This window comes from Arvicanthis niloticus, chromosome 8 (genome assembly GCF_011762505.2).
Source record: "Arvicanthis niloticus isolate mArvNil1 chromosome 8, mArvNil1.pat.X, whole genome shotgun sequence".
NCBI lineage: Eukaryota > Metazoa > Chordata > Mammalia > Rodentia > Muridae > Arvicanthis > Arvicanthis niloticus.
Window position 1 is genome coordinate 32,571,955 of NC_047665.1, and position 992,500 is coordinate 33,564,454.

Here is a 992,500-nt window from a genome sequence, read left to right on the forward strand (position 1 = left end):
TTTGATGGAGGATATATTTTGGCGTACAGCTTTCTGACCTCCTTATATGTGCCATGTCATACATACAGCTCGAGCATCAAAACAAACAAATATTTTGAAAAATAAAAGATGGCATTTCAAAAATGTACGAGCAATAAAAAAAAAGTACCACAATTTACCAGACAGATTAGAGAAAGAATAAAATAAAACACTAGAGTTAAAAATACAATTACATGAGCTGGGTGGTGGTGGCACATGCCTTTAATCCCAGCACTCAGGAGGCAGAGGCAGGCAGCTGTCTGAGTTTGAGGCCAGCTTGGTCTACAGAAAGAGTTACAGGACAGCCAGGGCTACACAGAGAGAAACCCTGTCTCAAAACCCAAACCAATTAGAAGCAATTACAGAAGGACACAACAACAACAAAAGGCAATTGATGGCTAAATCAACAAATTAAAAATGGCTAAAGAAAAAACAAGTTGGAAACATCTTCTAGGCTGTAGCATAGAGAGAACAGAAGATGAGAAAGGTGAGCCTGTGTTAAAATGTGGTGGCAGAATTGCCATATTTTTCTGTAAAGAGTGAAGGGACATTTATTTTAGGCAAAAACTCTGCTTCTTTGCTTGAATATACTACTAAAGATTCTATAAATGACAATGGCTATGCTTCAATGAAACATTACTTATGGGGCTGGGGCAATGGCTCAGTTGACAAGTGCCACTGTGCAAGCAGGAGAACTTGAGTTTGAATCCCCAGCACCTGTGCAAATAGCCAGTCTAGTAACATTTTTGACATACAACTCTCAAAACAATGATTCATGAAAAAAAATCCAAGTTAGAGATTTTCAACAGTGTTAATGCATTGTTCTGAAGTGGCAAGATTGCAGGTGCTTATTTTACCATTAACCATTAAACTTTACTTTTATGTTACTTATGATCTTTTTATATGTAATATTATTAACAAATTGAGAATATATTTTAAGGTGGATATGATGGTGCTTACCTTTCATCTCTGCACTCAAGAGACAGAAGTCATGGATCTCTGTGAATTGGAGGCCATCCTTGTCTACATGTTCCAGAACAGCCAGGGCTATGTACCCTATAGACAGACAGACAAGCAGGCAGGCAGGCAGACAGACAGACAGACAGATATACACATATGCATATATTTTTAAAAGACAAGGTCTCATGTACTCTCGGCTGGCTTCCAATTTGCTATGTACCTGAGGATGGATGACCTTGGACTTTTGAGAAGTCTCCTGGGAATACAGACATGCACCGGGGAGTACAAAGGATCAAATTTGGGACTTCATTCTTGCTAGACAAGCACTCTACCACCTGAGCTATATTATTAGCCCAAGAATAATTGGCATGAAGTTAAACCCCAAAATAACACAAGGATAAATATAAAAGAATGAAAGCTCTTGACAATTGTTCTTTAGAGGACAAAATGTGATTTCTCATTACGTGAGATGTTGCAGTGTCTTTGTGTGGAATGTAAATGAATTCTAGGAAAATAGCATGGCAAGGATTGAAGGAATCTCCTTTTCTTGCACTGCACAGTAATAAAGGCTTTGAATGATGATATGAAAGAGAAAATTGAGTAAAATTAAGAGAAAGGTAGTGGTTTCAAGTTCAATGTCTTTTTTAAGTCAAGAGTTAAATCAGACATGGAAAACTGAGAAGATGTAATATGAGACACAAAGTTTTAGCCGTTTTTCTGCTCCTGGTCCAGACCCAGCTAATTTGGATCCTTCCCATCACAGCCTTGTTCTAGACTGGCTTGTGGACAAATGCCAATGGGGAAGGCTAGGAGAACAGATAGTACCGACAAACCAGAGCCATGCCAGCAGTGGTCCTGTGAGCCCTTCCCCTTTCTTGGCAGTTCATGAAAGTGTTAGGGAGATTAGTCTCGAAGTCCTTTCTATCTCCCCTCTTTTTTACCGTTCTTCCTCTCATCACCCCAGCTTTCCCAGGAATAAAGCCCATGCTTTGTGGATTCTAAGTACTTCTTTATTACTGAACTTCAACCCCAATTTATTACTCCTTTTTTGATATTATTTTGTTTCATGTGTATGAGTGTTTTGCCTGTGTGCATATATGTGCAGCACATGCAGGCCTGTGGAGATCAGAAGAGGGCACTGGATCCCCTGGACCGAAGTTATGATTGTTATGGATGCTGAGAACTGAACCCATGTTCTCCACAAAAGCAATAAGTGCCCTTACCTGCTATACCATCTCTCCAGGCCACTAATGTATTGCTTTTTCACTATAGATGTTCTATGTTCCTGCCTACTCCATGCATCTGTGATTGCCTTCCCTAATTCTTCCTTTCTTGAGTTGGTATGGATGTACTTAACACTGACAAACCACCTTTATGCAAGTCCATGTCTTTCTTGGTAGCTGGCATTAAGTTAGTGTTTGTATCTTAAATCTTGATATTTCAGTACTGGCCTTCACAACATGTATGTAGGAAGAAGAAGGAGGAGAAGGAGGAGGAGGAGGAGGAGGAGGAGGAGGAGGAGGAGGAGGAGGAGGAGGAGGAGGAGGAGGACAACGAATCCACATTCTTAATCATTACTTCCTTGAATTAGCTACTCAATTCAGTTTAAGATCTTTAGGCCTATGCCCCCCCAAACCATTTGTTGTACTATGCAGGAACATGTCATATAATCTATGTACACCCCTGAGAATGTTGAATGAGGTCCCCTTATTCTTGAGCATTTGAGTGCTTTGTTTCTAGTTGGTAGCCCAGTTTGGGGAGGCTTAGGAGGTATCGCCAGGTTGAAAGGAGTATATCACAAGATATACTCCTGAGGCTTTTAGAGCTTCAAGACCATCCTTTGTTTTAGTTCACACTCTCTGTTTCACGATTACAGTGAGATATGAGCCTGCTCCATTGTCACGTACACTAACCTCCTGGAACCATAAGCTCAAATCAACATTTTTGTAAGTTGTTATGGTCATGGTGTTCCATCACACCAATGGAAAAGAAACTAATACAGCTTCCAATCTTTTCACTAGTTAGCTATTAGTGTGAAGATTATTTTATTCTCTGTGGTGGGATTGTCAATTTCTTCCTCTCCTATCTCTTCAGGCAATTATTTAGCATGCCTGAAATAGATTTGTGGCAATTCTTGGTTGTCAACTTGACTGTGATCAGAATTCTCTAAAACCCAAGCAGCTAAGTATACCTGAGAGGAATTTTTCTTGATAAATCATTTGAGGTGGGAAGACCCACCTTAAATTTGGGCCATGTTCTCTGGTAGCAGCCTGTATAAATGACATAGAAGGAAGTACTTGTTCTTGGCCTGATTGCCTTTACTCTCCCTGGTGAGTTCATTCCCTCACTGTGGTATATATTGAAGACCAGCTGAAATATCCAAGCTAGTGAAATGAAAAACTACTGGATTCTTGGACTTTCCATTGAGAGACAGCCATTGTTGAACTAGCTGGCCACAGATGTAAGTCATTTAATAAATCACACACACACACACACACACACACACACACACACACACATGCACATCAGATCTATTCCTCTAGAGAATGCTGACTAATACAGTACTAATAGTTTAGTGAAATTCTATGTCATTTGTGGAAACCTCTGCGTTTTCATTTGGGGCAAGAAGGTGATTTGACAGAAGAAGTGGAGATTACCCTGTGGTTCTTTCCTGTCTTTGCATGTGCTACCTATAGCTGCCATACCCCCAGTGCTATTGCAGAACACCATAAGAAGATGACATGGGAAGCTTCATCAGTTACAGTGAACCTCTTCTTGTTCCATTTTCAATAATGTAGTGATTGGTTGCATTGTAATGTTCCATGCTTAAACTGTATACAGGATTGATAAAGGAGGCTTCCCAGGATGTTCTGGAAAATTCTACCCACAGTCCTGTTTGTTGAAATGACTTAGATATATAATCACAAAGACCCCTCTCTTGCTTCTGTATCTACTCAACAACTCGCCCTTCATTTTGCCTTCTCAGCTCCACCACACTCCTACCCAACAAGGGCCACTCTTAGGGTAAGCCAACATTGAAGAAAATATACACTTTGAGATGGTCAAAGATGAGTAGTTTAATCTGTGAAGAAAAAATATTCCTAACGGTATTTAGACAACACACTGGAATACTTAGTTGACATCCGATTAGTTACTCTCGAATAGTGAGAGATTGATGACAGGTGTGGAGTGTTTGCTTAGAACTGGAAACAGGAGCTTTAGCATGGAAAGGCTGTCAGAATCAGATGGCATGATAATGTTGTAGAAGCTACAAACTGATTACTTCAGAGTCATTAAAAAATGGAGGATGTTCATCTTTGCTCTAAAAAAAGATCAAGAATTTTGACAAGTGTTTTCTCGATTAATTTATACTCTTGTCATAGAGGGCTGCTAAATAAATTAAACTTCAAAACAAATTAGTAACTCAATTAAGAAATGAAAAACAAAGGTTTCTGAGCTATTACATACATAGGAATATGATTTTATCATCAAACACATCTGTAAGGTACTGTGCATTTGCTAGAGAGAAAACACTAAAGAGTTTTCTAGAACCAACAAGAACACAGAAATGAAAATTCATCACACAATTCAGAGTTAAACAAAAGAAACCAAGGCTCAGAAGATGGTCTAGTAGTTCCTGGCTTTAAGACTCCCAAACTATAATTTTTCTGTAGATTTTTACAGAGAAAATACAGGCTAAACCAGAGAACAACAACAACACAGCGTGATTTAACAAACTATCATTGAGAACGTGTGATAGCTCCATTTATGGTCTAGCTTGCTTGGACCACAGTACCCACACAAGAGACACAACATTACCTTGACTGCTCTGTAAGGGTATTTGGCGATGACATCAACATATAAGTCAGCAGATTGTCAATAAAGCATGTTTTTTTTCCAAACATGAGTGAGCTTCATGTAATCAGATGAAGAAGGTCCAAATAGAACAAAGGCCTTGGAGCTAGAAGAGAGTCTACCTGAAGACATCCTCTATGCTTGAACTGTACCACAATCCCTTTCCAAGAAACTGGGTATTTTAGCTGTGGTTATTATTGCTGGGATGAAACACCATGACCAAAAGCAAGTTGCAGAGGAAAGGGTTTATTTGGCTTATACTTTCACATTGTAGTCCATCATTGAAGGAATGTGGAGACAGGGACTGATGTGGGGGCTATGGAGGAGTGATGCTTACTGGCTTGTCCTTAATAGCTTGCTCAGCCTGCTTTCTTAAAGGACCCAGTGCCACCAGCCCAAGGATGGTACCACCCACAATGGGCTGGGGCCTTCCCCCATCAATCACTAACTAAGAAAATGTCTCACAGATAGACATTTGGAGGTATTTTCTCATTTAGTCAAATTGGCAAACATCTAGCCAGAACACTGGGTCACCAGTTGTGATGGTTTGTACATGCTTAGCTCAGGGAGTGGCACTATTAAGAGGTGTGGCCCTGTTGGAGGAGGTTGGAGGAGGTTGGAGGAGGTTGGAGGAGGTGTGGCCTTGTTGGAGTAGGTGTGTCACTGTGGTCGTGGGCTTAAGACCCTCACCCTAGCTGTCTGGAAGTCAGTCTTCCACTAGCAGCCTTCAGATGAAGATGTAGAACTCTCAGCTCTGCCTGCACGATGTGTGTCTAGAAGTTGCCATGCTTTCACCTTGATGATAATGGACTGAACTCTGAACCTGTAAGCCAGCCCCAATCAAATGTTGTCTTTATAAGAGTTGCCTTGGTCATGGTGTCTGTGCCCAGCAGTAAAACCCTAACTAAGACATATGGCCTTGTTGGAATAGTTGTGTCGCTAAGGGTATGGGCTTTAAGACCCTTATCCTAGCTGCCTGGAAGTCAGTATTCTGCTAGCAGCCTTCAGATGAAGATTTAGAACTCTTGGCTCCTCCTGCACCATGCCTGCCTAGAAGCTGCCATGCTCCTGCCTTGATGATAATGGACTGAACCTCTGAATCTGTAAGCCAGCTCCAATTAAATGTTGTCCTTTATAAGACTTGCCTTGGTCATGGTATCTCTTCACAGCAGTAAAACCCTACCTAAGACACAGGTCTTTTGCTTACATGTTATTTCCAGTTATGTGTTTTTACTGGAGTTCTCTGTGTGTGAGTGTTTGTCTTTGCATCTGCATATTTCTTGTGTCTTGTCTTTGGCTCTTTTCTCTTAGTTTGCTCTATCGTTCTTTTGTTGTTGTGGCTAGTTTGTTTTCTAGTTAGAGAGAGAGGAAGGGTATGGATTTGGGTGTGTGGGAAGGTAGGGAGGATTTTGGAGGAGGGGAAAGCATGATCTCACTATATTGTATGGTAAAAAAAAATATATTAAATATATATAGAAAAAGTCAGTAAAAACCAAATATGGTGGTACATGCCTTTAATCCCAGCACTCAGGAGATGGAGGTAGGCTGATTTCTGTGATTTCAAAGTGAGCCTGATCCACATATCAAGCCCAGTCCAGGCAGAAATATATAGTGAGAACCTGGGTCAAATACAAAACAAAAAACTTCCAACAACCCCCATTCCAAATAGTTGATTTGGGGGTCAATGAGATGGTTCAATGACTTAAGAAAAGCACTTGCCACCAAGCCTCAGTTCAGTCCCTGGAATCTGGCACAGCATAAACTAGGTATGATGTCACATGCCTATAATTGCAGCATTGAAAAAGTGGAGGCAAGAGGTTCACAAGTTCAAGGTCATCCTCGGCTTCTACTTTGATGTCAGTCAGACTCATGAGACCATGTCTTAAAATAGAAATGAAATGTCTTATTTTGACTGAATCCTTTATGTCTAGATCTAAAGGTGTGAATGTTTCCACACCTCACTTTTCAGATGGCCCAGCTTTTATATGAAGCATTACAGATTGTTTCCTTGGTGAAAAATTGAATCTTCTGAGAGACAACCCGAGAGTTTCATGTGGATGGGAAATACGCTGTTTAATATAGAACCACAGTAAATATGAACAGAAAAGAAACAATAGCACAAAGTCAGCCCACACACATCTGAGAAAAAAACATCTACAAAAGAGTCATTTCTGCCAATGCCTGCCCTCCCAGCAATCAGGCAGCAGAGGCAGGAGGATACCTGCATTGGAAAGAAGAGGCAGGCAGCATTGGAAGTTTCCAGGTCAGCCTGGTTATAACCATGACCCTGCCTCAGAGGGACAGAGCAGTTGCTGCTCTTACAGAAGACCTGAGTTCAGTTCGAGTACCTATGCACTGTAACTCAGTTTTGCCTGTAACTCCAGTTCCACAAATCTGACACCCTCTTCTGTCATCCTCTGGTACCAGGCACGCATTTGGTGCACATATGTACATTTTGACAAAGCCCTCGTAGACATAAAGTACAAATAAACATCTTTAAACAAACAAACCAAGTGTGGTGGTGTACCCTTCTAATCCCAGAACTCAGGAGGCAGAACCTGATGGCCCTCTAACTTCAAGGCAAGCTTTGTAACATGGCAAGTTCTAAGCCAGTCAGGGATACACAGTGAGACTGTGTAAAAAACAAAACAAAACAAAAAACAAAGATGGGCAGGGGAGGAGGACACACACACACACACACACACACACAGAGAGAGAGAGAGAAAGAGAGAGAGAGAGAGAGAGAGAGCAGAACAGGACAGCTATCATTGTTCACGATAGGACTTAGTGGTCTCACTAAGGAGACAGGGCTTGCTGTGACTATTGAGAAGACAGTGAATGCTTCTCCAACCCCCCCCCCCCCCATGTGTGTGTAGGGGGATGGAGGGGACACTGACACTGACTGTCATCCTTTTGTTGAGAAAAGGTCAACAGCTACAGTGTGAAAAGCAGTTCTGAAGGGAATGAGGTCCAGGGCAGGCATTTACAAATCTATTATTTAATAGTGCATTCAGGTGTCAATGGCAACCTGAGCTACACAGTGAGAGAACGCTAGTGAAGGAATCTGAAAAGACTTAGTCCATGTATTCATTACAACCCAGTGTGAAGACCAAAGACTTAGTCCATGTATTTATTACAACCCAGTGTGAAAGACCAAGGATGAAAATCAGTCCAGGATGGTATCTAGGTTGCTGGATTTTGACTATCTGAATTGTTACATTATTAATTGAATTTGAAAAGTAAAGGCAGATTTGGTTGCACACACACACACACACACACACACACAGAGAGAGAGAGAGAGAGAGAGAGAGAGAGAGAGAGAGAGAGAGAGAAAACAGAAACCAAAACAAATAAATACCCATTGTTGCTGGAGAGATGGCTCATTGATTAAGAGCGATACTGCTCTTGCAGAGGACCTGAGTTCATTTCCAAGCACCTACACATCAGGTGGCCCACAACTGACTGTAACTCCAGTTCCAGGAGATACTGGTCTTCATGGGCACTGATGGCAATCACACACTCAAACACACAGAGAGACACACATAGTTAAATCATAAAAGCAAGGCCAGGCCTGGTGACATACACCTTTAATCTAGGTACTTAGTAGGCAGAAGCAGGCCAGTTTCAGACCTGTCTGGTCTACATAGCAAGTGCAGGACAGCCAGGGCTACACACCAAGAGACCCTGTTTCAAATAAATAAATTGTTTCTAAAATTTTAAATATTGAAATTTATTTCAGTAGTGCTATGAAGATTTTTTTCAGAAGTAACTTGCCCAAACTCACAGACTACACCAAGTGTTATAATTATCCTAGCAAAGCACTTACTGGGATGCTTGTTACAGTGTTTGTTATCATCTGTTGCTACATAACAAGAGATTCCAAAATATATTGTCTTAAGACAACAGTGAGTCTTTAGACAGCCATGCAATTTCTGCAGTTCAGGAGTTCAGTACCAACTTTTCTCTAGGTAGCTTGATGACTGGGAAGAAGTCCAGGAAGGTGATCTTTGTTGTAGGTAGGCCTGGGGCAGGAAGATTGACTGAAGTTGACACTCTCATATAAACCAAGATGGTGACACAAAGCTTTTGTTCTTCCTCATGGGGACTTTATAGAGCTACTTTAGTGTCCTCATGAACATGGCTGATGGCTTCTTCAGAACAAGTGATCCAAGAGAGAGAAACACAAATGTCAAATAACATAGCCCCTTGTGGTGATTTGAATGAGAATGGCCCCCATCTGTTTATATATTTGAATGTTTGGTCCCTAGTTAGTGGACTGTTTAAGAAGGATTTGGAGGTGTGACCTTGTTGGAGGAGGTGTGTCACTGAGGGTGGGCTTTGAGGTTTTCAAACCCGATCCATTCCCAGTGTCACTCTTTCTCTGCCTGCAACTTGAAGATCAAATGTGAGCTCTCAGCTCCTACTGGCCTGCTGTCATGATTCCAACATGATGATCATGAAATAAGTCCCTGAAACTTTAAGCAAGCCCCCAATTAAATGTTTCCTTTTATATGTTGCCTTGGTCGTGGTGTCTCTTTACGGCAATAGAAATGTGACTGAGACAACATCCACCTCATATACTGTTATTTCTTCTGTATCCCGTAGATGATTGAAGTCAGACATATTTAGCATGGATGGGCGTGAACAAAGCTAAGAATCATCTCATCACCTTGGATACTAGCTGCCCATATAGTCTACTTACATTCTATTGTGATAAAAGTACTCGGACCAAGAGCAACATAGGGGAAGAAAGGATTTATTTGCCTTTCACTTCAGAGTCAAAGTCCACCACCTAGAGAATCCAGGGCAGGATTTTGAAGGAAATATCGAGAGGAACGCTGCTTGATGGCTTGTTCACTCACGCGCATACTCAACTAACTTCCTTATACAAGCTGAGACCAGATTGGTCCACGGTAGACTTAAGTCTTTTACGTCAATCAGCAATCAAGGCAGTCTCTCAGAGGCCTGCACATGGAATAACCTTTCCTCAATTAAGTCTGTATTTAATCTTTACTTTGTTTGAGACAGGGTCTCACTATGGAGTCTTGACTGGCCTGAAACTCATTGTATAAAACAGTCTGGCCTTGAGCTCACAGAGACCTGCTTCTGCCTCCCAATTGCTGGGTTTAACAGTGCTTGCCACCATGCCTGGCAATTGAGACTCTTTTTCAGGTGATTCCAGGCCATGTCAAGTTGACAGTTCATGCAAACTAGGACATATACGTCTCCATCTGACCACATGGGCACTGAGTCACAGAAGCGTCTGGTGTGCACTCTCACTCATCTGACTTTACTCAGCGATAGAGAACAATGCTAGTGAGTATATAAAGGGGATTTCCTGAAAATGTCAATGGATAAATAAGAAAAAAAAAAAACCTGAAAATTTTCTTTTGATTTGTCGTTTTTCAAAGCATCTTTCTTTCTTCTCTAGCACTGGATTATTTTATTCATGTGTTATGCTGCTAAACGTTGACTAATTCCTTGGGGGCGGGGTGAAATGTGATCGCAAAGCTGCAACTTTGATGGTCTCTAAATGTTGGGAAATGATGCTAGCCTTCAGCCTAGAGAAGCATAGCAAGAACTGGGACCACCCTGGAGCCTCCTCCAAGCCAATCTCATGGAGCCTTTTCCTCACAGTCTTACCCACTCTGCCAGCCTAGACTGATCAATTCTGCACGTGCAAACTCCATTCAATGCCCCAAAGATCAAAGAGAACTTGGCCTTCCCAGAATATATTTTTATAGAAGACCTTGACTCCTGGTATCCTAGTCTCAAGAAACACACCAAACCCTTTCTCCAAACTCCTATATTAGATCATGAAAGGAATTTAAGAAAGTGATGTTTCTTCTCTCTCCTTATGCTGTCTATATTAGTTACTTTTCTATTGCTGAGATAAAACACCGTGACCAAGGCAACTGATCCAAGAAAGAGTTTATTTGGGAGTCTAGTTTCAGAGGGTTAGAGTCCTCTTGTGGGGAAGCATGGCAGAAAACCACAAGCATGGAGGCTGGTGCAGGATGCTGAGAGACCATGTCTTGAATAGAAAGCATGAACTAAAGAGCCTGAACTGGAAATGGCCCCAGGCTTTTAATCTTGAAGCCTGCCATTCATGACATACTGTTTTGTACCAAGGCTGTACCTCCTAAACTACCCCAAACAGCACTTCCAACTGGGGACTAAATATTTAAAAATCAGAGCCTATGGGGACATCTCTCATTCAAACCACAATACTTATCACACGGTGTCATTGGAATATTTAATAACCGACTTTCCCAAGTAAGAACATGAAGTTCAGAGAGTTTTAAATGTGTTGACCAAACTCAGCAAATTAGGAAGTGGCTTTTCTAGGACTGGAAGCCAGGGCCAGTTGACTGAAGCCTAGAACTGTCAGTCTTTACTTTGTATCCTAGGAGGCAGAGTGATCAAACACTTATGTAGAAGAAGAGGCTTTTTCAGGAGAAGTGCAGCATTAACACTGGGATAGGATAAGGAGAATAGATCGTAAATAAGAAAATGCAGTAAATGTCACTCATGTCTGCACAGGAAGTATGGGGCCAGGTGAAGCAGCAGAAACAAGACATTAGCGGTTTTAGAAGAAGTATCCCACCCTTGTTTTAGACCAAGTCTGACTTGATGACTACTCTGGCAGTAATTACTAAAGTCTACAAAGTTTTAGGATGCACCCCACTCCTGTGGGATCCTTAGAAAAATCAGTTCTGTGATGTAAAGCTCTTGCTTTGATGACCAGCCGCCCTTCACCTTCCTACTGTAACAGTATCATTTGCTCTGGGAAGCTAAGTGCCTTCAACTTTATTACAGCTGAGTAGCCTAGACAATATTTCATTTGCATTATAAACATGGGCTGTGTAATTCACTTAATTACTCCCCATATCATTTGATTCTATATTTGATAATATGTGGACTTTATATACAATGCTTTATCTACTCAGTTTCTCGTTATTGACAATGGAGAATTAAAATCCTCAGCATAATTTTGAATTTTTAAATTGCGCTTTTTTTTTTTTTTTTTTTTTTTTTTGAGACAGGGTTTCTCTGTGCAGAGCTGGCTGTCCTGGAACTCACTCTGTAGAGCAGGCTGGCATCAAGTTCCAGGACAGCCCAGGCTACACAGAGAAACCCTGCCTCTAAACAACAATAACATTTCCTATGGCCAAAGGGAAACAGAGTGGGTAACCATTGGCCAGAGAGCTCATTGTACCAACTTAGGTTTCCAGGTGGGCTTATGCTGTTTCTTTAACATTTCTGAACCAGACAGCTTCCCGGAGGGTATTTTCCTGTCCAGGTGATTGACAGGTCCATTTGGATTAACTCTTACGGGTGGGGGACAAAGCTATGTCTTTGTTCTTTTCTAGAAATCCTCCAGCTAGATAAGAATCTTAAGATCTCTCAGGAAGTTTAGAATATCCTGTCGCCACCCAGGGCCAGTGATTCCTTCAGTTCCCATTCTTTTGGGTCTGCAGTCTTGATTCTTGCAGCTTGCTACAGGGGCAGGTATGCATCTGTGAGGGTGCGTCCTCTGTGACCTTCAAGGTAATCTAACCAGCAACGTGGTCCTCTCTTCAGTTTCTTTTATCTCTTGTTTTTCAGCTATCTTTGTCCTCAGCACATCCATCAGCCTTCTCTGCTGGCAATGCCACAGGCTGACAGTCAATAGTTTGTAAGCACTCTTGACAGGGAACCAACTGGATGGAGCTAGCTTTAAACACACACACACACACACACACACACACACACACACACACACACACACACACACAATTAATGAGGGTCCAAAGGTGTACCTTTACAGAATTGAGAGGCACAGTGCAACCTGGGGCTATGGGGATGGCTCACTGGGTAATAGTGCCTGCTGTCAGAGAGTTCCTGGGGGCCACTTGGTGAAAGGAAACAACTAACTCCTGAAAGAATCCTCTGGCCTTCACACACACGCCATGGTGTGACCCACATCACTAAAATAAATAAGAATGTAGCCTTCCATTCACAGTATCAGAAGCATAATTTTCTCTTCAATTTTTTCCTACTTCTCTTTCTTCCTGGTTCTTTGTCCTTTCATTCTCTTGGTCGAGCACTCGCTCCCAGCAGTTACATAGAACTCTAAGAGAGTGATCTACTGGCTGTACGTTACAACGTTACAACAGTACCATAATAATGGGAATTTGTGGTAAAATTCACCCACTTTGGTAGTTTGGCCAAGGTGAAAGTAAGCACTTTATTCCAGTTTTAATTAGCAATCTCATCTTTTTTATGACCTATCACACAGTACATAATAAATATATCTATATCGCTACATATGTTTGTGAGTTATAGAATGAATCAAGTGAATGAGTCAACTGTTTTGAAGAGGTTTCAGAAGAAGCCAGAGAAAGACTTATCTCTAGATAAGATAACGATCCAGACCAACACCAGGTGGAAGCTGCCAGTAAAAACTGCTGGTACAGACGAAGAAGTCAGGCTCCAGGCAGAAAAAGTGAACCAGGCTGGAGCAGGAAACAACTGGTCAGGTCCGGAAGGGTGAGTAGGTAGAGGGACAGGTAGTCGAATAGGCTGTGTCACTCGCAGAGAGTCCTTGGGCTTTGATACATGTTAGGTATTAGATATAGGTTAGTGTGGGGCGTGCCATCACAGTGTTAGTGTGTATCACTTTATGGGGTGCAGAGGGAGCTACTCCCCTTTTCTATCCGATATGTTCCATATGTTCTTGGGTCTGATGCCCTTGACAGGATTTTACTATGCCCATGTGGCCTCCAGTTTCAATTCTCTCCAATGAACTCACAGAGTGGCAAGCTTCCGTCCTAGCCCCAGGGAATAGTCATTTATCAGTCTGTGCAGATGTGTGGTGTCTGCCAGTTGGGGCTGTTTCTACGTTTCACTCAGGGGCTGCAACATTCTTCTCCCTCAAAATGGAGTCCAAAGCTGCTTGAAAAAGACCCACCATTTTTAAGCAACATGGAGTGACTTAGGGTAGAGTACAGCCTGACTCAACAGTTGGTCACAACAGGTCCTGTGCTATCCGGAGAAATATTGACTGTCAGACATTCATAGTTGCTCAATGATAAACAGATGCGGAAACTGAAATGTATTCCCAGCTTGCCACTTCCTGTACAGTTTTTGCAAATTCAGTGTTTGTGGGAGCAGGCTGTGGGAGAGTACCTCCTTTTCCAGTGGTTCTTGGTACTTTATTTGATGTTTTCAAATAAAAAACCTTAGGATGTGGAAAATATTCTCATTTACTGCTAACTATCAAAACTTTTTCCCCAAAATCAAATGTAAAGGCCTTTAGATTAAGAAAAATTAATCTCTATTTTTCTTTTTTCTTTTTGGTTTTTCAAGACAGGGTTTCTCTGTGTAGCCCTGGGCTGTCCTGGAACTCACTCTGTAGACCAGGCTGGCCTCAAACTCAGAAATCCGCCTGCCTCTACCTCCCAAGTGCTGGGATTAAAGGTGTGCGCCACCACCACCCGGCTCTATTTTTCAATGAAAATTATTTTATTATTTTGTGTGAATGGATGTTTTGCCTGCATGTATGTCTGTGTGTAGGTACCATGATTATGCAGATTACTGAAGTAGTCTGAAGAAGGTATCAAATCCTTTGGACCCGAAGTTACAGACAGTTGTAAGTCACCATGAGACTCAGTGCTTTTACCTTGGAACCTTCTCTCCAGCCCCCATCAGCAAAACTGATAGGCCACATGATTTTGCTGGAAGTAAAATTACTCCCTGAAGTTGATTTGTTCATATATAATTCTATCTTTTTAGAAGGACACATACCAGTTTATTTAGTTGACTCCTGATAATCTTGGCTAGTGTAGGGAAAACTACAGGGGTTGGCGTTTGAGATATGGGTCAGCAATTGCTAGCAATGGCTGCTCTTCCAGGGGACTCAGGTTTAATTCCTAGCACCCACATGATGGCTCAGAATCTTCTGTAACTCTAGTTCTAGGGGATCTTAATGCCTTCTTCTGGCTTACTTAGACACCAGGCACACATATGGCATACATACATACATACATACATACATACATACATACATGCAGGCAGACACTCATACACATGAAATACAATCTTTAAATGCATAACTAAATTTTACTGGTAGTTATGTGTCATATTTGTAAATATATACCTTGAAAATGGATGTCTAGGCCATTGAGATGGCCCCACTGCTTAAGGCCCCTTTCACTCTGCCGGAGCACCTAAGTTTGATCCCTGGGACACTCACAGTGGAAGGAGAGAACTGACTCCTGAAAGTTGTCCCTGTGGCATGTGCACAAAAGAAATAAGCTAAAATCTAACAAAATTATCTTTTTAAAAACTAGACTCTGAAACGATTCACGGAGTGCCTTTTATTAAACATTTTTTCCCTCCCCTTCTCACTAACATTTGAGAAGTTCTGGAGGGAAATATGAGAACACGATTTTCAAACAAAAGACCTTTTGTTCTCCCTTTATTTTGTCCTTTTTGCTTTTTCTTTTGATCTCTGCTCCTGTTGAGTGGACAGCCTGGGAGAGGGCTTTGCTGATATATGGAATAAATAAATAAGCTGGAATGGAATACTTCCGTGGCCGGTTCTGTAGGTTAGGGAGTGTGTTCTCATGAAACCAGCTGCTGCATGTCCTGCTCTGTTCTCTGAGAGACTTCCTAGCCAGCAAGTCCCTCTCCTGCCTTTGTTATTTCACTGCTCACCCTAAGACTCGCTTGGTGGGGCTGCAAGTCTGAATTTCACCTACAGATTTAGTACTTGTAAAGTGTGTGTGTGTGTCTGTGTGTGTGTGTGTGTGTGTGTGTGTGTGTGTGTGCGTGCGCGCGCGCATGTTTGTGTGTGTGTGTGTGTAGGGGGCATCAAGCCAGTAATGAATATAACTGATAGTGAGAATTTAGTTAATGTGGGGTCTGTGAGTGTGTCTGTGTTTGTTGTTGGTGTGTGTGTGTGTGTGTGTGTGTGGTGTGTCTGTTCTCACAGCAAACAAAAGCTATAAATGCCCTGTGGTTAAAAAATAAAGGAGCTTCCTAAGGATTAAAGCACCAACCAAGGCGTACACATGGAGGGACCCATGGCTCCAGCCACAAATATAGCAGAGGATGGCCTTGTCAGGCATTAATGGGAGGCGAGGCCCTTGGTCCTGTGAAGGCTCCATGCCCCAGTGTAGGGGAATTCAAGGGTGGGGAGGCAGGAGTGGGTGAGTGGAAGAGTGAGTGGGTGAGTGGGTGAGCACCCTCATAGAAGCAGGGGATGGGGGATGGGATAGGAGGTTTCTGGAGGGGAAACCTGGAAAGGAGATAACATTTGAAATGTAAACAAAGAAAATATCCAATAAAATAAAATAGGGGCGCTTAAAGAAATTTATTTTCTTTCCCCTCATCTTCCTGGCAGTGACCAATCACATTCTGGAATTTGGCAGAGAAACACATTTATAATATTCTACATTTCCAGTAGAATATTATAGTTGATAGTCAAACTAACACCTTACTAGAAATCCTTGGTATTTGGTTTTTGTTTAATTTTTAATTTAAATTTTTTTGGTTGTTGTTTTAAAAACATTTTTAAACTTAGATTTTTAAAATGTCACAAATGAAATGTTTTGCTTGTTTATTTGTTTTGTTTTGTTTGCGACAGGGTTTCTTGTAGCTCAGGCTAGCCTCAAACTTCTATATAGCTGAGGATGACCCTGAACTCCTGATCCCCTTACCTCCCAGGTGCTGAGATTATAGGCTTTTGCATCATGCTCTCCCTGCCTCTTGACAGTGTCAGTGTGTGAGATCTGGGGCCTCCTGTATCCTGGGCAAGTACTCTACCATTACCAACTGAACCTCCAGACTGTTTTAAACATTTAAAACATGTTTTAGCTGTTTGTTTGTTTTTGAGAAAGGATCACAGTATGTAGACTTGGTTGGTCTGGAACTCTCTTTGTTCTGGACTCAGAGATCCACTTGCCTTTGCCTCCCAAGTTCTGGAATTAAAGGCATGTGCCTGTAACTTAATGTTTTCAAAACTTATTTTTAATGATGGTTCTGAAATGCTTTAACCTCCCTGTTAGTCCACTACCCACCAGAGGTAATGGGAAAGAAAGGATATGGGGGAAGTGGACCTGCTTAGAAAGGTTCTTGGAGCTACTCCTATCTGTGTTGTCTGGAAATTGGCAGTTCAGTTCACAGGTTAGCAAACAGTGGCAGCTCGATCCACTTGCAAACACCTTATAGATACACTAGCTATCCATTTGGGAGAGTTGGGTTAGCAACAGCAGTGACATCATCTAGCAGAGACAGCCAGGGCTCAGCCTCAGCTCGAGTCAGCAGGAAGGACCAACAGGAACACCTGGAGTTCTCAACTGTGCCTCTATCAAGGAAGGGAAGACTCCAGACCCACAAGTGTTGCACAGCTAGCTGTACCAGCAAGCCAAGCTCTGTGTCTTTCACTCCGTGGGGCTCTATTTATACCCTCCAAACATCATGTGTCCTCTACGTGCTTGCCTCAGCAATGTCTTGTCTCAGCATGGCCCTTTCCTCAGCGCGTGCATCCAATCAGCCCAAGTCCTTGGAAGCGGCAACAAACTGCAGTACACCACCAGACATTTTATTTTTTTGGTGTGTTTCTCTCTATGGAGTCCCGACAAATGCAGCTCAACTACGCAATGTAAGGAGGACCAATACACGCGTGTGTCTCCCCTTTGCACCAGTCCTCTATCTCTGCTGCTGGCTGATGTCCCGTCTCTAGTACCTTTTTACCCTTTGATATAGTTCATTCAAGGTTTACTCCCATCATTCCTTCAGAAACTGCCCATCCAGGCTCTTCATGCTGACGTCTCATGCTCAGCTTCTACTCCCTCCACCTTCAGCATCAGTCCACGCTGCCCGCCCTGCTCAGCATTCTTTCCACACATCTTCAGCATTAATTAATGCTGCCTGCCATCCCCACCTCTGAGTTTTCCCTGGCCTTCCAGGACTCTCCATTCTTGTTTTCCTTCCTTCCTATAGGTTGCCATTTCTTAGACTTCTTTTGTGTCTCTTCCTCTTCTCCCTGACCCAGTCAGTGTTGGCATGCTCCAGGCTCATCCCACAGGTACTCCCATACAGTCCTGGCTTAATATTCTACCCGCATGGCAATGATCCCCAACTCATAGCTTCCTCCTGAATTTTTCAAAGCTTTAGGATCATAAGTCCAAGGTCAAGGATTCACATGGATAGCTAACTGACACTTCTAGTGATACTTCTGGAGCAATGATAGCCAGAAGCAATAGCACACTGCTGCTATCAGAAGCAATAGCATACTGCAGCTCATATTATTAGTTATTTTCTGAAAGATTTATTTATTTGCTTATTTTTAGTTATGTGTGTGAGCATGTATATATTTTTTGTGCATATGTGGATGCAGGAGCCCACGAGGACCAGAAAAGAGGACATCATATCCCCTGGAACTGGCATTCTAGGAAATTGTAACAGCCTCTATAGGAATTATGGGAACATAATCTGGGTCTCTTGCAAGAGCAGTAAATGTTGCTGCTGAGTCATCTCCCATCGCCATGTCTTTCTTCCTTTCCTTTCCTTTCCTTTCCTTTCCTTTCCTTTCCTTTCCTTTCCCTTCCCTTCCTTTCCTTTTTATGTAGAGTGTCACATGACCCAGGATGGTTTCATACTTTATTTGTGGCAGAGTCCGGCCTTAAATTCCTGATCCTTTGTCTCCACCTCCCACATTCTGGAACTATGACTGTGTATCATAGCATTTGGCTTCCTACCTTGGTCTCTAAATAGCACTTTAAACTAATAGGAACTATAGTTCTGTGGACAATAGACGGATTGCAGCGCTGGGGTAGAGAGGTAGATGATGAGCTTTGGCACGTATTGCACTAACAGAAAGATCTATGTCTGTATAATTGAAATGTAGACATGTCCAAAGAACACTGAAGGCAAACCAAAGCTGTAGCCAAATTTGGGATAATTTGAGCAACAAAATAATGCTAACAATGGCTTAGAAGCTATAATATAAAATGAGGAAATCATCCATACTAATATAAATAATTGAATAGATAAATGAGAAGGGAAACCCATTCAATAATCTAAGTAGAAGGAATGATAGAAATGGAAAGTTTCCATTTGGCAAATGCCACACTAATAGTTATTCCCTGCAGGGTCATTTAGAGATGCCGCAAGTAGAGGCAATATCACGCTTTGGAAGAAGATGCTACTATAATCTCAGCATGTCTTCCCTCAAGTCACTCATTAATAACAAAGGGTAGAAGAGTTGTTTCACAGTGGTGAGGCCAAGTGTTCAAAGTACATCACTGTTAATGGGACATGTCACATTCCTGTGCTGAGATAGGCCAAGGAGAAGAGACAGCATTTCTTCTGTGGTATTCCTGCTTCAAATCCATAACTTGGAGGTAGCTATACCAGGCATGGTAGCATACACCTTTAAATCCTAGTACTTGGAGGCAGAAGCCTATGGATCTCTATGTGCTTCAGGAGAGCCAAGGCTACATAGCAAGCTCCTGTGTCAGCAAAGCAAAGCAAAGCAAAGCACAGAAAACAAAACGCATGACTGTAGTTGTGAGAGCATCAGAAGACTGAAATTGAGGGACAGTTTACAAAAAACTGTACCTTTCTTCTTCTAAAGCATCAAGGTTAGGGAAGATAAGAAAACAGAAGACTCTCCCAGGATTAGTACAGTTAGAATGTCGTACTATCTATGATGGTTTCCTGGCTGTGATCACTGTACTTTGGTTGTATGAGATGTTATTATTTGGGGATAAAGATTATACATGTCTCAGTTACAATATTTGGGTAACTTTTTCAGAAGTGTGAAATGAGCTGGGTTTGGTGGCGAATGCCTTTAATAGCATTGGGAGGCAGATGCAGGTCAATCTCTGTGAGTTTGAGGTCAGCCTGGTCAACATGGCAAGTTGCAGGGCAGGCAGGACTATAGAGAGAGACCCTGTTTCAAAAAGAAAACAAAACAAAAAAAAAAGTTTGAAATAGTTCCCAGATAAAAAGGTGTTTTTTTTTTTTTTTTTTTTGGTTTTTCGAGACAGGGTTTCTCTGTGTAGTCCTGGCTGTCCTGGAACTCACTCTGTAGACCAGGCTGGCCTCGAACTCAGAAATCCACCTGCCTCTGCCTCCCAAGTGCTGGGATTAAAGGCGTGCGCCACCACCACCCTGAATGAAAAGTTAAAAAAAATATATAAAAATCTTGGGAGGGAGAAGTGGTACTGAGGGTGTGTAGGGGAGGGTGTGTCTGTGGGAGTGGGGGAGGGTGTGTGTGAGGGAGTGGGGGAGGGTGTGTGTGAGGGAATGGGAGAGGGTGTGTGTGAGAAAGTCGGGGAGGGTGTGTGTGAGGGAGTGGGGAGTGGATTTTGTCAAAGTACAAAATAGGCATATACAAATGAAATTCCCAAACAATAATTAAACATTATATTAGCATGTGTGTGTGTGCACGCACACACACGAATGCCTGCTTGTTGTACTTGTGTAGAGGTCAGAAGTCAAAAATATATGTAGATGCCTAGATATATCTCAAATCATACCATTTAAAGAGAGCAAGGATTATCTATTATCCTCAATTTGAGTGTCTTTAATATTTGGTAGGAAGACTATTAGATTTATGAGATTTCTTAAATGTATACATCTGAGCACTTATTGTAAAATAACTCACCAATTCTGTTGGGGTATGGGGGAGTTGATTCCTTATCTTTCCTTTTTTCTCTCATATTTGCTCTACCTGCAGTCTCCCTTCCCACTCATTTCTATTTATGGTAATGTTACTCTTCTTTCTGGATGGCTTTGAACTCACAATCCACCTGCCTCTGCGTCTGGATTGCTGGGATTAAGGATGTATGCTTGGCTCAGACTTTTCTTAAAGTCCCTTTTCTCTTAGCCTAATCTGACGACTTCTTTTAAAAGTCTCAATCTCTCGGCTAATGAAATGGCTTAATTAGTAAAAGTGCTTGCAGCATATGTCTGGAAATTCAAATTCTGTCCTCAGGACTCTTGTAAAGATGGAAGCAGAGAACTGACTCCACAAAATTGTCTTACATGAAATCTCTCTCTCTCTCTCTCTCTCTCTCTCTGCTTGTGATGCCTGTGTAGAGGAGGTCAGAAGTCAGTATTAGGTATCTTCCTTTCATGTTTTGCATTTTTTATTTAGATCTCACTATGTAGCCTTGGCTACACTGAAACTCACTATATAGACCAGGCTGGCATGGAACTCACAGTAATTTCCTTATCTCTACCTTCTACAAGTGGGATTAAAGCAGAGTGCCACCATGTCTGGCTCCATTTCTTATGGTTTGTCTCTGTCTGCTGTCATATATCTGTTACTCTCTTAAGGAGGTAGAGACATTGCTGTGTTTCATTCCCCGAGCATTTAGAATAGTCCTTAGTATACCGAATCCATGCAGTAAAGATCATGTAACTCAATTCATGTGAACAACAGATCTGTTATTACTGTTAGTGTTTACAACAGTGGATATTCAACCTGGGGCCTTAGGCGTGTGAGAGTCCTAACACTGAGTGGTATTCCTCACAAAACCAAATTTATTCTGTATTGTCATGTACTAGAAGGACAGAGAAAAACATCATGTCTCCTGCTGATACTTATAAACCATGAGAATATTATACAATAGATGTGAGTTATTATTTTAAATCATTAGGAAAATATCTAACAATAAGAATTTTAATATGTTGAGGTTCATGCCTTTTATCCCAGCATTTGAGAAGTGGAGTCAGGGGGATCAGAAATTCTTAGTTACACAGTAGATTTGGGGCTAGTAGTCTGGGGTACTTGAGGGTCTGTGTTAATACAATTAAAAACAAAAACAAAACATCATGATCATCACCATCACTGCCACCACCACCACCACCACCACCATCATCAACAACAGATAGAACTCCTTTGGTTGTATGACATAATGCATATGGATTTTTTTAAAAGAGAAAAATGTAGTGACTTACTTGCAAAATTGTAACAACTTAGAAATAAATTCTGCTCTAGATATGCTGGGTAGCAGGGATCTTTAAATTGTCTTTAGAATTTAGTTTTTTTTTTTTTTTTCATCATTGCTTTCTTTGGCTTTTCCTTTGAAAGAGCCTTGGGCAGGTTCTTTTCTTCTTCCTCGCTCTCTTCTTTTCCTGCCTGCCTGCCTGCCTGTCTGTGTGTCTGTCTGTCTTTGTGTCTTTGTGTCTGTCTGTCTGTCTGTCTTTTTTGTGGAGCCAGCATCAGATTCTCGCTTATGACAAAAGTCCAGGATTCTGGGCCTGGATAGCTTACCTGCTCTACTGCAAGGGAATGTGGTGTTCTCATTGCTCTGGCAAGGGTTACAGGTTTCAGGAGGCTCAAAAGAGAAAATTACTTACAGGCTTAAAGCCACGCCATTTCTGTGAAATGCTAGATAGCTGGTGTCAGAAGTACAGTACTCTGACCTCTAGTGGTTACTTTCTAAGATGCCCTCAGCATGCCTCCAAAGACTGGAGGTGATTTCATGGCCTATTGTCTATGATCATTTAAAAGCTTCTGTGCCTCCCTCTTACCCTACATTCTGAGCCACTCATCCGCTAGAGGCAGCCTTTCTTTTGAATGTTATAGAATTCCTTCTGTTTTCCCTTCGTTCACACTATCACTCTTTTTTGTTGGTTCATTCAACTCTTAGGGGGAAAAAATCTTCCTTTAAAAACACAGTTGAATGGTTTTCAGCCAGGGGAGTTTTATTCTGTCAAGTAATTTCTTATACCTGATCGATCTCAGTCCCTGGATCTAACTTGGATTCTTGTGTGCACCCTTGTGTTGAAATTAGAGCTCGATTTGGTCACAGGCTGTGGAAAGTTAATGTAAATCACAGTACATTTGCCTAATGCCTGATTCCTACACTTCACAAATTAAGGGCACCTACATTTGTCCTGTTTGCCTACGAAATAGACTTCTCTGTCTTACGTCTGCCACTACTGTGTTCATGCAATCTCTGCACAAACAATTCATATGCACTTTTCTAAGAGTGAAATTAAACATGCACATTGTGCCTCACGAAAAGGTTATTGATTGGTTTAAATTCATTAGTACAACTGATAATTGCTAAGGTTATAGACTAAGTCTATTTCTAAATTTTTATAATTTCTGGGCCACAACTATAATCCCAGCAGTAGGAGGTAGATGCAGGCAGGAGTTTGGTGTTAAATGACTTTTGTTATTCAATAGAACAACTTTTTTATTTTTATTATTTCTTATTCTTCTCTATAGAAGTAAAGAAAATTAGCCAGGCATGGTGGTCCATGCTTTTAATCCTAGAATTTTGGAGGTAAGGCAGGCCGATCTGTGAGTTCGAGGCCAGTTCATTCTATAGAATGAGTGCAGGTGCAGTCAAGGTTTTATAGAGAGATGCTGTCTCAAAAGAGATAGAGTAGATAGATAGATAGATAGATAGATAGAATAGAGGAGGAAGAAACTGGCAAAATGTAATGAATGTAATGAAAATGATTTACTCCGGGGGTAGTTATTCTGGTAAGTACTTAAAGTCTCCAGTTCCTTTTTGTGAATAAGGAGTAGTAATAATAAAAGGCGAGATGTTTATGCTAATCTCTTAACTGTGCAAGACAAGTTATAAAGTTATAACTTAGCAGAAGTTAGTTGATAAGCCACTCTGAGAACAGAAGGAGGTAGGAATGTATTTTCGCCTTTGTTTGTAGAAAAGTGTAGTAACAATTATATTTAGAATCAAACGCAAACTTGAAACAATGACGCGTTTTGACCTCTCCCGGCTACCGTCGTGGAGCATGCGCACATAAGCCCGGCGGGACACAAGTGTCATGGCGCGCTCCATCTGAAGTCTGTGCAGTTTCCTGACACTGTCCTGTGGTTTTTCTCTCAGTCTGGACAGGTGAATTTCTGGATTTGTGTATTCTAGGGGCAAATGTACCAATGCTCAGCTACTGTGGGCCGAGCTGCATTTTTGGCGGAGCTTCGTTTCCGCAGGTTTTCCTCTTTGGGCCGAGCGCCCGCTTGTTTTCGCAGTTTGAAAAAGACTTGGCAGCTGGCGTGGGGAATCGGATGCTTTAGCGCTTCCCGGAGAGAGAGGCCGGTGTGGCCGTAGATACTGCTGGCTGGCACAGTCCAGGATTTTCAGTCTGGTCTAGCCTCATTTTCCCCTGTCACTTTTCTCATGAATGTACTTGTGCTACGTGATCAAGCTTTCAGGAAATGAGTGTTTTGCACTGAAGTTGGGCGTAGGGGGCGGTTTGCTTGAGTTTTTGCGCCCCCTTTCCCCCCCTTTCTTTTCTCCTTTGCTTAGAAAACTTAACCATAGCACAAGGGAGCGCTTGTTTCTTAGCTATTTTCATTGTGCTCAGGCGTTACAGTGCAGGGTAGCAGTTTATAAACTGGCTAGATGTGTCTTTTTTTTTTGAAGTTGTAAAGAGGTCTTACGTTGGTTTTATGAACTTATGGGATACTGCATTTTCTAATTAATTTTAATTTTCCAGATTCATCTTTCAAGCGGACTTGAGACCAATTTCAGATAATCAAGGTACTGGTTTATTTTAGTTTTTAAGTATTTGAGGAATCAGTTATGCATTAGAATATAAAGAAAGATGTCACAATTTTTTAGTAATTAGCCACCATCATTTTGTGAAAACTAGATTTCTCTATAACTAAATGAGAGAGACAGTTTTTGTATTTCTTCCTTAGTTTTTCATTTTCATTAAGTAGCAGGGACATTCTCTCTTCCTTTGCCATCTTGTGGCACATCTGTTTTCTTGTTTGGCTGTTGCTTAGTTCCTGCTATATCCTACTTCTCTACCTGGCTGTCAAATATGGCTGTCTCTCCTTCTCTACCTGGCTGTTAAATATGGCTCTCTCTACTTCTCTACCTGGCTGTTAAATATAGCTAGCTTGCTCTCTCTCTCTCTCTCTCTCTCTCTCTCCCTCCCTCTCTCTCTCTCTCTCTCTCTCTCTTTCTTTCTTTCTTTCTTTCTTTCTTTCTTTCTTTCTTAGTATTTATTTATTTTTTTAATTTTATGTGCACTGGGATTTTACCTGCATGTATGTCTTTGTCTCTCTCTCTCCCTCTCTCTCCCTCCCTCCCTCCCTCCCTTCCTTTCTCTTTCTTTCTTTCTTTCTTTCTTTCTTTCTTTCTTTCTTTCTTTCTTAGTATTTATTTATTTTTTTAATTTTATGTGCACTGGGATTTTACCTGCATGTATGTCTTTGTGAGACTGTCAGACCCTGGAGTTATAGACAGTTATGAGTTGCCATGTGGTTGCTGGGAATTGAACCCAGGTCTTCTGGAAGAGCAGTCAGTGTTCTTAACTGCTGAGCCATCTCTCCAACCCAAATATGGCATTCTTGAAAGCTTGTTTCTGTACCTCTTCTAGCTGAGTTATCTTGTTTTCCATTTTTTTTTTTAAATTTCTTGAGACATTGTCTTAATGTATATTCTTTGCTAGCCTGGAACTCAGTATGTAGACCAAACTTGCAAGGGCTAGGATTAAATGTGTGCACCACCATGCGAGGTCTGATTATTGTTTTCTTTCTGTGATTCACTGCTGTTAACATGGTTACTTGTGATTCTAGTTTTCCCAGGGAGTGTGAAGTGGTATATCTTTGTGGGTTTGAATGGCCTTTCCCTCATGGCTGATTTTACTGACAGCTCTCTGTGCTTATCAAATACTTATATATCCTTTTTGGAAATATGTCTGTTTAGATCCCTTTCCCATATTTTAACTTGGGTTGCTTGTATTTTTGAGTTCTTTGTTTACTCAGATAAGAGGCCCTTACTGTGTGATATGAATTACTGATTTCTCCCACCTCGTGCCTTCTCATAGACTTTATGTTGTCTTTGAAGCATGAGAATAATTTTCCTTTTTTCTTTTTTGAGAACAGGTTTTACATAGCCCAGCTTAGCTTCAAATTTGATTTGTATCTGAGGACAGCTTTTAACTCCTGATCCTCCTTCCTTAAGTTTCCAAGTGCTAGAATTGCAAGCACAAGCCACTGCACTTGGATAAAACACTTTAATTTTGATGCAGTCCAACCTGTTGTTTCCTTTTGTACACTTGTACACTTTCTGTCCTAACCAAGAAGCCAGTGTCTAATTGGAAAACTTGATACTTGTGATGGCTGTAAGACTCTCCTAGGAGAAGGTCCTTAAGTTTAGGTCTGTAGTCCCTGTGAGTTAACTTTTGAGTATGATGTGAGATGGGGCTCCAGCTGTGTTTCTTTGTGTGTGGCTATCTGGTTGTTTTGGTGTCATTTTTTGAGAAGACTGTTTTTTCTCCCATTACATCATTTTTATACACGTTACAATCACTTGATTCAGTACCATCTATTTGACATGTCCTTTAAGTCAGTCTTTATGAAATAATAACTCTAGAACAGTGGATATGAAAGTTATTGGAGGGTCTGTTGAACCTGATATCTGTATCTGTGAAATTTCCAGAGAGGTTTAGCTGATGAGGACGTTCGTGCCCTGAATGTGGGCTATGCTTCAAGACTGAATTAAAAAGTGTGTAAATGGAAAAAGCCAGCTGAGCACAGGCATTCATCCCTCCCTTCTGACTGTTGGTACAATGTGATGAGCCACCCAATGCCATCAAACCGGCTTTGCCTGTATGGACTGTTTCTTTTCAAATTATGAGCCAAAATAACTATCTCTTTTTTTCTGGTACTTTGTCACGGCAATGGGAAGAGTAATTCAGTAACTCAGACAGATATAGCCAGGCCTGTATTTTGTTAGACCAGACTGTCTATGGTGAAAAAACAATTACTGAGAAGCTGCAGGGTGTTAGAGTTTTATGCACCTTAGATAGACAATGAGCAAAGTACACAAATATTTTTGCTCTTACTGGGTATATGTTCTAACAGAAGGATAGTAAAGGATATCTGGGCAGGTGATTAAGTGATTCAGTTAAAAAAGAATAAAAAGCCAATGCAAACAACATCAACAACAAAAGCAAGATTAGGGAAGGGTGATAGGAAGTATGGAGATGGTGCAAGGGACCTGTGACTCTTGCAGGTTGTACTCTGAGCTTGAAACAGGTACTGAGGTGCACAACTGTCTGCAGTACCACTCTACTGCTCTGACACATATCATACACACAATAAATAAAATATTTAAAAGTGTTGGCTTGAGTCATGAATATCATGTGTGGGAAAGGTAACAAGCAGAGTCTCAGTATATTTTGGGAGACACCAACAGAATTTTAATGGTGGATTGGATTTAGGGAGAATGCAAAAGGGAGCGAGCGATAATTTTAGGGTTTTGGGTCTAAACATATTGGAATGCCTTTAAAGGAAAAAGGGGAAGCTGTGAGGTGAGCTGACAAGACAAGAGGACAAGGAATTCTGTTTTTGACTTGTGAAGTTTGATTTGTCACTCAAGCAGTGATGTGCAATAGGCAGTTGTACATCTTAGTGTGAGGTTCAGGGGAAGATGGAGCTGGTCATATAAGCACAGGGTTGGGATTTCAAGGCCTTGGAGTGAGGAAAACACCAGGCAGTGACTATAGAGAAGGAGCCATGGGCTATCCCAGGCTTGAGAAGATGCATTGATGAGCATCAAGCCAAAGACATGAGGCCAGAGGGAGGGAGGCTCATGTGGTAAGAGGCCTAGGAGAGTGTGATATCCTGATGCCCATGGGAAATTGCTTCAAAGGGCTGTTTGATTGTGTCACATGCTGCAAATTGTGTAATTGTGTCTCAATAAGGTGATTGAGAATCAATCATGTTATACCATTGTATGCCATTGAAATCAGACAGTTCTGGTTGAGTGATAGTCACAGTCTGAGAATGGAGGTGGGGGATACATGTATAAATACAGATGACTCTCAAAGAAGCTTTTTTTTTTTTTTTTCCCCAAATGAGAGAACTGTATGGAAATTAAGAAGTGGTTTTTTTTTTTTTCCCCTTACAGAGTTATTTTGCTTTTGTCTTCCAAGTGGAAGAAGTAACAAGATACTTGCTTCTAAGTAGTGAATTTTCAGTAAGAGGCAGCTCATGACAATGCATGGTGAAGAGAGCATTGTTGGGACTTCATGCTTGAGCTGGGCAGTAGTAGACTTACTCTAAGACATTGGTCAGTTTACATGGTGACAGATTGGAAGGCAAACACAAGGCAGTGGAGTGGAAGAGGTTGAGGTATGTGTTGGGCCCTTTTTTCAGTCCCACCTCCTTTTTTTTAAGAGTTTGGTAAGAAAATAATTTTTAGAAAACTCCCAAGTCAGTGAATGTACAGTTTCTTGCCTGCATGTCTTCACAGTCCAAGCCTGTGCATTGTAGATCTGTATGAGTCAGAATTTTCTAAATTTGTTCAAACTGTTATTTTTTTCACTGACAGCTATTACATGTAAATGCACCACCCTATGTGGGAAAGGCCGGCCTGTACTTTAATGACGGAGTTGGCAAACCCTTGTGTCTAGGAGCTGAATGCCTAACCCAAAAGATATTAGACTCCAGAGGGAGGTTAGTGGCTCCGATGAGCTGAGTATGGTTGCACCTCAGGTGACCAAATGCAGTCATTATGGCTCTTTGTGTCAGCACCTCCTTCTAGGCTTCATTCTTTAGGTAGGTGGCTTCTTTGGCCTGGTATTAAGTTCACAAATTGGCCTGTTATCCCAAATTCATCCACTTGAGTGAAAAGAGAAGCTGTTTTTACTGTCAGTTTTTGGATAAAGGTCTTTTCTGGCTGGATCGTCTTGTTGTGACTGCCTGACTCTGAACCAATCACTGTCTAGGAAAAGGGAGGATTGACTGACCATGTGATGTACTCCTTACCATAACAGTTTTAAGGATGGGTGCTTGGTTTACTTCTCTTTTCCTTTTACTGATGATAGATATATAGGTGGCTGAGATTTAAATAGAGGTTTAAATTATGATGCATATGCTTTTAAAGTTTTAAAAGAAACATTACAAATTCCAGGCACAAAAATAGGCCTGGTAGGAAGCCACTCTGTTACTTGGATGATGTGAACAGAAAGATAGGAATCCTATAGAAGAACAAAAAGGAAGTTCATCAGACAGGCTTGAAGACAGGTGAATATATGCAGTGTTTTTCAACCTTCCTAATGCTGCAGCCCTTTAATACGGTTTCTCATGTGGTGACTGCCAACTTTAAGATTACTTTCAATGCTACTTTATAACTGTAAATTTGCTATTATTATGGATTGTAATATAAATATCTGTGTTTTTTGATGGCTTTAGGTGACCCCTGTGAAGTTATTTGACTTCCCAACTCCAAAGGGGTCATGACCTACAGGTTGAGAATTGCTGATTTATAGTTCAGATGACCTAATGAGGAAAGTTAATAGGTAATAGATACCAGAGTAATCATGGGCCTAGACTCTTTGCTTACTGCTGAGCTTCAACCCTAATTTATTACTTCTTTCTTTGAGTTTTTAAAAAAATTTTATATATATGAATGTTTTGTCTGCATGTACATATGTGCACTGCATGCATGCCTGGTACCCTTGCGGTTTAGAAGAGGGCATCAGATTTTCTGGAACTCAAGTTATAGTCACCATGTGGGTGCTGGGAACAGAACCCAGGTCCTCTGCAAGAACAATTAGGTCTTCTGCAAGAGTCACAGGCTTTCTGATCTGCTAAAGTGTCTCTCTATTCCCTTCTCTAGGACCTTTATCATGAAGTCATGTTGGATTTTGTCAAAGGCTTTTTGTGCATCTGTGAAGTTATCTTTAAGTTCATTTATGTGATTTTATTACATTTATTGGCTTAATGTATGCTGAACTATCCCTACATTTGTGGGATACAGCTAATTTGATGTTTTTGATATATACCTGTGTTTGGTTTGTAAACATTTTATTCATGATTTTAACATTAGTGTTTGTCAGGGATATTGGCTGATAGTTTTTTTTTTTTTTTTTTTTTTTTTTTTTGTGTGTGTGTGTGTGTGTTTACTTGGTTTTGATATTAGAGAAATACTTTGTAGTTGTTTACCAATATAGTTTTGATTGGCATAGCTGTCCTGTGTGTGTGTATGTGTGTATGTGTGTGTGTGTATGTGTGTGCATGACTCACTATATATATATATATATATATATATATATATATATATAAAATGTGTTTTGTTTGTATGTATGTATGTATTTATGTGCACCAAAAGTGTGCCTGGTGCCCAAGGAGGTGTCAGATCCCCTGAGCTGGACTTAGGATGGTAGTAAGCCTTCATGGGCACTGGAACTGAACCTAGGACTTCTACAAAATCAGTAAGTTCTCTTATCTGATGAACCCCCTCTCCAGCCCTACCAGTCATTCTTAAAGTCAGGCACATCAATTCCTTCTCACAGAACTGGAGGCCTTGGTGGTCATTGTCCCCAGCCACAGTGGCTGATGGGAATTGTTGGCTTTCTGTTTCTGTTCTCTTGAAAAGACCCTGTCCTACTTTCCCTCCATAATATAAGTAAGTTATGATGCTTTCAGTTCAGTCATGGGATGTTCCCTATCTGCAGGACTTGCATGGTTGTTTCTTTGGTTTATTTGCCTATATTTTCTGTGGACTTAGGCTTAACAGAGTTGATAAGATAGATTCAAGGTTGGTGAGAATGTTTACCAATACCATGCTAAGTGGATTTTCATAAACTTATACTATTTGTAACTTTTTTCTGTACTACAAAAGATGCCTTCTGCATCCTGTGATGTACTGCTGGATGACATAGAAGATATCATATCACAGGAAGATTCAAAGCCACAAGACAGACAGTTCTCAAGAAAGCATGTGTTTCCTAAAGTACGAAGACGGAATACTCAAAAATATTTGCAAGAAGAGCCCAGGCCACCAAGTGACAGGTGAGCATTCCCCAGGATTACATTCACTTCCATCCCAGGAGAGTCTGGCACTGTTGGCCTACACCATGTGTACAATAACTCCAGGTTTAGGATCTTTGTATTTCTAATAGGAAACATAGAGGTTCAAAATGAATGGCTTCAAATCTGGTAAGTAATAGGTTAAAAATCTCAGAAATACCAAGGGCATGGGGAATGGATATAAGAGAGGTTGGGGAATGAATATGATCAAATTACATTGAAGAGAATTTTCTAAGAATTAATTAAAAACAAAGCAAAATACCAAATTAAATGTTCTTTGAAAGAAGGTGATAGGACATTAGGAATTGTTTTGATTTGACTATAGTTGCTATAAATCTGTTGTAATTGCAAATTAAAACTTTTGCAGAGATTTGTGATTCCTATTTGGCAGTGGTGTTTTGGACATGTGATTATTCTTAGCATAATGGTGACTGCTTAGGGATCACACAAAGGCACTGGGCACAAAAAAAAATCATTGTCCTGTTTCTACTTTTGTAGTGGGATTCTAGAAAGTAAGAGTCTAATGTGACATTGCAGAAATGGTTGCACAGTTGTACAGTTTTAGCTTTTAATTATTTTTCTAGTAAATTGTGGGCAAGTTTACTGTTTACTTTGTTTAGATTATTGCACTTTTCAAGGCTGTGTATGTAGAATGTCTTTTAATTAGTGGAGTTTGTCACATTTATCCTAAGCATGTCTTTCTTGTCATTTCTGTTTACTTTTAAATTGTTAGGGCAGTCTAAGAGGAAAGTCTTTTTGTCCTTCCTAAATAAATTCTTTAGAAACCTGTGACTGGAGTAACATTAATTATGAAGTTTTCAATTTTGGTTATTTTGAACCTGTAAATTTTAAATGGATAAAGATTGCAACTAGTATTTACGAGTGTGTGAACGGACAGTTCATCAGCCTTTGTTTTTATTCTTCTGTTTTCTGTGTTGTATATGTGTGTAATTGTTTATGTGAGTGTACAGGTACCTGTGTGTGTGTGTGTGTGTGTGTACTTACTACAGGCCAGATTAGGTATCTTATGTGATTGCGTTTCACCTTATTTCTTGGGACAGTGACTGTCACTGAAGCTGGAGCTGTTGATTCTGCTAGGCAGGCTGGCTTATGTGTTCTAGTGATTTTCCATCTTCTCCCTTGACAAGCACTGGAGTTATAGACGCCTGGCTTCTTTCTGGGTGCTGAGTGTCCAGTATCCCAGGTTGTGTCCGCATACTTGTAGGGTAGTATTTTAATGGCTTCACCATCTCAGCCCTTCTTCTTTGGGTGTTATTGCTGCAACTGCCATTTTCTGTGCAACCATGTGTGTATATTTTTCTAAAAATTGCATCAGTCATTAATAGTATAGTTAGTAGGAATTAGAACTACAATCCAGAGAAGAACTTTTTTCTGAGGCAAGATCTCCTGTCGATTGGTCCACAGATGACTCTGAACTTCCTGTTTATCTCTCCTAAGTGCTGGGATTACAGATGGGTGTCACTTGGCTTGAAAGGACATTTTTAAAATTTGTATTTAAAATGTTTGTAAAAAATTTATGTTTTATTTGTTTATTATGTATGAACACATGTGCTGAAGCATCTGAGTGAGGGTCAGAAGTCAACTTGTAGGAATCAGTTCTCTACCATGTGGATCTTGGGACTGAACTCAGGTCATCAGGCTTGGGTGCATGCACCTTTACCTGTTAAGCTTTTTCACGCATTCAAAAGGACATTTATTTACTTTTAATTAAAAATTTTAAACATTATTTTCCCTTTTTATTGAAAATAGATTTTTTAATATAATATATTCTGATTATAATTTCTCCTTCCTCTCCTCCTCCCAGCTCCTTTACTGTCTAAATCCACCCCTTTTCTGTCTCTCTCAGAAAACACACAGAATAAAATATAATGTATTAAGATAAAACCAAAAGTCACTGATCTATGAATATAGCAGAATGTCATTAGGAGTCATTTATTGCCACATTCTTTTAGTAGAACAGTAGTATTTTGTTTTACCCTAGTTTCTGGCCTATCTAATCTCAGGTTTTTGGCCACCCATTGTTGGGGATGGGCACATCTCCTGGAGTGGGTCATAAATCAGGCAGATATTAGCTGGTTTATCCCACAGCCTTGTGCTACTGAAGCACTAGTGCAGTGGTTCTCAGCCTTCCTAATGATACGACCCTTTAATACAGCTCCTTATGTTGTGGTGACCTTCAATTATAGAATTATTACATTGCTACTTCATAACTGTAATTTTGCTATAGTTATGGATTGTACTGTAAATATCCGATATATAGGATATCTGATATGCAACCCCCAAAGGGGTCACGACCAGTGGGTTGAGAAGCACTGCACTAGTGCATTTGGTGTACAGGTTACCAGTGTAGGCTGAAGAGTTTGTAGCTGAGTTAGTATTTACCCTTCTTCTTTGGTGGTATGCAGAGTACATTCCAGTGCTGTGAACATTCAGTCGGTAGGGGTGAAGGCTCTAGGTAGGCAACAACTGGACTTCTCCATGCTCAGTGAGTTGTGTAGGTGTTGTCTTCAGCAATAGGGCCTTGCCATAAGCTTATGGAGAGCAATCTGTAGTACTGTAGTCTTGGCAACAGCCTGGGTTGTTTTGGGGTTCCCATGGTACCCTTTGGCCAACACCTCAATTAGAGGTAACCTATTTCTAGTCCTGGAATTTGGTGACAAGAGTTGCAAGAGGAAATAGTTTAAATACAGAGATTCTTCCTATGATTCCATGGTTATTTTATCTAGATTTTAGTTTTAAAACACTTTACTTATTATTGTGTCTGTCTGCATAATGTGTTTAAGTCTTATGTAGTATTTCTATTATTGCAATGAAACACCATGACCAAAAAGAAAGCTGGGAGGAGAGGGTTTATTCAGCTTACACTTACTTCCACAGCACTTTCATCACTGAAGGAAGTCAGGACAGGAATTCAAACAGGGCAGGATCCTGGAGGCAGGAGCTGATGCAGAAGCCATGGAAGGATGCTGCTTACTGGCTTGTTCCCAGTAGCTTGCTCAGCCTGCTTTCTTATAGAACCCAGTATCACCATCCCAGGGATGGCACCACCCACAATGGGCTGGACCCTCCCCCATCAGTTAATAGTTAGGAAAATGCCTTACAGCAGGTTCTTGTAGAGGCATTTTCTCAATTGAGATTTCCTCCTTTTCAGATAACTATAGCTTGTGTCAAGTAGACATTAGACTAACTAGCACCAAGTGTGACCGTGATCATCATGGTGAGTATGTGAGGTCCGAGAACAACTCTGTGGAGTGGGTTCTCTCCTTTACATGCTTTCCAGGCATCAAGCTCAAGTGGCCAGGTTTATGCAGCATGCACTCTCGGATCTAGCTCACCGACCCTTATTTTAGAGTTTTGTTGTAACAGCAGATTTTAAATAATTTGATGCATTTCGTAACTAGGTTGTGAATTGATTCTAGTTTGTTTTTTTGTGTAATGTGCCCTAAATCATCTAGTGACTTTTGTCTTAAAAATCACAGATATTCACTTTGTTTTACTTGATTACTTAACAGCACTATTCCAGGCATACAGAAAATTTGGATACGAACATGGGGCTGCTCACATAATAATTCAGATGGAGAATACATGGCTGGACAGCTTGCTGCCTATGGCTATAAAATTACAGGTAATGAGATCCATAATGTATTTCATTGATTACATTTCAGAGTTGCAAGTTTTGGAGACAGGTAGTCTAGCCCCGGCAATTTAAGGGAATTTTAGAGTAATTTAATGATTTGAAGGTAGAACACTAATAGCTACGATATATTATTAGCTAACTGGTTACATCTTTCTTGACTTTTATTGTATTTTTGTTTGTTTATATTACATTCTATTTGTGTGCGTAAATACAAGGGCACATATGTGTAGTGGTACACATGTGGCGGTCAGGAGCTCCTCTGTGAGATCCTTGGGGCAGGCTCGAGGACAGGTGCCTGTGCTCACTGAGCCATCTCAGCTGCCTGGTGACTTTAAAAGGACCTGGATTACAACCTTTTGTATTTTGAAGTGAAACTACAGGAAATTAATATAAGGCCAAAAGAGGGCATTAGATCCTCTGAGTTTGGAGTTGATGAGAGCTGCTACAACAGTATCCGGACCTAAACTTGGGCTCTCTGGAAGAGCACCATGGTCTTAAATGTTGAGAAATATATCCAGTTCCATTTTTAGAAATTTTTATTTTTTTAAGATACTATTTATTTTATACATAGCAGTAAAATTTACACATTAAATAACATAGGAGAATGACTATATATACATATGTATATGTGTATATATATGTGTATATGTATAATATATATATGTATATGTACACATGCATATATATATGCATATGTGTATATATATATATATATATATATAAAAATATGTATATTTTGGCAGAGTTTCACTATGTAGCTATGTTGCTCTGTCTGGTCTGGAACTTGTTATGTCAACTGGCTGGCTTTGAATTCACAGCATTGATCCTTCTGCTTCTCTTGGGATTAAGGCACATACCACCATGACCAGTCCAGCTTCACATTTACTGTGTGTATGTGCACTTATGTGGTTTGCGCTTACATGGGTTCTGAAGATCCAGGCTGTTAGCTTGTGTAGGAAGTGCTTTATACCCCGAGACATCTCCACAGCCCTCCTTGTTTTGTAACACTGTGGAGTTCACTGAGTCTTTACCTCTGCTAAACATACCCTTTGTCTTGAGCTATTATTCCCCAGATCTCTGTAGACCTCAAGTTTAGATCTGAAACATAGTTTGCATGGTTTCTGGATTACCGATGTCAGGTGTTTTGATTATTATGGATTAATGAGATTTTATTAAAATTATTAATTTAAATTGTTTTTGTTATGTATGGGCCTAAAATAACAATGAATATAACATAGGTGTAAAATTTAGATTTCATGTACTGAATACAGAAATTATTGGAAAGAAGTCAAGATTTCTTAATAACTACTTGTAGACATTTACTGTTTGGTAAAGAAACATGATTTGGGGTAAGATACTTGAAATTGCTGCTTGTAACCCTGAGTCCCATACATGAATTCTGCAGGAAAGATTTGGAGTGGTTGTCATTTATTTCTTTCTACCATTTTTCATTTTGAAGGAAAAGTTTTATAATTTAAAAACATTGTTTTTGAGATGGATTCAGATTACCCAAGTAGTTGAGGACAGCTTTGCATTTCTGCTCCTCTGTGTGCTTTTGTGCTGGGCCCAGGGCGGGGCCTGGGGCTGGAGCATGCTAGGCAGCCACCCAAGGATAATGGGAGATGATAGAATTAAATCGGCAAGGGAGCAGGTAAGTAAACTTTCCTCATGGGAACCAGTGCTTTTAAAAGGAATGTGGTCTGGCTGGGCTTGCAGGTACACTTGGAAACTGAGGCAGGAGGACTGTGAGTTGTAGCTAGCCTGCTGTGTAGTGGGACACTGGCTCAAAACCAAGTAGAAATGTGATCTGAATGCCTACGTTCCAAGAGCACATTCTTCAAGGAAGCAGTACTGTAGGCTGACCTTTCCCCTCAGAAAGGCTCTGGTTTTTGTTTCTGTTGGAGATCGTCCCAAATAATTTCCAGTGGCTTCATTTGTGGTAAATTGTCACGTCTTCTCACATGAAGTGTTAGAAACAAGCGACCTATGGGCACACTAGTGAACAATGCTGTTTTAGTTAACAGTAGACATTTCATCTTTTATTTTTTTCTTACTCTGTAGCCCAGGCTGGCCTTAAGCCCACAGCAGCACCCCTGCCTAGGCTTCCTTAGTGTAGGATTTTTGGTAGGTACATTTCTGTTTGTCAGAATTGGTTCTGGGGACTCTTGAAGAGGAGCAGCAATTCTTATTTATTTATTTAAACATACTGTCTCACTGTGTCTTTCCTCTGTGAAGGCCAGGCTGGCCTCAGCTTATAGAGCAGCAGTAACTCTTGTGCTTTCTGGGTCTCGTCAAACTCTCTCATAATACATTTTTATCAAAGAATTCATTACAACTGTGTAGTCCTAGTAAAATATGGGCCTGGCTTCCTAGGTGGGTCCTGCATTCAGAACAGTTCCATTACTGTGTAGTTACACCTGCTGCTCATGGGTACTACATGCTCATTATGGTTTGTGGGAAAGCTCACCTCTGGTTGAGGCCTCATCAGCACATGAGGGGACTGTGTGTGTGGACTATCTTATGAAAGTCAGAACTGAGGGTTTATCTCAGGGTGTCCTAGTTTCAGAAAACTTAAACATTGCTGGGCATTACATTCTTGATAGCTTCTTTGTATCTTTGTATGTAGTTTATTCATTTAGTAAGTATGTTGTGAATGTACTGTGTATTCATGGCTAGAGTTCTGGGAACTTGTGGAAATACAAAAGACAGAATCTTTATATTCTTGCTTAAATCTTAGAGGTTATCTTAGGCAATGCTATTTTTAATAGATTCTTTCTCTTTTAATAATAGAGAAAAGTAGGATCTGCTGTAGTTAAACTTTTATAATTTATATTTTAGAAATACTTAGTCATGTCAGAATGTGGCATTTTATGTTTGATTTAAGGAAACTTATGTTTGAAACTAGGTGTTGGGGTGACAGCACAGAAGACTGATTCAAGCGTATAGAGTACTTCTGGGCTTTGGCCACTCAGTGTGAAGTAGCTTTAACTTTTGTGCTTGTGGTCAGTTTCATGTATTTGATTCCTGTGTTGAAATTTTTGTATAAGAAATACATCCAAGGATCACATTACTGATTAGAAGATTATTAAAGTGAAATTTTTAGCTTGTGTTGATGTTGACAGAAGTAATGTTTGTTACATAAAGTTACTTAAAAACAGCAGCGACAGCAAATGTTGCCGGTTATCTCGGTTTCCTTTGCTGGCTTGTGGTGATGTCACTTCACATGAACATACCAACAAACTTACCTAGATAGTAAATTACATTAAGACATAGTGTAAGCACTCCTAAGAGGATTACTGTTTTTTTTTTGTTTTTTTTTTTTAATATTGAAAAGAGGCAGGGTGGATCTCTGAGATCAGCCTGCTTTACATAGTGAGTTCCAGGACAGTCAGGGCTGCATGGAGAGACCCTTTCTCAACCAAACCAAACCAAACCAAACCAAACCAAACCAAACCAAACAACCAAACCAAACCAAACCAAACCAAACCAAACCAAACCAAAAAACAAACCAAAAACCAAAAACCAAAAACCAAAACCAAACCAAAACCAAACCAAACAAAAAAAAAAATGACACACAAAAAAATGGATTGATTGTGTGAAAATCTGTAAAAGCAGAAGACTTCAGCTGGTCCAGTATTTAGTGACATGAAAAACGTGACACATGTTCCCTCTGCCTAGGCTAGTTCTCAGTGAGGATTTTTGCACAGGTTTGTAGGAAAGGGAACTGACCTGCTGAGAAGCTTAGTGCATACAAGATGTTTCCATGTGACTGAAGAAACAAACGATTTTATTGGCATGAGGCTACCTCATGCTTTAGAATAAGATTGAGGCTGGAGAAAGAAGATTCATGGAAACATGAAGACACAGGGAGATGGTAACTACTAGGTAGTTTGCACTAGAGCCCACATTGAGATTTAGGCAGATCTGCACAGCCTTCTGTGTTTGCCTCATGCTGTGTGGTCTCTTTGAGTTGGTGTTTTCAGAGCCAATCAGTATGGAAATCTAATGGCCCTAAGAGTAGTTTGTATCCCCAGTGAGACTCCATTGGGCCAAACAATTTTTTCTTTCTGAGCAGTTATCAGTTGGAGATAGCTTTTGGGCTTGTGGATGGGCTTGTGTCTACTTCCCCTCTCACTGCTGGGACCCCATCTGGCTTAGACCTTTGCAGGACCTGTGAGTGGTGCCAGTGTCCATGAGTTCACATGTGCAGCTTACAGTGTTTAGAATGCCTGCTTCCTTGGTGTTCTCCATCCCCTCTGGCTCTTACAATCTTCTTGCCTCTTCTTCTGCAGGGTTCCCTGAGCCCCGAGGGGAGGGGATTAATGGAGATGCCCGTGGCTGTCTTACTCTATGCTCATTATCCAGTTGTGAGTCTCTATTCTCTGCTGCTGGCTGAGCAAGATGTTGATCTATGAATATAGCGGAATGTCATTGAGTGTCATTTTATTGTTATTATTTATTTTATTGTTATTTTTCTTCAGCAGAACAGTAGTATTTGATTTTTCTCCTATGTCCCTGGTCTATCTAGCCCCAAGTTCTTGACCACATGAGCAGTATGAGAGATAGGTTCCTCTCATGGAGTGGGACTCAGATCTAATCAGACATTACTTGGTTTGTCCTACAAGTCATTGCATTAGCACATTTGCATGTAGATCACCATTGTAGATCAAAGAATTTGTAGGTGAGTTGTCCACCTTCCTTCTTTGGTAGCATGTGGAATGCCTTCTGGTTCTGTGAATTTTAGTCAGTAGGAGTGAAGGCTCTAGGTAGGCACTAGTTGGACTCCTCCATGTTTAGTGAGTTGTTGTCTTCTTCAGCGGTAGGGCCTTACTATAAGCTTGTGCAGAGCAATATATGGTCTTGCCAATAGCTTGCATTGTTTGGGGGTTCCCACAGCCAATAACTAGATTGTATGTGACCCAAAGAATTATTTTTAAAAGAGAAAAATTGCAGTGAACAGATTTAATGTCATAAATAAAACTAAAGACTTTAGTGAAAGTCATTAGAGTGCGTATATATGTGCTTGCGTGTGTGCATATGTGTGTGTGTTTGTTAATAATGACTTCATCATTTGGAAGAATGTGGACCAATGTAGTTGAAAAGCCATTTATATAATAGGGCATCACAATGTTACAATTTGAAAGGCCATTGATATATGTAATTAATTGCTGGATGCTGTGCATAGCTCTCTGCGGTCTCAAGGGACAAATGTACCTTTGAGAAGTATAGCAGCACTGTTTGCCACCAGGACTGGGTGGTACGAAATACTATGGCCAGTATTTTTTCTATTAAAATAAAAATATTAAATGTCTTACATATAATTTACTTTAAGTTTGCCAAAAATTTTGCCTGATTTACTATAAGATCTTGCAAGAAAGTTGTTCAGAAATAAAAAAATGGCTTCTTATAAAGAATTATACTTTATATTATAAAAACTAGTGAGTATTCTGTATTCACATTTCTATAAACTATGGTCTCTGTATTAAATATTTTGTTGAAATCTTGAAGTATTTGGGCTGGAGAAATAACTCACGTACTTGGTAAAGTGCTAGTGCATAGGACCAAAATTTAGCCCTGTTATCTACTTAACCAAACAGAGGCACGAACAAACCCAAAATCCCAGTGAAACAAAACAAAACAAAACAAAACAAAACAAAACAAAACACCCAATGAGGTGTTTGTTGTGCTTTTTTGATCCCAGCTCTGGGGAGGCAGACAGACAGATTCCTGGGTCTCTGGCCAGCTAGCCATGCTTGCTTGGCAAGTTCTAGGCCAGTGAGATACTGTCTTTAAAAGGTGGATGGTACTCAATAAAGAACACCTGAGGCTGTCCACTTGCTTCCACATACATGCTCACACATTGGCATGTGTGTCTGTGCACACATGCATTTGCATGCACACTCATACATGCACACACAAATATTTTGTAGTACCTTATTGGACTATAATTACATTTAGAAGAGTGTTTAAGACTTTGTTGCCGAGGTAGAAAGTGGGCTACATGATGACTTTGTGGCCTCTTTGAAATGGCTGGGATTACAGGCTTAGGCTATGCTTGGATTTGAACTTAGGGCCTCTGGGGTGCTAGGTTGACACTCCTCACAGAGCTGCTTTCGTAATTCCTCAGTTAGTTCTGTTTCTTCTTTATATATACTTTTATTTTTTAGGCAACACAGTATTTAATTATTTTATTTTATTTTTTGTCTAGTTGGCTGAGAAGTTTCCCCATATTTGTCTTCTTTGGAAGCACCCAAACTCGGTTTAGACCAACAGAAGGCTAAGCAGCCCTGATTTGTCCTAGACTCTGTTATCTGTACAAACCAAGCAGTGTGGGCGTTTCTTGTGTCCTTTATACTCTAAGCAGTATTGTCCTTATGTTTAAATAATCTTGAATGACTGAATAGAATGTTTGCTTTCTTGAAGGATTAATTGATCTCGTTTACTTTCCTGAATCTGAATTAGAATCTTCACTTTTTGGTTTTCAAGACAGGGCTTCTCTCTGAATCTTCACTTCTTTTTCAAGAAGTAAGTGAAATCTAGTTCACACTTGTGGATTCTCAAGTTCCTGGTTCTGTGTCCTCATTCTGAAGACGTTCATCTTATGTCTAAAATGAATGAATGGCTAGTAATGGTGAAGCTAGTGAATCATTTTGATACAGATTGAAAAACCTGCTTTCCCAATTTTCCCATTATTAAAATAGTGATACTTTCACCATTCTCCTGTTTCTCTTTGTAAACTTGCAGATTGTTCTTCATCCTGTTAACCTTTGGCCTGACCTTTGAGTCCCATAAACTTCAGCTTTGTGTAGCTTGTGAGTAGAAAAGCCAGCTATATACTGTTTTTGTGGATAAACTTGATTGAATGAGAAACTGTGTCAGGAGACCAAGGCTTTAAAAAAGTTGTGGCCTGTTACACTGTGTTCTACCTACAACATTTTAGGGGTTTTATGAGACAAATAAAACACATATCCATATACTTTCAGAAATATGATACCTACTTAATTGCTTAATAGTTCAGGTTATGCTTAGAGATTTTGTACAGTATTTTTGAGTAAATTATGTAGAAATAGTCTCTGTTCAAGTTATAGTTTTCTTTGTTATGGAAATGAGTAGATGACAAATTACCATGAAAGAGTCATTTAAAAACTTACTTACTTTTTATTTTTTTTGTATTGCCATCTTTAATTTTGGGACTAACAACTTCAGGGACATTAGTAGTTGAGCATGTTCAACAGTCTTTTTGGCCTTCAGAGGGTTTGCATTAAAGACAAGCTGTGTTTTTAGCTCTTGAACAGCAGATGGCAGTATTGCATCGTGTGATCACTTAGTGGCATTATGACCCCTGAACATGAATTTCATGTTACAAATGATCATCTAATAAAATGATTAGAAGTCATTAAGTTACCTAACATTTATTTTTTCTCTGCTTTTTTTTCTATTTTAAACAGTGTTTATATAAGAACTTGGCAAATTGACCTTTTCAGAGGCCATGTGAGCTCTTGTTAATCTGAGATGCAGTGTGCAGGAAAGCAGATGTGTGATTATTCAGTGATGGGCTGACAGCTTCAACTGGTCTTGGTCGCTCTCATTGCTCAGCCTAGCGTCTGGCTGTGGCCATTTTCCATAGGAATATGTTGAGGTGGGGTTTTTGAATCTGAGGAAAAACTATTTGTTACTTTATGACTTCATTACTTTCATACTTACTAAAAACAGTGGCATGGCTCCATCTTGAGTGCCTCATTAATCCTCAGACCTAATTATTAAACAGGCTTAAGAAACGGTAAAGCAGAATGAGCTGAATTCTGCACTTTCTCACATTACATGCTGACTTGACATGGGTTTGAAGGTTGATGTAAAAGGGGCCCAGAATTTTGGTACAGGTCTGTATATACTCTTGTGTATTATATTTATAGCAATTTAAGGGCTTTCTTGGTGGTGGTAATTGTGCCTCCACACAGTTTTCATGAGTCTGGTCATCTCAGCTCCTACCCTCCATAAGCCATAGCGCCGTGGCACCACTGCTGTTTAGTGTATTTCCCCACCTAAGTGGGATTCATCTGTCTTTCCTTTCCTTTTCTTTGGTGAACTCTTTCCATCTTACTCAGCTTGGACATTTTAGAGATACTTGCTCAGCAAATCAGAGCTGAACACCTAACTTTTGACACTGTCACACTGTAAAGTCAGGTAATATCTTCTATTTGCCTAATAGCTGAACAAATGACAATTGTTATGTCAGTGTCAGGATTACTAGAGCAACCCCCCTCCTCTCTGTCTCTGTCTTTATCTCCATCTCTCCCTCTATCTCTGTCAGACAGAATCTTACTGTATAGCCCAGGTTGGTTTTGAATGCATTGTATAGCCCAGGTTAGCTTTAAACTTACAGTGATCCTCCTGTGTTAGTATCCCAAGTCCTGTGATTTGGTGGAATAGAGGATTAAATGAGCTAGCATAAGCAGTGTCCATGTGTGTTTGAATTACTATTGCCATTGCACAGGGATTTTAAAAATGTGCATTATATATAGGTTAGTGATCAAGTATGAATATGATAAATGTTAATAATTATTTTCCAACTTTAACATGGTAAAAAGTGAAAGTATATTGTAACAGTAAACTAAATGGTATGTATGCACATGGATGTCTGGAGCTCTCAGTAGAGTCCTATTTAGGTGCTGTCAAGTCCAGTTGGCTTAGTCTTGACATGTCTGAGATAAGATCGCACGCCATCACTCTTCCTGACACGGACACTTTTACAAATGGTATTGAATCAGAAATCCAGTTTAATCCATTCTTATTAAATTGGAAGCAGTAATTGCTTTCTGTTTAATGGGATGGAATTGACTGTAGCAATCTCGATGGACCTTTAAACTTGATAAAATACGGTTACATATGTTCCTGCTGAATTGTGTACTCATAAGGGTAGGGTTAAGAGTGTTTGTTCCTTGTGTTCAAAAGTTGACTTATTTGCAATGGTAGGTAAAAGGTATAGTAGAAAAGTGGGGATAAGAATGACATTTTCTCATTTCCCCCCCTTTTTATTTCTCAGGGAATAAGACAGAGAAATAAATCTAAGGGCCTTCAGAATGGAATTTTCACCCACCACTCAGAAATAGGGGAAGGAGATTATCTCTAGAGAAGACCTGGCGGGTGCACCGGCCCCTGAGAAGTGAAGGAGAGCTTTGGGGAGTCACTGCCTTCCAACAGTTAGGCTTTTGTTTAGTGATATCTGAGTCTCTCCATTTCCGTGTCTGTTTCTGTTCTGTAGGGTGACAAGGCTTGCCATTGGACTGAAGATGTTTCTGAGGTATTAATAATCTCTGTTGTGATTTGCTTTCACAGAAGAGTAGTGCTCAGTGTAAAAGAGCTTTTTCTGTATCCCAGTTTCTGCAGTGCTGGGTCTGACCCAGGCCTCTGTGCGGAGCAGGTCAGCACTTAGCTAATGCCCTGTGTCCCTAGCCCCAGAGCAGCACTCAGCGCACCCTTTAGTTTCTGGCTTTGATCATTCTTTGTTTTCTGTCGTTGTCTTTCTAACCTTATAAGGTGTCTCCATTTTGATAGCTTTTAGCTGTGATTTAAAAACTTACTTTTGAAGAATATTTGCTGATGGTAATTTGAGTAAAATTGACAATGAATGATTCAAGGACATGGGCAGACGATTGTGATATCTTCAGCTTTCCATGTGAGCCGAATTGTTAGTGGACAGAAATGAAGGAACGAACTCTGAGGGTGTACTAGAGAAGTATGTTGTGATTTCATAAAACTGTGAAATTTACTGAAAAATATCAACAGGGAGGAGAGTGACGGTGGTTTACAGACCTCATCAATCAATTCAAGGCACAAATCATTGAGTGGGCATGCTTGAGGCAACTGCAGTTCACTTTGTAGCATCTTGTGACTTAGGCAAGGTGTAAGGCAGTTGCAGGCTGTAGAGCTGAGTGCTGAGATTCCCTCCTCAATAAGGGAAAGGCCTTTTCAGTTTGCAGTGATGAAGGCCCCCCCCCCCCATTGTCACACATATATAAATGTTATCTTGGATACATGTTTTAATATTCTTGAAATGTAAATACCTTTATGAATGCAGTTAAAGTTTGTATAGTCATGTAATAATTTAAGCATAAAAAGCATCTCCTTGGCACATGTATAATAAAACTCATTGTAAACAGAATAAAACTATCTTTTCAAAATTGTGTATAAAAATGTGTGTGTTACTTATAATAATTATGATTGTGTGGGTATATAGTTATAATGAATTAACGTTGGAATTTGAACACTAGTGTTCTGACCCAGCAGTGGGTCTCTCTAAAAGCTCAGCGGCTTTTAGAGCTCAGTCATTCAAGCCTTCTCAGTTCCTTTAAGAGAGTGGTTCAACCAAATGGAACTGCATGAAAACAAACACGAGGTCAGACAATACACTTAAGAATGTGTACTACAGTTAATATATAGATTGAATGTAAGTTATATAAGTTAAAAACTGGATAGCTTGACTTGCCTTGTCCGCTCTGTTTTCCTTTTATGCATTCAAGGTGTTTCTGTACACCTTCATGCAATTACAAAATAGCCCAAAAGATGGCACTATTGACCCGCGTTAGCAGTTTCCTTTCCCTTTTTTTTTTTTTTTTGAAATGTGTTGGATGTCTTATCTGCAAATGTCTTAAATTGAGGTTATATTTTTTACATTTAATTTTCTGTTTTGTAAATGGATCCTTAATTCATGTAAGGCTTGCTGGGACCAGATTTCATTTTTATTTTGAAATGGTTTGGAAATTTGGTTATTTAACAATCATATTGTAGACATAAACTATATAATCCAATATAATTAATGATAAAACCTTGTCTTAATGTGACAGCTAATGTTTCATGGGAGACATAGTTGCTGTTGTATAGCCAAAACCATTAATTTTTTGAAGTCTCTAAAACAGTCCAGTGATTAAAACATAGCAGGCATAAATAAACAATTTGTGTGCCTTTCAGGTCATACCACCCTGGCTTATCCATTTTGGAAAGTCATTTTATATTAACAGTGCTTTTGAAAATTTAGCAAAACCTTTCACTGTTTCCATGTCCTCTGGCTGTGATGTGATGGAGGAAGGAGAATCTAGCTAGGGTCTTTGAATAGCTTTTCTAGGTGAGAAGTACAAAATTAGATCATGTGCCTCCGGCTCGATGGTAGGCCTCCTTCAACAGTTGTGGTGTGGTTGTATCTGTCATCATGCAGTTGAACACCTTCCGAAGTCATCTTGAAAAAAAGATTTATTTTATATTTAATTGTATGTATGTGTGCACTGTGTGTCGGTCTGTGCATGGTGTGTGTGCGGGTAACGGCAGATGTCAAAGGCTTTAGATACCCTGGAGCTGGGATTATGAACCAGCCTGATGTGAATGCTGGGAATTCAACCCAGGTTCTCTGCAAGGGCAGTGTATGCTTTTAAATGCTGAGCTGTGTCTCCAGCCTCTGATACTCAAACGTGACCCAAGTGTGATTGTACACTTATGTCCAGTCAAAGGTATCTGTGGTTGTTTTCCGCTTGTACACTTGCCAGGGATTTTTACTGGAAGTAAGAAAGCACAGACTACTTATCCAGCTCTTGTGAGATGCGTGGCCCTTGTTTTGGGGGCAAAGTCAGAAGTACAGGACCTTTCAGGTGCCTTTTACCGTCCTTTATTGGAATAGGGAAATTGTTTTGAATCTGCATCAATTTTACATTTCAGCTTTTATGTTTTTCTCCCCAAATCACTTAAAAAAAAAAAAAAAAGGCAGTGTGCCTTAAAAATGAAGATTTTTGTACCTTATTCCATTAGACCCCATTCTTATTACCCTCACAGGATAATCTTACCACCTATGTGTAGTTTCAGGAGTGACGGTGCCTCTGGCTGCGAGAGGTTTGTTTTCATGTTCACGGGAACAGATGTACTTCTCTGTAAACCTTCACTCTTCTTGCTGCCTTTGTTGATGCCAGTAATAGGATGCACATGTGCTGTGCCTGAATTGTTTAACAATGCACAGTTAAGGGAGAGATTGGTTCCTTAGCAGCAGCTCCAGTGGGTACTGACTAACAGCCATCTTGAAATTCTCCTCTAGGATCTGACAGTGGTCTCGTGAGTGGAGAATAGTCTGAGAAATAAAGGGGTTGCATTCTGACGTGGATGCTTTGGAGGGCATGCTCTAGACTTACTGTGCCATGAGCAGTGCTGGAATTAGTGTGATTTTAGCTCATTCATCTCTTGGAGGTGGAAAACTCTGGGCTTGGTAAATAACAAAGGGTTAATTCCTGCATGACTTTATGTTTTTAGACTCTTGTAGGGAAAGTAGAAAACAAAACCAAAAACAAGTGTTTTTTTTTTTTTTTTTTTTTTTTAAACCTTAATTCCTGGACAAATGGACAAAATCAGCTAAGTGTTTAAAGTATGTGCTAACAGATTCTTCCCGTCCATCTCAAGCCGTCTACCCAAGCTGTCTGGATTCAAATTTGTATCTCAGGGTAGCAGTGGAAGTTGTCAAAGGTGGTACTAGACTAGCAGTATTTCCTCAAGTAATAGACTAGCAATATTTCCTCAAGTAATCCAATCAAACAGCATTTTATATTTGTTGTGATTAAAAGATCTGCTGTGCAGATTTTTGCCTGGCTTCTGTAGTTGTCTTGTAATAATGTGCTAATTTATGCTGATGATCTTACCTCATGACCCTTCTGTGTGGCCTAGATATGTTAATATGTTATAGCTTTTTAATTTCAATCATCTGTGTTGGTTGAATCAGCTTGTTAGTGCTTACTACCATTTATACTAGTCTGCATCAAGGCCTGGTAGAGGACAAGAAAAATGTATCTCAGAATCAATTTCTTTAAGCATGCATTAGTAATGGAAGAAATTATAAGATAGACATAATTTTAATAAGACTGTTATGTCTGAACATTCATTGCAAATAGTAAGTACTCTTGCTACCGTCAGCCTTTAATTAAGGAAGGGAGCTGGGTCATCGGCTTTATTAAGCAAAGGCTTATGAACATCTTTTGATATATTTTTTAATGTCAGTGAGAAAGTATCACAAGACAGAAAAGTAGGTATCACAGGCAGTTTTAAAGAAGCTAGTGCCTTGGTTATACTTACATTTCTGTTCCTTGACTGTGAGAATCATGTACTTAAACACCGCACAGTATATCGTGGAGAAATTGAGGACTTTATGTGAGAAAGGGGGAAGCTGGTCAGGGTTTAAATATTTAAATCTGTTACAGTAAGAATTCCATAGGGGAAATTTATAGACCTGAAATACAATTTTTTTATTTTGTTAACAGAATATTTATCTTTATTATAGGAAATATACTTAGGATATTTCCACCATATATATATATATATATATATATATATATGGTAGGAATAGTAATTACTTTAATTCTATCTTAAAACTGTTTCTTCTCCAGCCTTTGGTCAACTATTGCTCTTAAGGATACTGATAAAGTCAAACACTGATAAAATCTGGAGAATGCTGTCATAAAAATGATGCTGGCTTCTCTAGGCCTGTGATTTTTCATGTCGAGAAGGTTGTTGTAATGACTGGTAAGTGGCTGTCAGGCATTAGCTATTATGCTTTAATGAAGAAACTTCCCATCTATGATGTTTTAAACTCCAGCACCTTCCACGCACTCACCATACTAAAGAAATTTGAATCAAACACGTATTAACTGATTTTGATCTATTTAGATGTCTTTTCGTTGTGTATGTTTCTCTCCTGTGTATCTTTGTCTGTGGTGAGTATTAATTAGGAAGTGAGGCAAACTCTGATGGCTTCTTTGGGTAATCAGTGAGTCAGACACCAGTGATTTTTATAAGAGAAATGTGGGATTAGGTGTCGGAGGATATGGGATCTTGTTCCAAAAATGGCTGGTAGTCAGTGAACTTCCTCATCTCTTCTCAGGTTTTTAATTCTCACAAATGAATCATGTTGACTATGGCATAAGTGAGAGGCCGGGTGATGGCTCTTCCCACACGTTGTGTAACTTTGCCTGAGGTGATGAACTTGATTAGAACTGTCAGGTGGGAAGCCCTGTTGGAACTTTTCTTACTTTTCCTGTCCCTGTCCCTTGCAGACCCCACTCAGGTCATTTCTGAACGGTACTCCATCCTCTTTCCCACCTACCAGGCCACACTGCAGTTGACTATGCTTTGCTTCTTACTAGGAAGAGCCCAAGTAAAGACGACTTTTCCTTTTGCTTTCATAGCACCTACCATAGCTTTGCTTAAAATAAGCACTTGATTAGGACTTTTAATGGTTTATATCAATATTCGTGCCATTTTATGGGGAGCAGTTTGTTATATAAATGTTTTCTTTTCTTTGTGCTGTTCTTGATCGTTGTTAGGTACAAAACAAGGAATGACTTGGTACCACCTGAACAAACATGGTTTAGCATCTTTGTAGTTTGTATTTAGTTCTTAAGTTTTTGATACTCTGTATTCGCACAAACAAATAGAATGGCTTTGTTAGTGCTTTTCAGATGTTGTGATTCATAGGCTCTGTAAGTATAGATTTCATGCTCAAGGTGACTCAATAAAAAGGCACATTGTTCTTTGTTACTTTCCTCCGTTGCTTCTTCTCATCTTTCTGTACTTACTGGTGACTCCTTGAGGCGTTGGACCAGTGGTGGGCATTTCTTTCTGACTCACTATTTCTTCTGTACCTGCCAAGCAAATGCTTTTGCTCTGGTCAGGAAAATTTCTAGTGAGTTAGGTTTTATTATTGGTGTAGCCATGACCGCTAGCTACTAGATTGTTTGGTTTGGGGCTGTGCGGTTTTAATCCTACTGATTTTTTGAGTGTGGACATTTTTTTTTTCCTGAATGTAAAACTAACCACCAAATACATTCTTCACCCATACCTGTTTTTGTATGACTCAAGTTTCTCTAAAGAGTGATATATTGAACTTAAATATGTATGTAGGTGGGGAGGGGGGAAATGCAAAAGCATAGTGTTAGATTGTGCAGGAATGGCCAACTTACCTTGTGGTCTTAGTGACACCATCTACTCTTCTAGAACCACAGGTTATTCATAAATAAGATGAACACATGAAGTCCAGTGAGCTCACACTCTTTATAGATTCACTTATTCACTAGATATATATGCATCACAGGCCTGTTAGGCTGCATATTCAGCCAAGGAGACAGATCTGGGCTCACCCTTGCAGGAAGACTTCTATTTCCCCTCTCTCCGTCCACCTGCCCTCTCCCTGCTTGCTTATCTGGTCAGTGGGTAGATAATGAGGAAATAAAGCAATGTGAAGTGATTAATTACAGATTTACAGACTCTGCTCTTATGTACAAAATGGATTGACAATTTTTTTTGTGAGCATAAATGGTCTATAAAGACAATAGCTTATATTTGCTTTAATGTTATTAAAATGAAGTGGATTATCTGGGAGTGGCAAATTAATTAGGTGCTTTTTAAGTGAGAAGATGGAAGACATAGCTGTTTAAGTTTAGGTGTAGTTTCTATAAAACAGGAAAAGGATTTATTCTTCACATTGAAAAACAACTTTATAAAAAAGCCCAGGAACTGGGTATTCATACAGTTGTGGGTGCTGAAGAGCAGAAGTAATTTTATTTTTTGGGAAAAAATACAGTCTTTGATATAAGTCCTAGTTTGAACATTTTACCTTTATTCTGGAGAACTGAAATTTATTATGTTACAAACAGGGAAATTAGTCTGAATGGAGTTAATACTAATGAAAGGAATAAAACACCACTTAGTTGAGAAATAGGCTAAGGTCTCCAAAATGAGAACATGTTTCTTACTTGTACTCAAGATCTAAAAGGAGGCCCAAGTTTGTATATGTTGGTTCAAGAACATTTAACTGTGTTGGCAGAAGCCAGGCTGGCATTGAACAATTTAATTCTCTGACTTCTCTGAAGATACTGATGAAAGCAACTAAATTTATTGGTTATTAGGTGGCAAGAGTAAGTTCAATTTTCTCTATACTTGTGACAATTAGAAGTTGGTTCTAGCATATCTAATGCTCAAGTTTCAAGGCTACCTCTATTTGAGAGCTGTTTTGGGGAGATAACCTTGTACCACATACATTTTAATGAGTGCATTACTTTTACCACCTGCTGAAGCCGACTCGGAGTGACTACTGACCTGAAGTGAATGCCTGTGTTCAATATTAATATGGCATGTCTGAATCCAGACAGCAATCTTTCATTTTGACATGCACATAGTCAAAGTAAATTAATGTTTAAAACCTGAACACTCTAAGTTCAGCCAGTGTGTGCGTTCCATAATAATCCTTCAGACGCAGTTTACATAGAAATGCTGAGTGCTTCCTTAGACTTTATCTATCATATACATGGGTTTGCACGGCTGCATTTGTAACGAGAGTCATTCAGTTCTGTTGTTGTGATTCACATGTTTTGCATTGGCTAACGAGTAATTTCCTTGTTTTTAGATATATTTTTATATTATTTTAGGTAAAGTTAATATTTTTAAAAACATGTTCCCATGCTCTGTAGGACCGACACATTTCAGTTGTGTTATGGTAGTTCCGTACTTTATTTCTGCTCATATTACAGTATTTGGTGACAAAGTCAGACAATGCCAACTCGGTGGAGTCTGGAGCAGGTGTAAGTCTGGGCTGAGAGCACTTTCCTTCCGTGCATACCATTTTGTTTTTGATTTTATTGGTTAAAAACCATCTATGACAGATGTAGTATTAGGGAAATTATATTAACATTTAAGTATTAAATTAGCTAGTAGCCAGAACCTCCTCCTAATATGATGACAGTTCGTAAGTTTGGGATCCTAAGGACCACATTGCTTAACACATTGTTGCACATTTCCTGTTGGCCTGTTTTCCTTTTAAAGCGCGTTAGTTCAAATTTCCGTTATGGATTTTAGTGTTACCATTTTACTTTTCAGTTCTATGGTTGATATTTATGAATTAAGATATATGTATATAGGTGTATCAAATATTAAACTGATAAGAACAGATACTACGTTTGATTTTAGCCACAAGGCCAAGGAGCAATATATTTTAGTAAATTAATAGCCAATTAAAAAAGGATATGTAGAAATGTAATACACACACACACACACACACACACACACATATGACAATGGCCATAATGAGAATTTTGTGGTAACGTCTTTGAATTTCAATTTCAATAGAAAAAAATCTAATGTTATATTGTTAGTAAACGTATTTCAGCTAGAAGGTTTTTCATACTATGAAATGATAGTGGATAGAAGTGAACCTAGTATGAATTCGAAGAAAATATGCTGCTCTTATTTTAATTTACATTAATGTGATGACTTGGACATTGTCTTAGAGTTATGAATGCCACAGTTTCGCTCTGAAAACAAAATTAGATTTTGACTATGTTTCCTAGGATTTGTGTTCAGAAATAAATTCGCTATTTCATTTAGGATACAGACTATCAAATAATACTTAACATTCTTTTATGAGTTTTGGATATCTCTAACATCAGGAAAATATGTGCCTTACCTGTGGTACAGTGGCTTAGATTGGATTTGAAAACACTGTGCAGAGAACACCTATTGTTTCTGCAGAATGCTGTATGCCCCATAGAGGTGACCTCTGACCCACTGCTCTTGTAGTAGTAATGGATTTGCACTGATTGGAGCACAGTCTCCCACTAGCTCCTGCTTTCAGTTCTTATGTGTAATAGCTGCCTAGCACAATCAAACATCTGCTTTGTGGCTGTAGAAGGTAGTGTGACAAGCTGGCTCTAACCAATTCCCATTTGTACTTGGTGATACTGTGCTTTTACTACTGAATTAGTACACTGTGTGTGGATAAATTATCTTTGATGAGTACTCATTCTTGTTTGGCTGCATGGAGTTTTGCCCACATGTAGATTTTATAGAACATTATATTAGCTTAGATTAATTGGGGGATCAGCATTGAACAGCACCTTTTTTCTAGTCAGAGACTTGGTGAATAATTTTCAACGAAAAGTGAGCATGTAAGAGATGCTTTGATTGGGTCTCTTATTACTGATCTGATTCTAATCTGTGTTGATAATCCTTTCAGGGAAAACTCAGTCATATTTGCACCTTAGACAGTAAGAAGTAATTCTAGCTGAGGTAACATGGAGTCCTGAGAAGTTGGACCACTTTGATAGAAGCTATCCCTATGCCTTCCTTCATAAAGACATGACAGGGCAGACATCTTTAGTGTGAAGTGGCTTGTAGCTGATGAGTATTCTCACCACGTGCAGCCTTAAGCACTGACATCAGAGGACTGGTTACTCAGAGCAAAATATGTGCGTGATCACATGTAATCAAAGTTAATGTTTATCAAGGGTCGCCATGTTTTTGCTATGGTCTGACAGTCATGACCTACATTTTAAAGGGCCCTGTGGGTCTGTCTGGTATTTTTCTTGATGTCTGGGTGGTTTATTTCAGATGCTTGTCAGTTTCGTTATGGATTATCATTTGGGGTCCTTGCTGGGTTTTCAGGTGTGCCATACATAGTGTTCTTTGCTGTTAGGTTGTCATGAGGGAGCTGCTGATGTGTAACCAGGCTTTAGTCTTGAAGGGTAAGCAGTTTGGGGGACATTTTCCACCTGGTGTTGTATTGTGTTGTGCTCAGTCGGTAGATTATTTTAGAGTAGAATAGACACTAGCTTTTCAACCAGGATTCCAGATCTGGTTCAAGCAGTTCATCCTTCAGTGAGCTCTTCTTGGGAAAGCAGTTTGGGAATTTCAATTCAAGTACATTTTATTTAAGAAAAGTCCAGAGGGGTGGCTTGTTTCATAGTATAACAACTAAGCAGATTTCATGAGATAGAAATTTGCAAACAGTTCTCTTTTTCTGGTAAAAGGGATGGAGGGTAATGTTTTTTAAAAAGTGTCATTTTGAACACTTTGGCACCACAGAACAAAACTCAGTGCCTGTTAAAATTGTATTTTTTAAAGTCATATTTAATTTTGGCCACATCTATCTTAGTTAGTAGTTTAAAGGATAAACAGTTCAAACAGTAAGGCAAAGGCAGTTTGTATTTTGTCAGTTTTCAACTTTAGATATCAGTAAATCATTGCTGTAGCCTTCTTTATCTTTTGTTTGCACAAAAAACCTGTTAGAATTATGTCTGGGGGACCATCTGCTGTGGTTCCCAGTCTCGTCAGTGTGATAAGGGATAAGCTGTATAAACAGGGCACCACAAAAAAGAAAGAAAAAAAAAAAAAAAAAAAAAAAAAAAGGAAAAGATTGCTTTAGGAGTGGGGGAAAGTGTAAGACAGTTTTAATTTTATAACATAGCCACAGAAAATCATAGGCTTATAATCTATCAGGATGGAGGCTGTGATGTATTTATTCAGAAAGCACAAGACCTAGACAGTGTGTGGTTTATCTTCTCGTGAAGTTACTATTGTCTTTCTTTTTATTATAGTATTACTGCTCTGGAGGCTGAAGCTTTTAGAAGTTCTCCAAGTACACTTAAGCATAGCTCTTGACATTGTGATATTTTCCAGATTGTCTTCTTAGGTTTTGGATTTTTTTTTCTCCTCTAGCCATTAATTTTTCTCTCAGTTGAATCCTCAGAAATCATCCTTTTCCTTTTTTATTTGCAATGAGGTCATGGTGCTTCATGAGGAGCAAGGCAGTCATTTCCATGGTAACAGGCTCTATCAAAACATCACAAGTCTATCTTGCCCCTTACTTTTAACTTAAGTACCAGGAGGAGGAGGAGAAGGAAGTGGGAGAGGGAGAAGGAGGAGGGGGGAGGAGAAGGCACCTAAGAGCACTACTGTTTTTATAGTTTAGGGCTTCAGGGCCAGAGTAAGGGAAGTCGATGTTAAAAATTTGACCTCTAACATCCTTTAAGTTATTTAAGCTGTAGATATAAGGGGACTTATTTTACATTAATCTTCTGCAGCAGAGCGAACATTGATTTCTAATATCATTACCTATGAGAATAGTAAAAGAAAAATGAGCGTGTTACAGTGCAACATGTCTCACCATGGCTCTGAGATGCCCACTGATGCTTTGGTGCCCTGGTTCAGGTTGCCATTTTGCATTAAGGTAATAGAATTTTGTTACTGGAATAGTGGCACTTTGCACTTTGAAATGAGCCCAGAACCGTCTCAGGTGTTTTCCGCCGTTTGCATCTGGTGGTGCTAGTGAGGTGTTGTGAGTTTGTTTATGGACTGTGAGAGCAGCCTGTGGTTGCTCACTGGTAGTCGGGCATTGTGAAGTATAACACGGTCCCCTTGTCCTTGAGGTGCCAGGGATCGAACCCATGTCCCTTGGTGTGCAAAGCCTGCACTTTATCACTAAGCTGCATCCTCTGCACCTCAAATCTTTGTTTTTCTTTTTTGTATTTCCAAAATATCCGAATTTATTGAATAAAATAAATTCTTAAGCGATGTCACTGTCACAGGTCGCAGTTTGCTAAGTAGCCGCAATTCCTTCTGGTAGCTGGCCATTGGCACATACAGGCTCTTTTGTTCCTATTTTAATTACTAGTATTAGCTCTCAAATCACACCTTACACAGTACAGAGTATGAGTGCATGTTATAGAATGACTACAGAAAGGCAAAAGGTCAGTTAATGGCATTCAGTGCCTTACTGGAGACAGACGGAGGACTGGCACCGCTGCACAGAGCCATTGCAAGGGTCCTGAGATAGTAATGAGCCCAGCTGAAATCAGCTCATAACATTTTCATGAGCTTAGGAGATTTTATGGTGAGTTGCTTTTTTTTTTTTTTTTTTTTTTTTTTTTGGCCAGGGTCTTTTTGTGTAGTGCAGGGTCCTCTAACATCAAACCTTCTTTCTTCAGCCTCGTGAGTCTGGACTTGCAGGCCTGTCTCACCTTGCCCAGCTCAGTTATAATTTCATTAACTTGAAATATCTTCAGTATAGCAAGGTAGAACTTTCTGCCCTTGCATTTCTAGGTGGTGCCTGGCCCTCACAGCGGATGCGCTCTGAGTCATCCTTGTCTGATGTTTCTGAGCTCCGCCCACATGACTGCTTCTGCTTTGGCCGAAGCCATGTTGGAGGCGGCAACTGTGGAAGCACCCGGCACTGAGGAGTGAATGCCCTTAGAGAGTAATGGCCAGCAGGCCTGTAGGCAGCTCTAGGAGACCTTTCCCATGGAAGATGCAGATCACTTTTTTCTTGTTTTGTGTATAAAATGAAGTCAAAATAAGTTCTACATACCCATTTTTGTAAACTTTACGCTTTATTGATGTTACTGAGACAAGGACCTGATGTGTAGCTTTGGCTGGCCTGTTGTATACTAGCCTCGTTTGGCCCTTTGTTTGCAGCAGTCCTCCTGCCTCAGCTTCCTGAGTGTTGAGATTAGAAGTATGAGTCAGTGTAGTTGAGTTCTGTGGTGGGCTATCTTCTCACGCTGTTCAGGCCCCGTGTGTGTGTGTGTGTGTGTGTGTGTGTGTGTGTGTGTGTTCTGAGATGATGTTTCTGTGTCTCGGCTCCCCGTTTCTTTTCACCTGTGATGAACTGACGCTGCCACTTCTGTGTGGGAAAGGAAGCTGTCTGTACGGGGAAAAAAGCTGTGTGTGTTGTGGGTGGGGTGGAAAGAGCTTTCAAAGTCTATATACACTCAAATTAAGATTTTATTATGAAATATTTTCTGGAGAAAAACATTAAAAAGCAAGATGCAGAATATATATTGTCTACCCAGCTTTAGAAACAAAACATTCCCATGCGCTAACCCCTCCTTGTGTGTGAGTGTGAATGTGCTTGCAGTACAGTTTCCGATCTTTCTGCCTTGTAGAGAAGCTGCAGCCTTCAAAGGGAATCTTCCCTGCTCTCTGCTGCACAGCACTACCCAGCCTCTGTGTACTATTGAACCTGCCAGTGTGTATTAGTGTGTTACAGCCATCTGTTCAGTTGTCTGTCACCTCCACCAGCCTGAACTTGGGCTTTGTGTTCTCAGCTCGGCACATAATAGCCAGAGTGGAATAGGTGCTGTTGTGTGAAGGAGTGAATGAATGAGTAGGTGCAATTCTCTTCCAACAAATGCCCTGCTAGCATGGGGTTCTGTTTAGCAAATCTGTTTCCTTGTCTGGTCCATAGTTTGAGGGTCTTGCTGCTCTGATTTGAGCAAATTGAATTAAATATAAAGTCCTGTAAAACAGATGCATTTACAAATCCCTCCTCACACAGCTGCTGGGCTGTTTAATAAAATCATTGCTGTTTTGATTGGGTATTCAGTCTTTCTTTCTATTGACTGTGTTAGTATTGTGGTCTAAGCAGAGCTGCAGACTAGAGCAGATGAAGGGAAGAGGGAGCTGGCGCTTCTGGGTGACTGCCGGGATGCCACAGGCCGCAAGGATGGAGGGCAGACCTTTCTTCTGTAGCTGTAGATAGAATATGGACAGATGCAAATATTTGTCCTTCTTGGACCCCAACTTCTAAGTCTTTAACTTAGTACAGAACTTCTCATTTGTTCTTATTTCCTCCCCAGGTTGTGTACTATTTCTACTCTGAAGGATTCTAGTATAAGCTGTGTCTCATTGCCTTTGCTGTTCAGGTTTTGAAAGTTTAGGTAAAATTATCCAACAAAAGGGCTACATTTCAATTTTTTTGCATTATTTGTATGTGTGAGCAAATGTGTTTGTATGCATATAGATGGTATGACATGCATGTATGGAGGTCAGAGGACAACGGTTAGGAGCCAGTTCTCTCCTACCTTGTGGGTCCCAGAGATTGGACTTTGGTCACTAGGTTTTATAGTAATCATCTTACCCACTGCACATCTATCTCATTGGCCCACTTAAAATGATTGACACTTATTTGTTGATATTTGAGACAAAGTCTTGCTGTATAGCCCACACTGTCCTGGAACATACTACATAGTTATAGCTGCTTCTCCTGCCTCAGCTTCCTGCCTGCTGCTGTTGGACCTCTTAAAACTTTAAATGTATATTTTGTTTTATAGGCCCATGTTAGTATCTCTCCAAACAAGGTGAGAAACATTTCCATATTCTAGAAAATATCTTGTCACAGACATACTTCTTTCCAATTCAGAATGGAGAGGGAATAAATATATACATGCAGGTGTGTCTTCCCACCCTAGGTTAACCTACTTAGAAAAATCTCTCACTGCAATGCCCACAGGTGCCAACATAATCTAAGTTTCTCATTGAGAGTCTTCCCCAGTGAGTATAGATCGTGTCTAGTTGATGATTAGAGGTAGCCATCATGGTATGTGTTTGAGGAGGACTGTTGTTTGAATTAGTATCAGCCTACATTCTTGGGCATTAGCTTCAAACTGTGCTCACAGGTGTCACTGTGTTGTCCTTGCAAACTGCTTGTACACTCAGTCCCCCAGGCAGACCAGTCTGGTCAAAGTCTTGACACGCAGTGATGGTCTTAGTGTTTGCCAAGAGGAATCCTTTGTGTCTCATTCTGAGTCTTGTTGCTTCCCTGTGAACTCAGCACAGGGTATTGATGAGCCTAAGTCCTAAGCTAGAAGTACTCCAGGAAAAACCCAGTCTAGATTCTGCTGTGAGGATGGAAGGATTAAGACGGTGTTGGATCCCTTGTAGTTGGAGTTACAGGTGGTAGTGAGCTGCCTGATATGGGGGCTGGGAACCCAACTTAGGCTCTCTGGGAGAGCAGCAAGTGTTCTTAACTCCTGAGCCGTCCTCTCCTTTGACAGTGCTCAGACTTGAATGAATCCTGTATCTGTACTGTTGGCTTTGCTAGCATTTACCTAATAGCTTATTCAGTGACATCTCTGATTTTGCATATGTTAATTCTCAAAACTTTGAGAACTGGAAAAGTTTTCTTTTTTTATTCCACTTTCTACACATGAAAGGACTGAGTCAAAGTCACCAAGATGGTACTGGTGGAGCTGTGTTTGCATCTGGACAGTGGTTTTCTGCCTTGGTGTGTGTTCATCATGCTGTATGCCTGTTTGCCCCCATACCTAACCTACTCCTTGACCCAGGAGATGGCGTTAGTAGAAATTCAGAATATCAAACAGATTTAAGGATTAGAGCTTCTTTATAATGTGTGTACAGTTTACAATACGTGTCTTAGAATGGTATAGTTTTTCTTTGCAAGTGGGGGCAGGATATGTAGGAAGGGCTGGTTTTCAATTTGTACTCTCTGGCCCCAGGAGTCAATAGAAGTACTTTATGCCTCAGCAAACTAGTTGTTAACCAGTTTGGAGTTGTTTCAAGATGTGCTTGAGTGGCAGGAGTCCTTGGAGTAGACTGTGGAGTACACATGTGTGTGAATTGGATGATGGGAGCTAACAGTGCACATTCCTTTTTGGGGTCCTTGTACTTGAAAGGATTGGGCACACCCACAGTAGGTCCTTGACATTGGTGTTTGGTATGTGGGCTTTCAGGGTACCTACGAAGCCCATGACATTTAGTTGTTTGCGATGGAGCGATACCAATTTCATATAATGGATACAAAACAATGGTGCATGCAGGAATGAGCTGTTGAAGGCTGTAGTCTACCCATTTGGCATTTGAGGGAGGAGGATCTTCCAGCAGCTGGACTTTATGCTTATGCAATGACATGATATTATTAGGAATAGAAAGTAATTCTTTTTTTCTTATTTATTTATTTATTTATTTATTTAACATCCTGATCTCAGCCCCCATTCCCTTCTCTTCTTCCTATTTCACCCTTACAAATCCCTCCTCCCATTACCTCTTTCCTTCTCCTCAGAGAAGGAAAAGCCCCTTCTTGTCGATCACCTCATCCCGGGAGATCTAGTTACAGTAGGACTAAGCATCTTCTCTTCCAGTAAGGCCCAACCAGACAGTCCAGTTGGGGGAAGGAGATCCAATGGCGGGCAACAGAGTTAGAGATTGCCCCTGCTCTATTTGTTTGGGGATGTAGAAAGTAACTCTTTAATGGAGGGTAACTTTTTTTTAAAGTACAGTAAACTTGATTTTACCTTGGACTTTAGCTTGGTGGCTGGCCAGTGCTGTCTGCAGAGAAAGTCCGTCAGGGGTCTGTTTTATCCTAGGTTTTTTTCTTCTCTGGCCACCACATGTACTGACTACCCTTCCTTACCACAAGTGTAGTAGCTCTTTGACCCTATTCTTCATTTTCCTGTATCTCTGTTTCATTTCACCTTATTAGAGGTTTTTGATCCCTGAGTCAGAGGACAGATGTTTATCATCCTGATGTTTTCAGTATCGTAAATGTCTATAACTCGCATTCTTAGTGCAAGAGTAGAGGTCTGATGTGTTATTAACATTGAATTGCACTTAGCACACACTGATGTGTGTCTGGAATGCATGTGCCTGTGATTCGTGTTTGAAGATTAAAGCCTTTGTGTGATCTGGGAAGATGAACGACACACAATGTTTGTGTAATAATCTGCAGAACTCAAACTCCTAGTATAGTGGTGTAGGCTGTCTTCAGGGGTCAGCACTTGAATGCGGTGGGGGATAACGGACTTTAGAATGGGAACGCCAAGAGTCAGCGTGGTGTGGGCAGTGCTGTTGTGGTGGATGTGTCCTGAAAGTTGGAGCTCACTGTTGGAAGGAGGAACTTCCTTAAGTAATTTTGGCTACTTATGATGTTTTTTACTTTTCTTTGTTTTTTATATGTTTGTGTGTGCATGATGTATGTGTGTGCACATGTGCCACAGCATGTGTGTGGAGGTCATAGCTTGTGGAGTCAGTCCTCTCCTTCCACGGTGTGGGCACTAGGATGGACCTCAGCCATCAGGCTTGGTGTCGAGCACTTTTATCCATGGTGCTATCTCATCAGCCACTCACCATGTTTCTTAGAAAAAGATTTGTTTTTATCATTGTCAAATTTGGCAGATTTAATAAGCATAGTCTATTGGAGGTTTTTAGAGTTAAGAAAGTTTGATGTTTTTGAACACATCGAAAACATTTTTGGGGTTTGGATTTGAATTTGCCTCCTTAATGAATACCAGAAATCTAAGAAATCAGAACAGGAGTGGTGTTGGTCATATTCTGGCTTCCTTCCCTCCATCCCCAAATGCAACTTTGCATTCATTCACATTTGGTTTGTTTTTGGAATCTTTCCTCTTAGAGTGGACTCAGGAAATTAAATTACATTGTACGTATTTAGTTTCTAATCTCATTCTGTAGACTTTTTTTTTTTAAATAGGAATTTTTGATATTTGTGAGTCTAGGTACCAGAGGGAGCCACATAGAAATCAGATCTAATCACAGTAGGTAAGGTACTGTCTAGAATGTTTAAGGGCAGAATTATATTCTAGAAGCATCAGACCTGACTGGTCTATAATGAGTAAATGGGACAGTTGGAGGTTAGCTGGTTGAAGGCTGGGGTATGTGTGATATGTGAGTGTATGGTGTGTGTGTGTGTGTGTGTGTGTGTGTGTGTTTATATGTGAGAGTGTGAGCCCTGTGTGGAGGTCAGAGTACAGCCTTTGGCCATATGTCCATATGTTTAACTTTTACGTGCGGTTTGAGGATATGTGCTCAGGTTGTCAAGCTTGGTGGTAAGTGCTTTACCCAGTGAGTCATGTCTCTAGCCCAGTTCTGTATTTTTAATGAAATGGATATAATTTCTGTATGTGTAGGCAGGAAATACAGCTCTCCTTCCCAGTAATCAGCAGGACAGTAAGGGAACAGGATGGGATGTGGCTGGTGATGGCTTTGAGCTCCTTCTGTGTGATGCTGAGTATTCACAGCTCAGATCTGACTGGTAAGGCCTATGTTGGTTAAGGCTTAAGCTGAGGTCTCTGGGTATTCAGTCTTTCTATCAATTTATTTGCTCAGTACAACTCTTGAATAATTTAAAGCGTGCAAGCTTGTTAGTGTTAACAACGTAGATGATTACAACAGCCAATTCCTTTGAAAGGCTGTCAATCTAGTGAGGTAGATGGTTGTTTAGAGCCATCAGGAGCAGTGTCTTCCTGCAGCAAATCTGCAGGTCTGATGAGTGTCCTTCATGCATGGACTCTGTGGTCCCTTTGTCATACTCCATAATTGGTCTGCTGAGCTGTTGTGTGAGGTCTTCTCTGCCCTATGCACTTCCCTCCTGGCTTCCAACATTGGCCATTTTTCTTTTTGCTGTTCTTTCCTATTTCTCTAATGATACTGTTTTTTCTTCTGTAAGTCAGGCCCTTTTTATCAAATTCACCAGTGACCTCTTCATGGCCAAGGGCAACTGTCATTCCTTAGCGCTTCTGTCTTCATTTGTCAGCATTCACTGGAGTTGGTCTCTTTCTTTCAGGGGTGGCTGTCTTCTGTCCTGAGCGGAATACCCCTGGCTATTGCTTCTCTAGTATTCTTGGGCTGTTCCTTCATTCTTTGCAGGATGACAGCAAGGTCCTCCTCACTTGATGCCATCTCCAAGGCTGCTGTTTGTACTCAAGTACTTTTCAGTTTTATGGTCCTCTGAGCTTTTGAGTCCCCTCCCTATGTGGATGCCTCCCAGTGGTATATTTCTTTTGCTCTCTTGACTTTCCCTCTTGTTTATCATTTGAATGTGGAGCAATGTTGATTTACCCTGTCCAGAACTCTTCAACTCTCCCAGAGGCTGCTCCTCCAGTCTTTCAGTCTTATTTAGAGGAACACTGGCCTCTTCCAGTTGCTTGGGCCAAAAGAATTGGAGTCAAGAAGAAATATTCTTGTTTTCATGTCACATCACAACTGTTCATACATCCCACTTTGTCCACACTAAGGTATGAATACTTTCAGACTCTGACTTTTTTCCCACTTAACCTATGTCCCCACCTCCCCTTCTGAATAGTAGCTGGATTCTACTCTTGCTTTCCCTTCTACAACTGTTTTTTTTTTTTTTTTATATCCTTGTTAGGAAATGTTTTGAGACACTCAGGTTAGAGATATAGCTTGTAATATAGTACACATTTACCTACATGAGACCCTGGGTTATATTTCTAGCTCAGAGTAGAGGATAGAAAACCAAAGTTAGATTTATTTATTTATTTATTTATTTATTTATTTATTTATTTTTATGGATAGAGTAGCCTCTAACCTGGCATGGCCTAGTTCCTGGTGCAACCAAAGAATTGAGTTTTAAATTCTACTTTTTAAAAATTTAAATGGAGGTAACCACATGAGTGAAGAGCAGAGTTTTGTTGTGTCCCAACATGTTCTGAGCTGAACATCTCTATTGATTCTGTTTCTAATCACCGCAGTCATCTTGTGTGTTACTTTTTTATTGCTGTGAAAGCATTGTCAAAGCACCCCATAGAAGAAAGAGTTTTGTTTGGGTTTGTAGTTCCAGAGGGTTAGAGTCCATGAGAGTGGCTTGAAGGCGTGGCAGGAGGATCAGGAAGTTGAGAGTTCACATCTTGAACCATAAGCACAAAGCAGAGAGTGAACTAGAAATGGCCCAAATCCTTAAATTCTCAAAGCTACTCCTCCAGTGACATAGGTCCTCTAGCAAGGCCACACCCCCTAAATTTACCCAAACAGTGCCACCAACTGTGGACCAAGTATTCATGCCTCAGACAGTGGTAAACATTTCATTCAAATGACCACACCTTGATTTCTTACTGTTCTTTGAACATACCAAACGTGCACCTGAATTTATAATCCTCTTGTGTCTGGAATGTTCTTCTTCCCCATTGTTTACCTGTTTTGTTTGCTCATGTCATGTTTTTGCTCACATGTTATTTTATCAGAGAGGTTTCCCTCAAGTCATGTATAAAAGGCCTTCATCTCTAATTTTCTTCATTTCTTTAGAATAATAATCATCACCTCATGAGTCATGTATTGATTTGCTGTTTTCTTTTCTTCTTTGTCTGTGATATTGCTGTATAAGAATGGTCAGCCTATAGTAGACATTTGATAAGTGTTTATCAATGAGTAGAACTGTCAGCCAAGGTGATTTCTGCTGTTGGTTAATGAATAAAAACTGTCTGTAGAATAATGGATAAGGGCTGGGGAGATGGCTTAGTGGGCAATGTGTCTGCTTCACAAGCATGATGACCTGAGTTTAGATCCCTAGAACCTATGTAAAAATTGGTATATACTTCTAAGTCTAGTGCATCAGTGTGAGAGGCAGGGGGCTCCTGGGAGCTTGTCAGCCAGTCTGGATGAAGCAGCAAGGTAGAGTATGAGACAGACACTGACTCAAATATAAGGTGGACATTATCCATTTCAAACTCAACGTCTGGCCTACATAACTGTGATACCTTATTAAATATAATAATACCTCCATTAAAAACAATGATACCACCATATAAACAATGACATCTCCATACAATGATACTATCTATCTTAGTTGGGTTATTGTTGCTATGATGAAACACCATAACCAAAAGCAAGTTGGGGAGGAAAGGGCTTTTTTTTTTTTTCCGGCTTAAGCTTCTACATTCATAGACCATCACTGAAGGAAGTTAGGACAGGAACTCAAACAGGGCATGAACCTGGAGGCAGGACTGATGCAGAGGCCATAGAGGGATGCTACTTATTGTCTTATTTATTATAGCTTGCTCAGCTTGCTTTCTTATACAACTCAAGACCACCTACCCAGGCACGACACTACCCACAATGGGCTGAGCCCTCCCCCAGTAATCACTAGTTAAGAAAATGGGGACATTTTTTTCAGTAGAGGTTTGCTATTTTCAGATAGCTCTGTCTTGTGTCAAAATAAAACTAGCCAGCACACCTCCATACAAATAATATCTCTCTTTATACAGACAATGCTACCTTCATATAAGCAATGGTACCTCCATACAAACAACATAAGCCTTTAAGAATGAAAGCAAATTTGTCTAATTTTAGTATAAACATTAGAATTACCTCATTTAGTTTAGATGCTTGCTTTGTCCTTATTTAGATAATGCCGATGTTTAGGCAACAAGAATGAATAGATGAGTGCGTATATGGTAGACACCTATATTAGGTCTGGTGATTCTGCAGATAAACGGTTGTAGGAGGTGGATTGCTTGTCTAGCATGAGCAAAACTTTGAGTTTTATTCCAGCACCATGACCCTTGGGGGTGGGGGTGGGTTTTTTTTTTTTTTTTGGAATGTCTGCTCATTAATAGGATGACATAGTGATACCCACTAATAATGAGCGTAGGCTTAGTTTTCCTTAAGTAAGAAATCATTTTTATTTTCTGTGTGGGTGGTTTGCTTCCATGTAAGTCTATGTATCATATGCATGCCTTTTGCCACCAGAGGCTAGAAGAGTATATCATCTCCCAGAACTGGAGTTGCATATAGCTGTGAGCTGTTATGTGGGTGCTAGGAATTGAACTTGGGTCCTCTGCTAGAGAAAGTCCTCTTAGCTGCTGTGCCATCTCACCAGCCCTAGGTTTATTTTATTAGCATATTAAGTGGTGACTTAATGGATAGCCAGTAAGAGACATGAGTAAGAGAACTCTGTCAGTGTGATTTCATCATCACCTCACTGGTGTGTGTCTGATTCTCAGCAGCTGATTGGCTCCAGCTGTTGTCATAGGGATCCAGTTTTCTCCTTTTTCATCTGCATACTCCTTTCTCATTATGGGAAGGGAAATTTGTACAAAGCTGACTGAGATAATAATATTCATTAGTTGTCCATAAGCTTTCAGACACTAAAAATACATATTCTTGGGGCTGGAGAAATGGCTCATTGGTAAAAAGCACTTGCTGTTTTTCCACAGGGCAAGTTCAGTTCCCAGCTCCCAAGTCAGGCAGCTCTCTACCTGTAACTCTAGCTCAAGAGCATCTGACTCTTTTGGCCTCATCAGGTACCTGTACACACATAGCACTCCCACCCCCACATACACACACAACAGTAACAAGTATATATAAAGAATGGATTGAGCTTTTCATTGATAAGGCATGACCTAATGAGGTTTATATGGTGATCTTGGTCTGCTATAGAAGCAGACTTTAATGTCTCTTAAAGGCAAGTAGATGGTGCTTCAGCCTGCCCTGCTGCCACTTCTATAGCATTCCACTGTGCTTCATTGTGGTCTTCTTGCAATGAGATTTTCAGAGAGAATTTTCCTTCCTTGTAGCCCCCAAGTATGTTCTTCAAAGCCACCCTCTGAGCGCCTGCCTCGCCCAATAGCTCGTCTTTCCTCCTTGCTGCCTTTGTTACTCTTATTTCTTTGAGCCCACCTTTGGATTTAGGACTTGTAAAATGATAAACATTTATAAATGTTTGATCTCTATGTCCATGGAACAGCTTTAAAAATCTTCTTTAATCTCTGAGACGAGACAGGCAAGAGTGCGGCATCTTCGATTACAGAATCTCTTTGAAGTTGTCTTGCTACTTCAGTGTTTTCCCTCTAGCGCTTCAACTGCAGCCTAGATGAGGTAGAATTTTTTTTTTTTTTATTAAAGTTCCCCCTCCCTTTTTGCTTAAGTCTATTTGGCAATCTTTCAAAGGTTCATAGGAAAATTAGTGAAATTACACTTTGAACTTTTCTTATTGTTTTCTAATTCTTCTTGTAAGTTGTGTCAGAGGCCACCTTTTAAAGTGTCTAATCTGCTTTGAACATTTTTCTTTTTTTATAAAAGGACTTTTTAATTTTATGTGTGTCTGAGTATATATATATATATATTGTATATATGTGTGTGTATTTATATATGTGCATGTGTGTATATATACATAGATACATACAGACACATATATATGCATCACAGCAAATACATGTAGTGTCTGTGGAGACCAGGAGAGGGCATCAGATCCCCTGGAGCTGGAGCTACAGGCCATTGTAAGGCTCCGGGTGGTGCTGGGCACTGAACCCAGGTCCTCTGGAAGAGCACCGAGTGCTCTTAGCTGTTTAACCACCCTTCCACCTTCTATTTTTGCTGTTGTCACTATCATGGTCCTAAGAATGTGCTTTTATTTCTGTGAGTAATAAATTAATATGTCTCCGCTCTAAATTAGCAGTTATCTGTTTTTATTCTGTAGAGTTATGTACTTAAGTTCAGTTTTGTGAGAGGAAAAAATTGAAATCTGGTAATGTTAGCCTTTTTTCTTTTTCTCTTAGTATAGAAAATGAGTTTATTATAGAGTAATATGAAATACCTATGGGGTGAGAGTGTACCATGCCAAAGAAAACATTGTGCAAAGCTACATGTTTAGGAAAACTATTTACTTTCTTTTGGGGTTTTATGGGAATCATTAAGATATTGCTCTAGACAATATAAAAATTTGACTACAGACTGGAAAGAATCTTGTTTCTTTTTTTTTTTTATTTAAGTAGCTCTTTGAAATTATTAGTGGACTTTTTGATTCCATAGTTGTCTAGAACCATACATGAGAAAATTTCTTTGCTTTTGTTTATTAGAGTAACAGATTGTGAATATTTAGGTTAGATACTATCAATCAGAACCACTAAGATATTTTTGCCATTGTATCATACATATTAATACTGTGTGGTGATGTTGTTACATGTCTGGGAGTGAGAGGGTAGACACTTAGGGCTTTTTTTCTTGAGTTGCCCTGTTATTTGAATGTGATAGTCATAGACCACATAGAGTTGTGAAGGATTGCAGTGGAGAATTTCAGAAACAGAGTAGGGGACTGCATCTGTTTAAATTTTTATGTATGGGAAGAGCTGCAGAAAGCACTCAAAAGCAATTTGGAATCAAGGAAAAGCTGTAACCATCCAAAATAGCTTTTCTTAATGTCACATGCTAATTTTCTTTTCTTTTTTTCCCAGAAGGCAAAGTTGTTTTTAAATGGAAACCTCAGCTTGCTTAGTTTTGTTCTTGAGGCTAATGTACCGCTGACCAAAAGCTACGTTACTGCCAGTTTTGACTAGAGAATGTGTTCCAACATCTACATTAAATGTGACATGTGCTATGTGTCTGACACATGGGACTAAAATCATTCATTAATTACATGACCCCTGTCATTAGCATAGACACATTTAAAATTTATAAGTGGTGGCCTTCTGAGAAATGCCTGTTATGTTTATTAAAACATACATATAAACTTAACAAGCTAGAATCAAATGGAACATTTCAAATAGTTAATTTTTATCAACTTTAATAATTAATTAGCATTTTTTTTTGGTTAGCACTATGAATGAAGGTAATTACAATACATTTGCTCTCTGCTTTAAGATGTCTGCTTCTGGAAAATGAAGGGAACACTTATTTTCACAGATTTAGGTAGTTCTACTTTTGTTCTCTGGAGGCTTTGTGTATAACAAAAGCACTAATGGAGGTTTTATTTTAAAGTTATAATTACATAAGATCTTTAATGCCTTTTGATGTGCCAAATTTAATCGCAATCAACGAGAATGATGAAGTTCCCCCTTTAGTTTCTGTAGCTAATGCAAGTCCTTTCTGCTATTGAGCTGTGTGTGGCCGTATCATTTTATCCTTTCATTTAGTTTTATTGATTCATTATTTAGGTAGTTGGTTGGTATCATCACAAGTTAAAATACTCAAAATGTGAAAAAAATTTCCATGCAAAATTTTTGTTTCTGTCTAAATCTCATGTTTGCTTTGCTTCCATGTCTTTTTATGTAGAAACATATTCCTCAGTTATACAAATGCTGCCAGATGTATTTTAGATTTTCTACCCTTTATTCCACTTTTAAAAGCATAATTTTAAAGACAATAGGTACTTGATAATAATACTAACATTACTTAGACCAGACTCTAGTAATCTTCTACTTGAACATGAATTCATGTGCTTATATTTCTTCACCTGTCAGCCACTCCCAGGATTTCAGCTTGGGTATGTTGTTAGTTTCATCTTGAGAATCGTAAGTTCCTGGAGAAGACAGACTGCTCTTTCTGTATCTGTTTCTGTTTGATCCATCCTATGCAAACTTACTGATGCAAAACTGGGTGCTTTATACAAACACTGCCACCTGTATTATTTATTTGTGTTTCTCAAAAGAGTTTTGTTAAAATTTGCATCTGACTTGGCTCATTTAGCTTTGTGTGTTAAGCCTTCAAATGCTATGGATATGAAAGATTACATTATGTACCAAATAAAAAGGTTCTGTGACAGGCAGTGTTCTTAGGATAACTGTGTCTTAGGTGTTTAAATCTAATTTGCATGTGGAATTTAGACCCATGATTATTAACCCAGCCCCATTTACAGTTGATGAAGATTTGCATAAAATTGGTCTTCTTGATAGCTTAAGGTATAGTGAGCAAAATGTTAACTCCTTCTGTAGCATGTGCAGCTGTGATTGACTGCCACATAAAAGGCTAATCTAACACACTTGGTTTACTGATCGTCTTTTCCAGAAATTAGCTGTGGTATCCTGTCAGGATATCAGAAAGATGTCTGACAGCTTGCCTTTCCTTACTGGAAAAGGGAGCAGCAGTTTGACATTCTAGCAGCAGTGCTATGACATGCTCAGTACATGGGTCTCATCACGGTCGGTGGCTCATTTTAGAAGGCTTGTGATTTGCTTTGTAATTATGAAAAATCATATACTGATTTTAATGCATTTAATGTTGGCTCTTACTTTACTGGAGACTTTATGTTTGACATGATCAGTGAGTTCCTTCCCCACCGTGGTCCTTTTTGTAGTGGTTTGCATTTGGATATATGATTTTTCTTTTTTTCTACTAAAAATTGTGTGAACACATTCATTTGTGTATCTCCTGGGGCAGGCAGCTGATACAAATCTACCTGTTTAGATGGGGTTTCTGGTTATTGACCAGATTACTTCTTAGATCAACGATGGCCTTGGATTGGCAAAGGCATAGAGAGCTCACATCTTGTATTTTCCTCTTTTCCATCTGCTGTTAAGCCTACTGTAACTGCTAGTAGGCATTTCAGTCACTGAACAGGCCCCATGTATAATATTTTGATTATTGCAAGTAAATCTGATTAAAGTCGGAAACAGAATGCCCACTCGCATATTTCTACTATCTCTCTCTGTCATCCATAATCCACCTATTTATCTACCTATCATCCACAATTCATTTGTCTGTCTGTCCGTCTATCTATCTATCTATCTATCTATCTATCTATATCTATCTAATCTACACATATCAATAATATATGAAATAAGTTATTTTTAATAATATTTTTTAAACTATAAATTTTCCATAAATATATGGAGAACTTCATATTTGTGTTCTTTGAAGAATGACCGTATCCACTCAGCCATTTCTTTCTTCCATTTTCCCTGCAGCATGTCCTCCTTCCAACTTACAACATTTATTTTTTTATTCTGAATAATTTTTATTTTTTTATTCATTTTTTATTTCTTGCTAGCAAACACCATTGATACATTTAAGCTTGTATCAGATTCATAAAAGTCATTTTCTGTATGCTATTAGATTAGGATGTACATCACGTGAGTCACATCTGTATAAAACCTAGCATGTTTTCATTCTCAGGTTCTGTGTACTGAATGACAAACACTCCTGCTAGATTGATCACAAATCCCTGAGGGAACTAGCAGTTTCCTTTCTATGGCATTGCTAAGTTCTTCCTGTCTTGCTTTCCCTGCAGCCTGTGTTTAGGTCAGATTACAGAGAAAATTGGTGTTATTGATGAATGTTGGGCAAATGATCATAAAAGCCTCAGTACCTCTGAGAAGGAGCAGAGATACACAATTAAATGCAAATGGTGTCAGTTTGTTTAATTTTGAGTTAATGTGGGTTGATCCAATGCTATTGATCAGTTGTGGGGAGCACTGTGTGTGGTCCATCTAGTAAAGGTGGTAATGATTCTTGTTTTTTTCTTGTAGGTAAATTAGTTTGAGGGGGACATTTTCATTTCAAAATTAGTGCTCAAGTGCTAGGCATGTTACAGATTCTTTTAATCACACTCTTTTAATTTAGAGGGGCTGGAGAGATGACTCAGTGGTTAAGAGCTCTTCCAGAGGTCCTGAGTTTAATTCTCAGCAACCATATGGTGGCTCACAACCATCTGTAATGGGATCTGATTCCCTTTTCTGGTGTGTCTGAAGGGAGTGACAGTGTACTCACATAAAATAAATAAAATAAATCTTTAAAAACATTTAATTTAGAATTGCGTTTGCTTATTATTTATTCTATGGATGTATGTGTGTGTGAATCTGTGGATACTTGCACTTGTGCTTATGTACATAAAAGTCAGAAAACTGCTTGTGGGAGTTTGTTTTCTCCTTTTGTGGGAGTTTGTTTTCTCCTTTTACTGTGTGGATCTTTGGTTTTAAACTCAGGTAGTCAACTTTCATAGCAGGTACCTTAACCCACTGAGCCACCTATCTTTAAATTTTGAGATTTTATTTATTTTTATGTTATGGGTATTTTGCCTTCATGCAAGTCTGTGTACCACATGTGTGCAGAGGTTTTAGGTCCTCTGAAACTGCAGTTATGGATGATTTTTAACCAACATGTGGGCAATGAAAACTGAACTCAGGTCCTCAGGAAGAGGAGTCAGTGCTCTTAGCTGTTGAGCCATCTCTCCAGCCCTTATTTATGAGTTTTTAACAAAAGCCTTGTGAGGGAGGTGGTTGAGTGGTGATTTCAAGGACCTTCTAGGAACTGTTTGATGTCAGTGCTTTGCGGAGGGCAGCCCGTCCGACATGCTTTGGAGGTAGGCTAATGTTTGGTTTAGATAAGGATGATACAAACAGAAATCTGGGAGGACCACATACGAATAGGCTTAAAACTTAAGTCTAAGACATGGTTAGTGTGTTGTGCATTGTAATGGAGGAAAGAAGTCTTGATAGCACTTAACTCAGACTTGTTTACAGCTCAGTAAATGGAGGCTCACATATATGGGAGGCTTGTGCCAAGCCAGCGAATGAGTTACTGGCAGCCTGAAAGCCAGGTCCTATTTATTTAACCAATGCCTCTCACCATATTATTCTTTGCCATGTTTATTACTTATACATAATTGTTATTGGGTTGCCAGATGGTTAAACATGATTAAAAAAGCAGTAGGAATACCTAATGGAAAAGTTGATTTCATAATGCTGCTGAAGACCAGGGCTTCTGACAAGCATTACTGATAGTAGCTAATGTAACACTGAGGACTTGCTTTATAAGAAGCACTGTGCAGGCTTTTACATGTACCTGCATGCAGCCTTCCAAAGATCTGTGGGTTAGATAGCATTATGATGCTATTTTATAGATACAAATGTGAGTGTTAAAAGGAGCTGAAGTCATTTGCTAAAATACTTCCCTGCCTAGTGTGGGAGTGTGTTTGAAATCCTACCATGTCTCCTACTGCCTGCTTGGATCCAACAGCACAGAAGGGGACATGGAACAAATCTAAAGGCCCTTTAGCTACTAATCGGTGACTACTAGAGTTTAGCCTGAAATTTTTTTTAAATTAATGATTTTTAAATTTTCTTTTAGTTTTTTTCCAGTCCAGTCATTATCTCCATCCCTGTCCGCCTTCCAACAGTTCCTCATTCCATGTCTGACCCACTTAGCTATGCATGGTAGGCAGTCTGTTATCAGAGGGAAAAGGTCTACATGAGACCAAGCTTGATCAGGTCTGGATGCCAGTGCTAAGGAGTGAGTCAGACCCTTTGCTGCTTTCTTGCTTTGTTCTGCTTTTGTTCTGCTCACAGCGATGGCTTCCTGAGTTGCTGTCATGACAGTTGACTGAAGAACAGAAGTTTGAGTTTGTTTACAAATGGGTCTGAATGATTTTCTTGTATACTGAGAATTAAATACCACAGCACCGAAGTTCCTCCTCACAAGACTGATCATGACGGACAGTGTGAAAAAAAAAATACCCCCAGTTGGCAGAACTTGTAGCAGTCTAAGTGGTTACCTATTATTTACAGAGAAGATTAGACAGATCAAAATCTATAGTGACAAGTGGACATTTACTGATGTTTTTTCTATATGATCTGAGGATCAGTGACAAGAGAATGTGAAGGAAAGGCGTGAGGAAGAAGGACTGCAGCGCACTGTATCCATGTTGGTCCTCTTCCTCTTCATCTTAGGGCTTGAGCAATGGGCCCACAAGTAAATGGCTGTGTTGGCAGTGGGAAAAGCTATTCATGGCTTCAACAATAAGGACTATTGTTAGTGTTATAATAAGGCTGACCTGGCGATGTTACTGCTGAGTGCCTACTCTGCCAACTGTAGAGTCCCATCATTGAGTCCCTGGTGTGACACCATTCTCTGAGGGAAGCAGCCAGCCATCTGTTGGTGGTTAAATTATATTGGACCTTTTCCATCACAGGGAAGGAAAGACACATTGTTACTGGAATAGTCATCTATTCTGCTATGACTTTTCCTCCTCTACCAGGAATATGTCTGTCAGCACCATTATCTGTGGATTCAGAAATCTTTATCCACTCTTAGGGCACCCTGCATTGTATTTCTTCTGGCCATAGCACAGTGCTAATTGAGAGGTAGTACCATGAAAGGATGTTCTTGCTTCTTCCCAGGATGTAGTGTGCACTGTGAATCAAAGACCATTACATGCATTATCTCCAGTAATCATACTCGTGGCCTTGGAAATCAAGGTAAAAATTAGAGTTGCTTACTGTTTTGCCTAGTGATCCACATTATAATTTGTGTATGCCCTTCCCTCAGTGCTCCTGTACTGAAGACTTGGTCCCTATCCTGTGGCTTTAATTTGGGAGGTTCTGGAAAGTAGGAGGTGGAGACTACCTGAGGAAGTAGATCACTGTGGACATATCTTCAGAGCTGTGTCTTGTCTACCCTGCTGTCTGCCTTTATATTTTTCTGTTTTTTGCCCAGTATAAGAGTGCTCAGCCTCCCGTGTAGTCTTGCCATTGTGATATACTGCCTTATTGCAGGCACGGAAACATGGGGCCAAGTGACCCTGAACTGAAAGTTCTGAGGTTGTGAACAAATAACCTTTCCTCTCCTTAACTGTTTATGTCTGAAACTTTTCACACTGATGGAAGTGTGAGTATCAAACCTGTTTGGCACAACTTCCACTTTCTGCCATGTCGGCACTGACCTCTGCTGTCTGAGAGGTCATGGCCCTGAAAGGGAGACAGTCTTCATGGTGAACACAGTGGTTCCATGTGGTCAGAAGATTGAGGCCACTCCTTTGGCTGGCTGGGTTCTCGCCTCGGTGAATCAGCAATGATCTGCAACAACAGAAGCCTTACACGAATGAATGATCCCGATTGCTGATCAAGGAAGAATTGAGTTTCTGTTCTACAGTGGTGTGAGGGAGATGACATCTAGGCACAGGATCCTCTGGGTGCCTCTTAGCCCTTCCATCTCCAATCTTAAGGTTAACAGAAAATTTGATCATTCAAGAGAGGACCAGCTCACTCTTTTCAGAAATAGAGTTCTCTCTGCCAGCTGAAGAACCAGAAAAACTCAGTTTCATTTCTAGAGCCTCAACTAGGATTGACTCCCATCCTCTTGAATATCTTCTAAGTCTGCACTTAGAAATTCAATGTGTTTAACACACAGTTATAATAATATGCTAGTGTTATTGTCTGAATTATAACATTTGAGTCATTTCTAGGTCACCTGTGTACTGATTTTTTTTGAGATAACATTTCCCTTATTCTGTTATGCATGTTAGATTCAAATCAAGGTAAGTTTTTTTCCTGTAGGTATTTTTGTACTTTTTATGAATATTCTTGAGTTCTGTTCTTGGCTGTAGTTATTTAGAAACATTTGCTTCTCTTGCTTGGAATAGGAGTTTTGCTTAGTCAGGACTGATTATTCCCTTGTACCGAGGTAAGGGCCTTCTGTGTACTACCCAGTGGGCCATGATTCATCAATTTCTTATGTGGCTGACAGAGCAGGTGCCCTGTCTGCGGTCTGCACTGTCACCTCCATTTTCTCTCTGTGTGTCTCAGCATGTTGTGGAGTCCATGGGCTGATGTTAGGTGTTCTCTTTAATTGTTCTTTATTTACTGAGGCAGGGTGTCTCACTGAAACATAAACTTGCCAATATAGCTAGTATAGTCAGTTTACTCTCGGGATTCCCTGTCTCTGTTTCTCAGACTTTGGGATCATGGTAGCTCAGCTTTTATGTGGGTCTGGGGATCCAAACTCTGGACCTCAAGCTTGTACCACAAACCTTTGGTCTACTAGCCTTTTCTTTTCAAGTATCCTCACTGTAGCTCAGTCTGGAAAGAAGTCAAGCTTGGGCATCATGGAACTCATTTGTCATTGTCTTCCATTTCTCAGGTGCTCACTGTCCTTCACTCTGTCAATTTCAGGGTCTTGAAAACCACTCTTACGTTTTGCCTGTTTCTTATTTCTTTTTTAAAATGCTTTTATTTTAATGCAACATCTGAGATTATATATTTAGGCAACCTTTAATAGGCTAAGATCAAACATAGAAAAGATATTTACCTAGGAAGTTGAAACATTTTTGCATAATGAAAACCTATTTATCATTATTTAGTAGCCTATCTTAATTATGTTTTTATGGAAGATTTGTCTCTGTAGATTTCCCTTATAAATAGTAGCACACAAGGAAGGGAAGAACAGGTGAGATCCACCCATATGCAGGTTTGTGGAACTAGAGGAGCTGAGTATGGAGAATTTCAAGGTCAGAGGGAAGTCTGGGACTAGACTCTCAGCTCCAGGGAATCATTTGTAAGTAAATACAGACTGAGAGAAATGCAGACTCCAAAGCTGTGTTTGAAGTTCCTCATTCCTCAGGTCCTGTCTTAAGGATGTATTTCTGTGTTTGTTAAGTATTGATTGGAGATTCTTTGTGCTTGTTAGAAAATTTATCAGGCTGAACATGTTGGTTCTCAGATGCTGCCGAGAGGGAAATGGGAAAGAAAACTAACCTGAAGAGATGTGTCATGAAGTCTAGTTCGATTCAGGGTGAACATTGCACAACTCCATGCTTGACAATGAGGTTTTGATGGCTCTCCTGGTTCCCTGTGAGCTTTAGGAATTTTTGGGCTATTTATTGGGATGTCTTTTGCCTGACCAGATGCCATGGGCTTTACATGTGTCATTTCCTCTTGTCCTTCTGACAAATCCTGCTAGTTTATGGTGGTGATCTCATTTCAAAAGTGAAGACTCTGAGACTGTTCATTGAATTTGGGTAGTGGGCCTTGAATTTGGGTAGTGGGCCTGGTACCTTGACTCCTGGGCACATTCACTGTGTTCTCACACACATGGTTGCCTTTCCTGGAAGTCACAGATAAAGATTCTTGTCCTTGAATGAGACAGCACAAGATGTTCTTAAGTCAGCTCATAGTGGTTAGAGGGGATTGTAGGCTGTGTGTGTTGTCTAGACTTGGGTTCTCATTTCCTGTTGTTCTGCCTGTTGAAATGCCTGCACTTACTTTGTTGAAATGGCCATACATTTCTAACTAAGATTTTCTCATTCTTTTTTTTTTTTTAAAAAGATGTCAGTAAAGTTCTTTTATTTATTTATTTATTTATTTATTTATTTATTTATTTATTGTATATGAGTACACTGTAGCTGTCTTCAGATATACCAGATGAGGGCATTGGATCACATTATGAATGATTGTGAGCCACCATGTAGTTGCTGGGATTTGAATTCAGGACCTTTGGTAGAGTAGTCAGTGCTCTTAACCACTGAGCCATCTCTCTAGCCCGGTTTCATTCTTTTAATGCATATTTTATGCATATTTTATTTAACTATGCTGTCTGGTTAAATGATATGTAGATTACAATAGATTTTTATGTCATAGAATGGCATTGGGAGTTACATTGTTAACATCAGAGAACACCATCTGGCCTGAAGTATAGCTCTATAGAAGTGAGATTCTTATGATAAAGCTGACTGCAGATAATGCTGGGTATTTTCTTTTGCACATTTTCTTTGGTCAGTTTTGTTACAATAAGGTTATGTTGGATACATCTAATGTCTACCTGAATTATTTTTTCAATGGTTTACTGAGATAGCTTTTGTTTTGATAGTTTTACTGTGGAGCCAACCCATGACTCTAATTTCTGCCCCTTATTGATGGAATTATAGACATGTACCACCATGCCCAGCTTCTGAGATAGTATTTGATAAAGAAATAACTCACGGTACTTTAAACCTGAGTATATTTTGTTGTACCTCAAAGAATTAATGTGTGCATAGTTGCTAAAATACCATCATTTGGACAGACAGAATTTTGCTGAAGAAAGAAATTGAGTGTCTGTCTTACGAGCTATATCATTACTTTAAGTAATGTCTGAGGCTTGTAGTCAAGGTGGAGACAGTTCATGAACTAATGGAGATGGGCCCCTCCGGGCTGGAAGCATGAAGTTAGTATGTATGCTTTGTACCTTTACAAGCTGGAAAGGAGCTGAGTATTTATCTGTCTCTGCTTTTCAGTCAGTTCTGGTTCCGTGGTCCTTTCAGCTTATGTAACTGCACTATATTGTTGTGTCCCCATAAAAAAACCAGACACATAAATAAAATCCAGTGTGTTGTAACCTTGACAAGAGCACTGTTTTGTTGCTGACATATGGTTTGTCATTAGTTTTATTCAGTACCAAACCTTCCTCAGTTAATGGCACCATCTGTTAAAACTATGGCTGATACCAGTAGAGAAGAAGCCAATTATCCGTTTGTGAGCATGGGCTAGATGAGAGTATGTCTGAGGTTGCCTGTAGTCAAGTACTTTACAACTGGTCTAGTCAAACAATTGGAGCTGGGGCTGCCTTGGGAAACCAGATCAGGAAAAAAACGTGAGAATGCTTGTCTAGTCTTCATCTACTCTCGGCAAGAGCAGCACATTGTAAAAGTAAATGTCATAATTAAGTTATTAAAAAGGTTTGCATGATACACTTTTTATTTAGTGCTATCAAACTATTGGTGTTCTCGTTACATCAGCCCGATTGAGAGCTGGCAAAGGACTTTTTGCATCTAGGCCAAACCTTTACAAGAATGATGTCTTAAAGGCATCTTTTCTTTTGTGTATGTGTATAGATTTGCGATAATATTATACAAATAAAATGAACACTATGATTGTCAGACATCATTTCCAGAAAAATGGGTGGAATTGTGGATCATTATGTTAAATTAAATAATCCAAACTCAGATACATTTTTGTATGTTTTCTTTCATGCGTGGAACCTAGATTGAAAGACACACATGGATTAGAAGACATAGTGTGTAGGAAGAGGGAGTGGACTAGCAGGGCTTAGGGGACGGAAGAAAAGATAAGGGGTGAAGCGCCTGCTTGAAAATGTCATACATAGTGGGGCCTCAAGAACTGTTAACAGAACTGTTGTTTTCCCAGAGAACCTGGCTTTGATTCTCAGCACCCACATAGCTGCTCCTAATTGTTCATAACTCTAGTTCCAGAGGATCCATGTCCTTTGCAGGCACCAAACACATACATGGTGCACAAACTTACATGCAGGTGAACATTGAACATATAGACAGTAGTGGTGGTGGTGGTAGTAGTAGTACTAGTAATAATAATAATAATATAGTTAAAAAAGAAAATGCCATAATAAAATATTAATTTGTAAAATTAATATAGGCTAATTAATTAAGGTCACAGACAGTGTTCCTATATGGCTTATGATATTATGTTAAAAATGAACACAGATGGGAATGGTGACACTTGCCTGTAATCCCAGAGTCTGAAGCAGGATAATTGATAGGAGTTTGAGGCCAGCCTAGGCTGCATAGTGAATTCTAGGTCACAGAGTGAAATCCTATTTCAAAACAAAAATGCTTTTAGAAAAAAAAAACAAACCAGATGTGTGTATGTGTGTGTGTGTGTGTATGTGTATGTGTGGTGTGTATGTGTATGTAAAAGTGCCTGTGTAAGCCTTGTGTAAACCCTGTTACAGGTGTTTATGACCTGCCAGATGTGGGTGCTGAAGATGGAACTCCGGCCCTCTATAACAGTAGTATGTGATCTTAGCCCTGAACCATCGCTCCAGCCCCGCAGTATTGTCTGTATGCTAGGATGACTGTGTGTTGCCATTAGTGACTTCTGCCCTTGTTCTTATACTTGCTCTGCCATTGCTGTCTTTCTCTTACTGGTTCTGCTTTCCTAGTGAAAGAGCTTTTTTAGTTCCCCTTTGCCCACTCCACAGCAATTTTCCTCCACTCAGAACTGTCAATCATTTTGCTTTAATCAGAGAAAAATCATAGGCAAAGCACATGTTATTTCTTGCTCATCTGCACCTATGTTTTAGTGTGCTGGACAGCTGCTTGGGGGTGCTTTTTTACCAGTCCCAGGGAGAGCAAGATTATTTACATGTGAGCAATGTATTTCACGAGCTAACTGTGTTACTGGGGTCTCTTGAATGCAGAAGGTTTTCCTTGTAACCCAAGACCAACACATGTTACATATTTCAGGCTAAAATTAATAATTTATATACCAAAGACTCTAGTGTTTTAAATTCTACTCTTTTTTTTTTTTTTTAATCAAACTAACACTGGCAATGGAGTTTTCTGAATACATAGTTTCAATACCCAGCAGGCTCAGAGATTTGTTCTAAGTGTGCTGTGTTCCATTGTGTCAGTGAAGCATAGTCTTAACCAATCCTTTCTTTCTTTCTTCTTCCTTTTTAAAAAAGACTTATTCATTTTATGTATATCAGCATATTGTTGCTGACACACAAGAAGAGGGCATTGCATCCAATTACAGGTGGTTGTGAGCCACCATGTGGTTGCTGGGAATTGAACTCAGGACCTCTGGAAGAGCAGCCAGTGCTCTTTTTTTTTTTTTTTTTTTTGGTTTTTCGAGACAGGGTTTCTCTGTATAGTCCTGGCTGTCCTGGAACTCACTCTGTAGACCAGGCTGGCCTTGAACTCAGAGATCCGCCTGCCTCTGCCTCCCAAGTGCTGGGATTAAAGGCGTGTGCCACCACCGCCCGGCTCAGCCAGTGCTCTTAACCACTGAGCTATCTCTCCAGCCCCAATTCTTTCTAGACTTCCTATTTCTTATCTGTTGCAACTACCAGTGATGCTGCAGTGCTTCCTATGTCTGTGTATATAGGTGTAATGTGTGTGTGTCATTTTGCATACATGAAACTGATCTTTGGAGTAAATACCTATAAGTGTAATAACTAGGTTAAATGTGTATAAATTTATAATTTTACTATAGACATGTTGACTCCTGTAATTTATGTTCCTATCATCAATGTATGAGTTTGTTAGTTTCCCCAGAGTCTGGCTAACATACACATTATGAGCGGTTTTGTTCTTTACTAATCTGATGAATGAAAAAATGGTATCTTAGTGTCTTTTGATTTGCATTTCATATGAGAATCATTTTACTTCCTTTTCTGTGACCTATTCTTAGCCTTTTGTTATTGTTTTATTGGATGGTGGTTACTAATTTGTAGGTATTCTCTCAGGGACATTAGCTGGCCACAAGACACTTGTTACTTTTGGTTCCTTTTGTTGTTAAGACACTTACTGTTTCTTACACAGTTGATTTTTTTTTATCAGTTTTTTTTTAAACTCTAGATGACAGCAGTCACCCAGGTTTTGTTCCTGCTAATACGCTAATGCTCTCATTTTCTTACATTTAAATCAGTTACGTGGAATTGTCTCTGATTTACAGGTGATGGATGGACCTGTTCTCATTTTCCCAGATGACTAATCGTTTTTCCTGATACCATTTATTAAGTAATCTGTCATTTCAACTCTAATTTGAAATGCCACTATTATCATACACAAAATTCTAAGTATATTTGTATTCTTTCATCTTTCAGAGCTGATAGTTTATTATGAAAATGTTTAGTTTCTCAAAAGAGGAGGAAGGAACTAGTTCAGAAGTGCCCTGCCCCCCCACTTCAGGAGATTCAGTAATTAAGACCCTTCCTTTAGCTGTTGTTTTGATTTTAGTACTGGATGGTTCTGAGCTCCATCTTTGTGTCTCCTCTGGAAGGTGGGATTCCAGGCTTCTTCTCCATCCCCGACTCTTTGTCATTTATGTTTTTGTTGAAGGATTTGTATGTGTGTATGATGTAAATGTGTGTGAGTGTGGCCTTATGTATACTATGGTATCTGTGTGGTGTCAGTCCTTGTCTCTTATCTTGTTTGAGACAGGTTAGCTGGCCCATGAGTGTGTAGGGATTCTCTGTCTCTATTTCTACCTGCCATAGGTCCAGTGGGACTATAGGAGTGGACTACTCCCTCCGGCTTTGTTTGTTTCTGGGATTCAGAAAATTCAGGTCTGGTAGCCCAGAAAGCACTTTATCTGTTGAACTATCTCTTTTAGCCCTCTGTTGAAAGATTGTAAAGTAATTATAAATATTGTGCCATTACTCACTCTCATCCTTATAGATATTACTTTAAAAATAGGTACGTTTTAAATGATAGCATAGTATTTGTTTTGTTGATCCAAACTACAGAGAAAAATCCCTTTGGGACTAACATTTGGAATGCCTTCCCCTACAAAGCAGCTGTTTCAGAAGATAATACTGTTTTAGCCGTTTAATTGTCTAGTGTTGTGCCATAAAGCTTTCCCCTGAATTCACATGAGGGGAAACCTCTTTACAGACTGTGGCTCTATAACTTGTTAGTGTCCAAGGTGTGCAATGTTTTCAACAAGCCCATGTATGGAGAAGTTTTGAACAGTTGTGAACAGTAGAGTTGTGAGTGATGCCTAAGTATAAGGAAAGATAGTACAGAAACTGTTTCGATGTAGCTTAATCTACTTTTGAGAGTAGAGAAGACTCAATGTTGAAATCAATAACATTTTGATCAAATTTCTGATTGTTTTCTTAAGAATTGGGCTGTCAAGGAATATGATTCATATACAGTACTGAACAGTGCCTTATTTTAATTTTATCAATTTCCAAAGAGGAAAGATATTGCTATAGATATTTTATGTAACCGTATCTTTCAGTTGAAATTCTCTTTGTAAGTCAGAGTCCATGGCTAATATGTTTCTGTTCTATGAGCTGTCCTTACAGTGATGTTATTGCTTGTACTTAGTGTTCATTCAGAGGATCCTCAGATATCTATTGCAAAGGCAGCTTTAGAATGGGTTTGCACATTTTCTTTATTCATGAAAATTTTTTGATATACAAGATTTCATCTGAGTAGTAAGAACAAATGTGCCAGCTCTTTTGTACACGGTGACAATAGTGTTAACTAGTTGTCGCTGTCGTCATCATCATCTGAGACAGGTTTAAAATTCTATAGCCTTGGATGCCTTGCATTGAACTGTGTAAACAAGATCTCATAGAGCTCTGCCTGCCTCTGCCTCCTGATTGCTGCATATCTTTTAATTCGAGAGCTTCACAAAAATATTTTGATTAAATTCACTATTTCCTTGAAGTCGTGCATCTTCCCCTCTGACTCTTACACTCTTTCTGCTCCTTCTTCCAAGAAGATCACTGAGTCTTGCGGTGGTGGGTTGTGATACAGACATCCTGTTTCAGTCTGGGCACTCTACAGTATGTTATTCTCATCGTGCTGACTAGTTGAGATCCCTGTATTAACTGCCATCTACTCCAAGAAGAGGCTTCTCTGATGAGGCTGGAGAAATTTGCTGATCTATGAGTATAGCAATATATTAAGTTCTTAAAGTCAAGAGAAGGGATGTAAGAAGTGTTCTCACTCCAAAACTGATAACTCATAACCATGTGTGGTAAAATATATGGTATATATATATATGTATTAGGGTAACACACAACACACACAGACACACACACAGAGACACACAGAGACACACACACACAGATACACACATACACACACACACACACACACACACACACACACACACACACACACACATCTTCCAAACACTGTATGTGATGAATACATTCTTAAAAATAGAGGGTAATAGAATGAGAAACCCTCTTGCTGAGTAGCCCTGCTTTCAGATGTGTTCCTCCAGTGACTTGGAACAATGTGAAATGAATACAGATTTAGTTTATCATTTATCAAATAAGATTAATGTCTTCCGTCTTTTGGACAAATCTAATGCTTTGACTATCTTCTACCCCTTTTCCCCCTACCCCCAATTGGGGAGTTTATGTGTCTTATTACAGTCTGTTTAAGTCAAGTGAGGTACATAGGTTCTCAGCTGGTTGGCTCTATGAAGATGTATTATTACATTTATCCTCCGCCTCTCTGTATGGAGGGATGTTTGTTATGTTTTTGGCTACCTTATTGGACACTATCCACCTTCCAATCCCCCCACCACTAGATAGGAGAGAAAAATGTTAGAGGGGAAGGGAGTGTAGACCTTCTTAGAGAGGTCTCCTTCTCCTTCTCCTCCTCCTCCTCCTCCTCCTCCTCCTCCTCCTCCTCCTCCTCCTCCTCCTCCTCCTCCTCCTCCTCCTCCCGCTGATTAGGGGCATTGAGTTTCTATGGGAAAGTCCAGTCTTCGTTGTCAGGATATCTCCATCCAGCCACCTGCAACCAGCAACCAGCAGTCCAGCAATCTAGGAAAACCAAAGGAGGAAACACAAGAGCAGGAACCAGCAGCAGCAGGGACCAGCAGCTGCAGTGAGACCAGCAGCAGCAGGGGGAGCAGCAGCTGTCGCGGGCTCTCTTGGGGCTCTCTTGGGGCTCTCGTATTTATTCTCTCTCAAGAGTCCCCAGAATTCCAAATGTAAACTATCTGCAGCTGGCAAAAATCATGTCCCTCCTAGATCATGAGACAATCATAATGACTGTGGACAATCTGAAGTAGCCCCATATCCCACACCTGGGATTAAAACAAAAACGTATTCACATAACATAACTGGATTTTTTAAGAAACCAAAATTCTCACTATATATGTACAAGTGTGGTCATGCATATATGCAGGTGCACCCATATTGTAGCACACGGGTGGAGTCCAAGCAACATACAGATAACAAGATATTTAAAAGATGTTCTATTTGTATAAATTTTATTTTACTTTTTTACTTATTTATATTTGTGTATATGGGTGTTTTGCCTGAATGTTTGTAAGTATACCACTTGTATGTCTGGTGCCCATGGAGGCCAGAAGCGGGTGTTGGATCCCCTAGTATTGAAGTTACTGGTGCTTATGAACTGCCTTGTGGGTGCTGGGACTTGAACCTGGGTCTTCTGCAGGAGCAGCAAGTGCTCCTAACAGATGAGCAGTCACTCCAGATCAGGCTTTTAAAAAAATATACTTAGCATCTCTTTAGAGCTACTGAATTTAGAATTGCTGAAATGCTTATATTTTCTAGCTCCTTCAAGAGTCCTAAAGATTAGAAAGCCTGAGTAGCATTCAGGCTTTTCAATCATCTGACTCCATCCAGACTGTGTTTGCCTTTGTGTTTATTCTTCATGATAGGTACACAGAGTTTACATCATCCACTCAGATAGATGCTACCACTGTGGCTCCAGAGTTCTGTGTCTTGGTGCATGCCTCCCATCTGGGGTATCATCAAGTGAGGACTGGAAGTCACATTGCGGTCCATATGCTATGCTTCTTCTCCTCACTTCCGTATCCCCTGGTAGTCACTACCTTTCTTAAGTATTGTGCCTGCCGATGCCTACTGATTTTATACTTGGTTATTATCCAATAATGGCTTAGTGTATTGCTTTGCATATTCTAGCCTTGACCTCTGGAAGATCTTTCAGTGGCTTCCTGTGTGTCTTTGCCACACTGCTTTCTGGCTCTGTGAGATATGCCAGCCTCATTCTTTTTTGTATTTTACACCCAAGTACTTACTGAGCTCTTTCCAAGAGGAGGTATTTCCTTTCAATAGAAACCAAGTACTGTGGGCTGGAGGGACCAGGTAGTGGGTCATCTTTTCCTGTGGACACTCAATGGCAGATCAAGGACATGTGTCTGTGTGTGCATGTATGTACATTTCTGAACCAGTGTGAACTTGAATTCATTATAGCTTCCACTTGAGTACCTCTGTCCACGTGTGACAGCGTTCTCTCAGCTCTTCTCACCCACAGATCCCTTTTCTGTTGTGTAGTCTAGGACCCAGATTTAGGAGGACTCTGACTACCTTCCCTTGTGTAAGGGAGGGACTCCTTCAGTCCTCGTCTTTTTTTACCCTTCTCGAGTTGTTTGATTTATGTAGGTCTTCTCCTCTGACCCAAAGAAAGTATTCATGGGTAATTGTTTCCTAACTCATATTTGAAATTGTATGTTATTTTTCAATAAATAATTATTGTATCCTATCGACTGAGGAATTGGGAATTTTGTCCATCCAGCTTTTCATTGTTGTTGTTGGGGTTTTATAAAATTTTTATTTTTTTATTTTTTATTTTTTTATGGCTAGTGTAGACAAAGGGGATTAGGACAGCACTGGATTGGTCATACATATATTTTGTTTTTAGTTTAGTTTATTCTGCTTCTAGATGATATTTTTCAAAAGTTTGTCTACTTTGAGTCCATTCATTCCATAGATAACTTGTGTTGTTTTTTGTTGGTGATTTTATTTCTTTGTTTAATTTACTGGGTTTTGAGAAAGACAGAGTTTATGGTTTTATATTCTGCCATTTTTAACTTTGAGGCTTGGAAAAAAAAATCTACCTAAAACCCTTTCTACTCTTATCTGGTGACCTCTCCAGATTTATTATGTCTGTTTAAATATAGCCATAGTGTCTGATTGCTATCTGAGCTGTCATCTAGCATGTCTCTCTTACTTTATAGACGAAGCTACTTAATTGGCTATTATTTGCATTAGAAGTGATTTTTCTAATTTTTTTTCAAAGAAAAAAGAAACTACTTACTGAGTTGTCTTTGCCAGCCTTTTTCATTAAGCTGTTTTTGTTCCTAAAATGTTTAGGGTGAGTAATTATATTGTTTTTATATGGATTTCTACGGCAAGAAGGAATGTATATTAAATGTGTTTTGTTGGTTAGTAAGGTAATAAAATATAAATCTTTTCCAGGGCAAAGCAAGCATTATTCTTCTTTTTTATTTTACTTTATCTTTTTTAGCATTACTCTTCTTTAAACAGATTGTTCTGGTCAAATTTGGTTGTTACAGCAAGTCCACTCAGTTTGAATAAAAATACAAACCTAATTTTATCTGCACGTGATGGCACATACCTTTAATCCATCATGCACATTCGATGCAGGAAGGTCTCTGTGAGTTTGAGGCCAGCATGGTCTCCGTAGTGAGTTTCAGGATAGCTGGCTTTATATATAGACACCCTGTTTCAAAAACAGGCAAACAGCACTCCCTCTAATCCAACACAAAAATAGCTCCACATTTTGGTGCAATATATATTCTTATTTGAAGAAAAGAATATTTTTTGAAAAAATTTGAGATGATCTGTATATAATTTAACTCAAGTCTGTACTTTGGTCCAGTTAGGGATAAGGGTATAGTGTCACGTGACACTCTTCAGTTTAGGACTGTCTTGTTGAACTTCATTCGATGTTAAAAACATTCTTTATAATACACTGTTTTATTTCCACCTTGCTAAAATAAAATTGCACGTTACAGTTCACTGAAGGATTAAAATGTCCAGTGCAAGTTGCTCACTTTGTGTATTTGACAAAGTCAGTCGAGGTGGAGGTAGGTATTTATTAATGGAAGAGTCAGTGGTTTCTCTACCATTTTACTAGTTACTTACTGGTGTTTTGATCAAGTACATGGCCAAAAGCAAATGGTGGCAGAAAGAGTTTATATTGGCTTATGGTGCCAGAGGGATGAATCTGTGGCAGGGAGGAGGTGTGACAAACAGTAGGAATGGTGTTGGGGCAGAAAGCTGAAGAGTTATGTCCTCATCCCCAAATAGGAAGCAGGAAAGAAAACCAGATTATACACTCTCAAAGCCTGCCCCAAGAAAGTTCTTGTCTAACCAGACTGCATTTCCCCAAAATGTTCCCAAACAGCACTATTAACAGGGGACAGAGTGTCTTTTATGGGGACATTTTCTATTCAAACCACCACAGTTGTGGTGCTTGCTTGTACTTGGTTTTTATTATTGATCAATATTGAGATGCTTTAAAGGAATTTCATAAGAGTAGTAAGTCAGCTTGCAGAGCCTCGAGCCAGATTGCCGAGTTCCACCATTTTCTCATTTGTGCTCTTGGCTGCTCAGGTTCCTATGTGAGTGGAGCTCTGAATAAAGGATTATCCAGGGCGTGGGCTGAAGTGTTCACATAGGGAACACAGTCCACGACACAATGGACATGCTCTCTAAGTGCGAGCTTTGTGCGCACTGTCTCGCCTTTAAGGAGCACTAGTTATTCTTCATGTGCATTCTTTGTAAGAAGGGTAAGCCTTTGATAGGAAACCATTGTGGAGTCCCCTTCTCCCTCGAGTTTAAATCTTACAGAACGGGGGTGAACTCCTTACCCCATTCAGTGGGTTTCTTTTTCAAGTCTTAAGTTTTTGGGCATTTGGTAGTTTGTGGTGACAGTGAGGAAGAATGGAAATGGAGAACTGGCTTTATTTATCGCTTTTTTGTCAGCTGATAGAAGTGAGAGCCAAGGCAATGTCACCTCTAACAGTCCATCAGGAACGGAAGCGGATTAGATTCAGTTGTTCCTTTTGCATTTGCTGCAGATACTTCTTACTGTCTTTGACTCTGTCCTGGGGGGTCAGAGTGAAGGTCCTGCTTTGCTTTAACTGGATTCATGCTTCTCCCCACCTTAGTAATTTCTTCACAATTTACCTCCCACTAGATCCTCATACACTCCTGTGAGAATGCTTGGCCTGCTCACTGATTAGATGAGAGGCCTAGAATGAACAGAAACATAAACAAAGGGCATATGGAGAAAACTGAGAAATGAATTTTGAGAAGCATTTCAAACCACAGAGATTGTTCAGTATTTATATTTTATACAAGTTTCTGAATCTAATTCTGCTTAGCATTACATTCCCACAGAATGTGTGGGAGCCCAAGTTTCTGTGCCTGTATCTATCCCATCAGCAGCTGATGCTAGAGTGGGCTGGGCAGTAGCAGTAGCTTCTATAATAATTATTTTGCCAAAAAATAATTCTACCTTTAATGTTTTTATGCTTTTTGGCACAGATGATGAGTATGCCTTATCAAAGATACCTTCTCTTCACCTGCTTTCTGAGTACTAACACTATTTCTTAGAATGCCAACACACCTAATTCAAAACACAATATTTGTTTTCGCTTGCAATATGATAAAACCATGAAACATTTACAGATAGAAATATTACATAAATGAGATCCTAGGGAAAATTATTCTCTTTCCCCTTGTGAAGATAGAGTTTCCTAAGCGAGTGCCATCAGTTAGATAGATGTGGTCTTGTAATTACAACTGTACAGATTCTGCTCCATGTCAGCTGCTGATTTGAATGCGTTATAAAGCTATTGTGTTACTTACCAGAATTCCTTTATCAAATATGAGAACAATTTATTGGTGGAGTCAGGTAAATTATTGTATCAGTATGCACGTATTTTCTCTTTTCTGTGCTACTTCATTGAGGAAGAATCTCAACAGTTGGGGCTAGAGAGATGGCTCAGAGGTTAAGAATACTGACTGCACTTCTAGAAGTCCTGAGTTCAATTCCCAGCAACCATATGGTGGCTTAAAACTATCTGTAATTGGATCCAATACCGTTTTCTGGTGTGTCTAATATACAGTACAATGTACTAATATACATAAAATAAATAAATAAATCTTAAAAAATTGCAACAGTCTGTTAGTCCACACCTACTCCCATAGTGCTAAGAATCCCAATAGTGTGTTAGTCCACACAGATTCTCATAATGCTCACCAGGGAAACACGTGTTCACTATGTTCATTGAATATCTTTTGTGACTTACCACATTTCCTTGAAAAATTGGAGTTTCAGATGAGTCAAGTTATATGGCTTGTTTATAAAAAGTCAATATTTTGCTTTAAGGTTCAGTTTAATAAGCATTTATTCTGTTTGGCTTAAATGTGTTCTGTGTCTTTCAACTCTCTTAAGTGATTTGTAATATTTAGATCGGTTTTCCCTATGGTGTTAGGTACAAGTAAGGTATTTGTAATCGATGAATTGCTTCAGGATAGAGTTCCACACAGAATTTGCTATAGTAAAGATGCCCAAATACTGTCTTAAAAGAAAATGTGGGTTGTTACATAAAAAAAGTTTACATTCTCTACATCTGTAATTAGGAGCCTTAGAAGAGGACTCTTGATCAGTTGTAGCATCTCAGCTTTTATTTCTGGTCTAGGCTTAAAAATAGTATTTTCTGCATGGCCTTCTCTGTTGTGTCTGCCACACCTGCCCTCTGGGGTCTGACTTAGAATTAGTTTTTTATGAGGTAGTTTGCTAAAGAGGGTGGTGTGGGCTTAGAGATATACATGGATAATTTTTTCTATTTTTACTTTGTGATTACTGTATTTCTAACTTTCTTTTTATTGAATACAATTTATTTCCTGCACTCACTGGGTCTTACTTGGGTTTTGGCTGATGCCCGTTAAGGGTGGAATCTAGTTTCATTGCTTTCTAAGTGGTAGCATTTGGTAGAATTCTGTGTCACTTACTTGTTGCTGTGAGAAAGAAAATACCTGATTGATTAGGCAGCTCAAGGGAGGGAGCCATACCTTGACTCAAGTGGCTCACAGTCAGAGAGGAAACGGTCCATGGTGTTGGAACACGTAGTGAACACACGCGTTTCCATGGTGGCAGGAGGGAGGTGGCTAGGGCATTCATGCAGAGGGGGAGCAAAGGGGGAGTACTGGTGCTCTGCGGGCTTTCTGCTCCTTAGGTAGCTAGGTCTCAGACCTAGCCCAGGGGAGCTGCCAGCCACAGTCTCCTCAGTTATGCATGCTCCCATGCTGATTCTCAATCTCTTCAAGGTGACAAGATTAAGTGTCCCAGAGATCCTTTCTCATCTGTCTCATTTTACAAGTAACTTTCCATGTTAGAAGGCAAAATGGCTTTCTAGTTCTAGATATAGAACTTTGAAGGGAATTTAACTCATTCTTTGGCACATAGATATAAAGATGAAATGGTTCTGTTCTTTGTGGATGAAGAGATGGGTCATCAGTTAGGAGCACTTGTTCTTTTAGAGGATCCGAGTTTGATTCCTGGCACCGGCTGCCTCCACAGGATTTGACACTCTCTTCTAGTGCCTGTACATGTATGTATGTATGTGACATAGAGTCATACAGACACATACACATACATAAAAATAAATCTTTTAAAAAAGAAAATGCTTTTATTTTAAAGATTTAAAAAATTTCCCCTTCTGTTTTCTCCTCCTCCTCCTCCTCCCTCTCCTCTCCTCTCCTCTCCTCTCCTCTCCTCTCCTCTCCTCTCCTCTCCTCTCCTCTCCTCTCCTCTCCTCTCCTCTCTCTCCTCTCCTCTCCTCTCCTCTCCTCTTTTCTTTTTTCTTTTTTCTTTTTCAAGACAGGCTTTCTCTGTGTAGCTCTGGCTATCCTAGAATTCACTCTGTAGACCAGGCTAGCTTCAAATTCAGAGATCTGACTGCCTTTACCTTCTGAGTTCTGGGATTAAAGGCATGGGCCAACACACTCTGCTCAATATTAAAAAAATTTTTTTTCTGTATACATGTTTTGCCTACATGTTTGTATATGCATCATATGTATGCCTTGTGCTCCCAGGGGCTAGAATATGGCATTGGATCTTCTGTAATTGCCATGTGGGTACTGAGAGCCAAGCCCAAGATCTCAACAACAGCAGCAAATGCTCTTAACCACTGAGTCATCTCTCCAACCCCATTGGTTTTTATCCTTGAGATTTTGTATTGTACGAGCTTCCTTCAGCCTTAGCCATGTACACAAGTACACTCCCAAGAGTCCAGATTATATGAGGGACATGCTCTGCCATTGAAAGATAACTTGAGATTTCTTTGAAAAGAAGATTTATTAGAAGACCAAGAGCTTGAAAACAGAGTTGTTACAGAAAAGGCTCTTAAGGCTGGGCTGTGATGTAATCCCAGCACTTGGAGGCAGAGGCAGGCGGATTTCTGAGTTCGAGGCCAGCCTGGTCTACAGAGTGAGTTCCAGGACAGCCTGGGCTATACAGAGAAACACTGTGTCGAAAAACCAAGGGAAAAAAAAAAGAAAAGAAAAGACTCTTAAACCACCAGAATATATCTTGGAAGTGCATGGAATGCTGCAGGAGGGTGATAAGAATGGCCCTGTACCAGACACATGGCTGAGTGTCCATTGTGTCCCCTTAACGCTCTGCCCTCTTGTTTAACTGAGCAGAGCTGTAGGAGTATTTTTCCAGCCATGTTTGGTGGTAAAGATGACTGTTTCTTGCACTTGGATTTTAAGGTTTGTTTGTGAGAGTCATTGGAATGTAGGAGTTAGGTTGGCTTTTGATAAGTAGCCAGGAAAACTTTCTGGAGTATTTTGTTCTGTGTGTCATATTTGTTATTCTTGATTTCCTATGTTTTTAAACCTTGTTTTACCAATTTGGATACTATATAACAGTAAGAAAATCCTATTAACTTTTTACTTTGTGGTTGAATATTTGAAAATAAGTGAGTTGCATTATTTGTCAAAACTTGTACCAGAGAACAACATAGGCACAGCAGGGTTCTGCCTGAAGGTTTTTTGTGTGCTTAATGAATCTGAAGGAACCCCCTCCCCCTTGTGAAGAGGGTCATAGTTACCTCTGAAGCAGAATTACCGCCGAAGTTTTGAGTTTTCTAAGAATTTTATAGTAGGCATTTGCAAGTTTTTATAATGAAGAAGAAAGTAAGATTTTTAAAAGTGAGAAAGTTTGGAGGTAGATATCTACCTTTGGTGCCTTAGCTACTCACCCTTGGGTGGGCTGATGCTCTCTAACTTTTGTGGCCTTTTCTTAGTGGTGACAGGATGCCTGCTGCTGCTTGGGGCCTCTCCTTTCTCCATGTGACACATGGATGATGATTGGCTGCATCTCTTTGTTACATCTGGAGGCTGCAGCCTTTCTGAAAGCCATGCAGCACAACGGACTTTTACCAGATTTGTCGCTCAAAACTTTTTTTCAGGAACACTCTAGTCAAGAGGAATACCTCAGAAGTATTGAATTAGCCTTTCCAGATGCAGTTGGAGATGGAGGATCTTGAGTCAGATTCTCAGTTTATGATCAACAATACCTACATAATCTATCTGATGGTTGGCTAACCAGAGTCTAGTTTCTGTATCATTGTTCCTTATAAGTACACTTTACAGGAAATGCAGTCTCTAGTACTCCAAGGGAGTACTCTCTCACCCACCACTGCTAACCTTGTCTCAGTCCACAGTATATAGTTTCTCCATCAGGACTGGCTAGAGCTCCGCTTTCAGAATATCAGCAAAGTAGAGTTGCTAAAACTGTGATAACTCTAACAAATCCTCTTAGAGACAGAGAATTAGAGTTTCAAATAGTTCCTGGTCTAGAGAGGTGCCCTGTGGTGCAGGGTGTGAGAGCTGAAGGCTCCCTGTTCTGCTGTGTGCTCCTCTTTACCTCACTGGGTTGCTGTTCTTGTGTTTGCTCTTGGAGGCTCCACTGCAGCTGCACTTGACTACAAGGTCTGCATTCCTACAGATAAAACATACATCTTTAAAGCTGGCAGAAGGGTTGATTCTACTTGTGTTAACTAGTTTTTGGACTTCTCCATATGGATTTTGAAAGAAATTCACCCCGCTCCACCGGTAGCCTTCTTAAGATTTGACAAGATTTTTGTTTTGTTTTTTGTACTCATTAGCATATTTTGTTAGAGAAAATTTGTGTTTCATTTTTTTTGAAGAAGTGTTATTGTACATTTTTTGCATTTTCCCTTCAATTTGACTTGTTATCAGTGTATTTGTTTGTTTCTGTTTATTGATCTCACTTTGGTTGGGGGTGAATTCCTTTGGATTTATTGCACAGTGGACTATGCCATGTGCAATAGAGTGCCTCGGTCCTGTATGCTTTATGACTAGAATTTCCTGAACTGTGATGAAGATGGATGGTGAGATTTTAGGGAATCAAGTTAAGCATTAAGTTAATTGCACTTGTGACCTGTAGGCAAATCCCTTTGACTCAGAGTGCAGAGAAGAGGCCAGTATAGGTTTTGCTTTCCCTTCCGTGGAAACCCATTGTTCTGTCACCATTACTCAAGAAAACAAACACTCCTGAAGTCCTGCTCACCATGATGTGTCTGGTGCATATTTCTATCTTCTTGGTGACTTTCACCCCATGAATACAACAGTTCTTTCCACCCTAGGTTTTATGGTTTGTCATCTGGGGTGACATCAGGATCAAACTTTTGTGAGCTCTTTCATGTATCTCTGGTTGCTTGTGGCATAGTCTTGTATTCTTCTGTCATAGGGCAGGGAGTTTGGAGTGAGCAGGGCTAATGGTGAACCTTCCTCTTTTTGCCCTTCCTGCAGTCTGTTTCTTTTTGGGGTTGCCCCTTTATTAGCCTTACAGGCTAGAAACCTTCGGCTCTTCCTTTTGTCATAGAGCACATCTAGTTAGTTCCTAATTTCTTTTATTTTTTCCAAACAGCTTTTCCATTTGAGCCTCAGTTTCCTCACAATTAACAGCATACTCCACCACATACTTTATTACCTTCAACTATTGAAATAGCCCCCTCAAGGCAGAATTAGAACCTCTGCTTGCTGGGTCCCGCAGTGGGTCTTTAAGTGAGTCAGACTATAGAGAATGTATGTCCAGAGATTTGTAAAAACCTCTAGATGTACACTTCAGGCCTGGGAAAGAACACCCACCTGCCAAGCCCAAACTCATGGCTAGATCCTCAGAATCTAGGAAGAGCTGATTTCTAGAGCTTGAGTTCTATTTATACAAATGCCGGTACCCTTACATTTAGGTGGAATTCCTGCTACCTTATTGTTAAAGCAGTCTCCTTTTACTTTTGCTCTAGACATACGTGTGTATCAACTTTATATGCATCCCTTAAATCCTGCAAACAGGATTGTTTGGGTGTGTTCTTTTAGTAAGTATACTTTCTTTGTAATTGATACATATATCTTAGGGGAAGAAAGGCTGCCATCTTTGTTCTTTGTTCCTGTTAGAACAAGATGATATCCTGGAAGAGATACCAAGCTGTCCATCGGAGCTGGCCTCAGTATCTTCTGGGATTGTCTCTCTAGTTGCCTTTCTGATTCTGGTGGGCCCATGGCCATTATCTGCTTTTAAAACTGGTATCAATTCTGCAGCCCAAGCTGTCCTGTAATTCACTATATAGCCCATGTTACCCAAGAATTGGTGGCATATCTCCTCCCTCAGCCTCCTGAGTGCTGTAACTTCAGGCATGACTTACCATGCTCAGCTACAACTGTCAGTATAACATCTCTTCCACTACCACAAGAGTGAACTGCAGGTCATCATAGTGTCTCCTGCTCTCTACCTCCTCAGCTCGACAGTCAGCCGTTCATATCCTGCTCTGTGTTTGTATCTCATCTGGACATTTGGCTATGGTTTTGGGCTTTCCTGACTGATGTCTTTGATTGAGCATAGCATTTCAGAATCCACCTGTGTTGTTCTGTCATACCTCATTTTTTATAGTTAGTAATATTTTGTTGTATATTCTGGGTTGTATTTATCCATCCATCAGCTGATGGCTATTTATATTTTCTCTACTTTTTGGCTCTCAGGAATCACTTTGTGAATGTTGACGTACAAGGTTCTGTGTGAGCGTGTTTTCATATCTTTAGGGCAGATGAGCAGAGGACTTGGTGGATTGTGAGTTAATTGTGTTTAATAGTTAAAGGAACCAGCAGGCCATTTTTGCAAAGCAGCTAAACCTTTTCACAGTTGATCTGCAACCCAGGAGTTCCCTAGGTTCTAGTGTTCTCAGAGCTTTGCCAACGCATCTTTAAAACAGTTCTAGAAAGTGTAGTCATCCTAGTAGACGTGAGTCAGTCAGTCCTCTTGTGGTTTTCATTTGCCCTGATGCTATGGGCCATCTTTTCATATTCTTGCTCGCTCTTTCTATATCTTTGAACAAGTGTCTATTTAGCCTCTTACTCATTTTTATATTGGATTATTTGCCATTTTATTATTGAAATCTAATGCTTTACATTCTTTTTCTGATGCAAAATTTGGATCATAAGTCATTGTGTTTTATTTTGTTGTTAGAAAATGTACTAAGGCAAGTCATCAAAATACATTTAAATTTTTTTTTTGTAAAAACTGTTTACTCATGAGCATTTGTGTGAGTTTGTGCACTCGCATGGGCACCTATGGCATCTAGAAAGAGTGTTGGATTTTCTGGCTGGAGTTATAGGCGATTGTGAGTAGCTGGTGTAGGTGTTAGGAAGTGCACTCCAGTCCTCTGCAAGAGTAGCAAGTGCTCTTAACTGCTGAGCCGTCTCTCTAGCTTCCAAAGTAGAATCTGAATCACCCCAAAACTCTAACATTGAAATCTAAGTGGTGCATCTGGAGTTAGGTTTCTTAGTGCCTACTTAGAGGCGTTCCACAGGACATGCTCTGCTTTGGTTATTTTTGTCAGTTTTTTCTTTAGAAAAAAAAACCCAAACTGTAGTCAAAATAATTCTCTCCACCTTCTTAGTGCAAGAAGTTTTTGTGACAAATGTATATGGTCTTCTAAAAAGTTGTCCTTTCCCAAGTAGTATGTTTTATTTTTGGTAAGTTTTGGTTACTTTTTGACAGTGTCTCACTGTGTAGGCAGGACAAGCTACAACTTAACTCTGCTGCTTAGACTGGCTTCAAACTCACTCTCCCGAGTGCTTTGATTATTAGAATGAGGTCCCTAAAGTAGAATTATAATGCAATATTTTACCTTTAAAACAATGGCTATTCACTTTTGTCTCAAATTGATAAAATATGCTTATACTTTTAGCTATCATGATATACATATTTCAGTGATGAATTTCAATTCACTAACAAGCCAATAACAATTAACTTTATCCGTTTGTTTCTTTCTAGGAGTAATTAAAAAATACTTAATGTGGATCTGGCATGACTATTGAGAAATAAAGTAGCCTTAAGCTACTTTATTTCTTTGTGCTCCCCCTCCCCCCTCCTCTATCCCTTCTCCCTTCATTCCCTCTTTGTGTGTATGTGTGTGTGTGTGTGTGTGTGTGTGTGTGTATGCGCGCACGAATAAGTTTGTACATGTGGAAGTCTGAAGACAAACTCCAGTGCTTCTCCTTAGCTGCCTGATTCTACCTTCTTTTTTGAGACAGGGTCTCTTTGGCTCGGGACTTGCCAAAGAGGCTGAGGTGGTTGGCCACAGAGCTCCAGGGAAATGGTTGTTTTGTCTTTTTCATGTTGGGATTAAGGTGCGTGCCACAATTCCTGGTTTTGTTCTATGGATTCTGGGAGATGGAATTTAGGTCTGCATAGTTGGATGGTGAGCATTTTGTTGACTGGGCTATCTCTCAGTCCTGTTTTTCATATTCAGTGTCCTTTTGTTTATCAGATCTTTGATGATATTCCTTTTTTTCATTAGAATCTTTCTTATCTTGACATTTCAAATGGCTAGCACCCCTTCCTCAACTCCTTGTATAGCCAAATTGGTTATTGTTTTGACCCAGTAATCTTGCTAGGTCAAATCCAGAAGTGACCCTTGTATTAACCTTCCCTGTATTCCAGGGTTGTTTCTGATTCTAGAAATATACCATTTTTAGAAGATGACTTGAGTTACTGATTTGTGATAAACAACTGGGGACTGTATACAATCTGACAGAAACCAGATGTTTTTGGCAATTTGCAAGTGAGTGATGGTCTCTGGGTTGTTTAGGTCTTTTGCTAAATAGAAGTTCTTTTGTTATATCACTTTTAGGGTATAGAAGAAAGCTATTTTATGTAGAATATATAAATTTAAAGATCAAATTGTATTTTGGACTTTAATGTATTAAGGCACGGGGTTTGAAGGTTTACTGTGACAGGACAATAGCCTGCAAGGCGGACAGCTAAGGGTGAGCAGTGGCTATGTGCAGAGGCTGATGGTGGCCCAGGCACACTGGCCTTGGTGACCTAATGCAGAGGCTCGGATGCTCTCTTTGGGATTCTTTAGATGCAGTGAGTTCTGAATCATTACGTGTGAGAATCAACATAGCTACTAGGAGTGAGAGAGAATATCAGCAATGCTCATCTCTGCAGCGAGTACATAGCTGTCCTGTGCTCTCACTGTAATTACGACCAGGATACTTGTAGAATGAATTTTCAGTAGTTATTGGCAGAGTTTTGACAGCTCTTACTTATCACTTAAATGAGAAGTTCCTTTTCCTTCTTTGAGTAAATAGAGTTCATGCTGACTTTCAGTTCCCACATCTTATTTCTGTTAAACACTCAATAGAAGTATTTTGAAAGAACAGTCTATTATGGGTGTAACCTGCCAGAGAAGATGCTTGTCCCAGGACCTCTTCCATCTTGCTCTGTGCAGGGACTGTCCATAGTGACCAGCTCTCTGGAGCCGAGGGCCCCTTCCTGCTCAGAATTTGACATGAAGTTTGGGCTCTATCAGCCCTCCAGGGCTCTGTCTTTTTCCATCTTCTCTCCTGATCCTTTTTCCTCATCCTCCTGGTGTCATTGCCATAGTTGGCTAAAGGGAGGCTACTTTCTAATGACTATTTTCATCGTTTTTTAAGAACAGGCTTAGAAAGCAGTTACTCCATGCCGATAGCATAGTTACTCTGTACCATTATATTGGGCACAAAAAGAATAGTAGGTGACCTGTAGAGGAAAAATTAGCTCATGCCCAGCATTTTAAGTTATCTTTTATTGGTCCTAGGAAATTACTGTTTTCAAGATACACCTTAAGGTATGTTTAAATTCTCTTATTAATACATAGTTTACTCTCAAAGTTTTTAGTAGGCTCTCAGTGATTTGTGTTATATAAATAAACTCCATGGCCCTGAGTAAGCTTAATGAACATTTAAACTGTTTGGACTTGACTTTTCCTCCAGAGTTCTGTGGTAAAGAACTCCCCAAAAATGCTTTTGGGGCCAAAACAATCAAACCTTCTTCTCTTCACTCTGTGAACTTGTATTTGCATCAGCCTGGCCGACTTCTGAGTAAATCTGTGAATATATGTGTCTTACTGTCTCTCTCTTCTGCGCCCCCCAGGCCCTCCACCCACCCCCAACCCTCCCCCCCACCCCTCCGCTCCTCTGCTGTCTTTCATTTGGAGCAGTTGTACAAGAAAAGCGCTGTGTTGTGCATGGTGCTGAGTAGAGAGAAGGAACACTGGCAGGGCCACCTGGGCTTCAGACTAACAACTCTCATTTGCTACTCAATCTCCTGTTACTTCTTCCATGCCCACCTTTGATGAAAGCAGACCAAAGCTGGCCCATTCAAAATCTTAGAAATATTGGAAATGGAGGAACAGCTGTGTCTGAAGCCTAGAGACGCTTTGAATGCAATGCTCCAAGGCCAAGTCACAGCACTTGGCATTGTCCTTAGATACACTCTGCGTTATTTTTGGTCATGTTGATTGCCTCAAGTTCCCAGTCTGTGGAGTCAGTTTGTCTGCACTTCTAATCCTTACCCATGCCTTAACTGGTGACTTTCGGAAAGTTGGTTTTCCTTTCTAAGCTTGAGGTTCCTTCTCTGATTATGGGAATAAAATTGAACATTCCTCACACTGGGAGGCTTACATGCAGAGGTGCATGTGGAATGCATGGTTTCCTGTTCGATACAACATGTTTTCAACAGTGTTAATGATGATCATTATTACTGATTGGGGATTTCTTACCATAGGCTTAAAAGTAATTTCTACTGTGTGTAAAGAAATAGTTTAGAAATCAAGCACATTTTGATTAGAACAAATATTTGTCCCTCTTTCCTTATGCTGAGAATGGGTGGTTTGTTGGTGACCATTGTTTTCCTGGCTCAGTGACTATAGCTCTCAGCAGGTAGTATGTATCAGGTCTTTGTTTTCATGCTGGATCACAGTAAGGAGATAGTTCATGTGCTCATCTTAAAGTAAAAAGAAGTCAGAGATGCTATGTACTGTTAAGAAGGAATCAAAGGAGATGAACCAGGTTTACCAATTCAAGAGAAAAAAAAAAAAAAAAGCAATCCATGCTTTCCTAAGTCAGCGAGAAGGCTCAGTGGCCTGGTGCCAAGCAGTCTCCAGAGCCACTCCTTTGAGCTCTCTTTTGACATCTGCATGACCTGTACACATTCATGTGCACATACTTAATAAAGTAATAGAAACCAAATAGGGCCAGTGAGATGGCTTGGTGGATAAGGGTACTTACTGCTAAAGCTTGGTGACCTGAGTTTCATCTCTGGGACTTAATTACATATGTAATAGAAGGAAAGACCTGGAGACATCCCAAGGGTTTCTCTGATCTTCACATGTACACGGTTACACAAGTACCTTACTGCCAACAAACAAATAAACAAATGTACTATTTTTCTTAAAAAAAAAAAAAAATCCTATCAGGGGTCAGAGAGATAGTGCAGCAGCTAAGAGCATGTACTGTTCTTGAAGTGGACCTAATTTGAGTTCCTAGCAACCATGTCAGGAACCACCTATAACTTTAGTTCCAGAAGGATCTGAAACTGTCTTTTGGACTCTGTGTGCATTTGTATTCATGTGGATCCCCCCCCCCATATGTATACACAAAATAAAAAATAAATCTTGAAAACTCAAGTAGTATGGGGGGATATAAATTAAGCATTATTTTGCTCCTAAACACTAAATTAAGAAACCAAACAACATTCACGAAAGCTGAATTAAAAGCAGAGAAAATGGAGTTAGATGTAGGGCCTGCTGAGATGGCTTTGCAGATAGAGGAGCCTAATGTCAAGCTCTGTGACCTCCTTTGATTCCTGGAACCCACATGGTAGGAGAGAGCTGACTCCTACAAATTGTTCTGTGACAGTCATATATGTGCCCAGACATGCAGAGCCACACACACACACACACACACACACACACCCCTGTACAAACAAACAACCAAGATACAACCGAATAGTATATTGAAAGACAAATGCATTTTCATCTCACCTCAGAGCTAAATACCTAGGATACATGTGTCTAGAAATTTTCTTTTGCCTTTAGCTTCTCCTCCTTTTTCTTCTTTGGCATTAAAACACAAATTGGATTTGGATTTACTCTTCGACACCTTGCTCTGTCTCACTTTATATACCAGATCAATACAAGTTATCCCCTGGGGATTTATCTTGCTTTTTAAACATGGTGTTTTAGCTACAGTCTGTGGTCAGTCAGCTTCTTATCACTGTTATGACATACTGGAGAAAATCAACTTCAAGGAGGAAAGGTTTATTTTGACTTTGGGTTCCAGGTCATGGTTGCTTTTCTTTATTGCATTTGGTGCCTGTGCTGAGTAGAGGGACCTACTCAGTTCATGATTGCAAGTTAGTAAAGATGGGGGCGGGGGCTATGTGACTTAGTAACTTCCTCAAGTGTGATCAAATACCTGTTATGAAACACGTTCAGAGAGAAAGGATTTATTTTCACGAATGAATCTGAGAGTACAGTCCATCACTGGGGAAAGGCATGGTGACTCCATGGATGACCAGCTAGCAGGAGAGAGAGAGAGAGAGAGAGAGAGAGAGAGAGAGAGAGAGAGAGACAGAGACAGAGAGACAGAGAGAGACAGAGACAGAGAGAGAGACAGAGAGAGAGAGACAGAGAGAGAGAGACAGAGAGAGACACACAGAGAGAGAGAGAGAGAGAGAGAGAGAGAGACAGAGACAGAGAGGCTGTGTCTGAAGGCAGGGAGCAGTTCTAGCTCTCATGTCTGGACCCTTGGTGGTCTATTTTTTCATCTATGACCCATGTCCCTAAGGTTGCATTACCTTTCCAAATAGTGCCAGTTGGTGTGGACCAAGTGTTCAACCATCTACAGGCTTCACACCCAAATCATAACGCCCTGTATTTTATTTCCTCTTAATTATTCTGCTGTCACTGATAGTGCTGAGTAACAGTGTCCAAGCTGTAGCACATGGTCCTCTGGGGGAATACTGAAGATCTAAACCACTAGTCATATATTTATTTAAGCCATCTTTCTATAACAGATTTACAAGCTTTCTAGTTCTTCTTACCTTGTTAATCATCAATGGAAATTATATGTGTGTGTGTATGCTTGAATTTATATATGTTATATTTTAAATGTGATCCAAGTGTCCCAACGAACATTTAAATGTTTGCTTGCTGGTCCTACTTTGCCTTTCTGGTAGCTTCCTCGGTGTGGATGATAGTGAGGGAGCAAGATTTCCTTATTGCTTTGCTTATGTTAAATGGCATCACATTTAAAATTGTTTCCCAACTTGATAGGAAAGTGTAAACACTTATTTAACTTTACAAATTCAATAATTCATGTGTATAAGTGTAAATGCCTAACATCAGAAATCAAAGTGCAAATTCATGTGCCCATTGGTAGGAACAGGCATGAATGAGGAAAGTGGCCACATAGTTCTAAGTTCTGACTCTTAGTTCTAAGGCCAAATTGGGGGAGAACAAAAGGAGAAAAATTTAATCAACTTGATGCCTCAGAAATAGAAAAATGTCATGAAAATTGACACACACACACACACATACACACACACACTCATACACACACACTCACACACAAGTGAACTGAGAAAAATATTGTGACGCCTGTTCTACATGTTTCATTAATGTGTTTGAAAGTATTAGGTAGTCCAGTAGAACAAATGAAAGGCAGAACAAATAGCAGAACTCCAAAACTAAGCCCAGAAAGCCTTTTAAGTCATGCTAAGAGGAATTTAATTGAACCCATCACTGGTACCCTCTTTTCCACCAGATTGTCAAGAGTTCAAAGGGGTGACAACCCATCTAGTGGGCAAGGTTAGGACAGCACTCACAGGTCCTGTGCATGGGGTGTATAATGATACACCCGTCCAGGGCGATTAACAGTCTGCAAGGACACTGCAAGATTTAGTCTTTGACTCAACAGTCCCACTGTTTATGTTGTTGCTAGAGGAAACCTGGGGAAACAGTCAAAGTCACAAAGAGTTACATACAGTCACACACACACACACACACACACACACACACACACACATGTACACACACGTATACACACACATATTCATTGAAGTGCTGCTGAAATAGTGAACACTTTTAAATATTGTGGGTTTTAAAGTAAAAGTTAAGGCAGAGGCTTCTCTGGCTCTCATGACATTTGCAGGTTTCCAAACCCTATCTGACCAGAGCCCTGGTTGGCAGTGCTGCAACTGTGCCCACGCTGACATTCCTGCTTACCCTGTCCCCAGCATCCCCATGCTGCCTGGGGCATGTGCATGGTTTTGATGTCATTGGATGTGATATTTATCATTGCTTTTTTGTGTGCATTCTTTCCTTTACTAGAAAATGCATCAGATGCAGATCTGTGGCTCCTGAACAGTTGTACTGTGAAAAATCCAGCCGAGGACCACTTTAGAAACTCAATCAAGTAAGTAAGGGTTCCCATTCTTTCTCTTTTAGATAATTAAGGGAAGAACTAGTATCAGCCAATATTTGCTGTGAAGCCTTTACTTAAAACAGAAACAAAAAACAAAAAACAAAAATCCATGTATTTATTTGTGTGTATGTGCCATAGTGTGCACATGGAGGTCAGAGGTTAAGTGCTGGAGTCAGTTCTGTCCTTTTGTTATGAGGGTCCTAAGGATTGAATTCAGGTTGTCAGCCTTGGTGGCAATTACCTCTATCCACTGATCCCTCTTCTGTGTCTCCAAATAAGCCTTTAAAAGATTGCTCATAAAACTCTGATTTCTCTTCAGCTCACATAAATCTTTTTCCTTTTACTACAGGACTCCTAATATTATTAATTATTTAGTATGTATCAAAAAGCATAAATTAGACTTTAAGTAGTTTTTAAAATAAAAATACTCTATTCTATTAACTCAAATAATAGCATCACAACTGGGTCAAGGAAGCCACTGAAGTACTGCCCAGTTGGGCTTCTAAGACCTAAGAATTATCTTAGCATCATTCAAAGATGATGTTGATGTGGATTTATCTGATGAACAGTATTGTACTGTGGAGTTTCATAATGCGATTTGACCATTTGTGAAGTGATTTGTCTGGCTGGAGCTACGTGTTCTTCTCAGAGGAAGCAGGCATGCCTGGTAAAGTTGCTTGCTGGACAGAGCTCTCTTTCCCTCCTGTTAGCCCTTTTCTAGGTGGTGCAGTGTGAGCCAGGGAACTCCAGTAGGTAACTGATGCGTGAATCCTTGCTTGGGTTGTTCCCTCAGTGTGGAAGATGCTTTCTGCACATATGCTTTGAATCTTACTCTACCCGCTTCCTCAGAAACCTCATTCTATAAATTATTTCCTCCTAGGCTTCCAGCCTCTCCAAGTCCACTGGCTCCTTTCCATTGTCATTCAACACATTCAGGTCTGATCAGTCCCAGATGTCCCTGTTACCTATTTTCCCTTGCTTTCCCAGCCAGACCTTTTCATAGCATTACTTCTATTATTTATTTATTAAGTATTTATTTTCAATTTATATGTATGCATGTGTGTGCCTCTGTGTGTGTGTGTGTGATATATGTGCAAACAAGGGTTGAGGGTGGCAGTTTCTTTAACTGAGCAGGAACAGAAAAAATTTGAGTCACAGCAGGAGGTAGGGAGGCTGGCTGGCTGGAGTGGGGATGGAAGGTGAGCTCCAGAAGAACGGTCCTAAGCCACAGCAGGGGATGGTACTGTTCATGTTCAGAAAATTATTTCTTTTCTTTCAGAATGAGAAATCTGCCATATTTATCACATTGTCTATAAGACAGTTAAAAATTATACAAAGACACTTTAGTACTGTTGCTACTCCACCTTACTGCCTATAGACTGTGGTCCTGTGATTACAGATTAATCTACCTGGTAGGTGCACTTCAGATATCACTCAATGGTCAGGCCTGTGTATCTGGAGTCCTGAGTTCAGCTCACAGCATCACCAAAACAACAAACAGCCTGGACCCAAACGAAAAAAGAATGGAAGGGAAAAAGGAAAGAACCGCCTGTCCCTTTTCTTTCTGTGGCTTTGTCACTGAGTATGTAAGCAGTGCTGCTCCTTGGTGAGTGAGCCTCAGTGTCAGTGAGGGCCACGATGCAGCACCACTAACCACAGAAGAAAAGTTGCTTCTTATAGTACAACGATGCTAGGAGTTATAAGCGAGGGTTTCTTTAATGTACTCTCTGCTTCATTGAAGGGCAAATGAAAATGAGTATTATATATGATTAAATATTTTTAATGGCTCTAAAGGCTTTTGGTCTTTATAGCCAGTGGTTACTAAAATAACTCTTCAACTAATCATGTAACATCTAAAAACAATTTACACTGAGACCATGTCAGGTACAAGTGACTTTTATATATGTGAAGACTTTACATACGTGTCATCCTGTAGGGTTAAGTGGGGTCCTAGGTCTGCTCCACCACAGGGCTCCGGCCACTTGGGGAGTTGGGACTCAGGAAGTTTTGACTGCGCTTATCCCATGCTGGCACTGGTGGGTGTAGCCACGGAATACCACTCTGGGGGTAGGGAAGCACAGTCTGAGGTCCTGGGGACAGCCAGAGCTGGCTCAGGGGTCCCTGAGCCTGTACGGAGGCCAGGGGCCATCTGGTTCTCAGGGTCTTGGGCATCCAGGTGCCGCTGGGAGCCCCGGAAGAGCTGAGAATGGAGTGGGGCCCTGCAGGCTGGATCTGACCCAGGGCCAAGGGGAATAAAGAGGGGAGAGCCCCGGCTGGGTCCTGTGGGGATGAGTACTTGGCTTGGTCAGCGGGCAGCTGGCTTGGCTTGGTGGAAGCCCTGGCTGGAAGTGCTGAGAGGTCTTCTGTGGGAGATTAGGCTGACAGCTCTTTAGGCAAAGGCCTGCTCCACTGCTCCCCATGGCAGATCCTGGTAAAAAGAGGCAGTCTGTGGTTTTAAGGCATTTATTGTCATGGTAGAAAGTGGATGAGTAAAACTGTACCCCAGTTTCTCAGGCTGGGCCTGAAGTTAAATACCTTTTGTAGGGAGGGAGGAGTGTCTGGGAAGGAAAGCTTAATTGGCTAAGCCCTTCAGGCCTTTACGTACCTCATTAAGATGGAGATCTATCTTGAGGCTAGTGACCACAGGTCATGTCCTCTACCTGTGGAGGGGTTTGGGGCATTGACCTTACATGACTGATGGCCACAAATCTATAGAGGGCTGCGGCCTCCTGTAAGGAGCCTAGTGTCCAGGCAAACACCTGATGTTCCTCAGGGTCACCTGGGTTTCCAACCTTAGCTCAGCCAGGACTCAGGCTGCCTTTCAGTATCCCACTTCTTGCCATCTCCTAACAGGAAAAGGTAAAGATGACTATATTGTGATCTTTATGTATTAATAATTAATACATTAATTAATAATGTACTTAATATATTATTACATATATGCAACAGTATATAATTACTAAGCTACACATTCATCAGTTGTCATTCTGTGGGTCCAGTCCTTCAGCTTTCATTCTTGTATGTGTTTTGTGTTGCTTTATGCTTTTCTATAGGATGATGTAGCATTTAAATTCACGGAGAATATGATACTATGCTACTTGTTTATTTTATGGTGGCCAATCCTTTCTATTAGAAGATTACAGTCCCCTTTTCTCCCCTGGATTCCTTATCCATAAAAATTGCTTTGCAAAAAATAAGTCCCCTCTAGTTGGGGATAGTACTCTCTACCCTGGAGTTTCCCCTCAGGGCCTGGGGCATGCTGCGCACACATTATGCCCTGCCCTGTCAACTTCTGCTTTGTTCCTTTCCAGAATATTCTTGGTCTTTAGCCTCTGCTTGCTCTTCATTACCCATTGTCAATCACGTCATTTGTTTCTTGCACCATGAGTTAGATCCGCCTCACTGAAACAGGATAGCAGGGACATAGATAAGTGACAGGGGGTTGTTTATCATGTGATTCATACAAGTCTCCTTTAAGATCCAGCAGAGGGTTTGTGTGTGTGTGTGTGTGTGTGTTTATGTGTGTTTATGTGACAAGACAGCTGTGGGTTTTTTTTTTTTTTTTTTTGTGTGTGTGTAAGTGTTCCTGAGGTTTTAATGGTAGATTATTGATCAGATTGAAGAAATCATAGAAGTTTTAAGTAACAAAAGTAGAAGTGAAGCTGACTTTCTGGGCTGGCCTTGAACTTTGAACTCTTGTTATTGGCTGAAGTAGTTTACATAAAAACTGCTAAGGGACCTGTGTTTCATGATGCTGCCTGCCAGATCACTCTGTTTCCTCCTTTGTCAGTACCGGGTTCCTGTTTGATCCATTATTCCAGCGTGGTTTAAACAATATGGGCTTTAACTTGAGAGACTTGAGTAAATGAAAAAGATCAAAAGTTTGAAAAAAATTGCTCTTAATGAGCGCACCAAGTCAGACAAACCTTTGACTTGTGCTTTACAGAAGTGTGGGGTCTTTCTCAAGCCACCTAAGGAGGTCAGGCAGGGGCTGATAAAAATAAACACATCTTGTGTGTTCCATGTAAAGACAGGAAGAGCAGCCAGCATGCTTTGATCATGGACTGATGACCTCTGTTTGACCTTGTACATTATTACCCAAATGGCCACACCAGTAGCAGACAGAAAAGAATCATTTCAGTTTTGAACAGGCCTTGCCCATAGAAATGTATGCTAATGCTGACAGGACTGGTTAGATAGCCAAGGAAAATGATTTGTGAGAATAGTTGAAAATTGGGAGCTGGCCACAGCAGGGATAGGTGGGCCTGATGTGAAGGCTACCTGCTTGGTGTGTTGTCTTTTCTTTACAGGGAGTCCCTAATACAATGCTCTTTTTAGCAGAGAGAAAAAAATGGTTTTACTCTCCATCCTACAGTGGAAATAGTTTGTTTTATGTGGATTTGTCTTTGAGTTCTTCATAAATTGTCAGAGGTACAAGAGTACTATTTCAAGCAGAACACATGAAGTAAATTGCTTTACAAAATAAGCTGAGCCGTTAAGAACAGACAAGAGCTTGTTCTCTCAGTTAGTAATTAATCACCCTGTTTAAAAGAAAGTGAAAAACTAACTGATTATATTGTTAACTAGATTCACTAATAGTTATTAGGTTTTTTAAAAAATGTAATTGCTATGGTTAATTTTAATTTTCATTTAGTTTAAATGAAAAAATTTGCATTAGAAAATAAAACCACACTGGGCCTCATTTGACTTTTTGTAAGAAAAAAGGTTAGCTAATGAAACTTGTTTACACACACACACACACACACACACACACACACACACACACACAAGCAGGAAGGAAAGCAGATAGTGTTGTATGAAGTGTGGGCATGCACAGGCCACAGGCCACAGGCCACAGGCCACAGCGTGCTTGTGGAGGTCAGAGGACAGCCTTCAGTTGTCTGTCCTTGTCTTTCTACATTGTTGGAGACAGGGTGTCCTTACCCTTGCCTAAGTTAGGTTGGCCTCTGAGATGTGCCTGCCTTGAGCCTGTTTCCTATGTCTCAGTAGGACTACAGATGCCTGCACTTCTGCACTTGCTTGGCTTTTGCATGGCTTCTAGGAATCCACACCTAGGTGGTTAGGCCTGAGCAGTAAGCATTTTGCTAACTGAACCTTCTCCCAAGCCCACGTTTAAGGATTTTAGCTTTGTGTTTTCTTGAACATAGATGTTTTACCTCACCTAGTTGTGTGCCTGGCTTGAGTCTCAGTTTTATGTTGTATCCAGTATAAGATGCAGATATAGTGAATCCTTGGCTCTCTTACACTGTAGTCCTGTTGCTTCAGCCGTTGATACACACCAGTCTTTGGAACTTAGTTGGAGTATTGACCTGTGTAGCTTGTGTGTGTATTGTTGTCTACACCCTGTTGACCTTATAAGCCTTTAATCCTTCTGCCTTGGCTTCCTGGAATGCTGGGGACTCTGGGGACTCTTTCTCTATGCTACCCTTGCCATCACTATTTACTGGTATTGTCTGGTGGCATCATTTGGAAATTTTTTTGGTTCCTCTTTCCTTCCTTCCTTCCTGCCTGCCTGCCTGCCTGCCTGCCTGCCCTTCAGCCCATTTCTTTTTTATCCAACCCAGGCCTCTTGGCATTTACCTGCTCTGGTGATCTTTTTGAAACAGCATCAAAACAGCATGCTCCTTTGCTCTACCCAATTATCCGAGCCAGTTGTTAGCCATTTGGATTTATCTGTTCGATCCTGAGCGTCTTCTGCTTTAGTATAATAGTGACCTTTGACACTGTTAACAGAGCTGGCTGTCTTCTTCATCATTTGGCCTCCTTAAAATTCCTTTCATGTCTCTCACCCTGCAGCTACATGATAGAAGACATAATTTCTCAACAGGAAATACTTTTGTTTTTTGCCTACCTTTCCTATTTCCCTTCTGTCATTCTCTCTTTCCTTTAGACTGTAAAATTTTGCAAGCACACAAGATGTCTGCACATACTCCCCTACCTGCGGCCCTCACCACCATTCCAAAGCCTCAACTTTTCCTTCAGATCCAAAGACATGCTGTGTGTCCTCCCACCTCCAACCCATATGCTAATTGTGCTTGGCAAATTGTTTATCTTTGTAGTGCATGTCAAAAGTAATACAGCCTGTGAGATCATTTTCCTTCTAGCCCAGGTTTTTCACAGGTAACTATTTTTTGACTCCAAACAAACATCTATTGGTGCACATCCCATTTCTTTTATTACTTATTTACATATTTAGGTCTTTAGTAGATTATGAGTTTGGAGGTTAATGATTAACTTGAGGTAAATTCATATTCTCTGTGTCATGTGTGTGTGTATGTATGTATGTATGTATGTATGTATGTATGTGTGTGTTTGTACATGCCTATATGTCTGAGGTTAACCTTAGGTATTTCACACAGTTGCTCTCCATCTTGCGTTTTGAGGCAGAGTATGTAATGGAACCTATAGTTTACTGATTTGGCTAGAATGGGTGGCTGTAAGATCCTAGGTATCCTTCTGTCTCTCTTCCCAGTGTTGGATTACAGGCATGTACAGTTTTTAAACAGCAATTCTAAGGATTGAATTCAGGTTCTCAACCATTGCTTCAGCCTAAGAAGGTCTTCTGTGTGGACTCTGACTCTAAGACTGTAGCACGTGATTCTCTTTTTTCCATTTCTAGAGTAAGGTATTTACAGGTTCTTTGAGCATGCTTCCACATTCACAGGTTGCTGTGAGTCCTTGTCAAAGACAGGATGTGTTTTTATAAAGATGAGAGAACATAATAATTTTCAAGTACAGTGTTGAGGTATCTCTTTTAAGAAGTATAGGTTACTTAGAGGCTAGGAAGTAACCTGCATCTCTTGGCCTGAAGAGGTGAAAGCCTGCTAATTGGGGCAGGGGTCGTCACAGTTGGTCTCTAGTTTCTTTCCTGAGGAATGTTATGACCATTAAGAGTACCTGTGCCTGGGAGTCACCTGGCCATGCTGGTAGCTCTGGGTTATGAATGTCAGGACCTTTTTCTGTACCAAACTAAATCAGCCAGGGCACCTTCTGGATTGTACTTCTGGGTCATTTTGAGTCACAGGGAAGGAACTTGAGACATCATGATTATTTCTTCTTATTTATTTATTATTACTTGAGCTTGAGACAGCATGATTATTTCTCACTTCATATATGTTTGTTTAATTTGTCTCAATTCAGTTTTTATTTCTGGGAAGGAGCAAAGTCACTCTTGCTGACACTGTCCCCACAGCTCACTTAGTGTCTTAGACAGGCTATTGTCACTTCTGTGTTTTTGCTGTTAACACCACAGCATTGCCTTTCATTCGAACATCCAACTCATTTATAGTTTCTGTGAGTGAGAAAAAGCCACCAGATGTCTGCAAACAGAAGACAGAAGACTAGTGAGGAAGGAGTTATTTGGGAAAGTTAACCTGGTATATCAGGGGCTAGAGTGAGAGATGACACAGGCTGTAAGGAAAGAGAAACTATCAGTGCGAGGTGTCTTAGCGCTTTATCTTTAGCACATGTGCTGCTAACCTGAACTGATGAAGTCCAGTTTCTCTGTTCTTTGAGTTGTTCATGATTAGCTCTGGTTATCATCCCCTGTGTATGGTTTTGTTTGCATTTATTTATGTGTTTCAGTTCTGTTTTGTCTTTTCTTTGTTGTTTTTGGGACTTTGTTACCTGCTCAAGCCCTGGAGCTGATTTGGAATGGAGGGTACTACTGGTGGAGTGAACTTTCTAAGCACATCAAATGAAACTTACTTTTTAAATTTTTCTTTTGAAAATGAGGGCTGAGAGTGAGGGGCATGTAGGCCATGTGTTACATTGCTTGTCCTGTAAGCACAGAATAGAGATGGAGGAAAGGGTGTAAGACAATTATCTTGTGTGTATTCCAGTGAGAAATTTGATGAAGAGAAAGTAGAAAATGTACTTGAATTCATGGTTGACTTTTTAAAGGTATAGAAACAAAAAGGAACTTACAGTTAGATCAGTCATTAAATTTGCAAATAAGGAACAGAAAAGCACTTGAGAGGGAGCAAATCACTTTAAAATGCAAAACTGAATTGTGTAGTTATCTGAAGCCTTTTTTGAGGATAGTATTTTGCATATTTCATGATTACTGTTGCATCAACAGTTGCTTTGTTTTTGCCATTTTCTGCAAGAGAAGGAGTGAAAGAGGTCAGTGTATCACGAGCTGCAGCAGCTGGCTGATAGCACCGAATACTTACATAATTAAATATATGTGTTGGCCGCTGGCCTAACAGCGCTGTAGGTGGAGGCGCCAGAAGGCATGCAGAAACTTGCTTTAGCAGGATTGGAGAGGAACTCACCATGATCTAAGCCTGTTCGTTGAGTGAGAGTGATTTCCTGTTGTTTTGGTTTGAATGACATTCTCCTAAATCTTGTGTGTTTATAAACAGCCCAGAAAAGACTTTCTCTCTATTGTATTCTGCAAGTATGACAAATGTGATATTTCTTAATTTTTCCATAGAGTTGTTGATAATAGACAAAAAACTCCACATTTCCCCTTAGCACATGCTATCTAAATATGGAATATGTATAGTTTTGGGTGTTCTTTGGGGGCACACTAATGAAGTTGCCTAGATAGTACACTGAGGTATGCATTTCTGTGATTTGAGAAAATTGGCTAGGCTGGCACTAGAGGCAAAATACAATCTTCAGGCACTATGCAGCCCAGCTGGGCTAGTGAACACTCTAGGACTTTGAGAGAATAGCCATGATATGAATTCTCCCCAAAGTTCATGTCCCTTTGTCACATCATGCTGAGGCCCTGCTGCAGATTTGGAGACAAGACAGAAGTTTGATGAATATTAGAAAGAAGTGGTAGGCACTGTCCAGCACAAGTTGGGTGTCTTCCCCTTATCGGAACTCTGTTATAAGATTCTTCTTGCCTGTGTCCTTTCAGCCCTCAGGGACAGCCACTGTGTCAGTGGCTCATACAGTGGAGGATGGTGATCCTTGAACAGATGAATGGACTGACTTGTATATTTGCTGCTCTGGACAGTGACCGTCCTGATCCCCTCTACCCGCCTCCGTCATACAGATGTCTTCCTCTGTGGATTCCTAAGACCCTTTCCTGGAGCTCTTTCTTATTAGATTGTATTACTTTGCTCTTAACGTCAGACAATGTCATATAAAACCTAATAAATAGAGGCTTAAATAAGGTAGGGGGATTTATTTTTCTGATATATTGCCAATTCCACAGTTACCAAGTTGTTAGTTTGGTTTACCAATTGTGGGATCTGAGGGACTGAGGTGTTTGTATTACCAGTGGCCCTTTCCTTATGGTGTCAAACAGTTGTAACTCCCCAGCTACTACACGTGTTTCCCAAAAAGTAGGAAGTAAAAGAGCGTATGCCAGATGATACTGCCTCTTTTTCAAAGGTGCTTTCTAGAAAGTTCTACTCAAAACCAGTGTTTGTCTCTCTTGTCTGGACCCTTAATGAGAGAACCACCTGCATGAGAAAGAGGCCAGGAAACACAGCACTTTTTTTTTTTTTTTTTTTTTCCTTTTGGATGCAGTTCATTGTTGCTCTCAACAGATTTATAACTCTGCAAGAAAAGAGAGACTGTTTATTGGGGGCTGACCTGATATTTCCACTACAAGGTGTAAATACTGCAGTAAGATGCACATTTTATTTATCTCTCTATCATTTACCAGGACCAGAATGTTAGAGTTGTTTTTTAAAGTATTTGCAAGCAGACCTCTTTGCCCTTACCTATATTCAGACTATTTAAGAAATAACATAGTTGATTGGCATTTAAGAACGTTCCCTCATTCTGTTTATCTTTTGTGGTCTCTGATGAATTAATAACAAAATGCACAGAAGAAGTTCATGGCTCTGGTTTTGTATAATTCATTGAAAGAAAACTGGGACTTGTACATATTTTGTACTCTTAACACCTACGGTGGCCATGTCTGAAAAGGATTCTGTAAGGAGAGTGTATGTAACCCCTGAGATCACACTCTCTCATACAAGCATCATAGCCATGGCTTAGAATCTAGAAATTTGAAAAGAATTTAGATGGCAAGAATAGAGTTTATCCTATAGGGAGAACAGGTTATGTGAGAGTTAAATTCATTTTAAATTAAATGTTAGAAAACAGTATCTTGTATAATTGTAAAAATAAGTCACAGCTGAGAACAATGCTTCTTCTGTTCTTAAGATGAAACGTAAGAGTTTAGGTTTGACTTACGCATGGAGAGTTAGGTAAAAGCATTGGAGATCTTCTTCAGGGAGAAGGCTCACTGCCTTCTGCTGCCCTTGGATTGTGTCAGAGGGAAGTTAAGTATATAAATTCTGGTTTTACTGTCACCTTCACAGTTAGCCTTCTTGTCCATGGTGGTGAGCTACTGGGTGTATTCATGTTGGGATGGCTTGAGGTTTTCTTATTCTAGGCTGCTTTTTTCAGTGCTACCACATTAAGAAAAATACTGATAGAATCACATAGAAATTGTTTTGGTAAAAATCACAAATGAAAGTGATGACAAGGACCTCTTTAACTGTATGTTTTAGAAGACAACAGTGCATCCTTTGTGACAACCAGCCACTGTGTGTTTAGGCTTATAATTTTTTTTCTGTAAGAGGGGTCAGTTGAAGAGGGATTATAGTAAAACTGGAAAGTTTAATTTGGTGCTTTCTTAAAGGGCCTGTCAATATTTTATAATAGTCAAGACAAAGACCTGTTTTTCTTTAAATAAAAATATAATTTGTGTCAGTGTATTTATAGTATTTTAGTGATTCATAGTTGAAACTAAGCTACTCTTATAATATTCATTTATGCCCCTTTAATAACATAGGATCATCAAAGTAAAATTTAAAAACCCTAGTTAGCAAATCATAAGAGTAAAGCTGGTGGATATTGCATTGAACAAATTCTTAGAAACTTTAAAATTTTCTCTTTTTTTTTTTTTCTGGGCTGCTAACATTTGTGTCATCATTTCAGCATTAAATAAGGAGACTTTGAAATATGCCACCGTGGTAACCAGCAGTGGGTAATTTGAAGGTTGTAGATTCTAATCAGGACTTTTAGAATCCAGGCTGATTAAGGGCAGTGAGATGTTTGGGTTCCCTTCATTATCCCACTGTTTATGTGACTAAAGGAGGCCAGGTGTCAGAACAGACTTTGAGTCCTGTGAAGAGAGTGCCCTGTGTTGGTTGAGTTGGCAGAGGCCCCATCCTGGTCCTCAGAATGATAGAGGAGAGGGTAAAATCCACGACCATGTGGATGGTCGTGGGGTGGGCTTCTTTGTTATCTGTCCTATAGGCTTGGGGAGTGCTTCTGAACTTCATCAGACATTCAACATTTTATACATTCTTTGTTTTGAAGTATACCTTTAAGAGAAGCCCATGACCCCTGTGATTACTGCCACACACGATCCTGCATCAGTTAGTACATCCTCTAATGTAGAACAAGGGAACAGAAGTAAGACTTGATAATGAGTCATGTCTTTGGAGATAGAAAGTGCTCAGGCAGACTTAATGAAAGGGCCTGTGTACAGAGTTACAGTGAGTGCTGGAGTAATGAGTACAGACCGAGACATGTGTATAACAGCTCACACAGCAAGAACAGCAGCGCTCCAAGGCTCCTCATGCTTTTCCAAATGCATGACACTTCTTAATAAGCCGAGTAACCAGAAGCTGAATGAGAAACACATTGTATGTAAAAATTAAACTGATTCTAATGGGAGATTGTAGTCATGTGAGTGAGACATACAATGTACACAGAACACTTGAGATCCTTTGTGTAGAGAGGCCTGTGCTATGGAACAGTGAGTCCTTGCAGCTCCTAAACAAAATGGCATGTACGTCAGGCAATCAGTATCACAGCTAAGAGAGCAAAGGGATTTTTCTACTTGGTGATTGAAATTTCTATATGGCTTGCAAAAGCTCATATATGATTAAAGCAAATATGAAAAAAAATCAGTACATGCACACAGGTACACTCACACATGTACACACACACACTCATACACATGATTTGTGTGCATATATGCATATATATATATATATGACATTCACTGTAGCTCTGTACACAGCATTTCATTTATGTGTGAACATTCTTACCTTGAGTTATATGTTAGTTATATATTCTTTTATTTTTTCACATATTAATGACATATATGTTTCTAAGAAAAGATAAATGATGTTGAAAAATGATGTTGAAGAGCTGCTTAAATTCAACATCTTATTAAAAAGAAATCCAAATGATATGAACATGCAGTTTTTGGAAGAGGCAGTGCTAGTGGCAAATAAATAAGAAACTTAAAAAAAAAAATTTACCACCACTTGGATTAAAATAAGGCACCTTTTAAATGAAATTCTGACTTTTAACTTCTCCAGAATTTAAGGTCCAGGCTTCTTGAATGTAACGAAGTGTTAGTGGTGACTCATTGCTGGTGGAAGTTTGAACTGCGATCATTTTCTTGGAAAGTGACTTATTGATAAGTAGTATACTATCCAAACCACATGTGCTCCTTCATCTCACCATCCTGTGCTTTCTGACCTTTCCTACACATACTAGAAGCAGCTGCCTGCAAGGATTGGAACACAGTGTTGTTTGTTGCATTATTGTGTATAACATGAAGTGTGTTGTAACACACCTTCCTGGGGAGTGTTTTTGGTGCTTACATCTCAGGCCACAGCCTATTACAGTTCGCAGCAGCTGATCTGAGTCTGCTAACGGCAAGTTGTACAGCTGAGAAGAACCCAGAGGCCCGAGCCACCACTGTACTTCCAAGTACCTTCTTGCTCACTTACTAGTGACTGTGTTGACATTACCCTTTCTTGAACTCTTTCAAATGACAGGAATATGCCCAGATGATGTTTTCGATGTATCTGGAGTCTACATGCTGCTGTTTAAAGATTTAACTAGCTCTCTCTGTCAATTAAGATAGAATCTTCTAGCCTTTTCTTATCACTCCTATAAAATATCATTTGGCTTATCTTTCTATTTTTGGTCCAGCCAAAAGAGACACATTCCAGATACTAACCTTAAGATAGCAGGTCTGGAGTTTTCATCTGAAATAAATGTTTATGTTCCCTGGTCTCCATGTTAAATATGTACGGAATGTCTCCCACATTTGACAGTGAATATCACATTCATTTGACTTCAATTTTCCCTGTTTCTGCTAACAAATCTAAGAGTTTCTAATCGCATTCTTCCTGATTTTTCAAATTAAATGATCTTTGCATCGTACCTAGCCAGCTAATTTTTGCTACATGCTAGAAAAAGTTGATATTAACTTCATGAAAGATTGGATATTTATGTGTTGAAAGCTCTGTCAGCTCAAACACTAATAAGGCACACTACTAAGTTCTTGGAAGGTGGTCTGATAATAAACATATGTGCAGCTAGACAGATGACTCAGCAGTAGTCAAGAGCACTGGCTGCTCTTCTAGAGTACCACAATTCACAGCACCCAACTTGGTGGCTCACAATCATTTGTAACTTCAGCAGGGGATCCAGTGCCCTTTTTGGGCTTCTGCAGACATTGGACATGCAGGTAGTATATAGACACACATACAGAGAAAATACCTATACATATTAAATGTATTGTAAAAGAATACAGATACAACTCGATAATTCTAATACAGTTAGGCAGGCTTAGTAATCCCATCATATAGATAGCTGCCTGCGGTTGGGTATTATTTCTTTAAACTCTTAGGCCCTTTTCAAGTCTCAACTCACATTGGTTCTACATATTTTAGTTTATTGTTGTCTCTGCCAGCAGTAAGGAAAATCTATTATCTCAAGACACAAATGGCTTCAAGGATGGGTAGTTCCACCTTTGATTAATTTAGTGGTTCAAAGATGTTGTCAGGCATCCTGGGTACTGGTACCATCTAACCTTTCTACCTCTATTTCTCTGTCATGCCATGTTCTGTGTACCAGCTTGGTCTTTACTCAGTTTGCCTCGCTTTGTATAGTGGCTGTGTCAGTTTTGGATAGCATGAAGACAGAGAATGTTTCTTTTCTGTGTCCTCTTCTTTGTTAAATTTTAATTTTGACATAATTTCAGATGAAGTGAAATGTTAAAAGGGTAACATACTGAATTTGTGTATAAACCAGGTCCCCCTAGAGCTAAAATTGTGACATTTATTTTTTCATTTTGGTTATGACTAATATAGTTTTATAGCTTAAAATAAAGGTTTACTCTTTTATAGTCTGACACTAACCCTCCTCTGCCCTCACTACAGTCTGGGCAAGCATGCTGCTTCTGTCCTTTCCTCTGTCCTCCCTTATTTTCATCTTATCACTGTGTTGAATAACCTTACGGAAGGTGGACAGATTTAATATTTTTATTAAGTATCATTGGAAGCCTCTATGGCTCAACCACTCTTGTATTTATTCTGTATTTACACAACATTAGCGCCAGCAGGGTCAATGTTAATATACTCTATCTGCAGTCTACGAAAGTCTACTTGGACCATGGCTGCAGTGATATCTGCATGTCTTTCTGGTTGAACATACAGGACAAATACTAGGGAGCAAATCTCTAGGCAACTCTGCATGCATAGGGTAATACTAGGGGTCTTCTTTCTCAAATGCATGCCTTTATAGTTGTTTACACATTTTGTCTTCAGTCCTGAGGTTGGTCCTCCTGATTGCCTAGGTACATTCAAAGCATTTTTCTTATTGTCCTGCTGAAAAGGGTGTGGCTTTTTAAATGGTATTCATCTCTGTACCCTCCTTGGTCATAACTTTAAACATCATTTCCTCCCCCAAAAGCTGTAAATAAATACTTATGTTTTCCTCAGCTCAGAAGCACCCCCGCCCCCCCATGCTGCTGTCCAAATGCTCTGCTGCCATAACAGTTTCCGCTGATGCGAGCGAGTCCATCACCTTAAAGCCTGCCCGTTTCCCACAGAGTGTCAGTGCCCAACAGAGAATACACATTTTTTTTTTTTTTATTATGGCACAACATGCTGGCCTCTAGTTTCTTTTGTGAGCCTTTATGTGAAGCCTCATGCATGCACAGCTCTTGCTGTTCACCTCTTTGCCAGCACTTGGGTCTTCTGAGTGCTCGAGAGCACTGGCTCTGATCTCCACTCATACCATTCTTGTTCTCTATCTGTCTTCTCCAAACTTTCCCCAATTCTCACAATTCCAAAGGCTTAAGGCCAGTGTTAGTTACAGCATTTATCTTCCTTGTAAAGTCACTGTGCATATGGTTTTTTTCATTGCTTGACAAGTTATGAGGTAGACACAATTTAATGTAGAAAATTATATTCCAGGCATGGTTGCTTGGCCTCAAATGGCTGTTTAGAGTTGTGGACATTATAGACTTGGGAGCCTTGGTGGAGACTGTTTCCACCTCACTGTGGAGAGAAAGCAGAGACAGAGATCAGAAGAGACCAAGGACAAGAAACCCTAAAGGATGAGCCCTAGAGACCTGCTTCTTCCATCTATGTTATCACCTCCTGAAGTTCCTAAAGCCTATCAAATAGTGCCAGCCATGGGGTCATGCTAACACATGGGCTTATTAATGACGTATATTTAACATTCAAGTCACACACATTTGTGTCCTAATAATTGCCTACTATAATACTATTAACTACCACATTTTGATGGGACTTTATTTTATGATATACTGTCACCACTTCTATTTAAGTCTTTGCTATACAGTTTTGTGTGTGAACAAACCTGTCAGGATACTGTTGATTAGAAAGTTTTCTGGCTTCTGTTGGTTTCATGAAGTTTATCCTACAGTAGATTTCTCAAGGAAGGATCTTGTATTCTTGTTTTTAAGACCAGTCTTTGTATGGTCTAGATGCTAGAAGGGCATCTCCTTAGCTTCATTGTTCATTTTTACTCTCCCTTTCGCCACACACCTGGAGATGTTTCTCCAGGGCTGGTTTATACTATACTTGGCTTTGTTTTAGGCAACTATGATGCCAGTTAAATATGCCTTTGTTCATTACTTTATTTTTTCTTCATAGAGAGTCTGAACATTTTTTATTTTTGAAACCTTTTAGTAGGGGTGTGTCTTGGAATCGATTGTCCCAGTTAAATTTGCTCATTCTTTCAGCCTGCAGACTTTGTCAAAAGAAAGAAAAATTTCTGTGATGCAGTTATATTGATTATATAGTTTTTTGACAGGTTTTCTTTCTTTTTGCTTTTTTAAAAAACTTTTCTGCTAGGATTCTAATTTTAAGACTGTTTTCCTGCCTTCCTGTCGTATTTGTCTTTGCCTGTTGCTTCTTCCATTGACTTATTATTGACATATTATGAGTGTATCTTCCTGCCTTTGTTGAACACCCACTATTAAATGTTTATTGGTAGTTTGTAATGGTCTTTGTGACAAATGGGGTTATTTTTGGATGGGTCTACTTAGGAGGACTTTTAGGAGGCATGTGTCCAAAGCTAGAGCATAAACAAATTCTCAGAAATTAATTAATAGTCAGTGAAAGAAAAACATCACAGTCTTAGTAGGAAAGCTGTTAAACACAATCTGTGTTCACTGTTCACTGCCCTCCCTAGTGCTACCATTCTGGTCCCTGCCCTCTTCAGGTGAGACCTAGATCACTTCTGGGAGTTTGTTTTCTTTGGAACTGGCTAACAAAGGAGTCCTTATAATTAGCGTCAGTGGACAGAATACATTAAACAGATCGTTTTTCTGTTAGTAATTTGACTTTGTGGGTACGAGCAGCACTATTCCCCATGGCTAGAGGTGCCCTGTGCTTCCCAGTGACTCAAGGGGAAATCCTTTTGTTTGTTCCTTCATCAGGCATCAGTCATCTCAGTGTTGGATAGTCGTTATGGCTGGAGACACACATGGTCCATGCTTCAGCTGTGAATGAACTCTTTTAAGGTTCAGTGGTTTTAGAGAAAGATTCTTGTATAAAACATTGTGTAATGCCTTGCAAGCTGAAGAAATCTACTTTTGAACTGTATTGATAAAATACACTTAAGATTACCATGACATTATCAACAGTGTTGAGTCTTAAAAGCTTTCAGTTCTCTTAGTTGACCCCAAGTGCTGTTAGACCCCAAGTGCTTTGAATGTGTGGCAATACATTTGAGATGAGTTTTCCTCATGAGTGTGCACCAAATGAAGGAAAACTAAGGAAGAATTTCTTACTAAGAACACACTTTGTCAAGAAACTGCTTGATTTCTCATGTTCACTTGCTCAAACCATGAGTATTTCAGTACTGGTTCTTTCTAAGGCTGGCTAAAACTAGGATGGGCCATCACTTGTCTGGAACTGTTCTTTCTATAAGCAAGGTCTTATTAATAGGGGCATGTTGTCTCCCTCTCTCTTTCTTTTGAAAGTACTTTGTTCTGGTTAAAAGGAAATCTTTGCTTTCTGAGCACAGCTTTATATGCACAGCTGGCACCGACAGGGCACTTTTGGATCAAATCTTGGAGCTTTAAAAACATGAAAAAAATACAGCTAACAATGCTTGTTCTGTTCAGCAAGGCGAGGCTGTTTGTAACTGGGCAAAATTTAAACCTGTGTTTCTTGTTTGCTAGCTGCAGAGATGCATCTTGTTTGATCCATCAAAGTTTCCTGACATCAGGATGTAATTTTAAGAAGACAAAATAACAATTCTGACACTAAACATACCAAACCATGGAAGGCCTTAAGTGAACAATTGGTACTTTGTTAACAGTCAAAAGTAGGTTCTGAAGGGCGCAGGGTTTTGATTTGTTTCAACATGTTAGTTAGAGACATGTAGCTAAGCCTCCTCCCTCTCGGTTGGCTTTTGCCTTTGTTGTTTCCTAGGGTTTGAAAGTATTTGCAGTCCCTTTACAAGAAGGTCCATGAGGATGGAGCCCCACAGAGCATGCTATGCTAACTTGCTGCAAGAACTCCTCAAGAGTTTCTGGGTAGCACTAGTCCTAACCGTGCTCCAGCCTTGGAACTACTCACTTCTGGTTGGGTATTCCTTAGTTGGACCCTCCTGTCTGCCTTGTTTCTAGGCCAGCTCAGATGAGGCGCTGTCTGTCTCTGTCTCTGTCTCTGTCTCTGTCTCTGTCTCTGTCTCTGTCTCTGTCTCTGTCTCTGTCTCTCTCTCTCTCTCTCTCTCTCTCTCTCTCTCTCTCTCTCTCACTGTGCTTTGCCAATGAATAGTTTTGCTGTTTTATGCCAGACATTGTGATGGAAGCCCAGGACAAACATGAGAGTAAGGCAGATTCCTGCCTAGTGTTTGGGAGGAAAGACAGTGTGCCAACTCGGCCTTCTGTGCCTTGTTTTCTTTGCTACTAGACCTAGGCTCTGGAACAGTTGTCTTCTGTTAGCAGGTGGCATGGTAGCTTTGTTCTGGGGGTGTGACGGGGACAGTGCACTCATAGCCCCAGCAAAGCCATCTGCTGGTACCGTTTGTCCATTCGCCTACTGCTGGGCATCTTGATTGCAAGGCTTAGCCATTGTGAGTAAATGGACTGAAGCTCATATGCAAAGGTTCCTAAGAAATAGACATTTTTACCTCTAGAGAAGATACCGAGGGGGCTGATTGCAAAAAAGAAAGTCTAGTTTCCCAGCCAAGATGCCCCAAATGACTGCAGCAATGAATGGTGCATAGGCAGCATTGGATTTTCTAGGTTTTGTCCATTGCAAGAGGCATGTATGCAAGAAGCAGCACTGTTCTTCTGTATTTTTTTTTTTTTTTCTAGTAGCACATGGTAAGGAAAGTCTTTTTGTGTTCGTACTTCCCTCCCCATCTCCCTCTAGACAGGGCATGACCCAAACAGGCTTGGAAGTTACTTTGTGGCCCAGGTTGGCTATAAACTCATTGTCTTCCTGCATCTATTTCCCTGGTAGCTGTGATTACAGAACTGCACCAGATTACAGTCTGGCTTTGTGGGATGGTGCTTTTAGAAAGTTCTTTTAAGTTCTATGCATGTATGTGTTTCTGTGTGGGTATATGCGTGTGAAAGCAGGCACCTATAGAGGCCAGGGACATCAAATCCTCTTTGAACTAGCGTTACAAGTGGTTATGAGACACCTGGTGCAGATTTTTGGGATTGAATTTAGGTTCTCTGAAAGAGCAGGACAGTAAGTACTGTTAACTATTGAGCTCTCTCCAGCTAGCTACTGGGTTCGTTGTTGTTTTTTGTCTTTGCCAAGTATTAATTGATTGCAATGAATTTTCCTGCCTCTTTGTTTTGCTCACTGACTTATGTGCCCTTTATTTTGCAAATAGCACACACTCTATTAGACCTTTGGGACTCTTTAAATCATTTTTTTTTCTTTTAAATTTCTTCTTCTTAACTAGTGTATGTGTGTGTATGTTTTTGCATGTGTGCACATGCTCATGCCACTATGTCATAGACTTCTTATGGATGTCAGATGACACTTTCTGGAAGTTGGGTCTGTCCTTCACTTTGGATTCTAGGGATGTAATTCAGGTCACTAAGGGTATGTGGCAAGTGCTTTTATATCTTGCCAACTAGGTATTTTAACTCTCCCTTATTTAGAATCCCTTAGCTGATATCCACAAAACAACATTCTGGGCTTTTGAGCAGAGTTGTGTTAACTACACTGGTCACTTGGGAAGAAGTGACATTTGACAGTATTAATAGTTCCCTGTATTTGTTAAGTTCTTTTTTGATTTCATTCATTACCTTTGAATTCGTCTTTCATAGATTTTTATACAAATTTTGTTATATCTGTACCTAAGATTATCTGGACCTTGTAAAATGGAGAGGTGTGCCCACCAGCGGCTTTGTGGGGCTGGGGATAGTTGCATATGTGTTACAGCACCTGTCAAACATGTATAAAGTCCTAGGTTTGAGCTCTAGCACTACATAAAACAATGGAAGTGGTGGTTTACACCTGTAGTTTCAACACTAGAGAGTTGGAGGCAGGAGGATCAGAAGTTCTGAAGGTCGTCTCTGTATACATAGGAAGTTTGAGGCCTGACAGGGCTTCCTTAAAATCATTTTTTTTTTCACATGCAACTTTGACTGGTCCAGAACTCAACTATTAATAGTCTGTTATTGACCAGAAGCCTTACTGGTTTTACTGTTTGTTAATACATACTGAGTATGAATGAATATGTGTGTGTGTGTGTGTGTGTAAAACATACAAAATCATCAGAGACTGCACAATTCCATAAAGTACACAGTTCACTGGAGAGCAGTGCTACTCGTATGGAGAGGACTCATGTTTCAGTGTCTCAAGTGTTGGTGAGATGTAACCCCATCTTAGCTGTGCTTTCTTATCAGTTACAAATGGTGTGGCACACGGTCTGTGTGTTTCTGTGAACAACACTTGCTATATTGTAACCCTTTATAGTAACTCTGTAGATCTGGAGCTACAGTAGCACTTGCTACTCCTGAAGTGGACCTGAGTTCAGTTTCCAGGATCCCATGTAGTGGCTCAGAATGCTCTGAAGCTCTAACTCTAAGGGATCTGATATCTTCTTCTGGCCTCTGCAGGCACTGTCCCTATACATAATAAAAATTAAAAAAAAATGTTGCATATATTTCTTGGCAGTGTACCATAAGGTATTATCTACATCTGTCTTATTGCTTGTGGCATAACTGGCATTATTGTGTACTTGAATATCTTTTTCATTCCCTCACTTTTGTGTCTTGTATGTGTGCGTCCAAATTAATGAGCACATGTACCCATGAACAAATGGGTGGATTGCAGCTTTTGTTTACTTGTTTTATTGCTGTTTTCTTTTCTTTTTAAAAAATATAACTTTAAACTTGCCTCTTTGCTCAGTCAAGTAGAAGAAAATGACAACTTTCTATTTTAATTTCTCAGTTCCTTTGTTAATGTCCTTCTTTTTCATGCAGGTCTGTATCTCTGGCCTCTATTGTTTTCTTCTCTGTGGAGAACCTCTCACATTTCTCCGAAAGGTGTTCTAATGTCAGTGCAATCCTCAGTTTTTCCTGGAGAATAATCTTGCATTTCTGTGAGTTCAGAGCTTTATGCTCCAGTGAAACACTTCACTAAGGGTTTCTCTTGCTTCTATGGCCTTTGTAGGGAAATCAGCTGTGATTCGTGTCTTTGTTCCCTGGTAGGCGTCCTCCCCTGGTCAGGGCTCTCTCTCTCTGTGACAGCCTTTGCTGCACGTTCCTGTAGTTTGAACAGCTCCTTTGGAGTTGTGCTGCTCAGTGTTAGTTGAGCGCCTTATAGTTGGTTGGTGCCTGACAATGTCAAGGATTTTCTCAGTGGCCAGTCTTTTGTTTGTTTCTTCTGAGTTTTCATCTTCCATATTGCCTCTAGTTTTCTCATTACATGGATGGTACACAGTATTTTTTTATTTTATAACTTCTCATGTTCTAACAATTGTATTATCTAGTTTTTTATTTCCGTTAATTTTGTGTTTTCTGTGGAGATAACCTCAAGGCCAGAATGTGTTTAAGCAGCTCTGTCCCATCTGCTGCTGAGCCCAGGACAAGCATACCTTGCCTGCCACCGCGGCTTCCTGTGTAGTAGTTCCTTTTGTTCTCCCATGTAGTCTGTTTTATCCATTCACTGCATTAGCATATTAATCATTGTTGTTTTATATTCCAGGTTGATTAGCCTAAAATGCCTTCCATATCTGGCTCTGTTTTTAATGTTTGCTTCTTTTCAGATTGTTCCTTTTGCTTTTAATCATACTTTGTGATGTTTTCTTGATATACAAGCATAGTCTACTTGAATAAAGGAACCGCTGTGTAAATCAGCCTTTCGTACTGTAGTGGCCAGGTGCAGGGCACTAGGAGTGCTCTCTGGTTCTGGGAATAGGTCTCTGTGTCTTGGTGGTTTGTGCCTCTGGACTGTGACCTCCTCAGGGATTTCCTTGTCCCCTCTCCCTGGTAGAACTGGAAGGCTGCGGAGGGCTGATCTTGGGTATTTCCTATCCTAGATCAGATAGGTTCCAGTGAAAACCCAGCAGGTTAGGCTGTGGTTAGTTACTTTCTCTTTGGGACATTCCTTATCTAGAGGAACTGAGTGCTGTGGTATGTTTATAAGTGGCTGCTTTTTCTTTGGTCCCGCCAGAAGCTTCCCAGGGGCTTCTGTATCCACTGTGAAAGCCATTAAGGTACTGGAAGTAAAACTAACACTTGACAGAGTCATTGTGTGACATGGAGTTTTAACTTCAAAATTATCCACACAGTGCCTCCAGAAAGCCATCAGTTACAGTTAGGGTTTTTGCAGCACTGCTTTCTGTGGTTTCTGCTTTGGCAAATTCTAATTCTCTTCTACCTAATATTAGGGTAGTAGTGTATCTCATGGCCTTACTTCTCTTATGTATCTGAGAATTGTTGATCATTTCATTTATTTAGATTTTTTACTTGGTAGTAGGGTGAAAGACCAGTTTACAAACTTCTTAAATTCTTGCTTCTGATTGCCAAGTTTCTGTAGTAGTTTTAGGTGTAACAAGATTGCTGGGGAAAAACTGTGGTCTAATTCATGTTTACTGTGTAATTCCTAGTGTGGTTCAGTGGCACTGAGGTTACCATTGATGGGGGGTTCTGAATGTTTATGTTTTAATACAGATTTTCAGTGAAAATTTCAGAATCATTAAAGATCTTATAAGAAAGAATTCTCTATTGAACACAGCTTTTATTTTATGAAGCTGCTTTTTGTGTCAAAAATAATTTTCAGAAATCACACTGGTGACTAATCCATGGAATTTAAAAACTACTTTTTTCCCCAAGTACAAAAACCATTCTAATATAGAATATTTGAAAGATATGATTTAAAAGTTACCTGTATGTGCTGGTTTCTGTGGGTAACATTAGTAATGCTCACCTGGTCTTTTATATATTGGCTTCTCTTCTATACAGATAAAAATTTTATACATAATCATATTAAGTGTCTATTTAAATGACTATATATCTAATTTTATGAATACACCTTTAGTTATAACTTTTTCTTTGAGTGTTTAGATTTTTTTCAGTTCTTCATTTACTGCTGCAAACATAATAGTTAAATAAATGACCATCTTTGGACAGACATCTTTGGCTTTGTTTATTGCTACCATGTTTTGTTTTATGTAGATAGATTCTTGAAGGTGAACATTGAATTGAATTGGACCATTTGAAGAACTAACTCCCCCATTCCCACTGGAGAGCTGGGCTTGCCACTCATCTGCCCTGTGGTAGCTTGAGTGAGGGAAAGATATCCCCCTCCCTCTACCTCAGTAGACAGGAGAGCTGGCCCCAGGTCATGAGAGTGGGAGAGCTAGCCCCAGATAATGAGAGCAGGAGAACTATCCCTGGCCTTCACTCATGAGTGGGACTTTCTCCTCCCCTGGGCAGCATAGTAGAGCTGGCCCTAATGGGGAAGGTGCAGGTGAGTTGGCTCAAATGGTGTGAAACTGCTAGAGCTGGCCTAGCCTTTTGCCTGTTGAGACATTGAGTGAGCTGGCCAGGGCAGTGCAGGAGAGCTCATCCTCATGGTGTAGGTGCAGGAGAGCTGGCGTGCTGACCAACTCAGCTACTATCCAGGCCCAGATCCAGGGTTTTGACTTGTTCCACCCAAATATCTACTCCATCAGTGAACTGCTGTAGCATATAAAAGGGCCAGTCCTGCAGATCCAAAGCTTCAGGATTGCCATGACACAGGGCAACAGCAGGATATCCAAGAGGAGTCCTGGTGAGGATCCAGGATTGATAGTGTAACCGGTCAGAGGCCTTGAGCTAGATCAGTGACTCACTAATGAATGTTGCAAGTAAATATGTGTGGACAAAAGGGAACTGTGGGACACACTGTGACATACTACAGCTTTCATGACAATATTTTTTAAATGTTATGTTTATTTATTTTCTTTTTAGGGGGATGTTGCAAGAGCAGAGGGTGGATACAAAGGGACTGGGGGATGAGTGGGATTGGGGTACAGAAAGTGAAAGTCACAAAGAATTAATAAAAAGTTAAAAAGAGAAATTAACTCACCTAAGAGTAGCCATTTTATTCTTGAGAAAAGGTGAGTGAATAATGCTGTATAGCACTGAAAGAGCTCTTTCTCCCTGGCTGTCTCACTGCGCCCTCCCTGCATCATTCCCTCCCCCCATCCTTCGCTCTTTCCACCGTCCTGGAACGAGAGCTCATTGTTTCACTGCCCTGTCTTTCTTTCCCTCTGTGTCTGCCCCACCTCCTGTAAATGGAGTTGAATATCTTTACAGCTATTGGGATTATTTACCATTATTTTGATTTTGCTACAGAGTTCATACCTCTCAACTATATGCATATGAGCATCTTGGATATTGAGAATTAGCCGTGGAGAATTTTTTCAGTCCTAACTTCTTTACCACATACATTGAAACAGTCATCACTTTAACACTCAAACCTTGAGAAATGGTTATGAACATGTAATGTAGGTTCACTAAGTGATTGTTCTATGTTCCCTCCACCATATGATTAAGTACTTTAATTATTGTAAGAATGACAAAGATTATGATATCACATGTTAATTATTTTGCATGAATGTAGTGATGAATATAGTTTAAAATGAACTGCATTTTGCATGTAGTAAGGCTTATGTAGACTTTTAGAGATAAATGCACACCTGCATTAATAGAATGTAGTGGCTTTGAAGTTCTTCTAGACTGTGGTGCTACCTGACCCTTCCACCAGGAGGTGATATGGCTCACATCTGTAAACTGCCATTTTTTTCTTCTGTGTCTTTTCTTTGGCACTTTCTAGCTTTTCTTTCTAGGTCTTTGGGTAAGTTCCTGCAGGAAATATGAGTTCACAGTGGAGCTCTCTGGGCCTGGGCATCTCTGAGCCAGCAGACCCTGAGCAGTCACTGCCTTTGAGAGCAGGTGTGTGTGCAGATGGCATGGGGTGAGGGGAAGCCTGCCTTCTGCCTAGTGATGCTGGAGAGGGTGATTGATAATAGTGCTTACTCTGAGCAATGGTCTGAGGCCAGGAGAGCCTGAGTACCTGGAGAGGAGGGGTGGAAGTCAGTGGATGGCAGTGTGAATGTAGGTACTTAATTCAGCCAGCAGTTATAGTAAACTTTCCTGTTAGTGCTCTTAACTGGGCCTTGCCATTTGATTCTGTCCTCCTCCCCTTTGCCTATGTCCTCTGAGGGAGAGAGTACTAATGGGTGTGAGGGTGCAGAAGGTGCTTCTGAGCTGGAGGTTTTCAGGCGGCAGAATTTACCTTAGAGTAGTCTCCATGCCGGACTCAGAAGCTTCTCACTGTTTATTTCAAGTTGTCAGTTTGTGTATTAGTCAGGGTCCTCTGAAGAAACAGAACTGATAAAATGAATATATCTAATCTATATAGCATATCATCTGTCTATCACCAATCAATCAATCATTTATCATGTTTGTTTTCAACTAGCTGCTCATAGACTATGCTCTGGATATTCCAACAATGGCTGTCTCATAACTGAATTGCTAGGAATCTGGGAGTTGTTCAGTTCATAAAGCTGGATGTCTTAGCAGTCCAATCTAATGCTGGAGTCCTGGAGGATTCCCAGAACCGCCGAACCTGAATAAGCAGGTTCTGATTCTGATGAGGGAGTGCCAGAGCAGGATCGATGCACTTGCCAGTGAGAGTGAGAGTAAGCAAGGCAACAAAGCAAAGGCTTCCTTCCTTCCTTCATGTCTTTGTATGTGGGCTGCTGCTACAGAGTGGGCCTGATTTAGTCTTCCTACTTCAAATGGTCTAGTCAAAAAAATTCCTCACAGGTGTCCCTGGCTGCTTGGGTTTTGATGGATTCCAGATATGGTCAAATTGATAACAAAAATTACACCTTACAGTCTTTTCTTTCAACTGCCTTCTGAGTGGGCATACATGTCCTTAGGTCAGATAAAGTAATGTATGGGACCAGTTAAAAAGAAAATATTAAAAATTTTCTTGTTGTTTTGTTTTTGTGACAGTTTCATTATTCCATCTGGACATGGTATTCTCCTGTGTCCAACTTAGAGGTTAAAGATCAACCTTGGGTGTTGTTTGCCATCTACCTTGATTTTTAATAAAGGATACCCTGGCCTGGAACACGTCAACTAGACTAGCATGGCTGGCTAGTGTCCTCCAGGAATCTGTTTTCAAGAAGGTAGTTTTTAAAGGTCTAAGGCAGCTAGCTGCTCACCTTTTTTTTTTTTTTTTATCTGCTCTGACTTCCAGTTTAAGTATTTCAAATGTGAATATATTTATTTCCTTTTTTTATTACAGATACCAGTAGTCAGGTTTCTGGAACCTAGAAACCATTTCTGATAATTTGCCAGTTGAAATGAGAGAATTCCTGTTACTTAATTCCAGATCCCTGAAATCCTTCAGTAACTATGTTTTATAAAGTACAAGCCATGGCTGATCATGGTGGCACGGACCCTGAATCCCAGCGCTCAGGAGTGTTGCTCTCCAAATTAAGCAATGCTATCCTGTTTTGTTTTGTTTGTTTTTTGTTTCCTTTTCTCTCCCCCTGACCCCTTTCGGTCACATTTTCCTCCATAAAGAAACAAAAACAAACTTCAAACAATAATCAGTGACAGAATTCTCTTTCCATATGAATTAGTTTCTCTCAGGGACAAGTGTTATGTGTACATTTATTTTCAGTTTGTATAGGTAATGTCAGTGACAACACCCAAACTGTTTCTTTCAGCTTTTTGAAGGTCAGGCCTACAGAGATCCTTGTCTGCTCTTGGCATGTGCAGTCCATGTCCTGGAGATGTTGGGAATCTAATACTAAGAACTTCTCCTAGTGCCTGGACATGTGATGCTCTGGGCCATCTTGATTCACAAAAGCTTCCGGATGAGTTAACAGACCACTGCTGCAAGGCAGGAGTCACCATTGGCATGGGTCTCACCCAGAAGAACCTGCCTTCTGCTTTCATTAGAGTGTCAGGTTTTTAATTTGGATCTGGAGACACCCCTATTATTTCTTTAATAGGAGCATGTAGTCATCAGAGGAACAGAGTGGGGAAGGTTTTAGTTTGGCTTGCACAATGGGGCTGGATAGTTAAGCCATGGCTGTCTGGATCCCAAAGAGACAGAGAACCAGATGGCTGCTTGGTTTGGGAAGCTGATGTCCCCACAGTCTGAATATGGAACTGAAAGCCTGGAAGATTCCTGTGGAATCATTTTCTTAAAGGAAGCTAAAGCAAGTATGATGTCAGCAGTCCCAGCAGCAGCAGTGATAGATGCATTCCTAAAGAACGACACAGCAGAGGTAGGGGCACCAATGGTGCCTTTTCCTAGGACCTCTTTTATATCTGGACAGTAGATACTGTTTACCTTGTGTTACTTGGGAGGCCATTCCCCTCAGTTCATTGTCACTGCAGATACCATCAATGACATGCTCGTAGGTGATTCAAGTCTCACGAATTGACTGTCAAGAACACACATGCAGAGGATTGTACAGCTCCGTGTGCTTCAGGTGCATGCTGTGAAATATGCAGAGGTCCTCCTCCTACAGCAGCGTGTGCTGTCTGTGCCTTTGCTAATGGGGCATTATATCAACAGAAGTCCCCAAATAGACCACGAGCCATGACTATGTTATTCCCAAGTGTACCAAGACTCACAAAGCCTAGATAGAAGACTTTGTGATGTTCTCTTTTGGCTCACTGAAAGAACAGAAAATCTTTTTCAGATTCTGTCATGCAGTGCTACTTTTCCATAGCTAATAACTGGGAAAGATGTAGATATAGTTAACATCTTTTTTTAAAGATTGAAAAAGACATCAGATCATGGCCTTAAGAATTAGTTATTTTCATGCTTCTAAGTAAAATCTGACAGTGATAAGAATATCCAGAGTTATTGCATAAAGAGTTTGGAGGATATTTGGCCCTCCAGACATTGGCCTGTTATGTCCCCTGACCTCATGACGCCTGTGCCTACTACTTCCATTATTTTCTCGTTTTCTGGTTTCTCTGGCCAGGTAAATATTATGTAGTCTCCAGTTCATTTCAACCATATCATGGGTCCAAACCAATATGCATGCACATTGTTAAAATTAAACTTAAACTCAGCAGTTTTCACATTTCTAGGATGCTGGCCAGTGGCAGTGGCTGTAGATCCCTGTCATCCTCATGGTCTGAGCAGAAACATCTTGTGCACCCTGCTTTGTGAGTGCTGTGATGCTATGACATGACATAGCCTACATATATTGAATGCATTTTGAATCGCTCAGGATGAGTTATTAGTTTGTAATCATATCCTGGGTCAGGGAGCATCTGTATTCTGTATTGTATCCAGCTAAGAGCTACTACTGATATATATCAGAAGCTGGTTTCATTATTCCAACTGAAACCCTTCTAGCAATCCTTACTCCTCTCTTCCCTAGTCCCTGGTAACTCCCTATCTGTTCTCTCTTTCTATGAATTTGCCGGTTCCAGGTACCTCATAAATACATCCTCTGATATGTTTAAAGTTCACTTGTAAAAGCCACATTCTCGAGTCCAGGGCTTCAATCACCAGTTAGTTTGCCATTTTTTTTTTCTAGCCATGTCAAGGTATTCCATCTTTAATGTCTGTGAGCAAGGTAGGAAATCATGGAGTGTTCTAAGAAATACCAGGCCTTGTTCCTTTCAATAGGGACAAATCTTTTTTTTTTTTTTTCAAATAGATTTGTATTTCCCATGCTGGGAAATTTCAGGGGACTCCAGCTTTTCCTGGGCTCTAAGGTACTAGAGGTTCAAAGTATAGGACAGAAATATTTTTTAAAGTGTTAGGGGAAGCTAAAGACACCTGAAATATTCAGTGAATGAAATGAAATCTGCCCTTCAATAAACATAGACTTGGGGTCTGGCATGTAGTTTAGTGCTTGATCAGTTCTTGGCTCAGATATATCAGGCCCTGAGTACAAACATAAGTCCCACAAAGTGTCAGTCAAATCAACAGACAAAACTCCCCACAAATTAGAATCTAGATTAACAGTCAGTAAAGGTACTTTCCTTTGATTGCTTCTCTATAGCTAGGTTACAAGGTTAGCTTTTTTTTTGGTACATGTATGTGCTTATGTGAATATCGTTTGAGCACAGATGTGTGTGGATACATACAGACACCAGAGGCCAGCCTCAGGTGTTGTTCCTTAGGTTGTGGCCACCTCATGGGTGTTGGGAATTGAACTCAGGTCCTCTAGAAGAGTGGTCAGTGCTTTTTAACTGCTGAGCCATCTCTTCAGCTTTCACCTTGTTTTTTTCTGATCAAGTCTTTCTTTGACCTGGAACTCACCAAGTAGACTATGCTAACTGGTTAGAAAGCCCCATAAATTCACATCTCCCTGCATCCTCTTATGCCCAGTTTTTACGTGGGTGCTGGTGATCTGAACTCTGGGAACTATGCTTGTATAGAAAGCACTTTGCTGACTGAATCATTTCCCTAGTTCTGTCCTGCGGTATTCTTGTATCTCATTTTGAATGTTTAAATGGTGCAAGTCATTTAATGACTGAAGAAGGGGTCATCTGTTTACAGATATACATCAAGGGGATAAGTACTGATAAACTTCAAAAGCCTCTCAACAAATCAACTTATTTCAAATTCTGAACAAATTATTAATTGAACTTTTCCCTCTCTTATATTTTATTATTTTTCTTTTCTTGTCGTTTTTTTTTAACATGAGGGTTTATATTATTCAAGCTGGATTAACGATATGGAATATTATTTTAAAGCACTTGTCACCAGTGTGGTTTATCCTTTAATTAATGGTAAGATGATTTTGTAGACAGGTGACACATTTTAATTTATTACAGAGACTGTTCTTGCTAGTTATTGATTAGCAATGAATAAATTACTGCCATTTTAATCCTAAGTTTTCTTTTGGGGATAATCAATTTCTGTATTTGTAAGCAGTATGGCACTGTTGTCTTCTGTATTAACAAGAATGAACCTGCCTGCCTCTGCCTCAGGTAAATTTAGGGTAGAGGGAGACAGGTTTTCAGGCTTGTTTTTTGATCTTGACTTTTATTAAGCAGATAGAAGTGTACATGCTTAAAAATGACTTCAAACTGCCTTTCCTGTTGAGTAAGTTTTGTACTACCTGCCTGACAGATGGTGTTGGAAGTCATTACTGAAATCATGTGTTTACCTGCTCATGGACATGTGTTCACCAGATGCACCCTGTTTATCCAAGACTGCTTGTTTCTTAAAGAAATATGCACCTTCTGGTGAGCGTTGCATAGCTTAGGAGAACAAGAGCTCAGCAAGCCAGAGCTTCCGATTCTGTGCCCTGAATTAGCCACAGTCCAAAGACCCGTTTCATTCTTCATGAGAGAGCAGAGTGGCCCAAGAGCTCATCATCAGCCTGGACCTTTGATTCTTTTAATTGTGCTTTAATTCTGCCCAACTGCTGAATTACTTAACAACTGGTCACCCCACCCTGCCTTGGTTCAGTGGCTGCACTAGTGACGAATCAGTCTTTTAAGGCGATGCTTTGATTAATTATATTGGCTGAGTGTTTGGAATATGTTTTACAGACCATTTTCAAAATTGTGTATGCTTCTCTTAATTGTAAGTTTTAATTTTGGAGGTTTGGCATCCAGATGAAGTATTTTCCTTATTTTAGCATTTCATAGGTAATTTTTTTGTTCACCAAGACTGAAGTGACTGCCTGAGTATTTTGGTTGCCACCATCAGACCCTTGTTCAGTATTTTCTTCTGATCACTCTCCCTCCTACTTCTCCTGAAAAGTTTTAGAGCCGAATTGTAGCAGCTCCTTTCTCATCTGCCCTAAGCTCCAGGCTTTGGAACAGAGTGAATCTAACTGTCTGTAAACCTCAGGAAACAAGGGAAGTTACTGTTTGAGAATGGTGACAGGTGCAGAACTGTAAATACTTACAGGTCTGGGCAGAGAATGGGGACAGAAGTTGCACAGCAGCTGGCTGGCCTGAGCTGAGTGAGGAGCCTGAGTCCATGGCAGGCTCAGATTGGTTTCATAGTCTGAGGCTCATCTTCTGCTACAGGAAGAGGCTGCTGATCGAGGCAAGATACCAGCCAAACAGCGAGGAACCTTGATCATTGGGAAAGAGAACTGTCCACTGTGCTGCCTCTGAGATGGCTTCAGGGCCAGCTGGAACCTGTGGGATGTGTTTCAACACTGAGTTACATTCTGGCTGAAGCAAACCACTAAACAGTGAATGTATGCAATGGCTATCACCAAGGTAGCCTGGGCTTTTTATTTTTAAAAAGCTTTCAATGTTACTTATTTTTAAAATAAAGGATATATGTGATTTTGTCAGGAGTGAAGCAACTGTAATTAGGCAGCTCCTTGGGAATGCCTGGTATTTCTCAAGAGAGCTGAGTTAAGAAAGGCATGGCCTGCTGAGTGTAAGGACAAAAAGCTGATGACTGGCTTGTGGGCTGCGTTGTCACTGACTGGTGAAGTGTTTCTACAAATTGCTAGTTTTACATGTAAAAAAATGTATTTCTGGTTTTCTAGGCAAAATCTATTGATACAGTCCTGGAGCAGATTGGAGCTGATGAATACCTGCCCTGCACTTTTAGACACTGGTGTGCTTCTATCCTCCACAGTCTCTGTCACACCTGCACCTCTGTCACCTTCCTCACCATGCTGAGTTAATGTGACACCTGGTCTGTAGGGTGTATGGGTATAGAAGTGATTTTTTTTGTTTGTTTTTTGTTTTGTTTTTTTGTTTGTTTGTTTGTTTTTGTTTTTTGTTTGTTTTTTTGTTTTTGTTTTTTTTTTTTTTTTTTTTTTTTTTTTTGTTTTTGTTTTTGTTTTTCAAGACGGTTTCTCTGTGTAGCCCTGGCTGTCCTGGAACTCACTCTGTAGACCAGGCTGGCCTCAAACTAAAAAAATCCGCCTGCTTTTGCCTCCCAAGTGCTGGGATTAAAGGCGAATGCCACCACTGCCCGGCATTCTCTCCATTTCTGTTAAAATCATATCCCTGAGATCATCATCAAGTGGTACCTGGCCATCCTTACTGCAGAAAACATGAGTTCCTTGGACAGGGATCTTGTAACTCTTTTTGATTCCCTGCCCCACACATTGGCATGCTTTTTTTTGGCCAGTTTTTCTCACTGTATTTAGAGGAAGCCAGCTTTATTAAACAAAAACATACAATGAGGAAAAGGCACGTAGCCTCTCTTTAAGCCCCTGGTGAGTCATGGAGTAATGTCATGGTGGTGACTTAAGGTACAGTAGTGATCTTGAGGTGGTGGAGAGAAGCTACAGGTTAAAAGTTTTCCAGGAAAACAAGTAGAGTGTGCCATTCTCCCTTCTTGTTTCTCTGTCTATACTGTATGGTGCTAACTTTCATGGCCCAGTTGCTCTGCAGTTCAAGTGACTTCTTTTGGTTTTCACATGAGGGACAGAGGAGAGGCTAAGGAGATTTGCTCTAGTCATCTAAAATCTCCCAATTAAATGTAAGACTGTTTCTGTTGCACCTTGTATTTTGAAAGTTGTAAAAGTTAAGGAAAACCATTGCCATATGGTACTTTTGGCATACAGCCTGTTCATAAGCTGGGTTGTTGTGGGCTCAGATAATGTTCTTGGAGGAAATGAGGTGAACTAGAGATCCACCAATTCTAGCCTTCAGAACAAACCTAGCTGGTTGCTTGTTTTTGTTAATAAAGTTTTATTGGAACAGACAAGCTCATTAGCCAATGTGCTTTTCCACTGTTAGGGTAGAGTTTGGAGTTTTATTGAGACGTAGACCATATAGCCCTCAAACTCTAAAACAGTTATCTGCCAGTTGACTGAGAAAAAGGCTGCTATCCTGCCTATTGAAGGTTCTTTCCAAAAATGGGCACAATAGCATCAACTCCAGAGAGCTCCTTTGTGCTCTCCAAGATGGTTTTGTTGGGGGGGGGAGAGAAATTAACCATGTAATTCATTTTCTTTTTTAAAAATTAATTTATTATTTTGTGTGTGCTGGTGTTTTGCCTGCATGTATGTCACCTGTGCACTGTGTATATGTCTGATGATGTGGAGGCCTGAAGAGGGTACCAGTCTCCTGAGACTGGGGTTTCAGATAATTGTGAGTATTCATCTCAATGCTGGCTATCACCCAGCCATCAGTCCAGCCACCAATTTGTTTAACTTATAAGTAGAGAGCTTTTATTCTGGCTCCTGGTTTTGGGAGCCTAGGCTGTGATCAGCTGAGCATACCTTTTGGGTCTCTTGTGAGGATGCTGGGTGGTAATGATAGGGGTCTCTTAGCTTAGTAAACTTGGCCTCATGGCTAAGAAGTGGAAAGTAATTAGTAATGTGTCCTAGCATCACCTAGTGCCTTACAGGACCTTCATGGTGGTTTGAGGAAAATATTTCTCGTAGGCTCCTGTATTTGAACACTTGGTCTCCAGTTGGAGTTGTTATCAGGGAAGGTGATATGGAGCTGCAGCCTTGCTGGATGAAATCATTGAGGGCATACTTCCCTCAGAGAGTTTAAAGCAGTGGTTCTGAACTACTGCTAATGCTTCAACCCTTTAATACAGTTCCTCATGTTGTGGTGATCCCCCCACCCATAAAATTATTTTCATTGCTACTTCAATGCTGTAATCTTGCTAGTGTTATTAGTCATAATTTAAATATCTGGTATGTAGGACATCTGATATGTGACCTCTGGAAAAAGGTTGGTTAACCCTCAAGAGGGCCCTGACCCACGGGTTGAGAACCACTGATTTTAAGCCTTGGACCACATCCAGTTTGTTCTCTGCTTTGTTTTTGTTGTAAAAGATGTGATCTCTCAACTTCCTCATTCTGCTGCCTGATCTGTCCCTCGCTACTGCAATGGACTCTCATCCTTCTGGTACTCTAAGCCTCAACTCCTGCTTTAAGTTTTCTTTGTTATAGAGTTCTGTCACAGCTACAGAAAAGTAATTAATACAACTGCCCAATTAGAATAACCTTGCCCTGAAGTTCCATTCCCTCTCCATAGTAACACCCTTGGAACCAAACTGTTAACACTTACATGTTTGGGAGGACAATCTGCAAGAATCTGCATCTTTTCAAGGCAATTTTACATTCATTTGTTTATTTGCACCATCGTTATTGTCATCATCATTGATGTCATCATCATCATCCTAATCTTTTTTGTGTGTTTATGTATGTGTCTGTCATGTGGAGGTCAGAGGACACTTTGTGAGAGATGGTTCTCTCCTCTTGCCATTTCGGTCCTGGAGATTGAACTCAGGCTGTCTGGATTTGTGACAGATGCTTTTACCCATGAAGCCATCTTGTCATCTCAAAGCTATATTCTTATTGTTAGTTATGTGATTAATCCTCAAAAATCTGTCTTATCTTGTCTGTCTGTCTGTCTGTCTGTCTATCTATCTATTTCTATCTATCTATATCTATCTATTATCTATCTATCTATCTATCTATCTATCTATCTATCTATCTATCTATCTATCTATAATATCTGTCTATCTACTACTAAGTGTGTATTGCATCCTGCAGGGCCTAACTAGGGTGGGGAGGTGATGCAGAAAAGATGAACATACAGGCCCACATACAGAAAAGCTGGGATTGAGTGGTCTGGGCCCTTGGGTGGATAATCCTCAGAGCCCCAGAGGCTTAGTGTGTTTATTATATATGGTTGTACATGGACACAGGGTTATACACAGCAGAACAGGAGGCAGGTTTAACCAATCTTAGTAGGAGTAGGTCCTGTAGAGGTAGTCTTCACAATGTAAAAATCTGAGCCAGAGAGAAAGTTATGGTAGACATTTCCTTCATCCATGTCACTATCCATGCAGGGACCAGAGAAAGGCCTTGCCACTCCTCGGCTTTGTTCCTCTCTTGGGTCTGAGGCCATGTCAACAACACATATTCATGCAGGATTTCACTTATGCTTTCATGTGGGAATGTGTATGTGGATTAGAGTGTCTGTGTGTCCTGAAGCTGGAAGACCTACTCTACCCTATCTGTTTTGTTAAAGAGGAAACTGTTGTTTTGTTGCTTTTGGCTCACACTGTTCAGTAGGTCGCAGTTCATGAGTGTGGAGAGACAGCAGCAATGAAAGCCTCTCATTATGTCTAGTGTAGCATGGAGTGAGCAGGATGTGACTGGGTGACTGGACTTGAGGTGTGCCCTTCAATGAGGCTCTACTTGATTGTAACTTGGGAACTACGAATGCTTTTCTTTTCAGGCCTCTCTGCAGAGGACTCTTCCTTACATAGCACAGTGCTTCTCAGCTGTAATGTAGGTACTTACTTGTGTATTCTATACAGAACAATGAAATATGCGTGGCTGGGTGGTACAGTGGTTATCCTTGAACACAGGGCTCGACTTCTCTCCTAGGATGGGAGTCATCACACCCTAGCATTCCTCCCCATCTCTGCCTCATTGGTCTGCAAGCCTGAGCCTGCTTCCTACTCGTTGTAAGTCTTGGGATCCAGTCCTCATGATGGCACTGCTAACCATGGAATAGTCACTCCAACCCCAGCTACCGCGTTTGCTTTCTTGTATGTTAATATTGAGCAAGGGCATAAAGTTTTTTGGAAAGCCAAAAGAAGATATTAGTAAAATTCAGTTTAAAAAAAAAAGGTCTGTTCTGATGAGAAGACTAAGTGTAGTAAATTAAAGCATGGTATTTAGAGTTGTCAAATGTCCATGTATAGTCCAATATGATAGTAATTTCAATTTTTATTACTGTTAAAAGCTTTAGTGAATGGGGGATAGTTAACTTTTATTTATTGATCAAATTTAAGCAGTATTGAACACTAATAAAGTTATTTTTATTGCTCTTTTAATTTTGAGGGCATTTAATAATAGTAGGCCAGCGAGTGGGAGTTTAGCTAAGCATGAGAGAATGCACTTCATTTATCAAATCCTCCTCATTGTAAACAAGCAGAGAGTCAAAAAGCCAGCGTGGCTGTGTGCTGGAGTTCACTCAACATGAGTACCCAGTATCTCAAGTATTAAGTACTTCCTTAGGTACTGGACCTTCAGTACCAAACAGGACAAAAGACTTTATGAGTGCACATGGAGGGCCATACGTTTCACAGATGTAATTATTTATTGAGCCAAGTTCTAAGGACTTGCTTGTTTGTTGTTTAAAGACCTAGAGATATAGTAGTGAGCACGTTGCGTTTTTTGTTATTGTTGCTGTGTTTTTTTCCCTCTTTTCCATATAACTTACATTGTCACTAAAAGACAAAGTGTTAAGTCGGGTGCTCAATGCTATGAAGAATTGAAAACTAGGTCTTGGAGAGATGGGACATGCATGATTCTTCTGTAGCGGGGTTAAGAAAGACTTCTTTACTGAGATTGTGTTTCATCAAAGACCTGAAGTGCTTAAGAAAGCAGTAGCAGTACAGAAGATGGCGGGCGTGCTAGAAAGCCAAGGCCAGCATTGCTGAGGAGCCAGAGCGAGGGTCTAGGAGCTGTTTATATGTTTCACTGTGTTTAGTGGCCAGGAGCAATAGTACAGGATCAGGAAACATGGGTCTGTGGAACAAGTCTCTAAATCAGGAAAAATACCTCTTTGCTCATTGTACCTCTGACAAAATCCGACTCTCCAGTTCTCTTGGTGACTTAGTCTTTCAGCATGGAATTTTGGCTGACCTTGTTCAATTCCCTGAAGCCATGTTGGTGTTTGAATTTATGCAACACCAGTGTCCACTATAGGCTGGTCATCTGATTAATTTGCAGCAAGGAATATGAATTTTGGAATAAATGGGTCCGAAAACAGGGATGAAAGGAAACTAACACTTCATATTCAATTAAAGTGTGTATAGTTTACAACAGCTTTTCACTATGCTTGGGTAAGGGGGAAAAAGGAAGGATGGTAATTAATAGTTGTAAATTTAAAAGTCAGTCTTCTTCCAAGTGTTAATTTTTCCTATAAGTGTTGTACAAAATGGTCAAGCTCCTGAAATTGGCGAAACACTGATCATGGTGTTTATAATTACAAGGCATGCTGGGTAGCTGGCCTCAAGTGTGAATCAATTAACTTAGGGCTGGTGCAGTACACTTCAGCAGAAGTGATATTTAAAAACAACTGGCTCTTTTCTCATTTCAAATGAGTACTTTCTAACATTTGATTTTGTTTGCTGTCATGCAGTGCATGTTTGTATAGTCATAATTTCAATTCTAAAGCACATACAGGTTGAATAGCCCTATTTAGAAATCACACTGATCTGAAATTAGAAGTACTTTGAGTTCTAACATGACATTCAAAAGTTTCAGATTTTAGAACATTTGGGTTTCAGATTTGCAGATTAGGGATGCTAATCTCTGATGGAAAAGTCTGTGTAATGTTCCAGAAGCTAAAACACTTCCCCAGTTCAACAGTTCTGTCCTAAGTGCTTAGGTAAGGATGTGGGTCAGAGTGAATTTGTTTCACATAAGGTGATAATCAGCTAAGTTTTTCACAGAGTACAAGTTTAGTGAAGAACTGTGTTGCCCACTGTAGTACTGCTCCTCCAGAAGGAGGAGCTCCTTTTGGAGTTTTGGCATGCAGCATTAGTGAGGATTATTATCTGTACAAGGATGAAGTATATTTTAGATACCTAGAGAAGAAATTCACCAGGACAGTGCCACTTAAGAACAAGTTCATCTGAAAAACCACTTGGATTTTACTCAGGAAAAATAACTGTAGTAATTCAGTTGTTAGGTAAACCCAAAATGGGGTATCTGAGTCCATTCCATGAATTTTAGAGGAGTCCACTAGGAGTTCAAGTGGGAGCCTCTAGCTTTTCTTTGGCTTGGTTGCCTGTTTTGGTGGTGCGGCTGTCTCGAATCTCTTTGGGACCAGCTTTCTGTTTCTACCTGTATTGCTAGGTCAAGCTTTATAGAAGAACTGGATCATGGATGAAGGAGTTGGGCCACATGTGACATAGTTACTGACACTACCAAACATTTGTGTCCATCTGTGAATGCCCAGGGCAGCAGGTCTTACCCATAGGTCTCATCAATCATTATCTGATTAATTGTCAGGAACAAGAAGGTCTAAGTGAAGCTAGAGGCATGTTCCTGATAAGGCATGCCTCTACTTTCCTTTAGAGGGAAGTAGGCTGAAACAGTATACAGCCCACACATTCCCTGTAAAGGTTCTGCTTCCTAAATTCTGCTACTCTGTCAAGAGATGCCCAGGCCTTTACTTTTACTAGCCTTTGATAGAGATAGATCAACCTTGGCTGTAGAGATGTTTAGTGGGGACATTGTGAGGGAGGGAGAGAAACAGGGAGAAAACTCACTCAGGGTAACTTATTTTACGTTGCTTCAAGCTTTCCCTCTTTTTTGATGAATTTGATGTACAGCTCTAATTTGGTGGGAGTATGTCCCACCAACCCCCAGCTGATGCCAGAAACCATGGATAGTACTGAAAGCGCACACGCGCGCGCACACACACACACACACACACACACAATGCACATGCGTACGTGTACGTGTTTCTGGTATAAACAGATTTGTGATGTGCTTTAATTCATAAATTAAGCTCAGTCAGATTATCTACTCCTAATAAGAACAACTGAAATGATATATAGGTAATCAAAGTTCTTTTTGAACTTCTGGCCCAGCAATCTTCTACTTACTTTTCATCATTCTTAAACCTTTAGTGAAAATGCTCTTCAGATTCTAAGGACACTGGACACACCTCTCTTCTTCCTCCTTTCATTTCAGGTTTGTAACATTTTACTTTTATTTACTCAAACCAAAGAGCTCGCTTGATTTGGCCTCCAGACTTTATGACCTAGGAAATGAAATACCATTGACTATGTGACTGCACTTGACTCCATCTGTGTTCATGTGTATGGTTTCTCTGTCTGTTATGCAAAGTCATAAATAATCCAGGAGCCCTGCATCTGTCCCACCTGCTGCTGTCTCTATGATGCGAAGTGGTGAGTCACATGAGTAATTGTGCTACTTGTATAAAGAACTTGGAAGACAGCTTCACTTGTGTAAGTCCTGGCTGTATTTCATAAACAAGAAAAGTTTGAGCCATCTGTTACTTAAAAAATGACACTGGTGTACCACCTGGTGTTTAACTAGGCCTCGGGATTTGTTCCAGGCACAGCACTGCTTCACTGAACAAATACTAAGGTGAGGGTGGGGTAAGGCTTGGCAGGTACCTCTGGGTCTTGGGAGGGGCCCTTTTCACTGAGCTCTGAGGAGACTTATTTTTATCATTGATGTTTCCTCTTGTGGTTTGCCTTCCATTAAAGACAGTTTTATCTTAATTTTGAAAATTGGATACCAGGGGTTACATTATACAAAAAGAAAACCCCATACAAATCATGGAGATAATGTCATATGCATGCTGGATGGCTGAATTTGGAGCAGAGGATGGCCACCTGCTAGGACTTTGTTCTTTAGCAGTCTGGTGAGTGGCCCTGTGTTGTGGTTGCTTCCTTGGTTATATGGCTGTTGATATCTGTTTTGGTTATTGCAAACCATTAATCCTGTTGCACAGAACTACTGAATATTTGGCTACTAGGTATTTGAATTAAGGAAACAAGTCCCCTTTAAAGTTACTGCTCTGCAACTAAAGATTACTTTTATCAGTTGATAGAAGTATTGAGGCTTTCCATTTCATCAACTGCTAGCTTATTCTTATCTGCAGCATTGGAAAGAAATGCGTGTAGTATTCGGCAGTATGGTAACCAGCCACCATCAGGCACCTATCTACTTAGCTACTGTGGTGAGCTGTGAGGCATGTGGCTCAGTGACTGCCCTCAAATGGTTCGGAACATGCTAGAAGTAATTAAAAATGGCTAATACTGATGCTGGGCAGAAGGGTAGAGATGGAGATGGCGGTGGGAGTCACAGTAACAAGGCTATGTCTGCCACTGTGTTCTTCAGTTAAGGATAAGTAAGCATTTCTCACGCATAGAAGGCTGATCCTAGAGTTGGCATTTCTTATCTGAATTTTGCTGTTAGTAGAAGGTTGGCCCCAGGGCCCTTTGCTTACCAGGAAAGTACTCTACTGTCGAGCACAAGCCCCAGCTCTAGCTCCAGCCTAGCACTGTATTTTTTTTAAAGTGATACTTAATAAATATATGGAATTTGAATAACATACTTTTAAAAATCTTAAGGTTTTCTGCCACATCTGTTAAAACGTACATTTTTAAAAGAGCTGTGGGTTAAAAATCTTATATATTTTCTTTATAGTCAAACCCAGTCTCATACAGTCCCATAGTGATATTATCCATTGGCCTATGACCTGAACTCTGAAGCCATTTTAATATGTAGAATAGTATAAGGGTAACTTTTACAATTTCAACTTAACAACTGCCTATTGTTTTGTCTCCAATGATTTGAAGTATAGTGTCAAAGGGCACCCAGTTTTCTGGTGCTTCTCTCTTAGGCCTTACTATTTTCCTCCAGTTAGCAGTTCAATGGCTGCTCCCTGATGGCTTACCCTTCTTCCTGAACCATGAAGCCCTGAGTGATCACTTTCCCTCACATGGTCATACACTCTCTCAGAGCTTTCTAAACTGTTGAGACTGAATATTGGAATTATTTTTATGGTATTATTATTATTTTATTCAATGGAACATGCTGCCAAGTGAGCTGCTGTTGATCTCAAGACAATGTTTGGCTGTCCTGGACAGAAAGTATGGCCTAGAAACTTTGGTCTTTTTTTCTTCCTTCTCTCTCTTTCTTTCTTTCTTTCTTTCTTTCTTTCTTTCTTTCTTTCTTTCTTTCTTTCTTTCTTCTCTGAGATGGATTTTTTAGAAAGGTGTTGGGAAAATAAATCTCTGTATCAAGATCCTGTAATTGACACAACATCCCATCTGTCCCTGTGCCCTGGTTCTAATGAGACAAAATGGAAACAGATGCCTTTTCAAACTCTCCAGTTTTCCTTCTTTAAAATTTTAAATTAAAAATTTTATTTTATTTTGAAGATAGAGTGGGTCTCTCTGTGTGTCTGATTTTGCAATTTTTTTTCTCCCTTTACTCTTGGCCTGATCTCTGTGGCTCTTTCTCTTTTAGTCCCCATCCCCCAACCCATTCCTGAGTTTTTCTCCCTGGCTTTTCCCCATTGGAGTGGAAGAATTCACTAAGTCATTTTGTTTATAAGCCTCTAATTGATCATAATGTTCAGATACTGATCATGTAAGAGCTTGCTTGGGTCCTTCATGAGGATGCTTGCTTACTTGTTAGTTAACTCCTTCTTTCTGTCTGAGCTTTGAGGGCAAATATTTTGTTCTGTTTACTTCTAATCCCCAGAGCCTGGAAATGTGTGCTGGGCACCAAACAATTACTTAAGAATACAGTAATGCTTTTTGCTTTGCTGACAGATTACCTGTCATGTATTGTTAAGGGAAAGTCTTGGCATTCCTTTGCTTGGCAGACCCCTGCAAGTTGGCTGGTACTTAATCTGATGGAGAAGAAAGAAAGTCCTTTATTTTTGGAATACTCCAGGCTCATAGTCTCTTATTTCTAGTAATGTTGTCAAGTGCAACTTGATTTCCTGCTTTGTCTGTGATACCTTTCATTCAAGTAACAGAACCCTCACTGAGGAGTCACTCCAGGTGGAGTGTATGGCTCACCCAAGAGTCACTCCTGCTAAGGAGGCAAAGTGTGTGGCTCAAGTGAGCCTTTGGGGCTCCAGAGTGGGTCATTGAGAACTGTAGTGTGGTTAGGGACCCATACTCTTTCCTTTCTCTTGTTATTTTCTCTCTGGATTGGGTAAGAGGCTGGCCTGTCTTTCCATGAAGGACTGAGCAACAGTCTCTTTGTGCATCATTAGTACACATCCTCTTTTGACTCCTTGGCAAAGCTGGTGAAGTAGAGGGGTTGGCTTGGACCAATCATCTCTAGTGAGATGGATGTGTGAACTAGCACACAAAAATCCCATTTGAACTACCCTTTATAGATAACCTCTACAGACTTGATTTCCAGAGCTACAGGATGAGATTTCCCAGTCTGATTGGCTTGATAATGAAAAGGGTATTGGTTGAAATCAACATTATACAATAATTGCTTCATTAAGGAAATTATAGTATTTAAAATAAAAATGCAAGTTCTGTCTTTTTAAATTTAATAAATATGCTACTTAGTGTTGCTTTTATAAAACAGAAAGTGGATACATAAAATCTAGTTGGAACTATGACTCCTTCAGTGTGTTTGAACTGATAACAATTGGTCTGTTAAATTATTCAGATAAAATAGAATCATGTTGACTAGAAGAGTGGAAGAGATAACTGGATAATGGAGCTTATTTCAAAAAATAAAAAGTCGATATTTAGGGCAGTGTACATCTGTCAGCCCAACCTACTAAAAGGTTTTTGGTTTACTTGAACGCAATAATGGATTATTTTTTGTTTGGCCAAGTATCCCCAGTAAATACTTAATAGGCCACTTAGAAGCGGTCTGGTATTGGGAGAAAGCACTGAATTAGGAGTTGGACTCCACGTGCCACTTCTGGTTCTGGCCCTAAGTATCTGTGATTTCTAGTAAAGCTGCCAACCTCTGTGGAGCCCTTCTTCTGTTATCTGTAAAGGCATTCCCCTCTGTTCTAAAAACACAGCTCCGTCTTCATTGGTCATAACCACTCCTTTCCTGGGAACTGCCTGACGTATTGAGCGGTGGTGGCAGCAGTGGTGGTGGTGGTGGTGTGCTATAAAAAGTGAATCAAGATTGTGAGACAGAAATGTGTTCTGCTCTCAGTGTGTGTGCTAAGTATAGGAAATAGCTTGACATATACATGTCAGTTCATTACACAGGAAGTATTTGTAGGTGTAAGCACATTACATTTCCCCCGTGTGTCTGGTTCCTCATTAGTTAAATCTGAGCTTCTAATGACACCTGGCATCTGGATTGGCATTAGACTAATAAATGTGTAAGCAGCAGACAGAAGTGTGGATTCCCTATGTCACCTGCAGTACGAAGGCGCTCTGGATTTAGACTGCTGAGACAGGGTTGGGATCCTACCTAGCAAGCTGGTTGAGCAGGGAGCCTGGTAGCATGCTGGCTTGATGAGCTGGCATTGCAGTCAGGTGGAGGTGGGCATGGATTCAGGCTCATGCCAGAAGTTAATGCTTATTCTGTTTTACTATTTTGTGTTTGTTTTTGAGACAGGGTTTTTCTGTGTAGCCTTATCTGTCCTGGAACTCGCTCTGTAGACCAAGGTGGTCTTGAACTCAGAGATTCACCTGCCTCTGCCTCCTGAGTGCTGGGCCTAAATGCATGCACCTCCTCCACCTGTCTACATTAGTATAGTTCTATGAAAGGAAGCTGAAGCAGCTTGAATAGCTTTGACCATATGCACCAGGAGAATCAACTAAAAGCAGAGCAGAACTCCGAAGGTTTTGTTTTTATTTATTAAAGGGGTGTGTGTTTGTTGGCAAGCACTCATGTGGAGGCCAGAGGACAACGCTGAGGTGTCTGTTCTCTTCTCCTACATTACTACGAGGGTTCTGTGGTGGTAATCAGGTCTTTAGTCTGGACAAGCAGAGATCTTTACCTGCTGAGCCATCTTGCCAGTCCCTTAACATTTTTTTTTTTTTTTTTTTTTTTTTTTTTTTTTTTTTTTTGATCTCTAATAACAAGAAGTTGGGAGACGGGAAATTCTATGTCAGTTAATTCCAGGGTTGAAGTCTTCTGAAACTCAGGGATCTTCTACCTTGAGATTCAATCCTCAGTTTGTTGCTTATGTAGCGGCAATGTTGATGCCTTAGGAACATTTTCATTCGTTGTGTGTAGAGGGAATGATGGCTAGTCAAGACTACGGTCTCCATGATTGTTCATCTAGGGAGGAAAAATGTTTTCCACCACTACGCTGGACTTTATAACCAGGTGAGTCCTGGACTCAGGTCTAAATGAAATATATTAAGATGTCATAATTGACCTAGACTACCTTTTATCTACCTTTGGAATTTGAAGTAGGGCTGTGTGTGTGTGTGTGTGTGTGTGTGTGTGTGCGCGCGCGCGCGCGCGTGTGCGCGCGTGTGTTTGTGTTCTGAGCATAGTCCCTTCTTCAGACTGCTCTGAAGAAATGGATTGGTTTGAGGTATGTCTTTGTTTTCTTGCTACTGCTGTGATAAAGACAATGACCAAGCAACTTGAGCTGGCAAGTTTATTTGTCTTTATACAGTTTGGCTTTATAAGTCATAGTTCACTGAGGGAAGCCACAGCAGGAAATCAAGGCAGGAACCTGGAGGCAGGAGCTGAAGCAGAAGCCATGGAGGAATGTTACTTTTCTTGTTCAGCCTGCTTTCTTATGCATCCTGGACTTGCCCAGTGATGGCACCCTCCACAGTGAGCTCCCCCCACCCCCATCAATCAGTAATCAAGAAATGCCCTACAGATTTGCCTACAGCAATATGTTGAATACATTATATTTTATTTTATTTTTAAATTTCAATTGAGGTTCCTCTTCCCAGGTCACCCTAGTTTATGTTAACTTGACTTAAAACCAGTTACCACAAGAGTAATCTGAGTTGATTGGCATACTGGGCACATTATAGTACTTTAGTATTTAGTAGAACAGGCATTTAAACAAACAGAGTTTCAATAACAGTATGGATCATATCTGCAATGTGGGAATTCACAGAAGCATAGATAGGGAAAACACAAAGGGCAGAATTAAGATCAGAGAAGACTTTTCTAAAAGAAAGTACATCTGATTTATTGCTTGATTAGATGGAAATTAGGCAAGAATAAGCCACATAGCAGTGTGCCCTTCCATTGCCAGAAGAACAGGATACCCAGCTATGCTGGGTCCTAGTTTTCAGGGATGGTTTAAGATAGATTTTGGCTTCAGTACTTGGACTTAAGTTCTATTCTATTAGTTGTTAGGTGTAACAACTAATGTTTTTCCTCCCTCCTACTCCTCTTCCTCCTCCTCTTCTTCCTCCTCCTCTTCCTCCTCTTCCTCTTCCTCCTCTTCCTCCTCTTCCTCCTCCTCCTCTTCCTCCTCTTCCTTCTCTTCCTCTTCCTCTTCCTCCTCTTCCTCTTCCTCCTCTTCCTCCTCCTCCTCTTCCTCTTCTTCCTCCTCCTTTTCCTCTTCTTCCTCCTTCTTTTTTTTTTTTTTTTTTTTTTTTTTTTTTCTTCCCTAGACAGTTTGTGTAGCACTGGCTGTCCTGGAGCTCTCATAGACTAGGCTGGTCCTGAGCTCAGAACTCCATCAGCCTCTGCCTCCTGAGTTCTGGGCTTATAGGTGTGCACCATCACACCCAGTTGTAACAACTAATTTTCAGTGTGATCCTTGTTATTTAAATACAATTGTATAATGTTACAAGTGTTGTCTTATAAATGTGAAACACTGTCTTTGATCTCTGTAACAATTTACGTATCAGTGTGTTAATCATGTGGCTCTTAACTTTTCCAAATAAAGCATTAGTTCTTAACTTAATGCTTGTAATGAGAAAAGTATATATTATAGTAAAAATTAAGGATGCTTTTAGTTACTGAGGGGAGATAGGTAAGGAAGCTAGGCATATCGGTGCACAAGTGTAACTGAGATGGGAAGATCATGAGTTCTAAACTAGCCTGTGCTACATAGTGAAGAAGCATGGTGCCTTGTATGTCTGTTTCATTTCGAGCTTTTGGATGAATTAATTGGTGAATTTTGGTGTAAGAAGTTAGACTAACTCTTAAGTTTTCTTTTTTATGATCCAGAAGTGAATTCACGTTTTGTGTTTACTGACATTCTTTTACTTCCTTTTTCCTGAAGTCTCTGTAGATGCTACTGTGTTCTCCAAGGAATACTTGGTATGGTTGCTTCTCCCCACATCCTTACTGTTCAGGCCAGAGACACTGTGTTGGAGGGCTTTGTTTGCTATTCTAGTCTTCTTTTGTATTTCTTGACTAATTCTTTAGCACATATACTCATGGAGAGTGCTCACAAGGCTAACCAACAGTTTTTAGGTAACAAAAAAAAAATTATGACAAGTGATTATACATTTAAATATTTGATGGACTAAGACTCATCTAAGGTACCACAATTAGGTTTTAATAATTAATCTAATAACTCATGTCAAAATGTTTTTTTCTTGTTAAAATTAAAACAGAATCTTTGCTCAAAATGTAATAATCACAATGGAAATATAAAAAAATCAGTAGATCTATTCTTTAACAAAATTTTAAAATTATATTTATTGTGTATATATCAGATGACAGTTCTCGGAAGGTGTAGTCACATAGAAGGCATCTGGAAAAGTCTTCTTCCTCCTGTTGTGTGGCGATTGAGCTGAGGCTGTCAGTCTGGTAGACATTCCTCAGCTGCTGAGCCGTATTGCAGATTATTTTACAAAGTATAAAATGCTTCATCATAAATCATTATTATTATTTGTTTTTGAGAGACAGCATCTTACTCTGTATTCTAGCTTAGCTTGGAACTTACTATGTAGCCCAAGATAGCCTCATCCTCAGAGGAATCCTCCAACCTCAGCTTTCTGAGGCACAAACTTCCATGCACAGAAATAAATTACTATGAAATATGGGAATTGGGGGTTCCATTATGTTTGGTTTATATAAAACTCAAGTGTGAATGAAAAGCAACTTTACCTTCTGCCTTCCCAGGTTATTGATTACAATTGTACTCTTTGAAAATTATATGTAATGGCAAAGAAAGTGATTTTATGGGTTATTATTTAAGGTTTCTTTGTTTTTTATTTTTCTTTTAAAGAATGTTTTAATGTTCTTAGTGTTTTTTAAACATAACAGGTTTAAACTCAGGTTCCAGGTGCTGTTTTTGTAATAGACAAAAGAAACTTCATATTGGAAAAATTGACAGTATGATAGAGTGTATCATCTTGTTGTAGTATTTTAAACATTTTATTACTTTAAAACTATCCCCTCTCCCCCTCAAAAAACCTCCAACAAACAGATGAAGCTGAGGATGTAGTGGAGAACTTGCCTGGCACACAAAGCCTTCAGTTTCCAGCAGCATCTCAAACTGGGCTCAGTGGTCTAGACCTGTAGTCCCCATACCTAGGAGGATCAGGAGGCTCACCTACACACAGTTCAGTCCAGCCTGGATTATGTGAGCCCATGCATTTAAAAAAAAAAAATCAAGATGAGATGACGGAGAATGTAGAGTCCATGTGTTTAAGTTCATATTCAGTATCCTTGAATTAAGAATTATCATGGAAATACAGTGCTGCTGTGTATCCAAGTGCTTCCAGAATAGATTAACTGAGGAGAGAAATGCCATTCTGAATGTGGGCAGCATGATTCCATGGCCTGGAGAAAATAATGGTTTGCTGCTGCCGCTTCCTGACTCTGGATGTGGACGCAGTTGGATTGCCCACCTGGAGATGCCACCATCATGCCTTTCTCACCATGATGGACTGGACTGTCCTCTCAAATTGGGAGCCAGAACAAACCCATCCTTCCTTAAGCTGCGGTTGTCACGTACATTGTCAAAACAATGAGAAAAGTCATGAATGTAGTAAATGAGAACATTGTCATATGACATTTGAATGGGAGAGGATTTGATCAAGTCAGGCATTTTTGTTGGGCATCTCCAGTGCCCTGTTTTGGCTGTGTGTGTCCCATGATCATTATTTGGAAAGTTTCTCAGCCTTCTGGGTGTGTGTGTTTGTGTGTGTGTGTTTGTGTGTGTGTGTGTGTAAGCAAATAAATATTTAAGAAGCAAATAACAAGTTACTCAATTATAGGAAAAGAAGGCATCCTGGCATTTGGGAGGCTGAGGCAACAAGATGAACAGTCTAAGGACTATTTCACTGTGAGAATTTATTTGAAAACCAGCAGCCAACCAGCCAACTAAACAGCCAAATTAGTAAAAGTATAGTGGGTGATGGAGTCCAAGGTGGCATATTTCATTCATTCCATTCAAGCTCAATCTTCTAAAGGAGACTTGAACAGAGACTGGTGAAATGACCAACCAACCTCCTAAGATCTCGAGAGTGAGGCTGGGAGATTATGGTGCTTATGGCCAGGAAGAATGTCTGAGTTTAGATATTATAGTGGTACCGACAAAGAGAAGGGCTTAGGTTTGGATTCTATTTTAAAGCTTTAGACAGTGACTTTTGTGAGCACATTGAATGTGAAATCTGAGAGAGCAGTCCAGGGCAGTTCCTAATCTGCCTGTCTGCAGGTCTGCTTGCCTGCCTGCCTGCCTGCCTGCCTGCCTGCCTGCCTGCCTGCCTGCCTGCCTGTCTGTCTGTTTCCCTGTCTGCCTGTCTGTTTCCCTGTCTGCCTGTCTGTTTCCCTGCCTGCCTGCCTGCCTGCTTGCCTGCCTGCCTGCCTGCCTGCCTGCCTGCCTGTCTGCCTGTCTGCCTGTCTGCCTGTCTGCCTGTCTGCCTGTCTGCCTGCCTGCCTGCCTGCCTGCCTGCCTGCCTGCCTGCCTGTCTGCCTGTCTGCCTGCCTGCCTGCCTGTCTGCCTGTCTGCCTGCCTGCCTGCCTGTCTGCCTGCCTGCCTGCCTGCCTGTCTGCCTGCCTGTCTGCCTGTCTGCCTGCCTGCCTGCCTGCCTGTCTGCCTGCCTGCCTGCCTGCCTGCCTGCCTGCCTGCCTGCCTGCCTGCCTGCCTGCCTGCCTGCCTGCGCCTGTCTCCCTCCCTCCCTCCCTCCCTCCCTCCCTCCCTCCCTCCCTCCCTCCCTCCCTCCTTTTATTTGTTTCTTTGTGGCAGGGGAGTTGAGTATTGGGTGTGCATTGTTACCACTTGTCTGAAAATAAGTTGCTATTCTCTTTGTTTACATGTGGAGTGGTATGGGAGCAAGACATAAGGATCTGTCTGGAACATGTTGACTTGAGATGCATACTCCATACCTAGGGGGAGGTGTGTGAGTGTGACTGTGTGTATGCTTGTGTGTGTCTGTGTCTCTCTGTGTATATATTCCTTGCTAATGCCAAACTCATTATCTTCTGCCTCAGTCTCTCTAGTATTAGGATTTTGTTTTATATTTTTAAGATGTGGTATTATGTCCATTTATACACTTTTATAGAGACATATTATAGTAGAAAAAAATGCTTGCTAGAAGAAAAGCAGATAATTATAGCAACAGTATGTACTGGAAGGATTGGAATGTACTATGTACAAGAAGCATCTCAGTTTGTGAGGAATAAGGACAGTTGATCTATTTGGGGGGGGGGGCACACATGACATAGCCTGTGTGTGCTAATTGCTAGGTAAGCACTGTCTGTACTAAGTCATAGAAGAACCAGCATTTTGATGTAGAATAGTTTATTAGGTATGCTTGTGTGTAGAAACAGCAGTTTTTTTTTTTTTTTTTTTTTTTTTTTTTTTTTTTTTTCAGTAAAATGAGCTGCAAAACCATTTGCTGAGTCCCCTATGTAGGAGAGGCTATGTTCGATATAAAATGTTTAATTTTTAGAGATAGTGCCTCAGAAATGTGATTTAACCAGCAATAATTGCCTAAATCGATGTAACTGAAGCAAGTAGACCTGGGTTTCACTAAGCCTCACATGGCAGGCATTAGGAATCCACTGTCCTTTGTTTTAGTGAGGGGATTTGAAATCTGGCATCTGTTGTATTTGTGTGGCCTCTTGTTTCTGTCTCTTGCCTGCATCCTGGAAGAGCAGAGTGGAAGCATGCATTTAGTTCTCCGTCTCCTACACCTGGAGCTTCTGGAGACTGAGCACTGTCTGACTTTGTCCCAGGCAGCAAGATATCTCACTCTTGGGCTGATGACTTGGGTACCTTGAGTTTATGGTTCTTGTTTAGAATTTAAGTGAATGGCCATCATTTTGTATCTTTCACAATTCCCTCCAAATCCCCATTTGTAGTGTTTTTTGTGGATGCTTTCAAAGAACTTTTATGACTAATTTAATACCATAGCATTTAGAAAAGAAAATCTAAGGGTGTCACTCATTTCTACAGTATTTCTTTTTAATATTACTAGGCGTTGGTTGTAATTACTGCCTATTAAGGCAGTCGTTTCTTATTACAATTGTAGAGTTTTCTTGACAATATAAACCACATGGTTTAGCAGCTTCCATTTAACCCATGGGAAAACTAGGACAGAGACAAGATCTATCTGCCTTTCTTTCAGTTTGCCACAGAGGCAGAATCTAAATTGAACTCTTGAGCCTGTTAGTTTAGAGCTTCCTTTCAGAACCACGTTTTGTCAGTTAGCAATGACTGGAGACAACTCAGAGAAGAAAGGTATAGTTTGGTCCACAGTCTAGGATTGGTGGCTGAATACTCAGCTGTGGGTTGGTAGGATGTCATAGAAAGAGCATTAGGCAGAGCAGTGGCAGTTACATCAGGGACAGGAGATACCAGGTTCCCAATGTCCACCAAAGGCATGTTAGCACTGAGTTAAAGAACTGCTTCTATCTCAAAGCTAACAATGTGTCCTAGTATTACTACCCTAAGAACCATGCCTCGAACACATGGGCCTCTGGGGAGACTGGCTGTGTATGCTATAGTGCATCCTGCCCCTTAAAGCTTAAAGTTTGGTTTTCACAAAAGGAGTTATGAGGTTGTCCAGACACACCACGTAAGAAACCTGGCACAGGTGTATCCTGGGCACCCACCCTACTCTTAATTTTCTTGTCTTCTCAGTAGTCTAGCTTAGAATTTATTGCCACCAAAATGTAGAAAGCCAACCAATTATTTAATGATGTCTAAAATCCCTTTAATCAAAATTCTTAATTAGTTGGTTTGAAACACTACTTTATTTCTTCTGAGATGATCAGAAAACCAAATACCATATTTTCTCCCCTAAAGCATTCATCAGGGTTCTTCCAGCTAACTGTGACATCCTGTTTGTATGCCTTGGGTTAGAAACCACTTTTATGTGGGTTTTGAGATAAATAGGAAGGTTCAAAGGATGTAGGGACGCTAACCACAGTTTTATTTCTCTTCCCCTTTTTGCCGGGAAATTTCTGCTTATTTATTTTTAATTAAATTATTGGTTTATTTTTAATGTCTATATTGTTAAATACAATATTTTAAACTCACACAGAAATGTCTGGGTCAGTAAATTGCTTAAGTCCAACACCCTTCTCACTATAAGGGTGAAGATCACCAGTCACTTTCAAACTGCTTTTATGCTTTATACATTTGTCCAAGTTACTTTTCTATTGCTACGATGAGATGCCGTGAGCACAGGACTTATAGAATGAAGAGTTTATTGGGATCATCACGGTGGAGAGTATGGCAGAGGCAGACAGACGTGGTAGTGGAGCAATAGCTGAAAGCTTACATCTGTATCCTCAAGTAGGAGGTGGTGATATGGAGGGAGAGTGCACACATACTAACTGGGTACAGCATGGGTTTTGAAAGTGCAGTGCTCTTCACTAGTGATATATCTTCTCCAACAAGGCACCACATATCTCTCTCTCTCTCTCTCTCTCTCTCTCTCTCTCTCTCTCCCTGAATTTTTAAAATTACTTTAGAAAACCTTTTTATTGTTTCTTTTTAAATTTCATATCTTGCACTGCAATTCCATCATCTCCCAGTCTCTCCAAATCTACTCTTGCATCTCCCAAAGAAAACAAACAAGAAACAAAAACAAAACAAAACAAAACAAAACCATATACATACAAAAAAACATCTTGCCATGGAAGCTGTGGTGTTTCACACAGTATGCCCTTTTGCCCACGTAGCTTTTCTTGGACTGTTCATTGCAGTGAGTCATTGGTCTGGCCTCTGGATTTGCTACACTACCAATCCTGGATCCTCACTGGTACTCCTCTTGGATATCCTGTTGTGGCCTTGTGTCATGGAGATCTTGTAGCTTTGGTTCTGTCAGACAGAAGGCCACATTTCTTTATCCTTCCCAAGGCACTGCACCAACTGGGAGCCAAGAGTTCAAATATATGGTCCTTGAGAGCCACTCATTCAAACCATCCCACTGTGGCAGTCACAGCTTGCTCCATCTATCAGTGACCACCATTTTGATGAGTTAGTGATCAGTTTTGTGGGTTCCTTATTATGATTTCCTTCTTTGTTTGTCATTAAACAATAAAGTAAAATTCTGATGATTTTTTTTAAATGTATCTGCATCCTACATTTCTGTTAATCTATAGTTTCCCCCATGTTTTTCTTTCCTTATAATTTATCCATTAACTATTTCAGGCATTTTGACTGTTGGCCTCCTATGGGCCAAGTTTTATTCAAGATTACGGTTCTCCAAGGATGTGCCTCCTTGAAGCATAGTAGAGTTACTGATGCTTTAGGTGTAGTTTTTAGCAGTCTTTTATCAATGGATGAGTCTCTTCTGCTTGCCTTTGAGGAGGTAAAGCTCACAGACCCAAATGTAAGAATTTACACTGGTATGTGTAGAGATGTGCTTGTGGTCTTAACTTGTGAGTACTTCTGGGGGCTGTGACATTAGAGGAATTCATGTCAGCATGTGTTCATCCTCAATGCGAGGTCTGCTTTTTCTCTTCCCTTCCCCTGGCTCTGTGGCTTTTCTTTATAGGTCATGTTTGTAAGAGTTCTACCTAAACAGGCCCATGGTTCGGATTGTTTATGGGTTCTCCTTGCTTGCCTCACCGCTATAGGTTTGCTTTCATGTATATTTTTGTTTTGTCTGTTGGATTGTAGGAACACATTGTGCTATAAGCTTTTATTCCTTCAGTCATCTTAGTCTCTGAGGACTCAGACCATAGTGTTTAAGTTTACATGCTAAAGTTATTTAGAGATTAAATTCATGCCTATTTATTTTTTTAAATGAGGCTGTGATCAAAATATAGTTCATTCCAGTTTTTACTTACTACATAACAATTTTTATATGATAATTCTGAATGGGAGTCTGTCATCTCATTCAGACCTGGTTCTTTTGGTTTTTAGCCTTAAATTAAGAATTTTAAAGTATTTGTATGATCATACAGGTATAATTTTATTTATGTGTTTTGAAAGTACAACTAATATGTAGCTCTTTTCTTACTACTTCCAATGCTAAAAATTTAACATTAGCCCACTGCAATGTTGGCTTTCTCCACTCTCCTCATTCATTTTTATGTGAACACGAGAATGTATATTTGTGCATACTTTGAACACTAATAGAGTGATTGTTATTCACAGTAAGTGACTATTATTCACAGAACAGTCCCCAGAACGAAATGGAGCTATTATTTTGACTCTAGATGTCAATTTACCCTAACATTAGATAATCACCCAAGATTGATACATGCCCACAATCCTACATGTAGGAGGCTGAAGCAGGAGAGTTGCTCTGAATTGAAGACCAACCTAGGCCACAAAGTGAACACCAAGTTTGTTCATATCTTGTAGTAAGATCCTTACTCAGCCAGAAGACAAATAAGCAAAGTATTTTATATGTGCAAGTGGGTAATTATTAACATATTATATAGTTAAGCAAATTCTTTTTATTATTATTGCTAGCATGTAGGTTTAGAAACATATATATGTATGTGTATGTTTATACCTCTGAGACATCATCAGTACCACCTTATCTCAGGTCAATTTTGTTCTAACCAATAGTATATCCAGGGTGGTATTAGGTCTTATGCATGGTAGGCAAACATTCTACCACTGAGCAATTTCTCCAGTGTGTGTGTGTGTGTGTGTGTGTATTCCTTTAAAATTTATTATTAATTGTTTGAGAATTTTACACAATGTAGTCTGATCATATTCATTTTAAACTCCTTCCAGATTCACCTCCACCTCTTGATGCCCCAACTTGTCATGATTTTTAAGTTTAATAATTCATAGGCTCTAATTTGTGCTGCCCATATACTTGTGGGTGTGGGCCACCCCTACAAGCGTCACACTTAGTGTTTAATCAGCATGCCTTAGTTGATTAGCTTAGGGTTTTCCACTTGCTGCAGTGCTGTGTATCATTTTTCATGGATACATATAGACATTTTATTGTAGCTTTCCCTAGGGAGATAACAACAGTGAACTCAATTGAGGCACATTCTGAGTATGTGCTTTTCCAAAGCTAATTGGCGCAGCCTCAGCTCCCATTCCATATGATTCTGCTGAGTTTTACTTTCCTCTGCATAATGGATGGTCGTAATAATGAGGAAACCTGGTTTTAGTTATACATTACAGCATAATTTGGTTTGTTTAAGTCCTGTTGGTAAATGGCAAGTGCTGTTTTCATGGTTGTTTTAGTTGATAATTTGAATTGATGTTAGTGTGAGTTTGTCCATGAGCTAGTATGGAAATAGAAAAACTGACAGCTTAACCCCCAGAGGTGGATACTGTTTTGCCCATTTATATTGTCAAGAGGGCATTTTTATACAGAACAGTGTGTGGTATTTCTGTCTCTGAAACCACTGTTCTTGCTGGGTTTGGAAGTGAATAGTGGCTCCAAGGTTTAGTCTGCTCTATGTATATAGGCCACTGCTATTTTAAAAGGATCCCTCCCCCCACCCCCAGCTAAAAGTTGTATTTAATTACATAGCTTTGTGATGAATGACACCTACACTAAGGTCAAATTAGTTCTATCCAATTGCTATGTTACTTTTCTGAGGTTATGCTTAAGTATAACTTTTGTTGCTTTTAGAGGAGAAATGCAACAAAAAGGAGTTGGGGGTGGCTTACATACTAAGAAAATTCTCTACAGGGTTGTAGTAGCTCTTATGGATTTGAGTTTTATTGGTTTGATTTAAGGATTCATCATAAACTTCAGGTTAGTGATACTATATTTGTGTGTAATTGAATATAAGATGTATTTCTTCTCATTGGATCGTCTGTTTTTTACTTTTTCCATGTATTTATTATTTACAAGTGTTTGCATGTGTGTTTATGTGGATGCTTGTGTGTTTGTGCATGTACACATTTGGAGATCAGAGGACAGTTCTTGGGAGTCAGCACTTGTCTTCCCAGTTTGTTCGGAAGCAGCATCTTCTGGTATTGCGTCATTGTGCTGTGTGTTCCTACTTAACTGGCTTTCAAGCTTTTCAGTCAGTTCACTTGTGTCAGATTTTCTCTTTCCATAGGAATAATAGAATCACATACGCAAAACACTATATGAGGTTTATCATGTGGATTCCGGGGATCTGAACCCAGGTTTTCAGGATTGTGAGGCAAGTGCTTTTACATGCTGAGCCCTTGGGCAGCCTCTCTTTAAGAGTTCTAGTAAGAGCAATGAAGATACATAGAATCAAGTCTTTTTATTTTATAATGTGGAAAATTCAGGTGAAGGCATTGTACACGCTAAATGCATACTAGCCATTAGCTATGCCATACTATGCCACTAGTTATGTGTTACTTTCATATTGGGATTTGGCAACATTACGGAATCAGAGTTTATCATATCCAAATTAACTTTAAAGAAATTATTGCTTGCATGTAGCAGGCTCGTGGATTTTGATCATCTGGCCAGAGTACCTTCTCTTGCTCCTATCACGGGCACGGTCTCCTGTCTACTACATGCCCTGCACATTGCTCACATCCTGTAACACTGTTCCTCTTCAAAAAGCATAAAGTACACAATTACATTCCATTGAGATGCTGAGATTATGCTCCAATTACTTGGAAATTGAATACCCCTATACACCTCTGAATATATCTGTTTGAATCATTATTTTGGGTCTGTAAATCTTAGAGTAGGTTTTAATTTTATTCAAGCTATTGGGAGCTCATGGCCCAACTGTCCAAGTTGTGACAACAGCCTCTTTTAAGTAACATTGGCATTTACGCCAAGTATTTCCTTCTTGACTGCTTTCAGAATAGGGCAGGCACTGTGGCTAATGAACTATACCAGAATTTCTCTTATTTGCTTAGGTGTGTTTCTGTATTTCAAATGGCTGTATGTCTATACATCAACTCATAAAACAGGAGACCCCTCATGAGAACATCTGAATGCAAGAGTCTTTCTTGTAGAGTGTAGAAGTATGCTTGCTTCATACAGAAACACAGTGCCATGACCTTTCTTTTGCTGTCATGAGGAAGAGTTTTACACTTAGAAGTGTAAAACCTAGATATACTGAAGGAATTTATTTTTCACAAAATTTTATTTCTCTAATTGCCATTTATTGTTTTTAAGACTTTTTATTGACTCTTTGTGTGTTTCACATCTTATACCTGAGTCCTACCCATCTCCACCCTTTGCCCTTGCAAGCCCCGACCTCTGGCCAAAACCCACATGCACCCAACAAAACCAAACTAATAAAAACCACAACAAAACAAAAAGCAACGACCAAAACCAAAGCATAGAAAAGATCTCATTGTTGAAGCTGTACTATGTCACCGTGTATCCCACAGTATGTCTCTTTGTCCTCACATCTTCACTTGCAGATGTTCATTGCTTGAGTCATTGGTCAGAGACTCCTCCCATTTATCCTGTTGTTGCCCTGTGTCACAGAGATCCTACAGCTTTAGAGCAGCAGGACTGGCCCTTTCACAAATCTGCACTGTTTGCAGATGATACAGATTTTGGGATGGGCGAATTCAGAGCCCTGCATGTAGGCTTGGGTGATAGCTGAGCTGGTCAGTGTACCGACTGTCTGTAATCTGTACCACCAGGGTGAGTTCTCCTACCCTGCTCCAGTAGGCCATGCAGTGCCACCATTGGCAGGAGACAAGGTCTCCTTTCCTGCTCTCATGGCCTCTCTCAGGGCCTGCTCACAGGCGCCACGCCTCCAGAGTAAGCTCCATGTGCTGCAGCATCAAGGTGCAGAGCCCACTTTCCCACGTGCTGCAGCCTGCAAGGGGCTGGGCCAGCTCTCCTGCTCTCATACTCGCCAGCCTGGCTCACCCTTGCCTTAGCCATCAGGACTAGCTCCACTGTGTTGTCCAGGCTAGGTACTGGCTTGCCCGAATGCTGCAACCAGTGAGAGGATAGGTCTGGTTCTCTCATTGTCATGCCCTTGGGGCCAGTTCTCCAGATGAGTGGTGGGGGATTCATCACCCAGGCCACCTCATGAAGCTCTCTCCCTGGGGACCTGGTCACATGAGAGCCCCACCACAATGGTCAGCTCTGCTGTGCTGCCTACGTGAGGTGCAAGGATGGTTCTCCCTCTCTCAGGACACTAAGATTTCCCAAGGGCCAGAGGTGGTGAGGGGTAGGGTTGGGGGCACAGGGATAGCCTACTGATAGACTGACAAGGACACACAGCAGGACTTTTTAAATAAAAGAAATTTTAGGTGAAGGTTTACACTGCTATGAATATTTTTGTTATTAATACCAATTTTAGAACATGTCTGAGGAATAAGAGAAGTACAGATAGAGAATCCACAGTCTCCCCTGACCTGATACTAGTAGAAAAAGAACTCTGCTTTTCTGCATACACCAGTCAGTCTCGTTTTCTATTAGACCATTATGTTGCTCACTGTTCAAGGGTGAGTAGAAGAGATACCGAATTGAGGTTCTTCCTGGACGGCGCTTGGTGTTACAGCTCGGTACACAACCATGTGTTCTAGAGAAGGGAAGCTTTCTCAGTATTTGTTATTCTGTTCTGGGATGTGGTACTGAAGGATCCAGGCGATTTTGGGCTCACTCTAGCTCTGCCATACTCAGACCGTTTTATCTTTTTGAAACTCAGTTTTCCTATTTTTGATATAAAGGAATGAGACTTCGTCATCATTAGGTGTCCTCATGCTGCTGGGAATCTGAAGCTTCTCCACCAACTGTTGCCTGTTTGCTATTCAGAAGAGGAGGTCGCTGCTTTATTTTTATTTTCTGTGTCACTCAAGTTAATGGTCTATGCAGGTGCATGCCACTAGTCTCATTTGGAGATATGTTTCAAGAATATATGAACCAAAATATTAAATTAACTTTATATTCATTAAATTTTTAATTAACATGCCAGTGCCACCTGAAAGGAAGACATGGTAATTCATACTATTTTAAACTTTTCTTAAGTTATTATTCTTAGCAGCATTCATATTTTGAAGGATAAAAGTTTAAAAAAAATCTGTTAGATATGTATCAAAAGAAAAATAATTTCACCCTGTATTGACAAGAACAAAGCTTAATAAATAAAAAGAACAGACTGTCAGAAAGGAATGCTTAGAAGCGGCCCATTCGGAGACTGCATGTAAAGCTTTGGAGCATTGTTTTGGTCACATGTAAAGTGTGGCATTGGTAGCCCATGGCTGGCCTGAGGTTTCGTTTACATTTTACATCTGCCCTGCCATTTTGAAGCCAAATTCAACTCAGCTTGGAATAGTTCTTAGTAAGTTACTAAGTCAGGCCTTTTCCGAACCTTTGCTCCTAATCTTCTGGTGTTCTTAGTGCTGGGCACATAGCCTGTTCTGCTTGGAGCTGTAGCTAACACTGTTCTGTCCTCCTGGTCTGCACTCTCCTCTTTGTCCGTCCTATAGCAACTGCCTGCAGCTTTCTGTGCTCTTTTTTTCTGCCCTTTTCTTGTTACCTTTGCTGATTAAATGTCTTCGTGAAGGCTTTTTTTGTTTGCATGTTGATCTTCTCTTCAAGACTCCTGCTCTCTTCTTTGATGCTGAGAGCTGTGTGGTTGCTGCCAAGGTGCTTACAGGTTTCTCATATCATCTTTTATTAAATTGTCTGTTGAATTGCAGGCCTGATTCTTCCTCATTTGTATGTTCTCTTAAAATCATTTCATGGGAAACAGGCATTTTCTTAAAAAATTATTTTGATTTATTTTATTATTTTATGTGTATGAGTGTTTTGCCTTCATGAATGTGGGTGTACCATGTGCATACCTGGTGCCTAAGGATGTCGGAAGAAGGTATTGATAATTCTGAGTTTCCATGTGGGTGCTGGGAACTGAACTAGGGTCCTCAGCAAGAGTGTCAAGTGCTCCTAACTGCTGAGCCATCTCTATGGCCCCAGACATTTTCTTGGAGAACAATTATTGGTGATCTTTTGATGCATGGCTGTGATCCTACATGGTATAGTGAAGGGTCTCAGAAAGCACAGTGCTAACTGTTATGTTGAGTTTTGCATGTACTATAAAAGCATATTTGTTTGAAGTGAAGTGCTTATCAATAAAGTGTAATCATATGGCAGAGATAGGTGATGAGTTCCTTTGGATGTACTGTGAGTCACCAAAGTACAAGCTTGGTTTTTTAATGAAATTATTTTAGCAAGTAGGAAAATTTTATCAAAGGGCTCTTAATGAAGCAGAACATTTAGGAAGGCTCTTGAAGTAGGAAATTTGTAGGTTGCACAACCAATCAGGCTGTGGAGCCCAGTCCTAATGGATATATGGACAAAAGGCTCCCACAGCTATGACTCAGGGACCATTGTAGAAGAGGAATTGGAAAGAATGTAAGAGTCAAGGATCAGGGAGTTTGCTGTGAGATTGTGTCTCCTACTGACACCAGAATCTACACTTGTAAATGTTTTTCTTACAACCATCCAAACATGAGCTGAACAAGGATGATGCTAATGAGCAAGTAAAACTGAACAGAGAAAAGCCCTACACAGAGAAGGAGGTGACTGAGAGGTGGTCCTTCCAGGAAAGAGCATGCCAACTGATTGTCCAATGCCAAATGGTCAGGCTTGGAAACATACATTCAAGTAACATTACATGGATAGAACAGGTTATATTTAGAAATATTTATATATATTCAAATATACATTATATATATATATACACACACACATACATACATGCAGAAACATTTAATGAAAAAAGGCTATGAATTTCAAGGAGAGTTGGGTGGGGTGTATGAGAGGGGTTAGACAGAGGAAAGAGAAAGAAGAAATGTTATAATTTAAAATTTCAAACCTAAACAAAAATTAGTAAATTTATATGCACTCATTTATTCATTTAACCCTTCTTGTATTTCCCTGAAGTTTTGATGTGACTTCTAATTGCAAGGACCTAGCTCTACTTGACCCAGGATTTTTCTTCTTGTTACCGTTGGCTTCTAATTCTGAACCTGTGCCCTAGAAAAGTTGTCAAAAAAAAGACAACAAATATATGCAGGGTATGGAGATAAGTCATTGCTTGACATATATTCCAAAGTCAAATCCAGAGCCTCAGCTATAAGCACCTCAGCTTTCTCGGGTGCTAGAGTAGCATGGTCCCAGCCTGATGCACAAACTATGGCACCCATGAATGCAGCAGGGAAACCAGTAATGAACTTCCAAATTGATGCTCTTGAAAAAGAGTCAAAGGCATGCATATCTAATTTTAAAATGAGAGAGGGTATCATTGACCCTAGGAGGTTTAGTCACACACATCTGCTGTGACTAGCATTAAACCAGTGTTGCTGAAGGCAGTGAATGGCTTTTGTGATGCTCACCACAGACATGCCCCTTCACTCCTCAGGAACGAAATGCCTCGTATTGCTTCAAATGCCAGATATGCATCTGAACCAGCTTCAAATTAGAGCTTATGTGGTTGTCAGCTTTTATTGCTGTGGAAAAATATCAGAGGAAATTAATTTATAGGGAAAAAAAACCTTTCTTTTGACTTATGTTGTAAGTTGATTTTGTCAGTGGTCTGTGGGTAACAGTGCAGAACATTATGGTGGAACCCAAAAAAACAAAACCAAAAAAAAAAAAAAAACAAATAAACAAAAAAACACGAAACAAACAAAAAAAGTGCTCATACCTTAGCAGCCAGAAAGTGAGGACGAGGAAGAAACTGAAAGCAGTAAGGTGAAGATCCAGGGACAAGGTCCACTCTTCCTGTTCCCAAGACTTCACTTCCACATCATGTTCCCACATCACTTCCACATAGCCCATTGAATAGTCACTAATGGATTAACCCATCGATGAGACCAGGCTTCGTTAACCAGTCTTTCTCACAGATGAATATGTGTACAAATATGTACATATATGCATATCTGTGAAAACATATATCATCTAGTCATGCTTGCTATGTGGAGGTTGACAACCAGCATAGGAAACCAATAACTATAGGTTGTCTAGGGAGAAGGAATCTGCAGGGAGATTGAGAATTCAATGGTATGAGATATTTTACCTTCTATTTTTCACTCCTGTTGGAATTGTTTTGAACTATACTTTAATTTTATATTGTGTAAAGTTTAAGAAAGATTATATGATGTTTTATGTGCATTCTTACTAACATTTTAAATGCATGACTTGTTTGAAGGCTTAGCTTGTTTATCAGCACATGTTTCATAACAGTGTTGCAAACTTTGTGTGATTGTTTTGTTTGGCAATATGGTGGTAGTGAAAGGCCCTAACAGACAAATGTCTGAGAAACAGGCATATCGTACAGAAGTTTAACAGTGAATGTTTTCTTTAGCCCATTGCCAGAAAATCCTGGTTCATATTAGATGGTCTTCGTAAGTGGAGAACTTAGGTGCACTAACATCAATTTCTAAGGCTGTGTCAGTGAGCCTAGAATTTACAATGATTTTCTTCACTGTTACAGAAAAGCTCAAGAGGAGAATAAGAAAGTTGTCCTCGCTGGCTGTGTTCCCCAAGCCCAGCCTCGTCAGGACTACCTCAAAGGACTGAGCATCATTGGGGTAAGAGTGGGCCCATGGATAAATAGAAGAACTCGCCATGTTGTTAGCTCAGTTTACCTCCTCCTGCTGCTGGATTCCTTATGACTTCTAGACATACTGCCTGCATCTCCTCTGAAACCTTTTCTTCTCTCTCTCTCTCTCTCTCTCTCTCTCTCTCTCTCTCTCTCTCTCTCACACACACACACACACACACACACACACACACACACACACACACACAGATTTTCTCACTAAGACACTAGCATTGTAAAAAGCTACACTATGGGCTTTATGCCTTGCAATGTCCTAGTCTTCACCCACTGTCGTTGCTCTCCACATCATACCAAATCCCCACCTTACTGAGCTCCCTGCCCATCCTCCCCAGTACATAAATGTATGTTTTAAAATGCTCTGTTTGTGTTTTCCTCACCTCCAGGTGTCAGCATCTGGGGAACCATACTATACAGCTCTGTACTGCCACATGGTTCTCCAGCATCCTGTCTATGGGTGCCTTGGCTTCCTGTATCTTTCACTGTGTCTAACTTAACACAGAGTTAGGGTTTTAGGTTTGGAAATATGGTTGTACACTTAAGTGATTTTATTTTTCCACAAAGCCTATGATTCCAATTTAATTTTTTATACCAGGACAAGCTTTTCATCACTTTAACCACTGTGTGTTTCTCCAGCCTTCTCCACTCATGTATACATAAGTGTACCCAGTAAATGTTCACTGATCATTTTGACCAAAGATTTTTCCTTTTGTAGTTTTGTTCTTATACATAACTGTTGGGCAGTCAGATCTGAGAAGTGCAGAGACTGCTTGCCTTAGTCCCCAAAATGACCCAGTGCAAAGCTTCTTGAACTATGGGTTGTGACCCTATGGTCAGGAAAATGAGTGGAATGGGGATGGCCATGAAACATTTGGCAAGTGAGAAATATTTTTGAATGCCTAGCAACCAAAAATAAATTCACATCACCACGTAGCTAATCTTCTGTGTTTCTGACAGTACTTACCTTGCTGTATCATGTGACTTCACTGTAGACTTGTTTCTGAACACATCTCTGCACTTTGTACTGAGCATGCTGTCAGGTCCCACAGCCCCAACGAACACCGCTGCCTGAAATGCCTCAGCTCAGATTCCAGACTACGCATGCGTGCTGTGAGCCACCATGTTTTCAGACTACAGATGTTGTGAACTGCTGAGCATTTCCTGTTCAGATAAAGCTTTCTTCTTCCCCAGAAACGTAATGTTTGAATTACAGAAAACAAAGACATTTGTGATTTTTTTTTTTACAATTATTCTTTAATCTATCAAATCAGTATACATCTTTGGATTGTGCTGTTAGAGACAAGCAAGTCCTTCTATCTCATTGGTATGCAAATTTGCTTTCATTTAAAATGAATGGTGAAATTATATACTGATGAAATATATTCAAATAAATTTCTTATGATTTGTTATCAGCAAATGTTTGATTTATATACTATTTTATAATGGATATCTTTATCCTGAAATCCATATAAAATTTTTCTATGCAAATAGGTGCCACAATGGAAAATGTTTAAGAAGCTTCCCTGAGAGTGTAGTTGTGTTCAGTCAGTATATGCTTACTACATGGTGGCAGTTTTTCCTTCCCACCATTCTACTGAAGATCTGCTCAGGAAGCTCACCAATGATTTTGAAAATAAAGCTTTATTTTATATAAGGTTAGGTGAGGCAGCTCGGTGGATAAGCATGCTTGCTGCCAAGCTTGGTGTCCTGAGTTTGATCCCCAGAATGTTTAGGATTAAAAGTGGTAACTCATGTTCAATACTAGCATGCAACCAGAAAACGAAGACTTTCTTAGATGTTGGCTTCATGATTCTACTACCCATTGGCTTGTCTCACAGGCTGTTTAGGAAAAATACTCTAGATGCTGGCAGTCGAGTAAGTCCTTCTGCCTGGACTCTTGGGGACACCGGCACATGGCCTTGCTTTCTAGCCTAACTGGGAAGCTGTCTTTGTTCAATGTGCTGTGTTCATTGGCTTCTAAGAGCTGGCTTGCAAAGTGACCTGCTGACTTACAATCCCTTAAATCTTCCTCTTCCACATGGCTTAAACATTCGGTGTTTCAGCTGAGTATGTAGTGACCACAGGTGATTTGTAATAGACACAGTGGCTGGCACAGCTGTGAGTAGCTCCAGCTCTGGAGAAAGTTCTACTCTCAACAGTTTGGAGATGTGGGAACAGCACCTTTCACTTGCTTTAGGTGCCAGCATGTCGGCTCGTTTCCTCTATGTTCAGCTGTGACCCTGAAGTCTTTTCTGAGAGCAGGGTAAAATATTTGTATGGGGCCTTTGAAAGTCCCTCACCAGAATGAATCAGTACTGTTATTTATGAATTGTATGGTTACCAAGTCCTTGCTTCCTCATTCAGAACATATGGAGCCAGTAAGAGAACATGCTGCATACTTTGTTTTGTTTTTCCCTGTATATTTATAATCAATTGCCTGAAGGACACAAGATACTGCTTTACGTATTTTGTTTGAATTATATGATGTTGAATAAGCTTTTATGTAACCAGGGCTGCAGTTTATGGTGCTGAGAATAGCTTTCCTTTCTCTTCAGTGGAAATTCAGTCTGTTGTGCCCTCCTCAAGTGGAGTTGGGGTTTGTCTTGCTCTGGCCCCTCCCTCCTCCCACCTGCACTCAACTTGGCCTTCTTCCTCTTCTGCCCAAGACTGTGCTTCCTCCTCCTCCCTGCCTTTTCTCCTTATTTTCTCTACTGTCCTTATCACTGCAAATGGACACAATAGCTTCACAAATTACATAATGAACTTCTTTTCTGCTTCCTTGTAATTAAGTAAAAATAATGGTTTCTTATTTTGTTTTTATGCACACTTCTTCCTGCTCTTTTGTCTTTTATGGATGCAGAGCCCCCAGCTGTCCACTGTTGAATAGAGTTGTGAGTCCTCATGGTCCCTCAGGCTGTGTGCTTTCCTCAGTTGTGCTTTTCTTTAACGACCTTCGCAGTACAACATTCAGCTAATTTCATCTTTTGTTATTGTTGTTTTTAGATGTAATGGCTTTCTTGAGCTACAATTCATACTTCTCACAATACATCCATCTGCAGTGTGTAGTCCTGTGGTTTTTAGTTTATTTAGAGTCGATGACCATCACCACAGACAGTGTCAGAACACTCTTTACTCCTGCCAGAAACACAGGCTCCCTAGTGCACCTGTCTCTTTCCTCTTTGGCCCATCTGTGGACAGTAGTCACTAACTTGCTGCCCCTCTGACTTCTTGTGGACATTTCATCTAATGGGGTTGCACAATGTGAGGACCACTCTGATTTCTTACTGAGCGTAGACATGTAGCATGTCTCATTGCTCCTGTCTCTTTTATGGCGTATGTTTCATTATCAGTTGGTGGATATTTCAGCCTTTGCTCATTATAAATGTTGCTATAAACAGTGTGCACAGGCTTTTTGTGTGTATAAGTTTCATTTCTGTTGTATAGATTTAGAACTGCTGAGTTATATAATAACTGTGTTTAACTGAGGAAATGTCAGACTGTATTGCAAGCATTACCACCACCACCACCACCACCACCACCACCACCACAACCACCACCATTAGCAGCAGCAGCAGCAGCAGTAGCAGCAGATGTCACTCACTGCTTGTGTTACAGCTTTCAAACAGGCCCCATATGCTGGTACTCTCATCTCTCCTTTGGAAGTTTTCATTCTCTCTCTGTCTCTCTATTTATTCTGGTTTCTGTCATAGTGACTTTCTTTAGTGCTTCAGGTCTCTTCCCATTTCTGTTGTTCCTGCTGCCACCAGGGTGGCACGCTCACCACTGACTTTGCCACCGCTGCTGCTTTGCTGCTGCTTCTGCTGGCTTCTATGTTATCACTCAGTCTACTGATGGCAATGGCGAATGTAGGCAAGGGACATAGTGGGCAAAGCCTTTCATGAAGGCTCATTTTCATCTGGGAGCAGCATAAATAGAAGTCTCCTGACCAGCATGAAGGTAGGCTGCTTATATTTCCTGAAGCGATAGGGCAAGAGTGTTTCTACAGTCATGGCACAGTCAGTCACAGAAATTAAGGTTTGTGTTTGTAACCAATCACAGACCTTCATTTGGACATGCAGGGGGAAATGCTAGATGAAAATGGTTGCTAGCTTTGAGCCTTTTGATGGTAAGAAGCTTGGTGCAAGCCAGTTGAACCAGTCATGTCTGGGGACATGCCCTCTGGAGCTGGAGTTGCTTTCGTGGAGCAGATGTGGTTGCTGTGTAAGTGTTGTGCATAGTGGGCAATCCAGCCAGCTGCTTGACGGAAGGATCTAACTTGCCAATTAGTGTCTGGGCCTCAAATTATCTTAGCTTAAATGAAAAACAAACACTGTGCAAGTACTTTAATCAATGCCTAAAATTATTAACATTAATTTAAAAGTAGTTAACAATACTCTAACAGTGGTTACTACCTGCCTCAGTGTCCCAAAGAGAGGTGGATCCTTCTCAAAACCACCATTTAACCCAAGATTCTCGTGGGCTCATGTTTCTGTTTTCTTTACTAGAGTTCATAGTTTAGTTATATGGACATATTGTAACAAGTGTCCACTACCCTACACCATTCCCCACTTCCTTATTCTGTTTGTGTCCTATAAGAGCGAGTGTTGGATTCCCTCTGAACTTTTCTATTTACAAGCATATAGGAATATTATTGTTTCTATTTACAAGCATATAGGAATAGTATTGTTCTGGCCCCGTCACTGAGTTATTTCATATTTTTCTCATTTTTTTCTGCTATCTGTTAATTTCAATTGCTACCTTGGTAATTCATCTTTATACTGTACACAATTTAGCCAAGACCTCTGCCTCCTACCGTGGTCCGAATCCCAGGCAATCCAAGTCACTGTGTGTGTTGTGACTTGCACTTGCACTTACCCAAACTTGCACTTCTTTGGTGCCAACTCCAGTGGGAATCACCTGCGTGCTGTTTCAGCACCTGTTTCTATAAGCAGACACTGGCTGCACTTTTCTTCACAGGTACTGAACAGCTGAGCCCACACTAATTAAAACCTAGATTTCTCCTTTTCACCATTCTTCTTCCCTCCCTTTCTCTAAATAGTGGTTCTGCTTATTCATATGTTTCAGGGTTCATCTGAGCCCCATTGCATACTCCACCATTTTCTTCTCTTTGCCTCTTGTCTGTGCCACAAATCTCTCCAGCTTGCATCTCCCATGTCCTCTGCAGGAGTGCCTGCTCTGCTTGCTGTGCTTCCTCCTCACCCCTTGATTCAGTGGAGGAGACTTTCCATGCTAGTCTTGTTTCTGTCTGTCTCTCCCTTTTCAACCTCCCTCCTCTCCATTTCCCCAGTCCCCTTCTGTTCTCTTGCCTTCCTCCTTTTTCTCTCCAAATGGATGAAACTTCTTGTGACGTTTTCCTCCATGTATACAGCATACTTTGTTCCTAAGAACCTCGTCAGTACCCTCCTTCTCTAATGCTTCCCTCTTCCTTAAGAGTTCGTGGGCTTTAAAAAAAGTTTATATTTTGGCTTTTATGCTGTCAACCTTTTTTTTTTTTTAATTACTTCTCCTATTTCTTTGTTCATTCATTCATTCATTCATTCATTCATTTTACATCCTGATCACATCTTGCCTCCCTCCTCTCTTTCCAGTCCCAACCTCTTACCCAACCTTTATTCACTTTTTTTTAAACCTTCTCTTCTCCTCAGAAAATGGGAGCCTCCCTTCTCCCTGAGTACCAACCATCCTGGCACATTAAATGGCATCAGGTCTAGTGCATCCTCTTCTACTGAGGCCAGACAAGGAAGCCCAGCTGGGGGAAAGGGATCCAAAGGTAGGCAGAAGAGTCTGAGTCAGAGACAGCCACTGTGCCAGTTGTTGGGAGACCCACATGAAGACCAAGCTGCACATCTTCTACAAATATGAAGGGGGTCTTGTGGTGTCCTTGAGCCCTCTTGGCTTCCTTGATTCTTCTCCCGACTCTTCCACAAGACTCCCTGAGTTCCATTTCATGTTTAGTGTGAGTCCATCTGTTTCCATCAGCTGCTCTCAGAAGACAGTTATGCTGGTGCCTGTCCATAACCATAGCAGAGTATCATTAACAGTGTCAGGGGTTAGCTCTCTCATGGCATGGGTCTCAAGTTGGGCCAGTCATTGGTTGGCTTTTTCCTCAATCTCTTCTCCATCTTGATCCCTGCACATCATGTAGACAGGATAAATTTTGGGTCTAAGGTTTTGTGCGTCGTTTGGTGTTCCCTTCCTTTTACTGGAAGTTCTGCCTGGCTATAGGAGGTGGCCACTGTGAATCTCAGATAGGGTCACCCTCATATCCTCCCAGATCTGTGGCTTGTCCCAGAGATGGTCCCCTCTTGCCCCGGTTTTCCTGGCTTAACCATTAAAGGCTAGGCTCACAACCAAAAATGTTTGTCCTATTTTAAACATTTTTCTACCACCTTTCTTCTCTTTGCATTTAAACTGTTAAGAAATAGTTATCTAGACCAAAGTACATAAGTTATTATTGATAGTGAATACAATATCTGTTTCCTTGTTTGTGATTTGTTAGCACTGTACCTACATCTTTTCCTGAGATTTCCAAAGTGCTCCTCCTGGGTTTGATGACCTGCAGTAGTCCACATAGGCTGCTCCTGCCTACGAGCAAGGAGAGACAGCACACGTTTGTGGTTGCACGCCTACCCATTTTTGTGTGTGAGACACTGAGGGTAAAGAAATATTTTTCAGCAATATCATACGTGTTTTTAATGCATCATGTGTAAAAGGTTCTTCTTATCTCAGTCTAGGACAACTGCATCACTGTGGAATGATAGTGCTGTTCTTTTTCTCAGTAGGGTGTAGATGAATGCATGTGGTTCCCTCAGTGAACAGGATGCTAGGCAGCTGGCAAAATGAGCACCATAGACCTAAATGCAACGATGATGTATCCACATACACCTGTCTCTTGGATTTTAACTTGTACATGTGTATAAAAAACTCTGCTGTGGTAAAATGAAAACAGCCGCAGAGAACACATGCATACACTCCAGAATGAATCTTAGGATCTATTTTTCATGAGTTATTTTATTTGTGCAGCAAAAATAGACGGTAAGGCAGGCATGTCAGAGTGTGCTTTTAAATCCAGCACTGGAGGCAGAGGCAGGCAGGTCTCTTTGAGTTTGAGGTTAGTCTTCTCTACAAGTTCAGATCAGCCAGAGCTACTTTCCTGAGGTTAGTGGTATTATGGATTGATTTAGTCACATTTTACTGTGCTTTACATTTCCTGAGCGTTTTGTCTTCTTTTTTTCCCTTTTGTCTTTGTGTGTGTGTGTGTGTGTGTGTGTGTGTGTGACACAGAGAGAGAGAGACAGAAAGAAACAGAGACAGAGAGAGACAGAGAGAGACAGAGAGAGACAGAGAGAGACAGAGAGAAGAGAAGAGAAGAGAAGAGAAGAGAGCGCACAATGATATTGGAGAATTTTTAGATGATCAACTTTGAGCTATTCCAATTAACTTCTCTAACTTCTGAGAACACAATTTTATTTGTTGAACTGCCTTCATTACATTCTAACTTTCTGTATGTCCCTTGGTTTTCCTAGTGTCTTTTCCTGCCTTCATTCAGAAGACTCTTTTGAGTCCCTCACTCCCTTTGATTTCCTTTCTCTATGTTCTTGCTGTACTCTGGGAATTCTTCCCTGGTCACTTGCATGTGGAAAATGACCTTTCCTATTGACCATGGATACCTTGGGTCTGAATATGGTACTCACTACTAGGTATTAACTCACTGAAAGGATTTTAAAAATTGAAATAATGAAGCACAAGATTTCTTCCCATGTATCTCTTTAATATTGGCATATTCTATTGTGTAATCTGCCATTTTATGTCCTATAACTTGAAGCTTTGTAGGAAGACATATTTTGATTAAAATTAAATTTATGATTCATCTTGTGTTGAGTTTATGTGGAAAGCTATTATCTGTCTTTTTCTTGGGAGATAAGAGCAAATGTCTATTCAACCAGTTAAGAGTATGACAATAGATCAAATATATAATTCAACTGATTTTTAGCCTTAGTACACTAGTGAGTTTATTACTTTATTACAGTGGTACTTGACAAAGCAGGGTATCTCCTCACTGAAAATCCAACACCAGTTTGGGGATACCTCACTAAACTACAACTTAAAGTAACCCCATCTCCCCAATTTAACCTTGGGTTAGGAGTCTCATGAATCTTAAAAGTTTGAGCTTTCTCAGTCTTCCTCCTTCTGGGGTAATGGTTCCAGCCCTAGTAACAGTGATGCTAGACGATACACAGCTTATGTCTTACACTGTGCGAGACATCCTTAACTATTTCTCAGGATAGTCCCATAGATTATTTTTGTTTATCTATCTACTTCCTATATATTTATTATCTATTTATCTATCTATCTATCTATCTATCTATCTACCTACCTACCTATCTATCTACCTACCTACCTACCTACCACGTATCATCTATCTGTCATCTGTCTCTCATCTATTATCTATCATTCATCTATTTATTATCTATCACCTATCATCTATTTATCTATCTATCATATATAGTTAATTAGGTAAATGAAGTAAAACATATAAATGGTTCTTTCTGTCTATTTCTATATCATCTATCTAATCTATCTATAGTTTTATGTATGTATATATATATAGTAATTCAAGTAAAACCTATATCACCACTTATATCTTTATCTAATCTATTTTATGTCTATGCATATATATTATTTAATGTAATTTAATTTTAATTTAAATATTACTTATTATGTAATATTAAGTAAATCAAGTAAAACCTACATCAGTGTTCTTTGAAAGTGTACTTTGGCTTCACCAGACATGTTCTGACTTCTCTCTCTCCTTTCCAGGTTCAGCAGATAGATCGTGTGGTAGAAGTTGTGGAGGAAACGATAAAAGGTAATTGTGAAATGTAAGGTGCTCTTTCTGAACTCTAATTTTGGTATACCTTTCAGTTGGCACATATTGAGCATTTTTTTTTTATAAAGGATATCATTGCATGATAAAAATTATGAAGTTTGTCCTTGGACTCACACATTGACTAGGATCTATCTATCTATCTATCTATCTATCTATCTATCTATCTATTCTGATCCCAGTTGAATCAGGGAATTGCTCATAGTTTCTTAAAATTTTTATTTTATTTTTTTTTGTAAAACACTAAAAATGAGCAATGAAGTTATGAAAAAGACACAGAGGGTTTGTGGAGTAAAATAAGGCAATCTTTAATAGTATTAAAATAATTTTAATTCTTAAAAGCCACATGCGATGTGACATTAAGTATATGGCATTCTGGAAGAGGGCAGCTGTAGAAGCAGCAACAGAATATGTGGCTGTCTGTAGTCAGATGTGGAATGTGTCTGTAGGTGATGTGGAATGGCCTCTCACTGATGAGTAGGTTCCCTGGGGAGCCTGTGCTGAGTTTAGTTGTGAGAAACAATAGTAGAGATGAAGTTGATGGAAATTCTCATTGGCTGTTTGGAGGATGAAAAATGTTGAGCTCAAGTGCTAGCAATACCATGAGAGGGTTGGAGACAGAGCCATAGTCCGATAGGTGCACTCAGCAGGGGTGGACACTGGACCCTGTAGAGCTTGAGTGAGTGGCTGTTTGCTTAGTTAAAAGAAATTTGAGATCGAGGCTCTGTCTTCATCTTAATGTGTGAAGACCCATTCTTTACCTTCTGTTTCTGTAGAGAGGAATAATGCACACCACTTCTAACCCTCCACCACCCACCCCACCATAGCACAGCATTGATACATTTGTGATTGCCTTTGGATACATTATTTTTCTGATGCTTAGTGTTCTCAGCTTCAGCTGGAAAGGATTTGCAGGTTTTCCTATAGACTTTTCAGCTACTTTGCTTTTATCTTAATGTCCCAAACAGAACTCTATAACCTCTGCTTGCCTCTTCAGAGGTACTTTCCACATTCATCTGTGTCTGCTCAGGCTGGCATTTATGTGCTAGATTACTTAGTATCCTTGCTCTCTGGTGCCCAGGAGGACCTTCAGTCTGTTGTCCATTAAAACCTGTGTTCTCTGGATCCCAAAAGGATCCTTGCTTTCTAGTGTCTAGTCGAATCCTCAGTCTCTGGAGCCCAGGGGGTACTCACTCTCTGGCATCCGCTAGGCTCCACATTCTTTGGCATCCAGTGATATGTAGCTAACTGGGGGAGGTGGCTCTCTCCTTCCATCATAGGGGTCCTAGGAATTGGACTCAGGATGTCAGATTTGGTGTCAGGTGTATTCACCCACTGGGTCATCTTCCTTCATAAGTTGTGTGTGTGTGTGTTTACACATTTGTTGATGGATAGTATGAATTATGTAACCAGCTATAGGGCCATGAAAACTAATTTTAATGTGGGGGGGGGGAGAGGAACAGACAGACAGATAGACAAACTAGCTTTGTGGGGAGTAAGGGGGGTGGGAGGGTATGGAGAAGAACAAATAGGGACACATATGTATCAAAAAAAATCCCATAATCATAATGAATTTCTTATTTTGTATGGTAACTTAAACACAGATCAGAGTAAATAAATCCTACTGCCTGTTAGAAAAATAGCCCTACCTTTTTCCATTGCTTGAATATTGACTTATCTACTGTCAGGCTGAGCTTACATGCTGACCCCCTTGTAAAACACACTGTCTGCTTATGTGGGAAGATGAGACTGTATGTTTCATTAGTAATCTTAATGACAGGCATGGTGAAATCTGCTACTGTGTATCAGTTTCAGTTCGAATGTCTTTACTGATTATTTATGCTATCTATATGGTATGCTCAGATATGGCAGTTTCTGAGCTCCATGTTCTGATTTCTACAATGTATTGCTTTATATCATATGATAAAGATTGTAAAGTGTCAGTCTCATAACAAATTTGTATTATATAGAAACTTCTTCTTCTTCTTTTTTTTTTTTTTGTTTTGTTTTGTTTTTGTTTTTGTTTTTTCGAGACAGTGTTTCTCTGTGTAGCCTTGGCTGTCCTGGAACTCACTCTGTAGACCAGGCTGGCTTCGAACTCAGAAGTCCGCCTGCCTCTACCTCCCAAGTGCTGGAATTAAAGGCGTGCACCACCACCGCCCGGCTTAGAAACTTCATTTTTTTTTTATTCTCAAAGGACTTGTTTGTAAATTGCAGCAAGTTTTGACTCCATTAACAAACATGTTCACTTAACAAACATAGCTGTAGCATACTTTTTATATACCATGCCTCCCTGAGGATAGAGGGACAATTCAGTCAGCAAAATGCTTCTGTACAAGCCTGGGTGCCTAAGTTGATCCCCAGCACCCAAAGGAAAAATGTTGGCATGGAAGCATGTGCTTGTAAACCAAGCTCAGGGACAGCGGATGGACACATAGATGGATGTCTTGAGATCACTGGTCAGCCAGCCTTGGTGAGTCACTGTTACAAGGTTCAGGCCTATCCATGAACGAGCTTGTTTCCAAAACAAGGAGTGGCATCCGAGCAGCTTCAAACTCTGCTTGCCTTTTGGTTTCCATGTCATACCCAGGATCCTGTCTATGCATGTGTCTCCATACACTGTGTGACCCTGCATACATGAATATGGAGAACATGCATATGTACGTGTGTGTACATGCACACACACACCACACAGAAAGTTTTTTCCCATGTGTTATTTTTACAAAATTAAAAACTGTTAGGCTGGCTGATCATAACCTTGTTAAGCTTGGTGTTGGAGGTTGGCCTTGTTATTCCTCTTCTAGGTTTAGGCACTGAGAGCCGTGGTCATGGTCAGGTGTAATTTACGTTCCTAATATGGATAGCAGCTGGCATTCTCCTAGCTTCCTGCACACATGCTTAGGTTTTTAGGATTCAGTGAAGGTCTTTATCTGCACTTCCTTTCCTTCCTGTCACTGCACGTGAGCGACTTCATAGGCATCACCTTAAATCTATAATACTTTAATTACTTAGGTAACAAATCACTTGCAAAATTGATTTTCATTGTCAGTTTTTATATAAGTGGAAGATTACATTCACTTGTAGTGCATGAAACTTTCCTCACATCATTAGCACTGCAGGTCTTGCTTGGACTGCACTTGCATTAATTACTGTAGCAACTGTAATCAGTAACGTGTCTAGCTCTTCACAGCTAATCTTCTTCATAGACATTAATTCCTTTGCACTCTGCAGGAAGCCTCATTGCACTGCTGCTGCCCTGCTGCTGCATTGGGGCTGCCCTGCTGCTGCACTGGGGCTGCCCTGCTGCTGCACTGAGGCTGCCCTGCTGCTGCGCTGAGGCTGCCTTGGTGCTGCGCTGAGGCTGCCTTGCTGCCGCCCTGCTGCCGCCCTGCTGCTGCACTGCTGCTGTACTGAGGCTGCCCTCCTGCTGCACTGAGGCTGCACTGCTGCTGTACTGATGCTCCACTCCTGTTGCACTGCTGCTGCACTGGGCAGCACCAAGTCTGAAACTTTGCTCTCTCGTTCCAAAGTGCATGTTTCTTCTGTTCTGTGAAGTTGTTTGTAGTGAAGAGAGGAAGGTGAGGACGGAGGACCTGTTGGCTGAATGCCTGTCCCTTCCAGTATAACTTTGCTGCTCACTTTTCCCATTCTCTTCAAATTCTGTCACATGCTTTGTTTTTTCACATTTTTGCTTCTTTTTTCTCTTTGTCTGTGCACATGTTTTTTTTTTTTATTTATTGCTAAGAAATTATTATTGTTATTTTGGCTAGCAGAGAACCTTTTTGGTGTCTGGAAGTTAGTAAAGATTTGTTTCTTTCTTTTTATTTAAATCAGTAAACTGTTTTAATCTTCCTTTGATGTTAAGGTGCTTAAATTAGAGAGTGAGCAAAAAGGTTTCTTCATTGAAAATAGTGATGAAACCTGAGTATCAGCAAGCAGGTAGCGTGGGGTTTCTACAAAGGAAATTCTTTTGTATGTTCATGTGTTAAACTGACTTATAATTTTCCATAAAATGTGCGTTCTGTAGTTTTTATTGTTAGTACTTAGGCCAAGAAAATTGTTGTACATTTTCCTAAGGATATGACCAATCTCGCCGTCCTAAGTACATACTGGAGGCAGGAAACTGTTACTGCCAGAGCCACATGTGCTTAAATGTAGAAACTACAATCCTTAACACTCATCATCATCGTTACAGTTCTGAAAACTAAACACTTAAGAAGACATTTGATTGACTGTTTGATTGTAACCAGTGCCCGACTGCTTTCTCCATTCTTACTTCATAAATGTTATTTAGGGCATTCTTTTTACCAGGCGTGCCTTTTCATCACAGGGTTCCTTCATGGCCAGTCTTAATAAATCTTTTCAGTGAAATGTAGTTGTAGTGATAGGTTTTTTTCCTTGATTGGCTTTAAGGAAAATTAGCAACAAGTTGTAGTTCTAGCAGAGTGTACTATGAAATAGAAGATGTGTTCTGCATATTCAGCGTCCTAGACGACAGGAGGATGACTCTAATGGGTGTCTTTATTACTTTCTGCTGTATTTCCTGAGACAGGGTCTGTCACTGAACCTGGAGCTTGCTGTTGTGGTTTTTGGCTTGGGTGATGATCAGTAAGCCATGGCCATCCTCCTGTCTCTGCCCTTCTCCCAGAGCTGAGGTTAGAGGCTTGGGCTGCCACATCTGGCTTCTTATATGGGTACTGGGGATCCAGACCCAGACTCTCATTCTCATGCAGCAAATTCTCTTACCCACCGAGCCATCTCCCCAGCCCTGTTGGGTTCAGTCTTAAAAGTTAATCTTTGGGGAAGGGGAGATAGATGGGTTGTGTGTTTGGGGGGGGGGGGTGAGGGGAGATGACTGGAAGAGGAGCTATTAGTGGGATGTAAAAGTGAATAAGTAAAAGAAAAATTAAAAGATGAAAACGTTAAAGTTGTCTTACTGGTTCCCAAAGTCACATATTATACTCCTGTCACTTTCTACTAGGAAATGCACACAAGACAGGGACAAAAACACTTATTACTTTGTCATTGGAAATACCACAACCTTACAGCTCTTCAATGAACTTCTAATGGGAAAGTTTGTCCTAGCAAGGCAGGCCATGGTCTGGGAGGCTTCTATTCAGGGTAAGGGATACTACTTGCTCATTCAGGACTATTGATTGTTGATAGTTTGAATGGACATTTGAGTTAGATTACAGACAATTAACATATCACACATATCTCCTATTCTTGTCATAAAAGGCATCTCTGCTTAAGAAGGCATAAGAAGACATACAATTTCATGTGTATTATAATTTACCTGCAGAAGGCATTTCTGTTAGAGCAGGAGGACATGCAGTGTAGGTATACTCTGTCAAAGCAGTCTGTGGTTTAGTCTGACTTAGCTACTGTGAAGTAAGCCTGCACCAGTGTGCGCTGGAGGCAGAGCATCACTGAGAGCCTCCGGTTGTAGCAGTGCTTTCAGTGTCTACACACCAGTTCCCCACTTGATGGTGTAGGGCAAGTGTATTTTTCTGTGCAGCATGAGTTTTGACATAAATTCTTCTTCAGATTTCCAGAGATTTAAACTGTGTTCTCTAATTTTATTGTAGTATCTTACCAGCATCTTATTTTTTCTTTGAGAATATCATACAATTATGCAATGTGTTTTGGTCACAGACTTATCTATCATCCATCCATCTCTTCTCATTTTTATTTTTTAAGCTACCCATTGTGTCTACTAGTGCTGTCTGCATACTCATGAGAATTGGTCGACCCACTGGAGTATGGTCGACCTACCCGGACCACATTTCTTAAAAAAACCTCCCCTTCCCCTAGCAGCCACAGCTACTGTGAGTTCATCAGCCCTGCTATGCCCAGAAGAGACTATTTTGCCTCATTCATCCCTGACCACTTGCTCTTATAGCCATTTACCTTATCTTCCTTGATGGCTTTTGAGCTTTTGGAGGAGAAGCTGTAGTATAGATGTGCCATGTATGACTAAGCACTCCACAGATTCTTGTTCTCTGCATGATCCATTGTGAGTCTTTGTATAAACTGCCATCTCCTGCACTAAGATGCTTCTCTGATTAGCCTTGAAAGCTGCTCTAATGTATAGAGAAACATACCTGTTCAGAGGGCAGTTTGATATATGCAGTAGCAAAATAACAGTGATCGTTTCATTCCCAGTGCCTGTGAATCACCCCCAGCCGTGTATTCTTGGCCAGGCAGACTGTGCCCGAGCTTCCTCCTGTGGAGCATGAAATCCAACCAGAAAGGGGTTGGTTAGCCCCATAACATCTGTGCCATGATGCACCAGTAGGCATATCTTGCTATGCCAGTCACCATTGTAAGTTGTAGCTGCGCTACTGGATAAAACTGTTGCTGCCATGTCTCCCCCAGCAGCTTGATAGCACCTTTTGGTATTATGAAAGCTAGTCATCAGGGAGAAAGCTTTTAGGTCAGTACCACCTTGATTTTTTTCAAATTCTGTGACCAAAGTTTACAGGGTGTTACCAACAGCTTCTAATGGGTAGCCAAGAGTATTGTGTTCTTTATGTTTTGATAAAATCTAGAAATGACTGATCTGAGAGACCACCAGTATGTCTACAGGCACTCTTTTCCAGTGTTGGCTTCTGCTTTGAGTTCTTTCCTTTCAGTATATTAAATTTTTTAATTACATGTATGTGTATAAGTTAGCGTTTGGGTATATACATGATATCCCAGGAAGTCAGAGGCTTTGGATACACTTGGAGCTGGTGTTATAAGCAGTTGTGAGTTGTCTGATGTATGTTTTGGGAACCAGATTCAATCCTCTGCAAGAATGATAAGCACTCTTAACTGCTGAGCCCTCTCACCAGCCCCACCTTAGTATTTCTATAAAGTGCTGCTATCATTAAGTTCTTCTTCTTGAGGAACATGCTGTCTCTTTTAGTGGCTTTATAGCAACATGAGTTGTCTAACCAGTTTTAATAGTACACATTTTTTTCCAGCCTCAACTTGTGAGGAAGCTGCTGCTTCTGATGATTTACTTTATTTTTCATTTCTCAAGATGAAAACTTTTGAAGGAAGGGTCATACTTCTGTTGTGGCTAACTGAACGTGCGTCTTTCCCTGAAAAGTGTTGCAGATGCGCAATTACATTGAGTGGAGTAGAGAACAACTTTGACTACACTGTGCCCTCTGCCCCTGTATCACTTTGGATCGCTTTCCTAGGAAGTTTTCCAGGAGGCTGACCCGGAGCTTAGGATCCAGATCTGCCATTTTAGTGTGTGCTTACTAGGTCTGCATTTGTGCAGAGTTATCAGTCAGCAAGAGATTAAGAAATCAGGAAACAGTGGTCTGGCATGGAAAATAGGTGGGTTGAATGAAGTTTTAAAGGAAATTCGGGCTGTTGACTGTTTTACAAAGCCCTCAGGAAAAAAGAAATGAAAGACAAAAAATATACAAAGGAGTCCCACTTGCCAGATTGTTGATGTTTTTACAACATGTAATGACTTTCCAAGCTAATCTGTGGGAATGAGAAGAGGGAGGAGGTTGGTGTGTAGGGTCACAGTGTAGTTAATAAATACATGTTTTGTGGGTCATCATGTTTCTAACATTCTTTTACTGTATGTGTTGGCTTGTGAATGATCTTTCTGCCTGGCTCACTGGTCAGACACCTGGGTGGCCTTCCTCCTTTCATAAAGACCTTTAGAACTGTTTAGTCAGTTTAGTCAGATTTTGTTCTTGACTAAGTGTTGAAGTAATGAGTATAGTGACTGTTACACAAATCACATACATGGCTTGGCTTTCTTTGACCCAGGTTTAGTGTTATGGAGTGAATTATAAGTAGCTACCTTTTGGGTTCAAAATTCACTAATATGTAGTAATAAAATGGTTTCCTGAAGTTTTTCAGTAGATTAGTTCTAATGTAAAAACCATCATGTAATCAGGGGTTTGAAGATGGTTTATAAATAGCAGCTGAAATCTTTTAGGGTTTATAATTGAATTTAGCTCTTACAATTTGAGTTTTAAGTGATAATTAAAAGTAATAGTTTAGAGAAGTATTTATTAAAGGTGGCTAATCTATTGAGCTATATCTGGCCATTACATAGAGACATGAAGTGGGATTATATTTAAAATGGAAAAGAGAGGACCTGAGAAGTTCACTGCTTTCATGGGTTCCATCATGCATGGGATATCACTTCTCTTTCTTCCTTGTGTTGCAGTCTCTCGGTGCTATTTCATCTTGTTCCTTCTTCATCAGTTTCTCTTCAGTACGAGTGTCAGGACTCAGCTTTGCTGTGCTGAGCATCATTCATTCTGTCTTTTCATTTCTGTAACAAGGAAAATGTACTTTCTATTCCTATTAACCTCTACTGTCTTGGTTTTTATTTCCCTCCTTCTTAGTTCTCATCAGAGAGGTAATAAAATACATGCCAACCTGTCATCTTTTTTTTTTAAATTTCTTTTCTTTCCTGGTAGTATGGGTAACATTCACTTTTTGAGAGAGTCTTATAAAATAGTCTGGGGGTCAGGGGTGGGGGCTTGGGCTGGTGATCCTTCTGCTGAAGCCTCCAAGGTATCTGGGATTACAGGCTCTCACCAGGAGGCTATGCTAGCAGTCATGCATTTGTTATTACAGTGCTAGATACTAGTGGCTTACAAGAAGGGATCAAGCCAAGATAAAGTACATATTCGAGTAGAGTTTTCCCTTCGTAGTCCTTCATATATATATTGAATATATATGTAAATATATTCATTTTTATGATATGTTGCTTAAAGAATCTGCCCATGTCTCATCTCCACTCCCTCAGCATATTTTTCTGTCCCCCTTGTTTCCTCTTAATGTCATACCTTGTTTATGGCATCTCCTTCATGTTTTTCTTTATTTTTTCAAATTTCAATTTTGCTTCAGAAGGCAACAATATTGATAGCTGCACATGAAACAGGAAATAATTTGTAACATGTGTATTCTGACTTTATAGCCTGTGGGTTTGATGAACATTTTGCAATAATTTCCTTTGAAACAAGGCATTAAAGAGAGATAATATATCACAAATAGGAATTTTATCTTGTTAGTCCATTTTAAAGGAAATCACATTGTTTCCTTCCTTTCATCTTTGTCTATATATAACAAACAACTTTTATGCTTTCTATTTTTGTCTTTGGTGCTCTAAACCCAACTAGCCTATTGTTAGATGAGACACTTTTTTAAATGAGTCATTGGATTAGAAAATAACTTTTTGTATCATGGCACGTAGACATGCTTCTTTTCTATTTACATGCAGATAGCGAAGATGAATAATTTATTGAATATTATTAGAGCAGACTGCATATTACAGAGTCCCGGCAGTACATGAAGAAATTTGCCTGGAGCTTATATGAAAATGGCTTTTCTTTTGCATAGTCATTCTTGACCTTTTGAACTTTCTCAAAGAACTGTTGTTTTCTGGCCAATCTCATTCATCTCTTCATTAGTTGGACCTTGATTGACAAGTTCATCTTAGCTTGAACATCTGTAGGATTTAATTAACCAAATACTTGTTAGGCTTTGACTATTCTTAACTGTTAGAACAGACGTTGTCCGAGTAAATGAACATTTCCTATTTAAGTCTTTAGTGCTTCAAGGGCTCTGACTGATGGCTTCCTTGTTTCTGGTCTTGGAAACCTACCTCTTCAGATGTTTAAACAGTCTATCTTTCTGAAATGAAGGGTGATAAAACATATGTGTATCATTGTGTGTGCATTTGAGCTTATGTCAAGAGATTGCTTTGAAAAAGTTACATTTGTTTTACCTTTGGAATGATTATGTGTTTCGACCCACAGAACATCCCCACAAAACAATGATAAAGCTGGACAAATATCCACAGCAAGGCTGCCTTGCTGTGGAAACTCTCCAGAAACTTTTAGCCATGAGTTACAACATTATCATTGTGAACATTACTGAAGTTTAGGTAAGAATAGTTGTGTGTGGCATTTGTGCTTAGGTTTCCATTTGCCTTCTTGATGATGTGGACAGGATTGTTCTACATAGAAAAGCATACTGGGCAACCTGATGTCTCTGTTCCTGTTACAGAGATGGCTCTGTTGCTAACTGTTACTTACAGTGGAGATTTGGATGATCTGTGTGGCTCTGTTGCACTGATGCTATAGGCTAATTTGATACAATCAGGGTCTACCATTGAGTGCACTAGCCCTGGCTTAAACAAGAGTTCCAGTTTCTGAGACAGTGGTGGGAACCTAGAAAAACTCCCCAGATCCTTTGAGTTGGCTAGAAGGTGTGCATACACACTGAAGAGATGGGAGAGGGCCTAACATACCTACTAGTATCTGCTTGTACATGAACTGAGAGAAAGCCAGAATGGACCAATGGGAGCCCAGGTTACAGGAAGTGCAGGGCTCCCATGGAAATGGTCCATACTCTTTTCTCCTTGGTCCATAAGTTGAAAGATCAGTAGATACTAGAACTGTGATTTGCTCTTTACCTTTGGGTAAATGAGTAATCAATTTTGAACAGCAGGAAAATTTGCCTATACCAAGTTGATCCCTATAAAGCCGTGCTTGAAAGAAAAACAAAACAAGCAGCCCCAAGAAGAAGAAAAGGGGGTGGGGGGGAGAAGAAGAAAGAAAGGAAGGAAGGAAGGAAGGAAAGAAGGAAGGAAGAATAGCAGCGATATTAAGAGCTATTCATTGTAGAGAGGGTTGGTTTCATAGATTTAGTTTGAAAGTCATTACATAAAAGTCGTATTTGCGGGGAATCTAAATTTTTATTTGCTACAATAAATTGTATAAAATGCCCCTTATTTCACATTATATAATTATAGGTGCCAAAATACCAAGTATAACCCAATTCACCCCCAAAATTGTTAAATACTGATTTTCCTTAAACACATGGGAATTAAAAGACAAGGATTTCAAAGAACCAAATGGAGCCATGTTAAGAAATATCAAGAAAAAAAAGTGACAATGACTTGAATTCATATTAGAGGATAAAGTTGTGCAAACAAAGAATAGTATTGTCTGCAAGGAAATGAGCATTATCTGAGAGAGGTGCTCATTGGAATGGCTCAAGTCTGGATTTTTCATGGAAAATGGGAGAAATCAGTAAGTTTTATGATAGATTTAGAGGACTGAGTCTATCTGAAGAACAGAGATAGAATGAACAACATTGTGAATGTTGATCTATGGTTATTGACTGGACAAAGGGCACTCAGCTAGTAAAACACTGTTCCTTTTCTGTGCTTGGGATGCTCTGAGTCCATCTTTCCTGCTGTGTGGGGTAGCCCATTTGGTTTTGGTTTTGATTGAAATGGATACAATGGTCATGTTCATTTGTGAGGATGCTTCAGAAATGATTGGCATGTGACATGGGGGATTAAGTTCTAGTATCCACTCTATATTATGGGTATCCTCTAGTTAGCTGGAAACCTGAATTAAACAAAAAAGGTAAAGAAATTCCAATGTTTCTCTGTTTCTAAGATCCGAGACTTATTTTTTGTAGGTGGAGGGAGAGAAGTGAGTACCTGGGGAAGAGATAGAGGCATACAAGTAGACATGCACAAGAGATAGAAGCACACAAGTAGATCTGTACACAGGAGACAGACAGGAGCAGAGCCATGTGGGCTGAGAAAAGGGGTAGGGTTTCAGATAGACAGGGAAAGGAGGAAGATGCTGAGAAAAGAGTGAGTCACAAGAGCAGAGAGAGAGTAATCTGAGATTTATTTATCTCCAGTTCTTAGGCAAGAACTGGAGTTCTTGACCAAGTCCAGATTTTAGGAAAGAATACCTTTGTACCCCTGAGAAAGACAAAGGGATTCTAGGAATAAGACCTAAATGTAAGCCATGAAAGAAATAGTATAATGCCTTTGAACTCCTAGCACTCCTATCATCTGCTTCCTGGGTCTTGGTATTCGATTTCAGCCTGATAATTATATCATCACTTTTCTTAACTCTGACATCTTTTGCTTTGTCTGAACTATACTGTTGACTTCCCATGGGACTGTTCAGCCTCTATAATCAAGTGATTCTGTTTCCTTAAAGTTCTGTGTCTCTGTAGAATCCTGACTAACACAGCTTTAAGTACTTGTTGGACACATATCTGTCATATACTAACAAATGCATGGTGGGAGTTGCAGAAGAATGGATAGAAAAAATGACACAAAAATGTTGAAAAAAAATCCTAGATGAAAATCATTTTTATAAATCCAAAAGATGTTAGTCCCATTTAGGCTACTACAAAAATCTACACCTCAGCCCCAACAAACTGAGGAAAACAAAATGATGTCTGGGAAAGCCTAAGGGATCAGTGAGATTAATAGCTGACATCTGATCATGAACACCACAAATAACTGATATCTATTGTACAGACAGCAGCAGTTTTATATCCAGAACAACTATCCTGTACAAAAGAAGCAAAAATAAAAATGTTCTCAGATAAGCGGAATGTTGCTTTGTTGCTAAGTGAGCTAGTTTTTAAAAAACACTAAGATGTCAAGACGAAAAGTAGCACCTGTGATAAACTGAATTCTAAGGAGCAACAGAAAGTGTCAGAAATAGCATTTTGGTAGATAAATACAAACTATGCTGTAAATATGTATTTTCTTTTAAAAGGATAATTAGAGCACTGCTCTTTTGGCTTTGCATAACTTTTTATGTTAGTATGTGTTTCGAGATTTGCATGTGGATGAATAAGACAAAGAAATGGCACAGTGACCACTGAGTATAATGCGGGATGGTGAACATAGGCCCTTACTACACGAAGAGTAGCAGAGTACACCCTTGACCCAAATGTAAGACATAGAATGATAGAATAGTCAGGAAAAGGAAAGAATACCTTTGTACTCCTGGGAAAGACAAAGGGATCCTAGAAATAACACCAAAACCATAAGCAATGAAGGAAATAGTGTTTAATTTCAAGTTGATTAAACTGACAAACATTTTTCTCCAAATGATACCAACCTGCAAGTTAAAATATAATATACAAAATGGGAAAAATATTCAATAATCTCATGTATAATAAAATTGGGAATATAAAATGGTTACATCTTAGGTAAAATATGAATTTATGAAACAATTCAATAATTTCTATGTTAGGTTCTAAGAGAAGTGCAGACATGGGTACACAAATGTGCAGCTCTTAGAAGTGTTCTTATCCTAGTTGTTGTTTGGAAATAAGGCAGATGGCCATCTCCTGGCCAATGGACTGACAGTATATGCTGCTTATGGCATAGGGGCAGAGATGGGCTGAGCTAAACCCAAAGGAGTAGTTTACAGTAGAGATGGAAAGGCTCCCAAACTTGGCTATTGTTAAGATTGTAAAAGTGTAGATGTTTATTTGAAATCATTCAGTTTTATCTTTTGTGTGCTGTAGAATAGTCAATGGTAAAATTACAAATAACAGTATATCACTATAGAAATTTACTTAAAAATCGTTGCTGTGTATAGCCAAGATGAATGGTTTTTATGGGCTGTATTGCATGGTGTAGTCATAAACACAGCAAGTCTGGGTACAAAGAGTAAACCCTACATGGTAAAATTGTCTCTAGAATCAAAGGGATGTGCAGGTTCTTTGCTCTGCTCTGTGTTTTCCTCATGTCTCAAATACTTCAAAGTTTTTAACGCTGACAACATGTAGATCCTAGAAGTCATCTACTGCATTTTGTACAAGTAAACTTGAAAAGTTTTATTTGAAAATACCTACTCCTAGGTTTTACAGATATATTTCACAGACACACACACACACACACACACACACACACACACACACACATGACATGAAAGTGTGATATTCAGGCTGAGAGGGAAAGAGTCGGAGCAGGTGACTGTTAGAAAATATCAGTTCAGACTGTTTTAACCATCCATATGTCTTAATTTTGTCAGAAAACAGCAGGTAGTCCTAATGCCCTTGTAAGCCCTCTCTGTTGCATTGTGGCATGTGATCAGTATAGATAGTGTTCACTTGTGCGATTATTTTTAAGTATACTGAGCCTTTCACAAATGTGGACATACTGTGAACAAAACATTGAAAGGTATAGTCCGTCCATAAAAGAGATTCTTTTGTGTGTGTGTTCAAATGATCACATCTTCTATAGAATGCTTTTCTCCTTGGAGAAAAACATCAAATGCGATCATGAACATATTTATTGAAAACAGTATATCACAGTGGATTTGTGTGGCATGCTCATGTTTGTCTTGTGCTTGATTCAAAGGTCACTCAGTGAGGCTCCTGGGCCAGAAGAAAGACAACGGGAAGCGGTTGGGTGGAGCGAGATTGGATTTGCCGAAGATTAGAAAGAATCCACTGATAGAAATCATTTCCATCAACACAGGGTGAGCATCTCTCAGAGTGGTTCATGACATAGTGGACTCCCATGAGTTTAGCCTTTATGCTCTTGCACACATGATGCCAGGTGATTGAAATGTTTTTGTTGGGAAGAAAATCACAAATAGCGCTAATGCTTGTGAGTATAGTTTCTTTAAGATGTGTCCTGTCTTTAAATTACATGTATGCTTGAGTCAAAATTTCATATCTTTGATATTGCTTTTCTCGTTTTGGCCAGTACACATGGATTTTATTTCCCAGGTATATACTTTGTTAAAAATCTTTTTAAAAGTTCTTAAATATAATAAAACAGTCTCATGCTCATACCTGCAGTCCAAGACTAAGTCAGTAGGGTCTAGATTGTAAATTCTGTCTGTGCCATATAGGAAGCTCAGGCCAATGTGAGGGAGATCCAGCCTCAGTCCCTCACCATCCTTCCTCAAGCAAAAACAAAAGCATGGAAGAGTTTCAGGAATGGCGGACTCCGCATCCCTGACTGCCTTTACCATGAGATTCTGGGAGAGATTGCTTCAAATACTAACCATAGTTGATCAATAGCTGTCCTTTAGAACAGTTCTTCAAACAACCCATGCATGAATATTAAAGGCACCTACAGTTGCCTCTTGGTCTGAGGCCCTCTCAAACCATGTCCCTTGTCTCTACTACTTCTGCTTTCTTTGCTCACAGTTCTTGGGCTTGGGTTCTTTCAGTTAGGCACCATATTAAATCTTTAGTCTTCCTGGGAAGACTGTGGGCTTATTTTTCTCAGCCCCAAGAGTCCCTCTCCACCCCAGGTTTTACTGTCAGCTGCTATTTTCTTCCTGCCCTCCCCATTGGAGGTCTTCCTTTGTTCTTCTTTAAGCTAGCTCCAGGTACCTGCATTCCTGCTGCATGCTTGTCCACCCCATCACTGGTCAGCACCTTTTCAGTCTTCCCTGTGCCTGTTTCACCCTTCGCACTGCTGCTGTAGACCACAGACGGTAGAAGAGGCTTTTTGGGTTTCATTAACATCCCTCTGGCTGGCAGTTAACCAACTAGGGAGTGTTTTGTGGAATAAATTTTTGGCTTTCAGCATTGAAGGTGCAGAACCCCAAGTAAAGCAGCCTTTGGCAGCGGTGACTGCCTGAGCCTGTTATCACTACAAGGCTCTTTGCTTCCTTCATCTCAGCGATTGCTTTTTCCTCAGATGCAGAATGCCGCCACTCTTGCAATTTCCTCCCCCTCTTCTTCTTCTTCTTCCTCCTCCTCCCCCTCCTCTTTCTGTGTCTGTCTGTCTGTCTGTCTGTCTGCCTGCCTGCCTGCCTGCCTGCCTGTCTGCCTGCCTGTCTGTGTTTGTGTGAGCACACACACATGGCTATATAGGTCAGAGATTAGTGCCTGGTATCTGGATCATTTGCTCTTTACCTTATTTTTTGAGATAGAGTCTGTCATGGCACTTGGGGCTCAGCATTTCAGTTCTACTGACTGGCTGGTGAGTAAGGTCAGAGATCCTCCTGTCTCTGTTATTTCAAAGCTGGGGTCATAAGAGTATACCTTCAGTTTTTCTATAGGAGTTGATCATCAGACATGGATCCTTACACTCACATGTCAAATTCTTTACCTAGTGAACTATCTCCCCAGCCCCTGAATATTTTATTTTAAAGTCATTGCAATTTTGCCATCTATTAGTTATTCTAAAACTGTTAAGTATTGTATTATAATTTTGTTTCAGCTGACATAACTAGCATCTTTTTAAAGTTTCTCTCCTGTGTGATCTGAACTTTTCTCCTATAGACTTAGTTGTTGTGTGATGGGACTGTAATGAATACTGAAGCTCAGCGGGCATTTGCAGTAACTCACAGTCTTGTCTCCTACATCAGTGAATATAGAGTTGACCCTTGGAAGTCAGTAAGCAAGTACATTTTGATGTTAAGTCATTTCATAGTATCTAAAATCGCAGTAGGCCTTGTGAGATGTGACTCACCATCACTTTGCTGAGCCGGTTGCTGTCTTATCGCTTCTCTCACTTGGAAGCCGCCCCACAAGTGTCATTCCATACTATCATCTTGTAACACCTTTGCCTGGATTTCAGTTTTTAACCCTTATTGCCAGTGGAGCAAATTGCTTTTTTTTTTTTTTTTTTTTAAACTTACTTATGGAAATGTTTGTAACTGACCTAGTGACTGAGCTTATCCTGTTGTACATGGCTGTCTAGAAAGCCAGCCTACAAGTGGGGCTTTGCCTGCCCTATGTACAGAGGATGGGTGGGGAAGAGTGAGTTATTTAATTTTAAATGTTATAATAAAGCCAGTGTAGTTGAGACCAAGGAAATGAGAACACAAACTCGATGTCTGGTGCCAGGACTGTTGGACCTCACACCCTGCCTCTGGGTCACCGGGAAGTGACGTAAAGGACGCTGTGTGATCGAGTTCTGGACACTCTTCTGGGATGCGTATCCCTGGACTGTGTATGCTGCACATCTAGTGGGTGGACGCTGACCTGCGAGTTCTCAGTGCTCCTGCATCCTATGGAGTCAGAAGGTCTGACTGTACTTGAGGTTTTCCTGCATTTCTGCTTTTTGAAAATAGAGGTTTGGGCTGAGAGATCTAAAAGCGTGTGCCTGAGTGGGAGGCCAAGTTGGTTCTCTTCAAAGCTGAAAAACAGCTGGAATGTTCAACTTGGTGTCTGGGGAGGATTTTGTGAGCTTCGTGGAGAGGTGCCTCTTCAGCCTGACTCTGTCAGTGTAGGCTGACTTACCTGAAAAAAACCACACCCTGTAGCAGGCTCCAAAATCGCCATCTCAAGCAGGTGTGCAAGCGAACTTTCAATAACTGTTTTCTGCTCGACAGACATGTGAGCAGCTACCCAGAAGTCTCAAGCCAAAAGGGGAGCCTTGCTCCTCTGCAGGTGCCTTACCAACGTGTGCTCTTCTCTTTTCCCATGTCAAAGATTTTGGACAGGATCTTGTACTTGAAAAATGCTATAAATGAGTTGCTAAGAAATAAATTCTGACCTGTGTGGGGGTGGGGGAAACTTACTTGAAAATACTTTTAAATGGTTATGCTTATAATAATCATTCTCCTTATCAAAGTCCAAAACATTCAGCATTTTGTTGCAAATTAAATGTGGTATTAGACCATTCATATAAACGATTCATTTAGGAAGACAGCCCCATTTGGTTCATGATGTGGTGGTTTGCTAGGTTGCCATTTGAATATATACAGTTGTTTCTCTGTTAATGTTAACTTAAAAATTTCAAAACAGGGCTTGTGACATGGCTCAGCAGTTACAAGTTTTCTTCCTAGAACCTGTGTTAGGTGGCTTACACACTTCTATAAATCCAGTTCCAGTATCCGAACCTCCATTCTCCAAGGGCACCTGTACTTATGCCTACACAGATGCACATATGTGTCCGCAATTTAGGAGGATATCAGTGGAGTGTATTAGTTACTTTTTGTCAAGTAACAAGTTAAACATTTGAGGTAAAGTTGAGTTTTTTATAAACTAGGGGGTTATTAACTTGATAATACTATGTACATAATAGCCAAAGTGTTTTAATATTTTCATACATAAAGATCTAGAAAGAATCTTTTATCTAAAATATTTTTTACAATTTCTTTTGTAAGTTTATCTTCAGGGGTTTGTTTCTGTTTATTGTATTAACTGTGTGAGTTTCAGGCCAAGAGATTTTATATGTGTATAAATGTGTGTGTGTGTGTGTGTGTGTGTGTGTGTGTGTGTGTGTATGTATATCCACCAACACAACGAAGCACAATCATATCTGCCTTTTATTTCTCATCTCTCACTCTTTCTACTTTACAACATGATTCCTTCCTCACTTCCAATCCTCATTTGTTTTGATAACCTACCAAGTCCAGTCATTATTGTCCCTATGTGTAAGGATGTGGGGGCATCCACTAAAGCATGTGCTATCTCGCAGTGGTTACACATCCTAAAAAGAATGATTCTTCCTGTCCCAGCAGCTATCAACTGTGATTAGCTCCTTGGTAAGTGATGTGATCTGGAGAGCACTCACCCAATCCATACAGATATTTGGTTAGATCTTGACCAGATGACTATAGCTGGCATGAACTCACGGGCATAATAGCCTGATCAAGCCTGGAAATTAACATTTTACAGTACATTCCCCAATCAGTCTTGCTCTCACATTATTTCTGCCTCTTTATTTGTTATGCTTCCGGAGTTTTGGGCATGAGACATAGTTGTGGTGCTGAGGGTGGAGTGGAAATGATGTCCCAATTAGGGTTGAATACTCAGTCTCTTTGTTTTTTGAACAGTTATGCATCTCAGCATTACCTGCTGCCCATTGGGTAGGCGATTAGCGGAAGCATCTCTGACCAAAGTAGAGAGTAGGCAAGATCTATTGGCATAAAGACTCGTATGTAGAAAGTAATTTGACAACATTACCATTTATCAAAATATTATTAGTAGATTCTACACTAGGACTTTATGACCTCCCCAGCAATAAGTTTTGACCACGATTTCAGTACCTGGCATAAAATTACGTCCTTGTAGCAGACTTTATCCCCAATCAGAATGCAGTTAGTTACCCAAGAAGAGTCATGTCACTGGTGCACCAGCAAGGGAACCTTGTCTGGCAGTTCAGTAATATAGCATGAGGAGTCTAGCTCTAAGTGAGAAAACTGATGTTCTTTTATTTCCCCAGAAGCCTGCAGAACATCTTGCACTGACAGACTGTTAGCAAGGAGAGAATTTTGTGTTCAGTTTCAGTTTGATTTCTGTATTTCTTACAGTCAAATTGTGTGGTTATGTCATTATTTATAGGGTTTTTTCATGTGCCCATGGTGGGTATCTAGGGCAATGGCAATTGGCTGTGTTGATTTAGAGACCTCTGGGCCAGTAATTCATAGGGATGTGTCCCATGTCTGGCCCTGTGATTTTCATTAAATAACCTAATTTCTCTGTGTAAGGCAGTGCTATTTGAATGCTTTTATTGTATTTTTATTGTATTTTATTTTAAAAATATTCCTGTTTTTTTTTTTTTTTTAAAGTGAACTATTTGAGATTAGAAGTCACTTATTCCAATATGGCTAGTATTTGTAGACTGTCTTTCATGTGTCTAAGTTTCTGTATAGAGTACCTCAATATGAATAGGCCCATTCTTGTGTAGTAGGGTAATAAGACAGTACCATGGACACTACCCAGAAATTGCAGTAAGTATTAAGCTAATAATCATTACTAATGCAGATTCGGTGTGCCTTATATGCTAGACATGGGTTATGAAGTCTATATTATTTCCATCATTTATGTTCACAATAGCCTTAAGGTATTTTTTGTACCGATGACAAAGCTAAGAAAATTAGGTCAATTGATTTCATAGAGTTGTCTCCATAGGATGGGACTGGGGTGTGGCCTTGCCCTTAACTCTTCCCAGATGCATTTGTGGATTCAGAGAAATAAGGTTTCATGTCTAATATGGCCATCTGAGATTTCTTTAATCAGACTGGAATAATGAGAAAGGTTTCAGGGGAGAACAAATTTGGACAACTGCATACAAAGATGTATTTGGTTTCACTTGCTGAGCACAAATCTGGCTGCTTAAAGCCTTGTGAACCTATTATTTCATGCTTCTGGAGGGAGGACTTAGTAAGTCAGGCAGTGCTAGCTGGGTGGTTCTAGAGCCTTCAGGTGCTTGGCCACCATGGCCTTTCAGCCTTTGGAGACCCTTCCTGTTCTTATCCTGTGGTTTCCTTGACAACATTCTCTTCTGTGTGTGTCTTCTCTTATCTCCTTCTAACTCTTCGTACTTTTAAGTGGTGACTCTTGGCCCACTAGGGTATTCTAGGACAGTTTGTATTTTAATGTCAGTTCATTGTCCACTTTAATTTCACTGCAATTTAAATCTCATCTGCCTTGCTGTGTTCTATAGGTTAACATGCATATCGGTTGGAGAGACATTTCTGCTCGGTACAGGAAGCATGAAGAGCAGGTATAGGAAGACAGAAAAGATGAAATTTCAAGGGCAGCAGGCAAGTTGTCTGTGACTTGCTCAAGTGTCCAGTTGTCTAGAGAGTCTAGCATACTTCAGAAGGATGAGGTGGATGGTCTTAGGTGTGAAGAGTCTGATTGCCCAGGGGGGAAATGCAAGTCACTTCACTTGCTAGAGTCTTGCCTGAGGGAAACTGCTGAAGTATGGAGCAGCTCTGAGGCAAACACTGAGTTATTTTCTGCCAGCAGTTTGTAATGTGGATTAGTATGGGAGGGTGGAGAGATGCAGGAATAATGCTTAAAAGGAAGGTTGGCAAAGCAGATACTGGAGCCCACCTATAATCCCAGATGTGGGAGGCTGTCGTAGGGTGATTACAATGAGTTCAAGGCAAACAGGGTTCTAGAGTAAGACTGGGGGTGGGGCACTGGAATTTGGGGATGTAACTCAGTTGGTGGACTGCTTTCCTACTATGCCTGGGGCCCTCCTAGTGCTTCTGTGTGCATTCACACAGAGCTCATAGACATATATGAACCATTTCCATACTCTGTGAAAATGAGAGACCTCTTTAGAAATCAGTAAGGTTTGCTATGGGAGAGTATTCATCTGTGTAGTAAGAGGCAGTCTATAGGGAATAGAAGATCTCCCTGTCTTTCTCTTCCTTTCTTGCTCTTGTTCTTGCCTTTGTTCCTTTGAATCTGAGCTTGTTTAGAAGCAGAGGTTCAGGTTTTCAAGATGATGGCATGGCAGGTGTATTTGGTATCATGAGCATTAATGGACAGTCAGCCCTGGTAAGGAAGGACACTTGTGTTTTCCAGAAACAAGAGGTAAGAAGGATGAAGCCTCTGAAATCCCAGTTGTTTTTTTCTATCAGTTTCTTTGCTGCCTTGGATCAGAGAAGGCAGGTGTGGTGCTTCATGTAATCAGGGCAAGTGAAGGACAGAATATGCTAGTTGGGCTTGGGTAGAGTTATTATAAGTAAGCACAGTCTCTATTTTCAAATATTTTATTAACATATGTTAGTTATATATAATAATGGACATATTATAACATGCTTATATATGTGTATATATATTCATGCCTTTTAACCTTGTCTTGTTCTGCTGTCCTCATTATTCGTTTCCCAATTAGCCTCTACATTCATGCCGTGTGTGTGTGTGTACTTGTGCGTGTGCGAGTGCATGCATAAGTTTCATTAGAGTCTTTTACAGGAAGTGTGAGAATCTTGTTCTCAGGGGCACCCTATCAGTGGCTCCCCCTACTGTAAACATGATCCTCCAAGAATAACCGCCATCATTTTCATCACAACAGCTGTGGACACTTGCAAGAGACCCTTGAGATTGAAGCGTTGGTTAATATTCTCTCATAGAAAGTGCATAGGGGAGGGTCATTCCAACTACAGTTCAGGGCTCTCTCCTTCCCAGTCTGCCGTATGTAATTCTTTCCTAATTGCATGTGGCCCCGAGGTGCTAACAATATAGAAGGGGAAGGATAACTGAACGTGGGGATTCTGTGTGGCCATAGAGAAGTTGCCTTCCATGCTGAGTATAGTATAGTTGGTTTGGTGTTACCCATGTTCCTATAAGTGAACCCTCTACCATGCTCTAAGTGAGCCTAAAGCTCATAGTTCCTCAAGCTGTACTTCGTTTTGGTATTGGTTCTCTACAAGGAGGCAGAAGTCATTTCTCCTATGTTCCCACGGAAGGGATGCCACAGAATTTTGTTAGGGGTCCCTTGAGTGATACCTTTGCTTTTCCTAGCAGTGGGAGTGGAGTGCAGGCAAGGATAGTAGGGCGTGTTGTGGTGGTCATAAAGAAAGAAGTTGGACATTGGGAAATGGAGACAATCTGTGTTCTGCTCATTATTTTTTGGATTGTTAAAGTTGTCATCTTTGGCAGTCTTCATCTTCTGAAGCCAGGAGTTGTCTGCTGCCTCAGCACCAGTGAAGATAGTGCAATCTGCAGAACTGTCAGATTATCCCAGGCTGAAGGCTCCAAGCCTCCTTCTGCTAAATACATCTCAGAACATGCTACTTGGTCTCCCGGTGCCTGTTGCTTTTTTTTTTTTTTTTTTTTTCTTCATTATTTATCTTGTCTCTTGGTGTTTTTCATCAGTCAGGTATAGAAGGGTGGTGGTTGGAGACTGTTAAAGGGAATTTAATTTCTTTGAGATTACATAATTGGAGTTATTATCATTTTAAAAAAGTGTCTGTTACTCCCCATTTCTCCCACTGTAAACAGCTGAGCTTCAAGAATATATTCTTACTTAGATGTTTTCACTTTCTGGAATGTCTGCCACATATCAGGCTCTTTCATACTCCTTGATACCGAGCCTCTCTATAAATACATGAATGAAAGGCACTGATTACAAACTTATCCTACATAACTGAAATTAATTGTACAGAAGAAGTAACTACGAGTGCTTCTGAGTCTGTTTAAAACATATACGTTATTAGTGGTTATAATCACAGTATACTTGAAAATATAATTATTTTGTGCTTATGACATCAGATTGTAGAATACAGAGATAAACTACTCCCAAGTCATGTATAAAACTGACATCATGGAAGTATACAAAGTAGAGATATCGAAGATTCTGTATTTGGGGGAAATGCCTCAACTGTCTTCCATATGCTGAGGGCACAAGCAATGACTCCTCAGGTCTCTGACTTTGAGGGTTCATTGGATTTTCAGAAGTCCTCTTACTGTCCTTCTCTGCCACATGCAGAAGCATCAAAGACTAATAGAATGGGCGGTATCTCCCTGACCTCTGTCCTCAAACACGTTTGTCGTCAGCACTGTACAATACAAAGCCCCATTGCTGTCTTTTTATGTTAATTGAGGCTTTTGCCAAATAACATTGTATACATAGAGTGTTTTTGAATTTTGTTAGAAATATTGTAGCCATGTGTGATGACTACCTCTAATTAAAGCAATTGGCAGGCGGATCATTGTGAGATTAAAGCCAGTCTAGTATACACAGTTTCAGGTCAGTGAGACTACATAATAAAACTGTATCTTAAGAACAAAAAACAAACCCAAAAAGAAACCCCCAAACAAAAACCAACCAACCAAAAAATCCACAAATAATGTTAAAGGTGGGGAGGGAAGAGTAACATTCTGCCTATGATGGTGGGTCATGCATGTAATCACAACACTTGGGCTGAGGCAGGACGAATGTGTTTGAAGCCAACCAGTCTGCAAAATGAGACCTTGTCTTAAAACATGTCTACACTCACCTTCCAGAGACTTCTTACAGCAGTCTTATTCACACTTGATTCACACTTGATTCATTTTACAAATTTGGGGAAAGTGTATGTGCTGTTTAGATCATCATCAGTTTGACACAAGCTAGTGTCATCTGGGAAGAGGAAACCTCAAGGAATTGCCTTTGTCAAATTGGCGTATAGGCAAGCCTGTGGGCATGTTCTTGATTATTGATTGAAACAGCAGGGCACAGTTCATCGTAGGCAGTACCATTGCTGAGCCAGCCATCTTAGGTTGTATAAGAAAGCGAGCTGAGATATCTATCTATTTTTGAGGAAACCTGTAAACAGGGTTCGTTTATGGCCTTCGTTTATGGCCTATCAATTCTTGCCTCCAGGCTCTTTCCTTTTGTTTCTCCTTTGGATTCCTTGCCTAGGCTTCCCTAGGTGATGCACTATGACATAGAAGTAAGGAAGAGAAATCCTTTTGTACACAACTATACATTTTAGTATATTCAAGTGAACTTCTTGGTTACTTACTTTATATCAAGCATGCTGTTAAGAACCAAAAATACTTAACATGGTATCAACAACCAAAGATTATTCATTTTATTCATGTTAGACCATTGTGTATATATTTTGATTAAATGAATCAAGCCTTACTTGGAATCTGATTTCTTTACGTCTCTGTGCTTGCTCTGAGGCAACTCTTTGAAGATCTTGCTACCTTTATCTAAAGGGGCAATCCCTCCAGACCAAATTATTGACAAAAAGTGCTCAGTAATTTCAGAGTTACTCAGCAATGTAAGTAACATGGCTAAATGTTTCCTGTTTAAGAAAGTGGAAATACCGGTGCTGTATTTACATCATTTCTACCACTTGTGCTACTTCTCCAGCTGCTCCTGTATCCCACCCCCTTTCAAATTCATGACTGCCTCTTTGTAAATCATTGTTGTTACAAATATAAATATGACTCAAAATGTTGCCAGTTTTTAACAGTACATTGAGCACTGATGGTTGAAATTTAACCTGAGCTAATTATTTCATGTTCATTCCCTCCCTCCCTCCCTCCTTCCTTCCCTCCCTCCCTCCCTCCCTCCCTCTCTCCCTCCCTCCATCCCTCTGTTTTTCCCTCTGTCCCCCTTTCCTTCCTCCATCCTTCTTACCTTCTTAACTCATTCTTTCCTCTTTCTGTCCTTACCTTCTGTGTTCCTTTCTCTTCTCCCTTTTTTCCTCTCTTTTGCCCCATCTCCAACTCTCTTTCTTCTCTCATTTCAGCTGTCAGGTTATACTGAGAACAAGTCCCAGAGCAGACTGTGCAGTGAGACCATCCCTGGGTTGGCACTGTCCAGCTGTTATTGTAACTGTAATGAGGCCCTCCCCTTGTCTCATTTGGTATGACTGAGTCAAACCTTGCAGGAAATGATCACTTGAGCTAGGCAAGTCAGTATAGGATGTAAGGACAATATGACCTTCAGCAAAACCAGTTCAGGCATGGTCATTTCCTCAAAGGTCCTAGCTTATGCCTCTCATTCTGTGGACCAGTAACTAACCTTAACTATTTACTGCTGGCCTATGACACATGGTGAACTTCAGAGCTGGCATCTTTGAAATTTGTTACGGGGTTTTACTCCAGTTTAACTGAAGGAACTGATTCTCACATTATTTTATACAAATCTTAGTTTACAAAAGGTTGGCAATAAATCATCCATGGTTGATCACCATAGATGCTTTAAGAAGAATGATGTAGGCATCTGTGTTTTAACTTCTTTTTCTCTTAGTTTGGAAATTATTTCAGTCAGTACAGTCAGTGATCTTGATTTCTCCCAATGAAGTGTTATTTCTTATCTTTTTATGTTGCTATATAGCTAGAGTGGATAGTAGTTCTGTTGGCTTATATGTTGCTCTGACAAATAACTGAAACACTTCAAAAAGGAGATGGAATTATCTTGGTTACCAGACTCTGAGCTTTTAACCCATGCTTGCCTCGATACACTGTTGAGTGTGAGGGAGCCAGGACATGCAGAGGCAGAGAGCACAGCTATGCCTGCCCAATTACCTTCTCATCCTCTTCTGTTCCATCTGGTCCCATTGTGTTTAGGTGTTCCACCTCATTCAGGGTGCATCTTCCCCTGTGTTAAATCCCTTGTATGTATTGTCTGTGGAGACACCCGCACAGCCACATACCCTAATGTGCTTTGTTCATCCCGTATGTGTCTGAATCCAGTCAAATTGACAATGGAGATTAAATGTCATAGTAGTTTGCTTTATTTTCAAAAATGAAAACTTAGTTTGCTAATTGTCAAAGACTCAGATGTTGACCAGAGCTCAAGGGTGGTTAAAATATTTGCAGTCATTTCTGCAGGGATTGACTTTTTTGCTCAAACATAGGCTGAGGAGCTTGATTGCTCTTAGAATGATAGCTTAAAGCAGATCCCAGTTTGTATTTGCTCTGTGCTGAGATGTTTTTCCCTACAGGAGATCTGTAGCTATTCTAAGATGGCCTGGGAAATCTAGCTGCTAAACACTGTAACTGTAAATTGTCACCCTGAAAGCTGAGGCAGAGCTGTTGTTCCTCATGTTGTGTATTTTATGCAGTGCACTCAGTGTGCTGGATGGGATGTGACACCTGTCTTTCTGGAGAAGGCCACCGAGTTCAACGTGATGAGTCCTGGTTGGAGTTTGGGGTTTCTGACCCCATTGTTTGCTAGCTCAGGACTCAGGTGAAGTAATTGCTTCTCAGTGCACATTTCTTTTCTCTGCAGAACTTTGAATCACACTATTGGCCCATACCTGTGATGTAATTATCCGTAAACTTCAGAACTTCCAATGCTGGTTTAATAGTGTCCTCAAAGTCAGTCAGTCAGATAACTAAGATTATGCACTATTAGGAGAGGTTTAATATTAAATTTTGTAAATATTTCTTTATATAATCATTATTTCATGTTAACTTCGTAATGAATCTCTATCTATCTATCTATCTATCTATAACTAGCACATATAAATATATGACTTTTAAAAATTATTTTAAATCCTAGCATGTTATAGGATTCTCTTGCCCTAAGTAAAAAAATTATACCTTGCTTATTTCTAACTTGTCTGCTGAGCAGAACTATTTAGTTTGAAGATGGGAGAATAGTTTTGAATTTGGGTTTAAGAAAAATCAAAAGTAAAGATACTCAGGCTCACCATTATAGACATGAATCTACATTAAGTTGAGTGGAATGATTGACAGTTTGTCCAGGCTGTTTCATAGATTTATGGTGTAAACATACATCAATATAACAACTTAGTGATGCCTCTATAATTTGGGAAGTTAATTAACTTTTGATTTGAAGCATCAACTTACTGGGGGCTTGAGAGATCATTTAGCCTTAAGAACATTCTCTGTTCTTGCATAAAATCAAGTTACAGTTCTCAGCATCCATGTGGATGCTCAAAACTGTCACTGAGAAAAGGGTAATCTCATACCCTTTTCTGTCCATCATTGGCACTACAAAGAAACATGTTGTATATACATGCAGGAAACATCTTTATATATAAAATATTCTCAAGAGAATATCAGCTTATTCTATGCTCATTCATCAAGAAAATAGAAGACTTTGCATCTGGATATCTATTTATTTTGTATTATTTATTACCTTTGTTCCAAAGTGATTGATAATTTCCTATGTATTATAAATAACAGGAGTTTATTTATGTCTCCCCTGAGAACGCTACAGTAAAAGGCAAAGATAGAAACAGAAAGCAGTGCTATAACATAACACTGTGCACTGCCACAGTATAGAAGTGGACAAAATCACCTCAGGGTCATAGTGCATTGTTGGGATATGTTGGAAAGGGCTTCCATGCAATGGGATATGGAGGGTCTGTTTTGATGGCTTCCGAGGCAATCAAACAAGGTTAAACATCAAAGCAAATCCATGAGCAGTAGCACTGACTTGAAGGCCAGGCCTTGTGTGTAGAATGGTAAGGAGTTCTGTGTGCTGGGTTTTTACATAAGAGGATAGTGGGAGAAGGATCCAAGAGTTTGACAGTCTTGTGTGGTAGCGAATATCTGTGGTCCCAGTACTTGGGAAGCTGAGATGGGCGATTTACCACTTTCCGATTTACCACTTTCAGGCCTGCTTAGACTACCCAGTGAAACTCTTGCTTTTTTTTTTTTTTTTTTTTTTTTTTGGTTCTTGGGATTTTGGAACCATCATTCCATCAATTACTATATGGTATTGAATACATTATTCAACCCTCTTGTCAGTCTCAATTTTTATATCCCTCTTCTTAAAGTGTGTATGTATGGTGTGATAACAGTGCTGCAATAATGGAGATGCTGTGTTTGTATATAGCCTAGCACAAACACTGTCCCAAAGCATCTGCTCAGATGTTACTAGGTTTCTCATTACAGCACTGGCCTCAAGACAAGACAAGTCTCTAGATTTCAGTTTTCTTAGGGTGACAGCAATATCAAGTAGCAAAGTCACTATGGGACCATGCATGTGACTGGTTCTGTCCTAATATATTTCAACTCAATGGTTTCTAGCTTGCTTTTTCCTTTAGGTTTTTACTGCAGTTCTAGAGGGAAAGACAGAGGTAACGTCTGAAACTAATCACAGGATAGTCTATGAAATCTGAGGAGGAAACTGGACACCAGAGTCTTTCAAAAGAGAATAAAGATAGGGTAACAGTGACCTGTTCAAGTGGAGGCTAGCCTGGAGAACTTGTGGCACTTCTTAATGTGTGTTCAGTTGACCAGTGGAAGGAAATTGTGATTTTAGAGGATGTTTGAATGATGAGACTTCTAAATCATACTTTTTGTTGTTGTTGTTGTTGTTGTTGTTGTTGATGATGGAACTCAGTGTCCTGGCCCTTGTTGCTGTCTTATTTTTCCGTTCAAGCTTCTACTTGCATTGTGGTCCACGTAACTGGGTTCTGTGTGCAAGGAATCAGTAAACGTGGTTGGATATTTCAAGGCCCTCCGTAAACAGTTCTGTTGCTTAAAGAAAACTCTTATTCCAGTTTGGTCAAATTTGGTAGGACCAAATTTGTGTAGCCCGACCAAAATTATGTGTAATTGGATACACAAGTAACGTTTGGTGGGCCTGTCAGCTCTCTCCAACACTAGAATAATACAAATCCTATATTTACTTTTAAAACTACTTTGCTTTCATTTTACTACGGTTTCAGCATGGTAGCCTCAGTTGGTTTATTTTTTCTAACCCTGACAAAGTACAATGTTTTATTTGGCTTTTTAAAAAGGCAATAGTGCATGTAGTTGAGACCTCATTTACTTTATCTGATGAAATAGTCTCTGGGGAATGTGTGTTTTCCCTATAAGTCCACTGAGAAAGTTGGTTTTACAATAAGGTCATTTGTAAGAATTCCTGGTTTCAGTTTTAAAACAACATATGTGAACTAGTGATTTGTAATGTATATCTTTGTGACTTCTAAAGGCTAACCTAAATTAAGTATTAGTTATGAGATAATAAGACTTCATATAAAAGTTTTTTTTGTTGTTGTTCATTTGTACCTTGTAAAATGTCTTTTATGTGTACTTCTGTCTGGTGATATTTTTATCTATTTTTTCTTCCTTTTCTCTTTTATTTTCCCACACATGCATATAAATTTGTGAAACTTTTGTTCAAGAATACACAAATGTACTTATTTCTTTAGGGCTGTGTAACTGGAAGATACCCCAGGCACACTGACAGAATGTTACTCATTGATTTGCACATCCATTTAATTATTATTTTTTTGTTCCTTTGTTCACTCAGTTACTGTTCAAAGTGTTTGGTAGCTATCAGATACTTTGTACATCGAACAAAACAAGACCTACCCCGAAGTCACCTCTCTGAAGGGGCTTGACCCTGTGTCTTAGCTAACTGGTAAACAACTTTGGTTTTACTCTGTCCTTTGTGATAATATTGCTGTGTATGTATGTATATGTGGCTTAGTGCTGCCTTCCTTGAAATTACTACATGTGTCCAGAATGAGTAATAGGGTTCTTACAATAGCAGATGGCTGAACTGGGCCTGGGAGGTAGTAGCGCCCAGTGCCCTGCTTTCTAATGGCACCCTCTTTGATGATGAGCCACTGGTGAGAATCCCAGTCTCACTGTCACATATTCCTCTTACTCCAAAATGTGGATGACTAATTATCTTTTCAGTGTTCCCTACGCTTATTGTTTTTGAATAACCCCTTGATGTCACTTCCAAAGTGGGAGAATGTTAAAGCTCTTTTCTGTCTTTCTTGTCTGTATTTATGCTCAGAGTGATTTCTTCATTTTTACCTTCCTACCATAATTCTCACTTAAGTGTAGAGGAAGAGTCAGGGCAACAGAAGGATAGCCTGCCATTGAGCAGTGATGGAGCTGCTTGTCTGTAACAAATGCCCACGAGGAAAGAGGGCCCTGGGGCTCCTGTGCTGGGGATCGAGCTCACTTGTACTTCTGGGGTGTTGAAAGGTGCCGGTGATGGCACAGCGGAGGGCAGTGTGTGCAAATGGACATCAAGTTCCATATTTTGTTTCTCAGTTAATTTTCAAATGATTAATTTTTTGAGTTGGACTGGTGCACTGTGGCTCATGTATTCTATTTGGAGTGTAACTAATGTATCTAGGACTGACATACATTAGCTGAGAGTTAACACTGAATTGAAGAATGACCTGGAGAAGACAATAATGACTGCTTTTCTGAGTTTGCTCCTTTTTTAATTTGACCACTGCCATGCTACCTTCTCCACACAGCACAGCTGTGTGCAGGACTCAGCCATGCAGAGGTTTCCGTGTACTTCACACATGCTTATTTGAAGCAGCATCAGATGCATTGTCTAATTACCTAATATTTTTCTTTTTGCCAGCATTTTCCTTTCTCTGTAATCATTTGCCTTTCCATATGTACATTTTCTGTTCTTTTTCTCTTTTTTAAAGGTTTATTTTTTAATCTTCTACCTTTGCATATTCTGCATTTCCAGTCTTTCTTTCCTTTTGAATTCATGGCTGTTATATAGCCATATCTTATTAAATGCCTCCTTGTTTGGTGTAGCAGATGAGAAAGAACTACTTGAATTCATGGACTTCTACTGTAAATATGTAGAGTTTTTTGTTCTTTCTTTGGAAGTGTTGGGTTGGGTAAGAGAATAATGCAATAATTCACATAATGCTCAGTTGTGTGACTTAAGCTATTTATTAATGGGTTATCTGCTTAAGATCTTTAGCCAATTAATGAGATTGCTCTAAGGCCTTTTATTAGAAGCAAAAAAAAAAAAAAAAAAAACCCTCCTTTGAATTAGGGATAAGATTTTACAAAATATTTAATAAGTCCCTTTATTATTTGTAGGCTTATGGCCAAATACCAAGTGCCCATACACTTCTGTAATATGAATCTGTTCTTGGATAATTACAAATCCTTTTGGAAAATGCATATATCCATAAACTTTTAGAGGCAGAAAAGATTGTAGAAATTTAAAACTTCCACACAGACAATCAAGCTGAAAGGGTCCTCGTTTCAGTGAAAATGTCCTAGGTTACTTCAGTGCTTAGTGTCCTCGCTTTTAAGAGTGTAAAGTTTATAAGAAATAGAAGTTGGTGTTAGCAATGGTGCACCTTAATGTTTAGAGATTTAAGGATTAATGGTGGTTTGCAAGGTCTTATGGTCTGTATGACATTATAAAACCTATATTTTATGTTACTTACATTGAAGTGGAGTTCAAAATACACGAAAGCATCACTGTGGTCATTAATTTTTGATAGTTAAAGAGGCAGATGGCCAGATGAGCCTTTTCTGTCTAAAATAGTGTTTTCATTTATCCTTTGATAATTTCATATGATGTAGTTGATTATATTTATCTCCCCCTTTTCAGCTCCTCCCACCCCCTCCATACATAATCTTTCATATTCTCTTTTGATTAAAAAGAAAACAAAATATCAATCAGCCCTTAATAATTCTGCATCACTAAGGTCTGTCAGATGATTCTGGGCCAGAAGGCTGAAGATTTGATGCTCCAACGTTTGGTAGTATAGGGGCTTTCCGGGTGTTCAGCAGTCTCTATAAATTGGCTAAGTTTTAGAAGGTATGCTTAGTGCTTCCCATAATTTCAGTTAACTCAGTCATTCTGTATTTCTGACAGAGCTGAAGACCTATAGTCTCATAGCCAATCCTGGCTATTTACTTTGAGAGAAAAGATCTGAGTGGATGATTTTCAGCTGACATTCATTCTAAAGCCAAGAAAAAAGCCAGGTTCAAAACTAAGTGTTTTAGTTAGGAGAGATGACAGAGGTTCTGGTTGGTCAACAAAATGATGGACTGGGTATTAGGACTATCTTGTACCTCACTGGTACAATAGGAATAATTATGCTCTAATTGTGTTTTGAGAGAAAAGTTTTATTATTTATTATTATTTATTTAAAAACTGAATTAGGAAAGAAGATATCTGAGACATCTTTTCATTGTTTGAGCATCTTCCCAAGAACTATTGTCTTTGACTGTTTTGACTGTTCCTCTTCTGTTCACTCACCAATGCTTTTCTCACCCGCATTTCATGGTAGTACAGTTTCTTTCTGTAGCAGCTGTACTTATCAGCACATTGGTGCTCTAAATGAAACCAGTTTCCTGGCTGAATCTCCAGATCTCACGGTGTGCTTTCATTCCACAGACTGTCCTTATGCTTCTGGAGTGCTACCTCTGTATTCCAGCCTTTGTCAGTTTTTATTTTCTGGGAGAAGAGAAGTGACACCTGAGTGAATCCCTTAAGACTCATTGTTGTGGATTAATTGCCTTTTGGTGATCTGGAATGAGCTGTGAATTATGTTTGGTAGAACTGAAAATTAGTTACTTAGATTGATTACCTTTGGCACCTCATTCTCTTAGAACATAGGTTTGAGAAAAACTGACTTACTCACTTCATCAGATAGCTTTGAAGATGAATTAAATGTTAGTTTTTTTCAGAAACACCATAAATGGTTGTCTTTACTTTAAACTTACTTCTTTTAGATGTTTTGAGTTCGTAGATTGAATTTTTAGTAAGAACTCTTACTAAGTTGGGCATAGTAAACTGAGTGTACTCTTTGAAATGGAGCATGAACAATGTATATGCTTGATCTTGGAGCTGTGTTTGCCACTTGAACTGGTCATTGAATGGTGAAGTGGTCATTGAATGGTGAAGTGGTCATTGAATGGTGAACTGGTCATTGAATGGTGAGCTGGTCATTGAATGGTAAACTGGTCATTGAATGGTGAAGTGATCATTGTACAAATTTGCATAGGAGCTTTCTTGGTCCACAGCAATACAAGTTCAAAGGGCAAAGAATAAATAGAGGAGTTGGCAGAGTGAATGTGATTTGCTGCGAGCTGACTGCTATATCTGACACAAAAGAGTCTACCTTCTATTCAGGTATGGTACCTGAGGCTTGTCACTGCCTCAATTTCTTATTCCCAAAACATTCGAATCAGATATGTAAGAACAGTTTCATGCAATTTGAGAAATGGAAGGGGAGTGATTCTGGGGCAGATGGGAGATTGGGGGGGAGTGGAGGGCATGGAGAAATGGAGCGAGGGGAAACTGTGGTCCGGATGTGCTGTATGAGAGAATTTTTTTTTTTTTTTTTTTAAAGCCAGTGTAGAGCTCAGCCCTCTATGCTGAGCTACAGGCAGTTAGTGGCTTCTGAGAGACTCTCCTTATAGTTTCTTCACTCCCAAGTTGGCAGCCCCAAAGACATATATACACAATGAACAACACTAGGGGACTCAGCCTCCTGAATTTATAAATTTATATCTATGTTCATATATAACCACAATTAAGGATGAGAAGCCATTAATTTGAGAGGGAATTGAGGAGGGGAGTTGAAGGAGGAGACGGAAGGGAAATGATGTAAATACTGTAGTCATGCATGAAGTGCTGGAAAAGAAACTTTACTTTAGCTGCATTCTAATTGCAATAAGCTGGAAACGGCTCCTGTGTCCTCTGTGGGATCACTGGGTAAACGACCTTCTTTCAAACTGAGTACTGTCGAGCCACAAACTAGAATGAGGGCTAGTGTTATTGCCTTCTGCATTGATCTTGAAAGCCTTGTAAAGAGGAAGCCCATCGAGTATCTCGATGACAATCTCAAGGACCACACTGTTAGCAGAGAAGTGGTCAGTGGTTTCCGGTCATTGGAAGTGTATCAGGGAAGGGCAGCACCTATAACTATTAACAGACTGTGTGGACTAGGACATGTTGGAGTGAAGGGACTCTTCAGTATCTTTATTTTGTTATTAGTTTTATGCATCTGTATCTGTGATGAGTTCATTCAACTGTACACCTGTCAAAATATCGGTATTCCCAGTAAGGATTTCAAAACATTAATTGATCTGCACCGTCCTCTCTCCCCCCAGTGACCTGAAAAGAAAGGAAATTTTTGTCCTCAATTCACTTGGGGAGGCTGGTACCTGAGCTGAGGGAGGAGAGTCTGGTCTGAGTGTTGGGGCTGAGCTGAGAGTTGGACCAGTTGCCGAGTGTATGTGAGCCTTATCTGATGCTTTCTCACTGATGAACAGAGTATTGCCTCCTCTGGACAGAATGAGATCAGGACTGTGTCATCCCAGGGACATGATGGGGCAAGACTGGCATCTGATTAGAAGGGGATATGTTACAGAGGGGTGTCCCTTGAGTCATATGTGTCACTGATCCTTTCATGTTTCCTTCTATGTTTTGCAGGGAGAAATTTTATTAATTTGTACTTTATTTTAAGCCTGCAACTATAGCTAACTGTGCTGTGTGGAATCACTTCTTTAAATTTAACCTCTGTGTGTCTGAGAAACTTCTCAAAATGTCAAGTCCTGGCTTCTTGAATTCTTTTGCTATTTAATAGAAATTTTTATGTATTATCATTGCGTTATCTTTTGGTGTTAGCTTTTTCCCTAAACTAATTTCATATTTTCATCCATTCTTGTGGCATTTTTTATAGAATATGGAGGGCAGATAAATCAGAATGGTGATGAACATATCTGTAAGGTAGGAGAGAGTGGTGCACTACACATCTCGCTGATCACAGTCCACTGGAGAATCCCACCTCCAACCCCAGGTTGTGCGCATACACATCCAGGTTATACATCCAGGCCTCCTAAGTAGATCAGAGCACATGCTAGGCACTTCAGGTAACACAGAAACTGCTGGAGGCTGGAGGGCCTTGTTTGCCTGGTGAGAAGGCATCCTGGCTGGTGCACATCTGCCTCTTTGAGGCTGCTAATTCTTTATATTTTGTTTGACTGTCAACTGTAAAGGGGACTGAAAGTCGGGCAGTGCTCCCGTCCCCAGTGTACCCCTTCATGCCCAGGCTTTACTATGCACAAATACTACCACCAGCATGGGCCAAGTCATCAAGTCCGTGAATCTGTGGAAGACATTTCAAACTGGATCCATAACACTGTATATTCCTTGGCCACTTGCCTCTAATCTGCTACTTTCACATATTTAACTGATTGTTTCTACCACTGACATTCAGAATTCAGACTAATGATCTTGAATGCTTGCTATGGATGCAGAGAAAATTAGAGCCAGTATGGCCATTTGCCTTCCCAGGTAATTTAGCTCACCTGCTTTATCAGCATCTTACTGATGTCATCTCCTCAACACCGTGTTGTTAATGTGCCTACATATGCAATTGCCTTTTCAATTAATGATTTATTCAATTTGTTTTTAATTTTTGAGAACTGCTACAAATTCTTTCCTTTCTCTCCCTTTACTACCCCCTACCATAACAGTGAAATTAAAATATTTCTGTGTATTTTGATTTAGGTTGCAGAATCTTTGAAACTCACATGTACTCTTAGTTATTCGGAGACTCATTAAACACTTGTGTTCTAAGAAGTGATATTTATGATTTCCTTCCTTCTCTGCCCGGACGCTTCTTAGTCTCCTCAGCCAGAGTTTAAGCATGGGGCTTACTTTACTCCTTTGGGATCTGGACGGGCTTCCCTGTATACAGTTAGTACAATTTTTTTGATTTTCATCATTAATCACCACAGGGAAAATGTGTGGACCTCCATCATTTGACGGGGATGCTCATGTCTTTTTTCCATATCCCAGAAAGCATCGGGTTTTCAATGTAGCAGAAATGTTAATGGAAAATCCTAGTAGGGCATCTTCCAAAATCAGAGCCAGGGAGAGTTGACTAGATAGCGTGGCCATTGGATGTCAGTATGATGATTCTTGAAAATGGATGCAGGATCCAGATCCCCAGAGCCAGAGGCAATGGATGCAGTTTATTTTTCATCCTTCAAGATGAAGGCAATGGATGGGACTTCTTTTGCATCTTTCAAGATGAACCTTCAGGTTTGCATTATGACAGTGTAACAATTGTTGAATTTTTTTCTAAATGTTGAGAAAATTTTCAAGCAGTAATGGAGAAAGAATTTTCAGTGGACACTATATATCCACACCATGAAGATTCTGTCATTTATATTTATTGTCCTGGGTCTGTTGATCCAATTGTTTCTGCATGTCTCTCAGTGCATGTTGTTCTTTTGAATTATATTTCGGTTGTAGACACCATGACTCTTTGCCCTAAGTACTTCATCAGATATGACAGCACTACTTAGGCTTCAATATATTTTTTTCAAATTTTATGAAATTTCTAGAATTTCATAAAATTCTAGATGTGTGTTGTTCTTATAGTTGCATCCATCTGCAAAATCCATGTAAGCTAGCTTCTGCTCCTGTAATACTCGGTGTGCAAATACTGTAACTCCTCGGCATGCCAGGAAAGGTTGGTGTGTTCTGTATTTGCTTATTTGAGAGAAGGAAGTGTACTCCCTTCTCTGATCTCCCACGCCATCTCCTCATGGAATTATGTAGATCATAGATGACTTTAGCCAGTTTTTTATACATATTAAATATTTCCAACATATTATTTCCAACACATTATATAACATACTTGATAAAATATTGTCTTCAAAGCTGTACTGGTGTATTCACTATTGACCTTAAAAATGTGTCATCAAGTTACTTTTGACAAATGATTTCTATCGAACTTTCTGAAACCCTAGAAATATAACATTGTCTATACCCATTCTCTGTACAAAGAAGGAAAAATAAAAGTGTGATAACTCCTTAACTATTCTTTTAAAGTAATTCCACCTTAAGTTTCATTTAACTAGTCAAATAAAAAATCATTATGGTCTGTCTATCTTTCCTGAGAAGTAAGCATTTTTATCAGTTAAGTGATTACAAAGGAATACTACAAAGTAAGGCTTCTAGTTAATTTTAAAATACCTTGAGGGGTTGTGAGATAGATTAGTTGGTAAAATGCCTGCCATATATGCATGAAGACATGAGGTCAGTCCCCAGAATTTACTTATAAAGCAAAGTAGGCAGAGATAGGCAGCTGGAGCAGCTGGAGAGTCAGCAAAACCAAACTAGCCAACTGCAGGCCACTGAGGGATTCTGTGTCCAAGAACAAAATTGGTTGGACCATTCCTAAGGTTGACCTTAGGCCTGCACTACATTTGTATACATGGGCATATACACTTATGTGCACATGCACACATACATAAATATTTAAAGATGGTCCAATGAGATTTGCTATTTACTTTTTATTTTTGTATGTGTGGTAGCTGTATGCCTATGTATGTTGAGGTCAGTCTTATTTGGGTTTGAATTGCTCTGAAGAGAAACCATTGACCAAGGCAATGCTTAGAAAGGCAAACTTTTAATTGGGGCTGGCTTAACAGTTTCAGAAGTTCAGTCCATTATTATCATGGCAGGAAGCAAGCAGGATGCAGGCAGACATGGTGCTGGGGGAGTGACAGTTCTATATCTTGATTAGCAGGCAGCAGATGGGACTGCCTTCCTCTGGCAGCCGGGAGGAGGCTCTGATTCCACACTGGGTTGATCTTGAGCACAGGAGACCTCAAAGCCTGTCTATGCAATGATTCCTTTCTTCAACAAGGCTACACCTCTGAATAGAGCCACTCCCTATGACCAAGCTGAAATACAGCAGTCTATGGGGGCCGGGGCCAAACTATTCAAACCACTACAAGGTTCTGTGTCAACATCACAAATCTTCTTATATTACTCTTCATCTTTCTTTTTTGTTTGTTTGTTTTTTTTTTGTTTTGTTTTGTTTTTGTTTTTGAAAGTCTCTGATTGAACCCTTACTGATTTGCTAGACTGGCCAGCAAGTTTAGGGATCCACCTGTCTCTGTAACCCTAAAACTCTGATTACAGAATTGGGCTACCATACCTGACTTTTCTAAATACCTGAAAGTATTAAAAATTGTATTATAGGTTTAGTATCACTTCTTAAAATTGTTTGGAGTTAGGAATATTTTGAATGTAACTAGTTAAGAAATTTTACTCAGTGTTTTTTAGTATTTTTTTTTTTTTTGATGATGCAACTTTCCTGTATAGAATTCTTTATTTCTGGTATTGTGTTAACATTTAAGAAGTTTTGAATTTTGGACTAGAATGCTCAGGACATATAACAGAGGGGTGTGTGTGTGTGTGTGTGTGTTTGTGTGTAGAGGCGGGGGGGGCGGAGAGGGATGTGGGTATGTGTCTGGTGTGGTGTGGTCGGTGTATATATACATATATGTGTGTAGGAGTTGAAGCCAGAGGAGCATGTTGGGTGTCCTGCATTATTATGCTCCACCTTATTTTCCTGAGAACCCAGACTCGCTATTTTGGCTAGACTGACAGTCTAGCCTCCTTTATCTGTCTTCCTTAACGCTGCATGTGGAAGCCGTGACTAGTGTTATGCGTGGGTGCTGGGTATCTGAATCACAGTTCTTCTGCTTGTGCACAAAGTGCCATGACCCATGAAGCCATCTTCCAGACAGTTAGCTGAAACATCTTGTGTGCATACTGTGTGGCAGCCAGAGTAGAAATGTGATGGATGGAGTGATGACAGGAAGAGTTCTGAACTTTAAAAGCTCGGGAGGGAAACAGTGGCAGTGTGACTTCTGTCAAGGATAGTCAACAGAGTGGGGGTGTAACTGGGACTAAGGCATCACAGGACATGCATGTGAGGATTGGCAAACCACGCCCTGTAGTTTTAGTATGGATTCTGCCTTTCTATTGCTTATAATCTCTGAAAGAATTTGATGTGTTTCAATAACCAAGGAAAGATTTCAAAGAATAGTTTGAGACACATGAAGATTATATAAAAATTAAAGTCTAATCTTGATGTAGTTGTGTGAGGAAGCAGGCACCTGGACTGAAATTCTGGTCCTCTGTGTTTGCAGTTGTGTCCTGTGTCAGTGGAGCATTATGATGTAGAATGTGTGTGGTTCTCCACAGAAAACACTTGGCAGAACATGTCTGAAAGTGCCAGGGTTAGAGGGGATGGCAGTGGGCTACATCCTTGGTAGCTTGTGGGAATGCAGCTTGTAGAAATGTCTGTGAGGTTGATAAAACTGTTTTACCTCCTTGGTATTGAACATGGGCTTTTCTTCAGGGATGCTGTCAATTTGACCGATAAAGCTGAAATACAATCTCTTGACTATTGAGTGGGCTGTCTTGGGCATAAATATTGCATGCATGTGTCTGCTGGGGAAAGAGTTAGTTCTTTGGGGTCATCTCTGAGACAAAATTGAAAGCTCATGCACGTGCTGCTCCAGGGTTCACCTCTATGTTTTTCTCTAGCTGATTGCTGTAATAGATGATTGTCATGTGCACAACTGTCTCCCAGCACTGTGTTCTTGTGCTGATCTGCTGACCATGTGTTTGATGTCAGGACCCCTGGAACTGGAGCTTGGTGTGTGTGCATTCTTGCTCTGCATACTACATGCACATTGCAGCTCTTCGTATGTCAGTGATTTGTGTGGATGCATCTCACTGTCTTTATTTCTCTGTTTATCATTGCCACAGACTACTCACTATACCAGAATGAAGATGAGCAGAGTGTGGATCTCACTGTGAATTATTTCTTAGTTATAAGGGAATTAAGAAAGCACAAATTTAGCTAAGCAGAGGCAGAAGTTGCTAAGACTGTTCCTTTGGTGGGCATAAAAGTGTACATGTTAAAAGTCTTAGATTCACAAATCCATGGCATGTAGGTGTGACACTGTATACGCAGGCACTATATTTGAATGGACAGTCGGTTTTTCTCGTATTTGTATTCAAGTGTTATTCATAAGTAGGTACTGGCATAAGAGTTGAGCCTTTCATGTACTTTGAACCAGTAGTATCATTGCTAAACCTCACTTGCTTTTCAGAGACTAAGCTGTGGTTGGTTCCATGAAATTTTCTAAGAAATAAAGCAGGGTAATTGCATATTACCCCAGAGGATAGTTGCTGGATAGTTCAGCAGTGTCACAGTGCTACTGGCATTGATTTGTTTGCTTATTTTGTTGTTGGTGAGGACAGAATCTCTACAACCCAGAGAGTCCTGTGACTACTATCCTCTTTCTTCTGCCTTCTGAGGATTACAGGTTTATGCCCCCACACGTTATGTGGCTTTTTAAAAAGTATATATTTTTGAGATCAGGTGCAAAATTCAAAGTTTCTTATAGAATAAAGCTACCTTCAACTGTTGTTTCTGAACACTAAATAAGCCAAGAAATTGAATTTTGCCAAAAGCTTATCAGCATTTCTTATTGTAAATGATCTAAAATTGAGAGGCAAAGTGACAATTACACATAGAATTTATACAGCAGTCAAATCGTTGTGATAACAACATCCACAATGTTGTAATGTTTAGCAGCCCAGTGCTCTGAGGGCATCACACCCTAAACCATGGCCTTGCTTCTTGCCCAGACTTGCAGCAGAGCCACGATTCAAGGATTCAAGTGGTGCCTCAAATCCCAGCAGCCTTTCTTCCTTCCATCTCATTGCCAGAACAAAGGCAGTTTCTACAGTTCAGAGGTGATATAGGTGTGCAGTGAGGAACTGCCGCTTCCATAGAACCGGCATTGGAAACAATTAACCAACATTATAAACGACATCTTGACACACATATATATATATGGAGAGCAGAATTCCTCAAGGGCTTCCTACTGATGGATTTGCTCAAGTAAGGCTTGTGGAATGAATGCCATCTGTGTTTACAGTTACCTATCCATGTGAGGACATTCTTAAAAGACGGAATACCTAAGATTTTGATATAGTAGCATAACAGAGATATATATGTAAGTGATTTGGATGTTAAGGGATATTACCTTCATATTTAAGTTAAACATTTATTATTCCATAAAGAAGTTCTGTTGTTCTTAATAGGCATGCATTATAAAACTTGCATTTTTATTTGTGTTGCTATATTTTGAATTTTTCAAGAAGACCTTTACTCTGTGAGTACCCTTGCAATGACCTGGTTCCTGCCTTTTAACTTGGAAAGCCTGGTGTGGAAATTATTCACTGATTCTTTACAGAACAACAGCTGATGGGGAGGATGTCTAAAAAGGGGAGCGCCTGTGTCTGTAGTCGCTGGTGGGCACAGTGTTGTAGAGCCTGTCTTCTAGACATGAGAGCTGTTCTCGTACCAAGGAGCTGCCATTTCTTAGAGACCCTAGGACTGCATTTCTCATTGAGCAAGGCTTGGGAGGGGCCCTCCTCTGATGTGTCAGTAGTTCTCTCTTTTACTTTCTGGTTGTGTGTGTGTGCGTGCATGCTTGTGTGCGTGCGTGAGAGCATGTGTGTGTTATGTGACCCCTGTTCCTAGAGCTGTCTAAGAATCTTGACTGTGGAAGACTAAGTGAAGGAGACTCCATGTACCCATCTGTGAGGTAGACCTCCTTCATACTGGGTGAGGTGTTTTGCTCAGTAGATTGCATGGCTTTTCTGGGTCACCTGTGCTCCTGTAAGTGATTCCTCACTTATGATCAGGAAACACAGTAATCTCATTGGACCTGCAAGTCTGGCTTTGGTGGAATCCTACTTGGGTTTGTTAGTGTGCTCTGTAAGGAACGGAGTTTGGGGGGGCGGGGTTCTGTCTTCTCAGGGATGGTGTTCCCACAACAGACAGCACAGCACTGTTCTATATGTGTTGGTTTCAGGAAAGCAAGAGGTTGGACAATGAGGAGCCAGTTGAACTTTGGACCTGTGTTTGAGATGCTTTGGGGAGATTTTTCAGCTGTAAATTGACAATTTATGTCTTGCTAATGTTTGCTTGTCTGTTGTCATGGTAAAACACTGACCAAAAGCAACTTGGCGAGGGAAGGATTTATTTTGGCTTATGAGTTATAGTCTATCAGCAAGGGAAGCTCAGGCAGGAACTGAAGTGGAATCATGATGGAGTGCTACATACTGGCTTGCTCTCCATGACTTTCTCAGATTGTTTTATTATACTACCCTGGACCATGTTCCCACTAGAGACATTGCCCACAGTGAGCTGAGTCTTCCCACTTCAATCATTAATCAAGAAAATACTGCATGGGCTTAACCACAGGATAATCTTATGGAGGCAGTTCTTCAGTTGAGACTCCTGCTTTTCTGATGACTCTAAATTGTATCAGATTGAAAAACACCAACCCAGCACAGCACAGGTCTGGAGCCAGATTTCAGAGAGAAATGGGGTTGCAGGATTGTCATTGTATCAGATGACAATAGAATCCACTGCATGGTCCTTAGTTGTTCTGTGTTCCTTAGAAGGGAATCACTTATTTCTGTGCTTTCTGTTATGAAACACTCCTGAAATAGACACCCATCCTTTATAAGCTAGGCTATCTTTTGGCTTTATCCAGAGAGGAGCATGTCACTTTTTTCTGTTGACTACGTAATTCTTTCACTGTATATATGTTTGCCCCTCAGCTATACTACTTGAAGTAGAATCCAGAACTTTTTTTGAAGGCAAAGAACATCCATGAATTTTGGCTTCAGGAATGTTGCTTGCAAAAACCACAGTGTTTATCAGAGGGAAAGCAAACACTCATTTACAGTGTAGAGTATAACGAAATCTGTGATCTTTTTGCCTGAGGACTCTTTCCAAAACAACATCCAGGCCAGCGTTTCCCAACTGAGAGTGTTCGGCTGCAGCTCCCATCTGGGCCGTCGCTCAGGGTGGGCCTTCCCTATTTTAGTTCAGGCTGTTTGTTACTCAGCATTCAGAGGCCTTTCTTGTTTTTATCTTTAACCATAGGGCTCTTAAAAAGTGAACAATTTTCTTTAAAGTTCTAATACTTTTTGGGGAAAGGGAGTTCTTATAAATGGGATAAAATTGCTTTAGCTTACAGATATTCATTAATGTTCCGTATAATTGTTTTTCATGTGTTAACACTATATCGTACCATTTTGCTTAAGAAGTCTAATTTTGTTAAAGTTTGCTTCTGATTGCCTGTGCAGTCATGTTGTATGTGTGTGTAATTCTACTTTCTTCTCAATGCTCCTATGCCTCGAGATTTTTTTTTAGTTACTTTTCTGGCTGGGCTGTCCTCCATAGTGTGACCCTGAGGCTTGAGAGAAGACACCTTAATCTACTTTATCAGGTAGAAGGGATTGGTCATTCATCTTTGAATGTGATGTTAGTTTTGTGTAGTAAAGGAAGTTTGCTTCTGTTCTGAGTTTGTTAAAATTTTTTATCATGAAAGGATGCTCACTTTTGTCAAATGCTTCCTCACATTCATTGGGACTATCCCTTGACTTTTGGTTCAGCCATTACTGTGAGGAATTACGTGGATGGCTTGTTGTTTGCTGAACCACCACTGTTTTACTGATGTTGAACTGTAATTGGTGATGTTGCATTGTTATTCATATATTTTAGGATTCAGTAGGTTAACATTTGCCACACATTATTTTGGGGGGGGGAGACATCTTGGAAATTGACATGTATCCCCATACCAGTATTTACGCCAGCTTATTTTAAGTTCTATTTGTGATGTCATATTTAGTCCTTGTAAATGCAAGAAGCATGTTTATTAGCCATAGACTTCTCAGGAGTTATCAAAATAGCCTTCTGTTGTGTTTTTTTTTTTTTTTTTTTTTTAATTCTCTATTCCTCGGAAGCTATGATTTCAACTTATCTAAGTCTTGAGAAACTTGTTTTGCTCGGAATATAATGTGTTTTGGTGAATATTCCATGGCACTTGATAAGAATATCAGTTAGATCAAGTTGTTAGCAGTGTTGTTCTGGTTCGTTTGATGTTACTTATTTTCTTCCTTTCTCTTCCATAAGGAAGAGTTGTCTGTTTAAGTTTGGGAGTGTAACTGGCCTTTCCAGTGCCGCCTTCTTTCAATTCTAGTAATCTCTATGTACTTACAGCTATAATTTTACACGATGCAAAGTTAGGATTCTTACTGCCGTTAGATAAATCTACTCATGCGCATTATGAAGAGGCCCTGTCCAGCTCTGATTATATCTGCAGCTCTCTTTTCTCCGTTGATAGAGTCACTCTAAATCTCTGTAGCATGGTCTGAGTCTGACATGCCCTTTCCTATCATTTTAATTTGAACTGTATGCCTATATGTGATGGTGCATTTTGGTTTGTTTTTTCATTTGTTTGTTTTATTGTATCCAGTCTGACAGTATCTATTTTTTTATTCTTTAATTGAGATGTTTAGGTTCTACAATTTCATGTATTCAAACTGTCTTCAGTATTATCCTGCTGTGTCATCTTTTCATCTCATGTAATTTTGGCTTTAGCTTCCTTCTTGCCTTTTATTAAACATGGATTGTCATTCTGCTGCTTCCTCATTGTCTTAGTTGTTCCTCTCTGGTTTTAAGGACATATTTAACTTACTGTAATTTTCCTATCATCTGCTTTATTTATTCAAATTTTTGCCCCATATTTTATACTAGTAAACTGGCCACATGTCCATATAATGCTTTCTTTGGACAGAAGAATATTTATTAAAAAGGTTCTTTCAGGAGAACTACGTCATTTCTCTTAATTTCCATTCTTAATCAGTTCTGGTGCTTTCCTTTCCTTTCTGTATGTTCAGATTCCTGTCTAGGTCACTTTTCTCTGTGAACCTTTAACATGTCCATAGTCTAGTCTGCTTTCTCTTATGTTTTTCAGATCATAAATAGTATTTCTGTCACTCTGATTCTTAAATAATATTTTCCATGCAGTTAATACTCCAAAATTTTGAATACTTTCATCATTTTCAATGTGTTCTCAATAGCCTTTATCTTTTAAAACTTTGAGAATGTCCTGTATTCTTTATACTGCTCATTGTTTCTTACCAGAGATCATCTGTCCTTTAATTTTATTTTACAAAAGAATAACACATTTTTAATTTTCTTTTGGGAGCTTTACAGCTTTATTGGTGTTTTGGGGCATTATAATAGTGACATATCTTGTGGTTTCCTGTGCTGTTTCTATATTGTTTTTCTTAAGCCTCTCGGTCTCTGTGGGTTTAGATATTCCATCTTGTCTTGAGAAGTTGAGCATTGTTTTCTGTAAGGATGCTTCCTGCCACTTCACTCTATTGCAACTGTTGGTCTACTTCATGTCCCTAGCTTAGCTGTATTCTGTTATTCACTTGTTAATCTTTCTCTGCATTTCATTAGGGCCAGTTTCTATTTTGGGCTTCAGGCTTACTCATCCCTCTATTTTTCTTCTTTACTATTCTATTTTTAACTGCTAGATGTTTGACTTGAATCTTTTTTTAAATACACACATATATTTTTACATCAGTTCATATCCTCATTTTGCTCATAGATTCCTCTACCACTTTGAGCACGTGGGATTTGTTTGACTGTTTAAACTCTGGTCTACTAATTTTATCATCTGTGTCATTTTTCATTCTGTTCCTACTGACTTATTTTTCTCCTCATCGTGGGTCATGTTTTCCTACTTCTTCTCATGTCTAGAAATTGGTTATTAATATCCAGACTGTAAATTTTATGTTGTTAGGTGCTGACTTATTTTCTTTTCTCTCAAATATTTTTGAATTGTGTTCTTGGTCCCAGTTTCGTTACTTGGAAACACTTGGGTCTTTTCTGGACTTTCTCTTAATTGATGTTAGCAGGTCAAGGGTAGCTGCTAGTGGAGGTCTAGCTTTCCTCAAGGCAAATAAATATGCTTTTGAAGAGTCTGCTTAGTGTCTTATGTGTTGGAATGGCTTTCTCTTCTTACTGATAAGGAACTCCTCATTGGGTACAGGCTGGTCAGGCCATAAGAGACTTGGTGTAGTCTCCGTAGCTCTTTAAAGCTCTCTTCCCCTACAAGGAGCAGCTTGCAGATTCTTATGCATTTAGAATTGGTACCCAACTCTTCTCTATCAGAGCTGCCTCCTCTCCTGGGGATACATCTAAATAAATACACTCAGATGGAGAATGTGTATTCATCGAGCACATGCAAGAATTGGAAAGCTAGTCCTTCTTAGTTCTCTTTACTTTCTCAATGCCATGTCTTGTTTGTTTGTTTATTCATTGATTATTATTTATTTTGTGTAATATCTGAAAATGACTCTGCACAGGTTTTTTTATTGTTGTTCTTTTTATTTATTGTGGAAGCAAATATCAATTCCCTCTCATTCTTTCTTTGTCCAGAACCCAAATCTATTTGCTAATGTTTTACTTAGTATTTTTATATTGATGTTCCTGAAAATGGAGATGTTGCACCCTCCTCCTTTCCCACAGGTTTCTTTGTCAGAATTTTGAATCTGACAGAAAAAGAAAGGTTTGGAGTATGTTTTTGGTTTTTCTGTTTTTAGGAATTATTTATGTAACCACTATATCATTCAGTCTTTTAGGATTCCATAGAAGAAATGTTTAGCATTTAACTATGGTAACTTAAGTTTTAGATTTTTTTTTTTTTGGTCTTTTTCTGGGAATAGATATGGTAATTTGCATTTTCCATGAAATTATGTACTTTATCTGGATTTTCAAAATCATCTACAAAAGATTGTGTAATATCTTATTTTACCAAAAATGAGTGTTTTGATAGACATTTATTTATTTCTTGCCCTTTCTATTTTTGCATGGTTTTATTTATGCCTTGCTTCCTGATTAACTTAACTCTGTTCAATTTTTTTTTATGGAGTCATCTTCATTGACTTTTGTTCTGATTATGAAAGTAAACATGTTTGTTGAGAAAAGGTTTATAAATTTGGAGAGAGCACAAACAGTAGAATAAAAATCAGCTGGTTTTTTATTCAGAGATAATCTCTGTTCCCAGCTTAGTAACTCCTCATATGCTAGTGTGCATGCAACTACATATTCATTGTAACACCACTAAGATCAGTGCACATTCTTGTGTTACTGTCCATGGCCAGTGAAAACAAAGAATCTCAAGCTGGGTTGCTGAGAATGGACACTCCTAGGAGTTTTAGAGCCTGGTAACTCCAAATAAAGATGTAGTGTTGCTATGCTTCCTGTGCTTCCTGTAGTGTCCGAGTTGTCCTTTCCTCTCCTCAACTCTGATGGGCGCTTCCCCTACCTGGCCTTGGATAGCTTAACTCTTTATTCCCATGTTCCTTGGCCTTTGGATAGATTAACTCTTTGTGCAAATCTTCCTTGGCCTCATTTTCTGTGCCCCTGTACAGATTCTTCATTCTTGAAAAACAAACCAAAACAAAACAAAACAAAACAAAACAAAACAAAACAAAACAAAACCAAAAACAAACACCCCCCAAAACCAAAACCCATCATTGGAGTAGGACCTACTTTATTCCAGAATGACCTCACCTCAAGTAGATTCTGTCCACAATGGCAGTACTTCCAAATAAGGGTCCAAGTAGATATGGATTTGGGAGAAGCACTAGTCACTCCAGTACAGTATTGTTTTGCCATTTTTCATTCTGTCTTTTTCAAGAATTTTGTGTATGTTTGTTTCTGAAAGTGAACTTAGGTCAAAACCAGTAGATTACCTCAGCACCGTTCTGTGTGAGTATTGTTGTGTGATAGTGCCAGCTGTACTTATGGTTTACTTAGTAACACAGATACCTGTCTGCAACTATAAAGCACCATCCTCAAAATAAACCAAAGCCCACCAAACTTTCTTACCGCTTACATCTTCATCAGTTTTAGAAAACTCCATGTTCTGCCATCCGTTAAAATTATTTGAGTTCCATGTTTCTGTGAGTAAAATGAATGCAATTCTTTTCCAACTCAAAACTTACAAATCATAAAAAGCAAATAGTCAAAATTGAATTGTGTCAGAACACTCTACACACTACCACCTTGAGCCTTGTTTACCTGTTCAGCCAGTCCTGTGTGCTTGTCCTCCTTCACTTAAACTGCACGTCCTTAGTGAAGCCCTGGTTTCTTGAGCACCTCCAGTGCTAGTTTTGAAAGAGTCAATGGCTGTTTTTTATTACAAGGATTCATTGTTCAATGTTGGGCCAGTGCTTCGAAGGTTTATTAACCTAGATAGAAGAGTGTGAGGGCTGGGGGCCAGCAGGGAATCAGAATTACACACAGTGGCATGTTACATGTGGACTTTTCATTAACTCTTAAAGCTTAATGAATTTATTAAGAAATGGAGACAAAAATGAAAGGACAGTTAGTTACTGATAGTTATTGGCATAGTTTGACTTCGAGTTTAGGTTATAGCTTCCTGATTTTGCTTCCTTATAGTTTCATGATGGAGATAAATATAAACATCATCTATAAAGTCTTCTATCTATGAACTCACTTCTTAACATTTAAATAGGAGTCTTCTTAGTTTTATTGCTTTTAAGTCAATTCTCATTCATGTACTATCTATTCATAATAAATTATAGTTTTAAATTTTTCCTTACTTTTCAGATTAAGAAAAATATATTTTATATTTTTGCAACTATTTATATTGTATGGTATTAAATGTGTTGAGGATATTTAGATACACACACACACACACACACACACACACACACACACACACTTCAACTAAATAGTTGACACATGCCTGTCAACCAGCACTTAATAAAGTATCAGGATTAAGAGATTTAAGGCCAATATGGGTTCCATAACAAGTTTCAGCACAGTCTGGACCTTCCTCAGGAGGCCCTGTCTCCACATAGTGCCGCTAGAGCAGATGTTGAATGGCATGTGAAGGAGGTAGAGACTTGTCCTACACCCCAAACTAACTAACTCGTCATCTGCACTGTTTGCACAGCCAGATGATATGACCAATACAGTGGAGATGCACTGTTTGTTTCTGAGGATTCTTAAGATTTGATTCAGTAAGTAAGTTTTGTTTAGTTTGTTTGCTTGTTTTTTAGATAGAATTCCTGTTATGTAACCTTGGCCAAACTGATTGAATATCCATCCTCTTACATCTGACTCCCATGTCTTGACATTGCACAAATGCTCATTGCATAAATCTCTCTCTGTGTGTGTGTGTGTGTGTATGTGTGCGCACACACACTTTGTATGTACTTTGTGTGGTTCTGTGCTATACTTCATCAACATGGTTCATAACTCTCAAGTAAGCTTCTTGCTGGTAGTGTGGGACTGGGCTCTGATGGTGTTCTCCTGGTATTACTGAGTCATTTCTGAGCGATTGATCACTTCATAGCTTTCCCTATCTCTTGTTTGGTTTGTGGGACCAAACATTGAAGTATCACAATCAAGAATTAGATTACCATCTCTTGCCAGCATATCTCAAATCAGTTGTTAGCTTGTTCTCCTGAGACATATTTCAGAATTGAATTCCGGAAAGTATATGATGGGTGGAATGGTAGGGCCCACCTCTTTTCTGCAGTTTGAGTACTGGGCACCAGGGTCTAGATAGTGTACTCTCAGATGCTATTTTAAAGGGCAGCTCAATCTCTCACAGAAGTCAGTTGTTAAAACTGTGGATCTGCATCACTACCACTGAAGTCAGAGTTTGTCTAAAGTCATTCATGACTATGGCTTTATAAGGCATCCTTTAGAGTGAGAACAGGCTTCAGTAGAACACAGATTAAAGTTAGGGAAATGTTCAAGAATTCCTATAAACTCATATAAGTCAATTTTTATGAACATGTCTTGTCAAAATAGTGGGGTTTTGTGTGTGCTTCTGTGTGTGTGCATGTGCATGCACAAAACCCTGCTACTCTGAGGGCACATTGAGAAGCGGTAGCCCAGGGCTCAGTGAGAGAGGCTCTCCGATTCTCCTATTGTGGCACGGTTTGAGTATTCATATGGTCAGGATTTAGGCTGTATAAAGATTTTTAAAATCTTGTATTCTCTGTGTGTTTTTAATAGATGGAGCAGTTGTGTTGTTTTAGTTGTAGGTGATGAGTCCCTGGTTAGTTTCTGGTTTAAATTAACACAGTCATTTCATTGAACTAGAGTTCCTTGGGCTTCACTAGCTACTTGCTCTGTGTGCATATTCACAACAGCTTCTGCGAATACCATTTCACTTGCTCTTCTCTGTTTGCCCCAGACCTCAGACACTTGATTGTCAATTTTTGTCTACATGTATGCTATTTTATGCCTCCCTCCCCCATTTTTTAAGTGTCAATGGTTATCTAAATTATATATTTTAACTTCTATTAGTAAACAGTTTCAACTAATGTAAGTGTCGTCTGGGCTGTCCTAAAAATTCCAAGTGACTGAACCAAATGCTTCTCCATCTATAATACAGATGATAGCTAGTGTATTTTAAAAACACTTTTGTACAGTATTTTCTTGTAAATTTCTTGTGAAGATATAACAACTTTCAGTTTTTAAAAAGATGTAGTTGAGTTACCCATTGCATTGGCACGTGTATTCTTGGTTTTGTTCACTTGCAGCTCTGCTTTCTATTTATTCCCTTGATGGCTGAACTGGGCCTCATTCTTGCTCCACATCTCCCTAGCCAGCTTTCAGTTTTCAGTTGTTCAGCTCTGAAATGATCTAAACACTATTATATACATCAATCTTGTATTATATTAAAATGTTAATTAGTAAACAAATAAGGCTGTTGTCTGTACTTGAAAATGAGTGCAAAAGGGAAAGCTATTTCTAATGTGTATGACTTTTTAATTCTTTCAAGTAAATTTTTATTATAGAGGTATAACACTATATCTACTGCCAAAAACCTTAGGTAAAATTTTTTGAATCATTCCAAAAGACAACACACACACCATTTCCTTAGCCAGAAGGCTTGGTTGTGGCACCAGCCCCTGTCAGTGGTGCCACAAATAGATCCTGACACTACTCAGAAACTCTTGTTGACCCTATAGCAAGAAGAGGCTCTTTTTACCTGGGTCTCCCTTCTGCCCATGACCAAAGTCTGCTCTGTGGCCTGCTGTGGGAGTTGTAGATACCTGCCAAGAGTGTGTCCTATATGCTGATGCTCTGTAGAATCCCCAGAGCAAAGGGTTGTAGGCCTAGCAAAGTGTAGGTGGTTTGGTTCTCTCCCACACAGAACTGTTGAGGGCCTGACATGGAAAGGATGTGGGACTCTGATCACTTGTCCTGTCTCATTAGCACTTCAACACTGGTACCTAAACTAGTTTGACTCAAGTTTTCTTGCCTCAAAGTTTTTTGATTTCTTTAAGTATCGTGGTCTCCCAGTGACCATTTACCTTTTTCTAAGGAAATTTACAGACATTAGCTTAGCTGTTGTCTGTGCGGTGAAGGCTTAGTATTATTCCAAGTGTATAGATGAGGCAGATTTCAATTAAATAGCTTATTTGCTAACTCTCACAAAGCATTGTAAGATACCAGGCAGATGTTCTTAGTCAGCAGGCAAATCTGGTGGTAAGATACTTTAGTCTTAACTCCAGGCAGCTTTATTAAAGAGCTTTCTCCAGTTGAGTGGGGCCATGCCTCACTAGGTTATTGACGAGGTATGTGGTCTAGTTTCTAACCATCTTCAGCTGAATATTTGCTTGGCCACTTTCTGGTCCTGTGACACTGGGAATGCTTTCTATCTTTTTTTGTGAAAAAAATTCCGCTATCCCCATTCATTTGAATTTTTTTCATAAATTTTATTCCTTTTTGTTAAAGAGTGTCCTGTCCTTTAATTACGTGAAAACTTCACTCAGAAATGCTTATTCAGGCTTTTCTGTATGGGAAGCATTAGATACTGTGCTGTGAATGAGGCCCTCATCTTCATGCAGTGCAGGTTCCAGAGACAGACTAATGAGCAGACAACTGCTCTCTAAGAACATAAGGCAATTGGAAGTGTGAAGTAGAGCGGTCTGAGGAACTGTGAACCAAGGGCTTGAACCATTGTGGACAGAGAAGTTTTAAAAATGGTCTTGGAGGGAGTCATTTATGTGAGGTGGGAAGGAACTGTGCTGGTGGTGGTAGTGATGGTGGAGGTCATAATGCTGGCCATGTCTGAACTATAGAGCCTCCAGTCAAACCAAAGTCATGGTGAGCTGCTTGATACAGAATAGCAAGGAGGCCACTGTGTAGGAGTGATGAACAGGGGTAGGAAAGCAATTGGGAGTCACTGATACTCCGGGTTTTATTCACCCTATACTGGGAATCAATGTGGCAGAGGCACAGTGGCTGCTGTGTGGAGCAGGTAATAGATTCAAAATGGGAGAAGCAAGAGTTGCCTGACTGGGTAGTAGTGCAGGTGAGATGGAGTGCAGGTGTTGTCCTAGAGTAGGCCTGTTTTGGAGGAGCGCCACTGGAATATCTTCCCCTCTGGTCCAGGCCTAACTCCCTCTTTGCTGGCACTCCCAGGTCTGTTTCTTCTTTTCTGCACAGCCCTGTCGTGGCACCAGTGTATCGCTTTATTAATTATGTGGATTACTCACAGACATAGCTCCCCAAGGGCAGGGGCATTTCTTTCTCTCCCTTCGGTATATTGAGCAGAGCCAGGTACAGTGTGGGCATGCACATGAGTGGCTTGAGGCTGTGGAGGAGGACAAGCCTTGGACAGAAGAGGCATTCTGAAGACAAAACAGACAGGGCTTTCTTTTGTATGTTTTTCTCATCTACTTTCTGGATGTTGTTAAGTTGGCAGTAATAAACTTAGTTTAGTGCCTTGTATAAGGCACAACTTCTGGTAAGATATGGGTGTAATTATATCCTGGCGAGGCCCCTTTTACTCTTTTATGGGAAAGGAAATTAGTGGAGTGAAATACAGATGAGAGGTCAGCAAACTAGCCCATGGGCAGAGCCAGTCCAGCTTCTTTTCCCCATAGGTTTTACATACCTCATGGCTGTGCTCACCCAGTTCTGCGTTGTCATCGGCTGCATCTGCCTTTCAAGAGAATTCAGTACTTGTACAGAGTCTCTAGCCCTTAAAATCCGATATTCTGGTACTTTACAGTAATGTATATTAGATCTCATTCAGAGCATTACTCTAAAATTATACTGTATTACATTTTATAGTGTAGACCTGGTCTGTGACAAGTTGTTCCAATGAAGTTAGGTTAGCACAATTTGAATAATAAGGATACATCTGTTCATGGATTAATACACTTATTTCCACTGAGTTATTTATTTTCTTCAAAAAGCAGAATTGGAAGGAAAGTTGTACACATAATCATGTTGAAATGTCACTGAGCATTTTAGGCTCACATTCTAGCCCACTCTTTGCGATCATGACAGGCCACACTGTGAGTCTCACCCTGAGGATGTGTCCCAAATATCAGTTCCAGAATCAGCAACATCAGGCCACATGGCAGACAGTACCATTTTCTCTGACCCAGCATGTTTAAACTCTTTATAGTCATCTGGTAATCTAAGCACACACTTCTCAGCCAGCCAACCATTCAGTCTTTTCTGTAGCCTGACTGACTAATAACTCCTGCTACCACACCTACTGCCCTTTCTCTTTGTGTTTCTCTTCTTCACTCCTCCCCTTAGACTGCATACTGGTAGTTAGTTCTTGTTCCAGAAGTATGTTTTTCCTCATCCTCTCCATCCCTATGTCCATTTGTGAAAAGCCACATTCTGTTGCCTGTGACAGGGCTGCCTCCTTCCAGGATGCTGCCTGTCTTCTAATTATGCTGTATCCGACCTGCTTTGCCCATCCTGTGCCCCTGTCCATTCTCCTGTATATGTTACCTGTGCACTTGTCAGATTCCTCTCTTCTGACCCCATTAACAAATGGCACAATGTTTTGTGGGAAGTGAAATGTCAGTGGTTCTAGAATTGCTATGAATTGCTATAGCACATAGTTAGGTGACATGCATTGCATTCTGAACTTTTCTTGTGTACTAGAACACCAAGTAAGAACTGCCGATCACCACTTGAAACATTGGTACACTGAACATTGAAAATTGATGTATTTTGTGGTTGGTCATGATGGATTTCCAATACTATAAACATTGAGACTAAAAGTGATTCAAAGCTCAGGTAAAGTAAGTGTGAGCTGACCTTCCAAGGGTAAGTTCCTCCTTGCTTCTCATTGTCTTTCTACAAGCATCCTGTGCTTTGTCTAGGCCATAGTGAGGCTTAGAATCTGGGAAGCTTCTTGAACCTTTGCCAGAAGAAACACATTTCCATGACAATCTAGTGTTCTTAGAAGTGGATTGTTGTAACATTTCTGAAGGTCTGCATTTTTTCCTTTTCTTGCTTTTGTTACATTTAAAGTTTTAAAAATTTATTATTTAGTATATTTTGATTATATCTTTCGACTCCCCCAAATCCTCCTTTTCCCCCAACGTTTGTATCAAACTTCGTGTTCTTTTTCTCTCTCTCAATAAACAAACAAAAAAGTTACAACAAAACAAAACAAAAAAGAAAACCACCAAGCCAGACCCAAACAACAGCAACACCACTTACACATAATCACATGGAGTCTTTTTATGTTGGTCAACTATACCTGAGGATGAGGCCTACCCTGGAGTGAGGTTACCCTTCACAGTGGCACCCCATTGGAGTAAACTGATTTTCCCATTCCTATCAGATATCAATTGCAAATACCTTATTGGTCAGAGCTGAGACTTTATGCCCAGGTACTTTTCTCAGTGCTAAGATTTTGTTGGTTTGAACCTGTTTAAGTCATGTGCCTCCTGTCAGTCTTTGTTGAGTTTATATGTACATCAGTCCTGTTACTCTGTTTTTTTGGAATTGTATACCATCTTTGGCTCTTTCAATTTTCTCCCTCCACTCCTCTTCAGCACATGTCTGTGAGCCCTGAAGGGAGAGGTTTGATAGGGATATGATATCCCATTTACAGCTGAGTGCTCCAAGGTCTCTTCTCTGTGTGTACATTGTCAACATGCATGTTAATCACCATCTGCTGTAAAATGAAGCTTCTCTCATCAGAAGCCTGGCATTATTTATTGATATATAATGTTTCCCAAATGTGGCTGCTCACAGAACATTTGTTTGGCTGTATCTATGAGTCAGGTGTCTGGGTGCTGTACTCCTCGGCCAGCATGCAGAGTACATGTTTGCAGTAGCTGCCCTATCATTTGAAGTCCCTTGTAACTGGGGAGGAGACTTTCCCAGGTTTTGTGTGTTTTGTAACATGCAGTTCATTATAGGCTGTTGTGTCAAGGTCACTGGTGTCCGATTGGAGCTCCACTGGAGGATGCTCCTAGTTCTGTGCAGTGCTGTTCTTACACTGTGACATCTTGCTCACTCAAAGCCAGCAAAGGAGTGCTTCCTTGGTGGGCAGAAGTTATGGAATCATGCAAAGGACCTCTTACCACTTTGAAACACTGTAGTGGTCTGAAGTGGTCTTCTGATCCTGCCAACACTGTAGAGAAAGGTTCACACATGGTAGACATTCACAGGCAGGAAATTAGAGGCCATGCACTCTCTCATGAGAGGCTGATACACATAGATTGTCTAGCAGCAATGCCATGGCCCAGTAAGTTCTGTTTAATAAATACTCAGTGAAGTGTTACTTTGCGGTAATAAAAAAAAGTAAGACATTTTAACTCTTCTACCTGCAACTTGTGGTTAATTACTGAATCTGGTTGGATATATACTTAGATTTCTGCTAGTCCCCAAACAGCCCCCTCCCTCAACCCCTGTCCCATGCTATCCACCTTTCTTCTGATGAGGCTGGAGAGAAAAATTTCTCAAATGTGAGCTCTTGGTGGCATTTGAGACTGTTGTTGAGTTTCCAGTATTAATCCTTTCTTCTGAGTCTTCTTCTCCACGGTTTCTCTCGATTCCTTTCTTGTGGAATCTTTACTCTTCAAACTTCATAATTTAGTCACTTTTTTATTTCCCACAGATAGATTAAATGTTCAATAAATCCATATGGAATTAATGATTTTATGGGCTGTTGAGGCCCAAGCTCGAGTCCCTGTTCGGGCGCCAAAATAATGTTGTGGTCCACACTAGCCCCATGTTGGGGCGGTCAAAATAAATGTTGCAGCCCAGGCAAAATGTTGAGTCCTGGGCTGACCCACGTTTGGGCGGGCACTGTATCTTGGCCCAAGCTGCTGCTCCGGTCTGCGGGTCAAGGTTCAGCAAGAGCGAGGGTGAGGACAGACTCAAAGAATGGAGACCAGACAGGGTGTGATTCAATCCCGTTTATTCTTCAGTCTCTCTTCCTCTAAGTGTCTCCTGTCTGATTCTCCCTCTATAGTCTCCCTAATGTCTGATTTTGCCTTCTATAGTCTGATTTCTGATCTGTTCTGTCTCTGCCTTTTGTATGTCTCACTTCTAAGCCACGCCTCTAAATTACACCTTTAATCATGCCCTTAGGTCTTGTCTCTAACTCTGATCTCTATACTTCTAAGTCATACTCTTAAGTCACACACCTTTAATCTCACACACCTTTAATCTCAAGGTATCTAAACCAAGATTATCGGAGTGTTCTCAGCTGTTGTAGGCTATTATAATACAAGTCTCATGTCAGGGTATATGGCTCAAGATGGCTGCAAAGCTGATAGCCGCTTTCTGCTAAAAGTCAGCCCCCAACAATGGGCAGGGTAGATTTGTACATGATTATAACAAATTTTTAAACCAAGCCCCTCTGAGACTTGGGCTCTTATTAAGGGGTGTAGGTGGGTAAGGCTGAAGTTAGTATGGTTGCTGTGTGGTGTAAAATAGTTACTGGCCTAAGAATATTCAGATGGTTTTGTAGGGTTTTGCTTCTCTCTCTCTCTCTCTCTCTCTCTCTCTCTCTCTCTGTCTCTGTCTCTCTGTCTCTGTCTCTCTCTCTCTCTCTCCCTCCCTCCCTCTCTCTCTCTGTGTGTGTGTGTCTCTGTCTCTGTCTCTCTCTCTCTCTCTCAGACACACACACACACACACACACACACACACACACACACACACACACACAGCGATGACACCATGTATCCTTGTTGCTTTCAACTACTATTCTGAATATATGAAACATGTCCCTGTTCCTCTGATAGTTCTGTGCCGGCATGTATATCACTCAGTGACAGGCTGTATTTACTTTAAAACTGGTGCTATGGCTGGAGAGATGACTCAGGTGTTTGGGGCACTTGTTGCTTTCACAGAGAGCTAGAATCAATTCTCAGCATCCACATGATAGTTCATAACTGTCTTAATTCCAGTTTTTGGGGATCCAACATCCTTTTCTGATCTCCATCAGTGTGCACAGAGTTAACATACATACATTCAGGCAAAACATCCGTACATATAAAACAAAATCAATCTAAAAAAATTACAAATGTTGCTGATGATAATAGTACAATTAATGGATCACAAATGGCTCCAGTTTGTTGCTATTAGTACTAGCTAGCTATAGCTGTGAGTCAACGGGACACTGTTAAATATGCCTTGGTAAGGATCCATCACAGGCCCCAGCCTTGTGCACTTACTTTCATGGCAGCTTTGTTGGGTTAGGTTTTCTTTTTTTTTTGGTGAGGTGGTGAATACTTTATAGGACATTTTGAGAACAAAAGCCTCTTTGTCTTTCCTAACAGCTGGGACCTCTGCTGTTATTGGGTCTGCAAGTGTTATTGCTCTGGGTCATGATTTCACAATCTTTCAAACAGAATCAGTGTTTGAGTGGATGTATCTGTGTAGCCTTTCTCCTCCATGAAGGAAGCTGGTCTAGGTTGTCTTCACCATACCTGTGGACCCAGCCTATAGAGCTAAAGGCAGGAAGGGGTGACTACACTTTACACTGAGCTGTTAACAGGGACAGAGGCCTCATCACTGAAGCCAATGTGACAGACATCTCTGGATTTCGTTCTTCAGATTCAGTACATCTTACTGGGACTCTGACTTACAAAGTGGCCTTTAGTTTTCCTTCTGAGTTGTCTTGTGAGCTTTGCTGTTTTCAGGTGTTTTGAAATGTTGTGGATGTTATAAACAGCATTATGTGTCTCAGAGGTCAGCATGGAGTCATCACTCATCATGTGCTTCCCCGCCCTTTTATTTTTAACCAGCACACGAGTGTCTGACTTTCACGTGGTCTTCCTTGCTTGTGGGCTGCTGCCAGACCCAGTGTCTTGTTTTGAAGAGATAAATGTCTGGTGGATTTTGTTTTGCTGTGAGATGCATGAGTCACACTTAGCATGAACTCTGTGCTTCCTCCCGGCCTCTAATTATTTTCAGTAGTCTACCTACACCTCAACACTGTGCAGCTGATGTGCTGAAAGTTTTCATCATGTGCCAGTTTGTGAAAGTTCTGATTAGTCACCTGCTCTTTTATAGCCTCCAAAGATAATATTTTTATTTCTTTACTGTGCCAGGTACCAATCTCATAGCCTTCGTTATTATATTCATATACTGATCGTGAAATTAGAAAGAAAATGAAGTTTCTTTTTTTCTCTTTCGTTTAAAGTTGGTCCTAGCCTCCCAATTTTGCCTCAGCCTCAGTGCTGGATGACATGTACTTCTGTGCTTGCCTTTTTGCAAAAGATTTTTGCGAGTTGCCCTTTATAATTTTTGTTAAATATTTTCCTAATAGTAATGAAATTGACCAAAAATTTAGGCTTCAGTTATGTCTTTAACCCTACAAGACACATAAACTTTTAGGAAAGTGGTTTAAAGTTAAAAACAAAAGTAAAATAAAACTGGGATCAGCAAGACAACTGAAATATTTTCTCTTATGCTCCCATTAAAGAGCTTGCTAAGCATTATCAAACTTATCTTTATTTCCAATATGTTATGACATGTAGCGTGTGTAATGGTCGAGGCTGTGTAGTGGAGCCAGACTGTCTGGTTCACCTACTTAACCAGCTGTGTAATGTTTGCGATATTTGTCAGATTATTTATGTTTCTATGTCTGTTTCATCTTTGGAGAGAATGCCAGTGACAGCCACTTCATGGGGGTGCTTCTCAGGGTTTGCATAGTGTGTCTAAAGAGAGAGCCTGGAACAGTGAGTGCTGTTGGTGCTCCACATACCATTGTCTATCTGTGATTGTACAGCTTTACACATTTAAAATTTGTTTATATTTATTTATGTGGTGTGTGTGTGTGTGTGTGTGTGTGTGTGTGTGTGTGTGTACATGTGTACCAATATGTAAGGAGTTTAGAAGAGAGCATCAGATTCCCTGAATCTGGAATTTCAGGTGATTGTGAGCTACTCACCATTGGTGCTGGGAACCAAATTCAGATCCTGTGCAGAAGCAGGAGGAGCTCTTAATTGATGAGCTATGTCCCCAGTCTTTACAAATAAACACACACACTCTCACACACATATGTACATATACATATTTCTTAATATTTAAGTAAAAAAAAATCTCTATGAGATTTCAGGTAAATGATAGGATTTAAATTTCAAAAACTAAATATTCCATGTAGAAGTCAGCTTTCTGTAACACCAAAGAAGTGAGAGACTAGGATGGAACAGTCGTTATCAGCTGGTAGACTTCTGGCCTAGCTTGCCTGAGGCCTGGGTTCTACTCCCTTTGTGTAGCAGCATATGCTTGTATTCCCAGCTGTGTGGAGATAGAGACAGGAGATAGCAGCTCAGAGTCCTGGAGGTGGAAAGAATAATGAAAGGTATCCAGATTTCTGAGACCAAAGTCTTAATTTCATTGTGTGGCCTAGTGCAGAGCTCTCTTTGTTGGTCAGTCTCCTTGAGCATCTAGATGAAATCTGGAATTCCAGAGACACAGTCCTGAGCTCAACACAGGGGAAAGATCCACTGTGAATTTGGAGGTACTATCTCGTGGGCTGGGGTTGTGGGCTGCATATAAAGGAGAGAGTGGGTGGGCACCAGAATTCCCTTTCTGTTTTCTGACTGTGCATGTAAAGTGACCATCCACTTCACTCTCCTGTCCTCAGAAGCTAAAACTTCTCTGTTCACCATGCTTTTCTATTATGATGGATTGTGCCCTCAAACCATGACTCCCTTTCTTTATTTAAAAAAAAAGTTGTAAATAAAAAAAGGTCAGCCTGAACTATGAGATCCTGTCTCAAAAAAACAAAACAAAAGTTTCTGCCTGCCTTCTTCCCAGCACTGTGGTATTCTGCAAGCATTTGCAGTCCGTGTTGCAGACTAGGTGTCTTGTAGTACCTTGTCACATCCCACTGGAGGTTGAGTAGAGTCACCTCAGCTGTTCCTTCGACTGCTGATGCACTTACATACCATTGTTTTTGTTGTCTTTTATTGGGAACATTTCCTTGAACATTTTCTTTGAGTATCAAAAGACGTTTTGTCTGTGGTTGGAAAAAATGTCTCTGGCCTGCCAACCAAACTTGAAATTGCATAAGAAAATGGGTGTTGATGCTGAGAAATGGTGTGTAGGCAACAACACTCTTGTTCTGTACAAAACAGTCAGTGATGAAATAACAACAACACATGTGGAGTCGCTCTTCCTGTATGTTTGTTTAGAAAGAGCTCTGGGAAGAAAGAGACATTTCATTATATTTAGGGATGGGATTTGTTTGGCAGTCACTAAAGGGACAACATAGAACAAATTATGTACAAAGCTTCTTGGGTCCTTTTTCTTTGTGGTTGTGTTGGAATATAACACCCATGAATGACTTTTAGGAAACAGGTCACAGTCTTTAGATTATCCGTGAACTCCTGAAGTTATCTATAGAATTTCATTCTACTTGTACAACTGTTATTTTCCAGTGTTATTAAGTAGTCCAGTGTCTGTGTGTTTCTCCAGGTGTCTGTGTGTCTGTCTTTCCCTCCTCCCTTTCTCTTTCCCTTTCTTCCTCCCATTCCCCTCTTCCCCCCACCTCTGAGTGTGTGTGTGTGTGTGTGTGTGTGTGTGTTTTGCTTAGAGGTCAATCACACATAATTCTTTTTGAGAGATGTCTCTGAGTGGTCTGGGACTTCAGTTGTCTAGTCAAGTGTTTTTATCAAGTAAGCTGTCTTCCCAGTCTCTTAATTAGTCTATGTGTTTTAAACCACACATGGTGACTCATACTTATACCTCCAGTACTCATGAGGTAAAGGTAGAAGGATCACAGAGAGTTTGAGTCTAACCTGGACTACATTACTAAGTGGCTATCCTGGGTTAGAGAGGGAGACCTTTTCTCCTTACTTCAGATTACACACACACACACACACACACACACACACACACACACACACACCCTAAAATTGAGCATTTTACTTCTCTTGGTTATGCAGTTTGGGAGCACTTAGCTCAATCTTTATGTTTATTGGGAGACCCTCCCCACTATTGGACTCCAGAGTCTTTCTATTTCCCCAACCTTAGATTGTGTTCATTAAACAACAGCATCCCTGCTTCCTCTCATCTTTATCCCTGGCACATAACCACTTTCTGCATCTGAATTTTACTACACTATTTGCCTTTCAGTTGGAATCACGTATTTTTTCCTTTGGTCATTCGCTTTTTACACTCAGTGTTGTACATTTATCGTTCTCCTGAGGTATAGCATGTAGCAGATTTCATTTTTCAAGGCCAGATACTATTCTAGTCTATGTACCTACCAGATTTACTTTGTATATTCTAATTCTGATGAATATTGTGTTTCTTTAGCACTTTTGCTATGAGGGCAATATTTACTGTAAACATTGTTGAATAAATTTGTATGTATGTATGCCTTTGTAGTTCTTTTGTGTCTGTAGAGTTTCTGGAACATATCATATTTTTTCTCTGTCTTTGTATGGAACTATCAAGTTGTTTTCTATAACCACCGGGTTACTTCCCATCTCTACAACTTGTAGAATTTTGTGTCCTCTTTTCTTCAGAGTCAGTCAACAGACATCCTCAAAACAAAACAAAAATCTTCCATTCTTGTATATGGTCAACAAAAGGTTTATCTTAATTTCTCCATATGCAAAATTTCTCCCTAATATTATAGCTGCTCATTATATTAGGTCTGTGTGGCTCTGTTTTCTTTATACCATAGTTTTTGTTTGGGTAGGTTTCAGCTCTCAACCTTGATCATAAGAGTTTAACATAAAAAGATCACCTCAGAAGTACATAGAATCTTGTGTGTGGGGATCTGGGAAAAAATTTTAAGGTCCCCAAAGAATAAAATAAAGAAAACAAGTATAGGACTTGCTAGATGTTTAAAACCCTCTCCCCCATCCTACTCTAAAGCATGAAAGTGCACTGGCAGACACAGTTTTCATTTCTCTGAGTGAGGCTAAGACCTGTAGTAGGCCTGCCAGTACTGCTGTGTGTCATCACGTACTTTGATCAGTTATTTTCATTAAAATTTTTTTAGATTTATTTATTTTATTTTATGCCTCTGATTGTTTTGCCTCTGTGTATGTCTGTGCACTATTTGTGGGAATGGTCCCCTTTGAGTTCAGCAAGAGCATCTGATGGAAATAAAGTTAGGGATGATTGTGAACTGCCATGTGGATGTTGGGAACCACCAAACTGGGTCTTTGGAAGACCAAACAGGCTCTAAATTATGGAACCATCTCTTCAGCTCCTGGTGCATTATTTTCAGTGTGAATTGCTTTTCAACTTATAACAACAACAACAACAAAATATCATTAACAGAAATAAGTTGATAATAGACTAGAGAGATATCTCAGAAGTTACAAGCACCTGATGCTCTTATAGAGGACCATAGTTAGTTCCCCAGCACCATGTTAGGTGGCTCACAAGCATGTGTAACTCTAGCTCTAGAAGATTTTAATATTTCTTCTGGCCTCCATGAATACCTACACACATAGTGATGTATATTCACACATAAATAGATAGATAGGTAGGTAGATAGATAAAATAATTGGAAGAAATCTTTTTTTTTTCCCTAAAAAATGAGTTGATAATAGTGGTATGTCTCCTTTTTTTTTTTTTTTTTTTTTTTTTTATTTCTCTGAATAAATAAAAGTGAGTCAATCATGAGGGAAAACACGGAATCTGTTGGTCATTGGCTCTGACGTACTTCCACTGGTTTCTGAAGGTGGTAACGACAGGACTGAGATGCTGTGGAGATTTTGCTCTTCATGTTCTGCTTACAAAGCCAGTGCATTTATATGGTGTGATTCATGAAGATTGAGTTTAAATTAATGAATTTTAGGAACATTTGAGACCAGTTTTTAAAATATGATATACATAACCATTTAAAGTAAAAACTACTCAACCAAAAGGAATTGTCTGGCAATGCTTCCACTCTGCTCTCCTTCTATGCTTCTCCATCCTTCTGGAGGCTTACTGGTTCTCAGGAGACGGGTGCATATGCTAATGCTGTCTTTAGCAAGGAAGAAAGCTGTATTTTCAATCCCTGTTTTCTTCTTGGGTTCTATTAGCAAAATTGAGTTGTATTTCTTTTTTAACTGTACAATTAGAAGATGACCTTGATGAGTATTATGCTTGAAGCTTTGTATTTCTATCTTTTTGTTTGATTTTTCCACAAATTCAGGAACGTAAACTGTTCTCTACACAGACCCTTCTACAAGGCCTTTGTAGTATGCCTGCTCTGTAATATTTTTGTATCTTGATGCATAGACTGTATCAAATGGTCCTGTTGACAAGCTTGCTACAAATCTCTAGAAGAAAAATGCTTTATTTTAAGTATAAAGCAGTATCTCCTAGGAATGTTTAGTACATTCATACATATATCATGGTAGCTGGACTTGCTTCTTGCTTATCTGTTACTTTGCTGTTTAATAAACACCTCCAGAAAACAGTTTCTAGGGTGGTGGGTGTAAGATCACTTCCCATAAGAAAGCTGTGAGATATAGATAGAACACATGGACAGTTGACCTGCAGTTATCCCCGCCACATATGTGTGATATTCATTCTACACTCCATCAGCTGATATATTCACTAACTAGTGCAATACTTAGTTGAACAAAGATGTTTTCTTGCCATTTTTTGGTATGTTTTAAATTCTGAGGAGTTTTCTAGACTTATAAGGAAAACTTGGGGATATAATAAGGAATGGCACATGCGTATAGGTTCCAGAGATTCAATGGTTTTTTCTAGTCTCCGGAGCGAGAACTAAGAAATGCAAGTAAAATATGAGTTTTGTGAAACTGTATTTATATGCTTGTTTTTTTAAAATAGTAACAGTGTGTCTGTATCCCCCCTGATGAATGTAGTGCTCATTCAGCATCACTAGAAAGTTCTTTTCACTACAGAGTGTTATAGAAAGCCACAATGTTCAAAACACAGTTGTGGAGCTCAGTCCGCTATAGAGCTCCTGCACCTTTAAGACTCAGTAATCATTGCAGAAACAGGAGTGGAAAGATTGCAAGAGTCTGGAAGAACAGGGAGTTTCTGGTGAGATTGTGTCTCCTAGGAATGTCAGAAGCCAGACCCATGTCTCACCAACACAACTACATAAACAAGAGCGGAAACGGACGACAATAGCAAACATGCTGATGAGGTTGGGGGAAAGCCAATGAGACTTGAAGCCTACACAAGAAACTGCAGGCAATTAGGAAAAGCTGAGACAGGAGAAATAGCTTTCTCTAGGGAAGAACGTACCAACTTGGATATCCAATACCAATGGTTGGTCAGCCCTGCAAGCATACATACAAACAACATTATATAGACTGAGCAGCTGTACTTATGCCTTTAAAAATGTGGTGCTGTGTGTGTGTGTGTGTGTGTGAACAGTTAATGACAAGGAGGCCATTGATTTAAAACCAACAAGGAAGGGTAGGTATATGGGTATATGGGAGCGTTCAGAGGGACGAAAGGGAAGGGAAAATGGCACAATCTCAAAAATAAAAAATAACGTAAAAACTACTACTGTCAATACAAGATAGTTTAACTTTAGAGAAAGTTCTGGTTGCTAGTCATGATGTCTTCTCTTTCCCCGTGTGTGTTTTGCTGAGGACCTCCCTGCATAGCATGCCTCCTAACTATACTAAGCTATGGTTTGATAGCTTGTCTAGTCCATTGTGAGATCTCCAGTAGCACCAAATATTTGTTGGTGTTTTAGTGGACTACAAGCACTGTCTTAAAATTGTGGCACAGTAACAATTGTATGCTTATGAAGGCAGTTTTGTAGGTATATGAAAGTAGTGTATATAAACACTGGGGCATATGGAAAGGCCAGAGCACTGTGCCTTACTTTATGTGTCTCTTTCTTATTCCTTTGAGTTAGTGTCCCTCATTGAACCTGGAGCTAGGCTGGTAGCCCAAACACTTCAGCAGTCTTCCTGTCTCCATCCAGCCACACTGTGTAGTTTATAGTTGTGTGGGTAGCTATATCTAGCTTTTTACAGGAGTGTTACAGATTTGAACTTTTAAATCCCCACTGTTGTACAGCAAGGGCTCTTACTCAGCAAGGCACCTCACCAGTCACAGTTATAATCAGTCTGTATTCTCACAGAGTTAGTTTTTGTGTTATTAGAGCAATGCAGAATTCAATTTGTGCTGTGGGAATTTCAGATAAGATGGATTGGGTCTAGGGCTGGGGTTATAATAGCAGAAGGTTAACGTGCTTAAGCTCCTGGGTGTGGCTCCAGTATCACATAAAGAAAAGAAGGAAGAAATTGAGTCCGACTTGGCTCTGTGTACCTTTGGGCACATTTTATAATCCTTTTGAGCTTCAGTTTCCTTTATGAAAGATCCAGGTAATGCTGCTTGCATCTTTATTATGTAAGATGCCTAACTGTATCAGGCAAGCATGCAGCCATCTTCTGTTATTATTAGCTGCCATTCCTACCAAATAATTTTAAAGGTCTTGAGTTTTATGGGGATCGATGGGTGCTGGCCATAAGAGTGATCCTTAAAGGTAAAGGGAATGAAGATGAAATTCACAGAAGTGAAAACCCATTAATGCAGCCTTTTGAAATAGAGAATGAAGCTCATAGGCATGGAATAAGGGGGATAGAGGTGCAGTCAGTATAATGTAATTTTTAACACACAGGAGACAAAAGTCCGAAAGTGCATAGTGGAAGACAGTACTGAGTTATCAGGGAAACTCTGGTGTTTGGAGGGAATTGGTAGTCAGTGATGAGGGTGCAGGGGAGAATCCCGCATCTTTTTCTCATTCCGGAGCCTCACTTCTGCTGTCTTTCTGGTGCTCCGTTTTTCTTTGCTTAGAGTTTCACCCTCGGCAGCAGACATCTCCTTATTACATGAAGTGTTCATCGGTCTGCTGATAAGGTCTCCTATATTTGTTTAGTAGTTCTAACATTTGGTCCATTTTTTGGAGAAGTCCTTTAACGTGCTGATGATGAGGCACAGTAAGTTCTACTTAACAGTCAGGTCTGCCTCAACCTTTATCCTGTGGAAGTTGTTTCTTGGTTTTTCATTTTTCCTTTGCATGATACCTTGGTATAGAAGAACACAGGCAGGTCACAGTGTAGCTTTTCCAAGACTTAGCTCTAAGAGCTTAGTATTTTGTCACACTTGAATCTCCTAAATATTTTTATACTTACAGCAACTGATTCTAAAGAAAGTAAGGATTAAAGTATATGAAGGCACCACACTGTTTCAGTAATTTATACTTCACTGTTAATGCTTTATTCTCGGGTGTGTTTGCATATTCAAATGTATTCTCAACCAAGAATCAAGGAAAAATAGGAGCCTCGGTCGCACGAGGCTTCTCACTGCCCCTCTCCACTAAAACAGATAATACGAGTTATGTTTTGGAGTGGAATTATGGTTTTCAAATTATTCTCGAATTTACAGTACCAAATTACAGTTTTTTTTAAAAAAACTCTCTGCTAAGGGGGTTTGTTTTTATGTGCTTCATATGGTCAGCTATTGCATCAGTATATTCTTCTGTTCCAGTCTTTTGGAACTCATGATTTTTGAACCACCTTGTTATTTCATTTGTTTGCCCTCTGGAGTTTAAAAGTGCTGCCCCGAATGTGCTCTCACAGACTTTAGGCCGCACCGATGAGTCCAGCCTCATCTCTCCTTGCTCCTGAGCTGGTTACTGTTTCTTGGCCAATGGCCAGCTCACAAGTTATGTAGGTGTGCTGATTGTTCTCTTCTGTCATGACAGCCTGGGTAGCTGGAGGGTTTTCTGCATTTTTGCAGTTCAGTGGCTACCTCAGTTTGGTTTTGGCTTTCCGTGGTGAGCCTTCAAAGATCTTTTGTTTTCTGACTGTTAAAGAAACTGGCTCAGTCTTACTCTTGGACAGATACTTAATTGCTTATGGACAATTAGAACTGTCTATTATGAATTCCCTTATTTTAGAGTGTTGAAATTGTTGGTCAACACAGTTCCTGGTGACTGCAAAAAAAATATTGTTTAGAAACATCACAAAGCTCATTCTTTAGTGCTTTGGTGCTGTAATTTTCCTCTGTATTATAACAGACCCCTCCTAGTTAGAAGTTAGACATGAGACTTACTTCTTGAGTTAGTCCTGTTGTGACATGTTTACAGAAGTGTGCACTTTAGAATTGTTGAGTTTAAGGTTGCTAACAATAGCAAGGTTTGTTTTTTTTTTTTGACAGATAAGAATGAATCTATCTTATTCAATGGAAATTTAGAATTCAAAATATCTCAACAATGTGTGGAAGAGTGGTTGAGTGAAGAATATTTTGAATTCCTAATGTAGTATTTATATTTTCTGGCTTTATATTAGGAATGTTTTAGAATATCACTCATTTACCTTTTTAGTACATTTTTACAAGCAGTTTTTCATGGAGTGGCTGCACTTCTGTTATTGAATAAGACAGTAGGGAACTGTTGATTGGTTTCTACACCTACTTTTAAACTAAGCTGTCCTCAGTAAACGTGCTCCACAGGGTTGGACATACAGTACGAGTGCTCCACAGGGTTGGACATACAGTACGAGTGCTCCACAGAGTTGGACATACAGTTCATATGTTCCACACAGTTGGGCATACTTGTCACATGACAGTGCACAAACACCAAATGACTGCTATGTAAAATTTACCCACTGTAAAAAGCTTTTCTACAGTTTACATTACTTCTTCCACTTTCCTTCTGCTCATTATTCTTTCCACACCCTTTCTTTTGGTATGGTGTCTTTTAAGAAGCAACTCCAGTCAGAAGTGTTAGTGGCTTCTCTCAAGATTTTCCCTGGACTTGTCATTGCCCTTCATCGGGATGGGACAAAGACGAAAGCAGGATCCCTGAAGTAGCATTAGAGCCCGATGTGGCAACTTGCCTAGAATAGTGCTGACTTCAGTGAATGCCATTCCGAGGGAAATCCCAGGTCCATGAGAACACTTGCGGAAGAGTCAGAGAGCACACTGGTCTCCCAGTGTACCCAGCACAGTACTGAGAATTGAGTCCCAGAATTTGAAACAAAACAAGTCATTATGAGGTGACATAGCAAGAAGATGAGACAGAGAACAGATGACTGACAGTGGACATGCAGACACAGGCAGAGAGGCCAGTGCGGACAGGAAACCTGGCTCTCAGACTGAGGGAGAGATGCATAGATTATAAATGAATGGCCTTATGTAGGAGAATAAGCGCTGTCAAATATATGCTGCTTTACCTTAGCTCCTGGGGGACGAGCACCTCTGTCTTCATTTGGACACAGCTAGGATGATTTCTGTTGTTTTGGGTGTTTGTTTTGTTTTTATGTTTCTTACATATCATACTGGAAATGCTGGAAATCAAACCCAGAGCCTTACTTCTACTAAACACAGGCTGTAGCAATCAACCCCGAGGATGCTTGATTCATATTTATTCTAGGGGCTTGTTCAGAAGATCCATACAGTTGGAATATAGTGGGCATTGTTGTTAATACGCTCTGCTGCTCTCCCCATCATCACCACACAAATGAGGCCAAAGGAGAGCCCGTAACCAAACTTAACAGTTGTTTTCCTTAGTGAGGAGGAAACAGAAGGGCTATATCATCTGTGAGCAGCACAGCCAAGCATCGCACAGAAGGTCCTCAGTGTTTTCAATTAAATAGAAATTGCTTGGAAGGACAGTGTTGCCAGTTATCAATCAATCTTAGCTAAATGGTAAAAAACTTTTTAAAATGTACATGTTACTGTTCCTTGGAGTTATATGCAAACCTGTAAGACATTAGACGTTGGTGGTTTGCCTACTAAGGTCAGTAATTCATATATACCTCACAGTTATATACCAGTAAAATCATGATGTTAAGGTTCATTTGTCAAATTCTGCTTTTCCATTGTGAAAATGTAAAACCTTTGTGTAACAGTGGTCTTTTGAGGGCCTTACTCCTCACAGTGGATACTGAACATACAGAGGATAGACAACTCTGCTCCCTCCAGTGTTTTTATACTTCACCTTTTTATATATTAAAAACTGTTTTTTTGTTTTTTTTTTTTTTTTTTAGTTTCTAATATATTGATTTAAATTTACTTTTAAACAAATCAATATTGTAGTTTGGAAAAAGTAACTTTGAACCTTGGGTGAAGCTTACCGGGACCTGAGTCAGTTTTTACATTCCGCACAGCTTGCCTTCCATCTTGTCTGTTTCTCTGGCTCATGGAAGTCACAGGCACATCTTAAAAGTTCCCTCATGGAATAAAAAAATAATCTGAAATTTTCTAAAAGTTTCTAATTTTGTGAGGCTGCTGTTGCCTATTCATTTATTTTTAAATCCTTAGCTAAAGATTCAATGAATATGCTTTAAAATTCCTAATAAAAAGCCACATATAAGCAATACTAAAATTTTTCTAATTATTTGATGACCAAAGAAATTTTTGGTGGTTTACTAATTTTTTTTTTAAAAACTGATGGTTTGAATTTTATTTGATTAATCATGAAGTTTATAAACTTGGGTCCTGAAAACATGTATGTGTTTAATCATAAAGTACTTACAAACTTTGCTCTTTGTAGAGTTGTGTGTTTTAGGATGATCTGTGGCTTTCTATGATCATTCTCTCATAGTTAAAAGTCACAAGGATTACCAACTCTGTTCTTCATGGAAAGTAAATGTGAATCATTTAGATAATTATTTTTGTATCTCATATAAATTAAGCAAATGTTACTAAAATGTCACTGCACTGTTTGTTCTGCCTGCTAGTTTATGTATGTCTTTAAGTTTTTGAGCCTTATTTATTGCTTCTGTTTAAACAGGTGTCTCAATGCTTGTACCTACTGCAAAACTAAACATGCCAGAGGAAACTTGGCCAGCTATCCCATTGATGAACTTGTGGAGAGAGCCAAGCAGTCCTTTCAAGGTAAGAGTTTCTAGAATTATATATGAAGTCGTCTTCTTAATAAGTCATATTCATCTCCTAAATAATACTTCCCAATAAATGTTCCAGTTTCTTTAGCTGTCTGGCGTGTGTGTATGTGTGTGTGTGTGTGTGTGTGTGTGTGTGTGTGTGTGTGTGTTTGCTCAGCTACCAGAGCATAGTATCTGAAATAAATGCTCAAGCTGTGTTTCTATTGGTTATGGACTTGTACCATTTTTCCATCTAACCACTCACATAAACAACACATTGCAGATCACCCATGTCTAGATATCATGGAAAAGGAAAACAGGGTGAATGAGTGAAACAAGGAAAGAATGAATGAAAGAAAGGAAGGAGAAAGAAAGAAAGAGAGAAAGAAAGAAAGAAAGAAAGATAGATAGATAGATAGATAGATAGATAGATAGATAGATAGATAGATAGATAGATTGATTCACAATAAATGCCCACAGGTGAGAATGACTTGGGATATGTAGTGTGTAGAGTTTGGGGCCGGGGAAGAGCTGTTCTGGTGGGGTCCTGAGAGGAGCGTTCTGCCCGGGCTGCTTACTGCGGCCTGAATCACTGGCTCCTGCTCTCAGCAAACAGCACAGCTTATCTTTAACATGAGTCATGGTTGTTTTGACAAATAACTGCTTAAGCCATGAACTTCCTCTTTTGTCTTTGTTTTAATCTGTGTATATAACAGCGGTATGTTTTTATACCCAACATGCGGATTGCCTATTGTCACCTCTTCTTGTGGGTTAATAGTTACTAGCAATGTACTTTTCCTCTTAGCAAGGTAACTTGGAAAACTGCATTCAGGACTTAAACCCTAAATGTCACAATGTTTGTATTCCAAACACATTTCTTTATTTGATTTATCTAAAGCTTTTATCAATATGAATTTGGAATGTTTCATGTAATAAAAAATAGAGAAAAAATGACATTTATTTTATGTCATTTATTGACATATAACCACTTTTAAAAATCATTTCTTTTTAACTTATTTCTTTGCCATGTTCACATTTAGCAGGCACTGATGTTCTTGTTGGCTCTTAGTAACACTCTGTTTTTATTACTAGGTTTTATGTGTTCTGGGAAACTCTGAGAGATTGTCTTTTTTTGTATGATTCCTGAAGGCCCTTTTCAGAAGGCGCAGCAGTTTGGATAGAAACCTACTCTATGCACCTGGCCCTGTTGGTTGGCACTTTTGACTGGGGCTCATTTTTCCATGTATCTGTCTGATAATGAACGTACTAAGTCTAACTGATTTATGTGTCATCCTCTACAAGTATAGGGAGCATATTTTTCAACATTATGAAATTGCATAGAAATTTAAAAACCTATCTCATTTCACTTGGAAAAATTGAAAACTATAAAGATATAAGGTAACTATCTTAGAAGTGAAGAATTTTCTTTATGACTTCATAATTGAACCATACTTTTGACGGGTGTGCACCATGACTTTATATGGACCAACTCATGTCTCATACAAGACTGAAGAGAAAGAGAATATGGATTTTATAAATTGGTTGAAGAACTTTTGTAAGTGTTTTTACCTCAGCAGTCTTATTTCTCTTCTGAGCAGCATGCAGTTTCTTCTGGGGTTAGTTGGTAGTGTCAGCTGTGCAGTGTTAGGCTATTGATGATGACTGACTCAGGCTTATCACAGGCCAGCAACACTTAGTGACTGCTTTTGTAGAAAGTTCCAGAAGATCATAACATTATTGTCATTAGTGATTTGTGTGTTATTTTCATTTGAACTGAGTGTTGGCATTGGAAGGTTGAAACTTCTTGTTATCTGTATCTTAGAGTTGGTACTGAGACACTGGTTCTTGGACTACTGCAGGCTCATTTGATTGGCATGTGGCTTTGTTGCTGAAGCACTGAGGTCATACCTTGTTAGGAGACCGATGTGTGCAGGAGGGTTGCTGTAAGCAGTGTGGGTTTGGAACACTGCTCTGTTGCTCACTGCCAGGTGACCTGATCTGGCTGTCTGGCCTCTCCAAGCTATAGTTTGTCCTCACTGCTCATTTAGCATTATCTGTTGTAAGAATTCTAGATAGTGTATCTATGATAGTGGCTGAGTGAAGGGGAAGGAAGTAGATAATGTTTTATACAGTGTAAACGTATTGTAAATGTATCAAGGAGGGAAAACCTCATTTGCATAGAACATTGTAGTGTTTGTAACAGACATAGATGACTGGGATCCAATCACAGGGCTTACTTTTGCTTTAAAATATGGTTTATGAGAAAATTCTCTAGATGAGCTAGTTAATATGACAGTCACTTTTCATTTCTGATGATAGGAAATACCATTTTGTAAGCTCCCACTATAAACACTCTGAATGAGTAGCATTGTCTCTGTTTCTACAAAGGACCTCGAGACTTTAAGGATCTTAATGAGTTTTAAAGTTTGCATTATCAAATCACAAAAGATAATTTTATAGGTTACATAATAGGAGAAATGTTCCATTTTCCTATTTTAAACTTTTCTTTATTCTTTAATAATTCATGTACCTTTAATCCAAAACCATTATTTAGACGGCTGGCTACATTATGAGTAAGAAACATGGCTCTGTCTGTGAAGAGTTCCTTAAAGATGGAGTGTAAGTATGTTATCAATAAATTACTTTATTAGTACAGATAAAAATCTTTCCTTAAAATGCCCCTGTCTTCTTCCCTCCCTAACTCTCCCTTTTCCTTTTCTGTGTGTGTGTGTTTTTTTTTTTAAGGTAAGATTTTCCTGTTTGGGACATTGAACTTGTTATGTGAACCAGGGCGGACTCAAACCTGAACAATCTTCTTGCTTCTCCCTTCAGAATGCTAGAATTTTATGTGCCACTACACACTGTTTCGGTGGCATTTTTTCTTTCCTTTTCTTATTTTGGTTACTAGCTTCTGTGTGCCAGTAATATAAATGATTTTTTAAAAATTAAACGTGGATAGATTAGGATTAGAAGCCAGGTTTCTGTCATGTAATAGAATATACAATAACTATGTAATTTCTTCCTCAGTAGCATATCCTTGAAATGTTTTGTTTATAAAAAAAAAATCTTCTGTCTGTCTAGTGAATGTGTGAACTAAAGGCTGAGTGAAAGGAAAGCAGCATGCAGAAGAGGATGTAAACCAGTCAGAAAATCATTAGGAATAAAATGGCCTCCTGAAGTGTTGAATCTGCTGCCTCTACATTCACCTTCCAAAAGTGTGCTTATGAACTTTTGAATGGGCAGCATTGAAGTCAGGATTATAGTTTATAAAGAGAAACCTTAATTTCTCTTATCCATGAAGCATGTACATATTTAGTTGGTTTCTTAGCTGCTTTCCATGTTTTTATCTCACTCTAGTCCTCTGGGCATTTCCCATTGACTTTCTACTTTCTCAGTGTTTTTCAGTTCAGGGGCATATCTACATTTGTATGAAGGGAAAGCATCTTCCCTGCCTCCTTCTCTTTGCTGAGTCAGGATTTTTTCCCCTTTAATGAAATCATAGGGATTAACTGTGTTCCCTGGGCTAAGATTGCTGGGTTCTGTGTAGCTGCATTTTTAGATATCTAGAAGAACATGTCAAGCAGTGACTAGGACTTTGTCGGAGCCAGAATGAATTCACAGGCTGGTGTTTTCTAGGATATTTGTATTGATTTTTCTCTAGCAGCTAATCAATCAGCTTCAGTTGTGTTCTCAATGGAGCAAACCTTTGTGTGTGTGCAGGGGGAGTGGTGTGGAAATAGCACCTTCCATTGCTGTCTTTGAATCAAAACGTGGAGATGATGGATGGGCCGTTTGCACAGCTATTGTGTGCTTTTCTAGATCTTGTGTGTGTGTTGTTTCCACTGCCCCTCTCCCACAACCCACACACCTTTTTCTGCCCTCATCAATCTGAGAAGCCCTTGCAAGAGATGTGACATTAATCAGTTACAGAATAAAATGTAAATTATGGATGAAATATTCAGAATATAAAGATAATTTTTGATGCCTGATTTCAATATTAGTGCTGAAATTTTAATAATCAAGTTTGAATCTCCAGGCCGGCAAAGAGCACTGTCTGTTATGGCTAAGATTAATTGTGAAAAACAATGAGATGAAGAACATTGCTTCCTGCTATATGTTGGGTAGTTAAGGCTAGGAGCAATATTGGATTTTCTGTTGTATTACCCAGATTGCTCAGTTGTGATGCTGATATAAAGCCCCCATTTGACTATCACCTCTAGTGATGATTACTGTATAATGATTTTGCTCCAAGATAAAAAAAAAGAGACCAATAATGGCATCCTATTAATTTGTATGGCAGTTAAATGTCTAATTTCCTTGTCTTTTTATTTGCACAATATTCAAATAAAATTACCAAGTAAATGTCTCTTATAGATCACTTTCATATGCATGTTTGCTATATATTGTCAACTCTAGAAGAGATTTAAGCACCACACATTAAATAATTATATGTAATGGACTATGAAAATGAAAGCTGCATAAAGCTATGCCTACTTGGAAATTGAGAAGATAATTTTATTAACCTGGGAATCCTTACAATTGAAAAAAGTCGGGAAAGAGTAAGTCTCATAATTTCATGAGCAAATATGTAGTGTACTGTGAGACGTCTACATGCTTGTAGAGTTGGAAGACTAGAAGGCTCATTTATCATCATGCAGGTAGGATCGAAGACACAGCTGACAGTTATGGAGTACTTACTTTGCAAAGTGTAGGAGTTAAAAAGATTAAAACCACAGGGCCTGTGTTTTAAGGCACTCCTCTCTGTTTAGGAAAGCAGGTACCAAGTGGGAGTAATAACAATGTTTCACCTAGCCCTTGCTAGCCTACAACTTGCTAATGGGTGAGAATAACCTTGTACTTCTGAACCCCCTGCCTCTGCCTTCAAAATGCTGGCATTAAGGGCATGCATTACCATACCTGTTTTTGGAATGATGAAATGTTAAGTATATAGAACCATGAAACAAGTCTTAGGCTATAAGAGCTCATTGACCTTTTAAAAATTTAAATAAGCATGTTTGGAGTTTAAAAACATTCCCAAGTCTCAATAGTGGCGTCGCTCCTTGGCAGCCCTTACGTCTCTCTCCACCTCCCCTAACACTGACTGACATTCCTTGCTTGTCGGCCTACTCATCAATGGTCTCAGTCTAGAGTCTTGCTGCCCGTTGGCCCTCAGTGATCAGCCATGGTCACCTCCAATGACCCTTAAGATTCAAGATACCAATCGGAATATTGGAGTGTTTGTTTTGCTAGAGGCCTGTGATGTGCCCCTGAGTTAATGTGACCATTGGAACTATATGGCTATTGTTCACTCAGTAGATATTTCTTGAACATTTGTTGGGAGAAGCTTATATTCTGCCAATTGGCTTGAGCTGTAGATGGCTGTGATTTCAGTATATGCCATTATTGGTCCAGGGCAGCTTTTATAGAAGACATTAGGTTGAAGCATGTGTGGTGGTATGTATGGGTCTGCCAGTCTTCAGTAGTTGTTGGGTGAGTGGCTAACATAGAAATGATCAAGCCTCATGTAGTTCCACGTGTTTGTTGGGACCTGTAAGGAGAAAGTGGCGTGGGAAATCCATGTTTTGGAAATGAACAGGAAATCCTACTTGGCTTCCTGTGTTCCTCTAGTGCAGTTAATTGAACACAGACTGGATTATATGACACAGATATTTAGTGGTGATGGTTATCCTATATTTTCAGCTGAGAAATAACTGGAGATTTATTTGCTGCCAGTGCACAGGTATCTACTGCTTTATGGATCGGGTATGTGCACTTAGCTCAACATTAATGACTGGTACATAAATATGCATTTGCTTTGTTATTTTGCATTCTTAGCAGCATTCTGCAAATTACTCTGGGTGACAGTGCGACACAAGTGGCCCCAAGGGTGTGTTTTCAGAGTTCGAATTGAGGCTGATCTGTTTCTGGGGTGGGGTGGTTTTGGTGAACTTCGAAAGTTGTAAGTTAGTATGGAAGGTTGCTTGGGGGATTTTTCCCGCCCTGGAAGGATGTGGAAGCGGTACTGTTACCTGGTGGTTTCTGGACCTGACCTTCCTGGGCTGTTTTCTGGGAAGAAGCACTACTCTGTGGTGCCAGCAGCTTGTGCTCATTCTGCAGAGTCTGCAGTTTCTCACACTGGCTGTCAGTTCATTTCATTTGAAAACTTATTAAATTTCTTCTCCTGCTCCCGTGGATATTAAATTGCCGTAAACACCCTTACACAATGTCACGTATGGTGAGCACAATTTTCTGCATGAAAAACAGTGTTTGTTAGTGGGACCTTGGCTGTCTGCAGAGGTTATAAATTCCTGTATTTCTTGTTATTTGTTGCCCTCCATCTGCTCTTTATATCTCTTGGTCAGTTCTAACACATTTCTTACTGCTTGTGATATCAGAAAAAAAGTTTTGATTTAGGTTGCTGACTTTGAAATGCATGTCATTTAATGTATCATTTGTGATAGTGTTAACAAGAGCAGGATGAAAGCCAGAGGCTAGAAAATCCAACAGTAACGATGCAGTTGAGTAAAAGGAAGTTGATGATTAAATGAATAATTGAGTGATAAAGGAAATGAGTGATTAAATAATTACATGTGTGTGCATGTGTGTATGTATATGTGTGTGTGTGTGTGTGTGTGTGTGTGAGAGAGAGAGAGAGAGAGAGAGAGAGAGAGAGAGAGAGAGAGAGTAGGTGACAGTGGAGATCCACCCCAGACCTCTGCCCCAACTCTACATCTTTACAATTAGTTCTTCTAAAAAATATACTATTGATCCTTGAGAATGTCATACAGTATATTCTGATCATATTTACCACTGCTTCATCTTCTCCCAGACCCGATCTCCCTTTCCTGTTCTCTAACTACAATTCGACAAGAAATCAGCAGGTACAATTTGTGCAGCCCATATATTCTTGAGTGTGGGCTATATGCTGGAATGCATTCAACCTACCAGGGCCATCCCTTAAAGAAAAGGGGTTCTTCTCTCCCAGCATCTATAAATTGCCAATAGTTCTATAGATAGGAGTAGGATTTTATACCCCCTCCCTCTCCATGCTGGGATTTTTGTTTAGCTTGTGATTGCACAGTGCTGTGCATGCTGTCACAAGCATTGCAAGTTCACACGTGGAATTGCTCTGTTGTGTCTGGAAAGCAGTTTTATTGTGATCTTTTACTGCTTCCAGCACTTACCATCTTTCCATGTCTTTTCTCAGCAATGCTGTGTCTGGGGACGAGGGGATTTCATATAGATTCCCCATTTAGGGTTGACCACTCTGTAGCCTCTTACTTTCTTCCCCTCAACCTTTAAATTAATCACCATTTACTGCTAAGATTAACTTCTCAGTAAGGGTTTTGAGAGGCACTAATCTGTAGGCATAGTGATAAGTCATTAGGAGTTGTTTAATACTATGCCCCTTAGCAGAATAATAGAAGTAGGAGTTCCCCACGGCCTAGGACCTACTTTGCCACAGGTTCTTGGCTCCCATCAGAGTGCTAAGTATGGTTTTCGTCTTCTGGAGCAGGTCTCAGTAAAAGAAGAAAAATCTGTATGACATTTGTGGCACTACTGAACCAGTGAGCATGAAGACAGCTTTTCTCCTCTGCTCTGGTAGTGTGTATAGCACCTTCAAAACTATGAAAGCTAGCCTAATCTTATTAATATGTCAATTTTCTAGTCAAGGAAACTGAGTATTGCTAAGGTGTAACTATAGACGTGAGCTTTAAACTCAGGAAGAGTCTGGTTTCTAGACCATTGGCTGAAATGTAAATATGTGGCGAAATTCTTGATTCAGTAACTTTGTCATAAATCTGGTATTATGCATTTTTTCCTATGTGTGGTAACAAAAATCTTCCCTGAATTTTTCCATGTAATAAGTCTGTGTATCAGCTCTATCATTTTTAAGTTAAAACTTCTGCATTCTCATATTTGTGCTTCTATAATAAAACACAGACTGGACTGGAACTGGATATCTGGATGTCTGTGTGTGCAGGTGGCTGATGAGGGGGGTTGCTTGAATTCCAGAGTTTAAGACTAGCCTGAATACACAGTAAAACACCACCACAAAAACAAACCGGCAGGGAGTAGTGGGACATACCTTTAATTCCAGCACTCCACAGTACGTCTGTGAGTTCAAGGCCAGCCTGATCTTTACAGTGAGTTCCAGGCCAACCAGGGTCACATAGTAAGATCCTGTTTCATAAACAGCAAAATGACACAGCCCTGGTAGTTTACAAAGAACAGAAAGTTATGTACTCATATTTCTGAAAATGGTCAGTCTAGGATTTGCTGACAGTCTGGTAGGGGCCCAGTCTCTGTTTCCAGTGGCAGCTTGTTGCTCTGTGCTCTGGAGTTAATAATGGGAAGGAAAGGAGCCCCTAAGGCCTTCCCTGCTCCTAAACACCCTGCCGTTTAATAGTGCTGAAGCTTCAATTTGAACTTTGTGTTGGATGCAGATGATGCTTACAAAGTACCAGCATCCATTGTTTAAAGAAGCTTTTAGAATACAGATCCCACAAATCTACCCCCAAAAAGTTTCTGATAGTTCACCAGGAGCTTCCTATGGTCTGAATGGTTGTCAACTTCTAGAATCTCTAAGTTCCTATTAAATCCCTCAGTGATGCTATTAGGGGGTTGATTTGGAGGTACCTAGCATGTGAGCCCAGACAGTTAGGATGCCATTGTAAGTGAGGTCTGGAGAAAACTCTGCGTTCTTCACCCTCTGAGGATACTTGCTTTCTGCACCCATTCATCTGTGAGAATGCAGCCAGAAGCCCCATCCTTGAAGCAGAGCATGAATCTGCCTGGATTTTCTGCCAGAAAGCACTCCAGCCTCTGGAGCTGTGGTAACAAATACATGCTGTTTATAAATTACTTACTCCAAGATATTTAGTAGTAGCTCTCTGAATAGACTATGGGAGTTATATGTTAGGAAATATTTATTTTAGAAACTCCATAATTTTGGGAATCAATTGCCTAGATATTTCCTGGGCCTAGTTTTTAATTTTACTAAAATTTTTTTCTTAAATATAATGTATTTTGATGAGAATGACTTGATTCTTTGAAAGCAGAATTTCTTATAATTAGCAGAATCAAGAGACCTTTAACTCCTTTTAAACATGTTTTATAAAACAAACATGCCTTATATTATGGAAATAATCCGTTGATCGGTGCTAATGAACTAATTAGACTTGTATTAATTGCTTTTCTATCGCTATAATAAGACACCGTGTCTAAGGCAACTTATAGAGGTAAAAATTTCTTTTGTCCATCATAGTGAGCAGGAGCAGGAAGCTGAGAAATCACATCTTCAACTGCAAACAAAGCAGAGAGAGAACTGGAAGTGGAGCCAGGTTATGAATTCTCAAAGCTCACCTCCACTGATGCTCTTTCTCCAATGCTACCTCCCCAAGCAGCGCCACCAGCTGGAGAGCAAGGGTACACATATTTTAGCCTAGCGAGGACATTCTCATTTGAACCACCACAAACCTTTTGTTTACATAAACACTGAAGTAATGTGTTGCTGTTTGTCATTTTGTGTATATTTTTTGAAGAATAAATTTAAGAAAATTTAAATTTTTATTTTTGTAGAAATCTACATCTCTACTAGATTAGAAAACATCAAACTTGATTCATCTGCACAGTAGAAGATAACCCAGTTGAGAATAGTAGATATAATTTGGGGAAAGGAAGGCTGTGAGCTGGAAGATAAAAGCAGTGACCTCTTAGGAGAGAGGCCAAAGGGAGTGCTCTGCACCAGGAGGAGCACTGAGGCTTGGACTTGAGTGCAGGCTGCACTTGGCACCCGCGGGCTGATAGCCTCTGGCTCCATCCTCTGCTCATACTGACTTCAGCACTCACACTGGCTCCATCCTGCTCTCCCCATACACTGAACCTAGCTCTTCTCTTACTTTGTCTTTTTTTGGTGTGTAGGTGCCTGCATATGTATAGAGTTCAGAGGTTATCTTCTACCCATTTTTTTGTGATGGGTCTTTCATTGATCCTGGAGGGAGCTTACTGATTTGTCTAGGCTGTCTGGACAATGAGTTCCAAGGATTTTCTTATCCCCATCTCCCTGGTCTTGGGTTATAGGTTCACACTGTCCAGCACAGTTTTTCTATTACGTGTGTGCTGGGGATCCAAACTCTGCTCTTCATGGTTATGCTATAGGCACTTTACTGGCCAGTGTGTCTCTTGCCTCTTACTTCTTTTCTATGACAGGGTTCTTAGTGGCTTTTGCATGACTATTTGGGGAAATGCCAAATTAGCTGGCTTGCCTGTAGTCCCATCACTCAGGAGGATGAGTCGGAGGATGGCAGGTTTCAGATCATCATGAGATACTTAGAGAAACCTTGTCATGTGTATATGCATGCAATAATATTTAATGAAAATGAGGCCATGATTTTTAGGGAGATCAAGGAGGGTATATAGGAGGTCTTGGAGGGAAGAAACGGACAGGAATTTTGTACTTACATTGTAATCTCAATAAAAAGAATATCACTCTCTTGCAAGGTGGTTCTTTGTTCTTTCTTTTGGAGAATGCAGGATCCTGTTCTCCTTTCTGAAATTCACTACTCCAAAAAGCAGCACACTACACTAAGAAAAGTGCCATGAGAGCCTATTAACTAATAGATTGGCATTTTACTCATATGTTCCTCCAGCAAATAGTTATTGTGGACCAAATATATATATATAATTTGTCATGGTAAATTCTTAGAATTCAGTACTGAATTCTACAGATGTTCTCCCTAGCTTAACAGCAAAAGAACAATTAATAAAGAAAAAGGATACAAAGTATAAATTGTATGTACTTTAGAGGAATCAATGAAATAATATAGGATAACAATTGTAAAGAAGGCAGCCTGCATTGGCAGTGGCTTGTTGGCCCTGGACCTTCCTCTTTCTCACCCTCCATTTTTATCACTAGTAACAGGAAGAAACCATTTGGTGAGCATCTTTCAAGCTCCACAGACACAGCTCTGCACAGGCAGCTTCCACACTGCATATCTACTAGGTAGGCTTTGCTTCTAGTTTGCAGATGGGAAAACTGAGGAGGAAAGAGAATAAATGGTTTTCTTAAAGTCACAGAGCCAACAGCTGTGGACACACAATAGCACCTATCCTGTTCTTGATCAAAATAACAAAGTACTGTATAGTAATTCAATCCTGCTTATCAGTAAGCTATGTACTGCAAGCTTAGAACCACTGGTTGTGAGTTTGGGCTTTTTCTACGCTTCATGGTCCTAATGATAGACAGCAATTCTTAAAACAATAATCCCAATCTTACTACATTCTTACACAGTGGAAAACATACTTTGGTTTATCTGACTAAAACTCAAAAGAAGTGAACAAAGAAAAAGAACCTGAGAAAACAGGGTGTGGCCTGAGAATTACACTGTGCTCCTCAGAGTGTGGTTTTAAGGCCTGTATGTGTAGATACTCATGCCTGGCCTCACATGTCTGTGCCTGGGTAACCTTTTCAGAAGAAACACTGGATTTCAAGCAGGTTTGCCATATTGCAAAGTATGTGTAGATTGCCTGGGAATATTGCTGTCCTGGTTAGTTGGGTAGAGCCTGGGAGTCTACATTGTTAAACTTGCAGGTCATCCTGATTCAAGGTGTTTTAGGTCATAGTGGGTAGAAAGATCCTAGAGAATGACATAATTTGCATGGCCCTTCATATTTTGGTCTAATAGCTATTTTTTTTTTTTTTTTTAGCAGCATAGTCTGGCCCCAATCATAGAGAATTCTTTGTTTCTCTGTGGTGACAGAGCTTGCTAGATGCAGAGTGGTCTACTTATGCCTTCCAGTTGACCACCTCGGCAGTGGGGACTGCCCAGTGCTCACTTCTCCCCACGTTTCAATTAATGTTCAGTAAATGCGTTTTAAATGAGGGCACGTTGTGTGCTGTGATGATTCTCATAATTAGATTGGAAGCCGTAGCAGCCTCTGTAGGCAATGTTCTCAGAAGGAACTTTACACATGTGTAGATCCTCAAGTTAGAAGGAATCGCCATTCTAGTACCGTTGATTGGCAATGAAGGATGGATTGTTCATAGACATGAGGTCATTTGGGAGAACAGCATAGATTGGGTACACGTGAATATTAGTGTATACCTATCTATATTACATAAATAAAGAATAGCAAGCTAAAGAATATTTGAAACAAAGACAATCTTTTACATAAAAATTGTTAAAGAAAATGATTGAAGTAGCAAAGGTCAGTTTTCTTTGTGGAAAGATGGGGTTGATATAAACTTTACCAAGTGAATTCGTTTCCATTTTATATCTATATTTGTTCGCTGTAGTAACATCTGGGCTTTATTTTTCAGACTTGAAATAACTTACATTCGGGGGTCTGACCTTTAGTTATGATTGCACTGACTTTCAGCTGTAATTCACTATGTAATTAGTTTATGTAAAAAAGAGGGGGGCAATGGGAGGAGCTTGGCTCAGTGTTAAGTGGAGAATAAATTGAATAAAGATTTTTAAATAACTTCTCTAACATGATTAGTTCAATATTTGAATGTATCCAGCAATATTTTTGGAACTAGATTTTCAAGTAATGTATGCTTTTTGTAAATTCATAAATATTTTAGTCATGTGAAAAATAGCTTTCTGTGTTAATTTTGAAAACCTGTGTTATTTCTCAGGTTGCCTAACATTTTGCATTTTATTGCATGTTTCTTGACTTAAATTGATGACCTTTAAAATAGCTTACGTTGGATAAATACAAGAGAATCGTGATTTTTTTTTTAATGGCACATTAGCTGAGGTCAGTGTGGATGTTATTCTTCATTGTTTCTAGTATTAGTTTATTTAAGAATATTGTTCAAATACTCCTAAGTAGCAGATCTGTGATATGAAGACAGTGCTATTGATATTTTGCATTTTTTTCTGATGAATGCTGGAACATGAGAACCAACAATGGCTAATTTCTAAATTTGTCATTTAGAAATTTAGAAAAAAACAGGGTGGTTTTTTTTTTTTAAGTAAAACATTAGAATATTAAATCATATGGCCTTCCAGAATAGTTTGTGTGTTACCCAGGATGCTATAGACAAAGAGAAAACTTAATGAAAGCTCGGCAGTATATACTCTGGGTGAAACCAGATCTTTCTTTAATGGAGGATCATCTAATTCCTGATATCATATGTGTTCAACTGTGGTACTGGTGAGTTTTCTTAAACATGGATTCCAGGAATCAAAACTACTAATCTGGGGCTGGATAGAAAGCTCACCAGTTCAGGGTGAGTACTGCTCTTGCAAAAGACCAGAGTTTGATCCCCACCACCTGTGCCAGGCTGTTGGGGACCACCTGTAACTCTGGCTCCATAGGAACCAGTATTCACACAAACCAAGACTTACATGTGTATACAGAAATAAAAGCAATAAAATTAATCTTTAAAATCTCCACAAAACTGCTAACAGAAATAAAGCCTTATTTCATAAGTCAGATTGAATCCTGTACATCTTGATATCTCTGATTTTATTCTGTTTTTTCTTTTTTTCCATTTGCACTGTGATGACTGTTTTGATGACTGCTGTGTGCTTTTGACTATAACTGACATACTATGCTGCTTTATCACACTTTATGTTGACTGTGAATTGAGTACCAGCTAATCTTTGTACTTTTCCCTTCTCTGGCCTTTCATCCCATCCTTCTGTTAGCTTAGACTCCTGGCTGATGGTGCAGCTATCCCTGCTTGCTGTTGGAGGAAGAGTTTAAACTCTTCACTCAGGAGCCAGTGTGCCGCCTTGTCTTTGGCTGCCTCTTGGGAAAGTGCTGTGTTTGGATACTGGATGCTGCAAATGCATTGGCGCTGCAATGCAGTTAACTGCATTGTAATAACTTGGTCATTTCATCAGTTGATAGCAATTTAAGTAAAGCCCTTCATAGATTTGCAGTCACAGTGTTCTGCGAGGATGTCCTCAAGCTTTTCCTGTGTCTTCAGCTTTGTGATCCTAGGCTGTTTTCTAAGATTCGATACCTAATAAAAGAACTCTGAGCTTCAGACCCAAGGTGTAATTTCTGTCCCTGGACTTTACTGTATTGAGCTCTGTTAGTAATACTCCAGAGTGGGGCGCACAGTGAGACCTGTCTGCAACAGCAGCAGCAGAAGCAACAGGAAGACTTTAAAAGGGAACTATTTCATATTTCATAGTGTGGAAGTCTATGTACGGTGGCTACAGTAATGATGTTAATGGTGCAGAAAGCTTAATTCTGCCATGTGTACCCAGCAACTTGAAGCTTGGCAGCCATGAAGATACTTGAAATCTCCAGTGTCCTCATTGGGGTAGCCCCAGTGCTTTAAATCTACATTCTCTGCCTGCTGCAGACTTGCGTTAAATGAACTGTGACTTTTAATTTGAAATGTATTTGCAAACCAATTTCTATAAAGAATGGATTTACAGCTTGAAAACGGGTACCTCCGAAGCGCCTGGTAAATCCGGTCCATCTTCAGGGGTAGCTGTGCCTGTTTCCGATTTTAGGCAATTGCATTTCTGCTGTGCTTGTATTTCGCTTCAGTTTGTGAGAACTGAGGCTCCCTAGAAAGAAAAAATAAACTCACTTTTGTTCCTAGTTTATTTGCAAACCAGGTCAGACTCCCTTGATTAGCTCTCAGTTGGAGGATAATTTGAACCCAAACTGCAGGGGTCTTCTAGTATGGTCAGTAGATAGCAAAATAAAAGAAAAGCCAGTTCCAGTTCACAGGCCGTACAACAGGACTGAATAGATGTGCTATGGTTAATGAGTGGTTGCTTCAAATATTTACGAAAGGCCCAAGGAAGAAAGAACAAGCTAGCATCTTAGGCAGCTGTTTGTAAGGGAAACCTATTAAAAATAAACATGCTGGATAAGGCTGCAGGGCTAATAGAGCTGTCAGATACCAAGTACCCTCGAAGAACCGTCTCACAGCACAGACATCATAAAGACCCACTTGGACAAGAGAGTTGCCTTGCTTTTTATTTTATACAACAAATTGTTTTCTTTCATTTTTTGAATTTGTTTTAATTCTTCAACTATTCATACAGATATTATTTAACATTTTCTAGACTATCAGGTCTGGTTTCTAGGGTGAGTTCACTTAAGTTGCGTCTATTAGGATGAAATTGGGTTGATGACTTGCATCCAGCCTCACACATCATCTGGACTTGTACATGAAGTTAGTTGGCACTGTATGGCAATTCATATTATGTGGTGGTTTGTATATGACAATAACAGCATTTTGCTGTGATGACAATATCTCTGGGAAGTTCTGTACTGACATGGTAAGTGGTGCAGTGAGGGTTTGGGCTCCAGGCTTAGGATGCTTTTTAGTGTCCCTAGTGGAGCATCTACTTCTTTGATGCACTACACCACTTTAGAATTTAGCTGAAATAAAAGCAGATTGTACTTGTACTATGTGGATGGTTGACATTCATATCTCGGTATTCTCATTTTTAACTATTTTTTAATTCCTCAAAAAGAAAGAGTAATTTTAATTTCCCTAGGCTTGAATTTACATCTGAATAGCTTTGCACAAAGACTTACTTGGAGGGTCAAGTCACAGGGATCTTGGTATTGAATCCACTGCCTGCTTTCAGGCCAGTTTGCCAACTAAGGCATGGGTGTGGCCATCCTCATTCCACTTTTCTAGAAAAGATAAATGTGATTGCAGAGACCGGGCAGAGACTGACAGAAAAACCATGACTTTATAATCTGACCTTGGCCTGTTGTTTCTGCTATGTTCTGTCCATAGTAGCAAAGCTCCTCAGGATGCTTCAGGGGTGTTTGCAGGCATATTTTCTCCATCCTTATCCAAACTCCTATGATCAGAAGCTCTGTAATTACCTGTCACCTGGAATAGTGTTTAATCACCCTGAATTCACCGAGGTTCACTAATGTAGGAAGAGAAAATGCCCGAAGAGCAGGCAGTGATGCTTATAGGGGCCTGCTTGAGTAACCCAGGAAGAAAACTAGCCAGTCTCTTTCAGCCAAGTATGGCTTATGTGTGGTCATCGAGGCTGTTTTGATTTGGCCGGTTATTAATGCAAACGGGCACATGCACATTGCCCCATAAATGAGGGCATTGTATTCTGATCTGTACATGCAAGAAGGTCAGTGTCAGCACCACTGATAGATTTCAGTGAGGACTTCTTCCTCCTGTGTGGAAATGGGTCTCAATATCTCCCACAATAGTAACTGCAACGGTGGTGAAATCTGCAAGTCTCTCTTCCTTATTTATTGGATCTGGACTCCACTGATAACACTAAATTTTTGCCCCACTCTGCAGTTATATTAGACCCTTAAACTTAGACTCTTTGTACTTCATCATTGTAATTTACACACTGGGCTGGGACATTCCCTTCAAGACAGTTTGTCTTGTGCCTCCAGCTGCTCCCCAATAGCCATTGTGCTGAATAAGCACTTAGTTCAGTATGTCCTTGATACAATTAATGCAGGCATCTGCAGAAGCGGCCTCCGCAGCAGCAGCTGCACTGCCTTATGGAAGCCAACTTCTGCTTAGCATTGTGATAAAAGAAATAGTTTTGAGCTGAAGCTAATGTTGGCTTATTTTTAGCATAAAGAGAGTTGCACCTGCCAGGGCTAGGAGAGGCCTGAGGTTTGTTGATTACAAGTTCTTGTTAGTGCCATTGTTTTTGGTAAAATGGGCATGATGTCATCCTCATGAAATGGAATTGGCACCCCGTCGAGTGACAAATAATTTACTCTCTGTGGCTTTAGCAGCATGGGCCTTGTTTTCTGAAGTCTGGAGTGGGGAGTTTTCACAGTTGAGTGCTGGGGACTGCAGAGGTGTGGACAGTGAGAGGAATTGATACTCAATCAGCATGCATAGTAATGGCCAAGGTGCAATGAAACAGAAGTGCACAGTTAGGGTACCAGGTGGGGCCCTGGGGCTTTGCATGCACTGCAACCACAGTGAGGAGCCCAGCAGCACCATGTGGCAGATTCTCATTTTCTCATTAATCCTTCTGTCCCCTAAGTCAGGGCAACATTGACTTTAAACAGCACTTCATCTGTTCAGTGTCTCCTCTCAGCAGTGGATTGAGGTGATGTCATTCATGATCTCGGCTGTCTGCAATATATTAAAATAAATCATCAATCTGATTTTGTTTGGGAGTGATGCTAGTCATCCTTAATGGCAGTCACATGACTAGCAAGTCTAAACTGCTTACCATTGCAAAAGTTATTTTAATAAAGCAGAGCAGCTGCTTATTTAAATTAGCCAAGTGATCTTTGGCCTTTGAAACAACTTACAAATTAAAGTATGATATATATGTAAAAGAATTAATAGTACTAAAATGTATTTTCTTTGATTACTTTAAAACTGTATTGTATTTGTAGAAGCTGAAGCAGCTTTTGCTTTACACATCACTAAAGATTCTCTTTCAGTCAAGCTTCTATGAGAGACCAGTGAAGGAAGTTTGACTCATGAGTGCCACTGAGCTGCACACTGAAGAACGGTTGAGACAGTAGAAGAGGAAGAGTGTCCCAGGTCTGTTGCAGGGGAAGTGGTGTGTTTAGAACTTGCTGAAGTACTTAACTAGCATTAGGGAAGGGCTACAGGGAGCTCACATCTGGCTGCTTTGGTTGTGATTGGAAGGCACTGCATCTATTTGGTAGAGCACAAGCAGCATTAGTAAAGACTTTTCCCATCACTGAGTTTTCTAGGCTGTATCTACTATAACAAAGTGCAGTATCTCAGGATACTTTAGGTTGAATTCTAGAGCCATGACTGTATCTGAGTACCATCAGGTTAGTGACTTTACCCACAGAAGAAATCCTCTTGGATTTTGTCCTGTGATATTCTGAATGCTCTGAAAATGGAAAATGGCCTGCACCAATGCCAGTGACGTGCTGAGGACGGGAATGCTCTCCTGCTGCTGTCATAGCTGCTGTCTCTTTCCCCACTGGACTCTCACCTCGTGCCCAGACACATTTAAAATGCCCAACTGATTTTCCCACATTTGTTTTGAATATGCTTACTAGGAGGTGAATTCACCTTGGTCTGACTCTTTTGTTCCTATATATTCATGTAGGTCTGGAAGTCCCCTGTTATTGCCTGTGGAAGTACATAAAAATAGTATGGTGGTCAATCAAAAACACACCAGGAGCTCTTTCTATATCTCCTGAAGTTTGTTCATTTGTGTTGAGATCCCAGCAGATATATCCCAGGGGAATATTTCTATTCATCAGCAAGAATTTGCTAGATCCCATTGCCAGGCAGGCAGGCTGTGAGGTCAGGCCATGACCACTTGCATTGTAGATATGGTTCTGAGCAAGCACCTATTCAACAAGCAGCAGTCTTCTCGTCTGAAACTTGAAGTAGCAGTTCTTGGTGCTCCCATGGAGCAGGTGACTGCTGTGGGTCATGCTTACTGACCAATTCTGTGGCACATAGATGGTTCAAAGCCCATGCTTAGCTTACCTTCAAAGATATTACTACACAGGAAAAGTGGAAGAAAGCCACCATCATGTTTCTTAACATTTCTCCTTTTTTAAGTGCAATGATGACCATGTACCCACAAGTTGTAAACCAGAAATTTCAGGTGACTGAAAGGAATTAGCCAATTGCATGGATATCTGGGCTCTCTTGGTGATTATTTTTAAACCTGTGGTATAAAATTCATAGGATTAAAGGAAAATATTATCAATACAAAGACTATCTTCATGACATAGCTTCTTTACTTCTACATTAAGTACAAAATATATCTGGTTCTAATATATTCATATATTTAAAGCAGTAGATGATACTTCAGATAATCTGGAATGAGTATAGCATGATATGAAAGAATATTTAATCTCTTGTAGGAAAAATATTACAGATACTTTGAGTACATATAAAAGCTTGTTACCTGTGTTCTGAACTGTAGAATTTCAGTAAGTGGTAACAGAAAACTGGATGCTTTTTCCAATCCAAGTTCAGGTTCTTTCTCAACTATATACATGCAGGATTTCCTGTTGGTATACAGGCAACTCACTTCTACCTTTCTTAGTGAAGAAGACACAGTTATTACCAATGACAGAAAACTGACTTGTCAACTGATTTCGCACCATCAAGAAAGCACGTCCTGGTAATGGATAGAATTGCTCCAGAGTGCTTGCTCTGTTGGTAAGCAGGATCAGACCAGCAGGCTTCTGTTGTCCTGGCTCTTGCCTGCGACTCCTTCTTGGGGGTCATCCTTCATTGCTACCTGTGTTAGACATTTCTGAATCATGTGACAAAATCTGTAAGAGGATTTGACGTGAAGAGGAAAACTTTATTGTATTCACTGCTTCCCAGGTTTCCTTCAGTGATGCTTGACCTAGTTGAAGCCATCAGTCAGCTGATGTGACCACTTGAGTGGAAGAGAAAGCTGCTAAGACTTTTGCTAATTGGAAGGATATGGGGCTGAGGTCCCAATATCCTTTGAGAGCATGCCCCGAACTAACTAACTTTCCCCTTCAGGCCTCACCTCTTTAGGTTTCCAACCCCTCAAAATAACCACCACAAGCTGAGGATCAATCCTTCAACTCATGGACATTTGTAGGACATTTAAGGTGTCAGTTGTAACACTGCATCTGCTAGTAGTCTCCTTTAGGAGATTAACTATAGTTCATAAATTAATGCTAAATCCTTTCTTGTTATGGCTTGCTAGGCGCTGGTTTGCTGCTGACACTCCAGACATTGGGTCTAGGTTCTAAGTGTTCCTTTCTTTGTTGTTGCTGTGGAAAACCTGACAGAAGCAACATACAGAAGGATTTATTCTGCCTCACAGTTGGAAGAGACAACATACAGCACAACAAAGTGCTACATGTTCCTGGCAGGCAAGGAAGGCATGGCGGCACAAGGGCAAGGCCTTGCAGAGCTGGTCACATGGTGTCTGCTCAAGAGAGAGAGTGAGGAAGGCTGGTGCTTAGCGAGCTTTCTTCTTTCACTCAGTCTGGGACCTCAGCCCATGACTCATCACACCTCAGCAAAAACATTATAGGTCCTAAAATACACTCTGAGCGTGCACACACACACACACACACACACACACACATACACACACACAAATAAATATGTCCATAGCGATTTCAAATCCATGTAGATTGATCAAGAAGATTAAGCCTCACAGGTCTCAAACTTAATGTTTTATTTGATCCAGAACTCTAATTTTCAGGAAATTGATACAAATTCCCCGTTCAATTTAAGCATCACTATACTACTACATTTAATTATTTAGTAACAAAATAATTGTTCCTTCACTGTGAATTAAGAATGCTTAAGGGCACCATAGGCTCAGAGTTCACAAATGGTTTGGTTTTAGCGTGCATAGATATTTAGACTAAAATCTTGTTTTTGATTTTTTACAATCAAATCCAAGGTCCTGGACATGGTGGGCGAGCCCTGTCCCATTGAGCTATATATAGCCTCGGCTCCTCCTTTGCTTGAGACACAGGGCTAGTGAAAAGACAAGCTTATCCCTTACATAGGAGTATATTTGTGTAGTTTAGGCATTTTATTTGTAGACATGAATAGCCACAAAACTATATCATGTGTCTCAAAATATATTGTAGAGTTTTTATTATTTAATATATTTTAATTTAAGATATGTATTTTAGAATAGGATCTGTTTTATTGTTTTGAAAAGGCTTGCTTTTTCAAATGTGTGTTTTCTTCATTTTCTCTTCAGAAGATAAATTCAGTATTATAGTTTTGATTACTAACATTGTTTTCAGAGTTAACAAAAATCATACCATACCAAAATCTTGGCTTTGAGGTTAGTGGCGGATTAAAAAGGAGTTTCAAAGAGCCCTTCGGGAGAGTCCTGGTGAATGTGATTCTTGCCTTTAGAAAATTGGCCTGAAAAGCCTGATTTTCTTCCTGTCCCTTGTGCCTTATAAGCATTCTTAGATGCTTCCACCTGTGAAAAACAGGCTTGCATCAGACGCTGAATCATCCAGTGCCTTGCTCTTGAGAACAGTAAACTGTGCTGTTTTATAAGTTACTCAGCCAGAGCTTTTCTGTTATTGACACCTGAATAGACTAGCACAACTTCTGAGTCTTTCTGCTCTAGCAGTTTATAGGTGTTCCCTCAAAACTGTCACCTGAAGCTTCATTGCGAGGTCCTGGAATGCAGACATTATAGCAGACTGCTCAAGAGGTCGAAGAACAGATAGCTTAAAGTACATGGCTTAAGTTTAGAGAACAATTAGATAACCTGTCCTCAAACTTTAGAATACATAAAAAATAAAGCAAAGAAAAAAACCGTTGAAGCCTATTACAGTTTTAGGAAATTGATTTTTTTGTTTTTTTTTTTTTAAACCATATATCCCTAGCTTTAAAGAAAAATGAGAAAACTACATCTGTTTGTCTATCATCTATCTATCTATCTATCTATCTATCTATCTATCTATCTATCTGAGAGTTGCTTTATTATAATGCCAGGCACTGTTCTGTTTGATAACATTCATACTCACCATCTCATAGGCACCTATCAGATATGTACTGTAATTTACATGTTTTATAGATGAGAAACTGAATGAAAAACAGGTTCAGTAACCTTCTCAATGACACACAGCCAAGCAATGGTGGACCAGAGCCCAGTATCTTAATTGCTCTTTCTCCCAGTGAGTTAGTAGCTTATGGCAAAGGGGATCTGTTGACCTGAGCCACACCCACCAGGGTTAGCATCCTATTTGCTTCTGTGGATGTCTTAAACTCCTTTGTATAGTGTTGTAATTTCTCAACATTGTCTTCGCCTTGTTAGTTTTTCAGTGTTCTTTCAATCTAAAGATATGTTCATGGCCAGGCCTTTGTTGATGTCTGGGAGACTGTGGTGAGGAATCGAAGTGCTAGGATTGTAGAGATAGAGGTTGAAAGGGAGTCAGAGAAATCAAAGAAGCCCAATTTCAGTGATTGAGCAATAGTATTGGCAAGTCCAGGATTTTGTGTTGAAGGGGTCTGGGGTCTGGGGTCTGGGGTCTGGGGTCTGGAGTCTGGGGTCTGGGGTCTGGGGTCTGGGGTCTGGGGTCTGGGGTCTGGGTTTGACCATCCTGGATGGAATTTGTGCTTTGATGTTATGTACAGTTGTATCTAAACTGGATTGAAGGTTGCTAGGCTTTGGGTAGAGGTTAATAACAGGCTAGAGGCAGTTTCCGGGCACATCACTAAAGCTTCTAGAAACTAGCTTTGGGTATCCCCAAATAGTTAAAGAATTGGTATCACACACTAGAAAATAAAATTGTATAGAAGAAAGATGTTTTAGGTTTAATTTTGTTCCAGTGTGAGCTGCTTTGTTTCTTAATGAAACAGAACAAGGAAGTAGAAAGCAAGATTTGAATTACTGGAGAGCAACATCTTTGTTGAAGGGAGAATGATTTCAGAGGAGATGGAACACTCTGATAAGCTTAGCCAAGCAGGGTCCAGGAACATGACCGACCTATCTTGGTATGACAGGAAAAAGAGCTGAGGCAGCGGTGATGGTGGGGGTGGGGTGGTGTGGTGTGGTGTAAAAAATACCCTGAGAAATTGGCATGGCAGTTTGACTTTGAAAATCAATGCTCCCTAGCTCTCTCAGTAAGTGAGAGATTCATGGAAAATCATTCTGACTTGTTAACTCTGTGTGTGTGTGTGTGTGTGTCTGTGTGTGTGTGTCTGTGTGTGTGTGTGTCTGTGTGTGTGTATCTCTGTGTGTGTGTTTCTGTGTGTGTGCGCGTGCGCCCACGCATGCAAACACATTTGAATTAATAAAAATAAATGTTAAAAAATCAGGAAAATTTTGAGCCTGTTCCAGTGTTAAATTCCATGAGCTCAGTTTCGCTGTTGTTCCTGGGTGGTGAGGAGGGGGTAGGATCACCGGCTCCAGGAGAGGGCAGCAGCGCTGCACGAGCCTTTGAGCTTGGCCCACTCTTTCTCTGTGCACTTGGCTATTCAAAATTAAGTAAGTAATTTGGTATTTTGGTCACCATTGCCTTAAGTGATGAAAAAAGTGGGGTCTCTGGAGATATTTAATAATCTTACAATTTATTAAACTTGTAGTCTCACCAAAATGGCAGGGCTGGAGAATAAAAATGCACCAAGCATGCCTTGCCTGAAAGGGTTCTGTTGGAAACATTTTGGTACAATTTAGGCCTAATTTTGCTCCAACTTTGCCTGTGATTTGTGTAATAAGACATCCAGAAAAGGCTCGCCAGCTAAATAGCTTATAAAATACAAACTGTGGGAATATAGGCCTAATTGGGCTTATTGAAAGAATTTTTAATGTATAAACATTAATTTTTTATTGAGCATTGACCAAATAGAAAAAAGGCTAAACTAAATGTTAAAATAATCTGACATCTTCACTGCCTATCCAAAATTTCTGAAAATGTAAATAAATTAAATGTAGGCTATGTTCTACCATCTGTAATGAATTAGCAGTCCGTTTTACCAGCTGCTGCTGGGGCTTGGAACTGACTCGGGATCAGAGCACACCGGTGGGCTGCTGCTAAATTTGAGAACCTGGGGTTTAAAACTGGCAGAGTTAGACTGGCGATTAGAAAAGTCTCTGCCATTATGAGTAGCAGATCTTTCCACTTGGGACAGGAAATATGTGTCAACTTTTTGTACAGATGTTGTCAGACAAATGAGGAGGCCAAGCCGCTGCTCCTTACTACCAACATGGCAGGCAGATGGCTCAGGAGCCCACTGCTACCTGAGGGTAGAGTTGCCCTGGAAGGGAAGGACAAACAACAGAAAACTGTAGCAGTCGTTTCTTAGACTTAAGGAAAAAAAGTTTTATGTGTGTGCCGGTGTACAGCATGTGTGCCTGTTGTCCTTTGAGGTCACGAGAAACCATTGGATCCCAGTAACTGCAATTATAGTTCTGGGAATGAAACCCCATTCTTCTGCAACTGCAGTTATTACCTAACTGCTGAGTTGTCCAGCCCAGAATTTTTTTAATATATACATATTTATTTTAGTGTGTGTAGTGTATGTGGGTGTGTAGGGGGTATGTGTAGGGGGCTGTATGTGACTTGTGGGGTGTGAAGGTTGTGTGTGGGCTTGTGGACATGTATGGTAGGTGGGGGGAGGGTGGGGTGTGTGTGTTTGTGAGGGGGTCTTGGGGGCTTTCGGGGGAGGATGTTGTGGTATGTGTGCGTGTGTGCTGGCACAGGTATACTCATATGGAGGTCAGAGGAATCTTGTCTTTCTTTGCACCATGTGGTCCTAGGAATGGGACTTGGGCTGCAAGCTCTGCCAGCGTTCTCCCACATCCATTGAGCTACCTCAAAGGCCTGTAATGGAAATAATCTCTTAAGTAACAGAAATGTTTCAGAAAAAAATGGAAATGTTTATATATTGGTGAAAAATCTCATGCTTCTAATTAAGCTTATTGATGTTGCTTCATTTTTTGTGTTTTATTTTGAGCCTGTAGAAAATAGGTCTCTAAAAAGAATAAATATACATGTGTATGTCTCCCTGTGGAACTAAGGCTGATCTCAAACAGTCCTGTCTTGACATCCTAGGTGCTAGGATTACAGGTATGTGCCACATATGCCTGGATAAAACTACATTTTGGAGTCAGGCAGGTCTGGTTCAAATTTAAATTATGTTGCTTCTTGGGCTCATGGTCTTGTAAAATCCCTTCCATTTTCTGAGCTTCAGTTTCCTCATCTGTGTAGAATGTCAGTAATAACTTTTACCCTTTGAAGTTGTTTCATTGGCTGGGTCTGTCCCTGAAAGCTGAAAGTGCATTACAGGAAAAGAGTGGGCATGGCCTGTTAGTGCCACACCTCTGTCATTGCGCTGCTCCGGGGAATGGAGCAGAACTTCCCAGTGATATGCAATATTCTGATGCTTCAAATACAAACAGTGGATATGAGGATTTAGCATTTTACACACCACCCTGGACATTTCTGGTCTCTTCTTTGTGGAAATGTGCCTAAATTGTAGTATCCCTGCCTTTAGTTTGCCTTTTTTGTTTCTTCTTGGCCTAGATTTAGTGAAAGCACAAACTCTGGCTGGAAGTTATTTGCTTGCTTCAGAACTGAACATGGTCATATCTGAAATACCCATGTTACCATTGCTTCACAAGCAGCATTTGTTCCCATTCTAAAAGTGTCACTGAGAGCTGTGTGATGGCCAATCTCAGTTATCAGCTTGACACATCTAAGATCGAACCTAAGTTGTGGAGTTGCTATTACCAGATTGGCCTATGGATATGTATGGGTTCTTTTCCTGATAGCTAATTTATGTAAGAGGGCTGAGCCCATGTAAGTGGTATCAAGCCCATTGTTGGTGTTAGCATCCCCTGGGCTCTATAGGAAAAGTAGCAGAATCTGAGCCCGGGAGCAAGACAATTAGCATCATTTCTCATGGTTTCTCCTTCAGTTCTGGCTTAAACTCCCGCCTGGCTTAAACTTTGGTAATGATGGATTGTCATTGAAGTGGAAGCCAAAACCATAGCCAAATAAACCCTTTTGTCCCCAAGCTACTTTTGGTCGGTGTTTTAGCACAGGAACAGAAAGCAAACTAGAGCAGTATGCTAGCCCTATGAGTTTAAGCTCTATGAGTTAAGTTCAATGCACTCAGGTCAGTGAACACATTTACTTAGCATAGGACCTGTGCAAGGTACTGGGGACAAGGGGGTGAACTATAAATTACCCTCCTACAGCCTATGTTCAGAACATGAGGGTGTGGCTGCTGTGAATACCACAGAATCAAGTGTACCTATGGCCTGAGCAGCCATGTAATCAGACCAGTGCAGCTAGTCAAGCTATACTGCACGCTATGTTGTTAAATGTAGAGAAAAAATGGGTTCTCAAGCAATTTGTAAGTGAGAGGTATAAAGATACTCTCAATGTTTCAATAAGGTAGTGATTCTAACCCTGACAAAACCGAGTCATATCCACAGCTCTGCTCTAAAACCTGATAAGACTTGGGGAATTTTTTGCCTGCTGCCTTAAAGGTATGTCTGAGCCTTTCTGGAATCTTCCGTTACCTGTTACTTTTACTCTCTTATTCCCATTGTTCCAGAATCCTCAGGTAGCCTAGGGGTCAACTGGCTGTACTGGATCTATCTAGCCAGGATGCAGGCCAGCTTGAACTGGCTGCCCTAGGGCTGACACCTGTGTCATAGACTCACTGTGCCATACCCAGGCTGGCCCTGATCCTGCTTCTTCAGCTATATCTTAGTATGAACCCAGAGCACCTGTTTATGACTCTCAATTACTTCTGTGTTCATTACTTAGTGTTCCCTGTCTACACATGAGTCATGACTTGGTCCTTGTTTTAAGCCTATATATTGAGATCACTCTTGATTGAGCCATTTTTTCTTTTAGAATCTGAATCTATCACTTGCCTTGTTTTGACTTGTTCCTCATACAGTCTACTGCATCTGCAGTTGGCTTCGTGTGGCTGTAACCTAGTCCCTCAGGCTGGGAAGTTACCCATGTGCTCTCCATTTCCAACCTTGGACTTGACTGCCCCATTTTGTGCTGTTCTGTCAAGGTCATCTATTTTGGTTTTCCCTACCAAGATCGGAGTCTTTGCTGACCTGGTGTCCTTCATTCACACTAAGCTCAAACTGCTATAACAGTTGTGGGATCGGTTCTGATTGCCTTGCTAGAAGCACCCCTTTCCCTGCACAGTGCGGTACATTTCCTCTTCCTGTGTTGCATTGTAGTTATGGGTGCTACATTTTATCACTTCAACTAGACTGTAAGGTATTTCTTATGTATCTCATGTCATGAATTTTGTTAGTGGAATGGTGTAGGGATTCAGGCTTAGACAATAAAGCAACAGGGCCACATGTTTTGCTTATCTGCTTATCTAGTGAGCTTCTCCCTGGTTCCCTCAAAGCTTTCATCTGGGACAGTTTCTCATTGCTCACCTGTACAGATTCTTGTGCCTCCAGACAGCACTACAGTTCTCAACTCTCTACTTAAATACTTTGACCTTTAGAGCTCACTATCATTTGTCAGCCTGCATGTGACAAATATGGAGATGCTGTTGCACAAGCTTAGAACTGAACTCAAATGGTACTGTTTGTTTCTGTGGCTCAGAGCCTCTATCCACCCTCAAAGCCATGTTCCCTAAGACGGGGAAAGAAACTTTTGTCATATAAGGAAGAATTGGTCTTCTCTGATCATAAGTAGAGTTCACCTCTTGAGTTCCAAACTACTCTGATATGGTTTAGAAGAAGTCAAGTAAATAATTTACCCTGCATGCTATGCATCAGCTACTTTAACAGCTTCTGTACCATTCCACTTTAAAAACAACCATTTCAGTAACCTTTGTTCACACTTGACAGATGAAGAACTAGAGATTCAAAGAATATCCACAAGACAAGATGCTTATCTCTAGGCTTCCTTGCCTCTCTCACTTGGTGGTATAGAGACGTTTAACCCTTCTTTGTCTTTGACACTTGATCGCAGCAAATACCACTTCTCCTTCTGGATTTCCCAGCCCTCTCAGCATGCCCCTCTTCTAGACCTTTCCTAACGTCTGGCTTCTTGGCTAGCCAGTGCATGACCTTTCCCCTGGAGTACTTCTAAGTCCCAGAACCTGATGCATTTAAACAGAACCTTGACCATGTTTGTTTTTATTGTAAATGGCCTTTTGTTACTGTCAGTGAAGGATTTATCCTGACTGGTGGGTTTTCATCTGACAGGGCAGAGTTCCGAGAGTCCATTTTCTCTGCAAGCTTTCTGCCTTCTCTCTCTGTGGGTCACCTTCCCCTCCCTCATTTCTGTGCCACTCTGGGTGCTGGAAGAGAATGGCCTGACTTGATTTTGCCTGTTCATCTTGTTAGAAAACCATGTTTTATTGTGTTTAAGTGCCTTAGAATTTGGGGCTTTAACTACTCAATGATCAACAAAATTTTGTATAAATAACTTGTGTTTTCTATGCCACAGAAATAAGAGCAAACATTTGGGTTTTTGTTTTTTTTTGTTTTTGTCTTTTAATGGCATTTCTGTAAGAAATTCTCTTAGGAATCGACATGAGAAGTTGACAAGGGCTCCAGAACATGCAGACTGTGAATATGAGGTAATAGCATGTCATCCTATATATTTTATGCTAATGATTTTTTTTTATTTTTCTTGATATTGGGTTTCTCTTTGAACCCCAGCTGCTCTTGAGCTCAGTGTGTAGCTCAGGTAGGCTCCAAGCTCTCAGGCAGTCCTTCTGCCCTTGTCTAGTTCTGGGATTACACATGAGTACCACTCTTTGAGTTTTCATGATGTTTAGGCATGAATCAAATTTCACAACATGCTACCACACTTGTTTTATAAATAGGAATATATTTTATGTGATTCTTTAATTATTTGTATTTTTATAAATTATGTCTTATTTATAATTTATTTCTTGAATTTGTGTATAGTTTGGGTTTGAAAGCATATTTGGAAGTGGATTATCTAAAATTCAATTAATCAGTTTTTGTATTTTAAAGGGAAGAAACTTTATACAATAGTTCAGTAAGGGAGGAGTAATGTTTCTCATTATTGTTTTCATGCACATTTGCATATTCACTAGGTACAAGAAAAATGGCAGGAAATCTTTTGGGCAAGTTGTGGGACTTCCTCATCAGGGGAGTGAGGATGAGAGCAGTCACCAGGGTGGTATCTTTTTTTCCACAGCTCTCATTGTATTTAACTTATTGTCACCCAGAGTTTACTTTAGGATGAGGGTGTAGAACAGTAGGACAAGCAATTGCATATCTAGTGTGTTTTCCTTATGCCACGACTGTTTGTAAGCACATGAGTGACTCTGAGAGGGATGATCGCCAGCTAGATCTTAGTTCCTAAGTATCCCAGTCATCATGTGTTATAGAAGAAATATACTGGGACCATTCCCAGGCTTCTGTGCCAAAGGCTCTGGAGTATAACTCGAGACTTTGCATTTCTTTCAGGTTCTAAGATGATACTGACCTGTTGGTCCAGTATGACATTTCATGATGCAGCATAGTTTATGGTATCAAGAAACATGTATTTCTTGTATTTGATATATCAATGCATAGACTTTTTATTTGTATACTGAATTCTGTGCACTTGACATTGAACCTATTTTCAGCTCACCTGTGATCCACTTCTTATATTTTCTAGCTTGATCATTTATAAATGGGAAAGCTATTGATTTTGCTATACTTGTCTAGAACTTGATTGCACTTTTTAATTAATTATTAACCTAGTGGCTTTTTAGTTGCTTCTTTGGGGTCTTGCTGGTAAACAGTTATCTTATTTCAAATTTTCTCTTTGGACTCCATTATCCCTGAAATTCCTGGGTATAAAGTATCTTTTGTCCTTCTTCCCTCCCTTTCTCTCTTCCTTTCTCCCTCCTTCCCTTCCTTCCTTCCTCTTTCCTGTTTGTATTTTTTGGATATAGTTTTAATTTCTTAAGTTCATTTTTAAAGTTCACTTTTATATACTTTCAAATTCCTTGCTTCTAGAAGTCTTCAAGTGAGTTCAATCATTTATATTCACACATTAAAATATGTTGTTTTTGGACACTGTAGCTGCAAATATAGCCCAGGTCCAGAGCAGTTGCCTGGGCTCTAAAATGCATTCTTGTTCCCTGATGCCTCTGTCTTCTAATGCAAGTCCTGGCGGGCAGGGACTGCTTCTCTGTACTGGTGTTTGTCTTTCCTAGATGGCATATGAATGGAATTATTCAGTATGGAGCCTGATGAGATTACAAATGTGCTATCCCCAAGTGTGATACCTGAAGATACCTTTATTTTAGACTAAAGGAATTTGGGAAATGGCCATTGTGCCTTCACACAGAGTGTCATCTAAGATATGCCCTCCATGTACCCAATGGAACCCTTTGTCCTCATCTTCAGTGACAGAGGGCTTCCTGGCAGAGTCGATGAGGACAGGCCTGCCTAGCTTCCCACAGTTCATTGTCTTCAGCTCAACCAAGCCCCTTTGTCATATTTTCTCACAGGTTTCATTCTTCACCAAACCTGGCATAGGCACACGCAGGCTGAACCAGCTCTATATTTAGTATTTTCTCATGAAGACCCCTGGCTTTATAAGGAAATCCTCTTGTGGTACACTAAATGCATTTGCGTGTATTTCTTTTTCATTTCTTATTTCATCAGTCTCATTTATAGGGCCCAACATGAAAATCCAAGACAAGAGCAGAAATGATCTTCTTTCCCTCTGCTATGAGCCCTTTTCTTGATTTCTTTCTCTCAGCATAGTGTGATTGAGCTTCTCTAATATCACTGCTTGTTGATTTCTTTTCATTTTTGAGTGGTATTCAATTTTAGTGAAGGGCTTAGGGTGGTTGTTTGTGGGTGCTTTTTTGGTGTTTATGAGTAAAGCTATTAGGACAACCCTCATGTTTGTAGACATCCACATGTCTACTTGGCCTATTTTTTTTCATTTTCCTGTTTCTTTTCTTTATTGTCATCTGATGTCTTTCAATCAGGGTTCCATTTAATTCCTTGGAGCCATTGTTTTTCATCCTTTGATAATTACGTGTTTTTAAGGCACAGTTTGGTGTTTCAGTGCATGTATGCAGTATTTAATGATTAAATATTAGTATCCATGTCTGTGTGTTTTTAAGGATATAATTATTAAAAATGAATAATATTCAAAAACTTGGAAAAATAATTCTTCTTTAACAAAATCACATCTAACATTATTGAGAATTGGTCTCTGAGGTTTCAAAGTATAGTCTCTTTTCTGCTGAAGCTTTTCTACGGTAGAGGTAAAATGAGGGTCAAGTATGTGGCTACTCTCCCACCACACACTGGAAGTTTTCTGTCCTTAATATAGACTTAGGTGGGCCCTTGTGGAAGGCGTGTAGGTGGAGTTAACTCAGAGTCCTAGTACCTATATTGAATCTCACCGAAGGTCTACAAGTGTCTATAGCTATCTCTCATATGTCAGACTGAAAATAAGGACTTTAAAGATACAAGGTTTATTACATTACTATTCATAAATGTCCCTTAGTAGATGTGGGATAACTGGATTTTCACTCTTTTATATTGTGTATATGACACAATGTGGCTTCTCTGTTGAACAGCTTGATCATGTTGAATGTTGGAGCCAGTTCTCTACAGGATTAGGAATGAGGTGCGAAATGAGGCTCACAGCCCCAGTGTGCAGGCTGTCCTTCCTGCTTCTCACCACTGTCTATCACCAGTCATTCTGCCCCTTCTCCTTTTCTGTTTTAGTTTTAGCTTGGGTTAAGACAGGTTGACTTTGAACTTGGAATTCTCCTAGATTAGCCTTCTTGTTGTTATGGTCATAAGGCATCTATGATTTTGAGCAAAACAGGACTCAGAAGATTTTGGCTTGAGCTACATCAAGGTCACTCATTAGTGTGTAGACATGTTGTTACCTAACCAGAGACAAGAGACCTACCTATATTATGTGGCGTGCTGGCTTTCTTCTCTCTTTGTGCCAACTCTTCTGTAGTCTACCATGCCCATTTCTTCTGTACATACATGGTTCTTATCCTTTGCCAAAGTTTTTTTTCCTGTTTTAAATTTACTCCCAAGATTATTTTCCCTCTCAGAGTTGCTGCAGCATCCTCAGAGATGCTGTGACTTTTTGTCTCCACCTCTTTAGCACTAGAGTTACCTGTGGCTAGGTTTTGTGCATCTCTAAAACTAATGTGTCCAAGCTCTGAAGGAACTCTAGCAAGAAATTAATCTGGACTTTTATTAAAGTTCTGTGAAAGTCATGCAGTGTGCTAAATCACACTCTGAAGCTGTGGTCAGCCAAATCCCTTCTAGAGAGCCTGGTGCTTGTTCTTCCACAGAGAAGCAGATGGAGAGCATCTAGGAGGGAGGTTCTAAAGGAAGGAGGGGCCTTACAGATAAAAGAGACTTAAAACAATGCACTAAGTGGCTCAGCAAGGAAAGACACTTGCTATCAAATTTGAGTTTCATCCTTTTGTGCACACACACACACACACAATGCAATAATTTTTTAAAAAGAGATGTAGATCTATGACATGTGCACAGCTACAAAGAAGAACACTGATGTTTTATATATCTATTTTAAACCTATAGATGTGGCACAAGGATATTTATGGGTGAAAAGACATAGCTGCTTAGAACTGTAATAGAAAACAGTTTAGACAGAGAAGGTCTGTAGCTCAGTGGCACAGCACTTGTCAGCCATGGGAGCCCTGGCTTCAATTCCAGTGGCACAGAGGCATTGAACTGTATGTTTGTCATCCTAGGCTGTCTGCACAGAACTCCAGGCTCCACAGAGCAGTACTCACTTTAAAATCAACTTTTTTTCTGAGGAATTTGTGGCTGGTATTTCTAAGGTTTTTTATTTTTTTTTATTATTTTTTTATTTGGAGGGTCTTTCATTATACAACTTGTGTGTGTGTGTGCATATGTGTACATATACACACAGGATCTTCTACTTTCTATATAGTCTAATCTACCTTTGAGCTCTCAATCCTGCTACCTTACCTTTCCCAGTGCTAGGATTTCAGATTGTGCCCCCAAAAGTGTTTTTGAGGATTTTTTTTCCCTCTCTCTTTAACTTCAAGCTGACTCTCTACTTCCCCTTGACTTGGTAAAGTTTTGCTGCAGTGCTCACTGTCAGGGCTTTCCTGGAGGAGTCCAACTTTGTTGCAGTGATGGCCCTAAGCACCTGTGAGTGGAGTTCTGTAAGATTGCTTAAATTGAGTGAATTAAACTGAAGCAAAGTCAAGTGGATGAGAGAGGCCTGGTCTTCCCCTGACCATCTGCTCCTGTGACAGGCTGACAAAGGTCACGTTTGCTGAGGACCTGGGCTGGATCAGAGGGAGCAGGTGCAGAGTCGTGGGCTCCTTTTGTGCTGCACCTGTCTCTCCACAGGTAAGTAGAAACAGCTGCTGCAGGCAGAGTGGCATTGCCCTGTAGGTGGGTCTGGAATGAGCCCAAATATGTAGCTGTCTTTGCTGCCCCATTTTTGATCGTTGATAGTTTTGACTTGGCATCACAAAAGAAGTGCATCAGGGCATCTTAATAAAAACCAAATTCTTTGGGATCCTGACCAGAGTCGATCAGATAATTGTGATTCATTGAAGCTGCAGCAACGACTGCATTTGGAGCCAGCAGTTGTCATGAAATACTCTCTGGCTTTCTGCTTGTCTCAGAGCAAGAGAATGGTAGAGCTCAGTGAGTTGCCCACTCTATCACTAAGTGTTTATTGGTGTATTTAGTTTAGATCTGATACCCACAGCAAGTAAGTGTTCTCTAACAGCTGGGATAAAGCATAGGGGATGAATTCTATGAGAAGTGCTGTAAATTTAAAGCATATTTGCTTTGTCTTATTACATTATTATTTTTTGTTATTCTAGGCATAATCCCACTTAGCTGTTCATAAGGCTTTCTGCCTGTGTGGTTTATGTAGTATACTGGCTTCATTGTCAGTTGAAATATTTCTCCTGTCTGTGGTATCTACCTGACTTGGGACAAGACATTTCACATCTGTATATTTTTTGCTGTTCTGCAAAATGAAGCTTACAACAGAGCTAGCTTCATTGAATGGTTGGTGGGAGTAGGTAAATTATGAAATCTGCACAATGTGCTGATCGCTGGGTTAGACAGGAACTCAGCACCTGACAACTTGCTATGGCTGTTATTACTACTGGTGATATACTAATGAGGGAACAGCAGATAGGTTGCACTAGCTTGGATGTTCCTCCTTGGAGCAGCAGTTAGCTCTTTAGCTTTATGTCCTGCTAGTGCAATGGTCTTTGTTGAGGCATTTGAGAGCTGTGACTGAACACACAGAGAAGGAATAGACTGTAAGGTTTGGACCTGTTGCTGAATACTAAGTGTTTTAGTGAGTGTGAGAGTGGAGTTAGTGATGCTAGCAGTTAGTTCTCAGGCTCTGTCTGCAGTAAGCATCTGAAACGGTATGGGGAAGCAGTGATGCATTTGCTCAGTAGTGCACACTTTCCTCAGTTGGTGATTCTTTAAAAAATATATAACTATTTTCAGTCAGCTGGGTTTTTAAATTAGAGTATTTAAGTAAATGTAGATTTTCTAACATACAATTAAGAGTAGTCATTATAAAAGGACACTTGCTTATACATTTAGGAACACATGGCTCATCGGTGGAGGTCAGAGTACAACTTAGAGCAGTTGGCTTTCCCCTTCCCCCTTGTGTGCCTGAAGGCTGGCACTAAGGTTGTCAGTCTTGATGAGAAGAGCCTTTCTTTACCCACTGAGCCCTCCTTCCAGCCCTCTTCCGTCCTGGGTTTTCAAACATATACCACATAATTCTTCCTGTGACTCAGGAGAAAGAACATGTTAACACAGGACAGCTTCTGAATTTATAAAATTATCTTATAGAATTTATAAAATTATCTTATGGATGGAAGTTGAAGTCACCCTCTTGGTGAGGACTGCCCTTCTCCAGAGAAATTCCATGTGGAGACGTGTGAGGAAAGTCTTCCCTTTTAGGCTCTATGGGCATAACAACTGTCCGATATCCATAGTGGTTAACATTACTTCATTTTTATGCTGAACCATACACTTGCCACTTTAGCTTAGGGTAAGTAAAAATTACTGCCAGATTTTCTAGCTAATTAATACATTTTAATTTTATCATAATTTTTGGATTCCTTCAAAAAATAGATTCCAGATAAAGTCTAAGTTCCTTAGCCATTTGCCCTACTTCTGGAACCAACTGCTCTCAGGAATTTGATGTGCTTACCTGCTTACCTTCTCAGTTCAGGAGAGCTTATGGACTATAAGTTTATAGTATTTTTTAGGTTTTCTCTTCTTTTTTCAAAAACGTTTGTTTGTTTGTTTGTGTGTATATGTGTATGCAAATGTGTAAGCTATCATAGTATTGTGTGACAGGCTCCTGGAGAGATGAGATATGCACGTCTTCTCATCCCAGAAAGAGAGCCTCATACACACCAAAGTATGGACACCACCGAAATTTCCCTTGTTGAACAAATGCGTTTTATTGGGGCCACTTGCAGGAATATGGGTGATGGGTTTACTTGTTGGGGCAAAAATGATTCAGACAGATGCATCACCATTCCACTCTATAGGGCTTTTCAGGAACCAGATAAATCAAGTGAGACAGAAGGAGGCTGTTTTCTTAAAGCCAGGCGAAATGTGGGATGCTGGCTGTGATGGGAAAGAGCAGACTTCTATGCAAAGTTGGCAAATGTGTCAAGCTTCATACAGGGGAGGTTGTGCAGTCCCTGATCTAGACCATGTTGTTGTGCAGTGAACATGCAGGTTCTTCAGATAACATGTACCTGTGTTACACACCACACAGACAGGCAATGAAAAGCCCTTCCAAAAAAATAGCTCTTTCTACTTGATACTCAACTTTAAATTCAGATAAGTCTATTTTCTTAGTCAAGGACCAGGATAACTATGCAAGTGCATAAGTTATCAATCAGTTCTTTGTATATGTATACATAAAATTATTATTAAAATACCCAAACTTCATTTTATTTTTATATTCAAAGGCTTTTAGAAATTATAAGTGTCCTTTTGTTTTCTGCACTGATCATGAGTTAGCTTTCTTTTCCAAACCATAAGTAATTTAAACATATTTAATTATTAAATGTAGTTAATCATTAAAATGCCTTATTTCTTTTACTCTGTCTCTACAGGTAGCCTTCGTACTTGATTGTGTAGCATTGGTCTTTTGTTCCCTTCCTCTCTCCTTTCTCTCCTCTTCTACCTCCTTCCTCTTATATTACTATTATCCCCATTGCTTATGCATTCCACAGCCTCTCATTCTCATAATATTGAGGACTTCTTTCTGTTCCCAATGACTCTTTCGATGTCTCTGGTTAAGATGCTCCGAATTGGATTTTTAGGCACATTGGACAATAATAAACGTGTTTCCTAAGTATAAGCACCTTTCTGAGAGTGGAATCTTACTTGGGCTTTCCCTAAGGTCTTCTTAACAGCAGCCTAAGTTTTATAACTCTAAAGTGACCTACTTTTGTTCATATGACTGATTTCTTTGGCATCTGAAATCAGAAAGCTTGAAACTCAGTCCTTCTTCCTCAATCTAGTGAGCACTCTACCACACCTTGCAAAAGTATGGCTAAATCAAATATGATCTCACAATGAAGATGACTGAATAGAAAGCATTTCATAAAGTCAATTATATGTGTCTCATTTTCATTTGCAGTATAACTAATTCTTTAAGATAATCTTACTAAGATGCAACTTTTAAAAAATATTTTATATTCTGTTTATGGGTGTTTTGGGGAGCCTGTTTATCTGTGTACCACACTGAGGCCAGAAGATGGTGGCAGATCCCCTGAACTAGAGTTATAGACAGTTGTGAGCCCCCATGTGGGCATTGGGATTTGAACCCTTCCCTATTGGAAGAACAGCCAGTGCTCTTACCTGCCAAGGACCAGTCTCTGCTTGGATAGGACTTCTGAAAGAAGGGGTGCCTAGGAGCACAAAAATAAATGACTCAAAGTCAAACCATGGGTCCAAGCTGGCAGCCTATGTTTCAGCTCAAGGTCGCTTCCTAGACAACTCTCTGTACATAGCTCTTAGCTCTGTTCAACACAGCTTGTTAGACTGCTCTGTGTGTTCTGCTTGAGACAGCCTTTTCTTACTATTCTCAAAAACTCTGTGGTTGAGACAGCTAGCTTTGTGCTTGAGACAGCTCTCCCTGCTAGTAAAAATTCTAAAAGCTCTCTAGATAGCTAATTGGGTTTTCTGACTTTGGCCAGAAATTCTTGAATCTTCTAACCAAGTTAGAAATCCTGTTAGAAAAATTCTAAAAGTAATTCTGGGTGATCTGATCAAAATCAGAAGGGCAGATAAAATTAAAAAAGAACTGTGTTCGCTATTCAGACAGCCTTCTCTGGATAGCTGCTAGAAAACATTCTAAAATAGCTGTGTTTGCTCTCTAAGCAATTTTAAAAAATTCTAAAACAGCTATGGAAAAAAAAAATCTAGAAGAGTTGTGTTTACTCTCCGTGGATTTTTCCCACCAAAATCAGAAATTCTGTTAGAAAAATTTTTTAAGAACTGTGTTCACTCTCCAGAGATCTTCAGACAGCCCTAGAAAAAATTTCCTAGCTAGAGAAAAATTCTAAAACAAGAACTGCTGTTGCTTTCTTATAGCTCTTCTCATGCAGACCAAAAGCCTAGTTTTTTTTTATTTACATAGCAGTTCAGTCATTTAATCCAGGTTCCCTTTTGATGATCCCATGAATCAATATTTCCTGACCTTAGCCCCTTGACTCTTAGGAAGAGACAGTAAGCACAAGTGCAGACAGTAAGATATCTGGGCAGTACCCCGCCCTAGAGTTACCTTTCTGACCATGCCTAGAACTAAATTTGCTCTGTCCCAGGGTGACATTAAACTCAGGAATCTGTCTTCATTTATATCTGCCTGTCATTGTATCTTTCTGACAAGCTAGTTCATAGTACAGCTGCCTCTGTTCCTTTAGATCTGTGAAGCTCCTTATAAAATTCATATTGCATCCTTACATTTTTGCATAGTTGAGAAATTATATATTTTTGAACTCATGTTTTCAGTGTTTTCCCACAGCCTTAGGCCTGTCCTGAAGGTCACAGTGTTCTACCATTTTGCTGAGACATAGACATGCCTTTGCTTCCAGGACTCATGATGTCTCTGATTATCATGGAGTCATTAACCTTAGGAGACAGGGCATTCCTTGAAGGAGGTACATGAAAATATATACACTATTATACAAATAAGCCTACAGCAACCTTTGCCATGCTGGCTCTATTCCAGAGGCAGGAAATCATGTCATACTGTATCTTATATGGCCATGTTGGACTCAACACTTAACTATTGAGCCATTTCTCCAGCCCAGAATATTTTTTAAAGCAGTTTTCTTTGAATTTATGTTGTTGTTTTTTTTTTTTTTACCAGCCTATAGTAACGGTGCACTCAACTATGCACAGAATATAACTTCTAAAGAATGTCTTAAAAACTATCTTATAAAATTTTGTATTTTATTTCTATAAAACTTGAGAGATGGGCTCTCTATAACTTTCTGAATACTCTAACTATGGATATTTCCATTAACTTTTGGGGAGTCATTCTGACAACTGTTCCTTTAGATCGTCTTCTGTACAAGCACCAGGTACTTAAACAGATCTAGATTGTGTTGCTTACTGGCCAGCAGGCTATATGTATAAATGCTATCATGGGCACTATTCATTTTTTGGAAATTTCATCTTTGGGTGCTAAGCTGCTGCATTGGTAAGCACAACTTTAGCATTGGTAAACATGCTACCTAACTTCAGCACTGGTGAGCACAATGTGTAACTCCAGCTTTGTTTAACACACTAAATAACTGTGGCTTTGGTGTTTATGGTGAGCCCAGTGCATAGCTTTGGTATTTGATGTATATGGTGAGCACAGTGAGTTGACTGTGATATTGGTGTGCATGGTGAGGACAGTGTATAGTTGTGAAATTGTTGTATATGGTGAATACACTTCAGCACAGATGTGGCTCCAGGAGTCTTGGATTTCTAGTTCTTTAGTCGCTGCTCTGTTATGTTAACTGAGCATTATTTTCTCCCTTTTAAAATTATTTATTTTTGTGTGTACATGAGATGTGTATACATGTGTATGCATGTGTGTGAACATGTGTACATCTCAGTGTTTATATATGTGTGTGTGGAGGAGCTTTTGGTCAGAGGAAGCATACAAGACTAGGTTCTTTCTGTGCACCCTGTAGATTTCAGTAGTCAAATTTAGCTCATTAGGCTTGATTTAGCACCTTTAGTTGGTGAACCATCTTGTTAGCCCATGTGTTATCTAGATCTCAGTATATGCGGGTCTTGCTTCTATGAATCTTGTGGAAAATGCAGTGTTGCTTGGTGATGTGGCAGCAGAATACTTACCAAGCACAGTTTGCAGTGACTTCTATTATTATCAATTCTGTTTTTATTTTCACAATATTCTGTGAAATTGCTATTATTTTTGTGTGACTTGAGAAAGAAATGAGACGAAGAGGGTGTGAGACACTTGATGAAGACAGCATTGTTCTGATCACATTGTATTAGCTTTAGACAGTGACCAGATGCAAAGTGCCTGGAGTTCTCTGGAGAGAGCTAGTACGGTTGTTAATCCTATAGTCTTTACATGGAGTCTATTATTCAGAAAATGTTTGACGTTAATAGCCATCTCCACTCCCCTTAAATATACACCTTTGTAGAATTTATCTCCTACGCCTTCCTGAGTAGATGTTGAGCATCTACTCTAATCCTCTGTGAAAGTGGAGGGAAGCATGTGCTAGATTTATAGTGAAGCCAACTGCCAAGTGAGGTGACCACTTGCAAACCATCTTCGATGGCTCCTACAATTGACTAGCTACTATAAAAAAAAGTCCCCCACTGCTAAAATTTTGGTCCCTGAAGTAGCGGTGAGCAAGGAAAGACCTCTTCCCTGATCAGCACTGTCAATGTGGCCTACTGTTGTCACTTCAAATGTTGCATGCTCTGGTGCAGTATGCAGATGAAAGCAGTGGCAGCTTCCAGAGCTGCTGCTGGTGGCACATCATGTCTGGGCTGCCCGAGTGAGAAGGCTTAATGATGAGGCAGAGCATCATTAGCTGTGTTACTCAAGGGGTTCCCCTCAACATCTGCTCCCTTGTCAGAACTGTCACTCTGCAACACCTGTAGGGCGGAGTCTTTTCCAACTTTCTCTTCACTGAATCATCTTGCTTTCTGCTAATAGATTTCTTGATAATGGATGAAAATGCAAACTTTTTCTAAACCATACTGTGATGTTTCTGCCTAAATAATATGCTGTAAATGAAAGATAATGGACAGCATTCCTGAACGAAATTGGAGGTGAACATGCAATAGAATGTATAATCATTTGTATAATTCTTCCTGGAAGTTAAATATTAAAACTGAATGAGAAGTCATTATCTGGAATGGTTTGTGTGAGCTATAATAGTTTCTGTTGCAATCATGTACTGAAAATCAATGGGACACATCCTCTTTCATATTTATGATGAGATAATGTCTATTGGAGCTCATGTATTAAAAGATGAGCCTTTGTGTTCTGTTTGAAATCCAGATGACAGCTTCACGGCTGCTCACAGTATGTGAGAGAGAGGGAGAAGGGAATGGCATGGGAGTGGAGCTGGATCTGAGACAGATGCGCACTGGAGCCCTTTCCACGATGCTCCTGTGTGGAGAGAATATTTCTCACGGTTTCCTTTGTTTGCAGAATCCATTGGTTTTTCTTCTCACAGTTTTTGTTTCATATTTTTATTTAAGAATAGCATATATACAGACAAATCCCTGTGCTTCAACGTACACTTTGATAATTTCTCAGCTTTCACAGTTATTTTACAGGCACCTGAACTAAGAGTCAGAACATTCTAGCAACTTAGAAAGCTGTCTGTCTTCCCTTAGCCACCTACCTAGAGTACCCACTATCTCGACTTCTAACACCATGGCTTAGTCTCACTTTTGTACGTGTTCAGATTAGGGATTTTGAGCTTTATCCCAAACAATGGGAAGTTATCAGAAGGTTTCAGGCTGTGGGATGACATGGTCTGATTTGCATTTCTAAGAGATCCATAACTACAGAATGGTGAGTGAATTGTTGGGATCAGTGTAGAGAGTCCTGGCAGAAGCTTTGTGGAGAAATCATGTAGTTTGAACATCATGGCAGCAGAGACAGAAAGAGATGAACAGATTCAACACACACATACACACACACATGCACATACACACACACATACACTCACACATACTCACACACTTGTATGTGCAAATTCACAGCTTAGTTATTTTGTCAAATACAGTGAAGTTAGATATGACATATGACTACAGCAACTAAGGTTTAAAAAGCACTCACTGTATGTGGAAAGGTGAACGGGAATTAGCAACACATAGGTTGTAGTTAAGATTGTGCTATTGATGAAATCTATGATTCAGTATAAAATTGTAATAGTACTTTAAACAGCATGGCATTAAGTAGAGAGGAGATGTGCAAAAGGAACAGAAAAATGGTTCATTGGACTGGCTATACAGATAGTGAATAGATACAGATAGTGAATAGAGGATATATTTTGGCCACCCTTCTCCAGAATGTAGCTGTATGTTCAATGGCAAAGGTAAGGCTTGTATAAGTAGTCATTTCTCCTTCTTTCCTCAGTGTTGGCTGCCACGATATTCTATTATTTATGGCGTGTTGTGTGTATGATTATATGTTGGTGTGTCTGAAGTATAAGTGTGTGTTCATATGTGAATTCAGCCATAAGCATGGTGTGGTGTAAGTGCAGAGAACACAGGACAGCCTTAGGTATGTTTCTTGCCTTATGCCTTGCTTACACCAATGTCTTTTGTTGTTTGCATTCAGCAGACACTGGCCCAGGAAACTCCAGGGATGCTCTCTTCTCTCTTTCATCTCACCACGGGTGCACTGGCATTACAGATATGTGCTTCCATGTCTGGTTTTATGTGGGTTCTGGGATCCAAACTTAGGTCCTTGTACTTATGTTGAAAGCGTATTACCATTTCCCCAGTTACAAACACATTCATTTTGAAACAGTTTAGCTGCCAAGCTCATTTGCCAAGGTCTGTGCCAGATTTCCCTATTTGACTAGACAGGCTAAAACAGTGGTTCTCAACCTGTGGGTCTTGACCCACACAGAGGTCGCATATCAGATATCTTGCATTATCAGATATTAAGAGTAGCAAAATTATAGTTATAAAGTAGCAATGGAGTAATTTTATAGTTGGGGGTCACTATAACATGAGAAACTGTATTAAAGGGTCAAAGCCTTAGGAAGGCTGAGAACCACTGCCCTAAGGAAACTTCCCTCTTTCCTTATCCACCCTTATACATGGACCTATGCCCATACCCACACACATTTAATCCTGAATGTCTTACTCTGATTTCAAAGCCTTTCTGAGGATGTCAATCTTTGAAACATTCTGTGCTTTCATCTTCTGAAGCATCATTATTGGGAGATGCGTTCCTGAATGAGGTAGGGCCAGAATTGGTAAATGCATGGTCTTCACTTTCCTCTGCCCGAGTGCCTTTGAGATTTCATAATTGAACATTAGTGATCTGCATCATTCAGTAGTCTTCCGAGATCGATCTTGTTGTCCTCTTTAGTGATGCCGCTTTTACACAGGTCCTCACATATTTATTGAAGAAGCTGGCGCGGGGCTGTGCTTCTACATATTTTCCTTTGATTGCTCGATCATAACGACTTTTCATAAATGGAGCATAGTAATTGAGAAAAAGGAATAATTCTGGCAATGGAATCCTGCTTCTATGTATAGCATGTCTTTGTTTGAAAACACTTGGTACCAATACTTTAATAAAGTGAAATTGAGAACCTCCTCATATGTGTATCCCAGGGAAGAGTTGAGCTTGTTTTAGTTTATCAGGACAGACACAGATCTTTTTAGGGTTAGTAATTATAGCCTAGGAAGTGAGTGTGAAGAGAATTCTAGGAAGATGGCAGGACAGAAAAGATTTAGAATCTTGCTGATGGAGCCTGTTTGGTGATCATTTGTAGTTATCTTGAAATTCTGGAATTTATTTGAAGGTTTACAACTTTCAAGAGAATTCTTTGATAGTAAATTGGAGTTACTTTAAGCTAATTTTAATTCTTAGCATAGTAGCAACTACTCTCAGCTATCATCCTTGCAACCGTGTTAGCTGGGTTATGGTGCATAGAGTTTGCAGAAGCTGGGATGGGCAGAGAATGAATATTCTGCCTTCTGAGTATCAGAAACCTGTGCTCTGACTGCTTATTGAAAATTCATGGAGTTGAAGACCAAGAAATGTCCAACTCCCCTATTGGTGTACTTCCTCCCACTGTCACAAGGCTCCCTCTTCTGCAACTCATGTGAACTCCAGGGAACTTAGACATCTTATCTTTTATTTCTTTCATTAGAAAAAAATTATTTTGGGAGCCAGATACTAAAAAAAAAAAAAAAAAAAAAAAAAAAAAAAAAAAAAACCAGGGTGTTTAAAACAGTTACACATAAGGGAAGTTAGAAAGTCACTGCCTATGGGCAGAGAAAGTTGCAGACCCAGAAAAGAAGTACCCCAGGGTTATTGTTGATGTGGAGGCAACCTACAGCGACCAGAAGAAAACACATGCACCAGTCACCTCCATGGAAGCTGTGTTCAGATTCTTCTCTAGGATGGTGCTATTTGATTTTGGTTGTGGAACCTTTGAGAGGTGGAGCCATCAGGCTTCTAACATCTGTCTCAGTCTCTGAGTGCTGAGGTTATGGGTGTGCACAGCAGGCCGGGCTCGTCTCCTCCAATGTTAAGTGTATTGTCCAGTCATATTGAAAGGACACTCAACTTGCTATTCAGTCTTTTCTACCCCTTTCTTGCCACTGCCTTTTCTTCTCCTCAAACTGAGACCCCACATGCATCAAATAACAATGCCCTGCTCTCCCCCAGACACTGTCATTTTGCTATTTTGTTCTAATCATGGTAAACTCCTTTTGTTCATTTCACACCTGGCCCTTCATTTTTGTGCTTGGGTGTTGAGGAGGTGGGGAGGAAATGTTTAGATTTCATTCTTTTTTTTCTCTGTAAGTAATTATAGGGCAGCTTCTTTGTGGTAACATTTAATTGTAACACTAGTTTGTCTTGACATCTTAATGTCAGTAGCACACAACACTCTACCCAGCTAAATCTGTCTTCCATCTTTTAGATACTTATATCACCAGGTTACATCTTCACTCATCATGGATCTAAAATAAAAACTCATATTTACATATGTGATTCTCTTCAGCTATATACATTATTATTATTAATAATAATAATAATAATAGCCTTAGACTAATTTCTTTGTAATATTAGCTTCAGAGGTCCCTCCTCCTAGTTAGCATCCTTGTCAATTTGGCAGGCGTACAACTACCTGAGAGAAGTCTCAATCTGGGGATTGTCTGATCAATTGACTTGTAGGCTTGTTATGGAGATATTTTCCTGTTTGCTTATTGGTTAGGAGGGCCCAGCTCATGGCGGGCAGTTCCATCTCTATGTAGGGCTATAGGCTGTGTAAGAATGATGAGGAGCAAGCCAATGAGTAGTGTTCCTTCATTGTTTCTGCTTTAGTCCTGCGTATAGGTTTCTGGCTTTGAGGGTCTGCTCTGACTTCCCTAAATGTTGGGTTTTGACATTGGAGTTTTAAGCTGAAATAAATCTTCCTTTCTGAATTTGTTGTTGTTGTTGTGTGGTGGTAGTGTTTATCACAACAAGAAGCAAAATAGGATACTCTCCTGACATACTGATACATACGTACTGATACATATGATGTACTGATACATGCAACAGCAGAGATGAACCTTGAAGATATGGTTCCAAGTGAAATCAATCAGTCTAAAAGAGTACTGCATGGTTTCACATACATGAGTGCTCAGGGTGATAAAACTCACTGTAAGGAGAATGGTCCTTGCCTGAGTCTGTGAAGAAGCTGGGGAAAGCAGGGCATTGTTGTTTGATGCATTGAGTCTTAGTTTGAGGAGAGGAAAAGGCTCTGGTGATGAATGGATAGTAGTGGTTGAGTGACAGTGTATCTTTTCAATACAACTGGACAACACACTTAAAGTTGGTGCAGATGAGCCAGGCCTGCTGTGCACACCCATAATATCAGCACACAGAGACAGGGTGTTAAAAGGGCCAGGGTACCTGGGATGATTTCACCTGTTAGCCATAGGATTGGTCAAGGGAAGCCATTACTGGTAATGGGTGTTATGACAGAAACAGACCTTTCATTGCATAGCAAGATTTGAGGAAGTGGGGTCCAGCCATCATTGGAGTGATTTAGAACTTCAGCAAGGCCAGCCACAAAGGTGGACAGTGAAGAAAAACGCTGTGGAGGACTTTGAATCACTGTGCCTCTGTGGGTTGTTGCCAAGCATGTGCTGGTGTGTATCTGGCTGGCTTTGGTCAACATGGGCAACTGGGATGGAAGAGCTAGACATAGAATGGATGTCAGGATGTATATGCTGCACCCTTCAGCATCTCTGCATCTCCTGTCACATCTTCTAACCACAGAGGTGACTTCCATACTTGTTGGCTACTGCATCTCTTCTGTGCCTTTCTTGAGCTGCTTCACAGACTATAGTCATCCCAGAAGCACATAGGACAACCCCCTAGGAATCAAAGGCTGGCTCTTTGACAAAACCACCCTCCACAGTATGGGAGCCTCCGTAAGCTTCTGCAGATGGATTGAATTTTCTCTGCCATTTCAGATTTTAGAATTAGTAAATGGGGATAAGAGAAAAAAGAATGTATTTTCACCAAAGGCAATTGATACTCTTCAGTATGTAAAATTAATAGAATGGCGTTATGTCACATTTAAATTGGCCTTCATGGATTTATTTGAACACTTCTACTATTGATTAAAAATTTAATACTTTATTCTAAATAAAACTTATAGGTACAAATGTAATTAATCAAGCACAACAAATTGCCTCCTGGTTCATATTTGTAGGCAAATGATTTTGATGACACATGATCTAGGTTATCTAGATTTTAATATTGGCTCTGTTATTTTACATAAATTTTTTTGTTTCTCACTATGAAAATTAAAAGAAATAACATATACAGAAATTCTGCAGTATTACACAATCCTCAGTCATTTTATGTCTTTAGGGAAACTGTTTCCTACAACTGACAAGAGGCTGACTTATACATAAACATTTTTACCCTGAGTAACAATCTCCAAATGATTAGATGGCCTACATTGTATGTTCTCTGGTTTCATTGTGGTTTGCTTATATCTATTGTAAACTGAATATTCTTATTTACCATGAAGTAAATTTATTTTGTGTTATTTTGTGATTATTTGTTTAACAGGTATCTTCCTGCATAATTTTAGTAGAAGTACTGGTGTTCCTTTATCATAAGAATATAATTTTTATCACAGTATTTGTATCTTTGTCATTGTGTTAATCAAGCTTCTCAAAAGGAACAGAACTGATAGAGTAAGTATGTGCACCGAAGTACATATGGGATTTATTAAACTGGCTTTCAGCTGGTGATCCAGGTCCACAATGGCAGCTCAGGATGGAAAGGCTGAGAATCTGGTAGTTGTTCAGTCCACCATGCTGAATCTCTCAGCAGCCCCACTCTGGGGCTCTAGTCCTGGAAGGTAACTGGTTTTCAGTATATATTGGAATCTTGAAGAATTGGGTTCTAATTCAGATGAATAAATGCCTCAACAACAGGATAGATGAATTTGCTAGTGAGAGTGAGGGCAAGAAGGCAAAAACGGAACGTTTTCATCTTCCATGTCTTTTATATGGGCTGACACCAGCTTCAAGTAATCTGATTAAGAAAACCCCACAGAGGAGTACCCAGCAGTTTGCATTTTAGTTGATTACTGAGGTAGTCAAGGCAACAGCCCATGTTGGCCATCGTCGCAACGGCCGTGCTACCATATATTTGAATGACCACTGGTACTGCCATTAGATCCGCGTTCATAGTTCTTAAAGTTTCTGGTTCTTCTGTGTCTTTGTTGCATCCTTTATTCTGATAAACAATATAAATTCAGATCCTAAAGCTACAGAATGGTGGACATTGCATGTGAGCGACAACCCTAGGAAGAGATCCGTGTCTATAGACAGAGCACATACCCTCTGGGATGGAGTTAACTCATCTAGAGCTCAGAAAATTTCAAACATCTAGCTCAGTAAGTAATTAGGAGGAGGTAATCAGAATTGAGGACAGGACCACAAATGGCTCAGGCTGTTTGAAGAAGATGTATCTTTCAAGGTCAGTCATTTTGAGGTCGTCTGTATGAAGTGATGACACTGCTTTAAATGGTTACGAGTCCTATGTACACTGCCACCGAATCTGCCCAATGAAGCTCATTCCCAAGAGTCACCATGAGTCACACCTGAGTACCCTGTTAGTGCTCCACTAACTGTGGCTTTGCTTGCTGTTTTATTTTTCATATGTTGGAAGCATATTTCAGTATGTGGAGCTACAGTGAGACCACCCACAAACCATGCACAGTTCTGCACTCACTGTGGCCACTTGTAGGGAGGAGGAGAATTTTGGGCTGGGAACACCCTCCAAGGCAGACCTCTGGTAGCATCAAAGATGCAGTGCAGGAGGGGCCCAGAAGCTGGTCCTCTTCCCACTCACTGCGTATCCTCCATCCCAGTGTAAGCAGAAGTTGACATGTGTACACCTGCTGCATGAAGGAGCCTGTTACCTCAGCAGGGGTCAGCCTTGCTATTCTCACCTGGTTTGTTTCCTGTGTTCTCCTGATCTACACTGTTCTACAGAGGCACTTGGGACTCCAGTGGGAAGTTCTAAGCATTGGTTTCTCCACCTTCTAGGTTTTTATTGTTCTTTCTCTTTGTTTAACCCAGTTTGTCCACTGTCTGAAAACATTGTTTCTTTACATCCCAGCACACAGCCTTTCAGACCTCTCCTATGAAGGTAACAGTATGAGTGTCTGGCCAGGAGCCTGGGGCTTTGCACAACAGGTTCCACTGGTAATTAGCCTTCCCCTGAGAATTCTGTTGTGCATTGCCACCCACCTGTGGGTAGGTAGCCAACTTTAGCCAATAAAATCATAGGAGGCTCTGTGAAGCATATTTCTACTGAAAATGATTATTTATTTGAAATTGGAGGTTAACTGGGTGTTCTATCTGGCAGTTGATGTGGAGAAGATAGGTGCGTGCTGCAGAAGCAATGGGTCAGACTGCAGTCTGGTCTGGAGTGAGTGCTGGCAGGGACTTAGTTCTCTCAGATTTGAGATTTCGGTTTAGCTTCCAACATTCTGGGTGTGTCCTGGCTTCTTGGCTTTTTTAAAACAGTGTGGGTTTATAAGGAGTATTTTGTTTCTTTGTTATTTTAAAGTTGTAAACCCAACCACCTCAGAGTGTGACCTGATTTAGAGGCAGGACTTGTTATCATGTTAACTAAGCAGCTAGTAGAGAGTTCTTGGAGTCAACCATCCCTGTAGACACCTATCTTCCTAGAGGGGATTTTCTTCTTAAAGCCTCTGAGTTGTCAGACCTCACTAAAAATCTGAGCTGATAGAGCAAGCCATTGGACAGCATGTAAATATGGAATATAGTCTAGCAGATGGGACTACCATGGACATACATAGCATCATAGGACTGCTGTTTAAATAGAATATAGCCTAGTAGTTATGTAGTTAGTTTTCCTTTTTGTTTTTTTTTTTTTTTTTTTTTTTTTTTTTTTTTTTTTTTGCCAAATGCCTGATGAGAAACAGTTTAAGGGAGGGTTGCTTTGGGCTCATGTTTTCAGGGCGAGGAACATGATGGTAGGTACATCTTCAGGCCGAAGGACCTGATGTCACTTGCTCACATCTGGGCAGATCAGGACGCAGAAAGTCTCATGCTAATAATACTCAATTGCTTTTCTCTCTTTTCCATTTTTTATTGAGTTTAGACCTTGGGATGGTGTTTCTCACATTCGCAGTCCACCCCTGTCCCCAGCCATCATTTTCTTAGCTCTGGAAGCACATGCAGACTTGCCAGGTTGCCAAGATGTGTACCTCACTAAGTTGATCGTGTTAACTTGATCAACTGAGAGTTCCAGTTTCCCATCGTGGTAATAATTGCTTTTGTAGAGTAGTTGTTACATACCAGGCATTTTAATATATTATTTGATTTTAAGCTTTACAATAACTGGCAAATTGGGAACCACATCTAGTTCATTTTCTTTTCTTTTATAGTGGAATATACATACCATTTGGGTAACTTGGAAACTCTCGCAGTCTCATTGTGCTGAGAAGCTTAGCATTGACAGTTGATATCTGCTGAGGAGAAAGCAAGGTGGAGCTACATCTGTGACCCTCAGGACCTGTTCACCTCTTAAAGTCCTGTCCCACTCTTTAACATGGCAGTGGCTGTTAACACAATAATTTTAGGTGACTCTGTCAAACCATGCCCATGCCCTTACTCCATTTTCCATGTGAAAACTGCAGTTTGGTAGGAGGTCTGGTGATTTGGAAAGAGTGCTGACATGGTGCTGAATCCAAGTTAGGGCCAAGTCCACAGGTTAACCACCTTTCTCAGCCTTGAGAGCCCTACTCAGTACACAGCCCTCAAAGGACCCAACAGGGACAGGTCTCTGCCTTCCGATGGGTTGGTCAGGTTTAAACACGGCTGTTTGCTGCTTCTGTGTGAGGACATTCCTCAGATGAAGAACACTGGAGCTGGGGTGAGGGAAGGGACATACTCTTTGTCATCAGATGGACAGCCCTGGGGCCTGGGGTGAGGGAAGGGACTCCTTCTCAGCTGCCTTGTTTTCCTCTTTCTTTGCAATTATTTTCATATGCTCCCATTCCACATGTGCACACAAATCACTGACCTTTTCTGTGGGGAAGGTCATTCTAAATGCTTTTGCTCATGAATTTTTACCAGGAATGACAGAATTTGATACCTTACACTGAATTTTTTGTGTTACAGATGTGTTTAAGTTCCATTAGTGTGGCACTTAGAACTGGAAAAACAGTTAAAATTTCACTTCCAGGTTTTATATTTTTGTTTGTATCTCATGGTTTCCTTAAAGGTTGGTGGCAGGAAGTTCCTTCTGACCTAGGGTTTGCTACTGATCTCTCTTCTCTTCCCTCTCGTATGTCTTGCTCAGGCTCTGAGATCTGCTTCTGGTCCTCTGAGTTTTCACTGAATTACATCTTGTCTAGCATCTTAACAGTTAATATTGCCTGGGTGCACTGGAACGGGGATTTTTCACCAGAGGTGATTCTGGCCTACAGATTGTGTGGCTTTGGAGATTTGTTATTTTTATGGGGTGGAGAAGTTTCTCTGGGCTATTTCTGTGAATGAGAGATCAAAGTCAGATGACTCTGACAAGGTTCCTCTCAGGAGGACCACCACAGTTTGATAGTTCTTGGATTTTTCTACTGCATAGTGATTAATGGACCCAGGGTCTACTACTATTTTGTTTTGAATGAAAGTATACAAAGATGCCCCGTTTCTGCTGTTGATTTTTATCAGGCAGTTTTATTATTGTTTAATTCAAATTCACAAAAATGTGGAGTGTTAATTCCCGCTAATCCCTGCCCCAAAGTTTTCTGTTTTGCTATCATTTGTTTTTTATTCTTTCATCTGAAGTGGAGTTCAATCAAATGTGTTTGATTTTCCCTGTTTGGATGGGACGTTGGAGGCACTGTTGGGCTGGGCCCTTGGGATAGAGGGTAAAGCCTCTCTTGAGGTAAAGCTGGTCTCTAGGGTTTCTGGAGATGACAACTTTTATGAACAATACAGTTAGTGTGTTGATCAAACCTTCCTGAAATCAGTTCCTGAGTGCGGGTGAAGCACATGATCAGCTGGACAAATGAGATTCAGAGGTACTTGAATGATGGCTGCCGGAGTCTGTGAGGTTTGAAGAACTGGATGACAGTATATAGTCCAGGAAGCAGGAGCCAAGAGTTGAAGGCACAAATAGTGCAGCTGATGATCAGCCTGGCTAGAGAAAATTCTGAGTGTCTCTTTTCCTAACCATCACTTGTGAGAGTCCATGTTATACCTTCCCAGGGAGATCTTCCCTGTGTAAGTTAGCACATGCTGCTACCCACATTCCCATCCTTTACTCTTTGACCTAGTTTTTCTTTTCTTACTAGGGATTTGCCAAGCTCTGAGCTACTTTATTGTTTGTTTGTTTTAGTTTTCCCATGTTACCCCACCCCACTATTTGTAAATTTGATGTGCATTCACATGGGTGTTTTTTGTTGTTATTATTATTTTTTGTTTGTTTTTTGGGGGTTTTGTTTGGTTGGTTTTTTTTGGTTTTTTGAGACAGGGTTTCTCTGTGTAGTCCTGGCTGTCCTGGACTCACTCTGTAGACCAGGTTGGCCTCAAACTCAGAAATCTTCCTGCCTTTGCCTTCCAAGTGCTGGGATTAAAGGCGTGTGCCACCACTGCCAGACTTCATGGAATTTTTTAAAGAATTTGCTATCACTAGAGACTCGGCTATATCCTGAACATAAGAGGAACATTCATTGTGTTGGAAGATCATCTTGGTGCAGAGATGCCAATGTTACATTGTTGTGCTTTCATGGTCTTCCCCTCCTCCTCCCCTCTCTATTCCTTTTCTTTCTTCCTACCCTTCCTAGTCACTGTGTAGTCCAGGCTGGCCTTGAACTTATGACAACCCTCTTGCCACCATGCTTGGCCCTTGCACTGCTTTACTAAACCACCAGAGCAGAATTTGAAAAAAATAAAACACCTCCACTACTATGCAGGGTACCATAGTTTTCTGTGGTGCACACAGACCTCTAAACAGGTTTTTCGTGCTAAGCATATGAAATAATCTACTTTTTAAATGTATAGATTTGTTTTAATATGTCTACTACCACACTGACAAAATGAACGCTCTTTGTATCACTGAGGGATGGCTGACATCCACACTCAAGGAGTGCTTGCTTGTGTGCCTGCATAGTTGACTGTGGTGGGTGTAAAACTGAATGCATGGCTGTTAATTTTCATTCCTTGTTGCATAATTCGCATAATATAACAATAATGGAATTTGCAGTAGGATATTTCCAGAATTTCAATCTTCATCACTGGCAAATATGTCATAACTTGATTTACAGTTTTGTCTATATGTATATAAATATATATATAGAGAGAAGGGAAATTTAAAGGTGGTAAATGTAGATGCCCTTGCCTATTCCTTAGTCATGCAATGCTCTAGTTAGTGAGCTGCTGCAAAGAAAACAAACCAATTCAGTGATGTGTGTGTGTGTGTGTGTGTGTGTGTGTTATAGTCAGAAATTAAAATTTAAAAAAGTAAAATTTAAAAATTAAAATTGGCTCTTAGAGTTAGAAACTGGCAAGCCTGAAATTCTCTGAATGTGCTGAGACAGGTTGGGGGATTCAGCAGTGAACAGTGTAGATTTATTAAGTCTGAAGGCAAAAATTTTTCCAATTTTGAGGACTATAATCTTTTTAGTATAGATCTTTTAACTTATTTAAAGAAGTCTGCTCACATTGTGGAGAGTTATTTAGTATTTTAGATGTTGCTCATTTCAGAAACATACCCTCACTGCAATAGCTTGACTGGGGTCCAACCTAACAATTGAGTACCACAGTGGTCCACAGACAAAGCATAGTGGTTGCCCCTTGGAGTTTCTGTTCCTGGAAACACCTGTGGAACTTCTGCTCGCCTAAAGCCTATGCATGAAGGTTCATAGCAACTTTATTAGTAACAGACCCAAACTATAGACAACCCATGTATTTTTTTTATTAATCATTTTATTTATTTGCATTTCAAATGATACCCCCATTCCCGGTTATCCCTCCACCAACTCTCCTATTCCATTTCCCCCTCCCCTTTACCTCTTCGAGGGTGCTCTGCCACCCATTCACCCACTCCCACCTCACCTCTCTAGCATCTCCCTACACTGGGGCATCAAGCTTCCTTCCCCTCCCATTGATGTCAGAGAAGGCCATCCACTGCTACATGTGTATCTGGAGTCCTGGCTTCCTCTATGTGTACTCTTTGGTTGGTAGTTTAGTCCCTGGGATCTTGGGTGGTCCAGTTAGTTGATTCTTCTTATGGAGTTACAAACTCTTTCAGCTCTTTCAGTTTTTTTAGTAGCTCTTCCATTGGGTTCCCCAGGCTCAGTTGGTTGGCTGTAAGTATCTACATCTATATTGGTCAGGTGCTGGTAGAACAACCATGTATTTTTAAGAATGTGAATTGATAAGCAAACTGTTGTATGGCCATATCATGAAATTCTACTCAGCAATAAATAGGAACATTCATTAATTAATGTAGCCATAGGATTAGATTTCAGGAGTATTTGAGTTTTACGGAAGTGAATCTCAAATGATATGTTTGTATTCCTAAAGTGACAGTTATATAGGTAGACATTGGTCACAATGAAGGTATAGCATGGGAGAGTTTAGTGTGAATGGTTGAACAGTTCTGTGTACCAGTTGCTGTGGCCATTCAATTAATTGACAATAAATACAGTAAAAGTCTATAGAAATCTACCTGTTCTGCTAAAAGAACAAACAAGGTCTGTGATTGAACTAGAATGTAACAGTCGGCGTTGTTGTCTGGCCGTTGGTGGTGTGCTAGGATTATATCATCAAGGGAAACCTGCATGAAGGCTGCAAGGGAGCCTAAGCATTATGATGCAAACTCATTCAACACTGGTGATTTTCAGTGTGACTAGAGAAATGAAGGATCCACCCAGATTGGAGAAGTCACTAGTAAACAACCAAGGGCAGGCAGAAGACAAAGCAGCAAGGAGAGCCTGCATGAGGTTTTGGATTGAGCAGCTGAGAGGAGGCTTAGGAAAGAGGATTCTAAGCTTCCTGTAGACAGGTTGCTGGGTGGAGAAGGTGTGGTCTCTTTGGAGACCTCAGCTCCATTTCCTAGACCTTCAGCATGAAAATCGGAAACTCAGTGAAAGAGTGCACTTCCAAAGGACATTGAGGTTTTAGGCAGAGAGCAAAGCAAAAAGAAGCTCCCAAGGCTGGGCCTAATCTCTGGTGCACTCTCATGTTAGTCCATCTGCATGTACTAGGCATGTTTCTGTCCTTTAACAGAACATTGCATGGGCATGGTAAAAGTCTCCTTTGAAAGAAGGGCTTCTTTTCTAATTAATAGAAAGGCAAATGAGTAATCAGTACCATCAAATGCCTTTCAAGCCGTATGCCTGTTGGCCATGAATTTCTTTGAACTAATGTGTCAGTGGAGTGCACGGTATACCTGTGCTATGTGAGGCCCTAGATTACAGTGTTCCCATGCACATTTTAAGAGATTGAATTACTTCCTAGTCTGTGAGTTATTTGTGTCCTTCTGGAATCCATATGGGCAAACCTAATCCCCAAGATAATATGAAAAGAGGGGCCTTTGAGAAGTGCAGAGATCATGAACTCCTGCCATGCACTGTGTTAGTAGTGCCCTTATAAAAAGGCTTGAGGGAGTTTTAGCCCTGTCCTTATTCTACCACAGGAGGGACATGCATAATTGTTTCATCTGAGAAAAGGGCCATCACCAGTATCACGTCTGTGGCCACTTTGATCTTTGATTTCTCAGCCTTTAAGAAAGTGCAGAATAAGTTCCTGACAGTTATGTATAACTCTCTAAGTATTTGGTTCTAGAAGCCTGAACGTAGGCAGACGATACCATCTGAACTGTGTGAGCTTTACCTGATATAAAACTCTTCTCCAATAAATACGCTAAGGAAAAGAAGTTTTTAAAAACAAAATGAGCTGCATAATTAATCTTGACTTTAACTTTGCCACAAGTTGTGCTGTTACTGCTGACTGTATCTGCAGACAATTCCAGGAAGCCAGTTGCTCTGCTTTCTTCCTGACTGAGTGGTGTGGTGCAAGCTTCTTGTGCACCCCACAAAAAAGGCCAGACTGACAAAGTTTGTGTGTTCTATATGCTGGTGCTGTGAAATTCTGTGTGTCCACTGTCATTTTCCAGGCATATGAAAGCAATTTGCTTGCTTTGCCTGGAAGTCATTTTTCAGTGTCTTTGCTTCTTGTATTTACAGCTCTTTATGTAGCTTGCACTTGGGAGCTACCTAAGGTGTTATTTTGGGAAGGAGCATTAGCAAGCTGATCTATGTATCTTCATTGCATTTATCCATGTAAGATACTGAGATAAGCACCAGTACTTAGCACCCACCACCGTTTCTACCCTCTGGTATTGGCTAGTAGCACTATTGTGCTTACTTTAACCTTGATTTTATTTTTACTGTGAAGTAATCGAACTAAAAGTCCAGTAGTCATGAGTTACTCCTGGAGAGAGGAAACGAGTTGTTTGTCTCTTCAGTAGCCATGATTTCCCATTGGCCCTCAGCTCTCACAGTGGGACACAGTGAGACTCCGCTCTCTTATTTCTGTGAGTGCTCACTGGTAGCAGCACTTATAGTCCTTACAGTTGGCAGCAGTAGCGTCTTCTGGCTCCTCAGCATTATTTGAATATTCTTCTATAATGTGGGGGATTTCCAGCCTTATGAAAATGACTTCATCATGAGAGAACTCAGAGAACTGGTGTTCCAGTGGCCCAAGAATGTGACCTGGATTCCAACAGCAACAACAACAGAAAGTTCAGAAATAAACAGTGAGAAGAAGATAGGGTTCCACTCAGAATCCCCCCCCCCATTTTTTTTTCTTATCCACACTGGGTGCTTGTGCCAGTCAGCTCTCAAGGTGTCAGTTTTACAGAGCTGAATGTTTTGTTCACCAGAGCCATTGGCAGTTTTCTCATTACCCCCATGTTGTACTGTATCAGGCCTCATTCCTGCAAGGTTCCTTTTGGACTCTGTTCTCAGGTTCCTTTTACTAATTAGTGGCTAGCTCACAACAATCATCTTAAAAAGTAAACAGTTCTTGGTTGCCACAGTGAAGCAGCTTACTTAGGTGTCCCAACTAGATTTGTTCCAACTGTTGTAGTGGCAAGACAGGCAAAGGCCAGACCTGGACACATCTGGTTTGATGTTCTTTCTAGGAGTAGACTTGGAGATAGAAGCATAGGAATAAAGGGTGGAAAGTCAGTCGGATACCTGTTTGAAGAGGAGCAAGGGCACAGTGGATTGAAGCAACCAGAGTTCCCAGTGAGCAGATTAAGTTCATCCTTGACTGACAAGTGTCTCAACACTAGAAGGTCTTAGATTCCTCTTCCATTCCTTGATTCTGACTCTTATCATATTTACAAGATTATAAATCTCTAAATAGTTTCAAAGAATCACATTCTTTTCCTGTGGAATGTGGAAAAAACTAAACAATTATTATTCGTGCTTGTTACCCATACTTCCACTGAGTATTAAAATGATTCTCATTTTTAATTGTTAAGGGACTGTATGTTCAAGATACTGCTTACCATAGAAAGAGTGCCTTAGATATGTGCACTTAGAAGTCTTCTATCACTTGATTACTGTTTAGTAGACAGGTATATGTTGGGGGCCGACTTTTAGCAGAAAGCGGCTATCAGCTTTGCAGCCATCTTGAGCCATATACCCTGACATGAGACTTGGATTACAATAGCCTACAACAGCTGAGCACACTCCGATAATCTTGGTTTAGATACCTTGGGTGTGTGAGATTAAAGGTGTGTGAGATTAAAGGTGTGTGAGATTAAAGGTGTGTAACTTAAGAGTGTGACTTAGAAGTGTAGAGATCAGATTTAGAGACAAGACCTAAGGGCATGATTAAAGGTGTGACCAAAAGGCATGGCTTAGAAGTGAGACATATAAAAGGCAGAGGCAGACAGGAGAGAATCAGACACTTTTAGGAGACACAGGAAGAGAGACTGAAGAATAAACGGGATTGAAACACACTCTGTCTGGTCTCCATTCTTCGAGTCCGCCCTCACTCTCTCTCTTGCTGAACCCCTAACCGCGGACTAGAGCGGCAGCTTGGACCGGGATACAGTGGCCGCCAAACGTGGGGCAGCCCGGGCCTCAACATTTTGCTCGGGCTGTGACATTTTTTGCCCACCTGAACTAGTGCAGTCCTCAACAAGTATATATGTTGAGAGTTTGTTAAACCCTATCTGTACTAATCTGTAATAATATGGGAATATGGCCACCAAGAGGTAGGAGTACGTTCAGAGCATGGTCAAACTGCCAGTGGCCTGTCTTGAGATTGGATGAGTGTTCGCCTAGCTACTCTCCTCTCTTAGATATGGAGCCTCAGTGTCCCGGTGCTTTTGGTCATGTGGAAGTGCATTTCTTGTCAGTGTGTGAGAAGAGATGACAGGCTGTCATGCAGAAAGGGTGATGATGCTACCCAGGCTGCCGAATTTCCTGTGGATTGCTTCAGTCTGAGGCTTTAATTCTTTTGACTACTTTTAGTTTTCACACAGAGCTGTAGTTGGGGGAATCTGACTGGGATGAGAAAGTTGAATTTTGGGGGCCGTGTGTGTGTGTGTCCGTCTGTCTGTCTGTTCATGTACTACATAATACACAGTTTTCCATGAATTGCTAATGTTTTAGCTGCATCTGTATATCTTTTAAGTTAATTTATTGAGATAACTAATTGCATAGCTTCTGCTGAAGGCACATGTGTTAACGTGACTTAAACACTGGGTATAACGTTATTTATCAGGTGTGTGATCTTAGATTACGGAACACTTCCAGAGAAATTAACATTATAGAAAATAACAGGAATTCAAAATCTGTGTATAACTGCTTAGATGCCTAAGGTGTTCACAGTTCTCCTGGAGAACACTGGAGTGCTGGTTTGCAGGTAGACTGACTTGCTCTATCTCCAGAGTTCTGGTTGATTGGTTGAGTGCCTGTCAGTGTTTTCCAAGATGTGCTCATTATAAAGCACACTGTTACAGAGCCACCTTTGCTACATTTTAAGGTATACTTCCTTTGAAATTTACATCTAAATGTGACTATATTGTGGATTGTGTAGGAACATCCTCTCATACTATTTGTTTATATTAACTTTAAAGTGTATATTGTGTTCTTTGAGTCTTACATCCTTAAAATGCTATAATCATCTAAATCGACTTACTTGCCATCAGTATTAATGACAGCAGAGGAACAGAACCAACGCCAGAAATACGGACTAGAATGGGTTTGCTGTCCCTCGGAGCGCCTCTCTCAAGTTTGATGGACTCTTAGCCTGATTAGAATGAAGGGGGAAAATTGTCAACTATGTGGGTGTCATGGAAAACCTTGTTGAGCTTCAGCATACTTTTCTTTTGAAAATTTTGGGGTTCAGACATGGTGATTGGTTCATGCCTTTAGTCCCAGCCCAGAGGAGACAGTGATAGATTCCTATGAGTTCTGAGACAGCCTGGTCTCTTTAGTGAGTTTCAAACCAGCCAAGGCTACATAGAGAGCCCTGTATCAGAAAACAAATAAAATGTAGTTTTAGTAAGATGAGTCCCTGTATATTTGGGGATGTTTAGAGAGTTCTACTAACTACTCAAGGATGGTTTTTTGACAGATATATAAGCCTGGAACAACATTGCATTTTATTTAGTAAGTAGAATGAGAAATATGTGAAGTTTATTGGTGTGTGACATCAGCAGAAGAGAAATTCTTGGCATCAAGAGAAAGAAGGAACGTTAGTTAGCTGTGGATGGCTTGGTTGGAGCCATTGGTGGCTATATGGTAAGCCGGATCAGAGAGTTGTTTAAGTCTTAAGGATCGGGGCTTGGCACTCACCCAGTGAGAAGTAGAATCTGGGCAGCACACTTGTGCTATGGCAAGAGTATGTTATTCTTGTAAGAATAAACTTTACTTTGGGGTCTACTACCTAAGCACTGAGAAATTATTTTATTGCCCTCTGGAGAAATTCAGTGGAATAGGTCAGGCAAAGAGACCTTTGAGAGAAATTAAAAGAAGATGAAATTGTTTGAATTGGATGGGAAAACCAAGAGATTGGGGTTTATGAGGGAAAGAGGCACCAGCTGTTGTCTCTTACTGCAAGTTAAAGACTAAGCAGATATTCTGGAGAAGAGAAAGCAGGAAGCTTGGGTATCACAGTAGATCTACAAAAGAAAGAGAGTAGTATCTGAGAAATTATGAATGTGGCATTCATTGCTTCTGATAATCACTATATGGACTTGGTTGCTTAATATGGAGGTCTTCTGGAAGAATGTTCAATATTAAATGTTGATGAATGCTTGAATATAAGAAACTGATTTGTTTTGTTTTATAGATAGGTTTTCTCTGTGTAGCCATGGCTGTTCTGGAATTCAGTCTATACTTAAACTCAGAGATCCACCTTCCTCTTCCTCCAAAGTGCTGGGATTAAAAGTATGTGCCACCACCTCAGCAAATACAAGAAACCAAACCAGCCTTATCTGGCTTTATGACCTCTATGAACATGGGCAGCAAGCTGGAATTTCTGAAGACTGGAACCTTTGTCATGTCTTCTCAATGGGGTGTGTTCCAAGATATAGACATGGTTGGTTTTGTTTTTGTTTTGTTTTTTTTTGCTCTGTGCTGTGCCCATGGCTGTTATATGGAGAACAGAGACACTATGCAAGGAGACCCTCTCAAGATCAGGCTTATTAACATTGTCTTCTAGACGGAGACCTGCGGAGAGGACATTCTACCCTCACCTGAGATCCAATGCTTTTACTGCCCCTGCCCTAACTCCCAGCTGCCTGTCATCCTGCCTCAGCTGGACATGATCTTGGGCTATGCCAGATTATGTAGGGGATGGAAGGTTGTATGGGCAGGGGATGTCAAGGATACAGCTTTTCCTAGTTGCTACCTAGACCACGGTGGGTTTTCCTTAATGAAGCTGTCTGAATCACTGTGCTCTTGCAGGAAGCTCCCATGAATTAATTGGTTCATCCGGATCCACTTGGGTAGAATCATTTCTTTAGCTTGTGAATGGCCTATCTGGAAGGAATAGACTCCCCAAGCTCGACCAAGAATAGAGTTAGTCACTCTTTGGTGTCAATTAAGCTGACCTTCCTGTCTATTGTCTTTTGAATATTTTTTTAAGAAATGTCAAGAGAAGTGAGATAAAGTAATGCTGCTTGTATTTTCCTTGTCATTATTTACAGTGTATTCTGTATACAGTGTAATCCCTCAGCCAACTTTAATTTCATAGCTATTTATTGTGTTTAAACAGCACCTTTCTTATATTAAATATTTATGGTTGTCTTTGGGGAGAATACATTAAAATAGCATATGGGGGTCATTTGAAACATTTCTTCAACTGAAGGCAGGATATCTTCTTGTGAATTTTTCGTCTGCTTTCAAAGAAAGTTCACAGTGTCTGCTAAGAACCAAAGGAAGCAACAATTCCACCAGTTTCCCAGCCATGCTTTCCAAAATCCTCATCTGCCGGAAGGCTGAGTGCTCCATCACCTCCTATTCTGAACCCATTTGCAAGGGCAGTGGACAGTGTTAACCCAAACATGCACAGTTGTATTGCTAATTATCAACGGGAGGAACATAGCTCATTTGCATTGGTACTGCCTTTTGATCAAATTTTAACCACAGTAGTAAAGATGAGGGGAAATTTTGACCTGTGTTGGGTGGCAAGATGTGCCTTAGAGCCTGGAGTTTGCGAGCATGAAAGGTATTTTGAGAATTGGGTTCTAGGTTTCTTTGAACATTAAAACTTACATGTTTCTCTCTGTTTATCCTGTTTCATTTTTGTTTATCAACTTCTGTTTTTCCTTATCTGTGTTGTCCTATTTGTTATTGTAACTAATAAAGGGGAATCAAGGAATGATGGTGATGTTCCCTTACAGAGTTGTCTTGTTCCAACTTCAACTGAGAAGTGTGCGTCTCTAATTGTAACTTCCTTGAATAAAAATATGTATCTGTGCATTTTAATTACAATCTTAAAGAGCATTTATTTTCTTGTATCATTTGTTAACAGGTCAGTGTCTAGCTAGTCTTACCTGGATTTTTGAGCAGGCAACTTGCATTTGATATAGATGGGAAAGTTTTGTTTCTGAAGATCTTAAATTAGCTTTAACCATTGGGTTCATGAAGTGTTTCCTGAGAGTTTTGTAGGTCTCAGGTTATGGAAATCCTAATTTTAATAATGATCAGGACACTTTCCAATCAGTATTTCCCACCTTCACTGTACCTGCTGTTGTTTTGGGTTTGTTGTTGTTGTTGTTGTTTTGGGTTTTTTTTGTTTGTTTGTTTGGTTGTTTGGTTGGTTTTTTTTTCGAGACAGGGTTTCTATGTATAGCCCTGGCTGTCCTGGAATTCACTCTGTAGACCAGGCTGGCCTCGAACTCAGAAATCTGCCTGCCTCTGCCTCCCAAGTGCTGGGATTAAAGGCGTGCCTGGCCACTGTACTTGTTTTATAAGCATGCAGAATGTATGACTGCAGGAGGATGGGCAGGCCAGTAATGAATCGGAACATTTTCCTAATAATTGTTTACCATTTATTTAGTGGTGACAAGAAGAAACTGAATTAAAAATAACAAAAATTGTATACTTTTATACCTTCATTTTACAAACTGGTTTATGAGGCACACTTATAAGGCCACATTTTAATTTCTAGTCCAGAAGTGTAGGGCAGTGGGCTGTGAGAAGCAGCTGGGTGTTTGGTTGAGCATGAGTTTTGAACCCTGGAACCTTTATCGGAAGGCAGGAGTTCAGCTCTGCTCCCAGTCCCTGGTTCTTTTCACTTAGCTTTAGTCCTCCAACAACCCCTCCCACAGAGAGGTTTATGACTATCAGTCCCGAGGAAAGGTCCCACAGGCTCTCCCACATGCAGATGAGGTATCTCCAAGCTCTCAGGTCAAGCTAATAGCCATTATCTGCTGTCAGACCCTAACCCACCCCAAATCTGTATATAAGGGCTCTATCTAGGGGAAGTAAAGCGCGCTGGAGAATCATCCTGGTGTCCAAGAGTTTTTGTCACAAGAGCTGTTGTAACACTTGGGGAGAGCTCTGCTCTCCCCAAACCTGCCTGGGACACCAAGCCGCCTCCTTGCCAGCTAGCCGGCTCCTTATTGGCTCAGCCCGGGTCTGGACCCGGCTCAGTGTGGAGAGACAGGTGCAGCACCTGGGAGAGACACTGGTCAGCCACAGGGGTGGTGAGCTGGTAGAGGCAGCAGTGGGGGCAGGCAATCTCCCCTCCTGCTCGCACTCTGTGTTCTTTGGCCTCGACCTCCCGCATCAGGCCGGGCCAGAGATCTACAGACAGTGGAGACACAGGCCAGAGGCAGTGCGGAGAAAGTAGTGAGCCCTCCCTGCTCTCACCCTGTCCCCAGTCAGGAGATCCTGGTGGGACACCCTCCAGAACAAGGGACCCACACAGAAGTCTCTCCTAGTTGTTTTTCCAGTGAGCTGTAAACTACCTCAAACCAAATGAAAGCTGTGATTTCCATTTTCCAAGGAAGTGTCTACACCAAGGCACTTAAACTAAGTGCACTTGAAGCTTCTTTCTTTCCAGATAAACTGATACCTGACAGAATATAGTGGGCTTATTTAAATAAAGTTAGGCAATATTGGAAGAGCTAGAATTAAAACATTTTATTTTGTTTACTGTCTCTGAGGTTTCCTTTTTTTTCTTCATAAACTAGATATCAAAAAACGGGTTATGGAAAATTTTTCAGTAATTTTCTGTTCCACTTAGACTGTATGTGATCCTGAGTTCCTGCTATCCACTATTCTTGGATGCTGTCTTCAGATCCATCTAAGTCTCAGGAGAATTACTTTGAAACCAGGCAATAGTCATTATATCTTTAAGTACTAATATCACCTCACCCGGACTGAACTTTCTAATGTCAGTGTATGCTTGCCTTCTGGTACTCCTGAGTTTCTGGTAGGCATTGCATGCTTGAAACCACCCCTCTCCCTGTCCAGTACAACATTTAGTGGGTGTGACTTTTACACAGTCAGTCGTTTGTCAACCTTTTGTTTTGTGGGGTACTTGGGGTCTGTTCTAGGAGGGTACAGGGGTAACCTATTCTCCCTAGCCACATAGGCTAACTGTGGAGATGTGAGCAGCCATCAGTGTAGGAAGACACTAGAGAGCAAACTAAATCTGCCATAGTGAAGTGAGAGTTGTGTGGCAGTAACAGTGGAGCTCAGTGGAAAGCGGACTGGTCATTTCCTGTTTAATAACGGCCTGCAACATTTGGATTTTACTTTTACCTTATATTTGGCTTTTTATTTAAGTTCACAATCATCAAAATGGGCAGTGCTAGTTTTTGAGAGTAGCATAGATGCAGGCTGATGTACATTTCTTTGGCTTTTGCCACCCACCTACCTCCCGCCAGTGGCGGTGTTCCTTCTCTTTGCAGCATCTGAGATGGCCGTTCTCATTGCTCATCATCAAGTTTGACTCAGTGAAATCTTCCCACCCCACTCTGAACAGAGAGCGAAGGTGATGGTCAAGTGCTTTGGCTGATTTATGATCTCATTACTTGCTCAGATGTTCTGAGGCTTTTCCTTTTGTTTTAACCTGTCTCAGCAAACATGGTTTGGTGTTGCATGTCCTCACCCATTGACTGTAGTTCTTTGGATCCAAAGGGTAAGTGATCTCTGGGACCATTTGCTTGACCAAAAAGTTCCAAGGGAAACTGTGTTAAAACAACAAATCTAATTTTGAAAACACTTAACAAGTTAAAAGATTCAAACCAAACTAATGAAAGCTATTTAAGAGAAGTCAGTTGTAGTGGTTTTAAAGCATTTATTTCATTGCTTTTTTAACTTCTTGACTGTTAACACCATAAATGTGAATTTGAAAAAAAATTAACTTGGATTTGAACTCTATAAAAAGTATTTTTTTTCTTTTAATTAACTTTATTGTTTTTACTGCCGTACATCGAGTCTCATTTCTGCGCTTGGGTAGTTCCCATTTGCAAATAGCATGATTTCTGCATATAGGTCTGAATAGGCTAGGCCACAATTATCTCTTTTGTGTAACTTTACTGACAAAAGAGTAGCTTGCTTCTCCAAATGGAAATTCCAGGGTAGCTCAAATGCTTTAGCAAATACTTTGATTTTTTTCTCTCTTCCCCCACCCCCTCATAGCAATGGCCCTTGGCCCATCAAAGAAAGCTCATGTTGAAACATGGGATGGGTCTGTAACCAGTACTGCTCTTCTGTTGTTTTACATGGGCCAGGGAGAATAGGAAGTGCTTTCTGTCTGTAAATTATGTCATTTATTAATTGTATGAAACCCTGAGGTGTTAGAATTTTTTGGATATCATGTCTTGGGAAACTTAGTTAAGGCAAATTCTAGAGTCCTTCAGTGGTACTGCCAGAGTTGTCACTCAGGCTACCACAAAACCCTTCATAGTGTGGCTCACTCTCCTCTAGGACATAAGGGTGTAGGCCTTGATTGACATCTGTGCACTGTTTGTCTTGAAGTTATTTATCTTCGAAGAATTACTGTATCCTCTTGGCCTTGTGCCAAGTTTCAAGTCCCAGGCTGAACTTTTGTTGGTAAATTAACTGTTAATCTAACAAGCCAATGTCACTGTGGCCACAAAACCATAGGAGATACTAATGTGTTCCTCCCTGTGCCTGATGAGAGAGAACCACAGGAGGTGCTCAAACAAAACTACCTTGTTGTTCCTGTGAACTAGTCAACCAGTTCCAAATGATACTGTTGGATGTTGATGAAGCATATGGTTATAACCCGACTTCTGATTACCTAGTAATGTTCATTTCCTAACCACAGAAACCTTGGGAGTTTTGAAAAAACATTTTTGCTGATCATACTTTTTGAGAAACAACATCTAGGGTGTAGCTGTCATAGAGAGGGGAGCATTGGTAGTATATATTATGTTCAGATATTTCAATACGCATCTCAAATTTTAAGGGATTTTTTTTTCTTCTGTGCTTTACAAAGTGCCTACTCAAAACCATTAAATCCTGTCTGATATCATTCCTGTCTCTCTCTGTCTTGTTTCTTCAAATGTAGCTTTATTTACACACCATGAAAATGTGTGAAATATTTCTAAGCTACTTACAACAGTCCAGAGCTTTTATTTTCTTAGAAGTCAATAATCAGGGAGGAGATCTTCGTGTAAATGGCAGCTCGACTCAAGAGGGAAACTTCTAAAGGTTTTTTTTTTTTTTTTTTTTTATAGGAGTTAGAATAACCTTTCTTCCAGGGGACTGAGGGGAAATCACCTTACTGATACAGGGATATTTACAACCAGAAACTTAACACTACCTTCTGAAACATGACAGGACTGTCACAGTTGTTAAGTATTACTTGCTAAGCCTTGCCATCAAACTCCTGGTGAAACTTCCCAAGGCGTGTATGCCAAAGCATAAGAGATGGAATTAAAGGAAATGTGGGAATAGGGACCCTAGACATTTCAGTTTTGTCTATATTTAAGTTAAGCAGAAGGACCTTGGACTTAGGCAGAGACTGAAAGATGACAGTCTCCTGATGACGTGTGAGACCTACCTATGAGCAGGCTCTTGGGAATTCTCTCAGTGGAAATGACAGAAGACCCACGGGCCCAAGACTTGCCTTCCTCAGTAGAAAGGAGTTACCTCTGTTGGTTCTAAACAGCAATATGGCCAAACTTTACTACCAAATTCTGGAGTTCTAAAAAACTGACTTTTAAGAAAAGGTACCAAAGATGTTTCCTTATATATTTTCTTCTTAGTTTCTGGGAGGTTTGTGTTTCTGTGGGTTTGTACAGTCTTTGTAGGTTCCACCAGAACTGTGGGGCAGAGAGTGCATGCATATACATACATACATACATACATACATACATACATACACATGCACACACATTTGTGTACTTTCCATGAGCCAGACTCTTTGCTAGGTGTGTCTTGTGCTGATGAGTTTCATTGTGTGGCCGAAGCCTGCAGGCAAATGGGATGGTAATTAACCCTCTGGTCCGTTAAGTAATTTCTTAGCCACACTGAGCATGAGTTGCCAAAGGAACATGGAGTCAACACCTTGTGGGCTGGATTTTGAAGTTGTGTGCCTTTTATACCAAATACAAGAAAAATGGAAGGTGCTATCTTTCCGTCTGTTTTACGAATTCCATCTTGGGAGACCATTGCCTTCTCAGAGGGCAGAGTTGAATGACACGGAAACTTGGGTTAGCCTTGGCAGAGAAAGAGACCACCTTCATTCTGAACATCTAGCTTAACCTTGGGTGCGGAGGACTTGTGGTCTTTGCTCTGAAGCAATAAGGTAAGGTTGGGGTTTTTCACTTTAGGTTCTCAAGGACTTAAGTAAACAGGTACTGTGTGTCAACAGCATCACCGAGGCAGCTGTGATGCCATGGGTTTGCAATCTGTCTGGATGGTAGTTGATTCTTGAAAAGGAATGAGATAATCAGGAGCTAAAACTGGAAACCTAAAATTAAGAATGTCTCTACACTGTAACGTTAGCACATGTGCCCGAATGCAATAATGTATTCACTGTAAAGTCTAGAAGCCTTATAAATACATGACTGGCAGTTGCCTCCGGCAGAAATCTTTTACTGATGCAATGAGATAAAAGTAATTGAGCTGCATGGAGACGGATGGGTAATTAAATCCATGTGAAGCATTTTCTAACTAATTGCTATGTTCTAATCACAGATTGCTTTCTCTTTGTCAAGGTAAGTGTATATAATTACACAGTCCTTATTTTCTTTAATCTGAAATCATCCCAGTTGGGTGAATATTTTTAAGCACTGTGAATCTTAGAATATTTGGTACATTTCTGGCATGAAGATAATTTACATATTGGTAATTTGAGGTCCTCTATAGTAAAATAACTTTGAGTGTCATTGAAAGCAATTTTGTGGTCAGTAGAGATTTCTTCAGTCTGAGTTCATTTGTTATTTAGCCTTTTTTGTTGTTTTTTAAGTAAAAGGTAGTTTGTTATTTGAGGTAATGCTTTCAACAGGTAATGTTGAAAGCATCCTATGAACCATTATCCTGATTTCAGAAGTTAGAAAAAAGAGAAAAAAATAATAATAAAAGAAAGTCAGGAAGTGACTGTTAATTGATTCAGGAGCTAAAATGAGCTTCTTTTAGGGTTGGAGAGTCTTCATATGAGGGTGCAGGATAGCCCAGGCCCTGCATGCAGCTTTTTGGCTTTAAGGAGACAGAAAGCACCTCTGGGCTGAAGGGAAGAACACAGATGGCATCTCTTAGTGGAGTGGCATCTTGCTTTCAGATGATCAACATCCAGGTGTTGGTACTTCACATTGTTGATGTGCCACACTAAGCAGGGGATTTGGTACAAGATGGGGATGTGTCTTACTCACCTCGTGCTGTTAATGTGATGCTCAGGATATGGGATGTGCCTGTTTGTGAAATCAACTGCAGCCACTGATTAAGATGTTGGTTGATTAGGGAATTGGGTCCTTCTCTAAGATTTTTCTTCCTGGCTATTCAATCCCCCCCCCCCGACCCTTCCCCCCCCCCCCCCCCCCCCGTGTGTGTGTGTGTGTGTGTGTGTGTGTGTGTGTTTTCATTGGATAAAGATGCTTTCTAATAGTCTAGCATAGCAAGCTATTTCGCAGGGGAAAGACCCTATGCATTTAATTTTCCTCTACACTCTGTTTTATTAAATCAAGCATTTCAATCTAGGCTTGTGATGCCACCATTTGGGAGGGTGAGGCTGGGAAGATTGCCTTGACTTAAGACTCTAACCTGAGTTACAATGTGAGATCCTATATCATTAGGTGGGGCTTGCCCCCTGATGATGTAAGCCCAGTGGCCTGATTTTAATCCTCTTGACCTCATAAATGTGGGAGGAGAGAGTAGACTTCACCAGAAGTCCTCTGACCATTATGGGAGCACCCCCCCCCCCCAAAAAAAAAACCAAGAAAATCAAAGTACTGTTCCACAGATGTACATGCAGATACAAATTAATAAAAATGGATTAAAAATCTTAAAACATTGTTTCTCCTTTTTTTTTTTTTTTTTTTTTTGCCATGACTTCCTACAGCCTTGCAGTTCTTATTTGGGTGCATTTAGGGTCTCTCTGTCCTAAGTGGTAGTTACTGGACAGTGCCTGGCTATCTGTAATTTGGGGGGTGGGGGGCACGATTGGTTTTGTCTTCATCTTTTCCACTGTTGCTCTGATTCTTACAGGTGTACTGGGTAGTATGCAAAATTGCAGTTTTCTTCTGCTGGCCGCAGAGCAGAGCTGCTTCCCAGCTTCTGGTACAGGAGTGGTTTGCCAACTTGGTAATGAGCAGGTTTTCCTTTCCTTTTGCTTTAAGTTTTTATACAATAAGTTTTGATCATGTCCCCCAACCCCAACTGCTCCAAGGTCCTTTCCACTTCCTACTCACCCAATGTCATGTTCTCTCTCTTCTCTGTCCCCACTCCCCTCAAGTAAATTGAATTAAACAGCCAAAACACACAAAAAATACTAAAGTCAATCAATTTCATAGAAAAGACAACATCGAGATCCTGTTTGTTTGGCCATCTGGGCATGGAGCCTGGCCTGAAGTGTGGCCGGTACACTCAGTGACACACTATTGGATAAAACTGATTCCCTGTTGCTGGAGGGTATTGTTTGCAAATAGCTCCTGGGTTAAGGTTGGAGGCTCTTGTTCACTTCTCCCTCTTAGTGCTGGGACCTGTGGCTAGAGCCTGTGATGATCCTGTGTGTGCTGCCACAGTCTCTGAATTCATATGTGCCTCAGCCCTGATGTGTCTGTTTCCTTGGAGTCACCCACCACCTCCAGCTGTCCCAACCTCTCTGCCTCCTCTTCTGCATGGGTCCTGGAGCCCTGAGGAGAGGCTCTTTTTTCTAATGTGAAAACTCTCAGTTCCTTCCTACCTCTGTACTTTGTTCCATTTCTCTTGGGTTGATCATAGTAAGTAATGATTTAATACATCTTATATTTCTTTATATTTAATACACTTATCCTCATTGTATCTAAGTTTAATGCCTCAAAAGCTGAGTTACCTGTTCTTTCCAGTGCTTCCCAACATCATGTCTGTATCCTTGCACTCCACTCATTATAGTTGTACTAACTTACTTAAGTCCACCTAAGAATTTTCTTTAATTTTGTGTCATAAATTTGTCATATGCCCTGGGATGTTTTACATGGGCCTTCTTAGCAACTACTTAGTATTTGCTAATGGTACTGTGACATGTTTTGGAAGGCAGAAAAACATGTTGATACAAACTTGGAAAATTTCCTGTATACTGTGTAAGATACTAATTAAGTGAAGAAGAATGGGTTTGATACTTCAAATAGATGGTGATGTTTGGAAGCATCCTACTGGTAGCTATGGAAATCAAGGTTTGATCTGGTATTAGAGTGACAGGCTGTGAGCACCCTTGCTCCCTCCCTTCATCCTTTCCTCACTGTTTTTCTTCTTTGTGGAACTGAACCCAGCATCCTTTGTGTTTGGTTGCTTGTTTGTTTGAGACTGGGTCTTGGTAACCCAGGCTAGCCTCACAATTGCTGTGTTACCATACTTCTGTCTCAGCTTCCTGAGTTTTGCAGATGTGTGCCCACCATACCCAGCTTGAAGTAGGTTCTTGATTTGAATTAAACAAAGGCTGTGCTGGGACTCTGTACTTAAAATTTACCTGATGCATGTGGAATAGAAGTTCTGAGCTGAGGAGGTTTCTTGTCTTTATAACTCTTTACCCTACAAACCAATACATATTATATATAAATTTGAAAGGCTACAGAAATAAATATATATTGTATATTTATTATGTTAAATATATAATAAATATATTATATATTTATTTCTGTAGCCTTTCAAATTTGCTTGTGTAATGTAAAAAGGACAGATTTACAAAGTGCTCCAAAATAGTTCAGATAGCCAAATGTGGCTGAAATAGGAAGATTAGGAGTTTGAAACCAGCCTGGGCTACATCGTGAGTTGGAGGTCAACCTTGACTCCATGGTGAGGCCTTTGCTCAATAAGTGGAGTCTTTTCACCCAGCTTCCTTAAATGTTATACCTTTGATGAATTTGGTATAGCAATCCAGAGCCCAGATTTGACATTAACTAAGTTATTAGTACATCATTCACACATCTATGAAAATGCCCCCCATTTCTCCAGTAGCATCACTTTCCTGGTCTGGGCCTGGTCTGGAGTTACATCCTCCCTAAACTACTGTCTCCCTCACCCCATTGCCTCTAGTCTTGGTCTGGTGTTCTGCCTTTCTTAGTGTTCTATGGTGTTGGTATTTGAGGATCACACTGTCTAGTTGTCTTATAGAACCCCCCTTTCTCCCTCCTTCCCTCCCTCCCTCCTTCTCTCTTCCTCCCTCTCCCTCCCTCTCTCCCTCCCTGTATGCTTCTTGGCATTTCCACACAACTCAGGCTAGGAATTTGGGGCTAGAATACCATTGAAGTGATGTGCTCAGGCCTTCAAGATCTGCCTTTGCAGTGTGTCAGTGCGGTGAGCTTCATGGTCCTCAAGTGGATGAGGTGGCACCAGTTTTCTCTATGTTGAAGTTAGTATTTTCTCTTTCTTTTAATAAATATTCATGACCAGCCAAACATCCTCCTTCTCGATTGTGCCTCCTACTAAGTGCTCTTTCTTGTCCTACCAGTGAAGTACTGTGGTGCTTGCCTGGTTAATAGGCTTTTATGCTTTTAGAATTTGAGTTACATTTGATGAGAAAACTGAGCCCTGTCACACTTTTTGCAAATATTTATTTCTGTAAATGTGGGCTCTTGGACATCATTTTAAATGTTATAGCTATTGGTGTTGTGATTTATCATACTGCTCTGATTGTACCAGGCGAGTCACTGGGAGTCTTCAAGGTGACTCTCAGGTTCTTTTTGATGGGGCCCTATTGTTTCCAAGCACTTTCTTGTCTCTCTCTGGAGCTCTTGCTATGCTCATGGTTGGACATGGCATTTAGAAGCTAAGAGCCCATTCACTTGATAGTATCTAGGTCTCTTCTCAGCTTGGTCTTAAGTTTCAAGTGTGACACATTCTATTGGAACTGAAAGCAATCAGGATGCCTATATGGATATTGGAGGTCTTTAGTGACTCCCTAGTTCAGCTCTGTCTTTTTTCTTATTAAAATAAAATTCCCTTTCTTTTCACTTTATACAGGAAAAGTAATTTGTGTGTAGAGTATTGTCAATTTTCTATATTTTAAGCTACATTTCTTAACTCCATGGTAACTCCACATTTATCTGGGTGCATGAAAGAGATAATATAGAATATAAGTAGGAAACAAGGATATTGATTAAATAGAATCTGTATTTTCAGTTCTTCCTTTTGTAAGTTTGTCCATCTGTCCTTCTTTTGTTCCTGGAACAGGGTCTCACTGTGTAGCCCTGGCTGGCCTGGAATTAGCTATGTAAACCAGGCCAGCTTCACACTCATAGAGAGCTGCCTGCCTCTGCCTCCCAAGTGTTGGGGTTAAAGGCATGTGCCAATGGCTTCAAACATTTCTTAATATGGCTGTAAGTTTTAAATTACTTGCAGGGCTCATACATAGTGTTCATTTCTTTTCCTATTGTGGTGATAAAATGCCCTGATAAAAGCAAAAGGAGAAACAATTTATTTGACTCATGGCTCCAAGTTATAGAGCATTATTGCAGGACAGTCAAGGCAGCAGACACTTGAAGCATCCAGTCCCAGCCACACTGAAGTCAAAGAGCAAGAGTGTTGCATGCTGGTGCTCAGCTGGCTTCTCCTTTAGTCACTTCAAAGTGGAGTTGGGCCATGATGTTGCACACCTCTAATCTAAGCTCAGGAGGCAAAGGCACGCTGATCTCTGTGAGTTCAATCCCAGCCCGGTCTGCAGAGTTCCAGGACAGCCAGGAATACAGAGAAACCCTGTCTTGAAAAAACAGTACAAAAGCTTTTTAAGATTATTATATAATTGCAACATTTCTTTCTTCTATTTCTTTCCATAAAACCCTTTCATATACCCCTCCTTGCTCTCTTTCAAATTAATGATAAAACCTTTTATCATTTTTATTGCATGTATGTACGTGTGTGTGTGTGTGTGTGTGTGTGTGTATAGTGTAGTGTAGTGTGTATAGGATCTATTCCTAAACAGAACCTGCTCAGCCTGCATAATGTTACTTGTGCATATGTTTTCAGGGCTGACTGTTTGGTATTGGATAACTAGTTGGTGTGTGTGTCTTAGTAATTCTGAGTGTGGGATTGAGGCATTTTAGGCTTTTCTTCTTCTATTTTGTCATGTCCATTGGTGGTGGTCTTGCTCAATTCACATTTGGGCAGTCATGTTGGTGAGATAGGTGTAGCTTCTGACATAACTAGGAAACACAATTTAACACCAAGCTCCTTGATCCTCTGGGTCTTAGAATCTACACACACACACACACACCACACACCACACCCCTTCCTACCTACCTCTTTTACAACATTCCCTGAGTTTTAGATTGAAAAGTGTTTTGTAGATAATCCATTGAAACTGAAATCCAAAACTCTGCATTTGATTGGTTGTCTTCATTTGTTGCAAGGAGAAAATTTCCAAGCCAGTATACCAGACCCTGGGAATGGTGTTGCCCACAGTGGGTGGGTTTTCTTGCATTAGTTAGTGCAGTCAACTCAGTACTGCACACAAGTACACATACCCAGTGGCTCTTCTAGGAGATTCTAAGTTGTGTCAAGTTGACAATTTAGCTACCATAAATGTTTCTATTGTAAAACTCTATTATGAACTGTAGGCCTAATGAAAAAATTGACAATCAATTGTAATTTATTTTTATATACTGTTCTGTGTTTTCCCTTTCTAATGTATGCATTCTATGTATTTTCTGGTATGCTTTTTATTTGAGTGAGAATAGATTTATATTCTTTGCTATTTTACAGTATTGTTACTTTTACGTATTTTGGTCATGTAACACATCTCAAAAGTGACATTGTGGCCCCTTACTCTTGTTCCACATTTTCTCATCCCAAGTCATTGCCCTGGCCTTCCTCACACCTTCATGCATTTCTCTTGATTTTATTCATTTGTTCATTTAACCAAATACAATGGATTTTCCCAGGCACTGTTTTTGGCAGGAGGTAAATCTGTGAACAAAACTGTGTGCAACCTCCATCTTTCTGTATCTTTCATTCAGTTGATGCTGAGGTAAAGAAACAATACATACTGAACATGGGAGACATGAGTTACAGAGAAGGCTGCGAGGTTTCTCTTTGTCATCCATCTAATACTGCTAGGGATTGTTAGATGATCAATTACAACCTCTCCAGGATCTTCAACTTCAGTCTCACTTCAGTTGAAGCCACATGGAATAAAACACAGCAGCTGATGAGCAGAGTACAAAAGGAAGCTTTTCACTCCTCTTCTGCGAGGATATTTATAGACTATTTAGGTGAATTCAAGTTTGAAGTAATGAAATAAAATTTATTAGAAAAGGTTTGAGACTTAATAGAAGCAAATAAATCATTCAGAAAAAATAACCAAAAAAAATTGCTTTTGCTATAGTTGGCTAATTTTTGGCCAGAGCAAGCAATTATCATAAGCACTCTATTTTGTTTACAAATTATAGTTAATGCCACTGTAATATTGTGGCTACAGAAACAGAAGGAAACATGGTGCATTTCTGCATAATGTTTTATGGAAGGGGATTGAGAGATTATAAATATTCATGTACATTAAGTTAATTTTGTTACTTTGTTAATACCATTTCATTATGTTTCCTTGAAAGAAATGAGTTAAAGATAATGCACAATAGGATTATTGTAGAGTTAGGAATTTGTGAGTGTTTATTTTTTATTAGTAATATAATTTTGAGAATTTCAATAAACGATGTCAAAACAAAGACCAAGAAAAATGATGTGTAGGGCCTCACGATCACAAGGCTATGGAAATTTCCATTTCTGTTTGTTAAGTATTTAAAAGAAAATGCCATTTGTTACTAGCTACCTCATGGTGTGACTGAAATTTCTGTCAAGTGTCACAGCGCTTCACTGTAGGCAGTTCTGAGTTCTAAGTGTTTTCAACAAAAGTATGATAGCCACCTATGTAATTGAAAATGCTCTAATGGCCATCTCATGGGAAGTTGAAGAATACAGATTGGATGTATGTGAATCAGGAATTTGAATTAGCTTGATATTTCTAACTTGTAATCATTTAAACCTGCAGTTGATATTAGAAAGTCTTAAATATTTTGCATCTTTAGTTTCCTCCTAAATCTTTCTACACCATTGTACTTTGATGAAGCCACCTCTGTGGCCCATCTGGCCTGCTATGCTCAGCCGCTCCTATGGCTGGAGTCTGCGGACAGTGCCAGCTTAGCTGCTTACAATTTCATGCTATTGAAATGTTTGGGTTTTCTTCACTGTTCCTAATTTTAACATTACTAAAGCTTTCCTCTCATGTTCTAGTTGCTATTTATTCTATTGCAGTGGTTACGGCTAAAGTTTTGTAGATGCTCTTCTGGAATCACTAAAATGACCCCTCCTCCTGTGAGTAAAGTCCGTTGGAGTATTTTCTTGAAAGTAAAGAGATTAAATCTAATCAAGGCTCCACTTCTGGTTACTGTACATACAGCCTTAGGACGACCTTTCTGATCTTGGGGTGAAAATCAACTAAAATCTTTTTGTATTTATTACCTAGGTAGTACTGATTTTTTAAATCAATCATTTTTTTTAAAAAAAATTTCACGCACATTGACTAATAACCAGGGACTATTACACACAGTATTAAAAATAGAATGGGGTGGGTGGTTTTAGTAAGCCTGACAATAGACTGTGAGGAGAGATGGTACTCACACTCACACACAGTGCCTGTGAACTTGACATCTTCTTGGCTCCACTTCCCAAGTGCTGGGATGACAGCCGTGTGCCTAAAACCTTGACTTATTGATGATGGGAAGTGATCATTTTTGTTTCTTCTGAGGTGATAGTTTTAAAATGTCATTCTGGTTTCCATCCTTGGGCTAGAGAAGCATTACCATTCTATTTTAAAATACTGAATATTAGCTCTCTAAATTAGCTTCATATAGATGATATTTAATAAGAAATTAATAAGAAGGATTTAATAAAGGTCACTTGCTCCTAATTATGCTTACAGAGCCCTAAGTGTTTTATAAAATAGAAAAAAGATGAACTTCAACAAAGTTTGTTTGGTCAGATCATTGTCATTAAAATTGTAAGACTTGTTTACAGTGTGATAAAATCTAAATTAGCACAGTTAAAAAATACCACATGTATCACATCTTAACGTTTTATCACATTTACTTCAAATTGTTTTAAAAGAAACATGGAAAGATGTTTGTGGCACCTGCTTATGAATTCCTCCTCTCCTACTCCCACTCCTGCCTATTAGATGAGGCTTGCTATGGCCCTGTCATGTCTCCTTCCTTCTGTCCATTTTGCCCTTATTTTAAAAAGCAGTGTGTTAGGATTTCATTTTATTTTCACTTTTGCCTTGCTAGCAATACCTATTTGTTTTATTCTTTGATTGGCAGCTTCCTTAGGGCTTAACTAACACCCATAACTTATCAAAGTCTTTTTTTCAGTAGTACATTGTTCTGGTTACAGACTTTAATTGTAACTCTGTGTAATCACATATTTCCATTGCTTTCTCTCATGAGTTATTCCTGCCACCGTCATATGTTCGCTTTTTTTGTTCCCTGAGTGGAGTGCAGACTGCACAGTACGTAGCTTTAGCACACCTTCGTTGTCAAGAGCTAAAAATTAACATATACTTTACGTGAATGCCCACACACTTAGCACTCCTGCCTCTCATCTGCCTTCTTTCTTTTGTTCATGGTTTTTCTTCAGCTTAAGGTCTTTGCTGATGGTGCTGGTGATGATGCAGTTACAGGTCTACATCTGGGTGGTTGGTCTAAGTAGCCTTGCTTTTTTTCTACCTCCTGTGTTACATTGAATAATTCCTTTTCCAGGCTTTTTTCTTCTCTAACTTTGCATCTCTCTCCCATTATATTCTGGCCCACATGGACTCTGAGAAGACTTTGATTTTCATCTTTGTGTCTGTATGCAGTTACTTTTTTATTTCTCCATGTGTTTGTGTATTTCCTCCCTCTGTTCCTCATCCTTTTTTATTTGCTTCCTTCCTGCTTTTTTGCCATTTTTCTTGCCTTCCTCATTTCGTTGTTCTGACATCCCTATTTCTTTAGAAAGATCTTTCCATGTTATGTGAACATCAGAGTCATGATCCTTGTGTCCCAGAGTCTCTGAATGCCAAAAGTATGGTGAACCACCTTCATGGTGTGCATATCTGTGAAAGTATGGTGAACCACCTTCATGGTGTGCATATCTGTGAAAGTATGGTGAACCACCTTCATGGTGTGCATATCTGTGAAAGTATGGTGAACCATCTTTCATGGTGTGCATATCTGTGAAAGTATGGTGAACCATCTTTCATGGTGTGCATATCTGTGAAAGTATGGTGAACCATCTTTCATGGTGTGCATATCTGTGAAAGTATGGTGAACCATCTTTTATGGTGTGCATATCTGTGAAAGTATGGTGAACCACCTTTCATGGTGGGCATATCTGTGAAAGTATGGGCCATGTTGACAGTAGCTCTTTTCCTGTCTTCCTGGGAGTCTATCATCTGCCACACTATTATTACTGATTGGTTATAACCAGACAAAAACTCATCGTCATTATTTTGTTTCTAGTTTACATGTGTGGTATTTCTGTGGGTGCTAGACATTTTGGATTGTGTATTATTGAGCATTGAGTCTGCTACCTATTTATCTATTTATCTATTTATCTATCTATCTATCTATCTATCTATCTATCTATCTTCATTCTGCCATATAGTTAAGGTCTTTGAAATCAGTTTAACTGTTTTAAGGTCTCTTAATATAAGTCCAGAGCAGTATTTCTTGTGTGCTTCAGAAGGTTTTTTTATAATTTTTTTTCTGTTTAATTCTATATAATTACTTATAAAAACTCAGTTTGATGACCCATGACAGTCTTGTTGCTTGTGGGGACCTTAGCTATTCCTGGTCCTCTGTGGTGTTCTAGAAATTTAGCCTACCGCTTTCTCATATTTGTTTTTCTCACATTGGGATTGATTATCCTCCTGCACATGCTTAGACCATCTTTCTGGTGGAGAGTGGTGCCAAGAATTTGCTGCACTTTAAGTCCGGGTGTCTCCATGGCTCTCTGCAAGTACTCAATGCTGGGAGTGTTAACTTTGTAACCTCCTTTCTCTGTAAGTGAGCTGAGGTATCAGGCTCTGTTGCGTCTGTTCCTTTCTGAACTGGCAGATACCTCTAGGTCAGCTAAGAACTCATAGGCTCCTGTGTTTCTCTCAGTTGCTGTCCTGCCCTGGAAGATGTACTTTTCCTATGGATTGGGAGCCCATATGCATCATCAGGTCTCCTAGTTTGAAGTTTTAAGATAATTTTATCTAAGTTTTAATGAAAACTTCAGGGCAGTGAAAGGCCTGCTACAATATTTCCTTTTAGTTATATTTTGTGTTGTCATTATTGTGGCGTAAGCCAACAATTTGCCCAGGATTTCAGAGGTCCCACATTTATCATCATGTGCATCTGCTGAGTGACTAGCCTGGCCTTGAGCATGTCCCTATCTTTCCAACCTCACAGGGGTTTGTTTATCAGTAATTGTCCCTGCAGAGACAGCTTAGAAGGTGCAGTTTTGATTTGCAGAACCATGGACAAGCTGCAGCTGTCACCATCTGGAAGACAGTATAAATATTTTACTACTTGGGGAATCCTTTGATAGACTATACAAGCATAGTGTAGTTCTTTTTTAGTTTAGTTCATAGATGGGGGGAGGCTGGTAAAAATATAATGTAGGCATATCATTAGAGAACTAGGTAAACAGTTTGTATTTTGTGTTTATGTTGATCTATGAGTTAGATTATCATGAAGAATGCATCATTTATATAAAACGCCATGCAGCAGTCAAGGCAGTGGTAGCTCATCAACTTGGGACTGAACTTGGCCTGATACACAACATAAACAGAATTTCCAACAAAGCACTTAGCAACTTGAGACTCCTACTAGCCTTGAATATAAGCACAAGGTAGCAGTGAGTCACACTGACCTACTTTGGCCTAGCAATTCTCGGGTACTTCACCTATCTTGCCATATACATCCTGAAGCATATTCTGGATATACTGATGTCATTGTATTGGTCTAGTCTGGACTGGCTTGGGGGTGCTGGTAAAGTAAGACAAAGTAATTCTTCCCAATGAACTTTTAGGGAAAATTCTTTAATTGTCAACTTACGCCTTTGCTTAATTGGGCATGCATATGGTTAAAATCATATGTAACAAGAGAAAGCCATGTACTTGGAATAAAGACTTACATTAACCAAGCCTGTCAAGATCACACCTCTGCCCAAAGGAACAAGTTCTGCTCATAGACCCATAAACAGAAGGCTGGGACAGGGACTGAGGCCCCTGGAATCAACCTTACTTGGAGCCTGCAGCTCTCTTACAGGCTACTTCATTGGCACTTTGCTACCTGTGTGAGTTTCTATAGTTCATTGAAAAAAGCATGAAACTCAGAAACACCCAGCCTGGAGACCATTAATAACAGAAGCAGTGGCCAGATGTGCCATACACCTATAATATCAGTGTTCAGAAGGCTTAGGATAGAGAATACTGAGTTTGTGGGCAGCCTGAGCTGCATACTTAGATTTTGCTTCCAAAACTGAAGGTCTGGGGATATAGCATATGCTAGGCTAGTCTTACTATGATGTTCTCCTCAAATAAGATAATTTACCCCATCCCCAATCTATAACAAAGATATGGACTTTTGGATGTCAGTACAGGATCTGAAATGTCTATTTAAATGAGTGGGTTGAGTGGGGTGCACCGTCCATGTCATTACTAATGACCCTTCAGGTGCTTAAGCAACAGTCAATTTATTTGTGAACTTTCCAAGGTAAATTTTATAAAAGAGTTAATAAAATCTAATATGCACAGCAATCCATACAGCAGAAAGAGGCAAGATCAAATCTATACAGCAGGAAGAGGCAAGATCAGGTAACGTAATGCACAGTATATAAATAGAACAAAATCCATGTGTGGTTTATTGCTAGAAGAAGTCTAGAATGGAAAAGTGAGGAAGCAATCAGATGTCACCAGTGAGAAGAAGGGCAAGTCAAAAAGACAGGAATGGAAGGCAAGCCCAAGAGATGGGAGAGCAAGAGAAGTAGAGCAGATTTCGAGATGATAGGCTTAACTTTAAACTGATGTAGCTTTCTGTGCCATCCAGTGCACACGCAAAGCATCCATATTGTATTGACATTATACTTTACTGCCTTTTTACCAGGAGACCCATAATCACTGTTTTATGTTATAGCTTTTGAGATGAGTATACTTACCTCCTGTGTTTGAATGTATGGACACATGCGTGTTTGGGGCACACATACGTGTTGAAGAGAGACTAGGGAGTTAGCATCTAATTCTATAACCTTCTGCCTCTTCCCTTCTGGCACCGTGTCTCCTTGTACCTGGGACACATGATTTCTGGGCCAGTATAGAAGCAGGACATCTTGGAAATCCTCCTGTCTTCACTCCTCGAGTGTTGGGAGCTAAACCCCAGCTCTCAGGGGTGTTCAGCAAGTGCTGTTAGTTTCTGTAATCTTTGGTTTTGAAGTTTTTCTAACAATAGAATAATTGAAACCACTTTTCGTGGAACTTTTCCCCAATGATAAAACGAGATCTATTAAAAAAGTCTCACTTTTGAAACAAGAAATTGATCTGCATCTGTGTTTTAATTTTTGTAGTGGCAGTCATACAGAGATGTGAACTCGATCGGAGTTGAGTTTTGACAAATTCTGATTTTTCTTTTGAACAGGATTTTTTGTTGTAAAAATATTTTATTGAGGATATGATCATTCTTTTATTAACCCTTTATGCCTCTGTGTTTTCCATCTTCTGTCATCTCAGTTTACTGTGAAGCAGAGTTGGGAACCCAGCTGTTAGCATTGTCTTTACTTGGAAAGAAGGAGTCAGTGTCGGAGGTGTAGCCTCATGAGTTTTTGCTCAGTTGGGAAAGATGATACTCGGTTTGATGGCTAAATTGTTACAGAGGGGGATTTTCCTGCAAAGTGCAACTCACCCCTCCCTCACCTCAGGATGTTTATCAAGGCAGTCTGCAGGATTGCCATGCTCTAATGAGCCTGCTGCACTTCAGAATGGCAGGTGGACAAAACAGTTTGGAGAAATGAATGGAACTTGGAGGGTAGAATCAGTTAGGAAAATGTGAACTTTTTGGAAAAACATGCTAGTTTGTATGGTTTTGTTCATATTTATTTTTGCAGGCATGGGAGTTGCTAGTAATGCAGTTGTTTCTCTTAGTCATTCATGCTTCTGTTTTTCATTTTATATTCTTAGTTTTCAAAGTTGAAGTTAAGTTCCAGTGCAGCTGGATTTATCTCCTTGGGGCTGGCATCGTAGGGTCTCAGGCCAGCCCTGCTCCTCCCCAAGAAGTGAACAGAAAGTTTCACGTATCTGGCCCACTGCCCCTGACAGTGCCTCTGTGATAGGCAATCTTAGAATACAGAAGCTGCATCATGATTGGTATCAGCTATGGGCACACATTAGGCAAGGATAAATAAAGTCCTGAAGGACTGAAGCTGTTCAGGCAAGCACTGCTGTCTGTAAGTGTGGCCAATTAAGTTAGCAGAAATGAACAGGTGTGTACCGCAGTGCAAGTCCATTTTTGGTGGCTGCAGCCCCAGTTTCCCCATCACATTCATGCACAAGCTTAGTCTGACAGGGACTGTTTGCAATACACATAATAATGAGACTCAGGGAACACCGAACAGGAGACTGGGGATTCCACCTTGCTTTACTTTCATTTCGTAATAGCTTCTTAGTGGTAAAAATGTGAGACATCCCCTCTTACTATTATGAATGACTGGAAGATAGCCTACAATGTCTGAAGCTTGTTAATTCATAGCAGGTCTTTGACATACTTTAGGATTGATGTGGCAGGGCAGAGCTGTCAAGGCCAGGGTTTACCATTCATGTAGTCTCCTTGGCCTGAGTACTGTAGCAGTCTCTGTCTTAGGGACATAGAAACTGCTGCTTCTGTTGTGGTGATTTAGTTTTACAGATGCTTACCCCTGTGTGATATAATTTGAGGTTGTAGCCCCAGGGGCTGTTGCTCCCCACGTTTGCAGTTGTGGGAGCAGACCACTGTTTCCTCCAGTGGATGTTATTTCCACTCTGTCCAGAGTGTTTTCCCCTCTAGATTCATCTAGAAACAAAGAGGCCACTGTTCCAGGAGCTTGCTTTTTCTACATAAGGCATACGTGGAACCATTTGGATGGAAAAATTATAAATTAAGATTATTTTCATTTAAAAATGTTCACATTGTGTTGATCAAATGCCAGTAACTGGAAAATCACAGTTAATGTCCTGTTTTTATAACCTCTCTCAGAATGTTTTAAAATGTGTTTACGTTGTTACTTGGCCATCTTTCTTCTTGAACCTTTTCTATTTTTTAAATTACAGGGTTTTTGTTTTGTTTTGTTTTTTGTTTTTTTTGTTTGTTTGTTTTTTGTTTTTTTTAAGCAGGTTGTATTAATCCTGGCTTGGTAGTTCAGTCCCATTATCTGGGGCCTGAGACAAGGGTTTGCAGCCAGCCTCAGCTACAGAGTATACTCTAGACCAAGCTATGGTATATTAAACCCTGTCATTAAAAAGAGCTAGGTTTTCATGAGTGCAGTGTCTGGTGACATACATAATTTTAACATAGTTAATTGAAACACTTTTGAGTTTCCTTTTGTTTTTGAAATTTCATACATGTATATACATCATAGCTTGATCATATATTAAGACACACATTGATGGTTCTGTTTTCAGACTTATTGACTAGCAGGGGCACTCACCACCCCTTTCCCATAGCTTGTCTGACAACTCAGAGTTAGAAAGTTACAGGTGGTCTGCTTCATGACAGTGCTCAGAATTGGAAAAAAAGAGCAGAATCAAGCTTCAGGTTGTTCATAGGGTGAGAGTTTTTGTCCTAAGCTACAGAGAGGGGGTGTTTGGGAGAGGTGCAAGTCTTGACCTAACAAAAAGAGGAGGGGATTTTAAAACCACTGCACCAAATCTATATGACAGCCATTTTTCTTTTCTCAATACTGTGTCCCTTTCTGTAGAATTATATATAAAAGACCACTTCATTTATGCTAGCTTTTTGAATTTGTGATTATTGTATTTCCAATACTACCTGTGTCAAACTCCCTTCTTTCTCCCCTAGCCAAGCTACCTACTGTCCTTATGTTCTCTTCTCTTTTGAGTGTGCAACCCAGTGTGTTGCCTGCTTGAGTGCTGACTGGTCTCGGCTTGTGCAGGCGACCTCAGAAGGCCACTCTTCTTTTCTCGTGGGGTTTGGAGGGCTTTTATTGCAAGCTGTAACTATCTGTTTATCTAGTTTTACTTTCTCAGACAAGGGCTTGCTCTATAGTCCAGACTAACCTGGAACTTTGAAACCTCGATTGGCCTTATACTTGGGATAGTCCTCCTGCCTCAGCTTCCTGAGAGCTAAGATCACTGGCATATGCTGCCCATCCAAACTCAACCACAGCATTTGAAGATAGGGTTCCTTTTAACAATGAAGATAGATAAATAAGTAATCTTTCCTGAGGTCTGAACCAGTGTGTGTAGGAAGGTTTCCAAGGCAGCCACTTAGTTTAAGCACAATCATTTTTTTTAAATATGAAAACAAAGTGAACACTATTTTAATTGAATAAAGGAGAGAAATTAAAATAGTTACTATGGGGAAAATGGGTTTCTTATAATTAATAGTTTTTGAGTTAATCATTAACTGCGGTTGACATTGGGTGGTGTGGTAGTAACAGGCTGACTAACAAGTTAACTGTTCCCAGTTTCTATTCTGTGGAGGAACTGTCTCCATTCCAGGTTTATGCTGTTCAGTGAGTGTTCTCTGAGTGGGTCTAAAGCTCTAGCTTTGATCAGAGTGCTTTGGAGAAGCATTCTTGAACTGATTGGCTGTGAAAGTTAATGACTTCATAGGGCACACTGGTAATTTATGACATTGTTGAAACTCTCTGGTGTTCATAAAATGAACTTAATAACCCACTGCCACAGAGGGATAAGCTGCTTTCTCTCTGCAATTGAATGCCCATCCTGCCCGCATAATAGTGTTGAAAAATATTGCATTAAAAAGGGTGAGCAGCTGTATGGTGAAGGATTGTTAATTATCCTCTTTAATTCACAGAGGGTGTTTGTGAGATATGGCTGACCAGCGAGGACACCGGGGCTTATGGCAGAGACATTGGCACAGATCTCCCCACACTCCTGTGGAAATTGGTGGAAGTGATTCCTGAGGGAGCCATGCTGAGGCTGGGCATGACAAATCCACCATATATTTTAGAGCATCTGGAGGTAAGGGAAAATCACATTGACATGCTGACACAGATGTCCCAGCACAGACCATGTGATAGCCTCAGGATCATCATACAAGCTTCATTTCGAACCCTTGTCACCTGTGTCTGTGGTCTCACAGTCCCAAGAGAGAATGAGACTTGCAAAGCTCCTCTTTCTATCATTCTATCCCATTGAAGTTTGTGTACTTCCTCAGTATTTGATTAATGTGTGTGAGCATATATGTGTACATACATGCATGCCTGTGTGTGCAAGTGTGTATCTGGCTTGCCTGAAACTTGTTGGTCTCTAACTCAGAGATCTGCCTTCCCTCTGCTCCTGAGTGCTGGGGTTAAAGGTTTGAGCTACCACACTTTACAATTTACTTTCACTTTAATGTTTTAATATATGTCTGCATTAGTGTATGCCACTTGTACAGGGCTTCCCAAGGAGGGCAGAAGAGGGTGTTCTCTTCCTGGAGCTAGACTTACAGGCGGTTGTAGTTGCTAGGAAGCAAACTTAGATCCTTTGCAATAGTATCAAATGCTTTAGCTATTGAGCCATCTCTCCAGTCCTTCTTATAGTCACTTTATGTTGCTTAAGTGATTTAGTCCCTAGCACCTTGCCATGGGTCTTTGTTGCTTTTCTTCTTTCTTTCTTTCTTTCTTTCTTTCTTTCTTTCTTTCTTTCTTTCTTTCTTTCTTCCTTCCTTCCTTCCTTCCTTCCTTCCTTCCTTCCTTCCTTCCTTTCTTTCTTTCTTTATTTCTTTCTTTCTTTCTTTCTTTCTGTCTTTTAGTTAGTTTCTCTACAGTTAAATATTTTGGTTCCCCCAGTTTGAGACCTTGCCTAGATGAAAATTACAAATATATTGGACTAATTTTGCAAGCAAGAGTCAATATTTATGTTGACTGCTTTAACCATTTGTAAAGATGCTATGTCTTAAGTTGGAGATAACTTCACAGTTTTATCTTTTTTTCTGGAAACAGTGATCAAGTAGAATCAAAGGAGTATAGGAATTAAAACTTTGGGATTCATCTGTAAGCAAAGGAAGAAACATAGTTTGGAGACTTCTATACATCAGAATTTGACCTTTAGATTAGGTATCCAAATGTCAAACTAGAAAAAATTAGGCACGTGTCCAAGGATCTATGGTATCTGATGACAGATAGCACATAAAGCCAAGCAAAGAACGTGGACAAAGGAGCAATTGTTTCAAAGAAAAAGAACATTCTAGGACCCACAACTATTATTTGAGAAATATTACTGTAGATCCAGAGTCTGGGACCCAAGCCCAAGTTAGTCACATGTACAGTAAAAAAAACAAGTTTTGTTTTTCATTAAGGGTGTTCTTTGTACTATGTGTATGTATAGAAAAGTTATGTTTCAAAAAGCTAAAAGCAAGCATAGTTGCTAAATTTTACTGCCTAAATGCCAATAGTTATTTAAACATTAACAATATTACTTGGGAGAGGGTATGGGGATCTGCAGAGATGTCTCAGAAATTAAAACACTACTCCTCCAGAGCTGCTTTATACCACCCACACGATGTGGCTCATAACAGCATGTAATTACAGTTCCAGTGTATTCCATGATGCCCTCTTCTGTCCTCAGACCCCTCACATGTACACACACACACACACACACACACACACACACACACCCCGCAGACACTCATACAATAATTAAAAATTATTTCAGTGAGCTAGTTGAGAGTTTTGTTATTATAGCAACCTTAATATCAGTAGCATATTTTCGAAATCTTTCCAAGGGTTGATGACAAACTGGTAATGTAATATATAAAGGAGATATGTTTCAGATTTGTTCTTCACATTTTCCTAGCTCAGTCTTCTGTAGACATGTGATTTAGAGAATGACTTTCATGCCTCATACAGTGTCGGCTGATTATAATTTGCTATTTTAAAATGAGTCACAAGCATGTCAACTTCTACTTAACACTTTGACTTAACACTTGAGAAAAGCAAGTGCTCTCAGTTAACGCGGAACTGTGGCAGTCTCACTGTGCTTGCAGGAAGTGTGAGGCAGGCATGGCAGAGGCCCGACAATGTGCTAGATGTGGCTTGGTATGAAGGGGGTTGGGCTTTACTGATACACAGCTGATGATAACATGCCAATTCCTTTGGATTGGAAAGAAAAGTTGATCCAGATTAAAGTAGTTTTGACAAAATTCAGGTAGGGAGTAATCACAAAGAAAAAAAAGATTACGCAAAGGTATCAGGCAAGTCTCTCTTGGAATGAATCCAACATTTTAATTGGTGGCAGGATTGTAGCCGCAGATACCGTCTTCATAGCACATGCCAGTACAGACCATATATACCAGTGATTGACTTGTTGGCCTCCCAAAGGTGTTCTGGAAGACCTTACAGCAATCACAGTGTTGTTCACTGTAACTTTGCTGTATCTGGCAACCACTAAATGGTTAGTTCATGAATTCTAAAAATGTAAAAAAGTCCTGACTCTTTTCTTGTTTTTACTTTGTGTGGTGCTGGCAAGGCCCCAGGAATGCTGGTTATGTGCCTTCAACTCTGCTCCATCCCCAGCTCAACATGACAAGAAATTCTAATTGTTATGATGGTGTACTCTCTTATTCTTTGCTTTAAAATAGTCTTGGCCTTTCCTCACTCACTGCCATTTTCTTAATCAAGAGTGCTCAGTATGTAAGTATAAAAGATTGAGTAAAGGAAGAGTCGTCTTCATAAAAGAAACTGTAGGGCATAGAATAACAAACTTTGAAGTCATGACATTGTGACCAATACGGATAGCAAAGGATGATGATGTAAATGAGTTTCTAGAATAAGAACATGCCCTGTAGAAAGTCGTGGTTTCATGTTACTAAGAGTAGTGATGCAGATAAATGGACGTTTCTGAGAATAGGTTTCTAACCCAACACAAGGAACAAAGGTAGGCATAAAATGGAAAAGTCCAGGACCTAAGAGCTATTAAACTCTTAGCATTTTGACAAGATCTTCACACCTTGATGGTACATCCATCCTCCTTCATTACAGATCCATGTTGTGGTTGACAAATATATACCCTGTGTGACACAAAAGTTACCCTGTGTTCAAGAATCCAAAGGGCTTCAGAAAGAAGACCAACTGAAGATTGTCAGCCTGTTGCCCAGCAGTGCCCCTCCCTTCTTCACTGTCTCTCACTGGGCCTATGCCACTCAACAGAAAGTACTGAACTTACCTAACATGCTGGGAAGCCACCAAGAAAAATTTAAAAAGGGGCGGAGCAAGGTGCTAAGGTGGGCAACATGATGAAAATGAAAAACAGGAGCAGACCAGATAGTGGTGGGACACCTTTAATTGGGAGGCAGAGGCAGGTGGATATCTGTGAGTTCAAAACAAAATCAAAACAAAAGAACAACAGCAAAGGGAAGGGGATGAAAGCTGAAACTATTGAACCTACTGTTGAAATATCAGCTCTGAGCTTAGTGTCCCAGAAAGGAAGATATGAGATAGATTTGTACAACATGGCCTTTTGTGATCCAGGGAGATGCTTCACACAAGAGACTTTAATTGAGGAGAATTCTGGTTTTTTTTTGTTTTGTTTTGTTTTGTTTTGTTTTTTTTACATCCATGTGACTTGCTTGATTTCTTTTTTCTTTTCTTTCTTTTTTTTTTTGATATTATGAAATAGGTTTTTAATTCATTTTACATCTCAATATCAGCTCCTCCTCCTTCTACTACCTTCCCACATTACTCCGTCCCCTTCTTCTTTGAGAAAGGAGAGCCCCTTTCCCCCCAGGTCACACTCCCCCTAACTTCCCCACTCATACAGATTACAAATCTGTTACAGATGTGTGCTCAGTAAGACACATGGCACCACAAGGTTAATGCAAACAGAGATACTTTCAATGTTCCCTATGTTTTTGTTTGCAAATATTTTAGTTACTAAAGCTATCAGGCTTGTGTCTAGCTAAGTGACCTTGTCCTTTAACCTAATTGTGCACTTACTAGAACTCATGTGTCTGACAAAAGACAATGGGTAGCTGTGAAGGACTCTGGGTGTATGGTAATTTGTGAACATTAATAATAGGTTTGGCTTGGCAGACTGTTTAAAATGCCTCATAATGTCAATATAATGGCAGACTCAGGACCTATTGTGCTTGAGTTTTATCAAAGTGGTTCAGAATTTCCAGACTGACCAGTTCAAATGGGATTTTTACAACATCTCCTCCCCACCCAGGATTGATACTTTCAAAAACAATAGAAAAATATGTAAATAGGTTCTGAACTGTTCTATGCTAAATATTTTCTGGGTTTTGACAAAGAAAAATGTGTGTTGGATGGTTTTAAGAAAAAAATGGAAGAGAAAGGAAAAGAGAGAGAGACAAAGAAAGAAAGTTAGTTTTGTATTTCTTTTTTGTTAATTTTTTCCATATTTTAATAAAATAATTTGTATTAATGTGATAGTATGTAAAGTTTTGATACATGTATACATTATGTTTAAGTCAGATCACAGGTTTATCTTTATGCTTAAAGGACTCAAAATTCTAGCTTCATAAAGTAATAGTTTTTTAATGTTAATCAAAGGCTTAATAAGTTTGGAAATGCTCAATATCAAGATGCCCATACAGTCAGAAGTGTAACCCAATACCCAACCTAGATATATCTTTGACTGGCGGAGACATGTGAACATCCGCCTCCATGTTTCCCCCCTCTCTTGTCACCTATCTCCTCCTTCTCCTCCTCTTTTCCTTACTCCTTTTTTCCTTTCCTTACTCCTCCCACCTTAGCTCCTCCTACATATCATCCTTCCTGTTAAAATAAAACTTTTCTCTCAAAATACAATTAGAGCATAACTATACCAATTTGTGTCAGTAAGGTACAAGATAGACCTAATACCCAGTCATCATTTTGTTGACTAACCAGAACCTCTGTCATCTCTCCTAAGTAAAACACTTAGTTCTGAACCTGGCTTTTTTCTTGGCTTTAGAATGAATGTCAGCTGAAAACCATCCTCTCAAATCTTTTCTCTCAAAGTAAATAGCCAGGATTGGCTATGAGACTATAAGTTTTCAACCCCATCAGAAATCTAGAATGACTGAGTTAACTGAAATTATGGGAAGCACAAAGCATAGCTTCTAAAACTTAGCCAATTTATAGAGACCACTGAACACCTGGACAGTCCCAATACTAGTTGGAGCATCTGATCTTCAGCCTTCTGGCCCAGGATCATCTGACAGACCTAGTGATGCAGAATTATAAGGGCTGATTACTCTGTCTTAGCAGATATAGTCAGTCGACTATCCCGCAAGTGTGGACTTTTCTGGACAGTAATTTGTCTGTAGATGAAATGAGGCAATTTGTTTGTTATTAGAGATGGAATTATCTTTGTGTGGCTATCTTCTTTTGGATTTGTTGGAAGAGAATTATTTTCTTGCTCTTTCTAGGGTATATTTTCCCTCCTTGTATTGGAGCTTTCCTGCTATTATCCTTTGTAATGCTTGATTTGTGGATAGATGTTGTGTAAATTTGGTTTTGTTGTGAAATATCTTGGTTTCTCCATTTATGGTTATTGAGAATTTTGCTGGGTATAGTAGCCTGGGCTGGCATTTGTGTTCTTTTAGGATCTGTATGACATCTGTTCAGCATCTTGTAGCTTTTATAATATCTGATGAGAAGTCTGGTGTAATTCTTATAGGTCTGCCTTTATATATTACGTGGCCTTTTTCCCTTACTGCATTTAATATTCTTTCTTAGTTTTGTGCACTTGGTGTTTTGATTATTATGTGACGGGAGGTATTTCTTTTCTGGTCTAGTATATTTGGCGTTCTATAGGCTTCTTGTATGTTTTTGGGCATCTCGTTCTTTAGATTAGGGAAGATTTCTTCTATAATTTTGTTGAAGATATTTATTGGCCCTTTAAGTTGGGAATCTTCACTCTCATCTATACCTATTATCCTTAGGTTTGGTCTTCTCATTGTGTCCTGGATTTCCTGGATGTTTGTGTTAAGAACTTTTTGCATTTTGCATTTTCTTTGACAGTTGTGTCAATATTTTCTATGGTATCTTCTGCACCTGAGATTCTCTCTTCTATTTTTTTTATTCCTTTGGTGATGCTTGCATCTATGACTCCTGATTTCTTTCCTAGGTTTTCTATCTCCAGGATAATCTCCCTTTGTGATTTCTTGATTGTTTCTACGTCCATTTTTATGTCCTGGATGGTTTTTGTTCAATTCCTTCACCTGTTTGGTTGTATTCTCTTGTAATTCTTTAAGGGATTTTTGTGTTTCCTCTTTAAGGCCTTCTACCTGTTTACCTGTGTTCTCTTCAAATTCTTTGAGAGTGTTATTTATGTCCTTAAAGTCCTCTATCATCATCATTAGAAGTGATTTTAAATTTGAATCTTACTTTCCTAGTGATATGGGGAATTCAGGACTTTCTTGTGTGGGAGAACTAGGTTCTGATGATGCCAAGTACCCTGGGTTGCTGATGCTTATGTTCTTGCGCTTGCCTTTTGCCATCTGGATCTCCTTAGTGTTACCTGCCCTGTCTCTGACTGGAGCCTGTCTTTCCTATTATCTTGGTTGTATCAAGGCCCAGAACTGTGTGGGGTGGGTGTTACAACTGGGGTTAGAACTGGGGTCAAGATCTGCTCAGTGCTCAGGCCCAGACTGGAAGGAACCAGTGCTCTGGGCCAGGAGTGAATTCCTGGGTCCTAGTGGGTCTCAGTTACTCCCTGTTTGGGGCGGGTGTTGCTGTCTCCTTACCTAAGATACTGTCTGGGTTAGAGCTCCTGGGAAGCCTGCTTCCTCTGAGTTCTGTGAGATTGGGAGTAGAGCTGCCGCCTGGGGTCTGCTCACTGCTCAGGCCCAGACCAGAAGCTAGTTTTCTATTTCTGTCGTCATACATGTGCGGTTCCAACTGACTGCTGGAGCCTTATCTGTTGCTCTTGCTGCTCAGCAGTGCGAATTCATTTTACTTTAGCATCTGCATGTCAACATCAGGTTAATACAGTCTCTAAAGATGGGCGGAGAGGGATAGTTTATGTCCATTTGAAAATTGTGAGGAAGAGGAAGGAAGGAAGAAAATTAATCAAGAAAGTTGATGCTCACATATACATAAATACATATACACATACAAGTATGTGTATTTCTGTGTCTGTCTGTCTGTCTGTCTGTCTGACTGCCTGCTTGCCTGTATGTATGTCTGTGTCTCTGTGTATATGTGTCCTGGTTAGTTGTTTATTTGTTGTTGTGTTTGTTTGTTTGTTTTTGCCAAAGCCAGAGTCATTTGAGAAAAGTAATCTTAATTGAGAAAATGTCTCCACTCTTGGCCTTTTGTACAGGTCTATGGGGGCATTTTCTTGATTAATGGTGAACACTATATACTGCCACCCCTTGATAGGTGGTCTTGGAGTATATAAAAAAGTAGGCTAAGTAAGCCAAGGGGAACAAATCTGGAAGCTGCATTCCTCTGTGGTCTCCATTTCAGGTCCTGCATCTAGTTTCCTGCCTTAGTTCATGCCCTGTCAGAATGTAAACTATAAGATGAAATAAATCCTTTGCTTTCCAAATTGCTTTTAATCATGATGTTTATCACAGCAAAAGAAAGCAAGCTAGTATAGTGTGTGTGTGTGTGTGTGTGTGTGTGTGTGTGTGTGTGTACCAGTACCAGAAGGGACTATCTTGAATGGGAAGAAAGAGATTATTAAAATATAAAGAAGAATCATGGGGAATGGTAGTATGACACCTATAAGGAAATACATACATAGAAATGTCATAATGGCAATCACACACAGCACCCATATGGTAGCTGACAACCATCTGTGACTCCAGTTCTAAGGGATCCCATACCCTCTTCTGGATTCTTTGGGCACCAAGTACAAATTCAGTACTTATACATACTTGAAGGCAAAGTATTTGTATACATACATAGCAATAAATTAATTTTTAAAAAAAGAAAATGCCATAATGAAACCCAGAACTTTTATACACTAACTAAAATAAAAGAGCAAGTTTATCAGGTTTTATTAGAAACCTGATTCTTAGCACTTGTAGGAAGAGAAGATATGTGTAGGAGAGAGGACCAGCCTGACTTACTGATGGTTTGACTACTGATAGAAGAGGAGACTTGTTGTTCCTCATCAGCAAGGCTTCATCTAGTGTTCTGCTCTGATTCCTACTAGGATCTGGGCTGGCCAATTCTGCAGCCTCAGTCAAGCCTTCCATTGAAGCACGTGGCATCTTCACTATTCTTATATCTCAGCCTCATTGTTCAGAGAATGCCTACTTGTACCCTGGTCCAGCCTCTAATGCCAAACTAACCCAAGATGTCCAAGCAGTTTTCAATGCCAAGCAAGTCATTTATTGCCTCTTGAGCTTCAGTTTCTAGCATCAAATCTGCATGATAGACCTCCAAACTGCATGAGACTGAAGGATGTTCACATGAACATCCAGACTAGATTTCAGGATAGATTACTCTGTTGTCTAATTGTCTTTGTTATTCATTTCCTCCATGAATGCCCTTATATTTTATAAAACGCTATTTTATATTTATCTTCTGGATATGTTTTCAGAGGAAAGTGAACTATTTTGTGGATGAAACTCCTAAGAGTGGAAACAATTTTGGATATCTCTGTCTTCCTGGGGAGAACAATAGAAAAATGCCATGTCTAAAAATTTGTTTTATGCCCGTCAGCCTTCATAGAGAAATCCCTGCTCTGCAGGCTTCACTACAACTTCAATTCCAGTTTCTAAATTATAAATATATTCATAGGAGTTCAGACCCAGTGTGTGCAAATCACTCTTGGTTACCCTAAGGTACCTCCAGCTATGCTGGGATGGATGCTTCTTAGCTCCTTCTCTATTGGCACAGTTCTTTGTCTCTTCCCTGTGCCTGAATGACTGAATATGGGTCATGAAGTACAGTGGTATGTGACTGTTACCCAGAGGAAATGGCTGTTTTTCTTAGAGAAAAAGAAGAACATATGAGTAAAAGTGGAAAGCCTTAGCAGGCTGTTGACAATGATTATATGAAATATGGAGGTCAGACTCCAATGTCTTGAGCCATATCCCTCTGTGTAAATGATACACACACACACACACACACACACGCTCACACACACACAGGCGCACACACACATACAGACACAGGTACAGACACGGGGGGGAGGGAGAGATGGAGAGAGAGAGAGAAAGAGAGAGAGAGAGAGAGAGAGAGAGAGAGAGAGAGAGAGAGAGAGAGAGAGATTAAATGTATACAGGCATTTGAGTAGTTTTCTTTTTTCTAGGAATTTGAGATACCTTGGAATTTGCATTGTTCTTTTACAGCCTCCATTTTTTTTTTGCTTCGTCTTTAGTGTTCTGGTGTGCATTTATAAAAGAGGGCCTAAGATACATATATGACTTCATTTTTATTTTCATTAGAAAAAGGTTTGCCAATTTGCCAAATACATTATATTTTTCAGAGTAGCTGAGGAAGCTTTCTCAGCTGTTAAACTTATTACAGTTCAAAGAGTAGGATGCACCATGCCTGCTAGTTTTATTCTCTGGCCATTAAGAAAAGTGGCCATTGACTTCTAACTCATAGGCTTGCTAACACACAGGCAGTCAGTATTCAACAGTTTTTCTGATAGCCTCCTAAAAGGCCACCTTAGGAATTAGCTAATTAACCACTTAATAAAATGAAAATCCCATATATTATATCAGGTAGGTAATAGATTTCTCCTGTGATTCATGGTATAGAACAGAAAATCTGGCAATGAACTTAATGGTTTATAGAATTGTTGAAGGATACTTGCCAATCTGTCAGAAAATGAACTCTATTTATATAGTCTGTGTCTGTCTGTCATCTATAGAGTTATCTGTTCACATTTTGCATATATATATATATATATATATATATATATATATATATGTGTGTGTATATGCACACATACACGCGCATATGCCTTTCTGCTTACCTCACTATCTGTTTTTCCTGCTACAGAAGTAACACATGTGGAAACGTTAAGCTTTTTCAGTTCTGGTCCAAAAATTTTAAATGTCACTTAACAATAAATAACAACTGTCTCCTAAACTGAAAACATTGGAGTTATTTTTACTGCCGAGAACACCTTCATTTACAGGTGCCATAGCCAAAGTAAAATAAATGAGAACAGACACAAAGGTCTACATGGAATAAATAGTGATTTTTTTTTTTTTAGCAAGGGGGGGGATATGAAATATGGACCCAATAAAAAATCAGTCTGTTTAGAACAATATGGAAAGATTGTAAATTGTTCATCAATTTGAGAGGTTAGTTGTCTGTTTCTATAATTAAACACCATGGATAGGAAAGGGTCTATTTCAGTTACATATCCCTCACTCTCATAGTCTATCATTGAGTCAAATCAGAATTCAGGGCAGGAACTAAAACAGAAGCTGAGCAAGAGTGTTGCTTATTGGCTTGCTCAGACTATTTTCTTAATGCCCAAGACTCCCTCCCTGCCTAGGGTATGACACCACCCACAGTGGAGACAAATCTGCTGGAGGCATTTTCTCTAGTGAGAGTCCCTCTTCTCCAGTGACTCTACTTTGTATAAAGATGTACAACTGATCTGTACAAGGGAGAATCTGATTATTTTTATAAAATATTATTGTGCTCTTAAAATTACTATGAGAAGTTTGCCTAAAAGGGGAAAACGTTTTGGATAAATGTGGCTCTAACAGTTGGCAACAAAGAAGTAATCTCGCTTAAAGTGTTAGCATATACAAGAGTCTGAGGCAGGAGGATTGCCATCAGTTTAAGGCCAGTTGGGGCTGTATAAAGGGATTTTGTCTCTAAATAAAGAAGAAAAAAAGAAATCCTCATAGTTTATGTGTTAAGATATATCAAAAACAAGCGAATCTCTGCCTATGTTCTGGTCAGTTTAAATGTTAGATATTCTACTTGGCGTTGATTTAGCTACTGTATTTCACTCTTAATAATTTTACATTTTTCAACTTCTTCCTCGGTGCTTTTATATTTAGCTGCTATAAAGAAGTACCATAAACTAGGTTGCTAGTAACAGAAACTAGGTCTGGTTTCATTGAACTGGTAGAAAAAGCCTTGGGTCCCCAGTGTTACATACCCATAATCCCACCATTCAGGAGACTGAAGCAGAGGATGAGAAGTTCACAGTCATCTTCAACTATATAACAATTTGGATCCTTTGGAGATGGAGTTATAGATGAGTTTGAGGCATCTGATAGGGCCTTGGGAAATGAAATTGAGTCCTCTGGAGGAGAACAGCAGGCACTCTTAACCACTGAGCCATCTCTCCTGCTTCTGCCAGAAAATTATAAAATGGCCTGATTTCCATACCATCCTGGGCCACATGAGGTCATGTCTTAAAAGCAAAACAAAATAAAATAATCCAGAAACAAATTTTTTTAATTCTGGAGGTTGAATTTCCAACTGAAGGTGTTAACAGGGTTAGTTCCTGTGAAGGCCTACGGGAGAGCTAGCTCAGTCCTGATTTCTGCTTGCTGCTGGACTCTTGGCATAGATCAACCTAGTCTAGTCTGAGTCTATATACATGGTTTCCTCTCTAGCTCTGTGACACAATGCCTTCTTCTTTCTTTTTTTGAAATTTAAATTATTTTATTTATTTACATTCTAGCAGTTGGCCCCTTCAGTTCCCCCTCCCACAGGTCCTATTTCTTCTCCCCCTCCCCAGCAGGCCTCCCCCTATTTTAAGTACCAGTTCCTGGGCCACTGGCATTTAATTCAGCGCGACTCTATTTTCACTTGATTACATCCACACCATCGTCTTGAAGAGCACCACATTAGCTTAGAACTTCTTTTCCAAGTTCCATTTCAATGCACAGCATACTCCTCTCATGGCCCATGTTGTCCAGTGTACTGTTTCTCCCCTTGCTGTTTTTGCTACATGGACAGATGTTTTAAGTGACTCCTTTAGGGATTAGTGTCTTTATTTGCACTGATCTAGTTTGGATTTAGGTCAGCTTGGCTATAATAACTTATTCAGCATGCTGGTAAGGCCTTCTCTTCACTCACGTTTCATATTGCCACTCTGAATGATACACTCCCAAGTCCCTGCACACTTACAGTCTTCATAACCATGGCGTGATCTCCATCACTGCTTTTTATTTCTTCAAGGAGATTGGAGGGTTTCCCCAGTGTTCTTTCCTTTCCATGTAAATGCCCTCATTTCGTATTACTAGACAGGTAGGTGTGCCTGCAGATCTGTTAGTCTCTGTTTATCTAGGAATATCTTACTTCCTTCATATTTGAGGGATTGCTTCTCAGGACATAGAGGTTCTGCTTTATCATCTTTTTCTTTTATCCTAGTGACTTGGGGCTTCTACTTTCTTTTGATTTAAAAAAAAAAAAAAACCATCAATATTATTGAAAACATCTGCACATGCTAAACTGATTCTGCTGATTCTCTCAGTACTTTGTCTGCTTTGACCTTCAGTGCTTTGCTTATGACATATGGAGGTCTAGCTCCTGCTTAGAGGTAGAGATTCCACAATGTTCTCCTTCAATAAGAAGGTGTTGGTATCATCTGTTTTGCTCTTCTTTCTCCTCCTCTTTCCTCTTCTTCTGAAACACCTCCATTGTATGCGTGTCAGTGCACTTGTTGGCCAGTGATGTTACCTCATGGAAAGTACATCTTCCTTTTTCTTCATGTTTTTCTTCTCTGTGTCCCGTGGGCGTCAGGTAACCTGCTGCTGAGCTTACTGATTCGTCTGCCTGTTCACACCTCCTGAAAATTTGAAGTGAACTTTGTTTGAGCTCATAAACATTTCACAACAGAAGTTTAGTATGTGTGTGTGTGTGTGTGTGTGTGTGTGTATTTTTGTATCATTCATGGTATGTTTTATTTAGGGAGACATTGTTCTCCTGCTTTCATTTAGTTCTGTAGGAATGTTTCTTTGATTGTATTTTAAATGATTGAAAGGCTTAATTTCTGGCCTTTCTCAGTCTCTTTCTATTTAGTAACTTGCCTTGAGTATAAGCTGGATTTGCAAAGGGAGACTTTGGTTGCTGTTTATGAAAGCTGGACATTATAAACAGCATGCGGAAAACAGATTGGTAGCATTTTTGAGGCTAGTATGATTGTTTTTGCTTATTGATGCCTTTACAGAATTAATTTTGTAATGTCTGTAATCTAGATCTTGTTTGATGTCTTCACCTATTTTGGTTAGTAATCAACTGATGTTTTAAAAAAAACAGGTTTTTTTTTTTTTTTTTTTAAAGATTTATTTATTGAATGTATGTGAGTGCACTATAGCTGTCTTCAGACACATCAGCAGAGGGCATCAGATCCCATTTACAGATGGTTATGATCCACCATGAGGTTGCTGGGAATTGAACTCAGGACACCTGGCAGAGCAGTCAGTGCTCTTAACCGCTGAGCCATCTTTTTAGCCCCTAAAAGACAATTTTTAAAAATGTACAGAGCCCATACATTTCTTGGCTTTTGCATAGGGGTTCTACATGCCTCCATTGATTGGTTAGTGAAGCAGTTTAATTGCACCCTTGCCTTCACTTCCTCTTTGTGGAATGTTTTAAATTTAGAGAAACGTGAAAACTTAGCACCTCTTCATGTCTTTGCTGAACATGTACATAACCTAAAAAAAAAGTGAACACAACACAAACAGACAGACAGACAGACAGAAGACTGAGACAGCAAGAGAAAGACTGAGACAAAGGGAGACTCTACATGTTTGTGGTCCTGTAGAGTTTCATGTGTATATCTGTGCTGTCTCAAGTCCCCCATAGATACCACATCCTCTACTTTGCCCTTTAAGCCTCTTGCTTTGCTTTTGTTTGCCCCAACTGTTTTTCAGAGCCTCAGGCAGCCATGATGTTAAACACTTGGCAACTGATTATTTCCGACAAATGCCCCTGGCCAAAAGGCTCTTCTCACTGGGTGAATGCCAGGTCACGTTAAACAATTGCATGCACACAGGCCAGGCCAAATAATGGCTGTTTTCTGAGAATGAGACTTTGAAGTTGCTGCAGTGGCTCACAGGCTGTTGTTGGTGTACACTGATAGAAGGCCATTGCTTTTCATGGGGACATGGAGCCAAGAAGGGGGATGTGTGAGAAGTGTAGGTTGCAAACATATAGATAGCATAGTGTTCTTACCATAGTTCATGTATGGCATTTCATTGCTGAAAGCCTCACCTTAGTTTCCTGAGTTTTAAAACAAATGATTATCTGTTACCTTTTGACACCAACTTTATTGTTGGATGGAAGTATTTTCAGAGATCTTTACCCCCACCATCCCTTACATACTTGGAGCCCTAGATACCACACAAAAAGTAACACTCATACATAACCTACATATTGCCTCTGACATTTATCTATTTTCCTCATTAAACTGATAACTTTTGTGAAAAACCTCATTGTATATTTTGTTCCTGTTCTGATACGTGCTTGTGTTTATGATTTCTGTATTTTGCGTTGTTGATGCTGATGTTAGTCTGCATGCATAGTGAGTTGTAGATTGCTAGATGGTTGACATGCCCTTTCTAGAGCATCTTCTTCATCTTCGCACATCACTTATTTAGATGATTGCTCATTGGAAAGATGCTTGTTGTTGACATCTCTTTACTAAATTGAAAGGATATCAAACTAGAAATGCTGTAAACTCCACAGTTTGTAGTAAGGTATGGTTTAGGAAGAAGCTCTCCTCGAGGAGAAAGTATGATTTTACCATCATTGGAATAAATGTGATTCACTTCTATTCCCAGTGCGTTTCTTACATTTTTACGGTGTGTTTATTTTATTGTCCTTTTAAATGACTATTAATTGTGATTCGAAGTAGAAGCTTTGAATCAGAATTAGGTTGTCACACATCTGAGACATTAATTGAATCATGGTCAGTCCATTCACATCTGACATTTTTAGAGAAAGAAACACCAGTTTAAAGGATCATGATAGCATAGACCTTATTGTGAGCCTTCTAAAATTTCTTCAAACTTATTTTACTTGACATAACTCGGAACATGAAGACAAAAAGGCCTTTCAGAGATCTGTCATGTCTTCTCATCGAGCATTGTGGATTAATCATCTCAATGCCACGGTGACAGCTGTGCATCATGTATGTCTAAGGCTGTGTCAAGGAGGCCGGGATGGAACTCCCAGCTCTTGGTCTATCCTAAGTGAGACCTCCTCTAGGGCATTTCTTCTGTGTAAGTCTTATTCCATTCCCTTTCTTGCAAGTGTTTTCTATTTCTATGCTACAGATGATCCAATTCGAACACTCAGTTCATACACACACACCACAGATCTCTGTTGTTAAAGAGCCATTGACTCATGAACAGACTCCTGCTCCTCAGGGATGGCTCTGTAGGAGACTGGATCATTTTGATGGTGGGTCCATGTGGACTCTCACACAACCCTCTGGCAATACTCTGCCCTTTGGAAGTTCTTCGGAGCATCAACTAGTCTTTCTTTATTCATTCTTGGTGTGATCATTAAAAGTTTGTCCATTTGTTGTTAGGTTTCTTTTTGCCCCAGTTCTTTCAATTTCTTAAATAATTTTTAAAAAAGAAAGTTGGATAAATAAGTTGGACAGAGTGGCTCATGCCAGGAGGCTGAGGCTGACCTGCAGAGTGAGACTTTGTCTCAGAAAAAGATTTGATGGATATTGATCTGAAAGTGTAAGCTAAACCTACCCGCCACTCCACACACCACCACCCCTTCAAAAAAGAGAAAAAATGCAGTAACCTCTTTGTATTTCCCCCTTTACCTCTTCTATTCTGGCTCCCTTGTTTGTTTTCACTCCATCAGTTTCAGCTACAGTCCCTATATATGGGTTATCAGTGAGTGAATCCAGCTGTCCTCATCTTCCTCTGGACCTGCCTCACCTTTGCAGACACACTGGGGTTTAGAATTCAAAATAAACCTAAGAAGACAGGACTGTGTGTGATTGGCTAGTGCCAGGGCCGGTGTTCAGGACAGCCCTGGGTATGTTGCAGATCAATGTGAATGTTCACATTTGCGTAGGACTTGGTGTCTACATATATTAATGGTGCTTTTAAGCAGTCACTTAGCCTTTACAGAGAATATTAGGTAATACTTTGTAATGCCCTAGAAATGTAAGAGCAGGCATGTATGGTAGAATTTCCCATCTTTTCCTATATAAAGCAATCTTTTAATAAGGCATTTTCAGTTTTTATTCATTTCTCACTAGGAAAGGCATGAATGATGAGGCAGACCCAAGTCCCCGACAGAAAAGAAGAAGCCAGTCTGTGAGGCCAAATGGGTCTTCTCTCATAGCTAGTGACACTGATATATTTTTAAAGAAATTACAATAGAAGATATGTAGTATTTTGTCAAATGTGCTTTCTTTTAAGTTCTTAAACTCTGCAGTCATTAACCAAGAACATTTCCTGAGGAAGGTTGTCTTTGTTGTCTGTCACTATAACAAGGAACTGGGGTAATCTGATTTAAAGACCAAAAGACCTACCTCTCAAAGTTTGAGAGGCCTATTCCTGATTGACTCTGTTGCCTCCAGGCCTTTGGGTTCATTCTAACAACTTAAAAGTCACATGACAGACTGCAGTGAACACATGATATTAATTTGGTAGTATTTATTGCTTTCGTTTGTCCTTTGAAGTGGACTATGTAGGTTAGAATCAATTGTGTCTTGGAAATAAGGCATTTAGATTATGAGTCAAACTCAGCTGTTTTATGTATCCTGCTAACTCTTAATTTGTGCATCCTGCCTCAAAACTAGGACATTTGTTTAGAGTTGGAGGACACTGGGATGGAAATACACAATTAGAACTGTGTGCATGCTTGTGCCTACTGATAACTCTGTCTCCATCATCTCCAGGTCAGGATTCCTCTTTGTGGATTCAGGGCTATAGCTGGTCAGACTCAGTTGCAAACTGAACACCCCCTCCCCCAACTCTAGCACTCCTACCATGTTGTCTTCTCACCTCCGTGCACTAGCCAGTCCCTCCTCAAAGTGTGATACATTCTGAGAAAGAATTTGTGTTGCTGCTGCTTACATATAATGGAATGGCAGGAAAAGATGAAAAACCTGTTTTCTATAATTAAACTATTATATTCTATAAGAACAGGAGGCTATTCTGCTCATACAGGAGAAACATTGCAGTTCATAACATACAGTTAGTCGCAAAGCTCAGCTGGGTGTTTGGGCTTTGTGTGGTGTGGTAGCATTTGCAATGTGCAGGTGCATGTTTTGCATTCAAGACCAAGGCCTCAGTGATGTCACACAATGCCACATTGCAGGCACTGCTGAATAGTTTTGCCCATGATAAGATACTTGTTGTTGAAGTAATTTTTGAGAACTTTTTACTGCTATCAGGTTTTGCACAATCCTCATTGAGTTCTGCAACCTCATTTTAAGAAGTCAAGGTATAGAAGATACCTGCTTAGTACATCAGGGCATTTTGTCTGCAAAGTGTGAAAGTGACTATTATCAGTCTAGAGGTAGTCCTCTAGGCTTGGTGTTTCATGAGCTGGGTGCTGGGGTGTGTGTGTGTGTGTGTGTGTGTGTGTGTGTGTGTGAGAGAGAGAGAGAGAGAGAGAGAGAGAGAGAGAGAGAGAGAGAGAGAGAGAGAATAGACTAAATGTATGTGAAACAAGTGCTTCCCATGCAAAAGAAGCACTTTAAGATCAAAATCATTCAAATTGTGTATGACCCAAACAGAAAATACCCAATACGTGTATCTGATTCTCATTCTGAGTTGGTCTGCTGTGGGGATTCCTGCAGCTGGTATCCTGTATAGCATTGTCTGAGGAAGGTTCCCTGTTAGAATATGTTCTCTGGGTTTTGGCAGCAGCCTAATGGAATGTATTTAGACTACAGCATCACGACAAGAGCATCACTGTCCCAACTGTCCCTAACCCCAGCCCTACTGATGTGTTTATTCTCTCCATAGTTTTGGATTTCCCACAGAATTATTTTGTTGGAATCATAGTAAACTATACACTGGTATCTTTTAATTAGTAATCATGTACAGTTCCTGTGTATTTTCTTGGCTAGGTAGCTTTTTTTCTGTGTCTAAATAGTGTTTCATTGTTTGAAACATTACAGTTTAGCCCTACAGTAGAATTTTTATACTTACAATCTGTCAAGCACTGGAGTTGTGGCTTAGTGGGCAGCTCTTGTTCCTGCAGAGGACCTGAGTTTAGCTTCCAGCACACAGGTTAGATGGCTGACACTTGCTTGTAACTTTGCTCTAGGTGAGCCAGCAGGCTTTTCTGGCTTCTGTAGCACTTGTATTCATATGCCCAAACCAACCCACAGCACACATATACCTATAATAAAATCTTTAAACATTTATCAAATATTAATAAAATTTGTTCCGAAGTAAAGTGTTATTTATGAAAGGGGGTATGTAGTACAAAGCAGGAAACCTTCCTGAAGTGATAGGTCCATGTTTTCCTTCATCAACCAGAGTTGCTGAGTCACACCCAGAGCTCATGTGTGGCATAGCCATTCCCTGCTCCTCTTGCCCCCCTCCCTTTTCACTGTGGCATAACAGATACAATGGAGTATGGTAACCCCCCAGCCCTTCTTCATTGGATGTTTGTGCCAAGTGCAGCATGAAAAGACATAGGACATTTCTAACGTGATTTCCCCCCACATCTATTTCCCATCAATACCTCCTAAAGGCAGCTATTGCTCTGAATGAAGAAATTCTGTCACTGGCACATCTCCATTTTCTGAATACAATATAAGTAGACTTGTGTTTAGTTTACTTTCTCCACAAAGTTTTTTTGAGTTCTTCCTGTCATGTGTCTTGATAATTTGTTTCTGGTTTATTGTGAAGTTTTGTATAATAAATGCCAACAGTTTGTTTACCAATTTTCTTATTCAATATTATATTAATTTCTAGATTGTGTCTATTAAAAATAATCTTTCTAGTGAATATTTTATAAAGTCTTCTAAAGGGTAATATACAATCTCTTTTTTTAGTGAAATTGCAGAGTCCTGGGGTACACATGATTGGTTGTCTTACCCCTGTACTTCACACAGAAAAAGCTACCATTGCTTTTTTAGGTAGACCTTCCTAAAAGTTGAGGGTTTTGTTTTTTTTTTTTTTTTTTTTTTTTAGACAGGGTTTCTCTGTGTAGCCCTGGCTGTCCTGGAACTCACTCTGTAGACCAGGCTGGCCTTGAACTCAGAAATCCACCTACCTCTGCCTCCCAAGTGCTGGGATTAAAGGTGTGCGCCACCACCGCCCGGCAAAAGTTGAGTTTATTAAGAAAAAGTTTTAACTTGGGACATTTGGAGAGAGATAAGTAAGGAAAACGCAGAACACATCCAAGACATGGCTGCTGGCTTCTCACAAGAGTCATCTTGCATAGATTCTTTTGTGGGGATGATTAAGTGAAGTGCCCTTCAGCATGCTCAGATACAGTAATTCCCTCCAAATGGTGAAGTGTTAGGGTCCGGCATATTTAACAGTGGATAGTAAATATAATGCATATTTAAAATAATTAAATTCAGAACATAATATTTTTGTTAGATATGGTGGTAGACTGAATAATTGAACCATGTATATTCTATTAGCTTGGATACAAATTAGCTTAGTCTCCATTATAAAGGTACATATTGTCTTCAATAGACACTGTTGTGAAACTGAGGACATTGTTTCTAGTTCTGTTTATAGCATTCTGTTACAGTGGAGGCAAGTTATATCACCAGGTCTGATCCTTATTTCTTTGTCAGGTAGTAGAAGTGGTAGGAGGGAATTGTCTCTTGGGTCTTTCCTCATTCTATGAGGAAAAAACATCATTTAAAGTGACATGTTTTACTTCCTTGTTTGTCTAATTGATAAGTTAATAATCTAATCAATTATATTCTACTTCTTCAACTGCCTCGAAGTTACAAAAGTCAATCTAAAATTTTAGAGTACTAAGATGCCACAGACTCTACTAATCCAAAATGCTACATTTTTTTCAAAATGGCTGCTTTTTGGTTTTGTACAGTGACACAGATGCAGCTTGTGCTTTTCTGCTTTTCATAGAAATCTTCAAGAACATAGTGCATGTGGCGTTGCCCAGGCTCTGCTTCTTGTAGCAGTTTCCTGAAATCCACTGGATAGACACCTCCAGCCAGTGGCTCTTGGGCTTTTTTGATGGAGCCTCACGAGTGGCTGATGTTCTACCTGACATCGTTAGTGAATGCCTTGTAGTAGGAACAAGGACTGCAAACTGGTTCTGGCCGGGGTTGTTGGGGGGGACTTCCTTTCACCACCCTTCCACTTCCCATTTGGTCTGTGGTATGACAGACACCTCAGCCAGATAATGGTGCATATGTAGAACCCATAGTACTCCAGGGGGAAGAGTGTGGCCGTATACAGCAATATCCAGTCTGCAAATAGGTCATGTGGAAGCGGAAACCAGGCAGACACTACAAAGCTGTGCTGCAGTAGGAAATACATAGTCTCCTAAGAGATCAAGAGCTTGTTATTGAGAGATGAAGTGGGCTGTGTCCTCTTTACATGGATGCTCCTCAGGTTGCATATTTCAGTGTTTGGTGAAAACAAATGAATTAAATTATTGATTCCTTACTATTTTAGAGGCATAGATAGTGAAATGGCACAAAATGAGATGGTTAATGAGTCTGATATGTTGGAGTTTTGTTCAGTTAGAGACTCTCTATTGGGTGGGATGTTTATGAAAAGCACAGTATCCAAGTTGCCACTACTATTCCCTGAGCTGTCCTGTTAAGTGAGTTCCTTGCTTCTTTCTTTTCAGAAGATATTTGTAAGCTCCAGAAATTTGGCAATATTCATAATTAGTGTTTTATATTTATAAAAGATGATGTTGTTCTTAGGTAATGTCTTATAAAATAGTAGTATAAACTCGTGTTGGATATTGCTGAAATTTGAGAGCGAACTATCTATCTACAGTTGAGGTTTATTAATACCTGGTGCTGGGAAGAGTCAAGATATAACTTATGTGTCTGCAGATACTGACTTTGCTGTCTGGGTTGCTCAGTCTTAGAAACATGGTGCTGCTGATGGCCATGGCAGTTCAGTCATCACAAGGGTTGTGTCTTAAGTGGCGTGGGTGGGAGGGGGTGGATTGCTGAGGCGGGCAGCCAAATGGGAAATAACACACAGTGGTCTCTGCCTGGAAAAAAGCGTAGGAGTGGAAATGATCTGTACTTTGTGTGGTGAGAATCCACAGGAGGAGGGGTTATTGATTCCTGAGGTGGGCAGTTGGAGTCTAGGCTGAGGTAACATTTATAGAGACATGAATAGTCTATAGGATATTTTGGGAAAGGCAATGGACCACTTTTGTTAGGAATAGGCTATAGGGCAAGGGGTGCTGTGTGCATGAAAGAGGATGGGCAATGTGTCAGAAGCAGCAGTGGGAGGTGACAGTGGACGTGCCTAGTCCTAGTCACCGACATCAGGAGTTTTCACTGCTCTCTGGGCCAGTGACAGTTTCTTGGTGCATTACCTCCCAACAGGTGCTCTCATCTTTCTGAGAGCCCAAATTTGTGCTACGATTTCTTGGTTTCTTATGCCATTGCTATTACAAAATTCCTGGCAAAAGCTGGCTAAGGAAGGAGGGCTTTATTTTGACTGATAGTTTCTGGGTACAGTCGACCATGGCAGTAAAGTCAAGGTTTGCTGGCCAACCAGTCTGGCCCAGCTGATAAACTACAGGTTCACTGAGAGATCGTGTCTCCTAACACAAGATGGAGTGTCAAAGTAAACATCCCACAACAAGCTCTGGTACACACACACACACACACACACACACACACACACAATTTGATTTTTTGCTAGGAATCAACTTAATGTTCTGAAGCTGCCTGCTGATCTCTATCTATGGAGTTTGCTGTGCTTAAAGAGAAGCAGATTAGAATCTGAGAAAATAGGCTGACACAGTGTTCATAGACTCAGTGCCGACTCAGCTGCTTTTTCCTTCAGTTCCAGTGAAAGCACTGACGGAGGAGGGCAGCAGACCAGATTGAAGCAGTGTGCAAAAGGCAGAGTGCATGGTCCTCTTGTCAGCCTTGTTGAAATATATGCTGGTTTACTAATTTGTGCTTTAAGTCCATAGAGTATGTGTGTCCCCAAGGGTCCCTGGGTTGAAATTGTTGAAATTGTTGAAATTGTATCTCTATCCTAACATACTAATAAGAGTCTGCTCATCTGGATTTTTGCAGGTGGGCCTTTGGGAGGTAAGGAGGTGCAGTACCTTGGATAAAACCTGGTTATGTGGAGGAGGAGGAGGAGGAGGAGGAGGAAGAGGAAGAGACAGGACACATGGCCACTCTGTTTCTTTTATTTTAGTGCTTTCAATCCTGGTTGCTACACTGTAAGACCCTGTCTTCACAACTAAGCAACCAATTCATTAATGGCTTGTCTCCATCCTGGTTCCCTTTGGGATATTATATATTTGGTTGTACTTTGCAGAGTTTCTTTTTTCCTTTTTATATTCCCACCATAAAGTCCTCACCAGGTGTGAGCTCTTCTTTATAAGTAACCTGGCATCAAATAAAATTGCTGTACTAATGCAAAATAAATGAATTCATCAGAGGAAAGGGTTGCAAACTATAAAATTAAAATTGCCTTTATGCATATGTTACATATGTTATGTATATGACTATAAATAAACATAAATATATAATTTCTGATTTATACTAGATTAAGATTATTCTTTATAGAGATATAAAATTAGAATTTGAATTTTGTTCTTTTTCTAAGTACATGACAAATGATACTCACTTGGGTTGCTAGGTAGAGACAGTGAGTCAAAATTTTAGTTAGTCTATGACCTCAAGGGACAAGAGTACTCCAGAGCATGGTGTTGCTAACCTGTAAACATAGGCAGATTGATAAGTGCAATTTTTCCTTCAGCTATCACTGTGAGGCCAAGGGCACATCCCACCTGGAGTCAAGGAGCAACTCTACCCTTGTCTTTGCTCTCTCTGACATTGCCTTCTTCCCCGCCTCCCAGACATGTTTTATGTTATTTTTAAAATTCACTTATTTTTTGTGTGTATGTGTGTCTGGCTGAGTATACATATGTGTACCATATATGTACTTAGTGCCCATGGAAGCCTGAAGAGGATAAGTCCCTGGACCTGGAGTCACAGTTGTGTGTGCTGGGAATGAGTTCTCTGCAAGAGCAACAAGTGCTCTTAACCATTGAGCCCTCCCTCCATCCCCCAGATGTGATTCATTATTAATAATTTTGTATAATTTTTGCTTGGCTGTTCCACAGGAAATACCTCAGGGTACAGGGATAATGTTACTGGGATTTCTCTTACTTTTCTTCTACCTCCCAACCTTGTGATCTCAGGCACATGAATTCAGATGAGACACACAGAGTACGACAGGCAGAAAGTTTATGACATTATAACAGGAGGCATCCTCAGGTTGGAGGGCAGTGGCCCAAGGCCCATTGCAAAAAACAGCCAGATAGTTGGCAGAGACCATTATTGTGACATATTTTTAAGTTGTATATGTGTTTATGTCTCTGTGTACCTGTGTCTGTATGTGTGTTTCCTGAAGATTGAAGTTTGGACTGTGTGCATGCTCTACCATATCTAGAACAGAGAGCTTTCCTGGGGAATTTTTATCTGTTTGTGAGATTGGCAGGTCCAATTGAACTAACTCTTTTTTTGTTTGTTTGTTTGTTTGTTTGTTTGTTTTTGAGACAGGATTTCTCTGATAGAACTGGCTATCCTAGCACTGATTATGTAGACTAAGATGGTTGCAAACTGACAGACATCTGCCTTCTTCTACCTATAAAGTGCTCAGATTAAAGGTGTGCAACAACACACCAGACCTGGATTAAATTTTAAGTGAAGGTATAGCAGTGTCTTTATTTTAGGACCTAAGAATACTGTGTTTCTTCCTTAGCTAGAGACCGAACTTAGATCTCATGCCTTTGAATAGCATTGAACAGTGTCAGTATCAGCTTCTGGATTGTACTGAGTATACAGGAGGGGTAATCCTCTATGATCTTCCAGCCTGGGAACAGCTGACTGGCAATGCACTGATAGGCCAACACACTGTCGTACTATATGCTCTGAGTCTTAGATTCAGTAAAGGAAAAATCCTGCTTAGTCTTGTGTGGCTCAGAAAATTGCACTTGGGTATTGCTTTGTCAGAAGTAAGGGGACAGACACAGCTCCACACTGTCACCCTCAGCAGCCTTAGGAGTTCATTTTCTAGACTTTTAAGGATGTCAGCTTAGACCATCAAACTGGAATTCTGAATAGCTTCAGTGCTAGAAAAAATTTCAGGACTGTTTGGTAAAGTGAAGCAGAGTGGGATTTTATTAAAGATAAAACTTAAATGCAAGCATTGAGAAAGAGCTATACTCAAAAGAAAGGACGATGGACCCAAGAGGGTGCGTACGGTTAGTATGACCACCTCATGTGAAGGGTTGCTGAACCCTTGAGGCGGGGTGGGGGGGATTCTGCTCCTCAGAATCTAAGGAACATACAAAGTATGGTGAGGGTCCTCAAGAGAGAGTAAGCACTTCTGCCTTAGCATTAGCCAGAGATACCATTTTAGTGACTCAAGTCTAATTTCAAACCTAAAACCCTTTTTTCTTGTCCCTCCCTCTCTCTTTTCATAAAAGAGAGACATGAAGTGGTTCCCAAGATGCTTTGTGTGGAATTATAGTCTGATAGGATGAAAGTGGAAGTCACTAGAATTGCACAAGGGGTATAGTACGTGTCATGGGTCTCTGTTGAGTCTTAAAAAAGGAGCTAGCTTAATTGGGGGAGGAAGAAGGCCTCCAGCAGATGCTAAACTGTGCTGGAATTCTTGTTCTGTTGCTTGCTCCTGGTGAGGGAGCTCCTCACCCAGATTTTCCCTGCCTTCCTCTTGGGCTTCAGTTTGAATTTGCTCCTCAGACTACCTCTCTTGAAGCTGAGTCTCATGTGACAGGCAGCATTAACTGGTAGGCCCGTGGTGGGTGATAGAGCCCTTCCAAAGCTGCCCACTCAGAATCCAAGGAACATCTGCCTGGAGATGGGTATTGAGTCTGGTTCATAGTCTTTTCTCTAGTGACCAGCTTTCTCTGGTTATTACAATCTAAGGGCGGGAGACCAAAGCAGAATTCTTTGCGAAGAATTCCCCTCTGCCAGATAAAGGAACTTTAGAATGAGTCCCTATGGCTTCAGGCTGGGAATCACCTTACTCTTCAGGCAGCCTAAAAACTTCCTTTAAGCAAAGTTCACTGCTGGCCTAAGTGACATACTCTGACTGAGATCATGGTTTTCTGGGCCCCAACATCCCTAACTATTTGTAATTTGGAAAAGACTGGCAAATGTCCTTGTTCCTCTGAATCAAGGCAGTCAAGGGCTTCTCCTGGTGCCTGTTTATAAGACTTTCCGGAATATTATTGGCCTTTTCTCCTCTCCATTTTTACTTTTTTGCTTGTAAGGTCTTTTCTGTCATTTTTTTTCCCTTTTATATTAGTTTTTGCAGTTGTTGTATTGTAGCTCCAGGAATTATTGCTGTAATAGTATAACTTCACAAATCTGAGTCACCCCTGTTGTTTGTATAGTCAGATAGTTATTTGCATATTCAAATTTCTCTGGCTATGCTAATATGGGAACTTCACACATACCTGTAGTGATAGTGCTTGACTGAGGAGGGCCAAATACGGTCGAGTTTGTTGTAAGGTAACCAAAACCTTTTAAGACATGGTCTCACTATATAGTGCTGTCTAGCCTGGACTTTAGTATGTAAGCATGGCTTGGGATGGAAACCTAGCTTGCTTCAAACTCACCCTGCATCTACAGTGCTAGGATTAAAGGCATGTACCCCCATGTTCTACAACAATATCTTTAACCTTTTATTTTGGTTCTTAAAAATTATTTCACTTTTCCTAATCCTAGTAGGTAGTGTCAGAAAAAATAATTTATATTAGCAGTTTCAAGATGAATTGAAATTCTCTTTCATTTTGAGAGAATTGAAGTTGTCTTTTATTAAGAATTATGCCAATCACAGTGGCACACACCTGTCATCCTAGCATGTGGAGGCAAGAAGATCCAAAGATCAAGACCAGACCAGCTTACAGGGCATGCACCCCTACCCCACAGGGAGGTGGCAGTTGCTAATTTGTCTTTTATTTTTTTCATTTTCCTAGATTTTTAATGTAAAAAGGTGTTACATTTATAATAGAGAAAGTTACTGTTAGGGGACCTTTCCACTGTTATGTGCACTAATTATCTTATTGATGTGTCTTTTATTTTCCTAAACAGTGTAGCAGATTTAATCCACAATGTACTATAAATCAACGATAAAGTGAACAATCCTCTTTAGAATTATTTTGATACAAAACAAGCAATCAGTTTATGGACTACAGTAATAAATAGGCTGACTTTTGCATTCCTCCAGCTGGACTTCTATATCCTAGTTTTCATAATGATTCTCACTGTGTTGTCCAGAGTGGCTTGGACTTGAGATCTTGCTGTAATGTCCTCCCAAGTGCTGGTATTACAGGGCAGTGCCATCCAACTAGGACCCAAATAATCTGAGTAATCTTCGACAAAAAGAAAAGAACTGACCTGCCCTATTCATGGACTGCTTTACAGGAAGTATAGCTTTGTATTTTAACACCCTGAGGTATGTATGCCCAAAATAAACTTCTAAAATTTTTTTTTATATGTTTTAAAAAAAAGAAAGTGTCTATGATGATTTTTAAGGGAAAATATGTAAGTGGATTTATTATACCCAGTTGTTTTAATTTCACTGAATTATGGCAGTAAAGACGACAACCTAGGTTAGACTTTTGTGTTTGGGATTGCCAGGTTTTAGAGGGCACCAGCATGACCTTAGGGTCATTTAAAGATGGCTGACTTTGAGTTTGTAAACTGCGGCCTCCACTTGTATTTTACTCGAACATTTCTTCTGGTAGTTTAATTAGAAAATTTTTTATTTATCATCCAAAAGTGAATATTCCATGGTATGAAAACTTTTGCATCCAATTGAACAGAGTTAATATTTTTTATTTTATATCTGGAAGCAGTCAGTGGGCCACTGGGATGGCTAAGTCAATGTAAGAACAAGAGAGGATAACAGGATGGTGGTAGCATGCATATCTGAACACATATCTCATAAAGAAACCTATCATGTACAGTTACCACATGCTAGTGAAAACAATAACTGTGTCCTTCATTGTACTGTCATGAACAGTGATACACTTGCTCTTCCAGATAGCCAACTACTCTTAATTGTAGACATACTATTCTAGAGATTTCTAAATGCTAGGCTATTTTATCCATAAAATATGCATGTTGTTGACTCATAAAGTGGCTTATCCAGAATTTTTCAGAGAAAAAAGGGCTATTGTATGTGTGTTCAAACACATGCATGTAGTATAACACAAGCAGGACAGGTAGATGTTTACCAGGGATTTGGCTGTCAAAATTTATGGATGCCTAGACAACTGCCACTGGTGTCTGCTCAGGTGTCCAAAGGCTTGAGAGCAGGGGCTCCTCCACCGGAGGGAAGGACATAGAAACCTCAGCTCTCAAGAAGAGTCTATGTTTCTGCTTCTGCAGTGGGTTCAGTGTGGGTCATTAGTAGATTAGATGATCCATGCCAATTGACGAATATGAACTACTGTTCCTCTGGTGATTGAAATATGTTCTTCTTCTGGAACGACTCCCACAAGTACACACAGAAATCCTATTTTGTCAAGTCACCTTTTTAAAAAAAAAAATCTGTAAAGGTATATTTTGCCAATTTTGTTGTTGTTTGTATGTGTGGAGGAGTATCTTTTAACCTGGTCAAGCTGCCTGTTAACATCAGCTCTCACAGCCTGGAAAGATAACACACAGAATGAATGTTTACAAGGAATGAACAGCTAAATTCCAGTAACTACCAAGGAAACTTGTCCCTGCTGTTGCTGTGTAATAATGTTGAATGGCATGCTTTGAGCTTTCAGTAGGACACTTGTGAGCTGTGTGGCACTTGTGCCATCAGACAGAATGAATCAGACCACTAGCCTCCCTACCTTTCAAGATTCAGAGGCAGTTGTCTATGACAACCACCTGTCCTGCTTGTGTTATACTACATACATGTATTTGAACATACATACAATAGCCCTTTTTTCTCTGAAAAATTCTGGATAAGCCACTTTAAGGGTGAACAACATACATATTTTATGGATAAAATAGCCTAGCATTTAGAAATCTCTAGACTAGTATGTCTAGGCATAATCAGGGCACCACTGTACCCATTTCTGAAATGCAGAGAGCACCACTGTCTGCCTGGCTAATCCTGGAACATAACCTGATATTGAATAAGTACTGGTTTAGTGCCATCATTTCCATAGCTTGTAACTAATGCAGCTAAGTTACTAGACTAAAGTACATGTTTTGCCTAAAGTATGAAACAAATGATATGTAAGGTAAGCTTCAAATTGGATAATCAGACAAGAGATAAATGATGTAAATATTTTAAAATAAATCTCTAGCTTGTGCCTTTGCATTAGATTTCTTAATTATTTATGTAATGTTTAATAGAAACCAATCGAGCTGTCTCAGCTAAATGCTGAATTTAACTGGCTTTCCCTTTACCCATTAAATGGAACAGTTATTGATTTGTTTATGGTGTGTTTCATTGCCTGGATCTTTTCAAAACTACAAAAAGGAAAATTACAAGAGGCTTATTCAGAAGTATTATCTGTTCCGTCATATAAAGTGTTTGATTAAAAACACATTTTTCTGTTAGGCATTTTATTTTATTTTATTTTATTTTGTTTTGTTTTGTTTTAAAACTAATAAAGTGAAATTAACTGATGGTTTGTGTTCAATACTATGATTTTAAATATACATAAAGATTTATGCAACCATTGCCATAATTGGGATGGTAGAACTTACTTTTGATTTTTTATTCTTTGAGACTTTATAATTTATTCAATTGATTTTTGACCATACTCACCCTCATTTCTTCTCCTAGCTTTTCCCAGATCCACCACCCCACTTTCCTATCACCATCCCACTTTTGATTTCTTAAGGGAGCAGAGAAATAACTTGAACATATTGTAAACACTAACGATATCAGTTGAAAATGAGTGTGTTTGTGTATGTACACGTGTACACATGTGCATGCACACGAATCTTCAGCTTTTAATGTTTTGACATTAGTATGAAAATGCACATTTTTATCTTTGTAATATAACATGTGGTCTTGGCCCTGACACTGAGATGCAGGAAGATGAAGAAGATGAGCTGAGGTCCTTGAGTGTTTCTGTAGAAGCTAATTAGGACAGACATTTTCCTCAACCTATTTTAGCTCAAATTCTGAAAACATTAACTCTTTATAGTTTAAAATCCAACATCCTGTTTCAATGAAGCTATAGTTCATATATAAATTAGAAATCGTTCCCAATATCCAGTTCTTTCCATTTGGGACATTGAGACTGGGGATTTCCCCTGTTCACACTCTCCTTCACTTTCTGATGCTATTATGGTGATTGATTGCTCTCTTGCTGAGAGGAAATGTGGGCACTGCTGATTGACTCAATGCTGCTCTGATGGTATTAATGAAGCCATGGATGAAATATGTTCCTGGTTGTCTTCTGTGGGGGCATGCATGACTTTGCCAGTGTTGAAGGTGACTCCAGAATGGGATCATCTAGCTCTGGGGCACTGCTCTTTTGAATATTGTCTTGCAATTGTTGCAGTACTCACTGGAAAGAATCATGTAAACAGGTTGTGTGGCCACTTATTTTTATGATCAAATATATTGTAACTTTCCCTTTATCCATTTTGATACTTAGTTGTGATATAATTTAGAGATCAAGGAAATAGAGAAATAAAATGGTATTTACATTTATAGCCTTTGGGTAGGAGGATATATGGTATAATTGCAGGGTAGGAAAAACTGTGCCTGGAATCTGAATGATGCCCTCTGACATGACAGTAGAGCCACCAGCCACCTAAAAGCAAGAAAAGATAAATATATAAATTGCTATAGAAATGGACCTTGGAAGATTCAGCAAAATAAAATTTGCTGATAACAGTCACAGACTGTGTGATTCCATGTATATGGGATGCTTGGAGTCCTCAGAGTTGTAGACCCAAAGAGGAAAGGTGTTTCCCTGAGCCCACGGAGAAGGGAATGCAGTGTTGACCTTGAATGCTCAGTTTTAGTTTTGAAAGATAAAACTTTTGAGGCTGTAGATAACATTCGACAGTTGTATGACTTTGTGGCTGTACTAGATGACACTGAATTGTATGCATAATGAAAATGGCTAATATATGTATCACCACAGGAAAACAGCAGGTTCGCCTCTGCTCTACTCACAATAGCTAGGTTATGGAAACAGCATAGATGTCTGTCAGCTGATGAATAGATAATAAAATGTGGCATTTATACACAATGGCATTTTCTTCATCTCTAGAGGAAAATGAAATTATTAAACTTGCAGGGAAATGGATGGAAGTGAAGTAACTCAGTGTGGTAGTGCAGACAAAGAAGGATGCATGCCACATTTTCTCATTCATAGATAGCTTTACACTTCAAGAGATTTATTTAATTTTTAATGATATATCTGGGTATGTTATGTGCACACAAGTGCACATCCAGTAGAGTTCAGAGCAGGGAACTTGTGATGTACCACCTAGGAACTGACCTTAGATCCTGTGGGAAACAGGTATGTACCCTTAAGTGCTGAGCTGGTTTTCCAGCTCCTATCTTATTTGCATACTCAAACATGAGTGGGTCGCATATATATTCAAAACTAGGTAGCCACTGGTGTCTTCAGTGTAACAAAAATGAAACTTAACTGTTGTTTGAAAATGTGCTCACGAGATTGCCCATTAAGTTCGAGCCTTTTGCATTCAGCTCATTGCTGTTTCTTGATATTTTGAGTTCAGAAATAAACAATAAACATGGATGTAATTTCCATTGTCTAAGAAGACAGCTCCATATAACAGCACAAGACAGAAATCCTGGCTTATTGATCTGGTTAGCCGTTCTTTACTTCCTGCCTGTCAAATAGTTGCCATCTATATTGTGATCAGCCTTGGCATATCAACTCTTAAATTATAAATTACCTCATGTTGAAATAGTATTTTCATCCTATTTGCTACCTGAGCTCTTCAAAGCGCAAAGGCATTCATATACATTGTGTGTGTGTGTGTGTGTGTGTGTGTGTGTGTATGTGTGTGTGTGTAACTATACCCCTCATATTTCTGTGCCTTTATTTAAACTCACCCCAGCTACACATAGAACTATACCAGAACCAAATTCTCCTTTGGCCTCTGGTAAATTTAAGCTGTATGCATTGGACTGAAAGTTCCATTGGTGAACCTAGGCCCCATGCCTGGCTGTGCATTTCTTTGGGGAGCCTGAGCACATTGGGTGGACTGTAGATTCCTTCCATTGGGTTGTATATTATGATTAAGATCTGAACGTCTAGGGGCAATTTTTGCAGTCTTGGGTTTTAATTTTGTACACATTCACATATAATTCCCCTCATCCCAAAAATTAAAGCAAGCTGATGCCTGTGGGTCTGCTTTTGTCAGTCTGATTCAATATTAATCAAAATTCTGTCTTTCTATCAAATGTAGATATATTGTGTTTTAATTTCATTATTATGCAAGCATGCTTCATAACATCACATTCTATCCCATTATTATACGCTGTCCATATATGTGTTTATGTATATGTTCATAGAATATGTGTCCATAAAACAGCTATTTGCAAATGCAAAATATGTATGTGTTTTATTAGATATTTGTGTGTGTGTGTGTGTGTGTGTGTGTGTGTGTGTGTGTGCATGTGTTTAGATCAGACACATTTAGATTTAGAGACGCATTTGTTGCCTTCCACAATCTGAGTCTCAGGGACTTGAACTGAGATCTGAGATTGTCAGTCTTGGAGCAAGCACATTTACCATCTCAGCAATGCTATGGCTTTATATTTCAATGACTCTAAGAATTGTTAGTGTCATAGGAACTCTTATTGGCATATATAGACAGGGACAGAGGTAATTCCTGCCCTTGTGTAGCTTTCACTCTTTGATTCCTTGACTTGGATAACACTGGGGTCTGGTTTCTGGGAGACCAGAATGGAGGAAGTATTTGAAAAGGGAAGAAGCACAGGTTGTCCTTCAACAAGAGCATCAAGGGAAAAAAAAATAGAAGAAAAACAGAAAATGTGGTTGCACTGATCTGCATTGTTGGGGATTCTTGTGACGTGGCAGAACTCAGGCATTGCTGAGCATCTTCCTGTTATCTCATGGAGCTGGAGAAGGACTTTGAGATTTCTGTGTATCTGAGGGTGGCCTTGGATTTAGACCCCCCTGCCTCTGCCTCTGGAATGCTGGATTTGCAGACCTGGAGCATCTTACCTGTTTTTATGTGGTGTTGGGGCTGGAACCCAGGGCTTCGTGTGTCCTAGGCAAGCAGTTCCCTCACTGTGCTGCTTCCTCAGTTCATGAAACACAGGCTTTAATGGGTAGGGGTGCTGGCTGTTTTGATTTAGTGCCCCATTGCCTAACATTCCAAAATGTGAAGTGTGTACTATCAAGCAGAGGATGCCTGCTAGCCGGGAAGCTTATTTTGAGAATAGAGAAAGAAACAAGCCACCATGTTTCTTCTTCCCTTCTGATGACTCTTTTGTCAGCTGGTACATGTTTAGGACCAAGTCATGCCCAGAGCTGTGCCCTCTTCACAGTCTGTGGCCCCCATGTGCTTTCAGGAAGTACATTTTCTTCTGTCCTGGTGGACAGCCTTAGACTGTATTGTACAGCTCAGTATGTAGTGTTCTCTCTATGTGGACTGTTCTCACTGTTTAAGCATATCTGGATTATTTACTGCCTTTTAATACTAGCCCCGTGGCTCTGTGCTGTCACCAGTCCCATCTCACAGATGAGGAATTCCAGAAACAGAAACTGCAAAAGTAACTATATTTTGCAACCATTATGTGTGTTCAGATACCTTCTTTCTCACCACAATAGATGTGTCCAAGAATATCTAAGTCCTGCCCCTTAGGAAAAAGGTCTTCAGGATCTTTCTCTCAAGCTTTGGGTATATACGATCTTCTGGTATAGAGAAACCAGGAAGGTAGGAATCATAGCTGAGGGCCAACATTTTCAGTGCAGAGCAAATAAGTTGTGGTCCCAGAGACTCCTGACCATGGCGCTGCATCTGGCTAATTTGCTACTTCATTAGAAACTCCAGCTCTTGGCAATGTATCTACAACCAGGTGTGTACTTCCTAATTCCTAGGAGAAGCCCTGCAGAGAAATGGTAGTTACAAGTAAGTTTATTTGGTAATCTGCGCTTCCTGGTGAAAGTGGCTTTTCAAAAAAAAATTATAATAACTACTCTTCTACTAAGAAGGTGGCTGGCTGGAGCTCACCTCTCTGTGCTTTGATGAGATGGTAATGTTCAGCCTGGAGAAGGGAATGGGCAGCACGGAGCAGGGCTGGTGTTCCTGTGACTGAGAGTGACTGAACAGCCACTGTGACGACAGCCACTGGGAGGCCTTAGCTGTTTGTTTGACCCCATAAGATCCTTCAAAACATTGTTGTAAGGATGAACAGAGAGAGGATGAGGAGAAAAGGGTGAGAAAGGGAGATCGTGTCTGCTGCAAAGATCAAGAAAGCAAACCTGAGGGGAACAAATTGGGCAAACCTAGTTTAAACCTCTTCTAAGAAGACAGGGGAGAATCAGAAAGAATGAAAAGTCCTGAAAAGATATCCAAAAGGTGCTGTACTGTTGTGTACTGGAGAAGCCGACACCACTATGCACACACATGCTGGTAAGGAGCAGTGCAGACTGTCCCCGTCCTCATCTCTTTCTCTTCATCCTCCCCCTCCACCTCTTCTTGTCTTTTGAACTCTGCCTTTTACTCTCACACATGCAGCAGGAAACTGGCTCTGTTTCTTGTCTGCCCATGTGTCTTTCCCACTGTAAATGCTTGAAACATATCAGTAACTAAACTGAATTTAAAAAAAAAAAAAAAAAAAACAAACTTTTTTAAAGGAAAGAACTCTCCTCCTCTTCTCTTCAGTATTGAGAAAGTGAACTTTGAACTTAAATATGAAACTTTCTGTGTTAAAGTAGACAAAATCATGAGATCTTAGCTCCTTAACCACTGAGGTTTCTGCTACTAATGTCACCAAGTAGAGGACAAAACTTCTTTGTAAGGAAGAAGGAATGCTGGTTAACTTTGAAGCACTCAAAAATACCTTTCCTTTGGCTTTATCTGATTTCACATTTTTTTTATCCTGCAAAGAGACAGTGAACAAGTAGGTAATTCTCCCATGGAATCCTCTGAAAGCTATACCAGACACCCACTATCACCCTGGAACAGTGCCAGCTGAAGCTGCCTTAAGAGTCATAACAAGCAGGCCATTTTTTGGAGTGTTTCTTCTCCAGCACTTACATGTGTCGTTCTGAAGGAAAGCACTGCCTCAGATTTTTAAAATGATGAACATTCCTCTTATCATCTCTCTCAGGAAATGGCAAAAATCCTCAGCCACCCCAGAGTCTACGCTTTTCTCCACATCCCAGTACAGTCTGCCTCTGACAGTGTGCTCATGGACATGAAGAGAGAATACTGCGTGGCTGACTTCAAAAGAGTTGTGGATTTTCTCAAGGAGAAGTAAGTCTGCTAACACTTAGGAAAATAGCCCTTTCATTCTTTCTTCCTGAGGTGTGTGGCGGCAGAACACTTACCCTACCCTCCAAGTTAAGGTCCATGGCAGAGGGCGACTCCGGAAGCTCTCAGAGCCTCCAGTTTCCTTGGGTCCCTTGATGTGGTTTCTTCTCTCCCCTTCCGTGAGTGTTTGGTGCTCTGGTGATTTGTGTAAGCTTGCCCGCCTTCCTAAGGCAGGTCGAATTGTGATGATTTTCATACCTGACCTGCTGGCTGAGAACTACCTTCCCTTCTGTAGCCTTTATGTCTCCTTTCATGTGGCCTTTGTAAGTTGTGAGCTGTTCCTCTCACATGGAGGAAGGGACCGAGTCTGTCACCGCAGAGTGGATCATTTTCCCCTGACTAGGGTTTTTGCAGCTTCTGGAATGTCTTTGCTCTGACGCACTAATCCCTCTAGTTAGCTTGTCCTTGCAGTTTACAGCAAGGCTTGAGAATTGTATTTTCTTAAGTTCAGATTGATGTTGACCAAAATTAAGGCATATTTACACAATCTCAGACATGAATGATAATTTTGCTTCCACAGAAAAACACTTGCAGTCCATAATTATGTTCTTCAGACTCTGTCTTCCAAACATGAAATGCATTCTGTGATTAGACAAGGCAGGAAACAGAGGTGCTGGCCACGGTCACCTAGACCCTCCTCAGATCTAGGGCACCATCATCACCTCTGGGAATATGTCATTTCTCTTGGCACATTTGTGCTGTGGTCCTCTCTGCTGTCTGTAATTGATGTTTTACCCCCACTGCCGTTGTTTCCATCTCGTTATTCATAATTACGTGCTCTTACGCCACATCGCTGTCCTACATGGTATGATTGCTTTATACAAATTGTAAGCAATTATTTTTTCCACTGTTAATTGCTCACTAATTTTTATGGCATACACCATTTCCTATCTTCTCCCCTTTCCTCTTCTCATCTTTCTTAACGTGTCTTTCAGGTTTTTTCCACCTTTAGGCAGGCCTTGATTATTTTAATCAGCAAGAATAAAGACATTTAAGGTACATTCAAACAAATATGGCTAATTGTTCATATAATCAAATCAGGAATAGGAAGTGTATTTACTCCAGGATTGTGTAATTGAAGCATTAAGTGTATGCAGTCTTCAAAGTAACACAGAGTCATTGAAAATCCTTTCTATCTCCTACACTCTTGGGTCTTGAGTAGAACTGGCCCAAGCTAAAGAATGTGCATTGGCATATTCTTTCATTGCATTGTTGGCTGCTTTTTAGGTAAACGTGTCTCATGCAGTAAAATCCTTCCAAACACTATGGCAGTGGAGAAGGTTTCCAAAGTATCAAGTTAATTATTATTCTTGTGGAATTTCTTACCTTTCATGTTGCAGTGGCAAAAAAAAGAGTATGCACATTTTTTATACAATATTCTGCTAGTGCAGGCAAACCTCCCCTTGTACTGAATAGACCAGAATCCCTTTCAAGTACTTCTGGGTTCCTGTGCTGGAATGAGACTAAGGCCTCAACACCCCTACTCTACCTAGGTTGTGTAAGTGGTGACCCAGTTGTTTGGGGGACTTCCTGTGGTGACTAAACTGGGCAATAGTGTCACAGCAAATTCTAGCCTTTCATGTTGCTCTGAAGACAGACCTGTTGAATGTGTGGCATCTTGCACATTTTCAGTAGCCTCCATGAGCTATATAAAGGTCAGATAAGAGTCACATTAGGATGTTAGAAAGTCATCCCTTGCCATTTTCCACAGAAGAAATTCTGAGACTTTTCTTTGTAGTCTCAGTATCTGTGGCATTTATGTACTTTTCCAAGGCTAATCTGAATAGCTAGAGATATTAGAACCAAAAGCTCTAATAGGGTCCTTTAGTTTTTCCAGCATCACAGACCCCATAGATCCTTAGCAAATCTAAAGATGCCTGGAGAATATACTCCATCCCACACATGTGCTTAATTTCATAATTCCAGTTTCTGTGGCTACAAGTAAGAAGTATGATGGTAGCCAATCTGCATCTGCAGGGGAGTTCACAATTCACTAAGCATTGCCCTCACACAGCAAGGAAGAAGTGAACCTGTATAGTGAAGTTCTCCGTTAGCTAACGGTAGAATACAGTGGGAAACGGGACAGCTGAGAAGACCTTAAGTACCCTATAAAGTCTCTCATGAAGGCAATACATAGGAGCTCTGTTCTCTTGTGAAGGCAATTTGTCCAGCCCCTTTGAGGAACCTCATCCATCCAATCAATAATCCTCAGTTATTATGGGCAGTTGGAAATAGATGGAATAGTACACTGGTTACTACTCTTCATTGGTTGTGACATTAAAAACTAGCATGTCTTTATGCAAGATAAATTTGCACTTATTCTAAGACTACTGAAGTCCCAGAGTTACTCTAAGACTGAAGATATTGTTTAGCCCAGTATTTATTAATGTTTACTGTGACACTGCCATTTTTAGAAAGGTTCACCCATTCTGATTTGATCACTAAATCATCCTGATAGAAACTGCTTTATTTGATGGATCTGTATCTTTTCCTTGCTTTCTTTCCCTTATATTTATTGATTAACTATTATTTGACAATTCCGTGCATGTATATAAGTGTATTTCTTTCCCTATATATCTCATTTTTCCTAACATCTTTGGAGCCTTTTGTAATGAGTCTTTAATGCGTGGATGCTACCTACTTCTTCCTTCAGCGTTGTGAGGCTCTCAGATCTTTGTGCTGTGAATGAGGGATGAGGCATTTCCCAATCTGTCTCCTCACAAAGCCAGCCTTTACCACAACCTATAGCATTAGGTTTGGAATACATAGATATAATGAGTTTACCTGAAGCTTCAGGCTTTTAAGCTACAAATGCAAAGGTTTGCCGGGCAGTGGTGGTGCACGCCTATAATCCCAGCACTTGGGAGGCAAAGGCAGGCAGATTTCTGAGTTCGAGGCCAGCCTGGTCTACAGAGTGAGTTCCAGGACAGCCAGGGCTACACAGAGAAACCCTGTCTCAAAAAAAAAAAAAAAAAAAGCAAAGGTCTTTATTGAGCCCTGTTTCTCACACATTGGACAGGAGGTAAACTCTTTTTAATTAATTTTCTTTTACAGTTGAAAATGGCCCACATTTTAGCTGGGAGCAATCTAAGTTTACCTGTGAGCCAGCTCATAGCTTATTCATTATTCTCTTCAGTTGTTTGAAAGTTGGCAGCTATTATCATAACAGCAGCTGCACTGAAGATAACCTGGTAGGCTTGGCACATGTTGAGGCATATGGGAATTTATTAAATCATGCAGCCTTTCAAAAAAAAAAAAAAAAAAAAACAGTGTCTAAATTACTTAACATACTCATTTAAAACAGCTGGCCACAAGCAGAGAGTCATATGACTTGAAGTCTACTCAGATGTCTGAACCCAACGGACACTTTTATTTAAATGAATTGATGGTTTCTTGACACGCATAGTGGGTCTTGTAAGAACTTGAAAGAGAACTGTTGAACAAAGCAATAAACTCAATTTTTTAAAAAAGTCTGCCTTTATATTTAGTAAGTGTACCTATATTTCACTTCATAGTATGTTCCTGAAATATTAAAAATATGAATCATTCCTTTTTTTCCTGTGCAATTTTGTATTTTCCCCAATTGAGGAAATTTAGGTTTGTTGTTGTTGTTGTTGTTGTGTTGTTGTTGTTTTACTATGTTACTGTTACTAGGATTCCCTGACTTTGGGGCCTGTTATAAAGGATGTCAGGTGGATCCCCTCCTCAGTCCCAGTCTCTGAGTAAGAATCATACTAACCCAGCCACAAACTGAATTACATTTCTTTCCTGTCATCAGGGCAGGTTACCCAAGTGTCCATTACCAGAACATGCTAGGAAAAAAAGAAGTGTTTACACTTATGTGTTTTCTTTCCACTTTGTTCCATCTAGTGGTGTTCCTAGTGGCCTAGAACTAAAAGTGGTGGTTGCATATAGTAATTCATGCCTGTAATCTCAGTGTGTACAAGGATGATTCCCACAATTTCACCTGCAGTCATCTTTTTCTGCTTCCCGACTGTGGACTCATTGTGACCAACTTCTTCACTTTCTTGTCATAATGCTTTCACTTACCATGATGAACTGTGACCTCAAACTATGAGTCACCATAAACCCTTCTTCCCACCTGTTGCCCCTTGTTAGACTCAGCTATGATGATGACAGAAGTCACAGACAGAGGTAGACTGGTGAGCTGGATTGCACCATGGTTAGTGTTGTCAACTTGATGCAATCTAGAATCTGGCACATGGGCCTGTGAGCATCTGGATTGCCTTAATTGAGGGGGGAAGACCTACTCACTGTGGTTAGTGCCATTTTTGGCTGTGACTAGATTTTAAATAGAGAAAGGAGTGAAGCAGCAGCTGGCTCCATGTGCAGTGTGACCAATAAAATGCACCATGACCTGTGAGCCAGAATAAACTTTCTCCCTGAAATTGCTTTTGTTAACATATCAATACAACAGAAAAGACACTCAGATGGGAATTGGTACCAAGAACTGGAGCCACTGGGATGATTAACTTGACTGTGGTTCTTAGGCCACTAGAACTGTTTTGTGGGCCAAATGTAGAAGAGTTTGTTTAAAAGCCTTAATCTTGGAAGAAGAGCTTAAAGGGCCAATCTTGTGGGAGCTTGGAAGCCATGAATGCTGAAAGAAACATGGACCATGTGGTCGGATTCAGAAAGTTTCATAGAGGAACAAGGACTGTATTTGGAGCTGGGCTAGGTACTGTTCATGTGACATTTTTGTCAGGAATCTGGTGGCTTCCTTCTGCGCATATACAGAGAAATTGAGTAAAGATGAGGTTTGTGTACCAGTTTGCTTTCAGAGGAAGTTGGAAGACAGGACAATGTTCAGGCTGGTGCTGAGAAACTGCAAAGGTGTCTGGGGCCAAAATCCTTATCGTCTGTGTTGTAATGATCCAAATATATTTAATGGAAGAAAGCATAAGCTGAAGGGGTTCTCTGCTTCTAGAAAGCAATGCCCAGGAAGACATTTCCCAGGGCGAGTGCATAGAAGCTGATATAGCTGTGGGCAAAAGAGGACTGGCTCCATCCTGAGCTGGGATCAGGGTGTGGCAATGCCATGTGACAGGCTGTGGGAACTGTGGGTCAAGAGGTAGATGAGGTACATAGGTCTGGAGGGGAGCATTTGAACTGCAGATACAGTGCAGTGTATATTAGAAAAGGGCAGAGAGAAAGGGAGGATTAATCAGGTTTCTCTAGAGGAACAGAACTTACAGAAGGAATATTATTATTACGTTTATTAGAATGACTTATAGACTACCATTTGGCTAGTCCCAACAGTGTCTCTCTCCTGATGAAAAGGCCAAGAATCTGATGGCTGTTCAGCCCTTGAGACTGGCTGTCTCAGCTGATCTTCACAATATGTTGGAATTTTAAAGATTCAGGCTCTAATACCAGAGAAGAAGTGCCTTAGCAGCAGAATAGATGAACTTGCCAGGGAGAGTGAGGGTGACCAGGCAAAAAGGGAAAGCTGTTTTCTTCCATGTCCTTTTATGTGGGCTTCCACTGAAAGGTGTGGCCCAGAATCAGGGTGGGCCTTCCTACCTCAAATGATCCAATCAAGAACAATCCCTTACAGGCATGCCCTGGTGCCCGGTTTTTTGGTTGATTCTGGGTGTGGCCAAGTTGAAAATCAAGACTAGCTATCACAAGAGAGTCAGGAAGATCTAACCCTGAAGAAGCCAAGGTTTATTGCAGTTATGGAAAGGGAGGAGGTCAGGGCGAAATGTCAGCCCAAGTGCCCACCTATAAACAAGCTGGTTGCTATAGGATTCATGAGAAAAATTAATATTGCTGTATTTCTATCTTTTCCAAATCTGTTTTCCATTTGTTCAAGCTGTTGCCATATACAAGTATCTAAGCGGAAAGCTCTTCATGGCCTTATGTTGATAACTGCCCCAGGTCCCTGCATGGTGCTGCGTATGTGCTCAGAGAGAACCTGCACATGCGTGTGTGCGCATCTGTTGCATACAGCAGCGAGGGCTTACAGTCAGGAAGTGGGAATAACCAGTGTTTGATAAGTGGGGCAGCCTCACTTTGGAACCCCTTAAGAAGGAAGCTTGGAGTGGTATCCTCAGTCTGCTGTAGTTAAAGCTTTCTTCCTACAGGAAAAAAAATTTACTGATCTTTTTTGTGAAAATGGACAGATTCCTTTTCATAGAATGGAATACTCAGCCTTTGTAGAAGTTCGTAGAGGTTCTGTGCTCTGGAGGTACCGACCGGCTTATTGCTAGAAGTGGTAGCCAAGTAGAATTTGCTTACCTGAATGTTTATGCATCAGTTTATTGAATTTCCACAGTGGCACATACTAGAAAGAAGTTACTTTCCCCATTTTAGAGGGTAGGACGTGAAGGCATAGGGAGGTTAAGTGACCAGTTCCAGAGTTCCTGACTGAGCTCAGATTAGAGCAATTAGGAATGGCAGTTTGTCAATCAAGACTAGGCTATGCAATTAAACAAAATGTTTAAAATGGCACAAGCCTTCACCAGATACATACAACCTTTTCTTGCCATCAACATCTCTTCCCTTAGGGGGTCACTTGCAGTTCAGGCTGAGGGACACATGATTAGAGGATAATGACCTGTGTATGAATGTGACCACAAGGAGAAGCTGAAAGCTCTTTGTCAGCACCAGAGTGTTCAGTGAATGAAAGTGTTCCTAAATACTTATGCATGTACATATCTTCAAATAAGGTTCAGTACCAAGGGTTTTCATGTCTTTTATTGTATTTTTAAAAAAATCATATGAATCATTGTGCCTTAGTTTAAGTGTGTCCACATGACTGCAGATGTCCTTAGATGACAGAGGTACTGGATGTGCTGGTGCTGGAGCTATAGGCAGTTGTGAGCCACTCGATGCAGGTGCTGGGAACTGCACTCTGGTTCATGCATTCTTGCATTCTGCAAGAATGGTATGCAGTCTTAACCACTGAGCCATCTCTACGTTCAAGTTCTCCTTGTAACAATTGTAGCAATGTTTTCTTGTAGAACCTATGTAGTGACAATTTTAAATTAAGTCAGTTTCTCCTCCCATGTACTTCCTGCTCCTAGAGCAAGGAACTTGGAACATGAGACACAAGTCTTTGCTGCTCACAGCCTGGGTTCCTAACCATAGACACCCTGCCTTCTATGCAGATGCCAGGCAGGTGAGGTCCAAGTTCCTTCTACTCTGCTTCTTTAGCTTTGTGCTTAGCGTCATTCTGTGTTCACATCCTTGGGCTTCATCATTTAAATGGTCTGCTCTGTAACAGGGTTTCTCCAGAAGCTGTGTAGCAGTGAAGGAGGATGTGCACAGGGCAATTAACACGTGTGTGTGTGTGTGTGTGTGTGTGTGTGTGTGTGTGTGTGTGTATTCTTTGTGTACAGGGCTAAGAACCCAATGCAAAAACTAGTCCAGAAGCAAGTAGGAGGGGAATCATGGGCCAGTGTGTTTACATTTGGGAAGCAAAAATCACCGAGAACTAATGTTAATTAAAAAAAAAAAAAAATCCAAGCAGAGTGTGATAGCATGGATCTGTTATCCCAGGACTGAGAAGATTGAGGCAAGCCATTTATCAGTTCGAGGTCAGCCTGACTACATAGCTAAAAAGACCTAAACAGAAAGAAAATGCTTATGTTCCGCTCTGGTCTTCTGCCAGTTAGGAGTGGAACTTCACGATGCAAAGAAAGCTGTGTTTTAAGGGTTGATGCTTATACCTTGTGGCTAATATACAAGTGCCTGTAGCCACAATGTTAGGTTCACTATAATGAAATCTGTTAATTCCATAAAGAGGAAGGACACGAATGGTTGGTTTTGATGTTATTTTTGTTTTGTGTTGTGTTGTGTTGTTTTTCTGTCAGTAATACCTAAACACAGGTTTTATATTAAAATGCATTCTTTAGTGAAAAATATAATTTGTTTGACTTTGTTTGTAATGGTACATAATCCCACCAGGATTGAGAAAGGTGTTAACTAGATAACACTGGGGTGTGTGTGTGCGTGTGTGTCCCTGTTATTATGCATGTTAAAGTTACAGTCTGACTTATTTCCAAGTGAGAGAAATAAAAGTGACAGAAGAAAGAAGGTGGAGGCTGATCTTTGAGCATCAGTGAAGATCAGAGCTGAGCAGAGGGAGCATGAAGAGCCGCAGGGTTACAGGATAGACCTTAGCTCCCATGGCCCAGGATAGCTTTGATGTTCAGCTATCATTAGCAGGACTCTCTATCTCAAGGCTCACAGTGACTAATTCAAAGCTAACCCTTAAGTCTTTATTCCAGACACCAAGAGAGAGAAAGCATGCAAAAGACACTGTGTGGAAGGTTGTATTAATATGTGAGCCCTTGTATTTTCTTTGAGTAGAACATGGTCATGCCTAAGCACAAAGGAAGTTGCAAAATACATCATTTATTCCAGGCATCTATATATCCAGGATGCCCCTAAAAAGAAATGATTTTATAATCATTATTCCTGGTTATCATGCCTAGTTTTGCACATGATATCAACAATATTTGTATTGTTGGTGAAAATCATTTTCTCAAAAATCCAGATGTAATGGCACAGGTTTATGATAGGATCACAATGAGACAAAGCCTAGCTTGAGACACAGAGTGAGACTGTATCAGAAACATATGGGGGAGGTGTCCCATATGAAGGCCTGGAGAACTTCCTGCCTACATTTCAGAAGCTCTTTTTGGTAGCCCCCATTGTGAGCAGCTGTAGTGATGTTGGATACTTTTGGGGTTCTTAACTCTGAGAGACCCTTTCTGGCTTGAAATTGAACAGTTGTACTTCCAGTGATTGTTTTCTGTATTGTTGCCCTACTTTTCTTGGGAAAATGAGGAGCAACTCTGGTCCTTCCTTTACAACCCTTTTAGGGAAGTGATAGGTTTGCATGGTCTACCTTGTGTGTCATCTGCGGCATCTTCCATCATCCTCATTTGTAACATAGTTTTTCTTTCTTGTTTTAATTAATTGGATTCAATGTCTAAGCCATTAAATTACTGTTTTTCATCTAGGGCATCGCTGCCTTAGTTCTATGAGGATTTATTCCTATATGAGCCCATTTGTTACAGTACTGCAAGCTTCCTATATATTTTGTAATTTAGATTTCTGTCATAATCTTCCTACCGTTATGTCAGGTGCTGGGTGTAGAATTAGAGTTCCTACAGGACTTTCATTTAATATTAAAAAATAGACTGGAGGCCATCTAGCATACATACTAGGGCCTTGGGTCCATGAAATGCAAAGCATTATTTTTGCCAAAAGCTGTAGGCAGCCCCTCAGTGTCATAGAGGCCCACGGGCCCCGCTGCTGTCAATAATTAAGCACACTGCCTGTCTGGGCATTATAGTGATTGAGAATATTTCCTAATAACTGGATGTGTACAGGAGGCATTATCTCTGTAGTGACAGGCAGCATGTGACCTCCTCATTCAGGTTCCTCCCTCAGAATGTGTATGTATAACCACTAACAGGCCAGCAGGAGATTCTAAGTCATAAGTAGGAACATTTAATTTTCTTATTTTGTCAGGCCATAGGGAGAGAATGCTAAAAGTTGCTCTTAATTTAATTTGTAAATTGGTTCCTTTTTTAGATCACTATATTAATATGGTCAACACTATCTTTCCCAGACCACGTTCTTTACCAATTAACACTTTAGTCCAGAGAGGTGTACTTAACACCAATTTCTTAAATGTTTATTGATTTGTTTGTGCTTTTATGAGACAAGTTCTAATGTCGTGTAAGAGTAGCCTTGAACTTCTGAAACTCCTGCCTGCATCTTTGAGGTTTCAGCCCTCATCATCATCCAGGCAGTGATCCTGTTTATTAGTCTAAACATTGTAGTGCTAGAAATATTTCTTATTCTTTCTCTTGTTCCTCTAGAATAGCAGTTCTCATCCTCTGGGTCACGGCCATCAGAAAACACATATTCCTGATGGGCTTAGGAACTGAGACACTGCTCAGTAGCAAAATTATATTTATGAAGTAGCAATAAAAATAACTTTATAGTTTGGGTCACCACAACATGAGGAACTGTATTAAAGAGTTTCAGCATTAGGAAGGTTGAGAACTCCTGCTTTTGAATAGAAATGTAAAGAAAAAACCCTAAGGCGTGCATGGTTTGGGGCAGTGTAATTAACATGATCATGAGCATGTGATGTTGGAAGGTGCTTTCGATGTCACCATGTGTGTTCAGCTGAAGGCCCGATGAATTGATTCAAACGTTCATATATTCTTGTATTTTCTCCTGCCTTCCTGAGCACTTCACACCCTGCTTTCTCCTTTCCTCTTTTTCTTCCACTCTCCTTTTGACTAGGGAAGTCTATTGATTTTCTTTTTTTTTTCTCTGTATGTGTGTGTGCTCATACATGTGCATGAGTGGATACATATTTGGCATCTATATGTACATAGGGCAGGTGTATGTGCATGCGTGCCTCTGGAAGCCTGAGGTCTCCTTGGGTGTCCTTCCTCAGGTGTTGTCCATTTGCTTTCCCCTTCTCCATCATGTGATGTAGCCAGCGGTCCCTTGCTGGGATGCCAATGCCATGCTGTTTTCAGCCACCAAAGCCATGAGCCAAGTAAACCTCAACTTAATATGTCAACTTCTAGTATTTTGTTGCAGCAACAGAAAAAGATCTCATTTAACAAGATAGATTTGTTCAGAAATTGCTGCACCTGTGGTCCCTGAGCGGATGGATGTTTTTGGAATGGACTCAGTCAGTTGTAGGAAAGCTACTAAGCTATGGAATAGTGGTGACCCAGGTAACATTGCCTTCTCTCTGGTGGCACTCTGGGAATACTAATCTGTAGATTGTGTCTACCGTTATCTGGCCCTCCTGTTAGTATAGAAATAAACAAAAAGAAAGCAGTGTTCTAGAGGTTTATGCCAAGTTCCAGAGTGAATTTTGAGCAAAATTTGCTGCGGGTGAATTATCTTCAGGACACTCTTGGCTTGGCCGTTGTCCAGAGCCCTAAGAGATGTAATCAGTTTCAGTTAATTCCAAGCAACAGATTGTGGCAGGAACCTGGCTAAGCTGTGGGTGACTGCTCCCACACTGTTGATTTAAGTTGTCAAAGGAGTTTGACGCATACTCAGACCTGATACCAGTGTGGGTCAGCTGGCTGAGCTGTAACCCATTGCCAGTAAACCCTGCCACTCTGTGTGGAAGGCGCGGCCCCTATCCAGCTCAATCCCTGTCTCACTAAACACACTGCTGCCTCACTCCAGGGCCCTTCATAACTTGCTGGGGCAGACAGAGTTCAGCCTCTGCAGAGCCCTCAGGCCCATGCTGGTCATCTAGCCTCTCATCCCTGCCGGAACTGCTCATGGACTGTGGCTTGGTGTCAAACCTATTTATTTCTAGCTTGTTTGGTGATGGTTAGGAAGAAATACTTCACTGGTTGGTTTCATGGCCCATGTCTATATGTTTTGCTCCTGATAGTTTCATTAGGAAGCTGTCCGGTATGGTTTAGGCTCAGGCAAGGCAAGATTACATCCCTTCATCATTAATCGTCTTTGGTTACATTCTGATTAGATCATTCAGCGTAAATACTGACTGGAAAAGTGATATAAGGCTGAAAGCATGAGGAAAAATACAAGGAAGACAGCAGTTTGTTTTAAGGAAGTTTTCTTTTTAAAGTCTGGAGATAAATTATGATTTAATTTGTTTTTGCCATTGACCTTTGAACATTAGTAATAGCAAATATTATCAATTGTACATGCACACACTGATGGAAACTTGTTAGGTTTCTGGAAGTGATGTCTATACTTTACTCTTAGGTGATATAAAGTCTTTGTAAAGTACATTTGTTCAGTTTCATCAGACAAAAAGGATGTCCTTCCTGGGAAGGACCAAGTCACAAGGGGAAAGTGATGCAGGGTGATTATTAACTTACCCTCTCCAGAACTTAGCAGCAGTATTTTGATAGGAATAACCATTGTGTTTTTTCTGTAAATGAACGTATGTTCGAAAGCCAGAATGCCAAAGTCCTGAAGCACATAAATCAAATGATTCTCTCTTCCATACGCTTATCAAATTCAACTCTTCTTGTCTCGTAAACTTTAGTCTCTAAAGCTTCTGGCTAATTGGCTCCTTATTTGTACATACCTCTATTTTCTGCTAACCAAAATTTTGTTCTCCAAATAGTATTTGCCCAAAATATTCTTGATTTGTGTTTTACTTTGTAGTTAGGCTTTCATTTATGCTACAGTGGTGTGTAGATTTTCACACAGAGTAGAAACCATACACAGGGTGGCTCTTGGTGTTTGATGTAGCATTGATCACACCTGCTTAGCTTCTGTGTGGCATAAATGGCAGCACATCCACTTTGGTCTCATCATTTTTCACAGTCGCCATTCTTGTGAGGTGTATAGAGTCCTCACACAAGGGAGCCATCAGCTAAAGAAAGGTTTAAGATCATTAATATATGACTTCTCTTTCTTACTGATTGCTAAACGAAGGTGATAAAGTTAATAAAATAACAAGTTTGGCAGTTATATTTTAACTAAGGAAATAAATAAATTTTCCTATATTTGCATTGCTAGTGTATACTTCACAATTATGTGATGTAGAATAACATTGGAAAGAAGTCAATAAAACATCCAAACAGATGAAGCAATTTTCTTGTCTGGGATAGACTCTAAAATAGCCTGAGAGGTGGCATTAGACTGTGCAGCTCTGTCAGACTCATTTAGTAATTGAGGCAGTTTCCAGAAAATTGTGAGCTATAGGATTCTATCTTCGCTATTTAGTTAGGTCGGTAGTTTCTGAGTTCTGAGTGTGGGAAAGGAGTTAATTATGAGAGCATTTTTGACTCAGGGTCATCTGTGTCACCAAAAGTGATCTCTTCCCTTTAACGCTGTCTTATGGCTCAGTGGGGCTTTTCATACAGTGATCACTATTTACAAGTTATATAACATTGTATCAGTTCACTCCTTTGCTTAGTCATTCCTCATGAGGAAACACTTGGATTCTTTCCAGTTTGCTAGCAGCTTGTAAGGGTTCTGCATGAGGGTTTGTTTTTTTTTCTTTTTCTTTTCTTTTCTTTTTCTCCTTTGAGGTGGAGGCCGTAGCCACAGGTTACAGTTTATAATTATATAGAAGTGTATTTATGCTATTATTATAGCTAATATATAAATGTTAGATAATATAAAACAATGATTGGCTATATTTGTATTTTACTGTTTTGTGGGTTCACTGTACATCTCTATTTGGTTAAAATACAGCAGTTTTAGCTCATGTGGGCTAATTCCTTTGAAGTAGGCTGTGACAGCTTTCCAGTTAAAGGCAAGAAATAAGCCTAACTGTTAGATTTGATCTGAGATAAACTAATTTCTCTAGCCTCAATGTGAGCCTCACCTTTTGAGTGACAGGACTTGAACAAACTCAGAGCTCTCCTTCATTCTAACACGCTCCCCTGTTCCCCTTAATGACTTGGACGCTGCTGTTTCTGTTTCCCATGATTGTGTGGGTTATTGTTTTATCTTTGCTTTTATGGTATAGTTGTGGTCTTATCACAGTTTATTCCATGCTGAGTCACAGACAGGAGAGCAGCAGTCCATGTTTTTATTTTTCCTGTGAGAAAAGGCAGACTTTCATGATGCATTTTCCAGGAATTCATTGTGGAGAAAAACTGAGACAGCCAGTGTATAAAACCAGACACATACACAGTCTTAACGAAGATGTTGTCAGAGAAAATTGTTTCCTTTCCAGACACTCCGGGTTGTTTGGGTGTCTTTATCTGTTATTGGACATAACCTCATGAATTATGTTGTCCATTTACGATAGTCACTAATCCCAGTGGTGCTCAGAGCCTTCTTGGCATGCATCAGCTCTCTCCTGTTCTTTCCTGTTCATCCTTTTCCTGACCCTTCACTCTCTGGTCTTCGGCTTCCATGAAGCCTGGACCACTTACTTACTAGGGGACTCAGTGGTACCTCCTACAACAGGTGTGTTTCTTGTCCATTTGTCCTCCAATGGCCCTATGCCACCTGCATTTCCTCTGTGGCTGAGACTTGCTGAAGATGCTGAACACTTTGGTCCGCTAGCACTGTCTTCATTGTTCCTCAGTCTCTCTTCTTTTGATGCTATTCCTGCATCTTCACATTAGCCACATCAAATCTTTCCCATGCAGTTTATGTACAATCCTCTAAGTACCAAAGCAAAATCCTCAGCAACAAGATGGGACTTTGTCCACCCTCCTCCCATGGCTCTCACTTAAGCATTAGCTTTTCACTGTCCTTCCCACCCCAAGTGTTAGGGCACAATCAAATAGATCTTGATGGGCACCTGGGGAGAGGAATGATAATGACTGATCTGGAGACTCTCATGTCTCCATGACACGTGTCTTCATGAAAGTAGTCCTATGAAGGAGGACCTGTGTGGAGCTGCTGAGGGTTTTGGCCTACGAGTCTGATTTAGAACCTGCTACATACTCAGAGGGTACTAAGCAGAAATGGAGAGGGAGAAATAAGGCTAGGTCCAGGAATGCAACAGGCCAGAACAGGAGCTAGGAAGCTGAAGGAAGCTGTGGTGCAGTAGGGTCAGTGGACAGAGTACAGTCACCCTGGTAAAGGAAGCATCCTTTCTAGACTGTTGAAACAACCTCCTGTTGGTCATCTTTTCTAACCTCGGCAGTAATAATCTGTACCATGTCAGGGTCCATTCTCTGCCAGGCCAGGTTTTAGAACTGAGTAGGCATTATCTCTTTTGATCTTCCCAGCATTCAAGAGGCATTTATTAGTTGGCTTCCGTTGTCATAACAAAGTACCACACACTGAGTGGCTTAAACCACAAAAATTTGTTTTCTTAAAGTTCTAATGGCTGAAAGTAGAAGAACCAGGTGTCAGTAGATTCTGTCTCTTGGTGAGGGCTCTTGCCCTAACTTGTAGATGGCTGCCTTCTCTCCATATCTTCTATGTATATGAGACCAGAGGGAGAGCTTGCTGACTGCCTCACTCTGAGGTCAGCAGCCCTTCAGGGCTTTATTTACCACAGGTATTCCAGTTATGGGCAAGGCACCACCTATAATGTCAGGGGATGGAGGTCCATTTCATTGTATAACAACTGGTTAGGGATTATCCTCCATATGTACATTAACAACAGAAACATAAAGAGCTCAGAATCCCAAATCGAGTTAACAGGATCTCCTGTGGTCCAGGTGCTGAGCTGGATGATGCCTGTGGTTCTGCTCGTTCTTGTAACCATCATCCAACTAATATCATGAGTTCTTTATCTTGAAGTATTAATTACTATCAAAATTAGGGGGGTGGGAGGAAAGGAGGAGGGAGGGATTCTATAGAGTTTCCCTCTTGAAGGGCTTGGCCTTCATGTTGGGGAGAGTAAGATACTTGTTACTTTCCCTAAAGTCAAAGTCATGTGAAAATAAGCAGAGTTTTCTATCATTTAGCTAATTTTGATGTTTTTAAATTCACCTGCTCTTTTGTTTTATGATGAAATTTATTTTCAGTAACATTTCCTTTTTAAGAAAAAACAATTTATTGTTTTCATTAATGTTTTGGTCAGCAACCAAAGACTAGGAAGACATCCTAGGAGAAGGAAGGGGATGGAGCAAGAGTGGGAGGTGGATTCAGTTAATGTGTATGTTAGGAAGGAAGGGGCTGGTTTGAGGATTAGAAGGGGACAGCAGAGGGGAGGGAGGGAAGAGAGAGGGCAGCAAAAAAGAGTAAAGTATAAAGCTGGGTAAATGTAAAAATGTCACAGAAGATCTATCCTATTTTATACAAGAGAGTCTTATTTTCATTGGAAAACAAAAAAAGTGTTGTTGTTTTTGTTGTTGTTGGTTTTGTTGTTGTTTTTAACAGGTACTTTCATAAGTAAGCCTCTCGCCCAGCTTGGTAGTACTTGTCAGCACTTGGGAGGTAGTGAGGCAATTTCAGAGCCAACTCCATTTACATAGCAAGTGTGAGGTCAACCTTAGCTACATAAGCTCCTGCCACAAAAACAAACAAGATAGAGTTGTTCTCTGTTTTCTTTTTTTTCCAACAAAGTAAGTCTTCCAGTCTGTCTGTCTCTGGGGAAGCTTGCTGGAGGACTGATTTAGTCACCCTTGTGACCCATTTTCTGTCCATTGAACCTGACAGGGCTGCCCCATTTCACTCTGAGAATTTGTTTGCCCTTGCTATATATAACAAATGACCTCAAATTTAATGACTTGGACTGACATAAATATATTCTCTAAATTTCTATAGATAGAAATTCGTCATAGTTACTTCTTGTCCTAGTTACAGTTACTATTGCTGTGATGAAACAGCATGGCTAAAAGCAAGTTGGTGAGGAAAGGGTTATTCGCCTTATTTTTAGACATAGTAGACCATCACTGAAGGAAGTCAGGGCAAGAACTCAAACAGGACAGGAACCTGGAGGCAGGAGCTGATACAGAGGCCATGGAGGAGTGCTGCTTACTGGCTTGCTCCTCGTGTTTTTCTCAGCTTGATTTCTTATAGAAACTAGGACCACCAGCCCAGGGCAGTACTACCCACAATGGGCTGGGTCTTCCCACATCAATCACCAATGAAGAAAATGACCTACAGGCTTGCCTACAGCCCAATCTTACAGAGACATTTTCTCAGTTGAGGCTCTCCTCTCTGATGACTGTAGTTTGTTCGGACTTGACATAAAACTAGACAGAACATTCTTCTTTTCAGCTTTTCATGAGTGTAAGATCAATATGGTCAGGGCTGAGTTCTCAGCAGGACCTTAGGAGCCCCTTACACAATGTCTGAGGATGGATGTAGCTCAGTATCTTGTGTTTTTTTAATTGTTCCTGCTGGCTTATTGGCTAGGACCAATCTCAGATCCTAGAGGTTACTCACAGCTCCTCACCACTGCCCCACAGAGACTTTACAACATGAATATTTGTTGTCTTTCAGGCCAGCCTTGGCATGTTCTCGGACTTCCTTCTGCTAACAATCATTGGAAATATGCTGCATTTTACCTACAGGCTCACGCTATTGTTCCAGGCCCATGGAAACATTAGTTTTCTTTGTGATGCTCACAGATCTGGGTTCTTAATTACATTTGTAGGATCCCTCATCATCATCTCCTAGCTTTGTATTTAGTTGAGGGGGGGGGGAACTGTCTTTTCAATAGGGATTGGTTTGGGAACTGTCTTTGAGTTCTGTCTGGAATGCTCTGTCTTGGACTATGAGAGCTTGACTAACCTCAAATATAAGGTAGAAATAGCATCTTAAAGACTAGAAGTCGCCAGGCGGTGGTGACGCACGCCTTTAATCCCAGCATTTGGGAGGCAGAGGGAGGCGGATTTCTGAGTTCGAGGCCAGCCTGGTCTACAGAGTGAGTTCCAGGGCAGCCAAGGCAACACAGAGAAACCCTGTCTCGGGAAAAAAACAAAAACAAAAACAAACAAACAAAAAAACCTCCAAAGACTAGAAGTCAAGACTTGTGGGAAGTAGAACTAGATGGAGTTGGGGTTTTCCTAGATGTAATTGGTTTGTGTGTCTGTTCTTTAGTTTAGATATCAACGACATATTCTGCTTCTTTGCTTTTTGTGTTTATAGCAACCCAGTGTCTTGTAGTGTATTGTTTACATGAACTTGAATATTATTCAGGAAATTCTTGGCTGTTATCAAAAGTCTTAGGTGGAGTCTTTCTTTCAAAGGTTAAGTATGGTAGGCTGTAGTAGTCACTTTCTGTATTTATAAGCTGCCTTTCTTAAAAAGAAGATCTCTGTATAGACAATGTCTTTTGAATTTGGCTAGAGGAGAAAAAGCCACAGTTCAAATGAGGGCTCACACACGTCTACTAGATAGTGGACAGCAGGTACATTTGCTGGTGACTTCTAAACTCATTAGACTTAGAAGAAAATACAGCTGAGAGCTTGTGAAACAGCAGGGAGGGTAACTAATGGTTAGCAAAGGAGTACTATGCTGATATGTTCTTCCTAGAGGACGGTGGCTCCGAGCATGGCGACAGCATGATCAGACTGTCACCTAGGTCATAATAGACTTGAAGTATCTTCATACATACGATAACACTTCCTTGCCTTTTGTCTCGTTTTAGTTTGTTGCTGCTAGTTTGCAGTGTTGGGGATTGAACCCACAATTCACATATCAGAGCTCTACCTCTGAGCTAATTCCTGAGCCTTTTATCTCTTCACTGGAGCTTGACTAGGTATAAAGAATAAAACACTGGACTTAAAGCTGATCCAGGAAATTTCTGTGTGGGTGACCAGAAACCACTCATGTTTTGGGGGGTGGGGGGAAGATAAAGGAGAAAAGAAAAGGCTGAGAGGTGGGAGGGACATCAAAGGCATCTGCTGAGGCACGCAAGGTTTAGGAAGAAAACACCTGGAACAGTTTACCATTCACCAAGGGACTGAACTAAGGAAAGACTTTTGCAGGAAGAACCTAGTGCCCAGGATACCTGCTGAATCTGCCTTACCCCCTCCCCCTGCCAACCAAGTTTACCTGTGGACTGTGGGTCCTGTAAAGGCAAATTTCCTAGCTCTAGAACCCAAACATGGGCATGTGCTTGTCAAGCAAATAGAAATAGACAGTCAGTCATATCAAGTGGAATATATATGTCGTCAAGTGGAGCTAGAACAGAAAATAACATTTAAGGAGTTGCCTGTTGTGAGGTCAGAATTTCATCAGCACTTTGGGGCAGGAGCCACATTGTAGAGGATTTACCAGTGAGTGAGTGGTGGGAGTAAAAAGTAGGGTGTAGTCTGTTCGTGCAGACGTCTGGAAGGTGACTGCTTGGAACCGGTTAGGGAGATGGGATGAAGGAGCTAGGCAACACGTACAGAGTTGATTTGTTTCTTAATTGCTAGAGAAGAGTGCCAACGATTGCAAGGGAGACTCCGGGAGTGTTTCATTGCAAGGGGAAAGTGCTTACAGCAAAAGAGAAACTTAGGTTAGAGAGCTGAGTCTGAGGATGCTACAGAGAGGAGCAAGGCAAGAAAAATGTCCACCATGGGACTGGGGCCCACCTACGCAAAACAGTAAAAGATAGAAAATATATTTCAGAGCATCTGGGAGGGAAAATACACAAAATTAAGTCAAAGATTTGTGCCTGAAGATAAAATGGTGGCATGGCCAGACAGTTTCTCTGTCTGGTTACGAAGCTGATGGTGTATCTGGTAAATGCTCTCTGGCGTCCTTTTATTGGCACAAGTTTCTCCTTATCTCAGAGCCTTCATTGTTCTATCATGAGAGAGTTTGGCATCTTTTAACTTAAGTACTAATAAAAGATTTACATAAAATAAAAATCAGTATTCAAAATTATATTTGTTTAGGTTCAAGTCAGTGTCCAACTGAAGCGGTTCATCGCTGAGCTAACCAGAAAGGTTTTATTTTATAGGGACACATGCAGCCCGATATCAAGAGTAGTCCTACCTAATGAAGCTAGCCAAGTCACCTAGGAAAACACCTGTTTTGTTATCAGGCCAACACAAACTGCCTACAAGTTCAGTGCATGAAAGACTCATTCATATGAACATACGGTTGGTTTGGGACAGCTGTTCATTCATCCAAGAAAAAAAGGGAAAACCTAATCTCAAAAAATATTGTTGCTGCTGTTATTTAAAAAAAAAAAAAAATAACCAATCTCGGTTCAAGTTGATAAACCCAGAGAAATCAAATATGAGCAGTTCACGTATGACATTTTCACTATCTAGAAAAAAGGCCACGAGGGTACAAAAATTCATTTTAGGATGCTTATTTGTGAATTGTAAACTCAATTACTTTTTAAATCTTTTAATCTGTAAATTTTACAGTGTGGCAGATTGTCCACACATGACATACAAAGAGATTATGCCTAGTAGGGGCTATTCTGATGCAATAGAACAAAACTGAAACAGCAGGTTAGGAACCTATCCTATTGAAATGCTTATTCTGTGAGTGTTTGGGTGTGTTAATATTTGTAATTGAAGTTCACTATAGATTTTATTTTAGCATCGATCCTCTTATCAGCAGCCATCTCTAGCAATACATGAGAATGTGTTATTGGCTATCGCATAATTTCTCAGCTGAGCGGGTGATACAAATCTATAATATAACTGTGGTGCTTGGGTGGTAGGGACAGAGGAGTGAGAATTCAAAGCCAGTACAAGCTGTATGGTTAATTCAAGATCATCTTGTGTTCCATAGACAGATCCTACCATTAAAGATTTTATTTTTAATACTAAGTTAAATCTTTTAAAGTTTTTATTTATTTTTATTTTATGTGCATTGGTGTTTTGCCTGCATATATGTCTGTGAGTTACAGAGGGTGTGAGTTGCCATGTGGATGCTAGGAATCTAACCTGGGTCCTCTGGAAGGGCAGGTAGTGCTCTTCACTGCTGTGCCATCTCTTCACCTCCCTAAGTTAAATCTTTAGCTTCTCAATTACCAGTAAATTCTGCATCCCATGACTGGAATCTAGGACCAGTTACAGTCTATTCAGACACATTGTCATGTAGGGAATTCTCAAAACAGGAAAATTCATATTTTCTTTATACGGTTGTTCAAAATAGACCACAGACAATTGCTAAAACAAGGCCTAGTATCTTATGTGTCCCCTTAGTGTTTTGTTTTGGGATAAGTTCTTGATGGTTGCTCAAACAGGTTTTCAACCCATAATCTTCCTATGTCTGCCTCCTAGAATTAAAGACAAGCATGCACCGTCATGCCTAGGTCCAATATATAAGTTTTGTTTGGAGCCTTATTCATATTTGAGCAGGAGGCTGTGCTCTTGAGTGAGGAATCCTCCATGTTCATGCACTGTTCTCCTGAGGGAGGACTATTTCATACTCATGCACTGTTCTCCTGAGGGAGGGCTAACTTCATGCTCATGTACTGTGCTCTTGAATGAAAAATGACTTTGTGCTCATGGATTCAGCTTCAATCACTTCAGTGCATTGCTCTCAGGGACAAAGCAGAGCAGTGGCCTCCATCAGAACTTGTTCTGTGGTGTACATGTTCTGAACCTGTGCTGTCAGACATGGCAGCAACTGACCGACCACACTTGGCAGTCAAGAGACTCGAAAGGCAGCCCGCACAGCTGGTAACCGTACTCTTCGTGCTACTTGCTTTTGGTTTGTTGTCATCTAAATAGTCACGAGTAGCTTGCTCCTAGTGTAGGAGCTCATTTCTAGGTGCATTCTTGCTCAGACTAGTTCACTGTCCAACCATTCTGCCTTACTCTGGGTGTCTCTTGCCTTAAATGAGTACTATTCAACATATATTTATCTTAGAGGTTTTCTTAAGTGCATTGCACTAAATTCAGTTTTACCTAAAGTTAAGAGTCAAGTCTAGATTGAATGCTATGTGTGAGATCAGTTTTTCCTCCTTCAAAGGGAAACTGTTAAGTCTTTAACAAACTTGTAACATGATTCAGCACCTCTTTTATCCAGGCACTGAGCTCAGTGTATGAGAAACGTTACACCATACATGGCAGACATAGACACACTGTCTTTAAAGAACTTACTCATCTGAGTGGCAGAACAGACAAGGAACAGGTAGAAAGGTAGGAAAGACACTGGGCTCAACAACATGAAAGACACACTGAGAGATGATGTCAGTTCAAGGAAGAGTTCCAAGAGTAACACCCTTGAATGTCAGGTGAAGAACTTAGCTCTCTCAGTGCTAGAGGAGGGAGGAGCAATCAGACGTATGTGACACTCTCTGAACAGGATAGCCACGTGAAGGGAATGGGCTTTCATTGAGCTGGACTCTAAAGTGAGAGAGGTGGAGCTGTGTGTAGAGGGCCAGCCTGTGCACACAGCATGGCAGAGCAGGTGGCAGTGACTACAGCTGGGTACAAAATAATCATATAATTTTCTAGATGACAGATGAAGTTCTAATACGAATTAAAAATCTTGCAATCCTGTTACTGGGCCTTTATTACTATTCCTTGGTTAAGTAGCCCAAACTTCAGAGAACTTTCTATCATCAGTAAAATGCAGCGTCAGTTGATGTTTTTCAAGGACTGGGTGTCCTCTAGAATAGCTGTTTCCTTCTGCCTTTCTGAGCCCTCTGTCCTGAATCTACCTAAAATCCTTTTTGATGTGGTCATCTCTACTTTCTTAAATTGCCCCAACAAAACAACAAAGAGTGAATTGAGAAGACAGGCGCCATAGAAAGTGTTTCCTTGGCCTTTTGTTTAAACTTGTTTTAATCGGTGATTAAAGAAAATATCTGGTAGGCTCAGTCAGGGTTTGGGTAATAGCATAATCTGGGAATGAATAATCCAGAATCAGTAACTTGTATTCTCAAAGTATGCGGTCTCTGCTCAGATTTGAGTCAACAGATGTACACATGTGGATGAAGTGATGGGCTTAGTAGGTGATGCTCTTACCAGGAGATTCATTCAGCCATTTGTTTTCTTGTTCTTTCCCCTTAACCTAACTGAGAATGTGCAGGTAACAGTGGCTCCCACTACCTCAGCCATTCCTGACAGTGACAAGAGAATGGGTATAAACCATCTTCTCTTATGCCACATTCCCACAAGTTTAATTCCTCACTGATTACTGATGAACTTTATAGTTGTTTTTTTTTTTTATTTGATAGATTTTTTTTAAACTTTTAGCTTATCTAGAAGATATAAAATCATGACATTACAATGTCTGGAGAACCCACAGGCAAAATTTTTAGAGAACCTCCAAATATGGTTAAAAATGGAGGACTGACCCTTATAAATAGGTGTCAGTCAGCAGACACACCCTGTAGTTTTCTGTACTTTGATGACTACTCTCCCTTTTTCTTCCCATACATGTCAATCTGAATGTTTTATGTGGAAGAATTATTTAAAAACAAAAGCAAATAAACAAACAAACAGTATAGTTTCTGACTTTGTGTAGCAAACATGAAGTCGGTTCCAATGAACAGCTCCCAAGTCCAACCCTTAAGAAACAAACTTTATTTTTAGCAATGACCTTTTGTAATTCAAGCCTTGATCCTTGGAGATGCTGTTCACTTTTGATGCATCTCCAAATCCCCCTTTTTATGCATTTTAAATCAACACACACTTGCTCTGAATTAATGCTTGTGGATAGACGGAGATGTAATTTAAACACATCTGTTCAAATATGCATTTCAGATCAACGCGGTGCCGCTTCTCATAATATGATGGAGTTTTTGACGGATATTATATCCCTAAAGTACACAGCAGATGGTATTTATTAGAGAATGAATAGAAATGAAGTTTAAGGATGTTGAGCTTTTTGTCTTAAGTCACTCATTTTTTAGTCATAAAACAATAACCGTCTGAAGTTCTGTGTCGCTGTGATGAGGCTTTGTGTGAAATATGCAGTCTGAGTTCAGTGTCAGCCAAGTTGAGATTAAATGTATGTTTTTTTCTGAGTAGTCGGTGTGACTGAGAAAAGCTAGGTGACAGAGATCTAGAATAAGTAATAGCCTGATAATAGTCAGTAGCTACAACCAATACTTCATATTGCCTAATTTATGGATTTAAATAAATTGAATAACTTGACTAAATCTTCATTTACTTGGCAAATGTCAGTGAACAGCTTCAAATTTATAAAAATATTATATTTTAAGATTATTATTTCAACATCTAAAATAAGCATATTAATCTTCAATGCTACCTTCCACTCCCTCAAATAGAAATAGATGACGTATTACATATCATATGTGGATCTGGAATTAATACACAGAAATTCATTGCCTGTCACATTTACCAGCTTCAATCAAAAGCTGAATGTACATAACTGTTGTGTCAATAAATAAAGAAAAAATGACATAAATGTTTATGCCACTTTCCCTGGATCCTCACACCGCCTCAATTTCAGGCACAGCATTCTCTCTGTCCTCTGTGCTCATATCTGAAGCAGAAACACTATTGTCTTCAAGTCATGCTATATCTTGCCTAGAGACCAGGAAGGTGACAGAGTCTGTAGAGTCACAGTTACCAGCTTTTGGTATTGTTTTTTTCCTCTCCAGAATTTGTGACAGTTGACATATCCGGTCCCAAGGGGCAGGCTGATCCCAGTCAGGAAGCAGAGTCTACCTAGGCTTACCTTTCTTTCATTTCATTTGGAACTGTGTTCTCCCATCTGGATTAGGTACAACTGCACAAGACTGAGGACCTATGAGCTGTTACTCGCATGCCCAGCACCACAGACATGTCTTTCCCTTGTCGATTTAGACACAGTGCAAAGGGAAAGCAGTGATTACGAGGTAACCTGTGGTTATGTTAGGTAGTCAGAGAAAACATTTTAAAATATTTGAAATAATATAATTGCTTTGCAGTGGGAGCACGTACATGAATAAAAGATGTTAGTGGGTGTCCTGCAAGCGTGGAATCTCATGCTGTTGTATTTATTGGAAATATGCACACCATTACCGGGTTTAAATTTACAAAAAAGTCATGAAAACAGAAGGTTTGCATTTAAAAAGTTTCAGGTTTAAAATCATGTTACGCTTTTAAACTGAATTTCCAATTGAATAATGTGTAGTTTTAATATCAATTTCCTTTTTAACTTTGTTGTCATTGTTACTATAAAATGTATTTTCATATCATTCTTAATATATACAACATACAATATTTGGCCATCACATTTGATATTAGATAATCTAACAGATTTTTTGGTAGAGGCTCTATGTTTTAATGAATATGGACTTAATGTTTAGTTAACCCCAAGGCTACAGTGTATGGATAGAAGTCTACAATTTGCCAAACTGCATTATTGCAGTCAGAGGACAGAAATGTTTCCAATATGGAAGTTGATTTTTATGATTGCATGACAGCAAGTAGTTTAAGCTGTCTGGTTTTTGTTTTGGAGGTTTTGTTTAGTTGGTTGGTTAATTGGTTTGGTTTGGTTTTTGTTTTGTTTGTTTGTTTGTTTGTCTGTCTGTCTTCAAATCTTTTAAAGTGCTGGAGATCAAACCCAGAGAATTTTGCATGTCCAGCCAGCTCTCTACCACCAAACCTCAAACCAAAGGCCTTAATTGTTAAAGCCATGGTCTAAAATTAGAGGAACTTTTACATTTTTATTTATTTATTTGTGTACACATGTGTGTGTGCATGTTTGTGCGTGTATGTGCATGTGCACACAGTGTCCTGTGTGGAGGTCAGAGGACAACGTCTGTGAGTCAGTATTTTCCTTCTCCTGTGTGGGTCCTGGTGATTGAACTTAAGGTCAGCAGGCTTGGTGGTAAGCACTTTGACTTGCTGTGCTTTCTTTGCAGCCTTAGCGGAGTTTGATGTATGTTCTGAATCTGGGGAAATGGTCCAGAATGTCACACACTTTCCAATGAAGTCCTTGTTTCTGCCATGCTATTTCCATTTTCTCTCCATTTTAAATGGGAAATTGTATCATAGTTCTCAATCTTAATCTACTGCGCGTCGGCTGCAGCTTCTGTCCCATCATCTCTGATAAGTTCAATGAATTGATTCCATTTATCTGTCATCTAGCTTGTCTTTCAGCTTCATGTTCCTTGTGTGTCCCTTCCAGACATACTTTAGACATTTACAGTGCATTGCAGGCCAGGAAAGGAAACTTGATGTGCCTGGTCCCCAGCCTTACTGCACTACATCTCATCTCTTCCGTGACTGTCACTTCTCTGATGGCTCTGGGTTCTCTGGTACTTGTGAGGACCCCTCATTCTGGCTGGTTTCCCCTGCCAGTGCCATAGCTGAGGTCATCACTCTGTTCCAGCATCATGTTCTTCTCACAGGTACAGAAGCACCAGCACCACTGGCACACTGTGAAGGTGCCACTCCCCACAAAGCTTTTGGCTGATGCTTTCTGCAAACATCTTCACACCAGTCCTGACTCTGCAGCTGAAATGCCTGCTCACCCGTTGCTTTGCCTCACATCCCACATCATGCTTGCTGCTTTGTACATGAGTGCACATGCTCTCCCTGTCCCTCCAATTGAGTGTGCATTCCATTTTTCTGTCTACCTGTGCTAACAGGTGCCATGGCCACCTGTGTCTTTTGAACATGTGGAATGTGGCAAGTTGAATTGTTCTATAAATAGGAAGCACATGCTAAAATTCTGTCTTAGTACTGAAAAAAAGTGAATGTGTTATATTTTATTAGATTTTATACTGACAATTAATTGAAATAACCATTTCTGCTTGGCAAAAGGTCACCAATAACAAGTCTTACACACACACACACACACACACAACTGTAGTTTTTGTTCATTTAATTGTCATTTAAAATCAGATGGCTTTTTACATTGTGTAGTGACTAGATGTGCTGGGCTCTCCCACCCCTATCTACACCCCACCCCCATCCCTCAGTTTCTCCTGCCTTATTCTGTCCATCTCCAGGTTAAGTCTGTGCTCACAGCTTCATGAAGGCTTCCTACACCCCCATCATATCTGTGTTTTGTATTTGAGGATTTGTTTTATAATGCTCATTATACAAATGTGTTTACTACTCCTGAGTTCTGTTGTTTGGCCAGGAGATACTAAAGTTATCATACAAAGGGCTTAGGCTTTGTAACAAAACCAAAAGGACCAAGATCACAGCTCTTACCTTTACTTAATTTCTAACCTGAAAGAAGCCAAGTGATCTCTCTGAGTATTCACACAATACTTTTACAACTTAAAGAGAATTTAGAATATTATAATATTCTGTGTGAATATTGGAGAATCAAGTGTAATAAACTCAGTGCATGCCATGTCTGTTTGCCACGAGTGCTGTCATTGCTAAGGTTGTAGCTATTTCAACTGCTTTTGGTGAGCACCTGGCATCTGAGTTTTTCCCAGAAGCTGTAGCATCTGGCTCAGCACATGGTTCAGTGTTAGGGCATAAATATCCTCCTCCTTTGACACTGATTAAATCAATTATCCATTCAATTGCTAGCATTGACTAAGGTGGCTTTTCCTAGAGAGGTTATCAGAGCCCTAATTAGCTCTTCTGCCCACATTTTCAGAAGCTGACCCTGGTGTAGAGGACCTACATGATGCTACTGTCCCTCCTGACCCCACATATGTGATTTTGCTGCTTCATTCCATTATTTCCAGGCTCCTACATGAAGCCTCTTTGAGTCACTTAGGAATATGTGTCTTCACTTTTGGGCCATCAAAGAGTATTTCATTCTTCTCTCTTCTAGGGACAGTTCATGCCTCGGCAGTTTGTTCAGCCATTTATTTCTAATTTCTGTTGTATTCAGCTTATTTATGTAGCCATCTTATAAAAGTATCATCACATATTAAGAACAGATTTTCTAAGCGAGCTAGCGGTGGCGCACGGCTTTGGCACCCGCCGCCAGAGGGTGGACTGTGCCCAACTCTCCCAGTTCGAATCCCGTGTTCCCGTGTGACTCACTCTGCGTCTCAGGGGGGGGGGGTGCGGGGCGGGGGAAAAACAGCTTTTCTAGAATGCTAAGTGGGACATGTGACCATCTCTTTGAGAAAAGAGGGTATGCTCTATGAAGCAAATTAGGTGTATTTTACTACTTAAGGTGTATACACACACACACATATTTGGTCAGAAATCATTGGTATTCGCTGTAAGTTTAGTTACACCATAGATGGAGGTACAATGGAGACTCTTGAAGTGACAAACTTGAAGTTAGTTGGAGCACTTCTCCTACACTGGGAGGTGGCCCAACCACCAATCTCTGCAGCTTTTCCTGTGTCTTTACTTTATTCAGTGTCACTGTCTAAGGCTCCTGACTGGATGTGTTCTCTGTGCCTTCATGTTCCATCTTCTCCCTTACCTTGTTTCATTTCTGGGACTGCTGGTCACATCCCCCTTCTCCTTGTTGCTGGTGGAAGATGCTGCGCCGCTCTCCTGTACTTGCCTTCCGCCTCCTTGCTCCTCCTTGTAGGGAGCCCAGCGTCCTTAGTTAGACTGAAGCCACTTGATCTCCATTCTGAAGCCTAGCTGGCAGTGTGGAACACTTGTACACTTGCTGGGCACACTGCTACACATCGGCACTTCACACATAGAAATTCATTTCCATAATTATTATATTATAATTTATCATCAACCTTTATGGTTAATAAAAGTATTAGTTATTATTCAATATAATTCACAAGGATTCCATCAGGTGGTTAAGAAAAGACCTATCAACTTCTCACTTTTCTGCGCATGTCAGTCACTTTTTGATGTATGTCTGTGGGGGAGGGGGTTCATGCACACGTGGAGGCCAGAGGTCACCATTAGGTGGCTTTCCCTATTGTTCTCCACCTTACAGTTTTGAGACAGGATTTCTGTCTGAACCTGGAACTTACCAATTGGGTAGACTGCCTGGCCATTAAAGCCAAGGTATCTTCTTATGTCTGCCTCCCTGGCACTGGGGTGCATGGTCCATCACCACAACCAGGTTTTTACATGGGTACTGCAAATTCACACTCAGATCCTGGTATAACAACACACTGCTGACTGAGTCATCTTCCTTCCTCCTTTTACCTGTTTGTGTCTCAGAATGTTGTTTTTGTATCTTAGTCTCTTAGATGATTCCCCTGCTTAAGACAATAACTATAACTAGGTGATTTATACAGCTCCAGAAGCTGAAGATCCACAGTTTGGGCACCTGTAGGTTCAGTGCCTGGTGGGGTCTCATTATTCATAGATGGAGCCACCTTGGAGTTCCCACACAAAAGACAAAACTAGACAGGATACTCTTTCACATTCGACCATAAGGAGAGAATGCTAGTCCCTACAGACTCTGTCACCATCAAAGCACTGAAGCATCGGGGTTATGTTTCCTAGTGAAGTTTGGAGGAGAGACTAAGTCAAAGCGTAGCACAAAGTACCTTTGTTTGTGTACCGGGCTTCAGAAAGGCAGGGTGTCCCAAGCTATAGTACTCACCACAAGGTACTTCAACTCTATTACTAACAGTGATGTCATCAGTGCTGTTGTCTAGACCATGGAGGATTTTGGACATGATGTCAGGTATGTAAGACTGCTTCTCTAGTAGCAGCTAAAATGGCTGGACCCTGTGGGGTTCCATGGGACTGGGAAGCCTGTCCACAGAAGATCATGTGGCTGTGGAAGTTAAACACTCATCACAGTAAAAGGCCAGCCCAACATGGCTGGGGACAAAACAGACTAGAGCTTCCAAGGTAAGAATTCAGGCCAAGTGAGTATCCATGAGGTCGTGCCACAAGACACAGGCTCAGTATCTAAACTATGGCTTCCATTTGAGTGTCACCTGGGACAGGCTGGTGGTCCCTTGCTATCTCTGGGCCCTGTCAGATATACAGAGGGAGCCTGTGGAGAGGTACTGTCAGTAAGGAAATAATATTACAGTGATAGGACTTGTCCCTTTCAGGTCACAAAAGGGGGCTCTGTGACCTGGAGTCAGTATCTAGAGGCCTCTACATATACCTGAACACTTGTCTTTGTTTCCAGGACTCTGTGTTGCACCCTCTACCCCAAAATTTTGACGAAAATTTGTACATAATATGATCTACATGTATATAATACCATGAGCATTGACCAAGCCTTACCCTGGCAGTCATTTCTAGAAGTAGCAATTGAGAATGAGAGGGCTCTCAGTTAACCATGCACTTTTAAACAAAGTGCTCACTTGAGACAGGATGCCATCATCATCCACAGTGCAGTAAAGTGTATATTTCCCCCAAGAGAAGTAAGTCATTTACAGAGTCCTGTGAATCTCCACTTCCCCCTCCCTGCCATGGTTACATTCTGACTTTAAAATACTAAGACTAGTTTTAGTCAACACAGGGATTAACCATTGAATCATTGTTAACAGTAAGTCTGTTACTGTATTGTATCCACTGATTGATCTCCTTGTCTGTTCCCCAACTTTCCTGAGCACTTCACATAGGGTCTGGGGCTCCAAAAAGCACCTCATCCCCCATAACCTGTAAGGCTTCTGCCTCGTTTAGACTATAGGCTACTCATGGCCCATTAGGAGATAAAAGCATGTTAGACCCTATAGCTGAGATTTAAAACAAACAAACATAAAAATGTTCCCAAAATGGTAGGTCACAGAGGAGAATCTGGCTAGGGGCCAGGATTGAGCTGTGGGTTTGCTCACACATGAACTTGCAGAGAGCATTGTCTTCAGTTCCTCAACAGTGTCCCTCAAAGCACTTAGCAAACACCAGGGAGATGATAACTGGTTGTAGCTCTAGAGACCCTGTGTTCTGTGTTGGAGCGGACATGATCTCAGCTCAACTCCTGCAGAGTAAGCTGCTCTAAACAACACGTAGATGGATGAGTATTCCAGGGCTCAATAAAACTTTATTGATAAAGCAAGCAACCAGAAGATTTGGCACTTGGGTGTAGTCTGCCAACCTGGAGCTGATCAAGATGAAGTCAGTAAAGGTAGCAGTAAAATCACTTCAACTGTTTAGGAATGAAATAATTGCAAATCTGCTTTGATTTGGTGGATTGTTTGATTTCTGTTATACAGGTATATCTTCTTGTCTGCCTGTTTCCATCCTTCCCTCCTCCCCTTCCTCTATCTCTCTGTCCCTCCCTTCCTCTCTCCACCTTTTTTTTCTCTTTTTTTTTACTCTCATGTAGTCAAGGATGACCTTGGTACGCCCACCTTTACCTATCTGGTAAACTGGTGCACCATCATGCACAGTTTATATGGTACTGAATTGAACCAGATGTTTCTTACATGCTTGGCAAGTAATCTATTCACTGAATCTACAACTCCTAACCTCCGGATACCAATTTTTAATAATAACATATACATGAAAAAGATTAATTAGCCTGATTGGTTGTTGATACTGGACTATATATTAGAAATATTGTATTATGACCATATAAATTTATAAATTATTTTCAAGACTCAGCGTTTATCACCCTTCTGATAATGCTTCCCATTAGAGAATCCTGTGATCCAGGGTTGAGTTTCTAAAATTTCAATAAGTGTTTTTTTTTTTTTTCTCACAGTCTAATTTTAAAAGGTTTAAGAACTTGCCCAACTTTGTAGTTTGCACCCTGTCTTGATATTCGTTTAATTGGTTCTGCTAATGTGAATGCCCTTTCAAATATGAAAAAATAAAGCAAGAGGGAAAAGTTGATTATTTCTGTAATTGGATTTTCTCTTGAATAAAATGATTTCACCTACTTTATCTTTCTGACTTAAGGGATGGGGGTGGGGGCTAGCTTTTTCTCCATTGTAGTTAGCAGCCGACAGGCGAAGGTATAGTCACTTCCAAGGTATCAGAGTGGCAGAGTGGTTTGGGCTGTAATTAATTAGCGATGCTGAACGTACTCGGCCATGCTTTCCTTTCCAAATCTCAATTTCTACTGTGTGCAAAATAATTCCATCCGGGAAGAATTCTAATTACTTTAGTAATTATCGTCTTATCTCTAAATGGAATTCAGACATTCGCTGCAGTTTATGAATGTTAGGACTGTTTCATTTCCCTTTCACCTTGAATAACAGAAAAATACACATCACCAAATCCGGCTTCATTGAGCCTTATAATTCATGTTACCATAGAAACAGAAAAACTCATATAAGAATCATGTTAACAGTACCATAGATAGTAAATACCTTCACTCCAACCCGCAGTGTCATAAAATGATTTTAATAACAGATGTGTGAGAATCTTGTGAAATTTAATATGGCTCCTTTTAAATATTATAACAGTATTATTCAGTATGCTTACTTTTAATTTTTAAAGCAATATCTGTGGCCTTATGTATGGCTTTGTGCTTATTCCAAAATATTTGCAGTGCCGTGCAAGAACTGTGTCATAGGATAAAAATCTCACTTAGCATGGTGTTTATTTAATTTTTACTTAACAGTCATGTTTTATTTCGCTTTTTTTTCTTGAAGCAAAACAGCGTCTTTTAGGTTCGTACCAGATTTGGAACTCTAATAAATGCCATTAAATTCTTCAGTGTTGTCAACTAAGATTGTCTCCATGCTTCCCCCATCCCCACCCCCACCTCTACACCTTGTCTGTTTTATAACCATTCTTCTTTCTAGGTTGCAAAAACAACCCCCTCCATTTTCTCCCCCATTTGTATACTCCCTCATTTTCACTACTGATATTAAGGTCATTTGTTTTGTAGTTGTAAATTCTGATATCCCGACATAGCTTCAATATGTTCTCAGTGATTTGCATCTTTCCCTTGCCTGTGTCAGATAGATTACTTTTTAACTTAATAACAAAATTATATCAAATTTAACTAAATGACTTTAGATTTTTCTAGTTCAATGAAAGTTTTACTACTTTCAGTAGAGATTAATACCCTGTATCTATAAATGTTCTTCTGTGTTTAATAAATAATCAAGTGATATATATATATATATATATATATATATATATATATATATATCAAAGAGTTATTTCAAAATAAATATTTTAATTTTGCTCATTTTCTGTATTCATTACATCTGGCACTAGGCTCTCAAAGAACATTTCCATACATGTATGTGTTTTACATCAAGCTTATCTCCCTCATGATAAAACTAAGACTTTTAAAAACCCCAGTACTTGTGGTCCTTGTGTATTTGCACTCACTCCTGTGGCCTGATGTCAGTTTTGGCCATTGCAAATTATTTTTGCAAAACCAACAAACAGGAACTAATTAGTAAACCATTCCCCAAAGAGAGGCTTAATAGTTCCTATCATGTCAGCATCAGATTCCACCTCCTGTTTGAGGCATCTTTGATGCTGAAATGTTGAAAATGTTGTCACACACAAAGGTTGAACTGCTCTTTAGGTGCTATACATTCTAATGGCTGTTTCTTTTGTGGAAAAGTTTCCATTTGTTGATTTATAGAATTCTGTGCTTGCATTTGGCACAAGGCCTGAGTCTGTAACCCAGGCTTGCCTCTAGGAATATAATTGTGTTCTTGCTTATTGTATTGAGTTTTCAGGCAGAAGGGGTTTGGTGTCTTTCTTTTTTATGATTAATTGTTATCTGACTCTGAAACAGTATGACTCCACACAGGGTCTTATTAAGTAGCAGGATTGGATCCTTGTGCATTCCATGGTCTGGTCTGGATTGTGCTAGGAAAAAATTCATGTTCATATTTTAAACTGAGGGTACTTAATATAGAAACTAGTTGGGTAGATGGGTAGACAGTCACATGCATGCATAGATTCTAAACCATGAATGCTGCAGTCGATGAGAACCTTAGATGAATCGACAGACTGTCTGAAAGATAACTATCCATTTGAGCAGATTTTTCAAAATCAAAACGTTTTTGAAGCCATGCTATTTTGACTTTTCTATCTTTTAAAAAAAGATTTATCTCTTTACGTGTCTGAATGTTTTGTCTGCACATATATATTTGTGCACCATTTGTGTGTCTGGTGCTTAAGGACCACTGAAGAGGGAGTCATCTCCAGCAACTAGTAACTGATGGCTGTGACATACCACATACAGTCTGGGTCCTGGGCTATTGCAATAAGTGCTTTTAACCCACTGAGCCATCTCTCCATCCCCCTAAGCTGGTAACTTTAAAAAAAAAAACTTTGACTTAGTTAAGATTGTTTTTAGTTTTCAAACATTATAGACTTGTTTTTGTTTGCAATCATTGTGAACATCACAAGCATTCAGAGACAATGTCATGATGATGAAATCCCTTCAGTAGACATTTTAAGGCTCTTGTCACTACAGCCAGAAGGTTGTTCAGATCTAGTGTTTTAAATTTTCTTAAAATTTACTCATAAATCAGCTCAACAAATTTTCATGTTTTCCAATCTTAGTTAATATAATGTGTGATAAAGAAACCTGAAATGATGACTTGTGTTATGTAAAGTCTCCTTAGATGGCCTTTATATTCTGACCCTGTTCTCCTATAGTTTCCTAAAACTTACCTGGGACCATCTGACAAGAAACATAAACAGTAGCATTCTGTGGAAGTGATAGAAAGGAAATTTGGTGTCCAAGTGTGCTCCCTGCCTAAGTCTCTTATGGAGATTAAAAGGAAGTGGGTATCAGTTTAGTACCTATTGTATACCAGCTGCCATTTGAAATGTCTAATACTCAATGCTACCCAGGAAGGGTTGTGTTGTGATCCCATCATGTGGAAGACAGGGCTAAAGCAGGGATGTTTCAAGTAACTTTTGGTAGCAAGGCTGTTAATGAAGAGCCTAAGTTATGATTTCTTTCCTCTGACACTGTTGCTACTGTTTCTCCCTGAGCCATCTGTATAGAGGAACATTTGTTTTTAGAAGAATAATGATAATAATAAAGGCAACAATAAGGTCTTAGAAAGAATAAATGTAGCCTGGAGCCATTTAGTTTTAAATTGCCTCTCCGTTCAGTGTGAGTAGTAGAAAGGGCACTGAGAAGGTTGGGAGATTCAGGTTTAAATTCTGATTGTACCAGCAATAGCCTGGTGACCTTCGACAAATCTCTTAACCTATAAACAGAGTATAGATATCTTTGCTCTAAAATACTACTGCAAAAATACAAGCAGGTTTTAACATTGCAGTAAATTAATGTAGAAAAACTATTATTAATAATAAGTTTTGTTCCCAGTGAACTTACGATCTCCTAGTGCTTCTAGCACAGTCATGCAATAAACACTTGTGGACACAGGTCAGAGGGAAGACAGCCTTCAGTAGTGATTAAAAACTGCAGATCAGGGCCCTCATTTGATATGCCCTAATTGTGTAGCTGTGTGTAATTCACCTCCTTGAATCTTATTCCACTAATGATATTTTCCCCATTTGTCATGGAGGCTTACAAGAAATTGCCTTAAGCAAAATATAAATTTTAGCACATTGCCTGGCCCTCAGTGCTTATAATTCTCTGACAAGGTTGCAGTAAGGGTGGGTAATGCATGTGGACCTTGTTCAGCAGGTGCCCTTTTGAGCACCCTATCCACTTGAGTAAACTTATCAGAGGATGCTTTTACTAGGAACAAAGCAAAGGCATCAAAGGCCAAATAACTTACCCTGGGCCTGCTGCAGTAGTTCACACCCTTAGCAATAAGCCACCTAATAGCAAATGAAAATCTGGAGATTAAAGTATGCATTTGAAGTAAAATTTCAAATGGTCAGAGCCAGGTTGGTGATAGGTACTCACAACTCCAGCACTTGAAGAGATGAGGGTTGGAGGAATTTGAGGCCAGGTTTTAGCTAAATGACTATTTTTAAGGCTAGCCTAGATTGTATAAAACTCTTCTTAGGAAATCAAAATGTAGCGTGTATATGTGTATTTTTTAATTTAAGGCAAAATCTTGTCTGGTGTTGTTCTTTATACCACAAAACTGATTTATGTGGTGCCAGAGAGCAAACCCAGGGCATTCATGCTAGGTAAGCATTCTGTCAACTGAGCTACCTCCCCTAACCTCATAAGCCCCAACCTAGCGCTAGCAGATACTATGTAGTCATTACAAGTTCCTGATAGACTTTTGTAATGAACATAGCTGTTCCTGACATGTCAGGTGTGCAATTAGGATACCCCTTATTCTGTTCCCAAGTTATTGACTAAACCTACTTTTACTTTGGCAGTAAATGTAACAGAGAAAATGGTGACTCAGAAGTTTTCTCTTATCGCACCTCTTCAAATATTTTTATTTTATCCTTTTAGAATTACTTCCTAAAACTACTAGGAAAACATAAATATTAAAAGGTTTTAAAATTCAAGAACGTAGTAGTTAGTGATTGCATATCTTGTACTCACAACTTCAATAAATTGGTGAAAATGAAATTTTTTTTAAAAAATTGGAATTTTGAAAATTCGATGTATCAAAGGCAATGTTTGCCCAGGATTAGCATTTAAATATTTGTAATAATATTCTATTTCACACCCTCATCATTTCCTCTTACTTAAATCACAAGATACAAAATTAGAATTTGTCTCACTTCAAACTTCTTTGATTTTCTCATACTGAGAATTATTTCCTAGGCAAATTAACAATGTAAATGAGATTTTAGTTAGTTCACCTAAAGGATCAAATTATTTTCAAGAATGTAAGTGGCAACATTTGCATATTTTAAATTAATGTATAGATGAGCCTTGTCTGATAGTAAGGTACAGACACCACATTTATGGTATAAATAATTAACTTATACTCTTACATACTTTGAGAAAATTAAACTGCTTCTAGCTCTAAATTGAAATGTCATCAATTCATAGTGGTCTGTCTTCAGTATTACCAGTCCAGTTATTTAGTTGATTGTCTATTTACGTTCACATTTGAACATCCCAGTCTTTTAACATTTATAGTGGCTCCTTTCTTTAAATGTGGTCACAACCCTACCACCACCACCAAGAAAGCCAAAGTAAGCAGGTATTGGCCAGTACTGAGCACAGCTGATGGATGGAGAAAGGGGGGGGGGCAATCAGAAAGGGACTTTCCTTTGGGAATACCCGGCAGCTATTGCCACATTCATTCTCATTCAGAAATTAGGACAAAAGACCAATTGTCTTCGTCTCTTGCCATGTTTCACAGGCAGTTTCTAAGATATTTTTAATTTCCTGAGAGAAATGGACTCTCTGTCATCTGTTATCTTTTGCCTCAATTTTTAGCTGTGTATTTCTTTTGACCATGAGTAGTTAGAAGGCAAGTGAAAAACTAGCTGATTGAAAATTGTTTACACACTTTTCTCTGTTCATGTACTTCGTCTAGAAAATGTTTTTATTTACATCTTGCTATGGAAGTGTATCTTTCTATGGTTTTTTCAAATGTGATTTTGATTGTCCTTAAAGGTGGAAGAAATGGATTTATGTCACATTAGACCATTTCTTTTGTTCTTTATGAGAATTGTCCCTCATGTTTATCATTATAAAAAAAAAATCCTTGAATTACTTTGCAAGTTTTAATCCATCCAAATTAATGACTATATGAGGCAAAGTAGAAATGGGAAGAGAATGTTTTCTGCAATAAATGTGTCATGTTTCCTTCAAATAGACATAAAATGCTGTGCAAAGGGGGTTTGGAAAGCTTCTGTTTTCAAGAATTTGTTAGGAGTCCACATCTTGAGCCTTCTCTTTTTCTTATAACATCAGACTGCTGTGCTCATCCATGAAGAACAATGTGTGACAGGAACATAGGGGTGGTACGATATGGATTTTGCTCCCTAATGTTTACGAAGTCCTTCACCATTTTAGAGTATTGTTAATGTCATTCTCTTACCATTACATAGTTAAAGTATAGGAGAATTTTGTAGCCAACCTGATAGAAACTGGAAGGCCTTAGAGAAAGTGGCACCACATCCAGCATTTCAGCCTACTGAACACTAAGGCAGTTCACTCTCTAATCGCTCTATGATTAAAAGTCTGCAGGTTCTGGAGGGCTGGAGAGATTGCTTAGCAGTCAGGAACACTGGCTGCCATTGCAGAACACTTCAGTTTAATTCCCTGACTGTCTGTAACTTCAGTCCCAGGTGTATCTGCTGCCTCTTCTGACCCTTGTGGGTACCAGGGATGCGGCACACAGACGTACATGAATGGAAAATGCTCATGCACATAACACAAAATAAAATGTCTTAAAAATATTTGCAGTGCTTTGTTCTTTAATACCAAAAGGACAGTGAAAATGACTGTTGTTAATGAAAATTCTCAGACGAAAGGAAACAGGAACAAAGGCCATGTGCAGAGACAGCAAGACAGATTTAACATTTTAAGAAAAGATGTGGTATCTCTAAAACTAAAATCATGGTGTTCTGTAATAGAAAACTGAAGATGGAGAAAGAGCTCTGAGAAACTGAAACATATCAAATTACTGCATATATATATAAAATTAAAGACTGGAAAACATGCTCAAGTCAATTTTCTGGAAGATAGAATAAAACACATATAGAAAATGAGAGAAAAAAATAAAGATTAAGTTGTTAGTTTCAACATTCAAAAGAAGAGTCCCTAAGAGAAAGTGTTACACATACTTGCATATATATGACATTTCCTAGAGAAATTACTAAAGAAATAATGCAAGACAATTTTCTAGAGAAATTATTAAAGGAATAGTATGAGCAAATTAGATTCCTGGATTGAAAGACTTTTAATCTATAGCCTGTGCCTTGTATAAATATTTTTAAAATATAGTAAAAAGCTTATCAGGATGAAATTTAAAATGATCAAAAATAATCTTACACCCTATAAAAGACAGTGATATGTGTAAAGGAATATGTATGGTTGGAGTGTGGGTCAGTCCTAGAGCACTTGACCTGGCTGACAGAGGCCCCAGGTTTACTGTCTGGCACTGGAAAAGTGTGAGCATACACAGGAGTGGCCCCAATGCCTTCAGCATCTATCAGCATTTTTAAAAAGGAACAGTATAAAATTCTGGTGGATAATCCTTTTTAACTCAGATTGTTATATACTACTATACAGCCAATCAGTTGTGTGTTCAGACATCCAGAGACCTAAGCACAGTGTCATGTAATACAGGGTGAAGGAAATCATTGAGAATTAGCAAGACCTAGGGCTCATACAACAAAGCTGAGGGAGAAAAGAGCACGGAACTGCAGTCAAGGGTAGTAAGCATCAGTTCATTGCAGGAGCAGCACGTGCTGTAAGAAAGTAGCTGTGGCCCTTTCAAAAACAAGAGACATGATTGTAGAACAATCTATTATGTCGACCATTTAGAAACTTTGATCTTGTTTTCCCTGACCCATGCCAGGCATTGAACCCAGGACACTGCACATGGTTGGCAGTCTCCCTGCCACTCAACAGCTCATTCTGTTGCTGATTTTTGGTAGGTCTGATGGAGCCTTAAGAAAATGTAAGCTTAGAAACATACAAATGTTAACCACACTTTTCAAAGAGGCACTTACTACCCTTTAAAAAACTATTGTTGAACTATTGAGAAACAGGTATGTCTACCAGTTGTCTTTGCAGCACAGAAGTACTATGAATACAACATTAAGGATCATAGGTGGGAGTAGTTTACAGCTAGTTCATTTTACCACAATATAAAAGTCCTAAATACTTTAAAAAAAAAAAAAACATAAAAAACCCAAAAACAACAACAACAAAAAAAAAAGAAAACAAAACCCCAACACATCCAGAAGATACTGAGGAGAAAATAAAACAAAAACTGTTTAAAAGCATTAAAACTGTGTACATCTGACAATGACCAGGGGCCACTACTCATTGTATTTCTTAGTATTGAGGGCTTTTCAAAACTATCTGCAAATGCTTTGTCCTTAAAAAATAAACTAATTTTTTTAAAATGTCTTGTAACATATCAAGGAAAGAATAATTCTGGCTTACAGTCAACTTTTTTTTTTTTTTTTTTAACATTTTTGTCTGTTTTTCTTCTCCAGGGTTCCTGGAATAACGATTGCTACAGATATTATCTGTGGTTTTCCTGGAGAAACCGATCAGGATTTTCAAGAAACAGTGAAACTTGTTGAAGAGTACAAATTTCCAAGCCTTTTCATCAACCAGTTCTATCCAAGACCTGGAACTCCCGCCGCAAAAGCTGAGCAGGTTCCAGCACATGTGGTAAGAGTCTGCTTATAGGAGCCTTAGCCTGTGCCAGTAGTACCACAGACAAACCTGTGTTGTCTTCCCAGTGCCACTGGCTTATCCCTAACCCTTATGTTGCAAAATATGAGAACATTTCCAAGCTTGGCACAGGATGGAGTTAAATGGCCATACACAATGAGAGGCCAACAGTATCATCTTCTCTATTGAGGAGGAAGATCGAATTGTTAAAAACTTTTAAAACTACCATTTTATATTTACTTGTATGTACATTATAATCTTGGGATGTTTTGAAATCAGGCAACATTTAAGTCCATGGGAGTAGGGGCTGGGATGTGGCCCAGCGGCAGAGCACTTGCTTAACATCCGTGAGCCTCTCGTTTCCATCCTTAGCACTTGAAAGCAAACAAGTAAATAAAATAAAAACTAAATAAGTAAATAGGCTTCATACCTTCCTATTGATAAAAGAGCATTTTAATTATTTATTTGTTGAAAATTTTGTGGTTTTTCTTACTTGATTCCTAAACATGTATCACCTGTCTACTCTTCCATCCATCTAGCTAACATCTCTATCTGCTCATCTGTCTTCTTTCTGTTTATCCATCTATCCTCTAGCTGCCCATCCATCTTCTACTTATCCATCAACTCATCCCTCCAGACAAATATGCCTGTACTCTCAGTGCAGATATGTAAACTGTTCAATTCTCTTTCTCATTGACCAAAAAAAAAAAAAAAAAAGCCAAACTTCAATGCCACAGATAATTAACTTTATACAGACATGAAAATAAGCTAATTCATTATCTTTTCTATTTAAGCTATTCTTTATTGAGGTCTGATTTTTTTTTTTTTTAACTGGAAGTGCTTGTGTAGCTCACAACATCTGGTGGTGAGCATCTCCTCACTTGCTCCCCCTCCTCACATGGGTTCCCTTGGGTGGGGCGTTTGCTTTTGCCTATTTGGAATATGTTCTTTGCTTTCTTAATGCCAAGTTTTTATCTTTGTAATTTTGAGATGATAGTCCTTCAGATACGTGGGTCTCGCAGAGATATTCTCTGAGTCTTGACTTGAGTCACAATCACTTTTCACCATGTCTTTATTAAACTTCCTCATGTGTTTCTACCTTGGCTGTCACAACAAGCAGGACACAGTGATGTGGATGGCAGGAATATGTGTCTGCACATTTCTGAAAGCTGGGGGTGGAGAGGCAGGCCCTGCTAACTCACGTGTGCAGGACTCTTTCCTGGCTTCTGGGGATTGCTGACTAGCTGAGGTCTCCTTTGCCATCGTGTCGCTTAAGTCTCTGCCTTCATTGTCACCATACACTTCTGTGTGTGCCCCTCTCCTGGAGAGTTCTTCCCACCCTCATCTTAACTGCTTTCATCTACAGCATGATTTCTAACATTTCAAGGTGATTAGGACTTCAAAATAAAAGTTTTGGTGACACAATCTGATGTCTCTTACATTTTAGTAATTACGCTCTGTACAAGAACCATTTCATGAAGTTCTAGCTTTATAGACCGCAGAATCATAAATCCAGAGAATTAGACATTAATATTGAAACTTTAGAGATTTACTGGCAGAGAATAGATTCGTAGTATACACTGTGTCTTCTTTTACCTCCAACATTTACCACAAATTAATAATTGTTTACCCTGCCTGTTGCAGGTAGTTTATGAAAAAGCTTATTGCAACAGTCACTAAAATACAAGAATGTGGGATATGAGCAATAAATATTATTCCTCATCCCCTTGCCAAGACAAATTAATAATGAAAGTGAATCTAGTGAAGGACTAGCACCTTCCAGTTCTTCTCCAATAATGGCTTTCTCTTCTGCTGTGGAAATCACTCTCTCTAAGAAAGGCTTCTTTTTTGACCTGTATTTCATTTCTCTTCCACACTCCCCATATGTTCTTCCCTCACAAATGATATCAAATGAACTTCAGTTTCCCCTTTTCCTAAGCATTTTTATTTCCACAATAATGTTAGTATAAGTAAATCTTGGTGGTTTAATGGGTTATGTTAATGCTCTGATAAATGATCTGAATTAGGTCTGTTTCTTAACCATGCAAATCACAGATGAGGTCACACTACTGGATGGTCAAGTTTGCAAAGGCAAAGGGTAAGTTCTTTACTATGGCTATTAAAAGGAAACAGAACAGTTTAGAGTTTATAATGAAAATCAGATGATATATTGTCATGAAAAGCTAAACTACAATTTATGCATTAGCTATTGCAAGGATACTTATGCAGAAGATTTACAACCAAATGAGAGTGACCTTGGAGTACTGGTGAAAGGTCAAATTTACATGTTTATTTTCTCTACTGCATTCTATCTTTCTTCCTTAGTCTTTATTTATTTTAATTCTAGCAATATTTTTAATTGTGGCTGTGCTTCTCAGACTGCTGGGGAAAAGGTCACTTAGGTTTTTTAAAGAAAAAACTTTTGATTCTTAGCTATCACTTCTAGACTGACTTCTGAGAAACATTTAATGAAAACTAATGAAATTGTGCCGTGGTCTTTATTTGAATACCTATGTCACTTGGAGGAATATCCCTTAGCTAGCAAGAATGGCTGTGGGGACATTTATACTAGATGACACTGTCAGTTATGATATTAAACCCAGCTTAACCCTAAAGTAAAAGTAATGTCTTTAAATATATTAGTAAAAAAGAATCACTGCTCACTCACCAGAAGTTTCTAGATTGTTTTACCCTTAGCCTAAGGAAGCCACTGTGGACACTTCTTGCCTGAGCCCCAAGGGCTGTGTGTTGTGAGAAATGAAGAGAACGTCTGGAGGGATGCCCTCTACATAGACAGAGGCAGGTTTTCTAGTTTTCATGTTGGTGAGTCCATCCTTGCCATACATGTTTACGTCAAGGTGACCTGGCCGCTTAGATGTAGAATACAGAAGGTTGTTAAATCCATTATCATGGCTCTCCCAGATCTTACTGCCTACTGGGTCAGGAGATATTGTATTTAAAAATATATGCCACTCCTATTTCCACGTGTACACATGTCTGAAAGACTTCTAATATTCTGTCCATAGAATATTTAAAAAACAACCCTCCCCCCACAAAAAAACCCAAACCTTCATTTCTGAATATGATCTAAGGATTAGATTAAAAGGTACCATAGTTCAATGAATCTTGATACTTTCAGCCTAGTTCACAACATCATAACACCAGTGCATTTATATACACAGTCTCAAGTGTTCACATCAAGTGCTTTTCTATGGAGCAGAGGAACAGGGGGACTCATATTCTAGACCATTCAGAATATTTAATTAGGAATTGATTCCCAAGCACAACCTCATGGATACCCATCTATCTCGGCATTCTTGTCAATTGTATGTGACCCCTTCTGGTTATCCCTTTCCTGAACAGAAGTGATTGTGGATTCCTGTGATCCCAGCTAGTGGGAAGACAGAGACAGATAGAACATAGGCTCAGGACTAGCCTAGACAGTTTAGCAAGACCCTTTCTCAAAACTGGAAGATAGAAAGGAAGGAGGAATATAGGGAGGGAAGAGGGGAGGAGTTGGGGATGAATATATTCCAGGGTTTAAATCCTTTCCTAACATTTGAAGCTTTCAGAAAGTAACTCTGGGGTATGAGAAGTATTTTCTCTTTTCCGGATACAATTTTTCTTTGTACTTGGTGTTAATCAGATGTCTGGCCTGCCCATCATTTTGTTGAATCTTTGTTTCAACAGATTAGTAGCAGAGTTTTTCAGATGACTGTATGGTAATAGTGGGGAATTATGAATGGCCATAGGATCTGAGATGTTTGGCACCTGCTATCTGAGTATGCCGTTGATGCTCACGTAAGAAGAGGAAGGTAGAATGTAATGATCTCCATGCCCCCTTGGCATGCTTAGTGACACTTGATTTTCTATTGTATGGTTTTAGGTTCACCTTTTCACCTTATAGTGGAAAGGTTTGGGTGTGTTTGCTTTTCCTAGCTGATTGTTATCTCAGGTACTATCTGTCTCATCATCTATTTTTTTTTAATGAGTATGACAGTTTGTCCAAGCAATTGATTGACTCTTTTCTTGAATCTAAGCTGGCATAGTAGTTATTAGTGTCCTTGCAGGGTCAGATGGCAGCAGTGACTAATGGTGGGGTAAAGAACGGACCCCAAAAATGTCCACATCCTAACGTTTAAAAATGGAACGTGTTAGCCTATACAGGGACCAGGGCTTTGCAGATGTTATCTGCTTGATACAAAAAAATTACCCATGGAGTACAGGGTAACATTTTAACACAGTATGCTGATCTGATCATAGTTTTTAACATGGCCATCACCAGTTGAAACCTTTGTCATTTCTTAATGCTGGTTCTTTAAAATCTTCTATAATAGCTGTTTTGAAACATACAATGAAGTGCCAACCACAATTACCAAACTACTATAGAGGCATGGAAGTCTTGTTTCTATGTAACCCAGTATCCACCGACCATCCTTCTCTTTCCTGCCCCTTCCACCTCAGGTGTGCATTTACTTGTCAACTTCTGGGTGACCATTTATATCATCTATCCCATGTTCTGTTTGTCTCTTGATAGGTGACTTGTGTCTCGCAGTGCCACTCCTGCAGATATACATGTAAGAGTTTCTTTATATGACCACATAATATTCCACTGCCTAATATGCTGCACTTTCTTCATTGCTCTGTTGAAGAACACTTAGGCTGCTTTTGTAGTGACTGTTGAATTGTGCTACAGTAAACCTGGGTGTGTAGCTGTCTCCCTGACTTACTGATTTCCTTTCCAGCAGAATACACATGCTCAGCAGAGAACCTCTGATGAAGTGTCTAAGATTCTCCAGATTGGGGGATGGTTGAGTTATCTGGGACAGGGGCAACTCATAGTAACCACAAAGTCCTTCTCAGAGAGAGGAAAGGGTATCAATCTGAGGACACAAAATTAGAAACAGCAGTGCAACTGGGGTGCTTTGAAGGTCGAGGGTGTCTGCGGTGAATCCCGGGGTCATCCTCTAAGCTAGAAAAGGGCAAGAACAGTTTTCCTTAGAACACTGAGAAGGTCATCTGAAAACCTTCATTTTGTCTCAAGACAGTTCAGATGCTGCAAAGTGAGAATGGGTTGTTTTAGAACGCTAAAGGTAAGCAGGGCATAGTAGTTCATGCCTGTAGTCCCACCATTGGGAAGGCTAAGGCATCCTGCTTTACATAATTATGAGTTTGAGGCCAACCTGAACTACATAAGGAGAGCCTGTCTAAACAACACACACAGACTCCATTCATGTTACTATAATGTCTAAGAGGAAATCAGACAGAGTGGGACTTTTTGCCTTCTAGTGAAAGCTGTATTCATTGATTGTTCATATTTTTTTCTAACTAAGGCTTGTTATCCCAGTAGATGCCTCATAATTATTTGAATTAATTTTTTATCACTGTATATTCAGAGATCTTTTTGCCATTGCTGGATTTTTCTCAAACACCATTCAGTTATGTGAGCCTACAGCATCGCAGAGCTTACAAAGCTGCAGTTGACACCATGACCTTGGTCAGGACATGTGGGCCTTGTCTGTGTTTCTGGGCTTTGAGGAATTTGGAGGCAGTCTTCCTATCCCTGTCGACCCCAGCACATTCCTGGCAAGTGGCAGGAAGGCATCACAGGTAGACTTCATAAACGCTATTAATTGAATCATGAAGACTGAGTTACTGTCCACCATCACAAAAAGACAGTGCCTGTCTGGGATCAAGATTGTTTTCCAGTTACAGCAAGCACAAAGGAACCATACAACATTTAATAAGTTTAAAATTCTTTCTCTTGGTGCTGGCTAGATGGGTCCTGATTCATTTCTTTGGGGTTGGGTGATAGGTAACATACAGGAGGAGTAGCTTACTGTCAATATCTGAGTCAAGAACTGTAGGCAAAGCTTAGGTTCAGATGGCATATTTACAGGACATGTTAAATAGCTTTCTGCTGACCTGGGACTGGTGTGGAGCTTCCAATAGCAGTGCTTGTCTGTAGCAATCTCATTTTAGAGAGGAAGTACAGAGGGAGAGAGTCATCAGAAAGCCCATTAGGAGATTTTGCAAGAGTGGATTTGGAAACAAGTTAATGTGTCTAGGCATGTCTGTGACTAGCTCCTGAAGCATCCCACAGTCTCTTTCAGGTTTGATGATTCTAAGTCCTAGACATAGAGCCATGTCAGCAAAGCTATTTGGTGTTCAATGGAGAATACTAGCTGTTCTACAAAGGTCATCTTCATCTTTTGTGCACTTCAGATGCCACCACTACATATTCTAGGGATGCCTGAACATTTCAATGTCAACTGCTTTCTACTTGACTTAGTCTGGTATTACTGATGGTTAAATCCTAGTGGTTCTGAGAGTGTCCTGACCAGCTCTGAAATAGAAATGCCAACTCTTCAAACACCATCCTGTCTTTTCCCTCATACCCCAACTTGATTTTCTCTGCTTAAACTGTCTCTACTCTACAGTTCTAGGACTGACTTTTCATCATTACTTCTTCTTTGTGTTTTTATTCTCCTAAGTACCACATAAACTTGTAAAGTCGGTGTTTTGTAACCTGAAGAAACATCAGTCTGGAGCACATTTGAAAAAGACTTGGCTTTTCTTTTCTTTCTCTTCTTTTTCTTTCTTTTCTTTTCCTTTCTTTTCTTTATTTTCTTTTCCTTTCTTTTCTTTTCTTTCTTTCTTTCTTCCTTCCTTTCTTTCTTTTAAAAAATACTCTATTAAATTGGGCACTTCTTTTTAATCTTCTGTCTACCTTTATTCCAAACTTAAGGAAAAGATAATAATGTTGAACTTTGAAGGATATAAAAATAACAAACATTGTTGTTAAGCCTCAGCTGTGGAAAGGAAGGCTTGCTCATACTGCTCACAGGGGAGCCTCAGCAGCCCTGACAGGCACTAGGTTATCTACCATGTTGGATTTGAGTCTTCATCTAGGATGGGCTATAGTATATAAAGCGGATTTGAGTCTTCATCTTGGATGGGCTATAGTATATAAAGCTCCCGTGAAGGAAAGGGCTGTTGGTAAAGGAGGGGAATCTCCAGGATTGCAGACCCAGTAGACACTTCGGGTAGAGCAGTACACCATTTCCCCTCAGGCAGCAAATGCTCACCAGAGAGGTGTTACCTGGGAGATGATTGTATTGAAGAGTGACTTCCTGGGGCTGGAGAGATAGCTCCACAGTTAAGTGCACTCTTGCAGAGGACCTGGATTGCATTACCAGCACACACATGGGAGCTTCAGTTTCAGGGGATCTAACTCTCTCTTCTGGCCTCTATAGGCAATAAGAACACATGAGGTACACAGACACACATGCAGGGAAAAACTCATATATATAACATAATTTTTAGAAGCATAAGCTCCTGATTTTTCTCAGTCAGAACCATATTTTCCAAATACCAACACTTCTCCTGAGTATGCTCATTGTTACCACCTCATCTGTTGTACTTGACTCTTACCCATCTTCCCAAACTTTGGTTAGGTCCTGATGTGAGTGGATGAACCTCCTCACTTGGGCCCTTATCCTTGTTAACCTTCTTGAGTTCAGTGGATTGCATCCTAAGTATTCTGTACTTTTGGGTTGTGGCTGATATCCACTTATCAGTTACTATATACCATGTGTGTCCTTTTGAGTCCGAGTTACCTCACTCAAGATGATATTTTCTAGTTCCATCTATTTGCCTGCAAAACTCATGATATCCTCGTTCTTAGTAGCTGAATAGTATTCCATTGTGTAAATGAACCACATTTTCTGTGTCCATTCTTTGTTTATAGGACATCTGGGTTATTTTCAGCCTTTGGCTATTACAAATAAGGCCACTATGAATATAGTGGAACACATTACCCTATAGTATTGTGGGGCATCTTTTGGGTATATTCCTAAGAATGGTATATATATATATATATATATATATATATATATATATATATATATATATATATATTTATATTTATATTCAGGTAAATCTATTTCCAATTTTTGCAGGAACCTCCAGATTGATTTCCAGAGTCATTGTACCATCTTGCAATCCACCCAGCAACGGAGTAGTGTTCCTCTTTCTCCATATCCTAGCCAACATGTGCTGTCACCTGAGTTTTTGATCTCAAGCCATTCTGATTGGTGTAAAGTGGGATCTCAGGGTCATCTTGATTTGCATTTCTCTGATCACTAAAGACTTTGAACATTTCTTTAGTACTTCTCGGCCATTCAAGATTCCTCTGTTGTGAATTCTCTGTTTATTTCTAAACTCTATTTTTTTTTAATTGGGTTGTTTGGTTTTTTGGAGATTGGCTTCTTGAGTTCTTTATATATTTTGGATATTGGCTGTCTATCAGATGTGGCATTAGTGAAGATTCTTTTCCCCCAATATGTAGGTTGCAGGTTTGTCCAATTGACTGTGTCCTTTTGCCTTATAGAAGCTTTTCAGTTTCATGAGGTCCCATTTATCAATTCTTGGTCTTAGAACCTGAGCCATTGGTGTTCTGTTTATGAAATCTCCCACCCTCACTCCCCGCCTTGTGCCAATGAGTTTGAGGCTCTTTCCCACTTTCTCTTCTATTAGATTCAGTGTATCTGGTTTTATGTTGAAGTCCTTGATCCACTTGGACTTGAGCTTTGTGTAAGGTGACAAATATGGATCTATTTTTATTCTTCTACATACAGGCTGCCAATTAAACCAGCACCATTTATTGAAGATAATTTTTTTCTCCATTGTATATTTTTGGCTTCTTTGTCAAAGATCAAGTAACCGTAAGTGTTTTGGGTTTATTTCTGAGTCTTCAGCTCTATTCCACTGATTGACCTGACTGTCTCTGTACCAATACTATGCAGTTTTTTACCACTGTTGTAAAACTCCATAGTATAGCTTGAGGTCCGGGAATAGTGATTCCCCGAGAAGTTCTTTTATTGTTAAGAAATGTTTTTGCTATTTGGGGTTTTTTGTTTTTTTCGTGTGGTATTGAGAAATGCTCTTTTCATGTCTTTGAAGAATTGTGTTGGTATTTTAATTGGAATTGTGTTGAATTTGTAGATTGCTTTTGGAAGGATGGCCATTTTTACTATGTTAATCCTACAGATCCATGAGCATGGGAGATCTCTCTGTTTTCTGAGGTCTTTGATTTCTTTCTTGAGAGACTTGAAGTTTTTGTCATACAGTTTTCACTTGTTTGGTTAGAGTTACACCAAGATATTTTATATTATTTTTGACTATTGTGAAGGGTGTTGTTTCCCTACTTTCTTTCTCAGCCCATTTATCATTTGTATAAAGGAAAACTACTGATTTGTTTGAGTTGATTTTATATCCAGCCACTTTTATTGGTAAGGATGTTAAAGAAAACCTACATTATATGCTCAATTTATTTCTTCAAACTTTGTTTTTATTTTGGCATTAACTTTTATCCTGCTTTTAGGAATTTTTAATTACCATGTCTTTGATAAAATATGTGATTACATGTGTGTTTTGTATGTTAGGCAGCATGGTGGAAGGTGTTATAACTGAGAAAGACTGACTGCATTTATATGGAGAATATAAATTCTGTCCTTTCAAAAGTCATTTTTATCATATTTCCATCTAGAGTTTTTGAGTTTTTTCTTTCAGTTTGATTATGTGCCTTGTTTTGTATAAGTTCCAGAAAAATTACAAGGGTCTATATATTCTTCTGTGTCTTTTATGAACATGATTTATTAAAATTATAATATTCAATTTGAACTCGTTTTTATTGCCTTAATACTGGCTTTAGAAGAGATGAGACTCTGGACTAACTTCTAAGGAAAAGGAGCTTATGGTGCTGTCTTATGGTTTTGATCTTGTATTTTTTCCTTGTGATAAGTATGGTTCAATAATAATTCTGTATTTCTCCTCTTTCAGGGGAATTAGATGTATAGTTTCAAGAATTAGAGCTGATGTTAAATGTATGTTCAGGGCAACAGAATCAATTTGCTAATGTATCATGAAGCTCATTTCTCACTCTCGCTCCTTAGAATTGTGTTTATTTCATAATTAAGGGCAAGAGAATCAAACCAAGTGGTAATCGTTCAAATGGATAAAAGTGTATGTTGTGATTCTGTTCCATCTGAGTCTTCTCACCTTGGCTATGTGTCCTGACTCTTTTTTTTGCTCTTCACAGTAGTGCACCCTAGAACAGTGCATTCTATAACAGCAAGTCAGGAGGGATGAGGGGATGTGTGCACTGTGAGATTATCAGTGTGTGACAGCCAGCCATGGGCTCTGCTTCATGTGTGTCCTGCCTCTCATCATCTTTGCAGGAACTTTACATTTCTGCTTGGCAGAGCAGCTAGCTGGACTCAGTGTCACCAAGTTGGTTTGCCTCACAGTGAGGTGGAAAGCTGGGACCGCAGCTGTATTCTTTCTGCTGTCTTGTGGCATGCTGTTATAAAAAGCAAGTGAAATATTCATTCCAGAAATTTACAAAAATTTTAGAAAACAAAATGCTGACATTTAAATTATGTCCTCTTAAGGCAAATTTTTAAAAATGCTTTCAACTTATTTTTTTTTAACACTTTGTGATTTTTCTTTGGTGTGCATGGATGTCTGTGTATGTGCACACATATGTGTGAGCATGAAGGTGAGGGTCCGAGGACAACTCACGAGGTGTTCTGTCCATCCACTACATGGGTTCCAGAGACAGAGCCCAGGCTGTTGGACTTAGATGCAAGCACTGTTCCCTGACCCCATTTTTAACTGCCTAAAATATTTTTAGATGTTCAGAAAAGACTTAGGTATATGGACTCCAGTCACTTTCCCAAGATTCATCAGTTTTGCTATTTCAACATTCTGCTATGCTTGTTCTCACATGTCCACTTTTGCATGTGTTTGCACACAAACATCTTTCTTCTGAAACTTTCACATGTCCTTCCCTCCTAAGAGAGAACAATCTGCAAGAGACACAGCCTTACTTTTTCCCTGAACAATCTGTATAGACAACAGATAACTCTATTCTGTAATAATTAGTGTATATTCCCTAAGGTGGGGAGCCTTAGGTAATTATATTTTAATAGAATTCGGGAACTTTAGCACTGACTGTGATCGTTTTATCTAATCAACAGTTCATTCTCTGGTTCCATCACAAATCTCAACAGTGTCTGCAGCAGTGTCTCCTGGCCATGTGTTATACATGGTTACAACTTGTTGTCTCCTTCAACCCAGGTCCTTCCTAAGCTTTGTCTTTCTCGGTTTGATCCTGAGTTCCCTTCACTGTTAGGCTAAGGCTATAGCTTCTCAGCTTCTAGGCTTTTATGTTTATGTGTTTTATATGCTTGGGCTTGACCAAGTAAAGGTAAATATCTACCCTCACACTGGTACCTCTGGAGGCTGTCATGTGCTTCTGCCCCTCGTTAGTGACTTTAAATTGGCCACCTGGTTAGCAGCACTGTCTGGATTCTCTGCCTCACATCTGCTGTGTTTGGATAAAAGCTTTAATCCTAAGTATGTCACAGAAGACAGAGTGATAAGGCTCCAAAAAACAAATTATCTCAATGACCTACCTCCCATTTCCGATTTCTGGCTACTGAAATGGCTACAGTCATGGAATTTAAGATGTTTTTCACTTTAGTTTTAATCCATTTCAAACTTCTGGATTATTTTTAACAGTTCTTAAGCCTGAGCCTATCTTTAAAAAAATAAAATTAAATGTCTCAAATTTAGACTCGGGGCAGAGAAGGAAGCTAAAGTCAGAAAAGGCAGAGTATACCTCACTGAAGTGCCTGTTCATTTCCTTGGCAGTGGATAATACATGTAGAACCTTCCTCCTCAAAACTGTGCAGATCAAAAGCGTATGTGGGCTGAGAGAGGCTGGGTAGATTTATGGATGATAAAAATCTCCGCTTGAAGGAGAATTTACAGGTCATGTCTGAAGCGTTTCTCCTCATGTTCAGTGAGACTCGCCACCAACTCTGGCTGCATGGAAATTGGTGTCGGCTGCAAGCTGCTGGAGTCAGAAATACTTCTCTTCCATCTTTAATTTCTTTCCTGCCCTTCCTCTCAACCTCTGGTATCTGTGCAATCACAAAGTATCCTCTCAAGTGACTTTGTAGTGCTTTGAACTTGTTATTTTAGGGAAAAGTAATATAAAGAAATGGAAGGAACATTCTCATATAAGATCCAGCTAGTTCTGGAATCAAGAATAAAAAGATATTCTACTGTCAGGATGCACTTTTACTGATAGACAGTATTCCTTGTAGGTTCTGAGCTTGATTCTTCTGCAGTCTGCAGACTAAAGTATACAAACAAGAGGATTTTTAGCCTCATCCTTAGTTTCCTCAGGCTGTTGTTGTTATTTTTCCTGGATTCTCATTTTGTTTTATATTGTATATGTTTAAAGGAATTCATGAGTTTGCTGTATGTATATGAACTATAGTGCTTTAAAACATCTCCTAAGGATTCTACAATGAATAAAAAGAGATCTGATTTTATGCTTTTATAAAAATCTATCAGAACTACAGAGTAAGGTTTATTTCATATATTATTAACCCATAAAGATAAGTTAGAGTTAGGAGCACTGTGATAGCTGGAAAGCAGATGAGCACTTGACTGCAGAGTGGACTGGCCCAGAGAAACTAAGATACCAGTTCATCACCAGTGCTGGAGATTATTCAAGTGGGTAGGGAATTATCTGGCTTTTCTGTAAGAGAAAATGAGGCAGGAAGAGAAAACACTATGGTAAGAAAAACTGTATAAACTATAAAGGAGTTAGATTCTTTTTTCCTCTTACATCCATCTCTGGATTCTAAGTGACATCCCTCCCCCCGTCCCAGATGAAACCTGGTGGCTTGTGCATTCACAGGAGGTGACAGTAGAAATTCTATGGGTGGAGGGACACTAGATATGGTTGAGAGCAAGCCAATTCCAGTCAGCATCTAAACCTAGAATGCTGATTTTGTTAAGCAAGTAGAACACTTTCAGTAACATATGACGTTGCCTTCCTGTGAAGAGTTTAAACATGTCTCTTTGGGAAAGCCGGCCAGCCCAATACTAAGAAACACTGTCTACAGAAGTTCTAGACTAAAATTGTCTAGGTAGACCACTGCATAGAGATCTTCACACCAAGCTCAAGCGTGGCCTTGGGAATGCCATTCACCTTACTTTTGAGCATGAATACCATTCGTGGACTGTCAGACATCAGAAAAGGCTGTCAGAAAAGTTAATAGCTGATATGAAGCAAAAGACTAGTGACAACAGACCAAGTGGTTAGGAAGAGAAAACAAATGGGACTTTGAGTGAAGGAAAAAACTCAAGAACTACCATCAATATTAAACTCACTAAACAAGATCAGGGCACCATTTAAATAATGCTCTAGAAGATAAAGGGGAGCTCTTAAAAAATGCAAACATCGTAACAAAAGGAGAAAAATACCATGGAGTTGAGGCAAAGTAGAGCATGTACCTAGAAAATGGAATAAAATAAAATCAGGTAGAAAGTATTGTTACAATATTCAACGTTCAAATAACAGGAATTCTAAACAGACTGAAGCGAAAAATAATAAAATAATTCAAAAGTAATTCTAATGACTGAAAGTGGCCACCACAGGCCTGCATGAATCATGAATCCGTAGTAGACTTAAACCACGATAAGGGAGAAGAACCAGTTCATGCTGAAAGGCTCATGGATCAGAGTGGCTCAGACTTCTGGACAGCACCCCAAGAACGTTCAATGACCAGTGCTAAAGAAAAATGCTTCCCAGTCTATGATTCTGTGTAGTTATCAGAAAGCTTTTAAAGACAGCCTGGGCATCATCAAATAAGAGAGTGGGTGAAGGAAGAGGACACAGGAGAAAGGAAGCATCCAGCTTAGCACAGATAAGAGGTGAGCAGACCTCCAGTATGCTAAAGGAGACAGCTGTGTGCCAGACCTTAAGAGCAGACAGATCAAATAAAACAAGCCAGAGAGCTTTGAAAGAATCTTCTTCCAAAAGATAAAAAGGAAGGGCTGGGGTTGTAGCTCACTTGTAATGTGCTTGCCCAGCATGTCCAAGGTCTAGGAGACCATATCCAGCTCCAACTCCATTTAGAAAAATTGTATTTCACAAGTCTAACATTATATTGCTATCTAAATCATGAAAAGTAAACCATGGTCTGTTAGCATTGTTCTGAGAATCTTTAGTTAAATATCGCCAAGCCAAATTCAAAGCATATTACAACGACTGTACATCATGACCCAGTGGAACTTGTCCGGGGCATGCAAAGCTGAATTAATAGTTGTAACTTAGTAATTATGATACATGCAGCAGTGAAAAAAATACAGAAAGAATCATGATCATCTCAGATGACAAAAGACATTGTACAAGTTCATGTTTTTTTCTTGATTAGCAAGAGCTACTACAAACTACCAGCAATTTATGAGTTAAAAAATATCCTCAATATAATGAAGGTTACTTATCAAAAACAAACAACAAAACCACCAAAAAAGGGGGGCAGATATTATAACAGAAAAAAACTAAAAGCCTTTTCCTCAATATCTGCTGCATGACAAAAATGGCTTCTGTCATTTTCTGTGTTATTGAAAATGCTAATGAATGATCAGACAAAAAAAAAATGATCAGACAAGAAAAATAAAGACATAAAAGAAGACACCAAACAAGTCTTTGTTTAAGGATGATGTGACCCTATGTGTGGAATGCAGTTATAAATCTACAAAATGAATTCACTCAAGTCGATAACCCACTTGCAGTGCCATATGAAAATGCTGACCAAGTTGGAAAAAATAATCAAGATAAGTCTCTTTTTATAATAGTATCAGAAACAGTCAAGAATAAGCTTAGACAACAAAGTGAAAGATGTTGGTAGGACAAAACTATTTAAAACTTCAATAGAAGAAACTGAAGAAGATACAAGAATCCAAAGTTCATGAGCCAAAATAATTAATATTATTAAAATGACAATATTCTCCAAAGGTTCAAAGCTATCAGACACAAATTCAGCACAGCCCTTGTTAAAATCCTCATGGTATTCTTTACAAAAATGGAAAAACTCATTAAATAATTTATGTGGAATCACGAAGACCCTGAATAGCCAAAGCAATTCTGAGAAAGAGGCACCACATAGTCTGTTTTAAAATTGTATTATGAAGTTTTATTAATAGCAACACTCTCATGTTGGCTTAAAAGCTGATTCATAGATGAATCAGACAGAAGAGAGTTGAAAGATAATTCCATGCATATGGTGAACTCCTTTTCAACCTTGGCACCAGAAGACAAAATGGGAAAAGGGTAATCTGTCTAATAAGTAGCTGTAAGAAAACTAGATTTCCACATGAAAAGGGATCTGACTGAAACTATATCTCACCTAACCCCAAGTACCTGCAAAGAGTGAGGTGGTCAGGATTCAGCCACAAGCTCCAGATGAACCAGAGGGCAGAGGCTTCCTCATAAAATCTTGGCAATTTTTTTTTTTTTAATATCACATGGAAGCTTGGGCTTCAAAACTAAAAAGAAATAGTGCAGTTCTGAGCAATATGGTCTGCACAGCCAGAGAATATCATCAACATAATGACAGCTACACTGGGCAACATGTACAACTTATGTCCGAGAATGGATTGACAGCTAAAGTAGGAACAGATTTCATATAACATTTAAATGATAACATAAAGAGATTTTAAACAATGACACACAAAGTCAGAAAATAATCAACAAATGTTTTTGAACTATTAAGGTAAGTAGTTCCTGAAACCAAGTAATATATACAAAATAGTGCTAAAGCAGCCTCTTCAACCTGCAGTGTGGGTTAGACTCACTGTGGTTTAGTGGTGGTTTGAACACGCCCTCTAAGGATCCCTGTAATGGGGACTTGGCAGTTAGTTTGCTGGTGCTGAAGTGGTAGAGCTATTAAAAGATGAGCCCAATAGGGTAGGTTCGAAAGTGAAGTGCTTGTTAGCATGTGTTAGACCCTAGGCTCAATCTCAGCAATACAGCAAGAGGTGTGACCTAGTGGGAGCTCCTAGCCTCGCCCCTTCCAATCTGTCTTCCTGTCTGTGTGGTGAAGCCTTCTCAGTCTTATGCCCTCTATCCCCCAAAAACTCTGATTAAAATTCACGCTCTTCAGGCATTTTGTTATAGTAAGGGATGATGGACATGAGGATAGCAAACTGGAAAGATGCTGGGTTGAGTATGCTGTGGAACACCTAGCTTCTCTACTATTAATGGCTTGGTTACAAATGGCTCTCTACATTCTTCTGCTCCAAATAGAAATCACAGGTGGGCAAGGAGCAACTCAGACTTAAGAACTGAGCTTCCAGATTCCAAGGCTTAAAATCCTAAGCCTTGAGAACCGGAGGCCAAGGCACAATGCTCTAAGCTTCATTTACCAGCACCCAACAGCTAGTATTAACAGTGAGCTCTCATAGTTCCATGGGACTCGTTGGTCTTTAACTTCCTTTCCCTACCCTCATCACACACACATATACCTGAGCCCTTACTTCTCTTAGCTGCAGGTCTGCATGGCGAAGGTCAGCCTTAGAATTTGCATCCAGTGAACCTTTATGTAGGAGCCCTGCTCCACAACATGAAAAAGCATCGACTGATTTCTGAATTGACATAAAAACAAGACAATGGAGCAGGCTGAGCTGTCTATTAAATTGTCCTCTGGTTATCAAATAAAGACCCCTTTGTCATAAAGGCCAAAGATAAAAGAAAATGTGTGTTTAATATATAGAACAAAAATAACTCTATTTTTTGACATAGTACTTGAAGAGAAGATAGGTCAAAAAGCCTAGCCACCCCTGAAATGAATTTTAGACTCCATATTATTGGTGTGATCGGTCTGAGGGAGAGATCAGTGATGGCTGCATTACTGATAGAAAGGATTTTTTACAGTAGGTGCTAAATTAGATGTAGAAAGTAGGAGAGTTATCAAGCCTCCGTGGTCATGTCTGACCCTCTAGGTCGCAGCCGTGGGATCATAATAAAAATGAGTCTTGGGCTTATCGAGAGAGGCAGCAATAACTGGCTCAGAACAGTTTTCAAGCTTCTCCACAAATAGGATGACACCAGAGCTTATTTGGGGTCACGGAGGAGGTGCAATGGTTTTGATCAGTTTTAGAACCATACAGCAGCTTATCCATGGGTCAGAGAAATTTAGTTTTCTTCATTCTTTTTTCACCCCACCCCCACTCCTCTTAGGCTCTGTGCAGATTGGCCTCTGGAAGCTGGTACAAGGCTGCAGATGTAAACAGGGCTTGGGCAGATCCAAATCCCATGTCTACAACATTGACTCCAAGCCTTGCTGATGGACAGGACATCAGCAAATGGGAACCTAAGTACGATAGCCATAAAAGAAAATGCACATAACGCCAGGGTGCTAATAGCAAAAGTCACCCTGCACTGCTGTTGTCTACTTCCAGAGTGTTACCTTACACTTACATCTCCAGCTGGACTCCTGTCCTTTTTGGCTTAGTTGTAAATAATTCTTTTTAAAACAATTCATGGCCACCAAGCATTGTTATTAAGCAAGTAGGGAAAAGTTAAATAAATCCAATTGGCCTTCTTTAACTATTAAAAAAAATGTGAAGTTTATAAAGACAAAGATAACAACAGTGTAGTATACAGGCTGCACACTAGTTGTTCCATGTTACCTGTCGGGTTGTTAACATGGTGTAGATAGATATTGGAGTTTTTACACTGTCACTACAGATTGTTTTCAAATGTCTCTGGGAGAAAAGTCTTGTGTACTAAAGGACTGTTTTAAAGTCTAGAAATAATAGGAATATCTTCCTGACAGTGAAGCTTCTGTCCATGGGTTATTTCCCTTCCCTGAAATATTTTTGACCAGAAGAATTTCACGTTTCAGGGGATTTTTTGATGGGGTATTGTTTACATAGACTTGAGACTAAGTGAACATCTTTACCCAAGACTCTAAGACTTGAAACACTCCTAAGGATGTCAGGTGCTTGGATTAAGATGCTGAGCCAGCAATAAGTGGCACTGAAAAGAAGCCCTATTTCCTTTGCTTTGTCTAGCAAATTAGTTTCTAAGTGATGAAGGACCTGGGAGCCTTGGTGGGTGTGCTGGCTAGTTTTATTTCAACTGGACACAGGCTAGAATTATTTGTAAGGAGGGAAGCTCAACTGACAACCACACCAGATTGGCTTATAGGCAAGCTTGTGCTGTATTTTCTTGATTGGTGATTGATGGGGGGGCAGGGGTGCCAGTCCTGGGCTGGTGGTCGTAGGTGCTATAAAAAGGCAGTCTGAGCAAGCTATGAGGAACAATCCAGTAGCCCACATTCTTCCATGGCCTTTGCTATACAGTTCCTGCCTCTTGGTTCCTGCCTTGAGTTCCTCCTTTGATTTCTCTAGCTGATGCACTGTAAACTATAAGCTGGAGTAAACCCTTTCCTCTCCTTTGTTGCTTTTGGTCGTGGTGTTTATCACAGCCATAGAAACCAAACTGAGACAGTGCAATGCAGCATTCTTGTATTCTCTGCTGTGAAACCTGGTATCTTAGACCATGTAAATGTCTGGCCATGTCCTGAATGGTTATTGATTGTTTTCCTTAGTCTTTATGTAAGAAGAAGCAACAGTATACCTGTTGGTTTTGTGCATCATGATATTCTTCATTCCCACAGAAGCTCCTAAACATTGTTATTCCTGTATCCTACATAAGATCTGTCATTAGAGAAAGAAGCTTGATAAAAATGCAAACATAATTTAAAATGTTTTCCTTGAGTATAAATTGAATCATGGGAAAAATTCATGGGAGACAAATTTAAAACTTTGACTTGTTTACCATGATAGTTCTAAAGTCCTGAAGCATCGTTCATAGCTGTAATAGTGCCATCCAGACTCGTGATTGGCATGGGATTTAACAATCTGCTTAAGGGTCATGAATTGGAAATCCATTCTGTGGAGACACTCTTATTAAGCAGAGTCATACCAGACATTGCCATCCAGAACATTTGGAATTCATTTTGCCAACATGTCAGCACTTACTGTGTGCTTAGATGCTACTTAGGCATGTACAAGTCTTGGCTTTTCCTCCTCGTGAGTTCATGAGCCCTGCTAAGTCAATAATGTTGCTTTCAGATGCACTAGTATGGTGCCTGCAGAATGATGGTTATGTAGAAAGTGGATTATTGGAGTCAGATCTCAGAGAATAGATTGTATGTGAAGGAGGTAATCATGGAAGCAGGACAGTGGGTCAGGAGGCTCGTAGGAAAAAGAGAAGGAGAAGAACATCCACATGATAGAAGGCTCCTTCAAAGAATTGAGTGGGTATATGGTTGGGGGATTAATTTGACTCTGAAAGGGAATAAAGGACAAAAGAATTCGGAATCTACGTTTACTGACTAGAAATAGGCTGGAGTGCAGTGTCATAAGTTGAAGTGTTAGAAGAAAAGATGCCCAGGTATTTAGGGGACCCAGAAGGCTCAGTAAAGGTAAAGTAACATTGTAGGAGCTGGGGAGGAGAATGGGTGAGCCTTCTGAACATCTCCCTTATGCAGTCTTTATAGTAGTGTTAGGGAAACCGTGTTACATAGTGACCAGATCATGACTTTTTCCTCAAAGAGGCATTGACACTTGACAGTAATTAGGAAGGAGCTCTGTACAGAGAGGATTTCTGTAGGGGTGGACAGTGACAGCTTGGAAAAGATGATTTTAAAATTAATTATTTGCCTGCACGTATATGTATGTACCAGGTGCATGCCTGGTACCTACAGTGGCCAGAAGTGGACATCAGGTCCAGTCACCTGAGACTAGAGTTACAGATGGTTGTAAGCCACCCTGTGGATACTGAGAAATCAAACCAGAAAGGAAGCTCCTAATTGCTGAATCATCTCTCCAGCCCAGAAGAAAGTATTTTGAATGAAACTTGTGGGATGAATCCAATACCTGAAGATGGCAGCTGGGCCCTTCCAGGCAGCAGGAGTAGCTAAGGAGATGTGAGTTAGGAGAGACAGGTGCTACCTACAGAGGGAGTAAAGCCACCTGGATCCTAGTGTCTCCTACATACAAGTTACATTTTGTGTGATGTTCAAGACATTGAAACTATAGAGACAAGCTTCACAGTATAAAAACGGTCATTCATCCATCCATCCATTTGGCTCACAGGTCATGTAATGGGAGACTGAACTTACAGAGTGAAGAAAGGAAACAGTGAGATAACTGTAAATAGGAGTGGACCTTCCCCTCTGTGGTCGCCAGTCAGGATGGCAGAGGGAAGACTGACGATACTGTGTGGCTAGGTGTAGAGCCCCCTGTGATCTTGCTCATTCTCAGTGCCCAGAAGTGACCACACGGAGGATGTTCGAATGAGCCGTTGTAAAGAATCTGCTACTCAGTATACATGGACTTTGTCCTATTGCTGGTCACGGCTGCTCATTTGGGCAGCAATTGTGACAAAAATGAGTCTTCTATTCTCAACATACCTTTGTTGTCATAGAGTGACTTTTCCTTGTGCATAAATGTTCTCTGTAGAAAAGAGTGTGTGGTACTCAGGCATGGCTGCCCCCTTCCACTTCAGCACTGTTGCCATCTCCCTGCTGGGCAGGCTTTCCTGGTTATTGCCCATTGAGGACCCAGTGGTTGGTCAGTACAGTTCTTCGTTATCTGAGGTGTTTCCCTCTGATGCTCTCTATGCTTTCCAATCAGCTGCACATTGCACATCTGCCCAATTTGATGTGTGTACTGTTGTGCCAGGGTGACTGGACTCAGCAACTCCCTAATTCTTCCCTTAGCACTGCCATCTCATCCTATGGGAAATGCTTACACTGTTCACCTAGCCACTCAGTGGTATGAAGAATTACCTTTGTTAGTTTTCAGCTCTTACTAGAGACTAACGAGTAAAGTCTTCCTGGGGCTTACAAGTGTGTTTTGTTTTCCCTATTGTCACAGAAGAGACCTCTTACAGAACAGTAAGAAAACATTCCTATGCCTCAGAAAAAGCAGAGGAACTGGCTAGGGATGTGGCTCAATAGCAGAATATATTTTATTTGATTTGATTATTTTATTTGTAGTTATTTGTTTGTTGGCTGCTTGCTTGCTTGCTTGCTTGTGTAAGGCTCTGAGTTCCATCCTCAGCAACGTGAGTAACAATAAGGTTAGCAGGTAAGATTAGAAGGCCTTTTGTGTTTTTTCATGTACTAGAGGGTGCACACCAGCCATTCCACATCAGTTTTCCAACTGGTTTCTGAAATTTTGAGGTTTGCAATTTATATTCCAGGGACCCTTTTTCTTCCTCCTTCCTGGGCTTTCATGGATGATTTCTGTCTCAGGACCACCATTGACAGACTGGCAATAGGAGCATGAGATTGTTGACTGACCCCTGGTATTGTCAGTGCTTTTAATTAAGCTTCTGATGCTTTCCACACATGGCATAGTAACATGCTAGGCTTATTAAATGAGTTTTCCCTTTCTTATCCAAAGCATTCACCAACTTAGGTATGTAGTATCAGCCTGCTCTGCAGCCCAAGCTCAGTGTGGCCCAGGGGCTTCATGGAGAGAGAAGCTATGTTGTAAGTAAGGGAAGAGGTTAGGAAGCAAGGCAAAGCTGAAGGCATAGTGTAGAGCTGAAGATGCAAAGTTCCTGATGATGGCAAGAACTGAAGGATGTTAGGGAACTGGCCTAGTAGCATAGAAGTCAGAAGCCAGCTTAAGGAGCATCCTGGATCTCAAATTTAACCATGCCTTGAAAACAGCCAGCTTTCTAAAGTCCCACAAGACTAATTAAATCGGAGACACTAGGGAGGGCAGAAGCATCAGACATTCTTGCCTGCAGCAAGGGGCGGATACCGCTGGCATATTCCAACCACCTCTTGGCCTTAGGAAGCTCTGAGCAGACAGCTAGCCAGCCAGGGTCAGTAGACACATCTCTCCTCCCTCTCTCCATTATCTTCATATGTGATTTCATGCCAGTCCTGCTTCAAATGGCACCAGCATGCTCAGAGCCCCCAAGCCTGTGGCCCACATGCTCTCTGCTGAGCACCAACTTCTTCTCATTACTTTCCAGATGGCTCCCAGCCAATTCTTTTCCCTCCTCCAGCCTGCTTGTTCATGCCTATTCTTCATTCCATGGAAGAGCTGAAGCCAGCCTCTTGGAATCTCTGTTGTTTCTTCTCTGATATACTGTGAGTTAGTTACTAGCTGCCAGCCATCCTGCCTCTCAGCTTGGATAATCCAGCTCACCCTTTCACCTCGCCCAAGTTTTCCCTTGAGTATTATCATTTGATTGGGATGGTTTCAGTAGCATGGATAGTTTCTCACTCTACCTTGGGAGGGATTGATCTTGGTCTGGCTGGGCTCCATCTTTAATATCTCTAGGGACTTCTTTCTGAATCCCAAGTTTGTCCATTTGTTGCTATGGCAGTGCATATCATGTCTTTTGCTCATTTAACCTTTCCTTTTTACAAACCAACTGTAGGGGTGATATTTAGAAAGCAGTGCCCGGTCCAGTTTGTTCCCTGGCAGCCTCCATGTTCCCACTGCTCCTCGGCTCTAACCAGAGCTCTGGCTAGCTAGATCCACAGGCCCTGGCACCCATGAGCCGCCAACGTGGGGGATGGCTCTGCCAATCCACCACACTGTATCCACAAAGCTCGGCTGAACCCCAGACAATATCTGCCATCCTCGCAGTACCCAGTAGAAATGAGACTCTTAAAGCTTAATGATTATCCAAAGGATTTATGTATTTAGAAATGCTTAATCAACAAGGTGCCCACACAATTAGAGTTGTTACCCAATATCTAACCTTTTGATAGAAGTTGTTACCCAGGACAGCTTTCAACCCATCCGTGGTTCTCCATGGCTGACAGCCTCCTTCTTCCCCTCCCCTTCCTTTATTTCTTTCCCCCCCTTCCTCTGTTTCTCCCCTTCCATTCCTCTCTTTCTCTCCCAGCTCCACTTCTACTGCCTAATCACCCAGTTCCACTGCGAATACAATGTAGCAGAATAAGTATCCTGCTACAACCAACTCTGTCTGTTTTGTATGTGTGCCTATACTCAGTCTGTTTCCTCACCATCTGTAAATGACACCACTGCCTGTCAACTCAGTTTTGTGGAAGCCTAAGCTGCCAAGCAAGCGGTACTCTGTTCCTTCAACCCAATGCTGTCACATTGCAGAGGGAACTTAATGGCCCCACTGTTGTCTGTGTCCTAGCAGCAAAGAGTAAGAATTAGACTTCCTGTAGAGGAAACAAGCTAGAAGATCACCTCATACATGAAACCTCAAGTATGTCTCTCATACTATACCCTGAGTGCCTCCTATCTTGTCCTTGACTTGGAGGCCATTTCTTCTAAGACAGTGGTTCTCAATCTGTGAGACATGACCTCTTTGGGGGCTGTATATCAGATATTTACATTATAATTCATAACAGTAGCAAAATTACAGTTATGAAGTAGCAGTGAACTAATTTAAGGTTGGGGGTCAGCACAACATGAAGAACTGTATTAAAGGGTCTCAGCATCAGAAAGGTTGAGAAGCAGTATAAGACCTGGTCCTTGCTGTTCCTCTCAGATCCTACCTTCCCCATTAGCCACTATGGCCCTCACTTGTTCGTTTATATATCTTTAAGTAATCCTGTCTGTGTGTGTGTGTGTGTGTGTGTGTGTGCGCGCGCGCGCGCGCGCGCGTGCACACAGACAGACTAGAGGATAACCGTGCACTTTAGTTCTCTCCTTCCACCCTTACGTGGGTTCTTCAGATAGGTCTAGATCACCAAGCTACCTAGAAAACACCTCTACCCACTGAGCCATCTTTCTGGTCCCCATCTGTTTACATCTGAAACGTCTTGGTTATTATGGCCCTGTTAACTTAGAATGTGCTTCTGACTTTCCTCCTGAGGGTCTGTCCCTATCCGTTACTCCTAATTCTCCTTTATTCTCCTGTGACATTATTTTCAGGCATAGATAGCTCTCTTAGTGCTTTGCAGGCTGTAACTGTCATGTTCCCTCAGTCATCCCTATGTGGCCTAGAAGTCAGCTACTCAGAACACGGTAATCTAGTTTGTAGTATCTAGGCCCCGTATCGTCCTCTCTTGTCTTTCTGCTGTGGTCTTCCAGTTGCTCAGTTAACTACTCCTTATACTCCCTACCAGCAAAGGAGCCAGGAAAAAAAAGAGTCTGTTGAAACTCAAGCTTGCCCCTTTCAGCTCCGTTCCACACAGCTTGTTGTGTTATGTATGAGGCAGTACTCTGCAATCCCTTGTCATTCCTCAGTATCCATAGGTAGAAGTGAAGTCCTGTGTTCTTATAGCAGGTTTATTCAAGAAGTTCAGATATAGAGTAAGGTACTGAAACAATTTGACTTAGACAGTAGAGAAGAAAAGCAAGAGCACTGGACATTGCCCCAACTCACGTGAAGCATGTCCCCTGCCCACTGGGAGCTTCACAATGTGTGTTCTGTTACGTACTCCTTTTTTTTTTTTTTTTTTTTTTTTTTTTTTTTTTGCATTTTCAAGACAGGGTTTCTTTGTGTAGCCTTGGCTGCCCTGGAACAAGCTCTGTAGACCAGGGTAGGCTGGCGTCTCGAACTCACAGAGGTCACTGGCCTCTGCCTCCTGAGTGCTGGGACTAAATGTGTGCTACATCACTACCCAGTTGCATAGTCTTGATAGAAGTTGAAATTGTTACAACATCAGCAACATGCTCTGTTCAAAAGCAGGGCTTAAGCTTCGTTTGTTTTTTTTTTTTTGTTTTGTTTTTTTTTCTAAAAAAGAGTTGTGCATAAATATAGAGCTGTTTCTGACCTTAGGGAGAGAATACTAATTAAGTTTGTGAAGGGAGATAGAAGGGAAAGTGTGGATCTCCTTTATAAAAAATAAACCATTACTTAGTAAAGTAAACAAACCTTAATGAAAAGAAGTGGAAGAAAAGGAATCCAATGTAGCTGTTCTGACACACTTGCACACTGCCTTGTTTTGGAAGCCAGCCACAGCCGGTAGACAGCGGAGCTCTGCATTCTCTAGCGCTGCCATCCATGCACGGGATCTATGATGAAGATACCTTGATAGTACCTTGGAAGATTCTGAGAGAAACGTTTGCCAAGCCACGCTGGTTACAAGTCTATCTCGTGGCATGTTCTACGTGTTTACTTTTTAAATGCTTGGAGGATTCGCAGGTGGCTGCAGGACTGAGATGTTTATTTGAACAGGCTGAAAAGCAGGAGGTTGTTTCGACCTGTGCTCTGATGCAATAGGAAAATGCCTAATTATTCCACTTGGGGCTCAGCTTTTGGTCTTGATTAAAGCTGCTCAGAGCATAGCTCAGTAATTCCTGTTTGAGAAGCATGCTTGCTACCAATGACGGCCACATCTTCATCATTCACATGTACAACACTTGAGGCTTCAGGCCCAACACTTAGTAAAAGATTTCTTCTTGAAGTTTCTGTGATGTACAGTCACAGGATACATCTAGAAAGGCTATGAAAACCCCAGATCTATTTCAGCCTGCTCCAGAACCTGACTGGCAGTATTCTCTGACTTCCTCTAGAATGCTCTGGAAGATCAGTCATTAAAAAAAAAAAAGAGAGAGAGAGAGAGAGAGAGACAGCTGGTTGTTGTCCTCACTGGTTCATTGTTATGCATCAGGATACAGGCCATGATTGCTGTCATCCATCTTCAGACAACAGGTAGAAGGAGCAGGGCATCTTTCTGGAAAGCTGTTTACTTGATTTTCAGTCCAGCGGATGCCTAGCTGGTATGTTAGGGAGAAAGACACTAAACCCAAGTGACTGACTTTTTTCTGCAAAGAGCCAGATAGTAAACACCTTATGGTTTGTAGGAATCACATTCTCTGTTGGGACCACTCAGCTCTGCTTTTGGAGCATGAAAGCATTCACAAATGAATGAGTGTGGCTATGTTTCAATAAAACTTTATTTATTTGACTGTATGTGTGAGGGAATCTGACTGCATATGCGGGGTTATGTGTGTGTAGGCCACAGGCAAACCTCGGAAACCATTCCTTAGGAGTCATCTTATATTTTGAGACCTTCTCTCTCATTAGCTTGGAGCTTGAGGATTAGGCTAGTCTATTTGGTCAGAAAACTTTAAGAATGTGCTTATTCGCACCTCAACAGAGCCAGCATTACAGGCATGTGACATTATGTTGGCCTTTTACCTAATTTCTAGGAACTGGACTGAGGTCCTCAGGCTTTAATGGCAAGCACTTCACCAACTGAACTATCTCCCCAGGCCTCAACAAAACTCACTTATGAGAACAGGAGTTAGCCTAGATTGGGCCCATGACCATAACTTAACTGTGGGGAGCTGACAGAAGGCGGCTATCATCCTTGCAGCCATCTTGAGCCATATACCCTGATAAGAGATTTGATTACAATAGCCTACAACAGCTGACCACACTCTGATAACATCTTGCATTAGATACCCAGGATCTTCCCTTGAGTGTGTAAGACTTAAAGCTGTGATTCAGAGCGGAGACTTAAGGGCGTGACTTAGAGATCAGATTTAGAGACAAGGCCTAAGGGCATGACTTAAAGGCGTGACTTAGAGGAGTGGCTTAGAAGTGAGACATATAAAAGGCGAGAGGCAGACAGAAGAGTTCAGTACAACTTGGAACTAGGAATTAGGTTAGACAGTACAACTTGGAGTTAGTTATTAGACATTAGGAGTACAACTTGGAGTAGGAATTAGGCATTGAGGGAGAAGACACTTGGACTAGAGAACTCGGAAGAAGGATTATTAGGTATTAGGCACTTAGCACTTGGAACTAGAAACTTGGAATTTGGAGTCACTAGGGACTAGAAACTAGGGACTAGGAACTCAAGACTTGGGATTTGGACTAGGAAGAGAAACTGAAGAATAAACGGGATTGAATCACACTCAGCGTAGTCTCCATTCCTCACTCACTCTCTTGCTGAACCCAGACCCTAGGACTAGAACAGCTTGGGACAGTGCGGGCTAACAAGTTAGTCCCCAAGGCTTTTGGCGGTACGGGTTTCAACATTGACAGAGCAGTCCGAGACATTTTGGCCCCCAAACGTGGGGTAGTGCAGTTCTCAACATTTCTGGCCCCCAAGCGTGGGGCAGCTCGGGCTGCAACAACTTACCACCCTTTGCTATGCATTTCAGAAATGCATCATTGGCTATATAACTGATTTCAAGGGAGGGATATCTCTGACATGCAGATAGCACTGTTGATGCATTTATTTTTATGACCATAGCCAGAACGCTACTAAATGTATGCATAATTTGTTGGTTGTCAGAAGTAGAGTTCTATTTCTTTCCTGGGTTTTCCCCCCTCTTTGAGGGGATCTAAATACCATTATTTAATTACCTTTATCTCCTTTCTTTCCCAAATCACTTGAATTAGTTTATCACAGAAGGTATGTGTAGGCCGGGGTTGGGAGGGTGCAACTCAGTGGAAGAACTTATGTTTAACTTGCATTAAGTCCTAGTCTTCTTCACAGTGAAATAAAAAGAAATCAAAATCAAGTTAAAAGGTGCACGTGGGTTTGGGCTATCCAAACACACATTAGAAAGAAAGCCACACAAAACAACCCTTGTCATTTCTTACTCGCCTGCCAGCTCCTGCTGGTAAGAGGCCCATTTGTGAGGCTGCTCAGCCTTCAGGCACTTCCTAAGTTGATTGTTGGTGTGGTTCCCATCTTATCTTCACTAGCATAATTTCCTTTCAAGGGAAAAAAAAAATGCCTCAATGTGTTACATCAAGTCTCCCACTAAAGGAAGTGTTGGTCTCTCTCTCTCTCTCTCTCTCTCTCTCTCTCTCTCTCTCTCTCTCTCTCTCTCTTTCTCTCTTTTCTTTTGACTGAAGTGTAGCCAAGAACCATTCCACCAAGTAAGTAGGTGTAAAGGAAGGAAAGAGAAAATCATAAGCTAATGAAAACTTTGGTGGACAAGTGACAGTTCTAAATAGACTCTGAGGCTCATAGGACAAACGTTTCATTAACCAAGGGAACTGGTTTCTATTTCCTTAAAGACATATCTCTGCTGTGCAGGCAGAAAGAAATTGGGAGTTATATCGGAAGCATTGCTTAAGAGGGAGCAGAAGAGGCAGGAACTTCAGCAGAAAAAGATGTCTATCAGTGGGCATCAGAATGTGTGACAAACAAGGCCAACTGATTGGAAATGATGCCTATGGAATTCTTCCTCTCAAGATAATTTTCCTACAGAGCTATTCCATTTCACAACTTTGAGAGTGTATAAATGACTTTCATATGCGACCATAATTATGATCAGACCCAAGTCAGATCCTGGCAGTCAGGAGGTATGTGGTGAACATATAACATGAAGACTCTGGAGCAGGTAGCAAATATCTCCCTAGGCCTCCTGGATAATCAGCAAGCGTTCATTCAAACGGAAGCACTTCTGTTGCTTGTTAGTTGGCTATCACAGATGTTATGGGTCACTTGCATGACAGAATTTTAAGATATAGCAGAGGTTGATTCCATGATGAAAAGAGATAAATATCATGAATCTTCAGTAAGCAGAGAAAGTATTGTGTGTCTGTTCTACAAGACACATACATAGTTATGCAAGTTTAGAAAAAAAAATCTAACTTAAATGGAGAAGAAAACACCTGCAGAGTGCCTGTCTCAAGTTGTGATCCCTCCTTCAATCCTGGTGCAAAGGCAAACTGAAAGGAACAGCACCGGGGGCATGCAGTTTTGCCATGCCGGAGTTATACGCATGCATACAATTTGATCCTGAAACTAGACATGCACAATTTATTTCTTAAAATGATATAAACTTTCAGGCTTATAGAAATGTTTATGCAAAGATTGCCCTTGTATCAAAACTTGATACAAGGTTAGCCTGGTGTAGTGGAGCATACCTTCAATCCCAGCACTCACGAGGCTGGACCAGTAGGATAGTAAGTTACATGCGACCCTTGAGTATGTAGTGATGCCTTGTCTCATAAAATAAGCAAACAAAAAAAAATGATTTGCCAGAAAGATTTGGATTTCTAAAGCTTTGGAGTTTCAGAGCGCCTGTGAGTGAATGAGAGTCTGTGTACACATGCAAGTTAAGTTTGGCGATGAGGAAGTATGAACTAGAAAGCAGATGTCACTAGTGTCAAACAGCCTTCTACCTCTGACATCCCATCTGTGTATGTGAGTTCCATGTGTACACGCTTGTGCACAAAATTGATATGGACTCATATAAGCATATAGTGGCAAGCAAATAAGCCTCTTTTCAATTTGACTGTGATAAAAGAACCTTGTATTTATCCTTGTCACAGCCTGGGGAGCAAGCTTGAGAAGTCCTGCATAGAGTCCAGGTTTAGCTTGAGAAGAGCGCATCATTAGAAATGAAGGGCCTTGTCTCTTTATAGCTGCCTGTGAGGCTTATGATAGTTATATGCTTCTCTGCCTCAAGTATGTCATTGATTCATTAAGCCATTATTTGTTGAGTACATACTGTGTATAGGATACATCACGCTGGGTACCAGGCTGTAGAATAGTGTGGTAATGAAGGTGCCCTCCCACCCCCAGCTGCAGGCTCAAGCAGACAAACTCAAGATGTTTCAGGCAACCTGGTGCAGCAATGTCACTCAAGTCAATGGTAATGCTTGAGGATCAGTTGGTGGCATTAAAATGGAGTTGAAAACATCCCATAAAAATGAGCTAACGTTCCTTTCTCTTCACTGTAGGTAGTTTCTAGCTGTGTTCTTAGAAACGGTTTGAGATGGTAGTGAGTTTTAATTACAAACCTTCTATATCCACAGTTGTCAACCTATTGGCTGTGACCCCTTTGGCAAAACTCTATCTTCAAAAATACTTACATTATGGTGCATAACAGTAGCAAAATTATATTTGTGAGTTAGCAATGAAATAACTTTATGGTTGGGGGTCACCGCAACATAAGGAACTGTATTGAAGGGTTGCAGCATTAGGAAGGTTGTGAACCTTTGTTCTAGGAAGAGGTAGCCTGCCTGCTACATGACAGTTGAGCTATATAACTATCAGTTGATTGGTGTCTGCTTGCACCAAGCTATAGTCTATCTATAGGCAGATAGAAAAATATATAGACATATATTTTTTGCTACCCGTCAACTGAAATATTTGTGGTTTTTCTTCTACAGAAAAAACAAAGGACAAAAGATCTTTCTCGGGTGTTTCATTCCTACAATCCTTATGATCACAAGGTAAGCAAAGCAGGTGATTAGTATGTTTGGGATTAGAGTGTTCAATCGCAATCCCTGTTCTAAACATGTAGTGGGAGTGCTTAGCTGTGATGGCTCCAGGCCTAGAGCTTCCTAAATAGATGGCACAGGTTTCATGAATATGTCATGATTTTTAAATACATTACCAATCATACTTGTATTTCTGTTTTTGAAACGTCTTATAAGTTGAATAGAAAATGTCTGTTTTTGAACTGAATAGCCTGCAGTTTTTTCATGTTGGAATGTAGTTACAGGGGGGCTGGAGTTGTTCTGTGGAAGCTCTTACCCAACATGCATGAAGCCACTGGCTCACTCCCCAGCTCTGCCCCAAACCAAACCAAGTTTAGCTATACAGTATTCGTGAAGTGTTGAAAATGTGGGTATTCTCTTGATGGAGGTGGTGATTACTATTTTAGTTGATCAATGTTTTCTTTTGAAAGACTATGATGAGTTAACCAGGCTTTGCAATTGGTAGAGACAAGTGAAACTTTTACTATCAAATCTTGAGTCTCTGTTCTTCTGATGCTTACTATGCTAGGCAAATAATATGTACAAGAAGCAGCACACAGCCTGACATCTGAACTGCCCTTACCAAGACTAACAAGGTGGAAGATCAAGATGTAAGGCCCCCTGTGTTCCCTCCTACTGCTCAGTAAAGCCCACAGCCCTTCCCATACAGTTTATGCCCAAACTTTCTACCCCATGTATTTGCACAACTTCCATGTATATTTACCTATAAGCACTCCCCCACATATTTGTCAAGGACAAGGACTCCTTTAAAAAGTTCAGAAATCAGGGATTGGAGAGATGTCTCAGAAGTTAAGAGTATTGGTTCCTCTTCTAGAAGACTCTGGTCCAATTCCCTGTGCACACATAGTGACTCACAACCATCTATTTCTCCTCTCCCAGGACATTCAGAGTCCTCATCTCACCTCCACAGACACTGCCCATGGGTGATGTGCAAACATGCATGCAGGCAAAATGCCTATATACCTAAAATATATATACTTTTTAAGCTCAAAAATCATGTGCTGAAGGCCAACATTAGAACTCCTAACACTCCACATGGTGAAACACATCACAGGTTTTATGAGGTTTGTATGAAATCTCTATGCCATGAAATGTTCCAATAAATTTGTTAATTTGAGGTGATTTCAGAAGCAAACAAAAAAATTTACACAGTTAAAATTCTACTATAAATGTGAATCTTTACCTGTGAACTTGCTGGCAGACATAGTGGGAAGTTTTCAACCAGCAAAAATAAGTAATGTGAAAATCCCATTTCTCATTGAGCATAATAGAGAGATATCTAGATTCAAGAGACAAAATGAATGTGCCAATAGTTGATGGAACTTCAAAGAACTTAGAGTTTCTAGTGTGTAACGTGGGACTAATTGACTTTATTTCCAGAAAATTTTAACAGAAGTGTTTATGCTTTGTGGAGATGTGTGATACTAAAAACTATCATTTCATGGTAATTTTTTTTTCCAACCTCAGTCAGTTACTTTGCTGAAAGGAGGGATTCATTTGAAAAAGACTGGGAATCAGTGACATAATAGTCATGTGACATCATTGGCCCAAGACTGGCAGACTGGCCAAACTGCTGTGAGGAGTGTTGTTTACCCTGCATGAGACCATTTAATTAGCATAAGTCCGATAACAAATAAGGTTAGCACTTAACAACAAATTTTCAAAAGCTTTGACAAATCAAAGGTTTTGCTTGAGTTGTCTGAATTTTTCCTACTTTTATCATTTTTAAAATTCACAGATGAGGGAAATTCTTTATTCTTTTACTAGAACTCTTAATGGAGCCTACCCATCTGTAGCTCCTACTAGCTTTCTCGTCATATCCTTTGTGGCATTGTATCAGAGTTACCCAGAAGATTCTGGCTTCGTCTTGTGAGGGAGGACTTTGTTCTCCTACAAATTAGTCATTGGCAGTGAAGAAATGAGTAGAAATGTTAGATGGCATTCCTTTTGATATCTACGCTCAGATCGGTAGTAAATTATTATGAGGAGCTAGCCTGCTACATGAGTGAATTTGAGCCTATAAAAGTTGGTCTGTCTTTTATTCTATATGTTTGTAGAGAAGGGGAAGGCAGGTGTAGGCAACTCCAGGGTCCCTTAGTAACCTCCTCCCATTTTTCTAAGCTCTGTGCATGCAAGTATTAACCAAACTATTCTTACTTCATCGTTGATTGTAATGTTCACAAAGACTAGAGCCATAGGAAGACATGAGCATGTACTGTCTTCCCCATTTATAGTGTGTCTTTCCCCTTACCATAAATAGAATAATAGTGTGTATTTCACACTACTTTGTCATTTTAATTATCCAATTACAGTCAGGCAAAACCATTTTCCAGATAGATGGGTTTGAGTATAAAATGTTTTACAAGATGTGGTTAAAGTTGATTCAAACATCTCATGTGCAGTAAGATTTCTGGAGTGATCTTTAGAAAAATATACATGTGTATTGTAAATGAAAGCTTACATAAAATAAAACATCACTTGTCTGGAACTGCTTTAAAAAATTCCAAGAAAGAGTAGATACTGTACATGAAGTAAGCTGAGCCATGTGTTGACAATTATGGAACCTGAATGACAGCTTTGTGGGGGTTTGTTCTTCTGTGTATTTTACTATATGATTGAAACTTTCCATAATACCAGAGATGGGAGACTAAAATAAACGTAGGCTTGGGCTTGAGTGAATGTCCTCATATTCATCTCTCCCTGGCTATGTTTGTAATGTGAATTTTTTTCTTAATGTTCTTGAAGAAGGAAAACTCAGCATTTCAGTGGTGGGTTCAGGATGCCGAGTGAGCTCAGAAATGGAACTACTGTGCTTCAGCTGGAGCAGCTTCCTGCGATTTCATCCCAGTTTACAGTGGTCAGTGAAATGATAGACACTCTCACTGCTAAGTGCTAAAATGCTTGTCATTCCAGAGGTAGTGAGTGTTCCTTGTCTCAGGGGTCAGGTGTGTTCCCTCTGTCACCCACCCCCTTCACCACAGCCAGGCCAGTTCCTGCCTAAGCCCAGACTAGGAAAGTCACCAGGCTAAACAAACATGCTGCTCCAGTGAGACTGGTTCATTTCGTGATCACATCCTAAAGCTTTTGTGTAGGTAGCAAATGGTCACTTGCTTTTCTCTTAAACGCTATTGGAAAAAGCAAGCAAAGCTGAACAGCAAAGTGTGCACCTGAACAGATGCTGGGAAACATTGCTTAGCTTGGAAATGGGGCTGAGGATACTTGAAAATGAAGAGCTTTGTTTTGGATGGTTGTCTCTCCATTAAAAAAAAAAAAAATGTTGCCAAGAATTTTTACAATAATAACTTTTTTAAAGGCCATATAAATTTATTTGACCAATGCATGTTTTCTTTTATCCATTCTAATTGAAGGGAACATCAGGAGACACAGCCCAAAATAGCAGGGAATCTGGTTATATTTTATCCAATTTTGCTCTTTGCTATTTTAATATCTAAAACTTATAATTTCTGAAAATAGCACAGTAACTGTCAGGAGAGGTTACCTACCTGCAGGTCTTCCAGGGCACAAGGTGTCAATCCAGAACTGAGTTTTCCTTTCTGTAAGTCACGGGTAAGTCAGGGCAGGATATAATTAGAATAGCCATATTAAAGGCATGCCAACTAACATGTTGTGTGGAGTATCTTTATCCTGAAGGAAATATTATGCACATAAAAGATGCATCTTTTTCTTTCTCTTTGTCTTTCTTTTTCTTGTTAGATTTTTATCAGAACCTATGTGCTCAGGGGAAATCTAAGTTTATTAGCTGAACATAGATGTTTATAATCTGCTAATGTAGAAAAATTGTTATGAAATATGAAACCGCTTTGAAAGGAAAAAGTTAGAAACTGCAGGTCTGCAGCAGCTTTTAATATCTGCAAAGCTGAGTAAGTTCTAAACCAGTTAATTTAAATGAATGAACCCGTTTCTCCCACCAAGGGCATCCCTAGTGGGCTATCACTGTCACACTCTCTAGGTTTTGTGAGACCTGCTTCATGTTTCCTATAGCAGCCAGCTGTATTAAGAATTTTTCTCTATACATTGATATAAGCAAGTGGACATGCTTCAAGGAAAAAGTCAGTATGCGTCTTCTGCATTTGTTGAAGTGGGCTTTGTCTTTTGATGATGACTACTATTTAACATATATTTCATCAAATTGCAAACGTTCACATGTCTCAGAAAGTAGCAGTGTATGAATGCACTTGACAGCTTTACCTCTAAAGAGAAAGAAAGTGAACACCAGTGCTTGCCTCAGCACATGATCTTACTTATGCAGTGATCTGGTTAACTCAAAATATAACTCAGAATTGTCCAGAGAGCCAACCTAGCCCAGAGTCCTCAGAGGACTGTGTAAATCCCTCACCCCACCTCATCCACCAACAGTCTATTCTTTTATTTAAATCCACTCTTATACCAATATACCTATCTGCTTGCCCAAACCACATAGTCAGCCCCAGCAGCAATTTAGAAACAGGTAGTTACTGCTTTAAGAGTCCAGAGCTCTGGGAAGAAGTGGCAGCCTTACACAGGAAAGAAGAACTGCTATAAAGACAGAGCCCCTGAAGTGCCACTGCCAGGACCATTTAATTTAGACCCCAAGACCCAGATACCCTAATGCATTTTAAGAACCCCAGGGCTAATCATTAGGATTAGTTTACATCATGAAACACATGATTGAAAACAGTAAAGATGTATATATTCTATCTTTGGAAACATTGGTGTTCTAGGGGGAAAATATACTTGTCTTAAAGGTGTTTGGGATCAGCTCATTCCTGGAAGAGGTTTGAGTAGATGAAGTATTACCATAGAGTTGGACATGTGTGAATGAATGGTCAGGTGCAGGGACAGCAAAGGTGAGTGAACGTATGAGCTGAAGCATGTCGACCAGCATGGCCCACACTAAGTATTTATTAATCAGCTTCTGTGAAGTATATGCTTTTTTAAATTATGATGTTTTCATCTTACGGATAGTTTGAGAGTGATAGATAGATAACTCAGCTGCTAAAACCGTTGCCATGAAAGCACAAGGATCTGAGTTCAATCCCCAAAATCCAGAGGAAAAAAACTATACCTAGTATGTAGCACACACTTTTAATCTCAATTCTTGGGCTTAGTAGCCCATCAACTAGCATATTTGGTGACCTCTAGGCCAGTGAGAGACTAATCTCATAAATCAATAAAGGTAGACATCTCTGGCAGCTAAAGATGACCTTGCGCTTCCACAAGCACATGCACCCATGCTTCCACAGCTACTACCCACAGGTACAGGCATACAAACATGGGTCTGTGTGCACACATATATACATATGGGAAGATTGTTTCAGTGACTCGGTAGCTACCTCAGTAGTACAGTTCTTTCCTAGTGTGCATAGGCCATTATCTTGTTCCTGGAATCATGGCTGCTTCTCCCCACCCCCCAAAACCAAAAGATTACTGTAGACCTAACATGACATAATTGTTATGATGTATTAGTATATTTTAGCTGTGTGTCTGTGTATACATGTTTTCATGTGTATGGGCACATGTAGCAATGTTCAAACATGCATGCACATGTGTGAACAAGCAAAGTTGACGGCATCTTCCTCTCCATTTTATGCATTGACTCCCTCAGTGGATCTCTCACTGAACCTAAAGCTGGCCAATTCCAGTTAGTCTGGCCAGTTAGCTCACCTGGGGACCCAATGATGTCTGTATTTCAAGGGGTCATGTCACCATATCTCCCAAGCTTTATGTGGGTTCTAGGGATTCCTCCAGCCCTCACACTTGTATGGCAAGCACTTTATTTACTGAGCCTAGCGGAGGCACAACTTCATCTTATTATTTTACTTTATGTGTACATATGTTTTGCCTGAATGTATGTTTGTATATGGTATGTACACAATGACTATGGAATCCAGAAGAGGACAAGTAATTCCCTGGGAACTAGAGTTACAGACAGTTGTGAGCCACCATGTGGGTGCTGGGAATTGAACCCAGGAGATCAACTAGAGCTCTTAACAACTGAGCAATTTCTCAGTACACTCTAGTTTTTTATTATAATGCCAGACATACAAAAAGAGTTTATTTCAGTAATCCATACTTCCTAAGACTACCTTAAGAACTACTTATACAGACATGTCTGGGAATGTTTGGGAACTTATACAGACATATCTAGTAGTGGTCAGTGAAATTTTATACAGTAAAAAAATGTGAGGTGAAGTTTCATCAGCTCTGCTTTGGTCGGCTTGGGCTATGCTACTGTCCTTTCTTACCCAAGATGTTAGGTATTTTGGTGACACCAGTTTCATAAATACTTGCATCATATTTATAAGCAAAATGTACAGTCTCATCTCAGAAGCAATATATTGATGTCCATTAATCAGACTGTGTAGAGATACAAAGCAGCAACAGTTCTTTTACCTAGCTGTGGTACCCAGCTCCTGCTGTTTGAAGAATGATGGCTGCCGCCTTCAATCTGGAGGCTGCCACTGTGTTATCAAGCCCTCAACCCCCTCCTCCATACTCCCACATAACACAGCATCAGAGTACTATGAGCTGTGCTGAGAGAGAGAGAGAGAGAGAGAGAGAGAGAGAGAGAGAGAGAGAGAGAGAGAGAGAGAGAGAGAGGAGATGGGATTTGGATCCCTGCCTGCTGGCCCTACAGAGCCTTGAGCTATCTGCTGTCTGGAAATAGCAAATTCAGTTTTTAATTGATCCGGCACTCTATGGTAGCCAGATTTCTCATGGCATGTGCAGATAAAGAAACAAGTTATTGATCTGGCGTGTTGATGCCATGCTTAAAACAGTTCTGTAGCAGATTGCCCAAAGTCATTTGTGCATGTGACTCTATTTTCCATTTTTGGCAACGACGAAAAATGCTTTTAAAGTAATTTTAAGGATGTTGCTAAATATCAGGAGATTTTGATAAATGTCTAGTTGATGGCATTTCCTTACTGTTACATTGACACACATCCTTATACAAGTTACACTCCAGTTGTAGCCTCAGAATATAGGGATGTGAAACTGCAAGAAAAGATTAAATTCATTCCCTCAATTCCCATCTAAAGACAAACAAATGACCTAGAGTCAGAATAAAGCACACATGAACAGCCCTTTGAATATAAAACCTGCTTCCATTTATTAAAATGCCTTCCTTCTGGAGATGGCCATATGATTGTTACCATGGTTGTAGCCAGCTGTTTCTTTCTTTCCCAGACTGTCTAGCCTGTGCTAACCTAAACCAAAAGCTTTGGCCTCCTTTTATCTCTATCATATCTAAGTAGCAGGTCATGTTTCCCTGAGCCTAACTTTGATATTATATGTATATATTTTCCTTTAAATGGGATATTAACATTCAACATTATATTTTACATACTAGTCTAGTTTACAGTTTGCTACTGTAGCTGCAGGAATGGGGAGGTAAAAATAGCACACAGGGCAGTGATCCTCATGCTGTTAATATGATGAATATGATGCACCCTGAGACCCACAGGTACCAGAATTCTGCTCTGTGGGCTAGACAAAGAATGTACAATGATAGTAAAAGTCAAAGAGATCTTTATTATGGCCATGGGTTATAAAAAAACGTAACCATTAAAAGCCTACCATGTACCTTGCACCTCTCTTAGAACTTTGCATACACATAACTTATTAACCTTTACACTAGCTCTTGAAAGTGAGTACCCTTGAGCCAGTGGGATGGGTAGGATGGGTGGGGTAGGGTGCTTGCTGCATAGCCCTGGTGCCCCAGTTCAATTCCCAGAACCCATGTAAAGGTAAAAGGAGAGAACTGATTCCACAATGTTGTTCTTTAACATTCATATACATTCTGGGGCATATGTGCCTACATATGTACTGCACATGATAGATAGATAGATAGATAGATAGATAGATAGATAGATAGATAATCATACTATAAACAATAGACAGAGAAATGATAGATGGATAGATAGAAACAATAGAGAAAAATGATAGATCGATAGATATCACACATACTATAAACAATAGACAGAGAAATGATAGATGGATAGATAGGTTGATAGGTGGGTAGATAATCATACATACTATAAACAATAGACAGAAATGATAGATTGATGGATATCACACATACTATAAGCAGTAGACAGAAATGATAGATAGATAGATAGATAGATAGATAGATAGATAGATAGATAGATAGATAGATGACAGATAGATCACACATACTATAAACAATAGTTAGATAATTTTAAGGTTAGGCGTCCTGTACCCTGCCCTACCTATGAGGAATCTGAAATACAGAGAGGTTAAGAAACTGAATAGGTTGCACAGCTAAATTTTCAAAGAAGTCTTGCTCCAGAGTATATGCCCATTACTTCTGTGACACGAATAACTGGAAATTAAGAGTAACCATTGTTCTGATAATAGGTAGATTGGCAAACACAGCTTCTACTCAGGGCTGACATGGGCCTTCTTCCCTTCTGTCTCCTTAACTACAAATTACAGTATACATGTAAATATGAATAGAAATAAGAGACAGAACAGGTTCCCCAGCCTGATTAATTCAAAATTCAGCCTAGGAAGAAGAAACATACTTAAGCTGGGTATTGGGACTGTTTCATTACAGAAGCTAGCCAAGGGCTCTTGGCCATTGCTGGGCATCCAGATCCTCACAGTACATTGTCCAATTCCTTCTTTGAACCTCCTCATAGGGCTTATGGAAATCAAGTGGCAGAGTGGTCTCAGACCCAAAACACAGGCGCTAGCCAAGCAGAGAAATGGGCAGGGCCAGAACTCAAGAACCTAAAACACTGAGAAAAGCTGAGGAGAGTCATGATTCATGGATCTTGGAAGTGACAGCAGGGCAGTGTAGGAGCAGAGAAAAAAATCTGCCCTGTCCCTTACACACACACACACACACACACACACACACACACACAATGCAGGTTCTATTTGCAACAACTTGTGAGTAGAAAATACTTCCATAGGCCAACAATTGATTCTTGGGGTTTTTTATGCTATTAAGACATAATCTCAGTCAGTATTCTGAGCACTGTTGAAGTGTGTATGAGAACACCATCCTCTAGAGAGTGGCAAGAGAGTTTTGCATATGTGAGAAAATGAAAGCTCCCCCTGACTTCCTTTTATGGGTATTTCTAAGGAGTACCAGTAATAGAGGAAAACCAATCACAATCAAAGCAATGATTCTAAAAATTGATTGAGATGTTAGTTCCTATGTTTCAAATTATTTATCAACACTGAAAGCATCTGTGTCTCCTGTCACTGGTGATTTACTGTTTCTGCTGCTTCTGGTATCCTGTGGAGAGGGCTTGCCTTAGGCCCAGCACCAGGGTCTGGCTGCTCATCCCTGTTCATCTCCTTCTGCTCAGGTCACTAGAGCTTACCCTCTGCTGTGGCTCCCTGTCTCCAGTCAGTCTGGGTAGCTATGATTTTTCTCTCTTCATGATACCATGGTCTCAATACATACCCTACCCCTTGAACCTTTTTTTCCATGTCTCCCCAGCCTTATCTAATTATACTCATGAACCTTACTCATTCCCAGGCAAATGACAGATGTGGTCACCCCAGTGCTGTGGTAGGCTCAGAGTTGTATGCAGGGTTCCCAGAGTCTGCAAATTAGAACACGAGGCACCCAACTTAATCATAATTCCAGGTCAAAGTGGCCACTTTTTAACATAAGTGTAATTGCATGTGCCCCATGTATTGCATTGTTTTGTAGTTGCACTAAAACATGTATTCATTGTTCTTTCTGAAATAGATATCAAGCTGTACATTCTTGTCTTCGTTTGCCAACATGCATTCCACATGGATTATACACTTCATTTGGGCAGGTGGAGTCAAAACATTAAAATGGGAAACATTTAACATAGTGGAGTAAAATAAAACTGATTTTCAGGGCCTGGCTCTTGCATCAAATTCACTTGGTGATCTTGCTATGTCTTGGGTTCTGTTCATAGCACTCACACTGGGCAGCTTACAACTATGTGAACTCCAGCTCTAGGCACTCCAGTGTTCTCTCTCTCCAAGTCTCCACAGATACATGCAACCTCCCACATCTGTACATAGTTAAATAAACAAACAAACAAACAAAAAATTTTCAGACCTTCCCTTCATTCATTTTCTGCCTAGAGGACCAAGTGACAGCTAACAAATGTCACACAAAGCTTATCAAGCATTTATTTGCATTTTTTAAAAAGAGAAAACAACTTACTAAAATCAGACTCTCATAAAGTTTAGGAAAATATTAACCTGGGAAGTCTTTTTAAAATGTTTTTTGAAGTTATAAGGAGAAATTAAATTAAAACATGCTGATATCATATCTTCAAGAAAGGTGCATTTTAACCACCTCCCCTAGACTTTGCTTCTCAAAAGTGCAGCTTGCCATAAAATAAAATTAATGACTTATTTTTAGCTGTTTATTTTATTGAGATATGCTGAAAATCCCTGATAGTGACATGTCACAGGCGTGCACTGGAAAAGTCAGGGCTCTTGCCAGTGCTTTTAGTGACATGTCACAGGTGTGCACTGGAGAAGTCAGGGCTCTTGCCAGTGCTTTTAGTGACATGTCACAGGCGTGCACTGGAGAAGTCAGGGCTCTTGCCAGTGCTTTTAGTGACATGTCACAGGCGTGCACTGGAGAAGTCAGGGCTCCTGCCAGTGCTTTTAGTGACATGTCACAGGCGTGCACTGGAGAAGTCGGGGCTCCTGCCAGTGCTTTTAGTGACATGTCACAGGTGTGCACTGGAGAAGTCAGGGCTCTTGCCAGTGCTTTTAGTGACATGTCACAGGCGTGCACTGGAGAAGTCAGGGCTCTTGCCAGTGCTTTTAGTGACATGTCACAGGCGTGCACTGGGGAAGTCGGGGCTCCTGCCAGTGCTTTTAGTGACATGTCACAGGCGTGCACTGGGGAAGTCGGGGCTCTTGCCAGTGCTTTTAGTGACATGTCACAGGCGTGCACTGGAGAAGTCGGGGCTCTTGCCAGTGCTTTTAGTGACATGTCACAGGCGTGCACTGGAGAAGTCGGGGCTCTTGCCAGTGCTTTTAGTGACATGTCACAGGTGTGCACTGGAGAAGTCGGGGCTCCTGCCAGTGCTTTTAGTGACATGTCACGGGTGTGCACTGGAGAAGTCGGGGCTCTTGCCAGTGCTTTTAGTGACATGTCACAGGCATGCACTGGAGAAGTCAGGGCTCCTGCTGCTGCCTTGGCTTCCACTCGTCTGCTGCCATTCTGAGGCTGCTGAGAGTCCTGTAATTTCTGGTGTCTGGGTTGATACTCTTGGGGGAGGGACTCCCCAGGCCTGGTTCCTCTTTTTCAGCAAATTATTAAGTGACTGAAAGGCCCCAATATTTAAATGATTGCCACTTTTTTTGAGGTTAGATTCTGAGTTGCATGAAGCAATTGCCAAAATTCTGACTAGAGATAATAGTGAATAGAAAGTATTTCCCTGGGCCAATCACCTGGTCCCTTTGGGGTTTGTTTGTTTTACAATATTAGGAAGACATAATTATAGAATGCCTTTCTGGCACTTTTGAAAATGTGTATGTTAATCCTCTTTTGGAAGGTATAGGAGAAGTGAAAACAAGAGTCTCACTCTGTAGCCCAGCATGGTCTGGAACTCCTGGCAATCCTCCTGCCTTAACCTCACAAGTACTGGGCTTACACTATTCACAGCTTCCATTGTCTTCTCTTGACATTGGAAAACTAGTTTCAACATCTGAGAAGAATATACATTCCAAACTGCTGCTAATGATGGTAAAGGTGTTCTAGTTCAACATTTGGTCTTAAGGTGCCTTTTAACGCTTAAATGTATCTCTTTTTAAAAATATTTTTATTGAAAACATTTTCATGCAAAATGCTTTGATCAAACCTCTAGATGTATCTTAAGTGCAAATAAAAGTACAAGAACTGTAAAGACTCAAGTTCTTTGTGTATAAGTGTATTCCATTTTAATAATTGGAAAGTAGAATAATCTAGTGATTTTATAGGAAATAAAATTCTCTAATTTGGGCTTTTAAAGCTACTTATTTGTCCTTATTATTGTATTTGTCATTATAATGTAATATAAAATGAGAATTTTAAGTGAGACAGCAGAGGTTTGGAGTCCATGTTGCCCACCCTTTTTTCCCATTAGTAACTCCAGTCTCCTTCTGTTTTCTGTTGTCTCATGTTCTTTTGCCCTGCAGGCTGCTTCTCTTTCCCTGTCCATAACTCAGATTCCTGTTTTATTAGTATTTCCCCACACAGATGCTTAGATGGTCTGGCTTATTGCTTTCCTTTGTATTCCAGCTGGGGGTGTCATTTGTGAGCTCTGCAGCACAGTGCATCATAGCCTTGATTTCTGCTCTACTGGAGAGGGTACCAGAGCATTCAGCAGTACATGTGTCCATTTTCACTGGTAAGAGCAGACTGATGAGGCCATTGGATTCACATGTCTGCTGTTTAGTAAAGAATGGATATTCTCAGCCTGTTAAATTCTTACTAATCCTTCAAGACCCAGCTTAATTCTACCTCATTCACCTCTTGTCTAATATACATGGAAGGTTTTCTTCTGGAACTTGTGTGTACCTTTGTTATCTTTAGAGATCAGATGTGATGCTTGCAATCCAATGGGACATGGGGGGAGATGGTAGCAAGCATCACTTTGTATTTATTGTGCTTTGTCACTTACTCACTTGCTGATGTCATAGTTTACCTTACTCTCCTGGGAACATCTTGAGATAGGGCCCGAAGCTTGCATTTCTTCCCCTTTCACCATGGAAGACCTTGAATTGAGGGTACAACTTTGATATTTTATTTCTTCCTATGAAAGAATGCTAAGATATTTTATTCATATCTTAGCAAGGTAGGGTGGTTGCTCATCATCCCACAGCAGATGCAGGGCTGGAATTGAGTCTTCTCATTCTAGTTTGATGCTTTGTGTGGGAGGACATAGCAGGGATGTGGTAATAGCCCCAGAGTATGAGTCATAGCACATACTCCCCAGCTGTGGAGAGCATACTAAGATAGTTTTTCATTTTCAATTATAAAACAGGTAATTTCTCGACACCATATTCAAAGAAAGTCTTCCTGCTGGCCTTGTCCCGCAGACTCCCAGGCCCCTCTCCAAAGGCAACAGTTGTTTCTGGTTTTGTATGCATGCTTTTAGAGTTATTTTACACATATTGGTACATGCTTTTTCAAATTCAAACACTAAAGCACCGTGCATTCTTTTATTTCTTTCTTTTTACTTTACTGTGTATCTTGGAGATTGCTCCAATCATTACCTAAAGAGCTGCCACATTTCTTTTTCAAAATACCCCAGAACAGGTGTTGACCATATTTGTTTAAGTAGATTCTTATCTCCAGATCTTGGAGTGGTCTCTGGTCTTTTGATCTTACAGTGTCGTACCATATAATCTTATAAATATGCCATTGAGTGCTGGTTCATCCATTACCTGTAAGAAAGCTCTAGAAGACTGTCTGGGTGTTAGACGTATGTGTTTTAAGTCATTGCTGGTATCTTCGGGGGCCCACATTACCACACATTTCCAGCAGTGCTTTCTGATGGTACTTCTTTCTCCACACTCAACATACTGTCTCAACTAACTTTTCAAATCTTTTTTGTAAAGGAGAAAATATATGCCTTATTGTTTTAAATTTTTCATGTGAGGGTATTTTCTCAATTATTATAAAGAACTCTAAAAATATTATTTAGTCTTCATAAATAGCAACCTCCACAGTTCAAGCCTCTGATTTTTGCACATACCAGCTATGTGATATTGGCAAGAGGTGTATGCTTTACCTAAGTTTCTTCCTCTATAAAATCACACTACCATGCCATCTATTTCAATGTCACCATTAATTTATATAATGCTGTGAAAGAAAAAGACACTGTTCATTAGAGTGGTGCACATAAAAATGAGATTCTAACACATATAGGGGAAAACTTATCTTTGGGTTTCATGGTTTGAATGCTTAGTCCCCAGTTGGTGGAACAGTTTGGAAAGATTCAGTAGCTGGGGTCTTGGAGACAGTGTGTCTCTGAGAATGGACTTTGGGTTTTCAAAAGCCTGTGTTACTCCCAGTCAGCTCTCTCTCTCTGCTTTGTGCCTGTGAATCAGGATGGAAGCTTTCGGCTACTGCTCTAAAGCCATGTCTGCCTGCCTGCTGCTATGATCCCTGCCATGATGGTCAGAGACTCTAAGCATTTGGAGCTTTGAACTCTGATAAACATTTTCTTTTATAAGTTTTCTTGGTGTTGGTCATGTCTTAATTACAGCAATAGCCAAGTAACTAAGACATTGAGTCCATGAAGTTTACCTGTTTATGGGATTGTCGAGAGGATAAAATGCAATAGTGCCCAGTATATAACAGCTGCTCAGCAAATAGCTATTACTACAGTGAACATGCAGTTGCAAGGATGCTTACCCACCACTGTCATTTACCACACAGTACATTGTCAATAAGTATGCACTGTCAATAAGTATGATTGCTAGTCTAATATTATAGTTAACAGAATGTGAGCAGTGATTGTATCCCTGCTCATTCCTCATATGTAACATGGTGGCAGATGGGAAGTGCTGTGCTGTGTGAATATGAACTGACTGAAGGAATCTGTTTCTTCCAGAACTTAAGCAGAGTGTTCCAGTGTTGCACCCATAGAGTTTGAGGCTCTGTGGTCTTATTCCACTCTGCCCCCCTCTTCTACATACAAAACCTTGTTGACCTTGCCACGAAATGCTTGATTTCATTTTCACAATGAACTAGTCCTCTGGAGTCAAGGTTAAACACTTAAGAATCTTTACTCACAAAACAAAACAAACAAACAAACAAAAAAAAAACCTTACACTGAAAGGGTTCATAAAAATATAGTTTATAAGAAATTTTTTCCAAAGGTCCCAATGTATTCTATGTATGGAATCCTACTAAGAATTGAACAGGATTCATATGCACCCTACCTTTGGGTATTTACATTTTTATTATAATTTTTACAATATATGTATTCTTGAACTGTTGTTGAGTATATTTCCACTATGGGGAAGCTAGAGGAAGAAAGGTGGGGTTTTTGTTGGTTGTTGTTGTTGTTGTTTGCTGTGAATTGTCTACTTGAACTTAGACTTTTGTGGAGTTGTCATCTTCTTCCAGGCTGGCAGGATGTGACCTAAAGAGTATGCCCTTTACAGCATGGGCTCTGCTCCTTTAAGCTGTGTTTGAGTTGAACATTCTCTCACTGCCATCTGCCATAGTCTTCATTTAACTTGATGACATGTATTTCAGTATTTCCATGTGACACAGGTCTCTCTTTCATCTTTTTGAAATTTTATAAAGTAACTGATATAGTTACTTTAAGAAGAGGAGACATGGAATGAAAATGTGGAGTATTTTTATAAACATTAATAAGTAGGACTACATGAGAGAAGATTGGCAGATGTGTGGATGTACATAATATAGTAACATGCTAAAGGCAACATGAACTCAGCTAATGAGAGAATTAGCTGTGCTAACTCAACTCTCTTGAAAGCTCATGTCATCTGGCTGTATTATTTTCCCCCACCTTGTCAGTGGTGGTAAAATTCTCAACTGCTTAGAGTATACTCAGATGTAAACCCAGTATCACTGCCTTAAGCATAGTCAAAGGTACCAGAGTTGTCTGAACCTGTCCATCCTAGCACAGCCTGTCTTCTCTCGGGCCTTTATGGGAAGGACCCCCCCCCCCATCCTCTCCCTTGTCATGAGTGCTGAACACGGCTGGAGTTCACTGGGTGCATCACAGACCACTTTTACCACAGATCCATTTGCCAGTGTGTGTATCTGACTTTACAATCACCTTTTACTTTCTTGAAAAGATCAAAAAGGTCGAAACCTGAAAGTTTGCTCTGAAAAGTTGAGGTGAAGCTAGAGACTCCTGTTAAAACAGCACCTGATTCTGCAGTGAGGCATAGGGCAGCAGATTAAAATTGTTCCTCATCCATCACCAAATGAGTGCCCCAGAGGTCAGTAGCCATTCGTACTCGAGGTACAGGAGAGCTAGCTCTCAGACTGACTATTAATTTACTTTTTACTTTTTCAGTACTGGAGAAGTTTGAACCTAAATTCAGCAGTTGTGATTCAATGTATTCATTTTCATATACAGCCAAATGCTCTTTATTCTTGAATGAAAGATCTTTTCCAACCTGTGTTTTCGTAATGACGTCTGAATCTATAAGAGACTTGTCCTTAAAACTTCTCTCAAGGTGGCAGAATACTTACCTAAGTCTGTAAGTTTCCTGGCATTCAGAAGATATATTCCTAACACATAACCACCAGAGTTCCTTCCATTTTCTCTCTTCTCTTTAGATTTCTCTTCATTGGAGTCTCCCTCGGATGCTGCTGGCCATTACCAGCCATGTTGGCTCCCGTACATCCCAACATGCATACAGCAGACTTCACAGCATCTCTCCTTAAATGGTGCCTCTGCCCGGGGCTGTGCCTGAGCTCCTCAGGGCCTCCCTACCTGCCCTGTGACAAAGGCTCACATGTGTGCTGTGTACCACCTTGCCAAAGAGCTACAGGGCGACCCAGCTTCTCAGCCACAAGCAGAAAACCAGTCTGAGCTTTTCTCTGTCCCAGATGTGACCTCATCCTCTCTGTGGCCCTTACCTTTGTGCCAGCCTTTGACAGTATTCATGTGAGCTTCTTCTTCTCTTTCACACTAGTATTTCCATTTCTATTCTCAGTGACCTCTTCCAAACCCAACCATTCCACTACATTGCCAGGCAGAGACTTGTGACCTACTGTCTTGTCTAGACCTTGTTTGACCTCATTGCAACAAACCTCCTGGCCCTGGGTCATTTCTAGAACAAAGCCCCAGCAAGGTACCCTAAGCCTCTCTGTAGCTAGTAGCTTCTTTTTTTTAAATTATAAGAAAAAAAATTATACTTCTTGTTTGTGTGTATGTACCTGTTTGAGTTTATGTGCACCATGCATTTGCAGGAGCATGTTGAGGCTACAAGAGGGAATCAGACCCCCTTAAAGGCATTATAAATGTTTGTGAGCTAATACATGGTGACTGGAAACCAAACTTGGGTCCTCTGCAAGCAGCAGCATACACTCTTAACCACTGAGCCATGTCTCTGGCCCTATGGGAGCTTCTTACCTCCTATCTTCTATGCCTCCCTTGCTAAATTATGTCTTTCCTTCATACTCAACCATCTTCCACATCTGAATATGCACCACTGCCTATTCTAGAAGGTTCTGTTGACACAGTCTGTTTCATCTTTCAGAGTGCAGTCGGCCCCTCCTTCTGAAAGTTGCCCCATTTTTCCTCTACTCTCACCTCCTCCCAGGATTCTAGCTGCTCTTCTTGTTTTCCCCCAGGCCATTTCCTGACCTCATAGAGAGAGGACTGAGGATAGGACTTATGTTGGAAAGATCCCTGCTGGATTCATGTAGAGACTGACTCAGTGTGAGTGAGAATGATGGCTTCCAGGGCAGGAGTATGGTTCAGGACAGAGCATAATGTTTTTTAAAGGTCTGGTTCTTACATGGCTATTACTGCTATATTATCTGAGACATACATTTCACTTTTGCTAACTACTTTTGTGATCCATGCATATACAAGACATTCAAAGGTTTGTAATTCTATATTCTAAATTTAAATTCTATCTTTTCTATTCCCTTTTTATATATAAAATAATGTAGAATGACTATAAGCTCTCTTTGTTCTCCTTTGCAGCTATGTGGTGGGCATACAGGCTCCTTACAGTGGCAGGATGCTCCCTGCACACCAAGAGTTCTCAGCCTTGATAGCTCATTAGAATCCTCCCGGGTGCTTTATGATGCTCAGGTCCTACACATGTATATAGCGTTGTTTTGCTTCTGAATGTTCTAAATAAGGAATTGATGCAAATTGCCTCATTATAAAGTTATCCATCCCCATCTCTGCTAAACACTCCAGCTTGAACATCTCCTGCATCTGCAGCTCACTCCTTTGCGGCTGCCCTGGCACTTGTCCTAAATCTCCTTGCTTTCCTTAGTTTTCCTGCCTCACTGCTGTGCATGTAGCGCCTTCTCCCTGCCCCACAAGTACAACTGATCTGAATTGATACTGTTCACACAGCAGTCTGCGTGTACCCTTTGGATCTCTTATTTTGCCATCACCCTACTCATTCTGATGATGTCACTCTTCCCTAGGGATCTTAATCGGTTTATAGAATGTTTTATTTATGCCTACATTGTGAACAACTCAACATATGCCCTGATTGTTAGTACAACAGCTATTCTCTGGCTCAGCTCCTTGGAGAGAGCACAGTGGCTATTGCTGATCCTTACTTATCAAAAATGAGGAAGAGGGAATATCTCTGTTCTAGAAAAGCCAATTGAAATTTTGTTATACACAATTGACTTAGACTTAGAAATATGTGTTTCCCTGAATTGGGCCTGACCCAGTCAAGGTTTTCATCCCAAGATCTGGGAGTGCAATATTCCTTCACATTGCAGTGGCAGAGGTATGAGAGATAAAATGTTAGTGAGTTCTTGGAGAAAGGACAAAGAAGGCAGAAAGAGAGGAGAAATATTCACAGTGTTGCACATGATCATAACATGATATTTATATTTAACGGCTTCACTAATCTCTGAACAGTGTTTATTTAATTTCAAATGTTATACACATAGAGTAGAAATGTTTGGTCATATTGTACTAGTTTGAATTTATACTGAAAATCTAGGGAATAGTATTATAAGGACATTTAAATTATATATAATTTGAGATGCCATAGATATATATTTAACTGTTTGATGTTACTGAACCATTTGAGTTTCTACTAAAAATTCTGGGGAATCCTGTGTGTGTGTGTGTGTGTGTGTGTGTGTGTGTGTGTGTGTGTGTGTGCGCGTGTGTGCGCGTGCGTGCGCGCGCGCATGCCTGTGTGTATTTGTATCATATACTGTTTTATAAATAATATAGGAAACTGGTGTTATTGAATTTATGAGCTATATTTTATACAGACATTATCACTTCATTGACATTCTAGAAGACTTGTAGAATGGAATCTAAAAAACTAGTTATACTTTGCTACATACCAACTAGACAACTCTGAGAAAGGAGTTTGTCTTCTGATAACCAGCTTCATGCTAAATAAAGATGACTCACAGAATTTCCGAGAGTATATTAAAGCAAACTTTCCATTTGACAAGTCAGAGTTTAATGTTACTTTTGATGTTCACTATCTCATGAAGTTTACCTAGCTACAAAAATATCATTATAATTAAAAAATAATTCTGTTTGGTCAATATATTATTTTTAATACTTAAAATATTTTCATTATTATACAAAGAAACTTTAAACATTTGTACACTAAAAGTCTACAATAGATTAATAGGCTGGAGGTAAAGAGCTTGCCTCACCCAAAGTAGATGTAGCGGGACACTCAGAATATGGAGGCATTAGGATCAGAAGATCAAGGTCATCTTCAGATCATACTGAGTCTTAAGTCAGGCTGGACATGCGAGACACTGTAATAATAATAATAGCTGCGTTGCTAACAACACAGCTATTATTAGTCCTGGCTGAGTCCTGGCTACTGTTGTGAATAAATGCACAGGCTTATGGGAAGCAAAGGCAGATGACTAAGGGCACGGCTCTACGCTGTGCTAATGGAAAGTGCATCACTTGGGGGTGATGGCTGTTCCTCGGAGTGAGTCTCCTAAACAGACTACAAACTAGTCTTCTGTGAGAGCACCCCAAACAGCATAATGGATACTCACTCCATCAGAAAATCCACATTAGTAAGATCCAAAGCTGTTTTGCATGGTAGCAGTGCCGTGTGCCCAGGGTTTGAACCTCCTGTGTACAACATGCATAATTTGCCTTCTCTAGGCTTAGTTTTCTTTTCTCTAAAATGGAACAAAAAAGTAGTACCTACCCCATAGGGTAATTATAAAGATAAAATAAGAGACTGTCTGTTGAAGAGAGAAGCACAGAGCTTAGAAAGCAATCAAGGCTCCATAAGTATTCCTTGTTATAGTAATTAGTATTGTAAAGTCTGTCAATAAACATTTATTGCTATAATTAATTATCTTGAAAAGAATATTAGCATTGAGATAATGGCATTGTTATGAAAAGAAGCATGTGACTGAAAACTCAGGAAACATCATCAGGGTCTTTAAAGTAGATTTTTAAAAATCCAGCCATCTGGAAATCTCATGAAGAAAAATGAAAATATTGTTCTGGTTCTCTGTGAGCCAATCAAAATTTTCTGGTGCTTTTGAAAGCAAGACAGTTGAGAGTAGCACTGTGACTGTTCCAAGATCCCACAGTTCAGAAAGCCTGTGGTTTTACCCAATCCATGATTACCTAGTTTTAAATGATGATCTGTTGATGGTAGGTGGCTTATTAAACATAATAAAAAGAACAGGGTGTGTATTTGAAGTCATTACACATTGGCCCTGATGTATTAGGGGATCCGTGTAATACAGTCCCATCACTTTTCTTGCTATGTGATGTATGTATAGAAACAGAGGCCACAGGCTTCATAATGGTAAATCTATACTGTAAATTCAGATTAGCTGACACCTAGTTTGGTGTGGTTTTCACCACACACACAGTGTTTATTTTTTGTAAGTAGTTTTTTTTTTTTAAATTTCCTGTTGTTATTTATTTTTGTTTCTAGATCTTGGGGCTTTCCAATATTTGCATTCTGAAGAGCAGCGTGAGCTTTAGTTACTGTGGAGCCTACAACACTGGCACACCCCACCTTTTAATGAGCAAGACTGAACATTTTAACAAGGCCCTTGATTTTATTCAACTAAATGTGGGTATCTAGCTCCCTTGGCTTTGATGCAAGGCCAGCCATCCTCTCTGCAGAAGTTATAGTGGCCAGAATAGTGCATGGCTGTACTTGTGGTGTAGAGACCATAGCTCCATCAACTGGGCTTGCCTAACTGACAATGGAGCTTAAGAAAAAGTGGAAACAATGAAAAATGTTGAGGACTAGAGAAGGCTCAGGAGGTAAAGTACATGCTGCACAGGGGCCTGAGTCTGGATTGTCAGAGCCCATGTAAAAAGCTAGGTGTGACAGTAAACACATGTGACCCCCAACTCGACAGAGGAAAGGAACAAGAGAATTCCCGAGGCTTACTGGCCAGCCAGTCTAGCTGAAAGGTATGTTAACTGCTCTCCTCAGCCTTTATCCCATAGGTAATGGTTCAAGTATAAAAACCAATAACTTTTAATATTTTCCTACTATCATTCCTCAGCAAATAAGTGTCAAGTTCAGCATAACTTGATTGTATCATGTTACACTGTTTGATTTCATATCATTCAGTTCTGAAAAAGGTTGAGGATACTCTACATCCTGCAGCAGCAATCAGACAAGATTTAATTCTTTATGCCAAAATAAATAAACACACTCTTCTTGTTATTATGCAAATGTGTCTTCAGCCTTAATGGAAAGTAAAATGTATACCAAATACTGTCTCTAAATATCTTTATGATTTATCCTCAGTAAGTATCATATTACTTTATCTATCTTAAGTACTTATATACCTGGAGTCATGTTGACAATTGCTTATGAAAAATATGGCCAGTGGAACAAGTGTAAGAAGCCCTGCTCCAGAGCTGCATGGTCTTGGGTTGGAGGCAGCCTCAGTAACCTGCCTCTCTTTTCTACTGGCAGAAAGCCCAGAGTTGACTGGATTAGTAGTAGTCCCTGCCTTGTGACAGCCTCGCCACTGCCCACTGTCACCACGGAAGCATTATTGCAAGGCCCAGGACGATTGAGGCAGCAGTGTGAGTGTGTGGCCAGGTAACAGTGCTATAAAAACTCTTAGTTCTAGCTTTTTTCTGTACTACCTCCCATGATAGTATTAGAAGAAATGCAATCCCCAAACCCAGCAAGATGGCTCATGTAGGAGAAATGTTTGTGGGCAACCTTGATGACCCAAGTTAGGATTAGAACTCCGGGATCCACATAGTAGAAGGGAAGCTACCTCTCACAAGTTGTCCTCTGACCTCCACATGGCTCACCCTGGCAGGCAAGTGCACATGCGCCCTCCTCCCCCCCCACACACACACACAATTTTTTTCTGAAGAAAAAACAATGTGATCCCTAGGATTACTTATGATTTAGGGAAATGCATAAACTATTCCAAAGTCCAGAAGTCCCAAGCCAGGTACAGTGCTAACATACCTGTAGAGGTAGAATCTGTGTAAACTCTGAGCCAGCCTAGTCTGTACACCAAGTTCCAGGCTAAACCAGATACCTACAAGATAGATAGACACATACATACATACATACATACATACATCATATATAATACATACGTATGGACATGAATAAAAGGCTGTATCTCAATGATAGCATACTTCTCTGGCAACACAAGGGGCAGTGTATTCATTGTGAATGCCAATCTAATGGAGGGATCCTTTTTTTGCAGTATCATTCTCTATAGGGAAGATTAGAAGTAGTAAATACCACATGAAAAGACTGTGACTTTGTCAGAGAAGATTTGAATATCTTTACTCATGTATTGCCTATTTGTTTTTTTCATTCTTAGCATAAACATTGCCATGTTTTGGAAATCCCAATTGTGTGTGGTAGTAACTTCCTGTCAGGTGGTTCGCCTTAGTTACCCTAGCTTCTAAATCATATGCTGTATCTGAACTGGTGTGATCTTTTGATGGAGTCACTTGGTCTTCTCTTAAACATTGTAATGTAGCTACTGTTCTTTCCTTTCTTGCCATGTGTCTTCCTTACCTGTGAGGTCTTCATTGAAATACAAAAACAAGTCTCCAAAAATAAGTCAGAAGCATTAGATGCTAACTGCACAAGTTTTGGTAGCCAGGAAACAAAGACTTATTCCTTGGGGTGAATATATGCATTTCTGGTTGTGGTCACATACACATGAGTTCAGGTGCTCTTGGAAGCCAGAAAAATACATTGGATCGCCTTGAATTGTAGTAATAGGAGATCAGCATGGGTGCTGGGAATGGAACTCTGCTCCTTTGCATGAGCAGCAAGCTTCCCAAGACTGCTAAGCCATTTTGCCAGCCCCATGTTGTGATCATTTGAATGGATAGGCAGCATATTTTTACTAAGATATCCAAAAACATAAAATGGAAATGTGTAGCCAAGGAAAAATTCCTAACCCAGCTGATAGTTAAAACAACATAAATTTAAATAGCTATAAATTATTGTTCACCTTGTAATGTTTAAAATAGATTTTTCAGTTGACACTACAGTATATGATGAGAATACTAATTTCAAAGGAGCCTTAAAGTCACATGAGTTAGCAGAATAATTCGGCTTCTGAAAAATTTACCCTAAGGAAATAATCTTCAAGACAAAAATACGCCTCTCTGATGTATTATTAGGAGAAAAGGAGGAAGGGAGGCAGAGAAACCATAAACGTTTGCCTTTAAAGAAACTACTTATACCACTCTGGGTCATTTGGCTAAGATTGCATCCAGAGATCAGTTCCATAAGTGTGGCCCAATAACACCTAACCAAGAACTATGTGTCTATGTGGGATCTGTACCAATGCTCATATGAAGATGCTTCCATAACAGGAGAAGGTGGTTGGAAAATATCTTACATTAGTTGTAAATTCTGTCCTGTTTCAAAACTAGTGAATGAAAACAGAAAGAAATGTTGTTTTTAACTCTCCCCTCCAGTATAGCTGCTTAAAATATAATTTTTATCTTACAGGGAACATATCTTTATATAACACATTCAAGCTTTCACTTTTTTAACCTTTATGCTTATGACTTTTAAAACACCATTTAAGTATCTCAACATTTTTGCCACAGAACCCTTCTGAAGAAGTTGTATTTGTTTGAATTTCTCTTTGCTTCTGCATGTCTCTCTACCTAAAAACTAGAATTCCAGTGGCTATTACAAGGCAGTCCTGTATATTTATTTTCATTTTTTGTGAGGTCCTACAGTGCATAGGGATCATTCAACATTTTCTAAGTACACATGATCCATTTACCAAGACAAAGCACCTTGTGTTTCTATAGTTGGTTTTATGTAAAGCTATTAAAGGAACAGGAAATGTCCTTCGGCTGCCTTTCTCCCTACAGCTGCCCCAGAAGTAGTCATTAGTATTAAACACAACAGTCTCAAACTGTTTCCCATAGATCCATGGAAAAAGACTGCAAAGTCACACTGGAGCATTTGGGGTTATTTATAATAAAGCCCATCCAAAAGAAGTGAGATGCCAGTTTAATGTCGGACGGGTGGTGGCAGCTGCTTTGTTACTGTGTGGCACTGCCCCATCCTAAATCAGATGGGAGATGGGTGCTGTTTGACAGAATCTGTCATCAGCATTAACTTTATTAAAATAATTTAAAAGCTGCTGCTTCCTTTTTTAAGCTTAAGGGTGGGCTGTTGGTTTGTCCAGGCCTCACTGGCTCTGGTTCTGAGGACTCCAGGCTCAATATTCCCACACCAGATTTTCTATCCAGCCAGGCCTCAGCTACCAGTTTTTATCCCAGTGGGACAGTGCAGCTATGTTCCTGGCGTTTTCTGCCTATTACCAGTTCAGGTCTGTGAACAGAATCTCCATTTGTGAGAACCTCATTGTGGATAGCACGCAGTGGTCTTTTCATTTTGATTGATGCCTCTGGTTCTGCACCATCTGGCTTCTGATAGGCTGCATTAATCATATCCCGAACTAAGAAAGTGTAGACATGTCTGCTTAATATGTACCCATACATAATGTAACATTAGTTATTCATTCAGCTTGCAAGGCAGAGTCATAATATACGCAAGGTCTTTATATAGTAAAGCATAAATATTAATATGAGAGCCATTAATGCTGTTTTTACTTGTACTAACCTCCCCCTCATACATTTGTTTATGAAGATTGAGGAATTAAGAAAAAGACCATGTACACAATTTGCATGACCACACCACATTCTGCTAGCACCTCATTTAGATTTAGAGTGATGCATGCCCATCACCCCAGACCATGAGTTTACTGTCTTCTCTGGTTGCCTTGAAATATAGGTTAAATGCAAGTGGCAAACGGATAGCTTTTCTATCATATGAACTCTGTGCACCAAATGTCAGCATCTGTTTACAGGGGTCGCTGGGAGCAACTGTGGCCCTGTTCTTTTGTGCTGCCTCTGGCTAGCCCCACTCTTGACAAGCTCTGTCCCCTGCTGTGTAATAATGTTAAGAAAGAAGAAGGACCAGGAGAAGCAGGATAGGAATTCACAAATCAAAAAGAGTAGACTCTAAATTTAGGGCCTCCATCCTTATCAGTAGTTCAAATTTGGTTTTAGACATTTGCTAGGGCTTTTTCCAGGAGGAGAGATTTAGTGAGTATTAATCATAATCCCTTCAGTATGGAGAGGAGGGGGGGAAATGGGTTTAGCTCTCCTGGGAAGTTACCTCGCTCAGCCAGCATTGTAGGAGCATATTTTTTGCAGCAGCAAATTAAAACCATAACTTCAAAAAACACATTTTATGTTTTATTAATTGTGTTTTGTCATAACAATACCATATTCCTATGTGGTTACATCTTCTTATATGTGTGCCAAACTCAAAGTATGTGTTTTAATGAATTATACCATTGAAGTGTGAGCGAAGATTAATGCTTGTATGCTGCAGAATGCAAAATACAGCACACAGTATAATAGTGATCAATCATGGAATAAAGCCTGGGAAGGAAGGCGCCTACTCAGAGTTTGTGCTGAGAAATAAGCACACTGCAGCTTCTGTTTGAAATGTAATTTCATGAGGTTTAATTAGTTGCCTAAGCACCAGGAGCAATAGCCATAGAACGTATGTCAGATAGTACCTGCTCAGAAACTGTCATCTTAGACTTGTCATACTAAAATGTCACATGGAGAGCTGGGAAAAATCATTCCAGGGGTAAAATCCATCACTTAATATTCACTTCATCTGTTTCTTGTTTTAAAATTCATTTTTATGTTTCTTCCAATAATTTAGAATTCATTACGCTTAATTCACTTTATTAATTGATTTTTCAATGCACTAACAGTTAGCAGCACTGCACAGACAAATGAGAAAGCAGAACCTCCAGAATCAGGCTCCGGCTGTGGTGACGCTCGTGTAGCCCAGAATGTAGGCAGAGTGCTGACTTTGCCAGAGAACATAGGAATGGTGTCTTGGCTGTGTATCTCCTTACATGATCTAAAAATAGCTGTCAACTAGCTAGGCTGTTTCCAAGTTAACCCCATTTTAAGAGATTTAACATCTTTGTGTGCTTGCTTTGTTACAAAATAAGTAAGGAAAACTTTAGTGACCTCAAGCCTGAAAAGAGAGGTCATTCCTACTCTGGTTCTACTTCATAGTTTGTAAGATGCATTCAGTAAAAGTCCTGTGCAAAGGTGCATGGTAATTTATAGTTCCTGTATTGTATCTATCACATGTGTACGTACACACACTGGGATCCAGTCTCCTCCTATGCTCCAGTCACTATGAATGATGAATATGACTGCTTCCTGCAGCCTGAATTCTGCTTCTTGCATGAGTTCCCCTGAGGGTTTCTGGCTCAAGCTAAAAACTATCCTTAACCTATCAGAGGCCGAGCACTGGTGAACTGAAACATGATTTCATTTCTTTCTTTGAGCAACATGTAAGCTGTACTACTGTGCTTCTGGAAATTAGGAGCACTCATTGTGAAGGCCAGGCAGGTATGACGAGAGGTCTTTTAAACCAAATCATCTTGAAGCCAGGGCAGGCAGCTTTCAAGAGGCCAGAGCTTCTCTGCCTCAGGACAGGGCTTGGACAAACATGTCAGAAAGCTGAGATCTTTCTCCTTCCTCCACAATCCTTGGAGTTTGATTGAATATGCAACAGCTTTGTAAATACTCCCCCTATAATTTATAAATGCCAAACACTCGTGCCTTTTGTATTTGTAACTTTGCTTGTGTATGACACTCATGTATAGATGCATGTATGCCCATATAAAAACCAAGTATCAACTGCGAGCTCACTTTTCCAGCCCTGTCCACTTGCTTTTCTGAGGCAGCGTGTCTCATTAGCCTGGAACTCCTCATCTGGGCTCTCTTGCGGCCAGCTGGCCCAGGGATGCTCCCTGTCTACACGTACAGACCTGTGCCACAATGCTTGCTGTTTTCACTTGGATTCCAATGATTGGACTTACATTGTCATGCGTGTGCAGCAAGCACTTCTTCTGTTGGACTATCTGCCCGGACCTTCTTTGTAACTACTTCTTTTTCAAAAATATTTTAATTTAAAAAAAAATTTATATCATTTTCTCCATTCCTTTCTTCCCTCCAACCCTTCTCACATATCCTCTCTTCGTCTCCCTCAAACTCATGGCCTTTATTTCTTTAATTTTTATTACAGAAACAAATGTCTTCCTAAATGTAGAACTACAAACTGCTTGTTCTGTATAATTTTACTTATATCTATATGCTTTCAGGGCTAACCACTTGTTATTGGATTAATACCATATTTTTGCTTTATCAAAAAACATAGGGATACACTTTTCCTCATTGTCTTATTTTATAGTTTTTAATGTTGCCATATTGTCAAGCAACAACCAGACATATGTGTAGCTCTCCAAACTAGAGAATAGTGCGTCCATTACAGGCTATGCGTTCTGTTCCCATGGCCATTAGCTGAAGTCGGGTGTCCTCTGACAGCTTGTGTTCAGTGTCACAGGGTAGACCAGTGTCAGCGTGCGGACAGTCTGTCTTTGTAAGTGTGACTCAGTAGTCATTCTATGGCATGGTATAAGCTCACATTTGTTGCTTCTATCACTGCATGTGAGGCTCTGGAGATAGAAACAGTGAGGCTCTGTCTGTGTGCCCTGGTCTTCACACACTGTCAGTGTGTTGTAAAGATGGAGTAAACAGCTCTTTAAACTCCGCTATTCATACATAATACCAGGAGCGCCACTCTTGTTAGCTGCCAGTAGTATTAATAACAATGTTTACATGTATTTTTGCAGGAGTCACACTGTGAAAGCTTAGCCAGGGGTTCTTGGAGCTTTGAAAGAATGAAGAATTCACATGGAGTGTCGGTCGGTCCTGAAAAGTGTTGGCAGAACTATGACTCATTGCTCTGACCAAAAAAATGTCGTCTTCTTCTTCCCTAAGACCTAAGGGAATGGCTTGATGGTGAGCTTTTGCCACTGTCTCCCCGAATTTAGAGGATGGTCATACTGAAGAATTACTTGCTAGCTAGCTGATACTGCAATCAATTGTTTTCACCTGGTCTAGAAGCCTCCAAGGCTATTGGTGGCTCACAACAATGGTCACCATTGTCATTCCCAAGCCCCATCTCTTACTAATATGGGCCCACATCCTCAAGAATATGGACCAAAAAAAAAAACCCTGCAGACATCATGAGCAGAAGGGGACAGTAATACAACAACAATCAGTCAGCATGTGCAGCAGCTGAAGGCCACCAGGACTCAGCTGGCTTACAATCTGTCCTGATAGCATTCTTTGCTTTCAGGAAGTCTTTATTGTATACTGTATATTGCAATTATTGGGGTCCAAGTGGAAGATACTGCTCTTAGAAAAAAAAATTGTGATCATATATTACTAATTATGAGTATTTCCATACTGATGATTTGTTCATGACCCTCACTGCCAAAGACAGATTTATCACATAAATGAAAGAAGCTACTCTCATTGTTTTCACAGTGTATTTAAGCTCTCAGAAGGTAAAGCAATGGAAAGTCATAAAACAACAGGCTAAAGCCATGTTCTGTATAGACAGGATAGTTAGATACTTGTCTTTTGAGAGGAATGTCTTTGGAGTCTTTTGAAGCAAAACACTTTGAGAACATAATTTTTTCATAAAGCCAATAATTTCATTAGAATGATTGGTTAAAGAGCCTATGGGTAGTATAAATTAAGTGTGATTGCTCTTTGAATTCATAGGATCAGATGTCAGAGATGCAAACTAATAAAAGGGCCTGCCCCTAAAACAGTTAATATAAGTAAACAGGGAGGAGAAGCTACTCGTCAAAGCAGCCATGGCAGCCATGATTTCCTTGGGAATGGCATAAAGCTTACCGTGAAGCCGTTCATCTTCCTGTTACAAACACTGGCTGGGACTGCTGAGACCACTCTGTACGGCCCACAAGCTCGTGTGCCAGAACCTGGCCTTGCTTCTCTTGGACTTTTCTCAGTTTTAGTCTTGCTGTTTTGTTATCTTCCTAGTCTTTCTCCTTCTGTCCTCCCCTCCCTTCCCCTGTTTTCCCTTCTCCTCTCCTCCTGTCCCTTTCATCATTCAGTCCTTCTTTTTATCTTTTTTTACCCTTTCTTTCCTTTTTTTTCTTTGGATGGTGGTAGGGGCTGAACTCAGTACCTTGTATGTCCTGAACGAGCACTCTAACAAGGACTATGTCCCCAACCCTTTTTTTACTTTACTTTGTATGTTTCTTCTTCCACATTAAGCATTGACTTCTATATGAATGACTACAGTCTCACTTTTGTTTCAAGTGCAAGTGTGAATAGATGGTTTATTGCCATCTGCATTTTGTCATGTAAAATTCAGTGACTTGCCCATAATAGTCTTCATTCTCCCCCTCCTCTCTTTCCCTTTCTCTCTCTCTCTCCCTCTCTCTCTCTCTCTCTCCCCCCCCCCCGTCTCCTCCTTCTCTTCCTCCCTCCTCTCTCTCCACCTTTCCTTTTCTCTCTCCTCCCCCTTTCTTGGAAAACATTCTGTTGTCATTTCATTCGCAGATAACCACAACCCAAAGCTTTTAAAGTCTCTAACATTTAACAGACATGATTTCATTTCTAACATTTTTGTAATCCAAATTTGCTAAAACCCTAGGCAGCATCTGTAGATTGGAAAAAACAAGTGCTTCCATCCAACTGGCCCTGGCCAGTACATACACACTCTCACTCACTACTTAGGGGAACTTTGGGTACATTTCCTAAACCTTCTGACCCACACATTTGTCATCTGTGAAAGAAGGAAAATATACTGTTTTCTTCTTGTGGCAACTGAAGGTGCAAACAATTGATTTATAGAAATAACTCAGAAAATCTCCTGTCCATTTCCTTTCCCTTCTTGCTAGGTAATTTCTATGTAATACATCCAGTCTAGATATTGGAAAAACTGAATTATTAAATATAAAAATATATTTTATGTCTTACTTCTTACATCTTTCCATGCATCAGCTCAGCTGATCCTACAAAGTGCAAAACCAGACCCAGTCCTGGGGATACCTGAAGTCACAGTCACTGCAGGGCAGTGAGTGTCTCTTTACTGCTGCATATCCTTTTCCATGCTGAGAGCCTCAGCTACTTCTCATTCCTAGTCACCCACAGACATACCTGCTTCCAGGACAAGACAATGATCTTAGCTACTTTTGGGTGTAAATTATTAAGGAGCTTGAGCAGGAGAGACTCCTAGTTATGTTCAATTTGAAAAGAGAAAGGTATTTAAGTTAACATCCAAAGTAGTAGTTGTTGGTACTCGGTAATAGCAAACCTTCCTGTTTTGTACCAGACTTTCTGCAATGTGTCCTCATGGCCTGCCTGAAAAACTACCCATTTTAAATTGCTCCCCCCCCCCCCCCCGCCAATAGACATTACTTTTTATGTCTTGTGACCTGATCAAGGAGATCCATACATCACTGGAAACTGCTTCCTTCAGACAGAAGCCTGTCACTCCCAGAAAGCCTGGTACCAGTGACTGGGGAGGTTGGGGGGAGCGCCAGAGAAGGTACCCAGCAGTGAACATAGAATGGCATCTGCTAGATGCCATTACTGGAGATCTTCAACATGCCCCAACAAAAATATAAACTGAAGAAGAAAGCCAGCTCCAACCTCAGTGCAACTCTCATGATGCCTTCCTTTAACATCTGTGCTTGTAGAAAGTGCAGGGCACAACAACAAACCTCGTTAATCATGAAGATACCCATTACAGGCAAGAATGTAACTTTCCCCTCAGGTAAACTGAGATGTCATTTTCTCCACAGTCTCTAATAAGGGAAAGACCGGGTTGCTGGCATCATAGCTTTCTGCTGACTGTGTTTCTTTGTTGTTCTCTTCTGATAGAAGAGTTAAGCTAAATGTGAAAGATCAAGGGGAGGAACAGAGAAGAATCCACTTAATGGCTAAACGTACCCATGTAGCATATGAATAATACTGTCAAATGCTGGGTTGTATATGGCCTTGTGTTTTTATTTAATTATACCTTGGCTGCTAGAATATAAATTTCTCCAGATTAGGGACCATGTCTTCTTCTCTCAAGTGCCCCTCAAGGAACAGAGAAAAGGAGCTGATGTTTAAAAGGTTGTAAGTAAATGCTTGTTGACTAGGACTGAATTTATGGTCATATTGCATATAAATTATTTATACTAAAACCATACAAAAACACTAAGAGGAGTTTGATGTAGTTTTCAGTGGACACATTGTGGTCCTGTGACATACCTTAGGATAATACTTTCCTTCAGGCCAACCAGTGCTCTTCTCCCTGACCAATTCATCTACATACATTAGGATTTTACCCAGGGCTAATAATCACTCTCTCAATTGGGTATATAGGAGGAAGGGGCATATCATTTGTAATGATGCTACTGGCATTTGGTGCCCAAGGACCAAGGATGCTAAACATCTTGAATGTTGCCATCTGTCACAGAAGAACAAAAAACAACAACAAAAAAAACAAAAACAAAAACACAAAAACCCAGCCGCTAGCACCTGTTAATAACAAGCTGGATTTCTTAAAATTTGTATTCAGAACTATGTTTGAGTTTTATTCTTTTGCCCCTCTGCCTGCACTCTGTGTAGGCTTTGCTGAATTGCTTCATCTTTATCAAACCACTCTGTCTCTCACACATCTCTCAATATTCCATCCTCCCATGCTACTTTCTCCTCCACCGAGGGCATTGAAGCCTTCTGGACTTAGCTCAGCTGTAAGCTTCTCAGTGAAGCCTTTGCTGATTTCACATCCAGCATGGGATAGGTGGCTCTTTGACATTCTAAACCCTCAGTTGATTGTGACCTTTTGTTTCTCCCACTAGACTAAAAGAAAGTCTCAGCAATTCATTCACTGCCTATCATATCCTAGTTACTTGTTAAATAAGCTTTTATTAAATGAATCCATTGGTGACATTGTCAGGTAGGAAGTAGTTTATCTAGAGAACATTTAATGTTCTCTCATCCTGATTAGGAAGAACTCAGTACTGAGTATGCCAGGATACCAGCAACCCTGGCAATACAAATAGGGAACCGTTCAGAATAAATAAATAAATAAAAGCCAATCCTTTGTCCTTGGGCTAGCTAAGGCCTGAAGACCAGGACAGAATACATCCAAGTGGGAAGCTGGGCTGGCCCTCAGGTACTAATCTATGATCCTTAGAACTAGCCTGTCCACAGAAATAATGACCTGAAACTTAGAATGTAGAATGAGTATTTAGGAGTTTGGTGATAATTTCCTGCTTTTAAATCTAACAAGAAGACCTGCCTTTAATTCCATCTTCTGGCCATTCATTTTCATCGTGTTTTATAAATAAATTGGCTTCTTTGAACTTTGTTTCAAAGAAGGAAGATCTTGCAGTTGGCCGCCATTTGACAGCAGATACCTAGCTTGGTGCTGAGGAAGCAGACCTTGCCTGTTAAGCTCTTCTTCCTGTCCCTGTGGCCCACTGTTGTGACCAGGATGAATGCAGCTAGAGTCATCCCTCTCTGACCACCTAGAGCTCAGCTAGGGAAGGCTAAGGCACCTCACCAGTGCCTCCATGACACCCAGAAACCCAGGGCTCCTCGTGAGAGTCAGGTTGCTCTGTGAAGAGAATCAGACTGCTATGTGAGGAACCAGAGCTCCACAGAAGTGAGTGCCCTGGTTCCACTCCACACGAGCATGTGTGCTCACTGCTAAGCCATCACCTTCCTTCTGGGGAGCCATCTGAAGATGAGCTGCTGAGAACTGAGTAAAGCCACTGAAGTCAGACATTGTGACCCCTAAACCTTGTGGGCAGGAGAGAAGCAGAGATAAGACTGTGACAGACAGGCCTAGGCCAAGGGTGTGCCCTGGCCTGGTCAATGGCGGGATAAGCATTGCTCCTTTCACTGCAAAACGATAAGAAATTGTGAAATGGTTTTGCAGGGTTTGTTTGGTTGGTTGGTTAGTTAGTTGGTTGGCTTTTTGTTGTTCTTGTTTTTGTTTGTTTGGGTTGTTTGTTTGTTTGGTTGGTTGGTTGTTGTTGTTGTTGTTGTGTGTAACCCAGTGATACAGCTCTCCAGTGTGGATATTGTAGATGATAACATCATGTCACAAGGTCAAGATGTCAGACAACACCTAAGAGGAAAGGGAACTGCAAAGTATGCTACTACAACTCTAAAAAGTACATACGAACTACTCTATGAGCAAAATACAGCAAAGAAATGCTGCTTTCACTAAGTTCCTAGAAGACAGGGGATAGTAATGGCAGCCACATGTTTATTGACTTGTGTATTCAGCAGTGCAACACTCATAAAGATGGCTATGTGGAGCAGAGCTGCCATGCCTGCTAATAAAACTCACCAGCTTCACTTACAGGAGTTCTAACTAGGGCGGGGGGGGAGGGGTAGAATCTTTCCAGACAGCATGTCTGCTTTGTTTGGAAGAGAAGCATAAATAATTTGCCTTGTAACAGAGTGGTATGCGTAATCCACCAGCATGTAGTCATATCTTCATGTCATCTGGCTCAGAGTGCAGGGACAGAATTCATCTACTCACCCTGGTCCTCACTCTCAGATGGCAAAATGAAAACATCCAGATACATATTCCATGTAGTCACAGTTCATTTCTTAGAAGTTAAAACACAATTTTGCCTGAAGAAGAAATCTAACTAACTACATCCCGAATGAAGCCAGGGCCCACCATGATAAATTTCCAAGTGGTATCCCATCAAAGCAAGCGAGTCTGCCATGATAAGTGTCTTTTGAGTATGAGGTGGGCCATAAAGATCTTACTGTCTGCGTTTTCTCACCTGGGTTCTACATAGTTCCCTCTTGAAGAAAAAGGAATGTTTGAAGAGCCACAAGCAACAGCTTAGGTTTTTAGTCTGAATAACAACTGGCTTGATAACATGTAAACAAGAGGCTAGCATTTTTGGATTTAAATTTGTCACTTTTAGTGTTGAGCTGCCTAACACTGGACTTGTTTCTATTTCTAGGTGTATTTGTGCTATACAAAGGCAAATGCATGACAGGACCCACTCTGCTCTCATACAGAGTATGCAGCTACAGGGTGACTGTCTGATGTTGTCTTCTTTCCACATTAAGTTAACCTGAGAAACTGTTGATTGCACCAGACACCAGCCATATTTTCAGCCCTCTGTCAAGAGGGACCCAACTTGGGAGGTTAATTATGTATGTTTTTGCTTCCTGTTGAAAGGCCAGTGACAGCCTATCTAGAGCAATTCAATGTCAAATGCCAAACTGCCTGCTGTTGTGGCCTGAAGTGGGCTAGGTGAAGAGAGAATCTAATGCCAAATGTTTTAGAAAGTCAGACATGGTAGCAGGAATCTGTAATCCATGTTGGAAAGACAAGCCAGATCCCTAAATTTGCTGGCCAGCCAGCCTAGACTATTTGGTAAACTCCAGGCCAGTGAGAGAAATTATCTGAAAACAAACAAACAAACAAATAGATAGTCCTTAAGGAAGAATACCTGCAGTTGACCTCTGACCCCAAGGGTACACATGTGTACCTGCACACATGTACACCTCCCACATACTGATACACATAGGAACATAATATGCTCCCTACACACAGAGATCACATTAATCACTCTAATTGGCATAGTGCTCTATAGGATGAATCATCTCTATATGAAATCTTGTACTCACAAACAGGTTTCTTCCTATCCTTTCTTGATTCTTCAATTTCTGATCTATCTGTAAAGTGGGCAGAAAATTGCAAGCAATGCTCTTAACCTCACAGAACTGTAAAGGAAAAATTACACAGAGCTTTGAAGTTATGTAAATTAATAGGTGTTTCTGTTATTGTTTTTGAGACTATAATGTGTTTATTTCACTTGATCCCTTTCCCCCTCTAACCTCTCTCCTGTACCACTCCCCATTCTTGTTTATAAAGCAAGAGCCACAAGCTAAGTGGCAGGCAGTGAGTGTGCATCCCACTGACAGATCACACCAGTTCTTAAGAACCCAGTGAGTTTCACTTAGTAAAGTGCCTGCTGCACAAGGACCCGAGTTGAGATCCCAGCTCCCCTTCAAATGCTAGACACAGTGGTGCACATCTGCAACCCTGCTGCTCCAAAGGGAGAGTGATGGGAAAGGCTTGGATCCCCAGGGCCAACTGGCCAACCAGTCTCTTCCGTCAGTGAGTTCTGGGCTCACTGAGAGACACTGCCTCAAACAAATAAGGTGAAGAGACAGAGGAGACACAGTTAGCATCATCCTCTAGCCTCTAAACACAAGTATGTGTGCACTAGCAAGTGTATGTGCTGTACATACATACCCATGTGTGTCACAGAATAAAACAGTTTTAAATAAAAGTCTCAAGGAAATTGGACCAAGTGAGCAGGATGGAAGTGTGGGTTCTGAGCATGAGGTAAGGGGAATGCCAGACACCACTGATCCAAAACCCTTCTGTTGGAAGTGTTCTCATTTGCCCACTATCTGGAGTTCTCAAAGAGCCTTTAACTTCATCATGTGTTCAAAGCCAGTTCTGTTTTCCTGGGCTTGAGCCCCAGGTTGTCAAGTCACCTTAGGTGACCTGAGCCTTTAGGAGTTTAATGTGTTACACATGCTCTCTGTGGACTGCACAGTAAAGTGTCAGGAGCCCTGCAGCCAGCCTCGGTTCACAGCCTGCATTTCCAGGAAGTCACTTCATCCTTGGAACTGTTGAGAATGTGCAGACTTTCATCTTGGCTCCCAGTGACAGAAACCAGAAAGTCTATAAAAATTTTAGACTATGCCACTAACATAAATATCCTTGTTTACTGAACAGATCCTTCCTTATTTAGAGTAAATAACTTCACAATGACTCCTCAACACCACCAGCTCTGTAAAAGTACTATGAAAAGAGATTATTTTCCCTCCTTTGGAATTGTCTGCAAAGTCCTAGAATACCAGAATTCTCTTTCAGTCCCCTCGCCCCAAACATTCATTTCAGCATGCAGCTCCTTTAGTCCAGCTTACTAATATAACAAGGTGGTTGATCCTTAGCTCACACCACACCTCATGGTTTGGTTGGAGAGTTATCCAAGCCCTCCACCCCTGATCTGAATCCCCTGTGTACCAGGCAAGCCCTTCTTTTTAAGAAACAGTGATTTGTTGATCTGGCCAAAAAAATAGTCAGATTTGCAATTTATGAATTAGAGACAGGGAAATGAGATAATTTTAAATTTTGAATCATAGGAATCACCACCTTATCAAATCATAACACAGGCCAGAAGTGCTCAGTCTCCGTCTGACATCCCTCAGCTAGTCTGTGGCCAAGTCTATAGTTTGATACCATTTGTTGCCAGTGGGCAACCAAAGAGATGTATTTCTGAAAGGTGAAGTGGACTGGAGTGGAACACGTTTTATGAAAAATAAATACATGTGAAACTGACTGGGCAGGGTACGAACTTCTCAGCTATAGCTATCCAGCATGGTAGCATTCTGCCATATTAGTGGTCAGACTGTGTGTTGTAGAAGTACCTAGCGAGAAAAAAAACTCATTAAATATTGCTTTGGGTATCAGAGTGCAGTATCTGTTTGAACTCCAACATGTGTTTCCTGGGTCTTGAGTTTTTTTAACTAAAATCAGAAGAATAATGTGGCTGATGTGGCCAATCATCTCTAAAGATTGGGGGAGGTGAGGGGGGAGGAAGAGGGTGAGGGGGAGAGGGGGAGAGGGAGAGGTAGTATTAGGTGAAGTTCATCTTCCACATGCCACAGAGAATGTGAATGCATGTGTCATTTCACCCCGACCTTCCCAGTCTATACTGCCAACCACAGTCATGCTCAGCTCAGAATATGGAAAAGTCCTGCTACCGTTCTGCTGGTTGTTGTGAGTTGTGATGTAGAAACATATATGTAGTGTCATTTGTAGACCCCTGCAGTGTTGTTTGAGTGGTAGACTGTCTTCTCTGATCCTCTGTGACCTGATTACCTACCCAGGGTTCTTACTGCCCTAAACTCCCCTGCGCTAGATGTGGGTCAATCAGCAGAGCGCTTGCTGAGCAAACATAAAGCTCTTGATTCTTACCATCACCACTTAGATCAGGAAAGGTGGCACACACCGCGGCCACAGCCCTGAGGAGCCTAAGGCGGGGTCAGAGCCATCCTTGACTGTGTAGTGAAAACCAAGACTACATGGGAACCTGTCCCCAAAAAAGAAAAACAAGCCTCCTGCTCTCTGCTATACCTCTTTCATCTGAGTCCAAGCTCAAAGCTGTACTTTTGGAAGCTTGTGGGTCTATCAGCATGTCATGTTTACAGAAACCATGAGCAAGGGTGGAAAACACAGGCAGAGGGTGTGTAGGAGACATGCCTGTCCCTGTCAGTGCCACAGAGCCTGCTGTCTAACAAGCACAGCTTTGCTGTGTAAAACATAAAATCCAGTGGCATTTTTACACATTAGGTCATTTGATTCCAGTGGTTTTTGACATACAACAAAAGAAAAACTTCCTTCACTGCAGAGAAAGCCAACAGGTAGAAGCATGGGAAACTGGATCTGTGACTCTGTATATAAGCTTTTATCTTTAAAAACATTTTTAAAAGTTTGGTCATCCAAAATGCATCGCCATTGTGTGTAATTAACATTTTTACTGACATAGCTAGTTGAGGAACTCGGACATGATAGCCAGGGGGTGGTCAGGCTGTCACTCAAAGGCTTTGATGTACGAACGGAATGGTAAGAGCAGCAGAGGCCATCCTGTTACCAGCCCTCAAGAACCTGGGGAGAAAGCACAGCCCTCCAGTCAGAGCTCCAACCAAGGCCATTCGCTCTCCTTTGCCATGTCAAACGTCTGACTGACCTGAGAAGAAGCTAATTTTTGCAAAGAATGATTAGTAATCACTTCTGTTTGGTAGACTATAATCTGTGGAGGTAGTAACATTTGAGGGGGGTGCTTTTTCTACTATATAAACTAACATGAAGAAAAGGGGTGGGGAGCTGTATAATCTGTTTGTAACAAGCTATGAGATGATGTACTTAGTCTTTAATAATTAAACAGAGACACTTTTATCCCCATGATGTTGCAATCACATTGCTAATACAGCTTAGTGCTTATTTTTTAACTGATTCATTTTCTTGCTTATGACAATCTAGAAAGGTTTATTAAATCTAATGACTGCTTAGGCTTAAGTAGGGGAAAAGCATGTTCTAATTACAGGGATGGATAAAAGCAAACTAATTAACCAAAAATGTGCATTTCCTTCCTCCCAGATGTCTGGTCAGCCATGTCGGAGAGGAACTTGAGTTACCTAGCTCCTGAGTTTTTAATCATGTTTTTAGATTGCATTTTTTACACCATCTGTAGCATTAACCTGACTGTAATTTCTGTCACAGTTGGAAGCTTTGGTTAATAAATGTTTTGTTTTTTTGTTTTTTTGTTTTTTTTTTTAAGGGGGATGAGAAAGCAGGCAGGAATCTGTGAGGGTTTGTGAATGGATCAAAGAAATGGAACTGAGGAGCCACAGAGTAAATCTCTGACTTTTATGACTGTGAATTTGGCTTTCCTTCTCTGCCTCACTTCATAGCTACATTTGCTTGGGAAAATACTCTTAATTCAGCTTTAAGCAAAAAAGGTGAATAAATAAATAAAATCTAATGGATGCTGCTAAACCACCAGCTTTGCAAAAACTTTAATGACTGGGGCTGGGGAAGTGGCCCCGTCAGTCAGTGCTTGCCACACAAGCATGAGAACCTGTGTGTGAGCCCCATCATCCAGGTAGAAAGCCAAGTGTATGCTTATATCCCAGTGCTGGGGAGGCAAGACAGGAAGAGCCCTAGGACTCATTAGCCAGCCTGCTGTGCCTAATCCATAAGTCCCGGGCCCCAGTGAAAGACCCTATCTCAAAAAGCAAGGTGAATGGCTTCTGGCCTCCCCATGCACATACATGCATATACACTTGCTTCCAAGAGGATAGCGTCTTGTTTGTTTGCAGTAGTTTGTGTGTGAATTTCTTTGGACCTTGCATCTCAAAGCCTTCATAGATCCTCAGATTCTCCCAACATCTTCATTAGAGTTAGGGCTCTGTAGCACATACATGCACATACAAATCCACAGTATATTCAGACACATGGAGAAAATCTAATTTTATTCATGTCAGACAGACTATAGATACAAAAGAATACATGATTATTTTATAAAATAAAGAAGCATTTATTTTTAATGCTTTATATATCCTGAATAAAACATAGACTCAAAGTACTATTGAGTTCTAGATAGATTTTATACTGTTTTTATTATAAATCTTATGTATTTGTTACTAGTAATAATTGCCACATACCTTTCAAAGAAACTGATAGTGCTTCAAAATTAAAGATATGAGAATTTTAAAGTGTCAAAAATAATGTTAAAGAATAATATGTTGATTAAAAATTCCATGATAACAGATAATAAAATATGGGAGGGAAGGGTAGTCAAGACACATTGTGAATTGCAGACTTATTGAAAGGAAAATAAGTACAAATACTTGTGTGTGTGAAATTTTTATCATTGATTGGTGGCTAAAAATAATAAACAGGGTGGAGGCCAAATATTCAACTAAGTCCTAGAATAGAAGTTTTGCATATTGAAGCATGGGCACACTGTCTTTATTGCTAACAGTGAAACATCAGTAGGAATTGTATGTTTATAGGTGCAAGGGGCTTAAAATGCAAATGAAGAAGAGACTGGCAGTGTGTGGACAGTTGGAGGACTGAGAGTTACAACAAGGTAGAAAGTGTAGTGCTTTAAACACACACACACACACACACACACACACACACACACACACACAACTATATCAGTAGACCATGAGGATAGTGTCTTGTTTGTTTGCAGTAGTTTGTGTGTGAATTTCTTTGGACCTTGCATCTCAAAGCCTTCATAGATCCTCAGATTCTCCCAACATCTTCATTAGAGTTAGGGCTCTGTAGCACACCTTGGGTAGCAGAGTGGGCCCTTTCCATATGGCAGCTCATTGAACATCTGAAGTTCTGCCTTTCTGAAGGTGACTATCCTGGACAATCAAGAAGCCACCTGAGATGCAAATGCTGACCATAGCTGCTCATCAGGTGAGTCATGCATTCCTGATCTGGAAGTGGTCAGAGACGTACAAACTACCTATCAGTGGAATGACACAGTAAATACATGACCTGAGACTAGTCACACCAGAAGCTGTGGGACCAAAGATGTCCTCCAGCCACTGTAGAACCGTTTCAGGAACAAGAAAAGAGAAGGTATTCTATTTACAAGCACAATACATAGCTATTCCTTATTTGCCTTGCTTTAAAATAAAAAGTCAAACTCCTAGACCATATTTTCCAGCAATGTGTTCTAATTCTGTTGTAAACAAAACTCCTTTACTAATGAGAGCACTTTGGGTGTAAAATTTGCTAAATGGAGATTTTCCCTATGATAACTAAATGTTAACTCTTAAAACCTTAAGAGGCTAGGCGAGGACTCAGTAGAGCAAGTGATTACCCTGGTGTTGATAAAGCCTACTTCTCTTCCCAGCATTGCATAGACCATCCATCGTAGCACACACCTATTATCTCAGCATTTGAGAGGTGAAGACAGGAGGATCATAAATCCAAGCTCATCCTTCAATGCATAGCACGTTCCAGACCTGACACCCTCCCCACCCACCCAACTGCAGAAAAATCCTAGCTGAGATACTGAAGGCGAGTCCTGTAAAGGCTGCCATAATGTCTGTGTGCAATTTGTACTTAGGCTGTCAGATAGCTGCATACTCTTATCAATAAGGCTGGTGACCTTAGAATTGATCAGATTATGCAGTTCATTCAACTTACTGTTTAAAATGCTTTCATATAATTGCCACATGGTCTTATTAAATGCAGCAGCCCAATTTCAAGGTTGTCCTGTCGGCCTCATCCTAGCAGGCTGTGCGTGTGCCCATCACAGGCTTTCCAACTTCCTCCTTACCAGACTGAAATCAGAGTAATGAAAACAGTAAAACTGCTCATAAAATGTCACATGGCTCTAAGAGCACATATTATTTCCACAGATATTTTCTGTCAGTCAGTAGATCACTACTCAAGTGACAGCCATGCCTGGCTGAGGCGTGCTGCAAAAATGACAGTCCCATGCTGCAGGAGACTACTGGCGCAGTAAAACTTACTGCTCTGTCCCTTTGATCTCAGCCTACAAAAGACACAAAATGTTACTCGGGAATAAATAAAACATTTATAGAAAAGGGGAGAAAAGGTTATATGCTTCATTTTGCTTATCAATGTCATTTCCAAGCCAACAGTTTTATTAGGGGTAGGGGTATGGTGACAAGCTATTTTTAGTTTGTGGGGGAGAAATGTGACATTTAAAACAAATGTCATAGCATTTCTTCACTAAAATCCATGCTGTCAGCTGCCTAGCTAGCTCTGGAGACTTACAGGAAAGCTGGGTGGACTCAACACAGGAGCAGGGTGGCTTGAGTGTGTTGCCCTCCCTCTCAGACCTCCTCAGGGGGCACAGACAGCGGAAACTGTCTCTATGCCCCACATTTTACCTGCTAGCAAAAAGGCCATTTAAAAACAAAAATCTAAGCAGTCTACCTAAAAAAATGATCCTAGGCTCAATCAAAAACCCCTGGCTTCTTTTGTTCAACAAATCCTCTGGACCCCAACTTGTCCCACAGCCAGACAACTCTGCTGTCACCCTCATCGTGGAAAACAGAAAATGACTTCATATTAAAAAGGATCAGAAACAGTGGAGAAGACCTTTGGTAGACCTCTCTCTCTCTCTTTGCATATATTTACATTCTACTGTGAAATATCTCAGAGTTGGTATGTTTTGTGGATAGGAGCCATATCTTACCTTTCTCTGAATCTCCCAAAGTGCCTAGCACAGTTCTTGATAAAAACTGTGGAACAATTAAAACCTTGTCTTGAAAAGCATAGTTTCTATCAAAACTGCTCTGACTTTGCTAGCTCTGCACAACCTGCCACTTTCCCACTACAGAGTGATTCTCTGCCGTTTTCAAAGCTCTAATCTTACTTTCTCCATATTCTGTTGAGTTGAGCAACTGTAGCAACCTTTACTGGAGATGATCTATTCACTCTCTTAACATAATTACCATCTCACATGCCTTTGATCCCTGCAGAGACAGACACAGGCAGATGTCTGTGAATTCAAGGGCAGCCTGGTCTACATAGCAAATCCAAGACCAACAAGGGCTAGAGAGTAAGAAGACCAGCTTCAAAAACAAAAAGAAGGAAAGGCACCTGTACCCTTTCCCTTCTTTCCTTTGCTCACTCCTAACTCAGTGCTCCAACCTTGACTCCCTGGCATTCTATTGCAGAATGTCTTTTCTTTAACCAGGTTCCTCTTTACCATCATCTGTGTCAGGCCCTGGCTGGACCTCTGCCAGTTGCCCCCAGGAGTCTATATGTCTTACACCTTGCCCTTTGCTTTCAGGTGGCAGAGTTTAGTCATAGTCTCAATTTAGCCTGCTGTCTTCTAATTGTCATTAATTTGCTAGCCGTGAATTGGCCACTCAGTAGGTACAGGCATGGAGCCAAAGAGTGAGAGGCAACTCCAGAGTTTGTTCTCCTAACTAGCTCTCAGCTGCCAAAACTACTTAGGAGGTATCCTGTTCTGTTTATTACCTCAACAAATATTCATTCACTCGGCAAACATTTACCAAGTCAAGGTCAGGGACCACCTACTACAATGGCAGTCTTCACTTTTCCTTAATAAGCTGATATTTTATTTCAGTTTGGAAAATCTAGGAATCAAGCCCAGAACCTCTACTTACTAGGCAGGTACTGAGCTAGCTAGGTCCCCTGCTTGGAAGTCCCAGCTCTCACAACAGACAAAGTACTTACTTTCCCTACAGCCTATACAAATTGTAACTCTCATTCTGAACATTTACTTATGTACTTCCCCAAATCATAAAGCATGTTCTGTGAGTGTCTGTAGTATACTTAGTGTCCTCCTGCAATCACCACAGAATTGTTTTGTGTGCATGTGCATGTGAGTGTGTGTGTCTGTGTATGTGTGTGTGTGTGTGCGCGCGCGCGCGCGTGTGTGTGTGTGTGTGTGTGTGTGTGTGTGTGTGTGTGTGTGTGTGTAGGACAGAAGTTGATATCAGGGGTCTTCCTCAGTCCTCTCCATCTTATTCATTAAGAACTTTCATGAAGTGCAATTTGGCTGCTATAGCTAGCCAGCTTGCCCTAGGAATTTCGTCTGTCTTCTGAGCACTGGGATGGCAGCCAGTCTCCACACCTGCTTGCCTAGCCTTTAGTGGGAACTGGGGATCTGAACTCTTGATTCTTGTGCTTTCATGGTAAGCACGTTCACCCCTGAGTGTTTCTCTCATGAGCCCCACTGCAAAATCATTTTGAAAGTAAAGACTGTTTTTCAATAAACGATCCCCCTGAATTTTTTCTGACCATTGCTAAAAAGTATCCCCAAACCCAGGCCTCTTTATATGCATGCGCACAGCCCTACTCGTGCACACTGGGACTCACTTGACGTAGGAAGTCAGCAATTTGAGAGCTGGTTTTCCCATTTTAAATTTTATTCTTGAGTCTTTTCTTCTTTTGAATCCTCCTACTATATAAAGCCATGTGAATAATTCATATGCACTGGTTCAGATGTAGGTGATGTTTTGAAATTTCACATTTGTCTGAATTAGATATATATGATTTAGTAATTTGTGTATGCCCCCAATTATATTGTTAACCTGTTTTTTCTAATAGTGTTTTGACACTTGTCATCTATATTGACAGCCTCATTGGCAGGGATGGAGGTATATGAATTTTTTGTCATTAAGCATTGTCATTTCTAACCATGGATTCTGAAATACAAAGAAAAATAATTCCTTACATGTGGATTTATTTAAGACTTTAATGAATTAATTTAATGTCATTTGAACTTTGCTTTTGCCTCCATTCTGGTGTGAGTGTAGCTCAGCTCTGTTCTATTGTAGCAGCTGATTAGTCTTCAGCAGCAGTGCTTTCTATTACCCATGTCATGCTGCATGCCCATTGTGCATGGGCACACTTCTCCTAGCTAGCAGCAGAATTCTACCTAGAACTGGAATTGGCTTTTCTTAGAACATAGTCCTAATAAACAGTTCAGTGCACAGTTAGAACCTGAGGCCACCAGAAGGAAGCAGACTGTGAAAGACAGATCTAACTGCTCTACAATATGATTTTTTTTAAAAGTAAAGATTTTTGTGTCCTTATCATAAATAAGAAAAAGAGCAGGGCTGGAGAGATGGCCCAGAGGTTGAGAGCACTTGTTCTTGCAGAGGGCCCAGGTTCGATTCCAAGCACCTATATGGTGATTCACCACTATCCCTAACACCAGTGCTAGGGGATCTGAGGCTCTCTTCTCACCTCTGTGGGTGGGCACATACATGTGTGCAAAAAAAAAAAAAAAAAAACCTATTCATAGATAAAAAGAAATTAATAAATCCAATTTTAAAATTTTTAATAAGAAAGAAGGGGAAGGATGAAGATTAGCCAATATTTAGCTTTAGGTGTTTTGAGGTTTGGATTTGTTTGTTTGTTTGTTCCCTGTGTATATTTAATCATAGGACTTAAATCATAAGAGCAAAAATTAGGGACAAGATAGGACCAAGATGATCTAGGTTCTCTAGATATTGAAAATCATTTAAGGAAGGGAACTTGTTTCTTCTCCATAGGGCAAGGTGGGAGGGTTGAGCCTATCCCTGTGCAGTCCTGGACAGCTGAGGTCCATGATGCCACTGCCTGCCTTCACTCCTCAGTCCTGACTCTGACTGACTGTGGGCCAGACATTCTGCTGCTCTGTGCCTCAGCTTCCTCTTCTCCAACCTAGAAATAATGAGGTACTTTTTCTTACTGGTTTTTCTTGGTAATTAAATACTAGTAAATACTAGTAAAAATTGAACATGTTTTATATACATCCACTTGGTGGATAATTGAATATATATATTTCTGTATAAATAGAAATATCCATATGATAGAACTTACTTAAAGGAAAACACATGTTCCTTCTTCAAGATAGGTTTTCCATATACAGCCAGCCTGACCGCTCCCTCTTCCTGTCTATACTTAACATTGTACTTGGATTGCAAGGCATGCTTCATCATACCCACCTTGATTTACAGCTAAATATAAAGAAAAATGCATCAAAACTCATTATCAGGGGATAAAACTGGCTCAGTATTCCCTATTTCTACCAACCTCGTTTCTTATGTAAGATATCCAGTATGTATTCTAAACAAATAAATTAATTTATTTTTAATTAGTTCATTGCTTATATGCCCATTTTGTTTTGTTTTGTTTTGTTTTGTTTTGTTTTGTTTTGTTTTTCTGGCTCTGTCTGGGTCACCTTGAATTTACAAAGACCAAAATTTTATGAATGTCTTGATGTATTTTCTGATCCCTCTGCACTTGCTCTTATAAGGAAGGTGTGTGGCTTCTTCTCCAACCATGCTACAGCCAGGCCTCCTTAGACAGAGGGAAGCCTCTGTCCATTTGCCTATAGTGTACAAAAGCCAATCATTCTGTAAAAGTGGTTAACCTTCAGTGGTGGTCAAGTGCCACACTGTGTAAAATAGTAAAATACAAGGGTGATGAAGTTAATTTAGAATATAATAGCTGGTTTTGATTGTTTCCATTTAAAAAAATAAGTCATTCTCTTCTGCCAGTTTTGAAATTAAAATTAATCATGGAAAATATTATATTCCAATACTCATAAGCTAGAAAACACTGAATATCAGATTTAAAAAAAAATACTTAGTTAACCTTTCTCTAAATGGTTGGGTTTTAAAAAACAAACAACAACAACAAAAAAAACAAAACCTAATTCTCTTCCCAAATTGTTCCCTTTGTAATCAGTGTTTGTGTTACTCAGGCAGCAGTTTGAAGAAATTTATCATTCAATAGCGATTCTTTTTCTAGGTAGGAGGAGAACTTTGAAATGAAAGATTGTTTTATTTCAGCTCAAGCTAGAAATAGCAAACGTGGGGATTGGAGGGTCTGGTGGCCAGAAGGGTAAGAAAGGGCCAGCAGAGCCCAGCTGGACTGTCCTCCTGTCGCACCCCCCCCCCAACACACACACACACCCCACTGGTGCTCCTTCCTCCTGCACAAGCTATGGTCATCCTTTCCTGGAGACAGTAAGAGCTCTCAGAGCAGGGAACAGCCTGCCTGCTGTATCCCCCATCCCTAGCACGTATAGAAGAAGGTTAATGAGGATTTGTTAAATGTATTAGTTAATTCACTTATAAGTCATTGTGCAATTTGGTAATTATTCATTATGTTCAAGAGACCCATTTCCCATGCATTAGTAATTAGTCTGCTAGAAAAGAGATTTCATAAACTGTAAGAAGGGCAAATCAAAGCTAGCCAAATGTGCTAAGGAATATATTATAAAGTAAGTCTTGGCCAAGTAAACATGAATCTGCAGGATGTTCATCACAGAACTGTTGATAAGAATCGAATGTGAGTACCAGCCTAAATGGTCAGTAGTAGGTGATAAGTTAAATATACCACTTTTGTAAAATACAGGGCTAGGTGGTCAATTAATCATGTCATAATGATAAGGAATTTTTATTGATTTGTCAAAAATTGAACTGTTATATCCTGTATGTGTGATAACAATTTTATCAAAATAATAGTATATATTTACTTAGATTAACCAAGACTGGTAAATAATATAGCATGATGTTAGTATAAGTTATGTATAAACACAGTTGATCTTGCTTTCTTTTTTATCCCTTTGAAATTTTGTGTCTTTGAAATTTTTTTTCCTTTGGGTTTCTCCCTGTCTCCTTCGAGAGGGTGGAGAAACACCCCTCCTAGGGTATCCCCCCACACTGGTGCATCAAGTCTCTGCAGGTTTAGGCACATCCTCTCCCACTGAGGCCAGACAAGGCAGCTCAGTTGAGGAACAGACTCCATAGGCAAGCCACAGCTTAAGGGACAGCCCCTGCTACACATGGAGACTGAGCTGCACATCTACTTCATATGTGCTGGGGCCTCAGTCTCTGAGAACTCCTAGGGTCTAGGTTAGTTGATTCTTTTGGTCTTCTTGTGGAGTTCCTATTCCCTTCAGGGCCTTCAATCTTTTCTCCAACTCTTCCATAAGAGGCCCGGAGCTCCATCCAATGTTAGGAATGTGGGTTCTGCATCTGTTTCAATTAGCTGCTGGGTGGAGCCTCTCAGAAAATAGTTATGCTAGGCTCTTGTCTGCAAGCATAACAAAGTATCATCCATCATTGATGATGTCAGGGACTGGTGCTTGCCTATGGGATGAGTCTCAAGTGGGGCCTGTTATTGGTTGGCCATTCCCTCAGTCTCTGCTCCATCTTTGTCCCTGCATTTCTCGTAGACAGGACAAATTTGGGGTTGAAAGTTTTGTGTGTGGGTTGGTATCTTTATCCCTCCAATGGAGATCCTGTGTGGCTACAGGAGGTGATCACTTCAAGATCCATATCTCCACTGCTGTTTGTCTCAGCTAAGGTCACTCACATTGACTCCTGGGAGCCTCCCCCATCCCAGGTCTCTGACACTTTCTAGAGATATCCCCACCCCCTGGCAGCTGCATTTATCCATTTAGGTATTCATTCATTCTCCTGGCCCTCTGGCCCTCCCAATACCTGTTTCTATGCCAATACCACCATGCATTTTTTATACTATTGCTCTGTAGTGGAATCTCTTGTTTTGATTTGCATGTCCCTGATGACTAAGGAAGTTAAACATTTCTTTAAGTACTTCTTAGCCATTCGAGATTCCTCTGTTGGGAATTCTCTGTTTGGCTCTTTATCTCATTTTTAAATTGGGTTATTTGATTTATTGAAGTCTTCTTATGTCCTTTATATGTTTTAGATATCAGCCCTCTGTCAGATATAGTGTTAGTGAGGGTCTTTTCCCAATCTGTAGGCTATCATTTTGTCCTATTAATGGTGTTCTTTGTTTTTCAGAAGCCTTTTAGTTTCATGAAGTCCCATTGTCAATTGTTGATCTTAGTGCCTTGAGCCACTGGTGTTCTGTTTCGGAAACTGTCTCCTGTACCAATGTGTTTAAGGCTATTTCCCACTTTCTCTTCTACTAGGTTTAGTGCATCAGGTTTTATGTTGAGGTCTTTGAGCCACTTGGACTTGAGTTTTGTGCAGGGTGATAAATATAGATCTATCTGCATTCTTCTACCTGCAGACATCCAGTAAGACCAGCACCATTTGTTGAAGATCCTTTTTGTTGTTGTTGTTTTTGTTTTTCATTTTATGATTTTTGGCTTCTTTGTCAAAAATCAACTGTCCATAGGTGTGATGGTTTATTTTTAGGTCTTTGATTCAGTTATATTGATCAATCTCTCTGTTTCTATACCAGTACCATGCATTTTGTTTTGCTTTGTTTTGTTTCTTTAGTCACTGTTGCTCTGTAGTACAGCTTGAGGTCAGAGATGGTGATTCTTCCAGAAGTTCTTTCATTGTTCCGGATTGTTTTACCTATCCTGGGTTTTTTATTCTTCCACATGAAGTTGAGAATTCCTCTTTCAAGGTCTGTAAAAATATTGTAGTGGAATTTGATGGGAATTGTATTGACCCTGTAGACTGCTTTTGGTAAGATGGCCATTTACACTATGTTAATCATACTGATCCGTGAGCATGGGAGATCTCTCCATCTTCGGATCGCTTTTTCAGTTTCTTTCTTCAGGGACTTGAAGTTCTTGTCATACAGATCTTTCACTTGCTTGCTTAGAGTTATACCAAGATATTTTATATTATTTGTGGCTATTGTGAAGGGTGTTGTTTCCCTAATTTCTTTCTCAGTCCATTTATCATTTGTATAAATGTGGGCTACTGATTTCTTTGAGTGAATTTTGTATCCAGCCACCTTAATAAATAAATGCTGAAGGTATTTATCAGCTATAGGGGTTCTCTGGTAGAATTTTGGGGACACTTAGTTCTATCATATCCATAAATCATGATACTTTGACTTCCTTTCCTTTCCAACTTGTATCCCTTTGATCTCCTTTCATTGTCTTATTGCTCTAGCTAGAGCTCCAAGTACTATATTTAATAGGTAGGTAGAAGTTGGCAGCCTTGTCTTGTCTGATTTTAGTAGGACTGCTTTAAGTTTCTCTCCATTTAATTTGATGTTATGGATTGGCTTGCTGTATATTGCTTTTATTATGTTTAGGTATGCACCTTGTAACCCTGATCTCTCTAAGACTTTTAACATGAAGGGGTGTTAGATTTTGTCAAAGGCTTTTTCAGCATCTAATGATATAATCGTGTGATTCTTTTTCTATCAGTTTGTATATAGGGTGGATTACATTGACCGATTTTTGTATATGGAACCATCCCTGCATCTCTGGGATAAAACCTACTTGATCAGGTTAATGATGTTTTGGATATGTTCATGGATTCAGTTTGTGAGAATTTTATTGAGTATTTTAGCATTGATGTTCGTAAAAGAAATTAGTCTGAAATTCTCTTTGTTAAGTCTTTGTGTGGTTTAGGTGTCAGGGTGACTGTGGCCTCATAGAATGAGTTTAGCAGTGCTCCTTCTGTGTCTATCTTGTGGAATAGTTTGAGGAGTGTTGGTATTAGCTCTTTTTTGAAGGTCTGGTAGAATTTTGGGCTAAAACCATCTGGTCCTTGGCTTTTTTTTGGGGGGAGGGAGGGGGTTGGAAGACTTTTAATGATTGCTTCTGTTTTCCTTAAGGTTATAGGACTGTTAAGATAGTTTACCTGATCTTGATTTAACTTTGGTAATTGGTGTCTGTCTAGAGAATCATCCATTTCATTTAGATTTTCCAATTTTGTAGCTTCTGAAATAAGACCTAATTTTGTTTTTAGTTTCCTCAGATTTTGTTGTTATGTCTCCCTTTTCAGTCCTGATTTTGTTAATTTAGATACTGTCTCTGTGCCTTACAGTTAGTTTGGCTAAAAGTTTGTCTATCTTGTTGATTTTCTCAAAGAACCAGCTCTTAGTGAAAATTTTTAAAGTGAACATTAATTCCTTCTGTAAAAAGAGAACAGAGGAAAGCTTCTTGATGCCCTTTTGTGGGGCAGAGGGCTCAGAACTAGGCCATGTGGAAAGCAGAAGTGTTCAAACGAGAGGACAGCACAGGTTGGCTGGTTTTAGTCACGGCCACCAAGCATTTTTAAGGTTTGATACTTAGGTGCCGGTAGTCCCAGCTCACCTGGGAACAAGGCAGGTATGTGTACTGTTGGCCTTGTTCTGTAAGGAGTTCTTTCAGGAATTATAGTAGTATAAACTCACAAGATCACAGGCTGCTGTAGAGACCTTGTTTGCATTGTGATTGTTTCTAGGGGTGTGCTTTCTGTTTGTTCCTGGGGGAATAGTCTTAAGTAATAGAAATAGGTGAGTCAAAAACACCACCAGGAAAAGCAAACTGCTTCTTTGGATCAGGTGTATTACTTATGTTTGCTGATGTTAATCTGTCACCTAAACTGGCCTTATGGAAATCGGTCCCTGAGAAAGGCAAGCACATTGGCCACCATCATTGTAGAAAATTGGCCAAGCACCTGGATGTACCCAGAGGGACGGCGATTTCACTTCTCACTCCATAAGCAATATCCTTCTGTTGTGAATTAAATCTTCACAGTCAAAATCTGTGTCTGCATGTGCTTGTTCATGTGGGAAGGCAATGTTCATGTGTAGCAGTGACAAGTGATGTGATACTAAGCAAGCTTAATATTGGTCATTTGCTCTGTCATCTTAGACTCTAAGGGTTCATTTTTCCTTTTGGTTTATCATCATGTATTGTCAGGCCAGGAGACCAGTTATATGTTATACATATGTGTAAGCATTATGTGTGACATGTGTTTGTAAGAGGTATGCACCCTACACAAAGCCTTTGTGTAAATCCCATGTATACCTTAGGTTATATGTGTGACTGACTGAACTGGATCCTTCATGTGCACAGGAGGGCTCTGTTTCCAGTTTCATACATCCCTGCCTGCCTCAGTCAGGACAGGAAGTTCTCTCATCTTCCTTATTTCTCATCCCAAGCTAAGTTTGGTATCTGGCAGTACTTACAGACCCAGTGCAGTAAGCCATGCTGCTACTACTTCTGTTTATTTGAGCCTGTTCTATTCTCCCCCTCCAGTGGCAGGATATCAAAGCCCTTGTTGCCACTGCCTTCAGCTTGCAGCCTCTGCAGAGAACCAGTCTGCTAACACTTTACCTAGGAATGGAAGCAACTCAAACAAGCTTTTATGAAAGACTGTGAGCCAGATAATGGAGCAGGCACTAGTCAGCATCCTCGCTAAAACTTGACATGGTGGGTTTATACCCTGCTGTGTTACTCCCTAAGCCGCAGAAAGGCATTCTGTGTTATGAATAGCTTTAGTTTCTTGTACATATCCATTTCTCTACTCTTGAGTATCCACAAGCCTAGCATTGTGTGATGGTTTCCACAGAACTTCAGCCTAAACACAACAGCTTCCTGTTGATTTCATCAGTGCCAACAAGCAAGTGTTCGCTAATCTGAGAAATTTAATTGAGATAAATAGAGATACTTCATCCTTTAAAATTCATCCTGGAATAACTAAACATTTGCATAAAATTACTACTTATTGTTTTCAATTTCTGTCATTTTTTTCAGTTGGATACGTATGAACTAATTATGTATTTTTAGTTTTATATATTTGTAATTATATACCTAATTATACATGGTGTGGCTTTCCATTATCAGATTTGTTATGACAACTGATGTATCAAATATATTTGCTTTGATCATTGCCAGCACACTTGATAATTGTTTACTTAAAGGTTTAATCTATGTCTTGTAACTACTTTTTTCTTAATTTTTAAAAAATATTTTTAAGTAACCTCTATATCTTATCATAAAGTTCATTTCTGAAGTATTATTGGAAATGAGTATGGTAGAATTAAGAGATAATAAATGCATTTCGAGATACAATCCAACTTCTTGTTCACGTGAAAAGAAATTTACCATAGTGAAAAGCTCCTGGTGGATACAGGCCAGGCAGTATTTGTGACCTCCTGATAGGTCCCCGTGCTGTCCCTTCTTGTTCCCCTTTTCCCCTCTTGTATCAGCTGCTTTTCCTGTCATCATGACCAAGTGCCAGACAGTAGGCCATTTGAAGAGGTTTATTTTATCTTATGGTTTCCAGAAATAAAGACCATCCAACTAGGGAAGGCCTGGCAGCAGGTACCTCTTTGGTGACGAAAGTATGTGGCAGCCGCCTGCTCACATCTCTGGAGACTAGTAATGAAAAGAAGGCAAATGCCAGCTCTCAATTGGCTTTTTACTCACTGCAGAACTTTTGGGATGGTAATACCAAATAAATGGCATCACACATACGCGCGCGCGCGCGCGCACACACACACACACACACACACACACACACGCATAAGCACACATGCATGCATACGCGCACACACACGCCTACCACCCCCAGTTAATCCTTTCTGGAAATATCTTTACAGACATGCCGAAAGCTCTGTTCCCCAGGCATCAGTTCTCAGACTGCTTAGTGGGTAACTGTTCCCCAGCCAGGAACTTCTTCTTACCTGTAAGCAAGCACCTTTAGTCCCCAGGTGCTATTGACAGCCAGCCTCTGCCTGAAAGGCTCTTCCTGCCTGGTGACTTCTAGTCACCATTAGGCTTCCTCAGAGAACCTTTCCCTGACCTTTCTGTCCCGTCCAGATAGCACACGGTGCACTCTTCCTAACTGTCACAATCCTCAGTGCACAGCTGCTTGTGTCCTTCTACTTTCCATCCCTCACTATGATGAAACTGTGAGAAAAGAAGGGAGGTTGTTTCCATAGTTTAAGAGACATCTGTGTGGTGATTTACCCTGGTTACTTTCAGCTCTGTGGCAAAGCAGTCATGGCAGAAAAGTGTGGTAAAGCACTGCTCAACTCACAGTGGCCAGGAAGAGGAGGGGTTCAGTTCCCAATGTACCTTTCCAGGGTGGGCCAGTGTCCTACCCCCTTTAACTATGCCCTGTCCCACCTACTAAAATCCGCAAAATCTCCCAGTAATGCCATTGGCTGGCTTTTAACATGAGAATTAGAAATATTTAGAATCCAATGTATAATACTATTTAAGATTTACATACTGATTTGATAGGACAGAGACCATGCCTAACGTGCAGTAGCTGCACAGGGCAAGTGGTGGAATAGCGCAGTGGGTCGTTATATGTGGAAGTTGTTTTGTTTCTATGAAAACAAAAGATTAAATGAAGAGAACTGAGTCTGTATGATGTTTGGTTTTCTGAAAGCATGTCCTCAATTACCCTGGGTCACATAGATAGCCACTAAGAGGGATACCTACTTGACCTGATTGCTACTTTGTTGAGATGGCATCTCCTGTCCTTGGTTTGTCCTTGAGACATGGCTTTCATATGTAAACTCCTATTTCAGAGCAGGTTTGAGAGTCCTACCTTCCCCCTACTTCCATCATAGATCAAGTTTAAGACGTATCTTTCTAAAGAGGCCAGAGGAAACCAGACATGGAGGATCACATCTTTAATCCTAACACTTGGGAGACTGAGGTAGTATGTGAGGCCAGTCGTCTTTGCTCCAGGCCAGTTCAGGGTACAAGTGGACCTTTTCCAAAAACACCAAAAGGCAAGGGAAGATTGTGGCTTCCTAACTCTTGAGGAAGATCTTGACAGTGCAGCCTAATGGGTTTCATATGTTGTATGTAGAGAAGACATGCATGCCAGTCCACACTGTCCTGTGCCTATGGCGTGCTTTCCTGATCTTGGATTGCCAATCTTTAGTCTTGCTGTTATTAAAAGTCCTGCAAGTAGTTTTCCAGCTCCTCTTAGAACCCAGTATAGAAATCTTAAGTTTCAGCGACAGAACCCTCTTAGGCTCGCTGGTGCTCCTGGCAGCCAGCTGCCCTGTTTTCATTATAACTGCACTTGACAAGGAGGGAAATGATGTAGTCTGTCCTAACAGTGGCTAGCCCCGTCAGGATTAGGCTGGGGTGTGATATAACTCAGTGGTGGAGCACCTGCTTGTGTAACATGCAGGAGGCCTTAGGTTGAACCTTCAGTACAAGAAAGGAAGGGAAGGAGGAGGAAAGAAGAAAGGGAGAGGAGGATGAACGGAAGGTGACTCTGAAGCAGTTTTAAAATGTAAGTTAAAGAAAACCTAAAAGTTATTTTAAAAACTAAAATTTCTATGTGACAGTGAGAGAGGGGTGTTGGGATCAAGAAAGATGATCTCCAGGGACAAGCACTCTGCACAAGCATGTCACTGGTCTTCCTGGTCAAACACATGACAAAAACCTGCCTCCCCTCTGTTCCACACAGGGCTTCCTTGCTCTTCCCATTGAAAATATTGCATAAGATTAACACTGTCACAGTAAAAGCAAAATTCCTGCTCCCTATTTGAAAGCAGCAGCATGAAAACATCACTGCTTATCACTAAATCACCTGTGCTCTGTTGACAATGTTAAACTTATAGTTCTCACAGGTACAATGTATCCACCAAAGAATGAACTTAGGAATGCTCCAGTTCTGAGAAAAACCACATTGTATCTATTAAGAGAATTTATGCACAGGATATGTTTATAGCAGTGACCTACACTTCAGACGTATAATGCTTTAATATATATATTTTAAATATGAACATAAAATTTTAATTTCAAAAAAAGATTGTCAAAATCCACTCTTCTGTAAAGCTAACATAAAAAACTCCGACTCTGCACTGCTCCCCTGATGTGCTCAAAGTAATTAAGCAGACATAACATAGAAAGGAATTTATTAGGCTTTTATTAAGGCTTGATAATTCGGGTTTCAGAATTTAAATCTCAGAGGGCTCGTAATTGTTGTCATTTCCTATTGAGAGACACGTTTGGAAAGACGTTCAGTCTCTGAGCAAAGGAAAAGCAGATTCAGATGGAAAATCCAAAGGGCTGGCCGTTTTATTCACCTGGAGCTGACAGCAGGCGTCAGTGCTCCTAGCATGAGGCTTTGGGAGGAGCGCAGACTGCTTACTGCTGCAGTTCATCTGTGCCAGTATTTCCCTGAGACCATGTTCCTTGCAGGAGGTCGCGGCTCAAGGCTGAGCTGTGCCTTAATATGAACGGAAGAGATTTCGTCGAACTCTAGAATCATGAGTGACTCTAATTCACGAAGGCAATTTGAGCCTCACTTTAAGATTCAGTCTAACTCCTATCACATGAAATACACTGGGGCCAGTCCAGGGCTCCGTAGAGACCCTAGAGTGGCTTGTAATGCTGAACAGCTGTCTTCTGCTTACACTGGATTGTCATGGTTTTAGCTTTTTTTTTTTTTTCTCCAAGTGTTTTCCAAAACATTGGTGAAGACATCTTTTATTGTTTGGATCTTTTTTCTGAACTTGTTTAGCGATAACATTACTAACCGCACTAAATTCTTTGAATTATCCGCTATTAAAAAAAAAAATCCTGGACTAGGGCTCGTCAGAGTTCTTGCCCACAAAAAAAAAAAAAAAAAAGCAGTTATTTGTACAGGTGTTGCCTTAACTCCATTGCTAGGATGCTGAGACAGGAGAGTGTCTGAGGATTATAGCCAGCCAGTCTGACTGGTGAGTCAGTGAACTCTGTCTCACAAGTTAAGGTAGGGGGCTGAGGAGATGGTTCAAAGGGAAGTGCACTAGGAACCAAGTTTGGAACTCTAGCACCACATTAAAGCCAGACTGGCATGGCAGCCCGCCTGCAATCCTAGCACTGGGAAGATGGAGACAGAACTCCCCAAGGCTAACAGGGTAGCTAGAACATCCGATCGATCGGCAAGCTCTAGGCCCCATGCTAGACCCTGCCTCGGTGTATAAAGAAGAGTAATAGAGGAGGAAGCCTAGCCCCTGGCCTGCATGTGTGTTTGCATGTGTGTGTATTCACTTACCTAAGCACCCGTCAGACACATGGTATTTCTAAATTAATTAACCAGTGAAGTAGAATGTAGCAAAGGACACTTGGCCTCTCCCTCTGGCTCCACAGATACACACATATACATACACAAATTTTGAGCCTAGTTTTGTTGGTTTTTTCCCCCAAATCTGGAGAACAGTTGTGTGGCTGTCAGGACAACAGATTGGATATATGTTAGTCTATTCTGTGCTATTCCAAAATACCCTACATTGGTTAATTCATTAAAAAGAAAAAGTAAGGTTGATTTCTTACAATGTTCAAGGGTGGAAAGCCCAGGGTCAGAAGGTCCCCTTTAAGTAAGTGTGCTGTATGTTGTGTCACCTTATGGTAAATGGCGAAAGGGCAAGAATGCAAGAGGACAAATGCACAGCTCTAGCCCTTCTGTAATAGGCACCAGTGCTTTGTGAGGGTGGAGCTTCGGAACCAAAACACCTCCCACCTTCCTGCACTGGGGATTAAGCTTCCAAAACAAACTTTACTGGGGACATATAGAGACCAGAAATATGGCTGGCACCTCCTTTCTTGTTGAATCCTTATTTCCCATAAAGCCGTAATTTCTAAAATTTCATAAAAATGAGTGTTTCCCTAATGGAGGCAGCAGAAGCCACCTGGTATGGTCAGCCTCAGCATCCCTGTCCTATGTCCCTGGGTCTTGCTTACTCTGAGGAACCTGTTTCTAATATCTGTACCATACCTAACCCCTTGCATGACAGTCTGCCTTGGGATTGTTGTCACATACACACAGCAAGGCCACTGGGACGGGATGACAATAGAGTGTCTGTTTCCCAACACACGGTCTGACCTTTACTTCACACCCATGTCTGAGGCTGGTAACTGCCCTTTCTGCCTCTTGCAAAGGCCCAGGTCAATCCTGCTTTTTGAAACAGTGGCTGGGATAGATAGACACGCCATAGATGAGGCAGCTACTCCTAGGCCCTTCTTCCTCAGCCCCCTGAGACTGCTTTACACTGGCTCTGCCTGGCTCTCAGCAATGCAGGCGCCTCACATCTATTGCTGCTCAGTTTAGCTCAAACCTCTCAGTCTCTGCATCAGATCCTGCTAATGCCAGGTCTGAGCCACTGTGGCTTGGAGAGAATAGCCTAGAGCAGTGGTTCTCACAACCCCTTTGGGGTCACATATCAGATATCCTATATTTCAGATATTTACATTACTATTCATAACAGTAGCAAAATTACAGTTATAAAGTAGCAACAAAATAATTTTATGGTTGGGGTCACCACAGTATGAGGAGGAACTGAATTATAGAGTTGCAACGTTAGGAAGGTTAGGAGCCAGTGGCCTGGAAAGTCTTCAAGTCACTTGTTCTTTGTCTTCCCAGTTTTTCTTTTTCTCCCTAGTGACTTCTATTCGTCCTCAAGGTTCTCTTGCTAACTGCCCAAAATTCCTAATTCTGCGAATACTCCTGAACTATAGATAGTTATTTGTTAAGTAAAAAAACCAGGAAGATGTGTGTGGAATTGAGTCCTCATATGCTATGTGCCCTTAAAATGATGCTGTTACCCTCATTATTAACTGGATCCCTACCCCTAGAATTGTCCTTCCAGCTCTGGCTTTATTATGGCCCCAGAATGATTTATTCCCTTGTTCCTAATTACTGCTCTATTGAATGATAGTCCCGAAGGATGTTTTTGCCAGTCTGCATAATTTAAAACACATACTCCCCCACACAGGTAAATACACACATATACACACTACAATATAGTCAGTTTAAATTGATTCTTTAATAGGGTTTTCTAACTAGGCACGGTAGCCCAGGCTTGTAATACCAGCACTTGGGAGGTAGAGACAAGATCAGAAATTCAAGACTACCTTCTTTTACTACATAACAATTTAAAAACTAGCTTTGGCTACATTGGACCCTGTCAGACAGACAGACAGACAGACAGACAGACAGCTGGTGGTTGAATGGATAGATGATAGATAGATAGATAGATAGATAGATAGATAGATAGATCATCAAAATCTCTATGGCATGATTGTGGCACTAGACCCTAAATATTTTTAATTGTTCTTGTTCATGAAATGAAAAGTGGAATCCTTACAGAAGAACCCAATTTTGGAACATTCTTTCTTTAGGTTTAGTCATGTTAAGAATCTAAAAGATTAGGAGGCTTAAATTGAGCCAGAACAGAGTTTAGTCTGACCAGCATCCACCCTTAACACCCCACTGTAGCCACGCTGATCTACAGCAAGTTAGAGCCTCAGCTTAGCACACAAAGGCTTCTCCTGGCTCCGTTTTTCCTCTTTACCAGTGTCTCCCAGCACTCACTTTTCTAACACTAAGTTGGCTTGAACAAATTTATGCCTGAAACTGCTCAGGAAGGAGAAAGCCATCAGTGATATCATCATGTAAACCCAGAAACTTGGCATTGTAAAAGGGAGACCAAAACTCGCCCACACTGAAGGTGAGGTTGAGTGCCCTCTGCCTTCCGGAGCTTTTCCTTGGGGGAGACATTTGTCTGGACTGTAAAGAAAGTCACTGTTACTAGCTTGACTTTTATCCTCACCGTCACCTGGTGTCTCTCCAACCCATGCCTATGTGACTGTAAAGAAGCTTTTGGCTTTATGTTTCTCGCTGTCACTATGCCTTGAAGCACCATAGCGAAGATCAGTTTTTCTCATCATCATGGGTTCAGAACACACTTTAGCATGTTTATTTTTAATTTTGTGTTCATGTGCATATTGATGTGTGAATACAACTATACATACCTGTGGGGGGTGTGCACTTGTGCACCTGTGGAGGCCATAAGACAGCCTTGGATGTCATGCTTCTTCAGACATTATTCACCTGATAATGGATTGGAATCTCTCATTGGGGAGTGGGGGTGGGGGTGCCAGACTGGCTGCCCAGTGAGTTGAAGAGCCATCTGGCTTTGCCTCTCCAGTGCTGGGATCAAGAATGCTGATCTGTTCATAGTATATGTTATAGTATAGTATATATCATATACTATATATGTCATATACATAGTATATGAATATGAATTATATACTATGAATTCTAGAGATTGAACTCAGGTCCCAATCCTTATAAGCCAAGCATGTTCCACCTCAGTTATCCTCTCAGCCCCTGAAGATTGCTTTTGAAACAGAAATGCACAGACAGGTAGGATGTGAGTAGGAGATGTGGAAGCAAGACCACCACCACCCCTTTTTCCTCCTTTCTCAGGTGTCTACAGGAACAGACTTCATTCCTGGCTAATTCCCTGTTGCAAAGTGACTGAGCTAGCCTTTGACAGCATGAGGTTAACCTCACATGGACTTCTATAGTCCTTTACTTACATGCCCTGTTCAGGAGAAAAAACTGTCTTAGCTTATTGAAATTACTGCACTCTAAGAATTTCCACCCAACCATGCCACTCATGATGTCACCAGTGTCTGTACTGCTCAGCTTTCCTAAGTGTGACATGAGAATTTTTATGCCATAGTATAAAAAGAAAACTGAGATTTTTTTTTCTCAGCTATAAAGAACAGTATGTCATTTGCTGAGGAATAGATACAACTGGAGATCATCAGTGAGAGAATTAAGTCACTCACACAAGTGGGCTTCCTGTCATTTGCAGTCCTTATATGTTGTACAGATGCATACACAGTTATGTATGTGTATATTCATGAAAGTGGAAGTGAAGTGAGGGGGCTAAGGGAAGTAGGCAGTGTAAGAAGAGAAGATAAACTATAGCCATGTGATGTGTCTATATGTGCATGTGCCACACACAGTGAACATACACTGATCAAAACTGGGAAAGGAAAGTAACAAAAGAAAGAACACTGTGGCAAGCTCTACGTTGAGATTGTAAAGAATCAAGAAACACTTGATAGCTAATAGAAATATAGCATTATTTTTATTACCGAGAGCAGATCTACTAAGCTACTACAAATATGAATCATCATTTTCTTTGTTTTGCTTTGAGATGGGGGAAATATTAAACAGATCCATTGAAGATTTCTGAGCAGAAGCTAGCACAGTGAGTGACTGCAGGCATTGGTGCTTTTCTTTGAAAGACTCTTTTCATTTCACTGCACTAGAAGTCCTGGCCGTATCCTGAGCATAGAGGACATGCTGAGGTCCCAAGCCCATAGCCACTGCTCTCCTCTGTCATCAGAGCCTGTAGGGAAGCTGTACTGGCTGGTTTTGTGTCAACTTGACACAAGCTGGAGTTATCACAGAGAAAGGAGCTTTACTTGAGGAAATGCCTCCATGAGATCCAGCTGTAAGGCGTTTTCTCAATTAGTGATCGAGGGGGGAGGGCCCCTTGTGTGTGGTGCCATCCCTGGACTGGCAGTCTTGGGTTCTATAAGAAAGCAAACTGAGCAAGTCAAGGGAAGCAAGCCAGTAAGTAACATCCCTCCGTGGCCTCTGCATCAGCTCCTGCTTCCTGACCTGCTTGAGTTCCAGTCCTGACTTTCTTTGGTGATGAACAGCAATGTGGAAGTATAAGCTGAATAAACTCTTTCCTCTCCAGCTTGCTTCTTGGTCATGATGTTTGTGCAGGAATAGAAACCCTGACTAAGACAGAAGCCATGCTGGATGGTGGCAGAAGAGCACCCAGCATGCTGAGTGTGCTGAAAAGAGGGAGTGTCTGACCTTTAGAATTAGGGTTTGCTAGGGAACTAAGCCATCCATGCCCTGACAGTGTGGGTCTTCAGGTGGAAGATGAGCATAGGAGACCCCTGCATTCATCCACTGGCCCTTCCATTTACTTTGTAGCCATTGAGAAGTAAGTTAACTCTTCTGTGCTCATGGTTCCATACCCTGAAACAGATGATAGAAGAGGTGCTTAGTGTCCTTGTGTTGTGAGCCTCACACATGTTCAGTTCCCTGTATTACATATGATCTCTGTTGGACAGTCCTCAGTAGAGTCTACTTCCTCCATTAGCTTGTTTTCCTTGTGTTTTTAAGACAAATTCTCACTGTAGACTAGACTGACCTCTGAATTGCTATATAGCTGAGGCTAGCCTCCGACTCCTAATGATTCTCCTGCAGCCCCTCCTGAGTGCTAGGAATACGGATGTGTGCCAGCATGCCCAGATCTCATTTGCTCTGTTATTTGGAATCGAGCTGATACATTAGATGGAATGGTCCTACATGTGAGGAATAGTTGTATGAGGGTCGAGAACTCCATGTGCTTCTGTATTGTCTGAAGGGAGATATCACATATAAGATTACAGAGTTGTCAGGAATGTAGGGACCTATGATGGTTGGACTTCACTGTGTAGACAAAGGGGACCAATAAAGGCTTCCAGAGTATTAGATTCAGACTTTATAAAGAAAATGTTCTTGCCAGTCTTAATGCTATAAAAGGGAAATGTGGGGAGAGATTGAGCAAAACAGAGTTCCTATCTAACATGCTAAGCATAATGGTATAGCCCTTGCAGAATAGCATCTTCTACATGTGGCACAGCCATGACAGTCATGTGCTAATAGGAGTGTTGTTACTGACACAGTGCTAGCAGAGACTGGCCCTATAAACAATCAGGATGGACGTGGGAGTGTTCTCGGGGTACATTCTACCTGTAGCCATCGATGGTGGTTGCCTGCAGGAAGCACAAAGTACAAAATTAAAACAGTCTTGTAGAGCCAGGCAGTGGTGGCACACGCCTTTAATCCCAGCACTTAGAAGGCAGAGGCAGGCGGATTTCTGAGTTCGAGGCCAGCCTGGTCTACAGAGTAAGTTCCAGATCAGCCAGGGCTACACAGAGAAACCCTGTCTTGAAAAACCAAAAAAAAGAAAAACAGTCTTGTAGATCAGTGTAACCACAGTGAAATGGATGTAATCATACCAGCCCTTCTTTATGAGAGAGTGGAGGCCATCTAATTAACACCAGGCTTCTCATCTCTTCCTCCCCGTGCCTGAATGACCAAGTACTATGGCTATTTCATCCCTTTGGCTCAAAAAGGGAATTTGAGATCAGATTGAGATGGAATATGGAATAGTTATAAGGGCTGTCTTAGTTACAGTTGTATTGCTGTGAAGAGACACCATGACCAGGGCAGCTTAAAATGAAAGCATTTAATTAGGGGCTTTCAGAGGCTGAGTCCATGACCATCATGGTCAGAAACATGGCAACAGGCATGACACTGCAGAAATAGCTGAAAGCTTACATCTGATACACAAGCAGTAGGTAAAGCAAGAGGCAGACAGAGACAGACAGACAGACAGACAGACAGACAGACAGACAGGGCCTGACATGGGCTTTTAACACCTCTAAACACACCACCATCAACACACTTCTTCCAACAAGACCAAATGTCCTAATCCTAAACACTCCTGGGAATCAAGTATTCAAATATATGAGCTTATGGGGACCATGACCATTGAAAACACCACAAAGGTTCTATAGACAGCCTAGAACGATGACCAACATGGGCAAAGGTTGACAGGTAAGATCAGTTTTGGTTCTTTAGTGGGATTGCCTTTAATGCCAGCTGACACCCACAGAGGAGGACAGATTTTGTGTGGAATTACTCCCTTAGACTCAGAACTATTGTCTTCCAAACCATCATGCAAAGCAGCTCAGTTTGAAAAATTTAGAAGGGGCAATTTCAAAATAAAAGCACACCATATGTTTCTAAGGACTAACAGGCTTATTTTTAAAATTAGTGTAGTCTCAAAGAACTGTAAAAACAATGTCTAATGTACTACGGTACTCAGACCGTGTAAATAGCAGACTTTTATCAGTTCTCTTTCAGGTAAAATATTAATCTTAAAACCAACAGAAGTTGATATTCATGTGTTCTCCCTCCCTCCTCTATCCTTGCTTCTCTTTCTCTCACTTTCCCCTTGTCCTATTTCTAAATATCTTTTTTTTTTTTATCAAAATAGATATTAAGTATGCTCTTTTCTGCCCAAGACAAGAGCTAACTTAATTTGGGTGTACCTATTAGACTACAAGACAAAGTCTGTGCTAGGGAAGACTTTTGGAAAAACTCAGTGAGAAGCAAAGAAGAGGGGGGTTATTTAGAGAAACTAGACCTGCTCGGGTGGTTTTTATCTAGACAAAGGCAATGTGGCAGAGGCAAACAAGATGGTCTACCAGTTGGACATTAAAGAGAGAATAGAATTAGACCATTGTGCAATGTCCTCCTCATGAAAATAATTACCATGTATGGACAGACCTACTGAGCACTTTCATCACTTCAAATCTAGTCAGAACTCTCTTCACCAGTACGTTGTTTCTCTCACTGGTAGGCATAAATCATAAACTTGGGGGCTTTAAACAAAAATACTTTCCCTTTATTCTATCAGAATGGCAACAATCCTACTGATGGTTATGCTTGTCTAATAAATGTGTGTGTGTGTGTTGGGGATATGTGTATGTGTTTATGTATGTGTGTAGAGACAAGAAGATGCACTACAGGAGAATCTGCCTGCTGCAGTACACAGGATGAAAAGTAGACTTGTTAGGATTAGGGTTGGTAGAGTTATTTGTTTCCATGTGATTGTTATAGATTTTAAAATGCTTTCAGGCTTTGGAAGGAGACAGAGTCACTCTGTAGTTAAGGCTAGCCTAGAACTCACTCTGGAGCCCACCAACCCTGAAACTCGAGATAAGGCATCTGTCTCCACCTCCTGAGATCACAAGGAAGATCCATATCTGTCTTTGGTTACTTTGTTTATATCATTAATTGGGACCTGTTATTATTCTTTACATTCTTTTCTTCTTTACAAAATTTAAAAGGAAATTTCTGAATCAATATTTTAAATGTCTTCCCTCCCCGCAACCCCGCACCAAAAACAAAAACAATGGGCTGGCAAGAGTAAAGCCACTGGCTGCCAAGCCTGATGGCCTGAGTTTGATCCTTGGAACCCACATGATGGAAGTAGAGAACTGACTCCTTCAAATTGCTCCCCAGCCTATACACACACACACCCTTTACGGTACGTACATGCATGTATGTGTGTGTACACATACATATATACCTCACAGATAAGTATTTAAAAGTTATTGTTTATTGGCTCGATATGCAATAAGCTCTGTGCTCTGTATTAAGAAAGTTGGCAGGGAAGATGTGGGAATAGTTTTTCTCTTGAAACTTTAATCTAATATAGTTTACAGATATGAACATAAACAATTACAGGAAGTCCAGGAAAATTCATTGTAAAACAAGCATGATCCAGACACAAGATCCCTTTAGAGTAAAAAATAATTGAAAGGTTAATCTAAATAAAAGAAGTGGAGAAGATCAGGTGCGTTTAAGGTAACAGGGCCCTAACAATAAATGTGGTAACGATCTCATCCCTAAGTAAGCAGATACTCTAGAAATATGTCAAAAATAAATAGGTGGCAACAAGCCAGACGACCCAAGTTCAACCTTAGAAATCCTCATGGTGGGAGGAGAAAATGTACTCCCCCAAGTTGCCTCAACATGTATGCCACGGCTCTCACACACATGACCTTCACACATATGCACCCACACACATCCACAGCCACACTAAAATGAATGTAGATGAGAGAAAGAGAAATATGCAAGAGAATGATGAAAGGTGATAATTATCTGAAAATTTAAATGAAATTATAAAGCATAAGTCTACTCCTGGATAAGACAGTATATTATGATAATATCAACATCCCTACATGATTTTGTAGACTTGATAGTCTACATCAAAAAGCCAATAGGGCTTTTGGTAAACTTTAGTGCAAAATAGTACAGACTTGATGAAAGAAATAACAGAATGTAATTAGAGACAAACAGCAAAGGAGGAACTCAGTCATCGTAACTCAGTAGAAAAATAGGCAAAGTCAAAATGCACAAAATCACAACAAATGCTTGACTTTTTATGTCAGCAAAGATTGTGGTTGTGTGGGGGACTGTGGTATTTTTGAAATTGATACTCTAACACTGTTGATGTAAAAAAAGAAAGTGCCTGTAAACTCTCTAGGAAAGAATAAATTGGCACAGCCGCTGTAGAAAACAGTTATACTGAAATACTTTCCTCCTGATAATTTCCCATCTAGATAAATGTTCACCCACAAATCCAAAGAGGCATGCGTTGTTATTGCTAATAGCCAAAAACTGGCAGCAAGCCAGGTGCCTTTTAATAGGAAAGTTGTTAAATAAATGATAACGTCTTCATTATCTGACCTCATGTGCACTCATATGAAAACTAAGTAGGGACTATGTGGCAGCATAAAGTGCTGGACTTTCTTCTGTGCGCACAGGGAGCCATTGCGGGGCTTTAAGTAGAAGCGTGACATGGCCAGACTTGAGCTTTGAAAATATCTTCTTGGATGGATTATGGAAAACAGATCAGAGAGACGTAAACGAGAATAGAGAATCCCATTAGGAGAGTGTTAATCCAGTTGACCATTAATGATGGTCCCCTGAGATGGCAGCTACAATGCTGTTACCAGCCAGAAACACTTAGAAGTAGCAATATATTTTAGTGTTCTGTTTTGACACATCTTGGGCAATTCTTCACACAAAATGCTTACCGAGGCAGAGATGATAAAATAGGTCTGCTGACATAATCATCAGCTGACGAAATTATTTAGAATTATAAGTTAATTTTCCTCACTCATTGGCCTTCCATGTCCTTGTTGAAGGATGGAGCCTATCGATGTGATATTGAGGTTCTTCTTCAGGAGCTTGGAGCTCTGAGGCACACGCCATGTTCGATTGCATGGGCCTAGCTTAGGGTTAGGTCTAAACCAGGTTAATAGTATAGTTAGCTTCTGCTTTTTCTCTACAGATTTCGTCTTCTTCTTCTTTTTTTTCCCCCATTTTCAAGGGCTACATGGTGTGTGTGCTTTTTATTGTGTGCCAGCTTATCCACCTTTTGAGACCAGGCAGATTTAAATTACTAACAAATGAATGAAGTATAAAAGTCACCATCTTAGCCATGCTGTGGCTTTGATCCCTTGGTGGCTGTCAAGGTGTCACTTGATATTTATCTCTTAACATGAATATTTCATATTGGTTTAGAAAAGGTCATCTAATAATAAAAAAAAAATTGTTTTAAGTTCTCACCAGCTATTTGTAGTGATCAGGTTCCCAGAATTAATTACTCATTTGCAATGTTTCTTTATTACTATAACTTGACTTTAAACTTGAGGATGTAGCAGCTCAGACTCTAAAATTGGACTATAGGGTGAGAGGTGAATATAGTTGTCACCTGCCAGCTACGGGAGCGGGGAGACACTGTGGGACTCTGTCTTTGGGCCTCCAGGTTGAACTAGTGTTGAGCACCAAACTTAATCATATTTCTCTTCTGTCTCACTCTGATGTCTCTGTCTCTTACACACACACACACACACACACACACACACACACACCACAGACAGACAGACAGACAGACTCACATGTGTTAGTGAAACTGGTTCTCTATGCATTTGATATGAGAGTCTAAAGCCCAGCCCAGCAGGACTTGCACCTAGCCTAACTCTGCTCAGGTCACATGTTGCTTATGCCATATCAGGGTATATTTCCAGCAGGGTAGCAGTACTGGGAATGGTTCCAGCCCACTGTGAGTCTTCTTGATCCCTGAACAAGACAGCATGATTTCACAGGCACATTTGTCAGGAGGGTTGTCATAGCCTAAGGAGCATAGAATACTTATCTCTTTTCTCTGAGGCCTAGGTGAAGGATATTCTGACTAGGAAGTACATCATGGCAAAGAAGGCATATTAAAAAAGCAATCCACACTATAGCCAGCAAGGCACTAGTGGTCTTGTTTTCATCTCGCTAGACTTTCTGAAATCTCTCCACCTAGTTCATTCACTAAGTTCCCACTGGCTGGTCACTGCCATGCCAGCCCCATGCTTCCAAATTCTCACAGCCTTTTGGGGTGCATTTCTCACAAACCCAAGCTTTGCCAATGTACCTTTCTCTCTGGAACCCAGTTGAGTTGCAGCATGAAAGAAAACAACACACAAACTTAGTTCAGAATCAACAGGTAACTCAATCACCGGATGCAGCAACTAGCATTCTAATCTTGTAAGCCATTCTAAGTTAAATCCTCTGGTGGCAAATCCTGGCGGATCTGCCATCCCAAAGCAAGACACCTCTCCCTGCTTCTCATGGTAATCTCTCTGACCCAGAAGTTCCACCTGCTTCTTGCACAGTGATTGGTTCCTAGAAATCCTTATTCATTAGGGGAAGGGTCACAGGAAGTTGTCTGGGTACCTGATTCATTCCTTGTCCCAGGCAGCCCCTCTTGGGGACTCGGAATTAGCATCAAAATACAAACGGGGGGGGGGGGGGGGGGGGCCGCTATCCACCACAAGGTAGGACAGCAGGAACATGAGGCTGCTTGTATACATCTTGGCAGACCAAGAGAAAGAACAGGTTAGAAAGGAAGCAGAATGGGATCATAAACTACTATGACATACTGCCCAGCAACCCACCTCCTTCAACTGAGCCCCACTTCCCAATACTTCCCTAGCCTCCCTAAACAGCACTGAGTATTCAAACACATAGGCCTGTGAGTGAGTGGTGGTTAACATTTACACAGAACTGTCTCTTTGCCTGTCCAGGGCAGCTTATCCACCTAGATTTTAGATGTCAAGGTATCCAGAACTGTAAGAAAAATTTAAAGTAAGTTAACCAGTCTCAGATTCTTCATGATAAAATCACAGATTGAGAAGGAGATCTCACTGAAATAATTTCCCTAGTCAGCATTTTGACATGTGCCATTCTTTATTTGATACTGTAAACTAACCCAAAGTACAGAACTATACATAACTCTTTAATAAGCTATTTTAATTACTTTTCTTGGCTAATTAGGGAATGATGTTGGAATTTCTTCTTTCATTTCTCATCATTTTAGGTTTGCCTGAACTGATAAGATGTGTGCCACTAGTGATTATTATAGTGTCTTTGTTCTTGTCTTTTGTGTTGCCCTAGACGCATATGCAGAGAGAGAGAGAGACAGAGACAGAGACAGAGACAGAGAGAGAGAGCCAGCCATATTGGATGCTGAAAGCATTTGCAGAGGACTGGGTGCCTGGGTGAAGTCTCTCAAATAGTAACCTTCAGCAAAGATGCTTAGAGTCTCTGTTTCTGTGAGGGGCAAGCAGCAACGGGTGATGTGAATCTGAAACCTCGAGAGCTCCATGGATAAGACTGTTACTGCACCTTCTCTCTATCATAGGTACTAACGGAAGGATGGGCATTTTCTAAGGCCCTTACGGAAAGTTATAGAAGTAAACCCTCTAGGGAAAAAAATACACCACTGGGTAGAGTCCAAGTTAAAGACTTTTCAGAATATTAATGTTCCGTGGTACAGCTTCAGACAGAACCATATACCAACTAAAGGCTGATTCACCATTCAGGAAAAAACTAAGAATTATTATGATGGGGGCACTGTTTCAAACACTGGACAAAAAGAAAAAAAAATATAGTTGTGTGGATGTTTATTTCTCTCAAAAATGCTCAAGGTAGGGCCAGCAGGATGACTCAGAAGGTAAAGGCACTTGTTGCCAAGCCCAGCAGCCAGAGTTCACTCCAGCGAGAGACCCACGTGGTGAAGGAAAGACCAGTTCCCCACATTCACATCAGTGTGAGATGATGGGCTGAGTAGCTTGCTTAAGTCATATGGGCTATTTTTCCTGCCTTGAGACCACTGCATGCACTGCTCTTAAACTTCATGCTGTCAGGTGTACCGTTCAGAAACAGAGAACTGTTGATTATTATGGTTTTGGTTTGTTAATGAAGAAGTACTCATTTGCAAATAACTGTTTAATCTGTAATTAAAACCTGGCAGCACTCTTTAAAAAAGACAGTTAAAATGCATCGTCACTGACATGCTGTATTGAATATGCAATGGCAAGCATCAGACAAGGCCTATCTATTTATCACTTTTAATGAAGCTTTCACCCTGGGCCCACTTTAAGGCCTCGCTGATGCTCCTGTCACCCAGTCCATATGCTTCTAACAGCATTAACCATCCCTGGGCCTGGGCATGGCTTAGAATAAAATCAAAACCTCTAGGTTTTGATCACATATAAGCGGGTCAGGGGAAAAAAAATCATTATCATTACCATATCCTCATTAAGATGATGGGTCCTAGCCATATCTGCATGTTTGCTCGGCCATCTGAAATTCATGCGTGCAGAGGAAATTTTTCTTATCCTTTTGAAAGAAGAATAATAAATATTTATATTGTACACACAGCCTTAACTCTCTTTCAGGCAGGCACTGAATTGTGTTTTAGAAATGACAGGAATTGCTTCTGGAATTTTTTTTTCCTCCCCAGCATAATTTATTTTACCAGTAATTCCTTTAAAATGAATTACAGATTTATCAATATTGGAAATACTGTCTTTTTTTTTTCCACCCTCACCCCATTAAAAATCTTTTGCCTTACTTTTTGGCAGTCTTTCTGAGCCATGGCTTCTAACTGGGGTAAACTCTTACCTTTTCATAGGAGGTCCTCAGCAGGACACAGTGTGCATACCCAAGATGCTGATCTGTCCGTCACATCCAAGAGCCTAATCCTCCCTGGAGCCCTCCACTCTGCAAGCATGTTGGGATATAATCTAAAGTCACATATTCATATGATGCTAAAAACAAATAAATAAGCAAAGTCATAAGAAAGCTGCGTCTCATGTAGTCCAGACTGGCCTCTAACTTGCTCTGTAGTTGAAGATGGCCTTGAACTGATGACCCTCCTGTCACTTCTGCAAGAGTGTTCGAATTGCAGGCATGCGCCACAATCAGTTTTATGTGGTCCTGTGTATCAAAGACAGGTTCCTGTTCATCTACTACATATGTGTCTATATGTACTAGACAAATATTTTACCTATATCCCAGTTCATCATGTGAGTACATGCACCTGTATTGAGGTGCACACATCTCTGTGAGGCCAGAGTCTTTCTCATTTAATGTTCACCTTGGTGTTTTTCTTGAGATTGGGTCTCTCACTTACCTGAAGCTCGCTGATTGGCTAGATTGGCTAACCAGCAAATCCCAGGGATCTTCCTGTCTCTGCTAACCCTGAGAGTTACAAAGTTGTTCCACTGGCTTTTTGTGGGGTTGCTGGGGATTGGAACTGAGGTCCTTACCATTACCCACTGAGCCATCTCCCTAGTCACATATCCCCTTCTCCCACGTTGCTTTCTCAAACTTTCTCCCATCCTGAGGCAGGAAATGGAAAGAGCCCCAATGCACTTATCTACTTAGAACAATCTCATGACTTATTTTGTAAAGATATCCAGCAATAACATAGATACCGTACGTATGTTATAGCTGGCACTTTAGTGTGTAATACACCTGTAGTCACATCACTTGGGAAGTTAAGACAGGAAGAACAGAAGTTCAAAAACTTCCTCAGCTACACAGCAAGATTACAGCCTACCTGAGCTACATGAAACCTTTTTTTCAAATTCAGAGACAGACAGACAGACAAACAGACAGACAGACAGAGAATACTGCTATAAATGTTTCTGTTCACAGAGCTGCATTTACATAGTAAATGAAAAGTTTGAATTTGGTTAAATACTCACATGAAATTTTTGAGGTTCTCTCTTTCACTTACATAAAGTCTATAGCTGTGGTGCTGCCTACAGGCAGCACAGTGCTATCAGCTCTATTGCGATAGACTAGTTCCTCCATCACACGTCAGCCTATTAATGTGAAAGCAACTCAAGACACATAGTACATAATTATTCTAATAATATAGTTCAGAAAGTAAAAGTTTCTTCTGTTCATTCTGTCATTATCCTTTTATTATAGTAGCAGTGGGGGACAGTTAGGGGAAAGCTGTTATCTTTTGGTCAAAAGAATAGAGTCTACATCTGGGAGGAGACATGCCCTCTTCTCCTCCCTTAAGAGTTAATCCAGTTGAGCCAGTCCATCACCTAAGAAAGGGACTGCCTCAGAAAGCCTGTTCACCTTAAGCCATGCTAAAGAGACAGGGGGAATAATCATCCCTTTACTAAAATCAAGTACTCTTCCTGCCCAGAATCCTTGTTCTGTGTGCAGTAACAAAAGAGACATTGTGAATTCTGTTAGGTCTGTCCACCTTTCTAAGTCCTAACTCAGAACGACAAAACTCTTTTTTTCTTCTTTTCTGTATGCTGTCTGTCTGTCTGTCTGTCTGCTGGCTAGAGCCTGCATATGCTTTCTCTGGTCCTTTGGTCTTTTCTGCTCCTTCTCTGGAGCCCTGCTGTCTCCAGTGTGCATGTTCCCCATGTGTCTGCTTACAAAGGCCATGGCTTTGTCTCTTCCTCTTCAACGCCTTTCTCCTCTAGGCAGCTGCCGATACTTGCAGCTTGTGTACCTGAAAGTTTTTCTTTTAAATTCCGATAAAAGTATCCTCAAGCTTTCTTCTAAATCTGGTCTTAAATTATAAATGAGACTGAGAATCCCAAGAGGGGTTCCCAGGCAACACGTGGGACCAACTCTGTTGCTACATGTTGCCTGGAATAAGAGAGGGCTGCTAACATGTTGGCTGCAAGGAGACAGAAATGGTCTCCAACATTGTCCTTTGAGATGGCTTCAGAAATCTCTGTACAGTCCCTGTAGGCAATTTCAGCTTTATCATTGAAGTCAAGGTTCTGGCTCTTAGACAAAGTCCACAGTAAAAGACTTTTTCCCTTCTGTGGCTCCTTAGGTTCTTCTGTTCGTCCCTCCCCATCAAGGTCAGAGTTCACATGAGAGTTCCAAACACAACTTATAAATGTGTTGTGAATGGACGTTAAAATAAGAACATGCAGGGATGGAGAGATGGCTCAGAGGTTACGAGCACTGCTCCTCTTCCAGAGGTCCTGAGTTCAATTCCCAGCAACCACATGGTGGATCACAACCATCTGTAATGAGATCCGATGCCCTCTTCTGGTGTGTCTGAAGACAGCTACAGTGTACCCACATACATGAAATAAATAAATCTTAAAAAAAAAAATAAGAACACGCTACCACTCATAATATGTTATTGCATATTTGAGTCAAAACTTTAAATCACCATGTAAATAAACATATTTCCATGATAATGTTGATCTCTGTAACAGAATTGAGAGTCATTGGGGAATTAACAAATTTTTTTGTTGTGACCCCAGTGACTAGCCTGACACATGAGAATAACACAGCAGTGCTAGTCTCGGTCTGCAAAGGAGGCTGGCACATGTCATTCTCTTGTACAGGAGTTAATAGGATGATAACATCTCAAGACGTGACTAGACCTCCAAGCAGGAGGCAGTGCATTGGATGGAAAGGATATAATATTTGGTGGTCCAACAAGATAGGACCTCAAAGCAAAAAAAAAGGGGGGGGGGCTTCCTTTTAAAACCTGGAGAGGAACTTCATCAAGGGTTGGAGAACTTCATTAAGAAGGTTGGAACTTCATTAAGAGAAGGCAGGGATAGCCACCATGAGAGGAATGGTGGGCGGAGGCTGATGGATCTCTTCAGAAAGTAGTGTTTATATGCAGACCCCAAGCAGCATCCCTGAAGAGTCTCAGACCAGTCACTAGGAAAAAGGAAAGGTCTGACTTTCTGTAACTTTAGGGTGGCAGGAACTTTCATATCGCCTGATGTGCTTGAGCATAGTTACATGACAGGAAGCATGGATGGACCTAGTACTGGTTAGGACCATAAATCAGGGACTGCTTTTATGCCACAGGCCAGTGTTCTAGCACAGCTCTTGAATCCCGAGCCCTTCACCACATATAGAAGGCCTTTTAGTATTTAATTGCTCTCCAAAGGTTATTTTAACTGTGTACTGTCCCACACAATGTGTCCCACACAATTGTGTCCCACACAATTATAGCATTAAAATGTCTAGCCCAACTTTCAGCCTGGCTTCAGTGGTCCCAGCATCTCCTGGTGCCTGCCATACAGTAGTCTTAGAGGAGTTTGGAAAACCCAGACATATGCATAGGTTTTCCCAGCCAGGCCAGCCAGTTGGCTGGTTTCCCCCATGCCCGTGCCCGTGCCCATTCTGGGAGCTGTAGCAGAGGTTCCTGTCGGCATCTGTGATAAACAGCTTTCCTAGAGCGGCCACAGACCTGGCTAGATTTGGCCTCAGTCCACAGTGCAATATTGTGTTTGGCAGCTGAAGCCATTATGGAAAAGAAAAAAAAAAAAAAATCAAAGAACCCTCGCACCAAACTTACTTTTCAAAAGGGCATTACTGATCAAAAAGTAGTGCTCAGAGCTGGAAATTGCTTAGATTAAATGACTTGTCATCTTTTTATTCATCTCCCAACTCAGTCCTTACCCCAGAATAGATGAATATTAGAATTCATTGAGACTTGTTTTTCTTAGCAATCACTTTAGAGAAATAAGTTTGTTTGCTTATTTGGCTAGGTGAGATCTTTTATTCTTGGTTTAAATGTGTGCAAAAAAGTCTCCTGCCCACAAGCCCTGTCTCCCTATGTTGAATTTCATGTATTTTCACACTTGTCTGTCATCCAAAGGAAGCACAGAGACTAGGTCTGAACTACTCTCATTTAAATTGCATGATGTGTGCATGTACATGTGCACCCAGCTAATTACAGGTTGCAATAGAATTTGGTGGGATTTCAATTTCGATTCATTATGTCTCAGACAGGGACTAGCATTGAAAAGGAATAACCAGAAAGGGGGTAAAAGAAACACATAGGTGGAATTTTCTTTCAATACAGACCTTTAAGGGGGATACGGTTTAGTTTGGCCTCTTGTTTTGTTGTTAGGTCAACGAGAACATCTCTGGGTAGTCTTCCTATTAGATGGATAGCAGGAATTGTTTGTGCTTGAAAAAGATCCATTACCCCAGCAGAGAAGACTGAGAGATGCAGGTGTCTGGTCCTGCAAGTGGGATTTTCCTCCTGCTGCCTGATGGATGCGTGGCTAACAAAGCAGAGGCTCTCCAGCTCAGGTCTCTGGGTCTCCAGGAGCTAAGCCTAGAAGCAAGGAAAAGGAAGGATCGCTGGAGAGAATAATTGCTATTCAGTCTTCTTTAATGAGATGTATGGCCCGCTGCTGAAAGACTGTGGCTGTGTCTTTTGTTATGCTAATTAGACACCATTAGAGCTTGGCAGTCTTTGATTTCTGCTTAATCCTTTCTGCTTCCTCAGCCTCAGTCCTGACTGGCAAATGGTTGGCAGATCGTGGGCTGTGTCTCACCACACTTGTTATTTATCACTCCTGTATACTCTGAATTCTTTGGTAGAAAGATGGATAATAAAAGATTTATTTTACCAGAGGCAGTATTTATTTCAGGCATTCATTTTTTGGCTTAAAGTTTTTTTAATTTGAAAATGACCATCCTCTCCCTCTTAAGTTCTTCTGCCATTGCTGTGTTTCTGTGGTCACTCTTTCAGTTATGAAGAATAGGTGACAATTTGGATCATCTCTCTTCTGGTCCCAGGATCTCCCTAAAATCTCTGTGTAATTCTCAAGTTGATTACACCCTAAAATGTTAGGGAAGCTACAATTTGGAGGGGTTGGGAAGAAGCAAGAATAATTTAATGGCCCAAACAACCATTTAGCCTGACTTTACAATTTACAGATACACCTGCCTTCTTTCCTAAGACTAAAGCATTAGATTTATGGGATCACCACAATTAAGAGTATTTGTGGTGAGTTTTTAACAACAACATTTTTTGAGAAATAGTACAGGGGTGGTGTGACCTGTGAGAGTCTCTGACAGCATCACAGTGTTCTAGAGCAACCATGTGCAGGAAAAACTCAGGGTAAACTACAGGGTTTTTTTTTACATTTCTTGCAAACCATATTTTTAAAAATGTGCTCACTTGCGGACCCCCCCCCGTGTGTGTGTGTGTGTGTGTGTGTGTGTGTGTGTGTGTGTTCCTAAATTCATGAATATAGCCTGTTGTTATATATAATGTTACTTGTGTCTGTGTGTGTTTTCAGGGCTAACCATTTGGTGCTGAATAACTCATCCATCCCTGTTCTGCTCATGTTGAGGCAGTCATATTTATGAGACTTAACGGATATAGCTTATGACACTTCTAGGGAGGAGTCTCTCGGCAAACTCCCTGTCTGGCTCTTATAATCTTCCTGTCCCCTCTTCTCCAATGATCCTGAATCTTAAGTGTGGAAGTCGTGCTATAGATATCAGTTGGGACTAGGCTCCACAACTCTACATACCAATTGGTGTGGTTTTTCATAATGATTTTCCCCTCTATTGCAAAGAGATATTTCCTTGGTAGGGATGAGAACTACACCTATCCAGATAGACCTGGAGGAGGATCTCCAGTACTACATTTTAAAAGTGAAAAGAAACTGGTACACTTAGACTTAATCATATATATGGTTTAAGTCAGTATACCAAAAGTGGTGTTTTAACAACAAAACCGTCTAACATGAGTGCAGAATTTTACATAATTTTCTTCATATTAACTTTTTGTTTTAAATAAAAGGCTCAATTATACAGGTTAGCATCACTCCCCTGTAGCCAAGCATGACCTCAAACTTTTGATCCTCCTGCCTCCATGTTCCAAGTTCTGGGATTACAAGCATGTGCTAGCACACCCCTTTAGATGGTGCTAGGAATACACCCATACAACCGTGAAGCTACTGTGTGGGAGTCAAGCTTTCTACCAACTGAGTGAGCCACATCTGCAGCCTCATGCTGAGGGTTTTGTGTGTTTGTTTGTAACCAGTGGGTACTTTACTTACAGCACCATTCAGTTTGGATTTGTTACCTGTGCCATGGTTGGTGGCGTTATGTAACTAGAGGTCACTGTATTGAACAGAGGCCGTTTAGGGTAATTGTTCGATTTACCACCTGACTAGTATACCTGTCAGGAGCTAACCCACATTTAACTTAATGGATTAAATATTATCAGCTTTATGACCTGACCAAGTCACATTCTCTAAGGGACCTTGTTTTTCTCTTCTGGGTCTCAGCTAAATGATTTATTTATTCTTCTCTTTCATCTATGCCACTAAATCTGAACTTGGAAAACTCCATGCTAGGCAGCCAGCTTAGCTTCTGATTGAGGATTTGAAAAGCAACTCCCTGCACCACAGTTGGAAAATGTCCAGTGCACCAAGCATGCCTACCCCTGCTTCCCTCCAAACACCCAGATCCTCTGGATCCCCCTGGAGAGTCTGCAGTGTTACAAGTCTGGAGCCGGTCTATCTTAGGTGATCTTTTGTGCCCTTGTTAGCTATTTATTACCCCCTCTGTATGTGGCCGAACACCTTTGTGACCATTAAGTAAATCCTTTGAAATATAGAAACAAAACCCATGTTTTCACGAATCAAAAGTCTGAGGATGTCCTTAGGTAGTATCTGAGGCCTGTAGCTGAGATCTCCCTACTTTGCTTTAAACCCCTCCCTAATGCACCCACCAGTGGATTTGAAAGGTGCCTTGATTTGTGATGTTTTTTATTCTCTTACTGTAAAACTTTATCAAACTAGTACTGAGCTGTATCGTGGGATTTAGGGCACCCTGAATCTGTGTTCCTGGACATGGTTTCCCATATTGCCTCTACAATAAATTATCTTTATCTCCTTTGAAGGGAGAACTATATATTTTATCACTTCTATAATAAAATTTAATTTATAAATAAAGTACACTAAGAGATTAATAATAATGATGTTAGTAATAACTGCTAATAAAATTATAACAGTGTGACACAATAAATGGTATGTGAGTGGTATTACCCAGACATACCTTATTGTGCTGTGGGTACTAGTAGACAAATGGTCTATACTGTGCAGCTCCTGAACAATGAAGGGTTGTGTCCTGGTTGGAACATAGCAGGAAGTCACCAAACATGATAATGCTAGTCAGAGTTCTTTGGAATCTCAAGCAAGATTTTCAGACTGAAGTTGGCGAAGTGTCACTGAACCTGGGGAAAAGAAAAACACAGACAAGAGGGAACCACTGTACGTTCACTTCTCAAAATTGGCTTTTAAAACTGGCAGCGTGGCTCAAGCCTGATGGCCTGAACTTTATACTCTACAAAATCCACATGGTGGAAGGAGAGAACCAACTCCCACAAGTTCCTACATACACAGCGCACATTCTCACAGGCAAACAGACAAACAATTAATTAGTTAATTAAAATTTAAATACATAGCTAAAGACATCTCATGGACATACAACAGTTACAACAAAATGTTTTATGAAAAAATTAAATTTTGAATCATTTTACAGGGTTTTTTTTTACCTTTCTCGTATATAGTTGATAAACAAAATTATATATGGTCGAAGTGTGTAGTGAATTTGTCTACCTTTATAAGATGCTTATTAAAGAAATTTGGCCTAGACTTGCCAAATAATGACCAAAGGGAACCACTGGGGAAGATTAGTGGGGTAAAGTGAGTCAAGAGTTAAGGTTTTAGGACTGGGCTTTGGGGAACAGGGCTATGCAGAGATGATGACTCCGTGGTTATGAACATGTCCTGCTCTTCCAGACGACCAAAGTTCTGTTCCTGGCACCAATGTCAGATGGTCTAGAAGTACCTGTGGCACCAGTTCCAGGGTATCTTAGGCCTTTAACCTCCACAGCCACCAATACAGACATACACACACCCTATACCCACCCCCACCCCCCAAACACATACATTATTAAAAATACAAAACAAAAATAAATCTTAAAAGGAGTAGGGAACTCTATCCATATATCTCACTTGAGGCCACATAATCACATTAATAAGATTCCATGGGTAGCTGTTACTGCCAATATCTACCCGAACAAGTCAGTTAGCTTTGAATGCTAAGCATGTTTTTATACTGCCTGACCTGAGCAGAGTAGAGCTTACCGTGTGCTAGGAAAAATAGAATGAACGTACTTGTGCCAGATCTGATAAGGGGGAAGGATTTGTGTTCGTTTATTGACAGCATATGTCTCACACTGTCCACCAATATCGCAATTAATTACACACATACTTGCACATAATTACACACATACTCACACACATACACTCATACACACACACACACACACACTTCTACTAAAGCACTGTAGGCCACATCCTGAAATGTTCTCTAGTACCAAGCAGGTAGTTATGCCTGTAAAGGTCTTTGACTTCCAAGTCTCCTCAGGCTAGGTGTAGGCTTACTGTGGAGCAGTCTTGTCTCAGATGGTCACTGCCAAGCAGCTGGGTACAGCTGCTTTGGCTCTGTGAATAGGTGAAAACAGGTCTGGAAGGAAGCTTGGCCTCCAGCTGGGAAGAAACTACCAGGATTTACCCTTGTGGCTAGGGTGGTCACAGGGCTAGAAAGAATGATCCAGCCATTGTAGGGAAAGGGTCTAGGGCCTCTGCACAGTGGCTTCAATCAGCCGGAACTGTCTGGAGTCTAGTTTCTGTGTCTGTGTCATTTTGGAAGGACATGATTTTCAGAATTTCCTTCTATTTAGGTAATTTCTAAGTGAAAGGAAGAAGTAAGAGATACAGTGAGGCCCTCATAGCATTTAATCTCTATGCAAATATAGATGACTTTAAAGGCACAAACACTCTGCTTCAAAGGAGGGTTTTTTTTCCCCTCTTGAATAAAATTAGTCCCATTAATAAGCATGGCTAAGCAGTGTTTTTCCACGTGGAGAGAAATGTCTTTCTAAAAACTAAAATGGTTTTTTCATTGTTCCATAATTAGACACAAGTTCCCTTAAATATAAGTGTCACCATCTCTTATGAGCCCTCAAGCAGCCCAGGCAGCTTCGAGCTGACTTTGTGCCTGCTGGTCTGAGACTCACTGCTTGTCTTCTGCGGCCTCACCTTTTCTGACACACATTCCTGTGTTACATCCCTCTTTCATTATGGAATGGGCAGAACTGTACAGTGAGACTGGTGTTAAAGTTCAGTGTTATTGCTATTATCACTGTTGGCTGTCATTAGTATGCCTGCGCCTTGGTCTTTAATTCCTGCGCCTGGCACACAAGAACACAGAAGTGTGCATGAACAGTCAGGAAAGAGAGTAGTACCTGGAGCTCCAGCGTCACACGCTCTGCCTGTTGTGAGTGATGAGTCAAAATGGAAAGGTTATCATTTTCATTAGCAGAGAACAAGACCATGCTTTTCTCCCAGTGTAATTACAGTGGTTCACTGGCAACAGCACAGTACAGTAATTGGTCTAAAGGTGTGTGTAAGGGCAGGCTTCTCTGCACAGACACTAGAAATATTATTCCACAGTTTAAGGTCACAGCCTTGTGTTTAACATGTTCCAGGCAGCTTAGGGAAGAGAAAAAAAAATCCAAACTTAATTTGACTGAAGCTAATGAAAGACATTTGACATTTCCCAGAGTCATGCATTCAGAAGTTAGTCAGGTAGAAAAATTGTATTTTATTATCTACAATGAAAAAGAAAATTTAGCTATAGTAGTAGCAGTCATAATATTTTGTAGGGCAAACAGAGATAAAACTCAAGTTAATCAGGGCTGTGGTATAAATGATTATAAGCACACACAGCTTAATCTCCCTCCTTTTTTAGAAATAAGTATGGATAGAAAAACTAACTTTGTCTTGTTTTTGAGACACTATAGCCTAAGCTGGCCTGGAACTTGTGTGTAGCCATATGGCTTCAAACCTCTGATGAACCTCCTGCCTCAGCCCCACAAGTACTAGAAGCTCAGGAGGCAGACCCAAACTCAACATAAAAAAAGCAACCGTTAGACTCTTCTGGAGAAGATCATTTCTTTTCCACCTACAGCTTTTTCAGCAATAGATGTTTCTCTCACAGGTGTGTGTGTGTGTGTGTGTGTGTGTGTGTGTGTGTGTGTGTATGCGTGTGTATGCGTGTGTGTGTGAGTGAATGTTTATAAATATCCAGATATTGTGGGGGAGGTTGTGGACATTTTTTTTTTGTTCTACTTGTCAGTCACATTGAAATATTAAAACTTGTTATAATGCAGAATTTGAAAATAGAAATTACATTGATATTATTTTCCAAATCTACATTTTGGGTTTTCAATGGGAAAAAAAAGTACCTGTTGTGTTGAGGTAAAGCCTCACATGAGTTTAGAGACCCTATTTGCTTTTTCTAATACAAAGTGAGGTTATATAGTTCGTTCTCTGACTGAAATAAAAGCATTCACCCAGATACCCCAAGTTAGTCTTGAGTTTAAGTAGCCGCCTTTCTTCTAACAGTTACTTTCAGTATAGTATTGCAGGGTGTTATTTGAAAAGAAATGAGAGAATAGAGTGGTTCTGACTGAACATGCAGTCAGCAGCCAGATTCTGTGGGAAAGCATTGCTTTCTTAATGTGCCGTGTGTTTACACATGTTCCCCAGCCATGAGGTTAGAACTGACCTCCCTCTCAACTTCAGCACTTGGGAAATCTGAAGCTGAGATTTGACGCCAGTGACAACCTCTGATGATGTAACAGTCTCAAAGCCTGCACAGGAGCCGAAGTTGAAAATTGTTCTTTTCTGTTTGTCCTCAATGCTGTTTCCATACTCAGAAGTCAAATAGAGTAGAATAAGGTCCGTAAAGCTGCGTGGTCAGCTTCAGTTGAATAGGAGTTGGCTGGGTCCAGAGGCCTCTTCCTCATGGCTGCTAATGTTGTGAGATTCACCCTGTCTTGGAGATTCTGGATCCCTCTTTAGTTTCTGTTTTTTGTTGTACTTGCAGGATGGAGGGGAACCAGATGGGCGGGGGGGCAGGGGGAGGGAGGGGTGGATAGAGAATACTGAGATTGATTCTCTCACCTCATCTCTCTAAGGCCTGGACCACTGGACCACGCTGATGACATAGGCAAAGACTGTGTTTCCCAGCAGCTCTTGGGATGGGGGCAGAGGGGTTCCCTTCACTCAGGGTCTTGAGAGAATTTCTGCATACTTGTTCTTATCTGGTCACCCAGTCTATTAAGCAGATGGTTTTACAGGGTATTTAATAATTCATCTTTTACAGAGTAACCTTTCAAAGTTAGGTTAAGATAGGTTAAATGAAGTTTTGTACATCCTGGGAAAAATCACTTTCTCTGCTGACATTTGATGAATAAATGACAAAGGATACTTAGTGAATGCCAAGACCAGGAGCCACCCTGGAAAGCCCAGAGAGCTGAATTAAAACAAGCACAGAGTCACGTTGTCCCTTGCTTCCAAGTCAGAATCGGTGTGTTTTCCTGGCAGATGTGCTGAATATCAAACCTTTGTAAAGGGAAACTGAGCAAAATTCTTCAGCTCCAAGGTGTTAAATAAACAAACATTTTTTTTAACTGACTGTAAAATTACATACTTACAAAACAAAAAGGCAAGAAGCATCTTTCTGAGGGTTTTTTTAAAAGTGGGGTTAGTTAAAATTTTCAGTAGCCATTGGGTCATGAGTAGCCTTTTGAGAAACTTGTGAGTGCCCTTTGGCGGCCATTAAAGACGTAGTTGTTCGTGCAGAGGAACGGCTGTTGTTTTCAGGCACTTTCTGTATATGCTTACTGTGAGAAAAGAACAGCCTCCACTACACGACTTCCTTTGCCAGATTCCCATGAAGCCTTGTGTTCATGTCAGTTCCTAACTACAGATCTAGAGTATAAATGAATATGATAATAATACTAATAGTAGTAATAATAATAAAAATTTTAGTATGAAAAGTCTTGTTTGAGATTTATATGTATTTACTCTGTGTGTGTGTGTGTGTGTGTGTGTGTGTGTGTGTGTGTTCCTGATGAGTTCAGGAGAGGCGTCAGATTCTCGAGAACTGGAGTTACAGGTAATTGTGAGCCACTTGATGTAAGCTCTAGAAACCAAATTCCCAGGGATTTAAGTATTGTCTTTTTCTTCTCAGTGCTTTCCACGCTACCAACTTTCCATGGGGAAGTGAAGGTCAAAGCATAGTCAGGTCTCTTTCATCTTGGAAATAATCTGCTGGCAGACACCCTGTAGCTTGCTCTGCTCTCCTACCCACATACATAGCATCCAATGTGCTTTTAAATTAGGTGATATGGAATTTGGGGGTTTTGAGGGTTTTTTCCCATTTCCCTTGGGGGCTGCTAGGTCACATACTCCTTCTGTGGCCCACTCTGCCTTTCTTCCTATCCTAGAATCTCTAGGTTGCTTGGAAGCCACCTGTAGAGCATTCTGTAGCCAGTGGCAGCTTACCTTTTTTCTGCTGAATATGATATTGTGCTGCCACTGGAAGATTTGTGAAAACCATGTTTTCCAGCCCAGGATTTTGTTTGATCACTTTTCAGAGTGACATGACCTTGCATTCCTGTGGTGGCTCCAACCTTTGGCAGAGTTTTTGTCACTGAAGGAAGATAGATTCAGAAGGCCAAATCTTAGCAGAATGTCAGATGAGGAGACTTGTGGCCTGGTGCTGGCTAAGGCCCAGTGCATGCTCTATCATTCTGTAAGATAAGCGCTGGTCTCTTCTCATGGATCAACCCTGCTGCTAGCAAAGTAGATGGGAGGGATGGATGGGCTGATGCCTGTGGAGGCCTGCGGCTTGACCCTTCTGCCAGATGCCCTCTTTTTATCTCTGGTGTGGGGCCTTCTCACTCTGCTGGCAGAAGCACTCACGATAAGGCATGTCATGCTGCCCACTGGAAATCTTGATGGATGAGTCTTTAATGGAGGTGGGAATGGGGAATCACATTTAGAAAACATAAAAAATAAATGTTTCCTCTAAAATGAGGTTTGATGACTGGGGTGTAACTCAGTGGCAGAGTACTTACCAGACCTGTGCTAGGCCCTGAATTCTATGCCCAGCATTGAAAGCTCAATTTTAAAACTATAAAAGACATGAGGCTTACAATTTGCAAATCTATCAGGTGTTTATTGTTCCCCAAGCCAAGTGCTTCTTGGAAATGCCTTTCCTCAACATCTTATGTCTTCTAAGAAGACTTGAAGCAGCCAGTTCTCTTCATGGTTTTGATTGACAGCCAGTCCAAGTCTCCGTGCATAGACATCACAAAGGGGAGCCTAGTCTTCTTACAGTAGCTTTTACAGGTGGGGACCAGTTGCAGCAGGGCTGATCACAGCCGCTTTTTTCTTCTCTCTTTTGCTTGGTTTCCTCTGGGAATTGTAAGAGCTCCACCAGTGACCCAAGGTCCATAGCTGAGAAAGGTGTCTGTCCATGTCCATCTCCACACACTATGTTCCGAGCCCCTTTGGCAAATGACAGCTAAATACTCACCTTAAATAGTTCTGACTTGTTAAAATCCCAGCTGCCTACATGAGAGTGCAAAGTTTTGTTGGTCTGGTTGGTTGGCTGATTGTTTTGCCCGTCATCATGGTTTATATCTCCACATGAAACAGAACAGCCCAGAAAAACAGAGAGCAGCACACACCTTCAGTGTTCTTCCAGTGTCAGTGCTAGCTGAAGTATAATTGCAGATTATCTTAAGAACCATTGACAGGTACTCATCCTACGTCATAAGCAACTCACACAGTGAGCTGTGTGCAAACATCCTGGCTTTCTCCAGAAGAGTAAACACCCATGAAACCTACTATTTACCAGTCTTTTTTGATAAATGGTGCTTTGGAAGCTCACCATAAAAACTGGGTCTGTTTGGATCACTTTTAGAGAGACGTCTTATAGGAGTGGGCATTGCTTTTTGGGGAGTAAGATGAGTGTTTTGTTTTTGTTGTTTTGGTTTTTGGGTTTTTTTTAAAAAGTCTTCAGAGACCTCATAGCCTTTGGCTACGGAGACTACATGTGGCAAGCTAGATGGCACATTGGGGTATACTTAGGTATTGGCAATGTAAGGGGGAGTGGGGAGTTTACTCTGGTTTTTTTTTTTAATTGTTAGGTGGTCTGTTCAGTGCAGCTGTGTTTATGGTTCCGAAATGATAAGTGCCTGAACACAGTGACAAGTCCCCACAAATGAGAGTAGGACTTGAAAAAAGAAAAAATTCATCCTGCCAGTATGGGGTGTGTATTTACCAAGCAGCAGCAAGAGTAATTCCAGGCAGTTTTATAGCTGGTTTGATGGAGCAGACATTTTTGACAGTGTTGGGTTTTGTTTTGTTTTTTTAAGTAATTGATCCTTTAAAGGATACATTTCAGAGTGGAATAAACTTGGAAATGACAATTGGGAGGGAGCACAGTCACTTTTCTTTAACCATTGTTTGGCAGATGTAACCTGTGGTTATTAAAAATGACTGCATAAATTTAGAATATATATAGACCTAACAGACCCATTGGTTACTTTTTAAAATATATTTTTCTTAATTCTTTGAGAATTTTATATAGTTTATTATATTCATCCCATATTTCTTTCCCTAACTCTTCAGAGATCCACCCTACCTCCCTACCCTTTCCCATCTCTGTGCTCGTTCGTTCTCTCTCTGTCTCTGTCTCTCTCTCTCTCTCTCTCTCTCCCTCTCTCTCTCTCTCTCTCTCTCTCTCTCTCTCTCTCTCTCTTTCTCTCTCTCTCTCTCTCTCTGTGTGTGTGTGTGTGTGTGTGTGTGTGTGTGTGTGTCTCAAACTACCCACTTTATGCTGCCTACATATTCATGGGTATATGACCATACTGGAGTATGTTTTTTGTAGTATTTATCTACTTCATGTATGTTAGTGCTCTGTATGTATGCACATCTACATGCCAGAAGAAGGCATTAGGTCCATTCTAGATGGTTGTGAGCTACCACATGGCTGAACTCAGGGCCTCCAGAAGAGCAGCCAGTGCTCTTAATAGCTGAGCTGTCCCTTCATCCCTCAGGGACTACACTACTCTTAAAGAAAATGGACTCTCCTTACCCCCATAAGGAATCAATTGTCAATAGCGCCTCAGAGATGGAGGTTTGTGAACCTCTCCCCTTCTCCACACTAGAATGTTAATAGGCTTGATCTTGTACCAGTCTTATGCAGACAAGCATGGTTGCTGTGAGTTCATGAGGTCAGCATTCTGGACATGTCCAGAGGACAGTTCTGCACCTATCCTCCCTTACATCTGGCTCTTACAGTTTTCCCATCCCTTCTACTTTATTGTGCCATGAGCCTGGGGCTGAGCTCTCCACTGACACTAATTCTCTATTTGTTAACCACCATTTACAGCACACACACACAAAAAATCATCCCTGATGATATCTGAGAGCTGCACTATGATTATAAAGATATTAATCTGGTCCTATGACCGAAGTATGTCATTTAACAATAGAGTTTTTACCATCAAAATCAAGTTGGGTAGCCAACGGCAATGGCCAGTATTGTTTTGGAAGTCTCCAGACATCTCTCAAGTGGAGGTATCCCATATCTGGCACTGAGCTCTTTATTTGGCAAAATGTGGCTTCTAGGAGTGTCTTAGGGTTTTTACTGCTGTGATAAAACACCATGGCCAGAAGCAACTTGAGGAGGAAAAGGTTTATTTCATTTGTACAACTTGTAAGTACATCATCCATGAAAGTCGGGACAGTAACTCAAAGCCTTAAGCTGCAGGAAGGAACTGATACAGAGGCCTTGGAGGAATACTGCTCACTGGCTTGCTCCCCATGGTTTGCTCAGCCCGCTTCTTATACACCCAGCACCACCTCTTCAGGGGTGGCACCACCCACAGTGAGGTAGGCCCATGCACACCAATTATTAATCAAGAAAATGCCCCACATACTTTTCTGCAAACTAGTCTGGTGGGGGCATTTTCTCAATTGAGGTTACTTCTTCCCAAGTGACACTAGCTTCTGTCAAGTTGCCACAAAACTATCCATCACAGGAAGGAACATTATCCCCTCTGTAGGGTAACTCCAATTAAACTCCCTTATTAAACATATATGTGTATGTGTGTGTATGTGTGTGTATGTGTGTGTATATATGTGTGTGTATGTATGTGTATATGTGTGTGTATGTGTGTGTGTATGTGTATATGTGTGTGTGGGTGTATGAAGCTTATAAATATATATGGCTTTTTCAGACATCTTTAGTATTAGTCATCCATCCCTCCTTTGCTCTGCCCTCCCATCCCTCTCTCCACCTAAGCCTCCCTCCCTTTATTTCCCTTTTCCCCTTCATATCATCAGTGTTCTACTATCCTTCTTACTCAAGGTCCTTCTCCCCTCTCTCTACCAATGGCTCTCTGGTTTCCTGAACTTGACAGGTACTCCCGATGAAACACACACATTAAAGATCCCACTTAAGAGTAGTACGTATGACATTTGTCTTTCTGGGTCTAATATTGGTTACCTCACTCAGTATAATGTTTTCTAGTTCCATCCATTGATCTTCAAATTACATAATTTCATGTTTGCTCTTTAAAAAGTGACAGCAACATGGAGTTGTTGCTATAATAAGACACTTGCCTATAATAATAAGTAAATACTTATGCAAATTAGTCATAATTTTAGAATTGTATGGAAGAAGTGTAACACTGAAATGTGAAGGCCTAAGAACTAGTTCAGTTTTCTAAATTATGTGTATGGTTTTAAAATTAATATGCGGGGGGTGGGGGGGGCTATGTGCACATAAGTAAGTTCAGGTACTCCTGAAGACAGAAGAGGAAATCAGATCCTTAAGAACTGAAGGTATAGGCAGTTGTAAGCCATCCAATATGGGTGCCAGACTCATACCTGGGTCTTCTGGAGAAGCTGTGTGCACACTTCATCACAGTAGTCTCTGCAGCCCCTAATGACTAGTTTTGGGTGCATTTTCTTTAGTGTTAGATCCTTTATAACTCAAATTAATGTTTATTACTATTCTCCTATATTGCCAAAATATTTTCTTGCGCTTGGATTAGAAGCAGCTTGTTCTGGCTTGTTGTGCAACTTTGTTGCAAGAAACAAAGTGCTACTTGGATTTTGGTGCATTTTAGAAGCTTTTGTTGTATCTTATGTAGAAGAAAGGAATCTGATTGAGTTTTTTCATAGTCCTGTAAAAAAATAATAAGGGTTTGTGTTATGATTATTTTACATTCCTGAATAGTTAATGTTTTTCAGGAGATTTGAATGAGTTATGCACAGTGTTGTCTGTTAAACAACTGACCATCTGTAGTCTACTTTAAATTCACGAAGCGGTAGCTATGGTCCAGGAATATATGGGCTGCTATTTATTTTCGGATTATTGCTTCTTTATCCTTGTCTTTTCTTCTCCCTACAGATTGGCGAAAGACAACAAGTGCTAGTCACAGAGGAGTCTTTTGACTCCAAGTTTTATGTTGCACATAACCGATTCTATGAGCAGGTAAGAACCACATTTCCATGTCTTTTTCTTCAAAGTGAGACAAGCTCTGAACGTTTGAGCAAAAGGAACAAGAAGAAAGGATTGTATGACTGAAGGGAACCAGACTAGCAGGGTGGACCTTCACAGAGGGTGTAAATGTCACTGCATGTACTGGAGGCCTTGTAAGTCCAGGACAGGACAGCCTCAGGCTTCTAGGAGTTGGGACTCAGAAGCTACCACAGAGTAAATGGAGAGAAAAATCCTGTTGAGAAGGCAGGAAGTGTGTATACCGAGCACATCAGCATGAATTGTAGTGGTTCTCTTACTCACTTGCAGGTAAGGTAAAGAAGACTGGCAAGAAGGGCAACCCTAGGTGGCCTCTAAACCTCCAAGGGAACAAGGCCTCCACAGTGGTTCATCACTCTGAGGGGAATCCAGAGGATAGACCCTTTCTCATTTGTTCCCAGCCTTTTAGCAAAGTAGAGTTTTTAAAAATGTACAAAATCTAAATGAACCAAAATCCCAGTAACCAAACAGAGCCACTGTTGAATGCTTTTTAGACCTGACTTCTGTCAGCACTTGGGTCTCAGCTCCCCAGCAGGTGAGAGAATGTCAGAAGTTTCTCACAGAGTGGTTCCCTCCAGGAAGAACCCTGAAAGGTCCAAGCAGGACACGTGACCAGGAGACACAGTGGCGTGAGATGGCCACAGATGGTTCTGAGCCATATTAATTTTCCTTAATGTCAGATGGGGTTTCCTATCCTTATGTTCTTTCTCATCAGATGAGAAGTGGAGTTTTTTTTCTCTCTCTCTAGGTCATGACTAGAATTGGAATTTGGGGATTTTTAGGTATTACATGGGCACTTCAGATGAAACTGGGCTGGGGAAAGGACAATTTGGGTAAGAAAGCAATGAAGAGGCTGCACTACGCTTATGCACATGAATTACTATCTAGCCAGGCAGTAGTTCCTAGATAGGAGCTTTCCAAACCAAGTAGACCACTTGCTGGGTATCCAGGGAAGACTGCAGCTGAGAAAGGAGCTCCCGTGCCTCACCTTAAAGCCCAACGGTCTTCCTGTTCCGTCTCAGGAAGAACCATTCTCCTCTGCTGCCCAAGCCTCTGCTCAGCCCTGAGGAGAACCCTGGTGTATTTTGGTCATTTCTTTCCTCTCCTCTCTCTGGCCATCTGGGGTTGTGCCTCGGCAGGGAACCTTTTCCTTTCATTTTAAATGCACTGGCATGCCTCATTAGCTGATTTCTCCCGTAGAAGGCAGTTGGGCTTTTTCCAATTATTCAAACCCAAGGGTGGGGAACAACACGAAACACCGAACCCTTCGTTCAGGTCAAGGCAGCACATCAAGACGACTTATATTCCCAGGAATAGCACCAGTATTTCTAGGTATAGCTTCAACTAGGGATTTTCTTACTTTATGACATGATTTTAAAAGGGCCTGTTACTAATGCTCCTTTAGTTGGCCTGCTTGCCATGTGGCAGCCACCCTCCAGGTGACCTTTATCCCTACCCTTTGATGAAGCTGTGTGTGCTGTGTGCAGTGATCATAAAAACTAACCTCAGAAAGACCAACACCCAGTGTGGCTTCTCAGGGACTGTGCAACTGCAGGCTCTTCCCTGACACCCCCCTCCCTTTCTCTGTCTCTATAACCAAGTCTTTGAACAACACCATAGCTTTTGTTTTTCTTAATAAGATTGTAAGAAAATATCAAACTATTGATGGTTTGGAACTGGTCTGTGTGCATTGGACCCCGACTTGAAGAGGTCCACAAGTAGCTACAGTACTAAAACTAACACGTGAGGGGATAGAGTGAATACAAACTACCTGTAAGTCCCCAGCAAGAGGAGACGCTTGCTGAGGTAAACATATACCTGTATCATTTTATCTGCATGCTCTAACAGAAAGAGCCATTTGACAGTTCCCTGTGAGCCAGGCAAATAGCCTTCAGAGTGGCTGCTTCTGAAGCAGAGGTTGGCTCAGGAGAATAACAGATACATCCCTTTCCTAACAACAGCAGCCATGAATGGCAGCCTTCAGCCAGAGGAGGCATTTAGGCAAACCAATGTGCTGTGTTACTGAGAGTTGTTTTGAAATGCCATTCCTCTTATCCTTTTGCACACATAAGCACACATGAATGTGCGTGTGTGTGCGCGCGCGCGCGCCCGCCTTCATTTGAAGCAACAGCTAACTTGAAGCTATTGTGAGTGTGAGGCTTCCATAATTTTCTAATTAGTTTCCTTCATTGCGCAGGACAGACAAGGCCCAGGTATTGAAGGCCTGTCCAGAAGTAGTTGGCTGGCTATTGGGAATCCCCCAGGCTTCCTGTCACTGTCCTTCATTCAGGATTGTTGACATCCTGGGTCTTTAGCCTTTTGACTCCTCTCAGAAAAGCCTTCCCACTCCCCAGGACTCCAAATCCTCCAGCAGCCAGGCAGTGCTCTGCAGTGGGATCCCAGCAGCCAGGCAGTGCTCTGCAGTGGGATCCCAGAGCCTCTGAATGAAGTATGGACTTAGTTGTTAGTGGCATACCATTTGTCATTATTCATGATGGCAAACACACCACGCTGATGTAAGATGTTAATGATGGGTGGGCAGAGTGATGTGGGGAGCAAGAAGCCTTCCTACATCATTGTTCTGGAACCTAGAACTACTGTTAAATAAGGCCATGTTAACAATTTCTAATGTCTGAAAATTCATTTTAAGGTTTTAGTGCCAAAGAACCCTGCATTCATGGGGAAAATGGTTGAAGTCGACATTTATGAATCAGGAAAACATTTTTTGAAAGGACAGCCAGTATCAGAAACCAGAGTCTATACACCATCCATCAGCAAGCCGCTGGCCAAGGGAGAAGTCTCAGGTTTGACAAAGGTAAGTTCCAAGTTCCTTCCCTCCAGGCTGCTGATGCCATGGCAGCTTGGGAAGCTCAGTGCCCCTGCCCCTGCCCCTGCCCCTGCCCCTGCCCCTGCCCCTGCCCCTGCCCCTGCATCTGCGATCACTCACCATCCCCCTTTTTAAAGAGGCACACGGCTTTGCTCCTTCCTTTCTGACATATGGAGATCTGGATGTGCAGGGGTATCTTTGCTGATGGCTAGACTTTTGCTTCTTCGCCAATAAAGGGAATAAACTGCTTCCTTTTCCAGGGTAGAAGCAGAAGGCAAAAAAGCCATGTTTGTAGGTAAGAGATTCAACACCAAGATCCAGTGTGGTTCTGTCTCATTGATCCTGAAGGGAGGGTGAAGAGGACCCAATGTTTCCCTGCTGACAAAGCTGTTTATAACACAGTCAAAGCCTACAGGTGAACAGACACTAAGCTGTGGCATACGTGTGGTTGCGGTGCCTCTTGCTAGTGTGAGCTGCATATATACTTGAGCCCTATGGAGTGAAAATTAAACATTTTTTTCATTCCATAGAAAAAGTAACCTGGCCCCTGTAAATATGGCTGTTTGCCAGCGTCTCTCACACATCTCATTGAGCTACAGTTGTAAAAGCTGATGGAGTGTGAAATGAAAATGTGTATCACATTTCTAAGCATCATTTGATATCCTTTCTTCAACACAATTGTTAAACATCCCCCTCCAATAAAAGCATATAGCAGTGACTTAACATATGGAAAAAAGATAACAGATACTTATCTCCCATGCAATCCCTAGATCATTTTACTCTGTAATTCTTACTTCAAATGAATGGTAAAGATATCTTAATTAAAACAACAGAAGTACAGCTTTACTTCAAGGATGGTGGCAAGCCTGTTACCTCTACCTGTCTTCACTGATGATGCTAAACTCAAATCCAGCAAGAGTGGTACCTCTTCTGTGCTTGGCTGTTGCATAGGAGGGTACCCATATATGATATCTGACCCACAGCCAAGGAGCATGGATTAGCATGTGTCAGAACCATGCCTTCTTCCTTCTTTTGTGTGTGCTCACTTTATTGCCATTATTATTGTTATCATTACTATCATTCAGTGTGTGTGTGTGTGTATGTGTGTGTGTGTTTAGGTGAACATGTGGAGGTCAGAGGACAACTATGGGGAATTGATTCTTTCCTTCCACTGTGAGATCCAGGAATTAAACTCAGGTTGTCAGGGTTATACAGCGAAACTTTCATCCACTGATCTATCTTATACCAGTATTTTATTTTGTTTTATTTTATTTTTCAGACAGGGTCTCATGTGCACTAGTCTAGGCTTGAACTCATTTTGTAGGTGACGTTGAGCTTGACCTCCTAGTCCTTCTCCCTCTGCCCTCCACGTGCTAGGATTACAGGCATGTACCACTAAACCCAGTGTGAGGCTGCCATGTTGTTAAAACTTGACAAACAAAATTACTTATGTCTGTTTGGAGTTTGGGAGGTATTTTAGCTTTTGTTTTTGTTGTTATTTTAATCTTATTTGGAATTTGGTGAGAGTAGCCTTGAAGCAACAGTAGCCTAGTATTGAAATTAGATGGCTAGAAATTCAGCTGGATTATATCAGCTTTTCTTGGCATATGTTTCAAGAAAATAGCTAAACTATAGAGTGTGCTATAAGAGAGTTTTTTTCTTTATCCAACATTCTGAGGCTTAGACTCATGTCCTCACATGTGCTAGTAAAATGCTCTATCACTATGCTGGTTTTCCAGGCCCAGGAAGTTGATTTTCAGTGGAAAGAATTTAACAGCAAATGAAAGACATATTTTAAAGACCCTGTCTGGCTTGGTTCTCACACATGCATCTCTTGTTAAGCGCTAGAGTTCTAAAACCTTCTTGTTTGGTAACAATCCCTGAACAAGGGAGAGCAGCCCCTTCTGCTGTTCTTGCATACCTTGTGCTTTCTAAAAGTGCACCCCACTCGTCTCCTCTCTGCTCTCTCCCTTCTTCCAGCGTAGGAAATAGTGTTCCCACCAGCCCACCTTTACACATGACAGCACAGAGGGCCAGGTATGATGAGATCACGTGGCTCCTGGCTTCCCTGGGCTTACAGAAATGGATTCTTCTACATTCGTGAAACTGCAAGTAAGGACTCTAGTGAGGGTTGTGTTAAGCTCTGTCTTACATGGTTATTCCTCTTTTACTGTTATTTGTGCATATACCCAGCATGCCAGGATCAGAAGGCTTTGCCAGTGAATTTCTTCTGTTATTACACTGTATTCTTTAGGAGTGCCAAAGCAAGCAGGAAGAAGCATAGTAGTTTCAGGCTTTTCAAGCAGGCAGTAGAGGTAATAACCATCTCAGGCATGTTGAGCTCTGACAGCAGGAAAGGTTCTGGAATTTGTTTTGGATACACCTAGCTCTGTGTACTTGGAGTTTGCATAGGGACCTGGGTTTGCACCTGGGTCTAAACTGCTCAGAGCTTTAGTTCTGCCTGTTCTGTGGGAGTGAAATATCCACCTCGCAGTGTCAAGTCCTGCTGCTGAACAAAGTTTAGCTGGCACGTTGCCTTACCCAAATTACATATGGTCTTTATCTTCTCCCCAAACCTTGCTGTATTCAAGAAAAGTAGCGTGAAGAGACTTCAGGAAAAACATCTCCATTTTGTTGTTATTGATTATTTTAGCCATAATAGTGGGTTCTCATTGTCTTTGGCAAGGATGGTAGTTCTGTTAGGATGAAGCCACAGAGCTGATCCCATCAGAATTTGTAACTATCTGAACTTCCTAGGTTTCTGCTTAATTTTTTTTTCCCCTAGAGTAATCCCTTCCTACACACTTTGTAAAGAAATCTAAATGGAACAGGAATAGCATGATGCCTGCAATCTCAGCACTGGGGTGGGGCAGCAAAAGGACCAGGAGTTCAAGGGCATCCTTGGCTGCATGGCTAAGACCCCCATCTCAGAAAGGAGAAGGTCTGGGGAGAGAAACCCAAAGCACAGGAAGGAAGTTACTCTGCCAAAAGTTATTTTCAATAATAAATGCCTCTCCCTAATTGTTGATTTCATGGCGTTCTGGTGAATTGTTTATTGTTTTTTATTCATATACATGTGAGTGCCTGCATGAGTTCATGTGCAAGTGAATGCAGGTGCCTGAAGAGGCCCAGCATGAGCACTGGACACCCTGGATCTGGAGTGAAAAGTAGTTGTGAGCTACCCAATGTGTGTCCTAGCAGCCAAACTCAAGTCTTCTGAAAAAGCAAGTTTTCTTATCTGATAAGCCATCTCTCTAGATATTTAGCCCTGGGCTTTGGGCTTACTCCATTTCATGTCAGGGCCTGCAGACATCCTTTAATGGAGCTGGTAAGAGAGACCGCTGATTAGGGAAGCCGTCTAGGCAAGGGGATAAGGAGTCTGCGCTATATTTTGTCTCTTTAATTGACTTGTTAGCCTGTAAATCACCAGCCCCCCTAAACCCTGGTTGTCTCACATACAACATGGTTGTGCATAGTGAGCACTGAAGAAACTTCTGTCTCTACAGTTCAATGATTGAAAAATCTCACTTGACAGAGTATACTCAATGCTGCTCTGTGGAAGAACTTAGAGTTCCATAAATACAAATAAAATCAAGAATTGTTATTTTAAATGATGACTAGATCAACGGAGCATGGTGGAAAGAACTATAGTAAAGTAGAGTTGCTGTATATCTAAGAAATACATCTTCATAGAAAAAGACAAAGAGAAACCTTTTTCTCCTCTTCTTTTTTGAAGTACTGTAAACTAGACCCAGGGCCTCCCACATATGATGCAAAGTTTCTACCATGTAATTTCTACCTTTTATTTTCAGACAGGGTCCAGCCTGTCCTCATTCTGCTTCATTTCCCTCAGAAGCTAGGCGCATAGGTGTGCACAAATGAGACAGTTAGAAATATCATAGGCTGTTTGTCGAGTCTCCTTTCTCTAGCTTTATTAGAGATGTGGAGGGTTTCTTGCATGAGCAGAAGTAGGAACTATTTATTTGAGCAGCGACAACCAACTTACTAAGGAATACGACTCCACCAGCCCCCTATGCTTTTTAAGAAGAGATGAGGCCTAGTGAGCCTTCTTCATAAATAATGAAGTACTGACTGGCCAGTCTTGTATAAACAGCCACTACTGCTGTGAGTTCTTCAGTGCAACGTGCCATGTCCAAGAGACAGAGTCACAGCCTTCTTCTGCTTTCTCTTCAGTGATACTCTCTGAGCCTTGGAGGGCATGATAAAGACACTCTATTTAAGGCTGTGTACTCAACAGTCATTTATTCCCAACCCTCTGACCAGTTGTGAGCCTCTGCATTAACCATCACTCATTATAAACAGAAACTTCTCTGACCAAAGCTGAGAATAACACTAATGTCTGGATATAAATATAAATGTTTAGAAGGCAGTTGGATACCATATTCATTTAGCAAAACAACCATGATAGGTCATCCCCCTGTCCTCTGAGGCCTATGACCTCCCAAGCCATGGGTGTTTTTTAAGACATGAATTTTTTTCCTGCCTGGAATCCAGTCATAATTTGTTGGTGACTGCCTCTCCGTCATGCCACTACTGCAGCAGTGGACTCATCCTGCCTGGTTGTTTGGTGTGGTAGCTCACAGGGCTCAGAGCCAGCCAAGGCCATTAATGACTTTTCTCCCCCAGCAGTATGCATTGCACCTTCCAGCACTACGGAAGTTGCCAGCATGGAAGGTCCTTCCTGTCCAGTTTCAGCCCCATTTCTCTACAGCCTAAAACCGAAGTACAAGGTGTCTTTAGCAGTGGGTCTTACCTAGTTTCAGTAGGTAATCAAGAGCAGTGGCTAAAGTCTGTATTGTTTGGGGGTGTTTGGGTCCATTCTGATCAACAACTCAACTCATAGGATAATATCTCACACCTGGCACTGGATATGAGAGTAACATTACACACCCCATAAGGCATCTCCCTTCAAAGTATTTTTATTATATTTTTTAAAATAGAATAGCTTACAAAAGAGTAGGTTTGCATATGGCTTTTTCATGTACCTTTAATTTTGGCTACACCCTCTTCTCCTTTTCCCTCATCTTCTACTTCATCTCCTCTTAACCCTTTTCACCCCAGTGGTCCTTCCTCCTACATTCATACCATTTATGTTCTACCTTCATAATCTGTTTTCCTTTGTTTTTGCTTTCTGGTGACACTCATACTCATTCATACTCATTTATAATTCAAGACCTACTTCTCAAGCTAGTGAGGAGTATCTGATACCAATAAGAAGCAATTATAACATTTTAATGTAATTATGCACAGCTTTCCTTACATCAGTGTAGGAACTTCAGGTGGATATCAAAAGGAAACCTATGGGCATGGTGGCATCCACTTGTAATCCCAACAGTTGGTACTTTTGAAGATGACACAGGAGGATCACTATAAGTTCAAGGCCAGCCTGGGCTACACAAGGAGATCCTGACTCAAACAACAAGAAAAAAGAAAACCTATGGGTACACAGGCATAGTGAGGTGTACACATCTATAACCATTCAATAGAGTGAAAACTTGTCTGTGACTCATCATCCAGGAGCGTCAGGTTTTACCTTAATAACACAGTCTTCCAAGAGGGAGCTTGGAGCACCTCAAACAGTAGTAGCAGAGCATCATCATCCCACATGCTCATGATTACCCACCTCGAACAGTTGTCACCTCATAGCCAATCTTACATCATCTGTAGTCTTAATTATTATGTTACACATAAATATATGCCTACCTATCTCCTACCCAAATTATTTGTATGGGAATTCTATTTATCATTTTATCTAGAAACATATCAGTCAATAACCTTTAAAAAGGTTATTTTTAGGATCTTTCTTTTGTCATTCTGGGACAGAGTCTGTTGTAGCCCAGGTGGCAACTGGCCAAGGCTAAGCATGAGCTCTGAGTCCTGATCCCTCAGATTCCACCTATGGAGTATTGGAATTTCAGTCATGTGTGCCTTCAGCAGCCCATTTTAAGTAGTGCTAGGAATTGAATTCAGAGACTCTGGTACTCTAGCCCCTCAATCCACTAAGTTACATCCCCAGCACTGAAAAAAAATCCTTTTAAAGCCATAATCATATTCCATTACCAAATATCAAAATAATGATCCATCTTTTTCATTGGTTAAATTCTCCAATCCTTCTGCTGCAGTCTCAAACCAGCGTGTATTTAGGGAGTGATTACCATGGACCAAGTGGCATGCTAGGTAACATGCATTCATATTATCCTCATGATAGCCTACTGTTAACCATCCAGATTTCACAGATAAGAAACCAAAACATCAGTAGACTAATAAATAACTTACTCAGAGTCATGAAAAAAGAGGAACCAGGTAGAGACAAACAGGAGCCACTTTTTACATCCAGGTCTTACCAATTTCAAGACCAACATAAGATCTGTGGGACTAGAGAGATGGCACGGTGGCTAAAAGCACTGGCTGGTTTTTGAGAGAACCTATTCCAGAGGGTTGATTCCTAGCGCCATATAATAGATCACCATCAGTAACTACAGTACCAGGAGGTCTAATCACCTCTTCTGTCCTCCGTGAGTATCATGCATATACTTAATGCATGGGCATATGTACAGGCAAAACACCATACACATAAATATATGTTTGTTTGGTTTCTTTAATTTGAAGTTTGCCCAGGCCTAGTGGCACAGGCTTGTAATCCCAGCAACTCAGGAGGTTGAGATAAGAGGATCATAAGTTCAAGGCCTGCCTGGGCTATGTAATATGTTCAGGGCTAGCCTGGACATCTTAGTAAGGCCCTATCTCAAAAAATAAAAATAAGGTAGCTCTGTGGTAGAGCCTTTTCCTGTTATACAGGAGACCCTGGTTTTAGTATCCAGCAATGGATAGATGGATGGATGGATGGATGGATGGATGGATGGATGGATGGATGGATGAATGGATGGATATAAGAAAGGAAGGAGGAAAAGAAAGCAGGAAGGAGAAAGTATGAATATGAATAATTTTTCAATTGTAACCATTTTAATGGTGTTGTTGTTCAGCAAGTAGTCTCCGGGACTCTTGCTAATGTTATAAAAACTATAACTCTGTACTTATTAAACAGTAACTCCCTTTCTACTTCTCTGTTACTCCCTGAGAACTTATGATCTCTTTGTCCATGACTCTACCTACTGGAGGTGACTGATGAAAGTGGCGTTGTACTGCCTTTGCCTTTTTGTGATTTGCATGATGTCCTCAAACTTCATCCATATTGTGCCTTCCCCAAAGGCTGGGCGACATTTCATTGTGTCATTACATGCTGAGTAGTACTCCATGACACTTTCTCTGCTCAGTCTTTCATCTGAACACATTTGAAGTTCTGTCACCAAGTGCTTCCTGGCAACATGGTGGCCCGATGTCTGCTTAAGTCCCTGCTCTAGATCCCATAGTAACTCAGTTTCTGTTTTTTTGAGGAGTGGGTGTGCTGCTTTCTATGGCAGCTGTGCCATCAGTGATGTTCCAGGTCACTCAACCATGTCATCTCCTGGCTTTGCTATAGGTCATTCAGGTGTGGCAGCCAAGTTAAAGCCCAGCTCCACTCTTTACATTGCAAGAGTCTCCCTCATTTGATAACTTTTGGTCAGAAATTCCTCTTTATATAGCAGACTTTGGTTCACTGGATCCAAGAAGAGAAAGAAGGAAGAGGCAGAAAATGATGAGGAAGTAGATGGGACTGATCACCTTCTGTGTATTTGGTCACAGCAGCATTAGGCCCTGTGCTATAAGAGAAGCAGAGCTGCTGATGGTCCTCCCCTTGGAGGCTTGTGTGACTCATCCTATTCAATGCGCTTGCTCTGACCAGTTCTCTCATCAGTAAGAAGTCAGCTGGGCTATGCCTAGCAGAAACATTTTCTCCCGAATTTTAAGATGTCAAATATTTGGTTTTATTGCAAAGATGTATTCTTTTGCTGTGTTCTTTCCTGGTGGTAGAATTTGTTTAAGAAAGAAGTGAGCCACTTGTGAAAGACCAGGAGAGCTTGTGGTCTGGCAGGTTTGGGTCAAATTACAGGGGCAGTTCCTGCAATACTGCACCGCTCACTTTCTTGAACCACAGTGTCTTTAGAGAGTGTAGTTATTACCTCATTCAGGGAGGATTAAAGTAATAGTGTAGACATGGACATAGTAGATATATGAGTTTAGTAAGCATAACAGAACTTTCCTGGCCTTTATTTTGACAATAGACTTCTTTATAGTAATTTACTTACATTGGCTTCTGATATACAATACAGTATAGCAATTCAGAGCATGCGTTTAGGATTCTGATAACCTGGGTTTGCACCTGCATTCTACCCCTTACAAACACTATGAACTTGAAAAAAGTCACCAGCCCAGGTCTCTGCTTAAGAGACCTACAGGAACACCTGTTTTACAGGATGTAACAGAAGAGGCTCAGCACAGTAAATATTGCCACATTACTAGCAGCAGTACCAGCAGCCTTATTGTGATTTACTCCAAGGCATGATCTTACTGTAACTGACAGTAGAAATTACACACTAGTCTATAGTTTCTAATGTACCCATTAACCATTGACTTCCTACAAACTGGCAGAGGAAAGCAGGTCACCCTAAGAGACTATAATGTGAATGACATTAACGCAAACCACAGGAGGGCCTGTGAGACAGCTCACTGAATAAAAGCACCCAAGTTAGATCCCTAAGACACACATGATGGATGGAGAGAACCAATGCCTGCAAGTTGTCCTCTGACCGCTACACACAACACTATGGCATGTGTGGCTCACTTGAGTAAGCGGGGCAGCTCCACTTCAATCCTGCAGCCACTCTTGGTAAGAAAGCAAGCATTTTAGGGTGTCGTGCTTGCTTCATTACCTGACAAAGGGCCAACAAGACCATCAGATGAACTGAATTTTGTGTACAAACTCTGCTGTGTTTTCAGAGCTTTGACCCTTAGACAAACACTGTTTAAATGCTTTTCTTCCCAGCTAACATTCATTTCCAAAACCACTGAAGTGAAAGGGGCTATTAGTTCAGGGCCAGATTTGAAAGCACATGAAAACTTTGTTCATGAGGTTAAGAAATGGCTTAATAATTAAGTTAAAACAGTTGAAAGTGGATCTAATTTCAAACAGATCAGCTAACCGTGTTAGGAGCAAATGAGGGTGTGTTCCTTCCTATTCTCCTTCCACTCCAAGATGTTGCCTACAATCCCAGGACATTTTCCAGTTCGTTTTCTTTTTCTTTTCTTTTCTCTTCTTTTTTTTTTCCACTTTAAACCATGCAAGACTGCATTCTTTATTGCTGGAGTGTTAAATTGGTGTCACAGACAATTAAGACCATAGCACATGTAATATCATGTGCACTGCTGTCTTCCAGGGTGCATCTCGCCTGTTTCTTTTGCAGATCAGTTAGGACACATTTGAGTTGCACAGTCTGGGTGGATAGCTATTACTTCATACTTCCTTCCAGGCTGTGTTAAGTTGGACACTGCTGAACTAGTATGGATCTTGTCAGTGGAAACTGTGTAGAATATGTTTACGATGCCTTTCGTGTACCAATCTGAGTACCATTCAAGCATCATCAGCCAAGATGATGCTGAACAATTAGCTTTCATTTCACTTGAACCCCTAATTGTGCAATCAGCAATGATAATTTTCCTCCTCCCGAGGGTTGGAACTGGGCATACAGAGGAGAATTGCATGCATCAAGGGACTAATTGTGCCTTAATAATGATAATAGCAGCTACCATTTCATGAGCCTCTACTATGTGCCTAGCTTGTAGGCTTGCAATGCCTTGTGTTGTTACTGTAGCCTGGGGGAAGGCACCTGAGTGCCATGAAAAGTGTTCTCAGCATTTCTGTGCACAATGACAAGGAGGTGCTTACAAGGGAAATTGAATGCACATCTCATGTGCTCACACTGGAGCAGGGGAGAAAGAGAAGTGAAGTTGAGACAAAAGCAATGACAGATACCCAGAGCTAGGGAGGCTGATGAGTTCCAGAGCAAAGAGTCAGGCTCTGGAGGCTGAAGTGTTAATACACACAGCATGCAGTTGCCTGCTGACTGCTTGTTCCCATCCTCACTGAATATAGTATCTGGGCACTGAACTTGATATTGGAGATGAAAGCCCTGAAAGTCGCCTGGACCTGTAAGGAGGTTTCAGGCTGGCTGCTGTGGTTGTTCTGATATTCTGTTGTGACTCTGGTGAGCAGGACATAGCCCTGTCTGTTAGATACCTCCAGATATAGAGGCTGAGTCTTGTGTTTGCCCCTGGGGACAAGATACCTGAGAAGGGTTTGTGAGCAAGTGTATGACACTGACAGGTAGAATTGACATTGGGAACTGTCAATATAGAAAGGATGTTCCATTCCACTTGGAGTGTTTCACAGATGTGAGATTAGAGCTGGGTTTGGAAGGTGAGAAGGACTCAGGCAGGTGAAGAATGAAAGTCTCGGTGTGAAAGGGTCATAAGTGGACGCAGAATGCATGGGCCTTTGTCGGCTGTTCTTTCATACTCAAAGCAATTGTGGGCCGTGGGAAGTCACAGGGAAGTAATGTGCGGTACAAAGACTGAGAACTCTGGATTTTGGAAGCTAAATGTTTACACTAAACCTGTTAGACAAAGAATGTGGCTTCCTCAAGAATCCATTATGCTGTACTGCAGCACAGGTTAACCCTGACATCTCAGTCTTCCTGCACAGGAGCAGCCACGTCCTGCACACAGTAAGTGGTCCCAGTGGAGTCATATTGTCTATCCTATACAATCACTTGGTGACTGAGTCCTCATGACAAGGCAAGAGACATGCAAGGAAGAAATGCTGGAACCCTATATGAGGGCAGCTCACAAGAGCAGGGCCATCCTACCCAGGCTGTGCCCATCCCACCTCCAGAGCATAGTGCCATGGCCACTCCAGTTAGTCCCCAGTCCATATGTGCTGAATGTGCTTGGCTTTCAGTGATCTGCACTGTGAGATGGATAAGTCCTCTGAGCAGAGCAGTTGGTGTATACAATACACTTGTGCGTATCACTCAAGATGTTAATGTGTTCTTTGAGCAGGGACTCTCAAGCAAGCTTCTCAGTCTGCTCCTTGAAGTCCTTTGACATCATGATAAGCAGATTGCAAAAGCTCCTTTGAAACAGATAATGATCTTGTAAAGTTAAGTTCCTTTCATGGAAACTAGAAGAATGAGTCCTTTAGAGCAAGAGCTTGCTCGCTACGTGAATTCTGGCTTCTCCCCCACCCCCACCTCTTTACACTTAGTGAAAAACAGCCTATGTCCCCTGTCATACTCAGCATAGGCTTTGCATTGTGTGTAAAATAATAAACACACTTCTAACGTGGTTTGCAATGTTTTAGGTTTCCAAGGAAGAGCTTTCAGGAAGCAAATTTCTTCTTTCTGCCTATCTCCCAAATGAAATGCAGTTCTGTAAAACTACCGAGGAACATAAATATTCAGGCCATGCATCAGGTCGGTTATCTTGGACAGTTATCTGGTAAGATGCCAACCTGCAAAACTGGGAACCAGTGCATTTCAGATTTGCCACCTCTTGAGAGAGGAGTCTAAAGAACACTAGCAGCAAAGCACTACTGCAGACCTTATCAGGAGGAGCCCTTCCTCCCACAGGCCCCTGGCTCATCAGGCTTTTTTCTTGCAAGCATCCATTTAAAAAGAATAAAGCAGCCCTCATGCCCATGAGCTTGGGGCCAGCGTGGCTTTGGCGTTGTGGCCTCACCCTTTCAGATTGTGCCATCATCCTTTGGGCATTTGCCCTCTCTCGGTAGCTTGCTCAGCTATGATTTAGGAGTGATAAAGCCTGATTTATAGTTTTTAACAATAGACCGAGATAAGGCTTGGGGAGTGCTCAGAGCAGTGCATGGATCACAGTAAGCAGTCCATACATATCCTGTGGAATTGAAGGTTTGTTTGGGGGCTAATATCTCTTTTGTTGTTTGAAGACTTTGTCTCATATCACATATGCTCAGTGAGAACAGAATGTGGTCATCAGTATTTAGCTGGGTGCTTACGCAGAACTAGCATTTGTAAAGGATAATTACCAAAAGCAAATCATCTTGATGGCAATTGTAAGTCCTCCACCCTTCCTTTGACTTCAGGTGACTTTTTCTCCTGTGACTCTTCATCCAGGGTCACTAGTTCTGAATAACCTGAACGCATCTGTATTATCCATGAGTCTTTTTCAAGCATTCTCCTGCAAAGTAACTTCCCCTACTTCACAGCTATCCTACATACAGTATTGCCGTTTGTCTGACAGTCTCCCTGTCTAAGGCTGATTGTGCCCTCCTTGTCAGAGCCATCCAGAGGTACACAGGACCCCAAAATTTCATTCTTTTTTCCTATACCCAAAACAACCAAAAGTAGACTCAGACTCCATTATTCATGCTGAGATCATTTACTAAAACAAGGAGCAGGCCAGCCACCTCCCAGTGCACAGATGTATGGACAAACACCATGTGGTATGTGGGGTAATAGAACCTCATTCAACCATGAAAAGCAATGAATTTCTCATGTATGTGATAGCACATACATGAGTTTGAGGTGAAGTAGGACAGAACAAAGTGTGACAAACATTGTGTGGGATAGGCAAGGGGAAGGTCATTCAGCCCTCCGTGAGGTGGGCAGCCAGGATGTTGACAGAGCTTCTGTGTGAGATGACGAGCCGTTAGAAACAGTAACAACTGCACAACGAAGCAAACCCAGGAAATAGACAAGTGTTATGGAACTCTGCATTTAAAATGGCTGCAGTTGTCAGTTTTATTGTACAGTAAAAAATTTAAAATAGGAAAAAAACAACCTTTGGGTTTCAGGTTGAAAGCCAACAGCATCCCACAAGTCTGAGACCTTGATTTGTCTCCCCTTATGAACACTGGTCTAGCCACAGCGGCCTGCCTGCTGCTCTTTGACATGAAAGCATCTCAAGTGCCCCTTTGAGAGGGCTTGTGCACCTGCCTGTCCCTCTGCTGGTAGTGTGTTTCTCATTAGAGGAGTCTGCCATCTTGTATCACTCAGTCTCTGCTGAAACACTGCCTTATCAGTGACCCCACCCACCACCTATAACAATGTCGGTTACTATTTTCCTTTATAATGTAGTTCACCACTGCGTACGTCAGATACCTTATGTCAGGTTCCAGTCCCTAGAAACTCATGAGTTCTAGGACTTTGCTTCATTTGCATTTATATTCTTGATAACTAGATACCTGTCATAGAGTATCTGCTGCTTAATGTAGGCGTTCAAGAGATACATGTATAACCCTTATTCAAAACACTGCTGGACCAAATATATGGACACTGTCTATCAACAGCTCTCCATTGCTACAGTAAATGCCCCCTCCCAAACAACCTCAAACCTCAGGAAGGCACAACTGGTCTCTGCAGGGCTCACACATGTATTCATATCAATGACAGGGTAGTGAAATGTAGGTTTTCAACCCTTAGTAGGTCTCTGGTGACACGTCTGGAGGTTTTAGTAGCTCAGCTAAACCAACTTGGATGAATCAACTTGGTTCTCCAAGTCTTAACCCTACAGATGACCACGGAAACATTCAGATAGCAAAGGCTGAGGAACAAGAACATCGAGCGGGAATGCACAGTGACCTTGGGCTTCTGCCTACATATTTGATAACATCTCATTGGATTGGCCAAGTAAGTCACGTGGTCAATAGACTACACTGCAGCGTGACACCAGAAGGCAGATGTACAGAAAATGAAGAGTAAAAACATTTCATCATGTATTCAATCTACCAAAGCTCTGAACCTGGGCATCTGTGATCCACTCTACGTCCTCTTTCTGTATTCCCATAAGAAAACATATTCTGCTCCAGCCTTAGATACAATACTTAGTCTGGTTCTGTAATGCCTTGTTTCCAGGTATCAATACAGCTAGAAAGGTTGGGCTTCAAAAGCAGTCAGAACACTAATAGAAGAAGGAGCCTTCTTACTGTTTTTGAAGTGTTTTAATCCAGTTAGATAGATTGTGATTATTTGTTACCAAATTAGCACTGGGAAACTAATATAGGGGTAGTCCTTAACCTAGGGCAGTGGGTCTCAATCTTCTCAATGCTGCGACCCTTTAGTACAGTTCCTCATGTTAGGGTGAACCCCCCCACAACCATACAACTATTCTTTTTGCTACTTCATAACTGTAATTTTGCTATTGTTATGAATCATAATATAAATACCTGTGTTTTTGATGGTCCTAGGCAACCCTTATGAAAGGGTCCTTCAACTCACAAAGGGGTTACAGCCCACAGGTTGAGAAGCACCGCTCTAGGGAGTCTACATAACATGTGAAAAGTTGTGAGTGGGCACCCAAAGGGATGTTTACTTCTGTTTTCAACATTGGTCAGCCACTTTTTAACTGTATTTTCACTGTTGCCCTGTGGTGGACAGGATAGCATTCCTACAGTTATCCCCACTGTGCTGGTTAGTCCTATGCCAACTTGACACAAGCTAGAGTCGTCTGAAAGGAGGGAGCCTCACCTGAGAAAAAACTTCCATGAAATCTACCATAAGGCATTTTTTAAATGATTGATGGGGGAGGGCCCAGCCCATTTCGGTTTTGGCCATTCCTGGGCTGGTGTTCCTGGGGCCTAAAAGAAAGCAGGCTGAATAAATCATGGGAAGCAAGCCCAGTAAGCAGCAACCTGCTGTGGCCTCTGTGTCAGCTCCTGCCTTGTTTGAGTTCCTGTCCTGACTTTCTTCAATGATGAACATCTATATGGAAATGTAAGCTAAGTAGACCTCCCTTTTGATCATAGTGTTTTGTCACATCAATAGAAATCCTAAAGACACCATCCTAAACTTCAAATTTGTGACTGTGTTAGGTTACACGGCAACAATCAAATTTGCTTTAAAGTGAGTTTCTTGAATAAACCTAATATAATCACAAGGGTTTTAAAAAGTGAGTGGCAAGAAGGAGAGTCATGGGTCAAGGTGATGGGGAACCTGACTGGCAAGCTGGATGCAGGCCCTGAGCCTAGGGACAGAAAGTGGAAGGGGTAGGGAAATGATTTCCCTCTAAATTTTCCAGAAAGATGCAGAAAGCATCAAGACCCATTTGTGGCATATGAGTTCCACCTTTTTAAACTGGGAGTTAGACAGGGAACAATTTGGGAGCTGAAGGCAGCAAAAGGAAGTGTTGGAGAAGATGGGGTTTATTCACTGGAGCCAAGGAAGAGAAAGAAGCATGTTAAGGGGAACGGAGAGTTGGTGTTCGCAGGAAGTCTGACTCTGCTTGCCTTGGGTACCAATTCCTGGGGCTATTTCTGCCTTTGACCACTCTATTCTATAGCCCACACCCTGCTGGAGCTTGTAACTCATGTCACAGGGAAGGGGAGATTGACACTTTCTACATAGCTTCCTGTGGAATGCAGAGTGCACAGGAGTGGCACTGTCTCATGGTCCTGCACTCACTTCCTCTTCACTGGACATCACTGCGTGCTTCCTAACATGCCCATTGGAGTGTAGAGCATGTCCAGGCCCCTCCACTCTCACTCATGTTTGATTTGCTTAGACTCACTTTAAAATTTATTTTATTTTTGTCTATATTAGTGTTTTGCCTTCATGTGTACTACAAGAAGATCAAGCTACACAACCATAACATATAAACAGGGGATCTAGTGCAGACCCATGCAGGTTCTCTGATAATGATTATGCGAGACTCCTATCTATGAATATAGTAGAATATCATTAGGAATCATGTCTTTGACACATTTGTTTTAGTTTTTGTCAGTCGTGTTTGGTTCTATCCTAGGTGTCTATACTATCCTGCCTCTGGTCCCTAGCCTTCCTGACAGTATTAGGGGTGGGCTCCCTCCAGAGGCATGGGTCTCAAGCTGGCCACTTCTACAATTTCTGTACCAGCTTTACCCAAATACATGTTGGCTGTAAGGGATAATCATGCTGTAGTCCACAGACCCAGAGAGGCTAAGTAACAAGGAAGGCTTGGGGCTGGGGGGCAGGGCACATGGATCTTCCTATGGAAGGAAACTAGAGTAAATATTGAAGGTAGATTGGGGGCCAAGTAGGGACAGGAACGGAAGGGATCAGGTGCAGGGAGGATGGAGGAAGAGAGTACTGGGAGAGACAACTGGAATTGGGGACCATCTTGAGGATCAGCTAGAAACCCAGTGTAATGGAAACTCCCAGGAGTCTGTGATGGTGACTGTAGCTAAGACTCCCAGCAGTGGGGGATAAGGAACCTGAATGGCCCATCTCCTGTAACCAGGCAAGACAAGGGATTGACACATCAACCCAGCTACAAAACCTTTGACCTACAATTTGTCCAGCTTGCAGGGTAAAAGTAGCACAGAAATTGTCTTTCTTATTAGATGATCAGATTCAAATTCCCTGTCTCCAGCCCCGTGTGTGGAGCAGCTTTAACTTGTATTAATACTACTCCAATTTAGAATAAATGACCTCAGATTTCTGCTACTATCCTAGTCACTGATTATAGATGCTAGATCAAAGTGCGGCCCTTTGTTCCTTCTTTATGCCGAGACCTGCCTGTGTGTCAAAGATGGATGAGCAATTTGCATTAATGGCACTTACTGCAAGAGGTGGGTCTTGAAGCTTATATTTGAAAAATTAAGATGCAGTTATGGTAGAGATCACTTTTGACACAAAATATTTTTATATTCAAAGCAAAAACTTAGCGCTTGAGATGCTTTTCTGGATGCTTTCTGCCTTGCACTGGGTGTGTGCTGGAGCTCAGCGGGCTTTCTGCTGAGCGCGCGCACATCAGGCCCTTAGGAGACAAGGATGATAGAAGTCTTACTTATCCTGAGACAGGGGCATCCAGCATCATATCCTCCGTCCTTGTTAGTTTGTGCTTCAAGCTGTTAACTGTGCTTCTGAGTGAGACAGGAAACGAATTTACACAGAAGAAATGTCTTCAGTCTTGTATAAGAAGTTCAGAGCTTGGAAGTTTTTTTCATGTCTCTTGAGTCAGATGAAATGCAGACTCCCCAGGAGTCACAGTGAGGTGACAGGCAGATGCTGGGCTTTGGTTTGTTTCACTGGGCACAGTCCATGTCCAAGGGGTAGGCAACCTGAGAGATGGGGGGGTCACCAAGGCCATGCAGGGACACATCACATCTATTCCTTTGGTGGATGTCAAGGCAAAATTATTCAGAATATATCTGAAATTCCTTTGATCATATAGTCAATAGTTTAATAATTTATGTTCAATCTTATTAGTAAACACAAGCCTTTGCTATCAGCAAAATAAGATTTAAAAAAAAAAACAGGATCCTAAGATTAGAGTGAGATTTTGTGTCATGCTCATGTTTAAATTTTTTTCCTTGCAATTTTAATGACCTGATAGCAATTAAGCATTTCGGGTGGGGGCAGGAATATCTGATGTTGAATCACTCATGCCTGAAAGTGTTACAGAGAAGCTGATAGTGTATTCTCATCACGTGACTGTGTGTCAGGTTTTCAAATGAAAAGGCCCAATTAATTCTTAACTGCAGTCTGTTTGCCATGTGTACTCCACAGTGCCTACTAAGCCGATGGGCTCTGTACATAACATTTTGAACTTAGACATCAAGAACTAGAAGAATCCTTGGCTTGCAGATAATCAAGGACTCCTATGACAGTAGCATGTTCCCAGGTTAGGAGAATCAACAGCTCTTATGACAGTAGCATGTTCCCAGGTTAGGAGATGTCTAGGAGAATAATTGAGATAGTTTGTTACCCTTGGTCAATGTATGTCCTATTATCTCTTAATGGCATGAATCACTGAATCATGGGGAATGACATTGTCTGCCAATCTGAGAGAAAGAGCTGGCACTAGAATGTAATTGCAGGGCCCTGACAACACCTGCAGGTGTCAGGGACAGAAGAACTCATTTAGAAGCTGCTGTACAAGCTGGGAAGGCAGGTGGTGACTCCCTTACAGGGCTGTCTTTCATTTGAGCAGAACCAGACCAACTGTTCCTCATTAAAATGCACTTTGCAGCAATGTTCTAATATGAGCATGTCAATTGTGTATGTATGCATGCACATGTGTACGTGTGTGCTCTGAGAAAATCCAGCTATACACTCCTTGCACAGATACCGTCTCAGTGTGGCTCAGCACTGTAGGACATGCAGTTTGAAACTGCTTATGTATGACCTAGGCTGGCTTTCCTAGGATGGCCTTCTATAGAGAAAGAGGAGTTAAAAGTAGTGCCTCAGAGGGTACAGCATCAGGGAGGGTGCATAAAGCCTATTTTCTGGAAGCCTGGGTTCATCTCAGTCAGTTTGATAGGCATGAGGTACCTGACAGCACTCTCTTATTTACAGCTGACCATATCAATGTCTCTGAAGTATGCATTGTAGAGCTAAAGCCTAGCCTCTCTTCCCTACTTATCATACTACAGAGTTAAGTTCTACCTACTCCTTCCCTGGGTAGTTTTAAGAACAACAACAACAACAAAAGTGTAAAGTATGAGAGGCCTACTATACAGATGGCAAGCTTCCAGAAACACTGCTACTATTGTTTTTCTCTGGTTCTACACCCTACTCCATAGGAGTAAGAGGCAGGGCTTCAAGGAAGTCAACAAATGATCTGACCTCCTTCCATTGGAGACTAAATCCCCACAGCTCCCAAGGAAAGGATACTGTGATTGCTGACACAGTAAATGCAGATAATAGAGAACCAAGTAGGATGCAGTATCCACTCAGCAAACAGCAGCTGACTGTCTCCCAGAAGCTCTTCCCTGGGGTCCTGCCTCTGGTGGCTGCAAGCTCCTTAAGTAGAACAACTCAGGACAACTCATGTAGTTCTAGAGGCCTCACAGTGAGCAGAGTCAGGTCTGTGCTAGCTGGAAGGAAAAGGTTTAGCAGAGGCTAGGCCCTGAGGGTCTTCTGGTTTCTTGCCCTAGGAGGCTTCATGGCTTAGCAAAGGCTGAGCCCTGGAGGACCCCTGTTTTTCTTCCCTAGGGGGCTTCATGTTCAGCCAGCCACATAGCTACCTTCAGTTGCTCTGCCATGTGTGTGCACTGCAGTTCTGTTGGAGTGTACTCTCTTGTGCTGAGAAGTTGGTTCAACTCTGCCAGAGCTGAGCACACATACTAGTGGGTAAAGAGCCTGAGGGATTGTGCAGCAGTGAACATAGTAGATCCACATCTTAGTCCCTGAAACTTGCACATAGAATGCCTATCCTAGAAAGAAGGACTTTGCCAGCATGGCTAAGGAAGGATCTCAAGATGAGATTACTCTGGATTGTCCGAGGATAATCCTTGTGATATAAGTCACCGTCTCTGTGCTTCCAGCTTTGTAAAGGAGGCCATGGGCTAGGAGAGGCAAGCAGCCACTTAGCCACCTAGAAAAGGCAAAGATTGAGTTCTTTCCCAGAGCCTCTGCAAGGAATTAGTTCATCCCTACCTACAGCAAAATCCTAGAACATGTGATCTCCAGAATTCTAACAATAGTTGTGTATTGTTTGATATTCTAGAGTTAGCACAGTTTGTTAAAGTTATATTAGAAAACTAATCTCCAACATGTATAAATTATTTCTCTCATGGCTGTAATAAAATACCTGACATAACCAACTTAATGAAGGAAGTGGTCTTGGATCATGGTTTGAAAGGCAAATAGAGTTTGTTATGGCAGGAGAGACAGGCATGGTGGCAGGCACATGGAGCTGCTAGTCCATGCTAGTTGTATCTGGAGTCAGGAAGCAGAGAGATCCATCCTGGCTCTCTCCTGGCTTCCTCCATTTTCCTCATTTTATTCAGTTCAGGACCTCAACCCAAGGGATAGCAACCCCCCTTATTTAAGGTGGTAATACCCTCACAGATATATCCAGCTGTGTCTCCCAAGTGATCCTAGAGCTAGCTGAAAATAGAGATTAACCTTCACATGGTGCTATTTCCTCACTAGTGAGCTTGTCCCCTGTACCTGATGCTCTAATAAGAAAGACAGCAGGCAAATGACATTTTCCATGGCAAGAGTATTTATATAAAATGTGAATATGTGGAACTAAGAAATAGGTGGAAATCTTAGTGTCCATTCTGCTGGCTCTGCTTCCTCCTTGGTGCCAGACCCTGAACATCTATTGGGAAATTAAGGAGGTCTGCTCAGGGGTGCCCCATAGGACTGGGAGAGCAAGCAGACTTACCCTCAGAGCACAGAATATGCAGAGAGGTGATAGCTGGCAGTGTGTTCCTAAGCCAAGTCCTGCCTTCAGTTCAAAACTGAGAAAATAATAAGAAGAGGCAAGGGGTGGGGCGTCCTTAGTTAAGAGCTTTTCCCAAAGACTCACTCCACAAGTGCCTAGCAGGGAGCCTTACTGCTCAGCTCTCATGAGAAGTGCTGAGTGTGCTGAGTGTAGCTTCCTTCTCAGGGGTTAATGTCTGTGAGGACATTACTAAGGACAGTTGTCATTATCTTGGAACTGCTGCTAAGTATCAGAAGTCTTCACTTCTCCATGCCACATCCCTGTATACAACAGCAACCTTTCTAATGTGTCCAGAGCCCAGGCTGAATCCCTGGCCTATCTTCTAACTTAACACCATTTTACAGCAGAGGTTAGAATTCTTGCATCACAGCAGTAGTAATTATGCTTGGATCCCATTGCCAGCTAAACTTGGACCTGCAGTCATTCATCATACTGCATGCCTCCTGCTGCTATTTTGTAATAAACTAAAATACTATGAGCGGATTAATCATATCTGGAAAGCGAATAAAACGGTGACTTTGTAATTTTACAAGAACGTTTGAGGTCATTTGCATAGTCCATTAGAACCCCAGAGTAGCATGGGATGCATTGATCTCAGTGAGTCTTAAATGCTAAGTTCTTTATGTATGTCTCACTCAGTCCTCACAATGACCAGGGATGCACAGGTGCTCTAAGCACCACAACTTTGTGGCGGGGAAATTTCTGTCAAGAGAGAAGAACGTGTCTGAGAACCTCAAGGGAAGCTGGGAGTGGAGCCCAGAATTGGCACTCCCAGCTCCTAGAACCATGCTTCCAGGAGCACGCGAAAGCTAAAGACCCCTCGTTCTGTCCCCACCAAAACAGGCATCATTGCTAGAAAAGGAGGCAACCAAAGCCAACAGGGCTACCACTCCAACTGCCTTCATCTGTAACTGCTTGAATTCTTGACTTCATCCTTGGGCTTCTGAACTTAAAAGCTTATTGTTGTTTGGTTGATTTGGAGCATATATATATTCATATTCATATATATATATTCACTTCTGCTTTTAGGAGATTTGTTGCTTTGTTGGGATTTGATATACTTTAGAAAATTTAAGTAGATAAATTTCACCTATAATCTCAGCACTGAAAAGCTGAGGGAGAATCCTGACTTCTGACTTCTGGGTCATCCTGGGCTACATGGAAAGACCCTGTGTCAAGATACCATGAAAATCTAGCAAATAAGTAGGCATAGCAATGAGATTTTTGGGGAGAGAGAAGTGCTTTCATCAAAGTTACCAGGTGCATGGTGGAAACTGTCAATGTTAAGTGTTTACATTGTGAGTTCAAGTGAATTTTTTTTTTTTGATTGAACAAATATCAGCCCCTGCCTTGTTTCACATTGTTTTGGGAAAAAATGTTTCTAAGAAATCAAGTGCTTAAAAAATTATAAATATCAGAATTGATTGTTTTGATAAGCATTAAATTTTCTTAAATTGGGCATTTTAAAGAGATACCTCGAATTTTAGGAATAAATGACTTTCAGTAGCTAAAAGATTTAGGGGGAGTCTGGGCCTTCCTTACTGGTACTATTTTTTTTCTAGTACTATTGGCCACAGCTATATTTTTCTCTAAAGCACATATATTCACTGTTCTATTGTGTCAACTTTTACCTTTTTTGTCATTTATAGTCATTTCCCCTATATTACACTCTGTATTATTGGAATGCTTTGTTGGCTGGGAGATGCTAAATGAAAAAAGCACTTACCACACAAACATGAGGACCGGAGCTCGGATGCCCAGAACCCACATAAAAAAGGTGGATAGGCATGGTAGCCACCCCAGGGCTTGGAAGGTGGAGGCAGGGGATCCCTGGAACATGCTGGGTAGCTAGACTAGCTGAGTCTGTGAGCTCTGGATTCAGCAAGAGACTGTATCTCAGTAAATAAAGAGTAGAGCAATTGATGAAGGTACCCAGCATCAATTCCCTGGTCCCTACATGTATACATACATGCGCCCAAATACATGTGAACATGTATACTCATATGCACACCATACATCCACTTGCAAAACAAAAGCTTCATTGTTTTCTGATCATGATTCCTACTTCCAACTTCATTGATGTCAGACATCAACCTAGAAGTGGGGCTAGACAGGCAGTAGCTCTGGATTTGATTGTGAGGATCCTCTACCCTGGTCACTATAGCAGGCACACTAATTCCCATGTGTAACAGTGGTGTTAAAGGAATTCCCTTTTCTATGCATCCTCACCAGCATCTTTATTTGGATATTTGGTTATAGCTGTCAGTTAGTTTTAGATGGTATTTTTACATACATTCTAGAGTCAGCTGATATCTCTTTGTAGTTTTTGCCTTGCATTTCCTTCATGGTTAATGATACTAGATTTTTTTTCATGTATTTGCCATTTGTATTTCCTGAGAACAGTCCATTCAGATCTTCAGCCCACTCGCTGTTTTTGTTTTAAGTATGTGGGTTTCTTTACATGCTCTCACACTAACCCTGTGTGCAGTGAGCAGCTAGCACAGGTTTCTTCTCATTCTGTGCATTGGGGCTTCACTTTGTTGTTTGTTTTCTTCACTGTACAAAACACTCTTAGCTGGATGCCATGCTGTTTGTCAGTTTGGGCTTTGTGTCCTATGATCCAGAGGCCTTACCCTGAAAATCATTCTTCACACCGCTGCAGATACATCTAATTGTTACCACTGGTTTCCTCAAGTACTTTTAGTTTCAGGTCTTACTTTCAGGTCTTTGATTCATTTTGAGTTGGGTTTTATTATTTGCTTACTTGGTGTTTTTGTTCATTTTGGTTTGGTTGTTTGGTTTTTGTTTCTGTATTAAATGAGAGATTGTGGTTACATTTCAGTGTTTCTCATGTGGGTGTCCATTTTCCCAGAACCATTGATTAAAGATGCTATCTTTTCTCCAATGGACAGTTTTGGAAATTTAGTCAATGTGTCTGCCAGTAATGTGCTATTTTGATGACTGTGACTCTGCAGTATGTTTTGAAATCAGGAAATTATGCTTCTAAATCTGTTCTTATTTGTTCAATATAAATTTGGCAATTTAGAGTCTTTTGTGTTCCAAAGAAACTATAGGATTATTTTATGCAGTCTTATGAAGAAAGTTGTGAGTTCTGACTGTGGTTTTACTGTCTCAATATTCTTTCTCAATATTCTTTTTGATAGTGTGGTCATTTAGCAACATTAATTTTTCCAACTTAAAACCTGGGAAGTTGTGTGCATATATGTCTCCTTATTTCTTTTATCCTTTTAATAATTTGGTAATTTTCACTTCAGAGCTTTTTCACATCCTTGGATCCGTTTACTCCTGCATATTTTGTAAGTATTTCAGAATGGGATTGCTTTGTGGATTTCATTATCATCAAACTCATTATTGACAAATTAAAAGACCAGATCCTGCTCCTTCACTGAGTATACCAGTTTTAGCAGTTTCTTGATGGCGTCTTCAGGTTTTTCTTTTGTATAGAACCACATCACCTGCTTACAGGATCAACCTGACATTTTCCACTCCTAGTTTTCTTCCTTTACTGTGAGTGTGCATACATGTGTGTGCCACTACACACAGGTAGAGGACAGAGAGCTTAGAAGTGCATTTCTCTCCTTCTCTGTGTGGGTCCTGGAGATCAGCCTAGGTCACTAGGCTTTCCTTTTGCACTATCTTCTGTGCATTTCATTTCTTTCCTCTCTGATCTTTCTACTCATTTTATAGAAGGCCCCGAGTCACTTTTTATCCGTGTTCTTCTAATCTCTTTGTCTGGCACATCTTTCTTCCATTCCAGTTTCCTTGGCATCTAGTCTATGTTTGGAGAGGCCATGTTACCTTGTGTTTCTACTTTTAAATTTGCTCATCCTATAGATTAGGTGGCTATGAATCTTGACTAAGGCAGCTTTTGAGTGCGCATCTCTCTCCTAATGATACTTCTTGAGTGTTGGTTTATTGCATGGGTTTTGGTTCTCATGGAGCAGTGTTATATTGGTACAGCCTCTGTACCAATGGTAGTAAACAGGGCTGTGGAGTCACTTGGGACTACCTCACCACACTCCTCATCTGTGCCACTTTTGAAGGGTTTATACCTCTGTCTCTTCAGCTGAAAGAGCTTGCCGTGTGTATGCTGCCTTTGCTTCTGTTTTGAGCTACTCTGAGTCAGTGTGTAGGTCTCTTAGATTCAACCATTGAGAGTTTCATTGCACCCCAGAGTCTGTACCCAGCAACTCTGTTGCTGTCACCGTGCTGCCAAATGAGTAAACTAAATTATTCTCTAAGCACTAACAACACTATTCAGGTTATCTTGAGAAAAAGAGAAAAAAGTTAGCAAAAAATAAGGAGGAAGAAGAGGGAGAGAGAGAGAGAGAGAGAGAGAGAGAGAGAGAGAGAGAGAGAGAGAGAGAGAGAGACAAACAGGCAGGCGTGGTGACTCATGGCCATAAACCCAGCAGCACTTATGAGGACAGGGGAGAGGATCAGGAGTTCAATGCAAAATGGGACTACACGAGAACTTGTCTCAAAAACAAGCAAACAACAACCCAAATGTTGAGAGACTTATGAACACTTGGAGGGACTGGGGCAAGATTAGTTTTCTCTGTGGTAGAAATTAGGATGCAGGTCAAGCAAGAGACTCCACAGCAACAATGCGGCTCACTTCTTGACAGGGGAAAGGGACTTTTCAACATGATTCAATGGAAATGAAAAGAGAAGGCAGAAAGTTGGTGCCTAGAAAGAAATGAAAGCATTAAAACATATTCTAACAGAGAAGAGGAAGAAAAGAAGGCTTGGGATTAGATGTCGAGGAAAGTCTGCCTTGTGGGTGCCAACATTAGAATAAAACCCACGTATGAAAAGCTCATCAGTCTGAGAGCCACCTTGTCCTTGCCAGTGCTTGGTATAAAGTAGAATAAGTCATCTCCAGTATATACCTCTGAGCATAATTACCAAAGGCACTGTTATGGGTAGGAAGGTTATGAATTGAGTCACATGACACATGGAAGCAGGGTTACTTGATGGACATATGCCCACATTACCAACAGTACTGAAGTTGGTGGACACATTAATGCAGTCTTCCAGGTTTGGTGGCAGTTTTATGTAAGTAACTCGTAATGATTATTAAATACTACAAACCCGCCAGGTGGTGGTGGCGCACGCCTTTAATCCCAGCACTTGGGAGGCAGAGGCAGGAGGATTTCTGAGTTCGAGGCCAGCCTGGTCTACAGAGTGAGTTCCAGGACAGCCAGGGCTATACAGAGAAACCCTGTCTCAAACAAACAAACAAACAAACAAAAAACTATAAACCCATCATGAGCACATTCAGTCAACTGAAGTAGAAGCTTGTAGCAGATACCACACAAGCCAGCCCCACAAAAGAGCTGTCTCCTGGAGACTGTGACAAGTTAGGTTCAGCACTGCCCCACTCCTGCTGTGGAACGCTGACTCCATTCTACCCTGCTGTGTGGCCCCCTGTTAGACTCCCAGTGCACAGAGTCCAGCAGAGCAGTGTGGGCCCAAATGCCTAAGAAGTACAGAGGCAAAGGTTTGACTCTAGTTGGGGTTGAGAAAGATACCCTGCTAGCCAACAGCTAAGTCCCAGTCAATCTCCTATGATGAAAGCAAGGGTTCTTCCACATGGGTCAGGTATAAATGTAAGTCTGGACATCAGGTCATTAAACATTGCCTTTGTTTCTATATTTCTGTTCCATTTTAAAGTGTGTGTGTGTGTGTGTGTGTGTGTGTGTGTGTATTTATGTGAGGTTTGCACACATGAGTGCAGTGATCTCTGAGTCCAGAAGGGGGTGTCAGATCCTGTGGTGCTGGAGTTACAGGTGGTTGTGAGCTGTCTGATGTGGGTGCTGAGACCTGAACCCTGGGTTCTCTGTAAAAGCAGTCTGAGCTGTGTTCAGACTCCAGATTTCTGTACCTTATACTCAACTCATCTTGTATGTAAACCCCATTGCATCTGGTTTTAGTTTTGCCATTAAGTGTTATTCAGTTCTTTCTGTACTCCTGCCCTTGTCCTAACTAAAGGTCTTTGGGTCTTTAGTATCTCCCACTTCTGTTGTCAGCATGCTCCTCTGCGACTGTCCACATTCCTGCTCGGGCACTAGGCAGTGTTTGCAGTGGGGAGGCATTGCTTCCACACAGGAGACAGAGGTGTTCAGGCCTGTCAGAGTGCTCAGGGAGGCACAAGACCGTCGATGCTCTCAAGGACAACCATGTTGCTGCCTCTGCCGAGCCTCTCCTTCATCGTCTCTGATCGTCCCATCCACACATCCTGTTGGCTCTAGCAGGGATGGTCAGACTGTGAAACATCTCATGTAATTAAGAAAACAGGTGCTTTGAAAATTAAAACTGCCATGAGTGTAGCAATGTTTTTCCTTCAAGTCACCTCATGGCAGGCTAGAAGCCTTGCTGAGTGGATACCTCCCAAGAAGCAGGGCAGTGGTATTCACTCACCCTGTACTCTCCTCAAGTGGTGTTCTCCAGGCTTTCCTGTGTCTGTCACAGCAAGGTGAATGGAGGGAACTCTGGACTGGGCCCCTCTGGTCACTCAAACTCTTATAGGCCCACCTGGAGGTGGGCTTATACTTCCTCCTATGGCAGACAAACCACCTTGTAATATCTGCCTTCAAGAGTCCATTTGATGAACAAAATGTCTTCCATGTAGTCTAAAAACAAACATAACAAAATAAAAAACAAAATAAAAACATGACTGTGTTCTAATCTTCAAAAAAAGAAACAGACTTATCCATACCGACCGTGGGGCTACCTAGATGCAGGGCATCCAAATGTTTCTATATTGAAAGGAACTGTGGGAGATAGCTGCAGGAATTTTTTTTTTCTGAAAATTGCTTTTCTTACCTATTTCTGTCTTTATAGGAATTCAGAAATAGGCTTGGGAATCATCTGAATTCAACTTCAGACACCTGTCCTGTGACTCGACATGATTCGGCATATTCCATAATGGCGCTGCAGATGTCCCAGTATGACTGTGCACTGAAGGTGGCTGCAGGCCTGGCTCTCGTCGCTCTCCTTTTGCATTTCTGGCCAGAGTCTATACTTATGATGTAACTAAGTAAAGCACCCATAAGGAGTAAGTTTCTAATTAAAATCATCAATGAACAGGAGAGCAACAACCCCGGTTCTCAAGAGACAGTCATCTGAACTGGACACACTGCCTTGTCCGGATCCCTTAATGCACTCACACTGAGCTGAGCCATTCGACCTCAGACCAGATCACTGCTTCTGAACATGTCTTTTTCATCAAACTCCTTTTGACGTTTTTTTTTTTTTTTTAAACAACAAATGCAAGTGGTTGTGGGGTTGTTCTTTTTTTTTTTTTTTTTTTTTTTTTTGGACTCCAGTCATTGACTCCAGTCATTAAGTCCCAGCCTAAGTGGTGCACAGTGGCTCTGCCCATTCCATCCATGGCTCTGGCTATCCTGTCCTTGTGTGTAAGAACATTAGCCTGTAATAAACATTCTCTGGGTTGTGTTTGGAATCCCCATGCTGCAAACATCTTTTTCACAACAGATGTGTTTCTAAAAAGTTTACATAGAAACCTATTTTGAGAACTTGGACCCAAGTCTGCCACTTAAAGGACTCTTCCTGGCGTTCTAGAAAATGCGAAGATTCCATACTTGTGGCACCCACAAACTTTCAAACAAACCATGATCCTTTCCTGACACAGCAACCAGACATGCTACATTTATTATTTTGACCCAACACCATCAACAATCTTTACTAACTAAATGACTTCTTTCACAATAAACAGAATTGGTGCAATAAGAGAACACTGTGTTTACTGGCCTTTAAATGAGTTATTTGGATTGGGTAGGTAAAGGAAAACCAAGCAAGTGCCTTTAGACACCATAGGGATATTTGCATCTCTAGACCCATCCCCTGTCAGGTCTTCCTTACATGCATCCCCTAAAGAGCCCATCTCAAAATAGAATGTGATTAGTTGGAGAAAATGCACATATGCAAATATGCACACATGAACACTCATTGCTAACATAAGTCCCCTGACCCTGCACTGTGCTTCTAGAAGGAACTTGCATTGTATTGAGGGGAGCTGCAAGCCCGGCCCTGACTACTCCTTTTTTTTTTTTTTTTTAGTCAAAGTCTATGTTATGATGTAATTAAATGAAGCATCTGTAAGAGATAAGTTTCTTATTAAAACCTTCAATGAAAGGGAAAGCAACGAGCCATTTCTCAAAGGGCAGCCAAAGATCAGGGCTGGGGAAGTGGATTAGTGGGTAAAGTACTTGCTGTGCAAGTATGAAAACCTGAGTCCGGATTCCAGAACCCACAGAAAACCAGATGTGAGATTGCACACATCTGTAATCCCAACTCCCATGGCAGTAGAAGGCAGAGGCAGGAGAATTCCCAGAAACTCACAGGTCAACCAACCTCCTGTGCATCAGCGAACAAGAGACCCTGTTTCAAGCATAATAGAAGGCAAGGACTACCACCTGAGGTTGTCCTCTGACCTCCACACACATGCTTGAAATGTGTGCACAGACATCATGTGCCCTCTGAGCACTGCAGAGCGACTTGGGAGCATGCCTCAGTGGTCACAGTAATCAGGAGATGTAGCAACAGGGCAGGAACCTGCCACTGACTGTCTTTCTTGAGCAGGCATAGCCATTGCTTTGTGGATAAACAGTGAACTCCAGCGCGGTACTTCTTTAATAATAACCCAGCAGACATCAGAACACTTGCCCAAACCTAGAGCCACAGTATATGGTGCAGAAGAATTTTTCACCTACAGCTTGTTGGAGGCACTCCTTCCATTTCTCACCCCATCTCTTCCTCTCTCATCCTCATCCCCTCCCTCTTCTCAAGCCCTCTGCTTTCCTCTCTTCTAGCCTTTCTCCCTTTTCCTGCCTGTGAGAGGATGACACACCCAGGTGTCCAACAGCCTCACTGATGCAGTAACAACCCTCAAAGGCTGGTTCCCTGTTCAGGACTCTCCACAACTGTGACTCTGGTGTACTCTTTGGTCCACAGAAGGAGCAGTCATGTCCAGTAGTAGAGACCTGTCACACACAATGTCCATCAGTCTGTTGGTGACTAGCTTGCACAGGGGATATCAATGACCTGGAAATCTAGTTTGCTCTTTTTTGTTACCTCCTGCTGGAGGAGGGGAGGAGAGAAGACTGTCTCATTCTACATTTGAGTCATGAGAGGGTGTAGAAACACAGTTCTTGGGGACAAGTCTGAGTGTGGCTAAAGCAGGTGTGGCTTTCAGTGGCACTGTGGCCTCTCCATCTTGCCTCTCTCCTGTCCAGTGTGGCTCCAACTGCTTTTCCTTTGAAGCCAAGCATGTCTGTATGTGGGTTTTTAGCAGTGAATATACGTGCAGAAGTGCTGTCTTTGTGCAGCTGGGTTGAAAACTAAGTGGTGAACAGTTGGTTCTTCCCACCATTGTGGTAAAGGTACGCTTTTGTGGCTGAATGAAATTCTCTTTATCCTGGGTCCATACCAGGTCCAGTGACACATGCATCAATCCAAGAGCTCCTGCCACATCCAGCTACATGTACTTCCTCAAGAAGTGTATTGCAGTATAAGCTACTAGGTCTTAAGGCTGTGTCCATCATGACCTGATTCATCAACAGTCTGCCCAGATAGGACATGATTTGTGGGTTCTATCACTCCTCTTTTAAGAGAGTAAAAATTGATGTAAGCAATTTTAACTGGGAAGGATTTCCACAAAATGAGTTACATTTTAAGCCAGCATCTGGAGGCCACTCAAACAATGTCCCACCCATTAACACAAACACAGAAAAAAACAACCACCATCCATATCTCTAACACTGACCGTTTAAGGCATTTGTATAAACACAGCCAAGCTTTTTCATGTCTACTTTCTTTTGCTCAGCATTGTGAAATCCATTCCATCTGTCACAGTGACTTGTTGACATTTATTGTGGAATAGTATTCTATCCAAAAATACCTTGTGTTTACCCATTCTATATTTGTTGCTGACCTGTTGCATTTTGAGACATGCTACTCTAAAGATGGCTTGGCACAAAGAAATAAGAGTGTTCTGAGTGTATACTAAGGAGTGGAATTACCCTACATTTAATCATAGATACTGACGGGTTTGTACCTATTCCCAACCCACAAGCAGGTGGTGGGAAGGTGGCCATTCTCCTGTATTCTCTCATTGTACCTTTGAGGTCTTCACCAGGCCCCTCCATGCCATCTGCTTGCAGTGGGGCCTAGCCCTATTGTAATAATAAGGATTTGGATAGCACTCACTATCATGATGTGCTAGACAAGAAGTACATTTTGTTTTGTTTTTCGAGACAGGGTTTCTCTGTGTAGCCCTGGCTGTCCTGGAACTTACTCTGTAGACCAGGCTGGCCTTGAACTCAGAAATCCACCTGCCTCTGCCTCCCAAGTGCTGGGATTAAAGGCGTGCACCACCGCTGCCCAGCTCAAGAAGTACATTTTATCAGTGCTATTCAGTCCTGAAGCAACAAACCAAGAAAGGTATTAATACCACCTAACTGAGAAGAAAGAACTCACAGACTGCCTTGCTCAAGAGCACAGAGCTCCTAAGAGAAGAGGTGAAACTGGAACACAGTTCAGATACAAATCCTGTATACTAGTACTGGGCCATCCTGTGCCCTCAGCTCATCTTTGACCTCAACTTGACCTGTGCTAACATATGTTACCCAGGACTGACCATGCTTGGGTCTTAGGCGAGCTTAGCATCCATTGTGTGACCTCCTACTCCAGAACTTCGAGTACACATTAAAAGGTTACCTGTGGAGATTTGTTTTCTGTGCTCCTCTTGTCCCGTCCTCTTATTCCCTGCTTTGCCAGACATGAAGTGGCTCATCTGAGAATGTGAAGATTTAGTCAAGCCCGTGCTCTATGTTGGGAAAATGTGTGAAGAGATGTCTAGCACACGTTTCCGTCAACACCCCTGCTCTCTCTGGTGAGTCCACTCCAGCCAGAGTTTCCGTGTGCATGCAGTGCCACAGAGGGAAAGTTCAAATTACAAGTGAAATTTGGAGAGGTTTAACAAAACAAATAGTTTAAAATGAAGAATGGGAGGGGGCGAAGGGAACTGAGGGCAGGAAAACAGGGGAAAAGACGTTCTTCAGGCCTGAGCAGAGGTGAAATTGTAATGTGAGAGGTCTCGGTGGGCTTGTCTGGAGAAACCATTCCAAATCACTACAGGCATATCTGAAGTGGATGCAATAGAAATGAATATGCATATCAAGAAGGCTCGCTTGATTTCCAGAGCACCCTAGGAATCTCAGGGAGCTCACAGAAGTGCCTCAGGTAGTCTCAGGTTCTTGAAGGAGACAGCATTTATCAAATGCCATATAAACTGCAGGCTCACAACAGTTCCATTTTGGGGCCAGCAAGATGGTTCAGCGAGTAAAGACATTTGCCACCAAGCCAAAGAACCTCAGTTTCTCCAGGACTCATGGAGAAGGAGCAACCAGACTTCCCAAAGTCACTTCCTGACCTCCACATGCAGTGTGCTACACATACCCCACACGTACATACAAATTAAGAAAAATTCCATTTTAACATTAACTTATGTGATATTTGATATTTCTGATGATACTCTATCTTTGTAAGAGCAGATTTTTGTTCACTAACGTGATTAAAAGCAAATATTAAATGAGAATCAAGGCAGAGATGGAAGGGAAGGCACACAGGGCCTCTTCAATGCTAAAGGTGTGGCGTGCTGGCCAGCAGATGCACACCTCCAGAGCTAAGTCATGTCACGGGATCACTTTCCTTCCACTGTGATGATTTTAACATGAAGTAAATATTTTGTTATGGTACATGCTTAAAAATAGTTCTCATGACATAGTAGAATGTGAGCATGTGTTACGATCTACCAACTAAATAGACCCCTTGACTACACTTGTTTCCTCTCTCTCTCTCTCTCTCTCTCTCTCTCTCTCTTTCTCTCTCTCTCTCTTTCTCTCTTTAATTTTTTTTTAATTCTTAAGATAAGGTTTAACTTTTTACAAACAAACCAAAACACCCCCCCAAAACAAACTAAAACAATAACAACAACCAAACAGGGTCTATGTTCATAGCTCTGGATGTCCTAGAATTCAAAAGATCCACCTGCCTCTGTCTGTCTCCCAAGTTAAGGGAGTTAAGGACTTGTGCTATTATGCCCAACCAGGAATAGACTTGTTCTTAGCCTAGCATACAGTTTGACTTATACAGTGATAAAGGTATAAAGGATATAAAGGATGCACAGGTCCCTGTGCTTCTCAGTACACATATAAGGCAAATAATATAAAGAAAAGGCCTAAGAGACCACCATCAGCAAACCTTGGGTTTAACCACGCCACTCTCTCTCTTTGAGACTGTTATAGAAAATTTAAAAAAAAAAAAAGATTTTATTGCAGGGTGTTGAGACATATATTGCAGGATATTATGTATATAAATACTATGTCCCTAAGTAGATATGATAGTACAGGCATTAACTCCCAGGACACAGGAGGTAGATGCTGCCTGATCTCTAGCCAGAGCCACACAGGGAGACTTTGTCTAAAATAAAAATACACAATGCCCTTACATACATCAGTTCCTCTCCTTGCATAACGTTAGCCATTGCAGAGGCAAAAAATAGTTGGTGCTCCAAAGGAAATATGAGATAGTTGATTCCAAGTCTAATTGGATTGACTTTAGAATGCAAATACAGATACAAATGGTCCCAAATGACATGTTCCACCACGGAAGTGGCTTCTATGAAATTTTATAGTCTCAGACTAAAAGGTAGCACTAAATTATTGTTTTTAACAAATAGCTTTTCAACACATTGGTAGGGACAGCAGATAGGCAAGGTTTAGAAAAACGGAAATTTCTGCTATAACCTAATGAAAGATGATTAATAGGGGCTGATTTTCAAGGTTTTACTGAGTCTCATATAAGGACAGTAATAAGGAGACCAAAAGTAGACCAATCAATCCATCTCTCCAGCATGGGTATAGCAGGCAGAACATCAGAGAACTTCACATCATTTAGGGGTGAAAGCCAATTTTATAAGTAAAGTCAATTTTGGATTCTGATACCAGCACATGAGAACTCAAAAGAATTATATGGGGAATAAAAAGAGGCCTGCCTCAAGGGACTTTGGGTCTGATTCTAACAAATTCAGCAAAGGAAGGGAAATTCAAAGAAAATGGATTGCAGCTGCATTTCAAGAGATCAAATTAATGCATAAGTTCAAGTGCGGATTTGAAAGGCTGATCTAAGATCAAGGAGGAGACTTTCTGTGGCCAAAGATGAAAAGGGCATCTAGATTAAAAGAGAGGCCTGGTAAGCCATGCCCAATGCCCACCCCCACCCCCCAACTCGTGGGCAGGAGAAGGCAGAATCGGTGACTTGTTCTGTCCTCCCAGTACTGTTTCCTGGAGTTCTAACTTTACGAACATCTCAATGGGCGAGAAGGTGAAGTGCAGGAATGGATCTCTATTTGCCTAGCTTCTGAGCATCTAAAGCCACCAGTCCTGATGAGACACATACATGAAGAAAACAGCAGAGGAAGAGACGTCCTTGTGCCAAAATGAAGGAAATGTGCAGTCCAGAAAAGCCTGTTTACGGGGATTTCAGCTCTTGGTATCTAATCTGCCATTCGACAGCCAATGTATCATAACTATGTACGGACTGCTTCCAGAGAAAGCCATAAAGCCTGTGGCTTTTCACAGACCTAAGGTCTTCCAAATAGGAAGCATACTGTTTACTGAGGACATTTTAAGTTTTCGGCACACATATAACATACTATGCACATAATAGATACACAATTCATAATTTCAATTACACAACTAACTTTGGAGTTAAGTGTTAATTTCCCTCAAAAAGGCATTCTGATGACAATCTCAGCCCTGAAAGTCATTCCTGCACTACCTCAAGGAGAGGAAATAGTGTACGCTTGCACAATAATTTATTTTAAAATAGCGAGAAGTAATACAAACATCTGGCAGATGAAGCTTCATTTTGTACTCTACATGTAACTGAGGGACTCTGGGAAATTCTTCCCAGAGCTTAGAGCTCTTGAGAAGATGCTTTATAGCAATACTTTCTTCCTTTAATACTAGACTTCTCTAGGCAGCGAGACAGGAGCATTATACTGCAATGAAAAATTCCAGGCAGAGTAGCTACCCAAAGGAACTTGATACCAGAGTCAGGTAAAGCCATGATGAGAAAAGATATATACAAATCAGATTCCTTATAAATATACAGATGGAAAGATTATCAACATAAATATTAACACACTGAACCCAGCAGCATATTAAAAGGAGTATTTACATTAGTGATGACTAAATGGAATTTATCCTAGAAACTTAAGGGTGGCTCAACGTAAGAAAAATTAACATACTACATCATGACAAGAATAAAAAGTAAGGAACACGTGGTCATCTCAGTCGACACAGAAAAGGCATTTGATAAAATTCAACAGGCTCACAGGATGAACACATGAGACATAGAAAACAGGAAACAGAAGGTAAATTCCTCAACATAATAAATCGTATTTAAGAGAAACATGACTGCCTACCAATGCACTCAGTGTTGAAAGGCTCCAAGTCTTCTCCCTAAAATCACAAAGAAGTCAGGAATGCTCTGCCTACCACTGCTGTTTGGTGTTAGACCAGAAGTTCGAGCACTATCACACACCAGAAGGAAGGGAAGGGACTGGAAAGGAAGATGGAGACTGTCTGAAGATGACATGATCCTGCCTGTGGAGAACCCTGTAGAAATTCCCAAGGAAGCTACTGATGCTAACAAATAAACTCAGTAAAGATGTAAATAACAAGGCCAAAAGAAGACAATCAAGCGTCTATACATCAACAACAAATAATCAAAAAACAAAATTAGAACAGTAGCTATACTTACAATTGTATCTTAAAAATACTTAATCTTTAATGAATTCCTTAGGAGTTACTATAACCAAGGAAGTTAAAGTTCTGTATGCTGAAGACTGCAAAAGATTGCAGATATAGATATGTAAGAATGAAATCATGGAAAGTTGCCCCAGGTTCATGAATAGGAAGACTCAACATTGTTAAGAGTTAGTACCACTCCAGATATCAAGAAAAAAAATGTGTGGTCGGGTGGGGTGGCATACATCATTAATCCCAGCACTCAGGAGGCAGAGGCACACAGATCTCTTGAGTTCAAGACCAACCTGGTCTACCGAGTGAGTTCTAGGACAGGTAAAGCTACACAGAAAAAGAAACCCTGTCTTAAAAAAAAATATATTAAAAATATGTGCAATATTCAGTAATAACAGCAGCTTGGTATGGGCATAAGGACCCAACATGCAGACCAATGGAATAAGACGGCAAGCCCCAAAGTAGATTCTTGCATATAAAGTTAATTGTTTTTTTAAAACAATGCTTTAATTAATTCTTTGAAAATTTCATAGAATGCATTTTAAATACATTCACCTACTACCCCATTTGAGTTGTGTTTCCCTAATGACTAGAAGGAGAAAGAGGAGGAAGAGGATTTAAAGTTCAATGGGAAGAGATGGGAGGGTGGGTATTACACAATAATACAATGGGCTGTTATTGTTCCATGCTTGTTAACCTCATCAAAAGAACAGGAAGTAATGAATGTGGGTGATGGTGAGGAGAAGTCGGAACCCCCAAACTTCAGTGGAAATGTCAAATGATGATGCAAGCTACTAGAAACTAGGGTGTTGATTCCTCGAGCAATCCGACTCCTTGCTACACACCCAAATGCCTTACAAATATAAGCGAAGAAAGTCTAAACACAAGCTTTCACAGTAATGTTACTCACAGCCATCGAACATGGAAACTACCCCAAACACAAACAAAATGTGAAGACAGAAAATAGAGTACTATTCAACCCTGAAAATGAATGAAATTCTGATATGTTACAACACAGATGAGCCCCCATTCACTCACTGATTTGTTTGCACTGAGGGCTGAACCCAGAGCTTTGCACATGCTCAGCATGTGCCCAACCACTGAGCTATGTCTTCAGCCTCAGGAACCTTATTGAAATAAACCAGATACAGATGAACAAATATTCTATGAGTCAGCTCATCTGAGCTTCCTAGAATAGAGATTAGCATTGGGGGATAAAGGAGAATTACAGCTATGAACATTCAGAGTTTCTGTCAGGGTTGTAGAACAGTGTTACCTATGAGACAGGACTAGAAAAATTAGACTGAGAAACAATCTCAGACTGTGGTATGAAGAATTCTGAGGCCAAGGATTTAACTTAGTTGGTAGAGTGTTCACCGAGCATTCACAGAGACCTGGGTTTGAACCCCAGCCCTGCACAAACTGGGCATGGTTGACTCCTTGAATACTATCATTCAGGAGGTGGAGGCATTATGATCAGAAGTACAAGATCATTTCTGGCTACATATCAAACCAAGGTCTGAGCTATGTGAAAACTTGTAGAACAAGGCTGTTGAAATGGCTCAGCCAGTAAGGGCATCCGCTACCAAACCTAACAACCTGAGTTCAAATCCCAGGAAGAACTGACTTCTGCAAATTGTCTTCTGACTTCCACATGGATGGCATTGTACATGTGTGCTTCCCCTTCCCCCAAAATGCCCAAAATAAATATGATGTAATATTTTTAAAGGTCAGCAAAACAAAACAGCAAGAGTAAAATCAACAACAAAACCCCAGAACTTTAATGCTGTGCTAAAAAATTTAGACTTTATGCAATAGCCAAGGAAGAGCCTGTGTTTGCTTTAGAATAACTTTCTTAATCTTGCAGGCTACAAAGAGGTCCACATTCAGTAAGATACACAGTGACCATATGAAAATGGCGGCCTCTCTTATTTATACTAGGGGTTGGCGAACATCCCTCACTTTACCTTTGATACTTCTGGAAACACAACAAAGTATTGCTTTCTTGAGAACCTTGAAGCAAGGCCACAAAAGAGATAAATCCCTACCTTTGGTTTTCCCAATGCAGCCACTTTCAGAAGTGATACAGGTGGGCCTCACCTTAGCCAGGGGTTAGTGGTTCCTGTTGTTACTGTAAAGGCTGACATTAATGTCACTGCTTACTCTCTGGTTCCGTCTGTCTTGGGATTGTTACTGTAATGCAGAATCAGATCTGAATGTGTGGATCCCATCATTCTTTTAATTAAGAAAGTGCCAGAGTGAGACACAAGCCTTTGGTGTTCAGCATCTCTAACCCCTACCTACTTTTCTCTTTAGCACTCCCACATCATTCTAGGAACCTAGCAACTCTTCATCCCTCTAGCATCTGCTACCTTCTCCATGCATCTGCAGTGATATAAAGGATTGACTCCATCATTCTGCACCTCATATTGTTACCATACCTGTTCTGTTAAGAATGTAAGTTCTCTGTCCTTAATAATCAGAAATGAGTGCTTACCAAAAAGTCATCTGTGGTAACTTCTTTGGGATATGATTATAGCAAGCAGATGTTCTTGGTTTTTTGTTTCTGAGGTATCTCTGTGTTAATGTGTGTGGTGCATGTGGTTTGTGTGTGTGTGTGTGTGTGTGTGTGTCCATATGTGGGTGTGGATGCATGTGTGTGCTCACACATGTGGAGGCCAGAAGTCAACCTCAGGTGTCATTCTCCAGGAGCTAGCCACTGTTTTTTGAGACAAGGCCTCTCACTGGGTCCTAGGGCTGGCTGATACTAGGCTGACTGTTTGGTACCCCCACCCTCACCCAAGGGATCCTTCTGTCTTCATCTCTTCAGTACTAGATCACACCTAATTTTTTTACATGGTTACTGGAGAACAAACTCAGGGCTTCAAGCAATCAACCATCTCTGTTGGTCAAAATTCTATTTTTATTTATTTATTTATTTATTTATTATTTTGGTTTTTTGAGACAGGGTTTCTCTGTGTAGCCCTGGCTGTCCTGGAACTCACTTTGTAAACCAGGCTGGCCTTGAACTCAGAAATCCGCCTGCCTCTGCCTCTGCCTCCCAAGTGCTGGGATTAAAGACATGTGCCACCACCGCCTGGCAAAATTCTATTTTTTAATATTCAGGATAGATGGTGTCCTAGTCAGGGCTTCTAGTGCAATGATGAAACACCATGACCAAAACCAACTTGGAGAGGAAAGAGTTTATTTCACTTACATATCCTAAATCATTCCCCATTGAGGGAAACCAAAACAAGAAAAATATGGCTCCATATTTTTTTAAGACAGTGTCTCTCACTGAACCTGGGGCTTGCCCAATTTCACTAGGCTGGCTGGCCAACAAGTTCTGGGAATCCTCCAGTCTCCACCTCCCCAGTGCTAGAATGACATGCACATGCTGCCATGTGGGCACTGGGGATCAGACTCAGGTCCTCCTGTTTGGCACCTTGGATTGAGCCATCCCCTCCCCAGCCCATTTTTATTTTCCTTTACAGCCCAAACACTTCTTCCTTCCCTTTAACCTTCCTTCACTTCCATTGTTAAGAAAACATCGAATCTTCTACCAACTAGAGGTATTGGTTTTCTTGGGAGGAGGCCGTGCCAGCTGACCTCAGTGAGAGTTAAAACATATCAAAGAATTGGAAATTTAGAGTTGCAGACCTCCTCTGCCACAAGAACTGAAACTAGGCAGGAATGTTGAGGCAGAAGCTGATAAAGAGGCCACGGAGGGGGTTGCTGCTTTTGCTTGCTCAGCCTGCTTTATTATAGAACCCAGGGCCACCAGCTCAGGGAGATACTACCCACAGTGGGCCGGGTCCTCCCACATCAATCACTAAATAGAGTCTTTCCTACAGCTGGATCTTTTCTCCTCTCAGATGACTGTCGCTTGTGTCAGCTTGTCATAAACTAGCCAGAACACATGTGAGGCCTTGAGTACTGTATTAAAAGGACACATTCCCCACAAAGGAAGGTCCCCAGGATTGTGCCTGTCACTGTCCCATCTTCCCGCGTGTTTGTTTGTTTTGAATCTCCAATTCTCCAGTACTTTTCTTCTCATACACTTCTCCCAAATATAAAGTCTCTGACCCTATCCATGCAAGATAAATCCCTAAGCCTTAGATTAAGATCCCTTTCCTTCCTTCCTTCCTTCCTTCCTTCCTTCCTTCCTTCCTTTTTTTCTTCTTCCTTTCCTTTTTTTTCTTCTCTCTCTTAACCACACCCTCCAAGGCTTTTGAAGCCAGGGTGGTCGAATGTTGCAGCTGGACACGGGTCTGAGGCATTCAATCTTATCCAGCTGACTAGATAGCCTCGGGCTATGACAATGATAAGCAGCAAGAAAATGGAGTGGCTCCAACTGGTGCAGGTTCAGGTAGAAGAGTGTTTTCAATGCTGTTGACCTCCAAATCAAAAAGAAAGTGGGGGAGGAGAAGGCAATTTAACAGTAACTTTCCCTCGTGCTGTGTGGCAAAGCCAAGCTGCCTATCCGCAGAACCTTTGCAACTCCAATTACTATTAAAAGCAAAGCCTAAGGTAACTGAGCACTGGAAACACTGATGCAAAGCTGTAAAACCTCACTGTCTCCCGGGAATCAGTCTTAGCCTCTGTTGCTCTGTAATGTGTCAGGAAACTCAAACTTCTCTGCAGTAATGTTTGAAATTTCAGTTGAGATTTGAGTTGACTGCAAGGCAATTGCTCCTCCTTGGTGCTTGAAGAAAAAAAAGAGAGAGAGAAGCGTCCATGCCCCTTGGCATCAGCTAGAACCTGATGTTTCTTGGGAAAGTCGGGGTGGAGAACCCACAGGTCATCAAAGAGTGACGGAGTATGCTTTTCTAGCATGTATGAGGGCACAGGTTCAACTCCTACACTGAAGAGAGGAGGGTGGGAAAGGGGAGAGAGTGTGGGAAACAGAATTTTAAATTTTCTTCTAACTAAAACCAATCATTAAAAATATTCTGTTCATTTGGAGAGAAAGAACCTGGATGCCCACATGCCAAAGGATGAAATTTGACCCATATCTAACACTTTGCACAAAAATTAAGTCCAAATGGACCAAAAACCTCAATGTGAAATCTGAAATGTTGAAGCTGCTGGAGGCAATGTAGTCCGCACCCTGTAAGATGTAAGTATCGGAAAGGACTTTCCGAACAGGACTCCATTTGTCCAAGAATTAAGGCCAACAATGGACAAGTCTCACATCATAAAACTAAAGTTAAGGAAAAAAACCCAAGAGGCTAAAGAGGAAGCCCACAAAGTAGGAGCAAATCTTTGTCGGCTGTATATCTGACAAAGGATGAGTTTCCACAATATATAAGGAACTCAAGAAACAGTCAAAAACAAACACAAAACCAAGTGACTTATTTTTAAAATGGGCTATGGATCTGAACAGTTCTTTAGTTCTTTTAAAGGAGAAATAAAAATGGCTATGAAACATCTCAAAAAGAATTCACCTTTGAGATTTTCTCCAACCTCAGTCAGAATGGCCCAAAGTAAACAAGACAGTTGACCACAAATGTGGCGGAGGACATGGGGGCAATCCTCATTCATTGCTGCTATGACAGCAACTTGGTGCGGGAACTCTGGGAATCAGTGTGCAGACTTCTCAAAAGGCTCAGAGCTAAATGATGAAACCCACAGGCAAATGGATGGAACTAGAAACTATTAGACTGAGTGAGGTAACCCAAATCTCAGAAGACAGATACTTCATGTGCACACTCCTGTGTGGTTCCTAGCTCCACATCATCAGATGTGAGTACAGAATCTGGAGTAACCACAGAACCCAGGGAAGGAAAAAGATCCAATGGGGAGCACCAGAGAGGAGATGAATAGGGTATGAGTGACCTATAGGGAGAAATGGGAAAATAGGGAAGAGGACTTTGGGAAAAGGGAGAGATGTCAAAACCAAAAAGGTGAAGGTAGGAGAAATAAATAACACTTTGGAAAACCTTAAGGAAAGATTTTTTTTATGTTTCCTAACATTGCATATAACATGTATAAGTACATGTGAATACATATTTCTCTTAAATGAAGTTATGCCACTCAGGCTGGCAATGCAATTCCCAAGAACCATAGACCATCAGACAACAACAGCAAACAGCTCCAGGCATGAGAAACTTTTAGTGTTGTTGGTAAGGGAAGTATAATCAACTTCAATACAGGCTGTTGCTGTTGCCCGTGGTTGCCCCACACTCCAGATGTTGATGGTAAGTACCTATAGCTGAAGACACCTGTACTTAAGGCACAGGACTTGAAAGATGTACGTCTGATCTGACTTATGGCCTGTTCACAGGAGGGGCATCATGCCTGGTACTAAAACCTTAGCCAATTGTCCAGGGTTAGTGAGGTCATGAATCTTACAGGAGTAGCAACTGCTACTGGTTTACAAGACCAACATAGTTTCTAACTGCATTCTAAGTACTTATATCTGTATTGCCCATTGTCATAGGGTTTCTATTGCAGTGAAGACACGATGGCCATGGCAACTCTTATGAAGAAAAACTTAATTGGGGGTGGCTTATAGTTTCAAAGGTTTGGTCCATTATCATCATGTCAGGAATTAAGGCAGCACACAGTCAGACATGGTGTTGGAGGAAGAGCTGAGAGTTCTATATCCAGATATGCAAGTATCAAGAAGAGAATGCCATCCTGGGCCTGGCCTGAGCATCTGAAACCTCAAAGCACATCCCCCAGTGACCCACTTCCTCCAACACCACACCTACTCCAGCAAGGCCAAGCCTCTGAGTAGTGCCACGCCCTATGAGCCTAAGGGAGCCATTTTCTTTCAAACCACTACACCCATAGATAAGTATAGCCCTCAACCCTCATCGGAGAAACTTCACTTTGCAGCAGACAGAGGCCATCACAGAATTCCACAACTGATCAAAATACAGAGAATAACTGATCCTGGGGTGGCAGTCTCAATACATCTACAAGAGAACTCCTGCACCCAAGGCTCAGGGAACACTATGACAGAGGGGGAAGAAAGATTGTATGGGCCAGAGGGACACACATCTATAGAGATTGTGTCTCCTAGAAAGGACACTCACCATACCACAACAATATGGCTGCCAAAATGAGACCTAATAATGATGACACTACTAAGCACACTAGCAGCAGAGGGACAAACCTCAGGAGCTCCACCCTGAGACAAAGAGCTATAGGCAGCTAACACTGCTGAGAAAGGCAGAATTAGTCTTCTCCAGGTGTGAGCCCCCGACAAGGTTATTCAATACCCACAGGTCAGCTCTAAAGTCACACATATATAAAAGCAACACTAAACAAACCCAGTAAGTTGTATTTATATATTTACAAACATATGTAACAACAACAATAATAAATGAAGCCATGAATTTGAGAGGGATTAAGGCAGGACTTGGGAAAGGTTGGAAAAGGGGGCCAATGTTATAATAATATTTTAATTAAAATTCTAAAAATTATTTTAATAAACTAGGCTGAAGATATGTATAGGTCCTTCTTAAACAAAGGCCCCCGAATGGCCAAGAAATGTAACAGACTTAGAAATCAAGACCAGAATGAGACAATACCTCACTCTAGCTAGAACCTAGGGCACAGTGAATGACAGTAAATAGGCAATGCCGCAGAGTGAATATTTTTTGTAAAACAGAAAAATATATTTAAAGGGGTGGGACGATGTCTCAGAGGTCAAGAGCACTTGCTGAACAAGCATAATGAACTGAGTTCAAATCTCTGTACAGATTTAAAAAGCTAGGCATAGCTATAAAAGCCTGTAACCCCTTGGTTTAGGGGACAGGGTCTGATGGGTCACTGAGAGCTCACTGGCCAGCCAGCCTAGTTGATACGGCACTGCTTCTGTTTTGATACAATAGCCTGTCTGGAGGCAGTAAGACAGGGATAGAAGAAGATGCTGGCCATTCTGGTCTGGTGTCTGCATGAGAGTGGTGATGTGTATACTCACACTAAAACTAAAAGGAATGGATAAAAGAAGATATATGTAGCCCCTTCTCTCTCTTTCAGTCCTTTAGGAGAAGAATGAAATGACGTAGCTCTGGCCAACACTTCCCCTATCTCTAGAAGGTGACAGGTTCCAGGTCCTCTTCCCACTGCAGTTAACTCCCAGTCTGTAAGTGTTCTGGGATCGGCCACGGTGGCTGTAGGCTCTCCTTTCTCCAGCCCTAGCTTGGGAACAATCTCTCAAGACAGTTTAACTTCAATAACAGGTAATTTTAATCCACTGTGGGCATCAAGCTGACATGAACATGTTATCTTCATTATTGTAATTACTCTTCAAAAACTATTTTTTTTTTTTGCCCAACACTTTGCAAGAGTCATTGACTAGAAATTGTCAAATTTCATCTTATCATGGCTTCGTAGTGACATCATTTAGCTGCACACCTAAAGTCATGAAATTTGTTTGTGAAACTCTTTATCTTAAACTAGTGCGAAGGAAAAAGTTCCCTTTTTGATGGGAAGTCACCCACCTCTGTCACGCGGCTGTCTGTGCCCTTCTGAACAGCTGACAGTTTCTGTTAATTTACTTTCACTCCCCAGCTCAGCTTCCCGTCTGGAAAGCCGGAGTGATTTTTGAATAACAGCAAGTCATATCTGATGTGGCAGCAACTGGCAACTCTGACATTGAGCTTGGCTGTGGCCATCACCCAGGATTCTTCACTTCTCCTTGAGAAGCAATTACAATTTCACAGGCTGGAATTAAATCTCCCTGTGGTATGAGTTGAGTAACTGACGATGTCAAAGTGATTTCGAGCTGCTAATCTCTTGCTGGAGTATGAGGGAAACTGGAGGCCCTCCTTGTGGCGGAGAAGGCCTGCAACTCTGAGGCTCCGACTCTTTGATATGTTTTAACTCACACTGAGGTCAGCTGGCACGGCCTCCTCCCAAGAAAACCAATACCTCTAGTTGGTAGAAGATTCGATGTTTTCTTAACAATGGAAGCGAAGGAAGAAGTGTTTGGGCTGGAAAGGAAGATAAAAATGGGCTGGGGAAGGGATGGCTCAATCCAAGGTGCCAGACAGGAGGACCTGAGTCTGATCCCCAGTGCCTACATGGCAGCATGTGCATGTCATCCCAGCACTGGGGAGGTGGAGACTGGAGGATTCCCGGAACTTGTTGGCCAACCATCCTAGTGAAATTGGTCAAGCCCCAGGTTCAGTGAGAGATACTGTCTTAAAAAATATGGAGCCAGGCTTGGTGACCCATGCCTTTAATCCCAGTACTTGGGAAACGGAGGGAGGTAGATCTCTGAGTTCCAGGGCAGCCTGGTCTACATATTAAGTGAGCTAGAGCTACATAATAAAAACCCTGTCTCAAAGAAACCCAAACCAAAAAAAAATCGATTTTTCCCAAAGAACACCTAAGGCTGACCCCAGATCGCATGTGTACATGTATACGCATGTAAGTTCACCTGTGCACATAAGTGTACCATCATACAAGTCAATTAATGCTTTAAAAAGAAGCCTAGAAAGATGTCTCAGTCTATAAAAGCACTCTTTCTGTAAGCCTGGGGTCCCCAGTCATCCCAGGACCCACAGCAGAAAGATAGAACCAACTGCTGAAAGTTGTCCTCTGACCTCCACATATGCACAATGACACACACATTCTTACACACATACACACACATCATACACACATATATATTACACACACATCATAGACAGACACACCACACTCACATACATCATACATATATATCATACACATACCACAGATATACATATTTCATATACATACACATCACACACATATATCATACACATACATCACACATACATACTTCATAGACATATTAAACACACACATACATACATCACACACATATACAGACACAATAATAATAAAAAATATAGTTGTAAGGTGGGGTTTTAAGTAGCCTATTCTGGCCTCAAACTCACTCTGTAGCTGAGGCTAACCTAAACTCTTCATCTTCCTTCCTCTGCCTCCAAGTGCTGGGATTTCAGGTATCCTTATAGGCCCAGCCTTGGAGTCACTTTTTATAGAGAGTCATCATTTAATATAGTGTCATGTGTCATAGACCAGTGGGTCTATTGCCTGTAGGTGTAGGCCAATTTCTATGCTTCTTATCTGGTTTGGGTTTTACATCAAGACTTCTACATCTTTTTGGCCTGAGGAAGGCATTTGTGCTGACAAGTTTTGCCACCCCTGTTCACCCCATCTGCCATGTGTAATTGTTAAGTGGGATGGATGGTGTTGTCAGTGGTAATCTATAATATATTAAAATTCAGTCTGGTTCTGTGCATTTTATTTAATTAGGCATCAACAATGTGTTTTTCCTGAGTAAGGACTCTAGACCTGGCAATATAATTACTTAAACAAACAAGCAAGCACCAAGGAACCAAAGAAGCTAACTTAGCTAAAACATGATAGGCTCTTATGAAAGGCAACGTCTATCAGCTCAGCCATTGTTACATTTCCCCTTATTCATACACCATTCCAATGGTCAGAGACCAGACAGAGGTGTGGACCCTCATACAAGTTCGCAAGGGTGGTGCTGTGAGGTACCCCAACATCATCCCCTAACCCAGTCCTTCATCCTAATGGTTTGATTACCAGCTCTCATTTTTAAACATGGTTAACTTCACACAACACATGCCCTTCAGTGACGCTCTGTGCATTCCCAGATGCCTCAGGGCCAGGCCTCAGCCTTCGCTCTAACCTTCATTTTAAGGATTTTGGATCTATGGATTTGTTCATTCTAAATATCTCAGATAACTGAAATGATATGGTGCATTTCTTATATTTGGCTTATTTTACTTGGTGTACTATTGTCAAGCTTCATCATATGTATACATACACACACACACACACACACACACACTCATGTGGGTGACAATACTCATGTGGGCATTTTGTTCATCCGTTTGTGTGTTGATACACATCTGAGCCACCCCACCGTTTGGCTATGGCGAACAGTGTTATTTTCTATATGCATATATTTGTTAAGTACCCGTTTGTAGCTCTTGCATGTATAGCTAGAAATGCAATTTCTAGGTCATGAAGTAGGACTGTGTTTAACTTTCTAAGGATCTCCCAAACTGTTTTCCTAGAATTGACATGTCATTCTGTGGGATTATGTATTTCCATTTCCTTAGATATGTTCAGCAATTTCTTCTGAACTATTTTAAACTTATAAAAAGCTCGAGAGTGAAGCAAGCCTCATGTGCCAGCTACGCACCTCCCAGGATTGTCCTGTTTCCCATACTCTCCCTCTCACTCAACCCAGACACTGCTCTGGTATTCTATATTTTTGCTGTAGAATATATATTTAAATTATTTATTTGTTTGTGTATTTGTTTGTTTAGTGTGTGTTTAGTGGGAAGGATGATAGTGACACACCACAGTGTATACATGGAGGTTAGAGGAAAACTTGAGTCTCCTCGATTCCTTCATGGAAGCCAAACTCAAGTTGTCAGGCTCAGGGTCAAGATGGAGCCATCTTGCTGACCCAGCTAGAATTTTAAAGCAAATACCAGATATCATGCAATTCCCATCCCTTCTCAACTTAAGACATCCAAAATAGGAAGGACTATCCCTTTTGCATAAATCATCATAATAAAATTAACACAAATTCTTCAATACCAATCAGTATGTAATCAAGATTTACTTTTTTCCTGAGTTTTAAAATATGGTCTCAAATTTGATTGTTTGGCATATAAAAATCCAAGCAAGGTCCATTTTATTTAATTGGTTTATATGTGTTTTCTTAGGAGAGTGCTGGGTCTAAAGCCAGCATGGTCTAGATCAAGCCTACACCCACTCAACTGTTCCTCAGCCCTTAGTGTCCTATAGGTTGGCTCTAATCTCTTTCCCTTTTATCTATACCAGTGACTCTCAACCTGTGGGTCCCAAAACTTACAAGGGTTGCATATCAGATATCCTGCGTATCACATATTTACATTATAATTCATAACAGTAGCAAAATTAGGTATGAAGTAGCAATGAAATAACTTTATTGGTCAGAGTCACCACAACATAAGGAATTATATTAAAGGGTCTCAGCATTGGGAAGTTTGAGAACAACTGTTCTATGCTATTGTTTTCTGAGAAGAAAAAAAAACAAGGTCAGAGAGATTGTGGAATGGTGATACAACGTTCACCATAGGATATCTCCTTCCTTCTCTCCCTTCCTCTCTCCCTCCCTTTCCCCCTCCTTGCCTCTCTCCCTTCTCCTCCTCCCTCTTTCCCTGCCTCCTTCCCTTCTCTTCCTTCCTCTCCTTTGACAAGGCTTTGGTGTATAACTTGGTCTAGCCTTGGACTTGCAGTCCCCCTTTCTCAGGCTCCTAGGGACTGGGATTACAAGTCTATCTTCTCTTACCTTGCTGTACATTCTCTTAAACACTTTGGTTTTGCCAAAGTGACACATACTCTATACATTTCTATAGCTCTCACGCTCAAGCCTTAACATCCCCAGTGGGAATCACCCGAAATATTTTTCAATTAAAAACTACAGATTTCTGGCCTTACTGCCTCTCACTACATACTCAGAACCCAGAAGGGCTCATGTGGAGATACAGCTGGCAGTACAGACATCTGCAACTTTAGTGAGGACCATAAGCAAAATGGAGCAGGCAGTCCCCTGTGAAGGAAGCATCACCTTGTAGAGATGGAGTTTGTCAGGTCATCTTGCACTCTGACTAAAGAAACAGCCCTGTCTGTGAAAGGATTCCAATGGTGTCAAGATGACCCAGAGAAGACAGGACCCAATACCACCATCTTCACGATTTAGCCACGTCAGCAGAGACCATTTGAAGGATGTGTTAAGGCCATCATGCTAGGATGAAGATTCTCTTTGGAATGAGTTCATGACACATTGGCCACACTTGAGAGGCTAGAGGCATGGGGTATAGATACCAGTTGTATGAGACTCTTCTGTACAGAAAACAGACCTCTTCTCCTTTGCTTTCCTATTTCCTCGTTCAGTATTATTTGCATCAATACTGCCTTGCAGGTACTAATCCAATATCATTCTCCTACTTCCACCCCCCACCCTCTCAAATTATTCCAGCCCTGGCCATTGGAAGATCATTTACTTGGCTCTGGAGTGGTGTCCTATTGATACACGCCATCAGTTGGTAATCTGTTTGGTCATAATCACTTCTTCTGGCACTGCAGGATACCCCAGCACATCTGTACTTTCTGTCCCAGAATGAACCACTTCTCCTAGGATCCTGACTCCTTCTATTACACAATGGTTTTATAAACCAAGATCTGTTTGCCAGGGTGCTTGTTGCTTTTGAAGTGCCAATGCTTTTTGTCTCTCAGCAGACTGTGCCAGGAAATATGTGTATATTATGATAGTAGGTCTTCATGGTCAACTTGACGAGATTCATCCATCATGGGAACACTCCTGTGAGTGTTATCTATGAGGATGCTTTCAGAAAAGGTGAACTAAGTGAAGACACACCCTGAACATGGCTGGCAGCATCCCTGGAGCTCAGGTCCCAATCTGAGGACTAACAAAGGAAATGTGGTCTGAATGCTATCCTTCATTCTTCTCTGCTTCCTGACCGATGATGGTGACAACAACAATGATAATGATGATGATAACAATAACAATAATAATAGTTTTCTCAGTCATAGAAACCAGCTTCTTGGTTGTTTGGAACTATGATGTGAGGAACTGTGGTATATCTTCCTGTGACTTTTAAGAATGCTTACTTTTGTGCTATCTTACTTTCAGAGTTATAACAGAGAATAGAATGAGTTTTGCCTAAAACTGTCTCTGTGACTTATCTACTTAACCATCTCATCTTCATTTTCTGCATTCCTGGAAACCACCCAGCTATCCATCCTTATAGAGTTCTATCTAGAATGCTATAGGGTAGGAATCGTACAGCAGGTGGCATTTTTAGATTGACCTTTTCCCATTTGGCAATGCATATGTATTTATTTATTTTAATGATTTTTAGTTGTGTGTATATGTGTGTGGGTATATGCATGTGGGTGCAGGTGCCAGTGGAGGCCAGATGAGGGTATGGGATGCCCCAGAGCTAGAGTCATAGGTAGTTGTGTGCTATCTGGCATGGGTACTAGGACTTGCATTTAGGTCCTCTGTAAGAGCAGCTCATGCTTCTGTTGGGTCTTCACTCCAGCCACCACAAGAATGCATTTGAAAATTCATTCATGCCTCTTGTGGGTCATTTTTTTTTAAATCACTGAATAATATTCCACAGTTTGGGCAAGCCACAGTTTATTTATCCTTTATCTATAGAATACCATTTGGTTGCTTTCATAGTAAAGCAATTACTTAGAAAGCTACTACAAAGTTCTCAACTTATCTGGGTGAACATTGGGGAAGAAGATGGCTGATTTCTTTTTGTTAAGAGTAACCTCAGTTGCTTCTGTAGCAATCTGCCAAATGGTCTTCCAGTGGGGCCAGCCCACTCTGTGTTCCCTCCAGTGATGAAAAGCATTGTTTCCTGTCCTCACCAGCAGTTGTTATGAACAGGGGACTTTTGGTTACTAATATTTCAGTCATTCAGACAGTGTATAGAAGTGCTTGGTTGTTGCTTAATATATTGTCTTTCTTGTAGCCAGGCATGGTGGTGCACACCTTTAATTAAGGCCAGCCTTCAGGAATTAGAAGCAGGCAGATCTCTGAGTTCAAGGCCAGTCTGATCTACAAAGCAAGTTCTAGGAAAGCCAGGACTACACAGAGAAACTTTGCCTTGGGGTGAAAAAGCACACAGACATAAACAAATAAACAAACAAAAAAACCAAACTGGTTTTCTGTGGGCACACAACAAACCACAAGCTCTAGAAACTTCATCATGAATGACCCACCACCCAGCCACCTTCTCTCACCTCTCATAGCCCAAACACAAAGAACTGGCCTCTTGTAGCCAAGGAATGCTTATTATTGAAATGGTTAAGGCCTCAATGGCACACCCATCATACAAAGACATCTAAACAGCTGTGGTGGCAACTCAGTCACTCAAGGGCTTGCCTTACAGTCTAAGAGTACACAGAACATGAGATGATCTGCAGGACCTGCATCCAGAGTCCCCACATTTATATACCTCTAGATAAGTGCACCTCTCCGATCCTCATCAAAGGATCTCCTTTTTACAGTGGATAAGGCTCACAACTGACCAAGGTGCAGAGACTAAGAGACCACAGAATGCTTAACCTTAAATGGCATATATATCATACAAACTCCAAGGTTCAGAGAATGTCAGGATAGCTCAGGTAGAAAGACTGTAAGAGCCAGAGGCTGCAGGTAAGTACAATGGAAGTTTTCAAGACACAACAGGGCATTTGCACAGATGAGCCCCACAGTGGTCCTGACAGGATACACAAGGCCTACACAAGCTCAAATCAAACAAAATCCCAGCATGGAGACGGAAGTGGGTGCCAGAGTTAAGGAGCAATCGATAGCTGCTGAGAGGGCGAGTCCATTTCTTTAACGTTGATTTGCCTGGTAGATTAACCAGGCTCCGATGAATGACCCCACACCCTCTTGGGAAGCACAAATCAGACCTGATGGTTTTCTTTTCCTTTTCTTTATTTTTTAATGAGGACACAAAGTTTGGACACAGGTGGGGATGGATCTGGGAAGAGTTGAATGAAAGGACTGGATATGATAAAAAAAATACATTGCATTGTAATGTAGTATAATGTCATACATTATATGACATTCTCAAAGAATGAAAATATATATTTAGGTCAAGGTGTTTCCCTCTCCAAGAGGCTAACTCCTGCCCTGCTCAGGAACATGGCAACTTGGAAGAAAAGCTGGGGTGACTGCCTCAGGTTTTTGTGGAGCAAGCAATGATTATTTCTTTTGCCCGCCTTTGGCTGTCTACATATATGGTTTTAAAATTGATAAACATACTTATTTGTGAAATGCTAGATTTTGATTCACTCACACTTCAAGTTGTCACAATTTTATTATTCAATGAAATGACTATATTGGAGCCAGCAAGATGGTAAAGGTGTCTGCTGCCATCATGGTAGACTGCATGTCATCCTTGGGCACACATGATGGGAAGAAAGAACCAACTCCTGAAAGTTGTTCTCTGGTCCCCATAGGCGCGCGCGCGCACACACACATGTAGCATTATATAGATTGTGCCAACTATATTTAGACTATATATGTATATAGTCATTTATATATGCACATAACAATAATGAATGAAAATAGAGGCCATAAAATTGAAAAAGAGCAAGGAGGAATACATGGGCAGGGCTGGAGAGAGAAAAGGGAAGGGGGAAATGATATATTGTAATCTCAAAAATTAAGAAAGAAAAAAATGACTAAGCAGATTCCTGATTGAGACTCTCAAAACACTGATACCCTCAGCCTTGGGAAAAGCAGGGCAGGCCTGAGAGAGCCAGTCCACCTCCTTAGAATAGTACCTCTCCTGTAGCTATTCTACAGGTGCATTACAAGACATCCCCACCCAGTGGGTGCCTGGAACTCAGAACACTACCAAACACCATGTGTACCATCTTTCTCCTGTACCTCTCAGTATTGCCACATGACACCAGCTTCATCTCTTTCCTGGTTTTCTGCCTTTTCTCACAAGGGCACTTTGAATGATTGTTAAGTAAATTAAGTGTTATATGAACACGGTTCTGGGATGTTTTCTAGACCACTGGCCTCATAATCAAGTGGGAACTTGGGTGATTGGTGGGTAGGTTGCGTAAAAGTTGTAATTATGCTGGACAAATGGGCTACTCATGCTTGTGGGCCGGAAGGAGCACATGGCGCAAATTTTTATCACATCACTCGGAGCAATGTACAAGTCAAAAGGTGACTTCTGTTTGTCTATGGAATTTTTCATTTACTAGTTTTGGATGAGGGCTGACAATGGGTAACAGAAACAGTAAAGCTGTAGGTTAAAGACTTTAATTTGCTCCATCATGTTTTCCTACATGATGATGTGAAATAGGCCAGAAAGCACTGGGGAAGATGTTAGTCAGCATCTGACAGAAAGAGTTCGCTCACTTCTACTCTCTCCTCATATTAAGATAAACACCAGACCAGAGACATGCTGTGCCAGTCGATGTGGACATCAAACACTATTTTAGGGATGTCAATATAGAGCCTATGTTTCCTGCTGCATGTTTGTAACTAACAATTACAAATGTTCGATGGTTTGGGGGAATTTAATATTTTTTTTCTGTGTGACTTGATAGGAAGATTGTTGCCATTGTAATGTATTATTCCACAGATTATTCCAAGTGTCTAAATCAACCACATCTATCATGGTGAAATAGTACTGACTGCCTAGCAGGAGCTAGCTAGCTAACTCTCTCTCTCTCTCTCTCTCTCTCTCTCTCTCTCTCTCTCCCTTTTTCTCTCTCTAGTATCTCATTCATTCATTAATTCATTATTTGTTTATGGTCATACCCATGCCATGGCATGTGACTGAAGGTCAGAGGGCAACTAGTAGTCTTGAGTCTTTTCTTTCACCATGTGGATTCTGGAGCTGAAGCCCAGGTCATCAGATTTAGCAGTGTGGTGGTTTGAAGGAGAATGGCCTTCATAAGCTCATATGTTTAAATGTCTGGTTTCCAGTTTGGGAAGAATTTAGAGGTGTGGCTTTGTTGGAGAAGGTGTGTCACTGGGGGTGGGCTTTGAAGTTTCAAATGCCAAGGCCAGGTCTAGTCTTGCTTTCTTTCTGCCTTCATCCCATGGATCAGATGTAAGCTCTTGGTGGCTGTGTCAGCGTCATGCCTGCCTGCCACCATGCTTCCTGACATGATGATCACAGACTAACCTTATAAAACTGTAAGAAAGCCCCAATTAAATACCTTCTTATACAAGCTGTCTTGATCATGGTGTCTCTTCATAGCAATATAACACTGCCTTAGACAGGCAGCAAGGGACTTTACCCACTAAGCCATCTCAACAGCCCCTAGTCTTTCCTTAATTTGTGAACCCACTCCCTTATCCAGGGTTGCTCAAATAATTGTACTCAATAAGCACTAATCTGATAATTCATCTTCTGTGACTATCTAAAATTTTAAAGTAGCTTTGGGGCTAACTAATGGATATTTGTTTTGAATGGCTTGATTTACTTTTCTGTACAGACCATTTATTTTTATAAATTCTTAAATTTAATCATATTCTCTTGGTTTCCTTACAGATCAGTATTTGTAGTTTACAGTTTAACTCCTGTCTTGGCATTTGTCATTATCACGAAACTGGATTTAAAGGAAGAACAATCTGGAAACTTTAAGGGTTCTTTGGAAAGTCTGTTGGATGGTGTTTTGCTGGGGCAAACACATGAAGGAACATTTCATTAAAGTGGACACAGGTGTGAAAGGCTAAGGCCGACTCCTGAAGGAACGTTTTGCTGAAGCAGACACAGGAGAGACACAAGCACGTGAGAAGACACATGATGAAGGATTCTTTGCTAACGACATGCATGTATTGATCTGCCTTACATTGTGTTGTAGTTGAGCTGCATTTTTTCGAGAAAGAAATGCACCAAAAAATTTCTGGTGCTGTGCTGTCATTTCTTGCAGCTTCTGACTTGGGCTGATTGAATACACGTGCTGAGGCAAGACACATGCTGGGGCACGTGGAGGATACATGATGTTTGGAGGGTATAAATAGGATTCCATGGAGTGACAGAAACAGAGCCTGGCTTTTAGATACAGCTACCTGTGCAATGCTTGTGGGTATACATATATATACATATACACACACATACACACAGTCACACACACATGCATATATATACATATATTCAGATTATCAGAGAAGTTTGAGAATATCAAAGAGGTAGAAAGTGTATTCAGAGATTATTAAAACCCCCACTCCCAAACTTAAGGGATATCCTAGTATATGAGAACCAAAAGGTCACCAGGCAGAAGTTTCTTTTTTAACTCAATCAAGTATAGTGCAGTACCCAAGCACAGGCAAAATATAAGGAAGTTCTCAGGGTGATAAGAGGAAATAAATAACACAAGGGTGACTTAATTCTGACAACTGGCTTCTCAGGGGGAAAAAAGATCCATATTGATCAGAAGAGAGTGACATGAGACTTTCAGTACTCAGGGAAAGAAACTGTTAATTAGCAATGACTTTTCAGGTGGCATCTGAGACCCAGATGACGAGAGCCACAACAGCCTGAAGAAGTGATTCCACCTAAGCCGAGCTTAGTGAACAAATATATTAGGGTTACTTACTAGAGCAGCGTGAGGTGGTACTTCTAGGAGTGGGGGTGACTCAAAGGCAGCTGCACCACTGAAATATCCACTCCAGTATGGGTGACACTTGTGACACTTACTACAGTTAACTGTCTACTTCCTGTTCACTTCCATACCTGCTATGACCATGTGCACCTAAGGCAGGACTCTACACAGCTAGGGGGAGGCAGGAGGCAGAGAATGGCTAGAATCTCAGCTGAGGGTCTGATGATATTTATCTTCTTCTAGGCCTGATACTGGGCACTGGGGGGGGGGGGTTGTGTGTGTTATCAAAGCTGTTCAGATTCAAGAAGTAACTGTTATCCCCAGGGGACAGATTTCCATACTAATCAAGAATACTATTTCCAGCTAAACTATCCTTTAGAAATGGACAGATAAAAGGGACATTCCTAGTCAACTGAAAGCTGAGAGACTATATACCTTCACATGTCCTATACAAAATGCTAAAGGGAGCTCTGCAAACTGAAAGGCAGTAATGAGTAAGACAAAAACACCATAAGATTTAAAATGCAGTTGTAGTGAGAGCAATGGTTCAGGGGTAAATGCACCAACTGTCTAGCCTGATGACTTGAGAGCCATCCCCAGCATCCACATGGTGGAAGAAGAGAACCAACACCTGCAAACATCTCCATACAGTGGCATGCATACAAGAGAGAATAGGGAGGAAAATATATACTATATATTTATATAATATATGGTATATATTTTTTATTTTATATATTTTATTTTATATAATTATATACTATTTAAGTATATAGTATAAGAATATGTAGCATATATAAGATCTTAATGGTTTATTATATACTGTATATATAGTATATAATAAGACCTTAATATATAGTACATAAGACCATAAGTATAGAAATAATATTATATACTATATATACATATATATTATATACTACATTTAAATGTGTGCTAGAGAGAGGGAGGAAAGAAGGGAGAGAAGAATGTAGAAAATAAATTAAGAAACAAGTCACAAAGTGGTTTTATTTTATTTTAAAGGTCTTATTATATACTATGTGCAGTGTATATTATATATAATAATACCAATTATAATATCAATAATTAACTTAAATGTCAATTAAATTATTCAGATAAAAAGTAGACTAAATTTGTAAAAACAAAACAATCACCAAAATAACAAGACCCGACAATATGTTGCTGACAAGAAGGCAACTTGTAAGCAACAAGAGCAAGTTTAGGCCAAGAGTAGAGGATTAGATGAGGTATCCTATGAATGTGATTCTTAAAAAGGAAGAAGTACCACAGTGGACATCAGGTAAAACATACACTATGTCAAACAGTAAAAAAGATATAAAAGGTTGTTATGAGTCATTACTAGTAAGCAAGAGAAAGAATAATCCTAATATATATGCATATAATGTCTGAGCACTCATATAAAGCAAGAATTAGTAGTTCGGAGGAAAATAAAGACTTCATTGCAATACTAGTTGGGGACTTTCAGCAATAGAAAGGCCAACAAAAGTATGGCAAAGCTGAGTGCTATCTAGGCCAAACACACGTAACATAGACACCCATGAAGCATCACCCAACAGCTGCAGAACACACATGGAACAGTCTCCCAGACAGATCATATGACAGGCCACAAAGAAGAGCTCAACAAATTTGAAAAAATTGAAACCATATCAAGTAACTTTTCTCACCACAGTACAATAAAACTAGGAATACATAACAACAGAATGTTGGGAATTATGAAAATATACTGATATACATGAAAATAATACTGCTGAGTAATCAATGAGATCAAGAAATGAATTAGGAATTCTTATTCCTAATTTAAAAACTTTTACATTTTTTTCTTCAAATGAACATAGATATAAACCATATAAACACCAATGATGCCGAAATACATAAAATACAAACTTAAAGACTAAAGAAGACCTGGCTATTCCAAAATATAAGCAGAACTGTGAAACCCTCAGCCAGATCAAGAGAAAGGGAGACTGGAGATACAGCTCAGCTGTAGAGCAAGTGTGAGGACTCAGTTAATACTGGGGTGCAGGGTGGGGACAGGGCTGGGATGAGGATAAAAAATTTGAGGTGAAAATAGAGACGTTACAATTGATGCTACAGAAATGCAGAGAATGGCTAGAGATTATTTATTAAAAACAATTCTATTCCACAAAACATAATAATCTAGAAGAAACAGATAAATTCATAGATACATGCAACTTAACCAATATTAAATCATTAAGAAGCTAATAACTAGTAACAGGTAATGAGCCTGGATTAGTAATTTAAAAACTGCCACCCATCCAAAACAGCTGTACTGTTGAGTGTGATGCCAATCTCAAATTATTAGAAAAAAAAAAACTTGAAGGAAGAACATATTCTTTGAAACCAACAAAAAAAAAAAAAAAAAAAAAAAAAAAAAAAAAAACTCTGACAGATAAGGTTACCAAAAGAAAGCAAATGACAAACCATTATCTTCAACAAATACAGAGACAAGCATGTCAATGACATACTACCAAGCTGAGTCCAACAGCACATTAAAAGGATGATTGTGATCAACATAGGCAAATCAATAAATATGATATAACATATGACCACAATGTAGGACAAAAGTCAGAGGAACATCTAGATAGATAGAGAAGATGCAACTCACCATCACCTTCATGATAGAAAATGCTGAGCAGATTAGGATTAGAAAAGTCAGCCCTCCGTGTGAGAAAGGCCATGCACACCATGTCAAGAGCTAGCAATATAACTCACCCACCCAGCAGTGAAATTCTGGCAACTGGTATTGTCCATCCTCAACTAGGACATGAGTGGCAGCATTCACTGCTTTTAGTCACTTTGGTACTGAAAGTCTTTGGCAAAGCAACCAGACAAAGAAGAAAGAATTATCCAAGCAGAAAAGGAAGCTAAGTTGTTTGTGCGTGAAGTAATCTTTCTTGAGACAGGTTCTTCCTATGTAGCCCTGGCTAGCCTCTAACTCACAGAGAGCTGCCTGCCTCTGCCTCCAGAGTGCTGGAGATTCCAGGCATGTGACATCATGCCTGGTTACATGATGCGATCTTCTGTTAGAAAAACCCAGAGACACCCACCAAGAAACTATTAGAGCAAAGTGAGTTGAGCAAAGCTTCAGGATACAAAGTCAACACAACATGGAGACCCTTGAGGACTCTGGGACTTGCAACGCTGTTTACCTGAGAATCTCTAAAGTACAGAAAACAAAACAAAGACACACAAATAGAGTCCATTAAAATGTTGTATATCTTCAAAACAAGGAAAAGTATCATCAGAAGGAAGAAACAACTTACTAATGGGAGGAGAAAATTGCAATGTACGCATCTCAGGAGGAGCGAATATTCAGACTATATGAAGAATTTAAAAGTCTTAATAGATAAACAAATAATCTAAGAATGGCCAACAGATATTTCCCAAAATAAGGTATGCAGAGGACCAGTGGATAGACAGAAAACAAAACAAAACAAAACAAAACCACTCAGCACCACTAGTCGTTAGGAAAATGCAAATCAAAGCCACAGTAGGAACCAGGTGCACTGGCTCACACTAAGAGCAGTGAGGTAGGTAGTCACAGGAGGATCACAGGGCTAGCATGAGCTACATGAGAGACCCTGCCTCAAAATAAACAAAGTAACAAACAAAACCCACACAGTGACATATCACCTCACTGCAGCAAGACAGAGTCCTTTTACAAAGTCAAAGGAAAGCCCAGGATGTCCCAGCAGGTCATGTTGCTTGTTCCCAACCCTGGTAACCTCAGTTTGATCCCTGGGTCCCACCTGGTAGAAGGAGAAAGTCAATTCCTGCAAGTCCTCTTAGCTTCCCTTGCACTTATCTACAGAAAATATATAAATAAATGTTTTTGGCTTTGTTTTCAGGTCAGAAGCTTTTGTAGATGTGGAGCAAAGGTTCCTCAGCACACTGACAGTTTAAGAGGAAATCTGTTCAGTGATGTGGATTCCCAGGGCTTTGCCCATGCTAGCACTCTACCACTGAGCCAGAGATCCTGCCCCCTCTCCTTTAAAACAAAAAACAAAAACAGGATTTACAATATGATTCAGCAATACCGCTGCTGGGCACATACCAAACATATGTGAATGAATGAATGAATGAATGAATGAAGTCAGAATGTCAAAATAGCATCCAGTCTCCAAGTTTATTACAGCACAATTTATAATAGCCAAGATATGGAAACTACCGAAAAATTCGTTAGCTTACAAACGGGTGAAGAAATCCTAATGGGTATGTGCACAACAGAATGTTGTTCATCAAAAACAAGGAATGGATTCTGCTCCATGTCAACATAGGTGAGCTATATATTGATGGTTATGAGTTGTGAGGTTACTCAGGCCCAGAACAAGAGCCATACAGTTACTCTCTCGGATATCAAAGGGAGAATGGTAGTTAATTGACGTTGAAGAAGGTGGTGGAGGAATGGAGAAAAGTTGGCCAATGGGTTTAAACTTTCACTTAGCTAGGAGCAAGGAGATATCGTATGCTGTTGCCCAGTGGTAGGTGGCAGGTGACAGTGAGGATGGGACAGGAGAAAAGATTTGAATGTTTGGGTTTTGGGTTTTGTGGGGTTTGTTTGGTTTTGGTGTTTTGGTTTTGCCATAAAGAGGGGAGAAACAATTGAGATGTGTTAAACTTGACTACACACACACACACACACACACACACACAGACACACACCTGGACAACTGTGTGTGTGTCAATGTATCACATAGTGTGTAATTGATGTATATTAATGACATAGTGTGTCATTAATATATATTTTTGTGTCTTTATGTCTTGACTAAAATATAAATTTAATTTAGGAAAAGATTTTCCCATTAAAATTACCATCACTCTCAGGAAAGGGTCCCTGCTGCCCTCCTAACACATTCATTCTTAGCCCCCATCTTACCATTAAGTGGTTTTAATGGTGTTCAGCTCTTCCAGGTACTGAGGAAGTCAATAACAGTCACGGCCACTTGCTGCTCACGGCTGCTTAGCGGTCTTTAATAAGAAGGAAGCTGGGCAAACAAAATGCTCTTAGGATTAGAGAAAACAAGATACTAGAAAAACGGTGGCTCTGCTTGTTCACCAGTTTCACATTTGTGGATGTGTAAGTATGAAATAAGTGCACAGCTAGTGTTAGAATCTCAAAGATCAAGAAACAACTGGATTCAAGATGTTTTTAAGAGCCATGGGCCTAACAGATGGCCCCTGAGAAGTAATAATAGCATTAGTATTAAGACAGTTAATCCCTTGAATACAAATGTTATCCATACCATAACGTTTGTCTCTCACCTTTTGGCTCTTAAATTTCAATTTAAAAAATCTTTGTCTATGCATGAGTGGTGTGCGGTTCACGTGTATGTGCTCTGTGTGGTGTTGAGGCCACTGGGTGGTATCTGGTGTCCCATTCCACTCTGCTTTATTCCCTGGAGACGAGTTTCTCAGCAAACCTGGAGCTAGGTTGGTGGCCAGCAAGCTCTGGCTACCCTCCTTTCTCTGACCGTCACAGTGCATGCTCACAGGCATAGAAAACCACATGCCTGGCAGTTAATGTGCTCTCTGAGGATTCGAACTTACGTTTGCTGGCTTACCTAGTGCTCTTGCATGCTAAGCATCTCCCTAGTCCTCACTTTTGTTTCTTGTTTTGTTTTGTTTGAGCCTTGGCCAATCTAGAATTCAGTATGTAGACCAGGCTGGCCAGATAAACCCTGCTCTGCCTCTTGAGTGCTGGGTTTAAAGGCGTGTGCTACCAGGTCTGGCTCATGTTGGTTTTAATTCTTATTTTCTTCCCTGACCTCCCTGTTAAATTTTCAGCGAATACCAGCCTTCTATTTGTTTTGTCTTCTTCCTTCCTTCATTACAAGGTTTAGCGTCTTCTACAGCTGTATGTGGGTAGAAAGTTTAAACAAACTGAGAGTCATGTGTTGGTGAACACCAGTAATCCCATCATTTGGGGTGGGGGCAGGGTTAAAGAGCAGACGTATCAGTCTCAGCCATGTAGTAAATTCAAGGTTACTCCAGGCTATTGGAATCCTTGTCTGAAACAACAAGGAAAACAACAGATAAGTCCTCTCACAGCTGGGCTGGCTTGTCAACCCCTTGTCACTGTCAGAGCCCACATTTTCCTAACCATCTGCCCAACATTCTAAGCGCTTCTATTGGTTGTAAAGGATTCAGATGACCTCTCATGTCACGTTTCACACAAGAAAAAGACAGCTAATGCCAAGAGTTCATTTAGCCTTGGGGCCTTCTTCTTTAAGAGCTTTTGAGCTTCCCCACCTTCACTCGGAATAAACCACACCCAAGTCTATCAGCTGCTGAAGGCAAGCTAGGAAATAAAGTTTTCAGGAGAGCAGTATCAATCAGAACAGTATTGGTGAAGAGTGAGTTTTAGAGATATATTGTATAAGTATTAGATAAAATGCCAACAGAGTGTCCACCTCAAAGAGAAAGTCCTCCAGCCACTGCTTTTCCTGTTTCCTTCAATCTTGTGTTATTTCATGGTTCAGGGCTGCTCCCAGGGCAGCACCTCACCAAGAGATGCTTTCAGGAATCTTTATCATCTCTATTCGGTAGGTTTGCATCAGCATCAGTAACATACTGGAAGGGTAGGGATGCCTGGGTACCTACCCTGGAGAGGAGAATATAATCGGTCTGGGGTTGAGCCTGGGCTTCGGGAGTTTTAGAAGTTCTCTAAATGATTCTGGTTTGGGAGGTGGCAGAGATGCTTGTTGACACCTGCCAAGCTGGTGCCTCCCACCGCATCTGGCTTTCTTCAAATGATCCTCACATGTGGTAAGGGTCCCGAACCACTGTATCAGACAGAGCTGACCCACCACCAATAGTTGTTACCATTTCCCAGACAATCCCAATGCACAGTCAAGGCCACAGAGAAGTATCACAGATACTGGGTGGGAACCAAGCATGATCTTACCACCCAGGGCTTTGACTTCCATCATGTTTGGGTCCACTGACAGACAGGAGACAGAAAAAACTTCCCAAAGACAAAGATGGAGGTTAATTTAGCCTCTATGAACTTGTAAAACATTGATCATTGGGATGTAAGTTTGCAAAGATTTATGTGATAAGTTTTTCAGCTGCTGGCATATTTACTTCCTCTCTTCACTGAAGGAGTTTGATCAACAAACAAGTGGATTTTGATATTTTAATGGTGGGGTGTAGGAGAATGAGGACATTGTGGGCAGGGTGGCATGACAGCTTCTCCACCTGGGGATAGCCTGTGGATAGTTCACTTTCTTGTTAGGAGATTTATATGCGGTAAATTCTTTAGAATTTTGTGCCTTTGGGTTTGATGTCTTGTTTTGTTTCAGACAAGGTTTTGTTGTGGCACCCACACAGACCTGGTTCTCTTCATCTCTCTGCTTCACTAGGCTGAGATTACAGGTGTTCACCATCATGCCCCATGAACTCGTGCTTATGTTTGTACTGCCTTCACAGCTCTGGATGGCTGATAGTAAGCTGCATTCACAACCCAACTGCTTTCAACTTAAAAAGAAGCTAGAAGTAACCTGAAATTATGTTTTTCACTTATTTATAATTAACGACACTGAATAATTCAATATTATTGCTTTGCTTTGAGCAAGATTACTTTACCTATGACAAAACGTATTTCCTTAAAAACAAAAACCAGAAAAATTTGCGATTGGTTGAAAAACTTTTTCCAGGGGCTGAGCATGCATGCCTTTAGTCTCTGCACTCAGAAGTGTACACTGACAGATTTTTGTGAGTTCAAGCCCAGCCTAATATATGTAGCAATTTCCATGCCAGACAGAGCTACACAATAAAACTCTTACCATCAAACAAAGTCCCAACATTTTCACAACTTAAACATAGGCCCCAAAACCTGTTTCAGGGATAAACTAAGCGGAGGCCACTGAGAGGAGAGTCAGATCTACAGCAGAATAGAAGAGCTGTCCTGAGACTCACCGTGGGGTAGGGTGGGAGGAAGTGTTGACTTCCACAGCACAGATCTAGAGAACAACATACGTGGAAGGTGTTTCCTGGGGCACACCTTAAAATGTCAGCCTTGTGCACTCCTCCTTGGAATTTATCCAAAGGTCTAGAGACCTCAGACCTTGGGGGCATCAGAAGAAGATTCCGATAACAATAGGTACTGTTGCAGTTTAGGTAGAAAGTGTCCCCTATAGGTTCCTGTGTTTGAACACTTGGTCCTCAGCTGGGATTGCTGTTTGGGGGAGGATGGGAGACCTTTAGGAGGTGGAATCTCACCAGAGGAAGTGTGTCTCTAGGGGATGGGCCTTGAGGTTTATAGTTTGGCCCCATTTTGTGTCCCATCTGTTTCCTAGTCTTCCCAGATGTGAGGCGTCCCAGGCAAATACTACTGCCTCCACAGAACCGCCTGCTAGTTCACAGTGATGGTGTTACATCCTCTTAACTGTAAATCCTCCCTCCCTGACCTATGATGAAGAGACAGGTAATTGGGTTGACTGAGCCATGACTTTACACTGCTAAGGCCCCTATTCAGTGCCTTACTTTATCATTAAGTCAAGCTGTACAAGAAAACAATGAGACTCAGAAAAGTAGAGTAATCTGACTGAGCAATTTGACATTGAGTGATTTGACCTATTTAGTGAACGACAGAGCCGGGGTTTGAAAGCAAGTCTTCCCTCAAGGGGTTTCCTGAATTGTAAACGTGTAAAGACGGACAAGGGGGAAGAAATAAAAGTCTAAAAAAAGATGGCAGGCATGTAACAGCTGAACCACCTGTACGTATTTTTCTAAAAATATCTCAGTCTGACGATGTCCCCAGCACACTCTCATTTCTAGGCATACGGGACTCAGTATTTCAACCATGGTTAAGGGTGGGGAGTCATTCTCACCCCTCACCAAGTGGGAAATGAGGAAGGAATGTGGTTTATGCTCAGTTTCCTCAGATCTAAGGTAAGGCGGAGTCAGACAGAACGTTCCTGTTAGACCCTAGGGAGCGGCAGCAACACGTATCAAACAGCCCGCATTCGGTTTTCATAATCACAACGACAGCATAGACAACCTGGAAACACAAAGATGTGTTTTTATTCTGTTTGAGACAGAATCTCACATGGCCCAGACTGACCTCAAACTCACTAAGCAACTGAGGCTGACCCTGAACTTCTGATCCTCCTTCCTCCACCTCTCCAGAGCTGGGATCACAGGCCTGTGCTGAAACCTCTGGTTCATGGAGAGCTGGGGCTCGAACGTGCTAAGTAATCACCCTTCCAAGTGGAGATGAGCTACAACTCCAGCCCCAACGTTGATCTGTTAGATAGGAGTTCATTTCTGCTTTCATCATAGTGAAGCCTGTGTCCGTAACCACAGCACTGTTTTCTAGCCCAAAGCCTCTTTGCACTTTTATTGAGTAGGACATTAGTCACTACCTTGTGCGATCTCAGTGCTTTTCCTACGTACTGTAAGCATAACTCCCAAGAGGGAGAGTTTAGCTTAACTTTTTTTTTTTTTTTCCTATTTTTAAAATTCTTAAAGCTAAAGGAAGTGGTTCCCACCTGGTGGTGCACAGTAGGCGGAAGCCATATGCATAGTCTGGTTCAGGTGAGAAAAAACAAGGTGTGGAGAAGAAAGCGGTGCTGGTGGGGTCAAAGGTACCTAAGCATGTGATTGCGAGTGGAAACATAGGGGACAGGATCAGGTATTGGCAGTTTCTCCCCATTCATTTGTGTGTGGATTTTTAATATAAGTGCAAGATGTAAAGCATGCATGCAAGCAAAACGTTTCAGTGAACACATGTTAAATAAACCTATTAAAATTTTCTGGACAATGCCAGCATTTGGATTTTTAAAAAAAAAATAAGTAAATTTCTTATTGACAGTAAAAAAAAAAAAAAAAAGAAAGAAAGAAAATAAAAAAGAAAAGAAAGAAAAAGAAGCGGTGCTGGGCTTCAAAAGCTGGCTGAGGCAGGCAGAGCCTGAGCGCTTTGTCCAAGTAGAGGGTCCTGAGGCCCAAAGAGGGGCCATGCGGCTTACCCAGGACCCGTGTGCAGAACAGCAGAGGGAAGAACAGGACAGGGAAGAGGGATGAAGACATGAACCCAAACAAGGCCAGCCCATAGCCACCGCTCACAATGGTGCTCTGTTCAGGAAGGTTAGCAGTGTGCGTGAGGAGGAGCGTCCCTGTTCACGCCACACTGCTGTCTCTTCAACTACAGGGTCGGTTTGCTGTCCTCTGCAGGAAAATGGTGAGGAGAAAACAGTAACTCCCCCTTCTTTCTGGCTCCGTTTCAACCACTTTCAATTAACCAATCAATGTCTGCGGATGTTGCATGAAAAATTCCAGGTGTAAGCAATTCAAGAGTTTTAAACTTGTACAGCGTTCTTAGCAGTATTCGGGATTGCATCTTTTTCCTGATTTGTTCCATTTGGGATGTGCATCACTCCTTTTTTTCTTTTTTCTGAGTTTCCATGCTGTATACACCACCAACCTGTTAGTAACTTATCCCCTGGGATATACAGGCTACTGTTGAAATTTGAAAATACCACACTTTTGTTCAAGAAACCCTAATTTTGTTCAATAATGTTCCTAGCTCACAAGAATAATAGTCCTGGAAATTCAGAGGCACCACAGAGAAGCTACAGCATTGAAGTGAAAATGTAGTTTAGGGAAGAAAAAGACCCTCATATGCTGAAGTTGTTGTGGTCTATACTATCATAAGGTATCCTAAGCTAGCTACTGTGGCTTACACCTGAAATTCCAGTACTTTGGAGGAAGAAGCAAAAGGATTTCGGTGAGTTCAAAGCCAGCCATGGCTACAGAGATCTTACATTAGAAAATAAAACAACAAAGACTCTTCCCAAACCAGAAAAGTAAAATTTAAAATATATGTCTCGAGAACTTGAGGGTGATCACAAACACCAAGTATAATAAATTAATTGTTCCATTTTATTGGTTATTGTTAATACTTTACTGTGTCTGCTTTATAAATTAGAATTGAACATAAGTATGTACACATGGGCAAAAGAACAAAACCAAAAACCAGTCTACAGAGGGTTTAATACTGTCTGCTATTTCAGACTGGGGTCTGAGGACAGGTCTTTCTACCCCAGAAAAAGGCAGAGTCCTGAAGTCATTCTGCAAAAGACATTCTGAGAAGATATATCGGCAGCTTCCTACAGTCATTCTCGGAGTGGCAAAGGCTGGTCAGAAAAACCATGGTGTCCTTGGGAGATGGAAGCTAAGGGTTGGGATAGATGGAACATAGGCTGCTCAGGTCTATAGCTCTGTGTGTCACCATGGGCAAGAGTCATCCTGATTAAAGATACTCAGCAGGGAAACGTCCAGAGAAGCAGGACTCATCAGAGAATCAGAACAAGTCACTTGTGACATGTTGTGGTGTACCTGACAAGTATCTGGGCCAGATTCAACCTTTGTCTGAATTTGAGAAGGATTTTCTGACTTCACAGGACATGGCACAGGATGCTCCAACATTAGAAGAGTCATAGACCCTGGGAATAGAAGGCGCTCTGATGCAACACCTGATTCAACAGCTAGAAAAGACAAAGATCAAGAGTGATTCCCTCTAGACTTGCAGCTTGACTGTACCTTCTGAAAGGCCATGCATCTATACAGCTGTTCTGCAGTGACACTCAGAAAATCACTGTCGTCATTTTCAAAAGATGTCAGGCTTCCTACATGGGAACATAAACCTCTGATTTACAACCAAGCCTCTTCCCCGTGCTGAGTCTTTTGGTTTGCTTCTGGTTCTCTTTGGGCTACTAAACCTTTTGGATCCCTGTAGTGTGAAGGAAGTGTTAAATGATACTGTTAATGGAAGTCGGCTGTGCTAAATTGGATAGCTGCAAGCAGCTTTATGATCCATAAAAGTCAAAAGGCTGTTTATGTAAAAGATAAGGTCAGGCCAGGCTCTGGGCATCCCTTGCCGATCCATGGGAGGGTCTGGCAGGAAGGAAGCATAAAGGAGTGAAAAGAAGTGATCAGGGAAGGAAGCAAGAAGCCTATGGAAGCAGGCACATTCATTCCACTGGGATCCCATTTGGCTCACCAATTTGGGGACCAGCCATAAGGTGTGAGCCAGTGAAGAAATTCCATCCGATCTCTGCACCCTGTCTGGGGTCAGAGGCGGCTCCCTCTTTAGCTGCAGTTTGTTTTACACATTGGTACCATTAAATGCTCAAGTAAAAATGTAAAAACAATGCCATTCTTAAGCTATATATACTTTGGGGTCCTCTAGATCCTTCTAAGTCCTGAGTGGTTCAGCCTTGCTCCTACTTCTCTGCAGGCTGCCAGTGTGTGTGTGTGTGTGTGTGTGTGTGTGTGTGTGTGTGTGTATGGGTGTTCTTATGTGTGCGCGTGTTGTGCAGGGGGTGAGGGTAACATGGGGGTGGGGTGGGTGTGTGATATATAGGGTGGTGGTGTATGTGTGTGTCTGTGTATATCTGTGTGTGTATGTGGTGTCAGGGGTGGGGTGGGAGTGATGTATGTGTGTGGTATAGGGTGTGGGGAGGTATGTGTGTATGTAGTGTGCTGTGAGGTGTAAATGTGTGTGTGTATGTATCTGTGTGGTGTGTGGTGCATAGTGTGTAGTATGTGTGTATATGTGTGTGGTATGTAGGGGGTGGGAGTATGTGTGTTGTGTGGTGTGTGTATGGGGTGTAGAGGTATGTGGGCGGTGGGGTATGTGCGTGTGTGGGTGTGTGTTGGGGGTTCATGGTACATTCACATACAGAGAAAATTCAGTCTTCCCTGTTACTGATCTGCTGATTGAACTGCTTCGATTACAGAAAGCTGAGCATGTGTGGGTATGTCTTTAAGCGTCTTTAGCTGCCCATTAGTGATCATAACACAGTTTTCGCTATTAACTCTTTACTGGAAACTAAGAAACTGAGGCATAGAATGATTATGTGGTGAAGCAGGGGTATTTGACAGAGTGATGGGCAGGGAGTGGGCATTCTTGAATGACATGAGTAAGTAAGCCTTCATTTTTGCATACGCACACATACGCATTTGGTCTTTGTTAAGGCAGTAAATATTAGCCTCAAACTCACAATTTCCTGTCTTTGTCTCCAGCCCGCTAGGATTACAGGTATGTGCCATCATACTAGGCTCCTTTGCTTTTCTGAATGATATCTGGAAAGGTTTAGACATAGTGACAGAGTCAAAGGCTGGTCCCCATACCCGCATCATGGCCTCTGTGTTCTTCCTGTTGGCTCATGTGGTATGAAATGCTCCTTGGCCTGAACTCATTTGTCTGACAAACACAACAGGCTTTAGCCTTTAAAGAGAAATGAACTATTTTTAGAAATCAAATGACAGGTAAGCTTGTGCACAGGAGTCCTACTGGACACATCAGGGGAAGAGTGTGGGCTCTTAAGTCTCTTCTTCAGGCCTAAGGGAAGCAGCAGAGGCACGCATTATGACAAGATGAAGAAGGCAGCTTTCCTCATATAATGTCACTCAGAATCCACAGGGATAATCTAGATGTCAGAAGTTCTGGGGACAATGTCTTAAAACACTAGTGTCTACTTTGGATTATAAATATCTAAAATAAAAGACAGAAATCAGCTCATTTCTGGTGCATGAATAACACCACCTTTTGGCAAAAAAAGGCAGAGACTGTATTTATTCTTAAGGACCAAACAGGAAAGCAGATGTGGAAAATATCAATGTACTAAGGGGGTTTCTTCAAAAGGGGCTTTACACAAGGAGGGTAGCAGGGGACCTCATGAACAGAGTTGATTCATGACCCTGGGAAGCTCTTTGAGGTTATCAATAACTAATAATCATATAGTATATTTTAGTTCTGAATGATATAAGCATAAGAACTCCGCTGATGAAAGAGTGAAATATTCATCTCACATGCACACACATGTTTGCAGCAGCCTTATTTATAACAGCTAAGAGGTAGGTGGTATACACGCCTTTAATCCCAGCACTCGGAAGGCAGAGGCAGTCAGATCTCTGTGAGTTCCAGGCCAAAATGGTCTATGGAGAGAGAGTTCCAAAACATCCAGGGCTACACTGTGAAACCCTGTCTGGAAAAAACAAAACCAAACATACAAACACCAAAACCAATAAAACAAACGAACAAACAAACAAACAAACCAGAAACAGAAGTAAAAGCGGTCCAGGTATCCTTTAGACAAATGGATGAACATGTTGTGTTCTATCCTTAAGATGTAGCTGAGAGGAAGGAAGCAAAGAAAGGATGAGAAAGAAATTCTAACATGCACGGCAAGGTGAACCCCAAAGATCACGAGATCAGTATACCAGTGTGATGGTTTGTATATGCTTGGCCCAGGGAGTGGCACAATTAGGAGGTGTGGCCTTGTTGGAGTAGGTGTGTCACTGTGGGTATGGGCTTTAATAACCTAGTCCTAGCCACCTGGAAATGAATATTCTACTATCAGCCTTCAAATGAAGATGTAGAACTCTCAGCTCCTCCTGTACCATGCCTGCCTGGATGCTGCCATGTTCCTGCCTTGATGATACCGGACTGAATCTCTGAACCTGTAAGCCAGCCTCAATTAAAAGTTGTCCTTATTAGTCTTGCCTTGGTCATGGTGTCTGTTCACAGCAGTAAAACCCTAAGTAAGACAACCAGTCACAGACACATTGTGGCTGATTCCACTGTCTCAAGTGTCCAAGGTAGAGTGATAGCCTACAGACATTTTCAAGCTTTTGAGATTGCAACAATGACATCACTTCTTTTTCTACAAAGTTCCCACCTGAGAACCTGTGATCAAGTTACAAAAATAAAACTCATAGAAAAGTCTCATAATGTTTTAAGTTAGCAAGTAGGGCTGTGCTACCCAACCTCAAGGCCCACCCCCAGGAAACCTTCTTTTTTACTGAGGCTCCACTTCCTAAGGTTTCAAGACTTTAATAAATAGCTAACCCAGCTGGGGAACAAGTGTTCAAACACAAGAGCCCGTGGAGGACACAGGTCACATTGAAACTACAACACCTCCCATGCTGCCTGGGAAATAGTCCCTCCTGTCTTCGTGTGACTATCAACATCATCTGTCATTGGATTTGAGGTCCATAGTTACTGTGTCTGAAAGAGCTTTAGGTGCATGTGTGAACATCAGTTTTCTAAATAAGCCCACACTCATGGTGATTCTTGTAGTCTTTGAGAGCTCATTAAAGGGAAGCACTCGAAGTTTAAACTTCAGAAAGATGGAAAGTGAGAATCTAAGATGCTTAGGGGAAGCACTGGTTAAGTGTTTCCACCACCCCAGCCCTAAGCCTACCAAGACACCAAGTCACACCGTCCCTTCTCTCCACAGCCCAACCTACCACCCTGTTAAACACACAGACATGGAGAAGTTAAGTGTTCTTTGTACTCCTGTGAGTTACAGAGGCAGGGTAAGGGCTGAATTCTTGATCTCAAACGCAGCATCTTTTTTCAAAGAGCTATTTTAAAATCACATCGCTGTGCTCGTGCGGCATAGGAGATAGGACTGGGGGACCAGAGCATGAAGCCTCGAATTCCTGGCAGCCCTCACAGGCTGTTTCCAAAGAAACTTATCAGCCTGTCAACATTCTCCCCAGCCCCTTGCCTTCCCAGTGTCACAGGCCCGACAAAGTGCAGACAAATGTGCTCTCACAAGCCCTCCGCCAGGACTGGGCTAGGCAATTTTTCATGTCTCCTGTCCAAAGCATATGATAGCAGTGACTTCCAGACAGCTGAGCCACCGCTCTACTTCTGTGAACTATGTTGTCAATTTCTATTTTAATTCTTTTTTATTCAGTTTGATTTCCTATAGGTTTGGCCTTACTTCCTATTCAAACGCCAGCGCTACAGTCCTCTTAATACAAGAACTAAGCCATCATTACTAAAAAGAAGAAAATTAGCCCATGGACTCTCACACATAGTTGGGCTTCTATGTTTACTCTTTTTTTTTTTTTTTTGAGACATGATCTTTCTACATATCCCTGACTTCCCTCAAACTCAAAAAGATCCACCTGCCTCTGCTTCTTCAGTACTGGATTAAAGAAGTCCACCCAGCTCAGCTACCAGCCTTAAAAAGGCAATGGAGGATTACACCTTTGCTTGCTTACTTTTATTGTGTATTTTGTGTCTTTAGGCTTACCTTACACTCACTATGTAGCAGAGAAGGACCTTGAACTCCTGATCCTGCAGCCTGTGCCTCTGCAGTGCTGTAATTACAGACGTGTACCACGCTACCAGGCTTATGTATGTTGGAGATCAAACCCAGGCCTCGGTGCCTACTAGGCAAACATTCTACCAACTGACCACATCTTCCAACTGTCCATCTTTACTTTCCATCCCCCAGCGTGACACTGGTTTGGAAATCTCCTGTTTCCTCCTCTTATCCAATCTGTTTTCATTGCAGAACTCTGAATCAGTTAGTACTCAAGACCTAGGAGAAACTTCCAGCTGCAAGTTTTAATGTGATTGTCTGTTAGCTGAATGTTAGAAAGCTGTTTAGCATCCCCGGGAGCCTGGAAGGATGATGGGTCACTGTGGATAAGAGCTCTGAAAAATCTCCTTATTACCTGTTTTGTTGTTGCTGCTGCTGCTTCAACAGAAACCCCCACCCTGGGTGATCTGTAGGGAAAGTGGCTCAGTTAACTTACTGTTTTGGTCATCCGTGGACATAATGCTGGCAGATGAGCGTCTCTGGAGAGGCCTTAGGGCAGAAAAGGAAGCACCTAGTGCAGAATTCACACAGGAAAGAGTCAGGACAGCAGCAGCTCCCACAGGAAAGCTGAACTCTCTGTAACACGGGGCCTCAAGGAAAACCAATCCGCCCCTTGAGCTCACTCCCATGTGAAACGCATTCAGCTTTCCTAAGGAAGTAATCACTGGCTAAAAGATCCACCAAGCCTCAACTCTGTTTCAGATGATCTCTGATGTGGGTTTTGGGGATGACCCCTAGCAAGTCTACCTAAGTTCAGAGAGTGATGGGACTTTGTGATCTACAACCTTGGCTCCCCTTTCCGAGTCCTCCTTTTATGTTGAAGTGTTTGAATGTCTGACAAATGCTCAACCTCATATGCATTTCCTTCTTCATTCCACTCACGTGCTTGGTGCTCATCACTGCTATTTCAGCAAGTATTTCTGACATATAGTCTGTTATTAGGAGGAGCTAATGCCAACACCGTGTACTGCACCTGCTAAATACAACTCCATAGCATCCTAGCTGAAGGGGACCTGGCAAATTGGCTGCCACTGGCTTTAGCCTGGGCTTGGCAGATGTTTTCTATAAACAGCTAGATAGTAAATATTTTAGCCTTTACAGGTTGTATAGGCTCTCTTAAAGCTATTAAAATCTGTTCTTTGGGAGTGTGTAAGCCACTGTGGAGAATAAGCAGGCACTCCTGTGTCCCGATGAAGCTTTGTTTATAAAGCCATATTGGAGAGTGCCATCCTCTGTTTCAGACCTAGCATGGCCTGTTTCTAAGAGCTGGAGACTCTGTGGTTCTGTAGGAAGAGCATAAGAGATAGCTCCTGATGGTGGGAATCGTCTCTTGGGGATGAGAACTGCTCCCTCCCAGAGCCACTCCTAGAGCTCGTGGCTGATTATAGAAACTGTGCACGCACGTTTGTGTGTTGGGGGCCAGAGATGACAGATGCCCCTGCAGCTGGAGCTACAGACAGTTGTGAGCTAGGAACCAAACTCAGATCCCCTGTAAGAGCAAGTCTTAACTGCTGAACCATTTCTGTTACCTCACCACTTTTTGTTTGCTTGTTTGTTTATTTGTTTCGAAGAGAGCCTGGAGCTTCCCGCCATGACTAGACTGACTAATTAGCAAGCCCCTGTCTCCGCCTTCCCAGTAAGTTTCTTGTGGATGTCACCATGCTCAGCTTTTGTGGGTACTGAGGATGCAAGCTCAGGTCCCCATGCTTGTGTGACAGTCACTTTACCGATTGAGCCATCTCTCCAGCCCGCCTCTGGAATGAACAGTGCAGATAAATATCCCCACACATCCAATGTATGTTGTTTGTTACTGACCAATCCCTCTGGCCAGAGATTTTTGTGGCAGGAAAGCTCCATAAATACTAAAAGCCACCAAATGATACACATTCACACTGGAGTTCTGGCTCTCGGATCTTGACAGAAGAGTAAGACTGCACTAGCTAGAGGGAGCTGAAGGCCAGAGCACCTGCTCTGGGGTGTATGTTAATTTGTTTGGAAATATTTATCTATGCACACATAGACTGTGCACTTGATGAGAGGCTATATTTGGGCTGCACTTACATGATTTTTTTTTTCTGCCTTTAATGCAATCAGCGCACATTATAGAGGCATGAATATGCAAATGTTGAATAAAGCTTGAATTTTTTAATTAAAAAAGCTAAATCAGGGGAATTATAAGAACCCAATTTAACATTTTAAATATGATGTGAAACACTCTGCTTCGTTCCCGCTCACTGCCATCGAGTCTGTTGATATTCTGCATGGAACTTGAGTGTTTGATCTTCATCCTGTGAAGGAACTGATGTGGGTTTTGGTGAGATCCAGGGAAGTGAAGGGGGTTGGGGTGGGGGAAAACGGGGCAGAAAATGTCTAAAGGGTGACTTTTTTTCCTCTTTCTGGTGGATGCCCTTGGTGTACAAAGCAGTTTATTGCTTGTGTTCTTATGGAGGGTGGGGGCCTACAAACGCTTATTTGGAAATTAAATTTCCAAAAGAAAACCTTTCCCCTACTTTTAAGTTGATGTCATACAGCAGCATGACTTACTGCATTATTTTCACTCAGGAATAAAGGCGGGCCTCTCAACTCCCCGTTCAAACTTGTAAACAAAACGTTCTCTCTTTGGACTCGACTCTTTCCAAAGAGAAAAGCAAGCCTCTGTCTTCTGGCTTGGGATTAAACAGTGTTTCTGCAATCCCCTGATTATTTATTAAACACTTCCTCCAGTGGGACAAAGTGCCACCCATAATTAATTACAAAGACCCTGGCGCTTTAGTTTCTAGACTCTTCCATGGCTTAAGCAGCCAGTGATCCCAGCCCAAAACCTGGTAAGGTATAATTACTGTTGATATCAAGAGCTGCCTCTGTCTGGGCCAGTGGATCCTTGTTTAATTTAAAACCCACTCCTGGGCCTCAGGGGGTGGATGAGGGAGCCCATCTCTAAGTCTCTAATGGAAGATAAGTATGAGTTCCATGGAAGTCTTTTAAGTGGAGGGTAGGGGAAGTTAGACTGATAACACTTGTACTGAATGTCACCCCGACTGTGTGCTAGCGTGAACAGGCAGTAGAGGATCCAGTGTGTAATGGTGAGATCATGTATACTTCATCTTTCTTAGTGGCTCTCGGTATTATAGTTGAGGTTTGGTCTTTTTCTATATATTATAATGCTAAATACTGGTCCCCAAAGCCTGGTTGCCCCAGGGACAAGAGAATCCTCATGAATCTGTGAGAGACACACACACACCAAATAATCTTATGCCACCTTGCCTTTTAATTTAAAACTATTGGTTGATAAATGATGCTAACAGCCTATAGCTGGGCAGAAGAGAGGTGGGTGGACTTTCAGTTCATAGGCTTGGGGTCTGAGAAGATGAAGAGAGGAGGAGACACCATGAGGTAGGCTAGTCATGAAATTATGGCCATCAGGGCTTGCCAATTAGAGTTTAAAACTGCCCAAATGGAACATGGCAAGTTATAACTCAGGGTTATTGGTGAAACAGTCAATTCTTATAGCTTAGAGGGTAGGTATCTTCCCAGCTCTAGTGCTTTAAAGGCTTATTATGAATATAAAGGTTTTGTGTCTTTTATCTGGGAACTAAATGATCAAAGGCAGAGGTGGAAACCCCCAAGTGAGATTAAATAATTAATATATTATAGATCTTTGTACATTGTTTTCCTGGCCTGGTCACTTTACAAGGGAAATGCCTTCTGGATTTGATCTTAACTTCTTAACTTCATATCTTGCACCACTGACTACACTCATAGCACAAAGGTACTCTAGCATCCTCTCCAGATTACCTGAGACTTTCTACCCAACAACAGACTGAGCTCCCTAAGTTAATGTCAAAGGGAGGATTCCCATGGACTCAGAGTCAATATACCACAGAGATACCCACACATCTGTCTTCATTACTGTATTATTTACAATAACCAGGAAATGGAACCAGTCTGTATGTCCACCAACAGATAAATGGATGAAGAAAATGTGGCACAGATACACCATGGTGTCTTATGCAGCTATAACAATCAAAGGAAATCATTACATTTGCAGGAAAATGGACAGAACTGGAAACCATTATGTTCAGTGAAATAGACCAGATGGAGAAACAAACGTACTGCATGTTTTCCCCGTAAGGGAGGAAGCTAGACTGAGAATTACATATGTGTCAGTGTATATAATACACGAATAGATTCACATTTAATTCATAGCTACCTCAGAATTTTAATCCGTGTTTCTATCCTCTTCTGTTTAATGAGATCAAAGGGCCAACAAGAGGTTATGTGTTATAACTCTTGGTTTAAATTAAATACTGCTTTTGTTACATCTAAGTAAGAGAAAGATGTAAAAATTTTTGCGATGCTTTTATTTGAGACAATTTATTTTTTTTTTCTTTTTAATTATTAGTGTCTGTGTGTATTTGAGTGTGGGAGGTCAGAGGAGGGTGTTGGATTCCCTGGGACTGGAGTTACAAGCAGTTGTAAACTGCCTGGTATAGGTGCTGAGGACTGAATGGAGGTCTTATGTAAGAACAGCAGGCTCTCCTCACCCTGAGCTGCCCCTGCATCCCTGAGACAGATGCTGGCTCTTTAGCCCAGGTTAGCCTTGGACTTGTTTGTTTTCCTGCCCCAGGTTCTTGACTGACAGAGATTACATGTGAATACCACACTACTCCACTTTGGTATTTTTGTTTTTAAAGTTTGCTTTATTTTGGAAGAATATAGGTTTGTGGAAGAATTGGAAAGATCACTCAGCTGTCTCTTTTCCCCTCACCCAGTGGAGTTCTTTCGTACATTTGCCCAGTCTCCACTGCTGGGATCATCTTACATTATGGTGGCATGCTTGTGGAATCTATGAGCTCAACAAGGATACATTACTATTAACTGAAATTCAAGGAATTTAAGCCCTTTTGTGTTTGTGTAGCAGAGCTAGCTCAGACACTTTGTTTTCTACCAACTCAAACTTATTAAGTGAATGTTAGTGACACACAGTGATATATTAGTAAACTTATTCAGATTTCTTTAGAGGGTTACTTGTAAGAATTATATTATTATTGTCGTTGTTGTTACTACTACTATTATCATCACCATTATTATTTTGTTTTTTTGAGACAAGATTTCTCTAGGTAACCCTGGCTATCCTAGAACTCACTCTGTAGACCAAGGATGGCCTTGAACTCAGAGATCTGCCTGTCTCTGTCTCCCAAGTACTGGGATTAAAGGTGTGCGCCACCATGCCTGGAGAATTTTGTACATGATGTTTGATCATTTTATCCCTCCCTCAACTCCTCCCAGCCTTACCCCCTCTCCCTTACCCTTTGAACTTTTTACTTATTGATTGATTGATTGATTGATTAGTGAGGGCACGTGTGCCGTACTATACATGTAGAAGTAGAGACCAACTTGCAGAAATGGGTTCTTTCTTTCCACCATATGGGTCTCAGGAATCAAACTCAAGGCCTCAAACTCGCAGGCAAGCATCTTTACGGACTGAGCCATTTCACATACTCCTTTTGTTTCTTCTAGCGATGGGAATGGTACCTGGAGCCTTGTATATGCCAGGCAAGTACTCACTTTTGAGCTGCACCCCTCAACCTTCAGGAATGCTACTTTAAAATAAATTCTGTTTTTATAACATGAGGCAATAAGCTCTTTGCAGAATCTACAGGGCCAAGGTGTCTTTAGTAGAACAACACAGTTTACATAGATACCTATTCAAGGGACTGGGGCTATATGTAGCTCAGTCCATAAAGCACACCCATCTGGCAGGTGTGAGGGCCTAGGGCCAATTCTTAATGTTGCAGAGATCGCACCACACTTGTATTGACTTGAAATGAGTCCCTTATGTTGCCACGTACAGGAAGAACATTTACCGGTCGCTCATTGCAGAATGGGTATGAGGATTGTGTGTGAAAGAGAGAGTTGGGAGGGAGGACTAGGGGTTCCATTTCTATCTGCAGACTCCACAATGGTGAAAGGAGTGCCTGGGTTTTCCTAAAAGTGAGCATTTCATTGCGGCCAGCCTTGCAGTTGTCAGTTAACGCCAGGGTACATGCAAGGTGATGGGATTCTACATGTCAACGCAGCAAGAAGCACCAAACACGCTCTGTCACCACGCATCACCGTTAGTCTAGCTACAGCTGATGCCTTAGAGTCATCTCCCAGAGAATCAGGGCAGCCCAAATACGGTTCTCGCTCGCAGTACAGATGGAGGCCAGGAAACCGAGCAGATGCAGTGGGGTTAATCAGGCTAGAGACACAGCAGGGTAACTCAAAGCTAGGCTTCACATGCTTTCGTGAGCCTTAATTAAAGAGCTTGGTGCCTCCTTTTGTTTTATCTGTTGCCAGTGTTTGGTCTCCTATTGTGACAGTTGTTGTTGTATTTTTTTTTTTTTTAAGTAACTATCAATTTGCTGTGGTAATCTAATGGAAAAGAGACAACAGTTCTTGTCTGGGAAAGAGTGGAGGTGGTTGCAGCTGGCAAAGAGTTAAGTTGCTACTTTTCTCACAGTTGCAACCCCACCCATGGTAAGAGCCATGCATGGGGAGGCAGGAGAAGGGACAGGAGGGAATCCGCGAGCATCCCACAGTGTCTTATATCATGGCTAACAGACATCAAGTGTCTTTTTAAGGGAGAGTGGGCTCAAGGATGGAGCAAGCTTTTAACAGCAGGCAAGTAGGGAAGAGATCTGCAAATTGTGCTTCACACCCCAAGTAATAAATACAGTGTAAGGAGGAGAAATCTGTCCCAGCAAGCAGCCAGGACTTTGGGAATACAGGCAGGCTGCTATCGGGCTCCTCCAACAATGATGAACAGGGATTGGAAGCAAAGGTTACTGGCTGGATCCAACACCCAGCTCTTCTGTGAGAGTTGGAGGGGCACTGGGTGTGAGGAGATAAGGAAGCTCATAAACAGCCAGGCTTCCTGCAGCTGGGGGATTAACCCGACAGCAGTGCCTGAGCTGCCAAGGAAACTGGTCTCTGTGGAGAGTGAATTACACACACAGCTCCATGCCCAGTTCCAGTTTTGCAACTTTTATGGATGGATGATGGTGCTGATTGTGCAGTGTGAGTGCACGTACTGTCATCAAAGGGCAGAACAAAATGGCTGAGGCGTACACCGTCATGTGTCGTTCACTGCGAGTGGAAGTTAGTATCTAAGCAGAGGGCTGAAGTGAAAGGGGTGAACAAGCTTCCCGAGAGCAAGAAGCTTCTCTTATTTGCCTTTCTCTGGTCCCTTGAAAAGTCCTTGGTGCACAATACTCAAATCAGTATACTTGACCTTGACGGATGTTTCTTCTGCTGTGTGTGTATATATGTGTGTGCGTGCGAGTGTCTGCTGCCAATGTGTGGAGATCTGCTATAGGTTACCTTGCTGTTTTAGAAAGGGTCTCTCTGTGGTCTGGAACTCACCATTTTGGCTGGCTGGCTGGTCAGAGTACACTAGGGACCTCTTGTCTCTGCCTTTCTAGCACTTGGATTATAAGCACACATCACTATGCATGAACTGCCTTTTTGTACATGGATTCTGGGGGTTGAAGCCAGGGCCTCGTGTACACATGACAAGTGTTTTACCAACTTAGAATCTCCCAGATCCCCCTAGTGTTTAATTTATAAGATTTAATTTATAAGTGTGCTGAGAGACAATGGAAAAAGGCATCTCTGCCCGTGTTAGACTTTGCATCACTGTGACTAATACCTAGATAAATTATTTAAAAGGAGGGAAGATTCATTTGCCTCATGGTTTCAGTCCGTGGTTGGCTAATTCATTGTTGTGGGCCTGAGGCAAGGCTGGACATCATGGAAGACATCTCATGGTAAAGCACAACCTCCATCCTAGTTAGCTTTCTGTCGCCATGATAGACACCATGACCAAAAGCCACTTGGGGAGGAAATGTTGTTTTCCTTGATACACTTTACAGTTCACCATCCAGGGAATCCAAAGGATGAGCTCAAAACAGGAACCTGAAGGCAGGATGTTGATTCAGAGACCATAGAGAGATGCTGCCTACTGGCTTGCTCAATTTCCTCTTTTCTTTCTTTCTTTCTTTCTTTCTTTCTTTCTTTCTTTCTTTCTTTCTTTCTTCCTTTCCTTCCTTCCTTCCTTCCTTCCTTTCTTTCTTCTTTTTTTTTCTTTTCATTTCTTTTTGAGTTTTCAAGACTGAGTTTCTCTGTGTAGTCCTGGTTACCCTGGAACTTGCTGGTCTCAAACTCAGAGATCCACCTGCCTTTGCCTCCTGTGTGTTGAGATTAAAAGTGTGCACCACCACCATTCACACCTTTCTTACACAACCCAGGACTACCTGCCCAGGTTTTGTACTACCCACAGTAGCCTGGGTCTCCCCATGTCAATCAGGAATAAAGAAAACACTCCCTCAGACACTCCCACAAAGCAGTCTGATTGAGGCAATTTCTCAGATGAGGGTCTTTCTACCCATGGTGACTCTAGTTTGGGTCAAGTTCACCAAAACTCACCACCGCAGCTCGTCACCTGTGGCAGACTATGGACCAGGCAGACACCTGTTCCATGCCTGGGCTGTGGAACTTTCTCCTTTCCTTCCTGTATCTCTATCTCAATCTTCAGCCTATGAGATGGTGCCACCCACAATTGCAGTAGACCTGTCTGAGCCCCTTTACAAACTAGAATATGCTTTACTACCCTCCCAGGTAGATCGCAAGCCAATCAAGTTGGCAGTTGGCAATTGAGGTTCATTGCCACGCAACCCAATAACATGCAGGAAAAGATAGTTGGGTAAACTAAAGATGTTTAGAAAAGAAGATACTTAGATAAGCTGGGCCTATCATATCTAGTGAATGTGACGTCAGCTCTGTTTTAAAATCCCATAATTGGGCAACCTGATTCTGGCTCTCCAGGACTGTGTTCACTCCTGTGTCAATAAGAGCGTGCAATCACAGTAGCTCAAGCTTGTGACCTCAGTCACTCATTCTGCCATGCCTGCTTGACTTGAAGCTCCCACTTCTGTCCCCCTGGCTCTCAGACCATCTGGCTTCATCTTCTGGATTGTAATACTGACCTTGGGTGTGTCATGTTTTGGTGACCTGTTGGACTCTTCCCTGCATGTTTCTCAGGAGAACACAATGGAACCAGAACGGTGACAGAAATGAGTCCTGACATGTGAGAGCTGACCCCTGGTGTTCAGTCAATTACAATTAGCAAGTCATTAAGTTGGGCCAGAAGCAGAAGCATAGATCAGCCCCCATTGTATCTCACATCTACCAGAGACCAGCTGACAAGCCTCGAGGAGTTGCACAGCCCACTTTTTTTCAGGGAAAGCCCCATCCATTTGCCTCTGGGTAAAGAAGTCTGGGGAAGTTATAACCCCATGCCTTTGCTGATAGGTGGTTCTGTGAAGTAAGAGCAAGGCAGCCCTCCGTACCAGCAGGTTCACTCCTGTGGATTCAACCAACTGTGGGTCCAAACTATTAGGAAATTATGCCAATACTAAACAATGAACGGAGTTTTCCTGCCCTTGTTCCTTGAATAGTCTGGAATAACACTCCGCTTGCTCTTACCTCTTACTAGGTCCTGTAAGCAGCAAGGGATGGTTTTCAAAGTATACAGTGGCTCGTGCTATTCTACATAAGGAACTTGGGTATCCTCCAATGCGGGTATCCATGAACAATTCAGGTGGTACAAGTGGGCAACTGTGTAGTTTCTCAGAAAGTACAAGGTACTGACAATCCTTGGCTTTGTTACTTTGGAGCCAAAATAAAAGGGCTCACAAAGGAATTATTGACATTGAATACATGGGATTAGTTGAAGACATCTTAATTTTCTTTTAAATTAAATCTCAAAATAATTTAGTTTTCTAGATTTTAAAACCTATATTATATGTATATTGTAAATACTAAAACAGTGGAAAGTATCGATGTGCACTGTCTATTTCAACTGGAGATACCACCTAGCTTGCCTGGATAGTCCTTGGATTCTGGAAATCTGGCATGTTAATTTAGGTTTATTTTGAAAATATTTCTTCAACTTTGCTGAAGTGGACTATGGGTATCAGAATACAGGCTTGGGCTTATGTTTCTTATAGCCCTGTACACAGTCTTAGTTGTATCTCTATAAGGCTGGTGGCCTGCTTAGTGGTTCTCAGGAGACCATCTCGGAGAAATAGCTGTCTTCATGCATTTTCTGTAGCTCTAACAGAACGCCAGCATCTTACAAAGGAAAGCTTTCTTATAAAGGGGTTACTTCTACTCATGGTTCTGGGGGCTGGAGGTTACATGGTCAAGTGACCATACCACATTACTTCATCAATTCATAGCATAGAACATAAAACCAACAAGGGCAGAAAGATGAGAGGGGCCTGTGGTAGCTGACCTACTCATGAGAAAAGCATTCATACAATCAAAATTTGCTCTTATAACCTAAGCCATCTCCGTGTGTGTGTGTGTGTGTGTGTGTGTGTGTGTGTGTGTGTGTGTGTATGTGCAGATACCATAGACCCTATTGTGGCAGTTGTGAGTGTTGGGATCTGAACTCTGGTCCTCATGACAGAGCAGCAGGCACTCTTAAACTACTGAACTATTTTTCCAAGCCTCTCTAACACACAGCCTAAGCTACATCATCAAACCATGGCAACAAACTTGTAGATATCTTTATCAAATCTTTAATGTATTTTCTTATTTCTTCACTTGTTTTTGGTTATATATATATATATATATATATATAGGTGTGTATATATATGTATGTATATACATATATATACATACATGTATATATGTATATACATACATATATATGTGTGTGTATATACATGCTATACATACATATACACATACACACAAATATATACATATTGTATATATATGTACATATATATATGTATATATTTGTTTTTGGTTTTCACACTTGTACAAGCATTTTACCCACTAAGCCATTTCCCCAGTCCATGATAGTTTGTTTTTAAGACAAGGTCTTTCTATATAGCCCAGGTTTGCTTTGAACTCACTATGTAGCTTAGGTTGGCCTTAAACATATGGTGATTTTCCTATTTCTACCTCTCAAATGGTAGTGTGTGTCACCAGACTCTGCTTCTAACAGTGTTTCTTCCTCCTTACATTTGTTTGTGTGTGCACGTGGAAGTCAGAGGATGACTCTCAAAAGTCATTTCTCTCCTCCTACCATGTAGGTTAAAGGGATTGAACTCAGATGTCAGTCTTCGGGCAAGTACCTGTGCTCACTGAGGCATCTAACTGACTGCCTAGTGGCATCATCTAACTGACTGCCTAGTGGCATCATCTAACTGACTGCCTAGTGGCATCATCTAACTGACTGCCTAGTGGCATCATCTGACTGCCTAGTGGCATTTTCTATGCTGATTAGGATCATTTAATGACAGTTCATCCTTTTGAGGCCAAGTGAGAATTCTGAGCTTGTGCTAGAGCACAGAAAGTTCTAGAGTGAGAGTATTCATATAGCCTTCTTACCCTTCCAAAGACCAATATTGGTCTCCTATTGCCTAGAAGTTGACCACCATGCTAGAAACAGGAACAGCTATGCATCTATGAGACCACAGTTCATAGTCAATATGAATGACAGAGAGTGTAAGTGACATCAGAAAGTTGACACACCTGCCACCAGCTATCTTGGCACCCTGGTGCACTACTCAGAAGTCACCGTTGCAGCAAGGTGCGGCAGGTGTCACGCTACCCGCTTCTGAGGCACATGCTGTGCTATGCTCCACTTGTAACTCTTGTCTATCTGAATCACCTTCCAGATCCATAAGACAGTTTTCAAAGCTACTGAGTCAGATTTTAGCTGTGATTTCAGTTTCTCCAACAAAAAAAGCAACTTAGAGGAGGAAGGGTCTATTTTAGCTCACAAGTCCCGGTCACGGTCTATCACAGCAGGAAAGACAAGGCAGGAGGAACTTAACACAGCTACTTACATCATATCACAGTCAAGAGCAGAGAGAATGAATGCTTGCATGTTTACTGCTCAGGGTATGTCCTCTATCCTTAGAGTCCAAGACCCAAACATAGGTCACCGGATTTGCCCCGCTGTCCCTTACATTTTACCGACAGCTCTTGGGTGTTCATGTGCCAGTTACTTTCTCTCCTATGCAACCAAATACCTGTGTAGGGGAGGAAGGGTTTGCTTTAGCTCATTACTTCATGGCAGGGAGGGCAATAGCAGGTGGGGCTCTGGTCTTGGAATAGAGCTTGCTGGTTAGTCACATTTATGCAGAAGACAAGAAATAAAGGCTCTGTTGGAGCAAGGACAAGCTATAATCCATGAATCCATCCCTAGTGATCCTGCTTCCACCAGCCAGGCTTCACGTCTTACAGGTATTTCTGAGAGGGACCTCAGCACATTTGTAGATGCCACCTTGTGAAAAGAATGGATGCCCATGTAAAATTCCATAACCTCAAACAGCATCACTAGCTGGTAATCAAGTGTCCAAACACATGAGCCTTTGGGGGATGTTTTACATTCAATACAAAACACTTCAAAATTCCTATGTATATGTATCTTGAATTAAGGCTCTCTTGAGACATTCTAGGTATTTAAAAGCATCGCAGGGGTCAAGTCATCAGAAGTTGGGTTAGTTATTAGAACTGGTGAAACAAGTTAGTTTTGAAATGGAAGGCACTGGATGCCTGGAGATGTCACAAGTTCCTCCACTGTAGAAGTTAAAGCAGAAGCCAGTGAGATGCCGCAGGTAGACACTATAGGTGTCAGGCAACCGTTAAAATGCCCACAGATAGCCCTGCTTCCTGGTACCCATATCCTTGTTGAGCATCCTCCTCTCAGGAGAGATGCTTTCACTAGGACAGATCTGCAGAAGAGTGAGACAGCTGTGTTGTTCCACTTCCCCTGGTTGGTTTTCTGTTCCTTCACTTACTGGTAGAAGCCAGCTCTTCTGTGGTGAGAGGATTGCATGACAAAAAACAGAGGGAAGTCCTTGGCTGTTGGGAGCTGACTTTAGTAGAAAGCGGCTAGATCAACTTTGCAGCCATCTGGAACCATATACCCTGATGAAAGACTTGGTTGGCAAAAGCCTATAACAGCTGAAGCACACTCTGATAAATATATTGTTTATCCCACATAGCTTGTTTTGCTGTTTAGTGACCTCAGCTGTATGGTGCACGTGGTAAAAATGTTTTCACCTGTGTTCTCCTGCTTGTGTATATAAATACCTCAGAATTCCCTTCAATAAGGGAGACATGAGAAAATAGAAGAGAGACTTGATCAGAATCTCTGTCTTGTCTCCATTCTTCGCGTCTCTTCCCCTTTATCCCCACTCTCTCTCTTGCTAGACCCTGACCCTCGGACCAGAACGGGCAGTACGGGCTGCAACAGTTTGGCGTCCAACATCGGGCTCCAGTAAGCGCAACACTTGGCCAGGGAACTCAGTCCTACAGCCCAGAGTGTAGGCTTAGATTTTTCAAAACGTACTTTAATAAGGGTGCTCTGGCCCCTCTTCTAGCCCACCACCCAAAGGCAGGAGAGAAAAGATGACAAATAGAATAAGGGGATATGGACCTGTTTAGAAGTAGTTCTTTGGTGATGATTCCAAACTCCATTTATCAGGATATTAGCAGCCCAGTTCAGTACTGTCAGGATACAAGCAGTCTAGTCCAGTAGTGTCAGGACACTAGCAGCCCAGTTCAGTAGTGTCAAGATACCAAACAAAGCAGCATCAGTGGCGTGGTCCAGCAGAAACAGCCAGGCCTCTGCTGAATAGGCCCAAGTCAGCAGGAGCAACCAGAAGTTCCCTGCCATGCCTCTTTTGATGAAGTGGAGATCAGTGAAGATGGGAGACCAACAAAATGTCGTAAGGCTAGTTATGCAAGCTCCACATCTCTGTCCATTGAGTCCCATTTATACTCTCTCCAGATATCACGCGTTGCCTCGGCAAGACACCATGTGAGTCTGTATCACCTGACACAAACAGTAACTTCCACTTCACAGGAGGAGCTGACTCTTGCCAGCCAGCTAGTGACTGGCTGGTTGGCTTTTTCTTCAGAGCCAAGCCAGCAACATGCTATGCTCCATGTACCTCATCATGAGCAAGAGCCCAAAGCAGAAAAGCCAGGTGAGACATGCAGAGGGAAAGTAGGAATAAGAATTATATTGTTTCAAGAGACTTAGCTTAAACCTGTCATGTAGCGATAATGAGTAAGTGGAACATGTTGAACAGTTGCCTTCCTTTGTCCATCTCAGGTTGAGGGTTCTGACCTGTCTGAGAAAGTAAGCTAATTCAAGCACGAGCCTTTGGAAGCAGTAGGAAGTCCAGGGAGGAGAAGAAAGATGCCATCTGGCTGTGAAGACAGTGCGCTTTGCATGTGAAATAAGAGTGATCACAGCTCAAATCAGCAGTCTGGAGGTGTCATTGATTGCTCTGGGTCTCAGTAGTTCTTGATAATCCAGCCCATTATTTTCCCTGTTAGCACCAGGGCCCATCAGAGCTGGGACTGAATGGTTCCTTCAGTCATCTATTTGAAGAGCCGACACCATGGCTTCCTTCATAGATGTATCTGTGACTTAAATGTTCTTGGTTCAATAAAAGAATTGCAATGCTTTATTGTCATGGGAGGAAGTCCAGGCAGGCTTTGCCACTGCTGTTTCCAAGGATATGTTTCCTTGCAAGCTCAAACTACATAGTTAATGTTCTATGTGGAGATTTCCAGTCTTCATGGCTGAAAGCAGAGAGACAGTGACACACTAGGGCTTAGTGCTGTTGAAGCAAACACAAGATGCAGTTTGAGGTGCAAGTTATTTAAATAAATGTGAAGTCTCAGCATATGAGGCAAACCATCTTTCATTCTCCCCCCTCCCCCGAGGCAGACTTCATTCACAAGGTTTGAACAACAATGAATTTTAAGCCACTGGAATAGCCTAGAAGAGGGAGCACTCCAAGGAAATCAACCCTGTGAAAACTCTTTAGTGTCCCCAGCCCATTGTGCATTGTTCCCCAAATGCAAATTAGTTGTTTCTTTCGTGGTGTGTGTGTGTGTGTGTGTGTGTATAATTAGCACATATTAATTGAACAAATGCATGGGGTTCATCATAAGCTTTTAACACATGTATATAATGTACTTTGATGGTATTCACGCCTCCAATAGACTCTCATGGCATGCCCCTCTTCCTTTCCCCTTCCACATTATCTGTCTGTCTGTCTGTCTAACTTTTTATTGGTTCTTTATGAATTTCACATCATGCACCCCAATTCCAATCATCATCCCCTCCCTTCCTACCTGTACCTGCCCTCCTCCCTTGTAACCTCCCCCCACAAGACAGGAAAACAAATCTCATATGGAAGCTGTAGCGTGTCATAGTGTGTCCCACAGTATACCCTTCTGTCCACGTTTCTCTGCTTGAAAATGTTCATTGCAATGACTCGTTGGTCTGGTACGAGGCCTCTGGCATCTGCAACTCTATCCGTGCTAGAACATCACTGGGACTCCTCTGGGATATCCTGTTGTTGTCCTGTGTCATGGAGATCCTGTAGTTCTGGATCTGTAGGATCAGCCCCTTCATGGCCTCTCGCAGTTCATTGATTGGGTAAATGTTGGGGTAGGTCCATCCAAAGCCCTGGACCTGGGCCTGAGAGGTATCTGAGCTAGTCAGCTCACTGGCGTTCCCATTCTCATGACCTTGGGGCTGTTCTCTAGCAATTCCTGCTACCAAGACCAGCTCCATCCTGCTGCCCAGGCGAGGTGCAGGGACTGCTCTCCCAAGTGGTGCAGCAGGTGAGGGCCAACTCTTCACTCTGATGACCTCAGGGCCAGCTCTTCTGCCTGCCATAGGTGACAAGGGACAAGGGGGATGTCATCTCTCCCTAGCCCCATGTCACTGCTTGGAGGTCAACTGACAGGGCCAGCTCTCCCATGCACACCCACCTCAGGGCTGGCTTGCCTGCACCCCTGCCACCAGGATCACCTCTACTGTGCTGCCCAGGAGAGATGTAAGGCCCACTCTCTCAAGTGCTGCAGCTGGTGAGGAGCAGGGACAGCTCTCCTGTTCTCATGCTGCTGGGCCAGGTCTTTTGCCTGCTGCAGGACCTGAAGGGGGACGGGGAGGAGCATATTTCTCCCTTGTCCATACCACTGCACTGGAGATGAGTGCAGGGTCAGGTCTTCCAAGCTCATATATCTGCTGGGGCCAGCTCACCCACACCTCCCACAATGTATGGAGCTGCTTGCTGTCCTGTGTACTGCAGCTGGCAAGGGGAAGAGGTAGCTCTCCTGCTCTCATGTTCCCAGGGCCAGTTCTCCCTGGTTGCCCAGGTAAGATGTGGGGCCAATTCTGCACACCCTCACACATTAACATGTCTCTAGGTAGCAGCCCAGACCAGGGATATTCACCTGGCCTTTTGTAGTGACAGACCCCTGCTGCTGCAAGGCCATGGACCCAGACGGGCCCCTGGTAGCAGAATAGGCCAGGACCCCACCATGGTCTCAAGTGGCATTACTAGCTACTCACATCAGGCTGTTCCTCGCTACTCTCGAGTCTTCAGTTCTGCCTCTCTTCATTGTGCCCACATCCTTCTGTTTCTTTTTTTTTTCTTCCATTTCTCCACCACTTGTTCTTTCAGAGGCATCCAGCCCCTCTGAGTGTCTGGGGTCATCTAAGGACTGCTATGCCCTGCTCTTGCATTATGGCACCAGACAGAGGTCATCTTGGGTATGTCCCCCCTTGCCTGTGCAAGGGCTTGGGTGGGAGTGAGCCCGAGACAGACAACCCTAACATGGGACACTCATGAAAGCTGGGTAAGGAGCTAGCCTGAGATGACCACCAGTCAGATACTGCACAGGCAAGGGGGCACATAGCCAGAAGCTCTCTCCAATCAATAAGTGCCTGCAAATGAAAAGTTAGTTTTCTCCAAAGGAGTCTTTTACTAAAGATACAAACCACACTCTTAAGGGCAGGCCCATGCCCAACAATAGACGGCCAACACAAATGAACTCAATGGCCTCCATGAAGGTTCTTTACCTCATAAAGTTTTGTCAGGCTCTCTCTTGTGTTCTCTCTCTCTCTCTCTTCCCCCCCCCCACCATCTCTCTTATTTTCACAGGTCTTTTGCTTATATAATATGTCTTCAGGCTTCGTGTTTTTTAAGGGATTCTTATGTCTGTGAATGTGTGTGTCTTTGTGTCTTACATGTGTTTCTTGTGCTTTTTCTTTGGCTCTGCTTCTGTTGTTTTGTCTATTATGATTTGTTTGGTTTTGTTTTGTCTAATTTTATTATTATTCTTTAGATGCCTGTTTGTTTTCAAACAAGAGACAGAGAGGGTGTGGATCCAGGGTGTGTGAGAGGGGAGGTAGGGGAGAATCTTGGAGGATTTGGGGGAGGGGAAATTGTAATCAGAATATGATGTCTGAAGAACACCTATTTTCAGTAAGAGAAAAGTGAGAAGAAGAAAAACAAAACAAAAAACACTGGACCCTACTGAAAGTGAAAACCTGATGAAATCTCAAAGCTGAATGCGAAGGGGTGGGAGATGGCAAAGAAGTTGAGGGAGGGGTGAATACATTCAAAATTCATTGTATGAAACTCTCAAAGAGTTAATAAAATATTGTTAAAATTATGGTAAAAATACATGTAAAAGGATCAGTCCCTTTGTCATCATCTAATTCTAGAATTTTCCATTACCCCACAAGGAAGTTCCATGCCTACTAAGCTCTCCTTCTCTAGTTCCCTCCCCCAGCTCTTGGCAACCACTCTTCCTCTTCTGTCTCTTTGGGTTGTCTCTTTGTACACTTCATAAACATGAAACCAGATACCATGTACTCTTTAGGTTAGTTGTATTTTGTTGCTTTGTTTTATTTGTGATGGGGTTCTTCCATACAGCATGCCATTCGTCAGCATTTCGTTCTTTTATATAGCTGAATAATATTCCATGAGACGACTATACATGTTTTAACTAGCATCTCGTCAGTTGATACATGAGGGCTATGTGCGTTTCTGTATTGCTTCAAGACAGGATCTCCTGTAATCTAGGAAGGCCTTAGACCTCTGATCTTCACGTTTCCCCCTGTGAGTGATTAGATTACAGCTGCGGGCTACAATGCCTGGTTTAATGTAGTGCTCGTGATAGAACTCAGTGCTCTGTGCATACGAGGCAAGCACTGTACCAACGAATGCAACAACCTCAGTGCATACACCCTTTTAAAAATATCTACTTATGGATGAGATCTCTGTCATCAGTGTTGGCTCTACATCCCTGGCTTCAAGTGGTCATCTTGCCATTACATCCCAGGTTAAGTTATTTTTTTTTTATTAAATATTAATCAATAAAATAGTATTAAATTAAGAGTACCATATATCGATAAGTATTGGTAGATATGCAGATTACTAATGACAATGTATGGTTACCCTTCAGAAACAGAGTCCTTTCTTGTTTGTTTGTCTAGCAAACTGGCCTCAGGAAGGGAGAGCCAAGTTCATGACTCAACTATACCTTCTAAAACGCTGAGACAAGCATAAGGGGAAATGTTTGGAAGCCGGTTCCCTAGTATGGTGATTTGGGAAAAAATGGCCCCAATAAGCTCATAGGGAGACGCACAAGTCTGCGTTGAAGGACGTGTGTCACTGGGGGGGGGGGGGGGCAGATTTTGAGATTCCAAGTACTCAAGCCAGGCCCAATGTCACTCTCTTTTCTAGCTGCCTGCAGATCCAGACACAGAACTCCCAGCTGCCTCTTCAGCACCACATTTGTCTACACACCACCATGCTTCCTGCTAAGACAACAATGGACTAAACCTCTGAACTGTAAGGCAGCCCCAGTTAAATGCTTTCTTTCTAAGGGTTGCTGTGGTCATGATGGCTCTTCACAGCAATAGAAACCCTCACTAAGACAGCGAGAGAAAAGGGACCTTCAGCCCCTGTCAGTTATGTCTGTTGTTCTGACACTGGCAAGCTGGGGTTACTAGAGGGAGCCTTGGTTCCAGCATGATAGCTAAGTCTCTCAGAGCAGTTCTAGAGAGCGACCCTCTCAGCTGACAAGTGTCTGGAGGCCCCATCCCTACCATCAATTCTGGATATTGCTTGTCGATGTACAGGCATGGCTCTATTTCAGCCATTCAAATGATCACCGTTTCCCTGTGACGTTGGGATTTCCATGACTCTAGTATGTCACCATTTCTCTGAGTAGCACTATTGCACCAGGGCCATGTTGAACTTGGAGAATGGAAGGAGTCTAGGATGGGAGAACCTATAATTATAAAGCCTGGCAGTCGATCTGACAAAGGGAGGCTGGGAGGAGAGAGGTACTCCTGACCTTTGTTCTCACATAGATAACAGTATGCTGCCGTGTGTGTGTGTGTGTGTGTGTGTGTGTGTGTGTGTGTGTGTCTACATATGTACATATATCCATTTACTATACTATATACTTGGTGTGGGATCTTGAGAGAATACATATGTATTAATTTTTTGCATATTAATTTTTTGCATGTCTTTAGTGTGTGTGTATAAGTTCTTACAAAAGTCAGAAGACAAGTGACTATAAAATCACTTTTTTTTTTCTTTTCACATACAGGTTCCAGGGATCTAACTCAGGTAGTTAGATTTGGCAGTTAGAACCTTTACCTACTGAGTCATATGTATGTGTGTGTATGTGTCTGTCTGTCTGTTTGTCTGTCTGTATGCATTTTTGGCAAAGGTTTATGCTATATAACCCAGGTAGGTGACAAACGTATCCTGATGCCTTGTCTCAGCCTCCTGAGTACTAGGATTCAGGAATATTTTGCTTGAGAAGAGCTAACCAAAAACCCACGAAGGCAAGCTGGTACAGACAAGAAGAACGGGGCATCCAGACTGAATATTTCTTATAGTTTATATAGGTGGATAGTTTTAGTTAAGTTCATTTTGTATTTGGAGGCTTTTACATCATTTTTTTTTTTTTGACATCCTTTTCAGAAATTGTCAGTTATATCAGAACAGAAAAAACAGCTAGTGTCTTAGCCTGGGGAGGTGGGAACATAAGCATTAAAGTATGGTTTTCAGACTATCTGTACATCTTATTTTTAAAAAACCACATGGATTCTGTTGTTGATTTGTTTTTTAATAAATTCTTTGATGTTTTTCATAAGAGAAGACATTACACTAGAGATAGTTAGCAATCACTGTCCCTTTAGGAGAGCAGGTGCCGTGCATGTAGTCCTGCATCTGTTCCCATGATCCATGTTAGAAAGTCTAAATGAGTCATGCTGAACCATCATGCCCTGGGTCATCCACCTGTGTAGGTCCCAGGTGTGATCGGCCACTTCAACCCTGATTGCTGGCAATGGGAATGTCTTAACCTACCCCTGCAGCACCCATGATTAAAGGTTACCCATGCCTTTAAGTCTTAAATGCACATTGTAGATATGAGTCCAGGTGATTCCAGTGCAGGAGTATAGTTCATTCACCTATGTCAGATGAGTTTTTTTTTTAATTGGATATTTTATTTACATTTCAGGTGTTGTCCTCTTTCCCCATTCCACCCCCCCTGAATCCCCATCCCATCTGCCCTCCTCCTGCTTCTATGAGGATGTGCCCCCACCTCCCCACCCACTCCCACCTCCCCACCCTTGATTTCCCCAATGCTGGGGCATCCAGCCTTCACATAACCAAGGATCTCCTCTCCCACCTATGCCAGACAAGGCCATCCTCCCCTACATATACAGATGGAGCGATAGGCCCCTCCCTATGTTCTCTCAGGCTGTTGGTTTAGACCCTGGGAGCTCTGGTGGGTTGGTATTATTGCTCTCCCCATGGGGCCACAAACCCTTTCAGCTCCTTCAGTCTTCTCTCTAACTTCTCCATTGGGAACCCCATGATCAGTTCAATGGTTAGCTGTGAGCATCTGCCTCTGAATATGTCAGACTCTGGCAGACCTCTAAGGAGACAGCTATATCAGGCTCTTGTCAGCATGCACTTCCTGACATACACAACAGCGTCTACCTTTGGTGACTGCACATGGCATGGATACCCAGGTGGAACAGTCTCCAGATGGTTCCTCCTTCAGTTTCTGTCCCACACTTTGTCTCCATATTTGCTCCTGTAAGTATTTTGTTACTCCTTCTAAGTTACACCCACACTTTAGTCTTCGTTCTTCATGAGCTTCATGTGGTCTGTGAGTTGTATGTTGGGTATTTCAAGCTTTTGGGCTAATATCCACTTATCAGTGAGTAAATACCATGTGTGTTCTTTTGTGATTGGGTTACCTCACTCAGGATGATATTTTCTAGTTCCATCCATTTACCTAAGAATTTCTCGAATTCATTGTTTTTAATAGCTGAGTAATACTCCATTGTGGAAATGTACCACATTTTCTGTATCCATTCCTCTGTTGAAGGACATCTGGGTTCTTTCAGCTTCTGGCTATTATAAATAAGGCTGCTATGAACATAGTGGAGCATATGTCTTTGTTATATGTTGGAGCATCTTCTGGGTATATGCCCAGAAGTGGTATAGCTGGGTCCTCAGGTAATGTTATGTCCAATTTTCTAAGGAACCGCCAGACTGATTTCCAGAGTGGTTGTACCAGCTTGCAGTCCCACCAACAATGGAGGAGTGTTCCTCTTTCTCCACATCCTCGTCAGTATCTACTGTCACCTGAGGTTTTTATCTTAGCCATTCTGATCAGTGTGAGGTGGAATCTCAGGGTTGTTTTGATTTGCATCTCCCTGATAACTAAGGATGTTGAACATTTCTTTAGGTGCTTCTCAGCCATTTGAGTTTCCTCAGTTGAGAATTCTTTGTTTAGCTCTGTACCCCATTTTTCATAGGGTTATTTGGTTGTCTGGAGTCCAATTTCTTGAGTTCTTTGTATATATTGGATATTAGCCCTCTATCAGATATAGGATTGGTAAAGATCTTTTCCCAATCTGTTGGTTGCCGTTTTGTCCTATTGACGGTGTTCTTTGCTTTACAGAAGCTTTGCAATTTATGAGGTCCCATTTGTTAATTATTGATCTTAGAGCATAAGCCATTGGTGTTCTGTTCAGGAACTTTTCCCCTGTGCCTATGTGTTTGAGGCTTTTTTCCCATTTTCTCTTCTATTAGTTTCAGTGTGTCTGGTTTTATGTGAAGGTCCTTTATCCACTTGGACTTGAGCTTTGTACAAGGGGATAAGAATGGGTTGATTTGCATTCTTCTACATGTTGACCTCCAGTTGAACCAGCACCATTTGTTGAAAATGCTGTCTTTTTTTTCCACTGGATGGTTTTAGCTCCTTTGTCGAAGATCAAGTGACCATAGGTGTTGTGGCCTTTACTCGCTTGGGGGCCAAAGTGTTGGGACCCGCCCCACACTTGGCAGCCACTGTGTCCTGGCCCAAGCTGCTGCTCTGGTCCAAGGGTCAGGGTCTAGAGAGAGAGAGAGAGAGAGAGAGAGGAAGAGACTCGAAGAATGGAGACAAGACAGAGGCTCTGATCAAGTCTCAAGTCTCAAGTCTCAAGTCTCCTTTATTGAAGGGAATTCTGAGGTATTTATACACTTTTGCCACATGCCTTGTAGGTGTTGATATGACATAAGCCTTACAGGCGTCTATATAGTGGATAGCACATGCACTGTGTGCCTTGCAGGCTTGGATACCACGTGCGCCTTACAAGCATATATGGCCTGGATAGCATGTGGACAGCACGTGAACTGCATGCCTTGCAGGCGTGGCTACCACGTGCGCCTTGCAGCTGGGGGCAGTAAACAGCAACACAAAATATGTGGGATATCAGAGTGTGCTTCAGCTGTTGTAGGCTATTGAAAACCAAATCTCTTATCAGGGTATATGGTTCCAGATGGCTGCAAAGATAATCTAGCCTCTTTCTGCTAAAAGTCGGCTCCCAACACATAGGTGTGTACGTTCATTTCTGGGTCTTCAATTCTATTGATTTTTCTGCCTGTCTCTGTACCAAATACCATGCAGTTTTTATCACTACTGCTCTGTGGTACAGCTTGAGGTCAGGGATGGTGATTTCCCCAGAAGTTCTTTTATTGTTGAGCATAGTTTTTGCTATCCTGGGTTTTTTTGTTATTCCAAATGAATTTGAGAATTGCTCTTTCTATCTTTGTGAAGAATTGAGTTAGAATTTTGATGGGGATTGCTGGCCATTTTTACTATATTAATCCTGCCAATCCACGAGCATGGGAGATCTTTCCATCTTCTGAGATATGCTTCAGTTTCTTTCTTCAGGGACTTGAAGTTCTTGTCATACAGATCTTTTACTTCCTTGGTTAGATTCACACCAATGTATTTTATATTATTTGTGACTATTGTGAAGGGTATCATTTTCTTAATTTCTTTCTCAGCCTGTTTATCCTTTAAGTAGAGGAAGGCTACTGATTTGTTTGAGTTAATTTTATATCCAGCCACGTTGCTGAAGTTATTTATCAGGTTTAGGAGTTCTCTGGTGGAACTTCTGGGGTCACTTAAGTATACTATCATATCATGTCAGATGAGATTTTTAAAGAAAGCCACACTATTTGTCTAGGTTGCTATAGTTCCTACATCATGAGCAAAGACACATGACCAAATAAATATCACTTAAAAGCATAACATTAATCTGGAACATAGTAGCTGTTCGGTTCATCATCCTTCGTTAAATTATTTTATTTTTAACTGTGTTATATGTCTGTAAGGGAGCACGTGTGTGTTAAAGAAGGTTCTCAGGCAGGTGAGAAGAGGGTACTGGCTCTCTTGGAGCTGGAGTGACAGGTGGTTGAGTCATCTGATGTGGGTCCTGGAAACCAAACTTAGATCCTCCCCAGGAATAGCAAGTGCTCTTAACTGCTGAGCTAGCTCTCCTTTGTCTTGGAAGCATTGGGAACACTCTCTGTCACAGAGCCCAGTGTATTTCCCAATACATCACAAGGGCTTGGGAGGGGGGTTAAGGACTCTGGCATGTACTGACTTTTATGTCATAGCTTCCTAAGTACTTGCATTTTTATTTAAGACATGTCCAGAAAGGTTTAGTCTGAGCCCACAAGGGTTCTCTCTGCTTCCTTTGGACCAAGGCACAGACTAGGGTGACATACCCATGGGTTCTTCTAGAGTGTAGTGTGTTATGGAGAAGGCTAAATTCATTAGCATTTCTGCTGTGCTGGCCGGGAGCTAGCAGGAAGCTCACTACTCCAACATATGAAAATGAAGCATTTCTTCTGTTGTATTTATGCACAGGAAACTCAACAGCTGTCATTATTTATCATAATTCCCAAGCAGATTGGCTACATGGTAAGTTAGTTACATTCACTCAAGTATTGGAGCCAAGTTGTCCATAGTCTTTTTTGGTAGGGGTGCCATAGCTGAGCACTGGAGATTGGGTGGCTGAGGGTTCTGGGGAGTGTGTGTGCTTGACGTACACCAGCCTCTGCTCCTGGTGCCACATGTCTCCTAGATTCATGTGCCTGTGCTTTTTCTCTCCTTCAATCACAGAGAATTAATGGCCCACAGAATTTCAGTATGACCTTGTTCTGACCTCACTAACAAAATCTGCAGTGACCCCATTTCTAAACAGTGTCACATGTGGCGATGTTGAGAGTTAGAAAATTTCATCATATCTTTTGTAACTCAGTTCACCCAATAAAACTCACTTGATTTGTATTTCTTTGCCCAGAAACTGAACTCAGCCTTGGCTAAATCCCTAAGAGGAAAACATCTCAAGTATTGTTTGGGACTCAGGAGCTGCAAGTCTGGCCCCTCATCTCATTACACACAGAAGGATTAGAGAAAGTTTCACAAAAGGATACAGTATCATTGATAAAATGATCACTCCCTGAGTGGGGAGGCTGTGACCAGTGTGCTGATTTATCTCCTGATTTCTTAGCTCTCGTTTGGTGAGTTTGAGTTGCTGTGGCACTGTGTGTCTCAGCCCTTTCAAACACTAACAACACCATCTTGCTTCATCTCTGTATCTTCACCCACTAAGCTGAATTCTGCTTTCAGTTGTTTTAGTTAATAATCATGAAATCAATTCTGTACGGTTTTGCCAGCCACACATCCTCAACACTGGCATTCTTATGCCATCTTCTGAGAGCGGGTGTGCTCTTCCCCAGAACCACTGTGGAGTTTAGGAGGTGTGAGCTCAGAGAGTTTGGTGTAAGAGGCACACACAAGCCTTTCTCTGCACCTGCCAGAACATTCCATCTCACGTCTGAGGGCAAGGGCTCCTCCATGAATTCAGTTATTAAGGCTACAACTCTGCGACAGATGGCCAGAATGGGAGGAGAGATGAAGGCACCTTAGTCATCTCAGATGACTATCTAGACAATGTCTGGAGGTGCTGCTCCCATATCTGGATTGCCAGAGTTGCAGTTTCATGGCAGGGTTCCTTGTCTTTAGGTGCAGTGGAAAGATGATCCCTTATACGGGCTCATCTAGCTTACTTAATATCTCTAAATACTCGAGATGCCAACAGCTCCACCTTCCTTATTTATAAAACAAAACAGAAACACAGCTAACTGCTGAGAGCCAGTGGCTATCTATTTACAGTTGGAGCATTCTGCCCATGATCCGTGTACATTATGGATAAAGAACACTAGAATTCACTCATAAATGTATACACTCCCATATTGGATCTTGTGTTGCTTATAATATTTTATAACATTTTCTCCTTAGCTTTAGTGTTTTCTTAGGGTGCTAATTGGTCTTCTTAAATCGTTTAAAATAACCATCATATATCATTTTAATATATGGCTGTTAATAATTATTCTAATAGAATTGTTAGACATTGGGCCTGTGTCCAGTTTTTCTGTAATAAGTAATGCTTTCTTCTGTGCAACTGATAGTATGCATTCTTCCCAGGTCTGGCTTTTTTGTGTTCTTTCCCCTTACTTTTGCTTGATACATTGTATTCACTCAGCAACAGCAGTTTTTGGTTGTTCCACTGAACTATGTTAAGCGCTTAGATTCTTTGTTCTCATCCATGAAATATTTTCAGTATTAAAGCAACTTCTTTAAAAAGAAAAAACAAACTTGGAAAGCAATTTACTCACTGATAAGTGTATATTAGCCCAAAGGCTTGAAATAGCCAAGATTCAACTCACAGACCACATGAAGCTCATGAAGAAGGAAGACCAAGTGTGGATGCATTGGTCCTACTTAGAAAGAGTAACAAAATACTCAAGGGAGAAATATGAAGACAAAGTGTGGGACAGAAACTCAAGGAGGGGTTGTCTGAAGACCATTCTACCTTGGTATCCATCCCAGGTGCAGTCACCAAAGATAGACACTGATATGAATGTCAGGAAGTGCATGCTGACAGGAGCCTGATATAGCTGTCTCCTCAGAGGTCTACCAGAGTCTGACATATCCAGAGGCAGATGCTCACAGCTAACCATTGATCTGATCAAGGGTTCCCAAAGGAGAATTAGAAGACTGAAGGAGCTGAAAGGGTTTGTGACCCCATGAGGAGAGCAACAATACCAACCAACCAGAGCTCCCCAGGATCTAAACCACCAGCCTGGGATCACATAGGGAGGGACCCATGACTCCAGCTATATATGTAGGGGAGGATGGCCTTGTTTGGCATAAGTGGGAGAGGAGATCCTTGGTCCCATGAAGGCTGAACACCAATCAGAAAGGAATTCGAGGGTGGGGAGGTGGGAGTGGGGGGCAGGTGGGGGCACACCCTCATAGAAGCAGGAGGAGGGGGGATGGGATAAGGGGTTCCTGGGTGGAGGGGGGAATGAGGTAAGGAGATAAAATCTGAAATATAAATATAATGTAAATCTGTACTTTCTTCTTCTTTCTCCTCCTCTTCTTCCTCTTCCTCCTCCTCCTCCCCCCTCCCCTCTCCCTGTTTCTAACAATAAATATTTTGCATGTAGAAACTGAAGTTTTCTTTAGTGGTCTCTTTTCTTTTAGTGGTAAGTAGATCGACTCGTTACATGGTCATATAGCACTTAGGGAAGCACTGTCCACATTTAAAATACACATTTGGCCAGTTCTGTGATGATAAACTTGTCACCTGTCTGAGAGACAGTGTTGTTCACCCTTTCTTAAACATTGCCTTGAGTTAGTGGGAAAAGACCAGTACCTCAGTTGACAGGTACATACATGCAAAGTAGCCTCTCCCTACCTTTTCAAAGCACATACCAGTGGTGTCACTGTTTCACACTTTCTATACCCATGGCAGAGAAAGTGCTTCCATTTCAGTTCCCAAAGGCACCAACATCTGCGATCTGACATGAGATTTCCACCATAGCATGGTAGCAGCCAACAGGAGAAACAGGCTATGTTAAAAGGATTTTTACAGCCAACCAAACAATATGATTTGAGAACCACAAACTCAATGTGTCTGACTCGATTTCAGCAGCCCAAAGCTGCAAAGGTTGCAGAGACTAACAAAAGCAGCTGTTTTTCTTGACACATTTGCTGAGGGCTGGCCCTGCAGATGGGCAAGGGCCAGGACACGTCACTGCCAGCATATTGAAAAGGTTTGAAAGTCAAAATTGCATTTCAAGGTCCAGAGAGTAGCTTCTCAGGATGCTTCAGAAATGGTTGATGAGGAGGGCTTCTTTTTCTTTCACTAGTCCTGCTTAGAATGCATACTTGGTTGGATCTATGAATGGATCTCTCTCTCTCTCTCTCTCTCTCTCTCTCTCTCTCTCTCTCTCTCTCTCTCTGTGTGTGTGTGTGTGTGTGTGTGTGTATGTGTGTATGTGTAAGTGTTTACCTGTATGTACATGTGTGTGGAGGCCAGAAACTATCAGATCCAAATGAAACTCAGGACGAATGGCTAACTGTGGTGCCTATTAGCATGTCAAAGCACATGCTGGCCTCTCAGCATCCAAAATACCTGTTACTGAGTCTGTGGCATCCTCGCTTACCCAGCCCCCTACCATAAAACTTTCATGAGCCTCCCTTTCTCCAGCTTTGTATTTCTATGTAACTCTGCTTCTTCAACCATGTGCCCTCTTGGTCTTCTTGTCCCCCCCCCCCTCATATCTTCCTCTCTTGGTCTTGCTTCCTTCTCTCTCTCTCTTCTCATGGCCTGGTACAGGTCTGCAGGCCATATTAGTCTACCACTTTCCCTCCCTGCTCTGGACTCTTCCAGATGCCTCTGGCTGTTTTCTCCCTTGAATCCACAATAAAAACCTTTCCGTGAACCATACCTCAGAGCACCCATGCCCTCACATTCTGTAGAGACAATCTCACCAAGTAGATTTGGCTGGCTGTGCAGTGAGCCGCAGGGTTCTGCCTGTCTAACCTCTCTAGGGATGGGATGGTAAGTATGTGCCAGCATGCCATACCGGAAGTGCTGCTGATCCACCTCAGGTCCTCATGCTTGCAAGGCAAACACTTTACCAGCAGGGTCACCTCCACAGGCCTGGGTTCCTTTTCTTGCCAAGATAGTGTCACTAGGAAGGATATAAACAATATTCAAATTAAATAAATAAATAAATAAATAAATAAATAAATAAATGTGACCAAAGGCTCTCCATTGCTTAGTAAAGTAACATTTATTTCTTTACAGAGGAGAAGGGACAAACTCCTTCAGCTTGTTTAGAAGTAAGAACAACTGGTAAAAGCTGCGCTTTAGCAGGAGAACGCTAACTTCTTTGTAAGCCAGGAGGAATCTATGGTGACAGCGGTCTCCAGCCTGACAGTGTTTTTAATTCTCGTTATCTACAATGGTTATTTTCCTCTCTGAGACCTTTCATAAGGTCTTCCACTTTGTGAGAATGTCAAAATCCCCTTTCACTTATATTTAGGGTTTACTTTACAGTTGAATGTTACTGGCACATGAATGTTTTTATCACCCCTGAAATGTATTTTCTCTGCAGGCTAGTGATGGGTACTTGGCTGACCTCAAACCAGGGCTTACAATGTCACTCAGGAGGAGTTGAGTCCTAGCCTCTGGTGTCTCTGGAAACCATGACTTCGATAATCATACTGGTCTTCTAAGAATAAATAGACAAACAAGTTAAAAATGCTTCCAAGGAAAATGTTTGTGTATGTGTACGTGAATGAACACACACATACATACACACATGTACACACACACATATATACATGTACACACACACAACTTCATCTATAATATCTGGGTCTTGAACATTTTCACAAGAACATGGACTTAAAAGGAAAACTGCAAATCTATGGGCTTGATTTCAGATCATCCACAGTATGGATTAACGTGTTTCTCCATTAAGGAGATAGGGAAAGACCTGGCTAGTGTGCTCAGACCTAGGCCAGACATGTGGGAGAGAAAAGAAGCTCCAAGTGTCTTGTGGGGAGAGACATCAAGGGTCTGAAGGCAAGGTGCTCACATGGGCATTCGGTTTTGCTCGCAATTACTTTAGAGACTCCCTTTGGCTTGTTTTATTTTTAACTGTGTGGAGTTGTGTGTGTCTGTGTAGGGGTGTGTACTGTGAGTGCAGGTGCTCATGGAGAACAGAGCCATGGGATCTCCCTGGAGTTGGAGTCACCCGCTGTTGTGAGCTGAAGGATAAAATTCAGGTCTCCCGCAGGAGCAGAGCATCCTCTTATTTGCTGCCACCTCCAGCCCCTGCTTCTGTAGCTCTTACTGGTGTAACTGGGGGAAGGGTGTCATTCCCTGAAACACCCCACTTCCTTATCTGTCTAATTAAGGGAGATGAGTAAGCTCTGAAAAATTTTAGTTTGAGAATCTGTCATTGCAGGTTGCCTCTTTTAGTGCCTGTTGGCTCCTAAAGACCACACTTGGGCTGCACATAGTGTGGGGGCAGTGCAGGGAAATCCAGAGCACAGGCTCATTGGGTGCTGGCCACCCTGAAAGGAGACAGGTCCTGTGACATCTTCAGCCTGTTCTGAGTACAGAACAGTTTTCTCCCAAGTCAGTGCTTAGCATAAGCCCCACTTTTCTGCTGTCCTTTCCTCTACCTTTGTGAGTTCTTAGTAATTGACCGAACACTGGGTCCGAAGCTTGGGATTTTTGTACACCTCCCTGCATTTGCTTCCTCTGAGACACAAGTTTCTGGGCTCCAATTTATTTCATTTGGCTCTTCTGGATGCACTTGGTATCTAGGCAATGAATTGGGCAGCTGGAATCATGGAATAACAGATCCCGTTATCCTGGGCACCTGGCTCCTCCATCTATCTACATTCCACTATGGTGCATGAGAGAGAGATAGAGAGATAGATAGAGAGATGTTGGAGAGAGAGAAGAGAGAGAGGAGAGAGAGAGAGAGGAAGGGACAGAGGGAAGGTGAGGGAGGAGGACAGAGAAACAGATACATAAACAGACAGCAGACAGACAGACAGACAGACACACACACCACACACCCCAGTTATTATTTTAAGGTCTTGAGTGCCTGAGAATGCCCATCTCTTCATAGGAACTAGACAGGGATAAGAAGTGACTTCTCAAGGGAAAGCTAGCTTAGGGTGATGGGAAGTGTGAAGGGAACACAGAGACATGGGTGTCTGAATTTGCATTCATCTTCCATTTCCGTTGTTTCTAATTTGAGCTTTCGAGAGCCTCTGTTGACTGTCATCCAACTACCCCAAAGAACAGATAACTTTCACGCTGAAGTCTTCTGGGTTGAGAAGGGAGATTTTCTGGGAAACTGTTGGTCTTCATTTTCAACAAATGGAGTGGGAGATGGCGTCAGTACATTAGATGGAAATTCTCAAATTATCCTCCCAGCTTCCTCAGATGCTCCTTTTCCAGGAAAGATCACATACAAATGTCATGCATCGTTTCTGTCATAGATGACAGGAACGTAATCACTACATAATTCCCTCCAGAGGCTCCTCAGAGTTGAGTGTTTCCATGTGGTTGCCTTCTGATCGAGGTCAGGATGAGCCGGCACCACCCTGCACATCACAGAAAGGAGATTGAGGTTCACTGAGGCAGGAGCTCAGAAGTGAGTCAGGAGACTTTTGTTCACCATCCCCTCTGGGCTACAGCTTTAATTAGGTGGAACTGATAAGCTTGATAAAGTTTGAACTATTGCTTTCTGTTTGCCAATAACAAAGTCTTACTGTGTAAGGTGTTGGCTGTTTTCCACATCAAGCCCCTTCTATTTTCCTGAAGATGCTACTTGCTTCCATTTCAATGGGTCTTTTGTGTACAGAAAATTTTTTTTTTCCTTTTCTGGGTTTTTCTTTTCTTTTTTTTCTTTTCTTTTCTTTTTTTTTTTTTTACAGTACCTTGGTGACTAACTTAATGGGTAGCTTCTTTAGATTTTCTTCTGAACCCCATTCTTTAGACTTTCTTCCATGCAGGGCTCACATAGTTTCTTTGTTAGTAATAAGATGAAGCAAACAACTCAGAAACAGGTGACTTCTTTGAGCCTCTCACTTAGCATTTCTTAGGGTTTTTTTTTTTTTTTTCTTTAAGTTTCTGCCTGGCTTCCTTCCCTACCTCCTTCTCTCCTTCCTCTCCCCACCCTTCTTTACCTCTTTTTCTCCTTTTCTCTCTCCTTCCCTTCCTCTTCCCCCTCCTCTGACCTTCTTATACAGACCTCCTTATCAACAATGTCATAACTACAGACATTAGATTCATATTTTAAATGCCAGGAAGCTAGGAGCTATTTTTAGAAACCTCAGACCAGCAGCAATAATAACAGTGAGACATAGAAAACAAATATATATTTAGTGACAAAGGAATTAAATACATAGGTTTGTACATAGACTTAAACAGATGTGACATGTTGGAATATTTTCTTTGTGATGTCCTGAAACCATAATTATTATATCTTAGTGAAATGTTCAGTCAAGATTTGTCAGACCCACAAATAATGATTTTATAAAATTTTGAGGAATGAAAACTGAGATGTCTAAGAATTCTATGAACTATCCCAGAGGTGAGTATTTTGAATATAGAAGGGTTTCTTTCTAGTTTGATATTGACAACAGATTTAAGTCCGAGTTCATTTGTTGTACCTAGGAAATGTCTTTTTGTTAATCCTTTTATTTAAAATACAAGAAAAGACTATTCCAAGTAATGGCAACGTTGGAAATACATCTACTACTCAGAGGCACAGGAAGCAGCAACTGTCAGTGAAACGCAGCAGAGGAAGTGACTGAAGCAAGTCAGCAACTGTTCAAAGATGAGGTTGGCGTGAAGCGCCCCAAAAGCAGAGGTGTGAGCCCTGCTTCCTCTTTAACGTTAGACAGGAAGCTGCTTTCCAGGAAGATGCTTCGAAAGAAAGATGGTGCTTGGCAGCTTTCCAGGAAAGTTCCTTCTGCTATTTAGACAGAAACCTTGCTCAGGAGAAGTCCATCTTTTCAGGGCGTTTTCCTGTGGCTGGGCTGGGCTTTCCAGGAAGGAAATGAGGAGGTTGAGGTATTGAATTTGTGGGAGAGAAAATAAAGCTAAGGGTTGGATGGGGAGTACGTGGGTAAATATAGAAGATTGTATAAATTTATCTTAAAGTTGTATAAAGGAATAATTACAGTTGGTGGGACACACATAACATGTATGTGCACAGTGCATATGATGATGATGGCACAGGAAGAGGGCAGAAATGGAGTTTCTAGAAAAACTGCTGTGTTTTACCAGAAGGAAGTAAATTGCAATGTTTTAAACCTAGGGAGCTTGCTCTATATGATCTCTGTGTGAGCTCTACATGGGGATAGTGGCACACACCTGTAATCCCAGTACTCAGGAGGTAGGGACAGAAGAGAAGGGTCAGAACTTTAGTGTTGGCTACATAGAGAGTTCAAGGTCCATTGGACTATATGAAACCCTGTTGCTGGGAACAACATCCTCAAAAATGCTCACAGCACTATAAAACAACCATGTAAAAATAACAGTTGAAACAAAATAACAGATAGAAAAGATGCAGCACTGGGGAAACTTACAAAGGATGGATTGGAAACAGAAATGGCTTGAGATATGGGAAATACATTTCAAAAGGCAGGCATACATTCAACTAAACTAATGATTGTGCCAAATCATTAAATGTAAACAGACTAAATAATCCAAAGGCAGCAGTTTCCAGAATGGATGAAAAATGAAGATCTAGCAATATTCTATCTACAACAAAGACAAACTGATTTGTTGTAAAAATTGTAGGAAAAAGATACACTATGCAGCTAGCAACCATGAAAAATATTGAGCTGCTACATCATTAGATAAAATAATATATAAATAAAATAATATTAGAGACCCAGCAAGCCTACTTCTGAATTCATGTCCAGAGGAAGTAAAATCTGCATGAAAGAGAGTAACCAGTGGTCTTGTCTGGAGTGGGTGTTTCCAGATTTTTGCCCCCTTATCCAAAGCATTGGGAAAGTACATACAAATTGAAAAGCAGTTTAAAGAGACAGCAAAGGATATGTTGCAAAGAAACCACAGAGTGCTGAGGGCATTTTTTATTGTTTGTAGCTTCCTTTCTAGGCCTCTAGGAAGAAGATAAATTGGTTGTGAGATACAATAACAAGACATGTCCACCTCTGCAATACTGGCACAAAGGTCATGGGAATAGCCAAACATTATCTGATTGGATTAAGGCTTGCTTCACAAATTGAAACCCCACCTGATACCACATATTTCTGTTAAGTTTCTGTCTGAATGAGAAAGAGGGAAGTACTGAAGGCATCCGCTCTAACTGTATGAGGGTCAGTGTCTGATTTTAGCTGTAGTAGTGATTCTTTTATGAAGTTGGATGTACTTGTGTTTAGTGTATAAATGTTTAGAATTATAGTATCTTCTTGGTAGATTTTTTTCCTTAATGAATATGTAGTGCACCCCCCCTCGTCTGTTCTGATTGGTTTTACTTTGAAGTCTTTTTTGTCAGATTAAAATAGCTATGCCTGTTGCTTCTCAATTCCATGTGTTTAGAATACCTTTTTCAATTCTTTTCCTTTAAGAAGGTGTCTGTCCTTGATGATGAGGTGTGTTTATTTAGGTGCAACCGAAAGATGGATCCCATTTTTTAATCTAGTAGGTTAGTCTGTGTCTTTTTATTAGTTAAGTTGAGACCTTAGTATTAAGGGTTATAATTTAGCAGTGTTTATTAGTCTTTGTTATTTTGTTGCAGCAGTGTGGGGTTTCCCTTGTCTTTTGATTAACTATCCTGGGATTATTTACTCTTTGCCCTTTCAGGTGTAGTTAACTCTTTCCCCAGAATGAAGTTGTCTTGTAATGCTTTTTGTACAGCTAGCTTGGTGAGCAGACATTGCTCAAATTTGTTTGTATCACCACAGGCTCTTAAGAAGTTCTAGATAAATGAGCGTATATTTTATGTTTATGAATGGGAATAGTCAATATTGTCTCCTGATAAATCTATAAGCTGACTATTATCTCTTGGAGACCCCAGCAGGATTATAACTTTTTGGTGAAGATTAATTAACATGTTGCTTTTAAAATGTTCTGAAAATGCACAGAGTTAGTATTGACAAAGTGAGTTTCGAAGAAAGGACAAAGTTGAATGATTTCCAATTCCCAAACTCTTTGCTTACTCTAAACTGAAAACACAGCAGCTGAGACTGTAGGATCAGCATAGGCTAGACATATGGAGCCAAGAACAAAAGCTAAGGTCCCCAAATTAACTCTTATATTGATGGTCTACTGGCTTTTTAATCATAGCAAAAAACAAGTCAGTGGGAGAAAGACCAGTCTTTTCAACAAATAGTACCAGGAAAATTAGCAATTTTCTCCATAAAAAACAAACAAACAAACAAAAGAATTAACTTTATCTGAACTTTACATCATACACAAAATTCAGCTCAAACTGGATCATGGTCTTAAACACAACAATTAACATTCTAAAATCTTTGAAGAAAATATAGAAGACTCTCTTTGTGAACATAGGTTAGTCAATGATTTTGTGAATGAACACCAAAGCTACAATCTACTTTTTAAAAACTCTAAATTGCATTTCATTAAAATTAAAAGCTCTTGGTCTTCAAAAAACAACATTAAGACAATAAATATGGCCGGGCAGTCATGGTGGACACCTTTAATCCCAGCACTTGGGAGGCAGAGGCAGGTGGATTTCTGAGTTCAAGACCAGCCTGGTCTATAGAATGAATTCCAGGACAGCCAGAACAACACAGAGAAACCCTGTCTCAAAAAAAAAAAAAATCAAAACAAAAACCAACCAAACAAAAAGGCAATGAAGATGATCCACAGGATAAGAAAAATGTTTGTAAATCTAATAGTTTGTACTCATAATAAAAATGTATAAGTTTTCTACCTACTGTCTATTTTCCCTCTTATCTATCTTCTATCTAATGCATTATCTGTTATTTATATCATCTATTATCATCTACCTAATCATATATTTGAATGCATTTACTATACTTATATAGTATAGAGGCTATATACATAGAATGCATTTAAACACACACTCTTCCAGAGCCTTGAGATGGTCCATTGAGTAAGAGCACTTGCTGGACAAGCCTGATAACCTGAGTTCAATCCCTAGAACTCCCAGTAAAAGAGAGCACTGATTTGAAAAGCAATCCTCTGACTTCCACACATGTACCCAACCCCCATATATATTATTAAGAAGAAAAAAAACTCTTTCAAATAAATAATATAACCATTCAATTGAAAAAATTGATAAGATTTAAGGAATTACTTCACCAAAGAATATGTACAAATGTCTAGTAGATATTTGAAAAGATAAGCCATAGTACTAGGTACCGTTCTCAGTAATGAAGATCACACCAAAGCAATACTACCCACATACTAGTGTAACTGGAATAGAAACTTCTCACAATCCCCTGTTGAGGAGGATGTGAAGAAACTTAATATGTTGGTGGGTGTGGAAAAGGATGTCATTTCTTGAGGAAATAATTTAGCATCCTCTTAGAAGGTTAAACATAGAATTTACAGGCAACTTAATGACCATACTCTCATGAACTCACCCAAGAGAAGTAAAAACTTATATCCACAAATATTTGAATGTAGACATTTGTCACATCATTATTTATAAATGTCCCCACTAGAAAGTGTGCAAATGTCCATCAGGTGATTAATGAGTATACAAATTATAGTATATTCATGAAATTAAATCCTTTTAACAACTTAAAAGTGAATTGTTGATACACATAACAATATGCACGATCCCTGATTCTTTATGTTTGATACACATAACAATATGCACGATCCCTAATTCTTTATGTTAAGTGGAGATGAAGCAAGAAAGAAAGATGACCTGATTAGGTGATCACCATATGAAGTGTCCAGGAAAGACAATTTTAAACAGACAGAACAGGTGAGTGAGTGTCTGCCACTGGAGCAGGGACTGAAGACTCACTGTAGCAGCACTGGGAATGTAATGGAAGAGTTCTAGAATTTCATCATGATGGTGATATGATTTACACAACCACATGCATTTCCCAGAAAATATTGTGGAAGCAAAAGTGGTTTTGAAATTTGTTATCACTTGGTAGCCCAAATTTGTTCTCGAACTCATGGCAATTTATATATATATAAAATTTTCATGCATGTGTCTGTGTGAATGAATACTGGGGGAGGCAGTACCTAAGGAGGCCTGAAAAAGACATCAGATAATCCAGGGCTGGAGTCACAGGTGTTTGTAGGCTGCTATATTTGAGTACTGGAAACTGCACTTAGATTCTCTGAAAGATCAGCAAGCCCTTTTAACCTCTGGGCTGTTTCTCTAACACTTGATAATTTTGCCCCTGTCTCCTGAATTCTGGGACTACAGGTATGAGCCATCCTGCCTACTTTGAGTTTTATATTCACAGTGAGTGAACTTTTTTTGTAAATGAATACCTGCAATAATACAAGTGAAGACATCCTAAGTCTAGATAGTCAGAGAGATGCTACTTTGGTAGAGCTATCAATAGAGTTTCTAATTTTCTTTGCCTCACAGTATAATTTTTTTAATGCTTGCTATAGCTGAGATTTGTTCTGGCCTTGTCCTTTATGTTCCAGTAGGTGGTACAGCTGGCCAACAGGGTTTCAAAACAGATTGTATAATTGAGTAATCATGCAGATGCTGATGAAACTTGTTTGAGTCTGAGAGTAAATTTTGTTAGCAAGTGTTTGTCAACTAATCCCAATATTTAATTACTAATTTTTATAAATGATTTTTTGTAATTCTGTAGGTAAGTATATTTAATAAATAATAAAAGGATCTGACCTGCAAATAGTGACAATTAGCTTATAAAAAAGATCTGACCTGTGGATAGTGACTATTAGCTTGTAGAAGGATCTGACCTGTGGATAGTGACTATTAGCTTGTAGAAGGATCTGACCTGTGAAGTGTGACTATTAGCTTGTAGAAGGATCTGACCTGTGGATAGTGACTATTAGCTTGTAGAAGGATCTGAACCGTGAAGTGTGACTATTAGCTTGTCCTCTTATGTGGCTGAAGCCATTGTAGACTAGCTAGGGAAAAAAGATTTTTCTGAAACAAAGTATCTTGCTTTCCTCTGTGACTGTTTAATGGATTCTCATAACAGTGTGCATTAGTGTATCCAAAGTACTGTCATCTTCTTGAATACTGAAAGTTCAGAAACTGAGCCAAAGAAATATTATCATTCCCTTTATACTTACGAACATGAAACCTAACATGATAGCTGGTGACGATGTGTCTGGCTTACAAGCATCCATAACATTTTATTTGGCCCATAATCTCAAGAATGAGATTCTAAAGCATTCGGTTAGAACCTTGGCAATGTCTGTACTGTAGAACACGTGGTACTCTCTGTCTGCCATCTCCATCACTCGGTGAACACAAACACATTCAACGATATGAAATCACAACTCCCAGTTTTTTGCAGGTGTATATGATTTGTGCATGTGTTTCATGTGCATATGTGTTCACCTACATGGGGCACATGTTGAGGATTGATGTTGACACTGGGCGTTTTCCTCCATTACTCTCCCTTTTATTAATACAGGCAGAGTCTGTCACTTAACCTAGAGCTTGCAGATGCCACTAGTCTAGCTAATCATCTTACTCTAAGGATCCCATCTCTGGCTCCCAGGTGTTAGGATTACACTAGATAACCACACCTGCCTGGTTTTTATGTAGGTCCTGAGGATCAGAGCGCTAGTCCTTGAATGTGTATGGCAAGCTTTTCATTTATCCACTAAGACATTTCCCAGTCTTTAAATCTGACTTTTAAGAAATACACATGCTAGAAATTAATGTCCCAATGGCTTCCATTTCTTCACTCTCTGAGACAGTGAACTTATTAAAAAATAATGTTGCTCAAATGTTCCTGTTGCTCAAACACGTTTTGATTAAAAAAAAAAAAACATGTTGTCATAATTTGTCTCAGACTCTTTAAAAGTATGAAATTGACAAATCTTTTCCCTTAGAGCTTTGGTTTGACGTTTGGAAACGGTTGAGACTGTTCCCAGGGCCAAATGTGATGATTAAACTGGTTTATCAGACTGGAAGATGTAATTTTTAATTAAAAACAGAATATCTCCTATCAGCATTAATATATTTACTTATTGGGTTAATAAACTGTTTTAAGAGATGCTGGCATCTGTGGATATTACTAGTATAGTATTGCTTTCCTATTTAAAAGTAATAGAGATGGCTTGCTGGGGAATCAGAAAGAGGACATCTTTTAACTTAGTGTTTGGTGAGCCAGCCTTAATTACTGAGCTGTAAGTTCAGACAATGTGATGTCTGCTGTCTCTAGCATTGGGGTGGGCAGAGGCTCTCATTTGCACTGGGACAAAGCTGTGGCTTTTTCCATTTGTTCCCAAGAGTGATGTTTTAAAACAAGCCTGTGTCTTTTCACTTCGAATTTTCCAGCAGTTCCCTCAGATCTAAAATCTTGTGCCTGGTGGTCCTCCAAGCCACAGATGTGTTCGTTCACATAATCTTACAACCCATGATCCTCTTATCTGAAGTCATAAATGAGCTTACTTTTATGAGCGTCCTGTCTTCAGTCTTCACACATCTCCTGCAGAGAGGGAGTACTGTACATGGAAGCAATTCCTCACTTCCTCTCTCTCCCTTCACCTACCTACAGCCGTCTCCTTTCACCTCCCTGTCCCTGTTGATACTTTAGAGCTCAAAGAATCATGTGTAGAACTCTGCCTCCTTTCTTTTGTAGCAAGGGGGACAATCCTTCCCCACCGGTCAAATAGATTTTACAACTCCCTTTCCTCTAGCTGGACATGTCTGTGTCTTTCCAAAGAAGGCCTGCAGTCGAGGAACCAGCCTTAGTGACACTTGTATCCCACTTCCTGTGAGTCCTTTCTTTTTCCATGGCATATGAATACTTTGGGACAGGTGGAGTTGGGGTGTGGATCTGGATCCTACACTGACTTACACACACACACACACACACACACACACACACACCTTTTTTGAGACAAGGTCTCAGGTAGCCCAGGGGACACCTCGAGGACACGAGAATTTCTCACTATGCCATAACCCCTTGAAGGTCCCATCATCTCCTAATCATACTACCATGGAGTCCAAGCTGTTACTATGAAGTTGAGAGGGGCACTCGCATACCAGGACAGAGGGGAAAAGAGAGGTTTAGTGTGACATCCGGCTTATGTCACTTATGCTAATACTGCCATTTATTGACCTGTGGGCTGCTGTAGCCATGTGCAGTGTATCTTTGGGAAGGAAAGGAAACTCCCATTAATGTGCATCCCACTGCTCGCCACACATTCTCGGCTGCTCCACTCTTCTCTCCTGTCTAATTTCTGGCCGCCATCACTAATCTTCATCCTCAGCCTGATGGGAGTTAGAATCACCATGGAAGCGTGTCTCTGGGTGTGCCTTAACTGGACTACGCAGTGAGACCTTGTGTCTCAAAAACAAAGAAAAAAAACAAACCCAAAGGGTGAGCAGGCAAAAAATAACCACCAAATGAACCAATCATAGGGAAGGGGAACTATTTGAAAGGAAGTCATCCTGTAAGTGTTTCTTAACTTATATGTTTCCAGAAAGGTTAAACAGAATGGAGAAGAGCCCCCCAAAATATGTACAACACCATTATTCCATGGGTTCAAATCCTGAACTTAATAAGCATGAGAAAGTGATCTGAATCCCACAGTTCATCTCTCTGTTCCTGATTGCAGGTTCGATGTGCTCACCTTCCTTCTGCTCCTGTCACTGTGCCTTCTCTACTGTGTTCTTTTAAACTGTAAGCCAGAATAACCCCTCCTTCCTTAAGCTTCCTGTCAGGTCTCATATCAGTGAGAACAAATACACTAGTTTGTTTGTTTGTTTGTTTGTTTGTTTGTTTTTGACAAGTTTAGCTCAGAGATGTCCCCTCAGGCTGCATCCAGTCTGATGTGGTCCTGGAAAGTGACTTGGTGAGATAAGAGACTGAAGAATGGACAGACAGACTGACATGTGTACAGAAAAGCTGGAGATCAAGAATGAGCACTGATGAAGCCGGGCACTCAGGAGGCAGAGGCAGGCAGATCTCTGTGAGTCTGAGGCCAGTCTGGTCTACAGAGTGAGTTCTATAGCAGCCAGGGCTACACAGAGAAATCTTGTCTTGCAAAAAAAAACCAAACTAACAAAAAAACAAAAAACCAAAACCAAACAAACAAACAAAAAAACGAAGGGTGTGGGAGGAAGAGTAGCACCAACTGCACACATCCTGACTCAGTGTGTTTGCTACATATAGCACAGAAGGGAGGAAGTTAGCTAGTCTCTGGAGGAGGTCTCTGGGGAACAATCGTGGGTTGTAGTCATCAGGGAGGAAGGCACTGCAGCTGCTAGTTTTTGCACATGCATCTCAATTGTTTACAAACGCTTGTACTGGGACAAGAGGAAGCCTTTGCCACTCCACCAAGCCTTACCCAGAGGAAGCCTTTGCCAATTCCCACGGGTCTGAGACAGTGGTGTCCTTGGCATGGCTGTTTCCATATCAACAATATGGATTCACTTGGGACTTCCTCCCCTCCTTACACTTTCATTCCAGACTTTCTCCCTGTGCCCTCCAAGATGTTTCATAAGCCAGATTCCAAAGCTGTTCCTCCGCCACACTTCTCCACAACTTCTGCTGATGGGCAAGTGCTCCCAGCCTGTTTCCACTTCTGTCTAGCTTCTCTGTTTCTCTCCTCAGACCTCAAAGGAGGGGGCATGGTGGCTTCTGCATCGCCACATTCCAGGGCCACCAAGAGTGCTGAAATGCAAAGGAAGCTATGGGGGAAGTTTTAGTGGCCACAACCAGCCCTCCACTGCCACGTGGCAATGACGAATTTGATGGTTAGAGAGCTTTCCACTTGCACTGTTTCCCTGTGCCCTGTGGCTCAGCCTTCCAAGTTCTATTATGCCGGCTGGAGGACACATTTCCAGCAGTGGCATCTGAGGGGTTGGAATGACTTAAGGCAAGCAGTGGTAATGGTCACACATCAGATTTGAATGCTTTAAAAGCTTGGTTGTCTTTGTGTTGGCTATATTGGTGTAGAAGGTTTTTGAACGAATCTGACTCAACCCTATTGAGATTTTCAAGCATACTATCTTCACTTGTACTCACAAGCAAAGTAGCGCAACATACAATGTAAGAAGTGCTTCCAGGACTCCATTTCAACAGTCTACTTCATGCTGGTTCACGCTTAGTTGGTTTGGTGGATTTTGTTTCTTTTCTTCTTCCTTCTTTTCTCTCTCTCTCTTTCTTTCTTTCTTCCTTTTTTTCTTTCTTTCTTCCCTCCCTCCCTCCCTCCCTCCCTCCCTCCCTCCCTCCCTCCCTCCCTTCTTTCTTTCTTTCTTTCTTTCTTTCTTTCTTTCTTTCTGTAGCCTAGCCTAGAATGAAACTTTAAATCCTCCTGCCTCACTGTCCAGAGCCATACAAGGCTCAAATAATGTATCTCTTGATTTCCTCTGATTTGTCAGGTGCTGTAGCTTACCTGAGACGACTCTGACGGTAGGACAGCCCACTTTTCTCTTGGCCAGCACCGTTTCACAGGGAACAGGGAGTGAGTGAGCCCACAGAGCCACCCCTGGAGTGGCTGAGCTGATGGGAACTCCAGGCTAGAGAATCTCCTTCCTCATCTCTGGAGAGGTGATCAGACCTTGCTAGACACATCAGTGATGTACACCAGGATGTACCAAATGCCACACTTGTGTGTCTTGGTGCTTTCTCCTTCCTTTCACCTTTTCTACGTCTGTTGTTCCGTCATCTTCCCTCCTCCAGACCTCTCACCTCCTTTCCCTCTGTTTCCTTTGTGTCTCTCCTCTGTCGTTAGAAAATACAACTAGTACTACTATAAATATAAGGTATGCCCTACCATGTGTATGAAGCTTGAACATATATCAAAATTATATATAATTATAGTGTGCATATATGTATGTGTGTATACATATGTGTATATGCATATGTGTGTATATGTGGTATATTTATATGTGTGTATGCATGTGTATATATGTACTGTGTATGATACAAATGTGTATATATATATATGTGTGTTTCTATGTCTTTATATTTGTGTTTATATGTGTACATATATGTGTATTTATATGTATGTATACATATGTGTGTATATATGTGTGTGTTTTTATGTGTACATATATATGTGTGTGTATATATGTGTGTTCATATGTATTTATACATATGTCTGTGTTTCTATGTCTTTTCATGTATGTGTTCACATGTGTATATATATGTGTTTATATGTATGTATATATGTGCATACATACACGTGTGTATATATGTGCGTATGTGTCTATATGTGTGTATACACACACTGATTGATTGATTGATTGTATGGCATGACGTTTCTCAGTTTTGGTGAGTTAACTTTATTTTATTTTTTCACTGTTGGAAGATTTAACCCAGGGCCCTACAGGAGTTACGCATTTATCTCTCATTCCCTATCCACTCCTTATCACTTTTTGTTCTTTCTTGGAATGAGTCCTACTCTGTCTGTCTCCTTTGCACCCCTGGCATTCCTGCTTCATTCAGGCAAGCTTCTGGAAGGGAAGTGAATGGCTAGGGAAGGCCGCAGCCTGGTACAGATAATTGACTTCTAGGGAGCAGTATCCTCTGCACCTTTGCACTGAAGCTTCAGCCTGGTGTTTCCCCCAGCAACTCCCAAAGCCATCTACCCTCCTCCAGAGGGCCTCTGCTCTCAGCCACAGCCTCATTTTTCTGAGGCAGCAGAGTTGCCAGCTCAGGGCATAGCATGGAGGGCCTGCTTGGGCTCTGCTTTGTCTCTTTTGTCACTGTAAATGAACCAGAAAATTCTCTGAAGGGCCAGGCCCCGGCAGATAGAGGCTTGATTTCTTTTGTGTGCATATGTGTGTTGTGTCTAAGAAATCATTATCTAGCCTCGGATGGGGTCATTTTCTTCTCTCTTTCAGGACAGCGCTATAAATTTAATTATTTGGTCACTGCCACTTTAATTAAAAAAACCTCTCCCTAGAGGCTTCCTTTGGAAATGTCCAGGAGATTAGGATTATCCACCGCATGTCAGCATTTTTTTATATCCATATACTATATGGTTCCTATAATAATATAAAAATGAAATACTGAGATATGAGAAGCTAATCATAGCCTACATTTCTCTCCTAATAATCCCAGATTACATTAATCATAAATGTCAGCCGCGTCTCTAGATGACTTCTTGACTTTTGACAAAAAGCCTTCATTTTGGCCCTTTAAATTCCAAAGTCAAGGAGAATGTAACATTCGGAATAATTATTAGCATTATTTTCCTTTGACATTTCACCCCTGCCTCTAGTTTAACATTCCACCCAGGCAGGGAAGATGAATGTCATCTTCCGATTCACTGGAGGGAATTGCCCCAATTAAACCTGACTTAAAGGCTATTGGAAATGCTGTATTAATTTGCCGTTCTTCTTTAACATAGAAAATATCTCATGAAGGAGAAGAATTTTCATTAAAACCATTAAGGATTTACCATGACATGAACAAGCAGTTTTTGAATTGACTTTTTCTCCTCCTCGGGCGAGCATAATAATCAGTGTGTGCTTGGCCAGACCAGGGTCTCCCTGCTGGCACACAGCCCATCAGGACTTGTCTCCTTCTTGTCCTTGCAGCTCAAAGGTCATCGTTATGGTTTTGTCCCTTCTAAAATGATTAGAAGTGTCTTTCAGAAAGCCCGGCCTTCCCAGGGAGCAGAGCTGCCTAAGGGAATGATTCCTGGATTCTCTGGTCCCACATTTGGTATTTAAGATGGAGGGATGATCTGGCTTCGAAAATACATGAACAGTGAACACTCATCTAAACACTATCTGTTAGTGTCTTAGTGTGTCTCCAGCGCCTCCTAACAATGAAGTTAGATTGACCCTCATAATTCATCCTCATAATGAAAAGAGACCTAGGCTGTGAGTGCTGGAACCAAAGAGCTGAGGTTTGATCTCAGCTTTGCTGCTGTCCACTCCCTCTGTTGGGCAACTCTCTCCTGAGCTCTCCCTTCTGTGAGTATCCTGCAGTGAACGTTCTTCCAGAACCTAAAGAGCAAAGGAACAATATAGCCTGGGCTACCTGGCAGGCTATGTGCCCTTTCCAAGCCTCGGTTTCTTCATCTGTGAAGTGGGTGCAATACCATCACACTGATGGAAGTATTAAATGAAATGGTAAGTGTTTGAGCTCTGGATCCAGGCCTGACTATTGTGTCTTTCCAACTACTCAGAAGTGGACCAGAGCAAACCCACTGACCTCCTACTTGGTGCTGTCTTTTGCAGGGAAAGCCGTGAACACGTAGTTCCCTGTGAGTTTGGGCTGCAGCTGGGTCTTGGTTGTTGTCATCAGTGGGGAAGCTGTAGAAACATGGCTTTTTCTTTAGAAACCAGACAGAATTCCTAGCCTCGTCTTGCTTGAGCCAGTTGGTGGTTCTATTCCGTCAACTCATCCTGACTTGCCCCTTGGATGTCTGTCTGTTTGGATGGCATTTCTGGACCTGGATAACCTGTATTGCACTGACACTTATGTTGCAGCTTTGCCTTTTCTGTTGACCTTGGCAGTGTCTCTTCAACTTGTGTTGTCCTCTTTGCCTGTATCAACATGCCTCACTGTCCCATTCCTGTGGCTACTAGCTGGATGTGGAATCCATCCATCCCCATGCAGTCTAGGCTGGTTCTTGATTCAACTCTCACAAATAAGTCCTCTCTCACTAACACCTGCCTCTCAGTGCTTCTTGATATCTTTACCAGAAGGAACATAATATTGCTTTGCATCTGGGCATGTCTGAACACCTTGTCTCCATCATAGAAGGAACACAGCTTTCCTATTGCTACATTCTCAGATAAGTAAAATATTAAAATATTTCAGACATAGAAAAAAATTAGAGGATAAGTTGAGAGCTGTCATAATTGTGGCTATAGTCTGTCTGTGTCCCCTTAAGTTAACGTGCTATAACCTTGATCCTCAGATTTACATATTAAGGGGACCTTTGAGTGTGATTTAAGATTAGATGTTGTTTATAATTTTTCCAGGGGGGGATTCAAACAAATATCTGTGTATTTGTTTGTAGGCACTGATGATGAATCAGAGAAAGAATTCCAACCAAGTCTAGCTTAGCTTGATAAAGCAGAGAGTTTCCTGAAGTTATTTTCAGGGGTGACTCAGGTAGATGTGTCACTGAAAAGCCCACATGCATACATGATGATTCACAGAAGTTGCATCTCTGAAGCTTCCTGCCCATTTCGAAGGCAGCTTTACTATAGAGTCTCCACTCCAAGGAATTATTGACTACTTTTGTATCCCGGGGGGAGGGGAGGATGTCATGTGAATTTCCCAACTTTCATGAACTTCCTGAGCCTTGGATGTTTTCTTTGCTTCCTGAGTCTTGTGGGTCTCTTTCCAGGAAAGAATGCTTAGTTTGGAGGAAAGAGCTACACAATTGATCCAGTCATAAAGGTAAAGCCCTTGAAGGCTTTGATAGCTCTGTAAGGTAGGGAAGAGAGGCCTGAGCTAGCATGCATGTTCTGTCCCAACATGTGATGCCCACTCCGTGATATTATGACGCAGCATGAGGGCCCGTAGTACCTTGGGTTATGATCTTATTTGGGAAGAGTATATTGCTGTAATTAGTTAGACCTTATACTAACACACAGCAGATACAGTGCTATGGTTTACTTCCCAGCCTCCAGGACCAGGAGCCAGATTACCTTCTAATTGGCCATGAGCATCAGTTATAGCAGCAGAAAATGGAGTACAACAGATACTTACAATCTGAACACTTAGCTGTGTTTTGTCACATTTTTAAATAATTGAATGCTAAGTTGGATGTACTTTATGTCTCCCTCCTGTTCTTCCTCTGGAGGGAGGTCTTGTCCTGAAGCTGTTTTTCTTCTCACACATGTTTTGCACATTTACTATGCATTTACATGTCCATAAATACTATGTGGCATTGCTTTCTATTTACAATGTCATGCAATTTAAGATGTATGTTTTCTACACTATGTGTCTATTATGGGTTGAATTGTGTCATCTTCCCTCCCTGAAGCACAAAGTACCTTGTGTGATGACCTTATTTGGGAAAAAGTACATTGCAGCTGTAATTAGTTAAGCTGATACTACCACACAGCAGTAGGGCAAGTCTCTGTAGCTGGTAGCCTTACAGAATGAATGCCATGTGAAGAGACAGGGATTTCCAGAGGGAAAGATTTCCAGCATGAAGATACAGACTGGAGATATTATATGACTTTTTCCTGGGGAAATTAAAAAAAAAAAAAAAAAAAAAAAAAAACCACACACACACACATCTGCCACCAGGTAGAGAGAGCACCAACAGACCAAAGGATTTCTTGATGAGCTAATGTGTTTGCTAAAGTTATCTATGGGAATATGAGTGACTCACTGGCAGCTACAATCACCAAGAAATCCCCTGTGTGACAAATGGGTAGCAACACCACTGAGAAGTCCCACCACAGGGAACTGTTTACCTCTTACATAGAGGAACTGGAATCTCTGGGAAAGGGGTGGGGAGAGCGGTGGCTGTGTAAGGATCTCCTGAGGGACTCTCCTTCTACATGGAATGTCAATAGTCCTGGTCAAAGTCAGCTGTTGTGCAGACAGTGAACCAGGGCAGTCCTACAGGGTGTTTCCTTTGCCTTAGGGTTGTAAGTTTTAAATTTTGTCATGTTGCAGGTAGCAGATGACCATCCCGTTTCAACTGGCACCAGTAGGATTAGAAGCATTTTGCAGAGCATGTGTCACACAGCTCAGTGAAAGGACACTGAGTACCTACTCTTTGCAGGAGAGGAAACAGTGAGTAAGGCAATTGGCTACAAATGAGAAGCATGACCCTAACTCACCAGAGGGCAATGGACAGTGTGGCACAAGGGCTAAGACGTGGCTTCTAGAGAGGAAGGATTGTGCAGAATCATCATGATCTTGGTGGGAAGTTGATTGCCCCATCACAATGCTTCTCACCTGTCAGCTGGTATCTGAGCTCCTGGAACAATTACCTGAATGCATATTAGTAAGATCCTCTCTTAAGTGTTCTGATTCTCCAAGTGTGGGGTTGAGAGTATGTATTTCTAGTAAGTTCCTGGTAACCTAGGGGATGTAATAAGAACCTCTTCTCTGCTGCAGTTGTTAGCTGGGCTGTTGTTGTTGTTGTTGGTCTTCTTCTTCTTCTTCTTCTTCTTCTTCTTCTTCTTCTTCTTCTTCTTCCTCTTCTTCTTCTTCTTCTTCCTCATACAGGATCTCATGTAGCCTAGGCTAGCTTAGGTTGATCATAAATTTATGACTAGCTTCCCAAGTGCTGGACTCATGAGCATTTGTCACAGAAGCTGGTCTTGTCTTTGTGTTTTTACTTCATTGCTGTTTTCTATCTTTCTTTCTTTTTTTAGTTTTGACAAGTTCTCACTATACAGCTCAGACTGGCCTCGAACTCATGATTCTCCTGTCTCAGTTCCCTGGGTGCTGGCATCACAGGGTGTTTGCCACCATGTTTAGCTTTGTATTGCTTGTTCTATTATGTGCCCGCAGCCTAGAGTACATGCAGCCCAAGCTATATATTTTTAGTATGGGTTAATTTTCAGTGGGATTGAAAAAACATCTTCATCATTGCCTGTATTTACATTTTTCCCTCTGATGATGTTTTTGGTTTTCATTTTCTGGTGGGGGACTTACAGTGCCAGGGTCTTGAGCCAGCATTGCAGGTCGGTTTCTTAAGCACACTTGCTATACTGTGAAGGAAGGAGAGGCTCCAAGCTCACATTTGTACCTACAAAGCTCAGACTGCAGAGTTTCCCCTCTCATGTAAGGCCACTGGTACGGCATAATTTTTTTCATTTTCAAATGCCTACTGTAGGCCTTTGTGTAGGGGTCTTCTTGGCCCCTGTTTCACAATAACTTGGGTCCTCCCCAAGATTTATATGTTGAGGCCCTAATTAACTCCCAATGTCTTTGTAAAGTGACTATGGTTTGGAAGGGACACTAAAGTGCTACCCTATAAGACTGAGGTCCTGTTATGAAGAGGAGGATAACTCTGCCATCTATGTATAGAGAAGGTCACGTGAAAGTCACGTGGGCATCAGTCAGAGCAGTACTATTTCAAGATGGCAGGCATGTGCAAGCCAAGGAAAGGCCACAGGAGAAGCCCACCTTGCTCAGCCTCCAGATCTCTGAGTACATACGTTTCTGCCATTTGCACTACCTGGTCTGTGGTATCTTTTCATCACAGCTCTTGAAAACCAGCAGTCTTGCAAAGCCAGCAGATAATACCATCATTGTATTATCATCAGTGTCCTCCTCTTCCTCCTAATGCAATGCTGGGGAGCGACGCCAGGGCTTAGGCATGCCAGGCGAGTATTCCACCATTGAGTCACACCCCAGCAGGCAGATCTTTTTTAGTGCCACAGGAGTTCTATGTCCAGGACTTCACCCTCTCTCCATCCTCTCTAGGTTAGAATGCTACATCTTCCGAGGATTGGACACTCTCATGCTGAAGCTGGGTGGTCCAGAAACCCAGAGAAAAGCCAGGGTCTGCTTCTCTCCACTCTTCCGGCTTCAATTCCCTTTGTTTCCAGCCTCTGTGATCCTTAATTTGGCTTCAAGTTTAGTTCTTTCTAGAAGTCCTGTTTTATCATCTAACTGGTATCTTTGTAGTTAGAGGGATCCAGTTCATCTCAGACTCAAACATCCTGTTGCTTGGGGTTAGTGTTCATTTTCAAATCTGTTTAGTACTTTTCCTGCCTCCGATTTGATTTCACATTCCTCCCATGATTTTTTTTTTTATTATAAAGGACAGCATTTAATTGGGGCTGTCTTACAGTTTTAAAGGTTCAGTCCATTATCATCATGGTAGGAAGCATGCAGGCAGACATGGTGTTGGAGAAGGAGCTAAGAGTTCTACATCTTGATCCGAAGGTAGGCAGAAGGTGACTGTCTTCTGGTAGGCACCCAGAAGGAAGATCTCTTCTCTCCTCCCGTGATTTTTAAAGGCAGTATCACCACAGTCAAACTCCCAACTTAAACAACAACAACAAAAACCAAAGCTTGGGTATTTAAATAATTCCTGTGGTGACCTTGGAATGCATCCTCCTGGTAAACCCCAGAGCTACAGGTTATTACAACTCAAGTGCCCTGAGAACAATTCTAGAAGGGCCATGAGCAATACTCCAGCTTTATAGACCCAAGAGAAAGCAATGAGAATACAGTGGCTTGTGCTTGAAAACCCCCAATTCAATGAAGGGAATTGAAGCCAGAAGAGTGGAGAGAAGCAGCCCCTGGCTTTTGTCTGGGTTTCTGGACCACGCAGCTGCAGCAAGAAGATGCTCCATCCTGGGGAGAGATATAGCGTTCTGACTTAGAGAGGATGAAGACAGGGTGAATACTGGACATAGAAATCCCGTGGCATTATAAAGAGCTGTTGGCTAGAGTATGGCTCAGTGGTAGCCTTTCATGCTTTAGACCTGGAGTCTTTCCCCAGCACTGTGTAAGGAGGAAGAGGAAGACAGAGACGACAGAGTAGTGCCGCCTTCCAAGTCAAGCAGCCAGTGCTGCCCGGAACACTGCCTTTGGCTGTTTTCTTTCTGTGGCTCTAAAAGTGAGCCCGATTTTCATCTCTTCATGCCTGGCATGAAGCAGACATTCTTTCTAATTTTTGTTCTAGTAGAGTCTTCTGACAGCATCCAAAGAATTTTCCTCATTAGCAGATAATCCTGGAACCCTATAAAATGCAGTGCCTAGCACAAGAGGAAACCAACAGAAATGTTAGCTGATCCACTGGACACTGATCTTAGGTGTTTGGCTTTGAAATCGCTTTGAAGGTGAGTTTTCCTTGTACCCAGACCGGCTTAGTAGTGTCCGAGGAAGTTTCCTTCATTCACACACCTATTGCCTGTGACCTGACTTTGAACTCACTTTCCACTAGATACTATGAAATCGATGTTGATTACAATTTCTCTTGTAATTTCCCCCCTTTACTGGATACATAGTATCCAGTAGTGCATTTGTGTCACATACAGTGTGACAGTTTGGTACACATATATAGTATGAAATGATCAATGCAACATTTCTTAGAACTGGAGAGACCAGTCTGTTACAGGATATTTGGTCACATTGTGAACTCTCTAGATTGTCTTATTTACTGGAAAAAAAAAATCTGTTTCTAGTTGTGGTGTGGCTCAGCCTTTAATCCCTCTGGCTAGAATACAGACATGCCTTTAGTACTCACACTTAATCCCAAACTATGAAGGAAAAGTCAGTTTGGTAGAAAGAAGCACCCATATTTGAAACTAATGTCCAATTGAATGGCAGACAGAGTGGCAACTCAGAGAACGATTTGATAGAATAGGATATACCCAACTGTCATGAGAAGAGAGAACAAAGGGAAGCTACTCAAGAGAGGAGTGCCGACAGAAAGGAAGGAGAGAGAGGAAGCAGTTTTACAGAGTTTGAAAGAGACGGGTTGAAGAGAGAACATGCCAGACACAGGTGAAGATAGAATGAGTCAGAGGATGAGAAGAAGCCAGAAGACTAGAACATAGTGCCAAAGTTAGTATGAGGCCAAGCAGAGCAAACAAGAAGCAGAGAGAAGAAGCCAGTTTGAATCAGTCAGCTAGGAGAGGAGTTTGAGCCAGAACAGCTGAGTTGAACCAGCCATTCTGAGCTCAAAAAGAACTAAAAAGGGTGAGCTTATTTGGCATTAAGTCTCAGAAGCTGAATAGATTCTAGGTCTAGATAAGATGGTACAGACACTAGAAGCTTTCAGGCCTAGGCCTAGGTTATCAAATGGATGCAAGTAAGCCTTTGAGATAACATTTACTTTAGGTAAATACGAGTTAGATTTACATATCTCAGTTGGTAAAAATGCTTGTTACACTACTCAGGAACTGAGTTCAGATATCCAGCAGCCATATAAAAGCTGGACACTAGCCTGTGCGTGTGTGTGTGTGTGTGTGTGTGTGTGTGTGTGTATCTCAGTATTGGTAAGGTGAAAGCAGGAGGAGCCCCAGGGTTAGCAGGCTAACTAATCTGACTAGTCTGTTCAGTAGTTGAGCTCGAGGTTCAGTAAGAGATGCTGTCTCAAAGAGTAAGGTGAAGAACAAGAAAAACATCTAACATCAACTTCTGGTCTCCAGGCATATGGACATGCGCACACACACACACATACACACACACACACTCACTCACTCATACACATCCAGATACCCTTCCCCCCATCAACACCATTTCAAATGTTGACACTAACACAGTGTTTGGAGCCTTTGAACTCTCTCACCCCTAAGCTTGGGACAAGTAAATTGCATACCCTCTTTGCATCTGCGAACTCTAAAAGGATGCTCAAATTTCCTTTTGATTCTTGCATTGGGAGCCAACTGTTCTCATTCCCCTCCAGCTCTTTTGGTCTTAATCCCTCACACACCTCTTGTCTCCACTCTTCACTCGCAGGCCTGCCTGAAACTCATTTTCTGCAGGGTCTCAAGAGGGTTCAGGAGATTAACTTTTGATTCCTGTAACTGCCTCTGCTTCTCTTTTCACACTGGCTGTTGAAGGGCCGCCAGAGACATCTGCAGCTCAGCTCCTGCAATCTACTGGACCTTAACACGTGTGTTTATGGGCTAATCTTACGAGCTTCATTCTGCTATGAGTCCCTTACTTGCTATCCAAAAGGACTGTTTCGTTGGTAGGCAGAATGCTCCCAAATTAGAAGCCTTCCATAAAGAATAGCAAGATGGGGTCTGGAGAGATGGTTCAATGGGTCAAAGGCACCTGTCACCAAGCTTGAGGACCTGAGTTTGATCCCCGAAACTCACACCATAGAAGGAGAAAATTGACTCCTCCGACCTCTACATATTCTATGGTGTATGTGTGTGTAATAAACAAGCAAGCAAACAAACAAACAAATAAATGGAATTAAAAATAAAGACTAGCAAAACTCATGATACTATGATTTGATTCTGTTTGTTCTTTGTTTTGTTCTTTTTTGTTTTTTGTTTTTCCTTTTAGACGGTCTTTCTATCTTGCCCAGGATGGTCTTGGATTCATGGCAAACCTCCTACCTCACCTCCTTATTGATGAGGCTATATGTGTCACCATGCACAGGTTTAGTCTTTATTTAGTGTAATTAATTTCAGTAGTCAATACACAAACTTGTTATGAATAAAAACTTGTTAACAGTAAGCTGTTTCATGGATATTGAGTTTGTTTTTTCTAGGGAGACGGCTCAGTCAGTAAACTGTTTATCTTACAAGCTTGAGTTTCATTCTCAGAATACACGTAAAAAAGCACATACACACACACAAAACACACACACACATGGTGTGGGACAAGACGTACACAAAAATTAGAAGAAGAAGGAGAAGGAGGAGACAGGAGGAAGAGGGAGAGGAGGGGGACGAGGAGGTGGAGAAGAAGAAGGAGAAGCAGAAGACAGCAGTAGTGTAGATACTGGTTGCATAGCAATATGGATATAATTACTACTGTTGACTTGTGCACTTTTCAAAGGCTATCTATGATGGAGTGAGCCTGGTGAGACAGGTCTGTAATCCAAGCTGCTCAAGACGCTAAGACAGGAGCATCACAAGCCTGTTGCACTCCAGAGTAAGTTTGAGACTATTTTGGGTGACTTAGTGAGACCCTGTCTCAAAATTTAAGAACTAAAGACTCCTGGAGACACAGCTCAGCACAGTCACTTGCCTGCTCCGTGCAAGGCCCTGGTTCAATCTCCAGACCAGAAAAAGAAAGAAATCAAAGGCCAGGGGAATTGTATGTATATATTTTGTTTTATATGTATTTTAATTTTAATTGACAAAACAAGTTAACAACTTGATTTAAATTTTATACATTGCCGTAGGCCGCTCAGATCTTTCTTGGAGCCTGACTACTCTCGATACATCTAACCCTTTCGTGTGCCCACTGACACTGACATAAAAAAGCCCATCGTTACTTCTAACACACATAATTATTTACAGATGTAGAGATAAAAATAACAGTTTTCTTCCCCCTTTTTAAAGACAGAAGAATTCTTTCAGCCTGCATGCATCTTGACGTTTCTTCTTCATTGACCTTCAGCTGCTCCCAAGTTACCTGTCCAGGCAGCTGCCTAGGAGAGGGGCGGAGCGTCTGTGCTCGGCGCTTCAGGGTTATCAGATTACCGCGGTCCTTCTCTGGAACAAGGCACACAGAAGAGGACTGACCCGTGACAAAGACTATTTATGTCTTTGAAGCAATGTCTTCTACTTCTGTTTCTTGCAAATGTTTTAAATGTGCGGGGAAAAAAAGAGTTGGGGTCAGGGCTCACGTGAGCTAGCCGGCACAAAAGGAAACATCTCGCTGAGGAGAAATGGTGGGGCTTATCAAAGCAGGCTTGTGTTGTGGTGTCTTTTAGAGGAAAAAGAACCTTCTTCACACCTGCTGAGCGCCGCCTCCGGTTCCCCTGCCTCTCACAGGTTAGCCAGGAAGGCAGGCAGAGGGCCGGGCCACATACTAGAGGGGTTTAATTGTTAACGCTTCTCTGGAGAATCTGTGATTATTTCAAATGGCAGGAATTTCTTTTACCGCGGTTGGGAAGATGAAAAATAAAAATAAAAAAAAAATAAAAACATCAGAAGCACAACAACACTTGGATCATTTTTTGAAGTGCATCTATTTTTGTTTTCTGTTTGAGACTGAAATGCTTCTGGCAAAGTCAAGTTCTATAATGGTAACTATCTTAAGTCACAGGGTCCTGAAGGACACAAGCCTAGGTCTCAGTGCAGCAAGAAGAAAACAAGAACAGAAAGGGCCACATTAAGACATCTCCCTGGGACCACCTAGATAAGGCTTAACTTTCTTCACACAGAAAAACAAAAAACAAAGAACCCTGCCACCCTAGGTATTTATTGGGACCCAGTGTCCCAAATAGCAGCTTTGCAGGTGTAGACAACGTTGCCAAGGTTTCTGCATCTGCTAATTATATGCTCTTTAAATTCTTTGCCCAAGCAGCAAAACAACTAGCTGAGGTAGCTCCTGCTTTCCGTGTCAGCACTTCAGGCCGAGAGCAGGAGGGCTGCTTCAAATTCAAGGCAATCCTGGGCTACATAGAGAGTTTCAGGCCACCCTGGGCCTGGGAGTAAGGTCTCCTCTAAAGGCACAAAGGCTGGAAACTTTATCTGTGTGGTTTCTCTGCAGGAGTTCAGCATTACAGCTCAGCAGTGAATCTGTCTAGTGCTGAGACTGGTTCTCTTTCCCTCTCTGCCTATTGAGGGGGATCAGCAGGAGAAGCCACTGTACTCAGTCGTTGTATTTTTTTTTCTCCCAATCTGATTTCTCATCTATTGTCTTTGTTTTTCTGCATCTGTCATCTTCTCGATTCATCTGGAGTTTCTGCTACCTAGATGTTTTTGGCAACATCTGAATCCCTAAAGTTACTTGGATAAACCTTCAGAGTTAGGGGGTAGTTTTTCTATGTGCTAATATTATTATTGTTATTATTATTATTATCATTATCATATTATTGTTGTTGTTTGAGAATTTTATATATGCATATAATGTGTTTTGCTCAACCCTCTTCTTCTCTTTAATTCTTCCCTAACCTTCACCCATTTCTTTTACCTCCCAACTTAATGTACTTAAAAAAGAAAATACCTCACTGAGAGTACTTAGTGCTGTTGGTGTGTGCATGGATACAGGGCCATCAACTGGAACATGGGTAACCTCATCAGGAACCAAAGAAAATGACTCTCCCTGCCCTATCAGCAATCAATTCCAATAGCTTCTTAAATAGGGGTGGGACTGTACGACCCTCTCTACCATCCGTGCTGGGATTTTGCCTGGCTTAGCTTTGTCAGTCATAGCTGCTGTGAGTTCACATATGCAATGGCTTTGTCCTGTGTGGATACAACCTTCACTCAAGTCATCCACTACTCTGGCGCTTACAAACTACCTCTTCCATGAACATGGTTAGCTTCTTAAACTCTGTTGCGTCACGTGATAATTTTTTGGAACCTGTTTTGTGCAAGGGCATTTGATGTTTTGCTGAGAACAGACACTTGAGAGGGTATGTGATGGTTTAGAAAGAACATAACTAGAACCCCACAAACCATGAGAGCACGCTCTTTGCATTGCTAAGCTGTGCAGCGCTTCTCTGTCTTTGCTGGTCTTCACTTCCTAGAGAGAAACCCACCAAATAACTTCTTGTGGTATTCTGGCTGATTCTGGCCGCTTCTGCTGACTTGCGTGGAATTGGCAGAGCCTTACTGTTTCTGTTGGATAGAGCCACTGCTACTGATTCCTGTTTGGTGTTTGCTATTGGACTTGACTGCTGGTATCTTGAAATTGTCCCAAGAAGTACTTCTAAACAGATCCACACTTCCCTTTCCCTATTAACCTTCTTTCTCCCATAGCTCTGGTTGGTGGGTTAGAAGGGAGGTTGAAGCATTTAAGAACCCTAATTAAAGTAGGTTTTGAAAAAACTCTAAGCCTACACTTTCATGATGATCCATCCCTGAGCCTTGAGAGGAAGTGATGTGATTGATATTGATGACCTATTTATGGCTGAATGCACCGTAGTCTCCTGTTCTCTATTCATTGACTAGTTGTGGGTGTTGGTATTAATCAACACCTACTGCAAAAAGAAACTTCTTTGAGGAGGATTGGAACAGGCACTAACCTGGAGGCATGAACAGAAGTCCTGGGGAGGGTTAGTGCTGTAGCTACTTAACAGGATAGTAGCAGTAGGCTCTCTCCTAGGGCCACTGATCTACCCAAACCATATGTTCTTGGCTCAGGCATGAGTTCCGTCTTGAGAAACAGACCTTAAATCCAAACAGAGAGTGGTTGGTTACTCCTATAACATTCACTCCACTGTTGTACCCGTGGGTGTATCTTGATCAATATCAAATTGCTCAACCCATTTTGCATCCTCGGGTATGAAACAAGGATCACAGTGGGAAACAAATCAACACACATTGTCTTCCTGTAGGTAGCTGTGACATCATCTACAGGGAAGCAAGAAGGAGCAGAGAAGAGGGGAAAAAGTACCTCAGTGTTTTATTGCTCGTGGGTGGAAGGCCAGGAGGAGCATACAGGCCTCACCTTATCCAACGTGACTGGGCTCACTATTGGTGTCTGTTTATCGACATGCTCACAGACAAACAGAAAAAACCCTCTTATTTGTAGTAGAAGCATCTGATCCTCAAGAATCAAAGCTCCTGGCCTAAAACCCCTTTGGGAACACCACTGCCTCCCAAACTTGCTGACAATGAATTCCCTGCTTCCAGGGACTGCCAGGTGCCAGGCCCAGCTATGCACCTCTGTGCCTCCAGAAGGGATAACTAAAGCCTTCAGAAATGCCCCACTGGGCCTGTGAAGCCTTCCAGGGCAAGCTGACCACTTAGGCACCCACCTTCACTTGTTACTTGTGCAGCTGCTGCTGCCATGGCTCCCTTGTGACAGAGATGAGACCTTATGCCTCATCAACACTGAGCCACCACAGTTAGGAATTGGCATGGAGGTCAGTTGTTTGCATTTAGGAAGAGTAGCCCCCAAATACAGCATCCTGGTCTCTGTGAAAGAACACCAGTAGGAAGAATTTTCAGACCTTTGCTCCCTTGACGTAGGCCGTGACTGAATGAGCTGACCTTTGTCTGAAGCCGATCGTGAGACCCTGAGTAAGAGGTAATTTTCCTATACACAGAGGACTGGATGCCCTATCTCTGAAGGGATTCAGGGTTCAATCCACCAAGCCTTGCTAAGTTCTTCTGGCTTCTTACCACTGGTCCATACCTACTTTGACTAAACATTTCTCTGTGACCACTCACTCTGCACCAAAGCCAAGCATAAATGCAAAGATTTCCTTGTTCCTTGAAGTCTTTATTTCTCAAACTCCCGTGCCATTTAAAATATTAAATGACTGTGTATGCCTTTCTCTTGTACTGTTTCAACACTGGTGAGAAAGGAAATAAATCCTTTGCCCTTGCATCAGCTTAGGCAGGTAAATACACAACCATAGGAACAGGGACCAGCTAAGGGGATGGGACAAGGTGATAGCTCTTGGGGACTCCTGAGGATACTGTTTTTGGTTGACAACTTTGACTGCCTGAAAATAACACTTATATTAGGGAGGAGTAGCTAAATGTCTGACAGACCCACTTTCCCAACCCAGGTGCTCCTGAGAAAGGGAATTTATTTTCAAAATAATAAGGAATTGGATGATTGTCCAGGTGGCTTTTAGTTGATAGTTAGTCCAAAATAGAGTTTGCATTGAACCGACCAAAGACACCCACCAGAAGTCATGGTAGGCCACTCTGAACCAGGTTTAAGGAGGACAACATGTGTGGCCAGTTCCACGATTACCTTGGCCTTCACCCTTTGGGAACTGCCCTTGAGGTGTTCATGCTGGGTCTTAAGGCAATGCTTCTGTTTTTTTTTTGTTTGTTTGTTTGTTTTTTTTTTTGTTTTGTTTTGTTTTGTTTTGTTTGTTTGTTTTGTTTTTTTGGAATGGCCTTGGCTCTACCTGATGTCTACCAACACCAAAGTGCTTAAAATGAGCTTGGCATAGAAGTTCATGCCTGAAATACCAATACTTAGGAAGCTGAGGCAGAAGGATCACCACAAATCCCAGATCAGCCTGAGTTATAAGTTGAGATCCCATCTTTAAAATGAATCTTTCAATCCTACCAATGAATTGAGCTCTCACTTCTTCAAGTCTGAGTGTATGGAGGTTTGTTGGAGTACATACTGGTTATTATTCCTGGTTGTCAACTTGACTATATCTGGAATGAACTACAATCCAGAATTGAAAAGCTCACCTGTGATCCAGATCTTGAGACCGGGATCTTGGCATGGAGATCTTGAGACATATGGCCAGGAGACTAAGGCAAGGAGATCTCTGAGTTCAAGATCATCTGGGACAAATCAAGTTCCAGATCCAGGCATGGTGGTACACACCTTTAAATTAGTGGGTCACACCATAGGGACATTGGAAGAAAGAACATTTGTTCTTCTTCACCTGCTTGCCATGTGGGATTGAGCAACTACTAGATCCTTGGACTTCCATTCACGGCTGACCATTGTTGAACTACAGACTGTAAGTCATCGTAACAAATTCCCTTACTATATAGAGACTACCCATAAGTCCTGTGCCTCTAGAGAACCCTGACTAATACAGAGCAGTTTCTATGAAAAGTGTCAACAACTACATAAAAAGAGGATCGTGGTGAAACATAGGAAGACCAGAGGAGTGTGCTTTTTGCTTTCTAAAAATTCAGTTTTTGTTGTATGTTTGTTGGGTAGTTGGAAGGGTGGCTACTGTGGGGTGGTCCTTCCTTTTAAAGCTTTTTTTTTTTTTTTTTTTAATTGATACTGTCCAGTTCCTTTTCCACTGAGAGAAAAACCTCATACTCTTTCCTCTGCCATTATGGAAAGAACTGCTCTGAGGGTGTGAGTGAGCATGTGGGGGCCTCACTTGCAGTGCAAGGCATCGAAGCAGCAAATGACCCTCTTCATCACCGGCCTGCCAGCTCCTGGTTCTGCCCAGGTGGATGGGCACCTTCATCATTTCTGCCCAGGCCTGACATGCTCACTGCACCTTCTGTTTCTGGAGGGTTCTCTTTGGGCTTCAGACAGAATGATTAATGGCCCTTTAGGCCAACCTGAAAAGACCAGGGAGACAAATATACCTCATTCATAGAGAAACAAGCCTCAGGACATACATTATCTAGGAAAAATGGGGTGGCCAGTGAACTAGTCCATGGAGGTAGTTAGCACTTTTATTGTAGACTGAGTGTGTGTATAGACATGCATGCGTATAATCAGAGTCCTCAAATATGTGTATGTACTTATATATGTGTTTACACAAACAATATATATTCATGGTTTTCATAGAAATGCTTTCTTGATTTTTATTTCAAAAGTATACAAAGTGATAAAACTAAAGGCAAGTTTTTTTATTTTTTATTTAAGTTCATACAAACTTTAATGCCTAAGTCATTAGATATGTACTAGAAATTTAAAGCACGAAACCTGCATAATGCATTGGTGTTCTACTTTGCAGATGTGAAGTCCTTAGCAGTTCAAGTCTCTCTAGTGCTCAGATTCAGTTAGGACAAGAATATGTAAAATCTATGCATTATGGTTATCTTGGTACTTGTATAGAATGCTCGTCAAAAACAAAGAGAAACCAGTAGATTTTGTACAACGTTTAGAGGAGAGGTTTGTTTACATTCTTTACACACACACACACACACACACACACACACACACACACACATATGTATGTATATACATACACATACATGCTACATACACACACATATCATATATATACATATATACTTGTGTTTTTAACCATTGTGTGCCTGTGTGTGAGTACATCTGAGTACAGGTGTAAGTGTACATGTGTGCATGTGTGTGTGTGGAGGCCAGAGGTTGGCATCGGATCCCTTCTGCAATCATCACTTTCCATTTTATTTACAGAGGCAGGGGCTCTCCGTGAAGCAGAGCTGGCCAGTTCTTCTAGTCAACCACATTGTTCCTGGGCTCCCCTGTCTGCGCCTAAGCACTGTGACGACACGTGGGCAGCCATGCCCAGCCAACTTTGACATCCTCATGCTTGCATGACGAGCACTTGAACCACTGAGCCTTGTTAACCCATATTTTATTGAGTGTTCGTGTTTGCCAGTCACAATTACAGGCAGAAATAACTGCAGTAACAGTTCCTCTGGGCACTTGCCCTGGTGGAGTTTATGGAGAGAAATAATGAAACGAGTTCACCGAGTTCAGCATAAAGTAAATTCAAATCTTCAGGACACATGCTGAAAAGATGCTCAGCTGTTGAGATGGTAATGAAAATGCAGATGATAGCAAGGATAAAATGCCACTTATAACCCATCAGCTCTACAAACAAGAACGAGTGAATAGGCAGTAAAAGAGCCTTGCACAAGAAACCCTTCTCTACTTTCAGTGTATGGCATCCATGCTGGCGTCTTAAAGGGAACCATAGATACAGCCCTTTAGGAAAGGAATCGATTCACATTAAAACAATAGAAAACACACTTTTACTCAGTATTCCCTGGAATAAACTCCAGGGAATTTATTCCATATAGAAATAATGTCTTAAAGGCATACATTCAATGTTGTTTGTTGTAAAGCTTCACTCACGGTGGTAAAATACTAGAAGCAAGGCCAGAGGGATGGCTCTTCATGGAAAGGACCTTGTTGCCAAGTCTGATGGCCTGATTGTAATCCCTGAGACCCACATGGTGGAAGGAAAGGACACATTCTTGCAAGTTGTCCTTTGATCTTCACATACAAGCTGTGGCACACATGCTGTCGTTCCCAATACCAATAAATAAATGTCATTTAAACATTTTAAACTAGAAACAAAGAACTCAAATGAAGAGCTGAGGCTGGAGTTACAGGCAGTTGTGAGACACCATGAGGGTGCTGGGAATTGAACCCAAATTCCCTGGAAGAGCTGCCAGTTCTCTTAACTACTGACACATCTCTCCAGCACAAATCATAAAGAGTTTTAATAGAACATATCAAATACTCCAGGGAAAGTGGAGGGTATTTGTGTTTAAGAAGTTCTAAGCAGAAACTCTCTACTTTCAATGTGCAGTATCCTTAGCCTGCACCAAAGGGGCCTTTAAAAGCATAGATAACAGGGAGCTGGGGGATGGCTCCATGGATGATGCATTTGCAGTGTGCACAGGAAGATTCAAGTTCGGCTTCCCATGTGTTGACCTATATAAAAGCTGGTGTGGGCTTAGTGACCTGCTTTTCATCTCAGCACTTGGGAGGCAGAGTCAGGATCCCAAGAGCAGAACGGCCAGCTAGACTAGCCAAATCAGAAGCTCTGAGTTCAGTGAGAGACCCAGCCTCAGCAAACAACATGGCGAATGATCAAGAAAGATATTTGACATCCACCTCTGGCCTCCATATGCACACACATGTGTGAGCATGCATACACACACACACACACACACCCATGCCACATATACACAGCAATGACCAGTTATTGTTCTTAGTGTAAAATATTACTTAAATATATTATATGTTGGCAAGAAAGGGAATTAACTTTCAATTCTGGAACATTCTGCTCTCTGGCCTTGCAGTTTTTCATCCGTGTGATGGGAGCTTTTCCTTCGTTTGCCTCAGTGTTGGTCAGTCAGTAAGGATCATGGGAGACAGACAGAGCAGAATGCCTTGTGTGGAGTCTGGCATGATGTAAATACCCAGGCATGTCACTTGTTCTTTACACTCAGCTTTTCAGTTGTCATAAAAGACAAATGGGGAGCGTGAGGGGGTGCTTTAGGATGTTGCAGATGAAGTGCTAACATGAGACTGCTGAGAGAGCCAGCGACAGCACTGGCGAGAAGCCTTTGGGGTCAACACTCACATCCGCTCTCAAACATCCCCACTGCACACGATTGCTGCCGAAAGTCTCACCAAGTTCAAGAAACTGTTGGCTCATCTAATGGCCAGGATGAGGCACAGGATGAGGTGAATTGCTCCAAAGGAATGTCTGGCACAGAGTCTCTGTTTCCAGAACTTTCCAGCACTGGCAGGTGTGAGATTCTGCAGTTACTGGGGGCCTGCCAAGGAGACTCAATGCTAACTGCCGAACACGAAGGGGAAAGTCCCCTGATGGGCATGTATGCTGTTAAAGGCAAGTTACAAAAGAGGGTATATAAAAAAAATTGTCAGTTCCTAGAACACTTTGCAGGCACTGATACTTGGCCCAAGACAGCCCATGTGCTGGCCAGCTCTTATGTGTAGAGAAAAACATGACGAGACAAGGCTTATCAACTAGCATTCTTTTCATACTGGTCTCTATAGCCAGTCTGTCACAGTTCACATTGAAAAGACTGGAAAAGGAAAGAAGTGAAAGTTTATATTCACAAAGCGAAAGCCTTTGGCTATTGTCTTTGCTCCCGTATCTGTTGCAGCAGTAAGAGCCGACACTCGGAAGCTACTTTTGCTGGAGAATACAGACTCCTCACTTGGGACACCAAGGTAATTAAAGTGAGGAGGATAAAAGCCTGAGATTTCCACCTTTATGGTGAGTCTGTCTTCTTTTCTCTTTTTCTTTGGCTCAGATTTCTGCTTGATTCCATCTACCTCAGGCCTGTCAAGGATGAAGGCACAGGCATGAATAACCATCTTTACCGTTTCCTCCTGAGTCGCCTTGAATTTCAGGGACAGACGGACCTATCCATCAACATTTTTGTGACAAGGAGCTAAAGCTACCTCCGAGCAATGATGAGCCAGCAGGACAGTTCACCCCCAGTTCACCCCTCCCCCCTCATGAAAATGATCATCTATAGTGGAAATGTCTACCCCGGTCTAGATCTCGTGGGGAATAGATTGTCCCTACATCTTGGGCCATGCCTGTGATTAAGAGATTAATAATATATTACATCATCTTGAAGAACTGGAGCTAAGACAATGATAAAGAACACTACACCACAATCGGGACTATTTAATAAAGCATCTTTCTTGCCTCCTGCCCATCCTTCCTATGCTTAAACCTAAATCTCATGTTGGCGCCCCGAATAGGAAGTTGCAGTCACTGGACCCCGTTGTTTTCTCCTGCTTTCACCCTGGGTTTGAAATCTTCCTCCAATCCATAGTCCTAATTCTTCTTACAGAAGAAATAGAGCAAGTATGATGGGTGGAGGCTCCCCCTGGAGCTAGGGTCTGCAGGAAGGCCAAGGCATAGCGCAGAAGATGTGGCTGCATGTAGACATGTACAGTTTGGGTTTGAGCCTCGAGATGGAAATCTGTTCCCAGTTTCTTCTCAACCCTATCTAATCCTCCCTCACTTAATGAAAGCTCTATGGCTCAATCTTGGTAAATAATTGACAGCAAATCAAATCACCTCCCCCCCCCACCCCTGCATCCCATGGCCTGTCAGCAGAGGTGGCCATTGATAGCCCTTATTAACTTTATGGGAATTGCTAATTTCATTGACTACCAACACACAGAAGCTGTGGTGTAAACACTGCAGGCACTAATGAGTCTGATAGTCTGCTGGGTTTGGGAGAATAAATATTCAGAAAAAAAAAAAGCTTGACAATAGCGTGTATTAAATAGCTTTTTAAAAAAAAACCTCAGTCACAGGGCTGGAGAGATGGTGCCATCATTAAGAACTCACACTGCTTCCATGCTTATTCACTATGGTAAAAGACCATGACTAAAGCAACTTATGGAAGAAAGACTTTATTTTGACTTATGGTTCTAGAGGGATAAGAGTCCATAATGGCAGGGAAAGTGTGGCAGTGGGTGCCTGGAGAAGGAAGTTTCCTGAGAGATGAAGTTTCCAACTGCATGCAGAAAGCTGAGAGAGTAGACAGGAAGGATGCTGAAGTTATACATTTCAAACTTGATCCTTGGTGACATACTTCCTCCAGTAAACCTCCACATTCTAAAGGTCCCATAACCTCCCAAACAGCTAAGTGTTCCTATTGAGGGCTAGGTATTCAAGTACTTGAGCCTATGAGGGACATTTCTCACTCAAATTACTGTCTTGTTCTAGCAGATGATCTGAGTTCAGTTCTCAATACTTATCTCAGGAGGCTCATGGTTGCCTGTAACTCTAGCTGCAGGGTTTCCAATGCCTCTGGCCTCTGAGGGCACCTGAGGTCTTCTGCACATACCAAAGCCAAGACTACATAAACTACGTATGGTGCTACACACCTATAATCTCATTACTTGGGAGGCAGAAGAAGGCCATCAAAAATTCAAGGACACTCTCAGCTACACAGCAAGTTTGAGTACAGGTGAAACTATAGTTACAAATCACACTTTGGTAGAAAGAATCTCTGCTCGGATTCCAGGCTCAGGTCTGTTTCTGGGGACACCAGCCAAAGCTTTGCCTTGACAGGTCTCTCTTTGCTCATGTGTAAAGACAGGAGGCTGAATTAGATTTCCATAGTTCTTTTAAAAAGAAAAAAAAAAAAAAAAGAAGAAGAAAAGAAAAGGGATTCTGGAGAGTGAAAGGAAGCATCACCATAGGGACGGTGCCCCAGGCCAGAAATACAGGAAGTGTGACAGGAAGTTAGGAATACAGTTTACTTTTAAAAAACTAGAAATACTGGTTTTGTAGAAACAGCATTAGGTATAAAGCATTTAAGAAGTTAAGACATAGAATTTTCCTTCATTTTTTTTTTTTGCTGTGTTTCATTTATGAGAATTTTCTGACATGCTTATGTTATGCTAAATAACATGTTTTAGTGATGATTTTTAAAAAGAGAAATTCTTGAGGAGTGGGTTTTAGAGGAGGTAAAAGCTTTAGCCCTTCATGGTCTGGGGAATTTAGAGGACTGTGACAGAAACTGGACTGAAATAATCTCTACTGTGATTGCCTAATTCTTTGGGCCATGATGAGCCAACCCAATGGAGGGTTGACTCTACCCGTATCCCTCTGGCCCAACAGAGAGCTGCTCACACACTGTTCATGTCACGTGGTACCCACAGTTAGAGGTAGTCGAATCTCCCTCTGCCCATCTCTGTCTCCTGCTTTGACCTTGGCTGTCTGCTAGCTGTCCGTCTCTTGGCCCTTGGCCGGCAGCACCGCCTCTGACCTTGTAGGTGTCCCAAGTGCTGTTGGTTATATTAGGCTGTCTTTGTTCCCCAGATGTGGCTGCAGTCTTTCCTGGTTAGCTCACATTTAGGCCCCTGTCTGTGAGGTTGTCTGTGAAATGGAAGCTTCTGGTTAGAAGCCATCCGTCCTTACGGTTCAGTCTGTTACAATTAGCTGCATTAAAAGCTGGAATAGAGAAAGGACAATGGTGCCTCGCATGCACTCCTCAAGGGCTTTCAGGGAAGCCAGCTGGCCTGCTGTCACTGGCCCAGAGCCCTGGTTTTTTCTTATCTGTCTAGCTTGGTTACCTCATACCCAGCCATAGGCGCTCCTAGTCATCCTCCTCACTGCTTCAGACTCTGCCATTTTAATCCCAAACCTTTCCCTTAACTCCAGTCTCTGTCTAACTACAAAGTATACAGGCAATTTACAGTTGTTAGCATGGGTCCCTGCCCCGCCCTGCCCCCGCCCCCACCACCTCATCACACCCCATAATGGTCTACTGGAGAGCCAGCTCATATCACAGTAGCATGCCTGCCCAGCAGGCATTAAGTGTTTGGTTCCCAGTGCTGCAAAAACGAACAAGTAAATATCAGACAAATAGGTCTAGAATAAATCTAGTGTATTAACTCGCATCTCTAATCCCAGCACTCAGGAGGCTGAGGCAGGAGGATTTTCAGGTTGAAGTTACTTGGGCCTATTTCCAAACAAACATACAAAAGAGAAAGAAAGAAAAACCTATGGTTACATGGTATCAGGGGCCTTCTAAACTGTTGTATATGGCCATCGTACAACAGTTACAATACTGTTAAGAGGAGATCGGCTACCCTGGGCTCTGCCCCAAGCAGAGTCAGAAGAAAAGGAGAGCTCTTACTGTGCAGTCCTCTACACCCATTGCAGAGCACAACAACCCCCCCCCCCCCCACACACACACACTGTCCTAGCTCTGTGCAAACAGTGTAAACTGAATTCCGTCTGTCCTTTTAGGTAGTCCTCAGTTGTTGAATTGTTTCTGAACTCCCAGGCCAGCCCACAGGAGACAGCAAACTCTGCAGGTGCTCACAGTCCCTCTTTGTGAAGTGGCCTGGTATTTGTATATAAATGACACAGATCCTTGAACATTCTTTAAATCATGCATAGGTTACTCAGAATGTAATACAGATGTGGACAGACAGCCCTCGAGCTGCAGTCTTTAGGGAACTTCGAGAAAAAGCCCATACTTGGTCGGCAGAGGTTCAGTTATTTGTTTTGTTTTTCAAGTATTTTTAACCTGCCTTTAGTTGACTTTGTGAAAGTGAAGCCTGTGGATTTGGAGGGCTTACAATGATCTGGTTTCATTTTTAATCAGAATTTTAAAAAATAATTCCAAGAGATAATTCTTTTTTTCCTGTGGAGTTAAGTCCAACATATGATAAAGGACATAGACCACTCTCCACTATAGCATCTTGGGTGCATTGTGGACTAGAAAAAAAAAATTGAGGGTGCTGTGTTTTTCTCTTCCTGAAAACTAGACAGCATTGAGAAGCAGAAACAGAGAGAAAATTAAAAAAAAAAAAAAAAAAAAAAAAAAAAATAACAAAAATGAAGGCTCATAATATGTTTTAAAAAATTTTTTTGTTTGTTTTTGGGTTTTTTTTTTTTCTTTTGTGTGTGTGCCTTTGGTTGTTTGCCTAATTTTTATAAAAATAACCCAAATGAAAGAGAATGTTCTGTTAGCTCCATCATACAAGTAAGAAACTTGGCCTAGTGACCTACTAACACGTGTACCTAGTGAAATCCCGCACAGTTCAGCCACTTAGTGAGTAGAGAGGTTTATTTACATCACCTGGCTGGTCAGTGGAAGAACCAGGGTAGAATCCCTGGCCTTTGATTACAGTTACCTGCTCTTGCATTGTTCCACCCTTGGTGTTGAAGAACCCTTCCAAGAGGCCCTATTGGAGCCCTTCAGGAAGAAGGCTCTGATTCTTCTGGTGCCTTGGGAAGAATGGTAGTCTGCCTATATCTCCACAGACAGGCCCCCTTCCTCCTGTTTTCCCTCAGCTCTCCTGTAAGTCACAGCACAGAGGCACGTGGAACAGGCTGCTGAGCCGAAGCAGCCTGGTTGCCATTAACTCAGCAGACAGAAGATTGTTCAAAGCCTGGACATTCCCCCCAAATCCCTGCTTGCTTCCTGTCCCAGCATGACTGGGCTGTGTGTAGCTCAGACTGCTCAGGGGGTAGTCAGAGAAAAGCTTGCCTTTCAGACAGCCGCCACAGGACTTAGCAACCCCCAGAAAAGGCTGGGAAAAAAAAATTTGTACAGGCTCTCCTCTTCTGTCCCAGATACGGCGATACACGCCACATGTGTGAGACTAGGGCAGCCTTAATATCTACTGGTTAGTCTCTAGCTGCGTAGCCTAGGCTGGATCAGGCCTGGACTGTTTGAGCTGGAGCTAGGAAACTGGCCCAGACTCTGATGCTTGCTCATCTCTGCGAGCTTCACTGAAGCACCAAGGAAAGATACTTCCGGGCACATCTACCAGGATGTTTGTAGAAAGGTTTAAGGGAAGAAGGAAGACCTACCCGGCATGTGGATAACAAGGAGTTCTGGACTGATTCAAACCGAGAAAGTAGGCGGAGCTGTGGATACAATGTGTTTACTCGTTGTCTCTCACTCCTGTGAGCGATATGCCCCTCAAACCACGAGCTCAAATACACCCTTAAGGATTTTGTTTTGTTTGTTTGGGGTGTGTTTGTTTGTTTGTTTGTTTGTTAGGGGGTTAATTACTTTGACATTGAAATGAAAAACAATAACAACAACAACAACAAAAAAAAAACAAATAGAGACTCACATATTTGCATTCCGTTCTGAAAATGATTCGTGTCGGGGCTGTGAATGCTAAATAGTGTCATTATCTTTTGCATGGATAGATAGCTCAAAATGTATTTCAACTGAATTTGAATAAATGTGACACCAATTTTTCATCTTATCTAGTTTAATTTTTATGTAATTATTGAGCTCCTGGAAAGTAAATACTTTGCACCCGCCTGTATTGCCTGTTGTGTCTAATATGAGTATGTTTTCATTTATACTAGAAATATCTGTTTACTCACTGACGTTGGGCAAGTGATTAAGGAAGCACATGCTAGCTGCGGTTATCAAGATAGAGTCTTGGTTTGTTCTTCCATTCTGCTAAAGATGAAATTTGTCTTTGCTTTTTTTTTTTTTTCTTCTATTATTAAACCTTCATTGGCCAAACCTTCCTAAAAAGCAACCCCCTCAGCTTGCCTCCCGGTCCCTGTCTTCTCCTAGCTGTAGACAAACAACATGTATTAGCATAATCGAGATAATTAAGGCCAATGCCAGGTACTGTTCTCCTCCAGGCTTCTGTAGTTCAGGGACTGCCAATTTCCTCTCCCTCCTAACAGCCTGGAGGCGTGGAGATTAACACCTACAAAGTGTGGTGGCTTGAATATAGATGAGGGGAGAGACAGGCTGCTGCCTTTGATTAAAACATTAGAAGAATAATTATTACAATAGCAGAATGGCTTTGGCCTTCTGCTGGGATTCTTTTTTTTCTTCTCCCGGTTTACTATGTATCTCTGAAACTTTTCCCTCAAACCTTCACAAAACAAATAACTGTCTCTGAACATCTTACACTCCAAGTTGAGAATACTGTGTTACATCCAGTAACAGAATACTGTATTACATACAGAATTACCCCCACCGTCACCTCCACATTGGGGTAATTTTCATTGCTGCTGAAGAGAGGCAAAATATTACTTCTGGAAACCCAGCAGGCATTTTATTAAACAACTGTACCAGCTGGAAACAAATGATTGCCTTTCTTGATACTTCCTTTCAGAATTGGATGTTTTCATTTCAGCTGGAAGGGCCAGTTAGGGTTCTTTGCAGGGTGGGTTTCTTAGGAAGCCACCCAGACCCAAATCATAACCAGCTCTCAAGGCCATTGGCTGCTGTTTCCACACCCAGGTGGTGATTAAGCTTGGGAACTAATTTCTCCATCTCCTTGTCTTCTGTTGCAGACTCTGGATTATTTATGGAGGCACAGAGGGAGAGAGACACACAACTGAACAAAATTCAAATGCTATATATGTATACGCCCCTTCTTGGGCTGTGATTTGTGCAAAGCTGCATCCAGGCTACAGCCACAGCCCCTAGGCTCATCTCTGGTATGAGGTACAAGAAGTCGGCAACACACTTTTCACACAGGACAAGGCCAAGCTGGTTGTTGATTCTAAAGGCCCCATCATCCAGAATCTTGTTCTGTTAGTGGAAAAAACCCATGAGACTGGCCAAAAGCAGCTCAGGTCACATTATCAGGTAATATCTCCATTCTGTATATTTAGTTGGAAAATAAAGTATATCAGGACAGTGTAATTTAGAAGGGTGGAGTGAGCCACATAATTTCCAGGGCAGGGGAAAAGAGCGCTGTTTGGGGTATTTTGAGTGGAACTGATCGGCCCTGGCAGTAATTTCCAGCTTCTCCCTGCACCAACACCCCCACCCCTGCCGCTTTAATAACGGAAAAATACAGCCCAAGACCCTGACCTTCCAAAAGTGATTGCTGGGAACCCTGCCTGTTGATTGCTTATTAGAACTTGTTTACTGCTTAGCGTCTTTTGAGATCCGTGTTTGTTAGAAAAATCAAACACCTCCCTGTAGCAATCTTAACTAAGCTAGGCTTGTTCAAATACCAGAAGAAGTGTATTTTGGTCATTCCATCCCTTCAAAATCCGCTATGCTTTCTGACCCAGTTGCTTAAAAAACATAAAAAAAAAAAAAAAAAAAAAAAAAGAAAAAAGAAAAACAGGAAAAGCCCTGTATGTAATTGTGTGAGTCGGGAACCCAGAACCCACCCCGAGCTTGTGGATGCAGAAAGGAGACAGAAGGGGTATGAAGCTGAGGTAACATTTCAGTGTTGCTCCTGAGGAAGTGGGAAGAAGGCAGGCACATGTTAGAATACAACAGACTCTGTCACCATGAGCGTTTCCACCATCTTGAGCACCATAAAGGGACAGAGGGGTGATTTTTCTCTGTGAAACACAAGTTCTCAGTAAAAGTGAGAGGCCCCATGGCATGCTAGTGGATCTTTATTGCCAACTCACATGGATTTAGCATCACCATGGAAACACACCTCTGGATGTGTCAGTGAGGGTTTTTTTCCAGGGAAGTTTAACATAGTAGGGAAGACCCACCCTAAGTGTGGGTAGCACCATCCCATGGGGTTCCTGACCAAACAAAAGAGAGCAATGGGCACCAGCATTGTCCAGCTCTCTCTGTTTCTTGATTGTGGACACAGTGTCACCAGCTGCCACAAGATCCTGCCCCCATGCCTGATCTGCCATGACTGACTGTGACCCTACACTGTTGAGACAGAATAAACATTTCTTAATCAAGTCACTTATGTCATTTTGTCATAGCAACATGAAAGTAACTGACTTCTCCATTTACTCCAGCTGCTTGATGGGACTCCTTTTCTCCTCACTCATTCTTCCTTCCTACCCCAACAGTTCTCCATCATGACCCCTAGAGACACACCTCCAGAACCATTACACAGGTCCCAGTGGTGGGTCTGGAGGAAGGTCTTCATATTTAAGGTACAGAACTGCAGAAGCACAAGACTTCTTCATTAAATTGAATCCGAATCCCTTGGGGGTCAGCCAGGTTCTAGATCCTTACATGCCTGTGAGTTTGTGGACAGTACCCGTGGGTTTGGTGATGAAGGTGAGGTGAAAGCCTCACTTAATCTGTAAGCCTCAACTGTGGACTCCAATCTTGTTTTGTCGAAGAAGCCATTGTTAGAGTTTGGGAACGCTTGTGTCACCAGTAATATGAATTTTCATTGACAAGCAGATGATGGTACTATTTCCTGAGCATCCTTACTGTGAAGTCCTGTAGGGAGGTGAAATATTCATAATTAGGCACAGACATCCCTGGGTTCCCAGTCATAATGCCTCCAAAACATTACCAAAAGGTCTCTCCAGAAGCTTTTTGATTGACTCCAATAAAATAGCCTGCACTTGACATCATAAAAAGAAGTGTTTCTTCATGAAATATGAACTTCAACCAAACTGTATGTTGCATCGCAGCCAGAGACCGTGTCCTCCACTGAAGAAGTTATTAGAGAAAAAGGCCAATCTTCCATTTGGACTGTGACCAATCAGATTAGCAATTCCTCTTAGAAGGCAAAAAGCAGAGGCAGTTAAGTGCGGAGAGTTTGTCTGAACTCAGGCCTGGGATGTGACAGGTCCTGTCAGTTGTCACTTCACTGGGTCGAGGCCTGGTCAGAACCCATGCTCTATCTAATCCAGGGCTTCAGGTTGGTATTTCTTCCCTGAATGACCTCTCTGTAGTTTGTGGTTTTGCTCAGTGAAAGGTTTTCCAGAAGCCAATCCGAGAAGCATGAGTTCTAAGAGCGTCTTTGATGAGAACCTTAAAGTAAGCTGGCACCCAAAATGTTTGGAAAACTTATCAGACTTTAATCCCTACTTGGGGATTCATAACAAACACAGAAGGCCTTCTTAAGCTCGGGTCATGTGGAGTTTCTCAAATGCATGTGACTCCAGAATGTCTTCTTCATACCAACTACATGGAGACAGATGTGTTCTGGAAAACACTGGCATAACAGCAAACGCAGGATCCAAAGAGGCTGTGTCTGTGTTTCCACTATGACTTTCTGACTGATCCTATCAGGAAGACATCAACGAGTCTCCATTATCTACATATAGAATAAGTCTACACAACACTGGCTCTATCTGTCTGCCATGCAGTAGGAAATAAATGTCAATGCCAATGCCTCTAAGATAATGACTGGGGCCAGTGAGATGGCACAGCACATAAATGCTTGCCACACAAGCCTAATGATCTCAGCTTGGTCCGTGGGACCTAAAGAAATCTGACTCTTTAGATCTGTCTTACACCATCCCCACGTGTCTATTCTCAAATCACAAATCATACACACAATAATAATTAATAAACAACATAATGGGCTATTAAAATATTAATCTGTATATGTCTATACCATAGATATCAGGAGCCAGCTGACTACAGCCTATTCAGTAAATCTGGCCCAAGACTTTGTTTTATAAATAAAGTTTTATTAGAACACAGCTATGCTCATTTATTTACACATCATCTATGCCTGAGGATGTGATTACAGTGGCAGAACTGAACAACTGAGGCAGAGAAACAATTCCTCTCAGGAACGTGAAAGGAAAAGGCAGTTGTAACTGGCAAGGAACAAAATATGCTTCTTCTTGTGTGGCTTTCAGAGACCCCAAAGTGTTTGCTATTTGACTCTTCACTGGAAAACAGAAAAGAAAACAAAGATGTGTTGACCCCTGACTTGTAATAAAGGATAATATATATTCAGGGACATGTAGTATGGATGGAAGGAAGAGTGACAGCGATGACTCTGTTCCACAAGTGCACAGTCGTGTTGTACAAATGGATGAAGCCCTGGCCTGATCCTTGGCTGGGGATAACTAGGTGGCTCCATCCTGCTCACCCAGGAGAGTAGCAGGAAAGTGGTGAAGGTGCTGCACATACTTTTTCCAGATGATAACTTGGATCATTAACATGCCTGGGTACTTGTCACAAATTCTGGAAGGTTTTCCAGTCCACCATAATTAAAAGGAAGAGTCAAAGAACGTGCAACTTCAGGTGTTTAGAAGGAGCTTTGTGGCAGTTTAATGTAAATGCACCATTGCAAGTTACAGCTGAAAGGCTCATGTCTCTATGAGTTTCTTGAAAACGTTAGGGAACAGGCTGGTGAGGTTGCTCAATGGGTAGAGGCAATTGCCATTGAGCCTAATGACCTGAGTTCAATTCCCAGGACCCCCAATAGTTATTCTGTGACAAAAGAGAGAGAGAGAGAGAGAGAGGGAGAGAGAGAGAGAGAGAGAGAGAGAGAGAGAGAGAGAGAGAGAGAGAGACCCTAGGGACCAGAAACAGATAATCATACACCAAACCAATTGTTGAAAGGTGAAAAACAAATACAGAAAATCACAGTGACATTTGCAAACGTTTCACCCTTGGGTTTTCTACTAGAGGGTCACAATAGTCAAAATATCCAGACCAGCGTTTCAACAGTCATTTTACTAATTTTCTAGAGCTTAGTAGCATAAACTCAACTGGCTTGGTTCACACTCACAGCCTGAGAATGCAGACAGCAAGAACCAGAAGGCATCTGTCCTGGAGAGAGGATGCTCTCACCGAGACTTTGATGGGGCTTGGGATAAGAGCCTGGAAGCTCTAGCTGGATTAATGTGTGTTGCTACGGTGCCTATTCCTGGTTCTCAGGTCACGAGCTGCTAACAGCATCTGGTGTCCATATAGCTCTCCACAGAGGAATGCTTGCTGAGCTATTTGGAGAGTGCATCTCTAAGTGAGCACTTAAGACATCTCATGCTTTTCTAGGCTTCTCCCCACTTGGCTTGGGTGTGAAGGCTGATTATGTTTATAACAGCAAAGGCTGACATGCTTCAGTCACAATGACATTTCAGTGTCCTTTCTCTCCTAAGAATTGTTCTTGCAAGTGAAAACTTACCTCTTGGCCTGCAAAAGTTTAAAAACTCATAGAAACAAGAGAGTAAAGATCATGACTTGGGATCAGACTAGCTAATTGATACCCTGCCTATTCAATCCTGCAGAGCTATAGATATCCCGTATTAATGTAGAGACAAATGGCCTGGTCTTCTGCATAGATTTCAAGCCTTTCCAACATTTCACACACATGTATTATACTGTCCTCTATGCATTGGGTCCATGTCCTCTTATCGAACCCATCCTGTGCTTCCATGTGTCCCTGCAAGACTGCTGTCATGAACCTTCCTGATATCGCAAAGCCTTTTCTCTGAGTGTGAGAAAAGTAACTAATGTGCCCCACTTTTGCAGGGTATATCACCGAGGCTTCTGAGGGGACTTAACACTGTGAAGGAACAAAGAAAATGTTCAAAGTTGGCCTGAATTCTTTAGGAGCTGACAAGTCTCTGTTCAGGTCTACGAAGACACTTAGAAGGTCATGAGCACCTAAGCCAGAACTCACATAAGAAGCCAGGCATGGTGGTGCATGTTTGTAGTGCCAGCAGTGGAAAGGCATAGGTGAGTAGTTCCTTGGACCTTATTGATCAGCCATCCTAACCTACTGGCCAAGTGACATACCAGTGAGAGACTCTGTCTTTAAAAACAAAAGAATCACCTGAGGAAGAACACGCAAGGTTGACTCCTGACCTCTATACATATATGTGTGCATATGTACCCACACACGAACTGAATGTCCACAGAAGCTGTGTGGGTATTATAGGACATAGTTATTTACTGAGACTTAATCATTAAACCATGTTATCCCCTAAAGATGTCCCCAGCAGCCACAAATCTCCTAGCATAAAATATATCATGGCAATAAAAGTGACTTGTGACAGGTAAGCTGCCACTGAAGTGTGTAAAAAACATTTTTAAAAACTGGGTTAAAACAGTAGGACGCATGATTGTCTACCAGAGATAAATGACAGTTGGAGGTTGTCAAATATAGATAGTTTCCCACTCCTGGATGGTCAATGAACTATTATTTTTAGTTCTCTCTCTCTCTTTCTCTTTCTCTCTCTCTCTCTCTCTCTCTCTCTCTCATCTGTCTATCTGTCTCTCTCTCTCTCATCTGTCTGTCTGTCTGTCTGTCTCTCTCTCTCTCTGTCTCTCTCTCTCATCTGTCTGTCTGTCTCTCTGTGTGTGTATGTGTGCATGTATGTATGTATCAAACTTCTTAATAGTGACCCCTTGACTCCATAGCTTGCCCAGAATTTCTTTGTATTCGAACCTAATGTTTAGTAAAGAGATCAGGAATGGGTGGGTTGATATGTTGACCCAACAAAATGGATTATGAATAACTGATAGGGCTGAAGCAAGGAAGGAGAAAACTCTGAGGAAATAAAGCATACTTCCACAGTCTTATAGAACTCCTTGCTGTGTGAAATTGGCTCTAACTCTAGCCTAATATCGGCTAGTCACAATTAATAATAATATCAACTCTTGAGTAGCCTGATAATGTACACGACAGCATGCTGGAGGCTCTGTCTCATTAACCACTCAATTAATCACACCTTCTCCCTGGGAGAGGTGTTAGCACTCTCTGTTTTATAGATGAGGAGCATGAGACTCAAAGACTCAGCCCAACCACAGAGGACAGTGGGGGCTGGCAACATCATTGTGCACAGAGCTGGCAGCAATGTCAAGTGTCTTCCATATTCCTGGGCTCCTCGGTTCTTCCCTATCAATTTGACTCTGACCCAAGGATATTCGGTGGTTTCAAATCCTTAGTTGTGTGCTGGAGCCCATTGGGATGGCCTCAACAGACAGCAAGTCCTATGGAAATCTGGAGACCAGCAAACTAGATCAGCATGCTGGCTGGACCAGTCTGTGCAATAGACTCAGTGTCTTCCTTGGCCTTGGCTTCCCATCTCATGTGTGATGCTATGCTTGGTGGCCAATTCCAGGGATGTGAGGGTACAGGGTGGCACCCAGCTTTGCTTAGACCAAGGATCTTATGTGTTGAGCCAGGACAGCCTGTGGGGCATGCAAACACTAGATGCAATCTCTAAAATGGAGCGCCTATTCCCTGAGAGGCCTGTTAGCCTGCTGTACTGGCTAGTTTTCTGTCTACTTGACCCAAGGTAGAATCATCAGAGAGGACGGAGCCTTAATTGAGAAAATGCACCCATAAGATTTAGTCTCTAGGCACGCCTGTAGGGCTTTTTCTTAATTAGTAATTGATGGGGAGGGCCCAGCCCATTATGGGTGGTATCATCCCTGGGCTGATGGCCATGGATTCTATTAGAAAGCAGGCCGAGCAAGCCACGTGGAGCAGGCCAGTATGCAGCACTCCACCACAGCCTCTGCATCAGCTCCTGTGTCCAGGTTCCTGCCCTGTTGAGTTCCTATCGTGACACCCTTTGATGTTTATCTGTCATGTGGAAGCATAAGCTGAACGAACCCTTTCCTCTCCAAGTTGCTTTGGTCATGATGTGTCATCACCGAAGTAGTAACCCTAACTAAGACGCGTGTGTAGTTCTTCATTCTGCAACCCATTTTAATTGTGTTGGAGGAAGAGAAAGTGGCAGTGTGACACATATCCAGCAGGAGGGAGTGCTTTACGACCATGCTACATCCCCAGGCCACCATGAGTGTCTTGAAATAATTCACAGAAACAGGTAAGGGCAGACCAGTAAGATGGCTCATTGAGTGAAAGCACCTGAGGATCTGAATTTGTTCCCTGAGACCAACATGCTAGAACTCTGAGGAGTGATCCTCTGACCACAAAAGCATGCAATGGCAATCACGCACCCCACCCCAAAAGTAAAATAAAATAACACACCGGGGAAAGGTGCAAAAGATGGTTGTTAAGTAACTTCACATCACACCTCCTTACCGTCAGAGGCTAGCTGTCAGTGTGCAGTGGTTTAGGACAGTTTGCAATAGACATCCCTAAATAACCTGCTTATTCTGATTCTTCTGATGCTCAGAAAAAGGTTTCAATTTGTCTCTTGGGAGCTGTGGGGCTTTTCACCTCCCTGGGATTAGCAAGCAAGGTTCAGGTATTATGAATGCAACACATGAGACTATTACGGCTATTTGGACAATGCAGAATAGAAAAGGAGCTGAGAAACTCCATGCTGCTCCAGCCAAACATAACAGGTTTTGAAATCGAACTCCACAAAGTTAAATAGTTTGACTGAGCTTTATTTTTAAGACAGAAAGCAAAAACAAGGAAGTATCATAGCCTTAAGTCTGCTAAAATTCCTCGTGGAAAGACAGCTGGAAAGATGAATTTTCAGTCTTCCATGATCACTTTAAGTTAGTCATTATCCTAAAAAGGAAAACCTGCCTCTCCAGGAACTTAAGTGCCAACAGCACTTGGTGTCTTTTGGATACTGTATCCAAAAAAATATCCCATTTTCTGACTTCAATGTTGTCAGTGGGATTTGGGGGAGGAGGGAGTATGAAATAAATAGCTGTGCTCTCCTCAAAATGACTACAGCTTTGCTACATATGATCTCCCTGAGAAATTGCTTTAGAAAAAGAGTTCCATCTTTGGAAGCATTTAAGAACGAAGACCTCTTCCAGTTGCTCAGTAGGAAAGCCAGCAATAGCTGCTGGGCTCAAGTGTTCATGGTGTGGCTGTCCCCACTTGGTCAGTCCCAAAGTACATATCAGCTGGGTTGGTTTGCTTTGGAACTGAGATTATTTTAAAAGAATACCGAGAATCCAATAATAATAATAATAATAATAATAATAATAATAATAAAAGAAGCAGGGAGATGGTTCTCTTTTAAAACAATACTTGTAACTCAGTGCCTTCCATCTTGATGCAATCAAAATGTAAAAGTGCACGTGGTGCCAGACACCTAGCTCCAGGTGCTGCAGACACATTATCAGTAGATGTTTGCTGGCTAACTTTTATACACAAGCCAATCACCTACATCATGTCATAGAAGTGGCCCCTGATGGTTTGTCTAAAGGTCAAAACTGCTGGCTGCCGCATTGGATGAGCTACCTAGGGCTGGAGAGCTCACCCTGGTGACTTAGGTGTGGCTGCAGGAGACCCGGCAGGCTAACCAACTCAGCTACCACCCAGTCCCAGATCCGGAATGTTGAGTTGCCCACCTCAACATCTACTTCATCTATGACCTGCTGGAGTGCGTGAAGGGGCCGGCCTACAGAACCAGAACTGCAGGATCTTGATGACACAGGGCAACAACAGGATATCGGGAAGGTACCCCATTGAGGATCCAGTACTGATAGTGTAGTGGAAGCCAGAGGCCTCAAACCAGACCAAAGACTCATTGCAATGAACGTTTTCAAGCAAAGAAGTGTGGACATGAGGGTGCACTGTGGGTCACACTGTGACACACTACGGCTTCCACAAGGAGTTTTTTTTTTTTTTTTCTTTTTTTCAGGGAGGTTGCAAGTATGGAGGACGGTGGGTACAGGGGTATAGGAAAATGAGTGCAATTGGGTACATGCTGTGAAATTTACACACACACACACACACACACACACACACAATACAAGTTGTTACACCATCTCCCTTCACTATGACCTACCTACCTGTGTCTGAGTCTTTCACAAGTCTTTTAAACACATGTAATCCATCCCTGTCTTAGGGTTTCATTGCTGTGAAGAGACACCATGACCAAGGCAACTCTTATGAGGGCAAACATTTAATTGGGGCTGACTTACAGTTTCAGAGGTTTAGTCCGTTATCATCATGGTGGGAAGCATGGCAGTGTGCAGGCGGACATGGTACTGGAGGAGCCCAGAGATCTACATCTTGATCAGCAGGCAGCCAGGAGGAGACTCAATGTGTTTTACAATAGACAGAGCTTAAGCATATACACAACCTCAAAGTCAAACCTCCACAGTGACACACTTCCTCTAACAAGGCCACACCTCCTCCAGAAGGCCACACCTCCTAAGTACCACTCCCTATGGCTAATCCAGCACATGAATCGCTGGGGACCATTCCTATTCAAACCACCACAATTTCCTATTTGTACCTAGCACCAAGTTCCTGCTTTCTGTGTAGTGCCTGCCCTACATGGAAGTATGTGTTTCAAAATCTTTAGCTCAGCTTTTTATAAACTGACTTTTCAAGTTAAAGTCAAGGGAGGAGGAATTTTAACATTATGATTCTTATGTCCTCCCCACTTCAGATTGGAAACCAATGGGATGGGTCGGAGTTTGGGGCCAGGTGATGCCAATGTAAGGTGAAACAAAGTGAGGATCACTGTTGAGTAGACTATGTGCTGGGTCCTGTTTGGGTTTAACCTGTACTTCTCTTTAATTGACTTCTGTTGGGCTTGCCTTGAATTGACTCCCTGCGCTTGGGTTCCAACCTTCAAAAATGGTCTTATCTACAGATTCCCATTCTATTCCTTGCTCAGCCTCTGAAGTCTGCATTTCTCTTCAATATTTTATTACAGCTTTCCCTGAAGAAAACTTCACAGTAAAAGACATTTTAGTGTACACTTTCTGTCTAGTGACTGGGACTTGATTTTCTGGGTCCATCGGCAGTCTGGAGATAAGACATTGAGCTCTCTGCTCAACTGGATCACATCCTCAAGGACATGGTGACATGTCCTGGGTTTCTTGTTATCACAGCTCTAGAGCTCTAGACCAAAGTAGAAGCCAGAAGGAGTTTGTGTGTGTGTGTAAGAGAGAGAGAGAGAGAGAGAGAGAGAGAGAGAGAGAGAGAGACAGACAGACAGACAGACAGACAGACAGAGATAGGGTCTTTGGCTTCATCAGCTGAGCCTTGGCATGGCTTTTAACACTTGTTACATATCTCACAAGGATTGACAGATGGGGTGGCCAATGTCCACACTGTGCCTAAGGGCATAGTGGCTCCTGTGTGCTGTCTGCCCTTCCCTGTCATGTCATGATTGAGGATAAAAAGACAGTATGTGGTTTCTGGAAACCACATCTAGAAACAAGGTGGTGCTCTCAGACTCACAAATACCTTTCCTGTGCTGTGCCTATTATTCCGAGGCCCAGGCTCTGTAAGGGTGGCAGTCAAAAAATAAATGTGAGAACTTTCCACATCTCAACAGCTTTGATTAAAACCCCTGGGGATCCTGGTCTCTCATAAGTGAGAGTTTTAAAAAGTAGTTTAGGAGTTGAAAACTCCTCCTTTGAAATTCTAATTTGCCTTTGAACATATTTCTTTGCCTTTATGAGGACCACTGTGCCCTTTCTTCTAAAACCAAGACAGAGAGGGAAAGGTGATCAGATCTATAAAGCAATCTGTCATTATCCTTTCCAAGGATGACTTCCTCTTCTTCCATAAACAATTTTCTGATTAGAATGATGGCTTCCAGAGCTCAGATTCCAGTGGTCAGATGTATTACTTCTGGGTTATACTCCTGACATACACTGTATACGCACATACGTGTGTGTGTGTGTGTGTGTGTGTGTGTGTGTGTGCTTGTGTGCATAGTTGTACATGTGCATATGGAAGCCAGAGGACAACCTTGGGTGTCACTCTTTAGAAGACATTGATCTTGAATTTTGAGACAAGGTCTCTTCTTGGGCCCTAAGACCTTTTGACTAGACTTGGGTTGACTGGCCAGCAAGCTGAGCCCTTGTGATCTGTCTGTCTCTGCCTCCCCAGCACTAGGATTATAAGCACCACCATGGTGGCTTTTCTTCCTGAGTTTCTGGGAATTGAACTCAGGTCCCTATGCTTGTAAGATAAACTGTCTTGTGCTGTCTACTCAGCCTTAGAAATACAGCCTTTAAAATCCAGATAGCTATGAAGACAAAAACAACGAAACATACCCAACTCTCAAATAAACTAAGTGAAGTCACCTTTAGCAGTTACCAAGTCAAGTACTTTCGAAATTAAATAAAAATATTGTTTAAAGTTTTTTGCCTTTTTCTCTTTCTTTCTTTCTTTCTTTCTTTCTTTTCTTTCTCTTCCTTCCTTCCTCTCTTTTTTTCTGTTGTTCTGTTTGTTTTGTTCCAAGCACAGAACCCAGAGCCTTGGGGATGCTAGACAGGTGCCCTACAGTGAGCTACACCCTAGCCCTAAATCAGTGTTCGGTAGTAGATGACCCTCTGTTCATTGTGTGAAGGACGTGTAAGACTTAACAATAGTTTTCTAGTCTTGGCGCCTTTCTATTTACTGGTAGTGGTGCTAATTTTTCAAGAAATTAGTGGTATGGAGTTAGGCTGTCTAGCAGAATTCAATGGAATCGATGGGAGGCTCCGAGCCCTGCATACTTAGCACTGACACTAAGGGAGTGCCCACATACATATATTTCCCAGTAATGAAACTTCACAGTGTGCGTCTTAATGGAAGATGATCAACCGCAATGCAAATTTAATGAACTCCGGGGTGGAATTGCAAACCAAGTCCAATATCCCATGGAAAATTAACCTAATCAATAATCTCATTTGATGCTGTAAGCTTACGAACAACTTGCTGCACTGACCAAGCCTTCCCTTTTAGATGTCACCGCATGGAGGTGGCCAATCCGTTTTAGGCTTTACCACCTGTCCTGGTAGATGAAAGTACTGGCAAAACTGCACTCACTGTTGTTTTGTAACGAGGATACTATCAAGTTCATTGGAGTGGTCCAAGTAATGTTGGCCTCCAGAAGACTTTGTAGGAAGGGGCGAAAATACAAAACAAACAAGCAAAATAATCTAAACTCAGGTAAAAGCAGATAGGGGCTTATCCTCCTGAGCCACAAAGCTTTGTTTAGGCATGGACTCACAGACCTGCTTCTCTCCCTTCACTTGGGCCCTGACATCAAGCCTCGGGCAGTTCTTTCTTTGAATCATAAAGACACTCCCTGGCTGTTTTCATTACAGTGTATGTACTTACCAAGTATCTCCACAGCGAAATATAGTTTTCTACTTAAATATAAATATAAGGTAATTTGTGCATATATGATATATACAGATATACACACATATATGTGTGTGTGTGTGTGTATGTGTGTGTATGTGTAATACAGATCCATGGTTAGAATTTTCTTTGACCCTTTTGCCTCAGAAAGTGGGTGAGTTTGCCCTGAGTTTACCCTTCCAGGTAGGACTTTCTTGTGTGGCACCATGGCCCCTTAACTTTCCTTCCAAGGTCTGCAGAGAAAGGAAACATTGCACTAATTACCTTTGTCCAGTTTTGATCAAAATATCTGAAGAAATATCTGAAGGAAGCAAGGAAGTGGAAAGAAAATGCTCTGCCACCCTGCTGGCTCTCTCTCTCTCTCTCTCTTTTGCCTTTTTATTTCATGTAGGCTGCTGGGCCATGAGATGGTGCTGCCCATACCCAGGGCACGTCTTCTCCCCTCAGGTAATACTCTCTGGAAACACCCTATTATGTCCTGTACAGAGGTATGCCTCACCCATCTCCTAGGTGATTTCTCAATTTAGTAGGTTTGGCAATGAAAACTGACCATCAGAACATCTATCAGACTAGGACTCACTGTGGTTTTGGGGTACCACCTCTAACCATGCTTTTTAAAAAGGATGTTCTGCAATCTGTAGACACATTTTGTTTTCCTGGTATTTGTGTGTGTGTGTGTGTGTGTGTGTGTGCAGGTGCATGTGTACATATGTGGGTACAGAAGCCAGAGGGCAACCTCAGGTATTGTTTCTCAGGTACCACCCTCCTTGACTTTTGAGGGAGTATCTCTCATCTCTTACTGTAGATTAGAGTAGGCTGGCTGGCCAGTGAGTCCCAGATGTCTGCCTGTCTCTGATTCCTCAGTGCTGGGAGTGAAGGTGAGCAGCGGCATAGTCTGCTAATTTTAAGACAGCATTTATTATTATTCTGTGTGCATATGATGTGCATATATGGTGAGGGGAGCAGACAGGCAACTTGAGTCATCATGTTTGTGCAGAATGGAGCTGTTAGCTCAACTCTTAGCAGAGGAACAGAGTGTCGTTAAGGATGTGGAGAGTGAGAACAACACATTTCCATCCCAAAGACTTAGGAAGATGTGGACAGACTTCATGGAGGGGGTTGGGGTGAGGGGAGAATATGAATCATACCATGCCAGGATGCACAGAAGAAAAAAAAAAAAAGATGTGGTACCTTCTGTGTAGCTTTCCCGAGTTAACGAGCAATAGAGATCACAAAGCCTTTAGAAGAGTGTTTTGGAGGCAAATGAAGCCTTCTGGAACATGCAATCTATAAAGATGTATAGACTCTGTTCTTACCAACTGTAGCTAGAGCAACTGCATAAGGGAAACAAAGACTTAGAAGTGTGGTCTAGAAACAGCAAGGGGCCACCATCACACAATTGGAGTGTTTGTGGTTCAGAAGACACATGCTGTGTGGATGGTGAGATCCAAGCTTTCAGTGGTTATTTCCTAAGCCTTCTAGTGAAATGAAGTAGTCCCTACTTCCCAGATATTAAGAAACAGGCTGGACGCACTTGTCGGTACCCACCGAGTGGAGCTGGGGAAGTAGCTAAGTAGGTAAAGAGCCTGCTATGCTTACATGCTCATGAGGACCTGAATTTCTCATGTAACTGTTAAACATGGCAGCAGGTACGTGTAGCTTCAGCATTGAGGAGCAGAGACAGGAGGATCCCTGGAACTTGCTGACTTGGCAGTATAGCTGAATCAATGAACTGCAGATTCACCAAGAGACTCTATCTCAAAAGTTACGATGGAGAACAATGGAAAAAGACACAAGAAATTGGACTCTGGCCTCTACACCTGTGCACACATGCATACATTTGTACACACATATAAGCACACATACACACACATGCACGTGTACACACACATATTTGTGTATGTATATATAATATATATTTATATACATATCATACATATATACACATGTGTGTATATACACATACATATTTATATACATATCACACACACACATATATCACAATACTAGGTTGGGACTGGAATGCACAGTTTTCTTAGGAATTGTCGATGGGTGTTCAAAGCATAGGTCTGAAGAACATGCTCATATTTATTCCTCTGAAATAATAAAGAGATTTTAATTTCAGGAAACAATGCTGACATTTCACTAGATTTTAAATTATGTGAAATCAATTTAGGCAACCAAGATGGTTCATTACAGACAAGCAATAAAAAAATATTATCCATCAGTGGCAGGTTTAATCCTGTGGAAGATTCCCTATGATGTACATGACTCCTGGCTCATTTCATTTTGTGCATCTCTGTGGTTTCATTGCAGTATCTATCTATCTATCTATCTATCTATCTATCTATCTATCTATTGATCATCTATCTATTAACCTATCATCTATTTATTAATCTACCATCTATCTATCATTTATCTACTTATTTATTTGTTTGTTTGGGTGGTTGATTGGCAATCTGAAGTCCTCAATATTCTGTTCTAGTCTGAAGAATAATTTTTCCCTGACTGAGGCCAGTTCCTGTTAATTGCTTGTCTTTTTCAATTTGACATTAATTTTAACATAATTCAGCTAACTAGTTCAGTACCGGAGTCTAGATTCTGTAGTGGTCCAGGGGAGGGGCTTGGATCCAGGCAGAATCAGGGCAAACCCCAGGAACCACTCCCAGCTAGTTAAAATATTATTTCCATATGAGCTAAGACTGTTTCTATAGCTCTTCATGGAAACAGTTTACTGTTATCTAGTAACATCTGGAATCAATCTCTCTCTCTCTCTCTCTCTCTCTCTCTCTCTCTCTCTCTGTGTGTGTGTGTGTGTGTGTGTGTGTGTGTGTGTGTGTGTGAGAGAGAGAGAGAGAGAGAGAGAGAGAGAGAGAGATCATAACCCTATGGAGAATTTTCAGCCCTGTACATGTGGATATTTGTGTATACTTACCTGTGTGCACAGATGAGTTTGTACATGTAAAAATTTAACAGACTGAGGAGAAACAAGGCCTCTTTCAGAAGTGCAGACTTTCCTACCCTTCAATCTGTGTAGCTCATAGCTATTTTTATAGCAGCACTAGATTCTGGAGTTCTGGGTGGAAGCCAAATGTCTTGGGTGTGTCTATACAGAGAGGCCGGTTTGGTGAGGGGCGGCAGAAGGAGCAAAAGAAAACAATTCTTCTCCTTCTGGCTTCTAAGCATGTGCATTCAGCAGCAGCATACGTGTGGCATGCTAAGTTGTTTCACAGGGAAGTACCAAGTGTATTTTAATATTCTCTGTAATCTCACTTTTCCATCCTCCCTGGCCTCTTTATTCTACTGCCAAAACATTGCCCTGTCTAACCTCTGCTGGAGGGATAAACCCTGACCTTCATGGAAATTCCACCCTCTCCGTAAAGGAAAACTTCAGCTCCAGCCAGCCCTCCAACCCTTCCACGCAGGGAAGCTGTAATGAGATTTTAATTGGAGTAAGTCACTGTCCAGTTGTTTACTCAACATGAACATTTAAAATAATGTCTTTGTTCAAAAATAATTGTTTCCAGCGTTATTGTTTTGAAATGTAGTTTTGGATGGTATCTGGGATTGGGCTACAAAAACATATTAAAATGATGAAAACTCATGTTTTCTCATAGGCCACTGATCCTAACTTTAAATCCTACCATTTTATAAGAATTAATAGGGCTTGTGATAATACTAATATTAAAAGCTGCCTCATGAATTATTTAGCCATTCCTTTTTCTGCATACTTGTATTCTTGACTCTGAACGACATTCTCAGCCACCAAACATATTGTGATATTGCTTTTTCCAGCTCTAATTTCACAGGCTAGGGAAGTTTATTAAGATGGCATGATTCCAAGTACTATAAAAAAAAAAGGATTATTTTCCCCCTTTTTGAACAACATTAAGCCTTACCACTGTACTTACATATCCAAGTCTTATTTGGTACCTGCAAGAGAATTTGCATATCAGTTTACAAAAAGGAAATCTAAGGAGGTTCAATGTAAATCCTAGGTCATGATCACACAAGATCATGGATCCATCTCACGAAGGAGCAGATTGGACTGTGTGTCCAATTCCATCGCCTGTGGGATTCTAGAATATGCAGTAGAAATCACATCAAGTAGCTAATCAAATAAAATGAAGGACAGAAAACAGAATGCTACTAACTCACATACTGGGCTTCAGAATCCATTTTTGCTCCATCTAAATAAAATAAGAGAAACAATCAAATAAGCATGTATGATGAATAGTTATACTTGAAGAAACATGCTTCAAGAAGAGGAAGACTGGGTCTCTGCCTTGCTGCCCATCCTTGCTGGACACTGGAACTCAAATTCTAGCCAAGAGATTTTCGTCTTTTAGTAAGACTAATCAGCACACATTTCCATCACAGCGATCACAATCTCCTGAGAACCACCTGCACATGACCTTGAAGACTCTGAGTTAATTACTATGATTCAGACGCAGGAATTTGCATTTCCACAGAGACCCATGGTCTATAGATGCAACTGAAAAAAAAAAACTGGCCTTCCTCTTAAAGAAAATTCTAGAAGCTAAGGAGATGACTCAATGAATAGGGTGCTGACCACACAAGCACGGGCACTGGAGTTTGGATCTCCAACACCCAGATAAATGCCAAAGGCGTGGGAACTTTCCTATAATTCCATTGCTTGGGTGTGGGGCAGGCAGAGGACCCCAGAACAAGCTTGGTAGTTAGATTAACCAAATAACTGAGATCTGGGTTTAAATTAGAGACTCTGCCTCAATATATAGGATGGAGAACAATAAAAAGAGACATCCAACATCAACCTCTGGTTTTCACGTAAACATGCACGCGTACGTGCACACACACACACACACACACACGCACATGCACACACACATGCACATCACACATGCACTTGCAAAATATATTTAAAAGAGAGGGTACATGCAAATAAGTAGACATCAATATAAATATATATAAAAGGAGACGCAGCAAGATGGCTTGGTTGTCCTCTGATTTGCACACCCATGCCATGGTACATGTGTGTGACAACTCCAAGTAATAAATATAAAAGGAAAGTTCTAGGCAGGAAAGACCAGCTAAGATTAGCTTAGAAAAAAAATGCCTGAGGAATAACCTTTGAGAGTCTAATGGGCTTAAGTGTGTGTGTGTGTGTGTGTGTGTGTGTGTGTGTGTGTGTAAAATTATGTGTCTGTGAGTGTGAACATGAGTGTGTGCCTATGCACAGACATAAGAATGTTAGTCATGATACCTTGACTGATAACTTTTGTCTTCAAGATGATGCAGCTGTATCTGTGCCACTATGGACCATAAGTCTCTGTAGAAATGCATATTTTTTTTCAGTTTCTGTGCAGTATTCATAAATTACCTGATATACTGAACACTTAGTTATGAAACAGATTTTGAGTGAGACAGTCAGTGGATAGCATAGGCTGTGCTCTAAGGGAATCTGGAATAGGCCAGGCTAAGCTGAGGCATTTGGTGGACTGGGTGTATTCAATGCACTATGCACTTACAGTATTTTTCATCTGTAGTTGTTGTATTGAGATGTAACCCTGTCCTAACTTAAGCAGCATCTGTATAAATGAAAGTTGGAAAATACTAATGCCTTTTGGGAAATTGCCATGTGCAAATCATTTGGGGGGAAATATAAAGGGCCTGCTTCTTAAACTCCATTAGATGGGTTCTAAGAAAATCACTCAAATCTGTCTGGAGACTTCTTGTGTCAGAAATCTTTCTGGAGCCTCTGGTGATAGCTCAAGGGGTAAAATCACTTGCTGCAGAGCATAGGGACCTGAGTTTAGAACTTGATGACAAAGCAAAAATCTGAGTACCACTATGGGTGTCTTCCTCTCTAATGTGGAAGAGTGGGGACATGGAAATTCTCAGAACTCACTGGCTAGCAAGTCTAGCTATTCAGTGAACTCCAGGTTCAATGAGAGACCCTGTCTCAAAAAAATCACCTGACACTAACCTCTGGCCTCTACCTCCACTGCTTCCCCCCATACACACATACACACATGCACACATGCATATATAATCCCTCTGTCACACATCCATAAGGAAGTTCTATGCATGGCACAGTATATCTATTGAATGTATGTAAGGAAGTGGAGAAGGAGCTTTGTGGAGTCCTTAACTCCTCCATCAAGGTGTGAAGTGGGACCCCTAGACTTAAATGTGGGAGGAAGTTTAAACTCCTAAGAGAAACAGGCCATCACCATCCCATCTTGAATGTACTGATGCTTCTGTGTTCAAATTTTTGAAGTGACATAGGTTTGAAGGGACAGCTAACTAGAGAAGGTGGAATCTGACTAGAACCTGGTAACATAACTCAGATGGAGTATGGCTTTGTGTACAGAATGAATGAAATCCCTGCTTTTCAAGATGTCCCCATATCATCCCCTCTTCCCATGATCCCTACACAGTTGTCAGAAGTCACAAGCTCCTTAGAAGGCAGCATCTTCCTATAAAACTCCTGAACGCTCAGCCAGTGGACTAAAATTAGAATTTGTAATAAGCAAGAAAGCTTTTCCTGATCATCTCATTCTCTGGGGCTGGGTGAAGCCAGGATTCTCAAGCACCCGAGGGGGTCTGATGAAGAAATATTCCAGTATAGACTAAGACAGTTCTATCTGAACATCTGCAGGCCTGCGGTTGGAAGCTTTCCAGAGAAGAGAGGACTCCTCAGAGGAGGCCCATGGGTCCTGGAGAAGGGTAAGGATATTAAACTTGGAACATAAGGCCATTTCCTTATCATTTCCCTCAAGATTATCCTTCAATAACTCTCTGCACTAGGCATGTGCCTAAAAAGTAGAAGCAAGTCTTAAGGGGGCGGGGCTTAAGTCAATGAATGGTGGTGTGAGTGATAAGCATGCCTCAGTCCCTGGTTTGAGCCCAAGCATGACATTTTGAAAGTATCTTCACTTTCTCTAAAGTCCAGCCATGGATAAGATCATGGGTTCAGACTGCTTCTTAGCAAGAACAAGACCTGTGGATGACAGTAGTAACTGGTGCTCTGGTGATTGGAGCATGCCCAGAGTGCACGCCTCCAAGGACCACCAGAGTTCACCCCTTTTCTCCCTCATTCTTCACCAAGGGTGTGTGCATGCTTGAAGCTCATCTAGAAGAAGACGGCAAACTGAGCGTCTGCTGAGAAAGATGCTTGGCATGAAGTTTATCTTCAGTAGGCCTTCCAGAAGCTGTGAGGTGAAAGTAGGGTGGATGGATTTGGGCTGTTCTTGGGTTGGAAGGCAACACCTTGCTTGTAAAGATTAAGTCTCAAGAGGAACAGAGGGAGAGAAAAGGGCCACCCAGGAGAAGATGCTGGATGCTTTTGAGAAAAAGAGAGGGGGAATTTTAAAACAGGAGCAGAAGTGGGGGAGCTCCCATCAGGGGATCCTGGTTCTGGAAGTCCTTCACTTTGCTAGCATCTCTGTTAGACATGGATAGATAGTCACAAGCCTTGAGTAGCTGATCAGCGGTCAAGCCAAGCCCAAGGGCATTGCTGTTACTTTTACTCCTACCACTTAAAGCTAGAGGTAAGTAAGTTAGCCAATAAGCCCAGGGTAGCTTAATCTGCATGCACAGTCTCTATCTGTACACAGCTTACTTAAGAGGACATTTGATTATATGCTTGTAATCAAAGTTAGTTGCCAAATAAGAAAAAGTGGGAAAGACAAATAAACTTTCCTTTTGATAAAGATTAGTATGTTCTGGAAATGAACTTCTCTGTTCACTGAAATAATCACCAGGATAAATAAAGCTGACTTGCATTGTCTCAGTGTGGACGGAACAGGAATTACAAGGTTGAATCTTAGAAAGTTGGAGACTTGAGGAGACTTAAAGTCTTCAATGCAAGATTGGAGAGATTTTCAAATCTCAGCCATGAGTTTTGTAGATGATGGCACAGAGAAGTAGTATGTAAGTCAGAACTGCCCCTGGTCCCACTGCTCCATCAACTGGATCTGTTTTCACTAAGCCAAAGCCAGAGGCTTAGAAATGAGGGATGGGGAAGACATGAGACAGGATGCTCAGGCCACTGTACTTCAATAGACAAAGGAACATGGGTTGAAGAATGTTTGAAAGAAGAAGGACTTGCCATCAGCTGGAACAACTATGAAAAAGGTGAGTTTCAGCAGGGAACTTGTGGCTGTGTACTAGGAAGCAGCTGTGTTGGAGAGGAAATTATGTGCCGGGGCATGGGACGTAGCTCAGTTGGTAGAGTGCAACCCTAGCATGCACAAAGTCCCGGGTTCCACATAAAACTCTGCAGAAAGTGGATACTGTGGCAATGCCTAGAATCCTAGCACTTGGGAGGTGGAGGCAGAAGGACCAGAAATTAAAGGTCATCCTTGGCTACACAGAGAGTTTGGAATTAGCATTGTCTGCTGCGTGACTAGAGTAAAAGAGACATGAAAGCCAAACAGGAAGCATGGGAAGGCACTAAAAGTATCCCCAAATGCTATAGGAATACTGAAGGTGCTTCTGATCACTCATTATTGAAGATAAATCCTGAGACAGGCAAGGCCCAGGCATAGGGCTAAACGTGCCTCAATATGTGTTGTGGATAAATTTGAAAAGGTAAATAAACTAGTTTTCCCTGATCGCATTCCTTTTCTGAAGTCTCAGTTATTTTTGTTCAATCATATGGAAAAATTCAAAAAATAACAAAATTGTCAGTTTTCAGTGGTACACAGCACTGTTCTGATTACTGTGAAGTAGTCTAACTCCACCTGGTTCTCTCTCTACTGGGATGTAAACAAACTGTTTCTTCAATCAGTGTGTAGGCAGTATATACAGGACCCACCCTGTGACCATCTCAGTTATTATAGTCACCATCACAATACCTCGGTCCTTGTGCAAAGGACTCTTTCTCAACTGGATATTAGCTCAAATTATAGTGGTTCAAAGCAGATGCTATAGCAGAAAACTTGCAAAGGTGGAAAAACTCTGGTGCAGTGTGAAAGACACATGGGGAAAAGAAGAGTAAGTCTGTGTAGGATTCAGTACTATGTATGGTTTTAGCTGCTACTGGGGATCTTGGCACCCACAGGTAAGAGGGGGCTGCTGTGCTATGATCGAGCTTGTGTTTTCCAGAGATGGATCTGGAAGCAGCAGAGAGGATGGACCCATGCAAAGTAAGAATGGAAGAGTGAAGAACAGTGAGGGGTTCTTCCTCTTTCCTCCATCATGGTGTCCTTGGTGTTTTTCCTCTGTGACACATGTCACATGCTGTAATGTTGTATGCTCATGTTGTTTTGCTGATGAGATATTCCCTTACTAGGTGGTGAGTATGATAGGCATTGTATCTAGCCTATCTCAAACCCCAGTATGTGATATGTCTCTCCACATACAGGAGGAGCCTGCAAATTTTCCATGGACTGAATGATTTGAAACACCGTTCAGCCATCTGGGCATGGGAAAGGAGAAGTGTTGATTGCATAGGAAAAGAGAGTTGAGGTAGATAAAGACTATTAGGAAAACAGATCAAGTTGGAAGTGACAGAATCACAGCCCAGAAGAATAATGTGGACTACACCAGGGAGGTCCTTACAGTAACTGGAGGGATGGATATTCTGAGCAAGAAAATTGTGAGTTGAATCTCTTTCACAATAAAGAGTAGAGAATTTTATTAACTCTAAGTGTATACACAAACCCACCATAATTATAAATATACTGACTAACATAAAAGTACTCAAAAATCAGCTATATGTGGGCTCATTCCACAATGCTTATATTAGGGAGGTTGAGGTAAGAAGAATGCTGTGGGTTTGAAACCAGCCTGGGCTACAGAGAGAAGACCTGCTTTAACAAACAAACAAACAAACCAAACAAAAAACCAACCAACCAAACAAACAAATATCCAAAGAAAAGAGATGCAAAGAATGATTGGGATGGTTGATATCATCTGTCTATCTATCTTTATCTATATATCTATCTATCTATCTATCTATCTATCACCTATCTATCTATCGTGTGTGTGTGTGTGCATGTAAACATATGTGCATACATATGGAGGCCAAAAGAACATCAAGTCTCTTCCTCAGTTATTTTACTATCTTGTTTTTTGAAGCAGGATCTCTCTAAACCTGGCTTACCAATTGGCTAGACTGGCTAGGCAATACACTCCAGAGATTTGTGTATATGTATGTGGGTATGGATGGGCCGAATCCCATCAAACTGTAAGCTAGAATAAACCCGTCCTCCTTTTAGTGGCTTTTGTCCGCTATTTAGTTATAGCAATAAGAAAAGTAACTGTGTTTATCTTTTATGTGTATTCTCTCAGCAATTGAGAGTTATCAGGACAAAGAACTCACAACATCCCACTGTGGACAGAAGTAGACATTGAGTACCTGCTCAGAATCAGCCCCTGACCACTGCACATGTTCTCACTATTCCTCACAGTAGCCCTCATGGTAAGAATGTCTCTGAGGTTTGGACAGCAAGCAAAGTGGCAAGAGCAGCCACACAGCCCTGGTGTCTTCTTCAGACCTGACTCTTTCCACATCATTAAATTGTCACTGAGTACATAGGCTTCCACATTTAAAATCGCTGCTATTAATAAGGCAACAGCCATGAAGCGGTTGTAGAGAGATCTCAAAATACAGGCAACCCCTTAGGTTCTCAGGTCTGTGTGCTCATGGGAGATAGCTTGTTGGCCCATCATCAATAATTGTCTCCTGATTATTTGAATTCTACCCAAAATCTTTTCTCATGTAATTTTTTTAAAGACCTTGTGAAACATATCTATATTGGTTTCCTTCCTTCTTGTTGTGACAAAGGCACTTTAAGAGAGGGGTGGATACCGTCCATCATTGTGACAAAGGCACAACGGTCTAAGTTTGAGGCAGCTTATCACATTCAATCCCCTCACAGGAAGCAGAGAGCAGACAGGAAGTGGGCCAGGTTGTAAAACCTTAAAGGTCTCCCTCAATGACCAACTTCCTCTGCAAGGCTCCACCTCCAAAAGACTTCACAGCCTTCCAAAATAGCACCACTACTTGGGGCGGTGTTGAAACACACCAGCCTATGAGGGACATTTCCCATTCAAACCATGAAGACACTTGGTCAGTCAACTGGAAACTCCCACAAGCAAACCACAAACTGAGCCCCCAAGTCACTCTGTCTCTTCTTTGCAAATGCTGGTGCCTGCATTTTGCAAACTGGATACAAGGTGTTGACCTCCAAGCCATTAAAGTGAGAGCTATAATTTTTCCCCCCTGCTATACCCAATTTTAGTTTCTGTTTTTGTATTAGAACCGGTAGGGTGCAACCTTTGGGTGGAGTTTTGTTAACAGTTGGGCTTGGGAGCTGGGAAGGAAAAAGTCAGATCAAAGAGAAGCAGTGTGAGGAAGTGTAAATGTTGGGGCTAGTGGCCAGATGCCGGGGAACGAGCAGGGCGGTAGATAGCTGGTATTTTCATGACCTGCTCCATGTAAATAGTCAAGCAAATGGATTATTTTTGCAAAAGCTGAGTTCAGAAAAAAAAATTTCTTGCTAATATTCAATTCCACTTGCTTTGCTTTCCTATTGATGTCTGTCTCCCAGCATAATCCAGGGCACTTCTGACGCATCTCTGGCCAGGAAACTGTTCAAAATCAGCTTCATTTAGGCTAAGGAAATATGGTTCCATTAAAAAAACTGCTAGGGTATGTTTTAATCTCCAAAAACATATATCAAAAAAAATTCAGTGATGTTCTGGAGTCTTTTTGCTTTTTTTTTTTTTTATTTTTTCCCCCTTTTTCTTTTTCTGGCTTTTTCTGAGTCCCTAGCAATCAGCAACAAAAATATTGACATACTGGGACTAGGGAGGTACCTGAGCTGGAGAAGGACTTGCCTTGCAAACACAAGGGACTGAGTTCACTTCCTAGAACCCACATAATAAGCTAGGTGTGTGAGCAACACTCTTGCAATCCTAGTGGTGGTTAGGCAGAGACAGGGGCAGTAAGCCCAGCCTACTTAGCAGCTCTCCACCACTGAGAGAACCTGTCTCAATACAACAACAAAGATGGATGGCCCCTGAGGGACAACAGCTGAGGGTGTTGTCTGGACTTCAGAAGCACATACATGTGCACATCTGCTCACATGAACATACACACAGAAGGAGAGGAGGGGTGAGATGTTAGTCTTTATGGATACAACGCAGACTAGCTGTTCTTAGCTGGCAGACGTTGAAGTTTCAGTTCTGAAAGCATTACTAGTACTTTTGCCTGTCTCCGTAGGACTCTTAGGCAGGAGCATGGATTCCAGATTCAAAAATGTCATGAATACAGAAAGATGGTTCTGACAGGCGCAATGCACCCAACTCTTCTCTTCCTTAGACCTGAACTGTGTGAGAAATGAGCTAGCCTGGTGCCAATAACAGGTGGTGGACAGAGCTTTTCTGACAGGAAACAAAAGGAAAATAGGCCATTTTGCTATTTATCCTAGGAACATCTCACACATGTGTCTGTATGAACAAAGCTGTCATGACAACTGTAGAAAACCAACCTTCAAGTGGCCAGCTCTCCTGTTCATAATGAACATGCCCTGTTTACAGATCCTAAGAGTCTCTTCTCCTCCTATGCCTCCTCCTCCTCCTCCTCCTCTTCCTCCTCTTCCTTCTTCTCCTTCTCCTACTCCTCCTTCTCCTTCTCCTACTCCTCCTTCTCCTTCTCCTTCTCCTCCTCCTCCTCTTCCTCCTCTTCCTTCTCCTTTTCTTCTTCCTCCTCCTCCTCCTCCTTCTCCTTCTCCTCCTCCTCCTCTTCCTCCTCTTCCTTCTCCTTTTCTTCTTCCTCCTCCTCCTCCTCCTTCTCCTTCTCCTCCTCCTCCTTCTCCTCTTCCTCATCTTCTTCCTCTTCCTCCTCTTCCTCCTCCTCCTCCTTCTTCTTCTCCTTCTCTTCCTCCTCCTCCTCCTTCTCCTTCTCCTCCTCTTCCTCCTCTTCCTCCTTCTCTTCCTTCTCCTCCTCTTCCTCCTCTTCCTCCTCTTCCTCCTCTTCCTCCTTCTCCTCCTTCTCCTCCTTCTCCTCCTCTTCCTCCTCCTCCTCCTGCTCTTCCTCCTCCTCCTCCTCCTTCTCCTCTTCCTCCTCCTCCTCCTTCTTCTCTATGTCTTTCTTTAGTTAGCATTCAAGGAGATGTTTCACTCTGACACTTTCATACAGACACACCAGTGCCCTTTGTTCTTGTGTACCCCTTCCTGTCTTCTCCTAATCCCCCTCCTCCTCAGACTCACTCCCTACCTTCTTACCAGATCCTTCCTTTTGTTTTCATGACACATATGTATACGAATAAAACGAGGACATCTTCACAGAAGATGGAGGGATCTGTAGTTTATCCTGTTAAGCAAGATAAGCCAGACTCAGAAAGGGAAATGTCTGTTTTCTCTTCTATGCAGAATCTAGATTTAAAGTTACATGTGTGCATATACATGTATATATGTATATGGGGGATTATCCTAAGGAAGGAAGAGGTCTAAAGGAGTGACGGAGGAAAGAGTAACATACAGAACTTTTATTACATGTAATTGCTTATTCTATGTATTTGTGGGGGCACACATATACCATGTGTGTATGTATGTAGGTCAGAGGAAACCTTGTGGGAATTGGTTCTTTCCTTGTACCGTGGATCTCCTTCTGCCCAGGGATTAATTGAACCTGGCTCATCAGCTGTGGTGCCAGGTGTCTTTACCTGCTGAGCCATCTTGCTGGCCTGGCCATTGGGTTTTTAAGGAACATTAACTTGCTAAGGCTGCAGTAACAAAGTCCCACATACCATGTGGCTAAATTGTTGTCTCCTGGTTCTGGAGGAGAAAGGGCTGAGACTCAAGCATCACAGAGTTGGTTCCTGCTGAGTGTGTGGAAAAGGCTGGTACATACCTCAGCCCTTGCTCTGACGGCTTGCTGCCAACCTTCAGTGTTTGACAGGGGGAGCACTGCTTGATCTCTGCCTTCATCTTCACTACATTCTCCCGGTGTGCCCGTGTTTCTGCTCTCTCTCTTTGTGAGGATACCAGTCAGGTTGCATTAGGGATTGCTCCAGTGACCCCTTTTAAAGCAGAGTATCTTTTCAACTGAACTCCAAATAAGGCGAAATTCTGAGGGATTTGGGCTTAAGGCTTCAAAGTATAGATTTGGTTGATGGTGTGGCCACACAATGTAGCCTCTAAAATTGAAACTTGCTTATAGATTAGATAGACTCTGACTCTTTCTATAATCCATTACTGCTCATTTTGTTAGGACAGGAGGCAAGTAAACAGGGGTAAATGAAGTTCTAGGCTATTTACTTCATCCTTATAAGTTTTGGTATCAGGCTGTGGTAGTGATTGTGGTGTCAACCTGAGGTTTTCAGTTCATGGTGTATCAAAATGGCTTCTTACCACAACCAGAGATTGGGTGAGTTGCCAAGTTAAGTCTAGTGAAGACTAACATTGAGGAAGGTGGAATATGGCTTGGAGGCTTCCCTTCCCTTTTCCCCGTCTCTGATTCTTACTTAGTTGTTTATTATTATTATTATTATTATTATTATTATTATTATTATTATTATTAATTATTATTATTATTATTATCACTATTACTGTGTGTGTGTCAGGGGTAAGGGAGTTGTGGGCACATACAGGGCCATGGTACATTGTAGACATCAGAGAACAACTTTCAGCAGTTTTCTCCTACCTTGTTGAGGCTATGTCTCTCTAATGATTTCTGCTGCACTTCACATTCCAGGCTGGATGGCAGTCAAACTTGCAGGAACTTCTGCCTCAGCCTCCCCTCCTATCCCACAACAGGGCTGTGGGATTAAAGGCTCACACCTTCAAACTATCTTTTGATGGAGGTTCTGGAGCTGTAGCTATGTCCTCAGGCTTGTACAGCAACTGTTGAGCCATCCGGGAAGTCCCTGTTTAGGGAGGAGACAGGGTTGAGACAGGGTCTTAATCTATAGCCCAGGCCTATGCCGTCATGTGATTTGGTCCGTTGACAGTCTCACGGCTTGTGTGTGGTAGACTGGTTCTTTCACTGACTATGAGATTAGAGAAATGAGGACCTCAGGGAGGTGGCATTCCATCCCTACCTAGAGGTGTATAGTACAGGCTAGTATTGATATGCTATCTGGTCTGGGTACAGAGCAAAGCACCCAGCCCACAAACACTCCTGGCAGGTGAACTAGGTCTCCATAAGCAACTCCTTCCAGTCCACCAACCCTTCATTTTCCCTTCTAACATACCCCCAAGATCCCACTCCTGAGATCCTGTCTCCTGTTCAGTTTTCATCCCATGAACTTCTTTTTATGGAAATAGTTTTAACAGCTTTCTCCTAGGGAAACTATTCTGAAATTCCAACCACCAGAGTTTTTCCAGAACATTCGAAAACTCAGCAGTTCACTTCCTAAGGTATCCAGGGGCAGGCGTTTAGAAAATGAAATTTCATTTTACTAATTGCCACGCTGCCTGGTTTCTTCTTTCCGAGGGCTGCGGTTTGGATTACGGGAGAGAGGCACCAGCATGGGTTACAACACACAGCTGACCTTTCGCCACTCTGCTGCAGCTTGAAAAACAAAACCAAATCCCATCTCACTAACCATACCTGCGTCTTTTCTGGGAATTACCCCAGAATACAGTTTGTTTGTTTTTAAAGATGGTTTTCCTTGCCTGGGAGAACAATCCTGAGACTTAAGTCAACAGAGTTCTCACACTACAGAAGCATTTCGAGTCCTCCAGTTGGGCTCCAGGCCTTTCCTTCTCAAACATACACAATCAAGTACCTAAGAGCTCAGCTTGTCCCCAGCAAGTTACGCAATCTTAATCTTATAAATATTAAAATAAAAGGCATAATTAGAGCTAAAACAGGACACTTTATTTTTAAATCTGAGAAAGCAAAAGCAAGAGAGAAGAAAAGGATCTAATTAGTGTCTCTGGGGCATGGAGGGCAGGGGACAGGGGTTGGGGACAAAAGTGCCTTTTCCTAGGTTTCCTTCATCCCACAACCTTCTGGAGCCTCCTTTGTTTTCTACTGAGCTCCAGTTTTATAATTCTTCCTATAGGGGTGGCAGGTGAGAAGGATCAGACAAGTTCTCACTATGTATTCCTGGCCTGCAATGCCTGATATTCTGGTGGCTTCCTCCTTGGTGCTGGGCTGTAAGTGTGTACCACCATGCTTGGCTTTTTAGCGTTCACATTTCTTTCTCATTTTCTTCCAATAGCGCAGCTTTCAGAACAATTGTAATGTCTGGCTAACAATGCACTTGCCTCTACCAAAAGTGAAAGGGAGCTTCGGCAATGGGCCAATCTCTGTCCCGTTGGAGACACCCTGATGGTGTCTGTTAAGATGGCCCTAAGGGTGTCAGCAGTCTCTGATGGTATGGATGCTTCTGAAGATAATGGCTAAGATTTATTTTGCAGTTATCATGTACCTCTTCAGTATTTTATAACAACTCCAAACAAAATGGCCTCATTTGACAAGGGAGAGATTTGAGTGTATAAAGGGATGGAGTAACTCAGCGCCGGGACTGGGCAAGTTTGGCAGAGTTGGTATGGAAAGCTAGGATTCTCCAAACATTAACCACGCCCATGTACCTGAAATAATGGCAGAAATATCTGGAGAAGAAGGAAGCTTAAATCTTTAGTGAACTTGAGAACAGATTTGTGTAGGATGCTGGAGATGGAGGTAACCACCAAGTTACAATATTTGCCACGTCAAAGACACATGTGAGTCTGGCAGTAGGTGAAACCCAGAAAGGGCGAAGATAATACTTCAAATATGTGCATAAAATGAAATACTTCTCAACCGTCAGAAAAGAGGAGGTCCTCTTGTCTATAGTGGCTCAAATGAGGACAGTGTGTTCAGTGATAAAATCCTGTCACCATAGGGAAAAAAAAAAAAAACCTACAGGATTCCATTTATTGAGGAATCTAATCTAGTCAGATTCATAGAAACAGGGAGCAGAATGATGATTACCTGAGATGCTGAGGGGAGGGGACACAAGGAGTTGACCGCCCTGTTTAGCCTTGTGTCCATACTATATTAACTCTGAAGAATTCTTACCACAGTATCAGAACAGTCCTCAAGTGTTAAGTATATCAGAGACAACTGAGAAAACAAGGGGCGTCTATCTTCCAGCAATTGAATAGCTGGGAGGGGCATGGAAAGCCGCAGGTCAGATGGCACTGTAGAGGTGGAAGAAGGAGGAGCAGGCCAGATAGGCAGCTGTAGGGATGGGCCACCCAGAGGTAGAAGAGGAGGGACGAAGGGCTTGCTGTATCGAATAAGGTCAGCCCCCTCATTTGCTAGCTGTCTCTGAGAGCCACCGTAGTTTCTACTTTTAGTTATTGTGCCTATTTCCAAGAAAGACAACAATATTAGGTATGCTGTTCCCTTTATAGGGCAAACACTCTCAAGGGCGCACTGCCTTTTGCCTATGTCTCTTTGGCCAGAATTATGACTCATGGCCACCCAAGGCTAAAAGGGAGGCTGGGCAAACAAGTTAGTCATCTGGGAGAAAGAAGAGGATGGGCAAGGAAGCCACCAATCCAGGAGCAGCATCTGTGTAGCTATCACCTTTATCCATGCCTCAGTTAAGTGGCTCGCAAGATTGCTTCTCACCTAAGTCAAGGATGCTGCAAGGAAGGATGTTTAAATGGGAATCTAGGACAGAGACAGAGAAGAGTGAGGAGTGGGACCATCTCCATGTCTGTTGTGCTTCAAGGAAACAGGCTTGTGCAGAGTCCAAAGTGCATGATCATTGTGCAAACAGAAATTAGCCTGGCAGCTGCAGGGGCCAGGTGAGGCAGAGCCAGGCCTAAGCCAGGAACACCGAGAGTAGAAACACATGACAGGAACAAAGACCTGGTTCACTGTGTCCTCTCCCAGCATTAGCAGCTTCTCCTGTGTACCAATCACAAAAGATTCCCCATACTGTTTTTCCCCCTCAACCTCCACAGAGACTTGCCTTAAAAACGTCACTCTTGGGATGCTGTCCAAGAGATGAAGCAGACCAGTAGCAGTCACAGTCCTGCCAAGGCTGCAGGTGGAAGGGCCTTGGGAAAGGGCCCTCCTGGTTGAGGTCACTGTGGCCCCTGGGAGTCATCCTGGCTGTCGCTTGAGCTGTGTGGCTTTAGAGGGATGAGCTGGGTGATATTCTAGACGCTGCCTTCCCTGACCTCCAGATGACCAGGGCCGGTCCTGAATTTAGAAAAGCAAAAGCAAGTCATGAGTTAGCTTAGCAGAAAGAGCTGACATGAGGGAAGGAGGTCATGAGTCATCCCATCTCATTTCTGCCCTCTTATTTTTTTCCTCCATTTCATTTTGCTTTAATTTCATTTTCGAAGGCTGTTTTTGGCTATGAAGGAATGAGATTTTCCCACGGTGAGGTCAGGACTTAGGACTTCAGAGGATCCGTTACGGTTGTGGTTCCCTAGATGGGAAGAGCTGCTGGCAGCTGGGACAGCTGAGAGGGACTCTTTGTGGACACCAAATGGGCAACCTTCTCTCCTGTGACTGGACAAAGGTCCTGGATGGAGCTGGGGAGCAGTCACCACCTTCCGGTGGCCTTGGGTTCCCCGGGGCGCAGGGGAGGATCTCATCTTTTAGCACAGCTTGTGCTACTTCCAGCCCCAGAGTGTTGTGGCCTGTACTCCGCCTCAACGCTTCTGCCTCAACGCTTTGGGGCTAAGTGCTTTGGTCAAGAGAGAGTGTGGGGCTGCTGGGGCAAGCGACACGAAGAATGGAGACGAGACAGGGTGTGATCAAGTCTCTTCTATTGAAGGGAATTCTGAGGTATTTATATACACAAGCAGGAGAACACAGGTGAAAACACATTACCACGTGCACCATACAGCTGAGGTCACTAAACAGCAAAACAAGCTATGTGGGATAAACAATATATTTATCAGAGTGTGCTTCAGCTGTTATAGGCTTTTGACAACCAGGTCTTTCATCAGGGTATATGGTTCCAGATGGCTGCAAAGTTGATCTAGCCACTTTCTACTAAAGTCGGCTCCCAACACCAGAGCCAGGCTTGGAACCGCTGAAGATGCTTTGAAAACCTTACTTTAAGGAGACCCCGTTGCTTTCACCAGCTAGTGTTATTGCTGCCGGTTTCCTGCATGCAACAGGAATGACTTATGAAAATGCTACTGTCATCTGAAGCTGCAACTCATGACCCTGGATACAGTTTTGGTTTGTGCCTTCAACGAAATTGTAATGAAGTCTGTTTACATGAACTAACCTGTTGCCTCCTTTAAAATGAAGCTTCTCTCTTGATGGCGGGGGTTTTTGTACCTGAACGCTTGGTAGCATAGCCACCTAAGATGCACCTAAAGAAGCACAAGCAAAGCAGCTTCCCTTTCCTTACCAGTGTGTGGTGCTGCACACTGAACCAAGGCCTCGCACATGCTGGGTGAACTGTCTGCCACAAAGCTCTAGTCCCCTTCCTTATTAGTTTTATTCTATTTGAGACAGGGTCTACTTTATAGCCAAGGCTGGTCTGGAATTCCCTGTTGCTCAGGGTGGTCTTGAACTTACAGCAATTCTCCTGCCTCACCACAACCAGATTCCTAAAATGGTTTGAAGTCCAAATCTACTTTTATGTGGAGAAAGTGGAATAATATTTCTGTTACTTTAGAACTCAGGTATTGAAATGAGACTGATATACAAAGTTACCTTAAATTAAGTAGTTTTCTTAATTGCCAAAATGTGTTTCACGAAGTCCCAATGATAGAATGCTGTGTTATGCTTTTCTTTATGGAAAAAAAATCTTGATTTTCTTGGAAATAGTTTTCTATTTTTTTTATCATTTGTTTGCTTATTATGTATGTATGTATGTATGTATGTATGTATGTATGAAGCTCAGAGGGCATCTGTAGGGAGTGTGTTCTCTCAAGGGTCAGATTCAGGTCAACGGGGGGCATGACAAGTACCTTTATTTGCTGTGCCATCTCACTGTCTGTGATGGTTTGTATATGCTTGGTCTGCGGAGTAGCACTATCGGAAGGTGTGGCCCTGTTGGAATAGGTGTGTCACTGTGGGCATGGGCTTAAGACCTTTACCCTAGCTGCCTGGAGGTCTGTATTTGGCTAGCAGCCTTCAGATGAAGACGTAGAACTCTCAGCTCCTCCTGATCCATGCCAGTCTGGGTGCTGCCATGTTTCTGCCTTAATGATAATGGACTGAACCTCTGAACCTGTAAGCCAGCCCCAATTAAATGTTGTCCTAATAAGAGTTGCCTTGGTCATGATGTCTGTTCACAGCAGTCAATCCCTAACTAAGACACTGCTCCTGGAAGTAGTTTCCAATCTAGGCAATAAGTTAATAAATAAATTGAAGGTAATTTAAATTTTCCATGTAGCCTTGGCTGTTTCTACATTTTTCTTTCCTTCCTCTGTAATCTCAGAGGCTTTGGAGATGCCACCAAAAGATACAGTAGGCACTACAGTGAATTTAAACTACCCATTTGTCTCTTCTAGTAACTAGTAAGACAAAAAATCATTTTGGATGTCTGAGAGTGGAGAAAGAAGTGCAAGTGAGCACAGTCATGTGTTGAAACAGTCTCCAGGACATGATCAGATTAGAAATGCTGAGACACAGGCAGAGAACACATGATAAGAGACAGACGTAGTGGCCAGGCCTGCTGTCCTCCCTTTGGTAGTGGAAGACAGTGAGAATGTACACGAGCATCTCCCTTTCAGATCATCAGTATCTGCACCTCTATTCAGCTCAGAGAGGTATGTCCACCATTGCTCAGTGGACTCCATGGTACCAGCTCCTACTTGAATATCTCTGAAGACCAAATAGTCCTGTCCTCCAGACTTCTGATTCATATGAAGACCTTCGAGAGTGTGGTGTGAGGAGGAATAGATCACGACGAGAGCTCTCAAAACCAGGATATGTGCCCTGTGAAAGGGATCCTTGAAGAGCTGGAGAAATGGCTCAGTGGGTAAGGGTACTTACTGTGTAAGCCTGAGGCCCTGAGTTCCAATCACCAGTACCCAAGTCAAGTGCTGAGAGTGTCTGCATGAGTGACCTGAGGAGGATCCCTGCCTGACCTTTGTTGGCTGTCACTCTAGCTCCAGGCTCAGTGGAGACTCTGTCTCAAAGGTGTGAGGTAGAGACTTATAGAGCAGGACACCTGATGTCCATCTCTGGCCACTGTGCACATACAAAGGCACATTCGTATACAAATGTCCACTCCACATACACACCATACCAGGAAGGCATACCAGAATCTTAGTGACGTCTCAAATGTTTTCCACCACACGAGGACACAGAAGGCTCCTATTAGCCAGAAAGTGACCCTCAGCAGATACCACATCTAACTTGAAATTAAACTTCTCCATCTCCAGAATTTGGAGAGAGAATTCTGTTCATTTCTAAGATGCCCAGTTGATGATATTCAGTTACAGCAATCGTGGTGAATGAACTAAGACTCTAACCCTTCCCCTCACATAACTTTCCAAATGACAAGTCTTTCCCTCATACGATGACAAGTCTGATGGTGTCATCCATCATGACAAACCATCCAATGCTTCACCATTGTCTTGAAAGAAGAAAAAAGCCAAACATCTCAACCAGACCCAATGGCTGAATTCCCCCATCACCACCAAACCCAGGATGTAAATCTGTGGTCCTTGAACTTTCTCTGTTGGTCCACTACTTTCTGTGAACTCTCTTCTCTCTTTGTTGTCCTGGAAACCCCTTCCCTAGCCTTCTAAACCCAACTCAGTGTTAAATCTCTAGAGGATCCTTCCTCCCCTTTCTTTCCTGCTTTGTGACTGACATGGCCTGCCTCTGTTGTATCCTCTCTTCCTCTAGTGTTAATCTTTCCCTCACAGGACTACTCAGGGGTAGAGGAAGAGGGTCTAGTTCATTCCTGTGCCTTCAGGATCCTAGCACTATGTGGTACCATGGATTAGGTGCCTAATCTGTGTCCATGAGAGGGAGTGTGTGAAGAAATGAATGTATACTTTAGTGAGGAGAGAGGATATTGTAAGGCATTTTCAGCTGGGAGGGGATGTGGGGTCAGGGAGCCATGGGAGAGAGGAAGTAGGCCTGGAGCAAGCAGTGTGAGGTCAAAGGGTGTCCAAACCCTGGAAATCTCATCCAGAGAACAGCTTGAGTAGGATGGCTGCCCCCTGTCCCAGGCCCGCATGACCCCATGTAGCCATGTCCCCCACCTTTGCCCCACCTTAGGGACTTCCTTTCCCCTTATAAGGTCATGTCCAGTAACACCTGGAATTCCTCTTCATGCAAATGAGGCATCCCCAGCACTCTGCCCCCCGCCCCAATGACTTATACTCATCCCCATAGCCCCTATCCACCTCCCAAAAGGTTTAAATAGCTTCCCCTCCAATAAACTACAGTTCTCCAAAGCTGTTCCCAGGTGTGTGCTCTTTGCCAGTGCACTAACTGCTGAGCAAGATCCTGCCTGCATCTACCAGCAACTGGCTAAGCACCCACCATGCAACAGGCCTGCCTGCCTGTTCCACAGAGAAGCAGACCTGAGACCTGAGACGGCAGGAGGAGGGGCTGAGGGCAGTAGAAGGGCCTTGAGTTGGTAAGTGTATGTGGGCTTAAGTTCCAAGCATCATTTATTTTTTTTTCCAACCTTACAGTGGTGGGTCTGTGAGTAGACTCTCCAGACCAACTATGTTACTGCCACTTAGGAAACTTCCAGAACTGTGAATTCTCCAGTTTCATTCCAAATTCACCCAGGTAGAGCTCCTGGTTTTGGTGGTTTGGGGGTTGGGCAGCAAGCTGTGTTTGAAGAAGCCTGGCAGAGATTCAGAGGCAGCTCCAATTTGGAAGCTGGGCCCTGGGGACAAGGAAGTCAGGATTTGATAACGTGTTCTATCCTGGCTTGAGCTGCGTGCAGGTGGATGAGTTTACACAGGCTCATCCGAAAGAAGACATCCCTTAGTCGAAAGAAGACATCCCTTAGAGAAGCTGACTTGGTTTTCTTTAGTATCTTAGACCTGTACCTCTTCCTGTCAACTGACTCCTTCCTCAGACTGACTTTCCACACTCTGCTTATGGCCAGATAGCCAGCTCTAGAGGACAGAGCTAGAGCTTAGATGACTGTGAAGCGTCTTGTGGAATGAAAAAGATCCAGTTTGTGTTGGAATGGAGCCACATACCGGAGCTTTTCTGTCCTTGCTAGAGAGAGGAAGAAGACAGTGGCCAAGACTGGAGAGATTACCTTGAAGTTGGGGAAGTTCAACTATTGCATAAAACAAAGTTGGATTTAAACCTTATTTGTCTGTGATCTACAGTTTAGCAAAGCCTGGAGTAGAAGCAAATTGGTGTGTGTGTGTGTGCGTGTGTGTGTGTGTGTTTTGGTGTGTGTGTGTGCCTGCCTGTGCACGTGCACACGTGTGCTGTGTAGAGGTCAGAGGATAACCTCTGATGGTGTTCTTCAGGTGCTGCTCCATTTGTTGTTTTTGTTGGGTTTCTGTTGTCAATGTTGTTTGAGGCATGAAGGCCTCTCACTGACCTTGAACCTCACCAAGACTAAACTGGCTGCTCAGTGAGCCCCAGGAACTAGCCAGTCTCCACTTCCTCAGTGCTGGCTGTTTACATTACAGACACACAGGGTTTAGTTTAGTTTCGTTTGTTTTTGTTTTGTAAACATGTGTTCTGGAGCTGGAACTCAGGTCCCTGCGGCTGCAAAGCAAGCACTTTTCAGCCTGAGCTCCTCCCAACCCCCTAAGCCTCAAGATCTCCCTTAGAGTTAAATCAAGATCATTTTTGATGAGACCATACCAGGCACACTTGGCAGAGGGTCTCAGCACTGCTGCATCAAGAAGTCATTTAATTGACTAGGAGACTAGAGGCAGTGGGGGTAACAAAGAGAGGGGGGCCCTTCATTATGGTTGATGCTTCCATATAAGCAGGAAGCAGAGAAGCCTTGCTTCCCACCCAGGTCTCCCTGGAAGTGGAGTTTGGTCATTGTCCCATTCCCACGTACTAGCTGCAAAAGTTGAGCTCTGGTAAGGTATTCAAAAACAACAACCACGCCCCGTTGTCCTCACCAGGGATTTGTAGAGCAAGGAAGCTTTGCTTAATGTAGCAAGCAAGTTGGCTCTTTAGAGTATTTGCTTACTTTCACCCCTTTGAAACTGTTTAGCAGCTGAATTATTTAAACCAGAAAGAGGTGAGGGAGTTAGAAGGGAGGGCTGCTGGCCCCGGGCACAGCCAGGAGAGGGTGCTAAATGTGGTTATCAAGAGATCAAAGAGCCCAGGGAAGGCCTTTGATCTGATGCTTGTCAGAGTTGCAATTAGAGCTTTGAGAGGCTCCCTCCCTTCTTCCAAGTTTCTTCTTTATTCTGGACACCTGGAAGGGGTAGAGGACTAAGGAGGCGTGCCCTGGAAAAAGCCCCTGTGCCTTCCGCTGAGGGGAATCAAGTGTGCCTTAGGACTTGAAAGACATCATGTTTCCTGGAGGAAAACCCCTTTTATGTAGATACAGTTGACCTCATTTGTCATTTTCCCCTTTCTATGTGTATGTGCATATACATGTGTGTATGACTGTTTGCATGTGCGCGTGTGTGTGGATGTAGAGGCCCGAGGTTGACGGCCAGTCTAGGGTCTTCTTTGGTTGCTTTCTACCTTATTCCCTGAGACAAGAGTCTCAGTTGAACCTGATACAGGATTGTCTCGTGAATCAACTTGCTCCACAGATCCCCTGTCTCTGCCTCCCATGTGCTGGGCTTTCAGGTGGGCAGCCATGTCCACTCATTTAGACTAGGCATTTATGTGGGTGCTGAAGATCCAAAGTCCAGCCCTCACATTTTTGCCACTGGACTTTGCCCACGGAGCCCTTTCTTCAGTACTATTTATTGGTTTTGAGGAATAAAAAGAGAAATGCGGACCTCATTCTCATCTCCTATACTTGCAAATGCATGCCCCCGGGTGTGAGCTGGCATGCATCACCCTGTGGGTTTTTTTTATGCAAGTCCTTTGACACAAATAGGAAAGGTATCTATCAATCGAGAGGTAATAGAGTTGGTTTTGGTTGCCCAGATTTTCCATGTGCCTGTTGGCTATAAGAAGACCCAGTGGAGACTGTCAAGCCTGAGTGGTTGGTTTTGTCACCAAGTCAAATTGTACCCCAGGTGTGATTTCTTTTTCTTTTTCTTTTTTTTTTTTTTTTCTTTCTAAACCACACCGCACAACTGAACATAGAAACTTATTTTGTTTTCCTGAGAGCCAGAAAAGCTGTCTACATGTCTATAAGATCCTGTTTACAGCTGTAAGGCGCCTCAGACTGAGTCTGTGAGCATCCCTTAAGACAACTTTCACAGCTCCAAAAGCACAAGAGTAATGGGGCTGGTATCTGCAGCCAAGCCATTCGGTGTCAGTCGCTGTGTGACACAGAATGTCTCGTGGTTTTTAGGTCTGTTGCCCCAAACAGGCAGGATGTGATATGTTAGTTTCCTAACCATAAGGGAGTAAAATACTGGTTCTCATCTCCCATGGCCTTCTGGGAATGGAGCCAGCCTATCTCCATCTCCCAGCTCTGAATTAGGGTGGCTCCCTGCTGACCTAGCCTGTGAGGACCAGCATGAGGTTATATTTGTTCTAGAGGCTGAGGGGGATGCAAAGCCCTGTGAGGTAGCTTGGTGGCCTCATTTCTTCTTGATGCACAGAGGAGGCCATTCCCAACATTTCTTAGCCTGTGCTATAACATGTTTAACCCCATCTCTTTTGCTCCTTTTTGTCTGTCTCATTTTAATGTATACAAGCTATCCCATGGAAAGAAGAAAAGAAATTACAGCTGAAGATTTGTTTGAACTTCCGAACGGAACTGTGTGAAATACAGAAGATACTTGTTAATAAAAAAAAAAAAAATACTAGAGATTTACTTGTGGAGTGAGGGACCTTAGCAAAAACCTCTTAGGCTCCCCATAGCAATTCAAAAAGGCCTAATAACATGTGTCCTAATAACATGTGACACAGAAATTCAGGCTCTAGTTTTTGAATTTCCATTTAGGGACTAGTCTGCCCCCTACTTCAAATTTTTCCCCCTTGAGACAGTGTTTCCTGTAGCTCAGACTGGCCTCAAATTCACTATGTTTAGGTATGAGTGACCTTGAACTTGTAACCTTCCTGCCTCCACTGCCCAAGTGCTGGGACTATAGGTTCATGCTACCACACACGGTTTTCCCTGTGCTGGGGATTAAATTCAGGGCGTCATTCTTTTTTTTGTTTGTTTGTTTGTTTTGGTTTGGTTTTTTGTTTTGTTTTGTTTTTTCAAGACAGGGTTTCTCTGTGTAGCCCTGGCTGTCCTGGAACTCACTCTGTAGACCAGGCTGGCCTCGAACTCAGAAATCTACCTGCCTCTGCCTCCCAAATGCTGGGATTAAAGGCGTGCGCCACCACTGCCCGGCTCAGGGCTTCATTCGTGCTAAGCAAGCATTCTACCAACAGAGCTACATCCCCACACAATTCCTATACCTTAAACTCTTTAATGTTGGGAGGAAAATGACATTTGGGGAAAGCTGTAAGTTTTGACAGTGGGAAGGATACTGGATTGGCTCTCAGCCCTGCCTTCTTCTCTGTAATCCCCCATTATGCTGGCTTTCTGAAAGGAGCAAGTGACTATGGAATTGATAGCTTCCTCTCTGCAAAATCAGGATGAAATGATCCTTGTGATGTCTTCTAGCTGCTACTTCCCCAAGTGATTAGGGTCCTACACTGGATACAAATGAAAGGCTATGGTTTGTTTTGGGGCGTGATTGTTGTTATTGTTTGTTTGTTTTGTCGGAGCATCCAGAGATTGACAGGGTATCAAATTCCTCTCTAAATTATCTAGATTATTAGTGCTGTCAATAAACACCCTTGAAGAAAACCCTTGCTCTTCTGATGTGTTTCCTAACTCCTGAGTGACAGCTAGCACCCTTACCACTGCCTTCTGCCCACTCACATCCAGTTCAGAACACTCCTCTTCTGGGATGAAGCCATTACTGCCCAATCTCTGGACTCAGTGGGCCTTCAGAGGAGGGTGCTGACATGTCTTCCAGGCCCACAGTTCTTGCTTTTCAGTTCTCACTCCTCAGTTCTCCCCATCCTCCCAGGCCTGTCCTATCCTCTGTCTGGGAGATTTGTAGGTTTGACCACATCTTTTACCATAGTCCATCTCTGTCCTTCTAAGTGGAGCCAGTGTAGTATTCACAGACTTCCTCTAAAGGTCACTGGGGACGATGCACTCAGAATCGATTAAGGAAGTTTTAGTGAGGAGCTGAGTTAGTTCTTGAGAGAGGATCTATCTATGATCTATCACCTAGTACCTCTGCCCTCCCATCTTTCTATCCAGTCAGCCATCTCAGAGGAAGGCTGAAATGAGACTGTTGTCACTCGGCACATACGGAGCTGAACAAGCTAGTCATATCCCTTTGCCTTGCCTTCCTGTCTTATCACATGATTTGTTCCACTTCAATAGGCTCCTGTCATGGTGATGTCATCTGCCATGTGGTCCTTTTCATAGCTGAAATGATTCTGGTGCCAACTCCTGGCATTTTCAAAATGTTAAGGTAAAAAAAAAAAATCTCTCCTCTTTAAATACCCAGCCTCTGCTGTTATAATAGTGGCATAAAAGCTTATGAGTGTAACCAATCAATATCTGATTGGATTTAAGGCTCACTCCAGGAGATGGAACTCAGGCTCAATACAACTTGGGTAGCCAAGAAGCTTCTTGAGTCTAGATAGGCCATGGATCTAACCAGGGGCTGGGGGATCTATTTTAAGGGAATGTAGCAATGAAATGACTCCAAACAACATTCTGCTGAACTCATAGATCAGTGTCTTTTGCTCAGCTATCATCAGTAAAGCCTCCTGACATGAATGGGATCTAATACAGAGACCCACAACAAGACAGTGTGCTGAGAGGGAAAGACTTTGGAATACTCAGTCCAAAGTGGAAGGTCTTCATCAAACCCCTCCCCTTCAGGGTTCAAGGAGTTATTCGGAAAAGGAGGCAGAAAGAGTGTAAGAGCCAGAGGAGGGGGTGGGGTGATGATACTAAGGACACTAAGGACCTTCTAAATACAGCAGGACTGACACACATATGAACTCACAGAGATTGACACAGCACGCACAGGGCCTGCACAAGTCCAAGCCATCCATTCCAGATGAAAAGTCCCAGTGCTAAAACAGAAGGCAGACATAAGGTCTCATCCTTAACCCAGAAGCTATCACCAAATGTCAACTACTCACAAAGGAAAAATTAGTTTTCCCCAATGGAGTCTTACAGGTGATACAAACCACAATTAAGGCAGACCCCATGCCCAGCAGTAGGTGGCCAACTCAAATGGACTGAACAGTACGTTGGGAAAGTTTTAGTTTCATAATGCTTTATTTGGGCATTTTTACCTTAAGGCTTATATATTATGGTTGCCCATTTTGTGTTTTTATGGATTGCATGTGTGTGTGTGTATGTGTGTGTGTGTGTGTGTGTGTGCATGTGTATAAGAGAGGGAGAGACAGAGACAGAGACAGAGAGAGACACACACAGAGTCTATCTCTGAGAATGTATATGTTTCTTATGTTTTTTCTTTTCTTTTTTATTTGCTTATTGTTTTATTCTGCCTTGTTTGTTTTTTAATTTGTCTGTTTTTTAAAAAGAGAGAGAGAGAGAGAAAGAAGGCATGGAGTTGGCTGTGTAAGGATGTGGGGAAGATCTGGGAAGAGATGAGGAAGGGGAAACTATATATTGCATAATATGTATGAAAATTCCTTTCAATCAATGAATAAATGCCCAGCCTCAGATATTTTGTTATCATGATAGAGAACAAACTATTACAACCAGTCTACTCAAGTCATCCACTGAATAGTCCAGAGGAGGCTTTCAACATTTACTGTCTCCAGGATGAGTAGTTTCACTCAAACTATGTTCATTAAAAACTATAAATTATCAAATTCTGATTACAAATAGGAGATAGGAAGACAAAAAAGGCAGAAACAAGGAACTGTTGCTCTCAGAAATGAATCCTCCATCTGTCATCGTTCCATTAGACAGATACAGTCTCTGCCTAGATATAATATTAAGGAACTGGTGATTCAGATGATCTGGGGGCATTTTCTGTTGTCTGTGGAGAGGGAAGGCTTCTGTCTTTAAGACCCAAAGGATTAGTATTAGTCACTACTGACTACTCAGTGATCTCCATCCACATGTGATCACCACACTCAGTGAAGACTCCTTCCTGTTTCTGTGTCCTGAGTGATAAGGAAGTCATCCTTCGGCTACTGTCAAGGAGGACTGGGAGACAGTTGATCCCACAACATCACTGGAGTGATCCAGAATTTCAAAGAGAAAGTGGCTTTTGCAAGGCAGCAGTGTGAAAACAAGACCGAGTAACAGATAAGAAGGAGCCTCACGGACTGCCAGTGATGTGGTTGACGTAAGGCACAGGTGTGGTTGACGTAAGGCACAGACGTAGTTTCTTGCTCTCACTGAGTTCAGTGTGAATGTTAACCAGTATTCATTCCTTAACAGAAGCACTGCTGCAATAGCATGAAGTTCAAGAACATTCTCTTCTCTTCATAATTGAGTGGAGAAGTTGTAGGGATGGAGCTGGAAGATAGTCCAGATCTGGATAAATTCTGATATTTAGGGGAATGTATGTGAAGGTGGCAGTGCACCTGCATCTGTGTGTATGCATAGGGACAACCCAGGTGTTATTCTTCAGGAGACACAGACATTGTTTTCTGAAACAAAGATATTTGACTGGACAGGAACTCACCAATTAGGCTAAGCTAGCTGGCCAGTGAGTCACAGAGATCTGCCTGTCTCTGAATCTTTAGCACTGAGCTTCCAAGTGGTGGGTACCAGTACATCTCGCCAGGGATCTAAGCCCTGTCTTTGTGCTTGTATGCCAGGCACCACTTTACCAACAGATCTCTCTCTCTCTCTCTCTCTCTCTCTCTCTCTCTCTCTCTCTCTCTCTCTCTCTCTGTGTGTGTGTGTGTGTGTGTGTGTAAATAGATTGATAGATGGATTACAATTGCTACATAGCTCTGGTCAACCTTGGAAATGGAAGTATTTAGGTTTTACTAAGAAATCTATACTTTGTATTAAAGCTGGAAAGGAAGCATCTTCCACCTTGTTCTATCTCTTGATTCATTTTTGGGTTTGCCTTTCTTTTTATTTTGAGAGTGGGTTTCACTGTGTAGACTTCACTCAATATGCAGCCCGGAGTGAGCTCATACTCCTGGGAAATCCACCTGCCTCAGCCTCCCAAATAAACCTTGTCACTTTCTAAAAGTGAGTTTTTCGGCTATCAGGAGCCTGGTTTTGCTTTTAATCATCCTGTGTGCCAGACAATTATAGAAATAAATTCCAGGAGAAAGATTTCAAGCCTTCAGGCTGAAAAAGCATGATACTCACAACTGGTGGTTCAGGACCTACCTCCCGTCTACTGTCAATCCTGGAGGCTGACTTGCTGATTCTTGGTTTCATCATTAGAAGTTTACTGGAACAAGCCAAGTGAAGAGAAAGGGTACATTTTTATAACTTGTGGTTGCTATAATTAATGTTATTAGTTAAGGAAGGGCTATTACTCCCGGCAAAACAATCAGAAGGAAGTTTTAGCAATTAAGTCAAATACACTGTGGTGGTGAGGGTTCCCCCCCACCCCACCCACCCTGGTTCCTTTTAGAAAACAACCTCAGGCGAGTGTTCTGTACTTCACAAAGAGCATGGTGACTCTGCTGAGGCTGGAGAGCAAACAGTGAACAGTGAACTGTGCTGTTGACTCTATCAGTAGGTTAATTAAGAAAGCTGTTAGTGATGAGAAAAAAAGCCGGATCATTCTCAGTTCCTATTGACAAAATCCACGACATCGGCAGAACCGCTGTTTGTTCGATACTGAGAAAGACATGCTGGAGGCATTTAGGGGAAAAGGCTGACGAAGGAATCTCAAAGTCCAGCACAGAGTGTCCCAATCACTGCCACAGTGCTGACAACCTGAAACATCATGTGCCTTTTCCTTTACTAAAACTACATGAGAAGAGATATCTGGGTCCTCAGATCTGCTCTGAAAAACCTAGTTGACTGGACACAGAGTGATTACAAAAGATATCTGGCTCAGGATTGGAGATACTGGCATCCTAGACCTGTAAATAGCGTGCTATGTGACAGGAACAGAGTTTGACCCTTTGGGGTTCCATTTTAAGACTGTCTGTATGGTCTAGCCTTGGGAGCTCACGCAGCTGATCTTTCCCCTGGACATCACCCCTGAGCTGCTTCCTCCCCAGTGGGTGTGCTAAGGGATATTGAATTCCATCCATTACTAGAAATCTGGGCTATGGGTGACAAGAGCCGAGAGGACACAGAGTTGGAATTGTCCTGCTTACACAGGGCCTGGAGCAAAAAGGACCTAGCTAAGCTTTATTTCACTGCCTTTGACTTTGGCCTTCCCTGATTCTCCCCCCACACCCACACCCCCCCACTCCCCAGCCATTGCTCAGTCAGATCCCTGCAGGGTTGGTCTCTCTTAGGACCACCAAAAACCCTTCCTAATGCTGTGGACAAACATACCAGGCCTGGAGAAATGGTTGAGAATGAAGCAGAAGGCTCACCACAGTGCGAGCAGACCTGTACCCCTCCCCCGTTCCTCCATGAGGGCACCATGGTTCATTCCCAGTTGTTGGTGGTCGATCAAGGACAAAGCCAAAGGGAAGGTATCTGTCTCTGGAGGACGGAAGGCTGCTGTGGTTGAAGAGTTCATTGTAAGTTAGAATGGTTATCTCTGGTTCATAGGCGCAAGGATGAAGGGTCTAGATTGAAAAGCCTACAAGTGAATGAAGAGGAGGGAGACCCTGTATATTTCCAGGAAGAATCTTAGGACACACTTGGGGGATAACTGATTAGCAATAACATAAGGGGAGATGACACAAACCTTGCTGGAGACACTAGCTAGGCTTAGAAAGGTTAGGGAGAAAAACATGAAATCTCATTTTGCAGAAACTAGGTCTATCTAGACATAAATTAGGTGGGTGTGTAGCACACACCTCTCAGGAGGCAGAGGCAGGCTGATCTCTGTGAGTTAGAGCCCAGCCTAGTCTACAGTGAGTAGCTGGACAGCCAGGGCTGTTTAAAGAGAACTGTGTCCTAAATAAATAGCTTTAAAAGGACAAATATGAGCCACCATGCTCAAAGAAACAAAAAAAAACAACAAACAAACAAACAAACACTAGATCAAAACACAATCCAAGACCAAGATTCCAGGACAGAGTCACAGAAAGTGACACTGACTTTTACTAACTTGGGCCAGGCTCAGTAGCATGCAGCGTACTGGAGGGTGAAGCATCACCCTCAGGCTGCGAGTTTGAACACTTGGTTGTCAGCTGCTTTGGTAGTTTTTAGAACTACCAGAGGTGGTGCCAAGCTGGAGGAAGTGAGTCACTGTGGCAAGGACCTTATGCTTCTGTTCTGGCTCTGTTCTCATCCAGTCTCTGCCTCGTCATTCACCTAACTCTGAGCAAGCATCCTCACGGCCTGCTATCATGCCTTCCCACCATGATGGACCAAACCCTGAAACCATTAGCCACAATGAACCCCTCTCTTAAGTTCCTTCTTGGTCAGTGTCAAGAAAAGGAACTAATATAAGGTACTGTTTGTGACAGAGGTCCGCTTTGCCTGACTTAAGCCTCAGTTTGCTCTGAATGATGTCCAGGTTGGTTGACTTCACCAAGTATCAGAGACAAGGACAGAAGAGGACTCTATAAGAAATAAAGAGAAAGGAGAGCAAGGGAACACTTAGCAGCATGGCTTACAGGGTAACGTCTGGGCATTCCCCACTTTCTCTGCTTTTTCCTTTCTATCTTCTTCCTGGCTCACTATCTAAGTAGTTCCCTTTGCCATTGAGTCCCTCCCATTGCTGTCTGGGACTCCCATAAGGCCCAAAGCAATGGGGTTGCCTAAATTCTAAATCTTTTCTCTTTATATGTTAATTGCCTCGGAGATGATAGATAGATAGATAGACATAATAATAGATATAATGTGTGTATATTTTATAGTAATGAGGCAATATATATATATATATATATATATATATATATATATATATAAATTAGAGGGCAACTTAAAGGACTCACAGCTCTTCTTCTAGCATGGAGTTCTAGGAATTGATTTCATGTAATCAGGACTATCAAAAATGCCCTTGGCTGCTGGGCCATCTCACCATCTTTTCATATAGTCTTTTTCAAAACAATGACGTCACCCACTGGTCTCTCACCCATGCCTCATCAAGAATAGAGAGCCATTGAATCTTCATCATGTCTTATTTATTTTATGTCTTGTTTATGTCATGTCTTGCTTATTTATTTTGATTTAAAATTTCCCTATGCAGAAAACTTCAGAGACTAATATCATAAATGCTGCATCCACCGGCATTCTGATGCTGTGTGGTCATTTGCCACTGCTGGTTTCCAAAGCTTTCAATGAGATAACATTCCAGACAGAGTGCTTGCTGCTCTCCTTCATCCTTTTCTCTCCCTCCCCCTCAAAGGGAACCACTCCCCTGAAATTAGTGTGTCTTTCTGTCTGTGCTTTCCTACCATGTTAGGAAAGACATCTCTGTAAAGAATAAATGGCATAGCTTTGTGGAGTTGTCATAGTGTGTAGCCCTGGCCTAGATTCATACTCTCGGCCACTACTCATCAGAGTCCAAATCATCTGAGCTTTCTAAACCTGTTTCCTCAGTCATAAAATTATAGTAATAAAACTTGACTTCTGAATTTTTATAATTTAAGATAAAATAAAGAAAACTTTCAATTCTGTCTAGTGCCTGCAAATTGTTAGGATGAGCAATTGTTGGGATGCTGATGGTGCCAAGGGCTTCCCAGCATACAGGGCATCATCCCACCTTCACGACTGTATCACACGAGACTTATCCACACAGGCACATATGGATCTGTTTTGTTTTGTTTTGTTTTGTTTTGTTTTTTAATTACTTTTTAGTGCATCATGTTTTGAATGTTGCCATCCAAACTTCTGGATCTTAGCTATTAAAAAACAGAACAAGGGGCTAAAAAGGTGGTTGATAGTTAAGAACACTGGCTGCTCTTATAGAAGACCTGGTTCCAATTCCCAGCACCTACCTGGTGGCTAACAACCATTTGTAACTTCAAGTCCAGGGGATCAGATGCCCTCATACGGCCCCCAAAGCAGGTGGCATTTTTAAAAATGGAAAATAGATTTTTTCATAAATATATTCTGATTATAGTTCCTCTCCTTCTGCTCTTCCCAGTTTCTTGACACCTTCCCTTCCCTCCAGATCTACTCCCTTTCTGTCTCTGGTTAGAAAACAAATAGGTGGGGCTGGAGAAATGGCTCAGAGGTTAAGAGCACTGGCTGCTCTTCCAGAGGTCCTGAGTTCAATTCCCAGCAACCACATGGTGGCTCATAACCATCTTTAATGACATCTGGTGCCCTCTTCTGGTCTTCAGTCATATGTGTAGGAGACTGCTGTATACATAATAAATCAATAAATCTTTAAAAGAAAAGGAAAAAGAAAATAGGCATCTAAGGAATAAATACAATAAGATGAATGAAAAACAAGCAAATCAGAACATGACAGAACAACAAAACAAGAAAAAAAAGAATAGACACACATGTTTGTACAATCAGGAAACCCATAAAAAACCCCAAACTCAAAACCATAATATATATGCAAAGGAAGAAAAAACAATAATAAAACCCAACAACTCTCTCTGAGTCAACATAACGGGATAAAGAATCTCCCAAGATGCCTTGAGTGAGTTAGCTATCTACTACTGGGAAGGTGGCCTACCCTTAAGAGTGGCTTGTTTCCCCAGTGAGACTCCCTTGGAAAAAACTAATTTTTCATATGCTAGTGGTGATAGCTTCTGAGTTAGGGATTCGAGTGTGTGTCCACTTCCCCTTTCAGCTCTAGAATCCGCTTGTCTGGATCCTGGGCCGCCTGGACCCATGCAGGCCCTGTTTTGCTACCTCAGTCTGTGAGTTCATATGTGTGTCAGCCCTGTTGCGGTTAGAAAGCCTTCTTTGGTGTCCTCCAGTCCCTCTGGCTCTTATACTCTTTCTGACTCCTCTTGTGCAAGCTCCCTGAGCTCTGAGGGAAGGGATTTGGTGGAGACATCCCAGTTAGGACTGAGTGTTCCAAGGTCTACTGCTCTCTGACCATTGTCTAGCAGTGGGTTTTTGTATTTGGTCCTGTTGCTGCAGGATGTCTCTGATGATGGCTGAGAGAGACCTTGATCTATGAGGATAGCAGAATGTTCTTAGGAGTCATTTTATTGTGATGCTCCTCTAGCGGAAAACTAATTTTTGGTTTTTCCCTAGGTCCCTGATGGTATGGGATCCATCTCATGGGGTGGGCCTTAACTCAGATCAGATAACGGTTGAGTATCTGATTTGTATCCCACAAGATTTGTGTATCTTGCAGGCAAGTCACTCTTGTATATCGAAGGGCTTATAGCTGGGTTGTTGTTTATGTTTCTCTTTTGGTAACATGTTAAGCACCTTCCAATACAATGAATATTGGTCCATAGAGGTTAAGCCTCCATAGAGGAGTAGGCACCCGCTCAACTTCTCTCCGGGCAATGGGTTGTATAGGTGTTGTCTTCATCAACAGAGCATTAGGTTAGTTTGTGGAGAGCTACTGATGACTGCCTTTGCAATACCCAACAACTTTACTAGATATAACTCATCCCCAGTACTAAAAGCTTGACTTGGTGACAAGAGATGTCCAACTGGTGCTCCATCTCCCCCAATATTTCATCTAGGTCACCTTCATATATGTCTATGTGTTATGAATTCTACTATATTAAGTTTACATGTGACCCCTCCAATGGCTCTCAAGTTTCACTGTCCTTTTCCATATTCCCCCCTCATTTTCTTCTCTCATTCTCTCCTTTGATCCTCTGATTCCGGCCCCTACCCTGTTCATTCATAACTAATTCCGGCCCCTACCCTGTTCATTCATAACTAATTCCGGCCCCTACCCTGTTCATTCATAACTAATTCCGGCCCCTACCCTGTTCATTCATAACTAATTCCGGCCCCTACCCTGTTCATTCATAACTAATTCCGGCCCCTACCCTGTTCATTCATAACTATTTATTCTATTTCTCCTTCCTAGGGAGAGCCATCTCTACACCCCAGTCTCTTAATCAGTCTCTTAACATCTGTGGTTGTATGGATTGTTGCTTGCTTGTCCATGACTTAAAAACTGACATCCACATAGAAGTGAATGCCCACCATATTTATCTTTCTGGGTCTGAGTTGCCTCACTCAGGATGATTTTTTTACAGTTCTATCCAATTACATGCAAATTTCACAATTTCATTTTTTTTAATGATAAGTAATATTTCATTGTATAAATGTGCCACATTTTCTTTATCCATCCAGCCACTGACAGACATCTAGGTTGTTTTCAGCTTCTGACCATTACGAGTAGAGATCAGCAATGAACATGGTTGAGCAAGAGTCTCTGTAGTAGGATGAAGAATCCTTTGAGTACATGCCCAAAAGCTATATAACCAGATCGTGATGTAGATCGGTAGCCATTTTTCTGAAGAACTGACACCCTGATTTCCATAGTGGCTATATAAACATAGATATGTATGCCAACCAGCAATGAATGAGTGCTCACCTTACTCCACATCTTCACCGGCATGAGCTCTCTTCTGTTTTATTGATCCTAGCAACCCTGATGGGTGTAAGATGAAATCTCAAAGTAGTTTTGACTTGCATTTTCCTGATGACTAAGGGTGCTGAATATTTTTTTAAGCGATTCTTAGCCATTTGAATTTCCTCTTTTGAGAATTCTCTGTTTAGATCTGTACCCAATTTTTAATTAGGTCATCTTAATCTTTGGGTGTTTTGGTTGTTTGCTTGTTTGTTTCTTTGTTTGTTTAGTTTGTCTTAACTCTTTATATATTTTGGATATTATCCCTCTATCTAATGTATAGTTGGTAGAAATCTTTTCCCATTCTGTAACTTACTGCTTTGTCTAAATGGTGGTGCCCTTTGTGGTGGAGAAGTTTTCAGTTTCATGGGTTCCATTTATTAATGATTATTCATAGTGCCTGTGCTACAGGTCTTCTGTTCAAGATGTCACTTCCTGTGCCAGTGAACTCAAGACTATTCCTCACTTTCCCTTATAGCAGACTCGGTGTATCTGGTTTTATGTTGAGATCTTTGATCCATTTGGACTTGGGTTTTGTGTTAGATGGTAAGTATGGACCTGTTTGCATTCTTCTAGATCAAGACTGGACAAGACAAACCAATAGGAGGAAAAGGGACCCACAGGAGGCAAAAGAGTCAGAGACAGTCCTCCGGCTCTCACTGTTAGGAATCCCATAAGAACACCAAGCTATCCAGCCATCACATAAATGCAGAAGACCTAGGCCAGACCCCTACAGGCTCCTTGATCTCTGCTAGCCCCTGAGAGTCCCAGACATTTGATACTGAGAGTGGTGTTCCCGTGGTGTCCCAAACCCCTCTGGTCCCTCCCATCCTTCCTTCCCTTCTTCTGCAGGACTCCCTGAGCTCTGCCTAATGTTTGGCTGTGGGACTCTGCATCTGCTCCCAGCAGTTGCTAGATGAAGTCTCTCTGGTCTCTGATGATGATTACATTAGGCTCTCATCAAAGAACATGCTGCAGGCAGGACAAACTGTAACTAGATTGGTTTCCCAGTCCCTCCACTTGAGGCCTTGCCTGGTTACAGAAGATGGTCTTTCAGGCTCTGTGTTCCTCATTACGAGGAGTTTTTGCTAGGATTACTTTTGTAGATTTCATGGAGTTTCCGTTGCACTAGGGTTCTACCTCGCCCCTGAAATTCCAGTTGTCCAGTCACCCACAACCCCAATTTCCATCCTCATTCCTAGTATTCTCTCCCTCCATCCTCCCACCTGACCCCTCCAGATCCCATCCCCCAAGTCTCTCCTCCTCACCTCCTCTCGTCCCCAGATCCACCTTCCCCTCCTTCCCTCAGAAAAGAGCAAAGAACAATAGGACAAAATGGCAGCTCACAGATTGGGAAAAGATGTTTGCAAACTCCACCTCTGACAGAGGGATAATATCCAAAATATACTCAAACAACTAGACATCAACAAGCCAAATAATCCAATTAAAAATTGGGGTATGAATCTAAACAGAGACTTCTCAACAGAGCAATCTCAAATGGCTGAAAAACACTTAAGGAAATGTTCAACATCCTTGGCCATTAGGGAAATGCAAATCAAAACAACTTTGAGATTCCATCTTACACCTGTCAGAATGGCCAAGATCAAAAACACAAGTGACAGCTCATGTTGGCAAGGATGTGTAACAAGGGGAACACTCCTCCATTGGAGGTAGGAGTGCAACCTTGTACAGCCATTTTGGAAATCAATCTGGTGCTTTCTCAAAAAATTGGGAATTGATCTATCCCAAGACCCAGCTATACCACTCCTGGGCATTATATCCAAAATATGTTCCATCCTTACTCAGTTGAGGAAATGCCTCCATGAGATCTAGCTCTAGTTCATTTTCTCAAAGAGTGGAAAAGGGCTCAGCCCATTGTGGGTGGTGTCAACTCTATGCTGGTAGTACTAGTTCTATAAGAAGGCTGGCTGAGCAAGCCAGGAACAAGCCAGAAAGAGGTAGTACTCTCTATGGCCACTGTACCAGCTCCTGCCTCCAGATTCTAGCCCTGTTTGAGTTCCTGCCCTGACTCCAGTGATGAACTAGTATCTTGAAAGCATAAGCTGCCAAATAAACCCTTTACTTCTCAACTTGCTTTTTGGCCATAACGTTTTACCACAGCAATAGAAACCCTAAATAGGACAAATTGGTACCAACATATGGGGTATTGCTGCAGCAGCCCTGACCATGTTTTTGGGAGGACTGTGGAAGGGCTTTGGAACTTTGGGTTACAAGAGTCACTGGGTGTTAAAGAGCTCTGTGGGATGTTCTGTAGGCGTTTGGAAGGTAAGAATGTTGGGAGCAGTGCAGAAGATGGAGGCCTGGCTTGTGACATTTCAGATGAAAGATTAGATTCTATCCAGCCATTTGCTATATTGATTTAAGATTCTGTGGTTCTGGTCAGCTAGGGCTGAAGAATCAGCTATGGTTAACAAGATACCGGAACTACTAAAGCAAAAACTTTGCATTTTGGGGACAATTAATGCTGGCTAGCTAGAGCTAAGAAATTAGTGGTGACTAAGAGACCAGCTTCACTGAGGCAAAATCTTCTGGGAAGTGTTTTCTGAGAGCACAAGGAAGTTGTGATCCAGAGGCAGCCAAGGTTGTGCCTCAGGCTGGCAGATGGACTTGGTAATGTGTAAGAGTCACCCAGATGAAACTGGTTTTGAAGGCATTAAGGGGTCATGGAGAGCAGCTGGGGCTTGGCAATGTGAGCGAACAGGAGGGTTCATCTGTAAAGTTTAGCCCCATTGACAGTTTAAGGTCTAGGACTAAAGGGGTTATGTAAAGAAATTGAGGCTTGGCACCAAGAAGAAAGCCTATGAGAGGCTATCAGTGAAAGTGTAGCCCAGTTGCATCAAAAGAAAAGCATTTTGGAGATGCCACTACCATGGATTGACCACCAAGAACAGCAGCAGCAGTGGAGTGGAGCCAGCCTAGAAGACAAGCTGTGTGTGCTACAGAGGACAGAGCTGGATAAGTGACCCAGGCCTTTGAAGGAGTCCAGAAGATTCTGAGTGGATTCCACACACTGGACAGTTAGAGTTTGATTGTGACTGTGCCCTGACTTTTTTTCCCCTCTTGAGGAGCCCACAGATAAGAGGCTTTGAATAAAAAAAAAATGTTTTGGATTTTAAAAAAGATTGGCTACTTTAAAGAGACTAAACATTTAATGTATTTGAATTTGTAGACTGTGGGACTTTTAAAGTTATTTAGATCTTGGGGATGAATAAGAAAGTAAGTGTTGTGGCTTAATAGTGATGTGTCTGTGTGTCAAGCTGATAAGGGGTCAGTTGTGCTGGCTGGTTTTTATGTGTCAACTTGACACAAGCTAGAGTCATCACAGAGAGAGGAGCCTCAGCTGGAAAAATGCCTCCATGAGATCCAGCTGTAGGGCATTTTCTCAATTAGTAATCAATTTGGGGGAGAGCCCAGCCCATTGTGGGTGGTGCCATTCCTAGGGAGGTAGTACTAGGTTCTATAAGAAGGCAAATTGAGCAAGCCAGGAAGCAGCACCCTCCTTGGCCCCACTGCATCAGCTCCTACCTCCAGGTCCCTGCCCTGCCTGAGTTCCCGTCCTGACTGCCTGCAAAGATGTGTAAGCCGCTGAATGAACCCTTTCCTCCCCAACTTGCTTTTATTGTTTTTATGTGTCTTTTGTTTTTTTTCTCTATTATTTATTCAGTTTACAGCCAGATTTCAACCTCTCCTCTCCTTCCAGTTTCCTCCCGACCCCTTCTCTTTCTCCTCCAAGAAGGGCGAGTCCTCCCTTACCTACCCCAGCCCACCCTAGCACATCCTTTCCCACTGAGACCGGACAAGGCAGCCCAGTTAGAACAGGATTTATAGTCAAACAACAGATTCAGGGACAGCCCCCCTACCCTGCCCCACTCCAGTTTTGGAGGGGTATCCACATAAAGACCAGCTGCACATCTGCTACATAATTTGTTTAGCCCATGCATGTTCTTTGGTTGGTGGTTCAGTCTCTTGGAGTCCCCAGTGGTCCAGGTTAGTTGACTCTGTTGGTCTATCCTCTCTGTCCACTCTCAGTCCTTCAATCCTCCCCCAACTCTTCCACAAGACTCCCGGAGCTCTTTCCAATATTGAGAGACATCTGGGTTGTTCCCAGTTTCCAGCTATTATGAATAAGACGGCCATGAACATAGTGAAACATGTTTCTGTGTAGTTTGCTGGAGCAAACTTTTGGGTATATGCCCAGGAGTAGTATAGCTGGGTCTTGGGATAGATCAATTCCCAATTTTTTGAGAAAGCACCAGATTGATTTCCAAAATGGCTGTACAAGGTTGCACTCCTACCTCCAATGGAGGAGTGTTCCCCTTGTTACACATCCTTGCCAACATGAGCTGTCACTTGTGTTTTTGATCTTGGCCATTCTGACAGGTGTAAGATGGAATCTCAAAGTTGTTTTGATTTGCATTTCCCTAATGGCCAAGGATGTTGAACATTTCCTTAAGTGTTTTTCAGCCATTTGAGATTGCTCTGTTGAGAAGTCTCTGTTTAGATTCATACCCCAATTTTTAATTGGATTATTTGGCTTGTTGATGTCTAGTTGTTTGACTTGTTTATATATTTTGAATATTAGCCCTCCGTCAGATGTAAGGTTGGTGAAGATCTTTTCCCAATCTGTAGGTTGCTATTTTGTCCTTTGCCTTACAGAAGCTTTTCAGTTTCATAAGGTCCCATTTAGTAATTGTTGATCTTAATGTCTAAGCCATTGGTGTTTTGTTTGTAAGTTGTCTCCTGTGCCAATGCACTCAAGGTTATTCACCACTTTCTCTTCTGCTAGATTTAGTGTTTCCAGTTTTATGTTGAGGTCTTTGACTCACTTGGACTTGAGTTTTGTGCAGAGTGATAGATATGAATCTATTTGCATTCTTCTACATGCAGACGTCCTGTTGGACCACCCAACTAGCTTTTTCTGGTCATGGTGTTTGCTCATAGCAACAGAAACCCTAACTAAGACAGGTGTTATTTCAAGTTTCTTGTATCTGTTGATATTTTCTTAGAGTCTAAGTATGTGTTAATCTTGAACAAAGTTCCATGAGGTGCTGAGAAGTCATTTTCTTTGATGTTTGGGTAAAATGTTCTGTAAATATTTTTTAGCCACACTTGGTTTATTAAATCATTTAGCTCCAGCACTTCTTTGGTTTTTGTCTGTAATTTCCTGTGTATTGACTAGAGTGGGTTATTGAAGTCTCCTAATATCAGTGTGTGAGGGTCAAATATGTGATTTTAGCTGTAGCAGTATTTTGTTTGTTTTTACAAACTTGAGTAACCTTGTGTTTGGTTCATAGATATTAAGAAATGCAATATCCTCTTAGTGGGTTTTTCTTTTGATGAGTATGAAGTGTCCTTCCCTATCTCTTCTGGTAGTTAGCTTAAAATCTATTTTGTCAGATATAAAAATGGCTATACTGGCTGGCTTTTTAGTCCCATTTGCTTGGAATATTTTTCTATGATTTTGCCTGGATGGTGAGGTGTGTTCCTTGGATGCAGCTAAAGGATGGATCCAGGTTTTGCATCCATTCTGTTAGTCTGTGTATTTCTATTGGTGAATTGAGGTCATTGATGCGTTTGTCATAGTGTAGATATCCCCTGCCCCCTTGATTTCATTTGCTGGTCTGATATTATTTTGTGTGTTTTCTTGGGTGTGGTTGACTTTTTTCCTTCTAGGGCCACTGTAGTACTCGATTTGTGGATAAATATTATTTAGATTTGGTCTTATTATTGAATGTCTTCGTTTATCCATCTACTGTGATCGAAAGTTTTGCTGGGTATAGTAGTGTGGCTTTCTCTTAGTTTCTAAGGTCCAGAAGTTTCTTCCAGCCTTACTTTATCGAATAATAATTTCAATAGCTGACAAACTGCAGGTGGCAGTGCTCTCTGGTTTGCAAGTGGCTAGTTTAGTCTTCTCTCTCTCTCTCTCTCTCTCTCTCTCTCTCTCTGGGTGGCAGTTTGGAAGGTGTCCTCAAGGTCACTGATTTATTCTATTACATCATCTGCTAATAAGGCTGTTAGTAAGCCTATTCAGGAATCTTTGGGTCTGGATTACTTTTCAGATGCAGTATTTTTCTTTGCTTGGTAGGTAGGTAGGTAGAGAAATAGAGACAGATAGTTAAATACAGACAATAGACATATAGATTGATACAAATAGATTCCTACATAGAAATAGGTGATAGATAACAAATAGATACCTACATAGAAATAGACGATAGCTATAAATATATATAGAGAGGCATATTTTAGATGATAGATAGATGATAACTTGATAGATTAGATAGATCAGATACATACCTATAGATACCAGTGATAGAGATAGGTGACAGATATAGATGTGGGCTACATATATTCTTGATTTCACTGAGGTTTCTCTTTGTATGTTTACCGTTCTGACACACGTGTTTAGCAGGTGCTTTAAAATCTTGGTTTCTAATCTGAACCCCTGGATTGTCTCAGCATTGGTTTTTTTTGTCTTCCATTCAATATGAATCTAAGTATTTATTTCTTTATAGTAATCTTTTATCACGTGCTAGATATTGTAGATGACTTGTCATAGGGAGAATCAATTACATTGTCTTCCTTAAAGTATGCTGAGTTTTGCTCTGGCTGGTTCTTGTATAATCAGCCTATGCTCTTGATCATCTAGCCTTTGCTTCAGGCTTTATGGAAGGCAGGGAACTACGTATAACTGCTCCCAAGAAATAAGAGTAAGGATTTTTCCATTTGAACCCTGGGCCAAATGTGATTCTATGAAACTTGCTGCTGGGCCCTAAGATATTTCCCCTTGTTCTTGATGAAGCTTATATTCATATGGTAGAGTTTTATGAATATTTCCACCTGGTCACTACATTATCTTTTTAACACTTTTTTTCTGGCTAGGTTTTATCCGAATGTCTCTAATCCCTATGGTCCCTAGTATCTCTGTGTATGGATTCTCTGGTTTGGGCCCAGGATTTATGGGGAATCTTCTGTGTTCTTTATGGTAGAACTCTGTGTGGCTCTGTGCAGTTTCCTCCATCCATTGCCAGGCTATCACCAATTCTAGCTGCCTCTATTTTTTTTTTTTTTTTTTTTAAAGTAACAGTGTCTTACTTAGGGTTTTACTGATGTAAACAGACACCATGACCAAGGCAGCTCTTGTAAGGACAACATTTAATTGGAGTTGGTTTACAGGTTCAGAAGTTCAGTCTAGTATCATTAAGGCAGGAACATGGCAACATCTAGGTAGGCATGGTGCATGAGAAGCTGAAAGTTCTACATCTTCATCTGAAGGCTGCTAGGGGAAGACTGGCTTCCAGGCAGTTAAGACTAGGGTATTAAAGCCCATGTCCATAGTGACACACCTACTCCAACAAGGCCACACCTCTTAATAGTGCCACTCCTTGGGCCAAACATATTTAAACCATCACAAGTAGTGATCTTGGACAGTTCAATCTAGTTTCTGATTTTGATGGAAATTTCTACAGTGCTTTATTATTATTTGTTGTTTATGAATCTGAAGAATTGTTTTCTATCTTATTTAAGACTTTCTGAAGAGCTTAGAGATATAGCTCAAAGCAGCTTTGGCTGAGTTCAGTTTCCAGAATTTAAGTGAGTGTGTATGAGTGCATGTGTGTATATCACACACACACATACACACACACACACCCGAGAGAGAGAGAGAGACAGAGACAGACACAGAGAGAGAATTTCTTCTCTTGCTTGGCTTAAAGATTTTCCTGTAAATACTTACTGGATTTTATCATATATTGGTATATTTCTACATTTTCACTCCTTAATTTACTAATACACATTGATACAATTCCTAAAACTTAGTTATGCTTGCACTTTATAATATTTTTATGTACTATTAGCTATAATTTTCAAATTTTAGATCCTCCTTAATATTCAAGCAACTAAAACAATAATAATTGTCTTTAAAGTAGTGGCTTTAAAAAGTAGTAAACTTTCAAAAGTAAGTGGGTTAATGTGAATTTTATTCTACATTTCTCTACTCAGTGCTTCCAAGATGAGTCATAGTCAAAACTGAGTTACTATTTGTGAAATGGAGAGAATTTAATATCCTAGCTGCCAGCCTGGGAATCCAGGGCCCTTGGTCAGTCTGTACATTCTTTGCATTTCAGTTGTGTTGTTTGTAAGATGAAGAGAAAGATTGTATTCATACTCCAAGGTTCCTGTGAGCATCAAATGTGGGAATGGGCATGTTTTCTATAAATAGCTAGTCCCTGGACAATGGTCATGCTCTGTTACCAGTCATATCTGAGGACTACACAGCTAGTGACACAGATCATTCTCTCTGTCGAAATGCATTATGGGAAGACCTCTTTGACTCTTGCATCACTGTCTACTGTTGCATTCATCAACATGGATGCTAGGACTTCCTTGAGAGGGCATGTTTGAGGAGACAAGAAAGGAAAGAAATGGCATGTTCTCAATTCCAGGGAGAAAGGGAAAAAAAAAAAAAAAAAAAAAAAAACAAACCTAAACATCTGTCTGTCTAAATGGTGGTGTACTTTGGAAACCCAGTACAGAGGAGGCAAACACATGTGGATTCCTAGGGTTCTCTGGCAACCAGTATAACCTACTAGGAAAGATCTAGGTCAGTGAGAGCCTTTGTCTAAAAAATAAAAAATAAAAAATAAAAAAAAAAAAGAAGAAAAGAAAAAATAAACAAAAACAAAACAAAACAAAAAACCAACCCAACAACAACATGGTGCCCTGGTTGAGTTTGTCCTCTGGCTTCCACATGCATGAGCATACATGTTTATGTATATCAGCATGCGTGCTGACACACACACACACACACACACACACACACACACCTCTGTACACATATATACACAGAGAGATAAACAAACCCTACAGGAACAGAAAGAATCCAACTAAATCTGTTCCTGACTAAGTAGCCCAATTTTTCATGTTTCTAGACATAATTACTAAACACGTGTGTACATGCCTCAATCCAAGGGTCTGGGTGATCGATTTCAAGGACCTATGCAAGTCACTTTTGATGGTGGTCAGTGAGACCTTTTTCCTTTTCTCTCTTTAAACTTAGGACCTTGTTCACCTAGGTTCTTATATATTCTGGAAGATCTGATTTGCCTGAAATAGAGGCAAAGGGTAGCCCCTTATTACCCAAAACAAAACCTGTTCAGTAGTGAGTAGCACAATGTGGGGCAGTTAGGGTACTCTCTGCTTTTCCCATCTTTTTGGTTTTTTTAATTGTATTTTATGTGCATTGGTATTTTGTGTGAATACATATTTGTGAGGGTGTCAGATCTTGGAGTTATAGTCAGTTGTGAGCTGCCATGTAGGTGCTAGGAATTGAACCTGGGTCCTCTGGGAGAATAGTCAGTGCTCTTAACCACCGAGCCATCTCTTCATCCTCTTCTTTTCTCTTTTTTTTTAAGACTGTAACTTTCATTGGTGTCCTGTTTTGTGGCTTTTCCAGGAAGACAGCCGCAAACGTATCAGTACGCCTCAGCTTTGCTGTTCTTGTGACCCCCCACAGTCTCTGAAGTGCGCTAGCCTGCTTCTTCACATCTCTCTTAGGAGCTTCAGCGTCGGTATGTTAAGGTACATTAGTGTGGCTTGATGTAGGAAAATCAAACATAATTCAAAAATAGTGTTGGAAAAGGAATAAAAAGCAAAGCACCAAGCTGGCATGAGAAAAAAAAACAAAAAAACAAAAACCAAGGCAGAAGGAAAAACGATGCAGAGGATGAGTGTTTAAACCGAGACTGTCACAGGCTGGAAAACATTGGGAAATTGAAATTAATGACCTGGAAAGGAGACTCAGATTAAGAAATGTCAGGTTGGAGAGGAATCCTGACGAGGCGGAAGTAAGAAAAACGCTGACCTTTCCTCCCCTCTTCCCACATACCATGTTGCAATACTGCTTTGGATAGATACGTTTTAATTCTTTCCACAAACACATCATCATTTCCTCAAAGCTTGATGCAACCATAGCTGTCCACGCTCTACATGTGGGAAGCAAACTTCTTGCAGGGAAAAGGCAAATACCTTCATTTCCTCTGGCCTCCTGGGACTGGTTCTTTGAAGAAGCTGACAGAGCCACCCACTGTGACCTGTTACCTAGACTCTAGGGCTTCAAACAGAGTTAAAAGTGCTAAGCACAGGTCTCTAGCTTACAGAGCTGACTTTTAGCATCATATTAAAAAAATTCAATCAAGGGGCTTGGGGAGGCAGCTCAGAACATAATGTACTCGCCCTATCAATCAACATAAAGTCCTGCGTTCTGATTCCTAGTACTCATGTAGAAAGCCAGGGATGCTGATATTCCAGAGTTAGGGAGGCAGAGACAAGAGGGCCCCAGCGGCTCAGAGGCCAGTTAGTCTTGCGGACATGTTAAGCTCCAGGTTCAGTGAGTGAACCTCTCTCAAAGTAATTGTGAAATGCAGCCAGTATTGGCCTATAGGACCCCCAAGCAGATGCACACATGCGAACATACACTTACACCAATATATGAAACACACACAATAAATAAAATAAATAAACACACTTTTAATGTTAAACAGCCAATTGAGTGGACTCTTTCCACGATAATCTTTTCAAAGCTGTGCCAAGTGGGAAAAGTTTTTGCATACTGAAAGAAAAAGCGTTTTAGGGAGAAAGCAAGGTGCCGAAGCTTTTCTGCCTTTCTGAGCTGGCCGAGAGAGTCTGTGGTCAGTGGGCAAGTCACATTTTATGAATGTGAGGAGACATGGCACACCACACAGTCTAGAAACAGCAGATAAGCATTTAGTCCACACCAGAGACTTCTCTGTGCTCTCTAGTCTAAATCCAGTTAAGCTTCGCTCGAATTGAAAAGAGACATGGTGGCCTCACTTAAAACATGGGCGTGACGAGCTTGAGAAGGGTTAGGTCTTTGCCCGAGGTCACACAGGTATTTTGGGGAGAGGCCGGATTTGTGTCTGGGCTAGTCAGCCTCCAGAATCCACACTTCCAACCACAGTGCTGAGGTTCTGTACTAGATATAGGCATGGAGAATTTAAAAATAACTTGTTTCTGTCCATTTTTGGAAAAATATATTCACAGACTACAGCAGTGGTTATTTTAGCAAGAGTAACTTCTTTTTCCAGCCACCCATTCATTTTGTAAGACAAGTTTAAATACACAACAAGCTAGAGTCATCACGCTGTCCACGCTGTAGAGTAAAGAGTGGGCTGAAAACCAAAAGGATGGCTCTGTGTATGACCTTTGTCACCTTTGTGTGACCTCCCTGGCTTGAAAGGGAAGATAGTCCTTTTAACATTGTGGGACTGGAAAGATCACTCAGGTGGACCTGAGTTCAATCAGAATCCATGTTAAAAAACAAAAGAGCAAAACCAGAAAACAGAGCAAAGTATCTCACTTGTTTGGTTTTTGTTGTTGGTGGTGGTATTTTTATTCACTTTACATCCCAATCGCAGCCCTGTTCCTTCTTCTCCTCCAAATCACACCCCCTTCCCTCCAAGAAGGGGAAGCATCACCATGGGGACCAACCCACCCTGGCACATCAAGTTGAAGCAAGACTAAGCATATCTCCCACTGAGGCCAGACAAGGCAGCCTAGCTAGAGGAAGGAGATCCAAAGGCAGGCAACTGAGTCAAAGGCAGCCCCCCAGCTCCAATTGTTAGAGGACCCATATGAAGACCAAGCTTCATATCTGCTACATGTGTGCAGGGGTCCTAGGTCCAGTCCATGCTTGCTCTTTGGTTGATGGTTTGGTTTCTGTGATCCCCCTGGGCCCAGGTTAATTGACTCTGTAGGTCTTCTTGTGGTGTCCTTGACTCCTCCAGCTCCCTCAATCCTTCCCTAGACTCTTCCACAAGTCTCTCTGAGCTCTGCCTAAGGTTTGGCTATGTGTCTCTGCATCTGTTTCCAGTGGCTGCTAGATGAAGCCTCTCAAGTGACAGTTATGCTAGGCTCCTATCTGCAATCATAGCAAAGTATCATTAATAGTGTCAGAGGTTGGCTCTCTCCCATGGGGTGGGTCTCAAGTTGGGCCAGTCATTGGTTAGCCCTCCATCTCTGCTCCATCTTTATCTGCACATCTTGTATAGGCAGGACAAATTTCAGGCCGAAGGTTTTGTAGGTAGGTTGGTGCCCACTCCTTCCCCCAGGAAGTCCCACCTGGCTACAGGAGGTGGCCACTTCAGTCTCCATATCTCCAGAACAACTCTCAACTTCATACGGAAAAATAAGAATCCCACTCTTCCTGCAGGCAGCCAGAGGTGACCTGTGAAGATGGTTCACTGTTCTCTTGACCCAGAAAACCCCACAAAATCATGCTAATCAAGAGGTTCAAATCCTTATGTTCACATCAACAACACCCAGGAGACTGCTCAGGACATCAACGGTAGGCATAGCCACAAAGCCACAAAGTATATGAAGGATGTCACTTAAAAGTGATGTGTGTCATTTCAGCAATGTAATGGTGGAGTTGGTAGGTACACTGAGGCCAAACAGTGGGGCTGGACACAGGGATGATAGCCAAAAATGAGTGCTGAATTTTTGCTACACATGCTTAAAAACGCTGAGAGTAATGCTGAGCGTACGGGTTTATATGTAGATTCTCTGGTCGTTGAACACATCCAGGTGAACAAGGCATCTATGTACACTGATGAGCCTACAGAGCTCAAGGCTAGATTAACCCATACGTGAGCTCCCCGCCTGCCATATTGAGATGGTCCTCACAGAGAAGGAACAGACTGTCCCAAAGCCAGAAGAGGAGGCTGCACAGAAGAAAAAGATATCCCAGAAGAAACTGAAGAAACAAGAACTCATGGCACGAGAATAAATTCAGCATAAAATAAATGCAGATAAAAGTTAAATAAATAGATAGAGAACCCAGGATACAATCCTGTATAATAAAAGAATTTCTGGAGGTACCACCATCCTTGATTCCAACATGTACTAGTGATCCCAGTTTTAAAAAGCTGGATGTGGTGGCATGTGCTTGTAATCTCAGTTCTAGGGAGATGGAGACAGGCAGATTTCCTGGTGCTTGCTAGCCAGTCAGCCTACCCTACTCAGTGAGTTCCAAGCCTTTGAGAATATTCCAGGGGTAAAATATCCTACTCAAAACAACTTGAAGTAGGAAAGGTTTATTCAGCTTACAATTGCAGATATAGTTCATAATTGCCAGGAGCCACAGAGGCAGGAGTGTGTAGACCTATGCTGCCTGCTTGCTGGTTTTTTAACTCATAATTTCAGGCCCAGCCTAAGGAATGGTGCTGCCCACATTTAGAGTGGATCATCCCACCTAAATTAATAAGCAAGACAAACCCCCCGCAGACTTGCTCACAGGCAAAACTGATTTAGGTAGTTCCTCAATTGAGGCCCCTTTATCATGTGGCTCTGGGTTTTTGCAAGTTGGCAGTTAAAATCAGCAAAAAAAGAACTTGTCTTGAAAAACAAGATGAAGAATGATTAAGGAACAATGCATAAGGGTGTTTTCTGACCTACATATGTGCACATGTGCACATACGCAAAAGCGTGCCTTACCCCCCCAAAGAACCCAGATGTATATGTGTATAAAAACAATATATCTATATACTTACATCTATATATATGAAATTTGATAAACCTAACAGAAATAGCCATGAATCTTGGGGCTATTATTTAGCATAAGTCCATGGTTAGATTGTTATTTTCCATTTTGATGATAGAAAAAATGGTATGCATTTTCTTTTCATAAAATATTCTTGCTACAGGGAAAAAAATCCTGAAAATTATGTGTGATAAGAGACAGTTTAAATAACATTGGTAGTTATTTCTTTTTCAAGGAGTTGATGCCCTTGCAATTTCATTAATTATATTTGTCATATCATATGCTAAAGCTATCTTTGGTGACCATGAATAGACAGTTCAGATTTGATGCTTAAAAATACAGGCAAAGCAGAAACAAAAGTCTCTTCACAGTTATTATCTGCTTATAAAATGGGGACAACACCTCTAGAAGCTTTTTGGAAGTGGGGAGTAATGAGAGAATGGTGTTCAGTAGTCATTTAGCACCTACACGGCACCAGGTGCAACAGCTAGCAGGTGCCATAGCATACAAGGCATTGCATCACTGCTGATCTCTGACATTATGTAATTAGGTGTAGCATCTCTTGCAGACTGCACAAGATGCTTCCCACAGGCCTTCTACTTCATGCTGTAATGTGAAAGTATGAGCACCTTTATATACTTCCAAAGAAAGAGTGTACATCTTCTCAGGTTTCACCTGAGACATGAGACTTCCACAGTCCTAATATAACTAGGAAGCCAATTACACTTGGACTGGGCAATTGAGATTCTGCTCATGATTTGTATGGTTTTTTCTTAGACAGCATATTCTGTTTCTATCTCCCAAACTTTAAAAGCTTTATGATTTTAGCATAAAGTTGCTATTCATGTTAGGGGTGCGTGTGTGCATGCTTGTGTGTGTGCGTGTGTGTGTGTGTGCTCAGATGCATGTGTATGGTTGTAGAGGAGGGAGACATTTACCGTGAGCGGTTGGATCACATGGTCTTGGAGGGTAAGGAGTTCCATAATCTGTCATTTGCACAATTGGAGTCTCAGGAGAGGTAGACTTGACCTCTCTGCACAAGTCTGAAAACCAAAGACCCAGGGACTCTTGGGAGATTGATGCCCAGCTCAAGGCACAGCAGAGAGGAGTAAAGCAGCGTTCCTTCTCTTTGGACTTAGTCCAGCTTTCCACAGTCTGCATGCTACCCAGAGTCAGGATGTCCATCCACACTGGTTCCCTCCTGGGTGTTGGGGGCTGACTTTTAGCAGAAAGCGGCTATCAGCTTTGCAGCCATCTTGAGCCATATACCCTGACATGAGATTTAAATTACAATAGCCTATAACAGCTGAGAACACTCGGATAATCTTGGTTTAGATACCTTGAGATTAAAGGTGTGTGAGATTATAGAGATCAGAGTTAGAGACAAGACCTAAGGGCATGATTAAAGGTGTAACTTAGAGGCATGGCTTAGAAGTGAGACATATAAAAGGCAGAGACAGAACAGATCAGAATTGAGACGATAGAAGACATTAGTCAGACTATAGAAGACAGAACCAGAGATCAGAGAATATAGACGGAGATCAGAGACTATAGAGGGATCATCAGAGACGAATCTCAGACATTACGTAGAATCTGCCGTCACCCTCGCTCTTGCTGAAACCCTGACCTGAAGACAGGAGCGTCAGCTTGGGCCGGGATACAGTGGCCGCCCAAACGTGGGTCGGCCCGGGCCTCAACATTTTGCTCAGGCCGAGACATTTTTTGGCCACCCCAACGTGGGACTAGTGCGGTCCCCAACACCTGGGAACTCCTGGTCATGTACAATTGGCTCTCCATAGCTTTTCGTTTGGGAGATGTATGGTCATTTAAAAGGGATAATGGCAGAGCAACCTGTGCCCAACTGGATATGGTGGTATAATTTTAATCTCAGTGCCTGGGATGTTGGGACAGGTAGATCCCTGGGGTCTCAATGATCAGTCACTGTAGCCTAATTGGCAGGCCCAAGCCAAGTGACAACTGTTTAAAAAAAAAAAAAAAAAAACAGGTAGACATAATGTAAGAAACACTTGAAGTTGAACCAAGTCACACATGAACACACTTGCACATGCATGAACATGTACACACACACACACACACACACGAGATGAAGAATGAGAAAGGAACACAACGTAATACTCTTCACTTCATCTTAGCCAAAAGACTGTGACCATATCATCTCACAGACCATGAGACCGGCTAGCTATATGAGTCTCTATGCCATTTCTAAGATGTTGATTTTACAATCACAGACCTGATGACCTTAATTTCTCCTAAGGGGGTCCTCTCCATCACCTTCCAGGAGAATTTCTTTTCCATGGGCTCCTACCTCCCAGAATTACTTTCTCTATGCAACCCATTTAAAAAAAAAAATATCACTCCATCTCTTGTCACAAGACAAAAATGTACCTCATATGCAGATCAATCTCATGGGACAGTTTGTCCATTAAGCTCTACCTCCCTGGCATTGCTTTTGAAGCTGGGATTAGATGCATTGGGTGGGCCCCACCTCCTGTCCAGCAAGCTTGCTGATTTCTCTGGAGGAGCTTCTGTGCTGCCCCATGCCGACAGACCCTTGTTTTAGCACTGGCTAATCACTAACATGCTCTGTTAAGTGGGACTCGTAGATGTTGATTGCATTTATTGCATAAATTACTTCATTATTAAAATCAGGTCATTTGAGCCCCCCAACCATTACCATGAAAGCTATTAACATAATTTCATAAGCTAATAAATCAAGCAAAGGAAGAGAATTAAAGGATTCTTGGTGATAAGTGTTTCTTCAGAGATTAAGGAACACAATTTTCCCGTGCATATTTTAACATTTCATGAGTGGATTCACACAAGAACAGAATCTCCTCTCTGCAAATGTAGCTTACTTCATCTCCTCCATCCCTCAGCCTTTAGAGTTTATTTCAAAATTAAGGATTCCCACCCCTTCAAATAACTAAAGCAAATTTCAACTAAGCCTGTCAGTTCTATGTGATATGCTGCCTGCCGACAACATTCCTATTTTCCCCCCTAGAGCACAAAGGCTTTGAGATAGGGAGCAACATTGAGGTAAGGAGAGAAAATACCATGGGTTGGTCGTAGATAATGTGATTTTCATCTAGGTGAATTCCAAACATTTCCGAGTCTTACGAGGTTCCTGCGCAGTTCTAATTATCACTCTAATTACAGCACGTACTGAGGTTAAGTGTTCTTATCAAATGGTGCATTTAAAATGGTTTTTATTCCCAGGATGAATGTAATAGCTGTGATACTGGCCTGCACACACAGAATGGTTCCCTCCGTTCATTTCACTAGCCAGATTGTGGAAGACGCTGAGGGTCAGAGCCATCATCTTCCTGGGCGATGACGTTGCCTGGAAACGGAGATAGGTTCCAGCGTAAATTAGACTCTAACAACTTCATCCTGTGTGTGATTTGGATAATGTTTTTAGCAAATAGCAATGGATAGATCAGAACTGAAATCTGGAATGCTGTGGGGTGAGCACATTGTGTTTTATAGGTGAGCCTAGACGATGGGCACTCCCTGTGTGAACGAGGAGTGACCACACCTAGCCTGCCTACTGTCTCAGAGACTTCCAGGACTTTCCCCATGCTCCAGCCTCTCCTGTCTGCCTCCTTAAAACTCTTCACCTGAGTCTTGACACCCTTAAAATAAAACACATAGAAAGACACTTCTCACCATGGTGTGGAAAACTCCGTGGACCAATCTGTTCTTATCTCAGGATTTCTTTACGGTTCTTTAATAGCACCATTTCCGTCCTGTGACTCTGACACTCTGCTCTGTTCTCTGAATACATAAACTTCCTTCTTTCTTCAGCTCTTACCCTAGAGCCATTTCCTTCAGGAAGGCTTCCATGACATCACTGATAAGATCAAAGCTTTCTGACCTGTGTTGAAGCCATGTTTGTCTCCTTTGTGTATTTTCCACAGTTACCATTTTAAATTCCAAAGTGTGGTTATATAAAAATCATGATCATGTTTCCAAAGTTAAATATATATATATATATATGCATATATATACACACACATATATACACACATATATGTGTGTATGTGTGTATATGTGTATATGATATATATATGATGTATATATGAATATGTGTATAATGTGTGTGTGTATGTGTATATGTGTATATGTGTATATATGTACATGACAAAAACTAGTAGACAATCTTCATACATATATGAAGCAGAAAATCTGAGTTAACTAATTTTTCGACTTTTTTTGTCCCATTTCTTCTTCCTTTGGAGGTAAATATTGTTTTCCACTTTCAGAACCACCACCCCCTTCCCACTGGTCACACATAAGGTAACGCAGTACACACTCTAGATCATGATTCTACCCCACTTTAACTCTGGAGCACCATCTACATCAAAACATAAAGATTCTTCCCTCCTTTTGGTAGCTGAGTTATAGTCCACTGTGCATCGGCACTGTTTGTGAAGCCAGCTTTGTATACCAGCTGTTAGTTTGCTTTTGGTCTTTTACTGTGAAAAAACATAGATACATGTGTGCGTGCATGCGTGCGTGCGTTCGTGTGTGAGTGTGTGTGTGTGTGAGTGTGCGTGTGTGTGCGTGTGTGTGTCTGTGTGTCTGTGTGTCTGTGTGTGTGTGTTTCTGTGATACAGCAACTGAGAAAAAACAAGTCAGGAAAGAAAGGGTCTATTTTGGTTTAGTGCTCCAGAGAGGTAGAGTCCATCATGGTGGAAAGAACATGACCCTGGCTGGAGTGACTGATCACATCTCATCACCATACTGGAAGGAGGGGATGGGAAGAGGAGAGAGAACAGTGAGCCATGCTAGAAACCCTCAAAGCCTGTCCCCAATGGTGTACGATGGTGTACTACCTTCATCAAGGCTAAAGTTTTTATAACCTTCCTTTCTTGGGGTTTTATTTGCTGTCATAAATACCACACCAAAGGTAACTTGGGGAGGAAGGGGTTTATTTCATCTTACAACTCTCAGGTCACATCCATCACTGGGGGAAGTCTAGGCAGTATCCTGGAGGCAGGAACTAAAGCAGAAGCCAAGGAAAGTTACTTGTTGTTCCCCATGGCTTCCAAAGCCTGCCTGCTTATCCCATCCAGGACCATGAGACCAGGCAGGGAACTACTCCCCATGGGCTAGGCCCTCCTTCATCAGTCATTAACAAAGAAAGTGGCCAACACCAGAAGGCGAAAGAACAGATGCTCCAATGTCTTGTAGTAGAGGTAGTGTCCAGGTGTTCAGAGGTCTCTATAAATTGGCTAAGGTTTAGAAGCTATGCTTTGTGCTTCTCACAATTATAGTTAACTCAGTCATTCTGGATTTCTGACGGGGTTGAAAACTTGTAGTCTCATAGCCAATCCTGGCTATTTACCTCGAGAGAAAAGATTTGAGTGGTTGGTTTTCAGCTGACATTCATTCTAAAGCCAAGGAAAAAGCCAGGTTCAGAACTAAGTGTTTTAGTTAGGACAGATGACAGAGGTTCTGGTTAGTCAACAAAATGATGGACTGGGTATTAGTACTATCTTGTACCTCACTGGTACAAATAGGCATAATTATGCTCTAAATGTATTTTGAGAGAAAAGTTTTATTTTAACAGGAAGGGTGCTATGTAGGAGGAGCTAAGGTGGGAGGAGTACTGAGAGGAAGAGAAGGAGTAAGAAGAGGAGGAGAAGAAGGAGAGAAGAATCTGGGTGATGAGAGAAAGAGGGGCAAGACAGGGAGGCAGATGTTCACATATCTTCACCAGTCAAAGACAGTTGATATATCTAGGTTGGGTAGTGAGTTACACCTCTGATTGAGCATTATCAAACTTAAAAAGCCTTTGATTAACATTTTTTAAAAAGTGTATAAATGCAAAAAGGAAAAGGGGGCATGGGATAGGGGCTTTCTAGGGGGGAGAATGGGGAAAGGGAATGGCATCTGAAGTATAAATAAAATATCCAACAAAAAAAAGAAAATCAAAAAAAAAAAAAAAAAAAAAAAAAAAGAAAGGAAATGGCCAACAAAAATTTCTCTATGGGCCAATACGATGGTGACTCTTTATTGAGATTCCTCTTCCCAGATAACTCTAACTTGTGTCAAGTTGACAAAAACTAGCCAAGGCACTTCCATCTGGGATTAGTGTTCAAATACATGACATGAACCAATGAGTAACATTCTTCATTTAAATCACACAACAGTATGTGTTTACCCATATGTCCATACACATCCATGTTGTTCTGCAAATATGCATTCTACATGTAGACAATATATGCATTACTAGGATTGATTTGCAGGGTCAAAAGATATATACATCATAAAATATGACATAAATTTTTAAATGATAACTACATTAGACTCTGACATTTTACTTTCTCTGTCACTGTAATCATGGCATTGCCACCAGAACAACATAAGAGTTGAGATTCATTTGGGCTCACAGTCCAGAAGGTTTTAATCTATCACAGCAGGGTAGGTCTGGTAGAGCAGTTCATGGTGGCAGGAGCATAGGATGGGGACTGTTCACATCGGAGCAGATAAGAAATTAGAGGGTGGGAGGAAGAGAGAGAACACAACCACAGTGAGTGTAGCATTCAAAAGCCTCCCCCAAGTGTGTCAGCTTAAGCCCCCAACTCCTAATAGTTCCACAGTTTTCTGAATAGCACGTCCATCTGGGAGCAAATGTTCAAAACAGGAGCCTAGGAAAGATACTTCAGATTCAAAGCAGAGTATGTTTTTCTTGGAAAGGGTGTGCAAAGCCTTCAGTCTCCCATAGTAAGATATCTTTGAAGAAAGAAATGTACTAGTTTTTTGTTTTGTTTTCTAATCCTGAGTGTTCTTCAGGAGGTCATTTCTAAGGCATCTATGGAATTCATGAGAAATTTTTATTTTAATTTAATTTGTAAAAGGCTCCTAGGAGGTTGGCAAGTTGTCTAAAATATGTAAGAATCAGTGCCATGTGACATTGTATTTTTACCTTCATGAAAACATCTACGTACGCTTCTAAATGGGCACAATTGAGTGTATGTATGTGTCTGCATGTGCACACACGTGCACATGCCATCACATGCTGCTGTCAAAAGAGAGGCAAAGTGGTCAAAACTGAATGATGAGGCGTTAAGGACCCCTCTCCTTCATCAAGCCGGTTACTCAACAGCTTCGACACTGGTGGCTTCGAAGTTAGCACTAAAGATTGACTGAAGATGGGACCACCATGCATCTGGAAGCTATGACAAGCAGGATAGTACCACCAACAGCAGGGTGAGCTGGGAGGACCACAAAAGCATCAGTGAAGGCAGAATGTAACAAACAGGCAATCCGAATCCAGACTAGCTAGACTTAGACCATATAAAAAGTGGACTTGAGTAGCCAAGGCTCATGGTTTCTCTACCAAGGAATTAATTGTTGATGGCAATGCACATACTAAATGTTGGGGGATATTTGCTCACATTGTGAAGCCCGCAATTGTGTTGTTTACCAAAAAAACCTGTTTTTGTATGTGGTGTGGCTCAGTCTTAGTACATTCCCTCTAGCTAGAATACAGACTAACCCTTAGTACTCACGTTTAATCCCAAATCATGAAGGTAAAGTTAGCTTGTAGAAGGAAGCATCCATGTTTGAAAGTGATGTCTAGTTGAGTGGCAGACAAAATGACAAATCAGAGAAAGATTTGACAGGATAGGGTACACCCAACTCTCAGGAAAACAGAGAGAAAAGAGGGGCTACTTAAGAGAGTAGCACTGAAGAGGAGACAGTTTTACTGGGACAGTTGTAGAGAGACAGGCTGCAAAGAGAGGAAGAATGGGTGAAACATTAAGAGGAAGTCAGAACATTAGAACAGATTAATAGAGTTGGTTTGAGACCAAGCAGAGCAAAGAGTCAGAGGCTGAGGGAAGCCAGATTGAATCAGTCATCTTGAACAGAAGTTTGAGCCAGAACAAATGAGTTGGATCAGCCAGCCAGAGATCAGAAAGAACTAGGAAGGGGTGAGCTTATTCAGCATCAAGTCTCAGAGGCCGAAAACATTCTAGACCTGGATAAGATTGTATGGAAGTCCTAGCTTCCAGTACTAGGCCTAGGTTAGCAGATGGATGCAGTAAGCCTCAGAGGTGACAATTACATCTCGAGAATGAAAGTTACTTTTACATTAAAATAACTGTGGCAACAATCTCTCCTTATTTGAGCTATCCCAATCTGGCATTACCCCACAAAGCAAACTACCCAAGAAGACTCTTTCTAAACTGCATCACCTGGGCATTGCACACTGGTGAAAAGACAGAAGTCCAACTAGGACAGGGATTTGTGCAAACAACCCAAGCAGTCACTTTGACAACTCTTTCTCTTCAGTGTCTTGTTTTACCTGCCCACCTAGTCTGCTCCCTAGCAGAAAAGCTGGTTGTGTGTGGAAAATGGGCTCTTGTGAATGGAATATCTGTCTTTACCATGAGCTCTGTGATACAGGAAATTCGTGGGAGAAATTAAACTATCAAATTTTCAGCAAAGAAAGCAACAGAAACAAAACTTCTTCCAAGGCTGTGTGGCTCTGGTTGTGAAAGGCAAGATTCTGTACGAGGTTCTTTGTTTAAAGACATAGCAGTGTATCTACAGTGCCCTGCTAGATAGAGTGGGGCTACAGGCTAACATCTTGGTGGTACTAATGATGGTTCCCCAAAGCACGGAGTTCTTCCATTCCTTTCTATGAAAGCTTTCTGTGTCCTCTTTCCTGTGTGCAGTTATGAATCTTATACAACAGAGTGGGCCACTGCCCCCCCCCCCTTTCCCTAGGTCTCTTTTCTCACCTGCTTATGGAAATCACCTATCTCAAAATCTCAGATTTTTACTTGTATATGTAAGTAATCCAATCTCCTCATTTGCAAATGAGAAAAGTCGAGGTTTTAGGATAAGATTGTTGCCCACAGTCATGGCCAGCTGAGGTTTTATGAAGTACCTTCGATCCACTTATGTGTTGGTGGAGGAGATTAAAGAGAGCAATTTTCTTTCCCCTCTCTCATGTCCCCAGATTATTCCAGATGAGGCCTCTTTGAATGGTGAACACAGTACGGACAAGTACGAAGAAGTACAGCTGTATCCAACTTATCAGACAGTGGTTTTGGCTTTTTGTTGGTTTGGGTTTTTTTTTTTTTTTTCTCTTTCCTTTCCTGTCTCATCATTATTCATTCTTTCTCACTTTACCTGTCGGCTTTTGGTGCCTGGGCTGAACTGGTCGTTCTTTACACTGGGTGTGTGTATGTGAAAATGTCATGTGTTAACAGTTAATTAGTAGAGTTTCAAGAAGCTAGCCTTGGTAATGCACCCAAGCCTCTGTGTGTCAGCCATGTTGGAAGCCACTGCTGCTACATGATTGGGAGCACTGGGAGAAGGGTTCTGAAAAAGAAGCTAGCATCATTGCTCTGGAACTGCCAAGTTACTGGGTTGGTGTGGGGGCTGATCAGGTTACACTGCTGAAGGTGCTTGGATACTCAGGATACCTCTATGGATACCTACATGGGACAAACTGATGGCCTTTGAAAGGACAGAAAAAAAAAAAAAAAAAGCAGTGGGCTAAGACAAAGAGGCTGACCTTGTGGCACTTAAAATCATATATAGTTAAACTTTTGGTCCTTGGAATTACCAAATAGCTTGGGGTTTTTTTAGGGGGAGAAGGCAAATATCAAAAGCATGATTAATAAAACAGAGAGGTTATAAAATCCATGTATTCTGGTTTGATTTAGTTGGTTAGTTCATTGGTTGATTTTTTTTTTCTTTTGAGACAGGATTTTAAGTAGCTCAGGCTGGCCTCAGACTTGCTATGTACCCAAGGCTAAGCATGAGCTCTTAACTGTCTTGGCTCACCTCTCAAGTGCTCCAATTGTACATGGGCCCCACTATAGCCAGCGTTAAAATCCACATCTTCTGTACTTAATTTTTCTATCCAGCCAGTGTCAGGATAACATGCAAATAAAAACAATGTTTTATGAGAGAATTCTCAGGAAATGTGTATTTCATCTTCATTGAAATTGGTTATGATAGAGGATTTTTCAACTATAGATTTAGGAAATTTAGAATAGGAAGTGAGCTTGACTACCTAGCTTCAATTTCCATGAGGAAAAGAAACTCGGTGCATTTCAAGTATTTAGCTCCAGCTCAATATGCACAGGCTTGTGCTTAGAGATGTTGGGATTAATGCTTGGGCCTGTGATTCCTGGGGTACAGCTTAGGGCTCAAACAGTTTATACAAATGTTTCACTGAGCACCTATTCTGGACCAAGAAAATCAAGCCCTTCTTACATTCCTCTTTAGAAATTGCCCCTGGGTCCCTACCACTTTTATTCCAATAGAGAAATGTCTAAGCTCTTGTCTCTCGTGTTTAATGGAAGCTAATGGACACTGATTGTCATGCAGAATGCAAAGAATATAATTAGTTCCGCGATTACTCAGTGCTCCTGAAAGACAAACCAGAGGGACCTCTAACTAACCATAGCAAATTCAAAAAATGATTACACCTCCAATTCCTCTCAGTGGCATCCTAAGACTTGGCAGAAAAGTGGAAAAGTACACGAGTCAGAACTACAAGGGAAAGAGGAAGCAAAAGCATACCAGAGGCTAAATACCAGGCAGATGGGCAATGTCTGACTTAGTAGATAGAAGGCTAACATGGGAAGAGTCTGAAAACCAAAAAAGCCAAAAAGCCAAGCTGAATGAAATGACTGAGCTCTGGAATGCTTCAGCAGTGGAGGCACCAGACTCCTTAGCAGGGTGTGGAAAGAAGAGAAAATGAGAAGATAGAAGCTGTCTTAGGAGTAGTTTGATCTTCAGTTCCTGCCCCGCCCCCCAATACACCCATGATATCTGGCAACACTGGGGACTCTCCCTTCCCTGCTTGGCACAGGACTGGAGGCTTATTCTCAAAAGAGGTTGACTGACCAGCAAAGTCACAAGCTTGGAAACATTGGACAGAGCTTAGGGCATTTGAAAATAAGGGCACTGAAGAAGCAGTGGCAGAGCAAAGAGCCTCCATCTCCTCTTGCTTTTGGGATGCTAGCAGCTAGGATGAAGCATGCAACTGTGAGAGGAGAGGGGTGCCTGGAGAGTTCCACTGTGTGAATGTAAATTGTCTCCCTTAGACTCCTGTGTTTAAACACTTTGTCTCTAGATGACGGCTGTGTTTGTAGAGACTGTGAGATCTTTAGGAAGTAGACTTCCCTGGACGAAGTGGGTCACTAAGAGGTAGGCCTTGGCACTTACAACCTGGCTGTACTTCCTGGCCCACTGAGATGTGAGCAAGCAGCTTTCTGTTCTCACTGCCATTTCTATCAGCAAATCTCATTGCATGTCTTCTTCATTGTGGTAAACTGTACTCTCATACTGAAGCCAAAATAAACCCTCCCTTTCTTAAGTTGCTTCTTACCAGGTGATTGGTCACACTGACACAGAGTAAACACATACCCACAGTGAGGTACACGTGTGAGTATACCCCTGAGGATGTTTCTAGAGAGGTATTCAGTAGATGGAGTGTGTGGAGTGATTCCATGCTGATGATGGATGGCACCATCCCATAGTGTAGGGGTCAAAACAAAACAAAGGGTGCAAGAGAAAGCCCACTAAGTACCAGCTTTCTTCTTCCTCCTGCTCTCTGGCTATCATGACACCAAGGGCCTAACATCCTCCTCACCATGATGAAACAAACCATCTGAAGGTGCTCACTAAAATAAATCCTTCCATCTTATGTTTTTTTCTTTAAGGTATCTTGTCACAGAAGCATGAAAAGTAGCCCGTATAGAAAACCAGTAGCCGAGGAGTGGGAGTCATTGCCGTGACTAAGCCCCATCAGGTGGTTCTTAGGCCTCCGGAATCAGAAAAGTGGAGGAGTTTGGTGATACAGGCTAGAAAACCCCACAAGTCTGGAAGCTCTGATTAATGGAAATTCTAGTGGATGCTTAGAAGGCAAGATTGATGGTAGAAATGCAGATGATGACAGAGGCTCAGGTGGGAACAAGGATTCTACAGGGAATTGGACAGGAGGTTGTTCATGTTGCCCTTTGGCAAAGAATTTACCTACACTTTGTATATTTCTTGGTGTCCAGCTGAGTTTAAAAGTGGTGGACTAATTAATGCAACAGAGGGCATTTCAAGACAGTGCGCTGAAGCTTTGGCATGGTTATTATTGCCTGCTTCTACCCAGGTTTACAGTAAGAATGAGGAGTAAAAATCAAAGCAAAGAAGATGGAAGAAGACAAACAGGATGACCACAAAAGGGAGGAACTGGAAGCTGTGAACAAGTTCAGTGTCATTGTTGAAGGTATTAGGGCCACTGAAGAGAAGTGAAGCACTTTCTGCTGGGGGAGTAAGAAAATAGCTAGAAACCAATTATCGCAGGGCACGGGATAAAATTTACACGAAAGATGTCCAGTGAGAAGAGAGAGCCATGAGGACATCCTGGTTGCACAGATCTGCCTATGGAAATATTTCCTGGGTTTAGACACCCAGCCACTCAGAGATCCTTTACAGCCATGGTCCATGGGGTTCTGACTACCACTCAAGCTGGTAGAAGACTTTGGCATCCATAATCCATGGAGTGCTGATTTTACAGACATTCAGAATGCAAGAGTCACAGGATTATGAAGATTTCCACTCATATTTTAAGGAAGGGCCTGGAGACTATGACATTTGTAGAAGAGACAGTCTCTCTTTGAGAAACTGTAACTAAGAGATTTAAAAAGCTGAAAAGTGAAGCCTACGCCACAGTAAAGATCAAAGGAAATTGGAGACACTAGGAACATGGATTGTCTGCCAATAAGAGAGAGCTTCAGGCAATGAATGCAGCCAGCTCAACTAAGAGGCAATATAGGCTACAAGTGTCCAGGCCATAAGGTAAAGATAGTCAACTCAATTGGAGCTCCTGTCACAATACCACATGTCACAGACACTGGATATGGAGTTACAGAACTAAATGTTTGCTCTGCTGGGATTTGTCTTACTTTGAATTAACCATTCCTTGCTGTTCTCCTGATTGTTCCTTAAGAGATGAGAATACAGGCTTCAGTGGATGGCCCCCACATCCGTGAGTATATGGGCAGTGCAAACCAAACTTGGTGGGATATGTGAGGTATAAAGAGGGAGGGGGAGGGGGAGAGAGGCAGAGACAGAGACAGAAACAGAGATAAAGACAGAGACAGACAAACAGAGAGAAGGAAAGAGAATGTGAAGTTGTGAGGGAGTAGAACAGTAGAAGTGGATCATGGAGAAGTCAGGAGGAGTAGTTAAGGGTAAATATTATTAAGTATATCATATGCATGCATGAAATTCTAAAAGAATTAACAAAATACTGTATTTAGATGTGTATATGTGTTAAGCAGGGGTATAGAAGAACAAAGTTTTAAAACCTAAAAACAAAACAAAACATAACAAAAAAAAAAAAAAAACAGTTTTAAGGAAAAGTTATAAAAGTATAGTACCCATAAAGAATATTCAAGAGGTCGCCGGGCAGTGGTGGCGCACGCCTTTAATCCCAGCACTTGGGAGGCAGAGGCAGGCGGATTTCTGAGTTCAAGGCCAGCCTGGTCTACAGAGTGAGTTCCAGGACAGCCAGGACTACACAGAGAAACCCTGTCTCGAAAAACCAAAAAAAAAAAAAAAAAAAAAAAAAAGAATATTCAAGAAGAGTCTCAGAACAGAGTATAAAACCTAAAATATTGGGAGAGTGTGTGTACTACAGCATGAAGACCTTTACTACAACACTGTTGTGTTTGTTTTCATAACTGCAGTAATAACCATGCAATTCTGAAACATCTAGAGAAGATAATCTGATTCCCTGCAAAGGATCAGGTCTCTTGGTGACCCTAGAGGCCTTGCAAAAGCACTGACATTCCTACCTAAGAAGTCCCAGGCCAGCCATCAAGCAAGTATGCAAGTGGAACGAGCATCTGCAGACACCCTCAAATGAACAGGTCTAAAAAATCCCTCCTATGCAAAATTTTCTGGAAGGGGTGGTCATCCACCATGAGAAGGAAAGGGTGCCGTGAGCTAAGAAGCAGGACCATGCACATAAATGAGAACAAGGAAAGACATCTTTGGAGTGCCAGTGTGGGGTGGCCAAACAGTAAGGTCATAATGAGGACAGGATGATCTAAGGTAGCTGCTGTGTGTGGTGGGGGAGCACTATGATCACTCACCAAATATCCATGCTCTTAAGAGAGCTAATAACGGCTCAGCGGGCCTGAGCACTGGCTGCACAAGCATGAGGACCTGAGTTCAAATCCCTAGAACCCATATAGAAAACCCAGTGTGCTTATACACATACCTGTGACCCCAGTGTGGCGGGTGGGTGGAAACAGGAGGATTTCTGGGACTTGCTGGCCAATAGCCTAGCTCCAGGGTCAATGAGAACCCTGTCTCAAGAGAATAAGGTGAAAAGTGATGGAACAGGATGCATGATATCTTCTTCAAGTCTGCATGTACTCTCAGAGACCTTTCTTCTTCTCCATCTCCCTCTCCCACCCCCCTGTGTGTGCATGTCTACTCTTCTAACCTTTCCTGTCTGTCTGTCTGTCTGTCTGTCTGTGTGTGTGTCTGTCTCTATATCTCTCTCTCTACAACACACACACACACACACACACACACACACACACACAGTATTTACTGCAGAGCGTGGAGCTCTCTGGCTTTTACAAAAAGCCAAGAAACAGAGAACTTAGAACAATTATTTACTTTGGCAACTGAAGCAGAAATCTTTATATAGGAGAAAATAACAATTGTAGTCATTTTGAAGCCCAACAATAAGCTAACATTTATGACTGTAGCCGGGAAAATACTGACTTGGCTCATATGGTGATGAGGTACTCCAGCTGTGTGGACAGGATGGCGGTAGGGAAGCACAGTGTGTGTCGTCAGTCACCCGGGCCCTCCACACTGCAGTCAAGTACTTTGGATCAAAAATATTATTTTAGTTACATCTGTGCTAAATGATTACAACTGCTTCTCCCCTCCCCCCATTAATACAATATAACAACTTTTAAGTAACATTTACATTGTGTTAGATATCAAAGGAGTGAAAAGGTGACTTATGTATTCATCAGAGACCAGCACGTTGACTCAGATGACCTCAATTCAATTCTCAGAACCTACATGGGGTGAAAGGAGAAAACCAACTCCTGCAAGTTGTCCTCTGACCTTTACATACATGACATAGTGTACACATGTTCCCATGCACATACACAAAGAATATATAAAATGTTAAAAAATTAAGTAAAGTATCCATTAAGGTATGCATAGATTACATGGAAATTGCATGTGTTTTGTATGAGAAACTTGGCATGCCTTGATTTGGGGACTTAGGAGCAACCTAGAACTAATCCCTCCTAGATCTTGAAGGACAGTGTGTGTGTGTGTCCGTGGTGGTGTGATAGATTACAAAAGCAGCCATGATTCTGTGTCCTTTGCAATGATACCTGACAGCATCTCCTGTCAAGAGATGGAATGTAGTTTTTATTCCCTGTTTTTGGCCACAGAAGGGATGCATCTGAGGCCAGCCCTCAAGAACCTGTACAAATTTCCGCTTCCATCTTGTAACCTTACCATCCTGTGAGTGAGCAGGCCTAGCAGAGTCCATGGCAGGATGAAAGGACACAAGAGGTAGGAATGAGTCACCCCAGCTGGAGCTACTTAGGCCAGCCAGACTTGAGCCAACCCAGTAACCTCACAGCTGCACAAATGCAATGCGCTCAGCCAAGACCAGAAAAATCATCCTGCCCAGCCAAGCTCAAACTGCTGATCAGCAGGATTGTGGGTAAATAAATGGTCCCCTTAAGCCAATAAGTATTGAAGTGGATTGTTACACAGAAAACACCAATTGATACTGAACGTGTGTGTGTGTGTGTGTGTGTGTGTGTGTGTGTGTGTGAAGATGCTGAGTTAGTAAAGCTAAGCTCTTGTGTTTTGCAGTGAAAACTATATCTAAGTCAGAAGACATGTGACAAGGTAAAGGCCAAAGCAGTGACACGATTTTCTAGTGGATGATCCCAAGAGTCATGAACCCAGAGCTGGGAGGGACAGAATTATGGACTGTTCTTTGTGATTAGAGGTCCTGTAGCCATGTCCATTAAGGAAACAAACAAACAAACAAACAAACAAACCCAACATACATGCTTCATTTTGATGTAGCAGAAAATTAAGTAGAAATCAAAAGAAAAACTAACTAAATGCCCAAACAATCATAGGAAGCCAGTGCTCAGCAGATGACACTGCCAGGAGCAGTCATGTGGCCAACACATGCCCCAGGGCCAGAGGAATTTCCAGCTCAGACATTGCCACAACTAACCCAGATTTCCCTTTTGATTAGTATTCAGACTTCACGCTTGCATGCTTTGCAGTTGGTGCACAGTGAAGGGAACTGAAAAAGGGGTGCATGGAAAACTTGGATGCAGAGGGTCAGACACTGCAGGTGTTCTGCACGTTGGTAGTCTCAACTCAGCAGTCCAGTGAGGACCACAGGCATCCAAAACCGTAATGGAAAGCTGGCTGCACCCAGTGAGGAATTGGAAAAAGCAGTCATTAAAAATGATTCTATGGCAACATTATTGAGTTGGCATTGAAGAAAAGTGGGGCAAACCAGCAGACTGAAAGTAGTGAAGGACACTGGGAAGACGAAACAGACAACACACACACAGAGGGGGTGAGAGGGAGGGAGGGAGGGAGGGGGAGAGAGAGAGAGAGAGAGAGAGAGAGAGAGAGAGAGAGAGAGAGAGAGAGAGGAACAAAACAGACAGTGAATGACAAAGACAGTCAACCTGACTATCCTCTGGGCTGATAAAATGGCTCAGCAGGTAGAGACACCTGCCTCCAAGCTAGAGGACCCAAGTTCAATCCCCATGCTCCACATGGTGGAGAAAGAAAACCAACTTCTCTTGTTCCATGCTACAAGCATGTGTGCAGACATGTATGCAGTCGATAAATAAACTAAAAGTTCATTAAATAACTGTTGTCACTCTCATGTCCCCAATACCACTCTCTATGCTTTAAGTTTAAATGTGTTTTCTCTCTGAAATGATTAGTTTTCAGTAATTATTTGCTTATATTTTAGGTTCCCTCTCCCATCTTAGATGAGAAATGAATTTGGGACATGGTACAGAAAACAAAACATGGTACTGTCTCGTTAGTCAGAATAGACTAGGGTGTGCCACTGTAGGGAAAACTTGAAAACCTTTAGGACTTCAAATCCCAGGCCTGGGATACAGTGGGCCTGCAAAGCGCCTTTAATTATCCAGGTGCCTCAAGGATTCAGGCTGCTTTGTGCTGTCATTACCAGTTTTCTCAAAGGGGCTCAAGGTGGCATGCATTCCTTCTGTTTGTACTTCAATAGTGAAACCCGGTCTAAATTCACGAGGCTGGGAGGTGTTATCTGACCACAGACTCAGAAGGAATCTAGTATAACCTAACTCAGTAGTCTCTCTGTTCTTCAAACAGAGCATTCTTAGACTTATCTTTGCCCTGAGTAAGCTTTTCCTACAGGTTTTACCTCACAAATTTATTATGCTTTAAAGGCGAGGGGTGAATCTGGGTAGAGCAGGAGAGGCTGGGAGGTTATATGAGGTCCTAACGTTATGTAAAGTAGTGTGTGTGGCTTTGGGGGTTTTTTTCCTCCTGTGGTTGAGCAGCACAGCACAGTATTTGCAGAGCAATCCTGGTTTTCCTTAAGTGGTTTCTATAACGAGGTCATTTTCATTCACCAATCACCAGCCAATTTATTTCTGCTTACAAGTGGTCTTATGTGTGCCTGAATTTTGAAAGTTGAGAGTTTAGGGAAACTCCACCTTCTGGGTGTTGAAGCAGGGACCCTAGCTGCCCTGGAAATAAACTGGGTGCAGGTGCTTTCTTTTCAGAATCCCAAATGAGCAGTTGCACCTTAAATGGGGAGAAGGCATAGAGATGTAAATGGGTGGAGGAGGGCAGGAGGCTTCCACCTGTTGGGGACTGAATCCAGTTCTTGGCAGGGGACTTCAGTGACAAGAGCTTCACTCCCCCTTTGAACATAGAGAACAAACAGAAGAGAGCCCCAGATGTTCATCCAGAGTGCCCAAACTCTCATCCACCACCCCTAACTTCTCAGGGTATCACATCCAAATATAGTTATTACATTCTTTCTAAAGTGCAAAGAGCCAGGAAAGCTGAGCTCCTGAGGACTGTGTCACTGTGGAATAAGGCAAAGCTCGTGGCTAGTGAACCCACTGAAACCAAGCACATTTTCAAAAGCGAAGCAATTACTGGGTTAGGGCTAATTTTGTCCCTTTTTTTTTCTTCGTAATTTTTTCTTCTTGTGTTGGAGTGTGTGTGTATGAGAGAGAGAGAGAGAGAGAGAGAGAGAGAGAGAGAGAGAGAGAGAGAGAGAGAGAGAGAGAGAGAGACCCAAGACATGGAGAGAGACCTCTTGCACAAGGCGCTCATGTATGCATGGGTGGAGACCTGAGGATAGCCTTAGGCGTTTTCCTCAGGGCACTGCCACCTCCTTTGAAACAGGATTTTTCATTGGCTTAGAACTCACCAATTAGAGTAGACCACTTAAGTCCCAGGGATTGGCCTGTCTCTGCTTCTGCATGACGGAAGTTGCAAGTTCATGCCACAAGTTCGCAGATGTTGTTTTGCTCCTTTGACATGGTTTCTAGGGCTTGAATTCAGGTCCCCATACTCCTTAGACAAGCCCTTTACCAACTGTTTGTCTCACCTGTTCTCTTCCAATTGTTAACTTCCCGAAATGACAGGAAACACTCAGGCACAAACTTTGTTGCGATGAGCCACTTACCCTTTTTTTTTTTTTTTTTTTTTTTTCATTTTGAACCCTAGAATGTTTATCATGGAACTAACCAACCAATCTTTATAAATAGCAAAGTCTTTCATCTAGGATTGATGTGGTTTGCCGTGAACATGTGTCGTGGCTCGTCCGATCCACAAGCATGCGTCTCAGACTACAAACCGTCTATTAGGGGCCTGGAGAATACCCCAAGCTCTCCCCCATCAGCATCTGAAAGAGTGTCTGAGCCAGGCTTTTCTGTATGCTCTTCTTTGCTTCCATGTTGCTTTTTCCCACACCACAACTGGGATGCATCTGATGTCAAGCGCTTTATATTTCAAATAACAGTGTCTGTACTGACTACCACATCACGCACGCCGCATCACGTAAGGGGAAATTTCAAGGCTTGTCCAACGTCGAGCGCTTAAAAAAAAATTCTTAAAACTTATTTTTACTTTGTGTTTTGTGTTTGTGGTCATGAGCACCACAATGCTCACGTGGAGGTCAGAGGACAATTTTCAGAAGTCAGTTCTGTCCTTTTGCCAGGTGGGTCCTCAGGATTGAATTTGGGTTGTCAGGCTTGGTGGTAGGTGGCCTTACCTGCTGAACTGTCTCATCAACCTGAAGCTTTTAATGCTGATTTAATGGTGATTTCTCTAGACTGGGGTTTCTGAGTTTCGGCACTATGGAGGAAGGCTGCCCTGGGCATTGAAAGGCATATGGATCTATGTTTTGAACCTCTGCCACCTAGACACTAGAATCACCTATTCCTCTCTATTGTTTCCTGAACTTGCACGACCATCCAGCTCCTTTGGGATTTGGGGGACTTCTGTGAGACTAAATGGAGAGAAGATAGAGAAAATAAAAATAAACAAAAACTTGATGAAGGGCTGTGAGAAGCAGAATACTTCCAACCAGGAACTCAAAGCAATATGGAAGTGTGTCAGATGGTTGACTTCTAGATATCTGTGTCTGAGGTGGTATCCATCTAAAAGAGCCCTCCTTCACATAGTCATCTGTTTTATTACTGGGTATAATTGTCACATATGCTTAAAACCTCAAGAGTAAGTTTGATGATCTACGATTTGGGGGTGCTTGTGGCCTACTCTCTTATTTAAGAGGGTATGTGATGGGGGAGACAGGAGGTCCTCTGTGTTTCCCTTGTGAGTCTGTCTCCAGATCAGGAAGATGTCCAGTCCTGGCGACATCTCTGACATAAACAAGATTCAGGGAAAAGAACTTTGAACTGAAAGTCAAGGCAGTTAGATTTGATTCTGTCTGTTATTGGAGATCTGTCTTTAGCCAAGTCATTTATCCTGGCAATCAGTTTTGTACCTGCAAAACGGATTTTATAAGCAATAACTCTTACTTTGTGTCTTTGGGAAATGTGATTTCAAATGTATTTAGGCTGCAGAGAACACATTCATTAAAGCTGTTATGATTATTCACTGGAACATAAAACAGAAGATCAAACACCTCAATATTTTTTCTCAAATATATTTGGACAGGCTCATTCATTGTCAGAAGCCCCTTCCTGTTGTCCCTACAAGGAATCATCCTAATATTCAGTTTGATGGAAATATTATTGCAAAATAATAAAAAATAAAGTGGAGAGGCACACAAATACTCACTGTCCCTTTGTCCTCAATTAAACTCTCGAATTAACATAAAATTAGCCCCATTAATGTACTTATTATTTCTTGGTATATTTTCATGTCTTTTTTATTCAGATTTTATATTTTATATCTAATTTTATATTTTATATTTAATACACAGAAATATAGAACACTTAAAGCACTCTTTTGTTAATATTTTCTAAATGATAGGGCCAATTACAAAGAGATTATAGTTAATAAGTAAGGATTAAAACATGGCTAGTTAGAATTAATCTGCATATGTAAACTTAATGTTTTTATTCAGATTGAGTAATTTGCATAAAATTTGAGACAAATTTACTTTATGGTGTGTTTTCATTTTCCTAAAGCTCTAATGCTTTATAGCCATCACAAAAGTTTAAAACAGTTATTATTTGGAGATTAATCAGCCTGAATGTGGTGATAAATTTATTTCATGGATAGCCATTATTATATAATCCATCAAGCCTATTTATTTTGACTCCAGAGATAAAGAGAAAAAAAAAAACAAAACACATACTTAACTATTTATAGAAAATCTAAATCTAGAGAGATGGAAGGTCATGAATTAATTCAGAGATCCAGAGGCTACCTATGACTGACTGCCGTGTGTGTGTGTGTGTGTACATGTGTCCTTGCAGGTATGCATGGAAGTCAGAGGTCGATGGTGGGTATCTTCTTCTTATATCATTTCTTTATTTTTTCTAGATAGGATCTCACTCTGTAGCTCCAGCTGTCCTGAAATTAGCTGTGTTGTGTAGACCAGGCTAGCCTCAAACTCACAGAGATCTACCTACCTCTGCCTTCTGAGTGCCAGGATTAAAGGCATGAGCCACCATTCCTGGATTCTACCTTACTTTTGCAGCAGAACTGAACCTGGAGCAAAACCACATCAGGCTGAGCAATCCTATAGTCTCTACCTTCCCAGTGCTGGGGTTACAAGCACGTGTTACCACTCTCGACTCTTGCATGGGTGCTGAAGCCTGAACTCAGGTCTTCAAACTTTTATGGCAAACCCTTTACCAATGACACTATCTTCCCAGATCCTCTGGGTTTTATAAAATAGCAGACACATGGAAACCATCTCAAATAGAAGCTGGTACCAGATGTCTCTTATCCCTATTTCTTTCTCTAAATTTCTGTGAAGTCAGAACTTAGGGAACCAATGGAGCTTTCTGGCCTGGTTGCATCACCATTTGGGGTTACCTCACTCAAGATGATATTTTCTAGTTCCATCCATTTGCTTGCAAAATTCATGATGTCCTCGCTTTAACAGCCGAATAGTATTCCATTGTATAAATGTACCACATTTTCTGTATCCATTCTTCAGTTGAGGGTTGTTTCCAGCTTCTGGCTATTATAAATAAGGCTGCTACGAACATAGTGGGGCATGTGTCCTTGTGGTATGGAGCATCTTTTGGGTACATGTCCAGGAACACACACACACACACACACACACATATGCTGGGTCTTCAGGGAGAATTATTTCCAGTTTTCTGAGAAGTACCAAATTGATTCCAAGAATGGTTTACCAATTTGCATTCCCCCCCCCCCCACAGTGGAAGAATGGTCCTCTTTCTCTACATCCTCACCAGCATATGCTGTCACTTAAATTTTTGATCTTAGTCATTCTAATTGGTATGAGGTGGAATATCAAGGTCGTTTTGAATTGCATTTCCCTGATGACTAAGGATGTTGAACATTTCTTTAAGTGCTTCTCAGCCATTCAAGATTCCTCTGTTAAGAATTCTCTGTTTAACTCTGTACCCCATTTTTAAATTGGGTTATTTGGGTTTTTTGGAGTCTAACTTCTTAAGTTCTTTACATATTTTGGATATTAGCTCTCTATGGGATGTAGACTTTGTGCAACTATTTTCCCAATCTGTAGGTTGCTGTTTTGTTCTATTGACAGAGTTCTTGCCTTACAAAAGCTAGTCAGTTACAAAAGGTCCATTTATCAATTGTTGACTTTAGAGCCCTAACCATTGGTGTTCTTTTCAGGAAGTTTTCCCCTGAAATAATTTTTTAAAGAAATGTGAGTACACTGTTGGGTTCCATTACAAATGGTTGTGAGCCACCATGTGGTTGCTGGGAATTGAACTCAGGACCTCTAGAAGAGCAGTCAGTGCTCTAAATTGCTGAACCATGTCTCTAGCACACCTGGAGCACCTTTCTAATTCAGTGTTCTACATGGTCGTTATGATCTTAGTCTTGTTGCACATAGAACCCTCTTATATCCACTTTGTACTTAAAGTTAAACAGCGCATAATGTTAGTACGATAGATTCTGGCCCTCTGTAAACTGAGCTGTTCAGAAAATGACAGGGTTATACACTTTGCATATGCTAAACACTGAACCCTCCCCTTGGTTTTCTGGCCTCCTCTCGCTCTGTCATTCCAGAGCCAGAGATGCTACTCCCTTTATTTCCTTCATGTGATTGATACTGGAATAGAAATAGCCTGGCCTTTACTCATGGCAGCCCAAGGCTGAAGCCAGGAAACAAATTTTCAAGGTTGAACTGTGTGTAGAGAAAAAGAGATTGAAAGAGAGAGTTTCACATGTTGCATCACTAGTCCATTGTCTTCTTTCCGTGTGCATGTGTGTGTGTATGTGTGTGTGTGTGTGCATGCGTGTGTCTCATATACACACATGTGGAGGCCAGAGGTCCATGCCAAGTGTCTTCCTCTTTTGCTTTCCACTTTAACTTTTGACTCAGTCTCTTGCCGAACCTGGGGCTTGTCAATTCAGTTACACTGGCTTGCCAATCCATTTCAGGGATCCTGTCTCCCCTGCCTAGCACTCAGATTCCAGAGGCGGGGCAGCCTAAGACTCAAGGCCCACTGCTACTGCCCTAACAGCTACTAGCTAGGCCCCATGTCCAAACGATTCTCCAGATTCCAAAAACAGCACCCCTAGCTGGGTGACACCTACCCTAATAGGTGAGCCTATGGGGACACTTGAGAGTCAAACCACATCTCTTCTACCTCACTAGCCTCAGGTCAAATTTGCAGAACTTGCTTCTTTGGCTCATAGGAAAGACCCTATCTCAAAGGACTAAGGCAGCTAATGATAGAACAGGATATACCACATCCTCCTGTGACCTGCACAAATACATGAAAGCATGCATGCCTGTGTGTGTGTGTGTGCGCACACGCATGTGCGCATGTGCCACTATAAATCATAATTCACAGAAGCAGAATAATACAAAATTAATCATCACAGGGGCCAGTTCAAGGGACACTTTCTCCCTCAGTTCCTTGATTTGTGTATTGCACATCTGCTTTCCTGTTGGCCACATGGTAATTAAGAGGCGATAATAGTCTGAATCCTCCCTCATCAAAGCCATTAACACATTATTATTGTCTTGAGGCAGCTTGCTACTGCTTGGTCATGGTCAGGCTGCCTGAAGCGAAGAGTCTTTATTGTTCTACAGGGATTTCTACTGTGAAGAAAAAAATAATGGTTTGGGGATGGATTAGCAGGTCACATTTCCTGTGATTCTGTGTTGATTTATTTACTGAAGCATTACAGACTCCTGGGAACCTCTAAAGGGGGCCATACTGACTCTACGCTTGTCCTACTACATGAGCTCTTTCTAGATCAAGACCCCAAAATGGAGCAACTGTGCTTCCAAATGTGCTTGAAGACTTAGCTAGACACCTTCCTAGACCTGTGCACAGTGCTCTCTCAGTTAAAACTGAGACCTGGATAAACACCAGACCAGAAACACCAGGTTCTTCCAACACCATTATGTTTTCAAGTTCTGGTTAGCAAGTGCTACCAGGTGCAAATACACTCAGACAACAGGAAAGGTTGTGTAACTAGTCTCTCAGGCAACTTAGAAAAACCTACGAGTATCTGTTTATATAGCTTAAATATATCTACAAACTAGAATGGCAAATGGATTTGGCGTGGTTTGGAGATCTCCAAGGCTCTGTTATAAAGTTATATCATTTGCTTGTATGTATGTTTAAGTTGTATGGCCCTTGAGGGTAGAACTGCATCTAATTGTTGATCATGAGTCTTCAAAATCATCGGAGCATGGCGGTTTAAAGTTTGAATACATTTACACATTTTAATGTATACATTTTTAAGAACCACGCATGTTTAAAGGTCTTTTTAAAGAGGACCAGAGAGAAAGCTCTGCAGGTAAAAGCACTTGCCATGCAAGCCTTATGACCCAAGTTCTGTCCGTCCAGCGACCATGAAGAGCTGGCTGTGGAGATGTGGACCAGTAATTCTAGCACTCCTTCTGAGAGACGGGAGGTAAACATGGGCCCTGCCCTGACACCCACAGGCCAGCAGCCTTGAGTACACGCACAGCAGCAGAACAACAGAGACCCTGTGTCACCCAGGTGGAAGGGGAGAACTAAGCCCCAAATGGTTTGACCTTTAGATGCCATGCACTCACGCATGTGTGCGCACACGCATGCGCACACACAAAAACAAACAAATATTTAAGAAACAAGAGGAAATGAATAGTGAAATGCTCTATGACTACCTTCATCACTCTTCTGCTTCTCAGAAAGCTGCAATTTTAAATTTTGGATATTTCTTATACTTATTTCTGAATTTATGAGTAATACATATATGCTATGTGTCCTGTAATTTCTCTATTTACCTCCTGCTATAGTTGGTGACAATTTAAATCTCCAACCCTACAATACCCTCTTCTTGTGTTCTTCTTTTGGGTTGAATCAATATCTGGGGTTTATATTATTATAACTTTGTAAACAGCATTCTCCGCTGAGCTAACACTACACTATTATTACTTTTTTTTTTCTTGTTGAACTTTTTGTTTTTCTTGGAGTTAATAATTGATTGCCTTGTTTTGTCACTGGGTTGATTTTGTATGTTTCTATCCCCAAGTGCCAAAATGTCCAGTATTTCCCCATAAAACTTTCCACACAGTAATGTATAACAGAATCCTTCCATGTCTCAAGACCTCCTTGATGAGTCCCCACACCCTTTGTAATTTTTCCATCTTGGAATGATTGTTTTCAGGGCAGGGGTAAAATCTACACGGCCGTCCTCCCCGTCCTTGTGTCTAAGTAGACCTCTTCATTTCCTTCGAGGGTTGGAGCCTCTCTTGCCTGGTTCTTTTGTGTTCCTCCTTTAGATCTGTGCCCTCATTTCAGTGGCACACCCTTCCTGAGGAAGAGTGCATGTCAGGTAAGTTTACTGGGAACTTTCCTGTCTGAAAATATCTTTATTCTACCTTAGCATTAATTTTTTAGTTTGGCTATGAATTGAATATTAAAAATAAGCCTTATTTTGAATTTAAAGGCATTCATCTTCTAGCTTCCCATGCTTCTCTTGACAGGTCCACTGTCCTTTGGTTCATAGTCATGTAAGCTGTTTATTCTGCTGTTCTGAAGTTTCAAAATGATAGGCTTGACTTGGGTTTTGCCAGATTGTGTTGGGCACAATGGCTGTGTGCTATGAAGTTTTATTTTGCTATTTCTTCTATAACCTCTTTTCTCTTGTCCTGCCTGGGATTTACTTTTCCTTTTGTTTTGTTTTTATTTGTTTGGTTTAGTTTTGGAAATAACAGTCATTACTATATAATCTAAGTTAGCCTCAAAGTGACAAATACTCCTGCCCCACTTTCCTAAGTGGTAGGCTTATACCACTTTAACCAGCTCCATTCTGTCTTTGTGTGTGTGTGTGTGTGTGTGTGTGTCTGTATGTGTGTGTGTCTGTGTGTGTGTCTGTGTGTGCCTGTGTGTGTGTTTGTATGCACATGTGCGCACATGAGTCAGAAGACAACCTTGGGTATTATTTCTCAGGTACCATTCACTTTTTTAGACATTCTCTGACTGGCCTGGACCTCACATAGTTGACTGGGTTTGCTGGCCAGCAAGCCCCAGGGATCTTCCTCTCTCTCCCTCACCAATACTGAGATTAAAGATACACACACTGTTATGCCCATTTTTTTTAGTTTTTAAAATATGGGTTCTAGGAACCAACCTCATGCCTTCCTGCTTTAAGTAAATAAATAAATGGGCAAGTAAGCAAATAGGCAAATAAATAAATAAATAAATAAATAAATAAATAAATAAATAAATGAAATTTAAAGGTACTTTACTGGTTGGGCTACCTCCCAAACCCTCTTGTCATGATTTCTTTCATCAGATTTTCATTGGCTATTGATCCTTCTGGATCAGTCTCACATATTTCTGTTGTTTCTCTCCTAATGCCTGCTGCTCTGTGTTTTTGCTCTACCTTCTGAAAGAGTTCATCCTCTTTATTTCTTAAACTTTATATTGATTTTTGTTTACTTATTAGCTTGTTTTGTAAGGGAGCATCATGCTGTGTAAGCCTAGAATTATGTAGCTGAGAGTTTTTAGCAATCCTAAAATCCTAATTCCAACTTCAGCCTCCCCGGTACTGAGATGACATGTGGATTTGTTATTGCCAGGGTGCTTAGTTTTAATTTCTAGGAAATGTTTCATGTTTTATGATTAGTCTACCTTATTGTGCCTCTTCTTGTTTTATGGATGTAATATTTTTAAATCTTGTAGCAATTAACTACCCTCCATTGGCTGTAATCCCTACGTTGTTTATTTTTCCCCTACTGGTTTCCTTATCTACTGTTTCCTTATTTTATCTCCCTCTTTCATCTCTGATGCTGTCCGAAGATCTGGTGGTCCATGGATCTTAAGGAATGGCATGTTTCATGATGTTCATTGACTGTTGACTATAAGACTCATGGAAGGTATACTGAGCCATCAGGTCTCACTTGGCATCCTTGACTTCTTCAGATCTTTTCCTTTAAGCCCCTCAATGTCTCTTCAGAAGAATGTTTTAAACATCTTCTTTGGTTGACAAGCAAAGGGGGGGCTTTGAGGATGGTAGATGGAGGGAGTAGGCTGTAAGACTCTGATGGCCAGGCTAATGGCTCCAGTTTCCCTTTCATCTATGCCTTGGGTGCAGGTCTGTTCCTGAGTTGAGTCTGTCTGCCTCACTATTTAGAAAGAATAAACCACCTATGCCTGGGAGTGTAAAGTGTCTCATATTGACTTTACTCCACCCTACACTTCATATTGGTCCCTCCTTCAGATCCCATGTGCTTACACAGCTTGGTCCTGGAACTCTACCTGGAAATAGAATGAAGAAAGGACAGACATACGTACTTAAAAGCTAGAATCTTGTAGGTTGTGCTTGTTCTGCTGGAGAAACACCCACTAAGAAACACATCCTGGAAGCTCAGAGCTTTTGTTATGCACGGGACAAGGGGAGGAGTTAACTAGTCTCCAGTAGGAGGTCTCTTGTAGGAAGCAGTCTCTGGTCAATTGTTCATAAGCATTCGTACTTGCACACACTCTCAATATTTGCACTCCAACCAGAGGAGGCTTTGCCATCTGTCTGAGCTTCAATTGAAGGAAGGCTTTGAAAAAAAAAAAAAAAAAAAGGAAGGCTTTGCCACTCCCATGGGTCTGAGGCATTGAAGTCCCTGACATGGCCCTGCACATGTAAGCAATACACACTCACTGAAGACTTTTTCCACTGCCCACACCCATGCTTAAAGTCCCCTTGCCTTTCCCAAGTCCTATTTACGAATGACTAGCCTATGTGGCTCATGGCAACCTTCTCTATTGTGTTTAACTTGTTCCCACTCTTTTAATAGCTTTCCACCCAGTAGATATTTGCTGACATTTTTGGCCACTGATGTTCTTTCTTTCCCTGTGCTGCTCAGTTCAGGCCTAAGGATTTTTATTTTGCATGTCTTTATTGACACTTAAATGTGTTTCCAGGACGGAGTAGAGATAAATATGTATGTAGGTCAAAGCAAGCATGGGTGCGAGGATGCACATGTGCATGTGTGGTCAGCATCCCACATTTAAGAGCCGATAAGTTCTCTAATTTTGTTAATGACTGTTTCTGAGAGACAGACTGTTTTTAGTAAATGTTACACCTGGACAGATTGATGAGTGAAGTCAGTGTACAAAGTTACATGCCCTGTCTTCACATCATTTACTTCAGTGTTATAACTTGGGAAGGCTGGGTTTTCCTTTGCAAATGAAGGCATTAATGTGTAAAAGTAGGAGTTGTGGCCTTGTTGGAGAAGATGTGTCACTGGGGTGGGCTTTAAGGCTTCAAAAGATTCTAGGCATTTCAAATTAGCCACCTGCTTCCTGCTTGTGGTCTGAGGTGTGGACTCTCAGCTGTTGCTCTAACAGGATGCTTGCCTGCCTGATGCTCCTGCTTCCCACTGCGATGGCAACTGACTCATATCCTTCTAAACCATGAGCTCCAAATAAAACTTTCCTTCTAGAAGTTGCCTTTGTCACGGTGTTTTATTATAGTACTAGAAAAGCAACTTGCTTTTCTGCTGTTTGTGCTGGAGGGTAGAAGATAATCTTGAGAACTTTGAAGTCTAGCAAAGAAGCTTGCTTAAAAAAAAAAAAACAAATAATTATGCAACATAATTTATCTTAGTGTGGAAATGTCTATATAAAGCAACAGAGGCATCAATGAAAAGGCAAGTCATTTTCTCTTAGTGGTCCTCATGTTGGAAGCAGAAGAAACCAAAGCTCTGACTACTGGTAGGGTTGGAAAGAAGTTGGTGGAGCTGTGACATCTCAGCAGTGCTATCTCCTAAAGGGCATAGATGACATAGATGTCAAAGACAGTAAGAGGCATTAACTACACATACTTCTCCCAAGAGATGCTAAGAGACTCCCCAATTTTTGTCCTTTAGAATTGATCCAGGAACACGTTGCTCTGTATGCCTTCTAGAGAAGATCCAACCCTGAGAAGACCCCACAAGCATTTATCCCTAACTGAATAAAAGGAAGAAAGCTAGCTGAGCACAGGCAAAGCATTTGTCTGTCTGTCTGTCTGTCTGTCTGTCTGTCTCTCTCTCTCTCTCTCTCTCTCTCTCTCTCTCTGCTTCCTGACTACAGATGCAATGGGACAAGCCCCCTTGTGATCTTGCTGTTGTGCCTTCCCAACCATAGAAGACTCAACTCCTATACTGTGAGCCATAATAAGCCTTCCTTCTGCAAGTTGTCATCATTGGGTATTCGATCATAGAAGTGAGAAAAGGAAGCCACTGTACATAGAGCTAAGGAACATTAGTACATTTGTGTAAGTACTTCAGACCCAGCTATGAGGATGTCCGTTGTAGTTGACCATATGGCAATTGTTTCCCTTGATAAGAGAGGTTTTGACTATGAGGCTCTGAAAATAAATTGAAATGTGGGAGGAGACAGCCTATATGCTGTCTATATGCTTTGACCTGTGTGCTTTTACCCATGGAGTTGCAGCATTGTGGTTTCTAGTCATGTCATTCAGTCACTGTTGCCGAGATAATGAATGGCTAAGCCATCCTTCTCTGTTGTCATAGTTAGGGTTACTATTTCTATGATGCAACTCAGTGACCAAAGCAACTTGGAAGGTGTGGTGGTTTGAAAAGGAATGGCCCCCATTGACTTGTGTGTTTGAATTCTTGGTCCAAAGGGAGTGGCAGTACCAAAGAGGTGTGGCCTTGCTGGAGTAGGTGTAGCCTTGTTGAAGGAACTGTGTCACTGTAGGGGTGGGCCTTGAAGTCTCATATATGCTCAAGCTAGGCCTAGTGTAGCTCAGTCTTTCTCCCGCTGCCTGCGGATCAAGATGTAGAACTCTCAGCTCTTTTTCCAGTATCACATCTGCCTGCATGATGCCATGCTTCCCACCAGGATGATAATGGACTAAACGTCTAAACGGTAAGGCAGACTCGGTTAAATGTTCCCTTTTATAAGAGTTTCTGTGGTCATGGTGTCTCTTCACAGCAATAAAACCTAATTAAGACAGAGGGGAAAGGGTTTATTTGGCTTATACTTCCATGTCACTGTTCATTCTCAAAAGAAGTCAAGACAGGGACTCAAATAGGGTAGGAACCTGAAGGAGCTGATGCAGAGGCCATGGAGTGCTGTTTACTGGCTTGTTCCACAAGGCAGACTCAGCCGGCTTTCTTATAGAACCCACCAGCGGAAGATGGCCCCACCCACAATAGGATCAGTTCTTTCACATAAATCATTGATTGAGAAAATGCCCTATGGCCCAATATTATGGAGACATTTTTTCAGTTGAGGGTCCCTCCTCTCTGATGGCTCTAGCTTGTATTGAGTAGACACAAACCTAGCCAGGGCAATCATCATGTAGCTTAAGAAGTTATGTTTTACAAGGCTGTGCTTGGCATGTGGTGCCTGGAAGGGACCCACACTTCTCTGTTAGAGTTTACTGAGCGCTCTATAACACTTGACTGTTTAAAAATACCTTGTTGAATTAAACTCTCTGATGAGAACTACACTGAGTTTATGTATTTGAGTCTCCTCTGCCTTCTCCAATATCATTCCTTGATCATTTCTTTTGTCCAATGTTTTACTGTCTCCAGGGAAACTCACGTCTCCTCCTAGGACTCTGCTTACCACTTTTATGCTCATGGACAATCAATCTTGTAAATGTCACTTTTATTTCCTCAGATGAAGGGATGACATGAGAGCTGTACCCAATAGACCCAATTGGCTGAGCCCAGAGCATTTCCTTCTCTGTTCTAACTATCCCTAGGCCTAGGCCTGAATGCTTCTAGCCTCTGTCCAATCTAATCTTCCAAGCTGACTGATTCAATCTGGCTTCTCTCAGCTTCTGCCTGAATTGCTTTGCTTGGCCTCATACTAACTCTGGCAATATATTCTAATCTTCTGGCTTCTTATTCTCTGACTTGTTTTGTCTTCACCTGTATATATCTTGTGCTCTATCTTGTCAACCTGTTTGGGTAAAATGGCCATATACACACCACCCTTTTCTCTCTTTCATTACTCTTAAGTAGCCTCTTTTTTCCTGTCTATTCTCATGAGAGTTGGCTGTATTCTATCTCTGAATCATTCTGTCAACTTTTTTTCTGATTCATCACTTTGTCTGACCCTCAATTAGACATGACTTTCAAATTAACCTTGACTTCATTGTTAGAGATTAATGGTGTATACTAAGGTCATGTCTATATTCCAACCAGATCACACTATAATCCAGGGTATGTCTGTATATAGACCTAGAAAATCTTTGACTATGATTCTCTCACCAGACCAGCCATGTTGCTGGATTAAAATTTCTCTATACAATCTGTATAAATTATTTCCATTTCCCAGTATATTCAGAATCAAAATACCTAAAAGAATATATATATATATATACATATATATGTGTGTGTATGTGTACATATACATATATATGTATATATGCACATATGTATGTGTATATATACATATATATGTTGAATTTTTAATGAATGTTTGTATTTTCTAAGAATTCTATGCATGAGTGTACTATATTTACATAATTTCCACCCCTTCTTTTTGCCTTCCCAATTCTTCTGCCCACTCACTCCCTCTTATGACTTTTCTTATACTTATTATTGTTACATACACAAATATTATTGTTATTAAGTCCATGTAGGGTTGGCCACATCATAGTAGATAACCCATCACAGTCTTATCCTTGGAGAAAACTAGTCTCCCTCCTTTAGCAACCATTGATTGCCTATAACTTTATTTATTATCTAGGGACAGGGCCTAATGAGCTTTTTTCCAACCTCATTCATATGTAGACTGATGTGATCTTTATGCAGGTCTCAACAAACTTCCTATTTTTGGCTTAAACCAATTTTCCTCTTTTTTTATTGAAATTTGTACTATTCTATTTTCTTTCTGTATGTGTCTGTCTGTCTGTCTCTCTCTCTCTCTCTCTGTCTCTCTCTCTCTCTGTGTCTCTCTCTCTTTCTCCCTCCCTCTCTCTTCCCTCTCCCTCTCTTTGCTAGGGATCACCTCAGGCTCTACTATTGAGCTCCAGGTCCAGTCTTCTCTTGGCTTTGAATTCATGGTGAACATCTCTAAAAAAAAAAAAAAAAAAAAAAAAAAAAAAAAAAAAAAAACAAACCCTCACACTGAGACTGGTGAGGTGGCTCTGTGAGTATGCGCTTACTGCGTAAGCCTGGAGACCTGAGTCCAGTCTCTAGAACCTATGTAAAGGTAGAAGGAGAGCTCTGTCTCCACAAAGTTGTCCTCTGCCCTCTACATGTAAGCTGTGACACACATACCACACACACATCATTCATATAGATAATTGTAAAAGCAAACCCTAAATTTGTAATGTCAAGGATCCAAAACACTTTGAGCCTTGGCATAATACCACAAGTAGAAAAAGGCCACACATAAAGCTGTCTCTCCCCCTCTCTTCCATTTGTGACTATAGGAATGAATAAACTGTACTTCAAAACTATTTAACATTTTAGATTATAAAGTCATTTAAAATGTTATATAAAATTACTCTCGGGGTATATAAACCATGTGCACCTGTGGAACTCTGTCCTCTGTCCTCTGTCCTCTGCTATGTTGGCAACAGAGAAGCCATGATTACCCTCATGAGACCCACACAAGACTGAGCCGCATAGCATCCCTCTTAGAAGGTCAAGAAATGCACAAAAAGTGACACACAAAAAGATAGGTGAGAGCTTATGCCTTATCTGTAAAACGGAGGCAGAAAGGGAACTAGCCTGGTGTAAGCTTTTAAAACCTCAAAGGTCACCCCTAGTGTCACACCCACTCCAACAAGGCCACACCTCTTAATCCTTCTTCCACAGTCCACCAAGTAGAAGCTAAACATTCAAATATATGAGCCTCTAGAGCTCATTAAAATTCAAACCACCACACTGTATTTACATTTCTTTATATGTTCATCCCCATAGTCCCCTTATTTGACCTATGTAAATGCTACTGAGTGTCTGATGACCTATATTAATTCAGTGTTCATGCCTTTACATATAAATAAGTTTGGGTAGGAGACGAGGATTCTTTCTACTCCATAAGAACTAGCAAGTACTACATGTGTACATTTGCATATGTGTATTCATGTGTGTGCATGTATAAGTGTGTCTGTGTTCTCCAGAGGCAATTACTAGGCTCCAGATAAAAGGAATTTCAAGTGACATTTCAAATACACAAGTATATGACATTTTAATGCAGATTTTATAAGAAAAATCATCCGCCCGCTGTGACTGTCTCAGCCCTCCTAGGGTGTCAAATTAGTTAAAGGTTGGATTTTTTTTTTTTCAGCCATCTAGTGTTGAGATTAGAAAAACTTTATACATTTATGGAATGTGAATTAAATTACCTTCTTCAGAGCAGTTTCAAGGAATTCCCGTTTTCAGTATTTGCTGGAGATTTCTGTGTGGCCGCTGAAACTCCAGCATAAAAGAGGAATTTGTCTTTTAAGAGCAAGAGTCATGCCCTTCTGTTATCGTGAGCTCCTGGTGGGTAAGGCCAAGGAATGCATCATCTCCAGCAGGTGCTGTCAGTGCCCTGCCTGATAAGAGGGGAGGCAGCCTTGCAGGGCGAGGCAGGGTTCACTGCAGAGGTCATAGATACTATAGAACCTTCCCAGTCACTCCCTCCCTGCTGCCTGCAATTCTTCACCCCATGCTTTGGGTTTTCCAGTGGTTTTATAGACCCAGACATCCCACTGTGCAAACCATTCTGCATGATGGAATCACAGGTTACCACTCCAAATCGGAGTCTGCTTTCTGTTTAGAACGGACCTTACATTTCCAATCATGGTGCCATTTCTCCGGAAGACACTTGAAAGGGGGACTGGGAAATGGACAGTTCGATTCATATCATGGTAATGGTATTTTCAAACGGTGGCTGATGGTATTTGAGAAAGCCGTTAGATGGCGGGACTTTCTGCTGACAGTCCTCCGCTTGCTTATCCAGCTAGGGATAGCCGACTGTATGTCTGTGCCTTGGCCGCTGAGATGCTTTGGTTTCTTTGAGCCCTGTTATTGCAGATTGCTCTGCATTTTCAAAGGACGTGTATAATAGATGACATCGCCAGCCCTGCTACAAGGCTAACCTGGAGCTTTCTGTTCTTGTTTTGCACTCAGTAATCTGCTGCTTATTTTGGAAAGCCTGCTAGAGACTGCCTTTCATCTGGCTCAGGAAAGGAGCCACCTTTCAGGAAGCACTGAGTGTTGGAAGTGACTGTAGTTCTTCCACAAACCTTGGCTCCTGGAGTCCATGTACCCAATGCAGATTTCTGGGTTATCTGAGCTCTGTTTATGCCGGCAGGTTTGGGTAGGCTGTTTTTAGACCTGTACACCCTTGGCATGCTCTTAATCTCCTCTTATCATAGGCATTGATATTCGAAATGCTACGATATCTCCATGGAAGTATGTATGTAATGTGTGTATGTGTCTGTGCACGTGTGTAGAGACCAAGTCTGAAGCTTTCTGATTTGGATAAACCAGCTGGCCAACAGGTCCTGGATGTCCTGGTGTCTCTGCTTCCCCAGAGCAGGATTACAAATGATGTTTCTAAGATCACTAGGTGCAGATTAGGCTCTCTAAGATCTCGTTTTAAGTCAGAATCTAGAGACAAACTTTCCTCTTTGTGGTCCTGAACTAGAAGGAAAGAGAAGAGCATCATTGTCGGGCAGTGTTTCTGAAGGCTGTTCTAGCTGACAGTAACGAGGCCAGATGGCTAAAGAGAAAGGCTGACGGACTTATAGATCTTTTGAGTTGTTACTGCAGAGCGCAGCTCCCTGCCTCTCTGAGACTCCTGCTGTCTGTAACTAGACATAATTAAAAGATTAAAGAAACATTTGGCAATGGGAAGCTGGTCACTTTTTAATCAGGGAGATTGATTTTCCAATCTCGATGTGAAGGTGGAATTCTGAATAATTTATAGGGTAGAAATCAGTGGCTTGTCACAACTTGGTTCAAGGAATAAAGGCTAGCAAAAAAGAAGGCCTGCTTTCTCCCGTCTCTCAGGGGCCTTGCGGAGAGGAGTGTATAAAGTTGGGGGCAGTGACTGAATTGTTATGGACGAGACCTTCTCCAGCCTGTACCAGGAGGATGAAGATGAGTTCCACTCCACCCAGCCCTTCTACGTCTCTACCTCAGCCTAGATGCCTAGATATATTCTCTTCACTGCTTGGCAATACTGCTCTTTTATCTAGTGGGTAGCAGCTGGGTTCCAATGCTCTGCAGTTAGTCAAGCTTCCACTTAGCCAAGGAGACACATTCCAGGGAACACACTATCAAAAAGTCTAGAATCCCAGCCAGTGATTTTATATCCCACCACAAAAGCTTCTGGAACGCTGGAGAAAGGTTTTCCTGGTATGAATGGCAAAGCTGCCCAACATTGACACCAACTCCAGTAATACCTGTGAAAAAATACAATACATACCCAGAAGTCATATTGCTAAGGAGATGAATCCGTTGGCCAGCAGAAGGCAGAGCAGAGCCTGGGAGGAGAGGATTACCAACTGAGATTATGCTTGTGGTGGGTGGGGACTGAAGACATTTCTTAAATCCCTGCTGAGATTTCTAGTGAATTCACCAAGTTAGTGGATCCTCCCTGGGCCAAGATGTGGTTGAGTGAAGAACTGGCTATTCTGTTCTTCTTTGCATCTTTGATGTCAAGCAGATGAATTTTTAAGAGTGAAGCGGAGAGCTGGGAATGTGGCTCCGCTGGTAGAGTGCTTGCCTAACACACATGGAACCCTAGGTTCAATCCCCAGCATCGTGTAAACAGAGCATGTATGTATGCCTGAGATCCCAGCACTGGGGAAACAAGACAGGAGTAGATCAATATCACAGCAAATTTGAGGCCAGACTGGATTTCATGAGCCTCTGGAGGAGGAGGAGGAGGAGGAGGAGGAGGAGGAGGAGGAGGAGGAGGAGGAGGAGGAGGAAGATCTAGACAGAGGAAAAATTTCAGGCAGTCTGTCTTCACACATAATCTCTTTCACCCCTTCTTGTATGCAGGGCTTTGTAACACTAGAGGAAGGAAGGAATAGTGAAAGCCCTTCTCCCACAAGCCCTCTGTAAGGGTGGGTGACTTGCCATCAATTTGCACTAAGCAACAAACAGAAGCAGCCAATGAGGGGACCCTTTTCGACCAGCTCTTAATTGCTTAATGTGCTATTTGGAGTGGAAATGTCTAGACAAAGAAGACAGACAATGGCTAAAGATTGTGCCTTGTGGAATGGGCATGTAGAAAGAATTATCATCCCTCAGAGGGAAATGACATACTGAAGGTGTCAGCAGAAAATATGGCTCTCTGTGGCCAGTGTCTGACATTCAATTAGCTGGGACACTTAGAAGCTGAGAAGCAAGACGTTTTTAACACTTATAGGATACATCACCTGAACAATCTATTTATAGGGGACCTTTTTCAGAAGGACTTGCTGGTGAAGGATGTCATTACAGTGGGCTCCATGGAATTGGCTAAGACTCCTAGCCTTTTGGCTACTGAGGTGGTTGGTTAAATGGATCAAATGGAACAAACTCTTATCCTCCCAACAGCCAACTATGGGGTTAAACATGATGGTGAATTTCTGGAGGTTAGCATCACTGGGGTGAGACATATTTTATGTCCATGATTTTAATGCATTCACTGGTATTCCTGAGTCAAGCATGACTGGACATCACTGTGCTCTAATTAGGACATATTTCCAAGCCTAACCACTTGTTTGTAGCCCTGGGACAGGGTTTGTTCACTGTGGCAGAGTTGAATCTTGGGGCTGGATAATTCTTTAAGGAGAGAGATTGTCCTATGTGTTGTAAAATGTTTGATCACACTCCTGGCCTCTACACACTCAATGCAAGTAGAACCTTCCCCCCCTGAAGTTCCCTGTTATGACAACCCAAAGCATCTCCAGATATTTCTAATAGCCTCTGGGAGAGAAGGGCAAAATTTCCCACAGCTGAAAAGCACTGTCTTCAACCTATAATTTGTACTGAATTAGCAAAGCCAATTACAGATCGGGTGGAATCTGTACTCATTTATTCAGCTTTCATATAAACAAATAATAAGACCACATTAGACATGAGCTTGTGGGTTTGAGCCATACTGGAATCATTCCCTCTTAATTGTTACCTACTCTGTTTGCACCAGGACGGCAATACAGTTTTATTATAAACTGCGGCCCCCACAGTTTTATGCCACCACCTGTCTGTCAACTCCTCTCTGTTACTCTCTCTATGCTGTGCCTGCTTCCCACCTTCCTGGCCAACAGGTTGACTTAACATGAGGCCCTTTGGAAGAATGTTTTTCACCCAGTGCTAAAAGTGAAGAAATGGCTCTCTGCTGGTCACGGGCAGCAGGGCTCTGGATGTCCGGGAGAGGTTTCTGCATAGAGACTCTGCCAGGCAGCATAAATAACTCCAAGCAGAGGCCACCCAGTCCTTGTATTTACATGGCCAGCTGTGGGGGTGGGGATCCTATCAGTGAGTTTAACCACTGACAGAAACTGCTCAGCGTTTGTTTTGGTTTTGCTGATTCCAAGAAGAGATGGACCTCCCCTTTAAAGAGTATGAAAGCATTTTGCCCCAGGAAAGGAACAAAAGCAATCAGTGGTTCCTGGGAAGCTTTCTTTACAAGTCAAGAAATTAAAGTGTTACCATTAGTCTAATTTTAACAGGTTCCACTGCCTGTGGGATCTCTGGGTCAAGAGTGGAGAGAATCTGGGGAAAACTTATGACCAACACACCAATCCACAGTAGGATATCTCTGAAAAACTTTACCTGGGAACTCTGTGAAACCAGGCGACAAAATTTCTTTTCTGCATGGCTCTGGAGTTGCAAATGAATGTTTGGTTCTCAAGTGATAGAGGGAACTGATGTGTTTATAAAAAGATAAAGAGATAAGGGGGATGTTCTATGGGGGTGTGGTGAGGTATGGGGAAAGGAGATGTCTCAGCGGGCCCATGTGGAGGCATCCCTTCCCCCTGAGGGACCAGCCACGGGATGATATAGTATAGAATAAAGTTTATTCAGGGCATGGGGAGGGGATGTAAGAGGGTAGTAGAGGCAGAGAAAGGCAGAGAGAGCGAGAGAATAGAGAAGTAGAGGCGGGCCATGAGCACATGGAAAGAGGGGGAGGGGAAGGGAATGGGAAAGGGAGAGCAAGAGCAAGAGGGAAGCAAGATGCAAGAGATCAAGAAGGGAAGAGGGGAGGACAAGCAGCCCCTTTTATAGTGGGTCAGGCCTTCCTGGCTGTTGCCAGGTAAACTGTGGGGTGGAGTTTAGACAGACTGCTAACAGGGACTCTTATTCTAAGGGTCTTTTAGGACTTCTGCAGCTAGGTAGGAGAGTGTGGGCACCAGGGCTGCCAATCCACAGTTATAGCTAGACACCCAAGGTTGTCTCTTAGTAATTAGTCTCTTCTACTCGTTGTCGTCGTACAAATAAAAAGAAAAAAATTTAATGGTCTTATTGTTTTACAGTTCTATCCTGTGTGTGTTAATGCTTTTTGGCATGTCTTATTAAAACTACAAGTGTTTATTTAGAAAAAATAAAATTATATGAAACACACGGTTAAACTCACAGGAGGCCCAAGCTTCTGGATGTCATGGGCTGGCATGCAGTTCTTCTTACATCCTCAGTTTACATGGGATCTGTAGAGTAGATGAGGCCATGTGACAAGCAAGCTGTGATCAATGGCTGTCATGATACCCCTTCTAAACCAGCTGGGATCTGTCTGAGGAGGACACTATCTTTATTATCTGTACATTCATGTTGAGTTTCTTTATTGAACCATTTTGAGATATCTTAGTGAAAACTGGATCTGGGTATAAATACTTGTTGAGTTTCCATGCTCTATTATGGCTTTTCTCTCTCCCCCACATAAATGATCTCTTATCATTGGTATGGTCTGGGTTCTTAGTTGACTTTCAGATATGGTGTGACTCACTTATGGATGAGGTCATCCATGTCACCGCTTAAAAGCTACCTCGTTCCTGATGCTTCCCTAGTCCAGTTATCCGAGCTTCTGCTCCTAATTCAGTGTCCCCAGCAACAGGTTTCTCAAGGCTACCAGGCTGAGATATTCATGGCTGATCCCATTCAGCGGACCTGTTCTCCCTGAGGTTATTCTCAACTTGACCAATGGCAACTCCATTCTTCCCTCCAATCAGGCCCAAACCCTTGGTCTCATGATCACATCTTTTATTATTCGCTTGCAATCCAAATAGTCTGCCCCACTTTCAAGAGCATCCATCCAGTGTCTAGCTGCCTCTTGTTGCTGCTGTTTCCACACCTCCACCGGCCCTGTGCCCCTCTCACCCTCTTTTAAAAGAATTTATTTTAAAATTTTTCATATGTATCTGCACTTGTCATGAGCGCATGTGTGGGTGGGGGGCTAGAGTAGACATCAGTGTCTTCCTTGGTTGCTCTCAACCTTACGCTTTGAGACATGGACTGGAGTTTATTAGTTCAGCTAGACTGGCCCCAGGGATATTTCTGTCACCACCTCCAAATGTTGGGATTATAAGCTCTCAGCCCCCATGCTTGGCTTTTTACATGAGTGCTGGGGATCTGAACTCGGGTTCTTATGCTCACACCGCCATGTCTCCAGCCCCCTCCCTGGTCTTTTTTGTTAAATGCACCATCTTCTTGGCTCACGTTCCCACTTCCTTGGTTGTTTCCTTAGCATCCACTTTCTGATCCCAGCAACAAGAAGGATGCTTTAAAACTGCATCTTCAGAGCAGACAGCTGTTTCATGCCTATCAGTCCCAGCACTTGGCAGGCTGAGGCAGAAGGATGTCTGTGAGTTTGTGGCCAGCCTAGGCTACATAGTGAGTTTCAAGTCAGCTTAGAACAGAGTAAGATCCTGTCTAATTAATAATAATGGTGGTGGTGGTGATCGTGTGTGGATAAGGTGGCTGGAAACGCAGAAAGTTCCTCCAGGTGGGAAGTTAGGCATGGCGGCTGCTGCTACAGCGGCTCCTTAAAGGCCTTCTCCACTGGTCTTCACAGCGCGGGCCCCAATGACACAAGAAAGTCCATGAGTTTCACAGGCTTTATTGGAATGACGAATGATGGTTGAATCTGGATGTGCACCCCCCCACCCCCACCCCACCCCCCACCCCCCCACCCCGAATCTCAGGGCAGACCTGAGTAAAAATAGGGATGAGAGAGAGAGAGAGAGAGAGGGGAAAGCTGGGGAAGAATGCTTAATTGGCCCCGCCCTCTAGCCTTCAGGCATCTCATTAGTATGTAAATGTCCCTAGGGCCTGAGGCCAGTAGTCTCACCCTCTATCTGTGCTCTTTGGGTGGGGCTGCATTGCCCTGAATATGACTGAACAGTGCAGGTCCATGGAGTTCCACGCCACAGCGTTAGGAGCTTGGATTCTGGGAGAGCAGCAGAATAGATGCCTGTCCCTTACAGGTAATGGCCACCTGTTGGGTCTGCGGGCTTTCCAGCCAGCACTTTGACCAAAACCAGCCATCCTATCACAGTCCTACAGTGGTGGTGGTGGTTTTTAAAATAAAATTGCTCCTCTGCTTAGAAAATTATCTAAAGTCACTACATCTGGGTGTCACCTTCCCATGGGTGAAAAGAGAGCGTGTGGTGCTCCTCAAGCATGTTCCACCCACCTTTCTTGGGCTCAAGGCACTCCAGGCCAACTGTCCCTGCTATTAATATTCTGAACCCACTCAGAGTCCCATACATCTGAGTCTTTGCACCTTCTCTTATGTCCCTAGACTGCTGTTGCTCCTGGCTTGGATTGCAAAGATTTGTTTTGTTGACCATATTTCCCAATCAGTTGAAGGCATACTTATCCATGGTACCTTTGGGGCTTTATTTAGGATATGTACTGTATCAAACAGGATCAGTCAATTGTGATCTTTAAATTTCCATGTGTATTTTAATAGCCACGCTCTATTACCATCACTTCTTAATAGTGAATCCACAACATTTTCTAGTCTCTGAACATTTTGGGGTTCTTTTTTTCCAGCGGGTGCTGTTCTGTTTGGTCTGCTCAGTGTTTTCTGGGATGAAAACATCGGGGATAAAAGATTGAACCTGGGGGTGGGGTGGGGCTGATAACCATCCAGCAGACCATGAAAGAAGCATGACCCATGAAAGGTCCTGTTTCTCAACCTCAGAATCTTTTTGAAGCTTAAAAAATATTTTCTGGAGACATACTAAAGAAGAGTTCTATTTCTGTATACATTGGACACAGAGAAGTGGCTGACCCGGTGAGAAAGTAAACAGCTGTAGGGGCTAGACCAAGATACAGACAACAAGTCAATAACAGGCCTCTGAGAGGAAGCTGGCAGAGGACTTCACATCCAGGCAATTATCACCTTGTCCCACAAGATGCCCCTGCTCCGGGGCAGGCCAAGGCTGCCTGGGTCTGGGCGGGCCCTGTGGTGAGTTACTGATGCCTCTCCCATTAATCTACTTCGCTGGCTTCTCCTGAGAAATCTTCCTGGAATTGCAACCAGCTTCAGGGTTCCAGAAACTTAATTTTATACACAGTAAATGAGTTTGCCCTGAGGTTGAACCTGAATGTTTTCTTGACTTTTTGCAGATTTCAGAACTTAAAGGTAAAGCCACTGAAACCAACAAACAGCTTTGCTTGGTCCCAACGAGAGATTCAGATTTTTGAAGGAAGCAAAAATATAGTGTCTTCCTTTTCTTCTTTCTTTCTTTCTTTCTTTCTTTCTTTCTTTCTTTCTTTCTTTCTTGTCTTTCTCTTTATCAGTTAATTGTCTTGGAGCATTTGAGAATTAACTGACTAGTTTGAAAGCCTTTTATATGTCTGAGTTCCACACACCAGAAACTTGCATTTCTCTTCTGCTCTCACCCTATCTGGTGATTTTCATTTTAGATTTCATAATGATTTATAATCTGGGGTTGGGGCAGCATAGAGTATTCTTTAAGTTCAGCCTGCTTGTAACATCTCCGTGTCACAGTCTAAAACTGATTTGGCCCCAAACACTATACTGGCCACTGGATTCACAGTAATACACATAGTTTGAGCCAAGACATGGGTCCCTGGAATAAATCAGTGAGCGGAAGAATACGATGGGCTGCATGGAGATCATTTCCACCAATGTGACAAAGCTGATTTCCACAGGTTTATGCCTCTAACAATGGGGAATTAGAAACACTTGTGAGAGTTTTGTACTTCTGAAATTGAAGACATGCTGGAGGTTTTTTAACTTAGTGAAATTTAGTGTAAAAGTGAAAATGCCATCAAGGTTTTTGGGAACTTGGGAGAGACTATTGATCCGAAGCAGGAGGTGTTCAGATAAAGCGATCACATTAAATACGGATTCAATGCAAGGGCAATGGCTCTGTAAGCGCACGTATTATCCTCAAGGAACGAACCTATTCTCAACACACTTTCTGAAGATGAAGAAAGAACACCTTTTTTTTGCTTCCATCTTAGCTAACGTTTATGTGAGGGACCTGAACTCCGGGGAAGGATATCACTCATGTATCACACTGTTCACCCTTTTTAAACTTCTAAGAATTTTTATTATTTGTTTATATTTCTCATATGTGTGCTTTGTATTCTGACCACTCTCATGCCCTCCCCCTCCCCCCCCTTTGTCCATTCTCCCCTCTCACCAATCTCAAGTCAGTTCGCCCTTTTCAACTATACAGCGCAGCGGCTTTCAGTGTGATTGTGAGATTGTATATCCATCACCACCCTCCAGTCTCAGAGCATCTCCTCAGTCCAAAAAACCCTGGACTCATTCACAGTCACTCCACATTCTCTTTCTTCTTAGATGTTGGCAGCTACTTATTCACTCCTTTTCATGAGTCTATCTATTTAATTTAAAGGCAGCTACAAGATCTGTGACCTTTTTGTATTTGGCTTTTAAAATGTAGCACATTTTCAAGGCTCCTGTATGGAGTTAACATGTACTAATAGTTAGTTCCTGTGTCGGGCTACATAATATTCCATTGGATAAATATCCCTTTTAATGTACAGAGTTTGTAAAGTCACACAGAATTAATATGAACATACATTTTGTATAAACATTTGCTAGCTGATAGATTGCTCTCATTACTGGGTTAATACAAATAATACTATATATGACAATCAAAAGTTTGTCATGACTAAATTCATAGAAAGATCAATGTGTTGCCATCCTATATCACATCTGGAATGCATTAATTATTAATTGCTATCATTCCTGAGCTCCTACCTCACATTTAGGAACATTCTTTTTCTTTTCAATAGCAGGGTAATACCGGTATTTTATCATTAAAAAGACTTAGCAGAGGAGTTTGTAATATATGTTCAATAGAAGGTGGTAGGTAAGTTGAAATTATAGTCACAGTTCAACACAAAAAGAAACAAAATATTTGGAGGACATTTCCAATGCTCTCTAGATTGTCATACATACACAAAAACTAAAGCAAAGCAAATGTTTCATTTCTGAGCTAAACAAAGCCTTCATTTCCAAGATTGCTATGAGAAAGTGCCATAAAAACAAACTCAGAGACTGATATTGGTCTCATCTAAGGAAAGTAAGAAAAAAATGTTCCTAACCTCTCTCTTTGGATAATGGTATCTGAAGATAAGCCTAATGGGAGATTATTAGTGTTTGATAAAGTCATGAAGGTAAGACCCTCATGATGGGATCTCTTTTGCATTCTTCCTCCCCTTCCACACCTGAGAACAAAGAAGTAGGCTCATTGTAAGTCAGGAAGGAAACTCCCACAAAGGAACAGACCAACAAAGGCACTGGTAATGGCCTTGCCAGCTTCCGGAAGTGTAAAAAGGGAATTTGCTATGCTACCTTGGTGTATGATATTGTGATGACAGCCTACCCTGACCCACACAATTTCACTACCCCTTTGTGGGTTCGTGTATTTCAGTGCTCAGGTTTCTCCCCTTTATAAAGATACCCATCACACGGGGCGAGGAGCCGCGTGAGGGCTTCATTAGGGCTCAACTAGTTCTGTAAAGACCTGCTCTCCTAATAGGGTCACATGCTGAGGTACTGGGCATGAAGATCCCGTGTGTGTGTGTGTGTGTGTGTGTGTGTGTTTGACAGAGAATAGTGAAAAACCACAGCAGCAAAGGATGACAAATGCAAAGAGACCATCTTGAAAGACACTCAGAGCAAAGAAACAAAACAGAAAGGGAGCAGGTAGAAGACCACAAAGACCAAGAAGTGAAGGAGATCCAGAGCTGCGATGGGTGGGGTAGCAGACACAACTTGAGTGTGCTTGGGTGAAACATGGGAGAACATGACCTATATTCTCATGGTATCCTACTAAAGTGGGAGCCATAGGCTGGTTTAGTTATATGAGAGCCTGCTTTCATTAAGGTCAAGCAATACTCCATCTCTGTCTTAACATTCTTAATACTTTAATCTTTGGAGTTACATTTTTAGATGAAGTCTTATAGGATAGTAACTGTCACTTGAGTAACGATGATATCAATGATTTGTGTTTCCCATCATTCCTTGCTGAATGGGTCATGTTTGGACACTTCTCAAGTTATAACAGGGCTGGACTCAACTTATAATGAGGTTGCATTCAGATAAATTTATTATAAATTGAACATCTTCTCAGCTGAGAAATATGCTCAATGCTTATAATCCTATACACACCATCGTTAAGCACACTAGAGTGACAGTGGCTTTGCCTTGTGACAACTGAACATAATGGCTTCTCACCATTAGTTCAGCACTGTGAGATGGGACCCAACCAATACCATCAGCAGTAGGAAAGATCCAAAATCAAAATTTGAAGTTCAGTTTTTACTGAATGTACATTACTCCTACATGGTTGTAAATGTTGGAACATGGTTAAGTCAAACCATCCCATGCAGGGGACCATCTGTCCTGGGTGCAATGACCCTCCATCACAAAACTACCAAGGCACTGGCAAGTGTGGTGTGGAGCAAGAGCCAATGTAAGTACAAAGGAAGTGAGTTTTTGTCTGTGAGTAACCAAGCAAGGCTTTAAAGGCCCTAAGGCCATCTGTCCCTTCTGATCAGAACTTGCCTCAAATGCAAAAAGGTGTCAGAGTCTTCCCAGAAGCATGAGTGACTAAAGAATACTACACCATCCTTACTTACACTTGTCCCTTATGTTATCCAACCACATAGGCCGAAAATGCTGTCACAGAGAATGGCAAAGCTTGGGGCCTGGAGTGATGACTCAGCAGGTAAAATACTTATACAACTCTTACAGAGGACCAGAGTTCAGCTCCCAGCACCTGTGTCATGCAACTGACACCTGCCTGTCAGGATTTGCATAAGCACATACCACATATGTCCATAATTAAACACAAGCTAAGTCTGCAAAGCCAGAGTTGCTGCAGCTCTGCTCTGTTTTCCTGGCTTCCCTGTGGGATGAGAAGAATACCAAGACAGCACCAAGGGAAGTCAGGTGAAACAAAGTGTGTGCGGTTCCAACATGATTAAGCTATAAAGCCAAAGTGTATATCTGTGGTTATTCCACAGACAAGTTGAATGTCCTTTAAATGTCATTTGTCATTGTTTTGCATCAAGATTAATGGCACAATTAATTGGGGCTATGGGTTTATGTCAGTTGAAGAGTGGCATGTGCAAAACCCGGGGTTTAGTCTCTAGCACTGCAAGGGGTCTGGGGAGAGGAAGAAGAGGAGAAGGAGGAGGAGGATAAGAGGGAAGAGGAAGAGAGAGGAGGAAGAGAACAAAAGGAGAAGGGGGAAGAAAAAAAGGAGGAGAGGAAGAAGAGGAAGAGGAAAAGGAGAAGAGGAGGAGGAAGAGGAGGAGGAGGACTGTCCTATAAAGGGTCTAGTGCAAAACTCCTCCCACATCTTCCCCACTCACCAAATCCATTCCCTTTTCCATTCTTGTTAGAATACTGGCAGATATTAATAATAACAATAACAACAACAACAACAACAAACCAGAATTGGGCCAAAGAAATAGAAACAAAAAATGGCCAAAGAAAAAGCACAAGAAGCACATACAGACACTGAGACATATATGTTTGAACACACAGAAAACATAAAAACAGAATTAGAAACCATGATATATAAACAACAGATCTGTAAAATAAACAAAGCAAACCAAGTAAAGCCCAGACAAAGCATTGTGAGACAGGCTGGAGAGACTAGCAGTTCAGAGCATTGGCTGTTCTTCCAAAGGACCTAGGTTCAATTCCCAGCACCCTCGTGGCAGCTCACAACTGTCTGCAATTCCAGTTCCAAGGGATCTGACATCCTCACACTGACATATGTGCAGGCGGCAATATACATAAATAAAAATAAATGAATTAATTTTTAGAAGAAGCATTGTGAGACCAAACAGACAAAAACGAACAAAACCCAAACCCAAACACAACAACAACAACAACAAAAAACCTCCAAAATACCATTGAGTTTGGTTTGGGTTGTCGATCTACCTCTGAGTTTAAGTGAGGCTCAATTTGAGAAAACTGATCTGTGTGTGCACGCTAGAGGCAGGTGTGTGTGCATGTGAGTGCAGGTGCCTGCAGAATCCAGAAGACGGGTAACTCCTCCTGCAGCTGGAGTTACAGGAGGTTTTTATAAGCAGCCAGCATGGCTGCTTATAAGAACCAAACCTGGGTTCTCTGGGTTCTTCTGGCCCCAGAAGTTATTTCTTCTCATGCAGAAATGAAGCCAGCAGTTAACTTCAAACTAATGCACTCATTCTGAAGTTCAGATGTATATGACAAGCCAGTGAGTGAAGTGAAGCCAGTGAGTGAAGTCCTTTGGAGAAGACAAATTTCTGTCAACTCTCTAGTCATCATATGTGAAAAACTAACTGCTTTCACAGAGAACCCGAACCAGGGGAGATGAGAGGCCCTCAACTTGGCAGGAAAGATGTACAGGGGACTTTCAGAAAGCACCACAAGAAACTTCCAGGTGGCTTGCTTTCTAACAGCAAACTTAGTATTCTTTGGAAATGAAAGACAAAGATTAGTGCCTTCTGGGAATTGACTTCAACTGACTGATACACAGTTGCTAACTTCAATTAGGGGAGCAAGCAGGGGGTTAGTGGGTGTTACCTTAGGGAGATTTGTCAAATGGATATTTCTGAAAAGTCATTCCTTTCGGGCTCCGGAGTCATTAACTCCTCCTGCAACCGACTGCGAGGGCTATGTTTGAGCTTGTCCTGAAAATTACTTCAAGACAGGAGAGAACGAGGAGGCTGCCTCACTGCCAGGGTGTTCACACATCTTAAGAGAGAAGCTGTTGCTTCTTGGGACTTGTTTGGAACACTTGCTGGGGCTCCTCTGTGATCCTCAGAAGTGTCCATCTGTAAGAGTCAGCTACAGTTGGGCCCCACTCAACAGTGGATATCAGTTCTAAGGTAACTAACTCATCTCTTTAACTTTTTATCCAGAAAGGCAGGATTCAAATGTTCCTCCTTGCATCCCTCATCCATTGAGAAGCACAACTCAAAAGGCGGTCTTTCAGGAAAAGCTCACTCTGTACTTTGTTCAGCCTGTCCCACCACTGCCTATTGGGATGAGCAGGGGAGGGAGAAGGAATCCCAGGTGCCATAGTGTCAGGAGTGTATTAGCTCTCCAGCGCTGCTATAACAAAGTGCCGCAAATGGGTGGCTTACATAACAGAAATCCATTGTCCCACACTTCTAGAAATTAGATGTTTAAGTTCTAGGTGGTGAGTACAGTGGGTTCCCTCTGTGGCCTGTGAGAGAAGGCCTGTCCAGACTCAACTTCTAGATTTCTGCAGAGTCCTCTGTCACATTTTGTTACAATACTTAGGATTGAGCCCAGGGCCTTGTGCATCCTAAGTAGGTTCTGTGCCGCTGTGCATCCCTGACCCTGACCTCATTATAAACAGCCCTGGTCAAGATCCTTTCTTCAAGCAAATCCAAAATATCAAGACCTCAACATATGCATTTTAGGAGGGCAAAATTTAACTCATAGTGTCAGGAGAAGGTGCCATTTAGTGTAAATTCGAGTAAGAAGTCGCAAACACTGTAGAGATACTGGTGCATGCTGGCCTCTGTATTGGTTATCTTTTGTATTGCTGTCACAAAGTTCCTGACAGAAACCACTTAAAGGAAGAAAGACTCATTTTACCTCATAATCTTGTGTGGGTTTCATCATGGAAGGGAAGGGGCCATCCTTTGCAGCCAGGCTCTGTGGAAGAGCCCTTCACATCTCGGTAACAGAGAATTTGGCCCAGAAACAGAAGAAGACAGTGCCCTCAAAGTCCATCCCTAGTGATCTAATTCTGCCAATAAGGCTTTCATCTCTTAACAGCTCCAGAACCTCCCAAAAGAGCTCCAAAAACTGAGGACCAAGAGTTTGAACACACGACCCTACAGAGGACATTCCACAGACTGCATGATTCAACACAGCAGTGAATGTTTCCTGGGTAATGAACAAGCCTTCTAGAAGTAGTTGATTAAATCCACTGTGGTCTATCCTCAGACACACAAATGTATCCAGTATCCCTTTGGAATATTTTCATCCTGAAGGGGTAATCCTTTGAAAGCTTGATGTCCGAAGGACCATCCTGTTAGTGATCAGATATTAGCTTCCATTCTAAATAATTGAATTCCCACCCTAAAAGCTGTACTACAGGTCTTCAGGGTTAAGTAATTAAAGGCAATTCTGGTAAGATGATTTGCTAATCTCACACTTTGGAGAATGGCTCAGTGGATAAAGTACTCACTGTGCAAGCAGGAGGATCTGAGTTCAAATCCTTACCACCTGCACATAAAGGTGAGCTGAGTAGCTTAATCCTGTTGCCTCAGTGCAGGCAGGCAGAGACAAGAGGATCCTCAGAGCCTACCAGCTCCCCAGTCTAGCCAGGAAGTGAGTTCCAGAGTCACTGAGAGGCCTTGTCTCAGAAAACAAGTTGGGGGTGGGGGGGTGGACTGGGCTCAGCAGTTAAAAGCACTGGCTGCTTTTTCCAGAGGTCCTGAGTTCAATTCCCAGCAACCACATGGTGGCTGACAACCATCTGTAATGAGATCTGATGCCCTCTTCTGGTGTGTCTGAAGACAGTGACAAGTGTACTCACATACATTAAATAAATAAATACATCTTTTTAAAAAGAAAGGAAGAAAAAACAAGATGGAAACCATTTGAGGAAGATATCTGACATCAATATGCCTTCCTTATGAACGTGCACAAATGGATGTGCATGCACACATCTGAACATATGTACATGCATAGGAAACACACCCACACAAGTGTGGGAGGTGCAGTGCTTTGATAACTGATACTTTTGTTTCTTCCAGTCTGTATTACTTTGGACATACCACTTAGCTTCCCTTTCCTTCTCTGTAAAATGGCAGGTGATGCCTGCCTCATTGACTTGGTCTGTTTTCCTATGGTTGTGATAAAATACCCTCACAAAAACAACCTAAGGGAGAAAAAGTTATTGTGGCTCACAGTGTGAGACTGGCTCTACAGTCATGGCAGAAAAGTCACCACGGCAGGAGCCAGACACCTTTGGTCATATTGCATCTGCTATTCAGAAGCAGGGCTGGATGCAGGCTAGCTTTCTCCATTTTATAAAGTGTAGAATTCTCTGCCTAGGGAGTGGTCCTACTCACAAGTAAGGTGGGTTTGCCCACATTAACCTAGTTAATGTAATCCCCCAAAGGCATGCTCAAAGACCCTTCTCCCAAGTGATTCTATATTCTGTCAAGTTGAAAATGTGCAGTAAAGATCACAGAGACAATGTAAGCCAATAGAGTCTTGGCACACAGTAGCTGTTAAATAAATGGTAGATGTTCCTCTCATGTTATATTTTGTAGCCTTGTATAACAAGATCAGGAGGTGTTCTTCATGATGGATAGCAAGAAGGGCCACTTCATACAGGTGTACACTGATCCTGACAGAGGCGATAGAAGCCAGGGACAACTGAGCTGAGTGAAATTGCTGCCAACTGTGATGGGACCGGCAGTCCCACCTCTGTACCTCATAGATAAGCTGTGTAAGTCAGTGTCATTAGTAGTGACTGCATTTCTTATGAAAGGAGCTTGACAGAAATCTGGTGTGGAAAGGAGTGTCAATAAGAAGTCTGAAGGGAGCAAAGGCAGACGCATCCATTAGCAAAGAAGGCCAGTCATCATGGGAGGTAGATCCTTTATCCCCACGAGTAACCGAATATGCAAGGAAGTGAACACCGGGTTCTTTATGACAGCGTATGTGGCCTGATACAGATGCGGAAAGCTCTCTTCAACCCGATCTGTTGGGGGCTGACATTACTCAACCTTGCTTAATGATCAACTGTCCTTCCTAATGATGATTTTCTTGGCTTTGTTTCAGTTCTCTTGAATAATGGATACATTCTCATCTTACAAAACTCCTCCCCTGAAACTTATTCTCATACATGTATATCATGTTACCTATGCATTCTTTTCTCGAATGCCATCATTTCTTACCCCTGTAGTCATGAATCACGAAGGCTCCTCTCCCGAGTTCCCATTTCCCATATTGCTTTGACTCCCCAGAATGATGCCATTTCCTTCCTCTGGGTAGTTCTCTCACACATCATCAACTAGACTCTCCAAATTCCACCTTCTCCCCACTCCCACCCCTAACCCTCTGAGAATGAACAGTCCCACTGAGTCTTTCTAAATATGGTCTCCAGCACTAAATACCTGTGGGCATTCCTTTCCATAAACCACATGGTAAGACTGCAGCTTGCCTCCTGACTCATGGCGTGCCTGACACAAGAGAGCTCAATTTGTGCTTTAATGACAGATGAAGAAGTGAATGAAAGTGACTGACTAGTAGTGGGGAAAATCCAAGACATCAAATAATCTATATTTGTGTCTGGAATGCATTTTATACATTTCAAGAACATCAAACAAGAACTTCAAACAAAGTAATGAAGCCAGCCCGTGCAGGTCCCAGTTGGGTGGGGTGGCTTGGAAAAAAGGTGGGGATTCTAACAGGAAGGGAGGGACCTCTCAGCAGCCAACTACCCTTCCCTATCCTCAGTGGCTAGTCTAGAAATCAGACTCAAAATGGCTCAGGGCTCAGAGCCCAGAGCTAGATAATAAAAGGTTGTAATGCCTGGTAATGTAAGTGCTTTGGAAATGTGTAGCCATAAGAATACAGAAATAATGATCGTCCATTATGTGTGGAACTGGGAAGGACATAGTCTTCTTAATTGAAATTGGGTTCAAGAAACAGCAATAAGTTGGAGGCAGAACCGCACCGAATATCACACAAAGCCACTGGCATTCCGAGTGCAATTACAGTGACCGTCCACCCTGAAAACAAATTATAGCAGCTAATGACAAGCAACGGCAATCAGGAGGGTTTTTAGAAAATTGCCTGCAAACAGCATTGTCAACAAGGACCACTGGAAGATGGCTGTAAACAGCTTAAATAACAGCAAAGTGCAGTGACCTCTACCCCCTGGGATGTGAAGACACTGTTAAACATTCAGGGTCTCCTGAGAGACAGCTGGGCAGTCTTTAACCTCTGTCTCTCTGGATGATTGTAAATGTGGTTGAGATTCCAGTGCCCTTGAACATTTTGCTGTTTGGTCAGTTTTGTTTACTCCTGTGCTCTGGATAAGCCCCCCCTCCCCCTTTCCCTCTTCTTTGCCTGTTTTGTTATCTTTGCATTCGCTCTTTTTTTAGACATGGGCCTCACTTGGAAGGGACCCATGAACACAAACAACTTGAAAAGTTTCCAAACAGTCCCGACCACTGTGATAGGCTGGTATCTCCCAGTGCTCACCGAGCTCCCAGAGATGGGAGCCGGAGAGTTTCTTGTTAACTGTAATAGAAACTGACACTTTCATATCTCCACTTTAAAGCCCAAGAGACTGGTGCAGCTCCAGACTGTGATAAAGCAGGCAGTCGGTGGGTGGGTGGGTGAGTTGGTGGGTGGGGGTAATAAAAGGGAAAGTGATGGGAGCAGTGGGGGTGGGGAGGGTGACTGGGAAAGGGGACTTATGGGATTGAAAGCATTCTCAGAATGATTTGTTAGCAATGCAGTGAAGAAGGTGGCTTCTCCCAACTAATAAAGTGCCACCCTTTCATTGCCTGTTATGAGGAAGCAAGCAGTCCCTGGAAGTTATGTGGGATTAGTTTGTCTTTAGAAATACAAGTACCCAGGATACTTTGAGGAAAACATGCTAGGTGGAATCATTTTCTAGAATGTGTATTCTACATGCTTCTTTGTGTAGGCGAGTGTTCCAAGCAGGGCAGCTTCTTTGATGTTGAAGATTCCAGTGTCATCATTAAAGACATTATCACATGATGTCCTGTAATCTAGTCAGGCCCAACATGACTTCTAACAAGAAGTCATTTTTGAAATGTGTAGTCCATTTTGAAATACTTTTCTCTACCTCTGCACAGTAGTTTTTTAGGCCAGCAAATGTCACTTTTGCAGCTTCATCCATTCGCCAATTTCTTGTTTCTCACTCACTATGGCTTAGATAGTCTAGCCTCTTAGAGTCCTGGGTGGTAAACCGGTCTTGGTGAGAGGCTAGGGCAAGTATTGGCATTGATGTTCCCTTTGCCTACTGGAAGAACCCTTTGACCTTTCTCCAGGTCTTGACCACTTTGCAGAGAGTTGAGCCAACTAGCAAATGGGTACCACTGAAGGTGGTGAACTGATGGCGTAGAATTTAGGCATGTGAGGGGGCTCAGTGGATAAACGCGCTCACTTCACAAGCCTGGTCGCCTGAGTTTGATCCCTAAAGCCTGAGGAAAGGTGGAAGGACAGAACTGATCTCTGAAAGTTGTCCTCGACCTCCACATGTCCCATGTGTACAATCTCTCATACATACAAACATATATACATACATACACACACAACTTAAAATAATAAACTAAACTTCTTTAAATATTATTTAAATATTAATTTAATATATTTAATATTTATTTAAATATATTTAAATATTTATATTTATTTATATTTAATATATTTAAATATTATTTAAATATTAGGTATATGAGAGACACTCATGAAGATATATATATATATATATATATATATATATATATATATATATATATATTACCTTGGTTCTTTGGCTTAAATTTTAGTAAGCTTGGAGTGATTCAGTGAGTTAAAATTGTATTTCTTTTTAAGCTTATTCTTACTAGAATGAATCTAATTCTGTTATAGAGAAAAGATACACGCCACAAATCCACATTCCTCTCCCACTGATGCCATGCCCCGTTGTTTTGTACTTCTTCTGTAGAAGCTTGTACCATCCATCTGAAATACACCCTCTTATAATTATATATCACGTTAGTCTCATGTCTTTGAGTCCTCTTAATGTCTATCGGTTATTCCAATGAGTCATGAATCAGTGAGTCATCTCCTATCAGACCTTCAGATTATCTCCAAGTTCTGACTTTTTACTGCTGACCATGCCATGAGCTGACTCCTAGGGACAGCCTCTGTCTGCTTCTGTAGCCCTGTGTCCTGAAGAGTGACAGAGGTAGAGTTGTATATCAAGAGATTCTGATGGTGTCAAGTCGGGTCTATTACAAGAGAGATTTCTCAGTGGTTCTTGATAGTTCTCAATCCTTAAGTATATGTCTTGTTTAATGGAAAGAGAACAAAGAAGTTAATTTAAAAGTCTAGGACTAGAGGATAGCTCAGTAGGTGACATATGTGTCCTATGAGCACAAGAACATTCAGATCCCCAGCACCCATGTAAAAAAGCTGGAGATTGAGTGAAGGCCTGTACTCCAGAACTGGGAAGGTGAAGAAAACCGAGAGGAGTCATAGAGTTTGCTGGCCAGCCAGCCTAGTCAAATAAGAGCTCCAGGTTCACCTCTTGCCTCTGTATACATGTGCATACATGAACACCTACAGGCACATGTGTACACACAGGACACAAACCCAAGCCAGATGTGATTTGCACATTGTCTGTCATCCCAGCTCAAGGGAAGTGGCAGTAGGAGAATTAGGAATTCAAGGTTATCCTCAGCTACTTAGCCAGTTCAAGGCCAGCCTGAGCTATAGAAGATTGTCTCAAAACAAAAACAAGACAAACAACAACAAACAAGCAAATCTAAAAGAACTGTGACCCTAAATCTGTGAGTAGGGAACAAAGGACCACTAGGTATAAAAGACTTTAGGTCTAGAGCAGTAATCCTTAACCTTCTTAAGGCTGCGACCCTTTAATAAAGTTCTTCATGCTGTGGTGGCTCCCCTCAATCATAATTATTTTTGTTGCTACTTTATAGCTATAAGTTTGCTACTCTAATTAATCATACTGTAAATATCGGATATGCAGAATATCCAATATGTGATCTCTGTAAAGGAATTGTTTGACCCCCAAAGGGGTTCAGACCCACAGATTAAAAACCACTGGTTTAGAGAACCATCTGTCTTCCCTGAGCCCTCTGGAAGGGAAGAAGCTACAATAAAAATAGTAAAATTACTTTATTCACCACATTAGGAGAGAACTTAAGTCTTCTGTAGTGGTGCAAGAGGGAAGAGATTCTTAGCCTTAGAATGGGAAGAAGAGAGTTGGGTAGGATGCGGAATTAGAAGCAAGAGGATGCCAGGAAAGCCTATCCTTGAAGATTGCAAAGAGGCTGGGCTCTTGGGAGAGAGATGGCTATACTTGGGTTCAAGTCATTGTATTAATATTTAATACACAAGACTCAGGAAAGGTTACTACTTCTAAGAACTTGCAGGAGAATATAGTGCATGGACCACTGACTGGTCCTGGGAAGTGGGGAGTGGAGGATAAAGCAGCCATGGGGAACAAGAAGGCAGGATACACTAACCACGGAAACCAGAATAAAAGATGATCAAAAAACTACAAGGCTCCTAAGAATCCTGAGAGGAATGCTGAAGTCATCATATATTATATGGCTGTGCTTCAAGCTTAGACTGATATTTAATGAAATGAGAACTCAAAAGGTTGGTGAACCTGGCCCTTAGACAACCAGCCTAGGAGGAACAGTGAAACAAACTATTAGGTTAAAACCTAGATATTCTCAAGACAAAAACTAAACTCTTAGACCAAAGGTAAAAACTTTAGTAGCTTTTCCAGAAACGCCAGAATTTGTAAAGAATCAATATGGTTTTTTTAACCCAGGCTTCAATCTAGTTTTTTTCAGGGTCCAGCTATATAACCAAGACTGGGCTCAAACTCAAGAATCCGCTTGCCTTGGTTTCCTGAGTATCTAGAATTGCTTTCACCTATCACCAGTCCCAGGCTTGAATTAGAACTTTACACGTCTAGTGTGCGTACTTTCTCCAATTTATCTATTTGTTTTCATAGAAGGCATGCTGATCCTGCTTCAGTGTCTCTCTTGGTGACCATGGAAAGGATCCTAGACTCTAGGAGGCCTGGCAAGAATACGTTACAGAAAACGGAAGTGGATTCTGTTCTCTAAGTATCGGTCAATCGAAGTGGTGGCTTTAGTGTTTGGATTAGTTATTTTCACTCAATGCAGCATGCTCTCTCAGGTAGGACAATAGATAAAATGTGTACGTACAGGCACATTCACATGTACACACATATGAACACACACACAGGAAACCACACAGCCATAGACAGAGCCTGAAATCTTGAGCAGGAAGCTATATCCTGTAGCTAGACCCTCCCCTACTCACAGCCAACAGGGGCTCTGTGATGTGTTGAAAAACTTGTGGATTATCATGTTATGTGACATGTACCTAGAGAAATGTGTATTATGGTTCCCAATGCCAAGGGCTGCCTAAGAGGGTGAGTGACAAAGGGAATGTTATTCACTATCTACACATTAACTCAGGGACATGAAAGCATGGTCACCTGTTCTGGTGCCCTTTCTGTTACTGTGATGAATACTAAAAGCACCTTACAGAGGGAAAGGTTTATTTCAGTGGTTTTCAATCTTACTTCAAAACACATAATTCAGATTTTAAAACCATATGACAGTTTTTAAAACTTCAACTCATTTGAGTTTCTACAGTTAACAAATTACAAATGTGACTCGATTCTCTCTGAAAACCAAAGCTGACACTTTCTCTATGGCATTTGTTTTCTTGGTGTGTGTGTGGTCCACTGGCCCTTTGCAGAGATCAATACAAGTTACAAAAATAAATTTGCCATAAAAATGTAAATGCACATAGAGAATGCCTTAGTTGGAGTTTCTATCAATTGCATCAAAGAAATACCAAGACCAAAGAGCAAGTTGGGGAGAAAAAAGTTTTATTTGGCTTATACTTATATTGCTATTCTATTATTGAAGGAAGTCAGGACAGGAATTCAAACAGGACAGGAACCTGGAACCTGGAACCTGGAGCTGATGCAGAGGTCATGGAAGAGTGTTGCTTGCTCCTCCTGGCTTGTTCAGCTTGCTTTCTTCTAGAACCCAGGTCCATCAGTCACCATGGCACCACCCACCATGGGATGGGCCCTTCCACACTGATCATTAATATGACTTACAGCTGGATCTCATAGAGGCATATCCTCAACAGAAGCTCCTTCCTCTCTGATGATTCTAATTTGTATCAAGTTGTCACAAAACCAGCCAGTACAGAGGGGAAACTACATAATCTTTTGAGAGTATTTCCAGCCTTCCCCAGACTTCATTTTATATACCTATATCATCCATACCTACCTTATGCCAAGGAAGGATGACTGCATTGTTCTGTGTTCTTGAAGATAAATATGTTTGTTTTTTTTTTTTTTTTTGTTTTGTTTTGTTTTGAGAGCAGGTCTGTGTATCCCTGGTTGTTAGTGACAGTTTTGTAAATGTTGTATTTTTGTCTTAACACAGCTAGCTCCCAAATGATTGAGACATGAAATAAATAAAATGATTTATTTAACAAGCTTTAGGGGCACAGCAACTGAACAGTATCACTGCTGCTCTCTCTCCCCACTGAATCCCCACTTCCTCTCTCTCTTCCCCCCTCCCCTGGCTGGCAGGGAATCCAGCCCTATTCTCTCCCCCATTCAGTCATTAGCTAATCAGCTTCTTTATTGACCAATTAGGGAATAATTGGGGAGCAACCACATATGGTAGTACAGAAATCAGGATAATACAAGGATAATCTTTACTCAGTGCACAATAATATTATACCTACACCTGGCTGTCCTAGAGATTGCTGTGAAGACCAGGTTGTCCTCAAACTCACAGAGATGCTCCTGCCTCAGTCTCCTGAGTGCTGGAATTAAAGGTGTGTGTCACTGTATCTAGGCCCCTCGGGTTTTTTTTTTTTTTTTTTCATTGAATCTTTAGGACCTCTATCTATCAAACTGATTTCTTGAAATAACTTATTTTTTCCTTGACTTAGAAGGAAGTAATTTTCATTCCTTGTATCCAATAGGAGAGTTTTAAAAAAAGATTTAAGCTTTCTCTTCTGTGTTGGGGGGGGGGGGGCACTTGCATATGCACATGTGTGAGAGCAAGAAGACAACCTGCAGGATCAGTTCTCTCCTTTCACCATGTAAATCCCAATCCCTGCTGAGCCATCTTGTGAGCCCAGAGGTTTTTAGTTAGGATTCTCTAGAGGAAGAGAAGGAAGGAGGAAAAATAATTATATATATATTTTCTACTCCTCACAATCTCACTACATTCTTAACTAGGTTTTGTGTGTGTGTGTTCTATTTGTGTGTGTATATATGTATATGTGTGTATGTGAGTGCATGTGTTATATATGTATATGATAGACATATCATTTATTAAATGAGGTTTAAAATAGTAACAATTGCCAAATTGCCAAACAGTCAGTGTAGTTCCAGTATAGTGGATCTCTCCAGTTTGACAATCAGTAGTTACTCGGTCCACAAACGGAGGGGGGGAGGAGGGGGACTGAATAACCCCACTCTGTAACCCAACTCTGGCACTGGAGACCTGGAGATCCATCTGCTTCTCGCTATTCCATGAAGAAAACTTGGAAACAATGTTTCTGGAGTCAGCAAAGGAATCATAGCAACAACCAGAGAGAGCAACTCAGCAACCAGATAGGCGGCCAAGCACACGAGCATCAATATAGATGCTCTTCCTTCTGGCACACCCTTTTTAAATCTGGGGGTGGGTCTTCCTAAAGGTCTTTAGATGAGGCTTCCTACTCAGATGATTCTAATTTGTGGCAAATTGACCTCAATACCAACTATAATAGTGACAACATGCTACTTACCGCAGCATCCTCTGCCATGGCTCCGCTTCTAGGAAAATCTTGTCAAGATTGTGGCAGGACTTCAGTCTGTTCTTTCTGAGCATGGGAACAGGCTGGGGGCTCTGCTTCTAGGAATATCTTGTTAAGAGTGTTGGGGGTGTAGGGTTGCAATCTACTTTTCTGTGCATGTGAGCATGTCAGAGGGAGGGCATGCTCATCCCTATACACTGCACTCACCTGTGTGTGGGGGGAGGAGTCTAAAAACAACCTTCGGGTGTCTGTCTTCGCCTTCTACTGTGTTTTGAGAGAAAGTCTCCTTGTTGCTTCATGTAAGTCAGGCTAGATGACCTGAAGGCACACTGGAATTGCAAACACTCAGGCTACTGAGTCTGGCTTTACTGAATCTTGCTTTTATGCACATTCTGCAGATCCAAACTCTGGTCATCAAACTCGCACGGCCCTGAACCATCCCCACAGCCAGGATCTCAGTCTTATGCAGACAGACCCCCACCCCCAAGCTGATGTATTGTCTCTCTTTATGCCACCTGTGAAGACAGTAGGAATTTCACATCTCCACTTTTGTATCTCATCCTGGACTCCTCTGCTTTGCAAGATCCTCTGCACTCATTCCGGGCCTCTCTTTTGATCCTCGGTCCAGACTGTGTCTAAAATTTGGATGGGGCTCTGTTAGTCAGTACTTGGTTTAGAATGCTATTTTTCTTACATGAGACAAAAATAGCATTAAATATTTTGTTTCAGTTTAAACTGGATTTAGACAAAACATACAGTTTTCTCCTAAATGCCAATGGCTCCAAAGGGTATTTTTAAAGTTTCTATTTGGAGGCTTATAAGTCAGAAATCTGTAAAATTGTGTGCAACTGTTGTAAAGCATACTTCACTGTAAACCAATTTGGCCATTATAGAATGTTAGGGAAATTACAGCAATATACCAAGAAGAACACAAAATCCATTGCAATCTTACTGTTTGGAAATAATACTATATAACTTAACTTATAGAAGACAGAATGTCTATCTGAACTTCTTGTGGGGGTGGGGATGTATGGGGTGGGGTGGGATTGTGTGGAGAAACGTGTATATGTGGTATGTGTGTATAAGTGTGTGTGTGTATCTCTATGTAGGGTGTGTGTAAGGTGTGTATATGTGTGGTGTGACATGGGTGGTGAGTAGGTATGTAGGGGGTAGAGTATGTGGTATGTTGTGTGTTGTATGTCTTTGTGTATGTTGTGTGTGAGTGTGTTATGGTGGTATCTGTGTACTTAACATGACAAGTTTCTGCATTCTTTTCCCAGACAAACTCTGGTATCATATTTATTGGCTTTTTCTTTAAGAGGTAAATAAAAACCACAATGACAAGAATATTAAATGATACCTAATACGAGTTTATAGCAACACATTTGATAATCTTAGACGCAGATAAACGAGATTGTTAGATCTGCACTTTGAAGCTTTTTATATAATAAAAACAACATAAAAAATGACAACTCCTTTATACTGTTTTGACAATGTTTTCCCCACTTTGAATCATATGACCACATGCTCTAGGAGCTTGGAAGAAAAAAATGAAATAACTTTTATGAGAGTCAGGTCACAAGAAAAACAAACAAAGAATTCTACAATCATCTGTCATATTTCACACTGTCATGCTTACAGCTCCGCCACAAATCTGGGGGCAGGGGGTGATCTGTGCTGTCTCCAGATGGAGAATGTGCTGAGTCCAAAGACTCCACCGGTTTAATTCTCAAATAGAGGTGCCTTGTAATAGAACCTGAGGTGAAAAGGGGGCTCAACCACCATCAGGGGATAGGTAAGGGAGAGAAAGGCAGGGTTTTCTTTGTCTCCTAGAAAGTATAGCTGTTCAACTGAGATTAAACATTTTTGCAAAAGACCGTTTCTCCGAGGACAAAAGGGAAGCTATAAAAATCTTCACTTAAAAATTATATAGTCATATGTTGTATACTATAGAATGCATTAATTAATACCGTGGTGGACATATTATTTTACTAACAGGTGCACGGCTTTGGAGGGGTTAATAAACATTTATGTCTATATGTGTTAATGAAATGTTCATGCACACATGCTCACTGGAAGCCAGTCTCAAGGGAGGAATGTACAGGCCAATCTCTGGGAATGTTATCTGAATGCCTTCTCTCAAAATCACTTCTTCACCGGAATGCTACTAGGAATTTTATCAAGTGGCAGAGAATCATAGTCTCCCTGGAAAACATACTTTTCAATTGCTTGCTCTGCGTACCTGTCTCTGTGACAGTGAAGCTAATTGCAGAGTGAGGCCTGGAGAAGAAGGAGGAACCCATTTTCAATGACACGCTACTTCTCTCATTCATCATGCAGGAGTATTGTTCTGAGGACTGGGATGGGAACAGAGATCATTAAGACATGGCCTAGGGCTGGAAATCAAGCTCACTGGTAGAGCGCTTCCCTCTTGCTCACAGGGACAAGGCTCTGGGTTTAATCCCAAGACTCAAAACAAAACAAAACAAAAAACATGGCACAGATGATAATTAATAATTCAAGGACAAGTGAGCCAGTACTGCAAGGGAGAGCCAAGTGCTGCAGGAGTGGAGAGGAAGTGGCTGGCAAACTTAACCACAGATGCCAAGGAGACTTGGGTGATATGCAGAGATGTCCTCAGGTAAGATGATAATGGATAGTTCAGGAGGAAGAGCCAGATATGGCTGTAGAAGTGTGTGAAGTATTTTCTCGGTCATAAAAAAGCAAATTATTCTAATTGGTAGGGTCCTGTCAGCTCACACTGATAGACAGAAGTGCAGGTGAGTGGGTCTAAAGTTGACCAACGACATTCCGGGATATGATGCTAAGAGAGTAACTCCCACTTCCTATTTGATCCATGAAGAAATTGAGGCATGGAGAAGTCTAAACTTGCAATGCATTTCCAGCCTCTGGTGCATCACCTTGTTTTTACTACGTCGTCCAAATACAGAAACAAAACTTCGAGGCTGGCCGGTGTAGCTCAGCTGTTGAAAGCACTTGTCACATACCTGAGCAGACTAGTTTAGATCCCCAGATCCCACTTAAAAATCTAAGCAGTGTTGTGTGCCTAGAAGGACTATACTAGGGAGGTAGGGATAGGAGGATCCCCGAAAGCTTACAGGCCAGCCAGAGTGGCCTATGTGGTCAAGTTCCAAACCAAAGCCAAAGGAAGACCCTGTCTCATCTGAAGGCTGACACTAAAGATTAGGCAAGTCTGCTCATACATACACATATACACCATTTTTTTTCAACATAGTATTTTTATTGATTCTCTGGGAATTTCACATCATGCACCCTGCTCATACTCACTTCCCAGTCCTTCCAGGTCTGCCCTCCTCTATGACATCTCTCCCCAAAAAAGTAAAAATTTAAATAAAAAAAAGAAATCCCAGATGTATTATCTGTATACTCACTGGAGCATGGTCAAACTCTCGGTGGCCTGTCCCTTAAATAGAACTGAGTCCTTCCCCTCCCTCATCCCCACCAGAAGCCATCAGTTGTAAAGAATGATATGAGCATCCCCATCATACTTTTTTTTAAGAGTTCTCTTCGGTGGCTTCTTGTCTATGTTATTACATATTTAGGGTGGTGGGATTGGGGTAGGGGTTATCACAGAAGCCTTCCATGTCTCTCTCCCTGTCAGCTCACAGGTTACTTTTAAGATACAGTCTGTAGTATTTGATTTTTAAATTATATTTATTTAGTGTGTGTTTGTGAGTGACATAGTGCACATGTCATCATAGGACAGCTTGCAGGAGTCCGTGCCCTCCTTCCACTGTGAATATGGATGATCAAATCCATGCTCAGATGTCTTTGTGTGCTGAGCCATCTTGCTGGCCTCTTACAATGCGTTTCTCTATGGTCATGTGTGTGAAGAAGAGTTATACTAAAGCACCTGTAAGACTTAGTGGTGTTGTTGCTGGTTCTTTAACAACTTGAAAACTTGCTCTGGGGCTCACACTGGCAGCTGCACCTGCATTGTAACAGGCCCCGAAGTTTGTGTGCCTCAAGTCCCTGGAGCTGGCCCTGGGTCCTCCAGCAATGCAAAGGAAATTAAGCCTACTCTGTTCGTGTTAGGGTAAAAAGGCCTGTGAACGTTGGATAATGATCTTAGTGGGTCAGAAATGAAGATTCAAGTTCAAATCTTGATTCTATACTAATTCATTTTGTTTTGGTGTTGGCAGTTCAACCCAGGGCCTCCAAGCTAAGTATACATACTGCCATTGAGAGCCCCACCTGGTTCTACACTTGTTTGTTAATCCTGGCTAAAGCTTAAGTTAACCCTGGGAAACTTTGATAAGTTTCAACTTTATCATCTAAGCATAGAAATATTAATACTGCCTGGCAAGGTTGCTGGGATGGATTAGAGCTAAACTACAAATAAAGTCCTTGCCTCAGAGTTGGTACCCAGGATGGCTACTAGTACGACTCTCTATGTTAGTTTCTAATCTGTGTTATCCTTTATTTTTTTTATCAGTTTACTGAGGATTTCTTTTTTGTTTTGTTTTGTTTTTTCAAGACAGAGTTTCTCTGTGTAGCCCTGGCTGTCCTGGAACTCACTCTGTAGACCAGGCTGGCCTCGAACTCAGAAATCCGCCTGCCTCTGCCTCCCAAGTGCTGGGATTAAAGGCATGCGCCACCATTGCCTGGCAAGGATTTCTACCATATGCTTTGGTTCCCCTCCTCTCCTCCAACTCTCCCCAAATCTATAATTATGTTGTTAGATAGGTTTTCTAGCATGTGAAAACTTTGCATATGTCCTATAGCATGTAACTTTCTCAAGCTGTAAACAGTAAAACTGTAGAGCCGTGCTGTAGATACAGACAACTTCATGTCAGCTGACTTCTATCCATAGAAACAGCAACATGTATTTAAAAACAGATGTCAGAATGGGGTTAAAGCAATCTATTGCACAGTAGTGCAACTGGGTTTGAATAAATCTCTTTGCATTTGATTCTCTTCACTTTCTTATAGAATGAACAGTTTTATTAGAAAATAATCAGCAAGTGTTTTTTTTTCCCTAAGCATTTTCTCTATCTCTATTGCCCAGGCCCCCAGAATCTCAATGATCCTTATGGAGGTCTTAGCAGACTGCACTGAATTTTATGTGTAGTTGTTACTGCATTCTTTACCTGTGGGGAAATTGATCTGATAGAACAATAGATTTTGAGTACAACCTGTGGAGGGTTATAGAAACAAAAACAAAACCCAGATAACTTGTCAAAGCAAACAGTATCTTTAGAGAAGTTATTGCTTCCTCTTTAGACAGGGCCAGCTGTTGTTCTTTGAGACTGTTACACACTCAGTGGAGAACGCTGCTATGTGTCTTTGTAAAAATGGATGCTCGTGAGCTTTTAAAAGCATCTACATGCCCTGAACATCCTGCCCCATCTCCATTCCCCAGTGATCTTCTCATTAGAGGTTTGAGACAAGTGAGTTAATGGGGTTCGTGATCCCCATTCTGGTTTTCTTCCACACGGGTCTCCTAAGACTATTAATTTGTGCATTCTATTTCAATAGAGACTTAAACATGAAAAATGTCAAGTTGTTACCCACATGATTTTTGTCACTTATTAGAGACATCTCGGTGGTCAAGTCCCCCTTCCCTTGCAAGGCTGGCACCTGACGAGTTCTGACTTCTTCTTAGGGGGATCCCCAATGGAAATTCAAGGCTTGGGAATTTCTCCTTGCAAATCTCAACCTGATTGTAAAAGCTACCTTTAAACCTCAATTGAGACAAGTTTCATCCTGTCTGGTTATAAACATCAGTTAAAGCCAATTTGTCTGGCTTTGTATCAGACATACAATGTCCCAAGATGATTGGGATGAATTGTTTCTTTAATAAGAGAGGGGGCAAAAATCTTCAGTCCTTTCCAGAATAAACTTGAGGCTTGCTGGACTGCATTCACTCTCAGAACACAACCAGGATGGAAGGACTGAGAACCAATTGACCCATTCCTTGCTCTACTACCCCAGCAACTGCAAACCAAGTGGAAGCCCTGGAGAATCTACATCAGAACTTAGATTAGAGGCCTGGAGAATGATTCTGTTGCCGAGACATTGTCTACTGCCGATCCTGAGACTTGGGCATGTCCTTGCTCAAGCACCTTCTCTCTTTTGTGCTTTCTGGAGTCTCCTCATGCTGGTGGTCCTCTGGCCATTTGTTCAAATATATCCCCCTGGGGTGCCCTCTTTCTGACTCAAGTTGGAAGATGGAAGAATGGATACTTAGTTTAGGCAGGGGTCTAAACTAGTTTGTTGCCATTAAAAACAAAAACAAAACAAAAACAAAATAAAACCCTCCTCGTTGATATTTTCTTGAGTGGGCAACATGACTCCCCTCTGAGTTTGAGTCTCCCTCAGGAGTGGGTATTGAAAACTCCTCTCTCTATTGGGGGTGATTGTTGTCTACTGGAGGCAAAGGTGGGAGGCCCTCAAACTAAAGAAAATTTGTAGCGCTATTAATTTGTTCAAAGGGATCTCTCTTTCCTCTGCTCTGCCCCAGCCGCCCTATATTTTCTCATCCCTTGTGGTTTGAACAAACTATCAGCCACAGGCTTAGGTGTTTCATCATTTGCCCCCAGCTGCCGGCCTGTTTGGGGAGGATATGGAATGTTTGGGAGGTAGGGGCCTGGCTGGAGGAAGTGAGTCACGTAGGTTTATAGCCAGGCCTGCTTGCTGTCTCATATCTGTTTCCCCTTCTACTCTCCAACCCTTCTCGCTCCCACACTCCCGGCCCTGACTCCCTCCAGCCTGTCATAGTGACTCCTTCCTCTCTGTGATGGTCTATATCCACCTGTGAACCAAAAATACATCCATCCTCCCTCAAGTTGCTTCACCAGCCATTTGGCCAGAGTACCAAGAAAAGTAACAGATAGGAAACCTCAGTGTGAAAAGTCTCTTCCAGAGCTTCACAGGCAGCTTCCTGCATCTGCACACTTCTCTCCACCATTCAGGAAAGCACAGTGTTAGTTCTCTTCTCTTTTCTAAGCATGCTCACTGGCTGACACTTTGGTTTAAGGGTCCATTCCTGACCATGCAGATGTCTGTCCGTGTGTCTGACCTCCATGCTCGCTCAACTCAACTGCCCTGGCCATTTTTGTCTCTTCCCATCCTCTCCCTCTGGGCAGCCGATGAAGTTTACAGCTTGCCTGCCCTGGGGTTTTTCTTTTAAACTCAAATAAAATTGTCCTTGGGCTTCTGATTTTGGCCATTCCTAAACTCATTTATTAAGGAGACTAAGGTCCCCAGAAAGGGCCCTGATGTTTCAATACTAGCTATGTAACATGCATCTAGCTGAATGGCTTTTCTCTGTGAAACATCTCCATACGTAGGAAGCCAGCTGCCTGGCTTCCATCAGGCATGATTCCTTTGGGAAGCCATCCAAGTTACGTGCATCTCAATATTCTGTGTTCGTTTGTTAAATCTCAGTTAAGAAGAAATGAGAGGTAAGTGGTGCACTTTGTGGTGGACCTTGGGTCCTCTTCTGGACCTCTTCTGGGCCTCCCCTATCTTTTCTACTTGGTGCCAGCCTCATGCCTCCACATGTCCCTCCACAGTGGCCAGCATGCTCCTGCCTACAGACTTTAAATGTGTTCTCTGCTCTGTCTGGAAGGCTATTTGGCATATGCCTGCACTGTTCTCCCACAGCCTTCTTCATGTCTTCGATACATTCTGAAGGGAAGCTATCACTGATTCCCTCCCCGCTCCCCATAACATCTCTCAGTCTCCCTACACTCTTCCCCTCTTCTCAGCTTTATATTTTAACACTCATTACCATCTAATGTGGTGTTAGAACAAAGTAAACAGGCAAGCCTGAGGCTGTCTCACATTTTAGTGCAGAATTAGCAAACTGCATTCTAGCTCGGCATGTAGACAAGCTAACACCTAACTTAGTATTGGTGTTTTGTTTTGTTTTATTTTGTTTTGTGGAGCCTTGTGTTTTAGCCAATCACAGACACCATATAATCATACATACCCCCTACACACCTACACAGAGAGAGAAAGAGAGAGAGACATACCCGCTATACATAGACACAGACACACAGACACACACAAGAGGGGGGTACAGATGAGATCAGAATTAAAACCAAATAGAAATTTCTAATAACTCTTGTCTCCCCTCAACCCTGTGTACTTGAAGGGTATCCCCCTCAATTTATTCCTAGCCACATTCTTCTATGCTAGCCTTGCCAAGATACCTGCCAGTCCCTCTTGAGGAAGGTCTCACACTCACTGCCTGACCTGCTGCTCTCCTCTGCTGTGTGAGAAGTCTGTCTATAAGGATTAAGGGAAGAAAGAAGCATGCTTGGTTTCTGTTTAGTACTCAGAGCTGCTGCTGGGCCCATGCCTACACTCTGTGACTGTAGTTTATATACCCAACTGCTAAGTAGAGAGCTTGCAGTGTGTCTTTACTCCTCCATTCCCCACTATCCTTCCAAGTGCTCATGGGAAATCACCCCTTGACCCCTCCTGTGCCCAACACAGAAGCAAACGCTCAGACTGTCTGGACATGCCACCTTGTGCCAGAAGTTTCTATTTTCTGTCCTTGAAGTTGACCTTGTAACTCATCTTCATTCTCTTTTCAGGGTTTCTTGATGCATAGCCCAGTGTCTTATTTCAGATAGTAAGTTCATTCTCAGCTTAACAAGAAATTTTCTTACTTTCTTCCTTACTCTATTTGGAAAATAAGAGCTGTACAAGCAGGCTACACACACACACACACACACACACACACACACACACACACCTGTCTGATGTTTACTTAGAAACAACACCATCTGTACAGAGGACTGCAGTCTGTCCTTAATTCATTTACCTAGGGACCTGCAAGTAGGACCCAGAGCCTGCTGAAGTTCTCTACAAAATAATAATACCCTATTCCTTAAGTCAAAGCTCACAGTCCTTCTAAATAAATGTTTTCTGGAAAGAGAGAGAGAGAGAGAGAGAGAGAGAGAGAGAGAGAGAGAGAGAGACCAAGACCCCTAAGGTTGCTGCTCTAAGAATCTGTTTTTACTGGAAATGTGACTGTTTTGCTTATCAAATATCATTTAGCCTTGAGATTTGCAACCAAGTTTTACCAAGAGTTGAAAATGTTACAAAAGTTTTAAACCTGCATGTTCAGCAATTTAATAAATGAGAAAGTCAAACTTGTCATTAAGGCTCAAATGAGCAGTAACCTTCAGCAGCTGACACAGATTCGACTTGGTCATTTGTTCCTCTTGGAATAAGCACAATGCCCATTGTGTCTTGACGAGAACCAGTTTGGGAGTAAAGGAAATGCATTTTGAAAGGCGATGGGCATTGCCGATTGGGACTTTTATTAGCAGCAGATGTGCGGCTGTGGTTTTTTGTACTAGACACGCTGTTACTGAAACAAGTCAGATGACAGAGGACCAGAATATCTTTGTTTTTAGGAAAGAGAAAATTGAGCAAACTGAATTCATAATCTCTTTCTGTAAGGGATTACCTAATCAAAACAAACTCCAAGATACTTATGGTTATGTTGAGTAGTATACAGGGAAACTGGGGCAGAGATTTAGGAAGGAATTATTCTTTACAGACACAAATTACCTTAAAACTGCACTGCTAATGACTATTATTTGTTTACAACTGCTTTCTTTGAACAGATATGTTTTTCCTCTTAGAGTTAATGACCCTAACACCAAGCTTGTCCTTGTGTTAGCAATGCTGTAAGGAAATACCTGGGAAAAGCAACTAAGGAGGGCAGGGTTTATTGTGGCTTGCAGTTTGAGAGAGCAGAGTCCATCACAGTGGGGAAGCAATGGTGGCAGAAGCAGGAGGTGGCTGGTTACACTGCATCCCTAAGTGAGGAAATGAGAGAGAGAGAGAGAGAGAGAGAGAGAGAGAGAGATATTCTAATATTCATCTTATTTATTCTGTTTTATTCAGCCCAGCCCCCGACCCATGAGTTGGTACCAATCACATTCAGCATGGAGAATTAATTAATCTTCCATTAATCCCCTCTAGAAATGCCTTTGAAGACACACCTAGAGATGCGTCCTTGGCAGTTCCAAACCTCGTCAAGATGAACCATCACAAGGCTGCAGATGCCAAGGCCATTTTCCTCTGCCTTTAAGGACAGTGTGAACCTTGAGGACAACTCACTTTCTTGGGCTGGGCCAACTATGGTGAGAATTTCAGACATTCTATATAATTCCCTTCTCCCTCTGACACGCACTTTTGTTCCAAATCCTTTATAAAGAGTTCTTTCCTTATGGAACCCACCCACCCCCAGAAGTTTCTAGTGACTTTTGTAGTCATGTACTGTTAGTCAGAGCCCACCTGACAGCACCTTTGAAAGAGGCTGGGGCATAGATTATTCTCAGTGGCTATTGGGACTCAATTCTGCAGATGAGGAAATAGTGTTAGTAAGGTGCTGCCAGGCTCCCACCTGACGCTGTCCTGTCCACAGGGAGTCGGCTCCATAGCTTCTTAGTATTGTCTGACATAGACCTTTACCAATCTGAGTGATTTACTTATTTCTGAAGTTTTCATGTTCATTTCTTGTTTTCCTTCCCATTCTACTTCTAATATATAAGCATAATGTATACTTGATATATATCTCTTTTTACTGCTTAATTTGTAGAAGTGATTGAGTACCTATCTATTCCTCCAAGCACCTGTGTTTTCAGGGCTTCTGTGAGTTGGTATCTGTGCATCTATTGTGTTGTGTCTTTCTGCCATATACAATGCTGGGATACGGATGCGTTCTACTATGTGGTGATTGACAGTCAGGCTATCTCTGACTCTCTAACATCATTAGGTCTGACAGCAAGTCTGTCTAATAAATATTATCACTTCAGATTTAGAGATAAGGAATTGAGATTTAGAGAAGTTAAAGAATTTGCCCCAGGTTGTATGGTTGGGAAAAAAGAAAGAAACCCAGGAAACACGAACTTGAAAGTGGAATTGAATATCTGACATTCTACAAATTCTAGTTTACTCTCCTATTCTGAGTGTCTCCTCCCTCCACCTCTGACAGTGCTTCCAAGTTAAAAGTAGAGATTCTTGGGGGAGGGGCTATAGCTCGGTAGAAGGGCACTTACCCAACAGCTGTGCAGTCCTAGGTGTGATTCTACTGCCTCTGAAGGAAAAAAAAATAGTTGAGATTCTTTGACTAAGGCTTCTCATTATGGAAGAATAGGAATATATACAAAACAAAATGTCCTCTAGCCAAACTCATGACAAGACGGAATCCTTTGTAACAACAGAGATGGAACTACAGGGTATTTCATTAAGTAAAATAAACCAGGCAGAAAAAAAGCAAAGGATATATATTCTCACCAAAACGTGAAAGCTGAGAAAAGTTCATTTCATTGAACAGAGGAGAACAGTGAGTGCTGGAGGAAGGGAAATGGGAGTTGGGGGGGTGGGTGGAGAGAAAGGCTGGACAATGGGTATCAAACTATGCTTATTAACAGTTAGGACAAATAGATGCTAGTATGTTTTCTTAAGATTTATTCATTTTATTTATATGAGTACACTGTAGCTGTCTTTAGAAGAGGGCATCGGATCCCATTACAGATGGTTATCACCTACAATGTGGTTGCTGGGAATTGAACTCAGGACTATCAGAGGATTAGTCAGTGCTCTTAACCGCTGAGCCATCTCTCCAGCTAGATGCTAGTATTTTTAAGTACCACGAGGCAGCTATATATTTGCTTCTTTTTATATTTAAGGCAACTAACCATTTATTATGTATTTGGTAAGGAACTAGAGAAATTCAGTTTCCCAATGTACCTGGACATGGTGGTGTACAACTTGTAATCTATTTTGCACTGAGAACCTGAGGCTAGAGGAATACCATGAGTTTGAGAGTAACTTCAGATACACAGTAAATTTAAGTGCATCTTGAGCTAGAGTGCAATCCTGTCTTAATTCTCTATCTCCCTGAAAGGTTTACCAACACAAATGATGAATGTTGCATCAGAGACAGCACAGTCATTACAAGTATGATGACTTGAACTTGACCCCCAGAACCCATGGAAAAATGTGGGGTGTGATGGCCTAGACTTGTAATTCTGATGCTGGGGTGGTGGAGAGAGGAGAATCCCTGTGACATTCTGGCCAGCCAGGGTAACCTAATTGGTGAATTCCTAGCCAATAAGAATCTCTGTCTCAGAGGAAATGGACAATGTTCCAGAGAATGACACCCAAGGTTGTTCTTCCACACATATGTGTACACTCAAGAACATACGTGTACATACACACATGCACACTCTAAACACAAACATACAGACATATATACAAACATGCATTTTAAACATGGTAAACATTTGAGAAAGAAATGCCCCCATCTGACCATTACACATTAAATACATGTATTAAATGATCACAGTACTTCACATACATATGTTCAATCAAATTAAGTTAAAAAGGAAACATAATTAAATTCCACTGTAAACAAAACCAGAGATTCTTTTCTATGATGTAATGATTATTTTCTGTCAAGATCCAAACAGAGAGTCAACTTTATTGAGTATTTATACCTTGTGATCCAATGAGTTCTTAGTCCCCTTTTAGAGCTGAGAGATTGGCTTCACTGAGTAGCTATTAAGTGTTATCTCAGGGCAGTCTATCTGAGAAATCACATACTATACAAGGGGTTATAACAATGCTGTCTCCAATAGGTAGATGAACCTCACTGGGATTTGAATCAGCACCATCTGGGTCTAGAACATTAGGTTTTATGCTCCATCCAGGACTTCCTGAATCTAGAGTCCTGTGAATGACTACAAATGTCCACTCAAGTCTGAGAGCCACAAGACTATTCTCTATTATGAGAGATCCTGACTATGGCGGCAAGGCTGGTCCCCACAGCAATAGCCAAGGCAAAAGAGGACCCTAGTTCTTTCTGTGTCCCTCTCAGGCATGTTTAGCCATGCCTGAGCTTTTACCTTTGCAATGAGATGTACTTACTATAGATACATCTTCATTCCACCACAAAAATAGGTGGATCCAGACTACATTGTTCCAAAATTGAAAACCCTTTCTAGATACCCTCTACTTAAGATCCTGTGGTAGTCAGAGTCACACAGCCATGCCAAGGAGCAGCAGAATACACAGAGGCAAGTATGTGATAACTTTCATACTGTCTGTCATTTTCTTGTTTTTATCAGTGTTTTGTAGTTATGACAAAATGCTTGAGACAGCCAACCCATAAAGAGAAAGAATACATGCATTGATTTAAGTTTAAATAAATTTAAATTATTTTGGTTCACAGTTTTTGATCGGTTCTTGATTTGATTGACTCTTACTGAATGACATCAAAGCCACTCCCAGTACAGTTCAGGAAGGGAAAAAAAGGTAAAAACGGAGCAGGGTCCTATAATCTAATCCTCTTTTGGGATCACCCACAGTGACCCGGGGACCCACACATGAAGACCATTGACTAATCATTCACCCCTTTCTGAAACCAAACCGAGACCACATGCCTTTTGGGGGGAGGGATCGGTTAGCAGACCTGTAGCATTCTTATACCTTCAAAGTGGGCTTCTAATTAATTCTACAAGGGACACAGAAGAGTGACGTCACGCAATAGCAGGTCAGCAATTCTGCCATTCGTACTTACAAGCAGAGATGGGAGAACCAAGGCAATGGGCTGGTTTATCGTTCTTCTGGAGGCTGGCTTTAACACAGAAAGAGAGCTGGCAATGCTTTGTAGCCTGCACCTCAGCAGAGATTGTTACTTCACCTATGCACACTGCTGTCATTTGAATGTGTGGCCCTCAGTTCCCTTTTGTGCTTGGAGTTCAAGAAACACTGCATAATTGACAGCTACTAAGCCTAGCTTCTCCAGAGCTGAGGCTGTATTCCATCCTGTGAAAGCCACAGCCCAGCTTTGTTCCAAGACTAAGACAGGCTGGTTTGTAGGACTTTTTTTTTTTCTTTGTACACACTCCCCCAGCCTAGAAGGGGCAGCTTTTATTTTTGTTTCTCAGTCTTGATCCCTTGTGGTCTCTCCACCCCCAATATCTTTGCCTGTTGATTTACCCTTCAACTCAGGGTTATTCCCCCTCCCCTCTACTTCCTAGGGGTGCTTGGGACTAGGCTCCTGGATAGAAAGAAAACGTGTATCTTTTCTTTAGACCTCCAAGGGCTGCATGGTAAATAAGAAAAGCCAAAGGTCTCAAGCCCACTCATTTTTGTCAGTGAGGGGGCACGTGTGCTACCCCCAACCTTCTGGCTAAGAAGGGCGGGTGGCTGCTCTTTTCCCCAGACCTTTCATGTTCTCTTGCTCCTAAAGTGGGGTATGCCCGTCAACACTACAGGTGGGTCCACAGCTAGCGCCAAGCGAGCAGCTGCACAGCCCTGGGACTTTGAGCTGTTAGCAGCTAGCTCCTGGCTTTGTACCCCTGCCAACTCACACACACCTGGGATTTCAACAGCTGCCGGCCTACCACCACCCCCTTCCCACCATGTGACCTAATCTTCATTCCACCTGTTCCTCTTTGGGTGCAGCCAGGCCATCCCCACCTGGCCTAAAGAGGCCTGGGGAGGTTTCTTAGGTCCCCCTCACTCGTGCCTGAAATAGCCAACTCCTATTAATTTCATGGCAAATTATGAAAGATTAAGGTTTACTATGGAGTAAAACCAGACTTGACAATTAATCAGCTTGGTCATTTGGGGATCAAATTAAATTGGACCTGATGTCTCCTGGATGCTAAAATGAAATCAAAGTCTCTCTTCTCGAATGGTCTGGGCAACAGCTGAGAATACAAACAGCCTGTCCCCATTTTCCTCTTTGCATACAGATGCCAATTTATCATTTTAAAACAGAGCAAGAAAGAAAGGTGTAGGCTAACATTCGGGCCTCTAGTGTAATTGCAGGACTTCTGCTTGACTCAAGAGACACCAATTTTGTTCTTCGTTAGTCTAAGAATCCTCTCAGGAGCAGGGGATCAAAAACTCTATACAAGACCAGATCTCTATTGTTTTCTATTAAGATTTGAGTTATTTTATAAAGAAGTGGGCTTCTGTGTACATGTGTTCAGTGTGACATATGCAAGTATATGCATATATGTGGGGTGCACTTGTGCCTGTGTGGCTGGGTGAAGGTCAGAGGTCAATGCTGGATGCCTCCCTCTATCTCCTCACACCTTACTTTTCATCTGAGACAATGCCAGTCACCAAACCCATAGTTCTTTATTTCAGTTGGATGGCCTGGCTGCTGAGATATGGAGAACCATCTGTTTCTACCCTCCAGTGCCAGAGAAATGGGTGCATGCTGCCATTCCTGGCTTTTATGTTCTTTCTGGGGATCTAAACTTAGGTCCTCAAGCTTGCACACTGAGGACCATTGTGCAAGCCAGGCCATTGTGACATTTTCATGCATATGTATCACTGTACCTAAATCTTATTCATCCTCTCCCCCACTCCTTTCTCCCATCTCTGATATCGATATCTGTTCTTGCCACTACCATCTCTTCTCCTAAATAGTGCCCTGATCCTATTTCACAGAATCCAGTAAAGAGGATAGATAGGCAAGCTATTAATGTAAATGATAATTAATTCTGAATGGACCTTAGTAAGTTTGTAGAATATGTGATGGTTAGTTTTAAGGGTGAGCTTGACACAATCTACAGTCACTTGAAAAAAGAGTCTCAATGAGAGATGGTCTAGATCAGGTTGACCTGTAGGCATGAATGATTACCTTGATTACATTAATTGAAGTTGGAAAACCCACCCACCATGGGTGGCACCATTCCCTAGGCAGGGCATCTTGGACTATATAAGAATGAAGAAAGCAAGCTTGAACACTAACTGGCTTGCATTAATTCCTTGTTCTCTGCTCATGACTGTGGATATAATGTTATTAGCTGCTTCATGTTCCTGTTGCCATAACAGACTACATCCGAGTGGTACATTTGTGCTTTCCCTGTTGGGACAGGCACTATGGAGTAACTACAGTAGGCTATTGCCTCTAACCGTGCTGAGCATTGTTTTGCCCTATATCTGTGCCAAACATTCTGGGCAGGAATAGAGTCCAAGGCTAAAGATGGCAATCACCTTTGGAAACTGCCAACAGACATAAATAACTCTGCTGGGTCTAGCTTTTCCCAGGGAAGTAATAAAAGCACTCTGGTGGTTAATGGCAATATACAGAAAAACCCTTTTTCTGGCTCTGTCATGGCCTTGTGACTTTGGATATGAAATATAATCATGAATCCATTGACTTCTTAAATGTAGTTCCTTTGTGATGGTTTCCTGCATTGGTAAGTGCTAAGCACTTAGTACATGCTTGGTGGGAGTCAGTGACACTTTTCTGAGTCATAACACTGCAAAAATGTTGAAAACTAGGGAAGAGAAAGCAGGGTGGGTGTAGTATAGAACCACAACTCTCTTTTCAAAGGGGCATCATTTGTAAATATTACTGGATTGGCCATCAAAGTTTTTGTGCGGTTTACAAATTTGACGATTCTGATAGCACTTGATTAGAAATGTCCCCTCCAAGTAGACGGAGAGCCACCAATGCTCTCACTTGTCATTGGCCTTTTAGAAGTTCAAGGGATTACATTACTTTAGCTCCTTGCATTCATATCAGGCCATAGGGTTGGACTTTACCAATCAAATGGGAGGAGAATTGAATTTCCTATCTACCTCAAGCATCTAATCACTCCAGTTCAGCTAGACCTCTTTTTCTTCCTGCCTCAGCACAAAAAAAAAAAAAAAAAAAAAAAAAAAAAAGGCTGCACTATCCCAAGGGGGAAACCTTCCCTGGAAAGTCAAAGGGGTCTGAAGTGGTCATTGCTTGTCATTGCTTGAAGAATGGTAATGGACTTTTGGTTGCTCTAAAAGCTACTGGCTATGTGATAAAAAAATATCCTAAAGAACCTTCAGTTCCACAAAGAATTTATAATCAGTCTTAAAGCAAACAATGGATCATTTTTTTAAAGTTATATACCTCAGCATTTTAAAGAAGACTCATTTTATTTTATGCATATAAGTGTTTTGCTTGCATATGTGCATACCTGTTGCTTACAGAGACTCTGGCATAGGACCTCAATAATAACAGACTTTTGGTTGCTCCTAAAGCTACTGGGATGTGAAGGTGGAAGTTACTGCAGAATAATGTGGCCTGTCCTAAAGGATGGGTTACTGCACATGCTCACTGACCAGGAGGAAATGTGTAATATGTCTGTGACTGGAGAGAATCAATACATCTTGTTCTGGGTGCATTGACACACCAGTCACCTCAAGGCGTTTGGTACGTGCTCAGGCAGCTTACGGACAGGGCATCTAGGACACTTCATACAAAACATCTCATTGGTTATGTGACTCACTTTCCACATTTCACAAGAGATATATAGAGCTCAAGTGACTTACCCAGCATCACATACAAGTAGACACCATGCTACCAAAGCCCAGGGGTCTTCTTTAAACTAAGTGCCTCCCAGAAAGCTGATGGAATGTTCCTTCCTGCTGATACAAGTTCACATATACTCACGTGAGGCCCAAGCTAGCATTTGGTACTCCTTCACTTCAGTACTTCTAACCTTAATCAGGACTGGTTTCTAAATCAATCCAGAATTTCCCTTCAGTGTCAAAGAAACCATCCAAAGGATGGAGAGGGAAATATTAATCCTATTGTGTGGGAAAAACTATCCAGACATGAGCAAGATTTTTTTGTTGTTGTTGTTTATTTTGTTTGAGGGTCTCGTGTGGCTCCATCAGGTTTCAAACTCACTAGTGGAAGCTGACTGTCAACCTCTGATCTTTTCTCCCTCTGTCCAAGTGCTGGGATCCAGGCACAGCTACCATTCCTGGTTTATACAGTGCTGAGACTCGAATCCAAAGCCATGTGTGTACTAGGCAAGAACTCTCCCAACTAAGCTGCATGCCCATGGCAAGAATCTATATAAAATGCAATGCATTGTTAGGTTGTCGATTTGATTGGATAAGAAACACCTTGGGCATTTCTGAGGTACACCTTTGGGTGTGTCTATGAGATATTTCTAGAGAGGACTGATGGGAGAAGACCCACCCTGAATGTGGGTGGCACCCACATTCTTGTACCCTGTGGCAGTGTTTTTAATACTCAGGCAAACTCTACAGAAACAAAGCAATTGACTATTTTTGATCATGGAAAATTGTGGGGTTTGCTTTTAGGAATTGCTTGGTGTAGAGGAGAGATGGAGACATGGCTCAGTGGTGAAGGGCACTAGATGGTGCTTCAGAGGACCCAGGTTTGGTTCCAAGCACCCATATGGGTCACTCATTACTGTCTATAATTCCAGTTCCAGGGGATCCTATGCCAGAGCCTCTGCAAGCTTGCACATATGCAAGCAAAACACTTATATACATAAAATAAATCTTTTTTTTAAAACACTGAGTTAGATATAAAAGTGATCCATTGTTTGAGACTGATTATAAATTCTTTGGGGACTGGGAGTTGTTTAGAAGATTCTTGTTTGTTTTTAAAGGATAGGTTTTTACTACATAGCTAGGCCAGACTAGCCTCAACTTCGTGGCAGTTCTGTCTCAGCTTCCCATGTGCTAGGATTACAAAAGAGAGCCGGGCAGTGGTGGTGCACACCTTTAATCCCAGCACTTGGGAGGCAGAGGCAGGTGGATTTCTGAGTTCAAGGCCATCCTGATCTACAGAGTGAGTTCCAGGATAGCTAGGGCTATACAGAGAAATCCTGTCTTGAAAAAAGAAAGAAAGAAAGAAAGAAAGAAAGAAAGAAAGAAAGAAGGGATGGAGGGAGGGAGGGAAGGAGGGAGCGACCGATGGAATGAAAGAAAGAAAGAAAGAAAGAAAGAAAGAAAGAAAGAAAGAAAGAAAGAAAGAAAGAAAGAAAGAAAGAGGGAGGGAGGGGAGCTGTCACAGCCAGCTCTATACTTCTGCAAAATTATCACAAGTTTGCAGCAATGTTGGAGCTACTGTACAGACAGCTCTTGATTAGTCGATTAGGACCATCTGGGAGTGTTTGTGTGTGTGTGTGTGTGTGTGTGTGTGTGTGTGTGTGTGTCATATGGATGCAGGAGGGAAGACTAAACCCTTCTGAGTCAAGGCATCACCATACCCAACACCTTTCTTCTGAGCAACCAGTGGCTCGGCCTTACTCGGTGAGCCTGAGTGAGCAGAGCAGAAGTGACTCTCCCCCACCCACCGTGCCTTCCCCATTTGGCTAGACATCACAGGTAGAAACAGCCCGCAAGGGCTGCTGTTCATCTTCTACCTTTCCGTGACCAGTTACTTCATTTTGTACCCTCAGGTGATAATCACATTCATTTCCAAAGTGAGGGTTCAACCAGGCACAGTTACTCGTCCCCTCTCCTCCGTGACCTAAGTATTTGGAGGTGAAATCCCTTAAGTACTCAGATTTCTCATGTTGTTTATTCTTTTTGTAAAGATTTATATCCCCTGTATTATTGGCTAGGTTAGACTATCTATGAAATAATATATCACAATGCTCAAACTGGTGTGGCTTTGGTCAGGTGAGAGCCTTTCAGGCTGGCTTCCCTGCTCTTCCCATGACCCTAGCATTCCATGGCCTTTCCTTAGCCTCTTGTACACATATGCTTTCTGAGATGATCTCCAAAGAAGGTGGACAGAACCTTAGAGAAAACCAAACTCAACTATCTCATTTAATTTAGCAGCTATTTAGTTTCTTTTGTAGTGGAGGCAGGGGAGTAGGAGTGGAAGACAAAGTTTCACACTGTAGTCCAGGCTGGCCTGGAACTCATTATGTATCCCAGACTGGCTTCAAACTTAACAAGAATCCTTCTGCCTCACCCTCCTGAGAATCAGGATGATAGATACAGCTTTAACATGTCTGGTTTAAGAATGTCATTTCCAAGGATAATTTTGCTTGCTAAGAGAAATTGAGTTTATTTGTTTAGTGTACATGTGCGTGTGCGTGTGCGTGTGCATGTGCGTGTGTGTGTATGTGTGTACCAGAGGAGACTAGAAGAGTTGGAGTTACAGGTGTTATGAGCCATGCAACACAAGTGCTGGGAACAAAACTATCTGAAAGAACAGTAAGCACTCAGATTTGTGTTGAGTTCTAAATCTCATTAATATATGTATGTGTGTGTATATATATATATATATATATATATATATATATATATATATATATATATTTGCAGAACTTGATAGAAAGAAACACCTTCTTATCCATAGAAGATCCATGCTGACCCGAAATATCATAGTCAAGCATTTGCTAAGTGGCCAATGGCTACTAATGTACATTCTCTGTCCCATTCAGTGTTTTCATTTCTCCTTCTGCAAGTTTACTGACATGAAGAAACTATAACTCAATAACTATTGAGTCTTCCTGTTTTAATGTCTTCAATGACCACACAGAGATGTAACCACACACACCTGCATACAATGTATACCCACGAATACACGAACATACATGCACATACATCACATATACACATGCAACGACAGCAATAAAAAAATGGGAACAGATAGCCTTGGGATCCAGTCTCTTGTTGTTTCCTTGAGATTGGGCACTGATACTACCACTTCAAGCAGGCCAGGTGCCATATCTGTACTTGATAAAGGAAAGAGAAAGTAGTAGAGTCAGCCAGACCAGTCATCGTCAGTCACATGAATCCATAGCCCCGCCTCTCATCAACCTCAGAAGCTACTGAACAATGAGTACTTTTAATTTTCTTCTCCTTAGAACGTGAAGATTTAATGTTTCCAGCACCTATAGTAGAGGCAGGAAAGAAAAAGCAATTAGGAGCCAGTGTCAGCATATTCGTGGTTATCTGCCACAGATTGGTCAACTGATAGTCCTTTCATTAGGAATATAGTCCTTTCATTAGGAATATAGTCCTTTCATTAGGCCATATGAAAACCCTCCTGAAGGCTCAGATCAGGCTACTCACTTTTCTGAATCTGGAGAGATTTGAGAAGAGAAGCACCCTCTTGCTTTAGAGATATAGAGACTTGGTTGCCTCTGAAGCCTGAAGACCACTCAGTAATTTCATTAAGTAGGTGATTATTTGATTCACTAATTCAAAGCTCTCCATTCTTAATCTCTCAAAGAACCATACAGTACAATAAACATAGGGTAGAGCCAGTGAGATGGCTCAGCAGGGAGGTGTGCTTGCTGCCAAGCCTGACTACTTGAGTTCAATCCCGGGACCCATGTGGTAGAAAGAACAAGTTTTCATAACTTATCGTTTGATCCCTACATATGTGCTAGGGCATTTACACCCACACAACATAGACACACACACACCAAATAGATAGATAGATAGATAGATAGATAGATAGATAGATAGATAGATAAAGGTTAGATAGATGAATGTAATAAAAATATGCAAGATTATGGGCTATGAATACAGCTCAGTTGGTAGAATGCTTGTTTAGTGTGCATGAAGCCCTGATTTCTGTCCTCAGCTCCACATAAGCATGGTAATGCATGCCTATAATCCTAGCACTTGGCAGGTAGAAGATTAAGGTCATTTTTGACTACATAGTAAGTTCAAGAGTAGGAAACCTGAAACCATATCACCAAAATATTCTATGTACACAGTACACATACACATACACACACACACACACACACACACACACACACAAAGAATCATTGACCATGCCCCATTCCAGTCTTCACCAGAAACCTGTTTTCTTTGTCTCCCCAGTTCTAGGAAGAATGTCATGCATCTTATTCACAATTTGTTTTAGGTAGGTTGAGGGAAAAAAAAGACTCAATAAATAAGTGGGGAGCAAAATATCAGTAACTGATTATTCATTCACTTTACCAAAAAACCCATTTGGATCATCTATCTTTAAATCGATCTGAGATCCTACTAGGTTGGTGTGACAGAATCACTCGAATGTGCTGTGGGCATTTCACAATACAGCCACAAAACGTCCCTAGACAGAATATGCCACCAGATTATAGGTTGTGCTTATTTTTAGAAACACATTTACAAAGCACTTGGAAAGTATGTGGAGACAATCTGGTTTCTTTCTGCCTCCCACTGCAACATAGACTTCCTATACCCGGATCCATAATGGCAGTGGCTCAGTGATCCCAGACAAGCCCCCATGCAGTGTGGTGAAGTTGCACAAGGCATGTATATGTGCTATGATGCTGTACACCAGCGACCTGAACTACATAAACCCTCCAAGGCCCAGGTCATGGATATGTTAACTAGTGTATAAGAGAATGACAGGGAGAGGGCCCATTTCTATACCATATTTAAAGCCAATCTAAGGACACTTTTCTCCACTACAGTCTTTTATGTGACTCAGGACTTGTTTCATAATAACAAATAATTTCTTTCACACACTTACATTTTCAAAGTTCTTTTAGAGCTGGAGAGATGGCTCAGTAGTTAATAGAATTGACTGCTCTTCTAGAAGCCCCACTTTCAATCCCCAGCACCCACATGGCAGCTCACAGCTGTCTGTAACTCCAGCTTCAGGGTTTCTGACATCCTAACATAATCATACATGCAGGCAAAACGCCAATAGATGTTAAGTAAAAATAAATTACATTTGAAAAGTTCTTTTAAAATTATGTTTATTATTATTTACTTAGTATGAGTGTATGCCTGTGTGTCAGTATGAGAAAGAAAGGAAGAGAGAAAGAAGGAAAGAAAGAGCAAAAGCATGTGTTATGGCATCCATGTGTTGTGTATGTATATATGACTTTTTACAAGAGTCAGTCGTCTCCTTCCATCACGTGGTTCTAGTGATCAAACTCCAGGGTCCATCTTGGTTACAAGTACCTTTTCCCACCATCTTGCCAGTCCATTTTATGTTTTTGTTTTATCTAGGTTTTTGTTGTTTGTTTGTTTTTTGAGACAGGATTTCTCTGAGTATCCCTGGCCATCCTGGAACTCACTCTATAAAAGACCAAACTGGCCTTGAACTCAGAGATCTGCCTGCCTCTGCCTCCTAATTGCTGAGATTAAAGGCATGTGCCACCATCCAGAAATTGCCTCACCTGGGGATCCATCCCATATACAGACACCAAACCCAGACACTATTGCAGATTCCGGGAAGTGCTTGCAGACAGGAGCCTGATATAGCTGTCCCCTGAGAGGCTGTGCCAGAGCCTGACAAATACAGAGACAGATTCTCACAGCCAACCACTGGACTGAGCACAGGGTCCCCAATGGAGGAGTTGGAGAAGGGACTGAAGGAGCTGAGGGGGTTTGCAACCCATGGGAAGAACAACAGCATCAACTAACCAGACCTGCCAGAGCTCCTAGGAACTAAACCACCAACCAAAGAGTACACATGGAAGGCCCCATGGCTCCAGCTGTATATGTAGCACAGGATGGCCTTGTCCAGCATCAACAGGAGGAGAGACCCTTGATCCTGTGAAGGCTTGATGCCCTAGTGTAGGGAAATGCCAGGGCGGGGAGGCAGGAGTGAGTGGGTAGAGGGGGAGCACCCTCAAAGAAGCAAGGGGAGGAGGGATGGGATAGGGGGTTTCTAGAGGTGAAACTGGGAAAGCAGATAACAATTTAAATGTAAATAAATAAAATATCCTATTTAAAAAAAAAAAAGGCATGTGCCACCATCACCCAGCTGCTTCCCTCACACCTTCCTTTTTTTTTTCATGTTTTTTTCTTAAATTTTTCTAATTTTATAAAAATTACATTTATTTATTTATTGGCAGGGGTGGGGCTAATATGGGCCACAACATGAATACAGAGGACAACTTACAGAACTTTCTAGAACTGGTTCTCTCCTTCTACCATGAGGCTTCTAGAGATGGGAGTCAGGTCATCAGGGTTAATGTCAAGCACCTTTACCTGCTGAGCCATCTTTCCAGTCTTATTTTATTTCTCCATCTTGCACTCCTAGATTCATGGAGGGAACACAATATTGTTTCCGTGGAGTTTTTGGCAGCTAGCAACTCCTGTCAGCCCACACCAGGCTCTGTGTCACACACCATCAATAGTCTTTAGCTCTTTTCATACAGCCAACAGATTTTTATTGAGCATTTACTTAGGAGCTGATGTTCTACATATTGGAATATTGGAAGATTGTATTATGGTGAAACGTCCCCACATTACAATATAGCTGCTATAGTTATATACGTGTGCGTGTGCGTGTGCGTGTGCGTGTGCGTGTGTGTGTGTGTGTGTGTGTGAATGCTTGCATGAGAACATCTGGATAGAATGCATTTGGAGGCCAGAGATCAAAATTGGATATTATTCCTTAGGTAGGGTCTACCTTTTTTTTTTTTTTTTTTTAAAGACAGGGTCTGTCATTGGTCTTGAACTTGTGAAGTAGGCTACAGTGTGGTCAGAATACCTCTATCTCTGCTTCAGCTGAGATCACAGTCACATTCTGCTGTGCCCAGCTTTTTTCACATGGGTTCTGAGCATTGAACTCAGATCCTCACGCTTGCTTCATGAGCATTTTACTGACTGAACCATCTCTCCCACCTTTAGCTACATTTTTTAAAATTAAGAAATAAGACCCAGAGGCAGCAAACAAGTGGCATCCTGGAATCACCCAGCTCATCTGCAAAGCTGAGTGGGACTCCAAATGCTGTGGCATTTGCTAATATCTTGCTACTGCCCTCCTGGTAGGTGACCTTATCAGAAAGATCCATCTTGGGTACTGAGTGACATCTTTTTTGACACTATGATTCATGAACATCTGTGAAAATATTGCTAATTCTGGCTTGTTTGCTCCTTGTAAGTCTAATGAAATGTAGACAGAATGCTTAAAACAAAGGGAGATGAGGTGTCCTGTCCCCTCCTTCCACACTGTCCGATAACAAGTGAAGTCACTCAGTAGATGATGCTTGATTCTGAGGTGGATGCCCAGTGGTAGGGTACTTGTCTGTCATAGAACAGCCCAGGCTTTGATCCCCAAAACTGAGAAACAGAACAAGAGTGACAGTGACTGGGTGCCTAAGATGACCACAGGGGACAAGGACTGACAGATTCAACAAATGTGCACGCTCCTTGGCTTCAGGGATAGTTCCTATGGCAGAGCAATTAAGATACTCTGCTAGGGGCTGGAGAGATGGCTCAGCGGAAGATGACTACTCTTCCAAAGGCCCTGAGTTCAATTCCCAGCAACCACATGGTGGCTCACAACCATCTGTAGTTGGGTCTAATGCCCTCTTCTGGTGTGTCTGAAGACAGTGACAGTGTACTCATATATGCATTAAATAAATCTTTAAAAAAAAAAAAAAAAAGATACTCTGCTAATTATCACAAGTGGCCCTGAGAGATGTGTCCAGCTTAGACTGAAGGATTTTTACAAAGAAAGCCACCGTCTTCTTGCCAATGCTGGTCCACCAGGACAAGAAATAAATAGAAGCAGAGAATAGCAATTTTTAGGACTTCTCTAGAAGAATCCAGCAAGACAAGAATGAGGCCATCACTCCAGACAGCAGAGGAGCCTAGAAAGGTGGGAAAAAGAACACTGTGGGAGCAGAGGGGAAGACAAGAACCTCGTGTCACCTAGGTCCTACCTATGGTGAGGGCACAGGGTGAGGGAATGCTGGAGAATAAGACCGGAGGCCAGATGTTGGGTTCCGTGCTCCTGAAGCATTCACAGGCTCGTGAAAACCAGGATTGTTTCTAGAAGGTTCCAAGTTTAAATGATTTTATTTTTCCCAGAATCCCTCTGAGATGAGTCTCAATATGATCTGCTGCTTAGAAAAGAAGAAGTTAAGGCACTGATGGAAGTTAAGGCACTTTGCCAAGTTCAAACACCTGACCACTGAGCACAAAATGGGTTAGTGTCCTAAAGCTACTGAGACATCACTAAGGGCTGGGAGATGGGTTCTGAGATGAGACTCACCTTTGTGTATTCTAGTACCTATTTTCACCCTTCTAGAGGATTCCCTGACAAGATGCATAACTGATAAATATCCGTCTCTTTCTCATGTGGAAATTTATATTGTTTGTTTACCCACTTAATGATTACCTCCTCAGCGTATCAATAAAGCAATCAAATAATTGAAATCTTCTGTGATGAAATAGATTATAAATGAAAATTTGTACTTAATGGACAATTATACTTAATGATCAATTAGCTTGGCTAATTTTGCTCTCCCACCTTTCCCCAATAACATTTTGTCAGAGATAAATAGAAGTACCACAGACCTGAAAAATACAAATACAGAGAATGATACCCACAGAAAATCTTGGGTCATTCTGAGTCTTAAGTTCATTCTGTTTGCAGGAAGTTGTCCTGCAACATCATCACATGCAGGTTTGGTACCCGGTCTGTTTTCTACTTTGAGTTTTTGTCTTCCATCCCTCTGAGTTATAGAAAACAGCCCATATATAAGCTTAGGTAAAATAGGTCTCAGTTGACTTCTATGCACATATGGTCACAGCCAAAGCCTCTGCTGATCTCATATGTCCTTGCTCCATGGGAGTCCAGGGCCTTTCAAGGCATCCTCAATTGTGCAGACTCTACCAAGCATCTTCAGTCTCCCACCTTGTTTTATCCCTTAGGCTTTGTTATCCCAGCCTCATGAAGAACCACATTTTCTTTTGCTATCTCCAAAAATCCCAGACTCCCTGCAAGTTTCAAAGTCTCCATCATCTCCATCCTGCCTGTGAGTTCCAACTGGCTGCACTTTCTATCACTCACCTTCTCAGAGACATGCTTTTGATAACAGAGCCTGTTGCCTTGTCTCAGGGACCAAGGCATCCAGAAGGGTGGATCTAAATCTGCACCGGAGCCCTTGGAAAGTACAGGGAAGAAAGACATCTGTGGTTTTAGAACAAATCTACAGCCTGCAAATCAGGCAATTTAGTCTCAAAATATTCTCAGTATTGCACACTAATATTCGAATAAGTCACCAGACTACACCTATAATAATGAACAATAGAGAAACTTAATGTCCTACTAGAGGGAGTATCCATTGGGACAATATACACCCATTAAAGATCAATTAAAAAAAGTTTTAGAGTTTAAGAAGCATACCCTTCTTTCAGAAGGCTTTTCCACATTTTTTTTAGTTTGCTTGGAGGGGAGTATGTGCCATGTGGAGTATGTGGAGTTCAGAGGACAATTAAAATTTAGTATATCAAGGTTATGTGTTAGGGATACCTCAGTCACAGAGTGCTTACCTGACATGCACAAGGCCCTGGGTTCAATCCTTAGCACTGCCAAAAAACAAAAGTAAAAGTCAACCTTCCCTTCCACTGTAGGGAGCAAGTGAAGCTCTGAGAGGTCTGTGTTGTTGGACCAAGGACACAGCCATGCCAAGGACCACAATGCCTTAGCACCTGCCCCCTTGTTCAGCTGTGTGTAATACCTACTGGTTCAACTGGATGTAAAAAACACATTGCGCTTTCCAAGCTGCTGTGGTTTCTCCAGCAGAGTCTGGTCCATTTGATCCCATTGCTTCTTTCTGTGTGTTTATTTTATCTTTACTCCCTCACCACTGCAGTCAGGGTAAACCCTAGGAGCTGTGCAAGAACAGAGCACACTATTATGTGGGTCCCGGAAATCCAACTCAGTTTGTGAGGCTGGAGACAGTGCCTTTACATGCTGAGCCATCTCACCAGGCCCATCTTTACACATACACACACACACTTCTTATTACTTATGTAGTGTGTGTGTGCACACATGCAGGCAAGTATGTCACTGTCTTTATATGGAGGTCAGAACAGTTTTGTTTGTATGTGTGTGCACATACATAGATACATATGTGAGCATGTGTTTATATGCGTGGTGTTTATATGTGCACATGTAATCACATATCACTTGCACTTTCTCCAAAACAGTTAACACACAAGGAAAATAATGACTGTGACCTGTTTTCACAGACTTACTGGTGGAGAACTTAAAAATAAACTTGAGGGCTGAATCAACAGGTTGGTAGGCAAGAGCAATTCCCAGCCCCCACACTGTGCAGCTCCCAACCCCCTATAACCACAGCTTCAGGGAGACTCTCATCTTCTTCTCATCGCCTCAGGTGGCAGAACTCACAGTTACACACTCACAGACAGATGAACATAATTACAATAAAAACAAATCTTAAATAATGAAATTGAAAAGCCTGTAAAATCATAACATAGAGGAAATGCAGAATACAGGAGGTAACACACACACACACAATCAGTATTTACCGGTATACCAAGCACCGTGTTATCTTTTTTTTTTTTTTTTTAAGTTTTTTGGTTTTCCTTTAGAGACATAGCAAATCACATAAATCTGCATTTTGACCAAAATCAGATCTTGGGCAATGTGCAATTTTCAAAAATTTCCCAAGGTTTGGATGTCTCTGTCACATTGTAAATAGTTCACTAATCTGCTATGTATTTGGGAGCACTTTGATAACTTCTCTGGACTTTAGTTTCTCAGACTTGTAGTTTTGTTATTTTCACCCAGCACCTGCCGGACATTCTCTCGTTTCACAAAATATTTACTTAGTGAGAGTTTACTTCTTCCCTATGAGGAAGACACTGTTAATCTTTCCTGTAAGGTCCGGAGAAGCAAAGAGGGTCCTCACTATGGCTATGTCATACTTTCAGAGTAGAGTAATGTGTAAAGAAATGATGCTGATTCGCCCCATGGATCCGGAAGTCCGAGAGCAGGGTGTCAGCATGTACTTGGCTTCAGGCAAGGATCTCACAATGTCTGCAGAGATGATGGCCAGGGCAAAGTTGCCACTTTGCTCCATCACCACCCACCTAGGCCATTCCCATGACCACTAACTAATCCAGCCTCACAAGAAAGACATTCATCTCTCCCAACACCAGCTTTCAACATGTGGTCCAGCCATAAAGACAGGAAGCAGCAGGGTCAGCATTCAGGCCCACGTTGTCTGGCTCCAGACTCCATTATATCAGCCATTGTGGTATTTGGGTCATCTTCCATTCAGACCCACACAGGCACACCTCAGTGCATGTGAAATACTTTCATAGTCTTAGCACATCACTTCCCTGTATTTCCTAAATCATCTCCTCCTTGTATCACTTGAATTGTCTTTTGAAAAGCCAACTGGGGAAATTACTCTCAGTTGTATTTTATGAAGGAATGGCCATCCTTCCATTGAGTATGAATTCCTTAACTTCTGTCTTCCAAGCTCAAGCTCATCTGTTTAGTGCTGAATGTATTCAGTACAGGGTAAGGGAGAGTGTGTCCTTAGATAGCTCAACACACGGGCTCCTGAGTTTCCCCTTCTGTGTGCTGATGCTAGCCATTGTCTTTCCAATTCATCATACTGCTGGACTGGGTTTTACATCAATTATAAAACCAAGTCGGCTTTTTTGATTCTCCAGTAGAAAGAAAGAGGGAAGGCAGTAATTATTTTAATTCATTAAGACAGACAGGAATAGAACATGGAACGTTCAGAGTTTAGTATTTTGTAACCTTCAAAAACTTTATAGACCGTAGACCTCACCTATCAAATAGGCTGTCTAGATTTCTCTTCCCGGTCAATATTAGAATGAGGGATTTTTGCCCTCCAGTTTAAAACTGCAGGTTCCTGAAGGTTGCACCAGCCATTGATGGTATATATTAGAGGTACTTTGTGCCAATGTGCTTAAAAAAAAAAAAAAAACTCTGTTCTGATCCAAATTTGCTTAAAGGAGAGCACTGAAAACTGTAAACTTTGAATCTAGCTAAACATCTCAGCAGGCATATCCTTAGGGATATGTATTGATGTCTGCAACTTACTTTGAAATGCATCCAAAAATGAAGAGACTGATGGATGAACAGGGGGTGGTGAAGTACATAGATGCAGAGTAAAAGCAACAAAGTGTATTTATAGACTCTGATGTGTGCATAGCTATTCATACCTTTGTGCTCTTTGTGTGTGAGGTTTATCATAATGCAATAAAGGAAAAAGTTTTACTATAGAAAACAAGTTATTTAAAAAGAAAAATCACTCTATAGACACAAGATGCAAACCTCAGGCCTGGGAGGATAGTTCAGTCAGCAGATAAGAACATATACTTCTCTTGCAGAGGACCCAAGCACAGTTCCCAGCACAAAGTGGGTATCACACAACCGTCTGTAACTCCAGTACCAGGGAATCTGACATGCTCATTTGACCTCCAACAGTACCTGCACTCACATGTACATCCCACCCCATCATAGGCACATATGCCTAAAAAGAATTTAATTTTTCTTTATCTTAAGATGCCAACTTCTTTTGACTTTACCATTGTCAAAAACCGCTCACCAGAGAATGAAAGTATTGTCTTTACCTGCTTCTTACTTGTCCCTGCCTTTTTCTCCCTCCAAGTTTAACACTGCACAAAAATAGGTATTTGGTAAAGGCATTTTTCACTACTATTCATTTAAAACTCAGGGAATATACTGTGCTGTTGTTCTTGTAAAAATAATTCAATTAGAGAGATCCAGCCATGAAGCTTGATGATGAATATCCAGTCTGATGATCTGTGAAATGCATCCACACAGCTTCTCTAAGGAGCTCACAGATGCTCAGTGCACACTAATATATTCTCTGTGAGGAATTTCAGTTCAGTTGAATTTGGGTTTCTGCTCCAAGCTGGACTTTAATAATGAGATAGACTGTGGTATACACTCATGAAAAGATGTCCAACATAACCAAGTTAACAAAGCGACAAAATTTACATGTTCTGTCTTAGAGTGTGAGTCACTTCCATTTCTGTAACTTTTATGAATGAGTTTCTAGGGGATTGCTTTAAACCTTCAGTCATTCTTTCTAACTGTAGTTGAGTCTCTGGAGTATTGGGACCTTGCAAATATGGAGGCACGGCATCATTGGCATCTGTTTTATGCTCATAAAAATCCACAACACTTAAAAAAAAAAAACCGGAAATACACAGTGGAGCCATTTAGGTTTGACCTAAATTAATCTCTGCTCACAAATGTGTCCAGTGCCTCCTTGTTTGCAGTTGTGTGCAGTTATAAAGTTGCCCCATTATCTCTCACGCAGTCGCTGCATCTAGAGCACTGTGAGAAGTATCTATGAGAGTGACAAGATGTCAGTCGTGCATTAAAAAATACACGCGGAACTAATGTGTTTTTAAGAATGCTCACTTATTCGTAATCACTGTGGTAAGTTTGTGAAGAAAATTTTGACTTCAAAGAAGCAGTGGTATCTAAAATCTTTAAGGGACTTTGCAGTCCCATGTTCCTAGAGGCAAAGCAAACGAAGTGCTATTATTGGCAAGCACCAGCCTACTGTAGGAAGTCTTACAGATATTATATATTAAACACTTATATTCTTGTACCTGCAGCCTAAAGAAACCGAACACACCCTCATTTCCCAAGGTTCTGATGTCTAACGAACTCCTCTCATCATTAAAAGATAAGCTATTCTTACCCAATAACTGAGATTGGTTTGTTATGGGTCTCCCCAAATGACAAGCCTGATTTCCAGTTATTCTTGGATAATTTGAAGGTACTTGTATTTGTTAAATATTGGACAGAAAAGCCAATTGGCTCACTCCATGGTTATCCTGTTCAAACTCCGGCTCTTCAAAAGATTTAAGGTGTCAGAAGTTAAAGCGCTTGCTGATAAGCAAAGCTACATTTTAATTACAGAAAAGGGAAGGAGAATCTGGCATAGGCAGAGTGTGGACTTTCACATACCCTGACGTCCCGCATAGCAGAGCCTCTTTCTGGATGGAGCAGGTACCTAAAGAAACATTGTGGTAACAGAAGTGATAGCCAGTGAACTGCTTTCAGATTTTAAGCAAAGTTCCTTACATTAAAACTGTTTCCCTCCTTTCCTTTAAACACTATTAAAGCCTTGGATGCACTCAGTCAGAAAGAGAAAAGAAAGCGGGGGCAGGGGGTGGAGGGGACCTACAATATTTAAGTCATGCTTCAAAATGCCGCATTTTAACAAGTGCTCAGAAAACAGAGAAACAGAGTTATAATGGGAAGAAAAGGCAACATCAACGTACATTCCCACTAACATCACACAATAAGGACCATTCATGCTTATTATATAAATGATAGAAGTACAACTTACCTTTTGACAAGGTAGGGGCAGGTAGGGGGATCATATAGCGTTGGTAAGCCAGGCAAATGAATTACCAAGGAACATATCAGGGCTGAGTCTCAAGCACAATCCCAAGGATTTAAGAGAGGGATTTGGGGACCTTCTTCTCAAATGGCTGTCATACATACCTCCGGTCCCACCCTGAAATATTCAAATGCTGACTGGCATGAACACACACTGTCTCCATGCTATAAGGACAATTCCAGAAACCCCGGTGTCTGCTAAATGTTCCGCTCTGAGAGGATGGATATCCCGTGCCACTTCCTCAGAATGGCACAGTCGCCCCAAGATGAATAGGGCACTCTGCCAGACAGAAAGTTCTCTTTAGCACAGACTTCTGTGCACTGAGCAGGCACAAACACAGCCCATGCAACCTAAAAGCCTTGATGCATCAAGGAATCAGGCACACAGCCTTTCTGAAAGAGCTACATGGAGTGGCTGCAGGCTGTGTTTCCTAAGATTCACAATCGAAGAGGTTCTTCATATACCACAGGGATCACAATTCCAGGAAAAGAATTTCATATGGAGGAAACATACAACACACACACACACACACACACACACACACACACACACACTCCCAGCTGGCTTGTTAAACCTTTCTCCCAGCACTGAATCTATCCTTTTCTCAAATAGACGCATGCTTGTATATTTTAGCATATAAAAAATGTATAAATTAACAAGTCATGGCTGTTCTATAGCAAAGACAGGCTTGCCATTTTCTATCAAAAGAAATTTAGCGCAAAGCATTAGGAAAAAAATAAAAATATAAAATACAAAGATGAAAAGCCAATGAAAGAGACATTGTAACTTAGAAGAACACTCTCCCCCCAGACTGTGTGAACCAAGGTAGCACACACACCACACCACTTTTGTTCTATCTTGAGAGAGATCCATGGACAGGGCACCAGCAACACACAATGGGTATTTAAGCCAGTCAGTCTTAGCAAATTAGGTAAATTAGAGATCATTCGATGGCATTCTATTGTTGCTATTGTAATCACAGTCATTTTCCCTGGTAATGGTGCTTCCTGATGAAGTGCAGTCCTCAGAGCGTAATTGTGAAAGATACTGAAAGATTCGGGGATGCGACATCTGCTTTTAAAAGCTCTTCAGATTCAAATTGGCATTTTACTTTATCTTGAAAATTTATTAGAGATTCAGCTCATGCCCGGTTTAAATGGGAAGGTGAAGGCAGGGTAGTTTCCATCTATGAATTATTCAATCTCTGCCTGGCAAGATTGCCATCCATGAACGGATGCTCTGACAGTCCCTCCGCACAGCCTCCATTACGCTTGTCATTTTTATTTCTTTATCTACGATCTCTTTCTCAGTTACCCGGCTACTCCCTTAGGGCTTGGCTTCACAAACCCAGTATTTCAAATTGGCAATAACCACATTGTGCTGCTCTCTCAAATCGGCGTCTCCACAGGCTGTCATTTTTCTTTCTCTTTTTCTTTTTCTCCCGCAAATCATTAAAAGCCACATCCATGATATCTCTTAGGCTCTTTGGTTTGATGAATTTCACACACACACACAAACACACACACACACACAGAGAGAGAGAGAGAGAGAGAGAGAGAGAGAGAGAGAGAGAGAGAGAGAATCACTGCAAAAAGAATTATGTTCTTCTAGCATCACAAGAGAAGTCAAGCGTCCTTCTTTGTTGTCAGAGTGACCCATCCTAGGAGCTAGCACAGCATCACACAGGAGGGAGCCAAGGCTAATGCAGGCTTGCTGGCACCCTGATTTGCAGCCCAACTGGATGAAGGCTGCAAGGCAGAAAGACTAATCCAGACCACTGTGTGCTTAGCAAGCACAATTAGTTAGGAAAATAAGAAGTCATTAGATGACCAAAATTAGGCTGTCACTCTTCCTGGCTCCACCTGCACACAGACCGAAGTCCCAATGATTCTCCACTTGATGGCTGGTTGTGTCCCTGCTAGCCGACAGCCGTCCTGCATCCAGACAGGAACTAGGATTGAGTTAGGCCAATAAATCTGGCTTCTCCTTTAAAGCATGATCTAACTGAGGAGTGGTGGGGGTTACGCCAGTCCCGTGACCAGCCTGAAATGGGAGCTGGGGAGTCCCACAGTGCCAGTACGAAGAGTTACCCAGGACTGAGTCAGACAAATCATGCCAAGCATCATCTCCTGAGGGTACAATAGCATGGCACAAGAACCCACCCACCCCCCCAAACTACTCCCATACAAGGTGGGAGAGCAGTTGAGTTCCATCATAGCCAGTTTGCTTAGCAAACTCCGAGCAGTACCTGCCCAGCTGAGATTTCATTCTGCCACTTCAGAAGCCACCGTGCACATTCAGACTGCATCTCAGCTCCTGGCTACACAGAGGTAGTGTTCTTCGTATGTGAGACAGTAGGCAGCAGCAGGGAAATCAAAGTTTACAACTCGATTGCTTTGTGCCTAGCTGTCTGCCTCTGCTTTGCCGCATCTCAACTGGCAATCTGCAGGAGCGGGAGCTGGCATCTGCAGGAATGCAGTATGACACAGCAGTCAGCTGACTTGCAGGGTGTTATCATTCAATGTCCTGTACAGAATCAGGACAGTTTCTAAGGTGGCACCAGGCACATGACCCTGGACATCAACAGGGTCCTGGAGATGGCTGCAGGACTGCAGGCTACGACTGTCCAGCTGGCAATCACTTCTTCGATGTGTTTGTGCCAATGCAGTTTTAACTCAAGACTGAAAGAATTATTTCCATCCTGCTTTTTTAGCTCACAGGCCATTCCTGAAATGACTATTCCATGAAGAAACAGGTTAAAACCATCACCATCCATGTGGCTTGGGTTTCTTGCAATGTGTGCGGAACAATTCTTGCAGGGGTTTCCGTTTTTAAAAACTCTCTCCTTCCTCCCTCACCCCCTCTATTCTCCTCCCTCTTCTTCTGTCCTTAAATCAGGTAGATATTGTCTTACGATACATGGGTGCTGTCATGAACTCATGAATTGTACCTAGCACAATGGTAAATGCAACGGCGAAAACTCAAAGGTAAATTAGTCTGGCAGAAGCCCTTAATAATGGTCAGTGCTCTGAAGCAGCGTATTTGCTTCTGCTGTGAGACTCCATGTGCGTCTCAATTAATGGGACAATGAAGCCAAAAGCTTTATATGGGCACTACCCCGGCGGTTTGAGGAACTGCTAAAACAAGCAAGCTGCCGTTACCAGCATTTGTTTAACGACTGAAATCCTACTGCATTAATTTAACTTGCTGCGATATTTAACAGAACGTCAATTATAAATTTGAGCTAAAAGAATAGCAATAGGAGAATCTGCATGGCGCCGTTCTCTAAGGGCATAGCCTCGAAAGAGAACTTCCTGTCCTCATCATTTAACAGCGCTCTGCATGGGCTCTCTGCTCTATTAGAACAACCCATGAGCAGCTCTCCCAGGTCAGGCACTGGGATGCTGAGTAGAATGGCATATACCTATTTTAGGAAGTGCATACAGGTGAGCGAGTGCATACCCTTTGTTTTGTAAGGGGTTTTAGTGATCTTTTCTCCACTTCTCACTTATGAATTTTAGTTTCCTGTTTGCTTCTCGAGACACAAATCTCACTCAAAGGAAAACGTTTCCAGACAGCAAGCAGAGTAGTCAAAACTAGACAAACAAACATCTCCGTGTAATTATAGTATTAAATGATATCTGGATCTCACTTTTGTGGTTTATGGAGAAGCGCTGAGAAGTGTTACCTAGAGAGAGCCATAACTGGACTCAGTTGCCCTTTTCAGCTCATATTAATAGAGCTGAATGGCCATTCATTCAGATGCACCTTGCTACCTCAGTTGGCAGAGGGATTACCTTACTTGAACCAAGCCCTGGGTTTGATCCTCAGGACCCCATAAAACCAGATCTGATGGTACACACCTGTACTCGCAGCATCCAGGAAGTAGAGGAAGGAAAACCAACAAGTCAAGGTCATCTGCAGTTATATAAGAAACTTGAAGGGTGACCTTGAGCCTTAGCCATCTCAGACAGTGCCACAAAACAAACAGGCAAATCACCAAAAGATAACCCATTGGCAGCAAGCAAACCCTACATGGTAACAATCCATGACTGTTGGCTGACTCCTCAGTAGTTACTTGAATTTTTCTAAAAGAAAATTCAACTTCTTTACAGGTGGGGGGTCTCTGATGGTGAAATCCAACGAAGCATCTTCAGGTAGGAAACCATAACTGAGGGGCTCAGGGTTGTTGATTCTCCTGCTTTATCCTATGGAAACTTTTGTGCCTGAGGTCTTGACCTGCTGGTGGCCACAGGGAAGACTGGACCTGAAGCAAAAGTCAGGCAGCGTAGGTCCTTGCAGCAGCGGCCACCCTAATGGCTCTCACCTTCCGTGATGACCTCTTATCCATTTTGTGATTTGTTTTGCCCTTAAGCCCTTGTCCAGCAGAGAACCCAAGCATTGGTGTTGTTACAAACCTTTCTTCAGTTTGATGTTTCCTCATCATTGAAGCTTTTCAGTTTTTATATTTGTGTATACAAGTGTGTGTGTGTGCATGCATAAGTGAACGTGTGTGTGTGTGTGTGTGTGTGTGTGTAAACCAGTATCCACTTTGTGATTTGTTTTGCCCTTAAGCCCTTGTCCAGCAGAGAACCCAAGCATTGGTGTTGTTACAAACCTTTCTTCAGTTTGATGTTTCCTCATCATTGAAGCTTTTCAGTTTTTATATTTGTGTATACAAGTGTGTGCATGCATAAGTGAACGTGTGTGTGTGTGTGTGTAAACCAGAGGTGGATGTCCAGTGTTTCCACCTTATTTTCATTGTTTAGTTTTTTCCTTAGAACTTGTTTTAAAACTAAAAATTTCATACAATAGATTCTGATCATGGATCCCCTGCCTCATGTCTCCTCACATCCTCCCTACCTCCCTTCTCACCCAACTCCATGCCTTCTTTCTCTCTGTGCCTCAGGAAACAAACTAAAAAATAAAAGGAAACAACAACAACAACAAAAAAGCACAAAAAAGCCCCATACATACTCAGACACATACTACTTACACAAGCACATGCGTATGTACACACACACACACACACACATACATACCACAAAATCAGAAACCATAATATATCAGCAGAAGATCAGTAATGCCCAAAGAAAGCAGGAGGAGACAAAAATAAAGAAAAATAACAATAAAGAAAAAAATCTCTGAAAATATCATTGAATTTGTTTTGTGTTGATCTACTGTAGAGCATAGCTCCCTCAAATGTGGTCTTCGTAATGTCATGGTTTCAATATGCTTGGCCCTGGGAGTGGCACTGTTAAGAGGTGTGGCCTTGTTGGAAGAAGTGTGTCACTGTGGAGGTGGTCTTTGATACCCTCCTCATAGCTGCCTAGAAACAGCCTTCTGTTTGCCTTCAGAACAAGATGTAGAACTCTGACTTCCTCAAGCACAATGCCTGCCTGGACACTGCCAGGCTTCCTGCCTTGATGATAATGGACTGAACCTCTGAAACTGTAAGCCAGCCCCAATTAGATGCTGTCCTTACAAGAGTTCCCTTGGTCATGATATCTGTTCACAGCAATGGAACCCCTAACTAAGACACATACCCAGTGAGAATCCTTTGGAGGAAAGTAATTTTGTGTGTGTGTGAGTGATGGTCAACTGCCGATAGCATCTTGATAAGGGATGGGAGTTCGTATTCACTTCTCCCTTTTGGTGCTGGGCCTCTGTATGGCTTGGCTCATGTGCCCTGTACATGCTTACTTCAGTCTCTGTGAGTTCATATGTACATCAGTCCTGCTGTGTCTATAAGGTGAGGGCATACATTTTTCTCAACTTACTTTAATAAACATTCAACCTCTCCTCTAGCCCACCACCCACCACAGGGAGTAGAAGACAAAAGTTATTAGGATATGGGGGAAGAGATCCTGTTTAGCAAAAGTTTGGGGGGGGGGAGTGAGTCCGGTTTTTGTTATCAGGATATCAGTAGTTCAGTCTCATAGAAAACATCAAATGTGAATCGACAACTACACTCCAGTCCTGAAGAAACTACAAGGCTTGCCAATGTGCTGAGGCCACGGGAAAAGCAAGAAGCCACAGGAACCTCACAAGAAGTTCTTTGGCAAGTCTCTCTCTATGGCGGGACTCAGCAACACAAAGTAAGGTGAACCAATATATGCGTGCCATTAACAGAGAATAACGGGGTAGAGCAAAGCAAACCAATACTCTAGCACATACTGTCTATGGAGTCATGTTACTATTCCTTCATCACACATCCTTTCACATGTCTGCTTTAGCAAAACAGCCTTTGACCTGTGTTAACCAGTAAAACATCATGTGGCATACCTGACCTTCCAAAGAAACCAGGAGTTTCCACTTCAAGAAGGCCTTGTTTTCTTGGTGCCCTGCATCCTCTCTGGCTCTTCCAATTTTTCTGCCTCCTTTTCTGAAGAGTTCTCTGAGCTCTGAGGGGGGGGATTTGATGGAGACGCACCATTTAGGATTGAGTGTTCCAAGGTCTGTTGTTCTCTGCATATTGTTCAGTTGTGGGATCCTCCTGTACGCAGGAAGGAGCTGCTCTGATAAGGACATTCATCTATGGGTATAACACAATGTCATTAGTGATCGTTTTATTGCTACATTCTTTTAGTCAAACAAGAGTATTCCGTTTCCCCTTAGGTCTCTGGTCTATCTAGTCTCAAGCTTTTGGCCACTTAAGCAGTATCAGGCATGGATTCCATCTCATGGAATGGGCCATAAATCCAATCAGATAGTAGTTGATTGCTCCTAAAACATTCGTGTTGCTATTACACCAGCGCCTCCTGCAAGCAGATCACTGTTGTAGATCACAGGGTTTGTAGCTGGGTTGGTGTTTACTTTTCTCCTCTATCAGCATGCAGACAGAGTACCTTCCTGTGCCATGCACACTAGTAAGGAGAGATGAAGGAAGGCTCTAGTCAGGCATCAATCAACTCAACCTTATTTTTTTAGGACAGGGTTTCTTACTGATCCTAGAACTCTCTGATTTAGCTAAGCTGGCTGGCCAGCAAGCCCCAGGAACTGTCTGCATCTGCCTTGCAAGCCCAGGAATTACAAGTCCATACCACCGCCACACTGGGATTTTTACGTGGGTACTGGTGATCACAGCAAGCAGTTTAGAATTGAGTAACTTGCTCAGTCTCTCTGGGGTATTGCTTGTTTATTGTTTTTAAATACAGGATCAAATGTAGCCCAAGCTGGAGTCAAATTCTCATAAGCTGAGAAGAACCTTGAATCCTGTCTCTGCTTTTCAAATAACATGGGCCACCACACCCAATTCCACATAAGGGTTATTCATCATTTGTTTGCTTATAAAGTCTTCCTTTTTTTCTTTTTTTTCCTTCCTTCTTTCTTTGTTTCTTTCTTTCACATATGAATTTGTAGTTAGTTACAAATTAAAACACATTTATGTATATCATAATTTAAAACATGTATGGAAAGTGAAAATAATCCTCAAACTTGCCTTTCTTTATCTTTATTATTCAAATGCTACATAAATCAATAGACGTTGAAATGAACTAGGAAAATCAACATCTGTGGTATATCCATATGTCCCTGAACATGGGGACAGACTGACAACATGTAAGCACCCATCCACAGTTCCTTGTATCCTTCTTCTCCGGCAGTGCTGTCATGGAGACCTTTTGTTCAATCCCGTGTCCTTGTGTGATTCAGGAGCGCTCTGAGAGTGGGTTCCCAGGACTGTGGTACACTTAACTCCATGGCTCTCTACCTTCATTCTGTCTGCTCACACTTGGTGCACATGACAGGATGGAGGCTCAGTGAATTCTTCCTTATGTTACTGAAGATAGCAGGGACATCCATGTTTCCAATGTGAGAACATGATGAATTTCTTCCATTGCAGGTCATCCTGAAATTACATGCTTCCCAAGAGCTGAAGGATGCTGGTCTTGTACTGGAAACGTTGACCTAAAAATCACAGAAAACATAGAAAGAGAGAAGAAGCTGGTAGTAGTAGATCACGCTACAATCCTAGCATATGGCTGACATAGGAGGTTTGTCATGTGTTTGAGGCCAGCCTTGAGTTCCAGGAATTCCTGGGGTCCAGAGTGAGGCCCAAAGTGTTGAAAGAGAGAGAGGGACACTGATCACTCAATGAAAGTTAAAGGAAACAATGTTAATTAAAGCCTAATGCAGTTAATAAATATCAGTTAATTCTAGATATTATTCAGGAAAAAAGGAGGTAAATGTTTTAATTTTTTTGTATTTTGGAAAAATAGACCAATGGAAATGTGACTCTCCCCGACTGTTAAACTTCGGGTCTTAAGTATTTTTGGTGTTTTAAGTATCATGTAGTAAAGGTTTGGTTTCAGCCTGTGGTACTCTTAGGAGACAATAGGTCCTTCAGGAAGGAGGTTGAGCCTAGTTGATGATGTTGGGTCATTAGGGATGTACCCTTTAGAGTATCTTGATGCTGCAATCTGTGCCCTTCTCTCTCATCTTCTGGCAGCTTTGCTCCATCCCACTGTCCCACCATGACCTCCCTCCTCAACACAGACTCAGAAAGAAGCAGGGTGAAGCAATCAGGAATCACAACCTCTGAACCCGTGTGTAGATCATCCTCTCTTTGAAGTGGTTTAATCTCAGGTGCTGTGTCACTCTTTCTCACTCCTCTGCAAGTCCTCTCCAATTCTTCATTCTGCTTCCTCCTCTTCTTCCTCCTTATTTTTTTTTCTTACCACGTTCATTCTGGAAGTCCTAAAAAGTCTATAGATCACTTCTCAATAATATTCTTCAATGTACATGCAATATAACACACAGAATTACTGAAAATATAAATTGTATTATATATCTCACTTAAGAACTACTATGATTGGGCTGGAGAGATGGCTCAGCATTTAAGAGCACTGACTGCTCTGCCAGGTGTCCTGAGTTCAATTCCCAGCAACCACATGGTGGCTCACAACTATCTGTAATGAGATCTGATGCCATCTTCTATTCTGTCTAAAGACAGCTGTCACGTACTCATATACATAAAATAAATAAATCTTTAAGAAAGAAAGAAAGAAAGAAAGAAAGAAAGAAAGAAAGAAAGAAAGAAAGAAAGAACTACTACAATTAATTGCAGGGTGAGTCTTATTGTCTGTGCTCCAGGGATTATTCAGTAACGAAGAAATTTCAAGAAAACCCTCGGTAAGATCCAGAGCAGAAAGAGGAATAGAAGCCCATATTTGAGGCTGGAGGGATGAGGTGACTCACATCATGTGGCTCAGAACCACCTGTAACTACAGCTACGAAGATTGACGCTTCTGCCCTAAATACATGTGCAAATATACACACATATCCATAGATTAAAAAGTAAAATGAATCTTTTAAAAAGACTGTACATATTGAACTTTATTAAATTTAAAAGTAAATGTATCTTTCTAAAATGACCTTGTTCAGGGTATTAGTAGATTCCCAATTTTTGCATTAAAAAGAATTACTATATTTTCCAAACTGATTAAGTCACACCACACAGACCTTCCGAAGTTCTGGGGCTCTTTGGCATGAAGTGTTCAGGATATTAGGATAAGTGCTTCTTTTGGCTTCACTCGTGTAGCAAAGAGGCCATAGAGAACAAGACCGTAGTCCTCAAGACCTCCAACTCCCTCCTATGAGAGACTCATAAAGCCACTGGGATATTGATGTCAGTTGGCAATTTTTAAATATTTAGGACTTTTACTCAGCGATAAACCATTCTTGGATTAAAATCAACCATGGAACGAATATTTATACCACAGAAACAGGCAAATGTGCAACTTGCAGCTGTTTTTCTCTGCACATCTGGTTTACATTCTGTAATATTTAATTATGCCAAGTTGTCTCACAATCCTTTACTTTAGCTCTGGAATCCAGAATGGTAAAAACATAATCACATGTCTGAATGTGCTGTTCTCAGGACAGAGAGCCAGTCTTGGATCCTGTCTACGCCACTGATTATCTGTGAGCTTGAGCAAATGAATTCACTGAGACTGAACCTCCTCTGTGTCAACCAGAACTAGTAGCCATGTGCATCCTGGATTTGAGTTCATGTTATATAAGTGCCTATCACCCACTTAACATAGGTGCTCACACTTATACAACTCCCAACAGCTACTAGCCAAGATTATTTTCCTCTTTTTCCTCTCTCTTTTCCTTCAATTGGGCATCATATTTGATTGACATTTCAGGAGATTAAAGAGAAATCAGATCAATATTATAGATAGTCATCCCTCTATATCCACACGTTCTGAATCTCAGACTCCATGAACCCTGAGTCAAAAATACTCAGAAAATAATCCATCCATATTGAACCCCCTTGCAAAAACAATAGTGTATAGCAATTATTCACATAGGATTTAAACTTCCTTAGGTATTATACACAATGCAGAGATGACTTAAAGAATTCATGAAGATATGGGAAGAGACAGAAGGCTGTAGCGCCAGTTTATGTTTGGACAATATGACACTGCTGGAACACTCACAGAACAGGCCCCAGGTTTTGTCCCATCCTTTCAGTGTCTCTGCAGTGAGCATTTCTGAAAATGAGTTTGCCACCAAAGCATGAGAGAGGAGAAGCTACTAAAGGGTGGTAAATACAGATTCCCTTCCTTCCACTCATCCTGGTCTAACCACTAAAGAGTAAACTATGTGAATACCGTGGTACCCAACTCAAAGACAGTTCCTGGAAATAAAACAGAGAATGCTGTCTGTGTCATTATTAGAGGCTGAGCGTGATTGGGCCATAATTTCTATAAGCTGAGAGAAAGTAAAAGATGTTCAATTCTGCATACTTCCCTTTTTGATGAAGCAGCACATTGATTTCTTCTTATTAGAGGTGGTATTATTGTAAAACATCCAATCGGATAGCCTCCTCTTTCTGTGGGTTTCCCAATCTGCTCTCTCTCCCTACCTTGCCTCCTTCTGCAGTCTCTTGGACCACCCAGTACAGCCTTAGACATTAACACAGCTTACCAATTTCCCATCAAACTGGCATCAGGTTTGATGACAGTTTTTGGCCAGGCTGTGGCCCAAAACACATCAATTTCATAGCCCCTGTGGAAGGTGGTTTTCTAAATAAAATTCTAATAACAGCACTCCTACAAGAACCGAAACATGTACCATTTACTGTCTACAATGCACAGGACACATGTGATAATCTTAATCTTCCCCTATCTTAAAAGCAATAGTCAATGATGCATCATAGGGATTTTTTTAATTTTACATATGAGAAACAAAACCTATGGAGCTAACAATGTGACTCACTGGCAGAGAGCGTCCCTAGCATGCATAAAGCTCTGTGTTCAGTCCCCAGTAGAGTAAAAAGAAAAAAAGAGTATATGCTTATATTATACAGGACGCTGTTTGTAACTTCATGTACACCGTAGAATGATCACCACTTCAGCAGGGCTTATTTAAGTCCCATCATCTCCAATGACAATTATTCAGGCTTTCCAAGAGCTTTATATGAAGGACCATTATTATTCCCATGGGGGAATTAGTTGGATGTTATTGTACTCCTCTAAACAACAACAACAACAACACACATCCAAAAATAGGTAAGAGCCCTGTCTACACTTATCATCAACCTGGTAAAATAGGCTGGTAAATTAAAACCCAGATATTTAATATAGTTTTTAAATGCTTGTCTTGTGTGTGGGGGTGAGGGGGTGTATCTCTATGTAGTCCTGACTGTCTTGGAACTCATGATGTAGACCAGGCTGTCCTGGAACTCATAGAGGTCCTTCTGCCTCTGCCTCATGAGTGCCACCTTTCCCAGCACCCTTGCCCTCTTAACCGTAATACTCAACATGTATTTTCTAAATATTGATGCTTACTTGAGATAGTATCTTGGCAGGATGAGAGAACATAGAGAAGAAAGAAAACCAGAAATCAGGTCTAAGTGTTTTGGAAGGCAAAGAGATCCTTGTCATGGCTGCCTGTATCCACATGTAAATGCATGTATCATGGCCGCATCAAGATTCTAAGGTCTTACAAACCAGTTGGAGTTGAATTCACCAGATAACCATTTCAGCTAATATTGCATACAATATTCTTCATTTTCTAGAAGCCATACCACTTTGTCATACCCGAACAGTCAAACCTTTTGTATTAGTAGGTTCTCAATCTGCATTCAACTAACTACAGATCAAAAGTATAAGGGGGAAAATGTGTCTGCACAGGACATATCTAGACCATTATTCTTGTCGTAAGCCCAAACAATTCAATAGAATGGCCACTTACTTATAGCATCTGTGTCACAATGAGCCAGGTATTTTAAGTAAGCTAGAGACAATAGGGTATGTGTACGTAACACCAAAACATACCATTGCAGCATGTGTGAAAGACTTGAGCCATCTCCAGATTTTACCAGGGGAGTTTTACAGAGACATGTTGAAAAGAGAACAAGTTAGACATAGGTGAAGACAGAATGAGCCAGAGAATAAGAAAGAGCCAGGAAATTAGGACAGATTGCTGGAGTTAGTTTGAAGCCAATCAGGGCAATTCAGAAGAAGCCAAGGGAAGTGAGATTGAATCAGTCATCTTGGAGAGGAGTTTAGAGCCTGAACAGCTGAGTTTACCAGCCTGCTAGGGCATAGAAAGAATGAGTATGTATTCAGTAGTAAGTGTCATAGGCTGAAAACATTCTAGGCCTAGATAAGATTGTATGGAAGCTATGGGCTTCCAGGACTAGGCCTAGGTTAGCAGACTGAGGTAGTAAGCCTCAGAGACAACAGTTAACAAAGGAGAACAAACATTACTTTAACAACATTCCATAGATTAAGCATGTATGGTATTTTGAGTCTCTCCATTCCCAATAGCCATGTAACTGTAACGCATCCTGGGAATACCTGTTCATCATCAGGTCATGGCATAAATTCAGTCATGGCAAATTAAATGGCAATTATCTTTTAAAAAGCCCTATAACACTAAAGATAATCACTATATTTTATGTAATATTTTTAGATCTTTAAAGGTACTAATTCATAAAGCACATAGTACCAAATGAATAATTGCATAGCAAGGGGCTGTAAGGTAATTGGGAAATAATGGTATGCTATTTGATCCTTCCATGAAAACATGTCTAATAGGACAGTTCCCTAAAGTGTTTCTTTAAGCCATGGACTATTTTAAGGTCACTCTCCCTTCACTCTGTTTAACAGCTTTAACTTTCACACATGATATTATTTGGTAAAACATATTTGCCTTAGTTAGGTTTCTATTGTTATGATGAAGATCATGGCCAAAAGCAATTTGAGGACCAAGGGTTTATTTGGCTTAGCAGTTACCGTCTATCATCAAGGAAAGCCAAGGCAGGAACCTGACATAAGGAACTGAAGCAGAAACCGTGGAGGAACACTGCTTCTTGGCTTGCTCCTCCTGGCTTGTTCAGCCTGCTTTCTTATGTGTCCCAGGACCTCCTGCCCAGGGGTGGCAACACCCACAACATACTGGGCCCTCTTAGACCAATTATTAATCAAGAAAAGGTCTCTAAAGACTTTCCCGCAGGCCGATCTAGTGAGACCATTTTCATGATTCATATTCCCTCTTTCCAAATGACCCCTGCCTGTGTCAAGTTGAATAAAATCAATCAGTATAATGCTAAAGCAGAAGCATGTAAAAACCTATGCATGGTGCTATTTTCTGTGTTATGTAAAAGTTTCTAGCTTTTCAACACTGTCTAATAGATGCTGTGTCTTTGGAAAGATATAGTGGTGTGGAACTTTTTTTAAATGTAAAGTTCTTCCTAGCATCTTGATGCTCCTGGAAAATGTTTCCCAGGTATGATTAAGTCCACTAACTCTGATGACAAGTACGTCTGTTTTCCTTCTTCTCTCTCTTGTTTCCTCCTTCCCTCTTCTCTTAATTATGGGTAGCTGGAGATTGAATTATAAGTGTATGTATATAAGAGTAGATTCGTGAACGAGGAGATAGTGGACCCTGAGCAAATCATTTACTACTGAGGGCTTATAAAGTTTCAGGTGGAAATGAAAACATTGTATGGGTAAGGACAGAACCAAAACACTTCTTAATCGTTGTTCTATTGCTGTGAAGAGACACTATGAGCAAGGCAATGCTTATTAAAAACACCTTCAATAGGGGCTTGTTTATAGTGTCAAAGAATTAGTCCATAATCACCATAGCAGGAAACTTGGAACTGAGAGTCACAGGCAGGCAAGCAAAGAGATTCTGGCCCTGGTAAGGGCTTTTAAAACCTCAAAGTCTACCAACAGTGACACACGTCCTCCAAGAAGGTCACACTTACTCCTTCCCAAAGAATTCTACTAACTGGGGACCAAGCTGTCAAACTTGTGAGCCTATGGGATATTCTCTTTAAATCCACCACAGGCACAGAAACACATCATGTATGTAAATGCTTTTAAACATTTGAAACAGGGCTAGAGAGATGGCTCAATGGTTAAAGACCACTGTCTGCTCCTCCAGAGGTCCTGAGTTCAATTCCTAGCAACCACATGGTGGCTCACAACCATCTGTAATGAGATCTGATGCCCTCTTCTGGTGTGTCTGAAGACAGCAACAGCGTACTCACATGCATAAAATAAATCTTTAAGAAAAAAGTTTGAAACAGCTATTTAATAACCTAACATTTTAAAACATTTCTATATTAATTAGGTTTCTATTACTGTGATAAAACAAGAGGAAGGGTTTTATTTTAGTTTACAGTTTTAGTCTACAATGAAGGAAGTCAGAGCAGGCACACCAGGCTAGACACAGGAACCTGGATGCAGAAACCGAAGCAGAGGGATGAAAAGATACTGCTTATTGCTTTACTAAGTATGCTTTCTTATACATCCCAAGACCACCTACCCAGGGATGACACTGCCCACAGCAGGCTAGACCCTTCTGTATCAATTATCAATCAATAAAATGCCCCACCAGCTTGCCTACAAGCTGATCTGATGGGGACTCTTTTTTTCCCTCTTCTCAGATGACTCTAGCGTATTTCAATTTGACAGAAAGCTAACCAGACAGTTTCTAAAATGATCTCATCTCTGCTGCTACTCACCCTCTGTCTCCATTGCTCCTGAATCCTGCCTCTCATTCCAATATCTCATTGTAATCATGCTCAGAAAATGGCTGAGAAGTGAAGAGCTAAAAATACACAAGTATCCTTGGAAATATTAGTCTTCCTTTCATAACAAGGTATTTGAGTGACTAGTATCTCCCGTCTGCCTTTGGGATCCTTCTCTAAGGATACTGTTTACCCTAATCACTGCACCAGAAGTGACCCAAAGAGTTCAAATTAGCAATAATTAGTTTTCAGCTCCACTAGTGTACCTAATACAGTTTTGATGGGGATGGGTGGAAGTGTGATTATACTTGCCAGTGATACTTATGACTTTCATTGATTTTGTGAAATTGTCTATTCCCAAAGTGCTTCACCAAAGCAACTCAGGTGTGTTCCATTTTCAGAGGGGGAAATGCTGACAAATGCCAATCAAAGTACAGATTCAGAGTGACAATGGATTTTCTGTGCTTGGTTCTTTCCTGTCATTAATGCTTATGCCTCTGATCACTCAAAATGGGACCAGCCACTCTTCATTCACCCTGTCACTCAGCATAGCACTGACTGTGTGACACCTAGTTAAATACTATTACAGCCTCCAGAATTACTGTCTGCATTTAAAAGAACAGAAATAGCTTTCTTGTGGTAAGAATCATGCTAGGAGATAAACAGTGGAGACAGGATAAAAATCATGCAGAGTTGAAGGTCACCCTTTGATAGTGAATTATAAGTAATGTTGATTTAGCAGGAGAGCACATTTGTAAGAACCAGACTTCTAACTAGATTCATGAATGGTTTCTGTATGCACATTAGATAAATGAACACACCTTAAGATACAAGCATCTAGTTTGTTAACATCTTAGACTATGAAAGATAGGAGGGACGGGGTCTTGCAATCACAGGGGTTACTCAATACCTTGGGAAATCAAGAAGGGTTTATTGAGAGATTAGAGTTGATACAAGGCTGGAGAAATGGCTCAGTAAAGAGCTTCTCATAAAAGCCTAAGAACAGGAGTATAATCCCCAGAACCCATGTAAGAAAGGCAGACACTGTGATCCACATTTGTCATCCCAGTGCTGGGGAGACAGAGACAGGCAGATCCCTTAGGCTTACTGGCTAGTCAGCCATGCCTGCTTGGAAGTAAAAGATGAATTATGTCTCAAAACATAGGATGGATGGTGTCTAAGAAAGATACCCAAGGTTGATCTCTGGCCTCCATATCTCCATGCACTTGAACAGGCATGTACCCACACAACTACCCACCTGTACAGAGAGATAAATACATACATAAAATTTTTAGAAGGTGAGTACAGCACACACTAAATATTGTTTGGATTTTGTTTTTATTTTGAGACAGGATCTCTTGGAACAACCTTGCCTGTTATGAAACTTACTACATAGACCAGCCTAGCCTCTAACTCACAGAGATCCCTCTCTCTCCTAAATGCTGGAATTAGAGGTGTGTGCCACCATGCCTGGTGGTTAATTATACTTCTTTTAAGAAGTATAATTTAAGAAGTATAATTAACAAGGGCTCAATAGAAGTAGTATTTTACAAGGTATACATTTATGCAAATGAACTTTTATTAGATTATTTATTTATCATCTTTTCTGGAAAAAATTTATGGCTGAAGAAAATTCAAATATGATACATTGAAGATATTGAAGACAAATATGTCACTGGATGGAATTCCAAAGGAGACAGGAGATGAAGCCAAAGGCAAGGCAGAGGAGTTTGCCTGGAGCCTTTCTTTCAGCCAGAAGACTAAGGTGACTCTTCTGTAGGAAGCAGTTTGTAGATCCTGTGTCTGACATGGGATCTGGTCAGAAAAGACAGAGGCTAGCATTGTATTCGGTACTTGTCCTTATGGCTATGACAAAATACTGGACAAAAGGTAAGGTTTATTTTGGCTTTCAGTTCAGGGACACAGTCCACCATTTCTGAAGATATGGTAGCAGGGGTGTGAGGCATTTGGTCACATTGTGTCTACAGCTGGGAAGCAGAAAAAGATGAACACTGCTTCTCAGCTAGGCTCCTTCTTCTTTTCCATTTTACTTAATAAGATTATCCAGCCCATGGGATTGCACTCTCCACATTTAAGGTAGGTCTTCTCTTCCTCAGTTAAGTCTCTCTGAAAATAACTTCATGCCTAGCAAAGTGTTTCCTATGTGATTCTAAATCCAGTTGAGATAACAGTGAAGATGAGCCCTCAGTACCATTCTTTAAGAAGAAAAAAAGAGATTTATTTATTTTTATGAGTACAGTGTCACTGTCTTCAGACACACCAGAAGAAGGCATCAGATCTCATTACAGATGGTTGTGAGCCATCATGTGACTGTTGGGAATTGAACTTAGGACCTCTGAAAGAGCAATCAGTGTTCTTAACCGCTGAGTCATCTCTCCAGCCCTCACAATCATTCTTCTAGACACTGATATTGTGATGATTTTAATGCAGTCTGAAACTAAGTTGGCTTCTGTCAGTCAACACACACCTCTCTTTGCAAAGTACTACAATGTATAGGAAAATTATAAGGGGTCTTGGCATTGGAATCAAACTTTCATCAACTCACTGGCCAAAGTTCTTAGGTCAAACTAATTAGAATGCTTAATTTTCTAAAGCATAAGACAAAGATTATAGTAATAACCTACCTCAGAGAATTACTATCAGAAATAAATGGGGCAACTGCACATTCAATACATATTCACTATTAATTTAGTTTCATTTGTTCTTTGACATAAAGTCTTACATAGCCCAGGATAGCCTCAAATCCCTATATAGCTGAGGCTGACTTGAACTTCTGATCCTCCAGTCTCTATCTCCCAAGTGCTGTGGTTGTAGGCTTGTACCACTATGCCCAACTCTAGATGTTGTTTTTATTGCTTACAGTACTCTCATGGTAAACAAAATTTTAAATGTTATTTAGGTGTTGTTCGTGAGCACTCTTCACTATCTGTGGAGAGCTGATGCTTTAGCCCCAGGGGTAAGACTTTATATTTGACCTTCTTGAATTCTATACATGAGATTTGTTTTACTCTTTTATATTCCTGAGATCCCTTTGAGTTCTAAACTCAATGCACATTGGTCACCCTCATAAAAGTCTTCTGAGAACCATAGCCAATTTCATACCAATTCTACTTCCACTTCTTCTTGAGTGAAAATCACTGGTTTGGTTGTAGCAGCAGAATAAATTGAAGTTCTTTCTCTGCCAGTATCACTTGCACCTAAGAGTGGTCATGTGATACAGTTCTAGCCAATGTGGTAAAAGCAACAGTCTTTAGGTGGGCTTTTGGGTAAGTTAATTAAAGAGGCTCTAGCCATGAAAATGGAAACCAGAGTCTAACAATAATAAAGAATAAAGCACAATAACAAATGCTCTCTGTCTATGTGCTCCAGCTACTATCTCTAGAGGTCTCAAAATATTTGGAGAGGGTTTATAAGATGATTCAGCAGGAAAGGGTTCTTGAAATTAGGCCTGCTGACCTAAGTTAAATCCCCAGTACCCACGAAATGGAAGTAGAGAATATATTGCCACAAACTGTCCTCTTTCTTCCACATGTATACTGTGGCATGAACACATGCGTACATCACACACACACACACACACACACACACTAAATAAAATGTAAAAACAATATAACTAAAAAATAACTAAGAAACAAAGAATTTGGAGGGTGGCTGGGAAGATGTCTCAGTCAGCAAAGTGCTTGCTATGCAAGCAGGAAGACCTGTATTTGGACTGCCCACACCATATAAAAAGTCAGGCATGTGAGCACATGCCTGTAATCCTAACAGTGTATAAGCATAAACAGGAGCTCCTGCATACCCAACATAGTTGAAATGGTAAACTCCAGATTCAATGAGAGACACTATCTCAAAAAGAATAAGGTGGACTGAAGTGGAAATTTCTGGTTTCTTTGGAGACTCAGTTGTATCATGTGATGTTTTTTTCTGGAAACTCCTATGAGAGGATGTTTTGAGGCAAACACACCTGGAAAAGGAGCATATGATGTTTTTCTAGAGTGGACGCTTGAGAGGACATGTGACATTTGGAAAGGGTGTAAGTATTACCCATCAGACAGTGGACAATGCTGTGGCATTGGTTCACCTTGCCACTCTTTGCTGGTCTTCATTGGGCTTTGCTGATGTTGGTCTTCACAGATAATGCTGTGGCATTGATTCACCTTGCCTTCTTCACAAATCATCATTTGTCCTGACTTCATAGAGAGAAATGCACCAAAGAACTTCTTGTGATATACCAACAACTTCTTGCCACTTTTTCTTCTGGATTGAACTGGTGGTGATTCGTGACTGGTGTTCATGAGAGGATCAAGTTACTGCTGCTGATTCATATGAACTGAATTGATGATATCCAAATGATAAAAATTGGAATCGCCCCAAAGAACTATTTCTAAATAGGTTCACATCCCCCTTTGCCTTATTAACTTTTCCTTTCTACTGCCTCTGGTGGGTGATGGTCTACAAGGGAGGTTAGAGTATTTAAGAACCCTTATTAAAGTAGGTTTTGAAAAATCTAAGCATGGATCCCACCCCTTTGTCTCAGTTGCTCAACACCCAAGACATACTCTCTCTCAAAATCTGCTGGCCACACAGGTCAGAGAATCGAGTAGATAAAGTTCACTCTCCTTCCCATAATTAAATTCCAATTCCCAAGTACTATCTCCAGTATTGGAGTAGACCACCTGCAAGGGCCTGTCATCCCTGTGTGCCTCCATTCCATGGGAACTCCACAGATCCTCATAGCAGAATCAGCTTTCCTCCTTCCTGTGGATCTTCTCAGCCTCACCTTACTCTTCTCTTCTAATGCATCCCCACACATGTCAGTGAATGTGAAGTTCTACCCAAGATGCTTGGCAGGGACTCATAATTACTCCTGAACAGGCAACCCACTTCTACTACATGCTTCTAAGACGCAGAGAAGGCCACAGAAACACACCCAACAAACACAAGAACAGATATCAGCACTTAGGATTCAAATCATCTGAAGCCCAGATGCCTATACTCCAACATAAAAACACAATAATAACATGCAGGACCTTATAGTGAAGACTAGAACTCAGTAACACTACTATAGTAGACCCCCAGAAATAGAATTTTGCTGATGCACAAGATAGGACTTAGAAATAACTATTATGAATATGTTTAAGAACATTAAAGAGACTATGAATAAATCCATTAATAAAATACATGAAAACACAAAAACACCAGTGGAATGAAGTACAGAAAATTGTCCAAGACATGAAAGTGGAAATGGAATCACTAAAGAAAACCCAAACTGAAGTAAAACTGGAAATCAAAAAATCTAGGAACTCAAACAGGAACCTCAGAGGAAAACCTCACCAACAGAATACAAGAGATAGAGAGTCTCAGGCATAAAATATATATATATATATATATATATATATATATATATATATATATATATATGAAATAGATACATCAATCAAGAAAATATGAAATCTAAAAAAAAATCCAGACTAAAAGCATCCAAAAATCTGAGACATTATGCAAATCTCAAATCTAAGAATAATATGATTAGAGGAAGAAGAATAAACCCAGGCCAAAAGCACCGAAAACATTTTTTAAAATCATAATAAAAAAGTTTCCTATTCTAAAAGCATGCCTATCAACGTGTAAGAAGTATACAGAACCCCAAACGGATTGGGCCAAAAAAGAAACTTGCATGACCCATAATCAAAATACTAAACACACAGGTCATCATTACCAGCAACAACAACAAATGCTAAAAGTTTCAAAGGAAAAATACAAAGAAAGTAAGATATAAAGGCAGACCTATTAGATAGAATAAGACATGACTTCTCAATGGAAACTCTAAAAACAAGAAGAGCCTGAACAGATGTTCTACAAATTCTAAGAAACCACACATGCCAACCTAGACTACTATACCCAGCAAAACTTTCATCACAATAGATGGATAAAGACAATCCATGATAAAAACCAAATGTCAGCAATCTCTATCTAGAAACCAGCCCTACAGAAAAAAAATAGCTCAATCTGAAGAGGTTAAGCATATCCAAAAAACACAAAGAATAAATAATATCGGACCAAGAAATCAAAGTGAGAGGGAGACAACAAAATAACAGGAATCATCAAAGACTGCTCATTGTACCGCTCAATATCAAAGGTCTTAATTCCCCAGTATAAGGACATAGACTGATAGACTGTGTCAAAAACAGAATCTATTCTTCTGCTGCATCTAAGAAACACAACTTAATATCAAGAATAGACACCATCTCAGGGTAGAAAGATAGAAAAAGATATTCTAAACGAATGGACCTAAGATAGAAACCTGTGATGAAGCTATTTTAGTATCTGACAAAATAGACTTCAACCCAAAACTAATCAGAAGAGATAGGGGAAAAACATTATATACTCCTTAAAGGAAGAAAAATATATGAAGAGATCATGGTGGGTGCCTTGAATAAGAATGGCCCCAATAGGCTTATATATTTAAATGTTGGGTATCAGGAAATGGCACTGCTTGAGAAGGACTGTGTAGTGTGGCCTTCTTGGAGGAAAGATGTCACTGAGGGTGGGCTTTCAGGTTTCAAAAGGTCAAGCCAGGCTTCTAGAATTGCATGAAAAGAAATACATAATATACCAAAATGTGTGAGACACAATAAAGGCTATTCTAAGAGGAAAATTCATAGTACTAAGTGCCTACAATAAATAAATAAGGAGATATCTCATACTAGTAACCTAGCATACCTGAAAGTTCTAAATCAAAAAGAAGAAATTGCAAGCAAAAGGAGTAGATGACAAAAAAAAAAAAAAATCATCAAACTGATGGCTTAAATAAATAAAATATAAACAAAAACAACAAAGAATAATCAATGAAACAAAGCATTTAAGAGAAAACTAATTAAGATTGACAAAACTTTATCCAAGTTAACTAAAAGGCAGAGGGGGGGACAAAACAGATACCAAGGAAATTTAGAGAATATAAGGACCTCCTTTAAAAACTTGACTACATCAAACTGAAAAATCTAAAATAAATGGATAATTTTGTTGATATATGCCACTTACCAAAGTTAAATCCAGATCAGATGAACAACTTAACTAAACCTATAAATCCCAGTGAAATATAATTGGTAATTTAAAAACTACCAATCAAACCAAAACAAAACAAAAAATCCAGGGCCAGATGGCTTTAGTGCAGAATTCTACCAGATTTTCAAAGAATTAAAACCAATATACCTCAAATTATTCCACAAAATAAAAGCAGAAGGACCACTGCCCAAATATTTTTATGAGGCCATGGTTACCCTAATACCTGAACCATATAAAGACCCAACAAAGAAAGAGAATTACAGAAATATTTCCGTTATGAACATAGATAAAAATTCTCAATAAACTACTTGCAAACTAAATCCAAAAGCACATCAAACATCCACCTTTGTCAAGTAGACTTCATTCCAGATATTCAGGAATGGTTTCAGTATACATAAATCAACAAATATAATCTACCAAATAAGCAGACTGAAACACAAAATCTCCACTATCGCCTCATTAGATAGAGAAAAGGACTTTGTCAAAATCCAACACTCCTTCATGATAAACATCCTGGAAAAACTACGGATACAGGGGACATCCCTCAACATAATAAAGACAATTTACACCAAGCCTACAGCTAACCTCAACCTAAGTGGAGAGAAACTTAAGGCAATTACACTAAAATCAGGAAGAAGTCAAGGTTATCCATTCTCTTCCATACCTATTCAATACAGTACTTGAAGTCTTAGCTAGAACAATAAGACAACTGAATGAAATAAAATAAAAATAGGAAGGGATGAAGTCAAATATCTTTATTAAGAGATATGATTGTATGTACACATAAGTGAGCCTAAAAATTCCACCAGGCAACTCTTACAACTGATAAACATGTTCAGCAAAGTAGCAGGACACAAAATTGGCACACAAAAATCAGTAGCCTTCCTATGTACAGATGACAAATGGACTAAGAAAAAAATTAGGGAAATAATACCTTTCACAATAGCTTCAGAAACCATAAAATATCTTGACGTAACTCTAACCAAGCAAGTAAAGACTTGTATGATAAACATTTTAACGCATTTGAGGAAAAAAATTGAAGAAGATATCAGAAAATGGAAATATTTCCAGAACATGCTCATGGACTGGTAGGATTAGTATAGTAAAAATGTCCATCCTACCAAAAACAGTCTAGAGATTCAATACATTCCCCATTAAAATTCCAACACAATTCTTCACAGAAATTGAAAGAATAATTTTCAGCTTCACATGAAAGCCCCAAAAAATCCTGATTGATAAAATAACTGCTGGAGGTATCACCATCCCCAACATCACATTGTACTACAAAACTATAGTAATAAAAATGTTATTGCCACAAAAACAGACATATCCATATATAATTTATTTATGCATATAGTATATATTATATAATAACATATTATTTAAAATATATTAATTAAAAGTCAGAAATACACTAGAAAAAAGATAGCATCTTCAACATATGATTCTGGTAAAACTGGGTTGCATATAGTGATTACAAATAGATCCATACTTATCACCCTGTACAAAACTCATCTCCAAATGAACCAAAGACCTCAACGTAAAACACTGAATCTGATAGAAGAGAATAGTTTTGAGACAATTTCTTCAACAGAAGACCAAAAGTACAGGGACTAAGATCAACAATTAATAAATAGGACCTCATGAAACTGAAAATGTTCTGTGTGTCAAAGGACACTGTCGTTGGACAAAGCAACCTACAGAATGAAAAAATATGTTTTCTGTTTTATTGTTTTTCTTCTTTTTCTGTTTGTGTGGTTTTTGTTTGTTTTGTTTTGTTTTGTTTTGTTTTGTTTGAGATAGGGTTTCTCTATGTAGCCCTGGCTGTCCTGGAACTAGTTCATTCATTGGACCAGGCTGGCCTTGAACTCATGGAGATCCTCCTGTCTCTGCTGAGTGCTGGAATTAAAGGCATGTGCCACCTTCATCCAGCTAGGACATTTCTTTTTACCAACTACACATCTGATAGAGGATTAATATCTAAAATATATTAAGAACTCAAAAATGTGGACATCAAAAAGCAGGTAACCCAATGAAAAATGGGATACAAATCTAATTGGAGAGTTCTCAAGGAAAACCACAAATAGAAATGTTCAACATTCTTAGTTGAAGGTTGTTGGACATCAAGGAAATAGAAATTAAAACTACTCTGAGATTTCATCTTACACCTGTAAGAATGGCTAAGAAAAATAAAATAAATGACACCTCAGGCTAGTGAGGATTTAGAACAAGGGGGGCACTTGTCCATTGCTAGTGAGAGTACACGCTTATTTGGCCACTATCTAAATTAATATGGCAGTTCCTTGGGAAGCTGAGAGTAGATTTACCTCAAGATCCAACTATATTACTCTTACACATATAACCAAAAGACTATATACATCCTACTATAGAGACACGTGCTCAACCAAGACACACGGTCAAGCGTGTTCATTGCTGCTCTATTCATAAAAGCCAGAAATTGGAAACAGACTATGTGTCCATCAACTGATGAATGGATAAAGAAAATGGGCTATTACCCTCTGTATTTTTTTTAAAAAAAGAAATGAAATCCACAGGTGAACAAATGAAGCTAGGAAAAAATAAATCACCCTGAGTGACATAACCCAGACTAAAAAAGGTAAGTATGACATATATTTGCTTATAGGTAAGTCTTCAATAAGCAGGCTATAATCCATGTAACCAGAGGTTAAGTATAGAAAAAGGGATTAGGAGTGAGGGTTATATCTCCCTAGGAAGGAAAAACAGAATACCTTGTTATAAATCAATGGGGGTTAGAAGGACTGGAATAGGAAGATCAAACAGGGAAGGGGAGCCAAGAGTGTGGTGAGGGAGGAAACATGGGGAAGACAGCTAAAACTGAGAGTCATTTGAGAGGTCATATTGCAATCTAAGACATTAGAAGCTTACCAAAAAAGTTGTGTGTGTGTGTGTGTGTGTGTGTGTGTGTGTGTGTGTGTGTGTGTGTGTGATCTAAATGGACTCAACAAATAACAGGGGAGACAGACATCTTTCATCACCAAATAAACCCTCCACTTCTGAAAATGGTTTATACCTAATCTAGTTGTTGGTGAAGGGAATCCTTGGGAACTCAAAAAAAAAAATGTAAGTTATCACCAAGATTACCAGTGGCTTTCCACAAACGGATGGCAAAGCCCTATTGCTGAATATAACACTTACACAACTCACTGAATACAGACAAGTCAAGCTGTTGCCTACCTAAAACCGTCACCCCTATTGACTAGTGTTCGTGGTACTAGAAGGTACTCTTTATGCTACCAGAGAAAAAAAAGGTAAACACCAACCCAGATGTAAATCTTGACCTTCAATGGTGACCTGCTGGCAATAGTGGCACAAAGCTTGTGGAGTAACCAATGTCAGGTTTGAGTCAAGGCCCAAATCATGAGTTAGAACCTATGCCCAACATTGCTCAGGTGGCAAGAAACATGAGACTAGATAGACCTGGAACCTAGGAGAAAATCACATTCTACTGTTTTTCTAAAGGAACAGAAAAATAAATTTACCCCTCACAGTCTATTATACTCATAGATTAGTGCCTTGTATTGCAGGGTATTTGATCACACTGTGAAACCCTAAGATTGTGGTTTTCTTTTTTTTTGTTTGTTTGTTTTTTACTGACTTTGTTTTTACTGAAAAAAAAGAAAATTGTTTCTATTTGTGGTGTGACTCAGCCTTAGCACATCTTTAATCCCTCTGACTGGAATACAGACATGCCCCTTAGTACATACCTTTAAATCCCAAACTATAAAGTCAGTTGGTTGAAGGAAGCACCCATGTTTGAAAGTGCTGTCTAATTGAATGGCAGACAAAGTGAGGAATCAGAGAAAGATTTGACAGAATGGGATACACACAACTTTCATAAAACCAGGGAGGAAAGGGAAGTACTTAAGGAGCAGTGTAGAGAAAGAGAAAAGGAGGAGAGAAGGCAGTTTTACCAGGACAGTTGTACAGAGACAGTACAAGCTAGACACAAGTGAAGACAGAATGAGCCCAAGAATGAGAAGGTGCCAGAAGATTAGAATACATTGCCAAAGTTAGTTTAAGGCCAAGCAGAGCAATTCAGTGAGAGACTGAGAGAAACCAGATTGAATCAGTCAGCTTGGAGAAAAGTTTGAGCCAGAATAGCTGAGTTAAACCAGCCAACAGAGTTCAGAAAGAACTAAAAAGAGTGAGCTTATTCAGGAGTAAATCCCAGAGACTGAAAACATTCTAGACCTAGATTAGATTGTATGGAGGCTAGAAGCCTCCAGAACTAGGCCTAGGTTAGCAGACAGAGGCAGTAAGCCTCCAAGATGACAATTACATCAGGAGACTAAAAAGGATATTTACACCCTTGGTTAGCCATCATCAGAGAAGTTTCCTCTTGCAGTGGATGGAAACAAATACAGAGACCCACAACTGGACAATGTGGAGAGAGTGAAAGGCTTTATAATACTCAGTCCTATTTGTCTGTATCAAACTCCTTCCCTCATGGCTCCAGGAACCCTCTGGAAGAGGAAGTGGAAAACTGTAAGATCGAGAAGGGATGGAAGACACCAAGGAAACAGACCTAAGCACAGCAGGTCTGAAACACATGTGAATTCAGGGAGACTGAGGCAGCAAGCACAGGGCCTGCGTGGGTCTGTACCAGATGGGGTCCCAGCACTGAGAAGGAAAGTGGACACAAGCCCACATACCCAACTCAGAGGCTATCTCCAGTTGGTTAGTACTTATTAATTTTCTCCAATGGAGTCTCACAGGGTATACAAACCCACACTTAAGGCCAGACCCCATGCAGTAAATGACCAACACAAACCATATTCCATGGAATTTTTTGGAGATTCTTTGTCACATAATGCTATTGGGGGGCTTTTTTTTTAACCTTATAGGTCCTTTAAGTATATATATTAGTGGGGGGCATGGGGTGAGGGAATAAAATCTGAAATGTATTTTAAAAAATAAAAAAAGAAAAGAAAAAGTATATATATTATAGTTTGTTTCTTTACAGGATGTTCGTGTGTGTAAACGTGTGTGTCACTGTGTGTGTTTCTTGAGATTTCTCTTTGATTCTTTTTCTTCTGCCTGTTAGTTTGTCTTGTCCTAGTCTGGTTTGTCCATTTTTATTTTATTTTCTATATTATTATTTTTTTGATGCCTGTCTATTCTAATGAGAGAAAAAATAAGTGTGGATTTGGGTCTGTGGTGAAGTGAGGAGGATCTGAGAAGAATTGGGGGGATCTGAGAAGAATTAGGGGGCAGATTTAAGAATATTTTGTGTGAAAAATCTATTTTCAATAAAAAAGGAAAAGAAAAAAAACAAAAATCAAAAAAAAAACAAAAGATGGAGAATGACTGAAGAAACTGATGTCAACTCAGTCTCTCCGGAGATGTGCATTCACACACATGCACATTCACACACATGCACACACACAAACATGAACACACACAGTAAATAAAAGGACTTGGAGGAAGAAAACCTTGAGCAAGACTGGAGTAAAGACTGAACTCTGTGACATGTGACCTGAATCACTGTCCTGCTCTTTGCCTACTAGACCATATGAAGGATGTCCCACTTCCTGTACAGCAGACGTACTGCTGACCCTTTTTCTCAGAGGATGGTGTGCAGTCAGTGTATGTTAGGAAAACTGGGAGTGATGTTGGAAGTGTCTTCTCACAGCACCAATAAAGAGATAAAGACGCTGGAGCTCAGGGGCCGTCCCATGCAAGCAGCCAGTAAGTCCCAGAACTTACTCGTTCCTGTCCTCAGGTCCTTCTGCCCGACACAGAACAACTGACACAGACACTCTTTTTGTGTTGCATTCTTCTGTTTGAGTTCTCACTGAACTTGACCCCAGATTTCACTCATCACCTTTTTAATCTCCTTGGCCACAGATTAAAAAAAAAAAAAAAGTTTGTTGTTGTTGTTTGTTTTCAGATGGGGCAATTTTCAAATGACTGTGCTTTGCCTCTGAGTCTCCTGCTCACAGTCACAAGGAACTGGGGGGAGTGCACAAAAAGGAACTTCAAAGCTTCTGCAATGGTCACAGTGCTAAAAGGAAAACAGACTGTTCGTAAGGGTTCCAATTTCCCTGTTGGATCTTTGAAAGGGTCACTTCAGTGTGCCCTTGATACCGGGATCCTGGTATGCATGGATTTTTCTGAGACTTTCTCCACACAGAAAACAGTTAGTAAAATGTTCTTACTTCTCTAGTTTGGGACAGTAGTGGCATAAACATTTCCTTGGTATTTAATGACTCTAACTCCCTCCAACTGCTGCAGCTGCTGTAAGGCAGACGCAAGCAGAGATTAGATACAGGATATGCACCTGGCTGGCCATAAATGCTTCTTAGTTGTTGGTAAAGGTTAACAGGCCCAGTTCTCTTTTCTCCTCAGACCCAGAATGCGGGGACATGAAAGGGAGCTGTAATTATTTATAAACAATAAAAACTTCTGTGTGAAGCTTGCAATGAATGGATGGGTGTATCTGCCCACTTCAAGTGAAGTAGGCAGCTTTTGCTGTCTGTTGTGAATAGAAATGCACTTCCCTCTTCCTACATTTCCCCTGCCTTCTCCTCCTCTTGCCCCTCCTCCTCCAAATGGTCCTGGACTATATGGGGTTAGACTGTGTTTTTTGTTTCCTTCAGAGTGACTGGGAAATCTGTGCTGGTGTGCTTCCTGCCCTGGGATGATCTGGGCAGGTCCTCCTTTGGTTCTTACTGATGCATCTGCTCCTAGCTGGCCTCTTTTCTTATCACTCTGGTTTTCCTGTCCCAGCCACCATCCCGAAGTGGAAGAAATATCGCCCAACACGGTTGATAGGGCCAAGCTGGACAAGCTGCATTGAGTCCTTTCCTGAGCCTGTGACTCCCGACTGACTGGACTCTCCATTCTGACCAGTGCAGCTGTCTGCCATGCACTCAACTTCAGTGTGGTCCTTGGAGCACGCATTCGGTTTTTGAAAGCTGCTCTAAGACTCCACCTCGGCAAATCACTCGAACATGCACACTCTTACCCACAGCCCTTCAAGCCCTAACACACTACACTCCTGTGACCAGTATATGTAAGTACAAGCCCTTCCTAATATCTCTCTGATTCTGTAGACGTCAGAGGCACACAGGAACTTCACATTGAAACTTGTCATGTTGTTACCAATTCTCTCTCAGTTTCTAGCAAGTTTTCGATCTCTCTCTCTGGAGTATGAGAATCTACTATTTGACATGATAACATTTGTCTCTGAATTGGGAATACCAAAAGCTACCATGAAAACAGATGTTGTCAATCACTGTAGTGACTGCTACAGCAAAAAGAGGCACACATAGTGTATGCATTAGTCTACAGGTAGATAAAAATGCAGAGAATCGTTCTATGTTAGTTATTCTCCCTTGAAACTCGATATAAACCTGAGGGCTCCTTAAAATTACTCAAAGGAGTAACTTTCCAGTTTAAAGCTCAATGAGACAGTGGCTATTGTAGAAAGTATTTACTTATTTATTGATTTACTTATTTATTTTAAGGATTGATTTTGCTAGGCAATGGTGGCATACACCTTTAATCCCAGCAGTCAGGAGGCAGAGACAAGCAAATATTTGAGATCAAGGCCAGCCTGGTTTACAGTGAGTTCCAAGACAGTCAGGTGTACACAGAGAAATCTTGTCTCAAAAACAAAAACAAACAAACTACAGATTGATATCATTTTTAATATGTATGAGGGGATGGGACTGTGAATACTTGGGTCTCCCTGTTACTGGAGTTTCGGAAGGTTGGGAGGCAACCTGCAGTGTTGGGAACCAAACTCAGGTGTTCTGTACAAGCAGCAAGTGCTCTTAAGCTCTGAGCCACCTCCCCAGCCTCCTGTCCAAGGCCTTTAAAAGGGTGACATCTGTTCAAATCATCTTGCAAAACTGGTAGAATAAGACCTATAAGTCCCTTGGAAGGAAGGAAGAGGAAGCTAGGAAACCGGCTCTGGAGATTTCTGGCAACAACTTTAGCTGTTATGCTTTGGTAGTATAGCCAGTATATGGACACTTTGTTGTTAAATTTTATTTTATGTGTAAGGGTGCTTTGCCTGCACATCTGTCTGTGCACCACAGGCATACCTGATGTCCTCAGAGACCAGAAGAGGGCATAGGATCCCCTGGGACTAGAGTTACAGATGCCCGTAATCTGACATGTAGGTGTTGGGTATCAAACCCCAGTCCTCAGGAAGAGTAGCTAATGTTCTTAACTGTGCGCCATCTCTCCAGCCCCTGGACACTATTTTATTTTACTTTTTAAATGGAACATCGTAATTAGATAAAATTTCTAACCAGCTCAGTTTTTTCCTTCTTACAGTGTGTAACACTTCGTCAACATAATGACTGCATTAGCAGTCATGAACCACTCTTGAAAAATCCCTATTTAGTAAAACCACATTAAGGGAAATACAGAGTGTCTGATGAGCACCCTGATTTAATTTTTACACAGGATTAACATACTGAGCTATCATCTCTAATTTTCAAATCGTGTCCTCTCTATTTAGACCTGTAAAATAATCCTCAGGTAATTGGATATGCTTTATAAGATGCTTCTAGCTTCATTTCCTCTTTGATTTGGGCAAGCAATGGGTCCTAAATGATTCTCCGATTCACATTCTAAAACACCAAGCCCAACCCTGGAGAAATTACAGTTCTTTTTTTTTCTTTCTTTCTTTTTTCTCTCTTTCTCTCTAAAAAGTTGGATCGCAGAGCACACTGCATCTTCCTTTCCCTGTAATTCCCCACTCTTTATTTCCTCCTCGGAGTTTACTCTGCCCAGTGAAACTGTGTTAGTTCACATCCTAAAGAACAGTACTTTACTGGGGGAGAAGAAACAGAGGGACCAGCCTCCCATTCAAACTATTTCCAGAACAATCTCATCTAGATAGTGAGCACCAGAGCAGGCAAACATGAACTGCCTGAAAGTAACTTCTCGGCACACCTAAGAATACTCAGGTTACAGCCATTCTCAACCGGTGGGTCCCGGCCCCCACAGGGGTCACATATCAGCTATCCGGCATATCAGATATTTCCATTACAATTTATAACAGTAGCTAAATTACATTTATAAAGTAGCAACAAAATAATTTTATGGTTGAGGGTCACCACATGAGGAACTGTATTAAAGGGTCCCAGCATTAGCAAGGTTGAGAACCACTCACTGCTCCCGGAAGTCACTGGGTGCTGTTGAGAAACACATTCTCAAGCAGACTTTACTCCAGTTTACTCAGTGACTCCAAAGAGCCTGCGGGGAACCTGATAACCTCTCCTAATGGAGCTGCCCAGGGAGATGTGGAGGAGGGAAACACCTCCGTGACTGACAGAACAGACAAACAATACACACTTGACTGCCAGCATCCAACAGCTATACACATACGCAGATCTTCACCACAGACAAAAATCAAGGCTTCTCCAAATCCTGTTTTGAGCACCAGGTTACATTCTTCATATAATGTAACACCATGCAGCTGAGCTCTCCCCTCTCTGGAGCCCGCCTCTGAGCAAAGGCTTCCTGGATTTGCATCCAGGTGCAGCCTCAGAGTATAGGAGTCCTTCATCCAAATGCAAATGCTTTCTGCAAGATCAAAATTCTTTTGCTATGGAACTATAGAGGCCGGTCTCTAGAAAAATTTGCATGTTGGCTTTTAAAACAGGCCAAGCCTTGCTATAGAAATGAAGGGACAAAGAGATCATTACGAAATCAAATCAACAAACAAATGCAATGCAAATATACTCTATTAACTGTCTACAGATCTTTTTTTTAAATAGGCAGAGACCGGGAATTTGGAGTGCAGGAAATGTTTCCAATGGGAAAAAAAGATACAAAAAAGGAAATGAAGAGGATTTTTAATGAATTACAACCAGCTTGGTAATTACCGTGCAGCCTGAGCGTGCACAGCCCAGCCTGGCTCTACTAAGTCACCTCCTGATAATCTGTGCCAGGAAATGACTCTGTTCCAAAATAGGAACTCTATGAAGGCTGCGGTTTAAGATCTATAGCTGCAGTTACATAGCTGCTGGTTAGTTATACGGGAGAGTCGTTTTGGAAGAGGGAACCTCAATTGAGAAGTTGTCCCCATCAGATTGACCTACGGCCAAGCCTGTGCTCCATTTTCTTGATTGATGACTGATAAGGGAGCTCCCAGCCCATTGTGGGTAGTGTCACCCCTAGGCTGATGGCCCTGGGTTCTCTAAGAAAGCAGGCAAGGTAAGCCATGGCAAGCAAGACAGTAAACAGCCAATCCAACTGTGGCCTCAACATCAGTTTCTGCCTCCAGGTTCCTGCCCTTCATGAATTCCTGCCCTGATTCTCCTCAATGGTGGACTGTTACCAGGTTCCTTCTCAATCTGATTTTGGTCTTGGTGTTTTGTCACAGAAATAGAAAACCTAAACTAACCATGACAGCCACGTGATATTAGGAAAAAAAAAAAAAAATCTCCAAGCAAGTATTTTCAAATTACTTGCTCAGGTAACACATGAAAATATTTTCTAGGTTATTAAAACAACAACTGAGCATGATGGTGGGTGGTATATTCCACTCTGTGGGAGGCTGGAACAGGGGATTATAAATTCAAAGGAAATCTGTACTGCACAGCAAACCAAATCTTGTCTCAAAAAAACAGGAGTGAAGAGAGAGAAGGAGAGAGGAAGAAGAAGGGAGGGGAAGGGATGGAGGAGGAGGGAGGGAGGGAGGGGGAAGGAAGGGAGGGAGGGAAAAAAAACTAGAGCTAGTAAGATGGCTCAGGTAATAAAGTGTTTGTTGGTGGCCTGTAATCCTTGTGTTATACAAAGACTGGAACACCCCTGGGGTTCACTGGCCAGCCAGCCTGATGGAAAGTTCCAGATTCAGTGAGAGACCCTGCCTCAGAAAGTAAGGTGGATGGGATAGAAGAAGGCACCAACATCTGCCTCTGGTCTACATACACATGTAAACACATACATATCCTACATACACACACTCAAACACGTATACACATATACAGCACACGTACAAAGTAAAACGTTTAAATACCCCGTGCTCATGATGAGTGATTCAGCCTGTGGGTCATTTCGTTGACATTCAGGTGGGGTAGTATGTTTTGTACCATAGTGAGGTTCAGCAATATAGTTCCGAGGCTAAAAGAGGAGACCCAGAATAGCCTCAGGCAAGTTACTCATGTGACTTTCCTCACTGGTAAAAGTGACACAGTTGCAGTGTCTGTTTCCTAGAGTGGTTATAGGAAATACGGGAGGTGGGTCACGTGGGGTGCTCAGTCCTAACTGACACATTTTTACTGATCACACTGTCTCAATGACAATTATGGATTTGTGTGTGTGTGTGTGTGTATGGGTGGGGGGGACCACTCAGGTTCTTTTTTTTTTTTTTTTTTTTTTTGGTTTTTTGAGACAGGGTTTCTCTGTGTAGCCCTGGCTGTCCTGGAACTCACTCTGTAGACCAGGCTGGCCTCGAACTCAGAAATCCGCCTGCCTCTGTCTCCCAAATGCTGGGATTAAAGGCATGCGCCACTACCACCCGGCAACCACTCAGGTTCTAAAGTCTACAGGTACATTTAGAGTATCCCTGAATTCTTTTAAATTACGGGCAAAATTAGGTAATTTGTCTAGTTTTAGCATTTTCATCACATTTCCAAAGTGGAGATGAGGCAAAGAAAAGCTTCAGACGGAGTGAACTTAGTGAACACACAGGACAGAAATTTCCCCTCAGCAGCTTCACAGTCTAACAGGGGCAATGAAAACATAAAAAGTTACTTTTTTAAAAAATGTGATATCAGTTATAAAGGAATGAGCCCAAGATGCAACAGGACCCAGAGAATGCCCATCAGTGGACGGTGGTGTGCTTCACAAAACTTCCTAGAGGAGCTCACATCTCAGAGGAGTCTAGATCATGAACAGGACACAGAGGAGTGACGGTATCCCAGGTAAGAGGGGACTGTGAGTACTAAGCACCTTAACTACACCCCCTTCCTCCCCAGCACCACCGCCCCCTTACCGCCTTCAGGGAGAATCAGGAAAGGGGACGTAGGGGGATAAATGTCAGAGTCGGAAGATATGACATAGCCTTTGCTTTCATCAGCTCACAGTAGATCAAGGATCCAAACTCCCAGTATGAATGGAGAACTCTTGAGGCCCCTGCCCCTTACCGTGGAACTGTTGGCTATCGATAGCTGCTGGGAGACTCATTCTCCTTTAAGAGTATGGCTACTATGGGCTATCCCATGCTCCTGTGGAGGGCCCCACTTGTGCACATATAAGGAGCACAAATTAGACATGGAGGGTCTTAGAGAAGAAAACAGAGAGGAAGAAGGAGGAGAAGAAGAAATAATGAAGTTGGGATGCAGTGGGTGGGATTTCAGTTAAGTTCAAGGTGGGAAATGGAGGGTGAATATGGCCATATTTCATTGTATGCACATATGGAATTCTCTAGGAATAATTTAAAAGAGTACTCTAGGTCATATTCAGAGGGGCATATGCTGAGGGGCATATGCAGAAAAATGAGAGCATACAGTCTGTCTAAATATGTTCAATATGAGTGAAACACGAGTGTTGCCTCGTGGCTTGAGCACTGAAGGTTTATTACTACCAGAACTCTTGACTTAACTATTGCGGCTCTGGAAAGGCATGGAAACCCTTCCTTGACAGACATGAGCGTATTAGGCAGGGTATGGATAGCACTCTAGGAACAGTGTCACCATTATCCAAGAAGAGAGAGTGCTGTGGGCAGGAAGAAGCCTCTACATCAGCTATAGACTGAATCACTCAATGCTCAGGCAGTGGCCTGCGGTAGGGGGCAGTAGGAACCTTAAGTCCTGTCCCTCCCTTCCTCCTTCCTTGGAAGATATACTGTAAAGATGACTGGAAAAAACTTGAGTCAATGAGATCTGCCCCTGGTCCTCAATAGAAAGGACAGACAGTTGTGTCTTCCAGAGTTTTCCTGAATGTTAACAACCTATGAAGTTCAGGCATCGGTATTATCCAACAATAAAAATGAACTGACCGAGAAAAACAGCACAAAGATGCTCCAGTCGGTGTTGTCCAGGAGGGACCTTCCTATGATAACAGAAATGTGCCAGTCTCTGTACTGTTCAGTGTATCGTCAACTAGTAACCATACGGGAGCACTTCATTTTCTCCCTTCCTTCTCCCTTGCTCCTCCTTCTCCTGTGTGTGTGTGTGTGTGTGTGTGTGTGTGTGTGTGTGTGTTTCAGGGGGAGGGGGAAGGAAGGGATATAACCCAGAGTTTTATACAAGCTAGGCAAGCACTCTAACTAACCCAGCTCAACGAGTCCTTTCTTATCCATAAAGGGTTTGTGATTTCTGCCACTACAAGGACATGTATTTCCCAATATAATGGAAGCCATGATCCAAAAATACCAACTACAGTCATTGGCTCATGTGGTAGAATTTGGGATATCTATTAGAAAGAGAAAAGGAGACAAGTATGAAAGCTAACATGTCTATTAAAAAAAAAATGCGTTCCAAGTGGATTATACTTGGCTCAGCAGCCCAGCTGAAATGATCTTGTGTGTCCTTCACACATGTAACATAAAGGGCATCTGTGGTCATTTCGGCACTAGGGACTGCTTTCTACACTTTTTGAAACTAAAGCTAATCGATTCTGTACCTTCCTAATGGTCCGCCCTGGGGAGTTATTATTTCTGATGGCAATTAATCAAAATTAAAGCAGACTGTACAGAATGAAGCAAATTCTAGTGCTCAGACTGAGTCGGGAACATCTGCACATTGAGATTAATCATGGCCCTGCTTTGGTGTGACGGCTATATCAATATCAGAGAGAAAAGAGAAAGAACATTTGCAAGGAGTTCCAAGCCTATTCCAAGAAGCAAAGGTTCTGAGCCTGTGTCTTGGTGGAACAAAACCACCTGACACAGCCACCCGCGGTTACCTATGACACTGGAAATAAAACTGTTTCCTTATAAAAAAAAAAAAAAAAAAAAAAAAAAAAAAAAAGTGTAGGGTATTGAGACAAGCATGGACTGTCCCTGTGGAAGCCCCAAAGAGGCAGGACTGTGAAATGGCCCCCAAAAGTTTCGAGTCATGGTTGTCTTCTTCTTTCTCATCTTCCTCCTCCTTTTACTCCTCTTCCTTCTCCTTCTCCTCCCTCACACCTTCTCCCTCATTTTCCTCATCCTCCCTCTTCAAGACCTGGGTTTCTCTGTGCAGCCCTGGCTGTCCAAAACTTGCTCTGCAGACCAGGCTGGCTTTGAACTCACAGAAACCTGCTGGCCTCCACTTCCTAAGTGCTAGGACTAAAGCACTATATACCACCACTGCCTGGCAGGAGTTTATTTCTAAGCTATTCATAAATATAAAATTAAAATTTAATATTATGGGTTTTTTTCAAAACTTTTTATTCTATGCTAAGTATGGTTTCATCAAACCAAACCACTCTCCTGTGGAAACAGAGACCTGGTACAGAACTGTAATGTGGTAACTCTTAGGTGATGCCTGGGGGCTGGAGTGATGGCTCAGTGACTCAGAGCACTGGCTAGGTTTTTTTAGAATGCAGAGATTCAATTTGCAGTACCCACATGGTGGCTCACATTCACCTGTAACTACAATTTCAGGGGACCTAACACCTCTGGCTTCTGAGAACATATGTATACACACATGCAGAGCTATGCATATACACACATAATTAAAAAATGAAAACAAGCACAATTGAAAAAAATTTAAATAAAAAAAATGGACCCTTGCATATAATCAGTTACTCTATTTGTAAGTTAGGGTGGCCACAGCTCCCACAGTAGTGTTATAAAAAAATGAGATATTATCAATGTGTGTTTTCTAACAGACATGATAGTAACAACAATGGTGATGTTGACCTAGTGCCTTGTACAGATTGATCTCTTTGTATCCGTAGCACGCATGTGCCAACATAGCTGGCTTTAATTACAATGCTCTGTATAACTGAAATTGCTAAGAGAGGCCGATGAACTCAGCAGGTAACAGTGCTTGCTAAGGAACCTGAGGACCTGAGTTCAACCCTCCAAATCCACAGGGTAGAATAAATAACAAGCTTCCCAAAGTTGTCTCTAGCCTCTGAATACACCCTCTCACAGGTCATGTACCCTCCCCTAACACACAATTAAAAATAATACATAAATGCATAACTAAAATTGCCAAGAGGGCAGGCTTGGAGTATTCTAATCAAGTAAGAATGATTAACATACAGGATAGTGCATATAGTAATTAGCCTGATTTAATAATTCCACAATGTATACCTATACTGAAACACGTTTTGTATCATAAACATACTTTTTTATGTCAACAGAAAAACATATAAGACCAAGGAGCCTTTTAAAACGTAAAACAAGCCAGGCAGTAGTGGCACATGCCGTTATTCTCAGCACTTGAAAGGCAGAGACAGTTGGATCGATATGAGTTCCAAGTCAGCCTGGTCTACAGAGAGGAGTTCCAGGACACCCAGGGCTACACAGAGAAACTCAGTCTCAAAAAACAAACCACCACCACCAACAACAACAACAACAAAAACCCAAAGAAAGTAAAACAATAAAATAAAATTGGAGATTGTGAATTGGAGACATGGTTCAGCAATGTAGAGGGCTTCTTGCTTTTCCAGAGGACCCCAGTTCGATTCCCAGCTCCCACATCAGGTGCCTCCCAGCTGTCTGTAACTCCAGATACCAATACCCTCAGCTGGCTTCTACGAGCACCCACATACATGTGGTATACACTCAAGCAGGCAAATGTGCCTAAACATAAAAATAAATAAACATTTTTAAGGAAGAATTTGGAGGTTATAAGCTACACTGCTTTACAGACGTCTTTTTGTATCTTTAACAGGGATAAAATTGCACATTAAAGTTTATCTGTGTGTGTGTGTGTGTGTGTGTGTGCATGTACATGTATGTATGCCACATATGAGTGGAAGCCTCTGTTATTCAAAAAAAGGGACATCAAATCCCCTGGTGCTGGAGTTACAGGTTGTAACGCATAGGACATTGGTGCTGGGAACCAAATTCAAGTCCCCCGGAGGAGCAGCAAGCATTCTTACCAGTGAGCCATCTCTCTAGCCACACATTAAAGTTTAAACAAAGTTAGGTCTGCCCCCTCACCCCACCCCACCCCAGCCACCACCGTCTGGTGAACTTATATGTACTAATGAGGTCACTACTCAATATTTATTTTAAAAGTTCTTTTAATTAGAGCGAGAGAGCAAACACAGGTTAAACTGCAAATGTGTTTCTGCGAAGGGTTTTGTTTTTGTTTTTTAAGAAACAGGTCAGTGAGTAAGACAGGAGACAACAGTTAACCTTCATTTGTGTAACAAATATTTGTTGAGTTTCTATTTTGTACCCTATGTTAAGTTATAGGATAGAAATACCACTGGGAAGGGAAGAGAAGGGAAGCGGGAAGGAGGAAGGGGAAGGAAGGAAGGAAAGAGGAGAATATAGGAGAAAGAAGAGGGAAGAGGGGGAAAAGGAAGGAAGAAGCGGGTACGGATAGGAGAAGAAAAGGAGAGGGAAGGAAAAGAGAGGAGAGAGAGGAGGGAAGGAAAGAGAGGAGGGATGGGGAAATTCCTGGTCCTTCAGAAGTACAATTTGCTATTCAGTGAGAAAGACATCTGAGTGAACAGTCAACAGAGGCACAAGAGAGGAAGGTAAAAGGGAAAGAGACAGCCTGTCCCTTTTATAAGCCCCATAGAACAGAAAGAGGATGGAGCTCTCACAGGGGCTTCACAGGTAAACTGAGACCTGAAAGCTTAGGGGGTGGTAACAGGATTACATTTGCATATTCAAATGACTCCTCGAGGAGAAGAAAGTCCCAAAGGCAAAGTTCACTAAAGGGAGGTAGGCAGGATGTGTTAGATAGATATGGGTAGGGGAGAGAGGCTGAGGCAGAGGCCTGCAGCCTGCAAATGGAGAATTCATAGAAGTTGGTAACTGGGTGGAAGAAAGCAAGTGAAAAGGAATACTGTCTGTCTTGCTTTGGTTCTCCAAGACAGAGACCCCAAGGCAAGAATTCAAGTCCAAGTAGTTCATTTGGAAAGAATGGGGAATTTTGGAACACTGGTAAGAATGTGAAGATGTGTCAGAAAGAAAGACAGCAAGCTGAGTGTGTCATCAAGCTCTGTAGACTGAGAATGTCTGCAGTATATCCCATGAAGAAATCCTGCACATGGAAAAAAAAAATGCCTCAGAGCTGCTTCAGCCTTGAGACTGGAACTGGAAACATCACACATTCCCATGAGTCACTGATGGGCTTAAAGTTTCAATATTTCCAGTTTGCCTTCTTGCTTACTAAAAGACCAAAAAAAAAAAAATGAATTAGACAGATAGATGACAGTTAGATAGATAAAACAGAGAGTTTTCAGATAATAGATGATATACAATAGGCAGATGAAAGATGGACAGTAAACGGATAATTCACAGTTGGTTAACAGAATTGGATCTATTCAAGTTTGAGTTGCAATGAAAGAGTAAAATAAATGTTAGCCGGCTTTCCCTTGTGATAACAAAACATGAGAGATAATTAACTCATAAAGAGAAAACACTGGAGATGGCTCAGTTGGTAGAGTACTAACCAACAAGCATGAAGATCTGTGCTCAGTCGCCAGCACTGCATAAACTGGCCACGGTGCATCTCGTCCTTAGTACCTGGACTTAGAAGATAAAGGCAGAAAGATCAGAGCATCAAGGTCATCCTCAGGCTGCATAGTAAATTCAAGGCCAGTCTTAACTACCCAGGAATCTATCAGAGATGAGGGGGTGGTATCAAAAAAGATGAGGGGAGAGGGACAGAGAGGAAGAAATATTTTGTCTGTCGGTTTTAGGGTCTGGTTCTGTATCAGCTTATTGGTTTGAGCCCATAGCAAAACATAAGTGGTACTAGAATCAAATGGCAACATAACCCACTGACATCATTAGTTAGAAATAGAACATGGAAAGGAGCAGAGACTGGACAGGATCCCTAGTGACCTTTCAACTAGTCCCAACCTCTCAAAGCTTCCACACTTCCTAATAACATTGCTTTACTGCACCATTATAGAAATGCTACAGAAACCCACAAATGACAACTCACAGCAGCTGGAATTCTGGAAGTTTCTGCATGACTTGCAGGCAGTTCAACAGATTGAAGAGTCTCTTTCAGGTGCCTTGACTAGCTAGTTTGAGTCTCTGCAGAGTCCTTACTACAGCCACAGGAAGGTCAGACCTTGTGCAGCTGGTCAGTTTCAGGAGCTTCCTAAGACTTATGAATTGTTTACTTCCTGAGTCCTCATAAATCGTCCTTTAGAACTTCCTAAGTGTTAAGGAGCTTCTTTCCAGGATGGAGCTCTTCAAGTCAGAGAAAACTGCTACCCAACAGCTACCATCTCCAGCCCTCCATACATGGAAACAGAGTCTAATTACAGTTAGATATAATCATTTAAGTACATTCTAGCCCAATGTAACTGGTGCTTTTATAAAAGAAAGGGACAGATAAAACAGACTATCCTGTGTGCCAGTCAAGGCAGAGATGAGAGTGGTACGTATCCCATGGAGGCTAATTAGCAGCACCAGGTTAGAAAAGAGGATACAAGCAAGGCACCTTAACCCAGGACATCTTCATTTTAGACTTCTAACAACTAGAGTTGCAAAAGAATAGATTTGTACTGTTGAAGGCACCCAGTCTGAACATTTTGTTAGGCAGTCCTAAGATTAATATACTCTCTGTTGTTACACATGACTTGGCCTGCATTGTAAGTGCATGTCATGGGACTCACTCATTGTCATGGGACAGCAGCTGGACACTGCAGTCAATTCTGGAGCAATTTATGATCTCTAAGGGGACATTTTAATCCTCTCTATGGGTTTGTTTTTTTAATTCTCATTCAGCAGGAAGAGAACTTAAAATTTAGTTCCTAGAATTTGATAGTATGAGCCCAATGCCATGGTTCAGTGGATTAAGGCATCTGCCACCAAGGCTGATGACGTAAGTTGATCCCTGGGACACACAAGGTAGGAGAGAAGTGACTGCAGTGATTGTCCTCTGACTTCCACAGACACACAACATGGTAGGTGTGCACCCAAACACATGAAATAACTCAAATCATTACAGGTGACTATCTGGTGTTTACTGTTCAGATTGAAGTCATTCTATCTAGTGATGGGTCATACCCACTCAGTGCTTATGGTGCTGTTGACATATTATGGTTTAATGTCCCATCTCCACAATCCATTTGTGTGCCAATTAACAAGGCACACAAACCCTTCTAATTAATAAGGCATATCTATCTACATGAGCCCTTCCCTACACAATGAATAGAAAATTAAGAAATTTTTCTGGTCTTCACATTTTGTTTTTGTTTTTTTTTGTTTTGTTTTGTTTTGTTTTACTTTTCACAAATTAAGACTTAAATGAACCCGCAGTTTAGAGAAGTCAGGGAACAAGCATGACTTCCCTCAAGGGCTGGGAAAGTCATGAAAATAAGAAGATGGCCAGATTGTATTCTCAGACATCTTTGCTTACACATTAAGCATGCAGCTTCACTTCCACCAAGGAATGTGTGGTGTTCTGCTTTTCTCAAAATACAGAGCTCTCTTGTGCTGGTCTTCTCTCGTTTTCATAGGACATGACTGTACACAGGTCTCCAGGTATGTTTTTATTCTGAAAAAGACAACAGGGCAAGCACCTAAGTATCAAGCCGTCAGTGGAGGGAGGAAGACATCCAGATCCTATCTCAAAGTGGCAGACCGCCTTGACGCAGTTGACCCAGGCCAATTTGGAATGTGAGTTCAAAGTTACTAATCATTCCATTTTGCAAAAGGAATTTCTTATGCAAAATTCCCAGATCTTTAAATGTTGCAAACTATCCAGACAAAGTGACTCACGTTTGTAAGCCCAGAACTTAGGCAGTAGGATTGTTTCAAGTTGGAGACCAGCCTCAGCCACACAGCAATATCCTGTCTTGATGATGATGAGGATGATGATGATGATGAGGAGGAGGATGGTGATGGTGATGGTACATGTTTTCTTTATATTTCTTCTTTCATTTTTTTTCCTTTTTAAAATTAGGGCGGGGTCTCACTAAGTAGCCAAAGTTGGCCTTGAACTCAACGATCCTCCTGAATCATCTCAAGGGGATTAGAAATATGTGCCACCACAATCAGATTCTTCTGTAAATACATTCACAGCCAGAATGGTGATTCCAAACAAAACATTATCTGTGGGCATATGAGCCCTGTGGTCTGCTAGTTTTAAAGCAGTGTTTAGCCTTTGCCTAAATACTATTTTAAAAATTGTACCAAATATACACAAATTACAAACATTGGCATTTTCAGGTCGGTGAGGCAATTCGGCAGGTAAAGGTGCTTGCTGCAGAGCCTGGTGACCCTGCATTCCATCCCTGGGACTCAAGTGAAGACCTAAGCAGAGAACCAATTCCACATGGTTCAACTCACAATGTTGTTCTCTGGCTTTCATAGGTGAATGCACAGGGATGATGGTGGTGGTGGTGGTGGTGGTGGTGGTGGTGGTGGTGGTGGTGGTGGTGGTGGTGGTAATAATAGATTAAACTACTTCTTAATTTACCATTTGCTATGGTCTATGTGGGATGTCCCATCAGAATTCTTATGCTGAACTCTAATCACCAGTGAGATAGTCTAGAAGGTGTAACCTTTGGAAGCCATGACATCAGGATTCCTTTGAGGGGAGGGGTTCAAGACAGGGTTTCTCTGTGTAGCTGGTTGTCCTGGAACTCACTCTATAGATCAGGCTGTTCTCAAGCTCACAGAGATCTGCCTGTTTCTGCCTCCTCAGTGCTGGAATTGAAGGTGTGCACCACCACAGCCCAGTTCATTCCTTTTTTCTTTAATTGAAAAACTTCTTTTTCATATATTTTGATCATGTTTTCCTTCTCGCCTGATTCCTCTCAGATCCTCCTTTACCTCCCCATCCAAAACTTCAGGTTCTTCTTTCTCTCAATACTAATAGTAATGGGGGGGGGGGGGGGGGAGACGGAGAGAGGGGGCGAAGGGGACGGGGGAAGAGGAGAGAGGGGAGGGGTCAGAGGAGAGAGAGGAGGAGGGGAAGAGGAAGAGGAAAATGAGAAGGAGGAAGAGGAGGGAGAGGAGGAGGAAGAGGAGAGAGGAGGAGGGGAAGAGGAAGAGGAAAATGAGGAGGAGGAAGAGAAGGGGGAGGAGGAGGATGGAGAGGGAAGGAGGAGGGGGAAGAGGAGGGGAAAAGGAAGGGGGAAGGAAGAAGCATTGGAGAAGTGAAACAATAACAGTAACAAAACAAGAAACGAACAAACAAATCTATAAACGCACAAAGGAAAATCAAAACAAATAAGCAAAAGACCAATAAGGCCAAAAAGCCAAATATAAAGCAAAACTAAAGAAAAAGTCAAAAAAAAAAAATTGTTGCTGAGTTTGTTTGCATTGACCAACAATTCCCCTGGTATGGTTGTGATGCCAGTGAGACTACATAGGAAAAAAACTGATTTTCTCTTTGCCAGTGGGCATCAACTGTAGATGAACTTGGTTAAAGGTGGCACTCCATGCATACACCCCGCTTCCAGAGTGCTAGAGCCCTGTGTGGCTTGAACCTGTGCAAGTCTTACCATGCTACCACAGTCTTATGTGGATCAGTCCTGTAGTCGGAAAGACATGCTTTCTGGAGCCATCCGTCCCTCTGGCTCTCACAGTCTCCCTGCCTCCTCATCTACATAGATCCCTGAGTCTCCAGGGGAGGGGTTTGATGAAGAAATTCAGTTTAAGACTGTAGACCACTACCTTTGGAATCTTCCATCAGATGGAGATAAACAGAAAAGGTAGGAAACTGATCTTCAACAGACACTGAATCTGCTACTAGATGACCTTCAGAACAGTGAGAAATCCATTTCTATTGTTTGTTTGTTTTTTATTGTTTGTTTGTTGCTTGTTTTGTTGGTTTGGGGTGAATGAGTTTGCGTGTGAATATGTGTTTGGCTTTTGAGTAAGTATGAACATGTATTTATGTATGTTGAGGCTTAGGATCAATGTAATTGGGCACTCTCCACCCTGTTGTTGTGATTGTTTTGGGTTGGGTTTTGGTTTTAGTTTAGAGACATGGTCTCTCATTGGCCTGCAACTCAAATAGGCTAAGTAGCCTAGTCATGTGAACGAAGGGTCTGCCTGTCTCCAACACACTAGCACTGAGATTCCAAGCACACACTGCTATGCCTGGCTCTTTTTTTTTAAAAAAAAAAAAAAAAAAAAAAAAAAAAAACACATGTTCTGGGAATGCTTGTGTGGCAAGCACTGGACCAACTCAGCCATCATCCCAACCCCACATTTCCATCATTTATAAACCACTCAGAGTATGTATTCATCGCAGCAGGCAGAGCAAAGGAAGTCCCACTCTGACTACTTTCAGTGTGCAATGTGCTGTCCTTTACGACTAGTATTAGGCAATCTCCACCACCATCAGATTCCAGAATCTTTCCATCATCCCCAGGAAAGCTCTGAGTATATTAATTTATAGTTTATTCTCATTATCAATGTGTGTGTGTGTGTGTGTGTGTGTGTGTAAAGGTCTCACTATATAATCCTGGCTTGCCTAGAACTTACTCTTTAGACCAGGCTGGCCTCAAACTCATAGATATCCACCACCCTCAGCATCTTAAGTGCTGAAATTTGTTAACAACAAAAATGAAAAGACAGCTTTACATTGAAAATACCTTCCCCTAAAGCTATTTATTGTCGAAAGGGCAAAACCTTTCAGACATCAGTGTTAGGCAATCTGTGCCCCTTCTTCCAAAAGCCATGAGGGGCCGTTTGAGTCCTCTGCCAGAAATCCCTTTCCTGTCAGCTCTCAGATCAACTCACTACATCCACCACCCACTCAGCTCTGGTACTTTGAGATGTAAAGACTCTCTCCTCTTGTAAAAGCTTCTTCTCCTTTGACACCCACACCACCCAAACTGGGTTACACTTTCCTCTTCCTGCTGCTGTCAACAGCCTCTGCCTCTCTTGTGTGCCTGAGATTTTGGCACCTGGATGTCAGTCTTCCAGTCCCCCTCAAGTGCTGTCATCTGTAGTGGCCCATCATGAACAGATAGGAAGCTGTTACTCTGGACCCCAGCAATCTAAAAAATGGCAAAATGCTCAAAGCTGTGTGACTCACACTCCTACTCTTCCACCATCTTGCACCTCCTTGGGACCTCTGGGGCACAACCCCACACTTTCTCATGCACCTCTGATGCTTTAGGCACTAAGTAGAAGTCCCTTTGTACAAATTCTGTGCAAACACCATAGTAATCATCTTGTTCTTTCCCCACTGGCAAACATACCAAACTCCAACCCTAGATGAACCCAACCATCTGGCCTCCCAGTGCCCTAGCTCCAGCGGGAGAAAACACACAGCTGAACTGATTGGTATCATTGAAAAGTCAACATCCCCAACCCACTGTTGCTTGGCAACCTAATTATGCCTCTCCAGTGAACTTGGTTGATCTGTTTCCTGAATGATTACTTGGTACATCCCCACTCATATCAAGTCTTCCTTTGCTTATCTGCCCAAAGGAGTCCATCACCGAGTTCTATAAAATTTACCTCCAAACTGCATCTCTCAACTACCAACTTCTCTCCTCTGCTACTCAAATGTCAATCATCTCTGGGCTGACTGGCCTGGCAGTCTCCTAAGAATTCCCCCTACCCTAGTACTGCCCTCTCTTCTCAGCACAGAGGCTGGAGTGGCTTTTAAATATACTACATTTCATTTCTTTATTTTGTGTATATGTGCTTACGTGTGTGCTTATATATGTGTATGGAGATACTCATCCATGCAAGGCACTCAGGTGGTCAGAGGACAACTCTCAGGAGTCAGCTCTCTCCTTCCACCATGTGAGTTGTGGGTATTGAAGGCAGGCTGTCGGGCACCCTTATTCACTGAGCATCATACTGGAACCCGGAGTGGTATTTTAGAAGCAGTAAACAGGTCATAGCATTTACCTGTTTTAAAATAAAGTCATGACTACCCCTTCCTCAAATATCTTAAAGAAACCAAATGCCCATCTGGTCTGGGCTCTGGGTACCATTTGATTTTAATTCATGTCTCTGTTTCATTGCTTTCTAGCGTGAGGAGCTTCACATGCCAAGCTTTCCTTTCTTCGGCCCTGGCTCATTCTCCTTCCTAGGTTTGGTTTGTTCCCTGGCCTCTCCACATCCCCTACCAGTTGTCACCTAGATAACTTCTATTAATCTTTTGGTCTCACAGTTAATAGTTCAGTCTTGGGGAAGTCTGCGTTGACTAACCCCATCTTTAAATTCATGAGTATTTTGGACTGATTATTGGTATTTTTTTTTTTTTTTACCAAAACTCCAAACATAACTTACAATCAGCACTTTAAACCAGTCACAGAGGCCAAGCACGGCTACACATGCCTGCACACTCAGCATTTGGGAGGCAGGAAGATCAAGAGTTCAAGGTCATTCTTTGACACTGAATTTGAGATCAGCCTGGACTATAGAAGATCCTTTAAGGAAAAGCAAATAACAACTACACTGTAATTGGACTGAAGAGATCTTACCACTGCCACATATAATAACTCTATTTTCTTATTTTAATTAAATACAGGATAATGCCTTTGCTAAGGTTTTAAAGCAAGAGGAGATGATCTACCTATATTTTGTGAATGTCATGTATTGGAACACAATTATAGCCATTCATTTATATGTGTAGCATATGGCTAATTTTATACTACAGGGGTCCAGTTAAGAGACTGTGGTGAAAGTATGGCTTGCAAATGTTAAGACTGATGACAAAGGCATATGCAGGAAATGTTGACTGGCTTCTGCTTTGCAGTATTGAAATAGGAGTCTCTTGGATCCTTGGCGTAGCAAGAGTGTATCCCCAAAGCTTGTACACTGGAAACTTGGCCCACCCTATGGCACTGTCAAAGGGTGGTGGGATTGTTGGAAGTAACACTTTGTTGAAAGTGATGAGGCCATTGGTTTCATGTAAACCTCATGAGACCCTCAGTAGATGGAGAGAGAGAGAGAGAGAGAGAGAGAGAGAGAGAGAGAGAGAGAGAGGCATGGATCTACAGTACTCTGGCTTCTTGTCTCACCATGGGACTGCTTTAGCATTATCTCCCTCACTGTAAGGTTTCCACCAAAGGCTGAAAAGAGACTTCTTTGTTTTATGATTTTTCCAGCTGCAGATGTTTTGTTACAGCAACAGATGATGAACTAATACTTACAAAAAATCTTTGTCATTTTCTGATCTATCTTTTTGTTGAGGTACATGTACACTAAAGACATAAATAGTAGTCCTGATGTTTAGTATATCATTTGGTAAAGTTTTACAGACATATACAACATGCAAGCATTTCTAGTACACTGTCCTGTAACCTGTCTTAGTCAACTGTAGGAAGCAGAAGAATTATCTACATACCCTCTGTCACTTATACACTATACAATCAAGACTTTTCTCCTTGCTGTAACAAATATCTAACAAAAGAAAGGGTTAATTCGCCAGGCAGTGGTCTGCACGCCTTTAATCCCAGCACTTGGGAGACAGAGGCAAGTGGATTTCTGAGTTCGAGGCCAGCCTAGTCTACAGAGTGAGTTCCAGGACAGCCAGAACTACACAGAGAAACCCTGTCTCGGAAAAAAAAAAAAAAAAAAAAAAAAAAAAAAAAAAAGGAAAGGGTTAATTCTGTCTCATGAGTTAAGAGAACAGACTGGTAGAACTCTGTACTAAAATCATCTGGCCCTGAGCATTGGCAGCTTCTTCCTCCTCCTCCTTCCTCCTCTTCCTCTCTCCTCCCTTCTTCCTCCTCCCTCACTCTTCCCTCCTCTCTTCTTCTTTTCCTCCTCCTCCATCTTCTCCCCCCCCTTCTTTTTTGGTTGAGAAATTTTTACTTACTTCTATTTCACTTGGGCTTATAGGTCTGTTTAAATTGCTTATCTGATCTTGGTTTATCTTTAGTAAGTGAGATTCATACACACACACACACACACACACACACACACACACACACACAAAGACAATTATCCATTTCTTCTAGATTTTCCAGTTTGGTGGCATACAGGTTTTTAAAGCATGTCCTCATGGTTCTGTGCATTTCCTCAGTGTCTGTTATGTGCCTTCACATAACATTTCATTTCTACTTTTGTTAATTTAGATATTCTCTCTCTGCCTTTTAGTTATTTTGGGTAAGGGTTATCAATCTTACTGATTCTATCAAAGACACAACCCACTGATTCTTTTCATTTTTGTTTGTATTTTACTGATTTCATCCCTGAGTTTGGTTACTTCTTGCCATCTACTTCTTTTGGGTGTGCTTTCTATTTATCTAGTGTTTTCAGGGATGCTATCAAGTTATTATTATGAGGTCATTCTAATTTTTTTATGTAGTCACTTAGTACTATGAAATTGCCTGTTGGAACAGCCTTTCTTGTGTCCCATATATGTGGCTATGTTACGGATTCATTTTCATTAAATTCTAGAAAGTCTTTCATTTCTTTCTTAATTTCTGTCTTGACACGTTTCATTTGGTAGTGAGTTTTTCAGTTTCCACAAGTTTGTAAGCTTCTTGTTGTTGATGATATCCAGCTTTAATCCATGAGTGTCAGATCAAACTTGTAGGACCCAGGATGTCATTTCGATTTTCTTTTATCTGTTGCTTTATGTCAAAGTATAAGGTTAGTTCTGGAGAAAGTTCCATGAGGTACTGAGAAGAGGGTATACTTTGTATTTGGGTGAAATGTTCTATAAATATGTTAGGTCCATTTGGTTTATAACATCACTTTTAGCTCCAGCATTTCTGTTTAGGTTTTGTCTAGAAGACCTGTTTATTGGCAAGAGTTGGGTATTGAAGTCTCCCGTTACCAATGTGTGAGGGTCAACATGTGCTTTTAGTTGTAGAAGTGTTTCTTTTATTAACTTGGGTGTTCTTATGTTTGATCTTAAGAATTGCAGTGTCCTCTTGGTGGATCTCTCCTTTGATGAATATATAGTGTTTCTCTCTCTCTCTCTCTCTCTCTCTCTCTCTCTCTCTCTCTCTCTCCCTCCCTCCCTCCCTCCCTCTCTCTCTCTCTCTTTCTCCTCTCTCTCTCTCTCTCTCTTTCTCTCCTGACCAGTTTGGATTTTAAGGTCTATTTTGATAGATACTAAAATGGCTTCTCAGGCTTCCTTTTCAGATTAATTTGCTTTAAATAGCTTTTTCCATCCTATTACCTTGAGGTGATGTCTATCCTTGATGTTAAGGTATGTTTCTGGCATGCAGCCAACAGGATGGATCCTGTTTTTAATACAATATGTCCATCTATGTCTTTTATTGATTTCTGTTATTTTGTTATGGGGGGTAGTGAATGTTTGCCCTCTTTTGATTTGAAGGTCTCAGATGATTTGTTCCTTCTGTGTGGATAATCACTTTACATTAGAGTTTTCCTTCTGGAACCTTCTGTAAGACTGGACTTGAAGATATATATTGTTTAAATTGGTTATGTCATAGAATGTCTTATTTTATCTATATTATGCTGAATGTTTTGCTTCTAGAACCTTTAGTAAGACTGATCTTGGAGATATATATATATATTGTTTAAATTGATTTTGTCATATAATGTCTTATTTTCTCCAACTATTGATTGAAAGCTTTGCTGGAGCTGGGCAATGGTGGCGTATGCCTTTAATCCCAGCACTTGGGAGGCAGAGGCAGGTGAATTTTTGAGTTCAAGGCCAGCCTGGTCTACAGAGTGAGTTCTAGGACAGCCAGGGCTACACAGAGAAACCCTGTCTCAAAAAAGAAAAGTTTTGCTGGGTATAGTAGTCTAGGCTGTCGTCTGTAGTTTTTGAGTCTGTAGACCATCTGTCCAGGACCTTCTGGCTTTTAACATGTTACTCTAATAGGTCTGCTTTCATGTTACTTGGTCTTTTTTCCTTGCAGCTTTTAATATCCTTTCTTTGTTCTGTTCAATTTGTTTTTATTATTATGTACCAATGAACCTTTCTTTTCTACTTCAGTCTATTCTGGTGATTTGCTTGCTTCTTGTTCCTTGATAGGTGCCTCCATCTTTAGGTTTGGGCAATTTTCCATTGTAATTTTACTGAAAATGTTTTCTGTGCCTTTGACCTGGGTTTCTTCTTTCTTTATTCCTATTAGTCTTAGATTTGATCTGTTCATAGTATCTCAGATTTCCTAAATGTTTTATGCTAGAAATATTTCAGATTAATATTTTCTTTGACCAAGGTATTCGTTTCTTCTGCCATGCCTTCAGTGCCTGAGATTCTCTCCCCATCTCTTGTATTCTGTTGGTAAGGTTTGCCTCTAAGGTTCTAGTTGGAGTTCTTAGATTTGTTCATTTCCAATTTTACCTCAGTTTGTGTTTTCTTTTCTTTTATTTCTACTTTCAAGTCTTGAACTGTTGGTTTTGTTTTTGTTTTTTTCCCATGTTATTTTCATAGGTTTATTTAAAGAATTTATTCATTTCTTCCTTAAGGACCTCTATCATAAAGGCTATTTTAAGATTGTGTGTGAGTGTGTGTGTGTGTGTTTCAGCTGTGTTGCGGTACCCAGGGACTGCTGTGGTAGGGTTGCTGGACTCTAGTGGAGATATCTTATCCTGGCTGTTGATCGTGATTTTACTCTGGAATCTAGGCATATGGAATTGGGAAGACTGTAATTCTAGGTGCTGATCTCTGGTCCTGTCTTTGTTGGGTGGGTGTTTTGTTCCTTGGTTTCTGTTTCCTAACTGCTTCTTAGAAGTGTGTGGTAGTTGTATATTGCTGGTAGGAAATTATTTTGGGATCCTGATAGGCGTGGGCACTGGGGGTTCCTAGTAAAAAGTGTCTCGAGGTATTAGGAGCTGACAGTTAGAAATGGGGATGGGATAGGTGTGGAGGCTGGAAGGTCCAAAGGAGGGAAGAAAGCAATGTGTTCCACCAGGATTTGCTTAGTTCCCTGGGTATGGGAGCAGAGCGTGAGGAGAGACCACAGCAGAAGATCTGCTACAGAGATGAGGATGAGACTGGGAGATTGGACTTGGAGAAGCAGAAGAAAAGGTAATTGAAGACCTGCAATTATCCTACCTGCTTTCCTGCCTAGAGTGGGCTGCAGATTCCCAGATATTGTTTGCCCACATTAGGGTCTGGGATAAAACAGTGACTAGGGGAGAGAGGTTAGGAGGTGAAAGTCTATATGGTCTACTGGAGATGGGGAGAGGAAAGGGAGACTTCAGCAGATGGTCTGCTGCAGAGCTGGGAGTGAGACTGGGAGACTGGATTTAGAGAAGCAGAGAAAGAAGTGAAGATCTGCACTTAGCCCACCTGCTTCCCTATCTGGTATGCAATGGGAAGGCTTTCATATTACAAATTCCATTAATTTAATATACAGAATCATTTATCAAGTTGTTAGTTTGTTGATAGACAACAGCTTCTTATACTTTTCTCATTGTGAGCACGTGCATTCATGTGCATGTGTGTGTGGTGTGTCTGTGTGTGCACGCATGTGTGTATGCATGCATGGTACACTTGTGTATGCTTATTAATGAAAACAAACTAGCCTTGGGTGTTGTTTCTCAGTCACCATCCACCTTATTTTTCTGAGAGTCTCTCACTGGCCTGGAACTTGCCAAGTAGACTATACTGGCTAGCCAGCAAGCCCCTGTCTGTTTGTCTGTCTGTCTCCATCTCCCCATCACTGGAATTACAGGCATGTACCACCAGGCCTGGGGTTTCATATGTGAGCTCTGAGGATGAAACTTTGGTTCTCAGAATTATTCCACAGGTGCTTGCCTGACTGTGCTATCTCTGCTGCTCCCCATTTTCTCAGGGGTGTTTTTTTTGTTGTTGTTGGTTTTTTTGTTGTTATCTGTATAATCTTTTTGCATATACACATGGTTATTGCTCATGGTATGGCTTCTTTTTTTTTTTTTTTTCTTTGAATTAGTCTTGCCAGGAGTATAAATCACTTCTAAGAAGTAACTTCTCTTTCTCTGTAGCACATCTGCTCCCTGCTTCGTTGATTTCCGCCCTTATCTTTGTAATTGCTCTGCCTTTTACTTTCACTGGCTTTAATTTACTTCAACTGCAGCTGAGGTGCAAGTGTGAGCTCACACAGAAGGGTGAGTTCTTTAAAAGCATGTCGATCGGGTTTTAACCACATTAGGATATTCCAGAGGATATTCAAATAACCTTTTTATCGATGATTTTTCACTTAATCTTACTGTTATTAGTGACATATTCTGTGACGAGCTACTGTTTTGAAACTTACTGAAACTTGACTTAAGACAAACATTTCAAAACGGCTGTTTATCTGCAGTATTACCCACATTAATAGGTATTCCAAATTGCTTGCAAGTTAAGATTTTCTTCTGCCTTCTAGCTCTCTATTCCAGACTCCCATCTTGGGCATGGCTTCTTATACATTATTATTGTTACTGCTTTATTATTATTATTATTATTATTATTATTATTATTATTATTATTATTATTATTATTATTATTACTTTGCAGTGTAAGAAATCAAACCCAGGGTCTCTTTCATGCTACACAAGTATTCTACTACACTTCTAGCTTCTTCCTGTATTTTTATTCTAGGTATGAAGTATTCTTCCTGAACAGATAATCTGTTCAGGAAGAATACTTGCCTGGTGCATGCCTGGTGCCCTCTAAAGCCTGTGGAAAGTGTCAGATAGTCTGAACAGTTGTGAGCCACCACATAGGTGCTGGGAACTGAACCCAGGTCCTCTGTAAGAGCAGCAATGCTCTTAGCTGCTGGGCCTTCTCTTTAGTCTCATCCATTTCTGTACTTCTGATGGAGAGTTCAGGAAGTCTTTGGCTTTTATTCTTCTACCCTGAAAGTTCTGCCCTTCATTCAGAGTTGGATACTTGCTCTTTAGCTTCCCCCATCATCCAGGTTCAAAAATTATTGAAAATATTTTGAATGAGAAAGATTTGTATGTGTATGTGAGAGAGGGGGTCAGGGAGGAGAGATTGGATAACAAGGGCCTAGGGAAGGGGCTGCTTTGTTTTATGTGTCCCTTATGCTAGCAGAACTTGTTCTGTTCGTAATATCCTGGTCACACCTATTACCTTTATGTATTGTACTAGCAATCTCCAAATGTCCTGTAGGGGGTAACAGTTGTTCATCTAGTGATCTTGTAGATTGCCATTTGGCAATACCAACCCACACATAGCTTCTTCATTTTTCCGTATTAAGGTTGCCTGCTCTCAATGAAAACTTGTACCCAGATAGAGCACGTGCACCTGGCAAGAACGTGATCAGCAATCTCAACAGAGTTCTTCCTAACCTTCATTTCCTCTCCTGTCTTGGATAAGGTGTGGTCTAGTTGATCATTGTCTTGTTCTGGTTCTGCAAGATGGCCAGAGGAAGTCCTATCACAGTTATTGCTTGAGGAGATCCCTCAGCTTCCTAGAAGATTACTTTCTCTGTGGGGTGCAGCCTCAGAACCATGGATAATTGCTCTCTTAAGGGTGAGGAAAGGTCAAGGTGTGGCCCGGCCCATCATTGTCTCAGCTGATACATTGTTAATCTGTTAGTCAATGTGCTAATTACTGTCATGGCTCAAGGGAAAAGGAGCCTGGTACCTACAAGATGAACTGATCCAAGGTCTCTCACCTCAGATAACTGACCTCAGCCTGAGGTGGCCTCTCCTATAGCTAACAGCTCCTTGGGGGATCTTTCAGGCCATGTCCCTTGTCACAAAGATGTTCTGGATCATTCCTATACCTGGAAGCCAAGATGACTCTAGAGCATTGGTTTTCAACCAGTGGGGTCGCAGCCCCTTTGGGGGTCTACTGACCCTCTCACAGGCATTGCCTAAGACCATCGAAAACATGGATATTTATATTACAATTCACAACACTAGCAAATTATAGTTATGAACTAGCAATGAAAATAATTTCATGGTTGGGAGTCACCATGACATGTGGAACTGTATTAAAGGGTTACAGCATCAGGAAGGTTGAGAACCACTGCTCTAGAGAAAAGGGAAAAAAAACAATGGCATATCTCTGTGCCTTCAGCTTAGAAGTGGGATGAGCTGGGTTAAGCACAGTACAGGATTTCACCATTTTCCCCCTTGTAGGCCTGAGTGAGAAGTCTGTGACTTTGGTGATGTCTATCTTCTGCTTACAGCTCTTTGCTATGACAATGTCATATGCATAACCAGAAAGGTTTGCATCTCTAGTGATTTACAACCAATAGACTAATGTAGTCAAGTTAAAAAAAATTACTGACAGAACATAAAATTAATTTTAATGTTGCAACTAAATGGTCAAAGGTAATTACTTAAAAATAAATGTAAAAATAAATGTTATTGATTATTTAGGTAATATGGAACAACTATCTTATATTCACTTATACACACTTTTATTCTCTCCTGAAATTGAAGAGCAAGCCATATCTCTAAGCCTTTTGGGCCAGACCATGAATCTAATTATAACCAATAGGCTATGAACACTAGTGATAAATGTCATTTCTGGGGACAGTGGGGGTGGGGTGGGGGCACTAGAGAGTAAGTGGAGGTCAGTGATAGAGTGCATGCTTCATATGCATGACACACTAGGTTCAATTCCCAGTGCTGAAAAAGAAGGCGGAGGAGGAGAAGGGAGAAGAAGAGGAGGAGGGAGAGGAGGAGGGAGAAGAGGAGGAAGAGGGAGAGGAGGAGGGAGAGGAGAAGGAGAAAAGGGAGCTGGAGTTCAGTGGTGCAGCCAGTGCTTACCAACATCCAGGCAGCCCTAAGGCTTATCCTCAGTCTGTCTCAGTCATAGCAATAAAGCATACCACAGGCCCAGCTACAGGACCATTCAGCCTGAGACATCACCAAGGCAGGGAGTTTCCCAGACTTAGAAAAGGACTTTAATGGGGCTGGGAAAATAGCTTAGTTGGTTAAAACCCTTGCCACACAAGTATAAGGACCTTAGATGATCCCCAGAACCTGCTCTAGAAAGCCGGTTGTGGTGGTATGCACTTGTAATCCCCTTACTAAGGAGGCAGATCTCTGAGCCTCAAGGGCTAGCCACTCTAGCACTAACCACTCTAGCCTACTTGGCAAACTCAAGGGCAGTGAGAAACCCTGTCTCAAAAGGCAAAGTTGGCAGGCACCCAATGAACAAGACTGAAATTGTCTTCTTACCTATATGTACATATGCACATAGTCCCACAAACACTTAAATGTGTGTGTGTGTCTGTGTACACACACCAAAATCTAAAGAAAGAAAGAAAGAGAGAGAGAGAGAGAGAGAGAGAGAGAGAGAGAGAGAGAGAGAAAACTTTAATGAGTTGAGTCACTGCTGCTGTCTCAGGACAGGCCTGTAGCTCAGCACTGTCAATCCTGTCCCAGGCAAATGCAGGGAGAAGCAGCTAATGAACACAAAGACATAACACCGGCTGTAGTTTACTGTTCTCTCTCTCTCTCTCTCTCTCTCTCTCTCTCTCTCTCTCTCTCTCTCTCTCTCTGTGTGTGTGTGTGTGTTTATGGATGGATGGATGGATGGATGGATGGATGGATGGATAAATGGATGGCTTTTTAAGACAAGATATCTCTATGTTGTCTTGGTTGTCCGGGAACTTGCTATGTAGACCAGGCTGGCCTCCAACTCACAGAGATCCACTTGCCTCTACCTCCTGAGTGCTGGGATTAAAGGCCTGTTCCACTACCCCAAACATACTGCTTTATTTTTAAAGCTCCAAATTTTAGAAGCTAGAAACTTCTATTTGGACTGTGAGTTACAATAGGCAAGTGTGACTGAAATGAACTCTAAAGGAAGGGGAGTGAAGAGCACCCTTCAATTACAAGGTGGGAAGTTTCCTTAGGAAGCAAGTCTCCCCCACCTTATTTCCCCTTGAGGCACATACATGAAAAAGAAAGCTGTAACTATTCTGAGTTAAGCTATAACATACCTTAAGCTCTAAATAATCTTTGTGATACTATCTTGTGTGTTAATATCAGGGACTTTCCAGTCCCAAGAAGTTAAAGCAGCATGCTTAAAATGGGTAGCAAATATTAACCTTCTATCTTAACACACTGTTTAACTGAGAGCTAGGTGTTCAAACCATCCCTTCTCAGAGTGATGTCTCCTCCCCTCTCCCCTAATTCCTTATGTGCATGTTCAAGACTACTCTCGAACATATAGGAAAAGCCATAAGGAACATTGACTAGGTGGATAAGGCATTTGCTGTGTGCACAAGTGTGAAGATCAGTTCAAATCCCCAGCAGCCATGTAAAAGCCACATAGGCATGGTAACCACTTATAATTACATAATTCCAGAGCTTTGAAAGCAATGACAGGAGACCCATAAAACAAGCTAGCTAGCAAGACACCCAATATCAGCTTCATGTCTACCTACACACACACACACACACACACACACACACACACACACTTAAACGTCACCAGCAGCCATAATGCTTAGTAGCTCAAGAGAATGCTTTGTTGGATAACATTTATTTTACTTACATAATATATGTTTTATTCTAAGAGATAAATTTAATTATTTGAGTTTTATGTTCTAAGCATTTGAGGGGTGGGGCTGGAGAGATGGCTCAGCAGTTAAGAGCACTAACTGCTCTTCCAGAGGTCCTGAGTTCAATTCCCGGCATCCACATGGTGGCTCACAACCATTTGCAATGGGATCTGATATCTTCTTCTGGTGTGTCTGAAGACAGCTACAGTGTACTCATATACATTAAATAAATATATTTTTAAAAAAATTAGTTTGAGGGGTAAAACTTAAGAAGGAAGGGCTGGGGAGAGCAACAGCTGGAATGTAAATAAATTAATTTTTAATAAAAGAAACTTAAAAATTGAATTTATGTATATACAATATGAAAAAGAAAGAAAAGGGCTGAGGATCCTCTCATTGTTCCATCAGCATACCTTCTCTGGCTAGCTATGTCTTCAGCCAATACACAAAAGCCATCCTTGAGTACAACTATGTCTGTAAAATGGGACTGCTGGTAACTGTGATGGTTAATTTTATTTGTCAGCCTCACTGGGCCATTAGATATTCCAAATATTTGTTGGAACATTCTGGAAGTATCTACGAGCATATTTGGGGCTGAGTTTAATATTTCAATTTATGGGATGAATAAAACAGATTGTCCTCCCTAATGTGGGTGAAAAGGCTGAAAAGAATTAAGTAGCTGATCCCCTCCCATATCTATAACTTCCTTTGTGCAACTGTCTGGAGGCTAGATGTTGTTTTTACCTTGCTTTTTTTGGTCTTCCTCTGTCTTATATCTACAAAGTGCTTGTGTGCTGGCTAATCTTTTATCAACCTGACACACAAACTAGAATTATCTAAAAGGAAGGAACCTTAATTGGGAAAAGGCCTTCATAAGAGCCTGCTGTAAAGCATTTTCTTAATTTGTGATTGCTAGGGGGAGGGCCCAGCTCATTGTGGGTGGTGCCATCTCTGGGCTGATGGTCTTGGGTTCTATAAGAAAGCAGGCTGAGCAAGCCAGTGAGCAGCATCCCTCCACAGCCATCCGTATCAGCTCCTGTCTCCAGGATCCTGTCCTGCTTTCAGTTCCTGTCCTGACTTTGAAGATAAACAGCAATCTGGAAGTGTAAGCTGAATAAACCCTCTCCTCCCCAACTTGTTTTTTGGTCATGGTGTTTCATCACAGCAAGAGACCCTAACTATGACAGTATGTCTTGGGAATTATCAGCCTCCATAATCAGGAACAAAATTCCTTATAGTAACTCACTAGTGTTCCAATGGTCAAAGGAAGTTAGTGACCAAATCCAGAGTCAGCGGTGGAAAGGTCTTACACATAGGTACCATTGCCAGGAGGTTGGATTATCAAGACTCCAACACACTGGCTGCCAACGTGGTAGCCCTGATTGGCACCTGCCTGGTAACGATAGTGCAAATTTCAAATCTAGATGGTAGAACAGACAATTTTGGGATTTGTGGACAGTTTGGGTGTCCCAGTAAAACATAACCTTACTATGCACATTTTTTTTTAACTTTTAAAAATACATTTGCTTCATGTGCGTGCATGCACATGTGTTGGCATGTGTGCCACAGGTGTAGGCATGATAGTCAGAAGTCAGTATTAGGGAGTCAGCTCTCATAAAGGGTCTCTGATGGTTTTCCTGTTGTGCTTAGTACCATGGGTTAGATAGCCCTCCCACTCACAACCACTCAGAAGTCTCCTGTCTCTGCTGACATCCCAGGTGTGTATACCCAGCTCTCTTATGTAGGTCCTGGGGATTAAACTCAAGTCATCAACCTTGTTGTAGCAAGTGATTTTACCCACTCAGTTGTCTTGACATTCCGGTTGTTATTTGTTTGATTGGTTGGTTGGGCTTTTTGTTTTGAGATAGGATCTAACTAGGTAACTTAGGCTAGCCTGAACTTACTATATAGCCCAGGCTGACCTCCAACTCAGTGCTCACCATACTTCAGCCTCCCAGATGCTGGGATTATAAGCATGAGCCATCATGAGTAGCACCACACATATTTGAAATGTATGGCTTTTATTATACACTATATAGATTTTAACACATGCTACACTGGAAACTATGTAGATTTTTAAAATACATAAATAGTAGGTAATGTCACACACAAATTTTCTTTCACTTAAAGTTACATAACACAATGCATGGTGGCACAAGCCTTTAATCCCAGTTCTTAGGAGCTGGAAGTAAAAGAATCCAGAGTCCTAAAGTCATTCTAACTGCTCAGATAGTTCAAGGCCAGCCTGGGTTGCATTAGAACTTGTTTTAATAAACAAGTGACTAGACATTTGTATAACATAGTGATGTTTCAGATGATGTTGTGAAGTTTAGTTAAATTTGAGTGTTGTAAGGATGAGCCTTCAGTTATTTGTCCTGACAGCTTACTTATGTAACTAACTTAATGCAGTCTGCCTTGGTAAGCCCCAGCTGGCCTTCAACTTGTGTTACCACAACCTCTTGCTTCAACCAAGTACTGAGATTTAGGGGTGTGAACCACTTGAAATTATTTTTCATTTGGGCTGTGTGGGACAAACGGCCCAAGGAGTCTTATGCTTCAGGGACCTATAAGAAAAAGAAAATCATAAACTGCTAATCTAGGTTACTCGGCCAGACATCTCCTTCCTCTTGCCTTCAAATTCGTCTCTTTTACAAAGGCTATTTTGCTTGTGCCTTGCGGTTCAGTATGAATTTATTTTACAGCATATACAAGGTTCTCTTGTAGCTCGCAGAACAGATGATGTGGTTCCTAAGAACTGAAACCTGAAGGCTGGCTCTGAAGCTGACCAGGGACACACAGTAGGGCACTCACAACTTTGATTGGCAGTTAAAGTGGCAGTTGGTGTGGAGCTGTCGCTGCCACGGGTGCTCTTATCTTTCCAGGCCACACCCCTGGGCCTAGGAGGCAGCTCTGAACAGATGGTGAGTCTCCGGTGCCAGGTGTGCAGCACGCCCTACGCTGTGTGCGGCACAGGGCTCTTTGGTCCTTGCCGCACCCCGCCCATCCCATGCCCGCGAGCGCCCCCAGCGCAATGTGTGCCTCCGTGCTGTCCGCACGCGCGGTTAGCCGAACGTGAAAGGCTGGGAAAGAAGAACCCTAGTGCCAGGCAGAGCCCGCCACCCGGCCAGCTGCTCGTGGCGCGCACGTTCCTCCCCCTCCTCTGACTCCCATCACTTGGCAGCCACCCCAATCGCCTGCTCGCCCCTCTGCTGTAGCGCACGCGCCTTCGCTCTTGCTCCCTTCCTCTTTTCTGACACTTCGTGGCTTCCATGGACCACTCTCCAGGGGGATGCCCTCGGTTCCCGCCCGTCTCTCAGCCTTCAGGGCAGCTCTCCTCTTTCCCTATATTTGGGGGAACTCTACTTTAGGTGGTTCTTTCCATAATCGTAATCATTTGCTTGCCTCCTGGGACTCCAAACTGTAATTGCTTTTATGTCGCTATGGGCTCGGGAGAAGGAATCCGCTGGGAGATGGTTTCGGGGTGCTGGGGTGGGGAGAGGATACACGGATACACGGATTCCGGGTACCGTTTGTGGCTGGGGGCCGCAAGGGGGAAAGTGGACTCAACCTTTCGGTTATCCACCTTCCCTGTCGCCCCCAGCAAGGGCTACTGGCATTCTGGGGCGCCATCGAGGTCCTCTGTGGACACACAAACACCTCAACCTTCCTGATCGGGCTAGGGCCTGGGGGTGGGGAACTAACTAGCCGGTTCCTTCATTCTGCCCCCGGGAAAAAGCCCCTCCCGCAGTCACGGTGAGAGCTGAAGCTTGAGTCCCGGGACCGATGCAGATGTCACGCTATTTGGTCCAGGGAAGGCTCACAGAGGGCGAGGGGCTGCTGGGCACCCAAGTGCACCCAGGGACCAAATGGCTATCGGTTCCGGTCAGTGGCGGAACTGGGCCCCAGTGGCTAGGTCCTGGCTGGAATTGGGGGGGAGGGGCGCAGTGGGGGAGGGGCTGGGCAAGATCCCCCCACACCCCTCCCCCTTCCGGAGTAGCTGCTAGAGCTGCCACTTGAAAGGAGGCCCCGGAGCTGGACCGGGTTGGAAGGCGTCGCCAGCCCCTGCCCGACTGTGAACCTCCTCGGAAGACTGCAAGCATCGCCCGAGCCACGTTTACAGTAGGAAAGACTTTCCTCCGAAAAGCACCACCCAAGCCGATTGCAATTTAGCTCCTCCCAGTCACGGAAAGGCAAGGCGAGGCCGGTGCACCGGGAGTCCCAGGCGAGCTCGGGCAGGACCCCTGTTGCTGAGCTCTGCGAGGCGTGCCGGGCCACGGAAACCATTTCTTTTCAGGAGCAGGGGTGGCCTTTGGGACTCCTTTGGTCATGCGCCGTGTATCTCGGCCGCCGCCGAAGCAGAGCGCTCAGCTGGCGGAGAAACCGCATTCTCGCTCCTACCCGCCCGAGGGAGATGACCCGTGACCTCCCGAGTGAGGTTACCAGATCCGCAACGGGGCATCTCGGTTTCCCCAGCCATTGGGGGGTTTCCTACGAGCAAACAGGGGGGTAGCAGTTGCTTACCCTAAACTTTGTCTTACAGGAGGGTGGGGGGAATGCCTAAAATTCACCAGCACACCTTGTTTCCAACTGGTCCTTTAAACCGCTACCCCGGGGGAAGTGTTGGGGGTTCACTGGTTCAGGAGACCAGGAAGAAGCGGTTGGATCTCCTCCCCCGTCCCCCCCCCCCCCACGTTTTCCCACGTCGCTGCAGGCTCAGGCAGGCTCAGCACTGCCACCTGGCGGCTGCCTCTCCTGGATTGGAAGGAGCTGTCTGCACGCACCAGTTCCACAGATCTTGGAGGGTGTGCCAGGCCTCTGTCTGGGGAAACAGAGCAGAAGCTCCAGTTAATGCTTCGTATCTATATGGCCCGTGCAGAACACTCGTTTTCTGCTTGTTCTCAAGAGTAAAGGGAAAATGTGTTGGCATTGAACAGCGTGGGTATGAAGAGCTGACTTGAGCCTGCTGGTTATGAAGGATGAGAAAGTGGTGAAATTATTAGAAATAAATGTTTCTTATCTCTGTGTAGCCTAACAGTGAATATAAATGACAGCTTTCATTTATCCCGCTTAATATTTTTCGAATAAGAATTCAATATATTGGCCTGGAGAGATAACTTGGCCCTTGTTAAAGGCTAAGGCTCACAACCAAAGCCTAAGAATTACTGTTTCCATAGAGCTGCCTTCTCCTAGTCCAGTTTCAATACAACTTCCTCAGCAACGAGGATGGAGTGCAAGGGGTTGGGGGGAGCAAAATTAGCCCCAGTGAAGGGTGGAATTGAAAACAGGGCTGACGGCATTCAGTTTCCCAGAGCACTTTCCAGTCAACAAAATTAACAAGGCTACCCCACCTCTGTTTATTTGAACTGAATGCTCAAAGCCAGAGGGGCTCATACAATCGGTTTCTACAGCCAAAGCAAAGCACGAATGTTGGGAAAGAGTGCCAAGCCAGATTCTCGAAACTAATTTCCATTCAGGGTTTCCTCCCTCTGTGCTATAGGAACACATTAAGAAGTGGAGGTAAATCTTTTCATCCATACCCCATACATACCATTTTGTAGATGTGAGGTTTTTATGTTGTGCAGGTGTGTAGGAGCAGGAGAAACACATTAACAGATATTACACTCTCATGCCGAGTGGATTGCATTTAATGGAATAAAATAAATATCTGCCTTAATTCAAAATGTGAAAGGTCTAATATCATTTCCAATAAAGACCATTAGTTGATTGTTCTAAGGCAGGACTTGTTTGCAAAACAATCCTGGCTCTCTGTTCATACAACTACAAGGGAAGCCGAGGGAAGGAACACTGAGTACTGACTTACTAGGGGCCACCAAATAGCTGATATCTTGGGGGTAGGGGGTGAGGTCAGTGATGGAGAACTGATTACAAAGCTTAGGACATTAGGTAATGAGACCCAGAAACCTTTCTCCCATTATTCGGTATTAAGTCCAATACATTCTGGTGTATGCCTACTTTACTGGTGGAAGGATGACTTTAATTAAAAGCTGTTTGTCACATGTTTTGTCACGTTTACATGCTCTAAAAACTAAAACAGTCACACTTCAATAAGTCCAAGCAGTCAAGTATATACTCACAGAGTTAAATTGTACAATGGTGTAATTAGGTCAATGGATGTAACCAACCCATATTTCACCAGTTCTAAGAGAAACATAGACACAGGGGGTGGGTGCATCTCATAGTCAAGGGGATGGGAAGACCTTTTACAGTGGGTGAGTTGGTTCAGTTGGTAGACTCCTCTGCCAAACCTGACAATCTGAGTTCAATTCCCAGTACCTAGATAGTGGAAAGAGAGCACTGACCCCAGCAAGTTGCCCTCTGACCTCCATTTATGCACAGTGCCAAGCAGTTGACTCGCATACGCAAATTAATTAACTTAAAATGTTTTATCCCCTTTTCCTTAAAGCCTTAAAGGCCTTTTGTCCTTTGATGGCATATACTATAACAGTACATCTTTAAAAATTTGTTGGGTTTTCTGAAATGCATCTAACAAAAGACTCAGGCTGGGAACTACTTTTTTTGATAGGCTTTTAAAATAAAATCTGCGCATTAAGCATGAGTGTAACCATGACGGCTGATTTATACCATTGGAATTACCACCAATTACACCAACACTGGTCTTTACCAAACCATCCCACATTATTTAGTACAGATTCTACAGGGAATGCATCTACTCTGTCTTTGTCATAATAAAAATATTGATTTCGTAGACAATGGACCTTTTAAGATAACCCAGATGCCAGGTTGGTGGCAGCTTAAGGATATACATCTGTGGGTATCAGGAAAAAAACACATATGTCTTGCCTTTGTTGTGCAAAATACTTTTCTTGGTAGAGGTTTTTGTTTGTTTGTTTGTTTTTGTTTTTGTTTTTGAGGGGGTGCATGTTATTTTAGGATTTCCTCCTCTGGGAATTTAAAAAGGGCTGTGATGGGTAGCAAATGGTCAAAAAAAAGATTACTTGCTTTTACCCACAAAAACATTCTTGCCTGCGGTTGAACTTAGAGTCCCAATCAGCTGTCTCCATAGGGTATTCTTTCCAGTAAATGTCTAACTCTTGACACCCTAGGCCTCTTTCCAGCCTGTGTACTCTGAAAGTGTGACAAGATAAATGGAAAGACACCACCCAGCACTACTGTGCTGTGAATCCAGAGCTGACTCTAACTTGGACTCCTCTGTCACTAGCCTGATGAAAATCAGTTCATTGTCATTTTAAGAAAGGTCAGTTTTTACTAGAATCCCAATGTTCAGATCTTGGGGAAAGGGTGATTGTGTGACCAAGTTATTCTGCATTCTAAATACTCTCTGCCATGTGTTTGCTCTTTGAGACAAGGTCTCCTGTAGCTGGGGCTGTCCTGGAATTCTTAAGTAGCAGTGGATGACCTTGAACTCCTGATCTTCCTGATGGCACCTCCCAAGTGCTGAGATAACAAACAGGGACCACCAATTGGGCGTTTGATGACATTTCACCATCAGTGACCACCCTTCCATCTTAGTCTTTTGAGCATCAAGCTGCTTTTACTAGAAGTGGCATTTGCATTAGGAAGGAACTCCTGTTAGAATTCACAGAGGGCTCAGGACACACATCAGTGGTTTATAATCACACACCCACCTGCCATTAACACAAGCCCTCTATAAAGACGCTCATGGGCTTCCCAAAGCACAGAAGAGCACAGGTGAACAACTGAAACCCAGAAAGAAATATCAGGGGAGGGGCTTGAGATGGATCCAGCAGCCCCACTCTCCTTTGCCATCCCCTTTCTCTCCTCCTTGGTCTTTTAGGCCCATTTGCTTCAAGTAGCACAGACACAGGAGAAAATGGGTAAGAAACGGGGGGGGGGGGACTTCGGGGGGGAAGGAGAGCAGATAATGAACCCATCTATCCTTTGGAAATTGTGGAAAACAAACATTTAGAAAGTGAAGTCAATCCCATCCTGTATTCACCATGATCGCCCTATACAAAAATCACACAAAGTCTCTTATTGAGGTAATTATGGACCACTGCCTTAGCGTTCCACAGAAAATCTTGTTTGGCCTACCCAGGATTTATAGGGGAGCTGAAATCATTAAATAACTAGTTAACCCCTGTTTGGCAGAAAGAGTAAGCAATTACTGAAAAAGGAAAAAGAAACTGCCTTTCACAAACAGCACAGATAGCATCCTGAAGGGATTTACACAATACACCAACGTCTGTTCTGTACCTAGAGTTGTTAAAATAATTGTGATGACAGGTGTCTAGGTACCACTTTCTTAATGGTTTTCAATATCCATTGATTTATTATTGTGGCTCCCCCCACTTACATCTCTAGCTTTAAGAAGGAGCTAAGAAAAGAGATTTTGCACCAAAGGCTGATTCTTTATTCCTGGGCTGAAAAGAACTAATAAAAATAATCACTCGGCTTTTAAGCAGAAAGCTTCCATTTACAGTATTTCACCCTCACCCCCCCCTCCAAGCCCCTTGTTATCTAACATAATGGCTAGAATACATTTCCGTCTCTCCCCTTAATAACTTCATGCATTAACATCCTCTTCACATGAGCGCGCGCGCGCACACACACACACACACACACACACACACACGCACACGCGCACGCACCCAGCAAAAGGAGGGGGGAAAGAGGCAGCAGAAATCTCAGCTGTACTTCTAGCCCTTTTAAAAAGTTTGCTCTGTAAATTGGAATGAGGTCAGATTTGGAGCTTCTCATTGCACGCGGAGATTATTATTGCATCGGGTTCCAAGCCAATGGGAAGGACGGGGGAGGGGCTTGGCACGAGGAAGCGTTAGTTACAGCGGCTGATTGGCTGTCTGCGAAGGGATAAAGAAGCGCGAGGCGGAATTGGGGTCTGCTCTAAGCTGCAGCCCGAGAAACAGAGTGAGGGAAAGAGGGCCCGTCTCCCTCCCGGTTTCCAGTTCTTGCAAGCTGTTTCTTAGAGAGTCTGCAGTGGGGGAACTCTGCCGGCAACCAGCTCCCCTTCTTGCAGGAGGGAGGGAGAAACATACATTTATTCATGCCGGTCTGTTGCATGCAAGCTTCTTGGCTTCTTACCTTGCAACAAAATAATTGCACCAACTCCTCAGCGCCGATTCCGCCCACAGAGAGTCCCGGAGCCAGAGTCGCTTTGGCTTTGCACTGCAGGAAAGGGACTTAGACGCTAGAGACGATGTCTCTTTCCTGAGCTACCGCGAGCTCTCGTGAACTGCAATCGACTGCTTCAGGGAAAGGGGTGGGAGAAAGACTTGCCCCGGAGGCGGCGAGAAACTTGCGTTTGGAAGATACTCCGGCTACCAACGTTTGGAGAAACTCCTCGCCGCGGCCGACTCCAGCCTCGGTGCCCGCAGGGAGCACTTCAGCGGTGAGGGAGGACGGAGGGCCTCGGGGACTCTAGGTTGGCGGCGGGAGGCGGCTGCCCCTGGCCCGCGCGCCGCTCAGGGGACCCTGGTCTCCGCCCCGGGGAGCCCGCAGGGCCCGGCGACCGCGCCGCGAGCGTGTGAGCGCGCGTGGGCGCCCGGCAAGCCGGGGCCATGGTACAACAGACCAACAACGCGGAGAACACGGAGGCTCTGCTGGCCGGGGAGAGCTCGGACTCGGGCGCCGGCCTGGAGCTGGGCATCGCGTCCTCCCCGACGCCCGGCTCCACCGCGTCCACGGGCGGCAAGGCGGACGACCCCAGCTGGTGCAAGACGCCCAGTGGCCACATCAAGCGGCCCATGAACGCCTTTATGGTGTGGTCGCAGATCGAGCGGCGCAAGATCATGGAGCAGTCGCCCGATATGCACAACGCTGAGATCTCCAAGCGGCTGGGCAAACGCTGGAAGCTGCTCAAGGACAGCGACAAGATCCCGTTCATCCAGGAGGCGGAGCGGCTGCGCCTCAAGCACATGGCTGACTACCCTGACTACAAGTACCGGCCCCGAAAGAAGGTGAAGTCGGGCAACGCGGGCGCGGGATCGGCGGCCACAGCCAAGCCTGGGGAGAAGGGCGACAAGGTCGCGGGCAGCAGCGGCCACGCGGGCAGCGGCCACGCGGGGGGTGGCGCGGGCGGCAGCTCCAAGCCCGCGCCCAAGAAGAGCTGCGGCCCCAAGGTGGCGGGCAACTCGGTCGGCAAGCCCCACGCCAAGCTCGTCCCGGCGGGCGGCGGCAAGGCGGCTGCATCGTTCTCTCCCGAGCAGGCCGCCCTGCTGCCCCTGGGGGAGCCCGCGACCGTCTACAAGGTGCGGACTCCCAGCTCGGCCACCCCGGCTGCCTCCTCGTCACCGTCCAGCGCGCTGGCCACCCCCGCCAAACACCCTACCGACAAGAAAGTGAAGCGCGTATACCTCTTCGGAAGCCTGGGCGCTTCGGCGTCGCCGGTTGGGGGCCTGGGAACGAGCGCCGACCCCAGCGATCCACTGGGGCTGTACGAAGATGGGGGCCCGGGATGCTCGCCCGATGGCCGGAGTCTGAGCGGCCGCAGCAGCGCAGCATCATCGCCCGCCGCCAGCCGATCGCCCGCTGACCACCGCGGCTATGCCAGCCTACGCGCAGCCTCGCCCGCCCCGTCCAGCGCGCCCTCGCACGCGTCCTCATCGCTGTCCTCGTCCTCTTCTTCCTCCTCGGGCTCTTCGTCGTCCGACGACGAGTTCGAAGACGACCTGCTCGACCTGAACCCCAGTTCAAACTTTGAGAGCATGTCCCTGGGCAGTTTCAGCTCCTCATCGGCGCTCGATCGGGACCTGGATTTTAACTTCGAACCCGGCTCAGGCTCCCACTTCGAGTTCCCGGACTATTGCACGCCCGAGGTGAGCGAAATGATCTCGGGAGATTGGCTGGAGTCCAGCATCTCCAACCTGGTCTTCACCTACTGAAGGGAGCGCGGCCCGGGAAGAAGGAGAGTCAAGAGGGAGGAGAGGAGAGAGGAAAACAAAACAAAAAAAAACAAAACAAAACAAAAAAATTTAAAAAAAAAAGAAAGAAGGAAGGAAAGAAAGAAAGAAAAAAGAGGAAAAAAAGAATAGATGGAGAGTGGAAGGAGAAAGGGGAAAAGAAAAGGAAGAAAAAGTGCATAGGGCTGGCCTAGACCACGTCCCACCGTTGGAAAAGGAGCACGGGGGCGTAGTGAACTCGTGCTCCCATCCCCCACTCTCAGGGCTGGGGGCTCCAGGAGGCGGAGAGTAGGCGGGGGGGGGGGGGCGAGCTTTTTTTTGTTGTTTTTATTGATGTTGGTGGTGGCTAAAAAAGCTACTTCGAGTTTCCTCCCCAATTTTGCTTGAAGAGACTCCCCCCCTCCCCTTCCAACGAGCTTCCGGACTTGGTTGCACCCCCAGCAAGAAAAGAAGCCAAGCAAAGCTTCTAAAGACCGAAGGAATCTTGCCCCCCCTCTCGCCTCGGTGATTTCTTGCTTGATTTTATTTTGCCTCTTGGTCAAGAAAGGAAAGGAGGGGGGAAATCCAGCGCGCCCCATCTCCTACCCACCCCCTCTTTTGTATTCTCTTCGTATTTTTCCCTTTTTAAATTTTCTTTTTCTGCAATGAAGATAGAAGGCTCCGGGGTGATGTGTTTGGCCAAGGCATGGTATTGGGCTTAGGGGAGCATTGGCATGGAGAAACTCCACGCTGGCGAAGTCCCGGGCTGGCTTTCTTTCTTTCCCCTCCCCCCTCCCCCCCTTCCTTGTCCCTGCAGCTGGAGGAGATGTGCAGGGAGCAGCAGGCCAGCCTCGGAAATGGACATGGGGACCGCGTGGAAGCCACAGCAGCCTGGTTGGGGACGCAGAAGGACCCGGAGCACAGAGGGCGTTGGAGTCCCCGGGCCTCCGCCTGGGGTCTGTGCAAAAATAAAGAATTAAAAAAAAAAAAATTCAGAGAGGTGAGGCTACCCAGAGCCGGCGGGAGGATAGGAGACTGTGGGATGTGGTCCAGGGGCCGCGGAGTGGTTTTGGGGGGGGAAAGAAATTTTTTCTTCTCTTAATGGGAATCGTGATGGTGTTGAGTTATTTCACTGGTGGGGTTAATATAGCATGTTATCCTGTCTATCTTTGAAGATTTCTGTATAAGACTGTTGAGCAGTTTTTAAAATAGTGTAGGATAATATAAGAAGCCGATAGATGGCGCTATGTTTGATTCCTACAACGAACCGATCACCAGCTCCTTTTCATTCTTAACTCTTTAAAAGGATTCAAACGCAACTCAAATCTGTGCTGGACTTTTGAAAAACCACAATTCAGGACCAAATTTTTTCTCCGTGTGTGTTTATTCTTTATAGGTGTAATTGAGAAGACCCGTTTATTTTTACCCCCTCACGGACGCTCCATCTTTGTATTTTTTTTCCCTTGTAAATGTAATCAGATGCCATTTTATATGTGGACGTATTTATACTGGCCAAACAGTTTTCTTATTTTTGTCCCCCCTTTTTTCCCTTTTCTTTTGCTTTCTTGTCTTTTGACCTCGTTTCTTTATCTTCCTTTTTATTTTCTTTCTTTTTCTTCGGTTTTTTTTTTTTCTAGTGTTGTTACCCACGCCATTTTACGTCTCCTTCACTGAAGGGCTAGAGTTTTAACTTTTAATTTTTTATATTTAAATGTAGACTTTTGACACTTTTAAAAAACAAAAAAAGACAAGAGAGATGAAAACGTTTGATTATTTTCTCAGTGTATTTTTGTAAAAAATATATAAAGGGGGTGTTAATCGGTGTAAATCGCTGTTTGGATTTCCTGATTTTATAATAGGGTGGCTGGTTAATATCTCACACAGTTTGAAAAATCAGCCCCTGGTTTCTCCATGTTTACACTTCAATCTGCAGGCTTCTTAAAGTGACAGTATCCCTTAACCTGCCACTGGTTTCCACCTTTTAACCCCCGGTCTTCTAAGGGGAGGAGAGTTCAGCCCAGCACCATAATGCTTTAAAGAAAACAGATTTTTTAAACGAATTGCTGTTCTGTCCAGAGGTTTTTAAACTGGTGCATTCACAGCAAAAAGGGATTCTGTAGCTTTAACTTGTAAACCACATCTTTTTTGCACTTTTTTTATAAAGCAAAAACGTGCCGTTTAAACCACTGGATCTATCTAAATGCCGATTTGAGTTTGCGACACTATGTACTGCGTTTTCATTCTTGTATTTGACTATTTAATCCTTTCTACTTGTCGCTAAATATAATTGTTTTAGTCTTATGGCATGGTGATAGCATATGTGTTCAGGTTTATAGCTGTTGTGTTTAAAGATTGAAAAAAAGTGGAAAACATCTTTGTACATTTAAGTCTGTATTATAATAAGCAAAAAGATTGTGTGTATGTATGTTTAATATAACATGACAGGCACGAGGACGCCTGCCTTTTAAGAGGCAGTTCCGTTAAGGGTTTTTGTTTTTAAACTCTTTTTTTTTTTTTTTCCTTTCTTTTTTTTTTTCTTTTTTTTTTAACCATCCATCCTGTGCAATATGCCGTGTAGAATATTTGTCTTAAAATTCAAGGCCACAAAAAGAAAAAAAAAAGCAATGTTTGGGGGAAAGAGAAAAAGAAAAAAGAAAAAAAAAATTCATGCCAGCTAATCCTGTCCGTCACTGCCTGTCAGGTTGTTGCTATATACCTTCTGTAAATAACTTTTTTTGAGAAGGAAATAAAATCAGCTGGAACTGAACCCTAAATCTTGACTTTTGTCATCCTTATTCCTGAGATTCCCTCCTGTCACTGCAGACTGCTGTTTTGTGGTGGCTTGGGAGCTAGTGCTGATACGGTTAAGCCATCTTAACGGCAAACACTAAGTTCTTCTTGGCCAGATTTGGCATGCCTGACCCCAGTGATGGCATCAGCCACGTGTGTGTCAACCCTCTGCGCGCCTTCGAGGAATTCTCTGCATCTACTGTACATCAGCAGGCACCCTTTGTCTGGAAATTTCTAAGGAGGGAGGGGCAGGCTCCTCCGCTCAACCCAGCTGACTGAACTTTTTAAATTTATTTTTTGCTTTGTGTTTCTAAGCCACCATTCCCTTTACACACCAGGAACAAATGAGCCTGTTAAATTATTAGGTCTTGTAGGAGAAAGGGCTTCAATAGTTACAACTTAGGCTTGCTTTGTTAGGTATGGGAGTGGGGGGGGGTTGTCCCCTCAAATATAAAGGTCAGTAGGGTGTGGTGTAATCCAACAACTTGAGAGGCAGGCCAGGCCAAAGAAGGATCCTGAGTCTAAGGCCTGAGTGGACTACTTAAGACCCTGTTTACAGAACAAAAGTTACTAAGGCCCTAAGCTCCTCATTTGTGCCACGCCCAACATGGGTGTCACTGTAAGTAAAATATAGTCTACCTGCTCACAACTGGAATAGCACCCCAAGAAGGAGAGTGTATAGATTTTATAAGCACCAGACACAGCATTAGTGAGGCCTGCATGCAGCTGGTCAGAATTTCCTGTTTATTTTAGTAGATCAACAGTCTCCATGGGCAAATAGAAGTCATCTTCCCTTCCAGAAGCTCATTTTCACAAATGTGTGTGTGCTTTCCTAGTCTTTTTCACAAATGTGTGCTTTCCTAGTCTTTCAGCCCTGGAGAGAAAGGGTTAACATGCAGCATTTGGAAACAGTCCATTCTAGGCAAGATCCTGGCATCCTGGGATCACAACAGAAAGAAGACTTAAAGACCCGTACTGCAAGCATTTTTGCACAGTGAAAAGCCATTTGCTGGGGGTTGGCTGTGATCAACAGACACTACATACTTAAATGAAGCATTCAAGGGAGAAAAAAAAAAAAAACCTAAAAAAGCAACTCCCTCTCTAATAATATTGTTCTAATATCATTTCTCTCCGACAGGCAGGATTTAGTTTCTCCCCTTTTCTCATGTAAGCTTCTATATGTTGAGTTTTAATTTACTGACTTTCCTATTAGGGTACTACCTTGTGTGAGTGTAGTGCGTTTGTGGTACTGGGGGTTAAGTCTAGGCCCTTGTGGGTGCCAGGCAAGCACTCTACCACTGAGCTATAGATCCTAAAATACCATTCTACCCTACACAGGGACCTTGAAACAATATGGCATTGTAATTTTTTCCTTTTTTAAAAGAATTTTAGGAAAGAGTTAATCTCCTTGTTTAATGGTGGATCATTAAGATGAAGAGAGTAGCTCAGGGTCTTGGAGGAGAAAACCCTTCAATAGTTACAAGATGGAAAAAAAAAATACTTAGGCTTGCTTTGTTAAATTTGGGGTAGGGGTTTCTCCCAAATACAAAGGTCAGTAGGGTGTGGTATAATCCAAGCTCGTGAGACAGGCCAGGCTGAAGGATCCTCTAAGTGATCCTCTAAGGCCTTAAGTGATGCATATTTTTGAATATGTTTGTATTTTCGTAGGCTTTTCTGCTACAACCTTGTTTATTTTTCCCTGACTTGGCATGGAGGAGCAAGCAGATGCTTTCAAATATTTTCTTTAAGAATCTCAAGGTTCAGGGGGAAAGTGTAGCAGAGCACTTAACTAGCATGCTGGAGGCCCTGGGTTCCAGTCCCAGGCCCCTGAAGAAAACAAGGAATGCTGGTACATCAATCACTCTTTTCTCTTTAAAGTAATAATACTGTGTGCTTCCTAGCAGGGGTGTGGCAGATGTAAACCACTTGAACCCTGCATTTAGAAAGGATACTTACGTGCCAGACTGTGCAAGGCAAAATAGATCTAGAAAACCACTTTACGGTGACTTTCAGATGCTGCTGCTCAGCAGAAAAGAGTAAGCTCCAGCTGGCTCTCCTCTGTTCTCGAGACACAGCTTCAGGCCCTCTGCTCAATCAGCAGTGTGGATTCAGGACACTTGTCACCGTGTCAGTTCCTAGCTGAATGCCCTGAAGTGCCATGAAAAATAATAAATAAATAAATAAATAAATAGCCTTCAGACTTCTCTGGTGGGATGAGGGCCTGCAGAGGACTAGTGTTTCTGCTAACACTGGTCTAAGTGGGTATCCTGAGGAAAAGAGCAGAGTTGGAAGGTCAACAACTCAGTTTATCTGATGTATAGAGTCAGAGTGCTTCATCATAAATCGTTTGTTTGTTGTTTGTTTGTTTGTTTGTTTGTTATTGGTTTTTCAGGCAGGGTTTCTCTGTTTGGCTCTGGCTGTCCTGGAACTGCCTTGAATTCAAGGGTCTTCCTGTCTCTGGAAGTGAGTGCTGGGCCTAAAGGTGCACACCCACTATCACACCCTCTCATCACAGATCTTAGCCACTGAGGGATGACACAGAAGGCTTGGAAAGCAAAGCATGGCTGTGCTGTCCATTTAAAAAAGAAAACTTCCAGAAAACCTAAGAACCCAAATCTGTTAGATTTCTCAGGGTGGAAGTTTTCTTTTTTTTTTTTTCTTTTTTATGGGTACTTTGAGGGTTTTTTGTTTGTTTGTTTTGTTTTTTTTTTTAAGATTGATTTTATGGAAGTGTCTGTGTGTGGTGTGCCCATGTGCATACAAGGGGCCCCACAATAGTAAGGTGTCCTATTGTCTGGAGCTGCAGTCACGAGCAGGTGAGCCACCAAACTCCATACCAGGAACTAAGTTCAGGTTCCCTGGAAGAACAGGAAGCAGTCTCAACTGCTGGAGCCTCTCTGGCTTTCCTGTTGATTGTGGTTCACAGCCGTGGCCCTAGGACTATAAATACACCTCTGGCCTCTGATCTCTTGCATTTACTCCAGCCTCTCTGATTCATCCTAGAAAACAATCTGAAAATCCATGTCGTTTTTTTCACTCTGCCCACCCCTTGAAGCTGGGGTGGCCAGCTTGTCTGTCTGTACTTTCACCCTGCCCACCATTTGGAAGCTGAGTCGGCAGCTCCTGTGGGTGGTGTGAGCATCTTTTGACTTCTGCATGGTGTTTCAGACTGCACTAACCATCATTATTACCCTTTGTCTAAGGTGAGGTAGTCAGTACACATACAGCTTGTCAGGGCCCTGCCCAAAATGGTGGTGGCTCACTTCCTTCTGTCTCCACAACCCACCACTGTGGCGTGAAGCCTTTACCATAAACTTTCAGGATGGTGGAGCACACTTTAATCCCAGCACTCCGGAGGCAGAGGCAGGTGGGTCTCTGTGAATTCACAGTCAGCCTGTTTCACATAATGAATTCCAAGATAGCTCCAACAACCTAGAGTAGGATTGACCCTTTAATGCCTGTTTCTCCACATTTACTTTCCAGTGAGTTCTTTCACAAAACCTGTTCTTCAAGCTTTTGGAATATATCCATCTCCCAAAATATTTGCATTTTGTGCTGTGTGTAGCAAGTAGTTTTGAATTTAGTGAAAAATCTATGTCTGAATACTGGCTCTGAGGTCAGCCGCCTGGAGGACGGTGGTCAAGTTTCTTAGTCCTTTCAAGCCTCAGCTCTGAATCATTCCGTAGAAGGCTACCTGACAGAGAAAGCTGTTGTGAGGATTGAGTGTGTCCCCACATGTGGAACACACACAGCACAATGCCTGGCAACAATTTTTGCTCATGAAGTACCAGCCTTTTACCTCGTGGCTGATTCTAAAAAGGTAAAGTCTGTGCAAGCCAACCACAGTACCAGCAATAGAGAAATTAGACAGCACTACAGAACAATAAATATGCTGTCTGCTACTCAGATCCTCCATATTAGTATGACTTGAGGACAAGGCTAGGACTGGAGCCCAGTTGTTAAGTGCTTGTGAAGCACACAGGAGGCCATGAGTCCCTGGATTGGCCTCCCAGTATCACAACAAGACAGACCTGTTGATGCCATGCCAGTACTGGGGGAAGTAGAGGCAGGAGAACCAAAAGCTCAAGGCTATCTTTGGTTAAATAGTAGGTCCGGGGCCAGCCTAGCCTATTATGTGAGATCCTGTCTCAAAACAAAAAGAATGGTTTCGGAGTGTGAACGTGTGTGTGTGTGTGTGTGTGTGTGTGTGTGTGTGAGAGAGAGAGATAGAGAGAGAGAGAGAGAGAGAGAGAGAGAGAGAGAGAGAGAGAGAGAGAGAGAGAGAGAGAGAGAGTGGGGATTGAACCCTGAGTCTGGGGCATGCTAGGTAATTTCTCTTCCATGGATCTAAGTCCAGTCCAGAATTCTTTTAATTTCTTTAATAGATTTTTAAATTATTGTTAGTGAATTTCATGCAAATATTCAATGCAGGTTTTGATCAAATCCATCCCCTATACTCTTTCCTTGGCCAGGACTCTTTTAAAGAGCAGAACAAGACCACAGTCTAAGTTCTCCATATATTCTCAGTGCAAACCAAAGTGAAAATGACTACCCTCACAGTCTGTTAGCATGATCTCAATAGGTATACAGGCAAAAGATTGATACCACCCTTTTTACAAGGAGACATGGAGATGATTCAGTAATAAGCCTGAGATCATAGAGTCAGAAGGGAAAGAAGGGTGGGGCTGTGGTAGAATGCTTGCCCTAGCATGTATGAGACCCTGGGTTGGAGCCCCAGCACCCAACTTAACCAGAAAAAAAGAGAGCAGGGGCACTGGAATCCTATTTCCTGAGTCCAAGAATGAACTTAGATCCAGTTTCTCCCCAAGTATGGTGGCACATTATTCAAAAGACGAAAACAGAAAGATTGCTTGGAGATCAAGTTTGAGGCCAGGTTGGCCTACAAAGTGTATTCCAGGACAGTTAGGACTATTACGTAGTGAGACTCTGTCTCTAGAAAACAAAAGCAAGCCAGGAAGGAGCTGGTAGGCCACACATGCCTTAATTCGCAGCACTTGGGAAGCAGAGACAGGTAAATCTCTGAGTTCGAAGCTAGTCTGGTCTACAGAGTGAGTGCCAGAATAGCCAAGGCTACACAGAGAAACCCTGTCTTGAAAACCAAACCAAACCAAACAAACAACCAAAAAGAAAAGAAAGAAAGGAAGGAAAGGAAAATGAAACAAAAATGAAAATTAATAAAAATTAAAAAACAACAAAAACAATCAAAATATGTATCCCCATTTGAGTTACAGAGAAACATAGGTTGGAGGCCTTGAGGTAAAGATTGGAGGTCATCTCATCCCCCACATCCTTCCTTCAGCTTTGATCCATTTCCCCAAGGATGTCTTTGTACCATCTCAGTTGGAAATGCAAGCTTAAGTAATTCATGTATGTGTATATGAGTGTGTTTACATATTAGTTCAACAAATGTGTGTTAAAATATGAATGCACAGTCTTAATTTCAGGAGTCAGCATAGCAGAAAAGAAGAGAAATGATCTAAATATCAGGAGTGGATCTTCTGTTCTGTCATCCAAAAGGTGGGGTCAGTGTCCAGGCTGCAAGTTATTCAGAATACCTTTACGCAGAGGCTCTAGACTACCCATCCTATCCTAAAGAGATTGGCCGTTGCTACAGTTAACTTGAAGGGTTTTATGGTTTCCTGCATGTGTTGTTTTCCTGCTTAATGTTAAAAAGAAGAAGAAGAAAAACCTCACATCACTAAACTGAATTTCCCAGGGGGCTTTTGTATCTTCTGCAGTCTGGTTTATGCCTTAGTTATGAGGTACCTCTATGTGTGGATATCCATAGGTACAGGTGATAACAAATTTAGCCCATCTTCTTTTCTTCTGACAGTTTCCATTCAAGACAATTGGTTTAATGGAGGCCTGCCAACATGCCAGGCACAAGTCGAGTCGGGGCATGAGCTTTGCAGCAGGGGCCTGTCCTTCAACCTGCAGACTTTGTGGTGAAAGCCAAAGTTACAGTTCATTCATACACCAGCTTACTGTGCTCTGCACCTAAGGCTCTCCAGCGACATCAACATCTGATTGGAAGGTTTGGGGTTTTATTTTTAGTGACTCGAACAGAAGAAACAAATGAAATATCATCTACTTAGCCCGCTTGCTTTTTTAGTTATTTTCAATACAATTAATTCCGCTATTTCCTGCTCCAGCATGCAGTTTGGAGGGAGGGAGGGAAAGGAGGAGAGGGAGGGAGGGAAGGAGGGAAATGGAAACCCTGTCTGTCAGCTTTAGTAGGCTCCTTCTGTAGTGAATGCACAGCATGTGGTGATGGCGTCCAAGTAAGGAGCAGGCAACTGCTTTCCGAAGAGCCAAGCAGGCAGTGCGGGCTTAACGCATCAATTAAGTCCTGTTGTCTGTGTGCTTAATTGTCACCTTCTTACCAGTGGCTGTCCTAACTCCCTCAGTTCTGGCACCTAAAACCTGTGAAAATAGTTTCCTGCAACTCTTCATCATCCCCGGGCCTCTCTCACTTTCTCACCCCCCTCCCTTTCCCACACTCCCTAGTGGGCCTTTTATCTCTCCTGTTTGCCATTCCCCGGAGAAGGCAGACTTTGAATAATTTATCTAAAGTTCCTGGGAAGTTGTGGGGCCTGTAGTCTCAAAACACACAGCACTTTGTTCCTCCCCCAGACAGAAGGGCCAGAAGTCTGTCTTTGACCTATCCCCTCCTCAGTGAATCCAGAAAGTGAAGTAGCCCTGGAAAGTTCTCTGTGTTTCTCAAATAGTTTAGCCAAAAGAGCATTCCCAAATAGTTTCTTTTAAGGTATTGGGGGCTGGGGGTTGGGGGGTTGGGGGCCACAGGGCTGCAGATGGTAGCACTGCCTGCAATCCTAACACTCAGAACATGGAAGTAGGACTGAGTTCAAGGTCAGCCTCTGCTACATAGGGAATTTGAGGCTTAGCTGGACTACAAGACAGTTTGTCTTTAAAAGATGAAAAACAAGGCCTAAAGAGTACTTGCTGCTCTTTCAGAGACTGGAGTTCAGTTTCCTATATTCACATGGTGTGGTTCACAACTGCCACAGTTACTTCTGTTAACTCCAGGCCCAAGGCACCAGTGTGCTCTTTGGGCCTCTGTAAATACCTGCACATACATAGCACACACACACACACAAAGATACACATAAGTTTTTAAAAAAAAAAAAAACTGATTTTTTTTTTTAAGCCAAGAAAGAAAAATCATGAAGGAAGAGGGAAGAGAATAACTGGAAGTGAACATTATCAAAATATCAGTGTGCGGGACAATGTCATCATAACCATTATTTTATATAATTTATACTAGAAACAAGATATCAAGCCAAGTATAGTGGTGCATACTTTTAATGCTAGCACTTCAGAAGCTTGTAAATCTCTGTGAGTTTAAGGCCAGCCTGGTCTACATAGTAAGTTCCAGGATAACCAGAGCTCAGAGGGGAAAAAAAAATACTGACTGTTTTCTTGTAAATAAACGTAAGATGGATAAGTCAAAGAAACACTAGCTGAAAAGACTTCCGGCTTCTACTGTTATGATGATGTCATTTTATACTGATCTTTTTAAAGGTACAAGAATCTCTTTTTCTCTTCAGCCACTTTGGGAAGTGGAGAGTTGCTAGATCTCAGAATTACAGATGCAGATCTTAGACCACTTTCCACCCTGAAGATTTCCAGGTGCTAACAAAACGCATGCTGAGGATAAAAATGGGAGCCTTGCCTCAATGACCTATAGTTAAAAGTTAAACCAAATTTGTGCCTGCCTAGTTAACTCACCCATCACTTGCCTGGTAATGAACTAGCTTCTTCGGGTGGATTTACTGCCCACTCCCAGACCAACCATGGGTGTCTACCCTCCAATTAGTTGAATACATTCTTTACTTCCCCCATTATTGCTTTTGCTTTTGGAGTCCGATGGTCCCCACTGTGTTTTCATTCTTTCTTTGGTCTCCATATAGTAAGGAGACCTGAGACCCTGGAGGCAGCCTTGTTTCCTCTTGTGCTACCCACAGTGTACCGTCTTCAAACACAGTAGCTGTCTCTTTGTTGGATGAACTTATCCTTTTTCCTGAGGCCCTACGTTTGGCACCAAGGTCTTGAGATAAACAGCAGGAATAAATATACTACATTCTAACAGAAATTGCCAATGCTTTAAAGATGAACATTGTACTAGATCATCCAGGATACAACATCCAACCACAAGCAGGATTTGCTTTGTTAATTCTTCCCCAGTTCAAGTAAACCTAAGACTAGACCAAGGGTGAGTGCTGGGGGCTGAGTTCAGGAGTCCCAGGGTGAGCCCATGGTCCTTTGCTGACATCAACTGATCAGAGCTTCTGGAGGGAACCCTGCAAGACAGCAGTTCATAAAGATTGGCATCCACAAGAAGAGGTGCTAGTGTTCGGAGCCAGTCATCTGCTCAGGAAGCTGCACTGTTCTGCTTGGGGTGTTGGGGAAGGGGAAGTCAGCTGAGAGGGAGGTTGTAGATAGCCTTTGACTGTTAAATACAAGTCTCAGTGGATCAAGAGCAACTTGGTAAAAATCTAAGATACACTGGAAGGCTGTGGAGGAGAAGTGTGGGGTACAGACATCAGAATGGCAAGAAGGGATTCAATATGGAATCTTCTGAGAAAGAATGAAGCTCTCAGAATGACCCACACAGGTGACTTGAGAAGACCACGTATCAGTGGCCAGTAGGTGTCTGTTGACTCAATCCACAGTGACAGCCAGAACTGAATTAAGTTGAGAGATAACTGTGCTGCCTGCTCCCTCCTTGCCTTCTGGAAACACAATGGATAAGTTAAGCTTTGGAATTGGGTGGGAGAGGATGTCATTTCCCTCCAAGCAACTGAAATTGACTTAGGAAGAAAGTCACATTTGAAAGTTCATTCTCTCTCTCTCTCTCTCTCTCTCTCTCTCTCTCTCTCTCGCTCTTCTTCTCTTTTCTTTCTCTTTTCCCTCCATCCCCAATATATGTGTTAGTGAAAACTAAACCCAGGATAAGGGTTGGTTTATTTTTTATAAATGAAACAATGTTTTTGTTTTGTGCATATGGACATTTTGCCTGCATATGTGTCTGCTTACTACATTCATGGTATGCTTGAAGACTCTAGAAAAGAACATTAGATTCCCCAGAACTGGAGTTTCAGATGATTGTTAGCTACCCTGTGGTGCTGGGAACTCGACCCAGGTCCTCCGAAAGAACAGCAAATGCTTTTAACCACAGATTCCCCTCTCTCCTTTCCTCCCAGTCCACCCCACCCATTGTTTTTAATAACTAAATGGCAGTAAAAAGTTATAGTCTCATATTAATGTGCACTTCACTGGTTTTCCTCCCATACTGTGATGTCAGCCTGACCACGCCGTTTTCCATTTTCTACCATGTGGTAAATTGGCAAAAGGTATTTTGGGCTAGACTTAAAGAATACTATGTCTCAAAATAAGAGGGCCCCACCACCACCACCAGGAGACAGAGTCTCATCATGTAACTGTGGCTGCCCTAAGGCTAACCATGTAGACCAGGCTGGCCTCAAACTCGCAGAGCTTTGCCTGCCTTTGCCTCCCCAGTGCTGGGATTATAAAGGTGTGGCCACCATGTCAAGCTAGGAAGCCACTTTTATATAGGCACCTCAGTAACCAAGATACAGCACTTATAAACAGAGGCTAATTACTAAAGGCTTTCCAACCCTTGCTGTAACTAGCGAAGGCCTCATAATTATTGGAACCATTAAAACAAAGTAAGCCTGATAAAAGACCCTGAAGATCTGCACTCTTGTATGTCCTGGACATAAGCAGCCTGTGGTAGGTATCTAGCTCTGCATGCATGCAGAAACCTCTAGGCCTTTCCTTCCTTTTGGTTCACACATGGTTCTGTGTTTTTGGAAGAGAACAAGTTTCCTCCTATCTCTGTGCCATCTCTGATTCAAGCTAGTCCTTCTGGGAGTAATATTACCCAAGTGTTTATACCCTGAGCCCAGCTCTCCACAAGTGACTGCATGTTTCCTGAAACCAACCATTGGCAGCTGTTACACAGACATTTTCTCCTTTTTAGATACCTATAATTACACCAATTATGCCAATCATTGATGTTTATAAAGGATTTAAAATTTTACACACCCAGAAGAGCCTGTCAGAAAGCTGCATCCAAGCAGAAGACACCCCACAGAGGGGCCTACTCGACCATCACAATTGCTTTAGAGAGTCCCTAAATTGAGAGTGAGCCCGGAGAGTGAGGCTTCTTGTTGGCCTGTATGTCTCAGAAGAGCTAATGCTGTCACTGAGGTAAAAATCTGTTTGGTTACCAACCACAGAACTCAATTTGACTTTTCAAAGGGAAGAATAATGGGTTTAATTCAATGAAATAAGTCTTCTGAGTTTAAACCCTCTTCACTGCAACACCAGATAAGAAGGGAGATTGTTCTGCTGTCTTAGTCTCTGCCTTCCAACAGAATGAAGGACAAAGAGCATCCAGTTAGCGTGCCATTCTGGACCTGGAGAAACTAGCCTCCCTGACAGTGCCTCCTACCTGTAATGGCAAAAGAAAACTCCATTTTGGTATATTTGCCTTTATTTAAAGGTTTTGTTCACCATGTATTTTTTTAACCATGTAATTTTTTTTAATGCAATAATCTTGATGATTAAAAAAAATGACTCCATGGAGGCTAGGGATGTAAGTTAGTTGGCAGAGTGCTTACACGAAGCCCTAAGTTATAGATCCACAGCGCTGCATATAGTGAGACGTGTCTATAATCCTCAGGAAGGGAAGGCAGGAGGATTAGGAAATCAAGATCACCCTGAGCTACATATGAAGCCAGGCTGGGATGCATGAGGTCCTGTCTCGAGACAAAATAAATTTGCCAGAGTATAGTGACATGTTCCTATAATCCCAGTACTTGGGAGGCTGAGGCAGAAAGACTGCTGGCCACCTCAAAAAAAAAAAAAAAAAAAAAAAAAAAAAAAAAAAAATCCATGAGGCTGGGGCTATAGCTCTGTGTAGAGCTATAGCTTAGCCTGTCTCTAAACTCTTGAGTCTAATTCTCCACAGAGCTGGGTAGGTTGATTTGCATCTGTACACCCAACACTCAGGAGCCTGAAGCAGGAAGTTTGCCCTAAGTTTGAGGGCTACATAGGGGTTCTGGGCCAGCCAAGGATACGTAACAAGATCCTCTCCAAAAAGTCAAAGCAAACACACACAGACATACACAGACATGCATGCACATGAACAGTCTACTGGGCAGAGCAGTTGTTTTTAATTAATGTACATAAGTTATAGATCATCTGGGCTTCTTGTAAAGCATGTACATGCTCAGTCCCCATGCCTAGAAATTCAGATTTACCGTGCCGACATGAAATTCAGACCCCTGCATGGCTAACACCTCCTCATGACCTTAGTTAAGCAAACATGTTTCTAATGCAGGCAAAACACATGTCAGAAATTTATTATCAATGTGTTTGAAGGCCTTTGCTTCAGAGGAGGCTTGTGTTGTGGGTTATACCCTGTCCCATTAGGGGCAGAGGAAGTTCCAGAGAAATGGTAAGTGCCTAGGTATAGCCACCAAAAGATAGAATTAATGGAATTATTCTCTGTGCTAGTCCTGAGAGAAGGAGAGGGGGAGAAGAAGAAGAAGAAGGGAGAAAGACAGAGAGACAGAGAGACAGAGAGATGCTTCATTTCCAGTCTGCAGCAGAATTTCCAGATAATTGTGTAGTGTTTAAAACAGCACGTTTAAACACTCGATGTTTTTGCAGACAGCTCACAAATTCAAGGAGTTATTATTACAGATCTAGTCAGTGTTTTTACAGACATTTAATGTCCCTCGGAACATTACATTCCTTTACAAATCCCCCTTCTGTCAAATTCTCTAATTTAATAGGATTATCCCCTAATGGAATGCTTTAACAATATTTCTCAAGTTAAGGTCTGAGAACCATCTATTTATTATGCAATCCACAAACCATATGCCGACCTTTCCTGAAAATGTTATCTGAAGCTGCCCAGAATGCTCATGTACAGCTTCAGGCACTTGTGCACAGTTGTAGGATTATCTACACCAAGATGGCAGAACTTAATAACAGAAGCTTGCGTTCATAGTTCATGTAGGCAAGTTCTGGGCATCGTATAGATTCCCTGCTTAGTTTGACTCTAGTCAGATCATGTGCAAATTTATCCAAGGTCATGGAAGCCAGTAAGCAACTGGAGAATGTGACCTCCTTCATTAGTAGAAACCAAGGACAGCATAGAAACAGTGTGTTGTGCCCGGTGGTAACTGGCACTCAGTGAACTCCTGGGAGCTTAAAGCTTCTCTTCAGATAACTTCCCAGCCAGCTTCACCAGTGCTTTTCCTGGGGACAGGGTGTCAAGCAACCCTCCAACTATAAGCTTCATCATTCAATGAAGAACCCTTGATGACATTAAGGCTTTACTTAGCTCAGCTGGGAGAGTACTTACCTACCATGCCCAAAGCCTTAGGTTCAATCCCAGTACCCTGTAAAGTTTATGCAGGGGCTGTACACACCTGTCTCAGTACCAAGTTCGAGATCATCCTTGGATACTCAAGTGAGTTCGAGGCCAACTTGGATATACAAAATAATGTCTCAAAATAAACTAACTAATTCCTAATCAGAATAGGTGAGGTGGCTCCGAGTATGTAAAGGGGCCGGCTCCCAAGCCAAATGACTTATGTTGGATTCTTGGGACCTCCATGTGGTGGAGGAAGAGAAGTGACACTCCAAAATTGTCTTCTGATCTCTATATATGGACTGTGGCATTTGTGTGGAACCTCTGCCCCCCCCCCCCAACACAAGTGCGCGCGCGCGCGCGCGCACACACACACACACACACACAAATAAATAAGATATAACTTAAAAAAAAAAAAAACCCTACACAATCCATGTGTCTCACAACCCCCATATCTTTCCAAAGTCTCAAAATCTTCTTGGAAGTTGGCCATGCTTAGATCTATCTGTCCACCACTCTGTGGACCACTTTTTTGTGGGTATAAAAGCCCCCCAAACCCTTACCTAATGTTTGTGGAACTCATTATTTGGTAGAGGTTTTGGCTGGCACCAGAAACAGGATGATTCTGATCCTGTTTCTTCAGAGTGCATAACCATTGGCCAACTGTCCAGCTCAAGTTCATTTCATTGACACACTTGGCTAAGAGAAAGGCTTGACTTGTGTTTGGGATTCTCTTATCTATGTCAAAGATAACTGGTCTGGGTGGCGGGTTAAGCCAGTCCTATGCACAAAGAGAGAAGGGGACTGAACCATATGGGTCCTTTAAAGTTAGGGAGCAAAAAAGAATGTTGTCCTTGTTTTCTTGCCCCCTGATGTAAAGAGGAGTCTTCACCTTTGACCACTCTCTATCTGCTTTGCTTCTCAGTAGTTGGATGTCTTTATCCCACCCCCTTCCTCTTTTTTTTTTAATTGGTTAATAGAGAGGAGGGAGGTGGAGTTGAGGGGTCAAGGAGAGAGACCCAAGTCCTGCAATTAGCAGGAAGGTGATGGTGCAGTTTTTACTTTGTAAGTTGGAAAAAGTTAAGATGCAAATTGTGTTTTTCCTTATACACATTACACACACACACCTCAGTTCCTCCCCCTCCTCCCTTTCCTTGGGGTGTTTTGGCCCAGTTGGAAGTTGATATTTAAGACATTTGATCTGCCTAATGGAAGCGGAAGAGAACAGGGATGAGATCAAGGGGATTTCTGAGAAAGAAATTCTGAAACACAAGGGACAAAAGAATGAGTCACCAACGCAGTCCTGAGAACCTGGCCTGCTCAGGCCTCAAACAGCTTGTTGTTGTTGTCTTGATTTTGTCTGTGTTGTTCTTGTTTTTTGAAGAGATATTGACAATGACTTGTTCTGGAACATTTGGGGGTGGGGACATCGGGCACCTCTGGTCAGTCTTCACTCCTGAGACTGCACATGGTGGTAGGAGTGGTATTTGGGGATTGGTTCCTGAAATAAACCTTTGGAAAGGAACTACCAAGGTAAAATGCCGAGGCAGAGGCTAGTCTGCGTCCTTCTCACCCCTGTGACAGAGAGGGGTAAATTCTCTTTTCAGACTCCTGGTCTTCCAGGAGTGTCTGAGTAGCCAAGAGATGACCTAGGGCAAGTCTAGAGTGTGTAAGCAAGGGGGTGGGGGTGACTGGGCAATTTTCCTGCTGGACAATGGGGGAGAGGCCATTGATGAGCAGCCAATTCCTGTTTCCTTCCTGTTTTGTGGGATCTGGAGCAGCTGGGGTCAGGAGGGAAAGGCCACCAAGAGGCTGACTACAGCCTGACATTCTAAGGGAGGACACAGAGGTTCAAAACAACAACACCCATGGGCCCGTACAACTCTTGTCTCACATGTGGAAGACTCTGGTGTCCATCCCAGGTCTTGAAAAACCAAAACAGAGATTGATTCTTTTTTATTTAAAACAGAGTCTCCTATAGCCCAGAGGTTCCTACATGCTGGGCAAGCAAGCAATGTACCATTGAATTTTTTATCATGTGGGAAGAAGGGACAGATTTGTATGGTTTCAGCTACTTTTAGTCACGTAATCTGTTACCTGTAAACAAATTCTCACCTGACAGTGACAGAAAATCTTCACTCTGGTTGTTGACTGTTTTATTCTGAGATTACTTCCCAACTTTATCACCACTGAAATCAGCAACAGCACTGATTAAGCACTTATTATAGATTTACAATGTGTGTGCAGGTGTGTGTGACTGTGTGTGTGTGAGTATGTCTGAATGGGTATGTTTGTGTGAGTGCTGTTACTGTTGTTTTGAAATAGGGTTTTATGTAGACAAGGCTGGCTTTGAACTCCTCATCCCTCTGCCTCCAGCTCCTGAGCTCCTGAGTACTGGGGTTATCAGTGTGCATAGCAATGTACACCTTCTTTCATTTAATACCAGCCCCATGAGACAATTATTGTTAACCACACTTTGTGGATAGGAAAATAAAGTATAGAGAAACAAAGTAATATGTCTCAGGTAATAGCTGTAACTGAAGCTGAATCTAAGCTGTCTGACTTTATCATGCAAGAATCCCATGTTTAAAGTGTGGTTCATCTTCTGAGGTAATCATTTTTTCAAACCAGGAAATAGCATCAGTTGTTGGAACACAATGCTTTCTCAACCACCATAACTACACTGAACAGTGTAACTACACTGGACGGTGTGATTGCTCTATGAATATCTTGAATAGTGCTTATTATAGTCAGATGTGTCAGACTTCCCAATTGATGAAGGAATGAGAGCAGATCAAAGGGAAAGTCACAAGAGAAAAAAATGAAGGTGGAGCTGGGGAGAACCTGCTAATCGGCAAGCATGAGGTTCAATCCCTAGCCCTGCTCTCAGAACACACACACACACTTACACATACAAACATTTACACACACATAGATACACATAAACCATGTACACACAAACACAGATACACTCGCGCGCACACACACACCATGCATACACACAGATATGCACACAAACACACACTCACATAGACACTATGCATACACAGATACACACAGAGAGAGAGAGAGAGAGAGAGAGAGAGCATGTCTGAAGAATCTGCAGATCTTGAGTTTCAAAGTAGAAATAGAGAATGCCATGAGAATCTATGAGTTGGTTTATTAAACGAGATTTGCCTTGGATTGAGAAGGCCCGTTTGTAATGAAGAGCACAAAACACAGTTTTACTGAGTATGGTCGTTCTCCATGTTATTTCAGACTTACTTTTTCAGTGACCACAGTGGGTTCAGTAGGATAAAAATCGTGAATATTTCTGGAATTTACTGTGAAGCCCTGTAGTCTGTCCTTCTGTTGGTGTCAGTCTGTCTGCTCACTTGGACATAGTCCTACAGGGACTCAGGGTCAAAGCTGGGCAGACTCAGGGCCACTTCACAGCTCATACCTTCAGGTTCCTTTCCTGGAGGAGATCTTGGGGTTGAGACTGAATGATCACAAGGACATAACTGTTCTGCTTTTTCCTAAACTAAGCCTGGGCAGGCCTATTACAGGCCTGTCACTTTCTGCAGTTTTATTTCTTGGCCTGGGGCATGCTTTAAAGCCCCCCCCCCCCCCCTGCCCCCAAGCGCATGGCTCTGAATTGGGTTCAGGTTGTGTAACCTTTTTCCCCATACTTGGTGGATCCCTGTTTTTGTTTGTTTGTTTGTTTACACTTTTAGCCTTTTAAAAACCTCACTCTGACAAGGCTTCTCCCTCAGATTCCTTTGCTTTGTCTTCATGGCTCCTTCTAAAGGCTGATTCTGTTGTTTTGGTTTTGTTTGGATTTTTTTGGTTTTGTTTTTCTTGTTCTGGGGGTGGGGGCATTGTTTGTTGGTTTGTTTGTTATTGATACAGTGTTTCCCTCTATCCCAAGCCAGCCTTGAACTCATCATCCTATTCCTGCCTTTGCTTTCAGGGTGCTGGAATTACAGGCTTGCACCTGGCTCCAGGCAAATTCTAATAATTCAGTCCCAAGGGATTCTGGTAGGAGAGTCCTCTGATCTCCTGTGCCTTTCTCATTTTCCAGGCTCTGCTCCTCTCATTGTTCTCAGACTATCTGAAATCTGCTTCCCAATCCCAGGCAGCGTGCACAGGACTCTACCTGCCTTCGACTTCCTTATTGGAATAATGATGATTCCAGGAGTCTCCCTCCCACCTGCTTCCTGAGTTTCTTATCCTGTCTGTTCTACTGAAGAATCCTTTTCCAGACAAGCCACAAGAAACACACAAGAAACAATCACCTTTCACTTCATAAGGGAAACTCACTTACTTTAAAATGAAATTGAAAACTCACTTAATTTAAAATGAAATTGAAAATTTCTGGGTGGATGAATATATGTATATATACATCTATGTGTTTGTATGTGTGTATATGTATATATGTATGCTTGTGTGCAAATATGTGTGTGTATATGTGCGTGTTTGAGAGGTCCTCAAAACCACTCTGTTTTGTTTTCTCCTCCTGGGCCATTAAGCAGAGTTAGTTTATGAGGTCAAATCTCTATAACACACCCTGAGCATAATCATATCTCTTTCCTGTTCTATGGTCCAGTCCCATAAAGCTCTCAACCCACACAGACCCTTTTATAAAATATAACATGGCTTTTATTGTACCTTTGTCTTAAGCATATTTTCATTTCATTTAGAACTTTGAATTTTATTTTTAGAATAAAACCCAATGCTAAATGTGGGTTTTATCATAAGGATCACTATTGTACCTACAAGAAGCCACTGTGTGGTTTCTAGTTGCCCTAGAATCCCCCCAGGTTCTTCCCTCTTTCTTTCCACCCTTATCAAGATGCAATGAGAGCTCTACCACCTCGGCCTCTGTATTCTCACAAAGCAGTCAAGTGTGAGGGGAGGACGGACAGTTTTCTCTTGTCTGCTCTTCATCTTTGTGTCTAATTAGGAAAAAAAAAATGTCCCTGAAATCCTCAGTCCATGCCTGAATATACCTTTTATGCCCTGGATGCATATGCTTATATTATTATTAAAATGTACAAACAGGCGAGAATTAGAACATTTGTCAATTGACAATTTCCTTGTCCTCATCATTCACAAAGTTAGATTGTTGACTGGAGGAAGAAGAAGTCTTTGTGTAAGAGAGGAATATCTTAGCCAGGTGTGCTGATACAATGCCTTTGATCTCAGCACTCAGGGAGGCAGTAGGCAGATTTTCTATAGAGTGAGTTCCAGGACAGCCAGGGCTATACAGAGAAACCCTGTCTCAACTAACACCAAAAGAGAGGGGGGTTGGAGTAAGACCATACAACCATGCTTTCAATATGATTTTTCTGAAAGGAAACGCTAGAAATATAAACTAATAAAGTATTGACTGTACCTTAGAGGTTAATTCTAACTTCTAGCATCCACATTTTAAAAAGACAAGCAAGGCAGGGCTTAATGGTAGGTATTCACTTTTAATCTAGCACTTGGGAAGCAGAGGCAGGCAGACATATGTGAATTCAAGGCCAGCCGGGTCTGAATAGTGAACTCTAGGCCAGCCGGGACTATGTAGAGACCCTGTTTTGGGGAAAGAAGAAGAAGAAGAGGAAGAGGAAGAGGAAGGGGGAGGAGGGAGAGGAGGAAAAGGGGAAGGAGGAGGAGGAGGAAGATAAAAACAACTAATGACAAACAAACAAAAAGTTAATTAGAATTGTCAATCTCAGGACTAAGGTGGAGGCAGCTAGATCTCTAGGCCATCCAAGCTAGTGAGACCCTGTCAAAAATGAAAGATACCCTCCCCCCATACAACAGTTATTTATATTGATCTACATGTAGAAGATAGAACATTTCTGTAGTTCATGACTCTCTGACATTGAACTCTGGCAGCCACTTCTTAAATCCTTTTGTTCTCTGTTCTCACCTCCTGCTTGAATCGCTCCAGTGAGGAAGAGCATTCGACTAGTGTGCCCTTATTCACTTCCATTGTTTTGTAAGAATGACTCAGAAGCTGTGGGCTCCTGTGATCTAATAATTTTGTGTAATTTATGACTTGCAAAGTGATCACTGTGTCTGCCAATTATCAGAACGGGAATCATGTTCTAAATTTCTCCTAATCATAGTCCATAACGGATTGTGTTAGCTGGTTTAACAACTAATTCTGTGTGTAAGCCCAGCTTTAACCCCAGGCCTCAGTAAACCCAGTTTATAGGTAAGGCTGTTTGCATGTAAGAATTAAGAGAAGGGAAGACAGACTTGACAGCACACCCTTGTAATTACAGCACCTTGGAGGCAAAGTCAGAAGTTCGAAGCCTGCTTGGGCTATATAGTGATTTCCAGGCCAGCGTAAAATGAAGAGTAAGATCCTGACTCAAAACAGAACAGGACAGGACAGGACAGGACAGGACAGGACAGGACAGGACAGGACAGGACAGAACAGTACAGAACTATTTGGGGCTGGGGTAGAACATGTATAAATACTTTTCTTATATACTTGTCAACTAATGAAAAGTGTAAATTTTCAAACTGGGCAAAGTCTCTAGCCATAAGAATTACGATGCTTTCTCTATCTCATTTGGGAAATGCAGATGAGAACTTTCTTCAGGCGTCCCTTCCCACAGTCATCTGACCCAGCCTCTGCCGAGCTCCATGGTATTGTTTCTATGACTAAGCCCACTGTGTTTTTGTGTCAATAGCCCTGTGAACTACTCCATTAGGTAGTGTTGATCTTGTCCCCCTGCTTGATTGGCTCCGATTCCATGACACTGAGCTCTCTTACTTTTTTCCTGCTTCTCTTAGATTCTCTGACAGCCACTCCTTAAATATCAGTACCCCTTGGTTCTCTCTTTTCACCACTTTCCATGAGGAAGAGCATGCAACTAGGATATACTCATTCACTTCCATTGCTTTTTAAATGACACAAGAGCAGTAGACTCCTGTGATCTGCAACAGAGTGACCTTAGCTCCCTCCTGAACACTAGAACTACCAGGGCTTTTCAGACATCTCAAGTGGGTCCCAAACTTGAAAATCCAAAACAAACTCCTCCAGGCTGCCAGACCACACTAATATACTTGCACACTTTTTTCTTTTTAATGGCATTGATAATTAAACTTAGGGTTTCATTCATGTTAGACCTGCACTCTGTCACCAAACCTCATTACTACCTAGCTCTGATTTCCCTTTTCTGATGAATGACGCCGTTATTAATTCGCAGGATAGGTTATGATAAGGTGCCATTCTAGACTATCCCTCAGCTCTCCTTGCCACCAAGTGCACAGATTCATGACATTCATTTACTTCCTCAAACTCCATTTCTTCTGTGAAGGTAGAAGCCCCTGGGCATTCCTACCTAAGATGCTGTGGCAGTCATCCTTCTGGTTGGTCCCTTTTGTTGGAGAAGGCCTTATGTATCTATGTTGTTCAAGCTGACCTTGAACTCTTGATCCTCCTTTCTCCACCTCCAAGTACAGGGGTTACAAAAGTATCTCATCACAGCCAGAGGTCCTGTAATGTTCTGCCCCCATTCATTCACCACACTGTCTCTTCAAGGATCTATTTAGAATACATGAAAGGTCTTCCCACTCTCTCTTGCCCCAACTCCTTCTCTTGTGGCCCTGGAACTCTGAATAGTGAAACCCTTCCTTCACAGCTGCCTGCTTGCCTGCCTTTTCCACTTACCATTGAGCTTGAAGGAGATAGCTATGGCTTTTTGGTTCCTGTAGACTCCTTCCTTGTCTAGCACTATTTACATGTGCTCATAGAATATTCTACTTAAGGAAATGCCTTATTAGACAGAAAATAAGATGGGCAAATTTAGAGAAAGAAAAAAAAGACATATTTTCTCTTACTGTTCTTCATGTTCTTCTTTGAATGAAGAATTCTAACACTGTTGTTGTTTGTTTGGTTGGTTGGTTTTGAGGCAGGATCTCCCTCTGGAACTCACTGGGTACATCAGACTGGCTTCAAAATCACAGGAATCCACCTGCCTCTACAACCCAAGAGCTAGGACTAAAGACGTTTGCTATCCCACAACTGGCCTAGCAATTCCCTTTTTTGAAGCATGTGGTAGTTTGAATGAGAAATGTCTCTCACAAGCTTGCCTATTTGGGCATTTGCTTCTCACTTAGTGGTACTGTTTGTGGAATTTAGGTATACAACCTTGCTGAAGGAGTTACATCACCAGCAGCAGGCTTGGAGATTGGATGATTTCACCCTACTTTCAGTTTGCTGTCTCTGCCTAGTGCTTATGTGTGAGACATGAGCTCTCAGCTTCTTGCTCTGGCCACCATGGCTGCTTGCTGATGCTGGTCTGCCACGATTGACACCTATGACTCTGTAGCAGTAATCCCAATGAACCTTCTATAAATTGCTTTGGTCATGATATTTAACCTAGTAACAGGAAAGTAACTAATGCAAGGTGAAATAGCCCAGATGTTGGTGACCCCGGATCTGTTTTTAAGCATCAGTCAATGTCCTCTATTGATTGGTTCTTCAATGAGCATTTATTTGCTCTGCAGAAACTCATTGTCCTCATCTGTTGAATGAGGACTGTAGTCAGCTTTGTAGTGTGCTGTGAAGGTTAATAGAGACCTTTGAATCTAGTAAATATTAATAAACATTATCTTTTTCTTCTTGAGCTAGCCTAATGGCCCGAACCCTTAATATATTACGTAATTATCACGTGAGGGACACATTATTTGCCATTCACAATACAGATTATGGAATTCAGACATCTAAAAATTGGATTAATTTTTTAAAACTATATATATTCTTTAAATACACACACACACACACACACACACACACACACACACACACACACACACACAGGAGACACCAGGATCTCAACTACTCTAGACTGGCCTTGAATTCACTATGTAGCTAAGGAAGGCCATGAACTTCTGATCCCTCTTGCCTTTGCAACCCGATTATATTTAATCCTTTAATTAAGGTAGCTTTGTAAATTGTAGAATAAACCCCATTTTATACTAATTAATATTATACAAATTATTTTATCAGTATCCTAGTATAGGAGAATTATCTACAATTTTCTTGATTATTATAATAACTAGCTGATTAGACTGGCTAGCACATTAATAAGAGTGGCCTAATTTATGCCCTTCTTGAAAGCATTCTAAGTACATTAAATAATGTGTGCGTGAATAGAGTTAAATACATCCAGATGATAATGTATATATTGAGAATTATTATGTGCAAAGTCGGACACTTTCTAATATTTCTTGGGTATAGCAAACAAACATAAAGCATTGCCGATAACTCTGGAAAGTCAATGACATTAATGTGGGAACCTGGATTAAGAAGGAGATTAAAATTCAGGTGTTATTAAAAAAATATTTTGAGACAAATAAGTCAATCCAAGTAGCAAATTAGACAATTTAAATGTAAAACTTTTTTTTTACATTGTTATAGGAATCCTAGTCCCCTCTTCTGAGCTATACTCAGCTCCCAAGTGGTCTCCAAACATTTTTGTTTTATTTTGTGTTTGAGACAGGCTCTCTCAATATAGCCCTGACTGTCCGAGAACTCATCACGTACACCAGGCTGGTTTCAGACTCCTAGAGATCCACCTGCCTCTGCCTCCCAAGTGCTGGGATTAAATGAATGCACATTTTGTTTTTTCAAAGACAGGAGCTCATTGATCTCCGTCTGACCTTAACCTTGAGAATGACCTTAAACTTCTAATCCTGCTTCAGCCTCTGAATGCTAGGATTACAAGTGGATACCACCATACTGGGTGGAACCCAGGGCTTCATACATGGCTCATTGGTGCTTCAACTGAGCCACATCCCCAGCCCCAGCTCTGTCCTTCTTTGGAGTAAATAATTGTTTGACTTGAAAGCCTTGGCAAACGCAGTAAGCTTATTCCCCAAGTCTCTCTCCCTTTATGAGCTCCTTCACCCACGGATCCTCGGCAGGTTAAACAGGCTATACTTTGGCTCCTTTTCACAAGATATGACTAATTACTTTAAATTGCTCTGGTTTATTAAGTGAAATCCAGAGCAGCTTCTGTGCTTACCTGACATTTAGTTAATGAGCACAGTGGTACCTCCAGGAGGTTGGTGGACCTTTGATAAAGGGGTAGTTTAATAGGCAAAATAGCATATCTGGATTTCATTGGGGAAAGTGTGAGATAATCCATATATTTGAATGCAATTTAATGTAATTATATAGTAATTTTGGTTATTGCCAAAAGAAGGTGTGTCGTTTCAAGTGAGAACGGGAGGCTAACTACTTCTACATGCAATTAAAATCTGTCAACAGATATTAATTGAATCCTTACTATGCTCAAAATTCAGGGGTATTAGAACAGATACAAAGAGACACAGGACTTAGACACTCTTCTCAAACAATGTGCACCGGCATGAGGAACTGAATGGGAAATGTTATATGTGTTACCTTCTTAGGCGTGTCCATGTATTTTGATCTTATACTTTAGTAATCAAACTTTTATTGATCTTGATGTGTAGGATGGTGTACTGGTGAGACAAAGAGAGATTAGAGCTGCTGTTATTTCACTTCAAATTCTTTACAGGACATAAGAGCATTGAAGTAAAAGCAAGTTAAAGACAGGGAATGATGGAGTCAAGTAACCTTCCTCTATATTAGCAAAGCACTTTAAAAAGGCTTTCCTAGGCCACATCTGTATGTCTGGTTAGCATAGGCAAGCTAGTGAGTAGTGCTAATAAAAAGGCATTTCTACCTGTCCAACACTGAGACTCTTTTGCCTGGCCTTGTTTCCCGTTAAGCTTTAGACGCACCATTTGCAGTGACAGTGGTTGAGATGGCTCAAAAGGTTGATCTATACTTATGTCCCCAGCACTTCACCTTTCTTTAACCTTGGCATCCACTGTAATACTATTTTGCCCAGCTACCCTTCTCAAGTTTTTTTTTTTTTTTTTTTTTTCCATTAGCCAAAGTTATGGCTCCCTTCAGTTTTCTTCCCACCACATCTCTGTCATGAGCTCAGAAACTGGTCTTTTATTCTGAATTCTCTAAACCACTCTCTACTGCTCCCTTTCCTTCTTGAAGGATGTAAGAAACTTCCTGAGGTATTATGTCTACCTCTGCTGCCCCTGAGATGCTGACATGACTTTCTGTGGAATACAGCCTTACACAGAAACAGGCTTGAAGGCTGAAGGTGACATCCAAGGCTAAGAGCAAGAAGGACGGGGGCTACAAAAACTTCAGATAAATAAGGGTCCGCAGCTATAATTTTGGTAGATTGTTGTGTGCCATGTCCTAGGATCAGTGCCCAGTACTTCACGGCCATCTCTGCTAGCCAGAGAGAAAATAAGAATGGGAAACGGAAGGGTGAGGTCTCTCAGTGGCTGGTTCCTTTGCAACCATTTTCTTCTGCCAGAATGAAAATTTCTCCTCCATGGTAGCTTTGAGAATCTACATCCTCAGCAGCCCAAGGTCCAGGAGGCTTAAGAAGGTTTAAGGTTTATGTGGTATAAAGCTTGGAATTAGGTGGCTGGCCTTAGGTTTCTTTTACTCAGCAACCACCAAAAGACCAGGTTCAAGAGCCTGAGACAGAAGGAGGCTGGAGAGATGGCTCAGCAGTTAGGTTTGTTAGGTATCGTCAATGCTCTCTCAAAAGCTCTGGGTTAGGTTTCCTGCACTCACATTCCAGAGCTCACAACCTCCTTCAACTCCCACCCTGTAACTCCAGTTCCAGTGCATCTGACACTCTCTTTTGGCTTCCATGGGTACTTGAAAGCGCATGGTGCCCATGAACCAATGCAGGTACATAAATAGATCTTAAAACAAATAATACCCTGGCTCTGAAGCTGGTATCTAGCCTTGTGTTTAAATTTAGCTCTGCTTTTCTGAGAGGCTAGGAGTCTTTCCTGTTTCTTCTCCTTTACCCTGAGCCTTCCTGCATGAATGAGCAGGTTCAGAAAACTCTGCCTTCACATCCATCCTTTGCTTGGTATGAAGTACTTCGGTTCTTATCCCGGCCATTATCCCTTCTGGCTGAACCATTACAGATGGTCCTCAACTTCCCATTGACCAATGTCAGGATCAAGCCTTAGTAATCTGGAGCTCTGCTAAGTAGAAAGTGGCCAGGATCCCCATAAGCTCTGGACCTTCAGTGCTCAGCAGTGCCTTAACAGTAGTGCTGGTGGTTTCCCCCTCTTCATGGCTGGGACTGAGAACTGCATCTGCTTACCGCCAATGCCGAGCACTGCATTGAAGTGCATAGAAGACTAGATTATATATTGCTTGCCCAGGAAAAGGCCCAAGGCCAAAGTTCAAATTATAGTTTCTACTGAGTTGAATTTGATTTCATATAACTGTAATGTCACACTAAAACACATCAGTGAGTGTAATTGTTTTACGTTGGGGAAGTTTCACATGCTCACTTTCCTTTTGGCCCCCTCTTGTATACTTTATACTTCAGGTGGTATCTAGACAGGTTTTCATTTTTATTTGAATGTTGAAACTTGAACCAAGGCTTCATGAATGCTAAGCTCACGCTCACATTTTACACTGAGTTACACCCCAGCCTTAGAAGGATGTGTGTGTGTGTGTGTGTGTGTGTGTGTATTAACAAAATCAGACTATGTTACTCCTTAATTAAAGTCCTCTAAATGTTTTCCATCACTGAGCATCAGTTCTTGCATCCATCGCTACATGGCTTTGGGTACAATACACTCCAGCTGGAGTATTCTTTTTTAGTGCCAGCAGATTCGGCCCATTGTTTCTGCAACAAGTTGGACTTGTCCTTGCTCACTGGAGAGCTGGCTCTGTGGTTGGGAGCACTGGCTGCTCTAGCAGGGGACTGGGTTTGGTTGTCAGCACCCATCTGGTAGCTTGCAATTGTCTATGACTCCAGGTTCACGGAGTCCACCACCCTCTTCTTACCTCCTTGGGCACCTGGCATGTACATGGCACACATACATGCAGGCAAATCAGTCAGATACATACGATTAAAATACAACTGATTTATTTTCATTAAAAAGGACCTCCGTTCAAATGTTCCTTCTAAGCTAGGACTTGATCTATCACCCCATGACCTCCCAGCATGCCACAAACAGAAATTACCATGCTGATTTCCTCACTTCTCAGTCACAGGCGGTTTATTTATCTCTGTCATCCATCCCAGTGCCTGGAAGGAGCCTGACATTTGGTGCAGAGTCAGCAAATATTTGTTGACTGTTGATGGAATTAGGTTGCTAAATCTTTTTGAACACTGGTTTCCACTGGGAGAGTGAGAGTTCTTGTATATATAAACATTATAGATTCTCATTTACTATATAAAAGTGTATTATATAAATATATAAATTATGAAATATATTTAATAATTGCATTTAGTATATAATCATATTACATAATTTTATATTAAATATATTTATAGATATTATATTATTATATAATATGTAATTTTTTCATATAAAATATATTAACTATATTATATATAATATGTATCATATATATCACATATAAATAAATTTAATGTAATATATAAACACATATAAATATATTAAATATAATTAAACATTTAAATATAAATTTAAAAATATATATATTTTAATATATGTTGGTCAAATTAAAGACATAAAATATTCACTATGCAGGCCAGACATATATATTTATATATTTGTAATTATTTTTATCCCTACTTTGAGAATTTGATACATATATATACAATGTAGTTTAACCTCCACTGTCTCCCAACTCCTCCTAGACTCCAGTAAATGCATATATTCGCATATGTTTTCTGCATATTCCTACACACATGTATATTACACATGTATAGCTCATGGATCAATGTCATAGGTATATGTGTGACATTTAGGGAAGTACCCATATTAGCCAATATTCAAACTGCAGTAAATGGTCCCAGTGCAGGTGTTTGTCAACTTGACATACCTGTAAAGAGGGACGTTGGACTGAAGACTTGCCTAGCTCAAATTGTCCTGTGGGCGTGTCTATGGGGCACAGACTGTAAACTGCATCAACCCTCTCCTCTCCAAGTTGGTCCAGTCAATGTTATCATAACAACAGAGACGCAAGCTAGGACAACAGCTGCTGTGTTTCTCATCCTGCTGGCAAGCTTGGATGCTTCCATCCATTCAGCTAACTTTGCTTATTAGTGTTTTTGTTTTGTTTCTTTTCATTTTGTTTTCTTCAGTAATTTTTTTGAAGAATTTGCTGAAAATAGTTTTAAAATTATGCTGCAGCCACTTGACTAAAAAAAAAAAAAAAAAAGGCTTGTAAGCATTGTTCTCAAACTAGAAAGCAGTGATGTAGGGAAGGGAAACCCACTTTTTTTTTTTTTGTTTTGTTTTGTTTTTTTGTTTGTTTTTTTTTGAGGCAGGGTTTCTCTGTGTAGCTCTGGCTGTCCTGGAACTCACTCTGTAGACAAGGGTAGCCTCAAACTCAGAAATCCACCTGCCTCTGCCTCCCAAGTGCTGGGATTAAAGGCATGCGCCACCACTGCCCGGCTTAGTAACCCACTTTAACTGTGTGTTACAGGGCAACCTAACCAGTTCAGAAGACCCAGGAGTTCACCGCTGAAGACCACCGGGAAAAGAAAATTCATTTAACAGATTCTTAAGGCAGTCTGACTAGGGATTAATTCTCAGGATCCCATCTTTCCCTCCAAGGCCATCACTTATCTTTTGGGTTTTTCATCCGATTTTGTCTTGGATTAGCAGCACTTAGTTACGTATCTGCTTTCAGGAGGCTGAGATCCACCTGTGTGTGCCTTCCAAGTGCTGAGATCAAGAGTCACAGCTTTAGGAAGGTTGAGAACCTCCGCTATAGAAGTTTAAAACATACTGATTTCTGAAGTAACAACCTGGTGGACTGGAAACAGTCCACTGAGTGGCAGGTTGGCCCCTGCACCTGACTGTGAGTACCAGAGAAAGGACACAGGCTGGAGGGAGAGCCAGACCGATGAGGTGGGACTCAGGTGGGATATTCCTTTGTATCTGCTTTCCATTTCTGCTTCCTCAAGGTCAGACCTTTCTTGATGAGTCCAGTATAAGGATATAAGTGAATTCTTTGTTTCTTTGTTTGAGGCAGGGTCTCTGGTAGCTGAGGCTAGGCTTCAATTCACAATGTAGCCAAGGATGACCCTGAACTTGTGATATTCCTGCTTCCTGCTAGGATAACAGGCAAGGTTCCCCAAACCTGGTTTACATAGGGTTCAGGCTCAAACTCAGGGCTTCCTGCATGCTAGGTAAGTCACCAAACTGAGCTGTACCTCCAGTCCTAAATTATTTGCTTATCAAGTTGCAAAACAAACAAACAAACACAAAACAAACAGATATGTAAGCAAATAGCAAAACAAGGCCCACAAAGTCTGACTGAGGTACTACCTATCAGCTCTTTGTCCTGTATATGGCTCAAAGTCTCTTAGAAAATGAATCTGAAAAAGCTTGGTTTTTTGACTTTAGTATCAAAAAAATTCTCTTCCTAAAAATCAATATGCTTCCTCTTATTTCTTTAATCAAAACAATGAGTGTTTCATAACACATCCTGTTGTACAGCTCATGGTTTGGTGGTGGGAAAAACGGGGACAGATTTGTTCACAGCAGTTATATTGGTGTTTGGGGTGTCAGTTTTGTCTCCCCCACCCCCATATTTTGCACTTTGAGTAGGAAACAGCCTTTGGAAAAGCAAAGCTATAATTGCTTTTTAAAAAAATATTGTTTTTATCCAAGTAGCAGAGGCAATCCTTCTTGGATCTTAAGAAGGTTCTAGAACTGGGTTGGGACTATAGCTCACTGGTAGAGCTCTTGCTCAGCTTGGGTGAAGCCAGGAACTCAGCACTACAAAGCAGCAAATTGATGCGCAATGAACAGAAAATAGTCTCTTCCAATTTCCTATCTGATATTCCTGATGTCTTCTAAAACTTTGGAATAAATAAAGGATATAAAAATAGAAATGTAAGGGGGTGAAGATGGGGCCTGTGTAGATTCTAATGACACTGAACTTGAGACTGAGATGGTTAACAAGGCTCATTCAGAGACGGTTCTGTGTGTTCTTTCTGGCCATGGTTGGTAGAGTATTGGAAATGGACCTAAATTTGTTCAGGATATGAAATAGTCATGACTCATCTCACTGTTTTGAAAGGGTTGTCTGTCCCAGTTCCCGGAGAGATGCTATTGTCTGCCTGTTCTACCAGAGAGGAAAGCTGACACAGAATGGATTGTGTGAGAGGCCCTGATTTCTGGTCATAGAGAAGGAGTAGAAACCACAATGTCACCTCAGAGGCATCCAAGAAAAAGTAGGGTGGAGCTGGGACTCGAAAATACCAGGAAGCACAGTCCTTGCCTGAGGCTGGCTCAAACCTGTCTTCCTCCAGGCACATGCCTCTTAGGTTTGGTTTTGTTTCCTTAAGGAGTGTAATGACCTCACCTTCATGAGAAGTCCAGTGCGCTGTTCTCTGAGTAACTGCTGCCCATCTAGCCAGGTGGTCTGGGAGGATCCCGGTGCCTGAAGGTGAGGAGAGAGGTGAGGACGTGAGAGCCTAGGGCGCCCTGCTCACTTGGTAAGGCAAAGAGCACAGTGACATAGCACAACCTGGTTGCAGTGTGGAGTTTATTGCAAATTGAGCTGATGTTTGGACTTGCAAGCCGACCCGAACTCTCTGAGTCTGGAGTGAAATCACAGTCATCTGTGGAGAGAGGCTGAGTGGGGAAAGGCATTCCTGAAATACTTACCTGGATGAAGTTTTGGCCGCTTGCTCATCTATAAAAATACGAGTGGGAATGCACTTTCGACGTACATATTAAAGTTACTTTCGGGGCTTGTTTGTGAACTCTTCCCACACAGACTGGCGATTTTACTAAAAAGAACTTCAAAACGCAGCTGATGGTGCTGATGTGTGGCTGTTGTCTCTGTAAGAGGTCTAGGAAGAAGGATTGCTGGGAATTTGAGGCTAGCCTGAGCTACAAGATAAGTTCTGGCCACCCTGCAGTACTTTGAGTAAAGCTCTGTCTCATATTTGGGGAATAGTGAGTTTGAAGCCAGCTTAGGATATGTGAAGCCTTGTCTCTAAACAAAACAAACACAGATGACTGAAGTCAATCAAGTATGAAGAAATTACTGGTCCACATGTAACTAATGAGGAAAAATGAGATCATGTCTATTAGCTTCCTTCAATGGGAGAAATCCCTGCTCTTTTAGTGATTTCTGGAATTCATCTGCAATGGTGTAACAAGATGTCCTGGCTGTTAGACTAAGCATTCTGGCTTATTACACACACACACACCCACACCCACACACACACTCATGACAGGACTAGGACTTGCACTGGCAAGATGGCTCAGTGAATAAAGGTGTTTGTTAGCAAGTCTGAGGACCCGAGTTCAATCCCAGAAGCCCACAAGGTAGAAGAGGAGAATTGACCCCCACAACTGATCCTCTGACCGCCACATGGACACTGTGACCCTGATGTGTATGTGCATACATAGGGCAAGTAGATGAATCTATAAGGAAATAAGTGTAATTTTACATTTTAAAAGTATATGGTAAAGGCTGTGGGTTCACTGAAGTAGCAATGCTGCTTCTTGTAAAGAAAATAAAATATCCACAAAACCCTGGCACAGAGGTAACATGTGAACAGAGTTTGTCCTCACTATATCAGTAAGAAGCTGTAATTAACAGGAACACATCTGTGGGGCAAGAGTATTCTTTATGTTTTGGAAATAAATTTTAAATTAATACAAGTGAATATTTGGCCGTAACTCTAAAATGTTTGTATTTCAGAAAACTGCCAAGTATATTGGTTAGGCCAAAGTTGACAATTCTACTATTACAGTTGAATTTCTTAAAAATATATATAAAGAAATAAGTGCACATATTGAAAGAGTTAAAAAATTTTAAACCTTCCACAGATGGAGTCAAGAGTGCAGATCAGTTTGTTCTATGCTCTAGGTCTTAGGAAACTAGCTATCCACAAGACAGAATAAATAAGATAAGAGTTCAGAGCTGGGAGTTCAGGACAGCGTGACCAAGCACTATGGGTACCAGGAACTAAAAACTGACCATAAGATAGATTGAATAGGGTTTGAGCTGGGAGTTCAAGTTAGCATGCCTGTGCACCCTGGATACCAGGAACCTGGCTGACCACAAGATAGATGGCTGATTACGTATAGGCTCTTAGAGAATAGCCTCTTCCCTGTACCCTGTCACCAACTGAATAATGGGCTGGGACTTTCCACAGGTGCTCTCCAATAGCCCTCCCTTACTCCCCCTGGGGGGTGATTCCTCCCTGAGTTGTGGTTTTGGGCTTTAAATTCTGTCTCCAAAGCCCCGGGGTCAGACCCCATTGCCCCTGTGTGGGCTACAGGTCTTAACCTCAGCATACTGATTAAAATATGCCTCTTGCTGATTACATCAAGTTTGGTGTCTTGCAGTTAATGGGTGGCTGAGAATTCCTGAGGCTTGGGTGAGGTCCTCCATTCGTGGGGGCCTTACAATATGTATTTAAGCCTCTTTTTTTTTTTTTTTTTTTTTTTTTTTGGTTTTTCGAGACAGTGTTTCTCTGTTAGCCTTGGCTGTCCTGGAACTCACTCTGTAGACCAGGCTGGCCTTGAACTCAGAAATCTGCCTGCCTCTGCCTCCCAAGTGCTGGGATTAAAGGCGTGCGCCACCACTGCCTGGCCACAATATGTATTTAAATATGCACACATTTTGAAGCCAGGCATGGTGGTATATACTTGTAACTCTCCCATTTAGGAAACAAAGGCAAAAGGTTCAGGAGTTTAAAACCAGCCTTAGTTACAGGAGACCCTAACCTAAAAAGAAAAGGAAAATAAAATGTCATTTGATATGAGAACACTTGTAAAGCATGCATCATATATATATGATCTGGATAGTAAAAGTAGCAAAATGATAATTGTCCATTCTGGCCATAATATGAATTATCATATTAATAACTTTAAACCTCTCTCTCTCTCTCTGCCTACAACTCAACTTCTGCCTTAGTTATTGTTCTATTGCTGTGACGAAACACCTGGTGCTTGTTTACAGCTTCAGAGGGTTATCATCAAGGTACAGAGTACATCGGCAGGTAGGCAGGCAGGCAAGCAGGCAGGCAGGCAGGCAGGCAGGCAGGCAGGCAGGCAGGCAGGCAGGTATGGTGCTGGAGTAATCTATAAGAGCTTTACATCTAATCCACAAGTTCCAAACCAAGAGAGAAACATTAGGCCTGGTGTGGACTTTGAAACCTCAAAGCCCAACCATGGCAGTATATCTCCTCAAACAAGGCCATACCTCCTAATCTTTCCCAAATAGTTCCAGTTAACTGGGAACCGAATATTCAAACATATGAGTCTATGGGAACCATTCTCATTTAAATGAGTGTATGCACGCGCGCGTGCACACACACATATAACATCCAAGTTTAAGCATCAATTTAAGATTGTTTATTTTTGCATGTGCGGCATATATGTATGTATGAGTATGTGCAAGTACATGTACATACAGAAGCTAGATAAAGATGTCCTTCTTCATTCTCTTGTGACCTTATTTTTTGAGGCACAAAATCTCTCTCTGAGCCTGGAACTCATGTCAGACTTTTTGTATGGATGCTGGACAGCCACATCTCCAGCCTGAGAATTTAATAATATTTTATATTTGAGTTAATTTATACCTTGGCATTAGTTTGACTGTTTAAGTATTTTGGTATAAAATACTAATTCAGTGAGAAATTATGAGTTCCCAGAGAAATTGTTTTCCTTTTATGTTCTTTCCTCTCTGGACAGTTTCCCACTTGGGTGAAATATTTCAAAAGCAGAGGAGAAAAATAAGAACTTTCTCTACCAATGAATTCTAGTGTTTCCAGTAAATCTTCTCAAACATTTGTCAGAACTTTTCTTTCTTGTTTCAGTGTTGCCTAGCAACCACGGAATGTCTATGGCCAATCCACCTCATCAATAGGAATCACATGGCAAAGCCTCAGTGTGTGTGTGTGTGTGTGTGTGTGTGTGTGTGTGTGTGTGTGTGCCCCCGTGCTCCTGAACAGTAAAGGTTTTCACATCTGCTTCGCAGTTGACCCTGTCCTATGTCACACTTGTTTGCCTGATGCCCATGAAGGGTGTTGGATGCCATGGAACTGGAGTGAGTTATAGATGACTGTAAGCCACGACTTGAGTGCTGTAAATCAAACACAGGTCCCCTGAAAGAGCATCTGGGGTTCTGAAATACAGAGACATCTCTCCAGCCCTGAAGATTATGTTCTAGACACATTTTCTACCATAGCTTTATTATTTTCCAGACCCTTAATAGCTTTATATAATTGCTTAATTCTGTAGTCCCTGACCCTTGTGAGTATAATGTACCAAATGTCTGTAACTTCTCAGTGGATTTATTGTACTGAGATCGATCTCTTCCACCCTCTTTCTCTCTCTTTTTCTCCCTTCCTCCCTCCCTTCCTCCCTCCCTTCCTCCCTCCCTTTCTCTCTCCCTTCCTCCCTCCCTCTCTCCCTTCCCTTTCTTCCCTTCCTCCCTCCTTCTTTCCCTCCCCCTTCCCTTCCTCCCTCTCTCTCTTCCCCCTTCCTCCCTCTCTGTATCTTTCTTTGAGACACGGTCTCATGTAACCAAGGTTGGCCCTATTAACTTAACTTGTGTTTTATTGCTGTTGTTTCGTTTTGTTTTTCTTCTTAAGACAGGGTTTCTCCGTGTGGCTCTGACTGTCCTGGAACTCACTTTGTAGACCAGGCTGGTCTCAAACTCAGAAATCTACCTGCCTCTGTCTAAAGATATTTGGGTTAGAGGTGTGAGCCACCATGTCTTACATCAACTTTTTATACATACTTGAGAATGACCTAACACTTCTGTTCCTCTTTCTTTTACTTCTCAAGTTCTGGTATTAAAGGCTCGAACCTCCAGCCGGGTTCCATGTGACCCTGCGTTTATGTGTACATTTTTTGCAAGCCAAGCAAGCACCCAGCCAACTAGGCTACATCTTTTCCTTTTTTAAATGAGTGTTTTGACAGGGTCTTATGTAGCCCAGGTTGACCTTGGCTTTAACATTTAGGCTTGGTTGACCTTGGAGTCCTGATTCACAGCTGGGACTGGCAATGAGTGTCTCTACCCTTCTCTGCCTTGGATTATCCATTGTTGCATTTTGTTTTTGGTTTTGTTTACATTCCTTTTAATAATATATGTATGTGTGTCTCTGTGTGTGGATATGACACGTGTCTGTAAGGACTGATAGAGGTCAGAAGTTTCAGATGCCCTGAAGTCTTGCTGCCAAGAGTCAAACTCAGTCCTCTGAAAGAGTAATATGCACTTTCTACCCATGAGTCATCTTCCCAGCCCCCACTGGTGTGTTTGTTCCTGACTGGCATCTCAGTGAACCAGGGTGTGTACTTGGAAGTCTTAGGTTTTACAACCATAGACCTCATTCATCATGAAATTCAAGTGTCTTCAAAGAGAATGCTAACATCTGGCCTGAGATCACTTGGGTTTTTGGAAATGAGTTCTTGTCAGCAGCAGAGAATTGCCCTTCACCTTTCTGCTTCTTGGGCCCACATACTGTTTCTCTGATATAAAATACCTTCTAAGGCCTGTGGGGTGCCCATCAGCAGTACCAACAATTTAGAGGCAGGAGAAGTACTTGATGCCAGGAGTTCAAGGCCAGCCTCAGCTCAGCATCATAGAATCTATCTAAACAACAATAATGATATTGATAAAAAAAATTTTTACTAATTTGTTTTTGAAAGGGTCTCACTGTATAGCCCTGGAAGGAATTTGCTGTAACACTGGCTGGCATGGAACTTGCTATGTAGACCAGGCTGGCCTGGATGGAACACACAGAGGCCTCCTGAGTTCCGGGATTAAAAGGTATGTGCTACCATTCCCTGAAAGAGTTAAGCCATCTGTGCTGGGAAGAGGGAACCTCAATTGAAAAAAATGCCTCCAAAATGTTGGCCTGTGGGATAGTCTGTAGGGCATTTTCTTAATTAATGGTTGTTGGGGGAGAGTCCAGCCCATTGTGGGCAGTGCTGCCTCCAGGCAGGTCGCCCTAGGTTGTTTATAAAGCAGGTTGAGCAAGCCAGGAGGAGCAAGTTGGTAGGCAGCATTCCTCCACAGTCTCTCATTTAGGTTCTGACATCAGACTTCTGCCTCTATTTCTCTTCTGGATGGACTGTAAGCTGAAACAAACCTTTCCCTCGTCAAGTTGCTTTTGGTTGGTGTTTTATAATAGCAAGAGAAAAGAAACTAAGATACCACCTTTATTTGTTTTTTCAATATTCATCTGTCCATGCCCTCACCTTCTCACTAGTAATTGAGCAATAGTTTCCCAATCAAAGACCATTCCTTTACCGTCATTCTACTTCCTGACTTAACAATAGCAGGCACAGAAATGAGACTCCATGCCCTCTGACTTATTTCTTTTCTTCATTGTTGCAGGTCTGACAGCCACTCCAATGCTGATAAGAACCTGTACCTCATCTTTTTCCTGATAATCAAGGAAAAGAAAATAATCCATTTTTCTAGTTTGTTTTGTCATGTCTTTTTTTTTTTTTTTTTTTTTTTTTTTTTAATGTACATTGATGTGAGGGTATTGGAGCTACTGGAACTGCAAATACAAACAATTGTGAGCTGCCTGGTGGGTACTGGAAATTGAACCCAGGTCCTTTAGAAGAGTAGCCAGTACTCTTAACTGCTGAGCCATCTCTCCAGCCCTGTCTTAAGTCTTATTAAGGGGGAAATCCATTCATAATTTGCCAAGTTGTTTGTTTTAGCATGAATAGATCTCAAATTTGAATAATTGCTTTCCTGAAGTCATTAAAAAGGAGATGATTGGGAGGGATCCCCTTTACATAGTAATTGATCAAATCCCTTAGGTTTTTTTTTTTCCCCCCTTTCTAGTACTAGATGGTTCTGTGTCTCCTTGGGGTATGCTGTATTTCTTTATAACTTATGACATTCTAAAATACAATGATAAATTAACCTTTAGAGTTTTTCATTAGGGTTTTTAGAACTCTGTTGATAAAGAAGATTAAACTACAATTTTTTCCTGAAATGGTCCTTTATCAGTTAGGATATTAGGACCATATCATGTTGCAAAAGGCAGTGGGGACCCACTCACAGTCTCCAGTTGTGCAGTAGTTTGTGAAAGGCAGAGCTTATCTTTTTTTCCTCTTTCTTCCACTTAGAAAAAACTCACTGTAAAGTTGTCTGTCTCCAGGACTGGAGATTTGGCTCAGCAGTTAAAACCCCCTACTGCTCCTGCAGAGGACCTGAATGAGAGCACCCATGATGGGTGGCTCATACTTACCTGGAACTCCAGCTCCAGAGATGGTTGAAGCCTCTGGGCTCTGTGTGGCCTGGACTCAAACACACAAACCCATAGGCATAACTAAAAAACAAAGAAACAGGGCTGAAAAGATGGCTCAGGAGTTAAGAGTAGTGACTGCTCTTCTAGAGGTCCCAGGTTCAATTCCCAGCACCCACATGGCAGCTCACAACTGTGTATAACTCCAGTTCCAGGGGATTCATAATCCTCACACAGACAAACATGCAGGTAACCATCAATACAAATAAAGTAGATAGAAATAAATTATTAAAAACACAGATAAAAATCTTTTTAAAAATCATATGATTCTAATATCTTTGTGTCTGCCTGTGCGTGTGTGCATGTGTATGGTTTGGGCACAGGCAAGTTCATATTATTTTTTCTTCTTCAACCAGTTTGATGAATTTTCAAATGGTTTTTGGTTTCATAGTTTCAGATTCACTGACATAAGATCGTGCCCCATATTTTTCTCATGATTAAATAAGAACCATTGTGACACACGTCACTTCCTGTCTCCTCAGAATCAGGACTGGATCGATCTCTCTAGTTGAGTGTCCAACAGTGTCTGTTTTCAGTTGCATTCATTCCCCATTTCCACTAAAACTGGATAAGCTGTGCTGGCACTATTTGTTCTCATGACTTTTCTGCCCTATTTAATTCTGACACGCTGGTCAAAAATCAAATGGCCATTTAAGTGGGAGTTTTGACTTGTTTCATCCATCTGTTTACATTAATACCACATAAATTATATTTTATTTGTACTGAGGGTTGAACCCAGAGCTTCCCTTTAAGCAAGCACTCTACCAATGAGCCAGCCCCAGCCCTGGTCTTCTTTTTACTTTTTATTTTGATATAAAGTCTCAGTAAAATTTCCAGGCTGACATACAATCCTCCTGCCTCAGCCTCTGGAGTGTATGGGATTATAGACCTTGGGTATAGCCTCAATATCATAAAAGAAGAGAGGAAGAGAAAGAAGAGAGGTGGATGATAAAGTAAGGACATGGCCCCCTCCATGGTGTGGCTGAGGGGACAGTTCTTACTGTACATATGAGGAAGAGTACAGCTGAGGTCAGAGCAGGGAGAGAAAGCAGTAGACTGAACCAGGCCAGGAGAGTCTTCAGAGGAGGCGATGGGAGTGAGAGAAGAATAGGAGAGAGAGAGAGAGAGAGAGAGAGAGAGAGAGAGAGAGAGAGAGAGAGAGAGAGAGAGAGAGCGAGAGAGAAAGTCAAGAGAACAAAGAGATTGTATGACCAAAATGGCAGGGTTATATAAGAATAAGAAGCCCATGAGCTGGAGAAGCTGAAGGTAGGGGGTGCATGAGAAGAGTTGAGAGGAGGCAGGAAGCCAGTGCCACTCAGTAACAGGTACTTGTCTCCCTCAGAGCTGGGAGGCCAGCATGCTTTTTGGTATGCTAATAGGCATCGCAGTTAGCCATTTGTCCTTGGGACCTGATCAGAAGGAGGAAGGAAGAGGAAGGAAAACAGGATAAAGAGGATGATGAGGAAGCAATCTCTAGGGTTTTTTCCCTAACATAATATTGTCATTGATCACCTGGGAATATCACATCATGCACCTCATCACTTTCACTTTTCACTCCTTCTATGTCTGCTCCCTTCCCTTTTGACCTCCCCCCCCCCCCAAAAAAAAAAGGAATAAAAAAGGGAAACAAAACCGAGTCCATTGTGTGCTGTCCAAATACTTGCTGGAGCATGGTCAAACTCCCAGTGGCCAGTCCCATACTGAACACTGGGTCCTCCACTTGCACCCCTCTTAACATGAGCGTGAGTGCACACGCACACGCACACGCACGCACGCACGCACGCACCCACGCACCCACGCACGCGCATGCGCACGCGCGCGCGGAAAAAAAACAAAACTTGAGCTAGGTATGGTGGCACATTCCTGTAATCCCAGAATTTGTAAAGTGGAGGCTGGAGAATCAGGAGTTCAAGGCCATGGCTAGAAAGTGAGTTCAAGACCAATCGAAGGGATGTGAGTCGCTGCGTTGGCTAATATTATGACCTCTTGACACAAGCTAGAAAGAAGAGAACCTCAATTGAGAAAATGCCTCCATAAGATCCAGCTGGAAGGTATTTTTTTTAACTTAGTGATTGATGGGGGAAAGCCCAGCCATTGTGAGTGGTGCCATCCCTGGGGAGGTAGTCCCGGATTCTATCAGAAAGCAAGCCATGGGGAGCAAGCTAGTAAGCAGCACCCCTCCATGGCCTCTGAGTCAGGTCTTGCCTGCAGTGCCCGCCATGTGTGAGTTCCTGTCCAGATGTCCTTCGATGATGAGAACTGATACTGAAGTGTAAGCCAAATAAACCCTTTCCTCCCCGTGTTGCTTTAGTTATGGTGCTTTGGTGCTTTTGTCACAGCAATAGAAACCCTAACTAATACTATCTCAGGACACGAGAGAAAAAAGGGCTGGGCCAAGGGAGAAGAACCAAAACTCACGGTTTTTCTAACATATTTTTAAAAATTTTTTTTCTAGTATAAAATAGAGTTTATTTGGAGACATGGGAAGGGTGGTTGAGAGGGAGAAGAGTCAGAGAAAGAGAAGGGACAGAGAAGGAGAGAGAGAGAAAGAGAGAGAGAGAGAGAAAGAAAGGAGGCTGGGAATGTGGGGGTGGGGTGGGGAGGAAGAAAGGGATCAGAGAAAGAAAAAAGAGAGTTGGAGAGCATTTTTTAATTTTTAAATTATGTTTATTTACTATGTATTTACTCTGTGGGGCATATGTGTAGGGGGTACATTCATGCCACAACATGTATACATGCCACAGCATGTATGTGGATGTCAAGGACAACCTTCAGAAGTTAATTTTCTTGTTCCATCATAAGGATTCCAAGCTCTGAACTCAGATCCACAGGCTTGGCTTGGCAGGTGGCATCTTTACCGTTTGAATCATTTTTCTATCCCATTTTAACATATCTCATATTTCATGTTATGTATGATGTGTATGTATGTGTGTATATATGTATATTAATATATTTTTTCTATGTTTTCCAGTATATATAAATTATGATTATATTGCTTATCCAGAAAATGTCAGGTTCTAGAACATCTCATTAAAAAATCTGTTATAAGTCTGGTGATGTTGTGGTGCAAGTCTATAGTCCCAGCACTTAAAAGGATGAGGCAGGAGGATTGTAGCCTGGTAACATAGTAAATTTAGTTCATCCACAGGTACAAAGTGAAACTGGGTCTCAAAAGCAGAATCATCAATATCATTATCACCACCACCAACACCACCATCATCAATATCTCTGTCCTGAACTCTGGAGATACAAGGATTATTTAACCTATAATCTACAAGCCACATGCTGGCCATCCTGGAGTAAGTCTGGAAGGGAATCAAGGCAGGATATAAAGGACTAACAAGCAGCACCCCTCCTTTGGATGGGGTACCACACAGGCTAGCATCACCAGGAGTGGAACGCAAATGAATTTTTCAACTTATTTCTGAATAATCAGAATTATAATTAATTATAGCAAAATACCCCTCAGCATTCAGAGAGGCATTCCACGAGGGAAGTATGGATTACAGATCGTGGCTTCATACTTAAAACTAGTGATTTTAGTGTAAAACTTAAAAAAAACAGCAACTCAAGCAAGTTCATTTGTGTTTGAATTCTAGAGGTCTTGTTTTTGTTTTTTTTATTTCTTTTGTTTTTAAAACAGGCTCTTATGTAGCTCAGGCTTGCCTGGGACTCACTGTGGAGCCCAGATTGACCTTGACCTCATAATTCTCCTGCCTCATTTGAGTCTCATGTATTCCAGGGCCAACCTCAAACTTGCTTAGGAAGTGGTAGCTAAGGATGGTCTTGAACTTCTGATCTACCATACTCACCTCCCAAATACTGGTGTACCCCACCATACCAGGTTTATGGGGTGCTTTAAATTCAACTTCAGCTTTCCTATATGTGGGGTGAGCCCTCCTAAGGGAGGAAAGATGTTTCTCTAACTTTATTTCGACCAAATCTTTCATAGATAGCGAACCTCTGTCAGGCCAGGCTACACAAGAGTAAGCACCACAGGTTCTCAGGGAGATCTTACTCATTTCCTGGGATTGATTTATATCCTTTTAATGTATTAACCTTCGTAAATGAACTTGTGTTTCAAGCGAGTTTGTATTGATTTACCTAGACTGTTTCACTCTGTCCTCTGTGTGACCCAGACCATGTACATTTCAGAGTGGACAGGACAGAGTACAAAGACAGAGACTTACTAGGGAGCAAGCAGGTACAGGGCTAGCCTGGGGTGCTGGGAGTCAAGCCTGTGATATAAGGATGTTACCTGGCCAAGCTTACTGACAACTGAGGTTTGAGGTCAGAGGCTACATCATCATGTGCCCCTCAAAACGTCAAAGCAAGCAGACTTATTTGCTAAGGCGAATTCTTTTTTTTAAATATAGCAGCATAGGAAAACAATAAGATATTAACCAAATAAAGAGCATTCTCCTCTTTTGTCTTTTCCCCCCTCTTCCTATTTCCTTTTCCCCTTCCTCTCCCTTAATTTCCCCTTCCACTTCCTCTCCCCTGCCCTCTTCTGTAAATCTGCTTATACGTCTTTATCCATTCTTCCTATGGCCCGTTCCACTGAGAGACATCATTAACCTTGTCTATAAAAAATTACTATGCACAGATGATAACCATGTATTTCTTCTAACAATCTCAAAAGTGTTTCCACCTCTGTCTTCCTGACCACAGAAGCCAGGAAGCATCTTCCCTCAATGTCACAAGTTCAAGGAATTCAGGTTCATTCTGAGGGGAGGCAGAGCTGCAACCTGGGATTTCTGGATCCAGTCAGAGTTCAAAGCCTTGGATTCTAGGATCTATATTTTGCTGTTTGGATGGTGTGACACCCAAAGCTGGAGAAGGTGGAAAGAGAGTTATTCATGGTTATTCATGTGGGTATTTGCTTTCACTGAAAATGGACAGGTAGGTATGACAGCCATTTGGAGTGAGATTTTTACCTGCTATCCAAAGGTGTCAGTGCTTTATATATGAATAAACCTTAGGTTAAAACATTGCTAGAAGCCATGTATAGCAGCTTACATCTGTCACCTGGAAAACCAGGACAGGGGTATCATCATGAATTTGAAGCCAGCCTCAGCTACACAATGAGACTCTGTCTCAAAAGTCCTAGAAAGTAAAATATATCCTGCATTCAGGAGTGTAGCTCTTCGATGGAGTAACTTACGCAGCACGTGGGTAAACTTAGATTTTTTTAGGTTCATTTTTTCACAACTTGAAAGTGGTAAATCGTACGCTTAGCACATGTGAAGCCCTGAGTTCAATCCCAGAACAATAACATTCTAGACACAATTCTCCAGACTCTCATTGGGGTGACCTGTCAGAAAGCATGTTTACCTGAGCTTCTAAAGGCTCGTTTTTCTTTGTTAGGTAAGGAGCCTGAAAATCAACTATGCATTGATACCTGCCAAGTATTTTCCATAGAACAACAGAGGAACAGTTCTTGAAAGCGCCTGTTGGACAGGAAGTGAGTGTGGAAAAGCCCCAAGGATGAGACTCCTGCTCACAGGCTATTTCCCTTCCCTCCATGCAGAGGTGTGCATGCAGAGCAGCAGACTCAGCTCCGCGTTTCAGAGAACAAAGTGAAGTGGGAACCTGCTCAATTACTACATTTATCCATAAGATTAAAGCCAAGCTATAAATGAAATACTTTTTGATCCAAAAAAACCTGTGAAATTGTTCTCCTGTAGCGACTTATAAAGAGGACATGGCTTGATATTGTAAAAACAGCCCTTGGCCACATCACACTAATAGACACAAAAAAACAGCTTTCAAGTCTCTGGTTCTTTGATATCTTTGAGTAAAGACCAAGGGCAAAAGACCAAGGTATGCTCTACAAGGGGCCAGAGAACCTGTGTTCACAGGTCCCTAAGTCCATGTCAGGAAATACAATAGAACTATAGTACCAGTTGAGCTGAAACATAATTCAAATATATCTATAATGCTTAGAACTTCTATGGAAACCTTGTCAAACTTCAGGCAGATAAAGATCAAATCTTGGGATAGTGCAAAGCTGCTTTAAAATTTTTTAAAGGCTTGGAATGGTGGCACACACTGCTAATCCCAGCACTCAGGAGACAGAGGCAGGTGAATCTCTGGGAGGTCAAGGCTGGCTCAATCTACCCAGTGAGCTCCATGACAGCTGATGTGCACAGTGAGACCCTATCTTTAAAAAAAAAAAAAAAAAAAAAAAAAAAAAAAAAAAAAGTTGCCGGGTGAGATGGGTCAGTAGCTAAAAGCACTGGCTGGTCTTTTTAGAGCCCTCGAGTTCTGGCTCCAACACCCACACAGCTGTTCGAAGCCATCTGTAACTCCAGTTCTATGGGATCCAACACTGGCTTCCACGGATACTACACATGTGGTGTACAGACATGAATGCAGTCAAAACATCTATACAGCTAAAATAATCTAATAAAAAATGAATATGAATTTTGTGTGCATGAGTGTGGAGCATGGACCTTCCAGGGAATGCATGTGGAGGGAACTCGGAGGACACCTTTGGGGAGTCAGTTCTGACCTTCTGCACCACTGAGATACGGTCTCTTTTGTTGTCTACTTGGAGGTGTGCACTCCAAACTATTGAGCTCAGGAGCTTGGGGCCAATTCTTCTGCCTCTTCTGTCCATCTCACCATATGTATGTTGGGACTCCAAATTCATGCCACTACTTCTGGCCTTTAAAAACAAAACAAGCCGGGCAGTGGTGGTAAATGCCTTTAATCCCAGCACTTGGGAGGCAGAGGCAAGCAGATTTCTGAGTTTGAGGCCAGCTTGATGTACAGAGTGAGTTCCAGGACAGCCAGGGCTACACAGAGAAACCCTGTCTCAAAAAACCAAAACCAAAACCAAACCAAACCAAACCAAACCAAACCAAACCAAACCAACCAACCAAAAAGAACAGGGTCTCATCTTGCTATATAGCCTTGGCTGTCCTGGAACTTGCTATGTAAATCTAACAGACATCAAACTCATAGCAATCTACCTGCCTCTGCCTCTAGAGTGCTCATACTAAAGTCCTTTGCCACCACACCAGCCACTTCTGTTTTTTTATGTAGACTTTAGAGGTCAGTTCTGCCTGTCAGGTTTGAGGAGTGAAGGAATACTTTTACTGATTGAACTATCTCCCTAACAGTAAAGCAAAGCTTCTTGGATTGTGACCCCCATATGGGTTCTTGTAATTGAATGCAGGAATCTCAAACTAATTGTCAATAATAAAAGGGTTCTGAACACTGGATAACCAAAAATTAATTCTAAAACAAATGCTTAATGAGTCTGAGGTGTGTCTAGTTGGCAGGCACTCGAGGAGTCGCACTGTGTGAATGTGTTGTGAATAGACAACACACACACTTCTCACTGTGTATGCACCCACACTAAGCAACACCAAAGAATGATTCCTGGAACACCTCTACCTGGACTTGGGGCCATTGTAGGTTGTGGATTGCTGTTTTGTTTTTTTGTTTCGTTTTGTTTTGTTTTCTCATGTATTCTAAGCTGGGCTCAAATTTACCATGTAGCTGAGAAAGGCCTTGGACGTCTCATCTCCTTCCCTCCACCTCCTGAGTTCTGCTGGGATTCCAAATGTGGACCACCACATTTGCTTTCAGTGGTACTAAGCATCAAATCCAGGACTTTGCACATGCTAGGCAATCACTCTGCCAACTGAGCTACATCCCCAGATCAGGAAATAAAAGACTTTCATTATTTTTTTTTGACATCATTTTTCAATGTGTAACAACTTAGTATATCTTTGTATTGTATTTCATTAAGTGACTAAGCACTTCCTTCTTTGTTGAATGTATGTGTGCTTTCATCTTTAATAACTTGTAAAATAACCATATATAAGAATTGATTGATTTTTTACAGATTTCATTTATTTTTAATTATTTGTCTGTATGTGTACATGTGTGCACGCATGTGCACGCACATATGAATGCAAGTGCTGACAAGGCAGGAGGTAACAGATATCTCTGGGTAGCTGGAGTTACAGGTTTGTGTGAGCCTCCTGATATGAGTGCTTGGAACAAAACAGAGGCAAGAACAGTGAATGCTCTTAACGGCTGAGACATCACCTCTTGTCCTTAAAATTCAATTGTTTCTTTATAGCTTATTATCAGCAAATGATCAATTTTGTATGTCCATTTAACATATACCTGGGGTCCCGTAGAGACTTCTCTGGTGAAAAGGAATCACGGATAGAAAGTTCAAGAACAGCAGGTGAGCAGTTACCTCTAACATATGGAATGATGGGGGATGTTCTTATGCCCAGGGTTGTCCTAAGTGGATGCAGTTTAAAGGAAAAGGTTATAACGAGTTGAGTGGCAATGGAGCTCAGGAGTCAGTAAATGGGAGAAGGGAGTGTAGTTACAGAATGAATAGACACCAAGTAAAGGGGCCTTTTCTGGTCCTGTCTCAGTACTCTGACCTTTATGAAAGAAGTTAGTTGAAGGTGGACCTTTTCATTAACTCTAAGTGAATCTTAAAGAAAATCTCTACAGACTGGAATGAAAGAGGTAACTTTAAATAAAATTTTTAAAAAATCAAGAGGAACTGGTGAGATGGCTCATCAGGTAAAGGCTCATGGGCTGCTTTCCACTGCATAGCCCAAGGCAGGAGAGAACAGATTCTAAAAACTGTAAAATAATCATACCCAAGAATTGATTTTTTTTTGAAATTTCATTTATTTTTAATTATGTGTGTGTGTGTGTGTGTGTGTGTGTGTGTGTGTGAGAGAGAGAGAGAGAGAGAGAGAGAGAGAGAGAGAGAGAGAGAAAGAGGAGAAAACCTTACACATATTCCATGGTGAATTCACCCACCGACACATGCTTTCATGTGTATTGATGTACACACACACACCATACATTTTTAAAAGATCAACAATTCACAGAGTCAAAAGGAGAATAAACATATTTCTCTTCTTTCTGTTTTTGTTTTGTTTTGTTTTTGAGAGAGGAGCAGAATCTCACTTTGTAACGTAGACTGACTTTGAACCCAGGCTCTTCCTGCCTCAGTCTCCCCAGTGCTGGGCTTGCAGGCGTATACCATCATACTACATTTAGATCCCGTGTTTTGAGACAGTAGAGGAGGAGGAGGAGGTCCTGTTGCTGCTTCCCTGGCCGTTTGATGTCCCTTTACTCAAGTAAACAAATGCTGGGTGCCTACCGAAGGCCAGACACTGGCTTCAGTACTAGAAATGCAACCTAGTATGAAAGATGTGGAGAAGAAACGCCAGAGTACAGGGAGTTAGAGGCTAGGTGTTTGGGCAGCTGTGATTCTCTGAAGAAGCAGAGCAGGTGGGAACCAGGAAGTAGGACTCTAATTACCCCTCACCTGGTCACTGGAGGAATGGGAGCAAGGGAGATGGGGAGGGAGAACACCAGAGGGGGAGGAACATAATTGAGCTCTGGAGGCTTAGCATGAATAGAGGAGAGATACAGGAAATGACGTGGCCAAGGCTACTCATAGAGAGAAAGCTGTCTGGACTTTGGCATTGGATGGAAGTATGCAGAGACTTTTTCCTTATGAATAAGCATAAGCAACAACGCAATTCAAAAGTTCTTCTAAGCTGGGCAGTGGTGGCACATGCCTTTAATTCCAGCACTTGGGAGGCAGAGGCCAGCCTGGTCTACAGAGTGAGTTCCAGGACAGCCAGGGCTATACAGAGAAACCCTGTCTTGAAATAAATAAATAAATAAATAAATAATAAAAATAAATAAAACCCCAAAACAAAACACCCCACAGAAGTTCTTCTAGTTACTATTTTGTGTATGCTAAGGTCCGAAGTCAATTTACAGGAGTCCTCGCCTTCAACCTGGGAATTCCAGGGATCAGACTCAGCTCCCAGGTGCCTTTCTCCCCTAGCCATCTCACTAGCTTCCACACAGCGCTGTTATCATGATCGCTCCTGAGATGGTCTTCAAACACTTGGACTTTGTACAGTGAGCGTGGAAGAGGAGGCTGTATGGAAGTGGCCAGTTCACTTTCAAACATGGAGTAGCGTCAGGCACAGATCTGGGAAGTCTCCAGTCAAGGTGTGATGTGGTCAGTCTTTAATTTGACTTCCTGGTGTGCCCATGGCTTTTTCCTGAGAAGGGTAAAGAAGGTGGGGAAGAGAGAAAGAAAGAGGAAGGTATAAGGGGGAGAGAGAGAGACAGAGGACACAGGCAGAGAGAGACAGAGACAGACACAGAGAGAGAGAGCGCCATTTCTTTCCCTTTTCTTTTTGAGACAGACACTTTCTACACAGTCCTAGCCATCCTCTTCCTCACTATGTAGACCAGGCTGTCCTTGAAGTGACAGAGAGCCATCAGCCTCTGTTTCTTTAGAGTTAGAACTAAAGGTGTTCGCCACCACACCCTGCCCTGCCTTGTTTATCTTTTTTGAGTATGTTTTTTTTTCCCGTTCGCTCCCCCATTGTTCTTTTTAATTTTTTAAAGTTATTTTATGCGTGTTTTGCCTGAATGCATCTCTGTGTACCACTTGTGTGCTTGGTGCCTGCAGACCCCAGAAGAGGGCATTGGACCTGCTTGAACTGGGTTTAGACATGGTTGTGAGACAACACGTGTGTGCTAGGAATAGAACTCAGGTCCTCTGGACAGCAAATGCTCTAACCACTGGTCAATCTCTCCAGCTGAACTTCTGCATCAGTTCTTAAAGGACCCAAATCCTGAGAATCAAAGCCCCACCCCTTATTACATCTTAAACCTTGATTACTTCCTTGGAGGCCCTAAACTCCCTATAGAGCCTAATTAGAATAGGAAGTCAGGGCTTCAGCATCTGAATTGCAGGGTGTGGCAAACCCTTCTACCACAGAGGGACTGCAGATGTTAAGGATGCTAAGGATGAAAGGGCCTGGTCTTTACGCTGTTTAAGCCTAGAAGATTTAAGCACATGGTATGCCCCACCCCCACCTCAGGTGGTAGTGTTGTTTCATTTCTGAGACAGATGGTTTGCCTGAGAAAAAGGAGGATTGATTGACTGTTGATTGATTGGTTGATTATGAGGAGAAAACTGATAAAATTAGTTTAAGATGTGCTAAGGTTAGATGCATGTAGGAGGTATCATGGAAATTTCCAGGGGCAAGATGCTCTTCAAGTGGGGGGGGGGGGGGGTGTGGACAGATAGGGACCTGGGCTAGAGAAGCAGGAAGGGGAACCAGAGTACTGAGTAGGGTGCACGGGCAGATGTGGAATAACAAGGGAACAGGACCAAGGAATGGCAAGGGGAGAAAGCAGTCCTGGAGATCTGAGGGAAACCTCCCATTACCCACAGGCCTCTAATCCCAGCACTGGGAATTGGGAGTTCCAGGTCATTCACTACAGAGCAAATGGACCAGCCTGATGTCCTGTCTCAAAAACGAAAATTAAGACAACAAATAAATAAAAACAACAAAACAAATAGAAACACCTCTCTAACTCTTGCTAAAGGTCATACTGCTTCCTTCAAACCCTGGGGATAAAAATCTAGGAAACTGTTTGGTTTAGTCATTTGTATTTTTCCAAGGCTCATCTTCTCAATTTTAATAGTTTTGTCTGAACACATCCCCACTTTTATTGCAGTTCAAAGTGATATTTTGGCTGATAAATGAAAGACTCCTCCGGAAGGTGCCGGAACAAGCTGAGGGCTGTGCTCCGCTGTGGATTTAACCTCTGTAACTCCAGCTGCAGAATGCAGTGGTTTATAACCGGGGAAGGAGACAGAGGTAGGTGCTTCTTCGGCCTACTATAAGTAGGATGATGGCTCTCCTGTGGGTCCCCGAGGAGGTGGGAACATCCCGAGAAGGATCCTGGTGGCTTTTTATGGGCTCTCTATGATCTAGGTCAGGAAGGGCTGCTATGGAGTTCCTGTCGGCTGTGGACAGAGACTCATCTCCAGCTCCTTTTTATGACAGCCAAGACTGCCAGCAAATAAAAGCAAACTAAATAAGTAATGAGAGAGACAGGGTGGGGGAGGGGTGGAAGAAAGAAATCGCTAATGAGAGGAAAAGTGAGCGCTGAGCCTGAGCAGGCTGCTGAGCAGGTGGGAACCCGACAGAGGCTAAATTTGTCTGTTCCAAATTCATGAGGAATGAGCAGGTGGCAGGAGAGGATTTGGTGACACTGCTTGTGCTCCCAACTACCCCTTGGGCAGAAGCAGGAGCGTGATTGGTGGCCTGAGCAACACAATATTGGGTTGTTGTTGTTGTTGTTATTATTATTATTATTATTGAGACACTGTTTTTCTGAGTAGCCTTGGGTATCCTGGAACTTGCTCTGTACACCAAGCTGGCCTTCAATTCAGAGAAATCCGCCTGCCTTTGCCCCCTGAGTGCTGGGATTAAAGGTGTACACCATCACCCCCTGAAGGGTGGCTGTTTAGAAAATTAAAAATAAATAAAGTAAGAAAACAGGTGTGTGGGGGGAAAGGCTACCTTATTTATCTCTTGTGGTTTTTGCTGTTCTGTTTTTTGATATAGCCCAGGCTAGACTGTGACTTGTTGGATAGCCAAAGCCAACCCTGAAAATCCTCTCCTTCTTCTGTCTTCTGAGTGATGGCAATACAGGTGTGTAATACTTCTTGTGTATTTATTTAGCAATACTGGGGTCTCTACTGCATGCTACACAAGGGCTCTCTACCCTTGAGCTCAATTCCCCACTGCACCCCTCCTCCCAAGGTATGTATTTAACCCTGTCTACCTAGAACTTATTTGGATCAGGCTAATCTCCAACTCATAGAGAGCCTCTTACGTTTGCCTGCATTCTGGTTAAAGGTGTAAGCCACCACTCAGCCCCCTTCTCATGCTTTTTAATTATGTCTACTTATAAAGCTACAGTAAGACCACCTCCCTGAGAAACTTCTCTGACAGAGATGACCACTACGGTTTTCCTGGGGTTGGTTGGTTTTTTTAGCCTGGAGGAAAATATCCTTTATAAAATATCTCTCTATAAAACAACAGATTCATCAGTTCTGGCCTTGTTTAAGCTGTATCATCTCAAGTACTTTCATAGAAACGAAAAAAGGCATGGGGAAAAACTGGAAAACACAAATATTGCAAAACTGAAAGCAAACAGGTGAGGCTGTTTCCTCCTCTGGAGTTGCCTTTGGGTTAAAGATTGTATCTGGTAGATAGGAGGGCTGAATGTTATGAAACTGCAAGCCTGGAATTAAGAGCTCTATAATTACACCATCTGACACAGACCAGGATCTGGGTTCTTTCTCCTCTCCAGCAACACATGACCAGGTGAGTACCTGAGAGCAGGGTTTATCATCAAAAGTGTAATAGACTTTTTACTGGCAAAGGTCCAGCTCATCCAGAGAACTCAGAAGCTCTACGGGAAGCCATGGATCAGAGAGAAGCCTGCTTCTGTATGAAATGGTGTGGGTTCCTGTGGCGCAGACCTAGGGACTGTGAGATGGTGGGAAGCAGGAGGCGAAATCAGGGTGTGTAGAGGTGTGCTGGGCCGGGGAGTTGGGGGTGGTAAGCACAGGCTAGGAAGGAAACACTTCAGTCTGTGTTTAAAGAGATGGGGCTGCTCTGAGACTTTCTAATGGAATGGCAATGACTCTTCTTGGTTCAAATGCTAAGGAGGCCAGAAGTCTTAAGGCACCAGAAATGGCTACCCGAGTTCAGGGAGATTGGGAGAGGTTGTCTTAGATAGGTGGAATTTGCTGGATCTCTTTTTTTTTTTTCTTAATATAGAAATGTGTTGCTGTCACTCGTAAGACAATCTGATGACAAAGTAGTTATAACAATCTGTCCCTAACTGTGAGGTAAGACACATCCTCCATCTGTGTATCTTCAGAAAATGGGGTTGGAACTGCTCACTTTGCTTTCTAGTTTACTGCCCAAGTTAGTAGTATATTTTAGGATCACAAGAGGTAAATCAAAATACAAACTTATACAGAAGAGGAGTCTACCTTACACAAAAATCCTTATGATCTAATCTCACAATGTACTCCAAACAACAAATTATATGGTGGAAGCCTGTGAACCAATCTATTTTAGGGTGTGTATAGGAGTCATCTAGCTGAATAATCAAAGGAGGCTAGCAAGACTCCTTGGCCTCTGTAAGTTCAAGGCCTGCTCTGTATCACAATAAAAAAAGTAACAAAACCAAACAGAAACAAAGAACTGTATTGAGAACTGGAGCCATGAGGATCCTTGGCCACATATTGAGTCAAGCAAGGTTAACCTAAGTGTGATGGTTTGTATATGCTTGGCCCAGGGAATGGCACTATTAGTGGGTGTGGCCACGTTGGAGTAGTTGTGTGTCATTGTGAGTGTGGGCTTTAATACCCTTGTCCTAGCTGCCTGGAAGTCAGTCTTCTCTTTGCCATGCCAACAAGATGTAGAACTCTCAGCTCCTCCTACACCAGGCCTGCCTACATGTTCCCGCCTTGATGATAATGGACCGAACTTCGGAACCTGTAGGCCAGCCCCAATTAAATGTTGTCCTTATAAGAGTTTCTGATGTTATTTCTTCTTCCTCCTCCTCCTTTTTTTTGGGGGGGGCACCTTTAAATATAGAGCTGTATAGCCAGTGATGACTGTGAACTGCAGATCATCCTGTTTCCATCTCCCAAATGCTGGGACAGATGTCTGACAGCACACCTAGTTCATGTGATGCTGGAGACTGAACCGAGGGCTTTCAACACAGGTAGGCAAGCATTCTCCCAATTGTACTTCATTTCTAGACCCTGCTCAGTGCCTCACAGAGTGTTTGACCACTGAGCTATGTCCAGCTCCTTTAACAAGTTTGGGTAACGTTTGTCTTCCATTCCCATCATCTGTAATGGCAGTCCTTCCTATAACTCCAGGCTTTATGACTGAGAGTCGAAGTAAAACCTCACTATTTCCTACTTTGCTTACTTTAACTTCTTTTTCATCTACTGGAAATAATTGACAGTCTGTAGCCGTCAGCTGTTTTTATTTCTTATTAGCCTGACATGCTAAGCACTTTCCATTTTGATGACATTACTGCTGGCAATCCTACCACACAGCTCATTATAAATCACAACAGAAGATCAGAAAGGTGGAGGAGCTTGACCTCAGGTGTAGGGAGGGAGGGGCAGAGCCAGGGTTCTGGGGCGACAAGAGAGTAATTTCTTCTAAAAATTTTCTAGGCCCATTTGCTATTTTGATACTCAAGTATGAGTCTGTGCGAGTTTATGTGCACTATGTGAGCAAAGAGGGCACCAGATCCTCTGGAAATGCACTAGGATGGTTGTGAGCTGCCTGATGTCAGTGCTGGGTTTGCACCTGAGTCTACTGCGAGAGCAGAGTGAGCACTGAAACCACTAGGTCTTTTTTTGTTTTAGTTTTTTGTTTGTTTGTTTGTTTTTTGTTTGGTCAGTTTTGGTTTTTTTGGAGCATTGTCACTGTGAGTTTGAGGAGACCAGCCTAGACCACAGAGGAAGACCTTATCTTAAAAGAAAAACAAACAAACAAACAAACAAACAAACAAAAACCAAAAACCATACCTCCTAATATTCAGGATCCCTTCTGTTGCAGCTTCCCCCCTTCCCCCACCCCAGCATAGCTGTAGCCATTTTGTTCTGTCCAGCAGCTATTTCATGTTGTTGCTGTACTATGCCTGTCAGTCATTGGTGACTCAGAGCAGGGTCATGCTGACCACATACTCTGTTATGTTCTGAGTCTTACGAGGTTTGTTAATTTTAAGAAATTCTACAACCATAAGCTTCACATAGGACCCATCAAAGTAAACGCCAGTATGACCTTTTATATCTAATATGACTTGAGTCAGGGCCAGCCACCAGGCAGCACTTCCAGCACCTGTGGATGAACTCATTGTGGTTTTTGCCTTTATAAGCTGGCCCTGAGACCGGCTCACGGCATCGAGCTCTTCTTGTGCCTGAGCTGTTGCCCTGGATGATCAGACTTTAAGTGTAGGTTCAATAAACCATTCCTGTCTGACTGAGATTGGTGTTCTTGTGGTTTGTGGGGAGGGTCCTGGACCCCTTTCCTGATAAAATTCCTCTGAGAATAAGGTATAGTAGAAATATTCATTTAAGGATCATGTATGACAAGCCTGGAGCCAGACTCTACTTACCTCTCCTCTTAAGATACAGAACAAGACACCAGTGTTCAGTGTCAGCACTTCCACTGGACACAGTGTAGGATGTCTCAGCCAGAGGGACTGTGAATAAATAAATGAACGGGGAAGCTTTAGAGAGAGGAGGAACAGGCAGAGTTGTTTCTTTGCAGATGTTCTGATCTTATACATAAAATCCCAAAGGACTTATAGCAACAACAAAAGGCTCCGAGAACTAATACCTAACTTTAATGCAGGGGTAAAATACAGAATCAATATAGAAATACCAGATGTTGGTATTTTGTTCTTATTTTAAAAACCTCTACTTTCCGAAAAGGTTGAGATTTGATCTGGGGTGGTAAGGAAGAGACGGAGTGCTAATGGATTTGCAAGGAGGAAAGCATTCCTTTAAAGTCTCTTCAAACCTTCTTCCTACAATGGTGGCTTTAGGATGGTGGCCTAATGCTGCAACCCTTTAATACAGTTCCTCACGTTGTGGTGACCCTGGTCATCAAACTGTTTTCACTGCCTCTTCACAACTATGCGTTTGGTTTGGTGCTGTCATAATGTCAGTACCTGATATGCAGGACATCTAATATGGGACTGACTCCCAAAGGGGTCACAAGGTACAGGTTGAGAACTGCTGCTTTAGGAGGACCTGGGTATAAGTAGGAATTGGGGGTGGAGGGTGGGGAGACAGAGAGAGAGGTGAGATAATTACCTTCAGCTAGAATAGCATGCTTGCCTGACAAGGCACGGCTACCACCAGCTGAGCGTGTTCTGTGAGCACAGGCATTCAGAACAGATGGGGAAGGAAGACAGAGAGGAAAGACAGGGCCTCATGCTATGAGCTTGCCTTTTGCCCTAGACTAAAGAAATAATCATAACGGAGACAGGAACCATACAGAGGTAGATAGAAGCTAACAATCTGTAGGTTTTCATAACAAAAGAGGACTTGGAGTTTTCAGATATCATATGGGGAAGGGAAAAGATAGGTTGTTTAATTAAAAAATATGTATATATAGTACATATATAATTATATATAAAAATTTCAGCCAGGCATTGGTTGCTCACACCTTTATACCAGGACTCTGGAAGCAGAGGCATCTCTGAGTTCAAGGCTAGCCTGCTGTACAGGGAAGTTCTATGATAGCCAGGGCTACATGGAGAAACTCTGCCTTGAATCTCCCCTCCAAATATTTTAAAAATATTTCTGCAATAAGACAACCATTGGGAATTAAGAAGATGAGAACAGTTCTGTAATAAGGAATGCTGTTAAGCTGTGGTTCTGACCACAGGGAAGTTGGTCAGCAACAATGAAGCATTTGAAGTTGAATGTTGCTGTTATGGGCAGCTTCTAGATTAAGCACTTTAATTTAGTATCTAATTTAATGTCCATAATAACCCCATGAAGTAGGTAATGACTTCTTAGTTTATTAGGTAAATAAAACCAGTGACTTTCCTGAAGAAATCCAGAAAACAAACAAACAAACAAACAAATAAGAAAGACAAAGTAAAATATAAAGTTAGGCATAGGTGTCCATGTTTATAATCTCCTCCAGGTGGACTGCAGAAGGTCAGGGGTTCAAGGCCAGTCTTTCGGACATATGAAATAGGAGACCAGTGTGGTTTACATAAGACTCTAACTCAGTGGTTCTCAATCTGTGGGTCACAACCCCTTTTGGGGACGAATGATTCTTTTACAAGGGTGGCATATCAGATATTTACATTATGATTCATAACAATAGTAAAATTACAGTTATGAAGTAGCAAGGACAATAATTTTATGGTTGGGGTCACCATATAATGAGAAATTGTATTAAAGGGTCAAGGCAGAAGGTTGAAAACCACTGCCCCAACTAAACAAAAACAAAGACCTGCTAAGATAAAGATGAACTGAGCTCACAGTGCTGTTTAAAAGGGCCTCCAAGTCTGTAAGTCGATACTAAACACTGAGAAGACCTGATTCTTGCTTTCTTTGGGCTGTTGTAAAAATGAAGTATATCATACCTTGTAAGGTCCTGCCTCCATTTTAGTAATTGGTCTTCTCTCTCTCTCCTCTCGCCCCTCTCCTTCTCTCTTCTTTCTTTCTTGAATGGCGCTATCAAATCATAAAGTAAACAATTGAGGGGCTGAAGAGATGACTCAGCAGTTAAGAGCACTGGCTGCTCTTCCAGAGGACCTGGGTTTGATTTCCAGCAACCACATGGTGGCTCACAGTGGGTCCTGTCCACTTCTGGTCTCTCTGGGTACCAGGCATGCTCATGGTATACAGACATACATACAGGCAAAACATCCATAGGAATAAAATGAAATAGTGATAATGGTCTAGAAGAAAACCAAGTTTAGGGCTTGTTCAGTGTGTAAAGATGATTGGTTGGAAGCCTGGCAGCCTGGCTTAGATCCCTGGGTCCCACATGGTAGAAACAGAGAATCAGCTCCTGCACATTCCCCTCTGACCTTCCTATGCATGCTATGGTGCACATATGCTCGCCCAACACACTCACATAAAAGTGAAAGAATTCAACCAGCCCAACATATACCATTGAATCTGATGTCAGGCTAGAAAATAGTTAAAAGAATTTATTTGAACTTTGTGTATGTTTTAAAAGATGAACTGGGCAGAAACAGAAGAGACTGCCTCAAAACATGGTGGAAGGTAAACTCCATCTCCTCACTGTCCTCTCCTCTCCACATGAGCACCGTGGCATGAATGCTTGAGTATGTGTGCACACGTGCATGTGTACACCCACACACCAAACACAATCAAATCCCATAGATTCACTTCACTCAAAGGAGGTGTGTAACGTTTCTGTTCTGTGCTGAGTGAGAACTTCAGGAAAACAGAAGTGGAAGGATCTAGTCTAGGGTAGACAAAATGCCAGAGCTAGGGACAGCATTAGTATCTTAAAATTATGTGATCATTTCTAACTAGCTCATTATGGTGGCATGATGAAAATGAGACCTGTGTGTTATCCCATACGCTATGGTGTTCCTGAACCTTGAGAAGTTTGCTGAGAGGTTATAGGTCTCAGTCCTAACTGCCTCTTAGCTCTTTCACCATAGTCTGAATCTCCATCAAAACCAACTTCTTCCTCCTCCTGCTTTTTTCCTCTCCTTCTTCCTCATCCCCCCATCTTCCACATCTTAGTCCTCCTTTTCTTCCTCTTCCTTCTCCTTTTCTTCCTTCTCTGCCTCATCTTCCTCTTCCTTCTGTTCCCCCTCCTCCTTTGTCATTGGGGATTAAACTCAGGACCTTGTACATGCTAGGCATTTGCTGTATCTCTCTGTCTCTGCCCTTTTTGTTACTTTGAATTCAATTTATTTTACTTTTCTTTTTTGATGAACAAGGTAATTTTGAAAAAGATTTATTTACTTATTTTATGTACATTGGTGTTTTGCATATACTTATACACATATATGCATACACATACATACATATTCATGTATGTCTGTGTGAGGGTGTTGGATTCCTTGGAACTTAAGTTATAGACAATTGTGAGATATCATGTGGGTGCTGGGAATCGAACCCAGGTCCTCTGGAAGAGCAGCCAATGCTCTTAACTGCTGATCCATCTCCCCAGCCCCTTGAATTCACTTTTCAAAAGAGAGCTTTCTAGTTAGTATTTCTGATTGCCTTGCTGGCTGCTGTCATTAGAGAAAGGAACTCGATATGACCATTATGAACCTGTGTATATAACTCTCACAGGTAATATATGATTCTATTTATTCCTACTTCTGTCTCAGTGAGCACAGTATAACTGATCTTAAACTACTGCATAGCTAATTAAGTACAGTCCCTAAACATTTGTTATTACTGAAATGAATTCTCTTGTAGGGAAAATGTAATCTGCTACCTTCCGTCTCCAAACAGAATGTGTTCTTTCCTCTAGAAGGACTACATGCAAAAGGTTTCTTATGTTGAATTCCCTAGGAAGCTATGAGGGTAGGACTTAGGTACTGTAGTCTGTTTGGGATGTGACTCTAGAAGGACCAGGAGAGAAGAGCGCAAGCAGGTAAGCAGGACAGAGGAGAAGGAGAGAGAGAAGGAAGGAAAAGAGATGGAAGAGAAAGCTATAGGGTTGGCTCCCTAAGAGATGACTTGTGGGTAACTAAGGCTTAACATTGGGGACAGCAAGGAGACTAGAATAGTTTAACATAGTTTCACACCCACCCACCCCCAGTGAGGGAGCTGGAGTGTGTCTAACATCTTCTGTGTACAGCTACTCTGAAAGGCTGCCTGGCACCAACTGCTTGCCCCTCTGTACCAACCAGAGTGGTCTTTAAAGCTCAAAGAAGGCAATGACCACAGAAGTCAAAAGAGAAAGTCATGTAGCCAAGTGTCATTGTCAGTTGTCTTGAATCAAGCTTGGCATGGTAGTAGACTCCTTTAATTCCAGCATTTGGGAGGCAGAGGCAGGTGTATCTCTGTGATTAAAGTCAGCCTGCATAGTGAGTTTCATAGGCAATCGAGGGATATGTAACAAGACCCTGTCTCAACTACGACAACGACAACAACAACAACAACAACAACGTTTCATGGCAGCAATAGCCATACTAACTGATAGCAACGGCTTCCTTTTAAAACATAGCAGTGAACAACTTGACACAGACTAGCTAAGGAGATAGAGGACTTCTGAGATTCTTCATGAGTTGTCTGGGTAAGAGATATTTTCAAGGAATCTTTTGATCCTAAAAAAAAAATATATTTATTTAATTTAAACACAGGAGCTCACTATGTAGTCCAAGCTAGCCTTGAATTCACAGTCATTTTATATCCTCAGCATCTAAAAGATTGGTATTATGGGGCTGTGCCACCAGGAAGGATTGGCAGTGTCATACATTGTAAGGATAACTGGAGAACTGGATACTATTTAGGAGTGAGAAACGACATAGAGTGACTCGATCTACAAATTAGAGTATTTTCCAGAAGCAGCTGTATGAAATCATTGCCACTGGCTTTTCATGACTTTTAACGTAGATATGTGAGAAGGGAAGGGAAATGCTTATCTGCAGGAGGGTATGCTTCTTTTAAGAAAATTCTGGAGATCATCATAACTAAACAAAGAGGAGAATGTGCCAGACAGGAGTGGGTGGGGGCGTTTCCTCTTTGGTTGTGATGCTTTTAAGATTCCTATCCTAAAAAGAGGCTTTTGAACATCCAGGTGGCAAGGGACAACTCCAGGATGTTGCGCAGGTGTCACCACCAGGTGAGGGTCCCAGCGGACCCCTAGTCCGTGGCCACGTGCTGCTGGGATCCAAGGCGTGATCGCTGACGCAGAATTTTGAAGGGACCCGCGCATGCATGCGCCCCACTGCTAGTGCGCCCTGGGCCTCCCTCTAGGAAGCCCTTGAGCCACTGCCCTCGCCCTTTCCTGTGGATTCTTTATTATTTTGTTACATTTTTCAGTGGCTGCTTCTACCTGTTCTTCCCCCCCCCTCCCCCGCCATTCCAGACCCAGCAGGGTCCCCAATTTAAGAAACTGCTTTTAAAGGACTAACGGACGAGTGCGCTCTGCTTGCCTTTGCGTAGAGGGCAGCCCAGCACTTGGGCGGGATCCAGCACCTAGCAAGGTTAGAGGAACGACTGTGGGGAGGGCATCTGATTCTGAGATGCAATTGTCCGGGTTTCTCCTGGCCAGCGATCTTGAGCTCTAACTCTGGGGGAAGTTGGTTACAAAGTTTCAGAAAGCTAGCAGAGTGCGCTCTGGCAGCGGAACACAGGGCCCAGTGCAGACCCCAGGAGGTCAGGACGGAAACCCTCTCACAGAGTCTTTGTTCTGCCCTAGGGAAGAGACTTGGCAAGCACTGGAAAGGTGCTTGTTGTGATCCACACCCATGACATTCCAGACTCAGCAAGGTTCCCTTCCTACCCCTCTTCACATCCTTCATCCTAGCCAGAAATATAGCTCCCAAAGCCCCCTTTCACCCCATCTCTTTACCCTCAAATTTAACAACTCACTGAGACTTCCATGTCTAGATTTGGGGAAAGAAAGAGTATATAAGGTGTGCGGACACCAGCAGGAGGTTGGATATTTGCTTTGGAATGTTTGGGTGTCTTTTTTTTTTTTTTTAACCCCCTTTGCCCTGAAGACTGACTTATTATAAAAGGCTGCTTCTCCCTCTACCTTCTCCCACCTTCCTGCTTTTTTTTCTCCCATTGTGGTGAGATCTAGAAAGGAAATTGGCATTGCTTTGAGCTCTTTAGTGAGTCAGCCATGTTGAGATGAGAGCTGAGTGCTGGGGAGTTGTAAAGATGGGGGCCCCAGTTCTGGAACTGATGGACAGTTTGCAGAGGGCTCAAGGAAAGGTTGAGAGACTCCCAGACACCTGGCTTGAACAGGATCAGAAGGTGCTGGAGGGGATTCAGGGCTGTAACACACCAGTTTCGGGCGGGGCAGGGGCAGGGGAGAATGGGGAGTTAGGTGAAGGAGGAAGACCCTGTAGCTGTGAAAGGAAGGGAACCAGGGAGGAACGGTAGGTATGGGGGTGGGAAGGAGCCATGTTAGCCTGAGAGTGTTGTTAATATAGTTGTAATATAGTTAGAGATGAGAGGAAGCTCTCTGAGACCTGGGGACCCCCGCCCCATGAGTGGCATAGTGCCAGCAGCAACAGGTAACCTACAAGGGTAAGGTTTGGGCTCCTTTGGGACACTTAGTGGCCTCTGCCATGCAGATTTGAAGATTTTTCCCTAGGGTCATGTGTGGGCACTGATGAGGGAGAAGAGACTTTTCCATCACTTAGAACTTACTTGAATTCTTCCAGGCTGTTGGGTGGAGGAGGGTGAATAGGATGGAGGGTCATGGATGGAAAGGCTTCTGTGAGCCCCACCTATGATTGTACCTCTTATCTTAAAGGGTTGACGGGGTCCTTCATATTATGTCTCTTGGGATGCTGAGAAATGGCAGAAACTCTTTGCCAAAGTGGACCGCTCCTCTCCCTGATTGGCAGAGAAAGTGCAAACAAAGAGGTGCATCTCCCGGAAACAATGAGTTTAGAGATTTCCCCCGGGCGTGAGAGCGCGGACTAAAGGCTGGGTGTTCAAAGGGTGTGTGGGAAGGGACCAAGACCCGCATCTTCTGGGCAAAGTTTTCTGGGAGATGAAAGGAGAGAGGGTCGGGACTGAGTTGCTGGTGCTTGGGGACAGAGCAGCCAGAGCAGCGCACCAAGGCTTAGAGTCGGGCGGGAGATGCGGGGAGAGGGAGGGGGCGGGGAGGGAGGGGAGGGAGAGAGGAGGAAGGGGTGAGAGGGAGAAACCTGCCGCGGCTCTCCGCCTCTTTGTCTGCTCTGGGACTTGGAACAAAAGGGGGAACTCTGATGAACTCCTTCTCCCGCTCCCTGGACGCCCGGGTATCTCTTTCTTGCAACTTTGTCAACGCGACTTTCTCCGCTGTCAGGCTGCGCAAAAGTATCCCAGCGCCTCGCAGGCTGCAACAATGGAAACAATGTCCCTTCAAAGTGCCACGAAGTGGAGGAAGAAGGTGAGTGACTTGTCCTGTTTATCCTGCCTTCCCTCAGGTCCCCCTGCTCCCAGCCCTTTCGAGGGCAAAGTCATAGATCCAGCAGCCAAGTTTGACTGTTTCTTTCTTTTTTCTTGTCTTAAAAAAATTGTATCTCTTTTCCCGGTTCTCCTTTTCTTTTGTTCTTTAAAACTCTCACACAGATTGTTTTGTTTATTGTAGACGCGTTCATCTCATGGTGCTTCTTTAGGGGTGGTGAGGGACTGGGAAGAAGGGCATCCAAACTGGACACTGCCTTGCTTTTCCCCAGTTGTGTGTAGATTGGAGGAAAACATTCTGATAAGGATGGAAATTAGATCAGGCTCACCCACACATAAGCCCTGACTTTGATCACAAAAAAGGAAGAGATGCAGAGGTGGGGGTCATTTCCTCACGCGTTTTCAAACTTCACTGTCTATGGAGCGCTCTGGAGACACGAAGCTTGCAACAATAGAATGCAGACAGGGTTTGGGTGGTAAGGAGGTTCCAGTAAATTAATAGAGTTCGGGAAGTTTTCTTGGGGGCTGGGGTCCAGTTGAGGAAGCCACAGGTTCCAGACTGTCAAGAGTTGCGCAGATGAAGCTGATGGGGCCTGGACCACTAGTTAAGAGTCCGCTCCCCTCACCTCCCTGATTTGCTTCAGTTTAATGACCCACCCAGAATGACCTATTACTGTCCTCCTTGGGATCCATCCTCTCTTTGGTATTGGCGACCCCCAGCCTATCTCAGCCAGTCAGAATAGGAAGGCAACCACGAGCCTTCCGAGCTCCCCTGACCTAGTCCTCCGCCCCGCCTTTTGTGTTTTAACCTTTTGTTTCTATCGGCCACACCCGCCCAAAAGAGCGGCGGCTTTTTCGTCTCTGCTCTGCTGGGGAAGCAGCGCGCGTTTCCCTCCAGTTAGCGGTGAAGGGCGGCTTCCTAACTTTGTTTCCCAAGTCCTCTAAGTTCGGAAAGCTTCTGCGTTGGTTCTTGCTCAGTAAGTCAACATCTTCACTTTATATGAAATTTCTTTTGCTGCTTTTCTACTTCGTTCCAAAAGTTGTTTATCTCTACCAGCCACTTGCGTACATAAAAAAGATAACTTAGAGACCTAAGTTAGGGTTTGTCCAAAGGACAGGGGTTGGCTTTATCTGTCGGATGCCTTTAAATATGACTTTGTCTTGATTCCGCAACACAAAACCAGGCCCATGGTCTTCAGGTATGTTTTGTGGGCTCCGTCCAAATACCAAGGTAATTTATCACCTTCTCCACCCTCTTCCGTGTTTCCAAATGCTGGAGCTGTTCTTCAAGCTCCCGGAGACACATTTCAACAAGACAAGTGAAACGTGGAACCCATTCTAGTGCTGGGGACTCCAGGAAGCATCCAGACAATGCAGTAACTTCTGAGAGTTAGCATTCTGCAAGGTGCCAGGGCTGTGGAGCTTTGAATCTTCACATCAAAGACCAAAATGAATTAAGAGGACAGTTATTCTTTTTGGAAGGGAGTGTATAGACTGTCCCAGCAACTAACCTTAATAAATTCTAATTGTTTAGGTGTCATTACCAGCGGCTCCAAGTGTCGTGTCAAGCACTTAGCAGGAGTACTTCCTACTGAAATGCCTTCAAATTATTCTTATTGGATTTATACATAACTACCAGCCACTAGCATGGAGATGCCAGCACTGCAGCAAGTTAGCAGCGGATGAAATACCATCAACTTCTTCATTTAGAGTTTCTTCAGTTAAATTGTTGGGATTTTTGACAAGGCTTTCCTTATGTGGATTATTGGAGTGTGATACCCGGGAATTCTCTACTTACAGAAGGTACGTTTCTTAGACATCCACAAGCACTTCCTTTTGGGCCTGATACTTAATGCCACCGGAGAACTGTCTCCTTGTTTTGAGTTGTTGCCTGACCAAGTGATTTGAGACTTTATGTTTCCTTCTTGGGGACTGTGTTTTGTAGATAGTTTCTCAAGTGGAATGATGATTTGGGAGTGTCTGATGAAAGTTTATTGATTTTTTTTACCACGTGTCTATCAATATCTGCACATATAACGAATGTTGATTTATGTAGATTTATATATATTTTATGTCAGTAATGGGTCCAGTATGTTCAACAGTCCATACCTTATTTTATTTGTGGTTGATTTTCTCCTTAGATACCACAGTGGATATTTTATTTTAACAGAAAAGGTTTGCATTATGTTGTTGTTCTTATTATTATTTTGCATTTTGATAGTTCATTTTGTAAACAATCCAGGAGTGACCCCCAAATAAATACGTTTCTAATGGTAGGATGTCCATACAAAATGCAATGGGTTCTCTTAGAATGGAAACTTTGTCCGTGCCATAACCAAAGGGCATGAGGATTTGTTTAACCTTCATGGCAGATTCCGAAGATTTTATATTCCCTTTTGAATACCTTAGAGTTAATTTCTGTTCATTTCTGGGGATGCAACTAAAAAGTCTCATCATCTCAATGGAAACATAAAGAGTTGGTTTCTTACAGTGTTTCCTGCCCTTGTTGAAGCAGTTTGCTCTGGAAACTCAGTTTGGTCCAAAAAATAAATAATTAAATAATTGGAAAAAACTTTTACCTCATTATGAGTAAAATAGAGCAATTTTGGGATTTGTGTAAAACTAGACTCTGGAACCCCTCCATGCTTCCTTTTTATCACCTGTATAACAAAGGTTTAAATGAAATCCTTCATCTTGAAGATGCTCAGCTTTGTCCACTGTTTCTGTAACTTTGATCCGTTTGTTATGAAGCTTATTTTCTAGTTGTTAAACAAGAGAGGGCTGGCCTTGGAGTCTCATTCTCGTTGCTATGCTTCCCTGCTGCAGAAGATACTTTCAGCGAAGTGTGCTAGACAGAGGTGCCAGTGTTTCCTGTGTCTCACTGAAAGTCGATCTGCTAGAGTATTTTTCTCACACAGAGATGACAGTGTGACTCTTAAGAGTATTATCCTTCTGAAGTTACTATATCGGAATTTGGCTTAATAGCTACCCAGTGTTGGGCTCAAAAGTTTAGACTCAGGCTTTGATATGAGTCCCAGCCCAGGCAATTAGTCTCTGTGACTTCTTGCCCCAGTTGCTTGATTTCCTTGAATCTTACTTAGTTTTGTCATTTGTAAAGTAGGTACCCTAACATCTGTCTCATAGGCTTGTAAAAAGCATATGTGTAGGGCTGGGGATGCCCCTCAGTTGTACAGCTCTTTCCTAGCATACATGAGACCCTGGGTTCAATTGCTAGCACTATAAATCACAAAAAGTGAATAGTTTTGTTGGACATGGCTTAGATTCTGTAAATCAGTTAAGAGAGTTTGAGGCATCCAAACATCACTGATTGACGAAATTAATGGTAATATTAAGTTTATTAATGCTTAGCCCCTGTTACATTGTATCAGACGTATATGCTTTGTGGGTGCACATGTTTGAACATGCCTTCCTCTAAGAAGGTACTCTGTCCAGGTCTGTTGGCCACTCAATGGCAGGTTAATTTGCTTCAGCAAATATCAGCTAAGCATATCTGTGAGCTAGCCTGCTGCCTGCTGCTGAGGGGCCTGGCTTCACCCTTGGATGTGTGGCTCTTCATTCCCAGGTAGAATGTCCGTCAGCTGAGATGAGTTTCAGAATTTGTTTACTCAGATCCTCTCTTTTGATCTTACACTTATTTGTTTATTTATTTTCTGTTGGAGCAGGCGTGTGTGTGTGTGCCAGTCGGAAAACTTCTTGCAGGAGCCCTTTTTTTTTTTTTTTTTTCCTTTCACCTTGTAGTTGTCTGGGGATAGAACTCAAGCCATTAGGTTTAGTGATAAGTGAGAGCCTTTATCGGGTGAGCCACCCCACCTGCTTGGTTGTCTACTTTGAAAGCTGTTAATGATGAGTGGTCTTGGCTATAGCTTTAAAATTTGGGGTGATGGAGGATGTAACTCAGTTCATACAGTGCTTGCCTAGAGCTATGTGAATCTTGTTTATTGAGTCAGGTCTGTAATCCCAACACTCACCTGGAGGACTGGAAGTTCAAGGGCATCTTTCCCTATCAGTTTGAGTTTGAGGCCAGCCCAAGCTACATAAAGAAACAATTACTTATTCATTAGCCAGCTAAAATGTAAAAGCAGTGGCTTCACATGTTATCAACCTGGAAAATCTGGAACTGTCACATACCTTCTGATTGTAATTTTTTTCTGAACTGTATTTAAATAGAAATTAGGGTTTGTAGAAAGTGTGCTCAGTGGAAAGGCAGTTCTTTCCAAAATGAAGATGTGCTTCAACTTCATTTGCTACATCTGTGCTTCAGTAGGCTGTGGTGCCTTCTGCATGTAGCTTTTTACCCGAAGGTAGATTACATTCCCTTTTTAATTTTCCTTTAGAAAGTTTGGATAGAAATACCAAAGTATGGCTTCTTCTCATTTACTATCAGCTAGTTGCCTAGTAATGACAATATTAAAGTATAATACAGAATATGAAATATGAATATTAAAGTAGGAAAATATCTTCAAAAAAGTTTTATTCAAAACTATTGTTAACATTTGTTTAGTCCCCTGAACACCAGCTGCCAATAGCTGGAAATGATGTTATAAAATTTGTCTGTGTGTTGGTCATTGAAATTATTACCAGGTTTACTTACCACCTTTAAAGTAGCAGGAATTTTCCACTTTTGATGTCTAGCATGGCTAGGTCTGCATCTGCTTGGCTTATGAGAATTCCCCAGGGTGGTCCCAATAAACTCCTCTAGGAAGCAAGTCTGACTGTTCACCTATGTTGTCTACAAATGGTGACTTCCAAGACCTTATAAGTAAATGGAAAAGCATTTGCTCAACTTTGGTTATAAAGTCTGGGAGGTCAGTAGCCTGAGCACTGAGCTGGGCCACGAGTCTCTGTGAGAACTGAGCTGGGTCATGAGTCTCTGTGAGCACTGAGCTGGGCAAGGAGTCTCAGCTCTGCTTTCTTATTTGCTCCAAGTATCTCTAGGAACCTGCTTGTATTCCCAAAATTACTTTGATTTCTTCTTTATTAAATAATTATTTTTTAAAATTACATTTATTTGTTTATCGTGTATGTAATGTGTGCATGTGCCAAGACAGCTTGTGAAGTTGGTTCTTTCCTTCCTAAGTGTAGTTTCCAGGGACCAAATTAGATTGTCAGACTTGGTAGCTGGTGCCTTTACTCTCTGGATTATCTTCCTGGCCCTGATTTCTTTTTTATGGTTTCAGATCTGCTGACTTTTTAAGTGGAATTTTATATTTTAAGACTTTTAAAAATCTGTCTCTGTCTCTCTCTCTCTCTCTCTCTCTCTCTCTCTCTCTCTCTCTCTCTCTCTCTCTGTGTGTGTGTGTGTGTGTGTGTGTGTGTTAATGGATGCCTGAGGGGATGTTGGGTCACTGGATCCCTTGGAGAAGGGGTTACACGTGGTTTAATTCGCCTCCCATGTGGGTGCTGGGAACTGGACTTGACATCCCTGTAAGAATAGAAAGCTTTCCTTACCAGTGAGCCATCTCTCCAGCACCAGATTTGCTGACTTCTAAAATGCTACTATCTATTTCTAAGAACTTGTGTGTCATTTCTGCTTATTGTTTGGACTGGAATTAATCCTAGGGCCTGGCATTGGCTGGGCTGAGCCACCTGTTCAATATCATCAAAGATACAGATGTTCAGAGGTATATTGTGAATCTAGGAGGCCTATGTTGTTCTTCTAACCTTTCCTCATACCTTCTGTTACCTATCATGAGTGCATTCTGTGTGCAATGGGACAAACTTTCAGGGCCTAGATGAAGAACATCAGTAACATTCTGTCCTGCTAAAGCTTCTACTAGTGTCGGTGAAATATAAACTCACAGGTCGAAGTTAGTATTGAAAAGCATGGAGCAGGAAGGAAGATGGGAGCGAGAAGGGAGAGGTTGCTGGTTTCTATAGGCTGGTCAGGCACGACCTTTTCAGGGAGGTAACCTTGAGGCTGGATAGGAAGGGAGGAGAGGAAAGAGTTTCTGCTATCAGGGTGGAGAGCATCCAGGCCGAGGCAGGGGCAAGAGCCTGAGTTATCACAGCAAACCCCTAGGAGTGATGAGCCAGTAGTGAGATGTGGGAGGAATCGGGAATGTGGGCAGATAGCAAGTGTCCTCGAAGGACAGAGGAGTGCAGTTTATACCAAGGGACGGTATGGCATTGAAGAGTTTCAGATAGTGGATGACCTGACATAACTAATGTTGCCACAGAGTGACTCTGGTTGGAGAGTTGAGGCGAGAGCAAAGATGGAACCAGGGAGACTCCTAAGAGCTACTGTACTTACCCCATTGCCAGGATGGTGCCTGGGACAGTAAGGCAGAGAGAGCCTAAAGGGGATGGGGAAGAACCAAATCCTTAGTATATGTTAGAGCAAAGATCGGAGGGGTTTCCTGGGAAGGTGGATGGGAAATAGAGGGAGAGAGGAGATGCAGCCTGAGGCCAAGAGGAGATGGAAAGCCTCTAACCAGGATGAAGATGAACTTGCAGGAAGGTGACCAGTATCTCAGGTGGAAAACATGAGGATCCAGGTGTGTGCCTGTTATGTGTGTGTGCACGCTCGTGTGTGCACCACTTACACCTATGCCTGCATAGAGGCCAGAAGAGGACATCTTGTACTCTGTTTATCATCCCTTAACTCTTTTAAGACAGGCTCTCTCACTAAACCTAGAGCTACACTGACAGCCATGCACACAGTCGTGTCTGGCTTCTTACATGTGTCCTGGGGATTCAGACTCAGGTTCTCACACTTTTGAACACTCTTACCCAGTAAGCCATCTTCCTAGGCCGAGATGTAGCTACCTTTAAATCAGCTAAGCACTTTAAGACACAAATCATTTCCAGGCAGTTACTTAGAGATATAGTTGGGAGAAATTGAGTGTTCTTTAAAGCAATGGGTGGATGAGTTCACTGAAGGAGGGTAGACCCTCCACCCCTTACAATTTCTGGGGCTGGTCCTGAGTTTGATTCCCCACATCTCACATAAGATAAATTGGGTGTGGTGGCAAGCCCTTGTAATCCGAGCAGAGGTAGAAACAGCCATACCCCTGGGACTCATTTATCTAGATAAATGAGTGGCCCTTTCTTTAAAAATAAAACAAAACAATAAAACAAACCCATGATGGTCAGTACTTGAGGATTGACACTCAGAGTTGACCTCTGGCTTCCACACATGCACACACGCACACGCTCATGCACACGCACATGCACACGACACATCACACACACACACACACGCACTATAATGTCATGAATCCTGAGTATTTTATAAATGATTAAAATACTTTCATACGCCTGGTGTGGGACAAGCTTTTGATCCCAGCACTCAGGATGCAGAGACAGGTAAATCTGTAAGTTCAAGGCCAGCTTGGTCTACATAGCAAATTTGATGCCAACCAAGTGTCCACCGTGAGACTATTTCAGAACAGATGACCAACCACCTTCCATGTCTTTTATCTCAATGGAGCCTCATGGTAGCCTCAGTGCGACAGCTCATCAATGCCTATGTCTTACCTTGTAGACGAAAAAAAAACGGAGCTTAGAAGTAAAATGGTTTGTTCAAAGTCATCCAAGTATAAGACAATGCTATTGTTTAACTTCAAATTAGTGTCATTGACAAAAGAGAACATAGCAAAAAACCTAGGCTCCAGCCTTATGGGACAGTAGGAGGACTGCAGTGTACATACAGCACATGAATCAGAGCAGGGGAGGAGGCGCCCACTGCAGTGGTTAGGTAAGATGTAGAACATGCATAGCCTGTTGACCTGTTTTCAGCGGAATAAAGACTACTTTAAGCTTGGGAGGACGAGACAACAAGATAACTGGATGGTGTGGAGAACTGGGGGCCCCCTGAGTCCTGGTGAGCATTGTGGGAAGTGTATAGGGGATACAGTGAGTGACATTGTGTGGCAGATTTTTCTAGGGGAGACACAGCTTGCAGGTCTGTTCACTTCAGAAAGGGAGCCCACCACAGACCAAGGTAACAACTGCACCAAAGTCTAGTTCAGTGAACCAATGGGCTGTCTCTCTCTCTCTTTTTTTCTTCAGTGGGGTTACTAACAGGAATAGGGATGAGGGGCTACAAAAGCAGCTGAATGACCAGAAACCCACCCCAACATAGTGGGACCCAACAAAGCTCCATCCCTGGAGTTGACCACCTAGTTGCCTCTAGGAGGCAGCTCAGGGTACAAACTTGTCTTTCTTGATGCAGTCCCGCAGTTCACTCTCCATTTTCAGCATCTGTGTTGCTCCCTGGAGCAAATGTTTCAAGTTGGAGGGAGTGTTGCAACTTGGAGAATGTGAGGTTCAGTGAAGAGGGCTAAGTTCAAACACAAATGAACTTTTTGAGATTTTTATTTTGATGTGTGTGTGTGTGTGTGTGTGTGTCTATATGTGTGTACATGTGTGCTTGTACATGTGGAGACCAGAGAACAAATTTTGGGTGCCATCCTCCATGTCTTGTTTAGTTTTGAGACAGTCTCTCACTGGCCTAAGATTCCCTTGATAGGCATGGCTATTTGGCCAGCACCTCTATGAACTTACCTGTTTCTCTCCAGTGCTGGGATCACAGTGGGCCTTTTAAAAGTTTTTGTTTATTAGGGATGGGAGTTCTGAGTGTGAAACTCAGGTCCTTATGCTTACAAGGCAAGGACTTTAGCAACTGAGCCATCTCCCCAGACCTGTTTGTTTGTTTGTTTCAGACAGGATCTATGGTTACATAGGCTGGGCTTAACCTGCGACTCTCCTGCCTCTCCTTCCTGAGTGCTGGGATCACAGGAATGTGCCACCATGCTAGAGAGATTGGGTTTGAACAGAGTGATTATGATGTGGAATGATGGATGATGTTGCTAGAACATACTATGTCTGAACATAGACTCAATATCACACATACATGTTTTAACTGTTCTGCTTTTTATCAAGCTGTGGAAGGAAGGTATGTCTGAGTCACCCACTGCCTCTGCCACTCTACAGTCAGCATTTGTGTTTGTAATGTCAGGAAGTTTTTGGACTCAAATAAGAAACCTCCCAAGTTAGATCTTACAAAGCAAGCATTCCCTGGGCGTGGTGGCCTGTGCAAGTAATCTCAGCATTTGGAGGCTGAGGCAGGAGAAGAGTAAATTTGAAGGTAGCTTGGTCTACATATAGAGACCCCGGCTTCAGAGAGAATTTTATTTTTATTTTGTTACATGTTTGGATTTCTTACTAAAGGAATTCAGAATAGGGCCGTCCCAGAGCACCTAATGGGGTTGCTTTGTATTGCTGTGGCTGCCTGAGATAGGAAGGGATAAGCTTTGATGCAAATGGCATGCATTGATTTGTATTCTTAAAATTATGTGTGTGTGTGTGTGTGTGTGTGTGTGTGTGTATCTCTCTGTGTGTGTTGCTGTGGTGTTCATGTAGAGGCCAACAGACAACTTTTAGAAGTAGTTTCTTCTATACTGTGGGTCCTTGCGATCTAACTCAAGATGTCAGGCTTGCTGGCAAAGTTGTTAACCTGCTGAGCCAAGTTGCTAGATGGATATCATATATTTTAAAACACATGTTAGCATATGTGCCACCAACACTGTTTCCAGTCTTTTCACATAAAGGCTCCCTGTACCTGTTGGCAGTTTCTGTTCTTAGTCATTGGTTCCAGGCAACGACTCACCTTTCTGTCTCTATAGATTTCCCTTTCCAGAACATTTCATAAGAATGGATTCACAGTTGCTGGTCTTTTGACTTTGGGGGCTGACCACAGAGCTAAAGAGTTCATGTGGTGGCACACACTCTTAGTTCTTTTGACAGCTAAGTGATATTCCACCACAAGGACATACTTCCTTATGACCTGTTAACCAGATGATGGCCAGGTGAGTTATTTGCAATTTTTAGCTGTCTTGAATAGCACAGCAACGAGCATTTATCCATATCCATGGATAGATACTTTCATTTTTCTTGAGTACATACGTAGGTGTTGAACTGGTGAGTGGTACAGTAATTATGTGAAACTTTTGAGAAATCCCTTTCTCTAAGTCTGTGTCTTCTTAGTCACTGTTCTATTGCTGGGAAGAGACCACGACCAAGGTAATTCTTATAAAAGAATGCATTTAATTGGGGGCTAGCTTACAGCTTCAGAGGGTCAGTCTGTTATGGTGATGGAGAGGATGGTGCCAGAGAAGTAGCTGAGAATTACATCCTCATCTGAAGGCAGCCGGCAGAGGGGGGACGAAGGAGAAACAGAGAGACATAGAGAGAGACACACAGAAACACACAGAGACAGAGAGAGACAGACAGAGAGAAACAGAGAGAGACACAGAGAGATGGACAGACAGACAAACAGACAGACACAGAGAGAGAGAGAGAGAGAGAGAGAGAGAGAGAGAGACAGACAGACAGACAGACAGACAGGGAGAGTGAGCCTCCCGGGCCTGGACCTGGGCCTGGGCCTGGGCCTGGGCCTGGCTTCTGTCAACTTTTAGAACCTCAAAGCCCACCTCAGTGATACACTTCCTCCAACAAGGCCACACATGTTAATTCTCATCTATCTCAACAGTTCTCCAGTTGAGGACTAAGCATTCACATATGTGAGCCTATGGGAGCCATTCTCATTCAAACCGTCAGCCACGTTACAGGCTTGGGGTTACTGGCAGCAATGGGTGAAGGTTCTAGTTTCTCCATTACTCTGCTCCTTACTAACTTTTTGCGAGTGAGGAACAGCCATGAGCAAGCTTCCCAGTATAGCCAGCATAGAAGCCCAGGATAAAATGGAGTCACTGGGGGACTGCAGTGGGGTTTAGCTTGGTCAGTGAAGATCTTAGACCTCAGCAGGTCTGTATTGCTTGTCCCTGTTTGTTGCTAAAGCAGACCAGAGTGTGGCGGGTGCCCAGCCATCACATGGAGGGCTCTGTCCCAGTGCAGCGTGCTGCTAAAGCAACTAAGAAGGGTTGTGTTTTCTGCACATGAAACAGCACAGCTGTGGTTTCAACATCACCTATAACCTCACAGAGAAGCGACCTATGCTGTTAGAATCAGGTCATTCAAGTATTTTTAAGATTATCACATTAGGAGTTTTGCAGATGCGTGCCTGAAATCTAAGCACCAGGGAGACAGAGGCAGGGTGATCCAGAGTAGTAAGTAGTAAGCCAGTTGCAGCTGCTATCTGATACCCTGCCTCAAAACAAACAAACAAACAAACAAACAAACAAACAAACAAAAAACCCACCAGCTAATAACCAAAACCAAATAAAAAGATCGCAAAAATAATTTTGGAGAACTAACCTGTGTAAACTAACTGGGAGCTCAGCCCTGGGAGGTGACCCGTGGCAGCTGCCAAACCTCAACATTCCTCTCTTATGAAGCAACATGTAACATTTGGTATCCCAGTAACAGTTTTTCAAAATCTTGAGGCATGCAAGCTCACAGGCACCAAATCCTTGGCTTTAAGATAAGGATATTTAGACTAGGTCAAGAGTTGGACAGCTTGGCAGCAATGTGAGAGCAATTACTTGAGATCAGATTTTTAAAAAATAGATGATTTTCTTTGCTTTGCCATTTTTTTTTTTTTTTGAGGCAGTTTAACACTAATTCAGGTAAGCCTGGGCTACAGAGCGAGTTCCAATCTTCATAGTGTCTCTGTCTTCTTAGTGCTGGGATTATAGATATGAACCACTATGTCTGATTTTTTTTGTGATTTTATTTTATTTTTAGATTGATTTTAAGACAAGGGTCTCAGGTGTCCCAAGTTAGCCTCAAACTTGCTGTGTAGCCAATCATGGTCTTGCATGTTTGACTCTCTTGTTTCTGATGTTCATATGCTGGGATTTTAGCCAAGTGCTGCCCTGACTGAATCATAAACTCCTTAAGAGTATGTTTGTAAGTCTTCTTAGATGAGGCAAGCACTCTCTCTAACTGAATTCCACCCCCAGCCCCCTTTTTTTTTGTAATTCTTTTAAAAATATTTGTCATGGGGGTCTATCAAATATAGAAAAAAAAAATCCATGCTCAACTGATCTTTGCTGGAAAATTCCAGAACAGGTAGGTTAACATGTTTGTGAGCAGCAGGGTGATGGTTCCAGTGACTTTTGACTGGAGACTCTGAAAACGAATCTGAAGTAAAAAGTAATCTTCATAGTTAGGAGACATTGATAAAATGCATGATCAGCATATGATGGCACACATTTGTAATCACGGCACTCAGAGGGAAGGGGCCAGGAGTCAGAGGTTCAAAGCCAGCCTTGGCTACACAGGGAGTCTGAGATCAGCCTGGGCTATATGAACAATGATTTGGGGATTATTCTCACTTTTTTCTTCAAGTCAAATGTCCAATGAGCTGTAGGCATCCCCGTAGTTTCCTATCCAACTCTTGGAACTCCAATCTTTGTTTTCTTGGTATTCTCTCTCTCTCTCTCTCTCTCTCTCTCTCTCTCTCTCTCTCTCTCTCTCTCCCTGCCTTTCTCTCTCCCTCTGTCTTTTACATGAGTGCTTGCACATGTATGCACACACACACACACACACACACGTACACACACAGGCGTGTACACACATACATACACACACACCCTGAAACTCCTCTCTATCAGACTGTAAAACCACCAACTGGTGCAGCACAGCTTTCCCCAGCCCCCAGCACAGTGGTAACATGCAGTGGTTATGTTCACGGGACAATGGTGTGGGGAACACTTTCCTGTTTGGTATAGATGCAGGGTACTGTTGTGAATACTTTCGATAGAGGTTGGCTGACTCCTTGGCTGTGGAGGCAGTAGATACATCCTGCACTGAGTGGCTGGCTCATGCCAGCCTACCTCTACGAGAGGTGCCTACCTGCCCTGCTAGTACTCTTCTAGGTTTTCCAGGCTCGTGGAGGGGGGCGGGGGGTGGGGGAGGGATTCAGTTAATTTTCTCATTGTCACAAAATTTCTAACGAGAAGGAGGCTTGGCGGGTAGTGGTGGAAAGCTTATTTCTTTTTTTGTTTTGTTTTTGTTTTTTGTTTTTGTTTTTTTCCCAAAGGGACACATTCGATCCTGTGGGAAGGCATGGTCACGGGAGCATGAGGCAGTAGGCCCTGTTGTGCCTGTACTCAGGAAGTCCAGAGTGATGAATGCTTATCTCAGCTTGTTATCTGCTTTTTAAACCTATCTGGAAACATTCTCATAGGCACAATCCTAAATCCCATTGACTTGACAGTGAGGATGAGCCCTCACACTTGGGAATAGGGCTTTTCTTTTAAAAGCTGAGAGTAAGATTGGACCCACGAGTCTACACTTCACTCCATTTCTCTGAGATCTGGGTCTCTGTCTCGACTCAGTCCATCTGACAGTGGTGTGCTGTCTTCACTCCTTGAGCCCCTTATGTTCAGCACCCATCTGTAAGGAAGAAAGAACTCCAAGTGACTTTTTGGTGCTGTAGCAGAACTGCCATGGCTTGTGGCTTGTGCAAATGCCTTGTTGTCACTCAAATGCACAGTGGCCTGCTCCCATTTCTGCACACCTCCTCTCTGGCCCCAAAGATGATGCTTAGACGTTCCAGTAACTGGGCCAGTATGTTAGAGTGAGTGTTTAAGCCCTCTTCACATTGTGCCAACCTAAGGTAAATAAGAGATGGAAGGAATAAGTCTGGAAGGTGGAGCTCCCAGAGGCAGGTTGTGTGCTCAGGCTTCTCTTCGTGGCCCTGTGTACATTCCTTCTTCTGTTCAGTGCATCACAAGCTGATACTCTTCTTGGGATTTCCTTCCCGTCTTCCGCCAGCTCAAAGGCTACCCAAAGGCTGGCTCATCAGCATAGGTGATAGACGCCATAAGGGGCTACATGCCACCTATTAGCTCTTCTGAAATGCTTTCCTATGTTAGACCACTGTGGTCAGAATAAAGGGGACAGTGAAACACCAAAGAATTTACCAGCATATATTTCAGCCTCTTTTATTTTGTAGATTAGGGTAGTTACAAGGATAAGGGAAGTTCCCTGGCGTTCTGTTTTTAGGGTAAATAAACCTTGGTTCCCTCTGAATTACTGTTCAGCATTTGTCTTGGTGTGGGAATTTGGGTGAAAGTTCATGGAATGTTTTTCTTACTTTTTTTTTTTCTTCCTGTGAATTTCTGCCTGACCCTATAGCCAAATTAAAAATTCCAGCCCGGCACGATCCGATCCAATCCAACTCTTATACCTAAGTATATCATGTGGTCTGCCGGCTAAATGTTTGCAGAGGACCAGCTAGCAAGGACTGGAAGGACACTGTCCTTGCACTAGCACCAATTCCTGGCTTTCTCACATGGCCTCCTGTGTTTTGAGGGTTTGAGCATGACCCTTGGAAAAGGTCTCAAAGCCTAAGTACCTGGTGCTTCCAGCAGATAATGATCCCATCTTGTTTATCTAATTTTAATTATATAAATTTATTTATTTTGTGTGCACACATATGTGTATATATGTATACACATGTACATGCATTAGTAAACCATGATGTACTTGTGAGAATTAGTTCTCTCTTTCCACTATGTAGGACCCAGACCACTCTGGGTGGTGCTGTGTGTTTGTTTTTTGAGACAGGGTTTTACTGTGTAGCTCATCCTTCCTCAGTTTCATGAGTCCTGAGATTCTAGTCATGAGTCATTATGCCTAGCTGTAAATGGTACTGTTTGCGTACTCTGTCTTCGTTCTTGCTGTAAGTTCCCTTCCTTCCTTTGCCTGACTTTCTTCTTCCCTGGAGCCCTTGGTTGCTGTTTCATCTACCTACCCCTTTCCCCCTCCCTTCATCTGTTCACCTACCCATTCATCCTCCCATCCATCCATCCATCCATCCATCCATCCATCCATCCATCCATCCAGGAATCCATGCATCCACGAATCCGAATCCATGCATCCACGCATCCATGCATCCACGCATCCATCTACTTGCCTATCCCTTCATTCTCCCACCTACTTATTTTGTTTTGTTTTTAAAGCTCACAGAACTCACTAACAGAGTTCTACAGGATGTGCTCAATGTTAAGTTGCCTCTGGTTACTGAAGGGATGGGGAAGAGGGAAAGGTTCCATCCTTTAGTTAATCTGTGCCCATTGTAAGTGATGTACTTACTATCTGTGCTCTTTTTTTTTTTTTTTCGAGACAGGGTTTCTCTGTGTAGCCTTGGCTGTCCTGGAACTCACTTGGTAGACCAGGCTGGCCTCGAACTCAGAAATCCGCCTGCCTCTGCCTCCCAAGTGCTGGGATTAAAGGCGTGGGCCACCACCGCCTGGCCTATCTGTGCTCTTTGATAGCTTAGTTGGAGTGCTTGGTAAACTGCTCAGTGGAAGAATTACAGGCCAATGGCCACAGTAGGGGACCTGCCATTTTCTCTTTCTCTCTCTGTCTTCCTACCTTTCCTTTCCTTTGTTTTCTGTTTGTTTGCTTTTTGAGATAGGTTTTCTCTGCGTATCCCTGGCTGTCCTAAACTTGCTCTGTAGATCTGGCTGGTCTTGAACTCGGCGACTCACCTGCTTCTGCATCTTGAGTGCTGGGATCAAAGGTGTGCAACACCACTGCTCAGCTCACGTGATGGTAGATTCAGCAGCTCTGATGGTACAGAGAAAAAGAGGCTGCTGCAGGCCTGAGGTGCTCTAGCCCCAACCCAGTGGCTACCTTCTGCACTACTCTGTATAGTCTTTTCCATGTCTTACAGATCATACTGTAACCTAGGCTAGCCTTCAGTTCATAACTGCCCTCCTGAGAGCTGAGGTTGCTGGTGTGAGTCATGATGCCTGGGCTCTTAGGATTTAAGGTAGCTTTCATTTCAGCTGTGAAAAGACCGACCCCAGTGGAGAAATGTAACCAAAATGGAGAAACAACAAGGAGAAAGAATAACAACAACAATGAAAATTTGTCTTCTCTTGTAGTAGCTGTGATTATAGTTATTAGCCCCTCCCCCCCCACTGCTTCGGCTACTAATTTCCTTGTATTTCTATGGTTAGGTTGCACGTTGAGGCCTAGTCTTTTGAGGAGGTCATTATCCAGCCTACAGGCAAGAGAATTGCAAGTTCAAAGCCAGCTAGGCTATATAACAATCTCTGTCTCTCTGTCTCTGTCTCTCTGTCTCTCTCTGTCTCTCTCTGTCTCTCTCTCTCTGTCTCTCTCTCTGTCTCTCTCTCTCTCTCTCTCTCTCTCTCTCTCTCTCTCTCTCTCTCTCTCTCTCTCACACACACACACACACACACACACACATGTTTGCAAGCAGGTAAAAAATGAACTGGTACTTCAAATCTGTAATGTGAGTTATTAGGGAGGCCAAGATAGAAAAATCGTTAGTTCAAGGCCTGCCTGAGCTACTTAGTAAGAACTTGTCTCAAAATGTCCAGAATGGACTGAAGCTATAGCTCAGAGGTAGAACATATGCTTAGCATGTGTGTGGACCTGGGTTGAGTCTGCATCACCGCCACCAAAGTGCATTAACAAAAGCAAAAAAAGTCACAGACATGGTCTTTGCAGATGAGACGAAGTTGAGGAATCATTCTGGGTTGCCTAGGCAGGCCTTATGCAAAGTCTCAGTGTCCTCACACAAGAGGGGCAGGAGCACTACCTTCACAGAGAAGTGCAAGGTTATACAGAGATTGTCCAAAGCTGTCACTACTAACTGGAAGTGTGTGTGGGGGGAGGGGGGACAAAGAATGACTCTTCTCTTGTTCTTTAGAAGACAGTTTTCTGCTACTTTAAGCTCCAAACACAATAAAAAAAATAATTGAGCTGTACATTTCTGTTTGTGAGTTGTGAGGCTCTCTCTCTCTCTCTCTCTCTCTGTGTGTGTGTGTATAGGCCAAAGGTCAACTTTGAGCATTATTCTGGACAACTCCTTTGCTTTTTTGTTTGTTTTGTTTGTTTGTTTGTTTGTTTTTTGAGACAGGGTCTCTCTCTCTCTCTCTCTCTCACTGCCCTGGGGCTCACCCATCCAGCTAAGCTGGTTGGTCAGCAAGCCTACGGATCTGCTGTTTTCTACCTCTGTAATGCTGGGCTCACAAGTGCCTGCCACCACACCTGGTTTTTTATGTGGGCACCGGGGATCGAACTCTCAGTTCCTCGTGTTTGTGCTATGAGCCTTACTCCCCAGCCTCACTGGGCTGTAAACTTTCTATGGAGCAAGGCCTTCTTCTTCTTTGTCTGTGGAGTCTTCACAGTGAGCAGACTTCTGCACACAACAGGTGCCACATACCCAAGCTGCTCAAGCTGACTTCTTCATTGGTTCAGAACTTTAGAGCCTGAAGATTTGTATTTAAATTTTTATTGGAAGAGAAGTGAGGCCGGCAAGATTGTGGCATTTATTTGCAAAAGAAGAATTGATACCCCTAAGGCTTACTTCTGTCTCAGTTTATTGCATCTTGAAGCTCGGATTTACACCAGGTTTTTAATGTAGCAATTCTTGCACTGGGCTAGAATATTAATAGAAGCACCAAGAAACCTCATCTGGCAGAACAAGAAGAGCAAGTTGGTCCAGGCAGTGGTTTGATGTCTTAATTAGATAGTACTTCGGGGCAGGCACTCTCTTGCACTGAGGAATCTAAGTGACAGTGCTCAGGGATTTCTGAATCAAACGCAGAGTGTCTTCTGCTCAAATCTTCCATGAAATACAATTTTGAAACTGTGAGCCTGGCTCTCACTCAGGCAGAACCTTGCTGTATTTATTGGGACTTCAGCTGAACAGCAACTGTGGGATCATATTCTTTGGGAAATAGAGTTTGTTTTTATGTATAAAGAAGCCACGGAGAAATAGGTGGGATTTAGACTCACTCAATAGACTGGGCTGGTGGCAAACATTCCTCTACCTAATAGTTTCTTTTCCTTTTTCCTATTCTCCATCTGATCGCTCCCTTCTTATTCTTTTTGCCTACCTACCCCCATGATGTCTTTCAGCAATGATCTCAGAATCACTATGTAGCCAAGGATGACCTTGAACCTGCTGATCCTCCTGCCCCTGCCTCCCAGTTGCCAGGGTTAAGGATGTGCGTTTGCATACTCAGCTGGGAAGAGGCTATTTTACAGATTTATCGTGAGGCTCGTTTTCTTGTGAGTGTTTACAGTGTTGCTTGATGTCACCTAAAGCATTAATACACCATTAGAGTATATAAGAGTCACTTGAACAGATATTTGCAATAATAGGGAGGGGGTCATTACCACCACTACCATGGAACTGAGCTTTGACCTTTTGTTCTATTAAAGTTAATAGGCAGTTTAGCTGTTGCTTTCCTCCTCCTCCTCCTCCTCCTCCTCCTCCTCCTCCTCCTCCTCCTCCTCCTCCTCCTCTTCCTCCTCCTCTTCTTCTTCTTCTTCTTCTTCCTCCTCCTCTTCCTCCTCCTCCTCCTCCTCCTCCTCCTCCTCCTCTTCCTCCTCCTCCTCTTCTTCTTCTTCTTCTTCCTCCTCCTCTTCCTCCTCCTCCTCCTCCTCTTCCTCCTCCTCCTCCTCTTCCTCCTCCTCCTCCTCCTCCTCCTCTTCCTCCTCCTCCTCTTCTTCCTCCTCTTCTTCCTCCTCTTCTTCCTCCTCCTCTTCTTCTTCTTCTTCTTCCTCCTCCTCCTCCTCCTCTTCCTCCTCCTCCTCTTCTTCCTCTTCTTCTTCCTCCTCCTCTTCTTCTTCTTCTTCTTCCTCCTCCTCCTCCTCCTCCTCCTCCTCCTCCTCCTCCTCCTCCTCCTCTTCCTCTTCTTCTTCTTCTTCTTCTTCTTCTTCTTCTTCTTCTTCTTCTTCTTCTTCAAATAATGTCTCATTGTGAAGCCCTGCTTGGTCTGGAATTCTCTATGTAGACCAGGCTGGCCCCAGAAACCCTCATTCTTCTGCCTCCTAAGTGATAGGATTGAAGGTGGCCAGGCAGTTTCTTTTTAAGCCAACTCACTTCCCGTGTTCAACCAGTGAAGTTCTTGGATGGTGTCTGACCTCACCTCTCTCACTCTCTACCATATTTTAAGTAAGTGCTAGAGCTGTGTAGTGTTTTCTAATAGCCACAGAGTTATTGAATATGGAGGAGTTAAGTGGTATAGTGTCTTGTGCAATTCCCTACAGGAAAGCCTCAGTCCCAGATGCTGTATTTGCTTGGAACATAGAAGTTGCGAGTTAGACAGTTGTTTATAGAATGTATTTGTGATTGAATAATGATTAAACCCCTCAGGTTTTGATGTCAGCCCAGCCTTAACTGTCAATTTGAGTGTCCTGGATTTTCATGCCAACCTAATAATGAATCCTTTCTTCTTCTCCCTTCTCCCTTCTCCCTTCTCCCTTCTCCCTTCTCCCTTCTCCCTTCTCCCTTCTCCCTTCTCCCTTCTCCCTTCTCCCTTCTCCCTTCTCCCTTCTCCCTTCTCCCTTCTCCCTTCTCCCTTCTCCCTTCTCCCTTCTCCCTTCTCCCTTCTCCTCTTCCTCCTCTTCTTCCTCCTCCTCTTCCTCCTTTCCCTTTTCTTCCTCCTCCTCTTCCTCTTCCTCCTTTCCCTTTTCTTCCTCCTCCTCTTCTTCCTCCTTCTCTTCCTCCTCCTCCTCCTTTTCCTTCTTCTCCTTCTTTTCTCCTCCTCCTTTTTCTCCTCTTTCCCCTCCTCCTCCTTCCACTCCTCCTTTTTCTTCTTCTCCTTCTCCTTCTTCTCTTTTTTCTCCTCCTCTTCCTCCTCCTTCTCCTTCTTTTTCTCTTCCTCCCTCCTCCTCTTCCTCCTTCATTTTTTCTGTCTCGCTTTTCTGTTTGAAACAAACTCTCACAATATAGCTGAAGCTAACCTGGAACTCATGTAGCTCAGCCCGGCCTCAAGCTTGTGACAGTCCTCCTGCCTCAGCTTTCATGGTGTGTTCATAAGGGGTGAGATTATGTGCACTTACCACTACTTCCCGCATAATTAATTAAAAACAGTTGGCTGTGCTGGGGTTGAGCCTGGCTCACTGTACCCTGTCTGAAACACAACTTAAAAAAACAAATGAGGAGTTGGGTTTGTTTTCCTTGTGATTTAAAAAATATTTTCTGTGATAGGTTTTCATCATGTGGTTCTGGCTGGTCTGGAACTCTCTATGTAGACCAGACTGTCCTGAAACTCACAGAGACCCACCTGCCTCTGCCTCCTAAGTGCGAGAGCCCCAGGGAGGAATGGAGGAGTGTGTCTCCTTTGTGTGGTGCTGCTACACTTATGAATTCACATGGCTGTGGGCTGTGGTTCCTGTAGACGATAAGGCAGTCCACATTCTGCACAGAATGGGGAAAGATTCACTAGGCCTCACTATTAACTGAACAGCTCTGGAAACTGGCTGGCTTCTAGAGGAGGGAGAATCCATTTTCTTTAAGAGTGTGGCTCCTTGTAGACTAGCCATGCTCCAGTGGATAGCCTCATACCCAGGAGCATATGGGACCAGCATAATATTGATATTGAGGGGTTATTAAAAAAGAGAGAGAAAGAGGACATAAACTTGGTGGTTGGGGTTGCTAGCGGGGAAGAGTGGATCTGGGAAGAGTCAGAGAAGTTGGGTTGAGTATGCTCAAAATACATTGTATGAAATTCTTGAAAAATTGATTGATAAAGGTATTCAAAACAAAACCAAAAGAAGGGCCTGGGATGGGGGATGTAGCTCAGTTTGTAGACTGCTTGCCTAATGTGCATGAGGGCACAGATTTGACATCAGCTCAGTGGCAGCACTTGTGCATAGCAGGAGGGCCTTTGTTTGCTTGGTATTCACTCTGAATAAGACCATCTTCTTGATAAGGACTGATGCCCTGAGGAAATACAGCAGCACTAGGAGTCACCAAGAAGCACTTTCAACGTCCTTTAACCATCTGTTAAAATGTTAAAAAAACAAACGCCACTTGTCAGGAAAGGATTAGTAATTTTAGTGACACTTGAGAACCCCTAAAGGATTAGGGAGAATATTGTGGTTGCTGAGGCTGGTATTAAGGAAGATTCTTAGAATGTCCAGTGTTTAAAAACCTTTATTTGATGACTTGTTGTCACATCTTGGTTCATACATACAGCTGGACTTCCCCAAACTATTAACTCAGTGGTTGAAGATAGATTTTAGAAGTGTCTTAGTAAAAGCAATGTAGTTTTTGTTAGATAATTTTTTTTTCTCCTGGACTGTGTGTGGTTGTACACAGTACTTGAGAAGCAGAGGCAGGTGGATCTCTGTGAATTTGGGGCCTGCCTGCCCTACAAAGTACATTCCAGGACCGTTAGGGCTATGTAGACAGGCTCTGTCTAAAAATCAGCCAACAAAACCAAAACCAACCAAATTACAGTAGAACAAATATAATGTTTCTTTTTGATTTGCATATTCATATAAAATTAAAATATCCCCAAACACACAGAAGTAGCTTATTTTTAGTTTTACAACATAGTGGTTTGGGTGAGTCATTTAAATGGAGGAAAAATTGGGTTAACTCTTCTATTTTGCATTTTGGAGACAGGGTCTTGGTAGCATCAAACTTGAAATGATCCTCTTCCTGCCTCCGCCTCCTGAATGCTGGAGTTATAGGCATGAACTACCACTCCAGTTCAGCCTCTCTTTTAAAGTGTTACTGTACTTATTCAGCTTAAGGATGTCAGGGCCGGAAAGATGACTTAGTATCCCAGGGGTGAAGAGTACACATTGATCTTGTAAAGGTTCCAGCACCCATGCCTAATGGCTCACAACTGCTTATGACAGATGGGGCATCTGTGTACACACACACATACACACATACACACACACACACACACACACACACACACACACACACACACACGTGCATGCACACATGCACACAGAGTTCAAAAGAAAAATAATTTAAAGCAAATTTCTCTTATGCGCTCTTTAAGAATTTCATGTGATTTGATTATATTCCTTCTTTTCTCCAACATCTCCCAGGTTCACTCTTCCCTTCCTACTCACCCAACTTTGCATGTCTTATTTTTTTGTTGTAGTAGTTGTTTGTTTGTTTGTTTTGAGACAGGGTTTCTCTGAGAAGCCCAGGCTGTCCTAGACCTCAGTTTGTAGACCAGGCTGGCCTTGAACTCACATAGATCCACCTGTCTCTGCCTCCTGAGTACTGGGATTAAAGGCATGTACTACCACTACCACCACCTGGCTGTGTCCTCTTGAAAAGAAAAAAGAGAAAAAGAAAAAAAGATTTTTACATCACTCAGTCTGATTGTGCTGCCCATATATTCTTGAATATGTGGCCTTCATGGGAGCATGGTCGATTTACCAGGGGGTACACTTAAAGAAAACCGAGTCTTCCTCTCCTAATAGCTATCACCTTCTAATGGTTCCTAGACTAGAGATGGGACTTTTTGCCCAATTCCCCTCTCCATGCTGGCATTTGACCTGGCTTGAGCTTGCATAGGTCATGTACATGCTGTCACATCCACAGTGTGTTCATATGTGCAGCTGCATTACTGTGTGTAAGATACTGTTTCTTTGTAGTCATTCTTGCCTCTGGCTCCTATGGTCTTCTCATCTCTTCTTCTGCAATGATCCCTGAGCCTTAGGAGGAAGGGCTTGGATATTTAGACATCCTGTTTTGCGATAGGAGATGGAAGGCTAGAGGAGGGAGTACAGAGAGGGATAAATAACACTAAAGACAATTGGAAAAAGTCATACAAAAACCTACTACTCTAGAAAATTCCTTAAAATGGAATAGTTAATATGGAGTTAACCTATAAAGGGATAATACCAGTGTTCTTACTGGATCCCATGGGCTAAAGGAGAGCCCATTGCCAGGAATTGGTTACTTATTTTGGACTTATTGGCCATTGAGGTCCTATAGGTCCCCCTTAACATTATAGGCTATTAGCAATCCTATTAATTACCCTCTAAAACTTGACATTAAGACCCTATTACTAAAGACATTGCATATTTGAATTAGAACATGGATATATCAAGCTAGTACTGACTTGGAAGCTTCATTCCTGCTGACTAACTTTCATGGTGCCAGAAGCTGCTATGCATACTACCAGAAGAGAAAAATAACAGCAATCTTACCCATAAACCTTACCAACTATAATAATGACTGCCCTGGCAAGATATGCCTATTTGTGCAATAATGGCATAAACATCAAGAGAGAAACCAATCATTTTTCTGATTGGATTTGAGTCCTATTCCACAAGATGGAACCCAGACCCAACACTATTGTTGGGTTAGAACTTGTGATTGGACAGGCCATAGACCCTAGGGGAGAACTTATTACTTACTAACTATTACTCTTCTAAATGATGATGGATTAAACCACTTATAATGACTTGCTGTTATACTCATGGGTTAATAGGTTAATGTATCTCTCAACCTTCATCAGAGAAACTTCTATTTGCAGTCAATGGTGATTAACATAAAAGACCCACAACTGATCAAGGTACAGAGAATAAGAGAGTGTACATTGCTCAGTCTTCAAGTAGGAATTAAAAAAAAAAAAAAAAACAAAAATAATAAGGTAGTTTAATTTGCCAAAAAAATCAGAAAAAGTGAATGATTTGAACCTAAAAGGGTTTGTGCTTTTCTATGTCTCTATATAGCTTTGTTTACTTAGTTTTTTTTGTTAAACAGACAGACAAACAAACAAACAAACAAACATGGTGGTCCATGCTTCAATTGTTGTACTGGGGAGGCAGAGGGTAGGTAGGCCTCTGAGAGCTTAAGGCCTGGTCTACATAGTAAGGAGTTCTTGTCTCAAAAGAAACAAGCCCAGCAAGCCTCGGATGTGTCCACCACTTCTCCAGATTGTGCTGGTGACCCAGTTTTTCTTCATCTCTGGTAAGACAGTGGTAGGGAATGCAGTACTCATCTGCCTTTGACTAGAACTTCACTAATCATTTCACAATTGCTTGAGGATCTGTCACTGAAGCACTCTAGAGGTCAGTCTAGGGATTCCTTGTGAACCAGGAGATCCCATGAAATGACCCTCCTTCCTAGGTACCATGGAAATCCTGGGCTCTGTTTACTTCCTTTGTGACTACTTAGAAATTCTTAGTTTCTTCAAAACTTGATTCAACTACTTTTGTCTTTGGATTGACCGGGGATCTATATTTTCATTTTTCATACAAATGTTGAATATTTGCCAGGCAGTGGTGGTGCATGTCTTTAAACCCTGCACCTGGGAGGCAGAGGCAGGTGGATCTCTGTAAGTCTGAGGCAAGCTTGGTCTATGTAGCATGTTCTAGGACAGCCAGGGCTATACAGAGAAATCCTGTCTCAGAAAACTAAAACCAAAGCAAACCATATAAACAAACAAACCCCCAGACAAAACAAACAGCAAAAAAATTGACTATTCTATAAATATTAAGCATTCTCATCCATGGTTAAAGCTTTTGTAATTACCATTTCATATAATAAAATTATGAAAACTACATAGATTTTCAGGTTTTCCTAGACTTTTGGAAATGCTGCCACAAGATTTTTTTCTTACGGTTATCAGGAAAATCCCAGATTTCAAAAGTTTTTACTTTGCAAGCCCTGGCTGACCTGGGCTTCCTATGAAGATAAGGCTGGCCTTGAGTGCATAAGAGATCTGCCCACCTCTCCTTCCCCAGTACTGGAATTAAGGGTGTGTGCCATCAAGCCTACCCTTTTTACTTTATTTAAAAACTTATTTTAGAATTATACTTATTAATTAATTCATTTATGTATTTTCTGGTTTTGTGTGACTGCATAGGTGCTCGTGTTTGAGCCTGTATGGAGAGATTAGGAGACAATTTTTGGGAATTTGTTCTCTTCTACTCTGTGGGCCTGAGGATCTAACTCAGCAAAACGTCTTTACCACTGAGCAAACTGACTAGCCCTTGTTTAGGTTAGTTTTGTTTCATATTTGGTCGTAAAAACTTAATGTTTAAAAAGGTCTTGGATAGTGATGTTTGTTGAAATATCCAGAATAAAATGCTGATTTTAGCCAGATCCCCTTCTTTCAGGAAAGAACAATAAGGCTGCAGGCTCCTGGCCAATGCTTGGAGGAAGCTGAGTGTGCAGTAATTGCTTCCAAAGCAGAGATCTCCCAGTGGGGATTGGGATTCTTCTCTGCTCTATGGGACGGTGGCTACTGAATACTAAGAATCATAAGCCTGGGAACATTTGAAAAGTCCGGGTTGAGACTCCTCATTTGTCACTGTAGAACTGAGTGTGCAGACTTGTGAGGGTCCCTCGTTAATTACAGGGTTTGACGTTTCTAGGACTAACCATGGAAGGGGTACTTGCTGGCGAATCACTGCCTGCCTGTGCTGAACCGGCAGCTTCTGTTTTATGGCGCTGAAGATGGAGAGAACAAGGCAGTTGCTATGCACTGGTCTTTTTTTTTTTTTTTTTAATTCTGTCAAGTTGCTGACGCAGCATTTGGATAATTCCAGTGGACCCCTGCACCCCTTCCAAGTGCTTTAAACTTAGACTAATTTATGTTTTAGCAAAAGGTTAATTCTGACAAATTATTGTGAATTATTTCTGTAGGATCTGCCACAGTGAATTAGTTCTGTATGATGCATAGGTTGGTGTGTGTGTGTTAGAAGCATGTACTGTGTTTTTCTGTACCAGTAGGCCCAGGAAGTCATAGTGGGGGCAAGACGGTGGCCCTGCCGTGGGACTAGATGACATTCACTGAAGGTGAGCTGAAGACTTAATATTCCTATTGAGTTACTTGATATTCTAGCCTGCCCCCATATTTATGGCACCCCCCCCCCCGATTTTCTCTCTTTTTTTTCCTGGAAGGAAAGTCTCTATCTTCTGAAAAGAGTGTGTTCTTTATGTTTCGATCACACGGACTTGACACACATAATTGTTCTAGCAAAACCAGAACTTTTCTTTGATTCCTGGCTCCTGCTGGGATGGAGCAAAAGTAGACCTCGAAAATGGGTGGATGTATAAATTAGCTGTTCAGGTACTCTCCCCCCACAAATCCCAATCCAATAACATCAAGCAAAAACAAAAGAAGTGACAAGCCATTGAGCATGGGGGGGAAACATATTCCTCAATGAAACAAGTAGTTCAAGTCTAGAAGGTCAAAGGAAGCCTGTGTATTATGTGGTGCTGGGAATCAAACCATGACTTTGGTGACTAAGTAAGCTCTCCACCACTGAGCTAAAACCCCACCCCTAATGTGCAATTAGGGTTCAGAGTGTAATGTGCTCTGCCTCCAGTACTAGGACTTGAACCTGGGACTTGGGTACATGATAGGCAAGCACTCTATAACTGAGCTATATCCAGTCCCAGAAAACTTAAATCTGGTAGAGTCAAGGGGCCTTTGGGGGTGCTAATGGTCTGAGAGCATATGCAGAGGAATCAGGACACTTTGTACAATGACTGGTACTCCAGGCTGCATGGCAGAGAGCCACAGATTAAGTGGCTCAAACAACAGAAGTCTTTCCCATACTTCTGGTGGCTGCAAATCCAAGATGTCTTCCAATGTGTGAGAGTGAAGGTTCTCTTCTGTGTCTCTCCCTGTGTAGCGAATGGCTGGCCTCTGCCTCCTCATTCATATCCTTTATAGGAGCCGATGTCCAAATTCTATCTTCTCACAAATTTGTCTGCTATTTTGGATTATGGTCCACTCTAGTGCTCCTATTTTAACTTAATTACCCCCTCAACAGGTTTCCTAATTGAATCATAGTCTAAGGTACTGGGAGCTAAACTTGAGCATCCGAATTCCTTACTTTTATTTCTTGTAGGTTGAGATTGAACCTGAGGCCTCTTGCATGTGAGTTAAGCACTCTGTTGCTGAGCCACATTTCCTCTTCTGGCGCCTGGATTTGATGGGACATAGATCAGGTGGTACCATTGCTTAACACTAACTCAAACTCTTTTCTCTATTTTTCCAGCTGTTCTTTTAAAACATCCAATAAAGCTAAAGTTCTCAGGGTCTTGTATTTTAACTAATTGACTAACTCATTAACTTGTGTTTGTGTGTGTGTGTGTGTGTGTGTGTGTGCATGTGAGTGCATATGTGAGCCAGTATCTGTGGATGTGGGCACATGTGCACCAGAATACATGTGTAGTACTCAGTGGACAGCCTTGCATGTTGATACTTGCCTGGATTCAGACAGTATCTTGACACTCTATCTGAGCTGGACCCCGAACTTCCTGGTGTGTGTGTGTGTGTGTGTGTGTGTGTGTGTGTGTCTGCAGGGATTACAGATATACATGCTACTGTGTCAGGCCTTTATGTGGGTGCTGGATTGGAACTTACATTGTCAGGGTTGGTTGGCAAGTGCTTTACTTACTCACCGAGCTCTATCGCCTTAGTCCTCTTTTACTGTGTGTCAACATACCTGCCAAGTTCACAATTTAAACAAGAAAAGGAAGATAAGAGAGTATCATCTCTTGAATATATTTTTATAACCCCTTTACAAGGTATAAAATGCATAAGGAAGAGTACACAGTTGTAAACTTGTTTTCAGTAACTTACCACAAAATGAACTCTTTAGATGGAGAGCGTCGATTCTCACTTTGCGCCCAATGAGTTACAATCCCTCCATAGGGCAGATGCTGTCGGGGGTTTCATGCTAACTAGTTGTGTTGATGGAAAGGCCCACTGCCCTCCAATGTGTTGGACCGTACTCAGCTTTCTGTTTGTGAGGCTCAGACATGCGGCAGTAGCATCTCCTTGCTGTGTGACACTCGCTTTCTTGAACATGCCACACTGCATTCTTCTGTTCTTAGAGGGCATTTGGGTTGTTTCCAGCTGTTGTTAGGATACTACTGCTGGGAACATTCTTCTTTTGAATTTAAAAAATATTTATTTGGCAAAGATTGCGTATTTTCAGGGCACGTAGTGTGATGATTTGATGCACTGTCCAACATCCTTGTGGAATGTCTCTTGTTGAACATATGTGTGCCTTCCTATAATGGGATGGAGTTGCTGGGACAGAGAGCATATATTAAACTTTAGTAGATGCTGCCAAATAGTTTTCCAAAAGTGCCTGTACCAATTTACACTTCCCCCAGTCTCTAAGGCAGTCCCATGTGTTACCACAGCTTTGCTCATACTTGATAGCATTAATTTTTAAGTTTTAGTCACTCTCTTGGATAAGTAGTAGAATCTCATTGTGTTTTCATGTTGACAAATGAATTTGGGTGTCTATACTTAGTTGCTTATTTACTGAGACAGGGTTTTACTCTACCTAAGACTGGCCTTAAACTTTAAGCAATCTTCCTGTCAGTACTCCCCAGGAGCTTACATGATGAGATTACAGGTGTGTGTTACTCTGTCTGGCACTTATGCTTTAAGGTAACATTATCCTAGATGACTGCTTAAGATAGTCACGTGCCTCTGAGGATTTTCCTGATGTCACTCAGAAGTGTCCAAGGTTGAGCCATTAATCTGGGGTCAGCATGGCTTACATAATGTGAAAGGCTTTTCAACCCCACACACCACACATTCATTTCTTCCTCCATCATTGAGTTGCTTATTTTTGCTAGTGATTGAGATTAAAAAGTTGGGATGCACGTATGGATAAAATAGACCCGCTCTTGGGTCCCATCTGGCTTTGCTGATTCTAGACGCTGTGGAACTCTTTGGAGGTGGTGTCTGAATGGTTACAGTGGGTTGTAACACAGTCTGGCTTCCTACTAGGGCTTCCTGCTTCCTGACCCATTGATGTGTGAGCAAGTAACTTGTGGCCATGGAGCCACCTGTTGCTCTACCCTCCGCCTTCCTGAAACAATAAATTGTGTTTCCTTAGAACATGAACCAGGATGAATTCTTTCTCCTTTAAATGACTGTTTGTGTGCAGGTGTATATCCATGTGTGCGAATGCACGTGGAGATGAAGGATTGACATAGGGTATTTTCCCCCATCCTTGTCTACCTTACATATTGAGGCAGTGTCTCGAACTGGAACCCATAGTTCATTATTGGCTAGTATAGCTAGCTAGCTTGCTCTGGGGAATCTCATTTCCCCCTCCTCTCACCAGCTGCTTGTGTTGCTTCTTGTCAGGTAATTGGTCACAGCAACAAGAAAATAACCAACACAAAACTTAAGTGCCCCAGAAAAACAGATTGGAGAACTGTTTTACTCAATTTATTCCTGGTTTTGTAGTTACATTTATGCAAGACGAATACTCATGTTGATGGATTGGCTGGTTCTACACAATAGCTTATGCTGCTGCTTCAGGTGATGGATTGAGACTGAGCGGTTGTATTTATTCAGAATCTCTCAATGAACCAGTGTGTGGCAAATGGTCTCTGTAGCTTCTTGGAAGCACTGACCATAGATACCGAACCCTATGAATTCTCAGGGTCCTTGTATGAACTGGTATAATGTTTACACAGACCCTACCCCAGTGGTTCTTAACCTTTCTTTGCTTTTTCTAAAGATTTATTTATTTTATATATGTGAGTACACTGTAACTCTCTTCAGAGACACTAGAAGAGGGATTGGATCTTGTTATAGATAGTTGTGAGCCACCATGGGGTTGTAGGGAATTGAACTCAGGACCTCTGGAAGAGCAGTCAGTGCTCTTCACTGCTGAGCCATCTCTCCAGCCCCTGGTTCTTAACTTTTCTAATGCTGTGACCTTTTAATACAGTTCCTCATGTTGTGGTAGCCATAAAAATTAATTTGTGGCTCTCTCATAACTAATGTTGCTACTCTTATGAATCATAATGTAAGTAGCTGTCCTGCAGGATATCTTACATGTGGTCTCTAAAGGGGTTGCAACCCACAGGTTGAAAATCTCTACTATAGACAATTATCTACGTCCTATGCTTTCAATCATTTCTCCATAACTTACCATGCACAAGTCAGTATGAAACCATGAGTTAAACAATAGCATCACTGTAGGTAGCATATAGAGAAGGATGGCAAGAAAGAGTCAGTGCGCATTTCATAGCCTCACATTCTTCTGAACTATTTTTGACTTCCAGTAGGTTGGCTCCAAGACGAAAGCCTGAGGTAACTGTGAATCTATTGTTGCTTTCCCTTTGTCTCAATTCATTAAGTGTGAGTTATAAATTCATGGTCTGAGACTCGTCACTGGTAGCTTCTTCAAACCATTTTGGGGGCACAAAGCTCTTTCATTTAAACTATAGTCGGTTTGAGGTTATCCTGGTCTACATAGTCAGTTTCAGTACAACCAGGGCTTTGTGGAGAGGGGACCCTATCTCAAAAAATCAAAATCCAAACCAACCAAACCAACCCTTCTGCAAAACAAAAACAAAACAAAAACAAGGAAATAAAAACAAACAAAACCAAAGTTGTCTTGAGTTGAATTGATTGTCTTCTTCTCCAGTTCCTAGAGATTAAACTTGGAGCTGTATATAAGCTAAATAGGTGTTCTATCATGGGGATTAGCCCCAAACTCTCTTTTTACATTTTTATTCTGGGTGAAGGTCTATTCAGTTGCTCAGGCTGGTCTCTAGCCCAAGTATATCTTGAATTTGCAATCCTTTCACCTCAGCCTCTGTAATAGTTGGGATGACAGGCTGTATCACCAGGTCTGGCTGAAATGATTGCCTTTTTAAAAAGCACTGTTTCTTTTTGCTCTTTGGTGGGGCCCACCTGTGTCAAAAAGACCTTTTTTCCACTGCTTTTTACCAAGAAGAACATTCTGCTCTAACTCAGATGTGCCTGTATACACAAGCTCAGGGCCACCTTTTGCCTTCCCTGGAGGACAGGACTGTAAACAGTCTTCGAATTATCTGTTTGCTTTCCCACCTGTTAGATTAGATTATCATGAGCTCAAAATCCCTGGTTGTGTCCAGCATGTTACTGGACACGTCCACTGTTCTGGTCAGTAAATACCCCTTGGATGAAAGGGAGTAACAGTGTTAGCAACCAAATACAGAGGTACCCATTCACTCTTTGTTTCAGTGTGTAATTGCACACCAGGATGCTGTGATGTGCCTGGCACAGAGCTAGGTTCTGGGTCTGAGTCATTGTGCCCAAACAGACCTGGCACCAACTGTTCCAGCAGGCTTGCAGTTTGTGAGTAAGGGGGTTCAGAACCCAGACACGTTACAGCTCTGTTTAGTTACAGACTGTGGTGAGTGCTCTCAAGAATGGGAGCATGAGACATGTAAGGGTGACCCCAGTTTTGGGAACTGAGAAAGCCTCCCAAGGAAAGTGGAGTGTAAAGTGAGATCAGAAGGTGAATAGGAACTAAGGGGGTGAGGGGAGAAAGACAGCAGCATAGTCCTGCCTGGGGAAACAGCCTTAGAAGCACTCTGTGGTAGGAGAAAGCAGGGTGTTCCAGATTCCTGAGGTTTCTAAAATGGTTTATCTGGAAGACTGGGCACAGTCCTGTGATTTTTAAAGCTTTTTTTTTTTTTTTTTTTTTTTTAATTGGGCCATGACTGGACCATGAGCTATGCTGAGCATGCGCTCAACCATGGGGCTGCTTCCGCATCCTGGAGTCCTGTCCTCCATGACTTCCAAGTCTTCAGTAAAGGTGTGCCTTGCCTCAGAAGCCACAGTTCATCTTTTAGAGGCTGTCTGGACAGCCAGAGGAACACGAGAGTCAGGTTTATACTTTGTAAGGATTACCTTCATGTTGGGAACTTGACCGTTGGGTTGAAAAATGTAAACAAAGTGAGACATCATATTTATCTTTGTCGCTCCATGTAACTTGGATGGCAGAGCAACCCAAAAGTGCAAGAGAAACAAGAGAAACCTCTCTGTAGGAGCCATTCCAGCGGACGTGCATGGCATGGAGCCGTGGGATGGTATCATTTTGCAGTCCTTAATGAACAGTGCAGTAGTTACTAGTAATGTTAAGCTTTCACAAGGAGAGCTAACCATAAAAGGGTTCATGGACCTGCACCATACCAGAACTTGGTAAACAGAGCAAGCAAGCAAACAATCAAACTTGAACCATCTAAGCTTGTAAGCCCAGCAAACATCTTCAGGAGATGTGACACAGGAAAAATATGCTTCCCACATCACAGAAATTCTTCCAGAAAAATCCAGACCCTGGGAAACTGAACACAAGCAACTTAGGCTAGTCCAACAACAACAACAACAACAAAAAATACTTAAGGAGGGAAAGGAAGATAGGAGAACCTATATCAAGAATATATGGTTGTTGTTTTTTTTTTTTTTTTTAATTTCCAATTTGGGCACATTAAAAGCAAAAATTTATGATACTGTCTGGACAATAGGAACAGTGATGGGTATTTGATGGTGTTAGGGGTTATTATGTGTGATGTTTATTTTGATAATGTCTAAACAGGAGCAATGATGACAGAGGGTTTTTCTTTGGCTCTTAGAGGAATCTGCTAAAATATTTATGCACAGGTGATGCGATGTCTGGGGTGTGTTCCTGGGGTGGTCAGTGTGGAGGCTGACGGATAATGGGAATTTATTTGCTTTCCTTTCTAATTATCATCATCATCACTTTTCCATTTTAAAGAATTCTGTGGGGCTGGGGTTAGTAAAGTGCCTGTCTCGAAAACTTGAGGATCCGAGTTCAGATCCTTTGTACCCAAGTCTAACGCTGGGCAGGTAGCAGCAATTGTAATCCCACCTCTGGGGAAACAGAGACAGGCAGATCCCTGAAGATCACTAGCCATCCTACCTAGGCAAATCTCTCTCTCTCTCTCTCTCTCTCTCTCTCTCTCTCTCTCTCTCTCTCTCTCACAAACACACACGGACACGGACACACATCACACATGGACACACACACACACACATGGACACACAAGCATAAATACATACAGAACACATACACATGAATTTTAGGGACAAAAAAGAGCATATTGGGTCTGATTTACAGCCCTCACCCCCAAAAATCCTTCGTATTTTTCCCTTGACATTGTATTACTGGATCACAACTTAGTGTATTAGTGTATTAAAAGTTTCATTCGTGTCTCTGAGGTTGTAGCTCAGGAGTAAAGCATTTGCTGGCATGTAGGGGGTTCTAGATTCAAGCCCCAGAAGAAACATTTTGACATACCCTTTTGATGTCAATTACAGTGATTTTTTTTTAAAGAAAAAAATTAACATGTGAAAGTTGAAAATTTTGGATAGCTAGGAGAAAGGCAATAAAGACAGTTAATGTTAGCAATAATCTCATCACCCTTGAGAAAGTTGTGGTGGGTGTTTTGGGTTATCCATCTGAGCAGGGATACATACATAGTAAAAATTGTAATCATAAATTGATGAGTTCTCTTCTTGTCAGTCCGCTGTGGTCATTTCCCCAGGGTACTGAGAATTCTTTTCGAAGCAAGTTTTAATGGTTGTTTAGTATTGAGTTGTATAGACCTGTATCTGTGGCAAGGTTGAGTCAGTTCCCTGTTGTCAGACATTGAGTTGTTTACATTTTCTTTTACTATGTAAATGATACTGTAATGACTATCCTTATAGATATAGCTTTTGCACACTCTTAATTATTTCCTCGGGGTAGACAGTGAAATTGCTGGGACATAATCACATTTTTAATAGCAATTTTATAGGCCTTTGGAAGGTCAGCACTAACTTGTCCTCTTATGGGTGTGAGTGTGCATGTTTGTCCCAGGTCTCCACCAATCTTGCCTGGAATCTCTTAAAGTCTTTTGGCCAGTTTGTCAATGAAAACCAAAACTAATTTGTTTTCATTGATATTTTGATTACCGGAAAATGAGGCTTTTTCTCTGTCACTCACCGGGTTTATAGACATGTTTCTAGGAATTCTTCTATGTTGTGTGCTTGTTTTTCTCAGCCTCTGTCTATAAGGTGTCCTGTTGTGTGCCATGTCAGGCAGTGAGGCCGCGTGTTAACTTCAGTCTATGGAAAGGCTGATAGGAAGGTCTGGTCCAGTTTTCTTAGGTTCAGAGTGATTGATGGTTTGTGGATTTGCTCTACTGCTACACAGTGTTTTTCCATTTCAGAGTCACTGTGTCTGCCTGTCCTTCCTTTAATTTGACTCTAATTTACATGGAGCTCATTGTGATGTGCTGCATAGAAGGGAAACAATTATCCCAGAAATTCAACAGTTCTTCCTTATCTGATTTGAGTTCCTTCCTCTTCACTATTAAAATCATCTATAAAAATCTTTCTAAAATGTAAATTATATTATTATTACTAGGTGAGTCACACTTGTGTGTGGAGGTCAGAGGACAGCTTGCAGGAGTTGGAGCTCTCCTTCCACTGTAGGTCCTGGGACTCAAACTCAGGTCCTCAGGCATGGCAGCGAGTGACTTCACCTGCCGAGCCATCTTGGCAGACCTATTAAAATTGTTTATATATGGTCTTTCTATAGTCTTTCTTTCAGCACCCTGCAACCTAATTTTATGCTAGTATAAACTATGACCTTAACTTTGAAAATTGATAATTTTGGAAGGGGCAGGTTCTTATATAGCCCAGGCTAACCTGTCATTTACTATGTAGACCAGGCTGCCTCCGTTTTCAAGTTTTATAAGCATGCACCATGAGATTATAGTCATGTACCACCATGCCTGGTTTCTATAATATTTTTGGTTTTTCAAGACTGGGTTTCTTTGTAACAGCCTTGGCTGTCTTGGAACTCGTTTTGTAGAACAGACTGTCCTTGGCCTTGAACTCACAGAGTTCTGCCTGCCTCTGCCTCCTCATGCTAGGATTAAAGGTGTGTACCACCATGTTGGCTTTCATTTTAGATTTTAATTATGTGTACATCTGTGTATTTGTGTATGTGTGTGTGTGTGTGTGTGTGTGTGTGTGTGTATTGGTACCTACAGAGGCAAGAGGAGGGCTTCAGATCCCCTGGAGCTAGAGATATAGGTAGTTGTGAGCCAACCAATATGCGTGCTGTGAATCAAACTCTGATCCTCTGAAAAGTCAGGCCATGCCCTTAACTGCGGAGCCATCTCTAGCTCCCTTGGTGCAATCCATGTATCTACCGTGTATCTACTATGTATCTACCATGTATCTATCTCTATCTATCTATCTATCTATCTATCTATCTATCTATCTATCTATCTATCATCTATCACTTATGTATCGTATCTCTCTCTTCCTCCTTAACTCCCTATCTATCTATCTATCTATCTATCATCTATGTATCATCTCTCTCTTTCCCTCCCTTCTTATCTATCTATCTATCTATCTATCTATCTATCTATCTATCTATCTATCTAGGATTTTTGAGACATGGTCTCACAATATAGCACTGGCTGTCCTGGAACAAACTATATAGACCAGTCTAGCCTCAAATCTACAGTGATCCACCTGCCTCTGCCTCCCAAGTGCTTGGATTGAAGGCCTGTGCCATGATGCCTGCCCCTTCTCAGTATTAAATAATATATGTATATATGTGTTAAAAAGAATGTCTTTGACTCCTCTCCCACATCAGTCTTCCAGATGTTTTCCTGCTCTTGTTAGTCACAACACTGTGGTAGTCAGTAGAATTTTCTTATATTGCACGATAGGACATTAGATTGAGAAACTTGGTGTCTCACATCATCCATTCACTCCATCAAGTGACGAAATGTCACCCTTCAGTAATGACTGTTTTTCAGAAATGTAAAATGATATCATAAAGCTCTTGCCTCAGTTTTAGTAATTACTAGGTGATGTTACTGAAAATGTGATCTCAAAAATAAAAGTAACAGCTTTGTTGAATTATAGTCTCTATATCAAGTTTTATGCATACCAAGTTTTATGCTTAATTTCAAAATTGATCTAAAGCAGGTACAAAACATGTGTGTAGCCTTTGTGGCTTCTAGTTTTCTGTTCCTGTTTTCTTTATTTTTCCTTTGTGCATGTATGTCTTCATTTACATTCATATGCACGTGTGTGTGCACTCAGATACACATGTGTATGGAGGTCAATGGCCAGCCTTGGCTGTCATTTCACAAGAGCTAACTGTCTTTTGGTGAGATAAGGTCTTTGAGATCTGGGACTTGCCTGTCAAGCTTACTCTGGAGTCCCAGGGATCCTCCTGTTCTGTGTGCTTTGGTGCTTGGCCATCAAACAGAAGGTCCCATACTTGCATACCAGTCTCCTTACACACTGAGCCATCTCCCCAGCTCTTCTCTTTCTCTTTTTCTTCTTTTCTTCCTTTTGTGTCTTTTCTCATCCTATCACCTAGCATTTTCATGAACATGCGTGATAAACTTTGAGCATATTACTCTCTCTCCTAATCCCTGACTGACCCTCGTGATGTTTCTTCTTTTTAAGAGCATTTCTAGGCACCTATTGGTATATATGGCTTTGTAAGATGGAACAAGATCATATGTAAGGTGGAGATCTTTGACTTTGACAGTCCGAAACAGAAATTCTATCTGCTGTTTTGTCATTCAGTAACTGGCTGTGCAATTTTGGAGATGTCATCATTACTTCCCTGGGACTTTTTCTCTAAGGTTCTTTCTTGTTTTGAATTTCTAAACATATGTGAGGTGCTCAAAGTCTTTGAACCTCATCATGTGTTAGTGTGCACATGAGCGAGCATCACACACACACACACACACACACACACACACACATGCACGAGTGCACACATGCTTGCGCTCATTTTTGGATTTACATGATAGCATAGTCTGGGGGATATGGCAGCCTGTGTTTCCTGCCTAGCATTACAGGAAAAAAAAAATTAAACTAAGGGGAAAAAAAGACATCAGAGCAATTGAAATGTTACAGAAGTGAAAATTTGAAAATTTGAAAATTTGAAATATAGTTTGGTCTTTCCTCTTCTGTTTACCAAGTGTAGGGTTAATTTGGCCTTGGTTGTTGGCATTATATCTCCATTCTCTCCAGAGTCAGAATAAGGCATGACCTCACTCCGTGAAGATATGTCATCTTTCTATTTTAGCTGTGCATTTTAACACTTCGGAGGAGGAGGAGATCGCATTTTTATTTTAAGTCTTATTTTCTAACAAATGACCCAACTTTGGTATTTTGAACCTGGCAGACTTTGCACATTAGCTGTTTCCTTGCTGGGACACAAGAAGAACTGTCATTTAAATGTGACATGAAATCTGAAACATGTTTTGAATAACTAAATTGTGTGTGTGTGTGTGTGTGTATGTGTGTGTGTTGGTTTACGTGTGCACAGCTGACTGTGCACATGTGTAGGGCATAGGCAAACGTTGGATGTCACTCCTAACGAAGCACCCACTTTGTTTTTTTGAGACAGGGCATCTCCTGGAACCTAGGGCTCACTGATTCATCTAAGCTGATGAATAATAACGAATGCCAAGAATCTGCCTGTTTCTCCCTCCATAGCTCTGTTCTCCCAAGTTTACACCACCATGCCCAGATTTTACATGGGTGCTGGGGGGCAGACTCAGGTCTCATGCTTACCTTTACTGAACTGAACCACTTCCTCTACCACCCCAGTCTCACACTTATTGAGGATGAGAATACAATACATATGCTTGATTCTGGAACTGTAAGTCACAGGAAGGAACACTGAGCAAGGAATGCCCTAGTAGGGTGTCCAGGTCACAGTCTCCTGCTGGTTCCTCCACACGTGCATTAGTGAATATCTAAAATCCCCATCATCTCAGAAGTAACTGAACTTGCAGAAATAGCTCATGAAGTAATTTTCTATTTAAATGGTCTGCACTTTCTAGAATAAATACGCTTTAACTAGCATGATATTAATGTATGTCTGACAGCAACTGCTTTGAGAAGCCAGCTTTTGCAAAACACTTCTGTCATCCATCCAAGTATGGGTCTTTTATGACAGATTGTTGTGTGTCTGAAGGAGCTATTGTGTCAACAGTGAGCATCATAATGAGTCTGAAAATCTGACTCAATGGAACAAATGCATTTTAATGGCGTGCCATTTGCTTTAAAAAGATGGACCAAAATAGAGCGGGAGTCTGAAAGCAGGGCATTATTTTATAATGGAAGACCAATACATGGGTAGCTGTGGCTGAAGGAAGAGTGTGTCTAGGGATGAAAATGGACTCTGTGTGGATGAAATCACTCTCATCAGTGGACCACACGTGCTCTGGGAGAGTCAGCTGAGGTGCCATGGGAGGGGAATTAAAGGGGCTTGGTGGATGGACGCCCAGGGAGGTCTTTTTTTGAGGTGCAGGACTAGGGCAGACTTAGGACTTCCTCCCTAGGGTGCTCAGAGCACTTTCTAAGACTCATTGTGGCCCTGTAGGATCAGTACTCTGTTCACCACAAAGGTAGTCCTGGAATGCCTTGATTCCTTCGGAGTTTATCTTCAGGATATAAGTGTGCCCTCACATTGAGGGGAAGGGTTGGAGACTGAGATAAGCATTATTCTCAGATTTTTTTCTCAAAGGAATATACATATATATCACACACACACACACACACACACACACACACACACACACACACACACACACAGGTCTGAATTCTGTATCCCTGGCTAGCCTAGAACTTCTTGTTATATTCACCAGGCTGGCCTTAAACTTACAGCAGTTTTCCTGCCCCTGCCTCTTGCCTCTGAGTGCTGGGATTACAGGCTTTGTGCTATCATACGCAACTTGAGGTTAAGATCACTTTTTAATGTTGGTCAGGGTTTTGATGTCTTTTTGCTTGTTTGTTTGTTTGTTTGGTTTTTTTGTTGTTGTTTTTTTGTTTTTTGTTTTTTTTTTTTTTTGCCAAGGACCCAAGTTCCCATATAAGGAGTAGACATTATACTTTGGAAATTGCTATTTTAGGTTTATTTGTGTTATTTTTAATCGTATGTATTTGTGTGCATGTGTATGGATTTGTGTGTGTTAGTGTGAGTGCTAGAAGAGTAAGTATCCTTGGAATTGGAGGTCCCGGTGGTTGTGAGCTATCCAGTATGGATGCTGGGAACCTAACTAGGGTCCTCTGCTGGCAGGCAGCATTCCTTCTTGACCGTGAAGCCGTCTCTCCAGTCCCCAGAGTTGATTTTTTTTTAAGGACTGGCATATTGTTTGTGATATTACTATTTTTCTCATTTCTTATTTATTTGTTAAGAGCAGGGTCTCGCTGGGTGGCCTGGAACTCACGGACCAGGCTGGCTTCAAAACCACTAAAATTCACCTGCCTCTGCCTCCTGAGTTATTTTACATAATGTGTGTGTGTGTGTGTATGCATGCATGTATGTATGTATGTGTAGCTTGGCCTGTCCTGGAATATGTATATATGTATATATAATATACATATGTGCATGTGTTGTATATGTGTATGGTGTGTGTTTGTATATGTGTATGTGTGTGTAGCTTGGCCTGTCCTGGAATTAGAGACTATATATCCTAGGTTGGCCTTGAACTTTTGGTAGTCCTTCTGCCTCAGCTTGTACCACCCTACCTGGCTGTTCGTGTTATTTATGGGAGAGTTTGCACTTTGTAGAAATACAATGCAGCATATTTACCACACGCACTCTGTTTTGTTTGCTACAATTCATATCCCAAGCTCTCGTCTGCTGACTAGAAACAGCAGCACTCTGTTCTTTCAAAGGCCTCTTAGGAGGCTGAACCCCTTGGCAAGATGGACGAGAGGAAGTCGGAAGGAGAATATGAGTGCTTGATTGTCACATAAAACATCGTATTTCCTGCCGACCCCAAGTCACTATTCATGTCTCTTATGTCTCCTCTTTCATGCTTCAATGGTGGCAGTGATGTTAGGCACTGTTTCCATATTGCTTCTCTCATGAATGTGAGGGGCAGTTCTTTTCTCCTTCCGGCAGCCGATGCCTCCTTTTGGTTAGTTGCAGCCTTGCACAGACAGGCAGTGGGGGCCGTCTTTTGAGGAATACTGCGTGATTGGCAGTTTCTTGGGCAGGAAGTCTGGAGTGAGACTCTTAAAATTAGAATATGCATGATTAGCTGGGCATGGCCAGGGTGTGTGTGTGTGTGTGGTGTGTGTGTGTGTGTGTGTGTGTGTGTGTGTGTGTGTGTGGTGTGTGTGTGTGTGTGTGTGGTATGAGTGTGTGGTGTGTGTGTGTCTGTGTGTGTGTTTGTGTGTGTGGTGTGTGTGTGTGTGTCTGTGTGTCTGTGTCTGTGTGTCTGTGTGTGTGTGTTTGTCTAGTGGATTTGTATGCATGGTGGTTTCCTAAGGAAGGTGTCTTACTCAGAAATACAATCCTGGCTGTCCTTTGACAGGGCTCATCTACAGATTAATACAGGATAGGCACTCTGGTCACCGGAACTGAAGGTAGTGAACATGCCCAGCTTTTTATCCTGAAGGGAGTGCTATCCATCTTTAAGACAGTAACATGGATCTGCTAAGTTAGTGCATGCAGCACTGGCTTTATGAATTTACTCCAGCCCTGTCATGAGCTGTATATGGAAATGGATCACAACCCTGAATCTCTGCCTCACCTGTAAAAGGTGCTTTCTTTCCACTGTAGTTCAGGGCACTCTGGCTGAATGAATAGCACAGACTTCAAAGCTCTTTCAAGGAAGGAAAATTAAAAGCCTCCCTTCTCCTTCCCAAGCTTCACTTTTCTAAATTCTTTGTCTTACCCATTTTCCCCACTCCACTGAAAACATGGTTGGTTGTACAGAAGACAGAAAGACCAAAGGCAGCGTTTGGAATTGACAGGAGGGAATGGAGGACAGGAGTTAAAGGCAAAGAGGGAAGAGCAAGCTTTAATGCCATTATGAACCTGGCAAGGTGAGCCTGAAGCTCTTGGGCTGGAACAGATCTTACCATCAGGGTAGAAACACCCTGGGAGCCCCTAAAGCTTTCTCCTCAGAATTCCAGACTTGATTTCAGGGAACTGAAAGGAGTCTTTTGTCCTTGGGCAAACCACACATTCCACAGACCAATTTGCAGAAGGCAGATTTGTGAGTGATGGAGGGCCCATTGAAGGAAAAGCCTCTTTGTTGGGAGTAGGGCAGAGGTGAAAGGGTGAGTGAGACAGATGTCAGTTTTGTGTATCCGCAGAGTAGGCCGTGAGCGCCTAATTGTCACATGAATGCTCAGTGGAAGATTTGGGGGTGCATTCGCTGTTTATGGCCATTAAAGGGATATTTGAAGAGTCTTAATGTTTTTCTGTGTTATCTGGAGAATTTCCCCAAGGAGAGGCTAGTCACCTAACAGACAGAATCTTTTCCACCAGAAAATGCCCAGAGTCAGTTTTCAGTTGTATTTACTATTATAGTTAAAGGCGTTCTCCAAGCGCCTCTGGGGACTGCTGAAAATGAGGAAGTCTACCAGGGGACCCGAAGGTCATCACTGCCCGTGTCTAAGTTAGACAAAGATAGAAAAGTTCGTCTGGGACTCACCACTCCCACTCCCTCCGGGGCTAAAACCACCCATTGGCTTCATTCGTCTTTTCCTGTATTTTAAAAATATAGCCTATAATTTTGCACACTAAATTTGCCTCTGTTGACTTTGGCATCAACTTAGTTCTCTTCCCTGACAGACAGACAGACAGATTGACAATCAGACAGTCCCCCCACCCCTTCTTTCTCTCGCTAGGGCTTGCTCTTGCTTTCTCTGCCCAGAGGGCATCCAAAAGGAATCCCCCATGTATAGGTATCCCAGGAAGCATTGCTTCATGATGAGAAGCCGGCTCACCCCCCCTCCCACTTTGCCCCAGTTTTTCACTTGCTCCAGCTGAGACAGCCTTGGTCAACAGTGAACACCTGGCTACTGGTTACTGACAGTGTGGGAAGATGGGAGAGGGGACTTTTGGGAAACATTCATTTACAATTCAGCAGAGGTAGAGCAAGGCCAGGCTGCCTTCTGGGTGTGGCCCCTGTCAGTATGAGAAAGGCAGCCCCTTCCCCCTTTCAGGTGTATTCAATGTTAACTTATTTCTTGATGGGACATAAGCTCAGGGTGAGAAATAGGTGTCTGTGAGTGGTTTCCTATTGCTGTTTTGTTTGTTTGGTTGGTTGGTTTTTTTTTTCCTTTTTTTGCCCATCTGTGGAGGCACTTTATATGCCCATTTTATTATTACTTATAGAAACATAAAATAACCGAGAAGGAGTTTACTAATGTAAAACCCAGCCTTTGAGGGTATGGAGAACCTGCCCAAGGCCACTTGAACTCCTAACAGATGTTCTCTGATCCAAAACAAGTTGTCTCTGTTTAGCATGTGTGTATCAGTTTCAGATGGTGTTGACAATGGCCTGCTAGATAGAGGGAAGAGGGGAAGAACAGACTTGTATAAGTTTTTTTTTTTTTTTTTTTTTTTTTTTTTAAATCAATGTCTCTCTCTTCTACTACTGTCCACTGCCTCCACTACCAAACTGGCTGGGGTTTTGTTTTGGTACGAATGTGCAAAGCTCCCCACAGAGGTGCATGGCTTTGAATCCTTGCTCCCAGCTGGTGTCCGGTTTTGGGATGTTATGGAAATTTTAGGCCGAAGTTCCTTGCAAGAGGAAGTGAGTCATTGGGGTCTGGCCTTGAGATTTCACAGCTCAGCCTGTTTCTGGTCAGCTCTTTGCTTCCTTTTCTGTGTAGATGTGAGGAGTCCCAGCTATATGTCCCTGTCACCTTGGAGGCTGACTGCCATGCCTTCCAGTCCTAATAGACTGTATCTCTTCTACCAAGAGCCTAGTGAGCCTTTCCTTAAGTTGTTCTTGTCAGGAATTTGGTCACTACAAGAAAAGCAACTAATACAGATATGGTGGTCTGTTTTCACACATGACACTCTTGGAGGAAAAAAACCAACAGGTTTGGTTTTTGAGTTAAGAATCAGTCAGTTTTGATTGGTCCAAATGAATTAACCTTTATTCTAAAAAGCTAAATCTTAGAATTTAAAATCTATAAAGTTTCTTTAAATCAGTGTAAACAAATGAAGCAATTGTCAGTAGTCACACCTCTTAAATATCTTATTTTTAATAATATAAGATTTCAAGCTGGGCAGTGGTGTCACATGCCTTTAATCCCAGCACTGGGGAGGTGGGGGGAGGCAGATGGATCTCTGGGAGGTCAAGGCCAGACTGGTTCTAGGACAGCCAGGGCTATACATAGAGCAACCCTGTCTCATAACGTATTGGGTCAGTTTAGTGCATTTTCTGAAGTAGCAGTTCATAGGCACAAGTAACTTTTCTGAAGTAGTTATATATATATATATATATATATATATATATACATATATATATATATATTTATATGTTAACTTCATGTCTGATCATTTCCTTTTTGATTCACAAAATGTGTGTGCGCATACATACACACACAGCAAGAATCATTGTCACACAATACTTGCCAAGAAAGTATTTTCTACTTCTACTGCTTTACAGGTATCCTCTTTAGTTACAAAACGAACAACAACAAAACCCCCCCCCAAAAAAAAAAAAAAAACCTTTCTGAGTTCTGAGGGGACAATGTAGTCTTGCTAGCAGTAGGCACAATTAGCTGTAGGCCAGTACTGTAGAGCAGTCTGCAGGCCACTTTCATCCCTTTAACTGAATCTTCACACCTGTTGGTAGGTAAGTCCCATTTCTTCCTCCTACCTCTGTGCCAGCATCCCACTTTGATTCCAGGCCTTGGACTACTTACATACCTCATACAACAGTTAGACTGACTTACACCTCTCTACTGGTTTATTTCTCCTATCTTATATAGTGTCTACCAGGTTTGCTTATGTGGTTGGACTTTTTAGAACTTCCTTCTTCTTAAAGGTAGAATAATAATTCTCTATCCTCTCTCTCTCTCTCTGTCTCTCTCCTCTGTCTCTCTCTCTCTGTCTCTCTCTGTCACACACACACACAGCACATTTTCTTCGTCCACTTACCTGCTGATGAACGTTTTGATGCCTTGGCCATCTTGGCTATTTTGAGTAGGGCTGCAGTAATCTGGGGAGTAGCCATTAATGTCTTTGAGGGATTCTGACTGACTTCAGTGCTTTTGAGTAAGCCACCAAGAGGTGGATTGTTGGATTCCATGGCAGTTTTAGCTCTAGTTTTTCTAGACTCTTCTATGTTGTTTTCCACAGTAGTTCCACCATGTTGCAGCCTCACCAAAGAGGCTTTTCATTTTCTCCACGAAGCTTGTCTTAAAGAAATGTTTTTAAAAAAAACGATAGTCATCCTAACAGGTGTGGGAGCTCACTGTGGTTGAGATTAACATTTGCATTTCCTTGATGATTTGTGTCGCCAAACTGAGAACTTTCTGTGTAGCCTAGAAAACACAGGGAAGAGCTGAGCTACGAAATTTGGAGTTTCATATCTGTAATTTGTATACATGAGGAGAGATGTTAACCTACCCAAGAGTCTAGGAGCCTACACAAATCAGTAGCGAACAACCTCAGACCAATACAACCCAGCTAATAAATCTGATTAAAAATGGGTTAAGAAGGTGAACAGATAGATGTACACATGGCTGCAGGTGTAGGGGAAAAAAATCTGCATCTCTGCAGGTATCTCTCTGTAAAACTTTGACTCCTATTCTTCCAGTGTGGAGCCTGAAGAAAGAAGACAGTCATCTGGGCATGGTGGTGCAGGCCTTTGATCTCAGCATCCAAAGGCTGAGGCAGCATACCTCTGTGAGTTCCAGCCCAGTTGGAGCTACACAGTAAGACCCTGCCTAGAAATTAAAAAACAAAACCAAAAAACCAAATACAAATAAATAAATAAATAAATAAATAAATAAATAAGTGGAGAGGAAGAGAAAGGGAGGGCTTCATGAAGAATGAATCTCCAGGTTCTTTCCCTGAGGACGTGCTACATTTAATGTTAGTCTCTCCCTTAAAACTACTGTGTAGTTTATCATTTTAAGCTGGTATCCATTACACACTGTTTCACTGGAAGTGGAAAGGAAATCACGCGTACACATTGGGGAGGTGGCTGCGAGTCTGTGTGTATTCTTGCGAGCAGAATGGATCCAGCGCTGAAGTTTAAGCTGTGCAGCGCTCGAGAGCGTGGAATTCCCTTAAGATCCAAAGGCCGTGGAGTAGTCTTTAGAGGACTGCCTCGCATATTTCCCGTGCATCTTGTTTTGTCTGGGGACTGTTCCACAGAACTCGGCCATCTGTAGTGGGTGGCAACTGTATCTCAGTCTTGAAGAATTCATCTGTTCATTTTCTTTTTTTCTCTGACTTGATGACACCATTGTGGTTACTTCTCCTCCCTTCCCAATCAATAACATCTCATTTTCCATTATTACATCTTAAGTATATTGCAGTGGCTGCAAGCTGTTACATTTTCATTTTGGTAATGTGATGGTTGGAAAAATCTGTCAGGAAACAGTCGCAGGAGTTCAAGTCCTCCGAAGCTGGGCTGTCTTCCAGATGAGTCTGTGTAGATGGAAGAGGATCCCCACCTGCCTGCATTCTGCACCATTTGCTCTCTAGCCTATATCTTCTTTAAGACCTTGGAACTCCGGACAAAGTCATCTGCCCACATGGGCAGAAGGATCTCCCAGAGCCTGAGTTCCTGTCTCCTCTCTAGCTACTGCTTTTTTGTTTTATATTCCAAAGACTATTAGGGTAGTTTAGATGGAGTGTCTCCTTGCTGTTGAGAAATCAGGCAAGAGGGGTGTGGATATGAGGTGTGATGGATACCTATCATCCCAGCATTCAGTAGGCTGAGGCAGGAGAATAGAAAGTCAGAGATCAGCCTGGGCTATAGAGCAAGATCCCGTCTCTAAACAACAACAACAACCACAACAACCCATCAACTAAAACTACCCAGGGTTTTCCAAATCAATCTTTAGCTAAATATGAGAGTTCCAGGCTATACACAGTGACTAGATCTGGGTCACAAGGGTGTCCATTGCCAATGGAAGCAATGTCCCCAAGACATTGTAAAACATTTCACTGGTGATGTTAGTATCTAATGGAAGCTCCTTTTTGATGGGGAGAGGCCCTTGCCTTTTAATAATGCCTTTTCAGGTTTGAAAAAGTACAACAGCCAGTGCTGGGAACCTTTCTTGCAAGGGCACTTAACTGGTTAAGGGGAGGTGGAATGTGGAGGGGTGTGGTTTGGGAGTGCAAAGCTGCTCTGTGGCTGGAGTGTGGTTATATCAGATCCAGCAGTGGCAGTGAGTGAGCCGGAGCCCTGCTGAGCGAGTGAGCCACCGTCTCCTGTGGTGGTTTGGGTTCTGGGATGTTGACTGGCAGCTGGGTGCACAGCGAGCTCACCTTCTCCATTTTCCTTCCCCACTGGCTGCTGCTGTCTTAGGGGAAGAACAGTAACCATTCATCATTTTGGACATTTAACGGCTTTCTTTTTAGGGAGGTGTGTCTCTGTGTTTGGAGTTGAAACAAGCAAGCATTTGTTTCCTTCTGCAAGGTGCAATCTTACACTTCTTTTCACTGCAAAGGAAAACTCTCAGGTGAAGGTTATGTTAGAGCTTGACCTGAGTTCAGTGTGGGGATGGGCTGCCTGGTTGTTTCTTTCCCCTTCAAACCTTCCCTTCTCTGGTCCTGTTTCCTTCAGGACTATTGTATCAATCTTTTGCCTCCTAATACTTATGTCTTGAGTCTGTACGTTTTTTTTTGTGTGAATGGTGTACCTGTAGTGGTACCTTGTAGTTGAGTTAGCAAAATACCACGTACTTGGAAGCCTAAAGCAACAGAAAAGTGTTTCTTCCAAGTTCTGGGAGCAGCGGAGTCCAAAATCAGCACCCACTGGGCTGACAGCAAGGTTGTCAGCAGCACAGCTACACACTGACTTGCATCTTAGAATGTGCAAAGCCAAACAAGTTCAGTCAAGATGTAAAAGAGTGCAGAAAGATTTACTGCCTGTACGAGGTAAGGAGAAGCCAGGAGTCCATCCCCACCCCCAAGCAGTGTCCTTTTCCAACAAAGGAAACATGGGGATTTTATTGGGGAGTCTCTGAATATTTACACAGGAAAACAGTTGTGAGGCAAGCATCGTCCTGTGTGTGCCCAGCCTGGAAGTGCATTCCTGAGCAATCTCAGTTGAAGGGCATCATTCAGGAAGGCAAGACGGTGGCCGGTATTTTAGCTCAAAGTCCTAGCAGGCATGTCTGAAAGATTAGAATGGTGGGCAGGAACACTTTTGGGTGTGCACAGCTCTGTCAGATGGGTTTTATCTGAAAAAATGGAAATGGTTCAGTGAAGCAGAAATTTACCACAAAGGTGTCTGTCTCACTTGGTGTCAAGTAACAGACCTGGGTTCTCTCTGGGGATTTCTTCCTGCTGCCAGCATGGAAGCACCTGCAATCCCAGCTATCGGGGAGGATGACTTGATCCTAAGAGTTCCAGGCCAGCTTGATGGTGATGGTGGTGGTGGCAGTGGTGGCAGCATTGGCAGCAGTGTCGGCAGTGGTGGTGGTAGTGTGGCAGTGGTGGTGGTGATCATGACAGTGGTGGTGGTGGTGGTAGTGACAATAACAGAATTAGGGAACATTCTCTTCTGTTTAATTTCTTCCCATAACTCTGGGTATGGGATAGCTCAGTGTTAACATTATTAGAGGGATAACCAAGGACACTGGAGATCCTGTGTTTTGAATCCTAATATGGGAAATAAAACAAGTGCAAATGTCCAAACACAATTGTACTGACTGCCTGTAGGAACTACTTCAGTGGCCTAGCATGATCACCCCTCCTAAAGGTCTTTTTGCTCACACTTTTGAAGACCCCTTTTCTAAATGAAATCATGACCTAGCTTCTGGGGGATTGGACCCACTATTCCTGGGGCCAGTGGTGAGCCTCTTATAGGAACTGCCATGGAAGATTACACAGTCCATTTTAGGCATTTTTTCTTGGCATACTGGTTAGCATAGACTTTTTTCATTGGCTGTCTGGTTTTCCCAGGAGTGGCTTTCATATGTGGTTTTTAGTTCTTCAGCTGATGCAGCAGTGCAAGGGCTAAAGGGGTGCCCACTGGTTAACAACCTTTGCGCCATCTCTGTACAGGAAGTGAGTCCTCTTAGCCCAATGCACTGGCTTTTCCACCGTGTAATAAAAAGGAAAAATCACTGTGTTTGCAGATCTAGCTCACCCACAGTGCTGCAGTTAGAACAGTTTAAAATACTTACCAGCTATTTGGACTTTGACAGTTATTTTATTCTCTGAAGCTTTGGGTGCCATCTTTCCAAAATGGTGACGGTCATCCTTATATCTATCTTCCTTAGGTACTTTTTTTTTTTTTTTTTTTTTTTTTTTTGGTATGGCCACGTGTCTAGTAAGAAACAGCTTAAGGGAGGAAGGGTTTATTTTGGCTCACAGTTTGAGACAGCTCATCATGGTTGCAGGAGTTTGCTTACATCTGGGTGGATCAGGAAGTTAAGATGACTAAGGGAAGTGGGCTATATCACCCACAAGGTGCATTGCCATAGCCATTTCCTCCAGCTAGACCACACCTTCCCAAATGGTCCACAATGTCCCCCAAACAGGACCACCACCTGGGGACCAAGTACTTAAGTACATGAGCCTGTAGGGGACATCTTACACTGAAACCATATACTCTCTCTTGGGTTGCTGTGGGTTTCAGATGAGTTAGTACATATAAACAACGAATGGCACAGGCACATGGATGCTGCTTTACCACAGCCAGCTGGTTTTTGACGTTGTTGGTGGTGACTATTGCTCATTTTTGTACCATCCCTAAAGAAAATCTCTGAAATGTTTAGTAGGGATTTGGGGCTGGTATCCCTCCTGTTTGCTTACTCCAAGAAGCCAAAGAGCTTGACTGTGAGTTCCTCTGTCTCATTTGAACTGCATGATCCCACTCACCTGGGCTTCTTTATTCCTGTCTGCTTTCCACTGTTGACATTTCTCTTTCCTGGGATCAGCTTCCTGGCTGTCATGCTGTAGCTGAGTTTGGACCAGTTTGTTCCTCTTTCTTCCTCTATTGTCTCTTGATTATCAGTTCCTCCCTTCATCTCTTTCTTTATCATTTTCTCTTCATACATCTTCACACTCTTCTTCCTTATTGTGACAATGGCTTACACAATGGGCAGGTCTTACCACAGAGCATTTTTGAGTTGGTACCTAAACACAATAGGTAATTAAGATGACTAAAAACTTTATCAGCAAGCATAGCAGACTCGGTATAGCAGGCCCAAGGGTCAACAGATCTTACATTCTGACAAAAGTTGACAGAAATTGTATTTTCTCACACACTTCAGTAATGGAGAAGGCATGGCCACAGCGTGAGAAACAGCAGAGGTATCTAGGGTGAAAATCTATGACACAGATTTTATTCAATGATGGCAAAGATATTTCTCCCTTTTTTTCATGGAAAAACTATAATAATTTCCATAAAGTTCCACCTAATTCTTTTGGTGTGTGCATGTATATATTTGAATGGGTATAAATTTGCATCAATACTATTTTAGAGTAATTTACTATTAATTTACTAAATTTAAATAGTATCTATTATTAGTTTTAGGTTGATGTATTGAAAAAGACACAACTTAAATATTCTTATAGAGCATAAAATAGCATTTCCAGATAAGCTTCTTCCATTTTTGTTTTTCTAATTCATCATTCTCTGAATTCCCTGCAAATATTAGCACTAATACAGGAAACCTAGCCAAGCTGCTGGCATTCTGATAGGCTTGCTCAAGCTCCGGCTCATAGGTTTTGTTTTCAATTTTCTTTCTTTACCTAAGATTTTAAGTTAAAATTTTGTTAATATACAAAATAAAAGTCTTCATTATGACATACACGCATGTGTTTGTGCATATATATACATATATGTATATACATACATATATGTCTGTATCTATATCTATATCTATATCTTGCTCCTATCCCCATATGCCACTTCCATTCACCCCTTTCTTTCTTGGTCATTTCCTTGTTCTTCCCAAATAGTTCCTTCTTTGCATTCATATCATATGTGTGTATATACTTGAATATAGATTATGTATATGAGAGAAAGTGTTATAGTTTATCTTCCTCTATTAGTCTCCTTTTTTCCCTCTTCTTCCTCCCTTTAGTCATTTTCCTCCCATACTGTAGTGACCTTTCTACACACACACACACACACACACACACACACACACACACTCAACACACAAAGAGAACTCTAGATTCTGCACATGTGAGAATGTACCTCCTTCGTCTTTCTGGGTCTGGCATATTTCTGTTACACAAGGATCTCCAGTTCTGTAAATGATACAGTTTCATTTTGGTTTTTTACAATTGAATAACATTTCATTGCGCATATATATCCATCAATCAGCATGTAGGGTGGTTCCTGATCTTGCCTCTTGTGAATAGTGTTGCAATAAACATGAAGATACAAGCGTCTTGGTGGAAGATTCCTTTGAATATATACACCCAGGGGTGGAGTAGCCAGATCCTAAGGTAGCTCTATTTGCAGTTTTGTGGAAGTTCCATACTGATTTCCACAGTGGCTATACCAGTTGACATTCCTGTTCGAGTAGTGTCAGGTGATAAAGCCCTACATTCCTAACAACCACAACAGCAATAATAAAATATTAACTCAAATAATTGTTGGCTCTTGTCTGCAGTTTTCTAATAGCTAGAGTAGAAGTGTAGGCAGTACAGCTACCATTCGTTTTTAAAGTGCCAGTTGAGTAGTGGTCTCTACCAAGCAGTTGAAGACTTCCTCATGGAGGGCACACATTTCTCCGGGATCCCAGGAACCAAGTTACTTGGGTCTGAAAGAAATGCTGAGAGAACAGCTTGTTCATCTCTCCAGGCACGATGGGAAGTTTCTGCTCACCCCCAGTCTTCCTTTCTTCTAACTGCCACCCTGCTTCCTGCCTGCATTGGAGACAGAACTGCTGACAACCCATCAGTGATTACCACCCCTGTGTTGGGCCCCCAGAAACCCAAAAAGAATGGGACTGAACGTCTTTTTTTTTTTTTTTTTTTTTCCTGGCTTAAACCCCAAATAATTCTGAATCTAAAGTGAGGGTCCAGATCTTGCCTGTTGTGTGGGGGGTGGCTCTGTTCTGAAGCAGAAGGATTTGTGAGTCTTTTTTTCAGTTGCTTGCCTCCTGTGGGTCTGCTGCAGAAGACTGCTTGAAGGACATAAAAAGTTTCATGTGCTGTCATAGCCATGACAAATTGTGTCTCGGGGATCTGCTAGCAGTTGGTTGAAGAAATCAGTAATCTCTTGGGCCTTAAGTTTTCTAACCTGTAGAATCAGAAGAGGCACTGATGGTGTGTGTAGCTTTAAATTAGGTAATTCTGGCACGGAGAAACTAGAATTCAGAGTATTTACGGAATCTAAACTTTAAGATACCAAAAGGAGGCAGACACCAGGTTATGAGTCACAGGGTTATTTTTTTTCAGCCTGGCTCTCTCTGCCAGTTCACACCTTGTTAGGATCACAGAATGGCAAGATACACTGTGCGATTCTTGTGCCTTTCATTCCTCAGGCTTGGGCTGCGTTGATTCGTGACAGCAGTTGCTACCCTGTGAGTCCCTCCGATCCATCAGAATAAAATCCATCACACTTTTGACTATGTTTTCCTCTCCAAGAAAATGATCTTTAAGAGAATGACATGTAATATAGACTTTATTCTTCTTAAGGTATCAGAGAAACGGTATCTGAAATAAAATCAATCCATGATGCAGAGGTTTATTTACATTTAAAATATTGAATCGTGGCAAAGCATTTTATCAAAGGCTTTGGGACCAAATGCATGTTCCAGACTTACAAAAGTAGGGCAGTATGCAGCAGTGAAGCTGCTGTGTAAAGTGTATGATACTGAATGTGCCCAGTTAATCCGAATATCTCAACTACAGTAAGGAAAGAGACAGGCTTAGGAGACTTTAAGATGTACAGATAGTGACTTGGAGTGTGTGTGTCTGTGTGTATGTTATACACATACTTTAAAAAGTTTTTGTATACATAAACACACATGTGCATATAGAGGTATGTGTATATGTATGCATGTTTGTGTGTACTTTTAAAAAGACCTTCTCATAATCTCAACTTAAATGATGGTTACCAGGCAACTCAGGGACAAAGGCACAGTCTTACCCTTCCATACTCTCCAGGATAAAAGTAAGCAAATGGAACAGAACAGAACAGAACAGAACAGAACTGAATGGAATAGAATCCCAAAGCATGAGGTAGCACATGTGCACTTAGATCAGATCTTTCTATGGTCTCAGCCCCACCCCCTCCACCTGCTGTGATTATCCAGAGTGAAGTTCAGTTGTGCTTTTGTTTTATATTGTTTTTTTCTGGGCAGGAATAAATTATGTTGTGTCTTTCTAGAAGTTTGTGTGTTAGTTTTAAATTATCTGCAGCAGTTGGTAACAGCATGAAATTTGTTGGTCTTTGAAACTTGAAATAATGGGCCATAAAACCTCATACATACCAGGTCGCTTTGTGGATGTTGCTTTATATATTTATTTATGTGCATCCACACGTGGGAGTGTACACACATACACACAGCCAGGCCTACACACAGAAACCCTGTTTTGAAAAGCAAAGCGGGAAAAAAACACCACCCACCCCCCCCAAATTAACATTTTATTGTAGAATTGTATATTAATCTTAGTTTGCTTAATAATGATTAAGCACATAGTTATTTCTATCTTTATTTGCATTTCCCATTTTCTTTAAATTAGTGCTGTTCATACATGGCAGCTCTTGGATTTATTTAGTGATTCTAGGACATTTTTTTTTGTTTTGTGTTTACATTTCAATTAGATTTTTTCCCCCTGGTGCTGGGGATTGATTGACAGCCTTGCACGTGGTAGGCAAGCACTGGTCCACTGAGTTATATCCCAGGCATCTTCTTCTTTTCTATTTTGAAACTGGGGCTTGATAAATATAAACTTTGTTTCCCATTCTGACCTTGAATTCTGAACTGCTGTCCTTAAACTCTTAATTCTTCCATCTTAGCCTCCAGAGGAGGTGGAACTAAAGGCAAGTGCCACTAGGCCTGGTTTCAGAGTGTGTGCTGTTGTTTTGTTTTGTTTTGTTTTGGATTATCGAGACAGGGTTTCTCTGTGTAGTCTTGGCTGTCCTGAACTCACTCTGTGTATCAGGCTGGCCTTAAACTCATAGATCCGCCTGCCTCTGCCTACTACTGAGTGGTGGGATTAAAGCATCCGGTTTATGTACACTGTTTGTTGTTGTTTGTTTTTTGTTGTTTTTTCCTTCCTTCCTTCCTTTCTTCCTTCCTTCCTTCCTTCCTTCTTTCCTTCCTTCCTTCCTTCCTCCTTCCTTAATGAACATATGCATATTCATATGGATGTCAGAGGACCACTTGAAAGAGTCAATTCTCTCCTGCCTTAGGGGTCTAAGAGTTCAAACTCAGGTTGCTAGGCTTGGCAGGAAGCTCTTTTATCTGCTAAGCCATTTTGCCTTCAGTATGGTTTTAATCTTTGTGTACTGGCAGCTTCCTAATGTGTTCCTGAGCCTTGGTTCTGATGTAAAGTGGTGTTATGGTCTGAACATGATTCCTAAAAACTCACCAGTGGGAAATTTGGTCTCCAGTGTTTTGAGATAGGATTTGTTAGTGATTGGTTTCTGAGGGCTCTCCTTCATGAATGGATTAGACCATTTGTAGATGACCAAAAGATCTTTGGGTCCTCAAAGTGGGAGTGGTCTTGTTATGGAAGTCTGCTCTGTGCTGTACACTGGCTTCGTCTGGCAATGGTGTCCATCCTGTTGTGATGTGGAACACTGGTTCATGACATGCTCCTGGACTCCCCATCCTATAGACTCAAAAAGTTACTGTTGATCACACACCATTCAGTCTTGAGTATTTTGTTTTAGCCACAGAAAAAACTAACACAAGTGGTATCGAATTCCTAGGTCAATCTGAAACCCACTGGCTCATAAAGTAACCTACTGACACTTTACATACCAATTCTTCCTTTCTGTTAGGACAGGCAAACTCAGCAGCTTTTGTGTCTGCATGCTGTTTCCTGCCCATCTGCCATTACCTGCCCTCAGCTCCTAGTCCTTTCTAAGCTCACTATCCATCTTTACTGCCCCACTCTGCCTTGCCTTCAAAAGGGACATTCTTTCTATTATCAGTCCAGACTGAGCTTAGGTGGAGAGCCTTTCCCTAGTTTCTCAAAAGATTTCTAAATTTGAGGCCATAGTATTTACGTAACCCTTAAAGGTATGGGGCAGCAGTAGGGAATTACAGGGCAGAGGTCAGGAGATAGGACTCTTTTTGGACTCCAGAGGCCCAGATTTTATCTGCAAGATTTTATTTTAGGTCATGCTCCCAGTCTGTGCCTGATGCTTGTAGACACAGAGGTCAGGTTTTCCGCAACCGTGAGTCCCTGGAAGTAAATCCAGGCTCCTAAGAGTCCATTCATCAAGAAATATTTAGAAGTTACATAGAGCAGAAAAAAGTACAAGCTACACATGGCCCATCTGTTTTGATTTTGGAGTGTGTGCACTGAAGGAAAGTACACAGGCTTTCCGTGATCCACTAGCATTGTGAAACTGTGTATAAAATGTCATGGTGAGTCTCTTCCTGCTGGGCGGCAGAGCCATGCTT

General features: G+C 41.4%; 2 protein-coding genes, 3 long non-coding RNA genes, 1 other non-coding gene and 1 pseudogene across 15 annotated transcripts in view; 4 read left to right on the top strand and 3 right to left on the bottom strand.

Annotated features, from left to right (window-relative positions):
- The first annotated feature begins 23,597 nt into the window (after positions 1-23,597).
- Positions 23,598-544,959, top strand: Cdkal1 (CDKAL1 threonylcarbamoyladenosine tRNA methylthiotransferase). 3 transcript variants are annotated; one of them, XR_013112201.1, is made up of 16 exons: positions 23,598-23,708; positions 24,310-24,353; positions 30,456-30,625; positions 34,177-34,289; positions 101,171-101,255; positions 162,192-162,288; positions 171,159-171,207; positions 185,393-185,513; positions 240,643-240,746; positions 323,153-323,319; positions 357,713-357,858; positions 397,011-397,191; positions 427,175-427,237; positions 455,166-455,334; positions 514,081-514,164; positions 516,860-517,006. XR_013112201.1 is itself a non-coding variant. In XM_034511047.2 (16 exons), exons 3-16 carry the CDS (start codon positions 30,456-30,458, stop codon positions 544,235-544,237), a joined length of 1,737 nt encoding a protein of 578 aa, XP_034366938.1. In that variant the 5' UTR covers positions 23,598-23,708; positions 24,310-24,353; the 3' UTR covers positions 544,238-544,959. The 3 variants fall into 3 exon arrangements, 2 of the variants coding, with proteins under 2 accessions (XP_034366938.1, XP_076795332.1); XM_034511047.2 differs by lacking the exon at positions 455,166-455,334 and adding an exon at positions 544,046-544,959 and having other exon boundaries at positions 516,860-517,024; XM_076939217.1 differs by lacking the exon at positions 455,166-455,334 and adding an exon at positions 439,545-439,653.
- Positions 51,201-51,307, bottom strand: LOC117714468 (U2 spliceosomal RNA; annotated as a pseudogene).
- A 22,765-nt stretch (positions 544,960-567,724) lies between the features above and the next one.
- LOC117714419 (small nucleolar RNA SNORA67) lies at positions 567,725-567,870 on the top strand. The gene has a single exon (XR_004607506.1). It is a non-coding gene; the product is annotated as a small nucleolar RNA SNORA67 (small nucleolar RNA).
- Positions 567,871-721,664: 153,794 nt separating this feature from the next.
- Positions 721,665-733,652, bottom strand: LOC143443195 (uncharacterized). Its single transcript, XR_013111960.1, has 3 exons — positions 733,555-733,652; positions 733,040-733,127; positions 721,665-722,125 (listed from the first exon to the last, which is right to left on the bottom strand). It is a non-coding gene; the product is annotated as an uncharacterized LOC143443195 (long non-coding RNA).
- A 44,397-nt stretch (positions 733,653-778,049) lies between these two features.
- On the bottom strand, positions 778,050-850,707 carry LOC143443327 (uncharacterized). Its single transcript, XR_013112202.1, has 4 exons — positions 850,574-850,707; positions 815,276-816,898; positions 788,096-788,133; positions 778,050-786,850 (listed from the first exon to the last, which is right to left on the bottom strand). It is a non-coding gene; the product is annotated as an uncharacterized LOC143443327 (long non-coding RNA).
- A 23,666-nt stretch (positions 850,708-874,373) lies between these two features.
- Positions 874,374-879,153, top strand: Sox4 (SRY-box transcription factor 4). The gene has a single exon (XM_034510312.2). The coding sequence runs from the start codon at positions 875,060-875,062 to the stop codon at positions 876,380-876,382; it is 1,323 nt and encodes a 440-aa protein (XP_034366203.1). The 5' UTR covers positions 874,374-875,059; the 3' UTR covers positions 876,383-879,153.
- A 59,053-nt stretch (positions 879,154-938,206) lies between these two features.
- LOC143443328 (uncharacterized) overlaps positions 938,207-992,500 on the top strand; it is a 406,912-nt gene continuing 352,618 nt past the window's right edge. For 7 of the 8 annotated variants that reach the window (XR_013112207.1, XR_013112203.1, XR_013112206.1 and 4 more), the window contains exons 1-2: positions 938,207-938,430; positions 939,982-940,250. This is a non-coding gene — a long non-coding RNA (uncharacterized LOC143443328). Of the gene's footprint in view, positions 938,431-939,296; positions 939,425-939,981; positions 940,251-992,500 lie in introns of those variants that run through there. The other variant, XR_013112204.1, reaches the window with a different exon arrangement.

Bases quoted from the DNA above. Each gene is read 5' to 3' on its own strand.
- Cdkal1 (XM_034511047.2), top strand. From the start codon at position 30,456: ATGCCTTCTGCATCCTGTGATGTACTGCTGGATGACATAGAAGATATC. The intron at 162,289-171,158 runs GTAAGAGTGGGC...TCTCCTTTCCAG, and splicing joins AAGGACTGAGCATCATTGGG to GTTCAGCAGATAGATCGTGT. The intron at 185,514-240,642 runs GTGAGCATCTCT...CTGTTTAAACAG, and splicing joins ATCATTTCCATCAACACAGG to GTGTCTCAATGCTTGTACCT.
- Sox4 (XM_034510312.2), top strand. From the start codon at position 875,060: ATGGTACAACAGACCAACAACGCGGAGAACACGGAGGCTCTGCTGGCC.